The sequence below is a fragment of the Hyaena hyaena genome, unplaced genomic scaffold (assembly GCF_003009895.1).
Source record: "Hyaena hyaena isolate Hyena2069 unplaced genomic scaffold, ASM300989v1 scaffold_191, whole genome shotgun sequence".
Lineage (NCBI taxonomy): Eukaryota > Metazoa > Chordata > Mammalia > Carnivora > Hyaenidae > Hyaena > Hyaena hyaena.
In genome coordinates, this window is record NW_024080824.1 from 536,593 (window position 1) to 1,492,868 (window position 956,276).

The 956,276-nt window shown below is 38.1% G+C and overlaps 2 protein-coding genes across 10 annotated transcripts; one reads left to right on the forward strand and one right to left on the reverse strand.

Moving 5' to 3' along the window:
- The first annotated feature begins 114,591 nt into the window (after nucleotides 1-114,591).
- On the forward strand, nucleotides 114,592-474,752 carry UNC5C (unc-5 netrin receptor C). Of its 3 annotated transcripts, none has more exons than XM_039241298.1 (17): nucleotides 114,592-114,890; nucleotides 317,317-317,538; nucleotides 346,405-346,548; nucleotides 370,342-370,445; nucleotides 398,250-398,430; nucleotides 401,974-402,141; nucleotides 405,205-405,369; nucleotides 422,690-422,746; nucleotides 424,766-424,957; nucleotides 425,671-426,015; nucleotides 428,856-428,943; nucleotides 439,386-439,554; nucleotides 442,485-442,718; nucleotides 457,888-458,037; nucleotides 460,271-460,435; nucleotides 466,901-467,079; nucleotides 468,093-474,752. In XM_039241298.1, exons 1-17 carry the CDS (start codon nucleotides 114,767-114,769, stop codon nucleotides 468,256-468,258), a joined length of 2,853 nt encoding a protein of 950 aa, XP_039097229.1. In that variant the 5' UTR covers nucleotides 114,592-114,766; the 3' UTR covers nucleotides 468,259-474,752. The 3 variants fall into 3 exon arrangements, with proteins under 3 accessions (XP_039097229.1, XP_039097230.1, XP_039097231.1); XM_039241299.1 differs by having other exon boundaries at nucleotides 425,692-426,015; XM_039241300.1 differs by lacking the exon at nucleotides 425,671-426,015.
- A 4,968-nt stretch (nucleotides 474,753-479,720) lies between these two features.
- Nucleotides 479,721-874,164, reverse strand: BMPR1B (bone morphogenetic protein receptor type 1B). Of its 7 annotated transcripts, none has more exons than XM_039241288.1 (13): nucleotides 874,018-874,164; nucleotides 635,647-635,740; nucleotides 543,633-543,852; nucleotides 527,088-527,247; nucleotides 517,323-517,425; nucleotides 516,472-516,574; nucleotides 506,392-506,488; nucleotides 505,189-505,327; nucleotides 501,014-501,206; nucleotides 499,900-500,197; nucleotides 488,228-488,403; nucleotides 484,402-484,532; nucleotides 479,721-482,619 (listed from the first exon to the last, which is right to left on the reverse strand). In XM_039241288.1, the coding sequence occupies exons 4-13, from the start codon at nucleotides 527,228-527,230 to the stop codon at nucleotides 482,494-482,496; spliced, it is 1,509 nt and encodes a 502-aa protein (XP_039097219.1). In that variant the 5' UTR covers nucleotides 527,231-527,247; nucleotides 543,633-543,852; nucleotides 635,647-635,740; nucleotides 874,018-874,164; the 3' UTR covers nucleotides 479,721-482,493. The 7 variants fall into 7 exon arrangements, with proteins under 7 accessions (XP_039097219.1, XP_039097213.1, XP_039097214.1 ...); XM_039241282.1 differs by lacking the exon at nucleotides 543,633-543,852 and adding an exon at nucleotides 814,887-815,061; XM_039241283.1 differs by lacking the exons at nucleotides 543,633-543,852; nucleotides 874,018-874,164 and adding exons at nucleotides 814,887-815,061; nucleotides 817,381-817,398.
- Nucleotides 874,165-956,276: the final 82,112 nt, after the last annotated feature.

Sequence of the window (956,276 nt, forward strand, 5' to 3'; positions counted from 1 at the left end):
ATTTATCAGTATATAACTGTTTAAATAGCAGAGTTTAATAATCCTTGGTAGTAAGGGGATTTAAATTCTTCTTAGTGTGTACCTATTCAGTAGGTTCCAAATATACTCATCTCTAACTAAAAAAAACCATATGTCATGCCAACCTTCCCAATTTTTTCTTTTGAAGATATTAAACCTGTAGAAAATTTGAAGCATTAAGTGCAATGTACGCTTGCCTACTCTTCAGGTGTGTTAATCAAACTGTATACATTTTTGCCACATTTGCTTTGTCCCTCTTTTTTTTTTCTCTTGTTATGAACCATTTGATAGAAAGTTGTAGACATCATGGCACTTAAGTGCTACTTCAGCATATAAATCCTGAGAATAAGACAATCATTACATTATCCCAATATCATTGCATGCAAGACACTCAATATTCATACAATACTACACAAAATACATTATACAGGTCAATATTCTCCAAAATAAGTATTTCATAATCTCTTTTCTTTTTTTATTATCTAAGAAGAATCAATCACTGCCTTTCAAGGTAGAAAGGCGCCTTCTTTTATTTTTTGGAATTTTTGTTCTGTTTTGTTTTTTCTGACATTGTGGGATGGATTTTGGTTTCGGTTTTGGTTTTTGGTTTTTGGCTTAGCCTCCAGGCTAATTGTCTGCAGAGTGCTCTAAATTCTGGGTTTGTCATATTGTTTGATACAAATATGACATAAGTGATGTTTTATACTCATTATTACACTGTATCAAGAAGCATTATCAGTTATGATGCTAAATTTGATTGCTATCTGAGGCTGTGATCTATACATATCTTCAATATAAAGTATTTAGTAAATTTTATTTAGTAAATTATCTGTTGGAGGATACATTGGCATCCTACCAATATCCTATTTCTAAAAACCTTTCACCCCATGGTCTTAACACCCACTGGTCTCCTTTACCTGAGTCAGTTATTATAGAAAATGACTAATACAATAAAAATAACTTTTTAACATCTAGGAACTACCTATGTGCTGTAATTATAGCTTTCTTTATAGCGCCTGTTTACCCGTCATAAAAGCCAATTGCATGGCAATCCACAAATTGATCACACCAGTACCATAAACAAACAACAGAAGTTTTGAAATATTTATTTCTATTTTTTAATGTAAATATCCTCGTGGATTTCTCTGAACAAAGTGAACTTTGTAGAAATGGCTATGTCATGCTAATAATGATTTTCTCTCAAAGTGTGGCAAAGACGAGTAAACATAGTGGTGTACCCTTTTCCTTCAAATTTCCCCTCTTACCTTCGAGAAGACATTTCCCCCTTCCTATCTGAGTGGCTTCATCCAGGACATCATTGTTTACATGACTATTTAATTAAATCAATTATCACAAAGTGGTCCCGATTTCTTCATTACTGTCCTTTCCTTTACTTAGTAGTGCTCAGAATTTACATCCACTTGACAATTAAAGCTCCAAAACAGTTACTAAAGCCTTTTATATCTGGTTTTCATTAGTTCATATTAAACGATTCATTGGCTTGATTTTCACTTCAGTGAGCCCTCACATAAAATCTAGTTAGACATGACGGTGATATAGCATGTGAAAGGAAATGAATTAATACATCAGCAAAAACACTGCCAAGCAGACTATTTTAACACATTTTATTATCTCATGTATATACTTGTCACTCATAGGAGAGATATATCAAAATGAGAAGAGTGAGGACTCTCAGCAGTTTTAAGGCTGAGGGGATGAAATGAAGTACAAGGTCTGCTTTCACTTACTGAAGCAGGTATATAGTCAGCAAGTCTCTCCAGAGAGGCATTATTCAGTGGGCAGTTTCCTCGCATTATAGAAGTTCCCATTAATGCCCCTGCAATTAAGCTTTTTATAGCATTTACTATTTGAAGCCATAATTTCAGATTGGTACATAGAGTGTGGTGTGTGTGTGTGTGTGTGGGTGTGGGTGTGTGTGTGTGTGTGATTTATTTAACTTACTGAAGAGACTGTAAACTCAGCTTTACTGTGAAACAGAATATGCCTGTCAGAACAGTACATGTGTATATGTATATGTGTATATGTGTGACAAGATGTATTTCTTTACACGTTTTAAGCCATAAACATAAGCAATTTAGAAATTCAGTAATTCTGGGACATCTGGGTGGCTCAGTCAGTTAAATGCCCGACTCTTGCTTTCAGTTCAGGTCACGATCTCATAGTTCATGGGTTCAAATCCCACGTCGGGTCCATGCTGATGGTATGGAGCCTGGTTGGGCTTCTGTCCCTCCCTTTCTCTCTGCCTCTCCCTTGTTCTCTCTCTCTCAAAATAAATAAATAAATAAACTTAAAAATAATAATAATAAAAATAAAACAAATTCAGTAATTCTAAAGAATATATCTTCTCATTTGACACATGAGAATTTAGAAAACATGTCCAAAACTGTAATTGTTCAAAAGAGATTGTATAGAAGAAAAGAGAATATCTGGATGATCTAAAATCTAAGTGAATAATCTCTCATCAATAAAATTGTTAATTATGAATAGGATTTAAATACTTTTGCTCCTATTTGTTTGGGTCTGTAAATAGGTCTGGGTAGGATGGAAAGCAGTAAGAACATAGAAACACAGGTACAAGAAACAGCATTCTATAAAACACAACAACCATATTCATTATTCTGTAATTTAAAAAAATCTACTTTAAGATTGTAGGTCTTCAAGTCATTGAAAATACACCAAGGCAAATTTCACATATCCTAAGAGTCAGATACGGTTTTTCGTAAATCCCCCAAAGCTGTGTCCTTTTATAAGAATATAGATACCAGGGGCTGTACGTTAACTCATCAAAGGTAAATTGCTTTCACATTTTCCAATCAAGAACACAAGAGTGGTTTTCATGCCTGTAAATTGAATTCAGCATAATAGCAAATGTAAGAGATGCAACTTCATTTTACAGTGAAGTGAAGGCATATCTCCCTCTCTGCCACTAAATATAATGTGTGGTCATAGTAACTAGATAGTCAAACCAGTCCTCTCATTAATGACTGTTAAAAATCTTCAGCCTGTTTCTTTAGTATCTCTGGAATGTAAGTTTCTTCATGGAGTCCATACTTGTCTATTTTTCTTACTCTTTATCTCGGGCTGGTAAGTGGTAGCTATCCAATAAGTATTTGTTAAATGAGTTATTTGTTGTTTGATAGAAGAAAGGAGAGTCACATAGGAAGATAATCTTACTGCAACAAAACTCTATGGAATGTTTAGCCAAGGCAGTATGAAAGCCTCAATTCAGAGTCTTCCTGTAGAGGATTTGCACATCTCAAAAGAATAGGCCAGAAGTAGTACCCCTATTATGATCCTCCTCCAGCTGCTTAAGTATTGAACTAGAATGTTCATGCAAACTTTCAAGCTACTCTTCTCTCTCTAATATCTCCTCCCATCAACTCCCATGGCTTCCCCCAATTTCTTTTTAGACATGGATCCAAAAGAATCATCTCCAACCTAAACTTCTCCTGTAAGTTCTAATTTCTCTACCCATTAGTTAACTCACTTTGTCTCCATGTCTTTCATGGGTTTGAAACTTGGTTCGACCATAAAAAGCCGGAGGCCTGAATTCAAAAATTTGGTGTTAAGCCATGGCTTTGCTAGCTATAAACTCTGCTGTAACTAAATTACATCATCTTTCCCTATCTCTGAATTTGAGTTTCTTCTTCTACAAAATGGAGATAAAAGAAATTCTCTAAATTTATGATATCAAAATTAAATCTGGATAAAAGGCTTTTTATAAACTCCGGAGCATTGTACAGATATAAGGATCTTACCAATGTCATTATTATTCCTTATGCCAAGGCTGTGCCAATTTTTCCACTGGTTAAAAAAGTTGGACTTCTTATTTGACTCCCTACTTGACTGGAAGAAATAGGAGACTGTAACTGTCTAATTCATACTCTTCATCTGTTACTACCTAATTCAGCCTCCTGCAGATTACTTTTCCTAAAGCACTACTCAGGTCATGTCACTCTTTTATGGAAAATCTTCCCATGACTCCCCTTTAAGTATTCCATAAATATGAAGTCCAACTCTTTGCTTTGCATTTAAGACCACAACCTATTTTTCTTGTCTTATTCCTTTGACTCCTCTTCCTACCCACTATAGTCTTGTCAAATTTTGTTTTGCATATGAGTCCTCAAGCTTTCCCTCTTTCAAGACTCTTTCATTATTTCTGTTACCTTGAATGCCATTCTTCAAGGTGTTCAAATTCTGTTCTTTAAGGCTCAAAACACATGGTTTGTTAGTTCTGTTCTTCTGAGAAACAAATTCCAAGATGTAATTAGATATGCAAAAAATGTTTTTTTGCATTTTTGCAGGAAGGTCTGTGAAAGCTGAAGATGAGAAAGAAGAAGGCAAAGACACCCAAGTTGGAAACAGGTGAAGGAAAAGTAGAAGGCAAGAGAATTACATACAAAGAGAATAACTGCAACCCAGTTCTATCAAAGTTTCCTCTCCTCAGGGCGCCTGGGTGGCTTAGTCGGTTAAGCGTCCAACTTTCGCTTAGGTCATGATCTCGCGGTTCATGGGTTCGAGCCCCGCGTCGGGCTCCGTGCTGACTGCCAGCTCAGAGCCTGGAGCCTGTTTCAGAGTCTGTGACTCCCTCTCTCTCTGACCCTCCCCTGCTCACGCTGTCTCTCTCTCTCTCTCCTAGAAATAAGTAAAAACATTAAAAAAAAATTTAAGAAGGTTTCCTCTCCTCACCAGGAGAGGGGTGGTATATTCACACAGTGACCACACATGGCAACCTCTGTACATTTTCACTCATCTTTCAACCATCATAGTCTTTTACCTCTCAAATTCTCAGGAAATATGACTTTCAGCCTCAAATTGAGATATATATGCCATGGGTTTCCTATTAAATTATAAGCTTACCTTTAGAGAATAAGCCATTTCTTTTTCATTTTGTTTTTGTTTTTTCTAAAGCATAGATTGCATTTTGAAATACATGGGCTTGGTAGCCATGATGTAAATACTCTGAAGAATTAAAATCTAGCTGTGGGGAAAAAAACCCTGGGAAATACCATGTTTCGGTTATCTATTGATGGGTAACAAACTACTCTACAACCCAGTGGGTTAAAACAATAGAAGTGTATTATTATTCATGATTCTATGGGTTGGCGGATTGACATGAATTCCACCTGCTTCATGTTGAAGGGGTTCAGGATACGCCACCCTGAAATACGCCCCTTTGGCATACAGATTATTTTGAGCTGAAGGCACTTTCAATAAATAGCAGATATAGGAAGAACTTTCCCACCTACCCCTTTTCTGGCTAAAATATCCCATAAAATTTCACATGGAAAAGTGCCCTTTCTTTGTCAGGAAGACAAAAACATCCTTATCACCAAGACACTTAGAGGCAACACTGAAACGGATCTGTACAAACAAACTTGCTAAAAGAGCTCTGACCTTGCACTAGTTTTACAGCCCTACCCTGTCTCCTAGTTATTACCCTATAACTTACTGTCCCTAACGCCAAATCCTTTGTCATTTCATTCCTTCACAAATTTATCATTTCTTTGTCTAAAAGGTATAAAAACTTTCTGCTCCAGCCACTTGTTCAGAAGAGAATTTTTCCTCTCCTACAATGTGCTATCAGGTAGGCTCCTGGGCAAAATAAGAGGCCCAAATGGTTTCATTCACAAAGTTGACAACTGAGACAGTCGTCCAGGGGCCCCTGTTCTTGTACATGTGGACCACCCCATGTGGCTACTTGGTATTTCTCATGTATTAGGGTATCTGGGACCCAATTAAAATATTCCAAGAGGACAGGTTAATGCCTAATGTTAATGTTTCATTGGCCAAAGATAGTCACATGGCCTTTCCTGGAGTTGTTATGGGAGGGGACTCCCAAGGCCATAACTATCAAGGGTTCTTTGTCTCTGGGGGGCCCCCCAAATTCAACCTCCCATATAACACTAAGATAATATATAGGGAAGTAGCTTGTCAAAATTTATATTTCTGCATTGCAAAGATATAATAAAAAGATAGATGAAATAAAGATAAAAGATTTGGGGAAAAATTGAAAATAGAGGATAGGTTATACGATTTTGAAGGCCACTACTTTTGTATTATATATAAAAATTGTTTGTTAATGGATTTTGCACAACAGTGAAATAAATCTCATTCAAGAGGGTTTAAATAAGCAATATTTCTTTGGGAAATGTTCAGAGTAAAAATAGAGTTTTGCTGAATATCTTTAGCACACGCAAACACACACACATATACACACACCTTGTACAGTTTGTTCCTTGAGAATCTCATACTATAATTATATGTACACAATCCCTATGTAGACTAGATTTTATTAAAAACTGAGGAAATAGGAATAGTATTTAAAAGTCCACAATACAATGAAATGTAGAAAGAGAAAATATAAGACAGATATTAGCTAGCAATTTTAGAGTTGTGGTGCTTTTGTTCAACATGTTGTCTGGAGGGCTCAGTCAAATACAACATCTATATAACCAAACAGAGTAGACAACAGATCAGAATAAACTTTTGTCCACTGATATAACTGTTTAAAATCAGTAGAGCTTTGGTCCACCTGGGTGACTCAGTTGTTAAGCGTCCGACTTATGCTCAGGTCATGATCTTGTGGCTCATGAGCTCGAGTCCTGTGTCAGGCTCTGTGCTGACAGCTCAGAGCCTGGAGTCTGCTTAGGATAAGGTGTCTCTCTCTCTTTCTGCTCCTCCCCTACTTGCACCTGCTCTCTCTCTCTTTAAAAATAAATAAACGTTTAAATTTAAAAATCAAATAAATAAAAATCAGCAGACTTTCATGCTACAAGGCAATTGCCTCACAGGGATACTCTGTTCTCAAGTTCTTGACTTACTAATGAAATTCTTTTCTAAATTTAGAAACATAAGATATACAAGCTCAAGAAGGAAAGCATATCACCACTATATTTTGATTTGGCCTTTGTTATACAAAGCCATTATAATAGCCTTGGTTTTTATTCAATAATCAGAAACTCAGTTAGAAATTTGCTTATATGTTCATTACTATGAAATGGGAAAATATTTTTAGCTCCAGGAAAAGAACTGTGTCTACAGGACCTAGAATAATGCTTAATTTATGGTAGGTTATCAACATTATTTGTTTAATAAATACACATATGCAAGCTAATCTGGAGATTTGCTAGAGGAAATATCTTCAAACACAGGATTCATGAGGATGAAAATACAAATGAAGTATCTGTTGTTGAGAAGTAAAGAGTTTTATATAATCTCCATATTGAAATATCCCATGTAATATCACTAGAGATGTGACTAAATATGAATCATAGGTAAAATTAAATGGCATTCCTCAATAGTTCTAGAAGATAACACATTGAACATTCCCAAACAAACGACTTAATACCTAGTGGTAGACTCTAAATATTAATCTGAGTATCACTAGGCACCTTTTTTTTTTTTTTTTACAAATAGTTTATTGTCAAATTAGTTTCCACATAACACTCAGTGCTCATCCCCACAAGTGTCCTACTCCATGCCCATCCCCCCCTCCCCCCCACATCCATCAGCTCTCAGTTTTTGTCAGCATTCAAGAGTCTCTCATGGTTTGCCTCTCTCCCTTTCCCCCACCATTTCCGCCCTTCTTCTCCCCCTTGTTCCTCCGTCAAGTTCCTCCTAATCCTCCTATACATGCAAACATATGATATTTGTCCTTCTCTGCCGGACTTATTTCGCTCAGCATAACACCCTCAGGTCCATCCATGTTGCTACACATGGCCAGATTTCATTGTTTCTCATTGCCATGTAGTATTCCATGATATAGATAAACCACATCTTCTTGATCCATTCATCTGTTGATGGACACTTAGGCTCTTTCCATGTTTTAGCTATTGTGGAGAGTGCTGCTATGAACATTGGGGTACATGTGCTCCTATGCCTCAGCATTTCTGTAGCCCTTGGGTAAATTCCTAGCAGTGCTGTTGCTGGGTCCTAGGGGAGTTCTATTGTTAGTTTCCTGAGGAACCTCCACACTGTTTTCCAGAGGGGCTTTACCAGTTTACATTCCCACCAACGGTGTAGGAGGGTGCCCGTTTCTCCACATCCTCGCCAGCATCTAGAGTTCTCTGATGTGCTCATTTTAGCCACTCTGACTGGCCTGAGGTGGTATCTCAGTGTGGTTTTGATTTGTATTTCCCTGAGGAGGAGGGATGCTGAGTATCGTTTTATGTGTCTGTTAGCCATCTGGATGTCCTCTTTGGAGAACTGTCTGTTCATATCTTCTGCCCATTTCTTCGCTGGTTTATTTGTTTTTTGGGTGTGGAGTTTGGTGAGTTCCTTATAGATTCTGGATATTAACCCTTTATCTGATATGTCATTTGCAGCTATCTTTTCCCATTCCGTTGGTTTAGGCATCATTTTTTGATGTATTTTAGGAATCACTTCTGATTAGACATCATTTTGATGATATATTAGGCATCATCTTTTGATGTTTTGGAAGTTGAGGCAGAGGCTCTCTGTACAACAACCACATTAATTGACCTGTGTTTAGATAGATCTCCCACCTCATTATTGCTATCAGCATAGAAATGTCCTGCACCTGCCTCCACACATGGTGACTGACTCACTGGAGGGTATCTTAGATGTGAGAACATGTATTTCCATTTCCTTCAGAAATTCCTAATTACTCAAGAACATAATTCCCCGAGGGGCCTTGGTTGTTCAGTCAGGTATCCGACTCTTGACTTCAGTGCAGGTCATGATCTCATGATTTGTAAGATGGAATCCCTCACTGGGCTCTGCACTGACAACAGAGCCTGCTTGGGATTCTCTCTCTCCCTCTCTCTCTGCCCCTCTCCCATTTGTGTGTACTTGCTCTCTCTCCCTTGCAAGATAAATAAATAAATAATTAAAAAATTTTAAAGAGTAGAATTCCCTGTGTTTTATAATATTCATTTTTAAGGCATTCATAAAGCTTTTGAGACAACAGCATCTGTTTTTGAAAGTGAGAGGTTGCATACTAGTGCCCTCATTCAGCTCAAAGGAATAATCTAATGACAATAGTAAGTCAGTTATGGATGGAATTGAACTGAGAACAAAGCTTGCTGGTCATAATTCTATACCACCTCCTTTAGTACAACTATCAAGACCTCAGAGTATTTAAAGTACTGAAAAGCATTGTGCATGTAAATTTTTTACTCATTTTAACTAGTGCACTAATTGAAAATGTATACATTTGAAGTATTACATCAGACAATTTGTATAGGCAAGCAAAGTAACCAAAATATTTCTTCTAATACCTAATATACTTATAAAAAAATTAATTGCTTAAATACATTTTCATGTTTGTCCTATATTTACATAAAGATCTAGAACAGCTCTGTCAAGAACATGAGTACCTATGTTAAATAAGACTCTAAATTTAAAAAATATATTTATATACATTACCAGGAGGCAACTGTTATGCATAAAATGCTTTTAAAAAGTCTGCATAATAATGCATTAGTCTAAGTCTTAAATATGTGAGAATGTATTACACCTTTTTAAATTTTATGTGCAATTTTTAAGGACACCCAAAAAGCATAAAAAACATGTAAGTGGTTCATGGACATATCCTTAAAACATATAAACATCGTTGTAACAGTGTGAAAATGCTTGGGGGATAGGCATATAGTCTTCTGATAAACAAGTGCATCCATTCAACATGTAATATTAACTCTACTAGAACGTGATTAAACATCATTGAATCCTATAAACAGCATTAGTCCTGAATAATCTTTGTCATTTCTTTCAAATTGTTAAAGCATTTGAAAGATTAAATATTGTAATGAATTTTTTCAAGTTTTGAATCTTATTTTTAGTGTTAAGACTTTATTTAAATATTATTGAGTTGGAAAACTAATTAAATAAGAATCACTCCTTATCTGGGAAGAATAGTTACCAAATGAATAAACCAGAATTTTACTGTAAAGGACCATTATTTTTATGTCAACTAAGGTTCTTTAACATGATTAGCTATTAGATTACAGATCTTTTTAAATACATGTACACTAAATAGAAATACAACATTTGTGCACATTAAAATATTTGTAAATTGGGGCGCCTGGGTGGCTTAGTCGGTTAAGCGTCCGACTTTCGCTCAGGTCATGATCTCTCGGTTCGTGGGTTTGAGCCCCGCGTCGGGCTCTGTGCTGACTGCCAGCTCAGAGCCTGGAGCCTGTTTCAGCCTGTGACTCCCTCTCTCTCTGACCCTCCCCTGCTCATGCTGTCTCTCTCTCTCTCGTAGAAATAAATAAAACATTAAAAAAAAATATTTGTAAATTGTTTTGAAATCAATCTTTAGAGGATTGATAACATAATTTATGGCAAATTTGGTTTGAAAGAAAAAAGTTCTAGTCCCAGACAAAATGGAATAGACTCTTTTCATCCCATTTCTTTCACTAAGTGCAGATAAAACTCGGAACATAATACAACAAATATCATAACAAGGGAATGAAAGGTGAAAAGAAGAGGCCACATCTTGGGATTTGAGGAATGACTCAGGGGTGGGCTTTCTGGGTCATCTTTTTGCTTTTCTTATTCTAGACTCCAGGCTGGAGAAGATGGCAACCCAGAAATGCCAACAGACACAGACAAAAAAAAAAAAAAAAAAAAGACCCAAGAAAAGACTTGTCTCTCCAGCCAAAGAATCAGGAAAACAGTGACCTGGGAGATAGAAACCTTCTTCAGCCAACATCATGAGGAAAAATATGCTGTCACCACCTCACCATCACCATCCCTCCCTTCTCTTCTACCTCCTCCCCTCCCGTTGGGATACCATCAGAGACCAACTGAAGTGCATGGGCTAGCAAACCCTGCCCAGCCTTAGCAGGTGGCATTACACTGCCCCAATCATGCTTGTATTAGTGGAGGCCAAAGGGAAGACTTAGACCACCACCCCGCACTGGCAGAAGAAACTCCCTCCCATCCCAACTAGAGTGTTGAGAGAGGGAACTAGTGGAAGGGATTCTTTAAGCCTATATGTGAAGTCTTAGGCTGATGTCTGAGTAACCCGTGTGAGAAACTGACCAGATTTAGCATTACACGGTTTTTGAGAGCTGGGCAACTGTTCAGAAAAGCCCTGAGGCTTTCTGACTAGCCCCTGAGTACCACACAAATAAAACAGAACAGATTAACACTGCAAAGATGGAAAACTAAATTACCATTGAAATGACAAACGTAGGCCAGAACTTTTATCTTGAACCTAAATGTAGTGACTGTCTGATAAGACAGATTTAAATACAATCCAGGGCCTACTACCAAAATACCCAAAATGTCCAGGGTATATTTGAAAATCACTTGGCATATCAACATGCAGGAAAATCACAACCGGAGTACGAAAAGAAAACTAATCGACACCAGCCCCGAGGCAAATCAGCTGTCAGAATCATCTGATGAGGATGTCAGTGGAGCCACGTAAAAATACTTCAATGAGCAATTACAAACACTATTGAAACAAGGAGAAAGAATGGAAAATTTCGACAAAACAGTAGAAGGTTAGAAAAAAGAACCAAATGGAAATTACAGATTGAAAACAAACAAACAAAAAACCCCACAAAATAAAAATTTCACTGGATATGCAGTCTAGTAAAATAGAGATGACAGAAGAAAGAATCAATAAATTTGAAGACCAATTAATAAAAATTACCCAATCTGAACAGCAGAAAGAAAATAGATTGAAAATTAAAAACTGAACAGAGCTTCAGGGACATGTAGACAATAAAGAAGAACTAAAACTTATGTTATTAATGTCCCAGAAAAAGAGACAAATGTGTCCATCTCAAAAAATATTTGAAGTCATGACTGAAAATATCCAAATTTAACAAGAGGTACAAAACTTCAAGAAGATTAGTAAATTTTAAAAACTAGAACACAGGACTCCTGAGTGGCTCGGTTGGTTAAAGTGTGTGACTTCAGCTCAAGTCATGATCTTGCAGTCATGAGTAGATCCCTACATTGGGCTCTGTGCTGACAGCTCAGAGCCTGGAGCCTGCTTGAGATCCTCTCTCTCTCTCTCTCCCTCTCTCTGTGTGTCCCTCCCCCACTCATTCTCTGTCTCTGTCTCTCAAAAGTCAATAAATATTTTTAAAAAAATTGAAACTAGAAAACCACACCAAAAGGCATCATAATCTGATTTCTGAAAACTAAAGATAAAGAAAAATAATCTTGAAAACAGCTAATACAATATGACCTATAAAGAAACAACAAATCAGACAGTGGACTTCTCATCTGAAACCCTGAAGGCCAGAAGGAATCAACAAAACATTTTTCAAGTGCTGAAAGAACTTCAGCTCAGAACAAGCATCTATATACCTCAGGAATGAAGAGGAAATAAAGACATTTTCAGCAAGAATTTACTACCAGCAAACTAGACTAACTGTATGGCTAATGGAAGTTCTTTGATCAGAAAGGAAATAACAGAGGGAAACTTAGAACATCAGGGAAGAAGAGCATTAAAATGTTCTCTGTTAAGTAGATTGTAATAATAGTGGAATATATATGAAACTATTCTCGTTTAAGGTATTTAAAACCAAGGCCTTTTGAAGACGTAGAACTGCTCTGTCCAATACACACACAGGTCATATGTGGGTATCAGGCACTTGAAGTCTACTCTGAGTGGACGTGTATAAAATATACCTTAAATCTCAAAGACCTTGTACAGAAAGGGTAAAATATCTTATTAACATTTTTGTTACTTATATGTTGAAGTAATAATTTTTGACATATTGGATTAAGTAAAATAAATGATTAAAATTGAAATTAATTTCATCTTTTTTAGTGTGACTACTATAAAATTTAAAATTATATATGTGGCTTCCATTCGGGGTTTGTATTGTATTTTTATTAGGTGATGATAACCTAAAGTGCTCAACATTCACATGCTTTCACAAAACACTACTGGAAGATGACCTTAAGAGGACAAATTTGAAACTAGCAGCATCCAGTAAACCACCATCATTTGTTCAAACCTATTGTTGTATTTAATTCACTTTTGGTAGAAAAGTTTAGGAGTCTAATTTTATAAAGGGCTGTTCACTAGGCATGTAAATTCTCCTAAGTTAGGTGCCTTATTCAGGAGGAAGAGTTACTGATTAAATACAAGCCTTGTTTAAAGAAACCTTTTGGTGAAGATTTTTTTATTAAGATGACCTCTAAAAGAACAACTACAGTTTATAGCTTAAGATAGTCAAGGATTAAAGGAGGGGAATAAAACTTTCTCAAACCAAAAGAAGTAAAATATGAGTAGACAAATAGAAAAGAAAGGAAAAGGATTACAACCAGAAATTATAAAATGACATGTTAAAAGCCAATATAAATATAAAACTGACAGAAAAATAACCCCCCTATTAAGAGAGAGAGCATATCAAATAGGGAAAAAGAAAAATAATCATGCAAAAGTGTTTCAATTTCACTTAAATAAATGCAAATGGAAAATCAATGAAATACCATTTTTACATATTAAATTGAAATGAATGTAGTCAAGCTTATCAAAAATGACCTTTTAAATAGTACTGGTGAGAATATAAACTGTTAGACTCTTTTAGAAGGAAAAATTGACAAGGCATGTTCATTATAATGTGACACATAATACGAAAACAGATTTCACATGGACGTCCTATAATGGAAAATTATTGAATAATTGACAGTACATCCATGCTGTCAAATAGTAGACAGCCATTAAAATTCTGTTTTCAAATAACATGTACAAAAATGGCAAGTGTTTAGAACTTAATCAAATAAAGCATGCTATGCAATTAAACCACAAGGTTGTTAAGAAAACTATACATTTAATTAGTATACATAAGTGTTCACTTTTTTAAGTTCATTTATTTATTTTTTTTTAATTTTTTTTTAATGTTTTATTTCTAGGAGAGAGAGAGAGACAGCGTGAGCAGGGGAGGGTCAGAGAGAGAGGGAGTCACAGATTGAAACAGGCTCCAGGCTCTGAGCCGGCAGTCAGCACAGAGCCCGACGCGGGACTCGAACCCACGAACCGCGAGATCATGACCTAAGTGAAAGTCGGACGCTTAACCGACTAAGCCACCCAGGCGCCCCTCATTTATTTATTTTGAAAGAAAGAGAGAGGAGAACGTGAGAGTCGGGCAGGGACAGAGAGAGGGAGAGGATCCCAAGCAGACTCACTGCTGGCAGCACAGAGCCCAGCGTCAGGCTGGATCCCAAGAAGTGTGAGATCACTGACCTGAGCTGAGGTCAAGAGTCAGACACTCAGACGACTGAGCCACCCAGGCGCCTCTGTTCATTTTTTAAAGCTCATATAATACAGTATTAAAATAAAAATATTTTATTTTCTGCCAAGCTTCAAGAAAATAGATGCTACATTTCCAAATGAAGTGTGAAACCATCATGTAGAACTTGCCAAAGGAGGTTGTGGAAAACCACTTGTTTTCAACCCTCTCATTCACATCAAGAGGGAAAGTAGAAAATTGAGAGTCGGCTAGAGGGCTTGGTGTGCTGCTGCTGTGCTTGGCATTCATCCATTCTCTTCCCCAAGGAAAGAGAATGAATGAAAGTCTCCCTTCACCTCAACTAGACAGAGAGGACAATGAGAAAACTAGTCAAGGAGGTTAATATTTGTCACCTGCAGTTGGTGTACATGGCGGATAGATGTCTGAATGAGGCTGACAAATTTGATGATGAGTAATTCCTGACAAGTTTATCTGCGAAGGGAAGAAGAAGTGATTTTGCACTGGTATCTGCTTGTTTCCCCAAGGTTGTCCTAACAAAGTATTTCCAGGGAACCAGATGTGGGTCTCAAGTGAGAGATAGCTTGGTGGGCTTGCATTGATCTTGACCAGGATTGTCACCCAGAGGGGCATTGGAATCCCAACAGTGACGGAGAGCTTATGCAGCAGTAAAACACTGAAAACCAGGCAGAAAAAGAAAGAAAGAGAGAGAGAGGCCATAACCCAGTCAAGGAAACTGCATGTGACAACTGCCATGAGCCAGAGGAGTGATGCAAAGCAGTCTCCAGAGACACAAGAAAGTAACCCATGAGAGAAGTTTTAAATATCTCTGTGCTCATTCATTTCAGCTCTGAACAGGATTAGTCAAATAAAAGAGTGCCTGACTCCATTTCTTCCTCGCCTCTCCCACTCCCCTGCAGGGGTCAGATATTGTGATTGACAAGATAAAGATGAAGGATGGACAAAGACATCAGTCAGGGACAGAGAAGAAAGTACCCCTCTCTCCTTCTGTAGTTGCCCAGCCTACAGTGGACACAAGCTGGGAAAGGCGGAATACCTAGTATTTTGAATGAAGTTAAAACACTGAATATCACAGTCACTGAAAATATTAATTACTCTTTGGAGAATATTTTGTTATCTGAAAGTGACTAGAGAAGCCTGGGGACTTGCCCTAAATTCCACCTATGAAAAGAAGTAGGACTAGGAGAAGAATGAGTCGACAGAATAAATGGAAAGAGACAGGAGAAGACAAGAATAAATATGCTTTGTGATTATATCCCACAAGACATGCTTGATCCACATGGCAGCTATGCTGGAAGAAAGAGGAAAGACTAGAAGGAAATCTGTCCTTATTAGAAGTAGTATTTAGGGAGATAGTAATGGGATTACTAGTGACTTTTCTTTTTCTTTTCTTTCTTTTTGATTTTTATAAAATCAACAAATGTTTCTTATTGTGTAACCAAATGGGATTTGTAGTCCACAGTTGCCTGGTTCCCCAGATCATAATGAAATGTCTTTTTTTAGTTACTACATAAGTTTCCTTCAAAAAGATGGAATGGTTTCTCCCAGAAGAACTACTGTAGTCCTTCTAGAAAAATGCTAAGATATGTTGAAATTACAGTTTAGTCCTTAAAATCTTGACATAATACATTAAACATGTATTTTTTGCTATTAGGTATATTTTTTTTATTTTAACTTGCACTTAAAAAACAGCATATTAAAGAGGTTTATTTTCAGTTTGTAGTTAATATAGTTGGGTCAGAAAACAGGGATAGGCCCTGGGGAAGGGAGTCTATCATAAATGCACAGAACCAATGCTTCACAGAGCCTCATTCATGTTTTCTAACTGTGCTTAAAAATTTTATACACACACACACATACACACAATATTTTATATATTCTGCAACTTCTTTCTACTCATAAATTTATTACATATTTTTAGAATTTTACTATAAGAATATATTTTATAGTATTACTTATCTTCCAATGAAAATTTTTTAGTAAGTTTCCTTACAAGAAATCTTTAATTTGTGAGGCATGTATTCCTGGACAATGATAATGACTTGATTTAAGACCTTTGCTGTAATTTTTCTCATTTATAAAAATATGCAATCTCCTTCATAAGAGTATTAGGATTTAGTTAACCACTTGACTCACTGAGAATATACAGTGCTAGATCCATGTGAAGATTTTTCAGTTACAGTTTTTTCTGTCATCAGGAATTGGGAGCTATGAATTAATCTTTACTTAATTCTCTTGGATAAAAAATTCCTTAATGGAAGTAAATATTAAAAATTATGATCTGAACTATTAGTGTCAATAATCATATGGTTTTGGAAATATACGATTGAATGTCATAAGAGAAAGGATGCACAGAGAAATTTTTTTTTTTATGGTATTTTCATGAATCAGATGGGATTTGGTAGTGAATACAAAAATATTATGACTGAACTAGTAACAAACAACTGACAAAATCAAATACTATAAGAAGCTGATATGTCTACATTGATTTTTTTAAAAAGCATGTGGGGAGAGAGATAGAGCCAGAGAGACCTGTGTGGTAGACAGAATTCCAAAATGGCACCCAAGATTTCTGTCCTGTGGTGTATTCACCCTTATTCTTCCTAAGTGTAGGCAGGGCTTATGAATGTGAGGAGATAATCACTTCCATGACTTAGTTACATTATATAAGACACATATGTAGTGGACTGGAAAGATTCTCCTGCTGACTTTGAAGAATTAAGTTGTCATGAGAGGGCCAAGTGGCTGGTACCTGAGTGTAGCCTCTAGGAACCAAGCATCTAGACTCCTGGTTGTCAGTCATGTCTGCACAGCTGTGTTCCTTTCTTCAGGCTCTGGAGGAGATCAGTTTCCTACTTTTTCCAGCTTCTAGAGACCACCTAAATTCCTTAGCTAGTGGCCAATTTGTCCACCTTCAAAACCAGAAAGGGTGAGCCAAGTCCTTCTTATGTAGAATCACTCTGACCTCCTCTTCTAGTTCCATCCTCCACATTTAAAAATCTCTGTGATTACATTGCACACAATCAAATAATCCAGGGTGCATTACCTATTTTAAGCTCAGTTGATTCGTAACTTTAATTCCATCTGTGACTTTAATTTTCCTTTGCAAAATAATGTAACATACTCAAAACTTTCAGAGACCAGGATGTAGACATCTCTGGGGACAACTGTTTCCGTTATCAAATATCTCAACAAAAAATAAGTATTAGAATTGTGAAAGAATGACCACACAAACATTTCAACACTAGGGACTTATTCTAAAACCTTAATCACACTTCTAGGATGAATATTGAGAACATTTTTTAAGTTATGAAAACATACCAAAACTAAACATTTTTTAGATCTATGCTAATTTTCCTACAATATATAGTGTTTAATAAGTTAAATCAATATTATAAACAAAATTTATGTTAATGTAAACTTTAATAGAGATGAAATATATTTAAAATTCAACTAGTATTTATTTAATTGTATTATCTTCCAATTGATTGTGTACCTTAGTAATAGAACCAAAAGCCTCTCTTTATTGCTTGGGATAATCAGGAATATGGATAGGTTCATGTCTTATTAAAATCTTCCCCTTTGTCATTGAAAATTAATAAATACTACTATGATATAACAAGATTATCACTTAGGTATCTAAATGAAAGGCCAAATAAACTTTAAGGTAAAGATTTAAGGTAACATATTTATGGTAAAATGAATGGAAATAAAATGTGTATATAGTTTCACTTTATTATTCCAAAACCCCCTCTCCAATAAAAAAGTCAGTCCTGCTTAAAATTACCATTAGTGATAATCAACATTTTACAAATTATAAACCTATATTTTCCAGGGCTTGGTAGAAAATTCTTATTTAGTCTACATTACTGAATACATGTTCATGATCTGTTAAAACTTAGTTTGTCTGTCTATTTCTATCCACCAATTTAACTATGTTCATAATACATCATGGGCAACCCCTGCTCTAGTTTACAGATTTTTCAATAATAAAAATGCCCATGAAATAAACAAATAATCAGTTGATGAAAACAAGTTGTACAATGGGAACTTTCTGCTCTAAACAGGGTAAAGTAGGTGCTATATTAAGGAAAGAAATACATACAATCAGTTCAACAAATCCCTGTGGTCCTAGCCACAGGCCCACAAGAATTATTTATCAACATTTAGGGATATTTAAATAATATATAATACCTAAAATATTATCAAACAAATGAAACTTACTTAAGATTTTACATGCCAAACTAAGGGGGGAAGGGAAGAAATGCTATGAGATGATTATAATTTAAAATATACAAGTACTGTCTCAGGGGAAGATAAATCTGTACACTAAGACTGACATCATTATAGTGAGTGCTCTTGTTTGCAGTTTCTGATGAATGTGACATAGATTTTTGCTTGCATATTTGTTTGGTTGCCTTTTTATTTATTTTTTAATACTGCATTATTCCATTTTGCTGTATTAAGGCAGATTTGGGATTTAAAATTACCTAATGACATTATATCTAAGGCACTTTAAATCTACACCCTGTTCATACTAAACAATTGGGTAGAGTTATAGTTCTCAGAGCAATTACTACTATAGCCCTTCCTTCAACAAGTACTGGGTTTTGAGCAGTGTATTGAAGATTGTAGGATTAGTAAGCAAGATTCCCTAATGCTACTCCTTCCTCAGAATGGATGGGTTTATCATGGCAATTCAAGGGAAATATTCTCATAAGATTGTGTATAAATAGGTATACAGTTCTGTAAAATAAAGATTGTTGGCAAATCCTAAATCAGGTAGTCCTTTCTAGAGCTCCTAAGAAATTTAGTTATCCAGAAATTCAAAGTGTTCCTCTAGTCTTCTGTAAGTTCCAGATTATGTAGTAGTATCCCGACTATAAGCAAGTTCCTTGGCTTAGAGTTCTCAATAAATCCCTGAGACAATGAAATGAAATGAAATGAAATGATAAAAAAATAAAATAAAATAAACAAAACAAAAATGAAGTCATATTTTATTACATTTTACTCATTGGGTTCCCATGAGTGGAAGTGGAAGTGGTTTCCCAAAGAATTTTTAATCTCACTTAAATTTATAAAGTGGTATTAGTTTATTATGTGCATTCAGTGAGAGGTGTGTACCAAAAACGACTAGCTTGTAGCCACTGTAAATAATGGTTATTGAGTAAATGCTATGAATTTAAACCAAAACATACTACCTATGTAATACCTTTAGGGATATTTAAATAATATATAATACCTAAAATATTATCAAACAAATGAAACTTACTTAAAATTTTACATGCCAAACTAAGGGGGGGAGGGAATAAATGCTATGAGGTGATTATAATTTAAAATATACAAGTACTGTCTCAGGGGAAATAGATCTGTACACTAACTTATATATATATAAAACTTATCACATATTTCACAATGACATGTATTTGCATTAAAATGCTTAGCCACAAAATCAATGACATCATAAAATATCAACACCATTACATAAAATATGCTTGAAGTTTCCTGTGGACTGAACTGTGTCTTCTCAAATTCAAATGCTGAAGCCCCAGTATGACTGTATTTGGAAATAAGGCCTAGAAGGAGGTATGTAAGATTAAATGAAGTCACAGGGATTGAGGCCATGATCCAATGGAATTCGTACCATCAGAAGGAACTCCAAAGTGCTCTCACTCTCTCTCTCTCTCTCTCTCTCTTTCTGTGTGTGTGTGTGTGTGTTTCTCTCTTTCTCTGTGTACACCCAGAGAAATGGCCACACAAGGATCCAGCAAGAAGGTAGGTGTCTGCAAGCCAGGAAGAGAGCTTTCAACAGAAACTGAACCCTGCTAGACCTGAATCTAGAACATCTAGCCTCCATAAGTATTAGAAATAGATATCTGTTGTTTAAGCCACCTAGTCCGTGCTATTTTGTTATGGCAACCTGTGCTAACTAATACAGGTTGCAACTCATTACTCAGTTCTTGAGACTACACACACACACACACACACACACACACACACACCTAATTCTAATTTTGGCTAATTGTAATTTTTCTTTATGACTTAATTCATTGTTTAATTTCATTTTTAAAATGATTTTTCTATTACTACTTTGTGGGCTTTTTCCTACCTTTTTCATAGTATTTTTACTGTCTCTACCTTAGTCTGTTTTCCCAAAGCAGCCCTACAGCTTTTTCCAACAACATCAAATACTTCTAGAGACAGTTCTTATAAAATCCTTTGACTCAGCCATAATCATTTTCAGGCTTCTCAGAAACTTTGTCAAGGCCACAGACTATTTCTTTGTTAGTCTTTATGATTTCCCAGTCCCTACTAGACGTAGTAGATCTTGTGTGTTATTGGTTACATCCATGAACAAATAAAGGAGTTTACTTCTTCAGCTTCTCTTGCCATCTATGCACTGATGGGCTCTGACTCACTGGCACTGACCATGCACTTTTCTGGTCCACGATGCTCATTCCCAGAGATATCAAAACTTCATGGCAAAGATAGCATGAACTGGATCCAGTTTCCAAAAGCAGCAAAAGTCAAATATCCTTCAAAAGCATCCAGTGTTGGAGATACAAGGCCTAGATGAGCAATAACGTTCTATAGTGTGTTTGGGGCATTGTTCTGGACTGTATAGCCCCCAGGCTTAATTTTCTGACCCACCTAAAGAACAACTGAGTTACTTATAATCCTTTAGTAAATCATGTTTCTGCATGAGCCACCCAGAGTTGATTTACTCGTTTTCAGTGAGGACCCTTGATTAACATTTAGTTTTACCCAGGCAGAGGAATCACCACTTTCAATGGATACCAGACAGGATCAGTGATCCAATAAAGGTAAAAGCTACAATTTAGAGGAAGGCCACTCTCCTGAGAAATTTGTGGTTGAAATGTCTTCCAATTAAATTGGGCTTTAACATTTTGAATGTGAAGCATTTAAGAACAGAGCCTATAGAGACATACTGGCAAACTATAGTAAAAAGATTAATACTGGTATATCTTTTTGTTTTATTTTTACCAAATGCTTTGTTCTTTTAATGATGCAACATTAAAAGTGTGAATAATTTTATTTTATATTACCTTTCTCATTCATCATGGAACTCTTGCCTATCCTGTGCAATAAATGCTTTCCCTTACGTTTGACCCTGAGTGGAGTTCAGAGTCCTGTATAGTGCAAACACAAAATGCCAATATACTTGAAGTTGTATAATATAACAGAGTGAAATAAATTCTTGATCTTTATATCTGTAGTCATTTACAAATGAGAGGGTGGGGGAGGGGCAGAGAGCGAGAGGAAGAGAGACTCCCAAGTAGGCTCTACTGACAGTAAAGAAGGCACAAATTATGGCTGGATCTCATGGTTCCTGAGATCATGACCTAGCTGAAACCAAGAGTCAGACACATAACTGACTGAGCTAAGGTGCCCCTTATCATCCCCATTTTAATATTGGTGAATTTATCTGAAGGAAAAAAATTAAACACTACTCCAAAGTCACACACACACATACTGCCAAAAATTATGCCTACTTCTCTTAAATCCAAGCTCATGAGGAAGAAAAGAACAAATAAACAATAAATTATTTCTTCAACATCATCTTCAGTTAGTATGAGCACGTAGTGGTAGAAGTGAAAATTATCTTCTCTAAAGAGATAAATTTAATTCTGTTGAAGTTTCATCTTGCTGAGTGAATTATGAAACTACTCAGAACACATCTACCTTGCTGTTATTTTTCAGCTTCTTGAGGTAACAAACTGCTAATGGGTTTTCTCCTCATCTTGCCCCAAAATTTCTTTCCCATCCATCCATGAAGAATAGAAATTAACAGATAGCTTAATAGCTTTCAGAGATTCTGATCTGGTTTCCTGTCTTTTTGATTATCCTAAAGGATGTGACAGCTAGCCCACAAAGCAAAGTCTGCTTGAAGCATGTGGAAACATGTATGGCACAGTGATTTGCATGCAGTTAGATTTTCTTCTTTTCCCCCTTAAATCAACAACCACTTCTGACAGTTAGCTCTTCATTTTATTTTAATTTGGTCTACCCCAGATAAAAAGATGAAAGCATCCCACCTGCACTACCTGAGAATGAAAATAGAAAGGAAAATACATGTTTTTTTGTTTTTTAAAGTCCTGATGCCTCAATTAACAGCTGGAGCAAACTTGGGAAATTCAGTAGGAAATTTCAGGAGAGTCATGCATGTGGTTGAAGAGGTTGGATGGCAGGAAGAAAAGTGATAAAGAGAAGAAGCAGGTCTGTGGTGAGAGGAACATTTAAGATCTCTCCTGACAGTTTTCATCGCACTCAGAAGTCAAAAGGGAGTTCTGAATGAGGGCAAAGCCATTCCAACAATTTTAGCATAAACCTCAAGAAGGAGCAATGGGATTTGCCTTGTTTCCAGAGTTGGACAGAGTCCCTCAGTGTTTATTAAATGTGACAGATGAGCAAACCCCTTGCAGCAGAGAGAAGCAGAAAGAACAGAACTCTGTGCCCCAGGCCTGAGGATCATGGGCAGTAGTGGGGTGGCAGGGAGTGTGTACAAGGGTAGGACATGACACTAGTTTGCACACTTGACAAACTTCATAAGCAGAAACCAAGATTAGTGATCCTTCCATTAATGGAAAATCATGGCAGTAAGTGGACGTGGTAAAATTCTACAATGTTTACGCAAATATAGGTATGAATTCATCTTTCACAATTTTACATGGCAAATTTTTGAAATATTAATATTTATTTTCTTTTTCAGAAATAGTCAATGTGTAATCCTGGGAGGATGAATTGGAGAGAGACTGAAACAACAAAATTGTGACATGCAGATGACACCAGGACTCTAATTAAGAAATTGTAGTAAAAGTGCTATTCCTAAGGAGATACAGAAAGGGCATGCTAACTAAAGTACTTAAAAACAGTTCTCTAACTCCTAAAGCAGTCACATTCCCTACTCATCTCAAATAGTCACTAGATTCCACTGGATATCAACAGAAGGATCTCATTTATCACTTTCTAATCCAAATCATAATTCATCTTTTCAGTGCTATACCCTCTTCCTCGACTCATCTTCTTGGACAAAGGACTTCTTTCCTTGAGGCTATTCCATTTAGTGATCACTCCCACATCACTTGTGACTCCCATAATCAATCATATCAAGAATGGAGAAGTCATCATCACTAGGTTCTTTATGTTTCTGTTCATTATCGGTGGAAGCTTGATGCCTGTTGCAAGGCTTTGCAAGTCAACATCAATTACTTGTTCTTTGAAAGGCCCCGTAGCCATTTTGGCATGGCATAATCTGGCAACCTTTGCCCAAAGAATCACATCTAAGTAATTAAAAAGAGATATAAACATACTGGTCACTTAAACCTACAGAAATGCAAGGTCAAGTCTCTATTTTTACCACATTCTTTATTCACTCCTTTTCTTTTTCGCCACACAGATGCCTAGATTTCTCTTCACAGACAGAATGAGTTGAGTCTAGTCAGCTCACCTCAGATATTCCTTACCCTACTCTCACTGAAATGGGAGATGTGTGGGCTCTTCACATGGGATGATAAGTATATTGGGAAATACTTCATGTCTATTCCTGAGTTGAGATAGCAGAGCTATATAGAAAGAGGAAACAAAGATTTGAAATACTATAAACATTGTTTGAATCTTTGCTCGGTCATTTATTTCCTGTGTGTCTATGGACAAGATCTTCACCTCTCTGAGTCTACCTTTCTTCAATTTGGGGATTATAATACCCAATTTTCAGAGTACTGAGAATTCTGTCAGACAATGTATATGAAGTATCTATCTCATATTTTTTAGTTTTACAGTTTCTTAATTATTATTATTATTATTAATGATTCATGTTTTAGGGGCTCCTGGGTGGCTCTGTCAATTAAGCGTTCGACTTCAGCTCAGGTCATGATCTCACAGTTCTTGGGTTCGAGCCCTGTGTCAGGCTCTGTGTTGACAGCTAGCTCAGAGCCTGGAGCCTGTTTCAGATTCTGTGTCTCCCTCTCTCTCTGATTCTTCCTTGCTCATGCTGCCTCTCTCTCTCAGAAAGAAATAAATATTTAAAAATGTAAAAAAATGATTCATGTTTTAGAGTTCACTTTTTCCTTATGTGATATTCTAAAAATTCAGGGTTCCCAAAGCCCAGTGTCTCATTAAAAGGATAGTAGTCATACAGGCACCTGGGTGGCTCAGTCTGTTAAGCGACCAATTTCAGCTCAGGTCATCATCTCACAGTCCATGAATTTGAGTCCCACAGTGGGCTCTGTGCTGACAGCTCAGAGCCTGAGCTGGATTTGGATTCTGTTTCTCCCTCTCTCTCTGCCCCTCCCTTGCTTGTGCTCTGTCTCTCTCTCTCAAAATAAAATAAAAACATAAAAAAACTGAAAGTATAGTAGTCATATAATAATAAAATTATACAATTTTATATAAAATATAAAATTATATATGGATAATACATATAGGTACAAATGAATATATGTATATAACATATATAAAATATATTAAATATAAATTCCATACATGTATAAATATGTATGGGATATGATATATAAATATGGGATATCCATAGGTATGGTATATATGTGTATGCTTGTATGTATATATATGAATGAATATATATGTGTATATGCAGACTTAATGGAATCATTCATTCCTTACATCCAAAGAGCCTACCCTGCTGAATATAAGACCCACCATGTAACTATGTAATTGAAAAAGTACAGTGTAAGTTGAACTTACAGATTTCTACCTGAAAGTCAGTGCACTGATTGGGAAAGACTGAGACACTGTGATTTGGAATGGAAACATATGGGTGAATTTGAATAATGCTGAACATCCTCAATCCCCTAGTTTTTCTATGTCTTCTTTAGCAGCTAAAGCTTTACATTCTCCTATGTCTGAGAAAACTAGCTCTCCTTGCTTGATGACCAGGTAATAAACTTACTGAGGCAGTAACATTTAAAGAAATGCTGTGCACTTCAAGACCCATCCAAACCACCCATTATTGCCTCTAGATTTATATTTTGTGTCAGTTAGTAGGCTTGAAGGAAACAAGAGTGAAATCTAACCAAGAAGATAGTTTATACTTCAAAGTGATTATAACATTTTGTTAATTTATACCACCAGAAACTTTAGGAAATATAGGAGGGTGGTAATGAATTCTATGAGTGTTAAACCACAGAGGACAGAATATAATTTTTGATCACCCCAAGTGATTGATATGGATGCACATCTCATCACAGACTGGATTGAATATGGTGGCTCCAGCGATAAAAACAGCTCTAGCAAGTGGCTTTAAACTAAAACATGGATTTGAATGTAGCCTATATTCAACAAAGTTGATTTTCCTTAGTATAATGTGGAAGGAGGGATCAGAAGGCTTAAGAAGACACATGTGCAAGTAGATATATTATGTGCAACTGCATACGAACACTCTATTACTTGAGAGGGCCCAAAGGATGCACCCTTTAACAAAGAATTGAGAAATGCATTAGACATGGTGGTTGGTTTCTCCCCATGAGTGATTCAAAAGATGAAGGCTGAAGCCACAATGTCTTTTATGACCTATCCTTAGAAGTCACACATCATCACTTTCATAGTATGTTATTGGTCATACTGATTAACCTTGGGGAACTATAAAAGGGCATGAATACAAGGAGGCAAAGGTCTTTAAGGACCATTTTGGAGACTGATCACTACATCTTATTTGTGAACGTGATTTTAAAATAATGAAAATAATATAAATAATTATGATGGAAAGTTTAAATGACATAGAAATATCTTGAAATCTGAGGCTAAATTTTAAATATTTACATATTCTAATTATTTACTGCCTTTCTGGCATAACCAAAGAGAGAAGCTATTTCAAATGACTAAACACAAAATTCGGCCACTTATTCCTAAATGACATGTATTTTAAACACAAAAAAACCTGAAAATATAATTTCAAACTGTTTTGTGTGATCAAATTGTTGATGGCCATGCTGACAGGGTTTTACTGATAATACTGATAGTGTTAATGTTTAATGCAGAATAAAGCCGAAGAGTAATTATGTTGGAGTCATAGGAAAAGTGGATTTTCAGCACTGGCTGATAGAAGATGCAGATACAAGATCAATGAGACTATGTGTTCAATTCTAATTCAGTTGGTCCTAAATTTGAATTTGAAGAGCCTGAATGAAGTCATTAAGTATCATACATGCATTTGTTAGCTCTCCCATTGAAAAGGCCTAAAAACTATGATGTACTTAGTTGCATATGGGCACCAGTGCTTAAATTATAGTCTCTAATATAATTTCTCCTTGAAAAAGGAACAGGTCTAGGGAAGAAAATGTACAAGATGAGTCTGTAATATTTTGCTAACCAGAAAGCAAAAGAAGGTATCAAAGACTACTGGTGTTTAATTAAAAGAACTTCAAGCCAACTTGAAAGATCTTCCACTGGCCAATGAATTAAAATACATAAAATATGATTAAATCTGTAGGTCATTAAAGTTCTTTTAAAAAATAAGAAACAATACAAAGGGTGGAAAGATGGAAAAGTTATTATTCACCTTCAGAAGATTCAAGGTCACCAATTCATTATTTTGAAAGCTAGTTAATACAGAATGAATTTATCCACCTTTTCCTATACCAACTAAATCCCAGGGTAACCAAATCTGTCTTGAGAAGGTTCTCCTTATAATTACGTTCTAGCTTGTTAACCAGTGAAAGAGATAGAATATCACCATTTTGCAGTCCTTAATGAGTTGATGGACTTAGATAATTAATATATGTTACAGAGATATCAGTGCTTCCTCATGGAAATACATAAAACTACCCCTGAAGTATTTTTGCAAGAAAATCTAACCTAAATATGATCAGGCTCATAGATCTAAACTTTCATGTTTCAGGAAATACAAGAGTTAGAGAGATATGTTGTATGATTCCACAGCAAAATTCAAAATGTCATGAACTCAAACAAATGACTGTTTCTTCAACATATAAATTGTAAAGGGAAAAAAAAATCATTTAAAATTGAGAGACAAAAAAATATATCTACCAATTACAATGTGTGAAATCTTTTTGTCTTGTGATTGAACACCTTGAGACGACTGGTAGTATTTGAACATGAACTGTGGAGTTTGCTAATATTAAGGAGTTTATTTTTTTAGCATGGTAATGGTATTATTATTTTTAAGACTTTGTCTTTTAAAGATATGTACTGACTATTTATGGATAAAATTATATGCTGACCAGGATTTGCCTCAAAATGAAATCTAGAAAGATAAGTATAGATAGATGAAACAAAATCGTCCTTAAATTGATAATTATTGAGTCTGGGTTAACAGACATATGGCATTAAATCATATTATTTTCTTTATATACATATCTTAATTTTATTTGAAAATTATTTATTACATATTATATAATGTACAACATTATAATTTTGTATAATTTCATCAGACAGTCTTTATAACAAAATACTTTAATTAAAATATGAATCTATAGGTCTTGGATGTGATATTAAAAGTATGACACTTAGTATTAATAGTCATACCATCACATCTCATATAATGCCAGCTTCTTCCTGGCAACCCCTATGATTAAATTATCTTTATTGAAGTATCTGTTTTTTTCCAAGCCTTTCAGACACCAAGAACCTTACAGATTTGAACATGGCTTTGTGCCGAGGCTTTAGGACATGAGGTAGAGCCAACAATAAAAGTAATGACTAAGCACTGTCTATTATTATTTAGATGCTCAGAGGGCTTTGAATTCAACAATTAACAAAATTATACTTGGCTGCAGATAGTCACTTAATTTTATAGCCTATTGACTTTGATAGTCATAAGAGAGCATGGATTGTAGAGAGAAAATTGACAGGGATTGTGGAGATAAAGATAAAGTGATTGGGTTAATGCCTTATTATCCGTGCATCCCCAGTTCTTTGCATAGTGCTTAGCACACAGCATATGATGAATAAATTTTAATTTATCACTGAAGGAAGGAAGAAAGAATGAAGGATAGAGAAAAGAAGGAAAAGGGAATGGAAAAAAGCTGTATCATTTATCTAATGCTGCTATAATGCTGTATAAAAAGAACCATAAATGCCCAGCGGCAAGCAACAATAAACTTTCAATGCCCAAGTGCCTGGGTTGCTTTCTAGTAGAATCAGCTGAATTTTGTTGCACTCACTTCATCAACATTGGACTTGCCTAAGCAGGCTTCAGATGGAACGATTGGAATAATTTGACTCTACTACATATTTCTTACATGCCGGCACTTTCTAGACCAGGCGTGGTGAGGGTAGCAGTGTAAGAGAGAGGTCAAGCTTGTTCATTCAAGCACTTTTCCAGCTTCTGCTTAGTCATGTTTGCTATATTCTACTGGTCCAAACAAGCCACATGGTCAACCCCAGAACACTGCAAAATTAGATGACACAGACTAGGAAGCAGGGAAGAATTGAGGCCATTTTTTTTTTTTTTTTGCTATCTACTACAAAAGTAGTAGAGATATTAAATACATGACAAGGCAAATAGAAGATCTGAATATTGCTTGTTTTCTTACTTTTCTTTTTCTGTCCCCTAAACAAAGATAATTGGAATCAGTACCAAATTAACTCAGTTAACTTTGACTTTGATTTTTATCCTCTGTTAGAACTTTTATTTCATTCTTTTGTTAATCATACAATTATTTATTGAGCTTCAGCTCTGTATAAAGCACACATCTGTATAAAGCATTATCATCTGCTCATGAGAACTCCGTGATTTATTAAAGGAGCAATTTATTAAAATTGCAGTTTTAGTCACAAATTCGTTGTCTACCATTTTTTCTTTGGCTCCATAATTCCACATCCAAGATATGTTTTAGGTGGAGCAAGGGTTAGCCTGTTTATCCACTCCTCATGTTTCATTGCATGTGGGAGAGCCTTCATTGGCTAATATTCTTGCCCTCTCTCCCATAATCTTACTCCATCTCGGGTGGAATGATTTTCTAACTAATAAGCATGAAATAAGGAGAAACTGAGTACTTGTAATTCCATCCATCTGTTTCTTTTTCTCATAGGGGAACAAATTCATACCAAGAATATTTTCACTCTACCCTGCTCTTCTGAGAAGTCTTTATGGGAGGAATCCCACCTAATTTGGGGTTAAAAAGTAAGAAATGCTCTTGCCTTCAAATACAAGCCAAGTCCTCCTATATTCACAGTATCAATAAATAATGTATTTTGGGTTCTATCTGCCTGATTCTGGTTCAGAAATTATATGTGGAAAATGTATGCTATTTATGGCTCTCTGTCTCCCAAACACCTCTACCAAGCCATATTTTATTATTCTACAGTGATATGTTGTATTTGTTATTAGAATGCTAGTAGCTCTGTGGGTTTGATGTAATCCAAAGGAAAGCATGTCCAAACCACATAGTCAGTGGCCTCAACACAAATTTTTCCAGGATAGCAAGCCATGCACAATACCAGTCATTTGATAGAAAATGAAAATTATGATAAATTACCTAATAAAATGTTTAATATCCAGAACCTGAAAATATTAAAATGACTACCTTTTTTGTGTTTCTTACAATGTCAAATTTTGTCTGCAGAGCTTAATTCAAAGTCACATTCAGACTGAACAATATTCAATAATATCCGTTTCTGATAATGTCTTCCTTTTTATTTCCCAAATGATCTACTAACTTTAGTTGTGTATAATGTGTTTTTACAAGTACTTTCCGGAGCCAATCGTATAATACCTATAAGAAAAAATCAAAGATGGCTAGCTAATCTTGCGAATAAAGATACTGGATATAAAGAGTTAAAGTGACATTACTAGTTCTGTCCCGTGCTTGAAAACATAGAATAGTTCATTTCTGTGATTCAATATGATTTACATTTGTTTGCTAACAACTTACATTAAAGTTTGTTTTAAAACGTCAAAAAAGTATGTCTGGGTATGTAATACAAGGATTTGTTTAAGAGTAATGCAATTATTGTGAGTGGCTTCAGAGATTACTTATTTGGCGCCATACACAATGATGAGTACTAATAAAGCGAATTAAACATTACGAGTTGTGCTGTACTTCTCCGTGACCCACAGCACCTTCAAATGGTAAGCAAGGTCATAAGAAAGATACGATCTATCACTTGTTATGCTTCACAAACTATCTCCATAGAAATACAGTGTTCATTTTCTTTCCCGGTCAAAAAGTGTTTGGTTAAGGTTCACTACTGATTTGAAATTTAAATAAAACTTTTCTCATGAATGAGAGGATTTCGTTAGTCATGCGTGTACTGTCTTTTTTTCTGATATGACCTCTGTTTTCAAATGAATGACTTACTCCTCTTCAAAAGCTGATGGATTTGTGAGGAGGAAAAAAGGTACTATAGCTTGAAAAATAACCATTTGCCTTAAGTGCCTATTTCAATATTTTTTTGATGCAAAAGCTAAGATGCATCAGAAACAATTTTCCTGGCTTTATTTGTATCCAGTTTATTATTTTGGAAATGGACTAGGTATAGAAATGTCATGGAAGAATTGCGGCTTTTTATGCAATCTTAACCATGGCTCTTAATTTGATTTAAATATACTAAAAGATGGGAGAGTGTGAGATCAAAAGTAACATCATTTTGCCGGTATTATACTCTGTAGTGAGACTCTATATTCATCCTATATGGCTGAGAAGTATAATAAACATATGGAATACTTACATTGTATTCTTTTCATATTACCTCTTTTGCAGTAGGAAATTGATTGATGTTTTTGATTAAGCCAAATTCAGCATAAAAGAAGGGGCAGCTTATTTTACTCTATATACAAATGATTTCAATTGCCACCTCCAATCCAGTATGTAAATAGCTGTTACCTAGGTACTAGGGATGCTTTTCACTGGCATCAAATTTAAAACCTTCCTGTAGCACAAGGAAATAGACTCATTCATTTTGTAAAAGAACACTCTTTCATGTCCCTGCAGAGCCTTGAGGTTAACAAAAATAACTACAGATTTAATGTTAACATTTATTTTTGTTCATAGAAACATATTTATAGAACAAAGATTTAACATTTTAATCAGTGTTGTTAATAAGATTGGTTTTGTTTTCAATTCACAGCTGCTACTGTGCTCAGATTATTTTACAGCTCAGATAATTCAAAATAGAATCATAAATTTAAAAGGCTTAACCAAGGTTTACCATAAAAATATTCTGTTTTTGTACAATGGGTAAAATGGCAAAACAAAAACTACTTCTCAGAAAATAATTTATTGTTCTTTTATTTAATCATCAAACACATATTAAGTGTCCACTCCTTATATGCTGGCTACTACAGTAAGTCTGTGAGAAACAAACAAAAGTACAAGCACAGTTAACCTTTGTACTTATTTGAAGACACAGGTGTGGGTTATAATCTCAATTTTATAGATGAACACACTCAAGTTTAGTAATGTTAAGTAATTTTCCCAGGCCACACAACTGGAAAGTAACAGAGAATGAATCTGGACTCATATCTGGGGCATTATATTATTGACTCCTCTTTTTTTATTTTTTTATGTTTTTATTTATATCTGAGAGAGAGAGAGAGAGAGCAAGCATGAGCAGGGGAGAGTCAGAGAGAGAGGGAGACACAGAACCTGAAGCAGGCTCCAGGCTCTGAGCTGGCTGTCCACACAGAGCGTGACGCGGGGCTTAAACCCATGAACCGTGAGATCATGACCTGAGCCGCAGTCAGACGCTTAACCGACTGAGCCACCCAGGTGCCCCTATTGACTCCTCTTTTATTTACTGGATGTTTTATTTGTTCATCTCCTCCACTTGATTCTAATTTCCTTGAATTTTGAGTTTGTGTTTCTTCTTTTCCTTCTCTTGCAAATACTTCATGATGACTTTTTCTGACACATTAAATGTAATACTCACAATAAATGCTTTGCCAGTTTCAGTTAAAAAGTCGTTTTTTTCAGTAGGACTTTCCTGATCATCCTGATTTAAAATTATACCCCCAACCCTACCTCAGTTTTCCCTAAATTTCAACTTTGCTTATTTTCCTCATTCTGCTTATAACTATCCAACACATGTATACTTTCCTGGTTGATTATTGTCTTTCTTTCTTCACTAGAATCTAATCTCCATAAAGGAAAAGTGGGGATTTTTTTTACAGTTTGTTCATTTTTATATCTGCTGAGACAAAATAGTGCTTGGAACATCCTAGAGTTAATATTTATTGAATGAATGAATGAATTGAATGAATGAATGAGCATCTTGTTCTTGGAATGCAGAATAGACCTCACAAAAACCAACTTGGAAGCTAATGCAAAACTCCAGCTGCTTAGTTTCACAAATAAAATGATAGAAAAGGCAAGAGGAGAGTACTAAGAAACATTTAATTGTATAGGAAAGGTTGGTGTTGCTTACCTAGAAATACTTCTTATAAGAGACACCTTTCTTTTAAATGTGCAGACTTAATGTGACTTCTCATGAATCCATACGATCTTAGAGAGAGGGAAATCTAAATTACAGTCATCTCATTTATCTCCTCAATGTACAAAGGAAGAGACTAAGAGTCCTGTTGGTTAAGTAACATATACAAGGTGCATCAGTCCAAGACTTCTCCCCATATGACTTAGTTCTATGGTAGACAGCAGCCAATACATTTATAATACATCTACTACAATTTTAAGGTAAAATTTAATTAGAGGCTTTGGTTAATTTTGGTGTGCATCAAAATCAATCGTGAACTAATTACTCCTCATGATTAAATCTTATATGTTACTAGCCATTCAACAGTGCCTCTCTAGTCCAAATATCAATATACTGAATATAGAACCATGGAAAAACAAGGTCTGACCTTGAACAACATTCTTACTGGACAACGAGAAAATAAAATAAGCCGTAAAATGCAGGGAAATACCCTATCAAGAGTTTGAGGAGACTATGCCTTTTGTACCTGCAATACATCTATTAAATGTTACAGATTGATCTTCAGAGCTCATGGAGTATGAAGGCTTTTCTAATACTTAAAAATGTTACAAGAGATAAACATCTCATTTTAACATGATTGTAAGTGAAATTAAAAAGGTCACAGAGTACAAATTTAAAACATAATACAGTAGGAACTCTAGCATTTAAAACATTTCCTCTTGTTCATAAAATTTACTTAAAAGAGTGGTTGCAGCACCCTACTTTTCCAATTCTCGAGCTGTTACACTATAAATATAAAGCCACAATGATGAGAAAACTATTTGTAGATAAAACTAAGCATACATTTGATTTCTACATCCATGTCTTAAGAACATAACCAAACAACCAACAATGAAATGGTGATGTTAACCAGGAGGCATTTGATATATTTTCATTAATTTCACAAAACCCCAAGCAAATTATTAACATCGGTCCCAGACAGATGACTAGACTGGGTCTAGAAAGCTTAACTGTAAAACCAATTAAAGTAAGAAGGTTCACGGAAGTGTTAAGATCTTACTTTGTCACCCTAAATTCTTTTGCTTTGCAGAATTTGGTGCTCCATTAAAATAACATGGGAAATGTAAGGCTTGAAAGGTAATCAGTTACTTACCACCAACATATTTCCCTCCACACTCTTCAGACTGTGTCCAGTGTTCATACCCCCAGGTTCATTCCTCATAAAGAAAAAGACAATGAATTTGACTGATTTCCATGTGCTGTAGGAATCAACAACCATTCCAGAGCCACAGATGTCACTCTGGGGCCCTTCAAAATCGGCATTGGTGCTATTTTCTAGTATAAATGGAGAACTGAAGTTGCATAAAAATGTTCATGTTTTCCCAGCCTAGTTCATTCTGTAACATCACCTGAAGCTGAAACTTGATGCTGGTCTGACCCCTCATGACAGATGTAGCACCTTTGGCCTTCTGCTCTATCTACATTGTCTATAAAACTATAGCCCATAAGCAGTGACCATGGCCTCTCTCCTGGCCTGGACCCAGCTTTCAACCTGGACTTGACCTGGCTCACAGTTATTCTACAATCACTCTGGGAGCCTGCAGTATTTTCTCTCTCACCCTCTTTCTTGGCTGATGACCTCGGTTCCTATTTCACTGAGAAAAGAGAAACAATCAAAAGAGTTACCACCTACTCTTACCACCACATTTCATAGTCTAGCTCTATTTCTCCTTTTATCACGGAGGCCCTCTCCACGCACTTCTCAAAGGCCAATCCCTCTCATCTCTGGATCTCACGTATTCAGAGACACCATTCCAGCCACTGTCCCCTTTTTCTTCCACTTTTCAAGATACTTCCTTTACCACTCATTTCCATTAGCATCTAAATGCACTAAGTATCTTTCTTTAAAAATGTTTCCCTTGAAGATATCTGCCTTCTATTTGCTAGCCAAGTTCTCTTACGCCATATTTATCATTAAAATTCTTTTAAAGAGTACTTTATTCGGGAGATAAATTGGCTCCATACTCTCTTCTCTCACTCTCTATTAAACCCATTCCATCTTCTCCCTCTCCACCAAATGTTGTCCACCACATTGCTAAAGCCAATGTTCATTTTACTCCATATTAATGGAACTTGACAGTATTAGTCATACCTGTTCTCTTCACAGTTTCTGACACCCACATCTCTTTGGTTCTTCTGTCACTTTATTGGCTGTTCCTTCTCAGTCTCTTCTATTTCTTCCCTTACATCATCTATATCTACAACCCAGAGGTGGGTCCTCAGATCTCTACTCTTCTCTAAAGATACTGAGTCACTGGGGAAACTCATTCCATCCCATGCCTTTAAGTATAAACTATAAAATAGCAACCCTCAAATATATATATCTAGCCTAGAACTCTCTCTGACTTCCATATTCATCTGTGTCCTCCACATCTCCACTTACATATCCAATAGGTATCTCAAAACTAACAAGTCCTAAATCAGACTTCTGATTTACCCCACCAAACCTGCTTCATCGACTCAGCAAATGTCAACTTTATCATTCCATTGGTTCTAGGCAATATCTTTGAAGTCACTGTTGACCTTTTCTTTCTCTCATATCTTGTATCCAACCCATCAAAAAAACATATAAGTTATGGCTTCAAAATTAGTCTGTTTCTAACCATTCCTTACTGACTTTACTGCCACCACACTGGTCCTGACCTTCATCATTTCTGGGAATACTGAAATGACCTTCTAGCTAAACTCTCAGTATTTACCTTGCCCTCTCCTCAGATCTATTCTCCAAAGAGATAACCGTCCTTTTAACATCTAAAATCAGCCATCCTTTTAAAATCTAAATCAGGTCATTCCATTCCCATGCTAAAAGCTCCCAGTCAGTTCCTATCATATTCAGAAAAATAAGGCAATAAGATCCTTCAGATGTGGTTCCTGCCTTCCTCTGACCTTGCCTTCTCCACTCTCCCTTTCTTCCTCTTCTCAGTGACACTGACATCCTTTCTATTCTTTGAATGAGGCCAACCTTGCCACCACCTGAGTGTGTTGGTTTTTGCAGTTCCTTTTGCATGAAATGCTCGTCCCAATATCAACTCACACCTGCTTCTTCTCTCCACTCTCCTGTCATATCATCAGTCAAGCTTTTCTTAAACTCTGAAAAAGCAACACACTGTCTCTGACTCTTCCTATCTTCCTTATTCTGCTTTGTTTACCTTCACAACACTTTTCGCCCCCGGACACATGCCAGTCTTTAATGATAAAAGAATGGGTCAAGATAAAATCATTATTTTGTCATGGTTTTATTTCTATTATTTAGAACATTTACTGATAAATAGTAAATGTTCAATGAATATTTGTTGAATAGAGGAAGGTCACTACTCTGCACCCAGAAGGATACTTCTATACTTTCTAAAGGCGGTAAACCCCTTTTGCAGACCTCCAAAATTCAGTGGAGTCTACCCAGTTTTGTATTTCTGAAGAATGTGCCTGGGGAAGTTGGCTCTCTTGCTTTTACAATTCTCTTGGCTTCCCATCTTGGCCCATTCTTCTCCTAGTTGCCAACATGAAATTAGAAAATTACCTCAGTATTGTTTATTTTAGTATTATTTTAGTAATGACCTTCTATCAACTGCCTAGTAATCTGCTGTGAATAATTGCCACCAAGGCCTAAGGTGAAGACAACTACGGTCACAAGGCTGTCTATCAAGTCCAGAGGAAGCCTCAAACTGTCTGGTCTGATTAGAAGAACAGGTATAATACATAGTAGGGTTTGCTTACTATTTATGAAATGACAAATAAAACTTGGTCCCCAGATTTATATAAGGAAGTCATGCTGAAAGATTAAGTCCCTAATACAGAAGCCAGGAAAGGAGTGCTAATTCTTCCTATAATTAGGGAAACAGCCTTCTTTGAAGGTCAGTTGACCATATCAGTGAAACCTTCTGGTTGATCGCAAGTGGGTCTGTGGGTGTCAGCACCACTGGAACCGGCTAGATACATTTTAGAGCATGGTTCAGTGATCTTTTCCTGCAAAGGTCCAGATAGAAAATATTTTAGACCTTATTGTCCACATACTGTCTCTATCCTATATTGCTTTTTTTAAACAATCCTTTAAAAAACGTAAAATCTATTCTTAGTCCCAGAAGTATATAAAATAGGCCACATGCTGGATATGACTTATTGCCCATAATTTGCTGATTCTTATTTTAGAGTTTAACATCCTTTTCTAACAATTGAAATGAGTCAACTATAAGATTACCAGGACACGGGAGAGGAAAGTCCTATACAGATGGGATATTTAATAAGGGACACAACTGGGGCATCTGGGTGGCTCAGTCAGTTGAGCATCCAGCTCCTGATTTCGGCTCAGGTCACAATCTCAGGGTCATGGGATGGAGCCCCACTCAGAGTGGAGCCTGCTTGGGACTCTCTCTCTCTCTCTCTCTCTCTCTCTCTCTCTCTCAAATTTTTGTTAAAAGAGGGACACAATTAACAAGCAACTGATGAATGTCCTATCTAACCAGCAATCAGCAGACAAGGCAAATGAATTATAAGTGTAGAGCATGAAAAGTAATAGGGAATGTTATTTCAAGTGGTCTTACCAGAGGCAATTGATAAAGATCTAGGCAAGGGGAATATGGATATTGTATAATATAGATCTTACATCAGGAAAATGAAGAAGAGCTGAGAACTGGTATTAAAGGCTTGAATATTATTTCTATCCATGTGAAAAGCATGGTGAACACAAATTTCCCTGCTGAGAAGAGCCCAGATGAAGTAGTTTACCAGGCATGTGGCTGCTATTTATTCAGTGTTCATATTTTTATTGAAAACCTAGTGTAAGCCAGATACTCTTCTAGGTACTGCAGGTATAGCAGTAGATCAAACAGGCAAGATCCCTTGAATCATATAGCTTGTGCTCAAGTCAGAAATGAAGACAGTAAACAAGACCACCAAAAAATTAGATAATTTCAAATAGTGATAAGTCCTTAGTGTCAAGCAGTCAAGTATGGACGTGGTCAATTAGGACACGGAACAAAACTGAGAGTAACAATCAAGTCTTTATTTACTTATTGTAACCGTGTAAGCAAAGGCCAAAAACAAGCACCAGCTCACCAATGTTCCATTTTCTTTTGCCATAGAGCAGCATAGGTCAAGAATCAGATGGATGAAGCACAAATGGGGGAAATCATCTCACTGAAAAGGGGCCCCATACAAAAGATTCCTTTCTCTATATAGATCCATGGACTGAAGGGAAGGAAAAGGGGAGAGGCTGGAAAGAGAAAGGTGTTGAGTCAAAATATACGTGCATGACCCAAGATGCAATAAGGTCTGCAATCAGAAAGACTCCAAAAGCAGGACGTGGGCTAGGAATGCAGAGGTGTGTATGAGAGGATGATAATGTTTGGCCGTTCGGGTGGGGGTGGGGGTAGCTAAGTCTTGACTGCAACTTCCTCTAGAAAATTGCAATGCACTGACTATGGCATGCAGAAGGCAATCCCTGAAGCTTGTCAGACAATGTTCTATAATTGTCTGTGGTTAAGCCTGAAGATCACACAGGGGATTTGGGCTTGGAATAGACTCTTCACTTAGACTGAAGCTATTTATATATACATATAACTAAGAAGGTTTCTTCAAAGAGGTAGATCATCAAACTGGTACCCAAATGGCAAGAAGGAGTCCACCATATGAAGAGCTGCAGGACCAGCATCCTGGCAAAGAAAAGAGCAGCTATAAAATGATGCAGGAAGGAGCTTGAACAAGGCAAGGAAAAGGGAAGCCCTATGCGTGTGGAACGTGGTGAACAGGGAGAGGCTATTAGGAGATGAAGTGTCTCATCTCCTGAGTTCCTACCATGTTCCAGGCATTTTGCAGGTACTGACTGAAAGAAATCACAGCCTCCGCCACCTCCACATATGCATTCAGACTCAGGTACAGTCACAGCAAATAAAAAGAGAAAGCAATAAACAACAAACATTTAGCAAGCTTTACTCTATCAGGGACTGTGTCAGGAGCATGATAATATGAAGTCTTCAAAGCAACTTTGTAAACTGGATTTATGAAATGTGTTTTTACCTATAAAATGAATCAGTCTCAGAGAGATTAAGAAAATCGTCAAGTACAACCACTTCACTGAAACTACAGCCCATGTTCTTCCTTCTATACTGCAAGTGACTTGAAGTTTGGAGGCTGGAGATTACGAACCAGGGCTCAAAGCCGGAGAAACCCCAAGGTTTCAAATGACTGCTATTGAGCTTGTACCTTTTCCCTTAGGACCCTTTATCTACCTTTGCCTAAGGAGTGATTTATTTGAAAGTCTTGGATGACTTTGAACATATAGCTACAATCGAAGTGGCTGATATTACAAATGCTGGAAGCTGCTGACACATTTGATAAGCAGATCGCGATGGCAGTGAACTTCAGGACACCTCACGAGCTGCCCCCACCCCTTTGCCATGGGATAACCTAGTGCTATATGCCTCACATTGTACCATGACCCAATTTTACACCCACATGGTTTCAGAAACAGTACTCTGGTTAACATCTTGCACTGGAACACAGTCCTTTTAGAAGAATTCATGGCTAAATAAAAGAAAGAAGTGGTAGGACCTGAGAGATTAAACAGAAAGCTGAGACTGAAGAGCTCAACGTTATTAGCCTGGCTCAGAAATTAATTTCTGTGTTTTCCTTGGTGATTTATTTCATCTTCTCTTCAATTTGCGTTCTCATTTACTGAGAATATTAGTGCAACAGAGTATAACAAAGAGAACTGTAAGTCTCAGTGTTTTTATCTTTGAAATGGGAGTAACATACTTACATTAGAGACTCTGAGACAGAGACAATGTGTGTTGCCTAAATATGGAGTAGTCTTACTATACAACTATTGAAGTCATGTGCCAGTCCCAATACTTTTCTGCATTGCTTAGAACATTTCCCAAGGCTCAAGTGGAATGTCCTTAATATCACCTGCATTTGCTGTAATGTGTCTTCACTTGCATACCAGCATCGAGGTCTACAAGAATTAAAATTTGAAAGTAGCAGCAGAGTGTTGTTATTGACTGTCATACTAACCAGGGCTTTTAAATGCAATTGTGCAATGAGACTGGAGTGGAGACCTCAGGTTAATGTCTACTGTCTTTCACTTTCAATTTAAACAGTAGATTAAGGATGATTTGCTCTTTTGGAACATGACAGAGACCTTTTGAGATGAAATATCTTTAAGCCAATTTGATTGCTGAAGTTGTTGGGCCCAAATCCCTGAGGGTAAACATTATGGTGACTGCTGAGAAATACGTATCAAGTTCTTAGAAATGACTGCTTTTCAACAGCAGTGAAGACAGACAGCAGCACCAAACAGCACCCAGAATCAGTTCTTCCTTTACCAATTTATCTGTTCATATCAAGAGAATATCTGCTGTAATAAAAGAGATTAGTGTTGTTCTCCATGCCTCTTTTTTCCTTTTGGTGGTTGGCGCACCGGTGATTCCTTTTTATTTCCTGAGAATTTGATACACATCCTCATCCACCGTAGTTTTTAAAGGCTGTATTACCCAACTCTTGGCGCATTTTCTATGCAATTCAGTGCTACCACAAGCTGTCAAGTATTTCTGATGCAAGCATAGGCAATTAACCCCTCTTTTGTATTGTATTTTCCCCAATTCTTTCAGTTAAAAGAACCAACATAAACAAAACAAAACAAAACAAAAAAAGCATGAAGTGAAGAGGATACATTTTGTGCTAGAAAACTACAGAAAAAAATAATTATTCTAGCCATTCATATGCAGATTGACATTTTTTCCTTCTGTTGCAGATCTTTGTACTTACTAAGGGCTTAAAAAGTATGAGATTTTGCTTTATTTCATTTGTCTTTAGGGAGCATGAATGAATGATGCCTTTTTATCAAAATATTTCTCTGGATTAAGAGTAATAAATCTAAACATACATATTTGCTAGAAAGATATGTGAAGTTTTAGTTATTATAAGTACAGCCCCTTCAGTCACTAAGTCAGTTACATTTTAAAATCCTTTTAGGAGTTTCAAGTTTCACAATATTCTCACTGCAAATCACCCTTCAAACAAAAAATATTGACAGTGTTTAAAACAGCAGAAAAGAGAGTACAACATTAGAGAAAGTACTCTAAAGAATTATAACGAAGAGGGAAAAAAGCTAAATCCACCTAATATCTAAGACTAAGATAATCTCTCCTAATCTTTTCCAACTTGCTCAGTAGAGAAATGAGAAAGTTCAGCAGAACTTCATTCCAAACGATTCAGCAAGGAAAAAGAAAAAAGAAAATTGTGGTATGTATTTGCATTCTTTCTTAACTTCCTTCTTGTAATAAGATTAATAGATGGCTAATTGAATCGTAAACATACCAGAATAAAGTAAATTTTATAATTGTTTTTATACTTTAAAATTTTTAATTTGTAAAGATCACTTATTTTAGAGAGAGAGGTATGCATTGAGAGCTTGAATTAGAGGAAACTGAGACAAAGAAAAATGACTAACGTCTAAATAATGTCCTGGTTTCTTTAAAGCAATATATGACATTATTTCTCTTAAGTCAATCACACAGTCAATCAGATATATCCTTTGCTCCTCCTCTTCTAGTCCTGGGAGCTTTGACGTTGCATCACGTGCCAGCCAGGTTGCTGGGTTGTGCAACTGTCAGCAGGACAGGGCACATAGGTTACCCCTTGACCTGCTGGGCATGGCCTTCCTACCAGCCTTGGACTGTATCACAGTGACAGAAATGACACTGTGATCTCTTTCATCCCCATTTCCTTGTGATCAGAAAAGAAGATAGGTTAGAGAAACAATCTCTGGACTTCAAAATTCCATGCTTCAACTTGATCTCAAGGAGTTTTTTATTTGAAAAGAAGCTGATGACACTAGTGTGACATTACAATACACAGAATTGTATAGGTCAATACTTAAGGGGAGAAAACAAGATCTCTAAATTATCTATGCTGTGACTGTCTCTTCTACATTCTTCTCTCTCCCTCCTCCCCTCTCTCCTCCCATTGCCCCTCTTGATGTATGAATCCTGAAGGATGCAGAAGGCACACACAGCTGGGCCTAAGAAAGTTGTATGCATATATGGGTTGTGTGTGTTAAACTATTTACACTGGTGTGTAGGAGGAAGGGAAAGATTCTGTTGCCTGATAAAGAGCAAGGCTAACACAGAAATGGGAATTGAGAATAATAAACATTAAAAGCCTCACCAGCTGACATTTAAAATGTTTACAAACCACAAAATTTCCATTAACATAAGCAGTGTTATTATAAAGCAATAAGACACAACATAAAGAGACACAAATACACAAATAATCTCTGTGCATTTCCTGCGTTGGAACAAATGATACTAGATGACCTCTAAGATTCCTACGGGATAAAGCTACCTTAGACTTGGTTCATGTGTGGTGTGGATACTGGTAGAGTTCAGAAAACACATAAAGTCTGAGGATATTTTCTTTTTTCAGTTGCAACTAATTTCTTCCACAGAACATTATGTTCCAGTGTTCCCTCACAGCACAGTCAACCCCTATAAAGTATCTATTTATATTAAAAGATTAAGCTCTAATAATGTGTTTAAATTTTTTTCTTAGTTCTCAACAAAGTATATTAGTTCAATGCAGACTCTTTGATTTTTCTAATCATGTTTGCTAATCTACAAAATTCAGTAATTTGCAATGGATCTCCCAGTCATTAGTGTCAATTAGCAAGGCCCTCCCTTGTACCAGATGGTACCAAGAGAACAGAACAAGAGAGTGGGAATAAAATGTGTTTTCTAAAACCCTCCTACATGTCACTTTAAACAAAAACTGTGATTTTTAAGAAAAAATACAGTAAAAGTTGTGAAAATAACACCTTGTACTCATGGAGCATCTTAAACCCAAGAGAATACACACACACACACACACACACACACACACACAAACACACACACATACACACACATACAAGGATTCACTACTGACACCCTTATGAGCTGACTGTAGAGTCAGAATGGCAATAACTTCCCTTTGCATCTGAAGCAAACAAGGTAGTCTAGGCAGTCAGGCAGGGTCCTATTTTAGCTCTGCCCTGTGCTTATTTTTAAAACTTTATTCATGGGGTGACTGAGCGGCTCAGTCAGTCAGTTAAGGGACCAAATCTTGATTTCGGCTCAGATCAGGATCTCACAGTTCATGAGTTCAAGCCCTGCAATGGGATTTGCACTCAGTGTAGAGCCTGCTTTGGATCCTCTGCCTCCTTCTCTCTGCCTCTCTCTGCCTCTCTCTCTCTCTCTGTCTCTGCCTCTGTCTCTCTCTCTCTCTCTCCCTCTCTCTCTCTCAATCTCTCAAAAATAGAGACACATTAAAAAAGTTTTATTCACTTATAAATGAGGAATTAGCTAATCTTCCTTATTCTATCTTGTCAATTTAGGGTTTGGTTTCTAGGACAGGATGAAAAAATTTGAAATAGTCTCAGCTTCTAAAAGGCCTGATATTGGGGCACTTGGGTGGCTTAGTCGGTTAAGCGTCTGACTTTCACTTAGGTCATGATCTTGCGGTTCATGAGTTCGAGCCCCACGTCGGGCTCTGTGCTGACTGCCAGCTCAGAGCCTGGAGCCTGTTTCACAGTCTGTAACTCCCTCTCTCTCTGACCCTCCCCTGCTCACGCTGTGTCTCTCTCTCTCTCCTAGAAATAAATTTAAAAAAATAAAAAAAAGAAATAGTTAAAAAAATAAAATAAAAGCCCTGATATTTCATTTACTGTAAGCTCCTTACAAATGGAAGCCAACTATTATTCATCATTACAAGTCTACCTTGATCGTGGACACATTGCAGGCTCTCACCAAGTAGATGATGAGTGAATGAATAAAGGAATGGATGAGTAAATGAACAAGTGAATATGGTCTTCTCTTATCCATAAATTACTTTCTCTGACCATTCAATATGGTCTTTCTCTGTATCTTTCCATGACTCTCTGGCTTAAGTTAGTTTCTCTGCTGGGAAAGAGCAGACTAAAATGATTTGAGTGGAATAATTTATTTGGAAAGTGATCCCAGGAAGCATAAGTACTGAGATAAGGGAAAAGAAGTTTATATAGAGTGTGTCAATGAATCCATTATCATGGCGTGATGCACAGTTGAAGGCTTCTTGAAGACGTGCTTCCCAAGGGGAGGTAAGTATTGATCCCTCAACTCCTGCCCATCATTGGTTAGGGTCTACCTCTGGAAATGTTAACAACTAGGCACATCCATCTAGCCCCACAAAAAGCTGAGAAACCAAACCCACCAGTGCTCAGAGTCAGAATCCATTAGCAAATACAAATGGAGAGTGCTGAAGAAGTATGGACAAGGCATCCATTGTAACTGGTCACCCCTACAGGTCAACAGATTTGCAGCCTTTTTCCACTCCTCTGTGACAACAAATGGCATAGACCTATATCGTGGCAATGCAAACCAATTGTCATTTTACTATCACTTTGAGACAAATTACCTCCAAACGTACCACTATGCATGCCGGTAAATGCAGTTTTCTTTGTCACCTTGATAATCAAACAACTTAAATTTGTAGCTTTCTTAATTTGTTTTCGATGTCGATAAACTGAATCAAGGCCCATGTGTACCTACCATGATGTGTACATATCAAAACAGGCCAAATAGAAAAAAGAAAGATCTTTCATTTTTGCCATCAGTCCTGTTAAAATCTATAGAGTCTGTACAGTAAAATGGCATCATGTTACAGATCATGCAGGAAGACCACATTCCTAGATTCATCCAAACCAGTAACATTTTCCTAACCCTTTTTAATTCTACCACTCCAGACTGCCCAGCCAGCATTTAGGACCTCTCATCCCAAAAGACTTCCATAAAATATGTTTAATTAGTATTCAAAAGTGAGAAGTTAACTCCACCTTGGCATATAACTGACCAGGACTTTCTGTCCCCATCAGAGTTGTTTACTAGAATAGCATCTGCAATAATTTGATTTCCTCCCAAATTATCCCACAGATCTTCATATTTTACCTTCCTATTGAGAAAGTTTGGAGCACTCAGCATGAAATGACTTATGTGCTGTGGTTTGAAGGAGGAATGTGCACCAAGTAGGAGTTTTTGGATTGAAGAACTACTTCAAGAAGGTTTCTTAGTATGCTACTGTACTGAAAGTCCACAGGCCCATATGGCCCCAACAGTCTGTGTTTCTGCCCACATAGGAGCTCCTGATGCGCTTCAGAATGTAGTCAAATGTTCCCCCAAAGCACACACATATTTAGGGCATTTGTTAAAGTCCAAATACTAAGAACAACCACAGAAAGGGTAATTAGTATAGTCACTGATGGATGTAACAGCTTTTTTCAGTTACAAAAGCTGCAGCTAAATCTTAAGGCTGACTGAAATACACGTCACTACCTCAAAACTCACTCCTTTTCCTAATTGTCATCAAGGCTATTGCCGTGATCACTTTTTTTAAAATACTTTCTAGTCCCCGCTGTCCAGTCAAGATACATTTGATAATTCACTATTTCTTATTTTTCTTTATCTCATGCTCTATTCTGAATTGAAAGGTGTATTTTAGGGATTAGAAAACACTAAAGCTTAAAAAGGTTAATCAGGTTCTCCCAGGACCCACAGCTAGTAAGTGACAGAATCTGGATGTTCACCACATGACTGACAACCAGAACTTGAGCAATGGTCACCATGCAGTTCTGGCTCATGGGTCATGCTTGCAGCAGCGACATGACAGTGCCCAACAGAAACGAAGAAGAAGGTATGTGGTGGGAGCAGTAAGAAGGTAAGAGGGAACTCATCCAGAGTGGGAATAAAGGAAGAGATCACAAGAAAAAAAATAATAGAGAAACAAACAAGTCAGGGAGATGCAATAATAGTCTGCATGTAAAAGCTAATACCTTTTGTCTCTATCTTATCAAAGCATTTTGTTCATGTGAATTATCCAACATTCATACTTTAATATTTATTGGTACCTACTATGTTCCAGACACTATTCTAGGTACTGCAAATTCCAAACAACACCCTAGACTTCATAGATTTTCCACTGTATTGCAGCAGAGAAACAACATATAGAGAAACAAATGGATAGGTTATATAATATTAGGTAATGAAGGATGGATCCTGGGGAAGAAGAAACTATTGGATTATGCAAACTATTAAATTAATTATTTAATGTATTTAACCATTGAATTAAACAACTCAATTAATGCATCTTGTCCACTATTTTAATTCCATTTCCATTTAAGTATCCAGTTCAAGTATCTAGTTCAGGCATCTCATTTAAGCATCTGGTTCTTTGGTGAATTAATGAATTTGATGCTATTTCAGATAGGCAAGCTTCACCGAAGAATTAACCTTTGAATATCATTTGGTTGTAGCTGTTCTCCCAAACACTGCTTCTGGGAGGCAGAGAGATCGTATCCTCACTTTCCTAGGAGGAACTGAAGTCCCCAATCGCTGACGTGACTTGCTTCCTCTATTATTATAAAATCCGGAACGAAATAGAGAAGTTCAGAGATACAGTTCACTGTTAATAATTATGGTGTGTTATAAGTATTATTTCATCTGCCCTCTTGGCTAGACAAGGCTTATACCATCATTGCAATTTCTTTTTTAATGGATGAGAAAACTGAGGAAAAGTACTATTTAGAAACTTACCTCAAACTCAGAGTTGGAAAAGTCTGAGCACAAGTACAATTTAGTCTTCACATCTGTTCCTGTGTTGTTATGACACACCCTGTAACTTTCAATGGAACAACAAGCTTCTAGTGAATATTGACTTAAACTTCTTCCTATAGTAATTTTCAGTAGTGGACATATTTCAACAAGTTTCACCTACTCACCCACTCAGGCTTCTTTAAAAGAGTAGTGTTATATTACAAAGGAATACATATGAACACATTTCTTACTAGTTTGCCATGTTCATCATTATGAACATTTACTAATTTTTCTAGAGTTTTAGGTGTTAGAAACATGTAAAAATCCTTATAAAAATCTGATAAACACTAAGAACACTTTCTCTAACTAGGTAAGTGTATAAATTTCAGGATGATTACAAACACTTTGAAGCTTATTTTTGAACCCACTGGGGGTTCAAGTGAAGAATTTTTGATAAGGACTAATGGAATTGTAGACCCACGCCACCCAAGCAAGCAAACAAATTAGCCAGATTGCTTTAGTTATATCTCTCGGGTTTTTCAGTAACTGTAATGTTCATCAAGACAAATGTCCATCTAGAGTAAGAGGACTGTAGGCAGAGATGCCCCCAATCTACAGCAGGGTAACACACAGACTTAGCCTGATTCTGTGAGCTTTATATTTTTGGAAATGATGTTTAATATCTTTGAACATTGTTTCTTCAGCAATGAAATATGAAAGTAATCACCAACCATTTAAAATTAGATAATGTGGGTGTGCCTGGGTGGCTCAGTCGGTAAAGCGTCCAACGTCGGATCAGGTTATGATCTCACAGTTTGTGGGTTCGAGCCCTGCGTGGGCTCTGTACTGACAGCTAGCTCAGAGCCTGGAGTCTGTTTTGGATTCTATGTCTCCCTCTCTCTCTGACCCTCCCCTGCTCATGCTATCTCTCTCTCAGAAATAAATTTTTAAAACTTTTTAAAAATTTAAATTAGATAATGTGGATCAAGTACCCAGATTGTTGCCTACGTGTCTAGAAGTACTACATAATTGATCATTAGTTGGTTTACTGTTATTATCACCACGGCGTTATGACTGTGAATGGGTACTACATCAAGATGGTACTGTGCTTCAGTGTAATAAAAGTTTGGCAAAAGCCCCTATCTGAGATGAGACATTATTACGAAGCAGAAAGTTCCAAATATGGTGAAGAGAAAAAAAACAACAGACATGATCAAAAGATGAACCTCTACACATCATACAGATATTTTCTAAGAACAGAACTCTATTTAATCGAAACAAGGTATAATAAAACACAAAGCTTATATTTCTGTATTGCACCTTCAAAAATTTGTCCTGTTAGTAAAACATATTTATATAGATGAGATTTTCCTTGGACACATTTTCCATTAGCAGGATTATATCTCCAAATTTTGAAACATTATACAATGGTAAGAAGGATTAGCAAAAAGGAAAAAAGTCCCCAAAATATTTTCCATTGCATCTAGGGGATATGCTAAACAACATCTGAACAAAGATAGCTGACTTTTCACTGCCCCCAATGATATGTTTGGATTTATTTATGAGGAAGATGGGACAGTCGGTATTTATATATTTGGATATATTTGTCTTAAATATTTACATTGTGAAAACTGCTTAAGCATAGTAAGGATGTTTTGTGAATTCCTCACAAAGTTTCAGTAGAAATGAAGTTTGTTGAAAATGTCAGCATAAGTGAAACCATTTGTTGACCAGAATGAGCCTTATGTGATCAGGATGATGGGAAGTAACAAAATATGCAGGTACAGATATTCATGTTCACTGACCTCCTTTTTTCTCACTCTTGAAATGAGATATAGCAGACCTCATTGAATCAGAACTGAGTGCTCAGGACTTCTAAAAGGTGGGGGATATTTGTTCCACTCTCTCTATTTTCTTTCCTTTTTTTTTAACATCTTTTTTTTTTTTTTTTTTTTTTTTGAGAGACAGAGACAGAGCAGAGTGGGGTCAGGGCAGAGAAAGAATGAGACACAGAATTCGAAGAAGGCTCTAGTCTCAGAGCTGTCAGAACAGATCCCTACACAGGTCATGAGTTCACAAACTGTGAGATCATGACCTGAGCTGAAGTCAGACGCTTAACTGACTGAGCCACTCAGGTGCCCCAACTCTTTTTATTGTCATGTAACCTCCATATGGCAAGATTGCTAATTGTCTAAACTCACATGCAATCTTATTCTATCCTTCTTTCTTTATAACAGAACCCCAGTTGTCACTGAGAAACCATATTCTCAGCCCCTTTGAAACTAGGTATGACCACTTAATATTTGTTCAACAAGATGTACAAAGAAATGTTTTGTGGGACTTCTGGGAAATCTTTTTTAAAGAGAGAAAGCTTGAGCTTAGCCTCTCATTCCATTTCTCTATTGCCTGGGCATGCAGACCTATTGGTAGAATTTGTATCATCATCTTAATTCAGACAGTGCCATTCTTAGGAAAGCAGAGCGGTAAAACAAATGGCATTTAGGAGTCTGATGAGTGTGGAACTGCTTTACTAGTCTATGACCACCTACCTCAGGATACGAAAGTGATATATTTCTATCTTTTCCTGTAATTTACAACTGCATTCATTTCCAACTTTAATTATTTTTATTACTAAATTTTTAAACAGATTCTTTTTCCTCAAACTTGATATCTCATTTTCATATCATTGATTGTCATCCATTTATTCACTTATTCAACAAATTTAAGAAGAATCTACATTGTGCCAGGACACTAAGCTAGCAGCTGGTGATTGAGCAAAGAATAGAATTGATATGATAATGGGGCTTATAGTCAAACAGGAGAGCCAGTTAGTAAACACATAATCAAATACATAAATATATAATTTAAAATTGTAATGTGAAAAAGGAAATGAGGTAATGAGAGTTAAAACAAGGTCTGGTTTTTAAGATTTAGTTGTTTTTGAGAGAGACAGAGAGAGATAGAGAGCATTAGTGAGGGATGAACAGGGAGAGAGGGAGACACAGAATCTGATGCAGGCTCCAAGCTCTGAGCTGTCAGCACAGAGCCGGATGCCAGGCTTGAACCCACAAGCCATAAGATCATGACCTGAGCCGAAGTCAGACCCTTAACCAACTGAGCCACCCAGGAGCCCCAAAACAAGGTCTTGATTTGAGACCTTGATTTAGATTCAAAACAAAATTTTCTAGAAATGATATTAAGTGAAACCAAAGGATGTGCAATGAAAGATTTGAATGAGAAGTAAAAATACTATCATCCAGGAAAGAGTTTAATTCATTTCAGGAACTAGAAGACAGTAGAATGGCTGAAGATTAAAAGTAAGGACAGGCAAGAGATGTCACTGTTGTTAATGTTGAGATTTTGTTCAAAGGGTGATGAGGATTGATTGAAGGAATTAAATGAAAAGTGACTTTCCCTTCGTTTTAGAAATATTATTTTTGCTGCAGTGAGAAGAGTGGACTGGAGGAGACAAGAGTGGAAGATGAAATGGATAGAGTCAATTACAGGGATGGGGGGGCGGCTCTTGGTGAGTTGGACTATAAGTAATGGCAGGGGAAATGAAGAGAAAGGTGTATAATTCAGATCTATTTTTCCAGGAATATTTGCAAAATAGAAAAAAAAGATAAATATAAAGGGGTAATTGGAGGAAGGGCATTATGGCAAGAGCACCTACGGGACAGAACGTACCGTTTCCCAGACTAGAGGAGACAAGAAAAGAATATTTGAAAGTGAGTCAAGAATTTACCCTGAAGCTGGTTTAGTTTTACCCATCTGTGAGACATGGAAGGGGGAATGTCAGATAGGAAGCTGCATAAACAGGCATGGGGCTTATAAGAGTAACTTATTATGGGGCGCCTGGGTGGCTTAGTCGGTTAAGCGTCCGACTTTCGCTTAGGTCATGATCTCGCGGTTCGTGGGTTCGAGCCCAGCATCGGGCTCTGTGCTGACTGCCAGCTCAGAGCCTGGAGCCTGTTTCAGTCTGTGACTCCCTCTCTCTGACCCTCCGCTGCTCACGCTCGCTCTCTCTCTCTCTCTCCTAGAAATAAATAAAAAACATTAAAAAATATATTTAAAATGCCAGTAACGTATATCTCTTCCCTACTCAAAACCCTTCAATAGCTTTTTATTGTCTAAAGGTAATAAAGCGTACAAACTCATAAGAATGGCATTCTTTTCCATTCATGAATAACCACTGACATACTCTTCTTGTTATATATCCTGCTTTGCCCTCCAAAACTCCTATGCCCCAGGCACTGTAGTCCTTGAAAACACCAATAATTTTCACAACTGTGTTTATATTTTCAGCAGCTGGTGTACAGTCTTTATCTCTGCCTCTCTCCCATAATTTTAGCTTAATGCTACTCACAGTATTTCAAGGTTGAACTCAGAACCCAAGTCCTCTGAAAAGTTTTCCTTAATTTCTCAGTACAGTCTTCCTTCTTTACTATGATGTTGTTAGTCTACTTATCTGGCTATGCAAGAGATATTTAACTGTTTTATATTTTCCAAACTGAACTGTGTCCATTTCAAGTTCCTCTTCTACAAGATGACGGAAAACTTTAGTCAACTCCAGTTTTTCCCAAGCAGTTTCTCAAACGCAATAGATTTAAATCAATCACCAAAATGTTGTCAGTTGATTCAAGATTCTACACTTCCTTTTTTTTTCTAATGGGACATATTTAATTTCTTAGGATATTTACTTGGTAATTGGGAAGTCAGTTACTTGTTATACTATGACCTCCTCCATATCGAATGACACTTTTTTATTTCTTCTGACATCAGGTTATCACTCATCTTTCCTGGTCCCTTTGGTTGATGTCCTATCCTTCTGAATTCTCTTTATCCTTAACTTGAGTCTACTCCAAAATTAAAGTCCTAACTTCCACAGACTGTGACAGCACAGGAAAAAAGCATCATCTCAGTAAGTGTGTTAAATTTGCCTTAGACCCTCTACTTTTCTGGAAGAGACATTCACTCTAGATACCATTTCACTGATATCCCCATTCTATGAGAATCTTCTGAGAAGCTGACAACACCTAGAATTCCAGCCAAAAAAAAAAAAAAAAAAAAAAAAAAAAAAAAAAAAAAAAAAAAAAAAAAAAAAAAAAAAAAAAAAAAAAAAAAAAACAAAAAAAAAAAAAAAAAAAAAAAAAAAAAAACCACCTCATTTCTACTATTCTCCAGTTTCATAGAAGAATTATCTAAGGTTTCTATCATTCACTCCCTCCCTCAAGACTTTCAGACCCAGGAGTATAGGTCAAAGGTCCCTTTTCCAATGCTCTCTCTTATTTCTTTTCAGACTTTTCTTCCCTGTTAGGTCTACTCTATCTAAGTCCTGAGTGAGGGATAGACTTGATCTCATGTCTGCCCTTTTAAATTTACTAAGAACATGAATCTTATTTCAATACTCTTAGGAGCATAACCAGTTGAAACTCAAACCCCCCTGTCTCTTATATATCTTAATGTCCAGCTCAAAAGTCTAATTACCTTGTTATGAGTTTAGAAAGCCAATTTAGATATTCAAAAGCCAAATGTGTAACTCATTGTACTTTGTTTTCTATGTAATCATTGACTTGAAGCAATGTTTGCCTCTTAGGAGTAAGAGGATAGAGAGTGAGGAAATTACCAAGTAAATAAAATTTCAAATTATAACTCTACCACAAGTCTTCATTAAAGAAAATTTCATTCTACTTATATTATAGTTCACTGTACAAATTTACCCACTCTTTAGGAGAGAGTCTTGTGAGATGGGTAAGAGATCCTCAAATGGCCTTGGTTTAAATCTCAGCTCCACCAATTACTAACCAAAAGCCTTTGGGCACTTTAACTAGCCATTTAAGTGTCAACGTCTTTATCTGTGACAATAATGGTACAAAAATTCAAAAAGCTATTGGGAGGATTAAATTACATAATCCATATTAAGAATTTATAATAGTCCCTTGAAATGTAACTAGGAAGAGCTGAAAAAAGGTTCATTCTAATTATTTTTGGTCCCCCCAAATATTCCCTTGAGTTTCAGAGCCAAATAGACCATATGCATCATCTAATCCACTCTTGTAAATCTGCAGAGGAGGAAAACAATTTTGCAGAGGGCACAAAGCTTGGATGCACTCAATCTCCTGACTCTAGTACTGTACTCTGCTTTCTCTAGTATATCGTACTAATCACTGGACTTAGCTGAGGGATCATAAAGTCAGTTCTACTTGTAGGATTATAGTTATTCATGACAATTACAACCAAAGATGTATAAGAAGGTCACTTTAATACTGAACATTGATAATAGAAATATATAAAAACTTGGCTAGATCCTAAATATGCAAGTCCATGATTGGTCCCCTTTCTCCATATCCATGAGGAAGAAGAGCTCAAAGGACCCTCATGGCAAATAAATGCACATTTCTTACTGACCAAGCATCAGAGTTAATCTCCCACCTTTTTTTATATGAAATAAAATATTTCTCAAACTCTAATTTTAGATTCAGGAATCTACGAATTCTTTGAATATTAAATATATTTTCCTTTTGATGGTAATCTGAGAATTAGTATAAATGTGTTTGAGGTCAATCTGATATCTTCCTTATGACAGAGTAAAGTCTCCATTTACAACTGGTGTATCTGGTACACAGGAAAAGTTGGTGCCATCAGATTACGTCAAGGGACATTGTTAATGCATAGGCACTGGTTATATGTTTAATTTTAAAGTGGCTGACTGAAGTAACTCAAATCATTGCAAAATGGCAAGTAATCATACCTTTATCATCATGTATATGTTGTTAGTTTTAATTAAAAAATATCATATTATGTTTGCACGTCAATGGGAATAATCCCTTAATAGGAAAAACTCGATGATGAAAAAAGAGGTGATATATTTATAGGAGCAGACATTCTTGAGTAGAGGAAAATGAATGGGATCAAACACATAAGTATAGTGCCTTCAAAAAGAATAGAATTATCAGATGCCTTGTAGCAGGAAGAAGATAGAGTACACAAACACGTGTGTATATATCTGGTCAGTTTGGTAGCAGGAAGATAAATAAAGTTTTCTTCTCATTGCTTGCATATTGTCAATGAAATAAGAAACAGTCATCAGATTTGTGAGAGTGGATTGACTGAGAAATGCAATGGATACTGCCTCAAAGTGCTGAAAACACATTTGAAATTTAACCTGGCCCACAGAAATGTTCCTATAGTGAATAGAAGTACTTACTCATTGAAGGAAAAAAAGAGAGCATGAAAAAAAAGTAACCCGTCTGTTTGCACTGAAATATACAATGTTGGCAAAAATAATTTTCATACTTTTATATAATAATGTGGTAAAGGATGGCTGCAGAACAGCAAAAACACTCATATTGACACTAGCCTTGCAAAGGTTGTCTGTTGAGAGTTAATGATACACTTGAGAAAAATGGGGACAGCAAGTAATCCATGAAATGGCTCAGACAACTGACAATATAGGAAGTGTCAGGAATGCCAAACCAGAAAATATAGACAAATGCTTCTAGACACATACTGGAGGCATAAAAGCAAAATCAGTGTTTGAGATAGTTGGCAGCAAGTCAAGATCTTGATGTAATTGATATCTGTGACATGTTTACTCAATTTCAAAAAAGAAGAATCGCCCACCCCTCAAAAAAAACTGTTAAGCATGTATTAAGGGAAAAATGAGTGTCACTCCGCCCATCTAAAGAAAATTTTACAACCAATAAAGAATAGCAAGATAGGTGTGAACATTTAGATGCCCCTAGTTGCTACTTATCATGTGGCATACAGTTTGGGAGAAAATTACTCTCCAAATAAATATAAAGCTGGGATCACTGGGGCCATTTTACTTTATGATACCAAATTTATGCTCAAGAATGACAAGGAAATAGCAAAGAGTCCATAAACTCTGCTTTGGTATTTATTGAAAAGAGTTTACTGAGCATTTCGGTCTCAAATAATCTTCTAACAGACAAGAAGTAAAGGAGAATAGATGGAGACATTTGTTGCTGTACATTAGTTGATGAACTAGTTATAGATATAAAAATTGCATCTCCAACCAAAATTTTGAAAAAACCATTAAGTGTATATATTGTATAAAACCGATTAGTATTCACAATCTTAATTGTGTAAATAGCACCTTTCAGAAAACCAGAGGCTTGCCAAGATGTGTCCCAACTCTCAGAAAGCTTCCAGAAAAAGCAACAGATCACATGCAATTAGATTATCTTTATCTCCATGGCAAAGAAGTTATAGGCATAGTGCTGTTTTCAGTAATGCAACCTATTGAGATCAAGACAACATTAGTTCTCACTAATCTACTAGAGTTCTTTGGGAAGGACAAATAAATGTTTGAAGAAGGAGAAACTTGCAGATAATCATTTTTGGCAGGAAAATTTTCAAGATGTTATTAAGCCTATAATAGAATAAATTATATAATATAATCAAATTTTGTCAGTAAGATAAGAAAGAGATTTTTAAAAAATACTATAACCTAGCAAGTTGAACCCAGACTTCTAATTCACCTCACCTCCAAACCATTTCAGATCCCAGAGGAAATTGCCAATAAAATATAAAAATAAGACTCAGCACTTGAAAACATCACCCATATCCCTCCCCCAAAATTTAATGAGAAATAACTACCATACATAGTGCATTTGTGTCCAAGAGAGGTCATGACTACTTTGCTTGAGAACACAAGGAAGAAAGTGGGGGAGATGTCGACCCTTATAATTTGAAAATGTGAGAGCTGGACTTGAAAGAAGGCCCTAATACAAATTGGATGCATACTCCTTGGTTCATTCTTCCCACTGAAATTCCACAGTAGTGTGCTGGATAGACAAGTTTTATACAGCCTTGCCAACTGGATGGACAGCAAGACATTAAATATGAGGACAGCCGGCTTGCACCTGACATGAGAGTGAAAGCAACATCAGCAAGGAGGCTAGATATGATTGTGCCATACATTTGTGCGAAAGGACAGGCCAAATGGAAAAAGAGTAGAGATATTTGATCTTTCACATAAAAGTTCATTAAACATGAAATCTTCTGGAATTACACACCCAGGTTATGTTCCCTTCCCAATGCACTCTGGCTCTAGGATCTCTCAACTAGTAATAACTAGTATGTAAGCTTACATAGCCTAGCCCATCAGATAATATTAATAACTTGAATAAGCATGCATACAAAACACACACACACACACACACACACACACACACACAGAAACTCTATGGATGACAATCTGTGACTCCTATTCGAGATAGATATCACAGGAGAAGCAGGTTTGGGTGCCATGTCAATGGAGTCAGTTCTGGGCAGGCAGTTTCAAGTGCCTAGGAAATAGTGCAAGGAAGTGGTTAGATGGTACGTATGGTAAGCTAGGTCTAAGATGGCCCCAGTGCTTCACTTCCTCCTATCATGGCCTTTAGCAATCCCCTCACTGGAGAGGAACTGGACTAAATGACTCACTTCTAATGAAGAGAATATGACAAAAGTGATGGATTGACATTTCTAAGATTGGGTTACAAAAACATTGGCTTCTTGCCTCACCTCTTTTTACTCCCCCACTCTGAGAGAAGCCAGCTGCCAAATTGTGAGCTGCCCAGCAGAGAGGCTTATGGGGCAAGAAACAGCTTGCAAGGAAGTGAATCATACAAATAATTATGACAGTGCTCTTGCAAACAAATTCTCCTCCAGCTGAGCCTCTAGATGAACCCATAGTCAAGGCTTACACCTGGATTGCAACCCTGAGCCACAAGACCAAGCTAAGTGGGCCTAGATTCCTGACCCACAGAAAATATGAGATACAATGTGTCTGCTGTGCAATACCATACCTTAGTGAGTAATCTGTCACACAGCAATAGATAACTGAAACAGTATCGTAATTAGACATAGCAGTGTGAAGCTCAGGACAGAGAGTGATTTAAAATCTTAGCTGGAATTTTGCAGTGTGTCGGTGATGGTTGAAGCCATGGTTAAGAGTGAAATAATCCAGGGAAAAACTAAAGAGTGGGAAGAAGATCGATGATAGTAGTTTCCATGCTAAAGCTTCTCAATCGCTTTGCTAGTGGCCTCAAAAAAGAAGGCCTTTCACTTCCTGTTTCTGAGGAAGATTCCTTCTTGTCCTGAGATTTTCTTGTTTTAAAACCAACTCACCACTTAAGTGAATACACAGGGTTAAATAATCTCAAGGAAATGCCACATGATTGTGACTTTCTGTTCGCTTGAAATCAAACTTAAAAAAATCGCCTTTTCATCTATGTATAATGAACACAAGTATCATCCTGGCTGTTTCCTTTTAGAGACAACTACAAATATAAAAGTATTAACTTATTGAGATATATTCATTCTAGGTCAGAGTGCTCAGCAAAAATGCCTTTCAGTTGTTTTTAATCAAGCCTGCTTTCTGACAAAAGGCCAAATGTCAACATCGGCCAGTTAAACAGAGTTTTGTTTGTTTTATTTTGTGTGTTTTGGATCATATATTACACTGTTTGGGGAAAACAATGAGGAACTGCTGGAGAAACAATTGCAGTTAAAAGTACATCATTTAGGGGCACCTGGGTGGCTCAGTCAGTTAAGCGTCCGACTTCAGCTCAGATCATGATCTCATGATGCTTGAGTTTGAGCCCCACATCAGGCTCTGTGCTGACATCTAGCTCAGAGCCTGGAGTCTCCTTCACATTCTGTGTCTCCTTCTCTCTCTGACCCTCCCCTGCTCACACACACTCTCTCTCTCTCTCTCTCTCAGAAATGAGTAAAACATTAAAAACAAAAAGTAAATCATTTAACTCAACGATGGTAGGAACAATAAACCTTGTAGCATGAGGAGATTTTAATTATCAACATTTCCATGTCAACATCAGCAGCCCATGCCTGCTTAAAGCTGCCATAACTATTGACATTTAAATTCCAAAAATAGCATAGAAACGATCTCTATGTGATAGATAATAGCTATTTGCATAACATACTTATCACTAATATGTCAACAAGAATGATTATATTGCAACCATAATTTGAGAAAAATCTTAAGCCATGCTGAGTGTACAAATGTCTGTTGTAAAAATATATTTTTTCTGAATTTGTTGTTCTTTCTATGTTATGAAATGGACTGATACGATCCACCTTCAAAATGTTTACATCTGCAATGAATACCTCCATTCTTCACAATTTATCAACATATACAGAAATTATCATTTCCCCGAGGGCCTCTATTTTGATTCCTATCTTCTATCTAATGTTCCAGGTGATCATGTAAGTAGAATATAAAAGAACTAAAGTACAGAGCCACCCCTCCTTCTCTTATTCAAATGTTATCCTACCCATTCTCCTGTGAACCAATACATAAATAAGCTGGAGTCCTGTGTTCTTTTGTCAAATACCATCTTCACTCCTCACAGCAACCCCTAAAAGTTCTGCACATTTCTCAATGTTGAATTTAAAACTTGGTGTTTTCAATGTGTCTAGTTGGCATTTAAAAACCTCAAACTGTGCTATGAACTGCAATGTAAAAATCTCTCTCATACAAAATGTAAAATGCCAAAGTGATATTTACAGAACTGTAAATATCTTCCTCATTGAATTTAGAACTGTTGTATGTAAGGGTAAGAAGTCACTCCTTAGTAGTGCTGAGAAAAATTAGAACAAAGTCAAATAGGTAAATTTTCAGTCACAGTCCAATCTCACCACAGCAAATGTCTCTGTTGTAAAAAGTCAAATAAGAAACAAGCGTGTCATGTCAAGACCTAAGCAACCATTCTTCTTTTAATACATGGAAACTTGACCTTGGGATTAAAATTTACTAGAATTCTATCAAAGTGGAATTTGAGACACCAGTGATTATTAGATCTTTCTTGGCCCCCTTATCTATAAATAAAATGAACCCTATTGCGCATTGCTCTTGAGAAGGTACCGTGCCTGCTCTACAGTAGTCCCATTAAGTATTAGTTCTATTCTCTATCACAGTTTAATGGAGCAGAGAGTTTAAATAGAGCTTAATAGGTGAGATGGGACATGCCCATACAGAACAAATGAAGTAGACTATATTGTATTTCATAAAAGACATATACCGTCCCTTAAAAGGGAGGGAATATTGTCACATATTATACTTGAGTGGGACTAGGTAATAAAGAAAGGTGGAGAGACAGAGAGCAGAATTAGAAATCACATGACATTTCCAACTAATCTTTGACAAAACAAGAAAGAGTATCCAATGGAAAAAAGACAGCCTCTTTAACAGATGGTGCTAGGAGAACTGGACAGCAACATGCAGAAGAATGACACTAGATCGTTTCTCACACCATACACAAAAATAAACTCAAAATGGATAAAGGACCTGAATGTGAGACAGGAAACCATCAAAACCCTAGAGGAGAAAGCAGGAAACAACCTCCTTGACCTCCCCAAAAGCAACAATGTCTTACTTGACACATCCTCAAGAGCAAAGGAATCAAGAGCAAAAATAAACTATTGGGACCTCATCAAGATAAAAAGCTTCTGCACAGCAAAGGAAACAACCCACAAAACTAATAGGCAACCACCGGAATGGGAAAAGATAGTTGCAAATGACATATCAGATAAAGGGTTAATATCCAAAATCTATAAGGAACTCACCAAACTCCACACCCGAAAAAACAAACAACCCAGTGAAGAAATGGGCAGAAGATATGAACAGACACTTCTCCAAAGAGGACATCCAGATGGCCAACAGACACATGAAACGATGCTCAGCATCCCTCCTCATCAGGGAAATACAAATCAAAACCACGCTGAGATACCACCTCACGCCAGTCAGAGTGGCTAAAATGAGCAAATCACAGCACTCTAGATGCTGGCAAGGATTTGGAGAAACGGGCACCCTCCTACACTGTTGGTGGGAATGTAAACTGGTACAGCCCCTCTGGAAAACAGTGTGGAGGTTCCTCAGGAAACTAACAATAGAACTCCCCTATGACCCAGCAATAGCACTGCTAGGAATTTACCCCAGGGATACAAAAATGCTGATGCATAGGAGCACATGGACCCCAATGTTCATAGCAGCACTCTCAACAGTAGCCAAAACATGGAAAGAGCCTAAGTGTCCATCAACAGATGAATGGATCAAGAAGATGTGGTTTATCTATACCATGGAATACTACATGGCAATGAGAAAGCATGAAATCTGGCCATGTGTAGCAACATGGATGGACCTTGAGGGAGTTATGCTGAGTGAAATAAGTCAGGCAGAGAAGGACAGATACCATATGTTTGCACATATAGGAGATTAGAAGGAACTTAACGGAGGACCATGAGGGAGAAGAAGGGGAAAAATATGGGGGGATGGAGGGAGGCAAACCATGAGAGATTCTTGAATGCTGAGAACAAACTGAGGGCTGCTGGGAGCAGGGGAAGGGGAAGGGTGGTGATGGGCATGGAGGAGGGCACTTGTGGGGATGAGCACTGGGTGTTATATGGAAACCAACTTGACAATAAACTATTAAAAAATAAAAAATTTTAGAAATCATGTGATATTTTTAAAAGATATGTTTAAAAATTGGAAATAGTTTAGCTTACCAGCAGAGAAATATACTTCAAAAAAACAAAAACAAAAACAAAAAACAAAGAAATAGACACTGTGGAACACTAGCCTGAAAAAGAAAAGAGCAGCCTACATCAAATTATGAATGATATCAACAGTTTAGAAGAGGCCTCTTAAAATACTGATATAAAGTTATAAGGTAATATAACTCCATAGTTGTAGTGGGTTGCTTTTGTTGCTTTTAATTTTATCTGAATGATTAGAGATTGGCTTTAGGAAAATCCATCTGGAGGTTTTATGTAGATGGGATCAGAAGAGGGAAGCCAGCAGGTAAGGGAGATCAGTCAAGAGGTGTTGAGGTTAGTCCAAGTAATAATGTTATAAACCAGAATAGACCAGAAGAACTAAAGGTGGAGGAGAAGTAGGAAACACACCAGAGGTGGCTCTAAAGGAGGGTTGATAACCAGCTGAATATTAGTCTTAAAGAAGAAGAGGTAAAAAATATTTTTTTTTCCTCAGGTTTGAATTTCAACTTACGTGGAAAAAAACAATATTCTAGCTGGAAGAAAGAATACGTTTTGTAAGGGAAGATGAGGAGTTTAGGTATTTGAAAATAAAATAAAATTTGAATTACAAGGAGGGCCCTCAAGACTGGAGACGGAAATTTAAGAATCAGTAAAGATGAACCTGAAAACACAGATGAAGATGAGATCACAAGACAAAGAGTAAAAGGATAAGAGCAGGGATTTTAGGAAATGCCTATAATTAGCAGGTAAAAGAAAAGCTATTTGAAGAGTTTCTGGGATCAGGAAGAAAACCCAAATATACCTTCATATTATGAGATAACATTGCATAACGCTGAAGAAATTAGAGATGCTAAGATTCCAATCCCAGCTGTTTCCTGATCAGAATAACAAGGATAATAACGGTACATACCCAGAAATGTGTATGAGATTAAATCCATAACTCAGGACAAGCATTCAGTGACATATTTGGTACTCAGTTAATATTCAATAAACTTATTAGTAAAATAAGAGTTAATGAGTAATTTTTTCAAAAAATAAAAATACTAAACTCATGAGATAAATGTCAGTATAGTCCCCATTTTACAGACCTGGAAAAGAAGACAATGATGCCCAAAGAGTCATCAAGGATGTCTCTAAGCTCTACCTCAGATCTGTCTGACTCCAGACACTTTTTTACCTGTAGAAACTGTTCTTCAGTGAAACAATTTGGAGTCAATTTCCTTGGAAAATGACTCTTAATTAAGTCTACTTAAGAGTGGGTATTCTAGCTTGCTTTCCAAAACTTGCATTTTCATTTACACAATCTGAGTTTTCCTCAGAAGTCTGGAAACAGAAGCTTAAAATAGCATATAGTCAAGTATAAGTGTTTGTATTATTAATACTTACTTGGCTTCTGCACACAGTTTGCCTCTAAAAAGTTGCCTTAGACAGCTTAAATTTAGACAGCTTAAATTCATTTCATTGTACAGTTCCAGGTTTACAGGAAAGCACTAGGAATGGTGTTGCTTCTAGTTCGTGAAACATTTATATTCAGAACTTCCATTTTGAGATTAAATTGGGAAGTGAATTAACTAAACTAATACCATTAGGGCTTCCCTGATTAGACTCCTGCTTTGCTGAGATATAAAAGTATGTTCAGCAAAGGCTAGTACAGCAACCCCAAAGAAGAAAGAATAAAGAACGCTGAAAAGAATAAATCCTTTTTATTATGCTGCCTATTGACCACTTAAGCTAACACATTCCAAACTAGAAAACTGAGGACAAATATATGAATACATACACAGCCTTTTGTATACACATCTAAATTGATTAAATCTCTACTCTTAAGTTCTCTAAAAGAGAAAAATATCTTTTTTTCAAAATCTGACAAATACCAGCCAACATGTTCCTTATAAGAGATACACACAGGTCATAAGTAAAAGTACAGAAAAAGATATACATGCAAACACTAGTCAGAAAAAAAGTTGATGTCTCTATTAATATCAAATAAAGGAGAGTTTAAGATAAAGAACAGTTCAGGAGACATTTATCACTATATGAAAATAAAATGTTTAAATCACTAGGAATCTAATAATCCTAAATGTGTATGTCCTTAATAACGTGGTTTCAAAATTGAAAAATCAACCATTATAGGTAGAGATTTAAATATATCTCTGCTAATGGCTGATAGATTAAGCAGACAAAAAGAAAATAAAAAATGAAGATAAAATAATTACTTATATCAAAATGTATACATTTCAGAAGCACAGTGCTAAGTAAAAAGCAAGTCATTAAGAATATAGACTAGTGATTGCATAGGGCTAGGGCTCTGAGGATGTACATAGGGTACCAGCTTATGGGTACACAGGGTTTTTTTTGAAGAGTGATTTAAAATGTTGTGAAGTTAGATTGTATGATGGTTGAACAATTCTTGTTTTTTAATGTGTTTTTTTTTAATTTGAGAGAGAGAAGGAGATTACAAGTGGGGGAAGGGTAGAGAGCTAGAGAGACAGAGGATCCAAGGCAGACTCTGTGCTGACAACAGAGAGCCTGACATGGGACTCGAACCCACGACCTGTGAGATTACAACCTGAGCAAAAATCAAGTCAGACACTCAACCAACTAACCCATCCAGGCATTTCTACTTTATAATTTTAAAACATTGATAATATAACTGATTGATGGCTATTGATACTTTTTAATGTACTTTAGCTGACTATTTTTACAACTAACTGAGTTGGGGATTCAAATATATTTCCATTAAAGAGCCTAAGTGTCCATCAGTGGATGAATGGATCAAGAAAATGTGGTTTATCTATATGATGAAATATTACATGGCAACGAGAAAGAATGAAATCTGGCCATGTGTAGCAACATGGATGGACCTTGAGGGGGTTATGCTTAGTGAAATAAGTCAGGCAGAAAAGGACAAATATCATATGTTTGCATGTATAGGAGGATTAAGAGGAACTTAACTGAGGACCATGGGAGAGAAGAATGGGGGAAATGGTGGGGGAAAGGGAGAGAGGCAAACCATGAGAGACTCTTGAATGCTGAGAACAAACTGAGGACTCATGGGTGTGGGGGGGATGTGGGAGATGGGCAGGGAGGAGGGTACTTGTGGGGATGAGCAATGGGTGTTATATGGAAACCAACTTGACAACAAACTATTTGTAAAAACAAGAACAAAAACAAAAAAAACCCCAAAAAACATATATATTTCCATTATACAAATAAAGACACAAAATTAAAGTTCTTTAATTGATTTTTACAGTCACTGAATGAATCTGTAAATTCTTGTTCAAGTCAAACCTCATGTCTTCTGATTCAGTTCAGTACATTTTCAAATACAACTGATGTTCTGTCGGTGCTGGTTGCTTGTTTTTCTTTAATTTTTCCTCTCTAGAAAAACTCTGTAGGGGTAACAAAATTACAATGATAATAACTACCAATCATTAAGTCTTTACTATTAGCCAGGGTCTTCACTCTCTTATCTTATTTAATCCTTAACCAACCCTGTGATGCTGGTATTGGTACCTGAATTTATAAGTAAGGAAATGGAAAAATAGAAAAAATTTACTTACCCAAGATTATAAAACGAATAACTGGCAAAGATACTATTCTAAAACCCAGGTTTACATTGCATTAAAAAAACAAAAATTTTAATCACTTTAGTATATTGTCTGCTAAATTTCGATGCCAACGTCATTACTACAACCTAAAAAGGTACAAGAAAAGTTATATGATTTCTTTAAGAACACATAACATGCAGGTACTTCCCACCCACATCTCTCAAACAAAGTCAAAGGACTCTGAAGCCCAAGATACTGGGAGGAAAGGAGACAGAGTCTACTAGGAAGAATACGTGACATGCATGTAGTTAATAGTTACTACAATATAGGAACTGTTACTCTAGAATCTGAAGGTTTAACTTGTCTTCTGTCTACCTGTCTTTAAGTGAATAATTTAGATCCCAAAGAGACCACTGCCTATATCCATTTCCTAATACACACGAGTAAAGTTCCTAAATGTTTGATTCTACATGTCTTTTTTTAACATATAAATTTCCTAAACTTCAGTCCTATTCATATCTCCAATGTCTAGAATAAATGAATGCTTCAGTTTGGGCCATAAATTGATTAATTTTAAGTTGTGGTTTAATTATTATCCTGAGAGCTGTGTCTTGAATTAGAGCAGGAGGGAATGGACAAAGAACAGATGATGGGCTTCCAAGATGAGCTGGAACCATCGCATGAAGGTCATCAACATGAAGCAAGCACTCTGCTTATGCCACAGAATTTGTAAAATACATTTTTAAAAACATGTCTGATTTTGAGCAATGAAAGCATACTTTTTGGTGGACAGGTGATTTAGATAAAATAGTTGGCTTCTCTTTAGGGTTTATTACTATCAGTAATAAACCAGTGAGAATCAGTGAGAATGTGGTACCTGTTACTTCTAAGGCAGGGTCACTATTATCCTTGTCATATGCCCAAATATCAAGTCCAAACTCAGACAACTTCTATTTACTTACTTACTTACTTACTTACTTAATTTATTGTCAAACTGGTTAACATAAGTATGTAAAGTGTGCTCTCAGTTTTGGGGGTAGATTCCCGGGATTCATCACTTACCTAAAACACCCAGTGCTCATCCCAACAAGTTCCCTCCTCAATGTCCATCACCCATTTCCCCCTCTCCCCCACCCCCTCCATCAACCCTCAGTTTGTTCTCTGTATTTAAGATCTCTTATGGTTTGCCTCCCTTCCTCTCTGTTTCCAACATTTTTTTCCCCTTCCCTTCCCTCATGGTCTTCAGTTAAGTTTCTCAAGATCCACTTATGAGTGAAAACATGATACTTGTCTTTCTCTGACTGACTTATTTCACTCAACATAATGCGTTCCAGTTCCATCCACGTTTCTGCAAATTGCATGATTTCATTCTTTCTTATAGTCAAGTAGTATTCCATTGAATACATAAATCACATCTTCTTTACCCATTCATCAGTTGATGGACATTTAGGTTTTTTCCATAATTTGGCCCTTGTTGAAGGGATTGCTATAAACATTGGATTACATGTGCCTCACGAATCCTAACTCTTGTATCCCTTGAATAAAGTCCTAGTAGTGCTATCACTTGGTTACAGGGTCATTGTATTTTTAATTTTTTAAGGAATCTCCATACTGTTTTCCAGAGGGGCTGCACAGTTTGCATTCCCACCAACAGCGTAGGAGGGTGCCCGTTTCTCCACATCCTCACCAGCGTCTGTTGTTTCCTGAGTTGTTAATTGTAGCCACTCTGACCGGCGTGAGGTGGTATCTCACTGTGGTTTTGATTTGTATTCCCCTGATGATGAGTGATATTGAGCACCTTTTCATGTGTCTCTTGACCATCTGGGTGTCTTTTTGGAAAAGTGTCTATTCATGTCTTCTGCCCATTTCTTCTGGATTATTTGTTTTTTGGGTGTTGAGTTTGTAAGTTCTTCAGAGATTTTGGATATTAATCCTTTATCCAATATGTCAGTTGCAACTATCTTTTCCCATGCCATCAGTTGCCTTTTAGTTTTGTTGATTGTTTCCTTTTTGTGTGCAGAAACTTTTTATCTTGATGAAGTCCCAGAGTTTGTTTTTGCTTTTAATTCCCTTGCCTTTGGAGATGTGTCAAGCAAGAAATTGCTGTGGCTGAGGTCAAAGACATTGTTGCCTGCTTTCTCCTCTAGGGTTTTGATGGTTTCCACTTTCACCACTATTGTTTAACATAGTTTTGGAAGTCCTAGCTTCAGCAATCAGACAACAAAATGAAATAAAAGGTATCAAACTTTGCAAAGAAGAAATCAAACTGTCACTTTTCGCAGATGACATGATACTCTACATGGAAAACCTGAAAGACTCCACCAAAAGGCTGCTAGAACTGATACATGAATTCAGCAAAGCCTCAGGGTACCAAATCGATTTACAGAAATCAGCCGCATTTCTATACACCAATAATGAAACAACAGAAAGAGAAATCAAGAAATTGATCCTGTTCACAATTGTACCGAGAACCATAAACTACCTAGAAATAAACCTAACCAAAAATGTGAAAGATCTGTATGCTGAAAACTTCTGAAGGAAATTGAAGACATAAAAAAATGCAAAAACATTCCATGCTCATGGATTGGAAGAATAAATATTGTTAAAATGTCATTACTACCCAAAGCAATCTACACATTCAATGCAATCCCAATCAAAATTCCACTAGCATTCTTCTCAAAGCTAGAACAAACAATCCCCAAATCTGTATGGAACCACAAAGTACCCTGAATAGCCAAAGCAGTATTGTAAAAGAAAACCAAGGCAGAAGGCACACAATCCCAGACATTGGCCTCTACTACAAAACTGTAATCATCAAGACAGTATGGTATTGGCACGAAAACAGACACATAGACCAATGGAATAGAATAGGGAACCAAGAATTAGACCTACAAACATATGGTCAACTAATCTTTGACAAAAAAGGAAAGAATATCCAATGGTAAAAAAGACAGTCTCCTTAACAAATGGTGCTGGGAAAACTGGACGACAACAAAAAGAAGAATGAAACTAGACCACTTTCTTGCCCCATACACAAAAATAAACTCAAAATGGATGAAAGACCTAAATGTCAGACAACTTTTACTTAAATACACAAGACTTTAAAGGCATTTCCAATTTTGCTTTCAAAAATAAATGTGAGATACACCAATCAAATGACAACAACAACAGTGATTTTCAACTGTGTATTGAGGTATACTGATAAAGGGGAAATTATATATGTTTTCAAATAACGTATGTCCTATGTCCTTTAAGTTCTTCCACAGGGAACTTGACTGCTGCATCCACCTTGAGAATAAAGTGGTATATTATAGTCTGTTCCACATGTGAATAGTATTTTATCAACAAAATATTTAAAATTATACTTTGCAATTATTTCGTGAATATTTTAAGATGGCTTCAGAATCAGAATTACTTAACCATTCTGATGCAATCAAATGGTACAGAAAATATATGACTACACAGGAGTTCAATGGAAATAGGAGTTCGATATTGTTTTGTTTTGTTTTGTTTTGTTTGTTTTGTTTTGTTTTTTAATAAATACTCTGAAAGTGAATGTCAGTATATTCTATTTCGGTGGCTTCTTTGCATAATAAAGATGCTAAGATTTCCTTTGGATTACATTCTATTAAGTTCTATATTATACTGAAAAAATGACTTTGGTAAAATGCCTGGAAAGTATGTGTGTTTGCTCTAGTCTAATAATTTTATATTATTGTTTCCTAATATATTTGACTTAGTATGGTCTTCTTAGTAATTAATGCATCTAATTCTTTCTATTTGATTAGCCTAGAGTATGAAATGTAGACATATCAGAGGATTAATGATGAATAGGTATTAATTTTGGAGTTAGTATACAATGAAAAAGAGGATAAGATTTTGATGTTGGAAAATCAAAATTATATTACATATTTTTAAATATTTTAATATGATAAAAATGAGGGGGGCACCTGGGTGGATCAGTCAGCTAAAGGGCCACCTCTTGATTCCAGCTCGGGTCAAGATCCCAAGGTTGTGAGATCAAGCCCCACATTGGGCTCCACACTGGGTATGGAGCTTGACTGATATTGTCTCTCTCCCTCTCCTTCTGCCCCTCTCTCCTATTCCTGTGCTCTCTCTTTCTCTCTCAATAAATACATAAATAAACAAATAAATAAATAAGATAAGCATTTTTATGAAAAATAACTCTAGGACTAGAAGAATGCAGGGACCAGAGAGCTCTGACATGAATCACTACATCACAATAAACACCTGGGAATGCCTAAGACTGAAACATGACAAGATTTTGGTAATCAGGACATACTCCCTACCAGGTTGATTTGTCTGAGGAATGGAAAAGAGACTTATTTATGCAGAAAAGTATTTTGGCTCCTTTTTTTATATTGGCTATTTGAGAGTCAGGGAATTCTGTTTGCTCTCTGTTACAAGAGGCCTCCATGATTCAGGAATAAAGAGAATGGAAGACTTCTGTATTCATTTGCATTCTCTTCATGGCACAGCATTCCCAAACTGAGGAGGCCAGATCCATTGGGTGGCAGAAGCAAGTACTTATGATGTGACAACAGCTGTAAACTCAAGTTGTTATAACTTCAGGAGTAGAATTTTAACTCTTTTGCACAGTGAAAAGGACATTGGGGGCCCCCAGTGAAGCCTTGAAATTTCTCATGGAGTAAATTGATCAACTGAAATAGAGATTCTTGAGGAAGAAATCATTCTCAGTGTTTTGTAAACTGATCTTTGGAATTGTGAAACCTGCAAATATGTCACATGCTCCTTTGAAAAATGAGTCAATAAAAGAAGACTGGATGACAAGAATGAGGGGGACCTCTCATGAAAGGTACCTTGCATTGGTTATGTCATGGAAATGTACAAAAATGAAACCCCCTGGGAGAGAGAAAAAATAAAATATAAAAGAAAAGAAGACTTTGGGAAAGAGAATTGATGCTTGGCAAATAAAGGAGAAATGATCAAATAAAGGCCAAGAAAAGATAAAAAAAAGATGATGAAGTCTTAAAAATAAAATCTAGTAAACACTGCAGTATCTCATTTTACTAAAGATGACATGTAATGTCTTTGGGTCCCAGGCAAACACTGCATACTTAATAAAAGGAAGCAGAATGATGAGTTTATTGCAAGCCTGTCACCTACAAGATGGGTAACTCAAGGCTATGGAAGCAATGAGTTCTGAGTTGCTCACAGAGTAAGGGTTTATTTTTATGGGATAAATGTGGAAGTTTTTTGGCTTTTTAAAAATTTTATTTTTAGCTAACTGGTTGCCTACTGGTCTTTTTTATTTTTTTTCTTATTTAGATCATAAGAGCTAAGTCAGGATAATAAAGTTGTTCAGAAATGCTTGAACAGACTTGTCATTTAGGCATTGGCAAGTGCCAATAGGACACATCGGCTGTGTCCTCTGATGATTTGTTAGAAGAGCTGTCTATTCCTTTAAGGTTAGTGAAATCAACAGCCACAAGGTGCAAACCCATTTCCAGAGAGACTGTGACAGGAAGAGGAAGTAATACCATAAGAAAGGCTAACCCTTCTCCTTCCTCTTGCTTTCCAGCCTTCCTCTAGTTGCCCCAGTTGGAAGAGACTAACAGGGAGTCAGCTGGCAAGGAAGAAATGGAGTTTTCCATGGCCTAGTCTCAGTAAACACTGTGGTGTAGACAAGTGTGTTTTTGAAACAGAGAATCAAAATCTTAGTACCCTCCATAATTCATGCACCTTGACTACTCAACATCTATCTTCTGCATAGGTTTGAACTCCCATTCAACAATAACAACCTTTTTTTTTTTTGCCTACAAAATATATCTCTTCCTTAAACAAAACCATCACTTTCCTCTAGTTGAGACATAGTCATTGTTTCTCTGTGTATGTACTATGGGAGACTGTATGACAATTACAGTAACCATCTCTGGGAATTACTAATACCTCCCTTAAAAACACATTTCTACCTGAATATTCTATAATTTAAAGACTAAACTGAAAAATTAAACACCACCAACCCACCTTATATAAAACAATAAGATAATATGCACACATAAAAATTGTGGGATAAAATGCCTAGAGTTTAAATCCCTCATTTCAATAATTAGCTATAAGGCCACCATTACCCTTTTTCACTATCCATTATATATCCTTTGCTCCCAGCCAAAACCTTGGCTTGTTGGGATTCTTAGAATTTGAATACTCAGTGTTTCTACCTCTTTTTTTCCCTTGGTGTAGTTTTTCATTTACTTTAACTATTTGATATGGAAATAATAAGAGCTATCTCAGGGAATTCACAGGGTTCCTGGCATAGTCTACCACGCTCTCATTATAAAGAAGGATTCCAATTTCGTCTTGATCATTGTTACCACATCCATTAGAGTGACATCCACCCACATTTTCTTCTCCTATTGATTCAAAGCCAGGAAAAGTCCAAAATGGCTACGTAATAGTCCAAGTCAAAGGAACTCTTGTCATGGCCTCTGGTGGAGGCACCCCTCTTTTGGAAACTAACAGCTCCAAACCAACATAACCCCAAGTTGTATGGAATGGAAGTAAAGAAATTCTGAGTGAGTTGTAAGATTTAACAATAAGAAGTATTTCCATGTGTACCTTTGATAACAAGGCTAATTATTCTGGCTGGTGGAGTAAGTAGGTTCAAGCACCTGTCCCTTCCAGGATAGAACCCTATTGTTTCAGGGTACTGTGTCCCAATTGCTACAATCAAGTATTATTGAGAAAGTAACCAACAAATATATGGGACATGCTTTTAACTTTTTGACATTTAATCATACATTTTTTAGAAAGTATATTCAATTTTGAACTCTTTGAATGCAATTATGCTTTATTTTTTAAAACTTTAGATCATTGTGATTTGATTACAAGTCAAGGTCATAATAGAAATAGAAGTTATATACGGGGTGCCAGGGTGGCTCAATGACTTGAGTGGCGGACTTCAGCTAGGGTCATGATGTAGCAGTTCATGAGTTCAAGTCCCACGTGGGGCCCTCTGCTAATAGTTCAGGGCCTGGAGCCTGCTTCAGATTCTGTGTCTTCCTCTCTCTCTGTGCCTCCCCAGCTCACACTCTGTCTCTGTCTCTCTCTCTCAATAAATAAATAGACAGATAGATAGATAGATAAATAAATAGATAAATAGATAGATAGATAAATAAATAAATAAATAGAAATAGAAGGTATATAAACAGAGCTCAAAAAATAAAAAGGAGAAAAATAGGAAATCTACAAAGACTTGGTCTGCTTAAATTTGTTTAAATGCTAACAGTAAAAACGAACATACTTCTGTCAAATATAGTATACAAAATCCACAAATGGAATATTACTAAATATTTAATGATGCCTTAGTTATTAATCAAAATAATAACAATAAGCATTATAAAACTATAAAAATTTATTATCTATCTTATGATTTTCAACTTGAATAGGTCAAATGAAATCAGAAATATTGTATTATTTACTGGATGACATAATTAATGATCAAAACAATGAGATAGAAAAAGAGAATTACTAGTATCTAATTTATGATTCAGAACCAACAAATGCAACTCTGGACTGCCTGTTAGGATATGAAAAAAAATATATTAATGAAATTGGTAAAATTGGGCAAGAAAAAACAAAAGTTTTTATCATTTGATATGTATATTGAATAATTCTGGAAAAGAACAATCATTCATTCTGAAAACATGATAATATTTCTAACAAAACATACTTCTATTACATTTATTATCACATTTTCTTTTCTATTATCCTGGCAGAATATTCATATTTAAATTTATGCCAGAATTGTTTCAAATGAAGAAAGAAACTCTAGAAATTAGCTTTTGAAAAATTGGGGTAAAATACACATACTTACCATTTTATGCATTTTGAAACAGCTCAGGGGCATTAAATGCATTCACAATATTGTGCACTTATCATCACCATCCATCTCCAAAACGTTTTCATCTCCCCCAAACTGAAGTTCAGCACCTATTAAACAATAGCTCCTCATTCCTCCCTCCTTCCAAAGAAATAGGTTTTTCTATTCTAAATCCAGAAGCAAAATACTTCATTCCTACTACTAACCTTTTTCACAACCATTTGGAAGATGAACGTTGAGATTCATCTATGATTGGAAACATTTAAACTGACAAATGGAAGAATAAAGCCCGGAAACACACAAATACAAGCAATTACCAGAACCAGGGGGGAAATAATGAATAACCAGTAAGAAATCAATAGCATTCAACACAGACAAGTAATTGCCAATATAAAACATGGCAATGTTGTTCTTAAAAGATTCATAATATGTCTTCAAAATTTAGCTAAGCACAATAATGCTTTGATGGTGATAGTGGTGCAGTATTTTTGGAAAATGACTAGCTTTAACAGAAATTATCGAGAAATATGATGGTAGAATGACCAAATATGAAGACAGGTAAAATTATGAAAACAAATGATAACTATCTAGAAGAAATAATTCAAAATTATGTTATTAATACAAAGGGCATGAAAATGAGAGAATGAGTCATACCTAAAATAGAAAAAGAATAGTACATAATTCAACTAGTTGGTAAGGAAAAAACATCATTTAAAAAATATTTTTAACGTGTTATTTATTTTTGAGACAGAGACAGGGCAAAGAGGGGGAGGGGCAGAGAGACAGGGAAATAACAGAATCCGAAGCTGGCTCCAGGCTCTGAGCTGCCAGTACAGAGCCAGACAGGGTGCTAGAACTCTTGAACGTGAGATCATGACCTGAGCCAAAGTCGGAGGCTTAACCGACTGACCCCCTGCCTGGAGGCTTAACCACCCAGGTGCCCCCCAAAAATCAATTTGAACAACCAGAATTTACCATATAAACTATGAAACTGCCAGATAAAAATATACAAGTAAAAGTTAAAGAGATTCTTACTGGTTTTCCAACTGATGAAAAATTATATGTTTTGAATGAAATAAACTGAGAAAACAGCTTTCAGTTTTAAGCTTTGATTTTAAAGATAATTGCAAAAGAAAGGACCTATAAAACAGAATAGATATTGTCTCTATGCCAACCCTGGCTTATAGTTTGAAATTGTCACAAGGAAACATAGGCATAATTATGCCAATAGCAATAAGCATGTTTGCAACAATTCAAGATTATATATTTTCCAGATCTGCCCAAAGGTGGGAGAACTTGAAACATGTATTTTTTCTGATCTCACAATGACTCTCAGACACATTAGGAAATGCTGACTAAATTTTATTACTACCATTAGAATTAATTTAGCAAAGATAAAATTTATTAGCAGAATACAGGAAATATACTGATGATCTCAAATCAAGATCAAACCATATTTTCTGGTAAAAATGAAATTTTTAATTTGACCTACATGCAATTATTTAATATGAACTACTAATAATATGAATCATAGTAGCAATAAGTTACAAAAAGTGATTTAAACTTGATTATTTTACTTTAAATTTTATTAAGGTAAAGGCAAGAAAATAAAAAAAATTTGGAATAAACACATACAATATACAAACTTTACATGAATGTATTGCTTTTCCAGACTTTTCAACCTATTAAAAGACTGCCCAGTAATGAACAATAATAAATAAAATTCAATTGTCTTTGGAATTTTACTGATTTCCAGTGATTTTTTTTAAAACATAGCCCTACCTTTGTTACCAGTTTTGTCGTTTTGAATTTGTGCTTGCCAAGGCTGAGGAAACTACAGAAGCATCCCCAAGAATCCTGATAGCGCTGGAAACACATTTGCTAGAACCCCAGATCTTCTCCATCTCACTCATCCCACTGTTTTGTAGTACAGGGAGCAAGAGGTGACAGGCCAATGCCACTGGACCAGGTACAAAGCATGCAGGCCATTGAGTCTGATTTAAGGGCATGGAGCTTTCTCACAGCTTTCAGATTAGTACAAGCACGGAAACCAGCACATACACATGGAACGGCTTATGCTAGTCCTTACCCCAGAGCTCTACCAGGAAGTAAACTCATCTGGTTGAGCCAAGGCCCAAGGCCAGAGGTTGGGCAACACTCAAAAAAGTCCCTAGTAGAATTCTCCAGTACGTAATTGATGAAGAGAACTAAAATTTTAAGTTGATGAGAGGGGCACCTGGGTGGCTCAGTCGGTTAAGCTTCCGACTTCGGCTCAGGTCATGATCTCACGGTTCGTGGGTTCGAGCCCCGCGTCGAGCTCTCTGCTGCCAGCTAGCTCAGAGCCTGGAGCCTGTTTCAGATTCTGTGTCTCCCTCTCTCTCTGATCCTCCCCTGTTCACACTGTCTCTCTCTTTCTCAGAAATAATTAAAAATATTTTTAAAAAAATAAATAAATTGATGAAATGTGAGAAAGAAAAATGAAAGAAGCAACATTACATCCTTATAGGTATGGATATTTTGATGAAGTTTAGGCTGTGTAGCTCTTGTTCAGGACTAGAGAGCAACTAACAGTCACAACTCAATAGAGACAAGCAAAATGGGACCATCACCCTATCAGACCTTAGTAGAAACCAGGGAGTCTTTGACCCACAGGGCCTTAGAAGTTGTCTCTTGAGGATATAATTCACTGGAGGGAGAAACAGATACCTGGGCTTCGGGGCTTCATTCCTGTATCTATATCTCACATCCAGATACCTACATCCAGATAACTACCTACATGCTAAGTTTTAACATTCTTAAATCATGTTTTGTAAAATCACATGTACTTAATCTCTTTTATAAAAGCTGTTTTTTTTTTTCAGGATAAAATAAACTCTTATTTAAAGACTGTGGTTTGCTTTAAAAAGTATTAAGAAGATCAGTCAGCATTCAGAAACTGCAGAGTTAACAAAAAAGAAAAAAAAAAGAAGAAGCTTTCTTTTGGAAACAGAGAGTTCCATTGTTAAATTTATGAAAGCCCTGTCCTACGAGTCAGTAGTTTGTAACAATTATGTGGTCTGGTCGCCCGCTGAGTGCTCAGTTTGTTTGTTCTCCATTTTTCCCTTTTGCAAGGACGAAGGGTACATATTTAACAATGAAATCTTCCACATGCTAGTAAAAATGACACAACTTTTGAGGATGCTTGGTGTTCAGATATGCTGGAGAAATATCTAACATTGCATAATTAAACTAAAGTTAGTTAAGTCACAGGCTGTTTTTTTGCTACTTAAAGTATAACTTTCTGTCTGGGTGATTTTTTTTTTTTTACATTAATGCATACATACCCTTTTGTGAATAGTGGGTAAGTAACCCTTTTAACATGTCAGTAAAAATTTTTCCTTGTCTTATTTGGGGAATGGGGCATTCTTTTTGCTTTTGAGGAGTAATTTCCATTTCCGTTTCATGGAAGAAGACTCTTAGCATCAAAAGCAGGCCCTAGTGACCTACTGGGGTGGATGTCAACCACAGATAAAAAGACAAGTGTATTAAAAAGGCCATGTGCCTTCAATGAGTTATTAGGTGAAAGATCTTTGCCTTTGGATTTTTTTCCCTGAAGATATTATCTCTTACTCTGAAAGAAAAGGGAAAGGAACATCAATTTTCCTCTTTTAGAGAATGCCAAATATAAAGTAATTTTTAGAATTTATTATATCCTTAAAGGTTGCAAAGGTATAAAGAACTGAAAAACATATTACTCCTTCGTTCAGAGTTTCTTGCCTAATGATTCCACCTGAGGTAAACTTTTCTAACTGAGAATGTGATTCCACTCTGTGGTACTATGTGACTAATATTGAACACAGTCCCAGGTAGTAATGTGGCTTTTACACTACATGAAGAAGCAAAGCTGTATGTTCTCACTAAGATACTCAATGCCCGTCGTACAATTTGCTCTGAACATCTAGGAAAGGTGGAAGGGAGGCAAGGAGGTGTGGGAGGGAGAGGAGGAAGGGAAGAGGAAAGAAAGGGAAAGGAAAGGAAGGAATTATATGCAAGATCCTAAGTTGGAGTTCCTTGTAATGAGATTATGATACTGTAGTGGGAATAAGTGTATGGTGAAATTAGGAATTTGGCGATTTGATTTTTTGTGGTTTTAGGTGACATTTAAAAACTTATATGGAAATTGTTTCATGTGAATTTTCTGGATGACAGTTTTTATGTTCTAGCTATGGACACATTTTTGCCCAGAAATTCCTCATATGCTTTAATTTTGTCCTCTATGTGTCTTTAAGCAATTGAGGTCAGATGCAAGTGTCATTGTAAAAACCTCAATAGCTCAAATACTTTTGTCACTCACCTGGAAAGATTAGCATAACTTTGTATAAAACAAAGTTTGCTTAGGAACCACTTTGCCTAATAAGATTTAATGCTTAAAAAAACATGGGTAGAAAATCTTTTCATTTTTTTTTACTCTATAGTCACCCTACACCCCTTTATACTATTCAGGAAAAAAACGGCTCAGACACAGCCATAAGAAAAATGGAAAGGATCTTACCAGAGAAAAGAATGGGAAGGGAGTAGTTTCAGGGTGATGCTAAAAGATACAAAGTTTTTAACATAGTGAAGTAAGCATCCCTAAACTACCCATGGAAAAAGAAGGAAGTAGCACAGTCCTAACACAATCAATAAAATAACACGAGTGCAAAAAGCAGGGTCTCTTTTATCAGTCTGGGGCCTTAGGTCCTTATAGTTGGGGATCAGGTTGGGAGCTTTTTTCTCTTTTCAAGGAGCTGGAACTTGACTTCAGTGGAACTGACAGGAGAGATCATGAAAACCTGCATTTTTCTGGGCCGCTTTCCAGGTATATAACCAAAGGTCAAGAAAAAGAGAAGAAGGAACAAGAAAAAGCAGAAAGTGTTTTCACTACATTATTCCCATGAAGGCTCTACTTACTCTCTGATTTCTAAATCATATTAATCCTCAAAAGGTCAATAATAGAATAACTAATACACAAGAGATGGTCTTTTAGGCATAAGTGGGTGATTCCCAAACCTCTGGACAGCACTATAATTTATTCCTTAAGTTTATTTATTATTATTTATTTTTGAGAGAGAGAGAGAGCAAGCTGGGGAAGGAAGGGGAGAGAGAGAGAAACAGATAGAGGAGCCCATGCAGGCTCCGTGCTGTCAGCAGAGAGCCCAAAGGGGGCCTCGAACTCACCAGCTGTGACAGCATGACCTGAGCTGAAACCAAAAGTTGGACGCTTAACTGAATGAACCAGTCAGTTACCCCAGCACCATAATTTAAATGTTTGGACTGGGGAGCAGCTTCTAGAATTAAAATGTTAAATTTTGCAAGATACTTTATATATGTAGAATGCCTTAATCAAGCAAACATATCGAAGCAATAGTAAAACAGAAAGTACAGAGCTTCATCAACTCAAGTTCATCACATTAAGTAATTTCCGTTTCTCTTCTTCCCTGTCTACCAAACAGTTCTGTGTGATCGCAGCCAATTACCAATACGTTATTTCTCTCTTTTTTTTTTTAAATGTTTATTTATTTCTAGGAGACAGAGAGAGAGACAGCGTGAGCAGGGGAGGGTCAGAGAGAGACAGAGTCACAGACTGAAACAGGCTCCAGGCTCTGAGCTGGCAGTCAGCACAGAGCCTGACGCGGGGCTCAAACCCACGAAATGTGAGATCATGACCTAAGCGAAAGCTGGACGCTTAACCGACTAAGCCACCCAGGCATCCCGCAATATGTTATTTCTCAAGAAGCTAGCTATGCCTAGCTAGCCAGATTTTGTTTCACCTACACCCTGATCTTCCTTCCCTGCACTATCCTCCATTAAAATTAAACAGGTCTTTCAGGAGGCTTTCTGAAATCAGATTTAGAGGCAGTAAAAAGGCAAGAAAAGAGCAGAATTCTTGTTGCTCTCAGATGTATGAAGAAAAAAAATAAAATAAAAAAATAAAAAACCATGAATCTGGGCTATACTAACTCCCCTGGCAAGCAGTGACATGCAGGGAATTAAAATAATAACACAGTAGTTATAAATCCATAATAAAAAGAAATTGTTACAGAATCATTATTGTGGTGTTTAGGAATATGTTGAGTCTACCAGAAGAGATAGGTACATATACTCATATGTGCGTGTGCGTGCACACAGACACACACACACACACACACACACTTATGGATTTTCTGATATATTCTTAATTTTCACTGTTTTTATTCAAAAGTTTATATTTTAATCAAAACAAAGTCTTCTTGTATAAAGTAAGTTTTATTGCTTTTCTGCTAAATGCCAGGCAATGTTCCACCAGTGATACAATGGTATACAAGCAGACATAAGATCCCTGCCCTTATCATGTTAACATTTCATTATGTGTTTTACCATCTAGATCGGTCAACACTTGTCCTCCAAATAAAGATTGGTAAGTAATAGTAGAAGAGAAATAAAATTAAGAAGTGCCTTTAAAACCCATACAGTTGTAATATAGTTTATTCATTTTAAGTTGGGAACATAGTACATACATATTAGGATACATTAGGATCATTTAATATTGACACCACTGAACTTCAGTCTCATACAGCTTAGCATGGTTCTAAGCAGTGATAACTTGCAGATCACTGGCAATATCCAAGTCTCTTAAGTTAAGAGTTTAGCCCCCGCAGAGCTGATCAGAAAGCTGAGGGTTTGTACAGCTGATGTTGGCTCTTTGCGAAAGCTGACCTCCAATACCCTGAGCAGTTTTCTACCGACCTACCCACAACTATCACCCTTTAAAATCAGTTCGCTTAGGGGGCTTGGGTGACTTAGTTGGTTAAGCATCCAACTCTTGATTTTGGCTCAGGTCATGATCTCACCACTGGTGCGTTCCAGCCCCGTGTTGGGCTCTGCTCTGACAGCACAGAGCCTGCTAGGTATTCGCTCTCTTTCTCCCTCTGCCTCTCCCCTGCTTGCGCTCAATATTTCTTTTAAAATAAATACAAGTAAACTTAAAAAAAATGATACAATCAGTTCACCTAACATTATGTGTATGAAAAGACAATCACCAAAGGAGGGAATCCAATCTTATATCCAAAATACAAACTAGATCTCACATTAGAAAACTAAATAAAATTCATGGGGCACCTTGGTGGCTCAGTCGGTTAAGCATCCAACTTCGGCTCAGGTCATGATCTTACGGTTCCTGAGTTTGAGCCCTACGTCAGGCTCTGTGCTGACAGCTCAGAGCCTGGAGCCTGCTTCGGATTCTATGTCTCCCTCTCTCTCTTTCTTTCTCTCTCTCTGCCCCTCCCCCACTCATGGTCTGATTCTCTCTGTCTCTTAAAAAATGAATAAAGATTTAAAAAAAAGAAAACTAAGTAAAATTCAAACCAAATCAATTTGAGGTTGTTGATCAGAAAGAGAGGACCTGAGGGAGTCACTTAGCTGTCGTTTTAGTTTGTTCCACTGAAAGCATGGGTGGGACTTGATAATACTAATGAGGGAGAATGGGGCAAGCTGACAGCAAAATACAGGCTAGCACACCACCACCACCACCACCCTAGGTGTAATATGTATAATATTCCTTGGACCTTCCTGGCTAGCCAAGAACAAAGGAAAGGGGTTTAAGTGCTTGCCATGGTAATGTGGGAAACTAAGGCAAATGAAAAATTAAATTCCCTTACTGCCTACAGCCCATTGACAAGTCCTTGAAACTTGTAGAGTGACCTCCCTCTAGGAGCTTGGTTGCACTGATAAGGACACTTTGCCAGGAGCGAAAGAAAATCTTAGCTTAACATTATCCCAACTTTGAGATTCTGTAAATCTACTTCCTTTATCTCAGCTTCCCCAAGATATATACTGGCAGTCATGCTCTAAGCTTACAGTCCCCTGATATACATCTGAAGGGTCTCATGACTGAGGTTTTAATAAATGGCATTTTCCTTAGCAACAGCTAGCCCCTCAAGTTCCTGGAAACCTTGCTTCCAAAATTCCTTAGAGACTTCCTCTATCCCTGACCCCCTCCCAACCTAAGGGTATATGAGTTACCCATCATGACCCCCATGCAGTTCTTACTGCCCATGGGTCCTGTCCCACAGGCTTTAACAAATTCACCTTTTTGCACCAAAGATGGCTTCAAGAATTCTTTCTTGGCTCTTGGTCACAGACCCCATGAACTCCCATCACCCCAAAACTTCATCAATACCATTTGGGGATTGCATGAAATTTTAAAAAGGAAGCAACGAAACATGAATTTGATGACAACCTTTTGATTCCCAAGCAGGAATCGGGCACTGATCACAAGTGTAAATCCAAAGAAGTCGTTCCGTGAGGACTTCTGCACTGGATGTGTGAGCTTCAGCATCTCCTTGCCCCTTGTCCGTCTTCTGCCAAGCAAGGCCACTGTGCAGGGGAGATGGAGAGCTTGAGACTTCTCTAAGGTCAAGGCTTAGGTACCTCATTGACATGAATTTAGGAGCCCTCTGGATTCCCTAAGCTCAAGCCTTTTGGGGCAGTTGTTGTATGCTGTAGATATGAGGTGGTGACAAGAGGAAAGTCCGTGAAACCAGAGCTGCAAGACTTAACAAAAAGAATATGACAAATCAGAAATGTATTAAAATATTCCAGACAGATATAAATTCCATTTCTAATGATATACATATAGAGAAGCAACTTTTTATAACATCCAGATCTTGTCTTTAATACCTCCCTTCTAATTTTCTCATTCTACTTTCATTGGAGATAATAATGTATATATAGTTTTATATAACAGAATATGTATACATCCACATACATGCACAGATTGGTATGATAATTGTTATCACTCCTGAGCCTTATTTTTTTTTCACTTTAAATAAAGTCGGTGTCTTTCTTACACTTTTTGAAGCATTTTTATGACTCCTATTTTACCAACAAGTAACTCATTAAAGTTTGCATTTGGAAACACTTACCACTGATATAAAAATTGTCCAGAGAAAAAATGCATTTCATAGATGAATGCAATATCCTACCTCAGTGTCATGAAAAAGAAATCTGCTCCATTTCACCTTAATTGTTCCACCTTCTTAATTTTGCCTAATACTGCTTGCACTTCTATTTCAGCTGCTACTTCAACTGAAAACCTCAGGGTTTTCAAGATGGTGCCTTGCTTCTGTACACTCCTTTCTTTCCTTTCTATTTCCCTGAGAAACGTCCAACTGTATCTTTTTACTAATCTTGGGGGAAGTCTTTCTCCCTTCTGAATTCCTTCCAAAGCTTTGTCCTGACCCCTGTCAATTTGGACCTCTGTAATGAGATTTGCATCTATTGCCCACCCCCTTATATCTGCATTGTTCTAAAGGACTGCTTGTTTCAGAGGTGGGACTTAGTGTTTTAATCCAATATGCTTATCCTTTCCTGCAGCAAAACTCTTAGTCAATCCCTACACAGTTTACATCTCAAAGGTGTGTTTCAGATCCTCTGATTCTTAGGAATTAAACAGGAAACATCGGAGCTTGACCCTCAACTGACATAACAAATCATACCAGTTTCTTCTTTTTAATGTTAAGCCATGTTCCTCAGCACATCCTTCTGATGGTTATATCCCAGCATGGGCTGCTGAATGCCTCTTTAGAAGCCCTTCAGGCTCTGGAACCAGAGTGCCTGGGTTGGAAATCCTGGATTTGGCGCCCCGGGTCTGCTGCTCACTAGATGTGTGACCCTGGCTGAGGCAATCAACATCACTGTGCCTCAGTTTCCTCACCTGTGAAAAAGAACCAAGAGTAGCACCTCCTTGACAATTGCTGTGGGGACTGAGTTAGCACAAACTCAGAACAGTGTCTGGCATCTAACAAGCACTAATACTAGCTAACACTAGCTAATACTAACAAGTATTAGCTATTATTTTATTTGGGCAATAGATGAAATAGAAACACCTCAATGTTATATTTCGGTTGAGCCTTCAGTTCCTCTTTACTGCCCCCCAGGCCTCTCCTTTACCTCTCATACTCTTTCAAGAACTACTTCACTTTAACATATTGCAACACACCTACTTCCAGAAATCTTTCCATACATGCCTAATCTTCCTCTTATTATTTTGTCATTCTTAGTTATTTAGGAGTATGTATATGCTTCATTGCATAATTTTTAACATGCATCACAACTGTCCTGAAATCATTTTATATGTCTTTTTGTCTCCTCAATTAAATTTTAAGTTCTACCCACTTTTCTTTCCTATTTAGTGCACGAATCTGTTTCTAATACTAGCATAATCATCCATTTTAAAAACTTGTCCTTATATGTGCCAGATACTGTCACATGGGATATCACACCATCTTCATGATGACCCATGAGGCGAATATAATTATCCCCATATTGATGAGTAGACAGAAACACAGAGACTTAAGTAACTTGCACAAGCAGGACTTAAACCTGAGATTTCCATGCTCTTAATCATTTCATCTACAGAGAGTTCATTCAATGCACTTAGAAAGCACTTCCAGGCTACACAAGTGACTCATCTGAATGCTGCCATGAAGTAACATTCTCTTGGACAAAGCCTGAAGAATTAAATTGTAGAAGTGTATGTACTGGTAGTGATGCAGGCTGCCAGACTCTGAGAACCTAGGGGACAGGCCCACAGGACCAGCCAAGAGGCTCCTTGGCCTCATTCAGGAAAGAAATCAAATGTGATGTACCCCAATGTTCATAGCAGCACTCTCCACAATAGCTAAAACATGAAAAGAGCCTAAGTGTCCATCAACAGACAAATGGATCAAGAAGATGTGGTTTATCTATATCATGGAATACTACATGGCAGTGAGAAACAATGAAATCTGGCCATGTGTAGCAACATGGATGGACCTTGAGGGGGTTATGCTGAGCGAAATAAGTCAGGCAGAGAAGGACAAATATCATATGTTTGCACGTATAGGAGGATTAGGAGGAACTTGACGGAGGAACAAGGGGGAGAAGAAGGGGGGAAATGGTGGGGGAAAGGGAGAGAGGCAAACCATGAGAGACTCTTGAATGCTGACAAAAACTGAGGACTGATGGATGTGGGGGGAGGGGGAGATGGGCACGGAGGAGGGCACTCGTGGGGATGAGCACTGGGTGTTATGTGGAAACTAATTTGACAATAAACTATTTGTAAAAAAAATAAATTAATTAAAAAAATTTTAAAAAAAGAAATCAAATGTGAGCTGGAGAAAGTGAAAACATTTTATTGAAGAGGATGAGTGAACAGAGAATAACAGACGGAGTGTCTAGGAGACTCAGAAAGGAAAGGAGAAAGAATCTTCTCGTTGCTTGGGGCTGGAAGTATAAAATGGAAAAGAGTCTAGGGTACATGTTTCTTCAGGAATCCATGGTGGGGTTCAATCAAAGGCGAGTGTCAGGTGACCAGTAGGTGTTATGCCACAACTTACCAAAGGTAGGGGTATTGATGCCATTGTCAGCCAAGATTTGTTTGAAACTAATGTCCTAGAACATGTTAGGGATCTGGCTCTTCTTAGGTGTTAGCAGATGTTTGGGGCCTAAGACAAAACTCAGAGAATGACTAACGTTCTTACTTCCCCTTGGAAATGGGAACGTAGCTTCTTTGGCTTATTAAGAGCCAAAATATGGAATATGAATCAATGAGGCCTAACCGAAAAACAGCAGAGATGGAGCCTTTCTGAAATGAAGTCCCTTCAGCTTCCCTACTTCAGTAAGTGTATAAGTTGTAAAGTCTGATTCACTTGAGGTCAATTACTGACTTCAACAATTTCTGATGCCTGGGCTTGGTCAAGTAATCTAATCTCACTAAGTCCCAGTTTCCTCATTTATGGAACAGGATATTATCAACCTCTGAGTGTTTTTTAGGGAGTAAATAGATTAACTTTTATAAAGCATGTAGCTTGGTGCTTGCCTCTTAAAGAAGGCTCAAATCATGTGTGAAAAAAAAATTCCACAAAAGATCTAAAGGCAAATTGATGTTTGAAATTAGTAATAAAAATAATAAGCATTCGGAGGGGCACAGGAGGAGGGTCTAGGAAGTAGCTCTGGGTGTAGGAGAATGAAGAGAGAATGTGTGACATGGGAGAATTTAACAAAATGAAGGCCCTACCTCAAAAATTCATTTTTCTTCTGTATTTAAAAACAAAGCAAAGCAAAACATTAACATAACCTAGCATTTTAGAAATTCTTGAGGAAACCTAATGATTCATGACCCAATTTGGTTCTGTAGAGTTGTCATAGAAATGTTCTGTTTGGTTTCTCTTATTTATATGGTCTTCCTCTCAGCATTCACAGATCACTGTGCTTATTATCTCTAGGAGACAACCAGCTTTACAAGCCACACCAATAGATCTTCTCTCACTTCCCGAAAGTGCACAGTAATTGAGCTTTGATTTCAATACAATGGGTCTCAGTAAAGAAGGGAGATCAAAATAACAAATTTAAAGCCATGAGGAAACAAAAAAATTCAAGCTCCTGAGCAAATATAAACTTACTTCTGGATATTTTCCAATGATGTGTTTTTCACTGAATTCATTCTGTGGGTCACTGATACGGTTAAATACTAGAAAACAGATTTCATAATCATGTAATCTCATGATCTTTCTCTGCCAGACTCACGTTCTGTTTCTTAATTGTTTCTCTATACAATATACACTGGAAAGGAATGACATGATCTGATAAGCCATAGACTGCAACATGCCAGTGCCTTCCCATACAATTAGGCAAGTGAACTTCCGCATGTTTGCCACACAAAGTATTTTACGTATGAATGAAGGTCACCATAAACCAACTGCTACAGATAACTTTTAACATGTTTATTTCAATCAAGAGCAAGATTATGACTTAGTTAGCTTTCACAATATAGAGCTTGGGCCTCACAGACTTGAGTCATTTGTTTTATACGTCTTCTCTTTTGCAAGAGTCCAGACCATCTGCAAATAGAAAAAGAAATTACTTTTGGTGGATGAAATATGCTGCTCAAAAAAGCGTGTTTGATACAAGTTGTTGGTCATCTAAAATTGCATACTAAATCTGGCTTTTATCAAAATAAATATTAATACTGTTTCACCAAACAAACATGGAACTTATTGTCCACAAAAGGGAAGTTTCTTTTTTTTTCTTTTTTCAATCCACAGTAGCGACACTGCTGTTCTTAAAATTATTTTTTTATGTTTTATTTATTTCTGAGAGAAAGAGAGAGAGACGGTGTGAGCAGGGGAAGGTCAGAGAGAGAGGGAGACACAGAATCTGAAACAGGCTCCAGGCTCTGAGTTGGCTGTCAGCACAAAGCCTGACGTGAGGCTCGAACCCACGAACGGCAAGATCATGACCTGAGCTGAAGTCAGGCGCTTAACCGACTGAGCCACCCAGGCACCCTGAGACACTGCTGTTCTTAAAAATTGTGTTATTTTGTAATATATATTCTGATCTCTTTCCATTATATTGCAATATGTTTTTTCATGGGGATAAGACTTCTAGGAAGATAATTTCTCTCTCTTTGTTGTAATATTCAGGAAGATTTGAATATTCTAAAAGTTTAGTGCATGCATCAAATTTAATTAAAAAATGTATATATACGGGGTTGCCTGAGTGTCTCAGTGAGTTGAACATCTGACTCTTGGTTTCTGTTCAGGCCATGATCTCACGGTTCATGAGTTCAAGCCCTACCTCAGGTTCTGCACTGGCAGTGTGGAGCCTGATTGGGATTCTCTTCTCTCTCCCTCTCTCTCGGACCCCTCCCCACTCTCTCTCTGTCTTAAAATAAGTAAACTTTAAAAAATAAATAAGTACAAATAAAAATTAAGGAAATTGGCTGAATATTTATTGACCGTGGATCTTATATTAGAAATATTATCATTATTTGATAAAATTTAATAAATATTATTATTAAAATAGGGGTGCAAAAATCTAATTTTCTAAGATCTATTTTTCTGTGGATTCTCCTGAAAAATCAACATAGATAAAAATCTAATCAATTGAGTATATTTTCTTTGTTTTTTCAATTGAGTATATTTTCATTGAATGCATTCATGTGTATATATCTATGTACGTATTTGACAAATATAATATACATATGTTAGTACAGTAACTGACATATAGGAGTGGCTTAGTAATTCTAAATAATTGAATTTGAGAGGGGTATTAGTAATATTTTATATAATAAAAGTATTTGATAATATGGCTAAATTGGATCATTAAACAGTTCCTAAAGATTCTATCTGATTGACAGGACATATTTTTCAATATTACTTAAGTAAGAAATATGAAGAAAAAAGGTTTTATGCAACCCAAATATTTAGACAAACCTATGGAGTGAAGTCTAAATAATTAAATACAGCCTAGTGTATATTTTTATATAAGCACGATGCAATACATGTGGGGTTTTTTTGCTTTTATTTTTTCATGGCTTGCTAACCAAATTCATGCCCATACTAGATAAACATTGGTAATCCAGAAAATCATCTACTGTGAATAGAGAGACTTTATAAAGCTTTATATTCAGGTGATAGATATTTTATCCTATATTTAGGCTTTTGGGATTATTTAACCATGATTTAATAGGCAAGGCAATAACAATACACATTTATACAGTCTATAGTTTTGTCTCACAGACTAAGGTTCTTTAGTATCTCACCTATCTTAACTCCTGTAGTACAATATTTGTACTAGTCAAACTTCACAACTCACACTACCCTTTTAACCCTCAAACCTCATTAGCATATAATCGATCTATGACCTATTTCACAAAAGGCTGGAAGTTGTCAGGAATGAACTGTCTCAAATAAGTATATTTCCTAAAGCCTCCTTCTAAAAGTCTTTTACTCTCCCTTCACTTTTTTTTTTTTGTTAAATCAACCAGAATATGCCACTTAATTGATGTTTTTGTATGGTCAGTGATTCTTCTAAAGTACTTGTATTATTTGGTAGTGCATTTTTGGAAATTCGATTTGCATTCGAAGTAATATTTTTATTGGCTTCTTTTCTCTTCATAGAGTCATTGGAATAACCAGGGACAAAAATAATACAATTTGACTTATTGGTTCACCGGAGATTTAATTTTCTTTGGGTCCCTGCTTTTACATTTGGTTAAGGTTTAAGAGCTCAAAGTATTATTCCTGACAACATGTTAAATGTTTGAGGTATGGAAGTATAATGAAATAATGCAGTAAATGTCTTGTGTCCATATTGATTTTGTAGATGAATCTGCTTTGAAGAATCTGGCACCCGGGTCTAATATCATTTAACTGTGGTAACCTTTTAGTTTTTTAAGAGTTGGCACCACCATACTCAGGTATAATCCCTAGCAGACTCAGTGACAGAAGGAGAATTGATCCTCATCTTCCCATGCTATAAGGTCATTTCAAGGAATCAGGCTCTCGAGGGCTGCACTTTTAGGAAAACTAGACAGTGCCAACAAGTTGAGACACAATTTGATGTTTTCTACCACGTCTGGTATTATTCTCTAGAATAAAGTGTTCCTCATGAATTAAAGAACTGTTGAGGCACATGGCTCTGAGACATGTGACAAACAAGAAGCAATATTTCATAACTTAACATTAGACTTATTAATATGACATTTTTGATGATACTCATACTTTTTAGAGATTTGGATAAACTTATTGAAACAATGAAAGGATTCTCTATTTAATGAAGGTAGCTGAAAGACCAAGAAAATGTGGAAAATCGAGGAAGGTATTTAACATGCATGGTAGCTGCTTCAGGACTAGTGTGATAGGAGAGAGACATTGAAGGGAATGAGCCGGTGAAGGAAGATAGGGGAATGAGACCTTTCAGGGTCTCTTTTATTTCAAAATGGCTGTATTTTCCTACCCCATATCCTTAGCAACTTTAAAGTGAGTAGCTCCCCCCAAAAGTCCCTTAACCCTGTTCAAATCTCAAAACAGATGTTTGAGTCCTTGTATATAGCTTCCATTTGCCTAAGGTTTGACAGAATGGAAGGAAAGGAGTAAGAAGAGGAAAGAAGGGAAGAAAGTGGGAAGGAGAGAGGAAAGAGAAGGAAGAAAGGAAGGAAGGAAGGAAGGAAGGAAGGAAGGAAGGAAGGAAGGAAGGAAGGAAGGGATGGAGGAAAAGAACAAATTGTTCTTTAGCGAGAAATTTTGACGAAAAATTAAAACCCCCAACTACATTATATGGTGGTTTTGCTGTGGATTCACTACCTTTTCATTTCTGTCTTCTCTGGTCACTTTTTCAATCAAGGGGCACTTTTCCTTAACAAAACAAGACAAACAAAAATAATGAATAGCAGTGGTGTGCCCCTTTTATTTTTAATATATTTCCCTTTATCTAATCTTATCATTGAGGATACCCAAGTGATTTCAAGTTCATCTTTCAAGATTTTTTAAAAAAAATATTACTTTTTTTTTTCCTATAGAGATAATGGTAGAAACTATTGGGGGGAGTTCTAACATCTTCTATTCATGTTACATGATCTGTTTAGTAAAACTTTGCTTTCAGCATCCTGAACTCGATTTCACTGAGTTCTATCCAGAATGCTTCCATTCTCAGAGTCATATTTTGCTTTTCTGTGTTCATTTTCTTGTTAGGACCTTTATCCACATAGCCAACAAAACTGTCTTGAGGGTCTGTGTGTCTGTTGTATGCTCACACTTGCCCAGCCCCTGAGACTTTAGCAACAATCCAGGCGCCTCAGCTCCCAGAGACTTAGGAGACTGATCGAATGGTACAAAGTGATTCAAGACATAAGTATCCAGTTTATATGAAATCTTTTCGATAACTCACCTAAATCATTAAGCAGTTAATCACATATACTGTGCTTTCCTTAAAGAACCATAAGTAAGCAATTTAGAAAAATAATCCTGTCACTTCCATGAAATAGAAAAAAACAGATTTTTACAAATTTCTAAGCTTTGCTTTTAATACAAATAAATTTTCGTTTGTTTGCTTTTCATTTTTCTACCTGGTAAAATGTCTGTAATGTTAATTGGGCCATTTGTCAATTGTCAGCGTGTTAGTTTTTTCAAATTTAAATTCTGTTCTCAGCATTCATTTTTCATATCATTTAATATTACAGAGTGCACCCTTTTAAACTGTGTGCCCTACATACAAAGCCATCTAGCATAAATAATACCTGAAACCCAGAGTAACATTAACTTCTTTGACTAATAGGATTGGGCCCTATGAAAACAATATATAGGCCAGCGAAAACAAGATGTTTTGGCTAATCCTGAATCAAATAAAAAACTTTTTAACCTACAAAAATTATTTGTATCATCCACGGCAGAAATTGACAATAACTTTTTAAATTAGTGTGTCCCCTTGGCCTAAATTTTATTGAATTAAGTGGCTTTTAAGGGGCGAAAAAAAATATGTATATATATATTTTTTCTATATCCCTTTTATCCTATCTCACAACTGATTACAGATTTTAAACTATCAAGTGACCCAAAGAAAAAGCATTACAACTATGAAGGGCTCAAAAGCAATTTGGTAAAATGTTATTTGAAGTCTCTGAGGCCGCTAAAGGCCAAATACATGGAAGTTTATTTTCCATTTTTACTGACTGTAGTTTTATCCAGACCAATGGTCCTTTCGTTACATGGCATTTTCTCCATCCATTGCTCTAAATTCTCAGCTCTCCCCACAATCGGGAGATGGAGGGAAGCAGAGCTACAATTACCAGTGTGAGATCCTATCTGGCAGTTGCCTCGACTGACACAGCTACTTTCCAAGCAGCTATAAATGCATACAGTTGCCTTTGCCCTTTTTCCTAATCTCAGTGAGCTACAAGGAAGAAACTTGCACTGAGCTGTTATTTTTCCCTTAAGATCCATAACTTGGAGTGCCTTCAAGCCGAGATATCCCGATAGTAAGAGAGTGTAATCACAGTCCAGCGCCCCTAGAAGTTTCCTAAAGATTTCCAGGTCTCTACTTCTGCATTTATTTTTGAATAATACAAAACACTAGTTAGCAATTATTTCTTACTAGAAATCACAGTGTAGCTAGTGAATTTTATCTGATGTAACATAAATTCATGGCTGTACTGCTTATATCTTGCTGAATAAGGAAGTATATTGAAAATAATTGGGGTGAGGAAAAGTTTCTGTTTTCTTTTTTATGTTCAATGTTTACTATACTTCATTATACTTTGTGGATGTACTGCTTCATATTGTTTCATTTCTGTTGTCTCACTAGGTAGATGATGGATTCCTCAGACCAGTGAAGAGGTTTCCTAATTGGTGAAAACTTCTTTCACATGGTGAAATGTGATGAAATAAAGGCTTCCTGAAATTACTAATTGGTTAATGAATGACCACTGCTTTAAAAGAAGTACATTTTATTATTGTTTCCTATAAAATCTTATATTTGATTTCTAAAATATTAAAACTGATTTTGAACAAACCCATTGATACTTTCAAGATAAAATATTAGTTTGCACACTTCCACGGAAGATAGTGTATAGTCTACTTGTGTTACCATATATAACATACATATGCACCACACATACATAATATACCTACATAAAATATACATGTATAAATATATAGATATACTAGTATATTATGAACTAAGTTATGAGATCATAAGACATGAAATGAACCAAGACCTCTATAAGTTATAAATATAGAGAAGTACGTGTTCAAGGTGCCATTTTTTACATAATTTTCTATCTAACCTTACATTTATAGACATTATTAGAAAACTTAACATTGAAAAATCTGTAAGAAGACAGTTATACATCCAGTGAAATAATGACTTTCTCTAAGCCTGTAGATAACTGCTTAATTTTTTAGTGGATATAAACTAGCAGGAATCATTGTTTATTTTCCCTCAAGGACAAGTCTCTCTGACTGTTTTCTTAGCTTGTGTAATCCAAACACCTAGAATAATACTTGGTGCATAATAAGGGCTTAATAAATATTTGCTGAGTAAATGAATGAATGACTTATGATTGTGTATAAGAAGGCAACATGTGAGTTTATATTTGATGGATTTATCTAGGTGAAGGAAAAGAGATGAAGAGCTTGCAAGGAGAGAGAACAGCATGTACCAAGGGCCTGTGTCAGAAGATAATGAGTAATTGTCTGAAAATCCTCAGAGTGGCTAGTATATAGAAAGGGGGGGAAATAATTTCAGATATCTTGGAGATAGAAATAGGCTACAGCATAAAGTTTTTTTCAGTTAGGGATGGTACTGTTTAGGGGAGCCTGGGTGGCTTAGTCTTGATTTCAGCTCAGGTCATGATCTCATGGTTCATGAGTTTGAGCCCCGCGTTGGGCTTTGTGCTGACAGCACAAAGCTTGCTTTGGATTCTCTGTCTCTTGTCTTCACTGTCTCTCTCTGCCCCTTACCCTACTTATGCTCTCTCTCAAAAATAAATAAATAAACTAAAAAAAAAAAAAAAAAGAATGGTATTATTTATCTTTAAAGCAATCAGAAGCATTGTAAGGATCTGATGTGCGTTTTGAAGAAATTCTATTTATGGGCTGAGAAAGATTCAGAGGACATCATGAGTCGTAGCAGGGGATTCAGTCAGTAGTCTCTGTGGTACTCCAGGTAAGAGATTACATGGACGGTACTAGATGGTAATGGTGAAATGGAAAGAAGCTTATAACTTGTATATAAGGTCATAAAGCACTGTGCACTTTCTCCATACCACTTATCAAAGTTTGTCATTGTCATGTGTTTATATGACTATTGGGTAATGTCTGCCTCTTTTACTCTGACACTGTCAGGTTTGTCTCTCCACTCTGCCCCAGAACTTCATACCAGACCTGGCACAAAGTAACTGTTTCATGGGCATTTGTTAATTGGATGAATAAAAGTGCCTTCAAAAATTACAACTATCTTGTCACCACATAAAAGTAAAGAGAGATTTGCTAAATAATCCATGTGTGAAATAATGAATTTTAAATGTTAAAAAATGTCTATTTTTATTATTTTTATTTTTTCTATCTTTTAATTTTGTTTTTTATTTTTAGAGATAGAGAGCATACAAGAGGGGGGATGGGTTACTGGGAGACAGGGAGAGAGAGAGAGGGAGAGAGAGAGAGGGAGAGAGAGAGAGAGAGAGAGAGAGAGAGAGAATCTTAAGCAGGCTCCACGCTCAGTATGGAGCACAAGATAGGACTCAATCCCATGACCCAGGGATCATGACCTAAGCAGAAATCAAGAGTCAGATGCTCAGCTGACTGAGCCATCTAGGTGCTCCATTTTTCTTTTAATTTTTAAAAGAAACTTCAGATTATGATACAGACCTTAAATATACAGATATCCTAGGATTTAATCTGTTTTACAAAGTTTCTATAAGATGATTAGCTTTAGGAAACTCCACTACGAGTAACCAACTATCATTTGAGGCAGTTTATTCCATTTCCAAAGAAGGCTTTAAAAGTAATTCTATGATAAGATGAAAATCTACATCTTTTCATTTCCACTATTGATTCTAATTTTGATTTCTGGAGCAATATAGGGAAAAAAAAACCCCATATAACCCCTTTATTATTTCAAAGTTGTTCAAATATTTAAAGATAGCTCTGTTGAGTCTACTCGCAAGTACTCAGTTTCTTCCACATGACATGCTTTCTAGACTTTTACAATCCTAATGCTTTCTCCTAGAGGCATGCCACCTTGCCAATGCTCCCAAATATATACCTCCATCTGGGAAGGATGTGTATCTGTTTAGAAACACAAACATACATCTTTTAAATGTATCAGGCAAAGAATCAAAGCAATACTAGAGTTGTGATTTGACTACAGTTGTGTGCAAAGGGTTTGTTGTTTCCCGTGATCTGAGTATCATCTTCAAACAATTAAAAAAAGCTAAACCTGACTGGGAAAAGTGACATGTTGAAATTGGGATCTCCTCAATCACAACTCATGCTTCTACCTACAGGACTGTGTCTCACTAAATGTGAACCTCAAGATTTTCACAGTAAAAACATAATGATCAGAAAAATAAATGATCTTTGCCATATTATACTTCCATTAATAAAACCCAGTAATTATAAACTTCTAATTTCCAGGAGGATCTCAAAGCATCTTAATTGAAACTCAAATACTTTTAGTCTGATTTTTATATAGAAGCATAGATAATGTTATAATTGTAAGTCAAGTCCTCTTTATATAAAATATGACCCAACCAAAGAATGCACATCTGTTTTCTGAAAAATAATTTGAAATTGAGAACCTTGTCAATTTTAATTAGGATAATAATACAAACCACACTAGGATGGCTATTTTTTCTTGTTTAATGAACACTTCAGAAAAAATCTAAATATGTATTTAAAACATAAAACAAAACCATATCCCATTATTAAGGGCAGCTGCTATTTACATCTGTTTGTATTTTTTCAACCCAGATATAAATAATTTGTTAGCCATTATATCAAATGTACTAAAGTCTAATTACTATAGGATAATTGAGTAGGCTGTTAATTATGCAATCTAACTGAATCAGAATCCATTATAAACTATAATATCTATTATTAAATGATAATTACTGCTACAAATGTTAACACTGGCATAATAAATATAATTTGAGGAAATGTTAAGAAATGTTTAAATTTTGAAATGTATAAATTTGCATCATGTCATATTGGATCTTCTAATAAAACATGTACTAGGACTTGCATGAATTCTTTAAAGGAACTGATAGGGATAAACACAGAAGACTGCATAGGGAAAATATACATCATGATTTATCATAAAATGAACATTTATAGTACATCGACAATTTTTACTGAGTACCTACTACATGTAAGTAATATATTATCCTAACAAGAAATTTAACATCTATTATATATATATTATATAATTTAACAGTAACTAATTGCAATGTTCAATAATATACATGTATCATAATAATAATATCTAATAATATGAAAATAATATAAAAATACAATATATAAGTATATAATACATGTACGTTTTCATAGGTATATGTATTATTTGAACTGGAACATTCAGATAACTCTATTCATTTTCCTATAGGCTGAACAGTTATTAGTTTTTCAATAGATAAATACTGAATGTAATTAAATTCAGATTCATATTCACAGCAGGTTCTTTCCACATAACAAGTCCATGTGGTAGAACAATTATTAGTTTGTACAATAAATAAGTCTCAGCTCATAAAATTCAAGAAAAAGCATACCATCTGCACAGTCACCTAAAAACTGGACCAGATGATCACTTGAGGCTCCATCCATTTATATTAATCTTCATTTCGGGTAGTAATTTTTATTAGTTGAATAAATTTTCCTTTTATTGTGGATCAGAAGCATCCTATAAATACATCAGGACTGGTCCAACAGCACTCAAACTTTTGCTTCAATACTTAAGTACTAAGAATCCTGAAAGCCTATATACTCCTTCATTTTTAGTGGCTGTTTCGTTTCTTCCTAAAAATTTAAATTGTTGTGATTTTCTAGCATGTTGTAATCATTGAAATTAAAGAAGTCTTTTGTCATTTTTAAAATGTACAAAGGGAATCCAAATACCATAGCACTTTTAAACTTACTTTAAGTCACATTTAAAAAACATATGAAAAACTCATCAACAATCAGAAAACATCATGACTTTTCTCTTGAATTGATATATCCATTCCATTTACCCAGAAAATTTTATTAAGGTGTAATAAATTAGAAGGTTTGGTGTTTTTTTTTGATTCCACATTATAAATTTCCAGAATAAAATACTTATGCAAATTAAAATTAAAGTTAAAAATATTTTCTGTGACTACAAGGCTTTTAAGTGCTAAAAATTTATTTTAGATTGAGTTACAATTATGTGTAGTACAAACATAAGTAATACAACAGGAATATATTACACGTTTTGTAATAATTATTATACATAAGGAGCACATTTCTATTAGAACTGCATCTCCTAATGAGATGAATGTAGTTTTATTCCCTAATTAATTTGTGTATCCAGGGATGAACATTATTTATTGTTAGAATAAGATAGGGTTCACTATCAATTCTAATCTATTTGGTCTATCATCAAATAGCAAATCAATTAGGTACTCTTTCAATTTTGTTGAAAGCAAAGAATTAGAAACCATATGGTTTGCAAATGGATTTGGTACTGTTATTAGATTCATTTACTTCCTCTGTACAAACACCAAAATTCGTCAATGTCATTTTATTTAGTGCTGTGAGTGGGGCTTCTATCTAAGACAATTTGACAGAGGCTGCAATGCAGAATGGAAGAGAAGTATAACTTTTCTTTGTGAAGTGAGAGAAAGACATTTGTAAAGAAGGGAGTGGCAGAAGAAACCAGATTAGATATAGATATGCTTACTCAAGCTAATCTTTGTTTTTGATACTTAGGAAAGTTTAAAGACCTTGGAATAGCCCAGTATTCCATTAGCAAAATAATGCATTCTAAAACAATCTTGAGAAATATTAATAGCTATTGCTGTTAATGTCTTCCATGTCTGAGATGCTCTTCAATCAAGAGTTTAATGTCCAAGATACTCTCATGTTGGAGAAACGGCAGGCATGTGGACAGAGAGATTCTGGAGAGCAGTGTAACTGAGCACAATGGTAAAACATGTGGCACACCATCTTGAGGCTCCACCTCAAACGATTTTATTTTATTTGTTTTTTAATGTTTATTTATTTATTCTGAGAGGGAGGAAGAGATAGAGTGAGCAGAGGAAGGGCAGAGAGAGAAGAATGATAATCTCAATTAGGCTCCATGTTGTCAGTGTATAGCCCGACTGGGGGCTCAATGTCATGAACCATGAGATCACCACCTGAGCCTAAATCAAAAGTCTGATACTAAACCGACTGACCTACCCAGACATCCCTCTGTCTCAAATGATTTTAACCAGAACTAACATTCTGGAAAAGTAGTCTATATTTTTAAGGCAAGACTTCCCCCCCTCTCATACCTAAACATAGACCCTTACCATTCTGTGTCAGAAGGATCCCTTTCTACAGTCACTGGAGATGAACAACATTGGTTGAGTTGATTTTGTTTTTTAAATAACACTGATGATAAGTGTTCTATTTACTTATTATATAGGTCACATTTTAACATCTTGTCCAAACCCTTATCTGAGAAAAGAAACCTTAAATCTATGGCATTCCCTTTAACTAATCTGAAAGCAACTGTCCAAAAAGAAAAAGGTGTTGATTAAATGTAAAGTTTCCTTTTTTTAAAAAAAATGTTTATTTATTTTAGAGAGAGAGACAGAATGTGAGTGGGCGAGCGGAAGAGAGAGAGGGAGACATAATCTGAAGCAAGTGCAGGCTCTAACCTCTCAGCACAGAGTCCAACAGGGGCCTCAAACTCACAAACCATGAGATCAAGACCTGAGCCGAAGTTGGACGCTTTACCAACCTGAGCCACTCAAGCACCCTAAATGTAATGTTTTCTTAAAAACTCACACTGGCCACTGGTAAACTTTAACTTATAAAAAAGCTCACAGATAATCTGACCTGAAATTTTTCCATAGGTTGATACAAGCTTACCAAAATGAAACGTGGAATTTATCTTTTTTCTTGTTTGGAAAGTACTGTAACAATCTTCCAGCCTTACGACATCTCTGCCACTTATATGAATTCACCAAATATCACGAGAGTTTACGTATCTATATATGTACATGCATTCCTCCCTGCTTTAGGAGTTAATTTGTCTTCACACAGACAGTTCTAATGTAAAGCATCTAGATGATTTATCATCTGTCTTGATTTTAATTTCTTTTAAAATGTATACTTTTCTATTCTCTCTGCTTTGAAAATGTCTTTATTACAGAAAATGAGGAAGCAAGATATTAATTTTATTAAGTAAATTAGAATGTATTGCATCTCAATACTAATTACAATATTAGAACTTTTTTATTTTCTTCCAGTTGAACAGCATTATATTTGAATATGGCATTTTAAATATGGGACATCATCCACTTAAGCAGACACTCAAGCACGGATGATTAATGTGTGGAGTGCAACACTCCATTTATATCAGCATTTAAGCCACTAGTATGTATTCTGTTAAATGTATTCACTGAGGCTGTTATTGTCTAAGTACATAATTTCCCTGAGGGCAGTTCTCACTCTAATATGGTCCTTATCACAACAATTAAGGTAGGAATTTTTTCTTTTGTTACCTCTATTTGAGATGTTATCAAAACTCAGCCACATCCTAAAATATTCTTCCTTAAATGAGATCTTTTTTTTAAAATAGTATTCACAAAGGCAAGCTGCTATTTAAAATATTTTGTATCGAATGGAAACATCAAATTATTGTCAATATCTTAATATTTAATAATTCTAACCATTTAATAATTCAAGATAGACTAAGAGTAAATTGGGAATTTTAAACTCCAGTTTCTTAAAAAGGAACAACTTTTCATTTAGTCATTTATTTTATTTTTTTAATTTTTAAAAAAAGTTTTATTTTTTTCTGAGAGAGAGAGAGAGGCAGAGAGAGAGAGAGAGAGACAGCATGAGCAGGGGAAGGTCAGAGAGAGAGGGAGATACAGTATCTGAAGCAGGCTCCAGGCTCTGAGCTGGCTGTCAGCACAGAGCCTGATGCGGGGCCTGAACCCACAAATCGCGAGATCGTGACCTGAGCCAAAGTCGGACTCTTAACCGACTGAGCCACTCAGGTGCCCTTCATTTAGTCATTTAGGTAGTTACTGGGTGTCTATTATGTGTCTGACACTGTGAGAGGCACTAGGGAATCATTGGAGAATAAGACAGAAAGACCCCTGCTTTCCGGAAGTTTTCATTTAGAGAAGGTAGAGAAGTCTGGTGGTGGAGAGTGTGATGAAGTAAACAAGAAACTGTGATCAACAGTGGAGATGGACATGGGCGCCCTCTTCAGGTAGCTGATTATGCAAGAGGTCTGAGACTTTGGGGGCAAGAAGTTGTAGTCGTGAAAATGAAACCTACCTGCCGAGCTTGAAATATCTTTAATCTACAAGGTTGTTATCCTTTTAGTTGACTTGGTCTAATTTTACAAATTGTCTTGCCGTGCCCTTTTTACAGAAGAGGCAAACCATTTCTTCTTAATGTCCTTCGGTGTTACCTGTTTGCCAGTTCCTCACTTTTATCCCTGAGTTATATGCAGGAATACGCTCTTCTGACTCAAGATTTATCTTGAAAGTCTGGCCACAATTAGAACTAATAATATACAGATAGCATTGATTAGTATGTCTGATATGAAAAATCTCAATGGTCAAGGAAAGGGTCTGAAACCAGAACTTGCAGTTTTTAGGGGGAGAGTGCATGAGAACTGAAAGGCCAGAGTTAACGCCAGATCCAGGTGACCTAAAAGAGCAGAACTACACAGGATGAATTGGAGCATGTGATCTGTTATGATGTGTGTGCAGGTCTCAAATGGGTGGATGTCAGGATTGGTATATGTGTAGGCTATTGTATAAATCAAGTATTGTAGTATTTTGGGGGATCCGACTCTGGCAGGAATTGTGCTAGCATCTGAGGATACACACTCAAAATCACAGAAGCTATCCTCAGTGTCTTCACATTAATGAAGTGGCCATAGATTCTCAAATAAATAATATGCCCAGGGAAGGGAATGATTCTTTCCCTTCCTCTCTCTCTCTCTCTCTCTCCCTCCCTCCTTCTCTCTCTCAGGGCTGTGATTATTTCAGAGATAATAACTAAGCTGATTGAGCAGATGAATAATAATTTAAGAAACAAGTGGACATTAACAAGCTTGCTTCTGCTCATGTGAAACAAAAAGTTATCCTAAGAAGTAAGAAAAGCATGCAGGGCTAGGCTAAACACATCTTCTGAAGAAGGACGATGAGATCATACATTGCTTCACTGCCCCACCAGTCTGGCCATTAACTATAAAAGTCATAGTTTGGGGACTGTAGGTTTGTACAGAGTTAGGTGGTATAAAGGAGTTGGGGTGTAGTTTTCTATATTTGTCATTGAAGGAAAAGAGATGTCTGGGTGTCCCCACACGTGTCAGGAGAAAAGATGGTATCCAATGAATCCATCAGGGACCCAGGAGGTCATGGAGTTAAACAAGATGCTTACAAAGTCAAAGCAGCCCCATCCAGAAAGGATAGAAACCTACGGTTTTGGAACACGACGCTTTTTCTGCTCTTTATATTGTATTTAGTACTTCCTTATAAAGTAAGCAAAGCTGCTTTCAAAATGTCATACGGTCTCAACTGTTTTGAGGGAAATAGGCCACTGTCTATGTGTAGGTCAAAATGTTAAGCCTATAAGAGGGTATAGATGGCAGCCTTAGAAGAACATCTGAGGTGAAGTGGTTTCATGTGGAGGCTGGGAGCGGGGAAGGAAGACTCAGGAGAAAGTGGTCAGAAATGTCCTGAAAATGTCACTGTTTCCTCTACCCTTAAATTTAACAGAGTCCTTATACAGGACTGACTAGACCTTAGTATCATGGCCTTTCTGTGAGGTAAACAGAATGAGGAGAGGCTGGAGAGGGAGCTGGTTCAAGATATTCAGAGAGCCTATTGTTCCAAAAGTCTGTGTAGAAGGGCCCAGAAGTAGATCACCAGATGTAAGATACTGATTCCTGCACAGAAACCCTTGTTCTCCACCCTGCTTAGACCGGGATGCGAGGACTTGTGTGTTCATGTGATCACGTATGCCTTTATACATTTTATAAATATTCCCTGGCTCCTTGCTAAGCTATGTGCTTTCTGCCGGTGGCTAGAGGATGACAGAACTTCTATAAGGCTACAGGCAAATGTCAAGTCCTGCAGGGGGTTCAGGACTCCCAACGCTTGCAGCTGGAGAGGGAGCTGATGCAGCTCTGAGTTACCTTAGCATTTGGATGTGCAGAAGCCCCCACTAAGGATGGTATAAGGCGTTCCATCTGCCAAACTTCAGACAAGCCAGGGCAGATAAAAAGGAAGCTGCCACTAGCTGATTTGGAAAAGTTTCCTCCAGCTTCTGAATCCTGAGTATGGACACTTGTGTGAGAGAAAAGTCAATGAAACAATACAAACAATACAAAAAAAGACAGTAATTTTGCAGAAAAGAAAAGAGTGAACTGAAAAGGATATGGCAAGATCATGTGACTTTAAAAAAAAAAACACTGGACTTAGTGGGAAAGTCGTATTTGTTGTGCATTTAGCATATTCTGTGCATTATACAAGTCTTATATCCATTCACACAGAGATGCTTCATTGCAACTCTATTTATTCAGGTTTTATCATTCCCTATTTAAAGATAAGTAAACCAAAGTTTTCTTAGTCAGGTTAGATAACTTGTCCCAAATCATATAGCTTGTAAATATCAAAAGTGGAACCTATTTATCATTTATTTCCTATTTCAGAATTTTCCCAATATGACCAGAAATTAGAGGACATGGTTATTGGTATTGAGTCCCTCATTAAACTGTCTTGATTCGGACAAGTTAATTTGATATTCTGGAACTTAGTTTCCTAATTTGCAAAACTATATTCCCTAGGGTATACTTCTAATCATGATAGAAAATTCAGTCATGTTTTGGCTCTTTAAAATGATAGCTGAAAAGAAAGAGGGAAATGTAGAAAGAAAAAGACTGAACTAGAAAGAAAAATGAGAAGAAGGACTCAATATAAGAAATTAAAAATGTGAGAAGAAAATTGGGAGTCTGTCATGGTGTGTGTGTGTGTGTGCGTGTATGTGTGTGTGTGTGTGTGTACGCACGCATTGGTGTAAATGACCTACTGGAAGCTACTGACAGAGAAACATTTGGCCGGAATCCCAGAAGAATGAGCTGGTTGACATACCCTCTACACACGCACACAAACAATTCAGCATCACCACCACCCCCCACCACCATCACTGCACACTGACTAGTAACTTTGAAACCCTGCCTCACAAGGCAAACACAAAATGCAGAGATCATTGCTAGACATGTGGCATTTGGCCTCTCGGCAGGCCTGCCCTCAGAGATAAGCTAGATTTTCTATGTGCCATGATTCTCATGGATTCTGGCATCATTCACACTTGATTCGTCTTTTTCTCTCTCTACACGTATAGTCCCTGTCCAGGAAATAAGTGAGCTTAGAACTGAGTGAGAAGGGATCTGGTATTCATTGTCTTATAAAACCCCAGCTCCTAACACAAACTTTCCAGAAGTCTACTCATCAGATCCTGACAGTTTCTTCTCTTTAGCTCTTCCAAATTTATCTGATTTCAATGTTATCTACCCAAAGGAAATGGAGTTATCCTTCCACCCTCCTGTGGATGGGAAAAGTTAGTGCCTCCGGGGACACACAGGCAACTCCTTTTGGGTGTAGCAAAGGTTTTTACCCCTGCTGGAGATCAAGGAAACTTTCTGGCTCTTCTCCTTAGCATCTATCACTTCTTTGGATTCAATAACCACCTGAAGGTCATAATGGTTTAAATGCTCAGACATCTGCAAATAGACTTTTTCCTCCTTTCCCTTAGGAGTTTAACAAGAAAATCTTAAACTTTAGCATGTATAAGAATGACTGAGCAAATTCATATACATAAAATATAAAGCATTCTTTATGATTGACTTAAGGCTTCTTTAAAGGTAGTTTTAGCTATAATTATTTTAATTATTCTAAATCTCAAACTTTACTTCAATGATTCCACAAATAATACTTGTGAATATCAGTGCTTACATTATAATGCCACATATGTGTGATCTGTTTTTATTGTGACCTTTATATATGGACACCTACCCAAAATAGAAATGCTCTTGGAATGACCATGTGGGACCTGCTATTCAGCACCACCATACAAACAGAAATAATGTAGTATTTGCAGTAATCAGAAGTTTTAAAATGAGTCAATTTTAAGATATTGTTGAGAGCTTCAGGCTTTGAAAATTATGACATAAAACGCAAAGAAATGCAATCAGACAAGTTTCTACCAGAAAATGAAAAGAGTTCATTTTTTACTCTGCAGCTCAAATCAGCGTTAACATGACATTTATGTATCTTTAAGCTTTAAATCAGTGCTGCACAGTGGGGGCGAGGTGGGAGGCTATCAGAATCACCCAGGAAGCCTTTTCAAACTACACTAGCCTTCCTCTCCCCGCAGCCCCTCCTCCCCCTGAGATTCTGCCTAAGATGTGTCTCTGAACTTGAGCAACACCATCTGTTCACTCACAAATAGGCATTTTTATCTCCAAAAGGGCAGGTTTTTGCACATGAGCCTCTAGCATGTATAGAAGCAGGGGTTGGGGGGGACCCTGAAACATACATCAATGACAGCCTTTCAACTGAACGCTGACATGTTAAAAAATGGATATGTCTATATTTCCTGAGTGATGTATTCACTTAGTTTGTCCCTTGTAGTAATGAGATGAAAATTGCTACTTTAAATACTCATATAGGTCAGTGAGCTTCATTCTGGGAGTTTTTCATAAATTTAAGCTTCATCCGGTGAGATTTTCACAGATGTAAGCATTTGTAGAAATAAAGGGTGTGGCAGAGTCAGCTCAAGTCAACTACCACTATTAGAAAAGCATGGTGAGTGAGTAACAATAACTTACGATCATAAGGAGCGCTAAAAGCCATTTTTATGATACACACGTTTCCCATTCCTTAAATTCCTATGACAACTGTGTCACATTCCCTCGAGAGTGTTTTTTTTTCCTTTAAAAAACATTGTGAAAATTTGTAGATATTGTTCTATTCTCCACAGAACTGACCTTTGAGGACTCCTTTGCTGCAAGCGTTATCTTGACTTTGTGAACATAAGGCACAAACATAAACACATACGCTGCTCAAATTTTTATGTTACAATAACATAATTGAAACATTTTATTCCAGTATGCTCTTGCCACATTTAGGGATTATGGAATAATGTTGAGATTTTTAACTAAATATTCATAAATTACATTCTTTCATTTTTTAAAAGAAAAAATATGCATATGAATGGAGATAACACATTACAGTATTTATGGAATTAAAATATCACAAAGATATTTAATACACAAGTATTTATATCTGTGAAATGATTGAAAGATTTCTGAAACTTCTTTGACAGTAAATATTTATTTATTGAAATATAATAATAATACTTTTTATATAGCTAACATTAATGTTTACTCAAACTCACATATGGTTGTTAGTGCTTTATGTGAATTAATTTGTTCATCCCTTACAACATTATAAGACAGTTACTATTAGTATCACAGTTTATAGATAAGAGTGCTGATGAAATACTTAAGGAATTTTTTTTTAAATTTTTTAAATGTTTATTTATTTTTGAGACAGACAGAGTGTGACTGAGGGAGGGGGAGACATAGAATCTGAAGCAGGCTCCAGGCTCTGAGCTGTCAGCACAGAGCCTGACACGGGGCTTGAACTCATGGACCGTGAGATGATGATCTGAGCCAAAGTCAGAGGCTCAACCGACTGAGCCACCCAGGCACCCCCTTAGGGAATTTTCTAATGTCACAAAGTTAGTGAGAGGCACAGCAGGAACCTAGAACCAAGGCACTTTCAGTATAGGGCGAAGGTTCTGAAACACTTGATGACTGTCAAGGTCCACTGATGCTCTGCGGCTCATCCTCATGTTGAGTTCTGCTGGCCCTAAAGAACACAATGATTCCCACCATGGCCCATGGCCTCCCAGAATGGGTATCATTGAATTTACCATAGCTTTCAAATCAGTGCTCTCTGTGTTTTTTGTTTTTTGTTTTGTTTGTTTTTTTGATAAGGGCATCCTGAATAATGCCTCTTGCATACAAAATTCCCTTCAGAATGCAGTTTCTCTCTCTTTTTTTTTTTTTTTTTACAAATAGTTTATTGTCAAATTAGTTTCCACATAACACTCAGTGCTCATCCCCACAAGTGTCCTCCTCCATGCCCATCCCCCCTCCCCCCCACATCCAGCAGTCCTCAGTTTTTGTCAGCATTCAAGAGTCTCTCATGGTTTGCCTCTCTCCCTCTCCCCCACCATTTCCGCCCTTCTTCTCCCCCTTGTTCCTTCGTCAAGTTCCTCCTACTCCTCCTATACGTGCAAACATATGATATTTGTCCTTCTCTGCCTGACTTATTTCACTCAGCATAACACCCTCAAGGTCCATCCATGTTGCTACACATGGCCAGATTTCATTCTTTCTCATTGCCATGTAGTATTCCATGGTATAGATAAACCACATCTTCTTGATCCATTCATCTGTTGATGGATACTCAGGCTCTTTCCACGTTTTAGCTATTGTGGAGAGTGCTGCTATGAACATTGGGGTACATGTGCTCCTATGCATCAGCATTTCTGTATCTCTTGGGTAAATTCCTAGCAGTGCTATTGCTGGGTCATAGGGGAGGTCTATTGTTAGTTTCCTGAGGAACCTCCACACTGTTTTCCAGAGGGGCTGTACCAGTTTACATTCCCACCAACAGTGTAGGAGGGTGCCCGTTTCTCCACAACCTCCCCAGCATCTAGAGTTCTCTGATTTGCTCATTTTAGCCACTCTGACTGGTGTGAGGTGGTATCTCAGTGTGGTTTTGATTTGTATTTCCCTGATGAGTAGAGATGCTGAGCATCGTTTCATGTGTCTGTTGGCCATCTGGATGCCCTCTTTGGAGAAGTGTCTGTTCATGTCTTCTGCCCATTTCTTCACTGGGTTGTTTGTTTTTCGGGCGTGTAGTTTGGTGAGTTCCTTATAGATTCTGGATATTAACCCTTTATCTGATATGTCATTTGCAACTATCTTTTCCCATTCCGTTGGTTGCCTATTAATTTTCTGGGTTGTTTCCTTGGCTGTGCAGAATGCAGTTTCTCTTTTTATTTTTTTTTCCCATGGAGGCAATCATGTTGATTTAAGATGATTATGCTGTATCCTCCTCTTATCCCATAAGATTTCTATACTCTCTTCCTTTGTAAGTAGACTTCATGGAAAATGAAAGAAAAAAATGCTTGGCTTTCTTCCTTTGCCTTTCTGTTTCTGCTTTTTGCCACAATACCTGGAGATATACATAATGAGAGTTCATCTTCTGGGCTTTTCACTTCAGTGTATTGTAACCTCTAAATCATCAAGTTTAATGCCCTCCATCTTAATTAAAAGTGACATTTTCTGTAGATTACAGAAGCTACTGTTTAAACTCATTGTTTGTCTACAGACATGGAAATTCTATGTTGGAGTTCAAAAACTAAATATGAATTGTTTTTCTTATGTACTTTCTGTCCTAACCATAGGTGTGCGCACTTCCTTCATCTTTCCTTCTTCTCCTGGTTAGATGAATGCATTTAGATGACTAGGAAGTCTATTCTGTTCATTGAACAGCTAAAGAAAAGAGCTCATTAATACATTTTAAAAATATTATCCTCTTAGTATATGTTGACCAACAAGTTAGCTGTTGTTAAAGTGTCTCAAACCCAAACTCAAGTCATACACAGTGTATAAATTTCTATAAATAGAAAGAAACTATATATTTATATTAGAATATATATTATATTTATATCAAAACTATAGATAGATGATAGATAGATAGATAGATAGATAGATAGATAGATAGATAGAAGGTGATATAAAAATATGTGGACATCAGAGAAGGGCTAACTACTTCCAGCTATAGAGATCAGGGAAAACTTTATGTTGGATTAGCATTTGAACTGGACTTTAAAGAATGGTTAGTCTACTTGTAAGAAAGAATATTTCAGGTAGAGTAAAGATAATGAGCAATGCAAAAGACTTGAAGATATCAATTTCCCAGGTAATAGGCTGTGATCAGGTAAAAGGTTTAATTCTTGGGGCACCTGGGCAGCTCAGTCAGATAGGCATCCAACTCTTGATCTGCTCAGGTCACCATCTCACTGTCTTGAGATCAAGCCCTGAATCTAGGCCTGTGTCTGGCTCTGCACTGACTGTGGAGCCTGCTTAAGATTCTCTCTCTTCCTCTCCCTTTGCCCCTCCCTCTCTTTATCTCTCTGAAAGAAAAAGAAAGAAAGAAAGAAAGAAAGAAAGAAAGAAAGAAAGAAAGAAAGAAAGAAAGAAAGAAAGAAAGAAAGAGAAAGAGGGAGAGAGGAAGGAAGAAAGGAAAGAAGGAAGGGATGGAGGGAGAACAGAAGGAAAGAAGGAAGATAGATTTAATTCTTGGGACAATGGAAGTTAACCATGCCAAGGGCACGTGAGCTTTCAACACCAGTCTCTAGATAACTTACTTTAAGTATTCTTGGGAGATTTCAGCCTGCTCAGGTATTCAAGTAGATTTTCTTCAAGTGTTTTGGCCTATCTCCTACAATCACAAATTTCTTCAATAACCTAATCTATAATAACCTAATAACCTAATCTATAACCAGTGTTGTGTGTAGTCTTTGGATGAAGTAGTCAATAAAATGAAAAGTAAACCATTGCCTGTAAATGGTCTCCTTGTATTTTTAAAAAGCAACATGTTAGTCAGCAGACAAAAAACAAACCAAACCAAAAATGAGCAAGTAAACAAAAACAGTGGATGAAGGATGAGGTCCTCTTTGACCTCATGAGTGTCAGAAATGCAAGGTAAAATTTACCTTTGAAACTCATAATCATCAAGAGATTTTCCTGGTTTCAATAAAATATAAAACAGCAAAAGACAATAAAAAATCCCATTGATTAAATTAAAATGCACATACATTTATTGTATCACTTACTGATTTGTTTGTTCATTTTTTTCATTATGCAGCCAGGGTCCTCTAAGAGCTAGGCATTGGGGTAGGCAGTGCTAATGATTCAAATTCTACAGTAGAGTAAAATTCTTCTGAGAAGCTTAAAGTCTAGACAAGGAACATATGTCAACAAGCAGAAAAGTAATTGTAAAGGCTTTATCCTTAAGAGTAGCTGCCTTGTAATATTCTCATAAATTGTAATGCTTGGTTGCCTACTGATCTTATGCTATAATACCAGGCTGGCAGACCATACAGGTGATAATCTAAACCGTTGTTGTTTCCTCATTATTAATGTCACCTCATTCTTCTTAACTTTTGTTTCACAGGGTTCTGCTTAAAATACTTCTGGAATATTCTCACTCAAATTGTTTTAGTCCTTTCTTGCCCTATATTTTTTATTTATTTTCCTCAATTTCATAAGAAAAAATGTTCACTATATTACTAAAACAAACCAAAGAAGAAACAGTCATGATTAAGGTAAGGCAAGTTAGCACTAATGTAACTTATATGTTAAAGAAAATAAAATCTCTCTGTTTCCAGTTGAAATTAGACACGAAGTACAAAGAATGGTTTTGTTGTTGACAGTTGTTGGAAATAGGAGAGTAACTTAGAAACGTCACTAATATTTTGCATTTTATTCCTCTCTCTCCTTAATTTATACAGCAAATATAAATATCACACTTTATTGATTTAATTATAAATTATGTTGATTGAATTATATGTATATTCTGTAATATCATTGTTTTCCCCACACGATTCATAGGATTTTGTAGGCTGAATTCTAGACCATAATTATGATATTTCTATAAAATAAAGCACTACATATTTTTAACACTGAACTTACAACTAAATTCAAGAAAAATAAAAAGTAAAAGATTTCTAATATGTAGTAACTACTTTAGGTTATATATTATAAGAGTTTCTTATACATTATTTATCTGTTTTTAAAATGTTTGTTGATTACTTTTTTTGTGCCAGACACAGTGTTAGGGACTATGGAAAAAATAAAAATAAAAAATAAATATGGTTATATAATCAAAATGTTGGTGAATCATTATAATATTGCTTGAACAAATGATTTCAAGTTCCAGTGAACACAAGTCGTCCTAAGAAATTAATGTGTCCCTCTCACCTTTTAAATCTTATTTCTAATTCATTAATGCCTTTAATTAAGTTGAAGGTAGTTGACTGTTGCAAGTAGCTTTTCAGGGTTACATAGTTTATTCTTAATTACATCATGAATATTTAATTATTTAAATTTTCCATCCTGGGTTCTGGAATTAGTAACCACCATCCCGTTTGAACGTCTTGTATATATCCTCTTCACCTGCTACCTGTCTACTACTAATTATATTTCGGGTCTCAGTGCTTCTCATCTTGATTTTGGAAATAAATTTTGTGATTTTTCTCCCCACTTTATTCAATTTTATACACCGATGCAAGACATAGTCATGATATCATCTCATTGCCTAACACCCTTTGGCAGCTTTCTGGTATCCCCATAATGTAGGCTACTTCACACAGCAAACTATGAAAAGCCTTCTAAAAATCAGTCCTGTCTTCCTTTCCAAATTTACCTTGTGGTATTTGCCTGTATTTAGGTAAATCTGAATTCAAATCTATATCTGACACTAATTTAGGTAGGCAAGTTACTCTCCTCTACGACACCTTGATTTCCTTACTTATGCTTAAAATAAAGGTAATAGTAATATCTACTTCATGTATAGTATTATGTGTATTAAATGAATATCTATACCCATATCTATCTGACCAATCAATGTTCAAAAACATTAGCACAAGTTTTGTTAATTATCATTTGTGGTGGCATTAATATAATGCTATACTGCTGTCTATGCTCCAAAATAAGTCACTCAGTACTTGACATACACGTGCCACTCTTCTTTCTTCTTTTGCCCCAGTTGTTTCTTCCATCTACAGTGCCAACCTCTCCAACTCAGCAAATGCAAATTCTATTTACCCTTCAAGGTTCAGGCCTCATGTAGTATCATTTAAGACTCTGCTGGTCATTTCAGTTTGAAGTAAGTGCCCTTTCGTCTTACCTCCATCAGCCATGTAGCCGTACTCTCCCGCTGCACTTCTCAGAATCACTCTATGTAGTTCTCTAGTCTGTCTTATACTCTACTAGCTTATTAGCACTATAAGGGAGATTATCATCTGATTTATCTTGAGCTTCATCTGAGGACATGATTTCTTACACCATGCATATCAGACACTTCTTGCTGTGATAATGCTGCATAAAAAATCACCCCAGACCTCAGTAGCTGAATAAACAAGCATTTTTTTTTTCTTGCTCATGTGTCATTGGGTCTACTGAAACCCCATTAAGCAGGCACCAGGCTCCAGGCCCCCCATCTCTCCATATGTCTCTCATCCACCTTCGACCGATGGCTTCCTAGAAAATGGTCTTCTCATGACTAGTGACAGGAGCACATGAAAACAAGTAGAAGTAAACAATGAAAGGAATTGGCACACTGTAGTTTCTGCCCACATTCACTGGCAAAAGTCAGTCTCATGGCTAAGCCACCATTGGTGAAGCAGGTAAATCCATCTCACCTATGGAGAGTGAGACAGCAAAGGCAAAAGTCAATTCTATCAACAGGAAAGGAGTAAAGAATCAGAAACAATGCAATCTAACAACTATGTTTACTCCAGAACTCTTTTTTTTTTTTTTTTAAGGACAGATGTTCCCCATAATGGACTTTGGGAAAGAGGGCCTAAGGCAATGAGGAATTAACAAACAGGTTTTTAGGACAGTAAAATGACATTATTTGCATTTTTGAAGGTCATTTTAGGGTGTGCAGAGAGAATGGATTGGAATGTGAGGGCAGACTAGCTACCAAAGAAATAATTACAAGAGACCATGGGAAACAACGTGCTGATATATTGTGTATCTGTGGGGCTGGAGATAATGGAGTCAGTCCTGGAGACCTTCAAGTAGTACAACTGGATGGATTTATTAATTAAATAGGTAATGTGGGCAAGAGGGAGGGAGATACTGAGAACAGCTCCAAGTTTACACTACGGTGGTATAATTCATGTATAGAGAGCCATACCACGGGTGTTATTCTTTAGATGGTTATGTGAATTAAGTACAACAGACAACATTGAACATATACTATCACAATAGTGTCCTAAATAAAGACATACTACAAAGCACTTTTACACACATTTCATCCTCAGGGCAACTTTAGGTGTTCATATTGTCCCCATTTTATAAGACTAAAAATTAAAGTACAAAGAAGTTCCAAGACTATCACAGCAAATACATTAGATAAATAGAAACTTAAATCCATGTTTCCTGATTCAGAACCTTCCCACCATTCCATAAAGTATCTTATGTTTTCAGTATGTAACACAACAGAAACCACCAGAGTGCAATTTGGTAGATAAATTGAAAATAAAATGTGGTATTTGAAAAGCTCTAATAAGTAGTAATTATATCTATCCCTAGTAATCTTCTAAGTTGCATATCATATTATTTTCCTTCTAATTTTTATTGAGCCAGTCATTGTCTTCTCCTCCTTATCGCAATTAAAGTATGGGACACAAATGCAGAAATCATACTGGACTCTATTTCCTTCTCTTCATTTCTTTGATTCTCTTATTTTCCTTTTGCCTTCTGTCTTTTGTTCCTTGCATCCTTATTCTTTCTTTTTTCTTTCCTTTCTCCCTTCTCAGTCCGTATGTTATCTTTCTTCATATTTTTTCTTTTTCTTTTGTTTGTTTCTTTTTTTGTTTTCCTTTTTTATAAATGTTATCTCTGTACCCCAACTATAAACTCCTCGAGGAAAAGATGCTATTTCAGGGCTGCGTACTTCTCAAAGTTTGGCAAATATGTTCTAGCGACTGAAAAATAGTCTGTTGGGCAAAATTACTTAGACATTCTGTTTCCTCAAATGGAGATAATAATACAAGTACACCTCATATTATTGTGCTTCACTTTATTGTGCTTTGCAGGTATTGCGGGTCTTTTTTTTTTTTTTTTTTTTTTTTAAGATTTGTGGCAATCCTGTGCTGAGCAAGCCTTTTGGTGCTGTCTTTCCAACAGCAGTTGCCCATTTCATGTGTCTGTATCACTTTTGGTAATTCTTGCAATATTTCAAATTTTTTAGTAGTATTATACTTGTTACAGTGATCTGTGATCAGTATGACTCCCTAAAAGCTCAGATGATGGTCAGCATTTCTTAGCAATAAAGTATTTTTAAAATTACAGTATATACATTGTTGCTTTTAAACATAATGCTAGTGCATTAATAATAGACTACCGTGCAGTATAAACATAACTTTTCTATGCACTGGGCAACCAAAACATTCATTCAACTCACTTTATTTAGATATTTACTTTGCCATGGTAGTCTAGAACCGAACCCTCAATATCTCTGAGGTATGCCTGCTTTACTTTAATTTAATCCTCATCTTGAGGGTTAAATGAGATAGCACATATAAAAGAGCTCAGAATGGAATCTGACACAGTAAGTGATCAATAAGTGTTAGTCGTTACTAATATAGACATTTGTATCCATGGCCTTTGAGTTACATAAAGCAACGACTTCTCCTTCTTGCTTAAGCTGGTTTGAGTTGGGTTTCTACCACTTGCAACCAAAAGGGTCTTATCTAATACAATTACCATGAAGCTTAAGGTCCCAAAGTGTAGAGGCTTAAGGCAGGCCAACTTCCTTTCTGTGGGCTGAGGCAGAGAAGGAGGATTGGCTCAATTGAATCTGGACCATCTGGCTCCTTTTAGTAGTTTTACTACTAAATGTCATCAGTAGTTTTACCTGAGTAATTTTTCCAACTCCTAGTTAGGAAAAACTTTCTCATCACCATCCTATTTAATATTCACTAAAATCCTCCTTCTTCTATGTGGCCAGTTAATAATATCTCCAGTATGATTACTTGTTTTTTAGTACACATAAAATACAAAAAGTGGGGAATCACACGTGAGAGAGATAAAATGAAAGATATTATTTCTATAATTAAAATATATTTTCTATTGTTTTCAGTGTCCCTAAGCCTTAAGCTGGAAACCTTCACCTACCAGTTTAGAGTAAATAATATTATAACTAAGCAGTCTACATGCTGAATAACATACTGTCTTGGTGTAGATTTCTGGAGGGATATGCAAGGGATTTGCATGTTTAATTCCCATTAGCACCTGTCACTGGGATTTATTATCCCGGAGTTAATTCACCACTCACTGCAGCCAAGAAAAAGGAAGCCCTTGTACATGGGTTTAAATGAAGCTTTTTATTTTTCAAAATGAGATGAATTTCATGTTTGTTCCTCAAACACCTGCAGTACTCCAACCCTGAAAAAGTCATATTTAAATTCATTCTTGGTAAAAATGTGCCCAAACTTGATTTCATTCAACAATTAGAAAAGCCTGCTAATAATTTGAAACTTTGTCTTGGAGAAGAAAAGAAGTTTTAATCAAGGACTTAACTTGGTTTTAAAATTCATTGGCTCTCATTCTTCCATTCAATATTCAATACATGTTTATTGACCACCTATTGTGTGCCAGGCAGTTTTACAGGTTCTAAATATAGAGTGGTTAAAGTACTAGGGGAAAAAATTCCTCCCCTTGAGGAACCTCCACTCTATTGGAGAGTATGCATACATACACATACACAAAAACATAGGCATACGCATAGACACACATGTACACACATATGTATGCACATATACATACATATACACATATTTATGAAGACATATATACATGTACATATACATGTTTAGAAGGACTGCTATGTGGAAAATCAAAGCAAGTGAATGCAACTGAGTGTTAAGGGATACATGCTATTTTAGGTTGTTGGTCAGAGAATGTCTCTAAGCAGTGACATTTGAGCCCAGATCTAAGTGAAGTGAGTTAATAATCCTATGCTCAGAAGCCTATAAAACACTGCACTATTTCATAAAGAAAAAAGAACAGGCAGAACGTTGATACACAAGGTAAGTTCCATCTGCAGCCATAGATCGTAGGAAACTCACCTGCTTAATAAGGCTGATGCATTTGCTGGTACTTTTCCTGTCCTTGTTCTTATGCTCTTACTCCCCGCTCTGTTTTCCATCTCATTTCTACATGCCATGTCTCAAACCATTCTCCTGCCCTCTTTAGGCTGAATTTCAGTATTGAACTAATTCTTCCTTCTTGTCTCTTCCACTTTCTTTCAAAGAATTAATTTCAAGCAGTATCTGTCTCTGAATACTTCAGTGTCCCAAACAGGATTATGCAACAATTTAATTCTATTTAACTAACTAGACTTTGAGGAGTCTTCCTTACTGAGACTTTCTGACAATCAATCAACCAATATTGATTGAGCACCAACCATATATTGGGCTCTGTGTAAGGAGCTGGGGTTGAAATGATGCACAAGTCTCTTTGCCTTACAAGAGCTAGCTTAGATGCTAGCTAAAAAGATACACGATAAAATTATAAATGAATAAGCAAAAAAAACCTTTCAGATGTTCCTAAAATGACTAGTGAGTATACGTGAGGATTTCTTTGTATTTAAGCTGCTGTCCTTCAAGGAAAATTTGTAAAGACATGAAATATAATCATAATTCCTTCTGGTGATATAATCCTCAAAACAAATAATGCGCAAGAGCTGCCTAGCTGCACTGTCCGTTATAGTTACCACTAGCCATGTGCCTGTTAAAATTAAATTAATAAATTACATTAAAATACCACATTCACACTAGCCACACTGCAAGTGCTCAGAAGCCACATGTGTCTAATGACTACCATTTCGGAGAGCATAAATATGAACATGTTTCTCAGGCAGAAAGTTGTGTTGGATAGCACTCACACATCTAGATAGCATGCAGCTGATGATGCTCTTTCATCAATGGCAAGAATAGCAGCTAACCATTGTGTGTCAGTCACTTCACACATCTTTAACCCGTTGATTTCTCACAAAGCCCTATAAGATAGTTACTGGTACTTGACCTATCTTATAGATACAGAAACCCAGGCACCTAGTTTTATTGTTCAGTATTTGTCAGCCAGTGATAAGAAATGCTAAGAATTGAATCCAGACAGTCTGGAGTCAGAACCTACCCTCTTACCAAAAGATGGTGATATCTGGTATAGGTAAGGGGAAGTGAAGAGGGTAAAGAAGAGATTTTAGCAGGACAGGAAGCGTCTCCACACAAAAAAGAAATGGCCAGATTTGTCAATGTCGTTGCCACGTATGACCTTTTCAGATCTATCAGATTCACCCAAGACAGGTCTCAGTGGCTAAAGGTTTAGATGGAGCCTGGCAGGCAGAAACATGGAATGCTAGCACTGAAAAGAACTTTAAAGCCATCTAATGAAATATTTCACAGATGAAGAAACTGAGACATGCAGTTTACCTGACCTGTCGGGGATAACAGAGTGAGATCTCAAGTTTCCTGCCTGTGTGTGTTTACACATTGTCCCCTTGGCACCAAGAGCTTAAAATTTCCCTGATATATTATTTGTTATTTGTTTAGAAATGTGCTAATCTTAGGAAGAGGTTTTGTTCTCCCCAGAACGTTGGACTTGCCAATGTGTATCGACCTTTTAATCCATCCGCTTTTCCTTTTGTCTAGCCTGTCATTTTATCCAACCATTTTTTTTTTTTTACTTTTCTCCTTCATTATTACAACAGGGATCCAAAACCTGAGACTATTCTTCAAAAAAAAAAAAAAGTATAAAAATTCATAGCAGCAGTCTGAGTCCTTACGCCGTTAGGAATTTGGAAAACATGTCATAGGTTCCACTATCACTTTAAGTGAGTATCTACACATTTTGTTGTGCATCGTTTCTGGGAGTTTCAGCATCAGGCACCAGCTCCCCACCCTTTACGTACTCAACACTGCCAGCCACCGGGATGCACGCAAAGAAAGCTCTATTGAAGAATGAGTTTTCCTTCAGCTTTTAGTTTCTGTTCCCCTACGGAGAAGTCATGGGCACCCAGAACATAAAGCAGGCTGAGTAGCGCTGACACCCCCAGGATTGCAGCGGGCTGGGACGCGGCAAATCTTCTCGCCTTCTTCCCCACCACGCAGGACTTCCAACTTGAGCCCGCACCCAGCTTCATCAATCGCAAGGCCCCAAGTCGTAGAGCGAGTCCAGTCCTGGGGAGTCTGGCTCAGGCTTTGCCGGCGCCGCGGAGAAGCTGGCGGGCGGCAGGCTGGGCTCCAGCGGACACAGCCAGGAGGCTCGGGGCGCGCCCGCCGCGCTCCTGGAGTCCGAGGCAGGCGCACCGCGGGAGGCAGGCGCGCTCCCACGCTCCGCAGCCGCCCCTGCCCTCGGGTTTCTCTCGCCCCGGGCTTCCGCGGAAGAACCAACAGCCGGTCTCCACCTCCCGCGCTGGGCGCGCATCTCCCTCCAATCCTTGCTTACATAACGCGGGCGGGCGCGCTCCCGCCGCCGCTTACCCCCCAGCGGAGTTGGGCTGCGCCCTCCACGCCTCCGTGGCGAGCGCTCTGCGCGCCCGTGCGCCCCACGCTAGGAGGTGACCCTTCTTGGCCACCCAGCAGCGGCAGCCTGGCGGTCTCTCCGCCGGCGTGAGTTAACTGAGATTGGAGACCGGAGAGCCTCACTGTGCCCAACTCCCTCCCTCTGCTCCCACCTCCTCCCACTTCTCGCTTCCTCTCCCTCCGCCACCTCCCCCCACCCCCCTTGCCTGTGTGTGCTCGGCACAGAAGAGGGGACCCGGAGAGCAGTCTAGGCTCGGCGCGCGGCGGAGCTGCGGCTGCTCCTGCTGCTGGGGGGAGCGGCGCGGGGGCCGCCTTGCGCCTCCCCGGACTTCCCAAGTGGGGGCAGAGCAGCCGCTCGCGGAGCCGCCAGTTAGAAGGCACAGGGAAAGAGGGACCGCCAAACTCCTCCTCAGCGTCTCCTCTCCACCCCCTTTTGGCTCCTGCCCTTGGAGAAAGTGGAGTGTGGCTCTTGGTTATCATTATTTCCTCGGACTGCTTCGTGGTGCACGGATTCAGCCGCTTCCCAGTGGGGTTTTCCGCTGTTGGCGCGTCTCTCCGTGTGGTTCCGCCCGGCACACCTCTGTCGACGATGAGGAAAGGTCTCCCGGCGACGGCGGCCCGCTGCGGACTGGGACTGGGATACGTGCTGCAAATGCTCGTGCTACCTGCCCTGGCCCTGCTCAGTGCCAGCGGTACCGGCTCGGCCGCTCAAGGTAAGAGGGTCCGCCAAGCTCCGCGGCCACCTCCCTTCGCTTCTTCCTTCCCTCCTCCTTCCTCTCCTCCTCCCCAGTTCCCTTGGCTTCCTTCATTCGCCTCCTTGCTCTCAACTGGAAATCAGTTTACATTCCACTTTCCCAACTAGTCAAGAAGCTTTGGTTATTATTTTTAATCCATCTTCCAAGATGGGCACGGATGGACCAGGGACGCGCAGGGTGTGGACACGCATCCGTCTCTGGGCATGTGGGCGCCCTGCGTCTCGTTCGCACTTTCCGCTCCACATTCACACGTTGTTGCATATTGTACACACGGAGGTTTGGAGAGACTTGGTGCGGGTGGCTGTGTGGCATGCCATAGGTGCCCCCCGATGCGCGGGGGCTCCCCGCGCTGAGCCACGTCTGAGGTTGCGGGATCTTCAGGGAGTCTCTGAGCACGCTCGACGCGCAAGGGCGCTCAGCTAAGGAGATGTGTCCATTACCGCCGAGGACCCCCCCAGCGCCGGTGCCACTCTGCTGCTGCGTGGGGCGCTGTGGACACGCGCGGCGCACCCGGACCCGCCACCCAGCCTGCGGCAGGCCCCGGGCTGTGCACGCCTCCACACTCTTACCCTTTCCGCGTCTCCCTCCCAGTAAGCCAGGGAGAAACTTAAAACCCCAGAGCTCTGGGGAAGCGGACTGGTTGTTCCAACCAAATACGAAACTCCCCCCGGGGAAACGGGCCAGTTTGTAACTCTGACATTTTAATTTAACGCGTCTGAGCTTTAAAATAAGTGACCGGGGCCTTGGGCGAAGCAGGGGTGGGCAGAAGAGCGGTCAGGAGTTGAGGGTGGGTGAAGAAGGAGGGGAGGCACGGGGCTGATTGCCAAGCTCCCTTCTTGTCGCCCGAGTTTGAAGTGGTGGCGGCAGCTTCAAGCCTTCCGAGCCCAGGAAGCTGAGTGGAAGGGAGACGGAGAGGAAGGAGCCAACGGTGCCCGCTCTGGGGGCCTTTCCGGGTCACCTGGGCTCCCAACCTTCTGGCCCAGCCGAGCGCCCACCTCGGTGTTCTCGCCCAGTTCAGGGCGGCTCAGGGAGGCAGCTGTGTTTCCGTGGGGGTGCGGGTGGAGGAAGCGTTTGCAGCCTTCGGAGGTAATGCAGGGATCCCAGGCTCTCGGTTGCACTGCTTTCCAAATTTGGAGAGCAGAGGAGGTGCGCGTTCGCCTCCACTCCCCCGGCGTCGCTCTGTTGCTCGGACGCTCCGGAGGTTCCCGACCGCATTCCCTCCGGTCCGCGACGGCACTGGGGGAGAGGGCGTTGGAGGTGGAGGGCGGCGCGGAGTCTTAGCGAGTGTGGTCCGAACGAGGGAGGGGTGAGTGAGTAGCAAGGCTTTGTGAGTTAGCGATTGCTACTCCGGGAGTAAATTTCGCCGTCGCCCAGCTAAGTAGCCACGCTCGTAAATCCTGCCTTCCCATCTTACCAGATGCCTCCCATCCCCGAGGTTCTGTCCTGGTTTCCTGTGCATGCTTCCGGAGCCCATCTGTCTGTCCCTTTTACAAAGGAATCTTCTGGAGAATCCTAGGAACTTGTCGATTTTTTGAAATTGATAAGAAGTTCTCTGGGTAGCAGCCAAGGATGTTTAGAGAGGAGTGTTTGGAAGTTTAAGGGAACAACCTGATGAATAGTCGTGGAATCAACAGCGTGACTCCCCGTGGGATTCAGCTACTGTTATTGGGCGCACAAAGGACCCAGCCACCGGGTGGGGTTCAAGGGGGCGGTGGGGGAGGACCCGGCGATGGGAGAACTGTTTGGGAAAAGGACAAGTTAAAGTCCCCCAAGATGCCAAACAGGAGATGTAGGATTCTTGCCTGGAGAGCTTACTACAGCCAAATTAAAAAGAATGGGTGGGGGGCAAAAAAATCAATAAAGATAATCACACAGGAGACTGTAAGTGGATTAATATTGAAAGAATTGAGAAGAGATTAAAAGAAAAAGATGCTCAAGACTGCCTGAGCGAGCATGTGCCCCTTGCACTTTTCTTACAGACCAGGCAAACCAAAGACTGGGGATTGAACCTGCTCCTCTAATCTTAAGTGGGGGAAACATGTATCCTCTTGGGTATGTGCATTTCAGTGGTGTTCTTCTCCATTTAGTTTGTTTAGTTATTTCAGTGCCTGGTGAATCTTTTTATCTTTGAATCTTGTTTTGAAAGACACCATAGGACCACTTTTATTTTTGTTATCCTTCAGGTTTCAGGACTCCAGCTCTTCCTGTCTGCTAGGTATTAAAAATGTAGAAAGCACCAAGCTCGATCAGCTGCTGTCCCCACCATTCTAATCCACTTCTCCAGCCTGTTTACCACTGAACTACTACTACTACACTGTCTTCTCAGAATCCCATTTTTATGTTGGTCTGGCAGTCAGACCTGCTTTTCCTTCTGATTTCTTCTTTCGCTTCTGTCTTTGGACTAGAACACCAGGGCAATAAAAGATGCTGTTGCTCCCTCAAGGTCTGGCTTTCATGTGTTGAACACTTAAAGATGGAGATGTGCTATTTTTATGAATGGAAGTACATATGCAATTAAAATGAGAAAGTTAATTTCAGTACTTGACAACGTGGATGAGATTTATTCTGTTGTTAGAAAAGTACTAGAAAAATTAGAAGTTTTAGAAAATATGTATGTCTTCAGAGATCACCAAAAAAACAACAGATGTTTAAGATTAAAAAAAAAAGCCTAATAGGTATTATTTGCAAATGTCCCGTGTTTTGTAACTGTGGTTTGCATAAAGACAGAAGACATTTTATTCAGGTCATTGGGGGATTCTCCAGGCTTTAGGCCACAACTTCTCCTTTCTGGCTGTGCCTTAATTGTTTCATTCAGGATTGCCAGAAACTCCTAGCTCCAGGGAATTTGTGTCCTTTCTGACTTCCAAGAACGAAAGGCTTTACTAGGAAAATGTGTGTGTGTGTGTGTGTGTGTGTGTGTGTGTGTTTGATCAGTGTACCTCAGAGTTAGTGCCCTCCTGTTATAGAAATGCATTTATTTCTGGATTACAACAGCATTGGTATTCTGCTTATCTGGCACCAACTAGTGTTATGAGTGTTAACATCATCAAACTCAGAGCAGAAAATGAGTGAAGACTCTAATCATATTAGGAATGTTTGCTGTTGCCGTCAGTTAATTTATAATGTTTTTTTAAAGCAAATACTATACTTCTTCCTACAAAAGCTTAGAAATTGCTTTCATGCATTTATGGATATTGGCTTTGGGGAGATAGACAACTGGCATGAAGGATAACTGAATTTCATTACAGTTATACCGTGTATTTTCTCCATGTAAAGGAGCAGAGTAAATTCAGAAAATCACGTTTGGAATTTTCAAAAAGGAAGAGTAGGCTAGTTTACTTTTGTTTAGAAAAAAATAATGCCACCTATTCTAGTATAGGGAATGCTTAAAATGCTTCAGAGGACAAACTTTTCAAGCGTTTGCAAAGAATGAACATCTATTAGTTTGCTAACATGCATTGATTCCTTCGCCTTCTGTATTCTGGATGCTGGGGATTCGGGGTTTAGCAAGACAATTCCTAGAATATCTCCCATTTTAGTCTGGGAGCCCCACGTCCTGATCAAAATTCATACTGAGGCAAACCCCCTAAAAACATAAAGGAGGCGTGAGCTCTGTGGAGGCAAACCTTCCTAGCTTATTTAAAATGTTTGTTGAGACTTAAAAATAACTGTTTTCTAATGTATGCTACCTTCTCCAATTAGTACCAACAGCCCGAGTGTGCTCGATTAGGCCTTAACTGCATTTAGCACTTTTCTGATTTAGGTCATGGCTTTGCTGGAGCAGCAGAGGGAGTCACTCTCAGAAGAAACATTAAAATTACAGGCTGCAACCACTTCAGGAAGATAATGGGGAAGATAGTGGGGGTGGGGATTGAGCCAGAGCCCTTGCCTTGCAATTTTAATCTGCATTTTTTTTTTGTAGTTTGACTTCTGAATTTTTGTGGCACTTAAAAACAAACCTGTCACATTTACCCACAAATTAGAAACCTATTTATTAGCTCATTTGGAGAGTGCATGATCCTCGAAGTAAAATTCTTAACGGTATTGTGCACATATTATGCCCCAGACTGCTATTTGTTAGGGAAACAAGACTCGAAAGTTACAGTTTCAGCCTTCAAGGAAGACAGAGTTATGAGCATATAATTATAACTCACTGTCTGAAAAGTAACAGTGAGCATAGGTATAGTACTTTTTGGTATCAAGTATCAAAGACTGTAAACATAAGTCAGGCTAGAGCTCTAGGGACGGTGGTAGTGGATTTTCCAAAATTTCTACCCGGAAAAACTTAAGGATAGCAATTTGTTTGAAGTGGGATGTTCTTATGCAAAGTTTGCCTTGCAGTTGTCTTACTGATATTAAATCATACTTAGATTTAATGTACATGGGGTCTGGCTTTGGGGAGGCACAAGCCAAGGGCTGTTAGTGGGACGTGCGCATTCTGCCAGTTAGCTTAGTGTTTATCAATGACTCCTAATCCTGCTTCTCCCACCTCCTAGTTGTGTGGGCACGGGTGAGTTATTTATCTTCATCTGTGGCTCAGTTTCCACAGATGCAAAGTGAAGATGATATATGCTCCAAGTCCTATTACGATTGAATGAGTCAATACAAGTGACCTGTTTAGGGCTGTGCCTGGTCCACGGAAAGTAAACATTATTCTTTGGCTTCTAACTCTGTAGACCACTGGCAAAGAAATCTAGAAGTTAAAGAAACTCAAGGCCAATAATTCTGAACTCAGAGTGGGGATTGCTGCAGACGCTGCTTCCCCAAAAGCAACAAATGAAGCTGTGTGAGGACTTGTTCCAAAATAGATCGCTGCAAACTCCTGGACGGTGATGTGCACAGTTCCTTGAACAGTCCGGGGGAAACTCTCTCCCTTCATAACCCCATTTCTTCCTTTCTGCTTTCGCTGGGAAAATTAACCTAATGCCAGTTCTAAAAATGCCATGTTGAGTCACTGCCGGTTAAGTCCTGGCTGCAAGCTCTACCCTTGAGTTTCTATCTTTGCAATGAAAATGGAAAGATAACTTTTCATAAATCCATAAACACTTTTGTGGAGAAAAAAATCATGCCAAGCCCCAAGTTTTCAGATAAGGGTTTAGGGAAAATCAACCCTTTATGCAAATGCCAATAGTTTTTCTTTAAAAATAAATGGGTGAAGAGAAGATAATTGAATGTATGTTAAAACAACACAGACATATAGAAAAATACCTAGAACATATAGAACACATGGAAATATATAGAAAAATAGGTTGACTTGAAGGCAAAGCATGTTTACCAGGACTTTTCATATGTTTGAATTATATTAGCGTGGAAAGTGTAGTATTTTTTAGTATCATAATTTAGAACAACATGGATAATCTAGATAACATATTTTAAAATGTTCATGTTTAATTACTGCTTATTATTTAATGATTATTACTATTTTTTTCATGTCTAGTGGAAATGTTGTTTTCTGACAAACTTTTATGGTAACACTAGAGATTTGTGGGGAATTTTGTGTTACTTAGAGATAAAACAAATCTTTCTCCTATAGTATTTTCATGTTGCTTTTAATTTCTGATTGCCTGTTCTATACTTATAGATCCCCAGATTTCTTACTTGTTTTCTTTGTTATCCTAACTTCTTAAAGTTATGTATGGACTTTTCTTTGATTTCGTATTTTATTTGGATTTGATATTGCTTATGTATTTGTAGAAGAGACCTAGATGAAACTGAGACCTCAGATATTGTCCCAGTATTGCATAGTTCAAGGATATTTGCACTAGAACAGAAACTCACAGAAATTCAGGGCTATTTTTATGTGACTTTTTAAAAAGTAGAGTGAGTTTTTCTTGAATAATGTTAAACTATTACTCTTCCCTTTTTTTGGCCTTAAAAGTAAAGCCAATATTTGAATAATTCATATTTTTATTATTTTAAATATTTTCCAACCCCACATATATGGAGATTGTAATAAAAACATTTTTGGTAATAATTTTATGAGCTAACAAGATCAGAGATAGTAAACTTTTTTCTACCTCTCTACCTGATTAGAGCCCTCAGAAGAATTTTTGCCTTTTCATGAAAACCTGATAAATAGATTACATTGACAATATTTTGATTCTTTATAAACAAAATGTTAGAAAACATTGTGCCATAATTTCAGATTTTTACAAGGAGGTTTTGTTTGAAGGTGTAATGCGGTTTCTCATTTTGATCATTGCTGCTGCCACAAAATTTGCTACCTTCGGATTATATAACAAAGTTTTGAAATATACAGAATGTATCCAGATTGTAGAGGTACTTAAAACATATCTAATCTTCTACACAGAGTTCACAGTGTTAAAGTTATGGTAATGTTAATTAAATTGAAGTTATAATTTAGGAAGTGAACTATAGCTTTGTTAGTGCCTAATATGCAGCTATTTGCCCTTAATGTCAGTATACCTTTCATTAGCAGTGAGCAGAAGTGCTTTATGTGGCAAAAGTGAAGTCTAACATCTGAAAACTGCAGTGTTTAGAGAATGCCCTCTTTTAATTACGTGATAAACCATATCTCCTTGCAGTGTGGTAGGGGAATGTGAGAGTGAGGGGGGCCAGGAGAGACGTCATTACTTTGGTGCGCTCCCATTCTAAATAGAGTTCTCTCATTCTAAATATGAAGGTTCAAAATAATCATGTTAACAGATGATATTGATGAATCAGATTTAACTCCAGAGTCACCAGTCCTATTTATTTTAAAATGCTGTGAAGATAGGAGTGTTACCTTCATTAATCATTGTCATTTGGATCCTGTGGCTAGTTTCATTTCTCAGCAATTATGAAAGCCATAAAAATGCCTCATGTAGATAAACGTGTATTATCTTCTTTTCTGAGGTTGTTAAACAACAGAAACTCTCTCAGCATATTTAACAAGTTTATTGATGAATGCTAACATTTCTCAGTTTTAGTCAGTGTCTTAATTGATTATTTAATCATGAACTGCCTGAATGCAACTATATATATTTTTTCTGTTCAGAAGAAAAACCTTGTGGATGAGCATTCCTTTCCAATAAAAAACAGATTAGCGCTGACATGTTAAAATACATCTGCAGCCCAGTTATAAGGGCAAATATGTCCATGAATGGAAATGCAGGTGTTTTCAAAATTCAAGAAAATTAGTGCATATAGTAATATAAAAGAGTAGTATAGAAGTATGTCATTTGAATAGAGATGTAATGATTTAAATTAATTCATAATGTATATTCTCTTAGACCATACAAGTTTAGTGCAATATGATACGGTATGTGGTACAAGAATATCCACTTATCACTATAGACATAGTGAATTATATTCATGTATAAAATTAAAGCTAAAGGGAGCAGTTTTGGACAGTTCTAATCGCTGAATTACAAGTGTATTACTTGTAATGAAACTGAGTATTTTAAATCATTCTCTCCTATCTTTCTGGGATTTCAGGAACCTAAAAAAACTCCTTTCTAAGCCTAGATCAAAGCGTACTCTTTAACAAATGGTATCCTGTAACTTTTGCAAGAACTAGAAACCCTAGTCAGCAACAAAAGCACTGCTATCTTGTTCTGCGTGATTTTCAGAGTCCTGTATCATATCTGATCCAAACCAAGTAAATAAACCAAATTACTACCACAACAAAAACTTTATGATTGGGAAGATACAGTAAATAATGGTCATTTCACTTTGAGCATTATGTCTGTGTGAAATATGTTGACATTTTAATTTAGCTTTAGATAAAGGGAAAATGATATCTTCTGTCTTCCCCTGAATAAAGAGTTTGCCAGTTACACACATCGTAGCCACCCAGTGGAAGTGCTCAAGTTTAGCAAGCAGCAATCTTGAAGTCATTCTAAATAAAACAGTAATTATGCCTGTCGTTTTCTTTAGCAACTTTCCTTCTTCCTTCTGGATCTCCATAAGATGATGACAGGATATAAACTTTAAAATGTATTAGAGATCAATTTTGAGGACTGAAAGAGCCTAAGACATTTCCCTCCCAGACTACCATAACCATCACCACAGAGCTTGCAGCTTGGTGGAGAACAGAAGCCCGTTTCAGTAACTGCTCTCAGAAGCTGAGGGAAAACAGGCATATTCAAATGATTTATCATTTTTGCTATCTGGAATAGAGACCTCAGATCAGTATTTCATCATAATATTATTCAACAATCCCTCTGACTTGCAACTTTTATCTAAATTATGTCTTGGTCTCCACCAATTTCAGTTGACATAGCAGAAGAACTTTTACAGAGTACCTAAAAGGTGTGTTCTTGAAAAAAATATGTTTGGGTTTCCTCTGGACCCATTTCAGCAGGATGTACTTGTTTGAGAATCTAGACTTAATTATTGGTATATTGGTATACATGGTGTCTGACTGTATATTCTGCTGACAATAAGGTACATAATTAGTCCTTTAGTGGTCATTGTAAAATGTACTCTCATTTCCTGAACCATTCTGTTAAATATTATTATTAATAAGAATACCAACATTTTATTTTCAATCTCATGTAAATAAGCATTTTTAGGATTAGGTAGGCTTTCTTTTTTTTTTTTTTTAATTTTTTTTTTAATGTTTTATTTATTTCTAGGAGAGAGAGAGAGACAGTGTGAGCAGGGGAGGGTCAGAGAGAGGGAGTCACAGACTGAAACAGGCTCCAGGCTCTGAGCTGGCAGTCAGCACAGAGCCTGACGCGGGGCCCAAACCCAGAACCACGAGATCATGACCTAAGCGAAAGTCGGACGCTTAACCAACTAAGCCACCCAGGCGCCACTTAGGTAGGCTTTCTTAAGGACAGCTCGTTTACAGAAGAATTTGCTTAATTGAAATTTTGTCTTTAATATCATGATAGTACTTTTATAAAAGTATTGCCAATAGCTCTCTTTACATATTGGTGAAAATAGATATTTATTTTTGTTTAGATTTACATTCACATGCATACATTTATGCAGACATAGAAGGACCACAGTGAAGAAAGTTATAGTTTACTTACTATAACAGAACTCGAAAAATAAAGAGGATGACTAGGAAAAGTTTTAGCAGTAGATACGTTTTCCCGGTAGAGGTGGGGGTAATCAGTTTATTGGATTTATTAGAAATGATGATAACATGAAAGATACACCTCCTTTTTAATTGAATTAAATAACTATAAAATTATTTCCTAGGAGGGTATTTCCAGGAAGACTCTTAATGCAATGAAGAGTTACAAAGAATAGGAAGATATAGTTCAGTAATTCCCCGTGAGCATATATATTCTGGCACAAATTGTGTGTGTGTGTGTGTGTGTGTGTGCGCGCCTATGTGTGTGTGTGTAAAACTATTTTTGTTTTTTGAGAGTTTTTCTGAGTAGCCTTGTCAATATCTTTAGAAAGCAAACAGAACCTATCAAGAAGTGAAACCAAAACTTATTTTACTTTTAAAACAAATTCATAAAGTTAGACATTGAATAGGGGATCAGATTTAATCACTGCTTTCTAACTGAAAAATTATATTCTACTTATCTGCAACAAGTTCCTTTCTCTCTGCCAGCTGCTAACTCATTTGCATAGTGTCCAGTAGAGATGGCTCTGTCTCATTTGTGCAGTGGCTTATGCGTAGAAACAAGGTTTCTCCTGTCTTCCCCACTTCCAGTGGCTTATTTCAACATGTTGAGAAATTATCCTTATATCCTACTTAGCAGACTATAATTTGTTGACCAAAGGAGAACAATAATTTCTAAGCATGCATGGGTAGAATCCTTCATCTGCAGACACAAGTCCCTCTCTGGGTACTTTTTTTTTTAATTTTTTTAAAATTTATTTCTGAGAAAGAGAGAGAGAGAGAGAGGGAACGGGGGAGGGTCAGAGAGAAAGGGAGATACAGAATCCGAAGCAGGCTCCAGGCTCTGAGCTAGCTGTGAGCACAGAGCCTGACGTGGGGCTTGAACCCATGATCCATGAGATCATGACCTGAGCCGAAGTCGGCCGCCTAACCGACTGAGCCACCCAGGCGCCCCCCTGGGTACTCTTTAGAAGAGACATTATTTCCTTGTAAGCACCTTGCCTAGGGTGACCTCATTTGTGGGCTGATTGAAGGAGAGGTCAGTTATGTGGCCCTTTTCTGAATTCAGTGATGATTTGTTTCAACTTCTTAATCAAACATGGAGTTATGTTTCTAGGCTGCAGAATATTTGATTTTCTTGGATTCCCCTCAAAGCTGTATAGGTGGCTTTGTTTCCAGGTATCTCCATTACATCCATTGAAAGTTAGATGAACCGATGAATGGATAATGAAGATGTGGTTTACATACACAATGGAATACTACTTGGCACTGAGAAAGAATAAAATCGTGCCGTTTGCAGCAACATGGATGGAACTGGAGGTTTTATGCTAAGTGAAATAAGTCAGTCAGAAAGAGACATGTATCATATGTTTTCACTCATGTGTGGTTGTTGAAAAACTTAACACAAGACCGTGGAGGAAGGGAAAGGGGAAAAAATAGTTATAAACAGAGAGGGAGGGAGGCAAACCATAAGAGACTCTTAAGTACAGAGAACAAACTGAGGGTTGTTGGGGGTGAGGGAGAGGGGAAAGTGGGTGATGGGCATTGAGGAAGCCATTTGTTGGGATGAGCACTGGGTGTTGTATGGAAGCCAATTTGACAATAAATGATATTTTTAAAAAAAGCTATTCAGATAAACGAAGATAAAGTTAGTTGAGGGGGGAAAGGGTTGTTACTACTGAAAGAATATATAGAATTTCACTCCGGATAGAGGAGTAGAATGCTTTCTTGCTCATATTCAATATTATATTAAACGCAGATTAATATATAAATATTTATATGATGTGTCAACATATGAATACATTTTAATGCCATACATTTTCACATCACTTGGTATTTCTGAACTAGAATTTTAAAAGATACATATACAAGCTAGGGTTCAGAATATTGTTTTGTATGATCTCTGTCATACATTCATACATTCTTGGATGATGTGGGGTTCTCATAGCAAAATATGTGGTATTCCGCTAAGAATAGCAAAATAAATAAGAATGCCTCGCAAAGTTTTGTGATTACAGGTCTAAATGCTAATGAGGGTGGTTGCCTGTTTAATGCTGAATTGCAAGGTTAAAAAGAGGGTCTTAAAGATAACAGCAGATTCCAGAGTCCTTGAGTTTGTTTTGCATTCAGTGACAGTCACTAAATTAGGGAAAGGAATGTTCAAACAACACACTTGAGGAAAAGTGATTTTTATAGAAAGGAACCATTTCTGCTAATAGCCAGTAAATGCACGTAACCCCTCTGACATTAAAAGTCCATTAGCTAAGCCCAGTTTAAATAGCGGCTGATGCACTGTCAGCTAAATGTACATGGGAATTTTTTCATATAACGCAGTAATAGCAGTTCTATATTTTTTTCCCCTAAAACTACATACATTAAGTAAAACAAATGTCATCTGATAGTAGTGTCAGGGCTGCTAATAAATAAGGCAAAGATTTGTGATGAAACAAAAGTAACAGTCTATATAACAAGGAGATAATAAACGGTTGAGATGGTTTTAAAAGGAAGTCTGAGAAAAATCATATGGAGCAGCTTAAGCTGACGTCCAGAAAGAGTTGTTTCCTTAGAAGCACATATGAATGTGCACTACTTGGAGATACTCGTTTTAAGTGAAGTGATTTTTTTTTTTAACTGTTAGCCTCAGTGTTTAGTTTCCCAGTATACTTTACAGGAAGCTCCCTCCTGAGACACCGTTCTGTGTATAAATGGGGCCGGGGAAGACACAAGGTGATTGAGGAAAGAAAACAAGGGAAAAAGTGAAACCAGAGGTATAATTTCATATGTGCTAGTAATGATGACGGTACTGTTTTTAAAAGCAATATGATGTTGCCTGCAATGGAATCAAAACTTAAAATGTCCATCTTGTACACCCGTTCCCCCATTGTTTCTGTCTTTTGGATACCTTCTGATCTCCATGTAAGCATCTGAAAGACAAGATATTTTACTGCACAGTATATTAGAATCCAAGGATCTTTAATAAGTCACCTTAGGAGAATTTTCAAAGACTATGTTCTGTAACTGTGAGGCCATTGCGGAGACAAAGCGTGAGGGTTCCTCAGTAATCTCGTGTGTGAGTGGAGAACAGGGCAGTAATTATCAGGGGCTGTCGTGCTCATACAACTATAAAGTATTACGAGAACCTCTATGCTGAAGCCCCATTATCAGACCATTAGTGAAACACTGTGCAGCGACAATAGAGAGCCCTGCTTGTAACTTCAATCAGTTGAGCTAAAGCTTTATGCATATTTTCACGTGGTCATTTGGGTTCTCATCAGACTTTTCATACTAAGAATTACTCACCAATTTATTTATCAATTTGAGGATTCTTTATAAATTTATTTAAGTCTACCCTGAGGCATTTATTTATAAATTTTAGTCAAACCTAAGGCCTCATATCAGTTGTTCATTTATTTCTTAAAAAATGGTCAGTTTTTCTTTACATGATAAAAAAAAATCTCACATAAACCTGCATTGTTTGACAATGGAAAGAAAAAAGATGACAAAAGAAAAGAGAAGGATTACTATGTAATCACAATGGGGTGGCAGGGATCTCTTTTTCATTCACAGATTTTCATATAAACATTTTTTGTTTGTTATTTTTTTAATGTTTATTTATTTTTGAGAGATGGAGAGACAGAGCTCAAGCAGAGGAGGGGTAGAGAGAGAGGGAGACAGAATCAGAAGCAGGCTCCAGGCTGTGAGCTGTCAGCACAGATTCATGAGATCATGACCCGAGCTGAAGTCGGAGGCTTAACCAACTGAGCCACCCAGGCACCCTCATGCAAGCATTTCTTAATAAAATTAAGAAGTACTCTTTGGTGTTGGTAAGTGTTTTCACTCAAATCAGGCTATTGTAAAGGCCTGTTTTGAATGAAATGGAAGCTTACATGGACAGATTTTGTGCAATTAAATTCCTAACCCAAATCCTATTTACCAACATTGCATGAGGGACTTGGATAATCTCATCTTTAGTGTGTAACTCAAACATTAATAACAGGTGGAAATAGCCTCAGTTCAACCAGTGGGCTTTGCTTTTTAATTCTAAACCCATTTTCTTTTTTTCAGACTAAGACATCTGCTAAAAGTGACTATTTTCCATATGTTTTTCTCTTTCTATTGCATAAAACTTAACTACAAGATGAAAAAGAATACCAGTATATTGGGCTGCACAAAAAGTTTGTACACATCTATGAACTAGTATTATGAAATTGAATTATGTTGGAAATAGCAAGATAACTAACTCTGGGCTGATTGAAATAGGACAATTATTATATTAGAATTTAGAATAATGTTTAGAAAGAATTACCCTGCAACCTTACAATGTTAATACATTGTTGCTTTCTTAGGTACCTATACAAATGAAGAATTACATTTTATTTATGTCTTTAAGTTGATTTATTTGTTTTGAGAGAAAGAGTGAGAGAGCACCTGTGAGAGCAGAGGACGGGAAGGGAGAGAGGGACAGAGAGAATCCCAAGCAGGTTCTATGCTGTCAATACAGAGCCTGACGTGGGGCTCAGTCTGAGGAACTGTGAGATCGTGACGTGAGCTGAAATCAAGAGTCAGACGCTTAACTGACTGAGCCACCCAGGAGTCCCTGAAGAACTTCATTTAAAAAAAAAATTGAGTGTATTTAATACCATAGTATGGTTTGGGGCTAAATTGAATTTATTTATCCTTGGAGAACTTTTTAAAACATAAATCTCCGATAATGCCTATTCTTTAGTGTGATTATCATGACTGTGTTCAGAATAGTGAATGGTTTTACCTGTCTCGCTTATTTAGTTTTTATAGTTTTACATTTCCTTTTCTTGATTGAGTGTCAGAGAATTAAAAACATATTAGACATATGTGTATGTGTGGACTCAGTAATCCCCTGACATAGGAAATTAGTTAACATCCATTGAAACAATATTAATATCTACAATCAGGAGTATTCCTGAGGTAACTGTGCTAGGGAAATGTTAATGGAAGTTTTTATGTAAATCTTGTGGTAAAGGGGAATAAACTGCTCAACCCCAAGCTTGAAAATTGCATCCAACTTTAAAACCTCTTAAGTTTCACTCTACATTTGCATGTAGAATATCAGAAAAATAATACTGCTTGTACCATAGAATTGTGAAGATTAACAGAGTTATCCAAAGTACAGAACTGAGAAAAGTGCCTGGGACCAGATAAGCATTTCATGTTGGCAACTGTTGCTCTTGCATTTTCATTATGGAAGCCTGTGCTAGACAACAACTCTCATCTGGCACCACTATGAAAATAATTAAACATATCACAAGGATGAGAGGCTTGCACTCAGTAGAGCATACTATCAGGAGGAAAACTGCCAGGTGAACCAACAGAAAATATGTCACAGGTAAAATTCTCGCAAGAAATTGGTAGATTTTGAAATGACATTTTTATTTCCGGGTATGAAACTTCAATTGTACATGAAAACTTTGCGGAAAGTCCGCACATGTTTGTTTCAGTTTTATGAACAATCAAGTTAATGTGGTATCTTTTTTCCTGTGCCAAATTCTGAATTGAGAATATATTCCATAAAACTAGTACTGAATAAACCCCAATGAAAAAATTTATACTTTTCTCCACTGTAATTGACTACTTGTAAAGACAAAAGTAGGTAAAAAGTGTAGAAAAAACAAAAGCAAGTTCTTTACGTTTTGCTAACATTCAAATTTTTTCTAGAGGAATAAAAACAATTGTTCTTCTGCTTTATATTCTCTCTCTTTCTTTTTTAGTTTATTTATTTATTTTGAGACAGAGGGAGAGAGAGAGAACGCAAGTGGGGAAGGAGCAGAGAGAGGGAGAGATAGAATCCCAAGCAGGCTCTGCGCTGTCACCACAGGAACTCAAAAATCATGACATCAAGAACTGAGCCTAGGTCAAGAGTCTGGATACTTAACTGACTGAGTCACCCAGGAACTCCAATTGTGTTTTATATTCTTTAAAATGCTTCACTGTAAAATTAATAAGACAAAACATAAAAACCTTTTTTTTTCATAAAAATGTGTCAAATTTGACAGGAAGAATATAACCCAAAGGTTAATAACCCCAAATAATGCAATTGTGGACCTTTAGCAAATAGAATGTAATACATGCATTAACTAAACAAACAAGGTAGCTCACTCACCACACCAAAATGATACGTACACCGGAAACACTTTAGATAGACCTGTAGAACACTGATTCCTTTGTAATTATCTTTGACTGAAAAGCAAAGTTTAACACTTCTATTTTTTAACACTAACCATCCTCCTTCACTTTCCTAAGTGTAGTGCTATAGGAAAACATCCAACTTTTTAAAAGGGAAAAATAACAAGAATGCTAGAATCAACAGTGTGGTTTAGTCCCTACATAATTATAAAAACTTCTTATATTTATAGGATCTTATTCCATTTAAAGAATCCAACAGAAGCAACCTAGAGTGTTTTTTTAAATTTTAACATTTATTCATTTTTGAGAGAGAGAGAGAGAAAGAGAGAGAGAGAGTGGGGGAGGGGCAGAGAAAGAGGGAGACACAGAATCTGAAGCAGGCTCCAAACTCTGAGCTGTCAGCACAGAGGCTGACATGGACTCGAACGAACGAGTGGTGAGATCATGACCTGAGCCAAAGTCGGCCACTTAACCCACTGAGCCACCCAGGCACCCCTAGAATGTTTTTGGTGATTGATTAAACTGCTTATTCGTTTTCATTTTGTTTCCCTGTATGTAACATTTGGTTTGTAGTAGTCTCCTTTAAAGATTTCCAGGGGAAAATATTGCAATCACAAGAAAAGGTGAGACTGTACTTATAACCCCTTCTAGGCTATACATATATTTTGGGGTTTTTTTTGTTTTTAATAAACACAAACTGATCCTCAAAGCCCTAATATTCTGAACATTAAACTATCTTTGGAAGTTCTGTTCTGTGGTAATGAGTGGTTTTTAAAAAATTGATATGAAAAATACCTATTTTGTGCCAGGATGTGTGTTTCCTTGCTAGTGTTTTGTTGAGGGGTGGTGGAGAAGGAGCAATTCAGACAGCCAAGTTTTTATAACAAAGTATTTCAGAGAGTCTCATATATTTAAATATTTGCCACCATTTAAACATGTTCAACCCTTTAGTGATGTTGTATTATAAACGATGACATATGCTACCTAGATATATTTCGATGTGTCCATTTCTCCAACTAGATCCCTGAGGAAGGTTCTCTGCTTCTTGCCCTGCCTCACTCTCATCTGTCCCCCACACAGATGCCAGGAAAATCCTCACAAATGTCATCAGTACAGCTCTTTTTCTTAAAATCCTTCCGTGGCTCTCCACTGTGTTTAGAGTCCGATCTAAAGTTCTTAACACGCTGACAGAGATATTTGTTCTTACACGTCTGCCTTCGTTACTGGAACGGCTCTAAGGGTATCATGTCCTCAGGCCGTGCACCATCCCCATCTGGCACGGGATGTTCCGTGCAGCAGTAGGAGGGAACATCCTTCAGGGCTTTGTAACAAGTTGGCGGAGAGGAGCACGGTGGCTCTTTCCTTTGCTGTGAACAAGTGCTCATTCCTCACGTCCCCTCCCTTCCCCTGGCGGTTCCATCTTCGGCTCAGCTTAGATCTTATTCCCTCATGAAGCTCCGCTCCACGTCCCATTGTGGCACCCGTTTCCTTTCCCTGCACCCCCAGCTGGCATGACCCAGCGTGAGGAGGACAGGACCCGTGTTCCTCATGGAATCTCCAGCATGTGATAGAGAGCTTTTGGATGATGTTGGGTGAATATGTACTCGGTTCCTGCATAAATAATGCATCTTAGAGTGGCATTTGGTGACTACTCACGGTGATGGAGTTAGTGGGGACCTTTCGGGGTTCTCTTCTTCATCCACTTCTGAGAGCTGCCAGACAGTGAGCTGACTATGAAGTTGTTAGGTGCAAAGTGAGAAGGGTCTTGTGAGTGAAAGTTCACCAGCTCTTAGATGCTGCCTGACAGGCCAAATCCTTACCCTAGCTTCAGAAATCCATTCCTAACTTCCTATTGTCTGCCTTGTAATTCAGGGCTATTAAGTAATGAAGAACTTGGATTCTCTTAGAGTTGAAGGAAATAGACCTCAGTCATTTGATGAGTAAGCAGTGTGACTACTTGGTCCCGTCAAGTTGCTTAAACACTGAATGAGAAATTACTAAGGTCTATAAGTCAAACAGCACCCAGGAAACCCCTGAGAACCTTTCTGATTATTTAATTGTAGAATTCTAGCATATGGAATATTGCTAAATAAATTGATTATTCTGTAGTGTAATACTATTGTTTTATGTTAGGATTATTGTTGTTTGGAAAATTGCCCTATATAGAGTAGTATTTCTTCTCATTTCTTTCTACTATAAACAAGCCTCTTGTATGTGTCTTAGTCTGTTCAGGCTGCTACAATAAAATACCATGGACTGGGTGACATACACACAATAGGAATTTATATCTCACAGTTCTGGAGGCTGGGAATCCAAGATCAGAGCACTATCATGGTCACATGGGTAAGGACCTACTTCCTGGTTCACAGTTGGCCATCTTATCTCTGTGTCCTCATGTGGTGGAAGGGTTTTGGGATCTCTTTATATAAGAACATTAAAGGGGCTCCTGGGTGGCTCAGTTGGTTAAGCATCTGACTTCGGCTCAGGTCATGATCTCATGGTTTGTGGGTTCTAGCCCCACGTTGGGCTCTGTGCTGACAGCTAGCTCAGAGCCTGGAGCCTGCTTCAGATTCTGTCTCCCTCTCTCTCTGACTCTCCACTGCTCATGCTCACTCTCTTGAATACCAAAGTATCTCTCAAAGGCCCTCCTCTTGAATACCATCATCTTTGGGATGATTTCAATATAGGAGTTCAAGGCGGGGGACACAAACATTCAGACAAAGCAGTGTAATAGTATGAACATGAGGTGGGGGGGGACTTTCTGATGGGGGATGGGGATAGAGTGGCCAGATTCAGGAAAGATAAGACTGTTTGGGGGGCATATTAAATCCAGCTCTTTCCCCTGTAATTGACTATTATCTCACAGTTCTTTTGGTGGGGTCACAGCCTATTATCTTTGGCCAGGATATTTTGGTTTTTAGACTAGAAAATAATATAGTGAAGTGTATCATTATACATAGCACTATTGAATCAGATATTCTCGTAGGCACTTTTAAGGTGACCAAAATATGTTATGGATTACGCTACATTGCCGGCAAAGAGGAAATCATAACAAGTAACTGCTGCTTTGTCGTTAAGACTTTGGTAAACACAGACCCAACTTGTCCTGAATAATTACCACAGAGAGCTGTTCAGTGGTCTTTAACTGGTAGTTGTTTGTAATCAAGCAGCCTGAGTCTTGCCTTGACATAAAGCAGAGGAAGTGGTTAGGAGACAGACCTGTAATTATCAGCAGCAGGTGCCCATAATGGAATGCCACAGAGACGTTTAAAAAGGCAAATATGACTTAAGGAAAGACTTCAGGACTGTCAGTTTAGACCAAAAGACATCTAAATAAAAATGGACTCAAAAGCAATATTAAAAGAATAGTATTTTGCGAACAAAATAAAATGAAATAAATCCCTTTTCTGCAAATTAACCTCTTTCATATGCCTGAATACTTCCTTCATATGCCTAAAGATAGGAAGTCTAAACAAAATTTGACTCCATTTTCAGAAAAGAGATGATTTAACATTCGACATTTTTTTTATTATTAAAAGGTATATTTAAGTTGTAAGCAAAAGCTTTGCTCTTGCTCTCTATTTTAATAAGTAGCAGATACTTATTATAATTACATGACAAATTGAATGAATGAAAAATTAGTTTCTTTTTAAAATAAATTTTCATGGCCTCAGAGTACACCAAATCATTAATTTCATAAACCTATATAACCAAAAATTTTATTTCAGTTACATATGCAAGCAGTTTTCTCCATTGTCACATGTAACTTGAAGAATAAAAACCAAAGAAACTGTACTTAATGGAATCCCAAACTTTCAATACATTTAACGTTTTACTAGTTTACAGTATATTAATTTATTAGACATTTGTAAATTGATACACAAAATTTCACCTTTTGGTGTCAACATTTTTTAATTATCACCTATTTCTAAAAGAAATAAAATATCATCCATTCTAAGTGATACTTAGAATAATGATCCATAAAATATAATATATACAATAAAAGCTTATAATCGAGAGGAGCGCCTCGATGGCTCAGTGGATTAAGTGGTCAACTTTTTTAAAAAATTTTTTTAATTAAAAAATCTTTTTAAATGTTTTATTTATTTCTGAGAGAGAAGGAGAGAGAGAGAGAGAAAGTGTGAGCAGGGGAGGGTCAGAGAGAGAGGGAGATACAGAACCTGAAACAGGATCCAGGCTCTGAGCTGGCTGTCAGCACAGAGCCCGATGCGGGCTCGAACCCAGGAACCATGAGATCACGACCTGAGCTGAAGTAACCAACTGAGCCACCCAGGAGCCCCATAAGTGGCCAATTCTTGATTTCAGTTCAGGTAATGATCTCACGAACCATGAAATCAAGTCCTGCATCGGGTTCTGCATTGACAACATGAAGTGTGCTTGGGATTTTCTCTCTTTTCTCTCTCTGCCCCCACCCCAAAATAAATAAAAATAAATATTAAAAAAAGAAATTGTAATCAAGCTATGAAAGAAACTTAGTGTAAAAGTTAGAAACTAGTGTAAAATTATAATGCTAGCTTTCTTTTAAGAAATTCATGTAACTAAGATGTTTTGATAGTGTGCTGTTATTTCAATATTTTGTTTCATCTTAAACTATGGTTTATATTAACTTGCAGGAAATTCTATTAGGGGAGGCAGAGATAGACTAAAGAAACCCAACAAAACATAATTGCCAGCATAGTGGTTTACATTTTTAAGTGGAGAATTTCCTTTTTCTTTCTTTTCCAAGTAAGCATATACTTGGGCTGTTTTTTGTTGTTGTTGCAGTGGAAGTAAATGAACTTCATGGAACTCAACAGCTTCTAATGGAGAGAGGAAATCATGATATATCTTATGATCCCATTCATTCTCACATGTGCTTACCACGTATTTGGGGGAATATTTGTTTTCCTGCCCCATGTAACCATATATTTATCACTATAAAAACAAGTGGATAAGTCAGTCATTCACTGCCCTTGCCAAAAATGCCTTCAGCTTTCCACAGTTGTTGTGTGTCAGGATCTTGCCCTACTTAAAAGGAAGACTTAAGATTTATTCTGGAAATTTACCAGGGCAGACCAGCCCTCAAAAATGTGAAGGAAAAGATCTTTGTAGCTATATTGAAATAAATTTAAGTCACATTGGACGTATTATACTTAAGATAACTCCATCTCAAAATACACACGCGAGTTGTAGAGGGTCTCCATTCTTATTCACAGTGGACACCAAGTATGGAAGAGAGATTCAAGAATTACTGAAAAACAGATGGATAAAAAAGAGAGGGACACTATTTTTGTGATTTCTAATTTATCTTCATATGTTGACTGATTTGGGGTTTCCTTCAGATTGTCAGGTAGATTAAACTAAGCCTGACATAGGGTCTGTAGTTGACATAGGTAGAATAATGCATCCAAATAGTGGCCCACATTCTCACTAGTGAAATTTTAAATTTACATGGAGAGAAAGATGTGACAAGAACTAGTAGACGTGGAAGTTAGGATGTATTTCTATTTTTTTTTAAATGTTTTTTATTTATTTCTAGGAGAGAGAGAGAGAGACAGTGTGAGCAGGGGAGGGTCAGAGAGAGAGGGAGTCACAGATTCTGAAACAGGCTCCAGGCTCTGAGCTGGCAGTCAGCACAGAGCCCGACGCGGGGCTCGAACCCACGAACCTCGAGATCATGACCTAAGCGAAAGTCGGACGCTTAACCGACTAAGCCACCCAGGAGCCCCAGGATGTATTTCTATTTTAACAGTAGTGTATTCTCCCAAGGCATGGCTCAGGTTAACATTTTTATGGAGGAAAGAAAAATGTAGCATGTCTGAGAGTAAGTCGTAAATCAGAAAGTATTAATTGCTCTATCCTCATAGAGACAAATGGAATAGAATACTATAACATATGGTACCTGTCTTCTTTTTTCAAATTTTTTGTTTACTTATTTTTGAAGGAGAGAGAGATAGAGAGAGAGGGAGAGACAGAGAGAGAGAGAGAGAGAGAGAGAGAGAGAATGAGAATGAGCAGGGGAGGGGCAGAAAGAGAGGGAAACACAGAATCCGAAGCAGGCTCCAGGCTCTGAGCTGTCAGCACAGAGCCCTATCTATGCGGGGCTCAAACTCACAAACCCTGAGTTCATGACCTGAGCCAGTCAGATGCTTAACTGACTGAGCCACCAGGTGCCCCAGACATATGGTACCTGTCTTTAAGAAACTTAAAATCTTGTTAAGAAGATAAAATACTCTTGTAGGTAAAGTTGGAAAGTTGACAGAAGAAACTAAATAAAAATATTTTGAAAGCGATCAAAGGAGATAAATATGGTTTGGCACTATGACTTTCTGCTGGGATAAACTTAGCTAATTTTGAGAAAGGAATAAAGCAATGTCTCTCACTTAACTTAGAGGCCACTGAAGATATTTGGTTACTGCTGCACGAGATTCTCTTTTCTCTTCCCTTATTCCCATTTTCTTTCCCTTTCAATTTTGAGAGTTCTTCCCTCTGGCTTCTGCTACGAACAGCGCTTGTCTTTGTCTTGAAGTGAGGAGTTACAGAGACCTGGTCTCTGATTTCTTGAGTTCCTCTTCGCCTTTTCTCTCTCAGGGCCACGTATATTTCATAGTGCAAAATGACTCTCCAATCCAAATTTAGCAGTTTTATTACATACTCTGTAGCTAAGCTACTTTAGGCCAGACATTACCACATCTCGCAGCAAGAGTTTGAGTTTGTCGAGTCGGGTAGGTTTGTTGTCTCCTTTTAAATACAGTTTTACATGTTTCAAAACTTGTTTGGATACTGAGTAATGGTCTCCTTGGTGTTCTGATGTTTATGAAATGATGTCAGTGCTTGAAGGTAGAGGATTGCTATGTTAGATATTTCCCCCTCTCTGTAAGGTACATGAAGGGGAGGGGGACCTTTCACAGGAATCCCTCTGGGAGAGAAAATGGATAGAATTAAGCATAAGCTACTGTACAGCTACTTCAAAGACAGCTGTAGAAATTTCTATAATTATCTAAAATTCATCATGTACCTTGAAATTGAAAGGACCAGAGGGATTTTTATGAACTATAATTAAACTTAGATTTTAAATTAAAACCATACAAATGTTTTCATCTTTCACAAATAAATTTGAAACTCTAGAGAATTAGATAACTGATAGATACGGATTTAAGATTTGATAGTGTCATAAATTTTGGAGCTATAATGTTCTTACTTGTAGTTCCTCCTTTAAGTAAAGGCTTTTTAACTTTTTCTTATGCCTTGTGTGGTTTGGAGAAATAAGAGGATTATTAGGGTAAACAGTATATGCGATGCCAGTGAATATTTCTGAAGTTGTGGTATATTCCAGTTTTAGAAACGTGAAAACAGAAAGGTGGGAAGAATGTGCGAGAAGAGTGTAAGTGATTTTGCAGGATAGTATTGCAGCCATGCATGTGGTAGGATCTTATTTAGGTTTCTGAAATGATTGGATTAAAATCTACATATAAGAAGGGGCATCTATGTGGCTCAGTCAGTTAAGCATCTGACTTGGGCTCAGGTCATGATCTCACAATTTGTGAGTTCAAGCCCCGCATCTAGTTCTGTGCTGACAGCTCAGAGCCTGGAGCCTGCTTTAGATTCTGTGTCTCCCTGTCTCTCTGTCTGCACACCCCACCTCCCTCCCCTGGCTTGTGCTCTCTCTCTCTCTCAAAGATAAATCAATAAACATTTTAAAAAATACATATAAGGAAACTTCATATTTTAGATTGCTAGGAAAATCACCCCATATTCTCTCAAATGAACTCTTCATAATTTTTAGCAAATGCTCTTCTTCTTACTTGACCCACTAATTTTAAGCCTATGAAAACAGACAATTCATTTTTCCTAAAGTGTATGAAAATAGTATATGATTCATATAATAATATAATATGTTTCACTATGTTAAATGAATATACATAAAATATATTGAGATTAGTATCTCTGTATGTGCCAACTTGAAGATCTTGAAGAAAGATTTGGAGGGTGAGAGCTACTCCAATATTTAAAAAATCAACAAACCCAAATTTAAAATACATCTTGACTAAAATTTATGTAGAGTATATTTATTTATATTTAATATTATAAACTCTTTTCTGGAGCATCTCTTCATCATATTCAATCTTATCATTGAACCTACTTGTTCATTTATCTGCAGTGTGATGAACAGAAGATTAGATGCATTATAGTGACCCAGAGATAGGGAGGCCACATAATTATTGCCTAAATTAGGTCATTTTTTGTGAGTGAGTGGGAAAGCTATTAAGAAGTATTCCTGGATGACAATATTAAACTGGGTTTGTCCTAAGTAAATGGGATGAATAATCACCCTAGGAAGAGGACTCTGAGATCCTGCACTATCTTTTAAATCACCAGGGGAAAAAAGTGAGTTTGTATTCACAGTGGTTTTAGGCTGAAATATACTTTATATCTTTGAAAAGTTATTATCTTTTGGTGCTAGGTTGAAGAGAATAGCTGAGTAACCCGAGCAGCTACTTTGTTGCCCTGTCAAGTAATAGGGTGTTCTCATTCTTATATTCTTTCCTGAAGCCTCTTTGCAACGTATTGTAGGAAGTAAAACAGTTTGCTTCCAATAAAGGATTCATTATTTGTGAAGGTAGTGGGAATCAAGATTTTTTTTTAATCCTAGGATATATTTTGCCAGGGCTGATCTTGCTCTATTCTCAGCCATTCTTATTAGTTGTCATTTTACTCCTGGGAATTGTCACCAAATGATCATCCCCTTTGAGAGGCTCTATCAACATGGTCATTACGGGCAGCCCTATAGCTATGCAACAGCAGAACACAAAACACAGAAAATCTTGACAGGAACCTTCTGTAAGTTGATTTACTTGTCTTAGTTGGTTTCTACTTGAGAGCATATAGAAATTCAGCTGAGGGGACTGAAAATGTAATTTTGGACTGAAAAGAAGTAATATTTCCAAGTAGGTATTTTGGACATTGGCAAGATATATTTGCTATATATGTCTTTGTTTTTAGAGATAGTTTTGGCTCACTGATAGTAAATTTACATATGGTTGTTGTTTACAAAGTGCTTATTTTGGGTGAGAATTTTGGTGATACCTTTTGAGGTACATATATTTTACAAGTTTTTATCTTGGGGAATTTATAAGATTATTTTATTAAAATTTTCCATAATAAAAACACAAAAAGAATACATAATGATCAAATACCCATAGTTATGGGGCTTCAGAATGCAGTTTTGCCAAGTTATAAGAGAATAAGGTTGGAATTTTGCCGAAGAAGAATAACAAAGCAGATCTAATTTACTGTAGTACTTGTACCTGCATTTGTATTTTAGCAAGAATAAACGTGGGGAAACAATTAGTTATATTTACTCAGTTAGAACTAATGCATAAGGCCAGCAAAACAAGGGAGGGCGTTCTCAAAATTGCTACTATTATGTATATTATACTTCCTTTTGGCATTTGAGCTTCCAAATGTATTCCATCAACTCTGTGTGCAATGTTTCTTTTTTTGACAGGGCCATGTGGAGGGAGGGCTCTCTCTAATTCAGCCAGGCTTCAGTGACCCACTAATTTGGCATCAATTTTTTTTAAAAAGGAACATATGAGAAGCTGAAACCCAGATGGGGAACGGACTTGCCTTGTGTTCAGAAACTTGACCTAGGCAGAACATATATTTTACAGATGAGGAAACAGACCCCTGTAGAGCCCAGAGTTCACACAGGTGTTACTGCAGAACTGGGACTACAACTCACGTCCCGTCCCCTGGCTCGCGGATCCAGCTGCTTTCCCCCACACAGTGCCGCGTCTTCAGCTGCCCCCATGCAGATTTATTTTTCATGCCTCTGAGTTTTATTCTTCCTTGGCAAACCCAACTGCCACCAGCTCCAGTGCCTGCTGGGACCGGTGAGGTTATGTGAGTACATGGCTGAGTGCAGGGTGACAGATACTGCTGGGGACTGTGGCAATCCAAGAGCAAATGTCCCGTGTGACATAGAAGGTTCCAGGTCCTTACTGTAGAAGGACGGGCTTGATATGGTCAGAGCGTCGCATGGGTCATGAAAAGCCAGAAATCTCAATTTTTATTGGAAATTTCCCAGCCGGGGTAGGCCAAAGACAACTTGAATGCAGGTGGACATTGGGCAGCTGCCTGCCGGCGTGCAATGTCCACAACCCCCACTCCAGTTCCGGTCCCCTCTCATGTCCCTGACTGTGGCAGTAACCACAGGCCCTGCTGCTTAAAGCATGCAAGGCACTGTTTAGGCCTTACCTGTTTTAATCCTCTCAACCGCCCTGAGAAGTACTTAAGATAAAGAAACTGAGGGTCTACTTCTTGGAAATCATTTGCCAAAGCCCAGCAGCTAAATGCAGAGCTAGGGATTGAAGCCTAGACCCCTTTGATCTGTAGCTTTTAATCTTACTCTCACTTTCCTAAGCCTCCGTGATGGTCCAGCCCCATCCCGTTTGAATTAAAGATACTGGTGAATCTTGAAGAGTTTTCCAGAGTCCACTGCAGTTCAGCTTTCAAAGGTGTATTGAACTACCGCTATGTAAAGAGCACGGTGTACTCTGAAGGTGAACAGTAATATTGGAGATAGCATGAGAAAGCCAGCTATATAAACCAATAATTGGTTTATTTTTATTTTTTGGTTTATTTACTTTTTTAAATTACTTTTTAATATTTATTTATTTTTGAGAGAGAGAGAGCAAGAGAGTGAGGATGAGCAGGGTTGGGGTAGAGAGAGAGGGAGACACAGAATCTGAAGCAGGCTCCAGGCTCTTAACTGTCAGCACAGAGCCCAATGCGGAACTCGAACTCACGGACCGTGAGATTATGACCTGAGCCAAAGTTAGATGCTTAACCGACTGAGCCACCCAGGCACCCCTAAACTAACAATTATTTTAAACTTTGAGTGTGATAATTTCTAAAATTTAAGTCAGATCTGTGGTATAATGAATTTCAACTGCTTATTTATTTGGCTCCTAGTTGGGTTGACTTAAATTTCTTGTTATTTTTCTTCTGGAAAAAAAATCAGTTAATTATTTGTATACTTGCAATAGAGATAAGGTTTTAAAAAACCTTATTAGCAGATTGATACTTTTGACATTTATTCCTAAAGGTAACATTGTTTCAATAGCATCAATTTCATATATTATGTATTTGGAATTGGAACTCTAATGGACTCTAAGTTTACACTTGAGTTTTTAATAGTAATCCTTTTATCTGCAATTATTAAAATTATTTTATTACTGTTTTATTCCTTCAAACTTGAATACAGGAGCATCTTTTTCAGTTTAGTGAAGTTACTGAGAGCAGTTTTGAAAATTAATTTCTTTTTTTAAGTTTATTTATTTTGAAATAGAGAGAGAGAAAGAGAGAGAGAGAAAGAGAGAGAGAGAGAGCGAGAGCGCCTGTGCATGCAAGTGGGGGAGGGGCAGAGAGCAATGGAGAGAATCCCAAGCAAGCTCTCCTCACGCTCAGCATGGAGTCCTAGACAGGGCTCGATCTCATGGAACCACAAGATCATGGCAGAGACACAGGTTCCCACGGACGTGGCCTTGCTGTCATGACCTGAGCTGAAATCAAGAGTCGGATGGTTAACTGACTGAACCACCCTGTTACCCCTGAAAATTAATTTCTAATTTTTTTATCATTATTCTCTCTGTCGTTCTCTCTCTACAGTATAGCCACGCATTCTTTCACAGGTATGCCCCAATCCATTGCACAGCCATATCTGATTCCAATTACAGTCATAACTGTTCACTGTCCTAAAGTCTGTTTCTGGTACACGCGGAGATGATCAGTTATGTCAAATGAGAGGTGATAGGAGATCTCCGAGGAAGGGCCACTGCCATGGATGCTCTTGGTTCCCTGTCCTGATCTCCTCTTCTGGCCAGTGCATGCAGCCCCCAACTGCTGTAGTGTTGGTAGTTAAATGCTCACAGCTTCCCCTTTCTCCAAAGAATTGCCTTTGGCTGAACCAGGAGCTGCCTTGCCTGGTAGGTTTCCTCAACGTGGGAAGAAATCTGTGGGGTAGTTCCTGTTCCCTGTTCAAGAGGCTGACTCTTGGGGCTCCTGGGTGGCTTAGTCGGTTAAGTGTCCGACTTTCGCTTAGGTCATGATCTCGCGGTTTGTGGGTTCGAGCCCCGCGTCGGGCTCTGTGCTGACTGCCAGCTCAGAGCCTGGAGCCTGTTTCAGAGTCTGTGACTCCCTCTCTCTCTGACCCTCCCCTGCTCATGCTGTCTCTCTCTCTCTCTCTCTCTCCTAGAAATAAAAAAAAAAAAAAAAAAAAAAAAAAGAGGCTGACTCTTGACAGTAGCTGAGAGCAGAGTTTTGCTTCTCTCCTCCTCTACCCTGGTCTGCTTCTCTCACTTGCATGGGATACCGGCATTAAGCTGGTCTTTGAAGGAATCCAGGCAAAGATGGACGTTGGACTATCCAGCAGTGTTGTTGGACTACGTTGTAATTTGCTAGAAAGTGTGCCTACAAGTCAGGGGCCCTTTTAATTCCTTGCTGTTTGCTATGGTCCCTGAGGGTTTTCTAAAACCAGAAACTGTAGAAGACTTTGGGGTCTTTAAATAGAACAATTATGAGAACGCATGGCTAAGGATACAGGATATTCTCACCAGCAGGCTCCAGTGTAGATACAACTTCACGATTAGGAGGAAAAGAAAGAAGAGGTTAAGACGAAAATACTGTAGTGATTTTAAGAATCCTGTTGGGGATTGCAACAGCCCTTTGTATTGAAGGTCAGTGTTGATGGCAGGGTCCACTGAGGTTTGGGAGGTTGACTAAACACTGAACTTTACGAAACTAATTGAAAATGCAGGACTCTTTCTATTGTCACGGGCTAAAAATTTTATTATTTTAGTAGATGGATTTTCATGTTAATAACTTCTTCGTAAAGATTAAATTGGTATTAATTTTAATAAAGTCTTTTTTTTTCCCTCTCCCTTCTCCCTCTCTTTTCCCTCTTTTCTACCCTCACTTGGTCTTACCCTCCCCTGCTCCCTCCCCTATACACAGGGGGATGTTTTTGCTCTCTATCTGTCTGTCTCTGTCTCATCTTCTTTCATAATGGGTTTTATCCAGCCTTATCTATTTTTATTGAAAGAAATATTAACATTGCACTTTAAAAATGATTATTTAAAGCCCCTGGCTATTTGTAGGGTACCAATATATAACAGTTGAGAGTTGTTTTTCTTTGTTTGTTTTAATTCTTTTATAGAGAAGGTATTTTCCAGACATTGTTTTACATATAACTTAATATTTGGAAATCAAATATGAAAACCATACCTTTATAAAATGCTTAAACAATATCTTTTTTTACATGCAGCTGCTCGGCTAGGGACATATTTGTGGATGATCTCGGAAAATTGAGTATGATTTAGTATATACTATTAAATTAATCCAGAAATAAATTACTGGAAGGAATTTGGTCATTTTTTTTCTTCAGAAAAAAATGCACATTTTTGACATTTATTTTCAGTTTGATATTCATTAAGTTGAATTACACAATTTGTAACTGCCAGTTTTCTCATTCACCATGCCAGGACCAAATTGAATGATAGAATTAAATAGAAAATTGTGTTTTCTTTTTCATAATTTTAACTCACTCTGTTTTGTCTTGAACTCTGTGATATATAAAAATGGATAGAAACTTTAAAAAATACGTGACTTTCTTTCTAGAGTCCACATTTTTTGTCAGGTATTTTGGAAATTGATGATGATCTCAGTGTCTTTTCTCACATTTTTCCCACAGATATTTCTACTTGTGGTACAAAGACAGCAGAGAGAATCATTACTTAATAAGGCTATATAGTTGTACAAAGTACACAAATCATCAAAAAGGAGCATATACTTCAAAATTTTTCTAAAAAAGTGTTTTAAATGTAGCTTCCATAGTGACTCAAGAAATCTGTTTCATGTTCTTCCATTTTTAGTCACTTATCCAAAGAGATAATGAATATCTCTTCCAATCAGAGTATTTATATCAGAGTTCAGGTATAAACTTCTACCATATTTTAACCATTCTGGATTTTGGAGTTTGTTATACTAACTAATATAACCTCCACAAATACAGTGAGTCAATCAATTATAAAGAATGAAAAAGTAAGACTTGATTTACTCTTGATTTAAATTTAAATCTTACTTAATATAACTCCCTTCTTTTTGTCCTGTATTAATAGGAATATCTCAGGAGTGACACAACAAAACAGTGATACATCTACAAATATTTATTTTTCAATTTAAAAAAAAATGCTTATTTTTGAGAAAGAGAGAGGGAGCAAGTGGGTGAGGGGCAGGGAGAAGGGAATATGGAACCTCAAGATCATGACCTGAGCCAAAGTTGGATGCTTAACCAAGTACTGAGCCACCCAGGCACCTCTAGAAATATGTTTCTTATTTTGTAAGAGGTGGTGGTGTGATCTGAAAAGAGATCTAGAGATCTCTTTCTAGTTTGGGTTCTCTCGAGACCTGAGAAGCTCTGTGACTTTGGGAAGTCATTTTACCTTTTTGAACTTCACTTTCTTCATCCATCTCAATGTTTTGGGGAGGACTGATAGAGATTCCTGTATACTTCAGCTTGCTTGAAAGAGTCAGAATCCATCTTGGCATTGGTCGAAGAATAGTTTAGTATAATTCCCAGTGGTGTGGGCACTAGTGATGTCTGGGTTAATGACTCCTCTGGGAGTAGAGCTTCTTCATTATAAAGTCAGCATGTTCCAAGATCTCTTTATAAATCATTTCTATTAAAGGTGCAGGCATTCACAGCAATGCAAGACAAAAATACCTTCAGCTATGTTTGCAATTTAGGCTTGAAGGTAAGTAGGGCAGACAGTGAAATAAATGGGAATTCACAAAAAGTCTCCTCTTTCTGTCCCCTTATGCTTTCTGGACAATTAGATCATTTAGTGAATGCTCCCACAATGAATTCTATCACTTGTATTGACGTAAGAAAGCATTTGGTGTGAGGCAGTTGGGTAGGTAAGTCGATTGTACTTCACTCCTATGAATTCCAGTCAAAATACTGCCTCAGTGAATACCTCAAGCCAAAAAAAAAAAAAAAGTGGGGGTGGGGTGTATTCATGTTTGCTTTTCTGTTGAAGTTTCCTGAATTAATAAGTGCAACAATATTTTGGGTTATTGAGCATAAGTAATGGTGACGCTAGTGATGTTGAAATACTCTCACCTCTATCCTATGGTGTATAAGGGAGGGAATCATTTAACACTCTGGAATGGTAGGGTGGTGTGAGGGCCTGAAGGGAGATCTCTGATTTCTCCCTCCAAATGGATTCTTACTTCTCTGGGGGATTCAAACCCATGCTATCCTGCTCTGAATCCATGCGCCCAGTCCCACTTCTGAGTGGGTTCAGGTGTCAGTTACCACTCCCCCAGAATTTTTTTTTCCTTAACCAGCTGCTTACAGCTTAACAATGACCCCAAGCATCATCATAACATTTTCTTTAACTCCTTTTCCTCTGTGTCTTGAAGTAACATTTCCCAAATGTTGATTTGACTTTGAAGGGATGTTCCCAAAGTGTGATTCCCTAGAAAATAGGAACTGTTTCTCTAATCAAATTCTATCTCTCTCTTTTGAGAGAATTTGATTAAAGGAACAGTTCCTATTTTCCTCTCAGCTTCAAAGTGAACTTCGAATAAGCAACTTTGGAAATAATGCTATGAACCAAATCTTTCTAATCCTCTAGCACTAAGCCACCCAAGTCAATGTTTCTTTGTGTTGCAAATATATTTTTAAATATTAAATTATATTTCTCACTAGCGCCTCATTCATACCTCCTTTAAAAAATTACAGAAGTTTACTTATAAGAACTTAGAGCTTAGAAAGCAACCTCTTTATCAGTGGTAGAGTCAGACTTTACTTATTCTTTGCCTCAGTTACCAAGTAAATCCTACACACAATAGATATTTGATTGCTTTTCTACAAATGAAACAGAAATAGAATTCTTAAAGACCAAGTGACTGCAGACATTTTAAAGTGAAGTTGATGGTCCTGCACATTGAACATGACAAATAAAGCTCATCGACAGTGAACTACTGCGGTTGGACTTAACTTCCTAGGCCTTCCTCCATATTTCTATACCTGATGTTGGATCTTCGTATAGTTTTCTGTATAAATATGCATATTTAAAGTCAAAATATTTTTTAAATATTTTAATTCTATTTTGTAGCATAAACACTAAATCAGGTCTTCCCATGGATGTTCTAGTTTGCTGAGTTTCAGTCTTATCTTTGCATAAGGAGTCTTGCCTGCAGTGACCTCTTCTTAGGTTAGTCAATTAACAGATAAATGGAGTGTGGCTGGAAGAAAGAGGAAAGGATCCCCTTCTTGTTCAGTGTAAATATTGGGGGCTGGCTAGCCTGGGATTTATTTGGAGTGAGAAAATGGGCCTTGGTTTTTCAGACACTGTCACCAGTGACAGCTAAGCCAAACATAAAGAAGATTGTGAAGCCTTAGTTCTTGGAAATCTGGTGGGGCAAGGCCTTCTCTCTGGTGCTTTATCAGTTCTGGAACAAGGACTCCAGGGTTATGTTGAGTAACACATACACTATCTCAGTCTTTTCTCCTCATTAGAGGGAAACAAATTCTGCCATAATGTGATCCATGATTAGAGTTAATGCAGTCTCTAACATCTCCCAGATGTTTTAACGTCACCCATGTCACTTGCAGAGTTTATAAATGTGATTTGCCTACTGGTTTATTCTTTTTTGGAGCAAACATTATCTTTCTGCTTGACGAAAAAAAAGCTAAATCAGAGATTCAATGAGTTACTTAACATGATTTACAGTATGTTTAGAAACAGTGCTAAAATGCAGAGTATGTAATCAATGGCACATTCTCATAAAGAATGTATTTGCACTCTGTAACAGAAATATGATCATGCCAAAATGACCAGATGTCTCTTCTTAATGGTATCCTTTTTTTTTTTTTTTTATACTGTGCCTCCATTCCAGCTTCTCAGGACCATAAAATATTTTCCTTTTCCTTTACAGGAATAGCAATAGAATAATCCCAACTTGGAAGAGTGTATCTTCGTGGTACTGAGTTAGAGCTTAATTCTCAGAATTGTTGTCTTTATCATATTTTTAGGAGCACTGTGCCATGGCTAACCTTTTTTGGTTTGTTTCAAGCGCCTGTGTTGATTCAGTGTTTGAGATGTGCGTGTGTGTGTGTATGACATGCCTGAAACACAATCTTTATCCTTCATATAGTGTGTTCTAGCCACCCCACCTTGGAATCAAATATTCATACGTAGTCAGTGTGACTCCAACATAAGGTCATAGAGGCTTAGAAACCCCTAATTCATAGGATAAAGCATAAATGAACAAGAACTTTCAAAGAAGTAGGCATTATATTTGGGAGAGGCAAGAATTTTTCTCAGTGAATTATAAGGAAGAAGATAACAAATAGTGCCTTGCATTTGAATAACACTTTCGTAGTTTTAATATCAATATTTGTTTGTATCTAGCTCTCTAGTTTATAAAGACTTTTATGTCTTGTTGCACTTAACCTTCGTAATTAGTCTTTGAGGACAGAGAAAAGGATCTTAGCCCCCAGTTTGCAGGAGACAGAGCCGATCCGTAGTGACTGAGCTGTGAATACATCCGTCCCCTTCTTATGTTCTTTTATTGCCTCATGCTGCCTCCACCCCTCTATCCTGGGCACTTTCCATTCTCTTCACGTAGTGTTCTCCATGTGTATGTACCATGGGGGACACAGTCACTTGGCACGTACCGTAGGTCCTTTAGGGCACACAGAAAGTGTCATTCCAAGAAGAGGTTTTTAAAATGCATGGTTGAAATGAAGCCTTCTGTTGCTTGGCTCTCCAAGATGATAAACACCAGATGCAGACATTGAAATAACAACGATTATCCAGGCTGATGAGCGTGCTACTTTGATTATAGGGACACAGGACTTAGCCACAGTACTTGGGAAGGCTTTGGGAGCAGTGAGAGATTCTGCAAGTCATCCCTCTCTGCACTCCAAAGGTCCGTGTGCCTGGTGTGGACAGGGTAGCTGACCACCACCGGGTGTTCATACACATTTGTCTCCAAACTTTCCCTGTCCACCAGCCAGAGGTCTTGGAAAATAAGACACTAGATCTCCATAATCTGAAGTGGTGCCCAAGTTTCAGCAGTTTCACTGCAGCTAAGGGCCATGTGTGTTTTTACTCTTCATCACATACTCAGTGCTCAGACCCAACTCAGTACTCAACCAAAGTTGAATGAATGAAGGATATTCCAAAGTATAGAATATTCTAATCCCATCAGTACTGCTTAACATGCAGAACATCCAATCCAAGATTCACATTCCAGAATTTTCTGTGAGAAGCTATATTTGGGGAACAATTCAAGATGTCATGTTTCAGTCAAGTATCAACTATGTCTCATTTTTATTATATTTTATTTTAACTCAAATTAAATGACTATAGAAGAGTGCCCTTTAAGGATACGGTTTGAAACTATAAATGTTACTACTATAGTACTGAAAAAAAATAAGGAAGATTTTTCTGCACTGGTGATCAGCAAAAGCATATGTATAGTTACAGTTACTTAATTTTTTACCTGAACAGTCCCATGTGGACACAGTTTACAAACTGTAATATAAAATGTAACATGTGCACATGTACATGTGCTCTAGAATTAATATGTATACATGCACAAAACCACATCATTTACAGATTGTTCGGTTAATGTTTATAAAAATTCTGCAACATCTATACATACTGTTTAGACTGCCAAGTTTCACTTGGCTGAGGTCACCGTATAGCTCTAGAATAGGAAAATGTGATCTCTAAAAGTAAGAATTGCTGAAATTGATTTTTTGAGTGAAAATTGACCTTCATTTTAAGGTGCATTATTAAAAAAATCCTTTTAAATGTGTTAAGTGTTGTTTTTTTTCCCCCTTAGATCTATGTTGAACATCTGTTGACTATTGGCTATGCATAGTAGATGATTAGAGCTACTTAACTGCATTATTCATGCTCAACATTCATTTCTCTATCATAAAGGAAAATTTAAAAGCTTTATATTATCCCTTTTATTTGGCTAACAAACAATTCAGCTCATCGAGGAAAACATAAGATGCTAAGCACAAGTATCTTACTTAAGGGCCAAGCTGTAGAATATTCTTAGAATCCTGTCATTGGATGGGCATTAAAGAGGGCACTTGTGTCGATGAGCACTGGGTGTTATATGTTAAGTGATGAATCACTAAATATTATTCCTGAAACTGTTATTACACTATATGTTAACTAACCTGGAGTAAAATTAAATAAATAAATAAATAAATAAATAAGAATTTTGTCATTGGGAATTTTTTAGAATATAAGTCTGTGCTTGGGATGCCTGGGTGGCTTACTCAGTTGAGCGTTGGGCTTCAGCTCAGGTCATGATTCGCATTGTGAGTTTGAGACCCGCATGGGGCTCTGAGCTGACAGTTAGGAGACTGCTTGGGGATCTCACTCCTGCTCTCTCTGCCCCACTGCCAGGTATACACAAGTACTCTTCCCTCTCTCTCCCTCTCTCTCTCACACAAAGTTTAAAAAAAAAAAAAAAAAAAGAATATAAGACTGCTGATTCCATTCTGCCAGTATCACCTACCATCTGTTCAGATTTGGGCAGGACCCTTAACATTGTGAAACTCTGTTTGTGCATCTGTAAAACATAGATAATGACTCCTTACCCTAAGACCCTGGTGAGAATTTACTGAGACGATGTATGTGGAAGAAACGTGTTTTATGAATGCACTATAATTAGGGATTGCATTACAGTTAGTAAATTAATTGCATGTTTATGAAAATACATATTGCATAAAAAGTGAGATATTTTTGATGCTGCTTTTAAATCATTGTTAGCTTTCCATTTTACTTATGTAAAGCAATAGACTCTTTTCTTATCGTATATTATAAATTATCTTTTAGGTTCCGATGCATATTAAAGGAATACCTCAAGTAGTTGTTAGAACATGGTAGTTTACACGTACGAATTGCTTGCTTCAGAAACAAGAAATTAGATACCTTTAATATAGTATATTATTAAAATGGGGAACTAACAAGGAATAAATCACCTTTCATATGTTTATTCATTCTATAAATATTTTTTGACTCCTTACTGTTTGTTTGCCTGGCACTTTTCTTATAGCTAAAGATTTAGTGTAAATAAAACTGGTGTGTGGTTCTTGCCCTCATAGAACATAAAGGCTAGTGTAAGAGACAGAGAAGACTGATATAGAAAACTATTTAATTGTAATTGTGGTAAGCGCCTTGAAGGAAAGGTACAGTTAATTAGAGAAATGTATGACAGCTGGTGGAGGTTGTCAAGGAAGGAGGTTATTTGACGCTTAGAAGACTCTAAGAATTAACCCAGCATGAAAAGAATTCCTATCCGCTGCAAAGGCCAATAGAACTAAAAAGTTTGGAAATTAGTAAAGCATACTAAGGTCATGCATATTTTTTAAGTGTCTGGATTCAATTGTGTTTGTACTTAATTAGGAATATAAAATTTTTCTCTTCACTTAATATAAATTCCTGTTAGATATAAATTCCTATTTTGTTAGCTGAATTACTTCTCAGTTAATTAAGCTTATCTGATTTTTTGATTTTTGATTTTTATCTGCTTATTTGATCTTGAGTTAATGTACAGTATCTATAATTTTTGAACAATGATATAAAAACTGTCTAGTGAAAGAGACCATGGAGAAATGAATAAAAGGGTACGGAGACTGTAAAACTGGTTACTCTCAGAAAACTCCTTTGGGAAACGGGGAGGAACAAGTTAAGTGGTTTGTCATGATGATTGGCAATACCTGAGCATCCAAGAAAAACAAATTAGGCTTGAATTTTCTAACTCCCAGAATATCCTGAAGGGATTTGCTAAGCTGTTCTGAAGCTGTTGCTTTAGTACCCTCCACCCAACACTGGCTGTTTCTGTCTTAAATTTAGTGTGATCTAATATATTCAGATATAAAAATAAAGTATTTTAGGAGATGTACAGTTTCATACTTTTGGTTCATAAGTCTTGATAATATATTAAGTTTGAACTTTGTGAGGAAGTTAACATGAAGTTACTATTAAAACCCAACATAATTTGTCTACTTGTGAGGGAAAAGGAAAACTCGTGGCGATACTTAGTGCTGGCAGATCTTCCGATATCTAAATGATGTTTGTATCCTGAGATGGTGTAACGGAAGGGAAAGTTTATCAGAGAAAACTACCCACTGACTCAGTGGGATCATCATGTATTTGTTGCTCGAACTGTTGCCTTCTTCTCACATTATGAATGGAGGCACCACTTAGCACACTGGACCTGTGTGTGCCTGGCATTCTGAACCTTAATCTGACTAATGCCCCCATGCAAGACGTAAATAGATTACAAAGAAAAATTCAATATTTTTGCCTTTCACCCACCAGAGGCAGCCCACATTAGTTGTTTCCTGCCATATAATTGCATTACATGCTGGGATGTGATCCATGGTTAATGGCAGTCAGAGTCAACTGTCACTTTGCTTTTAGCCTCGGTCATTCAGAGTGATTTACATATTTAGCACCATGACAAGAACTAGGTTTGTCAAACCACTTGTAGAGGCATGATGCTAACCTCTATCAAGAAAATAGTATTTTTCCCCCCAGAGGGACACCTTTGCTGAGAGTGAAGAGCATATACACACAGCATCTGTCAGGTAACTTAATTAATTTCTCAAGGATTTTTATGTCCATAAAAATGTTGACTCTATTACTGGGTCAGCACTTCTGAGAAATGATTTTTATTACCTAAAACATGGCTTTTTTTGTGTTGATTTACCAGTTAACCTAATTTCTTTTAAAAATTACTTTTGCAAGATGAGTGTTATGGAGCCCCAAATTTACTATTATTTTTTTTTATTTTTTATTTTTTTAATTATTTTTTTAATGTTTTATTTATTTCTAGGAGAGAGGGAGAGAGACAGCGTGAGCAGGGGAGGGCCAGAGAGAGAGGGAGTCACAGACTGAAACAGGCTCCAGGCTCTGAGCCGGCAGTCAGCACAGAGCCCGACGCGGGGCTCGAACCCACGAACCGCGAGATCATGACCTAAGCGAAAGTCGGACGCTTAACTGACTAAGCCACCCAGGCGCCCCTCAAATTTACTTTTAAATAATAGTAGCAAACACCTGAGCTTGTTTCCAGGAACCTGGCATGAACAAGTTGAAAATCTAATTTCTCATAGTCATTAACTAATCACATAATAATTCAGGTAGAGAATCGTCCGACCCTATTGAAATGTGAAAAATGGTCAATTTTACATTTTATTGTTATAGATAAGCAGGTATCAGTTTAAATGTTTTAAATCATTCAGTTGTCTCAATGAAAGTTTTCTCCTTGAGTGGCTCGAATGAACAGAGATTTTCACCCTGTATGGGGAAGTTCTCTTACTGCCTTATTTTATACATGAATTCTTTTCAGAACCCTGCTTGGTTTCTCCTACTAGTTTTGGGGGAAGGAGGATAAGACAGTTGCTGTCTGTGAATGAGGAATTTTCCATGCTTGTTTAAAAATAGTCTGTCCTGTTTCTCTGTTTGTATCCTGATCTATAAGTGGAGGAGCACCTGCCTGACTCCAGTCCATTCTTCATACCTTCATCAGAGTTTTTGGGGTTTTTTTTAGTTTTTGGTTTTTGTGTGTGCAAGTGAAATCCAAAAGTAATGATATTTTTCATATATTTTTATGTGTTTTTAATTTTTTTCACATATTCCCTTGTCAAGTTCAAGCTTATCTCTGCTTAAAATCTTGAAATGGTCCCTTATCATCAACTTTGTGATGCCATAGTTCCCCGTAGACTGTAGGCGTGGGGCACGCTAGGCCCTTCACATTCGGGTTCTGCCTCCTTTCCCCCTCCTTTTTGACATTAAATAATTATTTGCCTTTTGCAAAGGAAAAAAGTGCAAAGCATAAATCAAAAATTCGGAGCCTCAAAACAACTCCAGCAGCACCTGGTCCTTCCAAATAAAAGCATGTAACCTCCTTATCCGAACCTCAGAGCCTTTTAGAGGCTAATAGAGCAAAACCATGCGCAGGCCATCTGGTCCAGTGGGAAGGACAAATCCAAAAGTCACAATGCACAAATTCAGTCAACGCTGTCGGAAATTAACAGGATCCATACCTTCCTGAGTCTCTGTTTCCCCTTTTGCAAAGAGAAGGGGATTCATTAATTTAGCAAGTACTTCAAAAGGGTATAACTAATGTCTGGTGCCGGGGTTGGGTTAAATGATCTCTAAGGTCTCTGAAAATCTTACCATTGTTATAGTCACACTTGGTAGACGTTCTTTTGGCTCTGACTTGAACATTTGTCCAGCCCCATTTTTATTTCCATGTTCCACTTACATTGCTCTATTCTTCAGCCGTTTGGTGCCTGGTGCCTGGCATGCCGCTTGCCCCTTGTCTAACAGACATTCTTCATTTATCCTTCAAGTTTCTTCCCAAACAAGGTGATCTTGACAAAGAGATCTTCTTCCAGACAGTGCTCACGATGTTACTCCTGCTCCCAGCTCCTGAGAGGAAAACTTCCACCTCTTCACTTCCCCAGTCATTGGCATATATTTTCTATTTTTATCAATTTTTCGATTGCGTGAATCAACTTTGTGTCTAGCAGTGACAAATGCAGTTTCTCTCTCTCCAGAATATAGACAGGTCTAGTTACTGCTGTATCCACGGAACCCGAATAGGAGCTCTGTACATGTTATCTGCAGGTGTGAGTCAGTGTAAATATGAAGTGAAGAAACCACTAGTGAAACAGATGTAGATTATTGCTGGTTGATTAAACATTTCTCTATCAGTTTCGATACGATAGGCCTTTTTTCCCCTCCTATGTGATTTAATGAGGTTGAACACTGAACACTCATACCATTAGTTCTGTGTGCCTTATTTGTGGCCTGTGGAAGAGCAGCGGCTTCTGTTTCCCTTAGTCATGTGTCAGGGCACACCTGGGATATCTCACATGCCATTAAAGTGTTAAGGCTGGGAAACATTTTGACCCTGAGATTAAGAGTGATTAAAAGCAGTATCTTGTTAGAGAAAACGCACACACACGAACACAATTAAAAATATGTGAGTATTGCTGAACTCTCTTCTGTGGCATTTGGGTTTGGCTTCTACTACGGAACTCTTAGCTCCCGCTAATTTGACAGGGTCAGCCGTGGCACGCTCTGTCTTGCAATTATCAAAGGTTGTAAGGCTTTTCTCTTGGGTGAATCACAAAATCATTAACTTCTCTATCGCTGAAAGAGCTTCCCAGCTATTCTTTCTGTCTTTCTGGATCAATATCCCCAGGGTATCAGTGTCCTTTTATATTCAACAGAAATTATGAAATCATTCAGCCTGTTTCTCAGGGCACAGGCTAATGGGGACCTGGAGAAGACTTTAATTGTCTCTGACGACTGCTTCACCACTTTTCTCTTTGTGTGACAGTGGTGGGCCATCTAATAAAAGAAAGGAAAAACTCAGCGTCCTGAGTTAGGAAAATGCTGAGTCAAATTTTGGACAGGGTTGTAGAACATTCTCTGAGCTACAGATTTTATTTATTAGTATACTGTATATCCGAAGCTGCTCCTTGATTTTCACTGTTAGAAATGTGTAAGTTACTCTACTAACAGCTTGTCTGGTGAAGTCTTGGTATCTGATATTGCTATAGCACATTGCATTTATAATAACATTTTAAAAATAAAAAATTAAGAAGGAAACAAAAACTGAAGGAATTTATAAAAACTGTTTTTCAAATATGTATGCATATGTGTAGAGGGAGAAAGAGAGACCATGGGTATATATATAGAGAGAGAGAAAGAGAGGCATATTTGATTACTTTAGTTCTGAATTCTCAGTGTCCAGCACACAGTAAGCACTGGAAAAAATAGTTGCTGAATGGAAGAGTAAAAGGTATAACTAGTTATTTTAAGGAGCTATATCCGTTTGCTTTTTTATAACTTAGATCAGAGTGTTGCTTGCCCTCTAGTGGTCTGTTTCAAAGAATTGGAAAATAAAGCTTCAGCCTAGCTTTTAAAAGGTGAACATTTACTTGGTAATATAAAGTACGATAAACAGATGATAAGGGGATTCTCGATTTTAGTAAATATATGTCTAGTGGGGTTTTCTTCTGTCAGTGTTAGAACTTTTGCAGTGAAACATCTCAGGGAGAATTTGGAAAACTAAAAATAATAGAACTTTACAGTTTAGAAAGATGCATATATTTTATGTGTGACGCTGGTATCTTAAACCTTGATATAATCAAATTTTAGGTATACTTCCAATTTATTGTGACTTAAATAAAATATAGACAGACAGAGTTTAAATGCTCTTGCACGAATAAAATGTTTCACAGATGGAAAAACAAATCTAACAGAGCATAGTGATTACAGACATTAAATGCAAACACACTCTTTTGGGATATTCTGATTATAGCTACTTAAAAAGCAGTGGACAATTTTGATACTAGTGTAGCTGGTTAATATTTACTTAGGCTTTTTTCTTCAAATTATTTCTATTGTTCATGTTTCATTACTATTATACAAATAATTATTTGGAATAAAATGGCCTGCTATTGTAACACCAAGTATAATAATCTAAATGAGAATAAAATTAAATGAACATTCATAAAACCTTACATTTTGAGGAATGTGGTTTTTTTCTTCACAATTATCTAGTAGTCTAATAATGTTTTTTGCCTGCATGATTGTGATTATTTTTAATTGAGTTAATAACGAGGTACATACATTTGTAGTAAGCAGCAGTGATAAATTTATTTATTTATTTATTCATTAATTCATTCATTGATTTATTTATCTGGGGCACCTGTGTGGCTCAGTCAGCACCGACTCTTCATTTTGGCTCAAGTCACGATTTCACCCTTCAAGAGATCCAGCCATGTATCAGGCTCCATGCTGACAGGGAGGAGCCTACTTGGGAGTCTCTCCCTCTCTCTCTTCCCTCTCTGTTCTTGTGCACATGCTTTTTCTCTCTTTGTGTCAAAACAAATAAACTGTTAAAAAAGAAAAGGTAGTTTATTTAATTTATTTATTTACTTATTATTTTAGAGAGAGAATGTGTTCTCAGGTGTGTGTGGAAGACACAGAGGGAGAGAGAGAATCTTAAACGGGCTCCACACTCAGCCTGATGTGGCGCTCCGTGCCACGACCGTGGTATAATGACCTGAGCCGAAATCAAGAGTTGGCCACTGAACTGCCCAAGCCACCCAGGAGCCCCTGAATCAAGGCAGGGCCTACAAATTAGAAGTTGAAGGCTGAAATGTCTGTAAGAGAGCACAGAATCATAGACTAAGAGTCTGTAAGAAATCAATCCATGAATAAGGAAGCTTAAAATAAAACTTTAATCAGCATTGGATTATACTTCTTTGACTAACTGCCATCAGATACAACGTTATAATTATACTAAAAAGTATGGGTATTTTTATGATTACTTAAAAAAAAAGCTTTTAAAAAATCTGTCTCTGGGCTTCCAAAGTTTTTTTTTTTTTAATTCTTTAACGTTTATTTATTATTTTTGAGAGAGAGGAAAAGACAGAGTGCGAACAGGGGAGGTTCAGAGACAGAGGGAGACACAAAATCTGAAGCAGGCTCTAGGCTCTGAGCTATCAGTGCAGAGCCCGGTGCAGGGGCTCAAACTCACTGACCATAAGATCATGACCTGAGCTGAAGTTGGATGTTTAACCGAGTAAGCTACCAGGTGCCCCTGGGCTTCCAAAGTTTTTAATTGATATAGTGTCATTAATTCAAAAGTAAACTTAATTTGATGTTATTAAACATGTTTTATTATTGTTATTCCAGGGATATCAGATGTGGATTCTTTCAGTTGATTGAAAATTAAGTTTCTACACTCTCAGTTCTCCAGGATTTACTTGAATTCACTTTTGAAATTTAGAATAATTGTAAGGTATTGGGGATATAACTCAGTTAGAAATGAAAAGATTTTGGGGGCACCTGGGTGGCTCAGCAGGTTGAGCGTCCAACTTCATCTCAGGTCATGATCTCACTGTTCATGAGTTTGAGCCCCGTGTCGGGCTCTGTGCTGACAGCTTGGAGCCTGGAGCTGCTTTGGATTCTGTGTCTCCCTTTCTCTGCCCCTCCCCTGCTCGTGCTCTGTCTCTGTCTCTCAAAAGTAAGTTAACATTAAAAAAAATTTTTAAAAGCATATGTGACTCCCTCTCTCTCTGCCCCTCACCATCTCACAGTGTCTTTCTGTTTCTCTCAAAGATGAAGAAACATTAAAAAATAATAAAAAAATTAAAAGTTAAAATGAAAAGATTAGCAATTCTGTTCCTGACTCTGGAATATTCATGTCCAGATTTCTCATATTTTCTAGAAGGAGAATATTTCATCTTCAAGTAAATTGGGGGCAGTATGTTCAAAAACAGCTGTTTATCATAGGACTGTTCAGAGCCCATTAAACATGACTGTGCTTTAGTAACGTTATAACATACAGGTCTGTGTGAAGAATGCTTTTTTAGAAACTTTGGGCCACAAGAAATTCTATCTGGTCTATCCTCTTTGGGAACAAACAAGACTTGAGTAAGATATTGAAGAATGAGTCACGTGGTAAAGGTGCAGAGAAAAGGGAAACATATAGTAAGGGAAGAGAGGAACATCATGAGTCATGGCAAGAAAGGAAACATAATTTGAAGTACGTTTTATTAGTTTGCCCTGACTGGACCAGAGAATTCCTATTGGCAAATATTACTCATTTAATCTGGCCCATTAACATAGGACCAAACTGTACAGAACCTAACTGCTAAGTTTAGAGATTTGGGCCTTTCACATAGTGTAGGGGAAACTGTTAAAGTTTTTTAATGACGAAGATGATAATGGCAGTAATAGGGGCCATCATTATTGAGCTCATATCTTAGAACCTTCTGAGTGCTCTACTCCTATTAACCCATTTATGTCTCTCAACAACCCTATGTTGTAGTAAGACATAAGGCAACAAAATGTTAAGTAGCTTTCACGAGAATAGTAACCTGGTGAAAGTCGGAGCTGGCATGCATTAATTCCCAAATGTAGTTGCACTCCCGGAATGATTCCAAAACCTTTGCCTTTAAGCCCCTTTCTGTGGTAAAAGGCAGCATTCTATAGGGAGATGGGAATCACAATGGAGGATGGATCCCAGAACGAGACTGAAAGAAAAATTGGTCAAGGGGTTCCTGTAGTAAACCTAACTAATGTGATGGTTGTGGTAATGGACAAGGAAGGGTGAAATTTAAAGATTCTGAGAAAGAAACATTAATGCTAAACATTTTGACTTAATTGATGGCTTTACATTGATCTAGGGAAGGAAGAGTCCCTGTGTCAGTTATAGCTGATGGTGGCATTTCGAACACAGTGGAAAGATGGGAAAAGACTGTGATACCCTTGACAAAACTGAGAAACTCCTACAGAAGGAACACTCATAGGGGAGAATGAGGAGCCTGAAGTGTAAAGACTTTTAGTTGGGAATGATGTCAACATCCTAGAATTATGTGATTGCATATTGGGAAGGAAAAATGAAAAAAAAAGTTTGTTTTTTTTTTTTTTTTTTACAAAAGGAGGGAGAAATGTCTGTACACAGGGAATTGGAGTAGTAAACACCGTGGTGAGGGTTGAGACCAGGAGAAGGTGTGAGTATTGAAGACCAAGAATGAGATAAGAAATGCTGAGGTTAGGGAAAGTGGGTTTTAGTTATGCTCACTATTACATGTCTGTGAAGGAAGTGAAATCAGAGAAGGAAATGAAGAACCTTTAGAAAACAGGAACTCTAATATTACAGAGGCTATATAGAAAAAGACATTTGAAGTGAGGACCCTCAACTCTGTTAAAGAGGATGAGAGAGAGAGAGAGAGAGAGAGAGAGAGATAAAGAGAAAGAGAGAGAACCAGAATGAGGGAGGAAGGGTTAAGTCATTTCATTGGGTTGCTCTGTTTGGCTGTCATTACAAAGCTATCAGTTATTCGAGAGTTACCAGCTGTCCTTTATCTATCCTCATTATCTGTTGGTGTATCATTAGCTCATTTTCTTTAGTCAGCTTAAATAGATAATCACTTTCCTTTGTACCTGTCAATCAGTTTGTTCTGTATGACAAGAAGAAAGGAAAATGATTATTCTCCAGTATTTTGGGGGATGTTTGATAATCTCAAATTCATGAGAGCAAAAACGTGAAAATGCATCACATTTATTAAGTCGTCAAATATTTATTAAGTTCCTACCCTGGACTTCAAAATAAAATTATAATGATTTTCAGTCTGCTTAGAGTGCAGTTTCTAATCATCTAGTGTATATGTATATTGTGTACACATAGACCATTTATTTTTTAGGTCATTAATGTTATACCTTACTTGTATTACACTTAATGATATCCTTGTCCTCAGAATCAAAGAATAAAGGCATTAGAAGACAATAATCATGGAGGAAAACCAGATATCTTGTATATTATCACTGCCATATTCATAAGCAAACATTTAATTCTATTTCATTCTTCCTATTAATACAGTACACCTATTTTAAAAACCTGGATTGGTGATGCAGTTTTTGATTAATTTTTCCCAGATTTACCATCTGTCTAGGCTGACTACATGGTCATTTTGCTAGGTTTTCTTTCCCTCTGTAGCAATTAGCCTTAACTCGACATGCTGGATTTAAAAAAAAAAAAAAAAAGTAAAGTAACACATAACGTGTTATTACATTGAAGACCATTCAGAATAGCAACTTAAAAGTGTGTGAGTGACAGGATAAATTACTACTGAGTATTATGGTTAACATCACTATCACCGAGGGGCAGAAACCATCATGCAGTGTTGGTGGTTTGGTGACATATTTTGACTGGAATGTGCTGTAGTATTGGGCATCAGTAAAATGTAGTCATTTACGATAATTACTCATCTGAAGCAGATAAAAACAGCACCCTAAATCCAAATACTCTCATAGCACCATTGCTCTGAACATACTGCCCCCAGAGTTGAATATCCTGCAACTATCTCGTGATTTTACTTCCAAATTATTTTGTATTATTTTCGCATAGCAGAATCTTGACGACTTTGAATACCTTTCCTGGGAAGGTCACAAAAACAAATTTAGCCCTTATTAAAATTAGGATGAATATATAATGAAGATAAAAATTCGATGAAGTCAATAGTGAAACACGTTTTTATCCCTTTCTTTTTGTCAGATATTAGGAGAAAGGATACATATCAGCACATACCTTCATCTTCTGGTAGCGCTCACCTGAAAAAGGCACTTTGCACTTATTCTTCCTTTACCCTTGAAGTGAATTTAGTCTTTATGTTCTTTGAATCCACTCTTGGACTTCCTCAGAGACAGTGACCACATCAGAGCTGAGACCTTAGTGTTTCCTCTTCTCAGAAGGCATAGTCTCTCACTCTTTGCAGAAGCTGTGGTATTGCCTTTTTGACATCTCTTGTATTTCAAATTAAAGGCCAGAAGTTTTGCTTTTAGATGTAAGGTTTTGCATTCGCATATTCCCCCCTGACCCCGCAATAGCAGAGTACGTGATGAATTCATTTGGAGATCACTGAAGTTTCTAGAACAAAAATGCAACTTGCTCCCATAACCTAAATTTGACACGTGTTGAGGAAGAACTTTCATAATAATGATCAAGCCAATTTTCTTTACTTGCTTAAAATATTATGTCACCCAATGACAGAACAAAAAAATTGTTTATAAAGCATACTGCGTAATTAGGAAGTAAATTCCTAAGATATATGGCTAATGCGGCAGGCTTTGAATAGCACTATTTCTAAAGCTGAATCATGGTCTTTGATGAGAGTGGGCTACAACAATGCTAGCTTTGAGAGCCTTGCAAAATCTCAATTAAGTTGCTGAAATGTTTCCACAGTTTATTTTTCTAGGATCTTTTCCATGACTGCTTGCTCATAAAGACCCGGCTGTGGAAGGAAATTGGGCAGGAGCTCTTGAATTGGCCTCTTGTTTGCCTAGTTCTATTGACCTGTACCAGGGTGGTAACACTTTGGGGGCCTTACGTTGTTCATTTGCTACTGTTCTTAATTGATAAATTGTTCTCTGTTAATGAATAATTAAAATAAAATTCTGACAGTGGACCAGTCGAAGCAGGAAGCAAACTTCTGAAATTGAGAAATGAATATCTGTTGATTTTTCTCTTTGATTTCCTGTCATATCTAGTATTGTTGTTTTTATTTTTTAAGAGAGTACCAGGAATATTTGGATAGATAGGCTAAGCCTCTGAGTTTTAGACTAGTTGAATTTGAGTAATTCAAGTAATATAGAAATTATTGGAAGGATTTATAAACAAGTGAGAATTAAATAATAGCTTAAGATGGTGAAGAGACCACCCCCCAATTTAAACTGGAATGTATAATATAAGGCAAAGACATTAGTCAGTGATGCATATAAGTGTGGGTATTATACACATATGTTCACATATAATATCTTCACAAAAAAACATTTTTTAAAGAGCCGTTAATATGATTTTGGCACAAGGTTTGATTTTTCACTCCCCATTCTAATGTGTCAGCATCTTTTCTGAAACCACAGCTCATTCTTGTTACTATGTTTGTAGAATTGAAGTGATGTATGTTTTTCTGCCATTAAAAAAAATTCTATTCATCTTTAAATAACAGATGAAATCAGTAATGAAATACTCCCTAAACTATTCAGTTTCATGGCCATGATTATAATTCATGCTAATTTTTTCAAGAGTACTACTAACAAGTGAGATGTGATTCACAAAGATGCAATTCATGGAACAAATGCATACATTCTTTATATATATTTGCCACAGGCTTGGGGTCAAAAGGAAATGATAGGTGCCCCAAATGGCCAACTAGGGATTTGAAGACAGGAGGTTAAAGAAATGCTAAAAGTTTGCAGTTTATTTTGTGCTGTATTTGGAACTGAGTGGTAGGTAAATTTGCTCAGAGAGGAATGCTGTTTGCAATAAGAAAGGGAATGAAGCCCAAGTGCATAAAGGCAGAGAAAAAAAAGGAGAACATTTCTCAGGAACTGAGAACCAGGAAGTGCCATCTTGTATTACTGTCCACTGAGCGTTCATTATTACATAGAAAATGTCGGTGGAACTTCAAGAACAGAAGCCTTGTTTTACTGTATAATGCGATCAGAGTTAAGACAAAATCACACATTGTAAAAACTGTAGGAAGTAAATATTCAGGGTTTTTTAGCGATATTGGATGGTGGTGATTGATTAATGACATTAATTTGAAGTTTCTCTTGGGCTGATATGAAGTGATAATCAGGGACAGAGGTGAAAGAGAAGAAAATGCCACAGGTCTCTGAAACTAAAGTGGCTTTGTTACACTGAGGATACCAGTGAAAAATTTCCACTGAGTATAAGCAGAATGAAATGGAAGAGGATAGAAGCAATGTTAAATGTCTAGCAACAGAAAAGAATTTAGAGGAGTGGGGGGGGGGGATGGTGAGGAGGGAAGCTATTTTATGCTTTTTTTAAAGAGTTGGTTAGATGGTTTCGCATATTCTGCAAGTAAAAAGAGCAGAAATAAAAAGTACATAAATCATAGGACTACTATTCTATTATTTTAGTGCCTCTTAATAAATTTGCTGACATTTTTTACTTCATTTGGCTTCTGTTCTTCAATAACTTTCAGAAGGTTTGTATCCTAATAGCAGCCAAACAATATTAGAAAAAAAGAAACGGAATTTATTGCATTAGGAGAAGAATTATGTCAAGTGACTCCAGTGGACAGTAAATTACACAATAAGGATCAGAATGAATGTCCACTTACTAATGTTAAGAAAGGGAAGAATTAGATATATTGTCCAATAGTTACAAATTTGAAGATAATTGAAGACATATGAATTAAACTTGTTTCTCAGTAAGAAGTTAATTTATGGCATATATTAGGGAATATTAATAAAAGTCAAAAGCTTTTTTTTTAAGAACAGGGAATGTGAAGCTAGTCATAATCTAGGAAAACATCATTTGTAAGTCTGAGATGGGAGATGTTTATGAAGAACTTCATACTATGTAAATGACCACTTCTGTTCTTAATAGTGATAAAAACGGTGACTGACATTTACTCAGTGCTGTCTACAAGATGTCAAGCCTGGGCTGAAGATTAGGCTTTGTCATGTAACTGTTCTGTACTGATGCCACGTGACTGTAATTAGGTAGAAGTTTTAGAAATGCTTATATGAGAATTGTTATTGTTACGTTTCTAACCAAGTTATAATCCAAAGTGTTCATAAGGAGATCAGGGCAGATGGAAATCCAGTGTCCTAAAACAACCAACCAAACTAGGAAAGGTAATCTTTTCATCTGTAAAATATCAAGTTGAATGCTCATTAATTTGTGCCAACACTAAAGATGAAGTTTGACTACAACACCATGGTAAGAATTTCAAAATCAGTATTCTTCAAACTACTGAACCACATTTTTTGAATTAAAAAAAAAAAGAGGCCACTTCTCAGAAACCTGATTAATCCACACAAGAGTTGGATTTGTTTGCAGTATTTACTTGACGTATTTTATAGATTGAGAGAAAATACATCTATTTTTACAGTAGGATTTTTCTGTGGCTGCATCACCACAGTCCTCCAATAAAGAAATAAACATTTCCAACATAAGAAGAAAGAAGCTTTGGTAACTATACATCTATTTCAAGACCCGTTTTACATGGAAGAGGTCATTCATCACTCTGAGAATATTTTCAAAGGTGGAATCAGATGTGAAATTCAAAACTGCCTCAAAGCTGAATCCTGAAAAAGGACTTATAATTGACAAAAGGATCCTTGGCCCTATGCATGTCCTTAGGAATCTGATTTGCCTTTTTAATATTTATACAAGTGATAGAGTCTTACTTTGGAAGCTATTTTACCTCAAAACTATTTTATTTCAGCTATATATGTATCAAGAAAGTCATTAATTTCATAACAATAATTAAGCTTTCTATACCCTTTAGTGTGTAATAATACTAATAGTTGATAGACAAGAAATGACTTTCAGCTATGAGAGGGTTTAAGCTAATTAGTAATAAAAAGTATATTGTAAATGGGTATGGTTAGCCTTCTTAGAAAGCAAACTCCTTTCAACTTTTCTTAGTTAAATAGTAAAATTAGATGTAAATACTCTGTTTATGGAATGATTGACACTAGTTGCTGACAATGAAAGTTGTAAGTACTGGTCTGGTTCTCAGAGTTCTGAGCCAGTGAAATATGCCTACAACTGGTTCTTCTTTTCAAGAGAGGCCCACACAGAACAGAAGAAACTGCATATTTATCTTTAAAAATCAAAATCTGGGGCATTTGGGTGGCTTGGTCAGTTAAGCATCTGACTTTGGCTTAGGTCACGTTCTCGAGGTCATGAGTTTGAGCCCTGCATTGGGCTCTCTGCTGTCAGTGCAGATCCCACTTCGGATCCTTTGTCCCCCTCTGTCTCTGCCCTTCCCCTGCTCGTACTCCCTCTCAAATATAAAAATTAAAAAAAATTCAAAACCTACTTGTCCTGTCATCTAAGTACAAAGCATCAAAATGCTTTCTAAGAAGTAAAATAAGTACATTAATTTGTACCCTTGTGTCAAGGCAAAAAATAGAATCGTATCTTTTTTTTTAATCCCTGAGTATGGTACCTAAATTCTACAAATATTTATTGACACATTGGAAATAGTGTGATTCTAAGAGTTAATTTACTATTGGTCATGTAATACTATTTATAATAGCTGTTAATGTTAGAATGCTGGGACATTTGTTTTTCCATGTTTTAGCACATGGCTTGCCCGAGGGAAAGAATATACCACACTTGTACGTAAACCCAATCCAGGTGATATCCGTGGGACTGAATTTTCCCTCCTTAAATAATCAGTAAATGAAAATTGCTCTCTAGTATTTCAAAGAAGAAAGTGCTAAACACTATTAGCTAAAAGAGCTTTCTGCCTGACTGCATTAATTTCCTATTCATTTCATTAAAGAGAAAGTTTTGATAGGGCTTATAAATTACAGCATGTTCCTAGTAGACTAATAGCTTGAGAAAAAACGTGTAATGGCTCTCCTTCATCAAAATAAGAGCAAGTTTTTGTTTATCCAGCTGAGGAACCGTGGATCAAAGGTACTCACTACATTATTTCTATGTCAAATCAAAAGTAGCCCATAGAAACATGACCAATGAAATAAATATACAGAGTTAGGGGAAAAAATCTTTAATGTGGCTATGATAGGTATAGTTTCTTGGGAACTCATCCATTCATTAACCAGCTTTAGTTAGGACTTCCTATGGGCCAGTTATTGTGCTGTAAGCCCCAGGTCTACCATAGTGAGTGGAACACTCATGGTCCCTGTCATCATGAAATGTATTGTCTGGCAGGAAACCCAATGGATAGGATGGAACCTGTAGGAACTCCTAACTCTTTCGCCACTGGAAAACCCCTCACAAATATTCTTTGTGGAATGGCAAGGTGCTAAGAATGGAGCCAAATGGAAATTAAATGTATTAAAAAGAAAATTGTACTGCACTTCCCTACGAACCAGGTTTGAAAGGATTGATTGTTCCGGAAACAAATAAATCTCCAGGGTTTCTATCATTTGTAGTAAGTCTCCATGTCAACTGGCTTCCCAGCCTACCATGAGAGTGCTTCAGCCCCTAATGAGTCAGAAACTAAAGGTGTATTAAGTGTTCGGAGGGTGGGAGGAGTCATGCTCATGTGCCTTCTGGTTTCTGAAATCCAGGTCTGCACTTAATGGCCTAGGATGTAGCCAGTTAACCTTTCTGAAACATGGCCCTGTCTTGTCCTGTTAATCACAGTGAACGGCTGCCCTTTTACTCTTGTTTTTTCCTCCTCAGTGCTCCCACCTTCCATATGTGCACACACATACCACCAACCTCTAACTAGACATCATCATGGACTTACCTTAATGGCTTTGGCAAATGTCTGTGGCCGAGGGGAGGAAGCTCACTGGAATGTGTTTAGTCTCTTCCTACGACGTAAGGAGTTTAGGTTTCCTGTGATTGAGTGTGGTTCTCCTGCCTTGATCTCCCCACTTCACTTCTCTGTCCCAGATCACTGGCAGAAGTTAAGTGAATCAATTATTTGAAAGCTGTCTGTTGACCTTTCCTTCGTGATTGATTGCATGAAAAGTGCACAGGAGTAAGGTTTCCAGGGAAGAAAACCCTCACGCTGCCTGTTCTTGTAAGCACTCCCAGAGATCACTAGGATCTCCCACAGAGGCATAGGCCACTGATGCAGAAGCAAGACCTGAGAACACTCTCAAGAAACCATAATGAAGCTGAAAGCCACATCCACCCTTCGTCCAGAGTCGGTGGGAATTATTCATAAAGAGAAGCCAGTGGTTGAGTGATTTGTTGGCCTTCAGAACATTCCTGATGGGGACAGTGGCCAGGTCCCCGGTTGCCCTGGGGTGTGAAGCTGACTTTCCAGCTCCTACCTATTGTATCCGGAATATTCCTCCCACTTTGAACTCTGAAAATCACTGGAATTTTTTTTTTTCATGTTGGAAATAACATTAACAAATGGGATCTAGAATAAGAAGTGTATTTTATTTTATTTTTTAAAGTTTATGTGTTTGTTTTGAGAGAGAATGTGCGCACAGGAGGGACAGAGGGAGACCGGGACTTCCAAGTAGGCTCTGCCCTAAGAGCGCTGTGTTGTTAGTGCAGAGCCTGACACAGGGCCGACACATGAACCGTGAGATCACGACCTGAGCTGAAATCAAGAGTTGGATGCCTAACCACCTAAGCCACTCACGTGCCCCAAGAAGTATATTTGAAAGCTGTATGCTTGAAAATATTTTCTTCGCCTGAGTGTATTTCATCTGGTTCTTGATAAACTTTGCTTTCCTTGATTTCCATGAGGGGACAGAGATTTCATTATCCAAACACTATCCATATAGAATGTTGTAAACTTGCATTTTTTTTCATCTCTAATCATGAAGAAATGCATTTTTATTTGAGTGGGACAATAGATACACTGCAGCAAAAGATAGCAAAGTATCAACAGTTAAGTAATTGTCCCACGTTAGAGATTTCATGAAATTTTACATAACATTTTGTATAGATCAACTCCAAAATAAAATATTTAAAGGTAAAATCTGAACTCAGTTACAATGATGCATGACCTTCAAAAAATATATTTTCCAATTTGAAAACTTTCTGAGTGGAATGAAATGATCTCACAGAAGGGATTTTCCACCATTTCCCCCCCCACACATGGAAGAGACTGGTTCAAAGTTTGAGCTACAACCTATCAGCAAATAAAAAATATGATAATTAAATGATACTGTTAGCACACATTGGTATATACATTGAAAGTTTTAGAGCACTTTAAGAAATGGTATCTCATTTGATATATTTAGAATAGAATTTTTTCTTTTTATGTAATACTTGTTATAGCTGAACTTAAAAATAAGCTAGTCTTTCTAGTCTTTGCTTATAGCTCCTTGAATATTTTTTTCCTTTTGCCAAAGTAACTACTATAATGTATTTCTGACTTGAGGTTAGAAAATAAGACTTTCAGTGATCGTTATAAGTGAGAGGCAGAGTTGTGGGTAGAATTGAAGAAAACAATCTAAAAGAAATAATTATTCAAAATATTGTATATAATTGTACAACATTCAGGGTATAACAAGCAATAGCTGCCATTTCTTACGTCTCTACTGAGATTTAGGATCTGTTATAGGTGCTTTCTAAGTTAATAGTCTCTCTGATGGTTGGAAAGCCTGAAAGGTATACATTATCATTCCCATGTCACAGACAAGAAAACAGACTGGTGAAGTGATACTGGAGCAATTAGCTAAATCTTAGCCCAGGTCTGTGAGATTTGAAAGACTGTGGCCTATGCATTATGCATGCCAAGATTATGATATAATATCTGCTCACGAAATGGAATATTATGTAACTACTTGAAACCTTATCATAAAGTTATGTGGGATTATATGAAAATGCTTGTGAGGGAGTAAATAATGTAGGACACCGTAAAATAGATACATTTTAAAAGATGGGAAAAACATGGAAAATTAAAATAGTTTTTATATGATTTTTTCTTTGCTCTTCTTTCTAAACTTTCTTCAATACCATTATAATTATATTACTCATAAATATTATTTTTAAATAATAAATGAATCCAGTGGTTGAGTGATAAATAGTAGTGGAGGATATTAATTATTATTTGTGTCACATGTGTGCCTTTTGTGCCATGAGTTTACTTGTTACATTAAATCTTATAATTTGTTTGCAGCCCTTGGAAACCATTAGTGATTTCCACATGAGTATGGTCTCCTGGATCAAGCACAGTGATTGGCCCATATTGTTCACTAAATAAATCCCCGGTGGATGATTGTTGAATAACTACGGGTCTTTCTTAAAGCCCATTAAATACACAGTTTGTGGAATAAGCATAGAATTAATGAATATAATTTCTCATAAATGCCTACATGAATATGTCAATATGGATTTATAGCTTAAAATATATTTTTAAATATTATTCCTTGTACTTGTTCTCAATGCAAGTTGTCATTTAGTGCCCAATATTTATGTCACTTGATCAAATTAGGGTTCTCCTGGATATGAATCATATCTCTATTTTAAAACATCTTAGATTGGACTAAAATGATTCTTTTGTTAGTAGCACACTTTAAAATAGTTTAAGTAAAAGCTTACAAATAGACTGAGGATGGGCAATAAATAATTCCCTAATTAAATTTCAAACAACCTAGAACTATTTCTCATTTTGTACTTTTCAGATACTTAACACATCACAATATTCAGGTATGGTACAGTTTGAAATACAGTCAATACTATTGATTTCTTACCAGATACTAAAATATCTCTTCTTGGCCGATCTGGGTCATTCAGTAGTTTGAATGTGCCCTTAAATCTTAATTTCTGAGGTTCACTAAATATCTCCTTTGAAAGATCAAGAAAGAGCTGAAATCAATATGTAGCACTAATGCCACTAGTATGAATGCCACTCTGCTGCTAAATAGATAAGTAAATATTTATGCAAAATAAATTGTGTCAAATGGCCAATACTGTTTTTCTCCAAAATAGTATCATCTAGTACTTGGACTTTCAGTTCTCTAGTTGTAATGATTCCCATTTAAAAAACTATTTAACGAGAGTGCCTGGGTGGCCCAATTGGTTAGGTGTTTGACTCCTAATTTCAGCTCAGGGCATGATCTCATGGTTGGTAAGTTTGAGCCCCACATCAGGCTCAGTGCTGGACATGGAGCCCACTTAAGATTCTTTCTCTCCCTCTCCCTCTGCCCCTCCTCCAACTTGCGCCTGCACTCTCTCAAAAAAAAACCATTCTTTAGCATTTATTGAATTGCTCTTATGTGCAATATAAACAGGATAATGTATGTAAAATGCCTTGAAAAGTGCAAAGTCCTATACAAATGAAAAGTGTTAATATTATGTACCTGAATAATTCTGATTTTTTCATATGAATAGAGCATTGCCTGGAATCTGGATCCTTTGTCATACATTTGAAGTTTGGTAAATCTTTACATTAAAGCCCCTGCTCCTTTTTGGCCTTTTATGTTGTTGCTATTGTGGTCAACAAAGAGATTCCCACTACATTCATAATGTATAAATGAAGAGACTAATTTGGCCACTGAAAAAGATAGGAGTTTTAGAGTCAAAATTCTGAATTTTAAATCCTAGGTATGTCATTTAATAGCTGTTTAAATTTGAGTAGCCATTTAATATCCCTGTCCATAAAATACGGATTATAACCTGTATCCTAATTTACTGAGATTGTTGTGAAGGTCCAGGAAAGTAGTATATGTGAAGCTAGCAGGATCTTTAGAAGCGTATATCAATTATCTCTTAATTATAAAACCATGGATCTCAACTCCATATAATATCTACTCCCTTCCCCAAAGGTTTTATCAGTGCCAGAAAAAGATTCAGTGCTTAATTTCATCTTGAAATTGACAAACTCTTCCCTTCTGGTGTTAAAGACAACAGCTTTGTCAATTTCAGGGCAGCCTTTATAAACAACACAACCTGATCTTTATACTGTCTTAAATCTGACAAAGGTTACAGATGATAAAAAGAATATCCTACTGTTAAAAACATCCCTTAGAGAGGGGAGTGGGAAATGTGTTATTGTCTTCTTTTCAGTTAGGCTGAGAGAATAAAGTTTTATGCAGAAAAAGAAAAATTGAGAGCAATAACTTCTCCTTTGAAATAAGGAAAATGAAAATGGATATGAGACATTGGGGGGAAATAAAAAAAAAACCTCTTTGCAGCTTAATGACTGGATGACTTCCATTAAAAATAATTAGAAATGCCTGCATAAGTGATATGCACAAGTATATATTAATGGGTCATTTTCATTACATTTGGACAAACATCTGTATAAATCCAATTTCCAAATATCTCTATAAATGTAAAATATTCAAGTTTATAATGAAGTCAAGTTTTCCCCAATTAATTATTCCAATCAAACGTAAAGAAAGGTAATAATGAATTACTCCCAGGTGCTAAAATTAATGCAGACATTGATAATAGGTACTGACTTAAAAAAATTGTATCAGTTTGACATTTTGAGAGCATATAAACACATTATATGAACATCTTCATTTTAAGTTGGATTTTAAAATAAGTTTTAATTTTAGCTAAGATTTAGTTTAATAAGTTTTAATTTAACATTAACTCTTAGAAACAAAGACACCCTAACTCCACCAGATTTGCTTTTATGTATCTAAATTTTAAGTCTCCAGTTTTGAGAATTTTATTAAATGTGGGAAGGTGTTGTAAACGGAGATAACATCTTTGAGGGGCGTTCCATACACTTCCTTTGATAAAAGCATTGAATTCTGTTAGCTATACTTATGGGAAGGTGGCATTGAGATCTGGAAAAATCTCTAAAGCCCCAAGCAAATTATGGGGCTTATTTGGTCTAATTTTTAACAGCTGAAAAATCTCATCAGTAAGTAATGTTTTAAAGTTTCCGAAATCTTTCAATCAGTCACGAGATGCCATTCTTATTATGCTGGTTGGATATCTGAATATGCAGACTCCCCCCCTTGCCATTGTCATTAAATTATAAATGTTTTGCTCTTTTTAAAATGTAAATGGATTCAAATATCATTCTATTTGTGCTTGTACATTCACCAAATAGTACCACTATTTAAGCCAATGATTTAACTTCAGCCAGCCTATTTTTTTTTTTACTCACTGATCATGTAACTGATTTTTCTTTCTTGCCCTTTTTAATCTGGGGAACATTTTTAAGAACTGTAGAGTGAATTGAGATAACTGACTCCTAGAGTTTTATATCTCTTTATTGAATTTTGATATCATAGTTTTTATTTAATCATAAAATGTACTATATATTTGACATTTTTGAAAGATTCAATTTTTAAAAAACTAAAATAAAATGACATTATATTTGAAATAAAATATTAACTGGGAATAGTAATAGAGATTTCCTATCTATTATTTCCCTTGAGATTGTTTATTAACATTAGGATTGGCCTTTGGGTTGGAATATTGTGGATTAGCCAGCCATCTTTAACTTTGGGTTAACAAATTGATGATTTACAAAGCTCTCTGAAATAAGTAGGAATGTAGAGCAAGCTTATGTCAACATTTTAAAAAAAAATTCTTGACCCAGTTACTGGATGCCTAAAAAACCTAGACAACTTTTGTCCAATAGCACATAGTTACAAATGAATAGCTAAGCACAATTTAAAAATGTAAAAGAAAGCTTTATTGAAAAACAGGCAGCATATTTATTTTTCACCTTTTGTACCACTGTTGATTTTTCCCCAGATTAAAAAATTGTTAAAGTTTAATAAAGTTCACTATCTATTGTTTCTACTTACTGACTAAAAAAATATATTGCTGGATAAAGATTTTAGAAAACCCTACTTAAAAATAGTGTACATGTTAACACCTTTGTTTGAAATTCAGTGTTTAACAGTCTGTTTCTAACTTATATTCTCTACCATGTTTCCAGCCATAAATATTGCATTACAATTGGGTTGGTGTACTCACAGTTTTCCAAAGAGGTCTTGTGATTTTCTCCTTCGAAGATATATGCTTACTCTTGGTTTGGAATTCCTTCCACCTTCTTTTTAACTCTGTTATAGTCTGAGCTTCTAGATCTGAACACATCTCATCCATAACAACTCCAGCCTATGATTGTTTCACATTTATCTGAACTTATTAGCAATTATTATTTTTGTTCTAATTTGATTAAGCTTATATTGCTTTGTAATCACGTTGGTTAATTTAGAACTGCCCCTCAATATTTCAAATGCACTATAATTTCTCTATGACATATATCCAGACATATAATAGAAGTTTAATAATGACTTTTGAGCTATTCTCTAATTGAAATGAGTTGTCTGATGATTTATTACTTATTCATTTAAAAGAAATGTAATATAAAAGAAATGCATGAAAAGTGTGCCATGGTAGCCAAATGTTACCCAATAGGAGGAGTCCTTAGACAACTGCTTTAATACATAGATAAGGAGTTAAAATAAACCTAAAAATCTTACCTCAGTTAGTTGAAAAGTCCATCCTATTAAGTTAAACATGTACTTTTGAATCTTAACAGGGTTAAAAGTATTTAACGTGTAGGGAGACGTAAGGACAAAACCTTTAGGCTCTCTGATGTACATCCAGAGAGAGATTATCATAAAAATAAAAGGCAGATAGTTCAGGTTGGTAACGCTGGAAGAACATAGCTCCTTACCATGGATGGTTTCTGCTAAACTGATTACACATTAAACCTGACAGGAAGTAGAAACAGCTTTTTAAACTATACAACAAAGTGTTGTAAAGCATTAGTCTGATTATCTTTAATTGCAATAAGTGGGAGGAACATGATAGAAACCAACACACACAGAGTCTTGAACTATCATCTTGGCTATTCAGACAGTTCAAGAAAAGAGTACTTTATTCAAATAGTGTGGTTAAGCATAAAATAAAAGTATAATTCATCCAAAAAACCCTATACATTCTTATATCAACAGCATAGGAAATCTATCCCATTTTACATTAGAAATTTATTTCTGTCATCAATCTCCTTTCTCTTCCTTGCAATTATACACCCACTTTCACACATACAGACACAAGCACAGAAGCCTATAAAATTTTGCACAGTAAATAGTAACTAGATAGCTAAAGTACTCATTTGAAGGATTTTGGTATATTTTCTTTATCTTAAAGGTACATTTTGAGATGAGCCAAAATTTTCTGGCTAACCTTGATGTTTGCTAATCAGTGCCAGTGACAATCCCATTTTAGTGTTTGGACCCATATTGCTATTCAAATGGCAATTTCTGTTTGAGAGTAGAACAAAGCAGTAAATGTCTCAGGAATGTCTTCATAAAAAAATGGAAGAATACAAAATGCAGAAATAAAATCTTATTTGGAACATAACATTAACACATTTTAATATTTATGATTTATGGAGCACTCATATAAAAAAAACCTCATTGGATCTCTGATCTATCTTATGTGGTAATGATTATCATTTCTAACCCTACAGTTTGGTAAGTGGGCTCACAATGAGTGAATGAGTCAGCATTTGTGTGCACATTCTTTGTACCTGGCCAGTGGTCTTCTCTGTCATAGCTTTACGGTAAACAGAATGAATTGTCCTAGAAATAGAATGACTATTTTGCTGATTTATTCATTTACAGGTAGGCAACTTTCTTCTATGTTCATTAAAATAGCAAATAATTGGCCACTTCGCCTAACTTAGTTTCTCATGCTAAATTCTGCATTCCTTATTAGTCAGTGTGTATAATCACTTCTACAAAAGTCTGTCCCTTTTCTGTCTTTAAAATGGCAGCGCAGTATTGGCTGAAAAGATTGCCATTTGTGCCTGTGATTATTTTGTCAGTCTTCAGTTAAATAATAAACATGTTCACATTTCCTTCTATGTTTCATGCAAATGACTAATACACCCACCCACCCACCTACACCCCTCCACATACATATGTACATACATACACGGTACATACACTTTTAGGCCAGTCCTTGAAAATGTTTTATTGGCCAATATTAAAACCTTAGAAAGAAGGGAATTTGTATATTCCTTTTATCTCATTTTTGTGCTACTACCTGCTCTTCCATTTGTTCACATAACAGATATATAAAGTTTCTACTTTATTCCATGAGGTAGCCATTGGGGATTAAATAAACCCAGTCTTTGCCATGAAGACCCTTTTGTCTAGTGGGAAAAACAGAAACATATAAAAATTACAAGATTGATCTAGTACGGTGAAATGAGACATGCCTGGGTATATAATAGTTCAGGAGGTGTTCAATTTAAATCACTTTGTATTTGCAGATTATTTTACCTTCTAAACTGTTCTGTTATTTATCCTTTAGCACAATTAAAATCTTTCTAGACTTAATGGATTATTTCTTAAATTTTCTCTTCATCAATATGACAAAAGGTTAAATATTTTCAGAAACAAAATTTTCTCTTCAGTTTTAAGATTATTGAGAGATAACTACTGAATGGTAATTTTCTTTTCTGTTTATATTTGTGGTTATGATGACATTTCAGTAAGGTTTTATTGAAGCAGTAAGGTCACTCACTAAAACACAGATGATGAATCCAATATGAGTGTTAATTATTCTTTATTTCGTAGATATAGACATGCAGAATCTGAGTCATAGTCAAAATGTTAATTATTTTATAATGATCAGAATAATGTAGGGCTCCTTTTATGTATTAATTAAAAGTTCACAGTGGGATCAGCAATCCAGATAAGCAATAAAATGTGGTTGAATGCTTATTTTGCTATGAACTCTAAGAGGTTTGTTGCCAGGAATATCTTGAAAAGTTCAAAATATTTAGCATGGCCATTTTTTTAAAAAATTTTTTAATGTTTTGTTGATTTCTGAGAGAGAGAGAGAGAGAGACAGCATGAGAAGGGGAGGGTCAGAGAGAGAGGGAGACATAGAATCTGAGACAGGCTCCAGGCTCTGAGCTAGCTGCCAGCACAGAGCCCTACGTGTGGCTCGAACCCACGAACAGTGAGATCATGACCTGAGCCGAAGTCGGCCGTCCAACTGACTGAGCCACCCAGGCGCCCCAGCATTGCCATGTTTTTAATGCCTTTTTCCTTACTTCCGTAGGGATTATTGGTAACTTGCTCTATTTGAATTCGAACAAAACCACCCTTTTCAGTCTTCTCAAAATATTTCTTTGACTGATGTGAAATCATATTTCTCCTCTTCCTTTCTTTACCCCGAGACTCATCTTGTGCATTGCATCCCCACTTCTCATTTTCTGACGCTGTATGTCACCATCTCGTAGGGAGCTCCACTTGCCTTCATTCTGTCCCTTCAGAATGTCAGTGCACTTTCCACCTTAGAGCTTTGGATTCTTCTGCTTGAAATGTCCTGTCACCAGAAACTCAGTGACTATGCTTTCTCAGCAGGCATTTGTATTATATCACTCTATTACAACTTCTTAGGTCTTGAAAGGTCTATTTCTTATTATTTCTCCTCTCCCTCTCTTCCTTCCTTTTCTCTGGAATTCTTTCATTTTTATTACATCGTTATACCTTTATCCCCTTTGTGCATAACTCAATTTAACATAGCAGTGAGTCAGTAAGCATCTGCCAACCAGCATGGTTTAGTCAAATTCTCATTGCTCTAACTGATCCTCCCCTTTCTGAGGATACTCCTTGGAAAGCTGGAGAGCATGCCTGTCCATGTGAGAATGAGCTACTATTTTCTCTAACGTTATCATTATCTAAAGTTATCTAAATATTTGAAATATTCTGTGCTAACAACTCTTGCCTTCTCCTGAGACTGTGAATAGAATTATTTCCAGATGGTCTCGAAGTTTTAGAATATTGCTACAGTTAACAAAAAGCTTTTGTAAATGTTATATTAACCACTAAGGGGCATGTGCTACCATTAATTTGTGTTATGAGTTCCTGTTGTAAATGGTAGACTTTGCCTGTACATGCATTTTTCTCCCTAAATCATATATAATAATTAGAGTATTGGTTGCTATGAATCACAGATACCAAAGACCTGACATTAAAGTACTTAAAAACATGTTAGGAGTGCCTCTTAACAAAGAACTCGCTTTCAGATGCTATGAATGTAGTGCACTGTTTGATCTTAAGAAAAATTTCTTTAAAAATCTGCTAAAACATGGTAGGAAGACCTAGATGATTGCTATTAGGGAGCATAAAAGTGTAATCCATCTGTCTGTTTCTTTTTTTATATTTATATCAAGTAAACTAATACAAAATTCTCTTTAGAATATTTTTCTGTTTAATTGCTGTTATAAATAATAATATTATGAATAATAGTGGTAGTATATTGCATTCAACACAACATTGTTTTCAGAGTTCTCTATGCTTTCAGAGACACATTTAAGAAATAAATTTAGCATCAGTTTTCCTGCTATTGACTTAATTAATGGTCATTTCCAGAACATTTCCAGAATAGAGAATAGAAAAGTCAGTTGGGTTCATTGTAGTTTGACTTAAGGAGGCTAAAGATTGCTTTATTGATTGGACCAGTGTATTAACCAAAGAAAAAAGAAAGGTTATCACCACTGTTGGTCTTAATATAAAACATCTGAAAAGTTTTGAAGAAAATGGGATGGGCTTTACTAAAATTCTCTTCAACCTACTTGTAAACAGTTGACTTAAATGAAGACAAACCTAAAATTATACCAGAGCCCAGGAGGAAGGAGTTAACCAATAACGAATTTAGGGTCATAAAGTATACTTCCTTTTTTTTTTTTTTTTAACAAGGAACCTAAGGCTATAGTTTCTTTTGCTGCTTGCCAACTTATATGTGGTTACCAGGGAAACTTCCTGTTCTAAATTATGCTGTGTGGAACTTATATATATTCTCTTAATTTAGACCCCAAATTTAGATTCCATTTAAAATAACTAGGATGTGGTAGGAGGGAGTTCTCTAATACATCACTTAACATTTGTAGTTTCTTTCTTGAAACCAAAAACTTTGGTGGAACGTAATATTTGTAATAGTGTAAATCAATACATAGCACGTTTAACCGTGTCATAAATCTAACGAGTCTGGTTTCTTTGTCTAAATAGAATAAATTAGGCAAAAGGCAGTGTTTTCCTTTGAGTGATTTTATGTGTGAATATTAAAAAGTATACTACAGAGTTTAGTGTTTATATACCATTTCCCTTTTGTATCTCTTGTGGCAAAATATGTGCTAGAGATTTATGGGCATATTTTCAAATGGGAATAAATATTTATAGAGTCTTGGAGAATATGCTACCTCAGTCCCTTAATAAAACCTTGCATTCAGATATTAGAGATGCCTATTCATTCGCTCTTTTGTTTATTCAGCAAGCACATACTGTTCACCATTAAGAGTAAAGCAGTCTACTAAACACAAAGGATCCCAAATCAAATGTTTTACTTACTATTAAGGAGCCTAATGGGAAATAGGGCAATAAATCAATCATCTTAGTACATTGCAATAAATTCTATAAGAGAGAAATGCTCTGGGGCCAAGGTCATGGTGGAGGAGCATCCAAATCAGATGGTAGGATCCAGGACCATCTGGCTTCTTCCAAGATCTGGAAGAAGAGATACTTAAACTCTTTTTAACCCAACGTTTAACTCAAATCATTGGGTTTGCATTTGAGCACGATAACTCGGATAGCAACGTGGAGGCTGGTGGGGATGAATCTAGACTGGAGCCAAGAACACCATCTACTTGGGAGACTGCTGTTATTCAGGTGTAGGATGATGAGAGCCTGAATGAAGGCAGTGGTAGTAGGAATGTGAAGAAAGCATGTCAAAGAGTGTTGATTTGACAATGATTTGATGTCAAAGAATGTTAAAGAGGAAAGAAACGGACTGTGGATGATGAATGTTTCTATTTCATAGGTTAGAAAATGATAGCCCAGAAAATGATACTTACGTATAGTCTAAAACTTAGACAAAGGGGATATTGTCAGTGGTGAGTATGCAGTATTTTCAGGAACATTTTGTACATAAAGTTATGAAAACTTCTGTAATGGCTATAATTCTGAACTTATGCATTTTATTTTTTATGCATATTTGACATATTGAACTTGAACAAATCTGAAACTGGATAGGTAAGCCTGATTTTTTTTTTAAATCAAAGTTGATTAAATCAGTAAAATTTTCAGCAAGAGTTGCCCCTAAAATAACCTGATGTTTATCAGATATTTTAATTCATTTTTAAGATAAATTTATAAAATAACTTAATGTTACCTAATATTCTCTGAACTATCGCAATGTTCTTAATGGAAAAAGTATTGGGAGATTGTATGATTGAATGCATCATTGAACCTGTGATTGTTCTGTTACTAGTATTATTCTTAAAAGTGACCATCTGGGTGCAGCAGAAATGTAGTTTACAGAATGCTTCCTGATAGCCTGGGCCCTTTCAAAATCATAGCTGAGGTTTAATAATGTCACAATAAATTGTAGGAGAAAATGACCAGTTTTAATCAAAGTAATACCTTGTTTTCCTCTCCCCTGTAGGAATAACTAAAAGTCAAGGTATACTCTGTATCTGGCCAGTATTCATTTAGGACCACATTACAGATACTAATACGATAACCATTCAATTTTCAAGTACTTGTGCTGTGAAATACACAAAGTAATATGAAGTATTTTATTAATTTGTGAGGAAGGAGTCTATATTATATGATATGACTCTTAATTTTTGGGGGGGGCATATGAGGGTCCTATATATGGTGGGTTTTTTTTTATTTCTTTATTTAATTTTTTTTTTATAGTTTATTTTTGAGATAGAGAGAGGCAGAGCATGAGCAAGGGAGGGGCGGAGAGAGAGGGAGAGCCAGAATCCGAAACAGGGTCCAGGCTCAGAGCTGCCAGCACAGAACCTGATGTGGGGCTCAAACCCACGAACCGTAAGATCATGACCTGAGCTGAAGTCAGAGGCTTAACCGACTGAGCCATCCAGGCGCCCCTGTACAAGGTGTTTTTAAAAGCAGTACAAAATGCATTATTTGGGGCTGTAGGTATTGATCTCAGAAAAATCAATAATTATTTTAATTTACCATGATGCAAGTGCCTAGACAGGTTCTCATACATCTTTGTTTTCTTACTATACGTTTATTAATAAATACTTTATGGTATTTAATTTTATGCATATCTTTAGTTTTTAAATGTTTATTTATTTATTTTGAGCGAGAAAGAGCACAAGTGAGGGAGGGTCAGAGAGAGAGGGAAAGAGAGAATCCCAAGCAGACTCCACATTGTCAGGGTAGAGCCTGATGCAGGGTTTACTCACAAACTGCGAGATCATGACCTGAGCTGAAACCAAGAGTCAGACGCTCAACCTACTGAGCCCCTCAGGTACCCCAATGCATATCTTTAACTTAAGATACAATTTTCAGCCTACCTCAGTTAGTATCACTATGATAGACCTTGTCATATTCCATTTTAGCGTAATTCCTAGGAATTTCCAGTGCAGTTCTTAATGCAGTGAGCTTTCTTTTTAAATCATATGCCTTTTATTGGAAATTGTTGGCAAAACACGTGAGTAATAAACTACCATGCCCTGTCATAGAAATTTACATATTTTCTCAAAATATATGATCATACTAAAGACAGGAAGGCAGAATATAAATGTCAGATCTTCACACTGCGTTCGTTTTGAGACCATTTAAAGTCCTTGTGTTGCGGGGCGCCTGGGTGGCTTAGTCAGTTGAGCGTCCGACTTTCGCTTAGGTCATGATCTCGCGGTTCGTGGGTTCTGGCCCCGCGTCGGGCTCTGTGCTGACTGCCAGCTCAGAGCCTAGAGCCTGTTTCCGTCTGTGACTCTCTCTCTCTCTGACCCTCCCCTGCTCACGCTGTCTCTCTCTTCTCTAGAAAAAAAAAAAAAAACCTTAAAAAAAAAAAAAATAAAGTCATTGTGTTGCATGTTATGTCAGCCCACAGAGATTGTATATGCTTAGGTAGATTATATTTGTCATTTGTTAAACAATTTATAACCAAGGACAAAGGTTTGGAAAGTGTTTTGAGGTTTAAAAGTAATTTGTTATAAAGATAACAGCGATTTGTCAAATGGTTTGGTTTTTACCTTCAAATTTTATCCAAAATCTCACCTCCAGTCCTTTCACCTTGGTCCAAGCTATTGTCATCCCTGGACTGAGTTACTATATAACAGCCTCCTAACTAGCTGAATTCATCAGAACAGATTAGCCTTTTGAGTGGTAACTCTCAGTGCTTCAAACCTCAGGGGCTTAATACCGAAAAACTTGATGTATTTTATTCACAAATGTCCCCTCTATGCTAGCACGATTAAAGGTTCTGGGGGGAGCTTCTGATAGTCAGTTAGATCCAGGCTGCCAGATGCTGTGCCGTTCACCGTGTTGCTAGCTGAAAAGCAGAGGAAGAGAGAGACTGGAGAATCTTGAAACCTCAGTATGGAAGTGACACGTGTGTCAGTACTGCTCACATTTCTTCATCCAGCATCAGTCCTGTCACCCCACCTGACTCCAGAGGGGCTGGGAAATACACCCCTTTGTAAGCCCAGGCAGACAGAGGGGAAGCAGAAACTGCTGAGCACTGTTGGTATCTTTCACACCCTTCCTTGCTGCAAGACAGTCTCAACGGAGCAGCAGAAATGATCACTGTAATGTGCCTGGTCATGTACCTTCCTTTTGGAAATCATTGAATGGCTCCCTGTTTTCATTCAGAGGAAAAACCAATGTCCTTAGTATCAATCACAAAGCCAAAAATATACTTGCTTATGTATATACCCTCCTGTATGCCTCTTTACCAGAGACAGCCCTCTTCGTCACCCTGTTTTATTGTTCTCCATGGCACTTACTAAGCAAAGCATTCTTTAATATACTGATAAATATACTTGGCTGTTGATTTTGTCGATTTATTGTCTCTTCGTACTAGAATGTAAACTACAAAAGGGCAAGGACTGTTTACTCTATCATTTTAACTCCAATGCCTAAAATGGTGCCTGGCATGTTAGAGCATGAAGGGATAAATAGGGTGCCCTAAGAACGGTCTTAAAATTCTCATCCCTCTGTGTAGTTAACGTGCTTGTCATGTATTGTTCTTCAAGAACCATGTTCTCTTTTTTCCTTTCTTTTTTACCTTGTTTCTGAGAGATTTGCTAAAATTTGTCCAACAAGTCATGTGTAATACAACATACACCCATGTTTAATGAGGTCCAGGTTGGAAACAGTCAAAATGAGAGATTGTAGTCAACCCTGGGGTACAGTTGCTTTATTCAGAGACTGTGTCAAGGAGAAGGAGCCTGCAGGTCAGAAGACGCCTGGTTTGGGGTGATGGTCAGGGGCGTTTCTGAGTTCCATTGAATTAAAAATAGAATATGGCGCCATACATGGGTCTGTTTCCTCGTTTCATTATATTCATTCTTAGAATAGGACTATTTCTGATATTTGAATTGAGAAAAGCTTATTTTTATACTGAAGTCAGATTCTAGCAACTTACAATTATAATCTTATTTAAGGTTCCTAGTGGGCAGTTGCCTTACCAACACAATGAGCAGAGAACAATACACCTACCTCGTCACGTTTATGTTGGTAGAGCTAAAGAGAGGGTATTTATAAAATAAAGAGAAGAAGTTAATAACATAATGGGAAAAGTGGTGATCTGACATTAATAGTTGCAAAATGAAGGATATTAATACCCTTTTTAGTTCACTTGAGAGGAGATGAACTGTCAAAGGAGGGAAGACAGAACAGAGTCTGGGTGAATTATTTGCTAGTGTGAGACGCATGATTTATTATGCCTGAATGGAACTTGAGCTCTTTGCCAGTGGACAGTCTAATATACCAGAACCAAAACCCAGGCATTTATGGTTAGCAGGAGGTCTTGAAAATAAGGCAGTGATGGGCTCGTTTGTGGGAACTGCTAGAACTCCCTGCTGCTGTTCAGTGAGTTCCATTGTGGTCATCTTAACATCCCCCTTGCCCTTTTTTGTTCATCTGAGGCACAACAAGCAGGCTGTGTGCAGTGGCAGAAAAAATGAATTTTTTCTTTGAGAAAATTCCCAGTGAGCTTCCATCTTACATGCATGCAAATGATAGCATTCATCGTTCATTTCTGAGGATATGGAAACCAGTGTTTTTAGGCAAGTTTCCTACAGGAATAAGTATTTCAACAATAATCAACTGAAGCTCTGCTGTGTATCAGAGTTCTCCAGAGAAACAGAACATATATGTATATATATATACATGTATATATATGGACAGAGAGAGAGGGAGAGAGAGAGATTTATTATATAGAATTGCCTCTGTGATTATGGAAATTGAGAAGTTCCCAGATGTGCACTCTGTAAGCTGGAGACCCAGGAGAGCTGAGGGTAATATTCCAGCCTGAATCTGGAGGTTTGAAAAGCAGGAAAGTCAATGATACAAGTTCCAGTCTAAGCCTCAGTGTAAGGCTAGAGAAGAGCCTGATGGCCCAGCTTGCAGATAGGCAGAGTGGGTGAATTCTCCCTTATTCAGCCTTTTTGTTCTATTCAGGACTTCACCAGAGTGGATGAGGCCCTCTGACCTTGAGGAAGGCAATCAGCTTACTCAGTTTAACAATCAAATGTTAATCTCAACCAGAAACACCCTTGCAGGCAAATCCAGAATGATGTTTAACCAAAAATAGCACTCTTTGGACCAATCAAGTTGACACATAAAATTAACCTTCATACTCGTGAAAAGTAAATTACTTTTTTTTTGGAGTGGGCGAGGGCTTCTGGATGAAAAATTTATTTACATTCTTGGGCCCCTTATAACCTAAATGAACCCTTGCAAACATGAGAACTTTTATGTCTGGTAAAGGTAGTTCGTTTGGCATTTCAGACCTTCCAGTGGGTATTGTAGTTATGTTCTGAACCTCTATATTGTTTTAAACATGCATTTAGGTAACTGAGGGGGAAGATGCTGTCTGCTCAAATGATAACAGTTTCTGTCCCTTGCTGTGGTTTACACTACAAGATCTCAATCCTGACAGCACATTAGTATCAGCGAGGGGGAACTTTCAAACATACTCGTCTGAGGTCTGCCATCCAGAACGATTGAATCTGGATTCAGTGGGGTGGAGCCTAGCATCTGTGTGTGGTGAAAGGCCCACAAATGAGTCTAATGGGCAGCCAGCATTGAAAACCCCTGATTTCATAAATCACTGTGGAGCTGCCTTTTGCTTAGGAAGTGTCCTGTGCTCCTAGATGTTGTCTGGGGGTCCTATCTACCTCCTTAGATTGCAATGTCTGCCCTTTGTCAAATAAATACCAATTCCTGGGGCTCTTAGCTATTCCTCTGGAGTAAGCTGGTTAAGTACTTCTTGGTTTCCCACCTCTACCATTGTTTCACAAAGTCTGTCAGTGGTTGACTGTTCCCTAAACACTCCCTAGGCTGTGATGGTTAGACAGCTCAGGGGTCCTCTAAATTTATCACCTCAGAGTTCAGATTGGGCTTGTATCCCGGTACTTGCTGAAAAATGACTAAAACTCTAGTGTTGCATGATGACTTCAGGAAGCAGAAGACAGTTTGTTTAAGGAATTTTCTCCAATCTTATGGAGTTGCATTAGGAAAACAAGCCTGAGGAGTATCTCTACAAAACCTTAATTTCTTAGTCCTGTGCCTTGACTATAGGGCTTGGCAGTCATTAATTTTAAGGGTAACTGCCTGTCTTTCCCATATCTAAGTACGAAACATATCTCCTGCTTGTGGCATCTTCTTTAATAACACACTAAAGGATCTATCCAGTGGTATAAAATTCCATGTCATATAAGACCACACAGGGACAGTGATCTTGGTTTTTTTAACCAAAAATGGAGACTTATGGCAAGAATGAGTGCACATAGAAAGATAACGGAATAGAATATTTAAAATCAAGAATGACACACATGTATGAGAGAGAGCTTTAAGTTCCCAATTTAGTATCAAATAATATTTATACATGTAAAGCAAAGGATAAATCATTGCTGAATTTTTATGAGAAATTGCAGTTTAAGTCTTATTCTTATTTTTATGAACGAGGATGTGAGAAAGTCATCCAGGTTCCCCACAAGAAGGAACAGCATTGTCCTAAAACTTGGTCCATTTCTTCATCTCAGCTACTTTTCAGCTTGTGCAGTTTTGATTTCGTATATGATTTTTTAAAAAATTTTGGTTTTTTGGTTAACGTGAGACATACAATTCCTAATAGCATATGATCTTCATTGGAACCTTTTAGGAACTATATCAACATATGAATCTGTTTTTAAATTTAGAAAAGGTCATAGAGATGAAGGAAATATTCTCTGACAAAATTAATGGACACTCCAGGTCTAAAAAGTTCTGTTTCACTTGGTTATGTGAGATTTAATGTGATTTGTGTAACGTTTCACTGCCATCTACCATCATCTTTAGGGGACAAGAAAATAGCACGCTGTCTGTCATCCCCAAACTGTGACATTCCTTTTTACAACTGCAAAGTACCCTGTGGGGTTGGTAGATGCCAGGCCTTTTAAGACTTTACAAAGAGTGGAGACCAGCAGCTTTCAAACAGAAATATTTACTGAAGAGCTAATCCATGGATCCGAGATCTGAAGAAAGAGAGCTTGACTAACAGCTGAAAATAGGGCTCATTACTGGAGCAATCTGCCATGAGCCCAGAGGGAAGGTCTCTAATTCTAGAAAGGATGTGTTTAAAGGGCAAGGCCAAGAAATGGAGTTAGATGGAATGATATATTTGAAGTGAAGAGTTGGACACACTGACTCAAGTTACTGAATATTAAAGGTATTACAGTGCCTCACATGGTCTTCATTCAGATGTAGTTGCTTACCTGATTAGGAATGTCGGCCAGTACTTGATAGTGATGCAGGGAAACGATATGTAGCTGGCGTAATTATGTGAATGTTTAAAAATGTTTTTTATTCGTCTGAGGAATGTCCTGGGGACTTTTTTGTTTTCTTTAGAGATCTTGCTGCCTAACAGGGAATGAAGAAGCTGGTAATAATTTTGTTTCAAAGAAAGAAAGATAGATTTTGTAAAACTTGTTTTGCTAAAAGATAGGAAAAGCTGACACAAGATGGCTAATGGTAAGTTCTCAGGTCTCTGGGTGGGTTTGCTTTAGGATGAGAGAACTGATTTTTTAAAATTCTTTTGTGAGTTTTTAAAGGGCAGTGAGCTTAGTTGCCTTGATCATGCAAAATGCCGTTTAGTCTGAGTACCTTCTGACCATATTTTTTGAAGTGTTTTGATATCATTGAAAATTAAAAGGCAAACAAAACATATGGAACGCAGAGAAAATTAGAACAATTAAAAAGATAATCACATACAAATGAATACTGATCATACAGGTTTCCTAGGAACAAGATGTTCTGTATGTCTTTTTTTTTTTTTTAATAATCTGAATATCACAGAAATTAAAAGAAAAGGCCTAGCAAGTAAAGGAAGGTTCATCAGCGTCCCTTGTATGTTTCCTATATGCCATCACTTAGTTCTTTGAGCAACCCTTCAAACTGGGTGTCAGTATCACTTCCTGACACTTCCTGGGAGATTGGAGTTCAGATGGGGGAATCACTAAAGCAAGTCCCCAAATGGAGCTCTGATTCATATCCCATGTTCTCACATGTTCCCTTCAGTCATGGATTCCTCATGGGGTCTGTAGAGTTTCTCATCATCTTTAAGTCACTTTCCAGAGGACAGAATATAAAGACACTTCTCAGTTGAAAAGTAGAGTATGCCTCCATCTTCAGGAAAGCAGAGACGTTTGACCTAAGCTGCAAGTGTACAGAGCAGGAGGTAGAAACCCAAGATGACTCCCAGATGGAACTGTGTGTTGAAGTGCAAAGCAGGCTGTAGGAAAGACAAAAAGGTGGAAACTCCTTCATCAGAAATGTGCTTGGTGATACAGATGTACTGACATGTATTAAATATCCAGGCATTGTAAAGCAAACATAAAATGTTACAAACCAGGAAAAGCTAATCTGTGGTGTAGAAGTCAGAATAGTAGCTACCCTTGAGGGTGGTACGCAGTGCCTAGAAAACAGCACAAGGGACCTTCTGTGATTCTGGTAAGCTTCCCGTTCTTGAACTGGTGCTCCTGGGCAGATGGGTTCAATTTGTGAAATTTATTGAGCTCCACTTTATAACCCATGTATTTTCCCAGGATTTTCTTATTCTACATTATTTTTATTTTATCCTTTTGCTTATATACCAAGTGTTTCTTTTTGTACATTTCTGGCCTTTAAGGCTTCAGTTTCTTTCCAGTTCTTCCCTGTCTTTTTTTTAAACTATATGTGTAAGTGAAATGTGAGTGTGCATGTGTGTGCATGCGTGTGTGTGTGTGTGTGTGTGTGTGTGTGTGAAGCCCTGTTTGATTGCATCTCAACTTCATGGCAGAGGGCCAGTCACAGAAGGCAAATCAACTCTGAGGAATGCAAGCACATTTTTGTGCAATATAAACAAAGTGGGAAAAAATAATAACACTAATGGTTTCTGAATGTAAGAAAAATATCAAATACAGGACCATTGAAGGAAGAATTTATCATTGAAGGCTTAGGTGATATAAGCAAGGAATTTGATTATATGAAATATCACTGTCTTCAACACAGAAAATTGAAGGCTGAGAAAAAATGTGTTGTGTGATTGCAGCCTACCAGGGTTGAAGAACCCTGTGATCTATGTAAAGGAGCTGGACCTTGAAAAGAAACAGATTGTCAGGTGGGAACTATTAGCCTAACAAACATTTCCCTTCCAGAATTCTGCCATTCTGAGACTCTGTGCTGACCTTACTCTCTCATATTAAGTCTGTTATGGCTACTGTCTTCCCCATGTAGGAGGTTTCCAAACAAATGATATTAGACTTGGAATATACCATAGAGGAGTGGAGATTTAATATTTCTTGAGTAATTTCAGCATAGGTCACTGCCTTTGAAAATCTACCTGTATGTGACCATCTTAATAAGAGTTCATCTTTTGATAGCTGTTTTGAAAATGCATACTTAACAATGGGTCACCTCAATTTAATGTAAATTTATGTTTGTATCAGGAGAACATGGAAGAAAATTAAACCATTGTTAAAGAAAGATGAATTCTAAATGAAATTTGCTCTTACTGCAAAATCTGAAGATAAATGCAGGGAAATTTCCCAGTAAAAAGAGAGGAGGATATAACACATTGTTCATAAAGCATAAAGAAGAAACAAGCTCTCAAGAGTCAAAAACGAAATAGAGTGCTCAGCTGTATAATGAGGACTTCAGTATTCACAGATGAACTTCCCATTCAGAGATGAAACGGTAAAACAGAACCTCAGGTTACCACAGATGGAGATAAGGCAGAAATCTTAGGCAAGTGTATCTTTATTAAAATCAGGTTGCAGGTATTTGCTGTACAGCAGGTCTCTGATTGTATGTTCCAAGGGGAAGTTTTCAGGCAAGTGAAGTTTTAAGGTGAGTAGAAAGTCAAAACACACAAAAAATAGAAGATTTGGAACTAATTGCCATCAGGTGAGCCTATCATCAGATTATATTTCGAGGAACATGTTAGGAGTTAAATTCCAAATGCTCTGTTCTGATGGCAGCAAAATATATGGTATTTGAGTAACCGTTTTCTTATTAAACAACTTGTGATCTTTTTATTTCAGTAAAGTGTAAAGGACATGATCAGAATTTGCTACAAATAAACGACAGCTTTGTTGAACAGGAACGTATCTTTTTTTTTTTTAATTTTACAACAATAGAATGGGCCAAATATCCCTTGTAAATTACATTAATGAGATAGACTGCTACTTTCAATGGAGGCTGTGTGCTCTACGCACTGCCTTATGCAGATTTGCTAGTTAATAAGCCTGAACAGTGTTTCTGTTAGTGGAAAATGAATCTAAAACGATTGTCAGATTATCTGTTTGGCATGCCTGGCTGGTGTCTGGAATGGCACTTTGCTAATGTGCTATTACTCAGTGTCATTAAGCCACACAAATGATTGAAAGGTGAATTTATATGTGTATCATGGGGCTCAGTACAGGGAACAGGCTTCAGTGAAATGATGCTCTAAAGGATAAAATGAACCATTCATTTCGGATTTTCATTCTTTAGTCTTCATGTCCTCACTCAGACACATACGATATTTAAATCTACAGAGAATAATAAGACAAACCTATTACCTAAAAAACACAACTTTGCATTGCATCCATAGCTTAAAAGTTACATATTGAAACTTGAATAGTCATTTATCCCTCATGATCCTTATATCTGAGGGATCTTGGGGAAAAAAAGGCAGATAAATACTTTAGAACTTACTTCATATAAGCGTATTTTGGAAACTTTAATTAGAAAAGTAGAACTCATGATGGAAATGTGAAATGAAAGGCTTTTCACTCCTTCATCATAGGAATTTAATTTACACTTTTGCGGATTAATTAAAATACGTTAGCGTGGAAAATATTTTTTTCTTTAAATAACACATCTATGACAGACTAATACAGCAAAGCCAGTAAATGGAAGCTACAAAATACTTTCCATTTTGGTCTTTTTATTAAGTCTTGTTTGATATTCCTTCAGTAGATATTTTGATATACATGCAGGCTTTCAAATTCCAAGGGCTTTGGAAAGTTTGAATAGGTTTGTAAATAATGCAATGTGCACTTATTCTTAAAGAAGTAAATAGAAAATATGCAAAATATGCTCTGTGAGTTTTCTACAGTTAGGTTTTTTTTTTTTAGATTTAACAGACACTCAAGGCCTTTATCTATTTATAGTTATAATATACTTCTATAATTTTTACTCATCCGAATTTAAACCAAAATCACCATTTCCAAGGAAAATCTTTTTCTCTGCTTTTAATTCCAGCCTCCACACTACTGGCTTGCTGTGTGTCCCTCTCCTTCTCTTGGCCCTCATTGAAATAATCAGCTTTAAGTTTCAGTCATTTTTTTCTATATTTAAATTTAAGAAGTTGTATGAAGGATATTTAAAAATTTTCTGATTTGGCTTTATTTTACCTGGATAATGGTTTCCATCTTTGTATCTCTTCTTTGATAAGGATAAAAGTGTTAACACTGCTTCCCGACATTCACAATAGATAGCCAGAACTTTTTCAGCACTATTAATTTGTCTTGTTGAGAGAGTAAATATTTCATACTTGTTTTTTCTTTCCTTTTTTTTTAAAGAGTGCAGATCCTTGCAATTTAGAAAGGATAATTAGTAATTTCTGCCTTGCTAAGCAAATAGACAGTAGGGTGATTTGGACTTGGTGGAGATAAGTTTTCTTTATCATCTTCTTAATATATTTATCAAACCAGAATGTTATTTTTCTACTGTAGTAATAAATGTTTATTAGGGGATAAAATTTGAAAAATATCTGAACCATCTCAAAACCAGTTATGAAATTGCTTTACTTTGTTTTGAGTACTTGCTTGTCATGACTCAAGTATCTTCAGATGACAGCTGGTTTCCACAGAGCAAGTGATCTCACAGAGAGCAAGAGGGAAAGCAGGGAACTGCATAAACATTTACAACCCACTCTCTAAAGATCCACACCTTCCCCATCCACCTTATTCTGTTCCTTCGAAGTGAGTCACTAGATCCAGTCCACACTCAATTAAAATGCAACTAGGGAGGAGCACCAAGGAACTTTGGACAGATCTTCAAACCACCATGTTTATTAAGACAGACAATATCTCAAGTCGCTGAAATTAACACTGTAATGGGATTTGTTAATGGCTTTTAAACGTATAATAGTATGAGTTTCCTTTGAGGGTTGAAATTATTTTCTTTTATCTTATTTACCCTTGTGTCCATAGTCGAACCCAAACAGACATTCTGGCAGACACTAGTAAGTGCAGAAAACTATCAAATTAATTAATCACTATCTCTAAAGACACTTACCTTTACTGGATTTTGAGCTCCATAAAAGCCAAGAGTTTTGCCTGTTGTGTCCTACGTAGTGACCCAGCACCAGGCATAGCATAGGCACTCTCTGGACGTTTATTAAATGAACTAATTAAAATATTCACTGAGCTAAGGATGTCAAAACCTTAACTTGTCATTTGCAAAGATTTAGTTTAGACCTAGTTACATGTACTTGGAAATCTTCAAAATACCTCTCCTTGTCTCTTAGTTGAAGTCTTCAGTTTGTATGTAAAAATCTATTTTTGAAACACACACTTAGAGCCATTGCCCAGATATGGACTCATAGGAATAGCCTAGTTTACTTGATTATCTTCTTGGTACCTAAGGAAAGGTAGGGTGACATATGAGGAAGTCCAGTTTTATAGTCAAAATATGGTAAAGAGAAGCCCTGACTACTTGTGAAGAGGTGCCAAGCAGAGGAATATCTGCTCATGCCCGGAAACATGGGAGAAATCACTCATTTATAGTTCTGGCCCTGAAATTAGAAAGGAAATAAAATTACTGCTTTTTTAAAAAAAATCCTGTGTACTTTGGGTCCATTTATATATATTTGTCACCATTAGGTTTTCTAATTTCTAGAATATAAATTACTGTAGATCCTAAAATACACCACCGAATATTCTTTATTCATTTTTATCCATCCCACATGTTACCCAAAATGATGGTGCAGTCTACCTTAAAGAACCAGTAAATCTGTTCAGAGAGTATGGGAGTAAGAGAAAGACTGTTTGGCTTCCTTCTTGCATGAAAGAAACAACGGTATATACGGTGGAGCTAGAATATTGTTTGTGAAACCCACATGATGGCATGGTGTACCACAATGAATCATATGCTTTTATTCTTTTACTTTTATTTTTGTTTTTCAAAGTTTATTTATTTTGAGAAAGAGAGAGAGAGAACAAGCAGAGAGGAGCGGAGACAGAGAGAATCCTAAACAGGCTCTGCACTGTCAGCACGGATCCCAGCATGGAGTTCAAACTCATGAACCACGACATCATGAACTGAGTCGGGCCCTTAATGGACTGAGTCACCCAGACGCTCCTAATTCGTATACTTTTCGAGTTCAGAGGCACTTCAGAGACTAGATATTCTAATCTCCTGTTATTCCATCAGAGAATTTGGATAATCATCTACTTTAAAGTGTGTTGATATGACAGTTTTCAGTGAAGCCTCTTCTTTCCTTCATTTTTTGGGAGATGGAAGTTAAGGGCTTTGATGTGGCATGAGAAGCTGTCCCCTGACAGGAATAGTGATGTAGGGACTGACTTCAAAATAACATAATTATCGATTTCTACTCATGAGTGTTCTTAAGTCTTTGTGGCTGTTCATTTTAAATTTTTTATTATTTACTTAACATAGCCTGCTGGTGACCTGTACGATCTTCATTTGGAACTATGTGCCTTCGTAGGATGTCAGGCCATCATGCGGTTCTCACTACCACTGGGGATGGATGCTCAGCCTGGATTATTTCCCTGTGAAAAGCTCTGAAGGAATTTCCTTTTCATTATTTAATACCCGATTATGGTATTTCATTTGAACAGTAGAACCCTTCGGGTTCACTTACTCTGCCCAAGGTTGAAATGTAGCACTTAACCTCATTCAGGAAACTAGTACATTTTCCAAGTTCTGAAAATGATTCTTTTATTTATTTATTTTTAATTTTTTTTTTTTGTTTCACAACTTACACAAAAGATTAGTGGGAAGAATCCTCAGTAGACCCAGGGTGAAACCAAAGCCTATTTGGAATTTTTTTCATGGTAAGAACATAACACACTAATGTATAAAGAGAAATTCAAACAAATAATTCCCATATATTATTTCAATTACAAAATGATGTGAATTATTTATAATTAAGAAATATGTCATTGACTTTGGGTATTATTAGTGAAATGTTACCTTATGTTTAATTATACCTTCTTGTGGTTAATGTGTGATCACAGGTGATTATGTTTTTTAAGTTTAAGAGTTTAAAGTAGCACTATTCTAGATTCTCTTCCTTTTCTATCTCAAAAAGCCTTTCACATACCATGCAGAGAACACTGTCAAATAACAATTCCTAAGGTTTGGAAAGCAACTTCTCTAATCAGACTCTTCTTAATGATGGTGTGCTCAATACTTATCCTTTTTACCTGTCTTTGACTAATTCTCATGTCTTAAAGAAAGATGGAATGGCTCTCAAATGCTAAGATTAAAATGCCAGATACAGCACATGAATCAATTGTAAATGACAAAAACGAACAGTAACAATTTCATTTCCGTAGGAACCAATTCATTATTATGCAGTCTGCCTCGGATGCCTGTTGTTGCTCTTCCCAGAAGGCTGACTTCGCCTTCACCAAATATATTTCCATACAAGTAGACCAATACAGAGCTTTAGAGCTTTTTAGAGAAGCCTGATGTTGTGGTTCAGTATCAATACTTTCCAACGACATATGACTGGGTCACTAAAATGAGATGCTTCTTGTCATCCACATATCCGACACTTTTGGGTACCTTGAGAATACTAACTGAACTTGTATTGCTCTCTACATAAGGTCATATTTTCAGCTTATTTAAGGGTACTGCTTTAATATATTTTATCTTGCACTTCTTGAGAAAACTTGTTTATAGTAAGGATTAGCAATCAATTTATTAAAATGCTCCTTATCTATTATTAACTGGATATTAATAACGTAATAATATAGTTGTAGAGTTTAAAAGTACTTAGGATAGAAACCTCCATTTTGTTCACATATGGGTAAGACTTACTTCTTATTCATCCCTGTGCACGGAGAACCTGAAGGGGGTTTGAAAATGAAGAGCTGAGGGCCCCGGGTGGCTCAGTCGGTTAAGCATCTGACTTCAGCTCAGGTCATGATCTTGGGCATTCTTGAGTTTGAGTCCCCCATCAAACTCTGCGCTGACAGTGCAGAGCCTGCTTGGGATCTTCTGTCTCCCTCTCTCTCTGCCTCTCCTTCTCTCTCTCTCTCAAAAATAAATAAATATTTTTTTAAAATAAAGAATCACCATAAGTCTGCTGAATAAGTGAATTAATAGTTAAATGCGTGTAAACGTTGCTGTAAGGCATATGCAGAGATTTGCATTGGCAGTAATCTGAGTGTTTTCCTTGGAGGGTTTCCAGTACCGTGACCTCTTGGGCTTCCAGCTCTGCCCTGTGCTCCATGCTTCGCTTTCCTACTTAGAAGGGGTGCGTGCATCCTTCCATCCCCTGGTTTGTTGCCTGGGCTTTAGCCTCTTCTGGTGCCTTATTCTATGTTCACCATGGTTGGGCCTCTTGCCTTTTAACTCAGGATCCCCAGTGTCTTCCTGAGCTGAGACCTCTCCTGCCCCTACTTCTTCTAGAGCGCCATTCCTCTTGGCAACGGCAGCCTCTTGTTCTCACTTGTTAGCGATGCTTCTACACATTTAGCTGCTCCACAGTCCCTGGGCCCACCCGTTTCGTGCGAAGGTTGCAGTTTGATCCTGCAGCCTGGTTGCCATTCCAGTCACTGACCTGTTTCATCAGCCTTTTCTTTAGCCTCTGTGTAACTGACTGGAAGCCTGGTTTTTCTCCAACATAAAAGCCCAGAATTTAGTCTGTGGGAGAGCACAGCGCGTTTGCGGGTGGCGGCTGGAGGACTACTTGCCCCACCAGAAACACATCAAATGATCATCGGAGATATTTCCGGGTTTCCTTTTTTTAAAAGGCAGACAGATCAAAGACGCTGCCACCCTCAAAGAGTTGAAGACTAGCAGAGCAGCCTCGAGCCCTTCACCCCTTCATGACCCCTAACACAGTTTACCAACTGTGTGTTATTTCACGTTCAAGTGCCTGAGTGTGGTGACTTCACGGTGTGTGATTGGACTATCCACCTTAATCAAGTAATGGGGAAAATAAAAGAGTACACTTACATATACACTTAAGTTTCTTGAATATTCTCATCAACAAGAAGAGGGCCGTTCATTAATTATTTGAGTACATTGGAAGAAAATCCTCTGCATGATTTGTTTTTAAATTTGCCACACAAACCTAGGAAACATGTTAATAATAATTGTAAGTTTCTTTACAATTACCATTGTAATTGTAAAAAGGTTTAAAATATTACAGACGTTAATTCTCCTCCTTTCATCCAGAAAGCTTTCTCTGACTTTCTCTTAAGACAGAATTACCTCCTGTGTGTTTCTATGTTACAGAAACTTAGCCTTGAATAAGGAGTTACTCCTGAGGATTTGGGTTTTGTATTCAAAGTTAACTTGACTATGTTTTCCACTACAATGCTTTCAGGCTGATAAGGGCATTTATGGGCAGGGAATGGATCTTGCTTATGACTTCATCCTTGGTGCCTAATATAGTACCTGGAACATATTTATCACTCAGTAAATCTTTCTTGCATTTATAAATAAATTCATAGTTTACATTGTACCATTATGTTCTGTGGCTGGTTGGAACGTTCCATGTTTCCATTTTCTGTTGTCTAAATTTATAATTATTTACCGTGCATCCACTTTGGTGTAATCCGTATAACACATATATATGTCAAACAGAAGGTATTTCTGTAGAGAGGGAGGGAAAAATGAGCCAATATTGAGGAAATACTTTGCCATCCAGTAACAGTCTTAAAGAGCAGCAATAGCTATTTTTGAATGTGGTTCTATTTTATGGTATTACAGCATATCATATTTTTCCTTTATTCCCTCACCTAAAAAACCCCAAGGTTCTATCAGGTTGATTGAGGAGAGGATTGTGGGACTCGGTAAACAAGTAAAAAGTCAATAAGTAGTTCCAACTGCCAATCATATAACCACAAGATAAAAATGAGAAAATCAAAAGAAGTGAAGAAATGTTTCCTCTTATTTGGCTATGTTTCCGCACATGAAAGGATATCTGGGGCAAGCTGGGGAAGCGATTTGATTTTACCAGCAGCATTACAGGCTTGGTCGGTATTATGCCCCTGTGTCAGCTCTGATTGACGTCCTCCTGTGTGATAGAGCAGGGTCATACAAGGGATTAAAAAAACACCGGGTTTGAGCTGTGCCACGGCGTGCTGAAGGTGGACCTGCCCAATTAAAGACCCAAAGCTGTTGTTAGTTGGTTTCTTTTTTCTAGAAACAGACTAAGGATAATATGATAGAAAACAACTCAAATGAGCAGATGATAGTGAGAATGTATCGTTTTTAACACTACTGTGAATCCTGTTTATCACCTTGAGATAATGTTTCAAAGGTAGAACTGAAGTGGTATTTAGATTAATGTAAATACTGCATTCTCTCTTTTTAATTGTGTTTTGAATGAGCCAACAATTTATGGTTTTGCTTGGGAGAATATTTTTATACCTGCGCTTGATTATACTGTATTTATAATATACATTTTAATCACAAAGAAGGCAATGACTTCTTTCTCTGATTTTCCTCTTTTGATATTAGTTCAACTCATCCTTGCCTTCTGCTCTATTTTGGAAAAGGACTGTACCACATCTTAACTTTATGGGAAGAATGAGGCTAACAGTATGTGAGTTATTATAAATTCATGCCTTCTGCTATCCTTGGAGGAAGAGATGTTTTACATTAAGAAATCTTCCCTTCAGGTCTTTCTGAAAGAATAAACAGAGGACCTGTTTGTGTCATCAGGGGGTACTTAATAAGTAGAATAGTTACCACTGTCAATAATTTAATGTTAAGATTTATATCTTCTGTAATAATGAAATGTGACTTTTCAGAATGTGGTATACTAGAAAATATCAGAGAATATCTGAAATAGTAAAGCCATCCGTTATGCCTCTGCAGAAAATATTATGCTGCTTATAATTGTTGTGAATAGCAAGCATCGTCTTTCTACATGTAAGGTAGGTAGAATTCTAAAATGGCCCGCAGGAATACTTTGTTCTGGTGTGAACACTCTGAAGAATCCTCTCTCACTGAGTGTGGGTGGGCCCGTGAATAAGATGGGCTATAACTACCATCATTATTACATTACTTGGCAAATGGGATTTTGTAGCTGTAATTAAGATCCATAAACTGTTGACAGTGAGTTGGCCAAAACAGAAACAATCATGTTTGCTGTTTACCTTACTCCACAGGAAAAAGTTTTTATTAGAAATGTTTATATATTATATGTTTGTAAATATATACTCTAGATATAAATGTTTACTATTATAATATAAAACTATAATTACTTCAAATTTAATATTTATGTATCCATATGTGTAAGCAGAATTTCTTCAAAAAGCAAGTTTATCACATGGAAATATGAAGAATACACTTCATACTTTACAAAAATAATTTGAATTTTGATACACAGTTTTAGAAGCAACCTTGTAAGATGTAGGTGCCTATGGACAGTCCTGACAAGGAACCCTCTGGTAACCTGTTACTTAAAAAAAAAATAGTTTTCTTGCATTTGAACGAAAGAAAAATTCGCAAGAAACAATGAAATTTGAATTTTGTATCTATCTTAGTATATTTTGACTCACTGACTGTTGTGAAAAACAACTTGAGTTGCTATTTAAAATAATTGACTAGGTGCTAATGTTATATGAAGTATAGTTCACACAAACTCCAAACCCACAAGTAAGTAATAAATATGTTACATCCACAGAAAATTATTGGAAAATACTTAGAAAGATGTTTCGGAGAGTGCTAATTGCATGCAAAATTGAGAACAGTGTTATTTAAAGAAATGATGCGTTCACCACATTGTATTGCAATAAATATTGCCACAATAAATGATTGCTAATTCCGTAGTGAGTCCTTTAGGGGAAATCTTTTAGGACATCCTGAGATCACATGGTCCACCATCACTGCAATATAATAGGAGTTAATGCCATGTCCGAGTCCCTCATTTACTTCAGAAGGAGTTGGAGCCCACATTAACTACTCTGTTTCCAATTTTATTTTCATTGATAAAACTGCGGGCAGAGCCATTCGCAGGGTTGTTAGCATACTTGTGATTTACAAAGAAGTTTATCAAATCCATCGCATCGAACGGAGTTGTAATTATCTATTTGTATACATTTATTGTATTTTGTCCATTTCCATGGTGACTTATGGGTCTCGAATATTCTCAGTCAATTACATGTGCATAATCATTATTGAACGAAAGTAGACGATGGCAGGTTTGGAGTCAGTATAGCTGATACCGTAATGGGCCTTTAAAGACTTTTAATACACTGATTCTGGAATGACACAGGGTCAGTCTACTGAATGACTGTATGTTTTGATTTTTTTTAATCTTTAGGTTCAAGCCAAAGTCAGTTCTGAAAATAAATTAACAATTACAGTGCCTGTGGAAGGACTTGAATTGAATTCCAGGTGCATTTTACTATTTTAAGTATAGAAAAAGACTACGGATTTGAAATTCACGAGTTGAGAGGGACAGGAAAAACACTGAACCAAAGTAGTACTTTTTGCCTTTAATCGAAGAAAAACTTTTCAAATAGGACCCAGGTTTCCTTTTATATTTTTTTCTTAACGTATATATAGTGAGTAAACAACCCAGGAAAATTCCTACATGGTTCATTTGAGTCTGGATAAAAAGGTGCTAGAAATGTCCACATAACTTTTGTGGAATTGCAAGATAAGAGAGGTCAGAAATCTTTTTAGAGGTAGCCAAAGGAAATTGTCATTTTAGAATTCATTTATTTATATATTAGTAGACTAAAGCTTGGGATAAAGGGTAAATTGATGGTTATATATTCCTGCTGTATCATTTACATCTGGGGCCATTGTGAACTTCAGTATTCTATTAAATAATAGTAATCATAGCACTGATTGAATCATTATGAGGATTAGAGGAATTAACATGTGTCAGAATATATAGCAAGAACTCAATAAAAGTCAAATCATTATAGGGGCACCTGTGTGGCTTGGTTGGTTAAGTGTCTGACTCTTGATCTCAGCCTAGGTCTTGATCTTAGGGCTGTGAGTTCAAGCCCTGCGTTAGGGCTCCGTGCTGGACATAGAGCCTGCAAAAAAAAAAAAAAAAAAAATCATAACTATTCATTTATGCATTTAAATCAAAATTATCTGTGTGACATACAAGGCATATATTTTTTAATAATCAGCCTGTCCTGAGAAAATGAGAGTTTTAACATTGAAAGGCCTTAGAAGCAGCCCCACTAAAGTTTTCCCTGTCTTTGGTTAGCTCTGGTAAGTGGCTGTATATCTTGAGGTTGAGAGGGAAACAATGAAAGACAAACTTTGTAATTTTAGAAAGAAAAAGAGAGAAATGGGAAAGGCAGATTAAAACTCGATGTTAGCTTCTGTGAAAAGAGAAACAGATACGTAAAGGAAATGATGGAAAATTCTATGACATGTTTATTTTTCGCCAGACTGAAAAATCATATCCAGAAAAAAAGTGCTGTTTACTGGTGGAAAGCTGTGATGTAGACATCCTCTAAACCCTCTTTTCATTTCAGTGGCCTCTATTTAGTGCCCCAAACAGAAGAAGAAGTGTAATCTTTAATGTAATACATATTATGGTACTATTTTCAAATGAGGCAGGCCTGTTCATTTGTATCCTAGGTTCCATTTTTTGTTAGTTTGAAACTCGTAAGCTTCTAAAAAGAAATTCTGGCCTAGGTTAATAGTGAACATTCTGGAGCCTCATTTTCTTGTAAGCTGTATTGAAACAATGTTATTAAAAAGTTATAAGTGAGGGGACAAAATGCAGACATACCCTACATGTTCAAGCAGAAACAAACATAAAGAAAATGTAGATGAAAACACAAAGATACCTTTGTCATAAGTAAATATTCTTAGACACCAGATGCTATATCATATATGCTATTTACTTTTTTCTTCCTATTCCGTATGAAACAAACAAATTGATCCAAGGTTGGAGATTTTGGACTCACTACTAAGGATAAATTCCTCTACTGTAGCACCATAAAGAAAGCTTTTCATTATTTCTGAGTTCTGTAGGAGAGAACTCCAGAAAAGAGTTAGCAAGTTTCTGTGTACAGAGGCTCCTCAGGCTGAAATGAAGGTGTCCGTCTGTGCTGCAATCCCACGGCAGGGTTCAAGTCCAGGTCTAAGGTCTTTGGTGTTGGGTGAATTCAGTTCCTTCAGTTGTAGGACTGATGTCCCCATTTTCTTGAGGGCTGTCAAAGTATCTTACAAAGTGGGGGGCAACTGGGTGGCTCAGTCAGTTGAGTGTCTGACTTCGGCTCAGGTCATGACCTCACGGTTTGTGGGTTCGAGCCCCACATCAGGCTCTGTGCTGATAGCTGGCTCAGAGCCTGGAGCCTGTTTCGGATTCTGTATCTCCCTCTCTCTCTGACCCTTCCCTGCTCATGCTGTCTCTATCTCTTTCCCTCTCAGAAATAAATAAAATATTAAAAAACAAAAAACAGAACAAAACAAAGTATCTTACAAAGTGAATCTCTGTCTCTGTCTCTTTCCAAAGTTTGTGGCTAAAGATTCAGAAATAGATCAAAATATCAGTATGACCGTATTACCACATCATGTGTTAAAATATTAACAACATTCAATGCACAAGTAGGAAATGTGAAGGTAGAACAGAAGCCTTTAAGCTGTGTGCTATTGTCTTGTTGGTTTCTTAGAGTATTATCTCTTATGCCTTTTCCAGACAAATGAAAAGGACTCAAGTGGTAAGAATGTTTGATATGGTCACCACTATTCTGACAGCAAAATTTGGCAGATGGATAATGAGGATAAGACAAAGTTCTCTTGTTCATGTTTGTTTATGTAAGAAATACATTTTTTCAAAGCGTGTATCACATACATGTGCTCTATATGGAAAGTGGTTCCTTTCTCTACTTAAAAAAAAAAACAGTTATTCACAATTCATGTGCATAAAAGGTTTGAAGAAGGGAAATAACAAAATGAGTGTGTTCCTAATGCTTCTGAATTCAAGTCGATAAAATTCAAAAAACAGTGTCATGACTTAGATTACTTAGATTACTTTCAAATGTAAGTGAAAACATTTTTAAATCATGTGGGCTGATTTGTAATTCACTCAATAGTATCATGTTTATAAAATGTATAGTGTTTTCTCAGCACACTGAAGTTAGAGATGAATATAATATTTTATGGCTTATGTTACCCATACTAAATATTTTTGGTTTTAAGGACTTACGGATTTTGAAAATATTCTCATTAGCTTTTAAATTTTCTAAACAAATCTATATCTCATATTTGCACAAGAAATCTAATCTTTTAATAGTATTCGTTTAAATACCTTATCAATGAATCTGTTACACTCTAAATGTTACAGAATATGCAATTATATTTTTAGAAAGGAAACTTTACTCTTTATACATAGGTATGTAACTTTATCATTTTCAAATTACCTGAAGTTTCCAATGTTCATATTTGGATAAGTCTGAGTGTTTGCAATTTCCTTAATACATCTTTGCTCCAAGTTTCTTTCTTTTTTTTTTTTTTTTAATTAGGCAATACCTTTCATCTACAAATCAAGATGAAAGACAGCCATTTACTTCCCTGTAAGGGTTTGCATTGAACGCCAGGACCAAATTAATCTTTTGCATCCAAAATTAAGGAAGTCACTGACAACGCACAGACTTATGATGGTTGAGTTTACCTAAGTCATTCTGTGTCTACATTGTTATGGTTAAGTTCCTTCAACTCAGGGAGCTCCCTATCCCTACAACTGACTGTCCTGCAACCCTCTCATCCTACTTACACACCTTTTTTCTTACCAGAGAATTTAAATGTAAAATTAACTTGACTTGTAATTTTATTTAACTTGAGCAGATTTTCACTTTAATTTTGTGATTTTTATCTCTCTTAGATAGTTGGTGGTCTGCCGCATTTGTCAATATTGTATTTGAAATTAATGTTTCATTGCCTTGTTAAAATCATTGCCGTCATATACACAACAACTAAAGTTGAAGGTCAGGGTACCTCTATGTGCAATGACTCATTAATATAGGGGGTCACATATTGTCTCCCTGGGATAAAACCCACAACTGTCACCCATAAGCCTCATGGAGCAGCGGTCATTCTCTGAGCAAATAAACTAATGTCTAGGGCCTGGCTCTCACACTTGTGATTTCAGTTACCAGTGGACTCAGTTGTCTCTCCTAGGTGTACTGGGATATCAAACCCAAATTCCAATTTAAAATGAAAAGCATAATCATTCCATGGATTAGAATACTTCAGTGGACCCTGGTGGTACATTATCTCCCCTTAGTCTCAAAAGATGAGAAATCAAATCATATGGAATGCCAAGTTATTCATGCATAGTAAGAACTAATATCTCAAGGACAAGACCATCAAGGTCAGAGTGACAAAAGTTTTTTCTCTTCGTAGGCAAATATGCATGGAAAAAGAAGTAATAACATGTTGTTTGGAGTCAGGACAAGGAGAATTAGATAAATCATATGGCTTTAGTCCATTTACACATAGACACCAAATGTGGTAGCAAAGGTTTTACTAATGGAAAAGGGACAAAATAAGCTCCTGCATCGGTCTCCTGCCTGGGCATGACTTTGCCAATGGGAAGAAATTCTTTAAGTTTATTGCCCAAAGTTCATACTCTTCCTGAACAATGTTTGAAAGATATTTTGAATATTGACCTCTGTGACTCCCCTTTTAATGTGATCCTCTGAATGATTAATGGTCCTTTACCTTCTCTAGGGATTGAGACACTATTTTTAATACATATATACATTTTGCTACCTCTTTCTTGTTCTACTGCATTTCCATTTTGTAGTTTTACATTAAGAAGGCAATATTTTCAGGTTTTTAAGGAGTATGACATTCTGGACTGCAGATTTTGATAAGTGTGTATTTCTTAATGTCCTTCCCATAGGCTTAATTGTAAAATTATATATAGATGCTTAACAGATATTTGGATACTGATATGTTGAGACTATTAGGAAATAATTTTTTATATGTGGACATTTAAAAATATATGCATACATTATTAATGACAATTGCAACCAGGAAATGATTAATTCTAAGTCAAATTCTATGTTCAAGAACAGCTAGATATATTTTGCCAGGTTAAAAAGTCAATCAAGTATACCTGCAGCTAATTATATAGTACTTCTAATTCACCTCTTCAGTACATCATTTCCCCTCCTCCACAAATCCCACTTGCTTGTTTTCTCACAAAGCTGCCAAGAAACTGTGAACAAATTTAATGTCTGAATAACTGCTTGCTCTCTTAATGACCTTGAAAAATTACTTGCATCATTAAAAATTCATAGAAAAGAAAGATTTTAAGAAGATTGGCATATGTAATCATAGTACATCTTGTTATGCTACTATATCATTACAATCTTATGAACTTGAGAAAGTATCTCAAAGACATTGACTTTGCTATAGTTACCTAATTATATTAAAATCTTACGATTTTTTTCAAAGAATCTGTATATGGAGAGTAAGAAAAGGAAAAACAGAGAGAAGAGATGAGTGATCCTTTAATTTTTATGATACCTCACAATGACTATTTCGAATGGTACCACAATTTTTCAAGTGAAGTATTCCAATTGTTTTTTTTTTAATTGAGGTGAAGTTCTCATAGTATACAATTAACCATTTTAAACTGTATATATAATTTGGTGGCTTTTAGTGCATTCACAGTATGTCTCTCATTCAAAACTTTTCATCACCCTAGAAGGCGCTGTACCCTTAATTAAGTAAATGGTTCTCCATTCTCTCCTTCTTCCCACTCCCCTGAACCACTGGTATGTTTCCTGTATCTGTGGTTTTGCTTTTAATTATAAATATTTATAAATTTAAAATTCTGTGTATGTGTTGATTTTATACCCCATTTTTCTTGAGGAAAGATATGTGGAGGGGAAGAGTGGACAATCCTAAGACGTCCTGGAAACTGACAAGATCGTAAAGTGTCATCAGAAGTCTTCTGTTCCCTCTCCCACAGCAAGTTTCACCCTGTGTCGCGTGATCTGCTTGCTTGTCTGTCTTCTCTTGAAGTGATTACAAGGCTTGTAATCACTAGAGCCTGAGTGCTTAGCACTGTATCTTCATAACATTCAACAGGGAGAAGACATATAGCTCATTGATAATATTTTACCTAAAATAATAAGTAGAAAATAATTATACCAGATTCCTTTTTGTTTCTTTTTTATTCTTTGTTCATTTTTCACCCTTTGTGTGTGTGTGTGTGTGTGTGTGTGTGTGTGTGTGTGTATGTATGTGTTGTTTTTGAGGTATGCCTTTCCTGAACTTACTTTGAAAAATGTAAAATTGGCTCCAAAGGGTATTTATAGAATTAAAATGGACCTTACCGTAATTTATCCAATATTTAGCTTTATATACACGCACACATATATATGTATGTTATAAACACATATATATGTATCTTATTATATACAATATACATTATTATCTATATGTGTGTGTATTATTGTCTAATATTAAAAAGAGTTAAATTTAATTATCTGGACAAAGCAATCTGATATTATTTTGTCTCTTTTCTAGGCATTCGTTTCTTCTTGGTACAATCTTTGTCTTCCACCCTTAGCCCCACCTCCCTGGCTCAAAGCATCAGTACTCAATTGGGTGGGTTCAATCAATGAATATTCACCCAGTACTAGAGTAAGATCTATCATTAGAATAGGTGCTCTAGCGGCGCCTGGGTGACTTAATTGGTTAAACATCTGACTCTTGGTTTCTTGATTAAGCCTCTGACTCTTGATTTTGGCTCAGGTCATGATCTCCCAGTTTGTGGGTTCGAGCCCTGCATCAAGATCTGCGTTGATAGTGCAGAGCCTGCTTAGGATTCTGTCTCCCTCTCTCTCTGCCCCTCTCTACCTCTCTCTCTCTCTCTCTCTTTGTCTTTGTCTCTCTCTTTCAAAATAAATAAGTGAACTTTATTTAAGGAAAAAACATATGTGCCCTATAGAAAGGGGAGCAAAACCATATCCAAATCACTTCCTCTTGTATATTTTCCCTAAAATATGATTTTTATTTTGTATTGTATAGCGGGAAACAATATCATTTAAAAACTCAGTGTTAACCCCATCCAGTTTCCTACAAGACAGGTTGCTTTTAATAGACAAGTTACCTACCATAGGGAGTGGTGGGTATTGTTTCAGCAATGAATAAGATAAACATTTTCCTTTATCTCATCCTTTTTCTCACTTCATGTTGGGAGATAATTCTGCTTATACTGGCAGATCTGTTTGATATGTGTGAAAAAAGTCAATGGGAAATAACAGCCTTTTCCATAATTCTTTAAAGGTCAGTGTCCATGAGCCTTCATTCTGTGTTGGTTTAGACAGACAATTCCCTTACAGGTGGGATATTATTACAAGAGTATTCTAATCTTCTGTTTCCAAGGTTCTGTGAAGATAGTGCTACACATTTGATTTGTGGGCAAGAATAGGTCATTGTTGATTTTACTGAATTCCTAAGGAAATTGTTTTCTGCTCATTTAAAATTTCCTCTGGGTAACACATCACATTATCTTGTATGGGAGTGTCTGCAGCTCACTGCTCAGTGCCATTAACATACATCTGGGCCACCCTTTGTGTGGAACTGTCCCCTGGTGAAACCCTCAGTTGTCTGGGATGGAGAAAGACTGCAATTTACAGAGTCCATTATCACCTCTGGACGTGTAGAATGATAATGGAAGTGACAGAGGTGCAGCTGAAAATTGGCTCTTAATATTTTATGTGTTCAAGCAGAGGATTGGAAATCTCATGCTGCTCTTTAGGGAAAATGAAGAATGTGGGATTTTTTTTTTTTTCCTATTAGAAAGTTATATGCAAAAACTTGACTGCAAGGTTTCAAAGAAGGTATTATAGTACATTCATTTTGTGTTAACAAATACTTCTCATTAGAGGTTTAGAGGGAAAAGATACTTCCGGATGAAAAATTAAAATACGGAAACAAATGATATCCAACACTGTAGCAAAGTTTTAGAACTGACAGTTATAAAATGATGCACCATGCACATTACCACTTCGTCTTCTCTGGTATACTATGTCTAAGGAATCACAGATATTTGCTTAGAGATATTATTGCCAGATTTTGGGGTTGCTTTTTCTTATTTTCCCCTCAACACATTTTTCCTGACTTGTAACTTAGAATAGTGTTTCAAGAGCTATCAATGTCCCATTGATGTTGAAAACAGAAATTCTCTGTCAGAATTTTTAAGTGTTTAAGTGTTTAAGACATAAAAGATGGAAAATAAATACAGCTTCTGAACTAGTTATGTTTAACATTTACCTCAGTGTATTACAGTGCTTATTGTACCACTAACGAGATGCGTGTTGAAAGAATTCTTTCTTGAAAAATGTAGTTACTTTCTGGCTTGACTAATATGGGAAATAATGCAGAGCCCTTATTATAAGTATTTTATTACTTGTCATCCGTCTTATTTCAGACAAAAGTACTAAGATAATTTCTTAATAATAAAAAACTAAATAGTATTGAAATTTAGCAGATGTTAAGTCCTGTGTATATTTTCTTGTTGTGTATTTATGATATCAAGAATATCCAGGGGTGCCTGGGTGGCTCAGTTGTTTGAGCGAACGACTTTGGCTCAGGTCCTGATCTCACATTTCGTGGGTTCAAACCCCACGACGGTGTCTGTGCTGACAGCTCAGAGCTTGGATCCTGCTACCGATTCTGTGACTCCCTCTCTCTGGCCTCTCACCTACTAAAGCTGTGTTACTCCCTGTCTCAATAATAAATAAACATTAAAAAAAAAGAATATCTAATTCATCTATTCTACCAGTAGTATACATTAATGACATTAGTGTGCTGTTATTGCCTCATCACCGTTGTGCCTCAGTTTTACATTTTGAGGGTTTTGGAGATGATGGGATAAGCCTGGTGGTTTGTTTGTTTGTTTCAGTTGCTTTTCAGAAATGACATTGTTTCTGTCAATACTCCTCTTCTGGAAATGAACATCACTTTACTCAGCTGTACATAGGGGAAGTTTCAAGTTACCGTGGTGGATTTCAAGCCTCATTGAAATCAGTAACCTCTACCATTTGGAATAAGATCTTTGTAGATCCATTTATTTAGATGTATCACCTGATTCAGTTGCCACTGGAAACATCAAAGTAACAAGACTTCCAGATTGAGATTTAAGGAGAAGTCTAAATGCTACAAACACCCTGTCAGAGATGCCTAACTAACTGCTTGGGATATAAATTTCTCATACTGTTAGGATACAAACATAGTCTTTATATTGTGCGGTCACAATACCATTACGTTTCATCACTACAATTTTATTGAGTATTCTGTGTCAAGCAGAATTGTAGGCACTTTTACATGTATTCTTTATACTGCATTCATTTTCGGGGGCCTTCCAAGTGTAGGAGGAAAAATATGGTTATCTTAGTCACTGTTATCCCCAGATCTAGTCCAGTTCCTGGAAATTAATAGGAACTCAATAAATATTTGTTGAATGAAGGAATTACTTTAGTTCTAAATATGATAGTTAAAATAGCTACATAGACATTTTAAGGGATGGCTTCATAATCATCCTGGTACTGGTGAAGAGATGAAAACTTCATCAAGGTGATGAATAGTTTTCAATAGTTGATTCGCTATTAAGAAGTAGGTGAGGTCACAGTCATTTTCCTTCTTGTTACCAGATACAGTTGGTGCCTCTGGGTCCTGCCAGTTCTACAGTGTCAATGTGTAAGATGTCTTTCTTTTTCTTTTTAAATAATATAAATCATAAAATGACAAAATGTTCATCTCAACAGCTTTTCTATGCAATAGTATATTTCCCTGGCGTTATTGCATCCCATATTTCCATGTTAAAAATCTGCAGGAATTCTTGGTAGCTGTAATTTATCAAAGGGAATATGTAGAAAATTCCACTGCTACATACTTTCTCACACTGTTGAACGTTATGAACCTTTGTAACATGTCTGCATCTGTTGCCACCACTTTGGGTCCGCTCCACACTGAGTTTGAGCTCTCCTCTGCACTCTGTAACTGGTCAGGCCAGGCCAGGAAAGGGGGATATGGCATTTTTGACAGGCTTTCCTTAAATAGTTTCATTGTATACTATTGTTAAAATTTGAAATTTATTTCCTGTATATAATTTAATTTTTTCCTCAAACAGTCAATTTCAAGAGGGAGATAGGACAGATAATATTGTTATTGTACTTCCTTCTCAGATGAGGGGACTAAGTAAGGCTCAACTAGGTTGGTGACGAGATTCTCATGCGTTGCATGTGGAGCTACAACCCCAGCTCTGTGTTCTTTCCACAGAAGTTATTATACGTTGTGCAGAAATCAAGTTTAGGTCTCTTTTTTGAGTTAGAGAAAATCCTGACAATAGGAGAAATCACACTCCCATTTCCACGTTAGCTGGAAGAGTGCTAGCATAAACGTGGTTCGTTCCTCCCCTGGCAAAGTCCTTCTTCCCACCTTGATGTATCCAAGTTGTGTCCAGCCTAGAAGGGGCTAGCTCCAAGGCCCTTCTTCCTGGAAGAAGATCGTTTTCCCTGCAAATTCCATTACCTCTATTATAACATTCTTTGCGGTCTGCCTTGTGGTAGACTTGAATTTTCCACCCTTGTGTCTTAACGAACTAGAGTTAGACAGACGTGAATTCTCATCTCCTCATCTTATAATAACGTATAGGTAGCTGTGTGTCATTGGGCAAGTGGTGAAATTTTCTAGTATAGCTTTCTTTGTCTGCAAATTAGGTCACCTACCTCACAGGGGAGTTTTCAAGCTTAAAATGTATAAGTAGCTCTGTAAAATGTGCAACACACCGGGAATGCTGAATAAATAGTACCTATTATTATTTTTGGCCTTTGTATCTCACTCGAGTTTAATTCGGTATTCATCTTTCGAAGAATCTGACCTGGTAGTTGAATTTTATATGAATATCTGTCTATCTGTCTATCTGTCTATCTATCTATCTATCTATCTATCTATCTATCTATCTATCATCTATCTACCTATACCTAATCTCTGACTATTCAGCTATTGCATAAACTAAATTTAGAGTAATCTAAGCAAATGTTTCTAGATAAAATGCAACATTTTCAACAAGCTGGAGAAGAACTAACTTTTTTTTAAATCTTGCTTCTGTGGTACAAGGTACTATAAATATACTTAAAAACAATTTTTTCCAAAAAAACTTTTAATGTTTATTTATTTCTGAGAGAAAGAGAGCGAGCGAGCGAGAGAGAGAGCAGGAGAAGAGCAGAGAGAAAGGAAGACAGAGACTCAAAAGCAGACTACAGGCTCGGAGCTGTCAGCACAGAGCCCGATGTGGGGCTAGAACCCACGAACCATGAGATCATGACCTGAGCCAAAGTTGGACGCTCAACCGACTGAGCCACCCAGATGCCCCTTAAAAACTAATTTTTATGTAGAGTCAATTCTTCACTGGGTCAAACAGACAAATAAACACAGGTGATGGTAAACTTCTCCCAATCTTCTTAACTTTGTGCATTGGGAATATGAGAGAAATGCAGTGAGGACCATCCTGTGAAAGTAGGTAGCCAAGATAGAACAGTGGCACCCAAGTCTTAGTCAATAGATGTTTTTAATGCTTCACCATTTGTACCTCAGAAAATAACTGATTAAAAAAAATGTGGTATAATTTACATAGCATGAAAATTTAGCCTGCTTACTTTACAGTTCTTTTTTTAAATTTATTTTTGAGAGAGAGAGAACACAAATGAAGGAACGTTAGAGAGAGAGGGAGAGAGAGAGAATGCCAAGCAGTCTCTGCACGGTCAGCTCAGAGCCTGACACGAGTCTCAAACCCATGATCCGTGAGATGATGACCTGAGCCGAAAGCAAGAGTTGGACACTTCACTGACTGGGCCACCGAGGCGCCCCATTTAGTTTACAGTTCTATGAGGTTTGACAGATCCATTCAGTTACATCACCACCACAGTTATGTAGCCAGCACAGCCAAGATATAGAACATTTATCATTGTCAGTGAATCTGGAATTAGGCAGGCCTAAATTTAAACCTCAATCTGCCACTTTCAGCCAGCATCCAAAAATAAGTTTTCATGTCCACTTTTTGTCAGGTACTTTCCTGGCTCCCAGCTTCTGGCAACACTTAGCTGTTTCCTGTCCCTGTAGTTTTTCCTTTTCCAGAGTGTCATCAATATAATCCTACACATATGTAGCTTCTTCTTCTGGTTTCTTTCAGTTGGCCTAATTACTGAGATTCAGCCATGTTTTTGTATGCGTCAATCGTTAACTCATTTCATTCCTAAGTAGTATTCCATTGTATACATGTACCATGATTTGTTTATCCCCTCACCAGGTAAAGCCGGCCTACGGTTTTCAGTATTTATGAATAAAATCACTACAAATATTTATGTACAGAGTTTTGTGTCAGCATAAATTTTCATTTCTCTTGGGTAATATCTAAGAGTGGATTGCTGGGTCATATGGTAAATGTTTGGAACTTACTGTTGTACAAAATACAGTGAAAGGCATGTCATACTGATTTTTTAATTTAGGAATTCTAGATTTATTCTGACTTCTGATATGAAGCATCATGTGAGATTTTCTTAAATAGGCATCATTTTGAGCATGGCTTATTGAGTATTGAGTAGCTACTGTGTATAAGAATTTGTATTATTGTACTATGTGCTCCCTCAGAGTGTATCACCATATGGGGTGCTATTTTTCGCTAAATGGATTCAGACAGTGATTTGGGGATTCTCATTTACCGTTTTGTAGATTTATTTCTCCTTCTGTCTTTATAACTTGCCAGTTTGCCTCCTGGGTACTTCTTCCTGCCCTCTAGTCTTCTCATTTACTATGTTTTATCTATTGTCCCATAGTAAATTAAAGTAAATAACTTGTTAGTTAAATTGTTGGTTACTTAAGGACAGATAGGCTCTGAATGAGGGCATCTCTTTTAGGCCCTTTCATGAAAAGTGTATCCCTTCCTTCATTCTAGTTACTTTATAAAATCTTTTCTAAAACCCAACCCAGTGTTTGCAGGTTCTTTTGTTATCTTCCAGAAATGTGATCTTCCTGACAAGTAATTTGTATGGTATTACCGTAATGGTAAAATGGATTCACATCCCAAATGTGCCCTGTCCTCACTCCAGCAGTGAACACCTGTTCTGTACTAGGTAAATTAAGACTTATTTCCTCCCTCTCCAAGAATGTATTCTTGTCTCTAACTCAGATTGCTTAGAAAAGTCATCTATTGCTTTATTACATAGTTTTTGTTTTATAATGATTTTAGGCTTACCTTAGCAAGAAAATTGTCAAAAACTTGACGCTTTTGTCCGGAAGTGGTTCCCCTTGTATTAGATGTATTATTGCCAAATCGATATATATTTACAGATTGATTGCTTGATTAGATGGTATAAAGCAGCATTACTAAGAGTATCATCTTACTGAATTTGCATACTTGATGTTCTGAGTCTACTATGGGGTACTATGAACGACAGAACAAAACCTTACATTCTGACTGTTGTTACCACAGGATGATAGAGAAAAGCCCTATTTTATTCCAGATGGAGTAGAACAGAAACCAAAACTTCATTCAGCTCTTCCCCCTCCCTTTTTTCACTGTTATTTATTCACTGAAAAGAAAAAATAAAGATTCATCCCTATAATATTTTTAGGTTTATTTATTTATTTTGAGAGAGAGAGAGAAGGAGAGAGAGCCAGCAGAGAAAGGGCAGAGAGAGAGGGAGAGAGAGACTTTCAAGCAGACTCCACACCTAGCACAAAGCCTGACACAGGGACTCAGTCCCATGACCATGAGCTCATGACCTGAGCTGAAATCAAGAGTGAGACACTTAACTAACTGAGCCACCTTGGCACCCCACCCCTATAATCAATTTACCTAAGATAATAAGGTGAGGGATGTATGGAATTAAGTAGATAAAAGTAAGGATGAAAGTAACATATACTTATAAGTAAGGAGGAAAAGCATAACCCTTAGTAATTTCGTATGCAAAGCAGTCCCTAAAATTTGAGATACATATGATACATGAATTGTCTCTAAACCGTCTCCTTTGCAAAAATAGAAAAGCAAAAGGCAACTAATAACGAAAATACGTTGAGTGAGGTGACAGCTTTGTCATGTTTTAAATTGGATTCACTCTCTCCTTCCTTTCCCTTCTGGAGTGACGCACCCGAGGCTCTGCCTCCACAGCTGTCAGTTTAGTTACCTCCAACGTTATTAAATCCTGCAGTGAAGGTTCCATTAAAACAAATCTACCAAGCCTATTTATATGCTTCTCTGTGCATTTCTAAATATAATTGAAGACTGCTTCAATATAATATTTCAGTTAATTTTTTAATGGAAGCGAAATCTGGGATCCGCAGAGTTGCAGTAATCCCCCTAAGACACGTGAAGAGCAGAGCCGTTCTCCGCGTTCCAGCAGTCAGTGGAGGAAAGAACTGTTAGTCCATTGCACCGGTTCTGGGGACCATTCTCCTTAAACCTGCTGTACATTTAATGTCCTCTTGGCTAATTGTACTGGTTGCTAGAGGACTTCCATAAGTCATAAGACAGTCCATGACGACTACCTGTTGTCAGGCGGGTAGCCTCACTGTGTAAATGGGATCGCTGAGGCCCACAGTGGGCTTCCCAACAATGCACAGTGCACAGGGGAAATGAGGTTAATTAGAAGTAGGTCTCCATCTGGCCAGTGCTGTTTTCACTGTGGACCTTCGTGTTAACAAGGTTGACCCTAATTTGGTTGCTTGTCTCTCCAGTTCCAATATAGTATATGGAGAAAGTTAAAACTTTTCACTGATTTTCAGCATATATGAAGATGTACTTCTTTAATACTCATCATCATGACTGAAGACTAAAGAATACATCGTGTCAGTATTTGAAAAGGGTGATCAAGTCTGACTGGATTAAAATACAGTTCTATAGAAAATCAAATATATTTGAATTAATTAAAATTTTTGTAAAGTTAGCTTGATTTAATTTTCAATGAAAAATAGAGTAGTTGTATCATACAGTAAGGAATAGACCAAATGCTAACATCACTTAGACTTAAAATTCAATGATCACACAGAAATGTCATAAAGAACAGTATTTAATAGAGGAAACAAATAAACAGACCAAAGAAACTTTGCTGCACCTTTTTTAAGTTGGTAGAATTCTATAAAGAAACATCATGTTGTATCTCTAAAAGAACATAAACTGAAAATAAAGGAATGAAATAACAACAGGGAAATATGATTGAATATCAAATTTTCAGTGAGTTCCAAAAGGAGAAATTTGTTAGATTCTCAAAGATTAGGGGTTTTACAGAGACCTGAGGGAGAAAGGTGACTGGCCAATTGCTTTGACTGTTCCTGTTGAAACCTAAATGTATTTAGGCTAGCAGGTAGATATCATTGGTCATCCAAAGGAATCTCTTGAGAGTTAAGAAGTCTTTGGAAATAGTACTTAAAACACTCATTTATACTGTGAGCAGTAAAAATAAGTAGCTTATTACCCTCTAAGTAGCTTCTACTTGAGCTTGAAAAATAACAACAAAAGCAAACAAAGGCCTCTGAGGCCTCCCTAACCTCTCAGTGGCCCCTCTCCTCTGGTCATTGTTGGAGGTCAGCTCCGGCAAGTCCAGGGGTCCCTGAGGGATGGACGGTGTCGGTGAGGGAGGGAGTGAGAGAACCCCGAGATCCTTTCTGATCACCAGGCAGGCATCTCTGTCCTGTCGGTTTTGGTGTCTTTATTTATAGGTCACATGTTAACATGGCATCAGAAAATGGAATTTTTACAATGGATAGTTCTCTGTGATAAGATGTTTTTGGAGAATGTACAGAAACAGGTTTTACAGAAGTCTTCTTGCAGAACTGCCCAAATTATAGTGAGGTTGAGTAACTAAGAAAATAACAGGCTGTTCACATTTTAATAACACTAAGATTAAGTCATAGGTTTGTAGATACTCTTATCCATCCTCATCACAGCTGCCAGGGTAAGGGAAGGTGTTTGTGGAATATAAGCCTTAGGGAAGGGGCTTCTATATACCATCAGTTAGCAAAGGTGTATGTACTAACTTACCTTCTGCCCTTATCTGTGCCTTCTCTCTAAGTTAGGCTCTTAGTATCCAGGCAAGACTTGATTTTCCAGTTATATTGTTTATGGCACCGGAGAGCCAACCATACCTTTAAAGAGCTTAGCTCATTTCCAGTACATAGAATAGCCTCTTCGAGTGCATTTACCTTTGTGTCTAGTTTTATGATTTCTTGAATAGCTAGGGCATGAGAGACATTTTTGATTAGCTGATTTACATGTTGAGCCATATGAACATCTTGGACTAACGCAACGGTAGAAACAGGATTGCACATGTAAAGGTCACTCTTTTATGAATAAGGGTCATTAGCCTGTTCATAGCTCAAGGGAAAGTATGGAGGGAAACAGGACCTGCTGGAGACAAGATGTCTGTTCCCATAATCAAAAGAAGAAGTTCCCACAATAAGTTCCTTCACAAGGTGCAGTCATCATACCAGGGCCGGAATAAGGGGACAAGTCACTCCTGATATTGATCAACAAGGTTCCTTAGGGGTCAGTGCTCAAGCAGAAATAATTGAGTGGGGGGTGGATATCGGTCGTCATCTGATTGGCAAGAGACCGGGCAAACTTGCTTTAACCTCACCAGGAGTTTTCTCGACTAGTGGGCTCAGAATGGCTCCCAACAGGTCATGTACCAAACCCCTCTTGGCCTGTGTCACACTGGCCTTCCTGTTATCTCTTGGCTTATCCAAGCTGATTCCCAGCTCAAGCCTTCTGTATTAGCTGTTCCCTGTCCTCGGAAAATCCCCTGGCCGAATGTTTCCTTATTCTTACCATGTAGTTCTTTCCTAACCACTCCCACTGAAATATTACCAGCTTCCTACTCACTCTATTTCCAATTCACATATTTCTTTACATGTTCCCTCCAGTGGAGTGTAAGCTACTTGAGGGCAAGGACTGTTGTGTTCATCGTTATGTTTTCTAAATCTAGGAAATACTTGTCAGACTTACCAGTATAATAGCACGAGAAGATGTACATATATATATTGTGTGAATGTGTATGTATGTGTGTACACACTCATGCCTGGGGCTCCTAAGAGAAACATAAAGAACACCCCTGCATGTATTTATTATTTAGCAAACTGACCATTATTTAGCAAACGACGTAGAATACTTTGATAATTATTTTTGTCAGCTTGCTATTGTTTTACCTAGCCAACATTTTTCCGACTGCGAATGACAGAGGCAGAAGAAAATAAATATATGTTGTTAAAAACAGTAGGGACTTTCATGACTTTCTAATTCCCTCCCTGTTTGGAAAAGTCATACCATTGTACAGCTAAGGTAAATTGAGACCCAAAAAGGTGACACAGTACACAGGGTCACATGCCCGGAAAACTGTACAAGCCGTTCACCAGACTGGGCTTTTGAAGGGACTTACCCAGGCTGCCTTTCTTTCCTCTGTGCTGGAATATCCATTTATCTATCTGCTTGGCATCTTTTGGTCTCAGTGGTTACCTCTACTATTTGGCTTCATGTAAGTGGCTTATTCTGAAACAGTGTTTAAGAACCCACTCTCCTAGAGCAGACTGTCTGGTCTGAATCCTAACAGCACCACTCACTAGATCTCGGTGTATCATCCTAGTTGGGTAAGTTACATAACTGTGCATCATTTAATTCACCTGTAGTACTGTGATATCAATACTTATGTTTTTTGTGATCATTAAATAAAATAATTTATATATATATAATAGTAATTATTCTTATTTTTAAAATAAATCTTTAAAACATTGGCTTGCAGTTATTGAAGATAAATAAAAATTGAGTAATAACATATTAACAAATAACTCCCAGCCAAAGTCATTTAGAAATGCCTTTAGTAGGCATTTCTTAAATACTAATTTAAGAAAAAAACCACCATGGACAGATTTCTTACCACTACCAAGGAGTTCTCCTGCACTATTAATTAAATGTAAGACAATTTCAGTATTATCTTTGAAACATACAGTTTTAGAAGTTAAATTTACTACGAGAGTAATAAATTAATTTGAAGTCCATTATGAATGAATTTTATATTATGTCTTGAGTTAGCAGTGGCATGGCTTCCTTTCATTAAGCAGGATAATGATGAGATGACCATATTTGACTCTTCAGGAAGCACATAGGAGTGAAACACAGAAATGAAGTCTAGTGGCTTTAAATTGAAATTAACCCATTTGTATCCATTTTTGAACCAGTTTCTCAAACACTCTTGAATTTAAACCGTCTTCATGAAAGAATGCTTTTGTGTGGTCTAAAGTCAAATTCAGATATCAGGAATTCTAAATTTTAATGCTGTATCAAGTCTATTTCCAGTGGCCTCACCAGTTTTTCTTAGGGTTTTTGTTCCTTTTGTAATCAACTAAGTATGACTTAAACTTGTGAAATTCTTTTAAGTCCTTCAGATGAGTGACTCTGCATAAATGCAATCTTATCATTGTTAATTCTCAGGAGTGCTAAAAAACTACTCAATGTTTGTAAAGTACCTTAAAGATGAAAGTTGTGATATAAGCACTAAGTGTTAACTTTATTAAAGAAAACCACATTAAAGCTATTTGCTGATGAGCACTTTTTAAATTTCATTTCACTGAACTCCTTTTAAAAGTTCACTGAGGCATGGTGAAATGTTATTCAAGCACTCCAGGAATCTTTCCCTTCCTCCTTTTTTTTTTTTTAATCGTTTTTAGTGTCAGGTCTTAGGAATTCTAATTTTCTCTTCTTAACTATCACCGTTACTACCATTTAGAAACATATATATAACACCTTAAGTTGTGTGCAAGTGAGATTTATTATATATGCACTAGTGCCTTTTTATTGTAAAGAAATAAGTAGAGTCTTCTACTTACACTTACTTAATGAATTATTTATTTATCAATTAAAATCGTAGCAATATTTGAAATAGTTATAAGAATATTGCACAGAGAAAATCCAATATCCTTCCTTCATGGTAAATGATATGAATGATCCCTACTAAGTTACTATTGATGAAGATTATAAAAATGTGATCTGTTTTGTTTAAATTTCACTTAGGAGACTAAAGTACTTTTTTCAATATGACTAAATTCATCTGGGCTATCTCTTTTTCATTTCCATTCCTTTCTCTACTACAGTTTTAAAGAGAAAAAGTTAAAAAGGCAATAAATACACAGTTAAGTCACTTACACTGAAAATAATTTGATGCCTCCTTTTATCCCATTACATATCTTTCTGGCATCTGGATCCATGTAGAACAACAGTGAGCCTCTTTGTGATTTTAAAATGCCTGTGTAGTAATACCAACAGAAGTAGATGAGGGTAGCTAGCTGCCTTGCCAGACAAAGAATGGAAGTGGCAGAACTGCCAATGGAAAACAAGGTGCAGCAGATGGCCAACTTTGTGACCACAGAGAGCTGGAAGACAGGAGAGACATATGAGTAAGAGAAAACAATCAATATTATGGAAATGTCCATTCCTGGCTTGTCCTCTCTTCCTGCACACACTCTTACCTCCCCGTTTCTAACATTCCAGACTTTAATGGTAAAGAGTTGGTGAAGCAGTACTGCCATGAGATATAAGAGAAAGACTGACATTCCATTTCTTGGTACCTGTGGGGTCACAACACACTCTTAACGTATGGGGTATGTTTCCCACCCATTCATTTTACATTCCCAGTAAAAAGGAGAATGTTCATTGTTTTAGGAGAATTCATATTGACATCAGCATCTCCTAAATTTATTTGACCTCAGAACACTTTTTTTTCTTTAATACCATTAACATTCCACTTAGAAAAACTGGTGTTCCATAGAGTGCATTTTAAGGAATGATGCTCTAAAAAAAAAACTTTAAAAGGTCTAATTACATTTTCAGCATAACACATTAACAAGGGAATATGTGATAGTGTTTTTCCAAGCTTTCCTTCAAAAATAGTTCAAATAAAAATGACTTTGTTTCGGAAACTGTTTCATCTGTCAGAAGCGTATGTATGACCCCAACCATATCAGATAACTGAGGGGTTTTCTGTGTTGTGTTAAATAAACTTTTTCTTAAAACAGAAAGGAGAAGAGGAGAAAAAGAAAACAAAAGCTCACATAGCACTTTTCTTTTTGCTAAATGATTCGGATTTTTCCTCTTGAGTTTATGGTTCTAATGGCCTCTGAACCCTTCTTTACGTCACTCTTGCCAGCCATGCTTATAAATCTTTAACATTCTAGAAGCGTAGGATGTTTCATTATTTATCTGTATTTGTTGGGGCCAGCCTTGATGAAGACTATTTATAATGGACTCCTTATTGCTAAGACCCGTAAAAGAAAAATGAGATGATCGTGGCCTGTGAACTTGCATATGCACCAGAAGTGTAATTTTTCTTGCTACATGACAGGGCAGAAGGAGACTGAAATCTGACTTTTTGAGGATTTAGGGATGAAAACGTAGCTACCTTGTATCACAGCATTGAGAGATGACCCCAGCACTACATATCCCTAGTTTACTGCTGATTTACTTCATGGTTTATGGATAACGTGAAAATGAGAAGGTATCTGGGGAAAGTATCTTCAGAAACCAGTGCTAATATTATTCGTAAGTTTTAGAATAAATGCATCAGTAACAGCAGCTCATTAGGAAGTTTTGCACATGGTAAGCATTTTCTGTTCCCACCCATCTCAGCTAATGCGTGTTTAGGTTCCTCAGACACAAACTGTAGATCACAAGAATATGCCTATGTTTTTAAGGATGTTTGAGTGGTAACTGCATTTCTGCTATCATTACTTATCAGGGAGTAGATAAAAAGCACTTTTCACAAATTATCTTTGTTTTGAGAAATGTATTTTTGCTCCATACAATACTTTTTAATATATTTTTTTTATCATTTCATTTACAGATATTTTTAAAAAGAGACTTTACATGGCTGAATTATTAAGAGGGTACCTGTTCCCAGACAATTATCTTGACTCCAAAGCCATGGAATTCATTTTTCTAATCTGCACATTTAAATAGTGTTATGTGGTTATTTGGGAGCTTTGTTTTAATAGAAGAAGATGTATGTTTTTTGATTTTCACTTGTGGTACTAGAAGTGGCTATAGAATTTCTAAGGTCAGGTCCAGGACTATATCTATGAGAAATGTCTTGTGAAAAATAGCGTGATCTTTAGCAGAACAAATCTGATATTTTAGTTATGTAGATAGACTTCTCCAAAACTCTGACCTACTAGAATAGTGCCAGTGTCTGTAAATGGAGTCCCTGTGCTGCAGTTTCTTTTACTATGAATTTTGTTACAGTGATAGAAAAGAAAATCCGTACAGATTATTAATGAATTTAGAAGCATGAATGTGCAAAGTTTACTCACAGCTCTGCCTTTATCTTTACACCCAAATAAACTACAGCTAAATTGTGAAATTAATCACAGTGAAGGCCTGTGCTCTGATAAGGATCCTGCTATTCCGTAATATTTCTTTTGACACTGCAAAACAATTTACAAAGTTTACTTAGTTGGACTTTTGCTTTTATTACAGAATCATATGACATCACATGAGGCCTTGTCATTGATGCTGTTATCATTCTAGTGATTGGATACAGTGACATCTTTGCTAAATTGCGGTGTTGGGGGAAAGAAAGCTAATTATAGTTGTACTTTAGACTGGTCCTTGTTATCGACTCCACCCACTACAAAATATGGAGATCTATGCAAATCACAATTTTTCAGTAGTTTATTTTATAGTTTTTTTTTGTTTTACCACATCTATTTTATGCTTTAAATATAGCATATCTATATTTATTGCAAGATATTTAGCATTTCATATAAAAGTCTAGTTTTTTTTATTTTTCCCTTATGCTACAGGTTCCTAATACAATATGCCACAGAATAAAGAAGACTTTGATTTCCTAATTTATATAATACTGCGATTTGTGCATTTTCAATAAATAAAAATATTGACCTGAATAATTTAAACTGTCTTGCATTTTTGAATCCTTGAGAGGTTTAGATTATACCAAAAGACTAAGATGATGTAAAATCACTTGTTCCAGTATTTGGAACCACCTAAATATGAAGTTTAGATAATATTTTAATAAAATATAATGAATGTATTAGAATTGACATGATACACTTATGTAAACTTCACAATTAGAGCTGCATAATTTATTCACGTCAATCTTAGACCTGTATTTGATGTTCAACTATACTTTTATTCATTTTAAAATGGTTTCTGTTCTGCTTAATTGGTTTGGATTTGCTCTGTCAGGTTTTTTTCCTTTATTCCCTTAGTGAGAAAGTTGCAGACCTGCTGTTTTATATTAAGTCTCTATTTTTTTTTTTTTACAAGAAAGAAAAAGGCAAGCAAAATTCTAAGTCTGATTAAAGGCATTTTTTTCAGAGTTTATGAGCACTTCAAAAAAAAAATGTTTCCTGCCTTCATTGAAGCATTATGAAATCCCATGATACATCTTGCATAGAAAATAAGACACTAGAAAATACATAAACCGTGAAATCGCATTAAAGATCATTATTTCCAAGATCATAATATTGATTGTGTTCTGGAACAATAGAACATAATGTCATGGGGACACCAGCCCTACACCCTTCCTTAGTTCGTTTGCTAACTCTTTTCTATAGTTCCATTGGTTATAGAGCATTAGCACTATTCTAGCATACATTGGTAAACTATTCCATTATCCTTGGAAAGTGTTCTTTTAACTCTTGAGTTATTTCTAGAGTTGATTAACAGACACAGCCTAGGGCCTTTTGATATGAGTAACCCATCTTTACATTTTTAGTAAGGTGTCTGACTCAGAAGTGCTAGAACAAGAGCTAGACCAATCATCCACAGCTATATCTGTAGTTAGTTGTATATATTTGCACTATTCAGTGTTACAGCTGCGTAATCACTGTGGTTACAGTCCACCTTTAATTTCATAATTGTGTTTTCTTCCTCACCCTCTTATACTGAGGTATCTTTTCTAGCTTCAAAAAAGTTTAGGAATCTACCTCCAAGAACATCATTCATGGACATTTTGAATATACTATTATGTAATCGAGGAGCATTTTCTCAATTTCAGAGAAACAGACTGTGGGTTATTATTTTAAATCTAGTAGTTAATGATTGCTCCAGTTAGTTTTCTCATTAGATATTTTTTCATCAAAGAAATTATAATTTCTTATATCCCGAGTTTTTATCAATCCTGTAAATGGATAATCACAGGAAATTATTAGAATAAAAATTATTCTAAGTTAAATTGGCATTTAATGTCATACGGGCCCTTTTAAATTGTGGAGAGGTACTTCATCAAAATCATACATAGCAAGCAGAAATTGTACAGTAGGTTTTGCTGTGATGCAATATATGTGATCCTAAAATTCACCCCCCTGTGCAAAACCATGAAATAAAAATCACAAGTCCTTGGGGCACCTGGGTGGTTCTGTCAGTTAAGTGTCCAACTCTTGATCTCAGCTCAGGTCTTGATCTCAGGGTCGTGAGTTCAGGCCATGCATTGGGCTCCGCGCTGGGTGTGAAGCCTACTTAAAAGCAAAGCAAAGCAAAACAAAACATCAGAAGTACTCCTGGGAAAAATGAGGTTGAGGCATAACACTCAACATTTGAACGAGGCATGAACACAGATAGAGATGGAAACCTAATAAAAATGGTACCATAATTTTAAACATGTAAATGGTTGACTGGTATACTTTAAAATGGTTAAAACCATAAGTTTTGTTACGTGTGTTTTACAAAAAAAAAAAAAAAGAAAAAAGAAATACATAAATGCTACGATAAATAGGGACTTTTAAAGAGACCAGAAGTTGGGGCGCCTGGGTGGCTTAGTCGGTTAAGCGTCTGACTTTCGCTTAGGTCATGATCTCACGGTTCGTGGGTTCGAGCCCCGCGTCGGGCTCTGTGCTGACTGCCAGCTCAGAGCCTGGAGCCTATTTCAGAGTCTGTGACTCCCTCTCTCTCTGACCCTCCCCTGCTCACGCTGTTTCTCTCTCTCTCTCCTAGAAATAAATAAAAAATATTAAAAAAAATAAATAAATAAAGAGACCAGAAGTTTATTTATGGAAGAATTGCAACTCTTAAGGACAGGAAACTATAGTGCCAGATGTGGATCATAATATGGGGGTCAACTGAAGTAGCTGCTAAAAGTTTGAGGTGTGTGTGTACATGTGTGAGTGGGCCCACGTGGATTTTGTGTATTCCTATGTAGCTCGGTTCAGTTTCGGTTCAGTTAGATACAATTCTTGGTGTTCATCGCTTGTTTCTCACATGCAAAATGTTGCGTAATCAAATGGGAAATTTATGTCATGCTCAAATTACTCCTTGTTGGGCATTTGCATTTTCAAAACAAGAGTTATAGTGGAACTGACTATACATTTGAAAGGTGAGCACACTGACTTCCCATTGAAGATCAAGAGCCCCATGGTAAAAAGAGGTGACTGTTCACTTTTGTCACTATCAGCAGTACAATTAATATACAATATTTTGGGCTGCCTGGGTGGCTCAGTCAGTTAAGTGTCTGACTTTGTCTCAGGTCATGATCTCGCGGTCGGTGTGTTGGAGCCCCGCTTTGGGCTCTGTGCTGACAGCTCAGAGCCTGGAGCCTGCTCTGGAGTCTGTGTTCCTGCCTCTCTCTGCCCCTCCCCCACTCATGCTCTGTCTCACTCTGTCTCTCAAAAATAAATAAATGTTAAGAAACAATTAAAAATATTCAACATTTTGATTTTTCCACCTACTGTTTTGCAAAAGTAAGCTTCAGCCTTTCTGTCCAACTTGATTCCTTTGTTAGAATTTGTTTTGCATTGGGAGATAACATCTTACCTGGAAGAGACACAGAATCAAGACCACTGAGTATTCATGTAACATTTAAAACTCTCGTCTGTCTGCTCTCTTGTTTTCTATCTCTGGAATTTGTGCTTCCCAAACCAGTCAGTACAGACAAACACGGGATTCTCTATTCACTTAAAGAATGGATGAATTTAAAGGAGCAAGTGAAATTGTGGGACATGCAAAATGTATTCAACCTATCCTGTTTCCTGTTGTGTTTTTCTGCAAGACAAAACACCTCCTGTGATGTGTTCCTGCACTGAGAGAAGTTAACAAATATTGGAAGGGAATGGGCTTTGAGAGACTGCAGTACTTCTGTGGCCCTTGCAATGTCCTTTCATATTCTGGAGCTAGACTCCAGTGCACAGAGTAGAAAAATAATAAGTCCTTTGTGCTGAAACTTCATAGTCACTGTGGGATATTCAAGAAGGAGACCATTGGGGAGAAAGATAATATAGTCATAGCTTTGAACTTGTCCTGGATTTTACTTGCCAGAAACCAAGCGAGAGTCACTCTGACACCTTATTATTACTACTTCTTTCTCCGAGTGGGGAAAAGTGCTCCACAGTCCGTATTGATAAAAGTGAAGGGAGTTCACACATAAGAGAAAAGGTGGTCTTGAATTTAGTGTGAAAAAGAAGTATGTAAGGCTAAGATCACCTCCAGGCCTCAACTTGGAGGCTACTTTCAATGGTAAGTCTTTCCTACTCTTCTGATCCAAGTTTGGTTGTCTCTTCCTGCATTCCCAAAGCACTCTGGGAGCTGCATTATATTTCTCTGTTTTCTGTTTCCTGTTGTGAGGTGAGGACAGAAACATTTCTGTCTCATTCCCTCTAAAATGCCCCAGTGTTTAGTTATGTCTGGCATAGAGTAGGTACTTAATAAACATATATGAATGAATACATAAGAATTAGAACTCAAAAACTTAACTGTCTGCAGGAAGAGATAGAAGATAAACATACAGATTGGCTAAGAAATAAGATGGCACGTTATGGTAGATGAGCAAGTGGTATATAAATACACAAAGTGATTATAATTCAGTCAGTTAATGGTAGTTACCTGTTGTATACCTGCTACATCTCACTGTGTTAGAGAAATAGTGAATTAGATATGTAGAGTCCCTGCCATTAGGAGCTCAAGGGTCTAGTGAAGTACATAAACATTACATAAAGAAAATACAAACAGGGGGCATCTGAGTGATTCAGTTGGTTAAGCAGCTGATTTCCGCTCAGGTTGTGATCTCATGGTTCATGAGTTCAAGCCCTGTGACGGGTTCTGTGCTGACAGCTCAGAGCCTGGAGTCTGCTTGAGATTCTGTGTCTCTGTCTCTGCTTATTCTCTGTCTGTCTCTCAAAAACAAACATAAAAAAAATGTGAACAAAAGTCTAATTCAAGGTTTGATAAGAATGAATACAGAGCATCACTGGGAAGACTTACTCTACAAGGACAAGCAGTAAGGACATTTTCAAGGAGGTGACATTTAAAAGGGGCGCTTGAAGAATGAGGAGCAGCAGAAAGAGGATTAACCTGTGCTTGGGCTGTGAAGGCAACAGAGGCTCAGCTGTTGAGCAGGAAAGACGGCTGGTTCAACTTGAGATGAGTGAGCTGGGCCTGGGGGGGCTGGAGCTGCAGTTAGAGGAATAGGCTGTAGCCAGACCATGATCAGTAGAGGGTTTGGATTTCAGTCAGGATAAAGTTCTGCGTGTTTGTCCAACTTCGTGAATTTGGACTTCATGTTTATGAATTCTAATTTGTGTAAATATCACCTTAAAATTAAACAAATAGTAAACCCTGGTGAATGATATTCATATTTAAATATTTAGGGGAAGTGTATTAGGGTCTGTAGTTTACTTTGGAATGCATCCAAAAAGTGACTGGGATGGGTAGAGGTACAAAAATGTGATAAAACAAGTGACTTTACTAATAAAATGTAGGTGGTAGACACATAGATACTCATGATAAAATTCCTTCCACTTTGCTGTATGTTTGGATTAATATTCATAATAAAATTTTGGAAAAAATAAGTAAATGCTCAAAAACGTTAATAAAGAAAGATATAATGACCATAAGGAAAGATATAATGACCATACAAAATGCCACAGCCGAAAGGAAGGATTGTTTTACCCCATTACATTTGATTCCTCGTCTATGAATTTTTAATTTGATGGAAACTGTACCTGGTTTTATGATAGTAGACAGACATATCTCATAGCTTTAAAAACATTGCAGATTATTTGCATGTTTTTACATCACTTAAACTATCAACTCTAATGATGAGGTTCTTAAGCTAAGTACAGAGATGAATCTGTGAGAGAATTCATCAATCCTCAACTGTCCACCAGCACCTATCAGTGCAGCAGAAAGGAAATCAACACGCTTAGGTCTATTAGTGTGATCAGCTGTCAGTAAAAGATGCTACTTAATGTTTTTTTTTTCACATTCATGGTTGACTTAAATAACATAAAAGAAAGAACTATTGTTTCTTTGAAAGTTTTAGCTAAATGTGCCCAGGAGTCTCCGTCTACTCAGTCGTTTGGCTTCTAACCTGACTGTAAAAATTTAAGTAGCATAGTCTGAAGGCTGTGGAACAGAGATCTCTTTCCCTTGATGAGTGGGTACCCACCATGCACATTTCACTGATAAATTAGTGCATCACAGAATCACATTAGAAACCTGTGCTTGATCTCCCTATGTTTTCAATGAAAACATTTCCCTTTTATTGATGTGTGTTCTTACTGACCCTTTGAGGTCAGAAGACAGAGTTTCTTTATTAAATCAGTAAATCAGGGATATTTAATTGGCTCTCGAAACTTCTGAGTGGTCTTGGCCTATTCCAGCCCCAAACAGAGTTCTGACCAACCACTGTGAATTCTGCTTTTCCAAGAAGGTAGGGGGTGAGAGATTATAACAAGCTCTGTGTAAGTAGTCACTCACTCATTGCCTTCAAAGCACTGATTTTCTTGGGGTAGGGCAACATGCCAAAATCAATGTTTTTGACTCGCATAAAGAAATAGTTTAGCATTTAGAAAACTCCATGGTTATTTCACTTTTTCTGAAAAGCCATCAGACGTTTAAAAAATAAAATGCGTTGTAGATTTTTACAGAGGAACTTATTTTTATTCTCTGTTACACAGAGAAAATAATTAGATGATTGTTGGCATTAGCAACTGTGCTAAGATCAATGATAAGGCAGAAACGAGGAAAGCAGCCTTTCATAATGAGAGCAAATGGCCTGGAGTCGACAAGAAATTGCTGAGAATCCTCTTAGCATGGCACCATTGCTAATTAAAACCTGAGAAACAACACTAAAATTGTTCAGGTAACATGGATACTCATTGCAGAACCAACCTTGAGGGTCATTCCAATTTCTAAACTATCTTCATTGGAATGTGAGTTTTAAAAAAACATCTCCGGAGCTGCAGCACCTCATTTCTATGCATTTCTTTTTACATCTCTTTCATTTGGTTCCCTAAGTTTTCTGTTCTTATGCTTAACATCATTATCACTTGATACCGGGGCAGTGAGAAGTGAGGGAAGCAAGTTGTTCAGAAATCATGCCCATGGCAAGTATTTCTAGACTGGAGAATGTAGCCTCATTTATCATCATCATTATCACTAAAAAGCTATAGGTCAGGAATGTCTTACGTCCCCTGTGTTTCAGCATTGTCTACTAAATTGGGGTTAATTAAAATGTCTCTTTTAAAAGTACTTCTCTTGAATACACACACACACACACGCATGCGCACACAGACTTCTGTTACTGTATTTTTAAAAGGAGTCATTATTCTGTGTGTTGCAGAAGGAATGGAATTGACATGTTATAAGGCACGATTTCGTTTTTTCTGGACTACAAAAGGAAAACACATCGTCTAAAATATTGTGACTTTCAGACATGCCGATCATTCTGTCACCATGCAAAGGCTTTATGCCATTTAAAAAATATCATTACATTTTACCCCTTATTCTCTTGAATTTTTTTAAAAAAGCAAAAGTAACCTCAATCTTCGTTTTCAGTTTCCAAATAATATATATCCCTCTCTTGCGGTTCTGAAGCTATGATGGGTAGGAATTGCCTGCGCAACTTATTTCAATGTTTCTCAGCTTCATTACCAGAGATTTTGATACAGTAGGACCATGAGTGGACCCAGAAATGTATGTCTTAACAATTCTCAGAAGGAATCCTAATGCATGTGAACCTCGGACATGTTCTGAAAATCTGTGCTCTCTACTGCCTTTGCAGAGCCTCATGGAGGTGAGCGAGAGGTGGTATGAAACTGCACAGGAGGGGAACATAAGTTAACAAGGTGGTAGCACTGGGATTCAAACTGAATACTGAAAGTTGAGTGGGAGTTACCTGATCAGGCAGTTGGGATTAATGGGGATGGGAGAATGAGGACATTTTAGGCAGAAGTAAATTCAAGTACAAAGATGTGGGGACTAGAGGAAAATCGTGCTTTCCAAGGTCCACGGATGGATCTATCTGGATATAGAATGTGTCAGTGGTTGAGGAGTCATGATATAAAGGTGTGGTTGGTTGGAGAAGGGAGTTGAGATTAGAGTATAGGGTCCTTGTAGCCAGGTCAAGGATTTGGGGCAACATCCTGTAAGCCACCAGAACTCCTGTAAGCTGTGGGCCCTTAGCACCATTCCTGGGCTCTTTTATGTTCTTGGGCTCCATATAATCTTGGATCTATCATGATCTTAAGAAGACAGCTTCTTTCAATGAAATTAGCATTTCCACTGCAACTTCTAAGGGTAGAAACCTTGCAGAAATAACAGGTTGTCATGTAACATGCATGAAGAATGGCTTTTGGAATATATCTTATTTGATGATAACTGCTGCCTAATAATTCAAACTGCTCTCTTCATTGACTTTGTCTCATAAATCTTAGGAAGAGAACAGTCACACAGTGGCAAAAGAATGCCATGACAGGGCCATCTGGGTGGCTCAGTCGGTTAAGCATCCGACTTCCACTCAGGTAATGAACTAGCGAGCGGTTCATGAGTTTGAGCTCCACACCGGGCTCTGCGCTGACAGCTCAGAGCCTGGAGCCTGCTTTGGGTTCTGTGTCTCCCTCTTGCTCTGTTCCTCCCCAACTCTCACTCTGTCTCTCTTTCTCTCAAAAATAAATAAAGATTAAAAAAAAAAAAGAATACCATGTGACAAAGATAAAAGGAAAATCTGGTCTAAACTTGTGCCATTTGGATCATGTAGCCTGTATTTTTTACACACCTTTCTTTTCTACTTGGTAACTGAAAAGTAAACCAAGCACTTTTTAATCATTCATTTTGCATACATTTTATCATGAAAATTATTTATTTGTTTACTTATGTTTATTTATTTTGAGAGAGAGCAAGAAAGAGAATGAGCAGGGTAGGGGCAGAGAGAGAGGGGAGAGAGTGGATCCCACACAGGCATTGAGCTGTCAGAGCAGAGCCTCATGCCGGGCTCAGTCCCATGACCACCAGATCACAACCTGAGTGGAAATCAAGTGTCAGTCGTTGAACCGACTGAGCCACCCAGGCTCAGACTCATTGTATGTATCATGTAATTTAAATAAATAAGTAAAGATCACTATCTTAAGTAAATTAACGCTAAGATACACATTGATCTTTAGACTGAAGAAATCCCGTATTCATGTCTTTTGGCCAATAGTTTTTCATTAGGTGACTCACTTATTTTTTCTTTATGGTTAAGGATATGTGTGTGTTTTTAAATGTGTGCTTGTGTGTCAGAAATCACCAGTCAAGAAATGGCAAGAAAACATGCACTGAAATGTAAGAAAATAGCTACCTTGAGCTTAAACTTGATATGTCAACTTCGCTGCTGTGAATGTGACTTCTTTGGCCCCTCTCTGATCACATCAGTGTACAAACTAAAACACCTTTAAATGGAAAGCTTAGAGCCTGCCAGGAAGCATTTTTCCCCTTTCCTTTTCCTCCACTGAACTTTGAAAATGGGAGGATTTGATTTTTTGATCTGCCAAGTAGCTGTCAACACAGAGCAACGAGATTTTATTTCCTCATGTTCGATTTTTTGTTCTGGATTAAAACTTGAACAAGAAAACAGCTACCGATCTAAACAAGTACTGGGGCAAGAAAAATCTTTTAGTCCCTGAGTACTTGAAGGAATGCAGACATACCCTCCAGACTGTATGATAAGACAGTAAACTCCAGTAGGTTTTGTTTGTTTCTTTTTGATCACTATTATTTAAAAGAAAATGCAAAGTGCTCCTTCAAGTAGAAATCACATTCTTAAGACAATCCTTAAAGACAGTTTCAGACATGTCATATAAATGCTATTTTTAAAATGCCCCCTAGTGAACTAGAAGAGGCCTTCATTAGCAAATTTACTTGCATTTGGTCTATTGAGTAGTGAAAGCCTTGTTTAGGGTGGGCTCTGCTTTTTCAGATTGCCCTCCTTAAACAAACAGAGCAAGGGAAGAAAGCTTTTAGATGTATAACATGAACCATTACAAGAAGCCGAAAGTCAACCCCTGAAAGAAAGGAGCTGTTTGGTGGGTTTCCAGTTAAGGATCTGGGTGGTGCTGGAAACAGAAGGGAAGATAATAGACTCCTAGTGACGGGGCTGTCAGGGGACAGAAAACTGTAGCAGCTTTGTGGGAAAATAGAATTGCTGGGTTTGCCCACTTGACCTTTACTCTGAATAGATAGGCTTAAGAAGATCACAAAGGACTTTGCAAAACAGTGGTTTGCTGAGTTCTTTTGGTGTCTGAAATTCCTCTTTTATTCTGGGGAGTTTTAAGTTTGTTTCTTGGTATCCTTAAAGGATTCCTTGAAATCGCTATTATCATACCATAGGTATGTGTTTTCGATGAAGGCATTGATCACTATATGGCCATAGAGTTCCCAACGCAGCAGCGATCCTGGAGTGTGTCAATGAGGAAGGATTGCTGAATAGGGACCCCAGCATCCTTACACTCCACATTATTACTTTTATCAAAGGCAATCATTGAGTCCCCCTTCTGTTTCTGGGCAATTGCATTTAAATCAGAAGCACAATTACCATTTGAAAGCACAATGTATATCAGATGCATATATGTTGCTCTGTAGATGAAAGCCTTGTAGATTAATGGCCAGCATTTTTAGAAAATAGGGCTTGGCAGTAGTGGTTCATGTGAAAAAGATCTGGGAGATTTTTGTTAAGTACCAGTTGAATACATGCCAAGGTTATGGTGTGGTAGCCAACCACCCCATTTAATCTTAGCTGCATTTATGGAATTATAATTCCCTGCCCTAAGATGCATGGACACTGATTGCACATTTAAAAAAAAAAAAAAAAAAAAGTGCCCGGTTGTGAACATCGCACTTCCAAACAAAACTGGCAAATTTGAGAACTTGCAGAAGAGACTACTGCTCAAACCCTTTTGAAAAGAGAAGGTGATCACATTCATCATAGAAAAGACTTGTTATTAGTATGGAAAGGAAATGATAGTCACAATCACAGATTTCAAATATCTGAGGCCGATTATGTAGAATATCACTCGTGAGGTTCCACAAAATTGATGGGTCCTCAAACCATATAAATGTATGCCAGAATGGGGCGCCTGGGTGGCTCAGTCGGTTAAGGGTCCAACTTCGGCTCAGCTCATGATCTCACGGTTCATGGGTTCGAGCCCTGCGTTGGGCTTTGTGCTGACAGCTAGTTCAGCTAGTTCAGCATGGGTAAATGTTCACATTATAATGTTGAGTAAAAGATCATTAAATTGGGGTGTGTGGCTGGCTGAGTCTGTAGAACATGTGACTCTTGAACGTGGGGTGATGAGTTCCAGCCCCACATTAGGCCTAGAGCTTACTTTAAAAATAAAATCACTGTATCAAAGTTTAATTTTTAAACTTGAAATATGTATTAAAATAACTGCTAGGTGCATCTGGGTGGCTCAGTAGGTTAAGTATCCGACTCTTAATTTCTGCTCAGGTCATGATCTCATAGTTCCTAGGTTCAAACCCCTCACAGAGTCTGCCCAGATTCTCTCTCTCCTTCTCTGCCCCTCCCCTGCTCACACGTGTGTACTCGCTCTCTCCCTCAAAATAAATAATTACATTTTAAAACAAAGATAACTAATAAGAAATACTTTTCAATGGATTTTTGGGGTGAGTGAATTATAGGTATTTTTAAAATTTTATTTGTCATATTCCTATATTTTTAAAAACTTTACAAATTAATCCTGTTTTCTTTATGTTTATAGAAAGTTATATAAAAAGCAAAGGATACAAAAAAGAAAAGGAGTTAATATTTAGACATTATGCGTAGATAAAGTTAACCAAAAAGGTATTTCTAATAATTAAACCTTTAAGAATATCTCATGATCTGTGGGCCATGCCCTTCATTGGAAGACTTTATAAAGAAAAATCACTGTAAATCAGAGGTATCATAGAATGGATTTCCTTAATGGGAGGAGGGAGCCTGAATTTGGGGATTTCAGATGCCCTTTCAACACTAAATTTGCCACGGAGGTGGGGAGGAGGGGTTTCAGTTTGAAGGGTTATGTAGATTGGAGCTGAAAAGTGACATAGACTTTTCTAAGACTTCAAGTTACTTAGACTTTTTCTTAGTGAAAAAATGGAATTCAGAGGAATGGAGAAGAATGCAGCTGATTCAAGTTTTCTGAGCCCCATTCCTGCTCTTCCCTCCCATAGAGATAGAACAGTTCCTGGTTGAAAGTGTGTGGCTTTCGATGCCAGTTCAGTCACTTCAAGTTGCTGTACTTTTCATTGCCTCAGTTTCCTCACATGAAAAAGTGTTGTTATCCTTAAGTGGCAGAGAGGACTGAACACTTTAATATAAAATAAAGCAGTAAGCAGAATTCCTGACATGTGAAAAATTGGTATTACCTATTATTCATAATTAAAGCATGTATCTATATATAATAGTTTGGGTGTTTCAATTTTGGCTTCTATGGACAGGCATGTATATATGGGGTAGATGTGGGAGACGTCTGGTAAGGGATATTCCAGGTTATTTATTTATTCATTTTAGTAATATCTTAGTACCTTCAGAAGTCACCCACTGGGTTTCTCATCACCCAATATGATTTATTAAGAATTTCATGAATCAGAGAAGGAAAAAATAAAGCCCTTTATAATTTTCTTTCATGTAGGGGATGACAGTATTTTACATCTGAATTAAAGCTGGCCTTTTTATTTAGAATTTAATGTTTGTAAAACTGATTAATTTTGGTGTATAGCTAACCTTCTAGCTTAGACCATGAACATAATTCTGTTTGTTCTACAATCACTATACAGAAATGCTTACTTCACTTTTGTTTGCGACTTCAGCTTTAGAAGATTGTAAAGGTGTCAGGGAATGTTTACTTTAAAATTACTGGAGCCTGACTCTTAATCATACCGATACAAATGCTCAGAGGTACAAATTACATCTTAGTTAGGCATACAAGAATGGGCACAGCATTTTCACTTGTTTTTTCATTACATAAAACTTTCATTTACACACATTCTTTACATGGTGGAAGTCTGTACAAATGTGCAGTATGTTAAGTTACTGCACTGACACATATTAACAACTTACACCATTGGGATCATGCGTGGTTGGGATAGGTGTCTGTTTGCCTCTGCCTTCTGGAACCTTCCTTGGTTCCATGAAGATGCACAGCAGCTGTCTCAGCTCTTGTCCCTGATGAGGGCAGGAGTTTTCACTTTTTAAAGAAAAAGACTTTTACTTATGCTTTTGAGTGCCTACTCTCCATTTGAAAGGGTATTTTTCCCTAAAATAGTTTTGGAATGTATCTCCTTTGTAAAATGTCTTTTGTCATTTATCTTCCCCAATTTCCAAGCATATTTTACACATTGAAAACTAAGACAGAAAAAAACTCAAATGTGTTTGAGCGGAAAAGAACAACATAAAACAGATTTTTATGTCTTGTGAATGTATTTTATTGTGAAAGCTTTTTCAGATCTTCTTTTTTTTTTTTTTTAATATTTTTATTTCTAGGAGAGAGAGAGAGAGAGAGAGACAGCGTGAGCAGGGGAAGGTCAGAGAGAGAGGGAGATACAGACTCTGAAATAGGCTCCAGGCTCAGAGCTAGCAGTCAGCACAGAGCCAGAAGAGGGGCTCGAACCCACGAACCACGAGATCATGACCTAAGCGAAAGTCGGACGCTTAACCGACTAAGCCACCCAGGCGCCCCTCTTTTTCAGATCTTCTAGTGGCCCATAGATGGAGTCCCTTAACATGCGGTTCCATGGCCTCAAAATTCCATGTTACTTACAGCTATTTAAAATCGTATTTATTTTTTTAATAGTTTGTTGTCAAGTTGATTTCCATATAACACCCAGTGTTTATCCCAAGTGCTCTCCCCCATGCCCATCACCTCCTTCCCCTCTCCTCCACCCCCAGCAGCCCTCAGTTTGTTCTCAGCATTCAAGAGTTTCTCATGGTTTGCCTCCCTCCCTCTCCCCAGTTATTTTTTCCTCTTCTTCTCCCCCATGGTCCTCCGTTAAGTTCCTCCTAATCCTCCTATACGTGCAAACATATAGTATCTATCCTTCTCTGCCTGACTTATTTTGCTCAGCATAACACCCTCGAGTTCCATCCATGTTGCTACACATGGCCAGATTTCATTCTTTCTCATTGCCATGTAGTATTCCATCGTATAGACAAATCACATCTTCTTGATCCATTCATCCGTTGATGGACACTTAGGCTTTTTCCATGATTTGGCTATTGTTGAGAGTGCTGCTATCAACATTGGAGTACATGTGCACCTATGCATCAGCACTCCTGTATCCCTTGGGTAAATTCCTAGCAGTGCTATTGCTGGGTCCTAGGGGAGTTCTATTGTTAATTTTTTGAGGGACCTCCACACTGTTTTCCAGAGGGGCTGCACCAGTTTACATTCCCACCAACAGTGTAGGAGGGTGCCCGTTTCTCCACATCCTCACAAGCATCTATAGTCTCCTGATTAGTTGATTTTAGCCACTCTGACTGCTGTGAGGTGGTATTTCAGTGTGGTTTTGATTTGTATTTCCCATCTATTTAAAAATTTAAAATAGAGGGGCACCTAGGTGGCTCAGTTGGTTAAGCATCCGACTTCGGCTTCCATTCATGATCTCACCATTTGTGGGTTCGAGCCCTGCATCATGCTCTGTGCTGACAGCGCAGAGCCTGGAGCCTGCTTCAGATTCTGTGCCTCCCTCTCTCTCTACCCTTCCCCCAGTCACACTCTGTGTGTCTCTCTAAAAATAAACAAACATTTAAAAAAGTTAAAACTTTAAAATAGAACTATGTTAGGAAAGATGAACCAAGACCAGGCACCTTGGTTCCTTTTGGCATATAAAAATACCCATTGGCATAAGCTGTCAGTGAACACGGGTAGAGGGGTACCCATGCACTGTCTGTAGTGTCACCGACGTGCGAAATGCAGTTTTGTTTCCTCCAGTCCCCCAAAAGATATTTCTGTCGAGATACTTGCATGATTTTCAGCTCAGGAAATTCTCTCTAGCAGAAAATATAATTCTTTCATATAGAAAGTTTCATCATTCCAGTGGGGCTTGTCAAAGGATTTTGTCTGCATTTGTAAATTTTACTCCCTGGAGGGTAGTAGGAAGAAGACTCACTGAGCTGAGACCACCACCACTTTATGTATATTTCATAATAATGTTCCTGAGGTTTGAAAATCAACAGATTTAAAATTCTGAAATTGGGGGCTGATATTTCTATATTATATGCACTATGCCTATAATCATCTTCGGGATTTCATTTTCAAGAATCCTATTTTCAGTGAGTCCCTCGTTGTTGTTTGTTGTTGTTGTTCTTATTTTTGTATCTGGGAAAGAAAACACACCTAATCATACACATGTGTTAAACACACATAGGAGTATAGCAGGTTATGCACCACCAGCCATTATCTGTAAAACTAATTAAAGAGACTAGCATATTAACATGCACATGGTAAAGCAAACTCCATTTTCTCTAGAGCATTCTCTCATTGAGATACAAGAATTTTATCTTTGGCACAGTGGGTCTCAACTAATTGAGATGTCATTAAAACAAAAGAAGTCAGTTAAGAAGGTTAAGGGGGAGGGATGTTGCAGAATTGTCATTTGCGAGAACATACTCCTTAGTAAAAATACAGCCCCCAGTTGCTGATCTCATCAGTGGCAGGAAGGGGGCTGGGGTCAGGGGAGAAAAGATAGAGAAAAAGAGTATCTCAGAGAGACGGAAAAAAAAAGAGCAAGACCCTAATTGAAATGGGAAGCACTCTCGTTTTAGAAAATGTTTTCTTAACAGATTGCTCTGGCCCTCTGCCTCAAGGTTTTTGATTAAATTAATGATGGTAGTGATAAGCTCCTTTAGTGTTGCTGTTTCCAAAGGGACATTTCTACAGCCTTCTCTTTTCCTTCCTTCCCCAAATCTCAGGTATGACAATAGAATTTCTAATTGAGGCCAGAACAAGCTAAGAAGATGAACTTATTATTACTATGCAAATGCAGACAATCCAGGAAATTAATCTTTCATGTGTGCTACCTAAATGAGTAATGTTTCCATTATGGGCTTCATGTCACTCAGCTGGGAAGCTGTTGCTGCGGCTTGTTGTCGTCAGTGAGGTCTTGAACTTCTCTTTTTTGTTGCATGTTGCCTGCTGTCTTGGGACCAGTCAGCACATCTGACATGTTGTGCTCAGTTGGCCCTTGGCTGTTCTCACAGATCTTCTACTAGTGCAAATAGATGAACTTGTTTTGATCCATAGGACATAATCAAGTTGATTTCCCATCTTGGTAGTGAAGGAAAAGGCAGCCAAATCCTACATAATGAAGAAGGGAAGAAGGATTTCAGTAAAAGGAACGTAAAGTCTATAATAGGGGATATGATAGGGAGTCTTCCTTGAGGCATAATTAGCTTAATGACAGCTTTAGAAAACACAATAAAAAGAGTGTTACTTCGAGGCCTAAAATGGTTACATTAAATTATTCATAAACGTTTGTTTGCCACAATATTTCATATTCGGATGAAAACTATTATGTTAATGATTTACATTTTATGTGCGTGTGTGTGTATGTGAAAAAGAGTGTGTAGTAGAAGTGAGTATGAAGTAATTTCAGTTTTCACTTTCAGATTCTTGTGTTGAGTCAAATATCAAATAATAGACATATTACATAAGAGCAGAAACCCAAAGAACGTCTTTTTTTTGTTAAAACTACCATAGTATCTGAAATGATACTAAGCATTCAAATAGATGTCCAGTCAGTATGTTGAATGTAATATATGTGTATTTTCCTAACCTTGTTGAAAAATAGGCAAATCTCAGAAATGGTGGATAGAGGTGAGTAACAGAGAAAGGTGGGCTTGTTGAGGACTCCACTGTTATCTCACTCTGTCTGCACTGCAGTTGATTCGCACATTATCCTTCACAGTGTATTAGGTCTTTCTGTACCTTTAAGAAGAACACACTACAGTTATAAAGTGGTATTTGATAGTAAAGAGACTTTTTTAGAGTAATGGAGTCCGGAAGTCTGTCCCCAAAAGATCATGGGGAAGTTTGGGGGATGTAGAATGATTTGTTGAGACAACAGTGAGTGGGAAACACGTGCCTGAGAGCTTGGAGAGGGAAAAGTGCTGTTTACATTTGCCTGGCGAAAGTAAAAAGGCTGAGCTAGAACATTATAGAGATTGAGGATAATTAGATCTTTCAGAGAATCGGCCCCAAATCTGATCATCTCCTAGGTGGTAGACCCGGAATGAAGTCCTGGGATTTGGCTTGCTAAATCACATAGTTTTGTAGAATTTCATCAAAGTAGTTTTTGTTCTTCTCTAGTGGAGAATTTTATTCACCTAAACTCTTTTAAAAATATGACCTGAATTCTTTAAATTTTCCTTTTCTAGTCCTTCTAGAGGACCTAGAGGATCTCCTGGATCCTCTTGACGTTACTCATAATGATGATGTATAGATGCTTCCAGGAAAGATAATGTTCTCTACTACGTTTACAGGACCTTTGTGTGGAAGCCAGTGTTTCTTGAGATTTTTTAGTATTGCAGCTCACTGTAATAAAATCTGAAAGAGACTCTTATTTACAAAAAGGAAAACAGGGGCTCCTGCGTGGCTCAGTCAAGTAAACATCTGACTTTGGCTCAGGTCGTATTTCATGGTTTGTGGGTTCAAGCCCCGCATCGGGTTCTGTGCTGACAGCTCAGAGCCTAGAACCTGTTTCAAATTCTGTGTGTGTGTCTCTCTCTGCCCCTCCCCTGCTCCTATTCCATCTCTCTCGGTCTCAAAACTAAATAAACTATAAAAATTTTTTTTAAAACGGAAAACAAAATGAACAAGTAAATGAATTTAATCAGTTTAAAAGTATAGAAACTAATCAGTAAAATACAGTTGCATAAAGTTTTATTGGGAAATATTTATCAATTCCCCCTTATAAAAGATAAGAGTAGACAAGTGCTAGTAACTAGAAGAAATACATTTGTTGACTGCCTAGACTTATGAAAATATTGATTTCTTTTGTTTTTGTTTGTCCCCTCTGACACAAATATATCTGACATTCTCAAGGAAATTGGTTACAAAATAGACTAAATCTGCCTGGGTTTGATATCAGACATCTCCAATCTGTGGAACCACAAAGAATAACTGGAATTGGAGCCTATAGATACTGTCTTGGTACTTGTTTAGTGAGTTTTCATCATATTTGGGAGGGTATAGATTTATAATACTTTTCAAATAAGACTCATCATTTAAACTAATCCATATTTTTTCAGACACACAGTAAGTGCAGAATAAATGAACAAATTCTTAGTGCTTACTAAAGCTTTGTTTTTCTGTTTGATTATTTGTAATTATTCTCAGAACCTCTCAAACAGAAATGTTGAATACAATGCCACTTATTCATAAGATGACCAGAAATTATGGAAATATTGTGTTGTGTATCAAGTCCTGTTTTTTAAGTTTATTTATATATTTATTTAGAGAGAGGAAGAGAGAACAGGTGGGGGAGGGGCAGCAAGGAGGACAAAGAATTCAAAGCAGGCTCTATGCTGACAACAGAGAGCCTGAAGTGGGGCTGGAACTCATGAACTGTGAGATCATGACCTGAGCTGAAGTTGGACGCTTAAGTGACTGAGCCATCCAGGCGTCCCAACTCCTTTTAACTCTTGTAAGCAAGATCCATACATACCAATTTCTATAAGAACTATTAGGCTATTCTGAGCTTATGTTTTAGAAATTAAGGTCGAGAGGACAAGAGTTCTTTGTTTAGGGCTTCTTATAGTCTCTAGTGTATCCAGTGCAGCATCAAGAGTAGTCAGTATTTCATAAATGTTCAACACGTGCTAGAAAAACACCATTCTAGGAATAAATTCCCTAGGGGCAGAGCTCTGAACAAGGAAAAGTGTGAGGCTCTGCAGAGTAGTGAGGTGTGCCTGCATTACTACATTACTGCAACACTCTGTCTTATGTGCAGTGGCGCTCAATAAATATCAGTTTACTTTAATTGAGTGGGCATAAATAGCATTTACCAGAAATCCTTTGCTGGCAGCCAGCTGCATTAGGCTAGAGAGAACTGTAGCATATTCTCCCTGGAGTTCGAGGGAATACAGCCTCCTCTTTTTAGTATCCCCCTTTGCTCACAGGGAAGACTCGAGCTGTAAGATCAATTATGGTTTCATTCTGATCACTGATAAACTCGTTTAATAGAAAAGAAGTTCATATTATCATAAGGGATCTGAGGGTAGAAAAACAAATGGAGTAAAATACCAGGTTTTTAGATAATTATTTGAGTTCTTAGTGGTTTTCATCATCATAAGAAATTAAGAATTACTTTCTCTCTAGATGTTTATATAATGGCAGGGTTCCTTTGTCAGCTGAATTTCCCTGATATAAAACTGGGTGAGCTTGAGGGGATATTTAGAAGCCAACCAATAAACCACAGGGATATAGTTTACTCTATCACCATCAATCATTTTTCACAAATTTGATATCTTAATATTTCAGCTGTCAGAATATTGACTTTGAGGAAGTCTAGATTTTTGTCTATATTATCTCATTCCCAAACAGCTCTCTATTTGGAACTGACAAAAAAAATAAAAGATGTCCAAAATACTCAGACTATTCTGTCTCCCTTAATGAGATGGATCCTCCCAAAACAAACTAAAGGCAGTGATACAGAAAGTGAGCAGCCATAAAACATTCTCAAGTCAGGGGAGACAGGGATGAGGGTGGGGGAGAGGGGAAGGGTAGAGTCAGTCTCAGATATTCACCTGGTGTTAGCCTACCATTGTGATGAGTGGAGACTGTCTCGTAATCATTGCTCATCTTTCTAAAGAAAATTAGATTTCCTGGGGCATCTGAGTGGCTCAGTCATTTGAGAGTCCTACTATGGCTCAGGTCGTGGTCTTGTGGTTTGTGAATTGTAGCCCCCTATACTGGGCTCTCTGCTGTCAGCGCAGAGCCCACTTTGGATTCTCTGTCCCCTGCCTCTCTCTGCACCTCCCCTGCTCTCGCACTCTCTCTCACAAATAAAAATGAATAAACATTTAAAATAGAAAGTTAGATTTCCTCCTGTTAGCACTGAACTACTTTGTCTCCATAATGCTGGCATTATCTGATACCACCTTTTCTCTGTATAAAGAGTCAAGAGTCAGAGCTCTGGGCAGCTGGTGCTTGTTCAGTAACAGATATTCATATTGTGGTAGAAGACAGGCCTCAGGTTACTATGCACACTTCCATCTAGCTGCCTGCTATCCTTATTCAGATACGGGTTTTGGATCACAGCGTGATTATTTGTAATGCGTTTTTTTTCATCATTTCTTTCTTTATTTTGTGTTTCTTGAAATTCCCAGCCAGGTTTATTCTAAAAATTGCTTAAAAGGTCACATAAAACTCCTCATTTCAAAAACGATCAACGAACCAAAATGAAGACCTCCTGTTGTGACATTTCTTGTCAAACCTGTAGAGTCATAGAACTGAGTTCTGAAAGAGAACAGTGACCCCAGACTGATGTTTCCGAAGAAGACTCAGTTGGTTTTGAAGCATGTAAATCATTCACTACAGCAGGAATGAAGCGGTAAGACTATCTGTCTACGATCATAGGCAGGTGGGTTACATCTTCATTGTGCCTTCACCTAACTGGAGGAACTGGCTATCAGACGATTTTGGAGTATGCAGCCCATTCAGTACATAGTTCCCTGTGGACTTCTTTGTCGTCTTTTTTTTTTTTAATTTGAGAGAGAAAGAGCAGACAAGAAAGAATGTGCAAGTGGGGGAGGGGCAAAAGGAGAGGATGGGGGAGAGAATCTCATGCTGGCTCCACACTCAGTGCAGATCCCAACGTGGGACTTGATCCCATGACCCTGGGATCGTGATATGACCTGAAATCAAGAGTCAGACACTAAACTGACTGAGTCACCCAGGCGCCCTATGTTGACTTCTTGCTCTTTCCTAAAATGACAACTTCTCCACACTCAAGAACGAGTAATAATAAAGTCTCTAGTCACTTTGCATGATCATTAAATATCAGTAAGCCGTTTTCTTTGGGTGAAGAAGCCACTGGAGACCATCTGCTGCTTGGAGGGAGAGGCGGCCTATCAGAGTGAAGTTGCAGACAAGAAAACACAGGAAGACAAATTTCAGCTGCTTTAACTTTCCCGAAGAAATGACTCCATAGCAAGAATATATGTCCATGTTGTGTAATTCTAGAATTTGGAAACATTCTAAGATGTTTGAAGGAGAGAATGATGCATTGAAGTGAAATACTAGGTTAAATAGAAGATTATAATTCTTGAGGAGATAAAGCAAAAGATATAGACTCATAAAGCATTTAGCTAAGTTCATTGATAAACCATAATTATTTATTTAGGGTATGTTTGAATGTATATCTCTAATCTTTTGCAGTTGATGCTATGGAAGACAAAACAGGTATTGCTTCTTCTGACATGTTCACTGTATACAGAATTCTCTACATAACATTGAGAGGGCATGGTTAGATTTTGAAGGACACTTTCTCTCATTCACTTTGCATTTCCTGTGCTCATATGTAGTTGTTTTAATTGTACTTAATAACAGGTCACAGGAGAGGAAATAACTGGTGTAGCTAGGACAAAATGACAGATATCTTTTATTTTTTTGGGAGGGGTGGAGGACTTGGCATAATGGCAGAAGCATACACTCAGCCCCTGTGCATGCATGTTCACCCGTTCCTTCCCTTTGTGCTGTCCCCAGTACCTTCCTGCCTTGGCTCTACTTCTCAAATAATCACCGTATGAATGATGAAATACAACTAAGAAATGTTATGTCAATTATAGAGACTTCATAGGGTGCTAATTAGCTTAGGAACTGAGGATGCTTACCTCCTTTTTCCTCTAAATTAGTTTTAATCAATCTGAACAACATCCCAAGGAAGCGTTTTGAGGGAGAATTACAAAATGGTCATCAAGAGGATGATTTTCTCTGCTCACTAAATGTGAAAATCATTATGCAACAAGTGCATGATGTCAGACATTGGGAGTTTATTAATAATGAAGATAGCAGAATATAGGTCAAAGAGCTGTGTGTGGGGGAGACATGTTTAAAACAAATGATTAAACTTTATGCACATTCAGGGCTTACAGTGCTAATTTATGTAAGAAGATGTATTCAATCTCCACCTGGCAAGTCATTTCCATATACAGTTTCTTTTCCTGTGTGCCGTTAGAGCTATAGTTTCTTCCATACTGGAGAAGCCCTGACGGGGCTCATTGTGAAATGTATAAAGAACAAGATGCTAGAGCAGACGGAGTGTATGGAGATCAATCAGCTCAGACTTAACAGTGGGAAAGTGCGTGGTTTCTGGCGTTATACAGATTCGGGTTTAATTCTTGTTTCTAGTACTTCCCTTGGGCAGGCTGCTTGGCCTCAGTTTGTCACCAGTAAGAGAGGTGTTCTAGAATCTACCTCATAGGGCTCTATTCAGGAATAAATGAAACAGTAGATTAAATGCTCTTTAAATTCCTGGGACAGGAGTTTGAGCTATCATGAGCACTCACGTAGTTGTCGTAAGTGTGTCCTGTACAACTTTATTGAGTGTGTAGCTTGTGACAGGAGAGGCACTCTGCTAGATACTGGGTCCTTACTTTTCTTTTTTTTTAAATTTTTGATGTTTATTTCTTTTGGAGAGACAAAGAAAGAGTACGAGTAGGAGAGAGGCAGAGAGAGAGAGAGGAAGACAGAATCTGAAGCAGGCTCCAGGCTCTGAGTTGTCAGCACAGAGCCCATTACAGGTCTCGAACTTGCAAACCACAAGATCATGACCTAAGCTGAAGTCCAACGCTTAACCGACTGAGCCACCCAGGCATCCCGGTATTGGGTCCTTTCAAACAGGTTTACATTGCTTAAATGTAAGGAGCTCTTTTTCAAGGAGAAAAAAGTATTTAATTATGTCAGATATTGTGCTCTGTTGCCCTGTGACTTAGATATGGGCTATGGATATTTTGATACTAATGCCAAAGAAGTTTTCATACTGAAAGTATGTTTTTGAAATGCTGATATAAGCATATTGAAGCAAACTGGGCCTTACTATTAATACCTATTGCCAGAAAAATCCCATTTATTCAGAATCACATTATATCTCTTTTTAACATTTGTGCCTTTTCTCTCTATCCCCTAGAGCCAGAGAATTTGATAGCACTTATACAGGACAGCAGAAAATTTGCATCATAGCTATATCCTTCTCCACTCATTTTTTGTTTGCTTGTTTACATCACTGTCCCCAAGATAGTCTCTAATTATTTGGTTCCACTTGGTTCTTTTTTTTTTAAGTTTTATTTATTTCTAGGAGAGAGAGACAGCGTGAGCAGGGGAGGGTCAGAGAGAGAGGGAGTCACAGACTGAATCAGGCTCCAGGCTCTGAGCTGGCAGTCAGCACAGAGCCCGACGAGGGGCTCAAACCCAAGAACCGCGAGATCATGACCTAAGCGAAAGTCGGACGCTTAACCGACTAAGCCACCCAGGCGCCCCTGGTTCCACTTGGTTCTTAAAGGCACAAACAGTTCAAGGATGGACTGATGATGGATTTGTCTTAAATTAAACTTTCTAAGGGTGTCTGGGTGGCTCAGGTGGTTAAGCGTCTGATTCTTGATTTCAGCTGAGGTCATGATCTCATGGTTTGTGAGTTTGAGCCCACATGTACTGTCAGTACAGAGCCTGCTTGGGATTCTCTCTCTCCCTCTCTCTCTGCCCCTCCTCTGCTCATGCTCTCTCTCTCTCTCTCTCTCTCTCTCTCTCTCAAAATAAATAAATAAACCTAAATTTTTAAAAAATAATTAGACTTTCTAATTCTTTAGGGAAGCTATCATGCATACCACCATTTCGGGTGCTTCCTCACTCTAAATATTCCTTGTTAGCCTGTAATATTTCAAAACCCTTAGCCTGAGTGCTGCCCACAGAAACCCTGACAGATAGTTCTCTTGCGTCTGCGGGTGATCCAGTCCTTTCCATAAAGTAAGTGCTTAGAGATTCTTCCTTACATTGACTGAAATCATTCCAACTTCCACTCTATTTCTGCCCTCTGGACATTTACGAATAAATTTATTCCAAAGACCCCTTTGCCCTCACTTGATGTATCCCATTTTAATCTTAACATATCCATTCCAGGAATGGTTTTACATACTCTGATGAAGGTGAATTTGGGGCTGAGGTGAAAAGGGACATTATTATCTTTCAGATATTGCTGGAGGAAAAAGCACAGATTTTAAGGTGATTTTCAAAGCATTTGAAAAGTGGTCTCAAAGTGTCCCTTTTCAGAATGATAAGGTCATACTTAGGGTTGCCTTTTAGCACCTGCACTTCCTGAATTCAAGCAGTAAACCCAATTTTTTTTATCCCATATTTTCTGATTACTCGTAATGGACACTGGTCAAAGTTGTTAATCGTCAAGTTTGTTTTGGAAATGAGTTATGAAACATGTAAAAAGCCTTATTTTAAAAAATAATCTGCTTTGCCTTAAGGAAGGTGAACTTATTAAAGCCAGACAATTGACCTTATATATAATGTGTAAATAATGCCCAGGGACTGGAAAAGGGACCTGCGCATAAGAGACCCTCAATAAATATCAACTCAATCAATGAATAACCAATTTGCTAATTTGGCATATTTATTCTGTTTTTCATTGACTTGCTCTTTTTGCATGTTTGGTTTTCTTAGAAATCTGTGTTTTGGGAGAAAGTCAGGGTTTTTGTTATAAATCATTCGTGTGCTTATCCCTATCTGAGATTGGCTTCTGAGAGTCAGGTTAAGACTAGAAGCTTCAGGTTTAACAATTTTGGTGATTCCTTTTGCCAGGTAATTTGAGGATCGTTGTCCTAATGTATTTGGGGACTCTGAACTAAGAAGTTGGGACTCAAAGGAGGACGTAGGGTGTAAGGACAGGTAGAGCAGTCTGAGATAAATATTAATGGCTAATGAAACTTCTGCATACTTAGTATTTTAAAACAATTATTTACTTGGCTCCTTTATATTCATGCTTCTGGCACAACCTTTAAGAGTTAAAGGGATCTGTCATAGCTCAAGCTAAAGTAACAGAAAGATAAGAAAAGAGAGAAATTCTTAGCTGTGGTGGCCAGGGCTCAAATGGATTTATAATCAAGGGAGAGGCTTAAGGTTATATGAATTTAATATGATGAGTAAATATTATTGTACTGAAGATTTGGGCTTTATTTTATTTCCCACTTGCAAAAGAAAGGTCACAATAATCTCCAAAATTCTTTTCTTTATATTTTCAGCATAATTATCCAGATCATTTTTTCTCCTTCACTGCACTATATAACCTTCTCGAAGAAAAAGTGTTTAAGTTCAAAGGCATTTTACTGAATCTGAAAATAATTACCTTAAAATATTAGGTCAAGAATTTCCACCTGCCTATGTTCCTCAGATAGATAAGGTTATAGGCATTTATATTCTCATATGGAGAGGTATTAAATTATAGTTTACATGTTAATCATATATTTATTTTATTAGAATAGAATGCAGACTCAGGGTTAGAAAACCTGACACCTCAAAAGTGTTTGTAATCACATGGTTGCACAGAATAAGATTTACTGCATTCATGTTTAATACAAAATTGTTGGATATAAACACCTTAGTTGCTAGATATTTTCTTTCTGTTTTGCTTTTTGTCATCATTTGCTAGTAAATTCAAGTAACACCTTCCTTTGCCTCACAGAACTCACATACTGCTGATGGTGTTCGCAGGAAAGCCAGTTGAGTTCCATACCCATCTTGCATATTAGGAAACTCATGAGCAGTCAAGGAGGTGTTGGGGATATAAGTAGACTTTGTAGGCAGGGTAGAACTTTGGAGACTTGCCTCATTTCTTTGTATGAGCTTCTGTGTTTTCATCTTATCTTTTTTTTTTTTTTTTTGTAACTTTACCTCTCTAAAAAAGCCTATATTCTGGAAAGAAGAAGAGGTGCAAACTCAAATAAGGAAATTTGAAAGGATTCTAAAGAACTGATGAAAAAATCTTTCCTTAATTTCAGAATTCTTACCAACCGTATGAGCTGTTCAGTAAGTTAATTTGATGTGCTATTTGAGGTGATGCATGGATCTGATCAAAAGGAATTGCCATTTGTCTAATGTGCCTCCGCCATTTAATAAGATACAGAGAAATTTGACAATGCACTTGGGTCTGAGTACAAATTAGAAAACAGCTTTCCTCTGAGGGTGAGGACTCATCCTTCCCATTTACAGGCTGTGTCTCTTGCATTAAAAAGACAACCACAGGGGTGCCTGGGCGGCTCAGTCGGTGAAGCATCTACTTTGGCTCACATCATGATCTTGCGGTTGGTGAGTTGGAGCCCCACGTCGGGCTCTGTGCTGACAGCTCAGAGCCTGGAGCCTGCTCTGGAGTCTGTGTTCCCGCCTCTCTCTGCCCCTCCCCTACTCGTGCTCTATCTCACTCTGTCTCTCAAAAATGAATAAATGTTAAAAAAAAAATTAAAAAGACAACCAGGGAGCCACTCTGCAGTTAATCGAACACCTGTATGTTTCCAGGATTTGCAGTGGAGCTGTGCAGTTGAATGACTCCAGGATAGGTAATTTATGAATTTCTGCTTCCTTGGATGTTGCATAGACTCACACATAGGCTGTGAGAAAAAGTTTCCTACTTTTCAGAGGAAACATGTTTTTAATGCATAAATTATTATTGTTATAAGAGCAAAAATGAGGTGTATGACAACGTTAGAAGACGCTTTCCCCAAATTTTGTAGCTTCAAAACCTTAGTCCCCACCAACGGGAGAATGAATTCAGTTGTGATTATTCTGGATCTCATTGTCTTCAATAAAGGTAATAAGACCCTCCACACAAATGTGGTATAATCAGAATAATTAGATGTTAGATCCAATCTGAATGATGAGGTTGATGAGTAGCAATTCTGGGAAGGAGTAGAGCCCTCTGTGGGAAAATGTTGGAGGCCAAACTCCGCCATGGGTGGCCCTTGAGAAAGCAGGGCTGATGAGGTTGGCAGAGAAATAAAGGGCAGAAGCAAAAGCCAGTTAACTTGCATACATGGTGTTATGAGAGATATTAGAAGCAGAGGAGAAGCCATACCAAAAAACCGAACTTTGAATAAGATACGGCTCAGGTGTATCAAAGTACGTAATCACCCCCCAAAACCAAGGAAGTTTAAGACCAGGAACTACAGTGTGGCAAAGGGCACTTGGATATCAGTTTGGGGAATTGTATGTAAGTGAAGGAAGGTGGGTTGATCAGAGGGTCACATGAGATCCTTCCATTCTGTAACAAGATTTGTTGCACTCATGATAGAAAAACTGTCCGTTCGCTTTTGTTCAATTCCCATGAGTGAAAGAAATTGGGAGAATCCTGTCTGTGCAGATGGAAGCAAGGGTTGGGGCCAATGAAAATTATAAAGTGGATAAACATGGTTTTGTTCTTCCCCCTCTGTAAGCGTATCTCACCCTCTTGCTCTCGCCTGTTCTCTCACCACCTATATTTTCCAGTCTTATGCTCTCAGGGCTATCTGGTGACAGATATGCAAGGTCAGGAGTTGGTGACTCACCGTGCTAACTCTCACATGAGTATTTACATTTTAATAATGTCCTAAGAAGAAGGCAATAAATCATTTATGGAATAAATCATGAGTGGTAGATTTTCAGGCCTCAGTACTTTTTTTTTTTTTTGGAGATGTTTGACTTCCCACTGTTTCTCATATTGTACCAAATAGGGTGACTTTCAGCTCAATATACGCCCATCCTATTCATGTATCCAACAAACATTTGTTAAGTGTCTGCTAATGCATGCCAGGCACAACTCTTGGTACTTGAGAAACAGCTAGAAGATAAAGATCAGTTCCTTGAAGGAGGGGATAGTCCAGAAAAGGGACAGAAAGCTAACATAGGATTACAATAAAATGAGAGAAAACCAAAGCAGATCCCATTAGCAACCCTTGATGGGACGTCTGAGTTACATTGTGTATAAAGTGATATTAACCTGATGAAGATGATTGAGGAGGGCAGTTTTTAGAAGAGGGAAATGCATGCATGAATATAAAGAGGCTTAAAACAGCACAGTACAGGTGAAGAATTGCAAGCCACTGGGCATGACTTAAACACGAGGTGTTGGGAAAGAGAAGGGCAACAAGAAATGAGACTGAAGGAGCTCTTGCGGGACCCGATGCCAATTTATGCAGTTGGCATCTGCATCCTGAAGGCAATGAGGAAACAGTTAAGACCTGATTAGAACTGTGGCTTAGAGAAAAACATTTCACAGCATTGTAGAGAACTGATGGAAGGGACTGGGGACAGGAGGCCAAGGGAAGCCAGTTAGGAGGGTCTTGCAATTATAAAGCATGAAATGGTAAAACTGTTAATGAAGACGGTAGCAGTGGATACAGGCAGGAGGGGACCAGTTGGAAGGAAAATAATGACTAGTCTAGGATTCATGACTGCTCTGCTGAAAGCCATCAGAAAAGGTCCAACTCAATAACCAACTCCTAGACATCACTTGGCCAGGTAGGAGGCTTTACAAGTTCTGAATAGAGAGAAGAGATTGAGATCTGATTTAATAGTGACTTTTTCATTTGCCTAATTTCCTTCAGTGTAATACAAGTTCACGTGCATTATGTGAATGATCGAAAATACATGTAGTTTTCCTCTTGTGTGCAGATTTATGGGAGGATATGAGGGAAGCTGAAGTTAAACATACGTATAATGATTTTTTGAAAATAAGGAAACTAGAGCTTTACAGTTCCTTGCAAGAACTTTGAACAGAAATAAACAACAACAAAAACGTAATGTGCCAGAAAACTCATTTTTTGATGACTAAATTGCAAGGAAGTAAATTGCAAGGAAGAGAAACCTGGCCACCCACAGGAAGATAACTTTCTCTTCGAAATTCTGCCCAGTGTGCCCCTAATCAGATAGGCTGAGTGACGGACAACAGGGCCTTTTATGGACATCCAAGTTTCTTTTGCCCCCTAGACCAAAAGCATAAATCTTGTTTCTCTAATAAAGACATTTAAGGCAGAAAGTTATGATAGCATCCTCAATATCTTAAAGTTAGATGTGTCAGGACATTGGAAGACATCCATCTTCCCTGTCCAGCAGTTCTCTGGCTTATCCCGAGGGGCCGTGGCATGTGTTTTCCTTGAAATTTTCAATAAAAAATAAGAAAATAATTTCTTTTGGATCATCAGTTTTCCCAGCTGAACTCCTGCAAGGTTGACTGGTAGAGACAATTAAAGCAAGCATTTGCTCGGTTTACGTGGACATTGTTATTGCTGCATTTGTCCCTTTCCTGACAAATTGCATTATTCCTCTGCCCTCTGAACCATTAGCTGGTCCAGGGGGAACCAGGTGGTGATGAGGAGGGGTGGATCTCACATTTGTCAACCCGGAGGCAGAGCCAGGCTGAACCGAGGATTCCCTTTGATTCTTTACACTGGGTAGAGGAGGTGGGAGCTTAATTCGGGTGGGACACACGTTTGAATGCTGTCATTTGCCTCTGAGCAGAAGGCCATCATCTCTTTAGTGTTCAGAGTGAATGTGATGCCCCCAGATTTGTTCAATAATTGCCCTGATTTCTGCCTGAGGCTTGACTTTCTTCTAGCTAAACGTTGTGTCCCGTAACACTGTCCCCCATTACTAACAAAGTGGCTCTTTCATGTGCTCTGGGCTGTGGCAGCACCGTTCTGCCTGCGCTTCAGCTGAGGCTGATTCAGCATACAGACTTCCCTTTGTGAACATCTCGCCTCTCTTCCCTCCTTTCCCCTCCTCTAGGAGTTGAAAATATAATGGGGGATTATAGTTAATGCTGAAACATCTGTTGAAGCCTAGGGACGCAGTAGAGCTTTTACTGAATGCACACAAGTAAGAGCGCACAGGTAGCCCCTTGGATGCAATCTGTTGGTCTTCTCTTTTTTATTAATTAGACTGGACCGTCAGCCATTTGGAGTGCACACAGGGACCGTACAGCCCAGTGGCTTAGGACTGTGTTTATGAATATGCATACATCATTAAGAGGTACATTAGCACCTGTTGGCGTGGCCCAGGGTCTGGTGACTGTCTCCTCTGAGAATCAGTTGTGTCATCTGCAAAACAGAGGTAACAATACCCATTCTGCAGATGAGGAAGCAAATACAAAACTTACGGAAGGTACTGACATGATGTGCTAAAAAAAAAACCCAAACCCATCAATGGCGGTCACCAAAAGTCAGCTGGGTGTAGCAACGTCCCTTCCATAGGAAGTCCCCAGAGATGTACGGGGCCCCTCTTTTGTCCCAGGCCAATGCTAGATGCACCTCGCAGTAAACTAAAGGGACGCTGGCTCTCTCCCCGGGGACCACACTTTCCTGTGGCAAGTGAGGGATGGATCAGAGCTGACTCCAGCACAAGTCAAAAGATGAAGGGGGGGCCGCCTGCTGGCTTAGTCGGTTAAGCGTCTGACTTTCGCTTAGATCATGATCTCGCAGTTCGTGGGTTTGAGCCCCGCGTCGGGCTCTGTGCTGACTGCCAGCTCAGAGCCTGGAGCCTGTTTCAGAGTCTGTGTCTCCCTCTCTCTCTGACCCTCCCCTGCTCACGCTCTCTCTCTCTCTCTCTCTCTCAGAAATAAATTAAAAAAAAAATATTAAAAAAAAAAAGATGAAGGGGACGCTTGTGATGGAGAGCAAAGGGGGCCGAAATAGATAACAGGGTAAAGTGGGCACCTAGTTTAGCTGATCAAGGAGAGTCTCTCTGAGAGCCAGGTGGGAGCCAGGGGGCTTTCCAGCTGTATTCCCGACAGGTTTGACCCGCTCCACGGAATAAGTAGCTGTGCTTTTAATTTACATTGATTTAAGATTACACAACGATAAAAGGCTATTGTGAATTCAGTAAAGAGCTTTTATACAAACGTGTTTTCTTTACTAACACCAATGCACAGTTGAAAAATAGAAGTATACAGATGCATAGGATATGTTATTGATTCTACTGAAGATAATGCCAGGTTTGCATTTAGACCCAAGGAGTTAGACACTATATTTTTTTAGAATTTTGTTTGCATTTATTTATTTTTGAGAGACAGAGACAGAGCGTGAGCTGGAGAGGGGCAGAGAGAGAAGGAGACACAGAATCCGAAGCAGGCTTCAGGCTCTGAGCAAGCGTTCAGCACAGAGCCCAATGTGGGGCTTGAACCCATGAACTGTGAGATCATGACCTGAGCCGAAGTCGAACACTTAACCTACTGAGCCACCCAGGCGCCCAGAAGTTAGGCACTTTAAAATTATTTTGAGTTCCTTGGGTATTTTAAGACCAGCAGGTTAGGAACCACTGATGGAGTGGAAAAAAATTAGTGGAAAAGATAGGAGACCTGAGCCCTATTTTCTCCTTTTTCAAAAACTAAATGAGCAAAGAAGCCACTTAACTTTTTTTGAGTCTGTTTCCTCATTATTGGAATGAAGGTAATAACATCTGTCATTTAACGTCTTATTGATTGTGTGAAATTGAACTAATTTGACAAGAAAGTTCTTTCTTGCAAAGCATTTTGAAATATGTAAAGATACAAGTATTCGCAATGGCTTGAAATAAGGAATTCTAATAATCTAGAATAACAACCCAGTCGTTTCAAAAAATAATTTGTCAGACTACCCACTTCACCTGCCTTTTCCAGAATTAATGTCTGAGAAACTCTGTTGGCATCAGTTGCTTTAGCCTGTGTCCGTTTCTCTAAATGATGTGAATGTGGGTCAAGTCATGGGCTCAAAAAGGAATAAGGATTATTACCCTCAACCTTCTAATCTTTAGGGAGGTTACACCTAAAGAAGGTTGTCCCTTTCTCATATTTGAAGTAGCTAGAAATGTCTTGTTGTCTTTTTTCTTTTCCTTGTTTATGAACCCTTATGTATCATGGAATCTCAGAGATACATTTCCGGACGATTGTTTTTTAAATATTTATTAATTTTGGAGAGAGAGACAGAGAGATAGGGTAGGCAGCGGAGGGGCAGTGGGGGGTGGGTGAGCACAGAGGGTCTGAAGCAGGCTCTGTGCTGCCAGCCCAGAGCCCTATGTGGGGCTCAAACTCAGAAACCGTATCTGAGCCGAAGTTGGACGCTTAACCAACTGAGCCACTCAGGCACTCCCAGACAATTTTTTTTGTATAAGAAATATCTCAGTGTGGTAAGCACTCAGGTTTCACTGTTAAATAGGCCAAGCCTGAATCTGATTTTTATTAAATAGTTGAGTGTTAAATTAGTGTGTTTCAAATAATGTGCTTCAAATACTTTGCTTCTTTTTATGTTTGGTAACAAATGGTTTCCTATTGAAAGAGGCAAGATTTCCTTTAGAATTCTAACATACAGAAGATCAGCAGTTCGAAAAAATTTTTACAGTTTATCCTGTCTTTAATATTTTCAATTGAGAGTGAGTCACTCCAAAGGCGAAAACATTAATGAAAACAGGCTGAATACATTTGTGTGATAAAGAATAGAAAAGATTACAAGTGAAAATCCTTCGTATCTAGTATACAGGATATTATCCAGACAACAGGAAACATTTTTATTCTTCAGAAGACTCGAAACACCTTCAACCATTTAAAACAGAGATTAGAAAAATATGCATATTTAGAAGTATATGAATATTCTATGACTGAAATATTCTTGCTGCAATTTTGCATTCAGTGGTATGAAGTATCTGCTTTGAGATATTTACAGAAATTAACAATTTATTTAACAATAAATGCATTTAACAACTCATTTAACAATTCATTTAACAATGTAGAGGCATTTATTTTAATTTGCAGATTAATTAAATATATGACACATTTTCATAGGAGTCAAATGTGACATTTTTAAAATGTTAAATAATTCCTTATGTGTTTCTCTCAAACTCCTGAGCCAACTACTTTTGACTCTTTTAATTCTTTCTTTTGGTTTTTACATATTTGTTCCTAAACCATTTGTTCTATTATTCCTTAACATCTTTAGCTATCTATGATTGACTTACAACAATTGCAAACTGCGATTTAGCTCTATCATAACTTCTTTTCCACCTCAGATGCTCCCCTTCTCTGTGTCTCCAGTAGAGGAATATGACACATTTGGTTAAATTACTATCGTTCATAGCCTCATGGTTTGTAAATATCATCATACGAATACATTCATTTTCTTGTACAATTTTCTGTTTTTATTGAAATCAATAATTGCCTCTCAGCAGCTCTCTCTGTCTCCTTGTGTTTATTTCTCTGTCTTAGATTTTTCACTACTAACATGAACGTGTCCTCAAGTGCTTCCATCAAATTCTGGAATTCCTCCAGCGAAGCCAAACACTCATGGAATCTAGCTGTTGTTCTTCAGACCCAGTTGTTCTGGAGCCCGTGTGCTCTGCCCCAGACCCAACTTTCTGGGTGCCATGCCGGGCTTGCCACACAGCTGTCTACCTAAGGTTTCCTTGCCCTGGGACACCCTCTGCCTCCCACTTTCGCTGGGTGCACTGCCTCTTGAAATACCCCCTGATATAAGAACTTTATTATCCAAAACCTTAACTTTTAGTGACTCATCTTCTTATTTCCATATGTCATTTTTGTTTTTACGACCTTCATCCTCTATTCTCTACTCACCCATTGTCTTGGTTCTTGTGTGTTTTTAGTTTTTCTCTTTCTGTACTGGAATTAGGAGGTTTAGGAGTAGGTTACAGTCATTCACATGTAAACAATGAAATCCCTAAGATATGCCCATTTAACATCATTTTTGTTAAATTTGCCATCTATGATCATTGAGTGATTTTGATTTTAAAAGCAAATGTTTATGGGCGCCTAGGTGGCTCAGTCAGTTAAGTGTCAGACTTCAGCTCAGATCTCTTGGTTTGTGAGTTCAAGCCCTGTGGTGGGCTCTGTGCTAAAAGCTCAGAGCCAGGAGCCTACTTCAGATTCTGTGTCTCCCTCTCTCTGCCCCTCTACCACTTGTGCTCTCTCTCCTTCAAAAATAAACAGTAAACAAAAATTTTTAAAAAATGAAAACAAATGTTTACATTTCTGAATGGGTATCTTTTTTAAGTAATGAAATTGCCGAAAATATAGTTTGGAGTGAACCAGCTTTTGAACCATATGTAAATTTCTTTTACTTATGCATTATGCATTATAGTTTGAATTTTGCTTTTATTCTTAAGGAGCATATCACTTTATTTCTCAGTGTTTGAGTTGCTTTATAAATTATACTCAGAAATTTAAACATGGAAATAAGGAATGAATAAACTTTGTTAATTAAGTACTGTGGCTTGAGAGACTAAGAGTAAACTAAGTCCGAAGTTACGACGGAGGGGTGCCTGGGTGGCTCAGTCAGTTGGGCATCTGACTTCAGCTCAGGTCATGATCTCACAGTTCGTGGGCTTGAGCCTCGCGTTGGGCTCTGTACTGACTGCCAGCCCAGAGCCTGGAGCCTGTTTCAGATTCTGTGTCTCCCTCTCTCTCTGACCCTCCCCTGCTCACTCTCTCTCTCTCCCTCCCTCTATCAGAAATAAATAAAACATTTAAAAAATTTTTTTAATTAAAAAAAAGAAGTTACGACCAATTTTTTTTGTTACGTAACCTATTTTTTATTGCCACGTTCTGATAAATTGGACTATGAATCACGTGTGTTCTAGTTGCATCACGTGTAAGCCATGCCTAAACTAGAGTTGTCAGGTTTCAAACAATGACTTTTCAGATGACTTCAAGGGCTTTGAAAAGCCTTCCACAGTTCTGGGCCTCATGGCATTGTCTCCAAGAAGCTTGTGCTAGTTAATGCAGCAATTTAACTCGAGGCAGATGAACTTGTTGTCCAACCTAACATTGCTATGCATGGTGTATCCCTAGTGGCAGGCAGCAGAGTAGTGGAATGCAGAGAAATGGGAAGCAGAACTAGCAGAGTGTTTATGTAGGAGTAGAGTTAGAAGTCAAGATGTTGGGAAGACAGTAATCTTGGAATCATACCTCGATCTAGCATGAAAGTAGGGTTGTTTTTGTTTTTCAGACCTCACTGCATTATGATGAGAGTCAGTTTTTTGCTACTTGACTGACATATCATCACTTATGCTAATCCACATTTTTAACAAAGAGAGTGTGCCTTTGGCCCCAGACCTATAACAATAAAAAATATCGAACTAATGATGAAACATTGCCTTGTGTTCATTTTACATATTATGGTGACCTTCTATCCATGATAGTTGATGCTGGTTTCCATTTACTGTGGTGACAGACAGATTTCTCTTGTAATAAATATACTTAAGTAAAAACATAAATGGATTTCAGTAAAAAAAATCACAATATCAAGTTGTGAATATGGGACACATGCATATGAGGTTTAGCAAATGCTGGTCCAGGACAAGAACATAGGGGGTGTGACCTTTTTTCTGTCCACAGCAAATGTATATGACATGGGCAAGCCATCTAATGTCTCCACCTAAAATGAGGATCTAGACCAGATATCTTATTATTGAATCCCTTATATTTCTTAAATTTTGTGATTGCGGGGATTTTTTCTGGCACTTAATATATAGATACAGATATAGATACAGATAGATATAGATATAGATGATATAGATATAGATATAGGTATAGGTATAGGTATAGATACAATATAATTGGGGTGAATGAAAAATTAGGAAGCAGCTAATGATAACCATCAATAGCATCCCAGTAAGGAACAGACAACTTTTTGAAGAATGGACTAACTTTGTTTCACAGAATTTTAGAGCTGGTAGTACACTCAGTGAACATAAAGACAAATTCCCTCTGGTAAACCCTCATTTAATAACTGAGAAAACTAAAATATCCCAGACAATTTGTGAAGCTCATTATCATACGGCTGAGTAGTTAGAGGCAAATAATTCCTTGACTCCCTGGACCATGGACTGTAACCTTGGATCCATCTTGGTCCTCTTCATATGATATCATTATGGTCTTGTGATGTGATTTGCTCAAACTTGTGCATGTAAGAAGAAATGAAGATCATGCGTGGATGCTTTAATTTCTTACACTTAACACAGTTAGAAATGAAACAAGGCTTAGCCAAGTTGTCACTTGAAGAATCACATGAGTTGCTTCATCAATACCAGCAGCTAATAAGAATCACTTAAGACTACTAATTTTTTTCTGACATAGTCTGGGTAGTTCTGTCCAAAAATATATATTTCCCTTTTAGCGGTTAGATCTAAATGAGATGTGGGGTATAATCAGACCCCTTCCAGGAGAAGCATTATAGAGATTAGCAGACATTATAAACTACTTCAGAATTGCAAACAGTTGCATTATTAATTTGTTTTTCTAGTTGGTGATGCAAAATAAAAGCTATTCTTAAAAATAGAGGAGAGGAATGTTTATGTGCTGGTTTTTTTTGTTTGTTTGTTTTGTTTTGTTTTTTCCTCCCAGTCCTTTAGAGTCTATTGACTGTTCATCAGTTTAATTATTGTGTTATATATGTCTAATGTACTCGCCACACAGGAGGCTAAGTAGTTTCCTTCCCCCAAGGTAGCTTTCTGTGCCTTGAAAGCAATCCATCTGTGAGCCGTTCTGGCTTCTTTGGAAATATCCTCCTATTGATTACAAGAAAGACCTTTAAAAGCTGACTCAAGAAACACTACTGAGGAAAAATACCAGTGTTTCCTTCTTTAATTATGACCTAAAGCAAATCCTTCAAATCAGGGATCCATAGAGCAGCAAAGAACAGAAGAGCAGAACGGTGACACACAGAGATTTGGGAGCAATGGAAGGGGATAGACTTGAACCAGAAGAAAGGAGCTTGGAAAAGTGATTGGTCTGTAGCTGATTATGCACATGGAAAGTGTGTATTTATTTTGTTTCCACAATAAAAGTATTGTATCTAAAATATTTACAGTGGCTCCTGAGGACTTTGCAAGGTAGTAATTTAAAAAATCTTGGTAAATATTTATTGAGCACTATTGACTTTGCCACACAGAAGCTTTCAATGGCTTCCCACTGTCTGTCAAATTAAATGCCTTTTCTTCATCTCCATACTGAGTTTCTTCCCAAGTGTGAATCCCGGTTCCTGCACGGGGGCTGTATTTCAGCTAAGCTGACATGTTCGAGAACATGCTCACCGTTGCTCATTGAACACATATTTGCTCAGGTTGTCTCCTCTGATGTTCCCTTCCCAGGTGACTCTTTGGAAATGTTGTTAATATTGACAGGCATCTTTCAAGGCTTTACTCTGAGAGGCCTTACCTGATTCCGCCAACCAGATGCAAACTTTTGCTCTTCATCTTTAGTACCTACTGCATTTACTCTTGTTCCACTTAGTAAATGATAGGCTCAATGTCTAAAACTCCCTCTTTCTGCCTCCAAGACTGTGAAGTTCTTGACATCCTCTGTGCATGGAAGTAATTTATACTTAGCAAATTGAAAAGTTAAAGAGTTAAGAATGAAAAAGTTAAAAATTAAAGAATTTCCATCAGATATGTAAAAAATTAAATCACCCAAATCTAGATCAGTGTGAGGACCACAGAAGAAATGTCTCAAAGAGATTTTAGATCTGTTTCTAACTTTAGAAAAGAACAAGCTCTTTAGTCTTAGGAATTCTGGAAAAATTACTACCAAGGAACCAGAAGTTCAAATAGGTTTAGAAATAGCTAAGTGGAGATAATAAGCTACAGAAGTAGCCTAACTGACATGGAGAGGAGGAAAATACGGGATATAATCACAAGATAGGCAGTAAATATTTGTTATACTCTATTTGTACTGTGACAGAGGGTTTTTATAGCTTGCAAAACATTTTGTATATATTATCTTTGTCCTCAAAACCACCCTGCCACACTCAGGTATTATAACCCTTTAAGGCCTTCTGAGATTATCTGTTTATTCCTCTTCCCTATTGGTCTTGTGTGATCAGAAACAGGAGGAACTATTTGCATGCACTTTTATTCCCCTCAAGGCTAAGCAGCTCTTCAAGAAGTAAACAAATGGAGAATGATTATGCCTATTATACAAAATAAGTCCCTGAGAGAAGTGTGCTTGATCACAGGGCTCAGACTTAAACATAAGTCTTCTTTGTCCGTGCCCAGAGCTTTCTTCCATGTCAAAGCCGCTAGCGAGCCAGGACAGCAGGGCCCGGCAGAAGACAGAAACCTGGAAATGTGCGTCTGTTGGGTGTTACACAGGGGGTAGGAGTCATTTAAAAATCGTAACCACTTCAGTGAAACATAGATGATGTCTGTAAGTGGCATAATAGTATTGATTAGAAAGCATTCTGGAAAAAGAATACAAGTATGTAGAAATGAAATGAAGATGTTGGATTAGTAGCATGACATGTCACAACATGAATAAAAATACAAATGACACATTTTGGAAATAGCTTTTAGGGGGAAAAAACAGATAACTGGTACCTGAAATTGCAGAAAGACTGAAGAAAAGATATTTCTCTGGTTCTCTGCTCATAACTGCTGTCTACATCTTTGAGAACCAACATTTGGTAACACTTTTAAAAAGCTATCCTTGACATGCACCGTCATATTCTGATATCTTTTGGGCTTTCAGTTAAAAATCAGTATTTCTTGAATGTCAACTATGCATCTAAGGAACACGCAGGTGAACAAAATATTGGTCCTGGCCTCATATGAGAGAGGAGGGGGGTCTGTCAGACACGGTCAATGCCCAGATCCATTCAACAACCTGACTCTTCTTGGGCCCTTGCCTGCGTGCCCTGTCTCTGACACCGGCTAGCAGCTCCACCCCAGCCTCTCAGGGATGAGAGCTAGAATACAAATATCAAGAAGAGGCACTAAATGTATATGTTGAGTTCTTTGTGTTATTATCTGGTCTGTATTACCTTATTGGACTTTATACTTTATACAATAGCTTCAGTATGCCCCCCAGAAAGAGTGCTCCAACTTATGCATCCTGTAGTGTACATGGTTGACACTTAGTTTAGGATCAAATTAAAATTATTAGGTAAGTTGAAAAGAAAAGAAAAATACCTCTGTGATTCTATTTCATGGGGGTGGGAGTACTTCATTTAGTGAGAAGATTATCTCTTAAAAAAAAAAAAGAAGAAGGTATTGATTATCTCACAGTTTCTGCAGGTAAGGAGTCAAAGCACTGTGTACCTGGATTTTCTGCTTAGGGTCTCACCAGGCTGCAATACGGGTGTGTGTTCTCATCAGAGGCTTGATAGGGTCACGGGCAGAGGGGGCAAGGGAAGAACCACTTCTTGGCTCCCTCGGGTTGTTGGAATAGTTCATTTCCTTATGGCTGTAACACTGAGGGCCACATTTTCTTGCTGCTCTTTGTGAGGTCGGCCTTCGGCTCCTACAGTCTCCCCACAGCTATTTGCCATATGTCTCTCTCTGACCACGGCAACCTGCTTCATCAAAGCCAACATGCGGAGCCTCGATCTGCTAAGACAGAGTCTTACATAATGTAATCTAATCATGGGAGTGACATCCCATCCCCTTTACCATATGCTGCTGGTTAGAAGCCAGTCACAGGTTTCTTCTGTCCTCAAGGAAAGGAGGTTACACAAGGATGTGGAACTCATTGGGATCAGTTTAGGGTATGTCTACTGCAACCGTTTTGTCTGTTAGTTTATATGTAAAAGATTATTTACATTCGTCTGTTAAGAACCAAAATCAGTGACTGAAAAGCTAACTTTCATTTTAGAAAATATATGTGAATTGGGGCGCCTGGGTAGCTCAGTTGGTTGAGCATCCCATTTTGGCTCAGGTGATGATCTCATCGTTTCTGAGTTCGAGCCCCGCATCAGGCTCTGTGCTGACCGCTCACAGCCTGGAACCTACTTAGGATTCTGTGTCTCTCTCTTGCTCTGCCCCTCTCACTCATGCTCTGTTTGTCTCTCTCTCTCTTAAGAATAAATAAAACATTAAAAAAAGAAAAAAAAGAAAATACATGTGAATATATGGAGACATCATGCTAGGGATAAACAATGGAGACACAGTGCCTGTAGTTGAGAAACATATACTGCAATGGGGAAAGCTAATACATTAAAGACAAACAGAAGCCCTGCTCCTATACATAATTGTAGTTCCTGATAAGAACTGTGAAGGAGCGGGGATAAGAAAAAAGATTAATGAGGGAAACCACTTGGCTGTTAGGAAAAACAACAAAAATGTACTCTAGATTTGATGATCGTGGCATGCTTCCCTAAAGAAATATCACTTGACCATGTAGATAATGCCTAGTAACCATCCAAGAAGGAAGAAAGAGGACTTCAGATAGAAAGAATGCAAGTTCAAAGGCCCTGTGGCAGGAAAAACTAAGCCTACATGAGACACTGGAAGAAGACTAGACTAGTGTACCTGTAAGAAATGCAGTGTGGGTAGATGAACAGGGAGAGGTAGACAGGAGCTTTGGGCCATATTGAAGATTTTACATTTAACCTGAATGCAGTGGGAGTCCATTGAAGGGTTTTCAGCAGGCAAGTGGCATGATCTACTTTAAAAACACTAACGGAGAAAAATGCTTTGCCTCTTTTTTTCCTATCCTCAGCAACTTAAAAGGGTTCTTGCCTGCTATATGCGGTACAATACTTTTTTGTGAAGTTATTCATAAGGTTTTGTTGGTAGTCTCTGGGGAAGGCCCTGTTTAAATCAAAGTAAATGGTACTTAATCGTGTCTCAGTTAACATTTTTAGAATATTGTTTTTGGCACGGTAATTTCTGTGTCTTGTGTTGCTTTTATTTCTCATTTTTTTTTTTTTTTAGTGATTATATTTTTGTTTTAGGAACATTGCAGGTAACATACTTCCTTTCATGTTTGTTCTCCTAATTTTGTCTAATAAGATATTAGAAAGAACGGTGATATAAATATCATGTTAAAAGTAAATCGACCTGACTTTGGAAGACTTCGGTTAAGTGCTATATTTTTTTTCCCTTGTGTTATTCAGGGAAATCATGGAGTAAAATAACGTTTTCAGTTTTCACTCAAGTAACAAACAGTCCTTTACCTGTGATTTTTATCTAATTAGTTCTAAAGCTGCATTTATATCTCAACGCCTTCTGCAGCAACCTCATTCCCACATAGAATTCACTGTTGGCAGAAAAAGGACACTGCTGAAGGTTTTTTTGCTACCAATTAAATAGCAAAAACCATCCCACTGAGAAAGCACATACTAAACTTTATCTCATTAAGACAAAGTCCAGATGCCTTGTTTACTCGTGGTTGCAAATCAATACCCTATTGTCTTCTAGAAATACGTAATATGCAACAGAAACAAGGAACAGGAGGTGTGTATTTATTGCTTTGTCTCAACTAGTAATTAAAAGGCAAGCTTTTATTTTCAGATGGACAGTTCTAGCAAGTCAACAATAGAGCGATACAGACCCTCAATAGGGAGAATTCTCTGCTGTGGTAGAACGTTACTTATTGCCTGGTGCTTAGCTGACACTCAGACAATTGCTGAATGAATGAATAAAGAGTGATTTAATGAAGCTGGACTTCTGAATTGCTGTCATTCTCACTACTTTGGGAGACCGTGTGTGGAGGATGGCCACCAGAATTGGGCAGGACTGGGATCACTACAGAGGATGCTGGTTTCTTCGTTGCATCTTGGGTAAAATGAAGGATAGATCCAATTACTCACAAGTGCAGGATACCTTTCATTAAGATTCTGGGGAAATAATTTCTTCTGATTAGGCAAGTCATTCTGATGACCCAGGTAAATGGTTTTGATTATAGTCATGAAATTCTTTGTTTCAATTTGCATATGGTTAGTGATATAAATTTTCTTCCTGCCCTTTGAAAGCAAGGATGTATGTTACCCACTGTAGCATTTTATATAGGAAGCAAAAAAAAAAAAAAAAAAAGGCTACATTTGGCTAGTTCTTATTGGGAAATTGTGTCCCAAGGGTACAATAAAGATGCCAATTTTATGAAACAGATGTAGAAGTGGACACATTGAATTAGGAAGATGGAGCAGAATGCAGACAATTAATAATACTGCTGCTCTAAAATATAGATGAGAGTTTCGAAGAAATGTTTTTGATCGTTGTCTCGATGTTGTACAATGAGATGATCTCTGTTCTGCTTCTCACAGCTAATTTAAATGTGATTTACTCCCTGAAGTCTATGTCGGAAATTCTGAAGGGCAGTACAGCTTCATACATTAGTTCTTTCGTATGTGGACATTTGTCCAGAGAACTGAGTTTTAAGGATACTGGCCCCATTGTGTGCATTTGTGTCCTAGGCGTATAATGGCACAGACAAAATAAATCGAAAGCGCTACTTAGGTTTCTATTTGTTGTATATCCTAACCAATGAGCTTTTTTCTGCTTGGGAAGAACCTATTTGGTATTTATTTGAAAACTAATTGTCACTGTACTGTCTAGTAAAAAATTAGGGATATAAAGAAATAAGTTCTTTGTCCAGGGCGTACTTAACTAAATCCTATAGGTGCCTAAGTGCTTTCTTATTCTCTTTTCTCTAATGTTACTATTTAAAAATTATTTGATGGGATGAGATTAACAGAAAAATAAATGTGTATTTTCATATCCATACTTGTTTAGTTGAAAATATAACAGATTGGCAAAAGGGCACCTGGATGGCCTACTCGGTTGGGTGGCCAACGTCGGCTCAGGTCATGATCTCACAGTTTGTGGGTTCGAGCCCCGCACCGGGCTCTGTGCTGACAGCTAGCTCAGAGCCTGGGGCCTGTTTCAGATTCTGTGTCTCCCTCTCTCTCTGACCCTCCCCTGCTCACGCTGTCTCTCTCTCTTAGAAATAAATAAAACGTTAAAAAATTAAAAAAAAAAAATAACAGATTGGCAAAGGTTTGAATCTATCATCCGATTAACCTTGGCATTGGTTAGACTTTCTTACTTTGTGTAAAGCACTTGCATTTCTCAGAAACATGAATGGAACCTATTTTATATTCAAGATAATTCTTCTAATTTTCTATGTGTCAAACCCATACCTTTCCCTTCTGTACTCTATTCCTCCTTGGAGTACCCAGACAAGACACACAAGACTTTGTGCCTCTCTCTTCTCTCGCCCGTTCTCTGCTACTCAGCCTCCTGGCTTCCCTGAGTCTGAAAGCATTGTCCCCACGGGCTCTGCCATAGATCCTAGCACAGGGTAGAAGCTTAATAAATATCAGTGTCGTTAAGCTCTTTTGGCCTCAACTCCCTTATCTGTATAATAGGCATAATTATAGTACCTACCTCATAAAGCATTTATGAAGATCAGGTGAGCTAAATGTAAACTAAATTAGTTAAATGTAATATGTGAAGCACTTAAACAGAGCTTGGCACATAGTACCATCGTCATCGTCATCTTCATCGTCATCATCATCATCCTTCTATAAAATTAAATGCCCATGGGGCGCCTGGATGGCTCAGCCTGTTATGTGTCTGACTTCAGCTCAGGTCATGATCTCATGGTTCATGAGTTCGAACCCACGTTGGGCTCTAGGCTGACAGCATGGAGCCTGCTTTGGATTCCCTGTCTCTCTGCCTGTCTGTCCCTCCTCTGCTCGTGTTTCTCTCTCTCATTCTGTCTCTCAAAAATAAAAAGTAAATAAATAAATAAACATTTAAATTTAAATGCCCATCAAAAGTAGAGATGTTTTCCTCTTTGAAAAAAGACAAATATAGGCCATCTCTCTTTTTTCTCATCTCATAGACATAGTAAATATTTCAGGGACCCTCAGGACCCTTCATCCAACACCTTTCCTTTGCAGTTGAGAAAACGGGGATGCAGAGAGTTGGAATATCTTACACAAGATCACATAGCCAATTAACAAGCACCAGGTCCTGAATCCAAGTCAGGACTTGTATTTAATGCAGTAGAATCTCTCCCTTTCTCTGAATCTTCCCAAGGTCCTAAAAGTACAGACCCCAAGGTGAATATCCTGTGAATATATCCTAAGTTGAAACTCCTTGCCTAGTTATCAGTTGTCTATCTAGAGTAGTCTGCATGTTATGTCATGCATATTCCTATGTCTCCCACCACAGTGGCTCATTATGAAAAATATAGAAGTTGCTTGATGATGAAATCAGAGAAACTCCTGCTCGGAAAGGAAAGTTGCCCCCCAGGCTCTTTCCAGGTCTGTAAGACGCAGAGATGGGTTAGCAGATGTGCACCAGGAAGCCTGTGGCCCTTAGGAGGCCTCATGACTAGATTAAGGCTCTGCTGTCGCTGTCTTGAAATATTTAATATTTTTTTAACAAGGAATTCTGTTTTATGATCTCTTGGCCTTACAGATTATCTCGTCATTCCTCCATAGTAGCAGTCCTCCATCTTTGGGGTAAATCGCTGGGTCCTCAGGAGACTTCCGATCTGTTTTGAGTGGGAGGAAGTGTGATGTTTTGTTTTGTTTTTTTAAGTTTATTATTTATTTTGAGAGAGGGTGTACATGTGCACCTGCAAGTGAGGGAGGGGCAGAGAGCGAGGGAAAGGGAGAATCCCAGGCAGGCTCCGTGTTGTCAGCACAGAGCCCTACAAGGGGGCTCAGTCCCACAAATTGGGAGTCATGACCCTAGCCAAAATCAAGAGTTAGATGCTTACCCAGCTGAGTCACCCAGTGGTGAGATGGTTTTAATAGCAAAACTCAGAACTGTGAAACCCTCGATCAGTACTATAGATGAGAACTGTATTTTCTTTAAAACAGCAGGCTGCCTTTTATTTAAGAAGAAGAGCTCTTTAGCTTTGCTGTCCCAGCAAAAGAGAAAAGACTTGTTTTGGGCTAGCTGTACGCTTAGGTCTTCGAGGACACTAAGACTTAGAACTCTATAGGTTTAACCTGGACTAATTCTTCTTGAGCTCTGTTTAAAGGAACTTTGCTCTAATTTTTAAAAATAAAGAAATAGCTTTATATAAGAATAAAGTTAATCATGCTTTATTTGAATCTGTGCAAAAGAAAAATAGCTTAACCATGATGAAGACCAGTACTTACTCATCTAACCCAGTTAATGGTTCTATTGGAAAAGTAAGGTAAAAACATAAAAAAAAATCACAGAAGTATATTGCTAAAAGGCAAATAACTTTGGATCTAATTAGCAGTCAGTTAATGTAGAAAACCTGCAGAGCTCAAACTAATAGTCTAAGGGGCTAGTGGCCACTATTTTTTTTTTTTAATTCCAGTATAGTTAACATACAGTGTTACATTAGTTTCAGGTATACAACGTTATGATGCAGTAATTCTCTGTTATGATGCAGTAATTCTCTGTATCGCTCAGTACTCATCAAGGTAAGTGGACTATTAATTCCCATCAACTGTTTCACCCATCCCCTCCCCAACCTCCCCTCTGGCAACCATCTGTTTATTCTCTATAGTTAAGAGTCACAGGGTCACTTATATACCGATGTAAAGAAAGGCCTGGCCAAATGGCCTGCCCTCCATGGAGGGCTCCTCCGAACCATTTACCTCCTGGCCAGGGAAGAGGGCTGAGGAAGCAGACTGGTGGGAAATAGGGGGCTCACTGTGAATCTATGCCCTTTGAATTAATTCTAGTTGACCTACTTGAGCAACGATTGAGGAATTTTTGATTCAGTTTGCCCTGATCTATCCCCCGGTGAGCATGAGCTTGTTATTTTTTAATGAAACCATTTTCACAGCCTGTTGTTTTAGGTGTCAGTAATAGAAGAGAGTGAGGGTTTTTTTTCTTCTTCTTTTTTTTTTTGGTTCTTATTCCATTTTTTCATCAATTCTTCGAGTGCTGTTTGAGCTTCTGAATTGCTCTAAAATCAGCATTTGCTGCAGAGCGTACTTTCTGGCAAATAGTGGGGTAACACTAACAAAGGATAAAAATAAGCCCAGATAATGACAGATGAGAAAAAATGTATATAGCAAATATCTGTTCAAAATGATGACTATATAGTTTGTCAACCCCTCTGATTTATGTAAAGAAATCTATTGGGAGGTACTTGTCCCACCAATGAGTTTTTAGGCCCAACTCATCACCTATCTCTACAAATCAGAAAAAAATATATATATCACTTTATAGTTTTTGCTGCTAAAGTCAACTCTGTTTACTTATATTGTCTATTTATTTCTTCTAACTTCCTGTTTTTCTCCTTTGGCAGTCAGGGTAGGTAAAGGTCAAGCCTGGTTCTACCACAAGGATTTTTCCAACTAGACTTTTATTCGTAGTGCAGGGAGGGGTGAACGGCACAGTTAGCTCCCCCAGTTTGTGGGATTTCATTACCGCCTTTCAAAAATTGCTTTAGTGGAATTGAAGTTGCCTTCACAAATTATTCATGAAGCTTCGAGAGTGGAAAGGAGTCTCACTCAGTTAGATAGCTAGAAAGCAGCTGGGTACAGAAGTCAAGCTTAGCTAACTCTTAAAATACCACAAATGGAGTAGCAATACGGCAGAAAAGACTAGATTTATTTCACAATATCAGCGTGAGCTTCTGGACATCAAAAGCACCACGAAGGGCAATGCATTAACAGTATGAGTAGAGGTTTGCAGATAAGATGTCTTTAGCTACGCGGTCAGACATCTACATTTGTGTTTTTTTTTTTTTTTTCTATTTCTTAATAAAACTATCAGGAAAGAGGTTTTCAAAACTGAGTACCATTATAACTTTAATCTTATTTACATTCAAAACTGTCCTCCAGGGTTGATGCCAAGAGGAGGGACATATAGAAAGCCATCTTGAAGAGAGCAGGTTGTATAGAAATTGCATTTTGAATTCTATTTTTAAAACAAGCACCTCTGTAGTTTATGGAATAGTTGACTACAATAAAAAATCAGAAAAATGATTATTTTAGGTTTTTAAATTTCAAATGAATAAATGATCACAGAGAGGAAATATCAGCATGCTAAATCGTCTTCACATAAACCTGGTAAAATTACACCCATATCCATATTTCAGAGGTAGGAGGTTGGCAGTTAGACCACAGAAATAATATCCTCATTCAATATTAAGAAGAAAAAAAATTTAAATATTTGGAAGTGTTAATGGTACTCAATAGGACTTCCTAATGAAGTCTGGAGTGCCAGTTGGAATGATTCTAATTTAGAAGATACTCCAGGAGAACCTGATGATAAAGTGTCCTGTGAGTTAACAGTCCAGCCCACATAGTGCGTGTGCTGTGAGCATTTTACATTTCCCTTACTTCCCTTCTTGATGTTTGCTCATTGATTCCTCCAGCAGCGCTCTACAGCCAGCTGGTATGATCTGGTCACAAAAGTTCCATCTTAGAAAATTTCCAATTATTCACATTTATTCAACACTCTGTGTGTTATCCTTTGACCTCTTTAAAATAATAACTCCTAAGATGTTGGTGGGGAAGGTAACGTTGCGGTCCACAGACATAACTTTGAGGTTCCCTCTGAACCATCCAACTCCTCCATCTGTACTACTCCTACCTTGCCGTGTATCATGAGGTGACACATAGCAGAGCAGGGTACAATAAATCTCAGCCATTGGCTCTCATGTTGTCCCCCAAGGGTAGAAATCCCTTCTGTTTCTTTTCTCTTTTGTTTCCAGGTTAGAGGGTGCGTGCGTGACCATCTAATACTGTGCCAGCTTATCTGAAGGAATTTCCCTGGGGGGGATGTATAATGTATATATCTTATTTATAGTCTCCTGGGAGATTTTTACTTTTAGATAGTCACAGTTAAATCAATATGGCCTCAGTCTTGTCCTTCTGAACCAGTAATATATGTGTAGCCGAATTGGTTTATAAGACATCTGATAAATTAAAATTCTCTTATTTTCCATCTTGTGACACTTTAAATCGCTTTACAGTGATAAGATTTCTATAGTAGAGTAGTCTGTTAGTAAGGTGTTTAGATAATTGAAACTCTCTTAAAAATTGCTCTGCCAGTTTTTTAAATGATGCCAAAAATGTATAACATTTTTAGACTAATGACTAATCATTTTAACTGGAAGGCTTTATCTTAGCCTAAAAATGTTATGTTATATAATTGTTTTCTACTAACTCACAGAAGATGTTAGAAATAACTATTAATTACTCAATAACGAACCAAGCTTCTGGAGGAGAGGGTCCTTGGATGAAAATTTGATAAATTTTTAAGCTAATTAGTTCTTTTAGGCCTAAAAGGTACATTTCTATAAAGAAAATCTTATTTTTCAACTACATTAAAAAATATTATCAAAAAATACTTTTTTTTCCTACAAAAAGAACATGGCTCATTTCATAATTTGTACAACATGGTAGCTGAAAAAAGTTAAGAGATTTGTCATCATTAGGATAGTTATGACACTACTTAGTAAATACATTTTGTCTATCTTTCATAGATATTCTCATTGAGTTTTAAGAGTTTACATATAAAATAGGTGCTGTTGACAGTGAAAGACATAGAAAGAGGGAAAGCTATATTAGAGAGAAAGAAATGACAGTTATCTGTCTAGCTCATCTTTTGTAAATGATTTAAAATATGAAAATTGTTCGGCATAATCTCTGCAATTGTCAGAAAATGACAATCAGTGTAATATATGGGAAAATGATTTGGATTAGTTGTAGTCCCAGGCTACCAAGCTTCTAAAACTGTGTCAATTGGAGGTCATTTAGCTTCTTTGCATCTCAGATTTCTCCTTGGCTGAAGGGGCTAAGAAGCCTGTCACCAGGTTGTTGTGAATTAAATATGGAAGATGCTATGACAAATGGAGAGCATTCTGTAAGAGTTAGCTTCTTAGAATCCATTTAGAATCACCAACTTTTAGAGCCAGAAGAAGCCTTTAGAGATCATGAATCGCCCCCATTTCCATGTGGGAAATAAGGGAACAGGCCCAGGGAGGCAGTGACTTTTGCTCTGTGTCACACAGGACTTGGCCTTAATTCAGATCTCTGGACACACTGAGCCATCTTACTTGCATGTTTGGTTTGGTTATATTTACCTTTAGAGTATAGCCCAAAGAATAAACACCAGTAGGATCATTAAGAAGTGTAGGGCTGTAACTTTACCTTTTTTTTTGAAAATGTAGAAGCCAAGAATGAGAATACTAGAGATTTCTTTAGTTGCAAACTCCCCTATTTAGAAGTTCTAGGGAGTGTGCCTGTTGGGAGCATGTTAGAAATATACCATGCATAAGTTTCCTGGCTAGTTTTCAGCTGGTCAGTTACCAATGCTGGCTTCAACCACCAGTGGTGTCTGGACCAAAAAAAAATTAGTTTGACACCCCAAAGAATCTCTCAGGTTCCCTTTTATTTGAAGTGATTTATGCTTTGCTGAGTCTGCTTAATAAAGAATCAGAAGGATACTTCTTAGTGGGGTGCCTGGGTGGCTCAGTCGGTTAAGCATGTAACTTTTGATTTCATTTCAGGTCTTGATCTCATCGTGGTCATGAGATGGAGCTCCTTGTCAGTCTCCATGCTGAGTGTGGAACCTACTCTCCCTCTCTCTGCCCCCTCCCCTGCTTGCGCATGCACTCCTCTCTCTCAAAATAAATAAATAAACATGAAAAAAAAAGTGATACTACTTACTGTCCAACAACTGGAATGGAGTGTATGATTAAGGAATAATGTTCTCATTTTCATCAGTTTTGGGGCACACTTTTAAACTATTGTCAAGACAAGCAGTTAACTTGCAAATTCTAAAATGATAGAACTGTCTAGAATAATATCCAGTAGAGCTGTAGTGTGCACTGCATATGTAATTTTCTTATAATCACACTTTTAAAAAGTAAAAAGAATCAGATGAAATTAATCTTTATTTTTATCTCACTATACCTCACATCATTTTTTAAGTTTATCTTTTATTTATTTATTTTGAGAGAGAGAGAGCAGGGGAGGGAAAGAGAGGGAGAGAGAATCCCAAGCAGACCTCGCACTGTCAGCAGAGAGCCCGCGACACAGGGCTTGAACCCACAAACCATGAGATCATGACCTGAACTGAAATCAAGAGTTGGGGGCTTAACCAAATGAGACACCTAGGCACCCCTAAAATGTCATCTTTAAAGTATTTAAAAACTGTTAATGAGATATTTAGCATTCTCTTTTTAAGTGTCCTTGAATTCCAGTGTGTATTTATACTCCCAGCACATCTCAATTCAGATGCTAAATTTTCATTGGAAATACATGATCTTTATTGATTTCATAGAATTTGCATTTGAAAAAGTAAACTTATCTACCTGAGTTGCACCAAAGATACTTTAAAATTTTCCAGTAACTGAATGGAGCATCAGTCGATTTTAAATTTAAATCCATTAATATAAATACAAATTGAAAATTCACTTAATGAGTTGTTCAGCCATATTTCAAGTGCCCACTAGCCAGTGGCTATCATGGAGGATAGCAAAGTTCTAGCAGACTGTGCCTTGCTCATGTTTTAACTTATCCCTGTGTATGTGGGAGTAAAAGAGGGAAAAACCTATCTAACAATCTGTTTTATCTCATTTCATTGACTAATGCTTTATTTTGTTATGCAGACATCGTCCACGTACCTTCTATTATAAATACTTAGATTTTTCTTTTCAAATCGAATAGTGAAACATCCATTATAAGAACTGATGGGAAGATAAGTGTTGGGAAATTGCCTTAACTGTGATGTTAGTATTTGAATCGACCAGATTTCCTTTCCAACAGCTTTGAACGCTTTGTGGGTTTGTATAACCCTGTCCCCAGCTTTATAAGTACTTTCTGTGTAACCTGCTTTGTTTCACTTGATTGCTCTAGTATGGTTAAAGACAAGTGCTTTTGAATAATAACAGGCCTATCAAACTGCCAACTGGGAGATGCATGGAATATGCTTAGGGCAGCATTTTGCCCTGTTTCCTTTACCTGAGGAAAATTTTTTAGAAAAAAAAAGTCCAGTTGCACAATGGATTCGTAACTGGCGCTTATTTATATAACATATATGCCTATTTATTACCATTAATTGTTTTTTAGAAAAACAAAAGTGTTGGGGCCATAGAGAGAAATAATATACCAAAGAAATTGAACGCATGGTTCAGGAGTCAGATCGGCTGTATTTATATCATGATTTCACCCCTTATAAATTATGTGCATTTATGCAAAGTTACTTCGCTTTTTCAAATCTCAGTTTTCTTATTCTAGAATGAAGATGGGAATAAGACCTATGTAAAAGGTCCTATTCCTTTTCTTCCTTTGAAATGTTTTCCTTTTTCCTTTAAAAATATTAAAGAATCAAATGAGACTATATCCTCAGCCCTATGCCTGGCACAGAGTAAGTGCTCAGAATATGAATTCTTCCTATACGAGACTGCTAGAACTATAGAACTGGATTGTCACACTTTAAACCCATTCTGCAAAGATTAAGAATAACAAATACTGTACATGACTATGATGAAGTACAGTTGGAGTATATAAACACTAGACTGTGGAGAGTTACAGTACTTGTTTCTCGTTTCATTTCTTTTGTTTATTGTTTGTTTCTTTTTTTTTTAATTTGTTTTTTTAGTAAGCTTTACACCCAACACAGGGTTAGAACTCATGATCTTGAGATTGAGTCACATGCTCTTCTGACTGAGCCAGCCAGTCGCCCCTGTTTTAATTACTGTGCAAGATCATTCGGTCATGAAGCAAAAGTAATCGTTCATCAATTTTGTGAGAGTTGTGCCTTTCCTCCCTGTTCTGGGATAACTCATTTGCATCTGTTTTGAAACAAGACTTTATAAACAAATTCTCTAAAATGATTCTGTGAATAATATATCAGACTTTTAATCAAGGTATGGTTTTATGTTCTGAAGATTATAGCAAGGATAAACATCATAAAGTACATTTGCTAGTTTATGTACTGCCAGATTGGTAAATTAACGGTATTTTTTTGCTGTCCTGTTATTGTTGTTGTTGGTTGTTTTTAAATTTACATTATTCTTCATGTTCCTGGACTCCTATTTCTCAGAGCCCTTTTCTGTATTATTATTATTAATGTGGCATATGTAATGTTTATAGTGTTCGCATGAAAATAGATCATCTCTGGTAGGTGATTTTCAGTATTAAAGCAAATGTGCTTACTCATTGAATATGAAAAACATCCCTCTGGAACAAACGGAGAACTATTCATCCCTTGAACGGAGTTCTTTGCTTTTCTACGTAACTGCCTCAGAAATAGGACTTGGAAATCTTTACCATACTTTTGGGAAGCAGTCACTCATTTAGGCAATTTCCACTAAACAGCAAACTCCTAGCGATAATCAGGTTAATACAAGTAAACATATTTTAGGAAGAGGGTCTCTGTCAGCTGAGTAAAAACCTACTTGAAATTGATGTTTAAAGTGCATTATCACAGGCAAAGAAAATCTTACTTTGTTCTTTAACAAAGCTGGTTACCAAAGTTCATAGTTGGGTCAGCCATGGCAGAAACACAGGGTTGTAGAATGCACTTGACATTATTTTTTAAGCCATTAATATTGAGCTGTTAGCTCTGCATGTGGGTGGAATTTCAGAGCACTTAATTTTTACATTTCAAAAGTAGAACTAGGTCAGACATTGGCACAAAATTAGAAATGTCAGAGTATTTAATTTAAGGTACGGCTGTTTATTTTTGAAGATCTCGATTTCAAACAAATAGGACACAATGTCACATAGAACATAAATGCATTTTAAAAATATCCTTTCTTTATCAGTTAGAATATATATTTTTCTTCCAGATTTGAATTTAATTCTTGAAATCTCATGTTTTACTTATATATATATATGAGGAGGGAAGGAGAAGTGTATGTAGAAGACCAGAATTTATATTAATTTCAATATTGTCGTACATGTCCAAGCGTTGGTAACATATATACCCGGTATTTTGTTGACATTTTGTACAGATTTCCAATCTTGGATTATAACCCATGTGAATATCCATTAAGAACCACAAGAAGATCCTCGGGGGGGGGGGGGGGAAATACCTTGCCAATTAAATTAAGCGTAAGAGGAGCACGAGACAAGGGCTTTTTTGGTGGGAAGAGAGAACAGGTCCAGCATCTGTCCTTCCCAGTAAGGCGAGGATGAGGTCATGGTGTCTCCTGCTGTCAACATTCCTGTCCTCAAGACAGATGAGCAAATCACAGCTCTGCAGAAGTTTGTTTGTATTTGCTAGGGAGGACGTCACCATCAGGGAGACTGAGAAATCATCTGCATGTCAAAGGATAAGCAGGCATTAGAGAAGAACAGAGGGCTTCAAAAAAAATCAAAGGCATTGATGTCCAAACTATGCAGCTGTGCTCAGAAGAAAGAAATATTTGAAAGATCAGCTTTGTGGTAAAGAAGCTAGACTGACAATACGTGGACAGGCGAATGCTTAGCCGACAGTATATGCAGAAACTGCATCTGGGCAGAAGAGTGGCATCAAAGAGACCAGCTAGAAACTGGTTATAATAATACAAGGGTGGGGGTGGGGGATGGGGGTTACCTGGAAGAAACATTAGAGAGATTACAGGAAGAGACACCGCAGTTGATGATGGATGATGAGAAAGGAGTCAAGACAAATTTCAGGATGGGTACCAGCAATAACAGTGGCAGATGCTTTACGTAGAGAGAATGTTGGACATTGTTGGAGAGGACTGAAGATTTTTGATGTTTCAACTTTGTATAAATGTGGTTCAGCACCTGAGCAGCTTTTAGGTTTGGGCTTATGCAGCAATTGTCATCCTACTAGAGGCTGCCTTTTTTTTTTTTTCTTTTCTCAGCCCGTTAGTAAAATATAGCCAAATAAAACAATTCTCGACATATCAGAGCTCAAAAGAGATAAGTAGAAAACAAAACTGGGAAGGTGCATTTCTTAACATGTGTAATTTGAGGTCCCAAGAAGACATACAGGTAAGTTGCCGATGCAGAGTCATCATGGGATTGGAATTCAGCCACAGGCCACCACTGGAGGTAAAGTGTGGGTAACCATTAGCAAAAATAATAACTTTGTTTGAATACAAAGATTTACGAGTTAATAAGGACATTTTCCTTTCTTCATTTTAAAGTAAGAACCATCAGTTCAATTCATTGCTATCAATAAAAATGGAAACTTCTGACACTTTTAATTGTAGAACATAGAATAATACACTGTGCTATTAAAAACCTTCTTTCTATGTTTTATAGTTCTATGAAACATCATTGAAAATCATCTGGCTTTAGTTCTTTCTTGTTTAGTGATGATAAAAATGGATTTTAGTGAAAATATAAATCTTTTACAAGAATAAAATGAAATTGAGCAGTACAACATTGTATGTTCTGTCATTTTTGCAAATTGTAATCTACAGTTTTTTATAGTATGAGCAATTCAACATATCTATTCAATAGGGAAAAAGTCACGAATAGCACAATTGTATTTTTCAGAGCATATTTGAAATAAAGTGAAGTCTTTATGAGTATGAAAGTTTTTTTTTATCTTTAATTACAAAGCACGAAGTGGCCCCGAGGGATTAGATGATCTAAACAGCGAATCCATAATAGTTCCAGTGGTTGAAGACATTTCGCCTCACTCTAGGAGATCTCCCGTTGTCAATTCCAACTGGTCTCCAGTCCCCCATCTGGGCACAGATGTAACATAAGGGAACTCATCTGCATTCTCCTCCTTTTTAAACTCGCTCCTTTCTTACATTCTCTAATGTATTGGTGGCACCAGTCAGCCCAAGTCAGACATTTCATTCTTAACCTCTCCTTCTCCTCCCGTAAAACCAAAAGATCTCATCTTCTCAATTCAGCCTTGAAGAATCCTTTAAAATTTTCTTTCTCATTTTTACCAAAACTACACTTTTGGTACAGGCTCCATAACGTCACAAGATTTGCAGTATCCTGCAACCTACCCATCATCTTTTCTGTCTCCACCTCTTCGAATTTCTTTTCCACACAGCTATTGGAGTAATTATTTTTAAATGGAAATTAGGACTTGTTACTCTTTATTGAAAAGAAATTTTTAGTAGCTTCTTGTCAGGATTCTTTCCAGTTTCTAGTTTCTACCTGCCAGGCTCTTTCCATCTTTCCAGCCTTCATCCACACTCAGGTACACGTGGCCTGTGTTCCAGCTCTACCAAACATCCTGTGTTTCCTAACAATGGCTCTGGTGGGCCCTACCTCTGTAACATGGCAGGTGCATTACCCACTTGCCCACGTAACCAGGTGGTCTTTCCCGATTCTGCTAAAGTATGTCTCCTCTGACCTCTTCCCTTATAGACACAATTTGTTCTATTTGCTTTCTACTTCTGTTATTCCTATATTTGTAATTATTTTTCAGTTTCTCTCTCTGTGATACTGTGAATTCATTTTTTCTCTCTTTTTTTAATGTTTTATTTATTTTTGAGAGAGAGAGAGAGACAGCGTGAGCAGGGGAGGGTCAGAGAGAGAGGCTAGACACAGAATCTGAAGCAGGCTTCAGGCTCTGAGCTAGCTGTCAGCACAAAGCCCGATGCGGGGCTCCTTAGTACATGAGCTGAGCTGAAGTTGGACGCTTAACCGACTGAGCCACCCGGGCGCCCCTATACTGTGAATTCTTTCAGGACAGAGACTCTATAAGCACATTGTATTTGCAAGATCGAGCACAGAACTTAGTACATAATAGTTAACTCAAGAAATATTTCCTACATGACGTTGGGAAGTAGGCAGAGATGGGCTTAAAAATGGGCGACAATCAGTTCTCTTCTTAACCCTACCATTGACACGTTCCTATAAAGCCTATTGAAAAACACATAGATTTCAACTATATATATCTTTCTACATGTATACATATAAGTTAAATTTGTATTTTAGATATATCTAATTAGTTATAAAATATTTGAGTTTGAAACAGACTGTTATAGTTACTTTATTTAGAGTAAATGATTTTTAACACCCTGCTACTAATTTAATAAATGACACTTTATGAAGTAAGTTAGTTAACACTATTTGAAAAAGTGTTTAGTGTACTAAAGTAAAATAAGACTTTGAAAGAATCTAGTCCTCTTTAAAAAAGTGGGGGTTGGGGGGAAGGGCAAAAAGAAGGGGAGAGACTCCCAAGCATGCTTTGTGCTGTTAGCACAGAGCCCTATGTGCGGCTTGATCTCACAAACTGCAAGATCATGGCCTGAGCTGAAATCAAGAGCCAGACGTTCAGTTGACTGAACCACCCAGATGCCCCAGAACTCTTTTTAAGTGAAAGATGACAGAGCAAAATTTGAGTATCATGATGTGAAGAGGAAGCGAGTGGGTTTTATTGAGAAGATGAAAAGGTTACATGTACAGTTATTTGCCAGTGTAATGATAATGTCCATGTCTCAGCTTATTAAAAATTGGGAAGTTTATATTAAAGCTAGTTGTCGTGCTTCAATTAGGTTAGCAAATATGGATGTCAATATTATCACAAATGCAATATTAGAACTGATGTTTGGTCCTGTCTTGAATACAATGATTAAATTAAGTCTAGTATTCAACTCCCTTCTATTGAAAAAGAAAGAAATAGCCTGGCATTTTCCTTATCATAGAAATCTCCTTGGTATGCTGTTGTTTGTTATTTATGTAAATAAGCTGGTAGAAAAGGTAAACAGACTCATCATTAAGCTGTTGTACTGAATTAGTAAAGCGATAAATGAGTCTTAACATTCCCAAACAGAAATCTTGAGGATGACTGTTATGGGAATAGTTTTTCAAAAGGAAAAAACATTAAATCACTAAGGGAGATTTATTGGTAACATCCCATTATTTTTATGTATTTAACAACAACAATAAAGAAAATGCATGCACATAGAGTTTGGAGTGCTTATCCCTTTATAACTGTTTATCAGTTTGGAAAAGATGTCTGGGTAAAAGTATATTTTATATATATATATATATATATATGTATATATGTATACATGTGTATATATACACACATATGTATAACATATACATATAATTTTAATATACTCTAATATACCCTATTTTACTTTTAATATACTTATCTAACAGATAATGTATCTCAGATAATTTACATGTCCTTTGTAAAGGAAGAAGGAAAATGTGAGAACATGTTGACAATCTAGCTTCTTTTTCTTCATCTTCTTCTCTTTTTTTATTTCTTATTTTCACGCTTATCTTCAGCTTTGATATTGCATGTAGCTCTGGCAGCATTGCTTACTGTTTATTCTAGGAATGCTTCTGTGTAGGCCTCTATTATCATATCCTCCTAACAATACAGTAAATGGAAATTTGGGGAAAGCAACAGTAGGAACTGCTGTGTATCTGCAGTAAGTTAATCAGATTTTGATCCTCCAAAACTAACACAGTCCACAAGACTGATAGCCCAATGCTACAGTAAATTGTTTCTTAGCAGGAAATCTACAGTAGCAGTGTAATTTGGACAATGGAGCATTTGACAGCTAACCCATCAAAAGCAGTGCACCCTGAGGAAGTCGCTCACTTCCAGCTTTACATTCAGCCAAGCATTGATAAAGCAGTGGCTAAGTAGGAGAATCAATTTAGAATCAGATGATGGCAAGGCTGTTTATCCCATTGCCAAAAGGGGACATGGGAAGAAAGGAGATTACTCCACCTGCGGACTCTATACTATGTACTTACCCAAATTAGGTGATGGGTCACCTATGTTTTATGAATTCCCTTTGAGTGCTAGTTTGCTCATACATTAATAAGCATGATCAAAAGCGAAGGTATAATCTGTCCACAAAAGATTGATTTATATAAAATGACACAATATAGTTGTAAATTTTCTCTCATACGGCATATGAGAAGTAATCAAATATGAACGATGATGTTCATGACTTCAAAGAAAAAAGATCTTTGACGAACACATACATTATGTTTCTGTATGGAAGTTTATCTTGTATAGTAGGCCAGGTAGTATTAAAAGATTAAAAAGAAATAAAGGTACTACAAATTAGGAGAGCTCTTTGAATATGAACTTCTAATGTTTTTTTCATATGAAGCAAAGGATACAGAGTTATTTCCCATACCGTATGATTCTCACCCATTCTATTCTGTTTTAAAAAAGATTTCAGGTTTGAGATCTCCACCCCATATCACAACTTGCTATAAGGAAGGCAGAGATGCCAGAGACAGTGGAGCCAGGAAAGCTAGCAAAGCTGTGACAGGGAGATGCCAGCCGTGGCCATGAAACCAAGCCCATTGTCCTATCTGCTGGTTAGTAGATCACTGTAACAGGTATACTACCCGGACCGGTGCTGGCATGCCATCAATGGCATTTATGGTGGTGGTGGTGGTGGTTTCTTTTTGGGGAAAGCTAGAAAAAGCATGTTAATTTAAAAAGATGAAATAAGAAGATAGAAGAATAGGAATAGTTTTTCTTACATTCCTTCCATTTCCATTTTCTTTTAGTGTCATGGCACTCACACACAGACATGTATTTTCCTTTCACTGCAGATCTGCTATGAACTTCAAGCACCTTCATGAATAATTTCACAGAAATATACAATCAACACATCCAGCTCCATGATGTAGATCTTCAAAGTGGCTCTCTTAGAATCACTATGGATGTTCAGTAATGATGAGTGTTCATACTCAGAAGCAAAGCATATATCTCATTCCGTGTCAGTAAGATATTCACATTGTTTCCTGTGGTTTGATGATAATGCAGTAAAATTTTTCAAAACCATATGACTCTAAAATAAAATCCTCATTAGGAATCTATTTATGAACAGTAATAATATTAGGTATTAGAATTTAAGTATCTTCTTTCCTTTTCCTGTATATCAAATAAAATCCTCTTTCATATATGTTGCGTACTTAACAAATACTCATTACAGTGAAGGTTTTAAATTGGTATGGGAAAACTGAACAAAATATGAACTTTCACATTTCACTTGTCACGTGGTCCCCGGGAGAGGGAGCCTTTCTTTAATGAGGTTAAGTTAATTAAAGTGGGCTCAGTCCTATTAGCTACATGCAAAATTTGAAGCTAAATGCTTAATCATAGAAATTAGAGATGATCTTTTAATGAATTCTGAATAAATAGTGCGGTTTTACTCCAGCATATTCACAAAAGGGAGTTGTTTGTCACCATAGAAAAGCGAGAAAAAGCATCACAGCAAAGCTGGAGATTCTGATTGCGAGGGTTTATTTTTTAAATTAATGACTAATTTTAAGAAGCGATGTTAAAGATGGTCACATATGGAATACAGAAGTCTTAGTCATTTATATTTATATTAGTAATCATGTGTTCTTTATAATCATTTATATTCCATACAAACACTACCATGTTCATGAGACATAAAATCCAAACTGACAACCTTGATTTTTATTAATAAATTTGAACATTCTGTATTATTTTAAACATTAAAATCAAAATAATTTTTAAGACACATTGAAAGTACATGGCAAGAAGCTAGAAATGAGAATGTAGCCAAAACAAAAATTGGGACATGAGAAAACTGGACAAAATATGATTGCTTTCTACCAAAGAGAATTAAGTCAACATAGAGGGCGTGAAAATAGAGTAGAGAACAAAGAAAATTTTCACAACAGAAGCTTTAAAGAGGATGTTTCAGAAAGCTTTCTAATGGAGAATGAGCAAAGTGATAAAGCGACAAATGCTCCAACAGCATCTCACGCCTTTACAACATCAAGCCGCAAGCCTTCCGGGGACTATTCCTGGCTCCTATCCATCTCCTAGCCCCATCTTACAGCCCTGCTGTAGGGCTAGTTGACAGATCCAGCGAAAGCATGAGACAGCACTGCAATCTTGTCGCCTCCTTATCGTAGGCGCTGTGCTCTCCCAAGTTCCCTTATCCTGCCTCCGAAGTGCCAAGGGGTTGTTATTCTGATGGCTGCTGAGCACCGATCTCCCACCATGTGAAACGAAATCATGTGAAACTGAATCCAAAATTCCACAAGGAATGGGGTCAACCTATCAGTGAAAATAATAGCCCATTTGAGCGCTTCTTCTTTCTCTGACCGGAAGGCAAGCTCTCTGGAGTCCACTGGGGATATTTCCTAAAAACACTTTGAAAGCTCACACATGTGTGCTGTGATTTTTAGAAAGCAGGATACTCCTCTTGGGGAATAGGAAGGCCTCCGCCACAATGAAAAATGATAGAATGGAGAAAGATCCGTGAGCAAGTTCAGAGAGGATTCTCCGTAATTTATTGTTGTTTATGTTTTCTAAAGCTTTGATAACTGCTTATTAAAGACTTCAGCAAGTTTACAGAAATGGTGCTTGCTACACGGTAGTCACTGTATAGCACAAACCTATTTTAGCAAATTTTCCAATAGTGCACAGCACGCATCTGTGACTGAGACAAAAATCAATGCTTATGGATTTAGCAGTGTAATCCTATCACTTGTTCTGTGAGATATGATTTGAAATGTAAAGTACGTTAAGACTTAAGTGAACTTGGAAGCATGGGGTCTCTGGGGTGTTTCTTGGTATCCTATTTATTATTGATCAGACTATTTCTTTATTGTCTCTCTACTCCTTGCCCCAGTTATCTTTTTTCCCCCTGTTCACAAATAGTTTCTAAATTATGTGTATCAGAACCAATAAATTCCCCTCAGTATGAATATTCCTACTTTCAAAACAAGTAATAATGTTCAAGTTCTTATACCAGGAACACGATCATGTGGCCAAGAGAGTTAAGTCTTAAGATACTAGGAAGATATTAGGTGAACATTCTAAGTTTTATGAAGAAAATTTAGACTTTTTTCTAGAAACATGATACAAAGTCAGTAAGTCACCTATTTCTAAGTAACCTTAAATAACCCTAAATTTTCATGCTTAGTATCTATAGCAAGTCACTAATGTTAAATTTTTACAAATTCTGGTTTTTAATTTAAGGTAAAATGTTTAAATCACATGCTTGCTCTCAAGGTATAGGAAGGACAATTAAATGAAGTCTGAAGTAGTCATAGCTGCCTAGAGTCATTCATTCATTCAATAAATACTATCAGAGACCTATGGGTGTGCCAGTCATTGATGTGCACGGGGTCACAGTTCTGACTCTATAATGCTCATATTCCATTGATCCCTCTTAAGCTCTCTGCAGGAAGCTATTACTAACTGGAATTTACATAAACCATGTTTGTTTGTAGATTTAAAGAGTTCGACTTTTTTATTTTTAATCTCCTGAAGTGATCATGAACCATAACAGCCTTAGGATATCTCAGAAATTGTTACAGCTACAAGGGCTTTTATCAGTACTTTAATTTAGCCTGACTTGAGATAAAATTCTGCCCCGCTTTGTAGATGTTCCTCCCATTAGTAGATTATTTCTCTGAGAATCTGATTCTTAGTCCCTAACTGCAAGTGGGTTATACTTTGCATTTACTGTATACTTTTGATACAGATGACGCAGTTGCAGATGAATCTGAATTCTAAAAGCTGTATTTCCTCTTAAGCCATTCTACTGTACACCTTAAACATATATCATGCTGTATGTCAGTTATAGCTCAATAGAACTGAAGAGGAAAAAAAACCTATCATTTTCATTCCCATCAGCATATTCTTAATTTGGGGAACAGGAAGACCGGCCACTGAAAGTTAGGCCACTCTCTCTACAAACTACTAAATGGCGTGTTTCTGTGAGTAAGGTGGCTTCTAGACATGGCCAAACGTAGTGTGTGACTCTGTGTCTGGAAGTGACTATGGGACAAGGAGGAAATTTGTTCCCTTTGGTGTGGGCACTTCTTACTTGGGTGTGTATCTGTATCTTTAAACCTTGTCCCTTATTGAGAAGGAATCCTTCTGAATACCTCTGAATACTGTGAACACTATAGATAGTATCTGCCTACATGGGCAGTCTGAGTCTTTTAAAAGTTATTTTGTCTTTAAAAGAGCAAATACACAGAATGACCTTCAGCTACTATTAATCCGTCTAAATGTATGTAGGGCGTGAATGCCGAACACATCTGCCATCTGTCAGCTGCGAATTCCCCTGCCACTGCGCGACCCCCAATCCCCACAGAGCCCTCTTGGGGCTGACATAAGTTAGGGAGAAGTCTCTCTTTGCTGGCAAGGAAGGAGTGCATTTAGACCAATCATTAAAATCCATTACCTAACAAAGTGCATGTTCTTAAGGAACACAGTGATACTTGCCAATGAATTAATCAGCAAAACAGACTATGAGAAGGTGAGATCAACAGTCTCAGAAAAGATCAGAATCCATGAGATGCCAAAGCTGTTTCTAGTGCCATAAATCTTAGTCCAATTGGACGAATTTTCTCCAACAATTAGAATTCTATCTAGGATTTGGTCTCTTTGTTGCTTCGAGTGTGTTTTATCTGAGGCTGGAACAATGACCAAGACTTTCTTAGAGCTTGATAGGGAGAATCATTTATTTGAATAATTGATCACTCAATTAGTAGAGCAAATGTTGAATAGTCGGACAGCTCTTTTTATCAGTGTTGATGGAAAGTAATTGGCTGTAGTTCATTATAAAGCAGAAAATTGAAAATTGTGATTTTAAAATAAGAATATTAAAGACAGCCTTCCCGCCACAATAAAGCCTTACCTACTTTTTGTCATAGCTGTTTGATTGACTTTTTCCTGGGTGCTATTACATTCCAAAATATAATCAAGCAACTGATTAAGTTCCCTGAATATTATGAATAGTGATTTGCTTTTACAGATTCTGTATAATTTGAAACACTTGTGCAGAGTTGAGACCTGAGTAGAGAATGGTTTAGCACTTCATTGGGTTTAGCCTAAGACACCCTAGAAAAGGCAGGCAACCAAAACTGTAGTCTGGAGGCACTATGGGTAGCCTCAGGCTATGCAGACTCTTTCATTTGTAAAAAGAAACTATCCTTTCAAGAAAAATGCTTACTTAAACATGGATGCATGATGTATTACAGACAGTAACATTAATTTATTTGAAAAGAAATCGGAAAATACGCCATCAAGGGAAACTGTGTGATTGTAGCCTACGCATATTTCACGTTAAGTTTAATCTAATGTCAGGAACTGTAATTTGATTCAGAATGATACACTCACAACTTTGTTATCATAATAAAAAATATAAAAACTCTATTTTATTCTTAGAAAAGGAAACTTCTCAAAATATAAATAAATGCCTAGTTTTCAAGCTGTCCATGTTCTAAACCGACATAAATATTGGTACACCAGCATATTCACTTTTTCCTATAGAACACAGGAACAATTTCAGAATTTACAACCTATCTATTTCCTTTTATTCCCTCATATCAGATAACCTGTTTCTTATAGTAGATACTATGAATCAACTTAAAGGTCAACAATACAAGAGGCAGAGTAACACCTTTCACTGAAAAAGTGTGTGTGTGTGTGTGTGCGCGCGCGCGAGCGTGTGCATGCGCACAGACATGCACACATCTTTCTGACTTCTATCTGTATCTCAAAGGCAAATTTTTTAAAAAAGATATTTAAATCTCAACGTCATTAACAAAAATGACTTAATGAGTCAAATACCTTTTATGTTTATGCCTTTTATTTTAAAACATTTTATATAAGAAATATGAAGAAATATAGTAATTATAAAATATGTAATATAAAATAATACTAAGTATGAGCACTCTTATTTTGTTCCTGGATTTAAAGGTACTTTCTTGAGAATTTTACCATTGAGAACATTACTTTTCATTGGAAAATAGGCATTTTACTATTAGAAAATTGTCCTCATCTTGTTTTCAGTGGTTTTATTAAGAGTGAAAGTTAAAAGTTATCAAATATCTTTTGGCTCAAATTAATTATATGATGGTTTGATTGTTGCTCAGATAAGCACGTTGTGTTCACATATTGTCTTTATAACAATCACCTCCCCATTCCTACTATTGTATCATCATGTTTCTTCATTGCAGAAAGAGTATCTATGCATTTCTTAATAATGGTTTTATTTAAAACAATCCATTGGTTTTTTTCACCATATCTGGTGGTGCAGAAAATTTATTTTTCTCCGAAATTAAAGAATCTTAAGAGAAAATACTATGATTATGGTTTCTTTGTATTCATTTTAACTAAGTTTTAAAATATTTTCTTCAATTATGTCCTTAATAACTAATTCTAATTTATTTTTTATGTTGAATCAGAACCTCGATTATTTACTTTCAATGCCTGTCATCTTTTCTCACATGTCTTTAATTTAATTTTGTATTTGTTCACCCACTTCTTACCCAAATGGTAATTGAGGGTCAACTATGTGACAAGCCGCTAGGCAAGGTAGGTGAAGGAAAGACAAATAGGATGAAGTGTTCACTTCTCAGTCTCTCTTTAGTATTTTCGGTGTATGTTACTCCAAACTATGTTATTTGCCATGTCATTTCTACTTTTTAATGCTTGAAGTGCTGATTTAAATATTTAATACTATAAGTCAACCTATTATATTATTACAATTTAGCTCTCGAAGACATTTTTAACTACCTGAGAATTAATAATGTGCCTTTTTTTGAACTCTGTATTTACTTCATATGACCCACATACTGTGTTTGAGTTCCATACTTTTCTACTTCCTTCTTTTCCTGTTTCATAGAATGGCTGCAACTGGTACTGACTATACCACCAACAGGCCTGCTCTGGAGGCTTGCTGTTCTGAGCCTTGCACTCTAGAAGATCGCCACTCTGGCCCTTCCCCATCTATGCCCCTCCTCACCCACCTCCCAGTCTAGGTTGTACTGAAGGTACCCAGGACTTCATATTCTCTGCTCAGATGGTTCTTGCTAGATTCTAAAGCCCATGTCCCTGGGTCTGTCCTCAAAAGGCAAACCTTGCTGTCAGTGTGTAAATTCCTAGTTCTAAGGGGGTGGCCAAGGGGCAAATGTTTGTGAGGGTTGTGGACAGACTTCGATAAGTATATGGAGATGGCCATGTGGCTGTCTGCAAGGCTGCTCATTGCAGCTAAGGGATCTGGGGCTGGAAAGAGAATCCACCTGCTCCTTCCAGGCCCCCATGGACCTCCACGCAGAACTCAGAGCACTTAAAGAAGATAATGTAGAATTTAGCCATACAGTAAATCCCTGGAAGGCATATTTGTCAAGATTAGAGGATAACAAATACTTTATTTAATAGTTTGTTAGCTTGATTTATAACCTTGAAATATTTAGACATGTGGTATGTGGGTCTCCATTTGCACTCTTTCTCTTTTTCTTTTTTTTGCAATTTTGCGTCCTTTATTAACAAACATTTATTAAGCACTTTCATATGTCAGATATTATCGAAGCAGTATAAATACAAACTACTTAGCCACAATCTAGTCTAAAGGGCTAATATATATATTTTTATAATATATATAATATATATATATTTTTAGGGTGTGCATTTCTTTTTTTTAATAGTTTATTGTCAAGTTGGTTTCCATATAACACCCAGTGCTCATCCCCGCAAGTGCCCTCCTCCATGCCCATCACCCCCCTCCCCCTCCCGCCCCCATCTGCCACTGTAGATTCCACAGTTTGTTCTTGGCAATCAAGAGTCTCTCATGGTTTGCCTCCCTCCCTCTCCCCCACTATTTTTCCCCTTCTTTTCCTGAGCCCTGCAAATGTTAAGGGAGGGTCTATATTGAAATATTATTTTCCTTTGTTTTCATGGATTATTTTCCTAACTCATTAAGATCACTTCTTGAGGCAGGCTGCTTTGACATTCTCTTTCTCTTATTTTTATTTTATTTTTATTATTTATTTATTTGTTTGTTTATTCATTTTTGAGAAAGAGAGTGGGGATGAAGGGTGGAGAGAGAGAGAGAGAGAGAGAGAGAGAGAGAGAGAGAGAGAGAGAGAGAGAATCTTAAGCAGGCTCCATACTCAGCACAGAGCCCAGTGCGAAGCTCTGTATCACAACCCTGGGATCTCGACTTGAGCCAAGTCAAGAGTTGGATGTTCAACTGATTGAGCTACACAGGTGCCCTTCTTTCTCTTATCTTAAATTTAGAGTGCACACTTCCCAGTTTGTGCTGGGATGTAAACCTGCTTGTAATATAATTGATGGGTTAATTCAAACCCATTCTTCAGAGTTACCAAACAATGACAGTTGCAGACAAGCTGGAGATCAGGTCTTATCTATGGTGATTTGATTAGAGATTGTATTCAAAACAGCTTCATTATATTTAGAATTGCCTCACAACCCAAGATGAAGCCTTGTATTTACCCTTGCTTTCTTAATTTGAAGCCTAACTAACAGAGTTTAACAGCCCAAGAGGAATTAATGGAAGTATTCCACCCTTTATTCACATTTGTGAAAACCGTCAGGGTCCTTCATTTCCTAGACCATAGACTAACAGCTAAACCATGTATTTCCCAGAAACTGTAGGTCCATTTACTTATTCAGTAGTCATTTATTGAGCTCCTACTATGTGCCTGGCACTGTGCTAATGCTGAGGACACAGTAGGGAAACCCACACTTTTATGATAGTTGGAAGGAGGAATCAGATAAAAATCATTACAAATCAGCATATGCCACAGTATTGGGTGAAGGTAAAGGCCACAAAGAAGAATGAAGGAGCAAATAAGGAGACTCTGAAGGGACAAAGCAGGCTTCTGGGGGAAGTGACAGTAGGGAGGGGTCCTGGATGAGTTGAGAGAGCAGAGCGGAAGGAGAAATGTCCCATCTGCTGGAACCACAAATGATCCTAAAGCACGAGGATCAGAGGGATCCTCATAAGCCCGAGGGATACCGAGTAAGCCTGAGTAGCTGGAACATAGTGGAAAGGGAGAGCGGGTTAAGAAGGATGGGAAGCTAGTGTCAGGTTGTACAGATATAGGGCATTCTAGGGCATGGCGAAAGCCAGCAGGGGGTTGTAAATAGTATCGTGGCATGTGTCCATTTATATTTTGAAAACATCACTCTGGTGTTGAAGGATGATCATGTTTAGCAGTTTCAAGTCAAAGTAGGAAGAGCTTTAGGGAGGATATTATGGTAGGACAAGATGAAAGATAATGGTGACTCATAGTTCATTGGTAGCAGAGGATGACACAGGAAATCGTTGAATTGCAGTATATCCGGTTTTACAGAAATCAGCTCTTCGCAACTCTTAGCTGTGAAAGGAGTGCTGGCAGAATCCTGCTGCCTTTTCCTCTTTCCCTGCCCGCTCACATGCTGGTGTGGCTTCCTCAGGGCCTAGAGGTGCCATCTCTTCCACTCAACTGTCCAAAAATCTAGATGGTGCTTTTTTATTATATTTGTGTCCTCTGAGCATGATAGGATGATTTCTGGATACTTTGCTTAGAAGCCAAGTGAGGAAGTCTCCCTCGTGTTCACAAACCACCAGCCACACACTAGGCCCAGCTTTATTTTAAGGGCCGTGTTTTCTATTTTTTGCTATAAGGTGCCTCAGATCTATTCTTGAATGTAGCATAGTCCTTTAAATAAAAATGTAGTAGTACCCAACAAGGGTGAAGAAACTGAATTGCAGGCTGTTTAATCCCGTAAAATATTTTTGACTGTTTCTTGATTCTGTAGACGAAGGGAGAGGAACAATGAAGAAATCTCTTCGGATCCAAAGAGGCACAGGATACATCCTTCCTGTCTGAAAGTTGTTTTGTGTATGTGGTTGCAGAAGGAGGACCAGATTCAATATCTGAAATATCATGGAGACCATTATGTCTGCACTTGTGTCTGTGGGTTCACCTAATTTAGGCCTCAAGTACAGGATGCCAAAGGCTTAGAAAGCAGCTGTTCTTTTAAATGTATTAAGCAATTTACTTTAGGTAATGTAGCCTATAAAATTTTAATTTTGGATTAAATAAACCATATCCTTCAGCGTGCCTGTTGGCACCTTGATATTCAAGAGATGAAATATGAGGCATATTTAGGGAATTTCTTCTCAGGATGCTCCACCGGAGGAGGGTCAATAGTTTCCTAATGAAAGTAGTCAGTAGCAATTCTTCTTAGAAAGCTCAAGGAAATTAGCGTTAAACAACGAGCCTGGGTATCTTGGGTTTTACACAATTATGTGATACAGTTGTTACATGTTTTAGGAAATGGTTTCAGGAGGCATTGCATTAAAAGTAACTGATTAAAAACAGTGTGATTGTCCAGGCTCTAGTGCTGGTTGCACTGTAAGCTAGAAACTAGGAAGATGCATACCTTGAAAACCTTTCCCAAGAAATGCAGAACACCATGTTTGTGACTAAATTGCCAAAGGTTAGTAAGGGTTATTGCACTTTAATGTTTTATTTGGAAGAAAACAGATGTTATGCTGGGTGAAAATCTGAATTAAATACCCATTTGATTTATTGCTTCTCAGGTGTCTGTATGCTGTATGCTGTGAGGTTTTGAGCTAGCTTCCTTCTATGAAAAGCTATTGTATTTAACAAACGCTATATAGCTCTTATGTTCTCAGTGCTTTATACATATTAAATCACTTAACCTATATAACAATGCTTTGAAATTGGCAATAAGATTATCCTCAATTCTCAAATGAAGAGAGAAAAGAGAAGTTAAGTAACCTGCCCCAATTGACACAGGCATTAATTAAATAGTGAAGTCGGGCAATGTGGATGCAGACACATGGCTCTTAACCTACAGGGTATGCTACAGCCTCCTTATTTAGAGTAACCAAAGGACTGGATTTTCCCCAACTCTAATACCAGTCCCATGCGATTTCTCTGTCTCTCTCTCTCTCTCTGTCTCTCTCTCTCTGTCTCTCTCTCTCTCTGTCTCTCTCTCTCTCTCACACACACACACACACACACACCTTAAGTATTTTTCTTTCTTTGAACTATAGGTTCAGCAAATGTTGAAGCACAGTGACAAGTCTGTCTTATGAGAAGTGTTTGCATATTTTTTAAGTAGTCTGGATTTTCTCATATTTTACATTTCTTTGTTACTTTATGACACTATTTCTGTCAAGATATAACCCATGCAGACAATTTACCAAATGACATTATGGTGAGAGGAACTTATTGTACCCAGGAAAAAGCTTCTTAAGCAAAGCTTTACTGAAAAGTAAAAAGTGACAGACTTTCAGTTCACCTTTGAAGATACTCACATTTCCCTGTTAAAACAAGGAAATTGGTTATAAATATCAAGCCAAGAAAGTTTATCTGTTTCCTCTATACCATTTTAATAAATAAAAAGCGAAAAGAAAATCAATGGTTGCCTGTTTTCTCATGCCAACTCTGGTTTATTTCATTGTCTAATTAACATTTGACATACCATGTTGTGTCTTCACGCACACAGAATTCACTAGTGGCCTGAAGCAAATTCCTCTGCTGTGATTTTGTTAGATCTTTTAAGCTAAGCTGTGATAGACAGAGGGAGTTGGGGAAAACCACTAAGGACTATTTTAATGCTCTAGAAGTCTTGCTTATATAGATGGCATTTGTCCTTTTAGGTCTATCTGAAATTAATGCCAGCTGTTCTAAAGGTATTAGATTAAAATAAGTCTCTAAAGTTCCTGTTATTGGCTTAATACAGGTCATTCAATCTCTCCTAGTTCTTTCTGTGTAAAGAATCAATATAGATTTAAACAATAGCACCTTGTCTCCTCTTATTTTTGATGTTTTCCAACTAAAACAATAGCCTTGCCATAACTCCAGTTGATACGCCCATGTTTTATTTACTCAGTTTATGTCTCATCTACAGCTTTGGTTAAATAGTTTACCGAACATGTATTAAGCCCCTACTGTTTGCAGGGCAGGATGGAAAAGAAGATACATTGCTCTCAGTGTGATAACACAGAGACAGTGAACCATAACCCATGTTAGACTGGATTAAATGCTGTGGAGTCACGGAATGGGCATTGATTAATGTACCTTAAAGAATCAAAACCATCAAAAAGAAGGCGTATTAGACCCATGAGTTTATGGATAGTTGAGATTTTTTCCAGCTAAATGAGAAACAATTAGGCGACGGACATGGGTACCTTGGAAACAAGATATAAGGAACAATTTCTTTCAGGGAATTCATTCATTCAACAGATATTTATTGAATACTTACTAACTTTAGAAACCATTCTAGTCATTTTCAATGACAAATACATATATGAGCAAAACAGACAAAAATCCTTGTTCTGCTGGGGCCTGAAATCCAGGAAGTTAGAAATCAACAGCAAATAGAGAAATGAGTAAATGTTAGAAGGGAGAGATGTAGAGAAGAAATGTGGAGCACAGTAAGAAGAACTGGAGGTCCTGAATGGGAGAGGGAGGGTTGCCCTTATAAATTCAATGAAGATTAAAGATAAGAATGAGAAGCCAAGGATTAAGGATCAAGGCCAAGAATAAAAGTCCTATAGGACCAGGGTGGGGGGGTGGGGGAGGAGATATCAGTGAGGCTGGAAAAGTGGACCAGAGCTATATGATAAAGGACTTTGAATACAGATAAAGGATAACTGACTTTAATGCCAGAGATAAAGGGGAAACATGAAAGGGTTTTGGAGACAGTTGGTAATGTGATTAGACTACATTTTAGAAAAACAAATAACTAAGCAAATGCAAATAGTATGGTGTTTAGTTCCAGGAAGAACAGATAGATGGTCCTGGGTGAGGTTGGTGAGGATACAACTGAAGGCTGGAAGGAAAGGAAAATGGGACGTGTTGCAAAAACATGTCAGAGGTACAACTGAATGACTTGAAAACGAAGTAGTTGTGAGAAGTGAGGCAGAAGGGGAGAATTAAACTGGATTCCTAAGTTCCCAACTTTGTTGACTTAAGAAAAAAAGTTCCACTTAATTTTCTATTTTTGAACTAAGAAACTCAGGACAGTCAGGCTGATGGTCATTGGATAAAACTTGCATGAATATCAATTACCTTGCTCATGGTGAAGGCATAAAAATGTCAGCTTTCTTTACACCCTCCTTTTTCTCTACCTTGGACATGTTGAATTTAGAAATGCAACTTGTATATTTATGTGAAGATGTCTAGCAAGATGGCAACTTGCACATGAGGTCTAGAGGCACAGATTTATGAGTCATGGAACTAAAATCAGAGAAGAAAATAAGATTATGCAAGGAAAGAAAAGGAAAAGTCAAATGTTAATTCAAATTTCAGTCTTTGATTTGATTAAAGAAATAGCATTGCTTTTCCAACCTTTTCAATAATTTTCCTTGATAGCCTGTAATATACAATCTATCCTGTGCTACCAAACATAGATAAAATCTTAAGTTATCCACCTAGGAACCCTCTCACAGGTCTAAGCATTTAACATCCTTTCATTTTGAAACTTTTTAAAAAATTTCTTCTTTTTGAGCTCATCCATGATCTGTTCAAATCAATAATTGAGACAGAGAGATCGAGTATAAAAGTTCACTCTTTTCTTTATCTTAATAATATTAAACAAAACTTACTTTTTTCCTTGTAATGCCCTGTCGTTTTACATGAAGAGTGACATATGCATATTATAAAATAATAGAAATATATACACACAAATATACATAGAGGCATATGCATAATGAATTATGAATTACTAGAGAATATCCTTTAGCTAAACTTGGAGAATTCAACATTTAGATAGATGGTTATTCACTCAATCATGTTTCAGTTTGTTACCAGACTGAAGGGATGGCACAATTAATGTCAGCCATATGCCGTTTCTTGCCTGAGTGATTTAAAGACTGTTCTGTTGCATAATTAGGATAACCTATTTGCAGATTGCTTAAAGTTAGTGTTAACAGTTGGAGGGTGAGTTATGAAAAAAAATTTTGTTGCTTTATTAAGTGTTACTAAAATATAGAACTATTGTGCTCTGTATAACTAAAAATGTGTAGTGGTTTCTTTATTGGTTCTTTTCTTATCCATCTATATTTAGAACATTATTTAAGCAAAAGGTAATGCCAAGAACTTAGAGATTAAAGACTTTAAGTTGTTTGCTGGCAAATAGTTACCGTAAACTTTTTCAGTCTAAAATTTCAACTCACTAAGATCAATCCTAACTTTGATTGACATGTTCTCACACACAAAAAAAATCATCGTCTCACCAAGTTTGAAAATCCAACCTCAGTGGTCACTTATGGATAATTGCCACAGTAATGCTAGTCGGTAACAGTCACCCAACTTTAACACAGGCACGTCTTTTTCAACTAAAGACAGTCTGTCAGCTAGCTCAGTACAAATGAGTGATAGAAATGAGTAATGGTAGGTTTAGCAATAGAAGTTAGGACATTAAAAGACATTAGATCAGTCTTGGAATCATATCTGTGATTCTTCGTCTTGTAAATTCTGGAAAGGATGTCTGAGAAATATACTTTTGTCTATCACCGGAGAGATTTGACATTATTTTCTATCACCCGGCGACAATTGCCTGAGGGCTTCTGCAGGCGGAATTCCTAGATTAATACTCTGCCCACTGGTAACGTAGTAACGTGTTTCTAAAATTTCATATTTATCATTGCATAATTCCTTTCATGGTAGTAGGGGTAGCTTAATGGAATGCCTCAGGCTCTATTGTCAGGCAGAACAGAATTCAGTTCTCTGTGCTGCCACGCACAAGTCGCGTGACCTTGGGGAACCTGCCCTCACTTACTCTTGGTTTCCTCATCTATACATGAAGCTCATACTTGAGCTGATTACTACTTAAGGATTAAGAAGGTCATATTGGTTAAGTGCCAAGTATTGTACCTGAACACAATAGGCTCTCAACAAATGTAATATTAGGTAACTCCAAGTCTTGGAAATTCTTTCTGAGAAAGGAGTGACAGCTAAACGAATGAAAGATAGTAGATATTAGCCGTAACAACAAAGAATGAATATCAACTATGAAATAATGTCAGCTCTCTATTATTGAAGCCGTGAATTAATTGACACATGGTAGGCATAGTCCCTTGAACGTATTCTTTCTTTTCCCGTCCAGCTCCATCAACACTTGCTAAATTTTTATTATATAAACAAGTCTATTAAGCCCTTTGCCTTTGCTATTCTGTTCCCAAGAATATGCCTCTTCTATTTATAATTGTGATTTCAGGTAAATAATCTGAGAGAAAAAGGCATATACTATGCACCTAATACCCTAACTTAACTCTTCTAGAAATTCACTGGAATTAGCAATTAGAAAGTAAATTAGTTTTTAAAACTAGATAATATGTTATATGCATTTGAAATACACAAAGATACCCACATGAGGTGCTAAAGTCAATGTTTACATAAACTGCTGTTCCACATCTCAGTCTATCAGCAAGATTAACATTTTTTAAAAAGGTGCATTACATTAGCTATTTTTCTATTTTTGGTTATATGAGCAACCTTATTAACCCTTTAAAAGGGAGTGCTGAAGGTGATGGACCTCCGGTAGGCAATCATTCCCTAGAACTCAGTCCTTTCATGTTTCCTGTTGAAAGTCTGTGCTTGTAAATGGTATTATTAAGTGGTGCATTTTAATGAGGTTTGACTATTTCATATTCGAAGGGCCCTGTTTGTGGGATCCTTAGAGGCACATTACATTACTACAGTGTTACAAGGCAGGACAAAAGTCTGCTCCTCCTTCAATGAGCCACACAAGAGCCTGTTGCATTGGAGCCCTAGAGTTACAGGCAGAATGGTTGTCAGGGACCAAAACAGAGGATTGGTGGTGCCGAAGCCGACTTTCTGTATCCATGAGCGTGTCAGGAAAATCACAAAGGACAGTGGGCATCAGATGTGGTGTCGCCTCCTCAGCAAACTGAACAAGCATCCTCTGTGTCACTTTGCATTGAGGAATTGGGGACAGTGCCAAGCGCTAAGACGAAGTGCTGAGGCCAGACACGGTTCAGTTTCCCAAGAAACCTGATAGGATAATGCCATTTTATAGGTTCTCCAAACTGAAGTTTCCAGGTGCCACTGCAGTGTGTGTACAAACAACCTAAGCAACACGGGTTCTCACAATCACTTAGCATCTCTTGGGGTAACACTATGGATGCTATATTTCTGTCCTTCGTGCCATGGAAAGACTAGCATGGCTGGCATCTGTGGAAGTCCAACATCTTTTCAACTTCCCTGAAAGCCTCAGTGCCACGCCATGTATATGATGACCAGACAGACCATGTGAGGACTAAGACAGATAAAACTACAGTTTTCCTTCCACACGCTGCCTGCCTATTAATAAAATGAATGCCCACTTTGAACTTTATGTTCTTTTGAATTACATACTCTTTTGAATAACCTGGTGATTATTTTATTCATATAATTATTCATGTAGTGCTTTTCTTATAATGCCTTTGTCCTACTGTGATAAAAAGTAGAACTGCATGCCGTAATTGCATGCAGTCACCCACAATGGGTGGTGTCGTTTGCTACTTTTGCAGCTCCTGAGGAATGAAAAGCACAAATCAAGCTGCCAGACGCAAGTGAGCAAAAGAAGGTTAACAGAACAAAACAGCAATTAGCTGAATATGAGAACAGATAAACCGTTCTTTTCCTGAAGGTCCTGGAGTCCACCCTCACTTTGCTCGCAGAAGCAGAAGCGAATGACAGGAAACCAGGTCACAAGACCCAAGTGTGGCCAAGAATATGCAGCTTTTTTCCTGGTAGAATAGTGCTAAAGAGGACCTATGCAAATCAGAAATCCCATGTTCAGAGTCAACCAAAAACCAAGCAATGCAGCTTCAGGAGTCAACTCTGTGCACAAGCAAGTGCAAACTCTCCTTCTAGAGAGTTTCTAGACAGTTTTAGCTGTCTACTAAAAACATAACATGACCCCATATGAAATTTTAAATTTTGAGTAGCTATATTAAAAAATAAAAAGTAAAATTAACTTTAATAATTTTATAATCTAATACATCCAAAGGAGAATCACCATAACAAGTGTTCAATCTTAAAGCATTTTAATAAAACATTTTACTTTTATTTGTCCTAAGTCTTTAAAATCCAATATGGGTTTTTTTCTGGGGCGCCTAGGTGGCTCAATAGGTTAAGTGTTTGACTTTAGCTCAGGTCATGATCTCACACTCTGTGAGCTCAGGCCCTGCATCTGGCTCTGTGTTGATAACCCAGAGCCTGGAACCTGTTGCAGATTCTGTGTCTACCTTTCTCTCTGCTCCTCCCTCTCTCTCTCTCTCTCTCTCTCTCTCTCTCTCTCAATCTCTCTCTTTCTCTCAAAAATAAACTTTAATTTTTTTTTTTAAATCCAATATGGATTTTTCACTTACATCACTTCTCAGTTTGGACTAGCCATGTTTTAAGTGCCCAGTAACCATATTGGCCAGTGGCCAATGCATTGGGTAGTTTAACTCTAGATTAAACTTTTTTTAGTGATAAAAAGCATTAGAAATGGATACTCATTGGTTCCATTCTAATCTTAAAACTGTACCCTGTATCCTATTTTAGACAGAAAATAAACAAATGTCATGACTCTTCTGGACACCAAAAAAAAATAATAATAATAATCTAGGACCATTCTTTTAATTAGTCTTACAAAAGGTAGCCTTATCCATGCTTTTCATTCTACTTGTTTTCTACTTCTAGAATGCCATCCTCATTTCCTCTTCTTATACCTACTATTCCAGTTGAAACTTTTGTTTTTTCAATGTGTTTAGATTTGTGCTATTTTTAAAGTTTATTTAATTTGAGAGAGAGAGAGAGAGAGAGAGAGAATCCCAAGCAGTATCCTCCACCCTCCCAATGTGGGGCTTGACAAGGGGCTCAAGAGGGAGGATGGAGCCCCATGGGATCATAGAACCCTAAGATCATGAACTGAGCTGAAATCAAGAGTGGAATGCTCAGCAGACTGAGACACCGAGCAGCCCCTAGATTTGTGCTGTTTAATACATAACTCTAGCTACGTTGAATGACCAAGGACTTAAAATATTGCTAGTATGACTGAGGAATTGAAATCTTCATTTTATTTAATTTTAATTAATGTAAATTTAAAGCTGGTATTGGATTCAGTTATTACAAAATGTTTAAGTATGTTTGGAATGTTTTGAATGCTTGATCCTACTATAGTTACTGAACTATATACATTTTCAACTTCAAAGCCAACTTCAAATCAAGTAATTTCTGTGAAAACTTAGCTCTCAAATTGAGATTCCTAAATTATAAATAAAATATACACTGGATTTCATAGGCTTAGTACAAAAAAAAAGAATGTGAAATATCAGTAAGTTTTTATGTTGGCTATATGTTACGATGACAATATTTTTGATATATTGGGTTAAATAACATACATTATTAAAATTAATCCCATTTGTTTCTTTTTACTTTTTGTAATGTGGCTACTAGAAAATTTTAAATTGCCTGTGTGGTTTGCATTATATTTGTATTGGGTAGTTCTGGCTTAGGTCCTTACACTTATCTGGGCTTTGGGAATACCTCAGACACCTGGTCTGGAGAATAATGGCTGAGAGTTGAACACATTTCTAAAACCTACAAATCATAGCCAGTTTACAGGTAGCCCTTGGAAAAGTCAAAGGGTTTAATGAAGTGCATCATAAATAAACATTAGCAGTCATCAGAGCTGTCCTACTTTTCAATGTATTGCTCTATGAAATGTTTTTGCCTGCTTTGTTTCTTTTTCTTTAATTTCATACACTTATATTTTTGAATCAACCCCGTAACTCTTACCAATGCCATAAAGTGACTTGAAATGTAGTAGTAAGCCTATAATTTGTAAAGAGTTTTGAAATTGACAGTTATAAAAACACCAGTTGTTTTACTTAGATTCCATGGGTTTAGGGAGAAAAACATAGACTTATTATCATATTGAATTTGCTTTTCCAAATACCACATATTCAACTGAACTACTCAGTTATGATATATTATAATTTCATACATCGCAGGTAACTAGATTTAGTGTTATTTTAGACGTCAAAATGTTTTTAAATCATGAAAGGGGTATTCATATACTATGTTGAACAGGCTGTCAGCACACCAGAGGCTAATTTAGACGGTGTCTGGGTTATTTTCATGGGCCCTAATGCTTCTGTGAAAGCATCTATTCACTGCACCATATCTGTCTTTCATCAGAATGAATCTGTCAGCCATTTCTAGAGAAGATAATGTAAAATAATTTTCTGAATATACTATTTGTATTCCATTACTAACACAATCTATAAAGTTCTCCATAGAAAGAAGCTGGTCAAGTCAAAAAGAATTTCTTAAATACCTACTATGGGCTAAGTATGATAGGCCATGTAATCCATTTTCCTGGAACAACTAAAATCTATATGAGTCATTCAAATTAACCTATGTAAAAAGCTTAAACATCAGAAGAAAGATAAATTAGTATAATAAATAATTACGTTCAAATGTCTGGATATAATCAGGAAGACATAATTAATCTTAATATATTCCATGGGCCATTTGGGTGGCTCAGCCAGTTGAGCAGACCACTTGGGCTCACGTCATGATCTCCCCGTCTGTGAGTTCCAGCCCTGCATCAGGCTCTGTGCTGACAGCTCAGAGCCTGGGATCTGCTTTGAATTTTGTGTCTTCCTCTCTCTCTGCCTCTTCCCCATTCATTCTCTCTCTCTCTCTCTCTCTCTCTCTCAAAAATAATGTTTTTCTGCTTATAGACCTGGTATCATTGCAAATTATGCTTGCACATAATTTTTTATATATTACAAAGGTCCTACCAGTAATAGCTCTTTGTTACATTTTACAATGAATTGTATGAATGGTTCAGTATTTGATTTTTTATTTAAATGAGAGATTTTAAATTATGAAGCAATTTTGCAAGACTTAAAAGAATCCAGGGGGGAAATGTTGTCTTTGTTACTGCTGAACGTTAAAATAGTTTAGATTCCTCAAGAGGTGTAAGATAAAAGGATATTGTGATTCATCTCTTATGATAAATTTTGGGTCAGATGTAATTTGAATATTGGTTAGTGTTTTCAGTATCACATATATTTTCTCAGCATAAAAGCAGTGCCTACCTTGACTCCATTTCTTAAAAATTATAAACTCTTACTTTTCTCTTTTGAAAAGTAAGCAATTCTAGGTCTGTTTTGTGATAGGACCAGATAGTGGTTTTGTAGCTTATTTGCTCCATGATATTCTATAGAACCAGATTTTATTTCTTTTCAAATGGAAAAAATATTGTTATCACTTATAGTTTGGATATTAAAAAAAAAAAAACAAACTACTTCTCAGGAAATTCTTTAGAGTGGAGAATTTCTAGGGGGAAAGGTACTTGGAGAAAAGTTAAATCCTGGATAAGAAGGAAGATAGTGCTCTGTAGATGAGTGCTGTAGCTCAGATCTTTAGAAATGACATTATCCCAGACCACTCAGTCTCATTAGCCCGCTTGCTTTCTATGTTGTTTATTCTCAGTAACTTTTCATATGCATTGACATTTCGGCATATATAGTTTTAATTCTGTGTATGTTAGAAATTGGTCTGTTTGGAAAGATCACTTGACATTCCAGCACATATTTGAGTGTTGAGAAGAACTCTTTTAAATATGGTATGAGCCATTAGAAGTAGCATTGTGGAATAAAATCTTAAAACAGTATCATGAATTAAATTTGCAGTGAGAATGTGCTTATAAAAGCAAAATGGGCCACTAGTTCTGCTAGAAGATTAGAATAAATTATTTATATTCTTTGTTTTGTTTATACTGTGCCGGGCTCGATAAAGAATTTGGCAATGAATGAATGTAGAAAAACACATAAGCCACAATGGATAAGATAAATCACTGAGGAAGTTGGTAGGGCAGGAAAATCGTCAAGGCAATGATGATAATGAATTTATGATAATGATGGCATGTTTATTCAGTGGGTACTCAATGCCAGGAACTTTTGTAAATGCTTTCCATTTAGGAGCTCAGTTAATCCTCACAGTAACCTTAGTAGTTGGAACAGCTTACCGATGAAGAGAAAGCACTAAGATAAACGTCCCAAGTCACAGGGCTAAAGAGGCAGAACCCGTGCTTGAAACCTGCCCCTGGACTCCAGGTCACTGAGCTCCATTGTCTTCTCCATAAAACCAGCGTGTAGAATAACATAGTCTTTACAGGGTACCTCAGGTTTAGTTCTGAGCCTTCCAGCACCTAAACCAAAGCTGCAAATACAGTCATAGTGTCTACAAGTTAAACACAGCAGTCATCCTGGGAAATTAAGAAACGGAATACTTGATAGACATACTTGAAAGACATAGTCCCTGCACCATATACTGAATCATACTGAGACTTAAATTATGCCCCTGTATCAGTAATGCAATATAACTCTTGAATATATCCACACCTCTGAACATCAGCAAATTAGTAAGAACCAGGTAAGCACAATTGTACTTTGCCAGCTCAGTTGAGAGCCAAATCTTTCAGCCTCCAGACATTTGGCATTTTGCGACATGAAGGCCAGAGGGTACTTAAGAAAGTTTCACATCATGGGTTAAGAGTGTACAGCAGGTCGGACTGGGAACAGTGGAGATGGGTAATTTTGAACATGCAGCCATGCTAGTGGCAGATCTTAATAAGTTGATAAATATGGATATGGGTGTATATGGATTTGTCACCCCCATGCTTTATTGCAAGAGTTTGGCCAGCATGATTCAAATGCCAGGCTCCAGTTGCTTCTTTCAACAGAGTGAGGTTTTGCATCTGAGTAAAGTAAAGCAATCAACCCAAACCCAGGGGCTGAAGCTGTCCTGTCCTGTGAAGGACAGGTGGACTGGTCTGAGTTTGACCCCAGGGGTGATGCATCAGGCCGGCTCACTCTTCGAGTGGCAAGGGTAGCTGTGGCTGTTATTTCACCAGGAAAGAAAAGCAGCTACTCCCTGAAGATCTCACGTTTGTTGGTGGTGGTGTGTGTAGTTGTAACTAAGTATCTTGGCACTGCTTCACAAAGGGCACTATATCAAAGAACTATTTTTTTTCCTCTCTCCCTTTTGTAACCGAGAACAAGAGAGAAGCAAACCCTCTTTTGTACAGTGCATATTAATCACCATCAAAACATGCAGCTGTTGGATTAATTTGGATACTAATTTACTTATAGTTTGATTTTACCACTTAAAATGAAGTATTATCGCTGAGGCAACAGTATGAAAGCATGTTGTTGTAAATGACCTTTGAGTCGTAAAAGCTCCACTTGTTTTGCCAAATAATGAATCTGATGTTCAGTGAATCTCCCACTGCCCAGAGACCTTTGTAATCCCGAGATGCAACATTTTATGTTTACAGATGCATGATTTAAGGGCGCCTCTGCCAGCTGATCGCTAGCAAATGGTAGTACATCCAAAGAAGACCGGGGAGATTTGCATCTGGCTTTTGTAATGGTAAACCTGTAGTGCCAGCAGTCTGTCGCAGACTCTCCTTAAAAACTCAAATATAGTGGCCAATAATCAGCGCATTAAAAAATGTACCAGCCAAGGACTATTATGACGATTGAAAATACTTGTTGGTGCAAGTGTTTGGCTGGCCCAGTCGACCAGCTGACGAGGGTGTGTGGTTGAGCTAGGGTTTCTCTGTCTTACTCAGGGGGGTGACATTTACATAAGCTGTGGTGTGAATGGCGCCCCCTAAAATTGTGCAGCATGGTAGCTCTGCATTTTATATAGTCCACAGGTTTCCCCTCTTCTACAGTAACCTATTCTTGTTTGACACATGTTTGCATCCTCACTTGCCTATGAACTCCTACAGAACTAGTTTTATTTTCTTATTTTTCATATTGCCCAGTAGTGGCAGAGTGCCCATGGGCATAGGAAATGTTTTCTTAAGCTTATTTATTTATTTATTTATTTTTATAATATGTTTTTTTTTAATGTTTTATTTATTTCTAGGAGAGAGAGAGAGAGACAGCGTGAACAGGGGAGGGTCAGAGAGAGAGGGAGTCACAGACTGAAACAGGCTCCAGGCTCTGAGCTGGCAGTCAGCACAGAGCCCGACGCAGGGCTCGAACCCACGAACCGCCGAGATCATGACCTAAGCGAAAGTCGGACGCTTAACCGACTAAGCCACCCAGGTGCCCCATTAAGCTTATTCATTTAATTGAATGAAGTGAACATATATTTTGTAAAGCCAAGAATTTTTGCTTTTATGTTTAAACAAATAGGAACTTTTTACAAGTATGATTCATATTGGTATATCAGTTCAGTCTTCATTCACATTGTAGTGGAGTTAGGACTCGTCAGGAGACAAGTGAAAGAAGACCAGATCAAACATCTTTGAAATAAAAAACTGAATTTAGTGGCTCACGTAACAGAAATCCCAGAGTCAGATCCATCTGACTTCAGTTGCCGCCAGATCCACTGACCCTAAAGATGACCTCAAGGTATTATCACTACATCTCTCAGTTCTAATTTCTCTGTGTTGGTTTCATTCAAGGTTGTTTTTTCCATCCCACACCAAGGTTACCACTAACAATGCATAGTAGCAAATAGTCCTTTAAGCAATTGTCTTCTCTCTGTACAGCAAAATTCAAGATTCCATTTTGATGACACTACCTGAGGTCAGGGGCATACCTGGGACCAGTAGCTGTGGTCCCAGGCTTGGGATCTCAGACGGGCGGGATGGGAAATGAATGGCAAAGTGAACCATATGGCCTGAGAGTGTAGGAAACATCCTGTCACAAAACAAGAAGAAATGGGTGATGAACAAAGAAAAACATGTTTCCACCACATTATCCTCCATTTAACAGGTGATGAAACTAGGATTCAGAGAGGATATGATCTTGACAGTGTGAGTCTACTGGTACTGAATCCAGTATGTTTTGCATATTATCTTTCACTTATGCAGTCATTCCTGTACATATCAGGTTGGTAGGTAATCATCAGTCAGGGCTTTGTTTTGGACCTGTATCATGGGAATCTGAGAAGACTGAAGAACTGGAAGCAGCGAATGGGAAAATTGAAAATAAGAGGCATGAGAATATTTTCGTGAGTCTTTAGTTCAGTTGGCTTTGGCATGATTTCCCAATTTATGAAAAAAGGCTGCTTGATTTTCCTGACAGATCATGCAACTGGAAGTTTTCCCTCAAGTACTGGCAGCGATTTCAATAGAAACAATCAAGTGCAGATAACTTCCTCATTTCTCTGTTCTCCTCACTAGTGACAGGGTTTGCTTTGCTTTGATTTGGATGCGGTTCTGGTTTTGCTGAGAGTGAAGTGGCACTTTGACCTGAGGGATGTGTATGTGTTCTAAGAGAATTGCAGGCATTGGATCTGACCACAGCCCACACTGCCTTGGAGTCATTTTCATAAATACTGCACGATTCTGCCTCCACATTTGCACAAAACAGCGTATCATTGATGACCACATTTACGTTGGTTTAGCTTTGTTTACTTTCTGATTCACTTTTTATCCCAGTCAGCCTGGAAGGTATGAAAAGGATAATGATTTCTCCAGAACTTGAGTTGAACCCATACAGAGGAAGTGGGAGTTAGGGGTCTGCCTTGAAATCAACCTGCTTATTTAAGTAGATTTAAAGAAAAACAGAGCATGAAAACAACAAATCAGCTCGACTTATCTAAGAGGAGTGGATAAAGGAGTCCCTGCAGGAGGAAACGTGTAACCCAATCCAGTAGTTTATCACGTCTTCATGAAACCTTGAAATAGCTCTATGAATTTATATTGTTTCCGAAAGCTATGTGAGCCGTGATGTCTTGCCCTGCCCCACTGTGAACCCTGAAATCAATCCATTGCTCTCTCAAACTTCGGGAAAATGATATGCTGCTAATGTCAATGAACTAGCTGCATTCACAGAATGGTTTTTCACTCCCCGAGTTTACTGAAGTGGAACACAGAGAGGATGTGTCTTCCTGACAATAACCACATGTGCTCAAAGACCTAGATTTTCCAGGCATGAGTGCATTGCTGATAAAACACCTCCTTAACATGAGGAAACCTTGTTATTCTTCCTTTCCACAAATCGTTTGCCTCCTTTATATTTGTAAAGATTGTCAACTCTTATTTCTTTTTCGGAGGTCTGATAGAACAGAGGCCTTGAAGAAAGGAAAATGGATACTGTTCAAGGAAATCTACCTCCTGTAACAAAAGAGGCCAGAGCTGTCTCCCCAGAACCCCTACCTTTCTACAAATCACCCTCCTTTGCTTCAGTTTATATTAGTTCATGATCATTATTTATAGGAGAGATATTCTGAAGAAGCAATTTATAGGTAGATGAAATGCAAGTTAAGATATTTCTGGCTCAAGAATAACAGCTAGAAGGTAAATTTTGCAACTGAGTTGCACTACATACCTTATTTTCTTTACATCTTTTTACAAATCGTCTTAGCTTGTTATTACTTATTTGACAATAATTTTAACAGTGAGAATACTTTATTCCATAGTGGTTAACAGTTTTTTAGATTGCTTACACACATTCTGTGCCTATTGTGTTTTATAATTCCTTTCTGTAGAATGGACGATAGTTTGCCAAGTCTGTTTCCTTTAATGTAGACAATAGCTTTTACAGGTGATTTAAAGCAGTTACTGCAAATATGTTCATTGAACAAATTAGAAAGTAAACCAAATAAAAGAACATTAAGAACGTATCATTGCGAAATCCGAAGAGACTAACAGATACAGTATGTATACAATTATATTGAAAAAGTAGCACTTGTATTTTTCTCATTTTGACCTGTAACATCTAATAAATAGATGTTGGTGCCTCCTTGAGAAGCTGCACAAAGCTGATTATTCATCAGATGATTCTCTAAGTGTGTGTCGAATGTTAGGCAAAGGAAATTTCTGCTGCTTATGAGCTGTGTGGACCCGGGGCTAGCAAGTTGGCTTCTTTGTGCCTCTGCTTTTTCATCTTTACAATGGCGATAACGATATTACCTATGGTGTTGGGAGACTTACATGAGGGACTAAATCTAACGCACTTAGTGGGGTACCTGGCCTTTGTAAGTGCTTTATAAGAATTTGTTATTTTCCTAGTTGTTTTGATGTTGTTACTAACAAGAACACTGTATGAGAATCATAGACAGTGATTGGATGAGTCAAAGTCTTGACACTGTGAGAGACCACATCACTGAAAAGGCACTGGGGCTTACAAAACCACTAGTACCTGGATTCCTGTCCCAGCTCCGATTCAGCGCATGAATGATCCTGGGAGACACAGGCAAACTTTCAAAACCCAAGTTTTCGTCTATGAAAAGCATAGGGAGCTTAGTATAAAAGTTGCATCCATAGGGTAGTAAAAAAATGAGATGGCAATGTGATATCATTAAGTAATTTAAAACATGGTTCCATAAAGAGAACTGCCTTCACATCCTCTTAGAAACAGTGTCTGGCTTTAAGCAAATGATAGGGGAGCCCATATAAAATCTCATTCAGTGCTTTGCCTTAAGGCTGAGTACCCTGCATCCACAACAAATGGGATGTGTCTGATCTTTATATTTTTCAACTAAATAAAAGCAATATTTTCTGTTTATTTGTAAAATGTATAAGCAGGTTTAAAGTAATTCACTACCTAGCAAGTTTTAATTTGATGTTAGGGGAGAAAATACTTTAGCAGTACTGTATTTTCAGATTTTCAGTCTTCTCTCCTTAATTCCTTTGATCTTCACTTTTGTCTTCTTCATAACAATGTTAACAGTGCTGCTTAATTCTGAGGTCCAACATGATTCCCAAAACAAACTTAGTGGGAGTAAGTTCAACTCTACTGGTGGGTGGATCTTTTTCCTCTTTTGTTGAAGAATTTAGTTATAGACCCCAAATAAAAGTATTTCCAAATAGAGTAGTACATTTTTTTATTTTTAAGTTTAACTGTCTTTAAATGAGACCAGAATCTTTGGAACTTTTGTTTACTGGTAAACTTCTAACAATGTTGAAGCATTTGTCATATTTCAAAATCTAGTCTTTATCTGAAACATCAAGGTAGATTTAGGTCTTGAAAGAGTTTTTATTTTATAAAAATAGCTTACCTCTTTCAACTTCATGTAAAGATGGCAGGCTAGGCTAAAGTGACAAAGAATGCCTTCAGGGGAACTTTGAATGAATAACTTTGAAGGAAACCTATTTTCACCAAAGACTTGTCCAGATTTAATTAGTTACGGGGCTTCAAGGCAGAGAGAAGAGGCCAGGAGCCTAAAGGGATTTTAGGAGTAAAATGTCAAGGAGAAGTGAGGTCTCACATGGAGAAGGAAGTGTTGCTACTTTAAGGTTTAATAATTTTGTGACCCAGTGTCAAGTGTTGTGATTTCCAGTGGCACGGGAGGTGAAAAAGGGAAACATTAACCAACCTGTACGTTGCTGGAGGTGATTCATACCCTTACTACCTTCTTCAGTACACTGGGTATAGTATCTTTCAAAACAGTAAATTTTAGAAGAATGTCATCTGCTCCATCAAAAGGGATAAAAAGTGGGGATATTGGTTCATAATCAGCACTCTCACACAAGAAGTGAATTAATCCTTTCCTGGTGAAGTGATGAAATGTGAACTGATATCGCATGCCACGTAGAAACCATAATTTTATAAAAGAGACACACACGTGCGCGCGCACACACACACGTGCATCCAGAATTTAGCAGAGCTAAAGATAACAATGATGGTACTAAAGTCTGTAATGCTTGTTTGTTTCTGTTTGGAAACATGTGCAGAAATTTTTGTCTCATGCAGATATTACCAAAACCATAAATGTGCATTTGCTTTTAGTTGTTGTTTTATTTTTAACATTGGATATTAACTTAGTCTAAGCATTATAGGTCAGTAGTTGGAACATAGTAGGCATATGATAGCACTAGCTTGGGCAAGTAATGTATCAAGTGAGGCAGAGAATTTACTGTGAAAAGCAGTAGTCAACACAAAACATATGGAGCGTGAGTCCGTATACATTTTTAATGTTATTATCTGTATCCATACACATTTGCACACACATAAATAACTGCATGGAGAAAGGTCCAGAACAGAACACACTATTGTCAACAGTTGGTTGAACTGGGGAATGGGAAGGAGCTTGAGGAGTGAATTTCCATTTTTATTATGTTTCTCTGTTACAGAATTTTAGTGACCGAAATAAATAAAATTTTAAATATGCAGTTTTTAATAAAACAGTAACAACATAAAAAAGGCAAAAATCTATGAGGTAGCTCAAAAATAAGAAGATAAAATAAGTTATCAGATGAATTAGAAGGAGGTAGTGCAGTGGTGCTACAGAGCTTACATAATCAGAAAATATATACCAGAGCCATGAGATCTTGATATTGGCCTGGGATGTCTCCTTCCTGCCAATTAATAGCCATGCAGTCTTAGACAAGTCACTCAATCTGTCTGGGCCTTAGTTTCCTCTTCTATAAAATGAGATGGTTGAACCAAAACTCTATGTGGATATTTAATTATGTGACAAATTACTTCTCTGTAGCCACAAGCAATATCACCCATGTTTTCCCCATCCCACAGCTCAGGTATAGCCACCGAGCCAGCAAGACAGGGAACATAGAAATGAATTCTCTCAGCACTTTTCCTCATTTTTGTACCCCTGATCTCCCCCCACAGTCCTGAACACAGTTATGATGGAAGCATAGACTTCTCGACCAGAGGACTTCTAGAGTGCTCTCTCTCTCTCTCAAAGCTCTGCTGCTTATGTGTATGGTGTATTCACACCTTGGATTTTTGTTTATACTATACAGACTTACCTATCAACCTACCTACCTACCCACACTTACAAAAAAAACCAATAAATCATTCCAAAAGTGACGAGGACCAGCACCTGGTTCCCGACTCACAGAAGTCTTCCTTCCACCACCTCCCGATGGCTCCTCCAAGTAAGGGCCTGAAAGTAAACAAATTTTGAGAAGTGATAAAAGCCACTGGCGTTTGTGTGTAGGAAGATGATGAATGAGAAATCAAATTCTGAAATTGCATTTATAAATTACGTCCAGTTTTAAAAGAGGAAAGCTACGGTGAGACAGAACTATTTTCTCCTCCCACAAGAAAGAATGTGGACTCGTAAGAGGACACTGATACAAAATCTAAAGCTTTATTTTTTACAAAGTAGGAGGATGAAGAGTGTTCACTTCTACGTTTGAAAAAATCTAGACACTTACAGTTTTAGGAATTTCTCCACCTACCTGTTCATCAGTTTACTTGACTAATATCATCTTTTGGTTCTGCTATATACCAAATATGACTGGGTGCTACAGATTCATGAAAGAATTACACATAATTGTATGTAAATAAGCTCTCTGTGTAGGGGGCACAGAAAAAGTCAGTGTGATCTATCATTGTGTGTTACATGCAATGATATAGCAATGCATATTGTGCAAGGTTATCACAGGGAGAAACAACACGCCCATGTTGAAAGGGTCTAGAATGACTTCCTGGAGAGGATAAAGCTTAAGGTGAACTTAGAAAGGATAGTTGTTTACTAGGCACAGGACAGAAAGGACACTTCAGGAAGAGAGATCAGAGAGTAACTAGTACTCAAGGGTGTGTAGGAAAATGAGACAAGCTTAGTATCCACAACAGCAATACAACAATACAAATAGTTATCATATGTGAAGACCTTATATATGGTCAGCTCTATGCAAAATCATTCTTATTACCTTATTTCATGTACCCCTCACACTATCACACTATCATTGCTTTGCCTCTACCCATTTGATAGACACAGAAACTGAGATTAAGTGAAATGCCAAAAGTCGTACACATAGTAAAAAAGTGGTGCTGAGATTCAGATACAAGTCTGTGGGGCCCCAAAGTCTGTTTTCATAGCAGTTACCCAATTCATAGTTATGAGAATCTGAAGTCTATGTGTTTTCCCCTGGATACAGAAAGCCCTGCGTCCATTTATTCAAAAATTATATATTCAGTTCCAATGACTGTAATAAGCACCAAGTGTACAAGGATGAATAAGAGTCCGTTAGTAGCTACAAAGTTAATTATAAAACTCAGTGTTAGAAATAAATATTTCTCCCCAGCAAAGCTGATGTTAGGGTTAGAGGAAAGGTAGGTTTTAAGCTGGCAGAAGTGGGAAAGAAAATTTCCTGGAAATAATGATGGTTGAGTAGAGCTTAGAGGCTGAGGAGGAGCAGGTAAAATAGGAGAGGGGACTCAGTGAAGCAGAAGGTGTAGAAACTGCATGTTGTATCCAGAGGACAGTAGATGGTTGGTGTTTTTTGGAATGTAGATGGCAAGGGATGGAGTACTGAGAAAGGAGGGTGGAATGGGAGGCACACATTAGATCATGGAGGGGCTTGTATACCATGTTGATGAGCTTGGATTTATCATATAGGAAATGAGTTTTAGGTTTTTAAACAGAGCAGTGATTTAGATCTCACCTTTCAGTGAAAGGCCAAGGTTACCAACTATGAGACTTTGAAAACGTTCTAGCAAGAAATGGTGATGACAGTGGAATCAGAAACAGAAAAAGAGAGATGAAAGAAACATGTGGTCCATAAACTTAGTTCGACTTGTTGATTGTTTTTATGTTGGTGGTGAGAAAGAGAGAAGAGTCAAAGATAATTCTTAGTTTTGTAGCTTGGGAGAATCCTAGAAAAGAGAGATTTCCTAATTTTTTTTAATGTTTATTTCTGAGAGATAGACAGAGACAGAGCGCAACCGGATGGGCAGAGAGAGAGGGAGACAGAATCTGAAGAATCTGAAGCAGGTTCCAGGCTCTGAACTGTCAGCACAGAGCCTGACACAGGGCTCAAACTCACGAATCATGAGATCATGACCTGAGCCAAAGTTGGATGCTTAAGCAAATGAGCCACCCAGGCTCTCCGAGATTTCCTAACTTTGAAGTTTCCTATATTCAAGAACTTCATTATGAATCTATGGAGTACTGTATATATTCAGTGTACTATTAATTAATTATTTCACTAAAATTAAGGGATAATTTCTTCATTCCAAAGTCGCTAAAAAGAATTTCTAATTTGCATGTGAAATCTTAGATTATCATTTTTAATGGTTATGTTTTAAAAATATAAATTATGTGTTCTTATCAGCGATCATTTTTATTTTAGGTCTTAATTTTATGGCTGAATAATGTACGCATATTGCCATTGATTTTATTTTCATAGTTTCCAATATTTTGAATTTAATTCTTATTCTTTTTTTTCTTAAGTTTATTTATTTTGAGGGAGAGAATGTGTGTGAACAGGAGAGGGACAGAGAGAAAAGGAGAGAGGATCCTAAGCATGCTCCATGCTGCCCTTGCAGAGCCAGATGGGGGACTCCATCTCACAAACTGTGAGATCATCACCTGTGCCGGAATCAAGAGTCAAAGGCTTAACCAACTGAGCCACCAAGGTGCCCCTGTTTAAGTCTTATTCTTAATTTGGTGACATTTGTCTTCTTTGCTGTCTCAGCCTGACACTCTGATATGGGAATTTTAAATACTTACCAAATATTTTGGTATGTATGAAACAAAATGAGTACACTTTCAAAATTCCTGGAAGTTGCATTATGGGTGGTTAGGTCCTTTGCTCTATCATTTTTCATATACTGGAAAATATCCATCATAGTTAAAAGACGTGTACAGATTTTTTGATAAGTGTATAAGAAATAGATTACATTCAGATCATCTGAATTATCATAATACTTTAGTGTAGAGAGGTAATTAATATTTTTCATAGTTCTTGAAGCAAGGATCAATTTTTAGATGTATTCACTTCAATTGAGTAAAATTTTAGAGCCTACTAGACATATGGTGGAGTTGGGCTATAGAAAGGATTGCAGAAATGACTGGGACTCTCCAATTGTATTAAACGAGTTTTACAGTGAACAGTAAGGAACAGTTATCTCTGGAAGGACTAAGAATAGACCTTTCACTGGTATCAAGATAGGCAGGGAAGAGTCAGTAGGGACTAAGACATCATGTGCACAGCAATACATCCATGTGGGGAAAAAAAATTTGAAAACCTACCTTAATGTGGAATATGAAATCACCAATTTTAGCTGTGGTGGAATGGTGGTAAATAAGCTGAAAATTGAATAAATCTTTGGACTTTTTCTGTTGGACACAATGTTTCCAGCAGAAGCTATTATGATTCTACCTTCCATTTAGTTGTGGTATAGCTGGAATTGAGAGAGGAATGTCAGGAGCAAGTCCAGAGCAAGGCAAGTCAGTAGTATTACCTTTGTAATAATTCATATGAAAATAGGAAGAACTTCAATTTGAGCAGTGATTGTGAAAAGGAGAATAAGGATAATAAGGATTAATGGTAAGAGATACAATATAGAGTTGATATTCATTGTACATGTAGATGAGTTGGACTTGATAGGGAGACAGAATGCCAAATTTCCAACTATAAGAATGATATTATAGTCAGAAATAAGGAGTGGAGTCAAAAAGAGAAGCTGCTTTTAGAGGGAAGATGTTTATCTGATGTTGATGCTGGGGATGGAGCGTTGAACAAAATAGATAGCTCCTAATCCCCTAAAGCTTTGACTCTAGTGGGAGGGGAAAAGAAAAGAAGCAACTAACTGAGTAAACAAGCTAATTTGAGACTGATCAGTGATAAGAAGCAATCAGATAGAATGATGTGTTCTTTTTTTTTTTTTTAATGTTTTTTATTTATTTGTAGGAGAGAGAGAGAGAGAGAGAGAGAGACAGCGTGAGCAGGGGAGGGTCAAAGAGAGAGGGAGTCACAGACTCTGAAACAGGCTCCAGTCTTCAAGCTGTCAGCACAGAGCCCGACGCGGGGCTCGAACCCACGAACCGCGAGATCATGACCTAAGCGAAAGTCGGACGCTTAACCGACTAAGCCACACAGGCGCCCCGAGAATGATGTGTTCTTGAAGAGGTTGAGATTGGGTAGTCGAGAATGTCTTTCTCTGGGAGACAAGGTTGAGCTGAAAACTAAATGGCAGGAAGGAGAGAGAGCTTTTTTAGACAGAAATGAAAAGCTTGTGCAAATGTCCCAGGGTAGGACTGAGTTTGATGTGTTCAGAGACACAAGTACCAGAGTCTCTGTCTCGAGAATGGTGAGGAAAAGACATGAGGGTAAGAAATGAGACATAGAGGCCACCAGCAGTCAGTTCACGTGGGTCCTCATTGGCCTTGGCAAAGCATCTGATTTCATTCTTGGTCAATGCAAAGGCATCAAAGGATTTTAAGAAGCAAGGGGGTGGAGTGGAAGATTGTGCTTGTGACATGATCTGATCATTGAAACCAGAGTTGAGGAAGAGACTGAAGGAGAGAAACTTGGTAACTTTCTGACTGCACTCAAATAGCAAAGTAGAAAGAGAAAGGTCAAAGAGGTAGGATGGGAAGCAATCTAGTACTAATGCGCTGTCCCCAAGAGAGGAGAAAGTTTCAGAAAGGAGGGAGTTGTGTAATGAAGTCAAACACCAAAAGAGACCAGAAAGTTGAAGAGGCACAATAATTTGATATATCATTTTCCACACACAAAATGTTTTAGATTCAGCTTTGATTATTTAGTGAGGGAATATACTTAGCCCAAGGCTCTTATACCTTATGATACATGACATAAATACTTGCATAAAAGTTACATATAAATTTTTTTAATGTGGGGACTGGATCTGTACTTACAAATGCAAAGGGACCACCTTTTAAATCTGTATATTTCTGTTGTATTTTGTGTAAGGACTTCTTCCCATTATTTCTGTGGATAGAGTAATTCCTATATACTTCTATCTTATCATATAAGAACTTCTTTTGGGATAATTCAAATGGAAAGGAAATAACAACCCCAAACCCCTGTGTCCATACCAGGCACTGGACTAGGTATCAGTTGTGCAGAAATGAATTAAGATAAGTACTGTTCCTAAAGCCCTGCCCTTGCTTTCTAGTGGGGAGGAAATAATAAACAAGAAGAGTAGAGAGCAATGGGAAATGATATCAGGGGCTGAGGTCCAGGATTTGGAGGTGAGAGGGATGTCTGATGTCCGAAGATTGAAGAAGAGTTATGAAAACATGGCAGTGTTGTGGGAAGCATGATGGCCAGTTTGATGTGTCAACTCAGCAAGGCTATGGCCCCTGGTTATTCAATCAAGCACTCACCTAGGTGTTGCATGCCCACCCTTCCTCCCTCCCTCCCTCCCTCTCTCCCTCCTTCCTTCCTTCCTTCCTTCCTTCCTTCCTTCCTTCCTTCCTTCCCCAAAAGTGTCATCCTTCTATGCAGACTGGCCAAAAATATTTGCTTTACTTGCTTATCCAGCTAATGGATGCCGTTCTAATTTAATAAAGACAAATATGCTCCTTATTTTTATTGGAGAAACACTTTTCTTTTAGAAGGATTATATCATAAATAATTACCTAACCATTCCTCAGTAGATTGTTAGTTGTTTTCATTCAAATAGTTCTCATCAAATAGTTAATTCCAGGTGCCTTTTGTTGAAATAGTTTATGTATTTAAAAAATCTTTTAAACATTTATTCATTTTTGAGAGACAGAGCATGGACAGGGGGAGAGACAGAAAGAGACAGAGGGAGACACAGAATTCAAAGCAGGCTCCAGGCTCTGAGCTGTCAGCACAGAGCCCAACAAGGGGCTCAAACCCACGAACTGCAAGATCATGACCTGAGCCACAGTCAGATGCTTAACCAACTGAGCCACCCAGCCACTCCTCATTATTTTTTAATAAACAGTGCTGCAGTGAACATCTTTGTGTATGTGTGTATTATATATACATGCACACGCGTACACACACACACACACACACACACACACAAATGCCATTATGTCTGTAAAATGTAAAGTTCCAAGAAGTGGGATAACCTACTTGGAGGTGTTCAGAGATTAAGTTTTTATTTATATCGTCAAATTTTCCCTACTGAGATGCAAATTTACACTATAGCCAGTATATGTAAACGCACATTTCCTCAACTCCTCATCAGTCATTTAATGTATTTTAGCTAATCTGATAAGCAGATTATCACTTTATCACCTGGTTTTACATTGTGTTAATTAAATTATTTAAGGAAGAGAGTAAATGTATTTTGGAAAGAATTTTCTATAAGTGTGGTATAGCCTATATGTCAGAAGTAAAGACTGTAGGCAGGAAAACACTTAGGAGGATTTTACGTTAGTAAAATTCAGAGATTATAAAGGCTTAAACTGGGGCAGAAGGAGATGCCTCTTTCACAGGTAAGTGTGTCGCCAATAGCATGTTGACTTCATGTCACCGTTAATCATGTATAAGCATGATTGTGAAAGTATTTCTTTAAAAGAAGAAAGAAAAGTTTTTTCCTTTTGGAGTTAGAATCCTGCAGTACCTCCAAATTGTATAATACATTTAAGGCCTTATATATTCAGCTACTTAAATTTAAATGATGAGTCCATTAATATGTTCCTTGAAGTATAGACCGTAGTCTTTGTCTTCCAAAGGATATTTTAATCAAAATATTAAAAATAAACTAGAGTCTCATTCAGATAGTTAATTTCAGCTGCCTTTTGTTGTAATATATCATGAATTATCTCTCTGATGGATGGGCAGCCAAATGCAGATAAAATTAGCTTTGCAGTCATTCATTTTAAATTGCTCTTGAATCATTTGGAAGTAAATTCCATTTCAGAAGAATACGCTTCAGGTCTCAGACAAAGAGATAATAGTCCTATATTTTATGATATAAGAAATAATAGTTTAAGTCTTATGATTCAGAAATATAGAAACTTATGTATTAAGTTGATGAAAATTAAGGCTTGATACATAGCAATAAAACCAGCAACCTAAGCTTCCTAGATTGATGTTCATAGCATAATATTTTCCTGTCAAGATTTAGGTGGAATGAAAGTCTATAAAAATAATACATGGTACAAAGCTTTCTCTTCTTGTGTATAAATGAAAAAATAAAGGCTATATGAGATAACAGAGAAGGAAATATTGAGATTTACCTGATACCAAGATAAAAATGGCGATATCATTATTGAGTAATGATAGAGAGTGAAAAATTAAGTCAAGTGTTAGAGAAGGGTAAAATGAATAAGAATCTTACATCTAAGTGAAAATGGCAATTACAGCTTTAAGGTACTAGTGAATCCAATGTACAGAATAAAAACAATTTTGGAAATTTTATTTTGTTAATTTGAATAAGCTACATGCAGAAAACTTGTTTAGCAATTTCATTAATCAAGTCATATGGCCCAAATAGCATAATGCTGTCAATATCAGCCACTGGGGTGTGCTTTATACAACATATAATAATTTGGGATAACTGTGGCATGTTGCCAGAAAGAAGTTCATTGTCTGAAGTCGCTTTTCACAAATTGAGTTCCCATTATCTCCCTGAAGACTTTAGGGCTCTTTGGATATTTATATTAAAAAATAAAGTAGAAATAGGATGCACTCCCTGATCTCCCTGCTGAAAAAACAAATCGTTCTTTTATAGCTTCCAGTTTTGTAGCATGACCTAAATAGTATCAGAAACCTGGTTTATTTGTATAGTGAAATGAATTGCATGTCAGCAACTGATCTCAGTAAACAGTCTACCAACTCAAGGTAGAATCTCAAACCTTGTTATCCCCGTGTATTAAATTTTGAAATCTCAAACTTTATTATTCCCTTGTATTAAACAGTCTTCTAGTGCCCTGGGAGATTTAGCTTCAGTGTGGCAAGGATTTTACTTGTTTTGGGTCAGGCCTATGAATAGGCTCTGGAGTACAGCCAAAGGAAAAGCCATGAACAAATATAGTTGCATACTTTCCCTTGCACACCATTGCAAACACATTTGCTTGCAGACTTGTTTGGAGACTGAGTTTCTGTCTCTGGAAAGCCATGATTCTTCTAGAAAACATCTGATTATCGTAAGAAGCTAGAAAATAGCAAATGAGTTCTAAAACAAATATCCACTAATAAAGAGATAATCTTAATTCTCAAATTTTCTATGAGGTGGAGTGCTCAGTGAACTGACATTTGTAGACAAGACCAACTTTATGGGTATGTGACCTGTGCTGTCACACAGGACACTTGGTTGAATACTCATCTGTCACCATTTCAGAATTCTTAATGAATTTTTAATGAGGAGCCCCAAGTTTCCATTCTCCTATAGGCTGCACAAATTTTGTAGCCTGTCTTGTTTGTAGATCTCACTATTGTTACAACCTCTTATAGTGTAGATTAATTTGAAGCAGGGTAAACTCTAAAATACCTTGTGAATCTGGGGTTCCTGGGTGGCTCTGTGGGTTAATTGTCTGACTTTGGCTCAGGTCATGATCTTGCATCTGTGAGTTTGAGCCCTGCATCAGGCTCTGTGCTGATGGTTCAGAGTCTTGAACATGCTTTGGATTCTGTGTATCTCTCCCTCTCTCCCCTTACCCCACTTCCTCTCTCTCTCTCTCTTTCTTAAAAATAAATAAAACATTAAAAATATACCTTGTGAATCTTTTCTGAATGATCACAGTTGCCATTTGTACAATCTTTATGCTTTTATAAGATTTTTATTGACCCCTTACAGTATGCCTGGCACTATGCTAGGCTTAATGGAAAATAAAAATTAAAATGATAATAACCCCTGCTTTCAAAACAGCTCTCACTCTCGTGTTAAGCATTTGTTATATATCTCTGGTATATACTGATATATTATCAATTTTGAAAATTGATAATAATTACATAAAACTGGTGGCCAAAACTGAAAAGTAGATTTCTCCATATGTGTGCAAGGCAAATGAATACATGGTCCAGAGGAGTAAGTGTTCATGAAGAGGTATTTGTATATGTTCATTTACCAATGATCATTTTTCCTTATAAAATACACATGGTATTTAGAGACGGTCACTTTTCCCTTGTAAAATACACATGGTATTTGGAGATGGTCATTTTTCCTTATTAAATACACATGATATTTGGAAATTATTACTTTTTTTCCTTGTAAAATACTCATGGCATTTGAAGATTGTCATTTTTTCCTTGTTAAACACATATAGATGTAACCATGCTGTATATTTAAATACTCAGTTTTCCTCTATTATTTTGGTTGAATAAAATTGGCTCTCTTATTTGAGTTTCAAAACTTACTCCAGAAGAAAAACTTAAAAAGAGATTTCATGAAAAGACAATTTCTGAAATTAATCCTCATCTTTAGCATTTTTGCCTGGACCAAACAAAGTATTGTCTTAGCATTCTTAACCCAGCAGTAGAGAAGTTGTTATCTGGGCCAGTTTCCATGGTTGGGCATGGTATCCAGGCCACTTGCTGCAAATGCAGAAGAGGAGAATTTCCCAGCAGCTTGTGAGCCTACAGATAATCAGTCCATTCCCATTTTGTCAAATCTACTCCATTATATATATCTTACTGACTCAGAGTTTTAAAAAATTATCTTCAGAAATGCCATTCTTATCCCCAGAATTGAGCACTAGGAGTAATGGGCCATACTGCATGATGTGAATTTATCTAGGCATAGACTTAAACACTGTATGTGTATTATAAGAAATAGTAACAACCTCATATGATACCCTGGTTAAGGCATCTCCCTAGGTCAATTTTTTAAAATTTTTTAATGTTTTATTTATTTTTGAGAGAGAGAGAGAGACAGCATGAGCGGGGGAGGGTCAGAGAGAGAGGGAATTTGAAGAGACACAGAATTTGAAGCAGGCTCCAGGTTCTGAGCTGTCAGCACAGAGCCTGATGCGGGGCTCGAACCCACGAACCATGAGATCATGACCTGAGCCGAAGTCGGACGCCCAACCGACTTAGCCACGCAGGTGCCCATCCCTAGGTTAAATTTAAGAGTTAAGGTTTATGTGGAAAGGAGAGTGATATGTAAAAGAAACACTGAATTTAGCCATAATGAAAATGTTTCAAATGATGGAAATATTTCCTATTGTTATAAAATACAGTGAGTGTTATTTAACAAACATGAAACTTCAAGCCAAGTCACGGAATTATTTCTCTTTACTAGTAGTGATCCTCTTGTCTTAAAACTCAAAATTAGGGAAATACAGAATTAGTTTGTACATTTTTTAAATATGTCATTACTATTTTTTTCCAGCACTTCACAGAGCCCCTTTTGAGTGGAAAACATATGTGTGACTTTCTCAACTTCCATTAGTCTTCCTGGTAGTTTACAATAAAATAATCAGAAGGAAGAAATACATGCTTTTGGCAAGGAAGGGTAATCAATTTTTAGTGCCTATCTTTCTGTAGGATGTGAATGTGTGAGTACTTTGCTACATGATTGAATAAGGTAAGGTAGTAAACAGTCATCAGATATTTTGCAACCATTATTCCTTCTAAAGGAATAAATCTCACTTTCTAAAACAATGACTGAATGACCAGCTTTGTATTTTGCAAACCTAAATGAAAATATTGCTCTAAAATACATACACATTTTTGTATGTGTATGGTTTTTTTACTATGTTTGTATGTGTATACAATTTTTTTTTACTATTGGTGTATATATCTTTTATTCACCAATAGTAAAAAAAAAATTGAATTGATCCTCTGCCTTCATGAGTAATAATTAAAAAGAACAGTTAACATTTTACAGAATTTGAGTTTGAGATTTTATGGCACTGTATTGATTATCAGAACTGTCCATCATCACGTTTAACAATAAGAGCTTGGGGGGGGTAAAAAACAAAATAAGAGAGTAAGGCCTTCAAGACATCAGCTTTATGTTGAAGGTTCTGTCAATACCTCAGTTCCCTCTTCCTTTGCCTGTCTGAACTGTGTTTATTTAAGCCATCTTGAGTGTTCTTGCATATGGATTAAAGAAGCTGAAATGGATGGAAACAAGGTTATTCTTTAGTTAACTGACAGTTTGGATCCTTGATGTTCAACAATGGAAAATCCAGAAATGATGTCCTGGCAGAAGAAAGCACATGAAGGCAGTAAAGTGAGAAAGAAAGCTAGCTGTAGGAGGTATCATTTACATCCCCGTGTCAGAAATGTAAAACTGGGGAGAGCTTTGAAAGCTAGTTGTGTAAAAACGAAGCCAGTTTTTACCGCAGAACATGTTGGCAGAGATCAAGCATGGTTACTATGTGACGGCTACCCATGACCTAGATGAGAAAAGGGCCAGGCCAGGTTTCTTAGCAGACAGATGTCCATTTTACTAATGGCCTTTGCCAGAATGGGGCAACACCCATTAAATGGGGTGTTATCACCCAAGAATAAGTGATAAAGTAAGTTTCAAGATGACATGAGCAGCCATTGAATATATGTACTTTCAAAAACTTTTGATTTTGAAGGACACCTGGGTGGCTCAGTCAATTGAGCATCTGACTTCAGCTCAGGTTATGATCTCACAGTCATGAGTTTGAGCGCTGTGTCAGGCTCTGTGCTGACAGCTCAAAGCCTGGAACCTGCTTTGGATTCTGTGTCTCTCTCTTTCTCTGTCCCCTCCCTCCCCAACCCCACAAATAATTAAACATTACAAGAAAATTCTTTAAAAAACTTTTAATTTTGACCTCACAGTTTTAACCTTACATATTATCTTGGGGTGCTTGATCAACTTACAGAATTAATAGTTTTTCTCTCCACTCTGTCACAGGAAGAAAAATATCACATCTGACTTATTTTCAGTGTATTTGAAAGACTCTTTTTACCTTGACTTTTGTGAAATATGATAATAGGGTTTTGAGTGCACTTTTGTTATTTTTCTATTTTTATGTGGAATCATACAGAACCCAAGTTATGAAAAACATACCTCAAAGTGGGCAAATATCTTAGGTGGTTTTGGGGTTTTGTTTCTTCAGTGGTGTTGAAAAAGCAGGGTGGAAGCAATATATTTGACAATTTTCTGTGCTTTAAAAAATGAGACTATTGACTATTATTCTTCAGGATAATACTCAGTAATATTTTAATGAGGACAGCTTTTACTAGTCATGTAATACATCTGATATTGGAGGTATAGTTTCTACATAAGACCAAACAGAATTGCTAGACTCTAGGCTCTACCATCAGTCTACTACTGGCTGATTTCTGGAGCTGAGAATAATCTTGAATTCAATATATATTTTGGTTGAATGAATGAATTCATTTGAATGAATATGTCATGCAGTGGTATCTTTGAATCCGAACTTAAAGATCGTTAATTCAGGTTCCTAGTATTCCTTCTCAGCCCCTTGCAAAGATTTTGCTTACTTATGAGCCTTATATTTTTCAATGTTTCAAAAGAAACAAATGTTTTTTTTTAAATTTTTTCAATGTTTATATTTAACAGAGAGAGAGACAGAGAGCGAGAGTGCGCGCACACAGAAGCATGCAGGGGAGAGGCAGAGAGAGAGGGAGACTGAATCTGAACCAGGCTCCAGGCTCCAACCTGTCGGCACAGAGCTGGACGCGGGGCTTGGACTAATGAGACATAAGATCATGACCTGAGCCGAAGTTAGACGCCTAACCAGCTGAGCTACCCAGGGGCCCCCAAACAATTTTTTCTAATGAAATTGCTTCTGGTTTTGTCAGCTTTCAAAGGAAACACTCTGTAATGGGAGGTGTAGTACTGTATTGGGAAGATCACAGGTTTTGAGTGAGGCAAACCTGGGCAGAATAGAAATAGTTCTGCTATTTACTAACTACCTGCATGCTCAGGGCATGCTAGTTACCTTTCCTGATGTTGAGTTTTTCCATGTGAAAAAATTAGAATAATAATCTAAATCATTAACTGAAGAACCAGTTATACTACCTGATGCGTAGCAGGCACTCAGGTACTTAATTAAGTCATTTATGAGTCATTATTTTTAAATGAATAGCAAGTAAATGGCAAGTGGCTACGATGATTTGAATGTTTTCCATTTTCTTCTTGTTTTACCAGATGATGACTTTTTTCATGAACTCCCAGAAACCTTTCCATCCGATCCACCTGAACCTCTACCACATTTTCTTATTGAGCCTGAAGAAGCTTATATTGTGAAGAATAAGCCTGTGAACCTGTATTGTAAAGCCAGCCCCGCCACCCAGATCTACTTCAAGTGCAATAGTGAATGGGTTCATCAGAAGGACCACATAGTAGATGAGAGAGTAGACGAAACCTCTGGTGAGTTTTCTACTACATTTTTACCACCGTTCAGGATGCACTCACTAACTACTTGGGCATGTTCTCATACTGTTCTTTGAATTGTGAGAATGAAAATGGAGTTACTATCTTTTGGCAAAAGTTTTGAATCAGTTTGGGTGGGATTTGGTGGTCTTGTTCCATAAACTGCAAAGCAAAGGGGATGAATACATCTTGACTTGATGCCTGATGGGCATAGTTCAGCCTTAAAAACATAAATGAGGAAAATAAATAGACTGGATGAATGCAAATGCCCTAGTAAAAGATGAGTTTCACTTATGTGTCAATTTTGGGTCATGTCTAAATATCTCGGGATTGGGGAACATGTTCGACTAAGGATAAGTTTCTAATTTTTGTTTACATGGCCATCAAGTCTTAATTCACATGCATAATTTCCCTTTATATTTTTAAATAATTTGCAAATGTTGCAGCTTTAAAGTATCCTGTATCCTTAACTTACATCTAAAAATAAATCCTCAGTCAGTTAAGGATCTGATTCTTGATTTGAGCTCAGGTCATGATTCCAGGGTCGTGGGATCTAGCCCTGCACTGGGCTCACTGCTGAGTGTGGAGCCTGCTTAAGATTTTCTCTCCCTCCGCTCGTCTCCTCTGCTCATGCTTGCCCTCTCTCTCTCTAAAATACATACACATACATGCATACATACATACATAGAAATAAATCCTAATGATCTAACTCTTAGCTAAAGTTAAATTAAAAGTGAATGAGAATAGTGATAGTGTGGGGTCCAGGAAGAAGCGAAGTGGTGAGGATAGCCACCATCTGGGTGAGTCTTGATACCTTTGTTCTTGGCATGGTGAAAACACCTGACTTTACTGCTCTGTAAATGTTATCCATAACAGTAAAACACTAAAGGCATAGAGACGATAAAGGAGATTCTAATAACCTGTGGGATTTAGATTACCTAAAAAGGAAACTTTCTTGATAGCAATTTTTTACTCCACCATGGGTGACTTAAGATAGCTGTAGAATCTCCTAGAGTTATTTTAAATTGGAAAGATGTCTATCTTTGTATAGTGGTTTAAGTGCTTTTGATCTCTAGCAGTGAGAAGCAATTTGAACTTTCCAATCCATTCTAGATCTATGATTTTAAAATATTAAGATAGGCATTTTAAATATTAAAAATTCGCTGATCAACATTTCCAAGCTAAATAGTGATAGATATTACAAAAGTGAAAACATTTAGATATCTTATTTTCTTTCATAAATATCTCTACATACCAAAATAGATACATGTTTTCAAAATCCAAATTGTAATGGATTCCTGTTTGTATCCAAATATCAGATTAACCAAGGGCAAGCAGAGACCAGCCCTTGAAGGAGATCTCTGTTTGCCATCTCTAACAACATGAAGGGCATATTGAGCTGATGGGACATAAAGAAATGGAACAGACTGTGAGAGGACAGAGAAAAGGCATCTTTTAGAAAAGCAGGTTGTGCATATACCGATATAACACAAATCGTCTTAGAAAATCAGGTGGCGGCTCCACATAACTGTTTGTCAATTTGTGAATCAATATGCTTGCCACATGCCATCTGATGGCTGTAGAAATAACTGGGTATCCGACTGTACGGTAGCTTACTTCAGGGAATTGTCCCACCTCTCTTTCTAATTACTCAGAAAATAACTCCACCAGATGTCTACAAAATCTCAAGTGAATTAGTTTTATTTGTTGCAGCTCATTTACTTGTAAAGATTTCAAACACACAAGTTTGAATGGTAAGAGGAAAAAGAAAGACATCACAAAAGCTGAGATGAAAGTCACAGACCTGTTCAGGCTTGTCTTTACTAAATTAATGAAAATGACTCTATAGGAATAGGAATAGGAATAAAACCAAAACTGCTTTATGATATTGAGCTCCTGTGCCAGCTTCATGCTGTGATGGTGACGTATATGTGGGCGTGTGTGGATATATATACTTTACTAAGACATTTCCCTTCTTAAAACATTATGTTTGTTGTTATTTTCACATAAAATTAATACTGCATATACCAATTATTAGAATATCTTCTAAAGCAGTTTATAAATGGAAATATGTGGCATATTTTCATTCAAATTCAGGTCAGGGCAAGTGAGAGCTAAAGGCAAAACTGGCAGCTGTAGGGGGCACCTGGGTGGCTCAGCCAGTTAAGCGACCGACTTTAGCTCCGGTCATGATCTCGTGGTTCATGGGTTGGAGCCCTGTGTCGGGCTCTGTGCTGACAGCCGAGAGCCTGGAGGCTTCTTCAGATTCTGAGTCTCCCTCTCTCTCTGCCCCTCCCATGCGGGTGCTCTGTCTCTCTCATGAGCTCAAAAATAAATAAACATTTAAATAATTAAAAACAAAGAACTGGCAGCTGCAAGACTTACACAGATCTCAGACTGACAGTTGGAATGAAATACCATAGACCTTGTTGTCTTTCATGTTCATCCAGAAACTTACAAGAAATCCAGCATCCAGGCAGTGTATTACCTTTAAAGTTAGGAAAAGGACAAAGTCACCCCCAGACAGTGGTATTATTTGGCATGTTCTTAACATATGAACCTATGCAATTAGACAAGACAAATAATTGAAAAATATAAAAATTGTAGAGAAAATGGGAATGTCATTTTTTGACAAATCATCTGATTTTGCATATCTGGAAAACATACATTTTTTAAATTAAAAAAAATGAAAAAAGTCAAGAGTATACAGAAAAGTAGCAGATAAAAGATTCATATATGACCCTTCAACTTTTCTTAGTACAGATGACCAGTTTAAATTATAATGATATAAAAGATAACAGTTAAAATAACAACATAAAAGAAGTATGTGTGTGTAAAGCTAACAAAAATTTGAAGGTTTTTAGAAAGAAAGACTTTAAATTCTACTCTGGGTAAGAAAAATACAATGATTAAATAAATTGAAAGACTTTTCTTGTTCTTGGATAGAAAGGAAATATTTTTAAAATGTTTGCTATTTCTAAATGAATCGTAAGGTCACCAACATTGTATGAAAATTTGTAAAAATGGCTGGAAGAGTTCTAAAATAGTATAATGAGGGAACCCTAGCTCTTTGTAAATATATTATAAAATTAAAGAAAATAAGAGTTTGATATGAGTAGAAAATAAGACATACAAATTAATAGTTTAAAATAGAGACCAAAAGGGGCGCATCGGTGGCTCAGTTGGTTAAGTGTCCGAATTCAGCTCAGGTCATGATCTCATAGTTCGTGAGTTTGAGCCTCACATCGGACTCTGTGCTGACAGCTTGGAGTCTGGAGCCTATTTCTGGTTCTGTCTCTTCCTCTTTCTGTGTTTCTCCCCCACTCAAACTGTCTCTCTCTCTCAAAAATAAATAAAGATTTTTTTTTTAATTTAATCAAATAGAGACAAGAAAATAGTCAGTTAAGGCAGCTTACAATGTATTAAGATGTATCACAATGTAGGTAGTTGGCAACTGAATGAATGAATGAATCTTGGATTTTATCTCATTTTTAGAATAAAATAAGTTTTTGATGTTAGGGCTTAATGTCACAATCATTATCACCATCACCACTACCATCATCATCATCACTAACATCACTAGGAAAAAATTTTGGCAGTTGGTTGGATGATCAGTTGGTTGGTTAGTTTCAGTGGTGGGCAAAAGCCTTTTTAAAAAAGACAAAACTAAGAAGTCTTATAAGAAAGCATTCTTATTTTGAATATCCAAAGCAAGAAAACCACAAAGCTGAGGAACACACACACACACACACACACACACACTTGATTATTTCTGTGAATATATATTAATCAAAGAGCTAATTTAATTAATATATTACTAGTTCTTAAAGCATATTTAAGAAAATGATCAGCAACCCAACAGAAAATTGAGGAGAGGTAAAACATGAGATTATAGGAAAGGAAATGCAAATTGGTAAATAAGCATCTAAGATGTTGTCAGGATCAAAACAGTTAGTATAGGGGCACCTGGGCGGCTCAGTCGGTTAAGCCTCCAACTTCAGCTCAGGTTATGATCTCACGGTTCATGGGTTCGAGCCCCACATCGGGCTCTCTGCTGACAGCTAGTTCAGAGCCTGGAGCCTGTTTCAGATTCTGTGTCTCCCTCTCTCTCTGACCCTCCCCTGTTCACACTGTCTCTCTCTCTCTCTCAGAAATAATTAAAAATATTTTTAAAAATTAAAAAAAAAAGAAAAAAACCAGTATACAGGGTTGATGAAGGAATGGGATTGGGAATTAATGAGGTTGCAAATTGGTGCATTCTTTTGGATGGTACCAGGTCAATTTGAAAATACCTACCAATATTTAAATGTATATACCCTTTCGCTTGGTAATTACACATTTAGGATCAAAAAATAAACTTCCAAATGAGCACAAAGACTGAAATGCAGGTCATTCATTGTACCCCTATTGCAGAGGCATACTGAGTACTGTGCATCCCTATATGGAGACTGTGATGTTTTATAAAATAATGAGCTCTCCCCATATGTGAAGCTGTAGAAAAATCTCTCACATAAAATTTGAAGTGAAAACCAGAGTACAGAACACTACATGTAATATGTCCTCATTATGTAAAGGATGCACATATATTTGTCTATGCATTGGCATGTTTTGGAGAAATATATAATAAGCAGTTGACAGCTCAAAATCTGGGGTGATAGGAGATTTCTTTTATAGTTTGTTTTTTTTTCAATCTTGTGAATGTGTTATTTTCATAATAAATAATGAAACCTGAAAAAAAGTCCAAACCATTTTACTGCATCTCTTTGCCTGTTATCATAAATCTCCAATCTGTACAGTATTGTGGGAAAATTTGTAGGCTTCTTATATGAGAGCTCTTTGCTTTCCTGTGAGGTCAGAAGCATTATAAATGGAATTGAAACCAAAATGCTTGGCTTGGGGGACTTTTTTACCTGAAGTTGGATTTACCTGCAACTTTGGTTCTCAAGTCTTAACTTAATGTAGCCTGACTATAGACTTATTGGGGTTTAGTGGTTCTTAATAGCGAGAAATGTTAGAATACATCAAGTCTTGAAATACATTAAATCAGAGAAATGTCTTGGCATTTAAAAGATCAAATTGGTTCTCAGACAACATAAGAGAGAGAGAAGTCTGCACATGAGTTTATTTTTTATAGATAACTCTGCTTTAGGATAAGAATATTTGGAAGCATGTTTAGTGCAATCAGATACATTGCCTTCCAACTAAGAAAAATCAACCACATTCAATAAAATCCCCATCGAAGGTAACTTCACATTGAGAAACTACAAAACAATAACACTGAAAAAAAGAACAAAATTAATAGTCTTTCTTTTAAATTATGAAGGCGTTAAATAGACTCTCCAGGTCTGAGACATGAAGCACACAATTATTTGTACTCGCTGAGCAAGGCTACCCCACTTATGATAAAATGTACTGATTAAAGATTATTTATTATAGTTAATCTTTCCCTTCCTTCATTTAAACCACATTTGCATTTCTTGCAAATATGTGATATAAGAAACAGAAAAGTGGAAAGCAGTATATGTTAGGTGGTTTAGAACATTTCAGTAGTCAGAGCCCTTGATTAGTAATAAGTATCTGTTCTATCAGAATTCCATACAAATTTTGATCTGCTCAAAATTGTATGGTTACATTTTTAAGAAAAACCCAGGCTTGGCTGCTTTCTATTTACTTGAAGCCTTTTCAACCCTTGTTTCCATGGTACCTAAGATTTACCCTCGAAAAGCAAATATTTTTTCCTCTACAAAAAAGCAGGGGAGTTTAGAAAACCTTGGTTAGTTTGAAATTTTAATAATCCCCAGGATTTTCACATTTTTTAAATTATTCTCACATCAGCATAATATTATCAGCAGGACTATCACAACAACGATAAAAAATTTCCAAGCTTTATATTGAACACCTTGCATGTATTCTATCATTTAGGTATCACAACAGTCTTACAAGATAATTTGTAGGCTTCTTCTGTAAATGGGAATACTGAGGTTCAGCAAGGTAAAGAAACTAAAGAGCCCCAAATCACGTAGCTAGGAGACGGCAGAGCAAGGATATAAACCCAGAGCTGTCTGATTCCAAACCCTTTGCTCTTGTTCCTGTGCCCAAAAGCATCTCCCAAATTTCTGCCATAACTACCAAACACAGAACAGTTTGCCTAAAAAAGATCTATGACTACATTTTTTCATTTTCTTGAAAAAAGAAAGTCCAGTTCACAACGTCAGCTAAACATTTATCTTCCATGCTTCCTCCTACCTTCCTTGCCTGTGTCAGATTTTCTGTATCTGAGCCCTTTCTCATTCCGTAGTGAAATAACTTGAACTAGTGCTTGGGATTTGATTCTTTTTATTCGTGAAGGTCTTCAATATTTTGCAAATTAGCAAAAGGGAGAGTCTTAACAGAAAGAAAAGAAACTGATGAAGGGCGCTAATTTAAGTGAATTTGCCTTTGCTCCAAAAGGAGCTTTTACAAATATGCTCTGCTCATTCAGGTCCCCATCTGTTGCAAAAGTGGCACAATTGAATGTTTTTTTCTCCTCTTATCTTCTTTTTTCAGATACCCCTTCTCTCCATCCTGTCACCAAAAATAGAAATGTCAGTTTCATCCCTTACTCCAGCAGCCAAAGTGATCATTAGCTACAGCCAGTTCCTTCTCAGAATTCTCCCACAAAACATCCTTCTGTTTTTAATTCTTAGTGGTATTCTCCTAGTACATATAGACCTTTATCATATACCTCTTAGATTATTTAGGTAACCTCCAGCACCTTCTCGGTTTCAGCCTTTTTCTTCAACAAACCATTCTCTGGGTAGTCACAGGCCTAAAGCACAGGTCCAAGGGATTATACCATACCATTTCTTTAAATATGTAATGGTTTTCCTATGTCCATGGAATGAAGCTCATCTTCTTTGGTCATATATTCAAAAAGTTCAATATAATTGATTACCAATCAAACTTTCTAGCCGCCTTCTAACGGTTTCTCTTCTACCACATGCCCTAGTCACTGGACAAATTTGGTTTTTTTCTCTTAAACTGTGTTCAGTGAACAACTGGTATCTTATAAGTTCTATTTGGGAAAACAAAAACAAACAACAGCCCACAGCAAAAACCAACAAAAACTCTGTGGTCAAATACTTTAGGAAACATTACAATAATTATGCTCCCTTTTTGGAGAAAAGTATAAAGTATATTTTCCTATAAAGTCCCAGGAAAGCCCTGCAGTGGAAAACTTTTTTTAACCTCATTGTATTTGGCAACTGAACCCCTTTTCACAGAACCTCTCTCATGAGACCTTAATGTCATACCAGGACATGATTTAGGGCATGCTGCTTTTACATTTTCAGAGGGAAGCTAGATGGGATTTAAGTTGTGTTAAATGAACACAAACACTCTTTTCTTTACATTTCGGTTCTTGGAATCATAGAAGCTTAAAGTTTTGAGACTATGGCTGGCATTTAAACCCAATGTATTATTGGCATGCTCTTCATTAAGTTGAGTATAATCAGTTTTCTGTTTTCTTGATTCAGGGTTACTACTTAAGTCACATGGAACTTTAGAAAACAAATCAGGTCACTTCCTAGCATCTCAGTATTTATATTAGATACTTGAAAGGGACAGTTACGTTTCCCTTTCTCAAGTTACCTCTCCTCTTCCTTCTAAATATTATGAGCTCTAGAATAAGCTCCATGAAATCAAGAGTTATATCCATCATTTTCATGATTCTAGCTCCATCCTTAACTTGGCATTGGTACTTAGGAGGTGATCTGTAAGTACATTATATGAATTAATGACCTTTACTCCATACTCTCCCCTCTCCTACTTCCTTCAAAGTCTTACTCATGGTTTAAGAAGTATCCCAAATGCAATATTGTGATGAATCCTTCTATAAAACCCACATCATAGGTAACATGTCTATGTTTCTCTTATTTGTACTTCCATCTTTATTATACTCATTAAGTGTGAGTTGTGTATGTATAGAAGGTTAAACCATTAGATTATCAATATTCAACCATTTTCAAGATAAAAAAATGACAGTTTCTTGTAATACAATGTCATGTTAATTATGAGTTATATTCATATATATAAGATATAAACATATATTTCATATACACATATAGTGATATATGTATAAAATACATATATACATATGTACATAATATACATATGTACCTATGTAGTTGTGTGCATATATTTATATCTGTCTCTTCAACTAGATTGAAATGGTATGGTATGGCCTCTGTTTTGTAAAGTTCTGTCTGTTCTGAATTTTACAACATAAGCACTAACCTCAGGAGATAATAGAAGTTTATTTTGTGGAATTATAGCTACTCATCCTACTAAATTTGAGTAACTGAAATTTAGTGAGACATACTGATGATGTTTTTATTTGATAAATTTCATGAACAGGTGATTTGGGGAATAGATAAGATAGTATAATCTTCTATAAGAAGAGTTATTTTACATATTAAGTATACACATCATACTGATCATTTTTCCCTATGTAAATAACTCATTAACAGAGTAAACATTTTCAAAAGGAAGTTATATGGCCTTTGTTTAAATTTTAGTAAATGATGCATAAAATTTGGAAGCTCTACTTGAACTTCATTCCACATTTTTTTTATTAAGTCAGTGAGAGTACTGCCATAGCAAGACTAGAGCCTTATATCTGTGATATATTTGTCTGCCAATGAAGATAAATGATTCTGGAATATAAACCAATTATTTATTTGATTTCCTTCCCAGAGGTACTTATTTCAGTACCAGAAACTAGTAACTTTTTTTTTTTTCAGTGTGAAGCTGGCCTCAAAATAAAAGTAGAAAATTGGTAAGGATCCACGTAGTACACAAAGGCTTTTCCACTGAGTCAGTCTGATACCCTGGCAAGAGATCTCAATCATCCTGAAATATTTACTTTTTCTTATTCTTCATGTGTTAGTGCTCACAATTGATTCATCCTTATTTCACACTGCCTTTAAGTCTTTAAACACCTGAGTTAACATGGCCAGCGTAGTCCCATCTCCAACTACAAAGACGTGCTTGGGTCAGAGTTCCTGAATGTAGATTTCAGTTGTTGCTTCCACTCCATTCTAGCACGAAGACGAGTCTCGGCTGGCTGAGCTATTCGAGGCCTCTCACTGTAGAGAAATGTGGTTTTTGTTTCCATTCTTTTCCTAACTTACAAACAGGAGTGAGTGCTTGAAAAATTATAGACTACCCATGCAGGTTCCTTTTGTGTCTAACCTACTGTTTTTGTAAAGTCGTTAGTGTTGTTGTTTGTTCATTTTTGCCAACTCCAATATTTGGATGTATCAATATTGTAGACCCTATACATATTCAGATACCCTGGCTACCTGTGGAAATATGTAATTTTAATTTAATTCTGTCCCACGGGGAACGTTTTTCTTATTTGAATTACATACTATATAGAAAACTTTAATAGCATGTATTTATTGAACAGATATGGCCCCGAACATGATTGCAAAGTAGAGTCAAGAACGCACTACATCTTTCAGTGCAGTTTTAGTGAGCTGTCATTTCATTAGAGGGAAACAGAAATTTTCTAAAATTATATACAGCAAAAGTTTCTAATGTAATGAACACAGAAGAATTCTTTTCTGCCGTTTAATGCTTAGGGCAAGGTTACTTGTCATGCATTACTCCTTTGTCTTCCCACAGCTAAGGTGAAAGCATTGATTAATACAGTTTAATCAAGAATATGTGTGTATATATATATATATATATATACACACACACATACATATATGTATATGCGCACGTATATACATACATACGTGTGTGTGTGTGTGTATTTGTATTTGTGTCTGTGTGTATTTACCCCAGTTTGGAAAAAATGAAATCAAATGTTACCCATCTCCAAGCCCACACAGAGGCTACGTACACTAGGAAGCAGGAGTCCAAGGATCATTCTTCATCTAGATTACTTGCTACCCAATCAAGACATTTCAGAAGTGAAACTAGTGATTGTGTTGCTATAGCAATTTTGCCATGTCCCAGCAACAATGCATGTGCTGTGGCTTAGAGTTTTAATATGCTCACTTCAAAGTGCGAATAGCACAAGTGTTAAAACCCAAAGTGTATTTTTAATCTAACCTTTGGCTATAATATGTGAAGAGTTTAAGGAGAGTCTCTTATGCTTTATTTTCATAGAAAGGAACTTATTGAACAGAGTTCTGGATTGTTACATGAAATGAATTAAGCATCCTGTTTAAGGAAGTTTAAGAAAAAAACTTTAATTTAGAAGAGAGGGTTAGTTTCTAAAAAGCATGGCTTCCTCTCAAATTTAAAATACGCTTTTTTGGTGTTGGTGCCTATCACGCTAAAATAACTAAACCTGGCTGATAATTCCCAGATAATGACCCAGGTTGTTGTCCTTTTATTCTGTTATGTCACACATTGCAATCTCTTGTATTTGAGTCTCTGTGTCACTAAATCTTACTATCGAATATTATCTCAATAATTAGCTCAAAATTCTGATGCTGTTTTTTTTCTCTCCTCACCCTGCATTCTTTCTGCATCTTCAGACATATGAGAGGAAACTTCTTAATTAAAAAATGCCACAATCAATGCAGAATCTGATGCTAAAACTTGAGGGGAGAGGGCTTTCCTCACTATGAACCCTATATTCTTCTCTCCCAGGTGTCATCAATCCAGAGTCACCCCTGATGAAATGCCCACTCTTTCCCGTTCCTCCGAAAGCACTATTTGGAGATAGACAGTCAGCAAGTATAGCATGGAAGCTACAATTAGCAAAATATCAGGTCTGGCAAAAAAGCAAGCACGGCCCGGAGGAAGTATAATATCTAGCAATGAAAAACAATTCAGGTTAGGGAAGCCTTGGACTCGTTCCCAATTTCATCAAGGGTTTAACCTGATTTTCAAAATCTGCTTTGGGAGACATCTCCAAGAACATGAAGGCAAGCGCAACAAGGAGCAATTAGGACTCTAGCTGCGGACCCTGGGTGCATATGACAATCTCCAGGGGGGATGTTTGAAAACACGTATGTCCTGGCCCCACCTCCCAGAGAATGATTTAATTGGGAGCAGGGCATAGCTTGTCCTTTGTTCACTAATTTTAAGCTCTGTAGAAATGCTCATGTACAACCAGGTTGAAGTGGGGCAAGAGGAGACACTGCTGTGAACGCACAGCATAGAGGGTATATAGAGACACGTTCTGTTCAAAATCCCTGCCCCAGATGCTTTTCTTGGAGCTGTGGGTAGAGACGCAACTAAGACCTGATGCGCTTGAAGAGATCACATTCTGAAAGGGGCAAAAGGGACGAGAGAAAAGAGAGGGAATAAAGAGTACGCTTTAGCATTTGCTGGGGTTCTCCTCTCACCATGAGAATAAATTCATGAAACCCTTTGAGAGTTCCATGGTGTGGAGTTACACGGTAGAGAGCCCCTGCTTTCTGCAATATCCTCTCGCCTGTCTCTGCCTATTAAACTTCTCAGACTGAGGGATTGCAGCCTCCTGAGGGAAGAGGGGGGGAACGCTAGGCTTGAGTGAATTAAAATTTAGCTGGAAAAACCCAGGGGAATGTTCTGTACGAGGCAATTCCAGGAACGGCAGGGAATGAATGACATGCCTCTTTTTATAGCTGCAGTCTTGATGATCCTAGACAATGATGCCCTCTGTATGAAGTGACGTTAGTGACTAAAAGGCTACCTCCCCACACCCACTCCGTGGGGCATTTGTGAAACCACAAAAACAGTGCATGGCAGACAGCTTTTCCTCACCTTTTTGCTCTGTCAGATTCTTGAGTCCACTCTTTGAATATAGACAGTAAATGCCCATAGTCACTGTATTAGTTTCCTAGGGCTCCCACAATAAATTACCACAAACTTGGGGGCTTAAAACAACAGAAATTTATTCTCTCAGTTCTGGAGGCTAGATGCCCGAAATGCCGCAGAGCAGCACCCTCTCTAGTCACTAGAAGAAGGCCTGTTCTTTGTCTCCCAGCTTCTGGTGGCTGCCCGGCATTCCTGGGCTTGTGGCAGCATCACTCCAATCTCTGCCTCCTTCCTCACGTCACCTCCCATCCTGTGTCTGGCTTCTCTGTGTGTCTCTTCAAAGAGCGCTTACGACTGGAATTGGGGGCCACCTGGGGTAATTTGGGATCTCAAGATCCTAAATTTAATTACATCTGCAAAGACTCTTAGCCTAGTAAGGGAACATTCACCTTCACTAGGGATTCAGATGTGGAGATATCTTTGTGGGTGGGGGTGGCTACAGTTCAAAAGCACAGTGAAGCTTAACAGACAAGACATCTCACCAAGAACTGCAAGTAAGCATATGCCATTAGGGACATGCAAATGGAAATATCTATGAGATATCACTCTGCACTTAGCAGGGTCAAAACCCAGAACACTGACAGCACCAGACGTTGACAAGGAAGTGCAGCAACAGGAAGTTTCATTCATTGTTGGTCAAAATGCAAAATATTACAGCCACTTGGAAGACATTTTGACATCTTTAAATCAAAACTAAACCTACTCTTCCCACATGATACAGCCATCAGAGCTTGATATTTAACCCAGAAAAGTTGAAAACCTATGTCCACACAAAAACACAGATATTTAGAGCAGTCCAAGATGTCCTTTAGTGGGTGAATGGAGAGGCAAACTGTGGTACATCCAGACAATGGAATATGATTCGGTGCTTTAAAGAAGTGAGCTATCATGGCCTGGAAAGATACGGAGAAAACTTGAACTGCATATTACTAAGTGAAAGAAGCCAATCTGAAAGGCTAAATATACTATATGACTCCAACTGTATGACATTATGGAAAAGGCAAAACTATGGAGGTGGTAAAAAGATCAGAGGTTGCCTCCCGGGTAGGGGGAGACAGGGACAAGGGGATGGAGCACAGACGATTTGTAGGATAGGGAAACTACTCCGGATAACGCTATCAAGGTGGATACATCATTACCTTTGTCCAGATCCAAAAAATGTACAATATCAAGAGTGAACCTGAATGTAAACTATGGATTTGGGGTGATAATGACGTGTCAGTGGAGGCTTATCTGTACCTACCACTCCAGTGGGGGATGTTGATGTTAAGGGAGGCTGTGCTTGTGTGGAAGCAGAACGTATAGGGGAAATCTGCACTTTCGTCTCACTTTTTCGTGGCACATAAAACTGTTCTAAAAATAGTTGATTAAATACCATGAAAAGAAAAATCTCGCGATGATAGAGACAGCAAATGGAGATGATGGGAGCTTAAAGTGATGGCATTTACCTGGCGATTTCCCCTCATTTGGCCAGTATTTCTTTCTTTTTTTTTTTTTTTTAATATTTTTATTTATTTCTGGGAGCGAGAGAGACAGCGTGAGCAGGGGAGGGTCAGAGAGAGAGGGAGTCACAGATTGAAACAGGCTCCAGGCTCTGAGCTGGCAGTCAGCACAGGGCCCGATGCGGGGCTCGAACCCACGAACCGCGAGATCATGACCTAAGAGAAAGTCGGACACTTAACCTACTAAGCCACCCAGGCGCCCCATTTGGCCAGTATTTCGGAGTTAACTATAAATATAACAGGCAAGAGAAGCATCCCCGTGTTGTTCTTTCCCGGCTTTCTGTAGCTTCCCCCAATCTGTTGTGTTGTACTGCGGGCCAGATACAGGAAAAGCACGGCACAGTGAGGCTCCTGCTTTTCACTCCTTTTCCTCATGCCATAGCATCCTTCCAACCCCCGCACTCCAACAGTTCACCCTGTCTCGTGGAGACCTCAAAATTCTCAGAGCCACGTTTCTCACAAAAATTCTTTCCCTGCACTGTTGCCAAAAGCATATGAAAATAGCCAATACAATCACAAGAGTTTCACTAGATAATTTCCTCTGTGTGCACGCGCGCGCACACACACACACACACACACACACACACACTTTTGCTTGGCCTAGCAACACAATGGGAATGTAAACACGTTGTTAATGCAGTCGCTCTCAGTTGGCTTCCCAGATGGCTTAAGTTCAATAGATTTTTCCCCCTGATTTCCTCAGCTTCTCCTAGCTGGTGCTAAACAGCCATTATGCCTTTTCCTGCACATTGAGATTCATCTGCAGCTACTAAACTGCCTCCAAAGTGCTTCAATTTTGCATGAGTGCTAAGCTGGGGACTGGGAGACATTACCCAGTGCTGAAGGCCCAGATCATTAGAAAGAGCATGTAAATCCTCTGAACCAGAAATAAAAAGTGCAGAGATTTCCTTTGTAAAGTCCCAACTGCAGCTTTATGTAAAACATGAACCTTTGGCAAGATGGGGTCCCTTTCCTTCTAAATTTTATTTTTGCTTTTTTTTTTTTTTATTTACTTGGGCATATGTGCTCTGTTTTTTCCAAGTAGAGAGAATTATTTCATAGCTGGGAAGATTTGAGATCCTAGCCATAAGCTATCATTATTTCTCTTCTTAGGACACGGGATCCCTCTTCACTTTTAATAGGGAAGGCACTTCAAAGTATTGCTGAAGGATCACCCACATAATAGATTTTAAAAACAAATTCCAAACCTGCTGAGTAGCAAGAAGCTTTGAGGAGGGATAGGTTGACATTTATAAGATATGTGCAGGGGACATAAATCTATATTATTTGAGTAAGTATAGATGTAGAATGTGTAGAGAGCCTGGATTGTAGAGAGAGCTTGGGGTGGAATCCAAAGGGGATTGTGAAAATTATTAATGAGAAAGAAGCGACTGTATTCTTCTCATTTTTCAAGAGCCACTTCCCCATACGTTGCTGCCAAAAAGGCTTGTTTGTGTTTTTCAAGGTGGACATATTTTTTATCTGTACTTGATCTGTATTTCCATCGCTGCTGTGTCCTCCCAGGCTGCCTGCCAGACCATCTTGCCATAAATTGAAAGCGTGCCTGTGGTCAGCGGGAGCGGTACCTTCAAGGGGGTGGCACAGTGGAGCTGGACCTCTCAGCAGCCGCCCGTTCTGCACACTGTGGGGCCGGGCCCGTGCCCCAAGCCCATGGAGATGTGACAAAAAACACTTATGATGAAAAGGTTGACTCCGTCTCCTCATTTGGTATTTCCTTTGCAGGAATTTCCTTTGAATTTTTTGAACAATTATGATAACGTTTTTTTGGTCTGTCGTGTATCCATTCAGTAAGAGTTAACTGGGCTCCTTTTACATGATTACTCTATAATTATTTCCCTTTTTCCATATACTTATGTAATGGGTCAGACTCTCCTTTTTTAAGGATTCTGAGAGTAAAAAATGTACATTTATGATCAGATACAGCAGTTCATTATTTATTTTGAAACACATTTTCAAGGACATTTATTAACCACTGATTTATTCAACACTGAATATGCAAGCAGGATCTGACAGAAATGTGACTAAATGGGCTTATAATAGAGTATGAACTAAATGCATTCCAAGTTGTAGGTAAAGAGAAAATACTAGATGAATGATATGCATATAAATATGCACAGTGAATTTAGGTGCGTGCATATACTGTCTATATAACATATGCATTTTATGCCGAAACCCAGTTTTGTTTGTCAGCGTGTTGTATGTATCTTTCAGACTGGATAGTCTCATCCATTAATTTCCCTTTACTAAAAACATGGCTAATCATGAAAATGTCATCCTCTTTATTAGTATCATCACAGAGTATTATTTATTGTGATTGCACACCTTATGACACTGAACTGTACATATTAAATAGCTAGTTTTCCTGTTCTCCCATGGAGATTGTTTATCCACTAGAGTAGGTATCCTTTGAAGGAAATCATTTGTAAAAGAAGGGAAGGAGAACTAAACTTTGCCTGGAGATATGAAAAGATACATGACTGAAGTTCTTTGTTCAGTTTGCAGTATTAATACAGCTACATAAATATCTTGGTGAATTGGAGCTCATTGTAGGGAACAATTGTTTTCTTTTCTTCCTTTTCCTCTGTGATGCTGGTACAGAATGGACATGCGTACATTACAAGTTACAACCAACATTTAAAATCGGGTGCCATTCTCTTGTTCAGCTTTAAGTTTTTCTACCTCTTATGAAAACATCAAAATAAAATGGCCTGTAAAGAAATGATACTGGGTAATTAAACATTATAACCTAGTAGCTCACATCAATGTGTTCAACATTATGTTGGAAGTGATATTTTGAAAAAGACTGCAGGCGTACCGTCCTGAAAATAATATTTTTGTTACATGCTAAACAAATTGCTCTGGTTTATAGCATTTTGAGCATAATATTAAAATCACACATTCAGATATTTGAAAACTCTCAGAATTAATAGAAGTTCTTCTCTGTGTATCCAACAAGATGTTGCGAAATTAAAAAAAAAATATTTTTAACAAGATGGAGCTAAACACTGAATCAGTTAAAAAAAAAAATAAAAAGACGCAAAGCATTGTGGGATTAGTATTTTTGGCATCCAACTATCTAATAGTCATTTAGAAAAACCCACTGTGTGCCAAGCATATTATACATAGTCTGTATCATTTAGGTCTGTATCATGCTGAGTTGCAGTAACAGACCCCACCAAAGCTAGAATAGCTCAAAAGTGATACAATGGTGCATGTGTTTACATACTAGTAACACATACCAGGAGGTGCCCTTGCCTGTCAGGCAGCTCTGTTCCCTCTGGTCGGGTCTGTACCCAGACTCTTCTCGTCTTGTGGTTCTGTCGTCCTCTCTGGCCTCATGCTCTTCAGTACGCAGCCAGCAGGGAGGAAAGGACAGCATGGAGGAGATCCACAGGCTTCTTCACCAGCTCAGCCAAGAAAAGGTACATGTATCTTCCACTCACATTCCATTGACCAGAATTGCTTTTATGGCCCCTTCTAAGACTTAAAAGTGTAAGAAAATGAGAAATTGGGGTGCCTGGGTGGCTCAGTCAGTTAAGCATCTGACTTTGGCTCAGGTCATGATCTCACGGTTTGTGGGTTCGAGCCCCACGTCGGGCTCTGTGCTGACTGCCAGCTCAGAGCCTGGAGCCTGTTTCAGTCTGTGACTCCCTCTCTCTCTGACTCTCCCCTGCTCATGCTGTCTCTCTCTCCCTCAGAAATAAATAAAACATTTAAAAAATTAAAAAAAAAAAAAAAGAAAGAAAAGAAAACGAGAAATGGAATGCCCTTCCTGAAGCTACTCATGACGGTAGCCATGCCAGACCTCAAAATCAGGTTTTCTTCTGTTTGGCCTAAAAGTCGGTTTGTTTCTACATTGAGCTCCTTCTGTCAGTACAGATTTTCATACACAGAAAACAATGATTTAAATTTCACTCGACTTGATAATTACAGTGTCATTTCAGTGTCTTTGTGGTTTCCTAAAACTGCAACACCTTGTTTTTCCTATTAAAGTAGCTTTATCAATTACAATGTATTACGACTTCTAAGACTCCCGTCCCGTTCTCCCATCCTTCCTGGGCATAAGGGAGCACCACATGTCCCAGCATCCTTGTGGGTCAGGAGAGCCACGTGATTACTTCTGGCCAATGGGCTGTGAGGGAAAGTTATGCTGCCACTGCTGAGCCCAGGCATTTAAGAGCAGGTGGGTGTTCTCTGTACTCTCTTCTCCTGGCTCAGTAGCCATCCGTGGTTGAGAGGGTATAGGTTCAACATAGATGCAGGCAGGATCACTAAGAAAGTTCATGGAGGACAGCAGCCCTGGAGACTGTTGTGATGGAAAAGTAGACTTATTTTGTAAACCCTCTGAAATGAGGGGAGTTACTTAGTACGAAGCATAGATAAATTATTCTAGCTTCAGAAATCTTGTTAGTTAGCTTGCACTAAGGGTTTACTCTTCATGTGTGTTACCTCATTTAATCCTTATAAGAACCCACTGAATTAGGAATCTTAATTTCCATTTTCTTGTTGAGGAAAATGACATTTAGTAAATGAATTTTCCCAAGGTCATACATCTAGTTACTAGAAAAAACAGAATCTTTCCCTAAAAAAAAACCCAGCTCTTTCCCTAAAGATTATACTCTCAATTAACTTAATTGCCAAGGATTAATTAAAAATGAGCTTTGGGACACCTGGTGGCTCACTGAGTTAAGTGTCTGACTTAGGTCTCAGGTCATGATCTCCCGGTTTGTGGGTTTGAGCCCCGCATCAGGCTCTGTGCTTAGAGCTCAGAGCCTGAAGCATGCTTTGAATTCTGTGTCTCCCTCTTTCTCTGCCCTGCCCCTATTTGCACTCTGTCTCTCTCTCTCTTTCTCAAAATCAGATAAACAAAAAAAATAAGCTTTTATCGTCAAATCCAGATCAATACTGTTTTGTGGAATTCTGCCTATGAGTTTATCAAAAATGAAGTATATGTGACTTGGAATCAACAGAAAAACAAAGAGACATATTCTGTATTTAAAAAAAAGAAAAAAATCTCAGTGTATTATACTTGGTTTCAATGTTTTTATTAAATCATCTCTCCTTTTGCAATGATAGTAGAGTGATTTGAGAAAGGATCTTAGGATACATAGAAATATTTTGAAAATATCAAACAGTTATTTCTTTGTCTTTACATAAAGCTAATATTGTAAATTGGTATTTCAACAGCAGTTCTCCTGACTTGAAAATGTGAATTGCTAATATTTTTCATTTCTACTTGGAATTTCACAAGTTAAACTTTCCTTCTTGTTATAAATTAATGAGTCATTCTTGCATATTCAAGTTCCTTTAAAAGATAAAGAGAAAATATTTTCACTGGTACTTGACCTGTGTTTACTCAGCTATTAGAAACAATTTTGGAGAATCTAAAAAACATTATGAGAACTCTGCTCCTCCCACCCCATTTTCAGTGGGACTGCCAAGCCAGTTCAAAGTTTAACTCAAAGTTGTGTTTGACGATGGCTAGGGAAGGAGATACAAGTGCCATCACGACTGAAGATTCCCTTCCTCTGAAATAGATTTGGAGGAGCACCTGTGTGGCTCAGTCCATTAAGCGTCCGACTTCAGCTCAGGTCATGATTTCGTGGTCCAGAAGTTCAAGCCCAGCATTGGACGGACTCTGTGCTGACAGCTCAGAACCTGGAGCCTGCTTCAGATTCTGTGTGTCCCTCTCTCTCTGCCCCTCCCTTACTTGTTTTCTCTCTCTCTCTCTCTCTTTCTCAAAAATAAATGAAAAAATTCAAAATATATATATTAGGATATAATCACGTATCTTTTAAATAAGTATGTAATAGTGCCTTAGGGAAAATATTCTTTTGTTTATTCAGTAAATACTCATCGTATGCTGACAGTGTACTCCGAGTATTATTCTGTGCAACAACGACAGCATGTAACAGACACAAATCTCTACTCCGATAGAATTCATGTTCTGGTTGGTAAGTGAGGAAAGACCTAGAAGATGTGATTGTGCTGCTCATCAATTTTAAATCTTCATTGAAATGTAAAAGTTTCCTATTCTGCCCCAAATTAGTTCACATTAACCTACCTGGTAATTTCCACTCAGTTGCATAATGTCCCTGCCTCACCTGCATAATGCACTATGGGTATAAGGAATTTCCAATAGATAGCCATGCAGGCATTCTGGTTGCGAAAATAAGTAGACTTTTCCACTTGTCTTATCAGGATACTTTACTTTTTCTACACTTTAATATAGTGGGAAGCCTAGAAGATTGATAAAACCCTGGGTTACTTGGCTGAAGGACAAGAAACTTAAAGACAAATCACCATAACTCATTCCTGCTGTTCAAACTTCATTTCTAAATATCATAGCCAGATCTGCATTGCCCTGGATGATTGGTGTCCCTCCCCACCCAGACCTGACTCTCCCAAATCTGCTGAAAAGTTCTAAAACTAGCTGTGTATTTCTCATCTGGGTGTGTGCCTTATATAATTTCCAATCATGGTATTTCTCCCTTCCCTGAATCTACTTCCAATGGTAATTTTGTGAATAGAATATAGTTATATTCTCAAAATAATTGTTATATATGTAATATATATAGACATATATATATACAGACGGTATATATACACACTTATATATTTTAAATTTATATATATATTGAATTGAACAGGTTTCAGTTACTTTTATAGCTGTTATTCCATTTCTTTTATCACAAGCAAACAAGACAAAAAAGTTCTTATCTTCATTTTAGAAGTTGAGAAACCAAGACTTGATGAATTTAGGACTTTCCAAAAGTCAAATAGTAAATATAGAACAATAGTTTATTTTCTTAATCCAAGTAAATTACGAGGTTATTGTATGTTAGGTGAATATTTGTCTAATCTCCCAGTTGTAACATTAATTGTCCTGGAGGTGTTGAATTCTTTTAAAAATGATCCTTTCTGGTTTGGTTTAAAAGTTCCTTAAGACTATGAAATACATCAGAACATCTGGGTGGCTCTGTCAGTTAAGCGTCAGACTTCGGCTCAGGTCATGATCTCATGGCTCATGAGTTTGAGCCCTGTGTCAGGCTCTGTGCTGACAGCTCAGAGCTTGGAGCCTACTTTGGCTTCTGTGCACCCTCTCTCTCTGCCCCTTTCCCACGCATGCTCTCTCTCTCTCTCAAATATAAATAAACAATTTTTTAAAAAAGAAGATGAAATATATTGCTTTTAAGACAAATAAATAGCTGTCCTCAGTGTACCGTGTGAGAATTATTATAAGTGGCAATCTCTCCGGAGGTGATAGCTCTTAATGTTTGCTTCTAAATCACATGAGATAAGTACAAAATGAAAACCCAACAGTATGAGTAATTATTATTTTAAATATATGTGCTGATTTCCATCATCAGACAGTGTTTTCAGAAGTTCGCCATGAATATTGCTTTTAAGCTCTTAAGATTAATGACTTGATGTAAGATCACAGATCTGAGAACAATTTTTGTAATCATAATTAAAATTAAAATGATTAAAATTCCATTAAAAGTAAATCAGATTAGCCTTGTTTACTAGTTGAGACAGATTAATTTTCCTTAAAGCATATGTCACGTAGAAAAACATCATTTTACCAATTTACCATTTTTACAGGTTCCCTACTCCACACAGAATAAACTCTAGCTGCCAATCAAGGCTCTCCATGAATCTCCCTTCTGTCTAATTCCATGGCCTTATTTCTTTACTCGATTCGTATAAACTCTTCTCCCCTGTAGTGTTCCATGCTTTTTCATCTCTGCCCTTTGGCTTTGTGCTATTCTATCCTCCAGAAGTGTCTTTGATTTTTCTCTAAGTCTTTAAATCCAAACCATGCTTCAGCATCAAACTCAAATATTCCATATCCCCATGTTTACCCTGATCTCTCTATGTGAAACTATTTCACTATAGCTTTGTTCATGGGGTTTTCAGAATTTTCCAAACAGTAGATTACTTTCATTCAATAAATCACCATATGGAAAGTACCAAACCATGTTGAAAGACATGATGGTATGGGGCTCTGTGTTTATGTTGACTGTAGGGTTATATGGTTTAATAAATTTGGGTAAATGGTGGCATTCCAAATTAAACATACTTTTTTCATGGCAGAACTTCTGACCAATGCCTTTAATATACTTACTAGCATTCTGAGTTTCTAAGAGGGAGATGTATTAAACAGAAATTACCAAACTTATTTGACCAAAGTATACTTATTTGAGACACAATTTGAGGAATATTGGTACAGTGCAAGGAACAGGAAGATTGGATTCAGATAAATATGGATCTAAATCCTGATTTTGGTAATCACTGGCTGCATGAAAAATTGTTTAAATTCTGACTCTGCTAGGGGTGCCTGTGTGGCTCAGTCGGTTGAGTGTCTGACTTTGGTTCAGATCATGATCTCACGGTTCTTGAGTTCGAGCCCCGCGTCAGGCTCTGTGCTGACAGCTCAGAGCCTGGAGCCTGCTTCAGATTCTGTGTCTCCCTGTCTCTGTGCCCCTCTCCTACTCACGCAGTGCTCTCTCTATCTCTCAAAAAGTGAATAAACATAAAAAAAAATTTTTTTTTTTTAATTCTGACCTCTTCTCTTTACTTGTATTTACAATACCCATTCCTAAGGACTATTATGCAGATTAACTGAGACACATGGTAGTTGCCCAGTAAATTCTAGCTCCTTTTACTTTTCTGAGATACAATTAAATTTATTTACGATTTATGTATAAATCATTCATTCACTTAACGTACATGAACTGGACAAACGTATGCCAGTTAATGTACAGATCCATACACAATGCATATGACAGAGTCACTTTATCCAGTGAACTTTCTAGTATTAGACAGTAAACTAATCAGAAAGGATCCATAAGGAGTTCATCTCTATGGCTACGTTGGAAATGACTTCTTGGAACAGACATTCAACAGGTTTTTTATCACCAAAGTTAAGAACAGGAATTACATGATGGGCCAGAACTGGTAGAATTAATCTATCAACTCATTACCACTCTATATGTAAGAAAGAACATTTTGCATACCCTCCACTCCAATTACCGTTAACATTCACAGCTCTAAGTTTGATGGTGGTTGGAAAGTCCAATCAAAAACAGGAGGACTGGTTCTCCTGTAACATCTAAAACCTGACAGTTTAGCAAAGGAAACGGAAAGCAGTGCTAATGCTGTCAGAGGAAAGATCATTTATAACTATTTTAATATCATCTTGAAGTTAACATTTCAGGCTTTAGGGTAAGCTGCATTTGTCCACAGTTGCCATATAGCTTTCTAAAAGCACTGTGAGTCTCCCCACTCCAGATACGCTATCCAATAAATATTTTCTTCTCAGTTCCAGACAAAACGAAAACATAGCAAAACAAATCACAGGTCCTCTGGACACGGAATGCCAAACAGAACCAAGTAACTAGAAATTATCATGCAAAAAGGAAGTCAAGTCAATGACCTAGGTATGAAATGCTTCCAGACAAATCCCTTGAACCATCCAGTCCCAGTCATGTTATTCTTTGACTTGCAGGTAAATTCATCTTGACCACAAAGATAATAAATGTGACTTTAACCAAATTATAATAAATCTAATATACCAGTAGGTTGTAATTTCCAATTATACAAAGTAATTTTAGTTAATTAGATGGCCTGTTTATATATTAAATATTATATTAAAAATCCAAGGAACACATTTCAAAGAAAAGTTGATGAATTATGTGTTTACAGTGTCTTCTTTTCCTGAGGCAGTTTGAAGACTGTCAGATGACTTCATGTAGCATAAAACCATGTCTTGGTGGTAAAGTTCTGCCTTTCACCTTATCATATTTTGATTATTTAAGTGAGAATTACAAGCTGCTGCAATAATTGTCAGGTTTCGTTTCGTTTTGGTATGGCATCCTTTTAAATAATGCTGGTATTTTGTGAGATTTAATTTGCATTAAGACATCTAGAACAGATATGTATCTTATTTTAAATTATATTAGTGAAAACTAAAAGGATTAAGCTCTGGAAGAAAGCATGAAAAAGAGACCACACTAATTCAATAAAGTGCTGTAATATATCCCAGATCATCCCTACCTGCAGCTTCATGCATTTGCCACCACCCTCTGTCCTGTGAATGTACTATAATGAGATTGGGTGGAGTGACCTCCGCAGCTCTTCTCCCAATAGGGAGAGTGGGGAGGAAGCCAAATTGCCAGGTCAATGCCACATGATGTCTCAAACTTTCCCTTTGCTGTATGGAAGAGGAAGTAATTGAGAAGAATGAGAAATACAACTCAGGCATACGTGACACCTAAGTCTAAGGTGGGGCTTTTTAGTGAAACATACATGAGGCATCAGAAGGCAAGGAGTTGATGACCACATATTTATTGATTTATTTAGTGAAACAACTTCTTTATTTCAATTTTATGTTTACAGAAAGACAAAGAGGATAGGCATGGAGGAGGCAGGAATAATGCTTGAGGAAGAGGCCATAACCGACAAAAATGGTTGGCTGCTCTTCTATGCCATTATTAGTAACAGCAATGAACCAAAAAGAAGTCCAGGCAGGGATCAAAGGCATCTGCTAACAAGGTTAGTCTATTTCAAGAGAGTCAGATCATCTGTCTGGTCCATATCCATGAGGAGGAGAAAGGCCCAAGTCTGTTTATTGAGGCCTTGGCTGTGGGTGGGATGGGGCCTGTCTCTTAGAAGGTCTGGGCCACTGACTCCAGAGAACATAGGGGCCACAAGCTACATAGCGGGGGAAACACCTATGAACCACATGGGCCCGCTGCAGGTAGGTTGTGGGGAAACTTGGGCATAAGTGGCTTGGGATCATCTTCAAAGGAAAATCCTGTCTGGGTAGGTGAGGGGACATCTAAATAGAAATAGTTTGAGGAGAACTGATCAGAGTGTGATGACCACATCTCAAAAAATCTTTTGAGATGATACATGACTTTGGAGTAACACTCAATAAATGAGATAAATGAATAGCAAGATGCTAGAGATGATGTTTTGTCCATCTTTACATTTCTGGAACTTAACATACTTTTTGAAAACAGTAGACTCTTAACGTCTACATTCTAATAGTCTACAGTACTACAGATTATATTTCTGGGGGAATATACATATTGTTTTAAATAATTATACAACGGGATTCATCATGTATTTGCACTTACTTTATAATACTCTCTAGAAGAACACTATTTGTGGTGCCTGACCACTATTATAAAATCAAAATTATGCTAAAGATAAGGGATAAATATAATTTACCAGACTTTATTGCATATGCAAGTATAGTCTCACAAAGATCCAATAAGAGGGCTGCATTTGCATCTGGATTTCTAAAATCATTTGAAATTCCCTATTAGCAAGTGCATATTCATATTCATTATAAGACTTCTTGATATAGCATGCTAATTACTCGCCTGCACTCTAGCTCTCAAGCCACAATGAATCCTCTTATAAAAGCAGATCACTGCCAACTTCAAACAGCATGCATCCTTGAGATGCCACTATTAAAGGAAGAATGCTGATGGAAAATCTTTGATCTTATCAGACGTGATGGAAAATACACATTTATATTTGAGTAAATCTGTAGAACGAAACATTCCCCCACACACACACCCTTAAGTAACCTGAAACCAATTTCAAGTTCCCAAATGCTCTTCAAAGCAGCCCGCCTTAGAAGTAATGCTGATGGTATTACAAATTTCAAGGCAGCTTGCTTTTTCCATCTCACGACTTCAAGCGGATTTAAAATGTTACTTTCAAAGAGAAAGGATATTACCTACTTTTAGACCACTAGCCTCTGGTTCGATGAACAGAATGTCACAGGTAGAGAACGTACCTATGGCAATGAAAAGATGGTATATAACCAAGTAACTCAGAGCTTAAATAATGCAGCTGATTGTAGGGAATTCTAAGCTGGAAGTGTTTAGAGACTTCCTGCTTCAGTTCTTTCTTGTTCTAGTGTGGTTGACCAAAAGTTGGAATGTAAACTGTCGGCATGTGGCAGGACAACTGTACACAAAAAATTAATCCAGCTCCTCGTGAATGGGGCGTCTATCAAGCTGAAGACAAAAATCGGTGTGTGCTTGAGTCCTGCAGCCACAGGGGCCTGAGCCACACAATTCAGAACATTCATACTACAAATAATCCCGGTAGCAGGGGGGTCGGTCTGTGGCTTCGTAAAAGGCCTCAGATTTGTGCTCAGCAGAAACATCCATGAGTCTGTTTGGGCTGAAGGAGACAGTGGCCCTAGTGAAGTTCCTCCCAGCATTTAATTAGGTTTTCTGTAATGCTTTAAGTAAAAGGAAGGGGAATAAAACCCGGTGTTATCATCTTGGGACACAAAATATTTGTGTGTGGTTTTAATATCTTGAGCCCATTTGTTGCTGCCCTGCATTTTGGAAAGAGCCATTATGGTTCTGAGGAAATACACACTACAGGTTTACCACCCCTTTGGTGACTGTAAATTTACTGCAACAGCTTTTAAAGGAAGAGTTTTCTTTCCAGTAACTGCATTTCTGCGTGAAGAGAGAAGGTATAAACAAGTAAAACAGGCAAAAGTATTAAATACCAGAGAGTGGAATAAAAAGAAAGGTGGGGCAGGGCCGAGAGGGAAAGCTGTGCGCCATCTTTCCATGAACTTCTAGATATCAGAAAATCAGAATAATTGCAATAAAGACAGGAAAATGAGAGAGCCTAAGCAGAGACCGGGAAAGACTAAGAGAAGTAGCATTATTTGTTAATAAGTTGGGATTTCTGTTGTGGAGATTGTTCTGTTATTTAGACAGTGACTAAAATAATATACCCATCTTTGCATAGAGGAGTGAGGGACTTAGATATGCCAAGTTCTTGAAAATTCTTTTTAAACTGATCACTGTGAGGGTGCCTGGGTGGCTCAGTCAGTTAAGTGTCCGACTTAGGCCAGGTCATGATCTCATGGTTTCTGAGTTCAAGCCCCACTTTGGGCCCTGTGCTGGCAGCTCAGAGCCTGGAACCTGATTCAGATTCTGTGTCTCCCTCTCTCTCTGCCTCACCCTCACTTATGTGCTGTCTTCTCTCTCAAAACATGAATAAACATTTAAAAAAAAAAAAACGTTTTTAAACTATCACTCTATAAGCATAAAAGGATTACTAATTTTCAAGACTTTAAAATAACATTAAATATATTTAATACATTTTTGGCCACAGAGTTGCCCCTTCAGGGTCTTTCCCTGCCTTGGGCTTATAAAATTCACTTTCCTGGGCTTCATTTCAGTTCAGGGGCTCTTGAGTGGACCGAAGGACTTAGTTGTTTCTATGACTCAAGTCCCTGCAGTTCTTGATAGAAAGTATTGCTTATTTCCCTAGTGGAACAATATCCACTTCTGTTGGGTGTTCCTTATTTTTCCTGAGGGCTTTTACCCATTTGAACATGGTCTAGGCTTTAGGACAAGTTCTGGAACCTATGCCAAGAAGTCATGCAAATAGTTTAATAAATCATAACTTTCAGGAACTAAAGATTCCTAGTATTCATATTCATAACATGTATATGTGGATGTGTGTCTACATATACACATACATATATATGTGTGTGCATATATATTTATATTATCTCCTGATTACATCATCTGCTTGCTTAAAACACTTCGATGATGTCCATGACTTTCAGAAAGAAATCCCAAATTCTAAACATGGTGTGCAGCAGTGGTTCTCAAAGTGTAGCATGCATCAGAATTCTTGGAGTTAAGCCAAAATTGCTAGGCCCAACTCCCAAAGTTTCTTACTCCATTTTAGTCTAGAGTGGAACTCAAGAATTTGATTTCCAACAAGTTCCCAGGTGATGCTGATGAAACTGCTCTGGGGCTGCACTTGGAGAACCATTGTTCTACAAGAATATATATTAACTGATCTTTTTCTTGTCCCTAGCTTCGTCTCATGCCACCGTCTCTGTGTCTGGTGCTTACTTGTCTTCTGGGTTCCCAAGCTCCTCATTCTCTTTCCTGCTTCTTTCCCATATCTTCTATCCCTCCCCTTAGATAATTTAACCAACTTAATTCATGTTGAATCCTTCATACTAAGTTGAGTTCACTTGTTATTCACTCTCATTTTCACTATACTTCCCCTTTGCAGCATTGAACACACTTGTAATTAAATGATAAATTGTATAATCTGTAGTCAATATGTACCCACTGCACAGCGTCAGTGAGGGTAACGACTATCTTCCTCATCAGAGATGCACACAAGTGCCTACGGCAATACCTTTTCCATAGTTGATACTAAATAAATATTTGTTCAATGAATGAATGAATGCATGCATGCATGAATAAAAAGTACAAAGCAATATACTTAATCTTTCTTACTGTGCTTACCCTTAACCCAGGCAAATTCTGCTAGACCCTCAGGGTGCCCCTGCTAGCACTCCCCGTAGGCACTTCATTCTGAAAGTGTGTGCAGGAAAACTGGCAATGGTCCAAGTACATTGATCCGAGGGTCCTTCTTGCTTAGTGCAAAGGAACACGTTGCAGAATAACTCTAGGAAATAGGCTTTGATACAGTAGGATAAATACTCCTAAAATGATAATCCTGGATTCTTAGTTCATTTGTTGTTATCTAGCATTACATAATGCTGTAAAATAAAATCCAATTATTTGAGCATTTTAGCTAGAAGCCACTTTAACAGGATTTTGGTTATATTACAATTATAGAGAAACATTTGGACTTTCAAAATATTATGCATGAAAACTTTAAAGTCACACATTCTTTGGATAAAATAGCATGGATTTGTTAACTTAAGGCTAGTATTTTTTTAAAGAAAACAGTGTGCCTTAATAGCTAAAACACAACTATTAAAAGTAACTAGTTTTAAATAACCACCACATATTTAGAAAGTACTAGGTTATGTTATAATAAAACCAGATATATATTTTATACAAATATATTTATGATTATAGTTTTAGGTCATTCTCATGTCATGTGAAGAGTTAGGGGAAGATTTAGTTATTGTAAAACTGTGTAAAGTGTTGTAAAACAGTATATAGCTTTTTGATACCAGATGATAGTTAGTAAAATGTGATATGCATTTATATATATTTATGATTTATATACTTATGATTATAGTTTTAGGTTATTCTCTGTCATTTCATTTGAAGAGTTAGGAAGATTTAGTTATTGTAAGATTATGTACAGCACGCAGATATCTTTCCTCAACCTACGTAATTTGGTTACAATCCTTAGAAGATGTGAAATTCAAGTTCATGTTTGAATAAACAAAGGAAGATAACTCGGTGGAGGGTGAATATTTGTCAGGCTATTTGAGAAAAGGTGTAATTTCGTGGAGTGATAGAGCTATTCTACTTTCATCTTCTGATGAAAGCAGAAGATTTGAAATAGCAAATAAGAAAATGAAAAAGTTGAGCGTCAAATAACTGGAGCCAGAGGAAAAATCACAGGTGCACAGCGACAATATCTGGGATGTTGATCTATGGAATCAAGACGGATCACTGGGGGGAAATATATGGTGTGATGTTGTGTGTTTTGTTAGTACAAGTCTTTGCCTGACTTAAATCTTCCTTTCTCTTGGCAGGTCTCATTGTCCGGGAGGTAAGCATTGAAATTTCGCGCCAGCAAGTGGAAGAACTCTTCGGGCCTGAGGATTACTGGTGCCAGTGTGTGGCCTGGAGCTCAGCGGGCACCACAAAGAGCAGGAAAGCCTATGTGCGCATCGCATGTGAGTCACGGCACTCGGGCAGTGGGTTTCAGAAACTGGTGGAATGTGGAAAACTTTAGATCGTAACTGCTCTAGATTCAAAGAACTCTAGTCAAAACTCCCAGATTTCTGCATTTGAGCTACACTTTCCCCTTTAGTCCCCAGGAAATCTCTTTTGTTGGTTTGTTTCAGGATGCTGACACTTTCTCTTTAGGGATGTGAAAGAAATAGTGATACTTTCAAAAGATTCTGAGTTTTCTGTTTGAATCTGGCAATAATAAGGCTACAGGAAAACCGACTGTGTTCCTTTAATGAGTTTATTCCGCCAATGTGTTAAGATGCTGTTGATTAGTTTTGTTATTGGAAAGAGAAATTACGTACACAAAGCTTCTCTGTTTATTTTTGGAACCATTCTAGTGCATCGAAACGCACCACTATTTTCTACACTGTTAAATTTGAGAGTATTCATGTTTAGGGAGAGGTTAGGAAGTGCCTCACAGAAAAGGGTTCCATAATCAAATAAATGTGGGAAATAGTTTTTTTGGGGGGCAAAGTTAAATAGGTTTCTTCATTGCAAAATTCTCAGATTTTTAAATATGCTAATACATATTATCCCGGAGAAAGAGATGCAGCCTGAGATCTTTTTGCAGACCCTTTTTCTCACTGGGTGCTATTTGCATCTTGAGCATCAATGAATGCTGCTTTAATCTGCCTTAAGGTTCCATACTGAGAAATTTTCTCAAGTATAAGACCACTGAAATCCAGGTAAATTATATGATCTGAACTCTGTTGTATGTCTGCATTTTATTAAATTCTGTTTTGTGGTGGCTGTCAGTATCACCCACCTAAAACATCACTGAGTCCCAGTGGTCTTGGCTCGGAGCCTTCTCCCCATTTCGTATGCGCCTCTTCCCTTGCCTCCTACTTGATCAGATCCTGGCCATTGCAAACACGCCCCAGCTAGTCTCCATGGCTCCAGTCATTTCCCTTTTCTGGTCCATCCTCTGTATTACCACAAATTCAGTCATCCTGAAACTCAGGCCTCTGCCAAGAGCGCCTCCTTCCCTGCTAAATGCTACAGTGGCTTGTGAGATAAAGTCAAAATTCTTTATGATGCCATATGCTGTCGTCCAAGTCGGCTGGGGCTGGCATACAAAGTACCACAGACTGGGTGCCTTAACCAGCCCAAATCTCTTTTCTCACAGTTGTGGAAGCTGCAGGTCTGAGATCAAGGTGCCAGCAGTGCTGGCTCCTCTGAAAGCTTCTGTCCTGGGCTCGTAGATGGTTATCTCCACATCTCTTCACTGTCCTGCAACTGTCCTGGCCCGCATTTCTCTTCCTATAAAGACAGGAGTCATAATTGAATTAAAGCTACCCAAAAGGCCTCATTTTAACCGCATCACCTCTGTAAAGGCCTTATCTCCAAATAAAAGTCACACTCTGAAGTCTTGAGGGTTGGGACTTCAACATGTGAACAGTTCAGGCCCGGACAGCCAGCTCTCATGGTTTACATATGCAACCACAAAGAGTGTTTCCATTTGAGCCACAGTACATTGGAAATACTTTGATTTCCATGCTTTCTACCTATTGTTCACACTGAAGGGTTTCACCCTTGTCTTACTTCCCTTCAGTTTTGTAAGCATTCATTTATTTAACAATATTTAGTAAGCCTTCACTCTGTTCTTGGGACAGTTGTACATATTGGGTATGGAGCCAAAGGCAAAACATAGGAATGATCCCCGCCCTCATGGAGTTTTACTTTCAGGTAAGCAAGGACAAACTCTAAATAAAATAAATACTAATTAGGCACAGAGCAGATGGTAAGTGCTACAAAGAAAAGCAGGGGCACCTGGGTGGCTCAGTGGGCTAAGCATCTGACCTCAGTTAAGGTCATGATCTCATGGTTTGTGGGTTTGAGTCCAGCGTCAGGCTTTGTACTGACAGCTCAAAGCCTGGAGCCTGCTTTGGATTCTATGTCTCCCTTTCTCTGTGTTCCTCCCCTGCCTGTGCTCTGTCTATCAAAAATAAACATTTAAAAATTAAAAAAAAAAAAAAAAAAGTAAAGCAGGAAAGGGGGGTATATTGTGCTCGGGGAGGTTGGTCAGGGAATTCCTCTGGAAGAAGTTGACAGTTGAAGAAACCTGAAGGAGGAGGGGAAGGGGAGTCAGGCAGAGGAAGCAGCAAGTGCCACAAATACAAATCCCCTTAGGGAAGGGGTGTCCAGATGGCTTAGGACACTGTAGGTGTAACATCTTTGGTTCTTATTTTGAGAAGATGACTTGAGAATGTTTTCAGCAAAAAAATTCATGATCTGATTCCCATGTCAGCAGAATCATGACTTGTGTTGAGACTGGATCAAGAGTAGAAGCACAAAGACCAATTACAAGGCTGTGCCTATGTGGGATGTTACGCTTGCCTTGATAAGAAGCAATGAAAGTGGTGTATTCTCGATCCTAGATACAGTAGTCCTCCTTACCCAGGGCCGGGGGGTGGGAGGTGGGTAGGAAGGTTGGGGAGTTGGGGGAGATACGTTCCAAGAACCTCAGTGCATAGCAGAAACTGCAGTTAGTACCAAACCCTATATATGCTATGTTTTTTCTATACATACCTATGAGAAAGTTTAATTTATAAATTAGGCACAGTAAGAAATTAACAGCAATAAGTACAGATAAAATAGAAAAATTATAGGATGTTTGGGTGGCTCAGTCGGTTAAGCATCCAACTCTTGATTTTGGCTCAGGTCATGATCTCACGGTTCATGAGTTCAAGCCCCACGTTGGGCTGTGCACTGACAGTGTGGAACCTGCTTGGGATTCTTTCTTTCCCTTTCTCTTTGCCCCTCCTCCACTCATGCTGTCTCAAAATAAATAAGCATTTTTTAAAAAAGAATAATGATAACAATATACTATGATAAAACTTATGTGCATGTAGTCTCTCTCAAAATATCTCACTGTGCCCTCCTTCCCCTTCTTCTTATGACGATGTGAGGTGATAAAATGTCCCCGTCAGAAGATGAATGGCACAGGTGCATGATGTAATGTTAGTCTACTGTCCGTCTTTTGATGATAAGTCAGAAAAAGGACCAACTGCTCCTGGACTGCAGTTGACAGTGAGTGATGTAAACCACAGAAAGCAAAACGGTCGACAGAGGAGACTATTTTATATTTAAAGGCAGAGCTAATCGTTTTTGTTGAAAGATTGGATGTGAGACATGAGAGAAAGAGGAAAGAATGATTCAAGAATTCTGAGCTATTTGAAGAATTTGTTTCAAACGTCCTTCGTGAAGGCGTTCCCCTTTCGTGGGTCTCCCGAACAGCTGGGCGTTCCTTTCTCCGTACCTTCAGAACACTTTGTCCATTCTCTTAACGCAAGGCTTGTCTCAATTGAAGTATAGTCACTTGTTGGAATGTCTGTGTTTCATGCCAGCAAGTTCTTTGAAATCAATTTTGCGTAATTCCGTTTTGCTTAACTTTTGTGCTTAGCACAACGTCTAGAACATCATAGATATTTAATAAATTTTGTTGAATTAAAACCGTTGTAAAAATTTCCCAGTGAAGTTTATTAAAATGCTAATCTTTCCTCTCTGAGTGTATCTCTAGAGATTTTCTCTCTGTCGTTTGTGTATTCTCCGTGAAGTGGTCTCCGGGATGGGGACATGCATGCAGGCAAGGTGTTAAAGAGTGCTCGTAGGGACGGTAGTGGGTGGAGGAATGTGGGCAGTAGGATTGGGCAGAAGGGGGGATTGAGCTGTAGGACAAAGCATGGCCCCACAGGGAGCTCTGGAGCTCCAGTGGTCGTTCAGAGTTGCCCCACCTTGAGAAATAGGGGGTGAGTGGGCCTTTATTCCTCCACATAGACTAGTCCATAGATGTGGGCCCTTGCTTTACCCCCAACCCCTACCAGTTTGTGTGCCCTGAATCAAGTCAGCTTTCGGCAACTGAGGGCCACACTCCCAGTGGGTGGGGTCAGTCCTGAAAGGGGTCTCAGTGGCATACCCCACATTCACTATAGTCATCGGCCACAAATCTTGAAGACTTTATTACTCATTCAGGATAAAGATACTTTTCAAACATTAAAAAAAAAAAAAGAAATAGTTGTTTTGGTCAAGTATTTAAATGAATTCAAAGTTAGCTTCTAGGGGCACCTGAGTGGCTCAGGTCCTGATTTTGCAGTTCATGAGTTCAAGCTCTACACTAGGCTCATTGCTGTCAGCCTGTCAACACAGAGCCTTCTTTGGACTCCCCTCTCTCTGCCTGTACCCCACTTGTGCTTTCCCAAAAATAAATAAATATATATTAAAAAACAATAAAATTAGCTTTTAACTACAGTCAAAAGAGGCACAATGGTATAAGACTCTCTTTCATTGCTATGTGTTGACTAATATCAATTATAATAAATATTTAAAATTTCCAATTTATATTCCATATTAAATTGGCTTGCCTAGAAGCTAAAGTTTAAGGACTGTGTTGTTCCAAGTTATGAATATCTTGTGTCAATTTCATATATATATACATATACACAAATATATTATCATATCATGATCTGTATATATTATATGTATATACATATACACACACATATATACTCTAAATATGTCCCTATTCCCCACGTAAAAATTAAATATCTATAAGAACCCCATCTTTCTATGCAGTGTATTATATAAATTTCACTAAATATAATTTGACATTTTCAAATAATAACAAAACAAACTCTTCTAGTAAGAGATTAATCTGCCCATAGCACTTTTGAGTCTTCATGCATCTTTATGCAGTAAGACCGAAAAGCAGTCTGCCTATACTTCCGTATTTAATTGAACTCATATGTGTATGGCCAAGGATGACCATCAGACATGTAAAGATTCATTCACCTAGATTTATAGGATGCTGAAAAAGGAGGGGTTAAATTTCAGTTCTCCCTGTCAAGGCTGATTCCTACAATGTGAGTTTGTGCTAATGTTGCACAAACTTGCAAATTTTCTAGTTTGCCCTGTTTCAAGTGAGCTGTGGGGCTTTGCCCAGTAATATTTGACGGATGGCCATCACATAAACTGCAAATAAAGCTTAAATCTGTCTCAGACAGAGATAACTGTGATGCTAAGGTTAAATAAATGCAATTACCTCTCACCTAATTAGATGTATACTCACGTGTACGATGGAGAGTCTCAGCATTCTTTCATTAAAAAGCTCTATTTTACAGAAGTTTGTAAAGCAGGAATGAGTATTGGCTCTGTGTTTATTTGCTTATAATATTTCATTTATTCAAACTATATAAAATATAAAAAGAATCTGTGACATAATCAAGGCAGAGGGGCAAAAAAGGAAACCTAAAAGTCAGAATTTAGCGAGGCATGAGCTGAGGACATGACATGCTTGCTTTGAAATTGTGCACATTTACTGGAGGGTTGGGACCTTCTTCTGAGAGGCTTCAAATGGACGCTATAGTAAGTCTCCAAGGAGCCTTTATGGTAAGACAGCTACCAGTTTCATTAGGTCATCCCTTCCGGCCTCCCATATTATGAAGATAATGGGAAAATTCCTAGTCTTAAGGCAGGACCATAATTCAGGCAAAATGTAAATAAATACTGTCATTCTTTGAGAAATGTCTTGGTGTCGCTAAGGCTACTGTTTTGCTATTGTGATTGCTGGTCATGTGGTTGTTGTCGTTCATGGGGGGAGATAATAATGTCAGTAGCATAGTTGAGTGGTTAGAAAACAAGTTTTGGAAGCTGGCTGACATGTTCAAATCCTAGTTCCATCACTTACTAATGTGACCTTGGTCACATGACTTAACCCCTCTGAGCCTTAGTTTCATCAACCGTGAAATACAAATGATAGGGTTACTTTAAGATTAAATTGGATAAACTTGTAAAGCATCTGGCATAATGCCAGACACAAAACAAATGCTTGGTAAATGATAATAGGTGCTCATAGCAACAGATACAATGATTTAAACTTTATTTGTGTGTTTTGAAACTTAAAAGCTAAACTTAAAAACTAAACACTTCTCTTCTTGTTTTACAGTTTCGTGTCTCAGGGCTTGGCTCTCAATCCTAGAGGATGAAATGCTCTGCCAATTCACATACAACTAGACTGTAATTTTTCCCCCAACTTGAGGATGGAGGACCACTCCATATGGTCACCTTCTCCTACAATTCAGTTAGAGTGGGTTTATGTAATAGAGAATCCACCTTCCTGGGAATGGCAGGATAGTTCCTAAGACTTCTTTCTTTCATTCTTCTTTGTGAAACCCAAAAAATTGCAAAGGCCACTGGCTACAGATTGGAATTGGATCGTTCCTGGGAAGAACTAAGGAGGATCAGGTTGGCCCTCTCTGCTGTCTCTTGCAGCTTACTTGTCCTTTTCCCTGAGATCAGAGCCACCTTGTGACCACCTGTGGGTCTGGACCAAGCCTGGTGCATATTCATGAGTCTGTAGTGTCTAGCATACTATCCAGAACAGCATTGTCCAAAGATCTTTAAGGGGTGAGTGGGTGGCTCCGTCGGTTGAGCGCCTGACTTCGGCTCAAGTCATGATCTCACGGTTTGTGGGTTTGAGCTCCACGTCGAGCTCTGTGCTGACAGAGCCTGGAGCCTGCTTCAGATTCTGTGTCTCCCTCTCCCTCTGACCCTCCCCTGCTCATGCTGTCTCTCTCTCTCTCAGAAATAAATAAAACATTTTTAAAAATCCAAAGATCTTTGAGATCTGATGTGTTTACAATTCTAGAACTTCTGCATCATGACTAGCCACGCATCAATGGCTCGATAGCCTTACATGGCTGGTACTGGATAGAAGTACTATAGAATAATGGTAAAAATGGTGGCACTGTTTCACTCTTTCTCCTTATATACTTTTTTTTTTTTTTTTTTTTTAGTGAAAACACGGAAAGTCTATTCTCTCAGCAAATTTCAGGCACATAATACAATGTGACTAACTGTAGTCATCATGCTGCAGAAAAATATCCCCAGAACGTATTCATTTTGTAACTGAAAGTCTATATACCCTTTGACCAACACTTAAATTCAGTCCTTGGAACAATTCCATGTGACGGGTATACTCATCATTATTTTACAGATGAGAAAACTGACAACAAGGGAGTTTAAAAATCCTGCCTGAGTTCACAGCAGGTATATGGAGAAGCTGGTCTGACCAACAACAGAGTCTAGGCTTTTAACGAGCACTCTGGGTACAAATAGGAGATGAGAGGACAGTCATGTTTACATCAGGAAGCAGTTCACAAAACTCTCTTATTTTCCACAGGCATAATGTTAGAAGCTCACTATTATTTAGTGCAGAAGTATAAGAAGGCTTCAAGTTCCCGCCTCTCCCGTTGCTTGGTCCGCTCCCACCACACCAGTCTCCTAATTTCCTGAATGCAATACACTCATTTTAAATACAGGCTGTTTGTAATACCTGTTCCTTCCCACCTGGAAGAGTCTTCCCAACTCTTAAATGGGGCTCACTTTCTTCTTTCATTCAGATTTCTCTGCAGAGGGGTCAACCCTGACCAGTTTACCTAAAACACATGGACTCCAATTCTGTCACTCTCCTAACCCCAAACCTGCTTTACTTTTCTTGAGGGTATTTCTCTTCATCATTATTTCTTTCCTTTTATGATGACTGTCTCCACCACCAGAATGTCAGCTTCACAAGATCAGGCACTTTATTTTCTTCATCACTATGCCCCCAATGCCTAAAAATAGTGCTTTGCACATGGTTGATGCTAAGTAACTGAAGACATAAATAAATGGAATGAAATTGAATTAAACTGAAAGCATAGGATGTGACAAAGTGATGATGTTATTCAATGCTAATATGTTCTTCTAGTAAAAATGGTTTTATACCCAAGTAGTTCAAGGACATCAGATAAACCTAAGCGATTGCCTCTGTGTTCCCCCTGCAAACCTCCATCACATTTTTGTACTTACTTTCTTCACAGAACTTATCAAATTCTCACCTCCTATATTCTTGCTTATTTCTTATGTTCATGGGTTGTGGTCTGTCTCCTTCACCCCCTAGGAAAGTGAGATCCACACGGGCAAAGATTTTTGTTTGGTTTATTCCCTGACGAATTCAAAATCCCTTCAATGATGCCCGGCATAGTGTGGGAACTCAGTATGTCTCTTCAAGGAATTAATTAATTGAAATTTCTGTGATCTGGGAGAGTAGTGTCTTCAATAAAATATATGTAATCTTGTGAATTCCTGTGTTGGCTTATATACACAGAAGCCATTGCTCATAGCCTCATATGTTACTTTTCCATTTCTGACCTGTCTACTTGGCAGGAAACAAAACTGAATTATACTAAATTATAGTTACTTAACCAAATGATACATGTCTTGAACCAGGTGTTCTGAAAGACTTAGGTTATACCATGACAGAAACTGGTAGCCTAACACCAAATATCTTGGTAGTGCTCAGCGGGTTTGCCAGCACACCAGAAAAAATGGCCTGTTTACCAACATGCATGTCTGAACTGTGGTTTGAGTCGATCCATTGTGCAATTATTGAAGCCCCCTAATGAGCCACTTATAAGTCACAGAGACCAGATTTTGAATTAGAGAAGATTAACTGCACAATTTCGATTATTTTTAGATAGTAAGAGAGAAATCTTTAACAATAAATTTCTTCTTGTTTCATATAAAACTCAACTGTTTTATTAAATAGTTCATCATATGGTTCCCATTTCAAGATTAAAAACTGTAACACATACCTGATTGCATCAGCCTGTTTTTCCAAACATATTTTGCTATTGTATTTGGACAGAAATTCCCAAGATTCGTAGAGGCCCCACAAATCCGTAGACATTTACAGCTCATGTTTATTCTGCAAGGTAGACAACCAGTTGATAGAAAACTGTCTCATAAGTTATGTTTTGGGAGAAATCAGCCATCTGTGTGTTATAGGCAGGGCTGGTAACTCACTGGACTAAAATATGCCATTAAAGTAATGTTTTATGTTGTATGAAAAGGGAAGCTTACGGCTAAACTGCTTATTTGCAAGAAAAGCTTGTCTGAAATCATTGCGTTCATTTCTTTGTACTCTGAGAAAAGAGCCTTAACTTTTTGATATGTCAGGTTCCCCATCCATAAAGTTGGCATGTTTCTTATTATTTATCCCTAAGACATACCTTAAAAAATATCGTGATGGCATATAATCATTTTTCTCTAAAACTAAAGATGCAGTGTGAATATAAAAGAGTGGCTTGTATGGGTTTTTTCCCTCTTCTTTTCTATAATGGATGTCATTTGGAGTTCTTGCTCTAAAACATTTATTTTTTAAAAAACCCTTTAGCAAAACTGAATACCAATATGTTTGTTCTATAAATGCCCCAAAGCCAAGAAATAAAGAAGAACGGCTGAAATTGTGTTTCCCTTCTGCAGGGAATTTGTTCACTTAGGATTTCTCTGTCAAAATGACCTCAGTGCAGTAAGAGATAGCCATCCCTGGGTAAAATGGAAGGCACTGCCAAAATAATCCTTCTGCTGATTTCTTTAAAGATCATTCCTCTATCCTTAGATTGAACTATTAGGAAAACATTCACGGTAAATTCCAAAGAGTAGTCAAAAACATTCCTTTTTTTAAAAAGAGATTACAAAATAAAGCTCTGGTATAAGCCCCCTGTAATTCTATGACTAGGTTCTGTCATTATCCACATTTTGCAAATAACTGGGAAAGCCTTAAGTCACTTGACCAAGTCACTTATTTAGGAAATGGTAATTCTGAGTTTGAAGCAAACTTGTGACAATGTTTGATTTTTCAACCTAATCATAGATGAAACTTCATGTCATTTATTTTTGTTGGTTGGTTGGTTTTTGTTTTGTTTTATCTTTTACAATATTTGAGAAGAAAAGGCAAGTGGAAAATATAACTTCATCCCACATTTTGTAGACATTGTGTCCTAGCATTTAAAAATCACGGTAAAAGTTGTTGAATATGTTTTAAAAAATCATGACTTTTTTGAATTCCAGCCAAGATAAGATAATCTATTCTTGAAAAAGAAAACCATGGCAAACTGTTTAGGGCTCTATGGCCTTAAGGTTGGCATTTGTTACTTTTAATAAGTGTCCCAAGCTCAGAAGACTAATCTAGTTCTCTCAAAATATGCTGTACTGGTCAGTTCACAGCACTTACTTCCCATTAACAGCCAGAGTTGGTGATTTAAGCATAAGTGGTACTCTACTATGACAACATAATTAGTGCCTTTTATCATTATTGGAAGATACTTCTTTTCCTTCTAAGAACACAAGTATTATGACTATATGTGACCATAGAATTATCTTATTCACTGGAGGAGCAGTTTGAAAGTACATTAAAACAAAATTTTTAAAAGTTAGAGGCTTCTGGGTGGCTCAGTCGGTTAAGCATTCAACTTTGGCTCAGGTCATGATCTCGCAGTTCGTGGGTTCGAGCCCTGCATCCGGCTCTGTGCTGCCAGCTTGGAGCCTGGAGCCTGCTTCAGATTCTGTGTCTCCCTCTCTCTCTGCTCCTTCCCCACTCATGCTCTGCCTCTCTCTCAGAAATAAACAAATGTTAAAAATTTTTAAAAATATATAAAGGTTAAAAAAAAAAGTTCAGCATCTCTCTGTTCATTCAACGTGTAAAAGAATTAATTGAAAATCTGAAAGTATGAAAATGTGAATCATAGTAAAGCAGCTGCATTTGCTTGATGCAAAGACAGACCTTTGTCAGAAGGTACAGAAGATGTCAGAAAGCATAGCATGAACCTCTTCTAAGTACAGAATTTCTCTAGGTCAAGAGCTGCTTTGTCAAGACTCACTTAGTTTGAGAAGCAAGAAGCTTAGTTCTGATACTTGGAGTATGGCTTCTTGGTAGAAATAAGCAAACAAATAAACAAAGTAATTTATTTATTTAATTAAATATCAGTATAAGCAGGAACTCTGTCAAAGTTTTGACAGTTGGGGATGGATGGAGTGGATGTATGGGTGAGGACATTTGTAGAGGGCTTTTAGATAATAACATTGTCCTCTTAAGAGTTTTTATGTGTTTTACTTTATTTGATCTTCACAGTAACCCCGTGAAATAAGTACTGTAGTTATTCTTATTTTAGAGATGAAGAAACAAAAGCACATAAATCTCTGTACACACAGGACCAAGATTAAAGTCAGGCAGGTAGATCCAAGCTGCCTTGGTAGATGATCCAAGATCATTACCACCATGGTAGGCTGGATAATGGTCCCAAAGGCATCAGGATCCTAGTCCCTGAAACCTGTAAGCCTTACCTTACATGGAAAACGAAATTTGCAGATGTGTTTACCCATATTGAGAGGGAGAAGTTATCCAGGATTATCCACGTGGGCCCTAAATGCCATCACAGATGCCACCATAAGAAAAAGATAGAGATTTGACACAGATAGCAGAGGAGGGAACGTGGGATTGAAGAAGCAGAGACTGGAGTGATGCTTCTACAAGCCAAGAATGCTGGTGGCTACAGAATCTGGAAGAGGCAAGCTATGGATTCTTCCAGAGAACTTTTGGAGGCAGTAGAGCTTTACTGCCTCCTTGATTGTGGCCCAGTGAAACTGAATGCATATTGCTGGCCTCCAGACTGTGGGAAAATAAATGTTTGGGGTTTTAAGCCAGTAAATTGGTGGTAATTTCTATAAGAAATAAATACAACCACTATATAGTACCCCTCCTTCAACAGACCTACATAGTGGGGTAGGCTGCTTATAAATAGTTGGCGAACTTGAACAAGGAAGTTAACCTCTGAGGGTTTTAGATGCATTATCTGTAAAGTAAAGGGGTTGAACTGTGTCATTTCAAAGAGTTTGTATAGTTACCATAAGAGAAATTATTCCCAGATCTTCAGTAAAGGGGCTTGCCAGATTATTTTGGAAACTGATTTCAAATAAAAATTTTTTAAGGATCTCCTATATACTAAGCACCAAGCACCAAGATATATTTGACCCTAAAGAATTTTAAAATGAAAGAAAATAGCATTCAATTGCCTGAGATTAATTACTTTATATTTTAAAAGAAACTTGGGGCACCTGGGTGCCTCAGTCAGTTAAAGCAATCGACTTCTGCTCAGGTCATGATCTCACAGTTCCTGAGTTCTTGAGTTCTATATAGATATAGTTTGACATAGAAAGATGGCTATAACTATGCAGACAAACCCCTTCTCAGAAAGCTTTGTGTAGTGAACTTTAGGTTGGGACTGCAAATGCAACATATCTTGAATGCTAACTCCTGCTTAGTTATTGCCTCCCAGGGTTCTGTGCTGGGGAGGAAGAGTGAGGCTAAATCCAGACTCCTCAGAAAAGAAGATAATGACTTACATTGTAAGAGAAGGCGGTGGTGCCTCACATTTGCAATTCCTACTCTAAAGAACAAGAGCTGAGAAGAAGTCATAACCACTCTGGACACATTCCTTCTTACCTGAAAGAGCTTCAGGATTTTGTTTACATAGCAACCATAACAATGAAGACATTGGTTCAGAAAAGAATGTGGGAACATATTTATCCTATGTAGTCATCAAACATTACAGAAATAATTACAAAGTGTCTTTCCAGCCATCAAGGAAACTTTTGGTTCTCCTAACTCATGTGCTAATAGTTTCCATTTATTTAATATGGAATTGTTTCCATTTATTTAATATTCTGAAATCCTAACATTTATTGCCTAACATTATTTTTGAAAGTAGGCAAGGGAACATACATTAACAATTATAAAATGTGAATTCAAAAAATATTATACATGGAATCCTACTAACAGAAGGAGCTCTGCCCTCCAAGATCTGTTTCTTGGTTAAGTTAAGCATCTGAAAGTCAGAATGGAGGAGAGCTATGGGGAGAGATTGTCTCGGAGGTAAGAAAGAAGCCACAAGAAACATTAAGATAACTTTGACACACTCATCACTGAATTTGCTAGACCAGCATCTCAAAGTGGCAGTCCATAGGCCCAATATATCTAATCAACTTTTTGGCTTGGCCCTCAAAATACTGGCCCATGCAGGAATTCTTGATTAAATTTGAAGCAGTTAAAAACCTATAGTATTAGGGGGAAAAAATCACATAATGATTCACAGTACTGGCTTTTGTTAGCTATGAAATATGGGGCCTGTGGGCCACTGAGTCTGCATTCCTTTATGGCAACATGCAGCTCATTGCTGAGGGGCAAGAGTAAAAAGTAAAGTGGATTTGTTTTGTATTCTTGTCGCTATTAAAATTTAGAAATGAAAGCCTGGGTAGGCATCATGTTTCAAGAAAAAAAATTACCGTGCCTAACTTTCTGTCATTTATTGTCACCTGCATGGTTCTTAGATTCATGTGAACTTTCAAATGCTGTGCTAGACGCTGTCAGCCATCAGCCTATACAAAAGCTTTCCACTACTGACACTCAGTAGTAGTACCAATAGAGGGACCGTTAAGAACCAGGTGGTAAGAACCACACTGCAGAAGCAGGTTTGCTTGGTTTCTACAACCTCCCAAAGCCTTCCTCCTACTGCCTACAAGATCTAGCCCAGCACCATGCATATCATGGGTGTTCCGTTAATCATCAACAATCATTAAGTGGTTCTCAGATTTAAGTGCTGAGCATAAAACACACTTGTGGCATCATTTAAAAGTATAAAATTCCAGGGCCCAACCTGAGTATGAAATCTGCATTGTTATCAAGCACAGCATGGCAGTCCCTAGATTTCACTTTGTGAAATATCATCTTCGGTAATTAGCCCCCTGGCACACATAATTATTTTGTCTCACTTGATTATGTTTATTTTGACTGGTAATGATAATACCCAATATCCATGGAGTATAATAAATTTGCTAATACAGTGGGGAAAGGTGGGGTTGGGGAGTACTATCTTTTGGGCACGTATATCCCAGGAGCAATGTTAAAATTTTATAGGTACGTCTTCCTATATAACCCTATAACATAGTAATTATTATGCCCATTTTTCAGCTGAAGAAACTAAGGCAAGGAGCGATTCAACAGTGTACTTAAAGGCCACACAGCTAGTTAAGTGGTAGAGTCAGGTCTGAACCCAGTTTTCTCTATGCTAAAATGACATCTTGCCTCCCAGAACTTTCAGATTTTCACAGTGACCTACAATAAAAAATATATTTATATCATGCTCTTCTTACACATAGAAATACACACACATATGTATGTGTGTTTGTGTGTGCATATACATATATATGTATACACATATATACATACACATAAATATACACACATATGTTAGTGTGTATATATGATATATAATAATACAAATATACATACATACACATACACATATACACACAATATTATGTGTGATACGTATGGGCATTTTCCATTCATTCAGTTTCATATTTTTAATGTTGCTTTTTAATCCACTGAATTGATTTCATAACCCTCTAAGGGTCATGACACATAGCTTGAAAAACATAGCAATAAATGTTAAATTTCAAAAGAACAATAAGTAATATTAGATACTATAATCTATAGACCATATGGCTAACGTATGCAAGAGAATGACATGCTGAAAATTTACTCATATGAGTAATCATCTTTCATTCCAGACCTCTCTATTAATAATAGAAATTGTTATAATTTATTACATGTTCTGTGTTTTATAATCTTTCAAAACCTTTTCAGATTTAATATATTTTAATATTCACAAAGCTCTATGAAGTATAGAAAAATAAAACAACCAACAGTAATAATGTAATATTTCATTTATTTTATTGTTCTGTGGAATTGAAGGATTTTCATTCCCACCAGAATAGTCTATTGAAGGATACCCATTGGAGAATTCTGTTTTTTCTATTAAGTAATGGATGCTTTATTATTGGAAAATCAGTCATAAGCTTTTTAAAATATAAATTAGCAATGCCTGGTGTTTCAAAAAAGCAGAGATTATATTTTTTAAAATAATTTATTTAATTTGTCAAGTTAGTTAACATACAATATATACAGTGTAGTCTTGGCTTCAGAAGTAAATTCCCATGATTCATCACTGACACACACACCCAGTGATCATCCTAACAAGTGCCCTTCTCAATGCCAGTCTCCCATTTTCCCCACTCACCTGAAACTCCCACCTCCATCAACCCTCAGTTTATTCTCTGTATTTAAGAGTCTCTTATGGTTTGCCTCCTCTGTTTGTAACATATTTTTCTTTACTTCCCCCTATGGTCTTCTATTAAGTTTCTCAAATTCCACATATGAGTTAAAACATATATCTTTTTCTGACTGACTTATTTCACTTAGCATAATACTCACCAGTCCCATCCACATTGTTGCAAATGGCAAGATTTCATTCTTTTTCATTGCCAAGCAGTATTCTATTATCTATGTATATATGTATAAATATATATACACACATCTATATATGTATATATGTATATATACATGTATACATCTTATTTATCCATCCATCATCATATATGTATCCATACATCATATATGTATACATATATGTACCCACATATATACACATATAGATGTGTGTATATATGTATACACATTTATATATACATATATAGATGTATACATCTTATTTATCCATCCATCAATTGATGGGCATTTAATCACATTAATGGAAGAATGGGTAAGAACCATACAATCTTGTCAATAGATACAGAAAAAGCATTAGACAAAATATAGCATCCTTTCTTAATAAAATCTTCAAGAAACTCAGGATAGAAAAACCATAAATGGAAGGTCCATAGCTAATATCATCCCCAATGGGGAGAAACTGAGAAGTTTTCTCCTAAGATTAGGAATATGACAGGGATCTCCACTCTCACAAATATAGTTTAACATAGTGTTTGAAGTCCTAGCCTCAGCAATCAGACAACAAAGTGAAATAAAAGACATCCAAATTGGCAAAGAAGGAGTCAAACTTGCACTTTTCCCAGATGGCATGATACTCTACATGGAAAACCCGAAAGACTCCACCAAAAAACAACTAGAATTCGATGCATGAATTCAGCCAAGTCTCAGGATATAAAATCAATGTACAGAAATCGGTTGCATTTCTATAAACCAATAATGAAGCAACAGAAAGAGATATCAAGGAATAGATCTCATTTATAATTGCACCAAGAATCATAAAACCTCGGAATAAACTTAACCAAAGAGGTGAAAGATCTGTATACTGGAAACTGGAAAGCTTATGAAAGAAATTGAAGATACAGTGAAATGGAAAATCATTCCATGCTCATGGATTGGAAGAACAAATATTGTTAAAATATCAATACCACCCAAAGCAATCTATCATTCAGTGCTATCCCAATCAAAATAACACCAACATTTTTCACAGAGCTAGAACAAAACAAACAATCCTAAAATTTGTATAGAACCACAAAAGACCCCAAATAGCCACAGTACTATTGAAAAAGAAAACCAAAGCTGGAGGCATCGCAATCCTAGGCTTTAGCCTGTACTACAAAACTGTAATCATCAAGACCCTGTGGTACTGGCACAAAAACAGACACATAGACCAATGGAATAGAATAGAGAACCCAAAAATGGATCCACAAATGCATGGCCAACGAATCTTTAATAAAGCAGGAAAGAGTGTCCAGTGGAAAAAAGACAATCTCTTTAGCAAATGGTGCTGGAAGAACTGGACAGCAACATACAGAAGAATGAACCTGGATCATTTTCTTATGCCATAGACAAAAATAAACCAAAATGAATGAAAGAGCTAAATGTGAGACAGGTAATCATCAAAATCCTACAGGAAAAAACAGGCAACAACCTCTTTGACTTCGGCCGCAGCAACTTCTTAACTTGATACATCTCTGAAGGCAAGGGAAATAAAGGCAAAAATGAACTATTGGGACCTCATCAAGATAATAAGCTTCAGCACAGAAAAGGATAGAAACAACAAAGCTAAAAGGCAGCCAACAGAATGGAAGAGGATATTTGCAAATGACATATCGGGTATAGGATCAGTATCAAAAATCTATAAAGAACTTACCAAACTCAACACCCAAAAAACAAATGATCTGGTGAAGAAATGGACAGAAAATATGAACAGACGCTTTTCCAAGGAAGACATCCAGATGGCCAACAGACACATGAAAAGATATTTAACATGGCTCATCATCAGGGAAATACAAATCAAAACCACATTGAGATATCACCTCACAATGGTGAGAATGGCTAAAATTAACAACTCTGGAAACAACAGATATTGGCAAGGATATGGAGAAAGGGGAACCCTTTTGCACTGCTGGTGGGAATGCAAACTGGGGCAGCCACTCCGGAAAACAGTGTGGAGGTTCCTCAAAAAATTAAAAATGGAATTACCCTATGGCCCAGCACTACTAGGAATGTTATCCAATGGCTACAGGAGTGCTGATTCATAGGGGCACGTGTACCCTGTGCTATCACATAATAGCCAAATTATGGGGAATTCTCTACTTCATAGTGTCAGTCTACCACATTGCCAAGATTTTGCCTTTTAAAACATATTTTACTCTAATAAATCTCTACAATGAAGAAGTATTGCTGAGGAAATAAATATTTTTTAAGAAATACAAACCATTGAAAACAAACTTAGAGTAAGGACATATTATCTTTTTCAAAGAAAACAATATCAGCAACCTGCCTACTCAGACACTACAGGAACATCTTTTGCTGATATTTTCATTTGGTTTCCTTTCAAAATCACTGGGGCTTGGATGGTAATGAGATGCATTATACTCAAAAATGGCCTGTGCAGCCTTGACTTTTCAATCATAGGCATTACTCACCCTTTTTGGAGTGTCAGGCAAAGTTGCTCGAGGAATGGAGATGTAATTTTCTGCCCCTTCCATAAATATGCACATTGACATGATGGGGCTTTCTTACACGCTATTTTGGGTAGGCATTTCCCTCCCCATCTCTCCATGGAGACAGAAAATTAGTTTGTCGAAGTTATTCTCAATGCATTTACAATCATCCAAGATTTAATTTTAGTTGGCTTTTATGATTGCTTCCTTGGATTTGTATAAAGAACTTTCTGGTATTTTTAATACTGAGTCATCTGGAACCTCTCATTTTCCCTGTGTTCTAACTCTTATCTCTACCTGTAGATCCAAGTATCCAAAAATTCCATGAAAATTGTCCTGAGGGAAAATTATAAGCTGTTCTCTTCAAAGATTCACCAACTCCTCTATTATTTAAAAATGATTTTTTCTGGGGCGCCTGGGTGGCTTAGTAGGTTAAGCGTCCGACTTTCACTTAGGTCATGACCTCACGGTTCGTGGGTTCGGGCCCCGCGTCGGGCTCTGTGCTGACTGCCAGCTCGGAGCCTGGAGCCTGTTTCAGTCTGTGACTCCCTCTCTCTCTGACCCTCCCTTGTTCACGCTGTCTCTCTCTCTCTCTCTCCTAGAAATAAATTAAAAAAAAACATAAAAAAAAATGATTTTTTCTATTGTTTCTCGTAGACACTGATCATTGGTAAAGCTCCTTAAAGATCCATCAGAACCAAGAAGTATTATGTTCAACACAGGAAAACTTTTTTCCCACTCAAACACATATCTAAAATTTTAGTCTAGTCAGTCATTATGGCCCTTTTATATAGCAAGAGAGACTTTGGAAAGCATCCAGAAATTTATTTTTATTTTAGAAATGAGAAAGGTAAAGTCAGTCTTCAAACTCCCAGTTAGACTTCTTTTCTGTTTACCACATTGCCAAAAAGCAAAGCTCATATTTGTAGAATGCCATGAATTAGCGTATTCCACGTTATAAATAATTTGTAGCCACAGTATTATTATTGTGCAAAAACAATTCATCGAAAGAATCAAGATTCTACAATAGAAAATGAGACGTCGTATGTGCCCATGCATGTAGGTATTCTGAAAGGCTATCTTTGATTACTGTGTAAATGGTAAATAGAAATCCATATAGTTTCAAGTCTGATTCCACGTCTGCTAATTGGATTTTGCTGTATGGATTTAGTAAGCCAATATTCATGCTCTTAAGTAAACATCTCTCAGAATACATGCATATGACAAAGCTGGTTTTCTTTTAATCACTAGAATCGACGACGAAGTCGGAGGTAGGCCAAGTTGACTTTGCAAAAGCAATCTAGGTTATAATGAAAGGACTTGATACTTATTTTAGTATCAGCCTTAGACCTAATGGAAAGAAAACAGAAATGTAGAATCCTAAAGGTCTTCTAAGGGCATAAATTCATCTCTTTTCCTGACAGGAGTACCCACATTATTCTGAACCGTTCTGTTTTACATCTAATTCCTGGCTGACAAGTGTCCGTTTTTCATGCTTATTCATTCGTCACCCCTGTGTTCTCTCTGCCTGCAAGGCATCCTGCCTGCCTTCTATCACATCTCTGCAAATGATAAAGGATATGCTTAAAATGTTACCTCCCTTCCCTTGCAGAAGCATCCAGAAGGGAGCAGCTGCACTTCTGGACAACCACCATATATTCTATGCTCATTACACAACCTGAGAGCTAGAAAAGAGGGTTTATGGCAGAAATTCAAAGGATTCTGCAGGAAGCAGTATTGCCTCGTGGGGGGGTTAAATGTGAGATCATTTGAGAAATTACATAAAATTTATATGGAGTTTAAAGCCAAGCCATTAAAACAAAATAATTACAAGGTATTCATGATGGCTCAGTTAAACCTGTCTTCTCGAAGTGCATGCCTCTGATGTGTGGTCACCATTCTCAGGAAACAAGGATCCTCACAAGAAGTGCCTTCATATGGCAGGAATTTGAACACGATGCCAAAAACGACACTATATCCTAAGAATTACAGCATGCTGCATTCAAACCCATTGGCTCTTAATGGTGCTGCTGACTTCTGTTGCCATACAATTTTTGCAAAAGAGCAGTAAGTGCTCATGATGGTCATATTGCCAGTTCCTGTGCATGTATCAACCCAGATTGGCTTTCATTCGCCCTTCACACCTAAGTGTCCCAAACTAGTGGCTCCTTCCGCCTTCTGAGTCCTTCCTGGCATTTGTGCTGTTGGCCTCTCATCTTGTTAAAACTTTATTCTCCTCTTGGTTCCTCTGACACAGGTCTGTTTGGTTTCTCTCTTGCCTCTTTGTTCATGCCGTGTCCTTCTGCTGGCAGCTTTTTCTCTTGAATGTTGGTGTCCTGTGTGTTGAATACACAGTCTTTCTCCTGGTGATGTAATCTATTTCCCGTGCTTCAGCCGTCTCCTAGACAACGAAGCACAAATCCCTTACAAGGAGGTTTTTTATAAGTTCTAGGCCAGTGGGTCTCAACTTGGGGTGGGTGGATTTTGCCTACAGGGGACATTAGGCATCTGCCTGGGGGCATTTATTTTGCCACGGCTGGAAAGGGTGCTCCTGGTTTTTGGTAGGTGACTTCCAAGGATGCTACTAAGTTTTATCTTGCTATGCACAAGACAGCCTGACAACAGAAAATTATCCAGTCCCAAAAGTCAGTAGTCCTGAGCCTGAGAAAATATGATCTGGATTTACTGCACTTTCCATTTGAATATCCTGCACACACCAAACTGAACCTACACCAAATACATCACTATCTTTCTCTTCACTTTCCTAATTCTGTACCATTTCATCTAGTGATGGCACCATTTTAACAATTGCAATAGCTAAGAATATACTATTATTCTTGCCTCCTGGCACTCTCCAAATACGTGGGTCTTCTCCTGGCACTCTCCAAATACGTGGGTCTTCTGAAATGTATGATCTTTTCATTTCTAGAATCTGCTTCCTCTTCTTCCTCCTCCTGCTTCCTCCTCCTCACTATCACTGGCTGAGTTCAAGACCCCATCATCCCTTCTCATCTACTCAGATGGGTCCCTAACTATCTTCTATGTCTTTACTACCACCTCAATCTATCTGTCACAATGAGGGGAGTATGATCTCTAATCTCTTTCCTTTGTTTAAAAACTTTTGAGGGTTTGCCATTCCTTAGCCTGGCAGAAAGGCTCTCCACAAGTAGATCTCAGCTTACCTTTTTAGTCTTGAGTCTTTATCTTACACATTATCATCTTGGGCACTTAGCTAGTATCTACCAAAGAATATACTACTAAATATTGAAATAATTTGTTTTAGTTATTTGGATACATATGTGCCTCACTCTTTTTCTTAGCCCTCATTTTGTGATGTGCTGATTAATTTAACCAAGAGTGAGTCAATAAGTTCTTTAATTTGAGAAATAATTCCAGTCATCATTTCTTCCCCCTACCCCACATCAGATGGGAGTTTTTCAGAATGATTTTTTTAATAAACAAGACATATCTTATTAAGAACATTTGTCCCATAAAAGTTGTTCATTGTTGCTATTGTTTTCTTTTTTTTTTTTCTAATGTTTTATTTATTTTTGAGAGAGAGAAATAGTGTGAGCAGGGGAGGGTCAGCGAGAGAGGGGGACACAGAATCTGAAACAGACTCCAGACTCTGAGCTGGCAGTCAGCACAGAGCCCAATGCAGGGCTCAAACCCATAAACCATGAGAGGATGACCTGAGCCGAAGCCGGACGCTTAACCGACTGAGCCACTCAGGCACCCCCATTGCTGCTATTATTTTCATCAGTATTGGCATTTTGCCAAAATTTTTATCTTAACGCGAGTCCAAAACAAAAGAAACTACTATGTAAGAAAAGAAAGAGTTAAAAAAAAAAGAAGAAAAGATGAAAGTAACAAGTTTTTAATGTTTGTGTTGGAAGGACAAAGATTAACCAAAAGATGTGTGAAAGGGATGTCTGTAATAGCAAAATATATATAAATCAAGGCCCAGAAGGTTCTAATGTAGCATTGATTACTTTGCTGTAAGGTTGTCAGTAATTTGATAGATATGTTTCTTGCATGTAAAATAAAGACATGACTTTGATAAGTTATAAGTTCTAAAAACTCTGTGGATTTCAAGTGTTTATTTTTGCAATACACTCAATTTCTTCATCATCAAATAAGAAATGGGCTTCTGACAGAAATTTTGTCCCTATTTGGAAAGTCTCTTGTCTTACCTCAGTTCACATATAGCCATAATTTTTTTACAATCCCTAAGCTTTTGATTTCTTATGCCAGGAAATTCAACAAATAGCAAGTATGTTATAATGGATTTTTTTTTTCTGTGTCCATACTTCCCAATGGTGCTTTCTAGTAGCTCTTTGAAAGACATTAGGGATATACCTCCAGAGTTTTTGGGTTTCCACCTATAGTTCAGTAGGCTAAGATGGTACTTTTAGATTCTTTATTTTTCTTTTTTTTAAATGTTTTATTTATTTCTAGGAGAGAGAGAGAGACAGCGTGAGCAGGGGAGGGTCAGAGAGAGAGAGGGAGTCACAGACTGAAACAGGCTCCAGGCTCTGAGCTGGCAGTCAGCACAGAGCCCGACGCGGGGCCCGAACCCACGAACCGCGAGATCATGACCTAAGCGAAAGTCGGACGCCTAACTGACTAAGCCACTCAGGCACCCCAAGTACTTTCAGATTCTTAATCTTTATCAAAGACATGGCATGGAAGGAGAGAAGCACTAATTTACAATCAAAATCAACTGGATGAAATTCCAATAACTTTTCATTGGAAGGAGCTGGAACTGTACGTGTGTGAAATAAAATGTTTAGTAGATTTTTTTGTTTATTGAAATGTTGCTTCAAAGCTCTGTGGCTGAATCATTTATTTTTTAACTTTGGTATTTAAAATGGCAAACTGATTTTTTTTAATCGATAGTTTTGGGTATTTTTTAATGTTTATTGATTTTGAGAGGGCATGCACATACGTGCACATTGGGGAGGGGCAGAGAGAGAGAGGTGACGAGAGAGAATCCCAAGTAGGCTCCACGCTGTCAACACAGAGCCTGACGCGGGGCTCAGTAATCTCACAAACCATGAGCATGACCTGAGCCAAAATCAAGAATCGGATGCTTAACTGACTAAGCCACCCAGGTGCCCTAAAATGACAAACTGATTTCTATCATGTTTATGTCCACCTATAACAATTTTTAAGAGTCTACTGCATATTTTAGTAACTATAACTCAATAAATATGTAATTAAACAGTTGGTATATTTGGGCAGAAATGATCATTTAATATTCTAATTGAAGGATGACTACATAATTACATATTGAGATGTTTCTAGACTCATCCCCATAGTTACTCTTTTCCTTGCCTTGTGTTTGAGACACCTCAGGGAGCTATGTTCATTCTTTCAGGACTCCAGCATTCTGTTTTCCCCTCTGAAACAAAAACTTCCTTTTGAGTTATTGATGAAAAGATCTCAGAGTTATTACAACTTTAATAGTATCTATTATGAAGAGAAAAATAAAGCAGATGGTGTGTGTGTAAGAATCATGACAATGGGACTCTTTTGATAAAAAATGTGATCACCATATTGGATTATCAAGAAATATTAAGGAAATGCAATTAATCGGTGTCACTGATTTATAAAATTTGGTTCTCCAAAGCATTCCGTTAAAGATTAAAGTAGAAGCAGTTAATAGCCTCTGAATTTCATGTTTTTCACCACACAGAATATAATAACCCAGATTATGGTATAGTACTAACAACATGTGTTTAAAAAAATACAAAGATACAGGGGCGCATGGGTGGCTCAGTTGGTTAAGTGTCCTACTTCATCTCAGGTCATGATCTCACAGTTTGTGAGTTCAAGCCCCGTGTCGGGCTCTGTGCTGACAGCTAGCTCAGAGCCTGGAGCCTGTTTAAAAATATGTTTCCCACTCTCTCTGACCCTCCCCTGTTCACGCTGTCTCTCTCTTTCAAAAATAAATAAAACATTGAAAATTTAAAAAAAAATACAAAGACACATACCAAACTGGAACATTTTTTATCGCATTTTCCATAAATGAATAAATGTTAATTATTAGTTTTGTCATGTATTTTATTACCTGTGTTTTCCAGATCTACGGAAGACATTTGAGCAGGAACCCCTGGGAAAGGAAGTATCCTTGGAGCAGGAAGTCTTGCTCCAGTGTCGACCACCTGAAGGGATCCCAATGGCTGAGGTGAGTAACAACAATTCTTTGCATTTAGCAGTTGGCACTTAGTTATTTTAACGGAGGCCTAATCCATGGCTAATGGTGCAGTGAATTAGAGTATGGCATGATGAATGGGTGGTAATGGAGTCCTAACTGCCTGCTGCTGGCAAAATAGATTGATTGGGAACTGATTAATGACTTGGGAGTCAATTAGAATGCCCCACTGGACAAAGCCACAGGCAGCTTGGTTTAATTTTGTCATTCTCTTTCAAGAAATCAGAAACATTGCTTTATTTTATCTGGCACTTATCATATGGAGAGGTGATAAGACTTAATAAAGTACCATTGGTTTTATTCTTGTTCTTGATAATGTGCAAAAAAATGTAAAAAGAGAGTGCTTGTGTGTAAGCGCGTGTGAGCCAGTGCACCCCACATGTATATTTCCTGTTCTGTGATGTAATTTAAAGGTCATATCTATACACCATGAATAAAAACATGTTTGAGAAATAACAAGTGTCAGTTTCTTACCATAAGCTTTCTATCAAGCTCTTCTTTTTCATTTTTTTTTCCTAAAATAAAGCCTATTGACTGTTAATAAAGTATTACAAATCAGATACATACCATGTTTTTCATTAGCACCAAATGTGTGCTTTGAAAATGCCTCTCTACAGGGGATAGGCCTACATGGCCACCACGGAGTGGCCTGCCCTCCTTGAGACATTCGCCATCATAGAGCATATTTGTTGAGGAAAACTGTCTAATACTGTATCTTTCATCTATTAACAAATAACTCTAAGCTCTCAAGAATGTTACCTTTTATGATTATTAGGAGACATCCTAATGGGCATCAAACACTATTGCCCTAGCTAATTGGGTATTCTGTGGGCCCAGAAACACTTTCACTTTGACACGTGAATTTGATACATAGGTGCCAACCTGTTGCTCCTCATTAACCTCCAAACTACATTGAGTCCTTTGGAATTATTACTCTTTTATTGCATGTATGGAAAAAGGCATTTTTTTAGTTGTTGCAATTTGGGCCTGAATATGAGCACAGCTGATTTATTTTCTTGTAAAAATAAGCCTTGAATTCTCCTTATCTATGAAATTGCAAAATAATATTATCGACAAAATATAGTTCAAAAAGTGTTTCATAGTTAAACATGTACTTACTATTAGCTATCTCATAGTTTTCGGTCTTTTGAAAGTTGAAGCAAAGGTGGGAGCCAGCCCAGTTAGCTGATCTCACCGTCACAAGATTAACATCTGATTGCTCTTTCCAAATTATTATAAATAGCGAATTAAGAAATTTAGGCAAGGCTCTTAGAAAACAGCTCCATTTTTTCTCTCACAGCCATTTATATCTCTCCGGGTGTCAATGCAAAGACTCAAAGTAGTGTTCCTTTTTTTTTTTTTTTTTAATGTTTCTTTACTGTTGAGACAGAGAGAAACAGAGCATGAGCAGGGGAGGGTCAGGGAGAGAGGGAGACACAGAATCCGAAGCAGGCTCCAGGCTCTGAGCTAGCTGTCAGCACAGAGCCTGACGCGGGGCTTAAACCCATGAACCGTGAGATCATGACCAGAGCCAAAGTCGGATGCTTAACCAAAAGATCCTCCCAGGCGCCCCTCAAAGTAGTATTCTTCATGAAACTTTTTATTTTACTTTGCAAGAAAAGAACTATTTTTTGCCTTGTTACACGCATTCCATGGCGCTTTCTAGCACTGCATCAGAGACTTTACATGATGTGATGAAAGGAGGCAACTCTTCCCTATTCAGCATTTTATTTCACTTATAATAGTTCATCTGTCTCCTTAATTGTATTTTTAAAATTCTAATACAGACCTTCATTAAACTGCCTTAAAGACCAAAACATGTCCTGAGTAACATGGGTGTCCACAGCCTCATTTTTACCCAGCATTTCCTACAGATTGCTGGTCCCTGCAAGACTTTAGTGAGTAGATCCTAGGAATTTTTTTTTTTTTTAGTCTCTTCAACAAAGTGGTTCACTTTGTCAAGAAGTAAAGATTCATGACTGAAAACTAATTGGCTGTGAATTTTATTTGTATCATCAGTGGGGAAGAGACCAATTAACACTTGGCAAGCTCAAAAATCATATACCCATTTAACATTCAAAGAACTATATTTAATGCATTTTTCTCCTTTTTTTTTTAAGTCGGAAGAGACATCAAACAGTCCTGCTCAATAGCAGGCTAATGAACTCCCAGGTAGATATTTTCCAATATGCATAGAATCACCAAGATCAGAAAGTTAATAAATGCCTAAATGGGACACATTACAACAGTCATTTGCTTAAGAGGAGCAGATAAGCAACAACAACAAAAAAAAAAAAAAAAAAGAGAGAGAGAGAGGAATGAAATGTTACCTGGTAAATTAAAATATTATAAGATTATTTTGATTATATGATAAATGCATTTATTATTTAATATTTAAATTTTTTGAAGAATCTAAAAGCATAAATATAGCTTAGAATGAGATACTGATCTTACAGATCAAACTCTTGCATTTTACCATAAATAAAGTCAATCATGAAGGTATACTGACAAGAATTTGTGTTTCTTTTGTGTCCAAGGCAAGTGATTCTAAAAAACTCGGATGGTAAATGTCCAATGGATACATGACTTGATCAATTCAGTTGATCTTTGTTTTATAAGCATGTGTCTAGCTCCAATGAAGAAGTAGTCAGGTACATTCTTTGCAGAATATGAGGAAACAATTTTCTAACTTCCCATAAAAGTCAATAAATTTCTAAAGACCTCTACCAATCTATTTTTTAATTTTTTTTAATGTTTTTATTTATATTTGAGATTGAGAGAGGGAGAGAGAGAACATGAGCAGGGGAGGGGCAGAGACAGACAGAGACAGAATCCAAAGCAGCTCCAGGCTCTGAGCTGTCAGCACAGAACCCAAAGCGGGGCTCAAACCCACGAACGTGAGATCATGACCTGAGCTGAAGTTGGACACTTAACCAACTGAGCCACCCCGTGCCCCAAGAACTCTACCAATCTTAAATTACAGTGGTATCACTTTTGATACAAATAACAATATAGGCATTTCTGAGGTCATAAATAACATTTAATATCATCCCCTATTTTGGCTATGGTCTCTATTACAGAATGTTAAACTAATTTCCTCATAGAACTCTAGGTGTAAAGTTAACTCTTTGACTTTGGGCAAGGTGTTTCAAGTCTCTGTATATATGTTTTCTGAATTATAATATGGAAATAATAATAATAGTATCTATTCAGAGTATAGTTTTGGAGTTTAAATGAGATGATGCACGTAAATCACTTAGAACATGTAGAACACTCAAGAAACATCAGCCATTTTTAGTACTATTATTATATTATCACTTAATGATTTACAGAAGACTAAATTCAAGCTCTTGAATTCAGAATAGGCACTAAGCACATTGTACCTGTGCTGGGTGCTGTGGGGCACACAGACATAAAGCTTCTGTCCTATGAAAAATCACCAATATGCCCTCCTGTGTTCTCCAGCCAGGGATTTGGTCAGAGTTCATAAGTACTGCAAATGAAGATCACATTGTAAGCTTCAAACAAGAAAAAGCCCTTATTTATATAAATAACTACTTCACAAGTGACTTGTTATGCAGCTGTCTACAGCAAGTCATGACAAGTTGCCGTCCTTTGTCTAATTTTTGAAGGCACTGCTGTCCACTTGGTCATCATGATCCTAAGACATTGGATCAGCCTACATATTTTATTTCAAAGAGGACATTTGGGATGAGGCTACTTTTGGTAGTTCTCCTTTTCAGGGCCAAAAGAAAGAGAGTGACAAAGTTTCAGAGGAGGAAGAGGCCAATCTAGGTTTCTTATACTCCATCTCTCTAAGTGGCGACCCTATGGGTAAGAAAAATTATGTTGTGGGCACCCCAGGATACAGAACATGGGTTCCAGAGCTCTAAGCTTGGCTCTCCCTCTCCTGGTCTCCTTGCCAAGTCCTTTCTTTATATCTGTTTTATTTAATATATTTAACAACTACATGACTTCCTTAGCCCCGGGGCAGTCTGAAGGCCTTGCCTGTATCAGGTATAAACCCTTTAGCTGCTGAATCATAGGGTGCTTCAGGGAGTCATCCAGTCTTGGGATGGAGAAGGGGAGCACTCAGTTACTTAGCAGCACATATAGAATTATTTCAGCCATCCCATAGCACCTGGTATGGATGAACCAATGTGATTGGCTCCCATATACCATGACTTTTTTATAGTTCCAACTACTACTTATGTTGAAATGTATCTGTTTACTCTTCTGCCTGCCTGACTAAACTGTGATCAAATAAGGAGCAAAAAGAGATTTTGCTCATGTTTTATCTCTAATGCCCAGAGACTGAATCTACTTAGTAGATTCTCTAACTATATTTAATTAAATGAAGGAAAGAGTCTCTGTTGGATATGGCTACATTTCAGGAAATGGAGGTGGAACTTTCCACAAAAAGAAGGTTTGTCACCCCTGAAGTTGCAGCCCTATTGAGAGAACTCAGTGTGGGGTGAGGGGATTCATTAGTCTGAAGCCTGAGAGCAAAGTTCCAACCCACAAGGACTGGGAGGGAAAAAGGGGGGGGGGGGCTTTGGGAATTAATTTTAGTTCAAGGAGTATAGGACAGGTTAATAATAATCATATTATAATTAAGAGTAGACCAAGAGTAGACCACATGGGAGAAAGAAAAACAACCACCAGAAACACTCTACATTGGTATTCCCACTATTTAGTGGTCCTTGCTAGGACCATGCCAAAAATACAATGTTTTTGTTACATTTCTGGGAGGGAATTTTGCCTCCCTTTCAATAGACAAGCCTCTCCACCTCCCTAAACAAGCCAGAAAATGAATACACTGATGAATGGGTGCTGGGTGTTCCAGTGGTATAATGGCAGTGCTCTGGAAAATGAATCCCTCCTTGCTCATCTTAGTTTATGCCTCCAAAATGTTGTGTCACATGGTGAGCTGGAAATATTCTCAGAGATACTTTATTTCATCAGAGTATCTCTTTTGGAGAGTTCTGGGATCAAAACATCAATAGATACAAGATTTGTTGGCATGGCGGAAGGAGCAAAACGGAATTTTTCACTAAAACCTGTGATTTGTATCACCTATAACAAGGGGATAATTGCTTCTCTAATTATAATTGAGCCATTTCTCATAGGAGTTTAATTGGCGGCATAGGACACAGTGTTCAACTTATTGACCCAGTTGTGCTTAGAAGCCGTCCTCTTATTTATCAACATTTGCATCTCTAATTAGCAAGTGGGAAAATGTGGGTTGAAGTGCAGAAGAATAGCTTATTTGGCTGAGTTTAGTCTTGATAAGCAGGGAATGGATTATTTTTTTTAAGCTAATACTGCTGTGGCAGAAAGCGGGTGGCCACTAGAGGCTCCGCCAAATGTGCAGCATCAGGTGGCGCTCCATCTAATTGATCACTAATATGGCTGCCGAACATTTTGTTTCATGAGAGGCATGCGTGTTGCACTGCCATCCCCTCATAATTGGAATTTTACGTTGATGCCTCTCCATGCAGGTGCATTGTCTTCCAAGCTGTGCTTTATATTCTTCGCAGGTGAAAGGGAGAAGAGTTTGAATACAACTGAAGAGATACTGCTGTCAGCACCCAGTAATATCTGTTGGAGTTTTCTCCTAGCATGTGTGTAGCAACAAGAAGGGGTTTTTAGTACGAGCTGATTATCAGCCTTGCAAACAGTTTTGCACAAGTATTAGGTTCCCTGACCACTAGGCAGCTTGCAAGCTTTGCACTGGTTCAATCTACAGTTGCCAAGATCACCTCTTTATTATGGTTACCTCGTATGTTTTTCTTCCAATATCTGCCTCTAATAGTTATACGCAAGCTGACCATAAGCCCAGATAACCATGTAAACCAAATTAAAAATAATAATAACATTAAACGATGCCAGTATCCATTTAAAAAAAACAGTAAGAAATGATAAACTTTTTTTAGACATGTAATAGATTGTGGCTTGACTCCATGTGCATATATAGTGGTTCCTTTGAGCTCTAGCACAGCATGCAGCCTTTATTTGTTAATCATTAATTCACTGATTCAAGAAATATTTATTGTCTCCTCACTGTGTGCTGGATAACCTTCTAGTTGCAGAAGATACAAGTTAGCCAAAGTCCCTAACGAGTAAAAACAAAACAAAACAAAAAAATGACTAAACAAGAATAGAAATAAATGATCAAGGAATTGTCAGATAATTGCAAGTTAAAAGAAGTAAGATAAGGTCATATTTGAGAAGTTGATGGTTATTGGAGACTGAAAGTCACTTTGGAGATTGGAAGTCATTTCAAAGTCCAAGGAGAATCTAGCTGTGGAGGTACTATGTGAGCTGTGGTCTGAATGACAGGTAAGAGCCAGTCTTAAAAAGATTTGGGTCAGGAAGTTCCACAGATGGGGAGCAAAATACCCTCAGAAGGAGTTGATGTGGCTTTACATGTAAAAAGAGTAGGGGTGCCTGGGTGGCACAGTTGGTTAAGCGTCCAACTTCAGCTCAGGTCATGATCTCACAGTTCATGAGTTCAAGCCTTGCATTGGGCTTCATGCTGACAGCTCAGAACTTGGAGCCTGCTTCGGATTCTGTGTCTCCCTCTTTCTCTGTGCCTCCCCGCTCAATCTCTGTCTCTCTCTTTCTCGAAATTAAATAAACATTAAAAAAATAAATTTAGAAAAAAGAGGCCACTGTCTCAGAGACACAGTAAAGCCCTGAGGAGGGCTTTGTGGACTTACTGGAGGACAAGTATGTGAAATTATAGAATGGTAAGTAGTTTAGACCAATCTCTGAATGCATGAAAAACCACTGGAGATTTTAAGTAAGGAATTGTCAAGTTGTAGTATACATGCTTTCCAAAGATCATTCTTGCTACTGCATGGAAAATAGACTTTGGTGATGTCAGAATGGAAGCAGGGATCCATTTAGCAGACCTTGCCTGAACGTAAGCAAAAGAAAATGGTTGCTTGTCTTAGGGTAGAAGTAAAAGATGGAGGGAGATGGAAAAATAAAGGAACATTATTTTAATTTCTATACGAATAAAAAATTCTTTTGGGGGGGAATAAAAAATTCTGAACATGATTTTTAAATTTGCTCTTATTAAATGAATAAAATCTATAAAATATTTGGTCTTTCAGGAGAAAGTAAAATCTTCCAGGCGTAGGTGCCCCTGTTTTCAAACACAGTCTCTTTCTTAGTGGCAACAGACAATGACCTAGACTCTATCTTTAACCACAGGACAAGATGATCTTTTATTTCTGTTACCTTATTTCATAAGAAAAGTAGATCTGTTTCTTCAGTAAGTTCTCTTGTTTTGGAGCTTCTTTCAATGATTCTCTCCGTATGCCTGTAGGCACTATTTCCTGTAAATTCACTGGGGGTGACAAAATGACCATCCTAGAGAGCAGAAAGACAGTGCTTCCTTTTTTTTTTAAATTTTTAAATGCTTATTATTTATTTTTGAGAGAGAGAGAGCAGAGCAAGAACACAAATGGGGGAGGGGCAGAGAGGGAGACAGAGTCCCAAGCAGGCTCCAGGCTTCGAGCTGTCAGCACAGAGCCCAACACAGGGCTTGAACCCACAAACTATGAGATCATGACCTGAGCCGAAGTCAGACGCTTAACGGACTGAGCCACCCAGGCACCCCAAAAGTCCAAACTTTTTAAAGGTGGCCAGACTTAGCAAGAGTCCCACTCTTACTTAGTTAATAAGAAATACTGAGAGTTCCTTATCCTGAAAGGCAAATTTGTAGTAAAGATTCATTAGGAACTAACCATAGACTAGTCAAGGTATAGTTGCTTTGCCCTGAATTTAAGGACATTTCAGTGCCATTTTGCTCCATTGGAAGATATTACATATAGTCATTCTACTCTGGACATTTTAGGTTGTCGTTGCTATTAGTTGATTTAATAATTCATTAGGTCAATGTGCTTTTATCTTCTCATAGTTGAACTTAGGCTTTAGGAATGGAAGTTTTCAGATTTCAAGACAAGTTTGCCTCCACAGTATGGTCTGTGTACATTCGGCTCTCAAAAGCAATAAGCCAGACATATGTGCAATTAAGGGAGTGTTTCCTCAATAGGAAGACAAATTCCTTTCTTAGCAAATTCCTTCCCTTTGTAGAAGTTACAGCTGAGCAAAATGCCACTACATTTTCCACTTGTTTTTTTTTTTATTCTTTGGGTTTTTTTTTTTTTTTTTTACAATTGTCTAAAGATATAATTTCAACATGCTTGAAGATCAGCACTTTTTAAGGCATAAAAACAGCATACTTTCACAAGGTATAGAATATTGTGGACAGTAGTCAACATAGAAGTGAATAAGTATCTTATTTGATTGCAAATCTGACAAGCAAATGAATGCATAAACAAAGTAGCCTTCTATTCTTGACAAGAGAAAACTTCTGGAGCAATGTCTCCACAATAGCTGTGGGGGAGGTGTGGGGTGGAGGGAGAAAGCTCTTGTCCTTTTACACCATTTTTTTCCTCTGATGGCCTCTTGCTTTTTGTATTTTAAGGCACTTTTTGTGCACAGCTATTATGGAGAAAGACCATTTGTTTGCATTCTATAATGAAGATGTTCTTAGTCATATGAAGTACCTACAAGAGATGGTGAGGAAGTGTTGCCAGGGTAAGAAATCAGAAGAAAGTAATTCTGAGATTGCAAATGTTGGAGCAATTGGAGCCAAACTCTACGTGGTGAAAGTCGCCAGCAGGCTGTTAGCTATAGTCATCCTTTAGAATCTTCTAGGCTTTACTATTCAAAGTGTGATGCATAGATTATCTGTATTGACATGACTTGGGAACTTCATAGAAAGGCAGAATTTCAAGACCTACCCCAGGCCACTTTATCCGAATCTGCATTTTAGCAGGAACATTAGAACCAGTCTGCGGTACTGGTTCTCAAACGAGGATGCACTTTGGGGTCACCTGGGAATTGGTACACTGTCTAGCCTGCCTGTCAAGATTTTTAATAGCTCCCCAGGTGATTCTGCGACCCAACAAAGTTGGAGAACCACTGGTCTAAAGAGCAAGGTGAAAGCAAACAAATACAGGAAAACCTTCAAACTTGTCACTTCTAAACCAGTCAGTGAAACTTGGCAGACTCCCAGCTTCTAGCCAATGCTCCTTCTAGAAGCTTGACTTGGCTCAGTGTGCATTTGATAATCACCCCATAATTGCTTTTCCCATTTGTTTGATTAATGGACCTGCATCCAGCGACTCCAGGCTGAATCTCCATTCTCTCAGGTGTACACTCTTCTCAACTCTGTTGTGTCATTTCCAGTCTCCATGTTCTGACTTGAGGGACCCCAGTTTGAGTTCAACAGAGTAACCTTTCTGATAGATGAGGGTTTTTCCAGCTAATGGTTGCTGGAGTCACTTTTCATGTTGGGTGGCATGTGGCAGTTTCTCTCCGTTAATTAGAACAAATGTGCCAATTATGTTAATGTTTCTCCCGATACCAATCAGTGAATAATTAGACACAACACATCTGTCTTTCACAGGGGAGTAGGAGAGAAAACTGCAAGGTGCTTTGTTCTTTATTATTGACATATATGATTAGACGATTTCTTAACCAATCACATTGTGAACAAGTCCGTGTATCTAACGGACAAAGGGTGCCAATAGCTTCTTGGGGAAAAGCTGAGCACCTTTCATTGTTAGCAATTTTCTGATCAAAATTCAACTATCTCCAAAAAGATCTCTGTAAACAAGTGATTCTTCCTTCCTTTTTTTTTCTTTCATTTTATTGCCCTATTTGGTAAAATGCAGGTATGTCATTTTACATTTTAAGTGTAACTTACAAAAAGAAACAATTTCTTAAGTAGAAGTATTTAAAACGCTCAAAAAGGATTTAGCTTTATTGATATAAAAGCTCACACTGAAAGAAGTCACAAAACTCAGCCCATAGGATTGTGTTGAAGCTGTTGTGAAGCTATGTAAATCGCCATCAGACTGATAATTTGTTATCTGCTTATATGTCTCCACGTACCTTAACTTTGGAGCTTTCTGATTCATGGAAACATTTCTTTTGCTTCTATTGTTGCTCTGCTGGCACTTGGGCTGCATACTTGGCATGGTTTTACAGAGATGGAGTTATAGCCAAATTATTTCTTATTGCAAGCAATGCCTCTGCCCTTGTGTTGATTCTGGCAGTATGGAGAAGAGACATATGAAACCAATCCATTAGTCTTCCTGAAGGTAGTCAGAGCATATTCTAGATACGCTGTTACACAGAGCTTTTTGTTTAGTTTAGAATATAAAGTGTATACACTTTAGCGAATACCACTCAGGTTCCTAATGTTAAGTAATATCGAACTGTGTACTTTTATGATCTAAAGGTAAAACATCATCGTTGTTGTGATAAGGTCTATATTACTGTGGGTTCAAATATATTGTCACTATTTCTCTTTTTAAAATGGTTGGAAACTAAGAAAGGAATTTAGGTTGTAATTTTTTTTCCTTCCTGAGGCACTGATTTGCTTAAACAAAACAGAGGAGTGACTGAGAGAAAACATTTAATCTATTTGGAAATAGTGGTGATTGCTAATATTAGTTAGTGCCAGACCTTCCTAAAAAGCCTCTGATGTGTGCATCATCCTCAGATATATTCTTTCTGCCCAGGGGTTTGGAGGAAGGGACAAGGCAATAGGGAGGAGGATACAGCTGTTGATTTATTTTTATTACACCATTTTGCCCAAATATTTGTGTTTATTTTTTTAATAGTAAAATATGAACGTAGGTACGTTTTACACAGTTTTAGTAGTAAACCATGAAAAACATTACCAAAGATAAATAATGTTTGGAAAATAATTGTTTTATGTAAATGTGTCCCCCCCTTTGTATACTCTCAACATGAGAAGTTTGGGGATCTGTCTGGGTAGCTTAGCTTTCATGCTGCTTATTTAGAAAGAGGGAGGGGGGTGAATAAAGGTGAGGAAATGAGTGTGGGAAATCAAGATTAGACTGGAGATTATAATTTATCCCATATTTAATTATGAGTTATAGGTGGATAATCTATTGGGAAGGTTAATCCACTTTTCTCTGTCTTTGCTGATGATATAAATCAAAACTTAAATTTAAACTGAAGAATAAAGTTTTTAGGGGAGAGATTTGAAACACGAGGTTGAATGCTGAAATGGCTGTTCAGAAAAGGTTGCAGAAGCCTGAGCCGTTGAAAAATGATCTCCAGTTTTGCTGCAAAACCTTTTCTCCCCCCTCACAGCACTTATATTGCCAATAGTTCTGAGTTTTATAAAACATCAGTAACAGTAAAGCTATAAAACCATGCATCTAGGAGCCATAAAAAAAAAGTTGATTCCTAAATCACACCACACACAGGAAGGGATGGCAGTTTTATACGTCTTTTCTGGGAACACACAATATGGGGTCAATATGCTCCAGTCCTGAAACTTATAATCAAATTGGGAATCACTCATCTTCATTAATAAAATCATGTTAGGGTTTTGAGAACTCTCTGCCAGGCTGAAGGCGTCGGTAGAACTGAGAAATCTAACTGTTGGAAGGATTTCTAGACATTTTATCCTCTAGAAGAGCTGGGAACCAGTTCTCATATAGAAGGGCTAGAAATATGGCCTCTCTCCTGGTACATACACTAGGAAGGATTGAGACTGTAAGTAAGGGGAAAATTTCCTCACTGGGAGAGTTTTATTAATGAAGACTCATAAACCAATACCAATAGCCCTATGCAGTGGAAAATTAAAAGATTTCTCCCAGGTTTTCTTCCTGATTAATATTATGAATATGAAGATATGTCCTTTAAAAGAAAATTAATATTTATTTATTTTTGGGGGGGGGAGGTGGCAGAACGAAATGGAGACACAGAATCAGAAGCAGGCTCCAGGCTCTGAGTTGTTTCTGAGCTGTCAGTACAAAGCCCGAGGCAGAGCTTGAACCCACAAACTGCAAGATTATGACCTGAGCCAAAGTTGGATGCTTAACCCACTGAGCCACCCAGATGCCCCTAAAGATATGTCCTTTTTAGTAGAGAAAGGAACACGGATTCATCAACATTTAAAATACATTTACACAGATATAGTCCTGTTTGGGGTAAACTCAGTGAAGAAGCAATTAAATTAAATTTATTGACTGCCTCCCAGTTCCAGGTGCTCTCCCTTCCATATCTCATTAAATCCTCCCACAGCCCTGGGAGGAAGGTCCTTCCCTCTATACACGTGAGGATCGAGCTTCTGGGAGCTTCCAGCCTGCACAAGGCTGCGAGCTTGGCAAGTGAGAGGGCCTGGCTACAGAATCAAGTCTGGCGGCTCCAAAGTCCATATCTTTTCCTATGACAAAAACTCATTTCATTGACTGTATGTTTTGGAAATTTAGTTCGTTAAAATGACACAAGTTATGTGTAGGCTTATTCGATTGTTTTCCATGAGCTAATCTGGTAATATCTGAAGATAACTTTTGGGGAAAAGTCACTTATTTAAAAAGGATTTCATCATCTCATCAGTTTTCCAAAGGTGGAATAAGCATGTTGCTTTGCATTGTTTGTTATTGTTATCTACACACACTTCACCAAAAAAATGAAAATTTTAGAATGTAAAAGAGAAATTAAACTCAAACTTCTGGTCCATTTTTTAAGAATATCTCAATGATTTCTAAATATATTTTATTTGGTGAAATTCAAAAATGTTTTCCCAAACCATTCTCCTAAAATAAAATTAATTGGTATCTTCTCTCTATATATACATTCCCAGGTCACTTTTTTTTTTTTTTTTTTGGTTTATCACAATACTGCTCTTAGTTCTGTGACAAGCAGTACTTCTCAGTCCTTCGGAGTCATATTTAAGCTTCTAGAAATCAAATATGTATATGCATTGCTAAGAAGCAATAGAATCCAACATTGTGATTATCTGAAACTGTAAAAGTCCTACTTGTTCAACATTTTGTCTAATTTCTAGCACCTTCAATAATCCTCCATGTATTGTTGCTATTCAATGGATACTCAATGCATAAACTCTAGTTTTAGGTAGATCCTACTGACTTTTATTTTCCTGTGCAATCATATCCTTGTTTCATCTCTCTGAATGTGGCTACATAGCTCAATTAAGGGAATGCTTCTTTACCAAAATTTACCACTTCCAGTAGTAGTTTTACTTTCTGTGTGGGCCCACATTCATGCCTCTGTTCATATACTCATTCTTTCTTTTGTTTCAGCACACTTCAGCCATGAAGGCCTTATGTCTGCTCCACAAAGAATGACTTAAAAAAATTTTTTTAAATGTTTATTTATTTCTGAGAGAGAGAGAGAAAGAAAGAGAGAGCGTGAGCAGGGGAGGTTCAGAAACAGAGGGACACACAGAATCTGAAACAGGCTCCAGGCTCTGAGCTGGCTGTCAGTGCAGAGCCCGACGCAGGGCTCAAACCCACGAACTGTGAGATCATGGGTTTGAGCTGAAGTCGGACGCTAAACCAACTGAGCCATCCAGGTGCCCCCACAAAGAATGACTTTTGTCATTGCTCTTCCCTCTGCCTGGAACATCCTGGCTCAGGATGATTGGCTCTTTCTAGATATTCATGTTCTAGGATTTAGTCAGCTCTACCGAGAGGCCTTCCAATCATCTAAAATGAAAGAGTCAGCAAACTATAGCCTGCAGGCCAAATACAGCCCACCATCTGTTTCTGTAAATAAAGTTCTTATTTACATGCTCATTTACATGTTGTCTATGTCAACAGTGTAGAGACCTTGGCCCACAGAGCCTAAAATACCTTAGTGTATGTCCCTTCACAGAATATGTTTTCTGTCTCTTAATCTAAAACACTGTATAGCACTCATTTGTTTGTTCCTTCCCACACCCCCAGCCCAGCCCTAAGGACCACTGAAACTATCCAGTTGTATTTATTTGTTTATATATTGTATTCTTTCTTGGGAATCACTTGGAGGGTAGACTTTGTTTTTTTGGTTTATTAATGCATCCCACATACCAGAAATAGTGAGGTCACATAGTAGATACTCAACAAATATTCACTGGATAAACAATAAATACATTTTGAACTTCTCTGCTAGGGTACTGTACTAGATACTATGAACACAAAATTAAACATATATATTCAGAAATGTTCAAAATATATCAGTATTGGAGATACCTTATACATATGAGTAATCATGCCCTCAAGAACTCCCAGGCATGAACTTTACACAGACCATTAACAGTACAGGATGATAAATGGCTTGAAAAGATTGCTACAGGTGCACATAAAAGGAAGACAGACAAAAAGGGCTTCAGGATGAAAGTGTCTTCTGAGGTGAATATTAAAGAACGAGTAGAATTCTGTCAGCAGAAATGGATGAGAAAAACATTTTGGGTAGAGTGGAGAAAGGCATTCTGGGTAGAAGGACAAAATACAGCGAGTGACCATGTTCATGATGATCACATGCTAAGGAAACTTCAGGAAGTTCAGTATGCCTGGAGAGTAGGATTAGGTGATCAAGGTGAAACTAGAGCAGTAATTGAAGACAGCTTATAAAAGATTTCGTATGCAGTTTGCATTTTAACCTGGAAACAATGACAAAGTGGAGAACATTTTAACTGAAGCTGTTGATTTTAAGATTAATTTTTTTAGTAAGAATTGTTGGCCTTAACATAGCATCGCACTACTTAAGAGTAAGGATAGAGGAGAGGGGCCAGGTTTGAAAAGCAGTTTAGGTACCGTCTGTAACTTCATAGGATGGTTTTGAAAAAAGCCATTAGAACTACTGTAAGCTTTGAGTTTAGGGTGAAGAGGATAATGACTCCATAATTAAAAAGAAAACCAGGAAGACCAAGTTTGTAGAGAGAGGGATGATGTGAGGTGATACTGAGACCAATTCAGCACATGTTCTGTTTTGCTTATTTGTTAAGCATTCAGATGGAGTTATCAAGAAAATAATTGAAAATATGAATGGAGCTACTGAAAACTGGGTCTGAAGGAATTGATTTTTGAATGAACAGCCACGAGAATGAATGAGATCACCAGTGCATATATAAGACAGGTGTTTGCAAACCTGGTTGCACATTAACATCACCTGAGGAGCTTTGAGAACTACCAGTGCTTCAGCCTCTCACTAGCCCAGTGCAATCAGAACCTCTGCAGGTGGGGCCCAGACAGAAGCAGGTCTTAAAACATCGCCAGGTGATACTGATGTGCAAAGCTGAGCATCGCCACCATAAAATTTAAAGACGGAAAATGAAAGAGAGAGCCCTGTGGAGGACTATGTGAAACATAGTGGATGAAATAACAGGACCAGGGAAAGAGGTTTGAGAAAGAAGAGATAATTACGTGGCATGAACGTGGCAGAGGGCAAGACAGTGCATTGGATTGGGCAGTTAGGGCGGCTGCTGGTTGCCTCTGAAAATGCAGTTGGGTCCCTAAGCATGAATGCAGACAGGCACTAAAGTGAGGGGTCAGTGGACAGATGCATAGCTGAAGACAGTTTAGGCACAAAGGGAAAGAGAATGTGGAAGAATAGCTGGGAAGAGCAGGTATGTCCTAGAGTCATTTCACTGTTGGTTTGTTTTCAGGATGGACTGGAGACATGTGCATGTTTGTGGGTGACCTGACAGAAAAAAGGAAGAGCTTTGAGAAGAGTTTCTATCTTTGGGAGTATTCAGTCTATTAAAAAAGAAAGAAAAAAAGAGAGGAAGAGAGGGAGGAAAGAAGGGAAGGAAGGAAGGAAAGAAAGAAGATAGGAGAATCTTAGAAGAAGAAAGAAGAAAGACATACATAGGTCATCTGCTTAAATTAAGGAAGATCACAAAAATATGGAGTAATATGTTGATGACCTTGGGCCTCAAAAAGTCTAAGAGGTGGGCAAAGTGACCAGGGAATGCCATTTCGGAGCACAGGATTCAGCGAGGCAGAGTTGGGACTAGTCTTGCAAATGGTACGAACACCTTCTGGATAAACTTGCTCGTTTTCCTATTTGCTAACGTTTTTTACTAGAGTAAGAGGACCTTATTTTTGTTTGTCTTTTCTTGATTGAATGCTGAACAAGGTCTCCCAATATGAGGATTGTTCTTTACAGAACGATCTCACGTTGTTCAGCGTCCTTGCCATGGAACATGTTGCCTAAGAAGATAACAAACCCCAGAGTGTTCAGTTAGATTTAACACAGGTGAGTCATAGCATCTGGATGTGCACATAGAAGGTGTCTCTAGGATGGAATCTGATGGAATGATGCAGTTAGGTAAAAGAATGTGCATGTTAAAATGATTTTAAAATATCTTTCATTTTGCACCAGATGTTCCTTTTGTTTATTAAATTTGAATTGTAATTTATAAAAGGCTTTTAAACTAGTAAAGACACTAAATCAGATAGTGCTCTATTATTGGCTACTAGGTTCAGTGACCCATTAGCTGGCATATTAGGTTCCCTTCCTTCAATTTTGATGAATGCCAAGAATTGTAATTACCTGATTTGCAAATGGATTTGTTACCCTGTGATTTTAGTTTCTTACTCTCTAAAATACCACACTGATCTTCCCAAGTAGTTTGCACCTAACTTGTGCCACCCTGGAGGCTTTTACACCCTCTGACAACTCATGGTAGGATTGGGATGAAAGAGACACCTTCATTTTGAAAAGCAGAGGACTTGGGGAGCCTGGGTGGCTCAGTCGGTTAAGCATCCGACATCAGCTTGGGTTCATGATCTCATGGTTTGTGGGTTCAAGCCTCACATTGGGCTCTGTGCTGACAGCTCAGAGCCTGGAATCTGCTTAGGATTCTGTGTCTCTCCCACTCTATGCCCTTTCCCCACTCATGCTCTGTTTCTGTCTTTCAAAAATAAATAAGTGTGAAAGAAAGAAAGAAAGAAAGAAGAAAGAAAAGAAAAAGAAAGAAAGAAAGAAAGAAAAAAAGAAAGAAAGAAAGAAAGAGAAAGAAAGAAAGAAAAAAAGAAAAGCAGGGAACAAGTTTTCAGCTCAATGAGTTTTAGGATGAAGTTCATATGGAAGTTAAAGATATAAATACAGGGCTGCCTGGGTGGCTCAGTTGGTTAAATGTCCAACTCTTGGTTTCCACTCAGGTCATGATCTTATGATCCATAAGTTCCATCCCCACATTGGGCTCTGCACTGACAGTACAGAGCCTGCTTGGGATTCTCTCTCTCTCTCTCTCTCTCTCTCTCTCTCTCTATGTCTCCCTCTCTCCCATTCTCTCTGCCCCTCCACCCCTCAAATAAATAAACTTTTTAAAAAAGATACAAATACAGATTCTCTTAAATATGTTTTTGTTTGTGTAACCCTTAGAAAATTTTGCATATTGCTGGTTACTTGAATACCAGTTTGAAATTCATGTGCCTTCAAACTCTTCTTTATCTGAACTGGAAAGAGTTTTCACTTAGTTGATATGCCAAATTTTATAATACTTTATATGGTTTAGATCAAGGTGTTATTTCTCAGGTCATTTTCAAGTACAGAGAATCTTCTAATGGTGGGATTACAAACTAGCCCTTCCCAAAGACATTCCAAGGCACTGCCAAAAATTTGGGATGCACTTTTGAGAGCAAGGGTCTGGACAGCAAAAACAAGAACATATCTTATTGGTAAAAAGAGAGGATAGAATGGATAGCATGGGGTTCTGAGAGAAAATAAGAGTGTTGCCAAAAAAAGCCTGTTTCATTAAGTAAGCCGTGTGAAACTGTTTTCACGTTGTGAGGGACAAATTGTTCAAATAAAATAAGCATTTGCCTGACAAATCATTTATTTCCTTAGACTCTTTAAGAATCGCTTTACTCTTTTAGAATATGAATACTCAAGACAAAAACTTGAAACCTGACTGAATGGCTAGTTGTTTATTTGGAGCCACTTAGTTTCATAAAACTGGTGTTAAACTATTCTTTGTCTTTTCTCTGTGTATAATGTACTATATTGAGCTGTTATTGTGGCTCAAAACCAGATGATAAACATTTTGAGTGTTAAAAAAAAAAGAGTAAGTGATGATGAGTAACTTGAAGTAATAGGGAAACAACACTGGGAAACTCAAAGGAAAAACCAAAACTATAAAAATGTGGATGGTCTGGGTCTAGGTAAAAGTAATAGTAATATATAAATTGTCTGTGATTTATACCTTATTACTAAGCACAATAATGTATTTCTCATTATTGTGTCTTTTATCAAAAATCTAGTCTACTTATACCTTTAAAAAATTAATGTAGTGTGATGATTTGCTTATAATTTAAAAGAATTAGAAAATACTATTTGTACAGACTGATGAAAATGCCATGTTATACTTTCTCTGAAGCACATGAATGCTAATGACATCTCTAGAGTTATGGATTCACAGGTTTAAATGGAAATATGTATTTAAGTCTAGCATACAAACTAGATTGGCCAATTTAATACTTAATCATTTATATATTTCTAGTACAATCTTAAAGAGTTGTAATCTAATGGTGAGTTGACTCTGTCTCAATAAGAAATGTCAGAAAAAGCCAAAGGAATTCAGACATCAAGACATTTTTTTCTTTGTTTTTAAATTAACACCATTTCTCTGCTGTATTTTTAGAGCAGTTTGGGGTTTGTCTTATCTCCTATAAGTGTATCCTTTATTGATATTAATAATAATTTAAGAAGATTTACTATGTCAGATACTATGTAAATTATGTATTAACTCATTTTTTTAGGTTTATTTATTTTGAGAGAGAAAGACAGAGAGAGAGCATGTGCACATGCGCTAGCAGGGGAGGGATAGAGAGAGGGAGAGAGAGAATTCCAAGCAGGCTCTGTGTTGTCATCACAGAGCCTGACACAGGCTGGATGTCATGAACCATGAGATCATGACCTGAGCTGAAATCCAGAGTCCAATGCTTAATCAACTGAGCCACCCAGGCGCCCCTATTAACTCATTTGATCTTTACAAACCTTATGGAATGCATTCAAGGATTATCCTCATCATATAAACGAGAACCCTGAGGCACATAGAAGAGAAGGAACTTAAGAGAGACGTGGAAGTGACAGAGTTTGATTTTGAACCCACTCAGTCTGGTTTGAGAGCAACCCTTTCTGCTGGTACTTTAGAAACTGCTTCTTTTCAGTTGCACACAATGGGATTAATCAACACGAAACATAACAACAGAATATGCAAATAGGACATCCTAACATTGCCTTGTAACTCTTTTTATTACCTGTTAATAAATTCCTATTTCTTTATAAACCCTTGAGTCTCTTGCTTCAAATGTGCCCCAAATTATTGAAAAGACTGCAGTTACTGAGTCACAAGGACAGAAACAATACTTTGCCTCACTGCAGCCCTGAAGACAAGTTATGGTTTACGGGCAAAGCCTTTTATTGTTTTCTGAACTACAACCTATTTTTCTCTCTTCTTGAATGTTTTATACATAGCTAAAAATAACTTCTAACTCAGAAAGACTTCTCCCATGTATAAATCAGATGGTTTGCTAAATGGGAGGGGTGGGAGGAAGCCACATCTCAGAGTGAAATCAACAAGAAGCATTGAAATGAGCAAAATGGGAATGGAATTCAGAGGCCAGGCCCAAGTACTGCCTCCTGATTAACCAAAATTAGCTTACAAATAAATAGCATTGCAACGATACAATTAATTACTATTCAATACAGTAAATTTCTAGCACAACCAAAGATGTGTACTGTTCTTGGGATCTCACATGTATGTAAGGAGGCTCACCGTGAAATTACTTCAGGTGAAGGCTGTCACTTTATCTGGTGGTGGTGGGTTATAGAGATAATTTATGAGAAGGATATATTTTGCTAATATAAAGGTAGATTTATAAAGATTTATATTGATATATCTTGCTGATTCAGACAGCCTCTTTCATGATAAACAGAATTATTCTCACACGTTGAAAACACTTACCTGACTTGTCCCTTTATCCCCCAGCACTTTCCACCATGCCTAGTATGTAGGTACTCAGTGTTTGTGGGATAGAATTGAAAAAAAAAAAAAAAAAAACAAGGCACCTACCTCTTGGTTTATTGAAAATTAAAGTTCTTGGGAAGTTGTATTTTAAGCTCAGGTTTACTATGATCACCCAGATGAAAGTATGCAGTGATTACTCAAATACTCTCTTTTAATTCTGCAGCCGACACACAAGTGAAATGTGGATTACAGGAGTATGCCACTTTCAAAGATGCTTTAGTAAAAACATACTGGTCACTGGACACTTGTAGTCTCATAAATGATAATGAGACACCGGGGGTCCCCTAGCATAATTCTAGAGGTCTTCTTATATCTTCGGACTTCTCCAGTGAGTCCACTTAGAGGCCAGGACAGCTTTGTAGGATTTCACCTTAGGGAGTAGAAATTTGTGTTCTTAATCCCAACAGAATTTAGTTAGAAGGAATGTTTCAAATGGCTATCATTCACAGGTGTCTGAGTGGCTAAGTCGGTTGAGCATCCACCTCTTGATTTTGGCTCAGGTCATGATCTCACAGTTCATGAGTTCAAGCCTCTGACAGTGCAGAGCCTGCTTGAGATTCTCTCTCTCCCTCTCCCTTCGCCTCTTCCCTCCTCACTTGCTCACTCTCTAAATAAATAAATAAAAAGAGATAAACTTAAAAAACTTAATGGCACTCATTGAATATATTTAAGATTAATTTTTCTGTGGGGCGCCTGGGTGGCTCAGTCGGTAAAGGTCTGACTTTCACTTAGGTCATGATCTGGCGGTTCGTGGGTTCGAGCCCCGCGTCGGGCTCTGTGCTGACTGCCGGCTCGGAGCCTGGAGCCTGTTTCAGAGTCTGTGTCTCCCTCTCTCTGACCCTCCCCTGCTCACACTGTCTCTCTCTCCCTCTCTCTCCTAGAAATAAATAAAAAAAAATATTAAAAAAAAAAAAAGATTTAATTTTTCTACCCTATAGAGATCTAAAACTGTGTATAACAGATTTCATCCCACTACATGTCTTGGTTTTGTTCATACATCCAGCAAATACTAATCAAGCACCCACTATATGCTGTTTAAGGCCACAGGAATATAACAGTGATCAAAAATCAGGTCAAAATTTGTGGAGCTTAAGTTCTGGTGGAGGAGACAACTACTACATGAAATAGAGACTATATGAGATGGTGAGAAGTGCCATGGAGAAAATAAAGAAAAGAGGGGAGAGATTGGGAGTGCAGACACAGAGAGATGTTGCCGTTTTAAAAGTTCATCAGGAGGGGCACCTGGGTGGCTCCATTGATTAAGCAGCCAAGTTCAGCTCAGGTCATGATCTCACGGTCTGTGGGTTCAAGCCCCACATCAGGCTCTGTGCTAACAGCTCAGAGCCTGGAACCTGCTTCAAATTCTGTGTCTCCCTTTCTCTCTGCCCCTCTGGCCCCTCTCTTTCAAAAATAAACATTTAAAAAATTAAAAAGAAAAAAGTTGATTAGGAAATGACTCACTGAGAAGGTGACCTCTGAAAAACTAAATAAGGGAAAGGAGCAGATTATGCAGATACCTGGTGAAGGGAAAGTTGAATTTAAACAGATTGACCAGCAGACTCAAAAATCCCCAAAGCAGGAGTGCCACTGATGTGCATGAGGACCAGCAGAAGAGCCAGTGTGCTACAGAGATAAAAGAAGAAGAGAAAGAAAAGGGGCGCCTGGGTGGCTTAGTTGGTTAAGCATCCGACTTTCGCTTAGGTCATGATCTCGCGGTTCGTGGGTTCGGGCCCCGTGTCAGGCGCTGTGCTGACTGCCAGCTCAGAGCCTGGAGCCTGCTTCAGTCTGTGACTCCCTCTCTCTCTGACCCTCCCCTGCTCACGCTGTCTCTCTCTCTCCTAGAAATAAATAAAACATTAAAAAAAAAAGAAGAAGAAGAGAAAGTGAGCAAGGTGATCTCAAGAGAGGTCAGGAGTCCTGGTGATGCTGGGCCCTGTGGGTCCTTATAAGGACTTTGGTTTTGACAGCAAGCAAGATAGGAGCCATTGTAGGGTTGGAGATTAGGTGTAGCAAGATCCGACAGGGTTTCAGGATCACTCTGTTGTGTTGAGCATAGAGTGTTGATGGCCAAGGTGAAAAGCAAAGATAAAACAGGAAGTTATTGCAGTAATCTAAGAAGGAAATGATGAAGGCTTGAACTGGAAGAGGGTGCTGGTTAGGGGACAAGAAGTGATCAGATCCCGATATGCTGCCCTGACTTCCAGTGGGCAAAGAGAGAGGTAGAGAGGAGTCAAGGCCAAGTCTGAAGCTTTTGTTTAAGTAACTGGAAGGAGAGAGTTGGCATTAACTAAGATGGGCAAGGCTGTGGAAGGAGCAGGGTTGGAAGTGCAGTTCAGGAGGTTGTTATCAGACAACCCAGTGCAGTTGAAAGGAGTCACTTGGATATATGAGTCTGGAGTTCAAGGCTGGGGTCCAGACCGGAGATAAATTTAGAAGACCTCTACATGAGACTGGATGAGCTCACTAAGGAAGTGAATATAAACAGAAGACAGAAAAAAAGACGAGGTCCAAGAACAGAGCCTCCACAGGGGAACAGACCTTCACTCCAGGAAGCTGTAGGGGATGGAGTAAGATGAGACAAAAATCAGGAAAGTGCCCTGGCTGAGTAAGCAAGTGAGGAAGAGGGAGAAACCAATTGGGTCAGACCTGCTGCTGAGTCACCTTACCAGTATATCTAACAAAATGAAAGTAATTGGTGACTTTGAAAAGAGCAATACCCTCAAGATGGTGGAGGTGAGGGGCTCCTGGGTGGCTCAGTCAATTGAGCATCTGACTTCGGCTCAGGTCATGATCTCATGGTTTGTGGGTTCGAGCTCCGCATGGGGCTCTGTGCTGACAAATCCGAGCTTAGAGTCTCTCTTCGGATTCTGTGTCTCCCTCTTCTCTGACCCTCCCCTGCTCATGCTGTCTCTCTCTCTCTTTCAAAAATAAATAAAATATTAAATAAAATTTTAAAAAATAAAATAAAAAAGAGATGGTGGAGGTGAATGTGCATTAGAATAGATACAGCAGAGATGAAAGGACAGGAAATGGAGAGAGCGATTATAAGTGAGTATTCGGAGGCATTTTGTAAGGTGACCGAAGACTTGGGGTGACTCCAGGCAGACACGAGTGGGAAGGGCTCTAAGTTGTGAAAAATACGTGTATGTCTCGTGTATGTCTGTATGCTGATGGAAATGGTTCCCGTAGAGGGAATATTAATGATTTAAGAGACAGAGAGGAGAATTGCTGGGGCCTGCCCTTGACCAGGCATGAGGGAATGGAAAGCAGAGTACAAATGAGAGGTGACAGGTGGGAACACGGAGAGCTGACCCAGTAACAAGAGAGAGGGTGCAGAACAGGATGAATATTGGAAGCTATGGAAGCTGTCTCGTGATTGTCACTTTTTTCAGTGAAGTAGAAGTCGTGGTCATCAGCTGAAAGTGAGGATAGAGAGGGAGGTGGTGTTTAAGGAGAGGGGAGAAAGTGTGAAATAGCTGTCTGGGAGGATGGGACAGCGAACAGATGATGAAAATATAGTACGATTTTTTGGCAGAATTAAGGGCCCGTTTGAGTTCTGTTATCATGAATTTCAGATAAGCCCACTCAGTGTGGCTGTGTGCGGCCATATTCCTCCACAAGTCTGTGAAGGTGGTGTCGGGGAAGAGTGGCCAAGTGAACGCCTTAGGGAAGGAGAGGGGTGGGATGGCTGAGGATCTAATGCAAGGGATTGTTGGTAAGGTGGCCAGTGAGATTTAAAAGTGGTGAAGAGAGAAGAGGGAACATGAGATGGGTGACAGCCAAGATGGGTACATTTGTTAGACTGTAGGTCCTGGTGAAAGTTTGTCAAAATAGGAGTCCAAGAGGGAGTAAGTCAGAAAGATGGAGAATATAATAAAAGAAACTGAATTGGAGCCTTAGAAGGGTTGTGGTTAATAATCAGTGGTAAGGACAAGAGCTGGCCAGTGGTACTCTGACTTCAGTGTGCATATAAGTCCTTGAATTTCTTATTCATATGCACGTATTGACTCAGTAAGTCTGTGTAGGCAGACCTGAGATTCTGCATTTCTATCAGCCTCCCGGGTGATGGGTGACGTAGGTGCTTCTTGTCCAGGGATCTCATTTGAAAGACAGTCTTCTAGAGTGGTACCTCTCACCCTAGCAGTAAATCACAACCCCTTGAGGAGTTTTGAAAATACAGATTCTAGACCAGTCTTGCCCAGTGAATCAGATTTTCTTTGGGTTAGATTTAATTTCTCTGGATTGGTTGTAAAATTGATATATTACAAATGCCCAAATTATTCTACGGTGAAACCGTATTGAATTTCAACAGGATTGAAAGTCTCTGGCCTACAAGTGTGGGCATCTTAGAGACCAAGATCATGGCGGGAAGGAAGCTCATGTAATTGAGAGGCCAAAATGTGGAAAGTGTTATGTTTGTGGTTATTAAAATCATCAGAAACATGACAGAAAATGTGCTGCATAAAATGACTGTGAGCCCAGAGGTCTTTAGATGAGTACAGAAAATATATGGGGTGCCTGGGTGGCTTAGTCGGTTAAGCATCTGACTTTCACTTAGGTCATGATCTCGCGGTTCGTGGGTTCGAGCCCCGTGTCGGGCGCTGTGCTGACTGCCAGCTCAGAGCCTGGAGCCTGTTTCAGAGTCTGTGACTCCTTCTCTCTCTGACCCTCCCCTGCTCACACTGTCTCTCTCTCTCTCTTAGAAATAAATAAAACATTAAAAAAGAAAGAAAGAAAATAAAGAAGTCGGGTGACATAATCTGATGGCATGGGATTCAAAGCAGCGGTGTTCGGTGTTCAGAGAGAATGGTCCAGAAAACACAATGCAGAACCAGGAGGGCACTTCCTGACTCCCAGGCCCGTTGCGTGTTGGATTTAGGAACTCAAACATCCGTCACTCGAGAGAACTCCGGGGGTGGGGGTGGGGGGGCAGAAGCATCATAAAGAGCTAAGTTTTAGTTAGAAAAAAGTAGAAAACAATCTAAAAAGAGTCGAAATTCTTTTGCTGCTGCATTCCAAAGCAACTTGGTAGAGGGTGAGACTTTTGCAGGGTGGGGGATGGGTGCCTAGCATTGTGAGGATTCTAGTGCAAGAGGTGAGTGATGACCTGAGCTTATGTAGGGATATGGGCTCAAAGCAGGACATTATGGCAGCTGCAAGTGCTGGAGTGCTGGAATGTAGGGAATGGTGGGGGTTGGGGGTGGGGGTGGGGTGGTAGGCAAGTTACCAGAAGCCAGAGGAGCCCATGGCTCGCCTTTTCACTTCTACAGCTATTTTCTAGCAGGAGTGAACCCTCTGTTTCTTTAAACAAGGCATTACAAGGGAGCCCAGCATGAAAAACAGGAGAACAGATCAAAGCAGAGCTTCTCCAGTTAAAGCCAGAGTTGCAGAGGAGGGCAGGGACCTCCACAGGGCCCTGGGGGCCTCTCCAGTACATTCCGGGTTCCTCAGGGGCCGTCAAAGCCCAGGTCATACTCACTGCTCCAGCACTAGCAAGAGACTTGAGAAAAATGCAGAGTGATGTATTTGAAAGTAAAGATGGTTTACCCAGTTATCACAGAAGTCTTTTCATATCTTGTCAACTGTGCAGATTGCTCTTTTTCTTCCATGTAATAAACTTGCAAATATACATGTGGTTTGCAGCATCCCTTGGGATGTCTTTATGTCACTCATGATCAGGATAACCTCACTGTTGTTAACAGAAGTGATTTAAACAAAAGAAACCAGAGTTTTGAACAGTCATGGATTCTCCCATGAGAACAGTCGATTCTCCAGAAGCCAACCATGAGGCCAAGATTTGAATGCAGAATTGTTTTGTTTTGTTTTGTTTTGTTTTGTTTTGTTTTAATGGGAGCATTCATAGAAGAGAGAACCTTATAGCTGGGTGGAGTCACCAGCAGAGAAAATGAGAAGCGTGTATAGAGATGGCCGGCAAGATCTTAAGGGGCAGCTTCAGCTTAATCTTATGGGGAACTCTGGAGAGTAGCAGCTCAGATTCTGACCCCAATGGGACACAAAGCATATCTCCACACCTATGAGACAGTGGCTAAGGGGGAGGTTGTGGGACAGGGGAGCTGTGAACCCCTAGGTACTTCCAGGCAGAGTCCAAGAATGTCAGAGCCATCTTTCAAAGAAAGAGTAGCAATTATGGGTCCTTGAAAGAAAAGCACTGAGAGCCTGTGCTCTCTCTCGCTCTCGCTCTTCTCTCATAGGAGGGATCCAAGATCAACTTAGGAGAGCCCAACAGTGCCTTCTATCAGTGGAAAGCTCTCTTTAGAATGGCATAGAGTAGAATGGCCTAGGTAAAGATTAGATTAGAAAATTAACGTCTGCTTTCAATTATCATTGATGATAATTAATAGTAATTATCATAATTTGTAGCAGTATGAATTTTGCTACCTTCCCCCTTGGACTTCTAGCCAGATCATACCACTGTACACATAGGGCCAGATTTTGAGAAAATCCAAGTCAAGAGAGTATATCAGGTCAGATATATCCAGGCATGGCCCTGACTGAATGTGGTGTCTGTATTTGAAAACAAAATGCATGTTTTAAAACTTCACCATTTCAGATGGACTCAATTCTATTTATCTCTACCATAGTATAAATGCCAAGAGGCTTTTGCCATTTCAAAATTTGTATCACAGCAAATAGCTGATCTTATCTACATCCTCAAATGTTTATTTCAGGATTGTTGTTGGTTTTTAAATGTTTCCCCCCTTTAAAACATGGTCTCTCTTCTAAGGATTAGAGGAGCATTATTTTAGAGTCCCTCTGTTGGATGTAATTTAGAGCTGTACGAAGTCAAGCCCAATGGCAGATTTAGAGATTAATTTCCAGACCCCTTATGATGCTGGAGATACTCCTTCAGACTTTGAAAATAGCAACAGTATTGACTGTCCACCACTAAAGATTAGTTGTATCCATATCCACACAGCCGTGCAAAAGAAAAGTTTAAGTGTGGCAAATATCAGTATTGTTTTTGCTTTATGGAAAAACCTTTGCATAGAAGAAAAAAGCAGCAGCAACAGCAATTTATAGAACAAGAAATAGTTTATCCACCATAAGGACAATTTATACAGATATATCTCCCTCCTTTCATTCTGTAAGGATAATATTGCTTTTACTAAATTGATGTGATATGCATGGAAAAAGTAGTCCAGTAGTTTTGAACAGTCATGTCTTAGGTCAGGTTCCCCAGAAGCAAACCAAGAGTCAAAGATTTGTTGCTAGTGATATAGAAAAGGAGAGCTTTGAGTATGATATATACTCTATTTGGATTATATTGAAAGTTGATAAGAAACGTTTTCTCCCCTAAGTATGTTGGCTTAAACGCATCTCCAAATATGTGTTTGCTACATTTTAAAGTAAGTGCATTTTTGGGGAAATTTAATCCATATGTTTCAGCAAGGTTACATGTAAATCATCCAAATGTTGGTTTATTAGAGCTACATGATGTCGAAGATGCCTTTTGAGCTTTTTTAAGTCTTTATATTCTTTTGTGAAAAGCAGCAAGTAAGTTGCCAAGAGTAAACAAATCAAATAGCAAAAGGTTTGAGTTCAGTTTGAAACGCTTAGCCCATTATTTTTGATTGGGTTCTGAACTTGGCAGTGCATATTCCCTGTTCCTGCCTGCAGGGCAAAGCGAAAACAATTTGAACACTGTATTTCCCAATTGGTTCATTGACATTTGAGAATAATGTAGCACAGACAGAATCAGCATGTTTGGCAGGTGAGTGATACTTCACTTGACCTCAGAAAGTTACTACCTCCCTGATTGCTGAATTCATAGTATGGAGCCATGTCATATAAATTCTAAAACACAGGTTAGGACAGACAGCCATCGAGGGGTCCGTCCTGGGGACTTACCTATTTCTGTTGTGCGTCTTTAGGTGGAATGGTTGAAAAATGAAGACATAATTGATCCTGTTGAAGACCGGAATTTTTATATTACTATTGATCACAACCTCATCATAAAGCAGGCCCGCCTCTCAGATACTGCAAACTATACTTGTGTTGCCAAAAACATTGTTGCCAAGAGGAAAAGCACGACTGCAACTGTCATAGTCTATGGTGAGTGAGCTGTGGAGTCTCATTCTAGTTCATGTCAAACTACAGTTTCTCATTTTAATTTAAATTATCAAGCGAGAGGCCCCTTTTCTTTTTTCTTTTTTTGATATAATTCATTGTCAAGTTAGCTGACATACATTGTATACAGAGTGCTCTTGACTTTGAGAGCAGATTCCCGTGATTCATCGCTTACGTAGAACACCCAGTGCTCAGCCCAGCAAATGCCCTCCTCAGTGCCCATCACCCATTTTAAGTCACCACTGCCAGCTTCCGGCTTCAGCAGTGAGGTTTAACTGCTTCCCTGACAGGCATAAAAAGACTAGAACTTGGGAATTCCTAGCTCTTGGTCAGTCAGCTTATGGGAAAGTGAAGGAAATCTACCTGAGTACCTGCATCACAGCCAGCAGATTCTCCCACCCATCGAAGTGTGCCCCCTCGTCCATACCCGGACCACCCAGATCAAGAGTGAGTTTGGAAATGAAGATGCTTATGTCAGCCTGCTGACACGCAGTCAGCTTTGGACACTCAGTCAGGTAAACTGGAGCAGACCTGTTCCCCAGACACATCAGAACAATGTTGACTTCCTGGAACTCGCTTTTCACGCTCTGTGGGGGGTACTTAGAGTGAAGGTGAGCACTGCTATGCTGTGGCCCTACTCCTAACCACAGCAAGTTTCAACATAATGACTTCTTCGGGAAGCTTCCCTTCTGTTCTCTCGCCCTTTCTAGTCCAGCTCATATCCAATTGAACCTAATATTTCTCTAGAAATACTCAACCGTTTTGCACCCAATTTTGCTGTAGTGTCTGATGCTTTTCTCCTTGCGGTATAGCACTCAGTTGTCTTCCAGTCATTTTATGGGGAGTTTCATCTCCCCAGCTGTGCGTTAAGCTCCACTATAGACTGCGAGACTGCTCTGAGTATTAATGTATTTCTCACAGTGTTGGACAGACAGTAGGTCCTCACAGTCTTGGTGATTTATTGTGTCAGAGGAAACTGAACAACCCTGGGAAGCATTTTGAGGGTATACGCCCTCTTAAATGAGATGCCTGTGTCGTCACCACTACTTAGAACTTAAGGAGGCTTTTCGTGGCTGTATCAGTGCAAAAGGACATTCCAGGGGCCTTTGTGTCTAGATGACTGCGAAGGAAGATCAGCCATTGGCAGGTATCTGGCTCCTGGTACGTAGTGCAGATAGTGCCATTGGATGGATGTCCTCATGCTGTGGGGAGGTATGAGAAACGGAAACCACGTGAGGTTCCAGAGGCTGAATATTGTGACGCTTTAAATCTCTCCTTTTCATTCCAAGACAGATACATACAATTTTTTAATCCTCTGAATACTCTGAGGTTTAATTTCCTCGTCAAGATAATGGCTATGTTAAATTGTAAGTAGTTGCCTCTCTTCAGTCACAGTGAAATGATTCCTACTTTTTGTCTTTTTCTAAACTGACTGAACAACTTGATTAACAGCATTTGAAGCACAAAAGAGAATGGCACACATCCCAGCATGTAGGAATCATGGATTAACTAATAAAAGATGGACTATATATGTATTGTATAGATGTTTAACATACATGCAAATCTTTTCGCCTGTATGTAGCAGGCTTTCAGTATCTATAAATGCAAGCTAACGTTTTCAGACAGAATCAAACCAAAGGAATGTAGGCATTTTGAGTTCAAAAAACACCATTGGACCTTTGGGGTCAAGAGTCTTGTGCTCTAGGACTGGTTCTAGTAACTGACCTTCAGTTGGTCACTTGACCAGGATGCTAAGAACCCTCATGTCTTTCTCTGTAAAATGAGAGAATAAGTCTAGGGCTTTTACGTTCCTTTTTTTTCCTAGAAGCTTATGATTATTCATTTCTCACTAAAATCCTATCAGAGCAGTATATGGATGCTATAACCCCAAATATTGGCTCGCCAGTATGCTAGTAAGCAGTTTAAACCGACACTTCCATGACATTGGGTTTTGTAAAGCTGAGCAAGTTAAGTTGCTTTTTGGAACACTAACTGAAGCACAGCCTGTCAACCATCCGTTTGTCCTTTCCATGGCCTCATAAAGTAAGTCGTCCAAGGCTCATAGATTAGGCTTGCCAGAAGTTTATACCAAAACATATACATCTAATGAGTATTTCATTTTTGAGTCTGTTGTACTTATATAAATATTTAAAAATTTATATTTATTTTTGTTAGTATCATTTTTAGATTGCAAATATATATCTGTTATAGGAAATTTAGGAAACAGAAAAGGTCAAAGAAGAAAATGCCAATAATCCTGTCACCTTGTCATCCAGAAATAGCTTTTAAAAAGATTGATACATATACTACTGGTATTTTCATGCCTGGATAAGATTTTAAAGTAAGGGATATTATATATATTTTTACTTAAAACATGATGTTCAAGGATTTGTGTATTATTAAATAGATTTCTATAGCACCATTTTTAATGGTTGCCTAGGTGTCAATTGCATGAACATACATTTACTTTACCATTTTCCTATCGTTGAACACTATAGTTGTTTACAATTATTTATCTTTATAGAGAAAGTAACTCTGCAATGAAAACTTCTTTTGTCTGTGTCTGTATGTATAACATATTCATAATTTTTCCCATTGCATTGCATAGATTTCTAGAAGAGGAGATGTCTGGCATGTGATGTATACAAATAAGGTGTGTGCTATCTGAGTGTCCAGCTGATCTTTATGATAAGGAGGCAGACACTTATACTAGTTATGTCAGGTTTTAACGACCAGCAAATGATTTTTGATAGAAAATGCTTAATTACAATAATTTAATCTAGAAGTCCTAAAATATATTAGAATGTTTTCTAGAAGGAGATCTCCGGCAGTAACTAGTGAACAGAGTGATAGAATGTAGATTTTATAACCACACCTACACTGAACTCTCCATCAAACACCATAATTGGCTTTTACACACAGAATAGATGTCCATTTCAATTACATAAACTAATTGCCAATCCAGTCAAATAGCTACTCGATTAGTTTAAAACCTAGCAATATAAGACTTTATTTTTTAACCAGATTCACTGCATTAGTTAATGAAACTGACCAAAAGTTCTGAAAAGGTTGTAAGGTTTACATGTGCTGAAGAAAAATAATCATCTGCTATTAAGAAAGAGATGCATGATTTTTTTCAGTTCTCATGCTTCAGATCCACCTGCAGCCTTGGCATAAGGATGTAAACATTTATTATTGAGATAAGCTGTCAAAAATAATTTTTAAAGCTTGACTAGGTAAGGGGAATGTATTTTTTAAGTAGCCAAGAAAAATAGAACACGGTTCTATTTACTCTTCTGAGTCGGTGAGTACATTTTGGTAATTCATTTTATTTATCTCTATGCTTAGATTCTTCAGTGTTGCAGTAAAACTGAGTGAAATGATGCCGAACGTCTCTTCTAGCTTTGGAATTTTAGATTTTTTTATGGTCACTTAGCAGATGAGTTTTTGTCTATGTATTGTGCACGGTTTCTGTGTCTGTGCATATGAACAAACATGTAATTCAATTTTATATTTACCTTCTTCCAGTAAATGGTGGCTGGTCCACCTGGACAGAGTGGTCTGTGTGTAATAGCCGCTGTGGACGAGGGTATCAGAAACGCACAAGGACCTGTACCAACCCAGCACCACTCAATGGTGGTGCCTTCTGTGAAGGGCAGAGTGTGCAGAAAATTGCCTGTACCACCTTATGCCCAGGTAAGTAAGACAGTGTTTGCATTCCAAACGTATCCTCCCGTTCTAGGATGGCTTTAGGAGATACAAACAAAGCCCTATTGACCTGAATATGTGATAAACCTTATTTATATCCATCATACCGTTCAATGCCTACACTGCTGAGAAATCAAGCATTTGCCCCCAAACAGCACTTAACTTTATTAGCCAAACATGCAAAATAGGATAAAACAGGAGATTAAACACTTATGGACATAATCCCTCTCTCTTACTCGATGAAACTGCTGGAGCCAAGATTTTAGGTTCTATAATTCAAGGGATTTGAACAGCATTGAAAGCCACACATTTTAGGAATAACAACTCTTGATCTTCAGACAGCCATGAAAATTATTGGAATTAAAATTTAGAATATGTTTTAGGCTGAAATATTTGATATTTGGTGGCAGGTTCTGGGCAAGGGAAAATAAAACATTTGGAAAGAATTAAAAGGAAGACAGCACTTTGTGACACATGGGCTAATGGGTTTTGAAAATAAAAGATAGCGAGCTCTTTATTATCTGCAAACTTCTGTGAGTTATTTGCAGTGGTACCTATAGAAAGATTGCATCCCTCTGCTTCTGACCACCTTTTGATGCTGTCTCATATTGTCACCAGCTCTTATCCTTAGGCAAATTGAAGTTAATATTGCCAAAATCAAAACCAAAATCAACTAAAAATGTTTAATTACATAATATACTGAAAACTTAAGCTAAAATTATTTTGAAATAATCCATAAATTTAGTGCATTCCTTAGGGTAGCTGTTATTTGCCAATTTCATTTTTTATTTTATTTAATTTTATTATTTTTTGTGTGCCTTCATGATTTAGAAACGATCTCCTTACTTCCCTTATTTTGCCTACCTTTTGTCATGTTCATCCCTTAAAGAAACTTTCTCAGAGATGGGTTGTAGAAATGAACTGGAGAGAAAAATATAATCTATATTTTATACTCCCAAGTGTCCACTGTCAAATATCGAAACAATATCCCACACTGAATCCTTTGAGAGATTTTATTTATGTAACAAATCTTGACACTTAGCTAGGTTTAAAATTTCAATATTTTGCCTTGTACTCTCTTATATTTTATCTAAATGTTGACTTCCACAATTCAAAATGCATTGAGTATGTTGAACTGAGATAGAAGTGTGCTTGTGTGTGCCTGTGTGGAATCTTTGGGCTGGTCTAGGTCAAAGCATATGTCTTTTCTCCAAATAGCTGGGAGTTGCTTATACAGCCAACTCTGTGTGATTGTGATATTGATGCTTTTGTCATTTTTTTCGTATGGGCATGTTTATGTCTCCATACACATAATATATAATATATTTACACAATAATTTGAATATGAAATCATATAGATTTTCCAAACTGTGTAGACTCTTAAAATTGATATAATTTCTATGAATATGTAGGTGTAAGATGTTATGTATATTAGATGTTCAATAAATGATGTTTGGCATTGTTTTATATTGAATTCTAGATAATCATAATTACTTTGTATTTCAGGAAAATTTTTTATTTAAGTACAATATTCTTACCCTATTTATGCAAGAAATTCTTAAGAATATATTTTAAGTGTGACTTTAGTGAGATCTACTATATATTTTTTCAACTTAGGATTTAAGTTGTGTATTTTTATTTTTTATTTTTTATTTTTTTTAATTTTTAATGTTTTATTTATTTCTAGGAGAGAAAGAGAGAGACAGCGTGAGCAGGGGAGGGTCAGAGAGAGAGGGAGTCACAGACTGAAGCAGGCTCCAGGCTCTGAGCTGGCAGTCAGCACAGAGCCCGACGCGGGGCTCGAACCCACGAACCGCGAGATCATGACCTAAGCGAAAGTCGGACGCTTAACCGACTAAGCCACCCAGGTGCCCCTAAGTTGTGTATTTTTAAAACAGAGATAGAGGGGCACCTGGGTGGCTCAGTCAGTTAAGCAGCCGACTTCAGCTCAGGTCATGATCTCGTGGTTCATGAGTTTGAGCCCCACATCAGGCTCTGTGCTAACAGTGCAGAGCCTGGAGCCTACTTCAGATTCTGTGTCCCCTTCTCTCTCTGCCCTTCCCCTGCTCACGCTCTGTCTCTCAAAAATAAATAAACATTAAAAAAAAAAAAAACATATAGCTTAGTATCATTGAAATTACTGACAAGTCAGACACAAAAATTAGAAAGAAAGTTAGTCAATTCTAAATGACTGAGCCACAGCAAAAAGTTAGGAATCTGTACAAATATTATTTGTAAAATAAAAATAGAAATAATGGAATGGAATCATCAAATAATAAGTGGAGAATAATATAGTCATTTCAGCAAAGCATTGCAGAACAGAGTCAAGTTGCCTGGATGAAAAAATAAAACAAAAAGTATTTAAAGCATGTATAGAGAATAGATGGATGGATGGATGCATGGATAGATAGATAGACAGATATGGATGGATGGATGGATGGATGGATGGATGGATGGATGGGTTGGTTTTGGGATGGATATATAGATTTCTTCCCCATTGTACCAACCTCTTCTCCATATTCTTACACAGGTTTACTTGTACTGATCACATGACACTATGTGCAAAGAAATCTTGGATTCAAAAAGACATCCCCTAATTTTCAATACAAAATCCGAAAGCTTCCCTTTTAATATTAAAAAAGGCACTATCACGATCTACCTTTATGTACCTCCTGGTCCTCACCAGCTCCTGGTGACAACTTTGCTTTCTGTGTGTCCCTTTAAGCATTCCTTGGCTTGATCAGTAAGGAAACAGTCACACACCCAAGAAAGAAAATTTCTCAGAACCCTGACAACGTACAACATACGTAGAGCATGCTCAGCTCCCAGAAGGTGACATTAATGCAGTAATCTTTGATGGGGCATTTTCTTCAATTTTCTACTTTGCTGTTTTGGTTATATAATCATATATATATATATATATAACATAAATATGTGAATACATATATATATGTTATAAATATATATTTACTTGAGCTGTACTCCCTTCTCCCCTCAAGCAGCTGCTTCTCCCTCTGACCTTATGCTGGTTTTTGTGTGTGTGTGTGGCAGTGGATGGCAGGTGGACTTCATGGAGCAAGTGGTCTACTTGTGGGACCGAGTGCACACACTGGCGCAGGAGGGAGTGCACGGCACCAGCCCCCAAGAATGGAGGCAAGGACTGTGATGGCCTCGTCTTGCAATCCAAGAACTGCACTGATGGGCTGTGCATGCAGAGTAAGTCTACTTGAGCAAACAGTAGTTGGGAGGCCTGAGATTTAAACATGTGAATTTCTTGGAGGGAAATATTAGAAATTAAGAATTCTGAACAACACAAATAATGCAGTAATTACCACTGTAGTAGCTCTGTCTCAGAATTGAAAGAACTAATCTCCGAAGAACTTAAATGGATAATAATTGTCCAGTTAACAAAGGACGTACACAGTATTGTTTTCCCATGAGCAAAGAGTGAGCTAGTCATTTCCATGGGGAAACTATCATTCTTTGACCTGGGAGCCATTAGTCAGCTTTATTAGAATGCATAAAAGTGCACCCTATGTACCTCGTAGCAGAATCACATGGCTTCAAAAAAGTAAGATATTTATGTTAATTCATGGCCATTACTGAACCAATGTCCAGGATGTAAAATATATATAAAGGACAGGAAGTGGTCCTGCAGTTTACCAATTTACAACACATGCTTAGTGGGAACATCTCCACAGGTCCTTAAAAATTCGAGGTTTGTGTTAATGTTTGTTTAAAGCAAATAATGTTAATAAAACAAAAAATGTTTAAATCAGTGGGGAAGATTAGCTCAGGAATATAATGGATACCGTAGGCGAAATATCCCCCACTTTTCATGGTTTTGTTTCTTAGATTTCCTTAACGAGTTGATAGTTTCATTTTCATATTTGTACACTCTTACCCCTTTAATGGTGGAGCCCTTAGATGTACAAAGTTTACCATCTTCCATGACCATGAAATAAGGTATTAATAATTGTTTTGATCTCACGCCTCTACCGATGAATGGATCAAACAATGTGCTATCCTTGGATCTTCACTAATAGCAGCCAGATGTTGACATTTCTTATAACATATTACAAATTGCTTGCAGAATACAGGCAACCCAAATATATTTGTGTAGAAGTATTTGTGTTTGTCGTTTAAGAATAGAATATTTCCTTTTTGCCACATTTATGACATTCTTTTTACCTTCCAGCTTCTATACACACAAGGACCTTTAAAAAGAAACCTTACTTAAAATACAAATAAGTAATTACGTTGCTGATAGAATTTTTACAGAATAAAAATCCAAAAGGCTTCTTGTTTTTCTGCCCACAGTATGTTGTAATCTTTGAGGACTGGCTGCTGCTGGGTGTAAAGCACAGCTTCTGATTATGATTTGCAGGCTGCTACAGTGCATCTCACCAAGTTTGTATTAGAAATACAAGAATGAAAAGAATATAGCTGTTTTTCTAACCATTTATCCAGAGATAGAGGGTTTGTTCCTCCAGGAGTGGCTTTGAGTTGAGGATTAAAATAAAAACATAGCACACACCACGTCATTCTTTTTAAAATATTTTTATAATTTAATATCCTTCCTTTAGTGGTTAACAAATTGATTCATGTGATCAGAAAGTGGCAATATTTGAACTCCCTCTCTCTCCTTGTGTGTCTTTCTCTCTCGTCTCTCTTCTTTTCTCCCTCTCTCAATTCTCTATTCCCACTTTGGGTAACTTAACACCTACTGCTTTCATTGTGCATATTTTTGAGTTCCTAAAGCATCCTACTTAAGAAGAAATACAATGCTGCAAGATGGAACTTTGGGCCTTTAGTTGGTCACACAAAATGACACGGACTAAATTATGACATTTGTCAAATACAAACATGAAATATTCAAATTAAGGCTTTCACAACATAATATCCCTTTAGCATCTAGCTTGTTTCCTATGGCATTTGTAGAACTTTTTTTTTTTTAAAATGATTGGACTTCTTTCAGTACTGATGGCAATGAAGTGATTGTGTGAATCAGGAACGGGAAGAAGGCTACAAGAGGAGGTTTTGTTGTTTGGTTGTGTTTGTTTATTTTTTTTTATCAGATCTCTTGTTAGATCTGAGTGTTTGGATTAAAATCAGTCAGATGAAAAGCTGTCTATTTCCTCTTACAATTCTTATTTGCTATAGTAACCACCCCTACTAAGTCAATAAACTCTTTCATCCGCCCTCCTATATCTACTCTAGTGCAACAGAAAACTGTAGTCTGTACTATTGATTTCCTCAGTGATAAAAACCAGAGATAGTGCTACACTGTGTAATTATAGTATTTTAGAGTGAAAGTTATAGTTTCTACGTACCAGTTAAGCTGGGTGTTTCTGGCATAACAATGCACCAAAGTCTTGCAAAGAAATAATACTGCTCTTGACCCTCATTTTGGAAAAGAAAGGTTTTCTAGTAGTGAAAGTACCAAGATTGCAAGAGGGACAAGGTCTATAGTAAGAAATAGGATGGGGCACCCGGGAGGCTCAGATGGTTAAGCATCCAATTCTTGATTTTGACTCACATGATGATCTTCTGGTTTGTGAGACTGAGCCCCACATGGGGCTCCATGCTGACAGTGCAGAGCCTGCTTGGAATTCTCTTTTTCCCTCTCTCTTTCTGCCCCTCCCCAGCTCGTACATGCACACTTTCTCTCTCTCTCAAAATAAATAAACTTAAAAAAAAAAGAAATAGTATGGAAGTAGAAAAGTTAGCCAGAAAGCTGCACTTGACCATTAGGAGTTATTATTTTATGTTTATTTACTTTAGGAGAATTAATGTCTTCAATGCATTCATTAATAGCCTTTCAACAATATTACAATATTATCTCAAAATAAAACTAGTTACTACTGAATCAATTATACAACCTCTGAAATTGTATTTGTATTTGAAGTTGTAAACAAAGGATTCTGATGTATATGTAGATATATATGAGTGTAGATGAGAGTATATAATAGAGGTCAGTAGAATTCAGGAACCTAAATAATACAGGGTAGTATATTTTAAAAGCCAAACTGAGGGGCGCCTGGGTGGCTCAGTCGGTTGAGCATCCGTCTTCGGCTCAGGTCATGATTACACGGTTCGTGAGTTCGAGCCCCGCATCGAGTTCTGTGCTGACAGCTTGGAGCCTGGAGCCTGTTTCAGATTCTGTCTCTCCCTCTCTCTGCCCCTCCCCCACTCAGTCTTTGTGTCTCTCTGTCTCAAAAATAAATAAACAACAACTACAACAAAATAATAAAATAAAAGCCAAATTGATACTTAAGAACAATACAATGTGAAATATATAGAATATATTACTCTCAATGTTTATTCAGTAATGTGTTGAGAACACTCATATTCAGTCACATTTCATCCTTAATCACCTCCCTCAATACAAATTCCTTTGACTCAAAATATGTAGAAATATTAAATAAAATATGAAAACTTAAAAGGCATACATATACACACACATATGGAGTGTGTGTATATTTGTGTCTGAGAAAGAATGGGTCAAGTTCAAAAGAAAGATAGAGAAATCCTCAAATCTTCAAAATAAAGTAGGAACTCAAATCAAGAGAGGGAACTGCATGAGTGGATACCAGAATAACCCAGAAGGGCATCGGACATGGATGTAGTTCCTAAGGACTGGGAGTTAGAGTCTTAGTTTTGGCACGGAGGCAGAGTCCCTGGGTCTGCAAAAGCATGAGGCCAAGAATCGAAAGCTAGAGCCCTAAATAAAGCTGGGTCACATAAATGGCTGCTTCCACCATAAAAAATAACTAGAATTTTTTTACCCACCAGACCACGGAAGCCACAGGAAAATTCATGGCAGAGAAATTAAAAATTAAGACCTCACTTAAATAAAACCTATAATAAAACCACTATTCTACACCATATCTGCCATGGAGTCTAAGATATAGTACGAAAGGACTAAAAACCAGAAGATAAGTAAATAACATAATTGGTGAAATTTCTTGGGTACCAGCAGAAGCAAACAACAAGCCATTCTCTTGAGTTCTTTCCACAACCCACATGCATTGGCCTATGACCAAAGTAGCTCAGTCCTGAAAATGAGATTACACAATACAGTTTCACAGCACCCAAGGGGAATAGTCTGTTGCAATAGAGAGTGCGCAACAGAGTAAATAAGTAAGTTAGCATTCTCGCAACATGGACTCAAAGCTATCTGAATGAGACTATAAAGTAAATGAAAGGAAAAACACAAATTGTATTTTTAAAAAGAATATAAGCACAAAAGCAAGAATAGAATGTTGCAAAAAAGATTAGACAGATTTGGGAGGAAATTAAAGGGAATGCCTAGAAAGGTAAACATAATTGAAAGCTAAAACTCAGTGGGAGGTTAAAAGTCAGGTCCAAGGCAACTTTAGATAAAGCTAAAGGGAAAATTAGTAAATTGGAATGAAGATCTCATGAAACATTTCAGAATACAGGGAAGATAAAGTGAGTGATTTTATAAAAGGGAGGTAAAAACACATGTAAAATAGAATGAGAAAATCAAATTTGCTCAAGAAAGCAAAATTAAAAGTATTTTCAGACAATCAAGACAGAGAAGGCTTACTACTCACAAACTCTCACTGAGTAGACTACTAAAAATATAAAACAGAAATTGATTCTTTAAAAATAAGAGACAGACCAATTAAGGGACACAGAATAAAATGAAAATAAGATGGAACTAAGTTATAGACAATATTAACACAGTGTATGGGAAAGTGTGATCAAAGTTAAATGTTTCTAATTTCCATATAGTGTTCAGTTAAAAAAAAAAGTAACACTACTTGCATTAAATTTTATTGATTCAAGTTTACTAGTTATAATATTATGACTGACAGGTAAAAGGTGAGTATATAAATTCAAAATAAGATTTTTAAGAGTAGAAATAAAATAAAGAAAAATATGGTAAATGAAAACACTAATTAAGTGGTATATACTGAGGATCATCATATATCAAGGGTACTAATGTAAATGAGTTAAATTTACCTATTAAGGGGATACCCGGATGGCTTGTCGATTAAGTGTCCGACTTCAGCTCAGGTCATGATCTTGCAGTTTGTGAGTTTGAGTCCCATGTCGGGCTCTGTGCCGGCAGCGCAGAGCCAGGAGCCTGCTTTGGATTCTGTGTCTCCCTTTCTCTCTGTCCCTCCCCCACTTGCACAATCTCTCTCTCCCTCTCTCAAAAATAAACAAACAAACTAACTAACAAACATTTAAAAAGAAGAAACAATTACCTGTTAAAGGAAGTTCAAAACTGTAGTAGAAAATCTGGTTTTATACTGGATTATACTTAAATTCATAAAGATATGAAAGATAAAAAGTAGAACTTAAAGGATAGTTCAAACTTTAGTTTAAAATGTTCAGTTAGGGGCACCTGAATGGCTCAGTCAATTAACATCTGGTTCAATTAATAGCTTTGACTATCTAATTGGGCCATTGTTAATTCAATTCCATCTCCCATTATGCCGAACTAACCCATATCAGAGATTGGTTTTGCTCGTAGTTTTAATTTAGTTTTTTGTTTTTCTTAGACTCTGTAGTTTTTAGAATATTTAATTTTCTATTGAATAATTAATCACAAGTTTTCTAAATTGTTTATCACATTCTCAGTTTTGTGTTTAAGACACTTTAGAAAATACAAGTTTCCCCACTGCAAAATGAAATTTTTAATCAAAAGTTTGAGAGTTCCTTATAAGATTATTGAGTATTTTAAAGGTGTAATACTGCTAAATGTTAACAAATGTGTATGGAGTAGAGTCTCTTATATTTTATTAATAGGAATACAAATTTTATAATTATTTGGGGAAGCAATTTGACAGTATGAGTTAAGAGCTTTCAAATTGTTTATGCCCTAGGGGCGCCTGGATGGTTTAGTCGGTTAAGTATCCGACTTCAGCTTAGGTCGTGATCTCACAGTTCATGGATTCGAGCCCCGCATTGGGCTCTGTGCTGACAGCTCAGAGCCTGGAGCCTGCTTCAGAATCCGTGTTTTCCTCTCTCTCCACTCCTCTCCTGTTCACACTCTGTCTCTCTCTATCAAAAATAAAATAAACATTTAAAAAAATATTCAAATTGTTTATACCCTTTGGTCCAGTAATCCTACTTTAGTGAATAAATTTTAAGCAATTATCTAAATACTTAAGAAGATATATGCCAAATATATCAAATATATTACATATTCCATGTAATTTATTGTAAAAAAAAATGCAAAACCTGAAAATTCAGTATTAGAGCACTTACATAACATGGAATATCATGCAGCCGCTAACATGTTTGTGATGGCTTAACATGGAAAAGCAGAATATGGATTTATAAATGCATGTAGTCATAACTACGTAAAAGTTAGCTTAAGAAAAAGACGAATAAAATGTATGCATTTATGTTTGGCCGGTGAGATTGCAGGTAATTTTTTTTCTCTTTCAATATGATTTTTATTCACCATGTGCTTTATACTTGGCTTTTCATTAGGTTTATAATTATAACTGACTTTAAAAAAAAAATTAAAAAGGAGGTGTTGAAGATTGGCAAGAACAACTGCATGATCCTGGAAGCAGGAATGTTGGGATTTGAGATTGAGCAATATCAGTGACTAGTTCTGAAAAATTGGTCCTCTTAATTCAAATTAGATTCGATTCAAATTTGATTACCAAAAAAGTATTTGCATAAAACTCTAGTTGTATAAAACCCTGGGTGGCAAGAATTACTTATAGCCAGTAAATCAATTGCATATATAAAAGGATTTCAAAGACATGGGCATTTGGAACTGAGTTATAGATTTGCATTATTTCCCAGTTGCCTATTATATACATATCACTCTGTTCTTGCAAGCACACTTATTCTTAAACTGTTTGATGAATTGGATTCATTATATGCTGCTGTGTAATTTCATTTGTGAAACGAGGTCATGGTCTTTAAGCAGTTTCAGAAGCCCCACTAAATTTTTTAGGCCATCCATACACATTAGTTGATACTGAAGTGTAATAAATATCATAGATATGTTACACTGGATATACGTTCATTGTCGTGAAAAAGTAGTTCCTATGCTGGGGGGCCTACATTCAGATTAAGAACTTCCAAATATTGTGTTATTTCACTGGAATGAATGATTAAGACATCAGAGTCAATTATCATTCCAGAAAGAAGTTGGACCTTTTCGGTTTATAAACACATTGTTAATTAAAAATAGATAAAACTTTAAAAAAATGGAGGTCTTAGGTATGCTAAATGGTATGGATCGTATCAAACAAGAAAGGGTAGACTTGGTGTTTTTTTTTTTACCTTTGAAAAAAACTAAACATTCATGCTTGATATGAGATATTTAACAGATGTCACTATTTTTAGTTAGTAATACTATAGGATAGTGTATGCTCTTCAGAAGGCAGTACTAGAAGGTCTGTTGTGCTGTCTGCACATTTAGGTTTCTTCATATCACTTCTAAAATTATGTAAAAGCAGCCCCTGGTTCTACAATACAGTTTTGAAGTGGGATTTACATAAAATGGTTCCAGGCACAGAGAGAGAAAGAGATTGAGAGAACACTGAACACAGATACAGAAGAAGAAAAAAGCACTTGAAAATCTCCAAAAATGATATGCCAATAACAATATTTACTTTTAAGTTGAAATACAATTACTCTTAACTTATAATCTCTATAATAAATTGGTAGAATATCTACATTGTCATGGTTGGCATATAATGCTCTAATCCATGCTTACCTCTTTCTTTAGAAAACAGCAATCCAGGGGCACCTGGGTGAGTCAGTCGGTTGAGCGTCTGACTTGAACTCAGGTCAGAAACTCATGGTTTGTGGGTTCAGGCACCACATCCGGCTCTGCACTGACAGCACAGAGCCTGGCGTCTGCTTCAGATTCTGTGTCTACCTCTCTTTCTTTGCCCCTCCCATGATTGTGCTTGCGCTCTCTCTCGCATTCTTTCTCTCTGTCTCTCAAAAATAAATAAGTAAACATTAAGGAAGGAAGGAAGGAAGGAAGGAAGGAAGGAAGGAAGGAAGGAAGGAAGGAAGGAAGGAAGGAAAGAAAGAAAGAAAGAAAGAAAGAAAGAAAGAAAGAAAGAAAGAAAGAAAGAAAGAAAGAAAGAAAGAAAGAAAGAAAGAAAAGAAAGAGAGAATACAGCAATCCAAAACTATTTATGCAGCTTGGTCCAGAAGTAGTGTTGTATATTTGTAGTTATGAATATACTCAGATAATTACATGACAGGAGCTATTCCTATAAACTTTAGTTTTTAATCCCATGTGAAGATTGGAGTCCCACATAGGGATGTGTAACAGTTCAAATCTGAATTTAGAATTACTTCTTTCTGAAGAGGGTTTATGCCGCAGTAGACAAATTTAAAATAACAATTTACAAATAAGAACTGCCTAGAATTGTGTCTGCATCAGTGAACTTCCTGACTTTGGGAAATTAAAATGTTACGCAGTCTGCAAATTTAGCACTTCCTACTCATTAAAAAATTTGCATGTCACACGGCTCTTCCATTAATTCTCACATACAGAGGAAGTGGCAGAACTCCGTGTAAATTGTGGTGTGGACACACTGCATACCAGGACCCCCAGAATCCTACGTGCATTTAATGTGGGGAAATAATTTACCTTACAGATAGTCTCTTCTTGACTTTAGAATGATGTGTTTATAACCGCCACGGTAGGCATTTGAGAAGGTGCTAGTCAGTTTGCAGTGAGATTCTTGTCAACACAGCAGTTTGATAGGAAAGCATAATTGTGAGTGTCAGACAGTGAGTGCTTTTATCTACAGTTTGGAAGAAGTTGATGTCATAGCTGTGCTTGTATAACCTTTGGTAGGAGTGGTGTCCCAGCTGAGGCAAGTAAATATTCTATATGTGGACTGGCTGCCCAGCACAGTGCTCTGCTGTCTCCAGAATAATAAGTGTGGTTTGCTTTAGCATTTTTCCTTTCTGGTAAAACATTTCCTGTTTCTGAAAGCAGGGATGTGGTTAGAAAGTTCAGCCCGCAGAAACCTACCGAACACCTGTGGGGCCCCAAACAAATCAGTGGGAAATGACAAGTGCAAGGTCTTCAGCTTCTAGGATGGAAAGAAAACTCCAAGGGAATCCATAAGTGCACATTTCACGACCACAGTAAAGCGTAGACTCTTCCAAGGTCACATGGGTGCAGGACCAGGGCTTTTGCTTAAGTTTTCCTTTTACCTAAAAATCCAGCAGATAGAGTGATATATACTACAGATCAGCCTCTTTGCTTCAAAACTCTTCCTCTTTCACTTTTTCTGTCAGAAATCTCCCCTAGCACAGATTACAGCGTCATCGCCTTTGAATTTGATAGTTTATTTTTCTTCAAGACCATTGATGAGGACGAGGTCTATTACGTTAAAACACTTAGGAAGCTGATCTGTGGGTTTGATTTTACTCAACTGTTGGGTGAAATTTCAGACGTTTCTTCATCTACTGTGAGTCACGAGATAAGATTTTTACATCCTGAGATGTTAATTCCCTGCTGTTCAGTTTCAGAAGGGTGTGGTTGTTACCATAGGAACAGGGTTGAGGGAGGGTGAGTTTCCTGAGGCACTGTCCGGGGAGGCTGGGGGAGGGAATTACTATGGCAATTTAGATAACTGACATCAGTGATAAGCAAATGTTTGTTTCAATTTTTGTTGTCATGCCCTAGGATTTATGTATTCATTTATTTGGAGTTCCTTAAGCCACTGTCAATAAATAAACCCTCAGAAGAGTGGTAAATTATAATAAATGACCGTGAGTGTCTTTGACAGACCTGACCTTTGACATCATTAGTGCAGTCCTGATGGGCTTACTAGATAAGAACCAACAAAAAGGGAAAAACAAAAGGGAAAAAAACAAAATCTGGACATGTTTATTTTGAATGGCCCTTGAGATTTTTAATATGAACATTTGCATCAGAAGAAATGTGAGAAAAATCACGTATTTTGGCTGTGGGTAAAGCCACTGGCAAAAAGACCAAGCAGCCAGGTCAAGGAGAAGGAAGAATCCATGGGGAATAAAGATTTTTCCAATGCTAGGATCATAAAAATGAAGACAGATCTTATGAAATGGTTTGGTATACTTCAGACACATAAACATGTTAAAACTAACCAGAAACTTAATGATTTAAAAACATGTACTTTTATAGAACACACTTAATGCTATTAGAAACTACAGTTGGGTTGTATCATATTTATAACTTACCTAATAGCCTGCATATAAGATATTAATTAATCCTCTATCCTGTTTAATCCTCACAGTGTCATAAAATCTCTTTATATGTATTAAGGTCATAGAACTAGATTCATACTGAAATACATTGAAAAAGTCGTGAGGGCAAGCTGGAACACCTTATAAAACTCCATCTATCTCCTTTTTGGCCAGAGATTTGATAGCAAATCTGAAGACAGAGTTTTAATTCCCAGACATCTACATCTAGACTTTCCTTTCAGAGCATTCCTTAAATCTGGCTAAGGGGTTCTCACACTTTGGAGGGCATAAAAATTACTGTACCATTAAAAAAATCACTGTGTCATATATATTTTAACTTTAAGAAATTTCAGAGTTAATTTTAATTTTAGTCAGTTTCCATCTAATGTACTGACTTTAGGCCCTGGCATAATTTGCTTCTGACTCCAATCTACTGGGTCTGCCGGCCAACCTAATGCAAAATGATTTGTTTCAATTTAATTAATTAAACTCAAAACATAAAAAATAACCTTACAAATAGTACTTTTGTTAATCCTCTAATAAGAACCTTACTTTGCAAAGGAAGAAATCGAGGCATAGAATTGAAACAGCCCACAGGTTAGCACAAGGGCCAAGTACCCAAGTCTGGCTTAGGTTGTACTAAGCCTTTTTTTCATTTGGCCTCTTGGATGCTGGAAGTTAAGTAGTTGTCTGCTTTTGTTGCTTTAAAATATGATTTTCTTCTGATGTGTAGTGTCCCTGCAATTATTGGTGTTTATTCCTTTTTTCCTATTGGCATCGTTTTTGAAGGGAATGACGTTTCTCCTTTAAATATTCACTTTCTGAAACATTTTGTGCCAATTACAACGTGATTATAATACATTAACCACTCCATCATTCTAGCATTGCTCTCCAGTTACATCAGGGATCGAAACTCCCAAGTTCAGTATACCTCTTAGCTTGCCCCACTCTTGAAACAAAAGGTGCTGCCCGGAAGTCATTTCATTTAAGCATGAAAATCTCTTATTTTAGCTTTCTTATGAATATCAGTGATACTGTTTCCAGTGAAGAGGTGTTTAAATAATTAGCATTACCTCACTCAACAACTGAATTGCAAATTAAGGCATGAACATATTAAGCCCTTCTCTATTACATCCTTGTCTCTTCTCATTTGAATTTACTAACTAATGCCTAGATAGTACTTACATAGACTGTTGAGGCTATTGCTGGAGAAGTGGGATCTGCCCCTTTGCTTTGGTGGTCCACCAGACTTGTGATGTTAGGCAAGTCCTTTCACCAATTTATGCTCTGGCTCCTTAGTATGCAGATAGAAAAGGGTTAGGATAGGAAATTTTAATGAATGATCTATTTTAACTCCTGGGAGTTAAAAAGGGCATAGACTTGATTTTGAAGAATTTAAACCTGTCCAATGATACTCAGAGGTCCTGACATTTCTCACACCAGCATATTTGCCTGATAATTTTTCTATTACAATAGTACTTATAAAAACATATATTATATTATCTTTCTTAAAAAAGCTAATCATAAATTCATCTTCATTTTGGCTCTTGTCTATTATCTGTATCATAGGAAAAGAAAATTTTTTAAAAGACTAGAAAAATCAAAGCTGTTGCTGTTGATTGGAGAAATGACAATTTATGTATAGTTTCTGGCTTTGTTTCTGAGATTCCCCAAATATAAACACACCAAATAGGCTATGTTCAGACATATTATTATACGATTACAAGGCATGTACTTAAGGATAACTTGATACTACTTACTACAGTATAAAAGCAAGGAAAGTTTTCTTTCCTTTTAAAGATACTTGGGGATGGGTTCTCATCTTTTATAATAGTTAGACATCAGCTGAAAACTATGGGCAACCCCACCTCTAGTCTAGAGGATGAGCTTGTGAAAAATAGAAAAAGTCACTCCTTCCCCAAGTCACTTTACCACCATCAGCTGGAAAATCATTATATTAACAATCCATATCTACAGCCCATACACCTGTGAATGGGGCCACTGAGAGTCTTATATGCACAACTTGCACACTGTCCATATAATTGATGTGTGGGTGGAAGCTAAATTTTAATCTCAACACTTCTATTTACTTTAAAACATCACTTCTCACCTTTGGGGCTCAGTTTCCACATCTGAAAAAGGTTGGACTAGATAACCTCTTAAAATGATGTTTTGAGCAATTACAAGATGTTTCCTAGCATAAGGAGCATTTCACTAACTCTTCAAGACATCTTACTATCGGGACACCTGGGTGGTTCAGTAGGTTAAGAGTCCTCACTTCTGCTCAGGTCATGATCTCACAGTGTGTGGGTTTGAGCCCCACATTGGGCTCTGTGCTGACAGCTCAGAGCCTGGAGTCTACTTCAGATTCTGGGTCTTCTTTCTCTTTGCCCCTCCCCATTCGCACTCTGTCTGTCTCTCAAAAATAAATAAACATTAAAAAAAACTTTTAAATAGACATCCTACTCTGGTTCAGTTTACAAACTGTTTCCAACTTGCTTCAAGTTTCAAACTTCACTTAAAGTTTCTCTCCTTTAAGGGATTAGACTTCTTCTAATCCCTTTTCCCCCAGATCAGAAAAATCTCTCCATTGAAAAATATTATGTTCTTTAAAATTACGTTTAAAAAAGGGGGGTCATAGGTCATGAGCATTTCCCATGGCAGAAGCACCACTCTGGAGGTGGCTTCCCCAAAGTGCAGTTACTCAGGCTCCCACAGCCATTGGGGCAAGTCCTGCATCCTTCCCTGAGCCCCGAGTCTTTGCTCTTTCTTTCAGTCCAAGAGAGAAAGTTTTGGAAGTTGTTACCAATGGAGGTGCGTTTTATCCCTGATAGTTCGTCTTTAGACTGTTCCTCCCATTGCAGGACATGCAGTATCCTTGGCCCTCACTCACTAAATACCACAAACAACACCTTAATCATTATGACAACCAAAATATACCACCCCTGCCCCATTTCCAAACATTCCCCCCCCCCACCCCCCCACTTTAGAAGTGGCACCACCTCTGGCTGAGAAATTGTTTTAGCATCAAGTTGCACTCTGGCCCTGGAAATTTGCCTCTGTCACATGCCACTATAGCGTTGCCAGAAGCCACAAAGGCCATAAACCTCTTTCATAGGAGAGCGTGAAAGAGTATACAGTACTTAAAAGAGTGCATTGCTCATGGTTTCTCAGAAAAACAGGGCTCTTTGTCTCTGGAATAACTAGGGAACCTGCAATTCAAACAAATTCCCTAAGTCACTCATTAAATAATGGGCTGAGCTGACTCTACAAATAGAATCCCTTTAAGAACTGAGAGTTGTAAGGCGCCTGGGTGGCTCAGTCAGTTAAGCATCTGATTTCAGCTCAAGTCATCATCTCATGGTTCGTGAGTTCGAGTCCTGCGTGGGGCTCTGTGCTCACAGCTTGGAGCCTAGAGCCTGCTTCTGATTCTGTATCTCTCTCTCTCTCTCTCTCTCTCTCTCTCTGTGTGTATGTGTCAAAAGTAAATAAACATTTAAAAAATGTTGAAGAAAAAAAGAACTTAGAGTCTTAGTGTTCTTACTGTGTGCATCCCAATGACATTTATTGATCGCTTGCAGTATACCAGCCTTTTACAAATCTCATTTCTCCCTTCCACACAGTTCTATGGGAATGAGGATCCATTTTCCCTTATGTGAATTAGAACACTGATACATAGAGAAGTGAAACAGTTTACCCAAGCTCTCACAGCTAAGGAAGGGCAGAGCTAGGATGTAATCTGAAGTCCATGAGAATGAAAAGCTCCATTTCACTGCCTTGGCCAGCAGCCCCCGAGGCTTTTCAGATGGCCATACTTTCAAGTAATAGAAAAGTTAACTGAAATCCCTAACTTATGAACCAGGCTGTTGATTGGGACACGAAAAACAATTATTTTGCACTGTGTTCTGCCAGAGATGTTATTTTTCATTATTGCTAGGACTGCTCTCAGCAGGGTCACCTCATTAGCCGAGGAAAATGTCCCCTGTTGTTCCGTGAGAGACGGATCAGATGGAGAAGCGTAAAAACAAACTCTTAGAAAGTGATTCTGTGTTCCCCTCATTCAGGGGATGGAACAGTAATCCCCTTCTTTTCCGATTTCCAGCCTCCTAACTGATGTTTTAGTTCTGTAGCTGCAGAAGTGTTTTGAAAAGGATGGAAAAAGTTTTATAGAGTTGCCTTCCAAAAACTCTTTATCAGTGTTTCCATAGCAGAGCAAATTGGGGTGTTGAACCATTAGTGGGTATACTTAATACTCTGGTCTGTTTTAAATTTCCTCATGTAGGAAAATAAGTTTGGCTAGATTGCCTCTAATTGGCTATGAGGAATAACTAATAGTGAGACTTTCATTTTTTTTTAATTTTGATTTTATTTTGGAAAAACCTCAAAGCAAACACTTCATCAACTATATTGATACACCTATTAATAGACATCTCCCAGGCCATGTGTCATGGAATCCATCCTTAAAGCCCTGTCACTTTGCCCCCTTTGCTCTCCATTAACTATAGAAAAACCAAAGCAATCTTTTCAAAATTACATTTGATCATGGAATTTGTATTTCATTTAGGATAAAATCAGAATGCCTCATACTGGCCCACCAGGCCTACATGACCTGGCTGTCCCTCACCCCTCAGAGCCTGCCTCCTCCCTTTTCCTTTCACTTGCTTCCCTGCACCCACTCCATTTTTTTTAATGTTTATTTATTTTATTTTGAGAGAGAGAGGGAGAGAGAGAATCCCAAACAGGCTCTGTGCTTTTAGCACAGATCCCCACATGGGACTCGATCCCACAAACTGCGAGATCATGATTTGAGACACAATCGAGACTGATGGTCAACTGACTGAGCCACCCAGGTGCCCCTCAATTTTTATGTCAGCATCTGTATTCACGGCCCTTCTTTGAGGAGCATCAGTCCCTCCTGATTTCAACTTGGCTGATTCTTTCTCATGTTCAAGTTTCATCTCAAATCCCATTTCAGCAGAAAATTGCTCCCAGATTTCCTAAGGTGGTCATCCGTTTATCAGCAATCATACTGCATTCTCTTTTTCTATTTCTTAAAAGAAATTTTTAAGCATTTGAGTTGACCTTACTTATTATTTTTACTTATTTTTTTGTTAAACTAACACAAAAGTAGGGACATTTCCCATCTTCTTTGTCATTGTACCTCATGCCTAGGATAGAACCCGGTATATAATAGGGTTCAAGAGTATTTGTTAGGTGAATGAATGAATGAATGAATGAATGAATTCCAGTTCTGTGCCTAGAATGAAATACAGTCCCAGATGAATGCCATAAATTCCCAAAATATTTCTTGAATTGCCCAGTTCTACATAAATATGGCAAAGTTGAGATTAAAATCAAAATTATAAAGTTTCTTCTTCTTATTCCTTGGTCTGCCTTCAAAAACAGGGGTTCTGTTGGGAAGTAGAGGTAAAGCCAAGGCAAACCCAGAGCTGCCTTGCAGGGAGAAATTTCATACCATGTTATATCTCTCTTCTCCCTCTATGAGATATAATTCTTCTGTGTACTCCAGCAGGCCCATGCTGATTCTGATCAAAATTTTCAAGGTAACATCAGACCATCCCCAGATATCCTATTTTACAGTTGTTTCCAGGCCTTCTAATCTGCAAGAAATTAATCTTTTGACAGCCCTCTACCTAAGACCTTCCCTACCAGAATGATAACAAAGTTACCCCCTCTCCTCTGCTAGCAGTCAACTCGTATCGTCTTATATCTTTAGGTTGCAAAATAAATAACCTTTCGTCCAGTGCCTGTATATGTCCCCAATGTCCTTTTCTTGGGTTCACAGAATACAAATGGAAAAACGTTATTACCAGACACTAGTGTTTAAAAATGAAAATCAAACCTAATACATGGACTCAGACAACTGGAATAAGGAATATAATATTTATAAAACTGAGTAGGAGGTTGCAATCATTGCTCTAAAATAAAGCATTAAAAATTAATTCAGAGCAAACTTGTCTGTGCTACAGCAAACCTCTCTTTCATTAAGGTAGTGCTGCATGTTTCTCCAGAATTAGTTCCCCCAAATAGGTAAATAGCTTGTAAGAGCTGAGTGTTCTGCAAACTACAGAAGATCTACCTAAGGCACGATTTAGAGTTAACTTTAGTATCAGAGCATTACAGACCTTTAATTTTGAGCCAATTAATTGTGATTCTTGCAGATTCTCTACAGTTTTTGCCCTTGAGCATCACTAGGAAAGTTTAATTCATATCATTTTCATTTGATTAATCTACATGGTGCTGTATCATTTGGTCAATTCATCTGTTATACAATATTAAATATTGGGAAACAGGGGGTGCCAGTTATAAGTTGTACTTTTAAATTTTTATGAGTTAATTTTTTAATTTGTATTTCACATGTTTAAAGTGTTTCTCCCAATCTTCTTCTTGACATTATTTTCTTTCTCCTCCTCCTCCTCCTTTCGTCGTCGTCGTCTTCTTCTTCTTCTTCTTCTTCTTCTTCTTCTTCTTCTTCTTCTTCTTCTTCCTTTGTATCCTAGAATATACTGAAAAGAAATAAAAATAAAAAAAGGCTAATATTATCTGTGCATTTCTTTTTGAGATGAGATTTTTATTTTTCCCAATCTACACTATTCTTCTGAAGCCCTGAAATAAGTAACCTTATAACCTCCAGGCCCTATTGATTTTCGAACGATTTCAAATAAAAAGCATCCAGTTTCCGTTGCATTGACAAACCGTTCAGTCCCTGGGCAAAACCCATTGGATTCCTATTAAATGGAGGGACAGGAAACAACCAAAAATCCAAAAGGTGGATTTGAGATGGAGGGAGGAAGGGTGATCTCTCGGCTCAGCTTGGTAAATGGGTATTTAACCTTTGACCAACGATGACAGGTCTCCTTTAGTTCTTTTAGACCAAGAGCAAGCTGTTATGATTAAATAAAAAAGAAAAAAAACTGCTTAGAGCCTTACTGAATATGTCCTGGGAATTAAAGCATATGGCAGGGATAAGGAAAAAAAGATTTTCCTTATGCTAATGACCCTTGATGTCTGAAATAAATTAGATCCATTAGAGTTTATGCTCAATAAAAGAAAGACTTTAAGCACTCCAAAGTTAGTGACTCGAGACCAGTTTTGCTCTGAAATTCAATCTGCCTACTTATTAATTCTTGGTGAGGCTCCAAAGCAGACAGGAGATGCAAAATCATAATTCTGTACTGAACCAGAATTTTAAAGGACCACAGGTTTCTTTTCCTTTTCTTTTAATTAAACCATTTTTCATGCTTATTTTGTTTCCCTCATTAATTTGATTTTGTTCCCATTTTTGTTTCATTTTTTTGTTCTTTTCAAGGTTTCCTTTATCCTATTTCAACTGAACAGAGAACCCAGAATGAATATGGATTTTCTTGTAAGTTTGATGTTTAGTTTTTATGTTGCTGAATAACCATTTAACATTATTGCCCCCCAGTTCAAGTTTACCTTTCTTTGGATCACAGATGTGCACACAGGAAATAGGCGCCTAATATATTCTAACATGAAAAACAAATTAGATTTTCACCACTGAGGAGAAGAAAGGAGGGTCATTTCAAGGCTCTGCCAGCTTTAAAATCTGTCAGTCTACCATTCAAAGCTTCAGTCTCAATAGCTGACAAACCATATCATAAAATGTGCTGATCTAATAAAGGGCCAGGTTCAAATGCTAAAAAGTAAAGGGTTGAGAAAATGCAGATCTGTTCAGTTAGGCAGCATGAATGTTGGTTAAGTAATTACAGCCTGATAAAGTAAAACCTTAAGGATTTAGATGTAATATTCTGGCTGGAGTTCAGAATATTGCTGCAGGGCCTCAGATATTACCCAGCAGCAATGTTCAGTCGGCCCTTGGAAAGCAGTCCTCGCACAACCAAGCTCAGTGTTTGGGCTGTCACTAGTATTCTGGAAAGATCTGTCAATATTGGCTTAATTGATGGGAAAGTTGATATTCTGGAGACTTTGGGAAAGATAATAGTTGAAAAAAATTCTCTTACATGCAGTGTATTTAAACACAAAATGCTAAAGGGGATGGAGCAGTTTCTATCAGGGAATCCCCTTAAACTGTCAACATGTCAAAGAAACGGTGACACGGGAGTTTGGGTAAGCCTCTGGCAATCTAAATGATGAGTCATTTCTCCCATATAAACTATGTGGCTGTGAGTCTTAGTGAACAGAATAGGGGCTCCTTAACTTTTAGGAGGCCATGGAAATTGCATCTCTGAAAACTCCCTTCCCCCAAACTGCAGATGTGTATAAAATGGAGCGTAAAAAGCCTCTTCTTGACCGCTTGAAATGCCCCTGTAAAATCACCTCTTTCCCAGTGAGTGGAGAAGCTTCGGTCCTTTGCTGAATATTTTTGTGGGTGACAAAAAACTAAAACCAGAGACTTGAAGATGTCTTGAGGGTTCTGGAAAGGTTTGCTTTTGTTCGTTTTGTTTCAGCTATCAGCTTCTATCACCTTTTGCACTTGGAGTGAGGCATGTTCTGTGCCACCGAGACAAGATGAACATTTACAGGATTGGTCTTCTTGCTTTACCCGGAAACAGACCTCCCAACTGATTGCGCACTGTGTTGGTCAAATGCTCAATTGCCTTCTAGGGTGGTCTGACCTTTCTGATCACTGAAGCAGGCCTTTATCTTACTCAGTGCACCATACAGACATATTTGATTCAGTAACAAGCGGCTAAATGTAAATCGCTGACCAGAGACCGTGAGAAGCTCGTGGTTCTGGGAGGTAATACTGAATCTGTATCAAAAGCCTGGTTTTATCAGCATTGACCTCTGCTCCCCAAATCTTCTGAAAGCACACCTTTAAAATCCAGCATGTTTGCTCCTGGTATTTGTTTTGCTTTGTTACATATACCGTTCCCACCCACCTGTTCACTGATTTACGGGAAAGGGAGAAGAATTATTTGTGGAAAGTAAGTTTTTGACTTGGAATGATACTTAAGAAATATTCTGGTTCAATAACTACACAGATTCAGAACAAGCCAGATATTTCTAACAGAATATTGATGTTTATGTTTTTAGAGAACCATCCCTGAATTCAAAGAAGGCTTCCAAACTTTTCCACCTGAAATTAGTAATGAACTTCTTTTTCCGTGTAGGTTGGGATGCTCTTAGTTGCAGTTTCTTTTTATGCCTTCTAATAAATGGTCTGTTATGCTGCCCAATTTAAGATAGATTAGTGGGTGGGTAGATGCAGAGTGAGAAAGGAAAAGAAATCAGAGATAATTTTCCACTGAAAGGCACAGTCATTTTATATAGCTTTTGAAATAGATTTGAAATTAACCTATAAAAAAGGCAATAAATGTCGAGAAAAATATTACAGCAAATGTGTGTGTACTGTGGGAAATTTCTCTAAGCAGTTGGTCCAATGTTTCCTTGTCTTCTCCAGCTGCTCCTGATTCAGATGATGTCGCTCTGTATGTTGGCATTGTGATAGCTGTGATAGTTTGCCTGGCCATTTCTGTAGTTGTGGCCCTATTTGTGTATCGCAAGAATCATCGTGACTTTGAGTCTGATATTATTGACTCTTCGGCGCTCAATGGAGGCTTTCAGCCGGTGAACATCAAGGCAGCGAGGCAAGGTCAGTTCACATTGCACTTCACGCCTGTGATTTATGCGTGTGACCAGCATCCCTGTGTGGATCCGAAATCAGTGACTTTCAAGTTATGTAGGTTAGCCAGAGCATAAGCTCCACGAAGACATGGATTTGGGTTCGTTTTATTCATTACTCTATTGACTTCATTCATATAACAAACTAGAGTGGACAATGTGCACAAATCTTTTTTTTTTTTTTTTTTTTTGTGACAGGTTTCTCTGTCCTACTTTTAAACTTTTACTTTAAAAGAATACACAGATTGGCTGGCTGATTTCTTACCCCCACCCTCTTTTTTTTTTTTTATTTTTGCCTTTTGACAAGACAGCTTGCATAGCTATGGATATAGTCATCTACAGATAACCTCAAATCCACTATAGACAAGGAAAACTATTACCTAAGTCACTGAGTGCGGATCACTGTCTGCGAATTCAATGTGTTGAAATAGCCTAATATCTTAGGAGCAATGAGTAGACTTCAAGGCAAATATAGAATGAACTTGTCTCTTAATTTGTAGCCAGTAATAAAATGGATTGCAGTTATCTCACTGCCCTGCTTTCAACAGAGCCTTAGAATCTATACATTTCTGATATCCACTGAGTTCGTTTGTGTCTGGCTCAGAAAGTATCAGGGTGAGCCCGGCTAGTAGAAGTTACCTGAATGGAAAATGCAGACATACTTCCTTTCTCTTTCTGAACCAGATCTCCTCGTGGTGCCCCCAGATCTCACATCAGCTGCTGCCATGTACAGAGGACCTGTCTATGCCTTGCATGATGTCTCAGACAAAATCCCAATGACCAACTCTCCAATCCTGGATCCACTCCCCAACCTGAAAATCAAAGTGTACAACACTTCAGGTGCTGTCACCCCCCAAGATGACCTCTCTGAGTTTGCATCAAAGCTGTCTCCCCAAATGACCCAGTCTTTGTTGGAGAATGAGGCACTCAACATGAAGAATCAGAGTCTAGCAAGGCAGACGGATCCGTCCTGTACCGCATTCGGCACCTTCAACTCTCTCGGGGGTCACCTGATTGTTCCAAATTCAGGTAATTTCTAGAGGTGTAAATCACATAGATCTTGAGAACATATTTTTGTACTCAAATCTTTTTATTTTTAATTTATTTGTTTTCATTAGGCCTGAAAAGTTAGTTGGAGCCTAGTCTAACCCAAATCTACTTTCAATGTAAATCAACATTGCTTCAGACAAAATCAGCAAGGCCATTCATCTTCCTCCAGCCAACTCGGAAAACACTTCCTCTAGAAATATTATACTCACAACTTTCTGCCAAGATGTAATTTGGAACTGTCATTGACCTTCTTTTTAATAGAGCTTCAGAAGGCAACGGCAAGCCAGAAGTGCTCGCCGTTGTCATCACACTTTAAAAGGACAAATTAATTAGAAAACATATTAGTTGGTTCACTTCCAATGTACTGTAGGAAGCAGTACTTCAGACTGATTTTTAGATCAGAGGAAATCATTGTAGACATCAAATCTTCATTTATTAACTTAACTCTTTATTACACAGTCTTCAACCTCAAGGTATTTGTAACGGACTCACTCCCTCTTCTGATCAATCTCTCTGGAATCACAGCCTCATTATGTGTACTGTGTATTTATAGTATAATTGAGTTTTCAGCTTCTTATTTAGTTATCTGCTTCTAGAGGATAAGTGACATAAAGGACTTAAACGGTGAACTTAAGTTAGTGACTGATAATGTTTGATTAACGTTTGATATTTATTAATCAGTATAACAATGGGTTTTTACCTATTGGCCATAAGAGGGTTAATGGATTCCTCTGTGAATCTCTGTTAGCTCTATTCAACAGCACAGCAATAAGAAACAATTTGATTGACCCAAAGCCCCCATGTGGCATAAGGAAATAATATAATGTAAAAATAGCCATACAGCCAAATAATACACAGAACTGAATACCAGCTGCAGATCTGAATACGAACTTGTCATTGATTCTTTCATTCAGTCCCCCATTTCAATGCCTTGCCAATTTGTCACACCATTCCTTTAAAAGTATATTTTAATAAGTTAAAACACTTAAGGGAATATCATTTTTCCTTTTATCTATACATTTTACATAGCTGAGATCATACATTATATATGCTTTTTTCACCTTTTCTCTTTAATTCTCATGCTACTATATGCTTTTTAAAACCATGATTTAAAATATATTTTTATAAGTGTATCAAATGAATAGATCAAAATATGCTCTATTGCTCTTTTATTGATTAAACACATTATATTATTCTCAAGACAGTTTTTTTCATGATATTTACTGGATTCTACCTTTCCTTCCCACTTCCACACCTGTCACTTTTTCATATGTGAATTATTATAAAGGCTTCTTAGGTAGAAAGGAGGGAGGTTGATTGTATTAAATACTTTCTACATACTAGGCAGTGGTGATTTACCTACATTATTTTGTAACAAGCCACCTAACATGTATCAGGCATTATTCTTATCACTTTACATTCATAGTTTTATTTTATTGCTACAACATAAAGTTACATTTTATTGTTCCCATTAGAAAAAATAAAAAACTACCAAGGGTTGGTAGACTTACACGTGGACTTCCTGCTTCCACTCCGTGCCTCTGCAAACCATCCTGTCCCCAGGTGTGACCTTCTGCTTCCCACAGCACTGAGCCCTTATGTGACTTTCCTCCTCAAGATGGCCATGACTCAACATTTCCAGCCCGTTACACAAAGGCCTCTGAATAACGATTCCTCCTTAAGTCTCCAGTCTTCCTTCTTGAGACTTTCCAACATGGTCGGGCAAGTTTCCTTACTGCCCTGTGCTCGTTTGGCATATTCCATTTCCTTGCTAAGTAAAGTATAACTTACTCAAAGACAGGAACACTATCTTTTACTTCTTGGCATTCACAGTACTGCCAAACACTGTACTCAAAATGATGCTCCATCAATTTTTAGTGAGCCGGACGTAAACTGCGTTTACTGGAATAAAATCACAGAGACGAGTGTCTACAGGTTGCTGCCCACCATGAATTATTCTTTGTGATGATCCCACGGTGATGCAGGCTGGTGGTTCTTATAGCGTGTCCACAGGCCACCGTCATTGGTGTCACCCTACAACTTTCTAGAGGCACAACTTCTGTGGGTCTTCTAAGTCAAAAATCCTGGGCGTGGGATCCGGCTTTTAGCAAGCCCTGCAGGTGATTCTAATACAAGCTCACATGGGAAAGTACCGCGATAGGCCCAGTGAATTTAGAACAAAGCTTGATCACCTAGTCCTACAAAATGGTGTCTGTCGCAACCTAGTAAACACCTGCCTGACCTGCGTTGACTAAAAACAAGTCCATAGTTTTGTCTGTTGTCTGTTTTCTAGAGTTATGACTGATGAAAGAAGTTCTTCACCAATTATTATTCTGTTATGAAAAAAACACTGATGCTAACCAGATATCTCAGAAATAAGTGTTTTTTGAAATTATTGAGGTTAGCATTTCCCTGACTTTGAATTTTGTGGGGATTTTTTTTTTCTTAAATTAGAAACGATGCATCATTACAGCTGTTTGAAATTTTAAGAGCGGTTGTTGGTTTTCCCCTCATTTTACAAGGAAAACAACAGTGTAACCATCTGTCTATTCCTTAAATAAAACAAGAGTTTAAAAAATTACATCATTCCTTTGAGTAATTCCAGAACAGTTCAGAGGGAGCTGTGGTAACAAATAAGGCCAATAAGGACGGAAAGCAGGGCAGCTATGAATATTTACATGTCTTTAGAGAAAAAGCAGGCTTGTGGCTGCATGGCCACAAAATCTCCTCATTCCCTTTCACTTGCTTCAAAGGCATTCTGTGAAGTTTCCTTTTGATTCATAGGTCTTATGTGACTGCTTTTCTCTTTTGCTATTCAGGAGTAAGCTTGCTGATTCCCGCTGGGGCCATTCCCCAAGGGAGAGTCTACGAAATGTATGTGACTGTACACAGGAAAGAAAATATGAGGTAAATATGCCTTTTCTGGTGTGCTTGACTTTATCAATGTCTGACCTGGAGGAGAATTGTGCAGTAGAAAGAATAAACCCCACATGTCTCAAGTGGCCTACCTCCAGCATACCTTTTTTTTCCCTAGACCTAGAAAACGTCGGCTTCTCTTTATCTTCGAAGCTTCAGACACTTTTGCAGATCTTGAGTATGGGCCGAAGGCCGGAGATCTTTTCTCAAGTGGACATGTGGCCATCATAGCTGGAAAAAATGGCCAGAGAGGTGATCCTTAGATGATCCAGAGAGATGTGTGGTAGACGCAGACATCAGCTTCATGGGGGCCTAGCTCAGGAATCCAGCCCATCCCCATTACAGGGTTAAAGGTCACAAAGATTAGACAACCCCTTCACCTCTGACCTGTCACCCCCACATCAGCCTAGCATTTTATTCTCACCTGCGGGTTCTTCTTTTTGTGACTCACCCTGACTTAAGCCTTATCAGCCTCCTTCTCAGGTTTAGCCTTATAAATTCCATATTGAGCCTTTCTAAATGGATCCAGGATTGATTAAAACTAGACTGAGTCAAAAGGCTTTGTTTTGAATGTGTCGTGGTCATAAAGATGAAGTTATTTCAAGTGAAAAATAACAAGAGGAGTTTAAATGTCCTAAATTCAATTTTCAGCCTGGCCTATAACAAATCTAACAAATGGTCTCTCCTGGTTACTTCCAACATAAAATGTGTGTGTTAAATAGTGCTTTAAGGCCTGACTGATTAATGCTTCTGAGGTACACCATGATCTTAAAATAAGACTTGGTTGAAATGAAGATCGTTATGTGTAATTATCATTGCTTTTCCCAAGGGGAAAGGCATCGGCTCTCCAGCCCTGCGCTCCAGATACAAAGCATGAGTGACAAATGTTGAACTAGGTTATCATTATAATGCATTATACCTTCTGTCTCCCCTCTCTCATCATCAGAAAAACATCCATTTTTAGACTTGCTCTTCAAAAGCCGAAAAAGCTCTTTTATCATGCTCTCAGGCGTGGATACTGGCATTTATAATCCGGAGGACCCCGAACAGTTTTTTCCTTGGGTGGTGCACTTTCACCTACGCAAGCACTAGCCTAAGAAAATGACAAGGTTCCTTGAGTGTTATTCATGCCTTAAACTTGAGCAACAGAAAATTACTAAAAGGCTTGTATTTACTCACATCAAATATTCATTTTTTTCATTCTCGATGCAGAGTAACATTCACAGGCCCTGAGAGCGCCCTTCTTTTGCAGCAAGAGAAATAAAGATCAGCAAACTCGAGGATCCCTTTATGTACTTTTTTCTTCTCTCTCCTGTCCTAAGTCAAGGTTTGCACCAAGTACATCCATCCCTCAAGGTCTTTGCCAACTTGGGCATTTTGTTAAAACAGAGACGAAGGTTGGCTTGTGCTTTATGCTCAGAAGCAGTGAGGTGTCCGGGTCTCTTACTGTCCTTGTAATCATCATTATCTTGCTGCAGATCAAGCCTTAAGGGCTGCTGCCGGCATGCCGAGGCTGAAAGGGGCGTGCATTCGTGCATTCGTGCGGCTTGTGTGGTTTTCCTTCCCATGGTGTGGCCAGCACCCCGGCAAGAATAATTGTGCATATGAGATGAAAGAAAGGGAAAACAAAAACATGATAAAGCTAGACCCTTCTGTTTTGAGTTTCCTCTCCCTTTGACTCGAAAGGAAAGGAAAAAACTCTCACTTCTTGCCATCCCTACCGCCTGAAGTTAGGTGCAGAGAGAATGACGCTGTTGAACTTGGTGTGCCTCAGAGAAGTTCTTTTTATAAAATTGAAGCTAGAGAAACCCCAAGATCTCAAAATATGCACAAGAGACTGCGAAACAAGAAGCTAACACAAGAAGATGACTGTGTCAGATAACGAGCATTTCCTCTCATCACTTATTTTCTGTCGTGAACTAGATGCGTTTTTGTTATAAAGACACAATAACAAGAATGTGTTTGGGGATATCTTAAAAATCGAAAGCATGGTACCACTTATTTGCCATTCTGTAAATTTCATTTATTCCCCACTGCAACCCTGTGATGAGTTCCAGTTTAACGATCAAAGCACTAGGGCTCGGGGAAATCAAGTCACATAACCAAGTTTTCACAGTCAAAAACTGAGGGACTGCTGAATTCCCAAACAGGTGATTTCACCGCAAAGCTTTCCTGCTCTCTCCCAAACCATCCCTTCATTATAGACAGCACCAAGACACACCAAGTTTCTGCTTCTTACTGTAGTACGTTCTTGAGCACAGTTTCTTTCCTCAGCTCCCTGAAGATCCTTTCTATCCTCACACGACCTGAGATAGAGTTTCTGACAGAGAAGACATTGGGAGGGCATCAGAAGACATGAATGTTACTTCAAGTCATTTATAGGACAATTTTGATCATTTTCCTCCATTTTCTTTCTCCCCGATTCCCTTTATTGCATCCCAAACTGGGTATTTTTCCAGCTGGATGGTACCCAGCTGGTCATCTGCTGATGTGAACTGTCTAAAGGGAGGCGTGAACTTAATTACACATGGCAGAGTGGATATGACAAGGGCGCCTTATCATTACTGAATGTGCTCTAGGAGAGAACCCGGAATGGCAGATGAGCTGCCTAAATGAGCTGCTGAGATGGGACAGGCTGTCCCAGACAAGGGAGCAAAGCTGTGAGGGCGTGCTCGTGATTTCTACCGCTCCTGCTTTACACAGCTCGGGAGACACCGCAAAGCCTCTCTTTCCCCTGTGGATACAATTTCCATGATTAATGGCACTAACATGGACCTTTTTGCCTTGTTTTCAGTAGCAGTTTAAAGAAAGAAAAAGGAGTCTGACTCAGACTGGAATTTTGCTCTTTGTCATTTCTTATTGAAAAATAATTGGAATTAAAAAAAATCAATGCTAATTGCCCCTTTCTCTGTATTCTGTCCTTGCTTAGCAGTTTTCTCTAAAGGCCAGAAAATCAACTTAGACATTCCAAATGTGAAGGTAAAAAGAGCTTTTTTGGAAAGCCATGGGGAGCCACGGAAGGTCTCTGAGCAGCCACGCAATAAGAGAATAGCAGTGCATTTTCAAGATTGATCTGGTGAGGTAGGCGGGATGCGTTGGTGGAGGGAACCCGAAGACTCCCTGAAGGCGAAGGCCTGGTTGGGCTGTAAACTAGGTGTGAGGGGAGAGGGGAGGAACCAGGCCTGGGTCAGGGGATGGAAAGTGAGATACATTTCAGAAAAAAAAAAGATTTCACCACCAGGTAGAAGTGTTGCAGAAGAATAACAGAACACAACAGACAGGTGTAGGAACCAAGCCTTGGGCACTGGGAAAATTGTGAGTTCAAGTGCTTCAAGGAGGAAGGACAAATTCTGAGTTAGATGTGGGCAGTGTGTGTGGGTAGGGATATGGGATTCATGTTGGAGATGCAAATGGGGAGTCACCAGTGGGTGGATCCTCTGAGGTTAAAAATGCAGAGGCAGAGAGAAGAGACCAGGGGAAAGAGCTTCAGGAAATATTCTTTATTGAAGTTTGGATGTGATGAGCAAAACGGAGTAGAACATAGAAGGATAAGGCAGATAAATACAGAGTTTGCGTCTGGCGTGCTGCTTATACTGAGTGGCTACTCGATGAACATCTTTCTAGGAGAGAATGAATGATTGCAATTACAATAGGGAAAAAAAATCACAGATAAAGAGAAGTTAAATGGAGGCAATAGTTGACACATGTATTAGTAAAATTAAAATGTACAGAAAGAGAATAATAAAGGAAAACATTGGGGCGCCTGGGTGGGTCAGTCAGTTAAGCATCCGACTCCTGGTTTCAGCTCAGGTCACGATCTCACAGTTCAGTTCATAGGTTCGAGCCCCACATCTGCGCTTTCAGTGCAGAGCCTGTTTGGGATTTCTCTCTCCGTCTCTCTCTTCGCCCCTCCCCAGCTTGCTCTTTCTCTCACTCTCTCTTTCTCTCAATAAATAAATAAACAAAAAATTCAAAAAAAAAAAAAGAAATCATTGGATTTGTCAACTGCAGGACATTGGTGTAAGAAGGGCTCAAGGTGTGAGTTAGTGGTGAGGCCATGTAAGCTATCTAGCATATATAGGGACTGAATATAAATAATAAAGTAGTAGGTTAGGAGAGCGGGCCAAAATTCTCTTATGTAAGTAATCATATAGCAGAAAATTTTCATTTATTTTTACATGTTTTGGGAACTTGGTAAAACAGTAGTTGACATTATTGTTTCTCAGAGAAACTCAGTGATATTCCTTTTTGGAGTCCTCAAGTCCTTATTTGAACATACAGCCATATAAAGGGCTACAGCTGTAGAGAAAGAGAGTGGAGTGCAGCCATATTTAAATCTTATATTCTCACTGCCCTCCAGAGTGCCCATACACTGCAGTCCCTCTTATAAAGAAATGATTCCAGGTGATTTACGAAAACAGTCTTTTCAATGGGAGAGAAAAAAAAAAAAAAAAACAAAACTTGTAAATAAGCAGATGAGAAAATGAGAAAAATTAAGATTTGAAAAGGTAAAGTCAGGCGAGCAGTTAAAGTATAAAACGTTTGGTGTAATTCCCAGCATATTTCCCGGTAATAGGTCATGAATTTACTATTCCAAAGCTTTCAAGAGGGGAACGTAAATGATAAAATCCATGTGTCCATGAGGAAAAAATGTGCCCAAATGAAGCTCAATTATTTCTCCCTTCATTCCACATAAAGAAGACATTTTTTGTTAATACAATTAACAACATGCTTAAATTAAAACCGCAATGAGTTTTCATAGGACTCCTGGTAGCGTCCCTCAATGGAAGTAGATGGTATAAGGCCTAGGTATAAATTCAATAAAATAATTTCACAAGGATTCATCAGTTCAGTTAGAGCACAATACTTAGCTGTTCTGACTTAATCCAGGGATAGAGTCTGGCTTGTCTAGGGAGATGGTGGCACGCCCTTCAGAGTGGCTTCCATAAATATTTTTTTTTGCTCAATTGAGCTTTTGATAGCAAGTGAATTAGATATTCCCTGTCAGATACCGAGAGTGCAGATATTTCAAGTTGCCAGTTATATGTGAAACCGTGTGCTTCAAAAGTCAGCCGAGCCCCGGGTGGGGGGGAGAGAGGGGATTGTCATCCTGAGGGACCTGACAGAAGACGTGTATGTTAATAGAAAGCATCTTGTCTCCACACAGAGGTGGATGGAGACAGATTCTCTTCAAGAAGTAATTTTGGGCTTGCTCTAGCAAATAGACTAAAAAAAGTCTCAAGGCCTTGAACCCTGATAAGAGACCCAAAATACACCATTGTGTGAAAGAAACCAAATCACTTGTGTTTGAAATCTAGCTTTGCCTGTTACTAGTTTTGAGGCCAAAGGCAAGCATGTGAGTACCTCTAGATTTCAGTTTCCTCTTCTGGAGAAAGAAGTAATACAAATGCTTAACTTGAATCCCTTACGGGTGTGCCGTGAGCAGCAAATGCAATTGCTTTTATGAAAGTTTTCTAAATTATTCACTTCTGTGTAGGGGAAGTTCTCCTTCCAGATGACGGCGAGCAGAGGATGAGCAAATCTCTCTGACAGGAAACTAAAATGCTTCTCTGAGGGCTTTGTCCTAGAGGCTTCAGAACCCATCTAGCATTTCCCATGATATTATCCTAGCCAGACTTTGAACAGCCTTTGAAACTTTAATTATTGTTCATTAGTAAATTTTGGCTTAATTGCTACTTCTGCAGCTAATTTTTGCTTTGTTCTCATTTCTGTGTCATCTGTAGTTAATATTTATAGAATGTTTACTAAAAATCTCAGATAACGCATGAAACATATAAGAGTGACACCCTCTGTAAAATCATGGGTCAGGCTTATTCATATTTATTTTACTAGCTTTGTTTTATGTATTGTGATCTTCTTTCTTTACATAAAATGTAATGTGGATTTAAACAATCTGACCTTCGCTTTCACAAAGTTAAATATTGATCTTCCCTCAGTCACTCCTTCCATGTACGCTTGGAAATGTTTCCAATTTCAACACCACTTCTTTCATCTTGAAAACGAAAAGATTCTTATCATGATTTCTTCTTTGTTTTTCATTCCCTGTTATGAATTCCACTTCACCACTTCCCTATTCATTACATTCTTGCAACTCACTGGGTTAATAAATTCTTTTGACACCTACTGCCCCTTTCTTCCCTTGCAATCCCTCCCCCAAGAATGGTGCCCATCAATATTGCATGCCAGGGGTGTGCTTGGAGAGTACAGGTCTGACAGCTCCCCGACCCAGCAGGGAGGCTTCTCCCTTCTGTTCCAACTCAGTGATGAGAAGAACCCCTCCTCTTTCTGCCTCAAGCACCGGCTGCTAACAGCAGACTGAGAGACAGATGTTTCCAATATCCAACTATATGGCAAGGACCACTCGAAATGGATTCCACTTAAGTCTCCTTCCTTAAAAGTTTAATGCTCACTTTTCAAGGTACACTTGTAGCCGAAAGGTAAGAGCAGTGCTCACGAAAACGTAGTCACAGTTTTGTTTTGTTTTGTTTTGTTTTGTTTTGTTTTGTTTTGTTTTGTTTTTGCCATGATAGGAAAAGTAGAATTAGCAAGCATAAGGTTACCACTTAGGACTGATAGTATAATACCAACTATGCCACGATGACACCAAACCTTCACTCGTGTACTAAGTAATGAATTTCAGACTGGAAGGAAGGAAGAAAAACCGGGTTAAGAGGAAATGAAAACTAAGGGATGAAGCAGACTATACAGATTCATCAAGCTGCCAATAACCATATTATTCCTAAAAGTGCATTTCCAAGTACCTGGATGACTTTAGATTTAATTAAAATGTGTTGTTATTCATTGAGGATGGAGATGCTGTTCAAAGAGTAAAAGGAGATAAAAAATATTTTTATTTTCTAAATAGGAAGAAAGAAAACGCATAGGTTGGTGAGATCCTAGTGAAATTTTAGAATGAGAGGAAGCAGTGATAGTCCAATTTTATTAAGGAGAAACTATGTCAAAACTTAACTGAGTTCTTAGAACTGAGGATAATAATTGTCAAGAGCTGAGGACTCTAAGATTTGACCTTACCTTGGCTGCCACGGTTTTGTGAATGCTGATAGATGACACAAGACTCCTGAGGCAGAGACAAAGGGCAGTTTGTTAGAGCAGTAGCACTATCCAGAGTTTTGTCATTTTTATGCCAATTCCCCAAACCCTAGTTCCAATAGGGAGATGTAGAGACGGTCAGATGATATCTGCACACTCAGTGGTTGCATTCCAGGAAGGACCCCTGGGCTTGGCGAGTATAGATTTTTTTATAATAGGAAGTAGACATGTTTGCCATATTCTGCAGTGGGAAGCACTATCTTTATGTTCCAAGGTGATTGCTATACAATTGCCTTGTAAGGACATGCAGAAACGTGAAAGATACATGGAGAACTGTCTTCTAGCAATATATAAAATATATATATTATAAAATAATAAAATGAGTAAAATATATATATGTGTGTATATGTGTGTTTATATGTGTTTTATACACACACATACACATATATATGTGTGTATATATATTTATATATATATGTGTATGTGTATATATATATACATATATATATAAAATAGCTGTTGTCATTCATTGAGTGCTAAATTAAGGTAGGCCATAGATATAAGCTAACTTCTAGATTATGTAGTATTTCATACATTAGCCATAGATAAGGAAAAAAATCCTAAAGGAAAATCCTTTTCAAGTGGCCGACACAATTATTATAAAAGAATTGGATATGGCCCTTACAATATCCACATGAATGAAATGGAAAGATGTGAACTGGACGATGTATATTTTAAATGGTTTGTATTTGGCTAAACCAAAAAATTCAAATAATTGATGTCAGACTGGAGAGAGGTTTCAAGTAGTATCTTTAAAAAGGTCTTTATCGGGGCACCTGGGTGGCTCAGTCAGTTAAGCATCCGACTTTGTTTCAGGTCATGATCATGTGGCCCATGAGTTTGAGCCCTGCATCAGGCTGCCTGCTTCAGATCCCTCTCTCTTTGCCCCTCCCCTGCTCATGCTCTGTCTCTCTCTGTCTCTCAAAAATAAATAAATGTTAAAAAAAAAAAGCTTTAAAAGGTCTTTATCTTTGCCCTATTCTTGTACTATAATGTCAACAGTGATTGGAACGAGAACATAAATGGCAGGCATATCAGATTTACGGAGGATAAAAGACTGGAAGAGATAGCCAATACTTGGAGGAAAGACAGTATACAGAAATATATGCCCTGAAATTTTCTCTGAAACTGTTAAGGTGAAATTAAATAGCAAATATAAATTTCTATATACAGGTTCACAAGCCATCACTGCAACTACAAAACTGTAGAGACTTGGCCTAAGAGCCTTTCATGTTAGGAATACACAGAGTGGTTAGCTTTAACAAGTAATGTAACCTTCTTGGGGCTTCATTGTCTCATTTAGTAAAGGAGATACTTAACCATATTATCTCCATCTTCCTCTGCAACTCAAGCCTGCAGTAATACTTATAAATAATTACTTGATTGAGAGTAATCTAAGGCAACAATTTTGTTAAGAATTGATATAACTACATATTCCAAACCAAGGAAAATAGTAGCCCCACTATGCTGCCTGCTTGAGCATAATATTCACTTCCAGATGCCTCACTTTAGTGAAGACATAAGAACACTAATAGACACCTGTATAAAAATGAAAGAGAAATATAGGGAGATATCTGGAAACCACGTCTTTCTAGTTGAAGTTAAAAAACTGAGAATATTTGGTCTAAAATAGAGAAGACTTTCTCGAGGCATCATAGCAATCTCTAAATATTTGAAAGGCACTCATGTTGAAGTGGAGAGAAAGCAGGCCTAAGATATGTGTAAAGAAGGGTCAGGAAGGCAAATTGTGTTTATTGTAAGAACGTTTTGTAAATTTGAATCGATAATAGGTGAGGTTAGCACTCCTCAATAGGAGTGGAGTACAATTGTGGCTGTGTCTACAGCACTAACCATATGCCAGCACATTGTAGACAGGTTCCTACTTTGAATGCAAGGTGGTGCTTGTTGACCCCAGGGGCCTTGCCTCCTCTGAAACGCTGAGTTCATGACCTCTTAGCCACACTGTTCTGACAGAATAGTTTTGAGTATTATGTTGAGAAGTCATTGGCTTCAGTCCCCATGCTAGCACTTGTTTGTCGTAAGACTTCAGGCAGTCTGCCCCACACTTGACTACGTGCGCACATATCAGCTGATCCTTTGGGTTAATTTGTCCATTTATTTGTTGACTACAATCTTGTTAGGGAAAGGACTTAAGAAAAGTTTTTTTTTAAAAAAAACAACACGTGGAAATAAAGAATTTGGACCTTTGGGGCGACTGGGTGGCTCAGTCAGTTGAGAGTCCCTATTTCAGCTCAGGTCATAATCTCATGGTTTGTGGCTTCAAGCCCTGCATCGGGCTTTGTGCTGACACCTCAGAACCTAGACCCCACTTCAGATTCTGTGTCTCCTCTGCCTCTTTCTTGCTTGCACTCTGTCTCTCTAACTCTCAAAAATAAACTTTTTTTAAAAAGAAAAGAATTTAGATCTTTGAAGTTCTCTCTATCCAGATTCTCTGAGTATGAAGTATACAAGTGGAAGGATTTCATTTGAAATTCTAGAACTATAGAATAGAGATCCTATATTATGCCTGGTCATATCTGAAAGAAAGAATCTGTGTTACTAGCCTGAATTATCCCTGAAAGTCATTTGGAAGGAATTTAGATCTAGGGTGTCCTTAAATCTAAAGTGATTTTTTTGAAGTATTTTTCAAGTTAGGTCCTAAAACTAAATAAATAAAAGTATTTAAAACTCTATGAGAGTAATGGCAAGTATTATCAGAAAAGATGGTTGTGGGGATGCCTGGGTGGCTCAGTCAGTTGAGCATCCGACTCTGGATTTTGGCTCAGGTCATGATCTCACAGTTCGTGGTCTTGAGCCCCACAGTGGGCTCTGAGCTGACAGCACAGAGACTGTTTGAGCTTCTCTTTCTCCTCTTCTCTTTGCCCGTGCCTCATACTCTCTCTCTCATAAATAAATAAACTTAATTTTTTATTTAAAAAAAAGGAAAAGAAAAGATGATTGTGTAACCTCATACGGCCTCTGTTCCTTCTGGTTCCATCCTGAAAGTATCTGCGCATGAATTCAGAGGAAATTACCAAAGGCAGGTCTCTGTCTGGGGGCAGGGGATCAAAGAGCCACTGGCAGATTCACTGTTATAAAAATATGCAGTCTTGAAGATGAAAGTATTGTTATAAAGAACATGTCTTCCCATTTAATTCTGCCTCACCACCCTTCCTCCCCTCCCCCCAAAAAATTGCCAAGAAGAAACAAATTGTACAACTTCAGGTATAAAATGTCAATGAATAGGTAGTACATGCATGCTATTGAAATGTCACTGATGCCAATCTCTACTCTCCTCCTAGGCCACCCATGGAAGATACTCAGACACTCTTGACCCCTGTGGTGAGCTGTGGGCCTCCGGGAGCCCTGCTGACCCGCCCCGTCATCCTCACTATGCATCACTGCGCAGATCCCAACACTGAAGACTGGAAGATACAGCTCAAGAACCAGGCAGCACAGGGACAGTGGGAGGTGAGCTCCTGTTGAGATAAAGATGGAACACAAGAGCAATTCATTTAGATAAATTGGAGTCGTTGGGAAAACTTTTGTTTTTAAAGCAGAACATGAATGGTGTTTTAGCTTATACTCAAAAAGAGAATGAGAGACGCAGAGAGTTTGAGAGGAGGGAAAGAGAGAATAGTTCCTGAATGCTTTCGCTCCTGATGGGTAAGCACAGTGAAAAAATGGCCAAGCATTAGCCAACTTCTAAGGAAAGTACACTGGAGGGTCTTGCACAAGTCCCTCTTGGAACATACTTACAATGTATTGGGAAGGGAAACATATGTGTATATATATTTTAAATTTGCAGGTATAGAAACATTGCAACTGGGTCAGACAATGCACAGAAAAACAGTGCATCCCTTAAGCTCCACTAGAATGAAGAACAACTGTGGCAACTTGGCTGTGCATGTCAGTTGTCATCATAACTTGTTAAGGACAGTGCCTTAAACAAATCCTGTTCATTTTAGCAGAATCTTCAATTAGCACCTGAAGTTACGCGCAAAACAATTTGCTATATTTACCATGAGAACCTTGTACCTAATACCTTAAAAGAAAAAACTTGCATGTTTTCATTACCATCCCTTGAAATGACAGTATCTGTTGTCTAAATAAGAAATGGCCAAATTAAGCATTACATTTTCAAATATTCTTGGGAAAGCTTATTTCAGAAATATATTTTAAAAATGTCCAACAGCTTTGAAAGCTACCACTGTATTTTTGTGTAATCATTACAAAATATTCAATCTATATTGAATTATATACTTTGTGATTACTTATGATATTTTTCTTCTGAGAAAGAAATTTTCAGAAAGAATATATGTGAAGCTTCAGATTCAAGCCTTCAGTATTTTAGGAAAATGTAGTATTTGAGTTAGAAGGGCATCCCAGGGATTACTGTAATTTCCTTTCTGTGGACATGCTCTCCTGGCCAATGGTGGGATCACTCGTTGCCAGAGGGCTGAAAGTCCAGGACTGAAGTCTAAGGGGTAAACTTTATGTTGAGTTATGACTAGATTTAACCAGATCCAACCTCAATTGCATTTAAGCTTGAAATGATTTATCTTGAAAACATCCCAAAGTCTTAATCTCAAGTGATCCTAAATTGTTTGCACAGCTCTCTGCTTACTACCCTAATACCCTGTTTATGGACCTGAGTAATAATAACATTAGCAAGAACAATAAAATGAAATAAAGAGACAAGAAGAGTAAAAGAGGTCAATCCTTGAGAATATGCTCTTACTCCTGTGGCAGGGACCGGGAGCATCCTTATTCTTGACTGTCATACTGCAGGCTTTCCGGAACATGCATCATTGGATGATATTTCAGGCTTACCCTCACCTTGCTGGAGAAGAAGAAAATAAAAAAAAAAAACAAACAAAAAAAACCCACTTCTTTCCAGGTGTCCTTTTGGGGCTAAAATAAACCTGAAGATGGTGAATTTCTCTCTTTGCCAGTTCAGTGTAAGCTTCATCTTGGAGTGCAGGTTCGGTTGGAGAAATAATTTCATGGACGGTATCAAACCCAACTCCTACTGTAGCTCAGATGATGTCGCAAGATCTACCTAAGAAACAACCACCCAAGGCGGCTACTTCTTTAATATCTTTGAGACTTAATTTATGATGACGCAGTCATTCATTTTTTGGACAAATAACCATTTGCTCACCATGAGCCGGGCCCACTGAGCCACAGTGGGAATCAAAGCAGATCTCATTCCTGCCTCTGTGAAGATTAAGTAGCCTAACACAGGGGGCGAGTCATGCCCACATGTGTAATTTACTTCACTCGTATGAAGTTTTCTTTTAAATTTGAATCAATTAAAAGTTGGAAACTATCACATAAAAAATTAAACTCTCAGTTTCCCTTGAAAAACTCAAGGCTGTTTTCTCACTGGGCCTGCAATTCCTGCATAGCTGAGATGGGGTGAGACGAGTGGAAACCAACCTCTTTAGACGGGCTTGTGCTCTGCTTTACCCCAGTCTCCTCGAATCCCTGTTGTCTTCTGTCCTACATGCCTCCACATTCCTAACATGTGGCTGCCCTGGGAGGCATGTATTTTTGACCCTTAGTTTATGAGTCCTACACTTGGCCTTTCAGATGATTTCTTCCATGGCCTGAGTCATTCATATAAGTCAAAACTTGGTTGAGTCAGTAACTTTTAACAATATTCATCATGTCCATTAATTTTTATTTCTTGCTAAATATTTTCAAAAACTAAAAGGATAGGCTATTTAGCCAGAGAGAGGTGTCTTAAAAGCACTGAGTTTGCCATATTGTACTTTCTGTGGAGTCCAACAACCCAGGTTATTGAGGAAAAGCACTGTATTGCTTTGAAAAGTAATTGGTGGGTGAGTTTGGAAGAACACAGTAGAATGGTATTGCATAATTCCTTAATCTCTCTAAGTCTTTTCAAACCCCTAGACTTTGGTGAGGAAACCTATTATACTATAATGACATTGAAATAAAACAGTACTTTTGGAATCCGTAAGAAACTTAGAGATTAAAACATTAAATTCTCAATAAGCAAATAAATCAAACATTAAATTCTCAGAAATGGGTAATAAACTCAGTTACACTGATATTAGGATAACTCATGAATTCCTTTTGGAATTTCATGTTGATTCCAGTAAGGTAGATCAAAATGTTAAGATCAAAAATGTTAAATAGAGAGCCACCTAAATGAAGAGTATTAGCAGTATGAAGGCAAGGGGACGTAAGGGAGAGAATGATGAAGAATGGAGAAAGAGCTATATTAAAGCTTGAGGATGACAAAAACAAACAAACAAACAAACAGGAAGGAGAGAAGGATGAGCAGAACTAGCAGAAGACGTCCTGGCCACCATCATGGCGGCCAGCAGAACCCACAGCAGCTCAGCCACCGCTCCTTCCTCCTTGTCCTGCAGGATGTGGTTGTGGTTGGGGAGGAGAACTTCACTACCCCCTGCTACATTCAGCTGGACGCAGAGGCTTGCCACCTCCTCACAGAGAACCTAAGCACCTACGCCCTGGTCGGGCAGTCCACCACCAAAGCTGCCGCGAAGCGCCTGAAGCTAGCCATCTTTGGGCCACTCTGCTGCTCGTCCCTGGAGTACAGTGTTCGAGTCTACTGTCTGGATGACACCCAGGATGCCCTGAAGGTAAATAGCTCCTGTCTGCCCCTCCTTCTTTACCTTCACACTGAAGCCAAGGTTTGGTGTGGTGGCGCCCACCCAGAGAAGATGTGTATGTGTTTGTGCACCCCAGTGAGCGGACACAAGTATCTGGGCCCAAAAGATGCAGTTAAAAAAAATAAAATAGGCATTTCTCTGAGGCCATGCTGATAAATGAGTGGTTTCCACTGTGCTGATTCCTCCCAAGGGCTACTTTTGTTTACCTTCCTTGATTTCCTTTAATGAAAAATTTAGAAGAAGTAGGAGAATTTGGCAACGAGACATGGATGGTAAATAATCTGTTTCCATGTTTATCTCAGCTGTGTGCTTCCTAAAAAAGGAATTGGCGTAATTGCTCACACTGTATGTTCCTCTTGTGTGCCACTTCATTTATATGCTTTCCCATTCTTTTTATGAGGACTGTGAGGAAGAGGGTTAGCATTTGACAACAGGCTGCTGCTTTGCAGAATAAATGAGCTTAATTCCTGGTGCTATTATTGCAATTCATTCTATCCCATTTGAGGCTTTAAAAGGTATCGTAAGTGCCTTTGAAGAAGTTATGATCTGGAAGGAGGAATAAAAGAAGTCTTCCAAGGACTGGGAGACAAGTCAGAGTCTGATAAATGCCAAAGATGAATGTGGGTTCTCTGGGAGTTCAGAAGAGGGGGGATAATATTATTTTGAGGAGATTTGAAAAGGTGCTAACATTTAAATTTGGCCCAAATGGAAGGTAGGTTTTGACCAGCATAATGGGAAAAAATACAAACTTTCTAGGTGCAAGGAACAGCGTGAAGAAGCACAGAACAGTAAAGACAGACTCCATACTAGCATATTTCCAATAAGCCTTGAATGGCACATAAGAGTTTTATTGAGATGGACCTCAACTGCCAGACAGAGGAGTTGAAATTGGGTCTTGAGTTACTGGAGAGGCAGTGGAGAGATTTAAACCAACAAAAGACATGATCAGAAATATATGTTAGAAATATTAGTCCGGAGGGGTGCCTGGGTGGCTCAGTTGATTTAGCGCCTAACTCTTGATTTCCGCTCAGGTCATGATCTCATCAACCACGAGATCGACCCTCAAGTCAGGCTCTGTGCTGACAGTGCGGAGCCTGCTTGTGATTCTCTCAGTCTCTACCCTTCCTTCGCCGCTCTCTGTCTCACTCACTCTCTCTCTCTCTCTCTCAAAATAAATAAAACTTAAAAAAGAAAAAGAAATATTAGTCTGACACCAGTAGAAAGATAGAGCCAAGAAGAAAAGCATTTCCATGCAAGCATGGAGAAGAAAAGCAAGCCCATGAGATCTGGGCTTATAGCAGAGGAGCGAGGAGCGGGGAATAGGTGTGGAAGGTCCTGTTCAAGATGCTCCCGTCGGACTTGGTGAACAGCACTGAATGGAGCAGAAGATCCAGTCTGCCTCTCAGTAACAGTACCACGCCTAGGGGGCAGGTAGCTTTGGGGTGTGGCTCTGATGACTTTGCTTTTGGAATATTGAGTTAGAGGTAGGATTAGACATCAGGACAAAGAGGCCCAGGGGACAGTTAGAAATATGGGTGTGGGTCTCTGGACAGAGAGCAGATCCTGAAGTAGAGACTCAGGAACCGACTCTATTATACTGATATTTGTCGTCCCTGTGATCTACTATCAAGGGAGAGCAGAGAGATAACGTTAAACAACGTTGTAAAAAATAACACACATGGGCTGCAGTCTAGGCTGCACCCCTAATACAGGTTGCTGGGAGAGCCATGCCCTAGAACATACGGACCAAAGGAAGCCCTGCCATGGAGGGGGTGAGGAAGGGCAGCCGGCAAAGGAGCTATCAAAGATGAACACCCAGAGGAGGAAAAAGAGAAGAGGGAGAAAAATGTGTCAAGGAAAGAACCAGGGGAAGAATTTTTTTCTTTCTAAATATCAAAGCATTTCCTTCTGGAGTTTCCATCCAGAAAGTAGTTCTGGGTCACAAAAACCGAGTGCTGCAGGTTGGGTCTGTGGAGGGGATGAGACACAGGATATGTTTTTGATGGCTGACCTTGTAGGAGTTTCTGATGTTGAATAAATGATGTGAACCCGCAGCTGTAGTGTGAAACTTATGGTTATTTCTTTTATATTCCTTGCAGATGTGATACTTCTAAGGCACTGTCAGGGTGGAAATCGTCCTAGGCTTAAGTTCTTTCACAGGGAAAGCGGTATTTGTAAGGGAGCCATGGGATCTGATTAAGGCAAATCTTTTAACAATTCCAAGAGAAACCACTGTCAGAAACGTACCATGGAAGATCTGCATCATATTTGAAATGTTTGATACACATATTTTATATTCATACACGTAGTTCTTCTACTTAGGACCTTTCTTGACCTTTTTCCCCAACAGAAACCCACAAATCCATGCCAAGAAGGTAATAATTCAATAAAGCGATTTTAATTGTTTTAATTAGTGGAAAGAAATGCAAATGGTCAACACCGAGAATGATTGACAAACAGGATTAAGCAGTAAAAACAACCAAGAGCAGTTTGAATCATGGTCAGTGCTTTCCAAATAGACATTTATGAATTCTCGGTATCTGGGGATCCAGCACTTAGCCTGAAACAAATATGAATAATGGATAAGGATTTCTTGCACCTCATGGCCTTTTATTAATGCAGAAATACCAAAATCCTAGTTATAGGTAAAGGATCTATCTAACATACTGAAGAGACAATTAGTTCAGTCCCAGCAACGCTGCTTAACACCGACGCTTGAATTGGAACCTTGGGGCTGATTTTCAGAAAGGCCCCTTCTTACCTGAATTCTGCCCTCTTAACCCCCTGCCTGCCTGTGCTCCCAGCGCTCTCTGCCGTCTCTCTGCTTCTCTAACCATCTAACCATCGTTGCCCATAAATACTCTCTTCTGCTTTGCCCTTTCCAAACACCTCCTCCTGCTGCCCACCTGCTTCCCCCTCACGCCCTTCCTAATCAGTAGTTCTCCGTCCCACACATATAGGAATCAGTTGGGGAGCTTTAAAAAAGACTTGCTCCAGGGATGCCTGGGTGGTTCAGTTGGTTAAGCTTCCTACTCTTGATTTCGGCTCAGGTTATGATCTCACAGTTTGTGGGTTCGAGCCCCAGAGCAGGTTCCATCATTTATTCAGTGCGGAGTCTGCGTAGGATACTCTCTATCCCCCTCTCTCTCTGCACCTTCAGTGCTCTCTCTCTGTCTCAAAATAAATAAACTTGAAAAAAAAAAAAAAAAGACTTGCTCTAGGGCCCTAATGCAAAGGCTCTGAGCTAATTGGTCTGGGTATTGGGGTGTTGCTTTTAGCACTCCCTGGGTTATTCTATTGTGCGGCCAAGATTAAGAACTATATCTTAACCACTTCCATGGATCTTTTTGGAACTTCAGCCCTACTAAGAACAAAGTCCCCTGCACCCTTGAGTCATCCTCTCCACCCTTCCTTCACCTACTCACATTAAGGGCAACCAGATCTTCCCATGACATGACCTGCCTCATAACTCCTGTACCAAAGACCACACCCTCTAACTAACCACAAAGCATCAAGGAAGAGTTCTAGTACTTCTCATACCCCATGATCACTTCTGGGGCATTGTTCTGCTTGGAAGGTTAGCTTTTTCTTTTCTTTTTTTCCTTTCTTTCTTTCTTTTTTTTTTAATTGAGTTCTGAGAGAGAGAGAGACAGCGTGAGCAGGGGAGGGGCAGAGAGAGAGGGAGACACAGACTCTGAAACAGGCTCCAGGCTCCGAACTAGTTGTCAGCACAGCGCCCGACACGGGGCCCGAACCCACGAACCGTGAGATCATGACTTGAGCCGAAGTCGGACGCCCAACCCACGGAGCCACCCAGGCGCCCCGAAGGCTGGCTTTTTCTAACACCATTCGTATTCTGTTACTCTGTTATTCATGACCTATTTCAGTTCCTTAGCCCAGAACCTCATGGTCCCTATCTCCAGCCTAGCAGTACCTGCCTCATGGTCTTTATTCCCACTCATTTTGTTCCTGTCAACTTCTCAGACTCAAAGTCACCATTAATCACATTTCTCTGCCCAAAGTTATTCTGGTAACCTTCACATCATCCCGCATTATCTATCTGCCAGCTTAGACATGGTCTGGATTTCACCTTCATTAACGTCTCCACCTGCAAAACTGCACATTTCCAACCACAATATTTGACCTTCCATCTCTCGAACACAAAGGGTATGCAGACCACCTCTGGTTCTGAAGAAAGACCTCTCTCAATCTTCTCTGGGGGCCTGGTCCACAGACCCTCCTCTCTTCTTACCCAGATCTTCAGGGAACTCAACGCCACTCTAAATCTCTTGCCAGCTTGAGCTGCTAAATTTCTGGAAAATTATGAAAATTCTGATTTCCACAGCTAAAGATGACTTCCCCTGAACAAGCCCTCCCACTCTACCTCCAGGTTGTTGAGTTGCTTTGAAAAATCATAAATTAGTGCTTGAGTCCATGCTACTCTCAAGGTGGCTGCCCTAAGCTAAGCCACCTCTCCTTCTCCATACTCCTTTCATTTGTCCCTTCTTGACTCCCCACTTTTCACATAGCGCTCCTTCCAGGTCTCTCCTGCTTTCCCCAAGTCCCTAATTACATGGCAGCCCCTCCATGCTTCACAGTGACCCAACTCCTACTGCACCACTCAAGGGACACTCCCTCAGCTCCTGTCCTTTATTCTTTTTTTTTTTAATGCTTTTTTTAAAAATTTATTTCTGACAGAGAGAGAGAGAGAGAGAGACAGCATGAGCAGGGGAGGGTCAGAGAGAGAGGGAGACACAGAATCTGAAAAGGCTCCAGGCTCTGAGCTAGCTGTCAGCACAGAGCCCAACATGGGGCTCAAACCTATGAACCGTGAGATCATGACCTGAGCCGAAGTCGGATGCTTAACCAACTGAGACACCCAGGCGCCCCATGTCCTTTACTCTTCAAACCGTTTATTTCAACCTCTCTTCACCCCGCCTGGGTTCTGATGGAAAGGAGCTCTACTTCCTTGTTTGTGCTTTAATCCAACTGCTGTACCCTGTGCATTTCCAGCACAGCAAATGGTGCCCGAAAGTGGGTCTCCCCAGACTTGATATTTTCTTATAGCTACCACTGTGTGCTGGGGATTTCTTCTGAACTGCAGAAACCCTCCTGGGATGTGGAACTGGGTCAGAGATAGGGCTCAGCGGAGCACATTCTCAGGGGATCAGAACTCTACAGTCTGGAAAAAACTGTGGCCCGGTGTCTGGAAGTGAACGTATCTAGAATATTAGTTCCCACTCTTTTATCATATGTGCTTATACTGTCTGTGTGGATGGGAAGCAAAAAAAAAAAAAAAAAAAAAGAAAAGAGAGAGAGACCACCACATCAGTCTCCAGCAACCCTGATGCATCCTTTCATCTCCCCACCCAGCTCTTTGAGTTCGGTAGCCTTGGTGACAATTCCCTGAGTTTTGTTGAGCCCGCAGCAGAAATGGCCTCCTGTAACTTAAAAGCTGTGTTTAACAATTCGGAAGCATTGCTGAGAATTAGGATGCTGGAAGTGAGTGCCGGAGTAAAAGTCAAGGCTGCTGGGAGACAGGGGTTTTGTTCTTTCATGTGCCTTTCAGGTGGGTTTTTCTCCCATGCAAGTGCTCAGAGGATGGGGGAGGGGGTGATGTGCAGGTTGAATTAATGTAGAGAGATAAAGATGCTAAGAACTGTGAAAACCGTTTAGAGGCAATTCTTTGCCCACACAGAGAGGTCGCGTCTATTATAAAGATTGAGTTGGGCCACAGATCAGTTTTTCTGTTTCCCTTCTCTTCCGGTGATGAAAGTAATAATATTGGTGTTTTCCTCCCATTATTTGAGACTTAAATCCCATATAAAAAGACCAGAAATTAGGGACTCCTGGGTGGCTCAGTTGGTTAAGCGTCTGACTTTGGTTCAGGTCATGATCTCGTAGTTCGTGGGTTCAAGCCCCACATTGGACTCTGTGCTGACAGCTGAGAGCCTGGAGCCTGCTTTGGATTCCGTGTCTCCCTCTCTCTCAGTCCTCCCCCACCCCACCATTCGCACTCTGCCCCTCTTTCTCAAAAATAAACATGAAAAAATTTTTTAAAAGACCAGAAATTAATAGAGAACAAGATTGTATTTGGGTAAGTTTTAAAACACTCAGGGAGAAACGCACGTGGAAATAAGTCATATAGGTCCCGCTGACCTGAAGGTACAATTTCTAAGATTTTCCCTTTGTAATAAAGAGATTTATACTAACCCTAAGATTCAGAACCTTAAAAAAAAGAGTTATTTGTATACATTATGGGCCACATGTGATGTTTCTGGAATTTCTGACAAATGAATTTCTGACCAAAATAAGTGAATTAACATAAGCCGGCTCTTTTCATGTAGTCATTTGGCATAGAGAAGAGCCTTCTTTGGATTTCTTCAGCTTTCACATACCCTGATTCAGGCTGTGGTCTAGTATAGAAACTCTGAATGCTCATATTGTGTGGAAAAGAAGAGAAAATGAAAGAAATACTGAAAATGAAAGGAAGTAGGAAGTCTAGTTGAGGGCTGTGTGATACTCAGTATCTTGGGTGCAGCTGTAGACACTATCCTGGAAAAGCTCTTATTTTCATCCTGGCACCTGGTGCCTTCCAGTGTCCTTCTGATGCCCCCTCCTGCAGCTCTGACCCCACAGAACGCAGCACACCTCAAGCCTGCCTCTTCTGGGCTTATGAAGGCTGGCCCTGTATTGAATTGGGCCCCTTAGCCTTCTCTTTTCTTTCAATTCCTTCAGACAACCTCAAAACTAGTGTGACCCATGTTTCAGGATGCTGGTCTATGCAATTAAATTAATATATTTGTACATGTAACACAAGCATTAGATAACATCGAAAAATGTATTAAAGCTTACACATGTATTTTCCTTTCTCTTTTCTTGTTTTTCTTTCTGCCTAGTGTGTAGAAGGAGTGTAGTATGATAGGGAAGCTTGGGTGAGGCAGGCTAACTCGATTGGTTCTGTCCTTCCTCAAGTCTGTGGCTCTAGTCATTGAACTTGACCTCTTTAACAGTCATTTGCTGTACATGAGGGACCCTTACAAGATTCAAGGAGATCAAAGTTATTAAATTTCCAAGCACAAAACATATATTTGATGATGTTCATTATCCCTAGATGGGCATTTAGGTATAATGGTATTTTAAAGATAATGGCTCAATGAAGATATTAAATCTAATTATGATGTGATTGTGGGGTGAGTTTCAGGTTTGTTGTCACGCTAGTTGGTCAGCCATTTAGGGACAGGGATCTTTTGGGTGAATCTAAATTTACTGAGCCTTTATTACCTTCTCTTGAGACTGGGCCCTGGCCCTACCATATATTTTGGAAATGACCTGCCACATTGAATTTATTTTTTTTGAGAGAGAGAAAGAAAAGAGAGAGAAGATAAAAATTGTGGTAGGCAGTATAAAGGCCCCCAAAGATAACTGTACACAATGTTCAGAACCTATAAATACATTGCCTTACATGGCAAAAAGGACTTCACAAATATGATTAAGGGTATGAGCTTCGAGGTGAAGATATTATCCTGGATTTTCTGGGTGAGTCTAATCTAATTACATGGTACTTAACAATGGGGAACTTCAGGGGCGCCTGGGTGGCTCAGTCGGTTTAGTGTCCGACTTCGGTTCAGGTCATGGTCTCGAGGTTTGTAAGTTAGGTTTGTGAGTTTGAGCCCCCATTGAGCTTACTGCTGCTCTCAGCACAGAGCCTGCTTTGGATCTTTTGTTTGTCTCTCTGCCATTCCCCTGTTTGTGCTCTGTCTCCCTCAAAAAATAATAAACCATTAAAATATGCTTAAATGGTTTATTTATTATTGAGAGAGAGAGAGAGACAGAGCATGAGCATGAACAGGGGAGGGACAGAGACAGGGGGAGACACAGAATCCCAAGCAGGCCCCAGGCTCTGAGCTGTCAGCACAGAGCCTGACATGGGACTTGAACCTGCCGACCAGGAGATCATGACTTGAGCCAAAATAAGATGCTTAACCGACTGAGACACCTGGTGCCCCGATAAATAAAACATTTTAAAAACTTTTTTTAAAAAGTAGAAAACTTCTCTCAGCTGTAGTTGAAGGGAGCTATAACTGTGGAGGAGAGAGCAGAGAAATGTGCCATTGGTGACTTTGAAGATGAAGGAACGTGACCCTGAGCCAAAGAATGTAGTCAACCTCTGGGAGGTAGAAAAGACAAAAAAGCAAATTCTCCCCTAGAGACTTCAAAAAGAAAGGCAGCCTTACTAACACCTTGACTTTACCCCCAGTGGGTCTGGTGGTCAGACTTTTGATCTACACAACCGCAGGGTAGTAAATTTGTATTGTCTAGAGTCATTAGGCTTATAGTAATTTCTTACTGCGAAATTCCTTACTTCTTACTGCGAAGAGAAACTTATATAGAAATTAAAGAGTAAATGTTCAGTGGTGAAAATAAGTGCAAGATGACGTCAGAGGTTCTAGAACAACCTACAAAGTCCTATTGCTAATTACAGAGATGTGAGAGATCATCTTTTCCTTAGATGTACACGAAGAGGTGGACAAGGAACACTGTGACTGCCTTAAGTGCCACACTTCGGCTTTTTGCTTTAAAAGTGTCACAGGGTGCCCTGACTGGGCATGCTGGAAGCGACAGCTTAGGCCAAGCATCAGTGGCGGCGGCAGCTGCGGGAGCAGCGAGGGAGCCCCGGAAACCCAGTGACTTGATGGGAAATGTTTGCATAGGGTCACGGGAGCCCAGCCTTGTTATTATGAGGATGAAGTCCCGCAGACACACTCAGTGGGGGGAGCCCAGCACCCGGTGTGAGCACAGGAAGAATAGGTGGCAGACCGAGACGGTGGTGACCCGAGCAGGTGGGAGAGGTGGCCGACACTTGGAGGTGCGCCACCAGGCCCTGCAGCCAGTGGCCCGCAGGCCACAGGAGGAGTCAGCACGTGGGCAGAGAGCAGCTTGGCGACGAGCTGGCAGGATGCGGCAGAGACGGGCTCTCCGTGGCCTCTGCCCGGGAATCATGCAGGCCCGCCGCAGCTGGGGGAGCGACAGTGGAGAAAGCCTCGGTAGCAAAAAGAGGAATTTCTCATCCCCAGGGACAAGGGCAGGTCTCCACAAGGAAGTAAAGAATTAATGGAGCAAGGCAGGTTCCACAAAGTCTGAATGGAGATGTGATTTTTTTCTTAAACACAAGCCTGCACGGCTCTGGAGGGTTGGTCTTTTGAGGCTGAGCCCATGGGCAGGCTGGAGGTATGCTGAGTTTAGGCCTTCGAGGCCCCTGGCCCCACGTGGTACAAACGTGGTGAAGGCCGGGCACGGGTCTTGAACTGCACAACTCCGTCTCCAGTGCTTGGTCTGATGGCTGGGGACAGAGCAGGGAGTGTGGGTCCCTGTCTGCAAAGTGGCGCAGCCAACTGGGGCTGACAATCTGGGGCGTAGAAGGCGCACCTGCTCAGGTTCCCAGCGCCTTCTCAATCTTCCCCCCCCCCCCCCCCCCCCCCCCCCCCCCCCCCCCCCCCCCCCCCCCCCCCCCCCCCGCCCCGGCTCCTCCTGGGCAGCAGCATCAAGCACAGCCCCACTCCGGGCTTTCTGTTTCCACCAAGAGTAAAGAGTGCACAGACAAACCGCAGCCACACAGTACAGAGAACAAAGCCAGACAACATAAAACAAAGCCTTGATTTAACCTCCTTCCAACCTTCTCTTCCAGAAGAAATTGTAATGCTTATATGAACTCCAAGTTAAATCGTTTGCTCTCTCCTTTCTCTCGCAGATAAGATTTCTAATAAGAAAAGGAAAGTAATGCCAAGAAGGCACAGTCTCGAAAACAGAGAGGGGTGGGGGAGGCGAAAGCTACGAAGATCACTTCTTGAGGAACTGGAGGCTAAAACCAGCGTCTCCAACAAAGGAAGGGGGTATGGATGGTTGGGAGCCTTGGGGAGAGAAGTCAGGCAGGTTCCTGAGCGAGAGGAGGGTGAGCACAGAGTGTGGAGAGCAGAGCCTGGGCGTTCCTGGCATAGTCCCCTCCCCTGGGGAGAGACTTCTCACATTCTTAAACAAGCACTTCAGGCATCTCCAATGCCTGCAGCTCTGTCGCCTGGGGGCTCTCCTGTGCGTTCCTTGTGAGACTGACACTGAAGTGGCCTGGAGGCAGATGTGGTCTAACCCCAGCAATAATGCAGCACAAAACATTCTGGGGTTAGGAAAACCGGAGTGCGGGAGCTCTAAGGCTCCTTCTACTCGCCTTGCCCTGTGATGCCTTAATGAGAGCGGATCCTCAGGGCTAAGAGCCTGAGGGAGTTCTGGGTACAGGCCAGAGGTGCTCCCTTTGTACGGACGCACAGGCCTTTAAAACAGCTTAGATTTATTGTGGCTCTTAAGTGGCGCAGGCTAATGGCTTGGCATGGATAATGTCTTGGTTTAATTGGTAATTGTGCAAGCCGCTTGTTTCTACTGTGGAATCCCTTGTCCCTGCCTTTCGAGCGATCCTTCACAGGCCCCCTGAATCAATACAGCTCTCACTCAGGGCCACTGGAAAGCCTGCGCTGGGCAGCCACTGAGCTGGGGACGGAGCCGTCTACAGGATCGCTGGGATCCCGGGGGGCATGGACTCCCGCACAGGGGCCTGCTCCTCACAACTGGGGCCTTGCGTGTGTTCCTGCGGAGAGGTGGGCTAGCGACACCTGTGCCAGTAATATGACTCCTGAGAGAGGCTTTTCAAGGTTCGATTGCAGGGTTGGAGATAGAAGTGACAAAGGAAGTCAGGAAGCGACCCCTTCTTATAGAAAGAAGCAGAGCAAGCTCATCAAAGCAACAGGTGGTCAGTCACCCAGAGCCAAAACAAGGCCCTCAGGTCGGAGTGTCGCCGAGAGTCAAGAGCAGAGGATGACCTTTGCAAAGGAAGGCGACATTTAGATCTCTGAGAACAAAGAGCCTAGGTGATCCTGATTCCTACTATGGCATCTCTTTCCAAGGTCACTATATTTTTCTTAAGCCTAACTAAGTCTTCTCTTGACCTTAAATGTATTTTGTGCTTGCTCTCTTTTAAGGTGTGCAAAACACCGTAACCTGTGATCCAAAGCAACTGTCTGGAAGCTGCCTTAGAGCTGAGCACATGCTGTTGGGGTTACACATTTACATGGTGATCTCCCCTCCATGAGTGGTATAAGGCAGGGCCAGGGACTGACTCAAACTGTGTGTCCCAGAGCCAGACAGGCTTCTCCGCAGGACCTGTGTGTGTTTGATGTTGAATGAATGCTCTCAGGAAGATTAAGGAGAGGGAAGCATTTAGCTGTAAAGCTATATCTTATTGATTCGTACATTTGTTATTTTTATGTCCTCTTATGTGTATCATATATATAATAAAATGATTTCATGCAGAAGGAATGCAGAAAATCAAGCTTTTTGAAATACAAGTTACAGCATATTTTTAAGTGAGATCTGCTATGTAATATATCTGAAATTGTAACACTTAAGACCGTAACAATAGGAACACAAGCCTGACCAGTGTATCAAGTGGGCTTGCTTCTTCTCCCTCCTGATACAAAATGTATATAATTGACCTTTGAAGAATCTGAGAGTGATGGGCACCAACCCCCGTGCAACTGACAATCTGCATATAGCTTTTGACTCCCCCCAAAGCTAACTACTGTTGACTTGGAAGCCTTACCAGTAACATAAATAGCCGATTAATGCATATTTTGCATGTTATATGCTTTCCACACTGTATTCTTACAACAAAGTAGCTAGGGAAAAGAAAATGTTATTAAGAAAATCATAAGAGAAAATACACATACAGTATTGTTCAACATTTGTCCAAAACTAATCGGTAGGAGAACACCTGCAGTTCAAGTGCGTGTTGCTCAAGCGTCAGCTGTATATGGAATTTGCTCTATGTGTTAAGTCATTTCTGACTCATGTCGCTGTCGATGACTTTAGTTTCCAAAGACTAGTTTAATTTATTGATGACAATATCTTTAATTCGCACTTTAATATTTTCAATTTGTGCTTTAGTTCTTGTCTTCTTTATTTTGTTATCTTTCCTTGAGGTCAAACATCCTGAGTCTGATATTAGTCGCTACATTTCAGGGAACATTAAATTTAAGATTCGTAAGGATTTTTCTTACTGAATCATTTATTCCAGAGCTGATTTCTCCCAGAGGCAGCAGTGAAGAGCCAGTGGTCTCCAAAATGGCACTCACACACCCCAAGCCCACTGAACTTTTGGGGCAAAAAAAGATAATAAGACCTCTGTGTTTATTTGTCTTAGCTCATATGTGGATTTTATAATGTAATATAGTAACATACTGATGTGTTAATATAGGCATGTCATCTATAAGGAAACAAAATGCATGCTCAATGTTTTGACTATAGGTGTATGCAATCAAACGTGTTTGGAGAGAGGCCTCTGCTTTAGGCATGAGTACATTCCAGTTGGCAGTTTATCTTTCACCAGGGTTCATGCCTAATCAAAGAGGACAAAAAAGTGAGGTTCCTCCCAGCTCGGTGCAGCAGCTTCGTTTGTATCAGAGAGCTTAAGAATGTGGAAGTGTGTTCTCTGGCTCCCTGATCTTTAAAATGGCATTTTACTTGGTACTTTCCCTCAAAAAAAAAAAAAAAAAAGGCTCAAGCCAGCCCAGTCTTTTTCCACTAGTGAGAACTCTAAACATGACTTCTGAGATCAAGGCCGAAGAAACCAAGGACTGAGCCTTATTCTTGGGCTGACTCCAACCCAGACTTTGCACTGAAATGTGGTATTAGATTTCTTGACTTCAAGGTCATGGCCAATAGGCAGTTGAGGGTTTTTTCAATGGTCCTCCCCGCCAAGAAAACTGATAATGTTCTCCATATCCTCTGGCAATCTATGTTGATTGTAGGAATGGGGTGTGGATTATACATTGTTGGGTACAATTTCCTCCCAGAATACAATGCATCTTCTTTTAGACATCCCAGGGAGATAATTTGGACATAATGAAGATCTATAGTAATCAGATAATTACTATCGATTGCTCTTTAGACGTCTTGATGAGGTAATTAGGGTGTACTGGAAAGAAGCTAGAACTGATTGATTGGCATGACTGTAATCTCAAAGATTTCTAATTATGTTTCCTTTCTTCTAATGGCTTATAAACAAACATCATTTTAGCTTTAGAATTTGTCAGGTGCCAGGTTCACTGGGAACATCAGCTTTCTCTATTATGCTAACTAGACACAGAACAGGATCAACATAAGCTCATTATGCCTTGCTGCCGAAGCAGAAGAAACTGCAATTAACCCTCACTTTTCTCTTTCCTCTTCATTTCCACATGGCCAGATTCTTGTGGAGGAATGGAGGGTGACGTGCTTCACAAGGAACGTGTGCAATGCTGGGTTGGTTAGATCGGTATGACTTAGTGGGGACCCTCGGAGCCTACCGAGCTGTGGGCACAGCAGCGCCAGGGCACAACATATGTGTCCCGGTAGAAGACTGACTGGTTGAGAGTTGGCTGGCTGCTCAGACTCCTGTCACAAGTAATAGCTACTCATCAGCCAGCAAGGTTGAATACTCTCAATATAAATATTCTGAAGCAGCTGGACCATGCCCGTCTCTCTTCTCGATGTGCTATTGCCTCATCTCTTCCATTAAACACTAATTAGAGGAATCCATGTCTGAGACCATTTTCCACATTATCCTAATATTTCCTACACCTTAGAGGACCTTTCAGCATCTTTGGTTGTTCAGAATAGTGGTCTGGCTCAAAGATGATGGATGCTAAGAACCACTACGAAGCAGCTATGAATGAGCTATTTACGTTTAATCAATGATGTTGGTAAGCTCTACACTTACAGGCTCCATGTGAGTGGCTTAGAATTCATTCAACAAATGCAAAGTGGATGTATTTCTGGGTATAAGGCAATCTGGTTCCCATCCTCACAATTTTCCACTGTTACCCATCTGCGCTCGGTACCCCGGTAGATGCCCCAATACGTGCCTGTGTGGAAGGACCTGAATGAGCCCCTGTGTTATTGAATGCCATGCTTTCAACTGCAACGTCACCAAAAAAGCAGATAGTGTTTTGCTTTTATATTTTATAAACTCCATTATTTTCCTGAACCCGAAAGAGAGAAAGAAAGAAAGAAAGAAAGAAAGAAAGAAAGAAAGAAAGAAAGAGAGAGAGAGAGAGAGAAAGAGAGAAAGAAAGAGAAAGGTCACAAATTGCCTACACATGTGTGTCACTAAAACTTTTAAAGCATGTGAGGAGCAAAGTACACAGGATGGTGCCAACCACAGAAACTCAGGATATTTTGTTCATCGGTAACTTACGGTTTGCTGCCGTTTGGATAATAGCAGCTGTACTCGGAAATGCTTCGTTAACTCCCATTAGCTTGTTTGAGGAATGGAAGTAGATTTAGAATTTGTCTTCATGTTACATCTTTATAGTATAAGTAAAGTTACATAGCGAATTTTTTGATCAGCCACAATTCTTGAAAAATGAGGTATTCTTTTCCAAATTTAATCTGAATAACTCTTTAGTTCAATATTTGGTGCTGATAGACTTTCCTAATTTGTATCAGTATATTTTCCTCCAATAGGACATATAATGAGTGTACATTTTTTTGATAATCAGGAATTGTGCAATGGATAATTTTAAGCAAACATGTTATTATTTCTATAGGTAAAGAAACTATAAAAAATGGAAAAAATGCCCAAGATGAATTCCAGGTCTTTGCTTATTGGCTGTTTTACCAGCTCCAAGACATGTGTTTGTTTTCTAAGGGTTTACCCTTTTCCCTAAAAGTTCGTGGAAAATCTACCTACTTTGACTGTTTATCTGTATTCCTACCTGTTATTTCTTCAGTTTGGAGTTCTTCCTATTTGGGGCTCTGATTGTTATTTTCCAGGATTTGATTAACTCTTCCACTGTCTGTCGGGATGTGCAGCCTGTACTGAATGTGCTTCACAACATGTAATGTAGATTGTTGATGGTCAGGCGGATCCAGTCACCTGCAAACTGGCAGGGGCTTCACTTAGAGGGTCTCCAGGCTGCAGAAAAGGGAATCTGCACAGCTAGTTGGGGGTGAGGGGGGGCGGTGAGGAAACGTACACATGTGATGAGAGGGCTGGCCAGCGGAAGGCATACGATTCAGTAATTGGCTTTTGACTCTGGGCTTGTCATTGTAGGAGGTGTTGCAGCTTGAGAGACAGATGGGAGGGCAGCTCCTAGAAGAACCTAAGGCTCTTCATTTTAAAGGCAGCACCCACAACCTACGCCTGTCGATTCACGATATCACCCATTCCCTCTGGAAAAGCAAATTGCTGGCAAAATATCAGGTAAGGTTCCCCAGCTGAACCAAAGGATTGGAGACAGCTCCAAGAAAGAAGTCTGGAGGCGCCTGGGTGGCTCAGTTGGATACGTGTCTTACCCGGTGTCTTATCCAGTGTTTCGGCTCCGGTCATGATCTCACGGTTCATAAGTTGAGTCCCGTGTCAGGCTGTGTGCTGACCGCCTGGTGTCTGCCTGAGATTCTCTCTCTGTCTCTCTGTCTCTCTGTCTCTCTCAAAAATAAATAAATATATAAAAAAGGAAAAAGTCTAAAGTTATTTAGAAATAGCCTATTCTTTTCCTTGAAATTAATCCTGCATTGGTAATTGTTTCTCCAAAATGGTTTAGAGTTATCTGAGATTTTTGAAAAATACTATAGACTATTTGAAAGAATTTTTTTTGTATTTCTCCTGCAAATAATTGTACTATTATTGTTGTATTTTTAGTAAAAAGGACTTCCAAGTCCATCATTTTAATTAATTTTCAGAATAAATGCCAACATTGAATTGACAAAAACAGCCTCAACAATGCCTTTATGAGGAAAAACAGAAGAACAGTGTTATCCCACGTGACAAAAATTAGGCCTCAGCCTTGCTGGGAGAATACACTTACATTGAAAACTTGGAAGGAATACCAATTTGGAAATTGAAATAGCACCCGAAAATAAAATGTGGTCAGGATTTTATAAAATGATAGCATAAAAATACTGATCTAAAACCTCACTGTGTGGACAGGTGGGAAGAGCGGAAGCCTCTCCAAGGGTTGTTCACCCGCCCCCGCCCGGCCCCATCTTTGAGCCTGAGCTCCCCAGAGGCTGTGCAACATGACCTCTAGCCTCATTCCCAGTCCCAGGAGATGCAGGCACAGCTGGGTAATCTGTGAGTCCGTGTCTACACACACGCAAATCCAGTCCCACACCCCAGCACTGCAGGGAAACTGGGTGCAACTTCCTGATAGAAGTCAGTGAACATACTTAGAGTGAAGGGAAGATTTCTAGTCCGTTCTTACTCTCATGTATCTAGTACTTAACTATAAATTGTGGGAAACAAACTTCTTAGCTTGCTAACAGTCTGAAACTTTCATAGGGGGTGCATACCAGACTCTTCTATATAACTCAGCACTTGGTAGGGGGATCAAGCTTTTGACTTTCTCATTAAATATCTTCCTTTGCTTTCTTCTCTCTCTTATTTTGCAACTGCCATAAAACCCCAGAAATCTTTCCTTTCTAGGAATTGTATCCTTTGTGCCATCATAATGGAAAATACTATTTTAATAATAATGATAATCTCCTATTAGTTCAAGCAAAGCCTTGAACTGGCTGAATTTTTAACATCTGCCAGACACTAGTGCACTTTGGTTTAGCTCATTCCACCCCGGCAGGTCTATAATTAGGTTACTCTTTTGCTTACCTTTTCAAAGATAAGGAAACTGAGGCATGGAAAGGTTTACTTACCCCATGTCACCAAGTAGGCAAGGGGAGAATGTTCTCATTTGTCCTGAATTTGGCTCCAGAGCCTCAGTTCTTCACCACCATTGACCCTGCCCCCGACAGCCTTTTTTTTTTTTTTTTTTTTGTATCAACCTTTTCCTTAATGGAAACAAGATTCTAGGATGGGCTCTTTAAGGTGGTCTAGAAGTTTAGAAAATTTATGTCTGTTAGAGGCTTGGCGCTTTTTAGGCCAAGGATTTTCTGTGGCAGCTAACCGGGAGCCCGCAGTTTCCGGCTTGCAGGGAGTTCTGACTTTCCCCTGTCCTGTGCAGAGGGGGCATATCGGCGTGAAAGGGAACTAGATCAGTGCTTTACCCTTTAGACTTTCTTTGCTTTTCTCCAGAATACCACAGCAGGGATTCCTTTTAATGAGCAATGACTGTAGTGTGTAGGTTTTATTTTGGGAATGTGCTAAACTTTTGAAAAAATCACTTACAGCGGTTTCTTTTGTAAATGACAGAGAAGTGGCAGACTGGTTAGGTAAATGGATTCTGGAGGCTGAGTCCCTGGGTTCGTATCTCAACTCTGCCACTTAGTAGCTGTGGGACTGGAGGGGGGCAAACTTAACATCTCTGGGCCTCAGTTTTGTCATCTGGAAAGCAGGTTGGATTGTCCGTACCCATAAATAAGCCTGTGGTGAGGGTTCGATCAGGTAACTTAGAATCCTGAGGAAAGTACTTGGTAGTGCAGTGTCTGAGAGTCACTTTCAGTATCAGCCCCTCACTGGTGGTTAACGTTTGTATATCCATTAGGAAATTCCTTTTTATCATATCTGGAGCGGGTCTCAAAGGAACCTCCACTGCACCTTCACCCTGGAAAGATTTAGCCTGAACACAGTGGAGCTGGTTTGCAAACTCTGCGTGCGACAGGTGGAAGGAGAAGGGCAGATCTTCCAGCTCAACTGCACCGTGTCAGACGTAAGTAGCCCTGGCTGCCTCCGAAACGAGGGGCAGAGGGCGACTTTGGGGGGGATGTGGAGGATAATGGTATCTTAGCACAGGCCATGTGGAAAGTCCTGAAAAGCTTCCTATAGGTGCTGTTTATTAATAGAATACTATTTTTAATGAACACAGGGAGCCAGATATATAAAAGAATATAACAGGAAATCCTTTTTGAGAAAGAAGTCTTTTATATTTGGTGACATGAATTTAGGGATCGTGTTCTACCTTTTTACAACAGATCTGAATTTCAGGTGTAGGTTTAATCTAAGCAGCGTGTGCACAGAGTCACTTTTCCCAGAGCGTCCCCTCCCCTCAGTGCGCCATACTCTCTCTCCCGGACCTCCTCCTGAACCTGAGAAACCCTGCTCTGCGGAGGAACAAAGGAGAAGGAATGAGGCACATGGTCAGAAGGCCGCGTTTCCTGGGGCCTCGGGGAGCCCAGCTCCGCGCTGCTTGTTGAACCACAAAGCGCAGGACTGTCGTATTTTTAAAACTACGGCGGGACAAGCTGTGATTTAAAAGACGCCTTCGGCCCGGCTGTGGCCGGCAAGGCGACGACGGAAATGTGGCCCTGCGCCCCGTGTCGCGCGCCCCGCGTCGTCCTGAGGGCTGCCTGCCCTGGCAACCCGGGCCCGCGGCCGTCACTTCCCGCCGTAGTTTCGGGAGACTTTTGACTCCTAACCAACTTTAGTCACAGACCCCGCTGACATTCATCAGGGATGATCTCGGTGTCAGGGCGCCATGGCAACCGCCCGGCCCTCAGGTGCGCAGGCCCGGCCTCCCGGGCACACAGCGCCACCCCTGCTGGCTCCGGAGGGTGTTTTCACTTTCCGGGCCCAGCGGGTCTGCAGAGTTCAATAAATACCCAGCTCCGGGGGCAACAAAGGCCGCGGCATTTGGGAGGGGGCGAGGAGGTCTGCTCCTTTGATGCCTGCTTTCAGTGCGAACGTTCGCGGCCTGGCGAAAAGCGGGACGAGGCGCGGCGCGGCCGCGGGGGAGAGCTGTAGGCGCGCCCCTCCCCCCAGGGCCGCCACCCCTCCGGGAAGAGGCAGTTTTGCTTAGTGTGATCGCAGTTGAAGGACTTCCCTCGTCGTTCCACCCCAGAGGAAAGGTGATTTCTTCTGCAACTTGGTGGCGATCGGCTCGGAGAGGCCGGCCCTCCGGTGGCGTCGGAGGCCTTTGCTCGCGCGTGACACACAAGCGCATTTAACCGAGGGCGGGGGGGGGGGGTTGTGTGTGCAGAAATGACTGGAGTCAGATGACTTTGGGGATTATGGGGCACTCTGCTGCTTTCCTTCTGGGTCACCGAGTCCCACCGCTGTGGTTAGCATTTGAATGCGGGCGCATGCGGCCCGCAGAGGGGGACGGCCGCCTAGGGCTGGGTACTGATGTTGAGGAGCAAGAATCAGCTCAGGACAATTGATTCTGGAAAGCCCTGAGCCCCGGATCATCATCAAAAGCTCCAAGCAGGGGTACGCTATGACTGACAAACCGTAACCAAACGGAGAAAAGGCGCCGTTTGCGGTGCCCCCCCCCCCCCCCCCGCGCACGGGGCTCCCACCTAGGGTCACGCAGCTAGCCGCCAGGTGGGCTGGGGATGCTGTGCCCAAGTGCTCTCTTCCAAGAATGAGCTGACTTGCCAGGAATGTGCTGCCCCCGCACCCCCCCCCCAGCCCCCCACCACTCAAGGCAGTCACCAGCAGTCATTTATAAAGCCATGGCCCTTGGCCTCTCTAGTCAGGAAGGACCTGTTGCCCCCCAGGGAGACCAGGCTGTGCTTGACATAGACCGTGGTGATGTCAGGAGCCAGCCAATTGTTCCTCGCCGGGTGCTTTGGCCAGAGATTCCTTAAGGAGAGACAATGCCTTTAGTCTCACAGAGATGGGGTTTCGTAATGAAAATGTCTGAAAGAGTAAAAGTATGGGCATGAATGCATGCCCAAAGGTAAACGACTACAGGTTTTATTTTTTTTCTTCTTAAGAGGGATATGGGCAGAGTAAGAACAGGGAAGCTACCCATCAACACCAGCGGAAAAAAATAGTGTAGAGAGGGAAATTTAACGTCTCTTCAGGCCTTCTGCTTAGTTATAGCTATGGTAGGAAATTCCCAAATGGACAGTTCCATGGGGATGTGGGCAATTCCTTAACTCCTCTTGCCTCAGTTTCCTCATGTGTAAATTGATATAACAGTAGCATGAAGTTTTGGGTCTGTTGTGAGAATAGAAATGAGTGAATGGTGGTAAGTGCACTGAACAGAACTTGGCTCACAGCGCGTGTTCAAGTGATGTTCACCATTACTGTTTCCCCGATGTTAGGATTGCTGAGTTCTTGGGTAAACTCTACCTCTGCAGTCTGTGGCCTCTGTCGTCAAAGTAAACTTGAGATTCCCTTTTTATCAGAATAATAAAGTAAAACCTCAGCTGGCCACTGTAAAAATGAATGGAAAATAAATCTCAATAAGTACAGGGGCGCCTGGGTGGCTTAGTCGGTTAAGCATCCGACTTTCGCTTAGGTCATGATCTCGCGGTTCGTGGGTTCGAGCCCCGCGTCGGGCTCTGTGCTGACTGCCGGCTCAGAGCCTGGAGCCTGTTTCAGTCTGTGTCTCCCTCTCTCTCTGACCCTCCCCTGCTCACGCTGTCTCTCTCTCTCCTAGAAATAACTAAAAAACATTAAAAAAAAAAATCTCAATAAGTACATAAATGAATAGTAGTGCCCAGGGTAAAGAAGAAAGCTTATATCCCCAGGTTGGTTTATCATACCTTGCTTTAGTTCATAGCTTTGAACCCTGGAAAAGGTTTAGGAGGCGGCATTAGTCATCTATTTTGCTAACAGATTTCCAGATAATAATAACAGTTATAATTTCCTACATTTGCGTGAATAATCTTTGTGTACATCACTCTGCTGTACTCATCCACCTACTCTTCAGTTTTCCAGAACCTGTTTAAACAATCATTAGGAAAAGCTAGTTGTTATTTTGTTCTGTTTGTTTTGTTTTGTTTTCAGAGAGAGAGAGCACAAGTGGGGGGAGGCAGTGGCAGAGGTAGAGAGAGAATGTCAAGCAGGCTCCATGCTCAACACAGAGCCCAACACCGGGCTCCATCCCACGCCCCTGGGATTGTGACCTGAGCCGAAATCAAGAGTCAGATGCTCAACTGACTGAGCCAGCCAGGCACCCCAGGAAAATCTTTTTTTTTTTTTTTTTTAATGGCTTTAGGAAGAAGAGTCGGAGTATGGGAGTGAAACGTTATTTCCACCGCACAGTACTGAAAATGTGTGCCGTCACCCACGGCAGCTGTTTGGCTAATGTTGAAAAATCATATGTTTAAGAGCATAATAACATCAGAGACAGATGGTACCAATATCATAAACAATTATTGTAATAAGCATTCGTAAAAGTAAGCTCTACTCTTACCTGTAAGTAAAGGGAGAACTAATACCAACGGAAATTGCTAGAAGAAATCAAAATAAAAATGTAGATGTGTATTTTTCTTGTACCTCCACGGCTGGTGTCAGCCATCTGATAGGAAACACAAGAAATTGTGCCCTGTTGGGCTTATTTCATCCACATAGAAATAAATAGGCCCAGTAGCCAGGGCTGGTGACTCAGATTTGGAAGGCCCACATGAAGTGGTAAAGGTTTTTACAAATCAGGAAAAGGATGACAACATGAATACATGAACAAACACTCCCGAGAGGCCTGCCTGCCTTTCCTTGGCCTTCACTTCAGGATTTAATGGTGAGAAGAGCCAGATTATTAGCCACATTTACCTGGAAGGAAGCGTAACACACTGCTCTGTGAGGTGGGCCTCTGAGAAACTGGCTTTATTCTCTTTCTGTGCTAGGAAAGGTGTTTTCTCTCATTTCACCAAATCTGAATTGAGGAGCATCTGTGTGCAGGGCACTGTGCTGAGGAGCAGAGGGACTCTGGGGATGACAAAAATACCCTCATCTCCAAGAAATTTAAGGAATGGAAAGAAGTAACGCAAAAATATGGCCAACAGGCCTAGAGCAGACATGTGGACCGGGAAAGGGGCTGCAGGAGGTCCAAGTTGGTGACTGGGTGGGTTTGCTCAGGGGAGGCACCCCAACATGTGTTTGGGTCCGGACTTTGAGGGGAAGGGAAAGGGCAGAAGAACTGTCAGAGGTCCGGCCTTTAGAAAGGCACTAGGAGCAGTGAGTGGTCCAGTCTGAGGGGAGTCTGAGTTCCGTCCCGGCAGCCCGAGACTGGGTCGGACTGTGAAGTGGTGGGAGAGCGGGACGCTGGGCCCCGTACTGCGTGTCAGGCCCGGCTCCGTATTACGCAGGCGTCGCCCCGCGGGCCCTTACCACCCGAGGGGGCAGGTGGCACAGATATGCCTCACTGCCTGATTACAAGTAGGGACTCCATGTGGTAGGAGGAATAGTTAAAGCTTCTCAATAAGAGGGAAAAGGAGGAAGGTCAGTGTGGCACTTTAGGAAGATTAGTCTGACAGAATGGCATAGACCACAGGTCATCGGGAAGGAGATGTTGTGGCCACCAGCAAGCGGACTCTCCGGGGACCCAAGTCCGAGCTACACAAAGCACACTCCCTGCTGCTTCTGGTGCAGACTTAGTCTTTGCTGCCAGCAAGGGGCGGTCATATCTGGACATGCGGCGTTTCCTTCTAGGCCCTATTGTTACTCTCCAGATAAGAAGCAAGCAGGATCTCAGCAGGGGTGATGGCACTAAGCTGTGGAAACACCATGTGATTTCTCTTCCCCGCCACCTCCCAACCCATACGTACGTCATTGGGTTTTTTTTGTTGTTGTTTTTTTTGGGTTTTTTTGCCTAATACAAGTGTTGAAGTACTTTGCTTCAGAAATCCCCAACACAAGTCCGTCACCTGCCCCTGGCTCACTCTTCTGGTCCCCTTTGTTTAAGTCCTATGCTCTCGAGGTCAGGATTCCTCTGTCCTCCGGGACCCTTGAAAGGAACTCTGCCCAATGAGGGGAAAGATCTGCAGGCTGCGTCTTCACTAGGAGCAAAGTCCCCCCCCCCTTCACTAGGGGGACTCCAAATCCTGTTTGTTGCTAATGTGTTTCATTCATACCAGCCTTTTAACTGGGATGTGCTGGAGTTAGCACAGAGGAGCCGATGGAACCCTCCGAGTCTGCGTTTGTCAGTTTTTGAGTTTTGAGGCCAAATAGTGTGATGGTGGCCAACCCCACTGAAAAAAAAAAAAAAAAAAAAAAAAAAAAAATATATATATATATATATATATATATATATATATATTTCACTCTAATGTGCCCTCCCGGGCCCTGGATTGACCCTGTGCGGTGGGACTGCACAAGCCTAGCAGTGAGCCTGGGCAGCTGGCCCCGGAGTACAGAACACACTGTCTGCAAACACCGGGGCACACACAGCGGTGATTCCCACCTGGCACAAGCACTTTGGGGGGCTCTGGACAGGGGCGGCCCTGACCCCCCGAGCTGAGCACTCTGCAGGACGCCAGAGACTTCATGACGACTGAAACTGTGGCTAGTTTATCCTCCAGCAACTAATTATGCACACCAAGGAGTTACCTGCTCTGAGAGAGAGAGAGGGAGAGAGAGAGATGACATTTAAAGTAGATTAAGTGGATTTTCTTTTATTGCTTTAAGAGTTCCCAGGCAACATTTGCTTTTGCTTTCCTAACCAGCAGAAGCGATCAGAAAATGATTAGAATTTCTCCTGCAGATGAAATTCAGATTTTGCATTTGTGCTGTTTTATGAGCTGAAACTATTTTAAGAGCCAATTTATGATTTTCTCTCCTAAAATTAGATTGAACAAAAATAAGGGTGTACAGCAATTGGAGGATGCCATTAGCAGCTTGCCCTAAGGCAATCTACTGTGTTCACCATTTTCTTTAAAAAATTAGTCTTAATTTGATCTCCTTTGGAGGAGAGCTGTGTTCCGTGTCATTCAACAAAAGCAGAACTGACTCTTCTTCTGCAGAGGCTAGAGAGAGAATTTACTTGGGCACTTGCCCAGGGCATCCCGCTCCGGGTCAAGACAGTTTCTAGAAGCTCTGAATTCCCAGCTTTCTAATCTCAGATCTGTTCATCCACAAAGAACTGCCCTTTCGAACATTTCTCCCCTCTTGAAATCTAAACCTTCAGGAGGATTGATAGTCCTCTCTCCTCTTTCATCCTGAACAGGATGAGAGAAAAGCCGTTATCAAATCACACCAGAACTTCCACCCAGCCCAGCCTGGAGCAAAAACCTATACGTTCAAGGCTGTGCAAAGTCAGCGCAGAATGTCCCTCTTCTTCTCGGCCAGGTCCCAGCTTTCGGCCAGGAAGAAGCCATTCTTACCAAGAAGAAGAATACGACTCGTTCTCTTCTTATTGCTCAAAGCAAGGCATTATGTCGATTGGTTCAATAAAGATTGCTTTTGTCTTTGGAAATAATGCTGTATTGTCCCTTTGCCTGAACTACAGGAGCCTACGGGCATCGATCTGCCCCTGCTGGACCCAGCGAGCACCATCACCACTGTGACGGGACCCAGCGCGTTCAGCATCCCTCCCCCTATCAGGCAGAAGCTCTGTAGCAGCCTGGACGCCCCGCAGACCAGAGGCCATGACTGGCGGATGCTGGCCCATAAGCTGAACCTGGACAGGTGGGTAGGCCAAGCTCCTGTTCTGTCACAAACAGAGCTCCAGGGCTGATACCCATTAGACTTAGGGCAGCATTTGTTGTTTTCTTTTTCTTTCTTTCTTTTTTTTTTTAATGTTTGTTTATTTTTGAGAGAGAGACAAAGCACGAACTGGGGAGGGTCAGAGAGAGAGGGAGACAGAACCTGAAGCGGGCTCCAGGCTCTGAGCTGTCAGCACAGACCCCGATGAGGGGCTCGAGCCCACGAACCGTGTGATCATGACCTGAGCCGAAGTCGGACGCCTAACCGACTGAGCCCCCCAGGCGCCCCATGTTGTTTTCTACCCATCCACCTGTTTACTTTTATTTTTACGTAAACTATTTACTTTTTTTCATTCTGCAAACCCGTTTTAAGCTGCTACTTTGCATCGGTGCCCCTTGGTCTTGCAGACACCTTGTGGAGAGATATCCTGGGCTTATCTGACAAGATAAGTATCAAGTTTTGTGATCCGCTTTGCAAAGGTGATGGGCCAAATGGCCCTAAATAATATATCCGCTCACTTAAAATACTTGGTGTCCCTCATCTCCTGTTGAGCAAGACCGAAGGCTTGATGGCTAATTAACATGCTAAGCGCCGCATTGGTACCGAGTTATAAAGAGACCTCAGGAGCCCCTTGTCAGTGGAACGTTGCCATCACTACGAAGCCCCAGACACGGCCTGACCTGTCGAAGGTGATCAGAGGCTGGGCTGGAAACAAGACATAAATGTCTTCATTTCCTGGTTAGGATATGACCCATAGACACCTCGTCTCTTAAATGATCTTACTCAGAGTTGAGGTTAACAAAGTTAAACGTCGCATCTCCCGTCTGGGGCTGATCTAATGAAGCCTGCGTTAGTTATTCAGGGCGGCCCACTGTAAACTACAGCTTCTCCGGTGGGGCCAGGAAACAAGAAGGAGAGACAGAAGGGTGTCGTACAGAGAAAAGGGATCTGTAAATCTCACCATTCAGCACATTCTCTCCCCTTCCCAATTACAGGTACTTGAATTACTTTGCCACCAAATCGAGCCCGACCGGCGTAATCCTGGATCTCTGGGAAGCACAGAACTTCCCAGATGGAAATTTGAGCATGCTGGCGGCAGTCCTGGAAGAAATGGGAAGGCATGAAACAGTGGTGTCTTTAGCAGCTGAAGGGCAGTACTGACTCTTGCCGGGACTGGAAACGAAGGACGGGAATGCACAGGGAGTCTGCGGCCGTCCAGGGCATCACGGTTAAGAAGGAAATCCAGAATGGAACCAGGCCGATGAGTTTCACAGGCAAGACTGCAAGCGGAGAGAGAAGGAAGACGTAACACAACTGCTGATACACGTGCCCACTTTCCTCGGACATCATCACAGGAGTTAAGAACAATTGTGTAAATTTGTACCTTGAATTTAGAAATCGACCTAATTATCCTCTTAGTTGGGCTGTATGCTGTGTGGTACAGGATCTTACAGTTTCCTAGGAAACGCTTTTTATTGCTATCCAGGTATATGGATAAACTTTCTTAACAAACCCGATTTCTACAAACGTTGTTTACACCAAATTGGACAGGGATGCAGACACTGTCCATGGCTCATTCTATTTTTGTTTAAATCATTTGAAGTTGAAGCTGTGGACGTTTGTTGTGTCTGTTTCAGATTAGTAATTTACAGAGAAATCACAGACTTTTGCTACAAACTGTGTGCATCAAGTGTCTCAGATAATCCTTCCATTGGTGTTCTGTTTCTGGAACTTGTAGAACCAGTGTTACTGTTTGTATCAGGGAAGTGGAGAATCTAAGTGGAAAGGAGAAATAACTAATAAGACTCTTTATTCCTTGAGGGCACCCATCTCGTGCTTTCTGGGAATAAAGCAATAGCATTGCAGGGAAGACAGTGATTCACCTTCAGCCACACAAACAGGCATTTCTTCACCACGTGTTTGTAATATGCAATTTGGAGTGTTTTGTTTTAAAGGTATTATTATTATCATCATTATTATTAATGAGTATTTGCAAGTATTCTAGTAAAAGGATTTTCTTTTAGCTTCTGTTTTTGTTAGCAGTACTGTTAGTATTTAGATATTGACTAGACCTGCCTCACTCTTCTGACGTAATAAGGTGGGCGTGGTCACCAGTTTAAGTAAATAGGCTTTGCTTCCTTGACCTTTTATCTTTCCTGCATCCTTTTGCACCAGAAAGGTAGTCAGTGCTCACAGGCTTTGTCGGTCTCTTCTTTCCACTCGCTCAGGCAAGGTCTTTCTCCTCTAAGTCTTGTTGTGAGAAGCGTTCTCTACTAAAGTTCACAGAATATGGGGGTTATGTGATTGCACACCGACCCCCCACTTCCCCCCCGGTACTCTGTCTACTTTAGACACGGTGTGCGTGGAGGAACAGCCTCTGAACTGGCAGTCGGAAAACCAGTTTGCACGCTGGGCTTGTCATCGTCTAGCTATGCTACCTTGGGAGAGTCATCAAGCCTCCCCGGACCTCAGTTTCGTCACATGTCCAGTGAAGGGTTGGAAGTATTAGATATTCTCAAGGCTCTAAACTGCTGGACTTCTCCTGTGATGTCTCCAGTCTCCTTCATCAGTCTGAGGCCCACACTGGACTCTGACCCGGGTGATTTAAAGAGCGGGCTAGTCTCTTGCCCAGGCGACAGTATGCCTTCCAAATAATTCCAGCTTGGAAGAGGATGATCCTTACCTGAAACCTGTTTGGTCATGCTTCCCAGCCTTGCCTTTGTGCCGCTCACCATGAGGCGGCGTCCCTTTACTATCATTTTCTTTACTCTCTTGGGACCGCTTGCCTTCCTGAATAGTCGCAAATTATGTCCTATTATTGTCTTAATCCAACTTTTCTTAAATTAAAAAAAAATTAACTGAAAAGTAGTCAGAAGACTACTTTGTGTAAACTGTGGTATTTCCTCAGAATTATCCCAGGCCCTTGGTTTTAACCCAGGGACTCCATTCATTCAGCAGCCGGGAAATAAAGGGTCAGTAGCCCGGGAGCCAAGCCAAAACTGAACAACAAGCACCCCTGTGTATGAATCAGGACCTTCAAACATGGTCGCGGTTTACTTTTGGGCTAGAGGAATAGAGATTACTGACTGGAATTGAGTTAGAAATCATTTCAGATATTTTCCTCTTTCTTTATACATATGTTTCCTCTTCTATTTTGGTGTCTTCTTAATATTCCCAAGACTCCTTGAGGCATCCTTGTCATTGAGGAACTACTGATACCTTGGTACGGAGCCTCTTCTCTCACCCCTTTTGTTTCTTATCTTCTGTTTGGGGCATGTTTTCCATAAGTTGTCTCTCTCAGGCCACCCGTATATAAAAATACATTACACTTAACCGTGAAAGGAAGGGAGGGATTGCAGTAATAAACAAGTTCAGCGGATAATGTTTGTACCGATGCGTATTTGACCAAAAGCTAGGAACACTGTATGCTACATAAAAAGATTTTTAAATAGATATTTTTTTACAAAGAGGAAGACGGAAGAGAGATGTTGTCCATTCCTTCAATTTGAAACAACTTCTTAAGATTGACAGCTCCCCAAACCAGTAATGATGAGCATCTATGGAGATCAAGAATTAGAAATCTGAAGGACGCTCCAAGGAACTTCTATGCCTAGTGGAAAGGAAAGAGTGGTTGATTCCTTATAAGTGAGGTACCCATCTGTCATAGAACCTGTTATGTTCCCCATCGAGTGCATGGCAACTCCCTTACTTATGTACAACACAGCATTTACGTCAAATAATTTTCACTAGGAATTCTGATTTCCTTCTCCTTTGGAGTGAAATAATAGCTGTTAGATTGCTCTCAAACTTAGAAGGTCCAGACTCAACAGTTCATTTCATAGAGAGCCACTTCATCATTCTATGTGACATGTCCTGCCTTTGATTCCTAGGGCTTCTATGTAGCTTGTGAGGAAGGAAGGTCGCGCTTACTTCTTTGGGATGGGGGAAAGCAAGCTATCATTTGTGCATGGTGCCATCTAGTGGTGCAAAACACAATCTATTCTGAGTGTCGCATAAAAATTCACTAAAAGTTGTTCGACAAAGGGAATTAATAGCTAAAGAGTCAACAGGACCTTTAGGACAGATGTGGGTAAATTTTCACTTCAAATCTATAGTTTTCTTATTGTCACACTTCTTTCCTCAAATTACCCATATAAAAATTATATGTCATTATGAGGCTAGTACACCATCAACTCTTTCACACACGATAGGTCTCACGTTGGATTTTGGTCATAGGAATGATAGAAATACATAAATCTCTGTAAAAAGTTTTTGAAGAGTCGTCATGGTCAACATTTACATTTTTTATTGAGCTTTGGATGTTTTAAGTCTCCGTACGTTTAGTGCTCTAAATTTTGGAAATGTAAGAAGAACCCACTGAGAAGTAAGTTTTATATATGCAAATGGAAGAACTGTGTCTAAGGAAGTGAGATTTGTGATTGGTAACCAGGACTGGAAGGAAGCGTCCTTCTGAATGTGGGTGTCTAAAGGCAGACGTCTTAGCCCATTTTCATTTTCTTCTCACCACATTTGTTCACATTTTTAGAGTGAGCTGGAAGGAACAGAAATTGGATTCAGAGTCGGTAACTGAACACAGGGTGATGACAAACATGCAACAGCAAACAGCCTTTTCACAAACTCTGCGGACATCCACGTGGACACTCAATTCCGCTCCAAGGAAAAGTCCCCATCCTCACGGGAGCGATGGAGGCTCTTCCAAGGCAGGGCAGTGTTTTGGGTGAGGTGTCCCATGTTCAACTGTAAAACCATTACCCATTTTCATATGTATAATTATCAATTATTTTAGAGATATTACTCTCTTACCTTTCAAACAGTAGAGCCATTCTTTGGGAAGAAGTCATGGAGACTGAGTTTAGGACACTCTGGAAATTAAATACTCCTTAATTTTTTTTAAAGATACTTATTTCTTCTGTAAGTTAGATACCTTCAAAGTAAGCATTCAGATGGTGGAATCAAGACTTTTTACTTCTGGAGAGGAGCTAACGAGCCTCCCGTCCTATGTGTCCCCATATGTATGACTGTCAGGGACACAGCAGCTATGCTTTTGGTCCACTTCTGTCATGTGCATGTGAGGAAGGGAGCCAGGAAGGCGATCACTAACTTCCCAGAGTTCGCAAGCCTTTGCCAGCATACGGTCTGCCCCCATGGGGTCAAGCAAATACAAACTATATAAGGACCTGCAGGAGTGTAAAAACGTAGAACAAGTTTACATGTTGAATTTTCAGTCTTCAAGTCGAACGTGCGCTTTCTTTAGCTTTTGCCGGCAGTTGCTCTGGACAAAGTTCTCTGTTTCACATAGACACCTCGGTACGAGTCCAAGGCCAATAAGGGACAGGTTGAGCATGGAAACAGCTGAGATGAAACTGGGTTTTATCCATCTTCTTTGAGAACAGAGGAGCTTTTGTGAATCAGAATGTTGTTGCTTAAAGCCAATTATTTGTAAAGATGATAGTGGTCAATGAGCATTAGATTTTATAGATCCAATAAGGAAAATATTTTTATTATTGATTATCTCAAGGTAATAAGACATTTTTTTACCTTCTGAGTGCCTCATAGGACCAACTATTACACTTTGGGTTTTTTGTTTTTGTGGTGGTGGTGGTCTTTTTTTTTTTCTTTTTATAACCTTGTTGAACTAATGGTGAATGAAATCCTTGGAACTTTGTGCAATGAAGTGCTGTTTCTCTACCCTAAGAAATATATTTGTATAAGCTCTGGCTGTAATCACTTTGAAAGGTTTCCCTTGCATTCTCTAATGATCTTTTTAATGGAATAAGTCATAAGGGGAATAAATATATTGCGACCAATGTTAACTAAAACCTGTGTCCATACAGGTCAAGTCAGCCAAATGGAGTCAAAAGTATTTCTAGAGTCCATGCCTAAAACCTGTTAGTTTGCGGGGGGGGGGGGGGGGGGGGCTGGCATTGTATGTCACTGGGTAGGTTTTCCCTGTGAACTAAGACTAACAATTAACTTTCTGATCCTTTGGAAGGGAGGATTGCGGTTGCCCCCCCTTTTCAGAAATCCTACCTAAAACAAACAAACAAACAAAATCTGTCTCTGGAAGAGTTCATGGCTCCCAGCTTTTCCAGTAGGCTTGCCCCCTCCTTCTATTGATTTGTGGTGGGATACTAATGAACTCACCTGGCCAAATGTAACATATACCCCTCGCCCTATTTTAGAATGGCTGAGGGGGGGCATCACCAAGACACACCAACAGGGACTTCCCAAATGTGCTGGTACACAAACCCCAGCAACTGTGAGGACTCACTGTCGGAACAGGCTGTTTCCCCGCCAGCTGTACACTTACGCTCTCGGGTACTGACGAGGTCTTCCAGCATCCAAAGCTGGGGATCTCTGCAGAGTGTCGCAAGAGTTGTGGCCAGCGTGCCAGTGGGTAAGAAGAAAACGAGGAAGCTGCCCTGAGACACAGTCAGCCTCCCACCAGCCAAAGTATTTGCAACTGTACATCAGCCTCTTGACACGCCATTTGAGATTTGTGCCTCGGCAGAGCTAGGAACTGCTGAAGCCGTCACACTTCAGGGTCCATTACAAATAATCTCAACTTCTGTGTGTCACCCTTCAATTCCAAAGGTCTACTGGAATTGGGACCATCAGAGCTGCTGTTGAGCCTGATGGCGCTGACCCAGGGTGGAATGCGACTTGTAGGCCGGTATCCCTGAGCGGTAGCCTAGGGGCTGATGAGCCGCTGACCCCAGAACGTCGGCTCGATGGTGAGGCAACATCTGAGAATCATGACGTGAGCTACCTTCTCCACATTAAAACAAACCTGTTTAGAACAGCTTAGAAGAGCAAGCAACCTGCAGCCAGTGGAAAATGCCTTTGTCTTTTTATATTCGTAAAGTCTCACGTGACGCCTGTAATCATAGGGGTATTAAGTTCAAATGCGTACCCCTCCAGGCCTTGGGAAAGAGAGAGGACAGCAATCAGAACAAGCTGAGTGAGTGGTTTGCGGTCTACCCCTCGCTCTTCCCTGGATCTGCTATTGGTACCGAATCCCTCGCCCTCCACACAGAATGCATTTAGCCAATTGCAGGGAATATCATCACTGTGTGTGTGTGTTGGATGTCAGTGTTGTGTGTGTTCACCGAGTTTAACGTTGAGCTGTAGCAAGTTGGTGACCTTCCTCTTTGCTCTTTCTAAAGAAGACAAGCACTGTTTGTCAGAGAAAAATCCCCAGCAGTCTGTGTTGAAGAGCCTGTGTCATCCACCTGCTGTCCCCTTTGGAACGGTTCAACTGCAGAAATGTCGGAATGAGATTTTGTGCTTTGTCATTTTTCATTTTGAAACATGACAACACAACTTTGGCTTTTCAGATATGGAACACTTCCTTTGTTGTGGTGGAGTTCCATCTTGCTGTTTCTTCTATGCAATTCCTTTTCTAGAAAATCCCTGGTGGAGGAGTGCGCTCCGGGCGTCCCGTCTGCCACGCCGCCGTGTGCTGGAGGGGAGGGATGGCGGCTCTGGCTGTGCCCCTCTCTCTGCCTGCTGCCTCTCCCCGTGTTTCCTGGAGCCCCTCGGTTTGTAAATTGCCTGCATTTATTCTGTCAGCCGACATGTACAAAATGTAAGAAAGAATTTTTAAACAGGTAATAAATTATATTTATAAGCAACAGAGCGCTACCTCCTTTGTTTCTTCATCTCAAAACACTGCTGTGTGAAGAGTCACCCTGCGTTTCTTTCCGACCAGAAAAGCTCTTGGATTCTGCAAGGATGGTAATCACAGCTTCCCCCGGGGACAGGATGCAGGTTCTAGAATCAGCATTTCTCAAGCCTCTCTGCACATGATAATCACCTGAGTAGCTTTAAAAACTACTAGGGCCTGGGTGGCTCAGTTGGTTAAATGTACTCTTGATTTCAGCTCAGGTCATGATCTCACAGTCATGAGATTGAGCCCCATCATGGGCTCCGTGCTGAGGCTGCTTAAGATTCATATTCTCTCTCTCCCTCTCCCTTTCCCTCTCTCTCCTTCTGCCCCTCCCCTGCTCAAGCTCTCTTTCTCTCTCAAAATAAACAAACACACTGCTAGTGCCTGACTCCCAACCCCAGACACTGATTTTATAAGTCAAGGCTGAAGCACGGTTGTTAAGAGCGTTTTAATGCCCCCAGGCGATAGTTGAGAGCAGTTAATGGGGAGAACCAGTCTTAGAAGAGGAGCATCAGAAGGTCCGGGGGAGCTTGTGTATAAGGATATTGGGGGGGGGCGCCTGGGTGGCTCAGTTGGTTAAACGTCCAACTTCGGCTCGGGTCATGATCTCACAGTTTGGGTTTGAGCCCCACGACGGGCTCTGTGCTGACAGCTCAGAGCCTGGAGCCTTATTCAGATTCCGTGTCTCCCTTTCTCTCTGCCCCTCCCTCCCTCATGCGCTGTCTCTCTGTCTCGAAAATAAACTATAAAAAAAAAATATAGTTATCTGATTTTATTTTTTTTTATTTTTTTAAATGTTTTTTTATTTATTTCTAGGAGAGAGAGAGAGAGACAGCGTGAGCAGGGGAGGGTCAGAGAGAGAGGGAGTCACAGACCGAAACAGGCTCCAGGCTCTGAGCTGGCAGTCAGCACAGAGCCCGACGCGGGGCTCGAACCCAGGAACCGCGAGATCGTGACCTAAGCGAAAGTCGGACGCTTAACCGACTAAGCCACCCAGGCGCCCCTATAGTTATCTGATTTTAAAGGAAGTTTGCACACAACTACACTAAGAGGTAGGACAGGAAAGATGAGCCCAGTAGCACAGGACGCCCAGAGCTATAGCAAATGCAGGACACCCCGTCACTCCTGGAGGGTGAGCCAGCACAAGGCTCCGGGCGTGCGGTGGACGGTGGCCATGAAACAGGAGTGGAATCGAAGGCGGCCCCTCCCTCAGTGAGCCCCTCCCTCAGAGCTACTTGGAGCCGTGTCCTTGGACGGAATGCAACCCGCCCACCCCTTTGTGATCACAGGGGTGGGTGACAATTGTACCAGTGCTGAGAAGCTGCCCCTTCCTGAGGCCTGGGAGATGGTGACTTCAGACAGATTTAAAGCTGGAGTCACAAACAAATGTTTGTCAGGACTGAGGAAGTAGTGACAGTGTGTAAACAGGAACCTGGGGAAAACAAAGGGGAGAAGTGGATCCTACGGCTGGACTAGAGACTTCAACTGCATCTAAAGAGATGAAAATACAGGGGCACCGGGTGGCTCAGTCGGTTGAGAGGCTGACTTCATTTCATGCTTTGGAGCCCCGCATCGGGCTCACTGCTGTCCGTGCAGAGCCCGCTTTGGATCCTCTGTTCCCCGTCTCTCTCTGTCCCTCCCCCGCTTGCACTCTCTCAAAAATAAACATTTAAAAAATAACGATGAAAATACAATTAAAGAATCAAGTGGAACTTCTCAAAGCAAGCACAGGGGCACAGGCTCTCCCACGCTGCCCACTGACCCCCCAGTCTGGAGCTTTGGCAGCTGGGATCCCTGTTGGCAAAGCTGAACCTACGAGAGCTTCCGAATGAGTGTGTGAGGGCGCTGAGATGCCACCGGAGTTGGGGACCCTAGGGAGCTCTGAGGCCTGGCCTCCCGGTGTGCCTGTCCTTCTGTGCCAGCACACAGGCACCGAGCAAAGAACCTTCCTCTGTCCCGAGGTCCTGCAGCTCAGAACCAAGGGTAGAAACTACTTTCCAGAAACAAAAGTCCTTCTGGGAGTAGGGTCCTCTGCATGTCACCATCGTGACCGGAAAAAAATAACTTCTACAACGACTTGTGCCAAGAGAAGACTCTGTTCTCCTCAGCTGGGGTTTACTATCCATCTGCCTTCGAGTCCTATGAACGGCCACAGCACATAAAAGTGGGGAGTGGGGCACAGTGAACTGTGACTCCTTTAAACGTTGCTAGCTCTATACCCTGTTGAACTCGGGCCGGTGAGGAAGAGCATCTGCTACGTGCTGGGCGTGGGGCCTGCACGTACTTCACAAATTCATCTCACGTGCTTCTCGTAAGAGCCCTAGCAGGTGGGTATTTTTATCCCGTGTACAGGGGAGAAAGCGGTGCTCAGATTATGCACTTCCAGAAAAGTGAGAAGTGAAAACCATGGTACGGGAGCCAAGTGGATCCGAATCCCAGTGACGGGATGAATTCCCCTGGCGTCCGTGCAGCTGGCTGAATGCAGCCAGTCACATGAAAACTTCGGAGTCCCTGGTAACCAAGAGAGTATTCTTACACTCTCTGTGCCCAAACGGCTTCGGGCTTCTCTCCTGATCCAGTCTCCAGCGGATCCCCTCAAAACTTTCTACCCTGCCTGTCAAGATTCACAATCCCTGCAAAAATAACCTAATACTTTTCCTCTCCCTTTGCTGAGGGCTTTCTCTGGTCTGAGGGGAGGCTGGTTCTGGGGCAGCGGCAATAGCCTCCTTCTTCCGTACCCCACATGTCACAGCTGGGAAGAAAAATGGGGTCTTCCTCATACTGCTCTGCTGCCTCCGACCGCTGCCCTCCCACGGATCGCACTGCTTTGTGCGTCAGCCTACCCGGCCGGGCCCAGCCTGTGTGTGGACTCGCTGCCCGCACAGACCACCGGCCATTTTCCTGTGTCACTGGAGAACTCGGCCTCACAGTCTTCGTTTCCTTAGACTGCCACCATCCTCGGGAGCTCCAGGATCCACGACGAGCCGTCCAGAAACCTTACTGTTGGGTTCTTCTTTAGGTACCAATATTCTTGCCCACTAACTAAACCCCCAGGCTCCTGTGATCACACCCTCCCCCCACCCTTAGCCTTGCTGCTCCCTCTCTCTGAAGCGCGATGGGGACTGCAGCCCCTTTCTGTCACTGCTAGTCCACCACTCCAGGCCCGCAAGGGTGCTCTGCCCTTGGACCTAGTTTCTCTCCACCCACCGGCTGCCTCTTTAATCCCTTCCCTACTCAGGACCACGTCAGCGATCTCCCCGGATGATGGTGATCCGCATCTTCCATGATCCACGACTGCAGACGCCCGAGAACCTTCAACCCCGAAGGACCCAGGTCTATACTTCAGGAGCTGATGGAAACTACACAGGAAAGCGGCACTGTGACTTTGTACTGGCGGCTAATGTTTAGTAATGGCAGAGTGCTGACTCCGTGCCCGATGCGTGGAGGGTTCCATCTTCAGAACCACGCCACCCATTAGGTAATATTATCCTCAACTTCAAGGGACAGAAACGGAGTCTCTGAGAGGTGAACACAGGTCCGTGGTCACGCAGCTGAGGGGATGTGAGAGGCTCCACACAGGCTGCCTGGCAATCCGCAGGCCACCCTCGCCACCGCTACGCCGCACAGTCAGTCTCACCAGTGAGCCGGGCCCTCGGCGCTGCCCGGGACCATCTGGCTGTAATTTTCCACAGTGCAATTTCAAACTGTCTCACTTGTCCCAAACCCCTAACTTCCTTACCTTGCCTCTTGCTCTCAACAGATGACTGCGCCTCCTAATGACAGAGAAAATAGAAGCCATCAGACCATTTCTCTTGCTCTCCCGCCACCAAACACATAAGCTTACCTGCATCACTTTCTTCCATGGGCCTTCCTGCCTGTTACGAAGTGACATTTTCAAAGATGGAAAGAAGGCACAGCTATAAGATAACAGACATGTTCATTCCAAGGGGAGAAAGAAACCATTTTATTTTGGGGGAATGTTAAAACAAAGCCATATACAATTTGTAACAAATACAATTGTTTGTTCCCTAGTCCTGAATAATTACAGTATATACAAATTCAATAAGGCACTGGTTCCCCACAAGAACACAAATGAATCTTCTTTAGAAACAGACAGACAACAAAACCTCTTATATATTGCCAACTTTTCTCCAAAAAATATGGCATTGTTCTTTGTTTTGTTTTACAAGAGAAATCATAATCGCTAAATTAAATCACTTCTGATGCCCCTTCTTTCATTCCCACTGCTATGTGACTGAGTTTTCTAAGGAGATATAACTGCAGAACTAGTCAAGCTTAAAAAATTACATTTTCAGTGCCTTCCCGGTCACAAAGAAGAACCAGAACAGACCAACGGCATGAACCACCATAACGTCTAACGACTCGGCACGGCTCTAGGAACACGAAATTCTGTCGGTATTCAGTATTTCCTGTACCTGACTACACAGCAATAGAAATGTGTCAAGGAATTCCCTGGAAGTAAAATCTTGGCATGTTTTCTAAGAAGCTTTATGTTTTAAGAATAAACAGAATGGTCACTAGTGACTGGTGAGCGGTGCTGTCCGGAAGTCCAAGGCCAGCCTCCTCATACACCATGTTCATAGCACTGTCACTTGTGACTGTACTAACTACCTGCTTTCATAAATAAATATTACGTTTCACTTAGTACTTTATCATCCATAATATTTTACTCTCTAATCCACATAATGGAGTTGTGCCAGACTCCAAACTGAACATATTTATATATACATATATATTTATATAATATATACACACATACATAAACTATAAATCTGAAAGTCTTAGCATACAAAACTCATATTAGCTAGCAACTACTATTTTAGGATTCTCTTGAGGAGGAGGGAGTGATGAGAGGCAACTCTTAGTCTTTGAAACAGTCTTGAAAGGAAGCAATTGACTACATTAATTTCCAGGTTCCCACTTATTATATTGAAAGACAAAACCAAAAAAAAAAAAATAATAATAAATTCACTTCTGAGCTACTAAAAATTTATAAATCAAAAAGTATTATTTGGAAGTGAGTAGGTAGTCTCTTTAAGAACAGTTTAGTATTCCCTAAGTCAGGTGGGTTTGGGTAAGATACAAAGAAAAATCTACTCATAAATAAATTCCTATCTCACTGAAAGACTCTAATAACTAAATGGGTCTTTTTAAATATATCAAGAGTAATCTTTAAATGTTCCTAGTGAGTAAATCAGGTTGAGGATTAGAAAGCAAGCTATAGATTTTCCCAAAACAACTAAACAAGTAATACAGAAGGAATATGGATACTATTTTAACTTCTTCCCATTCTTCACTGGAACCAACATGCCTCTAAAAATCTAGTTTACTTTCAAATCATCACCTCCCCACAAAGTAGTTTGATTTGAAGTTACCTATGTATAAAAGTTTACCGAAACTAACACGCATTTTTATCTAAGAGGTAAGCCCAACCTTGCTTAAATTTAGGGAAAATCAAGAAACACAACGTGTCCCCACTTAAGGGGCATCAATGTTTACTTATTTGTTTGTAGATTATCTAATTTGGAGGCACTGAAGTTTCTGTCCAAGGCTCAGATGATTATCACACTTCATTCTAGGCACACATTCCTTCCAAACTCTCACCAGAATACAATGTGACCCAAGGGAATGGAAGCTGCATGTTGCTATTCAGGTAATTTCAATCTCACTTAAAAGCAGCATTCTGGTTACAATTATATTTGGAAACAAGTGTTTTTAATCTGGGAAAAACAAACATTGTTCCTATTCAAGGGTCAAGAGAATCTTTTCTTTGTTACAAACAAAATGTGGCTCTCAAGCACTGGGAAGAGAACGCTGAATTCAGAACACTCTCCCTATGTTCTCCCAAACTGTAAGCCCAGCTCACAACCACTCTGTGCTCTAAGATGTTTTTGGGTTGAACAAGTCACCAGCTGCAAGCCTACTTCAGAAATGAGGAGAATATTTTCTCATTGTTCACGCAGCTGTCAAATTTTCAAACACCCTCCGTCCTTCAGTCATAATGTGTTATAAAACACTGCCCCCTGGAGTATTCTGGAAGGAACGTCGTGCTTAAAAAGACCTAGGAGAAGCCCTTCCCCAGTTCTTCACTAAACACTGCAGAATCGCGAAGAAACAAAGGAAACCACAGTAAAGAAACGTAGACGAACACAGTGGAGGGGGTGTGCACAATTTTAAGCTTTATGTTCCTGTTGCTAAGGAATATCGGCCCTGTCAATATTTGAGTCACATTCTGCAAAAGTTCAAACCCCACAGAACCGAGTAGGTGAGGAGATGTTTTGCACAAGTGCCACAGAGAAGAAAAATAAATAAATTAATTAGCAAGCGAACGGAACAGCATGAAAATAAAATAAACTGAGTCAGCACTCCTAAGACGTGAAATGGTCATTCAGGGCGTGTATGCTCGATCCATACCTATTTTAGAATAATAAATCACAGCAGCCATAATATTTTGTGCCCTCCACTTGCCCTCTTCTGTTGTCCCCTCTGGAGGTTACAGTTCTATTTTTAAATTAAAATTCAGTTAAATTAATCTGACATGCTTTCTCTCCTTCTCTTCGCTCAGACACAAAAGAGACAGACAATAACAAAAAGAAACTGTCTTTATCTATATACAAAATAAGGTAAGCACACTTCCCCTTGTGCTTCTGAGGCAGCCTCTCCTGCACAGGTGAGAAACAAACCATTTGCACCCCCAACCCTCATCTGCTACCTCACGGACATATTTTTCATACAACACAGGAGCAAATTCTCTTTTAAAGAGGCTTGCTTCTAACAAAACTGATGGCAATTGTATTTAATATTGATCCTTTCATTTGAGAGATCAAAACCACGCACGGGTCAGCTCTCGGCACATAAAAACACCTTTGTGGTTAATGAAAAGGAAAGGACTTTACCATGACAGAAATGCCTTAAAAGAATCAGAAACACAGAGTGGTTCTGAAGAACAGCATCAACACCTACTACTTCTAACCGAGTCCCATAAAACCTTCATTTGTTCCGTATTGTCTGAAGCTACAGAGGGTCAGCTGCAGGAGTCGCCCCATGTGGTCCCAGACAGGTGGTATGTGTACCCGGGTGCATTCACATTGCTGTGGCGGCCCCTTAATTCAGGGCTGGCCAAAGTGGTCTGAGGAGGCAGAAGCGGGGAGGTTTTCAGGTGAGTTCCACTCTGTGTTCTCCAACTTCGCAGACTGTCTCTTGGTTTGCAGAGTGCAGCAGAATTATACTAAAGGGAAAGGTATTTTAAAATTGACCTTCCAGCAGAATCTCTGGGAAGGCCGTTTGTTGTTATTACTTAAACTATAATAGTATAAACTTTAAAACATCTACATTATTTGTTCTATTTTGGCAAAATTAAAGCATCTTTTGAAAAAAAAAAAAAGGCAATCCCAAAAAACAGGGCTTTCTTAGAAAGCAACATGCATCATATCTTGAACAAGTTATCCAAGCGGTGTCTCCCTCCTACAAACAGACATGATGAGAACGTGTTTCTGGGAACTTCTCTTTGTCCAGGCTGCTCCCTGAGAGGTGAGGGTGAACCCACTGGGAAGCAGGGTGATGTTCAAGGCTTGGACTGTGGAGGCTTCTGGAACATCTTTCGCTCTGCCCACAAACAGAAGAGTATCTACTGGCTTTCTCCAGAGATGCTTGTTTCCCGCGCCCCCCCCCCCCCCCCGCTCAAATCAGAGTTTAATGTCCTGGGATTCTGACATTTTGGCTAGCGTTTTCTTGACGCGCAGGGCGGTCAGTCGTGATGCGGGATTGTGGGCCCAGCATTCCATCATGAGCTTTCCCATCTGCCTCAGACACTGTGGGGAGGGAAAGGAAAACTGGAGTAACACAAGACACAGGTATTACTATCTGATATCTGTCTTTTGGTCTGAGGCTTCAGAAGTCTGAATATCTATTTTTAAAATATTTTTAATGTTTATTTTTGAGAGAGAGCAAGAATATGCAAGCAGGGGAGGGCCAGGGACAGAGGGAGACACAGAATTGAAAGGCTCCAGGCTCTGAAATGTCAGCACAGAGCCCGATGCAGAGCTCGAACTCACGGACTGTGAGATCATGACCTGAGCTGAAGTTAGATGCTTAACCGACTATGCTACCCAAGCGCCCCTGACTGTATTTTTAAAAGATACTCCTAAAAGCATGTAGGCAAAATTCCATAAAAACTTTTCTTCATTCAAATTCTAAATGACTAAAACGAATTTTCATGTATTCCTCATGACAGTAGCAAGCAGGTGGTTTTGGTGATTGTAGAAGAGTATCTTTGAAGTCTGTATTAAACAAATACAAAAATACTCAGGGAGACTGCATTCCACTCCACGCTCCTACATTGTTTATAACACTTGATAAGCTTAAATCTTTTATCTAATTCCATACTATTCAAACACACACGGTTATTCCTAAATCACAGCTGTCTGCTACAATAATGGCATCGCACTGTACCATTTAACAAGATTAATGACCTGTGCACAGCCTCACTAAAACCTTCTCCTGTGTTCTCCTGTGCTACAACAATTATTGGCCTTCCTGTTGAAAAGCACAATTTCACTTCATTAGAAATCTTCAGTGAAGGGATTCCGAATAATACCAATGCCCATAACCACCTTCAAAATAAGAGAACTCCAGGATCTCATAAAGTTTTCCGCATAGCTCACTGGAAAACGTCTGCATTATTTAGCATTTCAGTAATGAGACACAAAACCTATGAACCAAGGATTATTTTTAAATCCATTTAACATTCGAGAATTCATTTATATACAGTGTTCTTTCCATTTATTGGCATTGGCTTTGGTACATGTTTGGTAGGCTGGGTGTTCTGGGGTGGGTTTTTTTTTTTTTTTTCGTGGGGAAAAAACTCATCTCTGAATATTCCCAGCCTGCCGGAGCACTCTGGGACGTGGTGAGTTTACAGGTTGGAGGGTGGATGGAGAGGAAGTGGAGGAGGAGATGAGTCAGGAAACACAAGGCGGCGTGACTCGTTTCCTCCTTCTGATGAGCTCCCTTCCAGACCTGTGCAGAGCTGGTCACTGTGTCCTCAGAGCCAGGCTGAATATGGGTTTTTTCAAACTGCATCGCATCGTGCCTGTTTGCCAAGATCCGTGGCCCAGATGGGCAGCTCAACTAAGCCAACTAGTATCCCTTCGGTGTGAAGGAAACTAGGTTCTGCAGACGCCTATCTTCTCTCCCCTCAAGATGAGAGACTTCTGTAGGCTGGTCTGTCATGGAGAAAATCATGAAGCTTTAAAGACACACACACACACACACTCACACACACACACAGGCACAGAAATAACATCCTTTATGCAAATGTCAGGACATCACAAACAAATGAAATAATGTTTACCCACTGTGCAGGCTAAGTGTTAACTCACTCAGCACACTCCATAAGTAGCAAAAGCACACTGGTAAAAAGAAACAGATAATTTAACATACTACACTGAGCTCCACATAAATGACTGCAGTGAACATGACCATCACCTTCACAAAAAGGAGGAGGGTTCCTGTAGCGAATATTTGGAATGTCGGCAAAAAGAGAAGAGTCTGTTTAGATGCTGGCCATAACCACGTGTTACCTGGAGCCTTACCTCATCACTACTCCACCGGTTGGGGAATGAGGGACGTAGCTTCTTGATGCACACGATCTCTCTCATGTCCTCGTAAGAGGGGTCGCTGGGCACTAGGTCATGATAGGGAAGCTGGTATTCTTCCACTATACCTGAAAATATGGGTTGTTTTTAAACTATTATGAGTGTTTCTTTTGGTGAGGCGGACGTAGAAGTCCAGCATGCAAACTGTTCCCAAAAAGCTCTGTCAGCACTAAAGACAAGTGTAGGCTGAAAAATCTCAAAATAAGTCTTTGAAAAAAAAAATGTGCCCCAATGACACTTAATCTAATTAAAAACATAAATAGAAAACCTAATGAAACATATTATTATAGGTTTTCAAGCCTTTTTTCTAATTTCCCAAAGCTAAGTGAAACAAGCATCTCAAATTTATTTCCAATTTTATAAAGGGTCTTGTATGCCAAATTAAAAAAAAAACAACACACACACATCTATATTAAATCTCAATGCAAACTTGGCAGACACATCCCAAACTCATACTGCATAATATGGGGCTGTTTCTATCACTGCAATATGAGATTATGAATCTCATAATAAATTTGGCAGTGTATCCTACTTGAACAAAATGGGAGATTTACATTCTTTCTGCTTAATCATAAGAACGCATTTTTCCACATTTAAAATTCAAAAAGTTATACACACCTAAAAATACTACTCGTGATTTTTTAGGTTCAAGAACTGCCTTATTTTTATTATTTTCTCCTTTAAATATTCTGTGTCTCACCCAACTTTTGCTAAGAAATACATTACTTTTACAAAAAAAGAGAGGTATCATGTAAAGAAGGGTTAAGATACAAACCTATGTCATCTTAGGAAAATGGCACTTACTGTGATAAATTCCATTTCATTTTTCCTAGTATCTGCTCTCTACCTTATTCCTTTTGTCCTTTAGAAAAGTAGGGTACTTGTATCTTCTTTTCAACCCTATCTGATTTAACTCCTCACAACAATTACTAGCAGCCTCTGTCCTTAGAGGACACTGCTCTGGGCGCTCTGTGTGAAGCACCTTTCCTCCCCATCTAAGTCATCTATTAGAGGAATGTAATTGCTCTTGGCTGAACGAGATGATACCACCAGGTTGGCAGATTATCCAAGGCATCATTAAATTGGCTGGAATTTTACTCTGACAACATCTGGAGTATTATGCCCTTTCTTGCAAACTCAAACCCATATATAAACCTAAAGGACAAGAGGGTTCAGAAGTTTCCTCAGACCATTCCAACTCACCATTGTCCTTGTTCCTCGAAGAGACCACAGAGCATGGCTGTATGTGCTATCTACACTATCCCTTCCATTGCGTTCCATGTCTATAGGAGATACTAAGAGCACAGGGTCTAAAGCATAGGGGATGCTCACACTTCATTTGAGTTCTTCCTCTGTTTGTAATTCTTAAGACAATGGCTCTGACAACACCTTGAGGGCAAGGGCCACGTTGGTCTTACTCATCTCATATTCTCCTCAATGTCTAGTGCTGGTGTCGTTACCAACATGGTGGTAAGCAGTATATATACTACAACAGACACCGAGCCAACCACATAAAATTGTGAATTAATCAAAGTCTCTCTTTGAACTATAGGCCTTACTTCTTTCTCCTTATATAGAATTAAGTTGTCAAAATTCCCATATTAGCTGTCATCTAATTGTGTCTGAAACCTCAAAAGTTATTTTTCTTCCCAGGTTTTGAAGACCTACATCCAGATATACCTAGTTCACCCAAAAGTCCCTGGACTCGAAAGACAAGACCAAAACTTCCAACATCTTCATAAAGGAAAAGTGTTGGAGAACAGAGTTTTGTGTATTTTGCCTTTCTGGAAGGAGAAAACAAACTCACTTCTTAGGAACCCACTATATACCAGGCATGAAGGTAAGTATGCTATATAACATACTATATTTATATAAGTGTGTTTATGAGACAGCATTATTAACCACATTATGCAGATGGAAAAAACTTAGTTTTGAGGGAATAAGTACCTTGCCCAAGGCCATACAGTTAGTATGGGGCAGATCTGGGACTCTAATGTCTCTGACAAACATATGTCAATCTCATAAAGAGACAAAGCAATATCTTAGTACCTCTCAAATCTCCAAAGGCAAAGACAGACCTACGAAAGCCATTTAATACTCTGCTGTTTTTATGAGGCTAACTTGTTTTTAAGCTGAAAATCATTTCTCCTGTGTTCCAGCCCACAGGCTTCCAAATATAGGTTTCTTGTGGCCTTGTTTGCTTTAGATGTTCAGGAAAACATAATTAGAGAAGCAATCTTGTAGTCTACTACTCCTTCAACGTCTACAAACCAATCTTAAATGTAAGCATATTATTCAAAAATAGGCTCATCTACTCTTTATAAAACATGAAACGAGGCACAGTTAGGTAACTTGTATTTTGGTTAGCTCTTTCCTTCTTCGTATATGATGGGAGATTTATTCACTATCTGGTTAGGAAACATTTCCTATGTTAACTTTCCTTTCAGAGTTCCCTCACTTAAGGGGAAATGTGTTCTATTTTAAATTAAGCTTCTAATAGGCTCAGGATTCCCAGGGTGATCAGAAGGCATTGCATCATGATCTTTCCACCAAAGTCTAAATGCCTGTTGATTAACTGTCTCTCCTCTATATTTTTAAATATGAATCCAAATATAAGTTAAGCCCCTACCAACCAAAATGAAAATTTTAAATAAGAGCTAACATGCATTGAAAGCTACTTATGTACCAGGTAGTTTTAATTCTCTTCAATTCACCTCCTTCTTAAGAGGGAGAACTGGGAAGTTAAGAAGCAGAGTAACTTGTCAAAGGTTACAGACAGTAAACGGGAGGTCCGAGAACAAACACCAGCCCCAGTGAGTGTTCTCTGCACTTTCTGAAGTATGGGCAAACTCCAGATTTCACAAAAGTGAGTTTCAACTGGTTGTGATGGGCACCCACATGGTCTCTTACCAAGCATGGCCGTGAGAATAACCATAGACAAGGTACTTGATACTGCAGAGCCAAAGATTCAGCATCTCACCTAAAAAAGTGCTGGAATCTGTTTAAAGACAGATGATGCAGCAGTAAACAAAATACTGCAAGCAATAATAATGCCTCTGAATATTTAGTAAGGTCTTGTGTTGTCTTACTAGGGAATCCTTGTTTGTAGGAAACTTATCATGACCAGAAGGAATACTCTTATGCTTTCATTTCCTTTTGATAAAAATTGATGTTTTCAGGGGCACCTGGGTGGCTCAGTCGGTTAAGCGTCCGACTTCGGTTCAGGTCATGATCTTGCGGCTCATGGGTTCGAGCCCCACGTCAGGCTCTGTGCTGATAGCTATCTCAGAGCCTGGAACCTGCTTCAGATTCCCTCTGGAACCTCCCTCTCTCTCTGACCTTCCCCTGCTCGTGCTCTCTGTCTCTGAAATAAATAAAACATTAAAAATTTTTAAAAAATGATGTTTTCAAACTGCTTTATGAAGAAGAACTATAGAAAATCAAGTGGGGGGAGGAGGTAGGTTACCAGTGGGTGTCCCGCCCCACATTTCTGTCTCTACCTTAATCTGTATAGAGCAAACCACAGGGAATGGGGTACTGGAGTTGGGGATGGGGCCCAGCAGGTTGGTGAGAAGAGGCTGGAAGGAGGCAGGCAGTCCAAGACGATTCAAAGATGGCAGACATCATTTCCTGGGGGGACTGTATCAACTGAAACAAGGTGGGAAATAAAAGAAAATCTGATACTGTGGACGATATGCCAACTCCCATTTCTGATCAGAAAGAAAGGATTTGTAGTAGGTCCAACAGTATCATTGTTACTTACCCCCTGACACACATCTCCTAGCAACCTCCCAGAGGATGAGTCCAAAACTGTACATGTCGGCCATAATGTAAGACTGAAAGTGATTTCTATTTAAGCTCTCGTCCAGCACTTCTGGAGGCATATAGCGCTTGGTGCCAACTCGGGTGTTGGGCGGTATGTCAACTTCGTTGGTATCACTGAGGAAGAAGGAAAGCAAAGCATGATCAGCCCTGGAAAGGGCCAACAAACGACAAATCGAAGGGGTTCCTGACCAGGGTTTCAGTGAAGGGTGGGAAGACATATCCTTTCACAGAGTAACGTCTCCGTGAAAAATATTTCTTGCTGCAAGTTGTATTAAATAGTCACACGTAAGAAGCCAACGAAGACGGCACAGTGAAGCCACAACACACAAGGCTGCATTGCCACCAGGTCAAATATACACGGGATAATCGCTATATGCCTATTAAATGCCTACAAATATCTTCTTCCCCTCCATATTTTAATAACTTTGCTCTTAAAATTGGCATGAGCACGGCCCAAGGTGGTTTGTTTGAGAAAATATTTTTAAAACCAAGTGTTGCAAGGTTTTCAGAAGTACAACCAAGTTTAAAAAATGGGGAGGAAGAGAAGCAACAAGGACCTTGAAATGTTTTACAGGATCTACAGTGGAGCTTTCTAGGGTCACTATGATTTCATAAACCAAACAGCCTGGACTTCTTCATAAAAGGAGGAAAGGAATAACTTAACATAATAACAGTAGCAGAATGAAAATTTCAGAACACGATCCATGTATCGTGATTTCCCATGGACTGGGAGAAAGTTCACGCTGGTGGACCCCAGTGTGCAGAACGGCACTTGGGAACTACTGCCTCTGTGCAGCGAGCGGGAGCCAGAAGTCCTGAACGGAGATATGTAAGGTCAAACTACTACTGCCTGATGAGTCAACAACTAACCAAGATGAGGTATGTAAAATCGTGGCCAGCCCAGTCCGAAGCACGTACCAGAGGCTTAACTAGCATTCTCTCAACAGACACTAGTGGAGCTAGGAAGAGCAGTGGAGCTAGGAAGAGCAATAAACCCCAGTCTTGGCGAGGAAACTATAAAACGGAAAGGGCACATAAAGTCATTATTAAACTGACGTTTGTGGGGAAGGGTGGCTAAACCCGGCTGTCTCCAGATTCCTAGGGAACATGTTTTCCTTCTTATCACGCTCCACTGACTCTAGCATTTACGTGTTATTCCTCCTCCATGAGGAAGTTACATACAGCAAATATCACGTTTATCAGGCTGTGTCACAGGCAATAATGCCAAACTTTCCTAAATATTAGCAGCTTTCGGAAAGAACCTCTGGCTTTGATCTCCCTGCCTCGGTCTTTACTGTCTAAAACATAAAATACGCAGTGTCACTTGGGAAAATTTAAAGGACGGCAGATGTCTCTCTGCAGATCTCCAAACTGTTAACATTTACTAAAACGCATAAAGCTTCATTCTTAGAACCATTTTAAATTCATTTCCAGCTAAAATCCTTAATCTAAAGCAATTGCAACAGATGGGCCACCAGTATTCTCATTAGGCCCCTCAGGATCTTCTAGGAGCGACCGCTCTGAAAAAGCCTGTTTGTTTTTAAAATAAAAGTTGAAGTGTAAATTTTTAAAAATAAAAATAAATAAATATATAAACTTTAGTCTGTAACCATGGGTCCCAGTGTCCTGGGCTCTAAGAGGCTCATTTTCTAGATAAATGTGAACTCATGATAGTTACCAGTTTGATATAACAGAAAAATGTCGTTTGTGTGGCTAAATAGTAAATGATAAGGGAAGACAGTGAGCCAAGAAGCAGCTTAATGATAATATGAAAACTATCAGATTTCAAAGACGCCACAAAAATTCCACCTTTAATTAGACGGACATCACTTCTGTGAGCACACAGTAGGTTTTTCATTAACGTGTTCTAATTTATAATTTTGAATCAGTAGAGGAAGACAGTGGTGGGCCTGGGTAGAGAATTCTAGGTTCTATGCAAAGAAACGAACATGGGGACTTACAGATGGAAAGAAATGTAGGCAAAGGGTCTACATTACATTCCAGAACATGGTCTGGGAAAGGAAATCAAGACCAGTCTTATCTCGGGCCCCTCAAGAGTATACTTCAGCCAAAGATATACTGTGACCACACTTGAGAAAGATTTCAGGCAACTCCTTCCCATTCTTGCCCTTAGCTCCTGTGTGCTTGCTTTGGATTTGCTAGCTCAGGAAGGGCTAACACGATGTCTGACACGGAGACAATCTATTGGAAACTGAAAGGTAACGGTCACTTGATGGCAGAACTAAGATTTCTGATGGGTAGACCAGAGTTCATCTCTACACTCTCATTCCCTCAAACCTGAACAAACATACAATCAAGGATTTTCTTGGCCCATCAGATTCCCAAAAAACATGCAGGCTTGGCATGATGGTCCTTCCCTTCCTTCCTTTCCCCACCCTGCTGTTTCCCTAGTAGTATGTGAACAGATGTCCTTCCTCAGAGTATTTGAGTAAATATCTGTCGTCCAACCTAAAAGTGTAAACTCCTTAAGCCTCGAATATCTGTCATCATCATTTCATAGCCCCATACCTCTCCATTCACAATGGGCTGTGCACGTGGTGGTAAATTATATATTTCGAGTGAAAGAAAGAAAAGGCCGGTCTACAGGAAAATTTGCTATGGATACTTTAAAGAGAAATATTAAAAAAATCTCTGTTGCATAGAGACCATAAAATGAGACACTAGCAATATTTGAGGGGTTAAACAAAATTTTGCTAAACAAATTAAAGTTGTAAAAGAGTACTAGAAACCTAATGGCAAATGCCTTCAGCACTACATTTAAATGACAAACATGGCAATTATAAGTAATTGATATCGGATATTATAAAGGGTCAGACCCTCCAAGACATATGTAGCTCCATCCCCTCTTGGCTCAGGAGGGTTTCTATATTGGAAAGTAATTAAACTGCAGCTCTCTCTCATGTTTTCAGTTAACATTATCTTAGCTGCTCCCAAATTAGGGAAGAGAAAAACTGAGCTTGTTCATCTTCAAGACCAAAAATAGAAGCCAGGGATACTGAACACCAGGGCACCAAGAATAAAGGAAGAAAAAGAAGCCGTAAGTAGAGTTTGATGGTGCACATCATGTAAGAATAGGGGACAAAGTAACAGAAGGAAAGGGTCAAGGAGAAGCATGAAACAGGAAAGGTCAGGGCGCCTTCAGCTTTCCCTTGCTTCCTTTTCCATGAAGGGGTAGGAAGGGTGAGAAACAAGGTTCACGAGGAAAGACAGATATCGTACAAGGAGGGCGGAGTCAGAGAAAGGAACTCTAAATGCACAAAAGAATCCTCTGTGCTCAATGGCTACACGTACACGCGGTCAAATCATAAAATCACTTAGAGCAAAGATAAATACCAACTTCAGGTTATGGGCTACTTCTGGGAGGGCTAAAGGGGAACAGAATAGGGAGGAGAATGCAAAGGGCGATCTTCAACACTGCATTTTAAAAAAAAAGACCAGATAAAAATAAGGCAAATTGTTAACTTTGTTAACATTATGATAATTGTTACATGAGTGCCTTATTATTTTTTATACTTTTCTGTATGTGTATTTTAATTAAGTATATGATTTAAAGGGGCGCCTGGGTAGCTTAGTCGGTTAAGCGTCCGACTTTCACTTAGGTCATGATCTCGCGGTTCGTGGGTTCGAGGCCCACGTCGGGCTCTGTGCTGACTGCCGGCTCAGAGCCTGGAGCCTGTTTCGGTCTGTGACTCCCTCTCTCTCTGACCCTCCCCTGTTCAAGCTGTCACTCTCTCTCTCTCTCCTAGAAATAAATAAAAAAATAAAATAAAATAAATATATGATTTAAAAAAAAAGAACTCAGGAGGATAAGGAACAAGAAAAATGTACTTTTCAAGGATTAAGGGATAGATTGGAGGCATAAGGCTCTGAAGGGCAAAAGACACCTAAGGAAAGTGGACAAAACTAGAGAAGCTAAGTTTCTACCAGGGAGAACCAAAAACTTTCCATCAAAAACATGGATGCCACATTCAGTGTAGAGGAAACATGATCTCCCTCCTGCCTTCCCATGGAGAAGACTTAGAAATGTTTGCATAAAGGGCTCATGTCTGAAAAATTGGGCTTTAGAGAACTACAGGGGTAGGTATTTTCACCCACTTACACTTTTATAATTAATACTTCTACTAGATCCAACACTGGCTTTCATCCCTGTTAATGGATGAGTGTGATACAGACTTAAGCAGAATTTGAAAAAGATAAAAATATAATTTGAACAGGGCACCTAGGTGGCTCAGTGGGTTAAGCATCCTACTCTTGATTTTGGTTCAGGTCATGATCTCACAGTTCATGGGATCAAGCCCCACATCAGACTCTATACTGACAGCACAGGGCCTGTTTGGGATTCTTTCTTTCTCTCCCTCTCCCTCTGTCCCTCCCCCACTGTGTGTATGCTTGCTCTCTCTCTCACAAATAAATAAGTAAATATTTTAAATATATATATATACACACATATACATATATACATATACATGTGTGTATATTATATGTGTATATATATATTTGTATATATAATTTGAACAAAATAAACTATATATGTGTGTATATATGTGTGTGTATATATATATATATATATTTTAAATATATATATATACACACATATACATATATACATATACATGTGTGTATATTATATGTGTATATATATATTTGTATATATAATTTGAACAAAATAAACTATATATGTGTGTATATATGTGTGTGTGTATATATATATATATATATATATATATATATATATATACATATAATTTGAACAAAATAAACTAAATTAAAGGATGTCAAGCAACTTCCTCTCCAGGAAAGAAAAACTATTTTAGAATCTTACATTAATGGATATTTTTCTTTATGAACCGTAGGGACAGTGGGCTGCAACAGGATTAAATAAAAACACCTAAAATTTTCTGAATAAAAAACAAACAGTAATTTGGGAGGTTGGGGGTAAAGGGGCAAGTCAATTAGGAAGAAAAAGGTTCTCCCCTGTGGCCTAGAGTCATGACAAGGTGTTCAGCTTTTTGTAGGAAGCAAAAATCAGAAAAATGTTCTGGTGGCATGAATTTTATGACTAAAGTTTATGCGATGCCCTACAACATGCCTGGGCAAAGCTCTCTTCAACCTTGATGGTATTTGGCAGAGAAGAATCGGCTGCTATATCACATGGAGTTACATGGAGCATATGTATACAACATATATCAAAGATAAAAGGCTGATAGGACAGAGAGGAAACAGCTCCTTAGGGTTCCCAGATACGCTGTGATTGATACTGAGTTCCCTACTGTATTAGGTGGGATTAGTGCTGATGAAGTGTAATTTTATTTGAATCTCAAAATGCACGGTGCCCTCGGCTAGGATTACATAAAGAGGCATGAAAACGAACTTCGTGCTTCTGACCAAAATCATCTGGATGCCAGCGGTAGGATGAAGGAAGTGCCAGCACGGTGCCGTGAGCGGTCTCCAGAGGTGACCGCACCTTCCAGTGTACATACGTTCTTCGTGGCTCCTTCTCATCCAACGGGGTCACAAAGTGATTGAGAGTTCTCAAGGCAACTGCTTTAGGCAAGGAGAGGGCAGCCAGGAAGAATGACGGCGTGACACAGTGACAGCCAGAGAAGAGAAGAGAAGACAATGAAGAAAGGTGATGAAATGATACAATACCAAGATTTTCCTCTTCTGAAGGTGACAGGAGGGCTGATGAAGTAGGGGGATGGGATAAGCAATAGGACCTGCGGGGAGATGGATGTCATCACGGACATGCTTTAGAACCTGGGCATATGGTGATGATTTTAGTCAGTTTTATTGTCTATGGACAGTGCAGCTCCCTATTGCGTATGTGGCCCCCTGGGTCTGGCCCTGGTGCCCAGTGGCATGTGTGCACGGCAATTGTTAAAGTAACCAGCAGAGGGAACCACAGAGCTCCTGGGAATGCAGAAAGGCTCATCGCGGGGCCTCCAGCAAGCAGCCTGGACAAAGCACGGGACTCCGGAATAGGCATGACTTACACTCTCAGCCCTGATGCAGCCAGAGGGAGAACAGGCAAAAGATTTTTATTTTGGTGGCAGTGTATAATAAAGCAGATTTTAAAAAATAGAATCTTCATCTTAACTTTGTTTTGAGTTAACTATTTTTCATGTTCGTGAAACCTCCCAATTATAAATGCATAGCAGGAATTCCTGCAAGAAGTATTGGGGTAAGGGAAAAAGCCACTGGTTCGGCACGGTGCATGTTCCCCCCGTACCATCAGCTGAAGGGAGAGGTACGTGAAAGTCACACGCAGAGCCCACTGTGGCCATGAGAAACCAGCTTGGGGAATCGAGTTGTAAGCTCCAAGTGGGTGGCTGTAGTTCACATGGCCTTTGGTCACATGCGGGTGGTCTTCTGCTGGGTGTTGCTGGTGTCTAAAACAGAGAGAGAAAAGGGGAGAGAGGGAGAAGGGAGATAAAAAGGTAACAGAGAGAGAAGAGAAGCAAACATCGTACACCTTTAATAATCTAAAAAGGGTTTTAAAAAATAAGAACTCAGTGATAAAAGAAGAATAAAATCTTGCCATTTACAAAACATGGATGGGACTAGAGGGTATTATGCTAAGTGAAATAAGTCAGCCAGAGAAAGATAAATATCATATGACTTCGCTCATATGTGGAATTCAAGAAACAAAAAGATGAACATAGGGGAAGGGAAGCAAAAACAAGATAAAAACAGAGAGGGAGGCAAACCATAAGAGACTCCTGAATACACAGAACAAACAGTGTTGCCGGACGGGAGGTGGGTGGGGGGATGGGCTACATGGGTGATGAGCATTAAGGAAGACATTTATTGGAATGAGCACTGGGTGCTATATGTGAGTGATGAACCACTAAATGCTATTCCTGAAATCATTATTGCACTGTATGTTAACTAACTTGGATTTGAATTTTAAAAAAAGAAAGAAAAAGAAAATAAACTACTCCAAAACAATAAATAAATAAGAAGAATTGAACTTTCAAGAACAATAAAAGAAGGGCAGGTGGCAGAAAACACGGGAGGGAAGCCACTCGTTTGCTTAAGGCTTGCAACTGACCCTGAAATTAACCACACATGAAACATACTAGAGCCTTAGGAACCTCCTCTTAGGAAGAGGGAAGCAACCTCCCAAGCATGAAAGATCCTCCTGAGCCTTCAGAAGAAGGGGCTGTGCGCCTCCCTGGGTGTCTCCTACAGCATCTGGTAGGTAGCGGTGGCGCTCATCACCACGCTGAACTCTGCCCAGTCAGATGCTAAGCAAAGAGAGAATGTTCTGCTGCACTTGCAAAAGGACTCAATGCTTCTATAATTAAATCCTGAGACATCTCGGGATTTCTGAAAAACAGAACTTTAGACTTAAAAACCCTTGAAGACAGAATGGGTATGGCTGCAAAAATCCTGACAGAGAGCACTGACTCTGCCACTAATGAGCGGAGTTCTCCGACTCTGGGGAGTCATTTAGGCATGCTTCTTTTTAAAAATACCACTAAGTACACAAACCAGAGGCAGGGTTAGTGGTGATGAGATCAGAAGGACACGGAGGAAATGCAGTGCCCCCTCTGCCCCCACCCCTCGGGGCTGGGCCACTCCAACTCCAACTCCAACTCCGTTGCATTCGGACAACTTGACAGTCATCAGTTGGGAGATCCGTGTCACAGACCAGTCTTACTGTAGTTTTTCTATCTAAAATTTAATACCAGAGAAATCCTAAACCAGGGTTTATTTTCCCCCTAAGAAAATACATTATTCTGACACTGAAGGGCCATTGGGGTTGCTTAATCCTCCAAAGTAAAAAGTGAAAAGATTCGGAAGTTCCTTTAAGAGATTTCACGTGTCACCGTTTTCTCCTCTCAAGAGAGATTTGGGGTTACGATGATGTCTGCTCCGGCATCACCTGGATAAGTCTCTGTTGGGCAAGAAATACATCAGCACTTATGTCATTTTCAAGAGAGTGGATGAAAAAATGAATACAGGCTAAAAAAAAATTATATGAGCAGGAAATCTCTGAAGTATAGTCCACTCTCTCTGTGGCTCTCAACTTCCCTGGGAACCTCCCAGAAATGACTTAAAAGCCTGAGAGAACACTTACCATGTAGAGACCATGGTAAAGATTATATTCTCACAGGAAGTTCAGTTATGAAGTCTGAGAACTCCACACTGGGTTACCTTTGACCCCGCTTGTAATAAGATCTCTAACGATCTCTGTGTGTGCACGTGCCCCAACATAGGAAAATCAGGAAAAGAGCAGAAGCCAGAAAAACATATAAAGCAAGGTTTAAAAGTAAAGCTCAAAAATTGAGAAGAGCAAAGTTCCTTTGAAACTCAGAAAATAAAATGTGAAAAGGATCTCTGAAATTATCAAATGTAACCTCCATTTAACGGAAGGAAACTGGGGTCCAGAAAAGTAAATGGTTCCACGGCTATTCTTTAGCCATATGAGATTTGTGCCTCTAACAGCCACAGTTTCTCAGCTGAGCCAGTGTCCTCAAGCTTTCTTCTCTTGATGAACAAGTCAATATATGCCAAACAGAGCTCTGAATTAGCCCTTAAAGCACTCCCCTCCGCTTCCTAGAATCAGGGTTTGTGTGAAATCTGAGGGGCCATTTAGTTCATTTTTATATTAGCAGAGCTGAGTTTCAGAAATAGAACACTCACGTTCCTTGTCTGTTTTAAGGTCTACAGAGAAGAAAAGTCCTCAATTATTTTGATATTGCCAAGATGCATGGCTTCAAAATAATGTTGGAATACCTATAACGGATAATTCACTATGTCATGTCAAATGGGAAATGCAGTAATTAATCTGGCACAGATCCTGCTCTCAAGATGCCCAGTGACAAGTAGGCAAGATGAGGCAGGTATTAATACACTACCAGTCAGACCAGGGCTGGGAAATGACTACAGAGTAGAGAAGATGACGTCATTACCCCTAGCTGGGGGATGGGTAAAGTGACTTAAAGGCAGCTCTGAGACCAGATGAAGATACAGGAAGCAGCAGGGGCATTCCAGACTAGAAACTGTGCAAGGCGCAGCAAACATGCAATACATATGGAGAAAACAAATACATCCGTTTTGCAAAAGCACGCATACAAGCTGGAGGATTTGTAGGACAGCAAACAAGGGAGGTGGGGGCACCCGGGTGGCTCGGTGGGTTGAGCATCCGATTTGGTTCAGGTTATGGTCTCATGGTCTGTGAGTTCAAGCCCCACATCAGGCTCCCGGCTGACAGCACAGAGCCCACTTCAGATCCTCAGTACCCACCTCTCTCTGCCTCTCTCCCACTCGTTCTCTCCTTCTACCCCCTCTCAAAACTAAATAAACATTAAAAAAAAAAAAAAAACAGGAAGGTGGATTTAATTCAGAGTGTGTAGGAGCTCTGGAGCTAAAAACAGATGCTTTTCTCCTTTATCCTGTACTTCACAGGGGATCATGCATCTGTGTTCATTATACAAAATTTGGGAGCAACACCTATGTACTGGACACCAAGGAAAGGCACCAGGGATGTAAGTCCGAGAAAAAGCATGGTATCTACCTTCATGGAGCTTAGTCTTCATTGGGAATAACCGATAAGCAGTCCATGATTACTGCACGAGAATACGAGAAGTGCCGTGAGAGTATGCACAGGGTCACGTGGGAAGGGGGAAGACTAACTACAAGTCAGACTTATAAGGGGATAAGAAGTGTCCCAAAGAAATAAACTGCAATGAGAAGTAGTAGCTATGCAAACAGAAGAGGAGCTGCTGGACACTTGGGTAAAGATAAAGGCATGTTAAGAACACCTGAAGGTGTAAGAGAGTATGAAGTGTTCAGAATATAAACTACAGTTGAACCCAAAGCTACAGACACCATGAAATGATTATGATGTCCAAAATTAGGTTTCAAGACAGCAGCATGTAGGAAAAAACCCTGAAAACAGGAAAGGCAAAGACTACAAAAACTACATAATGCTTTACTCCAGAAATCTAGAAAAATGGTAGAGGACCCAACTCGACTCAGTTCCAGTGGGAATATCAGGGTGAGAGAATTTATTCAACTGAACAAACCAAAAACTTAAGGAACAAAGGCAATGTCAGGCACCTCACATTTTAGAATGGATCAACCAAAACTGAGAACTAGAAAGGAAAAACAGGTATCAGCAGGAAATCTAGCAGTGGGGAAATATGTAAGAGACACACAAAGAACAGAACCCACAGGGAAAGAAAATGAATGTGGAATAAAGGCACATCAAGAAAATAGCAGGAAGAAAGGTTTGCACACTGTGGACAGTGGGATGACAATAAGAAAGGCTTCTGGTGACAAAGATCAATGGTATCCTTTAAAAAGGAGCTCAGGAGAGAAGGGAGAAGAAGACACAAAATCACAAGATACTGTGAATTACTGGATTCTGAAAGCAGATTACTCTTTGGAACTCAAGAAATTTAACAGGGGAGGACAGAAGAGAGGCTGGTAATTTAAGAAGCATCATGGGATTTTTTTATTTTTATTTATTTATGTATTTTTTTGTTAGCAGAGACTTAAAAAAAAAAAGGCTGTAGTTCAGATAAAAGAATTCAGAAGAGAGAAGGGATTTTTTTCATCCTGTCAGGAGGTTCTTATTTCTAACTCAAATCTACAGTCCAAATTATTTCCTCCTGCTTTGATTTTAAAGGTGAGAACTTCAATTTACCATCTCCTAAATGGTGGAGACCTTCCTGTATTGCGGGCCTATTATTAAATCACACCTCAGTCTTTAAAAAAATAACAGTCCATTAGTCTTCTCTCATGAGTTTTGTTGTCCAAACGTTTCATATTCTATCAAGTCTTCTTTGGGGAAAAAAAAATCCACAAGAGGATCCACCAAATTAATAAAGGCTAAGCCTCGCCTGAGTTTTTAAAAAGGTAGTTAGTTCTACGAAGATCCCTCTAGGCCAGCAGTTTGCAAACTCCTTTGTTTTGTCTTCAAGGCAAAGGAATCATTTCTTCTAACTAAATCATCTGTAAGATAAAAGGGCTGCTCTGATTAGGGGCAAAACGGAGCCCCACTGACTGGGTTCTGTGCAAGCTGCTGCTGTCCTTTCAAGGAGCCCCAGTGGGCTGAAACCGCTGTGTTATGACACATGCTGGTCTATGTGTTACTCCCTGTTTAAGTCACAGTCCGCCAGTGCCGAACGCAGACTGTGCTTTGCTCATTTCTAACATTTCGCGTGGAATATCTATGCAAACGATCTTTCTTCCGTCAGATAAAAAAACACTGTCTTTATCGCTACCTATCACGTAGATCTTTACTGAAACTCTTTCCTACTTACAAACTTATGCAGGATGCTCACCAAATCACCCCAGACATGAGGTAGGTACCCTCTTCTAAAGAGCCTCAGGAGAGCTACGAACCTAACGCAAACTCTGTCTGGAAGCCAGGTTGCTGAGCAGCACAGAAACAACAGGACACAAATACACATTCCTTCGAATAAATGCTTCTATGTTTTCCCTCCAAAGAAACATCAAAATTAATAAAGCACCTCCCCTAAATATCCTAGAAGCACCAAACTCCAGAACGTACAGTCTGTAAATAAGGGACAGAAGAGAATCGTAACAAGTGCATGTGTTCACTTTGATACGAACCTAATAAATTTAACAGCCAGGCCCAGGTCAGCTATACAGCACGTTCCGTTTTTCTTCACCAGGATGTTCTTACTTTTCAGATCGCGGTGGGCGATTGCCGGTTTGCCTTGAGTGCTAAAGATTTCAGTGTGTAAATGACATAAGCCACTGACAGCGGAATAGGCTAACTTCAGCATGGATTTCGTATCTAGGGTGGTGGACTTCAGATAGTCATAGAGGGAACCGTTTTCGTGATAGTCTGTAATTAGGTACAACTGGGTCCAAGACCCTGTCCCTTTGATATCTGCGGCAATGAACCCTAAAAGGAAGAAAGACAAAAAGGTTTGAAGCCAAGTGTTTTCCGAATACTATCAAGAATAATTCATATTCCCAAATGGCGTTCTTTGTCATGGAGGTGTCTTTTGTTTAGCATTTCATTCAGCTTCACGGTTATGCCTATGACAGTATTAAATTATGAATACCAATCAGAGGCCATCAAAACAGTAGAGGTAGCAGAACATTAAGAGTTAGTACTTGAAAACATGAGCCCTTTCTAGTCAGTTGTTGATACTTACGTTATATTTAAGTTAATAGTAAAAGTACAGTTATACATAAGACATTATTTACAAAACAGGTCTTGAGTCAGGGCATATGCTCCATTTTAGCTGAGACTCTTTCCAGTTCGATGATACAGGTATATCATTTCTAACTTGAGAAAAATGTTTTTAAGAAATTAATTCTCAATATAAACTCTGGAGTGAGGATTGCGCGCGCACACACACATACACACACCCTGCATATAAAACTTGTAGAACTTTTCACAACATTTAAACATGTGCTCCTTCAAATCCCTGAGAAACCCTAAGAAATTCTGGTATTACATTTGCATTTCCTGTCCCTAAAGAGAAAAATATTTGAGAGTATTCCATTTCCAGCCCACTATTCATTCACAGAAGTGGCTTAGTCATTCCTCCTGTGAGGTCTCCCAGTAGAAGCTTATGACGTTCTTGGGCTCACGCCAAGAAGAAAATGTCTCTATATTTCATCACAGGTCTAGACAGATGGGTTAATAGGCAGATGTTAACAGAAAATAGAGGAAAGCTAGGAAACCCTGAACACTGCTATTCCGACTCACCCAAAATGTTTTCATGCCTCATCAACACTGTCTGATATATTTCTGTCTCTCGGAACCAGCTGGCCTCCTCTGTGGTGAAGAACACTTTCACAGCTACCTTTTCGCCACGCCACTTTCCCATCCAAACTTCCCCATAGCGACCTTTTCCAATCTGTTTCACCATCTGAATCTGCTTAGCTATAGTCCTTTGGACCTGTTAAATCCCAAAACACACTGTTAGTATATTCACAGCACTACAGATTTGTTTAATCTTTCTTTTTTCCTCCAGAGAAGAAACAATTACTGCATGCAAAATATATTTAGCCAGTAGTTTTTCTTTATTTAGACACGTTATTTGTATTTATTTCTTAATTTATACTGTGTCTTTTTAAATGTATTTGTGATTATGGATTCTGAAGGTTTGAATTATTATATCTGCACTATTAAATCTTTCACTCTGCCTATTATGACTCTCATAGAGGAAAAAAACCTGAATGGGAAACCTGAATGGGAAACAAACCAATGGGTATTGGCAGAATAGAACATTCTTCACTCCCACTACTATAGCAGGATACTGGACACTCTAAAGGGATTCATCCACTATATCCTTGATCATGCATAAATTACAGTGAAACATAATTCCAATGCACTGCTGGATACAAAGAAATAAAGGAAGTCTCCAAGCAGGAAGGGCAGAGTAGAGGGAGGAAGATGGGGAGAGGGAGGGAGGGAAGAGTTCAGACCAGATCAGGGAAGTGTAAGCATGAGCACATACAGAAGCTAGGCTGCTGTCTGGATGAAGAAAAACACGAGCACTGAGATCTGGACTCTAATCTGACCCCTTTAAAAGTGGAGTAACTGAAACTAGGGCTTCGGCATTAAGCTGGGACCACCGAATGACCCTAAATTTGCCTGAGGTTGGTAGGTAGCACCCCATGGCTCCCAGTAAGAACAAATATACATCCTCTCCAGAAAAAAATCATTTGCAGAATACTTTTCATCCCACCAGTAGAGCCAGCTATGCGGTACCTTGAAAGAACCCTTGCCACCATACAACCCGATCATGGTAAGATATTAGACATAAAAAACTATAATGAATTATCAGCCTCACAAAGAAATACAAGAAATTCCCAAGGCAAGGGGGGTAGGGAAGAAAGAAAATGAAGGAGGAGAAGGAAGGAAGACAGGAAAAGATGATCCCACAGAATAAATTCCTCAAAACCAAAGGAAACAGCCAGTATAAATAAGAGTCAAGAAAAACAACCCAAGTAGATTAAACCCCTTCAGATTTCAGATACTGGAGTTTTCAGACGTACAATGCCATAGAACACAGTATGAAATATGTAAAGAAACAGAAGACAAATGACAAAGAAGGAAGCAGACAGTCATTATTGAAAATTGTACTCTGAAGTAGAACCGTTAATTGTCATTGTCAAAAACTTAAAATGGACAAGTGGAAGAAAAAGCCCAGGTTAGATCTGGAGAGGAAGTTAAGCTTGAAGAGAGCTCTAAAGAGTTAGAGAGCAGTAGAAACAAAGAGAAAGAAAATATGAGAGGTAAGTGGTCTAAGGGTTAAATGTCTCTTTACATATGATCTGCAGCCCATCTGTACTCACATGAAAATACCGTAAGAACTCTGTGACTGAAATGGCTAAGTACTGATGACAATTTACATAATTTAGGAGGCATATATAAAGAACCTAGCACAGAATTCTGACAATATCTGACCGGAAAACTGGAATGAATTCTTAGCAGAAATGTACTCTGTATCAAGTAAAGTTGAAGTGTTTCTTTTTGCATTACACTTTTAAGGACCAATACAGTGAGTCCACTCAGGTAACCCAGAATAATGTCATCTCAAGGTGAGCTGATTAGCAACCTTAAGTCCCCTTTGCCAAGTAAAATAACAGATTCCGAGGATTAGGACATTTTGGGGGGCATGATTATGCCTACCACAGATGTCTACCAACTAGGGTTGGCTCTGATTTTGTATCATGGATGATTTTATTAATTCAAGAGGTAATGCCAGGCATTCCCAGAGTCATTAACAGCACCAGTGTCAGACTAAAAGCTTTTAGGGAAAAGATAAAAACTTTTTTTAAATGCTATTATCTAAAAGAAGGATGGAAAAATTAAAGCATTGCTGACATGCAATTAAGCCACTCAGCCTGAAGTAAATAAGGAACTCTTCAGAAGAGTTCAAACCTGCTATACAAAGGAATGTTCCATATGTTTCCATTTCCAAACAGGGGAAGAGAAGCATCGAGAGCACAAGGCAGTTGAGGGCCAAATCCACAAATAGTTAAATTACTGACTTGAGAGGACACTTCCCATATTTATTACAGAAATACTCTATTTAGTTTACAGATGCTACAAAGCACTGCATATGTAAACCTACAGAACATTCTCTGACATAAACAGTCTCGCATGCACTTCTTTTCTAATGATAATATATCTTCTCGTAATTTAATGAATGTACTAATGGAACTGGCAATGCTTGAAAGAATAGGAACTTATCTCAAAGATAAAAAATGTCACTAAATTATATTCAGAAATTTAAAATGTACTTTTGTTTTGAGATTTATTATAACTTCTAGGGAGGAAAACACTGAAAAACAAATAGGTTTCAGTTCCAAGAGCATAAACATCTGATTCATCAGTACTAATGGGGATTTTAATATGTGTCCTTTCCTCTTAAAAAAGTTATAACACATATTTTAAAATATAAAAACTGTATCTTCTACACATTAAATTCTAAGAATAAACAACAATAAATTTGATATTAAAAACCTCTACAATAAAAAAATATTAATCGGTTTGGTCATAATGACTACCTCACGAGTAGTCTTCTGTCTGGTCTATTACCTGCGGAGGACATATTAATCAAAAAGAGGAGTTTCACTTATGCAAAATGAGTAAGCCCTAGAGATCTGCTACACAGCGCAGCACCTACATTTAACAACAGTGTACCGGATTGTTAAAAATTTGCCAAGAGGGCACCTGGCTGGCTCAGCTGGTTAAGCGTCTGACTTTGGCTCAGGTCATAATCTCACAGTTTATGGGTTCAAGCCCCACACTGGGCTCTGTGCTGACAGCTGAGCCTGGGGCCTGCTTCGGATTCTGTGTCTCCCTGTCTCTCTCTGCCCTTCCCCTGCTTGTGCTCGCACTCTCTCTTTCTCAAAAATAAATCAACATTAAAAAATGTTTTTTTAATTTCCTAAGAGAGTAGATCTTACATTATACGTTCTTACATTAAAAAAATAACAATAAATAAATAAAGAGGGCAGGAGGAAACTTTTGGAGACGATGGAGATGCTCATGGCATAAATGATGGTGATGGTTTCATAGATGTATACCTATTCTCAAATTCTTCAAGTCATATACATCAAATATATACTTTTATACATTATACCTTTTATTTTATAGATTTTATATCCCAAAAAAATTATAATTCTTGACTTGAATTTGGAAAAAAAAAACCTTTTAATACTATAAGAAGAGATCACCAAAACAATCAAGTAAACTTGATATCCAACGTCAGAACCAGACAATAAAGATTAGGAAAATCCATCTTAAGAGATTGTTAAAAAAATACATAGATTTCTCATAAAATTGTTATTTTCCATCCCAACAAACTTTCTGCATGGTATGGTCTATTAAGGAATCAAATGTTTTCTGATTCAAACAAGTGCCTTGGATTGGTTGTATGCTTTCTTCGAGATTGGCGATGTTGACCATCAGAAAATTAAACCTCGCATGAATGGAAAAGCCAGGACTTCATCCTGAAACATAAGCCCTCGGCTGAAATGCAGTCTTCTTCCCCTGCAGAAGTACTCAGATCCCAGCTGGATGTAATGCTCCTGCCTTCAAAAGCCAGGCCAAAGTTCAGTAACGCTATCCTTACTGAAAGCAGAGGGAAGATGCTTCCATACTTCATGTTTTCTAATCTGTTCCTTATCAGAATGTCTAAGGGTCTGGATTGTAACCAAACACTTACATTGAAAAACAATCACCTTATCCCCAGTATGTCAAAATGTTATCGGGAAGCCCTTCATCTGAGATCTGATGTCTAACCGACAGCGTAGAGCTTCTCTTTGTCCACTACCCTATCTGTTTCAGTAAAATGAAACCCCTACTTATTGACATTTCATCTCAGAAGACATTTCCTTTAAATTCAGGATATGTTCTTCTCATACCAGCAGAGGGAGGCCTGATCCACTTCCTGAGCTCTGAGACTGCTCAATTAAGTCTCTCAGGGATTCTCCAGGAGGAATGTATGTTTCGTCCTGTTCTAACCCAATGCTGTACCGAGGCCTGGTTTCTTGTCTTTTATACCTGAAGGTGCACACAGGGAGATAATTTAAGATACTGAATTGCAATGATGGGGTAAAACACTGCAGATGAAACAGTCGTCACAGCAGATTTCATTTTAGCACAAGAGAAGATAAATTTTAGTATTTATTACCCTTACATGATAAATGCTAGTACTTCTCCACCATTACAAGATACAGGCTTAGTATTTATCACCCTTAGTTATGATTAACAAGATATAAATCATAATGATTTTGCTGGCCTATTTTTTAAGTGAACTACATGTTTTTACTTGGTCCCAACCACCTATAATCCTTCTTCTCCATTCAATTGCCTATTTCCCAGCAGGGGTTCCAATAACATTTTTATATGGTTCCAATACTCATTGCCTAAAAATTTTCCCCTTTATAAAAGATATAACAGCAAACTATTTCATCTAAGATAGTGTATAAAGCAATAATACAGATAAATGAAATAAATGCAAACCTTAGAAACACTCTGTCAATAATTATGCCTCCAATTAGAAATGAATTTACTTGAATTAAGTATCATAAATGAGTGACGCAAAAGGCGAATGATAAAAATGTAAAGGTCCTTGATATTTCACAAAGTAAAAAATAAGTTCTTAGGTGAACAAAATTAATTTGTAACTCTCATTTAACTTTAGTAACTAAGCTTATTTTACCTGAAGAGCTAATAAAATATGTGGTTTAAAATTTTTCAATATTTAAGGGAAAATTGTTAACTTAGGAAATAAGGAATTACTAGAATGATTCTAGGTTCAACGTGACCATTTCTCGACTTAACAACCAAACTTTAGTAGCAACTAGTTCCTGAATCTCCTAGCTATCCTAAATTCCCTGAGGGTGAAATTTATCTGGGTGGCTTTGATGTCTGAAACAGAAATGAGAAGGTATCAATTAACAGCTTCATTAGGACAAATATTTATCAAAAGTAACTGATATTATCAGGGAAATCTAAGATTTAATTAGGTCAAAGAAAGCTATGGTGAAACATAACACGTGCAACAGTCATGTGAGGAGGATATTTCAAACTCAAAATTCTACATCCACATGTCAGAAACTTACCTGAAGTAACAGAATAAAATAATAAGGACCAAGAGCAAACTACAGACAGTTACAGATATAAGTAAGGCCTTGTGGTGTATAGGTCCATCAACAAAATCTGAAATTAAAAAGAAAGAGAGCCATAATATGGAGACTATTTCTACTAAAAAATTAGGATGCAACTCTTTCTTAAAAGTATTTGCTAAGCCCCATATGCAAGATATAAAAGATCCTTTTAATCTGCCAACTGATAAGAACAATACTGTATATTGTATAATAAATATATATGTATTAATATATATCTGTATTTGAATTAATATATGTATTTGCATATGTATGTTAGTATATAAATATATAATTATATAGCAAAAAATACATATTCAAATTTAATAAGTTCAACTACTGTAGAATCATTATTCACCTATGCATTTATTTCAAGAGCATGAATTTCTTCCTCTCTGGAAGGAACAGGCTTGACACAGAATTAGAAGTACAGAGTATGAATAAATGTAAATGGATCAATGCCCCCAAAATATAAGTAGATTAGTTCATCTTGATTTCAGATCCAGCTGATGAGTTTATAGGCTTTCCTCATGTGATTTCTGGAGTGTTCCATATCATGAATTTGGATAAAAAAAAACTGGTCTATATTCTTTGTACATGAAACACACAGTCATCTTATGATGGATACAAAGGGACAGGATTCCTCAAATGTTGCCAAATACAGAAGATATAATGTGCACCACTTCCAACAACGATGTGTTTCAAAACTACATCGCCAAATTTTCCATAAATAGCATCATATTTTAAAAGAATGGGCATGTTCTACTCAAAGAATTATTGTGCGATCCTTTTATAGAACAAGTTATTAAATATGGTTCATGTTGTTTTAACTCCAGTTCTTGACAAATCAGATTTACTTACAGCATGATTTCTTAAACTTGGAAAGCTTTATACAAATGCATATTTACTGCCTTTAACCTCAGAGATTTTTATTCCAAGCATTTTGTTTTTTTTTACAATCATCCCAGGTGATTTACTTGCAAGCAGTCTCTGAAACATATTTTGAGAAGACTGACCTAAAACCAGGTGCACTAATGTAGTAACAGAATTAGCAGTGTTCTTATTATGGGCACCATACTCCCTTGAGAAAGTGATTACTGTTACTTAATTTTTAAAGGTATTATTGTAATTTATGACTTTGGTTACTATGAACAAGAGGTTTTCCAACTGCGCTATATAGTTTTAACTGTATGGCTACCTGAACATTTTGACTGGGGACCCCATCCCACCCAACGTAACATTTTTTTCACTCAAAATTATTATATATTCCATGAATAAAAACTAATGCATCAACTAATGAAATAAATAAAATTGCCACCATCTCACTACTTAGGAAAATTACTACTAGCATTTTAACATATGCCTTTACAGTATCATTTCAATGAACAGAAAAAAAAAGTTTATGAGTAAAATATTTCACAAGAAGGCTTTATATACACCCTTGTCGATAGCAGCGTTATTCACAATAGCGAAAATGTAGATGAAACTCAACTATCCACTGACAGATGAATGGAAGAGCAAAATGTGGTATATGCTTATACACCTGAAATATTATTCAACCTTAAGAAGGAAGGAAATTCTGACACATGCTACAACTTGCTGACTCTTAAGGACATGACACCAAGTGAAATAAGCCAGTAACTTATAGACAAACATTGTGTATGATTCCACTTCTATGAGATACTTAAAGGAGTCAAACTTCATAAAAAGAAAGAGTAGAATGGCGGTTGCCAGGAGGTGAGGGAAGTTGATGTTTAATGGTTATAGAGTTTTAGTTTTACAAGATGAACAGAGCTATGGAGATGGATGAGGTTGATGGTTGTACAACGTTACAAACATATTTAATACCACTGGACTGTATACTGAAAAGCAGTTACAATGGTAAATTTTATGGTGTATTTTACCACAATAAAAAATTGGAAAGAAACAAAACACACCATTGCTTCAGAACTAGATTGTTTTCATGAATAATAGTGTGAATATTTTCCAAAACAATATTTTTAACACTTGAGTTTTAAAGGCTGCATAGTGTATATACAGACACATCCTAATTAGAAAGTCAATCTTCTGGGGCACCTGGGTGGCTCAGTCAGTTAAGCGTCCGACTTCAGCTCAGGTCATGATCTCACAGGTCATGGGTTTGAGTCCAATGTCAGGCTCTGTGCTGACAGCTCAGAGCCTGGAGCCTGCTTTGGATCCTGTGTGTGTGTCTCTCTCTCTGCCCCTCCTTCATTTGTGCTAGCTCTCCCTCTGTCTCTGTCTCAAAAATAAACTTTAAAAAAATCTTAAAAGAAAAAAAAATTTTTAAAGTCAATCTTCTGATGCTGTATATTTAGAAGACGTCTCATAAAGATTTTGTTCAAATACACCTTTGCTGAAATACATAAAACCCTGTGAACACTGTTAATGTACATCATGACACATGTCAATGGTGATTTCTTTAATCTAGATTCCCAGAAGTAGAGCTATTAATTCAAACAATATATACTTCAAGGCTTTTCAAACATATTGTCAAAATGTCCTTTAAAAAAGATTACAACAGTTTACATTTCGCCATTGGCGTGACCATATGTTTTAATTATTTTGAAATAATTTCAGTCTTCTAGAAAACCTATAAGGACAAAGAACTCAAATATGTCCTTCACAGAGAGTTCCCATTTTTAAAATTTTACCATATTTGCCTTATAATTGTCCTGCTCTCTGAGGACGAGTGTCTGTGTGTCCATATTAATACATGTACATATGCAGATATATACACAATATGTATATATAAATATGCATGTATATTTGTATTCATATGTATGTTTATTTATTTGTGCATGTGTATAATGTGGAGATCATTCGAAGTTACAGACATAATGCCCTAACCTATAAGTGCACTTCAAAATGCACTTCCTAAAGACAAGGATATGGTCTCACAAAATGGTAATAAAATTATCAAACTGAGGAAATTCATAGGAACACAGAAATTGAAAATGTCTTACTTTGAAATATTTGGATTTTTGTTATAAACTATAATCCACAGGTCTTCATACCAATTTCTTGTCCAAATCCTGTGATGATTAAAGTGATGATTTACTCATCAGCCTAAAATATATGTTGAACAATTATTCATGATCTACACTACTTACAAAATATTAATGGAAGCAGTCTCTATCTGAAAAGACTAAATAAGAGACCATTAAAGAAATGCAGTTTTTTATGTACAACTTCAGAGACACTGTGAACGGTCCAGAGAAAAAGGAACTGAGGAGCCTGACCCATCACAGGGCCGGTCCAAAAAGCCATCCAGGCTTTAACACCAACAGAAATTGTATGAACTGGCACATTCACTTTCTGGTAAGTGTTGCTTAGGAAATCTTGAAAATAACTTAGGAAATTTGAGAAGACTCTTAAAATTAAAGAGGCCAGGATTCTTACACAATGAATTGTTTAGCAAAATTTCCCTTTTGTGGGCAAAGTTAACAATAAACCCAAGGTGAGCACACCGTTACGCCAGCGAGAGCACAATGCACTGTGTTTATACATATGCCGGTGTACAAATGCCATGGTACATATACATGTGAATGCTGTTCCTGGAAACTTCATTTAAAATGTGTTTCCAATTTTAAGGATAACAAAAGCAAAAAGCCTGAGTTTGCAGAAAACCAAGAGAATGCTGCATACTCAATTAAAACCAGGAGAAACAACCACTTAAGCACAATGTATTATCACCATATGCACACAGAATGCTTTTTCATTCAAATGATTAATTGTACGAAACCTCTCAGCATCACTGCCTTTTGCTTTCCATGTAAATGCAGAGTACACTCTGAACTGTAGGAACACTGTATTTATTACCCATCTTATTAGACTTCTGATTTATGAAAGCAATGAGACTAAAAAGGATCTAAGGGATCCTTTCTTAACCATCAAGCACTTTTTTTCTAAGGTTAGCATTACCTCCTATTTTCCTTTTCTTTGCCCCAATAACCTTCTGCCCTGCAGCCTCATCTACTGCCTCCTTGTCTTCTGTCATGAATAGGTGATCCTTATCAATAAGCCTTTTGTTTCTGTTGGTCATGCTGGTCATGTTTTAATTTGCCATTACCTGTGCTCAGAGCGTTAACAATGTAAACATTCAAGTCACTGCCAGGGTCTTGGAAAGTGAACACTTCCAGATTCCTATCGGGAAGGGACAGAGCATACAGTTCTCGCTAGGGCGGCAGATTTTTCCTTGCGCTGTCACTCCAACTGCTCAAGGAAGTAGACTGGAGAAGCCTCCAGGGAAGTCTGGTTCACTCTTAGAAGCAAGTGAGGATCACCAGTGGCTTCTTAATAAAATAGCATTCTGTCACTGCCTGTCTCTTCTCTGATAAGTAAGTAGTTTGTAACTGTTTAAAACAGCAGGACTTTTTTTTTTTTAAATGTAAACCCAAAGGATGGTTCCTAACTGCAATAAGAAATAGAAGAAAAAAACATGTCGCCAGGAAGGATTTTGGAAATAAGACTGCCCAAAGACATCTCTGCCTGTGCTCTCAAAATTATAATCATGGATAAATTAGAGACATCTTTCTATTAATAGAGCACAAAGTGCCTGAAAAGCATATTTTTGTCAGAGGATTTTGGTCAACAAGGGATGCTGCAAAAATATCTTACTGACATCTTACATTGGGATTCTCTCTTAGAGTTAACATCTAGAAATAAATGGACTATAACAACAAAGATATAACTTGCTAGTTATTTTCCTGACTAAAAATATTTAGGATTGTATTTCTTGGTAAGACAGTAGGTTAATACAGCTTTTGTTAATGGTAATTTTATTATTTCTTATTTTTTAAATTTAAGTACAGTTGACATGCAAAGTTCCAGTAAGTTTTAGGCGTACAACATAGTGATGCAGCAGTTCCAGCCATGAAGCTATGCTTAGAAGGATGACAGGTGTATTACCATGCACACCGTACAACATCATTACAGTATTGACTGAATTTCCTAGGTTGTACTTTTCATGCCCATGACTTATTTATTTTATAACTGGAAGTTTGTGCCTCTTAATCCTCTTCAGCTATTCTGCCCACCCTCCCAATTCCCTCCCCATCTGGCAACCACCAATTTGTTCTCTGTATTTATGATTCAGAAGACAGAATTTCTACATCCAGATTACTGTGTTCAGTGAGAAAAAAAAAAAAGGACTAATTATTTCTAAATTCCTTTCACCTGTCCCGAATACAAAGCTACCTAGAAACAATTAGGAGCTGAACATTTCAAGAGATGTTAGAGCTAATCCCTGGCAAGAAATTTAGCTCAGACTCATGCACTGGTTCAGAGTGCCATGGGCATAATATATGTATCAGAAGGAAAATTCTGGAACTCATCTTTGCATTCTTGACACTATTATATATTCAATCTATCTGTGGTCTGAAGAACAAAGGAGATGTTTCATAGGTTAAGTACATGTTACCTACAGACTTTGATTTGTAATTGGCAATATCCAACCTATCTATGCAATTTGCTTTTTTTAATGTTTATTTACTTTTGAGAGAGAGAGACAGAGCTTGAGGAGCAGAGGGCACAGACAGAGAAGACACAGAATCTGAAGCAGGCTCCAGGCTCTGAGCTGTCAGCACCGAGCCAATGCGGGACGCAGGAGCTATGAGATCATGACCTGAGTCAAAGTCAACGTTTAATCAACTGAGCCACCCAGGCAACCCAGCAATAATATTTTAAAACAAATCTGTAAATTTCTCAGAATATATTTTTTAACTAAGAAATAAGATAAATTTTAACTTTGAAAATTGTGCACTATATTTTGACTTAAACTACATTGAGATTACCATATGTCAAAACAGAATGTTACTTCTGATGTATTTTCTATGAAATATACATATAATGTATATGAGGAATTACTATATTTAAACACATAAACATATCTATATCAAAAATTAAACCTTGATTTCATAAAAGCCAAATTAAAGTCTCTCATTTAATAAAGCAACAGCTTCTGCTCATTTCAACACCATTCACTTCTTTAAGTGTTCATTTAAAAAAAAATTAAAACATAAGTAACTATAATAAGTAATGTGGAGTAAGGGCAAAAAAACTCATCAATTTCTCCTGCCTTCACACAATTCCAAAAGAGCATTTTACTGACAACATCTCGGTCAAACCATCTGATGCTGTGCGTCTGGACATACATCATTCCCCTCAGCATCCTGGTTCCCTGATCGCCAATTCTGCAGACAGGGAGCCAGACACCAGGGCACCACGACTTCTCCCTCTAAGCCTCTCCATCAAAACAGACATCTCTTCCTCCCCTTAGCACCAGCTGCAGTGCTCCTGGGCTTCCCAGATCATATTTTATTGTTTATGATAAAGGTGCTGCATTTGATCTAATTACTTCCCGTATTTCCTCCTTCAAGAGAAAGAATGCTATCCTAGGGTGTTCTGCTTTTCTGGTGCTGAAAGGGAATAAACAAAGCAAAAGGAAACCCAGTAGTCATAAAAGAATTTAGCTGTATTCTGGTTGTCCTTCATCTTCCTTTTTTGAAACAGAAGATGACAAATAAAATTTTGAGGAGATAAATAAACATTGATAAATATTATTGCATGTGATGGCATATCTCTAACTTCCTGCTAAATGTGCCTAAGTTTAAAAAAAAAAAAGAGACTGAGAAAACTCTGGATTGGTAGAAAAGATACTCTTGCTTGTTTTTAATAAGAACAATTTACTTGTAGGCTTTTACCCCTACACTTAGTACTTCTCTAATCTCTCATAACAAAGGCTTGCCTAAGCTGCTTCTTGTGTAGCACCTAGTAAGACAGATGTTTTGCGATAAGGTTAATCACTTAACTTTTTTTGGAAGAGCAGTTGTATAAGAAAAAAGAACAACAATAACAAAAAATGGTCAGCTGGATATTTTAGCCTCTAGCCTTTTGATAACATAGTTTCTGCTTTCTAGCATTTGACATACAGATTTATAAAAATCTACTATATATGGATTCAGTCGTTATTTATATGTAAAATACTTAGAAAAGAGCCACAGTAAGTGCCCCATTCTCATTAGCAAATATCACAATTATGAGGATGCTTTCCATGGGTCTAAGGCCAGAAAATCAGCCTGGGCTCTGAGCTTTCGAGGGTCCCGCTCTGGCTCCCTCTAACCATGTCTCTTCTCATTAAGTCATGAGTCCACAGGACCCAGGGGATGTGTCCACCCAGAACCTGCCCCATCTCATTCTTTTAAACTACTGGCCATGGCCAGTGTATGGTGGAGGTTTAAAAAAAAAAAAAAAAAAAAAGGCAGCATAGTATGGCAATGTTACGAATGCTGGTGCTCTCAGACCACTGCCTACAGTGACTTTTACTGGACCCAAAAATGACTGCACCATAAGGTAAGATGGAGTCTGTTCAGAACTCACCTAGGCACTACCTGGGATCCTCAAAGTTCAAAGCAATGAACCTTAATGGCACTAAACTCCACTCCTGCCTATGACCTTACGTAATTTTCAGTATTATGCACCAACTATTCCTGCATTCTCTTTCTCAAAATGTTTTAAAACAAGGATTAGTCTTCTCAATGCTGCTGCCTTTCTACTCAAAGCCTTTCCACTCTGTTCTCTAGAGATTTATTCCACTATTTTTAAAAGTCTCTACATTCTCAACCTCCTAAGAGAATATTCCCTCATCTGCCTAATGCTAACTAGAATCTGGCTCCATCTACAGGATGATGCATGTACTGCAGCCCTTTCAGCAATAGGAAGGGATGGAATTTTCCTAAACCTTGTTGCAACTTCTAGGACACATTGCTTCCACTTGTGTGGGAAAAGCATTTTCTCTAGCCCTTCTGCCTTCATTTCTAGCCATTTCTCACCCTCCTCCCTCCCCCATCCTCAATACATAGGCCTCTATACCAGTGCTACTCAAAATTGTGTCTATAGACTGCCAACTTTCTGCAACTGGTTCACAAGGAAACAGCTACAAAACCAGAAAGCAAACATTTAGAACTTGACAGCAATTTGACATCAGCCGACTTCTCTTTGAAGGTGTTGTCAAACGCATGCAGAGACGCAAGCGGTGCTGTCTTTTTCTACCAAAAGTATTACCCAAACTTTAATGTGCATACAAATCACTTGAGGAATATTGGTAAAAGGTACATTTTGTAGTCTGGGGTGGGGTCGGAGATTCCACACTCCTAATGAGTTCTGGTGACACTGATGAGCTGATCTACAGACCTACTTTCAATAATGAGATTTTAGACAACTTAATTAGGAGATTTTCTCCAACCAGCCATGTTGTTTGCTATGCCTGCATTTTGTAAATGCTTCTCAGGCATTACAAACCAAAGCTCTGTGTTCACTACTGCCTCTGTTTAGAGTCATTTCTCCTAACAGGCTGTGCAATCTTGGGAAAGTTAGGTGACCCCGCTGTGCTGCAATGTCCTCATCTTTACATAAGGAATAAGTCTAAGTGCCTCAGAGGATTGTTGTGGGGCTCAAATGGGCTACTGAACATAATGCTTGGCGTATGTTAGCCATTATAATTTTGTATTCCTGTCTTAACCACCTGTTCATCCTTACAGTCTTGTTCAAGTGTCACTTCTAGGAAGGTCTTTTGACATCCTCCCACACCAGACACTTGTTTGTGTCCTTAACACACTTTATAATCTGACTCCACGAAGATATTCCTGGCTGAATACAATTTAATTATTTACTATTTCTTCTCTCTCACATGCCAGTGTGCATATCTTGAAAGCAAGAATTTTCTTCATCCTTGACATCCTCCCACACCAGACACTTGTTTGTGTCCTTAACACACTTTATAATCTGACTCCACGAAGATATTCCTGGCTGAATACAATTTAATTATTTACTATTTCTTCTCTCTCACATGCCAGTGTGCATATCTTGAAAGCAAGAATTTTCTTCATCCCATTTCTGTATCCCTAACACCGAGTATGTTGGCTTGCAATATATATAAAAAAGCTGTCTGGATGTTTTATGTGAATGATTATGAATCAAGCCTTTAAAGTGTTCTACACTTTAGCAGAAACAAGTGTTATAAAATGTTATCATCAAAGCCATGAGATGTCAGTATGTTTTGTTAGGAAGATTTTCTGAAGAAATAAAATCAAACATGAGAAATCATTTTAAACCACTTATATAAGACTTAGGCTTTAGGACGCTGTGATAATTCCAAGCACTTATTTTGCAGTGAGAGTAAGGAGGAGAAAGGAAATGTGGAAACAGTTTTTAACAAAAAGTCTTTCAGGGTGTAGTATTTGTCTTTTTCTAAGACCAACGCTTAAATATATGTTTTGAAATTAAATTTTCTAGATATCTCCTCCATTCAATCAATATTTTGAACTTTTAAAAACATTTTTATTTATTATTGAGATACAGAGGGAGAGAGAGCATGAGCATGGGAGGGACAGAGAGAGGGGGAGAAACAGAATCCGAAGAAGTCTCCAGGCTCTGAGCTGTCAGCACAGAGCTCGACGTGGGGCTCAAACTCACAAACTGCAAGATCATGACCTGAGCTGAAGTCAGATGCTTAACTGACTGAGCCACCCAGGAACCCTTTTTCTATCAATATTTTGATAATATGATTTGGCTAAAAGTAGTTTCTCCAGCACAGATATAAGGAAATTATCCAGTAAATAATCCAATGCAGTTCTTTATTTTTTTTTTTTTAACATGCATTAGGCTAGTGGCAGTTTTTGAGAAAAGTATAACTTCTGATAACAGTTCAGGGTAATCATAAAACCATGTCTCCCTCCTCTATGCTTCTAAAACACACTAAAAGCTCTAGGACCCCCGGATTTCACAGGGAAGTGGGGGCAACTTGCAGAAATGAGATTCTCAAGCATGAGGTCCCATATGACTACTCTTCCAAGGACTACTTGCTCATGTCTTCGAATTATGTCATCTCGCCTTGGTCTCTTGCCCCAGCAGTGGAAAATGAAAAATGATACAGGTACCTTAATTTAGGAAAGGCAGAGTAATTCTTGTCTTTATTTTGTGCCGAAAGCTCTTCCAGCCCCAAAGCTTTCTTCTACTTACCTCTACTTTTCAGTGGAGGCAGCGTAGGGTGCAGGTCTTTATTACACTCATTCCGCTCTGTGCAGCACTCAATGGATCTTCTCTGATGAGGAATGGGGGTGTCCTAAGTTGAACCCAAACAGCTATTAGCGGGTTCCCTTAAATTTCAAAGTCACATAGCCTAAATTTTTTTAGTTTATTTATTTTGAGAGAGAGAGAGAGAACGAGAGAGCACAAGCAGGGGAGGGGCAGAGAGAGAGGAACACAGAGAATCCCAAGCAGGCTTCACAGTCTGCACAGAGCCAGATGCAGGGCTCGAACCCACGAACTGTGAGATCATGACGTGAGCCAAAATCAAGAGTCAGACACTTAACTGACTAGGCCCAGGTACCCGCTCAAAGACACATAATCTAAAACTTGAGATACTATCACTATTCAGAGAATTCACCTAAAATTGTGATAATTTTCTTGAAACATCCTGAAAATGTTATTTTCTATTAGAAAATTTCTCGCAAATTTCCATGCATTATCTTACTGCAGCTTTTGCATTTCAACAAAACTACAACCACATTTGTAATAACCAGTGTGCATAGTTATAAACTGAAGAAGAAGGCTTGGATTAATACAATTAACTATGCTAGAATCTGTGCAAGATGATCTGAAGAGTCAACAAGCAAAAAGTTAACAGCAAAAATAAAAATAATGCTTCTGAAATGGATGGAGAATTGGCCCAAGGAGACAATTTTCAGATTATTTTCCACCTTACTAAAACAAGGTTGGTCAAGAAAACCAATTCTTTTATATAGCTTGAAACCTGACTGTTGAAAGCCAGCGGTGAAAGTTGCAAGGTGGAAGCACGTGATCTTTCTTACCCGGCACTGAAAATCTGAGCCTTCTAGTCCTAGGCATCCGGAAGTGACCACAGGCATCCCAGAGTCATCTTCTTCTATCATTGTGAAGCAATATCCATCTGTGCTAAAGACCAAACGGGCAAAGTAAGAGTGTGCGTGTGCATGTGTGTGTGTATGTGTCTAGGGGAAAAGAAAGGGACATGTTAATCATTTGTTTTACTACACACAAGGATAAAGTCGATCATCATTTCAAGTTACAGCCTGTTAAGAGAGTTCCAAAACTTCCTTTTATGAAACTGGATTTAATAATCATAAAACATCTGGGAATATCTTCTGTCTAGAAACTTGTGAGAAAGAAGGAAATAACCTTTCCGTATAACTTACACCATTAATAACTATATATACCGATTACTAAACACTCATTTTCGTCCTCAGACCGCATCACCTCCACCGATCCAGAAAAACAACTCTGTGAGGAAGGTACTATTTATTTCACCGTCTATATGAGGAAACTAAGGCTCAGAGAGCTTGAGAAATTTCTCAAAGGCCTTACAGACAGTGAGAGACATAGCAGTGGTTTGACCCCATGCAGGTGAACATTTATGTTGCTTCTATTTGCTCCAAATGAAACAAACTCATCCCTTATTAAGGCACCAAGAGAAAGACAGGTAGAAGCTGGGATCAGCACAACATAACCAAGGTGCTTAAGATCCTGCCACTTGGTCCCTCTGCATTGGAGCTGATCTGTCATATGGAACATCAGGCTTTGTTGTAAGCAGGTGGGACTTACACCGGGGGTAGGTGAGGATGGACACCAGAAAGAAGGGGTGTTAACAAGACCACGGAAAGCAAAGGAAACAAAATTTTACAATCCTGCATGGTTTTCTAGATTAAAGAGAATATTCACTTATTCTATCTCATGTAATCCTCTCAACAACAATGCAAAGTAATACTATTTCTATTTTACGGATGAGGAAATTAAAGGTTGAAAGTCTAATAAACTTGTACAGGGTTGCAGAATGAACAGGAACAGAATCAGGCCTTTCATCAAGGACCTCTGGCTCTTCATACCCACACATTTTCCACTATCCTGTCCTGGGACCAAGTCTAGAAAACAAGAACTGTCATATACAGAACTATTTACAAACAGACTTTACTGTCTTCACAAGTTAGGGTGAGTCCTAATATATGTCAACTACCACTACTGCGTGTGCTGAGAAATGAAGCATTAAACTGTATCTCCATCTTTTTCTCATACTTATGCTTGCTCAGCACCCAAGACAGATACAGAGATGTAGTCCCAGAAGGTCAAGGGAAGAACGCTCTGAGAATGGCATTAGCCATGATTTGTGGATTTGTCTATTCTATATTAGTGGTAGCAGCATTCTGCCATCTATTAGCCCGTCAGTAATCATCAACACCCTTAGAATTGTTTACTTGGTTTATAACCCTCAAGTGATCCAAAATATGTCAGTTCATAAGAACTAGAACAGCGAAGCTCAAATATACTAATTGAATGACTAGGAGGGGCCAATGGTAAATCTCTGTTAGACTAAGGTCAAATGCATGAATACTGCTGTGGAATATAGGCTGCCTCTGAACAGACCTTGCTCTGAATTCTTTGGGGCTTTTAGCCAATTTACTGAAATTGCTATGAAAATCTAAAGCATGTAATCACTGAAGGCAATAAATAAAAGAGTTGCCCCTTAGAAATTTAAACAATATGAGCAGACAATATATGATTGTTTTATTCCTTTCCTTCCCATTTAGACCATATGTGTGACTTAGTTTTCTCATCATAAGTAAGATTCGGGAATTATCAGAAATAAAGTCATTTTAATTTTCTGACATTAGGAATTCACAGGGCTGGAAAAGAGTGATACAGTATGTTAAATCTAAAAAAAAAAAATAATTTCTCCTTATTTATGAGGTCCCCTTACTCGAAATCTGAATATATGGAAAGGCACTCATCAGGATCAAAAAAGAGAAAAAAAAAATGCTAGTTAAGCTGTTGGCAAGTTACTCTTACAATGTCCTGGGAAATATAAAGAAACATCAGGGAGAGTAAATTCAAGCTTTAAAAATACACTCCCTGGTCTGCAAGAGAATGGAACTAAAAATATAAAGAGGGTGTGGAGAATGAAAGAAACCCTGGAGAAAAGTCAGTGTCCCCTAAGTCATAAATTTGGACAGAAATCAAATATTTAGTTGGAGGACAAGCAAAAAGGTTAGAGAACCATTTCAAGTGCATATTATCTGCAACAAAGCAAAAATAATTTATAAGCTTCTCGTTGACATTACCAGCTAGTTAGGAACACTAACTGGAAATGAAATGTACAACTATAAAAACTTTAGAATCACTTGAGGCTTTACAATTCTCAAGCAAACACAAACGTAAACAAAGCTATGCTCCGGAGTCAGAGCTGTTCAACTCCCTCCACTGAGAGAGGGCTGCGGAATGTCACAAAAGGCAATTAAGTCCTCCCACGGGCTTATTTGAATATTTTGCTGACTGGCTGCCATGTTTAGGCTTAGTTTTTAAATGTTGTATATTGACTATTATTACCTCATCATTCCCATGGTGTTTAAAGTGATAAGAAGAAGAAATGAAGACTCATGAAGAAAACAAAATAGGAATATTTTTAAACAAAACTGAAAGTACTGAGATGTATACAGGGATATAAGATGGATCATTTGGTTACAGTAATGACTAAGAATTGAAAAAAAAAAAAAAAAAGACCACTGGGAAAGCCTGGGTGGCTCAGTCAGTTGAGCTTCTGACTTCGGCTAAGGTCATGATCTTATGGTCCATGGGTTTGAGCCCTGCATCAGGTTCTGTGCTGACAGTTCAGAGCCTGGAGCCTGCTTCAGATTCTGTGTCTCCCTTTGTCTCTCCCCTTCCCTTGCTTGCACTTTCTCTCAAAAATAAATAAAAATTTAAAAAAAATTTTTAAAAGACCACTGATGTAACATTTCAGAAATGCTGCCCCTGTGTTATAGGTAAAGACAAGTAATGAACAAAATAGAACAGCTGTGTACTGTTGACATCAGTTGTCAACACTGACTGCTTCTCCATATTTATGCCATTTTTTAAAACAAACTGAGGGCTGGGGGTGGGGTGGGGGAGAGGGGAAGGGGGGGTGATGGGCATGGAGGAGGGCATTTGTTGGGATGAGCACTGGGTGTTATATGTAAATCAACTTGACAATAAACTATAAAAATATAAAAATAAATAAATTTAATGGAGGGAGACAGAGCACCAGTGGGAGAGAGAGGCAGAGGGAGAGTGAAATAGATTATGAGTGGTGAGAAGGGCAGGGAGAGAGAGAGAGAGTGAGAGTGAGAGAGTGAGTGAGAGAGAGAGAGAGAGTCTGAGAGAGAGAGAGAGAGAGAAAGAGAGAGAGAATCTTAAACAGGTTCCTCACTCAGCATGGAGCTCAATGTGGGACTCAATTCCATGACCTTGGGATCATGACCTGAGCTGAAATCAAGAGTTGGAATGCTCAACTGACTGAGCCATCAGGTGCCCCAATATTTATGCCAATTTTATTTCAGTATGGGAGAAATACTAGAATTCCTAAAGTTCTTTTAAGTTTCAGTCAGAACTGATTAGAAAGACTGTTTGGTTTTAAGTCCATTTTAAATCAGTCCTTGAGAATATTCTATCTTCTAAAATACCTATTTCAGGGCACCTGCGTGGCTCAGTCAGTTAAGCGTCCAACTTTGGCTCAGGTCATGATCTCATGGTTCGTGGGTTCAAGCCCCACATCAGGCTCTGGGCTGACAGCTAGCTCAGAGCCTGGAGCTTGCTTCAGATTCTATCTCCCTCTCTCTCTGACCCTCCCCTGCTCACTTGGTGTCTCTCTCTCTCAGAAATAAATAAAAAACATTAAATTTTTTTAAAGTACCTATTTCACACTCAGGAGAATAAAAGTTTTCAAAGTTTTCTGTCACAGATAAACTCAAAGATATATACAAATTTTAGACTGGCTATTTAAGTCATGTAAATTTGGTTAACTAAAACAGCTAAAAACTGCTTACAGCTTTGTTAACAGTAGTTCACTTGACAAACATTTATTGAGCATACAATGATTCAGGCAGAGTTAGCTGCCCAGAATACAGGGTGAGGAAGATAAAGCCTTTGCTTTGTAAGAGCTTATAGTCTATGAATGCCACAATCCTAGAAGAAACTAAGTCATTCAAATTCTAGCAATAAAGATAGAAATAAAAGTTGGTCAAGCGTTTTCTACTGACCTGGGAAAACAGCAAAGAAGAATGTTGAACAGTGGTAATTATCAAAGTAATAGAATCCTCAAGTTTATATGTTTTTTTTCCTTATCACCTCAGATGGATGGATTCCCATAGTAGTGAGGGAAAGAGGGTAAAATACATATGGCTACTACTGGTCCCAGGCTATGGTTTTTCCTCTGAGATGTCACTGAACTGGAGGAAGGTAAAGTTACACTAATGATAAAGTTCCAACGTGAGAGATGACCTTTACTTTATTTTCACAAATGTGTAACCATTGGGGTGCCTGGGTGGCTCAGTCCGTTAAGCATCCAATTCAGTTTCAGCACAGGTCATGATCTCACAGTTCTTGAGTTCAAGCCCCACACTGAGCTCTGTGCGGACTGTGCAGAGCCTGCTTGGGATTCTCTCTCTCCTCTTGTCTCTGCTCCTCCCTTGCTCGCTCCCGCATGCACTCTGTCTCCCTCCCTCTCAAAATAAATAAACTTAAAAAAATTTTAATAACAAAAGGATGTGTAACTATCTTACATCCTTCTCTAGCAGCCGTACCAAGTGATTTGGCATTTTGTTCATTTTCTTCTATGAGGTACATGATCTTTTGAATTTGTCTCAATTTTTATATGAATCGAGCATTTAAATATTCTCACCTTGTGCAAAGGTTCTTTGTCTCTCACTTAGATTTCTCGGAAAGCCTCCCAGCAGGCCTGCCTGCCTCCTCCCTCTGGACTCTAAATGATTCTGTACAGCACGTCCTGATAAATCTTACATTTTCCTTCTCTGCTTAAAAATCATTAACGGTTCTATGTAGAAGTTTAAAGGGCTCTACACTATTCATTTTCCATGAACTCCAACAACAAATGGGCCCATTTAACAGTCTCATTTTATGACTAGGAGGCACAAAGGCAGACTTATTCCTTATAAAAAGCTTGATAAGTGAATGTGAAATCACAGCCTCTTCCAACTAAATTATAAATTCTAAGGAAGAACTTATTCTTGTAAGTGCGATGGTTTTAACTCACATCTTCTACTGAAAAAATTTCTAAACATCATAAAACTCAGTATTCAGATGGTCTGAGCAATGGTGGAATAAACTCGATGCAATGGAAGATGTATAAACAAATAAGAATAATGTGCACTTTAAATACTGAGATCTCGGGTCAGGAGCCCCTGTCAGAAAATTCACACCATCACATTCAAGCAGGAGGTTTAAAATTCCTGGGTCGATGCAAACTTTATAAAAAGGCTCACAAGCCCCTAAGCTCTTCCTTCTTCCCCTTGTGACTCCTCAAGGCACAGCTGGGGGACTTCTCTAATTTCTCATTTAGGCAGCCTGGTATCCTCTGCATATCTTTTGTGCAGACATCCGATTGTTTCCTACGCCTGTAAACCCTGAAAACTGTCCAGGCAGAATTCTTCGTCAAACCCAGTAAGTATTAAAATATGGTGAAGTATTTAAAATCATCTCTGAAAAAGAGTAAAACAATAATTTCTGCAAACAGATACACTTGTGTGAGCACCGGGATGAATGGGAGAGAGGTGATAAGTAGTAACAAAAATGAGTATCAGAGGCCAAGACAAGTAAACCAAGAAAGGACCCGTAAAGCAGGACAATGTTATATAGAAGAAAAAACAGACAAACAAGGCTGGAAAATAAGACAAAACCTTTGCACGGTGAAAGTCATGTAAAAAGAGTTATTCCAGGAGACTTCAAAGCTTTCAAGGCATACAGTGATTGTCTAAGACCCTGACAATAAATCTGGAAAATGAACAGGAAGGATTAATAAGGTACAGTAACAGCTGGAAAGATATTTAGAAGTTAGGTATTATCTTGAGGGAGAAAAATAACAGCTTCACCTCCTGAATTATGGATATAAAAGAAAGATTCTAATACTTTATTCAGCTCATTTGCACAGCATCTTCTAACATGTACGCTATGAAGCAATGGAATTGGCATGGATTTTAGAAGCAGACACACCCGCAAATGGTGGGAATCAAGGCCAAGAATGACTCTGGCCTTAGTGTTGGCTGGTGATGTGATTGGTGCTGCTCATGAAGAGTTTAAAAACCCTCTAAACTTTAGACATATAGCCTGAATTATCATGTGGGCTTTCAAAATCTCTTTTAAGTATGATACATTCCTGATTCGGGCCACTTCCTAGATTATTCTGCCCAGGAGTATGGGAGTGGTAATGAGCAGAAGACCTCCCTAGGATGCCCAAATTGGCTAAGAACGCCCTACAAGACCTCAGGCCACAGGGTTTGGACAAGCCCTCATCTAAGCTCAAGAAAGCATACCCTAGGGTCTAGAATTCCTTCATCCAGGAGTGCAAGATTTAATGAATATTACCCCAAGTATGTTCCCTTCCAGGTCAGCAAATGTCTTGCCAGTGGTCTGTGAGGAGGGTATTATGGAAACAGAAACTTGCAGAGTAATACATCTAGCTCTCTTGAATCTAAATAACAGAAAAATGGAAAAAAATTGAGCATGCGATGTGCAAATAATTTTTGTATTCGTTTTTCTAGTAATTCATTTACCAGAATGAATTTATTACAATTTATTGTATTCTAGAAATGTATCAGTACAACTTACAGGGTTTGGTGGGGAGCATCGTTCACCAGAGACTACTTGAGAAGTACTGATTTGGAAGTCAGAATAGATTGTGGACTTATGGGAAAGGAGGCCCAAATTTATTCTAGGTCCTAGGGCTCAGGAATAAAAGTAGGCCCTGTGATTCACGTGATTGAACTCAGTTCACAGGAGACTCAACTGGAGTTAACATCCCGTTAGCAAAAAAGATGTGCATTTTGCCCAAGAGTGAACACTCGCTCCTTTGCGATCCAGTTCAGGGGTTGGCTGTTGGTCAAGATTCAGCACTTTGGGAGGAGTATTTCTAAACTGCAGCTATCAAGGTCAATAAATCTGCCATGTTTTGGTTCTTATCCTCTTGACCCCTAACAGCTTCTAACACAGCTGATCTTACTTCCCGTTAAACTTGGCTTTAACGATACCATACTCACTATTTTATGTTCATTCTGAATCTTGTGGGGAGAGCCTCCCTGACACAACCATTAAATGTCTCAAGGCTCAGTCCTACTCTGGTCGATTAGATTGTTTTACTACTGTACTCAATTCTTCAAGCCCTGCCCCAGCCATGACTTCTCTCTGACATTGAGCTTGACTATATCATTTGATTTGGTAAATGCAATGTTAGAGGACAAGCAGAAGTTTTAAGAGGTCACTCCCTCACAGTCAAGTAAGAAAGAATATTCTCTGGTTAGCTTCTGGTCTGGGAAGGATGAGCAAACAAGTGGAGCAGGCCTGAACTGAAGCAGCGGCCCAATGCCGAGTCCGCCTAACCCAGCAGGACCCAGCACAGTGGCAGCCCATTTGTAGAGCCAGGAATGAAAAAATAAATGTCTTTAGTTGTAAGTTACTATGAATCTGAGCTCACTTGTTTCACAGCAAAAACTGACTCATGTTCTACTCACTCATTCTAGACTCTCTCCCCAGACTCTATCTCAGCTCCAAACCCATATCCCATGGCTTACTCTTTGATATTTCCATTTTGTAGGTATCAAAAACCTTAAACTCAGTATGCCCAGATTGAAACTGGATGATTTCCCTCTGTCCTCTTTCATTAAAAGCCTACACTGTGCATCTAAATATACATCCAGAAACTGGTGAAGCCCCTCTGGGACCCCTCCTATATCCAATTTACCAACGTAAAACTTTCCTTCTGAATATTTCCCTAACACATTACTTCATACTTGCACCAGCATCAACCTAATCCAAGATTATTCTCTCTCACATGAACTGTCCTTCCTAAATCCACATCAATACCCACTGCTACAACTGCTTAAACAAATCTCCCAATGGCTTCCCAATGCTTCTAGGAATAAGATGAACATCCTTAATAGAGACGACCAGGCTGTGGGTAATCTCTCCTGCTTCCACACGCAACTACAGCCACACCTCCCTCTGCTCCTGCACTTCAGGGAAACCAGTCTTCTTTGAACATGCCAAGTTTCTCCTTCCCACAACAGAAAATCTCTACTTCTGTTAATCCTGTCTGAACACTTTCTTTCAAATCAATTTAGGATGCTTCAATGGCCTTTAAGGAAAATAGAACAAAATATTTAAAGTTGGGATGGCTGTGGAAAGCCTGCCCATATAATCACCAGAAGTATAGCTCAAATGGCACACACAGATTTACTCTTAATTACAGATCCAGGCAAAATAGTAAAGTATCCCTCTAATATGTTTTCTCTTAATAATTTTCTTTTTTTCAGAAAACTCTGGCATTTTCCTGATAATTTTTCCACTTGCTACAAAGGAGGTAGTGTTTCCCAGGAAATACTGTGTCTGAGCTCAGGAATCATTTTATCATGGCACAAAATGCAGTGATCCCAAGTTTGTTCTACTGCATAAGAGCCAAGTTACCAGACCTCTCTGGGTCCTGAATTCCTTATATCTAATGATATAAGGATATATATAGATAATATATCTAAGAAATAAACATCCCTTACCATGCTGGGTTGTTCTGCTGATTAAAGGAGATACATATTTATGAGCATACCCAAGTTTCCTCTCTGTCATTCAGTTAATAGAAATTTCTTGAGCTGCATATCTCAGGATACACTTTCTTCCTCAGGAACTCAAAAAAGAATTCAGCTTATCTTAATGTTCCTTCCTGGGTAATGAGGCCCCAGATGATTATTCAGATACTCTGCCTGGACTTCAAACCTAGCAGCCCATTTCCCCTTTGGTCCATTACCCTTCTCGAGGGAGATTCTGCTTCTCTGACATTTCAACTCTTGAGATGGGTACTTGTCTGGTTACTCTGCCATATCTCCCTGGGCACAGTGGCCTCATGAGGCTCTGCCTCTCCACCCACTGTTGTCCTCATATGGGTGTGTGAATGCAGGCTATGGTGCCTGGCAAAATGGGTGCCTGGCTGCATAAGGATGCGTAAGAAAGAAAGAGTTAAAGAGTCCAGTTTCAAATAAAGTTTTGTCACAAATGTGATTCTCCACTAAGGAGTTTAGGTCTCTAGTAGTCAGACAACATCTTTCCTAACAGCTGGTGGACTCACATAAGCTCTATCACCCATCGTCGGTGAATATTCCTACGGATGCAGGTGTTCTTTCCATAAGACGAACCACCACTGACATGAAGAATGGTTAAAGAAAAATTATCACACATTTGACACCCTCTGCTGTTGAATTTATCTGGGGGACAAGGTCTTTCAAAAGTCAACAACTAGTTTTTGCTGCTTGACACTTGCCCCAAGCCTGGGATCTATGCTCTATGTTTATGTGCATATGTGATGCTTGCAGAAAGGAAGAAGGATCTCAGAACACCATTTTGGGCAAAATGCAATTGGGTATTTTTTCTAAACACAGATACTGCTCTGCAAGTTAACGGAGTTAGGCACTACTCCTCAGCGTGTGTTCTTGGAAAACATCAGCCTACAATTCTGTAGTTTAAAAAGTATGACTCTCTGTTAAAACTACATTTAAATAATGTATATGACCAACCTGCAAATATTGTTGACTGAGTCTTCTGGACAATGGTGGTGGCATTTGCAACGCAAGATCTTTGGACGAGGGGTGGGGGCTGTACTCTCACCATCCTCTTTCTTGGTGCCCACATTTAATTTTCCTGAACTTCGCAAAAGCATGTTATCAAGTAAATTTGCTGAAAAGAAGAAAGAGTAAGAGTTTGAGTATCTGTGGGACAGACGAATCAAAGTCTGCTATTGAATGAACAATGAGATTAAACAGATATTTTAATGATTTTGACATTAGAAATCATATAATTATTATAATTATATATCTCATATAAAACACATAAATTCCCATAACCCCTTCGACATAGCATCCTATACATTAAATTAGAATAGTTGTACTTGAGTGCAAAGAGCTCAGTGACATAGGGGTATAGATTATCTCTTCTCTGTATGCTAATGGTATGGGAAAATATTATCATTTCCATTTGCAGATGAGAAATTTAAGGCTTTAAGTGATCTGCACACATCTAATAAATCATGAAGAAAGCATTTAAACCCAGAATGTCTGGGCCCTAAAACTGCCTTCCAACCCATCTCTTTACTTTAGGTATATCATGTCTTTTTTAAAGAAATTATTAGAGATATTTAATATTCAAAATTGGGTAGGATTGAAAACTTAGTTATCTCTAAGATATATCAAACAATACCTCTTCCCCGTCAACTTTTACGTATAGTAGCAATGGTCGTACATCTTTGATGGAAGACACAATAGTAGATGTGATCTCTACAGACAGATTTTCTGAGTTCAGAATTAGGCTTTAGTATTTACCAGTTGCTTGACCTTGGATAACTTTATACATACTCTCATTGTGCTACACTTATCATAAAAATGGAGGTTATTACAAGCACCTACCTTATGTCAACAGCTTAGGGTGTATATGTTACATAGTAATGTTTGATTAATGCTAGTTAATATCATTGGAAGGATCTATTTACTTTTTAAATAGTAAGACGTTTCATTAATATAGGGTGACCTATGGCTAAGATGGCTTTCATATTTTCCCTCTTTACCACCACTTTTGAAAAAGTAATGATGCAGTATCTGTGGGATAGACAGATACTCCAGAAGGAGACGTGAATTCACTGATGCCTATTATATTTCAGGTGTTGTGGCAAGAGCTCTCATATGTGCCATGTCACTGCATAAACTGTCCACCTGTGCAATGTTTGATTTAAAATCTCTCTCACAACAAATTGAGCTTGCCTATAGTTAAAAGAAAACAAATTAAAACAAATTATCTAAAGACGCCTGGTTAAAACACTGAAATTCTAGGCCAGAGATGCAATATACTCAATAGCATACTATTGCTATTATGTATAGCAATAATACACGTGCATACATACGCATGAGTTAATTTCTTAAACCACAAACTAATGCCTCTAGCCACTGGTTCCATCAGAGAATGAGAGGTTTAAAAAAAGATGGAATCATTTCGATATGCGAAGCTAATTAGTTGAACTCTTAGTGATAATTGAAGGGGAAAGCAATAAAATATGTTAAGTCAGCTTACCAGAATATCCCCCAACCATTAATTCTAAATTCATTAGATTTTTCAAATTTGCATAAAATGTGTACCTAACTTTCTCTAATGGTTTCTTATAGTTTAGTCTAGAGAAGACCTGTAGACGGCCATGTGCACGTGCGGAGTTTGTTATATGCCAAATCCCGGGCCACTCACAGTGATGCTCATTCCACAGGTCTCAGGTGGGCCACGGGAAGTGAATAGTCAAGCTCCCATGTGATTCTGACACAGACCACATGCAGACTCCACTCTGAGAAACCCGGGACTAGATTAAGCAAATCATATTTATTTAATCCAACCATATAATTTACCGCAATAGATGTATATTATCTCTATACAGGAGGAGGCTTATCCTTAAATTCTAAAATGTTAGTATCTTATATTTAAAGCCCTTTGTTACAAGGTCACCTGCATAAACGCCTTGGCACTGCTTCCGATCCAGGTGAAGTGGATGTAGGTCAGTCTATATATCACCCTGCCATGCTGGCTTGTTTCTTTTTAAACCTGGTTCTCAGTCTTACTACTTTATGAGCTGAGCAACCTCAAAGTAACTCAAAGTGATGAAAATAAGATATTTAAAACTTATTACACCCTGCTGCCTTCATACCAGACCTCTTCCCTTTGAAGTTGTAAAACAAAATAATTAAAATGAATTCATTATGCGTATGTCTAGTTAGCAAATATGTATCAGGTGCCTTTCCTGTTCCAGGCACAGCCTGAGTATACAGGGTGAACTAAACATCGGCAGGATTTCCCATTTGGTGGCAAAAGTGGCTAAATGGAATCTTTACACTTAATGGTTTACATTAGAAAAGGAAACATCTTCATACTGCTGGAAGTAAGATGTCATTTAATAAGAAACATTTTAAGATAGGATTCAGAATTTTCTCACATTTTAAATTTATTTAAAGACTGATATGAATTTTAGCTAGAAGGAGGGTCTTTACAAAATTGCTTATAACAGCCCATATTTACAACAGGGGATAAGTTAGATCTCGAAAAAGAGAGTCATTTAAATGTTGATGTAGAAGTAGATTTATTGGCAAGAAAAATATTAAAATATACTTTTTGTTGGAAAGTGTAGATCACACCAAGTATTTCAATTGTGATCCCACTAGAATAAAAGGCTGAAAAATTGAACCTATGATATAAAAGAGACCAGCAAAAATCTGGTAAGCAGAAGGAAAGCAGTCACTGATTTGACAAAGCCAAAAATGCTGATTCCTAAGCCAAAGATGGAGAAAACCAAGAAGCAAAACAATTTTACCACTTGAGCTCAAAAGGGCCCCAGATTGGTACCAGCAATTGCTTTTAGAAGTAGAGTTCAGCTGGGGTGCCTGGGTGGCTCAGGTGGTTAAGCGTCCAGTTTCAGCTCAGGTCATGATCTCATGGTCCGTGGGTTCAAGCCCTGCATCGGGCTCTGTGCTGACAGCTACGAGCCTGAAGCCTGCTTCGGATTCTGTGTCTCCCTCTCTTTCCGTCCCTCCCCCACTCACACTCTGTCTCTCTCAAAAATAAATAACCATTTAAAAAAGTAAAAAGAAAAAAGAAAAAAAAGAAGTAGAGTTCAGCTATTTCCTCTCTATTTCCCAAAGGCTGGTAACATCATCTCCACCTATCCCATCCCCACATCCCTGCTGGAAGACTGGAAGAGTAAATCTATTATGCATATCACTGAGTTGCCTTCCTTATTTTGTGTTTTATCATCAAGGTGAGGGACTGTAATTATGGAAAGACCCCATATGTCCACTGATAGATGAATGGATTAAAAAAGATGTGGTGTATACACACACACACACACACATACACACACACACACATATACAATGGTGTATTACTTGGCAATCAAAAAGAATGAAATCTTAACCATTTGCAACAATGTGGATAGAACTAGAGGGTATTATGCTAAGTGAAATTAATCAGTCAGAGAAAGACCAATATCATATGACTTCACTCACATGAGGAATATAAGATACGAAACAGAAGAACATAATGGAAGGGAAGCAAAAATAAAATAAAAACGAGGCGGGGGGACAAAACATAAGAGACTTTTAAATATAGAGAACAAACTGAGGGCTGCTGGAGGGGTTGTGGGTGGGGGATGGGCTAAATGGTCAAGGGGCTTTAAGGAGGACACTTGTTGGGAAGAGCATTGGGTGCTATACTATTAGGGGATGAACCACTGGATTCCACTGGTGAAATCATTACTGCTCTATATGCTAACTAACTTGGATACAAATTTAAAAAATTAAAAATAAATTTTAAAAAATTTTAAATGTTAAAAAGGTGATGGACTGTAGAAAACTAACCACAGGGGAGGGCAGGGGTGCCACCTTACTGCAAACATTCAGTGAGCATTTACACTGGCTATGGACTCCTCCATCCTTTCTCCCTACATGGCTTCCAGAACATGACGGAGCCTGGCTTATCTCTCCTTTACTCAGGAATCTGACCTGGTCAAAAACAAAACAACAACAACAACAACAACAACAACCACAGAAAACAAAACCTAAAGATAGGGATATTAGAAGTTTCTCAGTGAAACAGCCCTGCAATATTATCTTATGGAGAGGCCCACTGGTGATAACATCTATCCAATGAACAGGGCTTGTAATCAGCTTTAAAGTGACCCAGTCTCTTATGCACACGCTACTAATTCAGGATCACTAGATTACAAAGAAAACCTTAAACAGCAAAGATCGAGGACAAAACAAACATACAGAAAAAAGCCACTTGGAAGAAACATAAAATGGAAAAAAAAAACTTAAAAAAACCTATAATCGATAGTGTCATCTACTAAAAACAAAAACATGGCATCAGTGAAACAAGAATGTGTTGCTACAGAAAGGGAGCAGTAAACAAGGAACTCTAAGAATATGATTGCCAAAATTAAAATCTCAGTAGGTGAGTTGAGATAACCATCAGGAAATTCTCCATAATATAGGGCAAAATACAGAGATGGAAGAGCTCCCTAAATTAAAGCATCAATCCAGGAAATTCAAAACCTGAATATCTCTAGGAAGACTGACCTGAGAAAATAGAGGGGAGGAAATAACCAAATAAGTAAGTAAAGTACAATTCCCATAACTGAAAATCATGATTTTCTAGTTTGAAAGGAACCATAGAGCATACGTATAGACCTACACCAAGGTATGTTACCATAAAATTTTATAACACTAGAGACAAAGTGAGAGTTTATATATCACATATTGTATACATACAAAAGATAAAAGTAAAAGAGATTAAAAATAAGTGTGGCATTGAGCTTTCTACAGCAAAATTGGAAACTAAGATAAAATAGAGTGATGTCTTATAAATTCTGAGGGAAAAGTGTTTTAAATCCAGAAATCAGTACTTGGGAAAATTAAAAATGAAATACGAGGAAAGAAAAATTGCATCTGAAGATTTTTCAAGGTCTCAAAACTTCCACCTCTCATCCACATTTCTCAAATCATGGCTCTCAAACACTGGACAAATCAGTTAAGAAACATACTTTCCATAAAAAGTGTGAAGATCAAATAGTGCTGTATTTAACACTAAACATGCTGTCAGAAACACATGTCAATTTACCAGAAACACATTCCACCAAGAACAAAAAAAAAGGAGAAAAAAAGTATTGTCAGTTCATAATAGAGATACCATTTCTATAAAGTGAGCTAATGGGGTGCCTGGGTGGCTCAGTTGGTTAAGCAGCAGACTCTGGATTTCAGCTCAGGTCATTATCTCACGGTTGGTGAGTTTGAGCTCTGCACTGGGCTCTGCCCTGAGAGTGTGGAGCCTACTTAGGATTCTCTCTCTCACCCTCTCTCTCTGCTCCTCCTGCAATCTCTCTCTTTCTCAAAAGAAATAATTTTTTAAAGTAAGTTAATAGAGAAGATCCTAAATAAGCATGTATGATTGCATTCATATTATGTAACCAGAACAAGTTAAAGTGGTAAGACAATAAAATGACTTTTTTAATTAGCATTATTAAGTAAATGAATGGTTAAATGCAAATGAGGCAAGTGGAGAGTTCTTCACTTGCTTTTGCCAAAATAATCAAATCAAGAGAGTAATTTATGTAAAAGTATTCAACTGTTACACAGGAGTCAATTAATCTATATGTGTTTAACTCCCTGTGAAATGAAATTCATTATAGCACCATTAACAATATTTCCAATTGTGAGATAAAATTAAAATAATTGAGTGATAATTTGGAGGTTAATAGAAGACAAGGGGGTAGAGAAAAAGCAGTAGCAGAACGATTAAATCTGATTAGATTCATAATGCTGACAAAAACTGAGGACTGATGGATGTGGGGGGGAGGAGGGATGGGCATGGAGGAGGACACTTGTGGGGATGAGCACTGGGTGTCATGTGGAAACTAATTTGACAATAAACTATTTGTAAAAAAAAAATAATTAAAAAAATAAAAAAAAAGAAAACCTGGAAAAAAAAATAAATAAACATTAAAAAAAATCTAAGAACACTGTTAAAAAGAACAATTATAAGATCTTTTACTTATTGAGGTAAAATTGACATTCAACATTATATCAGTTCCAGGTATACAACATAATGATTTAATATTTGTATATACTGTAAAAAGATCATCACAGTTAAGTCAAATTAACATCCATCACCATACATTGTTAGTTGTGTTTTTTTTTTCCTTAAGATGAAAATATTTAGGATCTCCTCTCTTAGCAATTTTCAAATATTATTAACTACCGTTGTCATACTGCACATTAAATTCCCAGGACTTATTTCTTTTATAACTGGAAGTTTGTACCTTTTGACTCCCTTCACCCATTTCACTGACCTCTACCTCCTGCCTCTAGCAACCACCAACCCATCACATCAGTGAGTTTGGCTCTATTTTGTACTGTTTTGTAAGCTTTCACATAGAAGTGAGATTATCTGTTATTTGTCTTTACCTTATTGGATTCAATATAATGGCCTCACTCAATAATGGACCCATAAAAATCCACCCACGCTGTCACAAATGGCAAGATTTCCTTCTTTTTATGGCTGAATAATAATCCAGTGTGTATTTACATACCACATTTTCTTTATCCATTCATCTATCGATGGACAGTTAGGTTGTTTCCTTATCTTGGCTATTATAAATAATGCAGCAATGAACATGGAGGCGCAAGTATCTTTCAAGTTAAGTATTTTTATTTTCTTTGAGTAAATATCCAGAAGTGAAATTGTGGGATCATATGGTAGTTCTTTATTACTTTTTTTTTTTTTTTTTTTTTTTTTTTGAGGAAACTCCATACTGTTTTCCACAGTGGATGCACCAATTTACAATTTACATTGCTAACAACAGGGCACAAGGGTTCCCTTTCCTCCACATCCTCGAAATCTTTTATCTGTTTCTTTGTTTGATAACAACCAGTCTAACAGATGTGAGGTTAAATCTCATTTTGAGTTGCATTTCCCTAATGATTATATTGTTGAGTATCTTTTCATGAACCTGTTAGGCATCTGTATGTCTTCTTGGAAAAGTATCTATTCAGATCCTCTGCCCATTTTCAAAAAAGATTTTTGTTTTTTACTATTGAGTTGTATGAGTTCATTATATGTTTTGAATTGCAAATATTTTCTCCCTCTGAGCAGGCTGCTATTTTTTTAAATATTTATTTATTTATTGATGGGGAGTGCGCAGAGATAGAGAATCCTAAGCAGGCTATGCACTGTCAGCACAGAGCCCAATGTGGGGCTCGAATTCACAAACCATGAGATCATGATCTGAGCCAAAATCAAGAGTCGGAACCTTAACTGACTGAGCCAACCAGGCACTACAGTATGTTGCCTTTTTTATTTTGTCAATGACTTTTGTGTGCAGAAGCTTTTCAGTTTGATATAGTCATTTTTGGCTTTAGTCGCCTTTGCCTTTGGGGTCAGATACAAAAAAATTGTTGCTGAGACAATAAGTAAGGAGCTTATGCCTAGCTTTTCTTCTTGGAGTTTTATGATTATCGGTCTTTAGCTAAAGATTTTAATCCATTTTGAGTTAATTTTTGTGTATTGTGAGTTAAATTTTGTGAATGACAATGGTCCATTTTCACTCTTTTGCATGTAGCTGTCCAGTTTCTCCAACAGCATTAACTGAAGAAACTATCCTTTCCCAGTTGTATACTCTTGGTTCTTTTGTCATAAGTTCATTGACCACGTATGCATGGGTTTATTTCTAGGCTCTCTATTCTGTTCTAATGATCTATGTGTCTGTTTTTATGCCAGTACCATACTGTTTTGATTACTATAGTTCTGTGATATACGGCTGGCCCTTGAACAACATTGATATGAATTGTACAGATTTTACATGTAGAATTTTTAAATAAATACAGTACAGTATTGTAAGTGTATTTTCTCTTATTTATGATTTTCAATAACATTTTCTTTTCTCTAGCTAACTTTATTACAAGAATATAGTATACAATACATGTAAAATACAGATATGTGTTAATCAACTGTTATCACTAAGGCTTCTAGTCAACAATAAGCTTTTGGTTTGGGTGGAGTAAAAAGTTATATGTGAATTTTTTGCTGCACTGTGGGAGAGGGTCAGCACCCCTAAACCCCACACTGTTCAAGGACAAACTGTAGTTTGAAATCAGGGAGCACAATACCTCTAACTTTGTTCTTCTTTCTCAAGACTGCTTTGGCTGTTTAGGGTCTTTCATGGTTCCATAAATACTTTAGATTTGTATGTTCTATTTCTATGAAATATGCCATTGGAATTTTGATGAGGACTGCAACAAATCTGTGAATTGATTTGGGTAGCATGAACATTTTAACAATATTAATTCTTCCAATCCATGAGCATGAAATATCTTTCCATTTATTATTGTTTTCAATTTTTTCATCAATATCTTATAGTTTTTAGTATAATATATCTTTCACCTCCTTGGTTACATTTACTCCTAGTTATTTTACTCCTCTTGGTGAGATTTTCTTTCTGGTATTTCATTACTAGTGTACAGAAATACATATTGAATTTCTGTATTTTGATTTTTTTTCATCCTGTAACTTTACTGGAATTCTATTAGTTCTAATGTTTTTTGGCTGACCTCTTAGAGTGTTCTACATACAATGTCATCTGCAAATTGTGACATTTTTGCTTCTTTCTTTCCAATTTGGATGCCGTTTCTTTCTTTTTCTTGTCTAACTGCTCTGGCTCGGAGTTCCAATACTATGTTGAATAGAAGACATGAGAGTTAGAATCCTTGTCTTATTCCTGATCTTAGAAGACTATCAGCTTTTCAATTACCAAATATAATGTTAGCTATGGGCTTCTTATATATGGTCTTTATTATTTGATTTTTTAAATGTTTTATTTAGTTTTGAGACAGAAAGAGACAGAGTATGAGGAGAGGAGGGGCAGAGAGAGAGAGGGAGACAGAATCCAGGAAGCAGGCTCCAGGCTCTGAGCTGTCAGCACACAGCCCAGCACGGGGCTTGAACCCGTGAACCACGAGATCATGACCTGAGCTGAAGTCTGACGCCCAACCAAATGAGCCACTCAGGGACCCCAGATCTTTATTATGTGAGGTAAGTTCCCTCTATACCTTCTTTACTGAAAAGTAAACAAGTAATCCACTTATCATAAGTGGATGTTGCTTTCTGTCGAGTGCTTTTTCTGCATCTATTGAGTTGATCATACAATTTTTATTCCTCCTTTTGTTAATGTGCTGTATCGCATGGATTAACTTGTGGATGCTGAACCATCTTTGTATCCCTGAAATAATTTCTACTCAATCATGGTGAATTATCCTTTTAACGTATTGTTGTATTCAGTTTGTGAGTATTTTGTTGAGGATTCTTGCATCTGTTCAGCACGGATATTGGCTCATAATCCTCTTTTCTTGTGGTGTCCTTGTCTGGTTTTAGTATCAGGGTACCTCTGGCCTCATAAAATTAGTTTGAAAGTGTTCCTTCCTCTTCTGGGTTTTTTTTTTTTTTTTGAAGAATGTGAGAAGAACTGATATTAATTCTTCTTTGATTGTCTGATAGAATTCACCAATGAAGTCATCTAGTCTTGGACTTTTCTTTGTTGGGAAGTTTTTATTTACTTATTAAGATATTCTTTTTTTAATGTTTTGTTTCTGAGAAAGAGAGAGAGAGGCAGCGTGGGCAGGGGAGGGTCAGAGAGAGGGATATACAGAATCTGAAAAGGGCTCCAGGCTCTGAGCTAGCTGTCAGCACAGAGCCCAACGCGGAGCTCGAACCCACGAACCATGAGATCATGACCTGAGTCGAAGTTGGAGGCTTAACCAACTGAGCCACCCAGGTTCTCCTACTGATTAAGATCATCTTAATAGCTAGTTCCCATGTGAGAAAATGGGACAATAAGAAACTAGACTGTTTTATCTACTGTTATAGTTACGAAAAGGGATTTATTTAAAAAAAATCACTTTCATATGAAGCCATACTAAATTTGCTCAAAATTAAGCCAGCCCTCACAAACACAAGCCAGACATTTTGGAACATTTGAAACAGCAACTAAGGCATAAAAAACACAATTACATGCATACAAAGAATAATTATTTTATAAAAACATGAACTTAGCCAGATAATAATGATGCTAAAATAAGAATCAGAACACACACACACACACACACACACACACACACACACATACGCTAAATGTGAACATCCAGTTGAACAAAGGAATAGCAATAATGGAGATTTATCTCAAATATTAGATCAAATATTAGACGTCTGATTAAGACAGTTATCAAATTGTATTTTACACACTTTATTATATTTATTACATTTTTGGTATCTCTCCATTTGCTATAGGAGAAAGGCAGACTTAAATAGACAATAACATTTGATTTAGTCAAAGCTCATTCAAATAATGTAAGATCTCTATTAATTAGATCGTCATTTCACTTGACTTTGTGTTAAAGTTTATATAAAAGATAATCAATGAAAACAACTGAAAGATTACCATTAAAGAAACATTAAGTACAATTTAGTATATCATATTTTCTAAAGTAACAGGTTAAACCATTAAAAATTTTTTTACTAAAGAAAACTAAATAGTAAATGACTTCTATTTAAGTTGAATAAAATTTCAACAAACGTGATTATTTCTTCCCAATAGCTTTCCAATTATGCTTTTCATATTTAGTAATAGAATTATAAATAAACTTGACAGAAAAACGTGTGGGGGGGCAAATGGAAAAGCCTGACTTCTAGAAATTTCTTAGAAATAAATGCCTCACTAAATAAATTACTCTTTAGAAGCTCATTCCATTTTTCACTTTCCTTCCTCCCTCCTACCCTCTAGATTAACAGTATGAATCCAGACAGTTCAGACGCTGTCTGTTTGACATAGCTGGTTACATTACAGCTAATAAGGTATTTAACTATTCAAATTATGATGGTAATAAAAAGTAGGGCTGTGGAAGGCAATCTAAAATTAGTTCTCATTGTTTCAGAGGACCGTGAGATTTTTAGAGAGCAAATGAACCACAAGATCAGTTCAAGACATATGTTGGTGTGTGTATTATTAATGAATCATGACTAAATTATATTTATAATCTTTATGAATTTCATACCTAAGAGACAGATTTATAGATTTATAGATTTTCAGGCAAATCAATCAAACATCATGAAGTGACCTAAGGATCATCAGGTAATAATGTGAATTCCATTCAAGTACAAAGTTTAAATAGAAAGTTATTTTTCTTGAGTATCTTGAATTCATCTTTACTCGGATATATGTTATAATTATACACATGTTTCCAGCTATCTTGTATATTTATATAAAGCTATATACAAGTCTTCTGTGGTATCTCATCTTGTATAAGTTAGGAAATAAGGCACTGTTATAAAGAGTTTCTTTAAGGTACTTATTTGGAATCAGTGGACAATTAGCTGGTAGCTTGGTATAAACGTTATAAAACAACTCATTTTTGATGTATATGCTTAATAAGTCGATTTTTAAAAGAACATTTCTGTATTATTTTATAGTATTGTGTACTCTTCCACATGAGTTTTATAGAAAAAGGAAACAAGATTTTCACAAAAACTCAGAAAACACCGAAAAATAAAAGTACAAGTAAAAAAAGAATGTACAATAGTAAAACTTTCCAGCAGATAAATTTTAACTTTCATATTAATCCATTATACCTTTTTAAAATATAGTTTATTATTCATCCATTATATCTTGAAGTATATTTTACTATATTTATTTTTTTTCTTAGTAACATTCTTATCACTTCAAAATTACAATAAAACCATTTTGAGTTTGTGATATAAAAGACTGCTTCATATGTCATAGGGAGGAGAATATCAGAATCCAGTGTCACATTAAGCCACAGAACAATCTTTATGAACAACAAAGATAATTAAGGAAACAAGTTGCAATACAAATGCAATGAGAATTGCAATGAGAATTGGATTAGACTCGTCAAAATTCACTGACAGATGACATATGATTATTTTGTGTCACAGAATCTACTAGTAATTTATTCTTCTTTCCTTTTTTTTTTTTTTTTTTTTTTTAGCTCTCTGCATATCTCAAAACTTAACAAAATTTTAAGTGTCTTCACTATTCTACCCCATCTTCACCAGAGGGCAGGCAGGAGCAAGAAGAGAAACTGAAATTCCTATCACACACGTTTGTATCTCAAGTACCCTGGGTGAAAAGATTAGTGAAGAAACATTTGAAAGTACTGAACTGCTCAGCAATGTTTTGGAAATGCTCTATTCTACTCTTATTCATGTTGTTATTATAATAAATAATGTGAATCAATGTCCATTCCCTTTCTCAAACAAAAATACACTGGTTACAAACAAAAGTTTATGATACACAGGGATAAAATTTGAGTCAGAGCTTATAAATAATACTAATCTTTAAAATAGCTCTAGTGATAGCAAATAATGAGTTTAAATAGATAACTAATTTTTAGTGTCTTCATTTAAACCTGAATCCTTTAACTCAGTTCAGTGATTTAATTTACTATCTAATAAGTTTATTCAGTTCAAAAGGCCCAACTTCAATTTTCATTGTCAAACCTCTATTATTGTATGAAGGCATTTTCAAATAACCTTCCCATGTTGTCTGCAATAAAAACTTAGAAAAAGTATATAGGAACAAAACAACAACCAGTCATCAATACAAGGGATATGTGCCTAAACTCTTAAAAGTAACCAAATACAGGGGCGCCTGGGTGGCTCAGTCGGTTAAGCGTCCGACTTTGGCTCAGGTCAAGATCTTATGGGTCTTGATCTTATGGGTTAGAGCCCCACGTCGGGCTCTGTGCTGACAGGTAGCTCAGAGCCTGGAGCCTGTTTCAGATTCTGTGTCTCCCTCTCTCTCTGACCCTCCCCTGCTCTTGCTGCCTCTCTCTCTCAGAAATAAATAAAACATTTTAAAAAAGTACCCAAATACAAATACAATTCTGATTCAAAAACACCAAAGCAAAATCATGTATCTTAAGGGAAGAGTAGACTTTCACTTGTTAGCTGTAATGTCATTGGCACATGAATCTTTCTCCTTCAAGAGTTTCAGAAGTCAGAGGAGAGAGAGTAAGAGTCTGTGGTGAGTTCCTGAGAATGCTATGGAGGGAGATAAAATGTCAGATGAGAAATCAGTATCAGGTCTGGTCACCAAGCAGTGGGCCCAGACTTGACCAAGACAAAGGATAAAACAGTCAAAACAGTACAAACCCCATTACTCCCTGGGTCTGTGCCCTCTGCGAGTCACTTGGCCTTCCGTACACGAGCAGTGGCCCTCACTGGTTTGCTACGAAGACTGGAAGAGATGTTCCCAGGAAAGACCAGCCATAGCTCCTTGCAAGTAGAAAGCACGAACTATAGTAAATCGCTGTCATTTGCTGCAATGCTTAAGCTTATTTTTCAACTTGTATGTTCATTCTCCACCTTTTTCTTTCTCCACCTCAAGTTTTTGTTCCTTGTCCCTACTCCTTCATCGCCTACATTTTTATTTTCTATTTTTCTTTCTTTTTCTTCTTTCCCCATCCTCTTGCTCTCATCCTGAATTTCTCTCTTCAATTCTCCTTTCTTTTGTTTCATTTTACTTACTTTTAGTTTCTCTTTCTTCCTAGACTCATCCTTGTGAGCAAAAAGTCTATAAAATACAGGGTTTGGGGTTCAAGAAACATGGAGAGTTTGTGCAAAGACAACTAATATATTGTCATTGATTTTCCTTTTTCCTGCTCTGCATTAATTTATTTAGCAAATAATCTTTAAATCCATCCCATCCACATAACACAATGGCCCAGAGCTCCTGAAAGGCCCCCAACAAAATGACAATCTTGCTGCTGAGACAAATCGACTACATGTGGAACATGGTGAGACAAATCAACTACATATGGAAAACCATAAAACAGTATATGAAAACAATCAAATAGATGTCATAATGCCACATATAATTGTCAAATAGAAGTCCTAGGTAAGAGTGCATAGGAGGGAAGACTACTATGGGTGGCAGCAATATCTCTTACTGAAAACATAAGTACCACCGCCAGGCATACTGACAGGTGTTCATTTCGGTGGTTTACTGTTGACGCAGCTGAGTAGGTTAAGAAAACATATTAGTTTAAAAATGTTAGCGATGTGCTGGCTCTCTACAGGAACTAGGGCTTTTATCATAAAACATTTCTACATGTTTCCATTTACTGCAATTGTTTCTGTTTTCACCAGACTCACACATTCACATTACCACATCACTCAGGTTCTGTAGGATAATCATGTTTTCAACATTTTACATCATAAAAGCCCTGCCAAGAGACCCCAAAACATCTGGATAAAAAGTGAAAGCTTCCATCATTCAAGTATTTTATTTTATGGGATGCTAGATTATGACTTGAGCAAATCATGAAAAGATTAAATATTATATAAAAGTAAGCAGACAACATACACATTTATATTCATGTGTGCCGGAGGTAACTAATGTAGAGCTATGAGCCGGAGTAAACACAACAATTGATTATAACAGAAAATACCTCTTTGGACATCACATGTATACTTTTTAAACAGCAATTAACCTTTCCCTCAGGTTTTAGTATGTTTCTGAGTTTAGAGAAAATCAACCAAAATATTCATATAATTGAAAAATCTTTGAAAATACTAAAAAATACAACAGGGTTATAGTTATCTTAATAAAAGTATCAGTATAAGAAATAATGAATTTGACAAGCAAGTGGCCACTGTGTTTAAAAATGATTTAACGTCAAATACTTAATATCCTTACAATAGCATAATCACAGCTGATAGGATGATTTAAAAATCAAGGGATGCCTGGGTGGCTCAGTCGGTCAAGCTCTGACTTCGGCTCAGGTCATGATCTCATGGTTTGTGAGTTCGAGCCCTGTGTCAGTCTCTGTGCTGACAGCTCAGAGCCTGGAGCCTTTTTTGGATTCTGTGTCTCCCTCTCTCCTGCCCCTCACTTGCTCATGCTCTGTCTCTCTCTGTCTGTCTCTCTCTCTCTCTCTAAAATAAATAAACATTAATTTTAAAAAAAAATCAAAAGCATCTCTGTATTTTATATCTGTTCAAACCCATGTTGTTGGGAAAGAAACCAAACCAACAGTCCCCGTGACAACACTGTCAGAATCAACCTGGACTACCTGGACTTGGCAGATTTCCACATCAGGCGTTACTGACTTTATTCAGTGACTCCTACCAGTGCTCTGCTTCACCTGATTCTGAAGTTTATCAAAGTAGATGTTCAACTTGCCCCACACCAAAACTTACTCTGCAGCTTCACAAACACTCCCAAGACTGCTTGATGTATGAAACTACTTTGAACAGACTCCTATAAAGGAGACAAGTGACAATAAAGCCACTTTATTGTCAGAAACCAAATCACATGTCTATGCTATTCGTTTTCCCCAAAGGAAAAACTTGGAAAGCATTTAGGATTTCTTTGTTTCTAATAGTTTCTATAACCTCTAATTGGATAGCTGTTAAGGATGCACCCTAGTTAAGGTGCATATTGGCCTACAAATACAAATATATTGCCACTTCAAGTGTTTAAATATATGAGACATAAAACATATGGACTATATATACACATTTTTTAAAGTCTTAACTTGAAATGATACACTATTATCAACTACTATCATCATCAATAACTTCAAAGGTTTCTCTCCGGTGAAACAATATGGAATAATGGTAACCAACAACACATGTATTCAAACAAAATCTGAGTCCTAGAAAGCCATCATAGTTTTCAGAGAAAAACTGTAAGAAAACAACTGCTCAAAATCTACAGTGCTGTCTACATGGCTTTTTTTACATGTATGTCTTATGCTTCATAAAAATGTTTTCTAAGATAGTTACCAAAACTGACATGAATACTAAAATATACTTGCCTTTGTTTCTGAGTGTATATGTACCTCACTAAAATCATTCATAACCTTCTTGATCAAAAGGAAATGGTTTAGTAACTATAGTTTCAAAACATTCATTTGTTCTAATATTTAAATTATACTTTTAACATACTTTTGCCTTTTTTAAAAACCCAACTTGGACGAAAGCAACCTTGATCTTTATAATCTATGAATTTAGAGTTACATGTCAGATCAAACAGAACTACCAATGTCAAAACTACAAACAATTAAATTACACCACAAGGTGTAACACACCCACAACACCTGATTTTAACCATGACAGCACTGGATAGTGTGTAAAGGTAAATACACATCCCCACTCCAATACATATACTGCACAAAATATTTGTAAAAATTTTAGGAGTTTAAAAGTATCCTGAATTATATACATGGACTGCTGGGACAGCTAAGCCAAACCACAGTTTCTTGACATGTGATTTTTGTGCATAAAATTTTTGAACACCTTGAACTATTCCACCCTCTATGCCAAGAAAGATTAAGTTCTATCATCCTGTGTGTGTGTGTGTGTGTGTGTGTGCATGTGCGTGCACCAGCACTGACTTAACTGGTCTTGCTAACACTTTTTGGAGGGCAAAACAAGGCTCTGCAAGATACAAAGCTTCTCCCACTACTCACTTTTGATTTCTGTACGCTTGATAGATCGTTGCCAGGTTCCCTGGGATGAGACATGAGGAGGAGGCACAGAATTGCTAGGGGTTCCACTAGAAAGACCAGCACCGTAGGCAGCACTAATCCTGCACCTGTGATGTGTTATTCAGCAGTTAAGAAATGCAGTCCAGACTGTGGTCGCCTAATACAGCTCAGCTGTTTTTTCAGTCCTCCCTTTGATTATAAGCTGGCAAGAGAGATTATTCCAGTCAGGCATTGAGCTATGTTCAGGATACATGGCATATGACAGTGGAAAGGTAAAAGAGAAAGGAAACCTTAGAATCAAAAAAATAAATAAAAAGAAAGAAAAGAAAAAAAGGTCACTGACCACAGTGTATTATATATCATTTCCAGATGGTTAAAAGCTGCCTCTGATTATAAGCAAGGAAGAAAAAATATAGGACACGTAAATATCTAAAAATCTATTTTTGATACTATCCTTTTGACACTCAGAATGGTACTTATATGTGCAACCCTTAAATTTATTTTAAAATAAGCACAGCTTCACAAACTGATCAGCTATGTAAACATTTTTAAGCCTTTCTTTAAAGAGGTTTATCAATCCTAGAAGTCAAACTCCTCTTAGAAGCTGGAACCTTTCAAAATGTTGGGAAAACTGAAATCCAAATGCATGCATTAAGTTTTTCTTTTTATTAAATCCACTGTTATCATCTGACTTATTAAAATTTTTGATATAAAATCAGTATTTGAGACACAACTGTCTTACTCATCGTGTATGGTTAAATGAGCATAAAATATTTATTTTAACCAGCATGAAATTGCTAGCAAGTCCAACTTGATTTAAGAGACATGTATCATTCCTAAGGTTGTCCACAAGGCACTTTGATTTCACTGAGATGAAGAAAAACATGGCCACCACACTCAGGATCCATAAACTCTAGTAGCGGACAGTGGAATGGAAGTTACTTCCTGTTGCTGTTCTGGTGCGTTTGTCATAAAAGGGCTGCTGACCATTCACTCACACCAACGCTTACACTCCATTTCCTTTTACACTTTATATAAACACAAAACATCTGGCTCCCAGGCTACTATCTGTGCCATTTTAAATAAATAAAACCTTATCCAAAAAACAGATACCCTTTCCTCATAGCAGATGGTTAAAAAATAAAAACAAAAAATTTCATTTATACGCACAAGAAGAGATGAAGAAAATATATCAATTTCAAAGTGTAAATCAAGTTTAAATATATACATTAAAGAACATGTTTACTATATATCCGTTGATTACATATTAATTACCTGCTAAGCCAAGCAGTTTACAAAAAAAAAATATTTGAAAAACTCTGTATGATATATACTAAGAGCAACAGAGCAAAAAAAAAAAAAAAATTCATGTGTCCATAAGAACATTCCCTCTAATCAGAATCTGACAAATCATAAAACTTATATTCAGACTTTGGTGTTAGAGATAATACTGCATTTAGAGTTCCAAGTAATACTCTCAGGCCAGCCAAAGGAAGACCAGAATTTAGGAGGTATGCCACAAGGCACATGTTCTATTCACCTTCTCCTAACTATTCCCATAATCCAGTTTATACACCCAAAACAAAACAAGATGGCTGAACTGGGTCCTGGGTATGTACATGATTAACAACATACAGACCTGACTTTAAAGTTGAAAAATAATTTTTTTCTGAAATTACACTTAATTGGCCATTAAAATAATGCCGAGAATTTTACCACCATCTACTTTGCTTTGATTTATAGTAATAAGGTTGCCAAAAGACAATCTTGTTGACTTTTGGGCAGAAACACTGAAGAAAGATCTGAACTGAGGCTATGTTATTCTAATGATTGTGTTATCTTAAATCTGAGAATGGCACACATTGGAACATTCTGGCCTGATACTGCTCAAGCTGTCCCTCTTTTGATAAACAAATGGCTTCAGTTTTCAAAACATTCTCCAAAAGCAATTTTATTATTTTTTATTTTTTTAAATTGCATCAAGCCTAGTAGACTCAGTAGCCCAGCTCTTACATTTAAATTCTCTTCCTTTGTACTTCTTAACCAATTTGTATCTCCTCATTTATGCTAACAATGTATTCTAAGCCCACACATTATATTCTAAGGCCAAAATGTTTCCTTCCTCCTCTTTCAAATAGTTATCAGTATGGGATCTCCTGATACACAAACAACCAAAGAAAAATCTGAATGCAGGGATGCCAGATGAAATATAATTACCTCTCATAAACTCTTTCTTCAGATGTTTCTGTATTTTAAATCACATCAACACAAGAGAGATGTATCTACTATGGTGTTATATTTTTTGCCTTGAAATATTTTGGTAAGTTGGGTATATGAACTTAAACTTCAGAATCAGACTAAGAAGGTAAGAAATATATACTCACTCATGTTCTATTTAAATTACCAAAGTGCCCCCCAGAGACTAGGGACACGAGTATGGGAGCAAAGGACGGTGGGCCTCCCTTAATCTACTCAGAAAGTTTTCCACATTCACAAAGAACGTATGAGATCAAACAAAGTATTTCACCAAATGCAAGAGTTGGTATTTCAGCTATTACGAAAGCATTCTCTATGTTTACCTACAGAATGCCCTATTCTCTAACTAAACACCCAGAAAATAATTCAGTATAGAAGGCAAGAATTCTTATTATTTAATAAGTGAGAGATTGATAAAACTTATCAACTTTAACTAGTGTGGTCATCAGGCCTTTTGATCCTCATTAGGAGCAAAGTCTCACAGAAGTTCTTTGTTTTATTTTGTTCTTTTCCCTAAGGAAAGAGCGTGATGATCTCTCAGAATGAATAGGGTGAATTTATGATAAATGATTACTTAATAATTAATGTTATTTATTTTCTTTCCATCTTTCTTGGCAGACAAAAATTATTTGCTTTCATCATTAAAACCACAGTAGCTGCTTGGTAGTAATATGAAAATTTGCTGATGACTCCCATGCTCTATCATCATGTCAAACAGCCTGACCAGAAAAGTGTTCAACTTGTGCTAACTATTAATTTGATAGATGATCTGAAATAAAACAAATACCTCTGACAGCTACTTCTTAAAATATTTTCACCCCCGTCTTTAGAATACAGCACTTTGTGACAGCTTTCATGCGTGCTAAAATTGTGGTCAAGGTAACATAGTTCTCTTCCAATTTCATACCAACAAGAGGAAAAGCAAGCCTTATCCAATAGGCACCCTCCCAAACAACCATTAGCCCCCCAACTTTGCTAGGCTCTTGCCTTTGTTGAATTCAGTGTCTCCTCACTAGCAAGAAAGTCTAAGCAGAGAGATCATTAGTTATGACATGTAGACGCTAGCAGATAATGCTGACTCACTTCAGGAACTATTAAACTATAAACAGTGTGCTGAAAGCCATTTATCTGCATTTTAGGATAAACAGCCGAAGCTACTTAATTAAATGGATTGCAAGGAATAAGCTGCTAATGCCAAACCAAGTAAACCTTGATTCTGACAAGAAAAATCTGTGAACTTAATAAAAATCAGTCTAGGATCCCAGGGACGCTGACATATAAAAACATTAAGCATTTCATTTTATACCTTAAGTATTAAAGATATAAATTACAATATATTTTAAAAGGCCAACTGCTTCAGTTACCAAAGTTATTACAGTGTGATTCAAGTTCAAAGTAAATTTACTGATAAACTGATCTTTTCCCTTAAGTGACAACGTTTAGGGTAATATTAATATTGAACAAATGTATGTTTATCAAGGGGAGCTTTACCTATCACTATGTAAAAGGTAAAGCTGAATGAGACCAGTTTTCTTTGTCAGCACTATTCCTACTTAAAAAACAATTTAACTATTTGGAGAGATCATTCCTAAATGATTCCTTCTGAGAAAAAGGAACACAACCTGGGTGCTATTTTACATTTATTTACACTTCTTATGTAAATATATATGTGTGTGTGTGTGTGTGTATTTCCACCTCCAGCACATTAAAATGCTTCAAGAAAAATCTAATCTATCACAGAACCTCGGAGGTTTTATCCTTTAGCTGTCTAGAAGAATAGAAGATAAATCAAGTCCCTCACTGCAAGTACCATACACAGGTAAAACACCCCACTTAGAACTTCTCCTACTTGCCAGAAAACAAATCAAAATCTGCTCTTTTTCACACCCCCAGATGTCAGAAGCTTTTCAAAACAGTTCTGGGGTCAGGGAAGAGAACACACAGGTGTGCATTATGTCAACTACTGAAAGCAACCGAAGGTTAGCCTGGAATCTGATCCCTCCACCAGCACATTCTTGTGGGCATTACAAATGCTCCCTGCATGAATATTACACTAATGCTGACTAATTTTAAAAAACATCCCAAATCTCATTAGATCAATTCCTTAGCAGTATTGTTCAAAAGCTTCTCTGCTAGTAACAGCAAACTCACCACCATGTCTTCGCAAACCTTTAATGTTTTCTCCAATATCGCTTCTTCTGTTCCACATTCAATGACCATAAAACAGGTTCGGCAACAATAAAATGTTCAATATCAACAACACATGTAAGTTCATGGCATATCATGAAAACTACGACAACTCACAAAAAACTTAAATGTTAGGATATCAGCAACTAATGCCTAAGAATAACTGGTTCAAAGTAATGGCCACTTTGCATTGGGAAAACCATTCTGTATTTTGTGGATGTTAACAAGCCAGAAACAGAAAGATGACAAGAGTATTTCAGATCTGAATTTACCAGTGCTTATGCTAAAAAAAATGTGTGCCTGGCCATTCAAAACCTCTAATAGAGACACCCAGCAACTTAAATGTGACACATTCTTAATTTTTTAAAAAAAGAAGTGGCCAGAAGTGAATTCTTGTCATTAAATGACTAAGTTCCCATCAAGATTGGAAAAACCCTACCTCCCCGTAAAATGACCTAATAGCCACAGATTTCTGATTATGTTTATTAATGACCCAGAAAAATCACATCAATTTTAACTTAAAAATTCACTGTCAGTCATATTAACAGTCACTCAAAAGATTTAGTACCAATATAACCCTTCATCTTCCCTCTCTCTCTCACACGCAACCTCACGTGTCCACAGTGAGGATCCACAAGTAACAAATCATTGCCTCAAAACCTGTCTCTTCCTGCCTAACATTCCTAGTATTTTCCAAACCTCAAAAATGTCTCACTACTGAATAAACTTCCCCAACTAAGGACCAAAAACCTTAAAAAATTTTTAACATTTTTTTTCTTTTTCTCCGTCTAAAACCATCACCAAATGCCTAAATGCTGATGCCCTGAACAAGAGCGAAAGCTCAGAGCAGAACGCACATGGCGCTCTCAACTTCTGCTGCAGTATCGATGGTGGCTGATATACTTACTTAGAAATGTCATGTCTATACACGTCAAGTTCCTAGGCTTGACTTGGCTTCTTAGTAGCAGCAAACTCAGAGGTCTTCACCAACAATATTCTACAAGGCACAAGGAAACCAGGAACAGGGCTCTCTCTACTTGAGAATATGTGCAGAATATGCTTTTTTTTCTTTTCAAATTTTGATTTAAATTCCAGTTAGTCAACGTACAGAGCAATACCGGTTCCAGGAGTAGAATTCAGTGATTCATCACTTGCATACGACACCTGTGCGCCTCATAACCAGAATATGCTTTTCGATCTGAGATCTTTTTCTGTTTTCCTTACTCATTTTTTGATCTCCCAACTCCCAATGGCTTCTCAAAAACTTCAATATTCATAGAGACCCAGATGTCTCCTTTCTTCCTTCCCACTCCCACTGTGAGAAAAAAAACACCAGGTGTAAAATGTCCGTGTTTGCTCCCCTCCACTCAACACACCCCCCTCCCTGCTTGTGAGCTTTCATCCTTGCTTGTCACCTCAGGGGAACCACCCCAGCACGGCTGCTGGGTCCTCACCTCTTCTCACACACCCACATGCACAGCCGGGACCGTCTGTCTCACAGAGTATGGTTGGCCTTCATACGTTCCTGCTGGGCTATAAGAAAAGAGTAGTTTTCTCAGCCTAGGTCAGCCCAGCTAAAGAAAGGTCTTGGGACAAAGAGAAAATGAGTGTACTGGAAAGAAAGGGGAAAAAAAAAAAAAAACCACCTGAAAGGAAAACTTGACATGCTTATCTTGTGCCTTTACATCAAAATGTAGTAACTTACATACAAAACATGTAACCAAGCACCAATTCTTACAACAGGCCAAGTCACACGTATAACAGGATAACTGGACTCCAAACAGGTGTAAGAATCATGATTTCTAGAGCCCTGGCTATGCTACTGAGTTGGAAATCTCCAGAATGTCCAGAAACGTTTACTTAAAAAACCAGCATAGTGATGATTTATCAATAAGGCAGGGGCAATAAACAGAGGCTCTCAGGACATGTTTGTGTAAGGAAGACTGATGAATGAACTAGATCACTAGCAAAGACTCAGCCAAACATACCTGTCTAGATTAGAAATTTAGTGTGAAGGAAATGAGCCTGAGTCAACACCATAATACAGTAGTGCCACAGACTGACTGCTTTTCCCGTAACCGCATTCCCTGGATGAGTAACAGAGTGATAATACGTGGTTCTAAAGAAAAGAATCCCGTGCAGCAAGAAGTAGTGGTCGCTCTGGTAACCAAAATACCGCAGACCCTATTATAACAGGTTAGAGCTTTAGCTACTTCCGCCTCCATCCTGACCTAATAAGGACTTTGGGAAAAGGACATATAACCTCCCATTGCCTAAGATCATAACTGGCCATGGACATGAAGAATAAAAATAAATCCAAGTTGCCCGGCTACAAACACAGGAAACCATTCACAGCTAAGTACGTATATCTTTATAATACCGGGTATGTATGTAAATAGGGATATTCCTGACTTCACCCACCAAATTTCAGGCAGATTTTAAGGATGACATTTACTTTTACATATTGAGGGAATATTACATATATAAAGCTATTTATGCTTGTGAGTGTGCAAAAGTGAACTTACGGAGACAGGGATCTGAAGAGACTGAAGGGAGACTATCTGTATTAGAGACAGCGGCAATGGGGACGGAATGACAGAACAAACCGCCCAAAATGAATAGCAGTCATGAATTTCCAAAATTAAACTAACAAAGTAGTCTGGCAACAACTTTCATTTCTCTTGAGCTTAGTATTTACACAAACTCTGTTTGAATAAATGCTGAATTTTATTCTGACACAGCCTATTAACTCAATCGATTAAGTTTGTTTTAAATTCTACTTAGTAATCATAAAATGGGGACTGTAAAGAAAGGCAAAAAGGAATGAACATAACAGAGTGATGGTCCCAAACCTTCATTCCATCCTCCATAAGGTATCTTTGGGTTGTAGGTGAAAAAAGGAAGCATCAGCATGCATGGTACAGTACTATATGCCTTCCCCTCTAGAAAACCAAAACCATGAGTGTTATCCTGAAATCTTATTAGTCTTCTCTGAGGAAATGTGCTGTCTGATCTTGATCATAAGCACTTTCCTGTTCCAGACACCTGCAGTTCTTTATCACTTTAACACAGTATTAAGTCTGCCCTCATACACCCATTTTAAATCACTTCAGCTAAATTTCTAACATGTACAGAGTTCCTCCAGCCTGAAAAACAAATGGACTGGTAATTTTGTTACCAATAGAAGTAATGAGTATTAGCCAGTAGTCATAGAAGGTTACGGCTATTTACCATAAACTGTATTTCTCATCTGTTTTTGTTTTTATTTTCATTAGCATCTATGAGATGCGGAAGTATAATTCTTGCCAAAGATACTTGAGTTCTTTGAGTCTGTCCAAAAAAGAATAAAAAGAGACTAAGTAAGAATAAGAATAATTATGTAAAAATGCTGCCAGGCTCAAAGCAATTTAGGGGTCCCAACACTGTACCTGGTACCCTCTGAATTACTTTATCAGTAAAATACGATGGTAGGAAGAAGGGTGCCTGGCTGGCTCAGTCAGAAGAGCATGCAACTTCTTGATCTCGGGGTTGTGAGTTTGAGTCCCACACTTAGAAATAAAACCTTAAAAAAACCAAAATAAGATGGTAGGATGATATGTTCTCTAACCTCGCTTCTACTTCAACCACGTTATGGTTCTACATAACTTCTATTTTGCTGATATTCATTTTTTTCTCAGATCGGTAGCATGAAAAAAGGGTGCTAAATATCATATTAATAAAATATCAGAATTCCTGTTCTGCCATGTGTTAGTTAAGACCTTAGGCAAATTCTTAACTTCTTTTGGTCTCAAATACTTAATAATAGTATTTACACTTCAAGGGGTTTTTTGAGAGGATTAAATAAGATGTAATCATTTATCTATACCTTATTATGTATTTATAAATCTCATATAATATATTTTTCAAAATGCTCATTTTACAAATAGGAGACCTGGAGCTGGGAGAGGTGATCTCCCTGAAGACAAACAAGTGAGAAACCAGCCAATGTGGGAGAGACACTCTGGTCTCGAAGAGCAAGCACGCCTCTAGATGGCAGTTCTCAAATGTCTTATTAGGACGCTTTCATTATTAAAAAGTATTAAAGACACCAAATTTTTGTTCATGTAATTACAGCTTTCCATAATTACCACATTTGAAATTAAAACTGATTAGTCTTTAAATACGTATAATTCATTTTAAAATAATAAATGAACCCTTTTTATTATACAACAATCAAGACGCTTACAACCTTAGGTGTCCATCAACTGATGAATGGATAAAAAAGATATATAATGGAATATTATTCAGCCATAAAGAAGGACGAACGAACCCTTCTTATTTGTGACATGGATGGACCTAGATGGTATTACACGAAGTAATGTAAGTCAGACAAAGAAAGACAAATATCACAAGATTCCACTTGTAAGTAGAATCTAAAGTATAAATGAGCAAGTTTTAAAAAGTAGAAACAGACCCACAAATGTGGAGAACAAACTGATGGTTGCAAGAGAGGAAGGGTGTGAGGAGATGGGAAAATTGGGTGATAGAGGCTTCCAGGTATGGAATGAGTAAGTCACAGCATACGGATGAAAGGTACAGCATAGGGAATACAGCCAATGGTATTGCAATGGTGTCCCATGATGACAGATGGTAGTTACACTGTGGTGAGCATAGAGTAACATATTGGGTTGTCGAATCACTACATTGTAAACCTGAAACTAATGTAACATTGTGTGTCAACTACAATTAAAGAATTATTTTTAAATAATGAATCCATTTTATTTTAACATTTTTTTGAGAGAGAGTGAGAGAGTTCATGAGAGGCGGAGAAGGGCAGGAGAAAGAATCTTGTGGGCTTCATGCTCAGCACAGGCCAACACAGGGTTCTGATCTCACGACTCTGGGATCATGACATGAGCTAATATCAACCAACTGAGCCACCCAGGTATCCCTTAACATATATATATATGTTTTTAAATAGGGACAAAAAGTAGCACTGTTTTACATTTTTTCAAATCTCTTGAATGTTTAACTTAATAGAAGAAACTGGATATCTGCTTCTGCATTAAAAGCAGAAACCTTATAAAGGAAATTTTCATATTCTGATAAAATCTATGGTCTGTTGTACACTTTGAATGGATTTTTTACACGTGCATGAATAGGAAACACAGACCTGAACGGAGAAATAATCTTGGTGAACTCAGCTAGGCCGATAAGTTCTGCGGACACAAGCTTTCCAAAGGCCTCATTTTTATTTGAAAGTTTGAGTTGTATCATGAGGAGTAAATACCGTTCGTTGTTTTCCTTGACAGAACAGGCTTATTTCCATTCATTTCTGAGACTATATCTGTAAATACTCACAGCTAAATAACCACCTTTTGTCATTCTTTCTAGTAAAAATTGTGTTTCATGAAAAATAGTCTCAGAGTGACCATTAATCTTCGGTATGCTGAAACATTTCATTATGTATACTTCACATTTGGTCACACAGAATATAAAAAGACATTTACTCAGAGGCTGGAATTTAATAAAATTAATAATTTTTACGACTCCATTCAGGATATTATTAGATGAAGCTAGCTTTTTCTGTTTGGTGTTTGGTTGGTTGGGGAGCTGTTTATTTGGTTGGCTGGTCTGGTGTTTCGTTGGCTGGGTGGCTCGGTGGCTTGTTTTTACTGCGAGTGCATGGCAGTGAAGAATATAAAAATACACTTTGGTGCCCTGACTTGATTTGTGTTAAGATCCTACCAGCGGTCTGCGCAGCATTTCTTTTGTATCATCATTGCAAACGTTAATAACACACATTATTATTATGCTTGAAATCATACTTTGATAACCACCACTCTGGATGAACAACTACTGGTCATCAGAATTAGAGCTGAAAAAATTATATATATTTTAAGATACATTAGGAGATTTTAAAGATGGTGGAAGAGCAGGAGGTATGAGATGATTTTTAAAAGAAAAGCAATTAAGAAGACATGGATAAGCACTGGACCCTTTTGAGATCTAAAGAGAGATGTTTACTTGGAAACACCAGATTGCTCACAGAGTATGATGTACACCAAATATCCATGAAAGAAACTGTTACTGTTTAATGCTTCTCAGTAGTCTCTAAATGGCACAATTAAAGTACAGAACCTTAACCCACCTAGCACCCCTGACATCCTGCCAGTTATGAAATGTTGACAAACTCTTCTAAAGAAATGATTCATTAATATGAGTGTAAAACAAACAGATACAGAAAGTCCACATTCTCAGGAAAGTAGTTAAAATGAGAAAACAAGTGTTCTAAATGTGGCACAAATTAGTCCTGGTTGATTGTTTGTTTGCTTTGATTTCTGGTTATAAGCTATCATAGGCAGAATTTTTTGTTTCTGCTGTGTGTGTGTTTTATCTTTTTCATAGGTGAACGAACCCTGAAAGGTTGACTTACAGAAAGACCAGCTTTTCTCTAATTCTCACTACATTTGTTTATTTATGTGTTGATTTGAACTCAGTTTAAGTCTGATTTCCAAACACAGATCAGTTTCCCTTTATTGCTGCAGAAAGCGGCCAATTCTGAATTAAGAAAAGTTAAATTTTATGTTATATAAAGATTTTAAAGAAGGGATATACTTAGCAGAACCTTTTCCCCCTTGCCTACAAACAGTATATGGAGACACTCTCAAAGTATCTTCCAGTACGAGGTCTGAAATGTGCTATCATTTCACACTCAGGTGAAATGTTTAGAATATTCTCTCCAGAATATAAACTGTTTAAGAGTAGGAGTTATATCTCATTGGTTAATCACACCCTCACCAGCTAGTATAGAGTGCGGCTCCTCTCAGGCATGCAATAAATTCTGTGGATCGGGTGTGGAGAAAACTACTCTATCACAGAAGTTTGAAGGATCACCTAATATGAGAGAGTATACAAACACAATTATCTCATATATATTTATAATTATGATGTTATCTCAGGGGTGTGTGTGTATGTGTGTGTGTGTGTGTGTGTGTATGCGTGCACGCACGCTACTGTGATTGCTATTTGGTAAAATCCAAAACAAAATGCAAAAATGCAGCTGAATTTTTCTGACACTCCTTCTGCTCCCTAGCCATAAAATTTTAAAACTCAAACGCAGACTTTGACAGAGCCAATTCAATTAAATTATATTTTAGGTTAATGAGGAGTATAACACTGGAATGTGGGTTTGAAAGGAAGGTTCTGAACGTTGTCTCTAATTCCAGTGTAACCTGGGCAGCATTTACGGAAGGGAGCACATGACTCCAGGGAGTCCATGCCCAGCTCTACTAAGTAGCTCTATGTCTGCGTTCTTCTCACATGACTGTTGGTAAGATTAAATGAAGTACTATATCAAGCACTTAGCACAAAAGGCCAGTGACTGAGACAGAGTAAATGCCCAATAAATGTTAGTTCATTTCATTTTATGGAAATCCAGGCTTGAAACATGACAGAAAAGACTGTGAGGTTTGGAATACAGAAAGGATACACCTTTCACTCCAATTATATAAGGTGTAAAGCCATTACCAGAATCCACCACCAATTTAAAGGTATACACTAGTTAAGAATTAGTCTTAAAAACACCTACGTCTGTTTTCTAGAGGATGCTCAAAGAGCTACTGGTATTCATTACTGATAATAACTACTAGTACTAATTCATACTTCCAATTTGGAGTCAATTTTAGCCACCTTCTAATTTGTTTTATAAAAGGATTTCACTATTTAGAAGAAAAGACATGTGGAAATTGCATTACCCTGGCTCCTGATAGTACTGATAAGTAAACACGGTGCTGTTGAAAGAAACGACTCTACAGAAAACTATGCATCACATGAAGTATACCAATATTTACTTACTCATAGTTAGGGTTGTTCAGCATGTCATAGGAACTTTCCCTCAGAGTACTGTCCATAAAATGTATCTTTAAAATATCTTTAAAATAGTGGAGGTATGCCACATTCAATTTACATGTTATTACTAACTGCTAAGTAATATTAGCTACTACTTTCTAAAGATATTTTGTATCTTCATAACATCTTAAACTTTCCAAGATGCTCACATGAACATATGCATGTGTTAAACAGATCCAGAAATTACACACCTATGCATTCTATAACATCCACGTCAAGTGTTAATGAAGTTTTAAGACTGGCCCACATTTAATCCAGCTCTTCCACTGACAGAGAATCATGCAAAGCCAGTTATATAACTTCACTGGACACTAACAGGAAGAGAGTTAAAAGAATATAAATGTAATATGGATGCTCACTTTACAATGTATGAAGACAATCTAAAAACTGTAGAAAATGGCTGCCAATTAGCCCCTTACTGTCTGCAAAGGCAATCATAATGTGCTTTGTATGCTCTGCGCAAATAAAAAAATGGCAGAAATAATTAATAAGTGAAAGAAATACCACTATTATTTACTGAGTACTTACCAGAGATGAAACACTGTTCCAAGAGCTTTCATAACATTCTTACCAGCAAGGCAGGTAAATTATTTCCATTTTTATAAATGTCTAAGGTTTAGAATTAAAGTCTTCAGGTGAAGCTGAGATTTTTCACTACTCCTCATAAAGACTTAAATCAAATCATTCAATAATAAAGATACTAATTCATAATAATGAGGAGGAGGAGTAGAGGATTAGTCATCATCACCATCAGCAGCTGTGTGTATTCCTATTTCTGCCATGTCCCCTTATGGCAAAATACCAGCTATTGGCTGGAGCCCCTCCTTTCCATCCCCTTTATCCCTGCCCCTAATCAGTACTACTGCAGTACTCTCTGATCTCTTTCCCACTTCTATAATCCATTATTTGCACTGCTGCCTTCTAAAAATAACAACACACATGCATGAACTTGCAAAACCAAAAAGCTAAGCAAAAAGTGGTCAATGGTTCTAAAGTTCTTAAGAAGGCACTCAAGGTTCTTCATGAATTGACCCAACCTATCTTCCCAGCTTTATCTCCTCCCATGGTCTGCTCCCTATCCATACCTTACTCTTATGTTCACCATGTTATTCATCATCCCACCACACCTTTGCTCATATTAATCTTCCAGCCTGTGACAGTGTCCCTCCCCTTCACCATCTATGTTACATTTGCCCAAACAGAAATATGACTAGTTGTGTGACCTCACACAATTTACCTCTGAGAATCTCCATTTCCTCATCAGTAAAATGAGGATAATAACGGTATTTATTCGTTCATCTACATGAAATGGTTACAACAGTTCCTTAAGCAGGGTTTGCTCCATATAAGTGTGAATAATTTCCAGATTATCCTTAGCTGAAATCTGTGACCGAGAATTTCATTATCTGGGGCACCTGGGTGGCTCAGTCAGTTAGTTGGGTGTCCAACTTCGGCTCAGGTCATGATCTCATCATTCTCAAGTTCTCTAGAGTCTAGAGTCTAGAGTCGGGTCTACCAGCATTGGGCTCTGTGCTGATAGCTCAGAGCCTAGAGCCTATTACTTTTAATTAAAGCCTATTCTCTTTCTCTGTCCCTCCCCCGCTGGTGCTGTTTCTCTCTCTGTCTCTCAAAAATAATAAAACCTTAAAAAAATTTTAAAAAGAATTTCATTATTTGATGTGAACTGGCTCATCTATTCATCCAACTCTGATTTCAACTTTTGTGATGCTTTGAAGGAAAGTTTTCAAGTATAAAATCATATTTAAAAAAAAAACTAGGGGTGCCTGGGTGGCTCAGTTGGTTAAAAGTCTGACTTCTGCCCAGGTCATGATCTCATAGTTAGTGGGTTCAAGCCCCGCGTTTGGCTCTGTGCTGACAGCTCGGCGCCTGGAGGCTCCTTCAGATTCTGTGTCTCCGTCTGTCTCCACCCCTCTTCTGTTCGTGCTCTGTCTCTCTGTCTCTCAGAAATAAATAAACATTAAAATTTTTTTTTAAAAACTAGATGACTTTATAACTTTTCAAAGTTGTTTATATGAGCAAATATAACCATTATAATCATAGACTAAAAGGCAAGCTAACTATCAGACCTTTCCTGAGTACATTGTTAATGAAGTCAAAATGGATTCCTGCAGAGCAAGAAATAAGCTTGTCCCTCTGTGTGAAGCATCAGTTCATCTTGAAATTTTACTATATATACAATGAAATGAGGGTTATAAATTAAGGTAGGACTCTTGGGAAGACACAAGCCCATTCACTGAACATTTTCATTTCTGCACACTATTTAGGAAACCTTTCTGCATGCTTTCTGAACATTCTGCTATTCACACACAAAAAATATTAAGCCTGTTTTATAGTCACCGAGCATTCACAGTTCAACATCTGTGTCTCCTCTGCTTTCGCTCTTTGCGTTAGGCAACTTAACAACTTCGACCCATTAGCCCTTCTGTCTTCACTACAAAGCAAACGGATGTCAGGGTTGTGACAGGGGCTGGGTGGGATAAGCAACCTACGGGCTGCACTGAGCCAGAGGCAGAAGCCTTATTACGGCATATGACAAGAAGCACTCTCATCAGTACCAGTGCAGAGTGCCTACTTGGAAAATATAGAAATAATGAGTTGTGCTCTCTAAGCTCTTAAAGACTTTGCACTCCAAAATGAAGACTGGATCGCTAAGATTGTAAAGGCAAAGTTAACATCAATCAAAATGAGGAGTAAATACCCAAGTGTACAACAGCCTTGAAATGGTAAAAGGATTATAATCTAGTATCAGGATCATTACTACTACTGGGTCATACACATATAACAAGTGAGAATAAAGCCTCCCTATGATGCATCTATAAAACTGAAGATAAATCACAGAAGATTCATCAGCATCTTCTCAAAAATCATAAATCTACCAATCACTTCTCCAAGAGAAAATAATTATTAGAAGTGAAAGTTTACTCAGTTGCTGTGAAATAGATCTAACACCTCGCATACACTGAGAAGAGCAGATGGTGAAAGCAATAAAAACTCCAGTGGAAACTATGACTAAATATTATTAAATTTATGAGGCTCGTCTTAAAGATAAGTTTTGAGTTAAATAACAGCAGTATTTCCCAAAGACGAATGTAATGTTATGTATGACCAACCTATCGTGAGTAAAGTAGGCCGGTAAATTACTTAAGAATACGTGGGATATTCTTTAGAGGGATATATTTATCCATAGAACTACCATGGTTTGGTTTCCACGTCAGTGCTTATATCTGTCAAGTGTTAAGCCCACAAAAAGAAAAATACACAGATTGATGCTTTAGTACTTCTCTGCTCATCACAACACATAGTTCTATTTCAGACAAGATAGAGTGTGTTCAGGTCACATACTTCTATTTCACATTTAAAATAATGATGAGTGGCATCCGGGTGGCTCAGTCGGTTAAGCGTCCGACTTCGGTTCAGGTTATGATCTTGCAGTTTGTGAGTTAGAGCCCCGCGTTGGGCTCTGTGGTGACAGCTCAGAGCCTAAAGCCTGCTTTAGATTCTGTCTCCCTCTCTCTCTCTGCCCCTCCCTGCTCATTCTCTCTCTCTTTCTCTCTCTCTCTCAAAACTAAATAAACATTTAAAATTTAAAAAAATAATGACGAACAGGCACATCTAAGCCACTATTTGATTTTATGCCCACATATTTATTTCCATTACCAAATAACAATGATTTATATGGAATAACGGTCAAAATGGTATAATTGCTCTTGCTTCAAAAAGCTTGACTTTACGAATTTCTCATTCATGAAAGCCTGTGCATTTGAAAGTGATTGAAAGGGATTCTTATATTCTGTGGGTCATCTTTGGACCAAAAGAACAACTGCAGCCCAAGGAACCTGGAAGTGGCAGGACACAGAGCCTTGCGGTGCTGGGAATGAAGAATGGAGAAAAACTGAAACAAAAAGGAAGCTAAAATGCTACCCATCAGAAGTGATTCATTCATGAACTATTCTTTTGAACCACCTCAGCCAGCGGGAAATAAAGACCTTTCCAAGGCCCTAAGAATGGCTAAAGAAGTGTAAAGTGAAAGGAAAACTTTCTCAAGGCCAAGAAAACCAGTGTGCCAGGCAGAATTCTAAGTGTTTTTCACGTATTAACTCAGGTGCTTTGTCTAACAAGCTATGAGTCACGTAGCACCATTTCCCCCCAAATTACGAAGCAGAAACTGAGGCACTGAGAAGTTGCTCAAGGTCATAAAGCTAGAAATAGTGGAAACTGAAATTTAAACACAAAAAATCAGACTCTGGGGGTGCCTGGGTGGCTCAGTCGGTTAAGCGTCTGACTTCAGCTCAGGTCATGATCTCACAGTCTGTGAGTTCAAGACCCATGTTGGACTCTGTGCTGACAGCTCAGAGCCTGGAGCCTGCTTCAGATTCTCTCTCTCTCTCTCTCTCTCTCTCTCTCTCTCAAAAGTAGACATTAAAAAAATAAATAAAATAAAAAATAAAATAAAAATAAATTAAAAAAAACTGACTTTAAAATCTGATCTACACGTTAGGTGACATATAAAAGCAGCATTTCCTAGTATCTTCAAAAAACAAAACAAAACCACACTCACCAAGACAGCAGTCAATACAAAAGTAAAGTCATCATGTAAAAATCAAACATGTCTATTATAGTCAAATTACTGCCTAGATTCATTTTTTAAGGAACAAATCTTAGTTGATCTGCAGAGCATTTTTGACTTGACAGTTCACAACAATGAAAGAGAAATGTGAGTTTCTTTCTACTTGCCGGAACATTCTGCTTTGGCCTTAGAAGGTGTTTTTTACTCTTTTCTTTAAAAGTGAATATTAATGAGTCCTTACTAGTCAAAGGACTTCATAAATATTCATTAAACATCAAGAGAAGTTGTTTCCTTTCCCTAAAAGCTAAAAAAGAAAATAATTGAGACTCCATAATGGAATAAGCATGTGGAAAGCTTACATGGGATTGTAAACATTGAGTTTTGTGTTAGATGTTTATTGGAATGGTCCACATCATTAGAAAACTTAAAAAAAAATTTAGTGTGGAGATACTTTTAGTTTTGCTTTTATAAGAGGTTCCCCATAGGATCACCTCTTTTGGAGATATTTCCACTTTTATCCTCATCCTGAACAATCCAAAGCATTTCACCAACTCTCCACAATGGCTTCTGCACCACTGAACAGTAAAATGGTTATGATGATGAGGAAATGATATTGATCTAAATCAACAGGGCAGGTCCAGCTATTATGAGAGTGCCACAAACCTTCTTCAATAAAATTAAAAAAAAATTTTTTTTAACTGGATTTGAGTCTTCAAAGAATGCATTCGCCAAAGTGTTGTATTTTGTGTCAGCCCTATACAGCAGTCAGAGAATATTTTCACACAGATAGATTTTTCCTGATGAAGCCATAGCCTCAAATATTTCTTAGGTGCCAAAGCAGGGAGATGGCCATAAGATATCACTGATTTGCCAGTGTTCCCAAGGTCAGTTTAGGAAATACAAATGGCCTGGCAAGTCAAATATTAACTCCCTGAGAATAAACTTCTCCAAAACCCACCACATCTGATCCAGTGAATCAGGCTAAAAAAAAGCACCTAGAAAAGAGAAAAAAATACATTTGCTACTTCCAGATGTACAGCAATGATTTCTTTCCCCTTTTCTCTTAGTATTTTTATGTCTTCAACTGAAAGAGATAAACATATAATTTCCTATAATGGTATCTCCAAAAAGTCTAGGAATTATGAAAGTAGCTACCTTGTCATTATTAGGCAACCATATATAAAAGACACACCAGTCACATTTGGAGAAAATAGGACATAAACATTAAGCTGACAAAATCAGTATGCTTTTTAATGGAGTCCCTAGTTCTGTAATTTCCAATATGAACAAATTCAGAATTATTAAATCATTCAAATTATTTTTTAATTGAAAATAATCAGATAGTTTTCATGGGTTTTTTTTAAGTTTACCTATTTTAAGAGAGACAAAGGCAGCACGAGTGGGGTATGGGCATAAAGAGAGGAGAGGAGAGAATCCCAATAGGCTCTGCACTACCAGCACAGAGCCCACGGCGAGGCTCAACATGCACAAAACTAAGAGATCATGACCTGAGCTGAGCTGAATGCTTGACAGAATGATCCACCCAGGTGCCCCAGATAACTTTTGTTTTGTATTTGACTCTAAAATGTCAAAATAATTCAAATATACTTACCAAGTTCTTAAAATGGTTCCTCAATTGCCTTGTATTTCTCACTTCCTGAAATTTGCATGGGACTGGGTATAGGTAGGGATAAAGAGAGTCCTTACATGCCTGTAAGGACTATTTAATAGGCTACACTTTGTGGTTAAATAATTGTGTTTTTAAGAACATTTGTGCTTTTTCAAATAAAAAATAAAATCAAAATTTTGTTTACCTACCATGCTCAATAAACAGAAACATTTTACATTGCTGGAATTCAGAAACACATAGCACAAAACAGTGGCTTACAATTATGATCTAAGAATAAAATAATGAAACTTGAGGGCAAAAAATGCTGCAGAATTTTTGGTGATTATCTACCAGATAATGACCGTTTTAAAAGATTAAGTTTATATAGGTTCATGACTTAACGATTATTATACTACCACCTTCATAGTAAATATATATTGTGAAATAAACACATTTAAAAAGGGAGAAGAGAAAAAGTATATGCTTTTCTTAATTTGTTTAATAATTTAAAGTTCAGAATAAGAAACCCCATTTTAATCCCACGTAGTTTGCTTCACTATACATAAAAAATGTCTTTGTGGACGGTAACATCAAAAAGACGGGTTTCTTGTCTTGATATTATAATATTTTATTTTGGTCTTATTAATGGTTAACTGCCTCCTGCTTCTATTTTAGATATTCAAAATGTCTTACCTTATGCTGAATCCAAAAAGCTATGATTAAAATGCTTATTGATTAAATGAATTTGAACAGATTTAAAATAAATTATTGGGATTGTTAATTTTATGTGTCAACCTGACACAGTCACAGGGTGCCCAGATATTTGGTCAAACATTATTCTGGTATTTCCAAGGGGGTGTTTTGTGATGAGCTTAACATTTACACTGATATACTGCGTAAAGCAGATTGTCCTCCCTAATACAAATCATTGGGCCTCACCCAATCAACTGAAGACCTCAGTAGGACAAAAAAGCTGACTCTTCCCCAGATAACAGAGAATTATCCCTGCCTTCAAGCTGAGACACTGGGTTTTTCCTGCATGAAAACTCAGAATGAAATATCAGCTCTTTCCAGGTCTCAAACCTGCTCAGACAGGAACTATACCACTGGTTCTACTGGGTCTCCAGCTTGCTGACTACAGATCTTGGGGCTTTGTTCTCTTTCTACAGAGAACCCCAAGACAGCTATTATTATTTTTCCAAACTTCCTTTAATACCCAGGGTTCTTATAAGTAAATATAAAGTGTTTTTTTAACTTTACTTATTTTTGAGAGAAAGGAAGAGAGGGAGAGGGAGAAGAAGAGAGAGAAAGCAGGGGAAGGGCAGAGAGACAGAGACAGAGAATACCAAGCAAGCTCTGTGCTGAGCACAGGGAAGAGCTCTACCCAGGCTACCCAGGGCTTGAACTCACAAACTGTGAGATAATGACCTGGGCCAAAACCAAGAGTCGGACACTTAACGACTGAGCCATCCAGGCACCTCAAATGTTCTTTTAATTAAATATAAAGTGTTTGGGTCCTTGGATTGTGATTCTCAGAATTTCCTCCAGCTAATGAAGAACTATTATTTCATTTCACTGTTGGCAATAAAGTGTAGATTGTATGCATGTAGTGAGAACCCAAGCTCTACTGTCAGCAACAGGGCCCGTAATGTCTCTGTGCCCTGGTGAGTATCCAATGAAAGCTAAGACTATGAGATCATTAACATCTCATTAGTGTAATGCAAAGTGTCAATGTGAGATTAAATAGCAAGGATTAAATTCAAATAACAAGATTTCATCCGAAGCTAAGGTGCACTCACCAACTGTGAGATGATCACAGATCAGACAATGTGATTTTGTTTGCATTTCTATAAATATCCTCGGGCAGTGTCTTTCCCATCCACTACCCTCTACTGGCCTAGAGATCTGTATATAGTAATCTTTTCCAAGCGCTGGTCCCTTGGGAAATCAAATTGTTTAATAAATTTCTAGGTTGAAGACCAGTTCAAAACACTCGGCTCTCTACTAAATAAGGTAATAAAAATCACCAGAGGTAGAAAAGCTATTGGCAAAAATCTAAGTTTCAAAATACATTTAAAAAAACACTGGTGACGAGCACAACCACTTAAAATTTATATTACTAAACAGATAAATATATACCAGAAATCTTACTTGAAACATTTAGACATTTTTTATTACATGTATTCTGGATGTTTTACTGAAGAACTTACTCATTTCCGGTGAATAAAGGGTGGAAAAAAAGTACTTCAACATGTTTTCAATAAAAGAAGATGGTTGTGAAAGTAAAATACAGAGTCTGAGGCTGGCCAGAAGAAGCTAAAGGTAAATTCTTTGTACTCCAGACGTACTCAGACACTTCATCCTAAGATAAATGCCTTTTTCATTCTTTCAAAACGTGCCAACAAAAATGAATCAACGGTAATTTTTTCCTTTTCTTTCTTTCAAGGTTTTCACTTCCTAAGTCTTTCTAAAATAGTCAAGGAAAGAAACAGTGACAACAGTTAAGAACTCCTATGCTCGTACAACAACACAGAGTAATATATGTTTTTTTGTTTTTTTATTTTTGTGAGGTCACTACCTCAAGGCCCTAGTGATCCCCAAGTTCCCTTCACTGAGCTCTAGTCCTACATGGTCAACTGACTCCTGGATCTCTCATTCCACACTAAGCAGTCTAGCCGATACACCAAACTAAACATATTTAAATCGTAAGTTCTCCCTCTTCCCTGAAGCCTCTCCACCCTGTCCCCTTCTTTTCTACACCTGTTCCATCTTTGGCAGCTCTCTGATGAATATAACCATGATCCTCCCAGCTACCAAAGCCAAAAAACCTGAGACTGCCTACAGGTCTCCCTCTCTCTGGACCATCATACCCAATCCATCAACAACACAATCATTTTACTCTCCTACATTTTTCTGTAATCCCTCCTTAATTCTCCTCTGATGCTGGTAAAAGAGGACAAATGTGGCCCTCATCATTTCTTCCCTGGTTGCCCGCCCTAAGCTTCTATCTCCTTCTCTACTCCCACCTTCCTTCAACCATCTTTACACTGCAGCCAGAATTACATTTTCTAAAATACACATTCATTCACTTGCTTAACTCAGCAGTTATTTATTGGGCACCTACCAGGTACCAAGGCTCCGTGGCAGGCCCAACGATGGGAGAGTGGAGAGAAACAGACACAATTCCCTACCCTGACAAAGCTTATAGTTACTGGAGGAAAGGAGAGAGTAAACAAAATAAACCTGAAAGCATCTTAATTATGCTAGGTGCTATGGAGAGAAATAAAGCAGGGAAGGGGGAGAGAATAAGCTGGGGGGTGGTTCTTATTTTTAAATGGATGGTCAGAAATTCATCAGTGCAGAAGTCATTTTTGAGAAGGGAAAGGTGAAGAGAGTGAGCTATGGAGTGGAAGAGTGCTCCACACAGAGGCAAGAGCAAGCAAGAGCCCTGAGGTCAAAGTGTCCCTGGAGTCCCTGAGGAAGCGAGCATCAGCTTATCCAACACCAGAAACAGTAGAAGGAAGTGAGGTCTGGGAAGAAGTGGGGGCAGACCCTAGAGCATCTTGTTGGATGAAACTTTAACTCCGCTTCCTGTCCCGTGATCAGACTATAGAGAGCAAAAAGTAAAAGTAGCAAGCCAGTTAGAAAATTGCTGTGGTAATTAAGGTGGTGGCTTGATGGCTGGTAGTAGTGGAGGTGATGGGAAGTGGTCTAATTGAAGACATACTTTGAACGTACTATAGAGGTAGGTAGAACCCAAGACAACTGTGTGCATAGAGGTAGTTTATTTGGGAAGGTCATCCCAGGAAGCAGGAGTACAAGACCAAGGTTATGAAACAGGGAAGGGAAAAATGGCAATCTGGGGATGAGTTCTCTAGTTCGATGCCACTAAAGGTACTATGACATGAGTTTCAGTGTATCTGTCCCAGGGAACAAAGAAGTGCTCATCCTCAGTTCCTATCCGCCCCCCCCCCCCCGCCCCAGTTATGTCCTGCCCAAGGCGGCTAGCTGCCCCTTCCTAGCAAGTTGTGCAGAATGGTTCCTGCTGGAGTCTCCCACGCTACATCAGAGAAGCTGCAAGGCAAGAGGCTGAGAGGTAAAACAGTATCCAAATCCACCATCAGAAAGCAGGGCCGTGCCTTCATGGAACTGGCTGATGCAACTGTGGCAGCGGTAAGGGGTGGTTCCAAGAAGATTCTGAAGTGACCCAGGGGTGCACGGTACAGACAGTGTGAAAATAATTTTCAAATGGACTATATGTTTTATGTGAGAGAGAAAGGAAAGCTAAGAGTAATACTACCGGTTTTGTTCTTATCAACTACAAGGATGGAACCTCCATTAACTGAAAGGGAAGACCATGGGAAGTATGATTATGTTCCTTCCTCCTTAAAAGTGGAGGGACATGAGCCACTGGAAGAGTAGGTGCTTCCCAGCCTGTGTCCACACACACCTTAAGCTCACGTCCCCTGCTTACAACCTCAAATAGCCACACGCTACCCCTCATCCCCAACCTAGCAGTTATGCTACACGTGGCAATCCTCCAGCCACACCACGCTCTCTCAGGTGTCTCTGGGATTTTGGTCATGTTGGTTCCCTCTGTCTGGAATCAGTTTATGTCCTTTCATATCCCAGGTAACTCCTTTAGTTGCCAGCTCAGCTGATCCCTTTTTTTTTTTTTTTTTTTATTTCTAGGAGAGAGAGAGAGACAGCCTGAGCAGGTGAGGGTCACAGAGAGGGAGTCACAGAATCCGAAACAGGCTCCAGGCTCTGAGCTGGCAGTCAGCACAGAGCCCGACGCGGGACTCGAACCCAGGAACCGCGAGATCATGACCTAAGCGAAAGTCGGACGCTTAACCGACTAAGCCACCCAGGCGCCCCATCTGATCCCTCCTTTTAAGTCAGAGATACATCTATCTGTTCCCAAAGTATTCCTTGTATTTTTCTGCCTCCCCTCCAGAATGTGACCAAGGAATACTTTCCTTGTGTTCACAGGGCACATTACAACACTAAGAGATACGAGGTGTGTAATGTAAGTATGACAAATGAAGGAATAAATTAATGGCTTCTCCAAGTCATTATATGTCTATTTTAGAGCTACGATATCCGTGCCCCAAACCATCTTTCCATACTAACAATTTCAATATTTTAATATGCTACCTCATCCTCTGAGACCCTGAAAGTCATGTCTAAAGTCACACCCGTACTTAGTAGCAGGTCAACAATGCTGATTCCTATCAGAAGCGGCTATTGCTTTTTCCCAGACAGCTAACTCCTGGACAAGATCTAAGTCTAATAAAATCCAGGATATATTATAGGATTAGGTTCCTAGAGAGTAAAAACTCCTATGGCATTTTAATACCAACTTTCCATTTAAACTTAAAAATAGGACCATCTGGAAGTAAAAGAAAATCGTCCTTGAGAATCTTAAAATCTTAATGACTCTTACGGAGAGGTTTAATATAATCTGATTTTATGTAGTCAGCCCCATCTCAGACTTATAGGTAAATGATCTTTTCCAACATGTCTATTACCTACAAGACTAAATGACATATTTAGTTAATGCCATTAATGCAGGGCAGAGACCAGTAAATGTCTCATAGCACCTTCTTGGCTTCATTTCATTTTAATTCTGATGGAAACTGTGAGCATGTTAGTTTTAGATTCAATATAGGTTTCTCTCAGATAAACTTCTTGGCCGACCAGATTTTCGGCCAAGTCCTAGTCCTTTTCACGTGGAACAAATGTGTTATTCCAGAAGATGCCAACACATCATGTGTTACTGATACAGAACAAGATTAAAGGGAAAAATGAAAACACTTAAAATGCAAAACATACTTGGGAAAGAATTACACAGTAACGTGACCTGGGGAATGCCCTCAGCCATTTTCTAAAATTATGTGGATAATATCTTCAGGATTTAAGAGTACACCTAGGTCCTATTAAATCTGCAAAATGTTCTAAGTTTAGGGAATAAAATGGCATACAAAAGAAAGCATCATTCTATAATTTTCAGGGAATAAAAACCACTTGTTTGAAACTTCCAAGGTCCTATTAAATCATTAAACGACTCTCATATTTAGTTACAAGAAAATACAAACTGATACACCCTTCTGAAATGTGTGGATCAAATCAGATCATCGGACACCGTGGCATTTTTATATTTTCCTAAACGAAAATTCCTTTACTAGAAAAGTAAGGCAGAAGACTCTGCTACCTAATTAAAACACTCATCATTCCAGACCTCTGCTCATAAATCTTCCATGAATTTCCACTGCGTGTGGGATAAAGTTCAAATTTACTCACCTGGCATTAAAAAAGTGACATAATTCAGTCCAGTGGTCCTTAAACTTTAGCCCCATGTCAGTATAACCTGGAGGGCTTGTTAGAACACAGATTTCTGGACCCATCCCCTGAGGTTTGTGATTCAGTAAATCTGGGGTAGGACCCCAAAATTTACTTCCAACGGGTTCCCACATAATGCTGATATAGGTCCACAACGTGAAAAACACTGCCTAGTCACAATCTTGTTTCTGGATGCTAATTTCCACTCCCCAACACGAACTTCCCATCCTCTGATTTTGTTTAAACTATTTCCATCGCTCTTACATTTATGGGCTCTAAAGTTAAAAGAAAGAACTTTTACTTAACCTGTACTCTCCAGGGCAACTGCATTTCAACTGTATTTGAATGTCGCCCCATATACAGTCCAGCCTTAGTATCACTTGTTATTAAGACTCCGATGTACAAACCTCAAGGCCCTGAGGCCGTTTTCCCGCCCCAATGACGGTCACGGCCCTGAGTGGGAGAAGCATGAAACAAAATTCTGGGAAAATGTTTTTGTTATGACTATGGGGAGCTCCTCCTATCTGAGAAGGGCTTGTCAGTGCGGGCAATTTCCCAACCGCTCTAGCCCCATGACAGGAAAGGCATTTCTGCTACATTAACAAGTGGAAAAGTAATGGGCACCTCTGATTCAGGCATGGGCCCTCCTGGACTATCGGCACGCTCTCTTTCCCCCACGACAATCTTGTAATCTGCACAGGGAAAGTTCATGATAAAGGTTCAGAAGCAAATTAGCAGAGTCCCAGAGGGCCCAGACTCAGAATTATGAACAGCAGCTGTCCCAAGAAGATAACTTTTCCCCTTAATTGAGCAAGCAAGGATGCAGGTGGGCTACCCTGCAAAGATTTTAGCAAAGGAAAAATGATCTGATTTCAACCAGAACGAATGGTACCGCTTAATCACAAAGAATTTTTCTAATAAACTAACTAATAAAATGACTAAACTACCCCACTAAAATTTGGATTTCAGAGAGATATATTATTATAATTGATACCAGAAAAAGCAAACAATAATCAGTATGGGAGCCCTAATTCAATATTTCATTTGTAGAGTCTTTTCTGGAGCCAAAGGCTTTAATTATTAGGGAAAAAGGAAAACTCATTATGCTTTCTAGCTGAAAGGGGATGGAGTAGATATGTACTTAATTTTGTTTCTGGTTACTTTTTTCTTATTAAAAAATTCCATGAATATACCAAATAAGTTAGAGAATACTGGCTCCTTACAACGGATTTTATAAAATCTTAACAGATTTTTTATCACTAAGGAATAAAATATTATGGAAGAAAGCCACGTGAGTACCAGTCCCTTTTCCCTTATTCCCCATTATCCTAATTTTGCTACTTATCACTCCTATGAATATTTTGGAGCTTTATAGAAATATATTTCACATGCCAAAAAATTCACCCATGCAACATGTTCAATTCAATGCTTTTGAGTATAGGTACCAAGTTGTGCAGCCGTATCACAATCTGATATTATTTTTTTACTGATTTTCTTTTTTTTTAATTTTTTTCATGATTTATTTCTGAGAGAGAAAGAGACAGCGTGAGCAGGGGAGGGTCAGAGAGAGAGGGAGACAAAGAACCCGAAGCAGGCTCTAGTCTCTGAGCCAGCTGTCAGCACAGAACCCGATGTAGGGCTCCAACCCATGAACCGCGAGATCATGACCTGAGCCGAAGTTGGATGCCCAACTGACTGAGCCACCCAGGAGCCCCCACAATCTGATATTAGGACAGTTTCCTTACCCCCAAAATAAGCACCATACTCATTTACAGTCACTTTGCATTCCTGTCCCCAGCCCTCCACCCCAGACAATTTATGGCTACTAATCTGCTTTCAATCTGTATAGCTTTACCTAACCTGGATTTTTCATATAAATAATACAATATATGGTCTTTGCTTCTGGCTTCTTTCACTTAGCATAATGTTTTCAATGTTTATTCATGCTATAGCACATAGCATATATCAGTTCTCCATTTGTTTTTCTTGCTGAGTAATATTCTATTATACAGATAAACAGCACTCTACGTACTCATCAGCTGATGGACAGTTGGACTGTTTTCACTTTTAGGCTATTATGAATGATGCTGTTATGAACATCTACATACAAGTTTCTTGTGGACACTAGGTTCTCATTTTGTTTAGGATATATACCTATGAGTGAAATTTTTGGGTCACAGGGTAACTGTTTAACACTTTGAGGAAATGCCAGACTGTTTTCCAAAATGGCTGCACTACTTTATATCCCAGAAGTAGTATATGAGGGTTCCAATTTCTCCACAGCCTCACCAACACCTGATATTATCTTTCTGATTACAGCCATCCGAGTGGAAGTACAACCTCTTATGGTTTTGATTTGTTTCACTGATAGCTAGCTGTATTTACCATCATTTAACGGGATTATTGATCATTTGTATATATTCTTTGGAGGAATGTCTGTCCAGATCCTGGCTCATTTTTAAGTGAAGCTAATGATCTTTTTACCATTAATTTGTAAGAGTTCTTCACACAATTTGGACTTAAGTCTATTATCAGATACATAATTTGCAAATGTATTCTCCCATTTTGTGGGCTCCTTTTCCACTTTCTTGATGATGTATGTGAAAGCACGAATTTTTTTAATTGATGAGATTAATTTTATTACTTTTTTTATTGTTGCTTATGCTTTTGGTGTCACATCTTAAACTACTGCTTAATCTTATTAATATTTCTAAACAATTACTATCTAAATCATTAAGTGACATTTTATTTTTCAATATGATTGAAACTATGTTCCAACATAGTGATAAGGGTTCCCATTTCTCCACATCTTTGCCAAAGATAATCTCAACGTGTCAATTATTTGGCCGGTTGACTACAACCTGGCATACTATTTTAACCTGCACTTCTCCATGTATTTAGCTTCTTTTCCTAAGTCTCCATCTTCTTCTTTGTGGATGGCCTGTGCACGTCTTCTGCCACTTTTTCTTTTGTATTTTTCTCATTTTTGAAGACATTTTTTACATACAATTGACAGTAAGGAGTTCTCAGTTACACGTTTTGCAACACGCTTTCCCAATGTGGGGGATGCCCTTTTGCTTGGTGATGTCCTTTGTTAAACCATTACTAATTTTACTAAGAAATTCTAAAACATTTTCTGCTTTATGTTTCTAGAATCTTTTTTATCTTTAAATCATATAAACATTTTCTTCTAAGATATGTGGTATTACGTAGCTGCTAATGGAATGGCCACAAAAACCAGGCTGTCTTGATTTGAATCTAGACTCTACCACGCATGAACTTTGTAATCTGAAACAAAATATTTCATTTCTCTGAACCTGCTTCCTTCCTTATACAATGGGGATAATGAAAGTTGTGTGGACCTCAAACGAGTTAATGTATGTGAAGTGTTTCAAACAATACTTGGAATGGCTATTCTTATTTTCTCCTACACATTTCCCAGTTATGAATTTTACGTTTAGCTTTCTGACACACTTGGGCTGATTTTTATAGGTGGTATGAGGTAAGATTTTCATCTTTCCCAATGATCTCCATGTGCCCCTTTACCTACATTGTTTCCTTATATGTACGTCTCTCTACTATGCTGCATCAGCTATGCCGACCCTAGACCATAGCCACACTGGAATTACTATAGCCCTAAAACTGCAAAACCTTTGTAAGTTTTCATATCTAGAAGAACAGCATCCCTAGCTTGCTCTTTGCTTAACAGCTACAGAAGGAGACATTCACAAATTAAAAGATGAGAATGCTGACCTCAGTATTCTTGGATTTGTGAATTATAAAATCACAAATGAAATATGTTAGTGATTGTCTATTAGACGATTAGTACTTAAGGTAACGATAACTCTGCCACTTTCTTTTTTAGCACTCCACACTTTTATTTTGCAGGTAAGCCACAGGAATAAGAAACAAAGAATCCAGACTAAGAAGTAAACATTACAGAAGTTTTGAAGGGTAATTTTGCTCAAGTATCTTGAAAATACAAAAGGTGATACGGAATCCTCAGATTTTTAAAACCCCTTAAGAAGCAAATACAAGAATCAAAAACAAAGCCACAGGACAAATGATCAGACATTCTCATTCAGTTTGCAAAAACCTAGTCTGGATTCACAATTACTAGAGAAACAGCCCATGGAGAGGTAGAAAAATGATGATAAACACTACAAAAATTTTACCTGGTAAAGACAGTTCATCAATTATTCTAAAACATTCTATAGCAACTGCCCAAAACCATAAAACCAAATGTGTAAATCTAAAGGATCCCAGTACAAATGACATCCTACAATGGAAAGGAACAATAACCTTGCAATTTTAGCATTAAGAAATAAATCTGTAGAGGTGTTAGCACTCACTCTCAAGGTGTAAAGCTAGAGATCACATTTCTTGTTTGCAGTAATAGCTACTCAGGATATTTTACAAGTAATCTCTAGCTTAACATTTGCAGGAAATCTGAGGAAGAGGGGGGAAAAGGATGCTCCATCTTCAATGCAAGATGCAAGTTTTTTCTAAAAACTAACTCAAACATGTTCCTAACTTTGTCTTCTTCTCACCTCAGATGGCAAGGTACTGTGGCTCAGAACTGAGTATAATTTGCATTTTCATAAGCACTAAATTTGGACACCCTAAATGTGGCTGAATACAGAGTACGAGTACCTTTTACATACATTTCCTATTTTATTAGAATAAATAGGAAAACCAGAGCAGACGTTATCGGTTCTGAGTTTCATTCATACACTGAACTATTTATTCGTGATGGTGGTATGTGTTTTCATAATCTGTTTCTTAAGTAAAATGTTCATGTGGCAAAGATTCTGTTTCAGGTTTCTAAACATTCAGCCTAAATAGCAGTCCTAAAGTCATATTTAAATGCCATTCCTAAAAGAACAAACACTAAAACTAGAATCCTAAATTCTAGCTCTAGAAATCATAGTGAGACTTTAGCTAAGTCATCTCACAACCGTGCGCTTCATTTTCCTCACTAGTAGAACGAGAAAACACAAGTAGATCATTAAAATTAACTGGCTCTTTTTAAAATGTAGGTGCCTGTATCACATGCTTCTGCTGCATTTACTTAAGTTGTATAGATGTTTGTTTATATAACAGCACTTTATTTTCTGTAAAGGAAACCTTCAGCGCCATCATCCCACACACAAACTACTTCCGCTCTTACTTGAAAGGAAATTCCTTTTCAAGGTTCACAGTACATTAGAGACAGCTGCATTACTGAGCTTCCTGCAGAACCTTTAAAACACTGCAGATGTAGCCCATGCATGACAGGGATCATGGAATGAGACGATCTGAATGAAGCATTTGGATCGCCCCTTCTCTTATACTCTTTTAATATTATATTTGGTAGGGTGGTGCTTGCCTACATTAAGTAGGAGTGTGTGTGTGTGTGAGCGCGCGCGCACGTGTGTGCGTGTTTATTTTACATCAAGTCCCTGAGAGAAGGCAGAGCTCTCTGAAGTGACTATCTTGAGTGCTAATTTCCAAAGCAAGATAAGGTAAAAAGTATATTTCGGTTAACGACATTTAACAGCAAACGGTCACTACCTATTAAATTCCAAAGAGGCAATCCTCTCATCAACCACACATTCCCTGGCTATGTTTCCACATTGCCCTGGAACTCACAAGTGTTTGTCTGGAAAACTCAATTCTGAACTAATAACCAGCAAAACAAGAATACTAGACTATGGTCGGAAGAATGCTGGCATAGAACTTTTTTAGCAGAAGCAACAAAGAGAATAATAACTTCGTTTATGTTCAGAATAGTCCCCCAAACCACTATATGGCCATAAAAACAGACTACTTTCACTGGGAATAACACGATGAATGTAACTGGAGGCAGGTAGAGGGCCCAACAGCACCAAACGACAATATGGTGCTTTCTGAGGGTAGTTCACAGAGCCAAACCCAAAACATTTCCGGGAAACTTTCAGGTGGCTAATGATTTTGTGGGGACAGAGATTAACACATCTGAGAAATAAATAGAAAATTTGGGATTGTCATTTCTGCTTCACTCTCCCAGAAATCCTTCAGTTCATACTTGCATTGTTCCAAGTAAATTAAGACTTACTAGTCCTTCTATGTCAGTAGGAGCAATATTTTAATGGTGCTAGAATAACTGTTGTATTAAACAATAGATCACAGTAATACAGCATTTCATCAAAGAGCATCTAAACTGGATATGTGGTTAAGCCACTTTTGAAACAAATTCTGCCAATTTCTTTTAATTGGACGTTAATAAAAGAGTTCTTCTGATAAAATAGGTTCTTCTCTGGGTCAGAAAAGGGAATGCAGAGGTTCTGTCTCAGGGTAAAGAATGAACTGAAATTTATGAACCCCAATCCAGTCTGTACCAAACCCCTTGGGGCAGAATAAGCAGTTCCAGCTTTCTGGGGTCAGTTCTGAAATATCTGGGTTAGTAGATTTGGGACGGGGTGTAGGGAAGTGCATCTTATAAGTGACTTAGTGGTTCTGATGTAGGAAATACACTGAGCCCTGCTGTGAAGAAAAATGCACCCTCCTTGTCTCTCACATGGATGAGTGCACATCGCTCACTGGCTGATTCCTCTTCAATAGCCACTGAACGAGCCTTCAGCCAGTGCTCACTGAAACACCTGCGTAAACCCTCAAGTCTCACCAGTTATGCCAGAAAGAGGCAGAATATCACCTGATCCTGAATTTGGGTCTCTTCTACCACACTGCACCAAGCTGCCACAAAGAAAACACACTGGCCAACGGCTCTATTATTGTTGGCAAGCACCAAAATTTGCTCAAAACCTTTACAAATGAAACCCAGCTGCTTAAGCTCAATACCAGATGTCTTCTACAATGTGTGGCTTTGATAGACTAAATTGAGCATAAGAAAGAGATGAAATATATGAAAATCTAATTTGCAAGATGTTTGTCATTAAGTCTGTGGAACAATAAAAGACAGAAAATTATATTTTTCAATGGAAGAGGTTAAGTAGGGTAGATTAATAATATTCATAATAGCTACTAAAACGCATGTTATGAATAAACTGTTAGTAAATGTTCATAAAGCCCATGCCAAAATCAATCTCCAGAAATGCCTACTGGAAGAATGTCATGTGTCTGTGAAATCACATGATTTAGCAAAGGGTCCTTTTCCTTTAGACCCACTACTCCCCACTCTGAACATGTTTTCACTCAGGGCATAAGAAATTAAGTAGGAAATATTTAGTGATATTCTCTGATTTCAATAAACTGTAATAATCTTATGAAAACATACATATAAGAAACGTGTGTGTGGATGTGTGTGTGTGTGTGGATGTGTGTGTGTGTGTGTGTGCATGTGTGTACGTATGGAAGTAAAAAGGCAATTTGTTGAGCAGCCTCAATTAAGTGGCACCCACCCTTCCTCTGTTACCATGTCACGCAGAATTCTTTTTGTTGTTGTTTTCCAGGCCACTGCACAGGTCTCACTCAATAGCTTTGGCTGATTTCAGAGCTGAAGTTAAACTCAGAAAGCCACTTAAATATTCCTCCAATGAGCTGCTGCGCATGCCCACACTCGAATGGGCTAATGGTTCATGGGTAAATACAGAATATTACTTTTACAACATTAACCTTTTTTTTTTCAAAATAGAAACATAAAAAAGACTTTGTAAAAGGAATGTGAAAACAATACTCAACTGAGCTGATTAACTCTAACCAAGACAAACATGCTGTGGGGATTTAGCTCCATAAGAAAGTGCATGATCATTAAAATGATACACAGTTACAAATGGCAAGGTATTATCTGTTCATAGTTGAGAAAAATATTATCTTAGTTTTTCTTAGAGAGAAATCAAAATAAGGCTAAACACTTCGGCAACAACACAGTTTGATTATGAATATTTCTACAACCATAGTAACAGAAGGGTAATTTCATGCCGAGTTTGCAAAACAAACCTGGCCTTGGATTTTCTGAAGCTCCATTGCTATTGGCCTTGGCATAGCTTATATTTGAAGGAATGAAGGAACCTAAAATGCCTTGTTATATATATATTTTTAATATTTTTATTTATTTTTGAGAGAGAGAGAGAGACAGCATGAGCAGGGGAGGGTCAGAGAGAGAGGGAGACACAGAATCCGAAGCAGGCTCCAGGCTCTGAACTAGCTGTCAGCACAGAGCCCGATGCGGGGCTCGAACCCACGAACCGTGAGATCATGACCTGAGCCGAAGTCGGATGCTTAACCGACTGAGCCACCCAGGCACCCCAAATGCCTTGTTATATTAAATTGTCTCCCACTCAGCTGGTATCTCATCAGTGCAGTTCCCACATCACAGAAGGTCCGTAGATGATCCAAAAGTGATGGAAGTCACTGTTTTCTTATATGTGGAACCCCCGTTAAAATTGTGAAGATAGCAGGAAAAAAAAACTGTGAAGATACCAACATGAATATAGGGCATTATGTACTTACAGGACACTACGAACCAAAAATCCATGAACCAAAGTCTGTTTTCTGCATGGACTTGTGGGGTTTTGAAAAACCTCATGAAGTAGATATGTATGTCAGTTTTCCTTTAGACACCAGATGGGATCAAAAGCATAGTTTCAGACACTAAATTCTCAGAATCTGAACAAATGAAAAGTGTTTACCACTAGCCTACAACTTGTGTCCTGTTTAGGGATCATAATGCAAAATTTACAAGAGGTTCTTTGTGAGACATTAGGTTTGCAAACTACCTTTTCAATAAAGGAGTGAAAATTATATGTAAAAAAAAAATGACAGAACTAGTCTTCCTAGTGATTACACTACTTGTTTTATATATTATTTCTGCCACCACCTGTACCTTAAATTTTCTCTACCATCTTTTTTTTTAAGGAGCAAAAAGAAAAATATTATACCCCTTCATTTACTGTTAAAATAATTCTATAAAGGGGCGCCTGGGTGGCTTAGTTGGTTAAGTGTCCGACTTTCGCTTAGGTCATGATCTCGCGGTTCGTGGGTTCGAGCCCCGCATCGGGCTCTGTGCTGACTGCCAGCTCGGAGCCTGGAGCCTGTTTCAGAGTCTGTGACTCCCTCTCTCTCTGACCTTTCCCTGCTCACACTGTCTCTCTCTCTCACTCTCTCCTAGAAATAAATAAAACATTAAAAAAAATAATTCTATAAAAACTACAGAAACGCATTATCATTATTTTTGGTAGTACCATTTCCTGGATACCAAAGTTCATTTGAAAATATTAAAGTGACTCTTATAGCTTTTCTAAACATACAGCTAATTCATTTAGTAGCCAACAGGAATTCCTTATATGCAAAAGAGTACTATTCTATTAAAAATGACAGTAGCAGCTATATTAAATGTGTTTGATTGTCAAACTAATCTTAAACTTCTAGAAAAAATCTCCTGCTCTGCCAGGAGCAGAGTCTGGGTCTGGGTCTCTTGTCTGGTGTCCATCTTGGTAATGCCACACACACCGCAGCTTGGTTACATTTGATTACTCTAAGGATCAGCCACCAGTCAAATTCACTCTCCAAAAAGAAACTGGAAATAAGAAACAGTGAAACATTCATCAGTTAACTCAATAAAGCTCAACAACAAAAAAAGTCTTGGAATATCAAGGACACTATTTGGGATCATGTGCAAAACAATGAGTATACCTAGAACGGTGGTCCCCTCTACACGCCAAGCACGGTGCTATGTGTTGGAAACATGGCAACAAATAAAATGCGTATAGCTTCTTCCTCTCAGAAATGGGGCTTCCAGCAGGAGAGTGACCTGTGACAGGTCATGACACATACCAAAAGGGGAAAATAAAACTTACAATGAGGGATGATATCAAGAAGTTCTCATTTGTTTTGGATTGCTAAGGAAAAGTTAATGACATTTAAGAGAATGGATAAGCAGAGTAGAGAAACAAAGAACTTTTCAGGTTGTGGAAACAGTATATGTGAAATACCTACAGAGATAAAAGGTTTAGATGATTTGGGACAGTGAAAGATGATGGTCAATGACTAAGGAGATGAGCTAGGAGTCAGGGGCCCACTGATGCCAAGTCTTGCCACCCATGTAAAAGATCTGGATTTCACCCTAAATGCAAGGCATCACCATTAAAGAATTCTAAACAGAACACAGGAAAGAGACACAGAGAGAAAAGAAGGGAATGTCCATGGGACCACCTGAGACACAGATGAAAGAGGCTCAGACCCTCATGGCCTCTGGGTCCCACAAGGCCTGTGTTTGCCTTAGCTTCTCTCTGTATCTCCACTCGACTTCTTTCTCTACTTAAATTTCCATTCTTTGTGACACAAATATTGATGCTAATAATGGGATTTTAAACAAAAAGTTAAGTAATTACTGAAGGAATGTGACAGAGATGACATAAAGCAGAGAAATCAGTTAATCCAAAAGCTACAGCTTCTGTAATGTTAAAAGAAAAATAGCAGGGTCTAAAAACAAGACTAAGGTTATCCTGAGTACACAGTCACAAAATTACCTTTAGGTATTTTAATAACACTTCCACAAAAAAAAATCCACTAAAATGGGAAAAATAACTATTTTACCGATGGAAAAAGTATAATAATCAAGACCCTAAGAGTCTATCTCTTGAAACTAAAACATTGCAAAAGAAAGCTTGATAGGCAATTTAACTGATGAAGATAATTTTCCTATAATTAATTGTCAATATACTTTATCTTATTTAGGGATTTGCCCAATTTCCTGCATGGGCAAATTGTAAAATTAGATCTGCATTTGTAAAATTAGGGGACAAAAATCACATTCATAGGGCACTTGCGTAGCTCAAGTGGTTAAGCATCTGACTCCTGATTTCGGCTCAGGTCATGATCTCACAGCTCATGTGGGTCTGAGCCCCACATCAAACTCTGCTCTGACAGGAAGGAACCTGCTTGAGATTCTCTCTCTTCCTCTCTCTGCCCCTCCCCCACTTGCGTATGCTCTTTCACTTTCTCTCAAAATAAATGAACTTAAAAATTATATATATTCATAATTTGTTCCTGGCAGTTCTAATAAAAGATTTGTAAAATGTTATTTCAGAAAAAAAAATTGTCATTTCAGAGTCAACTGGCTTATAGAGACCAAAAAAAAAAAAAAAAAAAACCCTAATGTGAGTTACTCTGATCTCTGATCTCATACTATTATTCTTCCAGAAGCCTTCACGCATTTGCAGTTTAAAAATTATGTATGCACATATACACACCCAAGACTGACTTCCTTATATGGTTGCCACCACCACAGAGCATAAATTCCCATAACAAAGGTAAAGCCAAATGATTTGAGTTTGCACTCAATAGCTGTGTGACTATCTATTATCCAATATGCTCTGCAGAATCAGTTGAGAACTATAGTTTTATCCACTTTCCCCCAGGTAAGTTACCACAAAGATCAAATTTCTTACATCTGTGATGCTCACCACAACTTGCAGTTACGGCCGATTAATAGCCTGAGATTAATTGTTGGACGTGCCGCATAATAGCTGTAGTAGAAAACATTTTAAACACAGAACCACATTTATGCATTTAACAGCTGTGTTGGTCTAACAGTTCAGATTTTCACTGTATTTTGCCATATGGTAACAAGGATCACTTTTCATTTAAAAATATTACCAAAAATTGATGCCCTGGAGCAATATTACCATTCTAATTTTGAAACCGCACTTTCACAGCCATGTTTGTTAGCCTCCCATTACTGTATGCTCTATGTGCCTTAAGTTTGGTTAAAATACTTAATAATATACTTTTTTAAGTTAATGCCAACCAGATCAAACACAAATATTATAATAGGAAACCTATGGAATATGACCTGGCAATGAAAAGGCAGAATGTAAAATCTGGGTTATATAAAGCCATAGGAGCCGTGAAGACTGGGACTTATTATTGTTCACTAGGTTTGGGGATTTTCCCGTATTCAAGACCAGCTGATTACTACTTCCTCTCTCACCTTTTTTTCCTGTAACTCATTATTGATGTAGAGTTACTCCTAAAGACAAAAGCTGGCTGCCAATTTTGATTTTAACCTGATTGCTATAATAATCTATTACCATGGTTTTATGGAGGGGGGAGGGGGACATGTAGAAATGTTCACATACATAACAGGAAGCTAAATAAAAATCTCACCTTTTTAAGTGCCAGAACATGAGACCCATCCACATCAGGAGAGGCACACTGTTGCCACCAACGTGTTAGAACAATAAACAGAAAGGGTCATTTTGTTTTTAGGTCTGTCAATTTATCACGTTTATAACCTCACTAAATTCCTTTGGCAGAACTTAAGAGAAAAAGGGTAGTGACCAAGATGACACATTGCATCACATTCATTACAATCACCTGTGATTTTCTCCTGTGTTTTGAAAGGAAAGGGGCAGGTTGGCACAGACAGCTCAATCGTCAAAATAAAACATTTCAAGTGGAAGTGAACACTGCTGATGTTTACCACTACAGGTCATAGTTTCACTTTTAGAAAAAAGATAATTGTCCATAGCATGATCCTAGCTTTAAAAAATCCATCTCTGAAGCAATCACAACGTGCCAAATAAAAAACAGGAAGTTCAAAACTTCTACCAAGATGTATCTTTGTTTCCCTTTTCCTCAAGCCTGTGTCTCCTCAAGGTAAAACATTCAAGGTAAGATTTAAGCAATGATAAGATGTAGGCTGATGAGTCACCCTACGCACCGGCCACTCTGGCTACCCTGGTCCTAGGAGAAGAATTCTCTAGTCCACTTACTGTGACCATAGAGCTTTGTCCCATTTATGGTAGAACTGGAGTATTGTACATATTCCTTCCATAAAAAAAACTTTTAGGTTTTCAGGTATTTCATTAACAACATATTTTTATTAGCCAGAAGCTCACATTCTCCAAATGTCTCAAGTCGTCATTTTGAAATATATTTACTTTTAACAAGGATTTAAGGTCTCAGAATAATAACCTTGGCTTCGTTATTCAGTTAAGAATCATAACTGCTTCATTTGTCTATGTTTTGTGTTTACCAATTTGGTGATCATCATTCTCACTGATGGACATGCACAATTAGTGATCATAAGGCATTACAAGTCATCAATGAATATTTAACTTTGATATCAAAGTTGCCTAGTCCCGGTTAAACTAATAGTGACTGTCTGTAGCACATTCTTCCTTCACTGGGGCAAAATCATAAAAACCATGAAGCTTATTGTTTGTAAAACTGTTATAAAATGTTACAGGTAGAAAAATTCCTTTTAAAAACAATTAAAAGTCCATTGGTGACAAAGCGGGGAATATAAATTGGGGTTTAGTATGTTAATCACACTAAGATGGGTTATCTGATTCTTTTTAAATCATATCTTAATTTTCATTTCCAGCTTGTTTGTCCCCTATTCCTGCATAAACTATTATTGTAATATGAATAACAGATGCTTCCAAAATGTTATGTATTACAGACACTGTTCTAAGTGCTTTACATGTACTTACTCATTTAGTAATCAAATCAGTCCTGTGGTATTACTCTTATTCCCATTTTACAGTTGAGAAAATTGAGGTAGTAATAAGCTACCTCATTTGAGTTTACATCTAGTAAGTGGTAGAGCTAAGATACACACACAGATATTCTGGGTCCAGAGTTACTACTCTTACCTACTGTGCCGCAGAAGAAATCAGTAGAAACACACGTGCATGCGTGCCATGGATAGAGAATTTAAAAGACTATATTACCAAGAGGAAGGCAAGGAATGTCCCTGGGCTTCAATCTCCTCATAAGAAAAGTTAAGACAGTTACGTATGCATATTTTTCAAGGAAAATGCTAAAAGATAATGAAAAATTACCCTCTGGCAATCAAGAGAGAGTAGTAGCTTGAATAAAGGAATAAGAGTTTCACTTCACATGTATCATACACTGAGCTTCCTGGAACATTCTTAAGAAATAGTTTCTCTGAGGCTTTTCTATTCCTTTCTAGAAGGTACCATATCATAACAATTTTCAGAAAATAAATGATCAAATCTGGTACATGAACTGCCTACTGTTCCTTCACAGCAATACATAAAACTCCTTTGGGTTACACTGATCCACACCAGAAATTAAAAGCTTTTGTTCACAGAGCCAAGACACGGCACATAATATTTTCATAGTGCCACGGAATATCTGCAATTATGAAAACATTAGTCGTATAAATGCCAATCAAAAGTACATGCCAATTGATAATACATACTTCTCCAATAAATACTATTGCCAAACTGGTTCCATAAAATGCATTCACAAGGACGTGAAGTTGACCTGTAAATGCATTTCCATCTCATACATATTCCCTTTGTCGCCTGGCTTAATATTCTATAGCCACTTTCTCATTTCCGAACTCATGACTCCCTCATTGTGAATCACTATCACAGACAGTTGTTTCTTTACATTACCTTCCCTCTGTCTTGAAAACAGCTCATCTGCTTTTATAGCTTCTCTTCTGTTTAAATTCTTTAAAGTAACTATTAAAAACTGTTATCCTTTGGTCAATATCATAAAAGAATAATTCTGGACAAAATGATCAGTAAGCAAGCCCCCGTTCTTCAATGTGGATAAACATCTGACATAGTCACAATTTATAACTACTGCTATTGTACACCAGAGATTTACTCAATGCTTCCACATAAAAGTAATGAACTTCAAAGCTAATTAGCTAAACCTATAAAAATCTAACAGCATCCTAATTAAAATGAAGAAAACAAAGTTTACTGGAATTATTTTCTTAAATTGTTCACATACAAATTGCCTCGGTATGTTGACAATCAACTTCGTATTCAAAGTTCCAAACTGGATTGCATTTCATTCTTAATTACTAAAGAAAACAAAAACTTTGAATCCCTTTAAAAGTATCCTAATATACTCTCTAGAAAGCTTTCGCTAGATAGAAAAAGTAGTAAAATTACAGAGCAGTTGGAGGATGGGGACTGGGAATGTTTAGCCATGGCACTTCTGCCATAAACCTTCCCTTCTGTGATAAAAGCCATAAAACCTGACGTTAACGCAGCCCCCTGTCAGCACTGTACCATGGGGCACTGATCTTCTTACCCCTCGTGTGCATAGACAGAAGAATGAGCAAGGAAATGTGAAGCTGCCAGTTTAGTTCTTCCAGCCAACCCATTGCAGCAGGAGAGCAGTAAATGTGACCCGCCTGTTGCAGCCTCCTGTTTCTTGCCTTTGCTTCTTTCACGGAGGCGTCGCCGCTGCCACTCCTGTCAGAGCTTCTGGCAAGCCTGCCAGCAAGCCTGAGACAGGACCGTGAAAGACAAGCCTGTTACAAACTGGTTCTGTCACCACAGAGACTTTAACCGATCACCTCGTGGGGAGGACAACAAAGGGCGGTGAGGGACCCTGAGCTGGATTGTTTTCTTAAGAAAGGAGCCCGACCGGGCTGCCCGCCCAGGGCCGGCACATGCGGGGATCTGGCCTGCACTCGCCACACCGGAGCCCCCCAGATCTCGCCGGCAGTTAGGGTGGGACTGCAAAGCAACACGCATCTATACTTCGCTGCCCTGAAACCGCGTCTTTCGTGTGTCAAGGTTTTTTCTCTTGCTTATAATGTCAACTGGGAATTGCAGAAACACAGGGAAAGAACTGTTTTCTTTGGTGAAATGATACAAATATTGCAACATGTGAGTGTCATGTGTGTCTGTGTTCTCACATCACTATTTAAATGGTGAAGCAGATGCCTTTGAATCAAGAGCACACGTATGAACAAGGGTCCCCTGTGAGGAGTATCTTCAATGAATATTTCAAGTTAAAATATTTCAGTTAAGCTACTCATTAATCAGCTAATTTTAAATGACTATAGTTTGAAGGTTCCTATGTAGGAAAAAAGTACTCCGAACCTGTAACCTCTTATTAACGTGAGTTATTGAATTTTTTTAAGATTTTAACTTAATTGTATAAAATGAATAGTTTGTAAAATTTCACTTTCAGTGATACTTTGACCTTTTTTAACACTAAAGAACTTTTTTTAAAGACTATTTGTTTTCTCTGGCTCTGGGAACTGTCAATATTAAAAGAACAGCAAAAAATATAAATGAATGGACAGTACTGTAGAAAAACTACAGTATCACCATAGATACAAACAGTAGTTATTAAATCCCATTTATCCAATTACATGATAAAGAATTTATGATTATAAAAAGAGACATATTTTTTAAATGTTTATTTATTTTTTACAGAAAGGGGGGAGGGGCAGAGAGAGAGGGAGACACAGAATCTGGAGCAGGATCCAGGCTCTGAACTGTCAGCACAGAGCCCGATGAGGGGCTTGAACTCATGAACCACGAGATCATGGCCCAAGCTGAAATCGGCACCTTAATGGGCTGAGTCAACCCAGATTCCCCAACAGAGACGTATTTCAATGCTTATATCTCAGATATCATCAGAATGTGTTTACTTGATATTTTAAGAATTATCTTCTTGCAAAAAATTCTATGCCCTCTTCTCATTTTTAAGAGGCACCCCAGCCCTCTACACACACCAGCGCCTCTCAGCACTAGCTTTCCAGGTGCCATTCCAATCCATTATCTAGTTCAGAAAACTAACAACTGCTTTTTTATGAATTTACAAATACTACTATCAACCCAACACCTTCGATGAACACTTTCATGAAATACAACATAACAGAAATATAGTACTTTTAACCATACATGTAATCTTGGGATAGCCTAAATTTAAGAAACTACGCATTTTGCATTTCACAGAAACCATGCAGCTATGTGTCAGGAAACTGTAAGTTGGGGGTAGTGGTCTTTCAGTATTATTTCCTCACATCCCTTTTAGCTAAGAGAGGAGACTGAGGCATACTAAAATGAACAAGAGGGATCAGGAGCAGCGAGTAATATGGGGGAAACGAAGACAAAAAAATTAAGCAATAGATTCTCTTGCTCAAACCCTTGATATTGGGCTCAGAGCCACATCACAACATGACTCCACGGCCACTTTGGAAGCCAGCCTTGACCTTTGGGAGGATGGGCGAATGGCTGAAACGTGGGACAGCTCCCACCGCTCACATTTCCCCATATGAGCATCCACAAATGGTTCAAAGCCTAAATAGAGAGCTCTCGCCTTAGAATCCTAATTCAGTCCAAACAATTCAGATCAGCGACCATTTCTAATTCTATATAGTATGCGCTCGCTGAAATAAATGTACTCAAGGAATTTACAATGCCACAAAAAAAAAAGCCAATATATATAATAGAGAACCATAAAAAAGGTAACATATTTTAAGATGAAGTGTCCTCAAATGGAATACAGATGGAAAATCAGAGTAAGGGATGGATTAGACTGGGCCAAAAACTGAAGGGGGAGCTGGACGCTGACATAAGAATTGAATTTATGTAGCAACAGAGGAGACGGAAAGGAAGAAATTATACGAGCAAGGATTAGAGGTAGGATTAAATATTTCGTTTGTGTAATAGCATGAGAAGAAAAATCCTACTGGAGCAGACAGTTCCTATTAGCAAATGGCTGGAGAGAAACCTAGACAGAGTGGAACCGGACTGTGCAGGACTCTGAACGTAGAATACAGAGTGTAGACTATGTTTTACATAAATAACTAAAGGCTTTTTGAACACTGACTGTCTTGATGAATTTTAAAAAGAAGTGTAGAGTTTCAGCCTATAGGATGAGTCTCTGACCCTGAATTTCCAAATGCGTGAGAAGCGAAAACGAGAAGTGTGAGGAGAGGCTTCTATTTAGTCAGAACTTTGTGGTAATACAGATGTCTTTCTTTCATTGATAGTATTAAGAAATTCAAAATGTATCCCTATGAATTCCCTCCAGTTTGCCTGTACTGTTTAATATATGCTGGCTGCATGTTCTATAAAATGCATAATTAGGTTCCAGGCAACAGGGCTCAAAAGGTCTAATGAAACTCTTAGAAGGCAGATCAGAAATCTGGCTTAGCGGAACAACCCAGATTTGCATATGACTTAACCCACTCACATACAGGGTACACCCAAGGAGGCTTCAAAGAAAGCATTCTGAGAGGATACTAAAAGGAAAGTATCAGTTTGAAGATGGATCCCCGAGAAAAGGCCAAAGAAAGAGAAAAGGCGGACAATGTGTGCTGCTGTCAACTGTGGAATTCTTTTTTTAAGTTTATTTACTTATTTTTGAGAAAGTGAGTGAACTGGGGAGAGGCAGAGAGAGAGAGAGAGGGAGAGAGAGAATCCTAAGCAGCCTCTGTACTCCCAGCACAAAGCCCATCACGGGGCACAGCTGTGAGATCATGGCCTGAGCTGCAATCAGGAGTCAGAAGCTTACCTGACTGAGCCACCCAGGACCCCTCAACTGTATGATTCTTTTTTTTGTTTTGTTTTATTTATTTTTATTTTATTTTATTTTTTTTAACAAATAGTTTATTGTCAAATTAGTTTCCACATTGTATGATTCTTAAACAGAGCCACCCGTTCTAGATTTATGGAGCCTGTCCTGTGAAGTAGACAGTCGAGCTGTGCAAACTGTATAACCTTGGCCAAATCATGTAAAGTCTCTTCTACAGGTTGGTCATTACCTAACTTTAGAGTGTTATATAGATTAGACAAGTAAATGAATATTAGGTACTAAATATGATGCCCAGAACATAGGAAGATATCAGAAAATGATTAAAAAAAAAAAAAACAACTCTCACTAATCACTTTCCTGACTCCTGACAAAAAAAAAAAAAAGCCCTTTGTTAACAACGTTATTTAGTGTAACATTTTGCCAAACTGTTCTCATCATAAACGCCGTGGTCCCTCAAACAAAAACGCAAAATATGTCATGTTAAATCTGGTTTTAAAAATTCGAATTATACCTGCAAGGGCAAGTTTTTTAATCAATCTGCTTTTACTCAATTCACTGAGTATTCATATAACTGAAGCAGAGGTTTCAATGAACTCGTTTTAAATTCTGAGATTACCGTTTTCAAACAGTTTCAATGTGTGACTTACTTTTACATAGAAACTCCCCAAATCTACTGATTTCTATGTGTATACACAGTTTTGAACTGACTTTGGGGAACTGGATCTAGTAAATGGAATATGAGAACACTTCTTAAAAGACAGTACCTGCCTTCAGGACACAACTGACCCTGTCGTTGAGGACAAACACACAATTAAATAACGACAATGCAGTACAGTAACCGCCTGGGGAGCTGCAGGAACACGGAAAGTACAGTGGACAAAGATGAATTCTAACCGGGAGTGGGGACTGGACTTGCGGGGGAGAGGCATTCGAACTAGGTCTTCAAAGATAAGTAGGAATTCACTGGGTGAAGGGAGGGCAAAGGAATCCTAAGCAAAGAGAAAGGACAGTACAGAGGCTCACGAGTAAGAAAAAGAGCAGTGTTTGCAGAGAACGTGGGAACCTGGATATGCTTGGGGAACAGAGACATGAGGCTGGAAAAGCAGATGGGAGAAGGTGGGAAAGGCCTCATATCTCTTAATGTGATTTCTGTCCTGTATACATGGAATCCATGCCTTCATTTCTGGAGGAGGCATCTGCACAGTTTATTTTTCCATTATGTGTACTGACTACAACTTGCTCTTGCGGCTGATTACATTTCCAAAGAAATGAGTAAAGATTTCAATGATAAGATGAAAAATACATTCCTTTGTATCTAAGAAAATGTAACAATATCCTTATTATTCCTGATGAGAACAATAAGGTGAGTGTTATTGTCTTTATTATTTTAATATCCCTACTAATACTGTTTGGAACGACATTAACTTTTTAATTAAACTTCTGTTCAAACACACAGGCACGCAAAAACAAGCTATTTCCTTCTTCCTTTTGTAAGCTATAGCATTTTAGGTCCCTCCCATTCCAATAAGTTTTGCCCGAAAATATGTTTTAAACGCTAGTATTAAAACAGACTAGTCGTATCAAAACGAGAAAAGCACACTCAGAACTGTACTGGCTAACGCATCCCACTACTTCGATTTTCAGCTACACACTTACACAACAGTATAAAAAGTGACTCCATTACGGGGGAAAACATGGACAATAGGACCCAAGTGCACGAAAACATTTCTCGTGACTTTGGGATTTATAAAGACCACAACTGCGACCGCTTTCAGGCTGCCTGCCTGCCCACCCTGTTCTCCTGTGCCACATTCCACATCACTGGCCACGAACAACCCGACGCTGCCTTCAGCTGCACAGTGAAAGACCAGCACATCATTACAAATAAACAATCCCTCCCTCCCTCCCACAAGTGACACATTATTCTAAGCACGTCTTCTCTCTGCTTTCATTGCTCTGCCAAGGTCCCCCGTGAGTGGGAAGGGGTAAAAAGAGAGAAAAAAAATATCCCACAACTTGTCTAAAGCATGTAGAGGATGATTTGTGTTCTTACTTACGGGATATGACTGTCACTGTTGATCTGCTTTCAGGCCTAGATTACATGTGATAAGGGCTGACCTTCTTTAAGTATTCACACATTATGCACTCATGGAGAGCAGGCCGGACACAAAAGTCCTTCAGATGTTCTGGACATCAATCAAGTGCACAGCACGGAGCCAGCCAAACTTTTCTTCCATTTACTCAGGGAGAGGAAGGGGAGTCCAAGACAGACTTCACAAAGTTTAAAGCTATGCCACAGCATATTTGGGGAGACCATTGTTATTAAAAGGGTGCTGTTCAAAAAAAATTCTCTATAGTTACCACTAGCAACAAAGAAATTCACACACGAGCATAAAGAGATGACTAGATTTCCCTCCAGCTTTAAGATTTCAAGACTTTTGCTATAAGCCAGGTCTCAATGGCTTCAGCACACTGCTATTTTTTCCTGAAATAATTGTTCATTAAGGATATGTTTCAAAAATTAAAAATGTAAATTTTTTAGAACAGCCATATAAAAAAGGTATCTTTTTGAGGCATTTACAAAAGTAGTAGAGGAAACAACATTGTTACAAAATATTCTGAACATGTCTCAATATAACTGAAGTACTAATCAATAGTACAACCCATTTTTCACTTAATACAAATATGATCATTGTTAACAGGCTAGAGCCCCCAAATTACATGATAGACAAGACAATATCTTCTGATAGAAGCTTTCAGTGGTGCTCTTTTACTCTTGCCACTCCCCATGGCTCATTAAAGGGATTTGAGATGGCTTTTGAAAAAGAACAACTAAGTTCTAAACTTTATTCTCCTAAAACACTGTTAAACTGTGTGCTTGAAGGATGTAATTTGACCATCGGTACAACCAAACCCTTCAGAGCAAAACGGTTCATAGAATTTTATAATAGAATGATATCTTAAATCTATGACAATATCATTTACTTAGTGATTGCAGAGTTCTTTTAAAAAGCTCATGAATTTAACAAGGATATGCGCAGCCTGCATACAAAATAAGACTAGACACAAAAAGCAATTAACATTAGGGAATAAGAAGAGAACTAAAGGCAACCTGCATGATTAAACTACCAATGAAGACTAACTCAGTGAATCTGCTAAGTTCTACAGTTAAAATAAAAACAAAATGAAATCAACTTCCAGACCACCCCAGGACTCCTAAACCCCATATATGCATAATGCTGTCCAGTTTATTATCTGGTTTCAGTATTATTCAACTAAAGGATAATAAGGTCAAACTTGTACCCCAGTTTTAAGGAGCCAGGTGATACATTAAATGTGAGGTTATGCTTCACATGAATCACTACAGAGTAATCCATCTCCTGATCAAATATGATTATCTCAGACTGGAAACTAAAATTGAACAGGAGGAAAATGTCTTGGCAGGAGCTGGCATTCAAGCAGCTCAGGGAAAATAAATACAGTTATTTCAGAAAAGAATATAGAGCGATGATGATAATGCCTACCACTTGGTGAGCTTTTATAATCTGTTAGACACTATGCTAAGTACCTAACATACATTACCTCCTTTAATCCTCACCGCCTTCCTGTGTGGTAGGCGATATTGTTCCCATTTACAGATAAATATACTGTATGTGCCTGAGCCAACAAGGTCTGAAACTCATTACATCTTGATAGGATCAGACACCAGGACTTCACCAGCTAGGACCCGTATGTTTCACTCTGCAAGAAATAACTAGGGCAGAAATAGTCCATTCGGTAGATGGAGGCCCCAGAATCTCTGGGGGACTCATGAGATTTACTCAGGGAACAGAACTGCCAGAAATTCTGAGGACCGGACCAAAAGAAGGGTCAGATATCCTGAATCCCAAACTTGTGAGTTCAGAGGAAGGGACACCAGACAATCTGGAAGCCATGTAACGTATTTAGTGGTCAGTGGTTTCAGAGCCAATGAGAGATGGACCTCTCCTGTAGAACATGTATATTATTAATTGATAAGAATAATGATAATCACAAGTAAAACAGATATATTATCATTAATTTAAAGCAGTGTCTTGCAGACATTCTTTTTAACTTCTGCAGCAGCCCTTCAATGCATGTATTACCAATCATATTTTACAAGTGATGTTACTGAGGTGAGTTGAGGTGCCTTGGAATTAAGGAAGGACGTTTTGTTTCCCTTGAGCTCCCTGTGCCTCAGGAGGTAGAGTGAGGCAACTCTGCAGCCTCGGAAAGAAAATGTGGATGAGTGAAGTCATCAGAACCACATATTGTGGTCCTCTCCTGGTCAGAGGAGTCTGGGTTTGTTTTCACAAAAGAGGCTATTTTCTTCACACTGTGAGAAGGTAGTTCCTGAAGATTTAGTCTGCCCCATTTATAAGCAACTACGTGAGAAGGGGGTTTTGTTGTTTGTTTAAATAACTACAAATATACCCTAGTATTGTAATTATTAAGACTTTGACCATGAACTCCTCAGAATTAAAGTCACACACTATGAAAATTATGAACCATGGAAGCTACTAAACTGACTTACCCAGAGGTCTATCCCAAAGGTATTTAAAGGATGTTTTCTTTTTTTTTTTCAAACTAGAGATAAAACATTTCTGAGCAGAAAATCAAAATCTCTAGTACGTATTTGAATTTCATGCTAGCCACTATAAAAGTCAATTTCTTAAAGAGGATTACTATTACTGTTATTTCATCCTAAAGTCAACTGTACCTTAAATTCATCCAAATCCAACTTGAACTGATATTAAATAAGGAAATGAAAAATAAATTTTAAATAGAAATGAAGATATCAGTAATTTTTTCCTTGTAACTCCCTCTGAATATACTTTAGAAATACGGAAGGTATATCAGTATACACATAAAAGAATATAAAAAAAGTTAAGGTATAGCTCCTATTTAAACACTTGAATAGTCCATTCTTAAGTGAATACATCATATAAAGACAGCTCTTAGAAAATCTACTTTCCACTCTTTGGAAAATACTTAAAGGAATCAAATGAAAAAAAGCTTCTTAGAGTAAAAGAGAAGACATTCATAACAGAAAAATTTTGTTATTACTTAGCATATACTAGCTTTTCCTTAAAAAAACTGAACAATAGTGCTGCCTGTATATGATTTACATACTGAGTAGACTGTGCTCTTAGTTTTTAAAAAGGTAGATGCTAGGAAAAACACAAAGATTTTTAATAAAATCTTTTTAATGTAAAAGTATTTTTAATAAAATAAAAAGTAATGGCATGGTTTTCAGTTTAGATTCATGACATGTTAAACCTTTTCCTCTCTTCTACCAGCCAGGAGTCAACTGTGTATATTGAAATATTTTCCTAATGACAGATAGTTGATACCAAAACGATGCCTGAAACATACTGTGTTTATATGTGCGTGTGTGTGTGTGTGTGTGTGTGTGTATGTATTTCCCTTATCTTCCTTCACCTGTCCCCAGATATAAAGTATAGATGCTTAGTGTTTTAAATTTTTTTCTGAGAAGCAGCAGTGTTTTATAGTCTCAGGAAGGCCTTTCTAACAGACTTCATACGTGGAGAATTTTCACAAGACAAAGAGTTGGTCTGAATGCTCAAACAACTAGCTTGTAAAAAAAAAAATAAATAAATAAATACAGTGAAACTCCACGTATAGACGTTATGTACAATGTACTCCATGTATGTACTTTTTCACAGTACAGTGAAATCAAACTGTAGCCTTACTGAAACCCTTTCTTTCTGTGTTAACCAGAAGATACTAAATGTGCACGGCATGACAGAAGATGCTTAAATTTTGGAAGTAAAGGAGATGAGCTTTAGTGAGCAAAGAAGAGAATACCAGTGACATATTTAGGCACAGAAACTATTCTCTACTAGTGCTATGAAATATATGAAATCATAACATTCCTCCCATCTAACATAAAAGCCTTGGTTACAGAGGCATTGTTTCATCTGATCATCTCTCTCTATATGGCTTATTATAGTCACCTCTCTGTGTGATTATGTTTTCTATTACCAAACACCCACCCAAAAAGTGAAAAATTTGGGCAAGTGTCAAGTTACCTTAAGGACTATGCCAAATGCAACATTCAAATTCAGCCTTAACCAAAATTACAAAACACACTTATCCAGATGACTTAAAGCCCATTAAGAGGACCAATTGGATTCAAACAGTCATTTTACCCTGAGGTCCTCCAAAAGTTTACAGTGGAAAACAGTTCAAAGTCCTCAATACCTCTCATGAGCACCTCTACCAAAGGACGTGTAACAAAAAGGAAGAGACAGGAAGTTTAAAAGAAGTATGTACTCTTTTTGAAACACTTGTTTAAAAAAGATTTTCAATTTTTTATTAAAACGGTACATATAGAATCAGAAATTGACAACAATCAATGTTTGCCTCACTCTAGGAATTTAGGCAAAAAATATTATAAAATTATTCATCCTACTTTATCTTCTGCCTCTTGAATAAAAAATCCTGCCTCACTCTACATTGGTTCTAAGACATTATCCCTTTGTGTGGGTTTCTACATTACCTCTTTCTGAAGTTGTTACAATTAGAAGTAGCTTATGCAAAGTAAGCTTGACGTTTCTCTGAACTAAGAAGCTGTCGATTAGCTCACTTTAGTAATCTAGAGAAAGTATCAAAGAGCTATCGATCCTAGAGTAGGTGCTTGTGACGTCCTTACGAAGTCCTTACAGTAGTTTACAGTTCCTAGAGTTCTTACAACTGCCATCCAATGATCTCACTGGGTCCTTCTCCTGCCATTCTCCCACCTCTTCCTCCTGCTCATCAACCACACCCCACGTGTTCCAGGTCAGGGCTTTGTGTCTCCTCTTCCTCTGCCTAAAACGTTCTTCCCTTAGATACCCACTGAGGAAGATATCCACTTCCCTTAGATCTCCCCCTTCGTCTCCTCTAAGACCTGGCTCAAGTCTCAGTGACATGAAGCCTCCCCTGCTGCTCTATTTACCACCACAACCACCCAGCTCCCCACCTGCCCCTACTGGACATCCATTTCCTTCCATTCCAATGAGATATTTCTTGCAAAGATCCGTAACTCCAGTCAATTTTTCTTACTCTGCCTTTTTTTCCCTCACAGGACTTACCCCTTCTAACTACTTATAATTTACTTATTTACTATGCTTATTATTAACTACCTGGTGCCCTTCATCCCTGCAGGACATACAGGTCCCAAGGGCACTGATCTTTGTCCATTTTGCTGAATTACATACTCCAAGCACTTAAAATAGTTACTATGTGGTGGATGTTCAATAAATCTTTTTTTGAAGGTAGTTCCTATCACAAGTCCTATCTTTCTCTCCTAAAGTAACTGACCCTTGATGTCACCAATTATTGCTATCCCAATTACATTTTCCTTATAAATCTCCAGTGGCCTCTGGATTCTACCCCCAGTGTAAATTCTACCCCCAGATTTTCACTTTCTTTGCCCATCCTGCACCAAGGGCATGGGTATGTGATTGAAGCCCTTCCAATAGATATGCCTGTCCCAGATTTTACATGGAGCTAAGGACCTTGGGGTGTTCACTGTGACCAGTGATGGGAGCAGGGACAGCCACAGGCATTGTCTGAAAGCAGCCACAAGGTCAGTTCTAGTGACATCATGCAGATCTAGCATTGATGGGAACAGCCCAAGTCAGCAGCTATACTAAAGTGTGGAGACAATGTTGTCCTTATTACAGGATAAGTCCTGAGATGAAATTTTAATTAGTGTTCTGAGCTGTGTCTCTTCCAGACCTGTTTCCCATATCCTCCTGGAGTGATATTTGCTACGCACTAGCAAATATCCCCTTAATAACTCTGTTTTCCATATAAATTAATCACAATTGGTTTCGGTGGCTTTCAAATGAGAAATCTAGATGACTATATCCAGCAAGACCCAACTGGTCCTCTCAGAAGAAATAACTGTTTTCTCCTCTAAATGTCCACGGCATTTTATCAGTATTACTTCTATGACATTTATTTTCTCCTGTGTATTTTAATTATTTTTACATGCTATCTTCCCCACTACACGTTACTTTTCCTAAGGTAAGGTGCCTGTTCTTTACCTGTGCCTATGCTTTTTTTTTTACAAATAGTTTATTGTCAAATTAGTTTCCACATAACACTCAGTGCTCATCCCCATAATCTGTGCCTATGCTTTTAATACTTGCCTCCTTGTCTGTTTCAGCTATCCTTCAAAAAAACCCCCAAAAAACATAATATTGCATGCATGTTCTTTCTGGCTGAGGGAGGTGCACTAAATTCCTCTTTCTATGCTCTTAATCTGACAATGTCCCACCATTCTATCCCTGGAATTACCTCCATGACTCACCTATTTAGAAGGTCTCTAGTGTCTCCCCAGGATTTTTAGGTCTCATTCTCTCATCTCTATGCATAAAGGTCCCCCTTTTTTCTTTGCTTCAACAGCACATACAGATCATCACCAAGGTTGCCAAGACCACTCAATGGGGAAAGGACAGTATTTCAACAAATGGTGTTAGGAAAACCAGATACCCACATTAAAAAACAAAATGGACCCTTACTTTACAACATATACAACAGTGAACTCAAAATGGATCAAAAGCCTAAATGTAAAAACTAAAACTATAAAACTGTTGCAAACAAAGAAATGCACATAGAAAAGAAGCTTCATGTTATTACATTTAGTAGTGATTTATTGGATCTGATACCAAAAGTACAGGCAATAAAAAAAGGAGATAAATTGGGCCACATGAAAAATGTAAAACTTGTGTGCAAAGCATTCAATTAACAACATGAAAGGGCAATCTCTGAAATGGGAGAAAATTTGCAAATCATGTATCTAATAAGGGATTATCCAGAATATATAAAGAATAGCTTTAACTCAGTGACTGCAAAAACAAACAACCCAATTAAGAAATAGACAAAGGACATGAATAGACATTTCTTCAAAGGATACATATAAAAAAAGCCAATAACCACACGACAAGACACTCAAAATCAATTATCACTAGGGAAATGCAAATCAAAACCACGGTGAGATATCATCTCACACCAAAATAGTTGACTACTATCAAAACAACAACAACAAGTATTGTCGAGGTTGTGGAGAAATGGAAACTTTGTACACTGTTGGTGGGAATGTCAAAGGTCCAGCTGCTATGGAAAACAGTAGGAAGTCTCCTCAAAAAATTAAAAACAGAATTACCATGTAATTTAGCAATTCTACTTATGGATATATGTCCAAATGAATTGAAAGCAGGGTTTTGAAAAAAATATTTATATGCTCATGTGCACGGCAACATTATTCACAATAGCCAAAAGCTGGAAGCAACTCAAATGTTCTTCAAAAGATGAATGGATAAACAAAATGTGGTATATCCATACAGTGAAATATTATTCAGCCTTAAATAAGAAGGAAATTCTGATACATACTACAAAATGGATGAATCTTAAAGACATTATGCTAAATCAATTAAGCCAGAAACAAAAAAATAAATATTGTTATGATATTCTTATGTTGACACTGTAATCCCCAATGTGATGGTATCTGGAAGTGGGACCACTGGAAGATAATTAGGTTTAGATAGTCAGGAGGCCATAAAGTGCAGTTTCCATAGAGGGATCAATGGCCTTACAAGAAGAGGAAAAGAGAAGAGCTAGCTCTCTTATTCTCTCTTTTTCCTCTGCCATGTTAGGACGGTAAGAAGGTAGCTGTCCACCCGTTAGGCAGGAAGCCCTTGCCAGAAACCAAATCTTCTCACACCTGGATCTTGGACTTTCTGGTCTCCTGAACTCTGTGAAATAAATGACCATCATTTAAGCCATTCGGTCTCCTGTATTATCATAGCTGCCTGAGAAGACTATGAGTCAACGTTGCAAAGACGAAGAGGACTAGAGACTGGTTGGCCAACAATGTGAATGTACTTAAAACTACTGAACTGTAACATTTAAAAATGATTAAAATAGTAAGTTTTGTGTTGTGCCTATTTTCTCACAATTAAAATTTCTTGTAAGAATTGTGTTTTCCTTAAAAAACAGTAAGACCTTTGTGCAACCCAGACTTCAAGGATACCATATCCCAGCATGGACAAATCAGAGTTGGTTTCTTATTCTTGCCCTGTTTCCATCCACTCACATGCTCTCAGCGTGACCAGCTACTTAACATCCTGCAACTGCCCCAAAACATCCTCTTGGTATGATCTAAGCTCCCGGGAACAGAAGCATCTTCCGTGCCTAATTTTCTTTCTTTTCTTTTCTTTTCTTATTTATTTATTTATGCATTTATTTCTGAGAGAGAGAGAGAGAGAGAGAAACAGCGTGAGAAGGGAAGGGTCAGAGAGAGAGGGAGACATAGAATCTGAAACAGGCACCAGGCTCTGAGCTGGCTGTCAGCACAGAGCCCAATGCAGGGCTCAAACCCACAAACTGTGAGATCATGGCCTCAGCCAAAGTTGGACGCTTAACCAACTCAGCCACCCAGGCACCCTTCCTTGCCTAATTTTCTAATTCCATCTCTTGCCACCATTCTCCATGAATTCCATGTTCCAGTCATAACTCTCCATTTCCAACTGCTACCCTCTTATATGCCATCTTTTCCCTCAGCTCTCTTGATTTCAACAAAATCTCATTGAACAAGCACCATGCATTGAGTACTGTGAGACAGGATACATTAAGAAAATGCTTCTGTGGGGCACCTGGGTGGCTAGTCAGTTAAGCATCTGACTTCAGCTCAAGTCATGATCTCATGGTTCATGAGTTCGAGCCCCACATCAGGCTATGTGCTGACAGCTCAGAGCCTGGAGCCTGCTTCACATTCTGTGTCTGCCTCCCCCCCACTCACACACACACTCTCTCTCTCTGTCTCAAAAATAAATAAACATAAAAAATTTTTTTAGAAAAGAAAATGATTCTATTATCAAGAACATGAGAGTCTAGGGGAAGGACATTCATTAAGAGAGCATCACAATTACTGCGATACATATTTTAGCACTGACACATAGTTAAATGTTGATGAATATGTATATGTATATGTATACTTTATATGCATATGTATATGTATACTTTATATGCATATGTATATGTATACTTTATATGCATACTTCTTGAATTCTGCTTCTTAAATTCTTTTCATATTTTCAAAAGTTTTCAAATCAATGCACAATGCTTGAATATTTTTAACTTCATATTAGTAAGTTCAATTTTTTTATTAATATTAGGTCTATAAATGGATCTCCTAAAGTAGAAATGATGGGATATCTAATATCCCTTTACATAAAAACACATAATTTTAGAAGCACAGATTTACCACCAAACAGTAGGTCTTTAAAATTTTTTAAAGCTTAGAATTATGATGAACTTCCTTGAGAGTACAGATAACATTTTTACAGCAAAGGAGAAAAACTGGAGGTACATTGCTTAATAGTCCATTTACCATTTTAAAACTTAGGTAATGTTGCTTCTTTTATGGTTTCATAATTAAAGATTCTCCTGCCATTTGGAGTAAACACAATTTCAGCCATGGGAGACAAGAATGACCAGTTCAAGTTCAAGGGTTCACTGCACATGAATATCCATAAATGCCCCTTGACAGTCTTGGTAGTATAATGAACCTTGCAATTACTCAGCAGGCCATCACCACAATACATGAACATAATGCTTCCAACGTCAAACGACAAAACATTATACAAATAATACCAACCAACTGTTATAGTTCACGTAGGACTTTTGGAAACTAATTAAATTGCAACAGTTCCTCTTAAATCTTTTTTGGTTTGCAGGGAGTTTTGACTTACTGAGCCATGTTTATGGCATATAATTAATAGAAAAAGGTGTTGGCATTACATACAATTGGGAGATGCCAATTAGCAAAACCCTCCTTCAAAATGACACGTTAATTCCAGCATGAGCCCTCAGAGTGAAATAGCCTTTCTCTTAAACAAATGCTAGTGCCTCATTGTCTTTAGGAATGTCTCCAATCATCCTATATATAACCTCCTGGGGTAAATGGTTCTGGCCCTGCCTTCCCCATTGCCTCTGCACTGAAGAAATGATCTTCATTAAGCTAGTTCATTTGAATAACAGTGTGCTTTCCTTTCCTCTGGTGGCTTTTCCAAAGTGGAAAGTTTGTCTCTGCAAGACAATCTCTGACACAGTAGAAAGTACCATGAAGTAAGAAGTAATACACAGATAAAAGATCACTAATTACCAGCACCCCTAATAAAAATATGTACAGAACACATCAGACAATATAAGTATATGTGCACATAAAAGCAGGCATCTCATTACCAATTTAATTATCTGAGTGGTCTGGGAATTAAAGTACAAGACAGGTTGAAAATATGTATATTCTATTTATGATAATCATTTTAACTCCAGTTTCCCCTATAAAGGGGCTGATGACTGCTGATGTGTAAAGTGCACTGGAATATAGATAATAAGTAAGTTCACGATTTTTAACTTGGTAAGTAGCTACCCTGTGCTATTTTCATCACAAAGGGTTTATTGTTATTCTGGACATCTTCAGAACAGGCTTGACATGGTGGTTCAGCATTTATCACTCAGTTCAAAGGAAATATGAATAGTAAAGCAAGCTGGGTTCCCCAGCCCCCCTCAGGATCACATACTGAGGAAAAAGCAGGTAGGATTTGGTCATGAGAAATGGGGAAATTTTGATTTTTTTCCTCCTCCACGTTTTTTAATCAGATAACTTCAGATAACAGTTTAGCATTTAGGGCTCCGAGAAATTAACCCATGAATCAATGAGTAGTTCTACTTCTAACTTTATTTTTGAGGTTTTAATAAAGCAAAACATAAAAAAAATAAGTTAACTGGGAAACATATTTTTCTAGTCTTAGGAACAAATATTTCTTTTTATGTTTTACAAACAAATCAAGCTGATCTTCAGACCTTAAAGAAGTCCTGCCCTTTTTTTTTAACTGGCCACAGAGAAAGAAGCAATAACTTGGACTACTGGCTAGCTTTAAGCATTTAGTGAAGAAAAATCTGCCTTCTATTTTTAAAAAGTACAGACTTTTATGTCTATAACTATAGTGCACTTTACTAGATTTTAGACAAATGAGATTCAGAATAATTCTGATAACTACCATTTTTCTTTAAAATAAAACAGACATTATGGGGAAAACTCCTAATGTTATCTAAAAGTTAAATGAACCTTAAAGGAAAATTTTTTCAGGAAAACTAAAAATGTTCATAACAAAACTGGAACATCAGATCTAAAATACTTGAGTAAGAGATCATGAGAAATCATGCTTAAAGTGGACACAGTCAGTATGAACAGAAAAGTTGTTTTGTAACTTGATAAAGGTACAGCTTCACAACTGTGTTCTGAAGTCCATATATACCTTTCTGTAATTTTAGGATTGTTCCTAATATTATAATTTAGGTCTGAGTTCCTCATTAAAATTACGGAATCAAATAGATCATATGTACGACAAAAACGTTATAAAAGACTCATATATCTACCTCCATATAACACATAAAGTTATGTTCTATAAAATGAGCTAAGATGTACCATACATAATGACTACACAAGGCACATAAAAATGCAATCATAAATCTGTGCTAGTTATAATAAAACCTAAAAAAATATTTAACAAATGTACCGGTTATCTTAAAATAGGTAATTAAGATTGCACCAAGTCTTTCAAATTCATAGCACAAATCTGAGCAATATTTACTTTCGCTTGATAAATCGTGGTAAAGTGAGATATTAAAAAACCACTCCAGTGAGCTGAGATTTTGATTACAGTTCTACAACACGTATTCAAAAAATAATTTCTAATGAAGATGGCATTTCTGAACATCACTTTGAAATTTACAAATCCACTCTGAAATTCATGTCATTCACTTCCTCTCCTGATTGAGTGGATTTGAACTCACTGAAGAAGTAACTTCTGGAAACAATTCACGTGCATAATGCTGAGTGTATCAAGATACCTCACACTTGCAGAAAAATGAATGAATGCATCAATGAAAACAAGCCAGCTAGCCAGCCAGTCAGGCAAGCAATTAAACATTTATAATCCTTACAAGAAATACTTTCTGTTCACAAATTATTAAGACTTTCTTAATTCCTCTCTCTCTCTCTCAGGTCTCACATCCAATTCATTATATCAAGACCTGGAAGCACTATATCCAAAATACATCCCAAGTCGAACCACTCTCACGACTACCATTGCAAAAACTCTAGACCAAGTTCCCATCATGTGAAAGTTGTGTAACAGTTTCCTCTTTAACTCCTTGATTCCACTACGTCCTGCCACAAACTGAGCTCTCCATCAGTAACCCAAGTGACATGTAAGAGGTGTAAATCACATATTACTCTCTGCTTAAAATTTCTAATATTAAACAAAACCATACTCACTACTGTGGCTTTCATAATTTGGTCTCTCGCTATACTTTGACCTCATTTCCTATCTTTTTCCCCCTTTTCCAAAATGTGCCCTGAAAGCTGGTTTTCTGTCTATCCCTCAAACACACCACTAATTTCCTTTCACAATCCTTATACTTGCTCTTCTTATTTCTGTTATATAGATTTCAGGTCCATGACCATTCTAAGAAAAGTAACCACCAACCTTTCTAACTCATTTTATTTTCTTCAGATGATTTTTATCTGATTGGATAATCTTGATCTACGTATTAATATATTCGTGGTCTACCTCCTCTTGAATGTGAACACTTTGAAAGCAGATATTTTGTTATGCTCAGTTGTAATGTCCAAAGCATCTATAACTATGCCTATAACACATCAGGCACAGTCAATATTTATGGAGTGAACAAAGGAAGTTGGATTATCTGTGTTCATATTGTATTCACAGATACAATAAGCCCTTGTGTTCTGGAATGGCTTGGGCCATAGACTGAGTAACCAGGCAGGCAACCTTCATAGCAGCAGCAACACTGGGTTACAGAGGAAGGAGGTCGGATGGGATACTCCTCTCCCAATACCATGAGGCTTCTTAAGCATTCCCTAACACTGACTTGGGAAGTAGCTAGTTAGTAGAATCCTAGAGAATAGAGGGAACCTCAAAAGGCTGAACCATTTACCTGGCAGATAAAATTTTCATCTGAAATGTATAAAATATCTTTAATTGTCAAGATCAATCATGTCTCATAATGAGAGGGAAAAAGAAAGTTTTCTAAAAACAAGACTGGTAAGTTGTTATTTATTCCTTAATTACACTAAGAATATGTGGTATGCAAGTATAGACTCAAAAATATTAGCTACTAGAATCCTTACTATTCAAGTAGCTAAGAGTTTTGGCCTCCTGGGCTAACTTATAGACAGATTAATAACCAGTGTCATCTTGCTGGATTATAAAAGAGAATTTTTAGGATGGTCAAAGGGAAAGTGCCTCAGACTAAGGGTCACAGATCTCAACTCTCCTGCAATTAACCCTGCTTAGCATCAGTTCTTGCCATAAAGTGGAAATCCCTGTATGCCGCACAATATTGTCCCACTGGATTAATGACATATCACATGTGAAAGATACTGCACAAAATTAAAGTCCTTACATTCAAACCTGTTGTAAATATCCTTCTCATTCATGTGCATCAACATGCATACGTTACAGTACATTCTGTGTCAGAGGTCTGTTTCATTTATAGCATATGTTTCAAAGCCAGGGAACCTGAAAATGTATTACACAAATGCATATAAACACATTTTAAAAGAAGTAAGTGTTGAAGGCTTGCCATCACTGCTTCTAGAACTGAAGTAAGTTCAAGGGTCTCTGACATAAGAGCTGGAAAGAACATATAAATTTAAAACATTTTACCATACTAGAAGTTTTGCTGGCAGGCATGTGCTGTATAGGAGAAGGCAGAGGTCTCTGAGGAGAGAGAAGAAAGAGTATGGAGGAAAGTTTTGGGTGTGTGTGTGTGTGTGTTTAAACTGGAAACAAGGTAGGTTTCATTTATTTTGAGCCCTATGGGCTTTTCATTGGAAATGGGAAATACTCTCAGATTAAGGAGAATAAAGTTAGTGGCAATTTAACCATAAAGATACACTGTGCTCATGGAAGGAAAGGAAGCATTTCAAGTTTTCCTCAATTATAACCTCAGAGTATGACCAGTTAACAGGGTAGTTTCCACTCACTATATATATCTAACCTGAGCTCCAAGACATTGTTGGTGATCTAGAACACAGTCCTTCCTGGAAAAAATCAGGTTGTTTTCTTTCCTTCTATCATAATGAAAATAGATTGTGTATTACATCTTTCAATTCATTTAAGCTAGTGGTGGTAGCTGTATGGCATATGCTATTTTAATATCATTTTCCTAAAGTCACATTTAGAACTCAATCCCCAAAGTATTTTTATAAAGTCAAATTTCAGAATTGCATTGCTGCCTCAGAAATGGACTGTGCACAAGCTTATAAACATCAAAGAAATAAATATATTTTCCTGTCAGAGAATAGACCCTTAAAACTCTTGACTGGGCATATCACATGACTTTTTAAAAAATAAATGGCAAAGTTCATCTAGAACTTTGGTACAATTTTCTTCAATTTCATATTTTGTTTCAAATATTAAACATTTGCCAAAATTCACAGAGGAGAAAAAAAAACACTGCTCAATGATTATATATGATTGCTAGTATCATTCAGAGGGGGAAAAAAAAAGCATACCATAACAGAATCTGAGAAATGTCGATTATGGTAGTTTTTTAATCAATGTGGTTAGAAAACACATCTGTTTTGAAACACTTACCTACTACTAACAGTGCACAAAAAAGACATTTTCTAACAGTCACTACTAAGACTTGCTTCCAAATGGGGAGTTTCATATTTTCTTTCCAATAAAACAAAGTGGCCCTTTAACAGCCATATGGCCCTGTGCTCTAAAAGAAGTTTCATTCAGCATCTATTTTTAGACATAGGTCTCCTTATAAAATATACTGCAGTCACCACGCTGAATGAGCCCTCATGTTTCTGTGGACAAAGCCTCCTGCCATCCAACATGTTCCCGAGGGCACCACGGGCCTCAGCGCCAGTCCCAGTCCTCTCCCGGGGAATAAGACATACAAAAATCACTAAATTATGTTGCAAACAAATTATTTTTCATTTATTTAGAAAGCTATTTTGGGGGGAATATATATGTTACCTGAAATCTTTCTGTCTTCTCACATATTTAGTATATATTAATTTTCTTTGTGTTCTTTAAATATAACATGCTTTGCCAGTAACTAAGAACAGACTAGCTCAAAATGCAAACATGCCTATTTCAGCCAATATTCAAACAGCACAAACAATGTTCATGTTAAATTTCTTAGGTACACTGGGGCGGGGCGGGGGAACCATGCAGAAACATTTTTACGCTCCATCATTTACATATGCCTTATATATAGTGTATAAATTATTACATAACTTTAAAATTTTTACATAGTTTGTGCTCGCTTAGGCAGCACATGTACTAAAAATTTTACATAGTTTATCTGCCCTACAATATAAGGAAGTCACCAAGAAGTGGTTTAGCAATTTTTGAACAGCAGAACCCCAAAAAAAGACATTTGGTATATACTACTCAGCATATACTCAGTTGCATTCTTATCATGAAAGAAAAATAATAAGCCAATAAAATTTAAACTGTTTAATTTGGAATTGAGCTATTGTTTTGATAATAAATAAATGCCTGGTTTAAATCTTTCTCTACTTATCACAGGCTGACAAAAATCACATAGGAATAAAAGAAGAGGAAAAACTTTTCAAATCAGATGAACTGAGGCCTGAATTTAGCTGCTAGGTTAAAATCATTTTGAAAAAACTCTAGGGGCAGCTGGCTGGTTTAGTCAGTTTAGTATCCGAACTTGGTTTTGACTCAGGTCACGATCTCCGGGTTTGTGAGTTTGAGTCCTGCATCGGGCTCCACACAGGCAGTGCAGAGCCTGCCTGGGATTCTCTTTCTCTCCCTCTCTCTCTGACCCTCCTGTTTGTTCTCTCTCTCTCTCAAAAAATAAAATAAAATAAAATAAAATAATAATAAAAAGAAAAGTTCTAACAGCTATTCTACCCCCAAGGAAGTTGCAGGCTTTATAAGCACACTAGCGTGCAATCTGGCATATATCACATGGACCGGCCACACTGCATTCCTTTTAGGCCAAGTAAGCACAGTACTTTTCTCTTTCCTGAATGTATATAGTAAATATTGAGAGAAAAACCTACAACCAATGTGTAACTGCTCTTGCCTCTGATATTTCAGATTAATTCCCCCATGAGTCACTTTTGTTCCCTGTTTTACTGAGATATAATTGACATAGAGTTGTATTAGTTTCAGGTGTACAATGCAACACTTTCAATGTATGTACATATTGCAAAATGATTACCATGTTTTTGCTAACCGTTTAGTTTACTAATCATCACCCCTCATAGTGAATCACTTATTGCGGGACAATAATTTATCATCTGAAAGGGAGAGAACAAAATAAAATTAGAAAGGTGTTATATATGTTAATCCCATTCAACTCAATACTTACATACCCACATATGATTGTTTCTTTCAGTGTAGCATTTCTTCAGGTAATTTCCAGTATCTTCACAATCCACAAATTATAAATCAGTAGTGTTTCATCAGTAGAAAGCATCATTTAGGTAAGGCAGCTTTCTCAATCCAAGCAATATTAATATTTGGGGGCAGATAATTCTTTCTGTGGGGGGCTGTCCTGTGCAGTTTAGGATGTTTAACCACATCCATCATTTCTTTTCATTAAATGCCAGTAGCACCTCCTCCCAGTCGTAAAAATCAAACAAGTCTCCAGACATGGATATACATCTGGGGGGGCGGTAATCTGCTGCTAAGCGGAGAACCACATATTTAGGTGAAGACCACAGATTTGGATTTTCATTTTAACTGTAAATTTAAATTAAGTCAAGATTCTCTGATTAGACACAAACATATTATAATCAAAACACTGTCATTATTATTAAACTGTAAGTATATAATTAACATCCAAGTTCATAAAAATTTACACTTTTAAACCGCACATGAAATTTTATCAAGGTACAAATAGCGGAAATAACATTTCTGATTTTCCAAAAACATCACCCAATTAAAATGTTTCCCTATACCATCTGAGGAAGATCTATTTTGGTTTTGGTCTGGCCCAAAATGGCCAGGAGTAAGTACAGGAAGTTTTATCTGAAAAATGAACATGGACCAAGTCTTATAAATTGGCCCTGGTGCTATTTCCCATCATAGCTCCTGTTTGTTTACATTGGAGTTCGTATAAATTGGGTGTTATTTCCTTTCCACTAAGTTTCAAGGTATTAACAGCCAAGGAGGTGTTTTTTGACTTCTTCCTCCCTCCTTTTCTCCCACTTCCCCCAAATAAATAATGCATTGCTCGGAACCCAATTGTAAGACTTGTCCCCAAACTTCAAAACTATTCTGAATTTATTTTACCTAAGCCCATCTTTATACCTGAAAGCAAGAACCGTCTCTTTAAAATGGAAATGAGTAAAATATGCATTTTCTAGCAGCTACCCACGCTCCAAGAGAATCATTTATCTAGTCATTTCACAGCTAAAACTTGCAAATTCTTAAGTAAATCAGTTCCATTTATTTTGACTTCCTGCCTAGGCTCTTCCTTCCAGAGAAAACATTACTCTAATATTTATATCCATTAAGTACTCTTAAAATTAAATGTCCCTATTTAAACAAAATTTCTTACCTTCACTCCAAAAGAAAAAAAAAAGCACAATTAAAAGAAGCACAGATTTCTTTAATTTCTCTGGCTAGAGCTATACCCGTCTAGTTTAAAAAAAAAAAAAAATCACATAGCACCTCCAGTAGTGACTGCCACTTGTGTGAATTTAACAGCTAAAACGCTAAAACGAGTGTCTTTGTTTGCAATACTTAGTAGCGTCTGACGGTTGCAAAACTGTCTTGACCGGTGAACTTCCAGTGGGGGGGAAAAAAAAGCTGTTAAAAGTTCATGCACCCCGTATGCACATTCATTATAACGAAACAAGAAGATTACGTGGACATTGCTGACAAGGATTATCAAAATAAAACGGCGCCACCTGCCCCGTGCTCTCCCATTAATTAGTATAGAGTCTTAGGTGCCAATTAACAAGAAGCAGAAAAGGATCAGTAAACACAGCTCAGGCTGAATTTAAAGATTAACTCTTCCAGTTCGGGCTCCCCTTCTTCACCGCACTATGCCGATTTGCCTATGCAAGCCAAAATTGAATCCTAGGCTATTTCTTTTTAGAAAAAGAAACCAGTAGCATTAGGAAGACATTTCAGTTGTATGAAATAACTCCCAAAATAGCTGCCCAAAAAGTTCATATGAATCCATGAACAAGCGGCCATTCAGTATTTCACAGAGATGCAAAATACGAAATAATCCAGGTAATCCCAGTGACTAAAATACTTTCACATTATAAATTACAAACCTGTGGCAGTTAATATTAACTGTGGGAAACAACTAGAGTACTGTACGGTTAGCAGTAACTAGCACCACCCTCCCAGCCCGGCTACTAAATAGCACTTTACAGGCGAGAGACCACAGTTTTTGTTTTTTTTTTTTAAGTAAATGACTTCATTATTGGTTTTATGGGGCTATTATTAGTTACTTCTAAATTTGACCATTCACTTCTTTTAAACAATATTTTCCAAAAACAATACAGATATTTTCATACAATTCTCATCTTGATCCATAACTTCTCCGTAGACAATATTATTACTTTTTGAGAGAAAGAATGCACGCACGAGCTGGGGCAAAGGGAGAGTGGGAGGAAGAGAGAGAGAGAGAGAGAGAAAGTGAGAGAGAGAGACAGAGACAGAGGAGATAGAGAGAGAATCTTAAACAGGCTTCATGCCCAGTGCAGAGCCTGACACAGGACTCCATCCCGTGACCCTGGGGTCATGACCTGAGCCGAAATCAACAGTAGATGCTCAACCAACTGAACCACCCAGGCACCCCTGTAGAGAGTATTATTATTCTAGAAACGGAAAATTATTTTTTAAAAAGCACTGCAAATGCAAATTATCAACAAAACTATAATGTACATTATGATACTGTTGCATGCACATAGTTGCTAACATGCATTTTTACTAATTTATATTTCATCATTAAATATTCTTGTTGATCTTATATAATAAAATTCATTTTGCTTACTGTGAATTCATTTCATTAAAGAGATAGCATTTTCTTCAAAATTCAAAAAGGATTTCGCCTCCTAGAAGCCTTCAATATTCGCTTATCCATTTCACAAAAGTATTTTTCTTTTTGATGTAGATATAAGTATATTTAATCTATAAAATACTTATGGCCCACACTGGCGAATAATACGTAGGAACTTGGCATTAGAGAAGGAATATCCTAAGGCCATTTCAGAATTCAAATTCCCCAACGGCATTACAGAATACATTCTGAAACATGGGAACAATAACCTCAAAGAGTTGCTGGGAGAATTAAATTAGATCAAATGTTTAGAAAGACTGTTTTAACAGCCACAATGAAATACTGATGCTAAGCAGAAACTCATACGTCTGCCCCCAAATTCCCTCAAAACATAACCTATGACTAACAACACCCCTAACACCCACCTCTGCGTCACACTGCTCTCTATTATTAGGTCTGGGGTGGGGTCCACACAGTTGCATTTCTAGGAAGCACTCGTGCAGATTCTAATACAAGTAATACATGGCCCATACCAGCCTTGCCCTTAGACATGGCCAACAAGGTCCCCGTCTTGAGGTCTGTAGCTTGAAGGTACCCCCTCCAATCCCTTTCTGGCTGCATGTCTCAACACTACAAGGAATCCATAGTAACAACAGGACAGGCCTCTCTGGACCTTACGATCCCTCCTTTCACATGACCGTGACCCCAGAACTCTTTTCCCAAAGAACCAGAGTGGACAATCTTAGGCCCAAAGGATGGCCAGGAGCAATTACGAAACAGTGCATTTGCCTCATTTGGAACTTTTAAATAGATTACATATTGTGTGCAGTTGTCTGTGTTCTTGCCTCACCCCTGCAAAAGTGAGGGGTAGATCTGGAGAACACTTTGAAGATGCCTTGTTAAGACTTTCATCTCTCTCTCTTTCCCATGCCCTTCTTGTCTCTTATCCCTACAATCTGCATAAAACTGCATATACACAAAATGCTAAAAGGTATTTTACTTCTTCCATGATTTCAAACATACTAGAAAGAAAAGGAAGTGAAAAAATGGTGTACTTGTTTAAATATTAGCAAAACTCTGCCATAGTAACAAGTGGTAAAAACATGAAAACAAATATCAAGCTATATTTCCATATCTATAAAGTTGAAAAGAGGAAAGAGAAGACCAATATTAAATAACTTTACCATAATTAGGGAAATAAAAAGAACTATAGCACATGGACCTGGCTTAAGAGAAACTTAAAAATAAGCAAGGGATAGAATCTTGTCTTGAAATAATTCCCGTGACTTAATAGTACAGAAGGTACACAGTAATCATTTGTTGACAATACCAATAAATGAAATGAAACAATTTCATTTGTAACAATTGTGCTGAGACAATACTAATATGTTAAGCAATATCACTCTAGAGTTGGAGAGAAGTGTCATTAAACATTTTGGTTTCAAAATTCCTTTACATACTTAAAAAACATTAAGAACCCAAAAGAATTTTTGTTTATTTTTGTTTATGTCTGTTTTGTTTTTTGCATATTTACCTTATTAAAATTAAAATGAGGGGCACCTGCGATGTTCATTCAGTTAAGTGTCCAACTCATGATTTCAGTTCAGGTCATGATCTCACTGTGGAGAGATCAAGCCCCATATCAGGCTCTGTGCTGTGTGGGAAGTCTCCTTAAGATTCTCTCTCTCCCTCCCCTTCTCAATCTGGCCCTCCCCACCTAAGAACAAGTGTGCTATTAAAAATGAGACTTCTATTAATTCATTTAAAATAGTAATAAATCCATTGTGTGTTATTGTAACACAAACACAGCTTTCATGAAAAGCAATCATGTTTCTTCAAATAAAAATAATTTGGTGAGAAGTAGCTAGCTTAAAAGAAAATAAGACTCTCAACTTTGCCTTTGCATTCAATATATTGTGATGTTATTTTGTTTGAAGTATGTGAAGACATTCCTGTCTCCCACAGATAAAGAGAATGGAAAAGGGGGAAATACCTTAATAGCCTTTTCAGATAATGTGGATATTAGTCTTCCTTAGTACTATACCAAAACTCAACATGAAGTAGGTTTTTTTTTTAATGCATTAAAAGAGAGAGCGCACACACGCGCATGTGGGGGAGAGGCAAAGAGAGGGGGAGACAAATGACTGGATAAGGGCTCTGCACTGACAGCAGAGAGCCCAATGTGGGGCTCTAACCTACAAAACACAAGATCATTACCAGAGTCAAAGTTGGACATTGAACCGACTGAGCCACTCAGGCATCTCAGCATGTGGCAGTTTCATAAGTTCATTCATTTAGTTGTAATGTAGAATCTGAACCATAACAATGAAATATTTGTATTCTGTTACATTAAATTATATTTTACTAGCTTGTATTTTGAGTAGATCTTTTATCTATACATAATTGTATAACATCATGCATTAATCATTTGGAAAATATTAAATAATATTATTATTTTTAAATATTTAAATATTATTTTTAAATATTTTTAAATACTATTATTAAACAAATATTAAATAAATAAAATATTAAATATTAAAATATTAATATTCATGGACAGAACTTGCAAATGTTAACACATCTCCTTACAAAATGACAAAAAAAATCAATCTGCTAATATTCATACCAGTGTCATCAAAAAAGCCTTGTACTCTCAAGGCTCATGGCAGCAGTTACAAATTTTCCAAAATTCAAGTTTTTATTTGAATTTTTACTTAGAAGCTCATATTTTATCAGCAGCTCAAATACTGTCCATTATTTTCCTCAACAGGCTCACTTTATTTTCAAAAAAATTGTTCACCAAATGTCCAAATCTGAATTGTCACAGTTTGCTGGTCACTTTTTTTTTTTTTAATGTTACTGTTTATTTTTTGAGAGAGTGACAGAGCATGAATGGGAAAGGGGCAGAGAGAGAGAGAGACACACACACACACACACACACACACACACACAGAATCCTAAGCAGGCTTAGGCTGTGAGCTGTCAGGCTGTGAGCTCCAGGCTCTGAGCTGTCAGCACAGAGTCCAATGTGGGGCTTGACCCACGAACTCTGAGATTGTGACCTGAGCCGACACTTGAGTGACTGAGCCACCCAGGCACCACAGTTGGTCATTCTTTCAATTACAGATGATGGTCCATTAAAAGGGAACTAGTTTAGCAACAATTCCTTGAGTAAAACCATTGCCCTTCAGTGTGCAATGGCAGGACAGAGCAGACTTCCATTTCATCACACAGAATATTAAAAAGGCATGTACCCAAGGGTTGAGACTTAAAAGTGGATATTTTTTACCTTTTTTACCAAGAAAAGTTTTAACTTAAATATTCACTTTTCTTTTCCACTTCAAGGATGTGACAATGGAGAACACAATGGTACAGGATATGCCATTTGCCACCACCTTGGTTAGTGCTAAGTACCAGACGTGTTCCTGCTATTATTATCTTTCGAACCACTGGAGCAAATATCAGCACAGCAAAAAATACAAATAATATCTTAGTATTATTATTAAAATAGTTTTGAATGTGCAAATGTCCTAAGAGTTTCTTAGAGACCTCCCAAGGGTCCTTGGACCATACTTTGAGAACCATTATTCTCCCTGCCCTTCTCCAAGAAGCCCATTGGGTCAAACAAACATCCTTCCACTCCCACCCCCCCTCACGCCTTCTGGATGACACTCCAGATAGTACAGAATCATTTGTTCTGGGCAAAATCTCTTCTTCCACTAACACTCAGGAGAAAAATCATTGGGAAATACTAACATTGCAAAAAGGCATCTATAAAAAAATAGAAGATCTGAGTATTAATTAAATCTGGTTGTAAAAATCTACAATTCTAATCACTTAATTTCCAGGAATCCAGTTTATACAAAAGATTGAGATTAAAGAGGCATAAAGTTCCTTTTAGTTTTTGATGTCATGATGATAAAATCAGATAATCAGATAAATGGTCCAGTATGAGCTTACCCTCCATAAAACAGAATTCAATCATCCCCAAACCTTATTCCATAGCCAGGTTAATGAACTTTCACTCTATATAAACTTATATATAAATTGAAGAGGAATGCCACAAATTGAATATTAATAGGAGTTTAGCATAATATTAAACTGTACACAGATTTATCAAGTTAATATAGGTGAGAGTTTTTTTTCATTGTTTCTTAAATTAGAGTAGTTGAACCCCTATTTTTATTAAGTTAATTATTCTTAACAGGTTTGGCTCTACATTTCTTGTGTAGATTCTACAATTATAAGATAGTCCAGCTTCTGAATTTGGATGCCGATATAATATTTGCTAAATTTACATATATGAATACTAATCATAGATTCTAGAATTAGAAGGGATTTTAGAGTTAATTTAGTAACAGAATAGCAAATACCCTGTCATTCTTACTTGCCCTCTCAAGTACTGCAGAATGATTTACTCATTCGTTGAACAAATATTTATTTAGTACTTACAACCTGTCAAGCACCACTCTTAAGCTCCAGATTTATAGCAATATATAAAACAGAGGTCCCAGCCTAATTTATCACTCTATTTTTTCTTCTCCTGACACAGATATAGCCTCATAATCCTCAAAACACTCCACAAAGGAACCACTACGAATCAGACTTGCCACTCAGATCCAGTTAAATATCTTTTTTTCAGGCTTACAGTGTCTCACGTGATGCGAGATGGTATAAGGAGATCCCCAAAAGAGTAAAAGAGACTACTTTCCATAAGATAAAATAAAAAAAAAACTTTAATCTCATTAGGAAAGAGAATACATATATACATAAAGTAAATATATAAATGGCACAATAAAATGCTACTTTTTTAAAGAAATTTTTTTAAATTTTTATTTATTTTTGAGAGACAGAGTGAGCAGGGGAGGGTCAGAGAGAGAGAGAGATACGGAATCTGAAGCAGGCTCCAGGCTCTGAGCTCGCACCCATGAACCGTGAGATCATGACCTGAGCCAAAGTCGGACACTTAGCCGACTGAGCCACCCAGGTGCCCCAATAAAATGCTACTTTTATAAAACAAAATAACAGGTAAGACAGACAACGAGATGACTTCACACAATATTCTTTTTTGTAATTCATCACTTCTTTACCCTCGCTATTTTCTTTTCTTCTCATGTATCAGCAGTATTGTTCCAGAAGTCTACATTTTCTAATTTTCTTTGTTGTTCAGAACACTGTTTGCTCCCATGTATATTATAGGAAACCAATACGTAAATCCTAAGGAGCAGAGGAGTCTCCGTACCTGTTTTCCCATGCAAGTCAGCCTTTCCCAGAGCACGAATACTAGCCTGGGAGGCAGCTCTGCATGGGGCGGGCTGCCTCCCATGTGAAGCCTATTTATGGGGGTCCCTTAGTACCCCCCCATACCTGTAAGTCCGCCAAGGAAGCAAATATCCGTATTTTCTCAAAGGAAAATCAGATAAAAATAATTTTATCCAAAATCAAATCAGTTGGAGGAAATACATGAGGAACTAGCCTTGCAGGGCTCAAACTAAAGAATTAACTGTAAAAATAAAATACTATGGCTTTTACATAATCAAATTGGAGAGATACAGAGTCACTGTTTGGTGGGAAAAATAACTTTTGAAAGTCACATATTTACCCAATCTGTTTCTCTGTTTTGTAGATCTCTTAATTTACCTTAAAGACCACAACATGTTTTCTCAGTTAAAGAACTTGTTATTTAATGAAACTGTTGCATCATTTTTAAATCATGACAAAGACACTTTAAAACAACATAAATCTCCCCCTTACAAAAAACTAATTTCAACATTTTCAACATTATTATAAAGTTTAATCTTCTAGGAGTTCCTTTAAAAATGTTTTCTGACTTATTTCTGGTAGGCTCTTCTTTGTTTCTGTGGAAGACAGACACCCTTAACAAACCCAAACTGTGTTAATTTTTAAACTCTTTTCTCAGAAATTTGCTTCTTCCTCCAAGCACTATTATGCTATGGTGTCTTTGTGTAAATACTTACAATTTGGCCTGTGTTATAAAAGTTTATATTTAAGATACAGTAAATGAAGGACAGATGTTTAAGACATTGGGTCCACAATGAAGTTGTAAATACTGCCAGCACAGTAAATTCTGTGATTAAATTTAGTCTGTTTATGCAATAAGGGTATTTACACAGCTGGAAAATCACCAAAAATAATTGTCCCAGGCTAATATTAATTCAAACTCAATATTAATTAGAAGCAGCATAGCCTCAGCCGCATCAAAGGCTGTGTCAAATAGTTATGCTTAAGACCAGGAATGAATCGAATATATCAAGAATCCATTTCTTTTAAAGTAATAACGTGGTAGATTATTGAAATAATTCACAGTTTATTCACTTGTGACCTTAGACAAATTACTGCCTCACTTTCTCCTTTTGCCTAAACTATACCTTTTCTCTATCAGAACTAATGTTCTAGATATATTTGTACATCCAGACACAGATTTCTTTAGACAAACTCTTAGTTCCTCAATTGTTTAACATATTCCTGGGAACAGTTATTTGGATCTCTCATGGAGCCATGCATTTTAACTTAATTTGTTATGAAAATAACAAAATAGCAGGGGTTGTTTTTTTTTTTTTTTCATTTTTAAATGTCTAGCAAACATTAAAGGTCTCCATCAGGGCCTTTCAGAGTGGGGTAACTACACCGAAACTTTCTGACTGAAGAGCAATTTTCATTGTTCTACTAATTGATGAAATACTTCTATCAGTATCTTAATACCTTATGTAGTACATATGGCAAAGAAGGCTAATCACCACCCATTATCCAATCTTTCCTTCTTCCTTGGCAACAGAATCCTGGTTTCCCAGGGAAGCAATATATCCAGCTAAAAAATCATGATGGGGTCATTTGATTACAAGCTAGTCATGAAATGTAACCAGAGATGAGGTATCATGGTTTGCTACTTACAGGAAGGTACCTGACAAGGAGATTTGTCCATATTTCTCCTGCTGCCTAGAAATGGGACATGACAGCTAGAAAATACTAGCCACCCAAAACCATAATGTATCTTTGAAGATGCAGTCACAATATAGGTTGGTGGGCAGAAAATCCAAGAGAGACTGAAACGCTGATGTCTATGGGAACGTCATACCCACCCTGGATTGCCTACCTCTACACTTCGTCATATGGAAAAAAGAAATAAATGTCTGTTTTTCTACCAGTAATTCTAGTTTCTGTTACTTGCATCCAAATGTAATTCCTAAAACATAGAAAGCATATATACAGAATATGAGAAAATAAACATACACACTATGTCCTGATGCCTGAGGATGGTGACTCCAGCACGTCTAGCACATAATCGGTTATAAGCCTAAAAGGTTTGTGATCTATGTAGACGCCAAAGCTCACCTGGAACAAATCTTCCTTAAGCTATTACTGAACTTTGAGTGGTTTTCTTACTATAAGAACTAAGGTAAAGATACACCACTCCTTTGAATTAAATGGTTCTAGAACTCTTGGTTGCCTAATTAGGTTATTCCAATTCCCTGGAGATTAGAGCTGGTCTAAGAAAGGAGCCAAAAGAATCTTTATATGGCCGTTATATGGTCTTAGACGATGGAGATACTTGTTAGGGACAGCTGGTTTCAATATAGTGGATCCTGAGGCTGGAACAGACAGGGTACCACAACAGGGCAAGCAAGGACCTACTCCAGCAAGAGCAGAAAACACACCAATGAACAACCCTCCACTAGAATGTACGTCAACAGTTTTCAGTAGTGACAGATGTGGAGTGACAGCTACACAGCAGTAGCTGTAAGAAAGCTGAGTAAAAAAAAAAATTAAAAAAGGGGCACCTGGGTGGCTCAGTTGGTTGAGCATCCAACTTCGGCTCAAGTCATGATCTTATGGTTCATGGGTTCCAGCTCTGCATCGGGCTCTGTACTGACTGTTCAGAGCCTGGAGCCTGCTTCAGATGCTGTGCCTCCCTCTCTCTGCCCCTCCCCAGCTCGTGCTCTCTCTGTGTCTCTCAAAAATGAATAAACTCTAAATAAATTTAAAAAAAGAAAATTGAGGAGTAGAATTTTCTTGGTCTGACATGACTACACTTACACATGGAGATGTAAACTACCCATCCTTCCACTAAAGCAGTCCTCCTATATTTCCTATCTTGATAAACTGTACCAGCATCCATCCCGTCGGCCAGATCAGACAACATGAAACAGCAATCGCTATTCCTTCTCTATGCCTCTCAAACCTGTTTGGTTTACATTTTTTTAAGTCTTAAAAGTTGTCCCCTGTCTCCCCGCCCTCTGCGTACATCTTAAGTTCATGAGGTCTCAATCCTCATTGGGTCTCAGTCAGCTAGAGCGTGCCTGCCCTGTGACTAGGCTGCTGAGATCTAGTTTCCCATTCTCCATACTGAGAGAGGGACTCCTCGAGAGTGAAAACTGAGGAAGTTGACGACCCAGAAGGTTAACGAATTTGTTAGAGTTCATACAGTTAGTCGGAGGTGAAGACAGGCTCTGAGCTCAGGCTCTCTAACTTGAGAGCCCATCCTTATCAAACTACTAAGCCTCCCTCAGATAAATTATCTAAGCACAGAACAGGATTATCCTGGAAACTGATGCTTGAACCTGCCACATACTCTATGAATGCTTCTTAAATATCATATTTTTTCAATTCCATTAAATCGACTTCAGTCTACTATATGCTCTCCATTGGGAAGAAGAAACTTTACCTCATTAAACATACGTACACACTTTATAAGATAAACAGTAATATGTGAAAGAAAATTCACTCCAGAATGAAAGAAAATGCAGTTGTCAACAACAGCATCTAAAACTATAGGTACAGCAATGTGTTCTTGTACAAAAGCTGGACTGTTTGGGAATATTCAAGTAATTGGGTCACAGAGGAAAAAATCTGACACATAACTAAATACATACTTCACTAAAACAGCTGTCCTAGACAGCTTCCAGTCAAATGCTAGCTGACAAACAATTTTTAAAAACCCATACTAACTTAATGAAGGCAAGCAAAATGAGCTTGGTGCCACTGTGATAGGAAGGTTTGTTGCAAATTCAAGTTTTATTGAGTAAGTAGTAATGGTTCCAGCAAAAGTTTGGGAAAGGATAATTTATTCTTTTTTAGTTTATATTCATACACATATGTAATATTAATGCATTATATATACTGTAATTCTAAAATACATATATATCATTGTAACTCTAAAATACATATATATCATTGTAATGCACATAGGTATTTTTAATACAGTAGAATTTCTCCTTCTCCAATAAAGGCTAATCACACAATGAAGTTGGCTTCAGGGAACTGCGAAAATATGACATTTCGGGAGCCATTTGTGGAGTATGCAGTAGCATAATGGAGCATAACAGGGAAAAGCACATGGTCCACGTTTTTTCTCTTGGTCCTACTTTTGTCTTTCATTACATATTTTTTACAAAATAAAAAATAACAAAGTTATTTTTTTTAAAAAAACTAAGTGTCCCATCAATATCTTTTTTGAGGAGCATATTGATTTATCCATGCTATCCCAAAGTCAAAAATTTGCATGCTCAGGTCTTTTATGATTAAATATTTCAGCAGTGCCAAAAGGACACAGAACATATACTGAACACCACACAGATATCATCAAGATCAAGGAAGCAAACATTATGGATAACAACTCCCATGGATCCAATCCCAATCTCACATGCCCTGCTCCTACTTTTACAGATGATCACTACCTTGATCGTGCTGTTTTTCATTGTCAGGTATATTTTAGTGCGTGTGTGTGTGTGTGTGTGTGTGTGTGTCCCCGTAAGTCATATATACCATCTTATACAATTTTTACACATTTTCTATAAATGATATTATAAATTCTTGTGCCCATCACTAACTGCTTGTGCTCAATGTTTTAGTGATTAATCCATGTTGATACACAGAGCTCAAGTCCATTTAATAAACTCTTTTCACTGCAGAACTATTCAGTTATTTATCTCTTCTACTGTGGATAAACCTCCAGGTGATTTCTTTCTTTTTTTTCTATTACAGTGTGATAATAAAGATTCATCTTTCTTCTCATAGAATCCTGAACGGTCCCATTCTTCCCTGAATCATTCTACAAAACAATCTAAGCTCAAAAAATAAAACTACTTATTATCCAGAAGCCCACCCCACTTACAATTCAGGGAGAGAAGCTATGGTAATATTGCACTTAATCACAATGTTTCGTGAAACTCTTCTTGATGACAAAGTAATTCAATGTTAACTAAACAGATTTTATTGGTCAGAGAAATACTACAGCCTCAGCCTCCGAGGATTCCAATTTAGTAGACAAGATATCCAGTTTCTACAGGATGGATTCTCAGGTATGTAGCATAATCAAACTCAATATAGTATCACCAAATTGAACATTTCTCATTAAAGTAAATTATACCCCAAAGCTATTATTTTCCAACAATTATATTCTTGCAAAAAAATCAGAATTATGTCAGTGATATATTCACAATAAGAAGCTATTAAGAATTTCTGAGATCATATTTTAAAGAAGTAGTGAAATTAATTTGTGTTGTGAAACATTATATCTAATAATATTAGTGATTAAGAGCACAGGCTTTCAAAGCAGGCGGCCCTATTTTGTGGCAGGGCTCTACTTTTTACCAGCTATGTGTATTTGGGTTATTTATGTAATCTGAGCCTCAGTTTCATCACCCATACAATGGAGATGCAAAAAGCTACCTCATAAATTTTTTTCAATTTGTTTAATGTTTACTTATTTCTGAGAGAGAGACAGACAGAGTGCAAGCAGGGAAGGGGCAGAGAGAGAGAGGGAGACACAGAATCCGAAGCAGCTCCAGGCTCTGAGCTGGTGCCTGCTGCCTCATAGATTTTAATGACATTTAAATTCAATAATGTATACATTGTACTTATCCTTATGAGGCTTTCTGTAGTGACTATTGCTATTCAATAAGATGCAGGCTGGGTTCCGAGTTTAGATGCTGATGCGTGTGCCTACACATATATTAGGGCCACCAATTATCTCCTGCTATCTAGTACATCAGCAGACCTTTCTGGGGCCTGAGAAAGCACCTCAGGAATAGTGCAGACCCAATCCACAGAAAGAGTCCTGCCATGTGTAAGCACGTCTGAATGCGTGTGAATCTGCAGTTGTATATCTGTGGATGAGAAAGAGAAGGAAGGGTGGGAAGAGGAAAGAGATTGAGAATAACTGATTGATTGATCAGCTGATCTCAGGGCTGAAGATAAAACAGAACTGCAGAATTTCTAAAAGCAAGTTTCCAGGACCTCTAAGAGAGAACGGATTGGTGGGGAAAGAATGAGGTGGCAAGTCAGACTTGGCAAGAAGACCAGAGATTCAGAGGATAATTGTGCTTCTGGTTATAACTGGATGCATGTAAATGCAACCCTCAGTAGTCCATGGGCACGCCTCAAGAATAGAGGGGAGACCAGAAAATATGATTTCTTAAGACCTGTAACACCTCAGGGCCCAAGAAAACATGCTGTAGGTCCTCAGAAAAAGAGCAATTAATAATTAATTAACAGCAGGAAAGCACTATCTCTCTTCTCAATTTGCAGAAGAGTGTGGTACACTGTCAGTATACTGTAGTACAATGTACCCAACCTTAACGAGGATTGGTGGGTCTAGAACAAGCAGAAAATCAGTCTGGCGAGGAGGAAATATCAGAGGTCAGGGATAGATCACCTTTATGAACAAAAATATCTGTAGCTTAGTGATAAACAGCAGTGATACAGAGTAACAACACCTCCCAACTGAAAGGGCCTATGTCAGCTGGAGTGGGAGGGCCCTGAAGCTAGTGGGGGTCCTGGAGAAGGGCAGCCTGGACTCAGAAAAGGCAGCCATGGAGAAAGCCAGAGTGTTGGCTCACAGAGGCAGCCTGTTCCGTGTGTAAACAATTGTGGGAACCCCTGTGGAATTCCAGTAATACTATGGGAAGAAAGAAACCTGAGAGGGGGATTCAAAGTCCTGTCACTGATATGTCTCCTCAGGCAAGGGAGACAAAAGCAAAAATAAACTACTGGGACTACACCAAAATAGAAACCTTTTGCACAGTGAAGGAAACCATCAACAAAACAAAATGGCAACCTACTGAATGGGAGAAGATATCTGCAAACAATATATCTAAAAATGAGTTAATATCCACAACATATAAGAACTTGTACAACTCAGCATGTACATACATATATACTGCAAACAATCTAACTAAAATCTGGGCGGAGGACCTGAACAGACATTTTTCCAAAAGAGACATACATATAGCCAAAGGACTCATGAAAAGATACTCAACATCGCTAAACATCAGGGAAATGCAAAGCAAAACCAGGAGATACCACCTCACATCTACCAGAATGGCTAGAATCAGAAAGACAAGAAATAGCAAGTGTTGGCAAGGATATGGAGAAAAAGGAACCTTCATGCACTGTTGGTGAGAATGTAAATTGGTACAGCCACTATGAAAAACATAATGGAGGTTCCTCAAAAAATTAAAAACCACACTACCATATAATAATACATACAGAAATGCCACTACTGGGTATAAAATGAAAATACTAATTCAAAAAAATATATATATGTGCTCTTATGTTTATTACAGCATTATTTACAATAATCAAGATATGAAAGCAACCCATGTCCACAGATAGATGAACGGATAAAGGTGTGGTGTATATATATATGCATACAATGGAACATTATTCAGCCATAAAAAAGAAAAAGAACTTGCCATTTGCAACAATACAAATGGACCTAGAAGGTATTATTTAAATGAAATAAGTTAGAGAAATACAAATACCATATGATTTCACTTATATGTGGAATCTAAAAAAACAAAACAAACAGCAGAAACGGAACCATAAACAGAATTGACAGTTGCCGGTGGGGGGTGAGGGGGAGAGCTGGAGATGGGCAAATAGGTGAAGGGGAGTGGGAAATACAGGCTTCCCCTCATAGAATGAATAAGTCACAGGGATAGAAGGTATACCACATGGAATGAAAAATTTAATATACATAATTGTTAATAATGACACTTTAATATTTTTAATGATCTTTCACTTATATATCACCCAGGCTCTCTGGGCTCCTTCCTAAACTCAACCTCAACTTCTTCCCTCCAACTAGAGGCACTACTTTTGTTTTAATCCTTTCCCTTGGTATTTTCTCTCTCTCTCTCTCTCTCTCTCTCTGTCTGTCTCTCTCTCTGTCTCTCTCTCTATCTCTATCTCTCTCCCCACTCTCCCCCTCCCTTGCATGTGTCCACTCCAGCTCTCCCTCTCTCAAAGTAAATAAATAAACTTAAAAAAAACCCTTCCCCTTGGTTTTCCTATAGCTTGATCACATAAATAATGATTCCACATAAATATATTAGCTTTGGCTCTGATCAATGTTTACATAATTGGAATCACGCTCTTTGTGGTTTGTGACTTGCCTTTTTTTCATTCAACATTATGAGCTGGGGATTCATGCAGGTAGGGTGAGATGTGCTCATTTCATTATTATGGTAATTCCACTATATACAAATATTCCCTAAATTATCCATTCTGCTCTCTGTTGGGTTGTTTCCATGTTTTTGCTATTATGCTATTTATTTTTGCTGTTATCTACAGGGCTACAGTATAAAGTCCTGTACCTATTTCCTGAGGCATATAGGCAAGCCTCTGTCTAGGACATACTTGGAGCAGTGGAAGTGCTGAGCAAAAGGGTGAACTTGGTTCAATTCCAACTCCCAATTTACTGTACCCATTCACATTCCCATGACAATGTATACGCACTCCTGTTGCTTCATATCCACACTGTTTGGTATATTGCAGACTTTTATATTCTTAACAACATGGTGGGTATAAAATTTACTCTAGCTCTAATTTACATTTCTCTAATTATTAAGGAGGCTCAGCAAGTTTTCGTGTTTATTGGCTATTTGGATTTTCTTTTTAATTCCTGTTCATGTTTATACTGGCTGATTTTACTTCTCTTACTGATTTATAGGATCTTTAATATATTCTATGCACTAAACCAATTTTCAGCCTTTCTTACTCTTTTACAGTGTCCTTTGATTAACACTTCTTTTGAGTTTAATGTTCAATTTACTAATCTTCTCCATGGTTTGCTCTGCTTCAACCTAGTTAAAGAAATTCCTGTTTTACCCTAAGATAATAAATATATCCTTTTCCAAATATTTTAAGGTATCGTTTTTCATAGTTGAGTCTTTCTTCCACACAGAATTTGTTTCTGTCTATGGAATGAGGGGAGCCGGGATCAATTTTAATTTTCCATATGGACAGCTTTTCACAGATTATGTTGGCACCTAGGATTCTCGGCTCACTGGGACTCAAAGGGAGAGGGGATCGATGGGCTGGTGGTGTCTGCCACGGATGGGTGCATTAAGAAGCTGAAGCCTACAGTCTATCATTACAGATGATGAGAGATGTAAGAAATAAAAGAGAGAGTTCCGGAAAAATAAAAACGATTTGATACCTTCACTCCATTCAAATTTTTATGACTTTTTCATAGTTTACATAACTCTCCATAGTCATGCTGTCATCACTTTACCCCATACGGTGTGAGACAACATTCAGTAGTTTATTTAAACTGGTCTGTGTTCCTTATAAACTCTTTATTGACATACCCACACAGCTTATGGAAACCTTTAGGAAAATATTACTATTATACCATATACTGATAGAGAATTTTTTTGTGATAATTCAGGGGTTCTCAACTAGATTCCCACATAACTCTAGAAGCTCACTACAGGGGTTCTGCCACTAAAATCATATTAAATTCTTTTCTCAAACTCAGCAACAACTAAATTAAATTCATAACACTTTTCTCAATATTAACACTCTCATAATTTTTTTTTCCTTAAATGATCTGCACCTGCTACTCATTATTTCTACTAGTGTCCGGGATGAGTTATCACATAATTATATGTTTATTTCTTTACATTTCCATATGCTATAAGCTAATCAAGTTTAATAACTACTCTGATAAGGTCAAAATATTTGCCTTTTCAGTCTGGGTCTTCACCTCACCATCACTTATTATTAATCTCTCCATACATAAAATACACATACTTGCTTCAAAGCATTTGAGGGAGGGACAAAAGTCAAACACTGGGTGTGGAAAATTTTTTAAATGTCAAACATTTTACAAAAAGGAATTAAAATTTATAATAACCTTAAATTATATCTTACAAATATGGGGCTAAGACAGTCATGGAAAAAAATCAACAGATAATTCCCAAAGGTCAGTCTGATCCACAGTTTTTATTTCTTCCTATCTTCTTTTTAAAAATACGATCCTTAGCTTGACTAAAAATAAAATTATTTTTTAAATGTCATTTCATGCCACACATAGTTTCTAATAAAGCTCCTGAGAAGCAGAACAAGACAAAGGTAGAAGATACTCTACAAGTAACTCATTTCAAAACAATATGAAAATATCTATTTTTTGTAAAAGTGTGATCTAAAACTTCATGCCATCCCAGTAAGAAAGTCTGTTAGAGTCTAACTAAAATCAGTGAGTGTATAGATTACAGCTGGAGATGTAACTGGCCTTAAAAACATTTTGGAGCACGACATGGATTTATTTGGAAGAACATACTTTCCTAAGTATTTGTTTTGTTGTCTCTTTGCATTAAGAAACCTTGATAAAATTACAAAAGTAAGGAAAATGTGTATATATTAAAATTAAGATACACTCTTTCGATCTGTAAATATCCACAGAGCCTTGCCTGGTCTGGACTGCCATTACACTGGGGAGCAGACTGCACTGCTGTGATACTTCTCCAACTTTAGAAAAATGCAGAAGCATAAAACTGAAATTACCTATTTTTTTCAGTTTATTTATTTTGAGAAAGAGAGAGAAAGAGAGTGTGCATACAGAGGAGGGGCGCAGAGAGAGGAAGCAAGAGAATCCCAAGCTAATGCCACGCTATCAGTGCAGAGCCAGACGGCACGACTCGATCCCATGAACTGTGAGGTTATGACCTGAGCTGAAATCAAGAATCAGATGCTTAACTGACTCAGTCACCGAGGCAGCCCAAAAAGCACCTATTTTAAAAGAGTGTCACACACTACACTAGAAAATGTTTAGAGTCAAAAAGAACTGGGTTCCAATCACACATCTCCTATTTTCCAAGCTGTGTAATTTTAAGCATGCTTATTTAACTTCTCTGAATTCCCATTTCCTCATCTTTTAAATGAGGATAATAAAAACCATCTCACAGAGTCAAGGTTAAACAAGATTTAATAATAAGGTTAAATAAGATTGTTATCTTATGCACAAATATCCAACATACAAGACTGGCCAAGTTACCATTAATTATAAAATGAGAGAACAAATGACTTTATGGAAATTGTGAAACATACTAACTGCACTCTGACACCTTATAAGTTTCTCTTACTTCCCAGCATTTAATATTGTTGTTAAAACTAGAAAGATTTCCTTGAAATTAGACCAAAATAAGGAGTTTTCTGATATAATTGAGTAGAAGAACAGATGGAAGACCACAGATAAGGAAAATGTTCAAGTTTAGAGAAAAATCAGTAACATTTGTATAGATAGACAGCTAACTGGCTGAGATCCAACAGACATTTATGAGCACAATAAAAAATAACCAGGAAACCAACAAAGAGTAGGGGGGAGAGAAAAGAGTGGGCAAATGGTAACAAGGGGTGAGGATGGACAAGGAGGGAAACAGAAAGGGGGTTGAATGTCTGCTTGACTGCCGGCTGATGAGGATTCTGTGCTGGCCACCGGGTCATCCTGGGCCAGCCTGTCTGAACTGCGCCACATACAGAAATGAGCAATCTTACAGTAAGTATGGGATAGAAGCACAAAGGATGACTGGCTATCCGTGTGCTCTGCCTGCCTTACGGAGTGTGTAAACAAATGTCTGATCTAAAGTGTACTCTAGGTCTCTAAAAGCATTCATTAATACCACTGATGATAGAGTTAACAAACAGAAACATAGATCACAGAAAATATTTTATTAAAATGTAACCAACATTTTGGGGCACCTGGGTGGCTCAGTCGGTTAAGCATCCGACTTCGGCTCAGGTCATGATCTCACAATTTGTGGGTTTGAGCCCTGCGTCGGGCTCTGTGCTGACAGCTCAGAGTATGGAGCCTGCTTCAGATTCTGTGTCTCCCTCTCTCTCTGAAACGCTGTCTCTATCTCTCTCTCTCTCAAAAATAAATAAAACATTAAAAAATAATAATAAAAATAAAATCTAACCAACATTTTAAAAAGTGATATTCAACTTCTGGACAGGTCATATGCACTTTGGACTATTAAGAAATTGCAATCATCTTAGTATAAATATCACATTTATTTTATACTAGAAGGACCACACAGTATAAGGACTGCTTCAAAATGGCCGCAAAACCAGCTACCTTACTTCAGATTACATGGTCTCAGCAGGCTTATTTTAAGCTTGCATTGTGCTTTGGAAGCTGGACCAGTCTGCTTCAGACTACAACAGTACAAGAAAAAAAATCATTCTAAATAGTTATCTATTTCCACCAATAATAATTTTAAAAGATTACATGTAGAGTATTAATGAGTAACTCAAAAGACTATCTGTATTGTATGTGAGCTAATTTAAAACAAATAAACAAAAAAAAATTGACACATTCAGAGAACCATAGATCATTTCAGCAGAACAGTGTGTCCTAGGTCACCATGCTTTCCTTCTCTATTATTGTCCAGTTCGATTTGCCAACAAGCCTCTGACAATAAACACAGAAATAAATTTCAAGGTTAGTAAGCTAAACTACCACTGTGAATGATGGCCTATTAATTTACTGATGAACTTGAAATTGGCATAGAAGAGTAATGTAAAAGAGAGACTCTCAGTGAAGTCAATTTTACATACAAAAAGAGCAAATATTTATCCGGGGAATTAATGTATGAAATTATACACGGAATTATGTTCCAACTACATAATGTACAGTTCTAACCATCTTTATATACAGCAGAAAAATGACTGGAAAAAAAGAGGGATAATATGAATGACCTACTTAGAATTTTTAAGACTATTCATTAATACAAATACGAACTCATTCATAATTTTCTAAGTAATAATAGAATTACTTTACTTTCAACTGTTCCAGGCAGGGCAATAAAGAGAATACCAATGGAGTTTAGTGTAAATCTTAACAAAGACATGCCAACATATCAACCAAGGACAGAGTGACCCAAGGCAAAACAAATCCTGTATCATCGTTAGGCAAAATTGTTTGCCTTGGGTTAAAGAGGAAAACAAATTACTTCACGGTTGCCAAATGTATAACAAACAATTAAGATTTCAAATGATGTCTTTATATAAACTTTTATGTATGGATTTACATACAGATACATATACAAACACAAACCATATGTATGAGGTCTGTCCCTCCATGGTAAATTAAGCTATATCCTTTCACATCATTCCAGGTAATCATTTAGTATACAAGCACTAAATTCTAATGATGCCAAGATATCTAGAATGTCCTTTCCTGCTTTAAATACCAAGGCTTTCTACCACAGCAACAACTGTGAGTCTCTTAACTGAGTAACTTAAAATAGACATGATAGCAAAGGATGCCAATTAGGTAGACTCATTTCTCCCCTGAATGAAACTTATAGTTAAGGAAACAGGAACCCAGATGGAAGAGACACTTCCTGCTGAACTGGAGGCTGCTTGCCATTTTTCCTGCCAAGGTCGTGAGCAGGTATGTGAGGGAGGCACTGGTACGATGTCTTAAGCATATGATGGACAGCTCAAGTATGAATTGGCTTGCAATGGAAGAAAATAATAAGACCATTAGAGATACTAACATTGGAAGAAGTTTAAAGACTATTTTTTAGCTGTTTCCAAAACTGATTTAAAAATATAAGATTATTTCTGTCCATCTTACAATTTTAGCTTCTCAGTGCTAATATCAAATAATAAAAGGCTCTTCACATCACTGATTTCATGGACTTATTTCTATACTTTGAAAATCATTGTTCCTAAGGCCATTTTTCCACAAACGGATGAGAGTTGTGAAGGTTCTTGCTGTCTGACCGCTATAGATTCACATCTATTATCACATACGGCAAAAAGTATAATTTCTCTATTTGAGAATGCTGTCTTGAAAGGTGGACTTTGGCCAGATCTGACCAAAGTCAGATCATGATCCTATCACTTATTAGCAAGGTGAGTATAAAGCTACTTTACACTTTGGGGTCTCAGTTTCTTTATCCCAAAAAGGAAATCAGAACATGTCACTCAAAGGTATGTTAAAAGGATTAAATAATATGAAATCATATTAGTTAAAGTTCTTGGTAGAATGCCAGATATATATCTAGAAACACTTGATAAATGGTAACTATTATTAATGCATACTTTCTCCTCACACAGAATCATATCTTATTAGTTCTTCTTTAATATAAGTAATATACTGAAAGCCTCTTTTCTAAAATAAATTCAGAGAGCATTCAATTTAAATCCAACAACACTCCAACATGTTTTAATGCTTAAATCACATTTAACAAAAGGAACCTTCATGCACTGTTGTTGGGAATGTAAATTGGTGCAGCCACTGTGGAAAACAGTATGGAGGTTCCTCAAAAAACTGAAAGTAGAAATATCAAGTGGCCCAATAATTCCAATAGTATATATTTACTCAAAGAAAACTAATTTGAAAAAATACATGCAGTATGTTTATACATACAGTATGTTTACTGCAGAATTATTTACAATAGCTAAATTATGAAAGTAACCCAAGTGGCCATCTTGAATAGATGAATAGATAAAGAAAATGTATGTGTGCATATATATGTATACATATACATATGTATATACACATACATACACATAATAGAATATTACTCAGCCATAAAAAAGAATGAAACCTTTCCATTTGCAATAACATGGATAGTTCTAGAGAGTGTAATACTAAACAAAATAAATCAGAGAAAGACAAATTTCACTCATGTATGGAATTTAGAAAACAAAACAAATGAACAAAGGAAAAAAAGACAAATTCAAAAACAGATTATTAACTATCAAGAACAAATTGATGGTTATCAGAGGGAAGGCTGATGGGGGAAGAGTGAAATAGGTGAAGGGGATTAAGAGTACACTTATCTTGATAAGCAATGAGTAATATATAGAATTGTTGAATTACTATATTGTATACCTGAAACTAATATAATAGTGTATGTTAAGTATACTAAAATAAAAATAAAAATTTTAAATAAAAGAGCTAAGATATGGAAACAACCTAAGTGTTCACTGATGGATAAATGCTTAGGGAAAATGTGTTATATATGTGTACACACACACACACACACACACACACAGCCATAAAAAAGGATGAGACCTAGAGGCACTCGGGTGGCTCAATCAGATAAGTGTCTAACTTTAGCTCAGGTTCATGAGTCCGAGTCTGGTGTCGGGTTCTGTGCTGACAGCTCAGAGCCTGGAGCCTGCTTCAGATTCTGTGTCTCCCTCTCTCTATGTCCCTCCTCTGCTCATGTGTTTTCTCTCTCTCTCTCTCGCTCTCTCTTAAAAAATAAACATTTTTTTTTAAATAAAAGGATGTGATCTTGTCATTTAGACAACATGGATGGACCTAGAGGGTATTAGGCTAAATGAGAGAGTCAGACTGAGAAACACAAAACCATATGATTTTATGGAATCTAAAAAACAAAACAAATGAATAAACGAACAAAAAGTAGAGTCAGGCCTATAGATACAGAGAATAAACTGCTGATTGCCAGAGGGAAAGCATTTAAGGGATAGGCAAAATGGGTGAAGGGGAATGGACGATATAGGCTCCCAGTTATGGGATGAAGAAGTCATAGGAATAAAAGATAACAGGCACAGCACAGGGAATAGAGTCAATGATACTGTAATAGCTTGTATGCTGACAGATGATAACTACACTTGTGGTGAGTACAGCATAAAGCATAGAGAAGTTGAATCATTATGTTATACATCTGAAATTAATGGAACACTGCGTATCAACCATACTCAAAAAGTTAAAAAAAACATGAGCTTCTATTTCATAGAAATAAATTTATAAATGCAATACAAATTATAGGATAACACAAAGATTTAAATTTGGACCACAAACGTGTAATATAGAAGTGACTTCACAAAACGTGGTAAAGGGGAACAATGATTCAACAAAAATACTGAAGTACTTGTTTAATAAATTCCTTGTGAATCACAGTATTGTTAAATAAATTAAACCAAAATATATAGAAAAATATTTTTCCTCTTTCTGGATTAAAAAGAGAGTTTTCTAAGTTTCAAAGGAGATGGAAAAATACTGATTAGATTGAATAAAGATTTCAAAACATACAATAAAAATCAAAAGGTAATCAAATGCTTGTGAAAACTGTTATAACTAATAGAACTTTAAAGAAGCAAGATCCTTTGATTCTTAAAAAAAAAAACAAAAACAAAACTCTTCTAAACCAATAAGAGAAAGATAGCCTCTGAAAAACAAGTATAGAAATGGATCAATAATAAAGAATAAAATGTTAATAACTAATGATTCCTTCAGTTTCAAGTTCACTAGTAATTAAAATATAAAGTATCATTTTTTCATTTTAGAAAAGATTTTAAAATGTTACATTTTTTCAAACAAGACATAATTGATTTTCCTATGAAGGAGGTAGAAAGAGAAATCGCAGGCTGAGGATGGGAACAACCTTCAGCTATTTGCCCCAAAACTCTTTCATCTTTAAGTATACTAGTTATTTTTTTCCAGGAACTTAATATAAATAAGAAGGAAAGGACCCAAAGAGCCCCAATTTCTTTGGAAGTGTAGGGGACAGAACAGAGGAGCAAGTCTTACTGGAAGATGACAGGTACAATATAGCCGATTTGCCCCATCCCTTTAATAGGATTTACAGTTTTAAGAGAGTCCTAGGTAAAAGTCAGTGTAATGTGGAAAATCACAAATGGTTCTTTTGTTTTAATCAAGATTTTTTCATCTTTAAATCAGAATAACTGACTTAAAAACAAAGTTATAAAACAAACTATAGCCATATGTTCCCTGTTAGAATCCTTTTAGATATAATCAAAGTATAAAAATTTGTTTTTGCAGTTTCTGTCTTTTGCTTCAGAATTGTCTGCCATCTTGTAGTGAAAAGGAGAAGAGTTATGGAACTTAAATCTAGTGGCACAACCAAAGGGAATAGGGGAAATAAGGAAAGCCAGAAAGGGCATCTGCCATTTAAAAAATATATACATATATATGTATATACATGCTATGGTTATGAGTGGAAAAGTACTACATCTCACTAGTAGTTATTACCTTTAACATTAAGGAGTTATGCAATAACACAAAGGAGTCTAATACAACAAAACAGAGATATGGCACCTTGGGCTTTAGATGCAATGTACATGGTTGGCCACCGTCAAGTTCCTCCTAATCCTCCTATACGTGCAAACATATGATATTTGTCCTTCTCTGCCTGACTTATTTCGCTCAGCATAACACCCTCAAGGTCCATCCATGAGAGACTCTTGAATGCTGACAAAAACTGAGGACTGATGGATGTGGGGGGGAGGGGGGGATGGGCATGGAGGAGGGCACTTTGGGGATGAGCACTGAGTGTTATGTAGAAACTAATTTGACAATAAACTATTTGTAAAAAAAAATTTAAAAAAATAAAAAAAATAAATAAATAAAATGAACTTGAGATTCAAAAAAAAAAAAGATGCAATGTACAAATAAAAATAGAGCAATTATAAGCAGTTTGGAAGAGTCACAGTGACAAAATACTGTCCTTATAAGCATGTATTTTTTTTTCAATAGCTATTTATTTATTTTGAGAGAGAGAGAGAGAAAGCCCGTGCCAACAGGGGAGGGGCAGAGAGAAAGGGAGAGAAAGAATCCCAAGCAGCCTCCACCCTGTTAGCACAGAGCCCAAAACAGGGCTCGATCTCACAAACTGATCTTATGAACTGGGAGATCATGACCTGGGCCGAAATCATGAGTCAGACACTTAAGTCACCGAGGCACCCCTCCTTTTTTTCCTTTTAATAAAAATCTTGACTAGCCCCATTAAAAGGTGATGTTTGAGAAGTCATATGACCTCTTTGTACCACAACTGCCCATATCTGTAAAATGAAACAGGTGAAGTAGAAGAACTTTAAGGTTCAACTTCAATGATTAATTTATTCTTCTCCTTTCATGCTCTATGGACCCTATGCCATGTGTGCCTATAGAAAAATTCTGATTAGGGGCACCAGGGTGGTTCAGTCGGTTGGGCGTCTGCCTTCGGCTCAGGTCATGATCTCTCCATTCAGAGTTCCAGCCCCACATCAGGCTCTGTGCTGACAGTTCGGAGCCTGTAGCCTGTTTCAGATTCTGTATCTTCCTCTCTCTCTCTCTCTCTCTCTCTCTCTCTCTGTCCCTTCCCCACTTGTGGACTTGGTCTCTCTCTCTCTCTCTCAGAAATAAATGTTAAAAAAAGAAAAAAAAAGAGAAAGTCTGATTGGAAAAAAAAGCTGCTAATAATAATACAATATGACTTTAATATACTGGCAAAATCCTTTATGCCTCACTCCAACCACAAAGTTGTTCCATCTCTTAAAGAGGGTGGGAGTACTTTTTTGCTTCCATTGGTTTGTTTTGCCATAATCTTTTAATACAGACACAAGCTTTGGTTTCTCTCATCACTGGCTGATGGGAACTAAGTACATTTCTGTGTCTTTGACAAATAAATAAATAAATAAATAAATAAATAAATAAATAAAAAGAGCCCCACCCTTCCAGTTTTGCAATATTAAGATTACTTGATATACCAGTGAGACATATGATTATAACCATTATCCCTGAGACACCTCTTCTACCTATTTAAACTCGATATGTATGTGGGCAAAAAATATCTGAAAAGAAATTCCAGATTGAATTATGGTCCATTTCAAGCAAATCAAAAGGCTTCCAAACTTCCCTACGAAAATATCAATCTTATTTTTATTCCAAAGACAGATACAATTCAAGGTTAAACAAAGAAAAGAGTCCCATTTGATGTGTGGAAGAGGCTAATAAGATTTCAACATAGTGGAAACTATTACCTGAGTACATAAGAAATGAAAAATCAGAATAAGAAAATTCGTCAATGACTCTAAATTGTGCATAAAACTCTATTTTTTTCTGTTATACAAAGTATTTCACACACAAAGTAACTCTTCTATGCATGGTGGGGAAGTAAAACACAAAGACAAATTAAATTTTATTTTTGCTGAGTATGAAAAGTAAAAGAAACAGCTGCTATTTCTCAACTATTTTTTAAACACTGACATCCTTTTCTTTCAACATTTCTATTTTGAGGAGCAAATTCTTCTGACTGAAATGGAATATCACCCTTCAGTTTTGAAAAATTTTAAGCCACGATTTTCTGTTATTTCCTTAAATCCCTAACTCTCTCTACAAGAGAAGACAGAAGTATAAAAGAAGGAAGTATACCTTTGTCAGCCACATTGGGAGTCATTCCACTCTGTAAAATTTTCTAGGATACAGGACTATGGACCCAGTCTCTCCAAATATTCTCTCTAGGCCTTCTGGATGGTGTAACACTGTCTTCAGTTTGCTAGGGCAATTTAACTTATCACAGGAGTCCACATAACAGCAGTAATTAGCTGACTTTTTTGACAGATTTCATCAAGTTCAACAATATTTTTGAGCTATATATCTTGAATTTTCATGTGCTAACCAGTATAATTTTGAACTTTATTATTCAAATACATGTCTACGGCTTCAACCGTTTATCCGTTTATCCATGGATAAACACACATGGATACAGCACACGTTACTGTGATGGTGGACCTAGTAAGAGAAACAAGAGAACCTTTTTACAGCATTACTATTCTTCCAAAAGCATTTATCATTTATTTGAGGGGCTTTCCTTCAATGCCGTTTATCGAAGTTGTGAAATACATTAAAATAAAAAGTCTATCAAGAAACAAGGGCTTAAAATAAACACAATAAAGGTTTTCTCTGGTTCAAGTTCTTGAGTATCTTTTGAATGCTAGGTCTTGGAGGAACACAAAAAGAATAAAGTTTCAAACCTGGCTATGAGTAGCTTACAACTTCCCGTGGAAAAAGAAGCACAAAGTGTTCTACCAGGCTTTGCAAAGTTCTGTGACAGAGGTTTATACACAAGGCCAAACCTAAGAAGCTGACAGTGGATCACGAGCAAGGTGCCTGGAAGGGATGCCTCCCAGGCTGAAAGGCAAAGACCAGGATGAAGGTTTTGAAGATAGAAGCAACATAAACAACTCCAGAAAGGAGTAAAATCGTACAGATTGTTTTGAGAAATACCGACGTTCAATATTGCTAGAGCATGAAACAAAGGGAAGAAGAAGACTCACGGGTGAGCGAGAGAGTATGAAAACCAACCCAGAAAGAACAGCAGAAGATCAATACAGAAGAGAAGTAGCAGCCTGATCAAGAAGAGAGTCTTTATGCCAAGAAGACTGATCCTTATCTATTAAGCAATAGAGAGCCAAGGATGAAAGGGCTTTAGCAGGAAAGTGAAGTGTTCACTGGGGTGGGAGATTGATCCTTCTAAGGGTAATGTAGCAGATGGACTGGTAGTAAAGGAGGTTAATATTAATCTTTCAAACTAAATTCACTAATCTTGCTTCAACAGACAGTTATCACATGATACAAAACTTCTGACGGTCTTTCTTATAATATGCCTATATTTAAAATGTTGTTTACAAATATGATAGATAACCAATATCAGGATTGACATTAAAGCCAAAATTAACATTAAGAAGGTATTTCAAGTCTTAAAACACTCAACTAGCCTTCAACCAAAATACATTCCATTTTAGACATCGTCAACCAATATCACAATTTTTCTATTTGCTTTCTTGGTTAAAAGGACAATTTTTTTAAGTTTCTTTTTATTGTGCTTATTTTATTTGCCTTGTTTTCTGCCCAAAGTTTCTACAGGGTACTTCAGAAACAAAATACCAAAAGGAAAGAAAATAAAACCAAGTGTAAATTTAAAAAAAGTGTAAAAAGTAATATCATGTATTTATGCAACATATAAAGCGAACAAATAAAAGATATTGAATAAAGAAGTGAAATTATAATCTTGATTATAAGATACCACCCAAAGGCAGTAGCAAAGAAAATTTTAATTGAGAAATGCTCCCTCTAGACCAACAGTGGTTGCATTTTGAAAATAAAGATATTGTTGTCCAAAATTTAAATCAAACCCATTAAGAAACCGGTAGGCAGAACTTGAAAAGGATAGAAGAAAACCTCGATTCAGAGGCTAAAATCAGCATTAAATGAATGTTATAATATAGTTTAAATTTAGATGTGAGATTACCCATAAAGCATTTCTGGATTCATTGAACTGATTTTGAAACATCCTGCATTACTTTGGAAATTACAGGAGATTCAATAAAAGTAATATTCTACAATGACTGGCCTCATCTTAAAAGAGATTTACTTTACATTTAGACCTATTCCACCTGCTGTTCTGGATGTGGTTTATTCTATTGCAGAATTAGCCGGTTCCTGAATATTAGCCCTAAAACAAAATCTGTGCCTGAGTATTCATTTTTCCTTCTATCTCTTTTTGGCCTACAGTTTCTGCCCTGCAAGAAAATTTAGTTTTATCTTTGTTTCGAACTTAAATATATAATACAGAAAACCCCTTAGAGCTATAATCAGCATCTATAACCTAACCTAAAATTTTCAAATATCATGCTAATGTTTATAGTCCCATAATTTAAAAAACAACGGAGGGAAGCTTTCACTAGGTCAGTAGATAAGCTTCACCTAGTTAATGCCATACTTCCAGCAAAGCAACATATTTACTTTCCGTGCCCTATAGACATAAAACATACAAGTTTGTAAATGGCATGGGTGTCCTAAATCAGAAAATATTAGAAGACAGTTTCTTTCTGTCCTCTTCAGTACCACGGCTCTTAATGTTAATCTGGGATACACAACACAATGACAAATAAATGAGGATCCCACAGCACTCTGAACACACAGAGAAACGTGTCAAAGTGCCAAATGTGCTGAAAGGAAAACAAACCACCAGTGTGTAGCAAGACATGTTAATTCAATGCCTTTAATAGGGAATCACTTTTTGTAAGGAACCAACTAGCAAGTCGACTGGACAGATAAACTCCCCTAAACACGGAGTCTTTTGCAGCTTGGATTAAGAAGGCTGTTCTCAGCGTTTCATCACTCCTTGTTCTCTCTGGTCCCAAAGGTGGTCCTCAATTCACTTTTGGGTGCTGTCAAATGGACGTGGGTTTGCTTTTAAAAAGAACCCATGTTGTTCATTCACATTCACAGCTGACACACTGGCAAGTCTGCTACCTCTTCACGTGTTCATATGAATGTTTCCCCTGTTCCATCTCCAGACCACTCACCATTATAAACTCACTCACAGTCCCGTTTCAATGCTGATATGAAAGCAAACAGGAATTTACCAATCAGAAGACTTCAAGTGTGACAGAACGAAGAAACAGAAACTTGCTGATAGGACAGGAGATCAGTAGTGGAGAACCCTCCCCCCCACCCACTGGTGTGTCTATTCTGATCGTCCACAGCTTTCTTAAGGGCCATACATGAAACTACGCCGCCACCGAGAACATTCTTAAACAGCAGGCAGCCCCTCCGTACCGGCTTTAACATGCCACACAGCCCTTTGCGTACCGATGCAGAGCAGCCAACAGGGAGAGGGAGTTTACGAGTCAAAGTGAGACTGAACCGGCTAATTACTTACCTTCTCACTTATGACAGGCTTGCTCCTTTAACTTTTGTTTCGTCTCTTGTCATAGCTCAGTGGTGAATGGTTATGATTCAGCAGAAGTTTGAACCTGACAGTTAAAAAGAATCCTTTTAGGAAAAAATACTGGAAATGAATGTCCCCCCCCCCCCCCCCCCCCCCCCCCACTGGAGTCTTTCTTGCCTTGCCCTTCGTGTGCGTGTCTCTCTCTCGTTTTCTCTCTCTGCAAGGCAGCTACGTAGTGGTCTATAAATATTGACCCTGACACTTGCTCGGTGTGCTAGCTGCTCATGGCACAGGTCCGTGTTACTGAACACCGTGGTAATGCTCCGGCGAAGTTCTCAGCTGCTCCGACAGAGCTGTGGATTGGCTCACTACCCAGCAACCCTGTGCCTGCCTGGAAATACCATTTTGCTGCCAGCTTTACAGATGCTATGGGCCTTTCCTGAGGCCCAAATCAGGCACAGAAGGGCAATTATGAGGTTTGTCTGAAGAAATAGTTTTTCTCAAGCAGGTGAAGAAAGAGGGGAGGGGAAGCCGGCTGAAATGACAGACAAGAATGGAAATATTGCCTTTGTTTTGGCCAAACAACATCACCTCGACCATTTCATAAAATGTATACCTAAATGGCCTTCAGTCCAGCTCTATCAAAGTGAATCACTGCGTCCTATGACTGACCGAAACACACAGGAAAGCATTTGTTAATTGTTTTTAATATTGCTTCTCATTGAATAAGGCTGCTGTGATGGAGTCATTAGTCACAAAAAAAGTGTTTCAACACAGGTAACTCCACTTCCAGAATGATAAAAAGGCTCTGGAAACCATTACTTTAATCAGGTCGAATAATAGACTTGGCGAAAGCAGCTAAAATATAGTCTGAAAATTATATGACTCAACATATTATATAAACTACTTCTAAATTTTCAATCATGACAATTTGAATTATTTTACTTTATTTTTATGGATTAAGGATAAAATCTAAGCCATGACACTATGTAGTTTGCACGTGATATGAACAAGGTCAGCATTATCTACATATAGCGTATGTAATGTCCACAGTATGGGAGATTAGAAGCTAAATCAAGTCTGTATTTCCTATTCTTCTTGCCTAGGATAATTATAGGTTTGCTTTACTGCAAGTCTGTCTCTTGAGTAAATCAAGAGAAAAGAAAACCTTGGAAATAATCTGGTCACTTACTCATTTTACAGATGAGAAAACTGACCTTCCCCCCGCCCCCCACGCTGGTTAACTCATCCATGGTCACATGACAAGTCTGCAGCAGAGCCAAAACCAGAGTCCTTGTCTTACTGCTCACAATCTATGCTCCTTCTATTACAAGAGTGATAAATTCATTCATGTGTTCAAAATCCTATTTTCATGTGAATGTTTACTGAAAATCTTATGAGGAAGGGCAAATATTAGAGCCAGAAAAATAACCAGCATAAAACAAAAATAACCTTTTACAGTTTGACTCCCCCCAAAAAGTTATGGGCAAGAATTAACTTTCTAACAATTAAAATCCACCTTTGTTTCATCCAGTAATTATTATTTGCCCAGTAAATTAACCTATTCTCAGGAGAGGTACATAGCTGGCTGTTGGGAAGGCAAAGATAAAACATAGTTCCTACTCTCAGAGACCTTACAGTCCAATTTCAGAGAAAAACAAGCTAATTACAAAACAGTGCATTCACATGACGGTAAAGACTAGCAGAGGTGGTGAGGAGTCCTGGAGCTCGGGCACCTCAGCCCATGTGAAGGAAGGGTTTGGTGGGTAATTCCTCAATCAGGGTCTCTGCATATTATAGCAGGGGTGGGAAGCAGTGAGGCAAAGACAGAAAGAATAACACCATAAAAACAAAGAGCTGGGAAAAAACATGATACAGAACTTCAAGTAGTCTTTCTTGCTGGGGCATACCAGATGAAACAGGAAATGGTTAACTTTTTTTAAAGGATGAGGATAAAACCGATGAAAGGTTTTATATAACAGGTTTAAAAACTTGGGGTTTATACATCGTGCTAGCAGTCTTCAACTGGTTTTGCTTACAGACCTTTAAAAGACTTTTAAATTATGGAACTACTCACACATTAGCAAGTTAACATTGACAATTTTTCATCTGTGGTGATAATAGGTACCTGCACATAATTTAATTTCTACCCTGGTGAAATACGGACATTTTATCATTTAAAAAAATTTTTTAACATGTATTTATTTTTGAGAGACAGAGAGAGACAGTGTGATCAGGGGAGATGCAGAGAGAGAGAGGGAAACACAAAATCCAAAGCAGGCTCCAGGCTCTGAGTTGTCAGCACAGGCCCAATGCTGCACTTGAACCCACAAACTGTGAGATCATGACCTGAGCCGAAGTCTGACGCTTAACCGACTGAGCCACCCAGGTGCCCCAGAAATACGGACATTTTAAAGTAAAAGTTATAAGAATATTCAATGGAATCTAAATCCACAGTAATTTAATGAAACCATTATCCATTTAAATCATAAATTTATAAAATCTTCTAAAAGCTGGAAACTTTACATTACTGTTTCACTTTTTTGACTTTTATTTCAATCTCACCCACACATAGAATTTTTATGCAATATAGTTTATAATTAAAAGTCTTTTATTGTTTACCCTATCACACTTCTCTGCGAGAAAAATTTAAGGCATTAACTGAAATTTTAAAATTGTTAAGTTTTCTATGACCCCAGGGCAAGGCACCACAGTAAGGTCTGGAACAGATAAAAGTGTGCCTTTCTTTTATAAAAGAAACATTGTTATGAAGAAACCACTGCTCTTAGCCGGATCAATATTAATAAAGAGTTTACGCAGAAGCTGAAAATCTGGACAATGACTCCATTAACACCATCTATTCAAATGCTAAGTGAAGGAAACCAGTGTGAAAAGGCGATATACTTTGTGATTCCAACTATATGACATTACTCTGGACAAGGCAAAAACTACAGACAATAAAAAGATGAGTGGCCACCAGAAGTTTGGGGTGGGGTGCAGGAGGAAGCACAGGGGATTTCAGGACAGTGAAACTATTCTGGATGACATGTAACAGTAGATGCAAGGTGTTATGTATGCACTTGGCAAAACCCATGAAACTGTACAACACAAGGACAAAGCCCTCATAAAAACTATGGACTTTAGTTTAAATCTCTTCCCTGGTCTTCCTGAAGGGATGTGTTCCAGAGAAAGTATTATTATTATTCATTAAGCAATTACCATCAGTACGGGGGCTTAGAAATATTAACTACTAAAAGCAACCCTAATAGAGCAGTATGCTTTTGCCTTTTTAAATTAAAAAAAAATTTTTTTTTACATTTATTTATTTTTAGGAGACAGAGAGAGGCAGAGTTTGAATGGGGGAGGAGCAGAGAGAGAAGAAGACACAGAATCCAAAGCAGTTTCCATTCTCTGAGCAAGCTGTCAGCACAGAGCCCGACGTGGGGCTCAAACCCACGAACTGTGAGATCGTGACCTGAGCTGAAGTCGGACGCTCAGTGGACTGAGCTACCCAGGCGCCCCTACCTTTTTTGAAGATAAAGAACATGAGTTATTAAGTGGATGATCTGAAGTCCTCTAACTAATAGATAGATCTGGGGTTCACCCCAAATCTGTCTGACCAGAATCCAGTACTACATAATGCCTTTGTATCAGTCCCTTGAAGACTCAGTAGATGCTGCCCAAGTCAGGCAAGGAAGTGGACGAAGCAGGGACTTCAGAAAGTCAGAAAAGAATGAAAGAATCATATGCTGCATTTCTCTCAAGGAACTGCTAGGTATTAATACTGAGTATTATAGGGTAGCAAAAAGAAGAAATTAACAAAGTTATCAGTGGATGTCAAAGGAGAAAATTAAATAACTGTTATGTGCTATTAAGAACTTATCTTCAATTTGATGGGTAAGGAACACACAAAGAACTAAAGATGTGAAGACTCAATATTGACAAAGTGTTCTTCCCAACTTTATGGATTCAATGCAACCCCTATCAGGACAGTATTTTGTGGATATGGACAACCCAACACTAAAGTTTATATGGAGAGGCAAAAAAACCAGCATAGTCAACACCAACGTTGAAGGAGAACAAAGTTGGAGGGCTGACACCACCCACTATGAAGACTTAATATAAAGCTATAGTAATCATGACAATGTGATGTTAGAGAAAGAGCAGACAAACAGATCAATGAAAAAAAAATAGAAAACTCATAAGTAGATTCACACAAATATAGTCAACTGATCTTTGACAAAGGGTCAAAGTCAATATAATGTAGCAAAGACAGTCTTTTCAACAAATAGCACCAGAACAACTGGACATCCATGTGCAAAAAAAAAAAAAAAAAGAATCAAGACAAAGGCCTTATACCCATAACAAAAATTACCTCAGACCTAAATGTTAATGCAAAATTATAAAATTCATAGACGGTAACATAGGAGAAAATCTAGATTACTTTGAGCATGTCAGTGACTTTTAGATATAATACCAGATACAGTCCATGAAGAAAATAACTGATAAACTGGATTTCATTAAAATTTAAAACTCTCTGGGGTACCGGGGTGGCTCAGTCAGTTAAACATCTGACTGTTGGTTTTGGCTCAGGTCATGATCTCATGGTTTAGTCAGTTCAGGCCTCACATCAGGCTCTATGCTGACAGTGTGGAGCCTGCTTGGGATTCTCCCTCTCCCTCTCTCTGCCCCTACCCTGATCACGCTGTCTCTATCTCTCTCAAAATAAATAAATAAAATAAAAAATTTTTTAATAAATAAAACTAAAAACTTTATAGAAGACAATGTTAAGAGAATGTAAGACAAGCCATAGGCTAGGAGAAAATAGTTTCAAAAGACACATCTGATAAAGGACTGTTAACAAAAATTTACAAGAACTCCTAAATTCCAGTAGTAAGAAAACAAACCCATTTTTTAAAAGAAATGGCCCAAAGACCATAACAGATACCTCACTGAAGAAGATACACAGATTGCAAATAAGCATATAAAAAATATGTTCTGTACTATATGTCATCAAGGAAATGCAAATTAAAATGAGATGCCACTCTACATGTATTAGAATGCCCCAAGATCTGGAACGCTGACAACACCAAATGGAAATGAGAGTGCAGAACAAAGTGGGTTTTCATTCACTGCTGGGGAGAATGCAAAATGGCACCGCCACTCTGGCAGACAGTTTGGTGGCTTCTTATAAAACTAAACAAGCCCTTACCACAAGACCCAGCAATCCCACTCCTTGGTATTTACCCACAGGAGTTGAAAATGTACGTCCACACAAAAATCTTCACAGGATATTCTTGGAGCTTTATTTAGAATTACCAAAATGTGGAAAAAAATCAAGATGTCCTTCAGTAGACAAGTAAATGAACTGTGGTGCATCAAGACAAAGGAACACTATTCAGTGCCAAAGAGAAGTGACCTATCAAGCCATGTAAAGACAATGAGGAACCTGAAATGCCTATTACTATATACTTCTACCTATAGGACATTCTGGAAAAGGCCAAACTATGGAGACTGAAAAAGATCTACATTTGGGGGGGGGGGGGGGGGAGTAGAGGAAGGATGGATAGATGGAGCACAAAGGATTTTTAGGGAAAAAAAAAAAAAACCAAACCCTGTATGACTTTATAATGGAAGATACATGTCATTATACAAGTGTTGTTCAAGTCCAACACCAAGATTGAACTATAAACTATAGACTTTGGTATTTATGATATGTCAATGCAGGTTCATCAGTATAACAAAGGATCAGTCTGGAGGGGATTGCTATAATGGGCAAGCTTATACATGCATGGAGGCAGAGGGTATATGGAAATCCTTCTGTTCCTTCCATTTTGCTATGAAACTTATTCTTCTATTAAAAAGCCAAGTCCTGGAAAAGTCAAAGGGGGCTCCTCCCTCAGGTAGCTGGGTCTTTGCCAAGGCAGAGGTTACAGAAAAGAGAGAACTACAAAAAGAAAATGCATTTAGTCTTTGATCATGATGAACTGTGTCAGAGCCAAGTGAATACAGTCACTAAGCACTTAACTAATCTATAACATAGGAAAGATGAAGATTGTAGCAATTCGCTAACCTTCTATTCATGTTTTCCGGCTTGAAACTTTTTTTCACCATTAGCCTATTCTCAACACAGAAGCCAAAGTGGTCACTTAAAAATATCAGATAATATTCATAATCTACTCAAAACAGAATAAAAGCCCAAGTTCTTATAATGATCCATAAAGCCCTACTTGACCCGCCTCTCATTCGGCATCTGACAGCACTGCCTACAGCCTCCTCCATGTCCTCAGCTCCAACCCACTTGTTGTCCTATCGGTCCTGAAATGTGCCTCACGAGTTGCCCTTGGGGTCTTCCTATTTGCTGTCCCTACCCTGGTATGTTCTTGCAGACACCTTCAGGATGAACCCCTCCTTCAAATCTCTTTTCAAAGAGCACCTTCTCAATGACGCCTACTACCACACTATTTAAAACTGCAAGTTTCCTTCTTTATTATTTGTCATTGCTTGTCTCTTTCCAATAGAATTTAAGTTCAATAACATAGATTTCATGTGCCTAAAATGACTCTCACACAGAATAAATGCACAATAAATAGGCATTGTATAAATAACCAAAATGTCAATCTGTGAGACATATAGCAACATAAGTGGTTCCTGAAGTCAATTATTATAATTGATACTTATTATAAGTAACCCCAAATCAACATTTAAAAGGTAGGTCAAGGGGCACCTGGGTGGCTCGGTCAGTTAAGTGTCCAACTTCAGCTCACATCATGATCTCAAGGTTCATGAGTTCCAGCCCCATGTCGGGCTCTGTGCTGACAGCTCAGAGCCTGGAGCCTGCTTCAGAATCTGTGTCTCCCTCTCTCTCTGCCCCTCTCCGACTCGTGCTCTGTCTCTGTCTCTCAAAAGTAAATAAAAACATTACAAAAAGGTTTTTTAATAAATAAAAGGTAGGTCAAGGAAGAGAAGTCCATGAAGCTTGCAAAACAATAATGAATGTAAATAGAACAATGAGAAAATGAGGAAAAGGGTAAGTGAGGATGGAGTTGGGGGGGTGGCTGCCAATGTCACCTGCCATGGGAAGATCAAATATGAAAGGGAATGAAAAAGCCCATTCCATACAACATTCATAAAGGACTCAGACACTAAAGATCTCTGAATGGTACACCTTCAAAGGGCGAATTTTATGGTGTATGAATTATATTTCGGCAAAGCAGGCATGAAAAAGAAAAGAGAGCACTAGTGGCTGAGCTATCTCCATTGGAGGCAGAAAGTAAGGAAGGGAGGTGAGACATGGAATAGAAAAACTCTCTTTCAAAAACTTGGCCCTTAAGAAAAGAAAGATGAGGGTGACGATTTAACACCACAAACAAACAACTCATTACGGCATAAAAGTGAGTGTTTTGAGGTCAAGCTGACTTGAGTTTTTGTCTTTCTCAAGTTACACTGTAAGTTATACAACCTTAGTTTCTTCATTAGTAAAATGAATTTAAAATTAGTACCTGTGTTACTGGGTATCAGTATTTCATTTCTCTGCACTGTAGGACAATATTTCATTGCACAGATACACCACAGTTTACTTATCCATTCATCAGCTGGTGAACATTTGTTACTGAGCTACTATGAATAATGCTGTGAACTTTCATGCATAAGCTTCTGCATAAACATGTTTTCATATTCCTTGGATAAATACCTATAGGTAAAATTGCTAAGTAATATGGTAATTTTATATCTAACATTTTAAAGGACTCTCAAATTGTTTTCCAAAGTGGCTGCACCATTTTATATCCCCAACAGCAACGTATGAGGATTCCAATTATCTGGGTTTTTTATTACGGTAATACTTATAAATATAAAGCAGAATCTCGTTGTGGCTTTAATTTGTATTTCCCTAATGACTACTAATGTTGAGCATCTTTTCTTGTGCTTATTAGCCTTTTAGATATTTACTCTTTACTTCCAGTAAATATAATTTCAGAAAACACTAGGACCAAATAAAACTTAAAACATTATTTTCATGGGCTCACCAAAGTGTACCTGGCAGAGGCATAACAACTCACTGATTAGCTAAATAAATGAATACGCTAATAACAAATGAAAGATTAGGAATTAGAAATACTTGATTTAGTGGTATATCATTTCAGTTTTCAAACTAACTTAATTTGAATTCCTATACAGTCTGATAGAATTTTTAGTGATTAAAAGAAACTTTTTTAAAAATGCAAGTACAAAAAAAAATGTGCTAATCCTGTTTGGTATTATGATAAATACCTACATTAATATTTTTAGTTTGGTAATAGTAAAGTACTCCATCAGAAACTGGATTTATAATGCAATCATATTAATGCTTTAATGTAATGCTTCTTTGAAGACAGAGGTAAAAAATCAAAAAAATGATTAAGTAGCAAATGACTTAAAAGTATGTGTGTTGACAAACTTAATCAGATATGAATATTACAAATATATCTAACACTACACTACAAAGAGTGAGACAATTCTCAGGGGCAAATGTCTACATGGAAAATATTAGTAGTTCAAGCTTGTCTTTCAAAAAGACCTGAGGGGGGGCGCCTGGGTGGCTTAGTCAGTTAAGCGTCCGACTTTCGCTTAGGTCATGATCTCGCAGTTCGTGGGTTTGAGCCCCGCGTCGGGCTCTGTGCTGACTGCCAGATCAGAGCCTGGAGCCTGTTTCAGAGTCTGTGACTCCCTCTCTCTCTGACCCTCCCCTGCTCACACTGTCTCTCTCTCTCCTAGAAATAAATAAAAAAACATTAAAAAAAAAATCAAAAAGACCTGAGGGGATATGAGACTTTCAGTGTAAATGACTCTGAAGAAAGCAATGGACTCTACAATATGCCTAGTTAGTAGCTAACGATGGGCTGTTTTCTCCTTTACAGGCCCTACTATGAGTTCTATCACACAGAGTCACTTACCTTTAACTCTAAGGTTCTTTGTTCCCAAGTAATAAATACTTTATGCCCCCGGGACCCCACAGGAAAGTCACGTGCAAGTCTACTAAGCTTTACTGCTGCCAGTTTAAGTACTTATCCATTATTAGTTTTGAGAAGTATTGACTGCACAATTAATAAACGGGTCATTTGTTCTTTTCAACTAGAACAATGTTGTATATAAATTGAAAAGAAGAAAACTAAACAAGGAAATCAGAGCAAAGAATGCATGTCCTTTTTAACTTTCATTTGGTATCACACCGACTAAGGCTAAACTAAACTAAAACATTTTATCACTTATAAATAGAAAGTGTTTGGAAATTCATAGTGCATAGAACACATATAACCAGAATAAATAATAAAGCTCAATTATATTTCATAAAATAAGGTAATAATAAAGAGATGAAAAGCATCAGGCATATCAACTAATTTTTATACTACCATTGTTGCTAATTGGATTTATATTAAAACTATATTAATGTTTCTTCAAGCTTAATAATAGCAGCTCAGCTCATACCTATGTATCAGTATTTGTTTTTCTCTTAAAACCACATGTATATTTTTATAATACTGAAGACAATCTCAAGTGATTTTTAGCATAGTATTTGTAATATAATTTCAATAATTTTTACTTTTAAAAAGTATACAGTTCTTAAAATCATTTCCTTAATATTTACTTCGTAAGATAAAGAATTAATTCACATTAAGTCAAAGTTTTCTACTATCACTCCAAAATGGAAACTATTTTAAGAATAAGAATGTCAATAAGAATCATGATGATGAGAATTTTTAATTCCATTATCTCTGAATTGTTCTAATATCCAAATGACAGATGATTACCCCACATCTGAAACAATGGTTTTTCTTTCATCTTAAAGATGTAGATGACCTCTCGATATTCATAGTTTATTCAAGAACAACCCATTCAGGGACCTTTTCATTCATGCAAATACCCATAACTATCAACATAATATTAATGTAATAGAACACTTATTTCTGGAAAAAATTACAGTATATTTTGTTGGGCAGTGGAAATGTAATCTCAAGAAAGCATGAAGTGTCTCAGCAAGGAAGGAGGAGTTATAAAGGTGGTCCTGCAATCACCCACACCAGAGGGATCAGCTGAACGGAGAGAGGAGGAATGGGGTAGGCATCCCATACAACAAGCTACTGCCATACATCCCTTAGGATGGAAAGGGAAAAATCCCGGCCAGGAAGGACTCAAAAAACCTCACTCAATGGAGAGGGAACCAGCTATCAATCACAATTTAGCTGACCTTTTTTATTATTCATTAATCATATGGCAATAGCCTATAAAAATATCACTGAATGATTAAATTCAACAGGAAATGAAAATAGGCATGCACATGAAGTCTGATCATCCATACAAGAAAAGAAAAACAACACTGGTTTATTTTATTGCTCTATGATGAATCTGCTTTCATATGAAAGATATAAACTGGGAAACGAAGGAATATAATTATTCATGTTAAGGCCACATTTTTTCTAATCAAAATGTATTTCAAAAAAATAAGAGAAAACAGAAAGAAAACCATAAAGCAAACTAATTTTAAACAAGAAATGAATGTGGAAAAAAGACAGCCTTTTTAACAGATGGTGTTGGGAGAACTGGACAGCAACATGCAGAAGAATGAAACTAGATCATTTTCTCACACCATGCACAAAAATAAACTCAAAATGGATAAAGGACCTGAACGTGAGACAGGAAACTATCAACACCCTAGAGGAGAAAGCAGGAAACAACCTCCTTGACCTCCACCGCAGCAACTTCTTACTTGACACATCCCCAAAAGCAAGGGAATCGAGAGCAAAAATAAACTGTTGGGACCTCATCAAGATTAAAAGCTTCTGCACAGCCAAGGAAACAACCCAGAAAATTAATAGGCAACCAACGGAATGGGAAAAGATAGTTGCAAATGACATATCAGATAAAGGGTTAATATCCAGAATCTATAAGGAACTCACCAAACTCCACGCCCGAAAAACAAACAACCCAGTGAAGAAATGGGCAGAAGACATGAACAGACACTTCTCCAAAGAGGACATCCAGATGGCCAACAGACACATGAAACGATGCTCAGCATCCCTCCTCATCAGGGAAATACAAATCAAAACCACACTGAGATACCACCTCACGCCAGTCAGAGTGGCTAAAATGAGCAAATCAGAGAACTCTAGATGCTGGCGAGGATGTGGAGAAACGGGCACCCTCCTGCACTGTTGGTGGGAATGTAAACTGGTACAGCCCCTCTGGAAAACAGTGTGGAGGTTCCTCAGGAAACTAACAATAGAACTCCCTTATGACCCAGCAATAGCACTGCTAGGAATTTACCCAAGGGATACAGAAATGCTGAGGCATAGGAGCACATGTACCCCAATGTTCATAGCAGCACTCTCCACAATAGCTAAAACATGGAAAGAGCCTAAGTGTCCATCAACAGATGAATGGATCAAGAAGATGTGGTTTATCTATACCATGGAATACTACATGGCAATGAGAAACAATGAAATCTGGCCATGTGTAGCAACATGGATGGACCTTGAGGGTGTTATGCTGAGCGAAATAAGTCAGGCAGAGAAGGACAAATACCATATGTTTGCACGTATAGGAGGATTAGGAGGAACTTGACGGAGGACCAAGGGGGAGAAGAAGGGCGGAAATGGTGGGGGAAAGGGAGAGAGGCAAACCATGAGAGACTCTTGAATGCTGACAAAAACTGAGGACTGATGGATGTGGGGGGGAGGGGGGGATGGGCATGAAGGAGGGCACTTTGGGGATGAGCACTGAGTGTTATGTAGAAACTAATTTGACAATAAACTATTTGTAAAAAAAAAGAAAAAAAAGAAAAAAAAAACAAGAAATGAATGAGGTATCTCCTACTCTGGTGTGAGTCATATAAAATATGGTTGTTTCTGTTGGCTGTCCTGCTTGATGGGATCTGAAATTTCCTTAAACGTGGTATCAAAAATAACTAAGGAGTAAAGCAGAATAAAAAAAACTAAAAATGAAAAAAATCTTAATTTTACTTCTGAATTTTGGTGGATCTGAATATTATCATATACTTTTTTAATTTTTTGCATTTATTTATTTATTTAGAGAGATACAGTGTGAGTAGGGGCACGGGCAGAGAAAGAGGGAGAAGAGAGAATCCCAAGCAGGCTCTGCACCCATCAGCACAGAGCCTGACACCGGGGCAAACACATGAAACTGTGAGATCATGACCTGAGCTGAAACAGAGAGTCAGATGCTTACCCAACTGAGTCACCCAGGTTTCCCTACTTCTGAGAAAGAATTAAATTGTACTTTCAGCTGGACTGAAGCAGTCTGTCCAGTTTTTGTCAGCTCTCATTTTATTAAACTACTGTGAAGCAGGTGAAAACTGCACAGGAGTGCACTTTGAGGTGGTTTTTCCACTTCCTCTAATTTGCTTCCTTCTGGGTATTCAGCCTATGCTGACCGAGAATAGGTTTGGAACTGACCTGAGGATAGGTGGATGATAAAACTAGAAAAGGTAATGGAGAGCCTGGGTGGCTCAGTCGGTTAGGCATCTGACTTCAGCTCAGGTCATGATCTCACAGTTCGTAGGTTTGAGCCCCATGTCAGGCTCTGTACTGACAACTTGGAGCCTGGAGCCTGCTTTAGATTCTGGGTCTCCCTCTCTCTCTGACCCTCCCCCACTTACACTCTGTCTCTCTCTCACTCTCAGAAATAAAAACATTAAAAAACTTTTTAAAAGTAAAAAGAATATCCTTATACTTTTCTTTCCATTACCCAATAAAGAGATGAAATAATGTTAACTAACAGGACATCGATTTAATAATCAGCCTTACATTTTTGTTTTGTAATTAATTGTACTGAACCACTGAATCAAAGCAATTCCTTCATATAAATATTTGTGCTTAGAAAATCATATACAAACTGCTACTAATACCTGATGCTTAAGTAACTCAGTGGAGAACATAAAGGAGAGCAAACGAGCATCAAAGCATGTCCTCAGGATCAAGGGATCCATGCTGATGAAGTAAAACCTCTCTTACTGTCCAACTCTTAATGGTATATACGAATCTTAACAACTCATATTTATGTAGCACTTCAGGGTTTTTTTTTACTTTTCTTGTTATTCTTTTTTTTTAGAGAGAGAGAGAGAGGGCACACACATGCACATGCGACAGTGGGGGAGGGTTGGGAGGAGAAAGAGAGAGAGAGAGAGGGAGGGAGAGAGGGGGCAGGGGGGAGGGAGAGAGAGAGAGAGAGAGAGAGAGAGAGAGAGAGGGAGTCATAAGCAGGCTCCATGCCTGCAATGGAGCCAAACATAGGGCTTGATCCCATGACCCTGGGATCCTAACCTGAGCTGAAATCAAGAGTCAGTCGCTCAACCAATTACACCATGCAGGTGCCCCAGCACTTCAGGTTTTTAACAAGTGTTTTCATAGGTTATCTCATTTGTTCATTAGGACGAGCCAATCAGAAAGTATCCCTACTTTACATATAAGGAACCTAAGTGCAAAGCAGGTAAAGGAAGGGTCCAACACGTCAAAGTTTGAAAGAAGTATATACAGAAACTGAATTTGGGTCTTTTCACATTTAATCTTTGACCCTTACTACACTTTCCAATAATACCAGAGGGGCCATATCTTAGTAGAAATTACTTTTCCGTTGAAAAAAAATATTAATTCCTAGAGGAAAGACTGAAGTCTTCCAGTTTGGGGCATATATATTTTTGTTGATAATGGCAAACACACACATACACAGTACATACACAGTATGACAGTCGTCCAAACTTAAAATTTGAAAATTCCACTTAGCTCTCCCCCAATTCCATTTAGTTACTAAAACTCAAGACTATTTGTTTTCTTAATTGTTTTTTGCAGATTTTTATTCAAATTCTAGTTAGTTAACATACAGTGCAATATTAGTTTCAGGGCTAGAACTCCATGACCCATTACTTACATGTAACACCCAGTGCTCATCGCAAGCACCCTCCTTAATACCTATTTAGCTGACCCCCTGCTGCCTCCCTCCTTCCATTAACCTGTTTGTCGCTGTAGTTAAGTCTCTTATGGTTTGTTTTCCTCCCTTTTTTCCCTTCCTCTATGAAGGGCCCATCTTTGAAATCTCTCTCGTCTGTCCTCCCTTTTCCCTTCCCTTTGTTCCTACCAAAATTCAGATTTAACTTTTATATAACCTTAAATATTAAAACCTAGTGCTGTCCCCACTCTCCTTTCTCCTCCAACAACCTTCTGCACTGCCATGAAAAAGTCAACATGCACTCTTGCCAACAACAGAGGGTTTGAACTTCTCAGCACTGAATACAGTAGTCTCTGCCGTCTCCACCTAACCTTACCTTTTAGGTTTCATTTCTCCTGCGCCCACAACACAAACCCTGTGGAACACTCTCTTAGTACACCAAACCGAATGCTCACTCACTGAAAACGCTATGTGTGTACTTCCACACTTCCATGTCTTTTCGTGGAATGACATCTAAATCTTTATCTCTATGAAATAACACTTAAGCTGGTGAAGACCTGGATCTGACGATGTGGGAATTCAGATTAAGAGGAAAATTTGGGGGGCCGCCTGGGTGGCTTAGTCGGTTAAGCATCCGACTTTCGCTTAGGTCATGATCTCGCGGTTCGTGGGTTCGAGCCCCATGTCGGGCTCTGTGCTGACTGCCAGCTCAGAGCCTGGAGCCTGTTTCAGTCTGTGTCTCCCTCTCTCTCTGACCCTCCCCTGCTCACGCTGTCTCTCTCTATCCTAGAAATAAAACATTAAAAAATTTAAAAGAGGAAAATTTGGGGGCACCCAAGTTGGGGGCTCAGTCAGTTAAGCATCCTACTCTTGATGTGGGCTCAGGTCATGACTTCAGGATCGTATGATCAAGCCCTGTGTCAGGCTCTACGCTGGGTGTAGAGCCTGCTTAAGATTCTCTTTAAAAAATATAAAATAAAATAATAAATAAAAGGAAAACTTCTGTGCATGCTATGACTCTGATATTAAGGCTCCTTGCTCTCTTTGTCTGTTGTGTCTCCTTCCTAAAGATATGACAGATTTCTTGGTTTGCACCTGGTAGTGCTGAAAATATAAGGGAAAGCACATACCAGTTCCCAAGCGGCGAGCTAGTAAGGTCGGGATACATTGTGCATTTCAGGGTGATTTGGGGGGACCTAATCAGCATTTATGTCCTGAGTATTCACTCCTCTTTCCCCATCTTATCTCCCTTGTGACAGAAAATGAGGCAATAAATGATTCCACAATATTAATGATAATATATTCATTTCAATGACATGACTGTCCTTTTGAAAGACCTACGAATCTAGCTTTCAGGGAAACTATGCATAGTAGTTGTGTAGAGATTTGAAGAAGGATACAACCTGAGAAAGCAATCCGAAGGAGTATTTATGTGCTAAAATAGTGGCAGTAGTATCCACGGAACTAACAGGGCCTCTATGCAGAGAATTTTAAATATTTATATGCCCAAAGATTGCTGCATTTTCTTTTGGGCAGAATAACAAAGTTCAAAGTACACTGATGAAAGTTATCAGTGGGTTTACTGGCAATCAATACCAATTAAAAGCTACATTTTCTAAAATGTATATCAGGTGTTACTGGAAAATGCATCCATTTCAATAGCAGCCACTGAAAAAAAGTTTATCAAAAAGGGTAAATAATGTATAAAAAGTCCCAAGTGAGCGCTGAAAACTTTGTTCAGATGACAAGCCACATATCAGTTGGAAGCCAGTGCACAGACTTATTGGCACCAACGATATTTTCTTAATTTCCTAAGTGTACATAACATCACACCACCCAGATGGCCTAGAATACCCTTATTTATTGCTTTATTCTATTAAAGACTACTTCAACTTACTTATATTGCTGACAAATCCATTTATAATTTTAATTAGCAATTCTAATGGTTCTTATGCAATATTTAATATGTATATATGCTTTCATTCAACAAAGCAGTTACTGAGGACCTGTTATGGGTTTCACACTATAGACACAATCCTTAGTCTCAGACAGGCTAGAAGCTAATGATGGCAGAGAGACCAGTGAATGGCAATGACTGTGAAATAAACAAGCCAAGCACAGAAAACCTAACCCTTCCTGGAGACTGAGCTCAGAGAAGGCACCTGGAGGAAGAAATCATATCTGAATTCTTAAAAGAAATTGGTGGCTCAGTCAGTTGGGTATCTGACTTTGGCTCAGGTCATGATCTCGTGGTTCATGAGTTTGAGCCCTGCATCGGGCTCTGTGCTGACAGCTAGAAGCCTGGAGCTTGCTTTGGATTATGTGTCTCTCTCTCTCTCTCTGCCTCATTCTCACTCTCTCACTCTCTCTCTCAAAAATAAGTAAACATTAAGAATGTTAAAAAAAATAAAAAGTAAATAAAAATTAAATTATTTGAAAATTAGTTATTTTGGAAATGCCTAATATATGCATTTTGTGCACCCTCCCTATAAATTCTAGAATACATTTGCTTATATTTTGTGAATAACTTATCTCATGAGAGGAAACCACATACACAAACATTTGAAACAGTATCTGAATTTTGCTGACATTATTTCTGACGATCTGTAACACTGACCATGGGATTCTTCTAGTGAAGCTCACATGAGCACTTGATCCAATCTGCTGTAAATGGTGCATCATTTTGTGGCACGTAATTCTGTAAGAGTTCACCTACTAGAGCTGCACTAAGAAATAATCTTTAAGGATAAATGGGGTTGATTCACCAGCACCACTGCGACCAGAGAAACTCATCATAGATTAAAATATTTAGATACATTGATCAGATACAGATGACATTTCTTTTGTTCAAATAAACACACCAGAAAACCTTTTGCTGAACTGCACTGAGTAGAAAATAAAGCCCCTAATGGTAGTAAAACGTTTCATTTCCCAACTCTTAAGGTCAATTTAAATTCTTATTTTTTTAATAATAACTGTGCATGAATTAAGGAACCTAAATTAAACTGTAAAAAAAGCAAAAACAATCAAGTCCCGGTCACATTCCAGGAAAGCAAACCAACCAACTAAAAACTGATTGAACTATCATGTGGTGCCACAGTCCTAAGATTTCCACTGATATAGCTTCCATTCCTCCAGCTGCAAATAGGCTAACCAGCCGAAGGAGTTTTACTTAAAAATTCAACCGCTCCACAGAAGATAAACTTGGGATATTCCTTTATTATCTACCCAAAACAAAATTTCATCAGAATTGCACATGGGGAAAAAGAGCACGTATGTAAATATTATACTACCCCCAATTTTCCCTAAGGGACAAATTTTCTGCACAGTCTATTTGTCATGGAATTCACAGCATGTAAGTAAAAAGGGTTGACAACTTTACTCAAACTTGTCTTCAGGAAGCTCTATCTGATAAAGCCAGCCAAGGTAATCTCTCTATCTCAAAACAGCCTTTGTGTTCTTTCTGTACCTTTATGAAAACCCATAGCAATCCAACTTGTATTTCAAACTTGTTTCCCTTTTCTTATAGATAGTACCTTAACTGAAATCAGGAGCTATAATTTATGCATTTTTGCATATTCACAAAACCTTTGTGGGGTTAAACAAACATCTAATTAAGAAATGAAAAATGAAAACTTATCAACCTTCAAGGTTGAAGATGAGACAGAGCAGCTCAGTGCTGGTATGACCTTCTGCAAATAGGCATCACCACTTCCAAGCCCTGAATACTATTCTCTCCTTTCTTGGTAAACTAAAGAGAAGTGAAAATTACGTGAAAATGTGAAATGAGAGGTGCCATTATGCTCCAAAACAAGAAAGGAGGATCAAGGAGAAGGAGGATTTGATGATTAAAGACTGCAGATTCAAATGAAAAATAAAATAGGACCATATATCCATTCAATCACTTGTTCCTTCAGTAAACAATTTTGAATGCCTACATATTCCAGGCACCTATAACATACAAAAGTAAGTGAAACGCAACTCCTGCCTCCAAGTAGCACACAGGTAAATGCTATAATGCACAGTCATAAATGCAATGCGAGAGCTATGCATAAGTGATAGATATAAGCACCTCATTCAATGGGAGGGAAAGGTGGTAGTGAAACTAAGCTTATATATATATCAACACAGGGCTCAAACCCACAAACTGTGAGATTGTGATCTGAGCCAAAGTTGGACGCTTAAATCACGGGGCCACTCAGGCACCCTGATACTGGAACTAAGTCTTTTTTTTTTTCATATATATATATATTTTTGAAAGGAATCTGTTCTTTTTTTTTTTTAATGTTTTTTATTTATTTGTGAGAAAGGGAGAGACAGCATGAGAAGGAAAGGGTCAGAGAGCGATGGAGACACAGAATCTGAAGCAGGCTAGCTGTCAGCACAGAGCCCGACGTGGGGCTCGAATCCATGAACTGTGAGATCATGATCTGAGCCAAAGTCGGGCGCTTAACCAACTGAGCCACCTGGGCGACCCTAGTGGAACTAAGTCTTAACAGGGTGAGTAGAAATTAATCTAGGGTAAGAGGCAAAAGGAGATCCATTCCAGAAAGAGGCAGAACAAAGGCATAAAAAACAAATAAATAGAACATTTTAATTCCTACATAAAGTGAATGACAAGTTCAATTTCATGAATAAACACACTAAATAAGCTGTTAGTACCTTTCACAGCAAAATTAAAATGCTAAATGAACTAAACAGAGATAATCTGAAAATATTTTTTTTCAAAATCTAACATTCCAATTATCTACTCACTTCATGTAACTTTTGTTACTTTATGATCCGGTTTTCAAATTATTTTGTCATTTATCACTTTTACAGGCTTACATGTACTTATGATCTAATTTTCCTTCATTCCAAAGACAGTTCAATAGTCTTAAAATTAGGTTATAATTAAATGAACAAGCCTACTGCCAATTTCACTAAGCTGCTTGCTGGAAATCAGAATGTATCACAGAGAAACTTCCCTGAAGGCGAACTGTTGAGGCAAAATTATGACTATGACATGAATAAACAATCCTATGTTGGAACTTATTACACTATAGCTACACTTTGCATATATTTTAAAGCATCATTCAAATTGTGGTTAATAATTCACTAAGTAGCACTGCCTTCAATGTGGTAGTGACTGAATTTTCATCATCAGTGGGCCAGGCTGATTTCTAAAAAGTGATGTACTCTCCTAGGTACAATAATTGCAGTAAACTGTGATGATCCATTCTGGTATTTTTCCTTTCATTTTATATCACCTTTGATCCTTTTAAAAAAGGGCCAAATGGAGCCTCGTCCCTGAGAGCCCTGTGAAGATACAGTCGTGTTTCACCTAGGCAGTGGTTTTCTGGTCACTGGCTTTCACAGGCTGCTGCATGCCTGGCGCTCCCACAAAACCCAGCTGAATAGCGTGGTTGCTGAAAGCAGAGGAGAAACTGAAGTGAAAAGATGCAGTGAGCAGGGGCCAGCACAGGCAAAAAAAAAATATCCGAAACAGTCGAAAGTTTTGCGAAGCACACAGGGTTCGCTGATATAGTGACACAGGACACACGGAGCGGCTGTGGCCACCAAGAAAGGAGATGCTAGCGGCTGCACACTCATCACCTTTCATGAAGCCTTCGCTCTTCAGAGTCGTGAAGCTCAACCATATGGTTCTTGATATGTTCAAAGATTCATTTTAAGAATCACTAGGAAAATCTGTCAGTACTTACGCAGAGCTCGATTTTAGGAAGAGATGGCATTTCTTTTCATTTTCACAGAACATTTTTCCCTCTTTTCCTACAAAAACACGGTTTCAATCACTGGCCAGTTAAAACTATTAGCATTCATTAAATTTGCATGTTTGAGAACTCGATATAACCTAAAACATGTACCACCCACAATCCTAATTTTGGCCTAGCCAAGAGAAAAACATCAAATTTAGAATCCCATTACATGCTACCGCTTGAAATTCACTGAATGTTTCATTAGTAAAACTAGAAGATGGATGCAAGGATGTGCAGCTCAAGTGGTTTTTTTTTTCCTTTTTAACACAAAAGGTTCTATCTACATCTCTAACAACATATATATTCACACTCTTTATCTTTAGAATTCACCTATAAAGACTAGATACAAAGGAGTGTGGTAAATTTTATTTTCTAAAAATGACCACATATCGCCCGCTACAAATGCTCTTCTAACATCCATTTGAGAGGTGAGGTCTAAATTCTCTCTCCTTAAATCTAGATAAGCTCATGATCATGGTAGAGTGACCCTCTGTGCTTCAAGACCAGCTGATAAAATGTGATTCAGCTCCCCCTAACTCAAAAGAATCTGGGTTCTTGAAGTCTTTTGTTGCTGTTTCCGCAGTCTCACCATGCAGAGGACACAGTGCTCTAAAAGAAAGAGCCAAGTTCCCCACAGAAATCAGAGAGGCCTGGAGACCGTGTGAACACAGTTAGGCCTGGACAGCTCCTAGCTGCTTCAGCCTCCCGCTGCCCCTGCTCCAGACACCATCTGCCTGCAAATGCATGAAACATTCCGTGCCAGAACCACCTAGTGGAGCTCTGCCCCAAAGCCTAGCACACACACACCAGGCCAGACAGGTAAGAACACGGTTTCTGCGGTGTTAAGTCACAAAGTTATAGTTATTTTTAAAACAACATATAAGTGGAGCACACTTTGATATCAGATGTGAAGTGAGATAATTAAAAAATTGAATAAACCCAGGGGTACCTGGGTAGCTCAGTTGGTTGAGAGTCTGACTCTTGGTTTTGACTCAGGTCACGAACTCACAATTCTGGGAGTTCAAGCCCCGCAGCGCGGAGCCTGCTTGGGATTCTCTGTCTCCTTTCTCTGCCCCTCCCCGACTCATTCTGTCTGTCTCCAAAATAATAAACAAACACTTTAAAAATTTTAAATAAACCCAAACATCTGGTATTGATCTTTGGACCAGACAGTAGATGGGAACCTGAAGGAGACTATTAGTGGAAGACTGATAGGCCTCAGAGTGAAACTGTGAGAGCTCCAGGGAAACTAGGGTTTGTTTTGGGGAGAGGCAGAAAAGGAGACTCTTGTTACATGGCTGCAGTACATTTAGCAATATCATTGCCCACAGTGATGTGGAAAATAAAAAATGCACCTAACGATATCCAAAGATCTAGCTGAGGAGATTTCAAGCAGAATACTGAAAAAAAAAAACACCTGCCTTCCTTTTGCTACTGAGGATAAGATGCACAAAGAGAACGGTGAGTTAATTTTTTTTTTTTTGCTTTTCTGCAAAATTTGGAAGGAATATAAAGAGACAGGATTTGCTAGGTTTCCAAAATAAAACTGTTTTTCATTCCCTATTGCTTCAGAGAGCAAGAGAGTCTCAAACTAATAGCAAAGCTCAGGGAAAGGCAAAATGCAGGTATAGTCAGAAAGATCTGGTCCACAAATAAAGGTAAGTGTGTGATTAAAAGTACTCTTTAATAACACCTTGGGAATATTAGGTGGTGCCTTGTATATATATATATATTTTCCTTATACAGAAAAAAGGCCTTCTAAGGATCTTTCAGGCATATGTAGCCAACTCTCTGATGAGCAACAGGACACAGGGAATCTTAAGGATGTTTATCCAACTGCAACCTCATAGGGAATCCCTGATAAAGGATTTTATATGCAAAATTTTACAGGTGTGGCTTTTGCTAACAGTGGATCATTTTTCTTTTTTGTGACTTTATTTCAATTCTAGTTAATTAACATACAGTGTAATATTAGTACTCATACTCAGGAGCAGAGTTTTGTAACTCTTCACTTACATACAATGCCCAGTGCTCATCACAAGTGCCTCCTTAATACCCATCACCCATCTAGCCCATTCCCCCCACCCACCTCATTTTGTTCTCTATAGTTAAGAAGCTGTTTTATGGGTTGCCTCTCCTCTTCCCCCATGTTCAGAAGTTTCATTTCTTAAATTTCACATAGGAGTGAAATCATATAGTATGTCCTTCTCTTATTTCACTTAGTGTAATACACTCTAGCTCCATCCATGTCATTGCAAATGGCAAGATTCATTCTTTTATGACTGAATATTATTCCACTGTATGTACGTACCACCTCTTCTTTATCCATTTACCAATCAATGGACATTTGGGCTCCTTCCATAATTTGGCTATTGCTGGGTGTACAGGGGTGCAGGGGCACCTGGGTGGCTCAGTCAGATAAGCATCCAACTCTTGACTTCAGCTCAGGTCATAAACTCACAGGTTTTTTTCTTTTTATACTGAGACACCATAAGGAAAAGTCATAAATTCAAAATTTAATTCAGCAAGTGAATTCTGAATAATCTTGAAAGAGTAGTAATTGTCAGTTATAAAACTGATACTTATTTAGCAGCAACTATGACCTGGGTTTTATGAAAATGATTTCACTATACTACTTCTAATACTTATTTTTATTTTTAAATTTTTTTAATGTTTATTTGTTTTGGGAGGGAGAGAAGCAGAGGTGAGCAGGGGAGAGGCAGAGAGAATAGGAGACACAGAATCGGAAGCAGGCTCCAGGCTCTGAGCTGTCAGCACAGAGCCCAACGCGGGGCTTGAACTCATGAACTGTGAAATCATAACCTTAGCCGAACTCAGACGTTTAAATGACTGAGCCACCCAGTGCCCCATTACTTCTAATATTTAAATACTTTGAGGTCATCATGATTCCCTATCTTCTAAATGGTAAAACTAAATAATGTAAAGTCACAAATCCAAAAATAATTATGCCTAGAATTGAAATCTGCATATGTCTGACTCCAAAATCTGGCTCCTTCTACTATGTCCTTATACCCAAAGATAATTACATTTATTATTACAAGGAAATAGAAGAAACCTAAGAGGCCAGTGATGTAATATGAATTATTGAAAGTATATTTTCAGGGGAGCCTATGTGGCCTAGTCAATTGAGCATCTGACTTCGGCTTAGGTCATGATCTCATGGTTCATGAGTTCAAGCCCCGCATTGGGTTCTGTGATGACAGCTCAGAGCCTGAACCCTGCTTCAGATTCTGTATCTCCCTCTCTCTCTGCCCCTCCCCTGTTCACATTCTGTCTGTCTCTCTCTCTCAAAATAAATAAACATTTTTTAAAAATTCAATAAAAATATAAAGTATATTTTTAAACAAAATTTAGTAACTTGAGACATGCTCAAGGTATAGTACCAAAAAGCTAATAAGCTAATGTAAACATTTATGTAATACATTTATTATGAATATGCATGTATGTGTAAATGTGGAATAAGTAATGGAAATGGACTCAATATGTTATTTGTGGTCATCTGAGGTGATGGATAATGAATAGATCTATTTTCTTCTTTTTACTGTCTACATTTCCCAAATATTCTTACAATGTGAAGATACTATTTTTTATTTTCAAAAAGATAACAGTTACCTTTTTAAGGAAAAAGCAAACAAGCAACTTATCTAAAGTTGCAGCAAGAAAAGACATTAAATACAAATGTTTTAAGTGGACCTAATTCTTCCCAAAGTATGTTGTAAAGAGGACTCAAAATTTCTTCAAAGACTTCATGCTATCCATAACTTGAATGATGGTTTTCTAGTACTTTATTACTTATTGCAGGAGAAAAAAAGGCAGAGTTTTAAAGAGTTAATGGAACACTGTACATACTATATTTCACAGTGATACTGTTAATTTGAATACTTCCTTTAATTTCTTAAATAATTCTGAGAATAAATTTATAATTACTGATCACCAAACTATTAATATAAATACAATGCAATGTCAAAGAAAATCAAATGATCTTAAAATCATTTACGGGGTGCCTGGGTGGCTCAGTCGGTTAAGCGTCCAACTTCGGCTCAGGTCATAATCTCACAGTTCATGGGTTCGTCGGGCTCTGTGCTGACAGCTAGCTCAGAGCCCGGAGCCTGCTTCAGATTCTGTGTCTCCCCCTCTCTGACCCTCCCTTGCTCACGTTGTCTCTCTGTCTATCTGTCTCTCTCTCTCTCTCAGAAATAAATTTAAAAAACATTTAAAAATTAAAAAAAAATCATTTAAGAACCTTATGTTTTTATTGTTATTTTTAAATAGGAACATACTCTGCTTCCTTTATTTATAGCACATTTGTCTAGGACATGAACTATTTTAAGTACAAAACCTATCTACATTAATTTAAAATTACAAGGTTTTAGGGGAGATTGTGTCCTGGCATACAATTTTATGGTAGCAAGTGTTTTTAATTAGATTAGATTTTATTGCTAATAAAATTTATGGTAGTCTCATTACTAGAATTTACATAAAAAGTTATTAGAGGCCTTGAAAACTTGAATTTTGTTGGATTAAACAATCCAAAATATTCCACAACATTAAATATTGAAAGCAGTAAGTCTATTGATAAATAAGCAATCAGAGAAAAATGGTAATGAAATCTGATCTTCATGGTGCAAGGCTCCATTAGACTTTCTGCTCAGTAGAGATGAAGCTGATGCCTGCAGTTGAGAGGAGTGTCTGAATTAAATTAGAACAATACATGCTTATCCATCATGCTTTGTCATGTGAAACTTAACACTGCAGTTAACTGACACATAGGATGGAGCAGAGGGCTACACTGTTTTTCCCTAAATTGACAAGCAGAATAATAAACTACCTTGGTAAGATTTAGATTTTAGTAGTGACTAATTCGATTACATGTTGAGTCAAAATACCAGTGTGATCACTCTAGTTGACCAACAGTCAAATAATTTTTTTACTTACATCAAAAAACCTTTCTGAAACACATCCATCCCTAAGGGGAAAACAGTTATTTTTATTTATCATATTCCATGGTCCAGTTCTCTCTCTCCACAAGCACTCAAACTAAGGCCCGGAGGGCTTTGGTGACTTTCCACAAAGTCACTCAGTGATCAGAGCTACCAATAGTTTCTCCAAAATCTGACAACTCTGCACAGTTTCTCCGACAACTTTTTAAAGTTCCTCACCTCCCCACCTACGGGATATATCTAGATTCTCACAAATACTTGCTGAACATACGATTCTAACATGCTATCAAGAACTGACTAGGCCTCCAGAGGGCACCTCTGTTTTATTTAAAAGATGATAAATGTACCATACGGAGTGGGTCACGCATTAGGAAACACCTGGGTTGATGTTCAAGTCTGTCTACACTCTCAGTATCGGGGCCCCTTAATCAAGAAGCCCTTGGAGAACCAACTTGCTCAGCAACTAGCTGCCTTGCTGAGTTCTAAAACTCCAAATCTCTGCGACTAAACTGGTTCCACTTGTCAATTTGCAAATGGATAAATGTCTGTTACCTGTGATGTCAGGAGTACCACCTTGAAATCACTGCTGGGTGATCAATCACAGCCTTTAGTCCAATATTTAGTAAAAGCAAAGCCCCTCCAAAATCTTATTTTGTTAGGGTAACTGAGTTATATGAAGTATATAAAGGAAGACTATAAAGTGTTTTTATGAAGGCCTTTCAGTAACTTTGTGGTCCAAATGGGAACAAATGAATAATTACACTTCAGTGATACTCAAAATAATCCAAAACTTCAAAACCTAATTACAATATGTCATTAAATATAAAACATCATTTATATGGTGTGCAATACCATCAATATATGTAGCATTGAGGAAAAAAAAATGCAGTGACTGTCATATAATGACACTATGATATACCCCAAATTAGGTAATTGTAAAATATATCAAAACAGTAGGTCTTCAGATCAGTTCATGAGGTATGGCTGATTTCAATGGGTTTACAAACTAAAGTAAAACAAAAACAAAACAAAACACCTGAATTTAAAGGACTATAAAAATAAAACAACATATATAACAAAAACATAAGCCTGGCTTGCAAGTAACTAAAAAGATAATCTGGAATTATGATTATTAAGTAAATACTGAAGCATTTAAAAGTATAATAAATATTTAAAAACTCATGGAAGTATCACAGCTCTTTATATACATGGACCACAAAGCAATCAGAACACAGTGACCATTCATTCTTTCACTGACTTCTGAACCTGAAGACATAATTATTTGACAAAGTCGGAATTTCAGTCTATGAATATTTATTGAGCATATATTGGGTGCCAGGCACTGTTTTAAGACCTGCAGATACAGAGGGAAACAAAGCAGACAAAACCCCCTGCCTAAATGGCACTCACACTCCGGAAGGGAAAACAAATAATAAACAAGATTCCAAAGTGAAATATATCGTACGCTAGTCAGTGTAAAAGAGAGAACTAAAGCAGAAAAGGAAGGTTTCTGCTCTGTTGATCCTGTTATTTCAGCAACAACATAGCCTCCCAAGCCTAAAATGCAAATAGGATGCTCTAAAAATAATCAGGATTTTGTCAGGCTAAAATAGAAAAAAAAAATAGGCTTTATGATGGGCTATGAGTTTTCTGAGGCTGTTAAAACGTCTGTTAAAACGATGGCCTTCGGGCATGGACGGCCTAGTCTAGCAGCCTGGGAACTGTAGGTCCTAACAAGTTTCTCGGTGTCAGAACAGAGTCCCAGGGACTGACGGAATGTAGCTGGCGAAGGAGACCTGGGATGTACAGATGAACCATACTGCCCAGGACAACTCCCAGAAAGTCCATGACGCGAGTAACACAGGGAAGCTGGGAAAAAATGTAGAGCATCAGGGAAATGTGGCAGCAGAAACTGGGGTACAGGGTAGAAGTGGATCCCTCAGAATACAGCAAAGGCATAATTACTTGGGAACACAGAACAAAGCGACAAGAAAAGAATGTGCCAGAGGTAAAACTCCCTAACCAGGCAAGATCTCGAATTCGCACAGGCTGCACACAGCATGGATCCCCGAGCCGCCTCAAACACCAGAGGCCCACCGCCTTGTGCCTGCCCCTTTCCAACATGAGCTGCCTTCAAGTTTTAGCATAAAACTTTAACAGTAAAGTTAAAACTAAAAGAATATAAAGTTACACGAGGCTGCCACTCCTCAAAGATTCCCCCATGCTAGCATGTCAGTGTCTGAACAGGCAGTGCAAATTTTCTCAGCAACATTCTTCCATCCAATAAAGTAGGCTATCTAATTTCTAAATTAAGTGTATTTTGCCCAGAACTCAATAGAGCATTTCCGCTTTTTCATGTCAGTGCAACCCATTAAAAAAAAAAAAAAAAAAAAAAAAGAAACCAGCATTTAAAACTGGCTCTTATTTTTTAACAAATTAATTACTCATCGTATCCTAGAGCTTATTAGCATTGCAATGTTCCTCCTCCCCGTTGCAGAGACCTTGTCATGAGAAATGAGGGAGATGTGAGACGAGTAGAGCCATCGTTAGCAGCACGGTGGAATCACTCTGGTCTCTAGCTACCTCTTCCTTTCTAAACCAAGCATAATAAGCCATGCAAATATTAGCAAGTAATGACATCTGGAGAAATGCCCACAAAGTCCAAAGATGACCGAAAAGAAAAGAAATGAGATCCCCTTAGAAGTGAGGTCACAAGCATAGTTTACACTGCTGGAGCTAATGGGAAAATTAATTCAACTACTAAAATTTTATTATCACTACCTCGTCAGAGACACTCTCCCTTAGTAAGATGAAGAACATGGTCATTCTTGCATTAGGTGTGATGGCTCAAGTTCTCTAAGGATTAATTTCTGGGTCTGATTTATTCTGAGCTCTTGCAGTACTACAATCAGAATACTGAATGTTCTTATTACTTTATTAAATAGTTAAAAGAAAATCCCTTTGACATAGATAAAACACTTGCAAATGAAAGTTATCTGTTCTGTAAAAGAAGTTAATAAGGAAACGGAATGCAGTTGCAGAAAGTTACTTCCCAGGAGATATGATTGATGTATATAATCTATAACAATAAGGTTGAATTTATAACAGCCCCTACGTTCTGAAAGGCGCTCCTCAATTCAAATGCCATTAATTACTGTGCCTGAGAAAGATGTTAAAGGTGTTTAGATGTCTACTTAACAGAGATGAAGAGTGGATGACAGGTCTAAAAAGGTTTGGTCTTAGTTGAAAATATAGCAGGAAACTATCCCTTAATTCTATGGTCTTATTTTTCTGTCAACTTACAAAGCCTGAATATATCTCAACTTCTGAGACATTTTGTCACGGATTCCTATTTCCTTCCTACTCAATAGTATTATATAAGAATATCTCACATACTTGGTTTTTTTGCCTCTACACATCACCTCCCAAGATAAATAACTATTTCATTACAGACTGACTAGCATTTCCCCAAGAGCCCTCATTCCCTTCATGGAACTTCCAGAATCATCTCCTTAACTTCCTCACACCATCTCTTAGGGTACAGTTGTTGTTTTCATATAACCTTTCTAATATAAAATACTTTCAATGACTGTATATAAGTTTAGGCAATAAACTTTACATTCTCAGCTCCTATGTGTATCTTAAGCTAAATCTAATAAAACGCAAAAAATTTCTTGGGCATGACAATTAAGTCAAACTCTCTTTAGAACATTTATGCCATGTATACAGAGCCAGGTAAAGGTTCTAGAATACCCAGTTACTGAGAGATTTTCCATATAGCTCAGCAAAAAGAGTTCCAGACTTAATATCCACTGCATGATAGATTGCTCATTGAAAAAAAAGTATTGTGACCAATTCAAAAGTCTACATTTTTTTCTTTACAGTATATTATATTCTTTGCCCTTTGAATAATAGACACATGCTGGTTTTTCTTACAGCAAACTCACACTAGTCATTTTTCATGGGCACTTAAGTGTTCTATTTTCTTCTGAAACTGAACTGTCTTCATTGTAATTACTCCTGATGTTGTTTTTGTTTCTATGCTTATATTTTTTAATATTCTCTTGATAATTTCTTTGAGAATGGTAATTAAATCTATACATTTAAATTTTTTTATTGTTTTATTTATTTCTGAGAGAGAGAGAGACAGCATGAGTAGGGGAGGGTCAGAGAGAGAGGGAGACACAGAATCTGAAGCAGGCTCCAGGCTCTGAGCTAGCTGTCAGCACAGAGCCTGATGCGGGGCTGGAACCCACGAACTGTGAGATCATGACCTGAGCTGAAGTTGGACGCTTAACTGACTGAGCCACCCAGGTGCCCCTAAATCTACACATTTAAACACCATTTCAAAATCTAAATATTTATAAGTTGGTTATACGAGCAGAGTTCACTTTTATGTAGGTAAGTTTGAAGCTAATTTTAGCTTCAACATGTGTTCTCATGCAATGTATTCCTAGAACAAGAAAAATGACCATGGCTGTAAATCAGAAACAACAGAGTCCTAGCTATCCAACGAGGCTGTGTTGCTGCCACTTAACATGTGGTGAGAAAGATATTGCAACATGGCATATATCAACTTTCATCCCATTTCAAATGTCAATATTTAAACTTAAGGAGTCCAAAGCCAAGACTCTGTGTTGAGATTCAAAATCTCTTTCCTACAACTGTGTGGTCATGTGTCCATTCTGAATGTTTGGCTGGCTAATGCTTTCCCTGTGTGCCAGTGAACTTACTTTTCCAATGTTTCTTTGTCTTTTCCAATTCCACAAATGTTCCCTTCTTGGATCATAAGGTTATTGTTTTAAATACTGTTCAGAGCTCTGGAGTGCCTAAAGATGTGTTTATCATATCAATACTCTTGTGCATATATGTAAATATGAGAACACAAACACACAATTAACTCTTTCAGTCTGAATCAAACTATATTTTCTTCAAAATATATTCACCAAGAAGAACACTTCTACAGTATACTGCCAAATAAATTCAGAAGGAAAAAAATCAGTCTCATAAAATTTGGACATGTTTAATCAAAGTTACTAATTCTCCATAATGTCTCCAATTTCTTTCAGCATTTTTAAACAAGGAGAAAATTAGCCTGAAGGGGAAAACAAAACAAAACAAAAACCACCCTGTCACTCCAATTTGAAATACCTTACCTAACCCAGGCCAGAAAATAAACCGGAACTCCATGGACTCCCTTGAATACTCAAAGTTTTTTTGTTGTTGTTTTGTTTTGTTTGTCTGTTTGTTTCCTTTGGCCACAGGGAGCCTATCTCAGATTTCCCCAGCGATAAGGAATCCCATAAACAGTTAAACTCTGGAGGAGTATCTACTATATGACAGGCCTTTGACATGTTAGCTCAACCAGTCTTCACAACAACCCTGAGAAGGTAGGCATTACCCCACTTAAAAGCAGGAATCTAAAGTCGGGTAGGTTTCAATTTGACTAAAGGTAGACAAATCTCTGATTCAAATTCAGATCTATCTGAATACAAAAGCAGGTCTTCTCTTCCCTTGTGCTCTGTTATCTAGTAAGAAATGCACAGAGAATACTTTAATGAATTCTCCCCCTTGCAGAAGTAAATACAATCTCATTTGAATTGCAGTTGGACTAAATAAAGGTCCAAAGCACATTTTCCTCTTTTTCTCCTACCTTGAGGAACTGAACAAGTATTTCATTTTCAAATGATCAATCAACAAGCAGATAGTAAGTAGTAAGACATACACAGAAACGTAAGATAAGGTCCTTTAGATTACACAGATAAAGCTAACTGAAATGACTGATCAATAAAACACTCTACACAGTGTTTCAATCAGAAGGTAAGTAACTTACATCTGGGAAGAATATGACTTGATATTTTGAAAATACTAGGTTGTTTAAGATAAGCAAATGTCTGACCAGTCTGCTTGCTACAACATGCTTGTGCATGGAAACTCTGTACTGGGAAAACTCCGTATGTTAAGTTCTAGTTTATGTACTGTAGACAGTGAGGGTGGCAGATGCAATAGGCAAAGGAATAGCCGCAGAAGCTGGCAAGACTTTGAGAAATTTAGCATTAGGGAAGGCAGTGTTCTAATTAGTGAATATATATCTAACTCTTTCAGTCTGGGGAGACTCCAAAGTTCTCTGGGGAGAACCAAAGGCTGGAATAAACCTGAAACTTTCAAACATACGTGGGAAAGAAACACCAAGAACACTAGGACAAACTTTTCATTTTCAAAGGAAACTAACTCCCAGAGTAGTTAAATGGCTTGCCCAGCCACACGGCCACAGCCAGGGCTTGATTAAAAACACCGCTCACTTGCCAAGACAGCCAATGCTACTTCCACTCCAACAGTGGCTCCCCATCCATTGTCTAACGGTGAGGTGATGCCCAGGCATTCAGCGAAGTTACTCCAGGAGCCCAGCAGGGAACTAGAGCAGGGGTATTCAAACATGGAAGTTCTATTTTTATCTCTTTTATATACTGGAATTCTGATAAGATTTTTTTGAAGAAAAGAGTCTTTCTGTGTTAAAAAGAGAAAAAAAAAACTCTTCAGGGCTTCATTACTGATTAGTTGACATTGTTGAGTTCTGTGCTACGTGACACAGACACACACATAAAAAAAAAAAAAAGGCCTTTGCCCTCAACAAATTAATTTACTCTTTCAACAATCAAGTACTGAGTGCGTGCTGTGTGCCAGGTACTTAGCTATACATTGAGAAATTCAATGGTGAGCAAAAAGCTGCAAGTCTGGGCTCGGGTCAGGTGATGGTGAACTAGGACATTAATCAAATAACACAAAGGAATACAAAACACAACTACGACAGCTGGCATGAGAGCAAGTTGTAAGATGCAAGAACATAGGACCAGGAAACCTCAGTCTAAGGAGTCACTGTCTAGTACGGTCGAAGTGACAGGGTGAGCCAACAGCTACTGCAAATATAAGGGGTCAATAAAAAGTAGGCACAAGGCTCAAGGTACCACAGAAAAGGCAGAGATGAACTCAGCAGGAGGGGGCAGGGACACCTCACAGTGAAAGCGGCACGCGTGTTTCATCTAGGAAGGGTTACTAGAGACCCACCATTGCAGGAAAAGGGAGGAACAAAGAATACTGCAGACAGAGACACTGTGTGTGCAAAAAGAACCCAAACTGGGAAGAAATTTAAAACTGGCAAGCCCTGCTGAAGGATGAAGTAAAAGGTGGCTGACACAAAGAGGAAATGAGAGTCGTGTGTATATGCAGGGGCCAAATCAGACGAGGCCCTGTATACCATGCTACACGCTGAGATTTAACCTGCACAGCCGGCCCGGGAGGCCATGTGGAGCTACTACAAGTTGTAATCAGGGGTCTGACATGATCAGAACTGCATTCCAGAAAACTCACCCAGAAAGCAATGGGGAAGCAAGACCAGAATAGAGAAGACTAGTTGCAAAAAGACCAATCAGAAGCTGCTACTATTTTTACAAGCAAATGACAGCTAGAACTGTGGATTTGTATTGGGTTTCCTAGCACATGGTGGCATTTAAAAAGTTATGTGAAACGCATTAATAAGTGAATAGGAAATAGTGTTGGCATGCTAGCGTAAGGGCAAGAACATAAGGAATCATAAAAGATCAGCAAAAATATTAAGGCCTGATGCTACAGGAAACAGAAAGTCACGGAGAGTTTTTGATTAGAGGAGTGACATAATGTGAACTATGTTAAGAAAGCATGAATTACGATGTTACAGTGTGTCTGATGGAAGGGTTAAGTGACAACTTTACAAACAATTTAAAGAAGCTTATAGTAAGACACCTGAAGTAGTTCAGGTATGAGGTGCAAGTGTGTGCAGCCTGGTAAAGGACCCACACAAACACGTTAAAGAAGAAAAATAAAAGAGACACTTTGAAAGAAAAATAAGTGCAGCCAACTGATTAATAGACTGAATAAAAGACGAGGCTTTCTTTTTCTAAAAAGGGTCAGATCATAAATATTTTGGGCTTTGGCGGCTACCTGGTCTCTAATACAGCTACCTGGCTCTGTCACTGGAGCAGCAAAGCAGCCACTGACTGTCATAAAGTGTATGTAAGTGAATGGGTGTGTCTGTGTTCCAATAAAAGTTATTTACATAACAGGCAGTGGGCTCTGTGTGGCGTGCACACCGTAGTTTACTGACTCCAGGATACAGCTGGGGAGAGTGTATCAGTCATAAGCATATTCAGCCTCGAGTGACAGAAAACCTTAAGTAACAGTAGCTTAGACAAGACAGAAGTTTCTCTCTCTCTCTCATAAACAAGATCCGCAAATAACAGAGAGGTTTGGTAAGGCAACTTCACAACACCCCACACGTGACTGCTAACGCTCGATTCCAAAGATCTGCGAGAGTAGCAGCCATCAAATGACCGAGAGTAAAAGAGGGCATGCCCCTTCACTTTAAGGACAATTCTGTAACCCACAAAACCTTTCTACTTGGCTAGCTCTACACTATCACATGAAAGCCAACAGACATCACACTTGTTTCAAAGAGAATGGCTAAGTATCTTAAGCCCTTTTCATTCATTCTCCCTAAACCAGAAAATATTTTCTGTTCACCTCTTGATTGCTAGCCTGTATAAAATTTCTTATTGGCTGAAAGTTACTCAATAAACTATTTTCCTTCTGTCTGAAGTAATAAAACTATACAACACTATAAACATTTTCCATGTTTAACTCCAAGATATTTGGTTTTCTGGATAGAAACAGTAGAGCTTTGTTTTTAAAATTAAAGCAGACCCTTAGACCTAATTTGCCTTAGAATGCCCAATAGTTTTCTCTTGTTATGGTCTAACATTAGAACCTATTCACCTATTCCCAAAACATATGAATACAAAAGAAACTGACCCCACTTAACTCTGGTTGTCCCTGCAAATGGTTCATGGACATAAAGAGTAGGAAAAACAATGTCTGAGGATAAAGATCTCTTAAAGAGTCTAGTACACGGGACATTTATGCTGTAGAAATTATGTTCAAGGTAAGCAAAAGTCTTACTACTACTGCTATAATAAGGTGGTATTTCGCTTAGAGCTGGTAATAGAAGTATATTTCTTTTATTTAGATATAATTTGACTCTCCTTAAAAGATTATTTATGACTCAAACTGTCATCATAAACCAAAAGAGATGCATTAAGTTTCTGGCCCTTCATATTAGCAGAAAGAGATAAAAACTCGGCCTCCTAGACAATTTTAACAAGTTCAGAGGGGTTGGTCCTTAGGATCACGCGTAAATCAACATGTGTTGACACTAACTCTCAATTTAAACAATAATTCAAGAGCTGTTAAGCTTCTCCTTCAACGCTGAAAACATGCAGACAACTCAGTTAACATTTAAATCTTTGAAAACTAATTTTTACAGTATCTGTCATATTGACCTTTTTATTTTTTCTCCTAAGGGGATTTCAAAAACAACAAATAATGCACAAAACTTTCCAAGTTGCAAATAAAGTCATACCCTAGATTTTCTTTCAGATATATCTCAACTCACATAATATTTTTATTACCTGACATTTTAATCAAAGATCAAAAACTTCACTAGCCGAAGCATTTCCAAAGCTCTGTGAAGTAAATTAACTTTATGAAATGGAACCCAACTACATATTTTGTAATGAAATTTTATATTACATTTCAAGAAAGAATGCTATCCTTATAAAGATAGCCAATGTGGCTCAGCAATAATAATGGTAAAAATATTTAAAAGAAATGTGAGAAGTAAGAAATATTTTAATAATCCAAAGCAATATTCAACTTTCAGAAGTTTCTGTAAAATGCTTATTGACTCTCTCAAGGATTACCATGAGTCCAACTTAATTGATCTGGGAAGGGTCCTCATACCTCACACTGTTCTCACAGAGACTGGAGTTGGGGGAGGGCACTTGAACACACTGTCCCCACATGCATTCTGGGAAGGCTAACTGTCTTAACCACTCTCATGGATTGCTAACAAGATCATTTCAAATGCTTTGTAAAGGGATTTATTTTAAGTACATGAATAATACATGTATATATGCTTTATATATATATGTGTGTGTGTATGTGTGTGTGTGTATATATATATATATATATATATATATACTTTCACATTAAAAATATACAGAAACTGGGACACCTGGGTGGCTCAGTTGGGTGAGCATCAGACTTCAGCTCAGGTCATGATCTCACAGTTTGTGGGTTTGAGTCCGACATCAGGCTTGGGCTCACTGATGTCAGCGTGGAGCCTGCTTTGCATCCTCTGTCACCCTCCCTCTCTGCCCCTCCCCCACTTATGCTCGCTCAAAAAATAAACATTAAAAAAGGGTTTTAAGTGAGAAAAAGTATACAGAAATTTGTAGAGTAAAAAGTTGGTTATGACCATCCTAAGTTTTTTTCATGTCACTCTCCAGTTCAATAACATTTAATATGAGTTAAAAAAAAAAAAATCACAGCCTGGTTTTCAAGCAACTCTAAAATAAAAGCTATTCTCTCCTTATCTTATAGGCACTTCACCTTTCATGCCTTCCAAATGTGAAGTTCTTTTCCTGCCAAATCAGCTTCCTCACATTTTTCCAACCATACCATGCTCATTCCAAGGTCAGTATTTTAAACATTGTTTAAATGTTTAAAACATATTTTATTTTAATTTTTTAATGTTTATTTTTGAGAGAGAGAGACAGAGACAGAGGGCCAGCAGGGGAGGGGCAGAGGAGAGAGAGAGAGACAAGAATCTGAAACAGGCTCCAGGCTCTGAGCTGGCATCACAGAGCCCAACAGGGGGCCTGAACCCATGAGCTGCGAAATCATGACTTGAGCTGAAGTCAGATGTTCAACCCACTGAGCCACCCAGGAGTCCCTAAAATATACTTTAAATGACCTTTTGCTTAAACCCACACTACCATCCTCACCATCTGGTTAAAACTCTAAGGTTCTCATGTGACCTACCCTAACCAGGGCAACCTGAGCCAAGTCCTCTTCTTTCACTACACTAGCACTGCTCATTTGGACAACAGACACCACCTGAGAATCCTTACATAAGCAAAAAGCAAAACAAAACAAAAAAGAAAAACATTTTTAATAATAAGTAACAATGTGGACCTGCTGTATTGATCAGAATTTCATTCCCCCACAAATTAATACGTCAAAGCCCTAAGTGCCTCAGGATGTGACTGTATTTGGAGAGAGGGTCTTTAGAGAGGTAATAAGTTAAAAGAAGGCTACTGCTGGGTGGTCCCTAATCCAATGACTGCCGTTCTTATAAGAGATCAGGATACAGAGAGAAACATCAAGGATGCACACCCACAGAAGGACGACCACGTGAATAAGTAGCAAGAGGGTGGCCATCTGGGAGCGCAGGGGAGAGGCCTCCAATAGACCTGTCCCTGCCAGCAACTTGATCTTGGATTCCGAGCCTCCAGAACCATGAGAAAATCAATTTCTGTTTTTAAGCACCCAGTCTGTTGCCATGTCGTTAGAGCCGCCCTGGCAACCTAATATAATACCCACCATATGCCCAGACATGGAATACAGTGTCTTCCTTATATCAACAATTTAATCACCAACACAGATTTATGTGGAAAGTGTGGTCATTATCTGACAAAACTGAAAGAAATGAAGTAATCTGCTCAAAGTCTCAAAGTAGACCCCAGCACGAACTTGAGCCAAGGCCCATTTTCCTCCAAGGCTCATGATATTAAACACCATGTTTTACTGACCATGTGTGAATGATCCAAAGATAACATTAGTACTACTAGTACTACTTTTTCAGTAGAATGCTGATGGATGATAAATTGATGGACTGAGAAATAAAAAGCTTCTTTTTTTTTCTTTTCTTTTCCCTTTCCTTTCATATGTATTTTAAGACCAAATGCAGTAATCAAGTTCCATAATTAATAATGGCCTATTTAAAAAACTATTTTCAGAAATGCTCAAAGAATGGATTCTGGCACACATGTTTATCTTGGCTCTATCGGTGATATACTTCCTACTTCATATCCGATGTGAATGATAAACCCACAGTAGCCAGGACCCAATATTTCAATGATGCAAAAACCTGTTTGTCTTTTTACATTTTAACATCCTTGCAAAAAATACATTTTACAATAGTAACATTTTACTATCGCTACAGGCATGTTTTCACACTTACATCTCTGAAGTCAGAACAACACACCTTATTATATCTTAGAGTTGGTGAAATTAATTCACTTATTGGAAGTTATGCATCACTTCCTAGACCTGAGAAAAATATGATCACAAGATCATCCATGAAGCATCTCTGTGATGAGCTTAAAGTAAGAGAAGAAAGGTAGGACAAAGAAAAACATTTCTCATCTAAAGTTTCAGTGCGGACAATGCAAGGGTCAGAGGGGGAGGGCAAATGAAAAAGCAGGCTTCGCAGGGCAAGTACAAGAGCTCATTTTGAATATCCTGCAATCCTGTAAGGAAAAAGACAAAAAAGAAGAGTCGAAAAAAACTCCCATACACGTTCTCCCACCCACATGTTTCGAAAGGAAAACAACATCCAGCAGAGGCAGACTCCATGTGCACAGTGTGTCCATAAAGTGGAAACCAGTCTCACACTTTATAATCACACCTCATATACCGCCATGGAAGGCGGGCCTCCTATGTGAGGCATCGAGTTTCACAGCCATGCTCAAACATAGGATTGTTAACACTAATCCACAGCAAGATCTGTGAACTAGAAGAAAGATAGGTAAATACCCACAAGAAATATAGCCCCAATTAGAGGACTCAACAACACTTGCCCTGCTGATGGCTTATCTGTTATTTTGGCAAATGAATAAGCCAATAGTAATCATTGTGCTGTGTGTGTGAACACAGTAATACCCAATTTGGAAGAGTTTTTATCACAATCAAGCCTGTTCATCTTTAGCTACCTCTAAGATAAATTCTACTTCTATTAGAAACTAAATAATTTTCTTTTATGTCACAAGGAATATAGCCTACATCTCATGAGAAAAAGAGCCAGCTACAAACAAGTCCAATTGAAAGAGTCCCTTTGATGAGTGAAAAAAAATGATTCATTTAAATTATTTTTTCCTTTAAACAACACAATAAAAATCAAAGTCTATTTCTATCGAAGGGCTTCCAAAAAACTACTGATGAGATCTGCCAATGATCTACCATTTATGTTATAAAGTTTGACAGGAGCACAGGAACTCTATCAAAGTTGTTAAAAAACAAATTCTAGTAGGTTACTGGCACCCAAGTAGCTAGAAATTAAATCCAGAACTCTACCACCGTAAATATTTTGCAAACTCAATACTCTGTTCTTTTTCTCTCTGGAAATGAGGATCTTTACCAGTTGTTTTTAATTAGACAAATAAGAAACCATTAAAATCTGATGTCTTGACCTAAATTATGGAATTAGTTATAAAATTATAAAATAATCCACCCCACATTCCAAAACATAAAAGCCTTTTATCTGTTTGTGTAGTTGTTGATAATTATGTTTTTATGAGGAGAGGCTATCATAAAAGTAGCTTTTATTTAAAAGGAAGATTATAAGGCAAGATTAAATATGACGGAACATAACTGCAGAACATTGGATCTCGAGGAACTGCAAAAGCTTTCACTTATTGTGAAATAAAGAAAAAAAAGCTGTAATCATGATCATAATTAAATAAAATCTATTGGCACATCAAATTCTTTATTTTTAACAGAGATAAAAGTAGTTCCTGCCTTACAGATTTACTGTAAGAATTAAACGTGTTAACGTATGTGAAGCACTAAGTGAATTGCCCAGCGTGGCGTGCTGTGTTAATGGCTGCTCTCAGGATTAATATTCGTACTGGCTCTTAGTATTAACACAAGCATCAAAATTATCAGTATTGTCTGAAGGCCCAGTCCAGCCTGAGGTACTCATGGACAACTTGAGTTGACGCTACACCCCGCCCCCAGACAGCCTTCTCTCCCTGACCCAGCTCTTACAGACATGGCTCTCTTCCTAACTCCTGCTGCCTTCTAGTAGTCTGACCATATATCCCGGAATTTAATTACATTTTCAGTTGTTTGCTGTTGTCTATGCTAATCTTATATAATCGAAGGAGAGACCATGAATCCACCTATTCTGCTGTCCTTTCTGGTTCTCAAGCCTCAAGCTCTGAGGAGAGCAACTCACTTCAGGGAAGAGGATAGTCCATGGATGATCTTCAGCTGACACCAGTCACAAGCAAGGCAGAAAGTGCTAAAAGCCGAGAACACATTAAAGGCACGGATCAGGGGCCTGGCCCTCAAGTATTGTCCACTTAAACTAGAAAGAGAAATATCCATCCTATAAAGTAGCATAAAGCTCCAAGTTAAATCACATACCTAATGTAATTCTTGCTGCATGAAATTCTAAAGAAGGAAAGAGAAGGAAAAGGAGGTTAGGAAAGGCCTAATGGAGAAAGACCACAGTGTGAAGAATAAGCCCTATGTAATGATCAAAAACTACCAAAGAGCATCAACATCACAGTAAATAATTTTCATACCATAAGAAAAATAGCTAACATATATTGGATGTTCACTATATGCTGAGAACTATTCTAAGTGCTTTATAATATTAACATATTTGATCTTCAAAATATCCCTGTGAGGCAAACACTGTTGTTTCTATTTTATGGATAAGGGAAGTGAGGCTTAGTAAAAGTTAAATGACTTGCCCAAGATCATACAGCTAATAAGTAGAAGGGCTGAGTTATAATTCCAGGAACTTGGGCTCAAGTCCATACTCTTTATCATTATGTTAAGCTACACTCTTTTTTTTTTTAAGTTTATTTATTATTTTATTTTAAGTTTATCCTTGAGAGAGAGAGCACGCATGCATGCATGTGCACATTAGAGAAGGAGGGGCAGAGAGAGAAGAAGAGAGAATCCCAAGCAGGCTCTACACTGTCAGCACAGAGCCTGATCTGGGGTTCAAATCCACAAACCATGAGATCATGACCTGAGCTGCAATCAAAAGTCAGATGCTTAACCAAATGATCCACTCAGGCGTCCCTAAACTACACTCTTTATGAGATCATGTAATTCTTGCAACAATCCTGCAAAGGAAGTCATATTTTCCACATACTGTAACCTATGTGAAAACAGTTCCTGGAGTTGTGCAGTGCACAGTCTGAGCAGTCATATGTGACAGCCATATGATCTGTACTACTTAGGTAGAAAGTTTAACAATTTGGCCCAAACTGCACAGTCTATACAGTCAAATGTGACAGACAGTCTCTTTTCATTTAGATATGGAATCAGAAAAGCCAAGATATGGCAATGTGCAAGATTTGTCCTGAGATCCAAAGAGTAAACTACTTTGATTTCCTAAGAGAAAAAAATAAAGAGAAAGGATGAGGGCACTTAGTTCATCTTAGTTCACTTCCCATTTAATTCCATGCTCTGGATGGGAAAAGAAGCCACTGGACTATCCTGAACACCAGAGCATAGAAAGCAGTTTCAAACAGCTGAGCCTACCAATAGTTCATTATAAGAAAAAGGGAACCTCTTCTCCAGGAAAGAAAAATTAAAGCAGCAGCAAAGAGAAAAACAATGGAAGGTTCAACATCAGAGAGGGGGCAGGAATGGGTTGGATCTAACCCACATGCAGAAGTGACTCAAACAGAATTGTAACAGGTTGAAATTCATTAATGGATGTAAAAGTACTCTGTAAATAAAAAATCCTTTACAAATATAAAATGTTACAGCCCGTAACTATGGGGAAGCAAGGAATACTGAATAAAGGATGTGATGAAAATGCCTTATAGTTTTCTAGGCCACCTGGAGTCCATTTTAAACAGTGTGGTTTCACTTTTGCATTTGTAATATTGTAAACTCCCTGAGCAATATTTAGAAAAATAAAGGAACAATGAATTACAAAGTAAAATAAAATTAATTGTATCACTTTTAGATTGGCGATCCCTCTCAAATGACAAGAATATAAAGCATTTTATAAGCAATCAAGATGTCCTTCAATAGGTAGAAAGATAAATAAACTGTGATACATCCAGACAATGGAGTATTACTCACTACTAAAAAAGAAAAGAACTCTCAAACCATGAAAAGACATGGAGGAAAATAAAGTACGTATTAAGTAAAAGAAACCAACATGAAAAGGTTACAGACTATGATTTCAACTATGTGGTATCCTAGAAAAGGCAAAACTATGGCAACAGTAAAAAGATTAGTGACTGTTGGACACTGGAGGGGCAGTGACATTTGAGGGGAAGGGATGAATAGGCAGAGTACAGAGGACTTTTAGTGCAGTGAAAACACTTAGACAATACTATATGTGTCATTATACATTTGTCCCAAACCCATAGGATTTACAACACCAAGAGTAAACTGTAATGTGAACCAAGGACTTTGGTGTGATTGTACATATCAACGTAGATTCATTAGCTGTAACAATGTACCACCCTTTTGATGTGTGGGAGCAGGTGTATATAGGAAATCTATGTACTATTCCTTCAATTTGGCTGTGAATCTAAAGCTGTTCTTAAAAAAAAAAAAAAAAAAAAAACTACACGAACTTTTGGACTTCATAATAGGCACATATTCCTGTATAGATGCTGGAAACCTTAGGGGGAAAATAACATTTATTAAGACTCAATATTTTAAGTCTGATACTTACCTATCAGAAGTCCCTTTCTACTCTGTAACTCTATCAGATAGGAATAAATATATCCATTTTCATAGATGAGAAAATTGAGTCTTGGTTAAGGAAATTACTTAAGGTGATTACTTCACTGTTAAAGTGAAGGTCTAGTAATCTGTAAGCCTCTTGGATTCAGGATAACAAATCCAAAACTGTTTTTTTTTTCTCTCCCTCTAAACCATCCTGTCTCAAACCTGCAAGTATCAAACAATTCAGTAAAAATTCATAAATCTGGGTAGCTTTACCCTTGTGGTCTCTGGTTTTTATGAAAGGCAATTAACTGAAAGTCCACAGCAGGCACTCTTTTCTATCACCTGCTAGTAAAAGCTGAACTAGCTTCAGATGCCTCTACCTTACTGTCAAAATATGTTCCATAATGGGAATCCCAACCAATATTTTAGCAATGAGGAAAGGAATGTAATGGCAAACACTAAAACCACAGTCTACATGAGACTTGTTTGTTCCCCATAACAAGATTTCTGGAAAAGAAATACAACCTGTTCCAAATATTCATACCCAGCAGGAACTGGGAGACTAGACACAAAAACTGCAAAAGCGATATTAAGCAGTGTGTGGCACATTCTTCTGCCCTTGATAATGAAACCAAATGTTTCTCTTTTAAAAGATGACTATAATTTTGATTTTTATAAAAATTACAGTTCTATTTAAATGCCAATATGTGAGGAACGTATAAATGAGAGGCAGAGATAATACATATTTCTTTTTTTTTTTCCATTTATTTCTAGGAGAGAGAGAGAGAGAGCGTGAGCAGGGGAGGGTCAGAGAGAGAGGGAGTCACAGACTCCGAAACAGGCTCCAGGCTCTGAGCTNAGAGAGAGAGGGAGTCACAGACTCCGAAACAGGCTCCAGGCTCTGAGCTGGCAGTCAGCACAGAGCCCGACGCAGGGCTCGAACCCACGAACCGTGAGATCATGACCTAAGCGCAAGTCGGACGCTCAACCGATTAAGCCACCCAGGATCCCCTAATACGTATTTCTTTTCTGTCAATTAAAAAATCCTAACATAGCTAGGCTTCTTTGCCTGATTCAAAATAACCTGTTTCAATTATTCTACATATAGGCAGCACCTCAGTAAGATTAAATTATTTTCTCGGAGGAAGTAAGATAATTTTTGTCTGGCACACATTTCACATTCCTGAATGAATGAACTTTCATTTGCAGACAAATGAGAACTATAAATCCATCCTTGAAAAAAAAAAAGGGGGGGTGGCCTTTTATTGACTTCAGCTTTTATTCTTTTCAGAACACAATTCATTCACAAATACATTTCATCTATTCCGAAAATAAGGGCAGGTTTCATCACCCGTTCGATGGCATCCCTTTTGCCTACCTTCATTCACTGTTATCAGAGAACACGCATAAACTGTTTAAAAACTTTTGCTGTGTCCCTATTGGCTAAAAGCAACGCCCACGTCCTTAGCAAGGTCTTCTGCCTACCTCCGCACCCATCTCATCTCCCGATCTCTACACAAGCCTGAACAGGGACTGTGAGTTAGCAAATCTGGGCTGAAACCCAGACACCTGTAGACGAAAGAAGAAAAAGAAAGAAGCGGGGAAGGAGATTCTGTTGTGCAGCCTGATTTCTGTAAATCTCCAATTTACAAATGATGGAATTTAAGCCCTTGGTGTTGTACAAGTTTCCCAATACCACACAGTTAGCTAAGAAAGAAGTCAGGTTATATGGACCTTTGAACCCCTCAAATAAGGGCCGTGAGCTCCTCAAGGAAAGGAACTACGAAGCCATATCTCTTCTTTATGCTCCTCTTTCTTTTCCTTTTTGCTTTTAGCTTCTAAGTGAGAAGGACTGGATACCTCAAAAGTCCTACTTCCTCATTTAGTTTCAAGCAGAAAAACTGGTTTTGTGCGTAAGTACAATATTTGACTTGGAAACCTGAGAACTTCTGGTCAGAGACTGAAGGAATGGTGAGTGTCATCTAGCTTTCTCTCTAGCAGTGCTCTGGCCTTTCCTCCATATTCCTCTTTTCAGGTCTTCTCTCTGAGTCTCAACATGCGTGTTCTCTAGGACCTTTCAGAGTGATTCTGATTTCACTGTGGAAATTAACACCTTATATGGACAAAGGCACTTTAGAAGGGTCTGAACTGTAGGCACACAACTACCGTGAAGGAAGTGCAAGTGCCTGGTTTGGTGGGGGAAATAAGCTACGAGCGGAAAGAGGCTAAGAGCAGAAGTGTGGAATCAGAAAGCTTTGGGTGAACAGCTTGTCTATACTCACTTGTTCCCACATGTAAAATGCTTATAGGATGGGGAGACTTAAAGAATTTACACAGATAAAGGACTTAATACATATTGCCAGTCCATAAGCTGCAGTGAGCAGCAGTAATAAGCAGTAGTAATAATTACACAAGTCTGACCTGAATTTTGAGTACTAGAAGAAGAAAGCGAAGCCTGTGAAGGGCACGTGTGTTTCAGGATGAACGCCCCAAACAGCCAGAGTGGCACAGGCTGGAGGAGGCCTCCTTCCTAAGAACAGAATGAAACTGCAAGGACTGATGCTAAAGGAGCCGATACAGGCCAGAAAATTTAGTCCAACTACACCCCCCTTGGCTACTTATCCAGCTGGTCCTTTCACACAGAGGGATGGGACCTGACTCCAAAACCTTGGCTGGTTGGCCAGCAAGTGCATTCCTTCAGGTAACACCTCTGTATTAAACATACCTAGTCTGTTCCCGATCACAGAGGGCTACAAGTAAAGAAATGTTCCAGCCCCCGAGGATCTTACAATCTAACAGGAAAAACAGTAATACACATGAATGATAGTCACTAATTAGCCGAGAGAAGCAGGCAACTGGAAAGAATTGTGACTCTTTTTTAAGATGGGCCATTCCATATTAATACTTCTAATCTTACACTGGCAAATCTTTCACTTGTCCAGTTAAAGTTCCCTTTACTACGAGATAAGCACATGACTGGTATTTAGCCAATTGAGTAGGGATAGCTAAAACTTTCTTAGCTAAAGTATGTCTGTCACTTGCTAAGGGAGTTCACAAAATGGCTGTGCCTAGAATTTCTTTCCAGACTTTTTCAATATGCATATCATTAAATCTCTCATCTCTGAGTGATGGTAATCAATCTCAAGTTAATCATAAGTAATATGACACAACTTTCCTACTAAAGTCAGGTTCTCTTAAATTTGCTCTCTGGAAAATATCATGATATAAAATATGAGTTCTAATTTGAAAATACAGCATTTGAAATGGAAATGCATATTTATTTAATGCTGGCTTTTCTGTTTGGCTGGATAAAGTAATCTAGTGAATGAAGCTAAAACTAAATTTATCATCTAGAATTCATAATTTTGGCCTATTCATAACAATACATACCATAGGTTCAATTCTTTCCACTGAAAAATCAATCATATGTAACTCATTTCAAATTTGCTCCAGTGCCTTCTGTAAGAACCTATATTACAGGAACTTTCCTCACAGCCATTTTTTTTTCCTCTGTGTATGAGATGCCTCATCCACAAACCCTCACTTCAAACTAAATGACATATGAAACAATGGCTATTTTTTTTTTCACTAGAGAGCGAGGGAGACAGAATTCTAAGCAGGTTCCAGCACTGTCAGCACAGAGCCCAGTGTGGGGCTCAAACTCATGAACAGTGAGATCATGACCTGAGCCAAAATCAAGAGCTGGACACTTAACCAACTGAGCCACCGAGGCACCCCTAAAAAATAAACATTGTGTATTCTTAAACTGTTGAATAAGAAGTAACTAATCCACACTCAAAAGAAAAGTAGTGATGACAACAACAATATAAGAAATTAGAGTTTGCTGCTCTGAGCAAAAACTCAGATATACTCATTAATATTCCATGGCAGCATTATGTTTACCAAAGATTGTACATGAATATTTGTGAGACAATGTTATTCTGAGTCTAGATTTATAATGAAATAGCAAATTATAAAATATATCCTCCTAAAAATGTTCCTATCTCAGGAATTTTTATCTCTCTTATTTAAAATACTCTATAGAATCTTCAGTATCCCAGGAAAAGATTTTCTTTCAAAGCTATTAATTATCTTTTTACTGCAGAAGACAGACACGTGGAAAGCATAGGGTTTGTCACTATAAATCATAGTAATAAATTATTGTTAAAAAAGAAAATGTCTAACGAGGTATAGCATGTAAAGAACTTTTCAGGTAGGCTTTAAGTAAACTCCTCCAAACTGGAAGGTATTATGCTGAGTGAAATAAGTCAGTCAGAGAAAGACAAATATCAATGTTTTCACTCACATGTGGATCTTGAGAAACTTAACAGAGGACCATGAGGGAAGGGAATGAGAAAAAAAATAGTTACAAACAGAGAGGAAGGGAGACATACCATAAGAGACTTAAATACAGAAAACAAACTGAGGGTTGATGGACGGGGCGGGGGGGGGGAGAGGGGAGAGGGGAAATGGGTGATGGACACTGAAGAGGGCACTTGTTGCGATGAGCACTGGGTGTTGTATGTAAGCAATGAACCATGGGAATCTACCCTAAAAACCAAGAGCACCCTTTACAGACTGTATGTTAGTCAATTTGACAATAAATTATATTTTTTTAAAAAAGAAAACTTCTCTGCTAAAATGATTTCTGCTTTACTTAGACTGATTAGAAAGATACAGCTGTTTTTCTACACATAAACAGACCATAGATTTTTAATCAAGAGATCTTTTCCCCATCACATTACATTACATTCTTAACTATATGGTAAGAATAAGCATTTTTATTTTTGATCTTTAAGGACCAAGAAATTCATGGTTTCCTATTTAAAGGCTGGAAAATGGAATACTCGTATGATGGAAAATCTGATAAAAGTTTCAAAATAAAACTCAACTGGAGATATGCCACATCTGCTGACATGAATCTGAATTCTGTATTGATTCTGTGAAGTTACACTGAACAAGAGGTGAAGAAAAACCTTTTGGCCAATGTGCTAAATGACGGTCACCCCTGTTTTCCCCTGTTGTGTTATGAAACGTGCCGTACGTGGGGCCTATGTCATTACTAGATCTGTTAACAGTTTCACAGCTCAGAGTTTGGCTTCATTTGTTAAGCATCAAGCTGCCCTATCACTTGTATAGAGCTGAAAAGGTTGTTATGGTTCATAATGTAAAACTCACAAAAGTGCACAGCTGCTGTTCATATTCTCAAAGAAGTCTGTTATAATAATGATGTCACGGAAAAAGGCTGGAATCTATTACATATCCAGAAAGCCCAGCCATTCAATCTCTCCAGTCAATGCAGGTATACGGGTTGCACCGTAAACATTATGGTAGCACGAGGATAAAGCAAAAAGTTCATTAAAACAAAATAACTGCTGAGGGGAGGTAATTAGGGGCTCTTTATAGTTTTGCTTTCAGGAAGCATCACACCACTGTAAGTACCCAAAAGCACATCACCATCTCACTGTCTGATATTCTATTGTGAGCCACAAAGCTTTGCAAAAATTACAATATAAATCATCAGGCCCTCAAGGGAAACTATACGAGGTCATCTAAACAAATAAAACAATTTCTCTTCAGTTATCATACATACCTACTTAGAAAGCATGATGAATTGAATCCTGGTCTCCGGTAAAATACAAAGCAATAATGCATTATTAATTTTAAGAGCTTCTGTGTATTAAGAAACCGCTATCACTTTTTAGGGCACAAAATGTGAAGGTGTTTCATGCTCTGGCAGATACAGAAGAAGAGTCTAGTTTCCTTATTTTGATATTCTTTTTTTAAAATTTTTTATGTTTTATTCATTTCTGAGAGAAAGAGACACAGCATGAACAGGGGAGGGTCAGAGAGAGAGGGAGACACAGAATCCAAAACAGGCTCCAGGCTCTGAGCTAGCTGTCAGCACAGAGCCCGATGCGGGGCTCAAACCCACAACCGTGAGATCATGACCTGAAGTCGGACACTTAACCGACTGAGCCACCCAGGCACCCCTTGATATTCTTTTATAACAAAACATACAAACCACTTTCCAAGTGAGAATTTTTAAAGTGGTTTTAGAAATGTATGAATATTAAATAGTTCCTACTCTATACATTTGCAGCATTTTAACTATTTCAGTGAGATTCCGAATTAGAGATGAGAGAAATTCTGACCATCAGATCATATGTGTAAACTATAGCTACTGAAATTATCTAAATACTCTTGAGACTAAAACAGAGAAGACGACACTGAAAAAGACCTAAATTCAAGTCCCAAATCTGCCATTAAGCAGTTGTTTTATCTTGAACAAGTAAACAACAGCACTCAATTTCCCTTTCCTTAACTTTAAAATGAGGACCATGAGACAAGATGACATGTGAAGTTCCAGTTTCCCACAACAATATTTCTCAACCTACAGTCATCAGATATGGGAGAACCAAGCATCAAAGGATGATGGCAAAGCCACCTTTGCTCAGGGCAGGGCACTGTCCTAAGCATTGTACACATATTAATTCACCTAACCTTTAAACAAACCTGCATGGTAGATACTCTTATTATCCTCACTTCAAGCTGAAGACATGGAGAAATGGACAAGTAGTGTGACCAATGTCACACACAAAGTGAACGAAGAACAAGAATCCATATCCAGGCCAACGGGCTCCAGGGCCAGCTCTCTTTATCACCATACCAGACTGTATCTATGGGGATATTCTTTGAGATGGATATGGCTGTTTACAAGTTTCTGGTAAAAGGGATGAGTCAGAATTCAGGAGTGGAAGGTGTGGTAACAGAGGATGCTACAGTGCCTTAGATGATAGCAATTCTACAGCACAGGACCGTGTGGAGGCAAAGTATTACATATTTCTGCAGCTTGTAATCTGGTTCATTTTGCCCACAGAAGGCAAATATATTCTTTTTTTTTTTATGTTTTATTTATTTCTAGGAGAGAGAGAGAGAGAGAGAGAGAGAGACAGCGTGAGCAGGGGAGGGTCAGAGAGAGAGGGAGTCACAGACTCTGAAACAGCCTCCAGGCTCTGAGCTGGCAGTTAGCACAGAGCCCGACGCAGGGCTCGAACACACAAACCGCGAGATCATGACCTAAGTGAAAGTCGGACGCTTAACCGACTAAGTCACCCAGGCGCCCCAAGGCAAATATATTCTTAACATTACCAATAGGACCATTTTATCTGCATGGACATACTCTATCCTATGCCTGAAACTTTAAAGCAACATTTCCTAGCACCTGCTTATATCTCAAGTAGTGCTCTAAAGCTAGAACTCAGTGCAATAATAATAACCCACATAGTGACAGTGATAGTTTGATTTTATATCAGCTATAAAATGACATTTAAACATGGTATCAGTTACATATAAATAGAGTTTGAAAATAAGATATTTCAACCACAATTATTTACAGCTGAAAGCAAACCTAATCCACATGGGAAATGGCTTTGCTTAATTTACTGCCTACTGACTTATTTATTTGATTGATTAATAAGTACACAAAAGCTAGTTTAATCTCAGTTGCATGAAGCACATAAATATCCAGAAGTTCTAAGTTTGTTTAATACCTTGATGAAGGTGTGTGTATTCATGAAATGTCCTACATGTTTCCAGTAAGTCATTTATGATCACTAACCAGATAATTTTATAGCTAGATAAGACCTTACCTAGTTTTACTTCTTCATTGAATAGGCAAAATAGGGATATCTTTTCATCCATTTAATACGGCAATGAAGTATTAATTTAATTTATTGAATTCTCTAAATTTAATTTCTGAGAATTCAAGCTCTTTCACTGTATCTTCACACAGCTGTAAAAATAAAAATAGTCTGATGCCATTTAAATCCCCTTGCCATAACATAAATACACATGCCAAAATATACAAGACTAAAAGAAACACCCATTTACCATTACATAGATGCTATACATAAAAACAATCCCAGTCCTTCCACTTCGTGATTCTTCTGATGCAATGACCACATACAGGTAGCCCTCAAATTAGACTCGCCTTTCTGTCTTCTGGTCTCCTGCCTGTGCCTAGGAGCTATATAATCAGAGAACCCCTTTTGCAGTAAACAGCCACACTATAAGTTAAGTGTGGAAATAGATTCTAAATCATTTGAAACATTCTGGGCACAGCTGGAAGACCACCTGTTGGAAATGGATGAGTGATGTTTGAACACACAACAATAGAAGCAAGGGACTGTGCACGTAACTTTCATTGCACACTTTTCCTCACCAACAATTTTAAGTTTACTGAAAGACTTTGATTAAAATGCAACAGACTAGAGCCAGACTGCATTTTATTCTTCTTGAAAATGCAGGGAAACCTGCTGAATAAGACCCCCACAATGAATCATACCATATCAACAATCTCACAGATAATGTGAAAAGTCCTATAAAATGCTAATTTTTCTTTTATGTTGCCCACACCACCTGCTAACTTTCACCATTTTATCTTTTTAAGTGTCTAAATATATCTCATAAATAAAAATAGAAGATCTCCATAAAGAAAATAATAATTCTGGCTTTACTATTTTGAACTTCCACGTAGTACTCAAAGTAGGTAACCAGGCCTTTTTTTTTTTTCATCACCTATAGGAAAGCCACAGTGCAAGTTGTAAGGTAAAATACAGAAAGTGCATGGAAAAAGAACCTAAACTTCCTAACATCTTCCACCAAACAAACAAAACTAAAACAAAATAGGGTTTCATCATCAGAAGTCCCAATATTCAAATGAAGTTATCTGAGACTTTCTACCTCTGAGAATTCATTCCCAACCAATCAATAAGCATTTACCACATTCTTATACTGTATGTACTATTGTGCACCTCAAAATGCAGAGCAACTTTTCTGCAGGGGTTTGAAAAACACCTGAAGCAGAGAAATCAGTTCAAAGTCTGTGCCAAAATCCAGTCACTGAAGGATGAAAGCCTTCAAGAGGGTTCTACAAGTGAAAATGAACTTTAGGGGTAAATTGTGGAGACAACAGAGGATGAAGTAAGTCCTAGTGTTTGGTAGTAAGTTCAATTCAGCATAACAGAGAGGAACAAATCCAGTGCAGTAACTGTGGCCGGAGTGTACAGCTGACAATATGGAAAGAAAGGCCAACATGAGCCTTATCTAAATTATTAAGTAGCCACCCAGAAGCCCCATAATAAGACAGATTGTATGTTCTATACTATGCGGCAAATACTATTTCTTTGACAATCATGATAAAAACAGAAAAAGGCTTTAAAAAATTAAAGCTCAATGTCCATCAACTGACGAATGGATCAAGCTGTGGCTTATGTATACAATGGAATACTACATGGCAAGGAGAAAAAATGAAATTTGGCATGTGTAGCAACGTAGATGGAACTTGAGGGTGTTATGCTAAGTGAAATAAGTCAGGCAGAGAAGGACAGATACCATATGTTTTCACTCATATGTGGAACAGGAGAAACTTAACAGAGGACCATGGGGGAGGGGAAGGGGAAACATAGTTAAGAAGAGGGATGGAGACAAACCATAAAAGACTCTTAAATACAGAGAACAAACTGAGGGTTAATGGGGGTGGGGGGTGAAGGGCATGGAGGAGGACACTTGCTGGGATGAGCACTGGGTGTTGTATGGAAACCAACTTGACAATAAACTATAATTTAAAAAAAGTTAAAGTTCTAGGAGGACCACAGAATTTTCTATCCCCAGGGACTAGGACATGTTAAAAAAAAAAATCCCATAAGCAATATTGCAAAAGCCTGAACTTATAAAAAGTCAGATTGGAAAAATTAACCAGACTTCGTGTCTTATTGTATCTTGAACAATTCTTGCTTTGTTATTTCATAAATGTTTGATTTTTATATCACCATAATAATAACACACAAATGTATTAGTATTGTTGGCCTTGTTCCTAGACCAAAAAAAGGGGGAGGGTAGTATTAGATTAATTTGTAATAGTATCTGATTCAAAACAAATAATTCAAGTTAAAGCAATGACCACACTGACTAACAAGAACACTGTTGAAATTTGCCAGGTACTTTCATGATCGTTGGCTTCCTTCAACTAAGGCAAAGATATCCTAAAATGGCTTTGGCTTTAAAATGTGTCAAACCAAAACAAGATATTTTGAGGTTAATACTTGGAAAAAGTTACATCAAACTATAAAAATCAGACAATATAACCAGTCACCTCAAAGCTCTAAAATAGCAAATGAAATTTTTTGCTACATATTACCAAATTGCATTAGCAATATGCCACTTCTACATAATTGTTTCTATCAAGGAATTAAGAAAAAATAAGAAACAGCATCTAGATATCAAATTTTAGTTATTAGGCTGCTTTGGACCTGACTTTAAGTACCAAAGTTTGTGGATTTTACAAACTTGACAAAATCGAGCACAAACTCGTACCACATTAGTCTAGGAAAATGTCCAAATGTGCAAGTACGATGGCACTCAAGCCCACTTTCAAATTGTAGTTTTTAAGTTTTCGTGACAACCCAATAACATCACAGACCACCACAATGTCAAGAACTATTAGATTTATGTTGAAGGGTTTAGTTATTACCCAGGCGTTAACTCACAGTGTTGGGTTACTCTGTAATTACAGAAGCTATAAAATTAATTTTACGGTAAAAAAAACAATGTGGGAAAAATTTAAATTTCTAGTCAGAGTTCTTTTTGGCTCATATCCAGAATTCTCTTAAGAATCTATCACTTTAAACATTTAGTTCCATCACCATTTCCTTAATCCTTTGTTGAAAGTTGGTGATTCCCAATGTACAATGTCAGAGCCTTAAAATAATGTATTTGTCAAGTGGCAGAAGGGACACAGTGATTGAAAGTTCAAATTATGGTATCAGATTGCCTGGAGTCTTGGGTCAAGCTCACAAACCTCTCTTTGCCCTAGTTTCCCTTCTACATAGGATTGTCACAGAAATAGGTATTCCTGGGGTGCCCAGGTGGCTCAGTCAGTTAAGCATCGAACTTTTGACTTCAGCTCAAGATCGAGCCCCACGTCGGCCCCATATCAGGCCCACATCAGGCTCCATGATGGGTTCCACTCTGGGCATGGAGCCTGCTTAAGATTGTCTCTCTTCCCCTTGGCCCCTCCCCTCTGCTCATGCACACACACACACATGCACACACATACTCTCCCTCAAAAAAAAAAAAAAAGAGGAAAAGAACAAGAAGAAAATAGGGTATTACTGAAATTATAATATACTTTTAAAGAGGTCTTGGTATATAGAAAATGTAGTTACATAAAATGATAGGTATTATCATCATTATTTTCTTCGATGTCTCAGAATCCACAGCATCTTGAAGTTACTATCTCCCCAAATTTAAAAAGCTACCAATTCAACATGCTTCTATCCTAAATTTCTAAGGGCCTGATAAGGACTTTTAAAAATCTAAGTGATTTTGGACAAGGATGGAATGTAAGTACCTCTTCCTATCTCTCCTGGCAGTACAACCAAAAACTCTGGACATCACCTACAACACATAAGATGACTATGGAAAGTGCAGAGAAGTGGACCAGACAGGGATCTCAGGAGCTGAGAAGAGTGACTTGACTGAGAGTTCCCCACATTCTCTTTCTGCCTCACAGATCCTACATGGGTCAGCAGTATCTTCAGGTCAATCAGAAAACTGATATGCAAAGGAAAGTCGAGTTGCATATTGTGGTTATAGATCCCAGGCTCTGCAGACGTGCTAATCACGTGTTTCTGCACATTCCCACTGGTTTTCTCTTCTATCAAATAGTCCTGTCCAATTCAATTTAAACCCTTTCTTATTGTTGATCTGATAACTAACGAATCTGGTTTGCTTGGTTTGATTTTTATTTCTGGTTTTCTTTTCATTTTCCTCACAAGGGTGAACAGCCATACTAGCCATAACATCTTTGATCCCTATAAATTCTGTTTACAACTACTGTTTCAAGCCCAGCCAAAGAGAGGATTTCCCTTACTCTCACAGTACAATTCTTCTAACCACCAATCATTCCATTTCATACCAAGGCATCTATCCTTAAGACTTAATTATTCAGTCCGGATCTCACTTCATATGGATATCACGTTCCAACACATACACAGTACCCACATCAGCTTTCATTCATTGTTCTCCTTTCTTTTATTTGATATTTGGCCCTTTGCAAATAAAAATGAATTTTCCTTTATACTAAGCCTATGTAATTTAAGACTTACTAAAAATAAGCTAGACAAAACATATGCAGGAAAAGGACTCACCAACTCAATAGCCATATCACCGCTCATGCCTCAGACTCCATGAGTGGCATCATGGTGCCATTTCCAACCTCAGCTCTCTCACTATCCCATGAAACTCTTATCTAGTCTATGAAGCCTCTCCCATCCTTGCCCTTTGCCTGTCTATGTGTGTATGCATATGTAAATGTAAATGGATGTATGTATGTATATGCATAAATATTTAGACTTTATAAATAATTCATTTGTATACTAGTCTTTACCTTGTGTTCCCTAATTATTTAATGTATTTACTATACATTGCCCACCAAGTAAAATCACCACTTCACTGAGGACAGAAACTAAATCATATTTTTGTAATTGTTTTCTCCTATGAGTAGGCAAAACACAGATCAGGTATCAGTTTATTCACTCACCACATGACAAGTCAGTCCCTACTGGTCAATGTGCTGAGGGCTGGGGATAAAAGGAAAACAGAAGACAGAATCTGTCTGTGATGGGTTCATAGAGCATTGAGAGAGAGTCACAGAAACATTTTAAGGTGTAAACTGAGAATCAAATCAGAGATGTAGTCAAAGCATTATGGAAGGACAGGAAGGAAGTACCTAACTCAGCTAGGGAAAGTCTCACAAAAGAAGAAACATTTCCTTTAAAAGAGAATCATAAAAGGGGAGCCTGGGTGGCTCAGTCGGTAAAGCGTCCGACTTCAGCTCAGGTCATGATCCCACAGTTCGTGGGTTCAAGCCCCACATCAGGCTCTGTGCTGACAGCTAGCTCAGAGTCTGGAGCCTGTTTCAGATTCTGTGTCTCCCACCTTCTCTGCCCCTCCCCTGCTCATGCTGTTTCTCTCTCTCTCTCAGAAATAAATAAAGATATTTTTTTAAAAAAGAGAGAATCATAAAAGATAGATAAAAAATCTGCCTATTAAACAAGAGAAGAGGTAGGGATGGCATTCAAGAAAGAGAGAACAATAAGTGGGAAGGAACAGAATCATGAATGAAGGAGCAAGCAGGTGAATTGAGGAGTGATAGAAAACTCACAGGCCATAAGTATAGGTAGAGAAAGGGTAGCAACTAGGGACAAGGCCAGAATGGCAGGCAAGAGCTTGATGTTGAAGGGCCCTAAAAGCTACAGGACATAATCCTGGAGGTATTAGGGGCCATTGAAGATAGAATGGTAGGATCAGATATCCCTTCTGCTAATGAAATGGTAGACAGTTTGGAAAGAAGAAAAAAATGGACAGATGTTAGGCTATTTTCGATTATAACTGAGGAACGATAAGGATGTGAGCTAAGGGATATAGAAAATGGAATCATGACAATTGAAAGCACAGGTACAGACGAAAACAAACTGAATGAGAAGAGGTAAGGACCAAGGATAGGGTTCTGACAACATTAACACATGACATGAATCTTTACTGCAAGTCAAATCCGTTCTTAAATATTTCTTCTGTCTTTAAAACTGCAGTTCTCAATGTATAAACAAGAAGAAACAGGTCAAGATTAATATTTTAAAGCCTAAACTGGAAACCATGTTTATCTACCTACTCATCTTGGAATGTCTTTCAAACATTATGTGTTCAGAGATAACAGAATTCCATCTCCCCCATCCACCCCCAACCTGTCAACGTGACAGGGCTACAAACATACCTGTTGGTCAGGTTTTCTTTTGAAAATGGGTACAAATAAAATTCACTTAAAGGCATTCAATGAAGTCTACATTTGCTTCTTTCTGTTTGGCTTCTATGCCATTTGACTTCATGCCTTCATTAGTTCTGCCCCCTCCACCTCCCCCCCCTCCCCAGGAATTCAAATTACTGCTCTAACACTTCAACTAACCTTTATATGACCTGGTTAGACATATGGTGAATTGCTTCAATGTAACTTGACACACAAAACAATTTTACAGTTTTTCCCTGAATATCAATGACTTAATTTCTATGAGCTATACCATGATGGCAAATCTGACTTGCTTTAGACTATCGACCACTAAATATGCTGCCGATATTTGCAGTATACGAGGCTCTTGATGATTTACACATGCTTTGTCCACTTCAGATACATTCACTCACTCTACCACTTTGAAACCTATAAAATAAAAGAATAATAGATAACTGCAGGGAAAAAAAATTCAATGTGAGGTTCACATTACATTTTTAACAACAGAAAAAGCCCGCAAACCCTAAATCTTTCACTGCACTACTAGAGGCAACATGGCTTTAGAAGGGTAAAGCATTTTTCACTTAAATTATATGCCAGTATCTATTTATTTTGTTTATCCTGACAGTATCCTTTGAGGATCTACTATGTCCACACATGATGCCTTTACTGAGAAGACTATGAAATCTTGCATATTCCTTCGGGGAAATGACTGCCAATAATAGTATCTACCCAAAAGCCACCAACTCATCATGTACTGCTCAGCCATAATCCAGCCCCCCTGAAAGCCATTCCCTAAATACTCTGGCTAATATAGCACCTCACACACGTTCCAGTCACTCTCTACCCTCTTCCCCTGTTCCACTATGTGCACATATACATAACAAGGAGCCTTATCTTGAGTTATATTATTACTCTCTGTGTTTATCTTGTGTGTGACTTCCAGTATTGTACTAGAAGCCTAGTATAGAGCCAGGAACCATCAGTCTTGTTCCCCACTTTATCACCAATGCCCAGATTGCCTGCTGTGTGCTCAACTGACCCTTGGTGGCCTAGCGAATGTTTCCAAATCCACAAACTACCTAATTATCAAAACTCTGTTCTGAATACAATCCTAAGAGCAAAGAGTTTATTTGGTACCTCAGTGAGCTCACAAGATCCAAAGAGATGCATAAGCCATACATTGACCAGCAAATATGAACAGATGCAATTCAGCTTCCATCCAGCACATGCATTCAGTGACAGTCAAATGTTAACTGCTCTTGAAGTATATTTAAACTGTCTTTAAAATAAAGGGGAAGTGAGAAAAGGAATAGAAGAGGAAACAAAACTAATCTTCTTACTGAACGAATGATTACCATGGTCAGGAATTGATAATGCAAAGATTCTTTAAACTGTCATTCAAGCTTCAAGTTCAGATTTTTTTCTAAGAGTCACTGTGGTAATTATGAGAACATGCTACATCAGAAAAGATAATACAGAAACTGTGGCGTTACTATATAAGAGGGCTCCTCTGAAGGTCAGCAGCATATATGGATCAAACCATTGCCAGGGATTTGTTTAGTACTACTATAAAATGTAACAGAAGAAAACTGAAACAAAAAGGTGCAGACTCTTGCAGTATGGTATTTGTAAAACGTGATGGAATAAAGTTTCATTTCAAAATCTATTTTCTAAAAAGAACCCTGTACTAATTGCACGTTGATGTGTAAAGCACACAAAACTTGCATTTTCTCCACTCTGGATCCCAGACTCTTGATTCCGTAAGTATAGCCCATTGTACACAATTCCCAGGTCAGAGGTGCAGGAGACAAATTAATTAGTCTATTAAGTCTCCATCGTATCCTGGCACTAATGTTTAGGTTAGCACCTTCAGCAACAAGTTTCTAATGCCTCACTATGTGGCCATTTGTTCCTGAGAGAAATTAGGAATGAAAGGGAAAAAGAAAACATGCTGGGAAAAGTTCCCACTGACCTAAAGGCAGAAACATGCACGTGAGTCAGGAGTAGATTGGTGTATTCATAAAAAGGAGAAAAACTCCAGTTGATTAGTTCTTGCTATTTTAAGTGATTAGGAGAAAAATAAATGGCTTCATATCTAGGGAAACCTAAATAGCATTTAACACTCTACAAAATCAACCTACGAAGATGATAATTTGCTATGACTTAGCACTAAAGGGAAAGCAATGATTTCATATGACGAATCTCTGAAGCATTTCATGGGAAGATTAAACACTCGACTAAATGTGTGTGGGTACTACAAATAATTGAAATGAACCAAATCACATATTTGAAAACACATCAAACATGTAAGTATGCATGTGCATGTGTGCACACACACGTAGAGGGAGAAAAGTAGGGGTGAGAGAAGGAATGGGAAAAATATCTAGTTTTTACACCTTCTAACCATTAGCTACTGAAAGGTGTATCTAAAGGGGTCATATATCATGCATGGTTTTAAATTCAATAAAAGCAAACTCCGCTGACCATACAGAACAATAGAATATCTATGCACTGTGTAGGAATCTTCTTTCCTCTTAAATGTTTCCTATTCTTTTTGTTCATTAGGGTCATGCCATAGTGGAATGTTTTTATGGCATCAATGACCCAGAAGTGTGTAAAAGCTGTTTTATGCATATGTACTGGGTATTGAAGTTGTCTCACATGTCTGAGAATACTAATGAGAAATGAATAACTTCGTTTACAATGACATTATTTGTCATAACAAACATCTGTTACACATTGGGCAACTGCGCCATGTCAGAACCTTGATATGCCTCCACGAAAGTGATGCTGAAGTCTAGGCCACTAAAAATCCATCCAGAATGCTGGATTATGGAAAAGGCAATCACAGTGACTCTGTCTTACCGGTTCTCCTGAAAATTGTTTGGGCTCTATAAAACTTAAGTTCATCATTTTCCCCCAAATACAGTGCCACTAAGTTGAGGATTATTAAAATATAATTACACTTCTTGGACTTTTTCTTCAGGAAATAATCAGATATACTGAAACAGGAAAAAAAAAAAAAGGAGGTAAAAAAGTAATGACTTAATATTATTTATGATAGCAAAAAACCAGAAACAGAAACACAATGTAAATGTCTAACAAAAGATAGTTAAATAAATTATGATATAATGGAATATTAAGTTATTAAACATCATGCTTTCAAGGAATATTTAATGGGATAGAAAATCCCTAGATTAGGTCAGGTACACAATGAAGAATTGTTAAATGAATGAAATAAAACTGCAGTTACAAGACCATCTATAGAGTTTGATTCCAATTTATATGTAGGTATTATATATAAATATATCATACAGACATCTTTTGTATATAATATGCACACTCATACAAAAAACAAATACACTTAAGTGTCCAGGGAGGTTACATCTGGGTTGAAGAACTGAACACAATTCTGATTATGGATACATACTGCTTTTATAACTAGAAATGAAGCTACTGTAGCAACTACAATAGCTTGAGCCAAGGGAGGTTTTCACTATGGAAGATAATTTTCCTTGCAGAATCATCAGCCGAAGAAAGGGTGAGGCAGGCCCTTATGAGTGATACTACCATCAACTATGAACCCTAACCCTACCAAGTCCAGCAAATCATGATAACCTCCAATACTCTTTTTGTCCTATGTATAATTAATCTCTGCTCTTAAACTACTGTTTCCTCCTGCTATGGATATTAATAAAATGTCTGCATATCTGTAAACCATGTTGTAAAAATGCACAACATGTCTTTATCGATGGCCCTGGAATTTCTCCTCTGGGGCCTAAAACAGGGTGTGTACATATATATTTGACAAACTTGTCTATTTATGATACACTGCCCTAACCTGCTTCACATATGGCAATGGATATTTTTATAAGCTCTGTTGAAAAGAATCCCATCCTTCAAATTGACAGTTATAGTTTCCCCCAAAAATGTCATTTTGAAAGTTTTTAAATAGCATTTCAAATCAACATTGCCAACTTCTTAAAAGTGTTTAAAAAGATGCAGTTACTCCCTAGATTCTGCTTCTTTAAGACACAAATTATTTTATGGGCAAAGTCCATTCCAACCCATCTCTTACAGACATGTTTTTGTACCGCTGTCTACGCCACCTATAAGCATCTCCATGGGTAGTTTTCCTTCCACCACCACAAAACTAAAGCAAATAGCACTCCTTTGTGCTCTATTTGTGTGGTTACTATGGTAGTGACCTGGATTTTGCACCTAGGATAACCCTATTTGGGGCAGGGGAGAGAAAAGAGGGACCAAAAGAATGAAAGAATAAGTTAAGTCAATGGTCAACACCTTTAAACATTTACTTTTCCCTTGGAACAGACTTTGGCCAAAATCTATAAAACTCTGACATGATCCTTCAGTTTCCTGGCATGAAAGTACTTAGTATTATGATGTGAACACCATGACACTGGCAAGATCAGCAACTCTTTCCCTGCTCCTAAGAACCATTACAATTCTGTTTCCCACCATCCCCCAAATTTCCACCTCACACTCCCCCTAAATCGAGTCAGGCCCTGGTTCACAGGTTCTAATGACCATACAATGGAAATACCATGTGGTGACTGAAAGTCTTTGATGGAAAACAGATGAGAGAGAACACTCTGCTTGTCTAGCGCTTTTAAATGTACAGCTTTCCCCCAAAGTCTTTGAGAATGTCCCTGTAGGTGAAACATGGAAACAGTAGTGAAAGAAATGTTGTACTTTTTCTACGTTCATGGGTTTTCTCAAGCGTCAACAAGGTGATTTCCTTGAATATATGCCTCAAGTGAACCACTGTTTTTCAAGGTATTTCAGAAATATTTCCCCCCTTAAATATAATCTGTTAGTAAATACACCAACAGGTGACAGATAAAAGCAGCTGACGTGGCAGAAATGTGGAAGTTGGAAGAAAGGGGTGCTGAGCTTCATCAACAGCCTGCCCAGCTGCCCCCAGCTTCCCCATGCAGCTCTGCAGACAACTTTCACAATTCTAGAACCCTGAGGGACCTGATTCAAACCCAAATGAAATAAAACCTGCCCTTGCAATCACAGAGTTAATATTCACAGCCTTGACTCTTCCAAGCAATATAAAGTCTTTGACATGCAGTCATATATAACTTGAAAAGTCAGAAGGGTCACTAATTTTTTTCAACAGTATTTTACTCCATTATTATGAGGAAAATTATGTCACAATGGCTTTTTAAAATTGGGAGTGTTCATGAAAGTAAAAGGTCCAAGTTCTTAAAAATGTATTAAGTCCTCTTAACTTGTTTTAGACAGAGAAAAAAGCACTATATTTCTTGTAATTAGAGAATAATTAGAAAGCATAAAGTCAGGGGCCAGAATCATGTGAAATCTTATTAGATAATAGAAATTATACTAATTTCAGAAAGGAAAAGAAAAACATGCAAAGATCCTCATGCTTCCTAGCTAGCCAAACAGATGTCCAGAAATTTAACACATCCTGACTCACTTTTGTTGAGTTCTCATAAAACTGACAAAACAAAAGACAAGGTGAAGTTTTAAAGAGTCAATAAAAATGTTTTTTAAGTAATCTGAATGCCTTAAGTGTTACAATAAGACCTCATTTAAAAGAAACATGATTAAATGGCATGAAAATTTCTTTGTAATTCTATTATAATAGATCCTCAAAAGATGGTCTCTTGAGATGTTACCATTTAAGAACTTCCTACTTGCAATCGTGATTTTAGTAGCTCATACCACACTATTTGTTATAGTTTGTTGACGGGCTTTTTAAAAAAATTATCGGTACCTGTAAATCTTCTCACCTATACAGTGACACACTTGAAAGTAAACTGTAGGTTTTATTGATCTTAGTCTGGTTATTTATTAATTAATTCCCACTGTATATCTACTAGCTGTATGCTAAATACTTACAAGTAAAAGTATATAGGAAAAATGTCATGGTCTCTAATCCCTGCATACTAAAAGTAAAATAACAGTGGGAAAGAATAGGAAAACAAATTACTGCAATGCGCTGCCTTAGAGTTCAACAGAGTGTGCCAAAGGAGCACTGAGAAGTGGCACAGCCCATCTGGAAGAGCAGGAAACAGGGAAGCTCTGAGTTTCGGCGGAAGTTTCAGCTAGGTATTAAAATCACACAACATGTGATGAAGTACAAGATCTGAGGATTTAAGCAGAACCATATATTCAAGAGCCTCCTATGCTATGCTAAGGATTTTGTACTTTATTCTGAGGAACCACTTAAAAATGAATTTTTGCAAAAGTCACTTTGACTATAAAACAGACCCTAGAATGAAAGGAGAAAATGGGTTGCAGGGAGACAAGAGAGTGTATAGTGATTCAGGACCTAAACTAAGGATACAGTAATCAAAGCACAGGATGGTGGGGGCACCTGGGTGGCTCAGTCGACCAAGCATTGACTTCAGCTCAGGTCATGATCTCGCAGTTCGTGAGTCTGAGCCCTGCCTTGAGCTCTGTGCTGACAGCTCAGACCCTGGAGCCTGCTTCAGATTCTGTGTCTCCCTCTCTCTCTGTCCCTCCCTTGCTCATGCTCTCTAAATAAATAAATATACAAATAAACAAACAAATAAATAAATAACATTTAATGGGTGATACAAGAAGACAGGTGAACTCATAGTGAATATTTCCTGTACCACAATTAATATTAATGATAATTAAATAATCAATCGGTGTATGCTTACTAAGTCATAAAAAATCCACGGCATCATCCAGTTTGATATTGTATTTGTATTTTATGAGGTTTACATTTGATATATTTCCTAAATATTTTAGATAGGGTTAAAGATTTTATTTATTTCCTCTAGATTAATTTTTAAAACTGCCAAAATGATTTGTGACACAACTCATTGAGTAGTTTTCATTACATATATACTTAAAACCAACCAAAACCAGTGCTGCCTACTAATTTTAGACTGAGGAGCATGAAACTTGGCTAAGACAATGGTTTAACAGATTCCTAAATGCTTTATACTACAATGAGCGTCCTAAAGTGCTTACCTTCCTTCCCATGGAGGTTTCAGTCCAAGCCATCATTAAACATTTATTTAGTATTGCTTTGGGGGGTGCTATGGCATATTTTAAAAACTTGGACAGGGTGATATTCAGTAGAGAAAAGTAAATTAGAAACATTTGGAGCATTTAATAATATGTGTCAGGGGCTATGCAGAACTATGTTCTCTATTCTCACATCATGTTTGCTGCTCAGTAACTTCTGTATGACTCTGTTATGGTCTCACTGCTGAAACTGTTTTTGTAAAGGTCTTTTCCAAAAAATCTCTTGGCCTCTTTTTAGTACTTCTGCTGTATCTCAGGATCATATGACACTGAGGTGTTCTCTTCACTCTCCTAACCCATTTCTTGCCCCCTATGCTGCTGCTTCTCAGGGTCTTTTGCAGGTTTCTCTTCTTCCTCTATCTCCCCTGTGGATGCTATCAGCAGTTTAGTCTGGGGCTTTCTTCTCTGGCCCTTTGCGGGTTCATTCCATCCAATTTCATGACTTCATTGAACAGTACTGAAGTACTGATTGTTCTCAGAGCAGGTATCCCCAGAACAGGGCTCTCCTCACCGTACCAGACTCTCTTGTGAGATTTCTACTCGTCTCTACTTAAGTAAACAGAAGTCCCAAGTTTGATATGCCCCAGATCTTAGACCAAACACATCTTCCCTTCCCTCAACAGACTTGCTTCACTTTCAGTGTTTTCTCTATTAGTGAATTTCACCATTATTCTCCCTCTTGCCACAACTAGAAACTAAAGAATCGTCCATGATATCTTGACTGCTGTTTCCTCAACTCGGTTTTTAAATCCTGCTGGTTCTGTCTCCTTAACGCTTCTCAAATATATTCACCATTTTTTCTTTCTTAAATTTTTTAATGTTTTTATTTTTGAGAGAGAGCGCGCGCGCACACACGTGCATGTAACAAGCACAAGTGGGAGGTGGGGGGTGGGGGAGGGAGACAGAAGGAGACACAGAGGCAGGCTCCAGGCTCTGAGCTGTCAGCACAGGGCCCGTCGTGTGGCTCAAACCCACGAATTGTGAGGTCATGACCTGACTTGAAGTCAGATGCTTAACCATCAGAGCCACCCAAGGTGCCCCTCGCCCATTAAATACTTTAATGAAGTCTAAGAGCTTATAAAATTAATGAATTGCATGTATTATTTACAAAGAACACTGGTACATAAAAATCCCAAAAAAGACATTAAGCAGGTAAAATAACTGGTATGAACCGAAGAACAAAAAGCAAAAGTAGAGACCTGTTTTACACGTTTTAACATCTAAGGCATAAAAGGCAGTAGTCTCAGCCAGCTGTTTATTTACACAGCATCTGGCCAAATAGTATTTTCCTCTTGTCTTTCTGTACGACTTCTAGAAAAAAACTTCAGGCTTTTCACCACATTCACATGACAGAACGGTAAGAGGTGGACCCATGCAGTGTTGTGTCAGAAGAATCAATCAGAAATTAGACTGTGATTTCAACTCTTTGCATTATTTTTAGTTAGCCAAAATTAAAATATAATTGGTCTTGGTGGCATCTGGGCAGCTAGGTTAAGTGTCTGACTCTTGATTTCAGCTCAGGTCGTGATCTCACAGTTTGTGGGATCAACCCCACATCCAGCTCTATGCTGACAGTGCAGAGCTGCTTGGGAATCTCTCTGCCCCTCTTTCTCTGCCCCACCCCCACTTATGTGTACATTCTCTCTCTCTCAAAAATAAACTTAAAAAAATATTTATATATAATTGGTCTTCCATCTTGCATAATATGATAGGTTTTTGCATATAACTCTAAATCTTAAGAAATTTATAAAAGATTATCATGTACCAATTACAGTGAATGACTTGGAGAGATATATATACACATGCACACATTTAATTATCAGATGAGACTTTTGCTTGCTAGGGCCATGGAAACAAAGCATACGTGAAGTGCATTTTACCTAATTCCTATGTTTTCTACCCACAAACAACTCCTTCTTCTGACTTCCCAATTTCTGTTAATAAAATCACCAACATTCCAGAGACACAAGCCCCAAAACATTGGAATTATCCTTAATGCCAGTCTCCCTCATCGTCTCTGTATAAACAGTTGCCAAATACAACAGATTCCACATAGTCAAATGTGCCAGGAATTTGTGCCTTTCCATTGCTTCTGCCATAATGCAGTTTAGTCCTTTACTATCTGTGCAACTTGCGGATTGCATTCTAGTTCTTCCTAAGTAGAATTCTAACTGCTGGCATTTAAGGCCCATTCCATGGCAGTTTTCTTCGCACACAACCTATTTAAAGCTTACTACACTGAAACTTCATCTTACCTCCCTATCTTTACTCATGCCATTCCTGACAACTGACTGCCCTTTCACCCCATCTCCTCTCACTGAAAAGGTTGCTTGATGCTTCAGTAATAATCTCAAACATCAAATCCTTTATGATTTTATTTTTCCCCATCCACCTCTGACCCAGCGATTCCATGAGCCCTCACAAAATGCCTATATCTTGTATAGTTACTAAATGCATCCTGAATGTTGTTTCTTTTTGCTTGCTATGTCATTCATAATCTGTTGGCTCCTTGACAAACAAGAAATGTTCCAAAACTATTTCTCATCTAGAGGCACCTAATGATCTGATCGTAACAACACTGTCAGTAGTTGCTGAATTTAATTGCAAATATTAATGCATTGATGCAGATCTGAAAGCAAATTAATTCATCAGTGACCCACAAGGAATGAATAAACTGAGTTAGAGCTCCATCCACTAGAGCTCTTACTGTCTTCTTCTTGTGTATCAAGTCTGTGACTTGGGCTGGCTGGGTGCAAATCATCCATGTTTACCAGTTATTGTCAGTGAAATGTAAAAACCTTAAATGAATGGATTACATGCAAATAACTTTCAAGCAAAGAAAGTAAATATTAGGTCAATTTTGAGACAGAACATTTCTTTTTTAAAATAACTCCTATTATTCTATCACAGGGAAAATTACCCCTTTAAGTTTGAAAATAAAAGAAATGCTTTATTTTTAAAAGCCAACACATAAGTTAATTTGAGGTCATCTGTTTTCTGAATTTTATCTACTAGATTTTCACCTTATGAACACCATTCAAAGGTACTATTTTAAACTATTTTTAACTGCAAAAAGCAAATGTAGCCACAGCACGCACGTGCGTGCACACACACACGCACACACACAAACTATAAATCTGTATAACACTATAAGATTCAATGAAAATAGTGACGGCTTTAAAAAAAAAAAGCAACCCAATGTATAGCCAAATAACTCATGAAACTCAGCATGCATTGCTGACTTTGGACATGATCACCAAATTTAACAAGGTGTTCTTGAGAGAAACAAAATAAGGCAGGTCCCCGGAGCATCCATTCAAAATGGCAGATGCATCTGAACTCCAGGGCAAACTCCTCTGGGCTAATATTATGATTGGCCTTAAATAAAAATTATAAAATTTAGATATCTTTAAGTAATACTTCAGAAAGCAGGAAAACTTGCTGCTTAAGTCTCACTAGCAAGCAAAAGAGAAAAATTAGAGCAGTATCAGTCATGTAAATTTTTTTCCTTATGGAGAAGACCAAGAAGAGTTTGATAGAAAATTTGCAAAATTTGTAAAACATCTGTTCAGAAGACATTAAATGTCCTGCAGTGCAATCTGGGAGAGCATGCTTATTTTTTATAAGTAGTATTTCACAAAGTCATTCATCAGTGAGTCACACATATCAAAGCTGTCATTTCAAAAAACAAAAGAAAGAAAAAGAAATTTGTGCCTCGAAGGTAATCTTTGCTGCATGAAATTGGATTGCTGCAAATTACCATTTACTGAATTCTTATAAAGCCCTGATTGCTTCCTGTCACCGTTTGGCATGATCCAATAAAAGTTGTTTCCCACTACCACCATACCCCCAATCCACCACCATCGGCACCCATTAAGCTTAAAAAATCTACGTGGTCTTTAGCTTATCTTTTTCAATAGATGGTTAAAGCCATCATGAAATATTCAAGTTCTCATTAAAATCCCCTCCAGTAATATGTCCATATTTTGAAGCACTTCTGAGCTTATCCTTACATGTCAATTTGACATGGACTAAGCATATCTTAAAGGCAACTGCTTGGAGTTGTTTTTCTAATGCTAGGTCAAAGGTTTGAACTGATCTGTGAAACTATTCTCAAATAATTATTTTAACTACTGACGACTGATGGCTGGCTAAGGTTAGGAAGCCAGTATGTTATTTAGATAACAACAGAAAAATTAACTGATTTATAATGAGACAGGCTACTTATCATTTGCATCATTAATTATTAGCTTTGCTAAAGTCATGTGTTATTTCTTATTTATAGACTAATAGGAAAATAATCACTCTTCCTCAGTCCTATGTCCATCTCTTACTGAAAACTTACATCTCTGAAAAAATTGTTTCCGAGGTAAAAGAAGACAGGTAATTAGATTGTCAAATAGATTAAAAGTATGCCATTTATGCTGTTCTATGCATGGTATTAGAAGATCCACACTCCTAAGGTCTAGATGGTAGCAGGATAAATCTTGCTAAATAGCAAGAGGAAAGTCAAGGAACTTTTGATATAACAGACATGAGTTATGCTTCTTAGAAGCAGAGAGAAAAAGTTATATAATATATATTTTGTATAGTCCAATATAACTCTTCACCTAATAGGTGAGGAAACTGAGGTCTAAACAGGCAGGAGATTTTACTTCTAAGGAAAGTAAACAAAAATAGGAAGATCTAGGCATAAGTACCAAAGACCTTGAAATATCAGGCAAAATTCATTCACTGCCAGGAATTTATTCAAACTAACCTGCACATAAAGGAGAATTACTGACTCCCATAACTGAAAAGTTAAGAAGTAGTATAAGCTTCAGGTTAGGCTTGATCCAATGGTTAAATGAAATAACCAAAGACCCATTTCTCCACTATACTATTTCAGCTCATTATTCCAAAACAGAGAGCAGCAGTTACTGAGGTAACAATACCTTGCTCAAAATCACCAAGAAAGAAAGCACTGTTGTTCTAAAATGCTCAACCACTTTGACTGAACTGGCTCAGGTCTCATGCCCAACCTGTATAATCACTAGAGCCAGAAGGATAAAATGCATTGACTGTCTTCATGGAAACTACATAGAGGAAGTGAAGTCAGCTCTCCTGAAAATTCATGGATACTCAAAAGGAAACCGCGGGCTGTCCGCAGAAGTGGCAAAAGAATGCTGAGGAGGCAGCCACATCGTCCACCCCACCAACCCGGTCTGGGATGCATTCTGATTCTGTATCTCAGGCTTTTGCCTCTGCCCTGTTTTACAGTCCCTGTTCTGAAAGATTACAGCATGCAAAGCAAGACGTACTTACCATGAAAAGAAGCAAAATGCCACAAAGTGCCCCTATTCCAAATGAAGGAAGTAGAGGCTCAGGGTTCCCAATAGGCTCTTACACTTTCTCCACCTTCTCCAAATTTTATAATGTTGAGAAAGAAAAATGTAAAGCAAAAAAAAAATCAATATTTTTCTCTAATTTAGGGGTACAGGAAGTTTTGCCTAGAAATTTAAGAACAAGAAATCATCACACATTGTCAGCTGACACAATTCAGCTGATAGGGTCATTTCGGTAATTTTAAAATCCAACTTCCCTCACTTGTTCCAGCAGGAACAAGTAACTACCATTCCAAACAGGAGTCATACGGATGTGTCAAGTAAATGCTTTAAAAGCCTAAGGTCAGGGTAAAAAAGGAAAATCACTCTCAGAAGGAAGAAGGCTTTCTCCCCAAAATTAAAGGGTCCGCAAAATGGCATATGCTAGTGAAGATGTAACATCCTTAAAGTGGATCCTACAATAATTGGAAACAACTGAGTGCTGACAGCAACCCCCCCCCCCCTTGGGAGTAGTTTATTCATGCTTTTTAGCTCCATACTATTTTAAGACCCAGCCCAAGTATAAACCAAACCTTTGAGAAAATCATGGTCAAAGAGATTTACAAGCCAAATTATCTTTGAGCTGAAAGATCATCTAATCTAGTGCATTTCAAACTGCTCAGGGGTAGGAGCAAACAGAGCAAAGGAAGTTTTATAGCCACACCCTCCTCCCACCGTTACATCTCCAAGAAGAACATGTCTGATTTTATCTGTTCTATAAAAACAGCTTCTGGGGTGCCTGGGTGGCTTAGTCGGTTAAGTGTTCGACTTTTGCTTAGGTCATGATCTCGCAGTTCATGGGTTCGAGCCCCGCATCGGGCTCTGTACTGACAGCCAGCTCGGAGCCTGGAGCCAATTTCAGAGTCTGTATCTCCCTCTCTCTCTGACCCTCCCCTGCTCACGCTGTCTCTCTTCCTCTCTTTCTCTCCTAGAAATAAATTAAAGAACATTTTAAAAAAACTAAATTAACTTAAAAAAAAAACAGCTTCTGGAAAAGACTTCTTGTGAACAAACAGCTCTGTGTCTGAAAGAACAGTTAATGTAAACATGTTATTTTTATGTTCATATTCTTTTTCTTTGTTTAATGCATGCCACTGTGGTAAAAACACTTCACGTAAGATCTGCCTTCTTGAATTTAAGTGTACCTCACAGTACTGTTGACTACAGGGAAAATGTTGTAAAACAGATCTCTAGGGCTAATTCACCTTGCTTAATTGAAACTTTATACCTGCTGATTAAAGGTATAAAGTAATTTCCTTTACTCCAGCCCTGGCAGCCACCAATCCATTCTCTGATTTTATGAATTTGACTATTTCAGAGTTTATTTTTGTGTATGTAAGTGGAATAATGCAGTATGAATCTTTCTGGGAGTGGCTTGTTTCACTAAGCGTAATGTCCTCAAGATTCATCCATGGTATCACATGCTACAGAACTGCCTTCCTTTTTAGGAGTGAATTGTATGTATATATAATCCATTGTATGTACACATCACATTTTCTAGATCTATATTCAGGTTGTTCCCACATCTTGGTAATTATGAGTAGTGCCGGCAAAGAACATGAAAGTGCTAATATCTCTTTGAGATCCTCCTTTCAATTCAGAAGTGAGATGGCCGGATCATATGGCAGTTCTTTTTTTAATTTTTAAGGAGCCTCCATATGATTTCCACAATAGCACCTGCACCATTTTGCATTCTCACCAACATGGAAGCCTCCCAAGATCTCCACGTCCTTGCCAACACTGTTTTCTGTGTATTTTGTTTGTTTCATTTGGTTTGGCTTGGTAATATTCATCCTGACAGGTATGAGGTGACAGCTCATTGTGGCTTTGATCTGCATTTCCATGACTAATAACATGAAGGATTTTTTCATGTTGGGCCATTTGTATGTCTTCTTTAGAGAAATGTTTATTCAAGTCCTTAGCTCATTTTTTCACTGGGTGATTAAATTTTCTGATCTTGAGCTGCAGAAGTTTTTATATATTTTGGAGATTAACTTACCAGATTTAGAGTTTACATATTTTCTCTCAATCCATAGGTTATCTCCTACCTATGTTGTTTCCTTTGCTGTGAAGAACCTTTCAATTTGATGTAGTGTCATTTGTTTACTTTTGTTTTTGCTGCCTGTGCATTTTGTGTCCTATCCATGAAATCACTGTCAATATTAATTTCATGAAGCTTTTCCCCTGTGTCTTCTCTTTTAGGAATTTTATAGTTTCAGGGTTGTAAGTCAAGTCAATCTGAGTTAATTTTTGTGTATGATAGAAGATAAAGGTCCAATTTCATTCTTCTGCATGTGAATATCCAGTTTTTCCAGCACCTAAATTCATTATTTTTCTATCTGAAAAGCTTAAGTCCATGAAGTTTCAATCATCTATCAGCATCCTGTGGAGATGCCAGAACTTGAATTGAGGGCTTTGGAATTTATTCAACAATTACTGTACATCTATTATCAGTAGTTACCTAAGGTATATCTGCAAACCAGATACCAACTACCAAAAGGTAAACTGGAATATCTAAACAATCCCTTTTATTTCAATATTTCCTTTCATAAACATAAAATTTCAGAGGACATAAGCCTACCATATTCATATCCCAACCCTGCTTACTTGCAGAACTGTCCCTTTAATATTATTTTATTTTTCTCCATACTAATCAATTAATTAGTAAAGTATACTTACCACACAGTGTTATATTACACTGTGTACAATATAAAGATTCAACAATTCTATATATCACTTGGTACTCATAATCTTTATGTTTATTTTACCCAGCTCCCTACATACTCCCTCCCTGCAACCACCAGTTTGTTCCCTATATTTAAGATTTTTTTTTTAATGTTTATTTTTGAGAGAAACAGAGATAGAGCATGAGCAGGGGAGGGGCAGAGAGAGAGGGAGACACAGAATCTGAAGCAGGCTCCAGGCTCCGAACTGTCAGCACACAGCCCAATGCAGGGCCTGAATTCGTAGACCACAAGATCATGACCTGAGCTGAAGTCAGACACCCAACCAAGTCACCCAGGTGCCCCTCAGAGTTTATGTTTGGTTTTGTTGTTGTTGTTTTGTTTCTTAAATTCCACATATGAGTGAAACTATATGGTATCTTTCTCTAATGGACTTATTTCACTTAGCTTTAATCCTTCTAGATCCATCCATGTTGTTGCAAATGGCAGGATCTCATTATTTTTTATGGCTAATAGTCCATTTTATATAAGTACCAGATCTTCTTTACCCATTTATCTATGGACAGCTGGGTTGCTTCCGTGTTGGCTACTGTAAATAATTCTGTAATAAACAGAGGAGTGTTTATATCTTTTCAAATTAGTGTTTTCATTTCCTTTGGGTAAATACCCAGTACTAAAATTACTGGATCTTATAGTATTCCTATTTTTAATATTCTGAGGAACCTCCATACTGTTTTCCACAATGGCTGCACCAATTTACATTCCCACCATCAGCACATGTGGATTCCTTTTTCTACATATCCTCACCAAAACTTGTTATTTGTCTTTTTGATTTTAGCCATTCTGACAGGTGAAAGATAATATTTCACTGTGGTTTTGATTTATATTTTCCTGATGATTAAGAATGTTGAGAATCTTTTCATGTTGTCTTCTTTGGAAAAATGTCTATTCAGGTCCCCTGCCAATATTTAATCAGATTTTTTTTTTTGGTCTTGTCTAGGTTTTTTTATACATTTTGGATGTTAACTCCTTATCAGATATATCATTTTAAAATATCTTCTCCCATTTAGTAGGTTGCCTTTTTGATTTGTTGATGGTTTCTTTTGTTATGCAAAAGCTGTTTATCTTGATATAGTCTTAATAGTTTAATTTTGCTTCTTTGTTTCCCTTGCCTGAGAAGACGTTATCTAGAAAAATGTTTCTATGACTAATGTCAAAGAAATTACTGTGTTTTCCTCTAGGAGTTTTATAATTTCAGATCTCACATTTAGGTCCTTAATCCATTTTGAGTTTATTTTTGTGTATGGTGTTAAGAGAGTGGTCCAGTTTAAGTCTTTTGCATGTAGCTGTCCAGTTTTCCCAATATCATTTGTTGAACGGTATTTTCTCTTGTATATTCTTTTTTCCATTGTATATTCTTACTTCCTTTGTCATAGTCTTATTGATTATAAGTTTATTTCTGGGCTCTATATTCTGTTCCATTCTTCTATGGGACTATTTTTGTGCCAGTGACATAATGTTTTGATTACTATAGCTTTGCAGTATATCCTGAAATCTAGGACTGTGATACTTCCAGGTTTGTTCTTTTTTCACAAGACTATTTTAGCTATTCAGAGTCTTTTGTGGTTCCACAGAAACTTTAGGATTATTGGTTCCTGTTCTGTGAAAAATATTGTTGGTATTTTAATGGGGGTTACATTAAATCTGAGAATTGCTTTAAGGAGTATGAACATTTTTAACAACATTGGTTCTTACAATCCATGCACAGAGATTCCAGTTATTTGTTTCCTCTTCAGTTTCTTTCATGAGTGGTTTATAGTTTTCAGATACTAGGTTTTTCACCTCCTTGATTAAATTTAGTCTGAGAAACTTTATTATTTTTGGTGCAGTTATGAATGGCACTATTCTTAATTTCTCTTTCTGCTACTTATTAGTGTATAGAAACGCACAAATTTCTTTATATTAATTTTGTATCATGCAACTTTATGGAACTCACTTATCATATCTAATGGTTTTTTTGTGGAGTCTTTAGGATTTCTACATTATGTCATCTAATTATGTCATTTGCACGTAAGTGAAAGTTTTATTTCTTTGCCAATTTGAATACCTTTTATTTCCTTTTCTTGTCTGATTGCTTTAGCTAGGACCTCAGTTTTTCATCATTGTTAGCTGTGGGTTTTCATATACAGCCTATTATACTGAAGTATACTCCCTCTAAATTTACTTTATTGAGAGTTTTTATCATGAATGGATGTCGGTACTTTGTCAAATGCTTTTTCTGCATCTACTGAGATGATCATATGGATTTTTTAAATCATTTTTCTTATTAACATGATGTATCACATTGATTGATTTACAAATATTGGACCACCCTTGCACCCCTAGAATAAATTACACTTGATTGATGACTTTCTTAATACGTTATTAGACATGGTTTGCTAATACTTTGTTGAGGATTTTTGCATGTATGTTCATCAGAGATATTGGCTCATAGTTGTCTTTTTTTTCTATGTGTTTATCTGGTTTTGGTATCAGGGTAATGCTGGCCTCATAGAATGAATTTGGAAGCTTTCCTTCTTCTCTTTTTTGGAATAGCATGAGAAGAGTATTAACTTTTCTTTAAGTATTTGGTAGAATTCACCTGTAAAGCCATCTGTCCTAGACTTTCGTTTGTTGGAAGCTTTTTGATTACTAATTCAATTTCATTGCTAGTAACTTTAGGATAGTTTCTTAACTCTCCCAAGACTAAACAGTCTCATCTGGAAACAGAAATAACAATGTTAATGCTAAAGAAGTCAGGTAAAAATTATGAAGTGCATTTGAAACTGAAAAATTATTAAATACACTAAAACCTTGGATTACAAATATAATGTGTTCTAGAAACATGCTTGTAACCTAAAGCACTCGTATATCTAAGTGAATTTCAAGACCCATTGGTTCAGTGGTGATCATGCGACATCTGGCAACATGTACTACTTGTATTACAAGACGTCTCTCATTTATCATGTTAAAATTTATTAGAAACGTTTGCTCGGCTTGTAGCACACATGCAGAACAAGTTACTCACAATCCAAGGTTTCACTTTATATGCTAATTGCTAACACTACCTCACAGGACACCAGGCATACAACTCCTGATTCCTGATTTCGGCTCTGGTCATGATCTAATGGTTCATGGGATTGAGCCCTGCATCAGGCTCTGCACTAACAGGATGGAGTTTGCTTGGGATTCTCTCTCTCCCTCTCTCTCTCTGCCTGTCCCCATATTCATTCATTCATTCATTCAGTCATTCATTCACTCTCGCTCTCTCTCTAAATAAATAAACATTAAAGAAATAACTCAGAACACTATTATGTATTCTAAATAGTGAGCTGGCATTGTTTTTGGGTTTTTCTTGTTTTTTTTCATTTTAAAGTTTAAAATTTTTTTCTGTTTGTTTTTGTTTCTGTTTTGTTTTTCTGAGAGAGAGAGAGAGAGTGAGCAGGGGAGGGGCAGAGAAAGAGGGAGACACAGAATCTGAAGCAGGCTCCAGGCTCTGAGCTAGCTGTCAGCACAGAGCCCGACGTAGGGCTTGAACCCACGAACCGTGAGATCATGACCTGAGCTAAAGTCGGCCGCTTAACTGACTGAGCCACCCAGGCGCCCCTCGTTTTAAAGTTTTACCACCACATACGTAATAAATGCAGAAAAGGACATTCAAGAGAATAATTATAAACTAAGGTGTCTGATGAAGAAAAACTGTATAAAGATGGGTTTATACATAAAGACATCTTGCATGATTTTAAGCAGCTGAGACACATTAGAGAAGGAGTCAAAGAAATAGCACTTTTGATGTGAGTTCTATTGGAATGTAAGAATTAACAGCAGCATGGAAGCCGGGTCAAGTATTCTATACAGCTGGCCTTTAAGAACTCAAAATAAAGGTAAAAGTTTAGTACAACCTAGAGAATAAATGTTGGCAATGGCTAAAAGATTGTATAATTTGGTGTCTAAATAACAAAGCACAAACTTAAGCTCATGAGAGGAAGCTGCAAGGGTGGCTTACGACTATGTAAGGTTAGTTTTATATAGATCATAATATTAAATGGATTCTTATTCAAAATAAAGACATACCAAGGGGGCATCCAGAGATAAAATCTGGTTTTAAGGAATAATTTTTCACAAAGTAATATCAGGCTGACTAAAATTGTTTTATATGGAAAGGTCATTATGAGGGTGCCTGGGTGGCTCAATCAGTTAAGCATCTGTCTTCGGCTCAGGTCATGATCTCACAGTTCATGGGTTCAAACCCCGCATTGAGCTCTGTGCTGACAGCCAGCTCAGAGCCTGGAGCCTGTTTCAGATTCTGTGCCTCCCTCTGTCTCTGACCTTCCCCTGCTCATACTGTCTCTCTCTCTCTCATAAATAAATAAAAACATTAAAAAAATTACAAAAAGGAAAGGTCATTACGTATTAAAGTTGAGATAAAAATGTGTCAGAGTCACAGTGCTGAGGGAAATTTCCACAGAGGGTTCCTCTGTGCCTTAGATTGGCAATCTTATAACCAATTTGAAAAACAACAACAACAACAGTTGCACTAGTGAAGGACAATTAACAGATTACTGAAAATACTTTTTGTAGTTTGCAGAAATGAACTAATTTTGCTCTTAATATACATAATGGTTTACTTGTGGTTTACACATTACAGTAGCATGTAAGTATCACAAACACACACACACTCCACACACAGAAGAAGAAATATCCATGTTGGAGAAACATACAAGAAACATGCTAACAAAAGGAAAATTATAAATATTTTTCATAAAGAATTGCTAATCCAAGACTATTAATATGAACTACAAGAATCTTTTTTTAAAAGATGAGTGTATTTTGGTTGTTAAAAAGGAACTCTACTTATTTTTCTCCTTTACCAACTTGCAAAAGAAATTTCAAGATTTACAAATACTCAATATATCATTTAGTTTTAACACTATCAACCTGCAAGGAGACAGGTAATACTTATCTTCCTGCAGAACACAGTATTTCTATTCTAGGCCTACTGAAGTGTGGCTCTGATAACTCTGTTCACATGTCAACATGAAACAAGCTAACAGCACTCTCTGAGGTCATACTGGACTTCAAAAATATCTTGTTTCGGCCTCCAGAGGAAAGACAGGTTCAGAATGCCAAGTAGATTGCTTGAGACAGAAAAAACAATGTCAGGGCCGGTGAAGAAGTAAGAGTTTCAATAATGCACTACAATCCTTTATCATTTAGAAGTTGCTTTTTTTTTCTTAGTGTATATGCAAATTAATGGTTAACAGTGGGTAAAATGCACCTTTTTAGAGAAGGAAAAAAAACAAAAACCAAGCACACAACTCTGAACACATTATTCCAAAACTAAATGTTCACCGATAACCATGATGAGTTATCTCCCCTTAAAGAACACATACAAATATTTAGTTGTGCTTTTTTTACCAGTTGGAAAACAATAATTTACCAATGCCAAACTGAAATGAGCACTCAGATTAATTATGGGGCTATTTGTGATTTGATTTTCTCCCAAAAAATGTAATGAAGTGAGTATTCTCTGGAACCAGGGGTCACTGTTTAAAATCAGTCAGCATTTGGCATGTTTCGTGCTCTGCTTATGCTCCTTGGCAACAACAGCACAGGGAACCAGGACTTTTGTTAGTGCTCTTTCTGGGGATGTTTGACAACTCCTCACTCCCACAGTCCTTTAACAGGGGCTTCCCCAGTCAGGGATGCAGATCCCACACTGGGCCCATAAAACAATTAGTGGGAGGCCTTGGCACTGCATCCAAGGCCTTTATAGAAAGCCAACACAGCCGGCTATGTGAAATTTGACGTGTGGGGAGCCCCCATAAAACCCTTTAATGGAAACTGGGGGCTTCTTCTGGAAAAAGTTGAGAAGCTAGGCCCTCCCTATATAATTAATGTAGTTATTTAACAAGAGACAATAAGCATTTCAATAAAAATAATCAAAAAGCAATAAAAAAAAGACTATAAAACTCTAGGTCATATTTTACATGTATAAAAGAAGTTAAAACAACCGTTCTTTAGAAAGAGGGGTGTGTATTGTCACCTTTAGAAGAATTTGTTAGAATGCCTCTCAACTAATATAGAAAACACAATTAATATCCTTTTTCTTCTTTTTCACTGTACCCACCCTATCTGATTGTTTCCTTTTATGATTCTGTTTTTTGATGGAGATACATCTGATATGCAATGTATGAGTTTTAGATGTGCAGCATAATTATGGATTTAATATATGTGTCTATTGATAAATGACTACCACAACTAAGTTTAGTTCATATCCACCACTACATACAAACTTTTTTTCTTGTCAGGAGAACTTTTAAGATCTACTCTCTTATCAACTTTCAGCTATAGAATATTGTTAACTACAGTCACTATGCAGTACATTACATCCCCAGAACTTAGAAAAAATAAACTCAGAGGTACAAAAAATATACTGGTGATTGCCAGAAGCAGGGAGTTGGGCGTGAGCAAAGGGAGTCAAGAGGCACAAATTTCTAGTTATAAGATACATAAATCTACCACATCTGTTTTTAAACCTCATATAAAATTATGTTTGAAGAGTCTTCTGGAAATTCGGAACCCAAAGACAGTGAAAATTTGCAAGAACATACATTTTCTACTAGTATCACAATAATCCAACACAGAGTTTAAAGAATTATGAATATGCATAAGCAACTGAAAGACAATTACTCTCAGAGAACAGAATAAAGAATTTGACAGCAAAATGGCAGTATCGCCCCACTTTTATACACCAACTTTTTCCAGTGCAGCAACAAATGCCTCAAAGTATCTCCTAGTATAATCTCCTAGTATAATAACATGATCCTAATCACGGTCTTGGGGTCACATTTTTAGAAAACTTAAGTAATCTATTTTTATTGGTAATCTTCATTCCCCTATCAAGGGCTGAATGACTGGGTCATAGAGATTCATAATAATATAGAAATGGCTCAGCCTATGATACAAGGGAAACCCCAACATACAGAAAGAAGGAGACTGCCTCTTTTGCCCACAAGAGAGTATGGGAAGGAAAGAAAGATGGCGAGCAAGGTAATATTTAAGTGATCTCCACAATATCTGACTATCTGGCCCAAGCCTTTGGAGGGGGTAGGGGTGATGGTGGTGAGTAAATAAAAACGTGTCTGTTAAAACATCTAGTTAGTTAGAAGGCAACCAAAGACTGTCTTACCTAGAGACTCACATCTCAGGCCTCTCCTGGGAAGGAAGAGGCTGCAGTCCACTAAAATGTTTATGAAACATCAGTGAAGACATATTTTTTAGTAGATTACAAATCCATTAACCATGTCAGAGGTAGCAATGTAAAACATTTATTAGAATAATAGAGAAAAGAGCAAGTTGTATCATGGGGCAAGGGTACATGTTGGTTTGTGAAACTTTTGTTTCCATGCTGGACTATAGTTTTAAATCTATTTCTTATTATAGTTCATAGCATAACAAGGTGAAAGCAATTGCCCTAAGAGAAGGCCACCTATCAGTTCAACTCCATAACCTACATGACATGGAAATAATTATTCAGCTTGGAAGAAGGTGGTGATAGTGCTAATATACCTAAGATAGTGCTTCTGGGTAACCAAGGTTTGGGTATGGCTTACAGGGATTCTGAACTCCCCACAGGTCCTACTGAGAGGTATATCCATGTAAGAGGGTGGTGGGCTGGCAGAGGCCTAGGGTCAGGATATAGGATTGCTGTATAGAAGGTTTTCAAAACTAAAAATAAATAGCTAAAATTAAGAATTAAATAAAATGAAGAATTCAGTTCCTAAGTCACTTCAGTGGTACAAACCTACCTGTTAACCCAGAAGTCCAGAAAGAACAAGTCACCCATCAACACATGTCTAGACTCAAATCATGTCAGGCTCCCAATAGCAGAGAACTGATGATGGAGAGAATACTGAGTGGAACCATTGTCTCAGGAGAAGTAAATTCCCTGTGACAGGTACAGATACCAGTAACATGGTAAGGGCTAAGAGAAAATAAAAGATTGACTATTTTATACCAAACAGAATAAGTGGCTTAACGCAGGAGAGGCTAAAACACTACTAACTGGAAAGGACATATTTTTAATAGCCAGGTACTCAGCAAAGAGTAAGCTCATAAGGATATTCAATTATATTAAAGATACAAGTGGCATTTCTTTGTGAATAATGAAACTACTCTCTTCCTACATCCACCATTTAAGATGATGCTACACACAAGAATAAAGAACTTACTTTCCTACTAATACATTATGATATATATAGGTAGATAGATACACACACACACACACACACACATACACACACGCGCACACACACAATGGTATAATTTTAATAGAATTGTCTCAACAGAATGTGAGCAAAATTAAATACTGTCTTTCATCTAGAATAATTTTAATTGAAAAACACTTTTGTTATTATTCATGGAGTGCTGATAAGATGATCAAATGTAACTGTGCATATACACAAACAAGTGGCAACTGTGAAGTAATAGAACTAATCAAATAAAATCGTAACTGAAAGTTGGTATTTTCTTTTATACCATGATTTATATCATTTCTTTATATTGGTTCTCTAATATGTTAAGTAGATGTGCCTAGATTTCAAAAATGTTTATTCAGAGTCAAGAGAAGACATAACGTTTGTCAAGCTGGACAATTACGGTCAAATTATTTTTAAAATAATTTTAGAGTTATATTTTACAACTTAGCCCAAACTAGAAAGCTCAACTTAAGTGTACTTTTTGCAAGCATGGGGGAAGAGGTGAGAATTGATTCAGAGACAGTGATTCAAAATGGTGTTGATAACTATCAATTTCCCTGAAGGTATTAAAAACTTCAGCATTTTTTTTTCAAAGGAAGATTCAAATAACTCATGTTCTTTCCAGGTTGTGGTTTTAATTAATTATAAAATGGAAAGAAAAAAAGTAAAGGGCAGCTAAAAACAGTCAATGCCAATGAAAGAGGGATGATCAAAGACTCAGTTTTAAAGATTTCAAAGTAAGCACAGATGACTTAATTTACAATAATACTTTCAAAGCTACAAATGCAAGATTCAAAGCATTTTATTATTGGTAACTGCCAACATTGAAGAGGTCACATAAATTTTTTAAATAATGGAATAAATTATCTCTCATCATTCTGAAGTTACCTTCAATAGCAAACCTTCAAATTTAAATGATTGAAACCTAAGAGATATTATGTGATCATTAGCTTTATTATGTACCATAAAAAATTAGTTTCATATAGTGTATGTAATACTACTTATATATATGCACATTATGAAATACATGTTAACAATCCTAATAAGAGTTTTAGATAGCTTTTTTACTCAAAATGGGGTTAAATATGTTTTTACTTTAATTAATATGCATAGTCTCCTTTTCCCTTAATCCCCATGATCTGGTCATCCATTTCCAATAGCTGATCTTGAATATTATCATCATCCCCATATTTTATCTCAAGAATCACTTATTCAAACATCTCAAAGAAACCCTCAGCCTCTCTCCTCCAAGCCAATTATTCAACTAGATCCATGAAGGCAATTCTTAGATTTCATTGGAACCTCCAGTTCATTGAGTTTTCAATTCGCTCAGAATCCATCAGCCTTCTTCCTTACGTGCTTACCCCACCAGTAAGCCCTGGAGTTGCTCAGTTCAGTCCTGTGCCCTCTCATCATCTCAATTAATGCTTTCTTTCTAAGTGAGCACATTCCTGCTCACAGCTTCACGTGCCAAATGTATTCGTCCAGCCCAAACCTCTATTCTGTGTTTCAGACCTATATATTCAACCTAATATTACAAAACCAAGCTCATTTGCTTTACCTACAAACTTGGTCCTTTTTCAGTGTTCTCTCTCCTAATGAATAATGTCCATACCTTCAGTTGTAGAAGCAAGAAATCTAAAATAATTTTAAAACCACCTACCTTACCCCACTTCCCCAACCACCAGATCCTGTCCATTTTATACCCTGTCCATTCTTCACATTTGTCCACTTCTCTCCATCTCTATCACCAAAACCTAAGTCTTTAATGACCTGCTTATATAAGCCAAACAAACCTCCATATGTCTGAAAGCATCATACATGTCTCCTTCACACTACTTATTAGTATTGCAATTTTACGTTTTGCGGTGTGACTATTCAAATAATGTATATTTTCCCCTAAATCTGCACTGTCCAATAAGATAGCCAGTAACCCACACATATAGCAATTTAAATTTGATTGTAACTAAATAAAAGTAAGAATTTGGTTCCTCAGTTGGACTAACTTCATTTCAAATACTCAGTAGCACAATGTGCCTAGTGGCTACCCCGCTGAACAGCATAGATATGCACTCCCGAAGTCACAGAAAATGTGACTGAACCAGGCTACACTAAAACGTAAACCCCACAAGAGCACTCTGTACCATCCACTACCTATCACAGAACCTAAAACATAGTTAGCTATTAACACACACACACACAGAACCAGTTAGTGAGAATGAAGGTAAGGCTGTTTGGCACATCTCTTTACCACTCTTTAACAGAGCCTCTTAAGAACGCAAAGCTGGAAACATGGTTCAACCCTGTCGCACTACGAATCTCCTTTCCTGCTGTAGCCGCAATCCTTGTAAGGGCTAACAAAAGGAAGCGACTTTTTCCAAATAATTATCACCAGTGACAGAAATTCTGCATCTCATTCCAAGAGATTTTTTGTTATTGCTGTTGTTACGAATCTGAAGAGTTATTACTGCCCCTGAGATAAGTAAGTTTATACATAATGAAAATCACAGTATCTGTTGTTGAAATGAAGACAGAAAACAGAAAGCACACTCAATCTCTGCTTATGAGCTAAATGATACATGTATATTGTCTACTTGGAAATTATCACTTAATTTCTTTCTTTCTTTACTAACTGTAACTAAGATTATGTTCAAATAAAAAAAATGAATCAAATCCTCACGAATCCAAGGATTTGTACCTCTTCCAAAAGCCATATATAGTTTTGAATGTATTTAAAAGTTATTTTTCCTAAGAGTTGTGAAAATTCTGAACAAGTTTAAGGAAAATTGGGTGGAAAAGCAAATAAACAAACATACACATAATGAAAAACCAAAGGAAAAGGAAAAATCAAAATCAGAATGTGTATGAAATACTAAATCAACATTTAATATTTAACACTAAGACTTATCTTCCCTAAGTTTCAGGATCCTTATCTGCATTGGGAGACATCGGGCTGGTACTAGAAGAAGGCGAGAAGAGAAAAATGCCTTTAGAGGACATACCAGACCACCTGCAGGGCTTTCTCAAGCTACATATGTTTCTCAAATTCTCTTACTGGCCCCAGAAATTTTAGTACATCCTGACTGCAGAGACCACTGGTTATCCAGCAAAGACATGTGGTTATCTTCAATAGCACTGAATGGTTGCGAAGCAGTGGTCCCGCAGCTGACTACACTCCCCATTCTGTGTATTTAGGTGGGGCCCTGGGACTGATTCTCCCCAAGGGAACATGAGCAGAGGTTATGCACGCCACTTCAGGGTTTACGTAGATACCAATCTGATAGCGTTTCTCCACATTCTCACTTCTCCCATATGGCACTTGGCTGAAGGTACCCAACACAAATTTGGAAACCACACGCTGAAAAGATTCAAACATTCATCAGCCTATATCCCTGAACAACTATATGGAGCTAAGCCCACTCCCTCCCATCTAACCTCCCACCCAATACCTTGTTACCAGTCAAAAACTCATTTTTTAAGTTTATTTATTTATGATCTCTATGTCCAACATGGGGCTTGAACCCACCACCCCAAGATCAAGAGCTGCATGCCCCGTGGACTGAGCCAGCCAGGTGTCCCACCAGTCAAAAACTTACTCTATATTTGGGGTACCTGGGTGGCTCAGTCAGTTAAGCGTCCAACTTCGGCTCAGGTCATGATCTCATGGTTCGTGGGTTCANGTCAAAAACTTACTCTATATTTGGGGTACCTGGGTGGCTCAGTCAGTTAAGCGTCCAACTTCGGCTCAGGTCATGATCTCATGGTTCGTGGGTTCAAGCCCCACGTCGGGCTCTGTGCTGACAGCTCAGAGCCTGGAGCCTGCTTCAGATTCTGTCTCCCTCTCTCTCTGACCCTCCCCTGCTTATGCTGTCTCTCTCTCTCTCAGAAATAAATAAAACATTAAAAATTTTTTTTTAAAAAACTTACTCTGTACTTTACACAGGTGAGAAATAAAAAGTAGAGTATTAATCCATTTGTCTTTGGAGATTTATCTGTTACAAGAACCAGACTGACCTTGGCAAATATACCCTTCTATGAGGGTATACCCTCCTACCACTGCCCAAGATCAAGAGTTATTGCCATGGTAAACCACTATTATTAATAGTAATATGTCACTACATAGATGTACTAGGAAGACTAAGGGGAAATGAAAACGCTATGACGGTAGCATTATCTAATACTTTTAAAATCTTTAATATTGGGGTATCAGTTATCAGGTCTTAATCTACATTCACTTGTGCAAATATTAAATAATTTGACATTATGTTATCTGTACAAATGATTTGGTAAGTATCATGAAGTCAATAAAATTTTTGGAATTTCAACAAACTGCACCGAAGAGCACAGCTACTAGAAACTGAACCATGCACCATAAACTCCAGCAAAACCAAACTGCCTGTAGTTCTTAATCATATCATGAGATTTTACAATGAATGACACATTCTTCATTCATATCAGCCAACAAGCTTCATGTTTCAAACCACAGCTCAGGTGTAACCTCCTCTTAGCAAACTTCTCCCCACCCTTGTTCCTAAATAGAGTTAATCATTGCCATCTCTTGCCCTTTTCACACTACATTGTAATTTAATGGTTTACACATCCATACTCTCTTCTAGAATCACTAAGCAAAAGTTTGAATCTCAGAGGCTGACACCAAGTCAGTGAAAAATTTACACTTTTTTTTTTTTTTTTTTTATATTGTCTGCTTTTTTAATTTTATTTTATTTTATTTTTTTTTTACAAATAGTTTATTGTCAAATTAGTTTCTACATAACACTCAGTGCTCATCCCCAAAGTGCCCTCCTCCATGCCCATCCCCCCTCCCCCCCACATCCATCAGTCCTCAGTTTTTGTCAGCATTCAAGAGTCTCTCATGGTTTGCCTCTCTCCCTTTCCCCCACCATTTCCGCCCTTCTTCTCCCCCTTGGTCCTCCGTCAAGTTCCTCCTAATCCTCCTATACGTGCAAACATATGGTATTTGTCCTTCTCTGCCTGACTTATTTCGCTCAGCATAACACCCTCAAGGTCCATCCATGTTGCTACACATGGCCAGATTTCATTGTTTCTCATTGCCATGTAGTATTCCATGGTATAGATAAACCACATCTTCTTGATCCATTCGTCTGTTGATGGAAAAATTTACACTTTAAACAAACATGGAAGAATGAGTGAATGAGTAATTTTCTCTGCTTTTCCCAATGTACAAAGCAACTAGTCTATTTTGAATAAATCAGTATGTAGCAAATATCCAAAAATGAGTCAATGGGGCAAAAAGCAGGAGACAGCATATGTGATTGCCATTAAGTACTAGATTAGTCAATGTAATAAGTGGTCTTCTTCACCACTAAATTTTTTAACTTAATTATCTGAAATTTTAAATACTCTTAATTTCAAAATATAATAGAAATAAGCAATCACATCTAAAAAACATACATTTACAAATTAAACAGAATACCTGAGCTTACATACATAAATTATTTGGCTTGATTATGCCTTTTTTTTTTTTTTTTGCCACTGGGTCTCTAATGACAAAAAGAATTCAAAGGACTTGAATTTACCTCAACGAATGTATCTGGAGTCCCAATGTAAGCTGGAGCACTGCTACCACCTGAGATACTTGGTGTGTTTATTTTAAGAGAAAAAAATACTGCAGAGAATAATATAAAATGAAGCATGCTTTGAAATGAAAGCACTTCTAATGAGGCCAGAAGGTTCTCAAGAGGGAAGATGAGGCGTACTTTCCCCTACACCTCAGGGTCTCTTAGGTGCCATAAATCTATCCCAGCCTTGTATGGCTAAAGTAACCCCGGAATCCTTAGTGTGAATATGTCACCAAAGCTCCAGTGCCTGACCTGGGAACAGATTTTAAACTAGCTTTGTCAACCGAGAATGCCTTTTATAGGCTCTTAAAACTGACAAGAAAGCTTCAAATGCAGTCTCCTCTGAGAGTATCAGTGAATGAGACTGGCACTTTGGGACTCAGCTTAGAAATGCTTTGTTCCAGCTACAGAAGGGAACTTAAAGGGAAATATGGAAATTAATTAACATTCCAGGATCCCATGCAACCACAGGCATCTGGAGGCACAATGGGCCCGCAAACCTGCAGCCAGTCAGCCGTGCAGGGGCTCCTGAGTGTGTTCATCCACCAGTGACCCTGAAGGTGTGCAAAGGCTGGCCGGACTATTGCACCCCTTGTGCAATACCTAACAAATGATTACTGGGAGAAGGAGAAGCAACTAAATAATATGTAAGATCAGGAAGGAGGAGACGGAGGAATGAGACTGGGAGAAAGTTTTCTGGAAAGCACCTTCACAGGCCTACGAGGCAAGAAGACCATGACAGCAGTTATTGCTCAAACCTGCTAGGCGTTACTCAGGCACCTGACATACATGATGTGTTTCAATCTTTACAATGTTTCATGAGGTGGGTACTATTATCTCACTTTACACGGGAGGAAGCTGAGGCACAGAGCAAGTAAGTACTTTACCCAAAGCCACACACACCTAAGCAGCAGAGTCTGCTGGTCATTTCCCAGATTTTGGGCTTGATGTGACAGCTGCCTCTGTGTTGGATATTTGGTATGGATAAACCTATAGTGATGGGTTAGTTGTTGTTGTTTTTTTTCCCTAAAGCTTCATGTCCACTCACAACTTTAGAAATAGGGCCTTTTCAGAAAAAATTAAGATGAGGTCATAGTGAATGATGGACCGAAATCCAATGGTGTGTATCCTTCTAAGAAGAGGAGAGGACCCAGAGAGTCAGAGAGAAAAAGGCCACATGTAGATGCAGACAGAGCCTGGGGTGCTACAGCTATAAACCAAAGAATGCCGAACACGACCCGGAACCAGAAGAAGCCAGGAAAAGGCAAGGAAGGATTCTTCCCCAGACATGTAGAGGGACCCTGCTGGCCCTACCAACATCTTGATTTCATATTTCCAGCATCCAGAACTATGAGAAACTTAATTTTCCTGTTTACGCCACCAATTTAGTGGTAATTTCTTATCAGAGGTTGTAGAAAGCCAATACAAAAAGTAAGATTGTGAGAAGATAAGAACTATAAACATGGAGAAATGGACAAATATAGGTTTTTCATAGTTCTTTTAAGGAAGATACCTGACATGAATGCATTAATAAGGCACCATTAAATTTGATGAAAAGTCCTGTCTTCATCTGCAGATATCCATCAGTCTACCCTTTACTCATGACTGAGCTATTGAAATGAATTACTACCTACAATAAGAAAATAACTGAAGATAAAATTTGGGGATCACTGACATACAGATAGTAGAGAGAGCCTTGAGAAAGGGTACTAGCATTGCAGATAATGGTGTAGGAAAAGAAAGGAGAGAGAGAAGTTGATCTGAATAAACCTTAAGGAGGTTTAGGATGAGAAGCAAGCAAGAGAGCCTGAAAGGCTGACAGCGGAAAGATGACCAGAGAAGAGCATCCCAGAGGACATGCGATAATAATGTTTTATGAAAAAGATTGAAATGACGCTTGTTGCATGAATTAACAAGTGACCCAAAGCCGAATTCAAATGCAGTATTTAAAATACAAGACACACCAAATAGTATGTCAGATTTAGCCTTTACAAAATCCAGGAATGCCAATGTACTGTCAAATCTGCTTCAGTCAATAAAATGCGATTTTCACTAAAACTATCTCCGGTTCGGGGCGCCTGAGTGGCTTAGTCGGTTGAGCGTCCGACTTTCGCTTAGGTCATGATCTCTCGGTTTGTGGGCTCGAGCCCCGCGTCGGGCTCTGTGCTGACTGCCAGCTCAGAGCCTGGAGCCTATTTCAGAATCTGCGTCTCCCTCTCTCTCTGACCCTCCCCTGCTCACGCTGTCTCTCTCTCTCTCCTAGAAATAAATAAAAAATAAAAATAAATAAAAAATAAACTATCTCTGGTTCGAGGTTTGTGGGTGCAACCTCCCTGGAGTACCACCAGGGTCACACACCCAGGATTTCCAGTCAACGTCTCTTCACCACGGGAGTGCGTCACAATACACCGAGAGGCTTTCCAAACTGCGCGTGCCCCGCTACTACCTCCAACATCCTAAAGCAGTACATCTAGGGTAGGACACAGGCGTGTGCATTCTGAAAAACCTCCCCATGTGAACGGTTCTATCACATGTCCCATTGTTACTGACTGGAAACTGAGGGCTACGGCATGAACATTATGCAGGGAGGAACTCACAGGTGACGGCAGGTGAAACACTGAAATATCTACTTTTTATGGCTGGGATAATCCTGGCAGAGGTTATAACTCAATGTAAAACCCATAAATTGATTAAATTACAACACAAAGGATCTTGTTTGTATTAAGAGGCCAAAAAGTGAGCTATCCTCTAAAAATTGCAAATAAAAGATATACAATTGTCCTCAAGTGTCTAATTCAACATTGATAGATCCAGGCCAGAGAGATGTAAAATGAAAGGATCTGTCTTTCTTGGATGAACAGTCAGGAAGACTAATAGTGACTCATGAGATGTTTTTGCTTTTGGCCATTGCCCCTCAAGCGTGAGTATTTTATGTGATTTTTGCCCATATAAAACACAAATGTCTGGTGTGAAATGCACTGGTATTTGAACTGGGCTTTCTGACATAACAAAAATAACAAATAACAGGCAAAACTAAAAAAACACAAAAGTTTCCGTTTTAATTTGGTCTGCGGAGGCATTTTCAAGGCATTTACCTGTGTGGGTTCCCTAATCAACTGACTGACTTGAATCAGAACTGACTGATTTATCAGTGTATCTACAAAAAGAAAATCTCAAGCTGAAGAGTTACTCAGGTTTAGCGGCCAGGAAAAAGCAGGGTCACTGAAGATAAAGTGAATTACATCCAAACACTATTCAGAAGAGAAAAATCTTGGCTGTGCAGAAACTAAGTCCCCTTGTCAAAAACAAATCTTAACTCTGAAATACTTCTCTGAAATCACCAAAATCACTTTGTTAGTTTTACTATCTATTAAGTATTCCTTTGTAGCTTAATACTTTTGTTATTAGAGACAAAGCAGGGATAAAAAGTTTAAAAAATAAAATAAATAAACTCTACCACTTACATTGTAAAATATATCATCATTCTTAGTAAATACAAAAATTCCAAACTTTCCATCATGACAGGAAAGTAAACACCAAAAAAATCAGAGACACGTTCTTGCCCTGCCCATGCACCTATACCTGGCTATGATAAAAACTGCCCTTGGGTAATGAGCTGTAGCAGCCAGAGATAGGTAGGCAGGCCGTGCAGGTAGCCCTGGGCTTCACAGCTGCCAGGAATGCAAAGGAATGCAGAACGTGCAACAGGATCACATTAGCTACCTTTTGGGTACATATACATAGGAGGTAATTAACGGGGGAAAACTGAAGGATGGCTATGTAAATGTAAGATGTGATTAATTAGAAGAGGCCTGATTTTCATAAAATCCAAGTCAAAAGAAAAGATGTTCAATTTTCACTAATTAAATATAGAAACTATATTTTTAGTTATTGAGCATTGTTTTTTAAACTATAAGTTTATTTTAAGAACTATAGTTCTTAAACTCTTAACTGCTCTATATTAGTAATCCCATACCCTCTCTACAGAAACAATACTAAATGGTATAATAAAGTTTATATGTTCTAAAGAGGATTAAAAATGGGAAACTTGCTATGTCTGTTCACAGCAGTCCAATGAAAAACCTAATTTGCTATCTAATGAATAAAGTGAGAAAAGTCATTTATATTAACTCATGTTATTAGGTTAGGTAAGAAACTCATGACATTCTAACAATCATGACCTCTTAAACTAAAGGAAAAAAAGTCCCCATCTTTGGACAATGTTAGTAAAGGAATTCACAAATAGTACACCAGTTAAGTAAAGAAGTCTATTTTAAAATAATTTATCCAAAATAATTCTTACAGGGGCACCTGGGTGGCTCAGTCAGTTAAGCGTCTGACTTCAGTTCAGGTCATAATCTCACAGTTCGTGGGTTCGAGCCCTGTGTCAGGCTCTGTGCTGACAGCTGGCTCAGAGCCTGGAGCCTGTTTCAGATTCTGTGTCTCCCTTTCTCTCTGACCCTCTCTGCTCATGCTGTCTCTCACTCTCTCTCTCTCTCCCTCCCTCTCTCAGAAATAAATAAAACATTAAAAAAAATTCTTACAGTGTATACTGAAAATCGGGATTAAAGATTCCAAAACTTTTAAAGCACAGAGTTATTAAAAACAGAGTACCCAAAACTGAGGGTAGACTATTTTACATAAGATAGTGCTTTTATTTTCTTGTACATTTCAGGTATACACAGAGAATTTTAAAGGATGATGAAGAAAAATAACAGGAATGCAGTAATCTGGCTCTCTTGATATTTACCATGTTGTAAAAAAAAGCAAACCAATGCTAAAAAGTGACTAGTTTCAAAACCAATCTTTTTCATACTGAAGTTTCACAATCTATCTTGAAACATCATAGAACTTACCTCCATGCTTACTATGAGAGAAAATAATGTCTACATTATTACCACATCATTCATGTTAGAAGCAAAAGAATGCTCACCACTGATAAAAATGCTATAATCTTTGATTTCTCTTACTAGCAATTCGCAAATCACTTGGGGTGGTTAAACTAAAACCAGCACAACTACTTACTACAAGGCCAATGGTAAATAGTATTTACCAGTTAACTGAAGCAAGGAATGAGAAATTTGAGCCAATCTGATATTCTAAATTCCTGTTTGCTACCATATTAAGATACATTGTTTACCACCTCCTAGAATATGAGAATAAATTAACATTAAATCTGAGGAGCCAAAGTGCCTGAAAGGTACTAGTCATTCAAAGTCACTATCATAGACACTAATTAGAACAGTGTATCTATAAGGCCTGTGGCCATGTAGATACTGAAATGTCATGTACTGGGATGTATTTTAAAGCAAGTCACTAATGGCAGATTACTATCAAAAGAGATGAGGTATGGCATTGTATTTAAAGCATAAAGAACTATGTAAACAAAATATTATTGTACAGAATATACACATGGCATCCTTTAATTGCTTCAATATAAGGAGTCTATATTCCCATGAGATATAAGTGATAGGTTATTATGTATTAAAATTCAGGTTTACAAAATAAAAGATAATACCAGGTGTATTAGTTTTCAAGTTTTCTACCATAACAAATACTACATTCTGAGTGGCTTCAACAACAGAAATTTATTTTCTCACAGTCTGGACACCAAAAGTCCAAGACCAAGGTGTCAGCAGGGTTAATTTCTTCTGAGACCTCCCTCCTTGACTTTCAGACGACCACCATATCCCTATGTCTTCACATGGTCTTCCTTCTGTACCGTGTCTTACTCTCTTCTTAGAAAAACAGTCATGCTAGATTAAGGATCACTTTTATGACCTTATTTTAACTTACACACCCCTTTAAAGACTTTATCTACAAATATAGTCACATCCTGAGGTAGTACTAGTGAGTACCTGAAAATATGAATTCTGCAGAATACAATGCACCCCATAACACTAAGTAAGCATTTTATTAATGTTTTATTTATTTCTAGGAGAGAGAGAGAGAGATTGAGAGAGAGAGAGAGAGACAGCATGAACAGGGGAGGGTCAGAAAGAGAGGGAGTCAGAGACTCTGAAACAGGCTCCAGGCTCTGAGCTGGCAGTCAGCACAGAGCCTGACGCAGGGCTCGAACCCATGAACCGCAAGATCACGACCTAAGCGAAAGTCGGACGCTTAACCAACTAAGCCACCCAGGCGCCCCATTAAGTAAGCATTTGATGTAGAAGATTCACAACTGAAATCTGTTAAAAACATTGGGACCCCAGGTATGTTTTTAATGAATACATTTAAAACAAAGTGAGCAACCCACATTTACAGAAATTTAATTTTCTATGGAAATAATATGTTATCCTAATTTTTTCAAAAAAAACTTTGAGGCAGTTGATATGGTTAGGACTATATGAAACATGATAACAGAGCAGCAAGTACAAAAAAAAAACACACACAGAAAGTGGAAATTACAAGACACTGTAGAGATACAGGTATAAACAAACATCCTACTATGTCTATATGGGCAATAAGTTTAACTAGGAATTAATCAGAAAGGCATAAAAAAGGTATAAAGGTATAAAACGGGGTAAGGGGTATAATAAGGGGGTAAATAAAGGTGGAGTAAATGGATTCTTATCTTTCACAGATGGGTAGCTGACAAGCTGATCCTGAGAAAGAAAATGACAAGTTCTATGAGGCAAGTAAAGAATAAATTAATATAGAAGCATCTCATAATGTCTCTTATAGTAAATCCTCTTGGCACGTAATATGCACCAGTCATGCTACATGCATAAATTAACAGGCTATGAAAAACATTCACAGCTGGAGTTTCATTATTTATCCTTTTTTTCACTCGTACACCAAACACTACTGAACCCTACTCTATTCCAGACATTAACTACTCTAGATGCTTGAGGGCCAGAGACCAAAATCCCAGCCCTCATGCAGCCTCCATTCTAGTGAACATACAATGAGAAAGCAAAGACTGAATTAAACAGTTTACAGAGACTCAGTTGAGAATGAGCAAGAACAAAAAGTCAAAGCATTTCAGGTTCGTGCTAACCATGCCTTCACTGAAATGAAGCCAAGGCTAGCAAAGATCACCAAATGAGACCACTTTTCCTCAAAATGTTAAATTACACATGAATGTATTCAAATAGATACAGAATTCCAACAATGTGTTAATAACACCCATAAGTTTACTAGTCACATTTACCAAATTTCCATATTTTGCACTTTTGGCTTCAGAATCTTTATTTTTTCGTCAGAGAAAAAACATTACAGATAACAGTTCAAACACCATCGTCAAGTACCACAAAGTACCACCACCATCCCTTCTCTTTCTCTTTCATTGTCTCTCTCTCTAAAGAAAATCAATCTTCAGAGTATTATTTTTATTTAGGTTTTTAATTTTAATAAGTATGACTGCCCAGATATAACTGATATTAATGTATTTTGTGGGTCAAAATTTTACATCAATAGCATTAAATTATGTAAATTCTTTGCAGTTTGTTTCTATCTTCCCTGTTTTGTTTTGTTTTGTATTTTTGGTTTTTTGGCCGCATCTCATTGGTACAGAAAGATCTAATTCATTCACTAAATGCTATACAGTGGATACAGCAAAAATATACTTCATTTTTTGTTCCTCAACAGGGGAATGGTCAAGTTGTTTTCTTTGTACACACACATGCATGCATATGCATACAGTTTGCAGAGAGTAAACTGAGAATGAGCAAGAAAAAAGTATCAAAGAGTTTCGTGTTATCCTTTTAACCATTTCATTGTTGAAATGAAACAGAGTAAAGCAGAGATCATACTTCTAGATTATATTCATGTAGATGTATATAGCTAGATCTAGAATGAAGCCTGCCTATATCCATCAATCTATCTGTCCATCTGATCGGTGCAATGGACACTCTGGCACATGTGTTCTTGTGCACAGGCAGGAATGTTCCTTCCTCCGGGGTAGACACTGAGTCAAGCAAGTGCTAGGTCAAAGGATACATACATCTTCAACTTGACCAAGATTTGTCAAATTGCTTTCCAAAGTAATAGAAAATAATTTCTCTCTTGCCAAACTCAGGCCCATGTTAAAAATATCAGATGTTAGGGGCACCTGGATGGTTCAGTCGGTTAAGCATGCCAGTATGGCTCAGGTCATGATCTCGCGGTTCATGGGTTCAAGCCTGCATCAGGCTCTGTGCTGACAGCTAGCTCAGAGCCTGGAGCCTGTTTCAGATTCTGTATCTCCCTCTCTCTCTGACCCTCCCGTGCTCACGCTGTCTCTCTCTATCTCAGAAATAAATTTAAAATATTTTTTTTAATTTTTTAATAAAATCAGATGTTATTTTTTTTTGTCAGAGTGATGGTATAAAGTGGTATTCCACTGCTGTTTTAGTTTCTACTTCCTAGATTATACACAACTTGTTTGAGTTGACTGAGTCCATAAATTTCAGGAGTGTGAAACTGGTCAAAATATTAGGAAAAAGCTCGTCGTCTTATTAAATACACTGTATTTCTTCTCCCACCCCATTCATCTATGAGCAATGATAAGCTGCCATACAGTCTCCACCCACCCAATATCTGAACACAGCTCTGGTGGTATGTTACACTCTCCATTCCTACCAATGAGAGAGATCTAAGAACAGTTTATGAGAAGATTTATACATTAAGTTGCAGAATATAAACACAAAATCCACAAAACAGTGCTCATCCTTACATGTGAAACACTGATATTTTCTATTTTTTAAGTTTATTTATTTTGAGAAAGAGAGCATGTGTGAGTAGGGGAGGGACAGAGAGTGAGGGGGGGATCCCAGGCGGGCTCCTTGCTGTCAGTATGGAGCCTGATGTGGGGCTCGATCCCATGAACCAAGAGTTCATGACCTGAGTGGAAAGAGAGTCAGGCAATTAGCCAACTGAGCCACCAGGCACCCCTGATATTTTCTATTTTAATTGCTAGTTGAGACCCATTAGATTGAGGTCATAACCATGTCAATGGGCCACAATGCTTGATGTAAAAAACATTAGATCTTGTCCATGCCCATACTTACAAAGAAGAGAATACTCTTCTGAGTTTCCAGCTATAATGTACCTAATCACTCCACACAGACACTGATAGAAAGTATACCTAACTGACCTTGGGCCCAAGGAATTCCAGGCTCTCAGCCCGTTGGTGTTGTTAGATCTAATTCTATTTGTCACATGGACATGCACAGGACAGGATCACAGGGGTGTGTGACACTCTTGAAACATTATTTAAGGGCTTCTTTACCTATTCTGGGTTTTTGTTGATTTTCTTTTTGGTTTTTTGTTTGTTTCTTTATAAATTTTCTTTCAAGTCCAGAGATGTGGACCAGGAGCATGTTTTGAGTTTCCTTAAAGCATTCTCTACTTTTTTAAACTGAGTTACAAGACTTACCATAACAATGTAACAAAATTGTTTCCATCCCCTAGGAAGTAATCAAATAACTTATTACTTAATACTTTTACTATTCAAATAATACAAATAGCTTCTTTGCTGTGTCAACTATTGCCTCAAGGAATATAGACATTTGCATTCTTGAGCAAAATAACAAGGTTGAGGATATTAGAATATTTAAATTTTTTTGTTAACTTCTCTTTATCTCAGAACTCCACTCTTGCTTTTAACAACATGCTCGTTATATTTAGCTCATACTAAGCAATGAAAATATCTAAATATTTGTACATATGTATGAAAATTCAAATTGTGCTTTTATGATTCTTTATTAAAAATATAGGACAAAAATTCTGATTAATACGTAAAATGTTCTTAAAACTTAGTACTGCTATGCTGACTATATTTTGCTGGCTATTTTACCTTTTCTTTCCATTTTACTGGATGCAATATAAAAATACACCATCTAGCCAATTGACGTCTGAAGTTTAAGTTATACACAAAGCCAGTACTGAAGCAGATTTGGGGACCTAGTGCATTACAGTGTGGTGTCTTTCTAAAAGTGTACATGTACTCACCGTGGAATGTTATGATTGGATATGTTACAGGTTTCCAAATTTAAAAAAAAAAAAAAAAACACTGTTTTCATTCCAATCTTGTTTATGCAAAGGCTCTAAAGATTAGAACTGGCAAGTTATTTCTAACCCTTGCCTTTTCTCCCACTTCTCCGGAGCTTCTCTCTCATGCTGGGAATCTAGATGTGACAATCTGCTATTTTCTGGAATGGTACAGTAGCAATTTGAATAGCAAGCTCTGTGCCTGCTATAGATGGTCAGAAATAGACACCTGAAACTTTAACTGCACCAGATAGAGATAAACAGGGAAACATAAGTTGATATCAAAGCTACTGACAGGGAGGAAAAAATGCCCAGTTATTCCAATACAAACATTCCCATGTCAAAAGGAAAAGTTTTAACACCTTCGTTAACGTTGATAGTGACTATAATAAATTTTCTCAATTTTTCATAAATTTGAGGTAGGAAATTTCACGTTTAGAATAAGAAGTCTGCAAAATACCCATCACAAAATATCAACTCTTCTTTTGTTTTATCTCAATAAATATAAATATACCACCTCTGCTAGCAGGTCACATAATACTACTGAGAGATAAGACTACTGGAGCTCTTCACATCATTATATTCAAAGTCACACTTCATACTCAACCATATCATTTCCCAGCAGTATCAGTTGCTTTGCTCTACATAATACAGAAGATTTAAAGAAAAACCCAAACAATTATTCCAAAACCTTACCTATCTTAAGAACAAATCACCAGAGGGCTGACATGGTATCCCCCGCCTGGAGATATCAGTCCTATTACCCAGAGCCTGTGAATAGGACCCTACATGGTAAGAACGGATTATCCTGGATTATCCAGGTAGATACTATATAACACCACAAGTGTCCTTACAAGACAGAGGGAGAGGGAGACTTCACATACACAGAAAAGGAAGAGGTGATGTGACTGTGGAGACAGACATCAGAGTGAGGCAGAATGCTAGCAGATCCTGGAAGCCAGCAGAGCAAAAAATGGATTCTCTCACAGAACATCTGGAGGACACGCACCCCTGCTGAGTCCTTGATTTCAACCTAGGATACTGATGTTGGATTTTTGCTCTCCAGAACTGTGAGAAAATAAATTTCAGTCGTTTTACGTCACCAAAATGTGGTAATTCACCACAGCAGCCTCAGGAAACTATAAACTGTATTTGCTATCATCTCAAGGTAATATATTGAATTTTCAAATTAAATTAGTAGAGCGAGGAGATGAGGGAGTCCCCCACCACTTGGGGAAAATGAGAGATCGTCTTCAAGTGTGCTGGGGGGAATCTGCGAAAGGGTTTTAAAAGAGTGAGGCCTAGAGAAAGGAAGAGTGTTTCAAGTGTGAAAAGCCAAGAGAAAGCCTAGCCCAGAAGGTAACTTTAAACTATATTTAAAGTCTCCCAAAAAATAATTTCTCAATAATTTTGAAGAGTGTTTAAAGTACTCTTACCCCTAGATTCAGGAAGCCCACTGCTAAGAATGAGGATTAAAAATATGTGCCAAAACCAGATAAAATTTCATAGATTAAGATGCTCCTTACAAGCACTCATCTATGATGTAAACAACTAGAAACAATCTAAACATCCAAATACAGAAGAGTTAAGTAAACCACATCACTTTGGCTGGATATCTTACACATCCACCCAAAAGAACAATCACAAAGAATGGGGGTGGGGCGCGCCTGGGCAGCTCAGTTGGTTGAACGCCCCCAACTTAGGCTGGGGTCATGACCTTGCAGTTCATGAGCTCAAGCCCCACACTGGGCTCACTGCTGTCAGCACAGAGCCTGTTTCAGATCCTCTGTCTGCCCATGCCTCTGCTTGTGCTCTCTCAAAAATAAACAAACATTGAAAAAAAGAATTTGGAAAAAACTTATAACAATACATCAACATGCAAAATACTATATATGTTATTGCTCTTCTTATTTAAAATGCATAGAAAAAAAGACCATAAAAACTATAAAAGATTATCGCTGACTTTTTCCTTCATTCAATCTCGCTAAACAGTTTTACTAAAACACAGAAGATGCTTTGAAGGTGAGGGTTGCTGAGAAAGCGGTCATTGGCAGGTACAAATGTTTCGGTTTTCTGGATGTTTAGAAGACATAAGAATAATACCTTATCAGCCAAAACTCCCAAATGCATATATCACAATGATCTACAATGACTTTGAATCTTTATGAGTCGTGCTGGAAAAGATATTACTACCACTTATTTACACTTGGAAGTACAAGGCTTTGAATCCACTGAAGGTCATCCTACATAAGCAGGAAGAGCTGGGAACAAAGCTACATCATGCCATTGTAGACTGGGAGCTGAATCTCCCGCCTCTATGATGATGGTACAACAGCATAGTCAGGCTTAGCCATGGGGTCTGGATAGGTCTTTTCAAGTAGCTTTAGAAAACAAGATTGAGGCCTCAAAACCTTCTGACTGGCTGATATTTAAGTATGGAGATCCTATCAGGTAAAATATCTCCGGTTTCCCTATAACCTTTTCAGATTCATGAGTAAGCCAAAATATAAATAAATCAGACTTTTATAAATATTGCCTACTACACATAACCAAAAATATGCAAGAGATACCCAATCTTCCAAATCAGTATCATCGCTTTATTTCACTTATATTTGATTCAGTATATAATTTATATTAATTTATTGGTCTAAGCATCTCCATACAACAGTATCTTAGTTTTGGTGTTTAATCATTGCATAATATATTCTAATAGTCGAAAAGCCAACACTTTTGCCAAATATTTGTTTACAGCTATAATTTCACTTATTGGGACAAATGGAATAATGACTCCTGCAAAATTCTGAAAACAACATAACCTAAAGTATGCCAAAAACTATACTGTAGTTACAAAGTTATGTTTTTTTCCAAAACACTTAATACTCTCATTTAGATTGTAGAAACAAATCATAGGCATCTTATATTTGTAAATACGCTCTAGTGAGCTTTTTTTTTTTTTTAGCAGTTTTGAGCCTGATATATTCCTAACAATAGAATATAATCAAAGAAGTGATAAACTTGGTAGAAAAAGAAAGATCATGTTCAAATTAGAGCTAATTCTAAACTTTTAAATTTAGAAAGAGCAAACTCAGAACATCAAAAGGTCAATCACAGAAAACCAACAATCCAATGTCAATTTAAAAAACTCCATTCCCAAACTTTTCTCTTTCTGTACTTGAACAGATGTTCTTATTATCAAGTCTAGATTTAACTGTCAAAAATATTGTACTCATGGGCTATATATACATGCATACACACATACACACACACATATACACATCTCACTAATTTGAAAACTTGTTATCAACTTCAATATAATGAGGACATACATTTTTTCAAACCTCTAAAGACAAACATAACATTCATTTTTATCCTTTCAGTATTAGTGAAGATATATTTTTTTATAAATCCCCGAAGAGCTTTTAACAAGGACTAAATAAAAAATCTCTACAAGCTGAAGGGTGCCTGGGTGGCTCAGTCAGTTAGCATCCACCTTTGACTCAGATCATGATCTCACCGTTTGTGAGTTCGAGCCCCACATCAGGCTCACTACTGTCAGCATAGAGCCTGCTTCAGATCCTCTGCCCCCCCTCTCTGTGTCTCTCTGCCTCTCTCTCTTTCTGTGTCAAAAATGAACAGACACTAAAAGAAAATGTCTACAAGTTCAAAGTCTTTAATGCTATCCTTCTTAAAAGATTGCTAGTTACAAACTAGTGAGAGTGGTCACAAAACACCTACTGAAAAATACAGCTAGGTCACCAACAGAACTCAACTCAAATACCAACCAGAAGCTTTCTTAAGAAATCCTACAGATAACCACATATGGGTTAATTTCCTTTTCTTTTACGATCGATATGTTTGTATCACCTTTTAGGAGTAAATGAACCATACAATGTGATCGCTTTTGCCTATTTTAGAATGTTCATATGATAATTTCTAGTAACTGAGCACAAAAGAACCATAAAAGTTTAGGGAAAACTTTGATTGCTGTATTTAAAAATTAAGTGCTATATGGAGCATATTTTTGATACTCTTTGAGACAAAAGGCATATACCTCATAAATACCAGGATATTTTTTAATGATTACTCTGAAGCACCCTATGTTCAAATTTAACCAATGGATTACATATATGTATATCTCTGCAAACTGCTTCTAAGATACCAAAATCAAGATAATTTTCCTTGATCCAGCCACCTAATGGACCACCTCTGGAAAGAACCTGAACATAAAAGTTAACATCAAAGCTGACATACAGCAGCCTGGGGCTTATTCATGAATTGATTTTTAGAATTAACAGTATTTGTCTAAAATCCCTCTATTTTTGTTTTAGAAAAAAAAATAGAGACAAAATACTTCAATTTTCTCATAGATTACAAATCAAAGAAAAACTGACGGCACTACATAAACAGTCCACCAGCCACATCTGTTGTGTGTGACACAACAGTCTCTAATGTAGAACATATAGCCTGGTCAGGTCTCTGCTGCCATCTTTGAATAAACATGTCTTGAAGTACCATTAATCTGAGCTACGAGGGATATTTTTCTTTCAAGAACAAACACATTTTCAACTTTGAGCCAACTATACAACTGTAAAACTGAGAGAAAAAAAAGAATTATAGGATGCTTATTTACACTAACAGTTGGACATACTACCAAATCTCTCCAATAAGAAGTTACGTTAGAGGAATTAGAACATTAATATCAACTATTTTCAACTATTATTCTTTTGTATCACAGCGCTTACAAAACAGTTGTTCTGCCTAATCCTTAGAGAACAAAGAAGAAATCAGTAGTTTCACTATGGATTTAACATATTTTTAAAACTTTTTTATACAGCCATCTTAAGAAGAATGATAAAATGTTCAGTACAAAAAAGCACAAAACCTGGCATTCTCTCTCAGTATTCAGTGCCTAAGATTACCAAGTTTGAAGAAATATTACAAGTTTACTTTCTTCAAATAATTCCCAAATAACCAAAGTCAAACAACAACTCCTCCCTCTTAAAAAATGATAAAAAAATATGTCAAGGAAAATACATGTCTTATTTTATAAATATCTTTTAGGCTATCCTACTGGGGGCAACAAGCAATATAAACTATTCTCAAAAGGAAATCCTTAAAAGAGTTAATCCTTTAAAATAAAAAGAAGGAACAAATGTGAACCAAAATCAAGTATCATGACATTGCTCTGAGACTATACGGAAATTTCTATGTAAATGATAGAATTTCTCTATCTCTGTCTGTGTGTGTCTCTCTCAACTCCTTTCACTTCTATAAAGGCCATAATGGCTATGTTTGGTGAGCAAAAATTGAAAAAGAGGTATAAATGCTTATTGTTTAAGAAGAGCTGGTCTGTGCTCAACACATTGGAGAAATTTCTCAAGAACAACTGATGCATATGAAAATGTATTCCCTGAAATGCTGCCAAGATCACAGATACCCAGGGTGATCCCTGACTCACAATGAGCACCTTTTGCACATCTGTAAGAGAACCTGGTGGTGGGTTATTTTTACATTATGCATCTCATCGCAAGCAAGCTGGGAAAAGAAAATGCAGATCAGTTGTGCTTTTACAGTATTTCATTTCACTATCCTTCTTGTGGGGTTACTAAAACATTGGCAGTGCCCTGCTTATGAGATATATGTGAGCCCTTTCAAGGTGGGAGTTAGCAGCACAGTTTTAAAGTGAAATATGAGAGTAACATTACAATTTCCAAATTCAATTTCAATAACTACATTAACATGACAAGGTTCTCAAGAACTGCCAAAGACAACAAAAATGGACTGTTTACCTTGAGTAGCACATTTCACTGAGGGGCTCAGATTTTACACCTCAGCCCATTTTATGTTGTTATCCATTCCTGACTATGCCACACGGCAGTAGGCTCTCTCCCCCATTCTCGCCTTTCTTCAGATTAATACCTTCCATTTACATTTCACCTTCTACTGGTGGTTCTCAGATGGCCATTTTATAGGAATGGAAGGGCACCAACAATTTCTGCCTGAAGTCATGTGAGACTCCAGCCACAGAACAGCAAGTGAACCAAGTTCCTGAGCACTGAAGAAAGAACATCTCTTTCTCACCCATTAGAGAAAGTCAATTTCCACTTCTGTTGAAGTGAGAAAGTCTCAGCTGCTCTTTATTAGCTTAGTACCTCAATGTGCTTCCCAAATTTGTGAAATAAAAAAAAAAGAAGAGAAGTCATATTTTCTCTAAGAACATACGCATATATTTCCTCTTTGGACGCCTACTCACAACGTGATGAAAAGTCTACTTCACACAAATTTACTATTCAAATAGTTAAAAAGCATTGGGGTAAAGCTTCACTGACTGTCATGGCCCAGTACCACAGAAAGAGGGATCCTCTGCTGGAATTGATTATAAACACCAAAGTGCAGTGTCTAAGGCCAAAGAAGAATGTTAGGTTTGCAAGGTTCCTTTTTAAGGTGAAATTTTTTTTCCATTTTTGGGCATTGTGACTCATTATTTCTCATTTCTTAATCTTTTCACATCTTAGATGATAAAGGAGGATTATTACTTATAGAAGAATATTTTTATTTTAAGCATATCACATTGCCATATTCTCTCCTTTTGGTAACATACATTAGCAACATTATATCAAGAAAAAATAAACCGTTCTTATCATCATTAATACCTGCACAATCTATCAGACTCCTTAAATGCTAACTTTTTTTGTACCCAAAACCTCATCAAAGTCTTGCTGAGCTAATATTCCCACATGGCAGATAAAAAACAGGCTCAGAGTGTAAAATTACTCAACAATGAACTCCAAAACTCATTATACTGTATCTCCTTAAGAAAGAGTACAGTCACGCCATTGACAAAATACACTAAAATATACAAATCCTGATTTAGAAGTTTACCTAATTATTTTTAAAAGACTTCCAACAACTGGGGCACCTGGGTGGCTCAGTCAGTTAGGTGTCCTACTCGATCTCAGCTCAAGTCATGATCTCACAGTTCACAGGTTTGAGCCCTTCATCAGGCTCTGATGACAGCAGGGAGCCTGTTTGAAATTCTGTCTCTCCCACTCTCTGACCCTCCCCTGCTCTCTCTCTCTCAGAATAAATAAACATTAAAAGACTTTCAATAACCCATCTCTAGTAACTCACCTACTCAAGGTTGGGAGATAAATTAAATCTGAGAAAGAAATCTTCTCTGGGACAAATCCTCACATATCATTTAAGATCCAGGGGTGCCTGGGTGGCTTAGTCAGTTAAGCGTCCGACTTCAGCTCAGGTCATGATCTCATGGTTTGTGGGTTCGAGCCCCACGTTGGGTTCTGTGCTGACAGCTAGCTCAGAGCCCGGAGCCTACTTCAGATTCTGTGTCTCCCTCTCTCTCTGACTCTCCCCCGTTCATGCAGTATCTCTCTCTCTCTCTCTCAGAAATAAATAAAAAAACATTAAAAATTAAAAAAAAATAAGATCCAATTCAGACATCATGTCTTATTTAAAGTTTCCTTACTCTCTATACTGATATAATTACTTCTTTAATAGGTCATATAATTTATGTAACTATTAACTGTGATTAAAAATTACATTTTTTTGTCCTCAGCAGCCAGTGCAGTACCTGGTACATATTCAATAAGTCCCTGTGTTCAACAAATGCTTGTTCAAAGAATGCACAGGCAAATAAAAGAGCTCAGTTTCAAGACTAGATAAAATTTCATCTCACATAATTAGGAGTACAAGTCAAACCTTGTATTGAAGATTCCCAAACTTCAAAAGGTACGTGAATCATGTGCAGAGCTTACTGAAATGTAAGCTCAGATTCAATGGGTCTGGAGTGGGGCCCGAGATTCTGCCTTTCCAGTAATCTCTCTCAGGTAATGACATCGCTGCCGTTTCTCAGACCACCCTACGGGCAGCAAGTACTTAAACTACTGGGATAACACACATCAGCCTTGGTGAATGGTTTAGAAAGCCATATGTTCCTCTTGAATGTTCACCTCTATTTAGACCTGGCTCCAAACCTCAAGTTATTAAACTTAATAACTAAGAGCAATTATGTGTTTATGTGCATTTCCCTAGATGAGACCCAAGCTTTTTTGAAAAGGACCATTCTTAATGATGTGTGTTTTTTCAGTCCCAAGTGGCAGGACAGTGCTGTATGTGTAGGAGAGACTCAATTTCATATTAGTTAAGTAAATACAAAATTAAGTACTGGAGGGTACAAGCTATCAGTGGTCTGTCTATCCTCTGTCACTGTGCCTGGCTTGGTGCCGCTAACACAGGAGAACCTCAGTAAATCAGTGCTGAGTGAATGAATGAACAAGCAGACAAACCATTCCTTTTCTGTAAATCATCGGGTTTTTATCACCCCGATCAATGCCAAGTTCTGGCACTGGATAAAAATTCAAACTGATCTGGTAAGCCCTGGACATTAATGAATTTGCAGTGTTATAAGGATCATATGAATAATCTCTTTGCTGTTCTATTTTTGAATGTTACCTTTTCTCCCCCACTACATGCTGCAAACACTTTCATTCCAAAATTTCCTTTCTGCTGCGCCAGGATTGAAATTTGTGGCCACTACTGTTTTGTTTTTAAACTCAGGATTACTGCCTTTCAAAACCTACTAAAACCTAAAATATCAGCAGCCATGTGATGGAAGCCATAAGACAATCATTCTCTTTCTTTTTAGAGTATCAGGGTCTTACCTTGACAAAACTTACTATAACCTAGGAAGATATGAATAGAACTTTACATTTAGTTTCTAAATGTACCTTGTTAACTTGTTATCAAAAGGGAAGAGAATTATCTGCAGAAAAATGTGTCTCAGATATTCATCAGAGGATCGGACAGTTTCACTGAACAGGGCTTAATTGATTTATCTCCATATATTTCAGTAAATTAAGATGTAGGTATATGTACTTTGGGAAAATGCTAAAAGTGTTTAACTTTTTAATGTACCAACCAAGTATTAAGGACCCACTACACACAATGCACATATTAGGGTGTTGTGAGGAGTATAATTATCTCAAAAACATTTTGCGAAAATTCATACAACAAAATTTCATGAAAACAGGAAAGGATGAAAGATATTTAATTTTAACTTCTAAATTATTCAAGTATTACTTTTAAACCAAATTTAAAAATAAATAATGTTTTAAAGACATGCACTGAGCTTAAAAAGATGCAATATTTGTCTATTCCTTTAAATACTTCTGCTATGGCCTGAATTGTGTCCCCCCCAAATTCATATGTCAAAACCCTAACTCTCAATGTGATAGTATTTAGAGATGGAGCATGTGTGAGGTAATTATGTTTAGACAAGGTCATAGCTAGGGGGCCCTTATGATGGGATTAATTCTCTTATAGAAAAAGGCACCAGAAAGTTCTCCCACCTCGTCTCCTTCAATCAGACCAGCCTGCTGCTCACCTCAACCGCCAAAGTTAGGACCCAGTTAAGAAACAGTCATTTGCAAGCCAGAAAGGATGTCCTCATGAGACTAACCATTCTGGCAATCTCATCTCAGATTCGGAGTCTCCAGAACTGTGAGAAAATACATTTCTGTTGTGTAAGCCACCAGCTCTATGGTATCTTGGTGTGGCCGACTGAGCTAATCCAACTTCTCTGGCTGCCTTTTGTACCTTTACATAAGAATGATTCTAGGTCATAATTAGGTTCTTTAAATTGCCATATGTGCTTTTTAAGATATATTAAGAGTTTCAGAAGTGGGGTTGGGGTTAACAAATATTCATTCTTCAACTGTTAATTGTTCAGAGACAGAGAGAAAGAGAGGGAGAGAGGGAGGGAGGGAAGGAGGGAGGGAGGGAGGGAGGGAACTCTGCATTTATTTTAACAAGTAACTCAGAAATACACTTTGGGTGAGGGGTTACCTCATTAGCAATAAGCGCAGACATGCAGACATTCCCCTACACAAAACCTCTTTCAGCAGCATCAGAAAGAGAATGCTTTTTGCATGTGTCACTTCTCAGGTCCAAGCCTCTAGCACGCTTCTTGTTATATGCAATTAGCTCCATGCCAAGATTTAGTACATTTCATAATAAATCCCTTGACCGCATTAACTGCAGGCTTGGCAAAGATGGAAAGGCTCTATTCACGAAGGCAGAAAACAAGCCACAGGGCTTACCCCACAGCAAAACTCACTTGCTGGATGCCAACACACTACAAATTTCAACAGCCTGCCATGCCCTCCCTCCATTCCTCCCCCTCTGTTTGGGGCAGAGGAGGGGGCAGAAAAATACAACCTGCCATGGGATTGTGATTAAAGAGTGTGTAAGAGTGAAAAGCGCTACAAACTGGGTTTGTTTACTTCTTCCTCCTCCTCCTCCTAAATCTTGTTACTAGCTTGTTCCCTTGACTAACCCTCCAAACCCACCCACCCCACAAAAACCTAAAGTCACTTCACAGATGAGATCCAGAATTTACCCTCATTTAAACAGTAACCATCTGTTGCTTACAGGAAGACAGCGGCTCCTACTCAGGTTTCCCCTTCTGGAACATGAAGGCTGTGGGCCACCATGGTTATGCTGTATGGGAGGGCTCTCTGCTGGACAGCAGCATCGCTGCAAAATCTGGAAGAGGCTCAGGACCATCCTCTGTTCCCATAAAAACAAAGAGTAAAACCTTTTGTTTTTCAATAACCGCTTTTTTGCACTGAAAGAACCAGAATATTCGTTCACACGGCAGAGCAGAATATGTATGGATGGAATTCAGATGAGCTGCAATCTGAATTTCAGTCATAACTTGTTTTCATTTTAGTAACTGCAGTCTCAATTTCCTCATCTGGAAAACAGAGATAATGCTGAGCTGTGATAAGACTTAAGACATGTTTGGGTCAGAACATGGGGTGCCTGAGGGACTCAGTCGGTTAAGCATCCAACTTTGGCTCAGGTCATGATCTCACAGTTGGTGAGTTCAAGCCCCCTTTTGGGCTCTGTGCTGACAGCTCAGAGCTGGAGCCTGCTTCGGATCTGTGTCTCCCTCTCTCTTTGCCCCTCCAATGCTCATGCTCTGTCTTCTACTCTCTCTCTCAAAAACAAACATTTAAAAAAAAAATAAAAAAGAAAGAAAATGCCTATCATGTATAAGGTACTTCTTATAAATTCTAGATATATATTATTTTTAAAAATGTAATCACAGTCAAATTAAGATAAAAACATAGGGCCCTGGGTGGCTCAGTCAGCTGAGCATCAGACTCTTGATTTCAGCTAAGATTATGATCTCAAGGTCGTGCGATCAAGCCCAGTGACAGGCTCCTGTGCTGAGCTTAGAGCCTGCTTAAGATTCTCTCTCTCTCTCTCTCTCTCTCTCTCTCTCTCTCTCTCTGTCTCCCCTCCCTCCCCACCCCTTCCCTTCCTAACACTTTCTCTCTCTTTCTCTCAAATAAAAAAAAATACATATTTATATAGGAAGGCAAGGGATAAAATATCTTTATTAAAACTCTATTAAGTTCCCTTTTGGATAACACACTTGGAACATCAGCCCTGTACTATTTACAATAAAAATTCATAACGATGGAGGTGTCTCTTGGATTCTTGTTCACTGAAGCTCCAATATACACTTGAAATAAGGAAAATGAGGCTACTAGGGAGCCTGGGTGGCTCAGCCAGTTAGGCATCTGACTCTTGATTTAGGTTCAGGTCATGATCTCACCGTTCATGAGATCAAGCCCTGCTCCTGCTCTGTGCTGACAGCACAGGGCCTGCTTGGGATTCTCTCTCTCTGCCTCCTCCCCATTCATTGCTCTCCCCTGTGCATGTACTCTTTCTCTCCCTCAAAATCTCTCTCTCTCTTTTTCAAAAAAGAGGGGCACCTGGGTGGCTCAGTCAGTTGGCCATCCAACTCTTGATTTCAGCTCAGGCCATGGTCTCACAGTTCGTGAGCTGGAGGCCCACATCCAGGGATTCTCTCTCTCTCTTTCTCTCTCTCTCTCAAAATAAATAAGTAAACTTAAAAAACATTTAAAGAAAAAGAAGGCTCCTAAAGTCTATATTCAATATTTTTAAAACTAATCCTATTCAATTTTGCATCATGTATGATAAAATTTCAACTGTTTTAATACTGGTAAAATATCAAGTATTCAGTGTAAGAAACACTGGAGTAAGTGGTTCCTTTAAAGATCTTTCATTAATAACTTTTCTAATAATAAAATCCAATAAAACAATTCAATTTCATGTAGATAAACTTACAAGAAAAGATCTGAATTTGAGACTAGCTTGAAATACTGGGTCACTGTCACTTTACTTAGGGACGTAAGCACAAACTTATAGACAGCCCTCCTCTGTCTTGACCCCAGCCTTATCACTTTATCAGTTCTGCACCAACTTACTACCAATCTATGCTTTAGTTTCCTTATCTGTAACAGAATTCATAATACAATGTGGGAACATTTACAAGGTGCTCAGAACAGTGCCTGATCCATAAAAAGCACTTAGTATCATTAGTGTTATTATTTATACTATTATGAGGATGAATAACCATATAGTTGCAACTACTTACATTGGGCAAACACAGCCTATGTTTTCCTGCTCCTGGGGCTTTAGTAAGAGACTTTACCTGCCATCATCTTCTTCCCATTTTGCCTATCTAAAATCCTCCCCAGTCCTCTGGGGCCCAGCTCAGAAGTCGCATCTCCAAGAAGGCCATTCTCAATCCTCCCACCCAATGTACTATTACTTCTGGTACCACCATCACAATGTATAAAAGTAGATACATAAAATATCTTTAATAATGTACATGTACAGAGTGCAAATGAAATAGAAGGCAAGAAAGGAGCTAAAGAGGGCTGGGCAGATGGGAAGGAGAGACAGAACTGGAAGAATATAAAACCAAAGTGTGAAAAGGGCTCAACTATGTGACGGAATTAATGAAAATATTTATTTTCTTCTTTTTGCATTTTATACTTTCTAAGTGGTCTAAAATAAACAAGTCTAACTCATGTAATTAAAAGAAGGGGAAGTTATTATGATAACAAAAACAAGATTTAACTTACCACCTCATTGCTAGCCCAAAATGAGTCACAGAAGGGATCCCCATGAGGAAGCATCTAGAAAAGATCTATTCAGGTGAACGTCTTCTGAAGGTCTTCACATAACTCTATGAAGTTGGGTTCCAATCTCTTCATTTAAAGGATTAGCAAAAAGTATAAATAAAATGATACAAGTACTTATACACTATGAAAAGAGATCAATGAAAACTATTAGTCAGGTTTTAACTGTACTGACTGCCTACTGTGTCATCTATAAAACAGGATTTGCATCATCCAAAACACAAGGTGTAGATAAAAAACAAAGTAGAGTCTGGAGGGCTTCTGCCTGCTGTGAACACCCAGCTCCTCCACCACCAGCAAAAAAACAACAACAAAAAAAAAGTACAAGTATTAATTCAGACATCAAGTGTTTTCCCATAGTACTTCATCAATTCTGCCACTATACTAATGATAGTAATTACCCACTTCTACTGGGAGTTTCTCCAAGGCAAGAGTTTCTTTTTCATCTCCAAACACCTAGTATTTGGCACAGAGAGGAAAAATGGAAAATAGGTTTGTTGAATTTAGCATTGGAACTAGCAAATTAAAAATGTTTATTCCTTCTAAGTGATAGAGTTTTTCTTCCACCTGGTTCTATTGTCTCAAAAGCCATGAAGATGCATCCTTTGTCATTCTACAAACTTCGTGCATACACACCTGGCCTCCTCTCTATAAATTCAACATTTCTATTTCCTTAAAAGGTCCTAATGTGTTTTGGGTTTTGTTAAGAAATTCTAGGTTTAATGCATAGTGAGCAGAAAATGCTACTTGTCATTTTTCTACTTAATGAAATCAATGTTTTCCCACTGATGGATGATCAATTTTATTAATGTGTGACAGGCCACTTGAGAAAAATGTGTCACCTCTATCTCAGGGTGAATGTGTATACACACACACACACACCTCCATGAATCCCACCCTGATTATGTTGTTTAGATCTTCTATCTCCTATTAACCTTTTGTCTACTTGACCTGTCTTGTGCCAAGTGTAGTGTACTGAAGTCACCCATTTGCAATGGACTCTGTCTTCTTGCATCTCTTGATTTTTATTTCATAAAGGCAGTTGCCCGTGGGTTATTTAGAAAATACATACTTTGCTGTGGATTGTGGTGGTTAGCACTGGAAAATGTCCTCTGTGATGCCTCATATTTTGATCCTGGGACTCTCCTTTGTCTGCTCTCAGGAGCCCCGCTTTCTTACTGTGTCTCTATTCTCAACATACTTTTGTCCATCCTTTATTTTTGGCCTTTCTGAATCACCCTTTTTAGGGGTATCTCTAATAAAATAGTACATAGCTGGGTTTTGTTTTAGACGCCAAAATGAAAACTTTCTTTTACCAGGTAAGTTAACCCCACTCATATCTATCATTATGGCTCATATATTTGGTCTCGAATGTATCATAATCTTGTGCAATTATGTGTATTTTCTTGCTGTTTGTTCTTTTATTTTAAACGATCTGGGGATAGCATTTACAAATGGACTATTTTTGTTAGAGTGGTTGCCTTTGTACTTGCACAATTTTCATGTCCTTAAGTTTTGTTTTTTTGTTTAATGTCTTACAATATGCTGGGTTTTTTCGCTATCCTTTAATACCAGCTATTGCTATTGCCAACAAGACAAAGACCTTAATTTCCTAGCATCATCTTTTTCCTTCCCTCTAATTTTTTTTTAGCTGTGATATCTCACCTCTACCTTTGTTTTAGTCTTACATGTATATTTATTTATTTTAAAATAATCACTATCAGTCCTCTTGCTCATCATTCGTTTAGATACAGCTCATCCTCTGGTAGATTCCTCAGGAAGAGCTGATGGGTACAAAATTCCCCACTGCTTTCCTAAAGCCTTGATGTTCGAAGGATAGTTGGGCTATAAAATTCTTGGTTCATACTTTCCTTCAGTTACTTTGGTATCACAGTAAAAATTGTACCTTGGGGGGCGCCTGGGTGGCTTAGTCGGTTGGGCGTCCGACTTTCGCTTAGGTCACAATCTCGTGTTCATGGGTTCGAGCCCCGCGTCGGGCTCTGTGCTGACTGCCAGCTCAGAGCCTGGAGCCTGTTTCAGTCTGTGACTCCCTCTCTCTCTGACCCTCCCCTGCTCACACTGTCTCTCTCTCTCTCTCTCCTAGAAATAAACATTAAAAAAAAAAAAACTGTACTTTGGCTGCCTTGCTTTCTTTATCTGTTGTTCCTGAAAGTCTAATATCAGTCTAATTACTTTGCCTTTGTATACTGTCTGCTCTTTTTGCCTACTGGCCTTGAGAATATTATCATTATCTTTAAAACAGGCTAAATCTCAGAGCTGGTTGTTCAGGGTTAATTTTCCCACGTAACCATTTTCAGCATGCATAGATTCAGGTCATTTTCTATTTGTGAAAGATTTTCTTAAATTTCAGTTTTAAATATTGGTTTTGTATATTCTGGTTTTTTTCTTCAGAAGACAATGCAGGTATTTTTCTATCATTGCCTATCTTCCTATCTTCCACTTCTGCTACTTCCTCTTTGATCCACGTTGGTGCTTTGTGTCATTTGTATTCTCTTGGCATTTTGCCCTTTATTTCTCTGATGTCTCTTATTAACTTCCATTTGCATCCATTTTCCCTTGGGTGCCTTGCAATGTATCTTTATTTTTTTTTCATAATTTGTCTTTTTCTTCCATTTATTTCCTGAGTTCAATACACACATAATTTTTCATTTTTCCTTGCTTTTTTTTTCATTTCTGCTTTTGGTTCTTAAAATTATGATTAAAGGTAGGTTTTCATATACTCAAATACTTGCTAAATATATTTAACTCTGTTTGGAGGGCAGAGAGGTTTGTTTGTTTTTTTCTGCTTCCTGGTTGTCTTCCAGAACAGAGGTGGAATATCACCTGACTTTGTTGTTGATTTCCACAAAAATCCATTTCCTGATTTTCTTCAATAGAGCTGTATAGATTTTATTTCCCTTTCGTTCATTTTTTCATACTGGAATGCTTTCTGGTACTCTCTTCTGTCAGGCTGGCAAAGTCCAGGTACATTAGCTGTTTTACGTGGATCATTTATTTATCTGATTTGGTGATAAGAGGAAAGTGCTGAACCCCCCAAAGATTATGGTTTTATTTTGCTTTCTAAAATAGCGCCAAACTTACCCTTCTCCCTTCCTTTGTCCTTCACCATCTAATTACCAAAGGACTCTTCTTACCTTTTTACTTTTTCTCCCTGAAAAGCTATACATTTGGAAGCCTGTCTCATCAAATTGCTGGTCTGACCCTTCAAATAATATTCTTTGAAATCCTTTTCCTACAGTCTTGCTCTGATCTGCCCAGTTTCTTTTTCAGTGTTCTCGGATTTGGGCTGTATTGAATCTCTCTGGTGCAGTCTCTCCAACTTTTCCTCATGGTCCAGGTCCCTTTCCATCCTCTCCACAGTTTTACTCAGTCGGCATTCTACGCTGCAAACCTGCAACACGAGCACCACAGTGGAGGGACAGCACTGTGTCGGGCTGCCAGGCTCACAGTTTGCAATCTCACATCCCCTGCCTTCAAGTAATATTGAGGGTATACTTCTGCAAAGAGATTTAATACTTGTGAATTTAAATCATCAGGAGAGAAGACCTGGGGAGGTTATTTACACAACACCTTCCCTTGTGCTCAGCCACCTGAAAGGTCTATGGTCATTTTTAAAACATTTTCCACAACCTGGAAAAGAATGTGTATTCAACGGCTTTGCTGTGCAGTATACAGCACAGAGCCATGGTATTCAAATGTAGTATCTGGGTAGCTACACTCTTCTTATATGCTCGCTCATTAGGGACCTGCTTTGGTCAATTAATAACTAAGAGCATTGCATCCAAATCTCCTTCTGAACAGGGGCATCTGTCAACTTCTACCTGCAGCTCAGTTAATTTTAGCTTTAAAAAAATTAAGCCATGCATTTAGAGACATACAAGAACTATTGTTATCTTTCAGGATATCTGAATCCCTTACTGAAATGTAGTGGCCTTGTTTTATCAGTAGTAATGTGTTTTCATCTTAAAGTGTTATTTCTTCTTGCAGGGTTGGGTCACCAGTGATATCAGATACAGAGCTCTGTTATTTTTCTAGATTCACGTTTTCTTATTTTTGATCTCTAAAGATTTCCCTTTGTATCTTGCCAGCATAGCAGTGCATTTAAAAATATATTCAAGGGGTACCTAGGTGGCTCAGTTGGCTAAATGTCTGACTTCAGCTCAGGTCATGATCTCGCAGTTTGTGGGTTTGAGCCCCGCATCGGGCTCTGTGCTGACAGCTCAGAGCCTGGACCTGCTTCAGATTCTGTGTCTCCCTCTCTCTCTGCCCCTCCCTTGCTCATGCTCTGTTTCTGTTTCTTAATAATAAATAAATGTTTAAAAAAGTTTAATAAATAAAAATAAAAAATATATTCAACATTAGTTTATGCTTGTTATATATTTTAAATATCTTGATTTTTCAAAATATTTATTCTGTCATAATGTCAGAAATGGGAGCCAAGTGTCCTTTTTCTATATAAATTTAACACTTCGTTCAAAAACTACAGATCATTTTGGCTATTTTCTCTGTACAATCTTCTTCTCTGGTAATAAATTTGTTAGCTCCAATAGCTCCAGTTAAAAAACAGAGATACTCTGTATTCCTTTCTTATGGTTTTAAAAACAAATCAGAATAGAAAAATATTCAAACTTCACCTTTTTATGCAAATCCTTAAGAATAGGTAGATCTGGGGTGCCTGGGTGGCTCAATCGGTTAAGCATCCAACTTCAGCTCAGGTCATGATCTCACAGTTCATGGGTTTGAGCCCCGCGTCGGGCTCTGTGCTGACAGCCAGCTCAGAGACTGGAGCCTGTTTTAGATTCTGTATCTCCCTCTCTCTCTGACCCTCTCTGCTCACGCTGTTTCTCTCTCTCTCTCAGAAATAAATAAAACATAAAAAAAAATTTTTTTAAAGAATAGGTAGATCCTTCTAAACATCAATAATGAATTTCTTTAAAAAAAAAAAAGATGCAACATTTTCAATTTGTTTCTTTTTACTGAGTCTTCTTTTCAGTGACTGGATGGAAAAGACACTGGTATCTGGGTAACTGTAGTTATTGCTACAAAAATAAACCACCCTAAAACTCAATAGCTCCAAACATTAATTACTGCTTATGAGTCTACAGGACAGCTGGGAGATTCTTCAGGTCTCCACTGGACCCACTCAAGTGCATGTCAAGGTACAGGTTGCGTAAGGGGCTCTGCTTGTCTCCTAACGGGACTCTCTTCCATGTGTCAGGGTCAGCTGGCTGATGGCTAGTCTAGAATGGCTGGCCTCAAATTTTTAGCAATTTGGCTGTGTTCCACGTGGCTGTTCATCTTACCCCAGGCCAGGTCATGCTGTCACGGTGGTGGCAGAGTTCTAAAAGAGAACCGAAGCAAGCAAGGCTCTTGAGCCTTAATCTGGGAATCGGCACACCCATATTTCTGCTACAATCTATTAGGTGAGGCAAATCATGACGCCAGCCCAGGTTCCACAGGTGGGCAAAGACTCTACCCTCTTAAAAGGAAGCGCTGAAAAATCACATTGCAGAGGATATAGATACAAGGAGAAATGGGGGACTGGAATAATTTTTGTCATCAATAAGCCCAATCTGTACATATAAAACTTAAGTCTGCAGTTGATATTTCATGAGATGTTATTTTATGAATGTCTAAAAATTCTGTTACACTTAAGCAAGGTTATGTAAAATTCTAACCCCTCCCTAGTGGCCTCAACTTTTATCTGTTTTAAGGAGATCCTCTAGTTGATTTAAGGTCAGTTTTTATATGAAGCTAGAGGAGTAAGCAGGTAGTTAAGACTCTGCTCAAGGGCACTGGAAATCTGTTAAAAGCTTTTAACTGGGGGAGCTGTATCACTAGTTTTGAATCCTTAAGGGATCACTCTGGCTTCATTGTGGACATGCATAAGACTAGAATCAGAAAAATAGGTTATAATTTATAACACTGGTTTAGGAAAGATAGTGCCCTAGATGTGGGTACCAAGGGTAGAGACACATAGCAGTAGACAGATTTAAGGAATAATTATGGCATGGAACTGAGTATACTGCTAAGTATGTTTTCAACACACCTACTACGTGCCAAATATTCTGACAGATTCTGGAGATTCAATAGTCCATCTACTCAGGGAACCCTCACCTCAATGCAGAACAGAGATATGGATCAAAAAGCACATGTTCCTCAAAGTATGACTGAAAACTCATTTCCTTTTTCCTACCATAGTTAAATTTGTTTAATGTTTATTTATTTTGAGAGAGAAATGGAGAGAGTGGGAGAGGGGCAGAGAGAAGGAGACACAGAATCTGAAGCAGGCTCCAGGCTCTGCATTGTCAGCATAGAGCCTGACATGGGGCTTGAACTCATAAACTGTGAGATCATGACCTGAGCCGAAGTCTAAGACTGAGCCACCCAGGTGCCCCTTTGCTGCCATAGTTTAAATGCAAATGTATCCAATTTAGTGACACATGTTTAGTTCTACAAAGAGAGTAGAACAGGATCACATATATCTATCCTTGTCCACATCTGTTTATCAGAATTTTTCCTCAGATGTGAATGTAAATACTTCAGCAATACAATTACTCTCTATTTTGTCATAGTTTTTCTAATCCTTGCTGTCCTACCCCCAACCCACTCAATTCCCACCAACCCCTAAAGCATTCAAGGTTTTAACCTCTGGATTCAAAAAATGGGAACAAATTAAAACTTGGTACAGTAATGACAATGACACAAAAATAATTTATAAAGAAATATGGCGTAAACAGGCATTCTATGTTCTGTACCTTAAATTTTCTGGATTATATATACACTGACTAGGCAGCAATGAAGAATCTTACACCTGGAAATCATTTTTTAAGTATATTAAATAAAATTCTTATGAAGTGTATTAAGGAATAGATTACATATATTAGGAAAATACATAAATACATATTACATGTATTCTGCTTGGTTAAAAATAAAGTTATCAATAAGTTGTTTCACGTTTTACATGAACACTCCCAAATACATTGTGAAAACAGGAAAAGTGGAAACAAAAAAATGAGCATGTGTATCACTGTGAATAAGAAACCCTTGGGGAATGAGCTATTGCAGTAATATTTGATTAGGGGCAGAGATAGGAAGTATGAGATAAGGCTACCTAGAATGTCAATGCAATGGAATTTGCAAATACTTTGTTCTGTCTTGTTTTTTGGACACAGACTCCTTAGCGACTCTGACCAGAAAACATATATACAAACAAATAAGGTATTTAGTTTCAGAATTCACAGACCCCGTCTCCCAACAAGCTACCTCAGATTCACCTTATAAAAGAAAGAGCTCTGGCCTGGAACCCAGCTGACAGCTGCCTTCTTCTTCAGTGGAAGAAGGGAGGTGAACTAGAACACAGTTACTTTCCTAAGTCTCTTTTCCAAGTTTTCAGTGTCTCTACGTGACACTTCCAGGAAGGGAGATCAGGAAACAGAGCCCTGCACTGAAACCTGGGTGCTGCCCACAAACCCAAGGGAACTAGAAGAAGGGGAAGGAGAAAGGAGGGAGGAGGAAGGTGAAGAGAAAAACAGAAGAGTAGTAAGAGCAGAGAGGAGGAAAGAAGAAGGAGGGAAAATGGGAGGGGGCAGGGAAGGAGGAAGGCAGGCCGGCAGGAAGGGTGAAGAGGTCAAAGCAAAGGAGAAAAGAGGCCAGTGTGTCTCCTAACTTCAGCCTGGTGCCGGTTCTGACTCTACCTATAAGCAGACCTGAAGGTGAGGATCTGTACACTCAATCTACATTGCCAACCAAATCAAAGCAAAAATGTTAACAGTTTAAATGTATGAATTCCTGTATTTATAATCACGATATCTGGTAAGTGTTGTTTGCAAAAACGAGTTTATTCTGTTAAATGCTTATTTATTTTGAGCGGGAAAGCAGCAGGGAGAGAGGGAGAAAGAATCCCAAGCAGGTTCCATGCTACGAGCTCAAAGCCCAGTGCGGGGCTTGATCTCATGAATGGTGATATCGTGACCTGAGCCAAAATCAAGAATCCAATGCTTAACTGACTGAGCCTCCCGGGTGCCCCCAGTTTATTTTACTTCTAGTCCTCAAAGCTTGCGGTCTGAAAAACCCTTTTTGAAAACCACGCACTCTGTATCTTTTAAAGTTCTCTGAGTCAAAATAACCTAAATTCAAATTTCCACTCTGATTCTAGCAAAGTTATCCTGGACCAGCTACATAAAGTCTCTGATTCATCTGTAAAAGGAACATATTAAAATGTCAACTCTTCAGGGACTCTTGGATGGCTCAGTCGGTTAAGCGTTCAACTTTGGCTTGGGTCATGATCTGACAGTTTGTGGGTTCAAGCCCTGCATTGGGCTCTGTGCAAACAGCCTGGAGCCTGGAGCCAGCTTCAGATTCTGTGTCTCCCTCTCTGTCTCTCTGCCCTTCCCCTACTCACACTCTCTCTCTCTTTTTCTCTCTCTCTCAAAAATAAACAAACATTAAAAAAATATATCAACTCTTCTTTTAAGAGTTGTTGACAAGATAATGAAACAACGTATGCTAAGTGCATGCTACCTAACATGTAGAAAGCAAACCTTGACAAAAACAACCATGAAGGGGAAAGGAAAAATGGCAAAGCTCCAGCTAAATCTTAATCTATCTCTACTCCTATTCTCCATCCTCAACCTAAATTCTGATGAAGACAACTAAACTTATTTTCAAGATAAGGCAGAGCTATATGTGTTCCGATATGAAAACATATCTGGTGATAGAAGGGTTCCTGCTTCTTAGAAAAGACTATCATACTTCCCTCTGCCTGCTATTAAGAAAACTTCCTCTATTACAAAAATTTTTCAAATTAAAGATACCATGGAAAGAGGTCCTCCTCCTCAATCCTTCAATGGAGAAAGAACAGTGAGAGACAGTAACACGGGACCCTTTTCATGCCAGTCGTTCCAAACCTGACTATCCAATGGCTTCACACAGCTTTTTAAAAATACACAGTCCTGGGTGGCTCAGTCAGTTAAGCATCCGACTTCAGCTCAGGTCATGATCTCACACTTTGTGAATTTGAGCCCTGCATCGGACTCCATACTGACAGCACTGAACCTGGAGTCTGCTTCAAGTTCTGAGTCTCTTCTTTCTGGCCTTCCCCCTGTTCAGGCTGTGTCTGTCTGTCTCTCTCTCAAAACTAAAATGAATATAAAAAAAAAAAAAATAAGCAGTCCAGGGGCACCTGGGTGGCTCAGTCAGTTAAGCAGCTGACTTTGGCTCAGGTCATGATCTAGCAATTGGTGGGTTCCAGCCCCACACTGGGCTCTGTGATGATGGTGCAGAACCTGCTGGGGATTGTCTGTCTGTCTGTCTGTCTCTCTCTCTCTCTCTCTGTCCCTTCCCCACATGCGTGCATATTCTCTCTCTCTCTCTCTCTGCCCTCCCTCAAAATAAATAAATTTAAAACAATAAAATAAAATAAAAATACATAGTCCTGAGTCTGGAATATCCAGAGTTCTGAACTGTAATCTTTTAGAGAACAGCACAGCATTTTTCAAAGCCTCACAAATTTGGTCAGGTGCACAGCCAAGGTTGAGACACTTTCTTGCCCTTACGAGTCCTTCATTGCACTGACAAATGACCCCAGCGTATCTCAATCTATTTTACAAAGATTATTTTTAGTGTTGGAAGGGGCCTGAGGCAAAATCAATGACTTATTTAACTGCTGAAGAAAGGAGGCCTAGAGAGATTAAAATATTTGCCCGAGCCTAGAACTGGAACGCAACTCCTTTCATTGCCAAATTCTTATGCTGCATCTTTTTCACCCACAAGCCTATAAAAGAAAAAAGCGTGGTTTTCTATCTTCAAAAGTTGATTAAAATATCATTTTGAGGGACTGGGTGGCCCAGTCAGTTCAGCACTTGACTCTTGATTTTGGCTCAAGTCATGATCCCAGGGTTGTAGAATCGAGCCCCATCTTGGGTCCACACTGAGCATAGAGCCTGCTTGGGATTCTCTCTCTTCCCCACTCTGCCCCTCTCCCCCACTCACAGTCTCTCTCTCTAAAATAATAAAAATTTTAAAATAAAATACATTATTTTGATTCACTGTATTGAGAGCAAATTAGCCATTCTGCCTTGAATTTACAGGCATATCTTAGAGATACTGTAGATTCAGTGCCAGACCACCAGAATAAAGCACGTCAGATGAAGTTGTTGGCTTCACAGTGCACATAAAAGCTATACTTACGTAATATAGCCTATTAAGTGTGCAACGGCATTATATTTTTAAAAAAATGTGCTAACTTAATTAAAATTACTTTATTGTTAAAAAAAGTTAGCCATCCTCTGAGCTTTCAATGAGTTGTAATCTTTTTTCTGGTAGATGGTCTTGCCTCGATTTGGTGGAAGCTGACTAATCAGAGCGGTAGCCGCTGAAGGCTGGGGGGCTGCGGCAATTTCTTAAGATGACAACGAAGTGTCCTGCATCTAATGACTCCTTTCATGAAAAATCTCTCTGGAGCATGTGATACTATTTGATTGCATTTTCCCCACAGTAGAACTTCTTTGAAAACTGGAGTGATACTATCAAACCCTGCTGCTGCCTTATCAACGAAGTTTAGGTAATATTCTAAATCCTTTGTTGTCATTTCAAGTCTTCACCAGAAGTAGGTTCCACCTTAAGAAACCACGTTCTCTGCTCTCCCGTAACAAGCAAATCCTCCTCTGTTCATGCTGTATGATGAGATTGCAGCTGTTCAGTCCCATCTTCAGGCCCCACTTCTAATTCTAGTTCTCTTGCTATTTCTACCACACCTGCGGTTACTTCCTCCAGTACCAAACCCCCTAGAATCATTCATAAGGGTTAGAATAAGCTTCTTCCAAATTCCCCTTACGGTTGGTATTTTTACCTGTCTCCCATGTTTTCCCCACCCTGACACACGTGTTGGTAGTAGCATTTTAACAGCTTTGGTTGGTGGCAGCAGGAGCAACAGGAGGGGAGAGTTTGCCTGCCCACAGCACGTCTAGCCATGCTCTTCCCATTGGACTGAAACCAGGAAGATGCAGATTTCCACGGGCTCCAGTGTGACGGCAGTGGGTCCAGCCAAGAGGAAGAGGGCTGGGGTGTGGGTCCTGGGCCCATGTTTGGTGTCCACTTAAGCCTGGACGCACTGGCCTAGAGCTGGTTGGCTGCCAGGATGATCTCCTGCAAATAAGTGACAGTGAAGGTGGAGAACAGGTCCCTCAAATCCAGGGTCACCAAGGAGAGCTCAGGTTGCTGGAATCCTCCCTACAGAGAACTGGTGCTCTAAGCAAAGCAGCAGTATTTCCTGGTCCCAGTGGGCTAGTATGAGTAGATGTCTGGAGGAAGGCAGCTCCCAGTGCAGCCCTGAGAACTGCTGGTGTGGGTAACTCCCAGACGCCAGGGTGTCACAAGCCAAGCGCCAGCACCACCTGTGGGGCCAGGACTTCTTTCTCTGCCTGCAACCAGTGTCCAGGGGCCGTGGTCTAGACCTTGTCCAGAGGTACAAGGTGGTGCCCTTGCACCCACAGCCTCAACCCTTCCTCCAGCAGCAGCTCCCCCACTCGACGTCCATCATCCATTATCTTTCAGAAGCCTTCGGTGCACCATGAGCTCTACAGACCCATCCCTTAGGCCGATGACCCCCTAGGAGCAGAAGGGTGAATCCCTTCCAGAAAAAAACTCTGTTGACTTTGCTCAGATCCATCAAAGGAATCACTATCTATGCAAACCATAACCTTATGAAATGCATTTCTTAAAAACTAAGACCTGAAAGTCAAAAGGACTTCTTGATCCATGGGCTGCAGAATGGATGTTGTGTTAGCAGGCATGAAAACTACATCCATCTCATCGTACATCCCCATCAGCACACTTGAACAACAGTTACACTACCAATGAGCAGTAACATTTTGAAAGGAATCTCTTCCTCTGAGCAGTAGGTCTCAGTAGGCTTAAAATATTCAGTAAGCCATACTGTAAACTAACGTGATGTCACCCAGATTCTGCTGTTCCATTCATACAGCACAAGTAAATTTAATATAATTCTTCAGGGCCCTAAAATTTTCAGAATGGCAAATGAACACTGGCTTCACCTTAAGGTCATCAGCTGCATTAGTCCGTAACAAGGGCCAGTCTGTTCTCTGAAGTTTTGAAGGCAAACACTTCTCTCTAGCTATAAAAGTCCTAGATGGCACCTTCTTCCAATAGAAGGCTGTTTTTGTCTACACTGAAAATCTGCTGTTTTATGTAGCCACCTTCATGAATTAGCTAGATCTTCCAGATAATAGGCTGTGGCTTCTACATCAGCACTTGCTGATTCACCTTGCACTTTTTTTGTTACAGAGATGGCTTCTTTCCTTAAACCTCATGAACCAACCTCCGACAGCTTCCAACTTTTCTTCTGCAGCTTCCTCATCTCTTCCAGTCTTCAGAGAATTGAAGGGAGTTAGGATGTTGCCCTGGGTCAAGCCTTACTTTTTAAGGGAATGTTGGGGCTGGTTTGATTTTCTATCCAACCTACTAAAACGTTCTCTGTATCAACAATAAGGTTGTTTTGCTTCCTTATCATCTGTGTGTTCACTGGAGTAGCATTTTTAATTTCCTTCAAGAACTTCAGCTTTGCATTCACAACTTGGTTAACTTTGCTGTAAGAGGCTTAGTTTTCAGCCTAGCTTGGCTTTTGACATGCCTTCCTCACTAAGATGAATTATTTCTACCTTTTGAGATAAAGTGAGAGACGGGTGACTCTTCCTTTCACTTGAACAGTTAGAAGGCTTTGCAGCTTTATTAACCAGCCTAATTTCTATACTGCTATGTCTCATGGAATAGGAAGGCCCACAGAGAGGGAGAGAGACAGGAAATGGCTGATGGGTGGAACATAGAGAGCACACAGGTTTACAGATCACTATACCGTCTTATATGGGTGTAGTTCATGATGCTGCAATACAATTACAATGGTTAAAACAAAGATCACTGCCCACAGATCACCATAACAAATAGTTAACCTTTGACAAGTACCACAATGTGACACAGACACAAAGTGAGCAAATACTATTGGAAAAATGCCACTGACAAACTTGCTCCACACAGGGTTGCCACGTTTGCTTCAATTTGCAAAAATGAAATATCCACAAAATGCAACAAAAAGAGGTGTGTCTATAGAGATAACCATGATTTAAAAAGTAGTCTCTGAAATTCTGCCAGTTATTGAATGAGAACTTATCATAGATATACAGAGTTCATCTGTTTTAGAGAAAGACTTTCTTTCTAGGAAAATTCTATTTTTTAGCAAATGACAAACATATTTTAACAGCATCTTGCATGTTTAAAAAAAAGTTTAAAAATACTAACAAGGGGCGCTGAGCGGCTCTGTCTGTTAAGCATCCAACTTCGGCTTAGGTTCATCTCATGGTTCATGGGTTCAAGCCCTGCATCGGGCTCTGTGCTAACAGCTCAGAGCCTAGAGCCTGCTTTGAATTCTGTCTCCCTCCCCCTCGCCCCCTCTCCTGCTCACACTCTGTCTCTCTCAGTCTCTCAAAAACAAATAAACATTAAATAAATAATAAAAACATAAAATAAAAAATAAAAAAATAAAAATACTAACAAAATTAGAGGGTCTTTTTGTTATTGTCCTGCCATTTTATTTAAGAGGATGTTCAATAAAAAATTATTTCATTGGTGTGATAATCATTTCTCTTAGGTAATGGATGAAAAACACCAATAACAAATCTGTAATTACTTAAATTTGAATTTAATCTAAGAAATATAAATAATCCACATGGTTGGTATAACTGCAGCATTTTCAACATTCAAAGTTTTTTTTTAAATATATCAAATCTTGTATTAAAAACTAAGTTCTTGTAGTCCAAGCCTTGTCCGTACACACACCAATTTATGACACTAAAATACACTGCAGGCTATGGTTAGACAAAAAATTTTCCTAAGATACTGTTCTAACTCTATACTGTCAATTAAAAAAAAAAAGATCTTCTGGATGAACAGAAAACCACTTAATATTAGAAAGATGAATATCAAATTCAAATATTAAATCAAGTGTCTTCTATGATGACTTCCATTAATATCTTAGTCATTTTAAGAGGACACTTGTCTTCTCTGCTCTATTGGATGTGGGGTAGTAGTGAAAGCATGGGATCTGTAGTCAGATGACCAGTTCAATTGCCAGTTTTACCATTTACTTGCTGAGTTATCTCAGAGATTAACAATCTTTCTACACTTTAGTTTCATCATCTACAAAACAAGGTAGGAGAAGCAATTACTTCCTAAGATTATTATGAGAAGAGAATGACAAAAACAGGTCCAAAATGTGCATGTTCATCTCTTAACTATCATAACCATCTAGGTGGTCAGCTTTCTAAATATTGATACTAGAAGAAATAAGGAAAAATTCTTTAGGCCTGAATATACAACAGGAAACCTCTATATTTCAATAAATCCATAAAATAGAAAGCAACTCACTACAGAAATATTTGACAGCCAAAATAGTATGAATATTAATTTCATAAAGATCTCATACAAACTAATAAGCTAAAGCTGCAATAGATAAACCTGCAAACACGTAAATAGAAAACTCAAAAAAATGAAATACAAATGTCTAATAAATATATGGGACAAAAAAAATGGAACCTCAGAACAGATCAAAGAATAGTATATTAAAACAATGAAACACAAATTTCCCTCTATTTAATTGTCAAAGATTTTTATAATCAGAATTCTCTACCAAATCAGTCACCTTCTATACTCCATAACAAATACCAACTATATAGCATTCTGGGAAATATCTTGTGATAGATTTCAAGAGCCCTAAAAAATATATTTTCATTTCTTGATCCAGTTACTTTACTTTCAGGAATGTTTTCTAGAGATATAATCTGAAACAATATAACAGAAAGATTACACAGTCATTAAAATGGTGTTTCAGAAGGCCATTCAATAATAAATGCAATATGATTCCAACTGAAATACAGAAAGGGGGAGGAAGGAATATAAAAATGCTGATATTGGGGCACCCTGGTGGCTCAGTTGGTTAAGCATCCCACTTCAGTTCAGGTCATGATCTCATGGTTTGTGGGTTCAAGCCCCACACTGGGCTCTCTGCCATCAGCACAGAGATCACTTCAGATCCTCTGTTACCCTCTCTCTCTGCCCCTCCCCTGCTCTCTGTATCTCTCAAAAATAAAACAAACTAAAAAAAATGCTAATACTGAGGTGGTAGAAATCTTTTTACCTTCTGCTGACTCTACCATAAGCAGGGATTGTTTTCACTAATAAAATATTGTTTTAATTGTCCTATTAAATATTACATTTCTAGAAAATATGTGAAATTCAGTACCTCTGGAAGTTGATACCACTGGAAATATATATGTGCTTTTCAGTTTCTATTTTTCTGGATCTCACTGTTTTATGAATGTAGTTAAAACTGTAGTTTTTACAAACTAAGCCACTCTGATTGTTCTGGTGTATCTTTACAAAGCCAGACAGTTAAGAGCCTTTCCTACTGGGGGTGGGATCTAGATTAATCATGTATTTTATTTCTAAGGCAAGAAGCCTATAGGCACCCTCTCTGCCAGCAGAATTACAGGAACCCAGTCCACGGCCTGGGGTTCTCCCTGCTTTTCTGATTTGTTCTGGGTCACTGACTAGAAGGAAATTACGACCTGGAAGCCAATCCAACGGACTAGTTCTCTGATCTCAACCCAAGTCCTAGGAAAAGACCCCTCTCCTTTGGGACTGAAATCTGAATCCATCAACAACTGTGAGCATGAATCAAAAAAAAGCGGATCAAACACTTCCAGACTATTCACTCTGGTACTGCAGATGTGTGATGCCATGCCCTAGGCCCCTGACAACTATCCTCTAGAAAGAGACTGTCACCAGATTGAGACCAGATTTCTGACTTCTTCCCTCATCGACTCTCCCCATGAGGAAAATCCCATGATTCAGATATCCAAGTCAATGTAGGTTGTTGAAGTACCAGGACATAATGTATGGTTCCAGACTTTACTATGTTGAAAATTTAACCTTAAAATCCTGAACCCAGGAGAAAAACTTCAAAAAACAGTGATAATAATACTTCTCCTACTGCATTATTTCTTCATTCTTACTTAAAATTATGTTATTGTCTTTTAAAATGATCATTTTCAAGCAAGCAATGGAATCTCATAAATATGAAATAAGTACATTTCTGAAAACATTACTAACATATTTAGCAATGACTTAAAGAATTAAAAATTTTGATAGGTTAAAGTCAATCACATTAGGGAGTGTAACTTTTATTCTATCAACTCATTTGCTATTTAAAAAGATTTAAGAAAAATACACCTTTCAATTGTTATTATAAGCCAGTTAATCATGCAATGTTCACACAATGTTCACCACTCTCTCTGATCTAATGTTTTCTGATTTTCTTCACATAGAAAATAAACTGGCTCAATCTCACTGTGGCACACAGCAAAAAATTATTTTCATCTTTTCAAGTTGCATTAAGATATCACTTTCTCTACCCTGACTTGCAAATTCTCTGACATCCAGATCCTTAAGGGTTGTTAATTCATATTTAACTATTCGTTTTCTTCATCTAACACTTTGTCTCACATTAGAGAGGTGTTTCTTCACATTGGGTGTAGTTGGTGAGAGGTCTGAAAGCTTTTAGAGCCTTATTTCCTTCCTGTACTAAGTCTATTATTCAGTTAACTGCCACCAGATGGATGGTGCCATCTTTGGTAACAGAAAGAGTAGAGAAGGGAGTATGCCTTTAGTAGAGTATAATTTTACAGAAAACATAAAAGCATAACAATTAAACAATTACCGGCATCCCTAAGCCTTTAAATAGAAGTATATATAAAGCAATCCTGAAAATGACGAAGCCCTTACATACAGGTTTTCAGAGCTCTGTGGCCTTATATATGCTCCATTCAGATTTCTGACCAACATTTCCTGCCTGTATAACAAGTCACATTGTGAAAACGAGCTTCATCACTCCAACAAGTATGTAATTCATGTCCCTAAATATTTCACTTTCAAAGAAATATGCAGTGATTTCCCCTCACAGAATTTACCATTAATCTTATAATATTAAGCAAACATTCCAAGAAATATGAAGTAATGACACAAATATTCTCCAGAACAATTTTTTAAGACAACAAGGAACTATGATCGATCATTAATCTAAAGGTGAAAATTATATTCTCTTATTGAATATTATCTTCACCTTTCATTACAACAATTTAAATCTCTACAAACATGAACAGAACTGCAGACATTAATTTGGAGGAGAGTCCTTACGCTGATATCCCCACAGACATAATTTTTATCTATTTCTTTTTGACTGAAAAGGCTGTCAAGAATTGTGAGATATGGGTGAAATACATAATTTTACATAAAGGTAGGATTTGGCCACAAATGTGAATCTGTAGTGATGGCTCTGAGCTGATGTATGATAACCAAAGGACTGCCATAGAGTAGCGTTCAAACAGAGCTGGATGTCTTCAGTTCAGTTCAGCAGTCAAGAGCATGGGGCCACGATTTAATCCCAACTCTACCGTCTACCAGCCACATAATCTTGGGCAGCAGTCTTAAGCTTCTAGTGCTCAGTTTTATCATCTATAAAATGGCAATATTAACAGAGCAGTCCTCAAAGAATCACTGTAAAGAATAAACTGCATATATACGAAGCATTTATAACACAGCCTGACCACTGTAGTAGCACATTCTATGAAGCAGCTATGCATAAGGGACAAACCGGTTAGAAAAGGGTTTCCAAGTGAACAGTCACCAAGGTCTGTGGCAATCTACTCAGGGTTGAGGCCTCTGAAGTCCAGACCACCTGTTTCCCATTTGTCCTCTCAAATGAGTGAAGCCAACTAGAACTATCAGCCCCAAAGAATAATGGATTGGATTTGCTGGAAAACAGCATAATTTTGTAATCTAGTTTCTATTAACCTGAAAAATGTTATCGTGATGATATCAGCAATATTTGGGGAAAGGTTATTAGCAAATGTGTAAATGTTTGATGAAAAGACTCAGGGTGTCAGCCAACATTTCAAAGGAAAGGCACAGTTACTTTCTCATTATATAACAAATCCACATCCACTTTGTCATGTTGATTTATGCCAGTTTCCTTATCTTATGTGTTTTTACTGATAATTAAAGGAACAATTGTACATTCTATTCATTGTATAAAATATATTATCTTTCTGGTAACTTCAGCATACCACAAAGTTGGAATGTCAAAAAGCAAAAATGATCCCTACCAAACATCTCGAACTCTTTAATAATTACTATGACCTTACTTTTATCAACAAAGCATGAAATGACCTTCCCTTCCTTTCACATCTAAGAAAGAGTTGAATTCCACCTTGTCAACAAAGGTGGGGGAAACTGAGTTGCTCTTTGTTTTAATCTACTGGCTTGAGAAAAGTGAGAGAAGTATGAGTGATTTTTTACCAATTCAATGCAGAGTCAATGATAACACATAACAAAACTGGGGGCAGGGGTATATTTGTACAACATCTCAAAACCCTAACTTTGGAGCTCTTAGTTTATAAATAGGAGAAAATATAGTACTATATGTAACAGAATTACAGACAGCATATGAAGTTTGTCTGACATCTTTCCAAAAAGAAGCAAATATTAACTCTAAGCAGACTTGCGGTTTGGGGATATTATTTAAAGCAAAATTTCACTTAAAAAAGAAGAGAGCCACAGATTTTTAAGGGTAAGTATATAAGCTGCATGAGCTATAACATTTTTCTACATATTCATTTTCTAAAACAGCCAGATTTTCACAGCCTTTTGTGAGTATTTACATCACCAATATACCATTCTAGGAAAAACTGCATAAACTACAATTAGACCTTAATTAGGTATGACACATGTTTTTCCAGCTAAACCACATAAACAAGAGAGACACAGAACAAGAAAAATGACTAGAAGCAAAATGCCTGTGTAGTCAAAGACAAAAATAAGATAACAATATTTTCCATTCTAATGTTATCAGATTAAGCAGGCAAACAAATTAATATATAAATTAAATTAACAAAGTGACTTGACTGCCAGAATTAGTATAAGATTCCCATAATCCCAAAGCAAAATAAAACCCATTTCATACATAAAGTTACCATAGAATTTTATTAGAATACAACTATCTTTAAGTCAAAATCATGAGACCTTGATTTACATTCACAAAATAGAACATTTTAATAGTTTGAAAACAAAATTCTATGAGATGATGATGCCATATATAAATTAGCTGATTTACTTTTCACTAACCCTGTGTTTTAAAGTTACTGCAAGTTAAAGAACATTCAAATCACAGGGGCACCTGGGTGTCTTGGTCAGTTAAGCATCTGACTTTGGCTCAGGTCATGATCTCACGGTCAGTGAGTTCGAGCCCTGCATCGGGCTCTGTGCTGACAGCTTGAAGCCTGGAGCCTATTTCAGATTCTGTGTCTCCCTCTCTCTCTGACCCTCCCCTGCTCGCACTGTGTGTGTGTGAGTCTCTCTCACACACACTGTCTCTCTTTTTCCCTCTCAAAAATAAACAAACATTAAAAAAATAAATTTTAAAAAAGAACATTCAAATTACATACAAAAAGCATTAATAAATGGCACAATCAACATAAATCACATGACTCCAGAAAGAACATCAAATTGAAATGCTGACATACAATAGGCAGTCTTGCCTAAAATGCCTACGTGAGACCAGTTCACCTAGAAACATATTCTTAGTACACAGTACACTTGATAAGTAACTGGTAACTGATGAACTGATAAACAAGTTTCACCCCGGCCTTAGATGACTTACTGAATTTCCTCTGTGCTTTATCTCCTCACCTGTAAAAAGTCAAGAATGTTTCAAAAATGTTTAATATTCAGTGATAAATGTTAGCTTCAGTGGGATTAATGAAGCAGATTAGATAATTCTCAAGGTCTAATTTACATTTAAAATGTATTTGTTTGTTGCACAAATAGTGCCTATCATATGCCAGGAATTTTGATTTGGAGTGGATTACCCAATATTGCAACTTCCAAAAAGAAAATTATTTCATTTGTATCTTCCCACAATCTCTTTTTCTAAAGAGCGGGTCGCCTTGGATTACCCAATATTGCAACTCCCAAAAAGCAAATTATTATTTCCTTTCATTTGTATCTTCCTACAATAATCTCTTTTTCTAAAGAGAGAGTTGCCGCTTGTGTCTGTCAAAGAATACAAATAGTATATTTAATTTGCCAAAGCCTTAAAATCAAGCACAAATATCTAAACCATAAAATGCTATTTTTTTTTTTTTGCTTTTTCCTCCACAAAAACAGAATCCAGGAAAAAATGATTTCTGACTGTGAGAAACTAGTAACCTTCCCTGAAATTGAGAGGAAGGGCTTAGGTTAGGGCATCCAGTCTCTTTCAGACATTTTCCTTTTTGATTGATTGATTGATTGACTGACTGATTGATTTTTGAGAGTGGGGAGGGGCAAAGAGAGAAAGAAAGAGAGAATCTCAAGCAGGCTCTACCCTGCCAGCACAGAGCCCAATGCAGGCCTCGATCCCATAAACCTTGAGATCATGACCTGAGCTAAAATCAAGAGGAGGATGATTAACCAACTAAGTTACCCAGGTACCCCCAGACATTTTCCTATAAAACTAACCTCATCAAAGCATGGAGGTTAAGTTTGGTTTGTAACAGTAAATCAAAAGGATAGCAGTCCTGATAAAACAAAATGTTGGGCTGAAGACTGCTTGCTTGATCCCAGGAAGTTTTTAGTTTTAATAATCTGATGAAGTGACAGTTCCCTCCATCAGCACTGAGTCCTCAGAGAAACTCCACGCCTTAGTCCCAAATGGTAATCTGCCTTAACTCTGTAGGGACAGAATGCTCATGACCCGGTGACAGACACTAGAACAAAAACCAAGTCTCCAGCAGACTTCTATGGAAATGTCTATGACCATATTATAAGAATATATCTAACAGGAATTAACGTCAATTCCAGGAATTTTAAACTGCTATACAACACCGATAATCCGGATCTGACAAATAATGACAAGGAGCACTACGGATATACAAATTGAGGAAAATGAACATCATTCATTAACTTACCTATTTATGTTGAAATGATTCAAAATATGAAATATTCTCCTTCTTAAAGAACTCCATTCATAGACAGCAAAAACAAAATATTCATATTGCCTTCCATTCAGCAGGGTTTTCAGAAATGTTGAAAAACTCATCTTTTATTGAGGAATGCCTTAAAAATATGCTATGTTCTTACTTTGTAGAATACAGATCACTAATTTTTTTTAAAAATTCACCAAAGAAAAGCTTGTGTGAAATTGGTTAAATATCTCAATTCATATCATATCTGAATGTTTTATCCTCTTTAAGGAATTTTTATTTATATTCTCAGAGAAAAATCACTAAGAATTTTTATTTTGTATTTTTATTATAACAAATTTTCTGACTTGCTTGAATTAGTTTCATTCACCTACTTATTTGGTAGTGAAATTCATTTTCACTATTCAGTTATATTTCTTTAATTCCAACAGAGAATATAGATCTTGTAGGATTCAACTATCCCAGAATATCAGCCAGCTGAGCTTCTTGATAATAAATACAACTGGTCTTTGAACAACACGTTTGAACTGTGTGGGTCCACATATATGTGGACTCTTTTTGTTTTAATAAACACAGTACAATACTATAAATGTATAGACAGACATATCAACTAATGGAACAGAATGAAGAGCTCAGCAGGTCATGATCTCATTGTAAGACTGAGTCCAGCATCAGGGTCTGTGAGAGTGGAGTGCTAAGCCTGCTTGAGATTCTCTCTTTCTTCCCCTATCTACCCCTCCCCCGCTCATACTCACACTTGCTCTCTGTCTCTCACAAATAAATTAAAAAAAAAAAAAAAAGAATAAAGAGGGGCTCCCGGGTGGCTCACTTGGTTAAGCATCTGACTTCGGCTCTGGTCATGATCTCACAGTCTGTGGGTTTGAGCCTGCGTCAGGCTCTGTGCTGATAGCTCAGAGCCTGGAGCCTGCTTCAGATTCTATGTGTGTGTCTCTCTCTCTGCCCCTCCTCTGCTCGCTCTCTGTCTCTGTCTCTCAAAATAAAAACATAGCAAAAAATTTTTTAAAAAAAGAATAAAGAACTCAGAAATAAACGTGAACATAAGTAATCAAATGATCTTCAACAAAAAATCCATCACTACTCAATAAAAAAGTAAGTCTTTCCAGCAAATGGTGCTAAGGAAACTGAGTATCTACACGTGAAAGAATGTAGAAGGACCTTTACACGAAATTCCTAGAAGAAAATACAAGTACAAAGCTTCATGATACTGGATTTGGAAATTCGTTTTTTGATATGATACCAAAAGCATAGGTAACAAAAGTATACATAGACAAACTGAACCATACCAAACTTAAAAATCTTTTGCATAAGATATAACACAATCAACGGAGTGGAAAGACATACTAAAATGGGAGAAAATATTTGCAAATTATCTGACAAGGGTTTAATATTCAGAATATTTTTAAAAAATTCCTACATGTCAACAGCAAAAAATAAATAAATAAATAAATAAATAAATAAATAAATAAAACAATTAAAAGATGGGCAAAAGACTTGAATAGACATTTCTCCAAAGATAATAAGACATGGCCAACAAGCACATGAAAAGATGTTCAACATCACTAATCATTAGCAAAATGCAAGTTGAAACCACATGATAGATCACCTCACACCCATTAGGTTGGGTGCTATTAAAACAAAGCAGGGGGGTGGGGTTAGAGACGTGTCCCAAGGTGGAAGCATAGGAAGATCCTGAACTTACTTCCTCCCACAGATAACACTGAATTTATAGCTATATACAGAAAAATCCCCTCTGAAAAAGCCCTGAAAACTAGCTGAACAACTCCTTCACAACAAACAATAAAAGGGCTATACTGAGAAAGGTAAGAAAAGCAGAGATGCAGTCTCACCCAAAAACCCCAACACCAGCAGAGCAACTCACAACTGAGAAGGATCTCACATATCCAGAGCTTCTCCCTATGGAGCGAGGGGTCTGCGCTCCACATCAGGAACCCCAACCCTTGGAACCTGCACTGGGGACATCAGCCCCCAAAATGTCTCTCTTTGAAAACCAATGAGGCTTATGTCCAGATGGATGTAGCGAACTTTAAGATCCTGCTCTTAAAGGGCTCACACACAGACTCACTTGCCCTGGGGCCCAGGATAAAGGCAGCAGTTTGAAAAGTACCTGGACCATATGTGAAGGAGATTCATTTGCTAATCTTAAAGCATATGCCAGAGGTACTGGTGGGTGCTATTTTTCTCTCTCCCTCTACCTCATTAGTGCTGGGAGCACACACAGTCCCCGTACTCTTCCATTGCCCTGTTAAAGGCAGCAGGCACATTCTGACCTGGTGCTCTTCCTCTGCCTTGCTAATGCCAGCAGGCACACACAGTCCATAGGAGGGACACTCTGATCACCTGGTTCTAGTGGCCAGGAGGACTTGTGTGTCTGGATTCTCTGGGACTATAACAATCATAGAGACAGTTCTTTGTAGGCTTCCAGCCCAAGGCAGTGCACAGATGGCAGACGGACACACACGCGCAGTCTATCTGTGAAAAAGGACTACTTAGGCATCCTGGAATTTCAGCCTGAGGCGTGAGCCTCAGTTTTGCCAGACATCTAGAGACTATAAAAACTGTATACTTCTAGAGACTATAAAGACTATATACTTCCAGGGAAAGTAGGCCAGGAGACACAGTCTGTGTTCTCCTTTAGCTTCACTCTACGTCATTAGTATCTCCCAGAAAGGGGCTTATACACTCATCCAATGCCCTGATTTTTCCAAATGTTGCTCAGTATACTTCTCCACATCACCTGGTCTAGAAGATAAAAGGGTTGACAACTGTGGCGCCCCAGGACTTTATGTATTTGCACACTTTAAAAGCTGCTACCTGAGAGGTTCTGGCTTCTAATCAGCTTAAAAGTAAGTATCGACTGAGATCCGGCCCTTTGGAAAACTGACAGGTCTTGGCACACACTCAACAACTGGGACCTATCAGGAGTAAATCTGGCTGCTTTGACAATGACAAAGTCAGGGCAAAGTTGAATGACAACACTAATCTTCTACACAAGGCAATTCCTTCAAGACTGGGAGAGGTAGCTACTTCACTTAATACATAGAAGCAAACACAAAGGGTCAAGTAAAATAAGGAAACAGAGAAATATGTTCCAAACAAACGAACAAGACAAAACCTCAGAAGAAAATCTTAACAAAACAGACATAAATAATTTACCTGATAAAAAGTTCAAAATAATGATCATAAAAGATGCTTACCAAACAGGAGAGAAGAAAAGATGAACACAGTGAGAACTTAAGGAGACAGAAAATGTAAAAAAGTACAAGACAAAAATCACAGAGCTGAAGAATACAATAACTGAAATGAAAAATAAACTAGAGGGATTCAACAACAGACTAGATGAAGCACAGAAAAGGATCAGAGACCTAGAAGACAGGGCAGTAAAACTCACCCACACAGGACAACAAAAAGAAAGGTAACTTCAAAAGTGAAGCTATCCTAAGGACCCTATGGGACAACATTAAGGAGAATAACATTCACATTATAGGGGTCCAAAAAGGAGAACAGAGCAAGAACAGAAAACTTATTTGAATAAATAATGGCTGAAAACTTCCCTATCCTGAGGATGGAAACAGATGTCCAGATCCAGGAATCCCATAAAGTTCCAAAAGAGATGAATCCAAACAGATCCACACCTAGATACATTATAATTAAAATGTCAAAAGTTAAAGAGACAGTCCTAAAAGGAGCTAGAGAAAAACATCTTGTTATATATAAGGGAACCCCCATAAGATTATCAACAGATTTTTAAGCAGAAACTTTACAGTCCAGAAGGAAGTGGCATGATATATATTCAAAGTACTAAAAAGAAAAAACTTCCCAACAATAATACTTTACCTGCCAAGGTTATCATTCAGTTTTAAAGGAGAGATAAAAGAGTTTTCCAGATAAGCAAAAGATATAGGAGTTTATCACCACTAACCCGACCTTATATGAGATGTTAAAGGGACTTCTTTAAGAACAAAAAAGGGCATTAATTAATAAGGAGAAAACATGAAAGTATATACCTCAATAGCAAAAGTAGTAGACTAATCACTTATAAAGCCAGTATGAAAGTTAAAAGAGGAAAGTAGTAAAAATACCTATACAAAGGTTGGTTAAGAGTTACACAAAATCAAAAATTGTAAAATGTGACATCAAAAGCATAAAATGTGGTAGGAGGAGTAAAAATGCAGAGTTTTAGAATGAATTCAAACTTAACTTAAAATAGACTGCTATGTTAAGTAGCTGTCTTCTGAGAGGCTCATGGTAACCACTAAGCAAAAACTTATAGTAGATAGTACACAAGATAATGAAAAAGGAATCAAAACCTAACACTAAAGAGTCACCAAATCACAAGGAAAGAGAGCAAGGGAAAAAGAAAGGAACAGAGAGGAACTACAAAACAATAAGAAAACTATTACTAAAATTACAATAAGTGCATAACTATCAATAATCACATTAAAGGTAAATGAACTACAAGAGACTCACTGCAGAGGTAAGGACACATACAGACTGAAAGTAAAGTAACAGGAAAAAATGTTTAATGCAAATGAAAACCAGAAGAAAACTGAGGTATTTTACTTATATCAGACAAAATAGGCTTTAAAAACAAGACTGCAGGGGCACCTGGGTGGTTCAGTCAGTTAAGTTTCCAACTCTTGATCTCAGCTCAGGTCTTGATCTCATGGTCATGAGTTCAAGCCCCACATTGGGCTCCATGTTAGGCGTGAAGCCTATTTAAAAAAAAAAAAAAAAAAAAAGACTATAATGAAAGACAGTGAAGGATATTACTTAATGAAAAAGTGGCCAATCCCACAAGAAGATATAACACTTATAAATATTTATGCACCCAACATAGGAGTACCTAAATATATACAGCAAATATTAACAGATCTAAAGAAAGAAATTGACAGCCATACAATAATAGTAAGGGAGTTAATACCCACTTAAATCACTGAATAAATCATCCAGACAGAAAATCAATAAGGAAAAATTGCTCTGAAACAACACAATACCAGATAAACTTAATATGTACAGAAAATTCCAACCAAAAGCAACAGAATCAACATTCTTCTAAAGTACACATGGAATAATTTCCAAGACAGATCATATGTACGGCACAAAACAAGTCTCAATAAACTTAAGACTGAAATAATATCAGGCATCTTTTCCAACCACAATGCTATGAAACTACAAATCAGTTACAAGATGAAAAATGAGAAGTCACAAATATGTGGAGGTTAAACTTACTACTAAACAACAAATGAGTCAACAAAGAAATCAAAGGAGAAATTAAAAACTACCTTGAGATGAATGAAAATGTAAATACAACATACCAAAATTATGGGAGGCAGCAAAAACAGTTCTGAGAGGGAAGTTCACAGCCAATACAAGCCTGTATCAAGAAACAAACATCTCAAACAATCTAACTTTCCACTAAAGAAACTATAGAAAGGGGCGCCTGGGTGGCTTAGTCGGTTAAGCGTCCAACTTTCGCTTAGGTCATGATCTTGCGGTTCGTGGGTTCAAGCCCCACGTCGGGCTCTGTGCTGACTGCCAGCTCGGAGCCTGGAGCCTGTTTCAGAGTCTGTGTCTCCCTCTCTCTCTGACCCTCCCCTGCTCACGCTGTCTCTCCCTCTCTCTCCTAGAAATAAATAAAAATTAAAAAAAAAAAAAGAAAGAAACTAGAAACAACAAATGAAATCAAAAGTTAGTAAAAGGAAGGAAATAACAAAGGTCAGAGTGAAACTAAGTGGAAGAGAGACTATCCAGGAGACTGAATCAGTAAATCAAAAGCCTTCCACCCTCCCAACATTCTAAAGTCCAGAACCAGACAATTCGCTGGTGAGGTCTACCAAACATTCAAAGAAAAGTAATACCTATCCTTCTCAAATTCTTCCCAAAACAGAAGAGGAGGGAATCCCTCCAAACACATGTTATAAAGATTAGCACTCCAGGACCAAAACCAGACAAGGACAGCCCTCCTCCCACCAAACACATGCACACGTGAGCGTGCACACATGCACATACACACACACACACACACCAAAAACACAAGCCAGTACACCTGATGAACACAGATGTAAAAAATTCTTAACAAAATATTAGCAAACCAAACTCAACAATACATTAAAGAAGATTCAACAATACACAATAATTGAGTGGGATTCATTCAGGGATACAAGGATGGCTCAACACCTGCAAAACTATTACTACATTAACTATATATACTACACTAAGTGATACACTACATTAACAAAATAAAGGATAAAAATCACATGATCATGCCAATAAATACAGAAAAAGCACTGACAAAAATCTAGCATCCATTTATGACAAAAACTCATCACAGTGGGTATAGAGGGTACATACCTCAACATAATAAAAGCCATATAATAAGCCCACATCTAACATCATGTTCAGCAGTGAAAAGCTAAATGTCTTTCATCTAAGATCAGAAGCAAGACAAGGATGCACTCTCACCACTACTGTTCAGTACAGAATTAGAAGTCTGAGTCAAAACAAGTAGGCAAGAAAAAGAAATAAAAGTCACCAAAATCAAAAAGAAGTAAATCGATCACTATTTGTGAACATGGTTTCATATACAGAAAACCCTAAAGACTCCACCAAAAAATAATGTAAATTGATATAGCCATTATGCAAAATAGCATAAAGAGTCCTCAAATTTTAAAAACAGAACTATTATATAACCCAAGAAATTCCACTCTTGGATATATATGCAAAGAAAACAAAAACATTACTTAGAAAACATCCACGTACCCTTTGTTCCCTGCAGCATTATCTACAACAGCCAAGATATGGAAGAAACCTAAGTATCCATCTATAGATAAATGGATAAAGAAGATATAATATACTTATATATTATATACTATATATGTATACATACACACCCACAGTGAAATACTATTCAGCTTTAAAAATGAATGAAATCTTGCCATTTGCACCAACATGTATGGACCTTGAGGATATTATGCTAAATGAAATAAGACAGAGAAAGTCAAAAACCATATGATTTCACCTATACGCAGAATTAAAAAAAAAAAAAATAAGGGCACCTGGGTGGCTCAGTCGGTTAAGCATCTGACTTCAGCTCAGGTCATGATCTCATGGTTCATGAGTTGGAGCCCCATGTCAGGCTCTCTGCTCTCAGTGAAATAAACGTTTCAAAAAAAAAAAAAACCCTCATAGATACAGGTAATAGAATGGTGGCTGCCAGCAGGAAGAGCAAATGGGGGGATGGATGAAATGGGTGAAGTGGCGAAAAGGTGGAGACTTCCAGGTATAAAATAAATAAATCATGGGGATGTAATATACAGCATGGTGGCTCTAGTCAATAATGTCATAGTGCATTTTTGAAAAGTTGCCAAAAGAGTAAATCTTAAAGGTTCTCAACACAAGGGGTGGGGGAAGCTTGTGTAACTTTGTATGGTGATGGATAGTAACTAGGCTTCTTGTCATCATTTCATAGTGTATACAAATATCAAATCATCATATTGTACACGTGAAACTAATATATTGTAATATGTTAATTATACTTCAATTTTAAAAAAATAGAAATAAATAAATAAATGTTTAGAAAATAAATAAATATTAGAGATGTGGAGAAATTTGAATACCTGATATAAAATGGTACAACCCCTATAGAAAACAATATGGCAGTTCCCAAAAAATTTAATATTGAATTACCGGGGGTGTCTGGGTGGTTCAGTTAGTTAAGTGTCCAAGTCGTTTTTTCTTTTTAACATTTATTTATTTTTGAGGAGACAGAGACAGAGTGCCAGCTAAGGATGGGCAGAGAGACAGGAGGATGCAGAATTCAAAGTAGGCTCCAGGCTCTGAGTTGTCAGCACAGGGCCCGACACAGGACTCAAACTCACAAACTGTGAGATCAGGACCTGAGCTGAAGTCAGCCACTTAACCAACTGGGCACCCCAGTTCCCCATTTAAGCATCCAATTGTTGATTTTGGCTTAGGTCATGATTTCATGATCCATGAGATCAAGTCCCACCGTTGGGCTCTGAGCTAACAGTGTGGAGTCTGCTTGGGATTCTCTCTCCCCTTCCTCTCTCTCTCTTTCTCTATCTCAAAATAAATAAATAAAACATTAAAAAAATAAAATAGAATTACCATATCATCTAGCAATCTTACTTCTGGGTATATATCTAAAAGAAGTGAAAGCAGATCTCACAGATTTATTCGCACATGCATGTTCATAGCAGCGGCATTTTCCACCATGGAGGTGAAAAAGCAACCCAAATACCCACAGACAAATGAAGGGATAAATGAAATGTGGTATATACCAACAATGGAATATTTGCAGTCTTAAAAAAAAAAAAAAAAAAGGAAATGCTGTCACGTGCTATAACGTGGGTGAACCCTGAAATATTACACACAGTCACAAAAAGACCAATCCTATATGGTTCCACTTAGATGAGATATTTAAATAGTTATACTCATAAACTCAAATGGTGGTTGCCAGATGCTGGGCAGAGCTCAGAAGGGTGCTATTTAGTAAGTAGAGTGTCAGTTGTGCAAGATGACAAAGCTGTGACAATCTGCAGCACAACGATGTAAATATACTTAACACTACTGAACTGTACACTGAAAAATGGTTACAATGGCAAATTTTATGTTGTGTTTTCTAGCATAATTTTTAAGGCAATAAGGCATAGGCATGAAGTGACATACATGAGATTATGATGTCAAAATTCATAGTCATGAAGTATAGAGTAGATGCAGAAAAGCAGAAGGGAAGAAAGTCCAGGTAGGAGATCCAACCTATTCAAAGGTATTTGGAGGAGAACAGGAAATACTCAGGTGAAAAGGCAAAAAAAGAGTAGAGTGGCCCAGATAAAACTAGAAAAGGAGATTGGGGATCATTTGGTAAGATGGTCAGAACTCAAGAAGAGTCTCCCTGGTGAAGAATAAAGCTCTGGCCGGACTGACCAGAGGTGACAGAATGTCATCAGGAACAACTGTTACCAGACTGCTTAATGCTGACCAGAAGTCTGGCTTAAGGCAAATAAAATGCAGACAGATTTCTAAACATAGTCTAGGCACATGTGAGGTGGGTCTGAGGGACCCCATGGGCGATCTAATCAATTGAGTTTCCCATAAATGAAGACATATCCTAGAAAACCTTTCAAAGCCAGTTTGGACTTACATTACCTTTGAATTGTATCAAGGTAAAATTTTTTCACTCCAAATGTTTGAGGAAGAGAAACTATCTCTTTGGCTGCCTGGGTGACCCAGTCAGTTGAGTGTCCAACTTCAGCCTAGGTCATGATCTCATGGTTCTTGAGTTAGAGACCCGCATCAGGCTCTGCACTGACAGCTCAGAGCCTGGAGCCTGCTTCTGATTCTGTGTCTCCCTCTCTCCTTGCCCTGGTCCTGCTTGTGCTCTGTCTCCCTCTCTCTCTCAAAAACAAGAATAAGTGTTAAAAAATAATTTTTTAAGAAATTATCTCTTATATCTTTCATCCAAAGTTGTTTTATGCTCACACAAAGCATACATATGTTTATCTAAGAAACCAATGATCAACTTTTATTGCTGAATATTTACATGAGGCTATGCCAAACACCTGAAACACCTGTTAATAAAAGATAAATCCTAAATCTAATAAAAAAGTAGTAGATTCATAAATTCATACTAATTATGAAAGACAAAGGAGAAATTTCTATGTTTCCCATCTGAAAAGTAAGGTTTACCGTGACATACTTCTACTTCAATCAAAACATAGAATTTCAAAATTCATATTTCAAAAAAATACTTGTCACCATTACTAAATGTGTGATATTGATAGAAAATTTTCATACTATACTGATGCGAGGTTTAAAAAATAATTCTGAAAAAACTCTTTATACTTTTAGAATATATTTCAACTAGTTTAGACTTGAAGGCTTTGTCTACATTTACATTTAGTTTTACTTAAATTATCAGTTTTGAATTCCCAAACCATAATCTACAGCTTTTGCCTTCAAAGCTACTAGAGGGTAAAAGATTTTTTTAGACGCCCTTGTGAGGTCACAAAGGCTGCCAGGAGACCAGTAAGAGAAAGCAGACCTCACTGCCTGAATGTCAATTATCCAGCCCCTGGGCACTCGCTCACGGAGGGCCACAGCTTAAAATCATTATACAGATAGCATTAAGACAATTAAACAAATTACTTGGAATCAAGAGTACTTAAAATCTATCCCTAACGTGAATAAAAGGTACCAGAGGACAACCTCAGAAATTGAGGGAAATTACAGAAAAGTGTTACAACATGAGTAAGTACTCATTGGTTTTCTTCTTGCAATTTAAAGTCTTTCAAGCATTCCAGAAACAAACCTTGAGGTATTTCAGTAATGCATACAAAACTAAATAAGGTCTTAAAGTATTTCAGTAATTCACAACACTCAAAATAGCTTGTGTATACAGTAAACTAAGTTGTTTAAAACATTATTTTGACTATTCAGTATCCTTACTGAAGCAATCGATCTTTTTTTATGTGTTTACCTTGTACTATTAAAACAGTGGAGTGTTAAAGATCCTATTCTCTATCATTAAATAATATAATAAATTATTAAATCCTGAAGTCCAGAAAATCCTAAAAAGATTCTGAGGTAAAATTTTAATGTTTTTTCCAGAACAAACAAATCCACAGAGCACAAGAAAAACATAGTCTCTTCCGTTTTTAGAAGTGTGGTGTGTGTACACACACATATATATATATATATATTTATATATGCTTAGATATATGAATATGTACATACACACCATAAATCAAGAAATGGGACATTAATTAAACATTAATAAATCCTGAAAGTGAAAATATTTACATATAAAATTATGAAGTAAATGCCAATCCTTGAAACAGCAGTAAAGATCAACAGTTCCAAGTTCCAAATATATCTATATTTTCTTATGTCAGGAATAACAGCTTTACAAAGACATACACGTTAACTTATTTAACCTTCACAATAAGCACATGGGACTTGGCCTGGAACACAACACAGGACAGCGAAGAGACAAGTCTTGGACTCAAACAGTCCCTGGGTATGAAGGCCAGCTCTGTATTTACTGACTTTATGATCTTAGGCAAGCGGCTTACTTCTCCAAGCCTTGGTGTCCTCATTTGTAAAATGCGGATAATAATGCCTAGTTCACATGTACTGTAATAAATAGAAAACATAATACCTCCATCACACACACGTGCGCGCGTGCACACACACACACACACACACACACACACAGATCATCACTATTTACAGATAAGTGTCTGAAACTCCTTGTAAACTAGAGTCTACTTGAGAACTGTGCTTATCCATCCCCTCATCTAAGGTTATTTCCACTGTCCCTAAGTGTTCTTCAAGAGCCTACCACAGGACACCTTCCAGTGCTGACATGGGAAATCCCAAACTGAGTCATGTTACCCTTCTTTGTATCATCTCAGTTTTAGAGAAAAAAGTTCCCAGAGTAAGGTCAGAATCCAATGCAAGTCTTTCAGTTATGCTGGAACAATTATCAACTTGCTGTGCGAATAGAGGATAATGTTTGCCAGAAGAATATCAATGCAAAGATAACACAAAAGTCTCACTGTAACAAAAACTTAAATTTACTCTCATATACTCAAGAAAATTAAATGATAAAACATTAAATCATTTATTTTCCTTCCCAAGTCTCCACTCTCCAACGTATAACAAAAGACTGAGAAGAAGAAAAAAAAAAAAAAACTAAGGATGCTATTAATCCAAAACATGCACAAACTTGAAGTTGACAGTTCCTATTATAACAGTAATTCCATAATCATTGCACAGCAAATAGCATAACCAAGTAAAGATGTTCTCTTATCACAAATGGTACAACTGTAGTTTTTTGTTTGGTTGAAACATTTCAAAATATCTTGGCTGGAAACAGAGAGAAGGGAAAAGGAAGTCAATACACTGAGAGCGACATCAGCAAGACACTACACAGACACAGTGATTAAGAACTGGTGTGTGACTATGATGGCCCTTGAAAGCCAAAAACCTATTCTTCAAGACAGCATTCCAAGTTTAGTGGAAGAAAATCACAAAAACAAGCCCAAATACGGCACTAAGTTCCCGCTGCAGGAACCCACATTACATGAATTTTTATCCTAAGGTTCAAAAGAAAAATTTTGTTAAGACTGGTCATAGTTTATAAAAATAGAATTTTAAGAGGACAATAAGATAAATTTCTTTTCCTTAAAATCTAAATTTCTCTGTAGCTTCTATAAGTAATGTAACTTTTTAAGCACACAATGCATGTTTTCAACACTATTAACCATAAAGGTTGCTAAATATCACTTGGAAATACTAATATTCAATCTGAAAGATATGTACTATGCTTTACACAAATATTGATCAGAACTCAAAGACAAAAGAGGTGCCACTGTTCTTTACAGTCACTCGTTCGGCTTTGCATCTTTAGAAAAAAATAAAGGCCAATGGTATATAAAATACACACCATTCTGTAAAAACTAAACTTTGTTTTTTAAGTTATTTTGAGAAACAGAGAGAGTGCAAGCAGGGGAGGGGCAGAGAGAGAGAGAGGGAGAGAAAGAATCCCAAGCAGGCAAGCAAGCTCTGCACTGTCAGCACAGAGCCCGACTCAGGGCTCAAAACCACAAACTGTGAGATCATGACCCGAGCCAAAATTAAGAGTAGGGTTCTTAATCGATTGAGCCACTCAGGCACCCCTAAAAACTTTACTTTTAAAAGAAATGCTTACATGATGTCAAGGAAAATAACAAATTAAAATGTTATTTATTAGAAAAAGCTTTTGGACTTAGAAAAGCAGTCACATTTTATTTGTGACATTTGTGACATTATAATGTGACATCACATTTAAATGAGTAAAAGTATTTCAAAAATCAAACAATCCTTCTGAACCTACACAATATAGATGGAACACACCTCTAATTTCAGTCAAATCTAAAAGAGGAAGAATAAACAGATACTACCTGGTTGAAGTACAGCCCAGATGCAAGGCTGAACACTGAAGATACATGCTATCTGAATAGCATCCATTTAGACAAGTAGTTCAGATTAAAGAGCTGGCCATATATACTTAAAAGTCTACATTTGATCATTTAAGAAAGGCCTCAAAGAAAAAAGGAAAGGGTACTTCAACATATGATCTGGAAGAAATTTTAGCATCACAGGAAAAGTCTGACTTTCTTCTGGTGCTTAGTTATACAAAGGAAAAAGGTCTGAAGAAAAAAAAAGTGTAAAATTGTTTTCATACAATATATGAATAATGAATCTAGACTTTAAAAGAAAAGCTGTGGAGGTTTTATCTTTTACATGATGGAAAAAATAAAGTGAAATTCACACATTATCATTCCAACTTTGTAAGATAGTAAGAAATTAACTTAGACAATTACAGTTTTTTTAATTAAAAGAGGTTTTAGAGAAATTTAAGATACAGTCTCTGATTTTTAGCCCTGTCCTCAGAGTGCTCTAATATTTAACTGTTAAATAATCACTCTCTGGAAAATCATACCACTATGTAAATAAGCAGAACTAACAAGAAATTAGAAATTACAGAAGAAATGCAAGTCAGGCATTCAATCCATCATGTCTACTCTACCAAATAGGGAATCCCTAAGATGAAATATCTAAATATTTTATAAAGTCACTGGTTGAACATAAATACCTTCTTATCCAATACTTTTGATTAATAATAAGTCAAATGTATTCTCATAAATGCAAACCTTTATTCTCATGTTCAAAGAATATATTTTTACCCTGTTTATTTCATGGCAGTAAACACTGTGGGTTAGTTGTTGTTGTTTTTTTAGTTTAGTTTTGTTTTGTGTTGTTAGTCTTTTTTTGTCTTCCCTCTTCTCTCTGCCTAGAGATCTTTCCCTCAACAGTGAAAACAAAGAATACTTCTTGGCCTATTCTAAGGAAACGTGATCCTGTTAGATCATGATCCTGTTAAATTATGACCTCAATATGCAGCTAAAACTAGTCTTCAAAATGACAATAATTATACCTAAACCATAAACATGAATTGAGCAATATGTCAATCACCTTCTGAAAGTTAAGAAAACTTTTGTTTTCAGAAGGGTTTACAAACAAGTATTTTCAATTTGCCCCAAAACAAAACAAAACAAAACAAAACAAGGAAAAAGAAAAAATAACAAAACATACATAGCCAATGCCGGAGAGGCAGACAGGGAGACTACAGGAAGACTATTCTAGGTGAAAACTGAGATAGTATTTAACCAAGACATGGGATATAGGAATAAAGAGAAGACTCATGATTAAGATACTACAGGCAGCAAGAATTAGATCCCTAGATTCCTGGTTTCAGTGTGTGTGTATCTGGTGATGTCATGTATAGGGGTCTCACTTACAGATAATAAGAAAAAAAGGACTAAACTGTATAGAACTGATCATGAGTTCATAATCGGGTATAATGAGTTTGAGGTATTATGAAATAAACAAAAAGACTGATGCCTTTTAACGAGGGTCAAGACTGAAGGTGGGGGACCTGCTCTATATTTTGAGGCATGCTTGTGAATGGGGAATCAATCCACAGAGTAAATCATGCTGGAGTAAGAGATAAAGCAGTTTCTCAGAACCTCAGAGAACACATTTACAAGGCATGTGGAAGAGCCAGGAAAAGAGCCTAGCAAAGGGGAAGCCATATAAATAAATGAGGAGAAGATTATATTAATAAAAAGTGGCATTTTCATTGGATACAGGGAATATGCCAGCACCTGAAACAAGTGTCCCGGGGAATCTGGCAAATCAGTGGTCATTAGTGATTCGGCGACAGCAATTCCAGCTTCAGACAGTGAAATAAACAATGAATGGGTGGTCAGGAATACACACAAGTTCTTTCCAGAGGAAGAGTGAGAGCAGCAGTTAGAAGCTGATAATGGGTCAAAGAAGGGTTTTGCTAAGGAAAAAGAGTTTAAAAAAAAAAAAAAAAAAAAAAAAAAAAGGAGTTAGAGAAAGAGGGATAGGGAGAGTGAAAGTAGAAAATTATTTAATATTATTTCAACGTGGAGAGGAGGCTTATACTCATAAAAAAAGGGAAGACAATATGAGTGTATGGGAATATAGGTGGATGTTGGTATAAGGCAGAAAGCTGGTGGCTCATGGCCTGTATTCACTTGGTTAGAAAAAAGAAATGGTCAGCCTCTGAAAAGCTGCAAGGATATTCTGATGTAGAGAGCTTGAGTTGATAGATGGTGACCTAATCCTTATTAGAAATGGGAGAGGGAACAGAGTAGGGGCAAACAGAAGCTCTGCAAATGAATGAAGATGAGGCTTCCATGACAGATACTGGACTTCATCTTGAAGACAATGGGAACCATTGAAAGATTTTAAGAAACAGCATGAGTAGATTCGTGTTTTGAACTACATGCTGCATGATTATACTAGCTTTAATAAATAAAAATCTACATTTTTCTGAATTGATTAAGAATATATCCATAAAACCTGATAATTCTTTAAAATTTTCCATTTTAGGGGGTGCTGGGTGGCTCAGTCGATTAAGCATCCGACATCTGCTCAGGTCACAATCTCACGGTTGCGGGTTCAAGCTCAGCACTGGGCTCTGCGTGAACCTCAGAATGTGGAGCCTGCTTCAGATTGTGTCTCCCCCTCTCTCTGCTCGCCCCCCACACTCTTTGTCTCTCAAAACTGAATAAATGTTATAAAAAGTTTTTTAAATAAAATTCCACATTGTATTCAAGCGCACTGTTTGTAAATTATAAAACAAACCTCAAAATACCAATAAACTATTAAAAATATTTTCTCATGTATAATGTAAAAATATGTATTTAAATAGAAAAAAATACTAAAAGCTGATTTCTTATATGTTGACCTTCTTTACAATTTTAAGTATGACTTAAGTAAATTGATTAAAAGGGAATTGGGCAAATCTGACTTTCTGTTAACATTTATCCTCTTATTCCTAATATTTTCAAAACATAAAGCACCTTGAGCTTATAACCCTTTTGCCAAATGCAATAACACAGAAGTCAAGTCGCTAATATAACATGAAGAAATTCTAAGAAATTATCTGCATAAATGCAATTTGAGTCCTTTAATAAGTCATTGACTCTTTTTTTTTTAATGTTTTATTTATTTTTAGGAGAGAGAGAGAGACAGCGCGAGCAGGGGAGGGTCAGAGAGAGAGGGAGTCACAGGCTGAAACAGGCTCCAGGCTCCGAGCTGGCAGTCAGCACAGAGCCCGACGCGGGGCTCGAACCCACGAACCGCGAGATCATGACCTAAGCGAAAGTTGGATGCTTAACTGACTAAGCCACCCAGGCACCCCAAGTCATTGACTCTTAATAAAGGATCCACTTCTATAAGAAATACAAAACAAAACTAACATGGCTCTGACATAATTGCTAATAAGCACTTCCTTCCTATAGGATTCAGGTCACCCTAATATCCCAAATGACTTCCCAAACCTCCCTCTATTTCTATTCCTCCCGCACCTCAAATGTTCTAGAGGTAACTTGCTGATTTTTTTTTAAATATTTGCAGTTTTTCGGGGCGCCTGGGTGGCTTAGTCGGTTAAGCGTCCGACTTTCACTTAGGTCATGATCTCGCAGTTCGTGGGTTCGAGCCCCGCGTCGGGCTCTGTGCTGACTGCCAGCTCAGAGCCTGGAGCCTGTTTCAGAGTCTGTGACTCCCTCTCTCTCTGACCCTCCCCTGCTCAAGCTGTCTCTCTCTCCTAGAAATAAATAAAACATTAAAAAAGTTAAAAAAAAATTTGCAGTTTTTCTTAATTCTGATTTTTATTCTGACATCCTCCCACCTGCCACCATAAGGAGATGCAAAATGGGAGAAGGTGAAACCCATTGGGAAACTCTTCTGAAAACTGGATTCCAGTAATTACACTGGTGGGCACTCGAACCACAGACAACTGTTTCTCTGCAATATTGCTACTGCAACATATATTCCTTTAATTTTGCCCACTAAATAATGCTGATAACTAAAAACATAAAATGACCTACTATCTTTTTTTACTTTTTTTTAATTTTATAAATACCAAGAGGATGCTGACTAAAATTACAATATGTAAAGGAACAATTCAAACATACAATTCATCATGTATGTTTGAATCTACCTTCCATTACCTTTAACCTCATTACCATGTACTGAAATCTCATTCTGCCTGACAACCCCATATTATTGTGTAGTCATTTAATTAAATACAACTTCTAATGGGCAAGTATGAAATATATACCAACATTAGAAGATGTTGTATGATTATTTAGATACGGTTTCAGGAATGTAGTATAGAGCAACTCTGAAATGTGTAAATGAATCAAAAAGGTATCTGCCCCTTTCATTTGTATAATTAACAATATTTCTGAAATAAGTTTGAGTCTGGTTCTCATCACAAATGATTCAAGTAAATAAAACACAGCCACATTGTCTCCTAGAACTTGAGAAAAATTATATCATAAAATGTTTATCTGCAAGAAAAATCCATGTTAAAATATATCATGTCAAAATGAAACATTAAAGGAAAATACACAACCTAAATTAGAAACCAAATAGCAACTGCAAAGTAAATCGTGAGTACTATTTTCTTCACCTTTCACTGTCAAGAGCCTGAAGATCTTAGAATTTTGTGGAAAAGAAAATCCTAATACTGTTATTCACCGTTCCGTGTTGCCAACAACAGTGTCCTTCACTGCCCCGCTTCACTTCTTCCACCACCACCAAATAATATCCTCCAGAGACTGACAGAGTCTGGTCAACTATCTAGAAGCACCATTTATACACCAAAATCTTGCATTAAAAAAAAGTTTCCAAAATTTATAATTTTCTGTCATCTTTTTTAAAATTTTTTAACACTTATTTTTTATTTTTTGAGAGACAGAGACAGAGCATGAGCAGGGAAGGGGTAGGGAGAGAGGGAGACACAGAATCCGAAGCAGGCTCCAGGCTCTGAGTTGTCAGACGCGGGGCCCGAACCCACAGACCACGAGATCATGGCCTGAGCCGAAGTCTGATAAGCAACCGACTGAGCCACCCAGGCGCCCCCATCTTTTTTTTTTAAGCCTTTTTCAGCCAAGATGAAATATTGGTAGATAGGTACTATGTGGCACACAGCACTATATAGTTAGTTACCACTATTATTATTTCCACTGAAATATATGCTTTCCTCATAACTAAAGTCTAACAAGCAGTAAATACAAACTATTTACCTACCTGGATGACATTCAACTTAAGATAATCCTATTTTATTCGAACAATATGTTCAGGGAATACACACTGTGAAACAACTTCTGATTATTCCTAATGCACGAATGAAATTGTAAATAGCATTAAGCCTGTTCACTCATATCAGTGTACATCATTTCTAAATTTCTCATTTAGAAAATACATTAGCTGTAATTTTTTAATCAGCATGTGTTTACTGGGTAACTTTTTGGCTCAGTGAAGTAATAAAGAATACTTACGGAATATCATAAATCATTATTTGTCCATACTCACGAAGTTTGCAATCTAGGCTGGCGAGATGTTTGTGAGTTCAGCACCATGTCTTTACTTCGGTAATAAGAAAAGGTAGGATAAGAGGCATGACCTGGACCCTCCCAGGCAGACAGAATTTGGGTAGTTGTGGGGGGAGTGTCTAAGACTTCAAAGGGCCCAGGTTCATACCAAAGGAAAAGTTCAACCCTGGCTGAAGTGAAATACAAACACCAAATTGGGTCAGAAAACACTCTGGGGTGAAGCAGGTAATATCAAGTTCAAATCAGCCTTCCAAGATAGACAAAGAATTCAGTTACATTGTTCTAAGCACTTTATGTGTATTATCACATTGAATCGTCTAACAGCTCTGAGAGGTAAGTTTTTATGTCATCCCAACTTTACACATCAGGAAACTGAGACACAGAGGTATTAAATAACTGACCCTGGATGACCTGCTAGTAAAGAGCAGAATCAGGATTTGAACCCACTTCATTTGCAGCACCTATTCCCAAAATCACTGCACCATACTATCCATAACTCTCAAGCCAGAAACGAAAAACATATACACATATGTGAAGGAATAAAGAACAGAATAGAATGAAATGGAATGGGATCTATGAAAGAGACAGACATATGAAATTGGACTTTTAGGTAGATTTGGTCCAGGATATGTAGCATGAAAGGGCACCAGAAATGCCTAGAATTGAGAAGATCCAGGTCTGCAAAATACCAAAGCCAGTTTCAATTATTATAAAACCAAACTTACTGTAACATCAATGCTTAATAGGAAGAAGAGCAAAGTCCTATGAAAACTGAAAAAAGAGAGTAGTATCTATAAGGAGAAAACAACTTCTTAAATTTAAAAAAAAAAAAAAAGGAATATGCCTGGCTACACTGAGACTGATAAATACAAACAATTCAATGAATCAACTGAATACTTATGCCTCAATTTTTAAATTTTCTTGATCGATATTAAAGCAAACTCCTAATTATCGATATTAAATGAATAATCGATACTAAAACAAACCTGTTACTCAAAACCTAGGAATTAAAACAATAAATAAGAAATTACCCTTGTCTTCAGGAGCTGCCCTGAGATTATGTGTATCTCATCCTATAACATCTGATAACTATTTTGGAAATAATATTTGCTCATCATCTTAATATTTCTGGATCTCCAAATGCTTCGAAATATACAGTTTTTGCTCTTCAAGTCTGTAGCATTTATCAGCTAATTCTCAGGCCTTTATTTCCTCCCTAGCCAAAAGAAACCAGAGATTTCATCATGGTGAAAAAAATCTAGACACAAAATAAAATAACCGCCTCGTTAATTAGTTTCTTTCAACCTTCAATTTCTACCTTCATCAGAAGTACTTCCACCCAGTTTAGGAAGTGTTAGGGCATTCGGGAAGGAGAAAAGAGGCAGAAAAATGTGCTTCTCTTAGTCCAATTAGGAAGTTTAACCAAGGAAGTGGAATTTCAAATCAAAAAACCAACTTATAATTAGTTACAGATGAAAATCCCCAAAACCACCCTGATCACAATGCAAATCATTAACTGAGCTCCTGGAGACCCAGGAAGAAAAGGATTTTTCATGATAAAATGGAAATGATTTGCTTTTGAAATCCTAACCATAACACCCTTTAGTTATTTATATACAATTAAATAATTTGTTCATGGACTGGGCCAAAATAACTAAAAAAGTTTTGTTGTTTTCAGATTTCTCAAGTATTAGTACTGAGTATTAGTGCATATTAACTCTTAAAAAAAAAAGTATACTGAACCCAGTTGTTTTAAGGCTTATCATCTTTATGCCACCTGGTTTGAGATTTGGCTGCAAAACTGCTGCACTACGCTGATCAAAGTGTTCACCAAATCAAGAATGCAGGAGTTGGCCATATGAGGATTCCAGTACTTTCCAACTTTGAATTTTCTAAAAATAAATGTGTACAAGGTGTTCTGAAATTATGTCTTACCTTAATGGGGGAGTGCCCTTATACACAATACAGTCCATAAAATAAGGCTGGTTTAAGGACTTTTCAGTATAAAAGCGTCCCTCATGGGAAGGGCATTAATGTTGTCTGCTACGGTCTTCAGTTTAAACCAAAAACAATATGAACTTGAATAATTGAGAAACATAAGGACTTTTTTTTAATAAAAAGATTAACCAGAACATGCATTTCTTTCAACTTTACAACTCACAGTGAATACTGCCCCTTCCAACAAAGTATAGCCTCTTAATACTTGCTTCTCACACCTCCCAATGTAACTTGCTCTAGACAGTCAGATGGGGGCACAATTCAAATTCTTCAAAAAGGCCATGATCGAAATCACTTCCAGATTTTCTTCTGTTAGTCTAAAATTCTTGCATTAATAAAATAATATGATTATGGCAATAGCCAACTATGTGAACATGCTTATCTATTAACATAGCTGCAAAAAGAAAGGTGGTCATCTCTACAAGAAAAACAAAGAAGAGAAATAGAACAATAAGGAACAAAAATTCTTTTGGACTTAATCTCATCTGTGAATAATCAGAATTTAAGTTGATTTGGGAGAGGTGGAAGAAAGATTCTGAAGAGATAGGATTACAGCGTCTTTTACTTTGATGTATTAAAAAATGAAGAAAAAGAGGAGGAAGAAGGATTAAACACACATATATGTGTATGCATGCATACAGCTCACACACACACTCACACACACACACACTTTCAACCACCACAGGCATTAACCTCCCTGTCCTATTTTTCACATGGTTGGGGTTAATAATGAGTAATATAAGGGTTGTATTCCGTTCTTTGATTAAAACAAAATAAAGCAACAAAAAAAGAACTGTTTTCACTCTACTTTGGCTCAGGATGACTCTTCATTTTTTGTCTATTGGAACTCATTCACAATAAAGGAGGAATTAATTCTGTGTAAGATTGAATATTTGGTCAAAATATCTCCCTACACATTTAAAAATAAATGCTGGGGCACCTGGGTGGCTCAGTTGGTTAGGTGACCAACTTCGGCTCAGATCATGATCTCTCAATTCGTGGGTTCCAGCCCCACATCGGGCTCTGTGCTGACAGCTCAGAGCATGGAGCCTGCTTCAGATTCTGTGTCCCTCTCTCTCTCAATGCCCCTCCCCCACTCACTCTCTCAAATATAAACATATAAATAAATACATACATACAAATAAATAAAAATGCCTATTCTAAAATTCTGTAACAGCAAATAATCACAACATGAATTCCATCAGAATGATTCTATTTTATGCTCTGTAACAACTATTAAATTTTATAGGCAGAGTTCTTCAGATACCTTTTTAAAAACATTTGCTGACATTCTTATATATTAAAAAAGGTATTGCATTCTTATTAAAGAAATTCTGTTGAAGAAAAATAAAGAAGTTACATATAGGTATATAACAATTTCACTATTCAGAGATCATTTTAAATTATTTGGTGTATTTACTTCAATTTCATATTTTTTTTCTTTTAACATATTGTTTCCCACACTGGTACTGAAATAACATTCTTCTGATAGATGTTAATATCTGTTCCACTAAAAGCAATGTTCTTTAGTATTTAAAACAGTACAAAAAGGTTTAGGCAAAGTTAGCAGAAGTCTATAGCAGTTTCTCAAACCTATAAGGTACTAACATTTACCAGGACTGAATTCATAATAAATGACTTGGGAAGTAAGTCATTTGGGGAGCAAACATCTTTCCGTATTTACTTCCTACTAAAATATCTTCCTTCTTCATCTATTAGCTCCCAGCTCGGGAAACTGAAACTACATTATATTGGAAGGACATTTCCATATCATTAGTTTCAAAACCATGATTTTAGGGCTATAAGTTACCACTAAGTGTCTCAAAGTTTACTAGAATTTTTCCTATTTGTTGTCCTTATAAGTAAATCTTATCACAAATGCATGACTGTAATAACCTTTAAAGTGCTAACCTTTTTAAGAAAATGTTACCAAACTATCTAAATGACTGTACATTTCAAACAGCACTTTTTCACTAAGCTTGTACAAAAGGGTATTTTGGGGGCCCCTGGGTGGCTCAGTCAGTTAAGTGTCCAGCTCTTGATTTCAGCTCAGGTCATGATCTCACAGTTGTGGGATCAAGCCCCATTTCACGCTCTGCACTGAGTGTGGAGCCTGCTTGGGATTCTCTGTCTCTCTGCCTGCCTGCTGTTCACACGCGGTCTCTTTCTCTCTCTCAAAATCAATAAGTAAGTTTAAAAAAAAGAAGAGGGGTTTCACTTGTTTAATATATGTTCATTTGATTGGCAAGAAGTGAAAACTCATTTTGATTTTCATTTCTTTGCAAAACAGGCTGGATTTTTTTTCTCATTTTCATCAGCCACTTGTACTTATCTTTCCTAGATTGGGCTTTAGTTCTCTTTCCTTATATTTATTATCTTTTTATTCTTGATCTTTCTCTGAAATCTAAGTTCCTGAAGTTGGTTCTTCAAATCATTGATTCAGTTTTTTAAAACATGAATTGCTCCTTCTTGCTTTCTCTGCAGACTTGAATCTGACTTTCCCAGTTTTTCTATTTCCTGCAGTCTTGCCTGAAATATGAGTTAGTTCCCTCCCTGCAGCTGTCTGCTGGGGGTTCACAGATACCCTACCTGCTACCTTATGTTACGTTAAACTGTTTTCTAAATGTTCTAGTTTTTGTAAATGCTCTCCAACATGTGATTTTTCTCTTGCATCTTCAGGATGATAGGCCCTTACCCTAAAGTACAGTATCAGTTAACAAACCAAATGTTGTCCAGGTTTTCTATTGTCTCTTCCTGTGCTGACGACAGTGTCCACCATCCAAAAGAAAGCTTGGCCTGGCTCACTGTGCTCTTGGATGGTTATAGAAATCCCTTTACAGTGCTGTAGCAGAGATATAGATACACAGGAAGAGTCACAAGTCCGATTCTCAGTGGCCATCAGGCATTAATTGAAAGCTTGTCTTCTGGATGGCAAAGCAACCTTCTCCTACCTAACAGAGTGCTGATCTGAAAAAGGAACACCTGAAAGCTAAAATGCCTACCATTCGGTTCTCCATTCCCACTTTGAGCCCTTTACCTGGGGAGACATCTTCCTTTCAGGATGCAGAGGTCTGCAGCTCCAACTAACATAATCTTTAATGTCCTTGCTCCTTTTTTTGTTCTTAAAGCTGCTGGACGGAGAGAAAAACTAAGAGAACAGAAGCATAAATGATGGTAATATTATAGCTTCCTCAGAAAAACAGCCGCCCCTGCAGCAGATGGAGAACTGCCCCATTTCCTCAATGTTTCAAGATCATGGGTGTCTGAGCAAGCAGATGATGTTACAAAAGAAGCAAACTACATTTGCTACTTTATACTGATTAGTTTCATTAGATAATCCTGTTTTTCCTAGTCCAGTTCCTTGTAAATGGGGGAAATGCATCAAAATTTCTGGCAATTGAGTATCAGTCTTTTTCCCCCCATGACTATGTGTTTGTTTCTAGGTCTTCATTAATCTCTTAGCAGAAAATTGGAAGAGGCTATGTCAGCAAATGCAACCACATGCTATTTTTAATGGGAAGTCTCTCTAAATTTTAAATTGAAGTTAAAATCTGATTATTTCACAGTCAAGTACAAGAACTCATTTGATACATTAATATATAACCTTCTTTTAAATAAATTTATTAGTGGGAGACTAGAAAGTACTATTTATCTCAAAGTCACAAATATCACCAACGCAGAAATGCAAATTCCTTTTCTTCACTGGTAACTGGCACCAGAAGAATAAAAAGCAGACTTTCCTGTCAGTTGAAGTTGAAGGTGGTTACAAAAAAATAACCATCATCCTCTGCTTTCTGGATTTTATTATTCTCACAGTTTTTGCTAAGTACATGACAGTGTTTCTGTATTTTCTCTCATTCTAGACCACACAGGCTAACCACGCTCATTTGCTTATTACTGATGAACATCATGATGCTGGCAAGTTTGAAGTACTCGGTCCCATCAATTTCTTTTTTTTTTTAATTTTTTAAATGTTTTATTTATTTCTGAGAGAGAGAGACAGCGTGAGCAGGGGAGGGTCAGAGAGAGAGGGAGACACAGAATCCGAAACACGCTCCAGGCTCTGAGCTGTCAGCACAGAGCCCTACGTGGGGCGCGAACCCACGAACCATGAGATCATAACCTGAGCCGAAGTCAGACGCTTAACCCACTGAGCCACCCAGGCGCCCCTGGTCCCATCAATTTCTTATTGCCACATTGACATTTAAATAACACCAAGTAGAGTTTCTGTGTATGGATCATTTTCACTACCCACACATCTAGCTAACTCTAAAGAAAATAGAGAAGAAACACAGATAAATACGTTATTAAAAAGAGATAGGGAGAGCTTCTCTGAAGGTCTGTGCTGGACACATTCTAACAGTTAGTGACCCACCTTTGAAAAGATTCATGTGAACACCACTGAAACTTAACAGCAATCGCTGTAAAGTCCAAGAAACTGTGGAGATAAAATCAGGGCTCTACTACTTAATCAATTGTTGTGAGACCTTGAGCAAGGTAATTAACCTCTCTATGGCTCTGATTTGTTTTGTAAAATAAAGGTATGAATAATGCGTGCTTCATCAGATGGTCAGCAGAGTTAAAAATAAAAGAGAAGGCAAGCAACATAACTGTTAGATAAACGCTCTATAAATGTTTGGCATGATCACCTCCCCATGCATTCTAAAATAACACAATCCTTACAGGATATGGGATTCCACTTAAAGAAGATGAAGAAAGGATGTCTTTGGTAGTCACCCACGATGACTGGCTAGCAACTGGTAATTTGCTTAAATTTATTTTTACACCAAGATTATTTTAGTTTGCACTATTCAAGACACCTTAGGTGGATTCTAAGAAACAACTATGAATCAATCGCTTGTCCTTATCAATTACATTAAAGTATAAAAAAACTGAATAGACAACAGAGGACAAAAACAAAAACAACAACAACAATAAAACAAAAAAGCCACAAAAACTACTTCTGCTTCAGAAAATAGGCCCTAAATTTAAAAGCTTTGCCTGGAGGAAAGGTTCTCAAGATAAGCACCTAGGACTGGCCTCTTTTTCAAAATAAGGGCTTTTTCACATTTGGGGCTTGCACATGCTTTTTATGGGCTGAGAAATTTATGTTTACTGCAACACAAAGGAGAATTCCAAGCAAAGCATTTCGTTGGGTCCCTCACACTTTTTGAATAAATGACTAGAGACTTATGAGGGTGAAGAATACATTTATAATTATCTGAGTCTAGAACCTTACTCCATTTTACATAAACACATAGTATTTAAGGAAAAAAAATTAATATGCAATGAATTCTTCAAGAACACAACTCTGTAAAAGTGAAGGGATTTGTTTTGCTCTGAGCTTTGTCAAAAGCAATTCAACATAATAAGAAAAGTCACACGGGGTTCCTGGGTGGTTCAGTTAGTTAAGCATCTGACTCTTGGTTGTAGCTCAAGCTATGAGCTCACGGTTCATGAGTTCAAGCTCCACATCAAGCCCCATGTCAAGCCCCAGTCTGACAGAATGGAGCCTGCTTGGGATTCTCTCTCCCCCTGTCTCTGCCCCCCCCCACCCGGCAAAACCTCTCTTAAATAAATAGGAACTTTTTTAAAAAGTCACACCCATTATCTTAAAACCACTTGTTTTTGAACTGCTAGTACAAATATTTTTAACCTGGATTTGTATCTGTAGCTGTGGTCTTCCTAGTGATGCCACATGTCTGTACAAGAATCTACTACTTCATCATTCCGAGTACAGTCATGCCCAAGCATCTCCATACTGAAATTCACATCATTTTTGAAAATGTACTTGTTAAAGTCTTCCATAAAAAATAAACTTTCATATAATTTCTCCTTTATAAGAGAATTACAGTAGGATATCATAACAATTTCTTTAATCATTTCAAGATATTCAAGGACTGTTACAGATGAGGCAGCATGGAGCTTGAAGGAATAGAGCACTAGCAGGAATGGAACTTCACAGATGACCTCAAACATAGGAAAGCAGCCCAGAGGAAATGCAAGTAACTCAGTTACTTTCCTTCAACTACACACTGAATAGGAAAGAGTAATTTGAACACGATTTAAGAAAAATTTAGGTTAGGTATTTTAAACGCCATCCTGGAGAAAAGGGTTATAAATCGCCACAATGACTGAGAAATTTCTTATCAGCATACTTAAACCATTTAAGAATGTGATAAGCAACCATTCTACAATAACTCACTCAATACTTTCAAGTTTCAAAACGTTTCAAAATGAACTTCTACAAAATTCAGTCTTCAAGTAACAACTTGAAAGCTTTTACAATGATTTGAAAAAAATTGTGGGTGGAGTGTGATACATGTTCAGAATGTTTGAAGTTTGATGGTGGCATGTGCTGTTAGCCTAACCATGACCTCTCCTCCCTACACCGTCCAAAGTGGGGGAGAAAAAAGGAAAGAAAGAAAAAATAACACTGGCACTGAAAACAGCAAAGCTTATTTGGGGTACCTCTTAATCTAAGTACAATAAAAGTGATGTTAAGAAATACGGATTCAGTATCATACATTCATTGCATTAAGGATGGTAATATATGTAAGATACACCAGACCCACAAATATTCTCATCACAGAAATATCATAAAACCACATGCACCTTTCATCCAAAAATGCAATGTGGGATAAAAAGTAGTTTACCAAACTTTGATATTCACCATAAAGTAAAATCCAGCAAAACAGTTTGAGTTCTTAGAGTAAAGACTGGATTTAATAATTCAATCAACATAAATCTCTGGAGTTAACAATCTCACATATATGACAGTTGTATAGGTCAGCTTCAAACTGGCATGAATCTCTCCTAAGGGAACTTCTTGTTACTTTTACTCAATGAACTCCAAGTTAGGTAAACTAAACAAATTACCCTTTTTAAGTAATAAACATGTGCTCATTTTTAATAACTGAATCATACACTACTTTAATGTATGACTACCACAGTGATATGACTATTGGTACCAATCTGCATTCGCAGGTCTCTAAGAGTCTAAAAACTCCCAACTGGGGACCATGGGTCTATAATGTATTAAGGTCTACGGACAAAATGTGACTATGAAGAGCAAACTTATTTTTCACAAATGGACTCTCAATTTTAAACCACCCAATATTTCTTTGTCTAAATCCCAGAATTTTCCCTGTAGCTGAAATTCCACACATGGTCTCCATATCCCCAAAGAAATGCCCTTTCCAGATGAGTTCCTAAGAACAGAAGTATGTTTCTTCGAAGCTATTTATAAAAAGTACAGTAGCCCCCAAGGGAAGATCAATTGGCAAGTATAAAATTACCTTTATATAGTGTGGTAGCTGCTATGCCTTTTTTTAAGGAGGACAAATACAACAATGATCAAAAAAATAAGGTACATGGAACATGAAAATTTTAATATGGGTGTTTGTCATTATAAGAGGAAAATACTACTGATTTTCAGGACCCTGCAAAATATTTGAATTTCCAACTAAACTGGCAAGTACATAAATATCATAAAGCCAAATAATGTACTTTTATTACCACACCTATCATTTGAAACTAGAAAAAGCAACATCTTAAATGTTAAGATACCTTATTTTTAGTAATGTTAAAACATAGCTTACTGATTTATGTAAGTTCTTCAACATGCAAGTGGTTTATATCGAATATAGGCTAAAATTTCTGTAATTGCTCAAAATCAGACATAGTAACATTTATATATATGTGTGTGTGTATGTGCATACATATATTTTTGTCAATACAGCTTAACTGAATTACTTTTCTTCCCAATGTTCACTGAAGACCACAGATAATATTCAAAAGACTGTCCAAGTGATGTGGCCTGTATGCAGTAAGAATGGAAAATGGCCAAAAAGGACCAAGACACCCATGCCAGTGCATCTGGGCTAAATACCGTATCTCCCTACACTTCTTCCAACTGCAGTAACCACACTCCCTTTGTATTTGTAAGAAATGCTTATTTCACTGTGTATCAATAGGGAAGGGAAGAATGTGTTCATTCTTAGCACAAGTTACTGAAATAATCTCTACTCTCTTCATCTTTGTCCCCAACCTATATGACCTACTGCAAGAAATTTTTATTGATAACCTACTACAGTCCAGATCCTGTGCTAGGCACTGAAAGAAGATGTACAAGACAAACAAAATGCTATGTTCACAGGGTCAACACAAAGTTTATAATCTAGTTGGAGAAAATAAATGTTTATGTATATATATGCTTTTTGTAGAGTGCTTATTACATGCCAAGCACTAATGTGACAGCTTTATGTTACCTCAATTGACTCAATATTTGCATAAATACACACATAAACATTCAAGTAACCACTCAATAATGAAAAAAGTAACAAAAGAATAAACATTACAAGATAAAATATGAAAATAGCTATATAAATCAGAGGTATGTGTTCAAAGATTATCAGTTACTACATGAGGAAAATAAATTAATTCAGGAAATTATGATAGAATAAAAGTAAATTCAGATTAAATATAAAAAATATGTTCTAGTACTAATATTGAATACTTCCCCAAAACTAAATTCTATTGTTATTGAGTTCTATCCTTTTCATATAAAATACTGTGCGTCCCATGTACCCCAATGTTCATAGCAGCACTCTCAACAATAGCTAACACATGGAAAGAGCCTAAGTGTCCATCAACGGAAGAATGGATCAAGAAGATGTGGTTTATCTATACCATGGAATACTACATGGCAATGAGAAACAATGAAATCTGGCCATGTGTAGCAACATGGATGGACCTTGAGGGTGTTATGCTGAGCGAAATAAGTCAGGCAGAGAAGGACAAATATCATCTGTTTGCACGTATAGGAGGAGTAGGAGGAACTTGATGGAGGAACAAGGGGGAGAAGAAGGGGGGGAAATGGTGGGGGAAAGGGAGAGAGGCAAACCATGAGAGACTCTTGAATGCTGACAAAAACTGAGGACTGATGGATATGGGGGGAGGGTCGATGAGCATGGAGGAGGACACTTGTGGGGATGAGCACTGGGTGTTATGTGGAAACTAATTCGACAATAAACTATTTGTAAAATAAAATAAATAAATAAAATAAAATACTGTGCATCCATGTTAATCTAATGCAAAATCCAAACCAGAACTATATTTTTAAACATGCAACTTAAAGAAATTTATGTTAACCATATTTCTGTATCCTAAAGTCCAGCCAGTTATAAATCATTTAATTGTCTTAATGTTTATTTATTTTTGAGAGAGAGGGTGCACATGAGCACAAGTGGGGGAGGGGCAGACAAAGAAGGAGAGAGAGAATCCCAAGCAGGCTCTGAGCTATCAATGCAGAGCCCAACTCAGGGCTCGAACTCACCAATGGTGAGATCATGACCTAAGTCAAAATCAAGAGCTGGATGCTTAACCAACTGAGCCACTCGGACACAAATCATTTTTAAATCATCTTCCTTATCAGAGTTCATGGAAACTAATGAACTGGTTTGACCAAGTGCCAATTTGAACTGTCCTTATCAAAATTATCAAAATATGGAAAGCTAGCATATCCCTCTATGACGATGTTAACTCTTGCATGGACTGCCAGATGAATCTGCTTACTCTACTGGGTTTACCAATGGGGTTTGCACTACGTTCATTAGTCCTATGAGGATCATCTTCTTACCAGCCAGAGACAGCTGGAATATTTGCTAATACAAAAGTCTGTGAATTTCCATTAGAAAGAGAAGCATCTATTTATTTATTTAATAAACATTTAGTGAACACCTTCTACAAGCAATTAACATTTAAAGAGAGTATGCTAATGAGAAATAATGAAATCATGCTATTTGCAGCAACGTGGATGGAACTGGAAGGTATTATGCTGAGTGAAATAGGTCAGTCAAAGGACAGGTATCATGTTTTCACTCATACGTAGATCTTGAGAAACTTAACAGAAGGCCATGGGGGAAGAGAAGAGGAAAATAGTTACACACAGAGAGGGAGGGAGGCATACAATAAGAGACTCTTAAATACAGAGAACAAACTGAGGGTGGATGAGGGGGAGGGAAAATGGGTGATGGGCACGGAGGAGAGCACTTGCTGGGATAAGCACTGGGTGTTGTATGTAAGATAATTTGACAAATTATACTCATAACAAATATTATTATTAAAAATAATAATAATAGAAAGAGAGTATGCTAGGGTGCCTGGGTGGCTCAGTAGGCTAAGTGTCTGACTTTTCATTTCAGCTCAGATCATGATCTCATGGTCCATGGGTTCAAGCCCCACTGGCACAGAGCCTGCTTGGGATTCGCCTCCCTCTCTCCCTCTCTGTCTCTGTCTCTCAAAACAAATAAACATTAAAAATATAAAATTTAAAAGCAGAGAGTATGCTAGTCACTGGGCTGGCCACACCCAGGGAGGTCAGTCTATTTATTATCCTCATGGGAAATGAAAGAGGAAAGGCAAGTACATTCCAAGAAAAAAAAGGGAAAACCCCACGAGCAGAAAAAGAGATTAGGATATAAAAGCAATCTGGGATAGTTGTTTGGAGTAAATCTCAGAGATAATGGGGGTAGAAGGCTAGGTCATGGACGGAGGTATCAGCCTTAGACAGAAGAGAAGCACTACTTCCTATGAGGCAGGGGTGAAGCCACAGACCCGGGGAGGGTGAACACACAGAATGCAGCCTAGAACTTGGATGGGGAAGAGACTTCATCTCTGTGTCTATCAACCTTTAGCAAAAGGATATTTAGCATTTCTTTCATTATAAAGGTAGGCAACAAATCTCAGTGCCAATACCTGTAACCTTGTCACCAGTGGAAATCACAAGCACTTTCATACCATATCTCAGTTATTAGAGCTATCTCAAATTGCTATTTACATTACTAATTACTTTGAAGTTGAGGTATGTCACGTGACCTGCCACTGGAGCTTATTTAATGCACAGTAGTAAGACTCACATTATCAGAAGTGTTTTCTATATTTTGAAAACTATCTCATTAACCAAAGGGATCCATGGCCCCAAAAAGAAAGAACCACCACTCTGAAGCCTGAGGCAAAAGATAAAGACAGGAGGAATTATGTTGCCATCTCCTCCCACTGCCTCGACTCTTTGGTCAAAGTCTGCAGCACCCAAGGGCCCTTGTGTTCATGGTGCTGGGGGAGCCTGAAAGAACAGTATCAAGAGCTAAGAGGAAGAGGGGGCGCCTGAGTGGCTCAGTCGGTGAAGCATCTGACTTCGGCTCAGGTCACTACCTCATGGTTCACGGGTTCAAGCCCCGCGGTGGGCTCTGTGCTGACAGCTAGCTCAGAGCCTGGAGCCTGCTTCAGATTCTGTGTCTCCCATCTCTCTGACCCTCCCCTGCTCACGCTGTCTCTCTCTCTCTCTCTCTCTCAGAAATAAAAACATTAAAATTAAAAAAAAAATAGCTAAGAGGAAGGAAAAGCAGGAATCCAGGGACAATCCTCTATGTGCTGTAGGTTTTGACTGAAAGGTTGGAACAAACACAACAGACAGTGAGACTGGCAACAGCTGCTACACAAATCCAGGGACCAGAGAACTTTTACTTTGTTTCTAGGACTGCTTTCTCTCTCCAGACCTTCTGTCCTTCTCATTCCTAGACACTTCAATCCTTTATCTGGGACAGCCCACAGAAACTAAATAATTAAGAAAAATAAAAGTAAAAAACGCACGTCCCCCCAAAACCCTCTGACTTTAGTATGCGCCACCACATGTAACGGCTCACCTCCCTCTGAGTCCAAATACTCCACCGTCTTTCCTCCAAACTGAATAAACAGTCTGTGCGCTCACATAAGACCATCTCCTCCACCACCACAGTCCCATCTTTGCACCAGATCCCATCATGTGGGGCTAACTCAGTAAGAGCACTACAGCCATGCCCCACCTCACCCCACCCCGCCCCTGCCTTATATCTCTTCACTAAAGCATTCCCATGCTTGAATTACTTTCATTTAAAAAAAAATCAAAAACAAAAACTTCTCTTGGACCCATTTCCTACTTCAAATACCATTCATTTCTCAGCTCGTTTTTTCCTCAAGAGAACTGTCTACACTTGCTACCTCCAATCCCAACCCTTTAGGCTTTCCATCACTCCTGCCTGTTTCTGTCAAGGTCATCACTTGACCACCCCCATGTTGCTGAACTTTAAACAGGATTTAGTAAGGTTATCAACTCCTTATCCCTGAAATATTTTCGTCACATGGCTGCCTGGATACACAATGTCCTGAATGCCCTTCTACCTCACTACTTCCCATCCTCCTTTGGCTGACTCCTCTCTTCATATCCAAACATCAGAGTGCTCTAGGATGAGCCTGCAAACATCAGAGTGCTCTAGGATGAGCCTTCAGGTTTCTTTTCCATCCATACTCAATCTCTAAATGTCTCATTCAGTCTAGTGGTTTCAGGCAAAACCTATATGCTACTGAACCCCGAAATCTCTCTCCAGCCAGGTCCCTTCCTGAACTCCCCATATCACATACCCATTTTAAGCGACATCGCAACATGTCCAAAGATGAACTTCTGATTTCACCCCCACTTTCACATCTCAGTCTCCCTCGGCCCCATAAATGGAACTTTATCCTTTAATTTGGGAAAACCCTTGCACACTTGCTCTTGACATCTCCCTATCCATCTCCCACATACTGTTCAAATTCTCCCACTTCTTCCTTTATAACATGTTCCAAGTTTTACTTTTTCTCATTGGCTCCACCACTGCACCCCGGCTCACCCGAAACGGCTGCAGCAAGCTTCACAAGTCTCTGTCTTGTCCTATGTTTGTCCTAACATCACTCTCCATGCAGTAGCCAGAAGGATCTTTTTAAAACCAATGACAACTCATGTCACTTATTTGATTAAAACATTCCAATGACTTTCCATATCACTAAAAATACTAGCCAAAGTCCTTACGAATGCCTGCAAGTCCGAACATGATCTGTTACCTCTCTGAATACCCATTTAGGACTCTCCCTTTGGATCATTCCGCTCCAGACCCACTGGCTCCCTCACTGGTCTCCAAGCACATTGGTCACACTGCTGCCTTGAGTTACCTGCCCTATGCTCTTCACTCTGTCAGGACCATCTTCCCCCCAATATAAAATGAAACGCACCTCACCCTTAACATATGAAAATCACTGCAGTGATTATTTCTGTAAAATAACATTTTTTCCCTTTTTTGTACTTCCATTACTGAAAAATGTCTCCACTGGGTACTTTGGTGGATTAATTACGACAAACTGTTATATACAGAAGTTCAATTAATTTTAATTCCCCTCTTAAAATGGCTTTCATAGGCTTGCTGAAAGAATCTAACTAAAATTTATCTTCACCTTACTTTGAATTCCTGACTGAATACAAAGGTTTGGACAGATAGACTAAAACTGCATCTATTTACCAAATACTTCACTTATGTAAATGTAATATTTTTACTTCAGCTATATTAAACTGAATATTTTTATTCTTACTTCCCCTGCAATTTGCAAGATACTTTCTAACATACTTCATAAAGTAACAAAGATTAAACACAGATTCCTAAAGGGAAATAATTCTTCCAAATCCCTTACCTATATCCTGATCCTCTATTAAGTCCAGATAATAATACTCAGTATTTCTTTTTACAATTACATATAAATGGATAATTCTCAACTTTTTGCTTATATCTAAGTAGAATTTTAATTAAAAATTGTTTTTGTAGGAGGGGCAACTGGGTAACTCAGTCAGTTAAGTGTCCAACTTGGCTTGGGTCATGATCTTGCAGTTCATGAGTTTGAGTCCTGCACTGGACCCTGTGCTGACAGCTCAGAGCCTAGAGCCTGCTTTGGATTCTGTGTTTCCCTCTCTCTGCTCCTCCCGTGCTCATGAGCATGCTCTCGCTCGCTCGCTCTCTCTCTCTCTCTCTCAAATAAATAAACATTACAAAAAAAATTTTTTTAATTGTTTTTGTAGGGGTGTCTAGGTAGCTCAGTCAGTTAGGTGTCTTGACTCTTGATTTTGGCTGAGGTCATGATCTCACAGTTTGTGGGTTCAAGCCTTGTGTTGGCTCCACACTGTTAGTGCAGAGCCTGCTTGGGATTCTCTCTCTCTTTCTCTCTCTCTCTCTGATTCTCACTCCCCCTCAAAATAAATAAACTTTGAAAAATTGGTTTTGTAAAGTTTAAATAGAGGATATAAAGTAGAAACCTTAGACTTTAATTGAAATAGGAGACTGCCTAAGTTTTTAAATAGCCTTTCTTAAAATAAGAATTTCCTAGTTATTTTCAGCCTCACTTTTTCTAACTTAACAACTTACTATGAAATGCCTTGAAATTCAACAACTTTCTGAGGCTGAATTGAAATTATTAAAAAATATAAATTTAAATATATTAAATAGCCAAGACATGGAAGCAGTTCAAGGATCCGTTATTAGATGAATGAATAAAAATGTGGCACATATACATGAAATATTACTGAGCCATAAAAAACATGAGATACTGTCATTTCCAACATGAATGGAACTACAGGGCATAATGCTAAGTGAAGTAAATCAGAGAAAACAAATACCCTATGACTTCATTCATATGCTGGATGCAATAAACAAAACTAATGAGGAAACAAAAAAAGAGGCAAACACAAACAGACAGATGCAGAGAACACACTGACCTGACGGCTGCCACAGGAAGGTGGGTGGGAGCAACAGGTAAAGGGGATTAAGAGTACAATTACCATGATGAGCACTGAGTAACGCATAGAATCGTTATACTGTATGCCTGAAACTAATATAACACTGCATGTTAATTATACTCCAATTAAAATCGATAAACAGGTATTTGTAAGTATTTACAAGGCACTTAATTGCTGCCAGATACTGAACAGGATCTAAAGTTAAGTGAGGCAATTCTCTGTCCTCCAAGATTTTATAATGTAGGCAGGAATTAAAAGGAAATGAAAGGGACCAAGCATCTGTCTCATACTATCATGCGCCAAGCACTGAGTGGGGCAGGAGACATAAATTATATCAGTTAATCCATGTAACCACTCAGGGAAGATGAAAAAAAATGAGAGAGAGAGAGAGCAAGCAAGCCTAGAAAAAATATTCCCCCATAACATTCTACCCGTCTACTCCTTAAATTATGTAGTTAAATCCCCTAAAACTATATCATCTGTGATACATTATTTTATAAAATTTCTAATTATCAACATTATGCAATGATTTTCTTTCTCTTCTTCCCTAGTGCTAGCATTCTATTTTGCTACATTTTAATTGCTGACAGCAGAGAAGTCTTGCAAGAAGTTAAGCCAGAACAACAGTACAATTACTAATCTAATTCTTCCTCTTTCTTCCTCTCTTGATCTTCCCTGAAGAAGGGCATAGGTGAAATATATGCCTTCTAAATTCTGGCCTACTATTATCTCAGCCACAGGCATTAATCTTATCAATTTGCACTCCTGATTAGTGAAAAACATGTCTCACTGAGAATTATCCAGCGATCAATATGAAATTGATTTGGAATCCAGAGCCATTACTCCTTCCTTTCTTCAGCACATCCTTCTTCTTCCCTGGAGCAAAATCCTGTATCAAATTAGACTGCCTATGTCAGGGAGGGTGCAGAGAATCCAGAGGGAGAGAGACAGAGGGCACAGCAGAGAGGGAGACCTGGCCAACATCCCATCTCTGCAGTCTTTTAAGGCAAGTTCTTCTACTATACTGTACACCCCATCCCTCTGGCCCAGAGCTGGGGTCAGGTGGGGAACTAACTTGGGTCCTCCCACACTTTCTTCCAGACACTATAATCTTGAGCAGAGAACGTGACCAGAGAGAAGTTACCCACTTGAAGGATGTCTAGACACAGGTCAACTGGCAAGTGGCTCCAATTCTAAAGACTTGTTGTTCAATTCTTTCTTTGGGCCACTCTGAGTCCTCTCAATAAACCTATTTTCCTTAAGATTAACTTCTGTTTCCTGTAACTGTAGCACAGGTGGCTGGGCTGGGGTGACGACAGGACAAGAAAAAGCCACAAAAGAAGATGAGTGAAAGTAAACAACCCACAATGAAATTATTCAAATAATTATTCAAATAATTTATAATTATTCAAATCATACTGATGATTCAAAACAGAAAGACGTGTTTACATTTAATATTTCTTCAAAGTTTCTGGTCTCAGGTTTACAGTCCCAGCTCCTTCTTCACTATCCCAACAAGACAGGAAATCCATTATGGAACTGACAGAAGCATAAGCTAAGTCCCCAAAATAAAGAAGGTGAACGTAAACTGCATGCAACTCAATAAGGCTCAGAGAAGAAACAATTCTAAAAACTTTTCACCCAGTTGTTGCTTACCAAAACAAAAATGAAATTCTTTCACCACACTTCTTTTGAAGAGCAGCTGGTGTTTCCAAAAACATTTTTTGAAAGTTGCCAATTTATCACTGAACGAACAGGCACATAAAATAATAACCAAAAGATGACCCTTATAATTCAATACTCTGATTAGTTAAAATAAACTTCTCTAACAATCTAGCATATTATGACCAACATAACAACAAGGATAAAAGAACCCTAGTTCTATTTTATTGGTAAAGAATAGCCCTATTACCATTCATTTGAAGTTAGACACCTGAAAGCAACCTGGACAGAGGAAACACATCAAAGACCCAGTGAAGCATGACTTCAAAAGGTACTGCACAGATGTGAGCTTCCAGGAAACAGCCTGCTCTGATGCCAGAACTCAAACACAGGGTTGGCCGTTCACTTTCAGACCAGAAAAGACTCCAAATGGTATCACCGCAAATTGCTTTCACAATAAACTTCCCTAGATTTAACTGGCAAAGTTTCTTTTTTAATTAGTAGAAAAAGCTAGAATCTAACACTGTACAGTTAAGATCATGATCCCTAGAATCTGTCTGCCTGGGTTTTTCTCCTGCTTGACTCTTTACTAGCTACATGCATAAGGCTGGGCAAATTAATCACCCTAGAACTTGACTTTCTCAGGGTTGATGTAAGCAGCAAATGCGATTATACTTTAAACATTAAAACAGTGGCTGGCACATAGTAAGTCCTACTCATGCTTGAAAATAATTAAAGAGTTTTTCTTTACTATCCAAGTCTCATACAAGACCCAGGTATCAGAATAAACGGATAACTCTATTTCCTAAAAACAGACAGATCAGCATAAATGTATATTTCTGTGTGTGTGTGTGTGTGTGTGTGTGTGTATGTGAAATGAAAGTATCATTAAATTTAAAAAGTATTGAACAGTACCATGAGACATGTTCATTAATGAAGATAAACAGATTTTTTTTCTTATTTTTCATCCTATAATTACCTCAGAGAAAACTGGGGTGAAGAGTTCAATTCTGGTTTTTAAAATGTCCTTCAGCACAATTACAGCTACTAAACACATTCACAGACTAAGTTTAATGACCCAGGGCACAAGGCATGTTTTTTAAATAAGTATCCTCAGATATTTTTACTATGGTTATTAATACCTAAGAAGTAGTTAATTCCAGTGATTACATGTAGTTGTACATAAAAATGAATTGTGGAAAACTTCTGCTTAACATGGACAATATTTTCATGCCCTAAAATATATCTAGGAGACAGTATTTAATATCTTTCAGTGTTCTCTTTCCACATCAAATGTGTGTTTATATTGAAGACTGTTAGCTTAGGATTACCTAAGACTTGTTTACAAATACCTACTGGCACCAAGGGATGTTTGAACACAGGTCAAACAACTGCTTTGAATCATTCATTTTACTCAAAGATTTTAAGAGACTTTTTGATTTATACAAAAGCATATTATGGAAGACAATGTAAAATTATAATTAATATTTAACATAAAACAGCAGATATTAAAAGATGTGCAAGGCCCCATGGGTGTGTGTTCACTCTCCCTTCCCATTATCCTGTGGGACCTCAGTCTGTTATCTCACTTCCCAGGAAGGGCTACTTTCCAGTGGGGACACATGTAATCCTGGGACCAGGCACAGAATTTGCAATCTAGCTGCAGTCTAATCAGAGTGACTCTTAGCATTCTTACCAGAATTTCTGGAGTGAATGCACATGGCTGTAAACTCTGGACAACACGGCATGAAGGTGTGAAGCAATAAGGACATCCCACCTGGGGATGGTACAAATGTGGAGCAGGGCAGAGGCCAGAGTATTTGAGGAAAGAGTTGGATACAAATGATATCTGGAGCCTCTGGGTCAAACCTTGCCTGAAGCTGATATCCCTAAATCTTTTTTTTTTTTTTTTGTGAGCCAGTACCTTTCTTCCCCTGCTTAAGAGAGTCCGAGATGCACTTTCTATAACATATAACTTTTTTTTAAGAAAAAGTTGAAAAAAAATATTGACCAAAGAACAGAGATTTTATTACTCATTGATCTTTTCTATTACTCAAGTCAATGCCTCTTTCTCACCTCATATACTATTCTTTCTCCTCTCCCTCACTATTCCTTTGTGCTCGACATCAAGAATTTCCATCAATCTGTGTCCATCCCTTTCTTTATGCATCCACTTAAAACTTCCAAGAACCTGTCTTTGGAAGTTAGTCCTGAATCAGCCCACCAAAATTTAAATGAAGTTGCACTGTTTTTGTTCATACCACTTCTTGACATCTATACACTATGAACCTGAGAACCCTGGGCCACTTCTTCAGTATGAAGAATTAATTGTTATTAAAAAAGTGGTAAAGTGAATAGAGGTACTTGTTCATACATAAAGTTTCATTTTTCTTCCAAAAAAGCTATGCTTGAAAATGCACTGTTAATTTTCCTACACTTTCAAACTTTCAACAAGACACAAATCTTTTTTTTTTTTTAATTTTTTTTTTTAATGTTTTATTTATTTCTAGGAGAGAGAGAGACAGCATGAGCAGGGGAGGGTCAGAGAGAGAGGGAGTCACAGACTGAAACAGGCTCCAGGCTCTGAGCTGGCAGTCAGCACAGAGCCCGACGCGGGGCCCGAACCCACGAACCGCGAGATCATGACCCAAGCGAAAGTCGGACGCTTAACCGACTAAGCCACCCAGGCGCCCCCAACAAGACACAAATCTTTATCTGCCCTCCTCCTCCTCTTCCTCCTCCTCCTAGTTATGGAGGAAATGTTCTCCTCTCTGCCCATCAAGATCAATCTCTCTATATATACTCCCCCAGATGGTCTGCTACATTTTGAATTATTTTATTCTTCCATATCTTTCTTTAATAGCTTAAAGCATTTTAAGTCCCTTCTTTCACAAGTCAAAAATAAATAAATAAAATCACATCATACTGTGGGTTGCCCCATACATGGGCTGCCCCAAAGCCCATCCAATTTTTCTTTTTTTGTATAAAATAAAATTATCTTCACCTGTGTCTCTTTGTTAACCTTTTGTAATGTTCCACTGAAAGTTTTAAATCCTATACACTGCTCACATTATGCTTCTACTTCACAACATTGTTCCAGAGGTAACCAATTTCAACCCTTAACTGTGTTTTCTCTGCCCTTCGGCCACACTAACCCTCCCCTCAATAGAATCTCAGGCACTTGATGCACAGCTCCTGTGTGTGTCTCCCTATTTGTGTAATGCTGCTTCCTCCTCTTCTTTCAAGATTTAGCACAGGTACTGTTTCATCCAAAAAGCCTTTTCCCACCTGCCTCTATGACTTCCCACACAACTTACTATTTCTACTGTAGACCCATAAAACTTGCCTACAGCAAATGATACTGTTTTTAAGACAGCAAAAAAAATTTTAAGTGCAAGCATGTAAAAAAGCAGTGTTTTTTTTAACAAGTTTTTTTTTTTACACTTAAGACAGAAAACAACTAACTACTGACAAAAGATCTTGGCCTTATCCAAGGGCACCCCGCTGGCTCAGTTGGTTAAGTGTCAAACTTCGACTCAGGTCATGATCTCATGGTTCATGGGTTCGAGCCCACACTGGGCTCTGTGCTGACAGCTCAGAGCCTGATCCTGCTTTGGATTCTGTGTCTCTCTCTCTCTCTCTGCCCCTCCCCTCATTCACACTCTCTCTCTCTCAAAATAAGCTTATCCAGAAAAAAAAAAATAATAATAGGGATCTAAGGTATTTAAATAGCCTCTGGCCTTTTGCTCATCTTTCTGAAGTTGGGAACCCCATAAAAACAAGATTCCAGATCTGTGTGTTGCACTCTGCCTTAGAGTCTAACATTTACACCTCACCTAAAATCCAATCGCAGTTAAGTATTCTTATTTTTTTCAAAGAGAAAAAGATAAATCAAAATGTACTATTTGTAAATATCATTTTTCGGAATATCAAATATTAAAAAATTACCTTTTTAAGTTTTTATTTCTCTTTTTTAGTAATGCTTATACCCAATATGAGGCTCAAACTCACAAGCCTGAGGTCAAGAATTGCATGCTCTTCTGACCGAGCCAGCCAAGTGCCTCAATATTAGTTTCTTTCATGACTAATATTCCTTTCATCAAATACATAAAATAAGAGTATAAAATGCTTTTCTAACCATAAGAACGATTTTACTCTGCAGTATTAAATCAGTATTTCTACTTGGGAAAAAAATTATAATTAAAATGGATATCTACTAATTATCAGTGTCCCATTTCAAAAAGAAGAAATCCTGTAAGTTGGAATTTTTTGAAAAATTATCACAAACATTACATTTTCAGCCTTTAAGAAAAACAGATTTTAGCAATATAATAGTTAAGAACGTGGGCCTTGGCTCAGACTACCTAAGCTCAATTTAGCTATGAGATTTTGAGAACTTAACTCCTCATGGTTTTTATTTTAAATTTTTGAGGATTAAATAAATTAATGAGAACAAATTAAAGCGTTTTAAAGAGTGCTTGGCACAGAGTAAATGGTAAAAAAAAGAAAAAAAGAAAAAAGTAAAAGAAAAAGTTACCTATGTTTATATGTCAAAAGAAAAACCTCACACGTCAAGTTAAAATACAAATTCAGCAAGTATTCCCAAATCCTCACAAGGGGCTATTTTTCTCCTTATATATAAGAAGCTCCTAAAAATAAACAAGAGCAAAGACCAACAACGGGTGAAAACTAGTCACAATCGACACAAATGAAGATCTGACCAAAAAAAAAAAAATCAAACCTAAGTAGATTTTATATGAAAAGATACCGAGCTCTCAAAAGAAAAATGCAAAATAAAACATCAAAGAGACATAATTTGTTTCTTTACCAGCTTTGCAAAAGTTTAAGAGTTTGCTGACACAGCCCCTCGTGGCATCTATGGAAGTAGACATTCTCACACCCTGTACTGGGCATGGAGATCGGTACAAGCTCTGTCTGTGGTGTACAAGCTCTCGGTGCTCTAGGAAATGTGCCTGCCGTTCTATGCACATGTGTCTGTAAATAAAAAATGACCAGAAAACCCCAACACTTTATATCCATACAGTGCATTTGAAAGAACTACATGCAGCATTTAAAGGAATTACGCAGGGGATCCTAGGTGGCTCAGTCAGGTAAGCGTCTGACTTCAGCTCAGGGGCTCAGGTCATGATTTCGCAGTTCGTGAGTTTCAGCCCTGCATCAGGCTCTGTGCTGACAGATGACAGAGCAGAGCCTGCTGGAGATCTTCTGCCTTCTACTCTCTCTACCCGTCCCCTGCTCATTTTCTCTCTCTCTCTCTCTCTCTCTCTCACTCTCTCTCTCAAAAATAAATCAACATTATAGGGCACCTGGGTGGTTCAGTGGGTTAAGCGTCCGACTTCGGCTCAGGTCATGATTTCACAGTTCGTGGGTTCGAGCCCGCGTCGGGCTGTGTGCTGACAGCTCAGAGCCTGCAGCCTGTTTCAGATTCTGTGTCTCCCTCTCTCTCTACCCCTCCCCTGTTCACGCTGTCTCTCTCTCTCTCTCTCTCTCTCTGTGTGTCTCTCTGTCTCTCTCTCTCTCTCAGAAATGAAACATTTAAAAAAATTTTAAATAAATAAACATTAAAAAGTAAATAAATAAAGGAATCATGCAGCTTTATATGTATTAATATGGAATACCTGACAACACTTACTGTCAACCGAAAGGAAGATACAGAAAAATGTATGCAGCTACTCTTAATCTGTATTTAAAAGACATGTATGTCATACATGATATGTAGGCTACAGACACTGTTATAGAGCATGGATATGTGTATACACATACACATATATAATATACATAAATACACATACAGTCTGGAGGAAGAACAAGAATCTGGTTACAGCAACTGTCTCTGGGAAGGGCATCTGGGTGGATGGGAGACAGGAACAAGGAGAAAACGGGAGTTTTACAGCTTTTCAATTTTGTACCCAATACCTAAAAAGCCTCTTCACTCAGTAAATTAAATCGTTCTATTTTAAACCAACTTTCTAAACATTTTTTAAACTCTGTTTAAAAAAGAGCAACTATCTGTGTTCAAGGACCACATGTAGGTGATCATTTCTTTTAATTTTTCCAGTTGTTGTCTCCTGTAAGTGACTCATTATGGAAGATTTCCACAAAGATTACAATGTATACCAAAGAACATTACTGAAAATGACTTCATGTACAGTTAGTTCCATCATTACCCAATTAACTACCAACAATAGGAACCATGATAGCTTTCAAGTGGTTGGTAATCTTGCTTTATAAACAATTAGCAGGTATTAGGAGATAAAATCTTTAAATAGTAGTTTCACAAAACTTATACTTGAATATCTTCAATATAAACTGGCATCTAAAAAGAATGTTACTGCATCTTTCTGACTGTAATCACCAGGCATTATCACTATGACAATGTAAAACATTTTGCCAATTGATGTAATTTATTACAATTCTGAAAACGTGTTAATATTACTAGATCATTTCACTTTTAAAAGTCATTTCTTGTAGAAAATAATTTCAGGCAAAGTCAACAATTTTGTAGTTGAACATCTTGTGTGCATACTGCTGCCAAAAAAAAAGTGTCAACAAAGTATGTCTTACATTTTCAAAATTGCTGTAAAGGTAACCCCCACTGTTCTACGGAACATTAAAATGCTCTGCAAAATAATCTTTACAACTGTCCACACAATCAAAGGGGACTCAGACAACCAAGAAAATCCACATGTCTTCCAAAACAAGCCTAGAAACTGCAAAAGTGAAAGCCTGTCAAATAGATAATGCCTCACCAAGGTGAGAAGCAGCTATTCCCTCTCTTTGTAGGATATTTTCAAAAAACACAACAAACAAACAAACAAAACATCCCTAACACAGGCACAGAGTCCTCTGTTATTTTAATGACAGCCACATTCTTAACAAATGTTGGGTTTAATAGGGGGGTGTGGGGGGGGAATGAGCTCCCTTTATCACCACATGATCTAAAGTAGGCACTGCCCCTTCCCTTTCTGAGTAAGAGGTGTAAGGCGCACAGTGCTGGTGACACTGAGCGCTCCGTACTGGATAATCAGTGATCCAGAAAGAATAAAACACACCCCTTCTGGTGAGCCATTTTATTGGTTCTGGTTCATAAGGTTCTATGCTATAGAATTTCATGTCCTACACTAAACCTTAAGCTCCAGGTGAAACAGAAGTTTAACGTCTTTAAATGGGTTTAATTTTGATCAGGTTTTCACTGCCAATGTCAAACTGTTAGAGGCCTTCAGAGATTCACACAAAAATCTTCGAGTTGCAAAGGGGGGCGGGGAACCTCTTTCAGCTTTTCAAAGAGGAGGTAAAGGAGAGAGAAAAGAAAGGTTTTCGAGTGTGCAGAGCTGCAGGAAGTTGCAGCAAGGCGGGATAAAGGAGAAACATACTAAGAGTAGGGAGAAAGTAGGACAAGTATAAGGAAAAATGGGGACAGGAGGAAAGGAAGATCCACACAGACCATGATTACAACCCAATGGAACTGATCTGTCCCCTGAAACAAATCTGTACTTGCAAGGCTCATGCGGAGCCTTGGGGTCCAACTTGTTCTGATTCTCAATGACTTCCTGCAGGCAGCTGCCTCGGGGTGATCACCTGCAGATGCACACGCAGGGACACAACTGTGCGTCCTGGAACCCCATAAGCCGGTGAGATGCACACCCCAAACCAAACAGTATACTCTGTACTGGAAGTTCTCAAATATGCTGGCGTACAGTCAAGCGTTTACTTTCTCAACTTTCAAGAACAATGACAAATGTCTAATCTCATGTATCAGGATGATGTAGTGCCAGTGTTTATAATACCCAAATATGTACAGTTCCCAAGAGTATATAGGGCCACGTATTCATTCATAATTCACTCACTCTCACACGTACAGTCCCCAAATATTTTTTTCTGTGCCTATGTGCTAAGAACACTTCTGGGTCCATAATATGCTATGGAGTGGAAAGACAAGAAATAACCCAATTATATCATTATAAAGTGTAAAATTCGATATGGAACATAGCTAGTAACAGGGGACAGCTTGTAATTTGGGATGTGGAGGGCTCGTGGGAATATCAGCAAAGGTTAAGCTAAGGATGTGTCTTTTGAACTCAAATCAGACGCATGAAATAACAATCAGATGGCCAAGGGAAGATGAAGAAGAAAGTATTTTAGGAGACAGAATAACAAGCAGGTTCAAAATCCCCCAAAGATGGTGAGAGGAGCTTGGGAGATATAAGGGCAAAAAGTGTAGAGAATGGATAGCAGTCAGATAACAGGACTATTTTATGCATCTTGTTAAGTATATTTTCTATGCCCTGAGAAAAGTTACTGATGGTCAAATGAAGCATGATAATTACTAATATTTACTAATCATCTACTGTGTGTTAGGGACTGTTCCAAGGACTTCATATTAATTTACTTTTTTAATCGGGATAAGAAGTCTATGAAGCAGGTACTATTTGTACCTACATTTAAAGATGACAAACCTCTGTAACAGAAAGAAAAGTTAAATGATGGGCTCAGTGTAAGTGCAGAATAGGATGTGACCCATGCAGTATGACTTTTATACTTCCTTTATTTTTGAGACCAATCTAATCAAATAAAGAAATCCTCTGCTCCATGGTGCAAATAAACCTTCCTCTACTGACCCTGAGGGACTCTAGTTACTTGGAATAATAGTGCCTAGAGTAGATAATCATTTACCTCCAGCAGTAAATCCAAAAACAAAAAGTAATTCACATTTATATTAACATTAATATCCACCTCCATTATTTTAGACATTATGGCAATATCTATATAGAGGTAAATTCTCCAAAAGGAAGCCCTAGTAATGACAGTACCTGAAAAAGGTTTTAAAAGGAAAGGAAGGAGGAATCTAAAATTATACACTACACAGAATCAAATCCTACCTATGATACTGATAATTAATAGGTAATTAATAGTGATCAAAAATTTTTAAACATTAGAATTTTAAAATCATGTCTAGCTTTTTTGACACAGTATGAATTGCTTATTCATCTGAAGAGACATAATTATATTCACAAATACAAAATACACTGAAGTACACAGATGTAAATACATACTTGGGTAGAATTGTACAGTCACACATGGTTTTACACACTAACATTTCTGAAAAAGGTCTGAAGTCATAAATATGTGTAATATTATTTTCTTTAAATTTGGAATTTTCCCTTTTAAATATGTCCAAATTATTATTGGTTTCTAAGTAAATTCACTGTAACTCAAAAATATGCAAGATTTATTTAATAGAAATATTTTCTTATGATACCCTAAACATATTATTTATCAGAACAGGATTGGATAACTCCATCATCACATACTTAATTTAATTTTCACTTCCTATCATTTTAAAATTCAGGATAATTATAGTCTTTGTCTTTTCTACAATTCAACATACAAAAGATAGATGCCCTAAATTTTATGTTACATGATGAACTGCCTACAGCTTAAAGAGATGCTTCCAAACTGGGTACTATTTTCCCTTTCCAAATTTAGAAATATTTGAAAACAGGAGTGCCTGGATGCTCAGTGAGTTAAGCATCTACTATTGATCTTGGCTGAGGTCATGATCTCACGTTTTGTGAGTTCCAGCCCCGCACTGGGCACTGTACTAACAGCTCACAGCCCACTTCAGATCCCGTGTCTCCATCTCTCTCTGCCCTCCCACTTGCACTCTCTCAAAAATTAACATTAAAAAAGATATATTCATAGAATATTCCTGCACTATTTTTCAAGTTAATCACCATGCAACATAATAAAGAGCAACTATCACATCACAAATGTTTTATTCTACATTTCCTCTGAAAAACTTTCCATAATTCCCAAGGTCAAGGATGTGTGCCCCTCCTTTTCCTTAGCATCTTAGACTTCCTTACCAGAGCGCTTCCCGCCTTAGGCAACCCTTATTTCCTTGCCTCTGCCTTCCCATACACTATAAGCTCTGTGATGATCAGCACCATAAGTACCTATGTATGTTCGGCACTTAACACAGTGCCTACCAAGCCCCTACTCTCCAGCAAGTACCTGTTGAAATAACTTCCTAAGAGCAAAATCATAAGGAAATCAAAAAGGACATAATGACCTGCTAGAATAAACTGAAAGAAACAGGATGCTTTATAAAAAAATAAAGGTATAGCACCTTATGGAAATGAAAATCCTCAGGAACTATACTTTCTAATCCATGAGGTACAAGTATGCACTTCTTCAACTTCCACAAGTATAAATCTGAAGCAGTCAGGGCGTGGTATATAAAGTCAGACACATAATCTAAAGCTAATCCAACTCCACTCTGACTAAATCCTGAATCATTAACTTTCAACACCTTTTACATTCTACCACACCTATTCTACTTGGCAAGAATGCATTTACTTTTTTTTCCTTTGATGAATTCACACACACACACACACACACATCCTTACCCTTGTATGAAAACCTGAGACCTAAACATCACTACTCAGAAAAGAATAGCGACTTTCTTGTAAACGCATGAGTATTTTAAGTTTGTTAGCTTTTACTTCCCTAAGTATGTTCCAAGAACTCAGTTCAGTGGTTCTAACATGCATCAAAATCACCTGGAAGGCTTGCTAAACTACAGACTGCTGGGCCCCACCATCAGTGAACCTGACTTTTTCAAAAGGTTTGGGGTGGGACCCAGGTGATGGTGATGCTGCTGATCTTGAGACTGACCATACACTATCTAATGCCCTAGTGTGCTGTGAAGAGATGTCCGTGAGGGGAAAATATCCATTCTTAAATACTGTTGGAAAATAGAACATAATCTGTATACCTCTCAAGATTTCACTATAACAGGGCACTTGGGTGGCTTAGTTGGTTGAGCATCCGACTCTTGATTTTGGCTCAGGTCATGATCCCTGGGTCATGGAATAAAGCCCGGCATCAACATGCAGCCTGCCTGAAATTCTTTCTCTCTTCTCTTCTCTCTCTTTCACTCCTCTCTCTCTTCTCTTCCCTTTCTCTCCCCTTCTTTGCCCCTCTTCCCCACTCAGGCTCTCTCTCTCTCTCTCTCAAGATTCTCTCTTTTCTCTATTCTCTTCTCTCTCTCCTCTCTTCTCCCCCCCCCCCCCCCGCCCCTCTCCCCTACTCACGCTCTCTCTCTCTCAAATTAATACACTTTTAAAAAAAGACTTCACTATACATATTAGCATATTTAAAGCTCTGAAAAGTTCTGCAGTAAATTAACTGTTTTACTTTACCAAAAAAAAATTATTTAACCCTGGAATCTTTTGATCAAAGAGAAATCATTAACATCTCACTACGCTCTGTAGAATACACTCAAAAAAGTCTACATTTGACTCTTTCGAACTGTTTCTCTAAAATGTGTTTTAGCAGAAAATAAGTTTGCCCTTGGAAATAATCCAACTTCTTACTAAGGATCCCTGCCCAAATAAAACAGCCCCTCCCTCTCACGTTACTCCAATCATGTGCACTTACTCCAATCACGTGCACTATTCCTGGGGGTGCTACGTTTGTAGGTCTGGGCGTGAAGTAAATATCAAGATCACACCATGCTTGGACCATGAATCCAATTAACTGCATACAATGCATAATTTAACATCATTCTGAATCTGAATTACAAAAAGCCACAAATCCACCGTATCTGCTCACATATACTAATAAAATGCTGAAAACAATGGAATAAAAGACTTCAAGTATGTTCAGGTCAAACTACTGTCTTACCCACAATCTTATCTGGTGTTTAGAAACACCTTGAGAGGCGCTGATATGGCAGGCACCTCACTCTGTTGCCCTGCTGGCTTTCTCAGAAAAGGAGCAGCAAAGTGAGTCACCAATTCATGGAACTGAGTGATGACATCTCTTTTGACTAACGTTCCAGTCATCACTCATTACTCTGTACTGCCTTGCTTTAGCTTCCATACTCATCCTCTTCACTTTATCGAGCAACTTTCCTCTGTCTCCTTTGCATCCCCAAAACTGCATGGGAAATACACATTTAAAACCTTTCACATTACAGAACAGATGGACCCATTCAAATACTGCTATATTAAAAGCTAAGCACGGCTGGCCTCCGTGAGAAATGAATTACTGGGAAAATAAAAGGAAAGAAGAGAGTCAATTCTAAGTGAAGGTATCAGTGAATGTTTAATAGGATTAAAAGAATTTAAGCTCCATCAGGAAAAGATTTTTGCCAGTTCTGGTACCTAACCGAGTGCCTGGCACCCCGTAGGTGGCCCACATGCACTTACTGAACTTGTAGATCAGTGACTAAGAGGCAGTAATTTGAAAACAGCACAGAAACAAATAGTATGTTTAAAAGGGTTTAATCCCTGGGGTGCCTGGGTGGCTCAGCTGGGACTTCGGCTCAGGTCATGATCTCACAGTTCATGAGTTTGAGCCCCGCATCGGGTTGTGTGCTGACAGCCTGGAACCTGCCTCGGATTCTATGTCCCCTCTCTCTCTCTCTCTGCCCCCCATGCACTCTCTCTCTCAAAAAATAAACATTAAAAAATATTTTTAATAATAAGAGTTTAATCCTTTATACAAACTTTAATTTAAAAGGATCTTTTATATTTCCAAAGGGTAATATAAACCTGATATAACATAATCATAATGTCTAATATCAAGGACAGAGGATCTACCACTTAAAACTTTCCCTACCAAAGGAGATGCTTTTGCTACTCAAGTGTCCATGAACTCAGAGAAACACAGCAGGAGATTGGGGATGGCATAAAGGGCATGCCTATTACACCAAATGCCATTTAAGGAACAGTACTCATTTAATGAGCCAAGCTAGATCATATTTCATATCAGAAAAAATTACTTCCTAAAAAAAGTCACAAATGTATTTAGAATTTAATATTTTGGGCTTATTTTTATAATTATATCATTTTTCAAAACAGTAATATGCCACATTTTCATCACATAAATTATTTTAAAGAATTTACATCTGTTTGGCAAGTCGTATCAAAGTTACTATATTTTAATTCCTCTATTTTATTGGCAAAATTGTTACTCTTGGAAATGTAACATCTTTCACTGAAATCTCTAAAACTAAATAAAATTATTCATTTCAGTTTCAAAAATATTATGAGTATATATTTATCTTTCCTTGGGGGTAGGTAGAATAAAATTTTTCCTAAATTACTAATAACAGAGACTTCTGACAGAAGTCAGGGTAGCAATTATGCATCTGTTTCCATTTTTATTATTGTACAGAACTTTCCAGATGTTCCTCCTTCATTGGTAAGTCCCCAGAGAGTACATTTACTAGGCTCCCTTTATAATCACCTTACTAACGGTAACAGTAATTGAACAGAAAAAGAAAAAAAACATGTTCATAGGAATCTCCATGATTCCATAATTTTTATGTAACAAGAAAATCTGAAATCCACAACAGCAGCTTTCCCTCCAAAAAAGGTTTGAACAAATGAGAGCAAGGACACGGGCAGAAAAGTGCAGTGGGAAAGCGAACAAAGTAAGCAGGAAGTAAATCTGGAAGCAGTCTGGCCCCTAGTGAGCTTTTATGCATGTTGAAAGAAGAGCCCCGTGTTGCAGGTGTGCAAATGACTGCCCCTGACAGAGGAAGAACATCTGCAATATTCCTGCAACCTTAACATTCCTCCCAAGCTATAAACTCCACCACCAAGAGACTGCAGCCAAAAGTCCAACGTAAGACTTCTAGTCAGTCCACAAGTACTTAACTAACGTTTCTTTATGCTTCATGGTGTGCCTTCACAAGCCTACAGTCTACATACAGTACGCCATCCTGTCAATTCATTTATCAAAGAAAATTAGAAATAAGATATGATTTTTTTATGTAATTAATTTTAAAACTCATTTTCACACAACTAAAAATAAACTTTTAAATCTTGTCCCAGTAACTAACTGCATGGGAAAAAATAATATCTTTAATGCAAAGGCCTGAAATAAAGAAGAAATGCTTTCACTGGCTGCAAAGTTTAGAAAACCAGAAAAATCCCTTTGCTGTGGTATTTGTTTTTAATTCTCTACAAATGTAATGTGTCTTTATGACCCTTGTTTTATATTTTCTCATAGAACTATTTTCATTCACGTGCAATGAAACCCATTTTGCTTCCATATTCGGCAAAGCGCTGTGACATCTGTACATAGATTTATCTATTACAGTAGCCACTCTGATTTCAACACAAATAAGTCTAAACCAGTCATTACCGTCCATTTCCCTTGTCAACGGTGGTTTAGGAACAGGCAAGTGGGCTAATTCTCGCCAAGGAGAAGACAGGGCAAGTGTGCTGCAGGGCCTCTGGGAAAGGCTTCTTCCATTCTTAAAAGATGGTATCTCTTCTTCTTCTGGAAATGTGCTCGTATCTGAAGGTGGTGTGTGGTTCTAAGAGTCAGAGAATGAGGCCAACATAGAACTTTAGACACTGTAGATGAACAACAACCACCAAAAGAAAAAAAAAAAAAAAAGCAAAAAACAAACACACACACGCACACACACAAACCACTCGGTGATGACATTACTGGGCCTCTAGCCTCAATCAGGCAGCCCTCGCACCGCCCTACCTGGACACCCACTTCAGATTATAAACCCAGGACTTGCCTAGGATTTTGTTGTAGCCTGCTTATCCTTCCTTGTAAGTTTCTACAATTCTTGAATAAACTCATTTTTGCTGATGAGAGAGAGAGAGATTATAAACTCCTTTCTTATTCAAGTCAGTTTGAATTCGAATTTTTTGTTTGTATGCAAAATTACTCTGATAAACCAATGAAATAAAATGTCAATTTAAATTAGTTAAGCTGACTCAAGGACTCCTACCTACAACAATCAATGACCAAAATTTTGCAGACACCAGAAACTGGAGAGTAATTCAACACTGCATATCATAAAGTGCTACAACACAGCTGTGTACCAGCACAAAGGAGGGCAGCATCTGAGAGATTCGTGAAGGAGGAAAAAGTGACAGTGAGGAAGGTTTCCTTAATTCCTCCTGAATGGAGGCACAGGAAAATGCTGGCAAGGATCAGGTCAAGTACGTGCTAAATTAATGCATCAAAATCCAAACAAAAATGATTTAAACTATGAAACTCTTGAATTTTTAGCTCAATTATACGTTTGATTTTACTTCACTATTATTGTGAAAGAAAATTAAACACCAAAACTAAAAAGACATTAAGAAATACTACCCTTCAATCTATAGGCTGCTCAGACACACACATCTAACCTTTTCCCTGTTCCACATCTGAGGCAGAAACCAACTGCAGGAAATAAATGTAGGGCCAATATTTTGCCATAAAGAGAAGTGGGGGTTGTGTGTGCAGCCAAGGGCTCTTGGTATGCAACCTTGGGTCTTTTCATTTTTTTCTTCATAATGTGTGGCCACCACTTCTTTCTCCTCTCCTAGTTGCTCTAAGAATCACTTTCCAGCCACTGGCTACCCAAAGCACAGGTCTACGTAACAGAGCTGCCCCAACTTTGCCCAGATCTCACACACATCCACCCCAGAACCCACAGCCCTTCAGGAGAGAAGGAAGCACAGACGTGAAGGGAACCAAAGCTGATTTTCCATTATGTCAGTTCTCTCATCAGTCCGTCAGCAGGAAGGGACCCCCCCCCCCTTTCCCCACTCCACTCTAGTTCCAACCAAATTTTGAAAAGTAGCTTTGTCTCCGAATTCTTTAAGACCTTATGTTGCTCTTCAGTGAGGCAAATTTAGGATGTGAGCTGAGTGAGAAAGGGCACCACAACCTCAGTAACAAATGACTTCAAAATATTTAAACTAAGCATTTCAAACAGTTCCTGGTTAACAGGAAAGCCTGTGGTTTGGCATAAACAGGGGCTGCCTGTGGAAATGTTTGCCAACGTTGATACCAAAAATTAACTTTAAAACATTCCTTTTTTGACACAAATGCTTTTTACTAGGAGGCAAAATTATAATTTTATCTAAAGCACACATCTTAGTAATATCATTTCCCACTCAAATGCAATCATCATCCACAGCTGAGCTGGGCGGGAAGTCGTCGCGGCATTGTGGGAAGAACACTGGTCTAAAAAGTATTAGTACCCTTCACACTGGCTCAGTAGCTGATGAAGTCATGCTGCTGTTCAGGAGATTAAGTAAAGGGAAAACAGGTCCTCCAACTGCCTACTTTGGAGTGCATTCCTGAAATGCACCCAAACGAGTCATCTAGGTACAAACCTACAGTAAGTGATGTTTCTGTAAGTCTCAGAAACTCACCTCAGCCCAAAGCAGGCTCTAATGCCACTGCCATCATGCCCTCCCCTCTGCCCCAGGGACAGATGTGTCACTGCCTGTGATGAGCTAGTCTCACCTGAGGAGCACAGGAGAAAGGTGGCCAGCCATCGGTTCTCTCTCACATTCCCTCTTCTCATTCTCTTTTGCCATGTCTTGTCCTCCTTATTCCTTCCTCTCTCTTTTCCCATTTCCCCCTTTTCCTCCCAACCTATTACTTTATCCCTTTATCCAACCACAGTTAAATATGATCGATGCGGTAGGAAGCTCTAAACTGGAAATATAAAAGTGGTCTCAGCTTTCTTAGCACTCACAATCTGGTAAAAATTTAGACAGATAAGCAATCACCACACGGTATAATGGGTGCTACCACAGAGCTCTATACCAGCACGCAGAAAGGAGTATCTCATCAATCACAGAGGGGGAGGGAAGACGGTTGAAGATTCACTTACCTACCACCTAAATAGATGCATGTGACATGAATCTACCAAAAGCAACCCAGCTGTTTTTGTTTTGTTTTGTTCTGTTTTGTTTTTAACTACTCGCTGATACACAGTTCCACCTAGGCCACAAGAAGAAAACATTTATTAGCCTTGTTCTTACTACACTGGTAATTAAATCCCTACAATACAGCACATATGTCTCGTTCATTCCTGTATCCATAATGCCTAGCCTAGCGCAACGCCTAGCAAATAGTAACCACTCAAATGTTTTACGTAACTAACTTCAACAGCTTATGTATACTGCTATTTTACGAAATTCTCATTAATTTTGACTGTTTTAAGATTCTTACAGGGAGCAACCCCTTCTAACACTATCTTAAACCATATCTTAACTCTTCTGCATGATTTCTGTTTAAGATTAGAGCTTACATTTAAGTTAAAAAAATTATTCTGAGAAAACTTCACTAATAATATTCTTAAATCATTTTTGTATTAAACTTCAAAAATGCTAAATAAGACCTATCCCTTAAGTGCTTACTAATGCTTACTAGTTACAGAATACATGTTTTCAATTAGTAGCTTGTGACACCTTTTGGCTTTATTTTCGCCACAATTTTCTGTGGCAATAAATTTAATTTCAAAAGAAAGTAGCTATAGATTATGGAACCCACTATAGCTGTGTAACACATAAATAAGTCTCAGACAGCTTTAAAGCATATTAAAGAGAGTTGTGAAATATATGTGTAAACATGAAATTCTGAAGTGTTAATCCAGTGACACTTAAGTATTGGTTCCAGTTTATAAACAGATTCTTTTAAAGCTTCTAGGCAAAATCTGAGGAATAGCAACGGCCTGCCCTGTCACAGCTGGTAAGAATTAGAGCACATTGTGAGCTCTAATGATCTCTCTTAGAATCCATTATTCTAATTATTGTGAATACCACATTTTTTAACCCTCCAATTTTAGAAGCATATGTTATCTGATTGAAGTTAGTGCTAAAAGTAGAATCAATAAGGTTCCTTTTTCTAGTTTATTCAAATGTAACTCTTTTAATTCATAAAGTTTCTAAGCATACTTAGATTAGGTATCTCTGTGATTTTTGTCAACACCTATGAGAACTGAAAATACATCTACTAGATTTGTGACTCTGTTATTTATATTTTACAACCTGAGTTAAGAATCCTATGTACCATTGCTCCTTAAGAGTAAGTTAGTTTCCTTTTGAAAGGTTTGGATCTCATTTCAAGTACTGAGAGGAAAGGCTTCTGTTGTTGATGCAAATCATTACTTTATAAGAAAAAATGTTTTAATCATAAGGCATTATTGATTTAAAACATCTGTTCATGGAGCACTCTGCATGGTCCTGAGAATGAATGAACAAAGCACTCTCCCTGCCCCTGAGAAGCTTACAGTCCCACTGGAAAGACAGCAATCCAGTTACATCAACTCGTCAATCACTCATAGGTCATGAGCTCTACAGTGTTCCCTGAGAAAACAAAGGGGTTTTGTGGGCGGTATATATTCTACTGGCTTTAAATTCATTTGAAAACTAAGTCTTTGGTGAATAAAGATGTGAGATACACACTGACACATATACACACACGCTGGAATATTACTCAGCCATAAAAAAGAATGAAATATTGCCACTTGCAACAACAGATATGGATCTAGGGGGTATAATGCTAAGTGAAATAAGTCAGAAAAAGACAAATACCATTATGCTATCACTCATGTGGAATTTAAGAAACAAAACAAAGGAAAAAATGTAGACAAACCAAAAAACAGATTCTTTTTTTTATATAATGTTTATTTACTTATTTTAAGAGAAAGAGAAAGCATGAGCAGGGGAGGGTTAGAGAGAGAGGGAGACACAGAACCTGAAGTAGGCTCCAGGCTCTGAGCCATCGGCACAGAGCCTGACACGGGGCTCGAACCCACGAACCGTGAGATCATGACCTGAACCAAAGTCGGACGCTTAACCAACTGAGCCACCCAGGTGCCCCCGGATTCTTAACTGTAGAGGAAAAACAGATGGTTACCAGAGAGGAGGTTGGCAGGTGAAGGGGATTAAGAGTACACTTATCACAATGGGCACTGAGTTATGTATAGAATTACTGAATTCTAAACATCTTGATTTTTTGATACAGTTGAACTGTAAACTTTGAATCGAACCACCTGGGTTAAAGTTCCTGTTCCACACAGTCAAGATCTAACACCCCAGGAAAATCCTTTCTTGCTTCTCATCCCCTTCCGCAGGTCTATAATGAGGGTCTGGATGGACTCACTGTGGGAGGTACTGGAAAAATACACCAAACAGGACATGCTTCCCTGGTTTCCAGCATCTTACCATTTTGTAGTAAAGACTAATACTAAATCTAGGCAATTTAGATTTATTTAACTGCCCACTAGCCATGAATGAGAACTGGATGGGGCTAAGGAGAACAAGCCAGAGAGAATAAAAGGTCAGAACGCCGGACTGTTTCAGGAACGGTTCCTTTTGGCAGAAAAGCACTCCTCTCACTACAAGTGAATGAAATGTTTTCAAGACCACCTTTCAAAAAACACAATTTTATTGGGTGAATTCTCTTCCACTGTTAGGGTACTACCAACCATGTCCAAAGGAACAGTACTGGGTGAGCTCCCTGTTAAAAGGTTTGTTTCTCACCATGAAGCAGATACTTACATATTCCCATAAAATCTCTGTCAGCATGTACTTGAGAATCTCAAGAGCATCCAGATTAGAGTAAAAGGTCACAACCAATGCTATATTTGTGAAGGACTGAATAAGGGTCTCAAATCAAGGTCCTTGGGGAGGAGGGAGAAGAACTTGTTTACACACACACAGAGTAAGCAGCTGTTTAAGTGGCGTGACTGGAGGGGGTGATGAAAGGGCCCCCGGGCTAAAAATACTCGCAGTGGCTGTGTCACAGGGCCAGGGATTCCCACACTGTTCCTTCTGTGGAGCTCACACGGAAACTCCTGCCAAATGCAGCTGGTATCAAAGCGGGCAGCTCCGTAAACTACTACCGGTCAGCAATATTTTAGCTCAAATTAGCTTCATTCTTCAGCCGCTTGTATCACTTCACAGGGCTCGGAGAGAATGAGATGCCACAAGAAGTCGTAAAGGTGAAAGAATGCTAATAACTTTCTGAATACCGGAGATTTTCTAATGAGCAGGGAAAAGGCAAAAATAGATAAGAACCCTTTACTCTGAGAGAACTCAGAAAGCTCAACCTGTAAAACTTTACCCTCTGGCCCAAGGCTAACTCTATTTAAAGAGAAAACTAGAAAAAATTAGACTTAAGGAAGGCTAGAGAATGGGCATGGTATTTTTCTTCCATAAATGTCCACTTACTCATCCCCCCTCCCCAAATCAGTCAAGATTAATAAAACATTTCTTAAGTGAGGATACTATGTATTTTCAATTATGCTATGTATTTCAACTATGTATTTCAATTATTTCAACAACTATACAATTATCAGTAATTATATAAGATGAAGGGAACAGCTTAGTGCTAAAGCATTTCCTAAAACATGACCCTGACGGAAGTCAGGAGCACACTTACGAATTTCCACTGCGCTGTATGTTCCACCAAGAACAGGATTTCTATCTGTTCCGTTCACTGCTTTAATCTCAGCACCTAGAACACAGCAAGTCTCTGCTACATAGCAAGTGTTCAACTACAGAGACACAATGGCTTAGGAGCCAAAAGGTTTAGACTCAATCAATGAAATCAAGCTCTTACTCTAACTAGCTTTATGATGCTGGGACAACGATTTAGCATCTCTGTGCCTCCAGTTCCTCATGTGTGAAATGGGGGTGATAACCATGCCTGTCTTAGTAGTTGTCACAGGAATCAAATGAGTGAAATATATACAGGACTTACAGCAGTGCCTGGCACAGGTTAGCAGTATATAATTATTAAATATTGTCACCTGTTGAATAAATGAGAAGACCTAGCAGGCTAACCTAAAAACACCCGACAAAAGTACTACAGCGAAGTAACCACCACAGGGATAGGTATAAACGTCCTTATAGAGAAAAAAGAGTATGAATACAAAGAACAGTATGCTTTTATTACAGGGAAATAATCTAGAGCATTCATCCTCAAACCCAGGTTAACAACAGAATCATCAGCAGAGCTTTTGAAAAGGCTAATGCCTAGGGGGAATGTGGGTGGCTCAGTCAGTGAAGAGTCTGACTCTTGATTTCAGCTCAGGTCATGATCTCACAGTTTGTGAGTTCGAGTCCCACGTCAGGTTCTGTGCTGACCCAGAGCCTGGAATCTGCTTCAGATTCTCATTCTCTCTCATTCTCTCTCTCTCTCTCTCTCTCTCTCTCTGCCTCTCCTCCGCTCGCTTGCTCTCTCTCAAAAATAAACATTTAAAAAAAAATTTTAATATTGAAAAAGCTAATACCTGGGACCCACTTCAGTTTCTGATTTAATTTTTAAAGTTTCTCAGGTGATCCTGAAAAGAGTTAAGAACCACCTACCTAGGGGCACCTGGGTGGCTCAGTTGATTAACCCTCCAACTTTGGATCAAGGCATGATAACATGGTTCATGAGTTCAAGTCCCGTATCCAGCTCTGTGCTAACAGCTAGGAGCCCAGAGTCTGCTTCCAATTCTGTCTCCATCGCTCTCTGCCCCTCCCCCGCTCACACTCTGTCTCTTGTCTCTCTCTCTCTCAAAATAAATAAACAAACAAACAAACATTAAAGAAAAAATAGGGGCACCTGGGTGGCTCAATCTGACTTTGGCTCAGGTCATGATCTCACGATTCGTGGGTTCAAGCCCCGCGGCGGGCTCTGTGGTGACAGCCAGCTCAGAGACTGGAGCCTGTTTCGGATTCTGTGTCTCCCTCTATCTCTGACCCTCCCCTGCTCACGCTGACCTTCTCTCAGAAATAAATAAAACATTTTTTTAAAAAAAGAAAACAAAAACAAAAACAAAAAAGAATCACCTACCTAGAATTATGGCTTTAATCTTTTCCATCTCAATGCATTTGGGGCATATAATACTTTCCGCCAGTATGAGAAGCTCCCCACTGGAAGGGGTGGGAAGAGGGAAAAAGAGTGGATCTGTCAGAGAAGTTTCTCTGTGTGATCCTAATACCTTGTCTTGAGGGGCGTCTGTCTCCCATCACCACCCCCCTGACCTGGGAGCACACAGCAGACACAGTCTCTCATCCTGTCAGTAACTCTAGAAACTGGAGGAATTCTTCAAATACGGGCAACCAAGGAGGCGCTGACTAATCAAAATGAACACTAGCTGAATGTGACAAAACTTTGTGGCTAATTAACAGCCTTGCCTACAAGGGAAACATTACAATTCCCATTTTGCAGACCAAGAACAGAAACTGAGGCCTTGAGGCTAATACCTCAAAGGCCACAAACCTAACAAACCATGGAGCCAGAATCTGAACTCATCAAAAAAGGAAAAGAGGAAATTTCTGAAACTGTGAAAGAAAAGTGACACATGATATTTGAAAAGTTCAGCTCCTGAAAACAAATTTTCTGGGGATTTTGTGGTACAGTCTTCTCAGAATTAAAGCATTTTCTTCCCTATCAGCCAGGGATTTGCAAAAGGCTTTACAGGTGTGAAATTGCTATCTTTACACAGACACACACATGGAGAAAGAAAATTACTTGCACTTTTTTTCTTTTCCAACTAAAGACTTTAGGAACGGAATGAGCCTGGACTACTTTTTTTCCCTGAAAACAGAGCCTTTGAGGCTACATAACTGTTACTTCTGCAAAATTCACTTTTTAGAAGATGAACTATACAGCAAGCAGTGCAATAGCTAGATTTCTATTATGAGGCATTTCAAATTATCTTTTTTTATTTCCACAGAAAATAGACTGAGCTACTGAAAAACGATGGCAGAGTGAAGAATAATGGTCCAAAATTTAGCAATATTAATTTAGATCCACATTTCACATTTTATACCAAGTTCCAAACAGAAGGAAGAGTCTATAAAACAGTTCAAATTCTATAAATACTATTATCAACTAGAACTATTTATCAGATATACAAGGAGCTGCCATGACGCATATACTTTTAAAAAATATGTAAGTAAAAGAAAGGAAAGCCAATACACCAAAGAAAACTATACAATGGCAAAAGAACAGATAAAATGTCAACACATATGCTATCCTGTATGAAAAACATACTAATGGTTTAGGATAAAATAGGCTAAGGCACGCGCAAGCGTGCACACACACACACACACACACAAATGTAAATAAACATTAAAACTTTTTAACGTGGGGCACCTGGGTAGCTCAATCAGTTGAATGTCTGACTTCGGCTCAGGTCATTATCTCGCAGTTCATGGGTTCAAGCCCTGCATTGAGCTCCATGCTGACAGCTCAGAGCCTGGAGCCTTCTTGGGATTCTGTGTCTCCCTCTCTCTCTGCCCATCCCTCGCTCATGCTCTGTCTCTCTCTCTCTCAAAAATAAATATACATTGAAAAAAGCTTTTTAATTAAAAAATATATTAGCAATATTGACTATGCATCATTAATAAGATATGATGTATAGTCTTGAAAGAAATTTAGCAACATGTTTCTAAACCAGAAAGCATATATTCTTTTTCCTAGTAATTCCCAGTTTTAGGAATATAACCTCAGGAAATATGTAAAATTAACTGATGTTGGGATGAGCACTGGATGTTGTATGGCAGTCGATTTGACAATACATTATATTAAAAAGGAAACAAATAAAAATAAAGTGAAGTAAGTCAAATTACAGAGATTTGCTGGAAAATATGAAAAATACATATTATATAATAGCAATATTTATGATTATAACAGTCCAAATATCCATCAACAGAGGTATAACCAAGTGCTTCTCTTACATCAAAATGTATACTCATTATGATCATATATTACAACACAGAAAAATGACAAAAGCATATGGTAAGTATGCCAGGTGACGGATCTGAAAAGAAGTAAAACAGAAACAAAGACATCTCATTAATTTGAGATGGTAGAGTTCGCATGAATTTTTTTTAATTTAGTTTTCTGTTTCTATGCTATTATTTTGTTCAGAAAACATAACCCATGCAGAAAATACAGTTTAAACTTATACAATATACAGAATGCCCAGTATAAATACTGGCTTATAGTAATCACTTAATTAACAGCAGGTAGTAACAGCTAACGTGAATGCACTTACTATATGCCTCGAACTGTTCTAAGGGCTTTATATGTATTAACACCTTTAATCCTCATAATAATCCTTTTCTTGTAGTATCTCTGGCTTTCTAATAAGGAAAACAAGGCAAAGGGATAGGAAGCAATTTGCCTCAGTTCAGCCAGATAATAAAGTGCAGAGCCAGAATGTGTTCCAGAGCCCACACTCTTAACAATGAAGCTGTTCTGCTTTTTGGTGCTCACTGTGTGATCCTGTCAAAAACTCTCATTACTAGAAGCAGAATAAGGACATAGGTAAACAATTTATAAGCATAATGTTTATGTATGGCAGTAACATACTGTGGATTTAGGAAACCTTACTTTCTGAACCCAAATTAAAGGTAAACCATCTCTTAAACCCTCCTTTACAAATTCTGGATTTATAATGTGAAAATCTGTTAAAAAAGAATTTTAAGATAATATGAATAAAATAGAAAAAGGTCACTAAGAAATACATTCTCATAAAAACAATCTATTTTTTCTTGTAAAAACATACTCATTCATTTTTAATGCTATAATCTTTTTAAATATTTATGAACAGATACTTGAGTTATTTGCATTGGCATATTAAATTTTTTAATATTTATTTATTCTTGAGAGAGAATGTATGCGTGCATGTGTAAGTGGGGGGAGGGGCAGAGAGAGAGGGAGACACAGAATCCAAAGCAGGTTCCAGGCTCTGAGCTGTCAGCACAGAGTCTGATGCAGGGCTTGAACTCACGGAACATGAGATCATGACCTGAGCCAAAGTCAGATACTACCCAGGTGCCCCTATATGCAACCAGTTTTAAATGAACTCTATTTTTGCTCCAGATATAATCACAATATATTCTTCCCTTACTTCTACCTTGACCCTCAGACATCCAAGGTAGTCTATACTTGGCAACTGCCTTCTTGGCATTTCCACCTGCATGTAGTATATACAGACACAGCAACTTACAGGTCTCCCAAACTCAACTCCGAATATTTCCACCCCACATGCTTGCTTTCCTCATCTTGGCATCACCAACTCCATTCTTCCAGCTGTAAAGGCCAAAAACTTTGGCGTCCCCCATGACTAGCCTCTCTGATCCCACACATACAATCTGTCAGCATGCATGCTTTGAACGTGGCTTCTCACTTCCTCCGCCTCTACCCCTCATCTAAGCCACAGCTTTCGCCTTTCCTGTACCGTGGAAGTAGCTCCTCACTGCCTCCCACCCTGTCCCACTACAGTCTACTCTCAACAAAACACCTAATGCACCATCCCTTTAAAACTTGAGGCAGATGGTGCCACATCCCTACTCAAAATTCTCCATCCTGTTTAATTCTGAGAAAATGCTGAAATCCCAACAAGAACCTACAAGTTTCCAGGGATCTGGCTTCTGCCCCCCTCTCAGACCTCACCTCCCTCCCCTTGTCAAACTCCTCCAGCCACACAGCCAAGTCCAGTGTTTCCACATGTAGGCCTGGTGAGTTTTTAGCTCAGACTTAGCACTGGCTGCTCCCTCTGCTTGGAAATTCTTCCCCTAGGAATCCAGATAGCTGGTTTCCTCACACTGCCTTCTCTGAGTGGCCTTCCCTGACTACCCTGGGTAAAAAAAAGACCCTTCGATTGTTACCACGTCCCTTCTCCTGCTTTATTTCTTCCCCATAGCTGTTATGATCACATGCCATTGTATACATTTTCTTGTTCATTTAACATATTATCTGTCTCCTTTAACAGAATTTAAATAGCATACAGGCAGGAATTTTATAATTTATCTTCACAACCTAGATCATCCCTGAGCACATGTAGGTGCTCCCTAAACATATATGTGTAAGTAACAAATCATTTAATAAAATTAGAACAATCGTTAAAATCCTTATGTGAGGTGAAGCAAGGGAGGAAGCCTTAGAATATATCATCAGATATTGTCCCCATAAGAGGCAATAAAGGTTGTCTTCAACTTTGTGTTCACTTTTGTTTCCCTGGATGTGACACATGATACAAAGGCTATAAACTGCATTTACAATAAATTTATTAAAGTTTGGGTTGAATATGCAACTCAGCTTTACCAATCACTATCTTTTCAATTTCTCATGACCAACCAAAGCACCACTTTAAAAAACTACCTGATGACAAGCTTCTGGCAGTCCTACCTGAGGACCATCTCTCCTTGCTGTGCTGGGCTCTCCACTCCCAACGACTGCCCTCATTCTCTCTCCACTGCCTCTGGCCTTGTTAACATTAACACACCATTTGCAGAGCCAACAGGGCTATCTTTCTAAAATAGATATCTGATTATATTATTGCCCAAATTAAAAACTTACATACCAACCCAATACCACAGAAAGAAAAGCAGAAGCCTCAGTATTATCTGTAATACCAGTCCAACCTACTGGGAAAGGCACACACCCCACAATCCCTCTACAAACTGCCCAATTTCTAGCATTTTGGAACTAATCCTAGGGTCCTAATCATGGCATGAACCTTCAAAACTTTCATCATTTTGCCCATGCCATTCTTTGTGTTATTCTCTAATTCCTTTCTATTCCAAGCAAATACCAATTGATCACCCAAAGCCAAGATGGTATCTTCTCTATGAAAACTTTATAAACTCAGAAACATTAGTCTTTTCCTCCTTCACCAATTTCTCTATAACAGAATGGATTACATGTTAGAGTTTATGGAGTAAGAGCTTCTCTCCCCTAACTGACTTTAAATTCTTAAGGACTAGTGACTAAGTGTGTGCCCATCACACAGCACACAGTTGGTGCCCATTAAATGTTTAAGGAATGAAAATATAAAACAATATCCTCCAGCAAGCAACTATTGTGATTATGATCACATAACCTGGAAGAAAAGAGCTTTAAATGTCCTCTAGACAATGTTTCTATAATTTGGACAACATAAATTTTTGAACTTCAAAAATTAAATACTTTCAAGATTTCAAACTGTACAAGAACTTTACGAGGACCCTTTACCTCTCAAAACCTATAAATTCTATGAAAAAAATAAATTTCCACATCTCTGAATATGGTAAAATTGTGTTTATATGGGAACACTGGCACCACATTTCAGTCAAAAACTTTTTTTGGCACTCATTCACAGGGAGCAATAAATCACTTCCTTCTGCAAACGAATGTTATTGTGGGTGGGCCCTTTATACAGAAAAAATATTTGGATTCAAAGGTTCTCTCCTTGGCGCTGGAGAAAGTTGTCATGACCAAGGTATCGAAGCTAAGCAGTTCCTGAATTAAGGAATTCTGTACTCCAATATTCAGGAAAAGTTTGATTTTTTAAAAAAGCCATCAACTCTCTTAATAGTCAACCTGGAATAATCAGTACAAAAATTATATTAAAGTCATTTTGTTCACAAATGAAAAGAAGCAGTGATTTATGAAAAGAGACTGTGGGTAACTCTCTGTGGTCTGGCACAGTCTAGCTGGGGGTCCTCGTCCCTTGCAGGTAGGTGAGGACCTAGGCACGAGTCCCCGCCAATGGGGTGTGAACAACAATACGTGCAGCAGCTGCAGGCCGGACCCCTGAGATCCTCCAATGTGCAGTGATTCCCCTGCCCTCTGCCTTCACACAGAAGCACCATGGAAACTATACATGAAAAATGATGGAGCCATGCAACAAGGCTAGCATGGGTTCTTGAAACACTAATTACAGAAGCATCCATTGGTCAGAAAACCTATTTGGGACTTTATGGGAGTAAGAAAAACGTTCAGTTCTTCTAATGGCTAAGCACTCCACATCTGGACATACCCTTATTATGCAAGGGTTAGCATTAGTGTATCTAAATACCCTCACTGAGCCTGAAAATTAACAATTTGAGAACTTTAATAAGTATTCATTTCTATTATGGTAGTTTTTCTCATTTCATAGAGAATCATATAAACACTGGATTTTTCCTTGTAACCATAATCAACCCAATTTTCCTACCACCATATTATGCACTATAAAAGGAGTTCACATATACATTATATACATAAATTATATATTATACATAAGATATTTGATCCCTGCTTTATATATAAATACATAAAGCATATAAAAATATATAAAACCTATAAAACACAATTTATATACAATTTATAAAAGCAGCAATTAACTACCCTACTATGTGCCTGGCACTGAGGTAGCCACTAACACACAAGGGTGTAAAGGGTGAAAATGCCACATGGGTAGGATTGCATACTTGGCATATTTCTTCTCTGGCTTTACTTGTAATCAACAGTTGCAAGAAACACAATTTAGGTTTTATCTTTATAGAAGAGATTTAGTTGTGAAATGCATTATATATATTTTGAGAGACTTTTTTTTTATTTGGCCCTACATCTCATATGAAATACAAATCAAATTGCATTTGCTTTGTCTCTGTGATGAAAAGTGTGATGTAGGTTTGCATCCAGATCTTGCTATATTCCTGACCTTGGAACAATAATGCAACACACTTTACTGCTAGTTCCCATTCACACATCAAATGTCTACTTTCTCCCTTTACACTGATATGCTAATCTCAGAACCAGACACCACTCCAAGAGACAGGAACAAAATGACTTATTCAACTACTGGCAGTATTTGGTTATATACCTATACATAGTGTTGTAAGTTAACATGTTTTTTAAATTTCCATGTATTGCTTAGCATTCTGAGTATAATCAAGTTAATATGGTCCTAATTCAAGACACTCTGTGCCCAACAACTGTTGAGCAAATTGTAGCAATTCTTTAACCCAAAGCAGTAAAACTACTTTGGCTTGGAATCAAATAAGTGCCAACATGTAGAATGACAAGAGGACATGACTCAAAAAGCTGTATTTCTTGAGACTCAATAGATAGCAACAGCCTACATAATTCTCTCTCCTTATTCCTTGAGAGTTTTATTTTAAAGGCACAGAGGACAGAAAAGACTGCGCCATTTGGATCTTAGCCCCTTGCCAATCTGTTTCAGGGTCAAAAACTATAAATTCACCTGCTTCTCCGTGTATGAGACAATTGCAGAAGAACTGAGAAATGGCACAGACACACAAACTTAAGAATTCAGGTTCAGTAAAAGACACAACTGCTACCTGAGTCTCCCCCTGTCTTTAAGGGGAAACATTCAGCTCTAATTCTGCCTCAAATCTTGGCTGTTGGCAGAGACCAGATGGATATTTAGCATTATGCAAAAGCTCATTTCCACTGGTATTCTTGAGTCCTTCAGATTTGTGGCCAGGCTTCTGAAGAGTAAAACAAATTTGTTTTAGAGAGAGAAGGATAAAATTATTCACACAAAATACTGTTTCCCTTTTCTGCATGTTGGCAGGGAGGAACGGTGCAGCATGTACACAAGAGGGAGGGGAAATGCACGAATGGTGAAAAGCACCTGAGAATATTTAGTACCAGAGAAGAGAACAGTTGTTCTGGGTATTTGTCGGCGGCACTCTGACTACAGTTAGCATGATCCTTGGAGACTTGAAAGTGAGATCACCTGAAGCTTATACATTATGAAAGAACTGATGGGCTGCACACTTCACAGGGTAATAGTAACCTCACTACACACAAACTCGTGGGGTTTTTAAAATTATCATGGTGTGAAGAGGAAACCAGAAAGTGTTTAACAAGGACAGTTTCATATAATGTTCTAGCTACATACTCAAGCAACGAGCATCTATTATGCTCTTCTCATGAGCCTACAGCATTTTGCTACTCTAAAATTTGATTTAAAAAATTGATAGAAAGTCAGGGGTCAAGTGCCTTTATAAAGTTTCAACCAGAGTAGTAATCAAAGAAGTGTAAAATTTTAGATTTTTTTAACTATTGAATAAGCAAAAACTTCTGAAAGTATAATAAACTTAAACCTTAATGGTGGAGAAAAACAGGAACTCTCAGCATCAGTGTAGACAAAAATAAGCACAACCCTTCCAGGCAGTAATTTTGAAGGTATGTGTCTAGAACCTTATAATGTATAATGTATGTATTTTTTTGGATTATTGAAATTCTACCTTCAGTAAAAAGCCTAAAGCAAAATCATGACCATATAAAAAGCCACATGTGAAAACTGCTCATCTCAACATTACTTCCAATTAAAAATTGTAATTAAAGTCAATGTCTAAAAGTACCAGACTGGCTGAGTAAATTGCTGTATACCAGCAGGATAAAACATTAAGTTGTCATTAAAATTACAATTACGTGGGTTGAGCCCCACATTGGGCTCTATGCTGACAGCTCACAGCCTGGAGCCTGCTTCAGATTCTGTATCTCGCCCTCTCTCTGCCCGTCCCCTGCTCGTTCTCTGTCTCTGTCTCTCAAAAATAAATAAATAATTTTTTTAAAAATTTAACTATAATTATGTAATGTTGCCATATTAGAAAATAATGTAATAATCATGACTCCTGTAAAATATGTATAGAGAAAAAGGCGAAGACTAAAATACCAAAAAGATACCAATATTTTTCTTTGGGTAATGGGTCTGTATAATTTTCTGTGAAGTCCAAGTTTTTAATATTGGATATATAATGTTTGTATAAGAAAGAAAATGCAAAAACTTTTAAAGCAGCACTGGGAATGAGTATGATGTTCACTTAAGTTTAGAAATGCTATAAAGCAACAATCACAAATAACCACAAAATAGAAAATAACAAATGTTACTAGTATAAGACTGCAATGAAAACATTTAAGTTTTCTTTATTATTTACTACTTAAATGCTGAAATAACATTTTTTAAAAGTCCATTAAACATAAGGTTACCTATATACTGAATTTACTTTCTATTCTCCACAGATTATAAAACATCATATGTTATTCTCTCCAGTCACAATGTCCCAGGTATGGCTAACATGTTCCAGGGATTTGCTGTTAACCGCATTTCATTCCTTGAAGTCAAATTAAATTATTCTTAATTACCTAAGTGTGATTTGTTTCATTATTTAATTGATTTATGAACAAAAGTACATTCACAATTTCTATTGTAGTCTCACCTTTCTCTTTCTCTCAATGGTTTTTTAATTCAAGAATTAAGACACAGGCAGTTATAATAAAATATATACCAAATTTTTATATCAAATCTGATTATTTTAATATATATGACTTATATAACATAGTAATACAAAAATAACTAGCAACTCCATATTTACTATTCATTACAAAGTTATTTAATAGAAATGTCTTTAATGTAACAAGGAAAAGGAATATCAATGGCTAATAGAGCAAAATTTAACATGTAGTAATCAAGTTGCCAGATACAGCAAGTAAAAATATAAGATATTCAGTTAAATCTGAATTTCAGGTACATAGAAATAATTTTTGGTGCAAATATGTCCCATGTACTATTTGAGATAACCTATTTATATTTAAAAAAATTCATTATTTATCAGATATGCAAGTTTAACTAGCTGTCCTGTAATGTTATCTGGCAGCTCTAGAAGTAATAAAGGGCATATTATAGCACTGGAAGCACAACTCATTCAATTGTTTCCATTTTGTCCTAGGATGTAGTAACATAATAAAACAGAAGGTAAATGAAGAAGAAATTACTAGTGACTGGTCCAGTAACTTCCTCATAAACTGTGTTAGGCAGGTAACATATCAAATGATCCATTTCATCCTCATCAAAACCCTGTGAGACAGGTATTAACGCTCATTTTACTACTGAGGAAACAGAATCTCTATAAGCTTAAGTAACTAGTGTAAAGTTTAGGGACTAACAGAATGCTACAAACAACAGAGTGCATGGTCAAAGTAAATGACTGAGCCAACTAATTAATTCTGTTCAGCCTCCCAGTTATGATTAAAAAAAAAAAACAGTTAACTCTGGACCTGACTTATATAAACTCACTGTCAGCACTGACTGAATTCACTGAACATTGCTAAAAAAAAAAGGGGCCATAACTCAGCATGAGTTTAAGTGTTACATACAGTCAACTTGACAATAAAGAGCATGTTTCATTTATATAATAAGAGATTGGTTTTCTTGAATAAAGCTATATTGAACTGCATTTACAAGCCACCTCAAAAAATGTTATTTCTTGCAAAAATAGAAGAGGAAGGAAAGCTTACAAATTTACTGTGTGAGGCCAGCATTCCCCTGATACCAAAACCAGACAAAGAATCTAAAAAAAAGAGAGAGAGGGGCACCTGGGTGGCTCAGTCAGTTAAGCAGCTGACTTTGGCTCAGGTCATGATCTCACAGTCCATGAGTCTGAGCCACGTCGGGCTCTGTGCTGACAGCTCAAAGCCTGGAGCCTGTTTCGGATTCTGTGTCTCCCTCTCTCTCTGCCCCACCCCTGCTTGTGCTCTGTTTCTCTCTGTCTCAAAAATAAATAAACGTTAAAAAAATTTTTTTTTAATATTTTTTTATTTATTTCTAGGAGAGAGAGAGAGACAGCGTGAGCAGGGGAGGGTCAGAGAGAGAGGGAGTCACAGACTCTGAAACAGGCTCCAGGCTCTGAGCTGGCAGTCAGCACAGAGCCCGACGCGGGGCTCGAACCCACGAACCGCGAGATCATGACCTAAGCGAAAGTCGGACGCTTAACCGACTAAGCCACCCGGGTGCCCCAAAAAAAAATTTTAATAAAAAATAAAAAAGAGAGAGAACTACAGGCCAATACCTCTGATGAATATAGCTGCAAAATCCTCAAAATATACTAGCAAATTGTACCCAACAATACATTTTTAAAAAAATTATTCACCATGATCAAGTAGGATATATTCCCAGGATGCAAGGCCGGTTGAATATGTGCAAAACAATCAACGTGATATAGCACATAAGAGAAAGGATAAAAAATATGTGATTATTTCAACAGATGCAGAAAAAGCTTTCAACAAAGTACAACATCCATTCATGATAAAAAAAAAAAAAAAACCCTCAGCAAAGCAGGTTAAGAGGGAACATACCTCAACAAAATAAAGGCCATGTATGAAAAACCCACAGCTAACATCATACTCAATAGTGACAAACTGAGAGCTTTTCCCCTAAGATCAGGAATAAGACAAGGATGTCCACTCCCACTACATTTATTCAACACTGTATCAGAAGTCTTAACCACAGAAACCAGTCAAGAAAAGGAAATAAAAGGTATCCAAATTGGTAAGGAAGAAGTAAAACTTCCACTATTTGCAAATGATATGATACTATATACAGAAAACCCTAAAGACTCCACCAAAAAACTACTAGAACTGATAAACAAATTCAGTAAGGTCACAGAATACAAAACCAACAGAAATCCACTGCATGTCCATACACTAATAATGAAGCAGCAGAAAGACAAATTAAGAAAAAAAATCTCATTTACAACTGCACCAAATATATAAAATACCTAGGAATAAACATAACCAAGAAAGTGAAAGGTCTGTGCTCTACAAACCATTATAATAAAACACTGATGAAAGAAACTGAAAATGACACCAAAAAATGGAAGGATAATTCATGCTCATGGACTGGAAGAAAATATCCATATTACCCAAAGCAATCTACTAATTTAATGCAACCCCTGTCAAAATATTGACAGCATTTCTCGCAGAACTAGAACAAGTAATCCTAAATTTTGCATGGAACCACAAAAGACTCAGAATAGCTAAAGCAATCCTGAAAAAGGAAGAATAAAACTGGAGGTATCACAATCACAGTTGTCAAGATATATTACAAAGCTACCATAATCAAAACAGCATGATACTGGCATAAAAACAGACACATAGATAATCAAACAGACAGAGGGCCCAGATATAAACCCATAAAGAAGGAACCCTCATATACTGTTGGTGGGAATACAAACTAGTGCAGCCACTGTGGAAAATAAAATGGAGGTTCCTCAAAAGAGTGAAACTAGAATTACCATCTGATGCAATAATTCCATTATTGGGTATTTACCCAAGGAATACAGAAACACTAATCTGAAAAGATATACACACCCCTATGTTTATTGCAGCATTATTTATAATAGCCAAAATATGCAAGTAACCCAAGTGCACTCATAGATAAATGGATAAACAAAATGTAGTCTGTGTGTGTGTCTGTGTGTGTCCATTCAATGGACTATTACTTGGTCATAAAAATGAATGAAATCTTGCCATTTACAACAACATGGGTGGATCTAGACAGTATAATGCTAAGAGAAATAAGTCAGACAGAGAAAGACAAATACCCTATGATTTCACTCATACATGCAATTTAAGAAACAAAACAAATGAACAAAGTAAAAAAGACAAAAAAAGGCTCTTTTAACTATAGAGAACAAAATGATGGTTATAAGAGGAGAAACGAGTAGGGAGATGGGTGAAATAGGTGAAGGGCAGTAAGAGTTCATTTATCATGATGATCGAGGAGTAATGAACAGAATTGCTGAATCACTATATCACACACCTGAAACTAATGTAACACTGTATGTTAACTATACTGGAAATTAATTATTTTAATATTTTAAATGTTATAAATGTGGAAAAGATGTATTGCTTGGAAAAATATTTGTTGACTTGCAGTGAATTCCAACATATATTGCCACTATATCTAGACAATGAAAATATTACATAAATGTTACTGTAAGAAACTGAGAGTGTCTTAATTGTATGGAAAATCTTCTATTACAGAAGTATTGGCTACAATTTTCTAGCTCTATTTTATTCATTTTTTTCATTCATTCTAACTATAACTTCTCAGCTGCTACTATGTATTAGGATATGGAAATTTCAAAATAAAAAATAAATTTTAAGACAAAATATAACAGATTTATTCATTCCCAGGGCATTTTAGGTTAAAAGCCACGTTTTTCCAGAACCTCCACCTACCTCATCACTGCTTTCCCACTTTGCGTACTACTCCCCATAGTAATTTTCCTACCCCCTTCAGAACAATATAATTATTCTGTAACTTTTCTATTTAAAACTTCTTCCTTAGATGCCTGGGTAGCTCAACCAATTAAGCATCTGGACTCTTGATTTCAGCTCAGGTCGTGATCTCACGCTTCATGAGTTTGAGCCCCACATAAGGCTCTATGCTGACAGTGTGGAGCCTGCTTAGGATTCTGTCTCTCTCTGCCACTCCCCCGCTCACACTCTAAGTAAACATTTAAAAGAGGAGAAGAGAGAAAGAAAAGAATCCCATTTCAACTGTTGGGAACAACAGCATAACTATGATTTATAACTACATTACAATTTTGTGCCATTGCAACTCCTTACAAACCATTCCAATTGAAGAATAAAAATCTTCTGCAACAAAATTGCAGCTTTCATTTACCATCAACAAAATACTCTCATTTTCAAAATAAATTAAAATTCAAGACCGTTTCTTCACATATTTATAAAGTTTGGCAAATACACTTCCTTGCAGTAAATCAAATATATAAAGACAATGGGAGATTTAGCATCCATAATTAAAATAATTAAGGAATCCATAACATTCCTTGAGTTTAAGTGTAATATTTTATCTGAAAATTAAGTTATCTCCTAAATGTTAAGTGATTGTTCACCTTACCAGTTAAGGTAGTATTGTATTTCAGTGGCCACTACAGAATCTTAAAAATCATTATTTAACTTCGCAAGGCCTCATTTCTCTACTTCAATATATAGTACAGACAGGACCTGATTTAGTTTCTCGAAGCTCCAAAATTTTGTGTATCTTTAATTCTATAATTATAAGTCAACCTATTTCCTTAAATAAGTACATGTTTATTTCATTCTGTAGATTACAGAAAATGCTTAAATAAGAACTATTATGGAATATTACTTCAGGCAAGTATACATCCTGGCTATTTCTGTCTACATGAATTGTAGAACTTTATAAACATAAATATTGTTAATATTATACTCTTCTTCTGCAGAAAGCTGACACAGATAAGGTCCCAAGTGAATCCGTTTGCCTGAAGCCAAGTGAAATGATATCTCAGAGTGTCACACTGAGTGGGAAGAAAAAACTAACTGAATCTAACAAAAGACTCCCCACTTGGGCATATTTGTTACAAAATCATTTCCACATCATATAAACTACTTAACCAAAAAAGAGCTCCAAAGAAAATGATTTCTACCTGGAGTTCAGTTCAAAGTAAATATTAGGTGAAAAGGTTTGAACTATATGTTTACCTTGAAAAATGCCTTCATTAGAATGGTCTCTGGCAAAATTTTTAAGTAAATAGATCATTACAAAGGAAGGTACATGAACAGCCATATAGATCTCTGATTTATCTTTGCTTTTAGGCTCTAAATGGCATGGCTATGATCCTGCCCTGTATTTCGGTCAGCCATGGTTACAAACGGTTTTCCACTAAGAATTAGTAGGTATTTAACATTTTTAGGCCTCATGGTCAAAATTTAAGATACTTTTTTCTTTCTTTAATTTATCTAACTCTAGTATAATTAATATGCAGGGTTATATTAGTTTCAGGTGTACAATACAGTGATTCAACAATCCTACACATTACTCAGTGCTCATCACAATATATGAATATATGTACTCTTAATCCCCTTCACCTTAAGGGTTTTTTATGCAGGACTTTTCAGAACCTTTAATCAGCTAATATTTCTTATGACTCTCCAAGATGCATTATCCATGCATCTCGTTTGGAAGGAATCCTTTTAAACCTGCTATTAACTAACTCTACAGTACAAAGTTTGGAAAATCTGATTTAAAGAGCCTACGTCAATTTTCTGAGTCACTTGTTATCACTTCCAGCAAACATACGCTTAAGTGTTAATGTCTTTTTTTTACCTTTTGACTTTTGAGCACATGACCTTTTCCTGTATCTGCCTCCAAACTTCCATTTTGGAGAGATTAGGATTTATCACAGAAGAACTACTAATGCAAGGATCAAGATAGAAATATACTAACATTCAGATAATACAACTTTATATCAAGACAAAGAGTTCTGTAAATTAAATTATCTTGAGAAAAGATTTCATAAGGCCCTTATCTTTCCTTTGCCATCTTTGCTGAGCTAAACCACAGAATCCTATATAAAGAAGATGCAGAGGAAAAGGAAGGTGGAATTCTGCCTATTTCTGACACTGGAAGAAATGGGCGGGGGGGAGTGGGGACGGGAAAGAGGAGAGAGGTAGGAAACGGAGAGGAGTAAATAAATGTCAATTCTGCTTTAACTTCTCATAGGTCCACTCTGTCACAAGCTCCTTACGATACTCTGCCTGGGGTGGAGCCACATCAAAGTAAAGTTTATGGGTCAGCAGGGGAGTCACTGATGTTCAGCAGTCCTGAATGTGCCAGATTACTGTGTGGGGTAGGCCAGACCCAGACTAGCCAAGAGTCTGGCCAAAAAACTTCTCAGAGGAAGATCACTGCCACAGACTGAGGTAGCTCTGGAACGAGGTCTGCGGTGCAGACTGCTCAGGACATGACCAGCTGGATGTCACAGCCAGACCTCTGAGGGTTTCATGGTCTGGCAGAAGTCAAGCAGAAGTCTGGAGTTAGCCAGGGAGTAGTCAGTAAGAAAAGTGAAAATGAATGGACCATGAGCTCATGAGTCACAAGTATGAGCACTGGAGGTCACGAGGGCATTGAGCAACCAGGGAAGCAGAGACGTGGCCCCAGAGACAATGGCAGTGGACGACAGACACAAGGTCAAGAACTCTGCCCTACAGGCTATCCTGTGCATCTCATACGTCTCGTACCATCTTAGAAAAGCATTAAGAAAACGGGTGAGAGATCTGAGAGATGAGCAATGTTTCCTAGAGAAAAGTATTACTACCCAAGGAGACTGTTCAAATTATAGATGGACTCAAACTACTTTAATCTAGATTAGCTTAATAGCTTTCCCCCTCTTAAGCAATGAGTAAATCAGCCAAACTAGACAGTACAGATCAATTTTACAAGAAGTACATCTATCTCTATACATCTATATACACACTTTACTGAAATAGAAGTGAATTTTATGACCCATGAACATTTTCCTCTAATCCTATCAAAACTTCCACTAAGACCCTCAATATGGTGCCAGTTCTAGGTCTTTGATGATTTACTCTGTGCAGCACAATCTAAGTAAATCCTACCATCCCTCAAAGTGCAGCTCAAATTCCTCATTTACCACAAAGTGTTTTATTTTTACCTCACTCATCTCTCTCTTCACTGACCTCCATGGGCAAAGATAATTTTAGGCTCGATGACTGAACTCCTGGGATGACAAAGACCTCTTTAGAAAACAAAACACAGGGGCACCTGGGTGGCTCACTGGGTTGAGCATTCAACACCCACTGAGGTCATGATCGCACAGTTCGTAAGTTCAAGCCCCACATCGAGCTCTTGGCTTTCTGTACAGAGCCTGCTGCAGGTCCTCTGTCCCCACCTGACTCCCTGGCTCCTTGCCCCTCCCCCACTCGCATGCTCTTGTGCTCTCTTGCTCTCAAAAATAAATCTAAATAACTAAAAAGCAAAAAACAATACTGAGGAGCTTCCAAAAGTGACACAGCTCACCTGGCTCCCAGAGCCCCTCTGGCCACTCATAAGCTCGGCTACCAAGGGGAACAGTCTTTCTGCCATGGCCCTAGGCCAGACCAACCTCAACACAAATAGGTGGGTTCAGCCAGAACAATGACATGGAAAAGGGAGAAAGTCAAAAAAGCAATGTCTACGGCACCTGCCTCTCAGCACACTTACAGAGGGAGAGTACTATGCTACAACCAAATACAAAACATGACTTGCCCCCAGGGAAGTATTCCTCCAAGCCAGAAATAAACAAAAACACACTGAAAAATGGGGTGCCTGGATAGCTCAGTCGGTTGAGTGTCCAACTTCAGCTCAGGTCATGATCTCACGGTTCGTGAGTTTGAGCCCTGTGTTGGGTTCTGTGCTGACAGCTCAAAGCCTGAAGCCTCTTTGGATTCTGTGTCTCTTCCCTCTCTGCCCCTTCCCCTGCTTATGCTCTGTCTCCCAAAAATAAAAAAGAATATTTTAAAAATTTATTAAAAAAAGAAAATTTACCTGCCTTGGTATATATTAATTCATTTATAAGTTATATAAAATAATAGAATCCTATAACCAGAATAAAGAATTCTTTGGACTTACACAGTATAAAATTTCACATGGTGAAAAGAGAAAACACTTGAAAACCCAAATCAGTTATAATTAACTTTTAATGATCTCAACGTATCATTTATCTCTATTTATTTAATCATAAATTTCATTTTACCAGCAAAATCTAGGAGGGAAAAAAATCATAGGGAAAGTTTCCAAACTCAATTTTTGTCTTTTTTGCTGTATATGCAAAAACTTCTTAAAATCAAGTACTTAAAAATTATCTTTCAGGGTTCCTGGGTGGTACAGTTGGTTAAGCATCCAACTATTGATTTCGGCTCAGGTCACGATCTCACCATTCATGAGTTCTAGCCCTGCATCAGGCATCTGCACTGACGACCTGGAGCCTGCTTGGGATTCCGTCTCTCCTCCTCTCTGTCCCTCCCCCAATAGCACACACGTTCTCTCTCAAAATAAATAAATAAACTTAAAAAATTTTAAGAACAATATCATACAATTTTCCATCACTGGGAAGAGGAGGTACATAGGCTTAGTTCAAGGCCCTAGTACTTGTTAACTTGAAGTCCTTAGACAAATTATTTGAATTTCCAGAGACTCAAGGATTTTTATTATTATTTATAAAATGGGGATAATAATAGTACTACCTAACTTACAGAGCTGTTATAATGACAAAATGAAATGATACATTTAAACCACATGGCACCAGGGGCACCTGGGTGGCTCAGTTGTTTAAGCATCCGACTTCAGCTCAGGTCATGCATGATCTTACAGCTTGTGAGTTTGAGCCCTGCATCGGGCTCTGTGCTGACAGCTCAGAGCCTGGAGTCTCCTTCCAATTCTGTGTCTCCCTCTCTCTCTGCCCCTCCCCTGCTTGTGCTCTCTCTCTCCTGTCTCAAAAATAAATAAGCATTAAAAAAAAAACTAAACCACATAGCACCATATCTAACACTAGCTAATGCTGGAAGTGTCATACGTAATGGAGTCCTCCAGAAGGCACTAAGGAGGCAGAGGAGGTGAAGCTTAACTATGCAGCAGGGGAACCAGGATGTTGACACTTCATCATCAGGAGATACAGAACACTGGACAGGAGGGTGAAGAAAGAATTCCATGAATGGGAACTATTAAGTTCCAAGTAGTAAGCTGAGTCCCAGATACGGGGATCCACTATGTAGAGCTTTGGATGACATAAGAAAGCAGACAATTTCCAATTCCACAGCACCGAATGAAATCAGGTTGACAAGTTTACCTACTTCCTTCCACCAGAATCGCACTCTGACCTATCCACACTTCAACATCCAGATCAAACCCCACTTTCTCCTGTAAACCTCCTCTGACTAATCTACCTACATGCATCTCTGCTTTTCCTGGTCTCCTTATAAAACACAGAACTGCTGAAGAAGAAGTACATTTGGTTATATCCTAGTTTACACTGCCCTATTTTATATCTGTTTTATGCAAATGCTATTCATACAAACTCTAAGTTCTTCAAAGACACAGAATTGAGATAACAAATATATTTTGATTTATCAAAACACAAGACTACTATTACTACCAATTAATTTGAAGTGATTATAGCTTAAAATAAATCCTCAATACAACCCAATTGGGAAGCAAATTGTGTCCACGATATGATAGTTCTATTTTATGGCTGAGGACTGGCCTGAGGTCATAGAAATAGTCTGTGGCAGGGACCAACCCAACCATCCAGGCACGCTGACTTCACTCCTTCAAAGCTGCCTGTACACATTCGAAGTGTCAGACTCCTATTAGGTGCTTAATAGTTCCTGTCTTGTTTTACTACAAGGCCATTTCCTGACCAAAGAAAACAGTAAAACAACTAAAAGACCTTAAAATAGTTGTGTTTCCCACTACAAGAAAATGCCTAAATAATCCTTAAAGTTTTATGCTTGGACTATTTCCTAATCCCTGAAATGGCACATAAAAAATCATCTCCCACATACTTTTCTAATATAAACTCTAAACTACTATAAAATCTCACATCTGGATCCACAAGCTCTTCCTACACAAATAGTATCTGTGAGTATAAATGTGTAAACCTTGGTAAAAGAGCAATTCCTGACTTAACACAACCAATGAGGTCCTGAAAATAGTCTGGAATTTCTTTCTGTAGACACAGCAATGCAAAAATGCCTTGTGCTGAGGATGACAAAAAGGCAAATGACAAGAGAAATCTGGGACCACCCTCTAGTTGTTCCTAATCAGGAAACACTTATTCCAGTCATAAATATTACACTATTCTCCTGGATTCCACCTAGAAAAAGTGCCACCCATTGAATCAAATGGACTCAAAAACAATAGACGCAAAAAAAAAAAAAATCATAAATCGAAAAACATACAGTCACTTTAAATCACACAAAGGTGAAATTCTTTTTTTTTTTCATTTGGTTTTCATTTCCTCTCTGTCTACAAATTCTGAACAAATACCCAAAGTCATCCCTCTTTGGAAACAAAATGATGGGTCAGAATTACTATCCAGCACAGTCGGTGTGAATTCTATTCAGCAGGGCGTCTCAAAGATAAGAACCAAGAACAAGTTCTCACCTTGTAAGAACAAGGGGAGGCTGCACTGGAAAAGTACATTCTAGAAATACATTATGATGGCTAGTCATTGTTTCTCTTTTGTTTCAAACTGCATTGGAGAAAAGTTTTATAGGAGTCCTCTGAGAAGCTACACTAAAACACGCCGGGGATACTCAGTGGGAAATTTTATATGAAAACCGCAGTGACTCACATCAGCCAAATATCTTGCTGAGCATACTGCCCAGCTGCTCTCTTCCTGCCCGGATGCAACATGAGTGAAGAGATTCTCATAACCAAGGTGAATCAATCTGCTTTCCTTTTTTTTTTTTTTTTTAATATAGCTGACACACCAGGTTATATTAGTTTCAGGTATACAGCATAATGATCCCACAAGTTTACACATCATGCTGTTTTCAAACATGGAGAGGGTAGATGGGGTGAAGAGAAACCTTCAGTAGTTATAATCCTAAGGACTCAAACGGTAACCTACACTCTGCAACTCTCGCCCTCCCCCACAGTCAACACCTCAGATTATCAGCACCCTGATTAAACTCTGCAGAACTCTGCAGCTCTGACAGGCAAATGTCACCTAAGTTATCACTTAGGACTGAGGCGCCTAACCTGCCAAAGGTCTGCAGTAAGTTAAACACTTGTGAAGGGTTCTGCTGCCTGGCCTTGAGAAAACGTGTGTGGGAGCCTTGATATGAGATTCTTTTGGGGGGGGGGTGATGGCGGTGGGGGGGTTACATGCAATTCTAAGCTGTTATTTGGAAACATAAGAATGGGGGATGCTCTAGGACCATGTCAGGCTACTTGCATCTCTCTCTATACTAGACCCTTCCTTGAGAGCTGTGGGACACATCCCATCGGGAATAGCAACAGTCCCTTCACAAAACTCCCAAGAGCCAACACTGATTCTTACCAGAACTGGTTTCTTATTACAGGGATGCTGGGGTTGAGGATCTCAGAACTATAAACTCTTATCAAAGGAAGAGGGAATTGAAGCATACAATACACCTATATTTTGGTTAAGAATACTAACTCTGGGGCGCCTGGGTGGCTCAGTCGGTTAAGTGTCGGACTCTTGATCCCAGCTCAGGTCATGAACTTAGGTTCATAAGACTGAGCCTTGCATCGGGCTCTGCACTGACCACACAGACCCTGCTTGGGATTCTCTGTCTCCCTCTCTCTCTGCCCTCGCCTCTCTCTCTCCCTCTCTCTCTCTCAAAATAAATAAATAAACTTTAAAATAAAAAAGATTACTAACTCTGGCAACAGACTGTCTGGGTTTAAACCGTACCACACCCACTCAATTGGACCCTAGTTAAGTCACAACTCTCAGGTTCCTCATTGCTGAAATGAGATAAAATTAGAGAGATATATCAAATAATAATCACGAATGCTGTATCTGATAAGGAAGCAATACCTGGCATATCTTACATACAAAGTAAATACTAGATATTATGATGAAGGAACAATGCATTATATGGCTAGAGCTGTTTCTCACCATCAATATTATAAATTTATCCACTTATAAATTGTATATATATAAATTGAGGCAAACAGTCCTCAAACAGCAGAATTACTGCTCTCCATGTGGCAGCTGCAAGTCAACAGACACTACCGACCAGTTTAACTCTTTTAATTCCTGTGAGTATATGCTAAACCTGCTTAATGAGAAAGAACATTCTGGGGTACTTGCTAAAAACACAAACTCACGGACTCCATCCCAACCCTACTCAATCAGAATCTCTTCAGAAAGGACCTGGAAATGTGTCTTAAGGTACACATATCCTCCCTCCACCACTCAGGAAACACTGGTTATGGAGCAAATTTGGGAAATACTACACAGCCCACCCCAGACGGAGGTGAATCCACTTCACTGTTAATCACCACTCCCAAATTGGTCACAATTTTTGCTTCAATCATTTCCAACTTTTGAATTCATACTTAATATTGTTGTATCATTCCTTCTGTATAACACATTTGCAATCACACCACTTTACCTTACAAAATAAATACTTTCAGGGGCACTGGGTGGCTCAGTCGGTTAAGCATCCAACTTCAGCTCAGTTCATTGTCCCACGGTTTGTGAGTCTGAGCCCAGCATTGGGCTCTGTGCTAACAGCTCAGAGCCTGGAGCCTGCTTTGGATTCTGTATCTCCCTCTCTCTCTGACCCTCCCCTGCTCACCCTTTCTCTCTCCTAGAAATAAATAAAAATATTCAAAAAAAAATAAACATTTAAAAAAATTTTTTATTTTTATTAATAATTTTTTAAATTTACATCCAAGTTAGCATATAGTGCAACAATGATTTCGGGAGTAGATTCCTTAATGCTCCTTACCCATTTAGACCATCTACCCTCCCACTACCCCTCCAGTAACTCTGTTTGTTCCCCATATTTAAGGGATTCTTATGTCCCCTTCCCTGTTTTTATATTATTTTTGCTTCCCTTCCCTTATGTTCATCTGTTTTGTATCTTAAAGTCCTCATATGAGTGAAGTCATATGATATTTGTCTTTTTCTGACTAATTTCGCTTAGCATGATACCCTCTAGTTCCATCCACATAGCTGTAAATGGTAAGACTTCATTCTTTTTGATTGCTGAGTAATACTCCATTGTATATATACACCACATCTTATTTATCTATTCATCCATCGATGGACATTTGGGCTCTTTCCATGCTTTGGCTTCTGTCTATAGTGCTACTATAAACATTGGGGTACATGTGTCCCTCTGAAACAGCATACCTGTATGCCTTAGATAAATACCTAGTAGTGTAATTGCTAAGTCATAAGGTAGTTCTATTTTTTTTTTTAATTTTTTTTATTTATTTCTGACAGAGAGAGACAGCATGAGCAGGGGAGGGTCAGAGAGAGAGGGACACACAGAATCCGAAATAGGCTCCAGGCTCTGAGCTAGCTGCTAGCACAGAGCCCGACACAGGGCTCGAACCCACAAACCGCGAGATCATGACCCAAGCCTAAGTCGGACGCTTAACCGACTGAGCCACCCAGGTGCCCCAGGGTAGTTCTATTTTTAATTAAAAATTTTTACAAAAACAAAATATATACTTTCAGAAATATGTATGTTTCTGAAACTTCTCCCTCGGGACTTTTAAAGAAAATATTCTAGAAATAGAGAAAGAATGGTTCCAACTAAATTACATTTATTTCTTACAAAAAACAATATATATATATATACACACATACACACATACACACACACACACGCACACACACACACCTTGAACTCTTAGGTACTGCAACAAAAACCAAACTATACTTTATATTACATTTAATATTTAATAAACAGGTAAATCTTATTAAACTGATCATAATTACAAGGTTTAAGTTAAATGAGAAGCAAAAATTACTTTGGAGACTTTTTGTTATTACTCTTTACAGTACATATCACAATTTCAAGAAGCACTGGAAAATAATTATGTAATCATGTAATCAGTAGAAACTCAAGGAAGCCTAGTAAGGACACATGGACCACATAAGAACTAAAACCACAGAAAGGTACCCTCTTTGGGGAAAATTTCTATTACCTTAAAGCCTGTCTTTAATAAGATTAAAGAGCAATTAAAGGGATGTTAAATTCATTCAGTCCTAATCTCCAGTCAACCTAAAACAAGCATTTTCTATAACCTCTTCTGAAAGGCTTGAATTATTTCCTATTTTTATATAACTTGAGAAAAGTTCAGAACATGGATTTCCTCAATGTATATTAATTCTAGTCGTTCAGTATATTCAGAAACACAATGATGCCACAAACATCAGTCACAAGTCTCCAATTTTACCAAACTTACTGTTCTACAGAATTAGGGCCAGACCTACTATTATAAACATGACTTCCCGTAAGTACTATTAACTACATGGCATGTCTACAGAAGATCACATTTTTAAAAGCTCATATATACTTAGCCTAGCAACTTACTGACCATCTCCAAATATGTGAAGTAACATCACTACCTACACAAATGCAACATCAATCTCATAAACATAAAATTCAAACAGTACAATTTGAGGCTAAAACATTTTATAGTTCTGCTTATTGTCATCTAATTCCCCAAATGTTTTAGTGTACTCAGATGTGGTATACCTTTTTTTTTTTTACTTCTTTTAAATGTTAATTGAGGCGCACATTGGGTTTTTTTTTAGTGTCTCAATAAGGTTTCTATCTTTCCATTAGAAATTAGTTATACTGTATTTTCCTTTTGTGACTGTCTAAACAATGCCATTGCTTTGAAACAGTGATTTTCTACAAGGTAAACGCAAAACGGATTTGTAGACAGTCGTATATTCTTGCATATGCTTCCATAACCAACTTTGCCTCAAAATTCATATGTAACTATCTAAAAGTTATATTTTTACAGTAGCATCTCAATTAGTTATGTTTAATTAGAAAATTCAACTAACAGGGGCACCTGGGTGGCTCAGTTGGGTAAGAATCCAACTTCAGCTCAGGTCATGATCTCAGTGGGTGAGTTCGAGCCCTGCATCGGGCTTTGTGCGGACAGCTCAGAGCCTGGAGCCTGCTTCAGGTTCTGTGTCTCCCTCTCTCTCTGCCCCTCCCCCAGTCATGCTCTGTCTGTCTGTCTCTCTCCCTCTCCGTTTTTCTCCCTCTCTCTCTCTCAAAAATAAATAAACATTAAATTTTTTTTTAAATAAAAGAAAGTTCAGGGGCGCCTGGGTGGCTTAGTCGGTTAAGCGTCCGACTTTCGCTTAGGTCATGATCTCGCGGTTCGTGGGTTCGAGCCCCGTGTCGGGCTCTGTGCTGACTGCCGGCTCAGAGCCTGGAGCCTGTTTCAGTCTGTGACTCCCTCTCTCTCTGACCCTCCCCTGCTCACGCTCTCTCTCTCTCTCTCTCCTAGAAATAAAAAAGAAAAAAAAAATAAAAATAAAAAGTTCAACTAACATAGTCAAGACTAAAAAGCAAATACCACCACTAACCAGTTAAGAGATACCATGATAAACATAATGAGATTCAGATAATTCACTCATGATAGACTCTCTTGGCTTCAGATTAAAGCCCTATTTCAGTTCCTCAATTACAGGATGCCCTTTCCAATCTTAATAATGGCAGAGAGTCTACTGCCCTCTATTTGGAACAGCAGGTTATCTCTCCTCCCATCTCAGTTACCTGCTGAATTCAGATTCATCCTTCACAACATAGAAAGGCTGATGGGACCACTGCATCTTAAAACCATCCGTTGAAGGAAAGAAGGATGAGCAACTGTCTCCTTCCCATCTCCCAGCTCTTATTAGGAACGTTTGATACTCCAGAGTGTTATCTCCGTCAGGCTTCCAGGATGTGCTTCCTGGCCCCTCTGGGCAGCTTCCCAGGCAGCCACGGCCTCTGCGTGGCACCTCAGCACTAGATAGCTACTGACACTCTTCCCCCCTTGGGGAGTGATGGAGGTGGGCATAGCCAAGCCCTCATCTCCTCAGAGGAGGCTAAGACAAGAAGTGATAACGATGAGGTAATGGCAGAACAGGCCACCACAGTTACGAAAGGAGGCATCTTGGGGCTGCACCACAGAGAGAGAAGGGCAAGCTGCTGAGACATGGACAGGCGGGACCCAGAAGACCTGGAAGACACATAAAGTGCATTTTATACAGTCCTCCCCTTGTACCACCCAGGTGACTTGCACTCTCTTAAGAGACACAGATCTCATATGAAAAGAAGGCTGTCATTACCTCTTCCTCAACAGAAGACATGCAAGTCCAATTCTTCATCTATGGACCTGCCAATCACTGAAAAAGCTTTTTTCATAAACCAAGTTACAGTCTATGTCATCTGCAGACAGTTCTGTACATTTATATTGTATCATCCCTCCTCCACTTCCCATTTCGGTTTTCCCTCACACCTGACCAGTGCTAGGGTAGTCTGGGTTTTTGGTTTATGGGGTGACCCATGCATTTATCCCAAGGGGCTTAAGCCTATAATCGCCTTACCTTTTCAGGCTGTGGTTGTTTAAACTGTCCACTTGCAGCTACCACACAACATGGAAACACCAGAAGATGACTCAGAGCATTCCCTAAGCCTAGACAGAGTTCCCTCCCTGCACCCATGTCCCCATTAGCTAGTAGTGATCTTAATTCCTCCTTGTGTTCAAAACTGACTGGTTTAGCTGATCATTCTTCAATGCCCACTAGTGTACTGTCATAAGCTCAAAGTTAATAGACGGCAGTCGCGGCTTCCAGTCAGTGGAATTCTTACTGTGTCCTCTGTCTAAAGTGTTCCTCATCCCCCCCTCCAGGAACTAGAGCCTATTACGCAGCAGCAGAGCCTAAGACTGCAGGTACAGAAGGCACTAGGTCTGCATGTAGGTCATTGCGACTGAGAGTAAAAGGAACATCTAACTTCCACTCCTTCACTTGCAGATAATCTTCACCTGTCACCAACTCGGCACTATCAAATCAGCACCATATACACAGTGCATCCAACCCCAGAGCTGTCCGCGACCTGCTGCCATCACTGAACCTTCCCTCCATTTCACAGGCTACTCCATCCTTCTATCCAGATGCTTTGGGGTGTTGGAAAACTTGCTAAGACCAATGAATCCTATGAACATGGGCTTAAGTATAAATTCGGTCCCTTAGTCCAAGGAAATGCAGCAAGAGGTACCATGTTGATATAACAGACATTCAGCCAGTGGATTCAACACTCAGATGGTAACATTGGCCAGGTCTCTGCAGGCAGAGGTACTAAAAAAAAAAATAAAACCCTCTATGTGCTGTGTGTGTGTGTGTGTGTGTGTGTAAATAAATTCTGTGAAGAACAGTTTGCTACCTTTTCCAATTTCAAAGATGTCCATGATAATCCATCTGCCACCAATGGTTGCCTGGACAGTGCCATTTCAAGAGCCCAGTGCCTAACTCTACTTAGAACTAGATGGGCATGCAGTAGAAACTTCAACAATGCATTCCTTGCTGCCCCGGTAAAAGGCATGTCCCAGAGACTATCAATGGTGAGTTCTTAAGTCTTACAGAGCAAATCTCTTCTAATATTCCTGCCCACTAAGACTTTCAACCCATTCCTCAATCACATGCCAGGAAATTCTGACGTGTACACATGTCCTGGTCAGAACACCTCCTCCCAGGTCACAGTTAAGTGCCTATAAAAAAATGAATTTTCACTCAATAGTGCTTTATATTCCACGTCCTACCATTTTGTAACATCCTCAAAATCTATTCCCACAAGTGCTCACATAATCCCCAAAAGTACATGCTATCTTGCAATTTTTTTGACAAAAAGTATACTTCTTCCTGGAGTAGGGATCATAATCCCCCTGTTAGCTTGTACTCAGATCCTACTCAAACTATTCAACCTGGAAGTAATAAGGGCTAGTCTAGAGAGATCTTGAGGAGTATAAGCAACAACATAACCAAGCATTAACTTCTGGTAAGAACTGCACAGACTCCAACAAAGGGAGGGCTATTTTCCCCTAAGAAATCCAGGGAAATTTGAGGGTTCAATACTGTCAGGCACAACCACCTAACATCTTCATTTCTGGTCTGTCACAGAGTCCTACTACGCCTCTACCAAAGTTCTGAATTTGACACAGGTAGTCAGTCAAAATGTACATTTAATCTACTTAGTAGCCCTACTACCCTTATAATTATATCATGAGCCTGGTTTTCAACACAATATATTCTGTGCATATAGAAATGAGTCTTTTTTTAAATTTATTTTTTAAGTGTATTTATTTATTTTGAGAGAGAAACAGAGAGAATGGGGAAGGGACAGAGAGGAAGAGAGGGAGAGAGAGAATCCCAAGGAGGCTCCACACTGTCAGTACAAAGCCCAATGTTGGACTTGAACTCAGATCATGACCTGAGCTGAAACCAAGAGTCAGAGATGCTTAACTGCATTAAACAAATGTATCAGCATCATTTTTTCCAACAGTATTTGCTTACTTCATATCTGTGTCACATTTTGGTAATTCTCACAATATTTCAAATTTTCTCATTATTACTATATATGTTACAGGGATCTGTGATCAATATTATGACTCTGAAAGCTGAGACAGTAGTTAGCACTTTTTAGCAATAACATTTTAATTAAGATGTATGCACTGATTTTTTAGACTTAATGCTGTTATACACTTAATAGACTACTATATTAGGTACAATATAACTTTTATATGCAACAGGGAACCAAAATTTTCATCTGACTTGCTTACTGCCGTGGTCTGAAAAAGAATGTACAATATCTCCAAGGTATGCCTGTACAAAGTTTATGCCAATATACATTAAAATTTAGACAAAAGAACAAATTCCTAAATAAAAATCTAATTTAGAAAAACTAACTCAAGACAAAATAGAAGGCCTGAAAACTCCTACCACAAATATAATCAGTAGTTTGAAACTAATCCCACAGGTTCAGATGATTCCTACAGTTCTATAAAACTCTCAAGGAACATAAGATTCTAATCTCATACAAGTGTCTCAATTCAGGCTAGTGTAACAAAGTACCATAGACTGGGTGGCTTAGAAGCAACTAAAATCCATCTCCCCGTCCTGGAGGCTGAATTTCCAGCACTACTGAGTTCTGGTAAGAGCCCTCCTTGAGGCTGCTATTAACTTCATTAGAGTCTCACCTGGCAGAGAAAGGAAGCAAGCTCTCTTGTATGGTTTATAAGGGCACCAATCCCATTCACAAGGGCTCTTCCCTCATGACCTCATCTAATCCTGATCACAAAAGATCACATATTACAAAACTGCATTTACATAGATTGCCTAAAAGAGAAAACCAGAGACAGAAATTAGATTAGTGGCTGCTTGGGAATAAAAAAGATGACAGGAGAAAAAAAACCTAATCTTATTAATGAATTCATAGCAAAAATCCTAAATGGAACATTAGCAAAGCAAATTTAGCAGTTTATTAAGAAGGTAATTATATATCATAATGAAATTAGTCTATCCTAAGAACACAAGAGCAGTTTAACATTATAAAGTACATGAATGTAGTTCATCATATAAAGAGATTAAAGGAAGGGAGGAAAACTATCACAATCTCAAGGATGTAGAAAAGTAATGTGATAAAATTTAATACTGATTTATAATGAATACACAAAAATAAAATACTCAGCATATCAGAAATGTAAGAGAAATTAACATGATAAGTATACACATAAAACCTATATCAATTAGTCTTAACGGTGACAAACTTAGGTCCTGTAAGAAAACGAAAAGTACAATCACTATCACTACTATTTTATATTATGTTCTAGTTCCCAGGCAGTACACTAAGAAAAAGAAATCAAATATCCAAGACTGAAAAGCAGGAATCAAAACTATAATAATCCATAAGGAATATAATTTTCTAAACAGAAAATGCCTCAAAATCTAAAAAAAATACTATAATTAATAGTAAGTTTCACTAGGTGGCTGGATATAGGATCACACACCAGAAAGAAAATGAATTTTTATTTGACAAAAAATTAGAAAACATAATTAAAAATTAATACTATTTATAGTAGCAAAAAAAAAATAAGGTACCTAGGAACAAACCTAACAAAATATGTGCCAGACCTCAATGAAGAATATACCATATCCTAAGTGAGACGCTATTAAAAAAAAAAAAAAAAGCTACTTAGGGGTGCCTGGGTGGTTCAGTTGGTTAAGTGTCTGACTTCGGCTCAGGTCATGATCTCACAGTTTGGGTGTTCGAGCCCCACATCGGGCTCTGCCTGCTTCGGATTCTGTGTTTCCCCCTCTCTCTGTCCCTTCGCTGCTCATGCTCTGTCTCTCTCTATCTCTCAATAATAAATAAACGTTAAAAAAAATTTTTAACTATCTAAAAAATAATGAAATATGTCATATCCCTTAGTAAAAAGACTATCATAAAGATGACAAGTCTCCCCAAATTCATATTTAAATTAACTCCAATTTCAATGAAAAACTTGTGAAATTATAAAATTTATACATAGGAGCAAAGTATAGGGCCAAGATTCTCATAAAGGGCCAAGATTCTCATAAAGAAGAAAAAGAGGAAGGCACACAACCAGACAGGTATCAAGACACAACAATGAACTTTTATAACTAAGGCAGTATAGTACTACCACAGGAAAAACAGCAATGGAACAAAATTTTAAAGTTCAGAAATGAATATATATATGTGTATATATATATACACACACACATTTGTGTACACGTATCCATACATACTTGTATGTGTATACATAACAGAGCTGACATAAATGGACAATCACTCTGAAATGAATAATAGTTTGAGCATATGGAAATAAAATTATATTGGACCTTAACTCACACCTCACAAACAAAATTCAAGTACAGACAGATTAAGGGTAGAATGACCTTGGGATGGGCAAGGGTGATGTAAACAAAAGACTAAAAAATATAAACCATAAAGGAAAATATGGATCACATTAAAATTGAAAATTCAGTCATTAAAAGCTACCATACAAAGATAAAACTACAAGTCAGGAGATGTTTGCAATTCATTTAACTGATTAAGTAATTAATATTCACAATAAACAATAACAACAAAATCGGTACAAACCACTAAGAAAAGAGCAAGTAATGTAACATAATCAGCAAAAAACATCAACCAGCATTTCCCACTGTTGGCAGTAGGATGGGGGGAAGAGAATGAATGGAGGAAGAAAACGCATGAAAATATGTTCTTCGTTATCAATTAAGGAAATGTCAATTACGATCTCAATAAGATATCATGTTAAGTATGGATATTAGTATATACTTAATAAGCTGACAACTTCAAGTATAGGTTAGGAGGTACCACAACAGGAAATAGCATACGCTGCTGGGGGGAGTATGAAAACAATATGGCAGGATCTCATAAATGTGCAATGCGTCTTTTGTGTGGCCAAGCAATCACCAAGTACCTTATAGCTGTGCACGGCAACACAAGATTAATTCCTATCATTCCTTATAATAGCAAACCTCCAGAAACAACCCATCGAAAAGCAAAAGAGAAACTAAGTTGTGGTCTATTCACCACAAAATAATACAACATATTAAAAGTACATGAAATGCAGCTTCAGGAAACATGGATATGTCTTAGAACCATCAATTTGTGGGGGGAGGGAGAAGTAAACACATAGGACACTAATTATAAAATGATACTCTTACAAACCTCAAAAATACACTGTTTAGGAATACACATGCATATGGTAAAGTTATTTCAAAAAATAAGTGAATAGGGTGCTTGGGTGACTCAGTGGATAAGTGTCCAACTCTTAATTTCAGCACAGGTCATGATCTCGTGATTGGTGAGATGGAGCCCTACATTGGGCTCTGTGCTGACAGCACAGAACCTGCTTAGTATTCTTTCTCTCTCTCCCTACCCCTTCCCAGTTCCCACTTCCTCTCTCTCAAAAAATAAAGAAGCTTTAAAAAAATCAATAATAAAGACAAGGCTCAGGTTAGTGTTTACTCAAATGGGAAGGAAAGGAGCAAATTGTGACTGAGGAGTACATAGAAAGCTTAGAAGGATTACCTTCAAAAGGTGACTAGCAGACGTAAAGGCATTCATTCTTATTCCTTAAAGTGTGCATATAGGCTTGTGCCTTTAATATGGAAGAAATGTTTCATTTAAAAACATACATTTTGGGGGCACCTGGGTGGCCCGGTTAAACATCTGACTTCAACTCAGGTCATGATTCTGTGGTTGGTGACTTTGAGCCCCACACTGAGCTCTGTACTGTTAGCACAGAGCCTGCTTTCAGATCCTCCGTCCCACTGTCTCTCTATACCTCCCCACTTGTGTTCTTTCTCTCTCAAAAATTAATCATTAAAAAATATAAGCAAATAAAAATATACATTTTTTTTTTACAAATAGTTTACTGTCAAGTTGGTTTCCACATAACACCCAGTGCTCATCCCCACAAGTGCCCTCCTCCATGACCACCCCCTCCCCCCCATCAGTCCTCAGTTTGTTCTCAGCATTCAAGAGTCTCTCATGGTTTGCCTCCTTCCCTCTCCCCCTATTTTTCCCCTTCTTCTCCTCCACGGTCCTCCGTTAAGTTCCTCTGAATCCTCCTATATGTGCAAACATATGGTATTTGTCCTTCTCTGCCTGACTTATTTCACTCAGCATAACACCCTCAAGTTCCATCCATGTTGCTACACAAAAACATACATTTTTTTTCAAGCAAGAAAAGAGCAGGACTCAGATAACTTAGTTTCTGTAGCTCTGCTATATCATAAAAAGCACTTCCACAAAGCACAGAACCATCTTTATGTTGAAAATCAATTGAGAATTTGGGTTAAATTTTTTTCCTGAGGTAACTGCTACCTTTAACTTTAAGGATTTGTGTCCAAATTAATAGATTTTTCCTTAAATCACTCCTAGGGGTACAAATTAATGTTCAAACATAATAAAAATAATTGGAGTTAATTTATATTTCTTTAATAAATTTTATGAAATTATGTATCAAAAGTAATGGTCAGTATTGGCATATAGTAAAAACTCACGCTTTTCCTTTTTTTAATAAAAATAAGAAAAAGCATGTTCCCACATATCCAAAACTACCTGTTTGGGTCTTTCACATTTTGTTTTCACTTTTCCTGAGCGTTACAAAGATTTCACAGATGCAGGTCAAATATTTATTAACACATCTAAAACTATGGGTAAAATTAAATACCCTGCTGCTAAGATTATAAATTAGAATGACTTCATTGGAAAGCAATTTGGTGTTACACATAACATTCATAATATTCATATAAATACTTAAATATCTATTCACAAAGATGTTCATTGCAGCACTTTATGATGAGGAATAAAAAAGTAAACAAATGAATTATTTTCTAGCCATTAAAATGCTTGGAAGCATATTTAATAACATGAGAAAACATCCATAGCATAATTTTAAGCAATAATAAAATACAAAATTAAGATGGTGATTTCCAATTTTTTTAAATCTAAAAATACATAAGAACAAAGAAAATATATTAAAAAGGTAACAAATGGACTCCACGTAATACAATTTCCTTTTTGACCTCTTCCTATGTTTTATAAAGTTTCCATCAAATGTGTTCATATTATAATCAGTTCTTGCTATATTGCAAGATATAGCAATACAGTAAATGGATGGATTCTGAACTTTGGGATATCACAAGCTTTGTTTGCCACCATTTTGGTGAGCATGGTCTAATAGGAAATTAAATTCTGCTGTTCTTTCTCTAAATAGCATTAAGTGATACCTAAGTGAAATAGCATTTCAAGATTTCTTTCCAGAACTGAGGGTAAAACACATATACAATTAGCTGAAGATATACAATTGCTGAAGAATGTTCTACTGTCACTGAGGCAAAGAAAGGAAAAGAGAAAATGATGTCTCTTTACACTGAGCAAAGCGACACCAAAATTTACCGAGAATTAGCTTTCATTTCATAAAGAACAAATGCAAGAGAGGGAGTGGAGCAGAGGTCCTCAATCAAGAAAGCCCTCGTAAGTGCTTCTGATCCAACACTATAGAAACTTTCTTTTAACATAAAACAAAGAGTAGTCTTGTTTTATTGTTCTTAGATGAAATGCTTCCAAACACTTTCCTGCTTTTCCTTAGAACAGATATTATGAAGACTATGAATATAATTTTTTAAATAACCTTAACATCTCAAAAATATGTTAACTTAGGGGGAATACTGAGACAGAAACAAGTTTCAAAAGGGAAACATTCAGACTTTCAGAGAAAAAAGCTATTAATTTCTAACTGTAGTAATAATATTTGAAACAGATGTCTATCTACTTTCAAATCCAAACTGGATCATGGTTTACGCAGTTTAATAAAACTTTAATTAACGTTCTGGATCAGTGTAAACTGATCATGTCATGCAACTAAACACTTGCCTAATATTAACATCTCTTCAAGCTCCACTAATACTAAACTTAACCAGACTTTTCATAATTCATCCAAGGGAAAACATCATTCAAATTAATAAAAACACACAATTCATCCTCTTATTTCATTATATGAAGTTCTTTTTAGAAGCAAGCATTTGAAATAGAAATGGAAGAATCCCAAATTGAAAAAAAAGGGAAGGAAATAACTGTTTCTGAGAGCTTCTTGTTTCTAACTAGACACTTATATTTTAATATGAATATCTGTGACCTAAAATTTTTGCATTTGAAAACAATTTGTAAGGAAGCTTTCTTTTAAATATTGATCAACTGACTTTGTAAATTTTCCTCATCTATTTCAGTGGAACAATTTTATATAAAGTAAGCCACTGTGCCAATGCCACTTTAAGACCTCTAGTTTAAAAAAAAATTTTTTTAAGTTTATTTATTTATGAGAGAGAGAGGCAGCATGAGTGGGGAAGGGGCAGAGAGAGAGGGAGCCATAGAATCTGAAACAGGCTCCAGGCTCCAAGCTGTCAGCACAGAGCCCGATGCGGGGCTTGAACCCACAGACCGTGAGATCGTGACCTGAGCCAAAGTCGGCCGCCCAACCGACTGAGCCACCCAGGTGCCCCTTAAAGACCTCTAAAATAAAGGAGAAGAATGAACAACTTACTGAACAACTATTATATGTCAGGCTGAGTTCTAGGTACTCCCTTTACTTCCCACAACCTCCTTATTTAGTAGGTATTCTTACTATCCCCATTTTACAGAGGAGGACACTGAGTGGGAGAGCCAGGCTACAAAGGCTACAAACCCAAGGTATCTACTTCCAAAATTCAGCACAGAACATCCACACTGGCTTTAACTAAAATAGAGATTTTTTTTTCCTATTTCATGTCCCAGAATGTATTTTTAAAACAAATATAACAAATGGCATTTTTTTTAAATCCCAAGCTTCTCACAGATTCTCAAAGTGAAATTTTCCACAATTACAAAGAAATAAAGATTAGAACCATACAAAAACAGAGAAATCAATCAGTCACTCAACACTAAACGAGCAACTTTTAGGTGTTATATTCCATATTGAGAAACATGGGGAAAAGAGAGGAACAGAACAGTTTTTGGCAGTCAGTACAGTAAAAATGGTGAGGATGCTAATTACACTAACAATTCAGGGAATTAGTAATTAGCAACATACAGTGCAAAATGCATACGAATGGAAGAAGGTACAAGCAGAGAGAAGGAAGAAAATGAGTCCAGCTGAATGGGATGAATACAGTATTCTCTAAAAACTATGAATTAGGTTTCAAAAGAAGGGGACAGCACAAGAATAGTGTCTGTATAAGAAACTGATAAGTGATCCATGTAAGATGTAAAGGTAATTAGATTTTTTTTCAATCCAACTTCCAAGAAAAGAATCCCATACAAAGGAGATTTGCCTTACTCTGTTTCATATTTATTCTCATTTCTGATTTAAGAGTTTTAGGATCATGAGCCCTAACTCATTTCACGATGTTCAAGCACTATGAACATTTTCAGCACTTCTTAAGAATTCAATTTTTTCTTTATCTTGTTTCACTCCTAAGAACCAATAATTCATGTAAAACAATCAACTCTATAGTTTTCAGTGGAGGCTTCCTGCTTTACAGTAACAGCAAATACTGCAAGATGAATTCCCAGTGTCTCTATTTGTTTTCTCAATTTTATTTTACTTAGCTTGAGAAGTGTAATGAACCTGTTACTATGGAGTCTTTCAATACATACTGACATACGACAGGAAAAGGTTGCAGACAGGCATGCCGGGATTAAAAATTTGCTATGGATAATCTAGAAAATACCACTGAAACCTTAACACATATAAAAATAAAAGAGTTGATTGCTGATGAAAATATAGCTCTTAAAATGAAATTACTAATCAACTTGAAAATAACGCTATATCAAGTTGCCTGAATGCTCTAAAGGAAGCTAAACATTAAATCAATCCTAGAACAATATGAAACAGAGTATTTTAGGAATAGAATGGGCACTAACTTCTCATACAACCCGCATAAACTGTACAACACCTCAACCCAGTTTAGTCTCTATGTTTATATTAAAAATCATTTTAAAAGACAATACTTAGCACAGGGAGTCACAGAAACTAAAGTACTCAATAAAGGACACAAATCATCTCATTGATTAGTGAAGTTATAGTCACAAAAATGAACTTAGATTGCTGGCATGCTTTGCATATTTTATCTCTAGTAAAATGAGCCATTATAATCCAATACAGTCAAACATGAAACTGAATCTGACTTCTGAACCAAACCTTTTCAACAAATGCCTTAAAGTTCTTAGAAAATAATTTTTAAAAAGGAGTATGATATTGATTGTAGAATTACTTCTGACTCCCCAAAATTATCTGGAACCCCTGAGGAAAGGAATTATAGAAGCATGTAAAATGGTGCACAGTATAATCATATGGTTTTTAAATATCAGTCTCTCATGCAAAAACTATAAAATCTCACACACGATAATACTTGGAAAGGACAATCTGTGAACATTCTCTTCTGTCCCCGAAATTCCAAATAGCACCTTAGTGGGGGAAAAAAATACAAACATGCCACAGTTATGCTGCCTTGCTCTGAAGAAACTAATGCCATACTACCATTATTAACTATGATAAGATTTGCCATTTTGGTTACAGAAATCACAGCATTTCGGAGTCAGAAAGCCCATACGGAGCTTGACCAATCTTTTATTTAAGTGATCAGTCTAAGGTTCCAAAACTAATTATGGCCTTTCCTGCCTCCCAGTCGCGTGCTCTTTTAAACATACTACTTGCTTTCCTCCCCTAGAGGAGAGAACAGATGTAAAATGTTAAAATGAGAACAATAAATGTACTGAAACATATTAGTCTATCCCATCCATTACTCTGATGGGAAATTGTGAAACAAGAATTATTTGACCTGAGAAATGAGAACACAAAGAAGACTGGAATTATATGAGATTATGAAAGTTAAAGTAAAAAATAATCAACTGGTCCTTCCTTATTATATGGCTTCATAATAAAATTATGAAGAGTCATTCAATAATTTAAATGGCAGGTAAAATTAAAACAAATAAAAGGAAATACCCTTGACATGTACAACAAGCCTCCAGAAATACACAAGGTCACAGAACAGAGGTCGCGTCGTTAAATCCAGTAACATGATTTTAAAATAATCTGGATCATTAGGGAAGCAAATATCTGATTATTTATGTTCAACATAAATATAATTTTCCATAATGGGAAAATTGTATTTTGGAATATAAGGAGTCACTAAGAAAGCTTTCTATTTGTTACAAATCATACTATATCTTAGTATGTTTTATGATATTTATACTCCATACTCCTTTGAAAAATCAACTGGTGATTACTGACTAGCAAAAATGTATTCACTAAGCACGTATTTATAATAAATTTTTTAATTTAATTTTACTTATAATCACTTATAATGCCTAAATCAATTTTAAATTTTGCTTTCCTCATAGCACTGTCTTCATGCAAAACACATGTCCAGTCTGGTTTATTTTGGAAACTTAAAGATATCTTTTTTACTTTAAAAACTATCTTAGCTAATCTCCATGGACATAGCTAAGAGACCTCATTGTATTTTGCTGCAAAACACACAGTTGTATGATTCTTTCTAGGGAAGGTGTATGTGAAGATACAAAGCAAACATGCCTGACTGGCGGACAATGTCCATTCTGGCAGGCTGCAAACCAGCCTGGAGAACCCCTGTAGGAATTTCATTTCACTCTAGCACATTCTGACAGATCAAAATAGAAGTGATAAAATATAGGTGATATCTCTTTACAGATGATGATCTGGAGTCCTTTTCAATATTTTAAAAAATTTACATGAGTTTCAATACCAAACACTCCTTCAAGGTTCTTGATTTTGAGTGGGGGCGGGTGTGGGGGGAGAAGAAAGAGAATCTTAACCGGGCTTCATACCCAGTGCAGAGTCCATGTGGGGCTCAATCCCATGACCCTGGGATCATGACCTGAGCTGAAATCAAGAGTCAGATGCTTAACCGACTAAGCCACCCAGGCACCCCAACACCCCCCGAAGGTTTTTATTGTGTTTTTAGTATATACCTTCTGCTCCCTCGCAACAACTGAACTTTTGCCAAACCTCCCAGTCCACCTATTAGGTGGTAATGCCTCTTTCAAAATCAGGTTTTGAATTTAACCAATCATTTCAGACAAACTGATCGTTTTTAAATGATTTTTCATCATTTGCATCTCTATATTCTCAGCAAATTATCTGAGGTATTTGATTTCCCAAATTCACTAATATGTCACTGTATTTAACCCATGTTGAATGCCCCTCTTCTCTCTCTCTCTCTCTTTCTCTCTCTCTCTCTCTCTCACACACACACACACACACACACAAATATGTGGATAAATCAGAGTCAATTTTACTAAAGAGGAGGTAACTTTGCTCTAAAAAACAGTGCCCCTACTCTCTGTATAGAAATGTTCCATAATTTAAAGGAGAAAAAAGGAGATTATACCATTTAATGTTCAAAATATTTTCCCAAAGATTTTCAAAATTTTCTCTTTATCAATTTCTCTTCTCAAAACGTGATCAAGAACCCAAGTCTCTACTTGAAAACTCCTTAACAATCAGCCTTTCTTTTATGCTCTCACAGCACCTTCCACAATTACCTTCTCAAAGAGTTGTTATGCATAGGCTTCTTCCCCACCCACCCACCCCGCCCCTCCCAGGAGTCTTTCCAAGTTCTCCAAGGGTCTTTCTAAGACCACCAGGGCTGAGTGATGGTAATTTTGTATTTTCAATAACCAACACAGCATATGGATCTAAGAGGCTTTCAACACCTAAGCAAGGATTTAGAATCAGATGGTCCTATGCAAGGTATAGATTAGGATCTAGATTAATTCCTACACCTGCTGAGCTTCACTGTGCCTTAAATTCCTTCACCTGTAATATGGAGATGACAATCACTACTATCTTAAACAGGAAGGACTTATTTAGGACATGGTCTAGAACTTACGAAAGACAGAGTAAACCCCACCTCCTTTTTTTAAGTTTATTCATTTATTTTTGAGACAGAGACAATGCAATCAGGGGAGGGGCAGAGAGAGAAAGAGGGAGAGAAAGAAGTCCAAGCAGGATCCCCACTGCCAGCACAGAGCCCGACTGAGGGCTCAATCCCACCAGCCATGAGATCATGACCTGAGCCGAAACCAAGAGCTGGATGCTTAACCGACTGAGCCACCCAGGCACGCTAGTAACCCCCTTTTTTGCTTGCTTATATATAATTGCATTTCAACAATCCCTACTAATGCTAAGTTTTATCTCTTTTACCCACTGTCTTTCAAATTTCTTTAAATAAGTGTTATAATTATTTCTTGGTAATTTGGCAATGTTGTGAGGTCTACAGATGCTAAAGCATAATATCACTGAAGAATGTAACAAACAATAGGGGGGTGCTAGCTCTGAATTTTTTCAAGGGTTATTATGTCTTAGCAAATTAAAAGATGTATGGAGCCTCAAGGGAAAAGCCAGTGGCTATGATCCATGTATTTTTTTTTAAAGCCCCTTGACAAGGTACTACCAGAAAAGTTATTAAAAAGAAAAGTGTCACCAGAAGATTTCATGAACTTTTGCTGGAGAAACAAAGAAAGTGGAAAAAAAAAAAAAAGGCATTGCTTTGGCTGGAAAGCTATAAATAGGGAAGGTGCTGGAAGTGGTCTTATTTAACATCTTTATAAATGATGTAGAGGAGGAAATGTAGATTAAATTTTCCAGGTCTGCAAAAGACACTAACTTTTTCCAGTACATGAAATGCCAAGTCAGTGGGCTAACCTACAAGATTTCCAAAACTTTATGAGTTACTAGGGGGAAAACATCAAATACAAGTCAAAGTGGAAAACTATAGGGTTAGGCATGTAGGGGAAGAAGTAACAGACTGTACTTCCCAGGGTAATGGGCCTTAGTTACCATAAAAAGGAGGTTAAAAGCCTCTGCATGAATGCGTTTCCATGGCCAACAAAGCTAACAATGGCACCAACAACACTCAAGAACAAAAACATGGTCCTCAACCTATTTAAAACTACAGTCCGTCTTTACTTGAAATACTACAAGCGGTTCTAGTCTACTACAGCCGGGCACTCCAAAAATATCAGTTGCTGAATGAAGAAATTATAACTCTAATTTCACCAAAAAGAGAAGGGAAAAAAACATTTAGAAACTAAGGAAAATCCAAGCAAATAAAAAGAAATGGTCAAGGTGACCACAGGAGAGTCTTGGGGAAAAAACGAAAGGTCAGCATTCTTGTCAGCCTACAAAGGTGAAGACTACAAGGGAACGTTACAGATGTCAAGACTCCCTGTGGTGTCAAGGCGCTCGACAATGTCAAGGCTCTCAACAATGACGGGAAGTATGAACAGGGCAAACACGGAGCTGAGGAACTGCTGCTATACTTCAGCGAGAATTCATAATCTGGTTGAGAAATGAAATAAAAATATAAATCCAGGAAGTTAAACAAACTAAAAAATTCTAAGCAGTTTCAAAAAGAGAGTAGTTTAAATTGAGAAAAACTAAGGTATCTGAAGGACAGAAGTCTGAATTTGAAATCTGAAATCATGGAACACCAGCCCAGCCTTTCCCTGGTGGCGTCGTCTAAAGACAGAATAACAGACTGAGTCAACCTGGCACTTCATATATGTTCTCATCAACTTCTCATTTTGTCTTTCCCTACCCCGCCTATCTGTGCTCGGCATTTACTTTGTGGTAATGTATCAGCTGTAATTTTAAACATCTTTCCCCTGTGAGCAAGACTCCATTGTCTCTTTGACACATACAGCATCAAGTTCATTCACATTGCATAAACATTTAGTAATTCCATCTGAAAGAAAGACATTATTCACAAACCTAAGATATAAAATATTATTGTTAAACTGCATTATACCTTCCAGGTTTAGGAGAGATGAGCCAAAAAAGGAATTTACAGTCTCATGGTAAGTCAAGCTGCATACTAGTTGAGTTGTAAGAAAAATGTTTAATATATAACAATAACTTTCAAATCACAATTATAAATACATGAAATTTCAAATAAAATAGAAGCTAGAGAGTATTTGGAGAAAGCCTATATAATGCAGTTACAGATCTTTGTATATCAAAGAGATTGTATATAGGAATAAAAATTGTCTAAATACAAGAATACCTATATTGTATATAATATGTCCATGCCATGTTTTAGTCTTAGCTGTAAGAATACACTTTTTTAAATGTTTAAAACATGGATATTTCATAAAAACACTGAATGGAATTATAGTTAAATAAGTGATTTCATAACAAAATAGAAATTTATCTTGCTGCTATTGTCAGTCTATGATATTAAAGGATTTTTACATTAGGTCTCAAGAATATCAAGTCATCATTTCAATTCTGCTAACTTAGTCAAAACTCCAATCAGTCAGGATGTGAAGCTAGTAAGGGTCTTGGGAGTTCTCTACACGTTCAGAATCCTAGAAATGAGCAAGTTTTAGCCCCTCTGGCTCAGAAAAAGTAGTCTGAAGAAAGGATGCTTTCAAATCAAGTGCAAAAGAGAGAGAAAAACAGGGGGGGTGGGGAGGGAAGGAAAAGGAGGATGGCATGGACAGTATAAAGAACACCAGTGAGCATTCGCGTACTTAGAAAATAGCTGCAATCCACACATCCAGATTGTGGCAGATTCAGAAAAGCTAAATATGTGTTTAATATCCTTAAAGTGCTAAATATGAAGTACCGAGAAATAAAGGCATTAAGTTAAAGTCTTTGTACCAAAACATATAAAGCATGTCCCATGCTGCTGATCGTAAACGATAAATTTTACAACTAAAGCACTTGCAAACTGAGATTTTCTAAGGAGTTTTCAGTTTCTACATGGCTTTGGAAAACAACAGATTACAACGTAAGAGAAAGGAAAAAGTGTGTGTACAAAATCTTTGATGTGCCTGCAATACAGAAAGTTTCAAGGAAACAGAATTTTAAGAACTTTTGGATTATCTGCCATTTACACAAAACATCAGCACCTGCTTTTATTAGTAAAGGGGTCAAAACTTACATTCTACGAAACATTTTTCAGGAGGAGATAATTTACATATGACTTATCTTAGCCTTAACATAGTCTATAGAATGCTAAAATGATAAAACTTAAGTTTAAGTTATAAAATTAACAATTTCTACACCATCTGTATTTAAAGAAGCAGTGTACATTATTCCATAAATATGCATAATTATGGGGTAGGAAATGCCTAATTTGCCTACAAAAATCACAAGGGTTTGATGACTGAAGCAAGGAGTGAATCAGGTCCATTGAGAATTACTAAGAAAAACATAATCAGACATAAATGCCACAGAAGACAAAGATCATTTTCCAAATTGGTTCCAGAAACAGCTCCTAGGTAAATTTCCATGAAAAGCTAATTTAATTCAATTAAACAGGGTAGCATGGTTTTCCTCTTTAAAAAAGAGTTTAAATATTTTCATTTGCTAAAGATATTAAAGATAAGTGTTTTAATGAGCGACTGATTTAATCTTGAGTCAGATGAGGATTCAAAATTGTGGAAGGACTTCTGAATGAAAAAGGACTACGTGAGCAGATACACTTTAATCACTACAGCATAAATCCATCATTTACGAAGCACACAGAGTAAAACTGAACAACAGTCAGAACTGTTCACGTCTTTACTGCCATACAAATATAATATTATTTCCCCACTCAAAATTCTAAGACACGATAAAATACTTAGAGACACTGTCCTCTACCTCAGTATATTATGAGAGCCCTACCTCCAACATGCAATGAAAGAAACAGATTTACCATTTTAAAATTAAATAAATGTATTCTGGCTAACTCAGGTTTCCCTGGATAACATTTCCTGGTTAATCTCCAGACTATATAAGTTCACTCACAGTCACTCAGGATGAGTTAGCAGTGCCTCCAGAGTAGCCTGGTCATGGGCTCCTCTGCGTCCATCTGGCTGCTGGCTGGAACACTGGAATGACTCATAAAAATGAAGCAACCTGAGGTCACCTACTCCAGGTCTTTTAAAAAGAATTGCCAACTGCTTACCAGGTGGTTCCAATTTCCAAACGAGCGAGAAACTCATTCTAGATACACCATTTTATTTTCATATTGTCTCTGGCCACAGAATTTGGGGAGTAAGGAAGGAAGCTCTTTTGAAATGTAGATTACCAATCATCTGAAAGCCAGAAATCACTGCATTTCTTGGATTAAAAATATTACATAAATAAAGGCAAGTGAAAAAGAAAGGCAAGACACAAAACCATATTATATTATGCTCCAAATTTTATAGAGAAAAAAAAAAGACCCAAAATGTTAATAGTGGCTATTTCTGTGTAGTAGAAGACTGAGTGATTTTTATTTTGTTAACGACCTGTAGTCCCCCAAGTTCACATCAACGAATACATATTCTCTCCTAGTAGAAAAAAATAACAGTTAAGTAGCTTTCTAGAAAATGTTATACATTATAAACTTTGGGCTCTATAAGCCCCAGAGGTCCAGAGTATACTCACATCTTTACTGGCAAAAAAATCTTTCTCTGGGTAAGAAATATATCCATTTTACTTTTAAAAAGGAAAAGGAAAAGAAAAACCCACAAGAACAATACGTGTGACAGGTAGAGGGAAAAAATCTCTGTAACAAGAATGGTCCCTTTCTTTCAGGAGACAATAGACTGGTGAAATGTTTAGGAAATTACTGATATCAATTTTTCCCAAAATATGTTCTGAGGACTACCAGTTCGATACTAGTCTTGAATATATGCAGGGACAAATACAAGTCCCGTGTTCAAGTACCCCCTGGGGGACTTCCACAGTGCACAGGAGTGTAATACAGGTTCACATGGAAAATAGCGATTCCCTCATTTCTTGGATCATTTGTTGGTTTATCAAATGTTTCTGTGGTGTTTACTAACTGCCTGGCATTGTTCTAAACCCTTTACAAATATTCTCTATTCTAATCCTCAAACACACCTATGAAGTAATCACTGTTATTGTCATCCCCATTTTACAGATGACGCAGAGACAAACAAGGTTCAGTAATTTGCCCAAAGTCAGACAGCTAAGAAGCAACAGAGCCAAGATTCAAAGCCAGCCAAACCCCAGAGTCCCCATGGTTAGCCATGGGATGCTGCTGCCCATGGGATCCTTCTTGAGTAAAACACTTGACATTCAAAAAACCACTGTTCCATGGGACACACTGAAGACAGAAATGAAATCAAGTAAAACATAGTTACGTGTAAATGGCTTTCCTGAATTAGTCATATAGCTCACACTACTTCATACTCATTTTTCATTTACTATCTGATGAGACTAGCAATGGTGGTAGGCCCAAACATTTCTGGAATATAATTACTAAACAAAATGGGTTTGATTAAATGGCCTTCCCTCTCTGTTGTCATTTGGTTTTATCAGATGTAATTCAAAGGAATTTTGCTGAAATAAAAATCTACATGACTTAAGCCATTTCTTTTTTTAAACTTTTTTATTTACTTTGAGAGAGAGAGAAAGAGAGAGAGAGAGAGAGAGAGAGAATGACTTGGGGAGGGGCAGAGAGAGAGGGAAAGAGGGAGAATCCCAAGCAGGCTCCACACTGTCAGCATGGAGCCCAATGTGGGGTTCAAACCCACAAACCATGAGATCATGACCTGAGATGAAGGTGGATGCTTAACCCACTAAGCCACCCAGGCACTCCTGACTTAAGCCATTTCTATACTCTTAAGTTCCAAGAGACTCCTAATTTCCAGAGGGTATTTCTGTGGTAGGATTATTAGTCATTTTCATTTTCTTCATGCCTATCCAACTTTTTAAAAATCCTAATAAATATAACCAACAGTGATCATTAACTATCAGGTGATCATTAACTATCAGGTTATACATTAAATGTTATTATTTTAAAATGAATAGACTCATGTACCATGGTGTTGTCAATGTCTGGTTTAGTGAAAATTGCAAGTAACAAGATAATCTATATGACCTCGGTTTTATTTAACAATACACAATAATGCACAAAAAAAATTTTAAAGGGAATATAGATGTATATCAAAATATGAAGTTTAGGCAATACTATAAAGCAACTGTAGGTTTACCTAAAATTTCTACTCCTCCTACCAAGATTTATTATTTGTGTCATTAGGAAAAGCTTCTAAAACTCACACATAAAGAACCTGAATAACAGAGGCAGGTCAGCAAAAGCCGGTGAGAAACGCCCCTTTCCACTGCTTGATCTCAAGCAAATGAGAGTCCTTCCTATTATTCTCTCCCACTACACGCTATTTATTTCCTTCACTGCCCTAATCACAAACATCATTTGTAAATATTGTTTAGGGTTTTTTTATTTCCTGCCCCCTCCGATCCTCATCCCAAATAACGGTAAACATCTGCTTTTGGTATCCACAATGCCTTGCATAGTGCCTGGCCCTAAATATTGACTCTGTAAATATGCACTGTATTAACGAATGAATAAAAGAGTGAATGCAACAATCAAATTACATATGGAGGAGGTATACAAATGACTGTCAATTAAAGTGTTTAAATCAATAAACTGGTTGACAGAATTATTTATATAACAACAACTTAGGTCTTCTATGCCACTGTTGCAAGCAAAAGCAGCATAAAAATCAGGGTGAAAAGTGGATGTCCAATACAGGTAAGGGTGGCCAACCATTCTTATCAATCCAAGAAGCCTCCAAAAAGGAGGCTTTCAGAAGCTGAAATCAAGGGAAAATGATACCTTAACCGTTACAACTTCTGATAAGTCGAAGAGGATTTATCTGAGGTACAGACAGGGGTTTAGAAGAATCCTGAAGGGTAGTGCAGTAAAGCAGGGTAGGAAAGGCCGAGATTCTGAGATTCTGAATTACTGGAAGGATGGAACGACGGAAGGGAGCCTACCTCATGAGAAGCAGTGCCTGTCAGTGCAGGGACCCAGGCAGCCCAGGGTGATCTAGTAGAGAAGGAGCCAAGAGAATGAAGAGGCTCTTCTCCACTCTCCCCTTAATCTCCTTCCTGTTTGGACGCCCCAATGACCTAAGCCGTCTGGAAGTCAGAAAAGTTCACCCAGATATTGTCCTAGGCAGAGAGCGGAAGGGAGAAGGGTGAAGAGTGGTTCTGGAGAGGCAAACAGAACACTCCTGACACAGAAGGCAACGGGAAACTGCAGGAGGTTTTATTAACAAAATGGAGTTAGACAGGAAAAGAAGGCGTAGACTCTTGACTAACTGAAAAGGATTAAAACAGTGAAAGAATTGCTAGATACGTTAAAACTAAGGTGATTCCGAGTTGTCTGCAACCCCATTTGAATAGAGCATTACATTCAGTAATAAGAGGAAGGATTTGGGGATAATCCCTCATTGTGTGTACTACTATGACTCCACGTCTATTGGACAACAGAACAGTAGCTTACTCCCAGAAAAAGAACTGGTAATTTTGTATCTTTTACAGATGGTTGTAAAATATATTAGTTAGATAAAACTCGCTGATTTCTATCGATATTAATTTAGACAAAGGTACCATCATTACAGACTTCCTTGGAAACATTTTAGGTTCATAAATCAACAAATTAACTAGTGACAGATGTGTCTGTACTTGTTTAAGTTCATGTCTATGCAACTGCTATAAAAATGACTAAAATGTTTATCTCAAGACAACCAGGCAAGAAAGGTTATGAGGAGATACCCTGGATTGTATCTTTCTTCCATTAGCCAATAAGGAAACACAACATTCAGAAAAATCATTTCCAAACTTGCCACTTAGTACCTTCTAAAGCTGCAGGCACAGGCAGCCATGTACTTGCTGAAAGACAGGAGAAATGAAGTCAGCTGAATGAAAACTACAGGTCCTCTAGAAGACTGCATCCAGCAGCATTCCACAAATATGTCCTGAAAGCCTACCACATACTAGCTCTTAGCAAAGGGCTAGGATACAAGGATGGGTCAGACCCACAGCTAACAACGCCAACTTCACGGTGAAGTTCTTACAGAAGCATATCATTTCCAAAGCTTCGAGCTAGAGAAAAATGTCACTGACACCGGATTAAAGGAATTCTGACTTGCTTCCTTTCCTTTGTAACCAGAACACAAACTATGTAAAATGAAGGGATGTTCGCTCAGTCTAGCATCCCTGCATAGTCCAGAGTCCACCCTGAGCCCTGAAGAACCCTGCCAGGATAAACTGCACCCTCTGAGTCAAGATGCTCATAGCCCAGGAGATATTTGAAGGGAGGTAAGGAGGTGACATCTGGGAAATGAAGCATGGATGTAAAAGTAAAAGCAACGATTGAGCCAGGGGACTGTTGCAATGTTGATCAATATGGGTAAATGATTCAACTCGGTGACTCTTATTCAGTAATAAGAACAACATCTAATCAGCTTCTCCAGGTTCCACCCTTGGCCAAACCACGGAACTATCAGCTAAATCCTTCTCATGGTCTCCCTCATCATCTTACTTCAGATTCAGACACTCTTGCTCAGACTACAGACATGCTAAGTCACACTTCTTGACTTCTCTGTATAAAATCTTTCCAGGGTGATTCAATAAAATACTCGGAATAAAATGCATACTCTATAACATGGGCCTATCTCTCTGACCTCATTCTTACCATTTCCTTTAACTGCCTGAGTCCAACCACATTGACAGGCGTGTGCCCAACTTGCTGCTGCTTTAGAGACAGCTTTGATGTTCTCTCTTCCACGAAGTTCTCCTGGATTTTCACTGGGCTGGCTTTCTTGGTATTCAGGGACACCCGCAGACAGGACATCCTTGGCTACCCCAAATAAGGAATAGCCCCAGTCACTTACTGTCATACCACCATGTCTTACTTTCTGAATGTCAATCTTTACTACTGGAAATGATCTTACTCATGTGCTTGCTCCTGGTTGTTTTCACTTTCTAGAAAGCAAGTTCAATGACAGCAGAATCCCAGTGTCTCCTATGGCTACAGTATCCCTGAGGTGTATAACACCACCAGGCAGAGAGGAGGCAATCAAACATTTAAGTAAAATGAATATAATTAAGATCACTAGGATGTAAACTAGATGCTCTAAAAATCATGAAAACAGATTATTGCCTGATGTACATATATATTACCCTACTTTTGTCTTAATACTATAGAAGACCTTAATAAATACTCAGAAGTAACAAAATGCCCCCCTGTCCACTCCCAAATCTTCATTTATCTTTCCAGACTCAAATAAGTTTTAGTTTTCTTCAACTTTAATGATTAGTTCAGCATAAATGCATATTTCTAGTCCTATCCCTCCTTCCTCCAAATTCTGGGTGCCTCTACGTATTCCAACACTTCTACTTCAACTTCTGCCGTCACATCACAAATTCAGCATATGAGAAGTTAAAATTACTAACTCTCAGGCAAAATCAGCATGTCCTGAGGCACCTGGGTGACTCAGTCAGTTGAGCATCTGACTTTGGCTCAGGTCATTATGTCACGGTTCATGGAGTTCAAGCCCTGTGTCAGTCTCTCTGCTGCCTGCATAGAGCCTGCTTTGGATCCTCTGTCCCCTCTCTCTCTGCCCCATCCCCATTCATGCTCCCTCTCTCTCTCTTTCTCAAAAGTAAACATTTTTTTTAAAAATCAGTTTCTCCTTCTATCCCAATAACTTTATCAACCACCCTCCAAATATCCAGATTTAAGAGCTAGGAATTATGGTGATTATGAAATTCTAGAACTACAACGGAGACTGGTGAAGTAAGTGGTCTTGAAGCTTAAACTGTGTTAGCCTTTTTTCAAACAAAAGCTCACAAGGAAGACTGATATGTAAAACAGATGAACATGCAGTTGTTCTGGGAGTTAAACTGGTGGTCTCTGAAGAAAAACTTCAAAAAGTGCTCCTAATCTGGTCCAAACTTCCTTTCTTTTTTCCCTACCTCCATTCAACACATGCACAGAAATTTACAGAGGAGAAAATTTCATCCAGAGAATCTGAATCTTCCTTTCAGGTAGAAATAAGTAGTCTGCCCAAGATGACACAGCACAACGCTCAGACAGAAACGCACATAGAAGTCAGTGTTCCGAAAGACAAGTATTACCTCCATGATTATGTAGAACCAATGATTTATCAGTTACTGCAAAATGGTAAGTTTCATGCACGACTTCCATAGGTCAGCATGAGGAGAAATCTTCAGAGTTGAGATAGTAAACGTTAGCTCCTGGTAATGGATTTACTTGTAGTGAAAGAAGGCAAGCGGAGTCCAGGGGAAAGGACTGTGGCTTCATTGTGTATTGTTGAACAAGGTTTTCAGATTGTTGAGGCCTCGTCCTCTCCATCTTTAATACTGATGTGTGGGAGGAGATGCTTCCTAAGACTCTCTCGTCCCTCTGCTCTGTGATCTATCATACCACAGGACAGCATTTCCTTTGAGCTACTGCGTCTACAGAGAATTAGCATCACAAGTTGAAGACAAATCACCCTTCAAGGATTTTCTGACTATCATATGACAGACTGGGCATCTGAAATTCAGAAAAGGAAAGAAAAGGGGGCACTGTTTTATTTCAACGAAAAGACAGTCCAGCGAGGAAAAACCCAGCAAGGAACCAGACAGCGGAGAGGGACACAATGAGAGGTGTGCCCAGAAACGGAGCAGCAGAGATGAGGAGGCTTAGGAAAATCAGGAAAGGCTTTGCCAGGAGCGGGTGAGGACTGACTTTAGATCGGGATGATAAACAGCAGTTGACTGCTGGAGGGCACTATATATCCTGAAAGATATCACATTTTAAATTACCTTACACTGTTAAATAATAAAATCAGCATTTACTCTAAGGAAAATATTTTATCAGGCCATCTCATACCGTTTTCGAAGTTTATGAGGAAAAAATTAAGTCAATTTCCTCTTAACGACTGAAACATCCTGAGGGACGTATGTGAGCACACCACAAGTAGAAGCAACACATCACTGAGGGACAAGAATCTAATGGGGAATCCGGACAACCCTGCCTGGGCTGAACCCCACACAGCACCTGGTAGACAAGGTGGCAAAGCCCCTATAAACAGCACTGATTCACTAACGTGACACGAATCAGCATCTGAACTCACCAAAAGCTAACATTTTGATTTAAAATCCCAAGTCGGTGCCAAGAAAATTTATCAGGAGGCCCTGGCACATGAGTAATGAGATCATGTCAACGTCTATCTTGTGAGCAAAAGGAAAAGGTGGTTTTCTAAATGGTAACTCAGATTGGACAAATACTACACTGTATCACGTTTTGTAGCCCTCGGCCATATTTGGCAAAAAACAAAGGTACATTATGCATGACTAAAGAAAACAGTGGAAATCAGAGCAATTAATTTCCCAGCTATGTTTCCCATAAAAAAAAAAAATCACTACTATGATTTGCTTACAGCACACATTTCTTTGCATCACACAATGATCTAAGTGTGTAATAACCTGCATATTTCACTAAGATGTAACATCCTTCAAAACGTCCTTAGAGTGAGACTTTTCCAAAGAAACTATTGATCTCTGGAAGGTCTCATGTTTTAAAATTACTGACAAATCCTTTCCTATTTTCTTTGCAGTCAAAAATAATTCTTCTTGATCGCCGGAGTGTAAAGAGGTGTAAGAGTACAAAGACGGAATATTTTCTTAAAAACAAATGTCCCAGTTGACACAGGGCACTTCTCATAATTTTCCCAAAACAATAATTAGGAGAGTTGTCACTAGGATCCTAAAAACAGATGCAAGAAACACAGATAATTCGTTGGCATTAGTTTAGGATAGCAAGCATTTCCATAAATAATTTTCAAAGACTTTTTAGCTGACTCCTCTCATTATTGGAGGCTTTGTGTTTCTTTCCACAATTCAGAAAGGTTTCTCAGGTGGTTCTGCTTCACTGCAGATTACGTTTGGTACATTCTCTTTATATGTTGGAGGCAATTAAGCAACTCTCTTCTTCTGTTTTCTTTCACTGGCACCTCTGTGGCTGCTCACTCACTGACCTCACCTTGGTGGAAAGGTGGCTAAGAAAAGAGCAATTCCTAATAACTCATGGAAGCCACAGAATTCCCATCCTGTGCAGAACAAATAGGAAGGACCCAGGATCCAGCTGAAGTGGTGCCGCTCAAAAAAAGAAATAAGGCACTGGACAACTTCCGGAGGATCCTCTCTCATGTCTGAAATCCTAACACCGCAAGGGACAGACAGACACATGGAGCCCTGACAGACACAGTCGCGAGTGGATCGATGGGCGCTGCGAGCGAGAGACAGCAGTAGAGACAGTGAGACAACAGCAGAAGGTCGGCCTGCAAATGAGAGAAACTGAAAAGACTGTAGGAGACCGAGAGGGAAGAAGATAAGGAGACAGAGAGGGAGGGACATAGAGACTGAAGGGGGGGGGGGAGAGGGAGGGAGGTGCACACACACGCACGCACGCCAAGGGAGAGACAGAGAGAGAAGGTGGGGAGAAGGCGAGAGAAAGAGAGAATGGGAGGAAAACGAGGGAGAGAGAGAAACATCTGAGAACGCAAACGAGACAGTGAGACAGAGGGAAAGGAACAGGCAACAGCGGCAGCAACCGAGAGCCGAGTCCGAGACACGGGACCAGCCCGCTGCGCACTCAGTCCCGCTGCAAAGCTTAGTCCCTGCAGGCTTCCGAGGCAGGTGGCTCGGCCGAGCCGGGTGCCTGCGGGTCCTGCCTCCCAGGCTGCCGGGCTCGCTCCCATTTCCCCCATTGCCGGGCTGCCCTCCGCTCGCCCTCCCGCCCCATCCCTAGGTGCGCAGGTCCCGACTCCCCGCCGCGGCGCGTCCCTCCTTCCCCAACTCCGGAGCACGTGTCCCGCCCGCAGCCGCCTCTGCCCCCAGCTCCCCGCCTGCGCCCGCACGAGGTTTCGGGGTCCCGGCAGCGCCGCGCGCGCACAAAGCCCAGGCGGCCGCCTCCTGCCCCCGCTCCCCGCCGCCGCCGCCGCCGCCCCACGGCCGAGCTGCACGTTCTCCTCCTCTCCCCGCGCGCTGCGTGCTTACCGGAGCGCCGCCACCCGCTTCGCGCCGCCCCCCTGCCCACGCCGGCTCCGCCGCCTCCCGCTCGTTTGCAGGGACGGAGCCCCGCACGCAAGCCACCCCCCCCTCCCCGCGCCTTACCCGCCGCGGAGCTCCCGGCGCCGGCGTCCTGAGCGCCGCTGTCCCCGCGGCCCCCAAATCGTCCCGGCGCCGCGCGCAGGCCCCACGCCAACTCCGCGCCCCGCGTCCCGCCGCACCGGCAACTTCTGGCCGCCGCGGCCGCTCTGCCGCCGCCGCCGCGGGACTTTTTTTTTTCCTCTCGCTCCTCGGCCGCCTCTGGATTTTTTTTTTTTTTTTTTTTCACTTGCCCTCTCCAGCTCCCACTAGTGATTGGAGACTGAGAGCCAAGTACTTAGCGGAGGGATTACACTTCCCGACGCGCTTGGAGCTGCCCCAGCTCCGCCGCCCGTGTGAGGAGTGGTGAGCGGACTCGGGGCCGCGCGGCTCACGCCCTTCCCCAGCCCTGGGTCCAGGGGGAGCGTCCGAAGCTCAGCCCGCTTCGCAGAGCATCGCTTCGGTGGCCGTCCGAGGCGTGTGCAAGCAGTTTCAAAACGGGCTAGGTGTAAAGAACAAAGGTTCGTGGGATTGCGGTACATTGAGAGCTGAAAGGGACTCCCCAAGAGAATCTAGTGCATGAATTTGAACTTCTCAGGGCCATTGACACTTTTGAGAAGTTGATAAAGTGCTGACGCACCTCGTAAAAAATACGCATACACATCAAGTTATGTCTGCTCTTCTGGGCCGGGGTGTAAGAACTCTGAAACATACAGTTGGACCTCCTAGGGAAATGAAAGATTTCCTTTCCTCAAATATTTTGAAACTGTTTTTTTTTCTTAAAAAAAAAAAAAAGGAAAGAAAAGAAAGAAAAAAGAAAAGAAAACGCCCTCTTTTTACATTTGATGAAATTTTATAATTAGTAGTGTTTATTTTGGTTTACTTTGTGGTCTCCTTGCGAAAACTTTCAGTGTTGAAACATTTCTACGGAAGTAAATATAAATTAAGATAGTCCACAGTCTTTCAGGAGACTTGGGGAGAAGAGTTAACTTTCTTAAATCAGCGGTTTTGCCAGTTCTGTCTCCCAGGGAGATATCTTGTGACTTCTGATTTTTTTTTTTAACTCTAGCTGCCTGTCCTCAGAATTAATTACCTTTTTTGAAAAACTTTCCCACCTTGTAAATACACTGATAACTCCTCCCTCATCACCAAATGTGTGATATAAATGAGTTGATGCAATTTCACTATGACCTACCTTTTTTCCAATTTTTTTTCACCTGTCTCTATTGCCTATTTATTGCCATGTCTTGGCAAACTTTTTCTTTCAAGTCCTCCCTTTTCTAAAATTATTCACTTTAGCTTTTTTTATGTTAGATATTAAATATAATCATTTGAACTCATCAAGAATTCATTTGTGTGAATTTATTTCATACAGCTCCCTACTTAGGAACAGGTGGTATTCCAGGCATTTCTTGATGAGTGTGAAATGTGCACACATTTCCCCCAAAGAAATTTTAGGATCCCCACGGGAGTATATTTGCCCCATAACATACCTGAACCAAACATAATGTTGTCAGGACTAAACTGAATTCTGGTGCCTGGTGCCAGACTGGAAGAAGAAAGTTCTGTTTAGCATAACACTAGAAACTTTTCAGAGCAGGTAGCATTTGCCATTAATATCATCTTGCATTCCTTACTGAACCTTCATAATCTAGTCTTTGGTACCCAAGAATCCCAAGATAGAAACCATTCAAGTCGCCCTCACCTTGAGTCCTCTCTGCTCCTAAATTACTTTAGGCCTGGTCCTCAGTCGAATTTCCCATCATTTCCATCCTGATATTAACAAGGTTTAAAGAGAAAAGAAATCTGAATGAATCTCTCACCTGTACTGTGTGAATTAACTGATAACTTTGATTTGGCAAACGTATTTTTTTCTCTTAGAATTTCTGTCCTCACAAATGGCAATGAAGTAAATCAGACCTTATGGGAGCAAACAGTGTTCGGGTCATGCATGTCTTTGCAGAAGCTGTGCTAAGGATTGGCTTTTCTTGGGTTAACTCTATTCAGCAAATATGCTAAGCACCTACTGGACATAAGACACTGATCCAGGGAATACAGGCATCTCTGGACACAATTCTATTTCAGCTAACTTATAAACAAGTAGATATTTTTAATTATGAAATAAAACTCCAACAGGAATAAAGAAATTTCTATAGTTTTCCATAAAAGAAGAAAAAAAGCACTCTTCGTGGGAGAGAATCAGAGCACCATCAAGGAAACTGTGCTTGAAGTGGGCCTTCGAAGGTAGCATTTAAATTAGCAGGGATGGGCAATCTGTGGTATAAGCCATTCAACAATCAACATTTATTGAGTACCTATGGCATGCCACACACTGGTGTTTGAGATTCAAACCCTATCCATTCCTTCTTGAAACTCATAGAAGACATAGATAGATAGATAGATAGATAGATAGATGATAGATGCGTGTGTATTTATTTATATATTTATATTAGAACATTCTGTGACAAGCACAGTGATCAATACATGCACTCACAGCTACTAGAGCACAGAAAAAGCAGCTGTTCTGCAATGTCAGGAAAAACTGCCCAGAGTGGTCATGTCAGGGGCATGAATGGTCTTTAGAGATGAAAGGGCAGTTGGAAACAGAATAAGCATTTTAAACAGAGGGGAACAGTATGGAAAACAGCATAGTGTATCTTGGAAACAGCTGGTAGCTCAGTGCTGCTGCCCAAATTATGAGAAGGCGCAGCAGATTGAATCTCAGGCTAAGCAGGGTTCAGGAATGACCTTGTCAGATGCAGTAATGAAATGGATACTTGCTTGTTAGGTGGCAGGGAAGCAGTAGAGATTTTTAAACCAGAAAGTTAAGTGCTGGAATGGAGCTTTCAGAAGATCATTCAGAGGCACCTAGAGAGGGAGAAATGGAAGCACAGAACCAGTTAGGAGTCTATCATGTAAAGAGTGAAGATCTGAACCAAGATAGTGACATGGCTACCAAGGTCAACAGCCGACTTGAAAGACACTGCAGTTAGCGTTGTAGATGCTGCTTCCCTGCTTTGCAGCCTGGGATGGTGGTGGTTTTAAAGGCAGGAGGGACCATGGGGTAGGGGAAGCTGTTGAAGAGGAGAGAGGGTTTCAGTTTGGTGGAATGACAAAATTTGAACAAAAACACAATGTCTTTTTTCATCTAATTGTAAAAATAAATCCTATAAAAGCTCCAGATATCTCAGGAGAGAATACCAGGGCAGCAAAGGTGAGGACTCTCAAAGAATTCACAGGCTTATTTCCTATTAAGGGAGACATTTGCCCGGCTCTGCTAGACTCAAACTACTTGGGGAATTTACATGCTGCTAAATAGGACAGTCCTGAGAAACAAAATAATGCAGTGAGCGTACTTCTGGGCTTTCTACTCCCCTTGTTCAACTGTTTCCTCTTCATATGTATCCTTACTCCCACGTCTCTCCCTTTTCCACCGCCCCTCTCTCAAAAACATAAAGGACTGACAACCATTAATATATTATCGTAAATTAATGCATACTATGTTTAAGTAACATTCTAGAGCATGTGATTTTAAATTGCTTCTCTCTAAATGTGGAGTAAAATACTGTCTCTTTTTTAGAGGTATTTTGGGAACCAGATTAAAGAAATATTTCAGCAGAAGCAAGAAATCTTTCTTTCCCAACAATTCACACAGCTGTGGCTGTCTTTTAACCCATTGCTAATGCGTTGACTCTGCATACACAAAATAAGAGATTAAATCTCTCAACAAGTGGAATATTTAAATCCTTACTTGTTCATATAAGAGTATGTAAGTATTGGTGAAATATGTAGCTTCTATAATAAAAGCCATATTGAGTGAGCACCATGTGCTAGGCACACTACTAAGCACTTCACACATATTAAAGTACTGAGGTGTCATAATAAAGAAGGTACTATTTCATTCCCACTCTGCAGATGAGGAAACCAAAGAACAGAGAAGTTAGATAACATGTTCAAAGCCATACTATGAAGTAAAAGAGGCAGAATATGAACTTGAAACTCATAGAAGAGACATATATACGTGTGCGTGTGTTTTGCTCAGTGTACTTAACTACTCTATACCAGTGAGAACATTTTTAAGTGCCCTATGAACAGACACTAGACAAAAATACCTAAAGATTTTTAATCTAAGATAATATATGAGCCTAATCCTAGAAAGTGTGAAAAGACAAAATACTTGAGTCCTTTCTATTATTTTACATGGTTTCCTGAGCTCCTTGGAAAGGTAGCCACTGGGGGATGATCTGGCTATGTCAGGAACATGGGAAGCAATAGGGTTTGTGGCTTTTAAAATTTCCCTCTCTGGGGCACCTGGGTGGCTCAGTTGGTTAAGTGTCTGACTTCAGCTCAGGTCATGATCTCACGGTTTGTGGGTTTGAGCCCCGCGTGGGGATCTCTGCTGACAGCTCAGAGCCTGGAGCCTGTTTCAGATTCTGTGTCTCCCTCTCTCTCTGACCCTCCCCTGCTCACATTGTCTCTCTCTCTCTCTCTCTCTCTGTCTTTCAGGAATAAAGAAACATTTTAAAAAAATTTTTTTAAATAATAAAATAAAATTTGCCTCTCTGGTCAGTATTTAATGCCCTTGGCTAGGCCCTCTGCCAAGTTGTGAACTTCCTGAGGATCTTCCCTGTCTTTTACTACTCCCCCAGCCACTTTTTTTTTTAAATTTTTAAATAGTTTTATTTATTTCTAGGAGAGAGAGAGAGAGAGACAGCGTGAGCAGGGGAGGGTCAGAGAGCGAGGGAGACACAGACTCTGAAACAGGCTCCAGGCTCTGAACTGGCTGTCAGCACAGAGCCCGACTCGGGGCTCGAACCCACGAACCGCGAGATCATGACCTAAGCGAAAGTCGGACGCTTAACCGACTAATCCACCCAGGCGCCCCGCCACTTTTTTTTTTTTTTTTAAACACAACCACTTTTTCTAGATTGGGATGGGTGCGTTTACCTCAAAAATCAGATATTTTTCACACGTAAAATGGATTGCATCATAAAGTAGTGAGATTCTCATCACAAGTAGCCAAGCAGAGGTAAAGGTTGACTATTACAGGTGTTGCTATAGTGGTGAGCGGACACACTAAAAATCTCTAAGACCCCTTTCTACTCTCCAAATCTATCTATATTCAACATAGATAATGTGAATAATTCAAAATACTAACACAAATATCAACATTAATAGAACTCATGTAAATATAGATGCTAATATGTATAATTAAATGAATTCAACAGATAAATGTGACTGTATTGTTAGCAATTCACTCTGGTACATAATGTGTCAGGCATAATCTCACAATTAAAATACACACCAAATTACTCCCAAACTCATAGCTTAAAACTTCTACTCTATTTTCCGGTGTCCTCTATTTGATTTTATACAAAACAACTGTGATTATATACAGGAAAAAACAACACAGATTCTAACTCAATAACAAATTAATTTTGTTCACTGTGTAAGCTCCAGAAAAACAGAATTCCTCAACTGAAATGAGAACAGCCATGAAAAAAACCTGAAGTAAAAGTGCTGAAATGATTTTACTTTCTTTTTTTGTCAACATTGTTCCAGTTTTTCTTAATAAAACAGATATTAAGTAAATATTAATATCCACCTATTTATATGCTGCCAAATTATCCAGGGCCTGATATAAATTAATCCCTTTGAAACCAGATTTGAAGGCAATGTCATTTCAATATGTAAATTTTTTTTTCTAAATTTCTAAAGTCCAAGCAACTTCGTTCTTGAACCATCCTGATTCATACACCTACATATTTTCTAAAACTGGGAGATTAGGAAAAAATTCGGCAACACAACTTATAAAAAGTAATTTTTACATCTGTTTCTTTGGAGTCTCATGTTTCTGATGACTTTTTCCTTCTAAAATGATTTGCCAATCTTGGAACTTTTCTGTGTTTTCCTGACTCACAATATATTTACAGTGTGTGCCTCAGGAAAGAATATACAGCAACTATTTCCTTCTGTACTAGAAAAAAGACCAGAAAAGTTAAAGAGCAAAAACACATGAAGAGCAAATCTCCCATTAAACTACCTGAAAAAAAAAAAAATTGAGTTTTGACTCTTACTAGTAGCCTATTCTTTCCATCATATGTTCTTAAATTATAGAATTGTTTCATGGTAGTGGAGAAAAGTATTTAACTTCTGTTTCATGAACTTGGAGAATGTGCCTTTTATAAACCATAGCGATTTAACACTGTTCATTTTAGAAATAATATTGACTATAACGACATTAACTAAAAGAAGACATTTTAGAATTCCCTGTTGATATTTCTCATTATAAAAATATCATATGTATTGAAACAATATATTGTGAAAATATTCATACTAGAACTAGAATGAAAACCATATAGATTTCCGTACTACAAAAATAGCTTAATTGATGATCTCTGAGGCATTCGGCAGGATAAAGCCACAGCCTTCCTTAGCACTACTGAACAAATCCTGCAAATTTCACGCTACTATTAGTGAAAAGGAAAGGACGGAATTGAAATCTAAAGAGGAAAGAACCAAAAGAGAAAACGAGTCCTCCAAGTAACAAAAAATAGCAGGAATGAGGAAGCAAAAGATCAAGGAGGAAATTTAAGGAAATTACATTCTAAAATGTATTTTTTTTTTTCCCTCTCTGGTAGCAGAATTGTTTAACACAGATCCGATTTGTGGCTTTGTTAAGTAACACTTGTCATTAAGTTGAGCTGGATATTTATATAGTAAGTCAAAATACATGAAATGTCGAAAATCTAATTATAACTCATCTGCTGAAAAAAACTGTAGGCTTCTGGTTTGCCTACAGAATACATCCATCCATCCCAGTGGGACCTTAGGGGCCCATGATAATCTGGCCTCAACGTCCCTTTCCAGCTAATCTGCCAAACACTCCAGACTGACACACTGTTTGCCAAACATCTTGACAATTTCTCCTGGCTAGTGAACCATCTGGCCCCCTCACCAATATCCCTTCATCATCTGACATTCACCTTCTAGACCCTAGTCAAAGGTCTTTCCTTTCATAAAATATTTCATTTCTCCAGGCATATTAGTCACTCCTTCCCACACTTCTGCTTTACCACTCTCCTATTTTATAATTTTTAATATTCTTAACACATCACACAATGCCCAGCACATAAGAGGTGCTCTATATATCTTTCCTGTTAGAATCATGAGGCCAATTTTAGAACCATCTTTATTTAAATTCCCAACTGAAACTGAAATGACCACTGGAAAAAAAAGTCTTTGAAACAATTAACACCCTACAAATAAAATGCACAGGCAGCAGGAGACATGGGGTTTTGTTTTAAAATTTACCAAAAAAATTAAAAACAGGAAAAAAAATTAAACGAAGGAAAAAGCCACACATGTTTATTTACTATAATAAGGTCAGGGCAAGCAAGAGCCTAGCACAAAATGGCCAGGCCACCCTGAGTAGAAATTTGGGTTGGGTGTGGGATGGGGAGGGCCCAGATGATAGAATTGCGGTCAGGTACTTACTGGGAGTTACTGTCTCGGGGGTAAAATTGCTTTGTAACAAGCTCAGAAATTCCAAAGGCTATTGTCATAGTCCACATGGGCTGCTCTAACACAAATACCATAGGCTGGGTGGCTTAAACAATACATTTATTTCTCACACTTCTAGAGGCTGGGAGTCAGGGATCAGGATGCCAGCATGATCCAGTTCCGGTGAGGACCTCCTTCTAGGTTGCAGATGACTGACTTCTTGTATCCTCATATGGCAGAAAAAGCAAGCTCTGACTTTCATCCCCTTTTAAGGGCACTGATCCCACTCATGACCTAATTATCTCCCAAAGGCCCAACCGTTTAACACTGTCCTGTGAGGGGGTAAGATTTCAATGTCCGAATTTGAGAGGTGAGGTGTTGGACACAAGCATCCAGTCTGTAACAACTATCACCTCTAAATGGTAGAACACGATCATCAGTTATATACTGCTAAGATTACTGGTCAGATTTTCGGGGTTTCCATATCTGAATGCAGAGTATTTCAAGATGTTTTCTGATGCAAATGAAAGCTTCTTGAGAACAAAAACACAGAATTAATGACTGGCACCTGGCATTTACTAAGGATTTGATAAATCTATGAGGATTTATCATAGATCATAAACATTAATATAATGTTTAACATGACTCTGTGTCAATTTCATAACATTGCTCTTTCACCCACCAAGTGCTCTTAAAGCAGAATAAGGACAGACTGATTTTTCTCTCACACACACTCCTGTTATAGATCAGATTAAACAAAATTTAGGGTGAAATGAAATAACAAGAACAATAATATGCTAGAAATCATGGCTGTTAATTGCTCATTGCTTATTATATACCAGGTACTATAGCATCTACTTTGTTATCTAATTTAATCATGGATACTATTAATACCATCATTTTACAGATTAAAAAAAATGAGGTTTTGAGATATTAAGTAACTTGCTAAGTAAGGTACAGGGCTAGTACATGATGGAGTGGATATTTAAACCCAGGATATTAGCTCACATTCTTAACCAGAACATCTCCCTAGATCTTCTGAATACTACCATATGTTTATCTATAGTTAAAAGTGCAATCTAATGCATGAATTCACTTACATACTTCTACCTGAATTTTATATTTTGTTCTTTTCACTGTTAGTGACAGATCTTTATAGAGCCATGAGCTTACCTTAGAAGGTTGTTCTTTTGTGAAACAAACAAAAAAAACGATAAATAGTTAGCGGTTAAAAATACTTTACGTTTGTTTCACTGCCTTAAAGTTACTTCGTTGCCCCTACCTATGGATGTAATGCCACAGACTGAAATGTTAATGGCAAAGCCATCACTCAGATACCACAGAGGACTTTCCATATCATTTGATGTTAAAGATAAAATTTGGGTGCCTGACTGAAATTGCAACATTAATAGGGAGTGAGGAAGTATTTTAAATGAGCACCCTCCTTTCCTTCTGCTGAAGGCTTTAAAGCATTGAAATTATATTGAATTTTAAGTTTTCATTTAATCTTTCTCCTCTAATTGTTGCTAAACTTCTTTAGGTTGAAACTACATATTTGCATTTTTGTTTCCCCAGTATTTAGCACACTCTGTAGCATATTAATTGACATTAATACATGTTTAACAGATAGATAGATTATGTGATTTGAATCCCATTTTAGTTCATACTACGTTTTTCTGACCTATATGTATTAGAGATAGATAGATGCCAGAATTAAGGAATAAGTGAAATTAAACCATGCTGATACTCTAACATGATTCCTGAAATAGGGGCAGATCATCTTTCAGATTCCAAGTTATCAGCCCTATTAAGAGAGAGAGGTCTCCAAGCTGACAAGAAGCCTGGTACATTGGTGACTATAGTCTACTGTGTATGTTATACAGAAACCAGAAGCAGTATTTCAAATGGTGCTAACAAGCCACAAGACACTGATCAAGCATGAAGCATATTCTCTGGGGGCACCTGGGTGGCTCAGCCAATTAAGCATCCAAACCTTGATTTCGGTTCAGGTCAGGATCTCAGTTTGTGATTTTGAGTCCTACAGTCCGGCTCTGTGCTGAAAGTGAGCAGTCTGCTTGCGATTGTCTCTCTCCCTCTCTCTCTGCCCCTCCTTGCTCACACTCTCTATCTCTCAAAATAAGTAAATAAACTTAGGTGCGCCTGGGTGGCTCAGTTGGCTAAGCGTCTGACTTCGGCTCAAGTCATGATCTCACGGTTCATGGGTTCCAAGCCTGTGTTGGGCTCTGTGCTGACAGCTCAGAGCCTGGAGCCTGTTTCAGATTCTATGTCTCCCTTTCTCTCTCTCTGTCCTTCTCCCACTTGTGCCCTCCCCCCTCAAAAATGAATAAATAAACTAGCTTTTTAAAAAAGCCATGAAGACTATTCTCAGGGCAGTGAGAAATCACTTGGAGAAAGGCAACTTTTGCATTTGAACACTCATTAATGAAGTTGCTGCCTTCTGCTGTGCATGTCACTCTACTCTTTTAAGGGGAAAGCAATTGAGACAACTGACCAAAAAGTTAATGACTGTGAGGGCTTTTAGTGACTTTCAAATCATTCACTAGAACATTTCACGTGAGTTATCACTGTATCTGCAACTCAAATTTCAAAGTTACCGTTAATTGTATTTTTACATTTAGCAACCTAACAGTGTTGCATTTAGAACGCAGTACTTGTAAAAACAGAGAAGTGTGTAATGTATCTGAAATTAACATAGAGGTGTCCAAGGTATTAACCAAGATACCATTTTTGTGGCTGTTGCTATTGTTTTAACAACCTTCAGGCTTCAGGATGACATCCACTAGCAGTAGGATAGGAGGGTGTGTCTGAGGCTCCCAGGGAGCTGGCGAGGTGAGTGATCCAAGGACCTACAAGCTTTGCTCTCAACTACACCAGGACAACATTAACCTCAGAATTCCTTGCCATTCTATTACCACTTTGCTTCCAATTAACGAAGAGCAGTTCGAAGGCTTTATCTCAGTATGCTCATGAGTCAATAGAGCTCTGAATTGAAGATTCTTAAGTTTTGCTATGTCATTAAAAAGCAGCATTCACTTCATGACCAGGTTCTTTTCAGCTACGTTCCACACATATAATCTAGGTCATGATACAGTAGGAGCTGGAAAGGCCTGATACCAGATTTCCATGTCTTTAAAATTAACTCCGATATTATTTAGGTCCTTTGACTAATTTATGTAATCTAGAAGTAGACTATGTCAATATAAATGTAACAGTCTCAGAAGTGAAAGAAGATTCACACAGCAGACATATACCCATAGCATAGCAATGTAGCTCCGTAAGTATAGGAAACTCATGAAGCAGCAATTCACAGGACTTCCATACTGTCAGATCTGTTTTTGTTTTCTTGTAAAGCATGGTCTTACCAAATCCTTTAGTCGTGGTCTATTTTGTTTCAGTCGTATGGGTGTTACTGTGAAGGTGTAACACTAATGGCTGCACCAAGAAAAAGAACTGATGTGTCATGAATTATGGCCCTGTTTACACTTCTACTCTAGCCATAATCATTTGTTTAAACAAAAAGTCCTGCATTTGAACTTCCACAATTGTGTGCTTATTATAAACATCTTTCATCCAGGCTCAGCCAACACTTGAATGTGTTGACACTCGTGGAGAAATAAAGTCTTCTACTAACAAATAGTAATTATCATAAAAGAATGTAAACAGAACCTTTATTCATTAATTTGCCAATTACCACATTTGGTTGCACTTGGTAACCAACATTTTTGTTAAAATAAGTAAAACTTCCGTGATGTGCCAATCATTTAAAACTTTCTCCTTTATCTCTCTAAGGATTATCTTTTCATGTTTAGCTTCAGTGGCTGAAACTGATGACATTATCTTTAAAAAAAATGTTCATATCACTCACCTGTGGCATGCCAATAGAGCCGTTCGTATCCATTACCTATCTTTTCCTAGATGATATGCTAGTTCATGTCATTTTCTCCTCCACCTTTTTTTCCTCAAAGGGATTTATAAGATTTAGGATTCACTTTAATGTACAGCATATTCTTTCACTTTGGTTTTCCTATTGAAACCAGTGTATTTTCATAAGAAACACCTTAGTAACTCTGCCTTGCTATGTACTACATCTGGATTGCAGCCTCCCGAATGAGCACTGTAATTACTTCATTCCCTGGACTTTATCAGGATTCATGAGCAAGCAGAACGGTTAACAAGGCAGCTCTCCCAGTAGCCAAGCCTAACGGGATAATCAATAAGGATTTTTAAAGGAAGTCAGAGTGTTTTTCTCATTCTCTAATAATTTATTCGATAATTTATTCACATCCTTTATTATTGGCTTAACCTCTGAATCTTTTAAAGAAGTTGCAGTTTTACTGTGGTATCACAAAAACCAGAAAGAATAACCTAGAATTTCATGGCATAAATTGGTGTTAGTAACTGTGCCTGAAGAGATAAACAGAGAAGAGTGATTAACAAGGCTCATGAACTAAGCTAAAGGATATTCATTTAATTTAATTTAATGTGTGCAATTCATTTCATTTAATTTAATGTGTGTATTTCTCACAAGGCCTTTGTCGACCTAATTTACCAGGTAAAGAACACACTCAATTGATTTTCTAAATGTTAAGTTTTTCCCAATATTTTTGGCCTCATTAATTCAGCATATCTCATATAAATAGACATTACGTTATACACTGTGGATGCATCAGGTAAGACAAAATTCCTTGCCTCGACTGAGTTTATAGTCCCAATAGGGAGTTAAACAAGTTACTAAACATTGTGGTTGTTTATGATTTACTAGCCACCATGCTAGGTGTTGGTTATACAGCAGGGAGCAAGACCGATATAGGCTTCTGCCCAGATAGAGGGTGTGTGTTGAGTTCTAAGATAGCATCAAACATCAGATCCTATCACACGGAAGTACCTAAACCAGTCTTTCGGGGATAAGAAAGTCATTCTGGAGGCAGTAACAGCTTAGCTGAGACCAAAAAAAGTAAATAACAGTCAGCCAGACAAAGAGCGAGGAAAGGAAGTGTTCCAGTGCGCACGCACAAACGTCAGAGAGGTCACCTCATAGCCAGAGTACTAGCGGTGGTTTACTGTAGGGAGAGGATACAGCACAGAAATCACGAAGGCATAGTAGGGTGAACCATTACAGAACCTGAGGCAGGCTGGTTGGGCTCAAATCCTGTTTGCACTTACAGGCTGTATCTTGATGACTTCAGGTGTGCTGAATCATTCCATTAGCACCTTGGTTATCTTCAGAATCATATTTCTTGATTGTTCGTCCCTGGATTGTTCTGTTAGCATTGGCCTGATAAGGAAATTGTGCGAGATTTAGTTGATGGAAGTAAAGCGGCAGCCATTACCCTCTCAAGGTCACCTTGGTTGAAAGTGTTGGAAAGACCCTGAGCTGCCTGGAAGCAGGTTGTCTTCTTCCTCACCTCAACTCTGGCTCGTCTGACCAAAAGCAGCCCTGGACCATCACCGGATGTTTCGACTACAGACTCTCAGAGACAATACCTCCCTCCCCCGCAACAAACTGAGCTGCCAGTCACCTTCACAGTCCCACTTGGATAGCTGGATGTGCTTGGCTTTTCTTATTGACTCACTGGTGATTCCTCTGATCTTCCAGTTTCTCTTTTATGACCTTCCTTTCCTGAATCTCATCATACTACGCATATTATAATAAATCCCTTATCTTATTATTCACACTGGCTCAGTTTCCCTGATACATTGGGCATGTTATATAATCTGTCCACATCTTGGTTTATGTTTAAAAAAGATGATTTGGTTCTAATAGTATCTGCTTTATGGAAATAATGTATGTTCATGAAATGATAATTATCTCAAGGAATTTATACTTTACTGTGAGATAAGTGAGAAGTCAATAATTTTGGGGAGGAAGGGACATGACCAGACTTGTTTCAGAACATTCAATCGGAGTGAGATTTGTAATACAGATTTGAGGGGAGCAAAGAGACGCTTGGAAGTCTGTCACACTAATGAGAGTTTGAGATGTTGGCGGTCTTTTTATAAGATTTTTTTTAATGTTTTACTTATTTCTAGGAGAGAGAGAGAGAGAGAGCGTGAGCAGGGGAGGGTCAGAGAGAGAGGGAGTCACAGACTGAAACAGGCTCCAGGCTCTGAGCAGGCAGTCAGCACAGAGCCCGACGCGGGGCTCGAACCCGCGAACCGCGAGATCATGACCTAAGCGAAAGTCGGACCCTTAACCGACTAAGCCACCCAGGCGCCCCATGAGATGTTGGTGGTCTTAATTAAAGGAGTGACCCTGGGATCGGAGATCAGTAGACAGATTCCAGAGACACAAAGAAACTAGAAATGTTCTTCTTTGGCTTATTCACCAGCACAATATCCCCAAGCTCTATCCATGTTGTTACAAATGGCAAGATTTCTAGTGTATGATATCACTTACATGTGAAATTAAAAAAAAAAAAAAAAAACACCTGAACCCATAAAAACAGTAAAAGGTGGTTACCAGGAGCTGAGGTGGGGGGACTGGAATAGGAGAGATGCTGTTTTAGGGTACAAATTTGCAACTAGGAGATAAGTCCTCGAGATCTCATGTACAGTACTGATTAGAGACCACAATATTGTAAACATCAGACTTTCTAAGAGTCTAGATCCTGATTGTTCCCACCACAAAGAAAGAAATGCTAATTACATGAAACGAGTTTTTTGCTAATGGTACAAGCGCAATCGCATTGCAGTCCTGTATATAAATCAACCAAGTCAACTTGCCTTATGCCTTACACTTATACAATATTATGTATTGAAAATAAATTTAAGTTAAAATAAAAAATTTTAATTAAAACATGTGAACACCTAAAAGCAAGATACATGACAAATGCATCAAATGACAAAACCTGGTAAATTATTAATATGGGAACAGAGGAAAGAAAGACATGAAGGATTACTTTCAAGCTTCCAACTTAAGACATTGGGTGGATCATGATACCATTTTTGTGAAATAGTAGAAGTGGAGGAAAAACTTGTTTGATGAGAAAGGGATGAGATTTTGCTTTGACATGATAAGCCTAAAGGGCCCATGACACATCTAATTGGAAACATGAAGAAGGAAGTTGCTGCCATCTGTCACCATACAACACTATTACGATTGCATTTACTATATTGCCTGTGATGTACTTTGGTAGCTATGCTTGCAGCAAGCATAGCATAATGTATAGATTTGTTGAATTATTATGTCGTACATCTGACATAATCTGAAACTAATGTAATTCAATTTTTAAAATGTGTATATATATATATATAAACAGGAAAAAATGAGGAAATTGCTTATTCTGGACAGTTGAACGTGGAGATCAGACATGAACTGTTGCCCCTTGTTCCTTCACTATTCTTAAAGGGCAGATGTGCTTTCAATTAAGACAAGGAAGGGACACCTCGGTGGCTTAGTCAGTTGAGCATCTGACTTTGACTCAGGGCACGATCTTGCAGTTCATGAGTTTGAGCCCCACATTGGACTCACTGCTGTCAGCATGGAGCCGGCTTTGGATCCTCTGTCTCCCTCTCTTTCTGTACCCTCCTACTCTATCAAAAATAAATAAACCTTTAAAAATAAGATAAAAATAAAGGTAAGAAACTAAAGGCTGAGATATTGGATTTTTGCTTTTGTCTCCCTCAGTATTTCTAAAGCTGCTTGGTCCTAGGAAAACTTTACACTCTTAATCTCTGAAGTACCTAAAAAAGATTCTTGTTCATATATATCCGCTGTGTGAGAAATTTAAACTCAGAAATTTTAACTTAAAATATATATATTAATTCATTTCAAAATATTAAACCATTACATGTTAACATAAAGAACATATCCTTACCAAAGAATATCTTTTCTAAAATAAAAAAATTAGAAATAAAAGTACCACCATTTACCTATCATGAACCTCTAATGACTGCTTGATAGAAGACAGCTGGATTCTCATCTGTGCCTATATTCAGTGGATTGCAATATCACACGTCATGTAGCCTCTAGAAAGCTCTACTGTATACTTGTGAGTGAATGATAGTGACAAGGAAAAATAACATCTTCAAATTATTACAAAGTAATTTTGACTTCATGGGGCTCCCCCTGGAAAAGTTAAGTCTCTGAGAACGTCAGGAACACTGGACCACACTTTAAAAACCATGGTTTGTTGTGAACATCAATTTAGAAGGTACAATGCTCAGGATGGGGGTGGAGAGGAAGACTCAGAAACTCAAGTCGTTAGCAGAGAAAGCACAGGGATTAGGAGTTTGGCAGTTGACAGCTTCAGAGAGGAAGTATAATGTAGCTGAATAGTGCCTGGCCAAGTGGACAAGGTGTCTTAGAAGAAAAGGGAAAATTAATGAGTGGTCTTGAAATCATTCTGGGAAATTAGAGCCATTCAGATCACACTTCCACTACCTTAGTGGGTGGTCTTTAGGAGAGAAAGCCAGCATTTATGTGAGAAGTTTGTTGGGGAAGCAGTGTCTTTTAGAAGAGCCAAGTTTCAGCTAACAAGTAATAAAAACATCAGGGCCCTGGGTGGCTCAGTCAGTTGAACATCTGCCCCTTGAATACCACCGGAGTCATGATCCCAGGGTCATGAGATCGAGTCCTTCATCAGGCTCTGTGCTGAGCATGGAGCCTGCTTGAGATTCTTTCTCTCCCTCTGCTCCTCCCCTCAACTCCTCTCACTCTCTCTCTCACAAAAAAAAAAAAAAAAAAAAAAAACATAAATGTCATGTTAGTGAGGAAAGGGAATTTCTGTACTACATGTCACATGTGCTAGTAGTTACTTACAAATATCTGATCTCTCTTTCTTCTTCAGAAGCAACATTCCAATTCCTACCCGGGTATACTGCGTCACTCAGACAAATCCTGCATCTTCCAGATTCCCAGAAGATGGGACTAATTCCTGGCCACCGAGGTAGATACAAGCAGAAGTGCTGTGTGTGGCTAAAAAGAGCTACATTTGGAGAGGCTGGGTTTTTTTTTGTTTTGTTTTGTTTTGTTTTGTTTTGTTTTGTTTTGTTTTACTTTCCTCCTTCCTACTGCCTGGGATACGTGACCATCTGAAAGCATGATCTGATAAACATATATGAAACCTTGCACTCAGCAAATGTAGCATATACATTATTTTCAAGTACACAGAAAAGATTTCCAACGTCCTTCCACTTAATGCAAACATTAATTCATTTCAGACTTTTGGTATCACTCAGAAGATGGTGAGCTTGAACACACACTGTCTGCCAAATATTTCCAGAATTTTCTTGGTGTAAAAAGGAAGGAAAATTTTCAGGCCTCTCTAAAAAGATCATCTACATCCTGGATTGACCATGCCCCTGAAGGAAATTCTTGTCCTTTGAGCAGGAAAATAGAAGCTTTTACCTACCTCCCGGGACATTCAGCATGTATTAGAGACAGCAGAGCAATTGGATGCAGCAGGATTTTCAAGTCTTTTAGATTTAGGCAGAGCCCAAGAAGGCCTTAAACTTCTGAAAGGATCCTAAATCAGGTAACCCCTCAGGCATAATGGAGAGCAAGTCTTCCCACTTGAATGTGCACTCACTTCAACTGAGGAGTCTTGTTAAAATGCAAATTCAGTAGTTCTGAGTTCTTGAGATTCTGCATTTCTAACACGCTCCAAGATGATGGTGATACTCCTGGCCCAGAGAGCTCATTTTGAGTGGCACAGATAAAAGCAATCAGTGTGGAATAGATCTATGGCATTAATGGAGGTCACAAAGCCTAAAGTCTAATTATCAACCTCAAAATGACTTCTTGCATACATTACTTTATCCATTTAAAGAATATTTATTAGATGTTTATTATGTGCCACATATATGCTAGACCCAGCCACTCAAGGAGCTTAACGTTTGTTAGAGAAGCCAACAATTAAAGAATTACACAAATAGGTGTTTACTTCCAGAACACATGTGCTAGAACAGCACACGGTAATTCCTCAATAAAGATTAGAGTCAACTCTGGAGAACAGATTTCCATGGCTGCATATAATCTGAAGACCAGTGAAGGTTTCTCATACAAAGTGATGGTGAAGCAGATACCTACCTCTGGGATACATAAAAGTTCTAAGTGAACAGGTGATAAGCAGCAGTAATGGGAAGCAAGGGAGAAAAGTCCTCTTAAAAGAAAGAACAATTGAAAATCTCAGAAGTAGGAAATGACAGGACAACTCAAGGAGCATCTTGCTTTTTTAAAATACATTAAAGACATATTTTATTTAGCTAAGTGAATTTCACTAGAAGTGAGTTTTAAATTACATCAGCTTTTCTAAATTTGCAAAAGATAAGAGTTTACGGGGGTTTTTTGAGCTATGTCTGATTTGATTTACCATTTTCTCTTTAGATAGGGACCTCCAAATTAATAGGATAATTCTCAATCGATCAGATTCAGAAATCAGAAATCACGGTTCAGTGATTTCATGTTAATCCTACCCTAAATTTTAGGTAGTTATGGGAAAGATAAATTTTTTAATTTTTAAAATAAAAAAAGTTTGTGTACTTCTAAGAGGTCTAAGACAGTAGAATAAAGCAAGAGAAAAGAGTAAAAACATGAGAATTGAAAAGAAAACCATAGTGATTCACATATGCCATGATTACCTACTTTAAACAATTCAAAAGAATCTTCAGATTAGTAATTAGAAGTTTTAGATTAGTAAGGCTGGTGGATACGTGGATACAAAGTATATATATAAAAGTCTATTTATATAGATATAAAAGTCCATTCTATATGCTAGCAACAAATAGAAATGTGATTTTTGAAAGTTTTTATTTATTTGTTTTGAGACAGAGAGAAAGCACGAGCAAGGGAGGAACAGAGAGACAGGGAGAGAGAGAGAATCCCAAGCAGCCTCCACACTGCCAGCATGGAGAGTCCAACATGGGGCTTGAACTCATGAACCATGAGATCATGATCTGAGCCGAAGTCCAAAGCTTAACCAACTGAGCCACCCAGGGGCCTTGAGAAATGTAATTTTTGTAAGTGTTTATTTATTTTTGAGAGAAAGAGAGAGAAAACACAAGTGAGGGAAAGGCTGAGAGAGAGAGAGAGGGAGACATAGAATCCAAAGCATGCTCCAGGCTGTGAGCTGCCAGCACAGAGCCCGACGTGGGGCTCAAAACTACCAACTGTGCATTGTGACCTGACCTGAAGTCAGCTAACTGACAAAGCCACCCAAGTGCCTTTAGAAATGTAATTTTTTTAAAGAAATTAATTACAATAGCATCAGAAAAATATAAAGTACCTAGAAGTAAATCTTGAAATGCTCTTTGCAAAGGAGACTAAAAAGTTTCAAAAAAAAAAAAAGAAAAAAGATTTAAAAATAAACCTGATCATGGATTGCTTCAATATCATAAAGATGTTAATTTCTCCCAAGCTAATCTATAGATTAAACACAAATCTAATCAAGACAAAATATTATAAGGTATATGGAACTTGAATGCCATTTCTAAATTTATATGGACATGAAAAAGGCCGAGTCACTACAGAGAAGAAAGATCAAGTGAAGGAGTGGGAGCTGGGAGTGGTCCACCAGGTAGTAGTAATAGACTCACACTAACTAGTATTACCTGGTAGTGATGCAAATGTAGACCAACTAACCTGTGGAACATAATAAAAAGATCCATAAATAAACCTGTACATTGTGGAAACTTGATTTCTAGTATAACTTGCATTGAAAAAAGTGGGGAAAAGATGAACTTTGCAATAAGCACTGGTAAAACCATAGATTAGCCATATGAAAAGAAGAAGGGAATGGTGAGGAGGAAGGTAGAGAAACAAAGGAAAAAACAGGCTTAGTTACAAAAATACACACAGATTAAAGATTAAAAGTGAAGAAAAAACAAGGAGCATATTTTCAGGATCCCATGACTGGTCGTGACATCTTTAAGAAAACACAGAAAGTGAAAACTATAACAATAATCTTAAAAAATTTCATGCGCTTCTAGCACACCAATTCTATAAAATAAATAAAAAATAATAATAAAATAAAATAAATAAAATAAACAAACTAAACTAAATGAAATAAATAAAATCATACAATACGTTCTTGATTTCTGGTTGTAAAAACTAGATATACCCAAAGTTTACCTGCAGTGACCACGATTGTGTGCACACATGCTATTATCTGGGGTGCAGGTGTGAAGGACCACAGCCTCAGTGAAGACTGGTTGAAAGTCTGCTTAAGGAGCACTTGACTGGGGACCCTTGGATGGCTCAATCAGTTAAGGGTCCTGACTCTTGAGTTCAGCTCAGGTCATGACCTCACATTTGCGGGATCAAGCCCCAAGTCAGGCTCTGAGCTGATAGCTCCATGACTGCTTGGGATTCTCTCTCTCTCCTTCTCTCTCAACTCTCCCCCACTCTTTCTTCCTTTCTCAAAATAAATAAACTTTTTAAAAAAAGCAGCAGTCTGACCCCCAGTTTCCATCCCCTACACCACTTATTTAGGCAACTGTTCTTTCCTCACCCTGCAAAAACAAATATAGACCTAAACTATAGACAAAAATGGTAATTTGCTCTGTGGAAAAAACAAAAACACAGGATCTCTGGTTGGAGGGAGGACAGTTGGTGGCTTACGTGAATGTTCACACTCTGGAGGCAGAGACCACTGGCCCTCTTCACCACTCAAGTGCCTAGTGCTGACCTGAGGATAGGACCCTCTGGGAAGGACACTGAAGGAGCTGAACGCCCTTGGCCACGTACCCATCCTCCAGAAGATCCCTCCCCCACCCTTAAAAATCTTGTCATTTGCAACGATGTGGTTGGAACTAGAGTGTGTTATGCTGAGCGAAACAAGTCAGTCAGAGAAGGACAAATACCATAGGATTTCACTCATATGTGGGATTTAAGAAACATATGTGGGATTTGAGAAACAGAAGAACATAGGGAAAGAGGGGGAAAAAAGAGAGGAAGCAAACCATTAAAGACTCGTAGAGAACAAACTGAGGGTTGATGGAGGGAGGTGGGGGGATGGGCTAGACGGGAGATGGGTATTAAGGAGAGCACTTGTTATGAGCACTGGGTGTTGTATGTTAGTGAGGAATCACAGAATTCTACTCCTGAAACCAATATTGCCCTGTACGTTGACTGATTAGAATTTAAATAAAAAATTGAAACCAAAAAGTGAGGTTAATAGTAACTACTTAGGGAGTTTTGGTGAAGACATTATGAGGTTCAATTAATGGCAGCAAAGTGCTGGGAATGTGCAGTAATTAACTGAATGGGTAATAAAAAATGTTTCCTATACTAATTTTATAAAAAAGTAAAATTCAGTAATTGTTCCACCTACATATCTATATTGGTTTCTACTCTAAGTTTCATAAGAGTAGGGTCCATTTACCATTCACTATTTTCTCCTCAGTGTTTAGGAGAGTTTCTGACATACAATAGGAGTGCATTAAGTATTTATTCACTGTTGAACAAGTGGATGCTCATCTGATGATTTCAAAATCCATGGGACCAGTATTAGGTATTACGAAGAGAAATGAACTAGAATGCAGGAGTTCTAAGTTCTAGATCTGGTTCTGCTAGATAACTTTGAACAAATCACCACAACCTCTCTGGACCTCAGTTTCATTTTCTATGAGCTATTCTTGTTGAACAGATTTCTAAAAACTCTCCTGGCAATAACTCTAATCTCCACTTGGAAGAGCTGCCAATGGAGCCCTTAATGTGCCTAATGACCAGTCTCGAAATAACACCCAACAGAGTATTTTGTTCACCTGCAGTCAATGTGTAGGCATTAATTGATAGCTAGGACTCTAATAAGGCTAGGAAAACAAATACGTAAGATACATAGTTCTGTTGCATAAAAAACAAACATGGGAGATTCCAACGAACCAGTAATTCAGCACATGATACATCATGTATGGCCCTACATTATGTTAAGAAAGTTATATCTAAAATCTTATTATTATAAATATTTGGAAAGACCAAGTAAAGCATTTTATCTTATTATTAGCAGGATTTCAAATACTGGGATTAACTAATACTCTAGAGAACCAAATTAAGTTGCTCTTGTATATTAAGAGCTTTCAAAATCTATTCCCATTGTTGATTATTTTCACTACATATCTCTTTGTATTTCCAAACCAAAGGACATGATTTTTAAGTGATGTTATCTATAGCCATAATATAAAGTTAATATTTAGGGCTTGACAACTTAAAAAATAAATATACAAATTTACTTATTGAAACCACTCTCCCTCCAGCCCTCAGAAGATAAAAGATAATCACACCTGAAGGAGTCTTCTTACTCTAGACTTCATATCATTAATGTGGAATTTCTTCCCGTGTTAACATGGCTGACTGCGATTGCGTGTGTGATTATTTGGGACTCAGATACAACATGCTGTTTCTACTCCATTGTGCTTTATGGATATGGATCATATGACAGTGCTATTGAAGTTCATTTTCCCAGAAATTTTGTAAGTCCTTTCTAAAATTAATATTAAAATTTACTCAAAGTATACTCAAAATAACAAAGGGAGAAGAGAGGAAATAGTAAATCAATTAAAGAAACATTGAACCCAAGTTGTTATATTATCTTGGTTGAACCAGAAACGTAATATTTCTGCGATGGAGGACCTAATTGTACTACCAGATTCCCTTCCTAGTGATAGAAAAGTCATCTCAGCATCCCATTGTGACTAAATATATTATAGGGAGCTTCTTTTACATTTCTCTAAGAGTGGAAACTATTTCATCAGCTTTATTGAAGAATTCACATACAATAAAATTTACCTATGTAAATATAGAATGCAGTGCATTTTAACAAATATATATAGCAATGTAACCACTATCACAATCATGTTAAAGGATATCTCTAGGAACTATCAAAAATATCCATTGTCTGGGCACCTGGGGGGCTCAGTCAACTGTATGTCTGACTTGGGCTGAAGTCATGATCTCACAGTTTGTGAGTTCGAGCCCCACGTCGGGCTCTGTGCTGACAGCTCAGAGCCTGGAGCCTGCTTTGGATTCCGAGTCTCCCTCTCTCTCTGCCCCTCCCCCACTCACGCTATGTGCCTCTCTCTCTCAAAAATAAAACCTTAAAAAATAAATGAAATGAAATGAAATGAAATGAAATAAAATAAAATAAAATAAAAGTATGAGTGAGAGACCATCCTTGGCAGCATGTAAAGAGGTTCAGCTCCTGCAGCCAGAGGGCAGAAAAGGCTGAGGATCAGGCTTTAAACCTAGAGAGTGGAGTCCAGAAGCTTGTATCCCCAACTATGACAAGTCAGCTTGATTTTAGGACCCTGATAGGGAAGCCTTGTTAGCAACATCTCAGTCAGTGAACTGAAAGCCTTGGAGATCTCAGATTGTGCTGCACTCCTAAGCCTCCTTACAGATGACACAGAGGTTTCGGCTGTGCAAGACGCATAGCCTCCAGAGTGCAGGAGATAATCCCTATGAAGCTCCAGGAGTCTGCAACATCAGGGACATTTTTTACAGCATGCAGGGAAATCTACTAAACAATCAAGGACAAATTGTTGCACTTTTTATCTGCCGCCATAGAGAAAGAAGCATGAGCCTTTGAGGGCCTTTTCGAAATTTGGCCATGGCTTGCTAAATCTCCCATGCTCCTTCTTATATATCATCTGATGCCCTATTTAGGAACCCCAAGTTAAATTCATTGGTAATGTATCTACACAACACATGTGTTCAAAATACTCAATAAAATGTTCTAATATCAGAAGAGGATAATTTATAATTAGTACATATTTCCCTGTGCAAATATTTTTATTCACCTATACTAAACGACATCATTCAGTAATCAGATTCGTGAACCCCTATTTCTAACTACCAATGTGATGATTACAATGTAGATTGATACTAGCTATGTAAAGCAAATATCATGATGTCATCAACAGTATAATTTTCTTTTTATTATTTTATTTTATTTTGTTTTATTTTATTTTGAGATAGAAAGCATGTGCAGGGGAGAGGGACAGAGGGGGAGAGAGAGAGAGAGAGAGAGAGAGAGAGAGAGAGAGAGAGAATTTCAAGCAGGCTCCACACTCAGCACAAGCCTGACCCAGAGCTCAATCCCACAACCCTAGATCAGCCACGTGAGGTGAAATCAAAAGTTAGATACTCAACCAAGTGAGCCACCCAGGTGCTCCAACTGTATGATTTCCTAAAAATACACCGGGTGTTATATGTAAACCAACTTGACAATAAACTATTTAAGAAAAAAAATTGAAAAAGAAACTACTCACCCACAAATAAATAGATAGACAAATAAATATAAAAATAGTAAGCAACTCTTTCTAAAGTTCCAAATGTAAGACAGTGTAAATATTTATCAGGCAGTTCTATTTCTGGGGAGAAAAGGACAATGTATATTGAAACCATGAAAAACAAAACCTTCTGTGTAAAATGAAGTCAGGTTCTGGATGTAGAACAAGTTTTTACATGCATCAGTGTCCAGCAGGATAGTCAAAAATCATAGGGAATGTAATTCTTTATTGTGTAGAACTGTCGTTTCATTGCAGGACACTAAATGTGAATGGGGTTTCCAATTATTGTGACGAGTAAAAATATCCCTCTTTGAGGCAGTATAGCTCCTTTCTTCCTTGATAGGAACCACGGTCTACTGTGTATTTAAATTTCTCCAATCTCCCCTGCCACTCTTTACACGCTGGCAACTCCAAATCCGCGTCTCCAACACAGATGTCTCTTAGGCTCAAACTTGTATCTTTCACCTTCTGCAGGATATAGACCCAGGATATCCCATCCATATCCCTATAGACCCTTGGATATCTTACCTATGTCTCAAATTCAATATACCTAAATCATTCTTTGAACTTTCATCTAGATGTTCTGCTATTTCTGTGGGCTCTATCTGTGGCACTGTCATATATCCAATCACACAAACTAGCATGTGAGTGTCATCTCTGACTCTCCCATATCCATCTAATCACTAAGACCTTCCGATTTTACTTCCTTTCTATTCTATGACCCTTGCACAAGGTCAGGCCTCATCGTACAAAAACAGCCATCGTACAACCAGAGTGAAAAAGCTGCATTGTGAATGTGACATGTCATTCCCCTGATTTATACTCTTCAAGCTGAACTAAGGCTTTTGTGTTCATGAATAACACCCTGCATGTATCTCAATCATGGCCTACGCTGCACTGTGTTTTAATTACCTGTTTATATTTCTGTTTGACCAGGCTATAAGATCCTTGGTGTTAGGGATTGCGTTTTATTTATCTCTGTGCTCCCCAGTGTTTAGCACAGTACTAGACACAGCACAGATAGTCAATAAATATTTGCTGAAGGAAATAGTTTCATAGTCCTATGAAACCACAGTATTGAAGATTAATTGAATATTCTTAAAATAAGAAATAACTTGATTCTATCAGATGCAGATTTGTGTACTGATATTTAAAAATTATTAATAAAATGATTGACTTTTATCTTTTGGAATTTTTTCTTGGACAAAATGGACATTTAAACAGATTTAATATGTTCTCGACTTTAAATGAACAAAAGCAATTCATGGCCTGATAACATAATGAGCTTATTTCTCTGAACAAAGGAGCTGTCAAAAAGAAAAAAAAAACAAACAAACAAACCCTCCTTTAATCATAAGAGGCAAGTGGGTTTCCTGCTATCTGTTTTCTCATTTAAAAAACTCATTAAATATCAACCATATGCCAAGCAATATGCCAGAAAATGGTAAAACGTGGAAGGCAAGAGAAGATAATAATGGGGACTAGGATCCGGTCTTTCCCTTGGGTGTTCCAAGTAAGACAGAGAAGAGAGTCATGTAAACAAAACGACCTGCACTGTGTCCAGGGTAGCAGTCATGTACAAAGCATTATGGAGGCACTAGCAGGGTTGGGATTAATCTGTCTTTGCAGGAGATGTGTGGAACAGGTTCTAGATACTGAACCTGGTTCAAACACTCGTTTATCAGTCAGGGTCGGTGAGGGTAAGCCGTGATAACAAAGTCCCCTGAAATTTCTGCCAATTTAACACAGACACACAAGTTTCTATCTTTCGCGCGTTACACATCTACTTCCGGTTAGCAGAGAACAGCTGTCCAGCATAGTTGCTAGGTGACGAGGTGGGAGACTGCATCTCAATTCATGCCTTCCTGATAGATGCAGCAGGGGAGGGAACACGGGAACTCGCCTCCCTCTCAATATCTCTGCCAGGGAATTTCTGCTGATGCATAGCACATCCGTTCACACGTGTTAGAAAAGACAAGTCACATGACCTCACCTAAACCGGGATGGAGCGATCCTCCCAAGTGTTTCTCTGAAAACAGGAGAAAGGGACATCTGGAAAAAGCCCTAAAGACTGTCAGTTACTAAGAATGAGTGAGATTATGTTACATGGAGAAGAGAAAGCAGATGGTTCTAGATGGAAGGAATGGCAGGCATGATGTCACAGAAGTGTGCTGTGTGATTTTTATGGAGCAATAATGTTAAGTTTAAGGTTGGCTGAGGCATAGGCTATACAGCCAGAGAGGTTAGAAACAGGGAATGGTAGGTTGGGGCCACATTGTTAAAGGCCTTGTTAACAGGTTAAGGAGTTTAGACGTATCCGTAATAGTACTGAAGTGCAAAAAGGTTTCAGTTGATTCAATTGGTGTATCCCACAGTAAATGGGGAGACATTAAAGAATTGGTACACTGGTTAGAACCCCTATGCCTAACAAAGAGACTACATGAGAGAGCAAATTCCTTCATATCCTCTGTAACCTGCATCCACAAACTTACTGGATGCAAGACCTTAGGCTGAGTAGGTGTGTACATATATATAAATCACTGCATTCTGGGCTTGAGAAATCACTTGAGGCTCTGATGCTTCCTATCGGAGTTATAGCTTCTGAAAACAGGTTGTTTTGAATTGTTAATTCACCCTTAAGAGTAAAAAAAAAAAAAAAAAAGCCCCGTGTGTGTGTGTGTGTGTGTGTGTGTGTGCGCGCGCGCGCGCGCGCGGGCACGCTGGCTGGCTCAGTCAGGGGAGTGTAAGACTCTTGATCTTGCGGTAGTAACTTCAAATCCCATGTTGGGTGCAGAGATTATTTAAAAATAAGATCTTAAAAAATAAAACAAAACACCACCACAGTTCTCCCTGTGGTTTAAAGATAACCAAGATTTTGCTTTAAAATTAGAAGTAATTTTGGGGCGCCTGGGTGGCTCAGTTGATTAAATGTCTGAATTCAGCTCAGGTCATGATCTCACAGTTCATGGGTTCGAGCCCCACACTGGGCTCTGTGCTGCTAGCTCAGAGCCTGGAGCCTGCCTCAGATTCTGTGTCTCATTCTCTCTCTGCCCCTCTCCTGTTCATGTTCTCTCTCTCTCTCTCTCTCTCTCTCTCTCTCTCTCTTTCTCTCAAAAATAAATAAACATTAATTTTTTTAAAAAACTAAAAATGATTTTAATTTTATGTTAAAGATGACTTAAAGATCATTAAGTATCCATCATTTAAATAAACCAAACAGAACACTGGAATTACTGGAATTTCTCTAGAGAGTATATTTAGTTGTCTCCTATTGTCCTTTAAATAGCCTGTCTGTTAGCAACTAGTGAGGATTCTATATCAAACTCAAAACTTTTTTCCACTCAATCATATAGAGAAGGCCTAAATAAATAGAAAACACAAGAATAATTAATTTCTCTTTCCAATAGACATTAATAAGAGATCTCAGGTTCAACCATAGTTCAAACACTATAGCCACTAACACCACATACAGGCTTTATTCTTTTTCCATCACAAACCAATTTTAATAAATAAACTGAAATATATATAGGAAAAAGATAGACACCAAAACCTAGTCCCTCACTCATTTTTTCATTTACTTTAATTCTAGCAAGGGTCTAAGCTTGGTCCCAAACAAGAAATTGAACATGCCAAGCTTGCCTAATAAATTGATGTGCTAGGGTCCTTAAGAGTTGCGTGAAAGTTTTTCATGGGAACATGGAGTGAGAACTAGGAAAAGAGGTCAGCAATCTACCCTCCTCACATCTTAGTCCCACTGCACCTGAATGTGCCTTGTGCATGAGAGTCTGTATGCAGAGGTTGAAGCTGTGTTTTCAGAAGGGACAGGATGCAAAGAGTGCTGCTTCAGTGGTTAGGTGTCCCAGTGAGTCAGGGCACAGAAGAAAGAGTATTTTGCCCATTTCTGAATAAACACACTTGCCATCAGCACATGATGAACTCCAGGGAATACAGCGTCATGTTTTCATACCCAAGAGATGTGTAAGCAAAGCCACCCTGTGGCACAATTCCAGCAAGAACCGTTCATATCGGAGTCATGGAGATGGTGCTCCCTCACATTGTGCCAGGCATCGCCTATATGGTCCTACAGGGACCTACAGGCAGCCATGTTCAGAAGGTCAGTGGCTACAGTGTAGCAAAATTATTGCGTTGCCATTTTGAGCCCCTCAAAACAGTTTCTAATCAGCAGAAATCAAGAAGGAGGCTGGAGTAGAGACCATGACAGACCTACTCAAACAAGATGTTCCTTTCAAATGTCTGGAAATCACTGAGTGAGACAAGAATCGATGCAATTCACCCTGAAACTTTGTAATCATAGACAAAGCATACCCTCTATACAGCATCCTAGACTGTGCTTACCTCATTCTGTAAAACCACCACTCCTAGAGGGTTGAGGGCATTCTTCACACACAGAGTGATATACATTCAGGCTTTTCTTGCTCCATTCATATGTTAACTTAAACAGAAATACAAAAATCCCCATAGGTGCTCTCTTTTTTCCTGACTACATTCAGCATAAGTGGTAAAACAGAAAAGATTTTCTTTCTTCCCTTCCAAATTTCGAGCAGTATTAAAAAAAGAAAAAGTTCCCATAAACATCGGTTGTGTGGCCAAGTTTGGTGGAGGCATGATCTTTCCTTTTGTGTTCCAAATTATTGCCTACCTCTAATTTGGTCTACCCACAGGATATCACTGCCAAAAAGGTGAGGTCGAGAATGGAAGAACTACTTCAGATACATTTTACCCTCAACATAACTTCACTTTAAATATCAAGATCAGTTAAAAACATTTCATCTCCCCTTAAATGCTCTTGTTTTGTCTTTGGATGTTGACCTCTTACATGAATATAGCAAAACCTGTGAAAATGCCTCATAGAAATGATTTCCTCTCCATGTACGTAAAATCCCCACTTCACTTTGATGTTCAGTTTCAGTGCTACAAACCAATACAACCTAAAAACAGCAAGAAAAAGAAAACCCCAGGAAGTTCTGCCAGCAGAGTCAACTTTCCCCCCACAAGATCCAAATATTCCAGGTTCACAGTACACATGAAACCTTTCATACTGTTGCATTGGAAAGGATATTTCCAGGGTTCCGCCCATCAATTTTTTTTTTAACTTTTAAATATCTTAATCCCTTGGATCATGCTTCATGCTGTAGTTCGCACCCTGGACATGAAACTGTTAAGCTCTAAGTGACAGACTTTTATTTAAGAAAAAAGTAGCTCACTACTTAACAACCTAAATTCACTTCCTCATACAGATTAAAGTTTGAAGACAGCCCCTCACGCCCCAAAGCTCCCTCTTTAGACTAAGCTAATGCTTCAGGAGCAGTTTACCTGGTACTCTGACAAAAGTTACATCAGAGGCCCTTTGTTAAACGTCCTTTCAGAGGTGATAAATGAGAAAGCATTTTCCAGAAATTGATTTAAGCAAAACTCTTGGCCCACTTAAAGCTTTTTCTCACACAGTTCTCTCTACTGATGTAAAGTACAGGTTTACGACTGAGGACAGACACATCTTAGAGTCAGAAATACTTCTTACAATATAATAATGATGATCATGAGAATTGAGATTTCCACTAAAATTAAAATAGATTCACTTGATCTAATGATCACAGGAGACTATTTCAGAATAGATTCTAAGCCATTTGTAGGCATTCTGTTTTAGTCATATTAAAATTATTCCCTTCATGAAAATTACTTAATTCATATATCTATTTGAGGTAACCATATATTTTTATGAGTGAGCTGGCATGCTTTTGAGATAGTGGAAACCATTTTTATTTGTTTGATATGAAGATATATTTTATATGTCAGTGACTCTGCCATGCCACTTTTTAAAAAAATTCAATGCTTATTTGATACCTGGAAAAGTAGACCCTCAGTTTTAAATTTTCTGACAGAAAAGCAATTACATTTTAAGAAATATTTCAATTATACTTTCCATGACTCCCATGGCGCTAAATCTGAGCTCTTCTTGCTTCTTTTTTTTTTTAATTTTTAAATGTTTATTTATTTTTGAGAGAGAGAGTGAGAGAGAGAAGTAGACACAGAATCTGAAGCAGGTTCCAGGCTCTGAGCTGTCAGCACAGATCCTGACACGGAGCTTGAACTCAGAAACTGTGAGATCATGACCTGAGCTGAAGTCAGATGCTTAACAGGCTGAGCCACACAGGCGCCCCTCTTCTTGCTTCTTAATACCTGCCACCGAGTATAGATTTAATGAAGAACTGAATATGGTAATATTGTAACTAAATATTGAAGGTGAAAAACAGCAGCTGTGTTTCTGGATTCAACTAGGCCAACCACATAAACAGTTTACTGTTTATGATTAAACTGAATGGTCAATTTAATACAAAAAACAACTGTGATCAGATCACTTAAATAGTCAAACTGTTTAACAATGTCATCAACATTTATATTAGTTAAGGTTCTAAAACTTTAACTTTAAAATCTTTCTTTTACCACTGAATAAACAAAACCCCCAATCTTAACAAGACATGAAATGAGTGGTAATTAAAAGTAACAGCAAAAAATTACCAAGAAACTGATGCTTGATGTTGTACAAGAACAGAGGGGGTTGTACTACAATGAATGATAATTATAGCCTGGTTTAAGCAGCGTAAAAACATAATTTGAATATTTTAAATAGAAAACATGTGAATAGGCTGTGTATTTTTATATAAACTGACATAAATATGCTTGTATATTTTATGAAATGTAAGTGCCAAGATCCAAATAACAAATTGTAACAGGTGTAGGATTCATAGCTAGGTTTATAGTTTATCACATCTCCCCTTACAGGAAATGAAGGGGGGGAGGGGAAGGAGGGAGACAGGGCAGAAACTGTCAAAATGGTCAAGGGCAATTGATACTTATAAGTACATACTTAACTTTCCTGGCTAGCATTTTATGGTCTTGTTTGTATCATAACAAAACTGAAAAACTACTTCTATAGACAATTTTGTCATAACACAGTAACACAATCCTATCCTTATTTATGAGGGTGGCTAGGCAGAGGAGAAGCAGGGATAAGAAACCCAGCCCAAGGGTGCCTGGGTGGCTCAGTCAGTTAAGCATCCAGCTCTTGATTTCAGCTCAGGGAAAGATCTCATTGTGAAATTGAACCCTACACTTGGCTCTGGGCTGATAGCATGAAGCCTGTTTGGATTCTCTCCCTCTCTGCCTCTCTCTCTCTCTCTCAAAATATGTAAATTTTGAACGAAAAAAAAAAAGAAAAAGAAAAAAGAAAAGAAAACCAGCCTGACTGAAGAAAATGTGTGTAGTTAAGGAATTAAAGGGTTTTCTTTAAGCTTATTTATTGATTTTGAGAGAGACAGAGATAGTGCAAGTTAGGGAGGGACAGAGAGAGAGGGAGACAGAGAATCCCAAGGAGTCTCCGCAATGCCATCACAGAGCCCAACATGGGGCTCTAACTCACATAACTGTGAGATCCTGACCTGAGCCAAAACCAGAGTCAGTCACTTAACCAACTGAGCCACCCAGATGCCCCAAGGAAGTAAAGTTTTTAAATCCCAGGTATATATAATACACTTAAACTGAAAATTAGACAGGGCCATGCTTCAATGATCAGAATGAGAAGAAAAATCAAATCTGCTTTAATGGGCAGAAAAAGATAGAGCTGTAGTTTAGTTCAGGAAAACAACAAGCACCACCACCAACTGTCTCAACAGGGCGCCAGAGATTCTGACTGAACAGGTTGTGGCTTTCACAAGGGCAACAGCCTGAGAGGCCAGGGTGTGCTCAAGTCCAGTGGACACTCCTCTTGCCTAGTCATTTTACACTGGTGGGGGTCAGTGCCTGCTCAGAGAGGGGGCACCTTTTTCTAATTCTGACAATGGCAACCTTTGGACTAACAGAGTTTCTGCTTTAAAGAAAATGCTCAGTGTTCTGTAAGGCTCAGGAAGATAAAAACCACCTACACTGCTATCAGAGTAAAAGAAGTACAAGTTGCCTAAAGGGAAATTCAAGAATATGTGTAAAGCTGAGCATGTTCCATATCCCTTGATCCTTCAAGTCCCATCCTTAGGAGTTTATCTTAAGGTTAGTTGTGGTGGTTTTTAAAAAGTATCCACAGAAACTTTTAACATTCTTCCCTTCAAAAGATGAAGCCTAATTCTTTGCCTTGAATGTGAACAAGATTTAATGTGGATTCACTGCTAACAGACACAGTGTGTCAGGAAAACTGCTGTGTGAATTCTAAGGCTAAACCATGAGAAGGACGGCTTCTTTCTCTGTCCATCTGGCTTTAGAGAGTCTGGCTTCCTCTCTCTACATTCTGGGGTGGAAGCCAGCTGCCATGTTGTAAGAAAACTCAAGCAGCCTGTAGAAGGGTCCGTGCAAGGAGGGACTGAGGCTTACTGCCAAATTCCAACAGTAAAACTTGCCAGCCATGAGAGTAAGCCATTGAAATCAAGTCTCAGCCTCTGGCAAGACTTCAGCACAGAGCCTGACCCAAAGCTCAGACTCACAAACCTTGAGATCATGATCTGAGCGGTGTTGGACGCTTAACCGATTGAGCCGCCCAGGTGACTCTTCTGACATCTTGCCTTCAACCTATGTGAGACCCCAAGCCAGAACCACCCAGCTATGCCTTTAATTCCTTGACTCACAGAAAATGTGAGGATTAGTAAGTATTTATTGTTGTTTAAAGTCATTAAGTGTAGGATAATTTGTTAAAGCAGCAATAGACTGTATATATATATATATATATACAAAGCTTCAATGATCATCAGAAGAAAGCTGGAGTAGCCATACTTATATCAGATAAACTAGATTTTAAAATAAAGACTGTAACAAGAGATGAAGAAGGGGATTGTATCATAATTAAGGGGCCTCTCCACCAAGATCTAATAATTGTAAATATTTATAACTCCAACATAAGAAATCCCAAACATATAAATCAATTAATCACAAGCATAAAGAAACTTATTGATAATAATACCATAATAGTAGGGGACTTCAACACCCTACCTAGAGCAATGGACAGGTTATCTAAGCAGAAAATCAACAAGGAAACAATGGCTTTGAATGACACACTGAACCGGATAGACTTAACAGATATATTTGGAACATTTCACCCTAAAGCAACAGAATACACATTCTTCTTGAGTGCTCATGGAATATCCTCTAGAATAGATAAATACTGGATCACAAATCAGACTTCAACGAGTACAAAAAGGCAAGAGCATATCTTCCATATTTTCAGAACACAACGCTGAGAAACTCAAAGTCAACCTCAAGGAAAATTTTGGAAAGATCTTGAATATTTGGAGATTAAAACGCATCCTACTGAAGAATGAATGGATTAACCAAAAAGTTAAAGAGGAAATTAAAAGTACATAGAAGCCAATGAAATTAAAATACAACAGCCCAAAACCTCTGGGACGCAGCAAAGGCAGTCATAAAAGGGAAGTATATAGCAATCCAAGCCTTTCTAAAGAAGGAAGAAAGGTCTCAAATACACAACCTAACATGACACTTAAAAGAGCTGGAAAATAACAGCAAGTAATACCCAAAAACAGCAGAAGAAGGGAAACAATAAAGATTAGAGTAAAAGTCACTGGTATTGAAATAAAAAAAATAATAGAAAAGATCAATGAAACCAGGAGCTGGTTTTTTGAAAGAATTAACAAAATTGATAAACCTCTAGCCAGACTGATCAAAAAGAAAAAAGAAAGGACCCAAATAAATAAAATCACGAATGCAAGAGGAGAGATCACAACCAACATTGCAGAAATACAAACAATAATAAGAGAACATTATGAGCAATTATATGCCAACAAATAGGGCAATCTGGAAGAAATGGACAAATTCCTAGAAATGTATAAACTAGCAAAACTGAAACAGGAAGAAATAGAAAATTTGAACACACCATAACCAGTTAAGAAATTGAATCAGTTATCGAAAATCTCCCAACAGGAACCCTCTTATACTGTTGGTAGGAATGCAAACTGGAGCAGCCACTCTGGAAAACAGTGTGGAGATTCCTCAGAAAATTAAAAATAGAACTACCCTATGAACCAGCAATAGCACTACTGGGAATTTATCCAAAGATACAGGAGTGCTGATTCATAGGGGCACATGCACCTCAATGTTTACAGCAGCGCTTTCAACAATAGCCACATCATAGAAAGAGCTTACATTTCCATCACCTGATAAATGTATAAAGAAGATGTGATTTATATATACAATGGAATACTACTAGGCATTGAGAAAGAATGAAATCTTGCCATTTGCAGCAACATGGATGGAATTGGAGGGTATTATGCTGAGTGAAGTAAATCAGGCAGAGAAAGACAGATATCATGTTTTCACTCATATGTGGAACTTGAGAAACTTAATGGAGGGCCATGGGGGAAGGGAAGAGGAAAAAGTAGTTACACACAGAGAGGGAGGGAGGCAAACATAAGAGACTCTTAAATACAGAGTACAAGTGAGGATTGAAGGGGGAGGTATGGGGCAGAGGAGAAAATGAATGATGGGCATTGAGGAGGGTATTTGTTGGGATGAGCGCTGGGGGTTTGTATATAAGCGATGAATCACGGGAATCTACCCCCAAAACCAAGAGCACACTGTTTACACTGCATGTTAACCAACTTGACAATAAACTATATTTTAAAAAAATCTCCCAACAAACTGGAGTCCAGGGCTGGATGGCTTTCCAGGGGAATTCTACCAAACATTAGAGAAGAGTTAACACCTAATCTTTTAAAGCTCTTCCAAAAAAAAAATAGGAATGGAAACAAAAAAACCTTGCAAATTCATTCTTACAAGGCCAGCATTACCCTGATTCCAAATCCAGACAAAGACCCCACTAAAAAGGACAACTACAGACCAATTTCCCTGATGAACATGGATGCAAAAATTCTCAACAAGATAGTAGCAAACTGGATCCAATAATACTTTAAAAGAATTATTCTTTTATAATCAAGTGGGATTTGTTCCTGGGATGCAGGGCTGGTTCAATATCCATAAAACAATCAATGTGGTACATCACATTAATAAAAGAAAGGATAAGAACCACATGATCCCCTTGATAGATGCAGAGAAAGCATTTGACAAAATACACCATCCTTTCTTGATAAAAACCCTCAAGAAAGTAGGGGTAGAAGGAACATACCTCAAGATCATAAAGTTCATATATGAAAGACCCACAGCTAATATCATCCTCACTGGTGAAAAACTGAGAGCTTTCCCCCTAAGATCAGGAACATGACAGAGATGTCCACTCTCACCACTGTTATTCAAAATAGTGTTGGAAGTCCTAGCCTCACCAATCAGACAACAAGAAGAAATAAAAGGCATCCAAATTGACAAGGAGGAAATCAAACTTTCACTCTTCATAAATGACATGATAATCTATGTGGAAAATCCAAAAGATTTTAGCACCAAAAAAACTGCTAGAACTGATGCATGAATTCAGCAAAGTTGCAGGATATACAATTAATGTACAGAAATCGGTTGCATTTCTATACACCAATAAGAAAGCAGCAGAAAGATAAGTCAAGGAACTGATCCCATTAACAACTGCACCAAAACCCATAAAATGGCTAGGAATAAACCTAACCAAAAAGGTGAAAAATCTATACACTGAAAACTATAGAAAGGTTATGAAAGAAATTGAAGAAGACAACAAAAAATTGGAAAAACATTTCATGCTCCTGTATTGGAAAAACAAATACTGTCAAAATATCGATACTACCCAAAGCAATCTACATTTTCAATGCAATCCCTATCAAAATAACAGTAGCATTCTTCACATAACTAGAACAAACAATTCTTAACTTTGTATGGAACCAGAAAAGACCCCGAATAGCCAAAGCAATCCTGAAAAAGAAAACCAAAGCTGCAGGCATCACAATCTTGGACTTCAAGATGTATTACAAAGCTGTAATCAAAGACAGTATGGTTCTGGCACAAAAACAGACACTCAGATCATTGGAAAAGAATAGAAAACCCAGAAATGGACTCTCAAACATGTGGCAAATGCAGAAAAGGATATCCAATGGAAAAAAAGACAGTTTCTTCAGCAACTGGTATTGGGAAAACTGGACAGCAACATCCAGAAGAATGAACCTGGACCACCTTCTCACACCATACACAAAAATAAACTCAAAATGGATGAAAGACCTAATCTTTTTTTTTAAATGTTCTTTTTTTTTTTTTTTAATATTTTTTATTTCTAGGAGAGAGAGAGAGACAGCACGAGCAGGGGAGGGTCAGAGAGAGAGGGAGACACAGACTCTGAAACAGGCTCCAGGCTCCGAGCTGGCAGTCAGCACAGAGCCCGACGCGGGGCACGAACCCACGAACCGCGAGATCATGACCTAAGCGAAAGTCAGACGCTTAACCAACTATGCCACCCAGGCGCCCCTGAAAGACCCAATCTTAAGACAGGAGGAAGCCATCAAAATCCTGGAGAAGAAAATAGGCAACAACCTCTTTGATCTTGGCCTCAGCAACCTCTTACTAGACATGTCTCTGGAAGTAAGGAAAACAAAAGCAAAAATGAATTATTGGGACCTCATCAAGATAAAAACCTTCTGCACAGAGAAGGAAACAATCAGCAAAACTAAAAGGTAATTGATGGAATGCAAGAAGATATTTGCAAATGACATATCATATAAATGCTTGGTATCCAAAATCTATAAAGAACTTATCAAACTCAACACCCAAAAAATAATAATTCAGTGAAGAAATGGACAAAAGACATGAACAGACAGTTTTTCAAAAAAGACATCCAGACGGCAGACAGATACATGAAAAGATGCTCAACATCACTCATTATCAGAGAAATACAAATCAAAACCACAGTGAGATGCCACCTCACACCAGTCAGAATGGCTAATATTAACAACTCAGGCAACAACAGATGATGGCGAGGATGCAAAGAAAGATTTCTTTTGCACCGCTGGTGGGAATGCAAATTGGTGCAGCCACTCTGGAAAACAGTATGGAGGTTCCTCAAAAAATTAAAAATAGAACTACCTACAACCCAGCAATTACACTACTAGGTATTTATCCAAGGGACACAGATATGCTGTTTTGAAGGGACACATGCATCCCAATGTTTATAGCAGCACTATCAACAACAGCCAAAGTATGGAAAGAGCCCAAATGCCCATCGATGGATAAATGGATAAATAAGATGTGGTGTGTATATATATATATATATATATGTATATACACCGTGGAGTATTACTTGACAATCAAAAAGAATGAAATCGTTTTGCCATTTGCAACTACATGGATGGAACTAGAGGGTATCATGCTAAGTGAAATGAGTTGGTCAGAGAAAGACAAATATCATATGACTTCACTCATAGTGGAATTTAAGATACAAAACAGGTGACCATAGGGGAAGGGAAACAAAAATAAGATAAAAACACAGAGGAAGACAAACCATAGGAGACTCTTAAATAGAGAGAACAAACTGAAGGTTGCTGGAGGGGAGGTGGGAGGGGGGATGGGCTAGATGGGCGACGGGCAGTAAGGAGAGAACTTTTTGGGATGAGGACTGGGTGTTATATGAAAGTGACGAATCACTCAATTCTATTCCTGAAATGATTATTAAACTATATTTAACTAGCTTGGATTTTAATTTTAAAAAAGATATATACACAGCTTCAACTATGTGGATATGTAGTGCAATATTGTCTGTAATAACAAAGAGTATGAAAAAAGCTAAACATTTACTATCAGAGAATAATTAGACCATTATCATATGACTACCCATAAGATGAAATAAGAGGTGGACGTTAAAATTATATTCTAAGTAAGATTTACTAACATTGAATATTTTTATTAATATTAGGTGAAAAGGCAATTTATAAACTATTAGGCACAATAGAATTTATTTTTGTAAAAAAATTTCCATATATTTATACATCCATAAAAAAGACTGGAAGAGTCAAATAAAATGTTAGAGGCAATAATCTATGAGTGGCATAGAATTAAAGTTGTTTCATCCTTTTTCCCCCCTGCTGATCTATATTTTTCAAATTTCTGCAATACATCTGTGTGACTTTTGTCAAATAAAGACATTTTTTTAATTGGGGGGAGGGGCAAGCTAAATTATTATAACAGTGGAACCCCAATATTTCTGATGCTTGGATTCCCTCTCTAGTCTTTCCAGAAGTAAGTCTACCCCTTATGTTCAGCCCCTCTCATAAGATGCAAACCCTTCTCCAAAATGACCCATTCCATCAGTAAGCAGATTTGAGAGAACGTTATTCTTTATAAGATCTGAAATTAGCTTTTCTTTAACTTTCATTCATAATTTATGAGAGGGACCATATGCCTCTGTCTGAGATAATTTGTGAAGAATGAAAGGAAGTTTATATTGCTTATTCTACATATAAACTTAGTGAAGCATGAGACTTTATTAACTTGTGGTCAACTCTTTACATTATCAATGCACTCAAAGCTTACTGTCAAACACAAACCATAAAGCTTTTTATGTTTTGCCATAAGCTCTTCCTCTAAGCTCCCCTTACAAATAACTGACATGTGTACAGAAAACAATTGCAAATATTTTGTACACAAGGAAAGGAGTTTACATTAGTCATTTTAAAGGAATTAATATTCAGTAAGAGGGGTCCTGGGAATCTATACTTCTAATAATACTGTTTTCAGATGATTCTGAATCTCAAATTGCACTTTAGAAAACACTGGTTTTGAGGCTTTTGTAAATGTTACAGAGCTGAGCCTCAAATACACACTCACAAACTTTGCACACAATTTTAGGGGTTTTGTGGACCTTTTGAAACCCATCATTTGTCTTCTGGGCTGACAGTGCATGAGTCCATTTAGGTGTTCCTACTTTTCACCATAATTTACACTTCTGACTGCATAGATTCATTCTTTCCAAGTTATTTGATATCATGGCATACACAGAAAATGGTAATTGTTGCATGCTAAGCAGAGAAGGCCAGAGAGCAGGGCATTTTAGTTTTCTGGGCCTGGCCCTATCGCTAGGAGGCATCAACGTCACTGCCTCTGTGGAAATGGGTTGTGGCACATTTGTAGGGCCTACTATTTAGGAATCATTGGCAGAGGGCAGGTATTTTGAAATATAGAGCCAAAACAACTATTTTAAAATATATCATGCTAACTTATGCCACAATAAAAGATGATGTCTAGATGACTAGTTAAACTGGTTCTCTGCAGCATGCACAATACATAAAAAAATGGCAAGGAGCCTCAGATGACACTTAGAGGAGCATAAAACAGCCCAGAGTGAGGCAATTCTTAAATACCTTTATTCATTAAACATGTATTGGTTCCCACTATAACCCAGATACTGTTAAGTGCTTAATAAACTCCTAAAAGTCATAGATTTCTTCACTGTTAATACTTGACATTTTTTTTGGGAAAAGGACAAGACAAAATAAAAAATGGGCATGTTTATATCATTAGAGTTTGTAAATAAAAAAACTAGGCCAGTTGATACAATCTCTGAGTCACCCCATTGAGGGATTCAGTCAGGCTACAGGTGTGTCAGAGACTTAAAAAGATTAGGAAATGATGACCTGAAGTATAGGATCAGAAACTCCTGGTTGAAGGTGGAGATTGAAAAGAATTTTCACTGTTGAGCACTCAATACATTTAGCCATAAAGAAATAAAAAGATTATCTGACATTCATTATGTGTTTAGCACATGCCAGAGACTGTTCCACAAGCTTTACATGTATTAACTGATTAAAGTGAATAACAACCCTTTTAGAAAGGTTCTTGACAGACTGGAAAACCAATACCACTGAAGCAAGCATCTGACCCCAAGTCTCAGAGCAAGCAAGTGGCAGACACTTGAAGCCAGGCGGTGTGGCTCGTGAGTTCATGCCTTTATCCATTCTACTCAAGCTGCCTTTGTAGTTTAAAACAAATGTAAAAAGTCAACAGAAAGAGAAATTCATCAAACCACCAAATAAGGAATGTGGCACAATCTATTGCAATAAGAAACAGCTGATTTAGGAATGAGGCGATGATAAAAGACATAGCTTGGCTCAGAATCCAGCCGTCAGCTTTCCAGAAAGCATGATGGTAGGTTCGCAAAAATCTGAGAATTCCCACAAAACTTCCAAATACGGAAGAGAGGAAATCGAGTTGGTTTTATTATCTGATTCCTCTTCTGACAGAGGAACAGTAGAAAAGGGCCTGAAAAGGAGGAACCAGTGAAACAGAAAACAAGTCAAAGCCCCGGAGTACTCTCCACTGTGAATGGCACGGAGTCCTGAGCAGTTGGTTAGAACTCTTCTGTACGGGATGTGTAACAAAATCTTAGAACCTCAGGTCATCTAACCCAGCCTGCACACGTCTTCCATTTCCCACCATCCCGTTAGAGTACAGAAGAAAACGGTGAGAACATAGAGAACCTCAGTCTGTAGGTGGAACGTGGAAAAAAATCCAAACAGGTGAGAAATCCCTCAAGCATTATCAGAGCAAACAGAGTGGAGAGAGTCACTGAGGCGTGAACAATACAGAAAGAAACAGCATAGTAACTCTGCAACATGCAAACATTAAAATGGAAGAAATACTTAGACATCAGCAAAATGAAGGAAAAGGAAAGGAACAAACTGCCCAAAAGGGAAAAGCAAAATGAAGGGTGGTTCAGTCGGCTGAGTGGCAGACTCTTGATTTTGGCTCAGGTCATGGTCCCAGTGTGGTGGGATCCAGCCCCGCCTTGGGCTGGGCTTCACATTGCGCCTGGAGCCTGCTTAGGATTCTTTCTCTACCCCCTCCCCTGCTTATGCTCTCTCTCTCTCTCTCTCTCTCTCTTTCTCTCAACTTAAAACACACAAACACACACACATACAATGAAACAAAGAAAAAAACCCACACAGTCAGAAAAAAAATTTTCAAAACACAAAATTCAAAAACACACACACAAAAAACTGACCACCACAAAAGATTCCTCCTAGGTGCTTTACATTGTCTACCTTAATAAGAATATCAAAATAATAATTTTTAAAAAACTCAAGGATATGATTATCCAATAAAGTGAGATGAAAAGAAACATGGCAGCTAAAAATGAGACAGGATTAACATCTTGGGAAAATGAAGCCATTTTCAGAATAAGGATGATTGAGGTCTCTGAAGCAGTACCCACAAAAAGAATAGAAGATCTACTTACTATAATACAAGAAAATTTCTCTAAAATAAAGGAAAAATGATATTTGCAGGATACAGACTGTACTTCAGGAAAGTGTGATACAGAAATTGTAAGCCTGACCCACAGCCCAGTTAAGTTATAGAACTTTAGGTTACAGACCACCCCTCACCCCAAAAAACACACAAATCTCAGAATATCCTGCTAGACTCAATCTAAATTATAGCAAAATTCAATGTTACAAGTCAATGAAGCAATGCTTGCCGAGGTCTGAGGAAAAGAAAGGCATGACATAATTATAGGCAGTTAAGACATTCGACTTAAGAATACAGCCATATGTACCCTCTGAAAAAGATTACTGGAGAATGAATTCAGCCTTTTAAGAGTTAACTCAAAATATAGAACACAGAAAGAAAGTTGTGATAAGAGATGATAGCACTAAGGGAATGTAAACCCAGAATATGTAAGAATAGGCATGTGTTAAAAACAAAAAGAATAGGCATGTGTTCTACAGAACAGAATGTTGGCATTAGAAACCCGGGCAATATAAAAATAATAAAATAAAAATAAAAATCAGGATATGAAGGGAGGAAAAAGAGGTCTTGTGGGGATGGTCATGTTCCATTTGTTTGTAACCAAGGATAGGTTCCTACTATTTAAAAAGAATTATTTTTAAATTGTTCTTTAAATTATTTTTTAATATTTACTTTTGAGAGAGAGAGAGAATGTGAACAGGGGAGGGGTAGAGGGTCAGGGGGATGGAGAACCTGAAGCAGGCTCTGTACTCACAGCAGAGAGACCTATGTGGAGCTTGAACCCACAAACCATGAGATCATGACCTGAGCTGACGTCAGACGCTCAACCAACTGAGCCACCCAGGCGCCCTTAAAAAAGATTTTTAAAAAAGATTTTTAATGTTGTATTTATTTCTGAGAGAGAGAGAGAGAGAGAGACAGAGTGAGCAGGGGAGGGTCAGAGAGAGAGGGAGACACAGAATCCGAAACAGGCTCCAGGCTCTGAGCTGTCAGCACAGAGCCCTACTTGGGGCTTGAACCCATGAACCATGGGATCATGACCTGAGCCCGAAGTCAGACACTTAACTGACTGAGCCACCCAGGCTCCCCTAAAAAAGATTTTTAAAAAGTCATGACCATGTCAACTTTTAAAACGTTATTTGCAAATTATTTTTTAGACTTAGCATAGTTTACAAAGTACGATCTCCTGAGGTGTGGGTGTGTGTATGTGTACTGTGTGTGTGTGTGTGTGCATCAAATGGTTCATTCACTTCCATTTTGGCTTCTCTTTTTCATTTCACATTCAAGTAAAATTAACTGCTTTTATGTTACAAACAGCATCTTTGGTATGATTCCAGTTTTACGAAAGGATTTCTACATATCCACATGCATAGGGATATATGGCAACTGATGTTAACCTAATGTTGGCAATGGGCATTTCTGTGTGTAGGGCTTTGGATTTTTCTCCTTTCTCTTGTGTACTTTTCTATGCCATTTGAGTCCTTTATAATGAATTAGAAATCATTTATGTAAAACAAAAGTAATGAAGATGAAGGAGCAAAAATCAGGACAAAAGAAAGAAGAAAATATGTGACGATTTGTTAATCCTTGATGCTAGAAATGTGAAACGATATATTCTTATGCACTTTTATCTTTCTTAAGTTACCAATGAAAAGTAAAAGAGGGAAGTAGAAGCATAAGTAAAACTGAGGTTCTCTCATGTACACATAAAATCAAAGGATTATGTGTAAAATTTATTTGGTTGGAATTAAGAGTTTCAATTTTAGAATGTCAGGGACTGAAGACCTAAGTCAATCCCTATGCTTTTACATATTGTTATTCAATCATCCTCACGCCACTGCCTGCCTCTCCTACTACCTGTCATGTCTCCATGGCCCCCACAAATACCCCTAGAAAGTACTAAAACTTTGACCTTGGGGAATCCTTCCTTTCAAGGTTCATGGAATGAAACAAGACATTGAAACCCTGATTCCTTTGCTGTAGTCTATGCGTCAACTGATCAATGCAAACTAGCAAGAATATGTTCTATTACACTAAAATCAGACACATAAATAAACCAAAAAAGAAACAAACCCATAAAGTGCATCAACATTTCTCTTTCCCCAATCTGGCTGGAGTTGAAAGTCACAAGTGGTGTTTGAGACCAAATATTTTCCTCCATTCCCCTTCCTGGAGATTTGCAAGATGCATCTCATTGCCCCCTCTTTTAAGGTGCTGCTATGAAAACAGTTTCTTTACCATCCCATGGAAAACTCTCGAGACACCTCAGCAGGCAGGGCAATTACCCTGAAGCTAACAGTTCATCCTGAAGTGGAGAGTCACAGAGTCAAGACATAGATTGGGTAACCACTTGCAGCCTCCTAACATTTTTTTCTTTTGGACAATTCATCATGTGTCCTCTGATATTCCTATAGCACTTGCAGAGTCTGTAACTAACTCCATGCTGTGCTAGTGCTCAATGGGCCTACAAAGCAGAATAATGAGCCACAATATGACCTACTTGGTTTTTTTAAAAACCTGTCAGCAATAAAGTCATACTATGGTTTGGCTGAAAACACTTTTCAGGTAAGAATACTTTCGCTTACTAAAAATTGATAATCGGCCAGTATGCTATTCTCTAATGCTAAATATTTAACAATTGTAGATACACAGAATAGTCATGATTAGAAGGGTGAACTTGGACAAAATATTCAATTTTTTTTGCTACTAAATGTTCATACCTTCTACCACAGCTGTTCTCATTATCCATTTAGTGGAAGTTCGTTCACTGCCTGAGACTAGAAACAATCATCTAACAAATAAAGAGAAACTACATTGTATTTCAAAGATACATCTGCCGAGAATCAATAGAGGCCCTGTAAAGAATAGACTCCTATTGAATGAGTGATGTGTGCAAATTATTCCCTCTTCTCCCTGAGTGGAAAAGAGGAATAAATATTCTTTCTTTCATTCATTCAATAAATATATATTGAGGACTAGTACATCTCTAGTTTTGTTTTGTTTTTCTTTTCCTCTCTGCCTTTTCTAGTAACAGCAGGTATATGTTCCTTCAGGGAACAGTCTCCTTCCCTTTCCCACTTGCAGTCTACTTGGTTCCATTGGTGTATTTCCTTCCTGGCACATTACAGATAACAGATTGGTCTGTTAGCATTTTCTATCCTTTTGGCCATAATGACTGGCTCAAGGATGTCACAGACCCAAAGACAGGTCCATGGGACTCAGTTTGGGGATCTTACTGGAAATATTGGCAAAGAGAACTTTTTTCCATTGGGTTGGCCAGCTTGAAAGTAATTGTGAGCGGCACCTGGGTGGCTCAGTCAGTTGAGTGTCCAACACTTGATTTCAGCTCAGGTCATGATCCCAGGGTCGTGAGATCGAGCCCCACGTTGGGTTCTCACTGAGCCTGGAAGATTGTTTGAGATTCTCTGTCTCTGGCTCTGGCTCTCTCCTTCTGCCCCTCTCACCTGCTCTCTGAAAGAAAGAAAGAAAGAAAGAAAGAAAGAAAGAAAGAAAGAAAGAAAGAAAGAAAGAAAGAAAGAAGAAAAAAAAGGAAAGGAAAGGAAAGGAAAGGAAGGAAAGGAAAGGAAAGGAAAGGAAAGGAAAGGAAAGGAAAGGAAAGGAAAGGAAAGGAAAGGAGAGAAGAAATGTGAATCTGAGGTCACCAGCAGCCATTTGTCTACTTCAGTTTCATTCAATTGGCAGCTAGGACCCCCTGAACTTGTGAAGTTAGGTCCTTTCTTAAGGGAACACGATTGTTGTTTTAGGTAATAGTTGTCAACCTTAGCTGTGCATTAGAATCACCTGGGAAACTTAAATCTGATGACTGGGTCATACCCCAGAATAATTCCATCAGCATCACTAGAGAGGAGACTCGGGCATCAGTATTTAAGTCTCCCAGGGTGATTTCAAGGTGCGGCGAAACTAGAGACATGTTGGCCTGGGTCAGTCATGATAATGGTAACCCCTTTCCTTTTCCTAGTGAGTGGTCTGGGTAGGTATGTGGCCCAGCTTCAGCTAATGTAAATGGACCCAGTTCTAGCCAAAGGAATGGTAGAGGTAGCTCATTGCTTCTGGAAAGCAGGTTTTCTTCTCAGGTGAACAGACTATGCCTCATGAGACAAAGGCCTTCTGCAGCCACCGTCTTATCCTGCTTTGAGCTAGCTAAATGAGGAACAGTCACAGCCAGTTGTTGCCATGATGGAATATGGTAGAATAGAAAGGGAGGAAGAACCAGGGTCTTGGATGATATGGCCACGTTGTCATGGAAACTGCAACTGCCCACCATTACTTTTACTGTTGTGTGAAATAATCAAATGTCTTTACTGTTTAAGCCTCAGCTAGTTGGGTACTCTGTTACTTCCTGTTGCAAAATTCCTAACAAAGCCAATTAATAGTTTTTATAAGGGACAAGGTCTTAGAAACAGTCAAAAAGGGCTGAGGACATAGTCTTTGTGTCTATCAAGCATTTATAACACACGAAAGGTAGGAATGAGAAGCAAATTTGGAAGATCTGTGAAATGCAATGCTAAGATACGTGAAGGCATTTACATAAGAGAATGGAATCACCAAAGCAGGACTTTTCTGATTCTTGTGTGACCTCCAATACCCCTGGCTTTCTTAGCCACCACCCCCATCCCCAAATAATCTGCCCAGTTCATACCCTTAATTCAAAGATCAATCCAGATCTGAAGCAGACAGTAAGTACTTAAACAGCCTTAGCCATCTTCTACCTCCCCTTCTGATGAAGCTAAATATTGAGGTGCTTCCCTTTTTCTGTCCCTTGGTCAGAGCTTTGGGCCACATTCTTCCCTCAGTGTGTCCGTTGTGTTCCTGTGACTCTCCACTTTTACTCTGCCAAGTCAAAGTACAAAAAAATGTAACTTCTTTGTCTAGTATCTTACCACACTGTTCAGTCTCATTTATTTTGTCCTTGTGTGAGTTTTCCTTCCTTTGCATGCAATGGGATCCATGTAACTGGGGTTTTCCCATGGTCCCTCTCTAAGTAGGTTCTGACACCCGATGTAGTGTTTTAGTACATTCCTAGTACTGAAGTCCTATCTTGATCTTACCAATCATCTTCCCTAGGACAAAATTCTGTCCTTATATCCCTGATCAGGGTCTGACTTCTCCTTCTTATGGTTGGCCCTCTCTTATATAAACTTCTGAGAATCCCTTCTCTTGAGTTAATGTTACTGGGAATTCACCTCTTATAATATCTCATTTCTTATTGGATCTCTACTCACTGTACAGTTCATCAGTAAGTTCTCTTGTCAAGAACTGTGAAGGATCTGATGTTTTTCCCTACTTGTGAGCAACAAGTTCGCCTGCCTCCATCCATTTTATGGATGCTAGTAGAAGACAGGAGAATTTTGAGTTGGAGGCCAAGAGTTTATTACTCAATAACTATGGCTAGAATATTAGCACTTTCTTATACCAACACCTCAAGCTACAATTCCTATGGAGCAATGCAATGAAGGCCAGTTAACACTTGCATACACAGTGGATTACTTTCCAGGAAAGAAACTTGAACCTGGAGAACTCAAATCTTCTATAATGGCCAAAAAGCATGGCTGCCCTTTGCTCCAGACGAAGACACTATCTCTGGTTTCCAAGATTGTTCCCTATTCAGAGGGATAATAGTTTAGAAAAAATAGCCCAAAACAAAAACTATCAGTGACCCTTCTTACAAGGCATGCAGAAATATGAGACACCTATAGAGAAAGGTGTCCCAATACCCCACCATAAACCACATATTCAAGTATTTATCTTCTACACTGATCAGTACTACCCTCCTCTCTCACTGAGACTATTCCAAGAGAATCATAAATGATCTTCCTGTTTCCGCTATCATCCCCTTCTAATCCAACCCACCCACAGTATAGTAGAAAGCTATTCTTAAAATGTAATTTCACACTCTGTCTTAATGTCCTTTCTCCAGTGGCTACTATCACATTGTTTACAATATCCATCTCCATCCAGCAGGACTTTGCCTGGACACACAAAGTCTTTTTTTTTTTTTTTTTTGCCTTTATTTTTTTTAATTTTTTTATTTTTTACAAATAGTTTATTGTCAAATTGGTTTCCATATAACACCCAGTGCTCATCCCCACAAGTGCCCTCCTCCATGCCCATCTCCCCCCTCCCCCCAACATCCATCAGTCCTCAGTTTGTTTCTCAGCATTCACGAGTCTCTCATGGTTTGCCTCTCTCCCTTTCCCCCACCATTTCTTCCCTTCTTCTCCCCCATGGTCCTCAGTTAAGTTCCTCCTAATCCTCCTATAGGTGCAAACATATGATATTTGTCCTTCTCTGCCTGACTTATTTCGCTCAGCATAACACCCTCAAGGTCCATCCATGTTGCTACACATGGCCAGATTTCATTATTTCTCATTGCCATGTAGTATTCCATGGTATAGATAAACCACATCTTCTTGATCCTTTCGTCAGTTGATGGACACTTAGGCTCTTTCCATGTTTTGGCTACTGTTGAGAGTGCTGCCATGAACATTGGGGTACATGTGCTCCTATGCATCAGCATTTCTGTATCCCTTGGGTAAATTCCTAGCAGTGCTATTGCTGGGACACACAAAGTCTTATGTCTTCTGGCCTCTATCTCATTCTCCCTCCCCTTCACTATGCTCCAGCCCCCTGGCCGTCTTTCTGTCCTGTAACATGAAAGCTCATTCCCTTCTCAGGTTCCTTGATCTCCTACTCTATTCTCTCTGCCCAAAGTACTCTTGTCCTAGATCTTTGCAAACTCTGGCTCTTACTAAGGCCCTCCTTGGCGCCTAACTTCACTAATTCTCTCATTCACTGTGGATGCAGTTAAAGCTCTCTACTGAGCTTGTGGTTCCAACTATAATTTGTTTAGTTCTGTTTGGTTCATTGTAAAATCTGCTAAAACGTCTAAAACATGGTTTTGTTCCCTGCAGGCATTTTCAAATTTGCCTTTTCTTTCCTCAAATTGGATTGGTTTTAAACATAAATTTGTACTTATATTTACACTAAACTATGTGTCTCATATCAACATCTGAAAGGGGTGTAGGTCTGTTTTTGTTGCCTGTTGTTTCGCGTTTCGGCCCATGGTAACTTGTTTCCTGTGTACTTGATTATCTCTGACTGTGAACTACTTTTTTCTTTTTTCTCCATGAAAAATCCTATGTGGGGAATCTGTGAAGCCTAGGATGTGGAGGGGTTGCTCACAGGGATCTTGCATCTATTTCTGCCAGGTAAATAGGGTACCGCTGGTCCTGGAACACTTCAGGTTAAAATCAATGCTTGAACTCTTGGGGGCCTCCCATAAGCTGTGAATTTTGCCTATAAATTCTTTCAGGACAAGGCTGTGGTTGCAGCTTCTCAGGGATTGCTTTATTATTTTTCCCCATATCCTGCTTTGCTCAATAACTTTCTATGTAATTCTTACAATCTCCTGAGGTTGGGGGAATGGAAGGAGCAGAGCGAGCTTGTTACAAGTTGCCTCATACGCCCTTATACATATGGTGTGACCCTTTGAGATCCCAAGTATATTGGAAATTTACTTGTTAGACTGCCTGGCTTTATATTAGAAGGGGTCTGTCTTTTGCCCGTCACACAGCACAAAGTCTTGATAAATTAAGCAAGATTCAGCATAACAACTTTGCTTACCTTCTTGGTTACTGCCTGTTGGGTGGATGGTTACTGCCTGTTGGGTGGATTTGGGCCTGATATTTCTTTACCATTTTTTCAACATTTTGATTCTTAAAGAAACATACACATATGTACAGCATTTTGTAGTTCTTTCCAGTGAGAATGTTAGACTACTTTGATGGCCATATTATAAATGTGGAACTCCTAGAGGCTACCATAGTTCCAGACCATGTATAGACTCCCTTCATTTCTCTCTATTCCTATGGATCCTGCCCTAGCTGAAATCACTGCTTCTTACTTGAATCATTTAAGTGTCTTTTATACTGTTTTCTCAGCCTCCAATCATTCCCCAGTAATTTCATTTTCTACTAGCTAACAAATAATTTGTTAAACTTTGGCCCATCATGTGACTGTTGTACTTAAAAGTATTCAATGGCTCCCTCTTGCCTACAGAGGTTAAACTCTAGTTTTGTTCCAACTTGGCTTGTATTCAACCACTTTGCTCGCCACACACTGAAGCATAATGCTCATCCTGAAACCGCCCTGCACTTCTCTACCTCCACGCCTTTGTTCAAACCACCTCTTCCACTTGCTCTGTGCTAGTCTCTGCTCGGTAAGTTTATTCTCACTTTTCTTGGACCAGGTCTTGTATCTTCACTTCTCTGAGGCCAGCTTTTACTCATGCAGAGAGAACTACCCCTCTTGCACTATTCTACCTTATCACATATTAATAGTTTGTTTACATGGTCACCTGTCAAAACAGAATATAAGGCTGAAGTAAATCCAGGAAGGAGCACTATATATTTAGTTTAAAAATATCTAGCCTTTGGAGGCCCTGGGTGACTCAGTTATGAAAGCATCTGACTCTTGGTGTTCGTTTGGGTCTTGCCCTCAGGGTTGTAAGTTCAAGCCCTGCATGGGGCTTCATGGTGGTCATGGATCCTACTCAGGAAAAAAAAAAAAGACTTCTAGCCTTAGGGTGCTTGGCTGGCTCAGTTGGGGTGGAGTGTGTGACTCTTGATGTCACATTGAGTGTAGAGGTTGGTTAAAAATAAAATCTTTAGGGGCGCCTGGGTGGCTCAGTTGGTTGGGCGGCCGACTTCGGCTCAGGTCATGATCTCGTGGTCTGTGAGTTCAAGCCCCATGTCGGGCTCTGTGCTGACAGTTCGGAGCCTGGAACCTGCTTCAGATCCTGTGTCTCCCTCTCTCTCTGCCCCTCCCCGACTTGTGCTCTGTCTCTCAAAAATAAATGTTAAGAAATGTAGAAAAAATAAAAAATAAAATCTTTAAGGGCACCTGGTTGGCTCAGTCAGCTAAGCGCCCGACTTCGGCTCAGGTCATGACCTCATGGTTCATGGGTTCAAGCCTTGCGTTGGGCTCTGTGCTGACAGTGTGAACCTACTTGGGATTCTCTCTCTCTTCTTCTTCCTCTGCCCCTCCCCCACTTGCTCTTCCTCTCTCTCTCAAAAATAAATAAGTAAATAAATAAATAGATAAATAAAATCTTTAAAAAACTTGTCTAGCCTCTGGCATAGTTTCTAGCCTCGTGCATAGCCAGTGCTTAATAAACAAATGAAGGCAGCTAGGTCAGCCTTTATAAAACTCCAACATGCAGGGGTATTTTTTTAATTTAATTTTAAATTCCCCGCCTGTGGCAACGTAGTCACAGCATTTCAGTTAAAAGGCACTTCAGAAGTCATTAGTATAATTGATTTTATGAGTGTAAAAAACTAAGGCCCAAAATGGTGAAGTGTAAAACGACATGAAGACTCAATGGATGTTTGTTGTGAAAATGAATACTATTTATTCACTGTTTACTGGACACCAGCCATCACTAAGTGGGTTTTATTTTATTTCATTTTCCCCATGACCCTATAAATTAGGAATATTTTCTTCATTTTATGCACAGTGTTTATCAGTTATACCAACTAAACTTTGTGATCTGAAATAATGCCACAGGTTCCAGTTATTGGACCTTTTCATGGCCCCTGGCACCTTCTCCTTCAGCCAGTTGCTGGCTGCCATGGAGAGGAAAAGGTTTTATTGCCTCCTTAACACCTTCTGGTTACTCTAGGCTCTTAATTTTTCTCCCCCAGGGCTGTTCCTTACTTAGAGGCTAGAGCTCAGAGCCTCTGTGCACTTTCTGCTTTTATCAAAATGGTGGCAAATCATTTCATAAGGCTCCCGCCATGCTTACTGAAAGCCACTTCTTCTGGAACAGTTCCTACATTTGGCACTCTGGTTTCTTAAAGGCATCCTATTTTTTTTTTTTTTACACGTATTTAAATTTTTTTCCCAGCACCATGTCAACCAACCTGAACAATGAACTGATTTAAAGAAGCATCATCTGATTCGGTCAAGATTCCTTCACTTATAAACAGTTTTCTAATTCTGTAGTTTTTATCTCATCATACCAAATGACACTGGCTATGTAAGTCTTTTCATTGTCATAAAATAGTTTTCTAATTTTTCCAGCTTCTATATGATTTTTTAAATGAAATCTCATAAAGCTAAAACAGCTGGAGGCATTCAGTAAATTAGTAGATCAGATTCTAATTGGGGGGCAAGCAAATGTAGGAAGCCTCAGTAATTCAGTCTGGGTCTCCATAACCAAATTGTTGGTTTTAGTAAAAATATTGTCTTGAACATGGTATCATTATCACTCCTAGGTCAAGTATTGATTAAGAAATTATGGACTTCTTAATAAATGGAGACAGAATGAGACAAATAAAAAATCACCACCAGGCAAACATTGTTTGAAGGCAAGAGCCATCCATGGATATCCAATATAAGTGAGCAAATGCACACTGAGAAACAACATACCTGCATTGTCCGAAAGTATCTCTTCACAAGATAGGTTGTTAATAACAAGGAGGAAAACAAGAACTTTATAGCGGAGAAGCCTGGCAGACACACCATTAACCAAATGAGCAAAGTTAACATCACTAGTAAGAAGACGAACTGACATTATGTAAATGGACACGATGCACCTAGAAAGGACGCCATCACTTCTGTGGCGTAACCTCAAGTTAATCCCAGAAAGTGTCAGACAAACCCAAATTGGGAAACATTCCACAAAATCGTTGACCATTATTCTTTAAAAGTGTCAAGGTCACAAAAGATAAGAATGAACTGAGGACACGTGGCAGACTGGCAGAGACGAGATCATGTGTGCAATGCAGAGGAGAAAAAAACGAATTAATGAGTAAACTAGTGAAACTCCGAGAAGGTCTGAAGTTTGGGTTACAGCATTGTACTAATGTCACTTTCTTGCTTTTGGAAATTGCGCTTCAGTTATAGAAGAGGTTCATGTGAGGGGAAGCAGAGTGAAGGCTTTATGGAAACCCTCCGTATAAACTGAGCCACTTCTCCGTAAATCTAAATTATTTCAAAATAAAAAGCTACAAGACAAAATGACATTCGAACAAGTAAGATCGCTGGGCTATTTCTTCTTTTCCATTTATTCCAGGCAGAAAGAATGGAAAGCTTGTACTGGGCCCATGTCTTACACTTCAATCCCCTCGACAGGTACCCCGAAGAGACTCTCCAGTCGTTCCTGCAAACCAAGTATGATCCTTGTTTTCTCTTGGATCTTTGTGAGCTCTTCCACATTTAAAAAGAAATTTTTTTAGTGTTTATTTATTTTCGAGACCAAGAGAGACAGAGTGTGAGCAGGGGAGGGGCAGAGAGAGGGAGACACAGAATCTGAAGCAGGCTCCAGGCTCTGAGCTGTCAGCACAGAGCCCGACTCGACGCAGGGCTCCAACTCACAAGCCTTGAGATTATGATCTGAGCCAAAGGAGGACGCTCAACCAACTGGGCCACCCACGTGTCCCGAAGGTTTCTACTTTTAAAAGTACATTTGTACACATTCTTTGATCTCGCCCTGTGATTTACCCTGTGTTCAAATAAAGAAATTGAGTCCCAAAGACGCCAACTGACTGGTCAAAGGAGTAAATAAAGGTTGGAGGCTCCTGAGCGCCCAGCCCCTGCAGCTTTGACACCCGAGGGTTCGGGGAGGACGAGACCCAGATGGTGGAGGCACCTGAGGGGCCACGATCCCCACTGTGATGCCGACATGGGGAGGGGAGCGCTATGTGCGAGCGCAGCAGAAAGCCCCTCCAAGTTCTCCCAGAATTCTGCCTGGCTGCAGGACCCTCGGGCTACAAAGGCCTGGGAGCCTCAGGACCATGAGGAATAGGGACCTGGGCCTTTCTTTTGCTTTCCTAACGAAAAAGCACAGCTCCTGAGCCTTCCCCCAAAATTCCTCTTTCCAGCACAGAGAATTTTCACAACTGTCTTAGTTCCTATTTTTCAAAATGTAAAAATAAAGGAAAAAAGTTTCGTTATTGCAGTGCATTTGCTTTCAAAATATACAGTGATTAGAGTGAGCTATGTCATTTGGCAATGGATGTTGGACCACCCTTTGGTTTTGTCTGTTCTATTCTTGAAGGCCATGGGAATTCTTGGCGCTCAGCTTTCTGTTTTCACAGCTTTGCCCCAGCACCTGTTCCAAAAGCAATTGAAAGGACTTGACTGGATCCTGATTCTTAATTTTCAGCTCACAAGCAAGAATGTTTAGGATTTAAGGTATAATACCATATTTTACAGTGTTAGAACTGAAGCTTTTATGCGGAATTACACCATAAAACGCTTTCCACAATTTAGTGAAAACAACATATTTAAAAGGAATTTTGTCCTTACTGCAAGAAAACAAATATAAGCATATAAGATAACCGCATAAGGGGAGGAAATACGTATTTGTACGAACCTGTATTGTTTTGAGCTATCCGTTAGATTACAGACTTCCCCTTATGGAATCCTCTAGAGCAGAAATGCGTTATAAATGTTTCACCAAACAAGGAAAGAACAGAGTAAGACATAGTTATTCCAGTATGTTCGGATGTTGCCCACCTACGTGAATCAAAGATCCTTTCATCTTACAATTGTAGGAATTAAGGCTTCAAGAATAAAAATTTTAAGTACTAATTAAATCAGTGTATGCACAAAATAAGGCCCAAAACTGTTACCTAAGCATTGGTCAGATTCATCCAAATGATCATGGAAAAGCAAGTTTTATAGTATGTTAGTGGATTTGGAGACCAGCAGGGAAAAGAAGAAAAGAATCTTAATGGGGCTAATTCTTTAGACTAATAGAATTCTGGCCTAAGCCAGTATAAAATGACTTTAAAATACAAACTGATTTCTCATTCAGAATTCACTCAAATTTTTAAAAAATGTCATAACTGTGAGTAGTGCTGATTCAGTGGGACACTGGCCTTCCCTACGGACCCCCGTCCTGGGTAGGATGCTGTGAAGGCAGGCCTGGGGCTGTTTCTCCCAGGGGCAAGTCAAGGGCAATGCAGTGGTCAGGAGGCCCGAGCAAGTCTAGGCTGGGCAAAGGCTCGGGCCCATGGAGCATCGCTCAAAGCAAAGCAAAGAACAAGAGTCGGCCTGAAATGTCCCATGCAGAGGAGTAGGTACCAAAAACTTGGAAATGTTGCTCATATTAGAGAACAGGAGAGGGGAGTACAGCGGTTTATGAGTGAACCGCTGCATAGATCTCCCAGGCAACCTGCACTGGGTTGAGAGAGCTGTTCTCAGAGAGCGGGCAGCCCCTGGGCCCCCTGCTGGGAGGGGCCTCAGGCAGATGGAGGCTGGGGCTAGGTTGCCAAAAAGGAAGTCCCCAGTGCCACGAGTGAGTGCTGGTCACAACTGCACTGCAGAGAGAGAGAACAAAAAGATAAAGTGGACGTTCACACTCTGCTTTTCTGTAACAGAACAGAATGTCGTTCTGTCTCTTAAAAGTAGGTTCTGAATTATGCATGAAATGGCTTGTCTGAAGTCAACTGTGATATGCAGTCAGGTTCCTCCCAAGCATTTCCCAAAGGACAAAGGAAGAAATGGAAATGAACTTTCTCATGTACGGAATTTAAGAAAATATTTGTGTTTGCTCACAAAGTCTAAATAGCAGGTTAAAAGCCCTTTTACAGTATTATTTAAGGTTAGGCTTAAGTCTCATTTAAGGTATGAACTTTTGAACACTGCCTCTTTCAAAACGTTTGCTGAACTATTAACATAAATATCAATAGAAACGACAGTGGATACACAGACTCATTGAAAGCTTTTATAAATCTATCTGCGAAAGTTAAAGTTACTTCCTAAGCTTATGATTTCTGTGATTGCAAATTAAATAGTCATGAAATGCAAACTAGCTATCTCAAACAATTGGAAAGCCTCTCTCCAGTTTCATAAGGACTTACTTGCTTCATCAAGAAAACTGTATATTCTAGAATAGTAAATTAACTAAATTAAAATAATGTATTCCACCCTTTTCCAGATGGTGTGTTCTGATTTTCATATTGTAAGATTTTGTTTAGACAGAGCGTTAGCCTTAAGAAATTTGGAAATCTCTGACCTCGTCCAAACTGAGGCTTAGGATCACAGAGCATCTAAACGAACGGCAGTGTTATGACTAGAATCTGAATTTCCTGACTTCCACCCCGGTGCAATTTCCATTAGCACATACTTAGGCAAGGCAAACAAAGTTGATCAAACTGACATTGAACTTTAAAAAGTTACAATAAAATGTAGTTCCAGATTTTGCCAGTGCATTTGTAATATATATTTGACAATATATTGGATAAGTAAAAGGAACCTACAATCTTACTAGTTTAATAAAGAAAAAGTTTAATTTGTAATCGTGATCTAAATATAAACTTTATGGATCAAGGCCATGTTACCCTGTTAAGTTCATATTTTAGCCCCTAGACATAAGAGTATAGTGGAACTATGTACTGCAATTGTGGAGGAAAAATTGTGCCAATGTCATAAAATTCAATAGCATAAGTTTTCAATCTTATACCAAAAATATAAAAAGGTAAACAAATAAGAAATTGAGAAATTATGCGGCAAACCTATTAAATGTTTAAGGGGCAGTAAAACTGCCACCAACCCATTAAATATTCTCTTGTAAGCATTAGATCAGGAGTTAATAGTACCAAAATTTCCAAAATTAAAACAAGAAAATTCTAAAAGACAGACTTACTGAAAAATTATAAAAATGGCTCAGTTATGGATCAGAAAATAAATGTATTTAATATTCCAAGCATTATACCTGTCTGCACTATTATGCACTATAAGGAAAAATAATTGTTGCAAGAAGATGAGGGTCGAAGATAGGGTGTTTTAATTCAGGATAAAATTAACAATTGGGAAAAAATTCAAATTCCTTAACAGAAACCTAAGCATACAGAAGTCTAAAAATATGATGCACAGTTTATTTGCTTTGAACACAGAAAGGGAACACATACTGTGTTCTTAATGAGGCAAAGAAAGTGAAATCACTTTCAAATACAGCAAGTAGTATAGAATATGAATGTACTTTCTGAATCAAAAAATGTTAACTTGTAATATATTTATGTAATGTTAAAGAGAACACGTCATTTGTTCAAATATTTATTGACAATATGAAAGGTTTCTCTGATATTTGTGAGTTGTTATAATCAGGCTTGAATTTCAAAACAGAGAATTCAATTAAAGGGGCCTTTATTGTTAGGACAGATGTAGACCCTTGCCTTTCTAACAGGTGTTCTCAGAAGGGCACATGCAATTTAGAAATAGAATCATGTTCTAACATCAGGAGGGGGAAGACTTACTTTGACTAACTTTCCTTCGTATCCACCCAACTTACGTAAGCTCTGGAGTCAGGCTGTCTGAATTTGAATCCTGAGCTCACCACATGCTAGTGACATAAAATATTTTTATTAAAAGATTGTGTTACTGTAATTAGAAAACCTAGCACTTATATTCATTGCTTTTGTCAGCTATTCCTCTAACTACTTCCAAATGAAATTCACAACTTACTTAAATATCATAGAAGACTAAAAAGCACTTCAACATCTGTAGAGTTTTAGGAATATGGCTAATGCCTCTTCTTTTAAGAGTTTCATATCTGCCAGTGTTTCTTTAATGGCTTTGCCAGACAAAGGGAACGAATCAGAGACCGGGGTCCACACAGGGTAGAGAACCATTCATAGGAAATCCTCCCCACAACTAGCCGGGGAGCAACTGGGCAGCATCTTCAGGATAAATAGAACAACAGGTTATCCAACACTTGTCTGGATTTGTAGTCCAAGTTCACACCACCTGGGTTATATAGGGAAATTCCGGTGGCTCTGTATTTGCAGTGTACCCAGGATGGTGTAACGGTCCTATGGAGGAGGACGAGGAGGAGGAGGAGGAAGGGGAGGACAAGGAAGAGGGGACAGGGAAGGGAAAAAGAGAAAGAAAGAAAGAAAGAAAGAAAGAAAGAAAGAAAGAAAGAAAGAAAGAAAGACTAGCAGTAAAGACGATATAATAAAGACAAAATATTTAATTCCCCTGGAAAATATAACAGTTTCAATTTATAGGTTCCTCATAATATAGCTTCAATATCCATAAAGCAAAATGACAGAATTAAAAGGAGAAATAAAGTAAAAATGACAGTTTTATGAGTAATTTGACAGAATAAATGAATAAACACTGAAGATTAAAAGGGATTATACAACACGATTAACAAATTTGACCGAGGAAAGATCACATATCATATGTGTATTATATCACACATCACATACATATACATACATATGTATACACACACTGTAAGAACGTGTAGAATATATATCTTTTTCAAGCATAGATGGCACATTTACAAATGTTAAGTATATCTTGGCCATAAGACAAGTCTCAACAAATTTCAACGAATTGAAATCATACAGAGTAGGTTCTCAAACCATAAATTCTAGCAATTAAGCTAGAAATAAATAGCACAAAGATAATTTGAATTCTACAGTGTTTGAAAATAAATCATTTAGAAGTAAATTTCTTAAAGGGTCAAAGGATAAATCAAATTAGGAAGTATCTTGAATGCCCACAGCTAACATCAAACTCAACACTAAAAAGCTGAAAGCTTTTCATCTAAGACTAGGGTTAAGACAAGCATGCCTACTCTTACCACATTTATTCAGCAAAGTATTTGAAGTCCTAACCAGAGCAATTAGGAAAAAAAAATGAAAGCATCCAAATCAGAAAGGAAGAAGTAAAACTGCGTCTATTTACAGATGACATGATACGATATACAGAAAACCCTAAAGACTCCACCAAGAACCTGTTAGAATAAATAAATTCAGTAAAGTTGCAGGATACAAAAATCAATGTGCAAAAGTCAATTGCATTTCTATATAATAACAATAAGCTAGCAGAAAAAAGAAATTAATTACATTCACAATCGCATTAAGAATACCTAGGTAAAGGGGCACCTGGGTGGCTCTGTCGGTTGAGCATCCAACTCTTGATTTTGGCTCAGGTCATGACCCCAGGGTCATGAGATCAAGCCCCATGTCAGAGTTGGAGCCTGCTTAAGATTCTTTCTCTCTCCTTCAGCCCCTCTCCCTGACTTGCTCTCTCTCTGTCTCTCTCTCTCTGTCTCTCTCAACCAATAGTAATAATAAAAGGAATGAGTAGGAATAAATTTAACCAGAGACGTGGGAAATCTGTACAGTGAAAACTATAAGACATTGATAAAAGAAATTGAAGATGACACAAATGGAGAGATTCTGTGCTCACGGATTGGAAGAATATTGTTAAAAGGTTCATACAACCCAAAACAATCTACAGATTCAGTGCAATCCCTATCAAAATTCTAGTGGCCTTTTTTTTTTTTTTTACAGAAATAGAACAATCCTAAGATTTGTACAGGACCACAAAAGACCCCAAATAGCCAAAGCAATCTTGAAAAATAACAACAAAGCTGGAAGCATCACGCTTCCTGATTTCAAATTACATTACAAAGCTATAGTGATCCAAACAATATGGTATTGGCAGAAAACAGACATGTAGATCAATGGAACAGAACAGAGAGCCCAAAAGTAAGCCTGTGCATATATGGCCAATCAATTTACAATAACGGAGCCAAAAATCTACAGTGGAAAAAGGACAGTCTCTGCAATAAATGGTATTGGGAGAAATGCACAGTTACATGCAAAAGAATGAAACTAGACTTGGACCACTCACTATCTTACATGATACACAAAAATCAACTCACAATGAATGAAAAACTTGAACATAAGACTTGAAGTGACAAAATTCTTAGAAGAATGCATGTGGAATAAACTTCTTGACATCAGTCATGGCGATGATTTTTTTGGATTGACACCAAAAGCAAAGGTAACAAAAGCAAAGCAAGCAAGTGGGGCCACATCGCACCAAAAAAGCTGCTGCGCAGCAAAGAACCCAACAGCATAATGAAAAGGCAACCTACCAAATGGAAAAAAATATTTGCAAATCATATCTGATAAGGAGTTAATATCCAAAATATATAAAGAACCCATAATTCAATAGCAAAAAAAGAAAGAAAGAAAGAAAGAAAGAAAGAAAGAAAGAAAGAAAGAAAGAAAGAAAGAAAAAGAAATCCAATTTAAAAATGGGCAGAGGATGGGGTGCCTGGGTGGCTCAGTCATTTAAGTGTCTGACTTCGACTCAGGTCATCATCTCACGGTTTGTGGGTTTGAGCCCCACAGCAGGCTCACAGTGTGGAGCCTGCTTAGGATTGTGTCTTTCTCCCTCTCTCTCTCCCTCTCCTCAACTTGTGCTTTCTCTCTCTTTCAAAATAAATAAATAAACTTAAAAATAAATAAATAAACAAACTTAAATAAATAAGGGCAGAGGAACAGAGTAGACTCTTTTCCAAAGAAGAAATATAGATGGCTGGTGGGTATATGAAAAAGTGCTCAACATCACTAATCATCAAGGAAATGAAAGTGGCTGGTCTCCATATACCACTTTCAGATCCACTAAGTCTGGGAGAGAAGCTTAATCCTTGGAGTTCAAGCAGAATACCTTACCAATGGCTCCAGAAGTATTTGGGGACTGGAAACTGGGAGTCTTGAGAGGCTTCAGTATCATGAGGTGATTTGTATCTGGGAGGAGGGGAGGAGGGGGAGATTGCATCCATACGATTGCTACCAGGAACATATGAAGGTTTCTTGCAGCTTAAAGAGAGTTCTTGGAATTCAGTGCCAGTAGGCTGTCCCCAAAACTTCAGCTTTACTGCACTGTTAAATAGGTTTGGTCCTGGCCTCTTGAGACAGGGAAAGTCACCTTACATCATAATAAGAACTAAAATCTGGGGCGCTTGGGTGGCTCTGTCAGTTGAGTGTCCAACTCTTGATTTTGGCTCAGGTCATGGTCTCACGGTTATTGGGATGGAACCCCAAGTCGGGCTCTATGTTGGCAGCACAGATCCTGCTTGGAATTCTCTCTCTCTTTTTCTCTCTGTGCCTTTCCCCCATTTGTTCTCCCTCTCAAAATAAATAAAACAAAACAAAAACCTAAAATCTGCTGGATACTCTTAAAATTATATTCTTCACACTTAAAAACATTGACACTACTTTTTAGAAAGTAAACCTCTTTCTCTAATAAAAAATTTCTCTGTGGACATTATTAGTCAGGGATCTCCAGAAAAATAGAATCAATGGGACATATTGGAGAGAGAGATTTATTTTAAGGAATTGGCTCACACAATTGTAGGGAGCTGTCAAGTCTCAAATCTGCAAGGCAGGCCAATAGGCTGGAAATTCTGGCTCAAGCTGATGCAGTCTTGAGTCAGAAGGCAGACTGGATGTAGAATTCCTTCCTCTGCAGGGGACCCCAGGCCTTTCTCTTAAGGCCTTCAACTGATTGGATGAGCTCTTTTCACAACATGGAGGTGGCTTACTCAAAGTCTGCTGATTTCACTGTTAATCACATCTAAAACATGCCTTCACAGCAATATCTGGACTGTTATTTGGGACCTAGCCAAATTGACACATAAAATTACATATCACGGTAAGCGAACATTTTCATGCACTCGTGAGACTGGGGACCATTAGAACCTATTAGAACTTTCACTCGGTAGTTTTGTACAACAGGTGGCCCCTGTCATCCTAGAATACCACCCCTTCTTCTGTTAGAGCTGATTCGTTTCTGTTTTATTGTAGAGATGCCTAACTTTAAAAAAATGATGATTACACCATAAGAAATGAGGACAGGAAACTAAGGAATTTCTGTAACAACACGGTCTATGATCATCTTACAAAAGTAGTGAAAGAATTATTGTCTGGGTCTAGCACTGAGATATAACTGTGTATACGTTAGCAAATTGTGACTTTCCAAGTAAGATAAATCAGTTGAGCTAACAATAAGGATCCTGCTTCTAAATGGGTCATAGGAAGAAATAGGGCAACAAAAAGAGCCCCGTTTCTGAATTGTCGTAGACAACGGAGATGGACCGGTGCGGAACAGGAACCTCAACTGTGAAGGAAGTCTTGGTGACTTTGCAGTAGCAATATATGTGAACTGTGCCCTTTTATTTCTTTATATAGTCTAATTTCTACTTCAAACCTGCAGTTTGCTCCTTTGAATCCATCGCCAGTGTAGGGGATTTACATTTCTTTTAATGTTTATTTACTTTTGAGAAAGAGAGAGACAGAATGCAAGTAGGGGAGAGGCAGAGAGAGAGGGAGACACAGAATCCAAAGCAGGCTCCAGGCTCTGAGCTGTCGGCACAGAGCCGGATGTGGGGCCCGAACCCATGAACCGGGAGGTCATGGCCCGAGCCGAAGTCAAAGACTTAACCGACTGAGCCACCCAGGCGCCCCTCAAATGTAGGGGATTTAAGATCAAGAGTGGGAGAGGCAGGGGGGTAACCAACATATTTAACAATTCATGGGCACCAATTGATAGTAGGTACTGATGGTAGCTCAGGATCAAGGATCCAGTATACATACCTAGCCGTACCAGTCCTCAACCCTTAGGTTGCTGGGTAGTAGAAAGGTTCAGGGGGCCCACGCTTGTAGGGTTAGGCTTCTGGGTAGCAGAGGGCACTGGGTTGAAGGGGGGGCGGGCCTTATGGCAGTGGTTGTTTTCCAACCAGTATGAACTAGCCACGATAATTTAGAAACAGGTGCCACCACTTGGAGTAAAAGAGCTAAGCCTCGGTTCAGGGGATAATACATGGGAAATGCGACGCACCCAGCACTCCGTTCCTCCTCATCTAATCCGCCTCATCAAACGGGCCTCTTTTCCTTTGTGAAATGCCCGGTGTTAAAAGAGGTCAATTGATTGCCCACCTGAAGAAGTCAGGGAGGAACAAGACAAGCCATCATCCTTTGCTCTTTTTGGTGTCTTACTTCCTGTAAGAGCTCACCTGTTAATTATTAGTCATTTGAAACTAGAATGCGTTGCTTTTTTAAAAAATTAAGTAAAGCCAAGTTGTAAATCAGAAGTTCAATGTGTCTCAAGGCCGAGGAGCAGTTTTGCAAAGAGGCTAAATCACATGGAGCAAACAAACGTACCTGAGGAGGCAGCAGTTAGCTGTCCTTGCTTCCTTTGCTTTAAGGTATCAGAGAATGGAATGACGGGAGCTTATATTCTCTGGACTAGCCTTGTTTAAAAAATAAAACTTACGAGACATTTATGTAGTGTCGGGGTTTCAGTTTTTCCATCAGTAAAGTGGGGTTGTTAAAAATAGTTCCAATCTCACAGGTGTGTGAGAAATAAAAGGGAAAATCCATACAAAATGCTACGCACAATGCAAAGCACATAGAAAGTGATGAAAATAGTTGTGATAGTTCTTTATGGTAAAATTGGGGTTTTGCGAATCCTGAATCAGCTTTGTTCAATCTCATAGTCAGAAATCAACAGGAAGGAAAAGATGAGGAGGCCCTGTGTCAGCAGTAGAAATAATTTAAACTACACGGACAAAACAAGTAGGAGGAAGTAGCAACTCTTAGAGTTAGTGAGTTTTCTACGTAGAAAATTTGAATTAAGTCTCTATTGTAAAGTGCTTCTCATAACCACAATTTGAAAATATTCTTATTTCATATCAATAAGATTTATATCTCGTTCAATTCATAGATAAGTCAATGTATAGAGATCTTTAACACCTGTAACCTCTTTAAAAAATATTTAGCCCCTAGGGGCGCCTGGGTGGCTTAGTCGGTTAAGCGTCCGACTTTCGCTTGGGTCATGATCTCGCGGTTCGTGGGTTCGAGCCCCGCGTAGGGCTCTGTGCTGACTGCCAGCTCAGAGCCTGGAGCCTGGTTCAGTCTGTGACTCCCTGTCTCTCTGACCCTCCCCTGCTCACGCTGTCTCTCTCTCTCTCTCCTAGAAATAAATAAAACATTAAAAAATATTTTAAAAAAAATATTTAGCCCCTAAAATTGTATTTTATAGTACAATATGCATGTTTCTTTCCCATGACATACCTGCTATGTATAAAATACAATATTTTTTTCTATTGATTTGTTGACTCATGCTTTGCAAGCATTTTCTCCTAGACTGTGGCTTACCTTTTGCTTTATGAAAACGGTCTCTGATAAACCTAGCTTTTATATTTTTTCTAGATTTTATATTTTAATAAAAAATATATCAGTATTTTCTTTTGTATGACATTTTAAACCACTTATGGTACCTCAGAGTAATAAAAAAGAGATCTCTTCCTATATTTTATTCTAGTGCTTTTGAAGGTTTACTTTTCACATTTACATCTTTATACACTTGAAATAAATTTTTGTGTATGAAATATAAATCCAATTTCCTCCCTATATAGGCAACCAATAATAGCAGTTCCAGGTACTGAAAAGATGAATTTCTCCAGTTTATCAGCAAAGCCACTTTGATATGATCAAATTTTCATATGTTCTTTAGATTTGGTCTCCCATCTAAGTACTAACCAGGCCCGACCCTGCTTAGCTTCTGAGATCAGACGAGATCGGGCACATTCAGGGTGGTATGGCCGTAGACATATGTTCTTGGATTTGGATCTGAACCTTCTGTTTGTTTCCACTGGTCTGTTGTCGACTCTTGTCAATACTTCAATTTTAGAACATACTCTTTATACCAAAAGATTAAATGATTAAATCCTGTAAGGCATTAACAACTTAATTGTAAAAAATCTAACTTATATATCATATTTCAGGAACCAATTATTCTGTAAAATCAGTAAATGTTTAACATTTACTTCCCCATGGGTGAGAACTCGAGTCATGTAACAATATCTATTGAACTCAATACCTCTAAGTTCAGTGAATGAATGGATGATCAACCATCACTGGATGTAGAATTTCTGGCAAGTTTGTTAACAAAAAGTTCATTACTCAATTGTACTTTATGTTTGTGGTTCTTACGGCAAAAGTGTGTAAGCTTACCCAAAGCTCAGAGCTTCTAGGAATGAATGGCCTCAAAGGCTTTACTCCTTCTGTCCTGGCAATTCACTTCTGCCTTGAGCTTCCAGGAATGCTTCGTGTGTGTGTGTGTGTGTGTGTGTGTGTGTGTGTGTGTGTGTGTGTGTGAGAGAGAGAGAGAGAGAGAGAGAGAGAGAGAGAGACAGAGACAGAGAGAGTGTGCGAATATGTGTGCTAAGGGGTGAGGGTGAGAGTAAGGGTAAATTGCACTTATCGTTCTCAAATTTCTTTCCCATTCAACTTTTTCAAAATATGCACATAGACCTGTAAGTGTCGGTGTTGAGACACTCAGCGCTGGTTGTCAGCAACAGAGCTCTTACCGCGGGAGGCAGACTACTCTCCAATAAGGAGAAGAAAGGAAATGAAAGGCTATAATAGATCCCAGCCCTAAGGCAAGTTCAGGCAGCTGTGAAGGATCTTTTAAAAATTTTTATGGCAAATTGGCATCTCATTTTGAATTTATGGGAAATTGATTATGCAAAAGTCAGTTGGGAAAGAAGCAGCAGGAAATGAGCCTAATTCTATGGGAATTTAGTTTCAGAGGGGAGAATACGGTGTGTGCAGTCTAATTTACAATGCTAGCCCTAAATATATCACGATGGTTACTAGTAAGAGTCCCAAAGCGATTTCTGCCAAGGCTCAAAGGGAGAGGAAGGTAGATTCTGATAAAAACCACAAGCACCCAGGGTTGATGGGATCCTCGAACTGCCTGAAGTTGGAGCAAGGTACTTTTTAAGTATTTCCAAGGGCACACACAGTCCCTAAGTTAAATACAATTCTGTTGGAATTAAAAGATGTTCTTGAAAATTTGTGTGCTCTCAGATACTATTTATAAATTTCCTTTTATTAAGCATTTTATAATTTCCTTTTATGAAAACGATAACATTTCGGGTTAACAAAAATCTTGCACACAAATCTTTAAAGAGGAATCTTTAAGAAAATCAAGAGGTTTACCATGGTAAACCTCTGAAAATCTCCCCAACTTAAAGAAAATCATGGGCTAGAAGGGATGGCTGCTCAAGGGGAAAAAAAGGTCACAGTGATGATACCTAACATTTTAGTCTTGACCAGGTGCAGGCAGTGATATGTACTGTTGTCTATAAACTTCATGACTGTGAGGTAAAGTTCTACCTTTTCCATTTGGCAGATGAGGAAACTGAGGCTTAGTCAAATTAAGTAAGTTCCCTAAGGTTGTATTTCTAGTAAGTGGTGGATATGAACTGGAATTCGGTCTAATTTGATTCCAAAACCTGTACCATTTTTCCTAAACCAAATGGGTAGAGACACCATCCAGCGTCTGAAAGAGGCAACTAATCGATCCCAAAGATGCCTACATCCTAATCCTCAGGTGGTATCTACATGGCAAGGGAAGCTTTGGTGACGTGATTAAATTAAGGAACTTGAGATGGACAGATTATCCTAGATTACGAAGGCAGACCCATTATACAAAGACCCTTATCCATGAAAGAGGGGAGGCAGCAGAGTGAGAATCTGTGTTTGTGTGGAAGGAAGATGTGTGGATAGAAGCAGAGGTCACCATGATTTGATTTGTCGGAAGGGGCCAGGAACCAAGGAACACGGGCAGCCTCCAGAAGCTGCAAAAGGCAAGATGACGATTCTTCCTTAGAGCCTCCAGAAGTGTAACCTGACCCTGCCAAACCCCGATTCTTAGCCAAGATCCGTTTTGAACTTCCACAGTTGTGGTACCGGTTTAACTTTGGCATGTGTGTGTGGGTGTCTGTTTTCCACACCACCAAGCAATTCTTCAACACCAGCCGAGTTTCATACAACTGAACTCAATTCCGACACTACCTGGAGACAGGGACAGGTCCCACATGTCACCAACCCAGAAGCCCTCTGAACCCCATCCTTGGTGGGGTTTGATGGAGGCTTTATTATATAGAGATGATTGATTAATTCACTGACCATTACTAACTGAAATCATTCTCCAGCCCCTCTCCCTTCCTTAGAGGTTGGGGGCGGGGACAAGACTGAAACTTCCGACCCTCCAATCACTTGGTTCATCTTCCTCTCCTCCCGGTCCACATCCCGCTCACACTCTGCCTCTTTGTAGAATAAAAACAAAACAAAACAACAACAACAAAATTCATTCAGGGGTCTCCCTCAGCCCTCGGGTAATGTCCAGTTGTCTTTGATGTAACCCACGAGGTCCTTCGCCATCTGGATCTGCACCCTACTTCCCTCCATGGCCCACCTCTACTGCCCCCATCATACTCTCCTGCGTGCACCCTTCTCTCTGTTAGCTCCTTCTTCCTTCCAGTTACCGGTTTAGCCATGGCTGTCCTGGAAGTCTTCCCAGGCACTGAGTGTGTGTCTGGGGCCCTGTCCTGTGTGCTTGTGGTTTCTTTTGTGTTCCCTCTACTAGCACTTACTGTGGGCATCAGCTGCTTATTTAATTGCCTGTGAACTTGTGATGTCTTCAGAAGGTGAATTCTATGAAGGCAGGGTTCAGGGGTCTCATTCACTGGGGATAAAAATGCATACATGGCTTAGCCGAACAGAACGGTGGTGGGAAGGAGGAGGAGGCAAGGCTGTGATCCCCTGCACGGATGAAAGAGATACCCGCCCATTGGGCTGAACTGGGTAATGAAGATGAATGAGAATCACAGCAGACCTGTGCCTCTAGAGGCACCATGCCTGGCTTTGACTCCCAGTCCCTCTCTGCCCTGTGGCCAGCCTAGGGCAGCTCTTGTAATGCATCCAGGGGAGTCAGGCAAGAATTGGGGTTAAAACTCGGCCCACTGCTCATCAAACTTCATGCCCGGCACAGGGCTGAGTTCTTGCTCTGAAGAAGAAGAGGCACCACTTTCTTGACAAAGATGAAATCTACACTCTAAGAGGCTTTGGTGGCTGATTTCCCCTGGGGGCTATATGGACAGACAAGGGCGGGTATCTTTTTATAACTCCTCTGCCCAGTGGGGCCCGTGACTGTAACTGGTCTACCCTTCTTGCCTTTTTTGGATTTGATACAAGGGCCAGACACAGGCTGCCCTGCCAGGCCGCGATCTTGGGCAAGTTACCAATCTCTCAATAAACATCAGCTTTATCAGTGTCTACACCCCGTGGGGTTCCTCTGAAGCCTGTGTTAGATAATCCGCGTGAGACGCTGAAGCATAGAGAAAAGTGTTCAGAACTTGTTCTTGAAAACGCCTTGAAATCATCAAGAGCCAGGTACGACCTTAGACAATAAGACTGCAAAGCACAGGCAAAGTTCTAACATCACGAAAACAGGACTGCGCGAACATACAGGATGGTGATTTCAGAGGACAAGTTTTCCGAAAGGCAAATTTTAATGGTTTAAAAACACTCTAGGCGTTTAAAACATTCAGGATCTTCAGCCACCATTTTGTCTTAAAAAACAAACAAACAAACACATAAAACACAACAACTCTCTCTTTCCTCAAAGCCTGGTAGGAGGAGCCAAAGTTCCAGAGGGGCCTTCGTATTTGCCTATTCTGCTTACATTTCTTGTTAAACCTTTCTTTGTGCATTATTCCCTTCTAGGCTCACTTGTAAAACTGCAGGATGCTGATTTCCTTACACATAATATAATTCTCACAATGGATATTTAAAATTTATGGCCAAATCTCCCACATGAAGGTGGTCTGGCAGCCATAATTTTTTCCTTCTGTACGTAAATGACTATTAACGTGTTGGCGTTTTGCAGACAGGTTTTGATGAACTATGATATTTTGCTTAAAATCATTCCAAGAATAATGTCAGACTTCGTAATTGCCTTCCCCGTGACCACCAGCAAGCAGCATTCACCTCCACCGCACAGCTTATATTAAAAGGAATCAAACTACAACCACAGACAGACCTGTGAATTCGAGAACACAGGGCAGACGGCAACTTTTCTCTAAGGTTTTCGGAATGTACTCAAAAGTGGCAAAGCTCAGACTATAAATATCTGTCTGTTGATTTCTACAAGCATAGAAATGTGCTGTGTGGGGCGCCTGGGTGGCTTAGTCGGTTAAGCGTCCGACTTTCGCTTAGGTCATGATCTCGCGGTTCGTGGGTTCGAGCCCCGCGTCGGGCTCTGTGCTGACTGCCAGCTCAGAGCCTGGAGCCTGTTTCAGTCTGTGACTCCCTCTCTCTCTGACCCTCCCTGCTCACGCTGTCTCTCTCTCTCTCTCTCTCTCTCTCTCTCTCTCTCCTAGAAATAAATAAAACATTAAAAAAAAAAGAAAAAAAAAAGAAATGTGCTGTGAGAATGGCTTTTGTAGCCTCTTTCAGATTTAAAAAAAAAAAGTGGCAGATGGTTTAACATGAAAACAAAGCAATAATCAAACTTCAGTCACAGTGGCGACAAAAGAATCTCAGTTCATAGTTGGGTGCTGTTTAGAACGAATGTTCCCAAATACCAGACTACGTTAAAATGTTCATTTGCTCAGAGCGAGATCAGACAAATGCATATATGTAACATTTAGACATGTAGAAACAGACGCATGCATTTATGTCAGAGCCATGTTGGCCACCACTTTACGCAGGAAAAATGGTCAGGTATTTTGAGATTGTGTCCTTTCAACTTCTTTGATGTTAAAGTGTTCTTTCTTTATGTAATGATTTCCCTAGCCAATGATAGCTGTCAATCTGTGGCAAGTTTAAAAATTGGCAGCCTCTAAATTTTGCTTTTCGGGGAAATGTTAGTGCTACATAAAATCCAAACGCCTCAGAACCAAAAAAGCGACCGTATTTTCTATTTTCTGGACCACTGCTCTGCTCTCTTACAGACTAAGCTAACTTATCCTCCGTCAAAGAATTACAGGGGTGGGGGTGAGAGGGCGGTGCTGAAACCTTCCACAAATTCTCTGACACAGTTGCAGAGCCCACCATGTAGAAATCCACTGAGTGCTCAGGGATTATGACATTTTCATGTTTCTTGAATGGAAAATAAAGAGAAAAAATAATTTAGGGGCACGTGGGTGGCTCAGTCAGCTAAGTGTTCAACTTCAGCTCAGGTCATGATCTTACCATTTGTGGTTTCAAGCCCCGCGTCAGGCTCTGTGCTGACAGCTCAGAGCCTGGAGCCTGCTTCAGATTCTGTGTCCCTCTCTCTCTGCCCCTCCCCCATGTGCACTCTCTCTCTCTCAAAAGTAAATAAACATTTAAAAAATAAATAAATAAAAATTTTAAAAAGAGGAATATAATTTAAAAAATCAAGCTCACCCATGCAATATATACTTCCATTAGGACCCTCACTCAAAACCTGATACCTGTACATCATTTTATACCATTACCAACAAATGAACTTTCTCACATGTATTCAACAGGGAACAGCTCTATGCCTCACAACCTTGGGTAAAATTGGTTTTCCTAGATGGGCCTTTCTGTCCTCCACTGTAAAACAAGGTTTGGACTCCATTGCCAAAGTCCCTCCCAACACTAATATTACCCACTCACCTGCTACTTCCACTCTCAAATACTACTACGCTCCCTGGAGTAGCTTGTTTGATGGGACAGTTTGAATGGAGGTTAGTGAAGAGCAAGGGTTATTAACAATTGCAAAAAGTGCCATAAGTGCCCAATTTAAAGGTCTATGTTCATGTATTACTTTGTCCCTTTTCTTGCTTCTTAAGATTCTTATTTAATCATACTACTCTCCTACTCAGAACCCACCGTAGCTCTTCATTATTAAATCAGGGATGTGGCACCAGAGTGTTTGCTGGGCCAATGAGGCAGAGGAGGGACAGGCCTGCTGTGCCCAGGAGCGAGTTTGTGCCCGTGGGAAGGGGACGGAGCCACTCAGCTCCAGCACCTCAGGGCCACCAGAAGGGTGCAGCTGTGAAATCTCTGAGACAAGACAGAAATCTGATCTTTTGAGTATATAATCTTTAGAATTTTTTATGTTTTTTTTTTTTGAGAGAAAGAAAGAGAGAGAAAGAGACAGAGTAGGGGAAGGGCAGAGAGAGAGGGAGACAGAGGATTTGAAGCAAGCTCCCTGCTGAAAGCAGCGACCTGGATGTGAGGCTTAAACTCACAAACCGTGACATCATGACCTGAGCTTAAGTCACATGCTTAACCGACTGAGCCACCCAGGTGCCCCTAGAATTTGTACAGTTGGCAACATTTACAACTGTGACAACTTGATGATTCCATAATAATTCCAGCTGACAAGCTGATAGGTCGCTAGACAAAAGTTCCGAAAGTCAAGCTTCTGTCACATAGCTCTGACTTATTTCAGGGTCCCCAAACACATTTTCTTTTCACCATGTTCTTGGAATTAGCAATTGAGTCCAGCACTCTTGATTGAAAGATGAGGGCATAAGAATGTAGGTTTTGAAGAAAGATAGACCTTGATACAAGTTCTGATTCCATCACTGCTACCTTGTAAAAGTTACCTAACTATTTTGTACCTTGGTTTCCCTAGCTTTATTTTTTTTATTTTTATTTTTTTTATGTTTTATTTATTTCTAGGAGAGAGAGAGAGAGAGAGAGAGCGCAAGCAGGGGAGGGTCAGAGAGAGAGGGAGTCACAGACTGAAACAGGCTCCAGGCTCCGAACTGGCAGTCAGCACAGAGCCCGACGTGGGGCTCGAACCCACGAACCGTGAGATCATGACCTAAGCGAAAGTCGGACGCTTAACCGACTAAGCCACCCAGGCGCCCCTTTGATTTCCCTAGCTTTAAAATAAAGTCACTGGTTCCTATCTTCTGCGTTGTTAAAGGGTTGGTTCCCCTCCTTTCTCCTATTCATTCCAGGCGGGGAGTATCTTTGGACACATCTTTGCCTTCCCCCAGTGCCTCTTTCTTCGCAGGCCACTCTCCTAGATTCCGCAGAAACTTCAAGGTCTGATTTCTGCCCCCCAACCCCCACCTTCCAGCCCAGCTCACTGTAAAGGGACTTCTCTGCTATATCTTCTGTAAGCATTTGTTTTTGCTCTCAATGGGAGTCTTTTTTCTTTTCTCTCTTCTCCTTCCTTCCTTTCTTCTTCTCCTTCTTCTCCTTCTTCTTCTTTTCCTTCTTCCTCTCCTTCTTCTTTTCTCTTTCTTCTTCTTCTTCTTCTTCTTCTTCTTCTTCTTCTTCTTCTTCTTCTTCTTCTTCTTCTTCTTCTTCTTCTCTCCCTCTCTCTCTCTCTCTCTCTTTCTCTCTTGTTCCTTGTCTCATCCTGGATTTCAGATAATCTATTAAAAACGGTCAACTCTCATTTTCAAATTCTAACCTCAGAAAGAGTGATATTATTTGAAAAGAGAACATGCTCTGACATTATACGGGCTCCAACTTTTGATCCATTGTAAGCATCATGCCATAGATGAAGCGAGAGGGTCCCCCTGCAGGATAGAAAACTTGCACACAGGAGAATTCAATCATGGGGAAAAGGTGTATTTTGGGAACACCTGGGTGACTCAGTTGATTAAGCATCTCGATCTCCGGGTTCAGGTCTTGATCTCAGGGCTGTGAGTTCAAGCCCCATGTTGGGCCCTGCTTTGGGTGTGAAGCTTACCTTAAAAATAAAAAACAAAAAAAGGAAAAGAGATATGTTTTTAATGGTTGGTTTTTTAATACCAACACAACCAAGAACCTCTTTCTTCTTCTACCCTGATGGTTAAATAACAACAACAACATCCATAATAATAAGTAGAATGTATTATCACAGCTGCCTCTTCTTGTACCCCAAAACATGGCCCTAGTTCTGAACTGCTAATAAGATCTTGCTCTAATTTTGCTCTGGGCTGTGTCCAGACCTGATGGTGAAATGCGGTAGATACTCCAAGGTCCGAGGAAGCCCCAGGAGTGTTTTTTGTCAAAGCCTTGCTGTAGTGATAAAGCCTGCTCTCTGAGGAGATAAGTAATGCCCTCCTGCAACAATCCATTTCAATATCTGTCCAGTACAGGTTTCTCTGGAGATTTATTTGCGCTAAGTTCCCATGATGTCACATGGAGGCGGTGATCTGGAAACAGAGAGAGAAGCATTTGGGGGATTATTTTGATGAATAATTGGTCAGGGCCAGTGGGAAGAGAGGACACAAAAGCAGTGAACCTCTCTTATTTGGGATAAATGATCAACTGTTAATGATTCATATGGCTTCTGCAGCCATCAGAACTGGCCCATACTTGCACATGATGTGCCCCGAGTCCAGAAGGAACACACACTGTCATGAGAGTAAAACGTTCTTCTCTGTGCTTAGAGGGAACTGTCGGCAAAACTTTGAAAACTTGGTTAGGCGGCCAGAAAGCAAGTTAGAACAACGTGAATGTTGTCCTGCTGGACAGCAACATAAGAAGACAAGCAAAGGGCAGGATGGAGGAGGGCAGCCAAGGAAGCCATTTTATTGATGCTACCAGACCAGGTCTGAGGGATCTCACCACATCGTCAGTTCGTCTCTCCCAAACCCCCACCAGCAAAGAAGTTCCCAACACCAAGACAAAGTCTTGGAATCCCTTCACTCTTTTCTTAATTTTTAAAAACTTACAGAGTTTATTTATTTTGAGAGAGGTAAAGTACAAGTGGGAAGGGGCAGAGAGAGAGGGAGGAGAGAATCCCAAGCAGATTTAGTGCAGAGCCCAATGCCCGACTGGAACTCACAAACTGTGAGATGGTGCCCTGAGCTGAAGCCAACCATCAGGACACTTAACCAACTGAGCCACATGCACTTGACACACACACACACATTCACCATAGGTTTTAGAGACTCCTCTAACAAGGTAGTTGTTTTTACTGGACAAAAAGGCTTGGGGTGGGCGTTACAATGTGATTTTCCAAAAAATTTGCAGGTCTCTAGAATAGTGGTCAAAATCACTTCAAGAAGATCAGTGAAACAAATAAAATACAAGAGTCTCAGATTTTAAATTTCAAGTGAAATGTCACACCTTTTACAGGGGCTTGTAGGAAGGAGGCAGGGGTTATTCTGGTCACTGGTAGCTGTAAGTACCTCTACTTAAGCTGTGCCTTTGGAAACTTAACACCTGGTCATTTCACCCACTGCCCACTCATTCTGGCCCTTGAGAACTCTTCTGAAGGAAGCCTCTCCCAGTGCCTCAGAGCTGATTCAAGCCTAGGGTTGTGATGGGCTTATCTCATAGTATGGCTGGTCCTGTAAAGTGAGCTTCCTCCGGGCCCAGAAACTATAAGAAACAAGGAAAGGAAAATTGGAGACTACTTGATTTTGTATTATGGAAATCAGAGGAGTCCAGTGGTGAAACTTCATCAAGGTGAGAACCATATAATTTCCCTTTCAAGCCAAAAATAGAGTGTTCAGGAAGCCCTGCCCTGTGAGCAAATCACAGTAAAAGTCAAAGGTGGTTAGTAACGCTACTGACATGCTCAGGCCTTCATTCGTTCCCACATTGGAATGTGGTCTACCAGTTGCCAAAGACTGGCCTCTGGGGTGGGGATTGAGAGAGAGGCGGGTTGGGGGAGAGAATTATATACACCAACCTGAAGGACTGGTTAATATTTATCATTAAAGGAAAAGCCAACGCCCTTAAAAAGACCTATCAGGACCTCCGGGCCTTGCCTATCCTCTCCTTCTGCCCTGACCCTGCCTCCCCATTTCTCTCTCTCACTCTAGCCATACTCTCTGCTGTTCTTTGAACGTGCCAGGCTTTTTCCTTTCCACGGAACAGCCTTCTCCCGAATAGTCACCTGGCTCCTTCCCTCCAGCCTTTCCTGGGTGGGTTTCACCCACAGCTACACTCTCTTTTCCTCATTCTCCGTATTGCACTCCACTTTCCATCTGGTATCCTCTGTATTCAGTTCTTACCTTGTTTATTGCGTCTCTCCTTACTAGAATCGTAGAGACTTGTGCTAAATCTCCAGGGACTAAAATGGTGCATGGTAAAATCTAGGCACTCCAGTACAGTAAATAAAGGTATGAAAGAGTGGATGGGCCCCCAACATTGTGGACCATATTCATTCAACTCCCCTGCAAAGATGCCTTCTGGGATGAGATTTGATTTTTATTTTATTTTATTTTATTTTATTTTAATTTTATTTTATAAGTCTATTTATTTTGAGAGGTAGTGAGCATGAATGAGCAAGGGGCAGAGAGAGAAGGAAAGAGAGAGAGAGCCCCAAGTAGGCTCTGTGCTGACAGCTCTATTGGGGCTCCTTCTCCTGAACTGTGGGGTCATGACCTGAGTCAGAAACAAGAGTCAGATGCTTACCCAACTAAGCCACCCAGGAGCCCTGAGATTTGATATTTTAGAAAGAACTTATATAAGACATGACTTTATACAAATGATGGTCTTTCCCACCCATTTGGAGTTTAAAAACGTGGGCCATTTTGTTACCCGAGATCTTTCGCACAAGCATCAACACAATAAATCCCTTCAAGAACCCAGGGCCAGGAGGCTTTTCCACAGGGACGCTTATTTACATCTTTTAAAACTCACAGTGCAGGCCCCATAGCCCCTTTCCCTTAGCTTCCAGGAAAATAACTTGATACCATTTTTGTTAACACAGGGAGAGTGTGCGTGTATGTGCGTGCACGTGCGCAGGGGGCCATTCGAATTGAAAGTATCTGCTTACAAAGTAAACTTTTAATTTTCACTTGCCAGTTCTACTTCCTATGGACACAAGACTGTGGGTGTACTTTCCGACGCCCTATTATGTTGCTGGCATTGGAAGTAGCGCTAGTTTACTGCCTCCTGGGAGGCCTCCTGGGCCTCAAAATTACTTCTGAGTCCTCTGAAATGGACCGAACTCTAAAAGGGGGCCAAATATCGTTGTACTAGAAGAAACCAAAAGAAGAGTCATCGCCCCCAAAACTTGGGGAGGAGGGTGAGGGGAGATGGGAAGCTGAAAGAAAAGGATGGCCCCGAGAGGGGAGGGGGAATACTGGGCTCTACTGCCTCCAAACTAACCCAAAGGTATCCTGGAATCCCCATTACTCTGTTGAGAGCGCCACTCACATTGGCCTCTACCCAAGCAGGTTTAGTGGGAAAAGTATTAACGCCTGCAAGGTGGTCCCACAGCAACGTCCCTGAGGACAGAGGTTGCAGTATAGCCGGGGAAAAGCCATAGGAACAGGCCGATTCCAACACCAAGGTGCCTGTGAGGTGAAAAGGCACTATATCATATGACAAACTGCCGCGTTAGTATGGCAGCCGGCAGAGGAGCGGTGGAAAGCTGTGCGGCCCACAGATGGACGCAAAACGAGCGAGCAGGGCTGTCCTCGGAGAACATAATCTACATACCAGAACAGGCATGGGTTTGTTTAGGTCTAAGCCATGGCAACAAATTTTCGCTTTGCAGCTCTCAGAACAGCTGTACCGAGGGGCCTTGGGCAAGGCCGGCCCGCGGGTTCCTGGACTCCCTACTCCGGGCTCTGTTGTATTATATCTTCAAACAACACCTAAGTGTTAAACCTTCAGTTCATTTGCACAGCGCAGCTAAGAAAACAAAGCAACTCCCAGACCTCCCTGTGTGGCTGCAGACAACTTTTCCCCTTACCTTTCCCCTTCCAGACTGAAGTAGTTTTCAATAGTTTGAGGAGGGGGACCCAAACTTGCTCCTTACTTTCAGGACGGAAAAGCACTGAAGGAATGTATTATGATTAAACACAGAAACAAAACCCAAACAATTGTTTAGGAGGAGCCGAAGTCATTGCAGGGAATGTGAATGGAGGTATATCCGTCAGCACAGACCTACAGCCCCCACAGATGGCTTCATGTCAGGCTGGAAGACATGGAGGCGGCCTTCCAGTTGAATGATTGACACATCTTGCTCTTGGAAACCTGAGGAATCCAGAGTGTCTGTGGTGGTTTTGCAAATTAGAAGTCTTTCTGCTAAAAAGCAAAGCTAAAGTGCCCAGAGCTCGCCTCTTGCCTGTTTCGTGTGAGGTTCTGAAGATGTTTCAAAGGAGAGTTACTAAAACAAATAAAGCGTACAAACCACTGACCCAGTTAATTTTTATAGAGAAGGAAAGTCTGGTTGGGATTGGTTAAGCGCCATTTCCAGGATCAGAGAAATAATTAGCGATCAACCTGGCTAAACACCCAAATCCCTTACTCCTGACTCGGTGCAGCAAATCTCCAACTTACTGCCTCTGCACACACTCCACACCATGTTGGAGTTTATTTTTTTTAAGTTAAGGAAAATTAACACTCCTAATCTGGAATGGTGGGGAAAGAAACGTGACCTTACCATTTGAGATTTAATTACTCCATTTGCGGGAGCGCACAGCCAGGGCCGGCGTTCGGTGCTCCAGTTTGGGCACCAGCCACATCTGTGTGGGACGCTGTGTCTGCTCCGTTTTCCAGGAGCGCCGGATGAATTCTAGAGAGGAAGGATGAAAGAAATCTGCAAAACTCCCTAAGTAGATATTTTTTATGCATCTGATTTTCAGAAACTGAAGCACGAGTCTCTGATTTCAGACCCAAGAAGAAGGGCGAAAATGTTGGTTTCTACCAGTAGTCTCTGAAGCCTCACCATCCCTCCTCCAAAGTATGTTGGTCTGTAGGCCAACAGCGTCAGTGGCATCCGCCAGAAGCTCATCAAAACTGCACATTCCTTGGCCCCATCCCAGTTCTAGCAAACCAGTCTCAAGCTCCTCGGGTCACTTGCATATTAAAGTGTGTATCTGGCCTCGATCCAGAACAGGTGCTTCCCCGAAGGTGGTCTTCAGGCCAGCAGGGTCCGCTTCACCCAGGAACTTGGTCGAAATGCAGATTGTTCACCCTGCTCCAGACCAACTAAATCAGAAACTGTGGTTCTGGGGCTCAACAATATAGTTTCTGCAGCCCTCCAGAAGATTCGGATGCTCAGTACAGCTTAAAAAGCGCTGGTCCAAAGCGTGAAGACAAGCACAACTCAGGACACTTACTCTAAAAAAAAACAGAGAAAAGGTACACCGGTATTTCCCAAGTTGTATTCTGTAGAATAAGATATTGATAGATATTGTTCATGGTCAAACATATTTGGGAAATACAGAGTTAAAACTCAGTCGTTTTTATTTTTCATGGCAAGACTACCCAGCTCGTAAGTGTGCATTGTGAATTTCTGAGACAGTTGGTAGCGATTTTCAAATTTATTTTGGAAGGCTGAAAATTTAAGCTAATCGCTCATTCACATATTCATAGTAGGTCTCATTTTCTGAACCAAGAATGAACAACTTGAATCCATTTTTTGAGTAATATTTCTTACCGTCTCCTAGAGAAGGGGCTGCAGTAGGTTGTTTGCAGTGCTGGGTGTACACTTACACAAGCTCATTTAAGCATTGTGACAATCCTCTAAGACTTGGGAGAACTATTCTAAAGAGGGTGAAGAGGCACACTAATGAAAAAATGACAACACAGGCTCAAATGAGTTCTATAGTTTCTCCAAGATTAGAAGGTTCTTAAGTGAGGGAACACCAGTCAAAGAAGGTGGTCTTCTGGTCAATTGCCCTGGGTGCTGCCAATCTGTGAGAAGCTCTAAAACATCACAGGAAACATTATGAGATGGAGAAATAATCATTTACTAGGGCAATTCTTGAGGACAGAACTTCACGGGATTGATGGGATACTTTGCTAAGGAGCTTAGAGTCAGGGGTAGAGACTCCTGAGGGAGATTCTAGAGTAACACCAGCTGAATTCAGGCTCAGGACTTCTTTGCTGAATGGGGTGGATGAGTATGAGTAAGAGCTAAATGGGTCAGAGAATTTTTAGGGGTGGATCTCTACTTCCAAGGATTCTATACCTCCTCCTTTCCTCACAAAATGCTCCGGCTTCCCTCTGCATTAAATGTTGAATAAAAAATAACAGAAAAAACGGGAAGCCTGGGTGTCTCCGTTGGCCAACCATCCAATGGATATTGGCTCAGGTCATGATCTCATAGTTTGTGAGCTTGAGCCGCGTGTTGGGTTCTGTGCTGACAGCGAGGAGCCTGCTTGGCTCTCTCTCACTCTCTCTCTGCCTCTCCCCTGCTCTCTCTCTCTCTTTCCCCCCACCTGTCTGTTTTTCAAAACAAATAAATAAACTTAAAAAAATGCAACACCACTGATTTGCAGGTGACCCAAACGATGAGCCTACTTGTATAAACCTACTGTAAGTTCGACGTGAGGGTATCGAGATCAACACGCACATAGGTTTGTCAATGCCAGTGCCTGTGTCACCTAAGCAGTCTTCTCTCTTTAAGCACTTGACACGTACACTTACATATGATTACTCTATTCATTTTAGCCATCAATGGTCTGCTCAAGTTGGTCTTGAGATGGCCTGAACTCACACAGCTCCCATCGGCTTCCCATCGTAATCCATGCGAGAGTGAACTTTATTACCATCATTTCAAGAGGTTCTTTAGTGACTTTTTTCCCCTCTTTTTTATTTTCAGAACAGTTTCTGTGCAACCTGGACCTCAAGCGAGCCCCCTAACCAAGTCATACTTCTCAAAGAATCTGGAAGTCAAGTCACACAGGTTTCTGATGTGTAATGAATATAATCGTTAGAAGTCTAAAAGACGCTGTTTCATCAATGTTAGTTTAGTTTGAACCAGTTTAAGGGCCTAAACACTTAAGTCTTAAGCCATAAAAGTCCATTCACATATTTTATAATATGTCTCATTTTCTGAACAAAGGCTTAACAACTTGAATGTAAGAAGCAGGTGTGTGCACTCTTGATGGGTCAAAACCTTAACACCACCCAGACACGTCTATAATTTCTGGGCACCGTGCATGGCATGCGTGAATTTTGTTTCAATATGTTTTCCATGGCGATAGCTTAGAAAGTCATAGAGCCGTATCCTACCCAGACTTCCATTCCTGGTGGCACAAGTATGTGCTGATGATTGAAAGGTCATGCAAAACAGATGTGAGGGCAGCTGGCTTTCCCAGCTATGCTTTAGCGGACTTAACAGTGGTGCCTGCCATTACCAAACAGCAGAGAGATTTTATTTCAATTGAGCAAAAAAAAAAAAAAAAAAAATCTTGGGCAACCTTGTCAAGATAATTGACCATACGTGCATTTTCTCCCCGAGGCCTCACCTTTTCCACTCTTCACACTCCACACTCACAGCCCGGAACTAACTTCGTCACACGGAGCAGAACTGGGTGCTGGCCATTCTGACTTGCTTTCCAACATCTTATAGGTATTGTTGACCTTTGTGTGCCAAAGTCATTTTAACCGCAGTCCCTACAGCCTTCTCATTTATTTGGAACCACGTTGAATGTTACCTACACTTCAGACCCACTTTCACTATTCTTGTGCTTCTTTGAAACGTAGCAAAAGCACAAAGAAAATGGCAAATGGTGCATTGCAGAGCGGGCTACCACAGCCCACATACCTTTGAAGAACAGATGGTCCAATTGCAAACCTCCCAAATATTGACATCTGTGTCTCAGGCAAGTGTACAAGCCAGACAGATATAGCTTTTAAGTTTTACATATTTTATCAAAATTAAATAATCCCTAAACCTGTCTCTTACCAATTGTATTTATGAGATTGCCCCTTATTGATTAGAGGGACTCTAAGACAATGTGGATGAAATAGTAAATGTTCTCTCTAATCTAGTAAAAGAAGTCTAAGTGTGAGATCTGCCACTTAATTGCGTATTTTTAAAGAATCATTTCTCTGAGTGTTCATTTTCTCATCTCTAGAATTTGGGTTAAAAATGCTTGACTCTCAGTTTCTCCAATTATTAGAATCTTACAGTGAATTAGTGTAACCTGGTATGACGAGTAATATGCCACACCAAGTACAAAATTATATGGCTCAGTCAGTTAAGCGTCTGACTCTTGGTTTCGGCTCAGGTCCTGATCTCACACTTTGTGAGACGAGCCCTGCATCAGGTTCTGCACTGGCAGCATAGAGTCTGCTTTGGATTCTCTCTCCCTCTCTCTTTCTCTCTCTGCCTCTCTCTCCCCAGTTCTCTCAAAAATAAAATAAACATTTTAAAAAATAATGTTTTACTCTTAACTGTAAGAAATAAAAAAATCCTTTGGTTATATCTTAGTAGACATCCGATAAATCTCTTAAATATTCAGAATTTCCATTGTACTGGGTGTTTGGGGGTAGGCCTTGAAAAACAATCAATGCTACATTATATTTCCTTTGCATATTCAGTTATCAGAACAAAGGACGGAGTGGAGAATTTCTTGTTCAGCAAGAAAATGCAACTCAGGTTGTGGGTAATTAATGGAGGTTTCGATTTAGTCAAGAATGTAAAGTTTTAATTTTGTACCGAGATGTGGCTATTATCAGTTTGTTGACTGTCAGTTCCAAATTCAGCCTTCAGGTCCTGTTCCGGGATAGTGAAGTGGGCTCTTTAAGCATTGCTCCTTCATAGTGAGCAGTGTTAGGCTTTGTCAACTGTCAGCCAAGGAACATTGCAGAAGCCAGGGGCTTCTCTTCCCGGTTCTGAGTGCTGCGTGTTGCTTATCCTGGCTCCGGCTGCGTGCTTCGTCCATGGTGTGTGTGTGCAGACATCTGGAGGAGCTATGCCCCAGCCGGGCTTCCAGAATGCACGGTCCTTCGGCAACTTCACATCCCGAGCCTGGGCCCAGTGACCACCTTGCTGCCTCGCTCGATGTGGGGACTGTGCACTCTAGGCCATCACAGCCCTCCAGCTCCCTGTGAGCACCCATCCACCAAACCATGGTGAACTAACCTTGGCTTCCCTGCATTCGGGAGGGTTTTGTCATGCTCCCACCAACCTAGGAGCAGCGCTGGCTGCCTTCAGCAACCAGAGGGCTTTTCTGTCATTCAGTGGGCTGCAACCACACTCTCTTCAACAAAATCTGGCCTTCAGCCATGCTGAAGGGTGCTCATTGGAAATCTGTTCTTCCTTGGGTCCTCTCTCTTGATCTGGGGATACCACTGGAGTTCTCTCTACCTTTTCAGTTATTCTGTCATAGCTTAATAACTCTTTACATTAAAGGTCTCCTGCTAAGTTTAGGTGTGATTTCAGTCTCCTGATTGGACCCGGTCTGATCCAACAGGCGTGATCAACACACTTTCCCCCAAGCCCTACTTTATACTCTGAACAATCTGTACTATGTTGCTATTGTTAAAGATCATCCAGAACCTCCTTGGATACTGAGGCGTAGGCAAACTCATAGAGTCACGTCACTGATTTACATCTCTTTTAGGGGCAGAAGTCCTGGGTTCACTTTGGTGCCTCTCAACTTGTTTTGGGGGCTCATTTTCATCTAAATCATTATGGTCCCAGAAAAATTATGAAGCAGCAGTGTAATAATTTAACAGGGCAGAATAAATGAGAGGGTTCAGTTGACAAAGCCAGAATTACTTTAACTTATATTTCAAAGTTCAGACGTGGAAAGCTCCATGGATTTGTCTGTTCTCCATTTCAGTCCACTAAGGAGGCTTGAGACTGTAAGGATTCTCATGCAAACAGGAATAGAGAGAACTTCTGGGGTCAGATGACATCAATATATGGTCACCTAAGCAAAGACTTCTATTTATACAAAAACTAATATTGGTATGATGGGTCACCGGAGTTCAAGTTCCCTTCCTATTTACCAAGGGAAGTTTGGCATATCAGTGACACACGAGGGGGAAAAAAATCAAAAGACAGTTCTGAAGATATTATAGTCTCCTAAAATACTTTAAACAATGGTATTTTTTAGTAAGTGCTTAGAATGGCACCAGCTGTGTGTGCTCTACAAGCAGAGAAAAAGAAAGGGTGGGGGGAGAAGAAGCAGACCTAAGTATATTTGAACTAAAAAGCAAACGCGACAATTAGAACATGATGAAAAACTAATTTGAAACCCAGTTATTAAACAGAAACTTTGTCCTTTGAAATACAGATGCATTAGAGACCATGTCAATCAAACCATGGACCCGGCACAGAAGTCATTTTCCTTGGGAACTATGTTGCCTGAAGAGAAATTGAAAAACTACACTCTCTGTGAATTACAAATTGTTTTATTTTTCTCCCCGAGGTCAGCGATCAGTGGTTTTCTGACATGGAAATGCTTTATTCTTCTACACTAAGCAATGGGCTCTGAGCTTTATTGTATGTGATTACACACAGTTACGAGCACGGGGAAGAGAAATGCCTTCTTGGTCAACTTTCATTTACCAGAGCTCCCCCAGTGCCCTGCCATTAGTGCCGATCACTAAACACACCTTGTTTCTCTTCAACTCCGGGTTCAAGGTGTGGAAGCCGCACCTTTCTTATTAATCATTGATGTAATCTCGCCACCTACTCCGGCGGCCTCTAAATCATGGAATAAAGAGTAAACGTTCAGTAATAGAATACCATAGACAAATGGTTTGTTCCAGATTTTCCTCATAAAGCCAACAGTTGAGTGAATCAGACGTTAAAAATACCTTTGCATATCTCCTTAGGAGAATAAACACATAGGCTACTTTTGACTTACGGAAGGGAAGGGATTCTTTGACAAACTTTCGGGCTGGGCGCTTTCCTGAGCTAAATGCTCTCATTCATAAGCACGACACAAAACTGTATCAGTCTGAGATTTCTGTTGGGTAGCCATGTGTCCTAGCCCCTTTCCTCTTTTAAATTTTAAATACTGCAAAGGAACCGTTTTCCCCGGGAGGCTCCCACCCTTGGGATGAGAC

What these genes read in the sequence shown, in the direction of transcription:
- UNC5C (XM_039241298.1), top strand. Translation starts at nt 114,767, where the DNA reads ATGAGGAAAGGTCTCCCGGCGACGGCGGCCCGCTGCGGACTGGGACTG. An exon ending in GAGAGTAGACGAAACCTCTG is followed by an intron (nt 317,539 to 346,404) that starts GTGAGTTTTCTA and finishes TTCTCTTGGCAG; the next exon opens with GTCTCATTGTCCGGGAGGTA. An exon ending in CATCAAGGCAGCGAGGCAAG is followed by an intron (nt 424,958 to 425,670) that starts GTCAGTTCACAT and finishes TTTCTGAACCAG; the next exon opens with ATCTCCTCGTGGTGCCCCCA.
- BMPR1B (XM_039241281.1), bottom strand. Translation starts at nt 527,230, where the DNA reads ATGCTTTTGCGAAGTTCAGGAAAATTAAATGTGGGCACCAAGAAAGAG. An exon ending in TCAGTCAACAATATTTGCAG is followed by an intron (nt 517,426 to 527,087) that starts GTTGGTCATATA and finishes TTTGGTCTTTAG; the next exon opens with CACAGATGGATATTGCTTCA. An exon ending in CTGGCTGTTAAATTTATTAG is followed by an intron (nt 488,404 to 499,899) that starts GTTCGTATCAAA and finishes CTTCTTCCTCAG; the next exon opens with TGATACCAACGAAGTTGACA.